Consider the following 1,153,433-nt stretch of genomic DNA (forward strand, 5'->3'; position numbering starts at 1 on the left):
TTATAGGCTGCGGTTGGAACTAGCATGGTTTTTAATTATTTGCATTAGGCTGTTTTATTGTGATTTTATTGAATATTATATTTTTGTATTGGTTTTAGCTGTTGTGCTTGTTGTGAATTGCTTCAAGATCCTGATTGAAGAGAAGAGGTATAAAAATTGAATGAATGAATGAATGAATGAATAAGTAAATAAATAGAATTAATCATTATATTTCAATAATTATATTTACTATAATATGATCCTATTATTGAAGAAAAATGAAACAATTCGATTATTTCTGAGTTAAATCAAACAATAATAGTGTCATCTTTGCAATCTAAAGAGTGACGGAGGCATAACTAGCCGTGAAGAGGGTAGCCAGGTAAGTCATGAGCAATGACCATAAAATTTTTGATAACATGAGGAATCAAGTCCCCATGCAGTCCCACATGGGAGATTACCAAACTACACACAATAAGGAGATGGGGTGAATCTTTCAAGATACATTTATTAACATTAAGCATCAAGAGTCAATGCAGTTAACTTATATTAACCATCAACAACAACCAACAAATAACACTGAGCAACATGCTCAACAAAGTACCACTCTATGAGAGTACAACGTAAGTTACAAACTCTTTAACTTTCATAAATCTTTCTTTTTTTCCACATAAACAGAGACTGAAAAACAGGCCTTACTACTGTCACATCCTTTTTTGTATTCACATCAATGGCATAATGTCATACGAAAGTGTCAGCAGAGGGCCACATTGCTGCTCTACAAATGTATCTGATAGGGACACTGCTGAGACCTAGTCGAATGTGCTCTCAAGTGTAACGGGCACTGGACTCCAGCATTCCTGTATGCTTTTTTGATGACCACATTCCACCTTGATGTGGTTTGAGAAGACACCTCTTTCCCTTTATTTGATCTCCCAAAACATACAAACAAATTGGAGGGGGGGGTCGCCCCAAAATCCTTTGTTCTATCTAAATAAAAAGATAATGCTCTTTTTAAACCTAAAGGGTGCAGTGCTCTTTCTCCTTCAGACTTTGGATCAGGAAAAAACACTGGCAATGAGATACCTGGTGACAGATGAAATGGTGATAGAACCTTTGGCAAAAACTGGAGGCTTGGCCTACACGCCACTCTGTTACTATGAAATTTCAAAAACAGAGGGTCAGCTCTAAGTGCTGCTAATTCGCTCATCCTCCTGGTTGAAGTGATAGCCACAACGAAAGCCGCCTTCAAGGACAGAAGTTCTGAGGAACAAGTTGCCAAAGATTCAAAGAGAGCCAGCATGAGACATGCCAACATAAGAGATAGGGACCACTGGGGAACTGGAGGTGGTACTGGAGGGTGAAGGTTAAACATACTCTTAGGAAATGGGTGAGATTTCAGATGAAAAATACAGTTTTATCATCAACGTGCATCTGAAAAGCAGAGATGACTGCTTGGTGCACTTTTAACGATGTTACCGTCAGATCCTGAGATTTTAACTCTCAGAGGTAGTAAAAAATTACAGGCAAAGGGTAATCCATAGCAGTGACCCCTTTAGTTTGGGCCCACACTGTAAAATGTTTCCACTTGGCTGTGTAAGACCTCCTGGTCGAAGGCCTTCTGGAATTTAAAAGTACATGCTGCACCTGTACTGAAAAATCTAAAGATGGGGGCGAATGTGCCACTCCGTCAGATGCAGGGTGCTGGGATCATGTCCTGCATAGGAGAATATCTGGCATTTGTGGAAGTATAACATAAGTCTGTCTGGACAGCTCGAGTAGTCTTGGTAACCACACTTGTCATGGCCAGAAAAGGGTTATCAGAATACAATTGGTGTTTTCCTTCTCTATTTTTGCGAATCACCTTTGCAATGAGTGGAATTGGAGGGAACATGTAGTGTAACCTGTTTGTGAGTTGGAAAGCATCCCCAATGGACAGAGGGTCAGCTCCTGCCCTGGAGCAAAACAGCAGGGCCTTGGTGTTTGCTGATGTCATGAAGACCTCTATTTTGGAAGCACCCCAAAGATCGAAAATAGGAAACAGATAAGTATTGGTTAGGAATCACTCGTGATTTGACACTAGTACCCTGCTGAGCACATCCACCTTGGAATTGTCTGAACCCGTAACGTGGATGGCATGCATGGACTTCTTGTTGGTAATTGCCCAACTCCAGACAGCTGTGGCCTCCTTGCTGAGGGTCAGGGATGCAATGCCTCCTTGAATGTTCAGATAATACATGGCAGTGGTGTTGTCCGTCTGAATCAATACATTCTTGTTTTGGAGTATAGCTGTGAACAAGACAAGAGCAAAACACATTAATATGTAGTGCTTGTTCCTTTACAGACCACATATCCTGAATAAACATAGAACCACAGTAAGCACCCCAATCTTGTGATGTTGCATCAGTGGTCATAGTAAAATCATGATGTGAATCACCAAAAAACATGCCCTTGAATAAACTGTTGTCATTGGTCCACCATTGTAGGGACCTGAGCACTGGTCTAGGTATAGGGAACTGTCTGACAAGGCTTAAGTTTGGATTTCTCAAAATTAATCAGAAGCCCCAAACATGAGCAGGAGTTTACTGCCAAGGCCACATCGTGAAGCAACTTGTGCCTGGAACTGGCTGATATTAACCAGCCATCAAAGGGAAATATAGAATATCCCTATGCTCTGAAATAAGCCATTAACTGGTGCCATACATTTAGCAAACACTCTGGGTGCGGTAGACAAACCGCAGGGCAACACCTTGTAATGAAAAACTCTTGTTTTGACAGAGAAAACCCAGATATTTTCAATGATTTTGTCACGGGCCAGGCTCACTCAAGCTGGTAGTCCCAAATCTAAGCCCTCATCTGAAAGCCCAGGGGGCATCCAAGGTACAAAAGCCAAGTCCAGTCCATGGTCAGAGCACGAACTAAATGCCAGGAGTGAGTCCAGAGTCCAAGAGCCAGGTCAGGTCCAGTCCAGTCCAAGGTCAGTTACAGATAGCATCAGATCCAAAGGCAGGCATGAGCAAGGTACACAGCACATGGAGTAGTTGCCAGTAGTTTGACACTTTGCTTACACGTCTGGCAGTTCCCTCAGCTCAGCTTTTATAGCAAGGCGTGGATTGCAGCCAGCTGCTGGGCCTCCATCCTACTGTTACTCATCATCGCTCTCCAGCAACTGGCGTCGGTTCAGGAGATGAGCACTGTGCCGCCTCTCCTGCAGCTCCAGCCTCTACCTTTGTCTGCGGTGTTCTTTAGGCATGAGCGAACCTGGGGGGGGGGGAGGAAGCCCCTGGCTGAACTTCCCCTGTGATGCTGGGGCTGGAGAGTACTGGTGGCTCTGCCTCAGCTGCTGGCTGTAAGCTCTGATTAGCTAGCGGCTGCGGCTCCTGATTACCGGCCTCTGCTGAGTCAGGGCCGGCTACATGGAGCTCCTATTCTCCTGAGGAGTCCGGGCTGGCTACATAAACCCCTCTCCTCCTGAGGAGGATCCTGGTACCACTTCTGAACTTTGAACCTCCTGGATAGCACCCTTAGCCAGGAGAGATTGGATTTCAACCTCCAATTCAAACAATGAATTATTTACAGCAAGTAAAGGCCACATGCAATCAGGACGCTTCAAGAACTCTAACCCATAACCACAGTTAACAATGGTTAAGATCCAAGAATCAGATGTTATTGACTCCCACTCAGAAAGAAAGGGTGTCAATCTCTGAAAAATTAGGGTTAGAGCTCTATTACGCTCATTAGAATGGCATTGCAGAGCCTTGAGTGTCTTTGTGCTGGGTAGAAGTCTGAGATGGTCTAGGCCTATACTGCCTGCGTCTCCAAGACTGTTGTAGAGGGTTGAACTGACAGTGTGATGGTGCCTGCTGCTGATAATACTGGTGCTACTGCCTGCCATAGTACTGGTAAAGGCTGTGCTGTGGAAAGTACCTTGGCTTGTACGTAGTATACTCAGTGGCATAATCCCCAAGGATCTGGCCATCTGCCTATTGTCCTTCTTGAGTGCCTCATCAGTAGTGGTGGAGAAAAGAGAGTCTCACTCAAATGGAAGATCTTCAATCCTGGATTTGTTTTCTTGTGGAAGGGCAGAAGATCTCAACCAGGAGTGCCTTCAGATGAGAACAGCCCCCACCATGCCTCTGGCAGATGTGTTCACAGCATGACTTCCCACATTCATCTGTTGCTTGGAAAGGCAGATGGCCACTGTCTGTAGCAAAGAGACAAATGCCTCAGTATGGCTCGATGGGCCATATTGAGCAGAATTTACCTCAGATCTTGGTTGTACAAGCTGGATCAAACACAGACAGGATCAACAGAGTCCAAACCAAAAACCTTAAGCGAAGTCAAAGCCAGTACAAGATCAATAAAAACACGAGAAAAGACGATCAGATGTGAAGTTCTTCTCATTGCAGTGGCTAGAAGAGAACTGAGGAAAAGGGTCACTTCTCCTGGCTAGTCACATGCCTGTTTAGGTGGGAAAATGGGTGTCTATGTGTCTTGGGAGAAGCAGCCCATAACAGAGCTTTGAAGAAGCACTGAAGAATTTCTCCAGTCGGTAGACCTGCACATGTATAGTCCCATGTGGGACTGCACAGAAGAATGATGATGAACAAAGGAGTTCCTCATCAGAAGATGAGAATATTAACCTGTCCTATTTTACTTACTATTTCAGTATTGAGGATTTAATTGATTAATTAATATATCAGTTAGCAAAAAAACCCCACATAGAAAATCAAATTATTCTTTTTATAATGATTTATATAGTAAATTAACTCTTCCCCTTTAATTTTTTGTATCAATATTAGCAGGAGAATATTATATTAGATAACTTGTGCAAGACCCATAACTTTATTTTTACAGTTAGGTTTGAGACATATGCTCACTATTCAAATTATATATTTAGTTATTCTGTAGATATAAATTCAGGAAAAATATGAACAAAAAAGCAGGTGCTCAATTACTATTGGGGAAGGGCTGTGGCTCAGTACAAAAGTCCCAGGTTTAATCCGTGGCAATTCTAGTTCAAAGGAGCAGGTTGCAGAGGATATAAAATACCTCTGCCTAAGACCCTGAAGAGCCACTGCCAGTTAAGATAATACTGATCTTAGTAGATCAGCTGTCTGACTCAGTATGAAGCAGCTTTATGTGTTCTATTTTTTAATTAGTTGACAGAAGTAATCTATTTCAAGTTACCCACTGGACATACCTGAATCTAGGAGTCCCCACTAAGAACAGTATTCCAGCATTTGATCCTAGGAAATACATAATTGTCTCACTTATGTAAGTGACCTTTGCAATGATAATTTTACAAGATGCCCTGTGGTACATGTGAAAAATGCATTTGCAGAGAATAGTTTCTCTAAAGCTCACCTGAGCAATGACTTGCAGTCTTACTGATCTTCATGAGTAGTTAGTGCTATTGATATAGAATTTTTATATTGCAAGTCTAGCAGGTTAGTTGAAACACGCCATACATGAAGGGAGGACATTATGGAGGCCAGCGCCTCCAGCTGAAGAGAATGATCTAGTTCTTTTTCCTGGTTAATCATAAACGTTTCTTTAGTGGGCAATAAAGAAAAGGCAATGGCTTTGGACAGTCATCCCTGCAATGTTCTGAGATTCATTAAAAAATAAGATTTGCTTAGATGAAAGGGTTATGGAATACAAGTACACTTAACATCAGATTTAGTAAGAATACTCCTGAATTGTAGGAAAAGAAGAAAGGGCAAGCCTACTGTGTTTCATTTCTGTTTAACTTTTAAAACAACATCATGGAATGTTGAAGTCATATAGCTGTGGAACTAGAAAAGCCTGGGGCCCGTGTGTACGGAGAGGATAAGCCTGTGTCTGGGCACAGTGCTTGCACTGACTGCAGGTGGGAACTTGCATGATGAAATGCAAAACAGATCTCTCTGCATACAAATCAAACCTCCCTGCCCAACAAACTGACTCATTAAGGCAGAGAACCGGTATAGGATCCTTTATTCTAACACCAGGTTTCTGTGGGAGGTTTTTTGTTTTGTTTTTGCACAAAGGTACATTTGATCATGTGAGCTCTGTCTGCTGTCGAAAGTAATAGAGCCCAGACACAGGTTTACTACCACAGTGAGCACCAGAGATGATCCACATGTTCAGAAACTTGACAAATCTAGGTTGCTTTGTCAAGGAAGATAACAACATGGGGAGAGAAGAACTCTCACCTCCACTGTTGCTTTCTTGCTGAAAAAGTGGCTCACAAGCTGCTTTTGCCTCAACCAAAGAAAACGTATATGTACTCATAGGTTTTCCCCAGTGGGGGTAAAAGTAGCAGGGAGTATTTTTCAGTGAGAAAAGGCAACTGAGGAAAAACTTAAGAGCCTTGATAGTCCCCTTGTTGAAAAAGCAGCCACATCAGCTGCATTTGCAAATGGAAAAAAACCCTTTTAAAATTAACGCAAAAGAAAAATAGTGCATTGTTTCAGTCTCAGAATATCCATGAGGAATCTCGTTTGTAAAAATCTCTCTTCATTTGAAGGTGGTTCTGCTTTTTGGCATGTATTTTTTCTACATGCATGGGGACTTCTATGTGATTTACTACCGTGCCATGCCTCCCCTATGTTCCATCATGATTTAGATAGCATATTGAATAATCTCTGAGATTAGTTGTTTCTGAGATCAGTTTAAGCATTTTCAGTACCTACACTTCAGACCCAAGATGTGCTTCAGCCTTTTGGTTTCCTTGGGCATCTGTCTATCTGTCAAGCATATTTTTTAAACCTCACCCTTCCTCCAAGGAGTTTAGGGACATTTTATGCTCACAACAATCTTTTAAGGTAGGCTAGGCCTGTTCATCCCCGTATGTGGACAGAAGGTGTCTTGTGGCTATTAACATGCTCAAAAATTATTACTTTGAATATTCTGAGTTTGTTTCTTGGCATAAGAAATAGATTCTGGGATTTTATTCCTAATTAAATGTAACAATAAAGAACCCAAATATATGGCACTCAAAATGCACTCATGATGTGTCCATCACACGAAACGTTTGTCATGAGGAGAAAAGCAAGTTCACACCTAGCTGAAAAATCTCTTAATGTTGTTTTAGTAGCGGCATGAAGGAGAACTATGAATGGATGAATGCACAGGTAGATAAATAGATAATGAAGTAATGATTGCCAGTTTCTTAATGCCAGTTGATTAATTATCTGAAGTTTAATCTATTAATCAATGAATTAACCAAGTGGTGTGTGTGGGAGTCTGCACCTTATCAAGAGTCCTGAATTAAACTCACGGGTTTTCTAAAATATGAGGCTTTTAAAAAGCTGACAGTCATTGTTTAAAGAATGTAAAGCTCTCTTTATTATTTTCATAAAATCTGTGGATCAGACACTCTTTTAGTTTGACTGGTGAATCATGTGACAACAGAAACTGGCAGAACTATTCTAATCAGCTGTTGTTCTTCAGCTTCAATGTGCAAAACTGATTTTAAATGCACAGGTTGGCTTATAGCTTTCCACATTATCAGCAGTGCAGTCCTTTCAACAAGGTGTTGATATAGCTTGGCCATTTTTTTTCTTTGTCTGGGGACTGTATCACATCTTAAGTTTCATGATGTTCCTTTTGTCAAGTTTGAATGTCAGAGTGGACAGTTTTTTGGGGTGCATCATGATTAATTTACATATTTTCTTTTTTCGTTTACAATATGTATATGCTTTCTTTCTACACCTACTGGATCCAAGAGGGTTCATAATAATGTGCTTAAGCACAACAATAAATAATTAAAACCATAAAACAATTCAAGAACATCAAAAGACCTGCAATCTGTAATTCCCATTCATAGTCCACAAAAACGGCTAAGATCGACTACAGTTCCCATGAAAGCCCTTCAGAATGACAGGGTCTTACATGTCCTTCTAAAAGTAAGTAAGAAGGGCGATCTGTTGATAATCAGTTTCAGAACACTGGTGCAACAACTGAAAACACTCTGGAATAGGGGGTCACAAAACAAAGGGAGGACACATAAATGACAAAAACAACATTACATTTACATACTGCCCTTGACACGCACTCAGAGCAGTGTGTTATTATTGTCCTGACAAGAAACACCCTGTGAGGTGTGTGGGGCTGAGAGAGCTCTGGAAGATCTGTAACTGGCCCAAGTTCACCCAGCTGGCTTCAAGTGGAGGAGTGGGGCTCCAGATTAGAGTCCTGCAGCTCTTAAGCAGTACATCAAACTGGCATGCGGCACAGAGCACCTGAAATCATGCAAGAAGAGATGGTCCTTCAAGTATGTAATGAAGAAAAGTCATGAAGAAAAAAGTTATGTTTGAAGAGGCCCTAGTTCAATGTTTCTTTGCACAAGCACTATTATTTTTTTTAAAATTCAAAAAAGTTGTGTACTAAAAGACCACTTTTCTTAATAGCGGTTATTCTTCTAAAAATGTGTTAGTCAGAAATGAATTGATTAATTGCAATGATCAATTTATTAAACCCTGGTCTGTTTAAAACTCCTAAAAATGCCCATTAAATGCAATGCTGGGCAGAACATGCATGTTCAATTAACTGTAAACTTAATATACATGATGTGCAAAATCATGCTTGAAAAAAAGACAAGCAATGACCAGGTCAAAACTTTAAGCATTAAAATAATGTGCTAATAAATATAGGGTGTGTATGCAATTTCAGGTCATAATAAACTATTCCTAGGTAGACAGAATTTAAGATAATTGCTTGTAATTTAAGCTAATATGATGTGAGGAATCTCAGCATGAGTTGCCATCTGAAACAATGCTGAATTATAGTTGCTTTATGCGGTTTGCCACTTACACAGACTGTAGTGCCTTCTGTCTGCTTAAGGGTGTGGCATCTGCCATTGGGGAAGAAAACTGGCATGTTTTATCTTTTTATAGCAGGCTGATTTCAATGTGTGGGGACTTCTATGAATAACTGGAACAGAAATGATTGATACTTTCTCAGTTAAATGTCTCCCCAATATCCTTTTAAAACACGTGTATTTGTGCCTTCTTATCCTGTATAAAACTTACTCAAAAGTAAGTGAAAAAATACTGTAATCCTCCAGTGACCAATAGTTAATGCATCTAATCAGGATTTTTAAATGACACATTTCAGTTGAAAGAATATGTAATTGAGTTTATACTTTATTTTTAAATTTACATGTCCATAAATATATAGATGTAGAAATTATTTATATTTGCATATGAAAGAGTTCAAAATGAACTTAAGAGGTTTAATGTGTATAATTAATAATTGTATGAATATAGAAAAGAAAATCTAGGAGAAAATGTCAAAAAGGTTCAGTAACAAAGATGTAGTATTCTCTTGGCAAAAGCTGATAGATGGCTTGGCATGAATTCATCTTACGGTTCTGTTATTCTTTCTTCTACAAAGATGATATATACACTCTTTCTAAGAGTTTGCATAGAATTGTAATTTGTTGTTGTTACAGACTATAATGACCCTTGGGTATGCACCTGATTTTCCTACTAGAATTACTTACCTATTTTTCCCACACTATCAGTTTCTAACCATATAACAAAAAGAGAAAAATGTAATTGAAATATAAAGACTGTGAATATGTGGTTGAAGAACTCACAATTTAACCAGTTGGTCACAACCCACTGAAAGCAACATAATAGAATTTACTTGCTTAAATGCCATCTATTTAAATTAGATTTAAGTCTGGCTACAGTTTGTTCAATTGTACACAAAGGCCATTTCCTCACAGTCTAAAAATAGCGTGATACTCATGGACGGCTGCCGGCTTCCTCGTGTGAGTTTTGACGCCATCTGTTTACAAAATGTCACAAATCACGTTTGTGGCATTTTGTAAACGGATGGCGTCAAAAATCGTGCAAGGAAGCCGGCAGCCTTCTGTGAGTATCACGCTATTTTTAGACCGTGAGGAAACGGCCTTATACTAGAAATCATAGTCTTTATACAGTATTGCTGATCTTTGGTCAAAAATATCCAAGTATAAATTATCTTATGGGCACAATGAAGGCAAGGGTAAGTACTTTTAAATCAGTTCTCAGATTTCAACGTTAAAAAATTCAGCTGCTCTCGGATTTAAATAAATGAGTTTTCAATGTTTAAAGTTTGTCTAGATTGTGCCTAAAATATGCATAAGGGGTTAGCTTCAAAGGTTCTGCTAAAGTAATAATGTACTAGCAGAAAACTTTCTTTTGTATATCCGTACTTTTTATGCCCCTATACCATTCAAGAGGATCTCTTAATCCCACAGGAGCATAATTTTGGAATTAATTATTTGTAGTATTGTTATTCAGCATGTAGCTTATGTTCATTTGATGAAGAAATAAATAATTATTATTCAGGTGACAAATATTATTTCTTACCATAGTAAAAAAGGTAAAGGTAGCCCCTGTGCAAGCACCAAGTCATTACTGACCCATGGGGGGACATTGCATCACGGCGTTTTCTATAGTAGCAGCCTATAATTTAGTACACGATTTCTTATCAAAATAAAATGGGTGCTCTGTTGCTCACTTTTAAGTTAATAGCATTCCTTTCACTGGAAGATGAGGATATGGTGTTGTATTAAATCTCTGTATATTAACTGTGTTAAAACAGATCATAAATAGTTAATGCCAGTACTGGCAGCATGATACAATGTATTACAATGATACAATATGATACAAGAGCCAGTCTGGCATATTGGTTAAGAGTGGTGGGACTCTATTCTGGAGAACCGGGTTTGATTCCCCACTTCTCCACTTGTAGCTAGCTGGGTGACCTTGGGTCAGTCACAGGGTCTCTCAGCCCTACCCACCTCACAGGGTGATTGTTGTGGGGATAATAACATACTTTGTAAACCGCTCAAGTGGGCATTAAGTTGTCCTGAAGGGTGGTACATAAATCAAATGTTGTTATTAATATAATAATAGAAGTGATTTCTGTGACCAGAAATTTAACAACCATGGAAGTAATAATTCTTAAGATCATTTACTGGGTTTTATATATAGCAAATGTAATATGATTGTGCTGAAAATGTTTCATTCTCTTCAAAAAACCCTTGATTTGTATATAGATTCATGGAACATATTGAAAGCAGCCCAATATGTAATGATTAATAAAAGCATCATTAATGTAAATTATTGTTAGGACTTTGAGACATCTGGACAATGTAGCAACTGCAGAAATGTTGTTTCCACAGGCTTTCCCCCAATCCATTCAGGAATTTCACATGTTGTCAGATGCATCTTTTGATGTTTGAATATGTATAACCCTATCTGGGGTTCATAATGCATCTTTAGGTCACGTTTCATCTATCTTGCATGTACTTTAGTTAACTGTGGACAATGGGGTGCTTTATCAGCCTGATTGTATACAAGCTTATTTATAGTGACTGAAACTTGGTAACATTCTGGTCATTTAAAATATATACTAAATTTCAGCAGAACTAAATTTTACTTATCGAGCCCCCCCTCCCCATTGTTTGCAGGGTGTGTGTGTTACCTTAATTTAATTGTCTGTCCCTCGCCTCAAAAGCTTAAAAAGGAAAATTCAAAACAGAAGGAGGCAGTATCTGTCTCTTCTTTTTCAGAGAGCTGTGCCAACTGCCCTGTGCTGGAGCATGAAGCTTACATCTTTCCTTCCTTTCGTGTATCATCGCCGCTGCAGACGGCGGAAGGAGAATCCAGTCCGCGTTTTCCGAGTGCGCTAGAGTAATCGGAGAGAAGTGGATAATAGTTGTTCTAGCTCTCTCCCCCTCTCCTTCTCTCTCTCTCATGCCATGCTGGGCCAGATAGGCTCAGCCAGACGTGTATTTACCCATATCCGGGTTAGAGAGGAAAAGAAAAAAGTTTCATTTAAACCTGAACAACAACAACAAAAACTTTCAACATGAAATCACACAGCAGGAACAGACAAAGACCGTAAGGCATTCTTACGATTTCTAATCTCCATCAAGGACTTGGGGAGGGGAGTTTTGGTCATTTTTATTAATTTTTTATAATTTTGCGTGTGTACGCATGGAATGATCAGCAGGGCTTTTTGATTATTCACCCACATCCAGTGTATCAGCACTGTGTAGCTGTTTTTCTGTGGGAGGGTTGCCTTTTGCTCTCCCCCCATCTATTTTTCTAGACTAGGGAAAGTTAATTGATTTCTCCCCGCTCTTGCAATGTTGCAATGATCATGGCCGCGCAAGTCGCAGCGGCTCTGGCGGGTGCGAGCAAGAACAAGGGCAAAGCCCCAAGTTTGCCGGGCAACTTAAGCCAGGATCTCAACTCTGGGGGTCCCGTGGCTGGGACAATAGGAGCTGCCGGACCGGGAGCTGGAGATGGGACTAACAGCAGCGGCAGCAGTTTGAATAATGTTGAGCACCATCTCCACCACCATAATGAGCTGAACATGGCCAATAATACAACTTCTGCCGCCGCCAGTAACAACAACAACAACGCTAGCGGCGGCGGCGGCTCTTCCTCGGAACCGGTTCTGAAAGACGTTGGAAGCTCCGTGAGCTTGTCTTCCTCCTCTCCTATCCCAGCTATGGAGACAGGGCTGCTCCCCAACCTCAAGTTGAAGAGCGTTGGAGGCGATCACCCTGCCGCTGCGCCTCCCCACCACCACCATGCCCAGCACCAGCACCAGCACCCAGCTCACCTCCATGCCCAGCACCCCCATGTTCACCACCACCATCACCACCACGCACTTCAGCAACAACAGCTAAATCAGTTCCAGCAACAGCCGCTGCCTCAGCACCATCCGATGCAGAATAACAACAACGGCGGCAGCAACAAGAACGGCGGTGGCGGCGCTGCTCAGCCCAGCAGCGCAGACATGGAGCAGCAGCAACATGGAGGAAAAGACGGCGGCTTGGGGGGACAGGCCGAGCCTCAGAGCCAGCCGCAGCCCCTGCTGAATAAAGGCGGGGACGAGGAAGAGGCAACGCCGCCGCCGCCGCCACCGGCGGACAAAATGGGCGAGCAGCACCTCAGCAGCCGCTACGACCACTCTGGCTTGGGACCTTTGGGCGGGCAGCAGCCGCCGCCGCCGCCGCCGCCGCCGCCACCACCTCAGGGAGCGGGCAGCGGCAGCGGCTCTGGAGGAGGAGGAGGTGGAGGTGGCGGTGGCGGCCCCTCAGCGGTGGGTGTCTCGGAGTTTAATAGCTATTACGGCAACGCTGGCAGCGGCGGCGGAGGCGCCTCCTCAGCGAGCCGGGCCGGGCCTTGCTTTGATCAACATGGCGGACAACAAAGCCCCGGGATGGGGCTAATGCACCCCGCGGCGGCCCCCAACAGCATGGACCCCCTGCCCAACTCGCACGAAGGCTACGCCAACAGCCAGTACAACCACTACCCGAGCGCTTACGGCCGGCCTGGCAGCGGCAGCGGCGCGGGAGGAGGAGCGGGAGTCGTGGCGGCGGCGGCTGCAGCAGCGGGAGGAGGCGGTGGTGGCGGCGGCTATGGGGGCTCGTCCTCTGCCTTCGGAGTTCTGAGCTCCCCCCGGCAGCATCATCAGCACCAGCAGGGCATGATGCTGGGCCCTGGCGGAGGGGCCAGCCTGGGCAAGGCTTCCGGGGCTGCGGGCTTCCAGAGGTTTTCCGGGCAGAACCAGCACCCGTCTGGGGCCACCCCAACCTTGAACCAGCTGCTCACGTCCCCCAGCCCCATGATGCGGAGCTATGGCACCGGCTACCCTGATTATACCAACCCCAGTGCTGCCCCGTCGCAGCAGCAGACTCAGGGAGGAGCAGCAGCCGCCCCAGGAAGCCAACAGGCAGCAGCAGGCATGGGCATGGGCAAGGACATGGGTTCGCAGTATGGAGCTGCAAATCCAGCCTGGGTAGCAGCGGCAGCAGCAGCAGCACAACAAAGAAATCATCCGGCTATGAGCCCTGGAAACACTGGACAGACCATCAGCAGGAGCCAGGTAACGATAAGAACCCCAAAGGGCAAGCAGTCTGTTGTTTTGCTTATGTGTGTCTGTGTCCTCTGCAAGCCTGACTTTACTTTCTCATTTACTTTTCTCCTACTCCATCTCAACTCCTTGCTGTCTCCCTATCGGGGTTGATAATGTACAGTGTCTGACTCTGATTAGGTTAAAAAGACATCATGGGGCTTTCCAGCTGAAAATAAGACCATTTTGTCACACAGTTGAACAATACATGAGTCCCACTGCACCCCACCCAGTGCTCCTACCTTAGACTTATTAGAAATCTGAACACACAAGGCCCTGAGGAAAACCACTTTGGAGTAGGAAAGGGAGGAACCAGTGGCATAGCTAGCAGAGCCTGCAAAATAACACTATCTTTTCTTTCTTTATTTCTTTTAGTAAGAAAATAGGCCTCTTAGCTTATTGGCAAATTGCATTGATTGGATAAAATTGTATACTGAAACTCAGCAAAAACAGTACAAGTGTCTGTAGGTGTGTGCCATAGTCGTAAAAGGTTTACATCGTAGTTGTTCGTAGAGCTTGATTCTCGTCTTCTCAAGAAGTCTAAAAACAGTTTTAAAAGCATATGAAAAATTATAAATGGAACGCAATTGATTTTTTTCTTTAATGCGTATACAACCATGTTTCCTCAGAAGGGAACTAAATATTGCAAGAGCTCAATAGACAATATTTCTGGCAACAATACATAGTTTTCAATTAGTTGTATTCTGTGAAATTGCCAGATTGGTAGGCATCAGATCATAATTGGATGCTGTTTACATAAATTGTTTTTTTGTCACCTTCAAAGCCATAGGAAATAAGTCAGCACTCTTGATATTTCTTCCTCTGCAGTTTGAGTCTAAAGAGTGACTTGATCTCCTTTGCAAGGTTTGGAATTTGAATTGTGGAGGTAAACTGGCTGTAATAGTCTCCAGACAGCTGCCTCTGAGTTGACATCTAATCTGCCATCTGATTGGCTCCTCTCTCACCATTGGGCATTTAGCATTGCTGATGTAAATAGAATTGCTGAGCAGTACAGTCACAAAAATTCTTGCCACAAATAATAACCGAGCAGTTTTGCTCACAGATGCAAGGGTACACATTCTTAGAAGAAGCTGAAATAATTGGCAGTCGTATTCAGATAGTTGAAGTTAAGAGGGCATCAGCAGAACAATGGTCACTATATTAAAATGTCAATCTTGTTTTAAAAATAAAGTGAACATTGTATCTTCACTGGCTTTTAAATTTATTTGTAGCTTTCTTATCAACTAACTCTGATGTTTTTCTTTATTTGGCTAAATATTTTTAAAATTAAGCAATAGAATTTAAACCATTATAGCTTTTAAAAACATAATTGTAGCAGAATTGTGAAAATATATGCCAGAGTTATGAACTCTGTGTCTGTAACATGGAATCTTAATTTTATATCCTACATAGATTATGCATTACTTATTTTAGTACCAGATATTTTTAGTACTGCTAGCTTTATTTGTGTATTTGTTACCTACTTTGTGTGTATTCCCCACGTCTTTAAGTGTATTGTATCATACATGCTGGAGTAATGTGTATTTAATGTGATTTGTGGGCTCTTTGTTTTACATTATTTTTATAAACCCAGGAAGCCATGTATTTTTAAAAAAAATCTGTTTTGCATTTGTGTTTTAAAGATCAGAAACAGCAGGCATCATGCTTCATTTAGTCATGTTGGTATAAAATGCAAGCTTATGCTTTGATTCATAGAGAAGTGAATTATGTTAAAAAGGGGTAATAATATATGTTTTATTGGGGACCTTTTCCTTCCTTAACAAGATGATGTTATTATGAACTGCTAAATCTTAAACATTTTTCAGGAACAGAGCTAATGAAAATAAATTCCCAGCTACAGTCCTTGGAGACTCCAAAAAGCTTGATTTTGAAGTAAAAGATGTTTTAAAAGGATTGTGTCCTAGAGTAGATAGTGCCTGCAGTAGTGAGTGATGGGCTAAGTGAACAAATAATTTGAACCTTGGATAGATTGGGAAAAATGTCTATTGTTTACAGACCATTGCTATAATGTTTTAGTTACTCTTGCTTTTTTCTTTTCTTTTTTATGGAGAAGTAAGAATTCAGTGTTAACCTTTTTCTCTTTTTACTTTTTCAAGATAAAAGTGTTAGTACAAACCATTAGATACTGAAAATGTGTATGTATAATCTCCCATAATTAATTTTGAAATATTTGCTTTATTTCCTTTGTTTTAAACAATGGGCTGTTTCACATGTATAGCTTGAATAGGGAGAAAAGACATAGTAAGTAGGATTGTGCATATATACTACTTTGCTGTGCTATTTCTGCATGTTACTAATTGTTGTAAGTATTTAATTTTTATTGAAATGAGAACAAATTCATTATGGCCTCATCATGACCCTTAATAGCAGTGCTTTTTACTTAGTGGTTCCTATCCAGGGTGTAGTAGCAAATTTCTCTTAGGTGCCATGATACATAAGATGTCATTTATAAAATGTATTTTAACAAGATTCCATTCTTCGATACTTCATATAATATTTGTAGCGAACATTGTTCATCAGTTTGTTTGTTCCTTTGTTCCTTATTTGTTCCTTTTTATTACAATTTAGCACTTAAATAGCTGATAGATACACTTAAAGTGGAATTTCTTGGAAATGAAACAGAATGTTTTTGGAGCAGAAAACATTTTCTGTTTTGTAACCAGTTATTTCCTTGCAAAGAACTATGTCTACAACTGCAGTTGGATATTTTAGTTACTATATCTTTATGGATAAAAGCACTAAACATTTAGAATGTGTATAATAGAACATTTACCATCACATGTGAGTGTCTCGGGTCTCAGCCAAATATATGTGTGTTGGAGCTATTTATAAATGCCTGTGCGTATGTGTGCCTATTAATGTATGGGCTGTATTTGTACAGATGTGCACATTGTAATTGGTGGTTCTAATTATAACCACTTTCACCTTCCCCATGATATAAAAGAAAAGGGTAGAATGCAGCAGAAGACTAGTTGGAAGCTTGATGGCATTATTGCCTATTGGTGCCTACTTTGTAATATGAACGAAGATGAATTTCACTATCAACAGAATGTTTTCTCATTTGCTTTAAAAAGCAAATTTTAAAATTTTGTTATTTCTTTTCATAGCACTTGCTATTGTAAAGGGCTTTCCTGTTGCAGAAAAATGGAAGAAATACAAATGAAATCCAGACCAACTGACTATTCTTCATTTTTGCAGCATTAATATGATTGCAAATAAGGTCTGTGATAGTACAATTAGCTCAGACAGGAATAATCTCATCAACCATTGTTGTATTATTTACTGTTTTTGTGACTGTATAGCATTAACATTAGGAGTCACATGGCTAAGTTTTAATTTTATATTCTAGTTCACATTCCAGGGCTATAGTGTATATTAGAATTTGTGAATACATTATATACAATAATACATGTTTAATTTTGCCAGTATTTTTTCCCATGGAATATGTAGCTCTGGTAAATATTGAACAATTATTAGAAAAAAATCTGTCCAGCACTATTTTTTTTAATGCATGATTCTTCTTGCTATGGGGATTATTTAGTAACAGATCTTGCTTTTCCAACTCTTTTATTGCCAGCTGCATCCCATTTTGTATGACCAGGATCTTGAGACTTTCTGATGTCAGTCTGGTGCCTATAGATTATCAATATACACAAAAAGAACTCCTTTTCTGCTGTATATTTATTCAGAATTACATTTCTGATAATGAATCTCCATCTAGAAATATATTGTAAAGGAGCAATATAAAGAATTAGTAGCATCTGGCCTTGTACTTATATTAACACTGTGGGGATCAGTGTTCATTACTGGTTTCTGTGATACTAAGAACGAACATTGTATTTTCAGTCAGAAATTGTATTGCAAGAATGATGCATGCAACAACAACAATAAATTGATTCCTTTTGTAAAAGATTTTCATTCTGTACTATGTTGAAGGGAAGGCTAAATACTGTGCTTATTTTCCTTTTGCGAAAGTATAACATTACAGACATATTTGGATTGCTTAAAGCAATAAGTACACCTATTCATTACAGGCATAATTGCTTGCATTTAAAAACATGGGCCTTGATCCTTGGGTCCTTGTGGACAGAAGATGCATGCACGTGGTCAGGAATCTTCCTCATTCAGTATATAGTCAACTGCTGTTTGGGAGAAAGGGGTGCCTTCACCTCTACCCTTCAAGCAAGTGACAGTGGCTTCCATCTGTTTAGAGTGTGTGTGGGGTACAAGAACACCTGTGTGCTGGAAACTTTTTTTTTGCCCCCATGTATTATTACTTTGTGCAAACACAGAATCAGATCCAACAGGATATGCACAAAAGCCTGTTTTAATGAATTAATTGCTTATTGAAATCCAGAACATGAATCATTCTAATCCCACTATTCTGTACCCTAGTGTGTGTTTCTTATTGCTAAGTCTGAAAGAGAGTTTCAAATTTTTAGTGCAAACAGTTCATTTTGGAAAAAAATCCAATTCCTGGGCACTGTAATCAAATAGTTAGGTTCCTGGGTTACCAGGCACTTGGGATTCTATTGCCATGTTCATTGTGCTTACTAAGCATATTAAATCCACTAGGGTTTACCTGAAATGTTCATCAGCAGTAAGTTATATATCAGAATTATATATATTTTGGTTCATGTAAGTACTCTGTTTGTTAAAAAATCAATACTATCTAACATCTCAGTATCAATTAGAAATGTGTCATTTATTAAGAGGCACTAAAGATTCTCTGTGGATATGTAAAACAGTGGTACCTTACTTGCTTTTCCTGCTCAAGGCTTGAGAATTTCAGGTCCCAGTAGCTTTTAAGCTTAACCCATTGGAATACATTTCAGTATTGTCATTATTATGCAGTTTGATAAATATGAATCTTCTAATTTTGGGGCTATTTATTTAGCTTGGAAATGCTTTTTTAAATAGGATGGGGAAGAGACTTGAATTAATTCAGTTTTACTTTGCCAGTTTGCCTTAGTGATTTTCAAATTTGATTTTAATACTAAGATAAAAATAATTTGGGCTCCAAGGAGTAGTTGGGTTTCCTGTATTGCTCAATGCGTTTATCGGGAATGAATATTTGGATGTCTTAGAGTCATGAGAATCTACATAAAGAATTAACCGTGTAGTTTTAAGTAGTTTACTAAACTGGATAACAAAAATAAAGTTTGATTAGTAAATTGAGAAATTTTGCTGAAATTATTATTTATATTTGTAGAATTTTTCTGCTTGCATTTCAACAATTAAAAGGACCCCCCCTTTTGTACATTTACAGCCTGATTCAAAGCTGTTTCCCATACCATGATTTTGTCACAAGAGTGCAGTTGCTATTTATTCCTGTGACTGAAATTATGACAAAGAGTTTATGCACTACTCTAGTGAAAGAAAGGAATGGATATACTAAATTGCTTGCCATTTCCTGAAACTGTTATTTGCCATCATGTAAGAGCTCTGGATGAGTTGTACCAATAGCTGCGTAACAGTGTCAGAAAATATGCCATACTAATATTATAAGACAGATAAGTTGCAGCTTAATTTGGGGCCTATTGTAAGAACTTCAGTAGAATGCAAAATTAAAGAAACGTTGTTCGTACAAAGCTGTTAAGAGAACTGACAGATTACACATGAACATATTCTAAATTTAGGGTGCTTATTCACTTGATAGGCAAGATAAATCACCATGTGCATTCAGACATATGCTAGATAATCATTTCAAGAATTACATGATGCTGCTTATGCTTCAGATTTATATATTTTATTTTTCTCTGATTATACCTTCATTGACACCTATGCAATGGTGTCAAAATGCAAAATGTGGTTTAAATAAGATTTCACATGTCAGATTTGTATGGAATGGTAATATACTCAAGAAGACCCAACAGTACCATTTTAGGAGAAATCCTCACATATTAGAACTTTGATTTGGCAAAAAAAAGTATATGAACAAACCAACAAGTAACTATTTAAACCACTGTTGGCCATTCTAATTCTACTTAAATTGATAAGAAGGATGTCTGTGCTCGAGTTTTGTTTTCTTAGAATGGGTGGAAATGATATTACTTACTTTATGTTTACGTTTTGATATGGGTCACTTTTTTGGCAGAATAAGGATGCCTTGCTCAATCCTCATTCATGTCAGTGGGCTTGAGTTGCATTTGCCTGGTGTTAAACTGTGGAGGTCAATATGGATTTGTTATTTTTCATTTATATGCAACTGAGAGAAGTTGTTAAAATGAATAAAATTTTATTGTTAAAATATATGCTGTATAAAACATTTGCTGTACTGATAAAATCGAGTTAACAATAAAAACAGGTATGCGACAGTTTAAAGATACTTTCTTTGTATATTGTGACATGATAATTGGTGTTTTAACAGTTTATGATAATAAAGGGGTAATGGTTTCAGTCACATCAGCTACTGTAATTAATAATCAAAAAGGGGAAATTGTTTATAACTAATACTTTTTTGTAGCTGTGAAAAAATGTAGAAATGCTTGGAGAATAAAGTCCGTAAGGTTTCAAATGATAAATATTTTAAAAACCCAGAAATTTAAATACAGTCTATTTTAATTTTCAGGAGATGTCACTTTGTATTATAGCTTTACTTATTTTGGGAACACAATACATTTCTTCCAGGCTTTCAGCATTTAGGTATTCTGTTTAAAAGTCCCTGTGAATGGTCCTAGTTTTTCTGATCTAATCATTTTCTGTTAAAAACAACCAACCAACTGAATCTGCCCTGTATAGGCTCGTTGCCTTACACATTTCACCCTTAAGCATACCAGTTATTGGAACTGCTTAGTCAGTACATAATTGAGAGCTAGTATATGAAAAGATTAAGGCTGCTGTACATTTTTTTTAAGGACTAGTAAAATGGGCTGTGCAGGAACTTAGTCTCAATACTATTTTATTCATTTTGGTTGATTGCTTTCCTTTTAACAATGACTGGAATCTGGGCAGCCGAGAATTACACAATGAGGATTGCAGACAGATACAAGGACACATATCAATCGGTTTCTCAGCGGTTATTCTTTCTTAACTGAGTATTATGATGTTTTCTTCTACAGTTAATGATACTCTTTTTGTGCCACCTGAATTCAGCCTGCTTTGTTTGACTTCTGTGCTCCTGTGGCAACATGCTAAGATCAAGGATTTGGTTTTTAATTATGAATGTTCTGATAATTAATTGATCGTACAGAGAAACTATTGAATAGCTACTTTTTGCAGTTATGTAAACCTCAGTTCCATTGATTGTAGTGACAAGCATCTCTCCAGAAGAATACACAGATACACACCTTTCTGTTTAAGCAGGTATCTTTTCTATAAATATTTTGTTTACAATTCAAAAATTGAAAACTTGTCCCTATGAAACAGTTTTCAATTAATAATGTTATGTCACTGCATTACTAGTTTGATTTTCTTATTCCAGTTCCCAGCTCAGTGTTTATGTTAATGTTGCCATCACTTGCCTGCTTAGACAAGTAAATCTTAGCCATGTTTGCAAGTTAAAGCATGATTTCTTTTCACACAGGTTAAAGGATTTCATAATAATTACTTATTTCAGTGAAACCCCATAAGATTATCTATCTTGACTGCTAATCTAAAACACAGTTTAGTTTTCTCTGTCAAAGACAATCATGTAAAAAAGCAAAAGGACCAATTGTTGGCGTGTTGTTTCACAAGCATAGAGTGATCTTTAAAAGAGACCTAATTTTTGAAGTGACAAGGAACATTAGGATAAAACTCTCTGCAAACAAACGGAACAGTAGAATATAATCATACGGTACTGGTCCATATCAATTACAGATATATCTTGGTTGAAATCCAGTTTTTCTCCATTTTATCAGGATTTAAAAAAGATTAATCAGATTTCTGTGTTGAAAGGTCATGTTATCAGCTGTATGTTTTGTACGCATGAGTCAGTGGGGTTGTTGAGACCTGGGAAAGTATACAAAGAAAATTGTTCTTGATTGAGATGTTTAATGCCGTAATCCATAGACATGCACAGCTTTTCAGGCGACAAATAGCATGGGCAGTCTGTTTTCATTTACCTGTGTCAAGCGCAGTAAATATTCTATTTTTGCTAGCTGTGAGGTGCTGAAGAAACAGAGGATGGTTATACACCTGACTAGCCACAATGTGTGGCTGGCAGGTCATATTCAACTTGCTGGATTCAAAATTGTTTACAACTCTTGCAGTATGCATCATTAGAAATGGATCCTCATATAGGTTTATTGAGTTGAATTTTGTTCCATGTCCGTTAGCTTCCCTAATTAGAATAACACTTCAGGGTTGGATAAATGAAGATTCCCCCCCCCCCTGCAATAAAGGCATTATAACCCAGTCATGAACATGTGCTATTAGTGTTGTAATAATAATGTCTGTGCGGTGCTTGATAATAGCAATGTGCTAGGATGGAGTTCTGGTAAAACATTGGCATGCTCAGTTCTGAAGCATTAATTTGCTATCCTGGTAAAAGCAAGAGTTAATTCTTGCTGACAGATCACCCATCATTCCATATAAAAATTAGATTGTTAGACTTTCTTTGTAATTGAGATGATACAATAACATCTTGGAAAGAAGTAGTTACCGCTTTGATTTTGAAATGGAAGGTTTGTCATGGTCAGGAAAACTCAGTTTGCTGGCTTTATTTGCTGTGTTTTGATTATGATGTATCTGAAGAAGTGAGCTGTGACTCACAAAAGCTCATACCCTACCACGAGTTTTGTTAGTCTTATAGTTGCGACTGGACTCTTGCTCTTTTCTGCAGCTACAAACAGACTAACACGGCTACCCATCTTGATAATGATGTGCGTAATCTGTGCATAAACAATTCTGTTGGAAATGTTTTGTGGTAGTCTTTTAATGTGTTTGTTAAAAATCCTAGTATTTACTTCTTTAGTCAAGGAAGCTTTTGAAGGGAGTGCCGATGGGGATCTAGGCTGTATAAGAATCTTAAAAATTCCTGTGTTGCATTGGACCATGCAATGAGAAATCACTAGGGTGAATGCAGCTAATTTTATTTTTGTAGTAGATGAGGATAAACAGTTGTCTTCAATGGCACAAAACCGTTTCTGTCAGGGAGATATTTGCAATGATGTTCATAGCTGACCGATACTCAGATCCCTGGATTTGCAATAAGATTTTTTTAAAAGTTAGGAAATGACTAGCCTCCACTAATGTCTCTGTAGTGTTTCTATTTTTCTCTGGGCTCAGTTACACAGCATTGTGTGTGTGTGTGCAGGGGTGGGGGACTTGGAGTAGATTCAAAATGTGGTGTGTATTAGAGTCTGCAAAAGTTTTTCACATGAAGCAAAGTGGTTTGCTTCCATGGCATCACATGATCAAAATATTTTTACCCTTGGTGCTGCCAGAAGCTATCTATTGCTTTTCAACATTCTCAGTTGTTGGGCACCATGCCAAGATGTTTAAGACAGCCCCTTACGTGAGCTGTTCCATTCTTAACCTCCTTGACTGAAGTGCCGTGACCTTCACATATGTAGATTAGCCATGTGCTCTGTGAATTGAAACTTGCTGCCTCAGGAAGAAAGGGTTTTTCTTTTTATTCCTGAGGGAATTTGACAGCCATTCATCCCTGACCTGGGCAGAGGTAATGCAAGGAAATTGGATTCAAATGGAATGCATATATAGATAACACACAGGCTGCATACACAGACAAGTAGCTCTCCTGCCTGGCAGAGGAAAGAATAATTCACTGACAAAGATAAGCTGCTGATTTGGATGCTGTGAAAAAGAAGTGCAAAGAGAAGTTTTGGAGGATATTTTGTTTATTTAGTGTAATAGTTTCCGGCTGTTTGTTGTTCAGTTGTGAGTTTACCAAGGATGTTGCAATAATATGAAGCTTAGCTTTTCTTCCTTTTGTAAGGCTGCTTTGACCCTCAGAAAATTAAACATGTTCATGAATTTTTCAATTTTTTTCTCAGTGCCTTCATTTTTAAAAGGAAATTTTCAGGAAAGAGGCAATCCTGAAGAGGCACTGTATGAATTCAACAGATTTTTTTTTGTTATAAAAAGAAAAAAAAGTTAATTCGTACAGTGTGATTGGGTGCAAATGAAATTCCCTGTTAATCAGCTGTAGCTGTTGCTAGAAAACAGATTTCTGGGTTTTTGGCTGACTGCAGCAAAACATTAGTGTAGTATGCAAATATATAGAAAATATTTTGGAGTAAACTTTTGCATTTTGTATTATCACAAACACATTTTCACTTGCTAATGAAATAAAAATTGGCTATCATTTTCAGATAATTGAGATTTAATCACTGTCTAAACAAAAATGTTGAAATTGTCTTATGGCCCAATCCTATACATGTTTACTCAGAAGAAAGTGCCATTGTGTTCAACTAGGGCTGTTCCCAGTTATGTGTGTGTAGGATTGCAATGATCCTTAAGAGGGATCCGGGCATCACGATGAACAGCATCCAAGAAAGGCGAAACCTCCCCCTCCCTCTGGGAATTGGATCAGGAAATGGTAAGTTAGTCTAGCGCCAGCTCAGATGTCCAGGAAGCAGTATGTTCCCCAGCAATTGTGTTGGTTTGGACATAACATTATCATTCCTCCAGTCCATAGTTTTGAGGTCAGGAATATGTCATGGACTCAATTGTCTCTTCCTCCACGCTCAAACTGTAATTTCCAATTCTGATAGGCAGTATGCAAGCTATTGTTTATGCAGCCTTGATGTAACTACAAATTATGGATTGCTGAAAAAGAAAGTGTGGTAGTGAACTTATAAAGCTTGGGCACAAATGGTCAAGTCATAATTTGCCATTAGATGCCACACCACCATTGATAAACCAGTGTTTCAGTTATGAGTGCTCAGTGCTAGAAATAGTCAACCTTCTGCTTTTCACAGCTCTTGGCTGTAGAGTGCCTGTCAGAGATGGCCCCATCCCCAGATTCCTTGTTGCCTCACTCTCAGGAGTGCTGCCCAGTGGGAAAGTGACTGACAGAGGCCATGGGAGATCCAGATCCATTCTTACCATGGCAGGCCAAGGGATGGCAGGATTCCTAAATACCCAGCAGAGGGGAGGGCTGCAATAGCCATGATGGCACCATACTGCCAGGAGGAGCAGGCAGGCAGCGAGGGAGAATGGAGAACTGGCAGCGTCCGCAGTCTCATGGAAAGGTTGGGCCTGCAGGAGGCAAGCCCATGCAAGGTGGTGGGGATACTTTATCCAGCAGGCTTCCTGGAGTAGCCAGTTGGAGGCTGTCGGGCGATCAAAGGGAGGGCCTTTCACTGAGAAGGCAACTCTTCCCTTCTCTGATAGGCCAGACCTATAAGACGGCAGATAAAGGCAGATATCACAACAGGCCAGGAAAGAAGCAGAGGGCACTGCTTTAGGGCTGCAAGAGCAGATGTCTGGGAGTGGGGAGAGGAATCAAGGGGCACAACCCCCTCTTTCCATTTTGAGGTCGGGATCTTGGGGCTGACCTCACATGATGGTGGACAGATGGATGGTAGATCCAGATGGGGGAAGCATCACAACGCTCCTCTGAGTCATGGGTACTTTAATAGCTGCAGTTCTGTAACAAACACTGTGCTGTAGCAGAGTAGTTGAGTGGTTTGGCTGCAAATCAGCGCTCTACTGGTTCGAATCCCACTACTGCCATGAGCTCAGTAGGTAGCCTTGGGTAAGCCACTCCTCTCAGCCCCAGCTCCCCAGCTGTATTGTGGGTATAATAACACTAACTTGTTCACGGCTCTGGGTGAGGCACTAATCTGTCTAGAAAAGTGGTATATAAGCACAGTTATTATTTTCTACTATGACCCTCATTATCAGCTTGAACCCTCGAAACAGTGATTTCTCCTAAGTGTTGGAGTTTTAAAATTCCCAATTAAAGTGTACTTAGCACCTAGTGTTTGATGTACACACTGTACTGTTCAAAAAGTAGAGGCAAAGGTGAACTGACAGAATAAAGTTTGGGAAAGAAGCAGCGAGGACTGAGCAGGGAAGGATTTACTGGTAGCACATTGCAGCATAGTTGAGGCTTGTGTTTTTTGAAAGGGTTTCTTGTTATAAATTAATCTTTCTGTGTTCTTTTATTGCGTAATAATTAGCGTCCCCAAGATAGTCTTAGAATATATTCCTTTTCCCTTCAAGTTATTTGTTAACATATTGGGAGGTTAGATGAATGTTGACCATCTTTTTCTTAACATTCCTTTTCCGTGACTACTTTGCAGGTGAGGCTTGATTTAAAGTATAGCCAGCTTCCAATGTTCTTGCTTTATCTCAGAGGGAAATATGTTTGCTGCTATTTGGGGGTTTATCTTTTGTTGAATAAAAAAGAGTCCTGTAGCACTTTTAAGACTAACCAACTTTACTGTAGCATAAGCTTTCGAGAACCACAGTTCTCTTTGTCAGATGCATCTGATGCATCTTCGTCAGATGCATCTGATGAAGAGAACTGTGGTTCTCGAAAGCTTATGCTACAGTAAAGTTGGTTAGTCTTAAAAGTGCTACTGGACTCTTTTCTATTTTGCTACTACAGACTAACACGGCTAACTCCTCTGGATCTCTTTCATTGAGAGAGCTGCTTACAGGGTCCCATCTTACAAGCAAATTAAAATGGTCACATTTAATTTCCCCTTTCAGCTCTGTGCATCTACACTTAGTATGTTTTTTCAGCAGCATTATTAAATATCAAATATAAAAATGCATATAGGAAGATATTAATGTTTGGGGGAGTGTTTACCTTTTACATCATTTACTGTATGTTCCCTTTTCATTTCCAAATGCATTTGGACATCTCCTTTTGTGTTTAGAATCAGCTGTTCAAGGTGGGTTCTGTATTTCACTGTTTGCTGTCTACATTAGTGAGTTGACTTGCTTTGTGCTATATGTTTAACTCAGTGGGATAGTTTAGTTAAAAGCACATCACCTTATTTAATTCTTACAAGTCCAAACTTGGATTTTTGTGGAGAGAAGGAAAAGGTTATATGCTTGAACAACAAAATGGAGTTTGCTGTTATTTCTGTAGGATTCAGATAAAAGTTATATGTTATTTGGTTTCCTTTTTCATTATTTTTCAAGTCAGAATTATGGAGGGTGTGTGTGAAAGCACTGCCAAACCCAAAAGCCACTTTCAAAGAAGGCTGCATAGCAGAGAACATTAAGATGTTTCCATTTCCAGAGGTTTCAGTATTCATCCTCCTTTGCTGCCTACCCCGTTCTGTTCCTGTCCCTCCCATTTTTAAAAATCCTTTTGATATCTCAAACTGCCACCCCCTACAGAGAAGTCTGGTAGCATGCGTCTGTTGTCACTTTGAGATTCAGTGCTTGGGAATATGTCAAGAATCTCAAATATGTTTGAATATTTTTTTCAGTTCAGTATTCAGTCTGCATAAGATCTGGACACCTTTTCTACAGAGAGACAGCATCTATTGACTCTTTAAGAGGTGGAGATTGAACCTTACGATATTACAGTTTCCAGCATCAGAACAGCAGGAATTGATTCAGATATGTGTATGCCATCTGTTCATAACTATTGTAAAAGAAAATTTCATAAACAGTAGCAATTTAAAAAATCTGAAAAAATGTGATCTATATAGACAAACTTCAGTGAAGAAAAAATGGGTCACTATTCTTACAACATTTTAGTAATCATTAATGTATTGGCTCCCATACAAAATTTAAAGCTGGCCCATAACTATGTTCGTTGCACATAGCGATATTGGTTCAACCAATATCAGAGAAATTTTATCTTTGAAGAACCTCGCAAAAGTGCCTTAGCCTATAGCCAAATCCTGCCTGGTTGTTTGAGTGCTATAGAACTCTGTACATTGTTAAATAGTTATGATGGCCATCATTCAGAAGATGCAATGATAGCAGCAGAGAAGATCTTATTAACAGCTGTCACTGCTACCTCATCAGTTTTCAGATGTGCTGTGCCCTGGCTTGTTTTGCACAGGTCTTCCATTAGTGAAGGTCAAGATGTCTTCCATTCCTCTTTAACTCCTTCCATTCATCCGTATACCACATGCAGGATCTTTGAGGGTGGAAGAGGATGCCAGGAAGAGTATGTCCAAAATTCCTAGAATTTTCGTATTCCAGGCCAGCCTGATCTCATCAGATTTTGGAAGCTAAGCAGAGTCAATCTTGATTAGTACTTGGGTGGGAGACCTCCAAAGAAGTCCAGGGTCTCTATGCATAGGCAGGCAATGGCAAACCACCTCTGAATGTCTCTTGCCTTGAAAACCCTATGGAGGGCACCATAAGTTGGCTGTGACATGATAGGACTTTATAATACCCAACAATGCCTCTGCTACAAACTACAAGCAGATTCCTATTCCTTTTAAGATGAATACAACCTTGTCCAGAATATGGCAACTCCTTATTCCATGAGTAATTGTCACAGTCAATGACATCTCTGTTTCATCTGGATTTAGTTTCAGTTTGTTGTCCTTCCCCGTTTCAATTAATTCAGACCTTCCACTATATTGTTTGATTCTGATTACACCATTCTTCTAAATTGCCTCTTCCAGTGGTTTCATGTAAGTGTTAACTTAGGGAACAAGACAAGCCCTGAAGGGCTCCATAGCATAGATGTAACAAAGCTGGGCAGGTATCTCCGCAATACCGGTCAGATCAAACAGGAACTACTGGGCTGCAGATTGAATTTCCTTCATCTCTCCTGGTAAAGTTTGTTCCTCAGGACGGCCAGGGTTTCTATCCCCAAACCAGAAACAGGGTTGACATGAGCATGTAAAATCCCTCTCATTCAATAATAGTTGGGATTACACAGTTACTACCTTCCAAGCACATTGTCCAAGAATGGGATGCTACTACCTTTTGACAGTTATTCAGCTCATTAGGGTCCAAGGATGGCTTCTTCAGGAAGTGTTTCCTAATCACCTTTCTTAAGGCAGTTGGAATTCCCCCTTTCCTTTTAATAAATCATTCACTGTTGTATAGTCTCAGCCCCTTACAATAAGATATTATTAGACAATATAAACAAGGGTTGAGCTAGGATGTTGAAGGTTGTATGCTTCTATGCAGCTTGTCCACAAATAATTGAAATGCATCCAAGCAACCACCTAGTCTGAGCTCAAACACTTTCTGAGATAGAATGACAAACTTGTGGTATCTGATGGGTACAGACAATTGAATCTGTGAAATGCTTTGCAAAAAGTCATTGTGATCCTCCATAGTTTAAAGCCATTATCATAAATGTCCTGATATACAAGCCTCTTCACATCATGGGAAAGCTCAGTTAGATGACATTGGGCAGATGTGATGGCATTGGAGAACTAAAAGTGTTTCACCATCTGCACTGCAACAGAGTTGGTATGAAGATATATTCTAATATATTTAGTCGTATTTGTTCCAAGGGCTTATTTCAGTTAATTGTGTCATGTCATTCTGGAAATCTTGCACATGTGCTTCTAGATTTTAGGGACAAAAGCTGCCCTAATATGCATAGATAGACCTATGACAGGAAAAGTAGTGAGGGTATGCTATAGCAGTGAAATCTTGTTCACAAGAATGTGTACTCAGAAATACATTCTGGGTCAAATTAAAAGCAGAAGAATGCTTGCTTGCTCACTCGCTTGCACAATCTGTCGCTCCCTCCCTCAAAAGCAGCCATGGGGCGGGGAAGAGTAAGCTTGGAGCAATGGCACTGAGGGGTTTTAAAAATCCTTTATATGTCTACTTGTACGTTTCCCCTTGTATGGCAAATAGCATACAACCTGATCCAATGAGTTCAGTGGGGTTTACTCCAAAGAAAGTGTACATAAGATTGTGGCTTTAAAATCTAAAACACTATATATTTTCTTGCACTAGCATGGTGCAAGCCATAGACTCTCTTGCCTTTTCCATTTTTAACTCCAGCTAAGATTGAACATGAAGCTTGCCCTACCTGTTAAAGCACAAGGTTCCAAAATGTTGCCAGAGCTGGAATCCTCATGTGTGTGCATATGCATATATAAACAGAACATTGCCACTTCAGATAGCATGTTTGAAAGATCTGTGTTTATAGCTTTTGCTGAGACCTTTGGCATTGTTATAAAAATATGTATTTTTCTGGAGACAAAGTGCTTTCTCAAGGTTGACTGAAATGTTTTAACTTTAGTAGCAAATGAGGTGTGAATCAAAATTGTCAGATGGATGGATGCCAAATTATTGCAGTACTTGCTGTTTAAAGTAGCTGGCAGTGTACTGGAAAAGGTGTGAGCCTAACAGATAAATGTGTAAAGAGCACCTTTCTCCTTCATTATACCTGATTTCTCACCACTTTTCTTTATACTATGAGGACCTACATTTGTGTGGGAGATGTCACAGCTATTCTCTAAGTGTTAGTTTATGATGTCTCTGTCAGAGATGCAGTTCAAATCTTTGCAAGGTAGAAGTGAAGAAAAAATATCTAAGCAAATTAATTTCAATAAGTTTTCCCTCAAACATGAAAAAGATCCATGAAGCAAAAAATAAGTTCTAGGAGTATCTTTTGTGATGCTACATGAAATCTCATACTTTATGATAATTTGTCATTCATTTGTTTTGCTAAATATTTTACGTTAGAATTAGCATTTGATGTTGCCTTTCTGTGAACTGAAAAATCTCAACATACTATACGATCTGAATGGTATTAGAATGTTTTTAGCCTTGCTGATGGTAATGAAGCCAATGTGCTGTAGTGGTTAGAGTGTCTGACTAGGATCTGAGAAACCCAGGTTCAAATCCCTGATTTGGAATGGAAGCTCCCTGGATGACCTTGGGCTAGTCATACTCTCTCAGTCTAACCTACCTCACAGGTTGTTGTGAGGATAAAATGGAGGAGAGGAGAATGATGCAAATTGCTTTTGGAGAGAAAGGCAGGGTATACATGGAGTAAATAAATAATATGTGCGAAGAAAGTGGCTTTGTATCACCTGATCTTGTCATATCTTGGAAGTTAAGCAGGGTTGGTACTTGGATAGAAGAACCACTAAGGAAGGCAATGGCAAACTACCTTTGCATCTCACTTGCCTTGAAAGCTTCTTGTGGGGTTCCCATAAGTTGGTTGCAACTTGACATACATATGTACATTTTAAAAAATCAGACTCTTTAGTATTATAGATGGCATTGTGTGCAATGAGCATAAATTAGCAAGTGGTGTGCAGAACAGTTATTTTTTGTATTCCTTGGAAACACCTAAAGATCAGAACGGTTATTCATGGAGCCCCCATGTGGGCTACAGATGTCAACATGCAGAATCAACATGCTTAACATGTAGAAAACTCACCAAGTTGCAACATACTTAGTGCTACCTCAGTGTACTGACTTACATCTGAAAAGTTTGCATATTCTTAAATTCTCAAGTTGATTTGTGAAACAATTTTTTCCTTGGAAATGTTAAAAGATATGATTGCATAAATATGTATGCCAGTATATACAGACATGCATAAACTGGTATATACAATTTACAGCATGCATTCTGTAACATATGTTCCTTGCTTCCAGTTCAAGGCTTGTTAGTATGTAGACAGAACTGCCATACCCTTTGTTTAGTGTACTTTTCCATTTTCAGGTTTACATTCCCAGCTACTTCTCTCTCAGTCTGAAGCTAATTCAGATGTGTACACGAAGAACACTCCGATCCTTCCATTCACAGGCATGTGGGTCTTAGCTTGCTGTGTGGCAGACATCTGACCATTATTATTAGTAGACCAGGGGCTCACCCTTGTTGAATCTGTGTATACTGCTGGAATTTTGAGAACAGTCAGAGGGATTCTACTATAAAACGACTACCATGGCAGAGGGGTTCAACCAGCTACAAAATGGCTGCCGTGGGAGATAGATCAAATCATAGAATTTGTCATATGATGGAGCTTGCTGTTTCCAAAAGGATGCTCCCTGCAGACGCAAAGGTGATATCTTCTGGACTCTACAGAAGTACCTTCTGCTTGAGTGAAGCAGAGAAAAGCCATGATTGGCTGTTTGCTTTGGGGAAGAGACACTTCTGATATGAAGCAAGTAGGCACCATGGAAAGCATTGGGACAGATATGCCAAAATCTCACTGCAGCCATCAACAGGATACAGTGGGCTGTCTGCTGTGCCTTTCGCCACTACTGAAAATAAGTGCGTACCCATCTCTTTCGTTGTTTCGGAAACATGAAGGAAATTTGGAATCAACTGTAAGGTAATGAAAGGAACTGCACTACGAAACAAATAGACACCTGGAATGCACACACAGAAATGCCTTTGTGCGCCTAAATGGTGTTTATATCCAAGTTTATATATTTACCTTGATTGGATTGCTCTGGAGCTCCATGTACATCATTTGAAGCATCCCAGAGGACTATATATGAAACACAAATAAATAAATAATCCATAGCAAACACTTATGAGACATAATTAAGGTAAATTAGAGGAAGTATTCTCAAAATACTTCATCCTGTCACTACTGCTGCTACTTAAAAATAAAAATAAAGGGCCACCTTTTTGTCAGATTATCTTTGTAAAAGAGAAGAATGTGTTTTGTAAAGAGAACCGCTGGCTTGGTATATAGTGCTTGGACTAGGATCTGGAAGATCCTAGGTCAAATCACTGTGCCATGAAGCTTGCTGGGTGAACTTGGACTGATCAAACAGACTCAGCCTGGCCTACCTCAATGGGTTGTTGTGTGAGAGTGAAATAGAGACTAATGTACATCACCTTGAGTTCCTTGAAGAAAAGGGGGGATAAAAAGTTTACTAAGCAAGTAAAATAAACAAATCTCTTCATTACTGAAATGGAATTAATCGACTACCATGCCTCTCTATGTCAAGACACTCATTCTGCATAAGATAAATCTGCTTAGAATATCTTCATGGTCTTTTCAGTGCCTTGTAGTGTCACTTAAGTTATTCTCCTTTTAATACCTTCCTCATATCCTTGAAGTGCCCAGTCTGCCTCTTTTAGTGTTCTGGCTCTGCACAGACTTTATTTCTATTCTGATCAACCTAGTGCTTTTTATGTAACCCTGTGGTTATTGCTAAGGGTGTAATTGCAGATTAAATTAGTAATTGCATTCCTGATTAAAAGTTCCTTCCCTCTAGGTTCTAATGGTGTAATAACCTCAGAATTAGGGGGGAAAACATTAGAGGAGACTACTTCCACTTCTTGATAGGATGTCATTGGATGTCAGAATATCAATAGTTTGATACAGAATTAATGTGATTTGAGGACTCTGAATTCTTCTTTTTATCTTTTTTTATATCCAGAAATATAATTACTTTTACCTACACTGCACGTTTAAGGGCTGTGTATATGAGATACTATGAACGTTGAATTTATTGGCTTGAATCCAAAGGTCTAGGAGTAGAAGGCACTAATACTTAAAAGAAGGGGGAGGGGGCTTTAATTTCTATAGACTCTCACTTCCAACTGCAGCTTCCTGCTCCAGGTTCCACACAATTATCATGGGCGCACAATCTTCAAAAGTTGTTTTTCAGGGAATGACAGCACTGTAGTGGGAAAAAAAGGTGGGAAAGTCCTGTCATGTGAATGGGACTTTCTCTCCTTCGGATCCAAACTTATCTTTTGAATCAAATATTAAAATTGCTAAATTTGAACATTTCTATATTTTTGTAGTTTGGTATCAGTTATTTGATATTTAACTTCTTCCTTTCTCCCTCATTTAGGGATTCAAGACAGTGAGGCTGCTTTTAAGACAGTGTTTTATTCACCTAAAACTTGTAGTATGAAGATTTTTATGTATGATAATCTTCATTAGTGAATGATAATTCCTGTCTATATTGTAGATACAGTATTTTCAAGGATATTTTTGTTTAAATATGACTAATTTTGTCTGCATTTAATATGCAATAATGTGTATGATGATCATTATCTAAGAGTTCAGTGATTTCAGTGTTACGAAGTTTAACTCAGTACACACACACACTGCTATTCTGTTATGACTATGACTGTTCAATGCGAGACTTAAATTAACTTAGAAAGGTGTAACCGTGTTTAGGCTGCACCATGTTTCTATCCAAATGAAACAATTTATTTGCTTATTACAGATTTGTTTTTTCTATTTGCAAGTTTTATTTTACCTACTGCTCAGGTGACAAAAACCAAAGTGTATGTTCTCAGCCCAGGCTGTAACAAAGTTACTCTTTTCCAAGAAGGGATGCAACTGACAAACTACCTCAAGTTGATTAAGGGTAATTTGAAACACAAAAAAATGCTTAGCCCTTCATCCAAATGCCCCTCCAAGCTTCAGACCATTACTTAGGGAGAGTGCCATACCACTCAAAGAGACTAATAACCCCAAAATAAGTACTCTCTTCACAGATCTTTGACAATACATTGCACACTTTTAAAAGGATGTTTCTATAGTATGACTTATCAGTGAATTCTGAAATACTTCCTTTTAAAACCCATGACTTTGTGAGGTGGCATTGTTTTCATTTTTGTTCAGTTTGCATCGTGAACTATTTCTTTGCTGTGTATGTTACTGAAGTACAAAACTTGTGACCGAATTGTAATTTTGTATATCCTTCAAATGATCTCAAGGGTTGGATGATTTTCCATGTTATAGGTACCTGTAACGTTTTTCTACTGGACTTCTACTGCTACAAAGCATCCTCCCTTCTCATTTTAAAAGAAAATTTACAAGTCTTTAATATTAAATGTTTTAAAATTCTAAAATCCAGATTAAATATATTCTCCAGTGTTGTTTCACTGTTGCAATGTAGTCTTTTCAATGATACATGATTTAGTTGGAAACAAATTAGCACCTGTGCCTATCTAAGAAAAGCAATTTAATAAACAACATTAGTAAGATTTAATCAGAATTGTAAAATGAGACTTTGTACAAAAGATTCAGTGTGGATGAAGTATCTATAAGGGTGTGATAAATCAATTTCCTAACATGGTTTCCTCAAACTTTGAAAAGATTTAATTAAATAATAATATTTTAAAGTGCATTTTTCACTGTTTATATTTATATCACTGTTATATTTGTATTCTACCATTATAATTAAATTAGACAAAACCTAAATACTAGCATTCCTGCATGCCTGTAATTATGATTCTTTTACCTATGAATCAGATTTTTCCACATGTGTGCAGCTTTTGTGTTTAGAGCTTTTATAATATCACATAGAAATTTGAAATATTTTTAAGCACAATTTATAGCCAGCCTTTTTTTTTTTGCTTTTGACTGTAACAGGAATGCAATGGTGGTGAATGGGTGTTTCTTGGATTCTGTTAAAATAACACGGCAAAACATCTGCTTTGTGAGAGAAATAAACAGATTGAGTAAAACAAGGGCAGTAGCAGTCCTGTATAAAAGTCTGGACCTATATAAGCAAAGAGGTTTGTTTGCTTATTTTCGTTCGTATGCTTCCATTTTCTGAAGTCTCATGGAAGGTAGAAAAAAATAGATAAAATGAACATAGTATCTGAACAATGCTCGGACTTTGGTGAACCCGAGGGGAAAATTAAATTTGGGAAGGAGAGGGGAGCTAGATTGTGTTCCAACTACATGTTTGGATACCTGATTTCAATTAAATGTTTCTGTTGGGCTTATATTGAAAGTTCACCATGCAGACAGTTACAGCAGAGCTGGCACATTGTTTTATTGTTGCAGTGGTATAAAAGCCAATGGTATACACAAACCAGTTAATATTTAAATATAATAGAAGTCAGTTTAATTGCCATTTAAATCCTTTTGGACAGAAAAATGGTCCAGACCAAAGTACTTCAGTTTCATTTTTTTAAAAGGAAAATGTTAACTATTTTATAATTCACTTGGAAGACCAAATATGCAAAGTACTTTTATAAAAGTGCTGCCAAAATTGCTTGTGGGAAGTCCTATATTCAGTTGGAGAATACAGGCTCTGCAGGCTGTCTGGCAGAATGTGTAAATTTCCTCCAGCAAATATCACTTCTTGGTCATTGAGTTTAGAAAGTCTTTGGATGTTGCAGAGCAAGTTGTTAATTAGCACTCTAATAGTGCATGCTGAAGGAGTTTAGCATTCTTCTGCTCAGTAGAGTAGCTGGAGTTCATCTAAGAAATGTAGAAATTAGTCAGACATGCCTGCCTGGAAATGGTTGGAAGGTTAAAAAAACATTTAAGGGGCATCCTAATGTTGTTTCCATACAGCCCAAGTGATTTTTTTTGCTAGTTGCTATACACTATAGTTACTAAAATGTTGCGTAATGTACGTTAACAAAATGAGATGGGAAACAAGACAAATTTACTTTCTAAATTTAATACAGAAGGGCCCTGTTGTAGCCAAAGAACAGAATTCTAGTCTTCATATTTTTCTCTAAGTATTTCTGCTTGCGATTGCATATTGAACAACTAGTATCAAATAGTGATTTCAGTGAACCTGTTTCACTGTGTCTGTCTTCCTCAAGAGCATTAGTTTAATTACTTTTGAAGACAACAGGCACCAGACACAATCCTTAAGAAAACCTTTGGAATCGTACATATATTTCCATCCTGTCTTTTAAGACAACAAAACTGCTTGTCAGTAAAGCTGTGCTTTGTCTGTTTCTGCACAAAAGTCAATCTAAGCACTGACCCCCTGATCTATGAACAACTTCATTATACTCCACCCAGAAAGCCATGGTATAATTGACTTAAATTGACAGGGCTTCTCAATAAAGAAAGCTGAATAGTAGATTTGTAAATTAATTCACTGAGCAGAAAATGGGGAGTCACAACTCAGACTAAGACTGTTAGGAAATGCTTTTTAAAAAAACAAACAAAACTTTCAGTCTGAAAAACTACTTGATGAAGTCACTGCATTTGTTTTCACCCCCACCATCAGTTTTAAATAGCAGTGCCTTTCATACTGTCAGAATTCCATGCTGTGACACCCCTTCTCAAAAGTTATGACAGCAGTGTAATGACAGCTACTGCCTCTTGAGAATCAATCAGGCAATTAATTTTGTAAATGAAATGCTGATTATACAAAGCTTCACATGAGAGGCCCAGTGATTAAAATCAATTTAACAAATTGTTTCAGGTGGGACTTGATTAATAATTTGCCATAAATGCTGAGGATATATGACCAGCATACATTTTTCTTCTATGTTAATGTATAACTATATAAAGTAGATATATTTTGGTAAATGCTCTTCCTCAGTTCAAACACCAAGTCACAACTGTTGCTTCTTCTTTTATATTGAGTTGGATTTTAATAAGGTATTGTTCTGGCGTAACAACGGTTATTATTGTAGAATGGCACTTCCATTGGTGAAGGAGGAGGAGGAGGTGATGGCAGCCAAACCCCACCCCCACCTTGCCCCCTCACTGTTCTGGAAGATGTTTTGTCTCCCAGGAGCAGAATTTCAGGGGCTCCTTGGGCTGCTCATTCAGAGGAGGGAGTCTCATTCAGAGGCCTTCATTTTGGTTGTACTACTTAGGATCCAACTTGTTAAAATGCAGCTGGTTTTCTGTAGAATTTTCATGCTGATATAGTTGGACTTTATTGCCAAGCTCTGTTCAGTTTGAAAGCGAGTCTTGTCAGTATCACTGTCTGCCAAGGTCATGCTACTAAATGCCATTGTGCTTCCTGCTAAAAGCCTTGAGATGGGATAGTGCCTGTTGATACAATATGGGTACAATATTGGTTCCTAGGATTGGTAAATAGATTACCTAGTGATGTAAGAGAGTTCATTGTATTAATTCTCCATTTTGGAAAGTCTTATCCCTGTACATCTTAAAGTCTTCTGAATTTGGGCCCAGGTTTTTACAGGATTCACCCTGTGTACCCCCTACTAGCTGGCCTGCTTGCCAGAACATCCTTTTCAGTTAATGTTGAGGCTTGCAAGAATGTCTTTTTTGTCTTTAGTGCTGCCGCTGGTCACTCCCTTCCTCTTTTAAGGGAGTTTTTCCACCTTGAGGGGAGCAACTGGCAGAAAGTTTGCCTACCACTTGTTAGGCTCTGTACAAATATTATGAGTCTGGTCTTTTAACTTCATCTAGCCTTCAGGCGCCATCTTCTTCAGCTCCAGTACATACGCACCTTGAAATGGAGAACACTGCATTCAAGTCTGTATTTTAATATCCACAACTATCCTAAGTGGTCCTTGTATATGTCAGTGTGAGTAGAGCTACAGGGAAATCTAGTATTTTACAACCTTAGTAGACTCTTGTAAATTGAGACCAGCCTCTTTTGGATTTCATTAGACCAGGTGCAGTTTACGTTTTGTTGAGCCAAGGAGACACCTGACAAAGAATCCTAGAGGCTTTATCAGTTAGCCCTTAATGTATGCTTGAAAAATTTACAGTTCCTAATTCTGTTGTCTCAAAATGTTCTTACAGAATTGCAGCTTAAATTTGGAAATCAAAATGCTGAGTAAATAGCATGGATTGGAGAAGTTCTCTGTAGGCAGAGTGAGGCTCTTTAGGCATTCAAAAATGTATTGCTTGAAGACAGTTGATCCTTATGCAACAGCTATTCCCCCTTCCTTTGGAGTGCCATGGGGATAGAGTTGTTGCTGTTTTCTAAAAGTATTGAGGTAGGGAGGGAGGATATTGCTTTTTTATGAATACTTTTGTCCTTCTTTTGATCTCCCTCTTAATTGAACGTGACCTTGCCAGGGCAAACTTGCAAGTTACACCCAAAATGGAGGTCCTATGGACAACGAGCTCTGAAAGGTCTTCTGAGATGACTTTCATAAGTGCAGAGGCACTCCCTATGTGGGAAAAGTTGTTCCCTGTGGTACGTGGATCTTATGAACAATTGTGTGTGGCTGGTCCAATTTAATTTAGAAATGGGCACTTCTAGTTAAAAATAAAAAACAAGAGAGAGCTGGATTGTGAAGCCAAGAAAGAATTTAAAGCCTAGAAATTTAAAATGAGGCTGATACATGGCTTTGTGGTATAAGCCAGTTGCTACTCTGGAGAAAATAACTTTAAAGGCAACCATATTAAGTTGTATAGCAAACTTGTCTTAACTTGTAGGATTGTTTTGGCCATCAGTTGTGATAAATGTATGTAATTGAGTTTAAATGTTGTTTTAACCTTTGCTTGCACTTCCAGTGACACTATGAAGAGTCAACTTTTATGTAGTTCATTAAAAACAGATTTTGTTTCTTCTTTGTTTTGTCATGATGGGGTTATCCAGTAGGCAGCAAGAGGCTGATTGTAACACTTTAAAAACAATATTAGAATTAGAGGGGAAAGTGTTCTGGTAATGAAGGAAAACTTTTTTCAAAGTAAAAAAAAGTGATATTTTTAATATTGTTTTTTTTTTGTTTGGAGGGCAGCATTTTAGATTGAAGAAACAGGACAGAAGAAAGGGTTCAATTTCATATTTCTACAAACAAATGAATCAAATGATCCCAGAATAACAGCCCATTTAGTGCAATTATAACTATATATCACTTATAGAAACTACAGGATCAATAAAATGAGTCAACTTACCATGAGTGGCAGAGCAGAGCATCAGAGGCTTAACATATTACATATGGACAGGGGGAACTGAAGAAGAAAATACTGTTTTTCAAGAAAGTTGTCACCTGCTTTCAAAACCTTATAACTATATATAGTTTAGTTAAATGGATGTAGTATTTCCTCTGGACAGTAACTTTTCTTAGGATGTGTGCTGTAATAGAAAAGTTGCTGTCTATATTGAAAGGCCATTAAATATTAAATATGCATTATATTTATTTTAAGGTGCCCCTGGACTCAAAGTATTCCATAACAATGTTAGGCTCATCACTTAAAATTTTTGTATAATAATGGGCAAATATCACCATCTTGTAAAATATTTGCATGTATTAATTACCTACTACATTGTATATCACTCAGTTCATGGACAAAGGTTGAAGTAGCATTTGGAAAACTGAGGAAGAAAATGGAAAATTCACTTTATTTTTGTGTGGAAAATTAAACAACAATGAATGGATCTTAGTGCAATACAGCATTAGACAACCTTGGTAGTTTAAAAGTTGTAATTACATTTTTAAGTTCATTATCACTAGGAATTGCATGAGATATGTATGTTTTATTGATTTGCAAATGTGAAAAAAATAAAATCACTAATACAGATAATAATCCAATTTTAAAAATCATGATATAAATTTGCATGATTGGTTGTGCAGTTGAAATCAAAATCAAAGCTAAAATTCTATATCTATGTTCTATATCTGTTGAAATCGATGACAACCATGTTCATGGCATATGAAAGAATAAAAGGGACTCACCTTAAAACAATAAAATAATAAAATTAAAAAATATAAGCTGTCCAGTCACTTGGTGCAACTCTGTGAGGGACATGGAGGGCTTCTGTCTCCTCTCCCACAGCTGTTTCCTTGAGGGTGAACAGCTTCACCTCAGAACTGCACCAGCCCTCCATCCCTCACTGGGGAGAAAGGAGAAGTATAAATGAAGAAAAATAAAAATCTAGCGGGGAGGAACCAAGCATGCATATGGGTTGTTCCTATTGCTAAGTATGTATGCTTGAAGAGCCTCACCATTATAATGTTGACTAATCTTCTTCTGGATTGTGGTCATAATATATAAAGCCAGAGCTTACATTGCAATTTTTTATGTTGAAATTTAAAATCAGCTTTCAAAATATATCAACCATTAAGATTCTTCACACAGTATATTTAATATATTTTTTACTTTCCCATTGGTAGGGCAACCCAATGGATCCAATGGTAATGAAAAGACCTCAGTTGTATGCAGTGGGCAACAGCCCTCACACCCAGACACAACCAAGCAGTCCATATCCAGGACAGTCATATGGACCTCCAGGACCACAGCGCTATCCAATGAGCATGCAGACCCGGCCACCAGGTTCCATGGGAGGAATGCAGTATCCACAGCAACAGGTTTGTGAAGAAATTTTGTGTTTTGTTCCTTTATTCTGTTTCTTTTTTTCTTTTTTGGCTTGAATTCTCCTTAATAATAAGCAGGCCGCAAAAGGTGTGTCAAAACAAAAGTTTTTTCTTCATTGGAATATTTATGGTATTATCAGTTTTTCCCCTTGATTTATTCCCTTCATCAACATTCAAAGCATATTTTTAGGGATGGAGGGATACTGTTCGCCAAAATTACTTGGTTGGTCTGTTGCCTGCTCTATTTTTATTCTTCAGCTGTCATACTTGTGTCAAATAACTTTTTGTTGCTACTAATATTTTTCTTATCTGCAGTAAGTTTTTGGGTTGAATGGTGTAGATAAACTGAAGTGACAACAATATTGGTCAGTCTGAGAAAACATCCTATTTTTATAACAAAGCTGTTTTAAATGTTTTTCAAGATCTCTCTCTCTCTCTCTCTCTCTCTCTCTCTCTTTCTCTCTGCGCACACACACACACACGAACACGCGCGCACACAAACATATGAGAGCTTTTTTCTCTTGTCACAGAACATGTGGATTGAATGGCTCTCTTTTACTCTAGTTAGGTTTTCCTGCTGATGGAAACCTCTTCTCATGCCTATATCTCAGAGGGTTAATTATTTATATTCTCAGCATATATTAGCAAAGATGCAGTCATTGTTTTTGGAATGGGTGTAATAGATGATGGCTACCCAGAGACTATGCTTGTAAATCTCTGATCAGGCTTGTTATTGAAGCCTGTGTTCTTTTGCTAGCACAGAGGTTTATTGATAGTGAAACAAAAACAGTATTTTGTCTCTAGCGTGGTTAACTAGAATAATTTTCCTTTATTATTTGATGTTAAAAATGACAAAGATGAAAAATAATGATCTGCCATGCCAGTATATTGGTTACTGTGGTGTAGAGTATTCAACGTGGCTAATTATATTGCAGCTATATATGCACTGTTTTGCTGAAGTACAGTGTTTCATCTTCTGAAAACATGGACTACACGTGTTGAATAAATATAAGCATGTATTACCATATAGAAAATATTGACAGTAGTTGTGGAGCAAATTGGACTGTTCAGTATATGTTTAATGGTTCCCTGAATTGTGTCATGAAGCATAGTTGCTTGGAGAAGGGCAGCATCGTGGCATGCAACATATTTTGGTGAGCTGTAGTGTGGCTAATACAAATAACAGATTTTAAGTTCTGATACCTAACTCTTATTCTGAAGCAAAGAGGAATACACAGTCTCTGTTGCTTGATTTAACTGGAACCATTGTAAGTTTAACAGAGCATGATCTTTGTTTTTATAAAAGAATTTATTGTTTTAAGATTAGCATTGCATTTTTAGTTGTTAATTGGAGTATAATAGCCATCAGAAGGCAGTAATATGGCACAGTGATTGGCTTCTGGCCCTGTCTGTCTTTCTGCAGCACTGAATATAATTGACTGATAAATATTATGGTTATGACTACTAAAACTCTTTGAGACAGTAACAAGACGATAATTACAACACTGAATGTTTATTGAATGGACATCAACACCTACAAATGTTGGCTTTGGACAGCTTCTAGAATATCATGGTCTTAGTTTGTGAATAGTGATATATTGTGTATTATCGCCTTTTTTAAGGGATTTGGATTTGAAAATATGGGTTTGAAGATTGTTGTTATTATTACTATAATAATAATAATAATAATTCCTATTAATATTGTATCTGTTATGTGCTGAAGATGTAGTCAAAATGTGTAGATAATTTTATAAGCTGTGAATCACAATGCGGGGGGGGAATGAGAACACATAATATGAAGTGCACTAGTTGTAATTCAATTGACCATTTAGCAGAATGGCAGGAAAGACTGAGAATGAATGGAATGGAAGTTGAAAGTTTTCAGTCTGTCACATCTACCAAATCTTGATTAGAATGGTTGATATTGCATGGTATGCATATCCTTTGCAAATTACATACTGGCTCTTTATAAACATTTGGTTGAGTTATGGGGAAACCCACAAGGATTTATTCATGATTTAAAATGTACGTTTTAATTTGCAAGAATAATGAAATCATCACTATCAGTTTGATTGATGATAGAATAACTTCTGAAAGGACCAAAACCAACACCCCCCCCCCAGTATAAGTTGGAACTGTCTACCTGTTGAAATTTTGCTTTCTGATTTTGAACTTTTCCACTAAATGGCAGTACTATTACAAAGGCGGATGTTTGGGTTAAACTTCTGACTTCTGCCCAGGAGAGAAAAAGATTGAACTGGTTCTAATCTGTGAAAGATTCATGGAACTTTCAGTAATTGTGCTGTAGAGAGTATATTGCATTTATATCCTGCCTATCTGTCACCTTGGAACTGAAGGTGGCAGTGATAGGATTCCCCCCAAAACCCAGTCATACCCATATTGCCTAACATGCAGTATTATGTACCTTCTAACCTTGCCCCGAGGCACATTTTTTCCTTCCTGCATGACAAGTTGCACCTGCCAACATTCTGTAATTTAGACTGTAACTAGAAGTGAGTGCTGTTGACTAGAGTGTTAGAACACAGGTCTAATCCAGAGCTATTGAGATTGGAGGTGAAGTGAATGAATGGCAGGCAGAGAGGTGCAGAACTCTACCACTTGTTATATATATCGCACTGCACAGTCTCCTCTAACATTATTTATTATGACTGGCTTTGAGAGCAAATGCAAGCCCAGTCTGGAAAAAACATTAATGGGAGTGAAGTATTTTGAGGGGCAAAAACTTTTCAGTGGGGAACGGGTTCAGCACTCCTTTCTTGCCTGTGATTGTTTCTCCCCCACCCCCGCTCCCTTTTACTGGTGTGCAGCACAACTCACCTTCTAAAATGCCCTGCCATAAGGCCTTACATGGTACAGCCGTGATTGAGCGGGTGGCGGAGAAACAGCTGTAGAGTTTCCTGAGGGAGACCTCGGCCCTGGATCCCTTCCAGGCTGGCTTCCGCTTGGGTCATGGGACCGAGACACTGCTGGTCACCCTCACGGACAATTTTCTCAGACATTGAGGTGAAATGCCACTGCTGATTTTACTAGATCTTTTGGCAGCGTTCGATACGGTCGATTATGATCTTCTGACCCACTGCCTCGCTGATGTGGGAATTCAATGGACGGCATTACAGTGGCTTGTCTCTTTTCTCCACGGTTGGGGACAGAGGGTGGTGCTAGGGGAGAAGTTGTCATCCCGCTATCCACTAGTGTGTGGTGTGCCACTGGGGGCAATACTCTCCCTGCTATTGTTAAACATCTATTTGCACCCCCTCGCCCAACTGGTGCGAAGTTTCAGGCTTGGGTGTCATCAGTACGCTGATGACACCCAACTATGCCTGTTGATGGACGGCTGGCCTGGATTGGCCCCGGATGTCCTGGAGCATGCTTTTGAAGCCGTGGCTGGATGGTTGAGGCAGAGTCGGCTGAAGTTAAACCCCTCGAAGACGGAGATCCTGTACTTGAGTTGCGAGAATGTGGATTTGGGGCCCAGGCTTCCTACCAGGGTGGATTTGATTTAAATCAGATTGATTTAAATCACGATTTAAGTCACTAGTCAGTAAGACTAGATTTAAATCATAGTTTTCTACATAAAGACACATTCTTGCTGGTATAACCTTAATATACAACTGGATAAAGATTTCATTTTTAGAATAACAACTGTTCATATTAATTTTACAGTTATATAAAAATATTGATTTTTAATACTCTTAGAAGCACATTATAGATATTTATGAAATTATTGTGAGGCGAGTTATCTCGTTTCACTTTCATTTTTACTGCTTGCCCCTTTCTCCTCACACTTAGTTTCTTCTTGTGCAGATCTATTCCACTCCAAACAATCTTTTTCTATTCATTGAACTTTTTGAAAGTTAGCACTTAAGGGGTTGATTCTGTGTACATAGGTTTGTAGAACAATGGGATTAAGGTTTTTCTCAACTCTGTTCATTTTATAACATTTTTGCTTTGAAGAAGAGGCATGTGATCTCTGCAGACACAAATTCACAGTTTTGAGAACTGCAAAACCAAGCATCTGTGATAATATCTTGTAGCCAGAGAAACTGCCCAGTAATCTTACAGAAACCTCTGGAATAGCATGACACTGTGAATGGATTAATGGAATTTATTTACCCAAAAATGTAAACATATACAGCCTTATGCTACATAATTAAAAACTAATCCTTATTTCATGATGGAATGACCTTTGAATGATAATATATTTTCCTCAAAAAGCATTTTAAATAAAAAATGCGATTTAAATAAAAAAAATCCGATTTAAATTTTAAAAGTCCTATTTTTTGGATTTTTTAAAAAAAATCATTGATTTTTCTCCACCCTGCTTCCTACACTCGATAGGGCAGTGCTTACACCGGCACCGAGAGTTAGGAGCCTGGGGGTGATCCTGGATGCCTCCTTGAAAATGGAGGCCCAGGTCATGGCAGTTGCTAGGTGTTGTTCTTCCATCTCTGTCAGACCAGACAACTCGCCCCCTATCTTTTGACCTGCGACTTAACTACAGTGGTCCAGGCAATGGTCACCTCTAGGTTAGACTCCTGTAACACGTTCTACACAGAGCTTCCCTTGAACTTGATCTGGCGGTTACAACTGGTCCAAAATGCTGCGGCGCATGTCATCACCGGAGTGCCTTCTAATGCACACATTACACTGGTATTGCACCAGCTGCACTGGTTACCGGTGGAGTACCGAATCAGATTCAAGGTTTTGGTATTAACGTATAAAGCCCTGTGTGGACTAGGACCGGTGTATCTGCAGGACCACCTCTCCCTATATGAGCCCGGAGGATGCTTCGTTCCAGTGAAAAACAGCTAGTAGTGGTCCCTGGTCCCAGGGAGGCCCGCCTAGCGTTGATCAGAGCCATCCTGGCTCCAACCTGGTGGAACACTCTGTCTAAAGAGACCAGGGCCCAGCCGGATTAGTTATCCTTCTGCCAGGCCTGCAAGATGGAGCTGTTCCACCAGGCGTATGGTTGACACTGGTTGGGCATCCCCACTGGCTGACTAGAGGAAAACATACCCCCCTACCCACCCAGCCAGTTAAATACTTTGGAGATGCTTGGGTGGTGGTTATTGGAGAAGTCTGCTGCTGTGTGTTTTAAATATTTATGTGGTTTGATTAGTTTTAAAGTTATATGTATTTTAAATTACTATACCAATTGTAATCCACCCTGAGCCTGCGGATGCAGGGAGGGCGGAATATAAATTGAATTGAATTAAATAAATAAATAAATAATCTGCAGTCGGTCAACCTCATTGATTAGACTTCATTTTCTTTGCCTGTGTATTGAGACAGGAATAACGTGTGTTCAAACAGCTTCAGTTCTTCAGTTTTCTATTCCCATTATGTTGCATATCCTCAAGCCAATTGATGTGTAACAACAACATTGAATTGATGTGTAACAACAACAACATTTTATTTATATACTGCCCTTCAGGATGACTTAACACCCACTCAGAGTGGTTTAAAAAGTATGTCATTATTATCCCCACAATAAAACACCCTGTGAGGTGGGTGGGGCTGAGAGAGCTAGAAGCTGTAACCGACCCAAGGTCACCCAGCTGGCTTCAAGTGGAGGAGTGAGGAATCAAGCCCAGTTCTCCAGAGTCCCGTGCTCTTAACCACTACATCAAACTGTTCAAAAATGTACTTGTAGAAGCAAAAAATTGGATATTTTTAAAAAAATTAATAAGTTTCTTCATATTTTAAACTTTAAGATGAAGTACTTTTGTTCATTGAAGAAGATTCAGTGTCCTTCTTTTGTCCACACGCACACACACACACGCTAATATTGTATGGCCAGTGAATCTTGACCAAAGTCATATTCTTTGGGGAGAAAAACCAACTTTCTTAGCCTTTTAATTGCCCAAAGTGGAATCCATCTGTCAGCAGATCAGGATGACAGGATTGCTGAAAGTTGGGTAAAGCATGCTTCCTTATCCAAAATGCCAGCAGACCACTTTGAAACATATGACAAAGTATTGATTACTGTCTTCGATGAGGTACTGTATTTAATTAGTTCTATCATCAGTAATTGCTAGTTAACGCTCTATCCTTATGTATTTGATGTAGTAGAATAGCATTGTGTAAAGACATTCATTGGGACATTTATTTAAAACATTTCAATGCTGCCTGTGCAAAATTAAATTATTTAGGAGGGCTTTTCACACGGGTAGGAGGGCTGTACTGTAAGGAACACAATTTGCACAATTTGTAGCAAGCTAGGAAAGTGAAATCGTTCCTGACCTTTTCAGGCAGGCCATTCCATAAGTGAGGGCCACAACAGAGAATTTGTAGGATGGCATTTGCAGAAGGGAGAGATGTGGTTTTGTAGGTGCAAGGGGACAAGGCCATGAAGGGCTTTGTATGTGGTAGCAAATACCTTGAACTGAGCCTAGTAAGTGGTGAGTAGCCAATGGAGTGACTACAGAATGGGAGTGTGATATACATACTCCACCTAGCTCCTGATAATAACTGAACTATGGCGTTATGTACCAGCTGGATTCTCCAAGTTGACTTCAAGGTGAGACCTATTTAAAGTATGTTATAGTAGTCTAGATGTTACCACGGTATGGTTCCAGTTGGCCAGATTGGCCATGTCAAGGTAGAGAGCCATCTTATGGGATAGACTAAGAGCCAGTTTGGTGTAGTGGTTATGAGTGCGGGACTCTAATCTTGAGAGCCGGGTTTGATTCCCCACTCCTCCACTTGAAGCCAGCTGGGTGACCTTGGGTCAGTCACAGCTCTCTCAGAGCTCTCTCAGCCCCACCCACCTAACAGGGTGTATGTTGTGGGGATAATGATGACATACTTTTTAAACCGCTCTGAGTGGGCATTAAGTTGTCCTGAAGTGCGGTATATAAATCAAATGTTATTATTATTATTACTGTTATTGTAGAAGCATTTTTGCATCTGCATTAACTTAATTCTTTAGGTATATTAAGCATTTCTTCAGCCTTGCTTACATTACAGCTGGCATCCAGATCAGATTGTATTTGTGTTATCAGCAAAAAGGCTATTTTATCAGCAGAATACTTTGCAAAGGAGTCACAGCTAATTGTCTTTTCCTGTGACAGTAAAGGTTCAGATTTAAGAGTCAGAATATATTGTTGTACTTTAACAATTGGGATGGTTATGAACTAGTTGTGGGGAAATAACAGTTCTTTGCCACTCACCACCATTTCACAGGTCTTCCCGTAAGTTCTATAGCATACTATATCAGATTCAGTGGAAGTTTTCCACCAGTATCTTTCTGGATATCTTCCAGTCCTTTTCAGGTAAACCCAGCTCCATGGTAAACCACAGAGCTGGTGTCCACTTCAAGGATGGGAGAAACTGGTGAGAAGCAGTCTTGAAAATAGCTTCAAGGAGTTTCACATATGCAACTGAATGTCCTTTCAGCTTTAATCCTGCTGTGTCATTAAGAACAGTGCTATTCACACTTGTCCTCTGCTCCTCTCCAGTAGCTAATTGAGTGCCTTTGCTTCTGTGGGTCCTGTCTTCCAGCACTGTCTTTTTTTTTGTTTGGGGTTGTTTCATCTTAGGGTTTATGAGATTATCAGAAGTTGTTTACCATTGCTGCCTTCAGCATAGTACTAACCATGGTTACTGAATTGCACTGCCATGAAAGATCCTCCACCCTACACTACTACGACCCTCCTGACAAGTATTCCTTTGCCCCCATTACCATCTGAATTGTGAATTATTCTCTCCTAATGAGACTGCTGATCCATGAAGGAGGTAGATGCATCTTAGTTTGGTGTCTCAGCTTGACCATTCCTCTTTGAATGACTGCTAGGAGTTTAGATTCTGGATGGAGTCTAAATTCCTGATGGTATTGCTCTCAGCTTTGCTGACACACTCAGTCCCACCAAGAGTGGGCAAAAAATTGGCAACTCTAAAAGAGCTTGTGACCAAGCAGGTGGGGTTCCACAATTCACATTAGAGTCTCAACCCCTGAGATGCAGACCAGTGAGGTACAGGCAGTGTCATCTGGCTCCAGAGTATTTGTTCACTAGAATTTATAACTTCCTTGACCAATGGTGTCTGGGCAAGTGATTTTATAAATCAGATATGTTTCTGGAGGGACCAGCATGTGGGAGTAGCAGCACTGTCTCTGTCAATGAGACCAGTGACTCACCCCTTTGCCTTTTGCACTGAACCATAAAATTTGAGTGCTAATTCAAAAAAATGTGAAGAACCAAGGCCCATTTGCCAACCAGATACCAAGACCCTGAGTAGAAACAAGACATTCATAATCTTGAGATTCTGCAGGCACTGGTGCAAGAGTAAGATATCTTTTTCAATCATCCTTTTGTACCATGTTTTAGGTTGGAATAGCTGTTAAAGCTGTTGATTATATTGACTTGTGCTGTGTGATATGCCTTGAACTTCAGTGAGAAAGGAGGAATATAAACAAACAAACAAATTAATGAATCAAGGATCAATAAATTAATTTTCCTTGTCATGTCCATTGAATGGTAAATGGAGCAGATGGGATCCTGTAGCAGTAGCGATGTGATTATCACATATGATTATTTTGAAGGCTGTATTTGGAAAGGTGAGAGTGGGAGATTCTTACATAAATATTTAGCCATTTCATCATCAAGTAACATTTGGGTTTAAAAAAAGACAGAATTCACATGGTCTTGGAAATTTTTATAAAGAAATAAGATTTTCTAATTAGTTATGTGCTGTTCATATTGCTGGGAAATGTTTAGTGTTTTCCTCTTTCTGTCTGATGCTAAGCCTCATTGACTAAATTGAAAAAACTTCCTCATGGCACGGTAAGGTTTTATGCTGTATTGTCTCCTTCAGAATTATCCTTTCCATTAAGTATAATTTACTCTATAGAGGGAGGTGAGCATAGATTACAGATAATCACAGAATCAGATTTGACACATGAAAGAAACTTTATGGTAGCTTAATTCTACATCTTAACTGTGGTCATCTGACAGTGTTTACTGAAGAAAATCTCTAACATAGTACAATTGCATTATTATGGAAAATAGAAACATTACAATGATTTCTATCTTTTCTTTAAAATGATGTAGAATTGTAGGTTAAGAAGAAAATGCTTGTTGCCTTTGGTGAGCCATGCTTTTCCATCAGATGACACAATATCTTTGGAAAAGACATTGAGACCAAGCTGCCACTTCATCATCTTGTCCTTATATTAAATAACTATCTTGATACCCGTGCTTTGCTATGGTATTTAACTACTTTAAATCCAGTTATAATATTTATGGGTATGTAACCTTTTTTAGTTTGGGGAGGCGGGGTTAGTTGGTTTTGTAGTATAATAGCATAGTACCCGAGCTTCACAAAGGTGTTTGAATAAAGCAAAGCATGTTGATGTCAAAAACTGATGAAGTGAATTTCGAAATATGACATTTATTGAAGAGATTTTTAAAAGGAAAAGATTGTAGTGCAATAAATAATGTGAAAAATATGTACAACCATTTTTTTCCCTACTGTAGGACCTCTTTGTAGACCTCATTGGTGACTTTCCCCCTCAGGAGCTAAGATCACCAGGCTGCTGGGTGAGCTCACTCTGGAGCAGGCCACGTAGAACTGCCCATGTGAAAAGCAGTTCTCCCTCAAGTCAATTCCTGCCACCTTCAGTGTCTGCCCCTGGGACTTGTTGATCATCATAACAAAGCAGGCCTTGAGGAGGAACTGCAGTCTCTTGAACTTGAAGGGGTTCTCTGATGGTATGAGTGGTATGCGTGGTATGAACACCAACTCCCCACAAGCACTGCTGGTGAACAATGTGGCCTCGATGACATTCCTGTGGAGGGTTTTTACTTGCAGTCTGGTGCCATTGCAGAGTTTGCGTGGGTTGAGATTCTGGAGCAGCATCACTGGAGCCCCCACTTTGAAGAGAAGCTTGTGGTCTGGGAAGCCAGGAGGGTTGAGCGTGTTGAGGAACTCCACGGGGTAGTGGACCGTACCATCCATTTGTACCACTGAGTCCACAGATCTGTACTCCATTTCTGCCCCTTCGAGGGAGTTAAGTAGTGTTTCATTAATGATGGCAGCCTTGTTGTTCTTGGGGGTCAGTGGGACTACTGGCAGAGTGCTGGAAGTCTCCAGCCAGCAGAACAGTGACTCCCCGCATCACTCTCTTGCTGCCCCTGACATCTTTGAGGGTTATGCTTACTGCCTCAAAACACCCCTTGTGCACCATGGTGCTCTCATCCCAAACAATGAGCTTACAGTTCCACAGCACTTGGGCCATATTGCTTTGTTTTGAAGAGCTGAACAGGGGTGTTTCTATATGGATGAGGTTAAGAGGCAGCTTGAAGGTAGCGAAGAATCATACGCCATGCCTGAGTGAGCCTTGACCTTCCATGGAAGTAAGCGCCTCTCTACTCATCTTCCAGGATTGCTTTGCTTATAGAGAGATTCTACCGCTCTGTGCACCTTGGGGTGATGCTGCTGGTACTTGGCCACTGCTGCTTGGTGCACCGCAGGAGTACGATGTGCGTATTTCTTTGCTGCATCTCTAAGTTGCTTCTTCCTTTTAGCATTGGTGTATCTTGCACAACGTCTGCCAGGAGGCTTCTTGTGGACAGTAAGAGGTGATGGCTGCGAGAGGTGTGAGGTGGAGTTGGACTGAGGGAGTGGTGGTGTGGTGGGTACTTTGGTGGGTTCGTGTGAGAGGTTTGCATTGAAATGGCCCCTAGAAATGTTGTGCACCATCTCTCCGTGAACATTTAAAAACTCAGCTGTCCTTCCTACTTTTATATAAAATCCCTATTCAGGAGTCTTGTACCATCTTCCTTCCACTGACTGCAGTTTCCTTGACCTGATTTTTACCTCAAAACACAAGAGTTCCACAGCTGACCAGTCAGAGGGGTGGGGTGGGTGCAAGCAGGTAGGAGCCTGCCAGCCACACAGGAAAACCAGGCCCACAGGGAGATTGGCAACCCAAGTGAACTTTTAGGGGAAGACTGGGAGGTGCATTTTACCTCAGGACACATTCAATGACTCCCAATAGCAAATTCAGACTATTTAGAATGTTGGGGGTGAGGAAGACCAATCAGCCCGCATATGCAAATTACCTTGAAAGGCTGGCCCAATCAGGGAAGAGTGGCCATGTTGGCAGTTGGCCAGGGGGTGGGGGGGAGCAGGCAGCAGCCTGCCAGCCACACTAGGAAGCTGTATCCCATGGGAAAACACCTTTTACCCCTTTTTACCCACTTAGGGGGTGAATTTCTTAAAATCCTTTCTTAGTGGGTGTTTGCATCATGAAAGGAACGTTCTCCCCAAATTTCATGTTTCTAGGTCCAGGGGTTTGGGCTGGGTGATGATGAGTCAGTCAGGACACTTGTCTTTATATATATATATAGATAGATGGGCTGCCTGTTGAGGTATTTTGTTAAACATCTTTGTGTCAAACTGCCTGACTTGCTCATGTTCAAAATGTCCATTCACAAATGAGGAACTGTTCAGAATGGGCTGAGAACTGGGGGCGCTTGTGCCACATACTGGAGCCTGGATGGCTACATCAGAATGTAACATTTTCAAACCTGCCAGAAAGGAGGGTTATCTTGGTTTATAGAGGAGAAAATAAAATGCGGGAGGTAGTGGGAGATAGCCTACTACTCCTCATTATAGATCAAGCCCAAGAAATCAAATGCAGATCTCCAGGTAACATATTTTAGACTCTAGTCTTCAGTATTCTTCTACTGGTTGAAGGAGTTTTACCCTTGCATCATGCTGTCATCTAAATTGATCTGATTTTCCTATAAACAACAGAGTTTCTCTGCACTTTCCATGTAGAAAAACAGTCAGAGGGTAGCCTAAGTAGAACCTGTAGTGCCTCTATGTCTGTAGGGGGTATTGACTATCTACCCCTCATATATGAGTGACCACTCATGGTTAAGCCGCACCTCCACCTCCGTCAGATGTTATATGGTTTTTATACGATGAGCAGGTGTTTTATTCGAAAACTGTTAATTGTTTGTGATTTTATCTTGGTTATTTTATCTTCTGTTGTGACCCGCCCTGAACCTGTTTGTGGGGAGGGCGGGATATAAATATAAATAATAATATAGTTAATTAATTTACTTCCCTTTCTCAAAGATGAATTATATTGCTATGCACAATATGACATGGGAATGTTTCAAATTAGGTAGCAGTGAAGAAACTAAATTTCTCTTCTGTGTCTCTTGGAATGTAAGGAACATATTCCTTGGTGTCTATCTAAGCATAATCTGCAGATGCAGAAATGATCCTTGAGATCTTTCTGTTGTTTGTAATCTGGCCAGTAGTTTGGACAGTGTTATCCTTTGTTAGTAGTGATGCTATCTCTTCAACTTTTGAAAACTGCTGCACATTTGCAGCAGAACAAAGATTGAAGGTGGAGATGAAGTAGCTACATTATATATCACTGATTAATGGCACCATCCTGAATGGAATGGATGGAGATGCCAAACATACATAACAAGATTTCAGTAAAGCTGGTCTTAAGAATTGAAGAAGTATGCCAAACTGTGATGTAATGCATACTTCTGAATAGGTGGTATGGACCAAGAAGTTCTTGGTATAAAAGCCCACCCAGCCTTGAAGCTCATTTAAATAGACTTGGCCCAAGCTATTCCATCTTAGAAGGTCTAGCCCTATTTAGGATAGACCTGATAGACAAGTCTTAATTTCACCTGCTTGAAAGGGCTGTTGAGAACATATAGTTGGATAGTTTCATGCATGTTGCCCCAGGCTGCTTGGGGGAGGGGTTTGGTACAAATGAGATGAATAAAGAAACATAATAACAGCAAATGAAATAGTAATTTATAAGGTGAATGGCTCACTTTTTATTATAACATGCCTTTCAAAGAAAGTTGATGACTTGTTTGCCACTGGTTTTTTTTTCCTTCCTGGGTTCCTAAATATTTCATACTCTGATTTCTGGTCAATTTAAAGCACAAAGAAAATTAACCCTCTGTGCCTGAATTAGTTTGCAGTGCACACACCAATAATAGGGAAAGGTAACATATTCTTCATATATCTAAAGGGTTAAGAATAATTTGGTAAAAGCATCAATGTCAGTAATAAAATACTAAGAAAATTAAATTTTGAATTGATGTTACAGCTTTTTAAATATATAGATTATATATACAATTCATAGATTCTTGCTTTAATCCTTTTTAAAAAGTATTTTCTGTTGCAAACCATAATTCTCTTAAATTTATAGTGTGGTCCTAAGAAGAGTTATTCCAGTCTAAGACTATTGATTTCAGTGGGCATAGACTGGAGTAATTCTTCTTAGGATGGCACTGTAAGTTTGATTTTGGAGGGTGAATGCTGATAAAATAAAGAAGAGTAAGTAATATTGGAACTATCCACGAATAAATTGTATTTCACGTGTTGTATTATAATTTGCTTGATTTCAGTGCACGTGGCCACTCCTTCCATTGTTCTCTCGCTGTTGTATCAGAGCCAAGGCCCCTACTAGTAATCGTGGCTGTAATATTGAGAAATACTGAGTTGTTCCAGGAAGATGAGAGGAACCCCAGAGTCCAGACTCCTCCCCTATACCCCTTTCATATGTTTTGACCTCTTTGTACGCTATTTTGCTTTTGCAAGATTACCCTATTTAAATAGGTGTCAGACATGTTATTAACTATTTTACAATAACAGAGCAACACGGTCCAAGCTATAACCAGACAAAATATCACTATCACTATGAACATCACTATTAACTATTTTACAGGCTCAAACATATCATAATCCCTATTAGAAAACAAATTTCAGTTTGAAGCATCCCTCTTCAGGGAAAAATAAGTGAGATCTCTGTGCAATACTTACGTAGAAGGAGAAAATTGTATCTCTTTTCACTTTATTTCACAGATCAGGCTTCTTGACATCCACATAAAAATAGAAGAAAGGAAAACATATTCAGCATATCATATCTGGGTCTTCTCTGGATAGTTGTCTGCAGCAGTTTCCTAGGTTGCTATTTTTGAAAACTCATCAAATCCAAAATTACACCTGAAGTTACATAATCGCTCTTTAAAAGTTGGCAGCAGATCAATAAATAACAGGAAGGTTTAGAAAATTTCAGCTATATCACCTGGACCAAAGAAACTCCAAATACTAAAGTACAAGCACTGTATTTCCAGATGCTAGCTTGCCATAAAGCTGAAAAAATATTTCTGATTTGTGCCATTGCCATGAGAGAACAAAACTACAGGATACAAAGCCACCACAGGGTGAGCTTAAAGCACTATTTCAGGAGCTTTAGTGGGGTAAAATGGGTAGATGGAGAGGGTTGTTTTATGCTTCCTCTGTCTACTGATTCTCCTTGCTAATGCCCCACCTCCAGTCAGGCTCCAAGAACAGAAGTAAACTGAGAAAAGCCCTTTTTTCCTTGAGGGTAAGTTACCTTGGGTGTAAGTTGACTCTGCAACCATAGTTTTGGATATTCACTTTTCTTTGGTAACATACCACCTGAACTGTATAAAGCCTTCCCAGACTGGTGGGCCCCAGTACTGGCTAGGGTGTTTACTCAAATTAATGGTTCAGGCCTAATCCCCTCTGGATGGAAGCTGAGCATAGTGGTACCTTTCCCCCAAAATGGGATAAATCTGACCCACAAAATTATAGACCAATAAGTCTACTTGACACAGCAGCAAAACTGTATAGCAAATATCTGCTGGCAAAATTGGAAGATTGAGTGGCCACTGAAAAAATAATTCATCCCACACAAGCGGGATTCCGGAAAGGGCTTGGAACTATAGACCACTGTCAAACGCTATACCAACTGGCTTACTCTGGAATAAATGGGCCAACAAAGGCACTTTATGTAGCATTTGTTGACTTGGCTGCCGCATTCGATTCAATCAATAGGTCCCGCTTATGGTCCAAGGTTGCCAAACTTAACATTGATAAGCGACTGCTGTTTCTGCTCCGTGAGCTGCATAAAGATACTTTTGCTCAAATCAGTGTGGGAACCTCTGGATCATTAACCAACAGAATCCCTATTAGTAGAGGTGTGAAATAGGGTTGTGTGCTGGCCCTCTACTATTTAACCTGTACATCAATGATATCAATGAGACTCTGTCAGGTCCCCAATTTATGCTGCCTTCTCTGGGAAGAACAGAAGATTTCAGTTCTCCTTTATGCAAATGACATGGTCCTAACTTCGCTGACCAAGATTGGCTTGAGGATACTCTTAGATCAGTTAGGCCATTATTGTAATGAAGAAGCTCTCAATGTCAACTACTCAAAGACAAAAGTAATGGTTTTCAGGAAAAAGCCAAAAATCTCTCGCTGGAGCATTCTTGGCAACCCAATCCAATAATGCAGCTCCTTTAAATATCTAGGGGTAACCTTTAAAGAGACTCTGAATTGGAAGGTACGTCTTGGGTTGGTTAAATCCTCAGCATTAAGGATTGTAGGGTCAATCATACATTTCTTTTATACAAAGGGGGGTCGACTGATAGATCCAGCACTGAAATTATTTAAGAGCAAGGTAGTCCCTCACCTCCTATATGGAGTTGAAGTGTGGGGTTGGAAGGAAGACATTCTAACCAGTCTTGAGGTAATCCAAAACCAGTTCTTGAGACGGATTTTGGCTTTACCCAAAGGTGCTCCTGCTGCCCTGATGAGGGCCGAAACAGGACTCCCCTCCCTTAGGGCACGGGTATACCTTGCAGTTCTAAAATACTGGAAAAGGATCAATTTTTCCAGTTCTGACTCCTTAAGTTGCTAATCAGTAAATTACTTACTATCCAAAGACCCCACACACCTTAGCTTTCTATCCATCATTTGCCAAAGGTATATCATCCCGGATGACCTGTTAGGGGTCTCAGCCAACAACCTCCCACTTAAGGAGTGGATCTACAAGTCAGATGCAGTGATGGATAGGCTATCAATATTAAAATCTAAGGCAGCTCCTTGGTATAAACTAATCAAATTTGACCATTTAAGATCTCCCTACCTAGCCAGTATTTCTCATTACAACCTCAGAGGTGTCTTTCACTGCTCCGCACATTCAGATGATGCAGACAGCTCTTTTGGCAGGGCGTTATTCTCACACCCCTTTGGAACATGGCACCTGCATTTGTGGATTACCTACAGTGGAGAACCTTTCCCACTATCTACTTTATTGTCCATTATATAGTGTACCCAGAGCTAAATTTTTGGCCAGAATCCTATCAGTGACAAACACATACTCTGAAATCGAGAAGGTTGTGTTTTTGTTATCTGACACTGATAATCATGTGTCTCTCAGTTTGCACTCGCAGCCAAAAAGATAAGATCCAAGGTGGTACTGAATGAGGCTGTTTCGTGACTCCTGGGATAGTTTGGCATACTGTATTGTTTTAATTAGTTTTGGTAACCTAGACAAACTGTTATAATGGATTTAATTGTTTATTAGTCAATGTTTGGTGAATTGTGACGGCCTATGGCTAGAGATAATAAACTCTTTGAACTTGAACTTTGGTAACACATAATTCTGCTCATGTAGGAGAATAAGTCTTCTGACGTGGCAAATTGTCTGATTTCTGAATGTTTCTATATTTTGTTATTACCTTTAGACACCCTCTCCCTCTCTCTTGGTCTTTATTACACTCACAGAACAAGCTTGGATTTTTCAACTCTGATAATAAGACATTCAGCTTACTCTGTGTACTTCTGAACTATTTTATTTCATATAAACATCTTTCAGTAAATATGTTTCATTCCCAGAGAAGTTCTGATTTTGTGGGCAGAGTAAACAAAATCATCTTGATGATAAATTGTTTAAAAGGAAATTCATAACTACCAATATTTGTAGAATGCCTTAATTTATTTTGCTTTACAGCTGTTCATAGTATTACCTCCCAGTTATTTAATGAATAGCATTCCCCATGAACAGAAAATCAGATTTCCTTTTTAAAGATATTTTGACTTTCATTCTAACCTCCCCCCCCTTATGCACATTTGTGTTTGAATTTGAAATAGAGTGTTGGATCACCTTTGAGAAACATCTGAAATAAACTTGAAAGCCAGTATTGTATAACTGCAAACTATTAATATTACCTACTTAGGTCATTTTCATTTAACAAGGGCTTTTAAATGATTCCTTTGTTGTGTTCAGTTCTCTTCAACAGAACACTTTAATCTTCAAAATAAAATTTAAAAATATTCCTTCCATATTTTTACACTGTATACTCCCCCCCCCCAACCATAGTCTTCTATAAAATTTAAAGCCCTATAAAATTGCTTTACTCACAGTGAGAGAGATCTTGCAGACTGTAGGTAACATGTCCCTTCACAGTGGGATAAGCAGAGAGTTTGCTCTAGAACTTTGTCTGCTAGAGGAAGAAAGTTGGGGAGTGAGTTTGCCAAATTCTCTCTCCTCACTACAGCCCCCGTACCAGAGTGGCTTTTTGTTGACAAAGATCCCTTCCTCTTGGCAGAAGTCAGCGAAGGTCCACAAGGATCTTAGGATATTAGCCCAGACTCTTGTTTGCATATATTAGGTTTGTGTGTACTGGAAATCTGAAGATCAGCCAAAAGTATTGAATCCTCAGTGCAGGTTTCCTAGAGCTTAAGAACTCTCCGTATCTTTACAATGCTGTCTGTGAGAATATTCTTATAGATCCAAAACTGTCAATTTTGGTTTACAGAAATGTTTTTCTCTCCCTGTTGTGATTTTTGTGATATATCAAGTCGTTGTATAGAGTTAGCACCTGTCAGAAATTAACACATATGTGTTTGTAATTCAGCTTTTCAGGACTGTTGCAGATATAACAGTTGTTTCATTTAATTATGGATGCCACAGATTTCAGCAGATGAATTTACCTGGTTTGACACTCACAGTCAGACTATGAGCCAATCAAGGATATGTTTCAATTGAACTGAGCAACTCAGATAGCTGCTGAATACTAAATTTTCTGTAGGTCAGAAGATGACTCTCAGCTGATTGGGGGGGGGGTCCAGCTGGAAATGAGATACATATGCACCCCACCCCCTTAGCCAAAGAGATCCAAAGTGAAGTTGCAAGAGGGAACTCTTCCCTTTAGATGGCATGAGAACCGAAACAATGTTTTTGAACTCTGCATTGAAAAAGGGATGGGGGAAAAGGTTTCTCTCCTCTGATAAATGGTGGAAAAGATGGTTTCTCTCCCCAGATGCAATGCTTTGATGTTGACATTGCAAAAGGGAGAGAAGAAAGACGTTCTTTCTCTCTTCGCTGCAGCCCAAACTGACAGTTCGCAGTGGGTAGAAGGGGAATCACCTGGGCTTCGGATCACACCCCCTCCATCCTTTTTTGCGCGGGAGGCAGAAAAGTTTCCTGCTTGGGAAATCAGAACCAATGATGAACTGGGGATTGATTCATGATTCTTAACTCCCCCCCCCCAAGAAATATTGCTGGATACAGAATATAATTTCTCCAGGACATCAAAAGTTGACTCATCATCTTCTGATGGCTATAAGTAGCCTACAAATACACAAGGACAGGTACACAAACAGTCTATCAGTGAATTGATGACTGATCACCATGGGAGGTGAGCTGAGCTGGAAGGTATTTGAGCATCCCTACCATAATTAACTAGATGGGAATCAGCCTTGGAAATATTTATTTTAACAGAATTTATATCCTGCATGATTTCTTACTACGGGAATGAGCTTGTGGGATCTTCCGGTTTGTAGGTTCTCTTCTCAGAATCTCTTCTCAGAATCCACTTCTACTACAAGCCATAATTTATCATTACACCAAATTACAAACTATTACCTCAGCTGCTCAAAGAGGTAGTTATTTACCTGCTACTTTAAAAAACCATCCCTAGACTAAAATGATGTGGCCAATTATTGCCTAATCTCTAGTCTGACCTTTCTAGGCAAAGTGATTGAGAGAGCAGTAGCAGCCCTACTCCAGATCTTCTTGGATAACTCTGGTGCTCTGGACCCTTTTCAGTCTGGGTTCAGGCCAGGCTGTGAGATAGAAATGGCTCTGATGGCTTTAGTTGATTACTTCCACCTGAAAGTAGACAAAGGCCATGCTCCTTTGTTGCTTCTCATGGATCTGTCTGCAGCTTTTGATACAGTAGACCATAAAATAAGTAGGTATCAGGGGCTGTGCTTTGGATTGGATTAAATCATTTCTCATGAAATGGACTCAAATGGTTGCTGGTGGAAACCTGCTATCTTCAGAGTGCGAATTACCTTGTGGAGTTCCACAGGATACAATCTTATGTTATTCAAACTCTATGTAAAGCCTTTAGGAGAAATCATTCATAGCTATGGAATTGGAGGTCATCAATAGAAAGATGACACCTGGCTTTATATTTCACTATCCAAATTGGCAAGTGATGCAGTAGACATCTTGGGTCGCTGCCTGACTGCTGTGGTCAAACAAATTGAAACTGAACCCAGATAAGACAAAAGTGATGCTGGTTGGGAAGCCAGAGATCTTGAAGGACATTGTGCTCCCCACTTTCTATGGGATTCAGTTGACCCTTGCTGACTCGTTTAAGAGTCTAGGGGTTATACTGGATCCAGTGCTACTGCTAGTAAAACAGGTTAACACAGCAGCAAAAATACCTTCTACAAACTCAGTCTAGCCCAGAAGATGGACGCTGACAAATCTGATCTGGCCACCTGGAATCATGGCCTGGTAACATTGAGACTTGACTACTTTATGCATTCTAGATCTCCCCTTGAAGTCAACTCAGAGATTCTACTTGGTGCAGACTGCCACAACTTGGCTGTTATCAGGAATTAGGCAGAATATGTGTATCATTCCTATTCTTCAGTCACTCCATTGGATACCCATCTGTCATGACCCCTTTGGACCAGCCCTGTGACCAGGCCAGTGACTCAGACCTGGAGGTTCAGAGGCAGAGCCTGAGCACCAGTAGTGCCAGGATGGGCCTGGTGCCGCAGAGGCGCCGGCTGACCATGGACCAAAGATAACATTATGAGAGCCTGTGAGCTCTCATAGTGCCCCAGCCAACCATGCCCCAGCAGCCCCACCAGAACTTGCATGTGCATCCCAGCTAGCTGCCTCAGAGACCATGATTGTAGCCCTGCCAGGCAGGATATAAACCAGGGTCCATAGTACTTCCAATTCACCTCCCACAATGAGAGAGCGACAGTGGCAAAGGATCCATGCAGAAGTAGCACAGAGGAGGTGAAGTGCGAGGCTGCAGACTCAGGTCAGCACTTTGATTATGATAATTCCCTGAAGGACCATGGCCAGAGCAAAGCCCCCTAAGTTTCCACGCCTGCTGGTAGATGCTGCTGAGCCAGATCACCCCTCAGCCTAATTAAGCTGAGGCTTGACAGAGCTTCAGTTCTGAATCAACCGATTCACTTAGCACAAGCCCTGTGTTCCAGCCCCAAGCCTCATTGCAGGCCAGCCAGCCAAGTAACCAACTTCCAAGGAGACCATCTGACTAGATGCAGGATACCATTGGTTACTGGGCTCAATTCAACATTTTGGCTATCAAATACAAAGCCTTTCATGGCCTTGGTCTGTCACATCTTTGGGACTACATGTCTGTATGTTCCACCACAGAAGCTTTGCTCATCTGAATAGGGACTTCTGCAGCTGCCATCCTAAAAATTGGCAAAATCAACAGCTGGCCGTAAACATGTATTCTCTGTTGTACCCCCACCTTATGGAATGGTCTGCCTGAAGAGGTCAGGAAAGCTCCCACTCTCCTAGCTTTCCACAAAATATGCAAAACTGAATTATTCAGAAGAGCTTTCTTATTCAGGTTACAGGGCTGTGCTGTAAGGAAATGGTTTTGAGACATGCTTTGTTAAAGGGATAGGGACTGTATGCTATATTACAGCATACTGTCTGTTGCTGTACTGGATAGTTCCATGCTGTTTATTATGTCATATCAATTGGCTTAATTTTTGTTTCAGGATTTTTTTCAGCTTTTTATTGGATTTCTACTTGTTTTCAAATTTCTGCCGTACTTACCCTATTGTATTGTTTTTTGAATGTCCCAGCCAGTGATTTATACTGTGTAATTTGCCTTGAGTCTCAGAAAGAAAGATAAGCTATAAATTACATAAAGAAAAATAAATGAAATAAATAATGCTTGTTATCTTACTCAAACTTTTATTCATATTATGCTTTTATTGAGGTTTGGAGTCTTGGTTTGGAAGCAAGAGAACTAGCGATAGTTTATAGTTTGGATCGTTTGTCATGAAAGCAGAAATGATTGATTTCTAGGTTATGAGAGGAAGGGAGAAATAGGGAACACACAGGCCCAAGGAATCCCAAGCTCCTTACTGTGGTCTATGTGATTCTTAATGTTTTCCCGGTTCATTACTATTCCTGATCATTAAATTCAAAGTCTGGAAAAATTGTTTGAAAGCAGTATTGGTGCTACTGAAACTCATTACATAAGGTTAGATCATTCACTTTCTGTGTGTTGATAAAAATGCAGGGGAGCACTTTCCTTTGACACAAGATTTGCTGAAACATCACTGCTGTCTTTTTTGTAATACTCCTATGGATGATTTTGCTCAAAGTAGTATGTGTCAGAACTTGAAATATTCTTGCACAGTTCACTTTGAACAGGTAGTACAGGACAAGTTTTAGCACAGTTATTTGACATGTGGCTGCCTACCACTGGGAAAGAATGTCTTGCTTACATATATCTAAGTTGATCTGCTAAGAATGTTGCCAGTCATTTTACAGTTTATGTACTAGGGTGTAAATAATTACCAGGCTTCCATTTGGAATAACTGTTTTTGTATAAAACAGCAAGGTAGCAGTGGGAAATGTTGAAGATGCTTGAATAATTTGAGATGAGGCAGGGGATACTCTTACACATGTTTGTTACTGTCCTGGCTTCTATTTTTGAATACAGTATGTTCAGAAACATCATTACTTAGTGCATAAAACATGAAATTTCTAAGGTTGCTTATTATCTAATACCTCATAAATGGTTGAGACTCCAGAGGGTTCTTAAAAATGAATCTTTCTTTCCAGTTCTTGAATCTATATTGCAAACTGTATTTAGCTTATCTGAATAGCTTTATAAAACAAATCTAGTATTTTCTTGCTGCCCACAGATTATTTACTTTCAGTCACAAAACAGATACTCTAAATATTCTAAATTTGGCCAGGCTCTGTTGACCTTTCCCCCCTCTCTCATGAGTTTGTACCTGGGAAGAAATTAGGAGTCTTTTGTTTGACTTTGAAGATAAGTAACCAAAGAAAAAACAGGGGTGTGCTCTTCCCGCAAGGACCAGAAACAAAAAAAGGGAAGGCAGCAATAACAATACTAATCAATTAAGAAAAACATTTTTTATATATATGCTTGTGAAAAATATATAGTAATAAGATGTAAATACAGAATAAATAAGATGTGTGTAAAGTAATTCCACAAATTATTGCCACATATACACAATTACAAATTTAGAGACCAAAATGATACAATTACAAATATAGAGACCAAAATGATACAATAAATACAATGAATATGAATTTATAATATACAAGATACCCGGACCAAATATGAATGAATTCCAAAGTAAACTGATATTAAACCACAGTGCATACAGCAATATCAATAAATTCCAAAGTAAGTTGGTTTAGACCACAGTACATACAAGAGGAAAATAAATCAATTCATATGTAATGTCCATATGTGGGTGGTACACTGGATGGCTAGACACCAACAACTCCTATGCAAACGCCAACGGGCTTATGCCTGCATATTTTTTCATTTCCCCGTTTCACAATTCATTGCTTCCTCAGGGCGGTAATCAGGTGCCACACACAAAGAGAAATTAATTAGAATCCAGTACCAAACCAACGCACAAAATTACAGCCACAATGGGAACAGTAAGATAAAGATAAGTAATCAGTCTTGAACATCTCACATTTATTAGAATTCAGCATCTTCTGGTTTGGTTATTCAGTTGAGCGTATGGTAAAAGTGAAAACATCAGAGTGTGTTGTGGCATGCTAAAGACTAAGTACTGGATCCAGACTAGGGATGCCAGACCCCCACCCCTGCCCCCACTTACCTGGCCAGTGGGGGGCACACACCTTCCGTGCGCACTCCCCTGTGGTGCTTTGTGTTCCTGTACGCAGCAGCCGCCTGGACTGGACCCGTTTTGGCCCAGATTAGGGCCACTGCAGAGTGCAGAAGCACTCCTGCTCTCCACAGCAGCCCCAAATGGGCCCGTTTCAGCCCAAATGGGGCTCATTTCAGGCCCGTTTTGGCATGGATTGGGTCCATTTTGGGCCGCTGTGGAGTGCAGGAGCACTCCCGCACTCTACAACGGGCCCGATCTGCACCAAAATGGGCCAAAACAGGCCTGTTTTGGGCTGCTGCGAAGCGCAGGAGCGCTCTGCAGCGCCCCCAATCCGAGCCCCTGTGGAGCATGGTCGCGCGCTCTGGGGGCTGCATGATGACATCATTTCCCAGAAGTGACGTCATCACGCTTGTGGGAGCACATGCGTGCGCGCGCACCCCCCACCCCAAGAGGTAAATGCAGGGAGCCAGTCCCCCGTTGGGAGGTTTAGAGGGACTGGCAACCCTAATCCAGACTGTATTTTCTGTTAATGGTATAGAACTTCCATGAGCAGAACAGAATATTTTTGTTTCCCATTTCCAGTGCAGCCCATTGTTCTCTCTGACCTGGGGATTGTTTTGGTGAACTCAGTGGGCTGCAGGAGGAGGGAAAAGCAGAACAGTTATATTCGGTGGACGGAAATGCATTTTGCTAATGGAAATAGAACTGTGGATCTAACCCTAGAAGCTTTTGTGGTAGAAACCTTTGAGAGTTGTAGCCTATATTGCAAAATGCATATGACAATGTGGGCTCCAAGGCCTGTTGTACAAGTTGTATGCTAAAACTTTCTAACTCTTCCTGCTTGAAGTCAGGATAATAAATCCTGTTTGTCTCAGTACAGTTGAGTGCAGATCACTTTTGATTTTCTGCCCATTGTGAAATTTATGAACTATTTTAACCTGCTGCAGTGGAAACAAAGCAAGAATGTCTGATTCATTGTGTTTGGGAATCTTTTTGGCACTAAATTCTTCATAAGACCTCTTGGGTTGTGGTAAAGCTGATCTTTTCATTGCTTTCCTGAATAACATAATACTATACTGGTAGATATACAGGAAGTGTTTAGATGTTGCTGTAATCAATAATATAAATTTATATAAACAGCAAACTTATGTAAAGAGTGACAGAGAACAATCACAGCTGAACAAAATGCAGCATGAGTCACAAATGGGTCAAAATGTTTTCCTCATTTGTAAGAGTTGCAGTCTTTTAAGCTCTTTGATTTTAATGAATTTAGTAAGGGTGTAACTCTTCTTAGGATTGCACTGTTAAAGTTCTTCTGTTGTGAGGATAATGATAACACTGACATTATTCACAATTCTAAGTGAGGCACTGATCTGTTTAGAAGAGCAATATATAAGCATAGTGTTGCTGTTTTTCCTACTGTTACGGAAGAGATCTTGTGCATTTTGCTAGAAGTAAAAGAATCTGATTGTGCTGCAGATCACGTTTTAAAAAACAACTTATCCAAAGGGGTGGCATGTTCAAGTGAGAGCTCCCCATCTCCCTTTGCAATTTTGGTGCCAAAGTAGAACCCTGTGAAAATTCAGCGCAGCATTAGCAGAAAGCTATGTGGTGTAACCTTAGCAATAGATAACTCAAGTTTAAGGCTTTCTTCCGTGAGAAAGGCAAGGGTGCCTGTAGACATGCATTTGAGGTTGGCATGTGTGAATGAGTTGTTATAATCATTAAAACAGCAAGATTTGAGTCTAGTAGCGCTTTGAAGAATAACAAGATGTCTAGGGTATAAGATTTCAAGGGTCAAAGGTGTTCTGACTCCTGTAAACTTATACCCTAAAAATCTTGTTGGTCTTTATGGTGCCACTGGTCTCAAATTTTGCTGTTTTACTTCAGACAAACATGGCTGCCTACCTGAAATTATGCTAAGTAAGATATTCTTTGGGCGGGTTTGTAATTATCCACTTACCCAGTCATGGCAAGTAAGAATCTCCTCCAAATGGCCAGGCATGGTACATTAAAACATTTTTTTTCTTTTAGGCCATAAATTACTTACATAGGGGTGTGTGTGCACACGCGCTTGCATGTAGTCAGGTGGACTAGATTTTTTTGTGTGTGTGTGGACTAGCAACATTTGTGGTCATATATCTGAATGGCTGGATGGAAGCTTCTCCTCTGCTATAAACATGCAAGTTTCTCGCTATGGAAAGCACAAAGAATTATTTCTGTAAATGGAAATATTTAAAATTCCCCATCAAACAGGGAACATCAGAGAATGGGGTAGGATCCAACAATAATATGGTTCATTGTTTGTCTTCTGTGCAGTCCCACATGGGACTGTACACGTGGGACTGTACACGCAGGCCTGCCGATTGGTAGGACTGCAGTCCCACATGGGACTGCACACATGCAGGCCTGCTGATTGGTAGGTTTTTAAGCTGAAATTCTGCTTTGGGTCGCTCACCTCCCCAGTGCGCATACATGGCTTTTCCTGCCAAATGCAGTACTGGGAGGCGGCACCCCCACACCCTCAGTTCTTTCTTCACTACTGACCGGAGAGTTCTTGCTTGTCTGCTCTTGCCTAGAAGAAGAACGAGAGAAAGAGTTGTGGGAATTCTATTACTGTTTGCGATTATCATGGTAGATAAAGCTTTATTCAAGAGGTACTCCACCTGCTCCACAAAGATGATGGAAATATATGGACATTCCATTTATCTGGGATGTCGGGGAAGGGCATAATATGCAAATTTGCTAGCACGGCTGCAAATTCACCCCTAAGGCCAGAGCTGAGAGAGCTTCTAGGCGCAAAGCTCTACTTTGGGAAAGGGCTATGAAAGCATCGGATGTTCCAAAGATTCCTTTTCCACCATCAGGATCTGGAGACTGCCTGGCAATGGGCCAAGCTTTGACTGATAACAGATCCATCTCCGATCCGGCACCCCTCTTCCCATTCTATTTCGTCGGGGTCATCTACTTCGGATCCAGCTCAGAACTGGCCCCGACTCCAAGTCCTAGAGATGCAAAGCCTCACCGATGCCCCTTGAGCCCATAGACCTCCATCGAAGTCCCCAGCTAGATTGGAGGCAGCACCAGTTCCAACTTTGAAGACAAAGAAGAAGTGGTTGGATCCGAGGTGCTCAGAACCGAGCAGAAGGGAACCAAAAGGAGAGCGCTTGAAGATCCTGTATCTGAAAGAGATGGATCCGAAGAGTGCGGAACCAATGGGCATGGATCTGAAAGGCACAGACCAACCCAAGTCGCCTTTGGAATTCATGGAGCCTCCTAGTAAAAAGGCCAAGTGCAAGACCATATATATGAGGACCCATTAGACACCATCTTCGGGGACAGACCTAGGATGCCATCCTTTCACTCAAAGTCCCCATCCTACCACTCCTCTGCTGAGGAGGGAGAACTGCAGGAGGGACTTGCACCTGATTATTCATGGCACCCTGGTGAAGATGATAGACACTCTTATCACCCCCACACTTGGCGTGCTTGGCCACATCAAGGTTCTTCCAGATATGGACTAAATTTGGGGGGACCCTACCAAGTGCATTCTATTGCATTGGGGTTTGACGCATTTGAGAAACCGAGAGGGTCCAGACCCCCTTATGAGATTCCTGAATCTGCTTTATCCTACCAACTTTCAGAACCGGGACAAGAACGGAGTCCTAGCCCAGCGTCAGACCCTTCTCCCGACGAGGTGGTGATGGAAACAGGTCAGATCTTCCCCAATGAGGGCTACTGCTTATACACTGAATAGATGTTGCAGCTGGCACTCTACCTGGAAATAGAAGTTTTAGCTGTAGACCCCAAACCAAAGGACAAAATCCTACAGTGCCTTTACTCACGGAACCTTTTCAGTGTGGCATTCCCTATTATTGAGGGCTTCGTGGACTAGATTAATGCAATCTGTAAGAAACCAGCTTTGGCTCACCCCACTTCTAAAAAATCAGAAGGTCTTTATAAGACCAGAGAAAACATTTGCACCTTTTTGTTTAGTCATTCGCCACCTTCGTCACTTGTGACAGAGGAGATGCAAGCGTGTCAGAGACACGGCTCCCATACTGCCCCAGCTGACAAGGAGAGCAGAAAACGTGACACTTTGGGTAGGAAGTTGTATTCTTCTGCAGCCCTTAATGTGAAGATAGCAAATTACACCGCTATCATGGGGGCGTACCAGGTCTTTTTGTGGAATCGACTAACATTTTTCACAGAGAAGCTCCCAGAGGACTAGAAGATACTGGCCTTATCGCTTTTGCAGATACCATTTACCAGAAGAAGGTCCCGGTCCTGACAGACAACTGTACAGCCATGTTTTATATAAACAAACGGGGGTACCGCTTCCAGAATCTTATGCTAGGAAGCCACACTTATCTGTGAGTGCGTGGTGGAGATAGACATTTCCCTATAGGCTGTACATATACCTGGCACAGTAAATGTGATAGCAGACAAGTTAAGCAGACTGAATTCAAAGAATCACGAATGGTCCCTGACAGAGTCTTACCTAGCTCCAGTGTTCTGAGACGGGGGTATTCCCAAGATAGATCTCTTCACAAAAGAGGGAAATCAGAAGGCTGAGAGGTTTTGCTTCAGGGGAGGTATAGAGCATGGCTCTTTAGGAGATGCTTTCCAGATCAGATGGAGGGGACACCTCTTTTATGCCTTTCCTCCCATCCCTTTGATTGCCAGAATGGTCAGAAAGATCCAGGGACCAGCCACACATTATACTGATAGCACTCTACTGGCCCAGACAGCCCTGTTTCCAGCATGTGGTGCAGCTTTCCTAGGGCTCTCTGTATCATTTCGGTTTGGAGTTGATTGGTTTCGTTCGCAGGGTATGGTATCACGATTTACACAGACTGAAGCTGACAGCGTGGCATATACTAGGACAAGGAACCTTTCTGAGAGAGTGACGGAAGGTTGTACTCAGTGCTAGAAGGGAGAATATGAGAAAATCATATACATTCAAATGGGACTGCTTTAGCAATTGGGCCAAACATAGGGGGCTGGAACCCTTTAACTGTCAGTTATCAGAGATGTAGGAATTTTTACTGTCACTTAAGGATGACGGTCTTTCCAACTCCATCTGTTAAGGTTTATCTTGCGGCAGTTTTAGTGTTCCATCCCAGAATAGATGGGAAGTTGATATTCTCTCATAGTATTTTTAAATCATTTTTAGGGACTCCAGAACTTGTTCCACCCTGTTAAAGAAATAGTACCCCAGTGGTCACTTCAGTTAGTATTGGCAAAGCTAATGCAATCACCCTTTGAACTCCTAGCTAGTTGTGACTTAAAGTTCTTGTCATTAAAGGTATCTTTTTAGTGGTCATTACATCTAGTAGATTTGTAAGTAAGCTAGCAGTGTTACGTTCTGACCCTCCCTTTCTAAAGATTCATCAAGGGAAGGTAGTTTTAAGGCCTGATCTTAAGTTCAGGCCTAAAGTGGCGAGTCAGTTCCATCTGGCTCAAGATATTGTACTTTCAGTTTTCTTTCCCACACCGGCTACGAATTCAGAGAGGCCCTACACTCGTTAGTTGTACGCGGAGCTATATTGTTTTATTTGTATCACACAGCAATTTTTAGGAAGGATAAACATCTCTTTGTCTGTTATGCTCGTCCCAGGAAGGGAAATAGGACCACAGCTCAGTCGATAGCACAATGGGTGTCAGTGGCCATCAAACACTTACTCTATGGCTAACTTACTATGTCCACTGGAAGTGAAAGCATATTCCCAGGCGTCCTCTACTGCATTCTTGAGGGTAGGTTCCTCTACAGGACATCTGCAGCGCAGTCACATGGTCTTCATCAAATATGTTTGTGAAGCACTATGCCCTGCATGTGTTGGAGAGAAGAGAGTCAGCAGTTGGACAGGCTGTACACTAACTGTTTCAGTGAAGAACACTCCCACCTCCAGGTAAGAAGCTTGTGTGAGTCTCCCATGTAAGACTGCACAGAAGATGGACAATGAAAACAGAGTTGCACTTACTGCAACTGCTGTTCATTCTGTGCAGGCACACATACCCTCCCTCCTACCCCGCTATGCTCTTCAATACTTACAGTTGAGGGGGCATGGCATCACTTTGGAGGAAGACAGACGCAGAAACTGGAGCTCTGCTCCCCCCGAATCAAATTTAAATATCTTAAAATCCTACATCGATAAAATACCCAAATTATGGGTAAGCAGAATGCGGAAAGAAAAAAAGCAAACAAAATATCTAAAAGATTCCCAGACTACTTCCCTGTGCCCTTGCTGATCGAAACCCAAAACAGCGTTGGAGAAGAAGCAACTAAAATGGCATCGGAGGAAAACTTAACAGGTAAAGCTTTGCCTGAAATCGATCTGCCTTTATTTTTACAAAATATGGAGCAAAAAATTCTGAGTAAAATTACAAATCTAACTTTGCAGATACAATACTTGATATCACTAAAGCTATTCAAAAAGCAGACTGCACAATGGACCTTAGCATTACATCGCAAAATGAAATCCAAGTCCAGTACAAAACAGAATTCAATCCCTAAAATTTTCAAATTGTAAGCTAAATCTTAAATTTAGAGGGATTGAAGATGAATCGATAAATGAAGACCTAGCAGCATTTCTTACAAAATGGCTAATAAAAAAACTAAAGTTAAAAGACTACTACTCCACTAATTCAGAAAGCATATCTAAACAACCCACAAAGGAAAGGATCCAGAGACATTTTGGCAGTGTTCACAGACTGGAGGATAAGAAAGCAGATTTTAGAAATGGCTGAACTACAGAACTCGTTTAAGTATAATGTAACCCCTATTGCAGTTCTTACTGATTTGCCTAAAGAGATCCTCAATAAGAGAAGAGAACTTAAGGTGAATACAGAAACCCTTAGGAAAGCTAGAATTGACTGTAGATGGTCAAACTTTACAAAGCTTTAAGTTAATCATAAAAGGAAAATCTATCAGGTAGAGAATCAAGAATCTGGTTTGAACCTGCTGCAAAACATCAAGCTGGAATTACGATGGACTCTGAAATCACATCCCACAAGAGGAAAAGATCTCAACTACCTACTCCCCAAAGAGTAGCAAAATTCCAATCAGATTTAAAAGTCATTTCTCTTTTTCTCTCACTTTTCTGCACAGAAATAGCTAGATGTAAACTAATAAGTATAGGGTTTAATAGCAAACTAAAAAAGTTCGGGGAAGGGAAAAGAAAAGCATAATTTTATTTTTGGTTTAGCTCCCAAGGGCAGTACAGCTCTTCTACCTTGGTAAGTAGACCAAGTGCTTGGGTGGGATATTAACCCACAAGGCATAGAGAACTGTGTGGTTAAAAATTTGAATCCTAGAATCTTTATTTATTTGTTTTTGGTTAGCAATAGGTTATAGCATTTGACTACTGATAATATCAAAGTTAATCTCTTTACATAGGGGAAATGGGGAGGAATCGAGAGTTATAAAAAATCATATTAAGGGGAAGACTATTATAAATCATTAAGTTGGGTGAGGGGTATAGGAGGGAGGAAGCTAATTTCAATAAGAGGGAAGACAGTTGATTGTTAGTAAAATTGATAAGGCACAATGTAAAATTCAAAGCTACTGTTATATATATCTTTAATTAATGTTACTTTCTGGTATTGTAAATCTAGCAATAAGCAATCCTAAAACTAAGATCTTCTGTAACTATCATATTTGTGTTTAATGAATATCATCCCTTTTGTTGTTGTTGAAAATATTGAAATAAAAAAATACTTACAGTTGAGGACTGGCAACTCATGAGGAATTGAGGGTATGGGGGCACCCCCTCCCAGTGCTGTGTTCAGCGGGAAAAACCACACATGCGCACTGGAGAGGCGAGAGCGCCCCCTACCAGACTTTTAGCTTAAAAACCTCGCAATTGGCAGGCCTGCACATGTGCAGCCCCATGTTTGCCTGCACAGAAGACATCAATGAACAGCAGTTAAAGTAAGTGTGGCTCTGTTTTAGTTCTGCACAGGGCTCATTTCAAGGGGGAAAGCGCCAGAACGCTGTTCCGGAAGTTTTCCAAAGAGGTCACTTGTCTGGTGTCCCCACGCACCTGATTTTCAGACATTCTGGGCCCGTTTCGGCCTGGATTGGGGCCACATTGGCTTGGATCGGGTTGGTGCTGGGCGGGGGAACCCTCCCCCGCCTGGCACTGACCCAGTCCTGGCCTTTTTGGTCCCGATCCGGGCCCAAAGGGTCCCCAAAGGCCATTTTTGGCCCATTTTGTCAAAATGGCCTGGATCTGGTCGGTGCCTGGCAGTGAAGGGTTCCCCCGCTCAGCACTGACCCGATCTGGGCCTTTTTGGCCCCGGTGCGGGCCTAAAATGGGCCACTTTTGTCCATTTTGGGCCCGGATCCAGTCAGTGCCAGATGGGGGAACTCTCCCCTGCCCAGCACCGATCTGGTCTCGGCCGTTTCTGTCCCGATCCGGGCCCCAAAGTGCCCAAAATGGCCACTTCCAGCCATTTTGGGCCCATTTCGACCGGGGTCAGGGCCAAAATGTCCGGGATTGGGTTGGTGCCAGGTGGGGGAAGCCTTCCCTACCTAGCACTGACCCAGTCCTGGCCATCTCAGCCTCCATACAAGCCCAAACTGTCCCAAAATGGCCATTTTCATCCATTTTGGGCCCATTTCAGTCTGGATTGGTGTTGAAATGGCCCAGATTGGGGCCAAAACAGCTTGGATCAGGTCGGTGCCAGGAGGGGGAACCCTCCCCTCTCCAGCTCCGACCTGATCCTGGCCTAAACGGGCCCTAAATGGTTATTTTTTGGCATTTTGGGCCTCTTTTGGCCATGATCAGGGCCAAAACCACCAGGATTGGGTTGGTGTCTGGCAGTGGACCTCTCCCCTGCCTGGCACCAACCCGATCCTGCCTGTTTTTGCCCTGGTTGAGGTTAAAACAGGCCCAGAATGGCAATTTTTAGCCATTTTGGACCCCGTTTAAGCTGGGCCCAAAATTTAACCCCTTCCCTCCATTCTAAACCTGGATTAAGCATTGGTTTAGAAACCTGGTTTGTTAAGGGGGAAACTAATTCTAGTTAACTCAACTGCCTGTGTTTACACATCGTGGTTAACTAAGGTTAGTATATAACCAGAATTTCCTGTGAGAAGGGAGGAGTGAGATGTATAAATGGCTCTAGCACCAAGCTGGATTTGTGCACATCCCAGTTTAATGTTTAATCTAAACACAGCCTTTCTGTAAAGTAATAGATTTCAAGTTAAAGTCAGGACAAAACGGATAAGAACGATGGAAACTTTAGGCAAGCAAGTCTTACTCATATTTGTGCGGGTATTTCTGCCTCTGTTTGAAATTCTGGAAGGGGATCAGGGGTATACTGAGCTTTAGAATATGGTTCAGCGTAGAACCCCTGGGCCTTTTAAATCTGCTTCTATATTTCAGCATGTGTCTTCAATCTGTGGTATCAGAATATCACTCTAATGTTAAAGTAATCGATTTGTTATCACACTCTCTTCCTTGTTGAAACAATAATTTTTCAGCAATCAACAAAACCCCTGAAGATTCTCAGGAGGAGTGTGTAAAACAGCAGGAAATAAATATTGGATGTAATCCAGTTTAAAGTACTTAATGCCTTGTTGGCATTATATTCCTTGAGTTTCTGTTTTAACTTTACAGATTTTCTGGGTTTAAATGAATCTCAGAAATGAAAGGTCAGCGGAGAGTCTGATAGGATGAAAATGCTGTTGAGATTTCTGATGATGTGCAAAGAGAAACATGAAAGACTTGCCAGACACCATTATAGGTACATTTAAATGTCAGAGTCTCTGAGGATCCAAATATGCTAGATGATTGAAATTAAGGGACTGCTTTGAGATATGGCTAAAAAGGCCTAAAGTTTGAACATATGAAGTTGTTTATACTGAATCAGATGACTGGTCCAGTCAGTTTAATACTATCTATTCTGACTGACAGATTTCTCAGGTGTTGGTCAGAGGTCTCTCCAGCTCTGCTACTTAAGATCCTTTTAGCTGGAGATAACAGGGGATTGGACATGGGTTGATGACAGGCATGTGCTGAACCACTGAGCTATAACCCTACACAGCAGATTTATTTATAATTTGGTTCTATTTTCTATTTCCAGGTAGTAGCATTTTGTATTCACAGTGGCCAATCCGTTCTCCTTCTACATTTAGGAACTTAAATCATTGTAAGAATTCCTGATTTATTTCTGGGTCTTCTACAGATAGTATTATTGCATCTGTGTTACCTCAGCCTGACTGAGAAATAACCTAGTTTAGCAGGCACTCATTCAAGTAAGTGGAGCTGACCTGCTGGAGCAAGTTGACACCCAACTTTTTCTGTTGATGGACGGCCGGCCAGACACGGCCCCAGACAATCTGGCCAGAGCTTTGGAGGCTGTGACGGCATGGTTGAAACAGAGCAGGCTGAAATTGAACCCAGTGAAGACGGAGGTCCTGCAGCTGGGACGGGGGCTGCCAGATGTTGGGATCCAGCTCCCTGCCCTCGATGGGACACCACTGGCAACTTTGCCAGTGGTAAAGAGTCTGGGTGTGCTCCTGGATGCCTCCCTATCGATGGAGGCCCAGGTCACGGCGGTTGCCAAGTCTGCATTTTTCCATCTCGTCAGATCAGGCAACTTGCCCCCTACCTGACGCCCCAGGACCTGGCTACAGTGATCCATGCAACGGTCACCTCCAGGCTAGATTACTGTAACTCACTCTACGCTGGGCTACCCCTGGGCCTGATCCGGAAACTACAACTGGTCCAGAATGCGGCGGCACGGGTCCTGACTGGTATACCTTACCAGTCACACATCACACCTGTCCTGCGCCAGCTGCACTGGCTTCCAGTTGAATTCCGAATCAGGTTCAAAGTGTTGGTTCTTACCTTTAAAGCCCTGAGTGGGTTGGGACCGGCATATCTTCGGGACCGCCTCTCCCTGTACGTTCCCCGGAGATCGCTCCGATCAGCGAATAAATATTTACTTGTGGTCCCCGGCCCTAAGGAAGCCCGCCTCGCTTCAACCAGGGCCAGGGCTTTTTCAGTCCTGGCCCCAGCCTGGTGGAACGCTCTGTCAATGGAAACCCGGGCCCAGCGGGACATATTATCGTTCCGCCGGGCCTGTAAGACAGAGCTGTTCCGCCAGGCGTTTGGTGATTGAAGGGGGCGGTGCCATGTCGGCCTCCCACCTTTGGGGTGGGGAAGGTTCTCCCCACCACTGCACCTTGTTAATTTGTTTTATTATTTGTATATTGATTTTAGTTTTGTTTTATCAATTTTAACTGTTCACCGCCCAGAGCCCCTGGGATGGGCGGTATATAAATTGAATAAATAAATAAATAAATAAATCTTTTACATGCTTCTCCCCAAAATTATGTCAAATCAGAACCTAAGTCAGCTGGTCCTGGATCACTGTGAATGCTTCTTTGGATTCCCCTGAGCCAGTGTGCATATTTGTAGAAATTTTTTTTTGCCTCTTAAAGGCAACCAGTGGCTTTTAAGTGGTGTTTATTTGTAACACTACATTTGATTATACTGTGTGTGCGTTTTAATGAAAGGAACTTAACAAAGCAAGTGTTTAAGTTGTATTAAATAAACCCCAATCTCTTATTGGCAATTTTAAAGCATTAGAATTATATTTGCTCAGGGTGGATTTGATTTAAATCAAACTGATTTAAATCAGAATTTAAATCACGATTTAAATCACTAGTCAGTAAGGCTTGATTTAAATCATAGTTTTCTACATAAAGACTAATTCTTGCTGGTATAACTTTAATATGCAAGTAGATGAAGATTGTTCACAAACTGTCATCAGAATAGGCCAGTTCTTGATACACTGCTTGAAACAGTCCACCACAGAGTTCCATCTAACATCTTGTGGGAGCGTTAGCTTGGTTCCACCCATCCTTTTCAGAGCTGCTGCAGCAAAATGATTGTTACGGAAGTATTTAGCAATTTCAACAACAACAGTCTTTATTTCTGGAACACTTAAGTCTTTGGCTAAGAGGTGCAGCAAATGAGCACTGCAACCATATGTTATTAGCTTTGTATTCCCTTCCTGCTCTTCTAAATTTCTTCTCATCTTGGATACATTTGCAGCATTGTCTTTAAGGTCTTTTTCTCAACTCTGTTCATGTTATAACATTTTTGCTGTGAAGAAGAGGCATGTGATCTCTGCTGAGCTGACACAAATTCAGTTTTGAGAACTGCAAAACCAAGCATCTGTGATAATATCTTGTAGGCAGAGAAACTGCCCAATAATCTTACAAAAACCTCTGCAAGAGCATGACATTGTGAATGGATTAATGGAATTTATTTACCAAAAAAATTAAACATATACAGCCTTATTCTACATAATTAAAAACTAATCTTTATTTCATGATGGAATAACCTTTGGATGGTAATATATTTTCCTCAAAAAGCATTTTATTTAAAAAAATCTGATTTAAATAAAAAAAATCTGATTTTTTTGATTTTTTTAAAAAAATCATTGATTTTTATCCACCCTGTATTTGCTGTTATTTGAGGGCAGGGGGTGGGAAAGATAATATCTTTTTGTAAGCAATGGTAACGTAGGAAGAAGAAGCATGAGAAATACTTATCACAAGATACATATTTTTGAAAATACGAAGGATTTTCAAAATAAACATGGCACAATCTTGGTTCATCCAGTAAAATCCACAGAAAGATTTTCATTTCAAACGTTTAAAAAAATATGATTTCATTTTTTTATCTAATGATTAGTTTTCTTTCAAAACTATTAAGAAAAGTCTTCTGGCTTCCCTTAACAGAATTTGATGAACCACTGTTTAAGTATACTCTCTAGTAAATGGTGGATTACAAAGCTAATACAATGTATGCAATTCAAAATGCCAGCATAAAATGATCACATATTAAAATAGCAGCTGTAAAATTACCAAGATAACATATTAAAGATAGAAATATATTACAATTGCAACATCACACTAAAACAGGCTAGGCAAACAAATACCTTTGCAGCAGGCGCCAGAAGCTGAGCACACTTGGCTGTCTGAATATGTGTTTGGCATCATCACAGAAAAGGGCCTGATTTGCATGGCTACCCACTTTTCCAGTTAATGACTTCAGGTGATGGCAAGTTCATATGGGAGCAGGTGGTCCTTCAAATGTTCTGGTTCCAGAGAACATAGGGCTTTAAATGACATAATCAGCATTTTGGACTGAGTCTGGAAGTGGATTGGTATCCAGTTTACAACATAGATAAAATATAGGTGCTGTAGTTTATATGAGATAGTAATCTTGCTGTTGATTTTTGAATGAGTAGAAGCTGCTGAGCGCATTGCAATAGTCTTAATTTGGCTATGATTATGGCATGGACAGTGGACCAAATCTCCTTTCTCAAGTAGGGCAGCAGGTGGTGGGTATGGGCAAGGGTACAAAGTGCCACAGAGGAGATTTGAGTCCCCAGTTGTAACCACAGATGCTGACTCCTTGCTCCCTTGGTATGGTTGATACAGAATTGTCCAGTAGCACCTCCTTGACTGGACAGAGTTTTAGTTCATCTTCACCCCCCTCATCCAGTCTATTACTACCTGAAGGCACTTGTTTGGAACCTTCATGGACTCATCTGCTGATAAAAGAGAGAAATATTTCACATCATCTGCATACTAGTGACTCATAACTTTAAATCTGCAGCTGTCTTCCAGCAATTTCATGTTGAATAATGTTGGGATGGAACAGAACACTGCGTCCAAGCAGTATGAATGCCATGGGCCCAAGCATTTATTTTTCAGCACTCCCTTCTGGTATTATTCATTCACATAGAAATCAAACCAGCAAAGCATGCTGCCCCAACAGCCTAGAATTGTCACCTAAAGAGATCCAAAATAATGAACTGTAAGAAATTAATAGATCCATGTTCTTTATTAGAAAATACCATCCTTGCAATAAAATTGCTTTCTGTAGTTATGGTGCATCTCTTATTTTCTATTAGTATTTCTTAAATAAATAAATAAGGAACAGATGGCAAGTCTAACTCAACTCTGGCAACCAGTGCAGAAGGATAACATAGTAAGTAGAACTGAATGCTGTGGAGAGGTCTAGGATAATCAACAGGGTCTGGTTCCCTCTGTCTCTTTCCAGGCAGAGGTCAGTGTGCCTTTGTAGTTGGCATAGATGTTGTTGGCTGGACATCCCCAATAACTTGTCTCTACTTTTATCAACATTTGAGAGGGGGATCTTGCAAAATGCTAATCACATTCACATGGACATATCTAATTGATTTTGGTAGCACAATTTCAAAAGCATAGTGAAGTATTCTTATTGTCTATTTCCTTGCATCTCTGCCTGCAATCCACAGTAATTTCTTTTAACAGTTTTTTTATTAGTAGTTTATTTTCCAAGGCTGACCACAGTGAAGCACATTAAAACTTGTTGTACGTTTAATTATAACAATTTAGTTTGGCTGTATTAACAGCCAGTGACATGTATTATATGTTCTTAATGCCCGGGAGCCATGTTACGGTATACTCCAATTATTATTTCAAATATTTTTTATTCTTAACAAACAGTGAACACACTATTGCAATGATTTATTATTATATTTTAAGAAGGTAGGAGAAAATTATATTTAAAAATATTTAGTGAGGTTGTATTTATCACTTTATATTTATTCATGATTCCTTAAAAAGTTTATTAACATGAAACTCAAAGTCCAGAAAACCATTTGAAATGGCTGATTGCAAAATGAAGGATTAGAATGGTCTGATATGTAATCAAGATATCTGGATTATCTTTCTGGCATTGTTGCTGAGAAAATAACTTAAGAGGTGTAGGTGTTTTACATGAAGCTGCCTTACATTGAATCAAGTGCCTGGCCCATCAAAGTCAGTATTGTCTGCTTATACTTGACAATGGCTGTTCAGGTCTCCAGCAGAGGTCTTTGTCATCACCTACTATCTGATCTTGCTGAATACTGGACCTAAGACCTTTGGCATGCCAAGTCAATGTTCTACTGCTAAGCCATAGCCCCTCCCATATTTAATACATGAAAATGTATTAGTATATTAGTAAGATACAAAGGTCCAAAAATTTGAACTGGACTTAGCTGCTACCAAAATTTGTTACCACCATGATCATGACCCAGTAAAGTTCAATTCTTAGTGGTCAAAGTTGCCCCCACAATATTAGAAGGCTTATGAATATAGTTATGTCATAAGTCCCTTCTCTGACTGTGTTTTGAGCACGAAAACTACTGCCCAAGCAGGCAGAAACATGGAAGCCAAATCCTGGCTGGGAGATGGAACATGCAACCAAGGGGAATGACAAGGCCAGCTCACACTCTCCCACGCCCCGGAGATGTGCTAAGGATCCTGATATAACAGGGCATTAACAGAGTTCCTGAGTTAATCACCACAACACACTGTATCAAGCTTCCCTTAACCACCTCCCTATTTACAGCTAGAGGTGGGCACGAACAGCAATACGAACGAAAAAAAACCACGAACAGCCCATTCGTCTGTTCGCAAACAAGCTGTTCATGAGACGCCATTGTAAACGAACAAGTGGTCGTCGCAAGCCTTGTTTGTTGCGTTCATCCACTGTTCATGAAGCCAGACAGTCAGGCACCTTCAGTCAATTCCCTTGGCAACGCAGGCAGGGACTGCCTGAACTCTGTCTGCACTCCTTCTGTTGCCCTGGAAACACCAGTCAAAGCCCAACTTAGCTTGATAGGCATGTCTTCCTTCCAAGTGTGGAGCTCCAAATTTGTTACAATTGGTTACATGGGACTAGAGAGCGGGGGGAGGGCAGTGTTCTGTAGCCATGGGCACTCCAATCTCATCCCTGCAAACCCTGTTAGGCAGTTGTGACTGCCAACCACAGACCTCCTGCTTTTCTCTATGAGACCTCCGATTATAAAAGGAAGCGTGCTCCAAGCTCTGGCTTTTCTGTTTCAGCAGGCAGTAGAGTGGGACAGAGCTGTTGCTAGCCTTTGGGGAGAGAGACAGGGAGAGTGCATTGGAGCTGTGGTTTTTTCTGTGTGTGGTGGGATGGATAGGGATCTATCCCCTCTGGTTCCAGGGCTGCTGCCTGGCTCTGGGGCCAAGCTCAGTGGGCAACTCAGCTGAGGGCTCACACTGATTATTAGTACCTGATCTGGACAGGTCTCTGGGAGTGCTGGGCTAGGGCTCTAACCCCTCCGTCTGGTTCCAGGGCTGCTGCCTGGCTCTGGGGCCAAGCTTAGTGGGCACCTCGGTTGAGGGCTCACCCTGTTTATTAGTGCCTGATCTGGTCAGGTTTCTGGGAGTGCTGGGCTAGGGCTGTACCCCCTCCCTCTGGTTCCAGGGCTGCTGCCTGGCTCTAGGGCCAAGCTCAGTGGGCACCTTGGCCCACACTGAGTATTAGTGCCTGATCTGGTCAGGTCTTGGAGTGCTGGGCTAGTGTTCTACCCCCTCCCTCAGTGGGCACCTCGGCTGAGGACTCACACTGATTATTAGTGCCTGATCTGGTCAGGTATCTGGGAGTGCTGAGCTAGGGCTCTACCCCCTCCCTCTGGTTCCACGGCTGCTGCCTGGACCTGGGACCAAGCTCAGTGGGCACCTCGGCTGAGGCACACACTGATTATTAATGCTTGATTGGGCCAGGTATCTGGGAGTGCTGGACTAGAGTTTTATCCTCTCCCTCTGGTTCCAGGGCTGCTGCCAGGCCCTGGGGCCAAGCTCAGTGGGTACCTCGGGTGAGGGCTCACACTGATTATTAGTGCCTGATCTGGTCAGGTATGAGAGTGCTGGGCTCGGGCTCTGCCCCCTCCCTCTGGTTCCAGGGCTGCTGTCAGGCCCTGGGGCCAAGTTCAGTGGGTACCTCGGCTGAGGGCTCACTTTATTATTAGTGCCTGATCTGGTCAGGTATCTTGGAGTGCTGGGTAAGGTTCTACCCCCTCCCTCTGGTTCCAGGGCTGCTGCCTGGCTCTGGGGCCAAGCTCGGTGGGCAACTCGGCTGAGGCCTCACACTGATTATTAGTGCCTAATCTGATCAGGTATCTGGAAGTGCTGGGCTAGCGTTCTACCCCCTCCCTCTGGTTTCAGGGCTGCTGCCAGGCCCTGGGGCCAAACTCAGTGGGCTCCTCAGCTGAGAGCTCACACTGATTATTAATGCCTGATCTGGTCTCGTATCTGGGAGTGCTGGCCTAGGGCTCTACCCCTTCCCTCTGGTTCCAGGGCTGCTGCCTGGCCCTGGGGCCAAGCTCAGTGGGCACCTTGGCAGAGGGCTCACACTGATTATTAATGCCTGATCTGGTCAGGTATCTGGGAGTGCTGGGCTAGGGTTCTACCCCCTCCCTCTGGTTCCAGGGCCACTGCCAGGCCATGGGGCCAAGCTCAGTGGGCACCTTGGATGAGGGCTCACAGTGTTCTTCTCATTCCTCCTTCATTCTTGTTTGCTGGCACAATGAGGCTTGGGGCGGGGCCCATGTGTTAGACGTGGGGGGAAGTGCAAGGATTGTCCCAGTTGCCCCTTGGGAAGCAATACTGGGCGAGGCTCTGGGGCATCGGAACCTCCTGCTCCCCAAGATTCAGCTGTGGGGCTGTGGAGGAGGCCGTAGAGCTCTTGCCGCTGGGGGAAGAGGATCTCCTTAAAGTTTTTGAGGAGGAGGCATCCACAGAGAAATGGTTTGGGTTCGATGAAACGTCCATCCTGTCCCCATCCCAAACTTTCAGTGCTGTCCCTGCCTGCAGTCCACCCCTAACTTCATCTTCTAGTGTCAGCTCTGCAGCGCGGCCTGTAACCCTTCATCCTCCTTCCCCTGGAACAGTTAGTGGGCCACGGTTCAAGGTCTCTGTATGGAGGCAGCTCCTGCTCTCCAAGATTCAGCTGTGGGGCTGTGGAGGAGGCCGTAGAGCTCTTGCCGCCGGGGGAAGAGGATCTCCTTAAAGTTTTTGAGGAGGAGGCGTCCACAGAGAGATGGTTTGGGTTCGATGAAACATCCATCCTGTCCCCATCCCAAACTTTTGGTGCTGTCCCTGCCTGCAGTCCACCCCTAACTCCATCTTCTAGTGCCAGCTCTGCAGCATGGCCTGTAACCCTTCATCCTCCTTCCCCTGGAACAGTCAGTGGGCCACGGTTCAAGGTCTCTGTATGGAGGCAGCTCCTGCTCCCCAAGATTCAGCTGTGGGGCTGTGGAGGAGGCCGTAGAGCTCTTGCCGCCGGGGGAAGAAGATCTCCTTAAAGTTTTTGAGGAGGAGGCGTCCACAGAGAAATGGTTTGGGTTCGATGAAACGTCCATCCTGTCCCCATCCCAAACTTTCGGTGCTGTCCCTGCCTGCAGTCCACCCCTAACTCCATCTTCTAGTGTCAGCTCTGCAGCACGGCCTGTAACCCTTCATCCTCCTTCCCCTGGAACAGTTAGTGGGCCACGGTTCAAGGTCTCTGTATGGAGGCACCTTTGGGCCCTTCCAAATGACCCCCGTATTGTGCAGTGCTGTGCCTGCGATGTCCTGGTGCGCAGGAGCAATGACCTGAAGCATCTGTCGTCAACGGTCCTGAGTAGGCACCTGAAGACACACCACCCAAGCCTGTGGTCTCTGTCCTCGGCCAGCGAAACATCCGGCCGGAGGAGAAAGAGGACTACCAGCTCTTCTGATCAGGGATCAGTAGGAGGGTCACCGGAATCCACCGCAAGGAAGAAGCCTTGCCCTGAGGGTGCTGCTGGTGGGAGCGGAACGGTCAGGCAGATCACCTTTGGGGAGGTTGTTCCCTTGGGATCGGGGATAGCGCCGCTGTAAAGGGTGAGGTCCAAGGCTCAGGAGGTGGGCATTCGTGTCATGGTAGAGACGATTGCCCTACAAGGATTCCCCCTATCCTTCGTGGAGGGCGTGGGCTTCCAAAGGCTGCTTCAGCACTTCCCCTCATGGTTTTCCATGCCATCAGAGCACACCGTTGGGCCTCGGGTCCTTCCTGCCCCCTACCAGTCTGTGCGAGACTTGGTGCTCAGGGAACTCTCGGCCGCCAAAGACCGTACAGTATACTTCACGGCAGACTTCTGGAGCGGCTGCCATCATGGCTACCTTAGCATCACTGCCTACTGGTGGCAACCAGAGGACCTCCGCCATCCGAGACTAAGAACTGGCACCTGGAAAAAGGTGCCATGCTTGACGCTGGGCTACAGGGTAGTTCTTCTGTAGGCCCGGGGGATGGATGATGTCCCTACTGGGAAGAACATCGCCACCACTGTAAAGGTGGCTGTGAGGGAGTGGATGGCGGGGCAGAAGAGTTTGTCCGTGGCTTCATGGTGACGGATGCGGGAAGCAACATGTTGGCAGCCCTGAAAGAGGCATCCCTCCCCGGCCTGTTGTGCATGGCACAGAAGCTGCATCTGGTAATGAGGGACGTGCTCAGACTGGGGAGCAAGCCAAGGGAGAGCTGGGATGAGGGAATGTTGTGGACGCACAATCTGCTGGACAGCTGCCAGTGCATCACTTCTCATTTCTCCTGCAGCATGAACTTTTCCCTTGAGCTGCTCCAGAGGCAGGAGGAGAGGGGAAGCCTGAGCACCAATTCTTCCAGGGCCTGCCCACCCGCTGGAACTCCACCTATGACATTATAAGTTGTCTGGTGGAGCAGAAGGGTGTGTTTCAGGACATCCTGTCATCGACGGATGTTCTGAGGAAGGGAGAGGAGCTGAGCCTCAGCTCCATGGTGTCATGTCTGACTGTACCCATTCATACATGCCAATGATATTTCTGTATATTTTATATTGTCAGGGGTAACTCTATTTTGTATGCTTCCATAGAATCTTGTTGCTAACATTCCAATGAGTTCTCACTCGTCCCCAGGTGGCCGGGTGTTTGCCCATCAGGTTTCTTGCTGATGTTATGTCTTCTCCCTCTGTGGAACTGATAGTAAGAATGCGGGCTGTTCTCACACATATCACACAGCACCAAGTTGTTTGGGATAAGGGAGGGGGGATTGTGCAGAAGTAAAGGCTTGTAATTTTCCTATGTAACCATTCTGGTCAACTTTCTACTAGAGCTACCTAGGGGCCTACCTTGCTCTTAGGTAGACCTTTGGATCTGATTATGGGAAGAACTGATTTCTGAATAAAAGTCATTTAATCAAGCATCAGTGTCTTGTTGCAATGAACCAGGGATCTGTCTGTTGTAGTCTGTCATCCAGAGCCTAACACATGGAAGGGAGAGTCCTTGCCCAGATGTCCCGGATGCTGAAACCCTTTAAGGAGGCCACTGATCTCTTGTGCGTGTACGATGCCATTCTGGGTCAAGTCATCCCCCTGATCCATGGGCTCGACCAGTTCCTGGCCGAGGAGCTTGAGCACGAAGAAGTAGGTGAGAACCACCCGGGACTACAAAACAGTCAGTTGTTATACTAATATACCATGTAAACAATGTGTATGCCAATAAATACAAGAAATACGATAACACAGTGCTTTCTTTAGACCTTTAAAGTCATATTTGACAAAATGTTCAGTAGCTTAGAAAACTGCTTCTCATATATGATACTAAGTACCACAATTACAGCTGTAACATACAAGTCCCACACAAGGAGACCTCGGAAGTGCAAGGTAAGTCCAGAAAGGTTCATACAATTTATGTAACTTTAGTAGCAAGTTTATAATGATGGCTCTTTGCTGTTTACTTCACTGCAGATGGAGTAGGCGCAGATCCAAAGTGTGCCCAGAGCTGGGGTCGACAAAATTCTCCACAGCTTTTCGTCTGAGAAGACTTCCTCAGGGGCAACAACCTAATTCACTGTACAATGAAAATGAAAATTCACACCAAACAGTTTGTTGCACATGTCTAACTTGTAGCCATTAACATACAAAGATAAAAAGAGCTTACCCATCCACGTTTCTAGTTTTTCTTGCACCTTTGCCAACACCCGGAAGCGACGCCGGAAAGACTCCAGCGTAATTTCCCCACTACTGATATGATTCATATACACCTGGTAATTAACCAAATTAAGGCTACTGTGTAGTTCTCGTTATCCAGTTGCTAACCCAGGAAGCACTTAAGCAATATCTCATTATTGAGCATGAAGAAGAGCTGCTCCCCATGGTCAGGGACTTTGTGAGGAGGATGCAGGCACGCGTGGCCGAGCACTTGCATCCTCTGTGCCACAAGCTGCTGGACCAAATTGCCTCCCTCTATTACCCCCGGATCAAGGGCAATATCGCCACGTGGGCAGGAGAGATGCAGTGCTGGAAAAAGGAGCTCCACAGAGTGGTGCTCTGTTTCCAGGCAGACAAGGCAGAATGGAGGGAAATGGGCAGGGCTGAGGGGCAGGCGGTGGGGAGGAGGAGGAGGAGGAGGAGGGAACAGACCCATCCCAGGAGAGAGACACCCAAACAGGCTCACTCGATCTCTGCCTGTCTCTCGCAGTGGAGGACTCTGTGGGGGCCATGGTACGAGAGTACCTTGTGGAGCCCACCAAGCCCCCCCATTCCAACCTGTTGAAGTATTGGGCGAGCAAATCAATCGTATGGCCGGACCTGTCAATCATGGCAACCAATATCCTGTCCTGCCCTTCCACCAGCATGCAGAGCGAGCGGGTTTCTCCCACCTGGGAGACCTCCGTTCCCACCCTGCTCGTCTGCACCCAGACCTGGGTGACATGTTTATCTTCTTAAAGGTCAACTTCAACCTGCCGGCATATCCCTCCGTGGACCTTGAACTACCTGGGCTCTGAGCCACCCTGGTCTACTGTGGTTCTAGACCAAGCCCCTCTCCAGTGGGCTCAAGATCTCTGGCCCACTGCCTGACTCCAGGTCCAAAGCTACTCACTGCTATTACCTGTTCCGTGGCTGCTCGGGTCAGGTTTCTGAGAGTGGTAGTGTTGTGCTCTGGTCCCCCTCGGTTCTTGGGGCTACTTCCTCCTGTGCCAAGCTCTGTGGCTTTCTCAGCTCATGACTCACAAATGAAGGGGTCTTCCTGATCCTTCTCCACAATGCGTCCATGAAGCCTTGTTCCTCCTCTTTTCCTTGACAAGTTCCCGGTCCCTCTTTCAACCTCCTCGTCTCTGGAACCGCATGGACCCCTCCCAATGACCTATCCTGTCCTGTCTGTCCCATCCTTTCCGCAAAGACAGGAAGGCGAGTGATGCTGGCGACAGCCTCCACTTCGACACTGGAGGTGCAGACAAGCCTCTCCCGGAGCAGTCTGCGTAATCCAACATGGTGGACGTTGGAGTCTTTCTTCCCGAAACTGCTGCGCAATGCTGCCATGAAGCCTTTGTCCTCCTCTTTTCCTTGACAAGTTCCCGGTTCCTCTTTCAACCTCCTCCTCTCTGGAACTGCACAGACCCCTCCCAATGACCTCTCCCGTCCTGTCCGTCCCGTCCTTTCTGCAAAGGCAGGAAGGTGGGTGATGTTTGCTGCCGCCACTGAGAAAATCTGTGGGTTTTTCAGCTCATGGTTCGTGAATGTGGGGGTCTTCCTTCCTGGTCCTGCCATGCAATGCGGCCATGAAGCCTTGGTCCTCCTCTTTTCCTTGACAAGTTTCCGGTCCTTCTTTCAACCTCCCCCTTTCTGGAACTGCACAGACCCCTCCTAACGACCTCTCCCATCCTGTCCGTCCTGTCCTTTACATGAAGGCTGGAAGGTGGGTCATGTTTGCTGCCACCGCTTTTTCACACAAGGTGCAGCTCAAAAGCTGTTGCAGATATGGTTGAACCGCACGGTGCCCCCTATCCATAGTACCTGCTGTCCCCTCTGAGTTTTGTCAACTGAGTTTTGTAGCACTTTCAAAGCAGATCAGAAAGAATCAACTACTCTTTGAAAGTTTGGATTTAGTAATAATGCAGTATGGAAATCTGATGAGTTGTATATTTTACTTTTACTCTAAGCATTGCTTAGATGAGTGCAACCCTCCCTAGACAACCTCCAGCCTCTCAGCCTCATTGAGAGCAAATGAACAGGATAGTGGCATATTGTCTTCATATTCCTGGCATCTTATCCATATCTCCAGACAACCTCTCACATTTGTGAAATGTTTAGAGTTAGACTGCTTTAGTAAAGCTGCTGCTTTAGTTCAGAAGAAACCTAGGAAGAGCCCAAGAGGTTTTCATGAAAGAATCTCCTTTCCAAAGGTATTGTTCTTGAAATGCATTGTGATCAGCTCAATAATAGTTTTTCATAGAATCATAGAATCCCAACCCCCTGGACAATGCAGGAAATTCACAACTTCCTCTCCCCCACACCTCCAATAACCTCTGCTTCATGCTCAGAAGATGACAAAATACTGTCAGCATCCCTAGCCAGACTAGCCTGGTGAAAATTGCTTCCTGACTCAAAAGTGGTGATTGGCATTACCCTGGGCATGTAAGAAAGGGCCATGAGAACTAAGCACTAATGTAACCCTTCCTGTCCTCCCTTCCATGATCTGCCTAGGTTCACAGAATCAGCATTGCTGTCAGATGGCCATCTAGCCTCTGCTTAAAAACCTCCAAAAGAGAGCCCGTCACCTCCTGATGAAGCCTGTTCCACTGAGGGACCGCTCTGTCAGGAAGTTCTTCGTAATGTTTAGTGGAAAACTCTTTTGATTTCATCTCAAGCTATTGGTTCTAGTCCAACCTTCTGGGGCAATGGAAAACAACTCCTTTACCTATTGTGAATTTCTCAATGCTGTCTCCTCAGTTTTTCGTCTTAGTTCATAGTGTAACATCAGTTGGGTGGAACAAAGTGAACTTAGATGACATAACAAAGATGCAGCTTTATTAGTAATTAAAATAATAATACAGTGATTGTATGCCTATCTCTATATAACTTAGGACAAGTTTTAGTCTTTCAAGCAGATGGCTTAGTTGGTTATTTCATAAGGTGTTTGGGATCTATTGTAGAATATGTTTAGGGCTCAGAGTAAATGTGGTGGAAATCACTGTTGGACTCATCATTAACAATGTTGGAAGACAGATCTTCTTTATTCACATTAATAGTCTGTTTTGGATTTGATTGGAATAAACTGACAAAAGATAGTGTTTGGAAATGGAACATGACATAAAGCAGTTAGTGCAAAATACCCAATAATTTTTCACAGGCAGAAAGAAGGCACCCATTAAAAAGTGGGTTTATGCCAATAAAAAGATAGTAAGATAAATTTCCAGACTGACTATAGTTCAGGCTGTAAAAATGAGTCTGTCTGCTCATTGTCTCTTCTGTTTTTTCTGCCTTAAGATGAGAACTGCAGGTTTTACCTTAACAACATAATAATAATAACATTTGATTTATATACTGCCCTTCAGGATGACTTAACACCCACTCAGAGAGGTTTACAAAATATGTTATCATTATCCCACAACAACAATCACCCTGTGAGGTGGTTGGGGCTGAGAGAGCTCTGGAAGAGCCATGACTGACCCAAGGTCATCTAGCTAGCTTCAAGCAGAGGAGTGGGGAATCAAACCCAGTTCTCCAGATTAGAGTCCTGCCGCTCTTAACCACTACACCAAACTATACCTAGTAGAGTAGGAGGGCATTCTTATTCCAACATAATGGCCATTTTAGCCCCAATCCAGGCTAAAACTAGCCCCAAATGGCTGAAAAAGGCCATTTTGGGTACTTTGGTGCCCGGATCAGAGCTGAAATGGCCCGGATTGGGTCAGTGCCAGGCAGGGGAGGGTTTCCCCGCCTGACACTGACCTGATGCCGTCTGTTTCAGCTCTGATCCTGGTGGAAATGGGCCCAGAATTGCTGAAAGTGTCCTTTTTGGGCACTTTGGGGCCTGGATCAGGGCCGAAATGGCCCAGACCTGGTTGATGGTAGTCTGTCTCACTCCCTTCTGCAAGAAGACAAGGTCTTTTGATTTCAAAGGTTTATTGTGAAAGACAGCATTCAAGCCCAGATGTACATATTCCAGGATTAGAGAATCGGCCTAGCAAAGCGTTGTTAGGAATGACTTACAGAACGAAAGTTGTTACATCTCACACTCCCTGAGCCCAGCCTCCGCCCTGAGTTCACACAGCAAAACTTCTCAGAGCTGGCCAAGGTTGAGACGACAGATAAGACAGTATCCTTTCCCATGGAATCGGCTCCGTGCAGGTGGTGGGGCCTAGAGGGAAAGAAGACTAAATACTACATAGTTAAACATGGCGTTACTCAGGTTAAACAGACTCTGACATTCTGCCCCCCTTAAGATCCCTCTCCCCCCGGTTTATCAGGATATGCTTGATGGAAGTGTTTTAGTAGATGGGGGCCTTTCACATGGATTGACTCCACCCACTCCCTGTACCCTTCCTCAAAGTCCTTCCAGCGAACTAAGTAAAAAAGCTTGTGGCATCTGATCTTAGAGTCCAAAATTTCTTCGATTTTGTAGTGGATTTGGTCATTGATCATGGTGGGAATGGGGGTGGTCAGTGATGGATGCCACTTGTCTGGTTCAGGAGCTTTTTTCAAGAGACTGACATGAAATGTCGGTGGACGTGGCATAAGTTTTTTGGAAGAATGATTTCCACAGTCACTTGGTTAATTACTCTTTTGACAGGAAACGGTCCTAAATATTTTAAAGCAAGTTTTTTGCTGGCTTGATCCATCCTAAGGTTTTTCATAGAAACATATACTTTGTATCCTGGGTGTAGTTCCCATTGTTTCGCACGGTGGCGATCTGCATACTTTTTGTAATCTGCTTTGGCTTTGTTTAAGGCAGTTTGAATGGCCGTCCACTGTTCACTAAGTGCAGTCTACCATTGGTGAAGATCTTCCGTGGGTTGTTTTCCTAGTGGTATTTAAAAGGGGAATGCTTTGCCGTCATAGCCATGTACAATTTTGAAGGGGGTTTCACCTGTTGAACTGTGGACTGCATTGTTATAAGAGTATTCGGCGAAATGAAGAAGCTCCACCCAGTTGTCTTGTTGAAAATTAATATAGCAGCGGAGAAATTGTTCTAATATCTGATTAGTTTTTTCCAACTGTCCGTCACTTTGTGGGTGGAAAGCAGAACTGATTCCTTGTTCTATTCCAGTTAATTGTAGTAGCTCCTGCCAAAAGTTGGCAATGAATTGTCCGCCGCGAACCGATATCACCTTAGAAGGAAAAGAGTGTAGCTTCACAATATGTTTCATAAATATTTCAGCGAGTTTTTTGGCACTTGGTATGGTTGTACAGGGGATGAAATGTGCTTGTTTAGAAAACAAATCTACAACCACTAAAATACAGGAGCAGCCCCTGGAGGGTGGCAACTCCGTAATAAAGTTCATAGAAATTATTTCCCAGGGTCTGTTGGGGGTTTCCAGTGGTTGTAAAAGTCCCGGTGGTTTTCCCTTTCTAGTTTTGGCACCTATACAGGTTGGGCATGAAGATACATACTGGGACACATCTTTTCGGATTCCAGGCCACCAAAATTGTCTCTGTATTAAGTGGAGAGTTTTTAGATAGCCGAAATGCCCCACTGTACGGGCATCATGACAACGTTGTAGAATTTCTTTTCTGAGACTGGCTGGTATATACAATCGATCATCCTTAACCCAGTCTCCCTCTGCCGTTTGAGACATTTTTGCATTGGGCGCTCCCTCCCCTTCCTTTTCCACCTCGCTTTTCACTTTTGCTCTCCACCCTTTTTCTTCTGCTTGAGTTTGCGCAGTTTGACTGCGAGTTGTAGCCACGCCTCCTAATTGGTGGGGAAAGAATACTGTGTCAATAGTCTCCTCCCTCTTACTCTGATGTTGAGGCATGCGTGATAGAGCGTCAGCTAAGAAGTTAGTTTTTCCTGGCAAAAAGTTGAGGGTGAAGTTAAATTTGGAAAAGAATTCTGCCTATCTGAGCTGTTTGGCGTTAAGGCATCTCGGGCTTTTTAGTGCTTCTAAGTTTTTGTGATCTGTCCAAACTTCGAAAGGGTGTCGGGCCCCTTCAAGCCAGTGACGCCATACTGTGAGAGCTACTTTAATGGCAAAGGCTTCCTTTTCCCATACATTCCAATGCCGTTCAGATTTAGAAAATTTTCTAGAGAGATATGCACACGGTTTGGCTTTCCCGTCTTCCCCCTTTTTGCAACAGCACCCCCATATTGCCGCATCGCTGGCATCGACTTGCACTATGAAAGGGCGACTTTCATCGGGGTGTTGTAAAACGGGCTCAGATGTAAATTAGCTTTGAGTTTTTCAAAGGCCAGTTGGCATTGTGGGCTCCATTCCAATTTGGAGGTGGGTTTTCTTGCTTGCTCCCCTTTATCTTTAGTTTTTAGGAGCTCCATTAGTGGAAGGGCAATTTGAGCAAAACCCTCTATGAAGTCTCTATAGAATTTGGCAAATCCCAGGAAAGATTGCAATTGTTTTCGAGTAGAAGGAGTTTGCCAATCTTGTACCGCTCGTATTTTGGTGGGATCCATTTTTAGCCCTTGCCCGGATAAATGGTAGCCTAAGTAATCCAGTTCCGTTTTATGAAACTCACATTTAGAGAGTTTGATAGGGAGTTTGTGGCACATTAAAGTGGTCAGCACTTCCCGCACTAATTTCACATGTTCTTCCTTTGTTTTCGAATAAATTAACACGTCATCTAGGTAAACGACCACTCCTTTATATAAATATTTGTGCAATATTTCATTGATTATGGACATGTATACTGATGGGGCTCCAGATAAGCCGAAAGGCATAACAAGGCATTCATATTGTCCTAATGGCGTATTGAGTGTGGTTTTCCATTCATCTCCCTCTTTAATTCTCACATGAAAGTAAACATCTTTCAAATCTAATTTGGAGAAGATCTTACCTTGCGCCACGACGTTGAGTAGATCTCTGATGAGTGAGATAGGGTAGGCGTTGGTTGCTGACACTGCATTGATTCCTCTGAAGTCGGTGCATAGTCTTAAGCCTCCATCCTTTTTCTTTACGAAGAGCACGGGAGCTGCATGAGGGCTATTGGCCTTTATATAAATATTTGTGCAATATTTCATTGATTATGGACATGTATACTGATGGGGCTCCAGATAAGCCGAAAGGCATAACAAGGCATTCATATTGTCCTAATGGCGTATTGAGTGTGGTTTTCCATTCATCTCCCTCTTTAATTCTCACATGAAAGTAAACATCTTTCAAATCTAATTTGGAGAAGATCTTACCTTGCGCCACGACGTTGAGTAGATCTCTGATGAGTGAGATAGGGTAGGCGTTGGTTGCTGACACTGCATTGATTCCTCTGAAGTCGGTGCATAGTCTTAAGCCTCCATCCTTTTTCTTTACGAAGAGCACGGGAGCTGCATGAGGGCTATTGGCCGGACGGATGAACCCACTTGCCAAATTTTTATCAATAAACTTTCTTAGCTCTTCTCTTTCCAATGGACTCGTGGAATATAATTTGCCTTTAGGTAGACTTTCTCCTTGAATAATTTCGATGGCACAGTCGGTAGCGCGATGGGGGGGTGGGGAAGACTGTCGGCTTCTTCTTCGCTAAAAGCTTGTTTCAGACTTCTGTATTCCTTGGGGATGCGATTCAACTCTTCTTGAGTTAGGAGGGCGACGTCTAACTGTGGCGGTTCAGCCCTTCCCCATTTTCGTTGCCAGTAATGTTGACTGCAATAATTCTTGTTGAACACCACTGTTCCTTTTGCCCAGTCTATGTGAGGGTTATGATCCCACAACCAACGACTGCCGAGGATAAGGGGGTATTTTGCAGCTTGACTGATTACAAAGCATCTCCTTTCCCAGTGGGTTTTCATACCGGTGGGTATGGGTTCGGTTTCCAACGTCACAGGGTTCATGTTGGATCCGTCCATTTGTTCAAAAATAATAGGATTTTCTAGTTCTCTAGTATCCAGACCCAACCCGTTTACTAAGGCTGGGGCTATAATATCTCTGGAACATCCAGAATCAATTAATGCTTCTACGCAGATATGCGTTCCCCTTTTTGGGTTTATTAATATTACAGGCAGAAACAATATAGACCCCTTTTCTCTCACCTCTTTTTGGTTGATTTTCTTTTCGATCTGTCGTTTGGGCCTCTTTACGACAGATCCATCTCGTTTCCTGACTGGGGGCTGGGGGCTGCTTCTTCACTCTCTGGGAGTTGTACATCGAGCTCCATTAAAACCTCCTCTGCTTCCAAGCCTTTTTCTGGTTGGTTGCGTTTTGGCATTCCCCTTCCTCGGCTTGCCCTCGGAGCTGGGATGGGACGGGACGGAGTGGGGGCGGCAGGTGCCGGTATGTGTGTAGGGCATTGTACCGCAACATGTCCGCTTCGGCCGCATTAGAGGCAAATTCCTTGTCTCCAGCGCGAGTCTCTAGCTCCGCGACTTGGGGGACCCGCTCGACCCACTTTTGGTACTACCGGTGTTCTTCTTGCCCCCATGGCTTGTTGCTGTTCTACTAACCGTACTTGTTGTATGCGGTTTTTGACTTTGCAGGCCAGTTGGATCCAACCCAGCAGTGATGGCGGATTGTCCTGCATCAGGGCTCGCTCTAGCAACCTAGGATTCATGCCTCCTTTAAACACCACAATTTTAGTCCCTTCCTTGCAGTGAGGGCATTTGGCCGCCAGCTGCCGGAATTTGGCCGCATAATCCCTGACCGGTTGAGTACCTTGCTGTAAGGTCTGCAATTCTGCGCGGGAGCGATCCTCTTCAAGGGGATCTTCGTATTGGGCACGCAACGCAGCCATAAAACTTTGCAAACTGTCTAATTCTGGAGCGCCAGAGTCATATAGAGTTACATACCATTTGGCTGCTTTGCCTTCCAATCTTGATGCCAAATGATCAATTCTACTTTCCTCGTCCGGAAACAGATGTCCCCAGTGGTTAAAAAACTGGAGTGCTTGTACTACGAAGAATCCCAACTTTTGTGTATCACCATCAAAAGTGGCTTCCAGTTAAATCCATCCCCATGGTAATTGTGGTTCTCTCCGCCTGTCCGGCAATAGCTGCACCGGGGCGGGCGGTGGTAACGGCCCCTGCATCAGTCCTCTGGGCCGGTCTTGCAGAACTTTGGGAATCCCTAGCAGCCGAGGTCTGGGCAGGCTTCCAGGCGGAGCTCTCGGAATTGGCCCCGGGGCCCCTGGAGGAATTTGCATTGGAGGCAGAGGTCGTAGTGTTGGTGGTTACTGGGGTGCCAATTGTCTAGGAGGTATCGGCGGAGGCGGTGGCGGAGGCACCCGTCTTGGAGGGGGAGGAAGTGGTTGCTGTTGAGGAACGATCTGAGGTGGAGGTGGTGGTGGTACTTGCCGTGGAATTGTCCGAAGTGGCACTGGTTGAATTGGGGGCTGTAACATCTGCGGAGGGGTTGGTAGCACCTGTGGGACCAACTGCTGCGGGGCGGACGCCACCAGCATAGTTTGGGCTGGCGGCCGTTGTGATTGTATTGGCAATGGGCCCACACCGGATCCCCGAGTGGATTGTGTGCCTACCGATATTGGGCCACTCGTAGGTACTTGTCCCTGCGCTTCCGCCGGCACTTGCCGTAATTGATTGGCCGCCTCTCGCGCTTCCCTCTGTCCTCTCACCAACTCATCAATAAGGTAGACGGCTTGAGCTAGTCCATCTTCCATCGCTCCCATCCGTCCTTCCATTCGGCGGTAATATTCTGCGACTTCCCAATTAGCCCCATCTTCTCCTCTCTCACTGGGTTCAGATGTTTCCCGTGATCTCGGAGGGATATAGTCCGTGGGCCATGGCCTAACCGGCTCCTCTGTACCCCCAATTGTCCTCCATTCATGGTCCGTACTCCTATTTTCATAGGGCTGTATTGGACCTACTACTGCACCATCTTGTAAAATTTGCTCCTCCTCTGTAGTCATGCAGGCTAAAATCCCTTTTGATAAGCCAGTAATTGCTGAAATCCCGGTATCCACTACCTGGGTTCGATATTCCAACTGCTGGGTGCGTCCACGCTCCCAAATTTTGGCTGAGTTCACGTCTGTATAATCCCAGCTCATGAGTTCCTGCCGGGTGGTCTCCCAATCCTGGAGATTCTCGGCCCCACTTCTGGGATCCCACTCTTCCAGGCGGCCAACATCTACATCCCACTTATACCAGGGTTGATTGCTGGCCCGCGTTTCTTCCGGAGTGTGTGCTGCTCTCCTTAGATCCCATATGATGCTGGGGCCTTCCTGCTCCGTCGACCCGACTCTGCGTCTCACATTGATCATCGACGGGGAAAACATGGTCCCCGCTCTCCTCTCTCTCGCCTCTCGAGGTCGGGAGCCCCCCTGCCGCGGTGTCGGCAGCAAAACTAATTGATTCTGTTCGGTACTTTCGCGCACCTTCGGTCGTGCACCTGCTGTAGCCGGGTCAGCCTGTTCCACTCCTCCGACGGGCACGACTTCCGTCTGGTTGGTGGGAACCGACACCACTCCTCCAGCAGGATCCTCGCCTGGATCCGGAGCCTCCCCCGGTCCATTCACTGGTACCAACGGTGTTGAGTCATCCTCCTCCTGTCCAGGGTTGATTAGATCAATCAAGGAGTCCTCAGTATCCATCCTCCCTGGGTGAGGGGTTGCAGACTTCAAAGGATGATTCCTAACAAAATGTCAGACTATGGCATTCCAGACCTGGTAGTCTGTCTCACTCCCTTCTGCAAGAATACAAGGTCTTTTGATTTCAAAAGGTTTATTGTGAAAGACAGCATTCAAGCCCAGATGTACATATTCCAGGATTAGAGATCCTGGCCGAGCAAAGCGTTGTTAGGAATGACTTACAGAACAAAAGTTGTTACAGCTCACACTCTCTGAGCCCAGCCTCCGCCCTGAGTTCACACAGCAAAACTTCTCAGAGCTGGCCAAGGTTGAGACGATAGATAAGACAGTATCCTTTCCCATGGAATCGGCTCCGTGCAGGTGGTGGGGGCCTAGAGGGAAAGAAGACTAAATACTACATAGTTAAACATGGCGTTACTCAGGTTAAACAGATTCTGACATCACCAACCTGATCTGGGCTGTTTAGGCCCCAATCCAGGCCATAATGGGCCCCAAATGGCCGAAATCGGCCATTTTGTGCCCGTTTGGTCCCCCATCGAGACCAAAACAGCCTTGACCAGATCAGTGCTGGGCAGGGGAGGGTTCACCCACATGGCACTGACCCGATCCAGGCCGTTTCGGCCCCCATCTAGGTCATTTCGGCCCTGATTCTTGCTGAAAAGGGCCCAAAATGGCCATTTTTGGCACAGATAGGGGCCGGGGGAACCCTCCCCTGCCTGGCACTGACCCAATCCAGGCTGTTTCAGCCCCCATCCAGGCCGAAATGTGCCCCAAATGGCCAAAAATGACCTTTGGGGGCCCTTTTGGGTCTGGATGGGGACCGAATAGGCCCGAACCGGGTCAGTGCCAGGCGGAGGAAGGTTCCCCCTCCTGGCACCAACCTGATCCTAGCCATTTCTGTCCCCATCCAGTCTGTTTCGGCCCCAATCCAGGCTGAACCGGGCCCAGAATAGCCGAAAATCAGGTGGGTCGGGCCACCAGACAAGTGACCTCTTTGTAGAACTGCTGGAACGGCATTCTGGTGCGTTCCTCCTCAAAATGAGCTCTGGTGGTATCTATTCATTATTTCTGTTCCAGAAAAATGTTCTGTTTCTTCTGTGAGCTTTCTGGGGAATATGTCAGTCTTGCCAGTTGATTGGTCGAGGAAACTTGCACGGTTTTCTGTTTGTTTTTTAAGGCACCAACTTTTCAGTGTTGTTTAAAAAACAAATGCCAAAAAAATGGACTAAAAAGTACAGGGTCCACAGTGAAACTTTAAAATATCAAGTGGGATTCAGGGCTTTCTGCAGAGTTTTTGTGTTAGCCACATTGCAATGTTTTCTCCCCCTGTAAGTTGCAATGGGTTTGTTTTGTTTTTTAAAGGCAACCATGGTGCAACCTTGTTGGTAAAAAAAAAACAAGAAAAAACCCTGAATTGATTGCTATTCAACCAATCAGGATGCTGGAGGATAAAGGGAAGGGCAAAAGGCAGGGCCAGGGCCAGGCCTCACACCAAAGAAAGCATTCTGCTATTGTTTGAATTTACTGGGGGGGGAAGTTAGTGTATATGCACACAGGGAGAAAAGTTGGGGAATGATTGATTCTACAGCAGATGCAGCCTTTCTCTGTGCAGAATGCAAGAGTCTTGGGAAGCAGTTTGTAGACTGAATTGGGGCATTTTGACCATACATGCAGAACTCTGGAGAAAAATCAATGTAATATGAGGCCAAGACTGATGAAAAAGCCCCGTGGGGAAAAGGCATAAGATTCCCCAGCAGCAGTGCTATCCTAAGCAGATTTACACTCTTTTAAATCTGTTGAAGTCAGCGGACTTAGAATTGTACTGCGAGTTTTTTAGGCTGCAGTTCTAAGCATACTTCTTTTACTTCTGAATCTGCATGCTTAGGGTTGTACTTCATAGTTAGAAAGTGGGGAAATGACTAAGCTGTGATTTTACAATTGCAGCCCAGTGCTAAGAGGCAGAGAAGGGAGAAGCTGGCCAGGCTCTGGGTAGGTGCGTTGTGGGCGGCCAGTTTGGTGTAGTGGTTATGAGCGCAGGACTCTAATCTGGAGAGCCAGGTTTGATTCCCCACTCCTCCACTTAAAGCCAGCTAGGTGACCTTGGGCTAGTCACAGCTCTCTGGAGCTCTCTCAGCCCCACCCACCTCACAGGGTGTGTTCTTGTGAGGATAATGATAACATAGTTGTTGTAGATTTTCCGGGCTGTATAAGGATAACGTTATAAACCATTCTGAGTGGGCATCGTCCTGAAGGGCGGTGTATAAATCAAATATTATTATTACAATTGCAGCTAAGGGGCAGATGGAGCCGGGACAGGGCCCCCAACTTATGGGAAATGTCTGGGTACAGAATGAGTGAGCCACTGGCTGCCCACAACGTGCCTACCCAGTGCCTGGCCAGCTTCTGCCTAACAAAGTCCAGCTTGTCTGGGCAGACTGCCCCATGCCAGCAATGCCTTTGCAGTAGATCAGAGCATAACATATAAGTCCCCAAACAGGTGATCCAAGTCTTCCATCATTGAGCGCTTTAAGTTTAAACTTCGTCACTTGCCTAGTTCATTCTCTCCAAGCTGCAGTACAAGGGCATTGGGAGGTCTCCACTGTCTTGCCTGGCAAAGCAACAGAGGCATCAGTGATTCCTACAGCATCCTCTGAGTCCCAGCCAAGATAATTTGACAGAATTCAGATAATGCAGCGTAGAGGCCAGCCCAGTGTACAATGCTGTGCCCACATATCTAGACAGACTTAGTTGAACCTGAAATGGCTAACAAAAGGCAAGATCATTAGTGTAATGCCCTTAGTGCTGGGTGGATGTAAGAGCAAAAAGCACAAGATCTCCAGCTCCCAATTGCCTGGATCTGAGATGAGGGGAGGCCCAGGCCAGAAGCCACAGTGGCAACCCTGATCCTAAAGGTGTGGGTCCCAAACTGGGCAGGTGGTAAGCCAGCTGCCACCAGGCATGAATGGAGAAGGCTGGTGAACTGGTCCTGCTCACAGGGAACAGGTCAGCATGGATGGAGAAGGGGCCCACATGTGGAGGGTGAACTGCCAGGAAAGCCCTGACTGCCTGGGCTGGACAGAGGGTATCACCAGATGCCTCCTGCAGGAAGATCTGTTCCCCCTGCCTCCTGTGGTCAGTCTTGGAATGCCTGACAGTGATGGAGACCCCTTGAGCCGACAGGGATATGTCCCAGAGCACCAGGGCCTGCCTGAAAGTGTCAGTGTGGGAGAGGGAAACTATTGGAATTAAGATAAGATGTCCGCAACACCATTATCTACACCTGCCAAATATTTGGCTGAAATGAGATGTTAGCAGAGAGACAAACTAGCACAGAATGGTGCACAAGACGCATGACGTGAGAAGACTGTTGGTTTAAAACCCTCACCACTGCCTTGCTGTCACACCAAAATTGGACCCGTTTGTCCCAGAGCAGCTCCTGCCAAACTACCACTGCCACCACGATGGGGAAGAGCTCCAGGAAGGTGAGATCCCTGAGTATGCTGGAACTGGACCATGAGGCGGCCCTTGGCAGCCCATTCAATGAAAGTACTGAAGGTCTCAAAAGCTGCACAGATGACTCAACAGCCTATAGGCATGGCCTTGTCTACATACCACTTGTCCCTGAATTTAAAACTTAGCAGATAAAAGTCATCAGGATGGACAAGGAGGAGGTGAAAGGCAGATTTAACATCACATTTGGCCATAATGGCACCTGGACCACAGGAATGGAGAAGCCACACTGCATGATGGAAGGATGCATATTTAACAGATCATAGATCTAGGGGGTAGCCTCATTGACAGACAAGCCTCATGGGTAAGACAAATGATGAATGAGATGGAATTAACCCGGGGCCTTTTTGGGTACCACCCCGGGTGGAGCGACCTTCAAGAGGGGGCCTCAAAAGGGCTGATGACCCGCCAGGCAGAAATCGTCTTGCTGTTGTTTTTCCACCTCCACCTTGAGCAAGTCCCAGGTGTACGTAAGATTGCTCGAGGTGGTGGGAACCCATGGGCCAGTAAAGGGGATGTGGAACCTGTGGAAAAAAACCTTTACAAGGAACTGGGCCACTCGCCTGTTCAGATAGAGAGAGGGAGGGGGTTCATGGTGTCAAGTCTCATGGAGGGAAATGCCAGCCCCAAGCCTGTGGGCATCAGTCTACTTCCTAGTGGTGGTGGATTGGGCGGCAGAGGTACCAGAATCTCCCTCTTTACGGGAGCTACTGCTGGAGGACTAGTTGGTTCGAAAGGGCTGGGTAGAAGAAGAGCCAAGGAGCAGGAAACCTGAGAATGAGGCCCGAAACAGCCATCATAGCTGTGGTCAAGCCTAGATCGCGGGTGCTGGCACCTGCCCTGGTTGTATTCCCAACACAAGCCCCTGGCCCGCTCCTGCCTGCTGGACCACCGGCCACTCTTGGCAGCACTACCCCTGGCCCTTATGTGGGGTCCCACCAGCCACAGCTAAAGCTTCTGGGTGATGAGGTCCCACCAAGCCCTGGGGTTATGAGAGGCCCATTTACGGAAGACCTCATCATATTTGATAGCTGCCAAGTTGCCCACACGTGCCCGGGCCCGCAAGACATTTTCCATGTGGTTGGTCAGGTGCCAACCCCTCGCAGGATAAGCCGCTTGAACCACCAACCTGAAGACCATCTACCCTTCCAGCCAATTACTGAAAGAGCATTCAACTGCATCCTTCTCGGACTCTTTTTTGCCCCCGTTAGATGGAGGAGGAGAACCCCTCCTGTCCTCGGCCTCTGGTTTAATCAGGCTGAAGACATCCATATAATAGTCCTCTAATATGCACTCCCTGAGCCAGTGGGCTAGGTGGATCCGGGGGGGGGCGGTAATCCTCCCTGCTCCCAGACACCCAAACCTCCCTGGGGTCCCATGTCCCCTTGGCCTGCTTAGTGTGCCTGCGCAATGCCCACGCTGGGAGGCCGGGCTCGTGAGCAGCAACAGTCCAATAGTCCTCCTCCTAGTCCACCCTCTTCCAATGAGGACGACTCACCTGTGGATCCCTCACTGTCTGAGTCTTTCGCTCGACATTTGGCCCATCACACCCTCTTGTGTCCTTGCTTGGCCTTCCTCACCGGCCAGCTAGCGCTGCTTAGGAGAGCTGGAACTGCTTGACCCGCTGCTTGAGAACTGCATGGGTCTCTGGTTTCTAGAAGGCTGCTTTCTCTTTGCCTGTCCTCAGAGAGGGGTCTGCAACAGCCTCCAGGGCAGCAGGATCCACCTTGGACCTGGAGAATTCCAACTGCTCGATTCTTTCCGAGAGAAGCTCCAGAGTCTTGGAACTCTCCTGCAGCGTAGTAGGCTGAGGCCTAGCCTGGGCCCGCCCCCCACATTCCTAATTGTCCCCACAGGCCTGTCATGCCCGCTGATGGCCAAAGCGGACCCGCAGCACCACCACCGGGCCTTCCTGGTTCCCAGACTGAGCAGCATGGACCACCAGTGCAGCTCAGGGCCACCCAGGCCAGGGAGGGGCTGTTGCCCTCCCCCAGTTCCCCATGAGCCCAGCAGAAAACTTCATATCAACCCACGCCCTCGAGGGGTCCGCAACCTTGGCACAGCAGCCTTCCCTTTCCTAGCTGCCAGCATCTTGACCTGCTTCTTCTCCCCCTTTTTTTAAATCAAAGAAAGAAAGCCACGTGAAGCCTTGGGGGAGGAGTCACTGGCGAAGAGAGAAGATACTCTCTTTCTGAAGATCCCCTGGGAGCCATGTCCCATGGCCGGACCCTTCATACTGCCACTGGAGTGAGGAAAATTACCCTGTCTCCTTCTCCAAGCTTACTGTCGGAGTCCTTCCACCATTGAAAGCCCACCGACGCCGCAGCTTGGAAGCCTCTGCCGATGCTGCCTCTAGTCTTGTCACTGCTACCATTGAGGACCCAGAGCCGCTGAGAGTATGCTGCCGCAGGAGCTGGAGCCAGAAGTGAAAGCCGTCAGATCTCATTCTTCCTTGTCACGCAATGTGGAATGAAGAGAGGAAGGAGCCTGTGGTTCTTAAGAACTGAGCTGCTGGACTCGAGAGGAGCCTGCATCTCCCAGGTCTGATGCCTGTCTCCGCCCTCAGGCCCGTCCAGTGCAGTGCCCCCAGATTTGTCAGGCCTGGGATTTGAAAATGCCAGGCGTGGGCTGTGGGTGAGGCGAAGGGCCACCAACTAGCACATAACAACTGCCATGCCTCCGCACCCTTCCACTGCCCCGTGGGCTGCAACTCTGCTCCCCGGTAAGTCTGGGAGGCCGTCATTTTCATTCAGGTTTTAAATACTTTTTTAATTCTTTGCTTAAAATCCTAATCTGTCCAACTCAGAGTAGTGAATAAAGTCCGTGTTATTATTATTCCCTCAATACAATTGAGGAGCTCGAGCTGATAGGAGTGCCTTACCCAAGGCTACGGAGCTCATGGCAGTAGTGGTACCCAAACCAGCAGAATGCTTATTTGAAGTAGAAGGAAAGCTGCTGGTAATACATAATATCTTAAAAACATCTTAACAATGTTACGTTGTTCTTTAGGTTGCTAGAGTTTTCTCTAGATTATTAGATGCATGTAGCATTATTTTGAAACTGTCCTTGAAAAGAAATGGATCATGTCATTAGTTAACCACCATGATTTTAACTATGGATTAGCTTACTGTTGTTACTATTGTTACAAGTGGGGACCTGCAAGAACTTGTGGGTGCTGGTGGAGAGTACCCTCAAGTCATAGCTGACTTATGGTGACCTCTGGTGGGTTTCATGGCAAGAGACTAACAGAGGTGGTTTGCTGTTGCCAACCTCTGCAACCCTGGTCTTCGTTGGAAGTCACCCATCCAGTTACTAGCCAAGGCTGACCCTGCTTATCTTCTGAGATTTGATGAGATCAGGCTCACCTGGACTTGTGGGAGACATCTCATTTCCCCCACTATTTCCTCTTATGTTTACCTCAAAGTCCCTGTATCCTGTCCCCTTTTCCTGCTTATCTCTTTCCCACCCCCACAGCCAACTTTATCTTCAACCCATCTTCAGCTTTTCCTCTTTCCCTCCCTCTGGCAGCCTCTACCTGTGAAAACTATGGCCAGGTTGCATACTGCTTGCTGTCAAGCCGGGCCCAGTAGCATAGTGGGGAACTTGCAAGGACTTGTGGGGGTCAGCTCCCTTATCTCTGCTTCCACCTTCCCACAATATTTCGCTTTCCCTCCTGACGCTAGGCTGCTGCTCCTTGATTCCTTTTTTCTGTTTACCCACTCACCATCCTATCTTCTATCTGCTCCTCATCCTCAGCTGTATTTGTTATTTAATTTGTATGCTGCCTTTCTCCACAAAGGGAACTAAAGCACTTTACATAATTCTCCTCTCCTCTATGTTATCTTTACAGCAACTCTGTGAGATAGGTTAGGTGAGTGTGAGTGACTGGCCCCAAGTCACCCAATGAGCTTCTGTGGCAGAGTAGCGATTCGAACATGGGTCTATCATATCCTAGTCTGTAACTCTGACCGCTACATTACACTGGCTTTTGTGGGGGATGGCTGCGCTTGAATAGTAGCAAACAGCTGGACCTGGGTCAGTCATACAAATTGTGTGATAACAAGTCACCCAGTGGTTGCTGCCAGGCCTGGCCACAATTCCTCTTCCCAAGGGTCGGCTGGCCATTATGGGCACCAGGATACATCGATTGACTACTCCCCCCACCTGGGCAGCCCAGCCCTTTGGAGACGAGTTGTACTTGGCCTGCCCAAGCTCCACACTATGTAGGGGATGTGGCATCGGAGTTCCACAGTGAGGTGGGACCTGGCCAGTTGGGTGGGTGTCTAGCCTTTGTGGGGGACAGGGCAGGGGTAGGCAGGCTGCTGCTTCCTCTCTCCCTTGCCATTCAGGGGCTGGGACCAGGTAAATTATACCACAATTAAATAGTTGAAACTTCACATCAAGCCCACTACCTGATTTGGATGCTGCTATTTTGGATTTTGGATGCTGCTTTGTTTTTTAAAAAGTATATATATAGTATTACTAGAGAAAATTCTGATGTACACTGTAGTATAAGTTATTATGCAAAGTTTCTTCCAAATTTTAATATTTTTTTGTTTAAGTAGCACTACACAAAATGATGACATAGCCATGACTTATTGGCAAATAAAGTTTTTCTTTGGAAAAGACAGGTGGAGAATGCAAATGTTTAAAACATGCTGTTAAAAGTAGAGTATTTGTTTTAATCTTTTTTGTTTTTGTATTTATTTTACAGTCTTTACTACATCTTGGTGGGAAAGCAAATACTGTTGATTGGCTATGGAATATGTTGATTTGGTAATGGAAAAAATCATATTACATAATATATCTACTTGTCTGACAAGTACTAATGGCTGTGGGTCTCCCCTTCCCCCAGCAACTGTTTCCAAACCAGTACATTTTGTTTCTGGAGTTGTGAAACCTACGTGGAGTAAAAGCCATGTGGGTTAAGAGGATACAGAGGAGAAGGTGAAGGGGTGAAATTGTTCCTTCCATCCTCTCTTGTATAAGAGAAGCTCTACTGGTGTATAAGGCAAAATGGAATGATTTCACCTCCTTCACCTTCCCCACTGCATCCTCTTTACGTGTATGGCTTTTACTCCATGTAGGTCCCGCTATTCTAGGAATACATTTTCCTAGAATTAAAGCTGTTCAATACAGTATATGGAATAATGCTTTTAAAATACCATCTATTTTTGAATACAAATCCGTCCTTTTTAACTTGAGCCCCCCAAAAGTGGAAAACAACAAACTTAAATGCAGTAGGAGGATTATCAGTAGCAAACATTATTCAACATAATTCTGAGCTAAAATGGCTTTTTATCAGGGGACTTTCGGTTTGTTCAAATATCCTACTTTCCTGCAGGAATTCAGTTTGAAAGAAATGTCCTGACTCTGTAGTATCTTGACATGGGCTTAGTTCAAACTATTCTCCAAACATATTGGGAGTGAAATTTTGTCTTGTGCAGTCCCCTTTTCTCTCCTTTCTCTCCTCTTGTGCATGACTCCATTTATTTTCCTGTTATTTATTCATGTCATTTATAGACTGCCTTTCTCACATACTGAAGGCAGATAAATTTCGGATAGGCAACTCCTGACATGTATGCTGACAGCAGCATATCAAACCATTTTGCATGGCACCCATGGCCGGATCTCATGTATCAGAACACTGTGGGGCCAAGTACAAGACAACAGGTACGGCTTAAGTCCATCAGCACCCCTGTGACCTACACAACCAGCTGCCAAGGCCAAGCCAGATCCCTGAGAAACTGGCAACACTGCTGGGCTGGGCTTGCTCTAAGTTCATCTGACCAAGTACATCTCTCATCTCCCCCTCCCCCATTCTGTTTTCTGGCACACCAACAGGTTTATTTATTTAATTCAGCAAGAGTGGAGTCCAGTAGCACTTTAAAGACTTGACAAGATTTCCAGGGTGTTTAATTCAGTTTTCACATGTAGATGTTGCTTTGGGGAGGAGGGTGGTTTGCACTTTGACCAAAAAGGTTTCCTACCTCTGGCATAAACCAAATTGGCAAACTGTGGCTTCAAACCAGTATTGGGAAACCCTGTTAGAAGTTGGTTTCTGGTTCCATTTTGGAGGGTAAGTATAACCATAGTTTGCTGATTTGGATGTCATTACAACTATTCTTTGCATTATACAGGAAATTGAACACAGAGCGGTGTACAGGAGGATGGACCATGTGAGCATGTGACTTTTGATTCTCTAAACTAAGCCATTGCTCCATGAGTTCCTGATCCTGGCTTGCAGGCAGGCTGTACCAAACTATCTTCAATATGCCAAATTTGGGATTATAGTGAAGAATAGCTACTGTGAACAGGAAATGGTTTGGGGGAATCAGTGCATGTGGAGGGAATGTGTGAGGGAGTGCAGGAGTACTGACCTGAGCCATAATATCATGTTATATTCCTAATCTGTTGCGACTTTTCTAAAATAATTGACTATAAGGATTGTCAAAATAATAGCAGCCATAGGTGAATCTTGGCTTTTGACAAAGTGGGGCAATGCACACGTGCACTGCCCCTCTGCCATGTTTACTGCTGTTGGAAATGAAATGCAGAATTGTGCTCACTTCTCCCAATTCCGGAATATGAATTCCCTTAATAAGGTGCTGCTCCATTTTTCTCTCTCAGCACAGCTATGGAAGCTAGGAATGAGTTAACCTTTATTCTTTCCCTTTTCTTGTTGGAGTTGACATGGACTGCTGTCCAGTGTTCTGAAAGATCAGACAGATAAGTGTAGCTGTGGACACTTCCCTGTTGGATGCAAAACATCTTATAGCTGATGGCAGCTCCCCATGGTTTTTATGGGTTCACCGTTCCTTTTACCCCACATCCTGATCTAAGGGCAGACCCCTTTCCCATGTCACTACAAGGGTACACGTGATCCTGAAGCTTTTTCTCAATGATGGCTAACTTGTTTTATCAGTGTTAAATTGGTGAGATTGATATACGCTCCCTAGCAGCAGCTGTTGAGAAATACTACTTGTTAGTGAGGAATTGTGGCTGACAGATGCTGAACAAGGTTATGGGTAATATATACGAAGTCTGAGAACCCCTGACCTATATCTTAGTAAGTTATCTCAAGTGATGTTGATGATTTGGATGGAACTAATTATAATAGTATTACGGTAATTTTGTAGTAAAAAGAGCTTGCAGAATTTGATAATTGTTTTTAAAGAGCTCAATCTGAAGGTATATCGAGTCATTTATTATGATAATTAGGATCGATTGAAATAGGTATTTATATAGAGCATTCTCTTGAAAAAAAATTCCAGCCCTGCAGTAATAATCAGCTACTGCTATCTAACCAAATGTTCTTTAAACAGGTGAATAAACCCTCATGAACTAATTCTCTATGCTTTTTAATACTGACTTTGTAAAAGTGTTTTTTCCCCTTCTCATTTTTAACCTCCGGGTTTTTTTTGTCATGGTCATGTATGGCTCATGTTTATTTTCTTATTTATTTAAAACAATCTATTTTTCTCTTGAAATGGTGGTAAGACAACTGAAATTAGCAATCTTGCAAAATATATACTTCATTTCTGTAGACCTTCAAGAACAAATTAATACAAATATTTACTTATTTCTTTAATATTAAAGTACTGTTGAGTGATATAGCAACTTTTAAGCAAATTAAGGATTTAAGGCTGTTACCTGAAGCAAGTATGTTGAATATATTATTGTTAAAAGAATGAAAATGCAATAATAGCTAATTTATTTGCACCTCAGGCAGGATTCTCTAAATCTTTCTGCTTAGCCTTGCAGAGAATTATTAATTCCTATTCATTATGGCACAGTCCAGTAGTTAGAGGTACGTAAGCAGCATTGATTTCAAAGACTTACCTGAATTGTGCCCCAATAATTTCATTTTTAAAAAACATGAGAGTTTTTTTTTTAAAAAATGTAAGTAACATTGTACAAAGGACAGTTTTAATGACTACTCTTTATTAAGAAAATACAGTAGTTACATTTATAGTGAGAACCCAGTGTGGTGTAGTGGCTAGAATGATGGACTAGGATATGGCCAACCCAGGTTTGATTCCCTGCTCTGCCATGGAACCTCACTGGGTGACTTTGAGCCAGTCATACAATCTCAGCCTAACCTACTTTGCAGGGTTAGTTGTGAGGGAAAAAGTGGAGGAGAGGATGTAAGCCGCTTTGGGTTTCTATTAGGAAAAAAGGTGAAGTTTAAAACAAAGTAAAATTTTTAAAATGTACCTAGAATAAGAATAAAAGTTACACAAGTTATAAGAAGAACTGCACAATAATTACACACGCTCACATTCAAAGACATAGAATAATAAAGTTTATAAAAATAAGAACACATTTAAACATCTTTTAAATGTATCTTTTAAACAGATCTTTTAAAAATGTTGTTTGACAGTTGTAAAAGTGAAGTGAGGAGACTTTTTAACTGTGGCAAAAGTTATGGAATCATTGGGTACAAGATGTTGTAGTGTAATGTGTTTAGGGAAACCTTTAAGTGTGTGCATTGGTATGTGTGGGAATAGGCTCATGGGACAAAAGGCATTCAATATAAGAAAGAAGAAAACCAGAAATCCCCAAGGTTCCTCTTTTGACTGGGTTTCTAGCTTTGCTGTATCTTGCTGTGTAAGGTTGTGCATGGACATAACTTCTTTAGGGATGATATGATGCCTTTCAGCATACAGTGACTCAGTTCAGACACCACACAAACCATGTTTTGAGTAAATTAACCATATTTAGTGTGATTATCTCAATGCAGAGTACTCTAGTAACTCTGGTTAGTAGGGTCTCTGAAACTATTTGGTTGGTTTATTAATCACGGATAAGTCTTACAATAGTTTTGTGTGATGTCTGAATAAAGCAAGTTTATTCCTGCTTTAATCCTGACGTTCTTTGGTGACATCCTCCCAGGCTGTGGAGAGAAGGCAATGAAATCTGCATTTGTAAAACTAGAATTCAAATAATCATCTGTTAGCTGAATCCTGGATTTATAAACTAGTCACAATTAAACATTGTTTCATGTGATATGTGAACTAACCCATGCTTTAGCTTACACATACAGCTGCTTAAGTGTGTCTTTGTGGAGAATGCTGGCCTTGTGAAAGCTGTGTAATAGTAATGTTTAGGGTCTAGAATATAGAATTGTGTATCAAAAATTAGTGACTGGATTCCAGAATTACTTCATTTTGTTTATATATTTTCTTTTCCTACAGTCCCTCACTGACTCTTCTGGAGAAAATTAACACTTGATGTAATGTTTAAATGCATTTTAGGAAAATCATGAAAGAGGAAAAATAGCATTGTACTGTCTAGAGAAATTTCTAGATTAGGAAGGATGTAAAAGAAGTAATTGAATGGTACCTGTCTTAAAAGGCAGCCAGACAGATTGTCCTTAGTGCACTTGCTGGTTTTGAAGTATTTTTGCAGCTTGCAGCATAAGCAATTGGTTACAAAAATTCCATCAGGAACACACTGGAAGTGTGCTGAATGTATAACCTTTGTGCTCTGGAAATGTTTTCTTTTATTACATGTTTGTTTATGCAGGCTTCAGTACAGTAAAGCAGCATATCCCAGGTTACCTATTTGAATATGTTCAAGTGAAAAAACTGCCAGCGCATGAAAAAAATATGCAGTTATATAGAATGCTGCTAGCTTTTCATGACTTCTTTGGCTGCAGAATACATTTTAACCGCAGTATTTACTCCATACAATTGGAAGAGAGGAATGGACTGCAGAAATATTTCTGTTTTGACTATATTAAGCTAATTGAGTAACATTCTCTCTGAAATCTTCAAGTGTCTTTTAAATTGGACATTTCTTGCTGTATTTTATTGTTTCACACAGTTAGGATACAAACAACTCATGTTTTATACATTACCAAACACTTTTACTAGACATGAGGTTTTTGCTGGAGAAAAAGAATTTTCAAAACTTATTTTAAAATTCAACAATAGACCTGGGGCCTGATAAGATGCTTCACATTTCAGGGTGCATGCTTGTGTGTGTTAAAGAAAGTTAATGGTTCAGGCACAGAAGAAGTAATACCTTTTTGTTTTTAGGTTTATATTTCCCTGGTTACAGGAATGGGGATGTACATGGTGAAATTCCTGGGTTGTTCCGCAGTGATTTCCTGGAACAAGCAGGGCTCATTTTGAGGGGGAACGCGCAGGAACACAGTTCTGGCAGTTCCCGAAAGAGGTCACATGTCAGGTGGCCCTGCCCACCTGGCTTTCAGCCATTTGGGGCCCATTTCAGCCTAGATTAGGGCCAAAATAGCCCAGATCGGGCCTCTGACAGGTAGTGGATCATTCTCCCACTCAGCAGTGGCCCGATCCTGACAATTTTGGGCCCCTTTTTGGTCATTTTCAGTCTGTTTTTGCTATTTTGAGCCCAATTTTGGCCCTGAATGACCAGGATTGGGTCCAAAACAGCCAGGGTAGGTGATGCAAGGGGGTGTGGCATATGCAAATCAGTTATGCTAATGACACACTTCCAGTGCTGGTGAGGGGAGTGGTATATGCTAATGAGTTATGCTAACGCAGTATGCTAATGAGTTCCTCTAGCTCTTTTTCTACGAAATGACCCCTGGGAACAAGAATACATATCTGGTATTCTTGAGAATTATGAATCCCATTCCCCAAACAATCAATTTTTAAAAAAAGTTTGGGTGCTTACCAGCAATTCAACAAGCTCTCGTGGTTTTTTTTTTAAAATTAACTCTGCTGATTTCCTGGGCACTGGCATATCTCACTTCCAATTGGATTCTTGCAAGGAGAAGCACAGAGAGGTCCCAACTGATCGACTTTGGAGACAAGCCATAGAGAGCTGCAGTTCTCCTTCCTTTCTTTGTTGGGGCAAAGACCTTTTTCCTTCTGCAGGTGGGATGGCTGGGGCATCTTGTTTGGGGCTTGGTCCAATTTGTTTGAAACTTGGGGGTTCTTTAGTGAACAGATAGCACTAGTTCCACAGCAATTTTTGTGTCTTTTGGTTGAAAAACAGCCACTTTAGCCCCCCCCCCCCCCCGCCCCAAGTGAATTTCCCTATAGGGAATAATGGAACAGCGGCAGGAGGGGAAGGGGGAGGTTTTCTGCAAAGAAAGGCTTCCTACTTTGTGAAAGGAAACAAACAACAGACCACAAGGAAGAATGGCAAACACAGAGTATTCTGCAGAGAGTTAATTTTTTAAAATTGTCATCCAGTCACTATAAGAGTAGGAAAATGAAATGAATGGAGATCAGGTTTTTTTAATGCGAGTGGATGGTGCAATTTCTCCCCAGTAGGAATCAATAGAGAGAAGTGTGTCTGCGTAGATACTGTGGCGGTCTATAAAATCAAAGATACTGGTCCAATTTGCTTGAAACTTGGTGTGTGTGTGTGGGGGGTCTTTTGATTGGAGGGACGGTCATGTTCTATGAAATTTGTTGTCATTACCTTTATAAACATTGACATTAATGGTCCCAAGCCTCCAGAACCCGAACACAGCCATTTGAATCCTGAACCAGTAATGTCTTACACAAACATAAGCAATCACAGTATGAAATTATAACAATTTTTTTCTTGGCACACACTGCTATGCAGAAGTCCAAAGCCATTGAAACTGTAGAATGATTTTTTGATGTTGCTAGTTAAAATAAATTTTAAAATCCTTTACTTCTACTTAAAAACTGCCATGACATTTTGGTTAACAAATGGAATATATATTTTAGATTTTAATTGCTTAACATGATTGTATTACATGTGAAACACATCAGGCTTAGGAATGACTTTTCATGAAGGCATTGCTTTATTTTTAGTATTTCATTGGAAAGTAGTATTGAATTCCCCAGTTTCAAAATATATGTATTTCAGTATTGTAGAAACCACATTTTCACCTTCTTAAAATCCTTCCTTCTGAGATTTTGCTTCTCAGAATGTCTTTCAGTTTTATGAAGTGTGAAGCTGTTTATCTAGAGGAGGTAGCATTTATTATGTTGCAAAGGGCTTGAGAATTTAGTGAACAACCTTAGGTCTCTACTAGCATATAGGTTACGTGAGTGCTAATTGGGTCTTTTGTATTCTTGTCCTGTCTGTTTGTGGTATTTAATGTTCTAACATCTCTCTGGTTGGTTGAATCCATATGTCATTCAAATGGGAACTTCTGCTTTGGCATTGGTCTGACAATCAGTCAGCCATTGAGTACAATGATAAAATTATGAAAACTGTGTCTCTGTTCATTGGACCAGTAGAATTTACAAGCATTTTCGTAGATGTGTCTAAATATTATATTGCCATGCTTTGGCTCACAGATATTGGCTTCCATGGGTTTAATCCTTATCAAAAGTACGTTTCCTTTTTATATACCTTCTTCCTTTGGGTTTTTTGTTCCCTACATAGAAAATAAGAAGCTCAGTTGTCTGTGTCAGACTGTGGCTTATTAAAAGTTGCAATCTAGACTATCTCTTGCAATTAGACATGAGTCCATTGGTTCCAAAAGATTTTACTGAATATAAACAACCATTATAGTCCACTGGCCAAGATTCAATATCCTGGCTGGTACACGTCTATTGTCACGAATGAAGGTAAGGGTTCATATACAGGATAGCATAGCCCAGCAAATCCCATCCTCCCCCCACAGTTCTCAAAACATGCGGCTTGAAGCTGAGAGAAGGAAACTTTCCCAAGGCTGGAAAGGCTGTAGTCAAAACAGTGCTCTTTGTTGAGATAAGTGTTGCTGTACTGCTTGGCACCTGCAAAGGAAGAGCTTAAAACACTGACAGCATTAAAATGGAGTCTCTCTCGTCAGAATACACAAGGAACATATATCAGACCTGACAGTCTGAGTGATTTGATGGCAACAAACATATGATTTTGTTAGGACAGAATTCCATTGCCACCTATAATGAAGAATAAGAGTACCTTTTGTGATACATAAAGTATACCAGTGTCAGTGCTCCATTTTACTGTATTATAATAAATGTGATGAATATCAACCTTTTTATACAGATTCTATATTTTTTTTACATTTGTCAAATGAAAGAAGCCACATATGTTCAGTTAGAGAATAGGAGTAATTTTTATCATTATATGTATGTACACCCAGTAAATATATATAATATACACAGTCACACATATGCACAATATCTCTACTAAAAAAAGAATTTTTATTCATTGATTGTTCTCTTTTTACTTCCAAAGGAGCACATGTCCACAAACTGTGGCAAGGCTTATTAGCCCACTTTTATTTTCTGTTATCCAGCTGCAAAGCCCAACCCTACCATAATATTACCTGTAGCAATAATATAATCCTTAGACTACTCAGAAGTCAAAACCACTTCTGCTAATCTCTTACCTTCAAAACCCTATTATGAGACAATCCAAAATGAAAAAGATATAGTGCTGCAAGATGGGACCCCCGGTCGGTTGGCACTCAGTTTGCTGCTAGGGAAGAGCTGAGGACAAGTATGAATAGCGCTATTCTTCCATGGTCTGAAGTGGGTCAGTCGGAACTGATGGGAAGTAGCTCCTCCTCCTTAGCAGGGTCGGTCGAATCAAACGATCCCCTCTGGGAGGGCTGTTCCCCAGTGCGCCGGTTTTTGCCGGCCCTGCTTCTGCAGGGAGTCGAATCTGTTGCTCTCTGAGCAACGATCCAAAAAAAAAGAAAAGAGAAGAGAAGAAGAAAGAAGACGTCATTTGGCAAGACTTGGTCGGCCTGGGGAAAAGGAAGGGCTTGTCCCTCCACCCCTCCACCCCTCCCCCCACCCTGTGTGACCGTTGGACGACTGGGAAAAGCGGAGAAGGGGTGTGCGGCGCGCACTGCAGCAGTGGAGCAGCACGGTGGGAGAAGTCGAACTGGGGGAGAGGAACGGCCGAGGCGGAGATACAGCGGCGGCGTGTGTGCTGCGGGCACAAGAGAAAAAAATGCCAGCTGCGGGACACTGAGAGCATCGGGGACGGCAAAAGACGCGGCAAAGGAAGCATGCTCGCTGCAGCCGCGAGAAGTAACGCTCCCAATGAAGCATGCAGAAGCGCCGACGGGAGCAGTCTTCCCTGTGCCACAGAAGCCCGGTAAGTGATCCTGCGGGTCACCGGGAAGGAGGGAAGACGACTCTGAATAATAGGAGGGCTTTTTGGAGGGAAGTGAGTGAACTCATAGAACTGTTCTTTCTCCTTCGCTTTTCCTCGGGCAGTGGTGAGAGTGTTGGATCACTCGGCTCTAGGAGACCTGTTGCGGAGAACAGGGCCAGATCAAGGGGGGGTGGGGGGGTAGTCTGCCCCCGGCGGTGAGGTACCTAAAGAAATAAAAAACGAGGTGAAGAAGATCGCCTTGGCTGTGGCTTTTGCAGCAGATGCAACATTGGACTCCTTCCAAATGTCCTCCATGGCCATGGGTTTCAATGTAGCAGCACGAAGGAATACATGGTTGAGAAATTGGGATGTGGACCCTCCAGCGAGGAGCAAAGTGGCAGCAATCCCGGTCATGGGGGCCAGACTCTTCGGGGAAGCACTTGAGAGATACTTGGTAGAGGACATGGAAAAGAAGAAGGTCTTGCCATCTAAGAGAAAGGAGACCAGACCGAGGGATAAACATTCCTTTCGTGATTCCAAGCGTCCCTTTCAACAGCCGGCTTCAAGACCTTATAAGAGCCAGTGGCAGCTGACAGCAAGGAACGATAGCAGATTGTTCGCATTCCGTAAATCCGGCCATCAAAACAAAGGACAGAAGAAAGTGCATCAAGCATGACTATGCCCAACGGAGGGTGACGATGATTGGGGGTAGGCTTCTGGAATTCTCTACCCAGTGGAAGATGACAATCCCAGACAGATGGGTGCTGGAAACGGTATCCAGGAGCTACTCACTGGAATTTCAAAACAGACCCCCGAATCGCGTCGTTCATGTAAAAAAGAACATCTTAGAGACAGCATCTGCAGATAAAGGAAGCAATACAACACCTGTTGACAATCAGAGCCATAGAACCAGTGATGCCACCTTACTGGAACAAAGGGGTGTATTCAGTGTTCTTCATTGTACCGAAGAAAAATGGGAAAACCAGAGCAATACTGGATCTACGTTGGTTGAATCAGTTTATAAAATCACGCAAATTCAAGATGGAGACTCTGAGATCTATTCTGGAGACCATCCATCAAGGCGACTTCCTAGCCTCCATAGATCTATCAGAGGCTTATCTCCATATACCCATCAGGGAATCTCACAGACGGTACCTACACTTCGCGTACAACGGAGAACACTACCAGTACAGGGCTCTACCCTTCGGACTAAAATCATCTCCACGGGTATTCATGAAAGTTCTAGTGACCCTTATAGCGTTTCTCAGGATGCGAGGAATCACACTGTATCATTACTTGGACGATGTCCTCATAAAGACTCGCACCCGCACAGAAGGGGAGGAAGCGATTCAGACAACAACGGACTGTCTAGAGGCGCACGGCTTCATTATCAACTGGGAAAGGAGCAGCCTCATACCATCACAAAGGATAACCCATTTGGGAGTGACGATAGATACGGTCAGAGACAGGGCATTCATTTCGAAGGAGAGGCAACTCAGGATAGCGTCACTGATACAGAGTCAAAAGAAGACAGAAGTGATGCAGCTAGCCAAGCCACAGGGCATGATGGTGTCCTGTCAGGATGCACTGACTTGGTCCAGATTTCACACAAGACCACTCCAGATGCTCCTCAGACCGTATCAGAGGACTATAGCATGCAAAGAACGCAAGCGCATAGGACTGACACAGTCGGTGAGTCAGGAGTTAAACTGGTGGACATCACCAGGAAGATTCGAAGTAGGAGTTCCTCTCAGAGAACCCGAAAGGATCGTGATGACAACAGACGCAAGCCTGCTAGGATGGGGGGCACACACAAGAGGAAACATGACCCAAGGAACATGGACAGCAGAGGAGAGACAAAACAGCATAAACTGGCTGGAACTTTGTGCGGTCAAGAATGGATTGTGTAAGCTACAAGAGATAATTGCAGGAAAACATGTACTGATTCAAACAGACAATATGACAACAAAGGCATATGTAAACAGACAGGGAGGGACAAGATACAGGTCACTGACCAAGGAGGCGGCAGAGATTATGATATGGGCGGAACAAAATCTGAAGTCCATAAAGGCAATACACGTCGCGGGCGTCCACAATACTGTAGCGGACTGGTTGAGCAGGACTACGGTGGACCAGTCGGAATGGACGGAGGTTTTCCTACAGGTATGTCAGAGGTATGGAGTACCGGAAGTGGACCTGTTCACCTCAACACACAACGCTCAACTTCCAAGGTTCATGACCAGATGGAAGGAGCACGGGGCGTTAGGGACAGATTCACTGGACGAAAATTGGCCACCCGGGCTCCTGTACGCGTTCCCTCCGATACGCATACTGGGCAGAGTGCTGCAACGGATAATACAACAACAAGCGGAAGTAGTGTTAATTGCTGTGTTCTGGCCACGACGGGCGTGGTTTCAGGAAATAAAGAGTCTGTCGATAATGAAACCTTGGAGTCTACCGGATCGGGCAGACCTACTCTCACAGGGGAAAATACTTCACCCGGAACCGGCCTCGCTGAAACTAACAGTCTGGACGTTGAGCACGAGCAGCTGTCATCCTTAGGATACACGGATAGTGTAATTGTTACGATGTTGGCCTCTAGAAAGGGGTCTACACATAACAGCTACAACAGGACATGGCAGACATTTCAAACTTGGTGTGAGAAGGGAGAGATTGATCCAGTGTCAGCATCGGTACACAAGATATTACTTTTCCTTCAGGAAGTAATGGACAAGGGGCTGAGCGCCAGCACACTGAAGAGGCAGACAGCAGCTATTTCTGCTGTTAGGGGATCAAAGGAGGGAATTTAACTGACTAGACACCCTCACATTAAGCGTTTCCTCCGTGGAACTACATTGCTTAATCCACCGCAGATTCATAGATTCCCTACTTGGAACCTGAATGTGGTGTTGACTGCTCTCACTAGGGCGCCTTTTGAACCCATGGCGACCTGCTCGCTTAAGGAACTGACTTTCAAAACTATATTCTTAGTGGGAATCACCTCAGCAAGGAGGGTTTCGGAGATTGGGGCACTCTCTGTGAACGCTGAGTTGTGCGTTTTCCACAATGATAGAGTGGAACTTAGGCCAGATCCTGCATTCATCCCAAAGATCAATTCAGCCTTCCATGGGCGGGAGGACATTATTCTCCCTTCCTTCTGTAGCAATCCTAAACACGAACAGGAAAGAGTCTGGCACACATTAGACGTTAGACGGGCTTTGAGTTTCTACTTAGATAGGACTAGGCCCCTTCGTAAGGTAGAGAACATGTTCATTTCCTTCCGGAAACGTTCCTTGGGGGAGAAAGTGTCTACAGTTACACTAAGCAGATGGATTAGGGACTGCATCTCCCTAGCATATAGGTCTAGACATTTGACACCTCCAGAGGGAATTACAGCCCACTCATTGAGAGGGGCGGCCACGTCAGCAGCATATAGGGCGTTTCCGTCCTTAGAACAAATCTGTAGGGCAGCTACCTGGAAATCTGTACACACCTTTGTTAAGCATTATAAGGTAGACAAGCTGGCATCTACGGAGGCAGCATTCAGGAGGAGGGTGCTACAGCACGTTATGTGAATATAGATCACCCGCCCATTAGAACACTGCTAGACTATATCCCATCAGTTCTGACTGACCCACTTCAGACCATGGGAGAATGGAAGATTTGTATTCACTTACCGTGAAGCTTCTTTCTCCATGGTCTGGAGTGGGTCAGTCATACCCACCGTATGTTGGGGGGAAAACAGTTTGGTTGATGGTTATTTTTTCTATGAGTGTTGTAGCTATGTTACCAGGTTAATGTTACAACTAGAGTGGACATCTTGGTGGTAGCAGAGTATCGAGGGCTTGGAAAACAACTGGCGCGCTGGGGAAGAGCCCTTCCAGAGGGGATCGTTTGATTCGACCGACCCTGCTAAGGAGGAGGAGCTACTTCCCATCAGTTCCGACTGACCCACTCCAGACCATGGAGAAAGAAGCTTCATGGTAAGTGAATACAAATCTTCCATTCTTAATGATGGGACTGGATTAAAGCTGAATGGACGTCCAGTTGTGGACGTGAATAGATGCAAAAGGAACATCCAAAGCTGTGCGACACACATAATAGGAACATGGAATAATAATAATAATAATAATAATAATAATAATAATAATAATAATAATAATAATAACTATTTGATTTATATACCACTCTTCAGGACAACTTAATGCCCACTCAGAGCAGTTTACAAAGAATGTCATTATTATCCCCACAACAAAACACCCTGTGAGGTGGGTGGGGCTGAGAGAGCTCCAGAGAACTGTGACTAGCCCAAGGCCACCCAGCTGGCTTCAAGGGGAGGAGTGGGGAATCAGACCTGGCTCTCCAGATTAGAGTCCTGTGCTCTTAACCACTACACCAAACTAGTTCTCAAATAGATTGCATGCTTGAAAGCAGAAGATGGAGAAGCTCTATTCTCTCTGCTAAAACAAGACCAGGAGCTGATTGTGATACAGATCACGAGTTGCTAGTATCAAAAATGTGAGAAGTATGAAACCAGGTAAGCTAGAAATTGTAAAACAAGAAATGGAACATTTAAACATTGCAGTCCTGAGTGTGAGTGGATCGTAATGTGGATCGACTCAGGACATTTTCAGTCAGAAAACCACACAGTGTTTTAGTGGAGAAATGAACTCAAAAGAAACTGTTGCTCTAATAGTGAGGTGAGACATAGCACAAGTAGTCAAGAGCTACAACGCAAAGTCTGACTGAGTAATATCAATCAGACTACAAGGAAAGCCTGTTAACATAACCATCATTCAAGTTTATGCTCCAACTACAGTTGGTAGGGAGGAAGAAATCAAAAACTTTTACACAAGTGTCCAAGAAGAAATTGATCGTACACCTAAACAAGATATGCTGATAATCATAGGTGACTGGAATGCAAAAGCAGGAGATAAAGCAGAATCAAACATAGTTGGAAAATTTGGACTAGGATTACAAAATGAAGCAGGCGAGTGGCTCATAGAATTTTGTGAAGTCAACAACCTGTTCATTCATTCAACCTGTTCATACATGCTTCAGGCAACCAAAAAGATGATTGTATATGTGGAAATCACCGGGTAACCAATACAGGAATCAAATAGATTGCACACTTGAAAGCAGAAGATGGAAAAGCTCTATTCTCTCTGCTAAAACAAGACCAGGAGCTGATTGTGATACAGATTACGAATTGCTACTATCAAAAATTAGAATAAAGCTGAAAAGAAACACTAAAAGAATCAGAGTGCCAAAATACAATAATATTATATAATATTCCTGAAGAATTTAAAGACCAGAGAAGGAACAGATTTGCAATACCAAGTTTAATTGATTGTGAGCCAGAAGAACTATGGGCTGAAACCAAAGATATTATCAAGGAAGAATGTGTAAAGACTATTCCTGTAGCCAAAAGAAAGGAGAAGCCTAAATGGATGACTGAGGAAACTCGTAAAATTGCTGAAGACAGACGGGAAGCAAAAGCAAAAGGTGACAGAAATAGAGTCAAACTTCCCAATTCAGCTTTTCAGCAATCTACATGCAGAGACAAATTTATTATAATAACTAGTGCAAAGAAATAGAAGACAACAACAGAAAAGGAGATCTCTTCCAAAAGATCAAAGGAATCAAAGGGAAATTCAAGCCACGGCTTGGGATGCTGAAAGATCAACATGGAAATAGAGTATCTGATCAGGACAAAATAAAAGAAAGATGGAAACAATACACCAAATTACTATACAAAAGAGATGGAAGGATGACAGATACTTTCGATGAAGAATCTTTTGATGAAGAACCCAAAATCCTAGAAAGTGAAGTAAAAGCTGCACTCAAAGCAATTGGGAGAAATAAAGCTCCAGGGAAAGATAGAATATTAATAGAGCTATTTCAAGCTACAGAAATGGAATCCATCAGAATCTTAACAAGAATCTGTCAACAAATATGGAAAACAAAACAATGGCCCAAGGACTGGAAACAGTCTACATTCCAGTTCCCAAAAAGAGGATGCCAAAGAGTGCAGCAACTATTGGACTACTGTGAATTTTGAGCATGCAAAGTGATGCTCAAAATTCTGCAGCAAAGACTCTTACATTATATGGAATGAGAAATGCCAGAAGTTCAAGCTGAATTTAGAAAAAGAAGAGGCACCAGAGATCACATTGTAAATTTATGATGGTTAATAGAACATATCAGGGAATTTCAGAAGAAAATCAGCCTGTGCTTTATAGATTACAGCAAAGCTTTTGACTGTGTGGATCATGAAAAGCTATGGAGAGACTTAAAAGAAATGGGGGTGCCAGAACATCTGATTGTTTTGATGTACAACCTGTACTCTGGGCAACAGGCTACTGTTAGGACAGAGTATGGGGAAACAGAGTGGTTTTCTGACACAAGGGTGTCAGATAAGGATGCATATTATCTCCCCACCTGTTCGACCTCTATGCAGAATATATCATAAGGAAAGATGGATTAGATCTAGAAGAAGGTGGAGTGAAAAGTGGTGGAACATTAACAATTGGAAATATTCAGATGATACCATGTTACTGGAAGAAAATAGGGAAGACTTGAAACAACTGCTGATGAAGGTTAAAGGAGAAAGTGCCAAAGCAGGATTACAGCTGAACATCAAGAAGAGAAAAGTAACGGCTACTGAGGAATTATACAATTTTAAAGTTGACAATGAGGAAATTGAAATTGTTCAAGATGTTCTGTTCCTTGGCCTCAATCATCAAACAAAAGGGAGACTGCAGTGAAGAAATCAGAAGATTGAGACTTGAAATAGTAGCTGTGAAGGAGCTAGATAAGATTCTTAAAAATAAAGATGTCTCTGGGAATCAAGATCAAGATAATCTAAACAATAGTATTCCCCATTACTATGTATGCTAAAATGACAAAACTAAGGCTATTATACTTTGGTCACATGTTGAGAAGAGAAGATTCTCTGAAAAAGTCAATAATGCTAGGGAAAGTAGAAGGCAGTAGGAAAAGGAAGATCTAAAGTGAGATGGCTTGACTCACTAAAGGAAGCCATGTCCTCCAGTTTGCAGGATGTGAGCAATAATAGGACATTTTGTTGTTTTTCTCCCTTCATAGGATCACTCTAGGTCAAAGGCAACTTTAGGACACATAATACACTCAGACTAATCAGGCTTGATACTAACATGTCCATCATGGGCCTGGGTCAGAAGGGCTTAGTATGGTATGGTAACCAGGCTCTGTAGCAGCCTGTATCTCAGAGAAATACTGGTGTTTCTGGGATATGCCAGTGGGAAGCCCCACTGCAGTGGCATTGCACTAGTATAACCTCTTCAACAGGGTAGAACTGGGCAGCATTGTGTGCATGCCATGGGTTCAGCAGAGCTACTCTAGTCCTGGGCATGACTCTAATGCCATTGAAACATTAGGGCACCAACCCCCCTGTCATATCTCAGAAGTGTCCCATAGAGGCCCACGCAAAGGAAAACTCAAATGCCCCCACCTCCCAACCTGCTGCCAAGAACTGACTCTGCTTAGGATACTTAAAGTGCAATCCTAAGAATATATTCCTGGAAGCAATCCTGTTCAATAGATCCGAGTAGGGTTCTGAGTAGAATGTTTTGGAAAGGTGCTCTAATTCTGCAGCCAATCAAAGCCTTGTGTAGCACTATATAAAACCCATTCAGGACACTCATACCTCATACAATAGGATACACATCATTGACTAGTGTAATATAATTGTTAGAGTGTTTGGGAAGGAACTTTGATACAAGTGTAGAATCCTCACTCTGTCATAGAAACTTGCTAGGTGAAATTGGGTCAGTCATTCTCTCTCTCAGCCTAACGTACCTCACAGGGTGGTTATTGTGAGATAAAATGTAGGAGAGTAAAATGATGCTGTGAGTGACTTTGAGTTCCATTGGGGAGAAAAGAATGTAGAAAATAAATAAATAATTGGACAATATCACTGTGGCCCATGCCATGCATAGAGCACAGATTAGAGGGCTTTGATGCTGGGGACCCCATGGCATATTCTCATGAAATATGTTTTTACTGCTCTGCTCAGAATCCTTACAAGTAGTCTGTCTCAGGACACAGGTACTACTGGAGGCACCGTTCCCCTATCTGAGGCAGCTCAGTGCACCCTACACAAGTAAGCAAGGGAGTTCCTGCATCAAACTGGGACTGCTGCAACTATTTTGCCAGCCTCCACTCCTCAGTAAACCTGTTTCTACAGGCATTGTTAGCAGTGTAGAAAGGTAAAGGGGTAAGGAAGGGGGTTACACTGGTATAGTGGACAATGTGATACTATACCAACGTAACCCCACCACCACCACCATCCAGTGCAAGTGGGCGATACAGGGATCACTACTGCAGTCCAGGGTGATTGTCGGCTATTCCACTCCTGTCAGTGCTGATGCTGACCAAACACCTATGATGCCCAGAGCAAAATAAAATCAGGGCCAAGGATAATGTTATGCCCAGAGTAGTCATCTAAAAGGCAAGATACTAGCTTCCTACTTTCTGTTCTGGAACTATAAGCTTAAGATCCACAAGTACATGGTACAGTGATAAAACACATCTTTATCAGTAGTTTTATTTTTGACATTACTTGAGGTATAAAATGGGAAAGGTTAGGAGTCGTAAAAGTGTCTCCTTGACATGCCAAAGGTCCCAAGTTCAACCCCTGTATCTCCAGTTAAACTTCTGCCTGAGACCCTTGAGAGCTGCTGCCAGTCTGAGTAGACAGCACTGACTTGGATGGAGCAAGGGTCTGATTCAGCATAAGGCAGCTTCATATGTTCGAAGGTCTCACAAGATGGTCATGTATGTGACATGATTTCCATTTAAAATATCATAGATTTCAGTTTAGAATTGTAAGCGGCTATCTTCTGATTAGCTAGCATAAATGTATATATTTTTCAACATGCTGTATACATCTGACTCCCAAACACTAAGGTGCTTTGACTTTCAGACTTCAGAATATATTAACAAGGTTACATCTGGTATTAAGTACAGGTCTGTTAGCCAAATAGATATTTTATGGAAAAGCACTTTAACGCCATAGATATATAAATTATCTTTGTAATGTATGATATTCTACTAATTTGTTTGTGCAGCCGCATCTCAGGTTTTCATTTGACAGACATTACATGTTTTCTTAACACCACCACAATATTTCTTTACATGAGAAAGAATTTAACACCTTTATTTGTGTGTCTCCTTCCAGGTAAACCTCTGTTTGTAAGTCAGTTGATGATGGCTTGCTGCAGATTCAAAGTCAGTAGCATTTTAAAACAATCTACATTTGTTAGAACTTAATACGGAATATTATTAAAAAGTCAGTAGCAGACAAAAAGAACTCAGATAAAGAGTAAAAAAAGACATAACGGACTGAATCAAAGTACAATGGTATAAATTTGCTTAAATTAAATGAAATGTCTTAAATTCTAATATTGGGGATGCTCAAGACACTTCATAGGCAGATACTGTGAAGATGAGGCACCACAACCCCAATAGTGTGGTATCGCCTGTTTCATTTCATATGGAGGCAAAATTTGAGAAATTTGTCCAAACAAGCTGTTAATGTTTGGGCAGATACATATCAGAACAAGTGAGCCTTCAGGTATCTTGGGAACAAACTATTTAGACTTACAAGTCAAACCCATTTTTGCTATTTATAAAATGAATAAATAAAACCAGCTCTTTGAATAGCTGGAAGCAGAGGTAGCCAATGTAGGTTTTACATAGAAGTGGAAATACGTTTATTATGCTGTGCCTGTGACGGAAGTATTTAACATATAATACAAACATGTTAGGCAGTTAAATAAAATACTTTCAAAGAAGGCCTATGTATAGCCTGAAGTAACATTTTCCCCAGCCTAGCAATACAAGTAACTAGTGTCATCCAGATTTTCATTTTTAGAAAGCTGTAATGAGGTCGCTCTCATTCTTCTGAATTATCAGTGTTATTTGGGAAAGAAAGGTAAAATTCTTTGAACCATCTCTACAAGTCTTGCCTAAGCTATAGCTTTCAAAATACATGAACCAAGTTTCTACGGAGTAATGTATCATCATTTTTTTATGTATATCATGCCTTATTGTTTACATCACTTCATTTGTGCAAATTAGTAAAATTCTGATGTGCATTTTTATATAATGATATGTGTTACATATTTTTATATAATGGGATTTGTGAGTGCTAAATGTGTTTCTTTTTTTTATTAAATTTTTATTGGAATTAGAAATATTTTGTCATTTATAACAATCAAATTACTTTAATATTCCAGTTCTAACCCCCTCCCTTCCCCCCCTGTGCTAAATGTGTTTCCACTACAATCTGTTTCTATAACAGATGAAAGGTCTTGTTATTTTCTAGTAAGCAACAGTAAAACTTGCTTTAGAATTGATGCTTTTCTCAGTTGGCATTTATTTGACAGAACCTTATAGATAATTTTTTCCCTTAGAGTATCTGTATATTTGCATAGGAAAATAGCATAAATCAAGAAGGAAGTGTTAGTGCTGTTGAAAACTTGATGTCTTCTAATCATAACTGCATGTTCTACTTTCCCACTTGATAACACAGGATTGACTGACAGCTTTTTAAAAATAAATTAAGTTGCAAAGAGTGCAGAGGCAAGATTTTTGAAGTCTTTTGACATTCATTCTCACAAAAATAGAAAGAAACCCTTCTATTCGTATTTCACATCAAAGATCTCGTATTTCCCTCATCAGTTCCACTGTTTCTTGTGAGAATATATGATTGTTTTAAGTATTTGTTTTCAGCCATTTTTATTTTTGTTTTTCATGCAAAAATGTATGTTTTTAAATAACTTTTTATTTCTAATTTCAACTTTTTGACAGTCAACATAACATGATAAACATTAAACATTTAACCTATAAGACTATCTATAGAGCAATCTTGGTAATAATCCTGTGTCAGAAAGTAAATGTTATACAGAAGTCAATAAAATACAAAGTCCATATACTTGGTAAAGCTGCCTCTGATGATTCATAGTTTGAAATGTAGTCAGAATATGGGAACCACTTCTCTATGAAGTTGGATTGGAAAGTTGGATTGTCGGTTATTATTAATTGATTTGATACTTTGTCCAGTGCTATCAAGTCCCATATTTTGTTCTTCCACTGTGTGATAGTTGGTATTTTGTTCCATTTCCACATTTGTGCTAACTAGAGATGGGCACAAACTGGGAAAATGCCATGAACTGTAGTTCGTGGTCCGTCATGTTTCAAGAACCACGAACTTTTACGAACTTGTCCCAGTTCACGAACCAGTTCATTTGGTTTATGGTTCGTCACTTCCAGGGGCTGTAGAACAGTCCCCTTGACAGTCACAGGGAGTCTTCAGCAGGCTCTCTTCTAGCCACCCTCCAGGTTTGGTGAAGATTGGATTTTGGATGTCCGAGTTATACACCCCAAAAGCGGCTTCTCCCAGGAAAGTTCCATTGTCCATTGTTGCATTGGCTCCCTTGAAATACGTTGCAGCATCAAAAAGTTGCAATGAAAACGTGGGATGGAGAGAAAGATTCTGTAATTTCCTCTTCAGAGGAAGACTCTGTAACTCCATCCCATGTTTTCATTGCAACTTTTTGGTGCTGCAGTGTATTTCAATGGAGCCAATACAAGTCATTCCACTCTGATGGCCATCATTCCAGCCCCAGAGCAGTTTTTCTGCTCTCAGGGACTGTCCTCAGCAGAAGATTCTGTAACTCCATCCACATTTTCAAGGCAACTTTTTGGTGCTGCAGTGTATTTCAGGAGAGCAATATGCCATATGGCATTCACTCTTATTCCAGTTTTGTACCCAACATTACACATGCTCATATTGGCACATTTGAGCGCGTTACTTAAAGAAATAAAACATATTGAAAATAACAATAAGCCCAAATGGAATAATATGCCTTTAAAAGAACGTTCTGCTTTACAAAATCTAGCATTAGATAATTCAGTTATCATTAAAGAAGCAGATAAGGGGGGAGCTATAGTTGTTCTGAACCGACAGGATTATCTAAGGGAAGTCAATAGACAGCTTTCAGATGAGAGTTGTTATAAAGAAATTCCAGAGTACCCCACTAAGAATATTAACTTTATTAATAAAGTTATTCTTGATGAAGCACTAGCCCTGGGGTACATTACCCTTGGCCTCCCTGGGAAGGCCGTTGGAATCCTTATTAATTCTCAACTACGGACACCAGTATTTTATTTATTATCCAAAATCCATAAAGGGGGCTTCCCTCCACCGGGACACCCTATTGTGTCCAGAAGTAACTGTCTTTGAGCTGATTTCAAAATACTTGGATTATCAACTTCAGCCTTTTGTTAAGAAATTACCTACTTTTTATGGGAGACATGGGATTTTATACAAAAGTTTGAAGGCTTCCAACTACGTCCTACAGCTATGCTAGTTACTTTGGATGTCTCCTCATTATATACTAATATCCCACATGAGGAGGCAAGGTTAGTAATTCAGGAGATGCTAGATCAACGTGAGAACTCAAATCCCCCTACTTTATTTTTAATATCGTTATTCAAAATTATATTAGAAAAAACTATTTCAGGGTGGAAAACTGTTTTTACTTTTACAATTAAAAGGAATAGCTATGGGTAGTGTAGTAGCTCCTAGTGTTGCTAATTTATTTATGGGAAAACTAGAATGTGATTATTACTGTAATCCTACTTCAAATCCGTTCTGGTGGGATATTTTGGTTTTTGTTCAGTACATAGATGATTTATTTTTGATAGTACATAATTCAATCAACATTGATAATTTGGGGGAATGAAAGAATGACATTCATCCCAATATTCAGTTTACATGGAATTCTAGCAGCATGGCTATTAACTACTTAGATGTAACTGTGTACCAGTCATATGACTGCACTTTGGCAGTTCGTCCTTTCAGAAAGACAACAGATAGAAACTCGCTGTTTCATTATAATTCTTTCCATCCAGAGCACGTTAAATATAATTTGCCGCTTGGACAATTACTTAGAGCCAAAAGAAATTCTACATCGACTACCGATTTCTTAGTGGAGAGTAGACGTATGAGATCTGATTTTCTTCATAGGGGCTATTCATTGAAAACCATACGATATGCTAATTAATGAGCCATAAGTTATGATCACAATGATTTATTTAGAAAATGTCATCATAATAAATCTGAATATACAGTTTGTTTGCTGAATTTTTCTACTAAAGATTATCAGGTTAAGTATTGGCCATTGAGTGCAGATATACCTGATTGATGTAACCCACCCTTAATTGCCTTTAGAAGGACCCGTAATATTAGGGATATTATTATACATTCAGATACTATCAGACAAGATGTCACAGCTTCCTAAATATCGGACAGAATATCACAGCTCCCTAAATGATTACATCAATATGGACACTGCAAGATATGTCCCCTGATTATGAATAGGCAGGACTTAAATCATTTGGGCATCAGGGAACCTGAAGAATTCATGACATGCAACACTAATAACATGGTATATCTCATTAAATGTGTGATCTTTTATATGTAGGTAGCACAACTTGCTCTATAAAAACTGGGCTTAGTGAACACCAATCAAGAATAAGACAGCAGGTGGTTGAAGCCACGATGGTCTCACAATTTTTAGAACTATCGCATAAAGAGACCAACATGAAATTTACCATATTATACAGGACTAAACAAACAAATGAAGAGCTTATTACTAAAGACTTATGGAGGAGGGAGACATACTGGATATTTAAATTGAATTGCCTTACTCCTGTGGGGTTAAACATTGCTAATGACTTCTCTTGCTTTTTGGGTTAGTGCAATATTTTTCGCTTCATGTCAGTTTCACTATAAGAGTGGTTGCTGAACGGGAATCAGGTGTTGCAGAGATTTGTATATAGATACCAGGAGTTTTTTGGTTTCATTACTAGGAGCTTTTTGGCCACATTTTAATGAGCTAACTACTGCATACAACCGCTTCTGTGTTCTTGAAGAATAATTGTTGTTGGAAGTATGAAATACTAATTAATCTGTTAACTTTTCCTATTTACATTCTGTGTTGTACATAAATTATTATGTATTGTTCCAGTGACTGTGACTTTGAGAAAGATATATATTGAAACGGGCCAGTGAGGATCTAGGTATCCCGTTAGAGTATTTATGACTCTTCACAGCCACTTGAGAAGATTCTTTGTGACAAGTTCCACGTTCTCTCCGATATCTCAGATAGAGTACTGTATGGACTTTTTGCATTTTATTACTTAGGATATAATCAGGATAATTATTGTTGTATGCTGTTATTTCTGCACTTTAAATATTTCTTGTGCAATATGTTAGCCCCTTGGGGATTAGCACCTTACCACAAGCACTTTGTTATCCCATTCTGTATATCATATATGAATTTCCTTCTGAAGCACTTTAAGAATTGGCTCTCTTATGGTACAGAGAGCTACTGGAAAAATACTCAGTAAATATTTGTGAACTCATTACATAAGGTTTAAATTGTATATTTTTCTCTACTACATTTGTATACACTGTAATAAATTGTTTAACTGCTCATTATTTAAAGGGATCTTAGTCATCGCAGGTTCTTTTGTTGCATTGCTACTACAATACCGCGATTCTCTCTCTTTTGAACAGGAATTTATCTGCTGTCAACAGAAGCGCTATCAATTCTTTTCTAAGAGATGGTATTGGAGCATTATACCAGAAGTTTAACAGTATCACTTCAGGTTTCTGTGGAATAGTGTTACCAGTTATAGATTGTATTGTTTCTATGATTTTTTCCAAAAAGGTTTGGATTTTTATACAAGATTATGAGCAATGTAAAAAAGTGCCCGTCAATCCTCATCCTTTCCAGCATCTCAAGTCATTGCCTGTTGTATAGTAATGTAAATTTAATGGTGTGAGTTACTGTCTAGTGAATAATTTGAATGCTTGTAGCCTGATGTTTAATGATTTAGAGGAATATATGTTTGAGTTCCAAATCATTTCCCATTGTTTTGGGGTTATTGTTATTTTGCAGTCCTTTTGCCATTCTTTTTGTTGTGGTGTGATCCAGTTTTCGTTGTTTGAAATTAATCTTTTGGGTCTACTAATTTTACTTTTTAATAGATGTTTGAAGGGTATTAATTTTCTATCAATTACTTTTATTAAGCTCATTTTGGTCTCCATATGGTATATTTGATGGTATTGTATCCATGATATTTCAGTGTCATATTGGTTTTTTTTAATTGGATTATTGAGATAATTTGTACTTTTTGAATGATGTCACAAAGCCTGTTTATTTCTTTCTCCAGGTTTTAAATGAATCAGGGTTCTTTCCCAGTTCAAACCATCTTTGACCCAAAAAGGTTGTGACTGGGGACATTCCTGGAGCTATAACCTTTTCTATACTTATCCCAGAAGTTTAAAGTTAATAATAAAAATAGGTTTAGTTTAATGTTTCCAGATCTTTCTTTCGATGTATTCCATATTTGTTCTTGTAGACTGTTAGAAGTAACATAAGATTGTTCAATTCGTAGCTGATCTAGAGTTTTACTTTGATTTGTATATGTTAAGATATTTCTAATCTGGGCTGCTATAAAATATCGGTTCAGGTTTGGGAGTCCTACTCCACCTTGTTTCATAGATTGTGTCAAGAAAAAAAAGTTGATTCTTGGCTTTTTATTGAGCCAAATGAATTTGTTCAGCCTTGCCTGCTATTGATTGATTTCTTTTTCTTGTAGTGGTATTGGTAGATTTTGAAACAAGAACAAAAATTGCTGAAAGATGGTTGATTTAATGAGTTCAGTACTTTCTGGTCCTTATAACATAGACTTTTCCCAATCTTATAAAGTGTTGACTTTTATAACAAGAGGTTTGTAATTACAATCAAAAAGGGTTTTCAAGTCAATAGGTATATTTATTCTTAGGTGTTTCCATTTTTTAGAGACCCATTTATATTGGAATTCTTTTAGGAGTTCCTTGTGAGTCTTTGAAGAGATGTAGATTGAGTATAATCCTGGTTTTGTTTGGTTTACAGTGAGACCTGATACAAAAGAATAGCACTGTATAGTGCTTTCCAATCTATGTAATGAGTAAATAGGATCGCTTGTGTATACAACCACGTCATTAGCAAATAAACTTAATTTACAATTTATGTCATTAATCAATATTCCCCTTGATTGTCTGGTTGGTGTATTGTCTTGGCCAGAGGCTCAAGGGACAAAGCAAACAAAATAGGTGGACACCTCTGCCTGGGAATTTTCTGATCTATAGTTGTTAATTTTTATTTGGGGTTTTGGACTTGAATAGGGAGTGTTGATTGCCCTTAAGAAATTGGGTCCAAATCTCATGGATTTTAGTACTGTCTTCAAAAAGGAATTTCTAGTCTGTTGAATGCCTTTTCAACATCTAGTTCTACTAAGACTGATTCTGTGTGGTTTGAACGGCTGTGGTGAATAATATTGTTTTCCTGATATTGTCACTCAAAGATCTCCCGAGCATGAAGCTCATTTGGTTCTGGTGTATATAATGTAAGACAATTTTATTTAATCTTTGAGCCGTGATAGACGAAAAAAAAATTAGGTCATGATTTAAAATAGAGATTGGTCTATAAAAATCCGTTTTCATAGGGTCTTTTCCACTTTTAGGGATTACTATTAACTTAGCTTCTTTCCATGAACCTGGCATAGTGACATTAAGCATTAAAAATTACAGGTGTCTAGCATTGGTTTTAATAAATACGTTTTAAATTTCTTATAGAACTTAGTATTCCATCTTGGCCTGGGGTTTTGTTATTTTTTAGTTTTTGAATTGCCTCATCTACCTCTCTGTTATTGGTTGATCCATAAACACTTGGTGTTCTAGATAGCTTGGTTTTAAAATGTGTAGATTTTAAATATTCCAGTGGCATTTTCTTTGGAATTATCAGATTTGTAGAGGTTCTGATAATATTCTTGAAAGGTTTGACCTATTTCTTTTGTTGTGTTTATCCTTTTTCCTTGGGGAGCGTTTATTGAATATATGAGATTCAGGGAAGTTTTATGAGTAACTTTTTTGTGTAACCACCTTATTGAAGATGGGTTTTTCATTAATGACTTTTGTTTTAGATTTTTTTTGTATTTTAGATGATTCCAACAGTTCCAATTGTTTCATTTCTCTATTTAGTTTTGGTAGTGTTTTCTTACCTCCATATTTCATGTGTCTTTTTTCTAATATGTTTTTTTAAATATGTTGTTATCCACCCTGAGCCTGCTCGTGGGGAGGGTGGAATACAAATTTGAAATAAATAAATAAAATAAATAATAGAGTTATTTTAGCTTTTAAGTCCAATATCAATTTTTGCCTCATCTTTTTTTGGCCAGATGCTATGGAAATCAGTTTCCCCCTGATTACCGCTTTAAAAGTGTCTCAAACTTGGTCTTGGGTCACACCAAAATCTGAATTTATATCAAAATAGTTCTCAATTTCTTCAGAAATGTCTGTGCATAATTTTTTCATTAAGTAATAGCAATTTGTTTAACAACCAGTTAGGTCCCTTACTGCCTGAAGCTCTATTTGTTAGCTGAAAAGATACCCAGGAATGGTCAGATAAATTTCTGTTACCTATGTCTAGTGAAGAAATATGTCTAGTGAAGAAATTTGGTTCAGTAATGATTTATATGCCAGAAGGAAATCAATTCTTGTATAGACATTACGGACTGCTGAGAAATAAGTATATTCCGTGTCTCTCCAAATCTCCAAACATCTTCCAGACTATATTCAGTTAATATTTCTTTTAGTTTTGATGGCACATCTGTCCTGCCTTTGCTGAGGGCTCTCTTATGGGTTTTGTCCAAATTTAAATCGAGAACATAATTTAAATCACATCCAATGAGGGTTTCCCCTTGTTTAAAAGTAGCCAGTTTTTCCAGGGTATTTCTAATGAAATTGATTTGGTTAGCATTTGGGACATAAACAGAAGCTAATGTTAAAGAGGAGCCATCTAGCTCTCCTTTCAGAAAGAGAAAACATCCCTTAGGGTCCATTTATATTTCTGTGTTTTGGAATAGGATGTTTATTGAGATAAGGATAGTGTCAGGCCTGCCTAGGGGATTCTCTCAGACTCTCCACTTCATCCAACATGGTTGTATGAGTTAAAGGTCTTTATTCAGATAAAACTCCCTAGAAGTCCATTGATACATAGAGATTTCCTAGAATGCTGAAATAAAGTCTTCCCCGAGAGGTTATACCCCAGTCCCCCTCTCCCCAGTCCAAAGAAGTCAGTTGAAGGCGGTGAAAGTCCTGCAGAAGATGCAAAGCTGAATTTCCCATGGCTGATTCCCACACGCTGCCAGCTGTACTGATAAGGTCTCTTAGCAAAGCATAGCTGAGTACAGTGAAGGAAGCTACACTACAGGAAGAAAGCCCGCCCCCCACCCCAGTAGATAGGCATTCACAGTTATGGCAAGCAGACTGGCTTGCCTGACTCACAGCAACACCTTTCCGCTTTTGAGATACCTGGTGCTTGAAATGAGTAACTTAACTAACTGAATTCAAAAGATATTTGACTTTTTAAATGTGTTTCTTGGAGAAGGACAAAGTGGGGGCTTTCTCTGGTTAATTAATTAGTGATTCATTAAGTTTAATGGGGTGATTGAGCCCTCTACAATTCCAGGTGATGGCTTTCCAGCATATAGACATTTTAAATTAAGCTTTAGTTGTTCTAACTTCCTTTTCACAGGAAATAAATTAAAAAATATAAATTAAAATTTGAAAGTATTTTTTATTTAGTAGGTTAAGGTTTTATTGACATGATTCACTCATTAATTCATTTACTAAAGATTCCTTATATATCTAAAATTATCAAACAAACACAGTTAAGAGTTCTGCTTTCTAATACCTGTACGAGATGAAATTTTCTGTTGGTTTCTGTAACTATAGAGATGGAATATAAATACAGTGTTTTAAATGTTAACTCTTAATCTCCTAATCCTTATAACTGAAACCACTATACTACTATCTATTACCTATCTATTTCCTATTAACTTGTACGCTTATAATTAGGGTAGGTAACTCAGGGCCCTAAAATCTATAGGGTTCAGGGAGTGTGTCTGGTATTCTCCCTGGCCTGGGACCAGTATTACTAAGTGGAGAGGTAATAAAAAAATTGATTTGCTTTGGATCCCCCCCCCCATTCCTCCAGAATCTCTTTTAAGGCCTCTAATGTTTTTGTAACTAATTCCCTTTATAAGGCTTACTTTTCATAAAGGCGCTCCCAAAAAAGAATTATTAAAGTTTTTATTACAGAAGTATAAGTTTCTAATGTCTGTATTAAAAAGGTTATTTTAGAAAGAAGTGCAACCAGGTCTGAAATTCTTGGTGTTAGCAGGATTCTTAGCATTGATCTTCAGTTCCCATGCATCAGCTTCTTCTGAGTTATGCTTGCTCCCCTTTCAAAATATCGTTCTCCTCTTCTTTTAAACGGAGCTTCAATGCGCACAAGAGCTTTTTTCTCAGTTGTTAAGTCAATTGCCTGGTATACAATTCCTTCACGAGAGACAATGATTTTTGAAGAGGGGCTCCATTTAAATTTGATGCCTGCCTCTACCAGTGTTGTCATAATTGGAAGAGAGTTCTTAATTTTTCTAGTGTATCTAGAGGAAGATCTATGAGGATTAGACCTTTTTTCCCTTCACAAGTCAGGGTTCCTTTAAGTCTTGCCTTCTTTAAAATTCTCTCTCTGGTTCTTAAGTATAAAAATTGAACCAGGACATCGCACAGGCAGTTAGGGTGAGCTGTGGCCAGTGGACCTACTTGAAAGGCTTTCACAACAACAGGGGCTACTCCCTCCTCCAACTTTAGCACCTCTCCCAGCCATTTTGATATAAATATTACTAAGTCTGTATTTCCTTTTGCATGTTCAGGAATCCCTCTCATTGTAAGGTTATTTTGTCTTGATTTAGCTATCTAAGGGCCAAGCTACAAGTGACAAATGACACTTGAACGGCAAGTGGATTGAGCGGAGGGCAAGTGAACAGGGAGAAATACACTTGCCATTCAAGTGTCATTCGTCATTTGTAGCTTGGCCCTAAATCTATCTGATTTAGCTATCTAAATCAAGAGGCTGCCATCTTTTCTGCCATAGCCTCCTCGTTTGTTTGAAGAGATTTGATTTCTTCCTGAAGAGTCATTCCCAATCCCAGCCCAGTTTCTGCAGATTGAGCAGCTTCCTTCAGGGTGTCTGTTAATTCTTTTATTTGAAAGTGGATGGGTGTTAAGAATTCCATGACTTTTTGTGTAAAGAAGTTTTGCAAGTCCTCTTTAAGGCTGACATTGTCTCTTTTAGTGATAGAAGCCTTGCCAGGTTTAGTGGGCTTTTCTCTGACTGCCATTTTAACTCCAGAGCTGGCCTGCATCTCTAGGGCTGTTGCAAGCTCTCCCATTGTTATAAAAGCCTCCAACGATCCCAAGTTTTTTTGTAGCTGACTTACTTTTAGTTGATGATTTACCCATTTCTGGTGAGTTTTTTTGAGAGCATGGGAGTGTAGTTTTTGTTTGCGGAGGAGGAAAGTTTCAGGGAGCTTTACAAACTCTCATCTGCCATATTCTAACATCGCTCTGCCCCCCCCAATTAGGTTTAGCACTATGTTAAGATGCAGATTTGAACACTTGACTACATTGCAACTTTGTGTGAGCCGGAGCAGCCGTTTATCCTTTGCAGACTTGGAGACTAGGAGAAAGAAAGTTGCATCAGAAATGAGCCAGGAAAGAACAGTGATGTAAAACTTCCAAAAAAATTTGAAGTCATAGAACAAGCCACCTCCTCACAATTTTTAAACACCTCCCAGGCCTTCACATGTCTGGGAAGGAAATGATGGCAAAACTACAAGGGACCTGTGGCCACTTACACCATCTAAAAAGCAGGTGTAGTTCTTTAAAAAGTGCCACAGGACCCTGATCTGGCATGGTGCCCTCAGGAGCTCTTGTTCACCCCTGCACCTTTTCAGATGCCTAACCCCCCCTCCATTGCTGTTTCAGCATCCAGAAAGCTGTGGAGGGGCAGGGAAAAGAGCTCCTGGAGCTGCCATGCACAAGTTCCAGATTGTAGCCCTGTGGCCATTTTTAAAGGGCAGCTGTTTTTAAAATGATGTTACTGGCCACAGGATGGACCCGTGGCCAGGGCAGTTTGGCCCTGAAAGCTCAACTCTTCCCCTGCCAGTAGCTGCTGGCTCTAAAACCTTTCCCCTTCAGCTGCTTATATTTCTGTCAATGTTCCAGACCTGTGAAGGAGCCGATAGCAGAGGAACAACCCTGGTTGGCGTGGCTCCCAGCCTCATAGCTCCTAGTAGCAAGCCAGCAGGGCCCGCGTAGCATCACTGCACCTCCTGTGACCCGGACTGTAAACAGTAAACAGTGCTGGACTGTGAGGAATGTCAGGATGCCGTCAGAAGAATGGGGATCACCAGGAAGGGTTCGGGCTTTAAAGGGCGAGAAGTCAGCAAAAGGAGAAGGGAGCAAAAGCAGAGGTTCTACCTGCGGTGACAGTGTAGGGGCCAGTGAAAGGAAGGCACAGCCAAGCCAGATGATGCCAGGGGCTGAGGACCCAGGAGTAAGCTCAGCGGCAATAACCAGAAAGAAGCAGTAGCCAGAAGAGTTTTAGGTGGCACACCTGTCTCTGTCTCTGAGCTGGCTCCTCAGGCTGGGAAAGCAAGGAAATGGCCTCTTTGCTGTCTGGCCATAGCCCCAGGGCCTAGGAGAGAGCTAGGTAGAGAAACAGACCTTCACTCTGAAGGACTCCATATGACGGCAACACTTGGTGACTTGGAAGATGAATGGCTTGGGCCTGGTTCTGAGACCTTGGGAAATTGTCACAAACAGATGTCTGTGATCATTTGGAAGTACACAGCACTGTCACTGTCTAACTCACCTAAACTCTTTTCTTTCAGTCTTGCACATTACGTTATTCTGTTAATATGCTCAGCAGTGAAACAAAATCTGGAATTCTTTAGGAAAAGATTGCCAAACATCTATTCTTTTTAAAGCAAAAGACTGTACTCTTAATTGAGGACCTTAAGATTTTTAGGGTATCATATGTATCTATTTTCCTAGACAACTAGAAAGCACGAGTTTTCTAAACTTTGCTCCATAAGGGAAATGTTACAATGTTTTGTAATTTTTAAAGTGAGACAGTATTTTCAGGTTTGCTCTGAGGATATGAATGGAGCAGTACATTTTACGTTTTAAGAGCAGCTATATAGTTCTGTATTGTTATATTTCCATGCAGTTTTAAAATTGAAAACTAGTTGTTGTGTTCAGTTAAATTCTGAATGTCTAATTCAGTTGAATGTTTTAAATTATCTCTGTGGAATCCAGATTCAAGGTATATGAAGTATGCCTTAAAGCATCTTTTTGTGCAAACTGATACAGTATTATTTGTTAGAAACAAAAAGTATTCTAGACATACTTAGGTTAAGGAGTAAATTTATTACATTATCCTGATAGATATGGAAGCAAAGTAATAGATTTTTTTCTGTATGAGGCATTGAAATAATAATTTGTTTTCAAAGTGATGGGTGAATATAATATATGGGAGTTAAATGATAATTCTTTCACTCTTGTCAAACTAGGAAAAAAGACAACCTGTAGTTTTTCTTACAAGTCTAGGAGCTAGAGGGTAGGATAACTAGGCCAGAGCCCAATAAATTATTTCCTTTTTCCACTTCCCTTTTGAAACTAGACATAAAGGAAGGCTCTTTGAGAGACAGTTCCTAGAATTGAGCCCTGTCTCACCTATAATCATTTCACAGTTTACCTCAGCTGTGACAGTACATCTGTTGGGTTAGTCAACTCCTAGAGCCTGATAGATCCTATGAGATTCCAAGCAGTACTGGGGGATCTAAATAGCCTAAAAAGTGACTCAGCCAACAATAAATAAGGTCACTCCTTGATGTCCTCTGCCTCCCTCAAATAAAGTTTGAACGTTTTGGTATACACGTGAGTTAAGCATATTCAATAAAAGGTTTGGCAGAAACCTACAGTGACCGTGGTGGGAAATTCCAACCAAATGTGATAGAGCACGTGGTAGAGCCCATTAGGTAATTGACAACTCCTAGGAGTCATTCTTCAAAAGTTAGTGGTTGGCATTTAGCTATGATGTTTTTCACAGTTCTCTACTGACAAAATATCCCTGCTCCAAATTAGATGCGAATTTAATCAGTGCACAGGTGGTAGTGGTATCTGAAGCACTGTTTAATTACAGTTGCATTATTTATTTTATTTATTTCAGTTTAATTTTCCTGATTGATTGTGACAAGTCCTTATAGTTTAGATCTGTGCCCTTCTTGACTTCCACAGTCCAGCAAGGGAGCACTGTGGCTGTTAATGCAAACACTTCAGTCTTCCTGCAGGATCTGTTATCTGTACACCTCTTTCTAGAATTGTTCCACAGCTATCTGAACTCAGGCTTTCTCAGTCGGCCTGCCGTGCTTGTGTCTCAGCCTCTCTGGAAAGAGTCAATTGAGCTTTTACTCTCAGATTGTGGAATTTCTCACCAATAACTGAAGACTTATAAAATGTTCAAATGAATAAAATGTTTTTGTGCTTAAGTTTGAATTTGAATGTGAACCAAATGAAAGGTTTTTCTTCATAAGGAAGAGGCTTGGATTAGTAATGATATAAAACACAGACACAAAAATTGCAATGTCCAAGAGCAGGTAAGATTAATTCTACTATTCTTTCTTAGTCAGAAACTTTCTTGATTTTATAAAAAAATATGTAAGAAAGACAACTTCAAGAATTAAGCCTTTTGAGGGGGGAGAGTTCAGATGATTTCAGAACTGAAGAAATATACCTTGTAAGAAATGCTATGATTTAGTTAACAGTGTATTTTAGAACACCACTATAGTGTGTCTTAAATAAAACTTTCTTCTACAGTTTTTGGCTGTTTGTTTACTAAAGCTTTGATTTTACTTAAGTCTCAAATTTAATCAAACTTCCAAATAAATGTACAGATAATCTGACTTCATGAATATTTAGAACTCTCACTCTCTTCTGTTGCACACTGGTAAGATACCAATGTATGCTTTTCATTTTTCTCTTTACTTTCTTCTAATTCCCATAGCATAACTGTTTCTGTCTGGAATCCACAACACATGTCCCAGTCATGAGGTTACAAACCTGACATTGCAGCCTCAGCAGAGGTTATCTCTTTTAAGATTTCCTAACATTTCCCTTTGCCACATCCAGTTTGGTAGCTGGGTTTCTTTCTATAGGAAAGTGATGGAGTCACTCCCTCCCCCTTTTAATGTTCTTTATAAAAATAGAAAACTATTAAACTTCTAGCCAGAAAGCCAGATGGGCTAGTGGCATCCTCCAAAATAGACAGTAGTTCCTGCTGAGCTGTTTTCTCTTCCTTGCCCATCCGTATTTTTTTAAAAGAACCATTGGGCATTCTGCTGTTTTCTGATCAGCTGTGTAAATAACAATGTTACTACTTGAATAGCTAATTGTTTAAGATTTGAGCCTGTGTATATATAAAGTATAATTTATACACAAACAAAAGAATTTTGTTACATGAAAAATGCTAGACAACTTTTAGATGTTAACCTTAAACGACTTCTCACTTACAACCATGAATCAGCTAGCAGCGTCACCAGCACAGGGACCAGACCCTGCAACAGACCCAGATGCCAGCTCTGCCCTCATATCTACCCAGGAAATACAGTTACAGGACCCAATGGCATGAACTACACTATCTCTGGCTCTTACAGCTGCTCATCCTCCAACGTGATATATGCCCTCATGTGCCAACGATGTCCATCTGCTCTGTACATTGGACAAACCAGCCAACCTCTGCGCAAACGAATAAATGGACACAAATCTGACATTAAAAATGGCAACATCCAGAAACCAGTGGGAGAACAATTCAATCTATCAGAACATTCCATCAAGGACTTAGAGGTTACTGTAGTTCAACAGAAACTTTTCAAAAACAGAATCCAATGGGAAGCTGCTGAATTAGAATTCATATATAAATTTGACTTGGATTGAATAGAGACTATGAATGGTTATCTCATTATCAGAAGTAACTGATTTCATTATCAGAAGCAAACTAATCCCATTATCAGAAGCTACTGATTGCATCTACTCCCCCCTCCCCTCTCCACCTATATATCTGACCAGTTTCTTCTTACCCTCCGTGCATTTGACAAAAAGAACTGTGATTCTCAAAAGCTTATGCTACGGTCAAGTTGGTTAGTTTTAAAGGTGCTACTGGACTCTTTTCTATTTTAGATGTCCTATCTAGGAGGAAATAAAATTCTGTGCTGCTCCTGAATTATCATTTATGAACCATTATTTAAATAAATCATAGTTGCCTCAACCTGCCACCTAAAAAATAATTGAATGTAAGAACAAGTATGTTAACTTTAAAAATTCTGAGCGGAGTGCATGCAAGTGTGGGCAGGAGACCTTACATCTAGCTTAGGCCTTATTTCTGAGTCTTCCAATAATCATACATAGAGTGGGCTTAATTTCAGGCATCCCTTTATGTTTTTAAATATTTGTGAACCTCAGATTTCCTGAAGGCCAGTATTTTTCCAAGAACACTAGGTCAAGGCAACTGTATCTGCATTTGAGGGAAACTTTTATGACTTGCTCTGTCTGGCAATTTGGCCTTAGCTCCTCAGAGCTTGGGAGCTAAGCAATATCAGCCAAAGTCAGTAGTAGGATGGGATACTGGCAAGGAAGATGTGTTGCTATAGGAAAGAAGGCAATGGCAACCACCTATGCTCATCTCTTGTCTTGAAGACTCCATGGTTGGGGCTGCCATGGGTCAGTTGTAACTTGATGGAATGTCCTTCTTCTATCTCTAGGCCTCATCAGACAGGATGGTGTATTTATCCAAAGCAATTGTCCAAACAATTCTGAAGGCTCATTTTAAAACAAACAAACATCATTCCCCCCCCCCCCGAGAATGCAGTTCTATTCTCTGTAGGGAAAAGTTGTAACATTGGGATTTGTTTTAGTGTGTGTGTGTGTGTGTGTATTTCACTTTTGATGAATGGAAGCTGAATGTGTAAATGGTGTTATAAAAATCTTTACATTTGCCCTCCCCAGTTTGGAATGAAGAGGCAGACACAAATGTTGGGAATTAAAGGGCCGCTTTATTAAAATTATAACAACATATCTGCCAACACATCAAGGGCCTAACTAGCAGTACAGGTAAGGCCCTGGGGTCACTCCTGGACCTCCGCTCTGACCTCTGTGGGCGATCCACCATCTGCCCTGGGGGCGAGCCATCCATCATATGGCTGTGACCCAGCCAGCCTGGCAAAGTGGTTCACCCCCTTAAAGCGCCCCCCCAGCTGTAAAGCTGCAGGTGGGGACTGGCTTGTCCAGGGGTTCCCCACCAGGGTGTCTGACCTTACAACTGGGCCATACAGCAGCCAGCTGCTCCTGACAGACCTCAATTCCCCACCAATTGGGATATACCAAGGGTGGTCACTGGCCCACTCATTTCCCCCAACGTCTAACCTTCTACCGCTAAGGCCAAGCTTCTGCTTAGGCCTTTACATTCCACAGGTGGCATAAAGCCATCCGAGCTCTTGTCACATTACCTCCAAATTGTTGTTCCTTCAATCCCCTCAGTAAAGGTCAGCAAATGCAGCCCTGCTTTGCAGATGGGGGAGGGGGCAACTCCCCTTTCCCAATACTATGTAGAGGGCTCTAGGGCCTCTGCCCATCCCTTCAACCAGTTCCAAGCTCCTTTCACACAACATACGGGAAGCCTTGGACAAAACTCAAACCAGGGCCAAAGCTTCTTGCACACACCCAGCGGGGAAGCCATGGGCCCAAAACAACAAACTCCAACTTCCCACAACCACAGGCAGGGAAGTGTTGCGCACCCAGGCACACAGGCAGTGAGCCCAAAACAAAACCTCCAAGCTTCTTGCACATACCTGGTGGGGAAGCCTTGGAGCAAGTACACGCGGGGATCCCAAACTTTTTGCACATACTCGGCAGGGAAGCCTTGGGCCCAACCACAAATTCCAACTTCCTGCACCACAAGCAAGGAAGTCTTGCACACCCGGGCACAAGGCCATGGGCCCCAAACAAAACAAGTTTCAAGTGTCTTGCACACACCTGGCAGGGAAGCCTTGGATTTCAGCACACCCATGGCACAGAGCCTTGGGTCTGCGCTCCCTCGGCCAACTCCACATCACCTTCCTGGACAGCACCTCCCAGAACTGGCTCAGATGCCACCTCACCTCCCCTTGCACCAGACGCTCCACCTGAGCTAGATGGACCCTCAAGGGCAGTAAGGCGAGATAAAACATCACGTTTAAAAGTGGCCTCTTCCTCTTTGCCCCCACTGAGGCAGAACTTTACATTCGCTTCACCTGTTTTAATGCTGCCAAGCATGCTAAGATTTCATGCCAGATCAGTCCTGAATCATCCTCGTTTGACGATTTATTTATTTTTATTAATTTATTTTCAATTTATATTCCCCCTTTCCCACACCAGCAGGCTCAGGGCAGATTACAAACACATACAAATTAAAATACATAAAATCATTAATGTAAGTTAACAACCATAAAAACATCCAGAATTATACCATTTAAAATACATATAAACATGAACATAGCAGCACAAAAATCCAACTGACCCAGCCTTAATCATCTCCATAGCATCTTAACAGTAAAGGAGATGATAGGGCTACTAGAGGACACCTGGAAATAGGCTTCTTAGCTGGTTGTTTGCCCTTGGAGGGCTGAGCTCCATTCTTGGGGGGCATCACTAGCTTAATAATGTAACTAGTCAGCAATAATAACTGTACTTATATACCATTCTTCTGGACAGGTTAGTGCCACCCCGAGCGGTGATATAAATCTAATGGTTCTGGGCCGTATAGGGGTAAAAGCTGCCAGGCAGTTGTTGCCTGAATTGAGCCAGCCCCACACATAAGGGGCCCTGGGATCCCTAAAATGGCCGCTAATACTGCCAAATGGCTGCTTGCCTAAATGCCAGATGGCCTCCAGGAACCCTAAAATGGCCACCAGCAAATGGCAAAACAGTTGCTGACCTTGACAAAATGGGATGGGCTATTTCCTGTACTGTGGCCACCCCCAAAATGGCCTCCAGGCTTTCAACCCAATTACCAATGCTCAGAAACCAGGCCCCACTGGGGGCAGTAGCCCCTCAGCTGAATGAGGCCCTTACTAATATGCGGAAAAAGAGGGAGGGAGGGGGCAACAAGCCCATCACCAGCCTGCCTTTAATATGCCCAGCAAGTAAGGGGAGGGGCCCCCTACCCAGTCACACACTCAATGGGCAGAGAAGGGAAGGTAAAGGCCCTGAATCCCCCACCCAATAAATACCTGAGGGGGGGGGGAAATACCACCCCACCTGCTGCTAATTAATATTGAGGGAAGGGCAGTAAAACCCCATTGGCTGTTCAAGCCAGCACCAAATTAATGAAGAGGGAATGAGGAGGGAAAGGGCTGTAAAACCTCTTCGGCTGTTCAAGCCAGCACAAAATTAATGAGGAGAGAAAGGGCAGGAAAGCCCACTGCCTATTTAAGCCAGCACAAAGCTCTCCCAGCAACCCCAAAGCTCCCTCTCCCAGACATGCTGTGGGCAGTTGCTGCCACTTTGAGGAGACCCAGAAGGAAAACGCAGGTGCGGAGGCAGAAGATGCGGGTAGAAGGCGTGACGCTTCTTCGAAGACCCCATTTTCCTCCCTACCACTGGAGCATGGTCCATGCTGCCTCAACAAGACAGCCCTGGTGAATCTCCCTGCTGACGAAGCAGAAGCCGTGCTGCTTCCTGGAGGTGCCCCCACTCTCTTCCTCCCAGTTGCTGGAGCTGCCAGGCAAAAGCCTGAGCTCTGTATCAAGTGGTGGCAGGGGCTGCAAGCAGGGGACATGCTGCTTTCTGAAGGCGCCCTGCCGCTCCTCCTCCTAGCCGGAGCTGCAAGGCTGAAGCTCGAGCTCCGCATTAGGCATGCAGGCGGGAGCCACACTGCCTTTACAGGCTCACAAATGGAGCTGCAAGGTAGAAGCCCCAGTCTGAGTCCTTGTGCTGGGAGAGGGGCAACATGTGCATTTCCTCTCTAATGAAGCATGAGGTGCAACTGAGACACCGAGGAGCAGAGCAGCCTTATCAGGCCTCGGGCTCTGCCCCTCACAGTGTGCCTGGATAGCCGGGAAAGCGCCGCTGCCTCACCTTCCTTCAGGGAGGTAAATCACGGCCCCCAGCCACAGCGGCTGTTGCCGCCGGCTGGGGGTACCACATTAAACTATGAAGCAAGGTATTATGTTGAAGCTGTCATCAATTGATGCACAGGCATGAGTGAAGTGGCTTTAATTAGAGATGTAAATTTTTTGGAAATTTAGAATCCACTGGGGGGGAAAAATTTCTTAATACATATTTTAATATAGACATTTTTCAGGAAGAATTGAAGTATGTGCAAGACTTGCAGTTTTATCAAGCCTCTATTTAATGTACTGTTATAGTAACATAAAATGTACACTGAACTTTTGCATACAAAAATTACCAATTTCGCATGTTTATGAAATGTAATAGTATACGTATCTTAGTATTCTGCAAGAAAATTTTTTAATGTTGCCAATACTAAGATAGCTGCAACCTAATGCACCCTGTGCTACCTTACCATCTATATTTTAGGTTTTGCCATCTGAGAGAAGATAAAAAAATTTAAAGCTGAAAATAGAAAACACACATTTTGTATAGAAACAGTCTCATACAATCACAACAGCACCAGCAGCATATTTCAATATTAAGTTAAACTGTGGAAAACTGAATACACTGAACTAATCAATAGTTATTATTCATTTGAGTGTGTTAGCTCAAGAGCTGTATCAATAAAACAGTAAAATCATCACAATACATACAACCAATAAATATGAGCATGACATCTTAATAAATTACAGTTTTTAAATAACAACCATAATAACATTTCATTGTTGTTGTTGTTATGATTATTATCAGCATTTGAAAATGCAATAATAACATACTATGATTTAGAATATTGTTAGCATACATTGTAGCATATTAATTAGGGACAGCATCCAGTATGGTGCAGGGGTTAGAGTGTTGGACTGGGATCAGAGAGTCCCAGATTTGAATCCCCACTTAGCCATGAAAGCTTGCTCGGTGACCTTTGAGCAGACACATATGCTCAGCCTATCCTATCTCACAGGGTTGTTATGAGGATAAAATGAAGGAGAGGATAATGATGTGAGCTGGTTTGGGTCCTGTTGGGAGAGAAGAGCAGTGTATAAATGCAGTAAATAAATAAAAAACATGAGTCACACTTAAATGATAAACTTATAACTGAAAATACTAATATTGCCTCCAACTAGGAGGGTAATAAACTACACTAGTGGCCAAAATTGTGGAAACCTTTTGGAAAAAGTGCATTTTTGAGGTTTGATGGCTCACTACACCACTTTTTTTTGGAGTAATACCATAAAATTATATATCAATGGAAAGATAATTTAATCAAAAATGTAATGCAACAAAGTTTGTTAAATTATCTGTATTCTATCAAATGTTATAGCCAAATAACCAGGAAAAGGAAGCACAACTTGCTTAGGTTCACATGAAGTAGCTTTCCTTCATTTGAATGTAACCATTCAACGTAATACAATTAAAGGAATGGCACGAAGAGTTGACTGGTCACCCAGAAAGCAATGTAAAATAGTACTATTAAGTGAACAAGGCTACAGTTATGAAGAAATTAGAAGAAAAATTGGTGGAAACTTAACCAAAGGTGGCATTTCTAAATTTTTGAAGAGGTATAAGGCAACTCAGTCACTACAAAACCAGACTGGTAAAGGCAGGAAAAGGTGAACACAAGCAAGGGATGAAAAAAGAATTGAGAGACTGAGCCTAGGTGATGGAAGAAAATCATCGGGGTGTATACAGAATGAAATGGTGCAATTCAATATGAAGTTGAGTGCAAGGACTGTTCAGCGCAGTCTGGAGGAATTTGGTCTTAATGCTAGAATTCCACGAAAAAAACCATTGTTATCTCTCAAACAAAGGTTGAAAAGATTAAACTGGGCTAAAACCCATGTTAACTGGACAGCGGAACAATGGGACAGTGTTATTTGGAGTGATGAGACCCAAATCTCCCTGTTTGGTAGTGATGGCATAAAATACGTGAGAAGAAGAATCGGAGAAGATTTGCATCCTGATTGCATTACACCTACCGTGAAACACTCAGTTAGTGTTATGATATGGGGTTTTATGACATCAAAAGGTGTGGGCAGAATTTGCGTGATAAATGGCAATATAAATGCCCCCAAATACATAAATGAAATACTTGAGCCCAAACTGAAGCCTTCCACACGTGATCTTTTCCAAGATAATGAAGCATTTATATTTCAACAAGATTCAGCTCCATGTCATGTTGCTGCTGTGTGCAAAAAGTGATTTCAAGATAATCATATTCCACTGTTGGAATGGCCTGGGAATAGCCCAGACCTTAACCCCATCAAAAATCTATGGAGCCAACTGAAGCAACCCAGTAATAAAATGCAATTAATAGAAGCAATAACTCGTGGTTTCACATTATAACAGCTGCAGAACTAAACAACTTGGTTGACTCCATGGGAAGGCGTTGTAAGGCCATAATTAAAGCAAAAGGTTACCCAACTAAGTATTAACACGGTGAGAATTGTTGTATAACTCATTTTTTCTGTTTCAATTTTCTTCTTTATAACTACTGTTCTAAAAAAATTTCCTTCATAAAAGTTACTGCATTACGTTCTTGATTAAATTATCTTTCCATTGATAAATAATTTTATGGTATTACTCCCAAAAAAAGTGCTGTTATGAGCCATCAAACCTCAAAAATACACTTTTCCGAAAAGGTTTCCACAATTTTGGCCACTAGTGTACTTGTTCCCCAGTGTGAGGTTGGCTGTGTCACAGTCCTTTGTGGAATAGCTGTGAAGTAGAGATGGACATGAACCAAAATACGAACCAAACTTCATAACAAACCAGGCTGGTTCATGGTTCGCGAGCCAGCGGTTCATTAGAGCCCATTTCTGATGAACCACCATGAACTTTAGGGTGGTTCGTTTGGTTCGTTCTTTGGTTCGTCACTGCAGAGAGCCTGGTGCTAATCAATCAGTTTCCTAGGTAACGGGGGTTGGGCTTTCTGTAGACCTTATGCTGACCTGGAAGTGACCTTCTGCTGACCTGGAAGTGATAATTTGCTGGCCTGGAAGTGATGTTTTTACAAACCAAACCAGTTCGTGAAAGTTTTTGGTTCGTGAAACATGATGAATCACAAACCGCATGGTTCGTTTTCTTCCTGGTTCGTGCCCAGCTCTACTGTGAAGATTGACCACAGAAGGACAGCAGATTCAAGGTCTTCTAGCCTTCTAGCCTTTCTACCATTTTCCAGCATCCCACCAAAGATGAACAAGAGCAAGGAAAGAGTTATATAATACGAATTTCTTTTCCTTTTTCTCTCTATTCTGTATCTCTTATTTCTTAGTAAAAAATAAAAACTTATTATAAAAAAAAAGAAGAGCAAGGAAAGCAGCAGTCTGCTCCTGACGTGAAAATGGAAATACCTTCTGAGTGCAGAAATGCATTTTGGGTTTGAGTGTTGTGTATGGCTACACAGTATACATGGGCATTAGTAATACAGATTGTTTAATATATCATTTTTATATTAATGCTTTGAGTGAGTAAAACTTGGCCTTAAAATTATTTCACTCATTCTAAAAGAGTTTTTTTTCAGTGCTCCCCAAAAATATTCATTTTTCATGTTAGGAAAATTCCTCTTTTGATACTGAGTAACTGTATTTGCCTCTTCCTGGATCCTTGGGCCCATGAGTTCTCTCACTCCATAGCCTATCATTCGTCATTACGTAGGAAGGCGAAAGTACCTTCCTTTGCATTGGTTTCTGAATTACTGATCAGGAGCATAAAACAGTAACTGTTATAGCGAAAAATGTCATTTGGGTACGTGATATGTGTGTAACCCCTAGAGTCTCAAGGGCCAGGTTCAGTGTCTAGAGATATGTTTACAAATTCAAAATGTTAATCAAATTTATTTAAATATAACAGAATACAACTATGAAATCATTCCCAAAGTTATCAATATTGGATTAGTAACTAGTGACCCCAGAGCAGAGTCCTACTCACAATCCACTTGGTAGAGTGTGCAGACAGTTCTGTGGGTTTGGCCAAAGGCTATGCCTGGAACAGCATCCCAAATGTCCAGACGGCCTTGCAACTTGTTTGTTGCACTAGGAGCAGTTCCCCTTTCCTCCTGGCAAGACAAATTGGGTCAGCTCTGTACTAGGGTGCTGGTCTAAAGCACCCTCGTTCAGCTGCTAGCAGTTCCTGCTCTTTGCTCTTCCTTGCTTCTTCAGCTCTTCCCAGCTACTGCTGTTCTTTCAGGGAGAAGGATTCAACTCTTCCCAGCTAGCAGTTTCAGCTGTATGACCTCCTCAGATCCAAAGCTTGGAAACAAGCTTTGCCTTCCAAAGAGCAGTAGCTTCAGCACTCCTCTCTCCCTTCCAGTCTTTTCAGCTAGCCTAGTCCTGCGTTATACCACATCTCCTAGTCATGGCAACCTTTTTAAACACATGCTCTATGAACCTTTGCTGAACATGCAAATTAATACAAACCTAGGTACACCTCAGTTATCTACTAGTCCTGTCTACTAGTCTGGTCTATCCGTGTATCTGCAGTCTATTAATCAGACCTAGGTCCTATGCCCCAGATCCTTTTTTCAGTACAGGCTTACATTCGTACCATGCAAAAATGAAATTCTCAGTTAATTGCTTCCAAATACTGTTACTGTCATTGTGCTTGTAGTGTTTCGAAACACTGCCTTCCCAAAAAAATGTGTGTACAGGAAAAGGAATTGTGAAGGTGTGTACAGGAAAAGGAATTTTGAAATTAAAACTGATTCTGAAAGATGGCAATGAACTCTATGGCTATTTGGTGAGATCAGAGGGATTGCAGTTCTCTGTGAAGTAGGAACAAGGTGTGTTCATGTTTCCTGTATAGTACAATCACACCCAAACGGGACAGCAGTAGTTCCTGTGTAGCCACTTCCTTACTTACTGGCACATTGCAAGCCCTTTTCCCTGCATGTGTGAAAAAACCTTTATAATCTTTTTGTTTTGTTTTTGTTTTATAGCTTGAAGAATCCCTTTTAAGCAGCTGTCTTGTTAGAAGGTACTCTGTAGACTTTATGGATCTGTGGTACTGAATGCCCTCAATGGATCCTTTGAAAGTGTTTTAAAGTGCGTAATTGGGGCACTTGAGCATAAAACTACAATTATACACTTGTGTGTTAATTTTTGTATACACTTATATGTGAGTTCAATACTGGCTGTAATGGAGAATGAAACCTTTTATTTTGAGTTTAAGTGCTTTTTTCAATTGCTTAACCAATTTATATATTAGAAGATCCTCAGAAAAGATGAATGACATTTACAAGCAACTGGGGAGGAAAGTGACTGCACATGGATGACTGGGATAATTAAAATTAATATTAGATTATTAAAAACAAGCAATTTCTCTATATAAATAAAGTTGCAGATACATGTTGAAATGATCTTTAAGCAAATGAACTTTCAGAGCATTTTTACAAACCTTTCTGCGTTTACAAAGGAAGCTGTACTGGTTTTTTGCATTTGAACAGTATTCCACAGTCACTGTTATTCCGTGTAACTTTGCCTTTGACTTGAAATGAGTTTATAATCCTCTCTATCCCAAAATATGGCTTCTATGTAAGATTTCCAATGAAGGCTTGTGGCAGAAAGTGGTAATGTGGGTCTAGACAAGTTGTCTTCATCAGTGCATTAATGTATCACCCCCATTTTTCTAGTCTGTAAGATCTGTCGTTTTTTAAGTTCTTATGTTTCTCCTTTTTGTATTCTATGTCATTCCCATTGGGACAGATCAGTTGTATGGTAGTGTGATCTGCTTATTGAACAGATCGAGAGTGCAAAAATTCCATATGACTTTTTAAAAATAGAATTACTTTGCATAAACCATTTTTATTTATTTCTTGGGTCTCAGTACATTGGAAGATCCCCCAAAACTTTAAAAGTAATTTTTCTTGTTTTTTGTGACCTTCAGGAGGAAACGGATGTGAGACATTATACCACAGTGTGTGTGACATAACATGTTGCCTATTTCGTTCCTGGGACAGTTGATGTTTGTTTCGAGAGATTTTAATTCTCATATGCAGCACTAACTGTGCAAATCTCCACATCCGTAGAAGCAGCACAATTCAGTCATGGTCTGTTCTTCTGCATTCAGGATGTATAAGGGCATCAATTTCAGTTCAGTAAGAATCAAAGTACAGGCACCTTCTTGGATAGCAGCTGTCATGGAAAGAATCTTATGTTTTGAGAGAAACAAGTCTTTCTGGGTTATTTCCCCTCATGAGCCATGGGACTTCAAGATCACACTACCATGTCATCTTGAGTGGGGGAGGGGGGCCCTTCCTTTTTCTTACACTGGCACACCCATTTTGTAGGGGCAAAATGTTAACTCTCCAGGTGCAGTCTGTCTGGCAAACCCAACATTCCCCAGATGGTGGCAGGGAATTTCTGGAAAGTGTATCTGAAATCAAAAGAGGGTTGGTGCGGGTATAGAACACATAGCTGGATGCAGAGAAACATAGGAATCTGTAATAATTGTAATCAGTAATGTGTATTTTCTGAAAAAAATTGGAATCTGGATGTTATAACCTAGATAGAGCATTATCAAATTTAACATGCCAAATTTAACATGTTTAGTAAATATACTTTAAAATTAACGTCATGTTCCACTAGGAAAAAATACTTGAACTGAAATAGTTGATTGGGGAAAGAAACAAAGCAAGTGTAGTTTAAATGATTATGTTAAAACAAGTTCAAATCTTTACAAGGACATTCCTTTTTATTGGAACAATCCTTATAGAAATCAAGCAGCATTGCACGTTTGTTCTTTATTTTATTTATGTTATTTGTAGTCCACATTTCTCATTGAGACTCAAGGCAGATTACACAGTGCAGTTCAATACACTGGGAAATTTAATAAACAAAATAATAAAGTATGTATTGCAGAAATTTGAAAAGAAACATAAATTTGAATATAGGAATATAGAGGAGAAACATTGCTGAAACAAAATATAAGTAATTTGATGTGACATATTAAATGATTCAGAAACTACTGAGTAGGAGCATATCTACCTCAGGAGACACTATCCTAAAATATAGTCTACAGACTCTACCTAAGCATATCTCCAAGCCATTTCCTTATTGCCTGAGTAAATAGCCCTCCTGAAAAACTCAAATTTTGCATAGCTTGCAGAAGGTGAAGAGAATAGGAGCTTTCCTGATCTCTTCAGGCAGACCATTCTATAAGGTGGGGGCTGCTACAGAGAATACATGTATGCAGATAGCTGTTGATTTTGCTCATTTGCAAGGTGGTATTTGCAGAAGGCTCTGTTCAATTGAGTGAAGCTGCCATGGTAGAGCCTAGGGAGAGAGGAAGTCCTGTAGGTATCAGAGGCCAAGGCCGTGGAGGGCTTTGTAATTAATAGCTAAAACCTTGAATTGAGCCTGGTAATTGATGGGTAGCCAATGGAGTTACTGTGGAATAGGAGTCATTTGCATGCTTTGCCAAATTCCTGATAAGAATCGAGCTGCAGCGTTCTGTACCAGCAGGAGTCTCTGAGTTGTCCTTGAAAGAAAACCTATGTAGTCTGTTATGGTAATCTGGTCTCAGTGGTACTATGGTATGAATCTTATCTCATATTGTTTAAATTTAAGGAAAATACCAAAGGTACTAAAAACTGTTGCAATACTAGTTTTAGCAAACCCAAAGAATGGAAAATGCTGCGATTGTTCACTCCTCTATGTCAACAGAATTTAGCTCATGTCATGGAAGGCATTGGGACACCTTGGTTTCACTGTCATGCTCTGAGGTATCACTCACATTACTTGTTACTACTACGTCAGACTAGGAAAGTTTATTCAAGGGGTCACAGGACTCAGGTGGTCTAATAGCCATGCAAGTTGGGAGCCTTCAGTTGGGTGGGAGAAGGAGGCAGAAATTGTTCCCTCCTGCCTCTAATGAGTGGTTCTCTGCTGGCAGAAGGGAATGAATTTGCTTTCTCTTCCTGCAGTCTTCTGGCCTGCATGGTTATTAGCTCACATCACACAAACCCCACAGTCAGGGGAAAGTACTTTCCTGGTGTTGGAAAGGATTGCTGGGGAAAGAGCTGCAAACCACATATTGATGGATAGTGAGATCTAGTTTGTTTTCTGTTGGCATAAGGGTATTTACAGTGGATGGGGAGTTTATTTTCCCCTCATACTGCAGACTCCTGCATTGTTCCCAGCACTGATGAGTTGTGGGCTTTGAACCCTGGAAGCAGCATTTGGAGGTGTTGTGGTGAGGATAGGTGGGATTATCTGTTCTGCAAATGGAACTCCATGTTTAGATGGTTGGCTCCATCAGATTATATTAACAAAAACTGTTATATTTACAATGAATCTGGATTCCTACTTTCTAATACAGAGGGTGTAATCAGATTTTTGCAGTTATCTTCAGGAACTGGGATTCCAAATAATGGAGTGGTTTTAATCTTTTTACGTGATAAATCACTATCATTTAGTTTTAATTATATAAACACATTACTTACTTAATTTATTTTTATTTTCTTTATACCCTACTTTCTCCCTAGTGGCCACCCAAGGTGTCTTACATAATTCTCCTTTTCTCCATTTATTCTCACAACAACCCTTTGAGGTAGTTTAAGCTGAGTGTGTGTGATTCAGCAAGTTTCCATTACAGAGTGGGGAATTAAATCTGCCTCTCTTAGATCTTAGTCCAGTGCTCTAACTTCTACACAATGCTGCCTCTCATTCTATTTTAGATAAATAGCATTCATGTATTGCCATAAACCAAATATGACTTGAGGGCACTCTGCACCACCATGTGTAGTATTGTCCACTTTTATTATTTTAACATTCTGGAAGTCTTTGGATTATCTGTAAACCCCAAGATTTTCTGTTTTCATCATTATGTATTTCCCATCTCAACAAAGACCAAATTAAGGAAATTTATCAGCCACTAAAACCCATCTAATCATTTATTCAGGGGTCATTTCATAGAAAAAGAGCTGCAGGAAATCATTAGCATACCTCATTAGCATATGCCACACCCCTTGATCGGGCCAAAATGGCCAGGATTCAGCTGCTGCCAGACGGGGGTGTGTTCCCGCATCTGGCAGTGGCACGATCAGGGCCATTTTGGTCCCAATCCGGGCCAAAACGGGCCCAAAATGGCTCAAAATGGACATTTTGGGCACATTTTGGCCTGGATTGGGCCCGAAACGGCCCAGATTGGGTCAGTGCCAGGCAGGGGAGGGGTCCCCCACCAGGCACCTACCCAATCCTGGCAGTTTTGGCCCTGGCCCCAGCCTGAAACGGGCCCCAAATGGCCAAAAATGGTCATTTGGGGACCGTTTGGGCCTGGATCAGGGCCAAATCAGCCCAGACCAGGTCAGTGCTGGGCAGGAGAGGGTTCCCCTGCCTGGCACAGACCCGATCCTGGCCATTCCAGCCTTAATCCCAGCAGAAATGGGCCTTAAATGTCCAAAATGGCCATGTTGGGACCGGATCAGGGCCGGTATGGCTGGAACTGGGTCGTGCCAGGCAGGGGAACCCTCCCCTGCTCTGCACTGATTTAATCTGGGCTGTTTCGGGCCCAATCCCGGTGGAAATGGGCCCAAAACAGCCCCAAATGGCCATTTGGGTCAAGTTGGGCCAGGATCGGGGTCTAAATGGCCAGGACTGGGTCGGTGCCAGGCAGAGGAGGCTTCCCGCACCCAGCACTAACCTGATCTGGGCTGATTCAGCCCCAATCTGGGCCGTTTCGGTCCCGATCTAGGCCGAAATGTGCCCCAAATGGCCAAAAATAGCCATTTTGTGCCCGTTTTGGCCTGGATCAGGGCCAAAATGGTTGGGATTGCATTGGTGCGGGGCATGGGAGGGTTCCCTCGCCCGGCACCGACTCGATCCAGGCCATTTCAGCCCCAATCTGGGCCGTTCGTTCCCAATCGAGGCCTAAATGGCCCAAAATGTCCAAAAGTCAGGTAGGCGGGGCCACTTGAGTTGGGGGAACTGCCAGAACAGTGTTCCAGTGCGTTTTCCCTGGAAATGAGCCCTGCATTTATTTATACGTACAAGTTAGCCATTTTGTAGGTTTTGTTCAACATTACTTAAGTAGTTGCCTATTTGTATTGGGTGATGAGTGGATACTTGTCTGCATATCAGTGTTTTTATTGACATATTAGATTTGTGGTATTGGAATGTTACCAGAAATAGTCAAAAAGGAAGATCCAACTTAACTTTGTAGGCAAGGAATCAACCATATTTTTACCATCAATATATCTAATTTTCAACATGGTCAAATCTGTGGATACTTAAATCTGGATATTAGAGCGATGAATAGACTAGACAGATCATTCTACAAACTTGGAAAAAAAACAAGTTGTCAGAAAAATCTGAAATCTTAAAAAAAACATTGGGGGAGTGAGACCTCCAAAATAATAAAAAACGTGACTGTGTAGAAAGAAACAGAAACAAATGCCCTCAGTGACCATTGATAGGCAACCACTACAGTATTGCAAATGTTCAAGGATTGGTTTCTTTCAGTAAAAACCTGGGGGGCAGGGACAGAGCCCTTTCCAAGGTTGTCATTGCCTTTTAGGGAAGAATCATCAGGGTCCAGCTTAGCAGGAACTACTGGGCAACTTCCTACTATGTAACTTGCATGACTCACCCATGCTCAGCTGCTTTCTACTGTTCAAAAGCAGCCACCTCATGAAAGCCAATGTCTTTGAATTAATATATTACTCCCTGAACTGAACATCTAGAGAACATTTCTGAACAATAGAAATGAATGATTTTACTACCAGGCAAGATAAAAAAGTGTACATGTGATCTATCCGTATTAATCTATGCAGTGATAAATTATTTATAAAATATTTCAACATATAGCTTGTATGCTGTTAAGTTTCAGGGGAAGGAAAGAAAAGAAAGCCAATATGGTGTAGTGGTAGGCTTTTAGGGTAGGATCTGGGAGACCCAGGTTCAAATCCCTGTTCTGCCATGTAAGCTCACTGAGTGACCTTGGCTGAATCCACACGCCCTCGGAGCGTCCTGATGTTGCACTAAACGTTTGCTAAACACCTGGAAGTATAGCATCTTTCTAGCGCGATTCAGAAATCGCGCTAGAAAGACGCTATAATTCCAGGTATTTAGCGAACATTTAGCACAACGCCAGGATGCTCCGAGGGCGTGTGGATTCAGCCCTTGTATCATTTACACACTCACAACCTAACTTTTCTCTCAGAGAGTTGTGCAGATAAAACGTAGGAGAGGAAAATGATGTAAGTTGTTTTAGGTACTGATTGTGGAGAAAGGTGGAGTATAAATGAAGTAAATAATAAATATAGCTGAAGATGGACAGATAAAGTAGTTGTTAGGTAGTTTTTTTGGTAGGTCATTTGGTGGGTGGAAAGGAGAGAAGCAGTGAAAGGTGAGGAAATGGGGGTTGCTGGAAAGAGGGAAAGAGGCAATAGGGGGGGAGGGGGATAGAGGGGAAAGTGAGGTGCCCCCTGCAAGTCCTTGTGAGTTTTCCGCTGCACAGCTGGTCTTGGTCTGGTGGCCACCACCATGCAGAATTTTCCCAAGCAGAGGCTGCCAGAGTGAGAGAAGGGTGGTGGGAGAGATAAAGGCAGATTGGCTGATGGGTGGGAAGGAGAGTAGGGGCTTTCAGGAAAGCAAGAGGAAATAGCAGGAGGGAAAGAAAATGTGATTTTATTTATTTATTTATTTACTTAAATTTATAGTCCGCCCTCCCCTACCAAGTGGGCTTTCTGTAAGTCATTGCGGATCCTGCACTTCTATGTCTCTATTTGTATGAGCTTCTGTGTTCATCTGCATTCACTTTCTATCAGAAAAGAAAAGAATTTATAATAACATAGATCTACTATTTGTGACAGACAAGTTTTATCCATTCATAACAATGAAATTGTGTTGTGTTTTCATGAAAGGAAAGATTACATTTTCTTATAAATGATTGACTGTTTTGTTGTAGTAAATTTATTTGCTTCTCACTTTGAAGCCTAGAAAACGTATTCAGAATTTCAGTACATCAAAAATATGTTGACACATAAAATGCAAGTACTGCAGTTCCCTACAAAACTGATCCCAGAATATTGTTCAAGTTGCAAGGCTAGAAATCTTTAAAATTACAACAGTCAAGTTGATTTGGCAACATTCCATATTCTGTAGATAGATATGGAACCATATGTTTTAAATACATCTAAAATGATATTCTTACATATGCATAATTATCAATGCATTTAATGGTATGTTATAGAGTTGATGTTTGCGGATACTAGCTAATTAAATTGGCCAAATCACGTATATATTGGTGTGTCGCAAACTCTGAGTAGGCATGGACCAGATAATCAGATGTGAGACGATTCCAGTATAAAAATAGGTGTATTCAGACTTAGCTTTGTGTTGAAGTGTTGCTGTTTCAAGGAAGAGTAATGAATCATTCCCACAAACAAAACAAAATTATGGGGTTAACTACTCTTTCTGGGGAGAAGTGAAATTGTCAATAGAGGTATGGACATATCTTTAATGAATGTGCTGTGGAAAAAAATGTAAAACAAGCCCTACTGGAAGAGACCAAGAGGCCATCTAGTTGAGTATCCTAGCTAACTAGATTCATTTGGGATTCTTCTCCCTGTGTAGTTGTGAATGGGTGTTGATAATATTTTTTCATAACCTTTCTGTTAAATTAAGTACCTCAAGGAGTCAAATAGTTTAAACATTAAAAATAAACTCCAAAACAATAAACTTCAAAACAATGCATATAACAGCAGTTTAAAATGTAAATAGGAAGTGGGGTGGTGGTAAATGAATGTAAAACAAAACTGAAAGGTCTTCACTGGCTGGTGGAAGACAGCAATAGGAAGAACAGATAAATCTTTCTAAGGAGTGAATTGCACAAGGATTACTCCTCATCTAGCCTCAGAGTGTGACTACAAGTGTTTTTCTCCACGTGGAGAACACTAGATTTTTCTCGCAAGGTTTCCTGGGAAATGGAAGTCCAAATGGTTCTTCCCCTCTGTTAGAATCACTGCCTGAAGAGCCACAAGAGGGCTTCGTTTGGGGGTGGGCAGTTGCTACTTTCTTGCAGGGCGTCTAGCAGGCTGTCTGCTCCCGGGGAGCTGCTCTGGAAGCGGCAGCGTCGGTGAAGCTTCAGCCGCAGCGACAGCAAAAGAATTTGCAGCAGATCTTTCCACTGTCGCTGCGGCTGAAGCTTCACTGACGCAGCCACTCCAGAGCAGATCCCCAGGAGCAGCTAGCCTGCAAGACGCCCTGGGAGAAAGTAGCAGCTGCCTGCCGCCAAACGAAGCTCTCTTGTGGCTCTTCAGGCAGTGATTCTAACAGAGGAGAAGGACTACTTAGACTTGATTTCCCAGGAAACCTTGCGAGAAAAATCTAGTGTTCTCCACATGGAGAAAGTCACTTGTAGCTTTGCTGTCAGATGTTAGGAGGGCATCTGAAGGAGGGCACCCATATATTACCATAATGGCAGGTGGTCCTTAAGGTATGCTAGTCCCAAACATATAGGGCTTTAAAGCTCAATACAAGCACCTTTAATTGGGCCCAGAAGCTATTTGGAAGCCAGTGTAGATGGAACAAAACTGGAGTGATACGATCTCCATGTCCCACTCCAGTTAACATTCTTGTGGTAACATTCTGTACCATTTGTAGCTTTTGAACTGTTTTCAAGGAAGCACTACATGGAGCTCATTACAGTAATCCAATCTATATGTTCCCTTTTGTTATCTCATGGTCCTAATACCTCCCCATTTGCTTTCTTATTTCTGATGATTCATTTAGGGAAGACTTCCACTTCCTAAACTTTTTTTTAACTTTTATTATTTTCATGAGACTGCTCATTAATACTGTGTTCAATAATGTATGGTGCATAATAGTTAGAATAACAACCTATTCATAATCAAAAACTGCAGAGCAGTCCAAGCTGGCTTGAAAATATGACTATTCTTGAAAACTGTGAATATCCTTATGCTAATATATTAATCAATCTGAAGTGAGGAAATAGGAGCAAACAGGGAACTTTGTGTGGGAGAAAGCAGGTGGTAAAAGCAAGGTTGTGGCTTGTGATTATGCTCTTTGATTTGGCTGTCTGATTCTGGTGCATAATTTGTGCTTGGCTGCTTGGGTTCTGTCTTGGGTGAGTTGAGGCTGCTTGGTTCTGTCTTGAGTGTGTTAAGGTTTGTTTTGGCTAGTCTTTGTTTTCCCTTGTTTTTCCTGTGTCTGCTGCTTGATTCTGGAGTTGGGGTCTGCCTTGAGTGAATTGAGGCTTATATAACTAGCTTCATACACCTAGTGATCTCTCAATCTGGAACAAGTGAACAGGAGGAGCAAACAGGTATTTTTGTGTGGGAGTAAGCAGGGGAGTTTGAAGGGAGCGTGGGAAAGACTGGGCCACTTCCTATATGGATCTAAGCCACATGGTTGGTGATGTAGCTAAGGTAGTGTGACTTGCAAAGTCTGTGCCATGTTTGTTTTCTTACATGAGAGTAATGGAAATTATACTTGTAGCAAGTGTAAGCCGGGTGCCCTACTGGAAGAGAAACCTATCCACACTCCAGCTCTTAACGTAAGCAACACAGCTCCCAAGACGCTACCAGGTAGCAGATGAACACTCTTCCAAACATTAACGTTTGACTTTGTAACTGTTTATTATAATAATAACAGCAACAACAACAACATTCGATTTATATACTGCCCTTCAGGACAACTTAATGCCCACTCAGAGCGGTTTACAAAGTATGTCATTATTATCCCCACAACAATAATCACCCAGTGAGGTGGGTGGAGCTGAGAGAGCTCTGAGAGAGATGGGACTGACCCAAGGTCACCCAGCTGGCTTCAAGGGGAGTCCCGCACTCTTAACCACTACACCAAACTGGTTCTGTACAGAGGCAGTTAGGCTGTATATCCATACCTGTGTAGTAGGTGAGAGTAGCTTGCTGTAAGAGGCAGAGTTCTGCTGTGAATGGGTGATTGGAACTGATCTTTAAAAAACATAAATTAGGGTGAACGTATGCTGTAGCACTTGGGGGGAGTGTCACTGAAAGAAAAATGTAAAAAAATTGAAATGATGAAGCATTAGTAAGGGGCAAGAGGGTTTTGTGTCTCTCCTCTCAGTGAAGGCATTGGACGTATGCATCAACAGTGGTTGTAACATTCATTATTACAAATGCTGATGCTGAAGAGGAAACATTCACATTTCACTGATCTCAAATCATAATACATAATTACTTGGAAAGATGCAGTTTTCTGCAAATGATTGTGTTAGCTGGATACAGGTTGTTTGGCTCTCCCACAATAAATGGATAGCAACTGCAACACCTGAGGGCACAGACTGAAGTCAGTGACCACTTGTAACTGGTATGATAAGGCTGAAATGGTTGTAGAACGATTAACTCAGTGTCTGATACTGAAGGAAACACAGTCAGAGCAGACCAATCTGTGTCAGCTAGTTCTTGATAATTTAGCTAAAGAGTCAAGGCTTCTGACAATAGAGGAAAATGAATGTCTTCAACAAGTGAAAACAAATTGCTTCCTGATCCCAAAGTGACTATTGACATTACCCTGGATGCATAAGAAATGGCCGTGAGAGCTGAACACTGACTGGCTCATCCCTTCTTGTCTTCCCTATTATGATCTGCTTGAGTCATAGAATCAGCATTACTGACAGATGGCTATCTAGTCTCTGCTTTAAAAACACCAAAGGAGAAGAGTCCACCACCTCTCAAGGATGCCTGTTCCACTGAGGAATCACTCTTATCATCAGGAGGTTCTTTTGGGACAATGCTTTGGGTCCTTTGAAATCAATGGAGACTGCATCTTTGTAAATGAGAGTGAGATAATAAAAACGATTTATTTGGTTTTTCTCCTTAACTTACAGTTGCTTTTGGCTATTTTTTTCTAACAGATACCACCTCAATATGGTCAACAAGGTGTAAGTGGTTACTGCCAGCCGGGCCAACAGCCATATTACAACCAGCAACCACAACCTCAGCATCTGCCTCCACAGGCCCAGTATCTGTCACAGACCCAACAAAGGTACCAGACGCAGCAGGTAAGCTCTATGTTTCTTCTCCACATACACCATAATAAAGTTTCCTAAATATAATATTATGAATGAATGAATGAATGAATGAAATATTTTCCTCTGCATTTTGAATTACCTCATTATTACGTTTGCTGCTTGTGTTATCTTGATTTTAATGAGATTCACACATTCTGTGTCAAAACTATGCTTCCATGCCTTCTTTATTTTTAAATAAAATATTTGTCAACAGACAAAAGGCAGTACTTGTTCATTCACTGAGTAATTAAATAGTAGAATTCCCTGCTAGTGAATGTAATAATAAGCACAAGTATAGAAGCCTTTAAAAAGGGATTTGACAGTTTTACAGAGGATAGGTCCATCATACACAAAGGCAGCAAACATCCCAGAACTTGGAGGCAGCATCAGGGGAGGCCATGTCCTCTGTGCCCTGTTTGTTGGACGTCCAAGGCAACTAATTGACCACTTTGTGATACAGGAGGCTAGACTAGATAAATGGCAAACCTGATCCAGCAGGCTCCTCTTATTTTTAAATTCTTACATGTTTTGTTACCATCATCTTCATCATACTGTTTCATAATTATAGAAATATGTTTTCAGTATGTATCTCATGTGTATATATGTATTAATATTTTCAGAATTTATACTCTGCTATTCTGCCTTCATCAGGGTCACCAAGGTAGTTAATGGGTTAAAAACCTACAAAATATAAAAAAACCCAACTCTTGAACTATCAAAATCAAACAAAAACCCATCCTTAAAACCTTTAAATCCAAAGCTAAAATTCACATTCAAAAACATAAAAACAACAATTAAAACATATGAGAGGATGGAGGGGTCACTGTGGGAACCCCAGACAAAACAAAAATGTCTTCATATACTGGTGGAAGATGTTAACAGAAGGATACGGACAAGACTTCCTTTGGAGAATGCTCCACAGTTTTTTGTGTCATGATGACCAAGAAAGCTCTCTCCTGGGTTGCCACCATCCTAATCTCAAAAGGTGGGGGAGCCTGAAGCAGTTCCTCAGAAGGTGACGCCAGTGGTTGGGTAGCTTTAGGTGAGAATTGCCTGAACAGCAGCAGATTCTTTTTGTGGGACCTATCTATTGCAGTACCTAACTCTGTGGTATGGTACAATGGCTAGAAAACAGCAAGGAAGGAGCAGGCCTCAAAGCCTTGGCAGAGACAGGGGGAGGCAGTAAGGGATAGGTGATCTGCTAGGCCCTAATTGGTCAGGTGAACCTAGCAATCTTATTTCAGACAAACCACAATAAAACACATTCTTAGCAGTTTTCCTGGTTTCTACCTTTTATTGGAGAGGCTAAATAATGAGGAAATACCTGGCCTGGGGGTTTCAGAGAGAGAGAGAGAGAGAGAGAGAGAGAGAGAGAGAGAGAGAAGTGATAAATTCTTTAATATCCACAGCTGAGATCATTTAAGTTTATATAGTCTAGTGGTTAAAATTTACATATACTAATAGCATTGCACATGTACTGAACCATGCTTGCATCTATGTAACTCTCTGGTAACTGGTAGATAAAACGGAGTAATAATTCTGTATTGCTGGTTATATGTACTAAAAAGATAATTTTCCATCTAGATACTATTCTGTGGTTATATCTAATTATGTTATCCAGGTCGAGCATTAATTTTACTGAATGTTAATGTGAGCACAACAATGTTTATATGTTCCAGCCAAAAAACAAAACCTTATTTATAAAATAACTAAGTTCTGGAGAGGTAAAAGGGCAGTTTCCTGCTGGAACTTGAGAAATGCAAACAAGAAATATATTATATGGAAGATATCTCGTTGCCCTTAGTTCAGGTAAGTATGTTGGTAGCTTAAGTTCCAAATATACTCCCAGGAATAACCACAGCTGTCTGGAAAAAGAATCAATGAAAGAGTAAAAATGAAAGTAAAATGTTTTGAGTATTCCTTTGCAATCTGAGCTGCTAAAGATCAGGTGCCAGCAAAGGATTTGCACAACAAATTTAGTATGTGTCATTTAACTTGTGGTGTTCTAATAAGCACAATTGCTGAAAAATATTTGATTAGGGTAAAATAGCACAACAATTCACAAAAGAATATTGTTTTATCTTCCTTGTTAATGTGAAGAAACAGAATCTGCAATTCAGCCAGAACTTGTAGCTCACTTTCTAGCAAACCTGCAAATGTCAGGGGCATTTCTACGAATTGTTGGCTTGAGTGTTGACAGAAGAACACCAACAGACTCAACATTAATCGTAAAAATGAGCCAGGGCATAAAAACAACAGAAATCTCACCCCAGCTGCCTAAAATGATATTCATAAAACAGTCCTCGGGTTAGAAGCAGACTGCTTAAAAAGGTGGAACTCCTTTGTTAAAAGCCTAAGTAAGAATAAATGTTTTAGTGTGGCAAGGTGGGTGACAGATGAGGGGAGCATCCCAAACATGAGGTGCTACCCCTCAGAAAGTCCTGCCTCTGGTCACTAGCTCTTTTACCTCTGCAGGCAGGGGTACAGAGAGTAGAGCTTGGGAAGAGACTCTTAAGTGGTCTGCTGAACACAACAAGAACAGATGGTCCCTGTATTTATTGACCTGTGTTAGGCTTATAAAACCATTACCAGAGGTGTGGTGGAGACTGAATACAGAGACCAGGGGAGAAAAGTTTAAAGGCTGGGAAAAAACTCTTAGAGAACTTGTATTAAACTGGGACTGTAGTGCAAACTAATACATAAAGGTATGAAAGGGAAGAGAGTTAATTGCCTGAACAAAACTGAAGTTAAATGGATATATAAAGATATGGGATAGAAATAAGACAATTGGAGAGCTATCTCCACACACTTTACTTTTAGAGATGGTACAGAACACTATTCGTAATCTTGTTTATTGTAGGTATTTACTGAATAAGAATCATTATGGGAATTCTTTTATGTTATCCTGACTTATTGTAGCATGCAGTTTTATTGATTTTTATATATTGCTATTTAACATGTGAAAGATCTTTGTTTATCCTCAATAATTACGTTAATTTGTATTTTTTTCAAAAGAGCACCAATTCCTGATGGCATATTATTTTATTAACTTGATACGTATTTCAGATAATGTGCTCTTTCATTAATTTCAGACATCTGATGAAGAGAATTCTGGTTCTCGAAAACTTATGCCTCGATAAAGTTGGTTAGTCTTGAAGGTGCTACTGGACTTTTTACTATTTGCAACTACAGACTAACACGGCTAACTCCTCTGGATTTAATTTCAGAGCTACACATTATATAGTGAGAATTTAATACCGTTCAAGGGTTAGGGGTGTGCAAAAGGAAACAAATTGGAAACACACCTGGAATTTGCTGTTTTGTTTCATTAGTGAAACATATCCAGGAAATGAAGCTGTAATGAGCCCCACCACCACCGAAAAGTTTGTGTGTTTTGCTTCGGTTCTTACCTGTGCAGAGGTAGCGCAGGCAGGCAGGCCAGGCACTGCAGTGCTAGTCTGACAGAATCCTTTTTTCTTTTAACAGCAGCCAATCAGATCCTAAGGGGAGAGACCAAGCCCTTAGCATTATACCAATTAACTCAGTTGGCTGTAAGAGCAATGTGCACGGTGTGCATGAGTACATTTTTTGTTAGGCACTTCCTGGTCAATGGCATTGCCTCCCTGCCAATTGGGTCCTAGGAGCGTGACCCCTCCCCACCTATCAGCTTTGGAAATGTTCCTTTAATTTAACTTCATAGGCTGGGAGGGGGGAAGGTGAATCTTGTGTTCTTTTTGGTGCTACTCAGGCAACGGCATGGTCTCCCTGCCAATCGGGTCCTAGGAGCATGACCCCTCTCCACTTATTGACTTTGAAATAAAGGGAAAGAAGGCAGTGACGTAGTTGGCTCGGTGTGGTCTCTCCTTGTTTCTGTGTCTACGTCACTCTGATGGCTTGGAGTTTGTGCACTGGAGCCTCTCTGCTTTCAGGTATGTCTATTCGTTCGCGGTTCCATTCCCTTATTTTTATTTTATTTTCAAAAATGGGGGAGGGGGAGAGGTGTTAAGTTAGGGGAAGCTCAGGAAGAGGGAAAGGAATTCCCCCTGAACCTCCCAATTCAGATTAAGTGGTCCAGCTGCACCACCACAACATGCCCCTCATGGAAGTGGGAGGAGGCCAGAGGGCCACCTGGCCCACTGCTCTCTTCAGTCTTGTATAGACTGCTGGATCACCCAGGAAGCCACAGCCTGATTTCTCCAACCAGTTGAGTGGATGGGGCTACAGTGCTTCAATGCTGTGTGTGCGTGTGTCTGTCCAGTTCCCAATCCTCTCATGTTCTATGGAATTAGAGAAATCAGATACTGCCCCATATAAAGGAGTAATGGTGGCATGGCCTAGGCCATTCTACCTTACCATCTGTTTTCCCATCGAACTTTGAGGAGTAACACTGTGTGATTTATGGGCATGCATGGGGGAAAATTTATGCTGTTGGGTTGCATGCTTTTCATAAGGATGATGGCTTTGCTGATTGATTACACAGTTCAAGAATAGCAGGAAACGATAAATATTTTGTGTTATGTGTTTGTGTGTATGGCTCTTGGACTAACATCTCCCATTGCCCTGGAGACTTGACACTGATAGTGTGGGAGCATAGTTTGGGTTTGACCACTACTGTTGATTCCAACTCCTGTGGTGAGCTGGAGCACTTGGTGGGGGGAATTAGCTTAAGTTTAGGTTTGTGTAGTTTATGTAGAAGTGTGTCTGTCTTACTATAGGAGTGTGCAGTGGGACCCTTTTTCATTGTTTTGTCCTTTGGAGGACTTGGTTTGAACCAAACTGATCTTATAGGTAGGGCCCAGGGAGTGATCAGACTCCCTTGGACTTGAACTGTCACTAAACAGGACCGTTGCATACTTATCAGACAGACAGCACTGCAGCTGAGGTATAGCTAGACATTAGCAACCTTAAGTTGCACGTGTGCAGGGCTATTCTAGCACACTTAATGATGGGCAACACTGACAGCACACATTATGAGCAGCAGGCCATTTAAGGTGCTTGGGTACAGCAGTTGCTTAAGGATACTAAGAGAGGGAGAGATGCAGGAAGGCAGAGGGGTGCCTCTGATTTCCTCTCCCCCCACTCTCTGCCATCATCCAGAGTGGAGTAGGAAGTGGGTAGGCTGTGATGTCATCTGTGGATTTGTGGTGATGGATGGCAGTGCCAACATCTGGTTAATGGTCAAGGGCTAGTGCCTCAATTGCATTTCTTGCATGGCCTACTTCGTTCACCTTTTTATGAGGTGCCCTCAGGTTGGGAAATACCACTCCCAACTTCCAGCAGCTGATCCAGCTTTGCCGTAAGATTTCAGGCCACTTCTTACATAGTGTGAAGGCTACTTACAGATTGTGTGAGAAGCATGTAAAGTGGGGTGTTCAGAACACCACCTCATCACTAACGTACCCATTCCACCCATGCCATGTTTAAGTGTCTGGTGGAGCAAAGGAATACCTGCACAAGATGGCAGGTGACTTGACATCATGCACAGGGGGACACTCACCCACATGATTTTTTGTCCTGAAGCCCTTCAAGAACTTCACCAAGGCACTCTGTGGTGACATGTGCAGTCTGGGTCACGTGTAGCCTGGGTCCCTTGGTGCAGAAGCTCCACGGAAAGACCAGTGAATTCTTAAGTGGCCCAGGGGAGGAGGCTGAAAGATGGCATCAACTGTCATCTCTAGCCTCTCACCAGGGAAAAGGTCTACATGCTAGTGACCATGTGTGGACACCCCCCCCCCATCAAGGGTGTGGTTGTCCTAGCAGCCAATGTTCTCTCCCAGTAGAGAAACAATCTCTGCAGGGAGGTAAGGCAAGGGGTGTCCTCTCCAAGGACAAGGCGTACGACGAGGATGAAAGTGGCAACCAACCCACGATGCCCTCTTATCCAGGTAAGGACCCTTCCCCAACCACCACCTCACAAGCATTCTTCTTGAATGTCTTGGGGTGGGCACTGGAGGCACTGGAGAGAGGATCGGGCAGAGAACATGATAAGGGACTAACTTGTGGAGCCCTATGAATTGCCCAACACCAATCCTTTGCAGTACCGGGCCAAAAAGGAGACAGTCTGGACTTCTCCCTTACAGTGCTGAAATGTCTCCCTTGTCCTCTTATGAGCATGCAGAATGAATGGGTGTTCTCACAGATGGGCAACATTGTCAGTTCTCACAGCTCTTGGCTGCTCCCCTGGCATGTGGAACAGTTGGTCTTCCTCAGGGTCAACCTTCCATTCAGTAACTTCCCAACCTCAGACTTTGAGGATGCTTAGAAGGGTGATTGGCACTGCATGGCATCAGGACCATCATGCCTCCAAGCATCCTCCTGGTCTGATTGGGGTGAGAAGGGAATGTTCATTCCAGTTTTCCATAGCGAACCAAAAAACCTAACTGACATGATTGGACTATGGAAAAATGCACAGAATGGACCTGTGAGGGCTGGTGTGGTGGGCCAAGAGGACAGGTTGGGGGAACACATTCCAGCTTTCCCCAAAACAGGCTAGTTCCAGTTATTTCTCTCTGTTACACTTCAGTAGCACTAACGTTGTTTCACATATTCCACCTTGGTTCAAACATGTTGCACACCAGTTCATTAACCAAACTAGCACTTCCAGTTAAAGACTTCCTGTTCCACATGTTTTCTTCTATTAACACTTACTTTCCTCCCTACTGCAGATCCCACATCAGTGGCAAAAGAAATGTCCCTCACTCTGGAGATACCGGTAAGAGATGCTTTCTGACCGCCATCACACACACACCCTCCATTGCTGTGCTGTTGAGAGAAGGGCTCCTGGATATTTCAGTGCTAGTGATGAAGACTCTTTATTTCTAGATAGACCATCTGCATGACCACTATTGCACATCACAGAGAGGCTAGCTAAGTGTGTGTTTCCAACATACACTCTACTTTCCCCTTCCCATCATAACTTCCCCTCATCCTGGAAAAAGACATGGATAGATGACTCAATTTCTGGGTAACAGTGATTGACTCATCTGCTGACAGAGTTCTCTTTCACATTTCAGGTGGAACGCTGTTCCTGCAGCAATTCAGTTCACGCCAGGAAGCACAGGAATGGTGTTGGCCCAGTGTTCGGGTTTGAAGGTGAGAGTGGTCAGTCAGCTAGCAAGCGTACCACTTGTCAAGGTTCTGCCATCGCCAAAGACCATCCCACAACTGGTGGACTAGCTCATCTCCCTAAGTCACTGGAGTAACACTTCCCCATCCTTTGTCACTTGGCAAGGGTACAGAACTTCTTTGTTTTAGATCACAGCAGCAGAAACTTTCCCGGACAAGGAAAGATAGAACCAGATTCTCTCTTTTTCCTTTGGAGGCCTGGCACTTTTGTGGGCAACAGGATGGGAAGATCACCAGAGGGGGGGGGTGGCTTCTATAAGGTGGCTGGGTGGTTGAAAACACTTCTGGTTTGGAAATGTACCTCCAGTGCAGGCCTGGACTGCAACATAGGGCAGGAAGGTTTAGCACTGAACTCACTGTTTCCCCAACAAATGTTTGAATAAGCATCCTACATGGAAATGCAGTCTGTGTCCTAATCAGCTCTTTTGGTTGTTGCTACCTTACTCATTTTTAATTTTTTTCGACAGGTCCCTGTCCCTGATTGGCAGTGAAGTGCTTCAAGGAACTGCAGCTGGTGTCGAAGAGGAGGCAGGATGGGTTTTTTGGGATTGTTGTTTTGTCTTAAATTCCAAAACCTAGAATGTGTCATATGCCTGTTCCTGAATAACTTGCTGTATAGTTTTTGAAATTTTACATAAACCACTACTGAGTGTTTAAACGTTCAGTTTTGTGCTGCCTCTCTGTACTGGGAAGCGTTTTGGAAAGAAGTAACAAACAAACAGCATCTTTAATTAACAAAATTGCTCAACCAGAACAACGACATACCAACTATACTACCTAATTTGATTCTGAGTCATCTTCTAGCCCAGCCCCATATCTCACTGGAAAAGCCATGACCATGAAGGTGAGGGTGGAACCAGAATGTCTACAAAGGTGGGGATGCGTCACATTTGGTAGCCCGTGTGCCTTCTTGTGGTGGTGACATCCCTACCACTTGCCCCTGCAGCGTTGCTGGATGGCCCACTTCCTGGAGGGGTTGTGTCAGTGCTGTTTCTCTCTGCCTGCAAGGTGGGGCCCCTGCTCCCTAACGAGGGCCACAAATCATTCTCATCCTCATCTTCTTGGGGCTCATGTAGTACTGTGTACAAGAGACAGAGAGAGACACATTAGGAAAAGTATGGCATTTCACTACCCTTTCAGCACACTTTGTTTCCTCACAGAGCATCACAAACCAGAAGTTGCAGGGAGGTAAAAGAGGGTAAGGGTAAGGTGAGGTTCCTTTATGAATACAAAGACTTGCACACATGCCATAATACGGGGAGTAAGGGGCACAAGAAAATGAATATGGGCATTGGACATCTTGAGAAAAGGTCAGGCTTTTTCCAAGATTCAAGGGAGCTTTTCTGTAGACTCCCATATAGTGAGGAGCCCCCTCCCTTCTCCTCAACCCATGGAGCACTCAGAATGAACAAGGACATTTTTGAGGGAAAGGGTTTTGTCCCCTTTGTGAGAAAAAGCAAAAAGGAAAGGAATTTATTCCACAGCCTTTGTTTCTCCCTCAGGACCATATATTGGACCTCCTGCAGGGCAAATGGCCACTTTTCCCTGTGCCCTGTTGGAACAAGCAAACACTCCTTTCAGCACACACCCTGCAAATCAGGAGGAAAAATATATTTACAATGGAAGGAAATTGGAGAAGGAGTTGGGTTCATTGAGGGGAATTGAGGTCTGGACCTATGCCTCATTGTAGGAAGGGGAAGATTCATTTACTCCACCCACCAGCCAGCAGCTGATTTGTAGACAGGAGCACCAGGCATCATTGGGGAAGTTAGCAGTAAGTTCTTACTGCCTGGGCGGAATCTGGTAAATTCCTTGTAGAGGAGGTCCTCCTCCACCAGCTCCAGGAGGCTTTCCAGCATCCACGATGGCCTGGAAGTCCTCCTTCCTCCTTCTATAAAGGTCCTCTGGGAGGAAAGATCTCACAGGCTCATTGTTAATGTTAGTGTCATCCTCCTCTTCCTTCTCAGCCCCTGCCACTCTTCTTTCTGTGCCAAAACACAAAATATACACGGGGAAGGAAAAGTCAATCACCTAGAAATTATGTATGTACAAATACAAAGTTTTTATCAAATGCATTCACATAAATATAGATAAATACAAACAAAATCAGTGCTCAGTACACCATATATGAAAAACGTGTATATTTTGTGTTTTGGCACTGTTGTCACTAGGGATAGCCTCTTTTGTTTTGTTGCTCTTCTTTCTGTGGCTGCAGCTGGTGTTTTCTCTGTCCTATGGGGAATCCTTCATAGTGTTTCTGCTGATTGTCTACTGTATGTGGTCAGCTGAATTTGGCTAGAATTTTTGCAGCTCAGATCTCTACCATGTTCCAGTTTCTTCACTCCACCCTCATAAATCTCGGCACTCTAACTTTGGGTTAACTCACAGGAGAAGGTGCATAGTCGCACCTTTTCCTACCTATAAATACAATGCTAGCAAAATGGGTAAAATACATGGGAACAATTTCTTCCATGCCTCACTGTAACGGAATGCTTATCTGTGTGTCATTAAGTTTTCCCACTGTTCAGTGTAAACATTTTATCTTTAAACTCTTGAGCAGCATTCAGTCTTTGAATTGAGACCTGAAAAGTGCTATCCTTGTCAGTATGAAATAATTTATAGGGTTTTTCTCGCAGTAGTCTCCCCACCAAGACACAAAGATTGCTCTTTAGAGTTTAATGTTTATTCTTTTATTAAAATAAACACTAACCTTTTAAATAAAGCAAGATATAAAAATATAAAATGATTATTATGATAAAACCTATAAAGAGGAACAGATGAAGGCAACAAGAATTAAGTCTTCTAACATTTTTCAATTAAATCTAAATCAGGTTTACTATGAAATGCATTGCAGTTTCAGTGAACACACATTTCAAGAATAAATTTCTCATCTAGATCTTCATGAGATTTCTTTCCACAAAATCCTGATCTGCTATCTGAGTTAGCACTTTTGTATGATATCTCATGCAGAAATCTAAGATCTTTTACATGTGATACATGGATAAACTATAGTTGGTTTGAAATTTTATTATACATATTTTCAATCATGTGGCATTCTGCCTACCCAAAAAATGACACTCTGTCCAGCTGCAATATAAGATATATAAATCATTAAAGATGACAGTAAAAGTTAAGTGAACAGATCATCATTGGTCCATTCTAACAGCTAGAGAACATTTATCTGCTGCAGTCCACTATTTTTAATTGGCTGTCAAAGATGAAAGAGTGCCTGTGTAGTTATACAACATGCCAGAAAAAACTACAGTAAAGTTCATACAGAGTTCACTAAAATATACATGTATCACTAAGTATAATGTGTTCTAATCCATATTTCTGTGACATCATGTCCAAACACAACAGTGATGTCTCTTGCTCTCTTACTGCCCAGAGGAGACTAAATGTTCAAAGTACAGTACCCCAAGTGCATCCCCCACCTAAAGGTTTGGAAAGATGGGATCACAAAGGTTTGCTTTGCACAAGGGAGGGGAGCAGCCGACAGCACCATCACCCAACAGCCTTGGCGAACTTTTACACACAATGCAGAGAAAGACGGACAACCTATGTCTAAAGTATATCATCTTGGATTTGAGGAGGGAGGGGCCTCTGATTCTTGGGCTGCCACAGTGGCTCATATTATGCAGATAAGCGTAAAATTGGAAACAATAGTTATTAAAGGAGAGCCGCATTAAGGAAGACTCGGGCATGTGTGGACCAGCTGTTCATTCAGTGGCCTTCTTCTGCTGTCCTTTGCTTAGGTGCCACCACTGACTATAAACGTTTTCCTAAGATAATGAGTCGAGGAGGATCTTCATCGTGCTGGGAAAGACTTCCAGTATTGGAAACAGCTGTCCAAGAGCCCCATTTCCCTGAACAGCATGCATCTGTGCATGTACAGCCAACACTCGCCATGTACATACACAGCAGACTCAAACTCATGATAATGGGAAAAAAATCAAACAGATTAGATCTGAACCATCAATGGCCTACCTGGAATAAACCAATAATAGAACAGAATTAGTCTGGAAACCTTATATACAAAACTGTAATGAAACTTTTCTCTGTGTATATCTCTAGTTAGTATACTTTACTAAGTAATTATTTTTACAGTGAAATACAACCCTTGGTGATGGGCTCATTCAATGTATGTGCAGATAATTGCAGTTACTCATTTGTGGATCATTTGCATAAATAATCCTGGAGAATTTGAATTTTCTAGCTAGAAGATAATATTCTCAACTGTTTATAATTAAGTGGGCAGACTTTTGATGGCCTGGAGACTTGTGCTTTAAGTGCCTCAAATTTGCAAACTTAGTAGAAAATTTACTGTGTATGAAAATTTTGAATTGCCCTTCTTGTAAATTCAGGATGGGGGAGCTAATATACAGCTAGGGGGTTATTTGGAAGAAAATGAGCACTTGTTTGTTTAGGTTTATTGATGTAAAATAAAGTTTGGTTATACATTTCTCCAATGTCATTTTAATATCTCGGGACGATTAGCTTGTCCTCTTGAGTACTTTGTTCATCCCAGATTTGCAGGAGTGTGCTTGCAGGATAGAATTTATATACATAGTATTGAGGTTATTATGCAGAGTACCTGATAGTATTTTTAGCAGTCATCTCTTTGCAAGCATATATGTAGTTTCCTGTCTTTGGGAATATGTTTGTGCTTGTGGAATGTTGACACATTTTTTTTTAAACTTTAGTATTATAATGTGACATGGTAAAGCAGACTGGAAACCAGCACATCTGTTTTTCAGTGTAATTTGAAATTGTGAAAAATACATTTCGAGTAATAATAATAGATATATAAAAGTTCACTTATTTGGAGCTGTGAATGGTAATTGATTTCATTTTCATTCTGTATTCTTGTCAGGTGGCATAGACTAGAAACAGTTATTCTTGTCTGCTGTGCTGCCTAGAATTAGGTCAGAGTTGTTGCAGAGTGTATTGGGCATTGTATGCAATATACATAATGTCTTACAGTTTGAAGCCATTATAAAACTGCTTAGCTTAGCTCTCTTGATTCTTTACTTTCTTGTAGCTTTAAGCTAAAAGATGCAGAATAACATTATATATTTTGTGCTTTGCAAGACCACAAACTCCTCATGGCTTTTTTACTGCTTCATGTATCTATTATGACCACATAATCGCAAATTGATCAAAAATTAAAAGCTAAATAAATATTCAGAGAATCTCAGAGCACATTCTGTGAGAGCTGTAGCAACCTCTACCAGACTTATGTAGAGTGGCTTACCTAGGCACAACCAAGAACTTTCATCAAGCACTGCTCCCTTAATGGTGAAGCCTAGACTGATACCTTATTTGGGAAGAAATGTTCTGCATTCTTTATTTTCATGCAGCATCTGTACTTCCCTCCAGGTAAGCCAACTTGCTAGTCTACACCCATCAGTGTGGTACACAGAGATCACTAATAAGTAAAGATAGGTGTGGTTTTTTTTTTACCAGTAACTGTTTTTTGAGTGATCATCAGTGCATTCATAAGTTCAGCCTGCCTTCCCCGCAACAGGTGCCTAACTTGATAAAGCCTATTTATTGTTTTTGGAAGCAACTGAATGGTAGATGCTACTCCCCTAGGGTTGCCAGGCCCCCTCAATCTCCCAGCGGGGGATTGGGGCCTGGCTCTTACCTTTGAGAAGGGGGGAGTGCGTGCGCAAAGAGTGCGCTCCTGTAAGCATGATGACATCACTTCCAGGAATGCTCCTTCCCTCCACAGCAGCCCAAAACGCACCCACGGATCAGGCCCATTTTGAGGCGCTGCAGAGCGCTCTCCGCAGCACCTGAAATGGGCCCGTTTTGGCACTGATTGGCCCCATTTTGAGCCCCTGTGGAGTGCGTGAGTGCTCCTGCACTCCGCAGAGGCCCAAAATGGGCCTGACCTGCACCCATTTTGGCACGGATTGGGCCCATTTTGGGTTGCTGCAGAGCGCAGAAGCGCTCCCGTGCTCCACAGCAGCCCGAATCCGGGCCAAAACTGGCCCAATCCTGGTGGCTGCTGCGCACAGGAGTGCACAGCACTGGAAGGGAGCATGCACAGAAGATGCACGCCCCCCCTGCTGGCCAGGTAAGTGGGGCGGGGTGTGGGGGGCAAGGACAGGGGATCCCCTGCCCCCACCGGAGGTCTTGCATCCCTATGCTCCCCTCTTTGAAGCATGGGCAGATGGAGACTACGTTTCTGAGGAGAGGCGATCTCATGCCTAAAAGCTAGCTTTAATCATAGCTCTGAGCTGGCTTAAAGCCCATCATTGCACATAGACTGACCACCCAAAAAAGAACAGTTACCTGGTTATATATACACAAAGAGACAAGTTCACACTAATTTTCAAGTTGCCAAATCTCTTTTCCCCATCCTTCTTTCTGCTTAACATTAAAAACAACAACAACTGCTCTTATATACCGCTCTTCTAGACAGTTTAGTGCCTCACCCAGACTGGTGAAGAAGTTAGTGTTATTATTATCTCCACAATACAGCTGGGGAGCTGGGGCTGAGAGGAGTGGCTTACCCAAGGCCACCCACTGAGCTCATGGCAGTAGTGGGATTCGAACCAGTAGAGTGCTGATTTGCAGCCAAACCATTTAACCACTGTGCTGCAGCAGTGTGAAGCCTAGAAGAATGTTACAATCTACTTCATCACCCTCTTAAAAGGTTTCTGGCCTATGAAGCAAAAAGGAAAACTGAGAATGTCCTAAACAGAAGTTATGTAGAACATTGTATATTTGGGGCATTTATTAGTTTGCAGCAAAAGAGAATTTTTTTCATAGATCCTTATAACTATTTTGAAACGTCTTGCTTCACATTTGCAAATAAATAGTTTTTGTTCCCCAGTATAAAAATGATAGATATTCATTGCACCCCTAATTAACAGAGTTTTTTGTCTTTTGCATTTGCACTTGCTTTCAATATTGTACAGATTTGTTTTTAACAAGGCATTTTGAGTGAAATTCTGAAACTTTTATCTCCAGTTCTGCCTGTTTGAATTTCTAGAGGAAGACTAAGAAATCCATCAAGAGTCCTGTGTAAGTAGTATCTCTCTAGCTAAAAGCCTGAAGTGTGGTAGTAGGAGAAAATTATGCCCTATATACCTTCTGCATTATTTACCAGCTTCTTCAAACTCTTGATTCTTTTGCTCATTTTATAAACAGTTTTCTTCATAAATTGACTCTAATATTTTCATTAAATTATTTCTGTGGAAGAAAAGAAAGGAAATTTAATGACTCCTTTTAGAGCCCAAACTCCATTATCATCTATGTGGTTGATGGTCTATCAGTTATCCAACACAATTTCAGAGGTTGTTGACTCAAAGCTATTTAGACAGGTAAGGAATTCCAGAGTGTCCTGGTCATGCCGGCTTGCTTACTGTGTGTTCACATTCAGGCAATTATGCGTGAATCTCAAGAGCATGTTCAGATGCTGTTTACTAGAGAAAAGGTCAGCCTGTTCAAGGGTATTGAGTTCTCTTGCATAGCTCTTCTGATCATTGCAGGGATGAAGGAATTTGTGCTATTGTAGTTTTCCCCTATGTTCCCTGGTTGGGTCTGTATCCATATGTGAGAGTGCCAATATGTGTGCCAAAATCTTAGCCATTCATTTCCATTTTGTTTGTGTACATTCACATTGAATACACAAAGCTGTACCTGGCTTTGGGAGCATCTCAAAGTTTTAAGTGGGTTTTTAAAAATGTCTTTTATATCCCACTTTTTCCCACAATGGGAACCCAATGCAGCCGATATCATTCCCCTCTCCTCCTTTTTACCCCAACAAGAACCTTGTGAAGTAGTAGTAGAGTGTGTGACTGGCTTGAGGTCACCAAGCAGACTTCTATGACAGAGTAGGAGTTTGAACCTGGGTCTCCCAGATCATAGCTGTACGCAGCAAAATATTATTTTGTTTAAAATAGTTAGAAACATATTCATATGTAAATGGACTGAGTTGCTACCAATATGCAGATGACACTCAGCTTTATTGTGCACTTCCAGGAGATGCCAGAAGCTATGGAAATGGTGAACTGGTCCTGAAGGCAGTTTTGGAATGGATGAGAGATAACAAGCTCAAACTTAATCCCTACAAAAGGGAGGTGCCACTGGTGGAGGGAAGGTTTGTACGAGGAATTGGGATATCTCATATACTGAATGGAGCAGATTAGTAACTCAGGAGTGCTTCTGGATCTAGGCCTCCTGTTAGATAAACAGATGGCAGAAGTGACCAGGGATGCCTTTCACCAGCTCTAGCTGGTGAGCAAGCCATGGCCCTTTCTGGGGGAACATGCCACTGTGGTGCATGCTCTGGTAACATCTAGATTAGATTACTATGGTGAGTTCTATGTGGGACTGCCCTTGAATAGAGATGGGCACGAACAGCAATATGAACAAAAAAAGCCATGAACAGCCCAATCTGCTGTTCGCGAACCAGCTATTCGTGAGGCCCCATTCTAAATGAACAGGTGGTCGTTGCAAGCCTCGTTTGTTGCTGTTGCTGTTCGTCAAGCCAGACAGTCTGGCACCTGCATTCAATTCCATTGGCAATTTAGGCAGGGATTGTCTGAACTCTTTCTGAACTCCTGCTGTTGCCCTGGAAACCCCAATCTAAGCCCAATTTAGCTTGATAAGCAGGTCTTCCTTTCAAGTGTGGAGCTCCAAATGTGTTACAAGGGAACAAAGACCAGGGTGGAGGGGGGCTCCCAGCTCTGGCTTTGGAGAGGGAGAGACAGCTGCTGTTGGCGTTTTGATAGAGTGCATTGGAGCTTGAATTTTCTTTGTGTGTGGTGGGATAGGATCTACCCCTTCAAGTTCCAGGGCTGCTGCCAGGCTCTGGGCCAAGCTATTATTTATTATTGGTACCTTTCCCGGTGCCTGCTCAGGCCAGGTTTCTGGGAGTGGTGCAGTAGGGATCTTGACTTGGATAATGGCTGGAGGAGAGCCTGCTGGCCCCCATGAACAGTCAACCACGAACATGTTCGTGAACAGGGCCATGTTCGTGGTTGTTCATGAGTCCCTGTTCGTGAATGGCAACAAGCAACAAACATCATGTTCATTTTTTTTTCTGTTCGTGCCCATCTCTACCCTTGAAGACTGTCCAGAAGCTGAAGTTGGTACAGAATGCTGCCACTCAAATGTTGACTGGGAGTGGGTTGAAGGGTCTCCAGTCTTGTTCCATCTACAGTGTCTTCCAGTTTGCTTCCGTGCCTAATTCAAAGACCTCTGAAGTCTTATACACTTGGGGCCAGCATAATTTAAGGACACATTTCTTTCATATGAACCTACCTTTCCACCCAGGTCAGATTCAGAGGCCCTGCTTTGAGTGCCCCTGCCAGCTGAGGCTAGATGGGTGGCAGCAACCCAAAGTGATTTGTATGGAGGGACTGGCATCATAGAAATGTTTTTTAAAAATACATACATTTCAGGAAGAAAATTAATGTTCCTGAGAAATCATGTTTGTCTCTTGGGTTTCATCCAGAAAATATTTTCTTCACATTGATATAGTGTTAAGTTTTCAATCTTTGTTTTACAGTCACAGAAGATTAATTAAAACAACTCTTTATTCTGTAACTGCTTGCAAATATTAACCTTACAAAGCCTGTGTTAAACTACTGAAGTGATAGAATTACATTTGCTTTATAAGATTTTGCTGCAAGAACATAGACAGGGCCATTTATAGTTCAGTACCGTTAATTGCTTAACATTTAGATATTAGTACAGGAGTCTATTAATTAACTTAATAATAAAGCTATTGGAACACAAGCTGATAAAGTGATCTTATTTTAACAAAAAGTATCAATGATGCTTGCATGTAAGTTACAACTAAATACGTTATTTCTTCTTTTTAGCCTTTTCTATAGAATCAGACATCAGTGATGGGTATTTTCCCCATTTTGTAGTGCCATTAATATTGAAGAAGCTACTTTAAGTTAATTATTGAAATAATTGGAGAGGAGGGATAAATAGCTTTGAGAGTTTCCTTTCTCATGAGTAATTAATTCACCCTTCATGGCTATGCTTGCCTACCCATAATTCTTCACATTTACTTCACAAAACAAGGGTGTAAAAATATGTCTCAGATAATTTTGATGTTCTTTACTATTACAGAAAAAAGTATTAAAGAAATAAAATGTAACAGGGAGTAAATGACTTTTCAATGGAGTTTATGAGACTGCCAAGTAATTAGTGATACTTCATATTGAGTTGAAATCTTGTCATACATACATATTAAATTTATATCACCATTTCTCAGAGGTAATTATCCCACCCAAACATTGATTGCTGAGCCCTCCTGGAAAATGTTAGAACATGTCAAGTTTCTGCTTCTTTGTTTTAAGTATCTGTTTGAGTATAGTGCCAGAACTGGGAACTGTTCTGGGTGGGAGACAGCGTTGCTGCCCTCAGCCGAGTAGCAGCTGTGGGGGAGGGCAGAGTAACTTCTGCATTTTGCCAGGCACAGAGTCCTACATCTCGCAACTGGAACAGCTCCTGGGAGAGGTCAGGATCCTATGGAGCCTGCACATTATGCTGCACAGTCTTTAAAAGAACTGGGATGCCAGCCTGCTCTTGGCACCACAGAGCATGAGTTAGTGGAAGGAAGATGAGTTGGGTGCTGTAAAACGCTCTTAATTTCCAAGCGGAGACTGCAAAAGTGGAGCTTGGGTTTCACCCTGAGCTTGGAGGAAGTGTACTCAGGGACATTGGAACCCCAACTCCCTAAGAGTATTCCAAGGGGCAATCTCATCTTGGGGACTAGCTACTTTAGTTTCCCATTGCAGTAAGGATTCAGGTGAGGTTTGGGGAGAGATCTCTGTCTTTTGGTGCTACACCTCTGAAGATGCCAGCCACAGCTGCTGGCGAAACGTCAGGAACTACAATGCCAAGACCACGGCAATACAGCCCGGAAAACCCACAACAACCATCGTTCTCCGGCTGTGAAAGCCTTCGACAATTCATTGGTTGTCCTAGTCACTGTAGAGATAAAGAGCATATAACTCAACTAAAGAGCAACAAATTCATTACCTCCCTTTATGATTGGAAGCGGGTGCTACTAGGTACTGCCACCTTGTGGTTATCATGATGATGAACATGATGAAGAAGAAGATCCAGTCACAGCACATTCCAGGACATCTGGGGCAGAGTCGGGCCATCCGTCCATCATCAGATACAATTGGGTGTCATCTGCATATTGATGGTACCCAAGTACGAAACTCTGTACCAGCTGGGCGAGGGGGCTCATATATACGTTAAATAGCAAGGGGGAGAGGGACACCACACACCTTGAGGGACACCACACACCAACGGGTGGTGGGATGACAACTTCTCCCCTAGTGCCACCCTCTGTCCCCGACCGTGGAGAAAAGAGACAAACCACTGCAAGGCCATCCCTCGAATCCCCACATCTAGTCCTTTTATCATCAGTTAATGTGGAAAGATATCAATAGCTTGATCCCAGATCATTTTAAATTGTTCTCTTTGCTTCTCTCATTGGTACGCTTCCAACTTGAGAGTAATATAAACCATAGCTGCAGTGACATATGATGCTAACATAGTGACAGTGGACTCCCATGCTGGGCAAGTGAGGCAAATCCATCTGAACACAATGAATTTCAATTGCAGTCTCATTCCGTGAGCTCTGGGGGTTTTCCTGGGGCATTAATGGAGGCAGTGGTGAGGCCTCTCCTAAAGAAACCATTATTGGATCCTGCCAACCCGGTCAGTTACCACCTGGTTTCGAACCTCCCTTTTCTGGGCAAGGTGATTGAGCGGGCAGCAGAGAGACAACTGCAGAGTTTCCTGAAGGAGACCTTGGCCCTGGATCCCTTCCAGTCTGGTTTTCGCCTGGAACATGGGACGGAGTCACTGCTGGTTGCCCTCATGGACAATCTTCACAGACACCTGGATCAAGGTGGGTCAGCACTGCTAATATTACTAGACCTTTCAGCGGCGTTCGATACGGTGAACTACGAGCTTCTAATCCAGCGCCTCGCCGATGTGGGGATACAGGGGACAGCACTACAGTGGCTAGTCTTTTCTCCACGATTGGGGACAGAGAGAGGCGCTGGGGGAGAAAGTGTCCTCTCACCACCCGCTGGTATGCGGTGTGCCATGGGGCAATACTCTCCCCCATTATTGTTTAACATCTGTACGTGCCCCCCCCCCCCCGCCCAGCTGGTGCAAAGCTTCACTCTTGGGTGTCACCAGTACACTGATGACACCCATATATATCTGTTGATGGGTGGCTGGCCTGGCTCGGCCCCGGATGTCCTGGAGCATGGCTTTGAAGCTGTGGCTGGATGGTTGAAACAGAGTTGGCTGAAATTAAATCTCACAAAGACGGAGATCCCGTATTTGAGTTGCGGGCGCATGGATTTGGGACCCTGATTCCTGTTCTTGATGGGGCAGTACTTGTACTGGCCCCAAGAGTCAGGAGCCTTGGAGTGATCTTGTATGCCTCCTTAAATATGGAGGCTCAGGTAGCTGCGGTTGCCCGGTCTTCTTTCTTCCATCTTCAGCAGACCAGGCAACTTGCCCCTTATCTCTCGACTTGCGACTTAACTACAGTGATAACCTTATGTGGTACGATAAGTATAAAATGGATGCAATGTTCCAGCACCACTATTTGAGAAGGAATTTATTGTTGACTTGGCTAAAGTACAAAAAATATATTGACCAGAAGAAACCACTGTGGATTATACCAGCTGAGGTGATCAACCCAAATTTAGAGTATAAGGGAAAAGAATGGCTTACCCTCAAGGACTTAACAGAAGTAGCAGATAAAGAGCTGAAGCTCAAACCAAATGAGGAGTTGCCTTTTAAGAATGGTTGGTTACAATACAGACAGATAAAAGATCTATTTAACTCAGACCAAAGGAAAACAGGTTATAGAATTAAAAACTCAGAATTTGAAGAACTCTTGTTGGGAGACGATACTAAAGCTATTTCAAAAATGTATAAATTGTTATTGAAGTGGTGAAACAGTCAAGGTACAGTTGGTAAAGTGGGCAATAAATTGTAATAATGAAATAACAATGGAAGCGTGGGAACAATTGTGGAAAAACACGTTTAAAATATCAACATGTACCAGTATAAAAGAAAATGGCTATAAAATGCTATATAGATGGTATTTAACACTGAAAAAATTAGCCATAGCCAATAAACAGCTATCTAATAAGTGTTGGAAATGTAAGGAGCATGAAGGTTCTCTATTTCATATGTGGTGGACTTGCCGTAAGGCTAGAGACTTTTGGTCTAAAATTTGTGTTGAGATGTCTTTGATACTTCAATATAATGTTGTTAAAAATCCAGAAATGTTGTTATTATCTTTGCATTTAGAAGATGTTAATAGAAACGATAAGACATTGTTATATTATATGATAACAGCAGCAAGAACGTTATATGCTCAATACTGGAAGAAAGAAGAAATACCTGAAATTGAAGAATGGACAAGGAAATTGTTGTACATGGCTGAAATGGACAAGTTAACAAGAAATTTGGAAGATCAAGATCCGAATATGTTTTTGGAAGATTGGAAAAAACTAAAAAAATGTATGGAAAAGAGATGGGATGTTAAGGGACAATTATGGTCTTTCAAAGGGTTTTAAAGACATTAAGTAAGATAAGATTTAGTTAAGATCTTTACCAATAACGAGATAAGAACAACTATAGTATAGACATAATGTGATAATAATAATGGGAGGTTGGAGTGCTGTTGGAAGTCAATATGGAAAAGGGGGAGGGGAGGGGTGGGGGAATATATCTGTGGGAAATAAAATGAATTGTACATGTGTTTTAATTTGATTGTATTGACCCATCCAATAAAAAACTATTTTACAAAAAAAAAGAACTCCAAAAGAGTGGTGAGGCAGGACTTCACTTTGCTGAAGCTATGTTGATTATCCCTCAGCAGGCTTTGTTCCTCTATGAGACTAATAATTCTATCTTTTATTACAGTTTCTCCTAATTTTTCTGGGACTGATGTTAGCTAACTGGCCTGTAATTTCCTGTTTCCCCTCTAAACCCCCTTTTAAAAATCAGAATAACATTTGCTACTCAGTCTTCTGGTACAGTGGCTGATGTTATATATACAGGTTAGTAGATCACACATTTGAGCTCCCTAAAAATTCCCAGGTGTATGCCATCAGGATCTGAAGACTTAGTGGCTTTTAATTTCCTCAGTAGGTTTTTAATTTTATTTCTTGTCACTTCAATTTAATTCAGTTCTTCAAACTCCCTTCCTGAAAATAGCAGCTCTGGAGTGGAAAGATGACTCAGTAACTTTTCATCATACACAATAATGCTGCCCATCTTTTAATGAGTTTGGGAAGCCATGAGCATATCCTACCAATATTATGCCAGTTGCAGTTACAGTTTCTGGGTCCAATTCAGCATGCTAGTTTTGCGCTGTATTGCCATTTATGGCCATGTATTTGGTATACCTGAGGGACCATCTCTCCTTGTGACAGCCCTTGTGTCTGTTGTGGTCAGATGCTTCTCTTCTGTTGTGTGTGTGTTCCTTCACTGTGAGAAGTTAGAACTGGGGTAGTGAGAACCTGGGATTTTGGCACCGAGGCCATGTGTTGTGTTACAACTTTCTCGTCTTCAAGTGTGAAGAGAAGCCTATATTTCACTGTATTCTGTAAGAAATGAGAGACCTTTAAAAACTCAAGCTTCTGGTTTATTTAGTAGTCTGAGGCAGTTTTATAGGGTTTTGTTTTTTGTTTTCTGATTTTTTATTTTGTTTTTAAAAATTGTATACTTCGAATGTTGAAAAAAAACCCTTATAATTATTCTTAATCAATAACAAACATTTTAATTGTTTTAGCATTCTGTGTTTAAGCATACCTGATATTGTCGAAGGCTTTCACGGCCGGAGAACGATGGTTGTTGGGGGTTTTCCGGGCTGTATTGCCGTGGTCTTGGTGCTGTACACGGCTGTATTGGCTGTATTGGCTGTATTGGCTGTATTGCCGTGGTCTGTCTTTTGGTGCTACACCTCTGAAGATGCCAGCCACAGCTGCTGGCGAAACGTCAGGAACTACAATGCCAAGACCACGGCAATACAGCCCGGAAAACCCCCAACAACCATACCTGATATTCTTGTTAGCCTTTATGATATATCTCTGTTCCTTCTTTCCTTTAAGTAAGAAAGATACCCCTAAGAAGAAAATAAAAATATTTCCCGGGAAACAGCATGTTTGAATCACTAACTTGATTATTCTAGAGGAACCAGCTGTTCTTGCTGCTGCTTTTTTTCTTTATTCGTAAGCTGTCTTCAGAATTTTGGCTCTACTGTAAGCTTGGGGCACTGCGATGACCTCATTTACGTGAGCAAGCCCTGCAGTTCAGAGATATTCTTTTGCCGGTAGCAGGCAGTCTGGTGTGGGATTTTGTTGTATTGAGACCCAAATTCTCTGCTTACACAGCAAAAAAAAAGCTTAAAGAAGCAGCATCTTTTTAATCCTGTAGCCCTCAAGAGATTGTAATTTTGTTTAGCTCCTGAACTGATTGGTAGTGCTGGCTTCTGAATCGTCAGACTGGCTCTGTCTTCAACAGATCTGACAAAAGCATTTACTCCAGGACTTTTATCAAATGGGACAGGACAAAACCTGAGGTGTGTATGTACATTACGATTCCAATATATCAGAAAAGAAAGAGTACAGTTTTCATTTCATTTCATCAGTCCTGCAGTGTCTGAGGAAAAGCCTGGAACATTGTAGCGCTGGGATGTCCATGTGAAAGTAGATCATTTGATTTACATAAAACATACAGTTACATTTCAGACACTGTTTCAAATGTATTGACATGCATTCACAGTGTTCTCAATATTCTGTATCTTCCAGAAGTGCACAGCATAGTGCAGGATACTTCTTACCTTCAGTTTTGGATATGGATATCAGAGTACACACAAAATACATGCATAGTAGTCAAGGTTGAAGGATACATGCTCGTGGAAGTAATCACTTTCTCTTTTAAAGTACATGTGAGTAAGGACATAAAACTTTTCTGCTGGCCATTAACTTGGTTTTTAAAAGAAAACTGCAACTTTTACCTGTGTAAAACTTTTACCTTCAGAATTGAAGGGATATGTACTTTGTGGATATGTGCTTTGTGTTCTTTCTCTGAACAGACATGATTGTTCCAGACACCTGTATACGCCACAAAACCTAGTAACTACTAATTGTAGGTGTCATGACTATGGCTGCAACTTTAGGTTCAAGGGTGAGAAGTAGACCTTATTGAGGAGCACATGCCCTTTTTGCTATTCACACATCCTATAAATAGAGGGATGCACTTGAAATTATATATTTGGCTCCTTTTTATGTATATTTATGATATTTATGGTGTATATTTATGTGTGATGGACAGAGGAGCTCAAGGAAGGGATGGCAGAATGTTGGTGTGTGTATGTGTGTATGCGCGTGCCTATGTATAAACTTTAAGACATGAGATATATACTCTGTTTCATTTAAGATGTTAGGGGATTTAGATACATTTTTCAAAAATTTATATTTGCATTTAATGTTACTGCTTACATTTTCGAGTATCTTAAAATAAATGGATTTATTCTAAAGGAGAAGTGAAGGAATGCTCCATGATGCATTGGTAAAGTGCACCAAGTAGAGATCGTAGGAGGCCATAATGAACTAGGAGGCCAAAATGGCCCTGGAAAAGGGGCCTTTAGCCTCACTCCCAAATGGAAGGAAGAAGTGTGAAATCAGTGAGTGCTGGCTTGTGGTGGCTCTTACCCTCCTTTCTTATGCAAAGCAAGGGTCACTGACCCATGGCAGCTGACTCTAGTTGAGGCTACCCTGTGCGAGGCAACACTTGCCTCACTTAGGGCCAGACTGGCTCCTACACTGGGACTAGCCCACTGGGACTTTCCCCTGTGATCTTAATGGTGACTCAACCCTTGATAGCTAGCCCTTTTAATTAGCACTAATCATTATTCAGATAGACTTTACTACTTTGTTTCCATATGTCACTCCTCTAAAAAGCTGAATGGGGTATGGGGATACTTTGCTTCCTCACTTGGAAATAGATACATCTAATGATCATGTTAGCTGAATTACACAGAAGTTGCCTGTGAGAAAGAAGAATGATAGCTTAAAATGTGCAGGGCACCAGATTTGAAGAGTGGCTTCTTTCTTGTTTTTCCCCGCTCCTAAAAGGCGAGGCACAAACTTTCCAGCAGAGATTAGTTTAAACTGCTATTTTGACCCTGGAAATAAAACAAATCAGATTTTTAAGCAGAACTGCAGAAGGTATCACATAGGCGGTGAGCTCATTTATGATCGCCCGCGGAGACTCATGGATCCAATTAGTTTCCAGAATGCTCTGCAGGATTCAATGCCCCCTGGCAGCTCGTTGAGTGACTTGGTGGGAGACTGGCAGCACCGTCTCTCGAAAGCCATTGATGAGATGGTTCCCCGTCGTCCTCTCCGTCCCTGAGTCAGATGGGCCCCCTAGTATACGGAGGACCTACGTCTGATGAAGTGGGAACTGAGACAGCTAGAGTGAGTGTGGTGACGGACCCATGGGGAAGAGGAAAGATCATCTTACAGAGCATTTATGAAGGCCTGTGAGGTGGCTGTGAAGGCGACAAAGAGGGAATACTTTGCCACCTCCTTAGCAACTGCAAGCTCACACCCAGCAAAATTGTTTCAAGTTGTTCAGTCCTTAGTCTCCTTCTCTCAGGGAGACTGCCAAAATAGAAATTCGGCTATTAGCTGTGAGGCTTTTGTGAGCTTTTTTGCAGATAAAATCTTGTCTCTCCACCGTGATCTGCCAGCCACGGTGGATACAGTAAGGGAACTGGAGGCCCCTTGGCCATCTTCTGGTTCAACCTTAGATCACTTCAGTCTGGTCTCCCGGGATGAGGTGGACAGGATCCTGCAGCTGGTTAGGCTCAACATGTGCTCCCTGGACCCCTGTCCATCATGGCTGGTGAAAGCCAGCGTCGATAGGTTGAGGGCCCAACTGGAGGATATTATTAATACATAATTAAGCTCTGGGGTTTTTCCCGGGGCATTGAAGGAAGCCATGGTGAGGCATCTTTTTAAAAAGCCATCTTTGGACCCCGCCGACCTGTCCAGTTACCGCCAGTATCGAACCTCCTGTTCCTGGGAAAGGTGATTGAGCGGGTGGTCGTTGAGCAGCTGCAGGTTTTCCTGGAAGAGACTTCTGTCTTGGACCCATACCAGTTCGGCTTCCGTCTAAGCCACGGGACGGAGACAGTGTTGGTCGCCCTCATGGATGATCTCTACAGACATTTGGATTAAGGCGGGTCGGCGCTGCTGATATTGCTAGATCTCTCTGCGGCATTCAACACGGTCAACCATGAGCTGTTGGTCCACCAGTTCACCGATGTGGGGATTCAAGGGATGGCCTTGCAGTGGCTTGTCTCCTTTCTCCATGGTTGGGGACAGAGGGTAGCGCTGAGGGAGAGAGTGTCCATGTGCCAGCCATTGGTGTGCGGCGTCCTACAGGTGGCAATACTCTCTCCCCTGTTGTTCAACCTTTATATGCGCCCCCTCGCCCAGTTGGTGCGGAGTTTCGGACTGGGTTGTCACCAGTATGCGGAAAGTTATATCTGTTGATGGGCAGCCCACCTGAATCGGCCCCAGATGTCCTGTTAAGAGCCTTGAACGTGGTATCTGGTTGGGTGAAGCAGAGCAGGCTGAAGCTGAACCCTGTGAAGATGGAGGTCCTGTATTTGGGCCATGGGCTGCAGGATATGGGGATTTGTCTTCTGGTCTTTGAGGGGGGCCCGTTGGTGCCTGTCTCATCAGTCAGAAGTCTTGGCGTGATCCTGGATTCCTCCTTATCTATGGAGGCTCTGGTCATGCCTGTGACCCAGACTACTTTTTTCCAACTACGTCAGGCTGGGCAACTTACCCCCTATCTTTCAGTCCACGACCTAACCGCAGTGATCCATGCAATGGTCACCTCTAGGCTAGATTACTATAACTCCCTCTATGCAGGGCTACCCTTGGGTCTGACCTGGAAACTACAGTGGGTCCAGAATGCTGCTGCTCGGGTCCTGATGGATGTTCCATTCCGGTCACATATTACACCAATTTTGCAGCAGCTTCACTGGCTTCCCATGGAGTTCTGGGTCCATTTCAAGGTGTTGGTGTTGACCTTTAAAGCCCTAAATGGACTGGGACCAGCATATCTGAGGGACCGTCTCTCCCCGTATGTACCCCGGAGAGTGCTTCGTTCAGCAGATAAGAACTTGCTGGTGATCCCTGGCCCCAGGGAGGCTCGTTTGGCCACAACCAGGGCCAGGGCTTTTTCGGTCCTGGCCCCAACCTTGTGGAACTCTCTGTCTGAAGACTCTTGGGCTCGCCAAGATCTGGTATCATTTCGGCAGGTCTGCAAGATGGAGATGTTCCACTGGCCATATGGTTGAGGCCAGTATTAGGACCATCGTCGAGCCTCCCATCGCCTTCTCCTATCCAATGACATCCCGTCTGTCTGGGTGTCTCCTTCTTTGTATTTGAGGGCAGGAATGTGCAATAGGCCATCTGATTTATGATTTTATGATACGATTTTAATTGTATTTATATAACCATGTGTTTTATGAATGTTGTACCCCGTCCTGAGTCCGCTTGTGGGGAGGGTGGGCTAAATATCAAATAAAGTAAAGTATTTGAGTTTTGAGCATTTGGCCACATTAGGAAGGGTATGTCCATAAGATTGCAATTGATTCCGCACACGTTGGATAATGCATTTCCAATCCGCTTTATAGTTCATTTGGAACAGATTTTTTCATGTGCAGAACAAAAAATCCACCTCAAACGATTGATAAAGTGCATTGAAAGTGCATTATCCAACGTGTGTGGAATCAGCCATACAACAGAGTTTAGCAGTGATTCCGCACACAATGGATAATGCACTTCCAATCCTCTTTATAGATCATTTGGAATGGATTTTTTTCTGTGCAGAACAAAAAAATCACCTCAAGCGATTGATAAAGTGCATTGAAAGTGCATTATCCAACGTGTGCGGAATCAGCATAGATTTTCTCCTCCTCCTCTTCCTCCTCCTCCTCCTCCTCCTCCTACGAGAGCCACTATGGCAAGTATATAAGCACGTTGTTGTTATTGTTGTTATTGTTGAGATTGGAGTGCTGAACTAAGTTCACTGTGTGGCAAAAAATGTGCCTTCCAAGAATGAAGCAAGGATGGAAGGATTAGAGCGGGGGCCAAAGAGTAGGCAATAAGCTTGAGTAACAGCAGGAAATGAAAGTGTAGAAATCACATGGCCTAGGTGAAGTGAGAGAGCCTCAGTAGCCATCAGGATTTAGGAATCGGTGCTTATTGGAAAGGAAACTCTGGTATTTAGTGTACAGAGTGATACCATTACTGTATTTTTCCCAATCATAGAATCATAGAGTTGGAAGGGGCCATACAGACCATTTAGTCCAACCCCCTGCCCAGTGCAGGATCAGCCTAAAGCATCTCTGACAAGTATTCATCCAGCCTGTTCTTGAAAACTGCCAGTGAGGGGCAGCTCACCACCTCCCTAGGCAGCTGATCCCACTTTTGAACTACTCTGACCGTGAAAAAGTTTTTCCTAATATCCAGCCAGTACCTTTGTGCATGTAATTTAAGCCCATTGCTTCAGGTCCTACCCTCTGCTGCCAAGTGGAACAGCTCCTTGCCCTCCTCCAAATGACAGCCTTTCAAATATTGAAATAGAGCAATCATGTCCCCCCTCAATCTCCTCTTCTCCATACTAAACATTCCCAAGGCCCTCAGCCTTTCCTCGTAGGGCTCAGTCTCCAGACCCCTGATCATCCTCGTCGCTCTCCTCTGCACCCTCTTGATTTTGTCCACATCCTTTTTGATGTGAGGCCTCCAGAACTGCACACAATACTCCAGGTGTGGCCTGACCAAGGCAGTATAGAGAGGGGCTATGACCTGCGATTTTGATGCTATGGCCCCTTTGATACAACCCAAGATTGAATTAGCCGTTTTTTGCCACCGCATCACGCTGACTGCTCATATTTAGTTTACAGTCCACTCTTACCCCAAGATCCCTTTCACATATACTACTACCCAGAAGTGTATCCCTCATCCAGTATTTGTGCTTCCTATTTTTGTGGCCCAAATGTAATACTGTGCACTTGTCTTTGTTGAATTGCATCCTATTCACAGCTGCCCACTTCTCCAGAGTATTCAGGTCTTGTTGAATTTTAATTCTATCTTCTTGGGTATTTGCTACCGCTCCCAATTTGGTATCATCCGCAAATTTAATGAGCAGCCCTTCCACTCCCTCATCCAGATCATTGATAAAAATATTGAAAAGTACTGGGCCCAAAACCGAGCCCTGTGGCACCCCACTGGACACCTCCCTCCAATCTGATGAAACGCCGTTGACCACCACTCTTTGATTGCAGTCCTCCAACCAGTTCCCTATCCACCGAACTGTCCTATAGTCTACTCCACAGTCTTCCAGTTTGCCCATCAGAATGTCATGGGGAACCTTATCAAAAGCTTTACTGAAATCCAGATAAATCACGTCAACAGAGTTCCCCCGATCCAGTAAGCTGGTCACTCGGTGAAAGAAGGAAACCAGGTTGGTCTGGCAAGATCTGTTAGGAACAAAACCATGCTGACTTCCCCGGATCACTGAGTGGTCCTTCAGATGCTTACAGATTGATCCCTTTAAAATCTGCTCTAATATCTTCCCAGCAACAGAAGTCAGACTGACCGGTCATCCTTCTTCCCTTTCTTAAAGATTGGGATAACATTCGCTCTTCTCCAATCTTGTGGCACATCCCCAGTCCTCCAGGAGGCCTTGAAGATGATGGACAGGGGTTCTGCAAGTTCTCTAGAAAGTTCTTTCAGCACTCTTGGGTGCACCCCATCCGGCCCAGGGGATTTGTATTCATCCAGTGCAGCCAGATGCCTCTCCACTACCTCTCTGTCAATGTCAATTAGCCACTCAGGTGTCCTGCCACATTTTCTACTATCTCTAGATGTGCCTGAGTTCTTCAGGGAGAAAACAGAGGCAAAAAAGTCATTAAGCCTGTCTGCTTTTTCTCTGTCCTGTATCAGAGTTTCTCTATCTACTCCCAACAGCAGTCCAGTTGCCTCTTTTACCTTGTGTTTGCTTCTCACATATCTGTAGAAGTTTTTCTTATTGTAGCGAGCCCTCCTGGCCAGACCCAGCTCGTACTGAGCTTTGGCCTCTCTGATGGCTGATCTGCAGTACCTAGTAACCCTCATATACTCCTCTTTAGAGGTCTGTCCTTCTCTCCATTTCCTGAACATTTCCTTTTTCTCCCTTAGCTTATTCTGGAGCTCTCTGTACATCCACATCGGTTTCTTGGAGCCCTTACCATGTTTCCGTCTTGTTGAAATAGTGAGGGCTTGAGCTTTCAAAAGCTCTTGTTTGAGAAGGGCCCATCCTTCACTCGCTCCTTTCCCTTCCAGCACACTCCCTCACGGAATGACTCTCATCAAGCCTCTGAGTTCATCGAAGTTGGTCCTACAAAAATCTAACCTACGAGTTTGGCTACGAACTTCCTTGGCCCCCCACAGCAACTGGAATTCAAGAAGGACATGGTCACTTCCCCCTAAGGTCCCCACCACCTTCATCTCATCTACCAATTCTTCCCTGTTGGTTAATATCAAGTCTAGTATGGCCGAGCCTCTTGTAGTTTCCTCCACCTTTTGAAAAAGGAAGTTATCGGCCAGGCAGGTCAGGAAATTGCGTGATTCATGACGCTTTGCTGAGCCTGTCTCCCAGCACACATCGGGGAAGTTGAAATCACCCATAATTACAAGGTTCTAATGTCTGGATACTCTACCAATCTGTTCAAAGAGGGCAGCATCCATTTCTTCTCGCTGGTCAGGTGGTCTGTAGCAGACTCCAACAATAATACCCTTTGTCCTTCCTCCCCTTATTTCTACCCATATGCTTTCCACCGGGCTGTCCGCCCCATTCTCCATAACTTCTTGACAATCAAGCCCTCTCCTCACATACAACGCCACTCCACCTCCTCTTCTACTCTTCTGGTTTTTCTTGAACAACGCATACCCACCCACTAGCACATTCCAGTCATAACTAACCTCCAATCTGAGGTTAGTTATGGGGATTTCATTATGTTAAAAGTCCATAAAGCTTCATTTAAAGCCTTTTGGCACTTATAATCATGTCCTTAAATTTTGAATACTTTCACGTCTACTGTGATACAGCATTTGGTCAGTTAGTGATTGTGACCATTTAAAAACCTTTCTGCCCTTTATTTAAAAAAAACCATTTTCTTCAGGCTGATGGTTGTCAGACTTTTTTAAACCCATCCTGTACCAATTGTTTCAGCGTCTCCAGTGCAGTAGCTTGAAAATTCCTTTCATTCTAATTATACAATGTATTTCTCCAATTGAAATTTCTTTCCTCCATCCACTTTGCTTTTTCTTATTTTAGAAAGCTTTGTGGAGTTTTCTACACTGTATTTTTTGTGTGGAAAATTTGGGATGAGGAAGAAGAAAGAAAAATGAATTCTAAGATTTTTTCATTGCTAGGTATGTTTGGTATAAAACATATGTTTGGTACAAAACTCTGGTTCAGACACTTGAGTACAGATTTTTTCATTGCTACGTATGTTTGGTACCAAACTCTGGTTCAGAAACTTGTGTGTCTGGTTCAGACACACAAGTGCAGTTTTTGGTTCGGAAAATCAGAAACAATCTTTGTTAGTAAGTCAGAAGTCTAAACTACATTTGAGGGTTGGGGTTGTTTTAGTCTGCTGTGATTTGCTTTTTAACCATTTCCTCTCTGTAACTGTTGCTGTTTTTCATGCATTGATTTAAGGGCTTTCCCAAAGTTATGGATTTTACTTTATTTGATGGTCCTATAAGTAATTCCTATAACAAAAATGGGAACTTGTGAAGGATCTAAATACATGTCTCCTTGTGAGTCAGACCTGGATATTCTTGCATAATTCACAAGTATATTACATGTACAGTCCTTGCCATATTGAGTATGAGCAGGAGTATGTGATATGTAGTGTCCCTCATAGAAGCCAGCAAGCCAGTGATCACAATACAGCATTTAGGAATACTGTTGTGAACAAATCTTGTACAATTAGAAGCATTTATTTATTTATTTACCCTATTTTTAGCCCTTCTTTCTTCCAAAGGTCCCATTTATCATACTGCAGTAATGAACAGTGAATAACCAGTATTTGTGACTAGGGGTGTGCGATTCGAGTTTCCGTTTCAGGAAAAATACCTGAATTGAACCCAATTTGCAAAGATTCGGGATTTCCAAAATGGCCCCAGCTTCCCCCCTCACTTCAGTATGCTCCGAATCTTTACGGAGCATACTGAAGCGATTTAAATACCCAAATCCGAAGCAGCTTGTCACTTAGGGTTTGGGGTGTTTACAAAGCTTTTTCTCGCTTCAGATAAACCAAAGCAGGAAACCTGAATTTTTTTCTCGTGCACTCCCCTATTTGTGATTTGATTAGTTGCCATCTTAATCCACAGTGGTACTATCTGAATAAGCAATACAGTTGTTTAGAATAACAGTAAATAAGCACTTGAAGAACCAGCCATCTGTTGATTCAGTTGACGTTGATCCCTCTTTTATTATAGTGGCTTGAACATGAACTGCCCTGCTGAGGAAATCAAGTGATGGCTACTTCCTTTATACCCTAGCCTGTATGGTCTAGGCTAGTCCAGTCTCGTTAGATCTGGGAAGCCAAGCAGGATCATCCGTGATTAGTACTTGGATGGGAGACCACCAAGGAAGTCCAGGATCACTACACAGAGGCAGGCAGTTGCAAACCACCTCTGAAGTTCTCTTGCCTTGAAAAACCAAAGGGTTCACCATAAGTCAGCTGCGACTTGACAGCACTTTCCACCATCATTTCATTCACAGTAGAGTAACTTCTACAATTCTTACCTCCATTTTAATTTTCAGAACAAATGATACATATATTTTATTATGATCCACATCATCCACTTAAAACCACAGCTTTCCACTCAGAATAGACTTCTGAGTGGACCTTCTTAGTATTGCTCCCTCTATGTATTTGGTTAAGATAAATGTTGTTTGACTTTGTTTTGCCTTGTTTCCGTTCTCCCTAAGTCTATTTATTAGGTCTTCATTGATATTTGTATTTATTGAATATTTGTATCATTTCAATGGTAAAGGCTTCAAGGTGGCTTCCTAACAAACGTTTAAATGACATTGTTCTAGATATATATTTCAAAATTGTTAGCAGCTGTGAGCCCTCAGGCCAGGGTGGAAATTAATCTATTCTGGACTTTTAACTTCTTTAGGATTTTGTTGAGAATTCATGATGGTTTCTGAGCAGGTGCCAGGATAGCGAATACCTGAGTAAATGAGACATTTTGCAGTTGTTACTTTTAAAGTTTGTGCGTTTAGAATAGAGAAGTCCTTTGGGTGACTCTCTAGAGGACCTGAATATAAATACTCTAGCTTCACTATCTAATGATTTCAGGTGCATTGGATCATTACTGTGCTCTGGATAGTTAGTTATAAGAGAATTTTGTAGCCCTTAAAATATCTAGCTTATTCTTATTTAGGCTGTGACTTATTGAAGGAACTATGAGACCTTCCTGTGTCTTGTACTCTTCTCTCTCTTCTATTTGTAGCTGCCACTCTCCTTCTCATGTCAGTTATATTTTTAATGCTTGTTTGTTTGTTGGCTAGAATAGTAAGAAGCAAGTTGAACAAACAATATAAGAGCTACTGTTTTCTGTTGAAGATTTATTAGAGACACCTCTGTGTTGATAACAAATAGTGAGGGTGTGTTTAAATTTCAAAGAAAAAGCAGAGGTTTGCTCATTTGTTTGTTCATTGTGAAGCTGTCCTGCACTTTTATGTTGCTTATAACGGGGAAGGCAGCTGAATAGAGGCGTTGTGCCATTTGTTGATTTTAAATCATGCCGTTAATCCGGAGGAACCTGCTGTCCTACACAGTGGGAGAACTGTGTCACAAGAAAAAATCTGGAAGGGGGAATGGGGGGGGGGTCACAATGGATAATAATCCTTCTGCCATCAGCCTTTCTCACCCTTAAGCCTAATTGTTGCTTAGCTAGTAACCATACTGAAGGGCTACTTACTTAAAAAGTCCTGTACACACCAAAAAGAAACACATCCATTTCACTATATTTTTTTTTAAAAATCCGCCTCTATCACCCTGATATAATTCAAATATTCTTTGACACAGAGTTTATTATGAAAGAAATGGCTAAGCGTAACGGCACATTTTTATTAGAGGTTTTCTTTTTTCAGAGCTCTGTTAAAATGGAGCAGAAAATTCTGCTTAACTTGTTAGAAACCTTGCTGTATGCATACTCAAAGTCATTAAAAATCAATTTTCTTGTTTTGTTAGTCTTTAAGGTACCATTAGACACCTTTTTTTGGTTTTTGTTACAATATGAACACAGCTACCTGACTAGAATTTGTTCTGTGTGTCTTTCATTTCTCTTACACATTTGGATGCCCACATGGGATGTGACATCACCTTTAATTCATCCATTAAGACTTATCAAGCTTATAGCATCACTTGTTGGACCAGATCCTTTGGGCTTTTCATAACTATGAATGCGCTTAGTAGGTATGCAGAAATTATTCTCATGTACTTTCAAGCTTTAAAAAATGTTGTGAGTAAAAATAATTGTTCCTATTCAGTTGTTTATCAAAATCTGCAAACAGGAAAAAACAGAGAGCAATCTGTTATGCAAATAGGGGGAGGGACATGACAACAAAAACAGCTCTTGTCCTCTTGAATATTAAGGTGTGATAGCTTTTTTCTACAATTGGAAACTGGTTCTGCACATGCTAAAATAAGTACTTCACATTCTGTTCTGCTTTTTGGCTTTGTATTTAAGAATAAGCAAAGAAAGTTTGAATAGAGTTGCCAGTAAGACTTGCAATGAACGTACACCTGTAACCATAAAATGAAAGTGGTATCTGCATATATCTCATAAGTAATTATTACATGTATTCTTTCCATTACTGAATTGCAAAAGGACATTCCTTTTTTGTACCTAAACTGCTGGGAATCTTTTCAGGAAAAAAAAATAAAAATTCAGTTGTGTTCTTTTTTTCACTTTGATGTCCTATGTTTGAAAACTATGCTGTAAGCTTTGTTGGCTCTTGTGGTGATTCTGCCACAAGTAATGTAAAGATAAATCATGTTGACTTCAGTGGGATTTATGCATGAATAACTAGTTGCAGGATTACTGACAGCTTATTAAAGCTGCTCCCAAAGCAGTTCTTTTTTGAAGTGTATTGAGATAGAAACGTAACACACAATCCAGAGCATCTTGGGGAAAGTGTCCATGTATGTAGCATCCTGATTCTGTTTTCCTATTCCCAGTTTACTTACATATGACTCCAGACTAGAGCATGAACAACTTGCAACAAGCATAGGGATGAGATTCAGTAGGGTGATGGAAAGTGAACATCAGTTTACCCAGACAGCTTCTTGAGTTGCTTGCATGCAGATCAGGAGGGGAAAAGGTGTTTATTTTAGGGCATTGTTAAATGCACATTGCCCTGACCTGGGTAGCCCAGGTAAGCCTGATCTCATCAGATCTCAGAAGCTAAGCAGGGTCAGCCTTGTTTAGTAATTGGATGTGAGACCTCCAGTGAAGACCAAAGTTGCAGAGGCAGGCAATGGCAAACCACTTCTGCTAGTATCTTGCCGTGAAAACCCCACCAGGGATTGCCATAAATTTGCTATGACTTAAGGGCACTCTCCACCACCCAAATGTACATTATTCAAGAAATACCATAGGAATTGACCTAGTATACATGACTATCTCTGTTTTAAGAAATGTTATACTACACACACTACTTTTTCTTTGGGCCTCTCCACAAAAAAACTTAGGACTTGATTTAATTCTAATGCTAGTGCAGCATGTGCAAGAAGAGTTTCTGTAGAGCCAGATAGATCCTTGAAGGAATGCGGAAAGAAACCAGGATTTATTGATTCCTATGAAAATCTTTCATATTTAGATGTTGAACCAGCAATGAGACTGTATCACACTGTCAAAATGAATTATTATTCTTTCTCTATTTCTGTGATTAGATTTGAATACGGATAACACAGACTTTCATATTTGTTTTGCCCAGGATATGTCTCAGGAAGGCTATGGAACCAGATCCCAACCACCTCTCACCCAAAGCAAGCCTAACCATGAAGAACTGAACATAATACAACAAGAAAGACCATCAAGCTTACCAGTAAGATATTAGTTGTCATCTGATAGAAAAGTATAATGTTTTGTGTTGAAAGCAAGATTACTAATATTACAGTAACAAACCAGATTTTCAATTCTGATTGTTTTGAGTTTTGGTGTCAAATCCAAATTAGATTTAAAATATAATGAGAAACATGGCATCATGAATTCAGTTAATTGATTGATGGAATGCCTTGTTCCTGAAATAATAATTGCCACCAAAGATATCGATAAGTAATGTGTTATCTTTCTATAAATGAACTTTTATGTAATCATGTGAGAATATCGTTTTTCATTTCATAACTGCTAGTGGTTCTGTGCCTGTATTGCCATTTGGCTGTAGAACTGGTGTTGTGGGACTGCTTTTGAGCATGCAGTGCTTATACTGTGGGATTCTTCATGGAGTAATCTTATCCCTCCCAGCACAGTGATTAAGTGGTTCGGCTGCGAATCAGCACTCTACTGGTTCGAATCCCACTACTGCCATGAGCTCAGTAGATGGCCTTGGTTAAGCCACTCCTCTCAGCCCCAGCTCTCCAGCTGTATTATGGGAATAATAATAACACTAACTTGTTCACCACTCTGGGTGCGGCACTATTCTGTCTAGAAGAGCGGTGTATAAGCGCAGTTATTATTTCCCATCTTCATGAAACCTCTGGGAATGGTCATCTGGAGATTTGGAGATCTACTTCTCCATTTCATCTAGATCAAGTGAGACAGCAGTGCCTGGAAACAGTAATGAGAGCCATTAGAGAGAGCTTTAGTCCAAACAAGATGGAGATTCTGTTGATCTGTAATTGTGCCAATGCAGGATTGAGGTGTCAGGTTGTTCTGTTTGGGCTAGCACTTCTGCTAAAAGAACATGTTTGCAGCTTGCTGGAACTGTTAAATCCAGAACTTCATACGGAAAATCACAGTGCCTCTAATGAGTGTAGTACCTCTTTAGCTGTTTGCTGGCTGTGACTTTTCTTGGAGAGACCACATCCAGGTTAGATCCCTGCAGTATGTTCTACACTGGGCTGACTGAAGTTGGTGTGGAAACAACAACTTGTATAGAATGTCCTGACAAGGCTGTTGATGGGTATAGAAATCAAAACTCACTGGTATTATCTTCCTATCATTTCTGGTCCCAATTAAAAGTACTGGTCATTGCTTATAAGATAATACCATGGGATCAGGCTGTCTAAAGGTCATCTTCTTCCATATACTCCTGCCTGTCTGTTGAGATTGTGTTGTGATTCTCTGCTCCACCTTCCAGTGGTGAGGCAAATAATAGCTAGGAACCTTTTCTGTAGTGGCAGCTCATCAGTAGAATGCCATTCCCTTGGATTAGGGTCGCCAGGTCCCCTTGCCCTCTTGATGGGGGGGGGGAGCAGGGAGGAGAGACCTGGCAGCAACCTTTTGGATCTTCTTGTATGTGCACTCCCAGCTGGGTGTGATGATATCAGTTCCTGAAGTGATGTCATCGTGCCCAGCTGTGGGCATACCCTCATGCTTCACAGGGGCCAATTTGGCCCCCTGTGATGCACAAGAGCAGGCCTGCCACTGGGCATGATGACGTTACTTAAGGAAGTGATGTCATTGCGCCCAGCGGGAGCGTACCTGCTTACTTTAAACTTAATTTAGTTAATTTTATATAAAATACTTATATCTTGAGTTTTCCACAATTAATTAGACTCAACGCACCTTACATCATTAAAATCAGATAAAAATTCATTTCACAAAAATACAATCCAAATGACAAACAGCAAGGAAGTCTTGTTCTACTCAAAAGCCACTAAAAGCACATTGAAAAAGCTTTGCCATTACAGAGACTTAAGGCAGGGCCTTTCCTTATCTCGTCCAAGAATCCCATTCCATAAGACACTAAAAACATAAAAATGAACAGTTCAGCCAAGTCAATTAAAAGCAGTGCCATTTTTAAAAAAACTGCAAGCAGTGTTTCATCTAAAAGTCCAGGAGAACAGATAATCTAGTACTAATAACCTAGTGCCAAGCAAGCATCCAAGATAGGGTTGCCAGGTCCTCCTGTCGGGGCGGGGGATACCCCGCTCCCAGTCTCTGTTCCCTGCTATCACTCACCTGGCCGGCGGGAGGGGGGGAGAGTCCTGGGGAACAGGCATCAAGGCAAAAAATCTTCCAGGCCAGTGCGTCTCAGGTAATGTCATCGTGCCTGGCTGCGGGCATGCTCCCGTGCTTCACAGGGGCCAAAGCCCATTATGCCTGCTGCAGGCACGCTCCTGCACTTCACAGGAACCACGGCCCATCGTGCCTGGCTGCGGACATGTTCCCTTGCTTCACAGGGGCCAAGGCCCAGTGTGCCTGGCTGCGGGCATGCCAAGGCCCCTGTGATGCACAAGATGATGCCTGCCACTGGGCACGATGACATCAAGGATATCTCCGGCCAGTGTGATGTGGTGGCTAAACTGATGAACTAGGAGCTGGGAGACCCATGTATGATTCCCTGCTCTGCCATAATAGTAATAACTGTACTTTTATACTACTCTTCTAGACAGATTAGTGTCCCACTCAGTGTGGTGAACAAAATTAATGTTATTATTTTCCCTACAATACAGCTGAGAGAAGTGGCTTATCCAAGGATGCCTACTGAGCTCATGGTAGTAGTGGGATTTGAACCAGCATTGTGCTAATTTGCAGCCCACCAACCTAACTACTGTACTACAAGGCTGGGTGACCTTGGGCCAGTTGTGCTCTCTCAGCCTAACCTGCCTCACAGGGCTATTGTGAGGAAAAATGGAGGAGAGGTGAATTATGTAAGCTGCTTTGGGTTCCCATTGCGGAGAAAGGTGGGATATAAGTGTAATAAAATAAAATAAATTTTGCTTCTGGGGGGCGGGGGGGGGGGTCAATATTTTATTTCTGAAATGTTAATTGGTTTTTTTAAAAAATATGTTGTTTGCCATCTTGGAAATCAATTTCTGGTTGAGGTACAGGATCTAAATACTTAAATGAATAAATAGAATAAGCATTTTCAATTAGATCTCTGAAATTTTGTACTTGTGTTTGTATAATGTACTGTACACACTCATACACAATTTGAGGCAATCAAATATTCACTATATGTTGAAGTTGCTTAAAATTCAGCCTTTTCTTTAACCCACAAGCGTTAAAGATTTTATGCACCTTAGTATGTAAACATTTGGGATCATCATAGAACCTTGAAAGAGTGCTTTGTATGCTGTCCCATAAATTAATTCTGTATAAGTGTCAATGTATTAATCGGTTGATTTTACAGACCTTTTAGGATGTGCTTTTTTCTTCCCCCAGATACTCTTACATTTCTTTAACTGCTTGATTACCCTTAATCCTCCTCCTAATTGCACTGAAGTAAATGGTCTGTATGTATGGTCTTAATTTCAGTTTGCATGTCAAAGCGATCGTCTGGCTTCTATAACTTCCCTTCCTAAAGGTATAAATGTTCCCACTCCTGACAAATGAGTATACATATTAACATATTTAGTAACCACTGTTAACTTTTGGATGTGTTTTAATTTCTGTCCTTTTAGATGGAATTTAACTTCCGTTATTTAGATTTAAAACTACATATGTTTACACTTACACACATATTCACTGGAGCATGATCCTGCCAAAGTTAAGCATGTTTAAGACCTATTATTTCAATGGGAGAGCATCAGGCTTGAGCTTAAATATCCAGCTGAATTCAGTTGCAGTTTAAATTAAATTAATTTACCTGTTCAGTGTTTCACTCTCAGCCATCATTGTGAAACACACACACATACACACACACACACACACACACACACATATGAATATGAATATGAATATGAATATAAGGTATTTTAAAAACAGTAGATAGTTTAAATCTTTGTAAATGATTATGGATTTGGGGTGTTGCTTCTTGGTAAAGAGCTAAATTTAGCTAAAGAGCTAAATAAATTAATTTGCTAACTTATTATTTATAGCATGTTACAATGTCCATGATGAAGTTATTGCTGTGAAGTGGTTAGAGTGTCAAACTAGAAGATGTCAAACTTCGAATGTCTATTCTTCCATAAAATTCCCTGGATAACCTTGGACATCTCTCTCTCAGTCTTCCTTTCCTTACAAAATTGTGAGGATAAAATCAAGGGAATGAATTTTGCCTTGCGCTCCTCGAAGAAAGAATGAGATTAAAAATATACAATAATTGTAGTTTATGTGTGATGCCTAGCATCACCGTTTTTCAAACAGAAATTGGTTACTGGTCGGACTGGAAAAAGAGGCATGATTGTGTAAACAAAATCACTTCCTGCAAAATGACCTCCATTTTTAGTGATTGTTGGGAAGGGGTGTTTCAAAATAGGACAAAAATTGTTGTTGATAAGAGTGAAGGTAGAATCATGTTTATTTTAGAAATGGTTGCCATTGTCTGTGACTTCCTTGTCGCAGAAGCATTATAATAGGATTAAAATGACCAGCATGTGAATTCTGTATGGTAAAAGCTGTTTTATAGCTTAATGTGGGAACTGACTCTGAAAATTATTGCAAATGAGGTTATGTGAAGTGACATGAAATTCTGATGGTTTATTCAAAAATGTAACTCACTAACTGATGATGTGATCAGATGGGGAACATGCAACACCTGATCAAGTCGATAAAATAATACACACTAAGGCTTTCTATATATATAAAGCACAATCATATAGAGGCTGCTTGAAATGGCCTTTGCGTGGCACTTACTTCATGTAACAACCCTTTCTGTGTGTACTAGTTTATTGTTCTGAGGCGTTGTTCTGCTTCCGCCAACCCTTGGTGTGAATCTGACCTTTATTATGTCTTATGAAAGGTAGGTTTCTTGATAATATTTCTTGTGAAATCTCTGAAACCAAAGTTTGTTGTATTTGTTTTAGTTTAGTTACCAAAACTTGAAAATCAGGCTCCTCTGCGTTGCATACCTAGAAATCTTTTATGTTTAAAGCTGTGTTTCTTAATATCACCTTGGGATGCTTAAATATGTCTTTTTGGTGTTTTTAAACATCTGTCTTGCAGTATTGATCTTGGGGGCAGTCAGTTGATCTACATTGGATTCTTCATTTTCAAATAATACCAAAATAACTATGCTTTTGAGAAAATAGTGAAGTCTTACTTTAAACGCTCATTACATTTTACTTCTTTATGCTGTTTTATATAAAAATTAATAATTGTAAGCAGGCAGTGGATAAATAAAAGAATAAGACTCCTAATTATTGCTGATCAGTCTCCCTACTGGTTTAGTTAAAACATAGATAACTAATAAATTTCAAAAGGTGTAAATCATTTGTATGCGTTCAAAGTTGATTTCTTTCAGAGTGGTTTTCTAAAAGTTGTGTCATAAGTAGGCATAACTAGACAGTTCACTAGTTGTTCCATTTCCTTCACACGTCGTATATAAAAATCTTGGCACAAATGTTCCTGTTAAATTCAAAGCAGATGAATTTGTAATGTGGGTTGGAACAAATGGCTGCAAACAAACTCATAGTTTTATTAGCTAATCCTAATGGCCTGTCAAATGTTATACTAAATTATCCTTCCTTTTGCTGTTCAGCTGTCCGGACAATTTGACCTAGAAGTATGTGAATGCGTGTTGAGTCACTAGGCGTCCAATTAAAGCATTGCATATTCTGATGTTCCTAACACTTTTATTTACCTCACTATTACTCTCTTTTACATACATTGAAGGAATTTGGTTCTCTGAAAAAGCAAAAAAATTAAACTGTCCCCTGAAGAAAAGAGAGAGTTGTTGGAAAAACCAAGGTCGAATCTTCATGAAGCAGATGATGTTAAGAGACAACTTATTCTAAATATTTTCTTCCACATTTCGGCCATAATCCTAGAGTAGCATATGTGTGGATAGGAGAAAAACATATACAACCAGAAGTGCTCCTGATCAGAAAGGTATTGGTAGAACAGATTGGATAATTTTCTGTTTAAAATAAGTTGCCTTGTTTAGCTGCAGCAAAAACTTTCAAAATATTTTCCTGTTGTGTTGAAATAGATAAGTGGATAATCATGTTCATGGCATACCATGTACTGTTCTGGGAGTGTGCTAAAATTAATGTGACACTTTTCAGTTCCTTGGGGTCCCCCCCATAAATTTAAATAATACAAGGGAAATATGTGCCATATTGTCTTTTAAACTTTACAGGTATTATTCCACTAATGTCTACATAAAGCTTTGTGTTTATCTGAATACATTTAAATCACAATTGGTATTTTCCTAATCAAGTGTTTCAGTTCAACTATTTGTTGTTATTGGGGCGTAAAATTAAATTAGGGTACTTTTTTGCTTCCTAAATATAAGTCAAAATAACCATGCTGGATCACATTTAAGACAGAAAAATTTCCAGAAAGTTTTCTAGAAATTTTTCCAAATAATTTTTTCCCTGGAAAACCCACATGGTATTATTTGTTTGAAAGTAACTCCCATAGATTTAAATAGGGCTTATTATAAACGTGTATATGATTATATTTTTACTGTATATTATAGATGGGATTGATTGCATCTCCACTGGAAGGCACTTTTGGAGTTTGATGGTAAAAAAACCTGTTTCTTCATCTCTTGTGTCTTCAGACCCTCTTGAGTCTATCAAGAGTGTTTCTTGTGCTGCCTGAATGACATAGCATCCAACCCTTTATTTTACTTCTCATGGGTTGGATCCAGACTAAATTGGCACAATTCCTCCTTCCTGATGCAGATACCATTCATAGGGGTCCCCTGTCCCTTGAAATCAGTATTTCGTGGAGACCTGTGGGCTGCAGGGGGAGAGTGTAGAAGGTAAAATTCCATTTTGCCATTGGAAAATTTAGTCTGGATCCAACTCCATATGTATAATTTCACATTTGCAGTATTGAATATTATTCATTCTAACATTCTAATCTTCAGTGTGACCTATATTCATAGCAGTTTTGCTGTAATGAAGCTTCTATACTTCCTGTACTTACTTAATAGCATTAAAAATTTTGATGAAGAGATCCAGGTATATTTCTGAACCTTTCACGTAACATCTCATCAAAATAAGGGCTGTCATTTAAATGGAAGCCCTAGTATGCCTTTTTTTTAGTTTGCCCAATTGTTGTTCGTGTAATCATCAGTTTCACTTAGATTTCATAGGCAGCACTATAGTGGTGAAATTTACTAAAGTTCCTACATGTATTTCTCAGCATCAGTTATGTTATAAAATCTGTGAGAAGCAGTAATAAAACGGAGTTTCAAAATAGAACTAAATAAATCATAAAAGTGTATTAGAACATAGAAGCTACACTGATCAAGCAAGTTATCTTTAAGCCTTGTCCTACATAAAGCTAGTGAATAACAGGATAAGTTTTCCTTTCATAGGAATGTGGAATAGGGATGTGCACTTTGGGTTCAGGGTCTGGGTTTTTAACCTGGATCTGGCCTGATTCAGGATATTTTGGCATTCCCAAATCAGCCTCAGCAATGCTGACTAAGAGAACTGTGGTTCTCGAAAGCTTATGCTACAGTAACGTTAGTTAGTCTTAAAGTTGCTACTGGACTCTTTACTATTATACAGCATTGCCGAAGCATCATTCATAAAAGTAATGTTTCCAGCTCCCATAACTGGGGGAATAGTTATTGACTGTATCAGTAATATGTCAAGTCAGCTCTTATGTGCAAGAAATCTAATGTTTAAATTAATTTTCGCAAGTGCAATTCTCTAATGTGAAGGTTGGTCCTCATAGGGAACAATGGAGAGTGGTTGGCCAGCCTGCTCTGGGGCTGCTGGGTTTTTTTGGTGTGTGTGTGTTTAATTCTGTTGGTCTTTCCTAGGGATGATCTTGCATTCAGGAGCATGCCTTGGCTGTGGCACCCTTGTCCTGTGCATGTGCCCTGGGAAAGGCATTTTTAAAGTTCTCATCATAGAGAACAATGGCGAGTGGCTGGCCAGCCTGCTATGGAGGTGCTGAGCTTTTGGGGGGGGGGCTTCAGTTAGGTTCTTTTGGGTATAGATGGTAAGTGGGAGTGTGCCTGTGGTCATGCCACAATCCCTGTGTTTCTGCTGTGGGAGTCTGGTTTTTCCCACAATAGAAACAAATGGGGTGGTTGGTGTCACCTTCTTGGGGGAGCATAAAATGGCCCCCAGGGTCCAATATCCCTGATATTTGGGGGTTCTTCAGAGGACAGGTAGGAGTAGGTCCCCTGCTAATTTGGTGCATTTTGCTTGCAAAATGCCATCCCCAGCCTCCTAGAAAGCCCCACTAGTTTTCCCCATAGGAAATAATGGAGATTGGAAGTGGATAGGGATATCTTTTAGGGAGGCATAACATGGTTCCCCAAAGTCTAATCTCCATGAAACTTGGGGCGTCTTGAGAAGTCAGGAAAGAGTAGGCCCCCAGCAAATTTGGTGCATTTTGCTTTCAAAATGCCACCCCCAGCCAGTGGCTTGCCGCTTTGGGTTTCCCCGATTTCCCCCCCTGCTTTGGTAAACCCAAAGCAGTAAACTCAAATATGTGCTGAGGTGCACACTCCTAATGGGGAATTCTCCCATTGTTCAGGTCAGCTCTGTTCCTTCATTCTGTTGCCTTTGTACCCAGGTTGAATCAGGCCGCATACACAAATGACCTTTGTGTTCCAACTGTCTCTGGGGGGGAGGGGGAATGAGATGTGGAATGTTGTGAGTCCCAATCAGCCCATATATGCAAATTAACTTGAAAGGCTGGCCCAATCAGGGAAGAGTGGCTGAGCTGGCAGGGGCGCAAGCAGGCAGCAGCCTGGCAGCCACACAAGAAAGCTGTATCCCTTTGGGAAAACACTTTTTATCCCTTTTTACTCCCTTAGGGGGTGAATTTCTTAAAATCCTTAGTGAGTGTTTATATCATGAAATAAATGTGTCCCCCCCCCCATTTCATGTTTCTAGCTCTAGGGGTTTGGGCTGGGCATTGATGAGGCAGTCAGGAGACTTGTCTTTATATATATAGATTACCTGTAAGTATTGTCTTTTCCTTGTTTTATGGCACCTTCACCCATTTCTTTTACTTGTTCTCTTATCATTTACATCTCTTTTACTATTATAGATAATGTATATTATTTATTTACATGCAACAATAACATACACCTAATAAGACCATTATTGAAAATACAAGCAAGTCTCCATGGAGACCAGACAAATAAATGTCTAAAACAAATTTGTAATTATATGAAATGTGCAGGTTCTGGATTTGACCTTCTAGAAGCTAGGCAAGGAGATGGCATGGGTCATTAAAGGTGTACATGAGTAAAAGGTGCTAATTAATGTCGCTGTATAGTTCAGAAGCAAGAAATGAGACTCCATCTTACTTTTGTCTTCCTGTGTCCCATCTCGTCTTGTTGGGGATAGTTGGTAGAGATGTGGGGTAAAAACCACCCAAAGAGTTGTGATGCTCTGTTGTGCTGCTTATGTATTTTAATCACTTGAATGTTCCACAGGTGGCATCAGTTTGTGTTTCTGCTACAGCAAAAGCATATGGAATAATTGATCTGGATTCTGTCCATCCTTCCTGAAGACAGATAAATACAACATCTATAAAGGTTTTCTACAGAATGAGGGCAGGAAAGTCTTCAGTAGGTAAAAGCGAGTAGTAATGATTCTATTTATTTTTTAAAGCAAATGAATACTTTGCAGGTAAATGGGCAAACAAAACTAATAAACATTCAAGTATCGTTTAGAAATGTTATTGCCGATTTGCAGAAAGGTCAGCAAGCTAGTTCTTGGTAATGGAAGTTAAATGTAGCCTGCAACTGATACATGAACAGTGCATAGGTACCAATCATAGCCCCTGGTTATTTACTTCTGTTCGCTTCTTGAGCTGAAAATAACTATTTGGGAATATGGTAAATTAAAAAAGAGGAAACTTTTGATTGTGTAATTCTTGTGACTGAAATTTTCTCATTGTTTTTACCCAGTGTGGAATGAATGGTGCTTTTCCTCCTTTCATTTTGCTTTCTCCAGCAATGTTGTAAAATAACTGAATGCTCTGGTTTTCTTTTGTTTGGGTCAAGAAATTTTAGCTGAAAATTGTTACTCTGTGAAAGAAGATTATTGACTCAACAAGCCTTCAATTTTCAGTGAATAACACTCCCACCCTCTAGCTTCAGGAACATATTGTGCATCCATTCTATTTTAAAGTACGGACTGTAATTTAAGACTGAGGCAGTTTGATGCCCCACTGAACTTTGTTTAAGCCTAGAATAAAAGAGAGAAAAAGCTTTAAGCTCCAAAGAAAGTGTCTAAGCTTTCCCAAGTAGTTTTCTTACTAATATATCACAGATTAAAAAAAAAAGTTGGAAACTCTTAACTTTTCATTCTTTGAATATAGCAACCTTTCAATTTCATTTTTGTTCTATTTCATAAATAAAGCCTTTGTGGAATCTTGCTGCTACTGTTTAGAACTATGACACTATATTAAATGCACCAGTTGCAGGGTGAGTTGAATGGATTTAATTTGAATCACCAAGTAACTTAGCCAATTTAAATATTTAATTTAAATCATGTTTTCACTTTTGTAATTCATGATACCCGAACAAGCATCCATATCAGCTGGTTGCTAGAACAATTAAAGCACATTACGCACATCTGAAATAGGGACTTAATACTACCCAGGACGGAGTATAGTAACCCATTTGTGCTATAAACATTTTGTCTACTTATTAGAGTTGCCCTCCTCCAGGAGGGACCTGGAGTTTTCTTGGAATTAAGTGATCTCTAGATTAGTTCCACTAGGGGAAAATGGTAGGCTTGGGGAGGGGGGTGGCTGTATGTGAGCTTGCTCCTCTTCCTAAACACTGTACTTCTCATGTTATACATCCAAATCTCCTGAAATTGCCTGAGCTGGAGTTGACAACCTTACTACTCAGTGAAACAACTGGAAAAGTAGAGATTTCCTTTTGGCCTTATATGTATGTAAGGGCACTGACCAAGGTCATTTAGTTGAAGACTGTGCTAGAACTTTCCAGAAAGAAGGGCTGATAATTACTGTCCAAAACACTGTTTCTATGGCATGTCCTTTACTTGAAATACAGACTTTAATGTGCGTGTATTATGTTCTGATGTCATTTTAAACCAGTTTTTTTCAGGGACATTTAATATTACTGATTTTTTTTAGTTTAATTTTCCTAACATATTTTCAGTTTTTATAATAAAAATAATTGATTTCTACCCTTATCTGTTGCTGTGATATGCTGACAGGACCTGTTGACTAAATGGGAATTTGATGAAATCTTATTTTTAAAATGCACATCATCTCCCTCTTTCTGAGCTTTAGAAGTCCAGGTTTCATATTTGGTAATGACAAATTGGCCATTTACGAGTAGGGTTGCCAGATGGGATCCGAAAGAATACCAGAACCCATGTAGAGGAGGGGCATGGGACTTACTTATCTCTTTTGATTGAGTGTGCACAATGTGCTTGCTTTCAGCCGAGCATGATGAGGTCACTACTGGAAGTTATATCAGTATGCCTCCCCCACTTCTGGGCAGACTGGCTGGCCAGTCCCGGACACAGCACAGGAAGCTAGGTAGTCACACGAGCTGGCTACTCTTCCCAATGTTGCACAGGAGGCTAGGCAGGCTGGACGGCCACATTCCTCAGCACTGTGCTGGAGACTGGGTGGGTGCCAAGCACAGAGCTGCCTGGAAGCTGGAGAAGGGGCCAAGCGTCTAGTTTTTGGGGAGGATTTACCCCGGATAGTCCCCCAAAATACTGGATTGTTTGGGTGAAAATTGTAGACCTAGCAACCCTATTTATGAGACAGAAAGACATCTGTATTTATTAAAAGTATTTTATTTGTGTTTTAGTAGCACAGTTGAGTTACAGTACACTGCTCTAAAAAGAGAGAAATCCATTTTGCCAGTTGTAGTTTTAAAAATCATTGCATTTTACCCTAATTTTACATATTTTGCTGTTGTAGCAATGAGATTATAAGAGTTACAGTTCTTGGCTGCTGAATTCTTGTTTCAGATCTTGCTTCTGATATTTCAGAGGTAGATTAAAGTGGAAAAAAGTTTTTAAAAGGTAGACACCAATGTGACAAAATTCTCCATGTAGTGTGAAGTGTTTCTTCATTTGGTCTCTCAGTTTCTCTCTCAAAACTTATGCCTCAATAAAGTTTGTTTGTTTATGTAATTTATATTCCACCTTTCTCACTGAGACTCAAAGTGGATAGTCTTAAAGGTGCTACTGGACTTTTTACTATTTTGCAACTAGACTAACACGGCTAACTCCTGGATCAATTTCTATGGAAATTCAATTCAACAGTAGGGTCAAGTTCACAGCCAGATCATATCACATTTTCAGCCACTGAAAATGTAAGATGAAACAAAGCAGATTTTAGGATGTCTCTCGTATAAATGTTCTCTGATATAAAAGAAACCCAAATCCTAAAAACATTTTATTTAAAACCTCTTCTTTCTCCTCTCATTGTGGTCCATATCAAATTTAGCGCTTCTTGTAGCTGGCATATACAAAAAAAAAACTAGCTGGAAATCTGATCATGGATTTTTCAGAATCATACCTGGTCTGTCCTTCAGTTGCAACTAGTACTTTTACTATATTAGCGGTAATTGCTGTTGAAGCTCTGTGAACCCTCAAGTGTGTTGATGAGCTCTTTCTCCTTCCCCATCGTCCCATTTAGTGCTGTCTGAATTGGGATTGCACTGAAACTATAAAAATTTGTTTTAGTTTTCTTTTATATTTAACAAGAGACTCCAGCCTTAGATTCAATGGCTTTTTCTTTTATAATGATCAGTTCATCAGATTTCTGGTACTTTGAAACAGTCTTTAATGAATGATGGTGTTGCACTAATGTAGAGGTATAGCGAGTCTCTTAGAACATTTATGCAGCAGATCTCATGGTCATTCTCACCGAAATAAACGAAGAACAGTACAGCTATTTTTAGTTTTACCTGGGAATAAAATAAAAATGAGGCAGAGCTACTTGCTTTGTAATTTCCCCATTCATCTGATTCCTCTGAGATTCTTCTTAGGTTACTTCTCAGGTTAGGTCTGTGAGCGTATTTGGCCAAGGTAAAAATCACCCCTAGGCTTAACAATATTGTGGTACAGTCCAACTCATAACCTTTCTGGATAGTTTTATTTTTTATCATCAGCTGACACTGCCTGGGTGGAATATTCTTACCACTCCCTCTGGCTGCTGGAAGTCTGAAATTACATCTTTGTCTTTGAAGTCAGGCACACTGTTAGCGTTGCTATAGAGACAAGGCGGGTAATGGTCTCCACAGAGAGGAGATTGGTATTTAGCGTTTGAATGCTGCTGTACACAAGGCCTTGATTTTTAGAGTGGTTACTGAACTATCCCCTTTTAGTAAATGTTTAAAAATTACATTTTTACATGGTTTTACCAGATTAATAGTCATGGTTTATTTCATTTTAACTGCAAGGATAAAAGCATTATTCCATTAAATGGGGTGCTTTTTCCCTCCTTTGGTTTATGCATTATTAACACAAGCTTTCTTGTTTTGCTTGTAACATTTTATAGGCTCTTTCAAACGTGCAGTCTGATTTGCTCTGCTGCTCTTTTATTTTCAGAGCTTAACCCTTTCTTTGCTCAATCTTTTCTTCAGGAATTTAGGAAGCCAGCTATGAGCAGTATCAGTTTTGGAAATGTGCTTTACAGATTTGATCTTGAAATTACCATGCAAAATGTTGTGTATTATTTTGTCACTGAAGACCTCTGGTGTTAATCATAGTTACACTTCTTAACTCCTAAGGTCTTTCTGACTTTAGATGGAATATTGGGGATTGAACTCTGACTGAATTTTGTCTATTAGATTTATAGTTGCAATGTGGTGTATTGGCTAGAGTGATGGACTAGGATCTGGGAGAGCCAGGTTCAGTTCTGCACTCTGCCACAGAAGCTCACTGGTGACCATGGGTCAATCACACACTCTCAGCCTAACCTACCTCATAGGGCGACCCTATGAATGAAAGACCTCCAAAACATTCTATCTCTAACAGACCTACTCAGATCCTGCAAACTGGAGGACGTGGCTTCTTTTACTGAGTCAAGCCGCCTCGTTTTAGGTCTTCCTCTTTTTCTGCTGCCTTCCACTTTTCCTAGCATTATTGACTTTTCCAGAGAATCTTGTCTTCTCATGATGTGACCAAAGTACGATAGCTTTAGTCTTGTCATTTTAGCTTCTAAGGAGAATTCCAGCTTAATTTGAGTTAGTACCCACTTATTTGTCTTTTTGGCTCTCCAGCACCACATTTCAAATGTATCAATTTTTTTCCTGTCAGCTTTCTTTACTGTCCAACTTTCACATCCATACATGGCAATGGGAAATACCATAGTTTGGATGTAGTTGTGAGGAAAAAATGGAGAGAGGAGAATGATGCTGCTTTGGGTCCCCATTTGGCAGAAAGGTGGGGTATAAACAAAATAAAATAAAAATAAATTTATGATTTACATTTAGAATATATCTTTCCTTGCAAAGTTTGAGTACATGTAAACCAGGAATACATTTTTTGCAATTTAATATGTATAAATTTAAAATAAAATTCTGTTTGTTTGTTTGTTTCAATTTCTATTCTGCCCTCCCCGCACTGGCAGGCTCAGGGCGGTTTACATTAATGCACATTAAAATTTGCAGTCCACAGTTTAAAACACAATAAATACAATATAAATATATCGGATTTATTTTACTGTCTTCTACAGAACAACGTTTGATACTAAATAAAGGAAGAAGGGTATAAAATATGTTTCACTCAGAGAGTAATATTTTGCTCTTTAACCTACAGGGAAAAAAGCCTTCTAAATTAAGGCAACTTAGAATATACTAAACATTATCAGTAAGTTCTTGTCTAACCAGGAAGACAGCAAATTCCCCAATTTCATCTGTCATATCCCTGTTTTAGCCAGGACTGTTGGCATTTCCAAAAATTTCTGTAGCCACATGCATAACTGTCTGCTAACCTTCCTTCAGTACTACCTCCTTCCCTCCAGCAGTACCAGAGGTTTTTTTTTTCATTTTAGACAAGGAGAACGTCCTATCATGCTTAGGCTTCCCATCAACCATGGAGTCAGGAAATAGGTTGCTCTTTCCACCCTCAGTGGAGAGGGAAGTGCCCATCATTTTCAGTTCCTGCCTCCTCAGTAAGTGCATGGATTCTTTGTGCCTCGCAGGACATTTAATTCTTGTAGAGAATTCTCCTTGTATTTTGTTTTTTAAAAAGTTGTTTCTGTCAACCATTCCCTCTCCTCTTCCAGGCTTTACAGCTAAAAAGAGCTGATTGTGTTGACTGTTTTTCTCCCCCTTCCTCCCCCCATCTCCTCTTAGCAGATCATTATGTCTTCAATTGAGGTAGTCCCTGATGTTTTGGATGCAGCACAGTCTTCAGAAGGAAAGCTGGGGATGGTGCTCCCTAAGTAGTGCAGCAGGAGGGCACTGCAGAATCTCTTTCCACAACCTTATACCATGACAAGCTCCACAGTGGAGCTGTAAGCCCTGAAGTGCTGCAAGACAATGAGGGAGACGAAGAACAAATTGGTGTGGAAATGCTAGCTCCTTCTAGAGTGCATTGGTTAAAACCTAACTCCCTAGAACAGGCCTCTGCCATCAGAGAAGCAGCATCTGGAGGCATGAGTGAGTAGGAAGCCTCAGCTCCCACAAAGGGTCATCAAGCAGAAAACAACCCAGAGGTGACCAGTGTCCCCTTCCTTTCCAATACTGGCCAGAAGAACACACCAATGAAGGGGGGGGGGAAGAAACTCTTAACAAGCCCAAGCAAACCTCCAGAAAGAGGCACAGTGAGGCTAGCAAGTGAGCCCTCCTGCCAGCTCTCTCATTCCCAGCCTAAGAGGTATGCCACTCAGGCTGCAGAAATACTGGACACTAGCAAAGCCCCTGCCTATCCTACCAAAGCAGCACATAAGGGGACCCTCCTCCTTCTGTTTCAAGCAGATGCTGCATCTCACCCTCATAAAGATCAAAGGATATTCACTCACAGATTCTGAGCTCTCTGATAAAGATAGTGGGGAATTATCAGAGGATGAACCTTCTCAACAAAGCCAGCAGTCTAAAATACTGTTTATAGAGCAGGAATTACCCCCCCACCCACACAAGCACTATAGAGTCCTTAAAATACTTAAGCTTTCTCCCCCCCCCCCCCTCCAAAGTACAGCAATCTGAGAACACTGAGAAGGAAGAAGTTGGGGCCGTGAAATTTTATCTAGTTCCAGGGAACTAGTGTACACCTTTCCTTTTCCCAAGTTCTTTAAGCAGGAAATTGAGGAGGAGCAAGCTGCCCTTGAAGTTCTACACTCTCACATGGGGAAAGCTAGAGTAACTAACCTTTTAAAATTTCAGCATTTGATACCCTGGTAGCCGGCTTGGCATCTGAAATAGCACTTCCTAAAGAAAGGGAAGGCACACTGAATGATGCCACCGAGGAGGAGTGAGGCGGTTTTACACAAATCACATGAAGCCATGGTTTTGCCTATCACAGCAGTGGCAGCAAATTCTCTTGTGGTCAGGGCATCTGTCATGTGGCTCCAAAAGTGGCAACATGAACAAGGAGATTCTAGCTTGCCTTAATAGGCTGCAGAGAGCAGCCATCTTCATGCTTATGCAGTCAAGAAGACCATGAAATGCACAGCAAGGGCTGTAGAGTTCAATGTAATGGTGTGTAGGCACCTGTGGCTTAAGTCTTGGGCAGTGGATGTGCTCTCTAAATCAAATATAGCCACATGGCCATTCCTGAGAAGCAAGCTGTTTGGGGACAGCATAGATGACAACCTCTTAGAAGCAGAGAACAAGGAAAAGGCTATGCCTTTGACCTACGAACAAGATGACAAATGCTCCAAAGGCTAAGGAATTCAGCCCTATCACACCAATAGAACTCTGCTTAGGTTCAGAGATGACTTGAGAAGAAATTCCTGGAACAAGTCAAGGTAATCACCAGTCCAGATCTGCTGGACAGCCAGCTGGAAGCAAGAAGAACTCAAAGCAATAAAACTCATGTGTCTGATGCCAGGATGATTCTGGTGGACGGAAGACTCCAGCAATTTTAGGCAATTCTGACAAGTAGATGAGAGAAACAATCTCAAAGAGCTATCACATAGAGTTTTCAGCTTCTCTACCCAATCACTTCCTGAGCTCCTTGGTCTCAAACAGCATGCTGAAACAATAGCATACCTTCAGTGCAGTAAAGCACTGATAGACATGATAGAGTTGGTTCTATTGTTGCAAGGATTCAGAGGAATTTTTCATTTTTTTCACAGTTCCAAAGAAAAATTAAGACTGGAAAGTGGTCTTGGATCTAAAATTCTTGAATAAATTTGTGAGATACAAAATCTTCCAGATGGAAACAGAGAACTATCACAGAAGCTGTATAGATTAGAGAATTTATGGCATCAATAAAGTTGAAAGAGGCATATGTTCAAGAATCAGTTTTCTGACAGAACACTCGCTCCCTTAGATTTACCTTTGTAAAGCACCATTTCCAGTACAAGGCCATGCCTTTTGGTCTGCCATCAGCTCCAAGAATATTTACAAATACTGGACAACACTTCCAACTACTTCGTCAGATTACACAGGGAAGCCATTGAAATTCATAAGCATAAGCACAACTTCAACAGGAAAGAAGAGACTTTAAGAATGAATAGAGTATGGTTTCCAGTCCTGAAAAGCACAAGGCTAACAAAATACTCTACACCCTACAGTAGCCCTGCAGAGAAGATTTAGCATATCAAGCACCAATCCATATGCAAAAGAACCTCCTCAGGATACAGTGAAGCCTCCCTCCATTAGCATTCCACACTCTGGGAAACTCTTACAGGATGACTCAGCCCAAACCCACCTTCCTGAGTAGATATAAATTACCTGCCAACATCTTCTCCACACTGTGACACTGAAAGATCTCTGTCTTTTAATGCTACACCTCTGAAGATGCCAGTCACAGCTGCTGGCAAAATGTCAGGAACTACAATGCCAAGACCATGGCTATACAGCCCGGAAAATCCACAACAACCAATATTTACAAAGCTTATTCTTCACTGGGTCATGTATAGATCATGTATGGATCAAAATCTAATCAAGATACAGCATAAACTTTTTGTAGTTGCGAGCACATAAGCGTACGAAGCTGCCTTATTCTGAATCAGACTGTTGGTCCATCAAGGTCAGACTGGCAGCAGCTATCCAGGGTCTCAGGTAGAGGTCTTTCACATTACCTACTACTTTATACTTCTATCATGAGACACTGGGGATTGAACCTCGGGCCTTCTGCATGCCAAGCAGATGCTTTACTACTGAGCCATGCTTCTTCCTCCAAATGAGCATTTTGTTAGAAGTGGTATCTGCTTAGCTACAGCATTTTCAGGAGGAAAATAAAGAAGATAAATATCTGCATAAGAACAAACAATAGCACAGCTTAAGTGCGTGTAAATCACCAATGAGGGACAAAATTGAGATCATTACAGCAGGAAGCAGCACTTGGCTGAAACCCACATAGCCTTGATAAGGCAGAACACATTCAAGGTTCACTAAATGTAGAAACAGACTGGCTAAGCAGAAGCCAGCTGAATCCCACAGCTGAATCTGAATCTCTCAGGTGAATCTGGGAGAGTGGGCACTCAATCCAGACCTAGCTTGGCTTCAGTTAAACCTTATGCATGAATAGATCTTTCCCAACAAAATACCATTGACTTTCAGGGTTAGTAACTTGTTTCCTTAAAGTCATTTTCAGTGAGTTCTAAATGTCATTTTTCTTTTCTTTTTCAGCTTTTTCTGTTCCCCTTCTATTCTCTTATTTTATTTACACTGCTTCCTTTAACCAACTACTTAGATACCTTTGGGAACTTTAAGAATAACCTACATCTTTTGGATTATTTTCTGGAAGATAGTGAGAGGGGGGGCCATGCTAGAATGGAATTGCCTGTATACAAGCAGCTTGTATAAAACAATACTCCTTTCTTTTTTATTTCTGCATCATCTAAAGCTTGCATCACAATATCATGGGGAGAAAATGACATTCTTATTTATGTTCTCTAATGTGTCTTGCAATTGTTTCTGCTGTACTGAGCAAGGTTCTTCATAAATAATTTTGTTCTCTGGACCTATTTGGAAAGAATACCAGTACAGAAAGCAAACATGAACAGGATGGTTGTCCAGATGGTGTTTCTATGCTTAATCCCCACCCAAGCAGCAACAAAAGATTGTCTGTACTAAAGATTAGCCCCAGTTTGGGCTTTATTGGCCAGCAGTATCTCTTACCACAATATGGTGCAGAACCTTTGGGAAGAAAAGGTTCATTTGGGCCATATGAATTTTAGACCTGCTGTAGGTTTTCCCCTATGCTTGCTTAGATTTGCAGTAATTGCTGCTCACAAATTGTAGAAATTGGAGCTAATACTAAACAAGCTATTTGCAAAGAAATATTAACTAGTCTTATTAAGCCCCCCTACCCCTCATTCTGATTAGCAGCAGCTGTCCAAGATCTCAGGTACTAATTTCTCTTAGCCTTGCTACCTGATAGCTTTTAGTTAGTTGTGCTAGGGATTGAACCTGGAACCTTTTACAGGGAAATATCTGCTCTGACAGTGTGTTGAGAGTGAATCAATAATGGGAAAGCTTACTGAAATAAATTTAGATCACCCTGCAGGTTACCTGATAGCTGAGCTGCCTCAGTGACTACAGAAGTACCCAAGAGACTTCAGTTTAGTCCCACTCCTCTGCTGTGCTGCTAAACAAGAGTATATCTGTTTTTCCTTAGTACAGAAAGATTTTCATTCCAACATGTATCTCCTAAGCATTTATTTCCATATAAATTTTGAGGCACTACGCAGCAGAAAGTTTTCTGAAATCAAACTGCCCTGTTGGCTGCAAAAGACAGAAAATATAATTTATGTTTTTTATACTAGGAAGCTATGATGGACCCCTCCTTCACTTCCCCACTGTGAGGCAGATTTTCCCACCAAAATTCAGTTTGTTTGCTTTGACTGAGCAACCCTAAGAAGTATGTTAGTATTTGAGATTTTGAATGTCTCTTTGTCCCACCCTGACAGACCAATATAATTTTGGCTTTTTAGCCCAGTTCAGGAACTTGACAGTGAAAAGCAGAAGCTCTCTTCCTCCTTGTTGTAAATGGCACAATAGACTGTATAACATTCAAAAAGAAATATCAACTTCATTAACAGGCAGGAATTGCGTAGGTGTAGTCAGGGGATGGAAGTGCTAAAATAAAAATTGGTACAGTGTACAGAATTTTGGTACAGTAAGTATACAGAATGCCCTTTGAGTAATAGGCAAAATATAGTATGCTTGAAGTTTAGTTTCATATATTCTTGGTTCTTAACACTGAGATGTGCTTTACATAGTACTTTAGTTAGAGCAACAGTGTTTCTTCACAAAGTTCCCTATGACAGTTCAGGTTTCCTGGAGGTAGTTTAAAACTGTTTTCCCTTCACAGCAGACCCAGGGTCTTCCTCGGAGCCAACCCTCCCTTTAGAAACTGGGTAGGAATTAATCTTCTCCTCAGAAGATAAAGCTCTTCTTTTGGCTTGAAAGGGCGTTTCAACAAACCACCAAATCACTCTTGCTTAAACACGCTCCCAGTTATTTCGTGTCTGTGTAAAACAAGTTTTAACTTATGTTGACACTTATACTTTGAATTCTTAAATATTCTTTATTTAAGAATATTCTTTATTTAAGAATTCTTTAAATTCTTAAATGTTACAGTTATGGTACAAGATTCCTCTTCCGTCACATCAAAGTGAATCTGTCTGTCCTTCGCTGTCACTCACACACTCTGAACAATCCTGTCAGAAACCAACTGACTCACTTCAGGTCGATTCTAAACTGACCAATCAGAGATGAGGGAGCAGCCCATTACTCATGCTCTCCACTCCAGGCAATAGTTAACTCTTTCCCTCCCAGCTCTCCGACTGTGCTGCACTCAGGAAACTTGCTTTTAAGTGTAGTCCGTCACAGAAGCAAAGCAGTCTGACTTATTCTACCAGTTTGTGTGTGTACAGGAAAAGATAGGTAGGAGCATTCCTTCTTTTCTTTATTATCGGTTAGGCTATTCTTAGTTTCACTCTTACCTGGATGGGCCAGTAACCCAATCTTAGAAGCTAAGCTGGGTCAGCACTGGTTAGTAATTGGATGGATGGGAGACGCATCAAGGAAGGCTATGGTTGCTATGCAGGCAATGGTAAATTACCTCTGTTTATCTCTTGCCTTGAAAACCCCAGCAGGGGTTGTCATAAGTTGGCTGTGACTTGATGGTGCTTTATACACACATTCTTAGTTTCCTAGGTAATTTAAAAGGTTACTGGTTTTACTGTAACTGTTTTAGCTACAATAAGTTCTTCAAAAGTTTCCAGAAAGTTACCAGAACATGCACAGCTCTAGTGTGGTTTGGAGGTGGTGGGAACCTTTCCTCTTTGACAATGTCATCATTGCTTCGGTGTCGTGTTACCAGGAAATGGTATTACCCAGAGGCCAGACTCTGTATTTCTTTGAGGGAGAACATGGATTTAACTGCGTTCAAAAATCTTTTTTCTTGCTAATGATAGCTTTGTTGCTTTAAGAGCTAGCACTTACAAAGATGTAGGTCATTTATGTGATTATGAAGAGCACTTGATTGTCTCATTCAAGATGAGAAACTAATAGTTTTCGAGTAAGAGCTCACTGTCAAGTTGACTTCCTTTCTTCCTTTTTTACTGGGTGAGAAGCAGTGGGATTGATGCATCATAAAGCTCCAAGTGTTTTTCCTTTAAAACCTCATCTCATTGTGTTCCTACTCATTTTCTGTAATGCATACTGCCCTGCTTCTCTGATGCCATCAGCATATTACTAGAAATCAGAACTCAAGTTGACATTGAAAAACTGGTTTCCATCAATGAACTGCAGTGGGGCAGCTGGCAGACTGATCTCCAAATATATTATATGGCATCTCCTTGGACAACTAATGTTTGAAAGAGACCGTATTCCTTGGCTTGTATACTACAGTCTGTTTCCAACAATGGAAAACAGGGCTGGATCTAGGGTTGCCGGTGCCCAGGGCAACCCAATTCCGGCTTCCTGCGCATGCGCACAGTGTGCACACACTCCAGGTGCTGCATGATGACATCATTTCTATGATGTCATCATGCAGGGGCGGAGCGTGCCACCAGCACAGCAAGCCAGCTGTCCCGGCGCACGGTGTGCCGTGAAGCTGGCGGTGGCAGTGCGGATGGCTGGGAGGCCGCCCGTGCCATTCGCCTGTCCCACTGAGGAGGCGGCCAGCTTGCCGTGGGCTCCCTATCCTGCGGGACAGGTGAATGGAGTGGGCAGCCTCCCCCCCCACTCAGCTGCCCACACTGTTGCCGGTGCACTCCTGGTGGCTGGCAGCTGCGCCCGGTGCCCTGTCTTTTGTGGCGTCGGGGGCCATATGATTTCCACCTATTATCCTTTCTCATTGCAAATCTTCACTTTACCCTCTATACTATTCATGAATATCCCTTAATCCCAGGAGCAAAATTTCAGGGATCACACTCAGCTGCAGGGGAAGGTGGGAAAATCTCACTCCATGAGCTCTGCTTGCTGACCTTGTAGGAGACAATCCCTTGTAATGAGTTTAGAAATCCTAAAATGAATACATGTGTTGCATGAAAATGTGCACAATTCCACTCTCATTTTCAGAGTTCATGAGCTGTGTGTGTTATCTGAATCCATTTTGCATGCACAGATCACAAGTGACAATGTGCTAAGCCTCATGTAATGACAAAATTGTGGAAATCACATTTGGAGTCTGAGGCACAACATCCCCTGTAGGCACCTCTGTTCTGTGATGAGATGTGTGTATGGAATTTTTACTAGAACTCAATGAGAAATTCATTTCTCCATATTGTTCCACCTCCCTGAAATCTTTCACTGCTTACCATAGCCAAAGGCTTTTAAAGCTATACCTATTTAGCCCCTCTGAAAACTAAATGATCTTTTTTTTAATCTTTAAAAACTTAAAAACAAATTAAAAATCCCAAGGTTCTCCCAGGAACATATTCCAAATTTTATTAGATGAAATACAATGTTGGGAATCTTACCTGTTGTAGTAATTCAAATCCAGACTGGAGTTTTCCCAGCTTTTTGTGTGGCTTGACCTTCTTTTGCTAATTGTAGGTCAAGTTTGGCTTTTAATGGGACAACTAGAATAATACTACATTCAAAAGAAGAAAAAATAAAATTTGCTTATAATTAAAACAATTGTTTAAAAAGCAAGAATTATCAAGCAACTGCATCAATGTATTCTAAGAAATCCAAAATCAAGAGACTAGTCATTTTCACAAGTAAAAGGATAGAGGTGTGATGGTCCTTAAAGGATGGAAATCTGTTCTTGCTGTGGAGAGAAACTCTTGTGTAGCGGTATCAGAATGGGTCTGAGAGAGAGAGCACGCTTGAGATTGCATGGACCAAGACATGGCCTAACTAAAGAGGAAATTGAGAAAGCTTTCATGAGAAAGCCTAAGGAAAGCTGGCACAGAAATATGAGAACAAATTTGGTAACTTTAACTTTGTTCTGCCTTAATTAACCATCGTAAAGGGATAAGTTGTATACCCAGGGAATAAAATTAATGCTTACTGCTAATTTTATTTTCCTTGTGCTGTAGTTGTTAAACAACTCTTGTCCAATTTTTTAAAAAAGTCTTTTTATTATGAATCAGTTTTTGTTTCCAAGGATATGATAATTATCAAGCTATAGGGAAAGATTCACCATCAACTTAGGCAGGCAGAAAGGTAGCTAGAGAAACTGGTTCTACAGCCTTTCTCCAACTGGAAAGGCTATGCTTCTTGTTTCTGAGCACAAACAAACTTGGAGAAGAAATAGTTCTTCTCCAAAGTTGTAATTTTATATAGGGTACATGCGGAGTGAGGGGAGAGGAAATAGGTATAGTACTTACTATTTATATGATCCTGCTATGTAATTTCTGCACCTTTTAATGTGTCATGTTAATGCACATGCTTTGTTTCAGCTCTTTTTTTCAGATTTCTGAAACCTTTTTGCTGTTTTTGGATGTCCTATATTGATTATATTTGACCTACACTGTGTAATCTGCTTTGAGTCTCACTGATAAAGGTGGACTATAAATAAATAAATAAATCCTTCAAACAGAAATTGACAGATTGTCTTTGCTGCTTATGGTATGCAATGGTATACTAATTGATCATTTTGCTTGCATAATGATTTTGAGGTCTCCTAGAAACATTACATTGATATTTTAATGTGTTTTTTTAAAAAAAAATCTACTACTGATTTTTTTTTAAAAAATCAGGATAATTAAAGCATTTAGTTTAGAAAAAGAAGTATTCCATGAAAACAGTATTGCTGGTTTGGTTTTGTTCTTTATTTTTGTGCTTATTTTGACAAATGTATTTTGTCAATGTTTTTTCTTTGAGTGTCAATTTCTACGGCAGGACTGTAGTAAAATTATGTAGGGGGGTTATGTTTTTTTTTTTAAAGCAGAGTGAAGGAAATTAGAGTGTTGACTTCTTTTCCCTTTATTTTTGGCTTGGTTTTATGTATTAAAAAAGTAGCTGTCACTAGGACAAAACTGCAAATTAGAATGAAGTGGACGATCAGTTCAAAGTTTAGCAGCTTTATCCATGGAGAGTCTGATGCATAATAATCTTTAACTAGGAGACTCATGACTGGATTTACTGAGTAAATTTATTATTAAAAATATATTTACTCTTTGTTTCTGTTTTAAAACTTTTGTTATCTAGTTAAGTCTAGCAGAAATGTTTCTAAAATATACAGCAATGACAAGATTGCATTACTAATAACACAGACATAATTGAAGAAATAAGCTTTCCACATACTCGATCAAAATCTTTTCAAACAGATTGTTTGGTATCCATTTAGATCTTTTCTCTCTAAAAATTTACCTGTATCATTTTATTTTAGATATCCTAGTCAAGAATAAATTTTACACTACAGTTCTGGTTCTCCGAATACCATGCATCTCCGATAGTTACTCTGATAGCATAAACAAGACAGGTATAAATATGGTATGCTTCTTGTTTTAAAGTGTTCCCCTTAGGACCAAACTAGATAATTGAGATCTCAACTTTAAAAAAAAAATCAGAATTGATGCAGGGAGGCCTAATTTTAAAGAAGGCATTGAGGAAGGAGCGGTTTCACCATTTGCTCATTTATTTGGAATATTTCTTTGCTGTCTCTTCTCTTGCAAGACTTTTTGAGATGGCATACAGCAATATCAAAAACTGTAAATAAAATCAAAATACAGTGGCATCTACGAAAACCCATTTTCTTCACAGAACAACCTCAAGTGTATCTTCAGTTTTAGTAGGAATCAAATTGACTTTTAAATAAGTCCATCACCTTGTATCTTAAAGTAACATTTGGAAATAGTTTTCCTTGTGAAGCCTCTGGAGGTTTCTTGGCTTCCATGCTTGAGGTGCTCCATGCATAACAAAGAGGCCTCTTTTCTCACAAATGAAGCTGATTCCCCACATGGAAACTTTGAAGTCTGATGGAACCTGCAGTCCCAATCCAGTTGCCCAAGCAGTGAACTGGGATACTTGAATCCTGGAAACAGCCCTGTGCTCAGACTGAGTTCCAGCACAACATGAGGTGCTGTTGGTGGAAAAAGGGAGACCGAGTATATATACACACGTGCAAGGGGCTTTTAAGAAATTAACAAAACAATGGATAGCTGCACACAAATGAAGCTATAGGTTACTTGCCAGGTTTATGAGTATGATATGGAGAGTGTTAATTATATGCAGTTAAAATATGTAGATTGGCTTTGGCTATCTGGTTTATGATGCATTACTGATGTGGCTCATGGTTCTGATCAAGTTGCTTTTTCCAGTTCTAAATTTTGTTCAAAATGTGTAAATTTTATAGGAATGAATAAGACTGTAATTCTGACTATGCATATAGTGTTGTTTGGTCACAACTATTTGAAAAACAACACATGAAACTTTTAAAAATGGTTTACAAATCTAAAGAGAAGAAAAAAGTTTGGAATCGTTAATGACCATGGCAAAATGAATGTATTTGATGTAGTTGAATTCTCATTGCATGCTGTTGATCAAATAGTGTATGAACTCAAGATTCATATAGAGTTCATTGTTGTATCTTGCTGTGCAGTTTCACATGGGGCTGCGCATGCACTGGCTGGCAATGGTAAAGAGGTTTCTAGATTTGGGGTCCTATAGAAAGGGCACCTCCCCTCCTGGTGCCTGCATGGTATGCTTCCTGTTAAAACATTGCATACCTAGATGGGAGACATCCATTCCCTCAGTTCCTTTTTCACTGCTTTCACGAGAGGATCTTCTACCAGCAGACCTGTTTTGTCTTTGAGAGCTTTCTTTTTCCTTCGATCCATCTGGAAAGGCAAGAAAGATGTCTCAGAAATCAGTTTTTACGTGATTTTGCCAGTGTGAGATGAAAATGCCCCAGTACAATGGCCCCTCTTTATGATCCTTTCCTCCAGCCAAATGATCTCATGGCAAGATCTCCTGTCAGTCAATGTCAGCTGCTTTTCCTACACCACCAGCTGCATCTACAGTTTTGGCCCCAATTCTGACCCGACTTCTGCCTACTGTTCCAATTTAGGTTCCAACTCCTCACAACCAACCTGCCCTAGCTGTTTTCTAGGATTCTGAGGACAACGACATCGCCTTCCTTTCTGATCTGTCTTACAGCTTCTGATCCATTGCCAGAGGAATCAGTGAGAAAAATTACGTCTACTTCTCCTACAGATTTCTACCACCTCTTTGTGGAATAAATGACCAGAATGGCTAGAGTGCTTGAGCTTGACATTTCATCCTCAACCCCAAAGCCAAAGCCCAAAGTCTTACACGCCCTATATTAGAACATCCTGGCTATTGTAGCGTTTCCTCCAGTAGATGATTTGCTTAACATAGCCAGATGTGTGTGGGAGAAGCCTTGATCCATCTTTGCCACTTCCAAGAAGATTGATCACCTCTATAAGTTGAAGCAGCGGACTGCAGCTTCCTATTCACATACCCATCACCTTCTTTGGTGGCTAAGGAAGTGTGAGCCAAATATCGGCATGGCTCCCAGTCAGCACTGACTGAAAGGGAAGGCCATAAGCTCAATGTCCTAAGAAGGAGTTTATTCATCAGCTGCCCTCAAATTCTGCATTGCCAGTTACCAGACAATTATAGGTTCTTACAACCTCTTCTTATGGGAAAGTTTCACTACTTACATTCAGCACCTTCCAGAGGACTACCAAACTTTTGGCAAAGGACCTTCAGGGTGAAGCTTTTCACCTTACCAAGCAGCAGATGTCAGTAGGAAAGCATGAGGCAGACTGCTCCATCATATCAATGGCTTCAGCGATTGGTACATGATGGTATGCCTGGCAGCCATGGCTTTGACTCATGAAAAGAAATCCAAGATTGAAAATTTCCCCTTTGAGGGTCATCCCTTGTTTTCTGAAAAGACAGATGAGTCTCTGTCACAGATGAAAAAGAATAACCAAATGGCCAGATCCTTGGGGGTTATCACTCCACCTCAACAATACCAGACCTAAGGGTATAGGTTTCAAGGCCACTAACAGCAGCACCAATAGTACTGCTCTGCCAGGTACTCCCCATACCAGCACCAATCCTTGAGACCACATTCTGCCTTGAGGTTCCAGAGTGGCACAACTTCCACCTGGATCTCCAACACCTTAATAGGTTCCTATAGGTGGAAAAGGTGAAAATATTAACGTTATCTAAGTTGTTGCAGTTGTTAGAATTGAACATTTGATTTAAACTTAGATGTAAAAGATGCTTACTTTCATATATCCATTCATCAGAATTGAGAAGATTTCTGTACTTCAAATGTGGTGATGCTTGTTACCAGTACATGGTTCTACCCTTTGGCTGAGCATCAGCCTCAAGGGTTTTCACCAAGTGTATTGCCATGGTAATTGCTCATTTAAGAACCCAGGACTGTGCCATCTATCCAGCTGCTGGCTCAATTAGAGCTCACCATTAACACAGTCTCCAGACTAGGATTCTTGATCAACTGGGAAAAGTCAAATTTTGTTCCCACTCAGTCCATCTCCATACCTAGAAGAGTTAGCAGATCCTTGGTCTGGTGGGACATTAGTGACAACCTAGTTCAGGGTACTCCTTTTTGGGACACAATTGACTAAAATCTCAGTCACAACCAATGCCTCCCTGCAAGGCTGTGGGAATCTTTCAGCACAGAGTATGTGGTCCTCGCATGAGGCACAGTTACATATAAATGTGTTGGATTTGAGAGCCATATGTCATACTTTTGCTTTGTTTGCAGATACCGTGTGTAACAGGAGGGTTCAGGTTTTCACAGAGAACACTACCACTCTCAATTATTTAAACAAACAAGGGTGAACTGCCTCTCTTACTCCCTGCTTCAAAGCCATGGCACTGTGAGTTTGGTTTATCCATAACAATGTTTCTCCCTCAAGGCTGTCCATATAGCAGGCACAGAGAACCACATAGCAGACACACACAGCAGAATTTTCTTACTGTATCATGAGTAGGCGCTTACACAGAAATACATCCTTCTGTTTTTTCAACAATGGAGTTTCCCCCATGGAGGAGCTTTTGCCGCCTCAATGAATACCAAAGCCAAGATGTTTTGTTCTCTGGGAATCGACCCAACTCCCACAGGGATGCCTTTCAAAACCCTTGGATGGGTGGCCTATTTTATGCCTTCCCTCCTGACCCTCTGATTGTCAGTATGGATCTCACTGTATACTAATCACACCCTTTTGGCCCTGTCAGGAGTGGTTTCCCATTCTGCTAAGGATGGCGGGAGACCATTACATTCATCTCCCTCCTGAACCAGATCTCCTCCACAGGGATCAGGTTTTTCACCACAGTGTGACAAAGCTGAAGCTCATGGAATGATTAATCTACCCATGAATTCCCCTTTTTCTACTAAAGTTCACCAAATAATGCTAAATGTACATAAGGGCTCTACCCTTATGTGCATTTAGCATTATTTGGTGCATCTCTCCTATGGTTACAAATGGGAGAAATTCTCCTTATGGGTAAGAAATAAGGGAGAATCACCCACCTCATTCTCACAGGCTATGATTCTTGATTACTTTTTGTTCCTCGCAAAAATAGGTTTGGCAGTCTCCTCCATAAAGGTCCATCTAGTGGCCATCTCAGCTTTCCATGAACCTGTGGATAATAGAAGTTTTTTCCTACTATATAGCTAAAAAATTCCTTAAAGAGTTAACACACACCTTTCCCCCAAGGTGTATACCAGTACCTCAATTGAACCTATGCTTAGTGCTTGCACAATTGATGTTGCCACCTTTTGAACACATGTCGTCATGCTCTTAAGCACTACTGTCATGAAAAGTGTTTTTTTTTAAATGGTGACCGCATCTGCCAGGAGGATTGGGGAACTAACCACCCTGATGTTGGACCCTCTGTTCACCCAGTTTTCCCCAGAAAATGTAGTACTTTACACCAGTATGAAATTCTTACCTAAAATTGTTTCCAGATTCCTCTTATCTCAGTCTGTTACGCTATCAGTATTTTTCCTACACCAGCCTCAGATTCTGAAAGAACTCCATGTAAGCTGGATGTTCATGGAGGCAAATCCCAGGGACTTTTAGTCTGTTACTCTAACCCCCAAAAGTAGCACTTAGTGTCCACTCAAACACACTTCAGGGGGATAGTATCTACCATCAAACGGATGTACAAGCAAGCAGGCATGGCATGCCCTGTGATAGTTAAAGCACATTCCAATAGGGTCCAAGCCTCATCAGCAGCTTTCCTGAGAGGGGTTCCTCTATGTGAGATTTGTTAAACAGTGACCTGTCTGTCTGCAGACACATTTGTGAAACACTAGCTAGTGGATACAATTTCCAGACAAAACTCAGTCATTGGAACAGCAGTCTTGCATTGTCTGTTCAGTTGACAGAACACACACCACCAAAGGTGAGTAGCTTGTTACTCTCCTATGTGAGACTGCACAGCAAGAGATGACAATGAAAACAGGGTTGCACTTACTTGTAACTGTTGCTCATCTAGTCTCTTCTGTGCAAGAACACATTTCTTTTTCCTTCCCCACTGAGAGTTCTCCCAATTCCATGGTGGCTTCTGGTGGCAAAGGAGAACTTAGGGAATGGGCAGGTATCTCCCTTCTAGGCACATGGTGTTTTGGCAGGAAGTAGATTGCACAGGCACCAGGAGGGGAGGCGCCCTTTCTACAGAGCCCTAAAGCTAGAAACCTCTTCACTGTGGCTCGTCTGTGTATGCACAGTCCCATGTGTCCCTGCACAGAAGAGACTAGATGAACAACAGTTACAGGTAAGTGTAGCCGTTTTTCTTTGCTCTAATAATGCCTTGAACTTACACTCATGATTGTTTCTTAGCCTTTTCTGTTTTTAGTTTATAAGAATAAAATTATTATCTTTGCAGAAGTGAATACTGTGATTACCCAATTTCAAGCAGTTCCTTATGGTCAGCTTTTGTTATTACTGAAGGTACTAGAAGAAAGCTATTGGCTGAACCTGCCAGAAATCTCCTTTTAGAATCTAGTGTCAGGGGTAGAAATGAAACTTGTAAGGGAAAACAATGTTAACTTTCTAGTTTATACACATTGAAAAGAATCCTCATTTCCCACCCCTTAAAAATTAATTCATTTTGGCCTTTGTTTGATAACAAAGTTTGTAAATGGAATTTAGGAAGCCAGGGGTCAGCTTCTATTTATTATTTAAAATTTAAGAGATTTACAATAATATCATGTGTATCCAATACATGAAAGGTACACAGAATTTCCCCATTTACCTCACCATTCCACCATCCTGGAAAGATCATTCCTGGGTTGTGTCATGGGCTGGTCCAGTAGCGTGGTCAGAGTCCATTCCAGAGTCCAAATAGCAAGGTCAGGCAGTCCAGAGATCAGTTATCAGCAAGGTTCGAGGGTTAAGCAAAGGCAGAGTCAAAGCACAGTCCAAAGGTCACAAGAGCAAGGCATGGTGCAATGGAGTGGCCACAGCAATAGCAGGATTCTGACACATTGCTTCCATGCCTCTTGGTCTTCTGTGGCTGGGTTTTATAGTGGCTGGGCTTGCAGCCAGCTGCTTGGGAACTATCCTGTGTTCACTCCTCATCACTCTCCACAAGCAGCTGGCGTCTGGCCAGGAGGCGTGTGCTTTGCTGCCTTTCCTGCAGCTCTACTCTTTGCCTTTGTCTGTGGCGCTCTCTGGGTGAAGCTGGGGGTTTGGACATCCTTGACTGCACTTCACCAGTGGTGTTGGGGCTAGAGGATGTCAGTGCTTCTGGCTCAGCTGCTGGCTGTGGATGCTGATCAGCTAGCAGCTGTTCTTCCTGATCCCTGGGCACTGCTGAGTGAGGGCTGGCTATACGAGGCTCCTCTCCTCCTGAGGAGTCAGAGCTGGCTACACGAGGCTCGTCTCTTCTCCCTCTGAGGCGGAGGACATCTTGGGTGTTTCCCACCATCCAATCGGGGAGGCAGGAAGTTAAACTTTCTTCCTCTTCCTTTGGTGTGTGGGACCACCCTCTCTCCTCAGTTCTTTTCCTGCCTCAGAGGAGAGCAGTGCTTTTTAGGATAGCTTAGCTACTCTGTTCAATCTATTCTTCTGTGTTTTCTTCGTGACCCAGTGTCTTAGTCTCCTTGTCCTTACCTTCCCTTTGTCTGTCCTCTCCTGTCTTACCTCTCCAGTCTTGTCTGTCTGTTTAAAAAAAAAAAAAGAGAGAGAGAGAGAGAGGATAGGGACTTCTCCAAGAAGTCTAGGAAGAATGGAGGGACAAGCGCATGAGTCTTCCAACTCTGAAGACTCCTTCCTGGAAAGGGCTGAGGGCTGTTCCCCGGAGGCCATTCTCCCGACGGCGGGAACATGCCCGGCCGGGTCCGACTCGCCTCAGAGGCTTGCTCGGCCCCCCGGCAGAAGAGTGCCTGAGAAGAGGAAACAGCCCGCCAAAAAACGGCCCCGTCTGTCGCAGACGGTGCCGGGAGCAGCTGCACAGCAACACGAAGGCCAAGGAACGAGTGCAGCTGCTAGGAGCCCAGTTTCGGCGGGAAGAGCCGCAGCGGCCGCTTTCCCGCCAAACCGTGCCGACGCGGTTACCAACCTCCCATCTGGAGAGACGCAGTTTCCTTCATCCATCCAGACACAGGGCTCCGGTTCTGGCACTCTGGAGGGGCACGTAAGTGATCTTCCCCCTAATCTTTCCCCGGATATTTTGGCTGCAATCAGATGGTCCCTAAGGAAGGAGCTCTGGTCCATCTGCCAAGCTGGGAACCCGGGTCCCTCCCCCGCTATTCCGGCCACAACCCCAGGCACTGGCCCGGGACTGGATGATCGAACCACAGCCTGGCCAACTAAGGCGGCCAAAAAGCAGCAGGGTAAAACGCCTGCCTGGGTTGAGGGGGATTCCTCAGGTGACGAGGACTCTGAAGAGGGGTATTTTCTCTCGGAAGAGGAACATGAGCTAGTCTCGGCGTCCTCTGATCATTCTATTAGGCTATTCCAAATGGAAGATCTCAGTTATTTACTGTCCAAAACGCTGTCAGCATTGGACCTGAACAAGCCTGAAAGCAGGGAGGAGGAGGAAACTGCCCCAAGGGGGGCCAGTTCAAGACCAAAGGGGAATAAGGAATTTTTTCCCAGGGCTGATAACAACCCCAGAGTTTTTCCCTTCCCCGATTTCTTTGAAAGGCAGCTTAAAGCAGAATGGTCACTGCCAGCAGCCACCAAACAGGTTCCCAATATTATGAAAAAGCTGTATTCATTGCCTAATTTTGCTGACGAGCTTTTACAGGTGCCGGTCATAGATGCTCCAGTGGCGGCACTCCAGTCACAAGGTCTCCTCTCCGAGGATGGACAAGGCATGATTAAAGACGGTCTCGACAAATAAGGTGAGGCAATTCTAAAGTGCGCGCATTAGGCCATGGCCACGTCCATAAAGGCCTCCGCCATAGCCTCCGTGGTATCTAGGGCAGCTGTAGTGTGGACCAGAAGGCTGATCCAGTTACTGCCTCAGAACAACAGCAGGCTGTTAGAGGGAGCCAACAGAATACTTAAAGCCTGCACTTTTCTGGCGGACGCAACATTAGACTCAATGTCCATGACTTCCAGAGCAATGGCGTCTTCCACAGCCGCGCGATGCATGTTATGGCTTCGGGTGTGGCAAGCTGACCTCCAAGCCAAACTGATCCTGATGTCTTACCCCTTTCAGGGAGGCAAGCTCTTCGGGGACCAACTAGAAAAGATCCTAGTAGAGACTAAGGACAAGAAGAAGGCGCTCCCGAAATCCATCAAAAGACCAGAGAGAAGGTACTTCGGCTACCAACCCTTTAGATCACATCACACATTGCCTAGGAACAGACAGGATCAGAAGCGCAACTGGACGCTTCCACGAGCCCAAGCACGCAGGGGTCCTTTTCATTCCAAATTCAACAAACAGCAGGGACACCGCGGTGGTAGACAGGACTCCGAGGACAAAGGGCAGAGACCCTGACTCGCACGACGCTCCGGTGGGGGGACGACTGCTCAGGTTCCAACAAGCCTGGGTAGAGTCCAAGGCGGATGCCTGGGCATTAGAGATTGTCTCCAAAGGCTATGCGATAGAATTTGCTACCTTTCCTCCGGAGCGATTCCTCCTTTCACCGCTCAAGAAAGACCCTCGCAAGAGGAACATCACAATTCAGGCCATGCAACACCTCCTCAACATAGGAGCCGTCAAACCTGTTCCCGAGGAGGAAAGGGGACAGGGAGTTTATTCTATCTTCTTTACGGTTCCCAAAAGAAATGGCGACTGGAGGTCCATTCTGGATCTCAAGTACGTGAACAAATTCATCAAGTTGAGAAAGTTCCGCATGGAAACTCTTCGGTCCATTGCAGAAGCACTTCAACAAGGCGAATTTCTAACATCAATAGATCTGACGGAGGCTTACCTTCATGTACCGATTGCCCCAGCTCATCGGAGATTCCTAAGATTCTGTATTCAAGACACTCACCTTCAGTTCAGGGCGATGCCCTTCGAGCTGGCAACGGCCCCCAGGGTATTTACCAAGCTGTTGGTGACACCTATAGGCTGGCTCCGGGAGAGGGGTTACCAGCTTCATCCGTACCTGGACGACATTCTAATAAGATCTCCTTCACGAGAAGCCGCAGTCAGGGAAACAACATTCGTTATTCAAGTTTTGGAGAGGCACGGTTTCCTAATCAACAGAACCAAATGCTCTCTACAGCCGTCACAATGCCTAGAACACCTGGGTCTTATACTCGACACCAAGGAAGGCTCTCTGTTCCTTCCGAAGGAAAGGCGGACAAAGCTCATCCGGCTAGCCTCAGATGTAATCAGGCAACAATCATCATCGCTCATGGACCTGTCCAAATTAATGGGGCTGCTGGTAGCCCACTCGGAAGCCATCTACTGGGGCCGGTATCACCTTCGGCCTCTACAATCAGCGCTCCGACCTTTCCAACTTCAAATAGCACACAAATCCAACTTGAAAATACAGCTCCCGCTAACGGTCAGGGAGAGCATGAGATGGTGGACCATAGAGAGCAACCTACGCCAGGGCAAGAGTTTCCTGTCTCCTCGTTTTGTCCAGATCTTCACGGACGTGAGCCTGCTAGGTTGGGGAGCGATGATGGAGGGACATCCAGCCCAGGGGGAATGGTCTGACACAGAACGGAAACTCCCAATCAATGTACTGGAGATGAGGGCGATCCTCCTAGCCTTGACGTACTTCAGGGATCGGATAGTTCAAAGCCATGTCCTGATACGAACGGACAATATTTCCGCGAAGGCGTACATCAACAAACAAGGAGGAACCAAGTCCTCACGTCTTCAACGAGAAGCCAACAAGATCATCGGTTGGGCAGAACTCAACCTACGGTCACTACAAGCAGAACACATCAGGGGAGTCCTCAACGTCCAAGCAGATTGGCTGAGCAGAGAAGCTCTTCATCCAGGGGAGTGGGCCCTGAAGAGAGAGGTCTTCCTAATGGTATCGGAATACTTCGGCCAGCCGAAGGTGGATCTGTTCGCCTCCCATCTGAACAACCAATTGCTGAGATTTCTGTCCCGGTACTACCATCCTCGGGCAGAGGGGACGGACGCACTCCACTCTCAGTGGCCACCAGGTCTCCTGTACGCCTTTCCACCACTACCATTGATTCCGAAGGTCCTGAGGAAGTTGAGGGAGCAACGAGCGACAATAATTTTGATCGCACCTTGGTGGCCAAGAAGGCCGTGGTTTGCCACTCTACATCGTATGTCTGTAGCACCTCCTCTCAAACTACCAACTCATCCGGACTTACTTCAGCAGGGACCCATATGGCACCCCAAGCCGGCGTGGTGGTCTCTGACCGGCTGGAAATTGAGCGGAGGCGCTTCCTGCTAGAAGGCTACCCGGCGGAGATAATAACTACTCTCTTGGCATCTAGAAAGAGATCTACTATCAGAATCTATAACTCGGCATGGAAAGCCTTTACTCGCTGGTGTCGGCGCAAGAAATTTGACCCTACTCAGCCTTCCAAAACCACGGTGTTGGGTTTTCTACAGGAAGGGCTAGATAGAGGACTGCGTCCCGCTACACTGAAGAAGCAGGTCGCTGCCATAGGTACAGTATTACCGACGTTAGAAGGAATTCCACTGGCCTCACATCCTCACGTTCAAAGATTTCTCAGAGGGGCTACTCTGCTGAACCCACCAACAGTGCATAGGTTCCCGACTTGGCACCTGAACGTGGTGTTGTCGGCTCTCACGAGACCTCCATTCGAACCCATTAGAGACATTACGTTGCGATGGCTAAAGCTGAAGACCATCTTCCTTGTGGCCATTACTTCGGCGCGCCGTGTCTCAGAGTTAGGCGCCCTTTCAATCCGGCCGGAACTGTGTATTTTTCATAAGGACAAGGTGGTCCTCCGAACGGATCCTACCTTCGTGCCCAAGGCATACTCGAGATTCCACAGATCTCAGGAGATTAATCTCCCATCCTTCTGTCCGAATCCCACACACAAAAAGGAGAGGGAATGGCATAACCTAGACGTGAGACGGGCTCTCAAGGCGTACGTAATCAGGACTGAGTCGATACGCCAATCCGACTCTCTTTTCATTAACATCTCGCGCCCTAAGATGGGCCACCGCATGTCATCTGCCGCCATTGCCTATAGTATAAAGTCTTGCATTCAGGAGGCTTACAAAGCCATGAAGATGGAAGTGCCGTCTGGGATCACGGCACATTCGGCAAGAAGCGCAGCTACCAACGCAGCTCTCAGGAAAAATGCTTCATTAGAGGACATATGTAAGGCCGCCACGTGGTCTTCGTCTTCTACCTTTATCAAACATTACCACCTGCACACATATGCTTCAGCAGATGCAGCCTTCGGCCGTAGAGTACTTCAACACGTAGTAGAGGACGAAGGATCCATCCCACCCAGGACATAGGAAACTGCTTTGGGAGCACCCAAGATGTCCTCCGCCTCAGAGGGAGAATGGCCCCTTGGATACTCACCGAGAAGGGTCCTTCTCCTCTGAGGAAAGGAGGACATCTTGCCCTCCCAGGATCCTCGTACCATCTGTGTTAGTACCGTGTTTTGTACTCTGTATGTTCTCTTACAGTTCAGTGTGTTGTACACTGTTTGTGTCCTTCTCGTTGGGCCAGTTTCGACTATTGATGTCGTTAGTTGATGGTGTTCTTTTACCTTTTGTTAATTGTGTTCTCCTCTTCACCTTAAGAGTGAAAGTTGTTCCAACAGTTTAGGAATTGAGAGAAGGAATACTGCTGAGGGGAATCACCCGAACTGAGGAGAGAGGGTGGTCCCACACACCAAAGGAAGAGGAAGAAAGTTTAACTTCCTGCCTCCCCGATTGGATGGTGGGAAACACCCAAGATGTCCTCCTTTCCTCAGAGGAGAAGGACCCTTCTCGGTGAGTATCCAAGGGGCCGTTCCTGAGGAGTCCTCTCTATCACTGAGCCCCATGACAGGTTGCAAGATACATATAGAGGAACAATTGTGTAAGTTGATGAGATGGAGAAATATGAAGGTGCAATTGACCCCTTTCCTCAGTGGAGCTGTGCTTGCAGAAGAGGGAGATTTTACCCCCTTGTCCTTCCTCATTCCAATGTGAGTCCCTAACCTACGTGAGTTCTGTCATCCTGGGAATGTTCTTTTCAAGGGTTAGAACAGTCTGTCAGAACATACATGGAGTTGTAGGATACGTGCCAATATTTGTAATAGTCATATTATAGACTGGTTTATTTTCCATTTATATTATTTACTTCATTTATATCCTGCCTTTCTCTCCAGTGGAAACTTCCTATTGGACCCATAGGAATCATCTTCTTAAGCTTAATTTAGTGTAGACTGTATTGTCCCCAATGGAAAAAGAAAATATTTTTGTCTTTAATATAGGTCTAGATTTTGAAAAGTTAGAGAACATGAAACGCTATTGTTACGACCCCTTTCTTTCTCTTGGGTATGCACAGCTATGCACACAGGAAAGAATCCCCATAGGGATCTATTAAGCCAATTTTTCTCCTACCCCTTTCCCCTTAAGGAGCATAGCAGTGCTGAGGACCATTACAGTGCCTCTCATATGCAAGCAGAGTAGGCTTCTCATCCCCCTGCCTGGATCAGGAGAACCCCTAGCTGCCACCCTGCAGCCCCACTCACCTTGCTGATAGGGAGAAAAGGCATGGGAAGAAGTGATGTGCACGTACTCCCGTGCTACTCTGTTGCTGATGTCATTTTCCAGCATTACAGGGGAACTGTGAATTGTGCTGAAGCTCAGTTCAGTAAAAATTGCCCATTTGGAGGTGATTTTTACTCAGCTGCGCTTCAGCACACCCAGCAGCTCCTCTGTTTCATATATTACCTGGAGCAACAGGGGAGCTGCAGGTTGCACCAAAGTCCAGTTCAGTAGAAATTGCCCACTTGGAGGCAATTTTCACTAACTGGGCTTCAGTTCCTCTGTTGCACTGGAAAAATGATGTCATTTTCTGATGTGGCAGGGAAACATAGGAGGATTTGTTGGCACCTTGCTGCCCACCAGCCCCTTTGGCTCCTGGGCCCCATGGCAGCAATAGTCAAAGACATATGTAGATCCATTCATCTCACTCTTCTCTAGGGCTACACATGCCGATTACAAATGCTCTCCTTCCCTGTTAACCCTTTTCTCCATCTCAAGCTATTTAATTTTAGGTTGCAAGCTGCAAGCAGATCCCTGCCTTGATTTTACTTTTGAATAGTGTCTAAGTCTCTTGGGCGTTAACAAAGACGAGAAAAAGGCCAGGCCAGGGAGCTCATACTATCATTTCTTGGAGAGATCTCCAATGGCTTGAAAGAATTCTGCTGTTTTATTGTTTTGTCTTTTGTATCCTATCTTTTTGTTTAGGATTTTAAATTATGAACCACCTTGAGTGCTTTGTTTCAAAGGCACTATCAAAAAAGAGAGAAAGATACATATCTTTAAGTCAAGGATACCTCATTGGCTATGTCTGTAACAAGATTTTCAGGTTCTTTTACAAGACTGCAAGTGCAAGACGTCAGCTATGTCTTCACTTCAAGAACTTCTAAAATCACTGATTACAAAAGTAAACAAGGATTCTTAGGACTTACCTGTATTTCCCATTTACATTTTCTTTAAATACTAAGTGGTTTGATACAGGAAAGGCCTGAATTTACTTATTTGATGAATACAAGGTTAGAAGAGTGGATTGTAATGGTAAATTAAACCCTTGCATAGCTTATACATGCGATAGTGAGTGACTTTATTAGACTTTCAGTGCGTTGTTAATCTTTTCAGAGACTAACGGTAAATTTTGGAGAGCTGATCAGAGTGTTCTTGAATAGAACAACTTTCCACATGCCATCCTTTGGTTTAATTTTCCAAAATTTTCCATCACAGAGAAGCAGTGATGAATTCTGCATGTTTTTTTAAATATATTGTTGAGTATTGCTTAATATATGAGCCTGCGTTGCCATAATGATTCACTTACCATTAACTCACGTTGCAGACTTTGACTCTCCAGCACTATGTATTGACTAAGGTGACATCAGAAGTGTTTGTATGTAATTCTAATGGCTTCATCTGTCAACTGAACCAGTCTTTTCTTTTCCATAAGGTTGGAAAAGCAGGTGTTAAGTCTCATTTTTAAAATTTATTGTTACTTATTGCTGGTGCTTTAGAGACTGTTCCACTTAGCCACCAAATAAGCTAATAGCATGCTCAGACCACTGAAGCCTAAAATCCTGCTAATTCCTTCCCCTCATGAATACTATCCCAGTTTCTGTACACACTAAGAAAACCAAAGATCTAATTATGGGATATACAACATAAGAAAAAATTAGAGTTGAAAATTACACAGAAATTTGAAACAGCTGGTAGATTTTCATTTTCTCAGTGTACCTTGTGTGGTTTTCATATAAGTTTGTATAAAAGTAAACATCCTTGGGTATATTGATTGTGTAAGATGAAAGGAATTTTAAAATGTCTCTTCTTGATGGGTTAATCACTCATAGTTTAAGGGGATGGACTGTCAGTTCTGCTTGAAGTCACTCATTTTCAGCCCTTCAGGACTTTGAAAGATGCATTTGGTTATTACTCAGAGTAGAAACTGCAGTAAATGTGGTAGAATTAAGGGATGGCTCTGGTAAAGCTCTAATCTTGATTAGATTTCATTTAAACTTTGAGAAAGACAGAAAAGCAATCCAAGCAGCAGCGTGGCTGAAATCTTAAATAAATTGTAATGAACACTAGAGGACACAGAATGTGTTAATCTTCAAGCTGCATGATTATTTTGTGTTGTGAAAGGTTAGCTTTTCAATTGCAAGCCTTAATTACTTTTCAAATGAATATTTCATAACAGTTATTTTTTCATTGAATATACAACTGCATGCTTATTTTGTTTCTTGTATGGTAGACATCATTTTTCAGTGGCTTTAAATTCATTTATTTTTTTCCTCTGTCACTCCCACCACTGTTTTTAGCCTTTGGAGGATTAGAAAATATTCGTAATATTTCCTGATGGGTGGTTTATACTGTGAGAAGAAAGAAATAACTTTTAAAAGACATTTTCAATGCATTTTTGCACCAAGCGTCACAGGTAGTAATCTTGCACAATTGATTGAAAACTATCTGGAGCACCACTTAGCAATAAATGGTGAAATTCTGGCTCCATGGGGGAATATGAGTGAATTTAAATGTACTACTGCTGCTACTATTTAACATTTATTTAGCATCAAGCATGCTAAGCTCTGCACAGAGCTAAAATCCTCAGTCCAGTACAGCCTGTGATCTGTCACGTCATTAGAGTTTAGAAGGCCTTTGCAAGCATGTCCTAAATAGGTCTTTGAACCTTTCAAGCAGCTTTTTTGCATTTGTGCTTTATTTCCTAGAGGCTTATATTTGCTGCCATTTTTTCCAGACCATGTGACTGACAGTGCAATCCTAAACAGAGTTATTCCCATCTAAGCCCACTGAAATCAATTGGTTTAGACTGGAGTAATTCTCCTTAAGAGTGCACGGTGAGTAGTGTAATCAGTATAGAACATTCATGTCCAGTATTTAATTAAGTTCTTCACACAGTCTGCCTTCCTCCTCCCCCTTCCCAAATTGCTGACATTCTACTTAGGGTTGCCAGGTCCCTTTCCCCTCCCTGTGGGAGGGAGGGACCTGCATTTACCTTCTGTCTCTCACATGTCTGTTTTCACACGCGTGTGTTCCCAGCACTTGTGTGATGACATCACTTCCAGGAAGTGATGTCATCATGCTGGCCATGGGGCTAATTTGCACAGGGCTAATTCTGCCCACTAGAATCCTTCCTAATTCTGCTCCAGCGAAGCCTGGGAGCACACCCACAAGCACACTTCAGGAAGTGACGCTGTTGTGCTCCACTGTGCACTTTCCTAGGTTGCCTGCTGGTGTTGGGTGATCTCTGGGGGCGGGGGGGGGGGCTTGCCGATTGTTATCAGTAGGCAACGGAGCAAACCCCTGGGTGATTGACCGTCAGCATCGGGCAACTGGGAAGCCTAATTCTACTTTTAAAACTTATGTACTTCTGTGGATGTTTTGGAATTTCTGTGCGTGGCAACTATGGGTAATGACTGATCTTACAAGAAGAAATAGGTTACATCATGATTGGAGCTAGAATCTCACCATAACATAACTTTGATTCATTTGCTTTGTTTACAGTTAATCATGCCATCATTTTGTCTTAATTTGATTCACTTTAAAAATCAGTTGCTATTGTCATCTACGGTAGTTACATTTCGTTAAAATAAAGTCTTATGTAGAAGTTTCAGAAAGAGGAGATTATTTAATGGATCAGTACTGTTTTTAGCTATATAAGCCCATACTTTTAAATTTGGTTCTGTTTGAAATATGATAATTAATAAACTATTAAAATTTAACAGCAGATAATAGATGTTTTATTATTTCTCAGAAAATAATAATAAACGTAAAATGTAATACTGATTGTTTTTAATTCCATTTCAGGTATTCATTTACACAGAGGTACCTGTTATTACTATCTAGGTTATTACTTTCTAGGTTCTGAGGAATAAGGACAAGCTTGGCAAGGGCCACTGTCTGTTTTCTTGAGTATGCAAATATTTGACGGTGTTGAGGGAAATCAAATTCTGTGCTATTTTAAAGGTTTCACCTGCACACATTTTCAATCTCATAAGTAGGTAAATGACTTACTTAAGAAAGTGCAAAATACAACAGTGTATATTATTCTATGCCCAAACCTGAATGACCCAGAGTAGTCTGATCTCAACAGATGTTGGATGTGCTGGGATGAGAGACCACCAAGGAAGACCAGGGTCACTGTGCAAAGGCAGGCAATGGCAAGCCATCTCTGTTAGTCTCTTGCCTTGAAAACCCCCGCAAGGCTCACCATAAGTCAGCTGTGACTGGATGGCATATTACTTACACATAGCTTGGGAATACACCATGTGATATAGCTGTAGTTAATTTCTGTCTTAGGCTTCTTCGGTTTTTATTTTCTGTGAGTTCCTGACTACTTGTATTGTTAATTATGAGTCTATTCTTATTTTATAACTATTGTTATTGATAATAATTGATACAGCACCATCACTATACAGATTGTTTTACAGAATGACATAAGTAGAAAAGACTGGTCCCCCATAGAGAAGAAGAAAACAAAGGGAGGAGAGGAACATCAGGAACTAATGAAGTTACTTGGTGGGTTTTAGTTGGGGAAGAAGAGAGAGATCAGAAGTTTCATGGGAAATATGGGTTTTGAGGTAAGATTTGGCTAAACAGAGGTGTCATCATGTAGGCATTCTTAAAAGGAGTTCTAGGTGTAATGAGGAGAGGAATAGGTGCACTTGGCATCTCACCTAACTTTTGTTAATATTGTGAATCTTTTCTCTGAAAGCCTAATACATGGCCACTGATACTGGCGGAAGACAGTTGAACAGGTTATTTTTGTCCTTAGTGAAATTAAATGGCTGTGCTTTAAACTTACTTCACATCTCCTCTCAACTGTCTTTTCTGAGCCCCTAACCTATTCCCCCCCCCTCGTTAAATTTGAGGACATTTGATATGCCTGATAATTTTTATTGTTTACTACTGGTTTAGTTCTGTCATGTTCTCTATGGCATGCAGACTTCCTCCCGCCCCCCAATCTAGTAAAAGTCTTCCTTTAGATGTAGAGTGGGGATTACAGATCTGGGTCTGTAATTACTACTGCAGTACCAAGCCCCAGTGTGTGATTGAATGGCAAAACTGAATTTCACAGATTGATTAAGAGTAACCATTACCTTAGGGATTAAGAAAAAAGGTGAACCCTGTACAAAGTTTTTCCAAGCAGCTCAGTAGCAAGTGATAAACAATAGCCACTTTACCTTAGAAAAGGAACATCTGCTTCTGCCGCTGAAGGTGTGTGAACTGAAGATGGAGTAGCTCTGATCATTCCATACTGCAGGATTATTGTAATGGTAGCCTTAGATCTTTATCATCTAATTAATTACCTAAAATTATTTAATTGGGCTTATTTTTCTGAATGGTTTGTCAGAAAGAGCCTTCTGTGCACATGAATGCATGTGGGTCTCTTGACTAGAGCATATAACTTTAATTTTTCATACTGCACATTATAGTAGTACTATACAATCCCTCTTCATGGACTTTTTCATGGATGATAGATGGAAATCATTTGATACAAAGTGGATGTACACTGTTCACGAGTAATTTAGGATTTTACTGAGTACTTTTTTAGTTGGTACCTCTATATCATTTATGCAGATTAAGTGTTTATGGGGCAATGATAATTATTTATTATTTATTTGTATTCTGTGTTACCATCAAAAATGAAAATATAATTGAAAGATTTAATACCCATTTCTAAACAAATTACATGCAACTTTGGAGGGCTTACTTTCCATAATATATTTAAGATCAAATTGTCAATGTACACTGAGTAATTTAACTCAGCAGGTGCTTAGGTCATGAGGAAGTACAATCTGTTGTCCTGCTATTCAAAGATCTCTTTGTATAAAGAACCCTTTATTAAGCCTTTGAAACGCTTGGGCAAAGATGATTTTAGCCCGAAGTGTGCCCTTAATATGTTGAGAATTTTTCTGTAGTGCCCTACTTTTCCATGAGAGGTTTTGAACCTCAAAGAGCTTTTTAAAACTGTAGAACTTGAACAATAATGTGAATGATTTTTCTTCATTCACTATTTATATCCCATTTCCTTTCACACTGAAAAGAAAGTACTGAGAAGTTGCATGAAGTGGATTTCAGTCAAAGGTGGCTAACGTATGTGAAGGAAATGAAGCTTAGATTCAAGCAGTGATCAATGAAGTACAGCATTGTATGATCATTACTGAGCAACAAAGCAGGATAGGAATTATCACAAGAATGTGTATGTCATTCAACATGCCTTTATTTAATACATTTTCTTGCTTGCTTTTTTTTAATTGTTCCTTGTGTTTTATAATCTTTCACCCTATATACAAGAATCAGAGTTCCCTTCTCATTTCTCTGACACTTTCCCCTGTCATTATACAAAGCTGAACTTCAAGCAGAATTCCAGGGGAAATCTATTCAGCAAATACTTTAAAACCATTTGAATGGCCTTAAAATATCTTATGTGATAACAGCTTGCTTCCATTTTTGCAATTTTTGCTTGAAATGTTTGTTTCGCATTTATAATATTGGAATGCTGACAACTTTGCCTGCGGAGAAGCAGACTTGTATTCAACAGCGTTACATTAAATCCTTAGCAGAACACAGTTCTGTTTGGTTTTCATGTTTAATAGAGGTATGACATGAGCTCCAGAACACAGCAATACTTATATCAGGTGATGAAGAATCAGGCCTTTTAAATGATGCTTCCAGCTTTTATTACTGGATATCTGTATAAATGTATAATTACCTTTTGTACCTTCTTTAAATGGTTTCTCTATTATTTACTATAGGTAAGTAGTGTGTTCCTTTCTTTGGCCACAGTCCAGCTCTTTATGCCGTGATAGAAAGGTTCAGAGGCTTCCCTCAGCAGTTCCCAACAGCCGATACACCCCTCATTATGTATTAGGCAGTGCAGCAGGTTGCAGAATGGAAACACGAGACCTTCTATTCTTCCAAAGGATAATCAAGTGTTCCAGTATATTTCTTTGCGTAGGCACTGAACATGCAGGAGCAGGAATAAGATGGGTGTGGATTTCATCCTGGACTTTCACACAGGCTGGGGTCGTGGACTTTTACACAGGGTGACTCAGTCGTGGACTTTCTTTGCTGAGTAGCCAGCATGCTTGAAGGGAAGGGAATAGTGGGGAAAAACTCTTGAGATAGAAATATCCATTGAGATAGAGAGATAGAGAGAGATAGACAGTATAGACAGTTTCTATACATCTATATTTTGGTTTGGTGCAGCCCCCCCCTTTTCTATTGTAGTGGAGGGGGACATGCCTCATCTAATATCACTGCGAGAAAAATACTGGTTCTAGTAATATATGGATCATAGGGAAATCTGCTGGGAAGGGCAGGGGAGGAACCAGTAATCATGCATGCATAATCAACAACAGTGTTGGGAACTATGTTAAGCAGTACTGGAGGGGAAGAATTACCTTAAACAGGAGGTTTGAGTTCAGGACCTCCAAAGCAGCATTCTCAGAAATGTTCCACATGCAGGGTCAGCTACACAAATTTGGGGCTTTAATGTTTTGATGAGGTGGTGATTATGGTTGCAAATAGAAAGAGATATGCTGAAATGGAACAAATTGAATTTGTTGTGGTTGGGGAGTATGGCAGTGGTTAAAATGAACGTATTACCTAGAGTGATGTTTTTGTTGCAAACGATCCCAATTGTAAAAGATAAAAAGCATTTTGAAAAATAGCAAAAGAAAATATCAGAATTTGTATGGGCAGGGAAAAAACCAAGAGTGAAAATGAAGGTGTTATGTGATGCTAAAGAAAGGGGTGGTCTGCAATTGCCGAATTTAAGATTGTACCATGAAGCAACATATTTAACATGGTTGAGAGAGTGGGTATTACTCTCTAATCATAAATTACTGACCTTGGAAGGCCATAATAAATTGTTTGGATGGCATGCATACCCATGGTATGATAAAGATAAAATGGATATAAAGTTTCAACACCATTATGTGAGACAGAATCGCTTTATGGTTTTCCTACCAAATATCACTCCGTGACCAACTAACTAAACTAAATAACGTAGCTAAACTACAATGTAACAAAAATGAAAAACAAACTTTATTAAACTTCTTCACATTACTCTACATGCAGCAGTTAGCTATCCAAGCTCCAATTACTGGTGAACAATATGTTCTTTGGTTTTTGTGGGTTTTCCGGGCTGTATTGCCGTGGTCTTGGCATTGTAGTTCCTGATGTTTCGCCAGCAGCTGTGTGAAGATGCCAGCCACAGCTGCTGGCGAAACGTCAGGAACTACAATGCCCAAGACCACGGCAATACAGCCCAGAAAACCCACAAAAACCATCGTTCTCCGGCCGTGAAAGCGTTCGACAATATGTTCTTTCCCAAACGAAGAAGGGAAGAACACACAATTCTCCCAGCAACACTTGCTTCCAGAGTAAACAGAATTATTTATATTGCACGCAGGCAAAGACAATTTAGTGTAGTAACAAAGAAGGCGTGGACAATTCAAAAAAGACCACTAAGGGTCTAGCAATAGTGTAAATACTTCAAGACTTGCAATAAACATACAGAGGTACAAAAATTACCCCACCACACAACAATTTGTGACAATAATATTTCAAGGACAATTTATGTAACTGCTGACGGGTTCGCCAGCAAGAGGTTCCCGTTTTTCTAACTGTACAGGTTTTCTAACTGTAATAGTCAAAACGTTGTGTATTTGATAATGTGTGCCTGTAAAAAGATGTATGTGGGCTGTACCGGCAGAACCATCAAAACAAGAATACAGGAGGAGACTGAGGAGGAAAGTGGAAGACGCTCCACTAGTTTCGCATTTCAAAGAGAAGGAACATAAGGAAGAGGAATTTACTTACACGGTGCTATATATCAGTCGTTTTAAAGATCCATTGCTGGCACAATGGGAACTTTTGAGAAAGGAGGTGTGGTGGATTTTCAAACTACATTCCATGGACCCATATGGTCTTAATAATTCCTTTGATCTTTCTGTATTTCTTTGAGGACGTCTAAAGGAGCACTGGCACTTTAAATTAGATGAATAATGTTGTAATTAATTAAATGGACGTGAGTATTTATGTGGATTCGTGTATACATTGTGTGCTTACGCCATTGAGCGAGCCGCTATTATGCACTTTAGAGGCTGTGATTTTCTGACTTGCTGCTTGTAAGTATTAGCTTGAGTAATGATAATGTGTGAGTGTATTTATAATTGTTTTTATAATTGTGAATCTGATGAAATGTTATATGATCTTGTTTTACAGTATTTATTGAGATTGTACATCTGTTTGAATTGTGGTCTGTGAGTATGGAATGGAATTTTAAATAATTTATATACTATTAACAATTGTGAATTTTTGTATTAAATATTCTCTATATTTTTTTCCAATTGTAACTGCTTTGAGGAAGGGGCATCCGGAAACAGGAACCTCTTGCTGGCGAACCTGTCAGCAGTTACATAAATTGTCCTTGAAATATTATTGTCACAAATTGTTGTGTGGTGGGGTAATTTTTGTACCTCTATATGTTTATTGCAAGTCTTGAAGTATTTACACTATTGCTAGACCCTTAGTGGTCTTTTTTGAATTGTTCACGCCTTCTTTGATACTACACTAAATCGTCTTTGCCTGCATGCAATATAAGTAATTCTGTTTACTCTGGAAGCAAGTGTTGCTGGGAGAATTGTGTGTTCTTCCCTTCTTTGGTTGGGAAAGAACATATTGTTCACCAGTAATTGGAGCTTGGATAGCTAACTGCTGCATGTAGAGTAATGTGAAGAAGTTTAATAAAGTTTGTTTTTCATTTTTGTTACATTGTAGTTTAGCTACGTTATTTAGTTTAGTTAGTTGGTCACGGAGTGATATTTGGTAGGATAGCTGTTGCCGTGTCTCTCTCAACTGTTCGGTCTCTTTATGGTTTGGCAAAAATACAAGAGATTTATAAAGGAAGAGAGGCCTATGTGGATTGTACCAGCAGAAGTAGTAAATCCCAATATGGACTATAAAGGAGAAGAATGGATAACCTACAAAGACTTATTAAGATTAGATAAAGACTCGTTCAAGATTAAAAATAAGGAGGAGTTGCCATTTAAGTATGGATGGTTACAATATCGACAAATCAAAGACTTATTCAAATCTGATAAAAGGGAAAATAGGTTTTAGAGTCAAGAATACTGAACTAGAAGAACTCCTACTTGGGGAGGGAGCTAAAGTGATTTCTAAATGTATAAACTTTTATTAAAATGGTATACAGAGGATGAAACAGTTAAAATTCAAATGGTAAAATGGGCAGTAAATTGTAATAAAGAAATCACAATGGAGGCGTGGGAGTACCTATGGAGAAATACACTGAAGATATCAACATGTACTAGTATAAAAGAGAATGGTTACAAAATGATGTATAGATGGTATTTAACACCTAAAAATTTAGCAATTGCTAATAATCAAATGTCGAACAAATGTTGGAAATGTAAAAATCATGAAGGTTCTCTGTATCATATGCAGTGGATGTGTGAAAAGGCTAGGATGTTTTGGTCTAAGATTTGTGCGGAAATGTCATCAATTTTGAAAGAAAGTGTGCCAAAGAGTCCTGAAATGTTATTATTTGGTTTAAACATGGAGAAAATGAATAGTAAAGATAGAGTATTGTTATACTATATGATAGTAACAGCAAGAAAATTATATGCACAATATTGGAAGCAAGAAGAATTACCAGAAGTGGAAGATTGGATTCAAAAACTCTTGTACATGGCGGAAATGGACAAATTAACAAGGAAATTAAGAGAACAAGATCCAAAGGAATTTATTATGGACTGGGAGAAATTTAAAAATAACAGAAAAAAAATGGGATGTAAAAGGACAATTATGGTCTCTCTTAATTATTAAGAATTAAGAATGAAGTAGTAGAACTTTGCCTTTAATAATAGGGACAGACGGGATCTAGAGTTAACGATAAGAAGTAAAGGGGTTATAGTGCTGCTGGAAGTCAATATAGAAAAGGGGGGAGGGGTGGGATGCATGTATTAAGATAATGGGGAATATTTGAAAAGATGTATAATGAATATATGTTAACCCACCCAATAAAAACTTTTTTTAAAAAAAAAGAGATAGGCACGATCCAAAAAAATAATAATGATCCAGCTGATTGTGGATCGGTGCCGGCAACGATCCCGAATTAACGATCCACACCAATCATCTTCCGTTCCCGGATCGTGGATTGTGGATGCCACGGTGGGGCATGCTGATATTCCCAACTATGTGGGAAGGTGGGTTGTGGCGGTGGCCGACTCTCTCAGTCTCTCTCTTTCTCTCCAAAGGCTAGCAAGTAGCAAGCAAGAGCTTTGTCCCATTCCACTGCTCGCAGAAAATGAAATCCAGCCTGGGAGCCTATGGCATGGGTCCCATTCAGCAACACAGGAGGTCTGTGTTTGGCCGTCAGAGCTGCCTATCAGGGTTTGCAGGGATGAGATTGGAGTGCCCATGGCTACAGAACACCCCCTTCCCCCTCCCTCCCCTGGATGTCTTCTCCCAACTTGTGACTGCTTTGCTGCTCCGTGGTTGGAAAGAAGCCCTGCTGATCAAGGAAAGTTTCCAGGGCGAAAGAAGGAGGGCAAACAGAGCTCAGGCATTCCCTTGGCTCCGTTGCCAGGGGATTAGATTGCTGGCGCCTGAGTGTCTGGATCCCCGATCCGAGCCCGATTGCCCCGATCCAGGCCCGTCCTGATCACTGGATCCTTGGCTGTGGACGATCATGATCCACCGGGTCACGATCGTACGATCACCATTATCGTGGGGTTTTTCCGATCGTAGTGTGGATCGTGCCCATCTCTAGTGGTGATGCTGGAAATCAGCGTTTAGAATTGTTAGGTACTGGGGAGTATTTTGGGACAAGTCAATGCTGTAGAGAAGAAATGGACTCCACTTGAACTGAAACAGAACCAAACTTCTGGGAGTAGCTTTTAAACTAACTCTTAGGGGAAAGCCAGCAAGAACTGGAGAGCATCTTGCTTTGGAGTGACTCATCAGTAAGGAGGCTGGGCAATCTAGATGGGTATGAGTTAGGACTTAATAGTGAGAATGTACTAGGAAATGACAAACGTTTGAGAAGACCAGAGGACTGAGGAAATCTGTGTGCCAAGGGCACTTGGAAAAGGAAACAAAATATAGCTGTTTTATATGCAAGTATTGGGAGACTCTAAGGGAAGATAGTAGAGCTATAGTGCTTGGTGTTAAATGAGAATAGTGGGCATTTTATAAACCTAGTGGGATGGCAGGGGGGGGGGAGTGAGATATAACAACCAGTCTTTATTTGAAAAATGGTCCTTGACCAGCATAAAATGTAAGTGTTCATATGCTCAAAAATTCCAAAATTGTAGGTTTTAACTCCCACATTAATGAATATGGTACAAAAATTAAAAATGCAATTTTAACATTTCATCCAATAAAATTATTACACCTTCATTAGCTGATGGATTTTTTAAACTGCCACAGAAAACTTCACAGTACACACTATAATCTTTGGGTTTTCCTCTATTAACAACATTCTGGTATACACTGATTCCAAATGACCAGGGTCCCTATTAAGTAAAGGGAGGACAAACTTAATACGAATTTCTTAATAGAAGGGGCAATGAAATAAAGCACGTTATGTGGTTTCAATCTCCCCAGTAACTGCAAGGGCATAACCTATTTTTCATCAGAATCTTTTTATATTGCCCCTCTAAAACTGCAGAGGGGAGGGCATGCCCTCCTATAGCTGGGTATCTCCAAATGGGAGATATAGGCGGTCAGATAGAGTACATATCTAGAACTGTCTGCAGCCAAGAAGTCTGTGACATCTCCAGATCTGTCTGCCACTCAATGGGATACAGCTATATCAGGAGGAGAACAACAGACTGTTGCCAAGGACCCCCCTCCTCCTGTTATGGGGCCTGCCATGAACTGTGTCAGTTTCCTGTGTTGCTGTTTTATGAATTCATCAAAGACTCTGTTTTGGGGCAGCATTGCCCATGCCTGTTTCCTGTTCTCACTGCTGAAATGTCTGTTTCCTGCCTCCTTGGGCACCTATCACACCTGGGCCCAGACCCATGCTGCTAGCAGCACAGTGCCTGCTGGAGGGAGCCTGGCCAGGCACCCCCTGGCCAGTTCCCGCAGAAGGCCCCTTGCAGGATGGTCACTGAGCCTGCCCCCGCCATTGGGCAGCCTGCTAGCAAGCCCAAGCCGTGCCAAAGGAGAAGCCATGTTTCCCAGGCAAAGAAGAACCACTATGGACTGTGTGCTCTGCGGCAGCCATTTCCAGACCAGGCTCCTGTCACATCCATGGAGCCCAGCCTCACCCTGATATGCATATCTCTGGAAGCCGCCTTGAGATGGAAGCTAAGTGCGGACTGTCCAGAACAGCTAATGGACGCATCTCAATGCAGCCACCGCATTCCAGGACTGATGACATTAAGACAACACCAGCTTCCTGGCCGATCCAATCAACCCGCCCGGCACTCCCCTCCCCTCCTTTGTTCCCACTTCCCGAGGTGTCACACTCTTACAATCAGACACTAAAGTGGCCCATCAAGGGTAGTTGTAGATCCATTAAGCCTTTGTTCCCCTTTTGAGAACCACAGGGAAAGGCATCTGCCCCAGGGTACGTTTTGGGGTATTTAAGCCTGCCTCCCTGTCCATGAGATTGCATGTGCCATTTCTCTCCTGTTCCCAGCCAGGCGTGTGCCATTCCTATCCAGACCCCTTGCTGTCACTCTATTGGATCTAGTGCAGGCATTAGACCATCTCATCTCGCTGCTATGTCTTTGCTCCACGTCGGGATTGTGAGTATACTCAGCTTCATCGCTCTCAAGTGGGCTACCCCGCTAATGCAACCGTCTCTATTTTCCTACTCTGTTTTCCTAGCTCTTGTGTGTAATCTTGTATGCATGTGCTAGTTCAGGCATACGCCACATTATTAGTAAATACATGTTTTATTGTTATTTAGTCTGCCTCTTTATTGCATGAGCGTCTGGAGAGGGACCCTGGCATATATTGGTTAAGACCCGCAGTAAATCCAGACTGCAAGCTAATTCCCCAATCAAATAGAGCAGTTCTGGTAACAAGACACATGAGGATGAAGTTACTCTGTATGTCAGAGAGCATAGACTTCTGTAAACTAGAAAACTTAAGAAAAAAATTGCTATGGGTGGAAATAGCAGGTCTGAAAGGTAAGTTAAAATCGGAGGGCAAGATTTGAGTCTAGCAGCACCTTAAAGACCAACAAAATTTCCAGGGTATAAACTTTTGAGAGTGAAAGCTCCCTTCATCAGACACAAGTAGGAATGGAAATCCTTGAACCCTTATATCTCAGTCAGAAGATAGAATGGGATGTTGCAAAGAAGGGAATCAGGATGCAAAGGTACATAGCAAAATGTAGTTAGCTTGATTAGAGCAGAGGATAAATGCTTAGGGGTAGGAAATGCAGAAAATTAGCATTTGTAGTGAGATAAGAATGTTACTAAGCTTATACTTCAGAAATCTTGTTGGGTTTTAAGGTGCTACTGGACTCAAATCTTGCTCTTCCACTGCAGACCAACACGGTGACACACCTGAAATTAAAAATGAGAAGATTCTGTTGTCCACCTGCCCAGATGTTTTGAGGACAATCTAGAAATGGAGAAAGAAGTAAGGACAGCAGCCAGAGGAGAAAGTTGTATAATAATAGGTTAACTCTCCTTTGCAAACTTGTTCAGTTCACAAGAAAGAGCCAAAATTTCTAGATACCGTAAATCAGTGATCTTCATCATGGAGTCCACAGACACCACGATATCCACTGATGTACTTCCTAATACCCCTTTGCTTCTTGCCCAAAACAAATAGATAATCCTGGCTTTCTTTCATCTCATCAGAGCAGGAGGAGCTTCAGAAGGCAACAGTGGACATCTCCTATAGGTTCATTTGCAAAGAGGTACCCTCATCATAGGCAGACTCTTGGTGTGGAGCCTACCAATATTTTGTAATATCTCCCTTCCAGCCAATTTGTGATTGGTTCTGTCCCTCGTGACAGCTATTTTGTGGCAGTGCCTGCTATCGTTTTACAAAATTCTAGAAGAGCCCACCAGTTGGGACACTTTTTGTATATGATGGCACAATTGGTCATGGAGTCAATTTGAGGGGAGGCTAACCTTGACTTGGATATCTGTCAAAATGTTAATTGTGACACATTACTGTTGTTGCCTCAACTGGAAACAATGATCATGGTAGTATAAGGGACAAAAGAGGTGCGAATTTGCGGTGGACTGACTATGAAAAAGGGGTCACACTGGATTTAAAAATTAGCAGTATGACGGTAATGAAAAACCAAGTTCAATGTTTGGGATAATTTGGAAAGGGATTCTCTTTCTCTTTCTCTCTCTCTCTCTCTCTCTCTGTCATGACCGCCTTTGAAATACTGTGTACAGTTCTGTTTGTCCTATCTCAGATTGCAAATTATAATACTGGAATACATGCAGGAAACAGGTATCAAGGGGTAGAAAATCTTCCCTCTGAGGAAAGTCTAAGGAGTTTTAGAATTTTTATTTTAGGAAAAAGACAAATGTGGGAGGAGACATGGGTGGAGAAAGTGGTTAGAGAGAAGTTCCTCTTCTATAATATTATATAAATAAGCCTTAAAAGGGAATTAGACATTTATAGAACATAGATCTCCCAATGAATATGAGCCAAAATGACCACATGTAGCCTTCATGTTTAGATGAACGAACTCCCTGAATACCAGTGCTGAAGAGTAACAACAGAGGAAAACTTTTTGCCTCTGTATCTTGCTTGTAAATTTCTTGGTGTGTGTGTGGTCTGGTTGGCTAGTGATGCTGAACTGTAGGCTTACAAAAGTGCTACTGTTCTTATCTGGCATTACTGTCATGAAAAGAAAATTAAGAGGGAATACCCTCTCTTTTCATCGTTATGCAAAATATAGGCTCTGGTATAGAAACACAGGATAGTCAGTCAATACAATCCTGATTTACAGGGAGCACACCAGTCCCTGTTCTCTCAGGCACCAGCATTTGGATGTCAGGCATTTGCATTTGGATGTCACAGTTATGATGGACCCCCCCCCCCTTCACTCCCCTACTGTGAGGCAGATTTTCCCACCAAAATTTAGTTTGCCTGATTTGCCTGAGCCTGAGCAACCTCAACTAGCGTGTTAATCTTTGTGGTTTGAAAGTCTGTTTGTCCCACCCTGACAGTCAGATATTATTTTGGCTTTTTAGCCGAACCCTGGAACTTGATAGGGAGAAGCAGGAGTCCTCTTCCTTTTGTTGGAAATGGCACTGGAGACTGTATAACATTTTTTTTAAAAAAAAACTTTAACAGGCAGGGTTAGAATAAGAGTAGACAGGGAATGAAAGTGCTGAGGTAAAATTTTGTTGGTAGTACAGAACACACTTTGAGTAAGAGCCAAAAGAGTTTCCTTGAAGGTTAGTTTCTTATATTCTTGGTTCTTAGCAGTGAGAGCTGTTTTACTTAATACTTTAGTTGCAGCAGTAATATTTCTTCAGAAACTTTCCTATGACAGCTCAGGTTTCCTGGAGTTAAGTTTAAAACGGTTTTCCCTTCACAACAGACCCGGGGTCTTCCTCAGAACCCAACCCCTTTTAGAAACTGGGCAGGAATTAATCTTCTCCTAAGAAGATATAACCCTTCTTCTTTTGGCTTGAAAGGGAGTCTAAGCTACTATCCAATCACTCTTGCCAAAACAAACATCCAGTTCTATGGTGTCTGTGTCAAGCAAGCTTCAGCTTCTGATGACACTTATACTAAGAATTTTTAAATAGAATTCTTCTTCAGGACAGTGATGTTACAGTTAAGGCAAAATTTTCTTTTTACCTCTCTCCAGAGGGGAACCTGTCTGATCTTCCCTGTCAGACTCACAAAACTCTCCCTCTCTCTGAACAATCCTGCCAGAGACTATCAGTCTTTCAGCTGGGTTCTAACTGACCAGTCAGAGAGGAGGGAGCAGCCTGTCACCCAGTCTTTCCATTCCAAGCAAGAGGTAACACTTTCCGTCCCATTTCTCTGATTGCTGCTCTTAGGAAACCTGCTTTCAAGTACAGTCTGTCAGAACCGGAGTTTGAAGTTTGTTTTTACACTCTGCATGAGAAGAGGGAAGGAGAAATGAGGGGTGACATGGGCACAATCCACAAGCTGTTGCCTAAAATTAGAATTTAATTCTAATTTAGCATGATGTCCGAATGTAGTCTGTCAACAGAAATGTGTTTTTTTAATGGTTGTTGTGGGTTTTCCGGGCTGTATTGCCGTGGTCTTGGCATTGTAGTTCCTGACGTTTCGCCAGCAGCTGTGGCTGGCATCTTCAGAGGTGTAGCACCAAAAGACAGAGATCTCTCAGTGTCACTCTCAGGCACCAGCACTCTCAGTGACACTGAGAGATCTCTGTCTTTTGGTGCTACACCTCTGAAGATGCCAGCCACAGCTGCTGGCAAAACGTCAGGAACTACAATGCCAAGACCACGGCAATACAGCCCGGAAAACCCACAACAACCATCGTTCTCCGGCCGTGAAAGCCTTCGACAATACATGTTTTTTTAATGTTTGCTTTAAGGAGATCCCGTTCTAAAACATGGATATGTAGTTTAGAAAGCTTATTGCCCTATGTTTATTGTCATGTGTGTGCATGCTCATGGACGTTAAAATGCTGTAACTGTTTGTGTTAGTCCAAAGATGTGTAGTACCTGTAGGCCAGTGTTTTAAAGCTCTACAAGCAACTGACACAGCCTTGAATGCTTGTATTTTGAGCAGAGCCACTTGAACGTTGCTCACAAATTGTATATTGCCAAATAGGGAAGGACTTTTGGGAGTTATATCTGTAAGTAGGTAATATGTAAGTTGAGCTGCTGGGTGTAGGATGGATGTTCTCTATAAATCTGTGTATTCTTCATTTTTTATGTCCCATATGGGGCCAGGAACCTTGTCATTAGACTCTTGCCATGCTGGAATACTCTGTTGAAAAGGAGTATTTTATATATCATTTGCAAGCTCTTTTGAAAAGTGGATTTAACAGATTTGGGGAGGGGGAATAATTTTAATCCTCCCACTTTGTCACCTGTGGCCATATTTCGGTTCAATGAGAATGAAATAGTCAAATAATCACTTAATATATCCCACTAAACCCTTTTTCTATTTGTCTTATATTCTACGTAAAGCTGTATTAGGAAGATTTCCCCCCTATTTCATAGAAGGCCTGAGGTTTTTATTTCTCATAGAGGGGTTGTTGATCAGTAGTAGAGTATCTGCTTGGTATGCAGAGGATCCCAAGTTCAATCCCTGGCAGTTCTGGTTAAAGGATCTGGTGGTAGGTGATGTGAAAGACTGTGCCTGAGACCCTGGATAGCCGCTACCAGACTGAGCAGACAGTACTGACTTTGATGGACCAAGGGGCTGATTCAGTATAAAGTAGATTCATGTGTGAATTTTCCAAACAGCGCTAATGTTTACAATCAACAATTTCTCTGCTTTCACATAAAAGTAATAGTAAAATTCTTAGATTTGTGTTAATTTTGGAAGAAAGATTTATTATATTCAGTGTTGCTGAAGTCATTCAGTCAGCTACTGTTTTTATATGGCAGTGTGATCAATTGTTTTCTACCTTGTGCAACAACCATGGCATACCTAGGTAATTTTGTAGGGCACAGCCACTATTTTGATTTGCTTGCATTTTCTAAGCACTTGGAACTGTTTCTCCCATATCTGTAAACATCACTATGTCAGTGCAGTAGCCCAATATTTGTAAAATTAAAGGCACAGCCCATCCAAAGCTTAGGTACTTATAAGTAGAGATGGGCACGAACAGCAATATGAACAAAAAAAACATGAACAGTTCAATCTGCTGTTCAGGAACAAGCTGTTCATGAGGCCCCATTCTAAACGAACAGGTGGTCGTTGCAAGCCACATTCGTTGCTGTTCGTCAAGCCAGGCAGTCTGGTACCTGCAATCAATTCCCTTGGCAACTTAGGCAGGGATTGTCTGAATTGTCTGAACTCCTGCAGTTCCCCTGGAAACCCCAATCTAAGTCCAATTTAGCTTGATAGGCAGGTCTTCCTTTCAAGTGTGGAACTCCAAATTTGTTACAAGGGAGCAAAGAGCAGGGGGGAGGGGGTCTCCCAGCTCTGACTTTGCAGACAGTGGAGAGGGAAAGACAGTTGCTGTTGGCATTTTGAAAGAGAGAGTGCATTGGAGCTTGAATTTTCTTTGTGTGTGGTGGGATAGGGATCTACCCCTTCAAGTTCCAGGGCTGTTGCCAGGCTCTGGGCCAAGCTATTATTTATTATTGGTACCTTTCCTGGTGCCTGCTCAGGTCAGGTTTCTGGGAGTGGTGCAGTAGGGATCTTGACCAAAGTTGGATGATGGCTGGAGGAGAGCCTGCTGGCCCCCACAAACAGCCAACCACGAACATGTTCATGAACAGGGCCATGTTCGTGGTTGTTCGTGAGTCCCTGTCTGTGGATGGCAACGAACAACGAGCATCATGTTTGGTTTTTTTTTTCTGTTCATGCCCATGTCTACTTATAAGTAGCATTAAGTTTTCTATGAAATATATGAGATACAAAATATCTTTTAAGAGATTTAAAACTGCTTAATTTATGAGCTTTTAAACTGCTTAAAATTAGCTGAAGATTTTTTCCTGCATTTTCTTTATTTTTTTCTTTGACCTGTCATTTTGCATTTTAAAAAGTTACGGGTATAATGCCTTTCACTTGCAGTGATTAGCTGTGGCATAAGCACCACAAACCTCCTCACTGCATTGCAAAAAAAATATCATCCTGGAACATTTTCCTAACATAGTTTACATGGCTAATTTAAAAATGATTTCCCATAGGATGTTGATATTGAAAAATGTATTGTTCATTCAGAAATGAGGTTGTTGTGGGTTTTTTGCCTGGTTGGTTTTTTTTTTTTTTTTTGCTTGCTTGTTTTATTAAGTTGCATTTTGGTGTGAAGAAGGAAATCTGAACTGGTGTATAATGGAAATATTACATATATATTTTAAATACCATACCAAATGCCATTTAAAAAAAACCCAAACTAACCTCGGCTACCTTCAAGGAAATCACCTCAAACTGACTTTACTAGCTTTTAAAAAATCTTTGGAGAGCTTTATCTTACAAACAGTGCAATCCTAAGCAGAGCTAGTCCGGTCTAAGCTCATTGTTTAGGATTGCACTAAAAGTCCTCTAATAATAAAGCCATATGAGATTATTATTCATACTTCTTAGTGTCCCACAAGGGAGATATTATGAACACTAATTTTAGAACACAAGAAGCTAAAATTACCACATAATATTCCTAGCAAACAGTTTTTATAATGCATGTAAATGGTTAATGTTATGTGGGGATGGTCACAGTTATGAAAAAATAGAAGATTGAAGTGAAACCCTTTATTCAAACAAAAAATAATCAAAGCACTAGACTGTTTTTAATGGACATTTCAAATACCAAAGGGAGAATATCTGAAAAATGAAATGTTTGAGATGCTCTAGGCTCTTGTAGCTGAACAGTTATTTTGTATGGAAAAGCAGTGCTAATTCTTCACCCAGTTGGTATCACCTGGGAGAGCACAGATTAATGTTTCAAAATGAGAGGAAAGAGAGTTTGTATGCAAGTGACATTGAAAGGAGAAATTAATATTTTAATACCCAAAATCAAGGCCACATGGCCATATTGTACACATATGTTACACTCTGGCTAGACCCCTTCCGAGTACTAGTTTTTAATGGCTGGGAAAAGTAATAGTGAACTGCGTTAGGCAGGACAATGAAGTGCAGTGACTGCTCCTGCCTTTGTGCCCCCTGAACACCCTCCTTTTATAAATCTTCACACACAGGATGCCTTCTTTACAGTAAAACATTAAAAAGATATGACTACTGTAGCTACTTTGTTTATATATTATTCATGACATGTTGTAATTTTTCCTCTCTTGTTTGCTACTATTTATTTTATTGCTGATAAACTTTTTTATATCAGACAACTTTTTTTAAAAAAAATTCTTATTCTGGTTTTGCATTTATGTAAACTAGTTAAAATCTCAATTACAGTATGAGTTGTATCATTGGTATACAGAGTAGGACAGAACAATCCTAAGGTATGCTCCAGCAGAGTACAGACACCCTGTTCTGCTCATTAGGGACTTTCGGGAGACCACCACCTGTCAGTGCCATTCCCCTTGCTCTCAAAAAGAGTGGACAGGGTGCCAAGACACTGCGACTGCAGCACCCCAACAGAGGCACTTGACTTGAGAGGCTCCTCCCCAGCCCAGAGGTGACATACACCCAAGCGGCAGGCAGAGTGCCCACCCTATAGCTGGCAAGAGCCTGACTGGCAGCAAGAACTACCTACTCACAAATACACCTACTTCCCCCAGGCAAAGGCAAAGGGACCAAAAGGACCAGACCAGGCGCAAATCCATACCCCCTGGTGCTCAGGAACAGCATGTGGCTCCACTAGTCCCTTTCTACTGCATCTGTGGCTGTGGCACCCTCGTATTGATCTCTTATGCCCCCCATGTGCTAACCATCTGCATGGCTTATCACACACCATCAGTGCTATGGGAAAATGTGGGACCTCCTTAGATTCCCCCTCAGAGCAGCCACACACTGTCTTTGACAACTCTCCAAGTCGTGTCCGTCCCTTGCAGTGTTTCTGAGGGGGAAAGGGGGTGGGGAGGTAAGTATGGGCTCAGCCTCCAAGGTGCCAGCAGATAGTAACAGTAATAGTAATAACATTTGATTTATATACTGCCCTTCACTCAGAGCTATCATTTCTCTGTTGTGCAGCAGAACAAAACTGAGGTTCAGTGGCACCTGGAAAACTCACTGGCTGGCCCCCTGGCAGTGGGTCCCACCCTCACCCTCCTATCCTCTGCCGGTTGCTAGGGGACTTGTGACAACCGTGCTTCATGCGTGAGCCAGTTTGGTGTAGTGGTTAAGAGCGCAGGACTCTAATCTGGAGAGCCAGGTTTGATTCCCCACTCCTCCACTTCAAGCCAGCTGGGTGACTTTGGGCTAGTCACGTCTCTCTGGAGCTCTCTCAGCCCCACCCACCTCACAGGGTGTTTTGTTGTGGGGATAATAATGACAGACGTAAACCGCTCTGAGTGGGCATTAAGTTGTTGTGAAGGGTGGTATAGAAATCGACTGTTGTTGTTGTTGTTGTTGTTGTTGTTGTTGTTGTTGTTGTTGTTGTTGTTCAATAAAGTGAGTTCATAATTTATGTAACAACAAATGTGTTAATAAGGAAGCTAAAAACCTCTTCGTTATGAAGATCAGGAAGGATGGTGCCATATGTTACAGATAGGGACCAGGTGGCAGTTGCAGAAGGAGGAGAGATCCTTAATGCCTTGCTTCTCAAGTTGCTCTCCATCCCTGGCAACCTCTCCAGGGCTTGTTGAGGTCCAGCTTGGAAAGCTGCCATGAACAAAGTGATCCTGATAGGCAGCAAGCCGGGGGGAGGAGGGATGAGACTATGGGAGCCAGCTCTTCTTGTTCTTTCATAGGAATGTTTTTTTTTCTGTGTTCCCCCAAATCTCCTGTTTTCCCACAGAATAAATGATGCATTTTAAGTTAAGATTGTAAGAAAAGTAATAATTGCATATAATACATTCTCCCTCCCCCCAATTTTCTGTTTTTTTAAAAAAGAAAAAAACCCTGTTTTTTTATTCGTGTCAGATTAACGGAAATTTTATATCTTTAGTGTGATAAGATAGATCTTTAACATAATGGAAACTATGCAGTTGGAAACAACTGCAAGAAAATGGAAATATGAAAATACATTTTACTTGAAAGCCATATAAATAATATTTGTAATGAATAATTATATTGGACCCATAATTCATGAATCTGATAGTAACCCATATCCTTCTGACTACCAAAGTTCATGAAGCAAATTTTGGGACAGAGGTCTCTAGGCGTTCCCTTTCCCCATTTGTGCACCTCATTCTTAGAATCGCTGTATCGGAGACATCTGACACCTGAAGAACACGTGTTGGGAGATGCAACAGTAGCTGGGAAGAGTAGTTTAAAAAGACAGAGCCAGCGGAAGTGCAAAGGCTTGGCTATACACTGGAGCTGTGTGAAGGGACTGTGAAATGCCAGAAGGGAAACTTCAGCCCATTATAACCACTCCAGGTCCAAGCTTGGCTCTGGAAGGCAGCTTCAGCCCATTTCCATTCCTTGTTGCCCTCTGGTTGCAATACCATATAGTTTTAGATTGGAGAGGTAAAATTGACAGTCTTCGGGGAGATGAAGATTAAATTAACAAACCCTCTGAGGAGCGATCTCCACTGGCTCTGTCTTCCTGGCTAACTTTGCATCTTCCTATCTATGACGAACATGCAGCGAGGCAACTCATGTAGGGAGACTCAGGGGGGAGAAAAATTGGAAAGAATCCCACTTTCCCCCTTTTCCTGAGGAGATTTTCCCATTTATCCTACAGAAAAAGAAATAGAGATTCTAGGGGACACAGGGAAAAACCCCTATGAAATATTTTCTCTTTTAGAATGAGTGAAATGCTTCTTAAGGAAAGATTTTATACACACAAAATGTACAGCATCAAAAAGTCTAAGAATGTTTTCATTTTTTCTAATGGAAACATGGGGAAATTTGGGGGAGCACTAAAAAGAACTTGCTATGAAGAATTTGAGCAAAGTATTTCAGTTATTCCAAACGTATACATGAAAAACCTGAGAAACTCCTCAATTTTTAAATGGGAAATTTTTAGAAAATTTATGTATGTATGATAATCTACAGCATGAAATGATGACAAGTCTTATTTTTGCTGATTTTCAATAATATTTTTGTTTAAAAGTAAATGTAAATTTTTGTTTACATTTAAACCTACTCTGACTGTATTAATATTTCAGTCTAAATATTTTCTTTTGTTTACTTAAGAAGATGTTTTCTACCTTCAACTTTTATTTTTTCCTGTCTCAGATGAAAACGTTAAGAGACTGTGCTATGGTAGCAGTATGCAACACTGTCTAAAGTATTGAGTATACTTAAAATGTTTCATATAAAAAACAAATGTATGTATACTTTTAAATTCCATGTGTATGCCAAATGGTACAATTTTATATACTAACATATTTATAACAGACTACCTTGATACCTGGGCTTTGCTACGGAATTTAACTACTTTAAATCCACTTATAATACTTACGGGTATGTAACATTTTTTGGTTTATGGGGGTTTTTTTTAGTTGTTAACCCTAGTGAAATTTTAGGGAAGACTGGGAGGTGCATCTTACCTCAGGACACATTCAATGACTCCCAAAAGCAACTGCATACTTTTTAGAATGTGGGGGTGAGGACCAATCAGGCCACATACACAAATGACCTCTGTGTTCCAGCTGTCTCAAGGAGGTGTGAGGTGTGAAATGTTGTGAGCCCCTATCAGCCCGCATATGAAATGACCTTGAAAGGCTGGCCCAATCAAGGAAGAGTGGCCAAGCTGGCAATGAGCGGGAGTGCAAGCAGGCAGCAGCCTGGCAGCCACACAGGGAAGCTTTATCCCTTTGGGAAAACACATTTTGCCCCTTTTTACTCCCTTAGGGGGCGAATTTCTTAAAATACGTTCTTAGTGGGTGTTTATATCATGAAGGGAATGTTCTCCCCAAATTTCATGTTTCTAGGTCCAGGGGTTTGGGCTGGGCATTGATGAGTCAGTATATATAGATGTATATTATGTTGTTAAATTAGTAAAAAAAAAAAGTTGAGGTTTCATAGGAAAGTAAGAATTACATATATTAGAATTTCCCCCAAATTTCCTTTGTTTTCTGAGAGGGGGAAAACCTTGGGGTTTTTTCCACCATGGGTTCAACATTTTTAGAAATTTCACATCTCGAGGGGGATGTGTTCTGGGGGATTCATCTTGAAGAAATGTCCTTGCTGTCCAATTAACCATTTGATTTTGTGAATGAAAGTAGGAAACCTCCTGGTCAACAAGTGGCTCTGAGCTCTGCATTTGAGCCACAGCAAGCATATAATATTGAATGTTTGCATTTCTACTTATAACCATAGGCAACCTAATATGTCATCTGTAAGGGGACCACAAGGCTCATTATTTATAGAGGGACATACTGGTAGTGTTACCAGCCCTCTGTCAGGGATGGGGAATTCCGTGCTCCAGAACATACACCCTGTTGTGTCTCAACAGGCCATGTCCAACTAGGGGAGGAAATGGGAGATCTACCCGGTTACCATGGGCCCTTCCAGGCAACACTGTGATGTTGCCTGTGATGCAACAATGTCACTTTCTGATACCCAGAAGAGACATCATCACATTGCTGGGTGAAGCCCTGGTGCACCAGGTGGCAGTGTGATGATGTCACTACCAAAAGTGACATCATTATGTCGCTGTAATGTGTGTATTTCACACATAAAGGTAAGGATCCCCCCATACTGCCCACTACCTCCCCCCGCTGGTTGCTGGAACAACCTGGCAAACCTGAATATTGGATCACTAGAAATCCCTACTCCTGAGAAATAATTAAAAATCTTTCATTCTTCCAGACCGTTGGGTTAAAATATTTACAGATATGCTTGAATTCTGATTTTCTTGGAAAGTATAAAATATAGAAATTCTTATTTATGTATTTATGTGATGTTTTTAAAATGCTTGAAATCTGCACTAACATTTATCTTTAAAAATACTTAGGCCATTTGCTTTATAAATTAAAAAAAAGACTTAGGTCATTTGCTTCAAGCTGGTTGGAAGGATATAAGTAGTTTTAAAAGTTGGGAGAGGCAAAAGTAAATCTTTAAACTTTTAACTGACAAATCATCTGCTGACATTTAATTTGTACAGTTTAAATTTTTTGGTGTCTTGCATTGTTTGCTATTCAACCACCATTAACAAGTAATTTAATTTTGGTGCCTTTATATATTGGTATAGTTTTGTCTTCATTTTTTAACTTCACAATTTGTATAAATGCAAACAACATTTTTAGAGGCATGAATATTAAATATGATTAATTTTTTGTTTATGATATTTAAACTTTACATAGACTTTGAGCATAGTTTATGTATTTTATTACATAAAGAAGCAAAGAGCATTTATTGTAAATTATAAATATCTTTACCATATTATTGATGTAAAACCTATAATTACATACACACCTTGCTTTCTGAGTTCGTATTTTCATAATTTAATTAACAATATGAATTCTGTTCTTCATCTCATTTGTGTTAAATACAATCATGTTAAGTATTTTCTAACACTGGGCACAAACCAGTCAAAGCAAAGCACTTTTAAATTCCATTGATTTAACTTTGACTAGATTGTACCCGTTATTAGCACCACTAATTTAATTAATCAAAGGACTTTCTGTACTTCCTTTCTTTTATTAACATAAGTTATTAACATAATAATGGGCTGCAAATAGGATCACATCAAATAAACTAAAAGCTTTAGTGTTGCACAAGGTGACAATCCCCCTTCCTCCCACACACAACTGTCTGGAATAATAATAATTGGTCATTTTCTTTCTGAAAATGGCATAGGGAAAATAGTTAACTCTCCTCCCAGCATTAGGGTACCAATCCAAACACTCAGCCTGTCTGGCAGTCTGATTAATGATCACCCAGTATGTTATTTACTTGAGCATTTATAAAAGTACACATGATGACTTTATCTCCTGCAATTTTTGAGATTTTCATAGCATTTTCAGCAGTTGATGTAATTTTTTGTGTGTTGACTGTCTGCCTCTTCAGAATGATACTGTGACAGCCTTGGGTTATTCTTATACTAAATATTTGAAATTTGTATGATAAAAATATGTCACTAGCAGATACTTTAAATAGAGTTTGGGTGAAATGGATGTGATTCTCTGGTGTGATGTTGGCCCCCTTCCTTCACTTTGGTTTTGGGAGAATTCTATTCCTGTGATTCAGTTTCATTCTACAGGGTTTTCTCTGGATTGAGTGGAGCTTGGATTTGAGAGTGTGCCTTGGCAATGGAAGCCGTGCCCCAGTGTGTTTCTGCAATGGGAGTCAGCTTTGACTTTTTCTCCTAGGAAACAACAGTGACTGGGGGCACCATATTTGGGGGCCCGTAGAATTTGTCCCCTGGGTCCAATCTTCCTAAAACGAGGGGGGTCTTTAGAGTACAGTCAAGAGTAGGTCCCTGAAAATTTTGTGGAATTTTCTTGAAAAATGCCGCCCCATCCCCCTGGATAGTCTCCAGATAGTTTTCCCCCTAGGGAATAATGAAGTGTGGCTGGGGCACCTTCTTTGGGGGCCCATAGAATTGGCCCCAGGGTCCAATAGCCATGAAACTTGGGAGCGTCTTTAGAGGATAGTCATGAGTAGGTTCCCTGTAAATCCCTATAAATTTGTTGAAGTTTGCTTGTCTTTCCACAGCTCTGATTTGGGTCATTTAGGATCTTAGTGTGATGGATGGATGGTAATGACTGAGGCATGAAAGATTCTGCCTTACATACATATTTCACAATCTTATTTTGAAGCTTTTTCATTACAAGCATTTACAAGCAACACAGGAAGTTGTGTCTGCTGTGTGGGAAAGGAATAGGTTGCTGTATGCTTATAATTTCTTCAGTGTGTTGAAGGACTGGCTCTTCTTGTGTGCATACTTTTAAGGTTATGTATCTACTCTAATTTCAAGAAATGTCATGTATCACTCTACATTTTAAAAACCCACCGGATACCTCAACAAGATTCGAGTCCTATGACACATTAAAGACCAACAAGGGAGATTCGACTCGCAAAAAATTATACCCTGAAAATCTTGTTGCTCTTTAATGTGCCAGAGGACTCAAAATCTTGCTGAGGTATCTCGTGAGTTTTTAAAACAAATATCTCAAAAATTTAAAAACAAGCTGTCAGCAAAGCTGGTGGAAAGGGTATATACAGAATTAATTCTAACCTTGTTTCCTGCATCCGCAATGTGTCTCACTACCCAGCAGGTTTGAAACCAATCTTTGATCTAATTGTGTATTTGGCCCTTGTGTGGATTGATAGACCCAGAGAATGGGTCAGGTACACACATTATATATTTGTATATAGACCTAGGAAATAGGAAAAACTGCAGTTTTGCAGGAAACATCAACATTCTTCAAAAACAATAAAACAATTTAGGTTATAATAATCCAGCATTTCGGATACAACAACGTAATCTGCCGTCTCATTATATGTAAACCATAATTGAACCAAAGCCTTTGCAATTTCAGACACTGCCTACTATAAAAGATTTATTAAATGTTGATATGCGATAAAGATCAATATATGATAAATTCTGAAATCACATACAAACAGATTTAGAACAAATGTGAGTTAGTTAGCTTTAAGAATTTGAGAGACCATTACAGCCGTGCAACAGAAGTAGATTTTATGAACCATCGCTTGGCATAATAGTGGACTACTACTATGATGCCTCCATGATGTCATCTCCTTTTCATAAATAAATCACTAATTCTCAGAGCCATTGTTATAACAATATGCTAGAACTTGCAGTGAGCAAATGTTTTATACAATTGTGAATCAGGAAAATGGGATAAATGTTTTTTCGTGAAAAGTCTGACGTAGACACATCGTCTGAATCACAACCCAGATAAGTCTATAAAAGGCTATTCATCTTGATCAGTCACTAAACTGTTTCATTCTTTTTCTTATGCTATTCCAGTTTATTCTTTCCCCCTTCTTTTCTTCATCATTTCTCATTATATTCCTAATATTCCACATTATATTCCAAGTGGGAGCCAGTTTGGTGTAGTGGTTAAGAGTAGACATGGGCATGAACCAAAATAATTTAACGAATCAGCGGTTTGCGGTTTCGTGCCGACGACGATCCCGAAGTTACGAACCGCAATGAACATTTTCCGTTGCTGAACCGGTTCACGGTTGGCAGTTCGTGGGGCGCGGAACGGCCCCCGTGGCACTTAGAGAGCCCATATTCCAGGGGAGCGTTTTGCAGGCTCTCCTACAGCCATCACCCAAGTTTGGACAAGATTGCAAAAGGGATCTTGGAGTTATACCCTCTCCAATCCAAGGCCCCCAGGAAACTCCCACAAAAATCCAAGCTCAATTATACTCTGTCTCTCTCCCCAAAGGCTAGCAAGTGGCAAGCAAGAGCTCTGTCCCACTCCACTGCTCGCTGAAAGTGAAATCCAGCCTGGGAGCCCACGGCTATTTATAAGCACAGGTCCCATTGAACAATGCAGGAGGTCTGTGTTTGGCCATCAGAGCTTCCTATCAGGGTTTGCGGGGATGAGATTGGAGTGCCCATGGCTACAGAACACCCCCTTCCCCCTCCCTCCCCTGGGTGTCTTCTCCCAACTTGTAACCACTTTGCAGCTCCATGGTTGAAAGGACCTGCCAATCAAGGTAAGCTGGGCTTCCATTCGGGTTTCCAGGGCGACAGAAGGAGCGCAGACAGAGTTCAGGCATTCCCCCGGCTCTGTTGCCAGGGGAATTGATTGCTGGCGCCGAGTGTCTGGCTTCCCGAACCGTGGCCAAACGCACCGAACCAGGCCTCTCCCGAACGCTGGTTCAATCACGAACCGCCAGATCGCGATCACGCGATCGCCAATTTCGTGGGTTTTTGAAGTTCGTAATGCAGTTCATGCCCATCTCTAGTTAAGAGCACGGGACTCTAATCTGGAGAGCCGGGTTTAATTCCCCACTCCTTCACTTCAAGACAGCTGGGTGACCTTGGGCTAGTCATGGCTCTTTGGAGCTCTCTCAGCCCCACCCACCTCACAGAGTGTTTTGTTGTGGGGATAATAATGACATACTTTGTAAACCGCTTTGAGTGGGCATTAAGTTGTCCTGAAGGGCGGTATATAAATCAAATGTTGTTGTTGTTGTTATTAATTGTACGTAGTATTATTTTACTTTACATGCAGAATGGGAGGAGTGGTTTGTGTTCCATAAGATGTTTGTTTCATCTATTATTAAAATCAGTGAAGAGTTCATCATTGCGTCTTCTATGCAGTTTTCTCAGGAAGCCTCATTACTTCTACTGCTCTCTGGGGTGTAGGGGCCGTCAGTCAATCATCTCTCCTCTGACTCACATCTTGGTAACTTTCCTGTCTCCAGACCTACTGGCATCCACTCTGCCTTGGGCCACGCAGTGCCTAGGACTTATGGCAAGGGGTTAATGATATTCCATATCTATAAACTATCCTTGCAGTGTAGGGAGGTGGTCTGACTGCTAACATCCTCCCCTTCCCCCAATTTTCTCTTTCTAAGCCACCTGTGAGGCATACAGTGGGCAGAAAAAGCAAATATTGAAAAGCCAGGAAATGTATATACATACATCCCTTTGTTTTTTTTAAAAAAATTCTCTAGATAAAAGTTAACAAAACATAAGTTAAGCGCTTGGGACAGCTAGGTTTTTTATGAGATACTGAGTGCTTTTGAATAAATGCATATGTTTCAGTTTGTGCCTTATTTCCTGTTGTCTATGATTGAACTGTCACACTGAGTATTTAAAATTTAAAGAAATTGATTCAGAGTGCCTTTCAATATTTGGTTGTAAAAAGTCCTGCACACCAAATATTTTTATAATTTGAATTTGTTCTACCCCCTAGTTTAGGATTGTGGACATATTCTGGTGTGTATATATTTGTTTTAATCTATGCATATTTGTTTGCATTAGCAATTTTGTTTGGGAATTACAGAAATTCAAACAATATGAAAGGGTTCTCAGTCTACAAGTCATTGAATTGATGTGCCACTACCTATAAATAAACTGAGAATAATAAAATTCTTGTCATGAAGTTTTGGATCTTAGCAGTAGTTGAGATACAGACAAAATAAACCACGTTTGCAAATTATTAGAAAATTGCAATAATTAAATTAATGTATGACTTAATATGTATATTATTTCTTGGACTGATCAAATTAGAGAACTGATCAAATTTTACAGAATGTGAGGGCTGTTATATGTACACATATATGCATTTTTATAATATATGTGTTTCACTTGTGTATTTTCTGCTGACTTCCCTATCAGAGAGAGGCCAAGAAACAGAAGGATAATACAAGAGCTTTGCTTACTGTTGCAGGAGGCTTTTAGAATGGATTCCCATCTGTTAGGCTTGTGTACTGATAAAGCTTGCAACAGCTGGCTTGGCTCTCTGCTAATCCACCCATTCCATCTACAGATCAGAAGGTGGCCTGTTTCTTCTCAGAGGCCTCTGGACCTCAGAGACTAGCCTGAGCCTCACATTGCTCCCAGTGGATCTACAAAATAATTATGGTACAAGTGCTAATAATTTGAGTATGTTGTAGATGACAATTGCAAAGTATTGTATGAAACATCAGCTAGTAATCCAGCCTGGAAACAACTAGTTGTACTATAGCCAGAGCAATATTTTTACCAAGAAGATCCAGGCAGTGGCTAAAGTAAATATCTAATGTCTGACAACCAAATGGAAAAAGAATCCTGGAAACATTTCTGTGACATCTGCATAGAGTATATGCAATCCATGTACTTTTTAAAAGTTATCCTGGTTTTCCACAAACTATACAAAAATGAATTATTCAGGATGACTTTTTGCTCAAATAAGAGAGTTTTATTGTAAAGAAGTGGTCTAATTACATCCATCAGTAAAGGGATAGGGAGGAACCGCAGACTTTACTAATATTGCTGTAAGAATCATAGACCATAGACTCTACTACTATTGCTGTAAGTATAATCCTACTAGATAGTTCCTATGGGGTTTATATGTCAGTTTTAGAATTGTTTATGCTCTGTTTCAGCATTTCTTCAGCTCTATATTGGATTTCTGCTGGTTTTATATCTTTGCAAACTTGCACGTATATACCCCATTACCTATTGAAATTGTTTATTGAAAAGTTGACTGTACTGACTCACACAGTGAAATCTGTCTCGAGTCTCAGTGAGAAAGGTGGATTATAAATAATGCAAATAAACAAATAAATGTTATATGAAATAAAATAACATTTTAAGGAGAATATTCTTTTTTTATTAGAAAAGAACAAGAGTCCGATAGCACCTATAAGACTAACAAAATTGATGGTAGGGTATGAGCTTTTGTGAGTCACAGTGATCTGTGACTTACAAAAGCTCATACTTTACCACAAATTTTGTTAGTCTTATAGGACTACTGGACTCTTGATCTTTTCTGCTGCTACAGTCAGATCAACACGGCTATCCATCTTGATCTTTTCCTATTTTTATATGTAATTTTCTGTGATGTGCTTTGTTTCTCAGTGAATAAGTTAAATAAATAAACATTTATTCTTTTTTTGTTAAATGGCAGCTCAAGGAAGCTGATCAAGGCTGGTAAAGCTAGCATCAATATACTAAAATCAAGAGCCAGTTTGGTGTAGTGGTTAAGAGTGCGGGACTCTAATCTGGAGAACCAGGTTTGATTCCTCTCTCCTCCACTTGAAGCCAGCTGGGTGACCTTGGGTCAGTCACTCCTAGGAGCTCTCTTATCCCCACCCACCTCGCAGGGTGTTTTGTTGTGGGGATAATAATAACATACCTTGTAAAGCGCTCCGAGTGTGTTAAGTCATCCAGAAGGGCAGTATATAAATCAAATATTATTATTGTTATTAAATATGTTACAGAATATAAACTATCAGCAATCAGTCAATCCACTACTGAGCCTAGATATTTTCTGCATGCAGACTTACACCTGGTTTTCTTGGTATTCGACCCACAAGCATCAAATCTTTTTTTGTGCCCCTATAGTTCTGCATTTAAGGGAATCCAACTAAAGTGATGTCTGTTTATTTTTTCTGCACTAGAAAAGTGCCCTGTTTCTACTGAGGGCTTTCTGTTTGGTCAGTTGATCAGCTGAGGATTTATCAGTTTCATCAGTTGAGCAGCTTGAGGACTCGTAAGTTCCGTCAGTTGATCAGCTGAGGAAACTTGCAAGGAGGCTGGGTTTTTTTAATGCACCAACCTTGCAACCTGGTAGTTTAAATTTTTTTAATGAAATTTACTGCTGAAATTTTAGTCTGTTTTAATAATTACTGTTAGCCGTATTGCAGCTGATAGACTGAGGAAATTTGCAACGTTTCTTTTTTTATGCACCAACATTTCAATGTTGTTGTTTAAAAACATTTTTAAAAGAAAAAAATTGGATTTGTTGTTGTTCAACCAATCAGGAGCCAGGAGGATAAAGGGAGGGCAATAGGTAGTGCCAGGCCTCACACTGAAGAAAGTATCCTGCACTTCAAATAAGCTGTGGTTTGACTTTGCTGGAAAAAAACATCAGGGTATGTGCGCAGAGAGAAACCCCAGAAACCCCAGGGAAAAATCAGTTCTGCAGCTGATACAACCTTACACTGCGCAGAATGCAGAAAAGTCTGCAAAGCAGTTTGGAGATTGAATCAAGGTATTTTGAGCACGCATGCAGAACTTTGGAGAGAAATTGATGTCGTATGGGACCAGAACCAACTAAACAGTCCAGTGCATGAAAGGATTTTCTGTCTAAAAGTATGACCTTAAATTGCCTGCAATATTTGGCCAACACTGAATACCGGGGTCCCTGACCTTTTTGAGCTTGTGAGACAAAGCACAGTGGATGCAGCCACATAATGCCTGGCCCAGAATGGCACTTGCGGGATGCAGACCCAGCCGTAAAATTGCTGCCATGCCTTTCCTTCAGTCGCACGGTGAAGATACTTTTAATGTGGTGCCAACTGCTGCCAAAGGAACATTTTAAAAAATCTTCACAGCCAATCAAATCTCCAATGGCCATAAATAGAAGGCCAGTTAAAGAATTTGAAGAGAAATTGGGAAAATGTTTTGCTTATAATGGGCAACATTTATGAGAGGTCTTAGTCTTGTAAATTTGAAAGTGATTGCATATCGATATATTTTTTTAATCTAATTGTAAGATTGTAGTTATATAAAGATAATTGGCAGAACAGATAGATAATTGGTAGAATAGACTGTATAATTTGGAAATATTGTTCCGTTAGCGTCATACCTGATATCAGCACAGTAACGTTTCTTTGGGTCACCTCACGGCTCTTCACACTCCGAGCTGTCCACACCGAAGCGCTCTGTTCCATTCTCTCTAATGGCGCAAAAGTAGCTCCTCCCCTTTTTTATTTTTTTGCCGTTTAATTCTGCTATAACGGAATAACATTATATAAACATTCCCGTAGACCAACCCAGAACGACGCTGATAGGTTGCCCTTTTTTCCCGCCCATGGAGTGGTCAGAACATTGGTTGACCCTTTTGTTTTTCCAAGTTTAACGAGGTGTGGTTTTGGGTTAAAATATTTCTCCAATGGTGATTGAGTCATTTTTACTTCAGCAGAAAATTTGCATTGTGTTATGGCGTTATGGCGTTATAAGGACATAATTAAAAAAAAAAAGGGAGTCGCAGGGAGAAATGGATTCTGGGATTGAAGGGAGGGCATAGGGCGTTGCAAGGCGAAATACATCGATGTGAGGCATTCACACTGAGGCACAAAATATCGCGACTATCAAGCACAAAGCAGAAGAGAGAAAATCGCATCAGTGTTGGAATAAGGTGGCTGTTTGCTGGGAAATTGCGCCATTTTCACGCTAAATAAAAGCCCGTGTGACGACGGCCATTGTCATAAAGACAATATTGTTATAGGTAAGTAAAGTATGAGTAAGAGGTAATGATAAATATAAGTGAAATAAGGATTTTTTCTCTCTCCCTTTTTTAATACAAGGATTAGAAATAGGTTAGAAACTTTTATAGTACTTTATATTAATACCAAAGGCTATGATAATCAGTTGCATTGAGTAATAAACACTGTTATTGTTAATAACCACTATCGTTAAAAATGGAAAGGATAAGTTGGAGTAACAATGAAATAATAAGTCTTTTATTATTAAATAACAACCAGGAATAGGTTTGAATTTTGTATGTGCAGTATAAGTGGGCAAGATATACTAATTAAGCTAAATTATCATTTAAATCACCACTCTAATATTGATAAAGGTTATGATTTTTGTTATTTTGTATTTTAACAATCCTTGTAGCACACAGTTGTATATCTGTCTTGATTGTCTTTCTCCCCCACCCCCTTTTTGTATTTCCTTTTTGTTTTAATTAAAAAATTTTTTAAAAGGTCTCCAATGGCCAATCCAAAAACCCTGCCCAGCCCTGCCCACTTTCTAAAACACTTGGTGGGCATCCGGAAAGATGCCTACAGATGCCATGGCACTCATGGGTAGCACTGTTCTTTCTAAGCAATTTTTGTAAGGTTATTATATTGTGAGGCAGTGTGAGTGCTTCTCCATGTAATTACAAACAATATTTTTCATGATAAGAACATGCCTTAAAAAATTTCAGGCTCGAGAGCTCCCCATCTTCCAACTCCATGGCTTATAAATTAATGATTCCAACGTGTGCAACCAAATATATTTTGTCAAAATCTTGTTTCTATAAGATACATCTCTGGAGACCTTTAACTCTTGAAAACCTGATCCTTAAAAATCTTTTTGGTCTCTAAGGTGCCATTGGACTGAAACCTTCTGTATTACTGCAAAGCAACATGGCTAACTACCTGAAATGTGTTCCCATAACAAACTGTGTTTTGTTGATGCATGCAGATAGAAACAGTGACTTGTTCATACCTTTGAATTTAGAGCCCCAGTGTGAAGGGTGAGGAAACAGTCACACAAAAATCTGTTGTTCCTGAATATTTTGGGGATCCACAAAGCAGGGGAAATCATGTCATTTGTTTTAAAATAATTTTTAAGGTGATATGGGGGATAGCTCAGGAGAAAATATTTCTCCAGGGGCCTGTTAGAAATCCTAAGATTGATCAGAAATATCAAAGGATTGGGTAGGTTATTGGAAAAGAGAAAGAAACTGAAGTTTAGAGATGGTATGAACTTTGATTTGCCTTCGATAAAAAACACGACATTAATATAAGTATACCAAAATAGGGATTATGTAGAAATAGTTGGGAAAACTGCTTTTGTAGCAGAATATGGTGGGTAAAGAGGGTTTTGGGAAAAGTTGACTGTAATTGTAACTACCACTCAAAGTGATCAGACCATGAAAAGTGTATGATGCATATTAATTTTAGTAGTTACTCAGGAGAAGCAACAAAATAATCTGTTCACTCCTTTTTAAAGATGTATGGCATTGTGAACGGATTTTATTTTTAACTTCACACTCAGACTTACAAAGGCTGGTATACTGAGAAGCGAATGATCTAAAGTTAAAGAAAATAGAACGTGCAGTTTTAACTACCTCTCTGTTTTATGTCACAAGCACTTCAGAAATAGATTCTCAAGTTTTACTTTAATTAATTGACAGAACCTCTGCATTTCATTACTGTTTCTATATAGGTTACTTCCCAAGACCTGTTGCTACCAGCTGGCAAGCAATAGTTGTGTGGTAATCATTATTACATTGCAAATATTTTTCTGGTTCTTTCACGTTGCTGCTGGTTAGAAAGCACAGCCATAACACTGTCTGAGGTTTTTACTGCTGGCATACAGGCTTGTCACAATTCTGTACCTGTCCTAGTCAACAGAAGCTTATTTGTGGCTTCAGATTAACCTTGTTTGAAATTTTAGTGCAGCTCAAAAGATGTTCAGTGCTGTGTGTTTAACATGGAAATAACTTAAGTTGGTTTTCAAGAAGATGTGGGGTATTGCTACAGCTTCACACAGGTCTACTAGCTGTCTAAGAAGTTTAGTCTAATGAGCATCAACTTGGTGTTCATGGATTCCATAGCACCTGCCAATATCTTTCCTGGCGCCCACCAAGTACTTTTAGAAAGTGAGCAGTGCCAGGTGTGGCTCTTGCCCAGCAGGGCTTTGGATTGGCTCTAAATGAATTAATAAAATGTGTTTTATTTTTTGGTATAGATATTCTAGATAGTAAATCATTAACGCTGATCCTCATGATATAAAGCTAGTTTCTTACATGTGATGGATTTTTAATATGTACAAGAGCTGCAAATACTGGACATGGTTTGAGGATTTACAGTGTTTAAATATTAAAATAGTGTATTTCATGCACCTGTGTCCCTGCTTGCTTAGACTATGACCAACAGTGCCCATACAAATTGTCATCCCCATGAATCTTCCTGCTTGTACCCATTCTGTCATACGCTCCTTCTCAAGTCCTTCTGTCTTTGAAGATGAGATTGGAAAAGGACCAGCAAATTTGGCAGTGTATTTTGGTATGCTGCCATGCCAAGGATTTTGAATTTCATGCGCTCAGCAGGGTACAGCACACTCTGGGACATATAATCTCCAAATATGCTTACTTTGAACAAAATGTACTGTTTAACATATGCACATTCCTTAAACTAAGTAAACTGTTTCTCTCACTTCTTCTGTCACCCTTTTCTTTTTACTGTGTTTGGGATTTTCGCTTTAGTACCTCAAACAGGATAGCTGTGTGAGCTCAGCCCACATTAGATTGATTGGAATAAAAAATGCCTTAAATTATTTATTGGCACAAATTGTCTCACCTGACATAAAGAACTGACTATAAAGAGGTTTGTGCAGGGGTAATCTTTATGCTAGTGAAAACAAACAAACAAACAGAAAAATACACTGCAGGTTCTGGCACTCTCTTCCAACCATATTATTACTCTTAACAAAAATGAAATATTTTAAAGATGCCATGAAATTACCTAGTCTGCCTTACCCACCCCAATAAAGGTAATGATTTAATGTTCGATTAATGCAGAAAAGTTAGATACTTGTTTCAAGTCAGACAATACATGAAATACAATTAAAGCTCTGATCTGCTCATAAAAATGTCCTTTGGCCAGCTGTGTTGCCAGGTCAGTCCCCTGGCATATTTCAAATCTGCTTTAAGGAAAACCTGGCCTTGCTATGTACTCTTGCCATCAGTTGTAAATGGGGGTGACTGATAAGCCTAAGCCACTGGAAGCAGCTCCTGCTCTGGGACTGGTTTTCCATGGTCAACTATCTTGCTTCTAGGGAACTTGTGGCAGCACTACAAGGCCAAAGTGGCCTCTGCAGACAAAATATTAGTAAAGTGAAGAAACGTGAAATTTTCAATTGTCATAGTGGGTTCAGAAACCAACTATAAAACTTGATTACCTGCTCTGACAATGTACAATAGTTTGGACTCCCCCAAATAGTATGGCTACTGATCCTTCCATTGAATTGTGAGTTATTCGTTGGTCCTGAGGAACCCATGTTGAATTTCTCAGCATTGCTGATGACACAGGAGGTCTGTCTGAACGTATTGTGCTTGCCTGGACACCTTCGTACCTAAGCAGCATACAAAATTAATGCTCCGTGTTGTAGTCAATCTCTGTATTTTAATTTGTGAAGTTTAACAAGTCAGAGGAATGCAAAAATACAATTGCCGTGTCCTAACAAGCAGCTTTAAAAATTGTATCTGAGGCATTTTCCAAATGGATTTTTTCCCATCAGTTCTGGTCCCATACTGCTTTATCTTCCAGTTTCCTTTAGCTCTCCCTCCTTCCCTCCCTCCCTCCCTCCCTCTCTCTCTCTCTGACACACACACCTATGAACTTTGATACTTACCTTTTGACAAGCATTGGTTTGGATTGGACTTGGATTAATTGTGGTACTGACCAATTTACAGAAATTGACAGTTTGGGGTACTTTTGAATTGTAAGGAATAGGTATATGAGATTCTTTGATGTATATGTTGTGTTTAATGACCTTGTTTACACTCTTTGCGCTTGCACTTTAAAAATCTTAAAAAATTAGAAAAATGTATTCTGGTCTCTCAGGAACTTGTGTCCTCTTGGGTTTTCTAGATTGTATGAGACCTGCCCCTTCTTTTCTTTTCTGTAGTTTGAATTTAAAGTGCCTGAAAGGGGCACTTTAAATTCAAAAGTGACGTCATCCCAGCTGAAGTGTGGGAAGTACTGTCCCCTCTTTCCCCTCCCATCAGGTGAAATAATCTGCAGGGCAAGATCTTCATGGAGCATGAAGATCTTCATGGAGCATGCCCAAGCGGATCGATAAGCGATTTCCTAAGTGGCTTGCCGCTTCGGAAATCACTTATTTCCAACTCTTTTTCCTATTTCAGAAATTCCAAAGTGGGAAAACCAAATCTTTCTGGAGTGCACACCCCTACCCCTCACCTCCTGCCAGGAAGGTGGAGTACCTGACACTTACCTTGTGTGAGGCATGAGATCGTCTTTTGTGCTTGTGCACATGCCCTGGAGTCAGTATGATGACATCACTTCCAGAAGTGATGTCACCACACTAGCAGTGCAAGTGCTTCCATGCTCCACACAGGGCTGATTCGGCCCCTTTGGGGCCCAAATTGGCCCCAAACAAAGCGCAGAAACGCTCCCATGGGCAGCGTCACTTCCGAAATTGACATCACCACGCCAGTTGGGAGTACACGTGCAGCTGGAGCGTACCCCCTCCCATCAATTGTTGGGCAAATCCCCAGGAGTTTGCCCGCCATCAGCAGGCACCTAGGAATCCTCCTTAATTGGTGTGTATGTATAAGAGTTTATTCCTGCTTCTAGGCCAATCTCAAGCTTGCTTCCAGGTTTTCCTGGTTTGCTAGGAGGGAAAGAGAGAAAGGGAAACAGTTTTCTTTTTTAAAGAAAACTAACAGTTAATTATTTTTAATATATCTTATTGCGATCTGAAGAGAAACCAGAGTATAATATATCTTACTGTTTTAACTGTATTTTAACAAAATTATTTTACTGGCTTTTCCAGATTTTAAGGCAAAGGCACACCAAGGACACGCCAAAAGACCGCTGCTGTAATCCAAAGCTTTATTCACAAATGCTGAGGGTCAAATCAAAAAGACAGGGGAGCGCCCACACTCTCCGGCTGCTCTCAGCAGGAGATTTGCAACGGGTTTGCCTGGCTAAATTGTCCCGTTTCGCAAGGCTCACAGCTTCATCAAAAGCCACAAATAAATTCTTAATGTAAAGCATATTTCTTTTACTGAAAAGTAACCTGCTGGACAAGAATCAAGTTTCTTCTTAGTTTTAGTTAAACAGAATTTCCTCTCTTGACTTGGGACCGTTTCCCCTGTCTTTTTGCCTTTTCCAGATTTTAGCCAGGATTCACTAAGGTCTTCATTAGATGTTACATCTACATGCCCCATAATTCTCCATTTTTTTAAATTAAACAAAATTTTATTAATAAAATGCATACAATAAATTACAAGATAGCACAGATTAACAAGTAACAATTGGTAACTAAAACACAACCAATAACCAAATAACAATACTATATACAATGTAAAGTAACAGTGATAAGGCTTAAATTCTAAGAACTACATTATAGCAATTCAAAAAAAAGATTTGTGAAACTTTGATACAGCCCAGGTATTATTGTTTTCCAGATATTCATAGAATGGACATCATTTCTCCTGAAAATTCCCCATAATTCTCCATTCATCGTCCACTTCTGGTATGCTTTTGGTGTTAGAGAAGCAGCCCCATTCCTGGCCTAGAGTGTACCTATCCTAGAGTATCCTATCCTAGAGTGTACCTATCCATGAGTGTCTTAGTCCTGAGAAACTATGCTATAAATAGACCCCCCCCCCATAAAGTTCCTTTTTTGACTTACTTTTCTTTACATAGCTGAAGTTTTTATTTGTGTGCCAGTTGATGCACATAAACAGTGCAATATTCCCTCCATCCCACTTTGGGTCCTGTTGTTGACCATGTTCTCATGCTTTGTTCAAGCTTCCATAAAAGTAAATGTCATGCTTTCATTTTGAATGAACTTGTAGAACTGGTTGAGCTAGATTTGACATAGAAGCATAAGATTACTTTTGCTGTTCCTTCAGCTGCGTAGACAAAATGCAGCCCTAATGATGCCTCTGTGTGGGTCAGGATAGATTAAAGCATGTGCTTTCCTGCAGGATAAATGATGTGGAAATCTAATTCACCTTGATGCGTCCTTTCTGTCAGTTCCTTATGTCCCTGTCGGGTGAGGTGGGGGGAGTTATCTCTATTCCTCCTTTGAAAGTTGTAGAGAAAAGTTCAAAGCAACAGAGTTCTCTTTTCAGGCATGTGGAGTGAATAAGAAATTATAGCAAACGAAGGGAAAACATTCTACAGGAGTAAGAATATTGAGTTTTTCATCAAACTGATATGGACAGTGAATGGCTCAGTTGCAAAGTAGTTTAAGGAGCAATGGACACCATGTTTATACTTGGAAGTATACTCTAAAAACAGTCTTCTTTTTAAAGTAGGATTTTAAGGTCTGTGCTATTATTAATTATGCTTATTCAGCTTTCCTTGGGTACTCTTAACCAAAGAAGATGAAAGCTGACATTGCAGATAAGTGATTAAACTAGAATTTTTCCTTTAGATTGCACTTAAGTAATAAAAATGTAGAAATTTACAAATCTGTTGTCCACATATTAAATAATCAGTAGTTCACATCTTTCTTAAATTCTACATTATCTTATGTACAGTAGTTCCATACATTTTATATAATTAATGTAAACTTTTAAAGAAAGCTTTTTGAAAAGCTTAACAGGGTTAACAACAAAATCAGTATATTGCAAATTGCTGAAAACAAAAGATTTGCTTCTTTTCTGAAACCTTAAAACTGAGGGTGTACAAAGGTGTCCTGGAGATGTGGAGTATGAAAACTGAATTAAGCCCTAGTTTTTCATTAGAGGTTATTAGATCAGGTGGAAATTGTTAGGTTGCCCCGTAGAAATTTATTGGATTAGAATTGGTGCTACTTCCTGCTGGTAAAGGGATATCATGATGTGATGATGATGGATGTGGGGAAGGCAACCGGGACAGGGATCCCAGTCCTCTGGGGTCGGGGGAGGTATAGCGGTGGGACTCGGTCAAAGTGGAGAAGCCCATGGAGATATGGAAAGGCTCAGTGCCCTTCTAACCTATGTCCCATCCCAAGACACGCTGGTGTTGGACCTAGAAAAAAACCCCTCCAACACTGATGTTGTGCAATGCAAGGTCCAAAAATAATAAGACCAGAACTCTGCATGATACTTTTGCAGTAGCTAATATGGACCTGGTATGCATGACCGAGACCTGGGTGAGGGAGGGCAAAACAGTCACCTTGGGTGAGCTGACCCCCTCCCCCGGGATACTTGGTCCTTCATCAGTTGCGAACGGGGTGTCGGGGGGGGGGAGGGGTGGCAATTCTCATCCGAGAGGATTTCTCCTTCAGGCTGCTTCCCATCCCAGAGATCTCTGGCACTGATTGTGTGGGACTAGTTTGGAGTGCCGAGGAAAGTTTGGCTGTCTGTCTGGTGTAGTGACCGCCTAATGCACCAGCAGACACCCTGCCATGCCTGTTGGAGGTGGTGGCGGGGTGGGCCTTGGAGTACCCCAGGCTGATAGAGCTGGGGGACTTCAATGTCCATGCTGATGATGCCACCTCTGTACAGGCTGCGGACTTGGTCACAGCCATGGCAACACTGGGGCTTTCCCAGTTTGTATTGGCACCCACACATAAAACGGGCCACACGCTAGATTTGATCTTTGGGATGGGATTGGATGTGGTTCTGGATAGAATAGAGTTAGTGCCATGGTCAGACCACATGGATCTGGAGGCTCAGCTGGGCATGTCACCACCACCCCTGCAAGGCAGTGAGCAAATTTATGCTTGCCCGCAGAGACTCATGGATCCAATTGGTTTCCAGAATGCTCTACAGGAACCGATGCTCCACGGTGGTTCATTGGATGAGCTGGTGGAGGACTGGTAGGTCCGGCTCTCTGAAGCCATCAATGAAATCGCTCCCCGTTATCCTCTTTGTTCCCGAAATCGCTGAGAACCTTGGTATACAGAGGACCTATGGCGACAGAAACGGGAACTAAGACGACTTGAGCGCGTGTGGTGTCAATCTCGTAACGAAGAAGCAAGAACACTTTATAGGTTGCTTATGAAATCCTATGAGATGACAGTGAAAGCTGTGAAGAAGGAATATTATGCAGCTTCCATTGCATCAGCTACCTCTCGCCCGGCTAAATTATTTAATGTGGTGTGTTCACTGGTCTCCTGTTCAGGTGGAGACCGTCAAAATTTGAATTTGGTGATAAGCTGTGAGGCTTTTGCAAGCTGTTTTGCTGATAAAATCCTGTCTCTCTGCCACGACCTACCAGCCACAGTTGATACAGTATGTGAACTAGAGGGCCCTTGGCCATCTTCAAAGCAGATATTTGATCATTTCAGCCTTCTCTATGAGGAGAAGGTGGACAGGATTCTGCAGGTGGTGAGGCCTACCACATACCTCCTGGACCTGTGTCCATCATGGCTGGTAAAAGCCAGTGCCAACGGATTACAGGATTCCTTGGAGGAGATTGTAAACTTGTCCTTGAGCTCTGGAGTTTTCCCCAGAGCTTTAAAGGAGACTGTGGTGCGGCCCCTTCTGAAGAAACCATCACTAGACCCCGCCGACCCGCTCAACTACCGCCCAGTCTTGAACCTCCCGTTACTGAGTAAGGTGATTGAGCGGGCGGCAGAGAAACAACTACAGAATTTCCTGAAGGAGACCTTGGCCCTAGATCCCTTCCAGTCTGGCTTTCACCCAGGACACAGGGTGGAGACATTGCTGGTCAGCCTCACGGTCGATCTTCGCAGACATCTGGATCGAGGCAGATTGGCACTGCTGATTTTATTAGATCTTTCAGCAGCATTCAATACAGTCGATTACAACCTTCTGACCCACCGCCTTGCCGATGTGGGAATTCAGTACAACATCATAGTGGCTAGTCTCCTTTCTCCACGATTGGGAACAGAGGGTGGCGCTTGGGGAGAAGATATCCCGTAGGCCACTAACATGTGGTGTGCCGCAGGGGGCAATACTCTCCCCATTACTATTTAATATCTATGTGTGCCCCCTCACCCAGTTGGTACGAGGTTTCAGGCTTGGGTGTCACCAATATACGGATGACACCCAGCTGTATCTGTTGTTTGACGGATGGCCTGAATCGGCCCCGGTTGTCCTGGAGTGTGCTTTTGAAGCTGTGGCTGGATGGTTGAGGCAAAGTCGGCTGAAATTAAACCCTGCGAAGACGGAGATCCTGTTCTTGTGTCGTGGAAATGTGGACTCGGGACCCCGGCTTCATACACTCGATGGGGCGGTGCTTACACTAGCTCCAAGAGTTAGGAGCCTGGGGGTGATCCTGGATCCCCTCCTTGACGATGGAGTATCAGGTCACTGCAGTTGCCAGGTCTTCTTTGTGTTATCTCCGACAGACCAGGCAGCTTGCCCCTTATCTTTTGTCCCGCAACTTGACTACAGTGGTCCAAGCAAAGGTCACTTTAACACACTCTACACTGGGCTTCCCCTGAACCTGATCCAGCAGTTACAGCTGGTACAGAATGCAGCGTCGCAGGTCATCATCGGAACACCAATGTGCACGCACATAACGCCGGTATTGCATCAGCTGCACTGGTTGCCAGTGGAGTACCGAATCAGGTTCAAGGTTTTGGTACTAACCTATGAATCCCTATATGGACCGGGACCGGCATATCTGCGGGACCACTTCTCCCCATATGAACTCCAGGGGACTCTTTGCTCTAGTGATAAACATCTACTAAAGATCCCTGGTCCTAGGGAGGCGTGCCTTGCATTGACCAGGGCCAGGGCTTTTTCAGTCCTGGCCCCAGCCTGGTGGAACACTCTGTCCAATGAGACCAGGGCCCGGCCAGATTCGTTAGCTTTTCACCGGGCCTGTAAGACAGAGCTGTTCTGCCAGGCATATGGTTGATGCAAGGCAGTACCCCCTAGCCGGGGGAGTACAACATATGCCCTCCCTCCACCTCTCATATTTCCCTGCCAAAATGCTTCAGAGATGGGGGGAAAGATGGCAGAATATAATTTGAATATAAATAAATAATTATGTTGGATACTGAAAATAGCTGAATAACTCTGAGCCTAGAGAATTGGGTGGGTCAGAAATGGTAAAAGAAGTAAATTTATGAACAAAAATTGAAATAACTTCTTTTTGTAATCTGCATGAGCAAATTAATATCAACCTGGCAATATTTAAAACCTCAAGTTCCTAGATGGTAGACTATTTCATCTGTAATGGGTAAAACTGTTGTAGAGGGTTGTAAGGAAGCTTGTTTTGACAGTCTTGTATTTGAAATTCCTTCTGCCTACTGGTTCTGGATTGCACTAAGGTACTTGTTGTGATCCTTTTAGCTACCTCCTATACTTCCATCCCATGTGTTCCTTATGAATTTGAGAGGGACTTTTAACAAAGAGTCACTACTAACATTTTCCAATTCATTTTTATTTAAATGTTTCTTTTCCTTTACCAGTTTCTGTTGAAATCCTAAAGTGCACCAAAGCATCCAAATTAATACTAGTTACCAGAATATCCATAAAATGAACAGGAAATGAATTCAGCTTGAAGATTAAAACAGGCCCTTTATTAACACCCATATTACATGTAGCAGTAAGGAAAATGTGATCAGTTTTGACTGCAGTCTTTTACATAGAGAGAGATGGTCTTTTTCTTTTGGCAATCCATTTTACTGTTGAAACATCTGACTTAAAAGAGGTTAACCGAATATCTCAGTGTGGGAACTTAAAACAGGTTTTATAGGATTGCTTTGAACAGTACTAATAACAATGGTTTCTGGCAATTGCAAAATATGATCTGACCAATTTTAGTAAAATAGTGACACTAGTTCAACAGAACTTATTTTTGAAATAGCATTTCGGTTTGAACTGAGTTAAAGTGATGTTTTAAAGAAACAGTTTTTCACCTCTGTGTAAATGATAGACAGGTGCTAGACGAGGTAATGATCTGTCTTCATGTTTGATGCCTCCTTTTATCAGTACAAGGATTTTCACTGAGTCAGATCTATTGATTAGCATTACTCTGCTTTCCAGGAAACTCGCTTTCCATTGAATGTCACATGCTAAGTATACTAAATGCATGCCAAGAGAAGGCTTGAACTCTGTTGAATACTGCTTGGTAAATTATATGTTTCTGAGTGTTTAGTAAGTATAAGATTTGCAGTCCCCAAAATGTTAACTGTGGTCATATTTCCCTTGAGCAATAGAGAGAAAATAATGCTTAGTTAGAAGATAAGATAACCCAGACTTACCTGTATATTTTAGATCGCAAAAATCCGTGGCATATGTAATAGCAAGCAATACTAATGTATGGAAGTATATTTGTCATTTCTGTTCCATAACCACCAAGGTAAATAGTAAAAACAAAAGTGAATAATAAGGAACTCTTGCTTTGCTGTTGCAAATATGGTACCGTATAAAAATCTGTTCAGAAACTCTGAGAAGCTGAGTTCTAAGTAGATTTTGTTTCTTATAAATTTCTTTTTGTTTTCCTGCAGTGCTTCATGGAGTCAGGTGCAACTCTTGAAATAAATGTGGTCACTTCTAAGGCAGAAGGTGAAATGTTGCTTAGTAATTATGTTAATTACACTGATGGATACTCAATAGAAATTAATTGAGACCTTAGGGAGTACATGGGCATACTGGACTTTAACTCACTCATAGCAACTATCTGTCGGTATAGGTTTCTTTTTAATCACAGTTACACTAAAAACATTTTAAAATAAATGTGGCTTATAAGACTGGATTAAACTGAACTCTATAAATCTCAAGCAATGTTGAGTTAAACTGAAGGTTCTTGTTATTACATTGTACCCTTGTCCAAACTCAAACAATGAAATCATTGATATTAGCACTTTACAGCTCATAGTATTAAATGTTACAAACATGTTGTTTTTTATTACTTTACAACCAGCTGCTTTTATCTCACCCAGGTATTTGTGAAACTTAGTATTGGCACTTTCTCCTTTAACCATCATCAGTAGTCATTTCAAGTTTTTACTATTTTCTGCTAGTAATACGGTGCCATCTGCATATCTGAAATCGTTAATGTTGCTTCCACCAGTTTTCAGTCCACCTTCATCTAAATCTAATACAGATAGGCAATCTCAGCAGGTGGACGTTGACCGTAATAAAAGACAACATGTCCACCAGGTCCGGGTGAAGAAGTGTGCGGCGGAGATGGAGGAGGTCTCCCAGGTGAGAGAACACCCGCTCGCTCTTGACACTGGTGGGAGGGCAGGGGAGGATGTTAGTGGCCACAACAGAGAGTTCCGGCCAAACAACAGATTTTCATGCCTAATACTCCAGGGGGTTGGAGGGGGGGGTCGGCAGGCTCGACAAGGTATTCTTGCACCACGGCCCCCGCTGAGTCCTCTGCCGTGACAGACGCACCCACCCTGCTGCTGCCAACTGCCCAGCCCACCTACATGGCCTGGCTCATTTACCTCCTCCTCCTCCCCCTCGCTCCAAAATAAAGAGATAGTAATCAAATCAAAGAGAAAGAACAATGTGAGCCCTCGGCTGAGGTGCCCACTTAGCTTGGCCCTAGAGCCTAGCAGTGGCCCTGAGATGAAGGGGGCGGGGTTGAGCCCTACCCCGCCACACCTGAGCAGGGAGGTCAGGTGCACAAAATAAAGAGATAGTAATCAAATCAAAAAGAAAGAACAATGTGAGCCCTCGGCTGAGGTGCCCACTTAGCTTGGCCCTAGAGCCTAGCAGTGGCCCTGAGATGAAGGGGGCGGGGTTGAGCCCTACCCCGCCACACCTGAGCAGGGAGGTCAGGTGCACAAAATAAAGAGATAGTAATCAAATCAAAAAGAAAGAACAATGTGAGCCCTCGGCCAAGGTGCCCACTTAGCTTGGCCCCAAAGCCTAGCAATGCCCTGAGACAGGGGGAGGGGTAGAGCTCTACCCCGCCACACACAGACACCTGACCTGAGCAGGCAGGACAGGTGCACAAAATAGATAATAATTAAACCCAGAAGGAATAAGGAGAAACAAAGAAAATCCAAAAAAAAAAAAAAGGTAGGACTCAGTCAAGCTAGGTCCCAGACCAGAGCCAGGCAGTGGCCCTGGAACTGGGGTGGGGTGGGATGGGGAGGAGGAAAGAAGGTACCCTTCTCAGCAATGCCAAGACTAAAGCTGAAGAGGCTATTCAGTCTCCTTTTAAACCACCAGCAGCCAAGCTCAATTCCACTCTCATTCAAATCTCAGCAACAGCTCCTCACTCTCCCACTGTCTGCTGAAACTGAAAGCACGAGGCAGAGAGCTGTGCCTTATATAACAAACACTCACATAGAGCAGACTAGGAACTAACTCTCTGGTTGGCAGTCATATCTGCCTAACAGGGTTTGGAGGGATGAGATTGGTGTTCCCATGGCTACAGAAGGCCCGTCTCCCCCCTGCTCTTGGCTTCCATATAACAGAATGGGAGCTCCGTGGTTGGAAGGGAGACCTTCCTATCAAGGTTAGGTGGGCTAAGATTGGGGTTTCCAATGGCAACAGAAGGTCTGCAGACATTCTGGACCTACATTGCCTAGGGAATCAATTTATCGGCGCTAGTCTGTCTAGCTTCAGGAACTGCTCACGACTCTGACGAACCTGGCCAAAAAGTCGTCGAGTTCGTGGAAAATGCATCCCCACGAACCGCGTTTTCACAAACCACGAACCGGCCCAGTTCGTGCCGAATTTTGAGTCATATTATGATTCGTGCCCGCCTCTAATTATCAATAGCTAGGCGGAGCATGCATATTACTCGTATTCTGCAGTCACTGCTTTGGCTACCCATCAGTTACCAAGCTCAGTTCATGCTTTTGGCTATCACATTCAAAGCCATTCATGGCCTTGGTTTCTCATATCTGCAGGACTGCTTCCCTCCTCATCCTGCCCTACAGCAACTTTGCACATCTGAAAGAGGCCTTCTGCAGATACCGCTCTGCAAATGGGCAAAACCAATAGTTACCTACACATGCACTTTCTCTGTATGGCCCCCACCTTACCGAATGGCCTGCTTGAAAAGGTCAGAAAAGATAACACTTCCCATCTTTCCACAAACTGTGCAGAACTGAATTATTCAGGAGAGCTTTTTTACTCAATAGATCTCTGCTATAAGGAAATAGTTCAGGGAGATGTTTGTAAGATATACACACACTTGATCTTAGCCAAAAGGCCGAGAAGCGATATTTGTAAGATATATTTTTCAAAAGTCACTTCCACAAATACAGCACTTAAGGAAAAGTCAGTCTAATCTTTGACTACCTTCTTGCACGTAGTCCTCATGTCACAGGACAAAAATGCCACATAATGTTGAGAGAAAATACCAAAAACCTACAGTTACATAGGAAATACTATGGCAGGCGGGATGTGTGTGGAATATAATGTCATAAAAATCTTCAGACCTCAGATATTTGAAAATTGCTTATTTGAAAAACCTACCTATAAAAAAATCAAGATTTATTTTATACAATACAACAAATGGAAGCAAAGGTGATCACTTTTTAAAAGAATTTCTACACTCATGCTCATAAAAATTGCAAAAGGTTGAATACTTTGGAACACAAATAAATACTTCACATAACTTTCATGTTATAAGATAGACAAATATAATACAAAACTAAGAAAAACTTTATACTATAGCTAGATTATTTTGTTCAACTTTGAATCTGTTGCCTGTGATGAGTAATTACTTCTTAAAACCATAAAAATCCTCATCAATATGGAACTGGCTATATTATGAATTTTTAGACTGAGCACATTATGAAACAACATATGGCATTATATTATGTTGTTCAAGCTTTTCCAAATATCTGTATCAGTATTTTCCCATGATTGTCTGTTTTGATGAACAGAACTACCTTTTTTTTTGTCTGAATGAAAAGTCTATCAGACATTTTCCTTGTAGTGGAAATGTGATTAAATTGATCAAAATAGGATATATACCCCCCATAGGATATCTACCCCCCATATGTGAGTGACCGTGTGTGGTTAAGCTGCACCTCCATCTCCGTTAGATGCTATATGGTTTTTTATACGGTGAGCAGGTGTTTTATTAGATATCTATGTTAAATGATTGTGATTCTATCTCTGTATATTTTATCTACTGTTGTGACTTGCCCTGAGCCTGCTTGCGGGGAGGGTGGGATGATGATGATGATGATGACGACGACGACTGCATCAATAAAATGACACTTAAAAAGAAACATTTGATCATGGAACCAGTAGTCATTGCACTCTTAGAGACACCATCTGTCAAAGCTAGGATGCAATTGGCGTTCAGAATGAGTTCCAGCACTACTTTGGTGGTGCTGGTGGTATAAACGAGGCAAAGCAGATTCCTAGGGGCAAACTCTGTTTTACATATCAGATCCTAGCAACCAGACTAATTTCTATATTTCACATTAATATTCCTTTCTAAACATATTTTCAATTATTTCAATAAAAGTTATAGCTTTAATTAAAATCCTAATTTAATATTTAATTATAATCTCTCCATGTTGTTAAAAATACATGTAAAACAGAGAGAATGGGAATGGGAAGCCTACTTGATCTGTCTTGCTGAAGTAGGAAACGTTTTCCCTGAAGCAAGTGCATGATAGGCAGAAATTCAACAGCTGAAGTTTTTCTGAGCCCTGTGGTGTGATGGAAAGCTTCACATTGAAAAAAAACAAATCTGCTGAAACAATTTGCTCTTTATCAAATGCTCTCTGAAATAAAACTGTGTCACACACCTTATACTTGCTATCAGAGAAATCCTAAGCAGAGTTACTCCAGTCTGAGCTCATTGAAATCAGTGGGCTTAGACTGGAGCAACTCTGCTTAGGATTTCACTGTAAGTGTAGTAAATGACTATTCAGGTGCCAAGGAAGTGAACCAACCAACACACCTCAGAAGAACTGAGGATAACCAAGAATTCCACCTGATAAGACAAACGTACCTGTTGACAAAATCACATCCTTTTAATTTGTATAAAACCTGAAATAATTAACTATTACTCCATAGATCACAAATATAGATCCTCACTCAAAGCAAACTGTTTCCTTATTAAAACAGTTTTATTAAAACATTTATACATTCACTTTAATCCAAAGTGAGGAGACTCCAGAGAGGCTGAGACCATAACTAGAGACCTCCTGGGATATGGCAGTTGTGTCATCATTCTCTAGTTATCTGCTGTCAGGCCAGCACAGTCTGAGCAGGATTAATGCTGTGCCAAAGAGCCTCACAGATGTAGTGTGGGCCTCCTCAGCTCCCTTTATTGTTGAGGAGATCCTCCCTGTTGCCTTTTCCCAATTATTTACAGGTCCCTAGTTGTAATGCATATTACAATGTAAGTTAAATTCACATACACTGACTAATCTGCAAACTAATTGCTAGGTGTGTGCAGCAAAAAAAAATGGTATAATTCATATCTGGATATCAGGAATGCCATGAACATTCAGTATACCTGATATTTGGGTCAGATTTTCTATACAGATTTGGTTTTATTACAGAAATCTAAATATATTTGGCCATTATTTCCTATGAGGGAAGCTAGGGAGTGTGGGTATTTTTAAACGTCACCAAATTTGCAAGGAACCTAGTCCTTCCTATTCACTACCCCACCCCCACCCCCCAAGTTTTAGGAAGATTGGACCCAGGGGTCCAATTCTGTGGGCCCATGAACAAGTTGCCCTCAGCCACTCTCAGTTGTTTCCTATGGGGGAAAACATTCCAAGGCTTTCCAGGGCAAAGGAACCTTAAGGAAAGGGGCAACCCTGACCTGGTCAAAAGCCAGTCCCAATGCAAGCTGAGCCAATGAAGCTCAGCAGAACCACACTAAATCAAGGGAACCAACATCAAAACAGAGACAAGGCAGAACCAACTGATCTGTGGCATTCATTTCTCCCATTTAGATTAAACATTAGTATATATAGTACAGAATCAAGCTGAAACAAGGGAATCCCACCAGAACCAAACTGTAGCTATGGAACCAACATCAGACCAGAACCAAAATCTCACCAGAACCAAAGTAACAGAACCAACATGAAAGCAACACCAAAACCAGTCTGAAGCAAAGGAATCTGTAACAAGTAAATAGTCAGCAAGCAAGCAATTTCTCTTCAAAGAAGCAAAAAGTAAATAAACAGCAAACAGCTGCTTAAACACCCCCCCACACACACTCACACACAAGAACAACTCTAAATAATATATAAAGAAACACTAGTAAGCAGCAAAGCAAGCAATTTTTGTCTTTAAACACAACCAGAAAAAGCTATCTCCTCAGTGCAAATCCATTGGTCTCTCACTTACTCAATCCCCCTTAAACAAAAACAGCTTGGAGAAGCAGCCAGCCGGCTTTAAACTGATGTTTGTCTGTATTATATTTGGTACCCCAATTTTATTCAGGCTGCTCTGAATGTCAACTTAGCCATTAACCAAATATATATTTGGTATGTCAATACTGAATTGCACATCCCTATAATCTACACACTTATATCACTTCACAAAATGTAATAAAAATCAAGAAAAATAATTTATGCCTAAAATCTACTTAGGGTAGGAAGTCGGCATGGTAGTCTGATCCCATCAGATCTCAAAAGCTAAGCACATTCAGTACCTGGATGGAGGACCACCAAGGAAGACTCTGCAGAGGAAGGCACTGGCAAACCACCTCTGCTTCTCACTTGTCTTGAAAGCCCCTTTGCTGGGTTTGGCATAAGTTGATGGTGACTTGATGGCACGTAAACGCAAAATCTGCCTAGAGTTCATGACTCCATGATAATACAAGTGCCATACAAGTTTCTAAATAGTAAAGAATCCAGTAGCACCTTTAAGACTAACCAACTTTATTGTAGCATAAGCTTTGGAGAACCACAACTGTGGAGAACTGTGGTTCTTGGAAGCTTATGCTACAATAAAGTTGGTTAGTCTTAAAGGTGCTACTGGATTCTTTACTATTTTGCTACTAACATGGCTAACTCCTCTGGATACAAGTTTCTGAAACTGTCATGCTAAAATGAACATGTTCTTGGTTTTAGCAGCTCTGATTATAAGGGAAAAGGAGAAATGGTGAAGGAAAAGGCAAATTTAACTTTAATCAGAAAAAAATGGATAGATGGTTAGGTGTGTAAATACATATTGAATACATGCATTAAGTACAACACAGATTAAAAATAACTGATCACAAGGATCATAGAATGCTTTATTTCCTCTTCTTCAGAATGAATATTTCTCCTTCCTTACACATAATTCTTTCAACCATTTTTTTAAATAATAGGACATGTCTGAATACAAATGCAAGGAGAAGACAGATTTTTCCTTACAATTGTAAAATCTTGAGATAAATATTGCATCTTCTCTGGGTCTCTGCAGTTCCACATTCAGGAATAAACAAGTACAAATCCAAATGGGGAAAAGCTTCTGGCAGAAGCTGCAATATTCAGTACCATATCTGAGCACTATCTGGAGATAGTAGTCCAGAACTGGATTTTGGAAGTGGTGATGTAATAAAGGGAGTGGATAAATAAAAACTGGGGCAGAAAAGAGAAGAACTCCTATGCTTCACAGATTAAAGTTGAAAATTTAATGTTGCTTAACTATATAGGCCATACAGAATTTTAACGAAAGGCAGAACTTGCACTAACCCTATTATAAAGCAGTCATCAATAGGAATTACCTTATGATTCACTATTACCATCATATACAAGAATTCAGAAAATATTAGTTGTCTATCATGCAATATTTCCATGTAACCCCTATCCATTTCAATATACTGCTTAGAAGCAGTATATTCTTGCATTGCTTCTCCCCTGAATTTTGCTAGAGATGTTTCCTTTCTATGAGTTTCCCAGATCAAACTTGCTTTCCGTATAGGGACTCCAGCTGGCTTGGGACAACAGTATGATGAGAGGAAGGCCTCCTGCTTCTTTCCTGTACTGCAGCCACAAGCTTTAAAAAATGACCCCGACAGCTGCTGTGTGGCTGTGGAGAAAGTGAGCAGGGTCCTCCTGGACCTAAATTGCTAAAAATATCTTGTCATTTGGCCCCTGGAAGAGGGTAGTTTACCATGTGCTACAGATTCGAATTAATTTAGTATTAGTTTTTCTTTACTGCAGTCAATGGGATATGTGGTTAGCTAATGACTGCTTGTGAGACAAGCAGGCTGGTTTGATTATGTGTCCCAAATAAATTGATAGGAAGATGGCCTCTCTTTTCTTATCTGGAAACCTTGATATTAAGAAAGTAGAATAAAAGGACTGCCTTCTTCTATATAATTCTGCCCCTCAGCTCTAAGGTAAGTTTTAGAGGCACTGCTCTTGTCATCTGAAGAAAGATGGGTGAGCACTGAGCAGTAAGCACCAGAGATAGGACTTCCTCTGTTGTTGTACTTCCATTATGGAATTTTCTCTCAACAGTAGTTTGCTGGCTGCCAAACTTGATGAACATTGCTTGCCAGGTAAAAACAGTTTCCCAATGTCTTTTGCTGATTTTTGTTTTTCTCTGAATACTGATATCCAGGGCTCATTTCGACGGGGAACGCACAGGAACACAGTTCCGGCAGTTCCCCAAAGAGGTCACATGTCAGGTGGTCCCGCCTACCTGACTATTGGCCATTTTGGGCCTGTTTCAGCCTGGATTGGGGCTGAAATGACCTGAACCAGGCCTCTGACAGGTGGTGGATCACTCTTATGCTCATCAGTGGCCCAATCCTGACCATTTTGGGCCTCTTTTTGGCCATTTTCAGCCCTTTTTTGCCATTTCGGGCCTAATTTCGGCCCTGAATGACCAGGATTGGGTCCAAAACAGCCAGGATAGGTGATGTCAGGGATCGTGGTATATGCAAATCAGTTATGCCAATGACACACTTCCGGTGATGACAAGATGCGTGGCATATGCTAATGAGTTATGCTAATGAGTTCTTCCAGCTCTTTTTCTGTGAAATGACCCCTGCTGTTATCTCTTTGGCAGTGAATTTACATTGCTGATTTTCTTTACTTCTAGTTTTATTGTGATGTTTCTGTGATGAAATACTTGCTATTTGTGTTGATTGACTATAGCGCCATCTAAGCAGAATTATATTTTTCCAAATCCATTGACCACAGAAGCTACAACTGTGCTTAGGATTGCAGGGTAAATTGCATTTTATCTGTTTATTGATTTAACCTTTTAATAAATTAATTATATTGTTTAATTATATTAATTAATTAATATATCTGGAACATGCTGATTTTGTGATCTTATGAGTGTGAGAGGTAAATAAATATACAGATCACAGTGATGTGTTGTGTGGTTTTCACCTACAGGAGTAGCTTTGTTATGCAAATGCCACTGTCAAGAAAGAACAGGTAGAGAGCTGAGGGACAGGTTCTGTTTTAGCGCAATTTAGATTAGATTTTTTTGTAATATCCAATGTAGCCACTCTATAAAGTTCTTTTCAAGGCATGTAAGGTCATGTCAGTATAGGAGTGTTTGATGGATCAAAATACTTTTAGGATTCTTGCTTGCTTATTTATTTATTTTAATATTTGTATCATATTTTTCTCCCTGAAGGGGGACCCAAAGCAGTTTGCAATAAAAAAAATACCCACCCAACTAACAAAACATCAGATTATGTTTTGGGCTGTCCCTAGACTTACAGGTTGGCTCATCCAAAGGCACAGGCTGTGACCCTTGGTTCTTCAGCTCATGCCTCTGGCCACAGCCTACTATTGTACATGCCACAGGAAGAGAAGGCAAACGCTCAATGTTATAGCTGGCAGAGATGCTCCCAATCTTTCCTTCCCTCCTAAAGAGCCTCTGGCCATGCCAAGCTATGTTGTGCTAAGTGACTTCCTAGTCATGCTCTCATCATGCTCTTCCTTGCCATGCCACTTCTGTGCCAATACTGTGAGCACAAGATCTCTGTTGACACAGTGTAGCATCTGGCAATGGAGTAGGAGCCAGCATAGCAATCCTCGTGCACCAGATTTAAGCAGTCTTGAGCTTGCTTTCAATTCAACTACAAAGTAAGTGCAGCAAATATTGCAGCTAGTTCTAAATTCTTATTTGGATACACAGAAGTTCAAAAGGATTAATTCATTAAATATTCTCTTACACTCTTTTTAAAGACTGAAACAATTTCTTAGGCATGTTACTTGACTCATCAGTTTAATAATAGCATTATTTTTCATATATTATGCAACAAAAAGTATTTTTTATAAATGAAAAGAAAAAGTTGTTGAATGGAAGCCAGCTCTGGATTTTGTCAAAACCTTGTGTTTACTTTCCATAGGAAAGAGCTGATTTAATGGTGTTCATCTTTAATATATGAAGTAAATGGCCCAGTGTTTGTGATGAAATATCTTGTCAGGCAAATAATTTGTGTTGAAAATGAAAAAACTGCTTATCTAATCACTGCAGATTCCATTTTTGCTCATTGGTACAAAGGTGTGTAGCAAACCTTATAGTTCAGACTAGACCCATTTTGTCAGAGCTCAGAAGCTAAGCAGAGTCAGTTCTTGGATGGGAGACTCCCAAGGAAAACTGGGGCTGCTCTGCTGAAAAAAGCAATGGCAAAGCACCTCTCTTCCTCTCTTGAGGTGGAAATTTATGAGCTCACCATGAATTGGTTACAACTTGATGGCACACTTACAAAGACCCACAAAAATACTACAATGTAACTTTCTCTATTGTTAGAAAAATATCAAGAAAATAGTACAAATTTTAGTTTCAAATGACAGGAATCTCGTAACCAACATATGAGATTTAGGGACAAAAGTATTTTCAGCACAGTTTTAAAAAGTTCATGTTTAACTGTTACAGTGGCAAACCACAACAGTACCATTGTAGTACATTTCTTTAGCAAAATCATATGGGAATCCATGTACATATAATTTGCTGGATCAGGAATGTGACCATAAATCAGATGTGCATTTGGATGTACATCTGAATGTGTATGTCATCTGTCTGCGCTGTGTTACTTGCAGGTTTTTGACTTAACTAATCACATGTAACCATATGGATGGAACTTGAATTGAAATAGGACACAGGTATTAAAAATAAGCATTTGAGTGGTTCTATGATTAGGCTTCTTTAATTTAGCTGCTGAAGTATTGATATGCAGGTTTTGTATTTGTGTGTGTATGTTTGTGTGTGTGTGAGACAGACAGAGACTGGGAAGCCATTTTTTGGTTTATTTTCCTTGTTTAGTAGGTGATGAGTCAAACTCATTAACTCAAATGTAGTAGAAATTCAGCATTGTTTCAAGAAAATCCTACACATCTTTATGTTTAGAAATTCATCATTAATTTTTTTTAAACCTTAGCTTTCCAAATAATGGGTTTTTTCCCTTAAAAAGCTGGCAGTCATTGTGTTGGTTATGTATTACTTTAGGAGTGATTTACAAATAATTCTCTTGACATCTTGTAGCTCTACTTTGAAATAAAGTAAATTACAACCTGCAGCATGTTTGTTTGTGCATGCTTAACTCTAGCATTACCTGCACATCAAGTAAATGAATAGTATCATTTTTGCAAATGTTAATGATTTTTACATGAAATAGAAAGAATCTGGCTATACAGATTGGCTGTATAGGTACTTAAACAGGCAAGATGTGTGTTTTTGTATATGTACATGTCTCTAAGTACATGTTTGAAACAAAATTTATTAGCTTTTTTAGTGTGTCTGAAAATATCTTAACAATAGCCTTCGACAGAATTAACACGCATTTGTTTATTGGATTAATAACCCACTCTGACCTAAAAAGGGGGGGGGATTTCCCCTAAGCATTGGGGGTGTTGCTAGGTGGGTGCCACTCCAACCTCATAGCAGTTCTCTTTAGCCTCTGGCTGTTAATGGTAACTGAGTGCTTTCTGGAAAGGAAGGATAAGGAGGCTTTCAACAGTTGTTGGTCCTCTGGCCAATTGCTGGGGCAAAATTAACCTTCTCCTTACTGATGTTCTTCCTGGAATGGAGGTGAGAAATGTTAACCAAGGTGTTCCTCTCCAGCTTTTACATAAATACGTGAGAGCGAAAGTATTTAGGAAGAAAGACTCTGAAAAATAAATTTTATGGCTCAGTCCCAGCTAAATAAATATTTTGCTAACGACTGTAGCTTAACTCTTGCCACTGATTTTGTGGCACTGTCTCTAAAGATTATTTGAATCCTTAGACCCAGTCACTTCTGTAATATATATATATGGTTGTGTGTATAACTAAAAAGATTCTTGGTACTCAACTCAACTCATGGGGTATTGAAATCGTTTGGGTATTTTTCAGTGAGTTGGAGAACTGAAATTTAGCACACATGTAATCCAAGGCTAATTGTCCGTAACTGGACATTTTTATATGACTCTGTTGAAACGGAAGATTTAAAGTTGCTAACTGATTCCAGGAAACTGCTAGGAAACTGGAATTTGGTACACATGTAGTCAAAGAACCTGATTATGAGAATAATTTATAGGCATTTCTTTACCTTTTCCACAAAACAGATATTCAAAGTGGTACTCACAAATGCAAGTACTTTCAGGACACTCATAAAATTGAAATCTGGCAATATATGGTCCAGAAAAGCCTGATTTCTCAAAAAGTCTGAAAAGGGGACTTTTGGAAGATTACCTAGGAATAAGTGGCATGAACTACCCCTCAGAATTGTACTTCCAGGCTATTAGAAGCTGAGATTTGGTATATTACAGTGCAATACATAGATATACTGATTAGAAAAGTCTAAAACTGAGATGTCTTTATACCATACAGTCAAAGCATAAGCCATGGTCTGCCTCATAACAAAGATTGGCATTCGAGCACATAATAAGCCAAACAGCATACGAGAAAGTTCATTGTAGGTTGGAATAACTATTGACTCATCAAAATTAAATTAGTGGGAGAGAACTCTTTTATGAATATGAATCTCTGCTTCCAGAATATAAATTTCACACACTGAAGTACATACATTTTCTTAAATTACATGTATACCATGGCTATTGTACTTCATGATTCCGAACCTAGAATCTCTGGGTGTTCTTAAAGTTAGTGATGCAAATTTTTGGAGAGGGGGAAACCTTTGTATAACTAGTGCAGTGATGCCTATCTTGGAATGGAATGATTTTCAAACAATAACAGTAGGAGATTTCAACTGACTCATTCATCTTAATCAGGATCCCGTGGATTCCATAATTCCATGACTGTATTATTTGGCAACAGGAATTTAGTTTGCCGCATCCTTGCCTGGCTGCGCTCTGATTGCACCTGCCTCTTTTTTCTTCATCTTTTCCCTTTGGGAAGATAATGTTATTGACATTTTATGGAACACCACATTCAAAATGTTCTGATATTTTAAAATATATTAAAGAAAAAAGCTTTCAACTTGTAAGACAGCACTTGTTAATTACAGTGATACTGCACTAAAGGCATCCTCTATTCCAAAGACACTAATGTGTTACTTTAGAGCAGATGCTTAACTTGGCAAGATGTCATACCATTTATTCAGTTAATACCTGGTAAATCTTGGTTTGGTGCTATGGCAATGAGACTTGGCTTGCATAATGCCGCTCCCACTCCCTCACTCCCTTCTCCCCTCGGGTTCTCAAAGTTAATTAGTGACTTACCTGACCACAAATCAGTGGAACACCTGAACCACTGAATAATTAAATGTGTTTCCAGTCCCTTCAAACCAGGGAATAGTCATAGTTTAAATATGGTTTGGAATCCTGTCTTGGAGGGAAACTGCAATTGATAGTTTGAATATTCGGGTGTAACCTGGTTAATGTGAAAGTGGAAAGTGAAAACTTTAAAACTGAAGCATGTGAGGACAGGAGGAAGCACACAGGCACAGGGTTTTTCCCCATATGGGTCAATCAACCCACTGATTCACACAGATGTAGTTGCTATAATGTAAACTTTTCCTAGTATCCTTCACAAGTATTGCACAAAATACAGTTATAGGCGGATTTGTAGAAGTAATAGCTAACAACACCTGAATAAGCAGAACACATCAAGTATATGTATGTAATACACACAAGTTTGTATTATTTTACCTCCCTCATAGCACAAAGAAAAAACCCTACATTTAAAATCCCCAACCAGTGAAACTGTCATGTTACCCTTCCAACATGAATCTCATTTAGATGGCTCCATTAACTAGATTTATCTTCAGTATAAACTGTGCATTAGCAAAAGATGATATTGGTATGTGCACTATACTAATAATTTTATTCAGTGATGAGAGAACAAGAATGCTAAGCAGCACTCTCTGGTGGCCCCCATGTTATGGAATGGCCTGCCTGAGGAGGGCAAGAAGGCTCCCACTCTCTTGACTTTCGCCAAACTATGCATAACTGAATTATTCAGAAGGGCTCTTTACTCAGGTAACAGGCCTGTGCTGTAAGAAATGGAGCAGACAGATGTCTTGGTAAACAGACAGGGCCTGTAGACTATACTACTGGATACTACCTGATAGTGTAGATATGCTCCTATATGGAGTTTCTGTGTCATTTAATATGTTAGTGTGAAATTACTTACATTCTTTTTCTGCAGTTTCTCGTATCTTTATTCAGTTCTATGCTTGTTTTCAAATTTCTGCAAGCCATATCTTACTGTATTGTTTGTTGAATTTACCAGCCATTGATCACATTGCCTTACACTGTGTCATTTAATATGTTAGTGTGAAATTGAGTCTCAGTGAGAAAAGTGGACTACAAACAAACAAACAAAAATCACATAGAATGTTCGCCTAGGTGGCTGACTCTAGATCTGGTCCTTTCAGTGATTTATTTTCTTAGACTTTAAACAGCATTAGATATGAAATTGTACTAGTGAACCCTCAAAAAAAAGATTTTACAAAGGAGGGATTTTATAGAGATTTCTGTGTATTAGTATTCTGTACTGTACTTGAAATATTGAAGAAACCAACAAACATTTCGATAGAATGATGTACGCAGTTTGGTATAGTGGTTAAGAGCCAGTTTGGTGTAGTGGTTAAGAGCAAGAAGACTCTAATCTGAGAACTGGGTTTGATTCCCCACTCTTCCTCTTGAAGCCAGTTGGGTGACACAGCTTCTTGGAGCTCTTGGAGCCCCACCCACCTCACAGGGTGATTGTCGTGGGGATAATAATAACATACTTTGTAAACTGCTCTGAGTGTGGCATTAAAGTTGTCCTGAAGAGCGGTATATAAATTGAATGTTGTTGTTGTTTGTTGTTGTTACCTTCAGAATATATTTTCAAGCAATACATTTTCAGTAATTAAGTATATGTGTTGCACAAATAGAGAGATTTCCTTTGTGACTGCAGAATGAAGGCAAAACAGTGAAAACTATATTGGCTTTAATGTAAGAATTTATCTTGCTGCTGCTGCTATTGATCCCACTCCTGCTGCACATTCAGCCTCGGTATTTGTTTGCACTGGTTAGGGTATAACCAAACAGTAGCCTTTTTAGACAATGAAAATGCTTAGCGGTATTAAGGTATATAGACGCTAAGATTCGAGTATCTGTCCTCTTTAGAGAACTGAAGGTACTGGGTAGGGTAGCCAGGCAAAGTCTGGCAACTGATGGGACTGTTGGGGACGGGGACATGGTGGGGGTGGTGTCACAAGTGTGAAGATGTCACATCCAGGGAAAACCTAGATGTGACAGAGGGTAGATCTAGGAACCCCCAGAAACTCTGTTGTAAAACCATAGCATTTTTGATGGTTCCTATTGCTATCTGTCATCACTTCTGGATTTTCCTTGGAAATGACATCATCATGCACACAACATGATGGTAAAACCATGGAGCTTCTGGCAACTCGTAGAGCTACTTGATGTCATTTCTGGGTTTTCCCTGGCAGTGATGTAATGCTTGCAATGATTCTTCTCCCCACCCCGTGCCCCCCACCATTTGGACTGACAGTGAGCAATGCGATCTCAGGGGCAGGGGGTCCTCTGCTCCCTCTGGGGACTTGGTGGCCTGTACTAGGGAAATGAAGAAGTATCATATCAAATTTAGGGCTTAAAATTTTCTCTAAATGTATTTAGTGTTCTATATGTGTGAGTGAAGCTTTTTCTCTTTAACTGTCTGAGACTCTTTTTTTTCAAACCCTATCTTTTCCCATCACCTTTATCCTGCAAATTTTGCAGGGATTTTGTCAATTTTTGTATGCAACTGCTTAGCAGACTGTAGCATGAATATATTGAATCTTAGTGATGGTAGATAGTTGTCAAACCATATGTCCATTGAAAAGCTTAGCACTCCATGTCAGACCTAGGCAGTGCCACTGGGGACCCAGTTCAGGTGTTATTATACGTGAATAATAATACAACTTTTACTCACAGGATTATGACAATAAAGTCATGTCTTTGTTCAGATTCTCTCCTCACAAATTATTTTGCTATGCATAGTGAGTTGTATTTAGATAGTACAGAAGACATACACATTATATAAGTGTATTATTTTTTAAAGAAGAGAATATTTAACATTTTATAATTTTGAATTTGTATATATAACTTCTCCCCCCCCCCTTTAATAGAAAGAAAGGGATTCTTATATCAGTAATTAGTTGGAACATGATACATGCTAAAAATATGATAGCTAAAGTTTTACACAATGACAGTAAAGTCTGGTTTTTTTTTAATATAATATTTTCATTGTTTAAAAAATGGGAGTATAAGTATTTGTAGCAATTGCAAAAAACAAAAACATTCCTTGTTCTCTTTTGTTGTCAGCTATGGTGTTTTCATACATGTATGTTTCATTTGTGGTTGCTCTGTGATTTTGCAGACAGAAAACTACATAAACTGGGTTTCTTGTACATGCATGCTTCAGTCATGTGGAAATAGGCTTAAATACCATGAAAACACAATTCCGTGCAAAAAAATTAAAAAGAGATTGAATGTATAACACTTATTTGTCTAAACATGATTATGTTGGACACAACCACAATTATAAAGCAGATTCATCAAAACGTGGTGAAGATTATACTATTTCCAGTATATTTGGACTAGGATTTGGAAATGATAGAACCACAACACTGAACATCCCCCTCCCCATTTTTTAAAAATAATATTCTAGGCAATTGACTATGTATTCTTGTTAAAGAAGTATCTGATAATGTTTAGAATTATATTGTGGCATTGAGTGACTTCTTGAAAAATAGTAACAAGTGTAGTTGTTCTTAATAAAAGGTGTTATACGATATGCACAGTGGCCATTCTTGCAGGGCGCACATCTCCATTTTGCATAGTATTCCTGAAGTCTGGAATAAAATACCTCGTACCTAGTGTTCCCATTTCTGCTTTTTCTTCCTTTCTTCCTATTAATAGGCTGGGATAATTAGGACTGACTGGAAAAGAAACTGGCCCAGGTATTTAAAAACAACAACACCTGTAAAATGTATGTTGGCCTCCCACATCCCATTTTCTAATTGCTATTCTTTTTTATTATTTTAATTGTCTTCCTTTTGCCTATACATGTGTGACATAAAAGGATGGGACAAGAAGTATGGGTATGTATTTGCAGTGCTGGCCCATGCATGGAAAATCGAATTTGACCACTGCAACCCACTGCAGCTATCTTGTAATGTCGTTGTATCAGCTCAGATCACATAAGATACTCATGAAGTCACTCAGACATCCCACATAGTAGATAAGCCAGTTTATTGGCATCATACAAAAAGGTTCCAAACAAACAACCACTCCCAGACTCCAAGAACAGCAGTAACTGAGAGACAGGAAAACACTAAAACCCTAAACACTTTTCAGCTGTGCTGGGGAAACTGTTTCACTTGAAGAGACATTACAGCACATCCCTCGTTCACAGGCGGGGGGGAAGAATAGAAAAAATATGAAATCAGATAAAAACATAGTTAATATATATATATCAACAATACAATTCATGGTATATATCTTTCTGGTGAAAACACAAGTCTACCACGAGATGTTACATATTTGGGACACCTTTCCTCTGCCTGTAAAACACGTGTCTCACAAGGTACATTTACATCCTGTTTAACATCTTCCATAACCTCACTAGACATAGGCTCATCACATTGTCTATCAGGCTCTATATCTTGTAAGCCTATAAAATCATTATTTCCGGGCCCTCTATGTTGACACCTTATCATGCGTCTGTTTGCCAATAAGTATGCCCATCTGGAGTCATCACACGATATGTTTAGGGCTGGTAACATTTCTCCATTAAAATTGCAGGGAACCAGCCATCATTAGATTCTACCCACACTGAATCTCCTTGTTGTAGCGGCTTGAGAGGTTTTGCTGTCCTATCGTAAAAATATTTTTGCCTATCCTGACCCTTCTGAAGACCTTTTTGCACCCCAATAGGTATTTTGGGACGTAGTTACTGGCAATTTACTTCTTAACATTCTACCCATCAGCATCTGAGCTGGCGAATACACCATTACGGTAACTAGTGTATTACGATATTCTAACAATGCCAAATAATGGTCCTTTTGTGATTCTTCTGCCTTTTTAATAATCTGTTTTATAGAACTGTGGGAAATGGATTTAATGAAAGAGATTTTATGTACCTTTATGTGCCTTCTATCACTGTTATGCACTTTTACTATTCTCAGGAGCTAATGTAGTATTTGTAACGCAACTTGGAAGAAAATGAGACTTGAAACAAAAGACCAAAGCAGAATGTATGTTATACATGTAAATCACTGTGAGAAGTAAGATCAAAGTACTGTGAAGCTTGCTACCAGGTAGATCACGCTTAATAAGCACCTGCTTGTTTCTGGACACTTGTCCCTTACTTGATACAGAAACCCCTTTGTGAAACTGCCTATGCAAAATGTTGCAATGAAAGCTAGCTGAAAGTTAATTAGATTAGCAGAACCTTTCAAGGCTGGGAGAAAACCACAGAGCAGAAGGAGTGCTGAATGTAACTTTAAGCACATTCCTAGGGAAGGGAGAGCGCTTCTCTCCCACAGAACCCAGAGAAATATTCTCCTCTTGAAACCCACAAGGTTGCCAAAAGCGACACCGGGGGGGCCTTTACTAAATGTTACGTAGACCAGAGGAATGGACATGAATAAAAAGCCTATGAAAGAGATGTGTGGGAAAGGAAGGAAGAGATAGAACCAAGGACAGATAAGATAAGCAATGGCAGTTGGGTAATATTGTAATTGTGCTGTTGACCTAAATTGTTTCTTCCAATAGGAATACCCTTAGACACTTGTATCATGAGAGGTGGTCGCCCACTTGAGCCAATGGGGGCTACTGTATTCTCTGAGCCAAAAGAATAACAAATATTATAATTAACCAAAAGATATTAATTGCTTTGTACTGCTATTATAGCTTTGATGAGCGTTGGGCACGAGGGGACCTTTTACTCTTTGTGTAACCATCGTTCCTCCATCATTTAATAAAAAGTTATAGATTACTTCATCCGCAGGACTCTGCGTCTGTCTCTTATTATGATTGGCTTAAAGGGACATTCAGGACACCAGTTTAGGGGTGTGCACTTCAGTAATCCGATTTGGGTAAAATACCCGAATTGGACCCAATGGGCGTCGTCGGTGGAAGGACATCGACGTCTTCCTGGACAGGTGCACCCTGGCCCAGTTTGGCCAGCCGGCAAACTTTGGTGCTGACCATGCGATGGCATCCCGCGGAACTGCAGTGGACCTATTGAAAGTTACCGGAGTCCTGGGACGAAAGATGGAGATAGTGTGTCTGATTGAAGCCGCGGGAGAGAATAAGCTAAAAAGGGCCCTTCCTCGGGCAGGGGTGGGTAAGTCCTTCGTTAGTCTCGGGAAAGAGCAGCAGCACCGTTCACGTGAGGGAGGAGGTGAGACCCACTAAAAGAAGCAGAATAAGTGAAATGAGATGAGAATAGAGAACCTAGGTCTGTTAACCTATGTTCTGTTGTGTCCAACAGAATGAATTGCTCTTTCTACCATTCCATTAGATTGTGGGTGTCCTGGACTATTAGAGCATTGTTCAAATCCCCAATCCTGAGCAAACTGCTGACATTGTCTACTTGCAAAAGGAATATTATCACTCACAACCGTCTTAGGAATGCCATGGCGAGCAAACTGTAAGAGCTGTGGCTAGATAATGTCCTTACTCCAGACTACCTTCTGCAATCAGACAAGAGTCCATTGTTTCCAAAAGGATTTTACTGAAGAATTAGATCATTATAGTCCACTGGCCTGAATACAATATTCAGGATGGTACATATGCATTGTTACCAATGGCAGGCAAAGCATGAGGTACAAAGTAACAGATCCCAGCAGGCCCAACCTCCCCCCATAGTTCTCAAAACAACCCCTTTGAAGCTAGGAAAGCGAAAGTTCTTCAAGGCCGGTTCTTGGTGGAACAGCAGTAGCCAAAACAATCCTTCTCTGTGAGATAGCTGTCTGGGAACCTTGGCACCTGTGAAGAAAGCACTTAAACACTGAAAGGATTAAACATGGAGTCGGTTAGGCAAGGATATACATGAAAGCATTCTGAACCTGACTTTCTGCCCCCTCTAAGATGCCCCCCCCCGGCTTATGTGGGTAGCGAGAATGGAACGCTTTAACTAATCTAGGAGCATGGACATGTACAGAATTCACCCACTCATCAAACCCAGAGTCAAAGTCTTTCCACCTGATGAGGTAAAATAGCTGATTTCTTTTTAGTTTAGAGTCCAAGATTTGTTGTACTTCGTAATGAGTGTGATCATCAATCAATGTTGGAATGGGAGGGGCACGGACGTGCCACTGGTTTGCAGGAGGAGTTTTTTTTAACAGACTAACATGAAAAGTATCGTGTACGTGGCGCAAGTTTTTTGGTAAATCCAGAGCAACAGTCACTTTGTTGATTACTTTACGAACAGGAAAGGGTCCAAGAAACTTTAACGCAAGCTTACGGCTGGTTTGAGTCACTTTCAGATTTTTCGTGGAAAGATAAACAAGGTTGCCGGTTTGTAAATCCCAATCAGCCGCACGGTGGCGGTCGGCGTATCGTTTGTAATCCTCTTTGGCTTTGTCGAGATGTTTTTTAATTTGAGTCCATTGGTGAGCAGCTTCCCCCCACCATTCTGTTACGTCTTTGGACGTTGCAGTAGGAGGGGGGAGCGCTTCGAACAGGAAGGGTTTGAAGTGGAAGCCATAAACGACTTTGAATGGAGTTTCCCCTGTTGAGGCGTGCACGCTGTTATTGTAAGAGAATTCTGCCAGGGGGAGCAAATCGACCCAATTATCTTGTTGGAAATTGATATAGCAGAGAAGAAACTGTTCTAGGATTTGATTAGTTTTTTCAGACTGCCCGTCGGTTTGCGGATGATGGCTTGAACTTAGACCTTGTTCAATATCTAGCATTTGTAAAAGCTCCTGCCAGAAGTTGGCAATGAATTGTCCGCCGCGATCCGAGATCACCTTAGACGGAAAAGAATGTAATTTTACAATGTGTTTCAGAAAAATATCCGCCAGTTTTCTAGCTGAAGGTATAGTGGTGCAAGGTATAAAGTGTGCTTGCTTGGAGAATAAATCCACTACGACCAGAATACAGTTGTGACCTTTGGAGGGAGGTAAATCAGTGATAAAGTCCATGGATATTATCTCCCATGGTCTGCTTGGTGTTTCTAGTGGTTGTAATAATCCGGGAGGTTTGCCCTTGCGTGATTTGGCACTGAGGCAAATGGGACAGGATGCTACATATTGGGAAATGTCCTTATGCATGCCTGGCCACCAAAATTGGCGTTGTACTAAATGAAGCGTTTTTAAGTAACCATAGTGTCCTGCTGTTGGGGCATCGTGACAGCGCTGCAAGACTTCTTTTCTTAAACTTTCGGGAACATAAAAGCGGTCCCCCCAAAGCCATTCTCCTTGTTTCGATTGTTGCAGTTTGTCTTTGGGCACCTTTCCCCCCTCCTTTTCCACTTCAGCTTTCAGCTTTAACCTCCATCCCTGATCGGGTTGAGGGGGATGAGCAGTGCGACTGCGCGTTGTTACCACACCCCCTAATTGCGTAGGGGAAAAGACGGTGTCTATAGTCTCCTCCCTTTTGCTTTTGTGTTGGGGCATGCGCGATAGGGCATCAGCAAGAAAGTTTGTTTTGCCCGGCAAGAAGTTTAAAGTGAAATTGAATTTGGAAAAGTATTCTGCCCAGCGCAGCTGTTTAGCATTTAGCCGCCGAGGGCTGCGGAGGGCTTCCAAATTCTTATGGTCCGTCCAAACCTCGAATGGATGACGGGCTCCCTCTAACCAATGCCTCCAGGTGGTGAGGGCCGCTTTAACAGCAAAAGCCTCCTTTTCCCACATGTTCCAATTTCTTTCTGCTTCAGAAAACTTCCGGGATAGGAAGGCACAGGGCTTGAGTTGGGAATTCTGCCCAGCGCAGCTGTTTAGCATTTAGCTGTCGAGGGCTGCGGAGGGCTTCCAAATTCTTATGGTCCGTCCAAACCTCGAATGGATGACGGGCTCCCTCTAACCAATGCCTCCAGGTGGTGAGGGCCGCTTTAACAGCAAAAGCCTCCTTTTCCCACACGTTCCAATTTCTTTCCGCTTCAGAAAACTTCCGGGATAGGAAGGCACAGGGCTTGAGTTTCCCGTCCTCCCCCTTTTGTAAAAGTACGCCCCCAATCGCGGTGTCGCTGGCATCGACTTGTACTACAAAGGGGCGATTTTCATCGGGGTGTTGGAGGGCGGGTTCGGAAACAAACTGCATTTTGAGGAGATTGAATGCCTCTTGGCATTCTCGTGTCCAGGGCAATTTGGCACTCGGCCTTTTGGCATTGTCCCCCTTGTCTTTAGTTTTTAACAGTTCGGTTAGGGGGAGTGTAAGTTGAGCAAATTTGGCAATAAATTCTCTATAGAAGTTGGCGAAACCTAAAAAGAATTGCAGTTCCTTGCGAGTAGCAGGAGTTTGCCAACTTTGGATCGCTTGTACTTTGCCCGGATCCATTTTTAAACCATCTTTGGAGATGCAGTAGCCCAAATAAGTGAGTTCTGTTTGGTGAAATTCACATTTCGATAGTTTGATGGGCAGTTTGTTACACATCAGTGTGGTCAGAACCTTTTTTACGAGATCTACGTGTTCCTCCTCAGTTTCTGAATATATTAAGACATCATCTAGGAAAACCACCACTCCTTTGTACAGAAATTCATGTAATACTTCATTAATCATGGACATGAAAACCGATGGGGCCCCAGCTAAGCCGAATGGCATAACTAAATATTCAAACTGGCCGAGGGGCGTATTAAACGCGGTTTTCCATTCATCCCCTGCTTTGATACGAACGTGGAAGTAGGCATCTTCTAAGTCTAATTTCGTAAAGATCTTACCTTGAGCCACGACGTTGAGAAGGTCTCTGATGAGCGGGATGGGGTATGCGTTGCTGGATGACACAGCGTTAAGTCCCCGAAAATCAGTGCACAGTCTTAAGCCCCCATCCTTCTTTTTGACGAAGAGCACTGGCGCAGCGTGCGGGCTGTTCGCCGGTCGTATAAATCCTCTTTGGAGATTAGTGTCAATGAATTTGCGGAGTTCTTCTCTTTCGTTGGGGCTCATGGGATACAGGCAGCCCTTTGGCAGTGAGGCGCCCGGTAAAATTTCTACAGCACAGTCTGTCCTCCTATGTGGAGGTAGAGTATTGGCCTCTTCCTCTGTGAAGGCTTGGGTGTAGGCTCTATATTGTTTGGGTATTTGATTAATTTCTTCCTGAGTGAGGAGAGCTGATTCTTTGTGGGTAGGATCGTTACCCCAATTTTTATCCCAACGGTGACTTTTGCAGGCATTATGGCTGAATGTGATGCTTCCTTCTGCCCAGTTTATATAGGGGTTGTGGTCGCACAACCACCGGCTTCCCAGGATCAAGGGGTATTTGGCAGTGGCACTAATGACGAACGATCTTACTTCCCAATGATGCCCCATGCCGGTTACGACCGGAGTGGTTTCAGTAGTGACTGGATTCATATTAGTGCCGTCCATTAGCTCAAAAATGATGGGCGTTTCTAATTCTTGTACAGGAAGCACCAATCCATTCACCAAGGCTGGTGCAATAATGTCTCTTGAGCAGCCCGAATCTATCAGTGCTTGCATGCGGATGTGCATTTTTCTATCTGGATTTACTAATATTACAGGTATGAAAAGTATGGACCCCGGAGGTCTGTTCAAAGCAGGAATGGACTGAGGTTTGATCTGCCGTTTGGGTCCTTTTACGACAGATCCATTTCGTTTCCCGAAGTGGGACTCTCAGGATTCTCCTCCCCGGTTAGAGCTGTTGAATCATATTCCATAACTTCCTCCAGCTCTAACCCTCTCTCGGGGAGGTTCTTCCGAGGAGCTCCTCTGCCTCTCGCTGACCTGGGAGCTGGTGTTGGGCGCGATGGCGCCGAGTAGGTTGTGGGAGCTGGACGTCTTAGTTGGAGCGGAGGTCTTTGCACAGGCCGGTACGGACATTGCACTGCAAAGTGACCACTTTGGCCACACTGCAAGCACAAACCTTGTTGCCATCTAGCATCTCTCGCTCCGCAAGTAGCGTATCCAGTCCCTCGGCCTCCTCGAATGAGAACTGAGGAGCGCCTTTGGCCCGTGGGCTGTTGATGTTGTTCCACTAAAAGAACTTCTAGCATGCGATTTTCTACTTCGCAAGTTAACTGGATCCATCCTAACAGCGTAGGAGGGTTATCTTGCATGAGAGCTCTATCCAACAATTTAGGATTTAATCCCTGTTTGAATAAAATGATTTTGGTGGATTCCTCACACCTTGGGCATTTGGCAGCAAGCTGTCGGAATTTTGTAACATAGTCTCTAGCCGACATGCTGCCTTGCCGAATAGACTGCAATTCAGTCCGGGCCCTAGTTTCTTCTAGGGGATCTTCATATTGGGCTCGGAGCGCGTCCACTAGCCCTTGAAGTGTATTCAACTCGGGGGCACCAATATCATAAAGTCCTACATACCAGTCTGCCACTTTGCCTTGAAGTCTCGATCCAAGGTGTTCGATTTGACTGGCCTCACTTCCAAATAAATGTCCCCATCAATTGAAAAACTGTACTGCTTGCATAAGGAAGAATCCCAGTTTGGAAGGATCTCCATCAAAGGTAGCTTCTAGCTTAACCCAACCCATGGGAAGTTCTTGCCTGGGAGCTGGTGCAGGCAGCGGGTAGTATTCGAGTGGGGGCTGTTGCGGTGTGGGCGGTGGCAGTAACGGAGGTTGTTGGGGCAGTGGTTGAGGACGAGGTTGACGAGGAAGGGCCCCGGGAATCGGCCGTGGTGGGTGTCCTCTCGGAGCCGGTAATCTAGGCGAGGGCTGTCCTGGCGGCGGCCGGAATGGCGCGGGTAGGACCGGCGTATCGCGAGGCCCCATCCCACCGGGCGCTGGCAACCGAGGAAGGGGAGTCAGTCCTTGGGGCACCGGCCGTAATGGTGGTGGATGTGGAGATGCTGGTTGGAGAGGAATAGGGGTGACTCTAGGAATTGGTTGACTCGGAGTTGGTGTCCCGCTCGGTTGAAGAGGAATGGCGGAGCCTCCAGGGATTGGTTGACTCGGAGTTGGTGTCCCGCTCGGCCCCGGTGTCGGGAGTGGTTGAGGAGTGGTGCCCACTCCAATGGAACTCGTCACCGGGATGAGAAGAGGAGTAACCCCACTCGGTATTACTGGTACTTCCTCTTGAGAAGTTGGCGGTGGTTGCACGGGGGAAGCTGCTCCTGTCGGGCGCTCCGGTACTTCTCCTGCACCTGCCCCCCCTGTAGCGCCTAGCTCGTCTGGGCGAGGATCTGTGGGACAGGGGTCCTCTGGGCAGGGATCTTCGGGTCCCGGCCCAGCTCCTGTTTCCGAATCGGTATCCCCGGTTTCGTCAGGTTGCTGTGGCCATGGTTGAATCGGTCCCTCGGGCCGTGGGACGATACTTTGTAGTGTAGACAGACTTTGAGCGATATCCGGGTAGCTCGTCGGCGGTTCTCGTCCATCTCCCACTACGAGTACTGACAGCAGGTGGACGGCATGGGCCAGACTTTCTTCCATGTTCGCTAGTCTGGACTCTAAAACTTGAACTCTGTCTGAGTTCCTTACCTCTTGTTCCGTAGCCTGCGAGGTCGGCACATACTCAGCATGTGGTCTCGTGGCTGTCGCCCTTGGCCCAGGTAGGGGGTCTTCCAAGACTTGCTCTTCTTGGGATCTTGCGGCTAGAATCCCCTTTGCTAAGCCGGTGACCGCAGAAATCCCGGAGTCAATCGCAATAGTACTGCTTTGCAGTTGCACCCAATGGTGCTCACTTACATCCGCTTGCCCCGCTCCCGGGGTGACTTCTGTATAATCCCAACTCAAAACGCCATGATGGGACGCCTCCCACTCCGTTTGCTCGGCCGTTCTATTCCAGTAAAGCCACGGCTGGCTACCGGTATGTTCCGGAATCACTTCTAAACCCCGTCAGCCGTCCAGCGATGATTGCGTGAACATTATGCTGGCCCTTCGTTCTCTTGTCTCCCGAGGTCTTGCGCCCCACTGCGAAGGAGTGAGCATAGAAAACAGTGGTTTGGCTGTAGCTCTGGGCCGATTATCCACACTGCTGGGAGCGATAGTGTAAATAGTGGTAACAGAAGAGCCGTTTCCTCTTGGTACGGGTCCTTGGGGTTCCAATCCTTGAGAGCCGGGAGAGGCATACGGGTCAAACAAAGGGTCCCTGATAGGGGCTGCTTTGGAGTCCGTTTGATCCGGCTTAGGCATTGGAAAAGTGATTGGTAACAAAATGTCAGAGCTGTGGCTAGATAATGTCCTTACTCCAGACTACCTTCTGCAATCAGACAAGAGTCCATTGTTTCCAAAAGGATTTTACTGAAGAATTAGATCATTATAGTCCACTGGCCTGAATACAATATTCAGGATGGTACATATGCATTGTTACCAATGGCAGGCAAAGCATGAGGTACAAAGTAACAGATCCCAGCAGGCCCAACCTCCCCCCATAGTTCTCAAAACAACCCCTTTGAAGCTAGGAAAGCGAAAGTTCTTCAAGGCCGGTTCTTGGTGGAACAGCAGTAGCCAAAACAATCCTTCTCTGTGAGATAGCTGCCTGGGAACCTTGGCACCTGTGAAGAAAGCACTTAAACACTGAAAGGATTAAACATGGAGTCGGTTAGGCAAGGATATACATGATAGCATTCTGAACCTGACACAAACACAGCTTTAAGTTTAACAATCACAGTTCTCGCAGTTTTATCAGGCAAACTCAACATTTCTGGATATTTAGAAAAATAATCTATCACAAGAACAAATGGGGGGAAAAGATATTCAAAAGTATCTACACCCACTTTTTCCCATGGCAATTCAGGAATCTCATGTGATACAAGTGGGTCCTTTTGATTTTTCTATGCTAAACAATCACACACAGAGGAATTTCTAACCATTGTTTCAATATCATTACCCATACCTGGCCAACACATTAATAATCGTGCCCTAGCTTTAGTTGTCTACATACCCTGATGTGACTCATGAAGCTGGAACAACATATTTTGCCTTTGTGACAAAGGAATAACTATCCTTTCACCCACACAAAGAATACCATCCTCACAATGTAACGACTCCTTCACTGACCAGAATGGCTTTGCCTCAGGTGGAACATCTTTCAAATATGGCCATCCTTGCCTTATAAGTGTTACTACCACTTGAAGTTGGCAATCTTGATTCGTGGCCTCATGTATAGAGATTACTCCCTCTGAATGCATAGCTATGGTACTCACTTCATGCACTACTCTCTCTCCTTCTACTGATTCTTCATCACTTACAGGAGGATCCACAGTAGCCCATGATAACGTATCAGCAAGATACATATACTTCCCAGGGGTATACACAACATCAAGTTGATATCTCTGAAGCTGCAAAAGCAAACATTGCAAGTGAGCAGAAGCGCCACCAATTGTTTTTTTTTAAATTACTTCCAATGGTTTACGATCGGTTTGAACTAAAACAAGCTTGCCAAACACATATTGATGAAATTTTCTCATTGCATACAATATAGCCAATAATTCCTTCTCTATTTCATTTCTCTATTATAATTTTGTTCTGATGAAGTAAGTGACCTTGAGGCGTAGGACACTGGCTTATTATCCTGAAGCAAGCATGCTCCTAGGCCATCCTTTGATGCGTCTGCCTGCACAACTATACCTTTGTCATAAATTTTGAAGTATAGGTGCCTGACAGAACAACTGTATAACCATTTCAGATGCCTTCTGATGTTCTGGCATCCATTGAAATAACACATTTTTCTTCAATAAATTTCTTAATGGTGCAGTAAATTCTGCCTCCAATGGAATATACTTTAAAAGATATTGCATCGATCCCAAGAATCTAAGAACATCTTGTCTATCCTGAGGAGGTGGCATTTCTCGAATAGCCTTCACCTTATCATCATCTGGTTTCACACCTTGGGCAGTCACTTTATTTGTTTGTTTGTTTGTTTATGTCATTTATAGTCCGCCTTTCTCACTGAGACTTAAGGCGGATTACAAGGTATGAGATTAGTACAATCAGTAACAAGTATATTCCAATACAGTATCAAGGACATTTCCATAAACAATGCCATAGAGTAAATAGATACAAGTTTAAAAGACATAGTATTAGCAAGAATCCAATACAGAGTAGAAAAAATACTGAAGCAGAACATAATCAATTCTAGGACTGACATGGAGCACTGGTGGTACATAGAGTACATATTTAAAGCAGCAGATAATACGTAAAGCAATATAGTGATGAAGTCTATGGTCCCTAACTCTGCATTTTAACTGAAAAGTCAACATCGGAATCATTTCAAAGTATTCTGTCTTAATGGTCAGAGTTAAACTATACTTTGGTAAATAAATGAGTCAACAAGCAGAGAAAACTATAGGACTGCCTGATTTACTTCATCAAGATTTTACCTTTTTTAAAAAAAAAAATAATGTCGCTTAAGACATCTGGGTGAATGCACTTAAGTGGCTCTTCCTCCAATAAAAGAACCACTTAAGTTGAAGGCTTCTTAGGTTTGAGCAAGGCTTCAAACTTTGCTTAGTGAAGAGGTAGGATGGGTGTAGGTTTCACCCCATCATGGTTTGCACACAAACTGATTCATTGTTGGAGCTTGCAAATGAATGGGTGAACCATTGGTTTGCAGCTATTTGTTTCTATGATGGATCCTCTGGAGGTGCTGATCAGTAACAATGATTTTAATTTCAGAAACCAAAAATACCTTAACTTTAGTTTGGTGCGGTGTCTGAAATGTCCACCATTTTGGCTCAATGCCTTTTTATAATAATTTGTGAGAACTAATGCAACAGTAAAAGAGGTGAATACCCTTTATAAGTGAAATTGGTTTTGTTAGACTGAGGGATCACAAATTCAACAAATAACAGGGATTACCTGGAACATCGCTCTGTGGTCAACTTTAAACTCAATTCCCAGTTGGATTTCACAGTACATTTTTATTGCTGTATGTGGTTCTGATAAAAATGTTTAGTAGTGTCCAATATACTTTATAGAGTCGACCTTAAATTGAATCTTATCTTTATTAAATTTGATATTCTTAGCCCTTTCCATTTCCATAACCTGATGCAAAATCTGATCATGCTCCTCTGAAGTTTTTGCTGCTATAATCGTATCATCAGCTATCATATACACTCCTTTTATGTACCCAAAGGCTTCCTCATTTTTCTGTTGAAATACTTCACTGGAAAATGTAAGTCCAAATGGTAGCCGATGAAAACAATACTTTCCCCAAGATGTATTAAATGTACACAAACATGATGAAGCTTCATCTAACTTCACTTGCCAATACTCATCTTTCTTATCCACAATAGTAAAAAAAATTCATTCCAGCTAATCTACTCAACACTAGACATGGGCACGAACAGAAAAAAAAGAACATGGTGTTCATTGTTCGTTGCCATCCACGAACAACAAACAACGAACATTGACGAACATGACCTGTTCACGAACATGTTCGTTGTTCGTGGGGGCCAGCAGGCTCTCCTCCAGCCATCAAGATCCCTACCACACCACTCCCAGAAACCCTACCTGAGCAGGCAGCAGGAAATGTACCAAGAATAAATAATAGCTTGGCCTCAGATCCTGGCAGCAGCCCTGGAACCTGAAGGGGTAGATCCCTACCATACCACTCCCAGAAACCTTACCTGAGCAGGCAGCAGGAACGGTACCAGTAATAAATAATAGCTTAGCCCCAGAGCCTGGCAGCAGCCCTGGAACTTGAAGAGCTGGATCCATATCCCACCACACACAAAGAAAATTCAAGCTCCAATGCCCTCTCCCTGTCTCTCTCAAAATGCCAACAGCAACTCTCTCTCTCTCACTGTCTGCAAAACCAGAGCTAGGGGGGATCTACCCCTTCAGGTTCTCATAGTCTTTGCTCTCTTGTAACAAAATTGGAGCTCCACACTGGGAAGGAAGACCTGCCTATCAAGCTAAATTGGGCTTAGATTGGGGTTTCCAGGGCAACAGCAGGAGTTCAGGCAGTCCCTACCTCCGGTTGCCAAGGGAATTGATTGCAGGTGCCAGATTGTCTGGCTTGATGAATAGCAACAGACGGGGCTTGCAATGACCACCTGTTCATTTAGAATGGGGCCTCATGGACAGCTTGTTCGCTAACAGCTGATTGGGCTGTTTGTGGCTTTTTTTTAGTTCGTATTGCTGTTCATGCCCATCTCTACTCAACACATCATCTACTGAAGGAATGGTATAATGCTGCCTACACACTGTCTTATTCAAATCACGGGGATCAAGACATATACGTAACTTCCCATTCTTTTTTGCTGTGATATCCAAACTGTTCACCCAGTCTGTAGGTCCCACAACTTTAGATATCACTCCTGCACTTTACATCTGATATAGTCTCTTTTAATCTATCTATTACTTCAAGAAGTACCTTTCTACAACCATGAATTACTGGGGGAACTGAGGAATCAACATGTATATGATAAGAACCTTCAAATTCCCCAAGACTTTCAAAAACATCAGAATATATTGCAAACAATTGTTCCTTTGACAACAATTCAACTGGATGTATAACATCAACCCAACGGACCAGATCCAAGGTCTCACAGGCTAACCTACCCGACAATGGAAGAGTTGACATATCTGTTACAAAAAAAACCAAAGTCTGGACTTTCTCTTTGAAGTGCAGACATCAAGGACAATAGTCCCCAAAGGCTTTATCTGTGCTCCACCATAAGCTACAAACATAGTATTACTTTTAATTAATACTTTCTGGCCTGACAAAGTATTAAATATTTCAAGTGGCAAAATATTTGATTCAGCCCCAGTATCCAGTTTGAACTTCACTGAGAGCCCTCTTAAAGTTATATCAACATACCACCCAGGGGCTTGAGTTACAGCAGAACCAGCCTCATTGTGAGACAACACTCCTATAAACAGACTATGCAAATCCAAATCATGAACTTGATGTCTTTGTTGGCTTTTACTACAACTTATCAAAGTTGCCTTACACAATTTGGCATAGTTATTTTTCTTTCCACATCTATAACAATTCTTTCCAAATGCTGGACATTTTTGCGGCTTATGTACAATACCACAGTGAAAACATTCTTTATCTCTAGCAAAGTCTTATCTGCCTTCAGAATGTGACCTCCCATGTCCAAGCACCTGCACTGGAAGCTCCCCACAATCCTTATCTTTCACAGGCACTTCATACAGTTGTTTAGAAAAAGTTGCCGTTTGCAGCTGAGTTGTTGTTACTTGGGCTAGCTGACACATCTCAACTGCTTTTTAAAGAGTAAGGCCATGTTACTTTCAAAGTCTTTCCTTTAACTTGTCCATTGCACTAAATCCAATTTTATCTCTGACCATGTCATTAGTTATAGACTGAAATTCACACAGAGTTTAAGCTCAATCACAGACTGTTCAATGGTATCACCATGTTGCCATAAATGATTCCAAAAAGAGTAACGTTCAAATATCACATTCTTCTGAGGAGTACAATATTTCTTTTTTTTTTTAATAAAATTTTTATTGGAATTAGAATAATATAATTTCACATTACAATCAATTCCCGTTTCCCAATTTCTAACCCCCTCCCTTTCCCCCCTTTTCTTTTGACTTCCAACAGTTTTCCAACCCTTTGTCCCTTTTCTCTTACTCATTTTAAATTCATCTATCTATCAAACATATACTTTCCCTTTGATCTAAGCAATAATTCTTTAACTATTTTTTATTACTCTATACCTTATCTTGGAGTCCCTTCTTCCATATTAGACAAACAATTTGTCGCTTTTTAACATAATTTCATAGTTTCTTGGTTTCAAATATTTCTATAAACCATATACCATATAAACCATATAACCCATGCATTTATATAAGTCAACCAATTTAACTTATATTCCGTATATTACTTTGTATAACTATCCTCAAAGGTTATCAATCAATTTGATCCATATATTTCTTCAGGTAGGCTCATTCAGTTTAACATGTTACACGTTTATACCAGAAACAATGTTAATTAGTCGGTCCTTATAGTTAATTATTTTCTATCCATTTTCTATATATTTTTCTATATATAACACTCTAACAAAATAGCTGCTTAGACATTTTCATTTCTCTCTCTACCCTCCGGTAAAGTCACCCCCCTCTACATTTTGTCATATTTCAGTAGTTCTCAAACTGCCACAGTTCTCTTCCCACCTCCCATTTCTTCAGCACATATTGCTTCAGCTTCTCCCAGTCTGTGTTGAACTGTCCTGGGTCCAGATTTCTCAGTTTTCTTGTCATTTTGTCCATTTCGGCCATATACAGCAATTTGTAAGTCCAATCCTCAATAGTTGGCACTTCTTGTATTTTCCATTTTTGCGCATACAAAAGTCTGGCCGCTGCTGTCATATAAAATAACAGTGTTCTATATTGGGCTGGAATGTTCTCCATTCCCAGGTTCAGTAGCAGGAGTTCTGGGTTCTTATTAATTTGAAATTGTAGAATCTCACTTATTACTTTTATTATTTCTCCCCAGTACTGCCTGGCTACCTCACACGTCCACCACATATGATACAGAGAGCCCTCATGTTTTTTACATTTCCAGCATTTATTAGAAGTGTTCAGATTCCCCAGCGCAATCTTCTTTGGTGTCATGTACCAACGATAGATCATTTTGTAAATGTTCTCTTTAATATTAGTACACGTTGTAATCTTCATTGTGTTTTTCCACAAGTGTTCCCATGCCTCCATTGTTATTTCTTTATTAAAGTTTATGGCCCACTTCACCATTTGTACTTTAACTATTTCATCTTCAGTATACCATTTCAACAGTACTTGGTATACCTTGGAAATTTCCTTCTTATCCTCTTTTAAAAGTGTCTGCTCTAGTTCCGAATTCTCTGTTCTTATGCCTCCCTTTGCACAGTCCGAGTTGTAGAGATCTCTGATCTGCCTATACTGGAACCAATCATAGTTGGGTGATAACTCATCCTGTGTCTTTATTTTAAGTTTGGAAGATTCTATTTGGGTTATCTCCTTATATGTTAAACACTGTTGCTCAGTATAGACAGCTCTCGGATCTATTACTTCATACGGAACTACCCACATGGGGGTTCCTTCTTGTAGGAAGTCTCTATACTTCTTCCAGGTTGCATATAGGCTTTTCCGTATGTAATGATGTAGGAACATAGAGTTCACTTTTACTTTGTCGTACCATAGGTATGCATGCCATCCGAATATTTTTTTATATCCCTCTAGGGCCAATAATTTCTTATTCTTCAACGTCATCCAATCTTTCAGCCACACTAGGCAAATTGCGTCATAGTAAAGTCTTAGATTGGGCAGTTGCATTCCGCCTCTTTGCTTTGCATCTTGTAAAACTTTCATTTTCACTCGAGGCTTCTTGCCTGCCCAAACAAAATCTGATATTTTCCTCTGCCATTTTTCAAACTGCTTAGAGTCTCGGATAATTGGTATTGTCTGTAACAAAAACATTACTCTTGGTAACACATTCATCTTAACTGCTGCAATCCTTCCCAACCATGACAAATTCAATCTATTCCATTTGATCAAATCTTGCTCAATCTGAGTCCATAATTTTTCATAGTTATTTTTGAATAGATCTATATTCTTTGCAGTCAGTTCAATTCCCAAATATTTCACCTTGGTTGTTACTTCACAGTCCGTTATTTCCATTAACAGCTGTTGTTTTTGCTTAGTCATATTTTTACATAATATCTTTGACTTCTTTTTGTTAATATAAAACCCTGCCAAATCTCCGAACTCTTTGATCTTCTCTATCATTTTTGGCATATTCTCCGTTGGATCTTCCACAATTAACATTATGTCGTCCGCAAATGCTCTAACTTTATAAGAAAAGTCCTTTATTTTTATTCCGTGGATTTCTTCATCTTGTCGTATTTGTATCATCAGTATCTCCAGTACCAAAATGAATAACAGCGGAGACAACGGGCAACCTTGTCTTGTTCCTTTACTTATAGTCAGTTTCTTGGTAGTCTCATCGTTCACCACAATTGCTGCATTCTGGTCTCTGTAAATTTCTTTAACTGCTCTTATGAATTTTTCTCCCATTTGTAGCTTTTCCATAGTGGCAAACATAAAGTCCCAGTTCAAATTGTCAAACGCTTTTTCTGCATCAACAAAGAAGAAACCAACCTCTTTGTCACAACGCTTATCATAATACTCAATAGCATTGATCACTGTCCTTAAATTGTCTCTAATTTGTCTGCCAGGTAAAAAACCTGCTTGTTCCTCCTCAATAATTTCCGAAAGCCACCCCTTCACTCTCTCTGCCAGTATCTTCGCAAAGATTTTATAATCATTGTTAAGTAAGGATATAGGCCTGTAGTTTTTCACATTAGTTAGATCTTGGCCCTCTTTGGGGATCAGTGAAATGTTGGCTTCCTTCCAGGTATCTGGAATCCGCTGATCCTTTAATACTCCATTGATCACTTCTTTTAGGAATGGTACCAGTTCATTGGCCATTGTCTTATAAAATTTAGCTGTAAGTCCATCTGGCCCTGGTGCCTTTCCCAAATTTGTTGATTGTATTGCCATTTTTATTTCCTCATCCGTTACTTCATTGTTCAGTCTATCTCTCCACGTTTCCGAGATTACTGGGAGCTTCATTTTCTCCAAATATGTCGCTATTGATTCTTTATTAACCTCTTTCTTATTATACAATTTAGCATAAAATTTATAGAAGGCTCTACTAATGGATGTCTGTTCCAAATACGTTTTGTTATCTTCACATATTTTGTTTATTATTTTCTTTTCCTTTCTCTTTTTCAATTGCCATGCCAAATATTTCCCAGGTTTGTTTGCACCTTCAAATCCTTTTTGATTCAGTCTTTTGAGATTCCACTCCAATTCTTTATTATTCATTGCTGTCAACTGTTCTTGTAATATTTTAATGTCCTGGTAAATTTTCTTTTTCCCTGGTCTCTTCTTTAACTGTATTTCTTTGGCTTTTATTTTTTCCATAATCTCCTGTCTCTTCTCCTCTTTCTTTTTTCTGGCTCTTCCATTTAAATCCATTAGTATGCCCCTAATTACCGCCTTGTAGGTGTCCCAAACCTTGTTGGTTGGTACTTCTTTATTCATGTTGTATTGTATGAAGAATTTTGTCTCTCTTCTCAGCATCTCCATATTCTCTCCCTCTTGAAGTAAGTCCTCATTTATTCTCCATCCTTTCCTTTTGCTCCTTCTCCCCCATTTCCACATAATTGGATTATGATCCGAGCCTACCATCGGCATTATTTCCACTTCCTTAGTCCATAACGCTAAGTCTTTTGAGGCCCAGATCATATCAATTCTCGATAGTGTAAAGTGTCTTGCGGAGTAGAACGTAAATTGTCTGCTTTTCGGGTTTTGTCTTCTCCATACATCTTCTAAGGTTTCCTGTTGTATCAGTTCAAAAAACAACTTTGGTAGCAATCCTCTTTTCTTTTGTGCAGTTGATGATTTTTTGTCTAAATCCAGATTTGTCACTCCATTGAAGTCTCCAGCAAGTATTATCTGATCATATGAAAGTTCATCTAATTGCTTCCTTAAGTCCTCAAAGAAGCTTTCTTTTGCTCCATTAGGTGCATAAATTCCAACTACCAGCACTCTCTTTAAATTCCATACGCATTCCACTGCTATAAATCTGGCTTCCACATCTTTCATTACAAACTTTGGCTGCAGCTCCTCTTTAATATAAAGCACTACTCCTCTTTTTTTCTTATTGGAGGCCGCTGCAAAATCATTGCCCAATTTTTTTGATTTTAAATACTTTACATCTTGTTTTCGAATATGGGTCTCTTGCAAACAAACAATATCACATTTTTGTTTTAATAGCCAGTGAAAGATGCTTTTTCTCTTATTCGGTGAGTTAAGTCCATTTACATTCCAAGATATAACTTTACACTCCATACTCATAATCTTGTTGCTGGTAAGTCCTTTTCATTGTCTCTTATAAATCGCTCCATCTCTCGTTCCGATCTGATACGTCTTTTGGCCCCTCCAAATTCAAAGGACACTCCTTCTGGTAGTTCCCATCTGTACCTGATTTTCATGTCCTTCAAAATCTGAGTTAGCGCCTTATATTTTTTCCGGTCCAATAACACCGATCTGGGTATTTCCTTCATAATGATAATCGTCTTGCCGTCAATCTCCAATGGATCTTGAAACTGTTTAGTCACAATCTTCTCTTTCATATTTCGGGTCGTAAATTGCACAATCACATCTCTTGGTAGTTTCCTCTGGGTCGCAATTCTTGAATTTACACGATATGCCACGTCCAGGATAGCCACAACTTTCTCCTCCTCCTTCCCCAGGTATTCAGCTAACACCTCCGTCATCTGTTCTTGCGCTGTTTTTCCTTCCACTTCTGGCAAACCGCGAAATCTTAGCTGCTTCTCCATGTGTTTGCTTTCCGCAACCGCCATTCTCCCCTTCATCAGCCTCATCTCTGTTTGTTGCGTGTCAGTTAAATTCTCCACCGCGCCTTCTACTGCTTTAACTCTCTGCTGTGTTCCTTGCAGTTCATTTTGCATTATTTCCATACCTTTCTTTACTTCTGACAGCTCACTTTTCACTGTCTGTTTAACCTCTTTAATCAGCTCCGGTTTAATGTCCTTAAGCTCTTTGATCACTTCTAAGAGTTTTTTATCTAGATTCTCTATTGCTGATTGCCACTCTTTTTTCGACATCGTGGGGCTTGCCTTGGCTCGCTCCCACGAGTCCGCCCTCTTCCTTAACTCCGTGGCGTGAAATTAAGCGTCTTTTTATTTTTTAATTTAAATGTCCCAGTCTTTTTTGCAAAGAAAAAACTTTTAAAGAATCCAAAATGTCGGGCGTCTTTTCTCTATGGTTCTTCTATGGTTTTTGTAATTCAAAATGGCTTACTTCCTCTTCCGCTGAAGCCGCGGCTTTTCCCCTTTCAAAGATGGTGATTCCCTTCTTCCTGCCCTCCGGCAGGGGCCGCTTCTCTCCAGCAACTCTATTGTTATTACGTACTTCCTGTTTCCCGACTTCCCGCAGTAGCTCTCGCGATGGCAGAATTTTCTCACAGCTCCATAACCGCAAGTATTCAAAACAATAGTCCTAATTCTTTAATAACTTCTTTAAACTTAGTCTTTTTTCTATTTCGACTCTTGCCGAGTCTTCTCCCCGTTATAATTAGCCTGTTGCAGTTTTAAAATCAACTTTTAATCTTCTTTACTTTTAACAATCTGTCCCGTATCAGGAGATAGTGATCTTTACCTTCCCATTCACTTTCCGTGGGTTGTAATCACTGTTTCAATCTTCGTTTCTCCTCCACTCCTCTTTCCCCTGTTGAAGCTTGGGTACGTAGGTCTTATGCCAACCGCATTGGCCCCGAAACTGCCGCAGAGATCTTTGCCGACCTGTCACAGGGTGGGACCTCAAGGGTCGTGAGGGGGCCCGTCGCGTAGAGCCCCCCCTCGCCCGAGATCAACGCGCCCTGAGGTCTTGAGCGTTCTTTGCCTGCTCTCCGCCTGAGAGCAGTCGGCCGCGGGCTATTTTGCCCCCGCCGGCCGGTTAAAACGGCAGTCCGGTCAGCTCCGCAGTTGGAGCTGCGTCAGACCTCCATAAATCCCAAACCGGAAGTCCACAGGAGTACAATATTTCTTGAACTGTTCAAGAACTTCTTCAATATCTTTTGGCTCCCCATCAGGAAAAACAAATGTATTATACACTGATAAGACCTCTTCTCCCACGCAATTTAGCAAAATGGATACTTGCCTCTTTTTAGAAACTTTATCAACACCAGCTGCTGTAAAATACAGTCGAAAAGCTTGGTTCCAACACTTCTGCTTTTCAGCCGGGTTATCTTGCGACACAAGTGGAGGTAAAAATCCATGTCCATCACTTCTGACACCATGTAATGTCCTATCAGCTCAGATCACACAAGATACTCATGAAGTCACTCAGACATCCCACATAGTAGATGTCAGTTTATTGGCATCATACGAAAATGTTCCAAACAAACTACCACAACTGAGAGACAGGAAAACACTAAAACCCTAAATACCTTTCAGCTGTGCTGGGGAAACTGTTTCATTTAAAAAGACATTACAGCACATATCTAGTCCATCCCTTAAAGTGGAGCTGTGCTAACTATAGGGTTGGCAGGTTCCCTTACTCTCCCAGTGGGAGGAGTGGTACCTGGCGCTTACCTTTCTCTTCTGTCTGGCAGCTTCCTCTCACCAGTGGGATGACATCTCTTCCCAGAAGTGATGTCATCTTGCAAGGTGGGGAGGGCTTGTGTAGTTCACTGTGGGCCGATTTGGGCTTCAAATGGGCCCAATTTGACCTGTTTGGAGCCCAAATCGGCCCACTGCAAAGCACGGAAGCGCTCCCGAGGTGGTGCAATGACAGTGACATCGTTACACTGGCCCCAGGAGTGCACCTAGTTGGGTCGTTCCCCGCCTATCCCCCCACCATCCAGGTAAGCAGTAGCAGGGGTAAAAGGTGGGAGCGGGGGAATGAGATCCCTAGCTATCTGGCCTCATTCTGTTACCTACCTCACCCCAAGTGGCTTCCCAGTACCAGCCTGCCAGCTCATTCAAGGAACTTGAGGGGCAGGTGGCATGGCCACTGCAGTGAAACTGTGGAAGGACCTGGAGGAGGACACTACTGCCAGCGAGTACATCACTGGAACTGTCACAGGTTAAACCATATTTATCCCTAGGGTTGCTGGTGGGGGCAGAGGATCATCGGATCCCAACCCCTGCCACCATGCACTGCCTGTCACAGTGGGCATGGGAAAAGGTACGAGAACAAGGCTAGGAATGGCAAAGCACTCCTGCGTGCTCTGAAACACTCCCATGTCATACTGGGAATTACACTGTTCCCAATACCACATGAAAGTGACAGGTCACACCGGGGGCCAGTTCAATAAAAATCATCACAAAACACTAAACTTTGAGACAACTTTTACTGAACTGGCCCCCGGTACAACTCATTGATTTTGAAAATGATACGAGAGCTGTCTGGAGAGCTCAGGAGGTTGTGAAGTAAGATTGTGCTGACACACTACCCACTCACCCCCAGTTCCCTGGTTTAGAATCCAGGGGACCAGGCAACTGTTACTTAGCCCTGGTATGTAAGAGAAAGAGGGAAGAGGGTGAATGTTGTCCTAGAAGGTGTTATATGTCCATAAAATGTGGGGAAAGTGTTTGTGCTTTTGTTTCCTGTTTGTTCAATTCCTTTTGAGTTATCTTCTCCTCAAGTATGTTATCTTCTGCTTTCTAACTGTGGAACAGTTCTGATCTGAATTGTCTTCATAGATTGATCTGATATCATGAACAGATGGTTTTGCTTGATGGCATGGGACTTGTAAGAATATTCATTGATGTAAACCTTAGCTAGCCAGAGTATTTTCTTCACCATCCACCCTGGTTTCACCTCCTGACCTACCAAATGCCACCTCCAGGTCTCATCGATGCACTACAATTGTTTATTTCAAACGCTGGCACAACCAGTACATATATCTAGTTATAACTCTAAAGATGTTTGATGAGACCTGAAAATTGCAATCACTGTTGTTTCACAACAATCTCCCTAAGAGGACCCCTTTTCTCTTTCAGTGAATCTGTATAACTCTATATATGGCCATCATCTGCTGCATTGCTTGCCCAAGCTATTTCCCTTCCCCCTTTTCTGTCCATGTTGGCCTGAATGTCAGCTCCAGAATTAATCATTCATCAGTACGATAATTTACTTACTTTTATTGGTTTCTGGGATCTGGTTTTTGGGAAGAAAGATTTTTGAAATGTGAGTAAGAAAGGAAAACCTTCAGGTACTTTGTCCTGGATAGAAGTGTTGCCCACCCTCTACGAAACAACTACCTTGTGAATTATAGACAGAATATATTTTCAAGTAGCAGGCCCAAACCAGAGAAAAACAAGAAAAGGGCTGCAGTAAAGAGGGGAGGGGTTTCCCACTGGAGGGTAAGTAGTGAGAGAACGAGTCAGTTTAACTTTAAAAAAACAAGGGTGTTTGGGGAAGGGGAGATTTTTCTACTTTGAAAGTTGAAGCCCCAATCAGCAGGCAAACGTGTTCAGAAATGTTCAGATTTTAACCTTAAAAACAAATAAATAAATAATGGGGATTGCAACACTATGTTGAAAAAACCAGCACAAGAAAATTCCCAGCAGTCTCTTTTGCCCCTCCCTTCCCCCTTCTGAGCTCTGGAGATTTTTGTTGCAATGCTTTCTCTCCCTCTCTCCTTCCTTGCTTGCTTCTCTGCCTTATCCCCCACCCCCACACTATAGGCTCTTGGAAAAAAATCCTCCAGCCTGACTAGAAAATCAGCCTGGTTTCCTCAGAAACCGCAGCTGCTGCTAGCAGAAAACACGTCAGGCTGGCCCTCCAACACGCACAGATGTGCCTTTGTAAATCCATATAAATGCTGAAAAGGATTGCGTGCTGAGGACAAATATCCTCCCCTCAGAGGATGGGGCCAATGCAAATGGCAAGCCATTTCTCTTTTCTTAAAGGCATCCCTCTCTTCTGTGTTTCCCTCCACTCTCCGAGCAGTTTGCCTCTTGTTGTTTGTTGCACTACGGATAGAGTTTGCTTTTTAAGTTTAACTCTGAGTCTTGGAGACACATAGATAAAAGCAATGGCATAGAATCCACTCACACCTCCTCAGCTTTGTTCTTTCCTCACAGGCCTTAGTGAGTTGTTCTTTTAAACCTGTTTTTTCCCCCTACTTTTTAAAACTTTTTTTTGCATACCATGGGTTTTTCTGGCCTCTGTGGGCACATATAAAAACAGGATGGGAGGGAGGGAGGGAGCAAGGAGGAATTTGCTTTGCAAACTTTCTGCTGACATGGGAGGATGCTTAAAATAAAATGTAGGTTTAAAATTTACTGCAAAGCAAGGAGTGTTTATTGTGCTATCTTTAAGCATACAAATCTACCTTCATCTGTTTCCCCTCTCCTCTTTCCATCCCTCACTGAGTCTTTCTCCTCCCCCTCCCCTCTTTAATATAACTTCCAGGCGGATGAGTTGCAACTCGTTCTGCGTAATTAAAATGAGTGGATGATGGTTGAAAGAGGATGGAAAATAAGATGGGGGGGAGGGAGAGAGGCTGGTTGAGGGAGGAATCTGTAAGAGCATTGGAGCACTACTGCTGAAGCAGACAAAAACAGGTCTGGTTGATCTGCCAAGGGGGATGGGACAGCTCCCTGCCATTGGCTCTTTTCTAGGCTCCAGAGCAGCTGTGGGAGCAGAGCAGAGGATGGCAGTTATTGCTGAGGCTCTTAGGTTCCATTTGTTTAATAGCTGCTAGTCTGAGCCAAATGCAGGCTCATCAGCCTTGACTGGCGGGAAAACTGAGTCTGGGCATTTTTGTGTCTTATAAAGCAGAACGCTGTCTACGCCTGCAAACTTTCTTTTCTGTCTCATTGCTGTTTGATCCTCCTTTCTGTTCCCTCTCATGTTAAAATTTTTTATTATCTTCATAAGGATCTCACTCTCCCTCACCCCTGTACACACAAAACAGGAATAAGGCATATTCTACAATGCCAGAACAAACACTATATATTACTTGGAAGAAACTGACTGCACATATTATGTCTTGTCAACCTCTATGTTTAAAAACATTTTAACATTAAGATAAAGAAATAATTATGTGAGTTTCAGTAATATGTGATTTATATTTATATATATATATTCCATCCCTGTGTAAAAAACAGAGATTGTTTTTACAAACATGCTACAGTTTGTTTTGGAGAAAGCTTCATTATAGTCAGATAAGAAATACAGTTTCTTCTTATGAACATGTCAATGCATACAAGGCTGTTTCTCTAGTTTTTAATACCTTGTAATAAAATGTAGAAAGAGCAGAGACAGAAGTATAAAACTTTCAAACAAATCTATTACACATCTAATCCTGGAACTGTATCTGGGATATAAGCTTTTATTCTTGTTTATTTTTATCTTAACTAACACAAAAATGGATCTTATCACTCTGACAGCAGATTTTGATAGTCAGTTGTTTTGCTTTTCTCAAGCTGTTTTCCACTTCTGATGAGGAACCTGTGTTTCATTTTAAAGTAAGATTTTTTAAAAAAATCTGTTTTTTCTGGAGCTGAGAGGTATACAAACAAATTACAGAACAGCATACATATCCTTCACTGTTTTTTCGTGATCCTCTATAATGTGTAGGAAGTTCAAATGTTGTGACAGAGCAAGTACTGATTAAGTGTTGTCAGTCTGTTCAGATAAATACCTATTTTTAGAATTTTTTAATGTCTTCAGTAGTACTAGATAAATTTGCACAGGTTAATATATGTGCAGGTTAATATAACACAGAGCTTCTTCACTTTGTCAATTCTTAATTAAAGAGGCAGTCTCTTCTCACTCTGTTTTGGAAATGCATCAATTTCTTCATGTGTATATGACAGAGTCTGCTGGAGGGAGGGGAGAAATGCAGTGCTAATGGAATAGTATATTACAGAAAGTAAAGACATTTGCCATTTCATCTGATGGATACATGGGAATATTTCTAATGTAGTATTCTCTGAGAATTTAATTTAAAAAAACACTTTTCCTGTTTGTTCTTCCCCTCCCCCATACTACTGTTAAACTGTTAGGTGACACACACTGGTAACCGTAGGTCTGGGATTGTTGTCTAGAGATGGGCACAAAACAGGAAAAAATGAACCCTGAGTTTCGTGGTTCGTCACATTCCACGAACCATGAACTTTCCTGAAATTGTCCCATTTCACAAAACGATTCGTTAGATTTGTGATTTGTCAGATCCCGGGGCCCTACAACAGCCCCCTTCATACCCAGAGATACCAAACTCGCAGGGAGACTTCAAAGGCACCCTCACTCAACAACCTTCCCAGCAAGGACAAGAGCAGAAAATAAGAAAGAGCCTTTTCAGTCTCTTTTGAAGCAACAGCAAATACAGCGAAAAGCTCCCAAATCCACTCTCTCTCACTTCAAATCCCAGCAACAGCTCCTCCCTCTCTATCTGTCTACTGGAACTGAAAGCACGAGGCAGAGAGCTGTGCCTTATATAAGAAACTCTCACATAGAGCAGACTAGGAGCTCTTTGGTTGGCAGACATACCTGCCTAACGGTTTGGAGGGATGAGATTGGTGTTCCCATGGCTACAGAAGGCCCATCTCCCCCCTGCTCATTGCTCTCATAGAACAGAATGGGAGCTCTCAGGTTGGCGGGGAGAGCTGCCTATCAAGGTTGTGTGGGCTAAGATTGAGGTTTCCATGGCAACAAAATGTCTGCATACATTCTGGGCCTATGTTGCCTAGAGAATCAATGGATCGGCACCAGCCTGTCTGGCATCACGAAGCATTCACAAATTGAAAAAATTGGCCCCAAAAGTCGTGGATTTCATGAAAAACGCAAGCCCCATGAAACGCATTTTCACGATACACAAATTGGCCCAATTCATCACGAAATTTGATTCATATTTCGATTCGTGTCCATGTCTATTGCTGTCACAATCTAAAACTCTTGAACAAGGCTTAGGTTTTCTATTGGCTATGATTGTAAAGCAGAATAATATAAAAATATTATACTACATTTCTTGTATAGTTATGTATTTTCTGGACACGTTTGATGGCTTTTAAAATGTAGTAGATTTATGGGAGCTGCATTCTGATAATATTATAATCATATATGCATACTTAATAAATCTTAATATATACTATATCTAGGAAAACAGGACATTTGTCAAGTTTAGAAATATATTCATATGCATTTCAAATATTTTTGTACTATTATATGTGTATGAGCCATGATGTGAACTTCCTCAAAGCAAAGAGTTATTGCTTAGTTATATACTAGTTAGTTATATACTGGGGCCAATGTTTCTTATATACCATAACCCTCCAAAATTCTAAAGTCTAAGAGGTTCTGTATAGCTATCTGTAGCCCAAGACCAATACCATACATTTTAACAGTTTTCTTTTCCAGTCGTGAAACAAGCTTGTGTCCAAGCTTTCATTATATAATGGTACCTAATGAATGAAGTGAAAATTTACCTGTTTGCATTTAAGTGGCAGAAGCATCTTGGATTTTCCCTGTCCAGGCTAAAATTGTGTGGAATGGAGAGTCCTGGGACAGCACAACTATTTGTGGGTGGGGGATAAGGCAGAGAAGCAAAACCTTTGAAAGTCAAATTATAATAAAAATTATCAAAGCCTCACTTCCTTTTATTTTGAACTTTTGAAAGACCTACTTTTTTGTGAAAACTTGTGCAACCTATTTGCTAAGAAAACATGGAAGTGTTGAAAGGATCTGTCAAGCCTGGGCTGTTAAAAGATTATCAGTGTCATCCTAAGAACATTTTCTGGGAATAAGCCCCACCAAATAGACCATAGTAGGATTCTGAGTGGGACTGTAAAAGCACAATCCTAAACAGATTTATTTAGGATTATTCAGTGGGGATTACCTCCAGGAAAGTGTCTTTAGGATTGTACTGTAAAATGTTAGCTTTCCACCTTTGAAGGTGCACTTTTAGTCTTTCCTGAAATCTCACATAAAGTGAGCTACTTCGTCTAAGCAAAGTTATCAGTGCTTCTGCCTCACACCGCAGAATTGATGAAAACTTCATAACGGGAGATAATATAGATTCAATTATGGGGTTTAGATAGTGTTTGAAGTGCATGGTAAACTATAATTTCTGCATACAGAAGCGTTTTCCATCCTTGGAATGCAATTTTCTCAACTCCTCTTTCCTGCTGCAGCCCAAAATCCCCCCCCCCGGCAATACTGCTTCTAGAGGTAAGGAGGTCCCTACAAGTAGCATGTGGAGGGAGTTACAAGTCTTCCACAGCAGAGGAAAATTAACAAAAATGGCTCCCCATAGAAATATTCCATTCTTCCAATATATCAATAGACTTTTACATATGTGGGGAGAAACACCAAATTTAGTCTTTGGGGCCAATTTTTACTGAATCGGCCCCTGTAGCTTCCACATTGCATTGAGAATGATGTCATTCCCAGTGTGACGTGTGAGTGGGCATGCTCCAGAATTTTTAGGTCAATTCCCACGTGCCGCCCCCCCCCAACCAGGTGAGAGGTGGCAGGGGGAGGAGGCTGGGGCAGGGAATCTCCATCCCTAGCTGGGGGACTGATAGCCCTAGTGTAATTTATGTGCATATTTTAACTTGTACTTGAGAGAAAAATGAAAATGTCTCTGAAGTCTTGCCATACCAGTTTTGTATCTTTCTTTTTGCAAACTGCAGATGTTGATACAGGTAAAGATTCTTAGGAGACTATTAATTAGTGCTTTTCCTTGGAAACACTAGTCCTTTTTGTTAAGTCTTCCAGTAAGCTTTTTGTCATGCTTATTTGTTCAGTTCAGCTGCTGGGAAAGGGAGCATAGGACAGTATAGTCTTGGTTAAGAAAAGCTACTTTTGTGATATTATGACTGCATTACTCTGCTGGTCCCACCACATTTGTATCTGCTGTATTGATTATAGGATATATATTAAGATAACAATTAATCAAGAATTTCTACATTAAGAATTCTGTGATGATATTACATGATATTTTAGCTTGTAGCATTCTGAATGTTTAGATCGTGCTCATGAAAATTGAAGTATTTCATAGCTTCTGCTAGGGGATTCTTATTCCAGACTATCTGAGAAAATGTAGCCTATCCAGTTGTTTATAGTTCTCCTTCTAAAATACTAGCTTCTCCAACCTTCTTTTAAAATCTAGCAATGATTTATCAGATATGAAATCTCTAGCTCAAGATTGGTGGGGGGACATTGATGGGGGGGACGTTTTACGCCATGCAGTGCTGATTAGTTTGTAGCAATTAACACATGTGGAAAATACACCAGAAATTACCTCATAACCAAGAGCATAGTAAGCTGTATCATTTAGATCTAGCCTTAATGAAATTAAGGGAAGGTGAAGGAGTGAAGGGAAATGATACTTCATTAGGGTTTTTAATACATCATGCTTTTCTATCCCCCCAAAAATCAACCTTTCATAAATGAATATTTATAACAATATAACATATTTGAACACTGGCAAAAGTCTGTGCTGGCCAGGTGATGTTATCCGATTTGGCTCCCATTGACTCTACCAAGTCCTTCAAATTAATCCCCAGTATTGCTATATTTTCCCTCTCAGCCTTTTAAGGGATCTGTTCATTCTGTTCTGTGTTAGAGAAATGTTTGATTAACCACTTGATTAACCATTTGATTATTCACAACGGATGCTGTATTGTTCTCTTTGTCTTCTTCCCAAAATGCCAACAGAGCTTGATACCAACTGCATCCTTTAGGAATAGTCAGATGGCCTCTATATTATGGCTTGAAACATCTATTTTTCTTTCTCCTCCCTTTTGTTTTTAATATCCACTCAAAGTTTCAGATGGAAGATAGGTTGTGTCCTTTTGGTATAGGGGAAATTGAAACTATAGAACATGTTTTATTACATTGCCCCATTATCAAGAAATTCACATTAAGTTTATTTCCGCTGTAATCAATAGGCACCCTGGCAACTCAGAATTCGAGTATACCAGAATGCTGTTAATAGATGAAAACCTAAAGGTTACAGCATGTAGCATGAAGTTTTTCACAGCAGCTTACAAAATCTCTCTGTTAAGGAAGGTATAAAAATATGTGATGAAATGTTTTTTAATTTTGTGTAATAATTTTAGTAATATGGGAGTTAATAATTTATAACTTTGATCTCTTGAGAATAAGAATGCTATTATGTTTTATGCTGGTCTAGGTCCATTTTATTGCCCTGACCTGGGTAGCCCAGGTGAGCCTGATCTCATCAGATCTCAGAAGCTAAGCAGGGTTGGCCATGGTTAGTAATCAGATGGGAGACCTCCACCAAAGACCAGGGTTGCAGAGGCAGGCAATGGCAAACCACCTCTGTTAGTCTCCTGCCATGAAAACCCCGCCAGATGTCACCATACGTCAGCTATGACTTGAGGGCACTCTCCTCCACCAGGACCATTTTAATAAAGATTGATTGAATATGCCCTCTGATGAAGAGTTAAGGAGAACTCAAAAGTTTGCACACTATATTGTGGCATTTTGGCTGGTCATAAAATGTACTTTTTTTTTCTTCAGACCAACACTGCTGAACCAATACTGATACTTGTATATTCATTTTTAGGTGTATCTAAAAGCATAAAACATGTATGTGACATAAAGATGCATTTTGGTGAGGCTGAATTGGCTGCAGCTCCTTGTCAAGGTGTACTCAGTAACATACCTGGATTTAAAGTGAATAAATTATGTGTGAAGTGGTCTTTTGTAGGGGAATATTTTGTCAGGAATAGATGGTTAAATTAGAGAAAGGCAGACTTCATGACAGTTCTACTTCAGTTTTCTTCTGTTTCTTGATGCTTTTATCTATGATCTTACTCTTTTCTTTAAAGAGTACTGGAAGCATGATACCACTTTGTGGTGTAGGCTGTTCTTGTATACGTGATCCCAAAATAGCAGGTTTACTACTGTGCTGGTTACACAAAAATAGTTGCATTTGTATTTCTTTTCTTCTTCATTTTGTTTACCTTTGGTGCCTTTGAAAACATTCCATTCAAAAAAAATATGCTTTGTATAAATGATTAGGAACTAAAACTAGCCCTTCAGATCAAATCTCAGCAACCGCATTCCTTATTCACATTTGTCCTGATCACACATAAAGTAGAAGAGGCCTAATTTTAACATGAAAGAGGAGGTGGAGAAAAACCTAAACTGACCCACTTCCCCTTGTCTCACTTCCCTTCCCTCATATCACTTTCTCCCTGCATGGCTCTGATATTAGAAATAAGGAGGCTGGAAAAAGATACCTGAAGTAATAGAGTGTGGGGAAGTAAGGTGGGTCAGGGTTCAGATATCTTCCGCTGTGTACATTTGATATACAAATCAGAGTCCTTCAATCCTGTTTTATATGTTGGAGTTGGATATGCGGACAAATAAATGTGGCTGCTGCTGTCACTTGTAGCTGGGCCCCTGTACTCAGTGTGAATGAGAAAATGAACTACTAATAGACAACTTTCACATCTCCAAGGGAACATTTGGGGGAAAGGTATAGTCCATGTATTGTGGATTATCAACCTTTATCTGCGTTTATCTAGTAGTGTCTTCTCAACACAACAGGGATTTGTTGATTCTTTTGAAAACAGTTTCTCCTTTAAAAACACATTTTTTCCCCTCAGCTTAAGCAATTATCATCTTCTTCCCAGTGCTTCATGCCCTAGATATATAGGTTACCTTTGACAGATGTGGCTGCATTTGCCTCTGCAGTCTTATGTGCTTTCAATATTTGGAGGACAAAATAGCTCAGTATCTTTGATGTTGGGTCAATTAAGCAAAATGGCGCTTAAAAACTGCTGGAAAAAAATCACGTATAATTGAAATGTGAGCTTTGTATTTTTCCATGCTTTTAAAAAAACAAATTGTTTGATTACCTTAAACATAGGTTACTAGCAGTGCAATCCTAAACAGAATTACTCCATCCTAACCCCACTCATTTCAAATGGCATAACTCCTCTTAGGATTGCACTGTTGGTAGTTTAAGTTGGAATATTCCTGTATTTCTTTTTAACTTTTATCTAACTAGGACAATAATGAAAGATATGCAACAGTTTACAGTGATACAGTTTTGTATTTTTGCATTATGTTTCTGTAGAATAGAGTCTTCCATAAGTAGTTTTCTGGATTATATAGAAGTACAATTTGGAACAGAGTTGCATTTGTTAAATGTAATTTGAAAGCAAATGCATGATAATTTATAGATAAAATCAGATGTTTTGATAGGGAGGTAGAATACATTTTGCCATCAGAAATGAACCTGCATATTGTCTATTTTTAATAGTTCATAAGGGGTGGGACAAAGCAGATATTAGCAGGGCTTTTGTTTTAGTATTTAGAAAATTTTCACCTCTCAGAGACCTGCTCAAAACAGTTCACAAAGTAAAACAATATGGCATAAAAGAATAAAACAATTAAAATTAGCAGTATTAAAATCAACTATAAACCAGCTATTGCTTTGGTTTTTACCTAGTGTTGTACTTTTCTGAAAGCACATAATCTATTAGAGTTCATTTTTAAAGGACACCTGTAGAGATTGTTTATATCAGTATAGAAAGGAACAGATATTTCTACAAACTGAGGGATTTCCCCCCAGGTTTGCAAAAAATCTGAAAACTTAATAAAATAGAGGAGGGTTTAAATCCCCCCAAAACATAGGAGTTGCAGACTATGCACCTCCATCAGTCAGACCTCAGCCATTTTTCCTACCGTGACTGTTAGATATCACCACTGCTGTGGGCAGGTAGGCGGATCTGGATGGAGGAGGAGGAGGAGTGGGTACCATTGCAGCTCCTCCCACTTCCACAGAGGTTGCAGTAATACAGATGGGCAAGTGGGGGACACCATAAATTGGAGCTGTGTTGACCAGGCAAGTGGAGGAGGAGGAGGAGCCTGGAAGTGAGTGGAGGGATGAGCCACTGTGGACAGAGGATGGGATTCCCTTGCTTCTAAGTCTTGTGGCTCCTCCACTTGTCACTATATTGAATTTTCAGCATGACTCAACTGTAGATACTTAAATCCAGATATTGAAGCCATGAACAAACAAGACAGATCATTCTGTAAACTGGAGAAAAGCCTCAGAGTTGCAGAAAAATCTGAAATCTAAAAAAAAAAGATGTTAACCCTAACCAAATAAAAGAGAAGTGCCTGTACCTTTAAGAAAGGGATATCCTCTGAGATCTCAGCATCTTTTTTGGGGTTTCCTAGCCGACCACAACAATATTGCCAATTTTTAAATCTTTGTTCCCTTATGCACTTATGTTTTAAACCAACATTTATGAGCATTCGCCTTGATTGCTGTGGCTTCAGCATGGCACTCCCACATTCCACAGTGTCCAAGACAGTTTCAATTTGGCATCTTGTTTTTCATTTTAGATGGGCTTTGAAGCCTCGGTACAGTTTCAGGTTTTCAGGGCTTTGCAATTCACATCACACTTTTTTAACTTTGATCATGTGTGGTGATGTTGCAGTTTTGGAACCCATCTCCTCTCCCTCTGTATTTACTGAATGGGCTTTCCCCATGCCCACTGGAGAGGCAATTGGTGGCAGAGATCTGGGGAAAAACATGTACTTTTTGTGCTTGTTCCACTCATTTATTTTTTTAAGCCAAGCCAGGAAAGGGTTAAGATGCTGCTGCTTCATTCCCACTCAGCAGCTTCCCTGTCACTTTGTTTTACAAACAGCTATGGAAAACCCTTTTTTGTAACCTTTGGCATTAGCAGAAGACACCAGGAGGGAGGGAACAGCAGCCGTTTAACCCTTGTCTGGCTTTTAAAGCCAGGAGGAAAGGGCAGTAATCTTACAACACAGCAACTTTACAACTCATTCCTGGCTTTGAAAGAAAAAAAAAAGCAAGAGTCTTCACATACCCTTGAGGGAGGAGGGGGAAAGCAGCCATTCCTTGACCTTTAAAGCTAGCAGGGAATAAGCAGCAAAGTTAGGAATCATTCCTGGCTTTGAAAAAAAAATGAGTGCTTGCATACTCAAGAGGAAGGAAGCAAACAGAGAAGCAGCCTTATGACCCTTACCTTGCTTTACTGATAAAAATGGCAGAAAAGGAATTCAAAGAGCTGAGGACGGTGGAAGTGGTTAATTCAAACAGACCATTCAGCTCCCTGGGAAAATAAGAGGGGGGAGAAGAGAAGCAGAAAAGGAGTATAGAGTTTGCATTAATTGGGCCAGATGTGACTCAGCAGTGACTTCAAAATAAAATTGTGGCATGTCCGCCGGGGGGGGGGGGGGGATCGAGAATACCACAGACAAAAATTGGTTCTGCATCCCATAACTATCTTGCAAGTGTAGAACAAATACTGAAATGCTTTAAAATGACAGTGTGAAAAGCACCTTGTTTTTTGTCAATAAAAGTCAGAGGGAGGGCCCTAATCAGGACTATTTTAACCTCCTAGTCCACTTCTATTCTCCTCCCTCCTGTCTTGGAAGGAGAACTCCACAACCTGAAGAGTCCACAGCCAAGTCCACAAACAACCACCAGGCATCTTGTTAAAATGCTCTTTGTGCAAGTTACCCAGTTGTGTGGCTGTGACATGCTGCCACACAGCTCGCCTGAGCCCACTGATAGCTTCCACAAAATGTGCTGGCTCAGTAGTGACTAGTACACAACAACAACAACAACATTCGATTTATATACTGTCCTTCAGGATGACTTAACACCCACTTAGAGCAGTTTACAAAGTATGTTGTTATTATCCCCACAACAACAAACATCCTGTGAGGTGGGTGGAGCTGAGAGAGCTTCTAGAAGCTGTGATTGACCCAAGGTCATCCAGCTGGCTTCAAGTGGAGGAGTGGGGAATCAAACCTGGTTCTCCAGATTAGAGTCCTGCGCTCTTAACCACTACACCAAACAGTCAGCTGAAAGACTTGCTATCACACAATTTTTGCAACTTGGTCTGATTTTTTCCCAGGGACAGGCTGCCAGGGGGAGCAAAGAGGGAAAGTTGAAAGCCAGCATGGTGTAGAGGTTAGCTTGTCAGACTTGGACCTGGAAGACTCAGGTTCAAAACCCCAGTCTGCTGGATAAGCTTGGGTCAGTAATTCTCTGTCAGCTTAATCTACCTCACTGGGTTGTTGTGACGATAAAATGAAGGAGAGGTGAATGATATAAGCAGCTTTGGATCCTCAGTGGGGAGAAAGGTGGAGTTTAAATAAATCTAATAAAGCTGAAGATGGGGGTGGTCAGATGGTGACTGGGTAGAAGAGAAAGAAGCAGGGAGAAGATATGGGGGCTTCCAAGGGAAAAGAAAGAGAAAGGGGGATGAAGTGATCCTTGTAAGTTCTTTTATGTACCCAGTTTGTCATATATCTAATTCTAAGCCATGTCATAGAGGATATAATCAATAGATCCACAAATTTGAGCTAGGGAAAGATATAGAGGATTTCTCTACAAACCTGAAGTCAAAATCTTAAAATATACATTGTAGGATTAAAACTTTTCAAAATAATAGAAACAATGCCTGTAGCTTTAAGAAAAGCTTGCCTACTGAGCTCCTAGTGGTCATTTTGGGTGCTGCCAGGCAACCACAACAGTATTGCTGAGCCCTCTCTTATAAAGCAAAGTATGGGGGGAATACTTGGAAGTTCAAGACAGTCTTGGAATTGGTTCCATCGCCCTTCCCTGTCATGTTGCCTGCTGGAGGAGAACATGCTAGGGACAGACCTGGCAGCAAGCACCAAAGAATCACCACCAGCACAACTCAGCCCAACCCGAAGCTGGCAGCCACCCTGCATCTTGGCTAGACTTTTCCACAGAAAGACTGGTAGCAGGGTGGATTTGATTTAAATCAAACTGATTTAAATCACGATTTAAATCACGATTTAAATCACTAGTCATTAAGGCTTGATTTAAATCATAGTTTTCTACATAAAGACTAATTCTTGCTGGTATAACTTTAATATGCAAGTAGATGCCTGCCTTACCGATAGGTAAAGGAACTTCATTAAAGTATTCCCAAACTGGGTCTCTTTTACGGCTTGCTGCCATTATAGGTTTTTTCCTCCAAGGAAAGAATGTGATAAACCCTCAGGTCATACACACAAAAGATCCAAAGACTTGTGCAGTATTGTGCTCAAAAAGTTTCACTTTCATTTTGTACTGCTTGCCCCTCCCTCCTCACACTTAGTTTCTTCTTGTGCAAATCTATTCCACTCCAAACAATCAGAAAAATATTGTTTCTATTCACTGAACTTCTTGAAACTTAGCACTGGAGCGGTTGATTCTGTCTTCATGGGTTTGTAGAACAATAGGATTAAGGTCTTTTTCTCAACTCTGTTCATGTTATAACATTTTTGCTGTGAAGAAGAGGCATGTGATCTCTGCTGAGCTGACACAAATTCAGTTTTGAGAACTGCAAAACCAAGCATCTGTGATAATATTTTGTAGGCAGAGACACTGCCCAATAATCTTACAAAAACCTCTGGAAGAGCATGACATTGTGAATGGATTAATGGAATTTATTTACCAAAAAAATTAAACATATATAGCCTTATTCTACATAATTAAAAACTAATCTTTATTTCATGATGGAATAACCTTTGGATGGTAATATATTTTCCTCAAAAAGCATTTTATTTTTAAAAATCCAATTTTAATCAAAAAAATCCGATTTAAATCAAAAAAATCCGATTTTTTTGATTTTTTTAAAAAAATCATTGATTTTTATCCACCCTGACTGGTAGTGGGTGGAAAGAAGGGAAAACTGAATACAGGGTTGGGGATAAATGTAGGCTGGCTGGAGGGTGTGAAGGAAAAAAGGGAGCAGGCGAAATGGGAGAAGGAATGGAAAGAGAAAATAGGAGAGGAAATACAGGGGGAAATGAGATTCCCCCCTCTTCAAGCCTGCTTGAAATTACATGATACAGCCTGTGTCCAATGTAACAGTCACACATATGTTGCATGTTCTCATCAATTCTTACATACTCGGTGCCCTATTCAGATTGTGACTTTGGCATAGAGGTGTGCTATTGCTACTGCATTGCTCAAAAAGTGTGGTCACTGTGGGGAGCGAAGGCCTTGATTAATTAAACATTAAAACAACTGTTGCTTGAAAACAGTATTCCATAGATGCTTCATTAATTTCTTGCAGGTAAAACGGATTCTGTGTTGCAATTCTTGATTAAGAGTGGCAGCACAGAGATCACACAACCTGCTCCACAAGAAACTCATGGAACTCTCTTTGTCCGATAGATGACCTATGCTGGACAATGATACTGCTCTTGAGGCAAACCTTTTCTTGCCCACAGACAGCTCCCTAGCCTTAAACAACTCCATGCTCACAACAATATACTTCCCAACATGGACATGAACTCTGGGACCATGGCCTGCAATAAACCAAGATGCCAGTACTTCCCCTGTATTCACTCCAACAGCACAATTACTGGACCTAACAACACCAGCAATACTCTCTCAGGCTCATTTGTTACCCAAATAGGATGTCTCCTTAATTAGTTGGGGAAATTAGCATTGAGGGAAACAAGCGAGAGAGGGTAACTAGGAATCTCCACCAATGATTACCTTAGAGAATTCTCAAATAAATCAGGTAGATGTTCAACAGGAAAGGGTTTTTTTAAGGAAAAGAGAAATAAAAAAGGAAATAACATACACACAGCACACATACAAGGCTAACTAAGAAAAGCCGGGAGGAAAGGGAGAGGATGATAATTACCAGTATTGAAGATAGAGGTCCATGAAGACAGCAACAAAACGACAAGCATTTCACGGACAAGAGAAGAAGCCTAAACAAAATTGGGGGGTGTATGGCATGTCCCAACACACACTCAGAGCACATGGCTGGGAAGCCCAGTTATAGGGCAAAATGTTCCCTGGGGCAAAACTGATATTTCTTCATCAAAACAGTGGCTTAATAGCTGTCTCCAGAGGTGGGCAAAGGGGTTGGGAGAGGTTTGAATAGACTATCTGGGATAGATTATAGATGAAAATATTGCTTGATGACCTGGTAAGTACCGGATGGGAAAGCTACTAGGTTTACTGAATAGCTTTGATTAGGGAAATGGGTAAGGGGAGGTATAGAAAGGTGTTGATGAGCTTAGACAGGAGTTTTCTCACGAAGCCTTGTTATCTCTGTGTCTCTCCGGAGCATGGAGGGGCTGTCAGACAGCCAACTGTCTCTGACTCATGTTTTCCAGGCTCCTGTCTAGTTGGCACTCTGCCTTGGGCCGGACCATGCCATGGACTTATGGCATAGGAGGAAGGTATTTATGATATTCTATCAATAAACTGCTCCCTCAGTGTGAAGAGGGGGCAGGGCCGAATCTAGGGTTCCCGTCGCCCGGGACAACCCAAGTCTGGCTGCCTTCATGCACACAGTGCGTATGCGCTCCCAGCGCTGCGTGATGACGTCACTTCATGACAGCCCCTCCATGCGTGACTTCATCATGCAGGGTGGGCGTGCCGCCAGCAGAGTGGCAGCTGTGTCGGCGGCTGGGAGGTAGCCTGCGCCACTCTCCTTCCCCGCTGAGGGGGCAGCCAGCTTGCCACACGTTCCCTGTCCTGTGGGGCAGGCGAATGGTGCAGGCGGCCTCCCAGCCCTCCGTGCCACTCGCCCAGTAGGACAGGGAGCATGCGGCAAGCTGGCTGCCCCCTCAGCCAGGCAGGCGAATGGCATGGAGGGCTGGGAGGCCGCCCATGCCATTTGCCTTCCCCGCAGTACAGGGAGCGTGCGGCAAGCTGGCTGCCCCCTCAGCGGGGCAGGTGAGTGGCGCGGGCTGCCTCCCAGCTCTCCATGCCATTCACCTGCCCAGCTGAGGGGCGGCCAGCTTGCCGTGCGCTCCTTGTCCTGCTGGTCAGGTGAATGGCGCAGGTGGCCGCTCAGCTGCCCGCGCTGCTGCTGGCGCGCTCCCAGCAGCTGGCAGCTGCGCCCGGCGCCCCCTCTTTGGTGGCGCCGGGGGCAGACTACCCCCTGCCCCGCCTCGATCTGGCCCTGAGAGAGGGACTGACTTCATTCACTTGTTCATCTTCCAGTGTTATATATGCTATCAAGTGTCAGCAGGGCCCTTCAACTCTCTATATTGGGCAAACAGATCATCCCTACACGCAATAATAAATGGACATAAAATTGATATAAAAATCAAAACATTCAAAAATCATTGGTAGAACTTTTTAATCTGCCAGGTCGTTCCATTGTGGATCTAGGAGTAGCAATTCTCAAGCAGAGAACCTTCTCAGGAAAATTACAACATAAGATGGTTGAAATTGAATTTATTTGCAAATTTGGAACAATGATTCCCCCCTCCCATGGTTGAATCAGAACATTGTATTTTTCTCACACTACAAATAATAATTTTCTGCACTTTGCACCCATACTCTATCAAGCTAATTACCAACATGTATTATAGCTGGCTTCCTGACTCTCTAATTTGGAATTTCCCTCCCACCCTCAGCCTGGATTAAAAAGACTCCTACCCTTTTTAACCCCATCTGTCTGATGAAGGGAGCTTTGACTCTCAAAAGCTAATACCCTGGAAATCTAGCTGGTCTTTTAAAGTGCTGTTGGATCCAAATCTTGCTCATGGATGCTTAACCTTCAGTGCTCTTTAGTCTCTTCTCTGTTGGACACTTAGAGCCAAACTACCTGCTACTAACAAGAGACTATACAAACTCCCACTCCCAAGAAATCAACCAATTTGTAGGGGACCTTCATGTCCTCCGCAGTCTGCTAACAGAAGCAGTCATGGAGTGGTTGCATGAACTTGTTTTTAAAGTTGTAATGTGCTGTCTCTTATTTGGCAGTAGACAGTTTTACAGATTGTTTCGAGCAGTGGAGACAAGTTGTCCATCTATGGAATGGATGCCTTGTAGAATTTAAGAACAGGCCTTAAGAGAGGTCAGTTTTTACAGTTGCTGAAAAAGGCAGCTCCCATAAAAGATGTATTGTAAAAAACCTTGAAGGAACTCTAGAAAAGCAGTCAGGGAGCAAGTACTGAAAATCAGGGTTTAAAAAATAAATAAATTTAGGGATACCAAACCTTTAAAATAAGCTTTGGGGTAGTGGATGGAATGTTCCATCACAGCAGACTACACTACCACTTTGAAAACTGGGAGATTTCCACTCTACTTGCACAATCATATCCTAAATAGATCCTCTCCTATAACCTCTGCAGAAACCTATTTTTAACCATTCCCTCCAAGACATTCACAACACCTTATCTAAGAATAACTTTTATGGTTTGTAATTCTTTAAGAAAAAATTAATCCTGAAAGCATACATCAACTTTTTAAAAAATTAAATTGCATATTAGCAAATCCACAACAAACATCATTCCATCTCCTTTTTAAACCAGCCTTTGCAATGCTTTGTATTTTAAAACAAGTAATTAATTGGGGTATGATAAACTTGTCTGTATCCCTTTAATAAAAGTGAGGGAGTGAGAGAGGAAGATGCCTGACATTGTCCTTCCCTGGGCGGTATCACAAAATATAGAACATAATCCTCAGCCTTTTCATTCAACCTTCTGTCAGTTTGCAAGGAAGACTAAAGTGCTTGCTACAGAACCGTTGGGGCTGCTGGGGAATGGAACATGGGGTGGGGAGGAACTCGTGGGCATTGGCAGATGGCTAAGATGGAAATGAGTTATGGGTAATTGTAGTGGTAGTAGAATCATACTGGTTTGGGGAGATGACAGTAACGATAAATGGCAGATGGAAGCATAGCTGTGCTGCATTGTCTAATACTGATGACTGGATTCTCCAGAATCCTTGTGTGTTTCTGACATGGCAGATGATCTGCCATGTCAGAAACACACAAGGGTTCTAGAAATCTGAGATCATAGTGTTGCAGAGAATTTCGTAAGGTTTATGACATTTTTGGCTGGCCTGGTCACAACAATATCACGGCCCTATGGTTGGTTGTTGGCTTTCCAACTCATGCCAGTTAAATTCCTTCAGTCTAGTGTATTTGTTCCCTTGCCCTTAACTTTTCCTCGATACGATCTCTATCGCACGTCAGACAGTCCTCATATATTTGTCAGATACACCCCAGCATATCTGCCATGATTGTTTCTATGAATAATGTTCTGATCCTCTGAGAATGTGTAAAGAACTTAGTTGCTACTTGGCTGTTAACTGCTTATCTTGCAGGTGTTTTGCCTTCACTTTCCCGGCTGGCTTGAGAACATGGCCTTGGAGTGCCAGTGGAGCCAGTTCTCCCTGAGAACCGTGATGAACTCAGTCCTCCCTGTTCCCTTCTCTCCCAGGCCTGGACCCTTCGCGCCAAAACTCTAACGGTCTCCTTTTCCCAGGGACAGGAACATTCCCCTATAATTAACACTGCTCACCCACCTTGCGTCACTTCTGCCAATGATGCTGTCTGAGTACCTTGATACTGATATATCTCTTTAATAAAGTAACTTTAACTCTTACACCTGAGTGTCTGCAGTGAAGTGCTTGGAGGACTTTTCTGGCAAGACCTGACAATATTCTTATTTGCATCTTAGTTTGGGCTACATTTTGAACATTACTGGGGGGTTCTTCTGGGGACCATATTTTATGATGGCACTTGAGGGTAGGGGTCTCCTTTAGTGGTGGACGTCTTGAGTTGTTCCTTTTTTCTTTCTGCTAAAATGAACTCTTCATCTGTGGCATGATCACTTGCATTGAATAAAAAAGGGTAGTGAATTTTGTGGAGGGGGGAGGAGTGTAGCTAACTTAGATTTACAGAAAGGATTACCATTGAAGCTACATTCATTAGTGGAGTGAATGGTGTATGAAAGACTTGAAAGCATGACACAACTCCCCAACAGCTGGCATGTAGATTATTGAGGTCTCCTCTAGAAAAGTTTGCTCAGAAAAAAAAGTTTTGTAACGATGCACGTGTCTTTTAGAAAAAATCCCTGCATGCTCCAGTTGCAAGCACAATGCTGTTATGGACAGATTTCTTGGGTCTCTTGGTATGTCAAAAAACTTGATGATTTGTTTGTTGATGATTTGCAGGACATTTTGAATATTATAGAAGCATTGAATACATCATGGAGTATATATTTTTAATTTTTAATTTTATAAGAATAACATTCAATTTATTTACTGCCATTTTGGACAGGTTAATGCCCACTCAGAGCAGTTTACAAAGTATGTCATTATTATCCCCACAGCAATCACTGTGTGAAGTAGATGGGGCTGAAAGAGCTCTGAGAGAGCTGTGACTGACCCAAGGTCACCCAGCTGGCTTCAAGTGGAGAAGTGGGGAATCAAACCTGATTCTCCAGATTAGAGTCCAGCCGCTCTTAACCACTTCACCAAACTGAGCAAGGAGGCTCAGAAGGGATCACTCAAGTAATAAATACAGTAAAAACATGTTAGCATAAATTAATAATAATCATAATCATAATAATCATAATAATAAATTTATATACTGCAGGATGACTTAACACCCACTCAGAGCGGTTTACAAAGTATGTTATTATTATCCCCACAACACCCTGTGAGGTGGATGGAGCTGAGAGAGCTCTTAGAAGCTGTGATTGTCCCAAGGTCATCCAGCTGGCTTCAAGTGGAGGAGTGGGGAATCAAACCCAGTTCTCCATATTAGAGTCCTGCGCTCTTAACCACTACACCAAACTCCATCACTCACTGAAATCTATATAAAAAAGTCACGACCATATTGCACATACACCAGACATGGAACAAACCAGTAGGGCACACCCTGCCAGCTACCAGATGAAAATAGTTTGGGGGCAACATATCCCCCCTTGGCAAGAGGCCAGTTTTGGTGGTCCACCCACCTCAACGCCCACTGCCCGCCTTAATCCCCACTAAATGTAGTATTCCAAGTGTACCAAGGGAGGGTTTCCAGTGTGATCCCTAATTGAGGGAGTGGGATGTACAGATTATACAGAAGAGACAACTTTCCTATGAACCCAAATCAGTGAGATGAGTGGCTTGGTTAATGTTCCCTTATTAAAGTCTTGAGGTGTGGTGAATGGCTGTTGCAGTTAGTGGAACATGATTGACTGGCCACTGCTGCTTCTGTGGATGGTGAGTGGGAGGCAAATAGCTGCTTTTGCCTCCTATGATGTCTGCAACACTTGTACATCTTAGTTTGCTGGTGCTGTGAAGAAAAATGCCCTTAATTTTCATCTCTGCACCTGATTCATGCATTTTATCATGCATTCTCTTCATACTGAAGTTCTACCATCCCCTCTCTTTGCCATCTCCTGTCAAACCAAGGTTTGACTTTCTCAACCTTGGACACTTGATATAGTGGGTGAAAATGGCCAAGTGATAGATGCCTGAGCTGTATACTTCTTTGTTGTTGGAGAAAGAAAATTTTACATCTTAACTGTGAACGGTTGCCACAGACCGAATGAACATTTTGAGGTCACCTAATTTTTGTATACCTCCTATGTGAATGTGGAGATGAGGTTGAATAGAGTACAAACTGTTTGCCAGATTTAATCTCTGTACCTTTTTATTATACCTGGTGAAAATGTTTTTATGATACAAAACTGATTTAAACCCTTCAAATTACTGCATTACTTGTTATTTATTTCAGCGTTTGAGAGACTTAACAATTCAATCCATGCATCAGTGCATACGAGCAGTGTTGCAAGAATACATATGCTTATGCAGGAACCAGAATCCTTAGTTGTGTTGCTCAAGCCTATCTGTCTGTAAACAAAAAATCATGCTCTGTGCTAGAACAGGTTTCTGTGCAAATTAATTGGAAGATGCAGGCAAAAATAGGTGTTTTTTCAAATACTCTAGTACTGTACGATAGGGATAAGGAGTAGATCTGCTGCAGGCAGATTGTCAGGAACTGGACTCATTGGTTGTCTGGGTTCCTGGTTTATGCAGGGGTATTGGCTAGGGCACAGCCAGGTAGGGCTCCCCCCCCCCTTTTCCAATACATGAATATTATATATAGGGGGTACACGGACTTTGAGGGGATGGATTGGTTGATACAGCTGTGGGTGCAGGTCATGGCCCTTGCCAAGTCCAACCTCAGGAATAGGAGCGAGAGTGGTCATATGATTATTCTACCCTCTCAGGGTTCAGGTTCCCGCACTTCTGCGGGGCAGCAGGTTTAATTACGGCTGCTTTGTTGGGACTTCACGTCCGAGGAACTTTGCAACAAGAAAGTGGGCAAGTATATGCATGACTGCCCTGCATGCATGGGAACCCACCCATAATCTGCCTGCCCCAAAGGAAGACAGGGTGGGAAACGCTTTGGGGGCAGTGGTGGCCAACAAGAGCCTGGAAAAGGGGCCCAGCCCAGTAAAGCTGAGGGTACTTGAACGGTTTCTTCAGGTCTCCCCAAGGCGCAGGGATGCTGACTATTCATCCATTGTTTAGACGACTTTATGATGTCTGGGCCAGCTGGCTTGGGGCAGTGTGCCAGGCTTTTGGCAGGGTTCATGGAGTTTTCTGAGGAACTGGGGGTTCCTTTAACTCATGAGAAAACCGAGAGACCATTTGTTGTCATAACGTTCTTGGGAATAGAACTGGACACAGTACAACAGACCTTAAGGTTGCCCTTAGAGACGGTGGTAGATCTTGGGCTCGATTGGAGGGCTGCTTGAGTGGAGCCAAGATATCTCTCCTTGAGTTGCAGCAATTAGTTGGCCATTTAAACTTTGCCTGTAAGGCAGTTGTGCCTGGGAGGGCTTTCCTCAGGTGGCTGTGCGATGTTATGAGGGCCTTACGGTTGCCCCATCAGCGTTTAAGAATTAATAAGGGCACGCGGGATGACCTGTTGGTGGGGAAGGAATTCCTTGACACCTTTAATGGGGTGACTTTTTGGAGGGAGGAGCTTTTGCTAGAAGCCGAACTTCAAGTCACCCCTGATGCCTCCTGGTCTACAGGCTTTGGAGTCTTTTTTAGGGGGCATTAAAACGCCAAGTGACCCGAGGCAGCCCATCTCCCCGTCAGTGCTGAGGGGGCTGGTGACCGCGTGGGCAGAAGTCTGCTCATCCGTGTTTGAACGGAAGCTTTTTTACGCTGCTGCCTTAACGGCATTTTTTGGGGCCCTCCAAGTAAGTGAGCTGGTGGCCTCATCGCGTACAGACGCGTCTGGACGGGCCTTGAAGGCCCAGGACATTAAATTTGTGGGGGGGGTAGTCTCCATTGGGATTAGACGGTCCAAGACAGACCAGTGGCAGCAGGGGACCGCCTTGCTTTTGGGCCCCTGCTCTGAGCAGGAGCTGTGCCCTGTTAAGGCCCTCAGGGAATATGTCACGCTTCGTGGGGATGCCCAAGGGGTGTTATTCCACCACGAAGATCAGGCCCCAATGACTAATATCATTTTTGGGCGGTGACAGAGAGGGCATTTATGAAAATTGGCTTGTCGGGGGTCATATTCGGAACCCGGATTGGAGCAGCCTCCACAGCAGCTGCTATGGGATACCCTCAGCAGGTGATTCAGAGAGTGGGTAGGTGGCGGTCAAGGGCGTTTCGGTCCTATGTCCGGCCCCTACATCAGTGCTAAATGGCAAACTCCTTGTTCTTTCCTCAGGTGCCGTGTCGGGCCAGGAGAGGAAAAGAATCCTGATTTGTGGCCACAGCATGGTGTTCTGGGCGGCCAATCAAGCCAAGAGAACACAGTTTGGATCCCAGTTGGGCCTGAGCGCTGTGGCCATGGTGGATTGGCAGGGCAGGCGTGGTCTCAGATGGCCCGGGCTGCTGCCTCTCCTGTTTAGGGGACGGAAAGGTCCTCCCCCATACATAGTGGTCATTAACCTGGGTGGTAATGACCTTGGGCTGGTACAGGGCAAGGCCCTGTCGATGCAGGTAGCTGAGGACCTTGAATACATAAGCAGCCGATGGCCGGGTGTGCTAATCGTATGGTCAGAGATGCTACAACGACGGGTATGGCGGGAGGCCTTTGACACCAGGGCATTAGAGAGGGCCCGACGCAAGGCTAACCACGCCATTAAGAGGTCTTTGGGGCAAGGCTTGGATATTTATTGCCACACCCCAAGATTAGGGCCGAATTTGCCCAGCTCTACAGAGGAGATGGTGTCCATCTGTCACCTGAGGGCAATGATATATTCCTAGATGACCTACGGCAAGGGCTTCGGGTGGCTCTAGGCCACCTGTGGGGTGCGAGGGTCTAAGCAGAGGCTTGACCCTTGCGGTGGCAGGAGATTTTGGGAATAGAGTGCGGGCCGGTGAGCCCCTGTGGCATTCCCCAAGGTTGGGGAACAGGGTCTGTCATTAGGGCGGTATGCTTGGGCGGCTACCGTCAGGGAGGGCAGACGCCTGAGTGGATCCCCGGGAACAAGGCCTAATCTCATGCTTGGGCGGCTGGGGCGCAACACGACCTACGGCAAGGGCTTCGGGTGGCTCTAGGCCACCTGTGGGGCGCGAGGGTCTAAGCAGAGGCTTGACCCTTGCGGTGGCAGGAGATTTTGGGAATAGGGTGCGGGCCGGTGAGCCCCTGTGGCATTCCCCAAGGTTGGGGAACAGGGTCTGTCATTAGGGCGGTATGCTTGGGCGGCTACCGTCAGGGAGGGCAGACGCCTGAGTGGATCCCCGGGAACAAGGCCTAATCTCATGCTTGGGCGGCTGGGGCGCAACAGGTGCTTGAGTGGGGATCCTATGGCCTAGCTGGCCGGGTTGCAGCCATTCCTGAGATGGCCTACACCCGGGGCATTGGGGCTTGCCCAGACAGGCAAGGCGGTGGTCAGTGTGCCCAGGGCTTGACCTGTACCGCTTAGTTAGCTCTTGCCGTGCATTACCTTTATGGTCATTTTAATAAACGGCCCTTTATTCCAAACCTGTGTCTGTCTCTTCCTTCCGGCTGGGGTTGCAATACATATGCTTATGCAGGAACCAGAATCCTTAGTTGTGTTGCTCACGCCTATCTGTCTGTAAACAAAAAATCATGCTCTGTGCTAGAACAGGTTTCTGTGCAAATTAATTGGAAGATGCAGGCAAAAATAGGTGTTTTTTCAAATACTCTAGTACTGTTTTTGTTGAACAGATACTTCAGGAAAGAGTTTGAACAGATGAAATCTATATTCTATTGTAAAAGTCTTTGCTTTCTTTTTGAGCTTAGAAACTTTGTTAGTTTGATGCTTTTTAAAAACTAATCCAGACGGTCCATCATTATTCTTCTCTTGCTTCCATCTCTCTGGCAACACTAGTACTGGGAGTCTTACTCCAACTGTTTAAGAGAGGGGTATTGCACTCATTCCCTCTTTATGTAAATAATTTTGACTTTTCCCTTAAATATTTTGTTGAATGTATTTATACTAATTTGTCACACCAGCTGTCTGCACTGTATATGATAGTGATCTTGCTTGCTGTTAATACTGGGACATATTTTAGGGTTAATTCACAGGCAGACTTCTCAATAACAGACTCCCACAGAAATCTGGAGGAACTGGCCTGTGAAGTTGCTTGAATAAACACAGCAAAAAAGTCAAGTTTGGATTTAAAGTGTTGTCCAGAAAACAAAAAACACAAAACTGCCCTTCCTTCAGCATGAATTATTTCTTTGCATTATGTTGCTGATGCCTTGTGTGATTTTGCTTTGAACACATTATTATGCATACTGCAGTTATGCAAACTGTGGTTTGACCACTTCTCACCAGCCGTTTCTCTCATAACAGAAGTTGTTTCCTGGTTTGGCACCACATCAGAACAAAATGGCTTAGTGCAAGTGGGTTTGGGGGAAGGGAACACTCCTATTCTTCTAGCCTCTCATGTATTTGAACCCCCTGATCTCCAGCTTTATATGATTCAACTAGTAATTCAGTTCTGAGATATAAAATTACTGTATTGACTCAAAATCTGTTTTGGAGGTGGGGTGTAAAACGAGCAAAAATTCAAGCATTATAAATATCAAACAGTTGGTCATATCTTGTCATTTCTCCTGTGCATTCTGTGATTTGCTTAAACTTGGATGTAGTGCAGTACAACTCTAATTCATTAGCAATGTTAGCTAGTACTACGAATCTATAATGAAAAGCATGGAGCAAGTCAAACAGGACTTTTGTAGTTTACTATACAGGTACAGCCCATACAGGTACAGGCATTGGTGCATGTAAAAACTGGCAATGTTTTGCAGGGTTTTTTCCCTTGTGAACACCTATGCCTGAAGAAAACAGTTCAAAGACTTACATACTGTGCTATAGCTAGTTGGTATGTTTCCAGCTTTGTGGTACCAACACAGCTAGTAATAGCCTTTATTTAGTGGTAGGTTACTTTCCAGTCATAGCCAGATTCATTATCCACTTCGATCAGGAACAAAGAGCTGAAAAAATCAGAGAGGTGCCCTTGGCCCTGCTCCTGAGATATATAACAAGATCTATTCACAAACTGTTTTGAAATACCCTCCTGTCTCCACTAGAGGGGAGATCCTTCCAGGCAAGGTTGTAAACTCTTAAGAAAAGCAGTTTTTGCAATCCTTGCACAATGCTGTAACTTTGCTTAAGTTACAAGCAGACATTGTGACGTTGTGAGGAAGAAATTAAATTGTGTAAAAGATACTGTATGTGTTATTGGGGAAGGGATGAGCGAGGGAATTCTTTCATATTAATGAAGGAAGAAAGTATTTTATTTGACTGGCCTTGACATGAAAATGAAATATTGTATCACAGAACTGAATCTAAGCACTTGACAGTGACTCTTTGATTTCTTCCAGAGAAGTAGAATTGACATTAGCAATGCGTTCAGCTCAGTTTTTGTAATTAGAACTTCCATCTACTTTGATAATGTCGAACTGAGTTTCTCAGATAAATGTGCAAGCATTAAAAAGAAATATTTTCCATTGTGAAAGAGAGCATGTAGACAGTAGATAGACTATACCCTGGTTTTTGATGCTACAGTTCCTTGTTTCTCTTGGTTATTTGCTCTGACAGGAGAAATCTAATATTTTTTAAATTAATTGTTCTTATGTCATATATATGATATTCTGAAATACAGCGTCAAGTATGGTATTGAGCTCCTCCTCTGCCAAGTTAGTTGATTGCCAACTAGAGCTCTGATTACAGGCAGTATTATCAATACACCCCTGTTTGCCCTCAAGAGATATAATGCTTTATTTAATTTAATACATAAAGCATAATACTTAATCCTAATTTTGTCTGTAATATGCTTTTTTAAAGACTTCAGTAGTTTGGGCATGGTTCAGACACTGTAGTATTAAAAAAAGGCCTGGGAACCTTTGGGCTTGAATGCTCCTTCCTCGTATTCCTGCTCCATCCCTCCCTTGTATACAGCCAGGGAATGAGTTATTTTTGCTTTTGTAGTGTACCACAGTTTGCCATTATATCCAAAGTGGCAAACTATGGCTTGCAGTTTCCCCACAAATCAGAATTCCACAGAGTTCCAGTCTGGATTTATTGAGTGGAAATAACTCATTAGCTGTCTACACATGAGGGAATGAAGGAGTAAATGACCTTGAGGATTCAGCAGGCACATTCAGGTAGTCGCAAACAGAGCTTGCTGTTAGGACTAAACCATGCTATAACTTTCTCCATGTAGTTATTTTCCAGAGTACAATATGCTAGTATTTTGTGTAGGAAAATATTTTTGCCAGGAGCTTAAAAAATTAAATGCACCCAATAGTAATTTAGCAATTTTTAAAAAAAAGTTCAACCTGATCTGTTTTATTTTTGAGCCCCGTTTCACAGATGTGGCCTGCCACTGCTCTCCTTTCTAATAACACCTCCACAACTCATTTACAAAAGAAAGGCTCTCTGAAAAGCTATGACCTCTCCAAAGCACAGGATCAGGTCCCTGTGGTGGGTTGGGGGGAACACTTAGAGAAACAGTTTTTGGCAAGGAAAGAATACAAGATACCACTTAATAGCACATTAATAGAAGAAGGTACAGCTCACCGTTTGCCATCAGCAGCAAAATAAAAGAAAGAGGCAGGAGTGGAACCCATACTTATATGCTGTAGAGCATACCTCTAACCACATACCCAGCTGGGTACATAGAAAAAAGACACAGGCAGATACAAAACTCACACTGCCATGCAATAGAACAATCCCCAAAACTCTTCTCAACACAGGTGAAAAAGGGGGTGCTTTTTCATCTTCTAGTAGCAGAAAAGAGCCTGCGTTTATGCAGGCTAGACAGCAAGAGAATCTAGTTCCCTCTGATGAGAATTCAAATCCCTCAAAAGAATAATATTTTTGCATGGAAACATCTGGAACACAAAGTGTAAAAGAATGGCATTCCAGTCACAGGGTCACCTCTTCACAGTACAGCGGATGCTTCCCTCTGCATGCTAAGGGGTCAGTTCCCACTGTAGACATGCTGAAGCTTCATGAAGAAAATCCCTCCCCAAGAGGTAGCAATCTATTATAAGCAAACATTTTCCTACAGAGAGAGCCAGGAGGTAACAGTGTGAAGGAATAGGAGAGCCAGGTTCAAGTACCAGCCTATACAGGTTTAAAACACATCATGCCCAGTGAGGCAATCTTTTGGATGCTGGCCATGCAAACAGGGAGGCATGAGGGAAAAGACAGGCAGGGCCAGTTTCAAGCCCTCACCTTGCAGACTACATACTTGCCTCTAACCATACTGTCACAGATCACAAAGGATGAGATGGGACTGGATCAGAACATACTCTTCCCAAGCACACTTGAGAACATCCCAGAGAGAGCACACTGTACCAAGGAGGGAGAGTGTGGAGCTATAGCCTAGGCAAAACAACCACAAAGTATACAGAAAGTCCCATGTTTGAGCCATGTCTAGTAGCCTCCATGTGGCAGTTCAGGAGGTCAGGCTTCAAGGCAGTGATCAATACACAGCCCCATCTACTCAACAATTTGCAATAACTCCTGCCAGGCTGGCAGAGTGTCCTGACTCACTCAAATGCAGAATGGCTGGCCAGCACAATTGAATGCCACTTGTTTAAGCACCACTATTTCGATAGGGAAACTAACAGAAGATTAAAATACACCCTTTTCATTTGCCATGAGGTGACAGTAGTATGCAGGAACCCAGGGCATCCTGAAAAATATCAAATGTTGCCATTGCCATACCATAATAAGATTGTACATGGAACTCATGGGATTGAAGCATCTACTGATAACCTTACAGTGTAGCTGGATAAGCTCCCACAGAAGGGTGTTTCCCCCTTCCTGATGCTGCTGCAAACTATCCTTCTCTGAATGGAAATCAGTAGAAGCTGCTGTTTGGAGAAACTAGGTTCCTAAAGAGGCCAAAACACCTGGTTCACCTGGTTCACTCCTGCCACCCTTCCCTTTCTTGACAGGCAAGCCATGTGATGACACAAAACCTGGAAGTGGTTAGCTGTTAGCTGTATTTGCAGTACCGTTCGACATGACTTGCACTTATCTGCTGGGCTCCAGCTGGCTTTATGAATGCTGGGAAGGTGCACCAGCAGAACCCAACCCCACCCCAGCTGCAACAATTATTCTATGGCAAGTTGTCACATCCCTCCTAAGAAGGGTGAACCCTGTGTGCACAAATTATTTAGTGAGGGAGGCAGTGGTGCTTGCAGGATGGGGTAGATTGGACAAGGCCATGTTGCACCTGACCATTATGTGCCCCTCGCCCGGTTAGCCCGCAGCTTTGGGCTGGGTTGTCACCAGTATGCGGATGACACTCAGCTCTATCTGCGCTGATGGACGGACAGTCTGATCTCGCTCTGGATTCCTTGCCCAAGGGTCTTGAGGCTGTGATGGTATGGTTACATCAGAGTCACCTGAAATTGAATCCCCTGAAGACGGAGGTTCTGTGTCTGGGTTGTGGAGCAATCGAGCTGGGGACCCAGCTCCCAGCCCTCAACGGGGTACAATTGAAACCTTCGCCGACGGTGAGGAGCCTGGGTGTGACCTTGGATGGCACACTTTCAATGGAGGCCCAGGTCACAACCATTGCCAGGTCTGCCTTTTTTCATCTTCGACAGGCCAGGCAACTGGCGCCCTATCTTTCGCCCCGGGACCTGGCCACAGTAATCCATGCAATAGTCACCTCCAGGCTGGACTACTGCAACTCACTCTACGCTGGGCAGCTCTTGAGGCTGACCCAGAAGTTACAGCTGGTCCAGAATGCAGCGGCACGCATCCATACTGGAACGCCAATCCGAGCGTACATTCATCCTGTGCTGTGCCAGCTGCACTGGCTCCCAGTGGAGTTCTGGATTCGATTCAATGTGTTAACCTTGGTGTTTAAAGCCCTTCACAGACTAGGACCTGCATACCTGCGGGACCGCCTCTTCCATTATGTCCCCTGCAGGGTGTTGTGCTCTGCAGACACGCAACTCCTGGTGGTCCCCAGCCCAAAGGACATATGTCTGGCCTCAACCAGGGCCAGGGTTTTTTCTCCCCTGGCCCCGGCCTGGTGGAACGCTCCTCCACTGGAGATCCGGGCCCTGCGGGACCTGTTACAGTTCCGCAGGACCTGTAAAATGGAGATGTTCTGCCGGACCTGTGGCTAAGTGCCAGCAGGTGTCCTCCTTCTTCCATCTAAGACCACCACTTTTTCTGGGGCTGCCCTCGGCCATCTGCTATGCCCATATACGAACTCCCAATATTTGTTTAAATAGCCTGCTCCTGGACTATTTTAATGACTTTTAAAAAAATTATTATTGATTTTATGGATTTGTGACTTTAATGTATTTTTTTAATGTTGTTAGCCACCCTAAGCCCATCTGTGGGGAGGGCAGGGTATAAATCAAATAAAATAAATAAATGTCTTGCTGCTTCTCTCTGCAGCCAGCATCACAGGCATAGGCTGCATGACCTTCTGCAGTAGTTGCTGTGTGGGCAGGCAAGTGTGGAAGCACAACTCAAGCATACTGTGAAGTGCCTTTGGGAGTGGAGGCCTCAGCAAAACATCCTCTGAGAGCTACTGTCACCAGCTGTGGGGATGCCTGGCCAGAGGCTGAATAGTGTCCTGGCTATGGTTGTATTGAACTGGATGTCTCCTGCCCCAGTTTGTGACCCTGGGCTCTTTAGCCATCTGTTCCCCCCTTGTTTCTGTGTCCCTGTCATGACCCCCATTTACCATCAACTGCTGTCCCCATGCATCTTGTAAATAGCGCTGTAAATAGTAGTTTTGAATCTACAGAAGAATTAGTTTTGACCTGAGCAACTTACTTCTAGAGTGTTCTTTGGGGAACCCAATAATAGCCACTGGGTTTGTTTGTCTGTGTTGGTGTGTGGCCTGTTTTTCTCAGGAGTTGGTGGAATCTGTAGTTGGTGGAACATGTTTACTGTCCCGCATATCTCTTTCTCCAGAGTTCTCAAGGGCAGCATCCCCCTGCAGGACCATTGTGGGGGCATAGAGAAGTAGCCTCATGCTATCTACACTGTAAATCATGTGAGATATGAGTGCCATGTAGGGATGTGCACCCAAAAAATATTTGGGTTTCCAGCTCCAGGTTTATCCAAAGGGGGAAAACAATTCGGGTGTTTAAATGCTTCGGAACACCAAAGCTCAAAACAACCCCTTTCTTGCCTCTTAGCAAAAAAAAGGGTGGCTTTCAGTTCCACACGCGCACCGCTTCCTTCACCCGATGGGAGAGGGAGCTTCCTCCGCCTCCCATCAGGTGAAGGAAGCAGCAAGGAGTTTGAAAGCCACCCTTTTCGCACCGTTTGCAAGCGGAACAAAAAGTGCTGCTTGCTTGCAAACTTCCCGCCCTGCCGCTTTTTCCCTGATGGGAGGGGGAGGAGGGAACCCTCCTCCCCCTCCCATCGAAGAAAAATGGCAGTGGGGCGGGAAGTTTGAAAGTAAGCAGCACTTTTTTTGCTGTTTGCAATGCAAACAGCTAGAAAAGTGCAGCGGGCACAGCTGCTGCCACTTTGCCCAAAGCTGGGGCCAATTCAGGAAACCCGAATCTTTCCAAATCGGGCCCGATTTGAATTAAAAACCGAAATCAGAAACCCGAAACACATATACCTAGTGCCATGGTCAGAGGTTTTTATAGTGCTTAGATATAATATGACTGGCTATTGTTTTATTGACTCCCACTGAGTTTAAAAACATATGCTAGGGTGGAATAATGATTGAGGGGGATTAGAATACTAATTAACCCCAACTTTGCACTTGGTGCTGCTTGTTTTTGACCCCCGTGGCACACCTGCCCCAGCACTGGGTTTATATTGAACATGGCATTGGTGGGCATTTCTCTCAGCTCAACATCATTCACTATTTTTTTTCTAGTTTGCAGTCTCTTGACTATCCTAGACTAACTAGTGCTCATTGTACTTATACTGTATGTGTGTACATGCATATTAGTAAGTCTTGCTTCTGTGTAACTTGACTTCATTTTACATTGACTATCAAGATATAAAATATCTTGTTATGTATTATTTTACTAATCATATTTTTAAATATATCAAGAAGAAAAGTGTAGTTTTGAAATCCCTCCAGAGGTTTCCTATAATGCTCCCTGTTGAGCCTGCCCTTATGGTGTGCTTAGCCCAGGGCTTTCTCCTCATCCAGAAGGTGTACTTTGCCTTCTTTGGGCAAATTATTGGATTAATAGAATTTAGTTCTTGTACAATACATTGTGAAAATAATATTTTCTTGTGCTGCTTTCTGTCATCCTATGGGAATGCAAACTTTTGTACCTCACCTGGGGAAAAAGAAGCGTATTGACTCTTGCTGAGAGTATATTTAGTTCATAGCTTGATATTGTCTATTCTGTATCTGGACTTATTGTGTTATCAGATCACACAGTGTATTCTATTATTGGATATGTTTTCTCTAAGGATTCTGGTGTTGTGGTCAGGAGATCTTTTAAGTGACTTCCTTTGAAATGATATTTCTCCTTATAATTTCAGGTTGAAGTCTTGGCCTCGGAAGATGCTTCATTTGGACTCAAGGTCTGTAGTTGATGACGTTTTGATTTCCTAGGTGCCATCAGTTTAGAATGGCTAATTTGATTTTACATAAGTTGTTATTATTATTATTATTATTATTATTATTATTATTATTATTATTATTATTATTATTTTAACCTGAACATTATATGGATCTTTGGTTCATGTCTGCCAGTTGGCTTAAAACTCTGGAGATGACATTTCATATAGTTTGGAATTATTGCTGCATTTTCTTAGTAAAACTTTGTTTGGGGGAGTCAGGCTGAAAAAGCAGAATGCTAAAGGAACAGAAGGATAGCAGGTTTTAACGTGGTATTTCATGGAGTGTTGGTTTTGTTCTGGATTCTGTTAATGTGAATCTTGCAAATTATGTGCTGATTGCCATTGCTAGTTTCGAGGGGGCTGATTTTTGATCAGTTTTGTAATTCTTATTCTCACTTTGCTGACCTTAGATTATTTTAGAGATCTTGTTGATGCTCTAGGTTATACAAATTTTAATGCTGACTGAATTGATTTGTGAAACCATGGCTAATACACATTATGATATTGTTCTCATTTCTTAAGCATAGCTAGTAGCAGATGATCCTAGGCTAGGCAGATGGTGTGTAGGCTATATAGCAAGCCAGTGAGAAGAGAATGGCTAAGGGGAGGGGACTAGGAATCTGGGAACATGAGGCTAAATCATTAGTTTCCCGCAGTTGAATATCCATATGGTATGATTCCTCTGAAAGGCATAGCAGTGGTATAATCACCAAAGGTGGAACAATCAGTAGGAAAATAATTCTCAAAATATAAAAGAAAAACTATGCTTAGAATTAACTCTAGAGGGAAAAAACAACATCCAAATTAACACTTTAAAAGTTACTAAATATTTATGACAGCATGATTTATTGTTGTTCCCTTATTATGTTATAATACCTGATAAACTGATTTAAAATAAATTATTAAAAATAAATAGAGCTCCAAGTGTTATTTGAAGAATTTAACATATGGTATTCTTCAGCATTTTTCATTTTTTATTTAATACACAGCATGCATACAGAACATTTACTAAATATTTAATAAACCTGGAGGGTCAGCTCTCACGAACTCATCTCCATAATCCTTCATGCTAGCTGAGTAAACAGAAGTATTACTGAAGATAGTTATAGCCAATAGCTCTCACTGCCTGACCCATTCTGGTAAAGGCTTAGCCATTATTTTATGGCAATGTTGCAGTTTGGCAACAGGAGTATTACTGATTTAAGCAGGACACAGACCATGGGGTAGACACTGATAAACTTTTTGTTTGTCCCACACCATATTTAAATGCAGTCAGAATATATGTTGGGTCATTCACATTTAGCATTCTATCTATGCGCCTGTGTGTTGTAAATATATGTGTGAGTGCTAGGCACTCTTGGAGTGCTTACGTAGGTTTATCCAGGGCCTGTGTCATGTATAAAGCGCATTTTAGAATCAGTTTTTTGTATATTACAATCCAACATTTCTTAATTCTGCTTCTTTTTGACTTCACTATTTCCAGTGGCATAACATGGGTTGGAAGCGCTCGGGGCAACTCCCGGGAACCACACACATGAGTGCGAAATGTGCACATTCTCCCAGGACTGTGCAATGACGTCACTTCCAGGAAGTGATGTCATCGTGCTTGGCGCAGCTGCCTCCCTGAGGGTGCTCCCACAATTCGGGCTGCTCGCCTCCCTGCCCCTTACCAGGCAGCCCTCTGCGGCAGCCGCCTGCACCACCACCTCCAGCTTGGCACACTCCTCGGCTGCAGGATGGCCAGCTCAGTAGCCAGTGAACTGGCTGCCCTGTTGGCACGGAGGTGGCCAGGGCACCGCAGGGGGCTTCTTGTAGATGGAGCACAGGCTCTCCACGGCGCAGCACCATGCCCCCTAAAAATTATGCGCCTGGGGCGACCACCCCCCTTGCCCTCCCATGCTACGCTATTGACTATTTCAAACCCATATGGCCACAAGCCTTTGATTTTTAAATGAAGTTTTACAACAAAAGCCTTATGCTTTTTGTGCCCCATGTAATATTGGTTGTATATACCTGCATTTCTCAGTCTTTTTTCAGACTAATCCCAATTTGTGGGCTGGCCAGAGCAAAGTTGTCTGTACTGATACTGAGGAAAGAGGAAGAGTGGAAATGTACCACAGCACTTTCTGGGTTACGGTCAACATTGTTCTCTCCCCTCCCCCCATTTTAGAGCTATTACTGGACCCAGCTTCTTTGCCAATTGCACTTTTCTTTCTTTCCCCATTGCACGTCGCTTCTGCCCACCTGCCAACTCCACTTCATCACCCCCTTGCTCAATTTTTATGTTCCATCCCCCAGTTACTCTTCCTGGACTACTTCATCTCCAACTGGAGATAACTAGCCATAACATATTCAAAGGCTTGTGACTGCATGGTCCCTTCAGTAACTCCATTTGTTATCAGACTTTGAGAAACTTTATCTTGACTGATCATAGGTGTATTATTATCATTGAAGCATGCAGAATTCCTTGCCATGCCTTCTTTGAAAAACTCCATCATGTTGAAAAAATTATACTCAATAAGTACCCTAGATTTTGGAGGTCCAATATGTATGTCACTCATCATCCCTGTTTCTTCAATCTTGACAACTGCATATTTTATTCCTCTAAATTAAGTGTCTTAATTTTACCTTCTGCTTCCCTAGAAGAGAAAGAAAAATGCAAGCAGACTAATGTTACTGAATGTCACATTAAGAAACCTGTGTCTACAGCCATGATAAATATATATAAATGCATATGTGGGACGGAGGAGCAATTTCAGTTATGAAATTCCTAGTGTTGATTATAAAAAGCAACTGACTATGCATAATGTGAAAACTATAAAAAATAGTTTACAGAAATGACCACAAACTTATAGGAATAGAAACATAGATTCAAGGTATAAATCAATGAGTTTTCACTTGAGAGTGATTTTCACTTTACCCTGATCACTTCAGGGTGATTTTCCTTTTTTTATTGTGAAATATCAGGTCCATTTTAAACCATCATTTGGAGTAAATTTTCTATCAGTAAAGCAATAACTGGTTCTGCCCAAAATATCCTACATAACAGTGAAGTGAAAAAGAAAAGGCTTGTATAGATAGCGTGTTTATAGTTGAGTACGATAACCCCTCCTAGGGTGTCCTGCACTCTGCAGACTGGCTGGGTCTGGGCTCCTCTGGCTGGCTAGACTTGGGAGCATAGACTGGAGCCTGGAGCTGAAAATAGGGAGCTTGGAGTTGGGGCTGGGGCACGGGGCTTGTGCCTAGTGGATGTGCTGATCTAGCAATGCAGCCTTCTCAAGCCTCAACCCAAATAAGCTGGAACTTAATCTGGCTAAGATGAATTTGCTGGCAGGTGTTGAGGTTCCTGAGACTGAGCTGAGCCTTGGCCAGGATTGTGCAAAGCAGCACTACTCTCAGAGCCCCATTCTGGATCCAGGCTGAGATTGGGTGATCACACTGTCTGGCGCTTCATCTCATTTGTTCTAGCTCACCTTCCTCCAATGCCACTCTTGTGGAGTGGGAGCAGTTCCTGAGGCTACAGGCCCAGGTTCATGTTCTGGCTGGCATAGGCTTAGTGGTTATCTTTGAGGCTGGTAACAAGGTCTTCCTGGCAGAGTGGCATGTGGTGCTGCTATAACGTGGTCAGCAGGAGCCACTGCAGCATCACACGCTTCCTGGTCCTTCTTGTCCTCCTGGTTCCCAGGCCTTGGTTCCTCGGGCTCTTCCTCTGAGCCCCCCAGGTCAGAGTCACTGGGCTGATTAGAGGGAGTCATGACTAGAAATGGGCACGAACAGCAATACGAACAAAAAAAAGCCACGAACAGCCCAATCTGCTGTTCACAAACAAGCTGTTCGTGAGACCCCATTCTAAAAGAACAGATGGTCGTTGCAAGCCTCGTTCATTGCTGTTCGTCTTGCTGTTCATCAAACCAGACAGTCAGGCACCTGCAATCAATTCCCTTGGCAACTTAGGCAGGGATAGTCTTAACTCTGTCAGAACTCCTGCTATTGCCCTGGAAACCCCAATCTAAGCCCAATTTCGCTTGATAGGCAGGTCTTCCTTTCAAGTGTGGAGCTCCAAATTTGTTACAAGGGAGCAAAGAGCAGGGGGGAGGGGGGCTCCCAGCTCTGGCTAGTCTTTGCAGACAGTGGAGAGGGAGAGAGACATCTGCTGTTGGCATTTTGATAGAGAGACAGGGAGAGTGCATTGGAGCTTGAATTTTCTTTGTGTGTGGTGGGATATGGATCTACCCCTTTAGGTTCCAGGGCTGCTGCCAGGCTCTGGGGCCAAGTTATTATTTACTATTGGTACCTTTCCTTCTGCCTGCTCAGGTAAGGTTTCTGGGAGTGGTGTGGTAGAGATCTACCCCTTCAAGTTCCAGGGCTGCTGCCGGGCCCTGGGGCCAAGCTATTATTTATTATTGGTACCTTTCCTGGTGCCTGCTCAGGTCAGATTTCTGGGAGTGGTACAGTAGGGATCTTGACCAAATTTGGCTGATGGCTGGAGGAGAGCCTGCTGGCCCCCATGAACATCCAACCATGAACATGTTCGTGAACAGGTCATGCTCGTAAGTGTTCGTGAGTCCCTGTTTGTGGATGGCAACAAACAACAAACATCATGTTCGGGTTTTTTTCTGTTCATGCCCATCTCTAGTTATGACACAGACTATTTTATTCTGTGGCATCCATGTTGGGATAATGGGCCTTTATATCTGCATAAAAGATATGGAACAAAGCTCATGTGAAGCTCCATGAGTGCCCTGGAACCCAATGGATTTTGAATTGGGGCTTTAAATTTAATTCAGATGATTTACTGCTATATGTGTGAGCCTTTGGGTCCTGGGGCTTACATGCTTTCCCCCACAAGCCCAGGAATAGCTAATTATCCCATTGTGTATCACACAGAAGGGATGAGTGTGTGAGTCCCAGGCTTGTTTGCATAGCCATAAAATATGTTTTGCTGTTAAGCCTGATTTCTATATTGGCAGGAGAGAGAGGTTTTAGAATATGATTTTATTATAAATATTCATATTATGTTATAATTACCACTAATTTCATTTTAAATTCTAACATTAATATAAATGTTAAAGGAGCTAGAAGTAAAAAAAACCTCCTACAAGTGTGAAGAGTATGGTATAACTTCAGTATTTATACATTTGAAAGTCTCTGTATTTCAAGGGTGAGATTTTTTATTAAATCTTCAAGAAAGGGAAGCCAAACAGCAAAGTTAGCCATCATATTTCTTTTCTTACAGCTATCCATTCCTTTGTCATCAAACTATACTACACTTAAATAATTAATGTTCACAGAAGTCAGTTTTGAAAATCATAACATAAATCTTTAGTTTCTGTACAGAAGTGAATTTGTAGCTTTGATTTTTTTAGTTGTTCAGTCTTCACTGACATAACTGGGCATATCCTGCTATAAATTGCATATACTTGTAATAATTGTTAGATGTACAAGAAAATAAGATATTTCTCCTTCCCCTAATATAAAAGTCGAAAAGGTTAAAAAGATTTCCTAGTGCATGTTTTATTCTAGAAAAAGGTTGATATCAGCAACATCATCTTTCTACCCAAGTACAAACCATAAGATATAATACCAAATGTGCTAAAAGTAAACAACAATCCACTACAATCTATAAACTGTGGCGTGATATTGTGATGTATGCTCTCAAAAAACCTGAAGAACCATCTGATCAGTAAGCAGGATATAATTTAAAAAGATTTCTGAAAAATGGAGTATTACATAAAGAGTCAACCTTTCACACACAAGTTTGCACTTGCAGGTCTTTCAAAACAAGGCATGCTGTCACACTCCCTTTGATTCTCTAAGGAAAAGAACACAAAGCCAAGCAGCAAGCAACAAGCAGCCATGACTCTTAATTCACATAGTAGTAAATCTATCCCGACTCACAGGGAGGCAAGCAGAAGAAACAATTCTGTTTCAGGGACTCAATTCTGTCCCACTGCATCCCACACATGAGATAGGTCTTCTGTGACCTGAAGGCGTATTTCCACCACTCTGGTTGAAGGAATGCTTCTCCCACACCACTGAATACTACACCCAAATACTCTCAAATGCTTTCAACCTCTGAGAAAAAAATGCTATTACTTACCTTGGAATATTGATTCCAAGGAATGTTAAGGGCATGATTTTCAGCCCAATCCGAACCCCCCAGGCAGCGTTGTCGCTCATGCACCGGTGTAAATGGGGTGCCACTGCATGGCTCCCTATGGAATTTTGCAGGATAGTCCCGCCAGCACCCGAGCATGGCAAGGAGAGATGCGGCGGCCCCTGGGAGGGCCCGCCCACTATTCCCCTGACAACTCTGCTCACAGCAGCCAATGGCCGCACCCCTCCCCTGACATTCAGGTGAGGGGCAACCAGTGGTGCAGCCAATGGGGAGGGCCAAGCTGGTGGCTGCAGCTTGGTGTGCCTGCAAATACCTGCCGCCGCTGCCACCACCAAAAGAAAAAGGTCCTCCCTCCCTGAAAAGTAGGGCCAGATAGTAGGGAGCTGATCTCTGTTGCCTGGAGGTCAGTTGTAATTCTGGTCGATCTCCATCTACCACCTGGAGACTGGCAACCCTAAGTAGTCCCCAGGTTCCAGAGAAGCAGGTGCGGGGGAGATGGGGCCGTCAATGAGTGACAGGAATGGCCATTGGGAACCACGTGGGAGCCCAGGAGGCCGTTTGGAAACGAGGAGAATGAAAGGCACGCTCAGACTTGCTTCTGCACAACTTGATCACTGCATCTCTACAAAGCGAGAATGGGGGCTGGACCTTGACAGCCATGTCCCAGTACTGGGGAGATGCCCCCCCCAAGTGAACTGACAGACCCTCCCCACGCCAAGTCCATCCCTGCTTCCACAAACACATCCCCCACCCCCTGGCAGCAGCTTTCCACCTGCAGCGACCATCTTCCTGGCTTATCAGATGCCAGCAGCTCAGACTATCAGAGAATGAAAGTCCTCAGTGCCTCCCCCCCTCCCCGCAGACATTCATGGGCCACAGTTCAATTCTCACCCCTCTGCCTGAAGTTACATTGAGGGGAGGAAGGGGGTAGGGAGGCTGGATGGGGTTCTGTTTTATACATTTGTGGGGATGTGTGAGTGGACATGTGTGACAGGGTGTTGAGAGAGGGACTAATGACAATGTCAGGCAGGCATGCAAACACAAAAGTTTGTTGTTTTTCAACATGTTTTATTAAACTGGAAAAAGTGTCACTGTCCCTCGGTCGCCAACGCATTTTGAGCAGCCCTCATTCTGCGCTCCCAGGGGTGGGGCGGAGATGCTGACTGCCTTGAGATATTGCTTCCTGGGCTGGATCTGAATGACACTCACAGAGGATTGGGGGGCGGGGCTTGAAGCAGACATGCTTGGTTGTCTCACCTTGACCGCTAGCTGCCCAGGCCCTGGAGAGGGCTGCCTTGAAACCTACTGAATCAACTTGGATCCAACACCTATCTTATCAGTCAATGGCTTGTTCGGATCCATCTCGGGGCTGACCTCGACTCCAAGGATCAAAGTCACAGAGTCTTTCAGAGGCAGCTCGGATCAACACTCCTGTCAAGTTACCGGCAGTGTCAGATCCTTTGGGATCAAGCGCCCCTAAAAAAAAGAGAGACTGTTAGACTTGGTTCATGGGGAACCTTGAGAGACTCCAATGTCAGTTGCTTTGGAGCCAAGAAAACCTGGCTCCAGTAGTTCAGACCTGAAGAGAGTGGACCCGATGAAGTTGGACCTGAAGAGGTTGGATCCAAAGAGGTCAGATCCAAGGAGCTCGGATCCAAAGTGACCAGATCCAAAGGAGTCAGATCAGAAAGAGTCTACTCGCCTTTCGGAGCCACCTTGAGCTCTACATAAGAAGGCTAAGTGTTAGGGGTGTGCAGTTCGGGTTTTGGAAACCCGAAAAAAACCCGAATCACCCCAATTCGGGTTGATTCGGGGAAACCCGAATCGATTCGGGAAACCCGAATCGATTAGGGTTTTCCGAATCGCCATAACCCGAATCGATTCGGGTTGATTTGGATTTTTCAATGGGAAAATGCCTCCATCTTCCCGGACACCTGGGGGAGGCATTTTCCCACCGAATCAAGCCAAAATTGGTGGGGACCTTCCTCTAACTCCTCTCTAACAACCCCCCAAGTTTCAGACCGATTGGACTTTGGGGGGCTATGTTATGGGCCCCCCAAACCAGGTCCCCCCATCCTCGCCTAAGAAAGGGGAAAGTGAGCGTCTTTTTAGCTTGCTGCTGCTAATCTTCTTCATTATTTCCTATGGGGAAAAATGAAGAGGCAGGCTTCCTTTGCCAGGGGTGGCATTTTGCATGCAAAATGCCACCCAACCCTCAGGGGCCCTTCTCCCACCTTTCCTCCCACCCCCCACCAAGGCTCAGCCTGCTCCCACTTGTACTAGACAAAATAATACAACCCACTTCATCGTTTTTGACAGCAATTGTGTTTTGGTGATTCTCTGATGTGAAGTGAGTTGTGTTATTTTTGTGTAGTACACTGCTTTCATGCCCTGTTGTGCCTTCCTACTGTGTAACCTAAAGCAGTTAAAGAAATAAAGTGCTTTTGACAGCAATTTTTTGGGGTGATTCTTTAATGTGAAGTGAGTTGTGTTATTTTTGTGTAAGATATTGCTGCCATGCCCTTTGGTGTGCCCCCCTGCTGTGTAACCTAAAGCTGTTCAAGAAATAAAGTGTTTTTGACAGGAATTGTGCTTTGTGATTCTCTGATGTTAAGTGAGTTGTGTTATTTTTGTGAGGTGGAATGCTGGAATGCCCTTTGGTGTGCCCCCCTGCTGTGTAACCTAAAGCTGTTCAAGAAATAAAGTGTTTTTGACAGGAATTGTGCTTTTGTGATTCTCTGATGTTAAGTGAGAGTTGTGTTATTTTTCTGTGTGGGGGACTGCTGGTGTAATGTGTCATAATGCTTTGCCTACTTGTACTTTGAAAGGGAGAAAATAATTTTTAAAAAACTTTATTTTGTGTTGTTCGTGTTTTATTCTTTGTTGTGCAGTTGGTTCCCATCATAGGGAACAATGGGGCTGGCTGGCCAGCCATCTCTGTAGGTGGTGGGGGAATTTGAGGGAGGGTGTCTGTGGTTCAGGTGCTCTTTCACAGGGACCAGCTGGCACTCAGAAGTGTGCCCACCATTGTGTCACCCCTGGGCTGTGCAGAATTGCCCAGGGAAAGAGAGTTTAGAAGTTCCCAGCATAGGGAACAAAGGGAGAGGGCTAGCCTTTGCCAGCCTGTTCCTGGGGTTATGGGTGTGGGGCTGCTGGGGGTGGATTTGGGTCTGTGAGGGGCTAATGTGGGGATTTGGGTCTGTGTGTGGCAGCTGGGGGGGAATTGGGTTTGTGTGGGGCTGTAAGGGGTGGACTTTGGGGGCTGAGAGCACCTACTTGGGGAGGCCATGAAATGCCCCCCCCAAGTGGGAGCAGGCTGAGCCTTGGTGGGGGGTGGGAGGAAAGGTGGGAAAAGGGCCCCTGAGGGTAGGGGGGCATTTTGCATGCAAAATGCCACCCCTGGCAAGACAAGCCTCCCCCAGCTGTAGTAGAGAAAAGAGCACCTACTTGGGGACACCTTCTCTACACTCAGGTTCACCATCATACCATTTCTCAGCTCAGGAAGGTGAGCTCCAAGAGGAATTTCGGTCGGATGAACCTTGGCACTCCAAACATGAGTATTGACAGCATTATTCTTCAAAATTGGAGTGACCTTGCCCAAGACCATCTCAGAATGGCCTGAACTTAGGAGAGTCCTACCATACACAATTGATAACCTCCGGGTTTGAGACTTTTAAGGAATGCAGAGGCTTCAGGTCCCCCTACAGGATCCCTGATTCTGCTATGTTCTATCAGCTATCAGACAGAAGTAGAAAACAGAGCCCCAGCCCGGTGTCTGACCCCTCTCCTGAGGAGATCATCATTGGATCCCGCCAAGTCTTTCCCAATGAGGACTGCCACCTTAATACTGAGCAACTCCTATGGATGGCCCATTTGCTGGAGATTGAGGTGGTTGCAGTAGATCCCAAACCTGATAAAATCCTGCAGTACATTTACTTGGGGAAACCCTTCCACACTGGCGTTCCCAACTTTGAGGGGTTCATTGACATCAGTGCCATCTGCGAGAAACCTGCTTCTACTCAGCCGACCTCTAAAAGGTCCAAGGGCCTGTACAAGACTAGGGAGGATATTTGTGCTTTTTGTTTCAACATCCTCCCTCGTCCTCACTTGTGACAGAGGAGATGCAAACGTGCCAACGACAGAGCCCCCACCGTACCCTGTCTGACAAGGAGAGCCGAAAGCTTGATGCTTTGGGAAAGAAGTTGTATTCTTCTGCTGCTCTGAATGTGAAGATTGTGAATTACACTGCAGTCATGGGGACTTACCAAATCTTTCTGTGGAGCCATCTGACCTCTTTCATCGACAAGCTTTCCCAAGTCCAAAAGGTCTTAGCTAAGATAATTCAGGAGGAGGTGCTAAAGCTCTCAAAACAACAAATCAATGTGGTGCGCAACATGGCTGATACCTCTGCAAGAGCACTGCCTTCGTCAGTAGTTCTCCATCACCACACCTGGCTTTGTACCACTACTTTGCCCCTGGAAACAAGAGGCAAAATTGAAGACCCCCCCCATTCGCAGGAGCTACGCTGTTCTCATCAAAGATAGATGATTACTTCTCACAAAAGAGGAAGGACAACTTGATAGCGTGCTTCTACGTAGTACTCCCTAAATACCCATATCCATACCGCCAACAATGTTCTCAACACCAGTCTTAACAGGGAAGATGTTTCAGATACCAACTGTATCCTCAATATGCTTATCAGCAGCAGCAGCCCCAGCAGGGACATTTCCAGAGAAGACAGTCCAACAACCGCAACCAGCAAAGTCAGCAGCCCCCCTCCAATAAGGAGGTGGCCAGATAGAAGCAATTCTGACTAGGGCCAAAACAGCCAATCGTTTTTGGGGACAGATTAGCTAACTTTCTCCTCACATGGGAGGAAATAACCTCTGACAGATGGGTTTTGCAAATAATTCAGTTTAGTTATAAAATTGAGTTCAAATGTTACCCGACTCAGACTCTCCCTAAATTTGCGTCACATCCCTCTTTGGAAGGTTTGCAAACAGAGATAGGAGAGCTTCTGGCCAAGGGAGCGATACAACAGGTCCCCTCAGAGGAGCCACAGTCGGGCTTATATTTGAGCATGTTTTTGGTTGAGAAAAAGGATGGAGGTGTGAGACCGATTCTGGATCTCAGACAGCTTAACAAACACATACAACAGAAAAGGTTTAAGATGGTGACACTGAACATGATGTTACAGTTGCTACCACAGGATGCTTGGTTTGCCGTGTTAGACTTGAAAGACACCTATTTCCACATCACAATACACCCTTCACATAGGCGATTTTTACATTTCATATGCAATGGCAATTTATCAGTATCAGGTCTTACCCTTCGGCCTTTCCACGGCCCCTAGTGTCATTACTAAATGTATGGCTGTAGTAGTTGCCCAGGAAGCAGAGTTGCTTTCTGTACCCTTATCTAGATGAAGCAGGCTTGCTTTTTGTACCCTTATCTAGATGATTGGCTTCTAACCACCTCATCTGGTGAGACTCTACAAAAGCACATAGAATTAGTACTTGATAGAGGATTCCTACCAGTAGACAGGGCAAGGCGTATCTGCTGCATGGTAAAGCATTTTCAACAGTGCAGGTTCCAATCCGCCTTGAATATCCAAACGTTACTGGGGTTGATGGTGGCCACCACCTTTGTCACTCCCTGGGCAAGGCTGTACATTCGTGATCTTCAGTTGTGGTTTCTACCTGTACATAACTTTGAGACTCAGGATTTGAGCAAAAGGTACTCTAATCCTAGGAGTTTCATGATCTACCCAGATTGAGATTAACAGTGTGGCTCATAAGGGGACTGGAACCCTTTCTGGTAGGGTAGAGGAAGTTGTACTTAATGCCAGAAGACTGAACACGAGGCAGCCTTATGAGTTTAAGTGGGAAAGATTTGTTTTGCAGAGAAAGTTAGAACCATTTAACTGCCAAATTTCAGATATTTTAGAATTTTTGTTGTCACTCAAGGATGAAGGTCTTTCTAATTCCTCCATAAAAATTTATCCTGCTGCTGTTTTCGCTTTTCACCCCAGGGTTGATGGGAGGACAGTTTTTTCCCGCAGCATGTCAAAATCGTTCCTCAAAGCTCTTCAGAATTTGTTTCCTCAAGGAAATAGTACCTCACTGGTCGCTTCAGTTGGTGTTTTCACAGTTGGTGTGACCTCCCTTTGAACCCTTAGCCACTTGTGACCTTGCAGTTCTATCTCAGAAGGTCACATTTTTAGTAGCCATTACTTCTAGCAAGAGGGTAAGCGAGCAGCAGCTCTATGCTCAGACCCCTCCCCCTTTTTGTAAAATACATAGTGGTAACCTGACCTCAAATTCAGACCTAAGGTCTCAAATCAATTTCATTTGGCTCAGAACATTGTCCTACCTGTTTTTTTCCTGAATCCAGTCTCAGCATCTGAGCGCACTCTTCATTTCTTAGCTGTATGGAGGGCAGTGCTTTTCTACTTGCATTGTACTGCTGAATTTTGGAAGGACAAGCATTTATTTATCTGTTATACTGGTCCTAAGAAGGGAGACAGGGCTACTGCTCAATCAATTTCACGTTGGGTCACTTCGACTATTAGGTAATATCACCGTAGGCTAACCTACCTTGTCCCCTGGAAGTCTGAGCTCACTCCACAAGGGCCCAAGCTTCTTTCACCGCATTTCTGAAGAGTGTTCCACTACCTGATAACTGCAGCACTGTGACGTGGTCTTCGCCAGAGACGTTCATGAAACATACACTGGATGTGATGGAGAGCAGCAAATCAGCAATGGGACAAGTTGTGCTCCATTCTCTGTTTCAATGAAGATCACTCCCACCTCCAGGTAAGAAGCGTTTGAGTCTCCCGTGTGGGACTGCACAGAAGATGGACAATGAAAACAGAGTTACACTTACTGTAACTGCTGTTCATTGACGTCTGCTGTGCAGGCACACATACTCTCTCAACTACTCTTCTGTGTTCTTCATTACTTACCAGCAGCTCAGGAGAACTGGAGGGTGCCGTTTCAGCAGGAAAGCTCATTGTCAGGTCTGTTACCCACAGTTCTTCCATATTACTTGCCTAATGTATTTTTCCAGTACCATTTATGTTCACAGGAGCAGCTCAGTTCCCGAGACAGCCTTATCTGAGATGGCTGACTACAGCGACCTTGAGACAACTCCTTTCGTTTTCCCACCTTCTGTACTAACTGGGTAGACACCAAGGGTGGGGGCTGGCCTACAGGGTTTGATATACTGTAGCAAGCATTTAACACGTCATTCTCAACAAGAGATCTGTGTACAGCCAAAGCTTATTCTAGCCTTTGGATTAACTATGGACACTTGTACTTTCTAAGCATATATCTTCTCTCAATAAACAACCTTTGACTCAAGAGTCCTTGGATTTCTTGCTGCAAGGGGTGGGAGATGAAATCAGAGTATCCTGCTATCCATAGACTGACACTCGTTCATGCGAGCGCCCCCTAGTGGACTTAGCTAGAAAAATTTACCGATCAGCAGGCCTATGCATGCACAGTCCAATGTGTTCCTGCACAGAAGACGTCAATAAATAGCAGTTACGGTAAATGCAACTCTGTTTTCTTTGATCTTGTATTCACTTGTGTTCTACATAGTGATTTTACATATCTTCTGCTGCCTTTGCATTGCTTGAGGTTTGGTTTGTTGAAATTATTTTCTTTCTCTCTGTTTTTAGGGCATATATGCATCTGACAAAATGAGCTTAGGGTTTAAGTATCATGACTGCTGTTCTATGATTTGATAACAACAACAACAACAACATTCGATTTATATACCACCCTTCAGGACAAGCCCACTCAGAGCAGTTTACAAAGTTTGTCATTATTATCCCCAGAACAACATTCACTCTGTGAGATAGGTGGGGCTGAGAGAGTTCACAGCTCAGAGAGAGCTGTGACTGGCCCAAGGTCATCCAGCTGGCTTCAAACGGAGTGGAGAATCAAACCCAGCTCTCCAGATTAGACTACCACACTTTTAACCACTACACCAGACTGAATACTTAATCTTAACCGTTTATGCATGGGATCGCCAGCCTTTCTAATGTCAGGAAAAATATTCATGCTTTTCTGTTTGACTTTTTTACAAGGGGGCCAAAATTATCCTCTAAGCAATGTTTTTTGTGCTGGTTTAAATACCTTCCTTCTCTTTTTGCCATCCTGCAAATATGTCACTGTAGTATCTCAGCCCATCCTGATTATTAATCTTCCAGAGTGCATTATCATGATGTCTAATGTGAGAACAATTTTGTTAAGATGGGTATAAATCCAAAGTGAAGCTTATTTGGTCCTTTTGGGATGAATAATGGCATGTGGATTATGGAGCTGTATCATACTGAATGGAAAAGTCTTGATCAGAGCAAGGGGAAAATTGCCAAAATCTCCTGTGAAATAAAGCTGTAAATTTTCAGTAGGTTAGTGGGGAAACGTAACTGTTTTTGCAGAAAGCAAAGCAGGCAAAAGAAAAATAACTGTTAAATATTGCCGTTAAAATCAGCTTGCTTCCTTGGGGAACACTCAAAGCAGCCTCTGCTTCTGCCATCTGCTGGCTACGAATTCCATTTACACACTGAGAAGATAGTGAAATATTATTGAAACCAATTAACTTTTCTCAGATTGAGTGTTTTAAGTATTGACTCCATTGATTTGTTGATTAGTACATTTAAATGTATATCTCTTCTAAATTATGCCTTTGCAGTAACCTTGCATGTAACCGTTGCTGACTTGAAGAATTACACAGGTGTGAGAATAGATTACTAATTATTAATCAGTATCTTTATTTAATGTACTCAGCCTTGGAAACATAAATTCTTAGTTATAATTTTAATATGCTTAATACATATATGCAGCATAGATTGGTTTCTAGTAGAAAGGTTCAGTTTATGCCATAGACAGTGATGTGGGTTTCCTGGGGAAATTTGAACGGGAAAAACTTCCAATTCTAATTTAAATAAATAATTTAAATATTTATAATAATATTTGAATAATAATAATAATAATAATAATAATATTTAAATATGTAAATATTATTTACAACATTTAAATAATGTTAGCAAAGAGAGGCAAATGTACCATGTACAAGCCTGGACCATATACAAGCACTGGGTTTGTCCATGCTTCATATCCTACATTTAGCCTATCTTACATGATTGAATTACGGTGCAACAGCTATAGATACAGGTAACTATAGATAAACAAGGTGTGTTTACATATGTAGGGCAGAAGATTTTCAATGGAAGACCATAGATATGAACAAAAAAGAAATAATATTCATCCATTTTTCTTTTTCAAGCAATATTTGTATATTGTCATTAGTAGCAGAATGTACGTTTTAGAATGCCAATTGGAATATCTAGATGGAGGATGAATAAGTCCTCGGTTGCTGTTTGTTAACCATAGCCTCTTACAACAGTGTAAACCACAAGCTCGTCAGTGGTTCAACACAGGGTTAATGTAGTCAGTCAGGGAGGCTAGTTTTCGCTGGCCACCCAAAAAGCCTTGTGGGGAGGGGAAAAGAAAGCTTTAAAAGCGGACTTCTTTCTCCTCCTGTTTCCTCTCTCTGCCTCCCTCCATTTTTAAATCAAACACATACAGTACCTGCCAACTATCCAAACAAGAGTGAATCGCTCTTATGCTGATGGGTTGATCAGCCAGTTATTTCCCACAACTGTAGGTGCAAATTTTACTGCATTTTAGAAGGAAAGAGTTAATGCAAAGTGAAGCTGCGCGGACCCTATCCCCAAATCTTTGCACATTCTGGCAAGTCTGTTACGCAGGAGTCCAAGGGGACACCTCACAGTGGAACAAGTAGACTAGCCACATTATTGGACAATATAATGGTTTATCCTTTCCCTATGCTGAAGAGTTCCTTCATGCTGCATGTGGCATTGCAGCATAATTAACATATGGGTAAGAGAATGTTGTTTCTCTGCAGCCTTGCAATGTGGGGAGGAAACCCGGACAAAGATTGGTATGCATCTGGCTCAAGAGAGTGCAAAGAAAGTAAACTCATGAGGAGATTCCATTCATCCTATCTTTGCAAGACAACAGGCAGGCAGGCAGCCTGTGTCAGTCATTACACAGAACAAATATTTCTCAGAAGGGGCTGGTGCACGTGGAAAAAAATCACCCATGACCATTTCAATCCACCCATAAGGGGTTGGATGGATATGAATAGTGAGCTTCATACAAAGGTTTCAAGGCATGCAACCTACCTACTTTGCCTTTGAGATCACTTGACATAGGTAAGGCCAAGACTCCAGTTTTCACCCATGGTTAATGTCTTGGGAGACGGTGTTGACCAGCAACTTCTACTGCCTGCAGTACTGTAAAGGTAGAAATAAATAAGGGAAAAGAGAAGAGATGTCTTTTCTCTCTCATTCACCATTGGCAGCAGCAGTTGGAAAGTGGCAGTGCCAGTGAAGAAAAGAACATTATACCCCCCCTACCCAACCCTCACCTGTCCGCTAAAGTCACCTCTGATATGCTAGTCGATGGGCCAGCCCCCTTCCCCAATAAGAAGCTGAGTTTAGTTAACTGTTTTGGGATGGCAAAACTTCTGTGCTGGGCCACCAGATCCATCCGTCAACTGTTGTGGCTGGGGACCCTTTCTGTGGGCCTTCACAGCATCTCTGTGCACCATGGGAGGGGTCTCTCCTCCTTGAAAAACAGCAGGGGGTCATGTTATATGAATGAGGGTAAATTTGGAAAGGAATGACTGGTTTTTATAATGGAGCCAACCACAGTGATGGTCTGAAGCATTGGACTAAGTATGCCATTCAGTCGCCTTCCACTGGTGTGCTTGCTTGGGATTTTTCCAATTGCCAAATGTGACTGTAGAAGCCCTGCAAAAGAAAGCTGGAGGAACATCAAGAGGTGCTCTGTATCCATGTAATCCTAACCCTAGTACTTTGCTTATCAGATGTCCCACTGTATTGATTATACCAACTTAAACTCTGTAATTGACTTTGAGTGAGAAAAGCGGACTTTATAAATAAAGTTTAAAGGAGGAATTTGAAAGGAGAGAGAGAGAGTGGTTTGGAGAGGGAGAGGGCTTAAAGAACAGTTTTATGTGGGTGGAACTTTTATGGAGATTAGGAACTCTGATGGTGGTAGGGTTGCAGGTGTGAAAGTTATAGGCAGTGAAGCAATGGGATTTGAAAGTAGAGAAAAAAGATACGGAGTTATTTCTGTACATAATGGTTATTTTGTTGTTGTTGTTACTTTTCAGATTATTTTGTATGATTTTACTAAATTCCTAGGACCATGAATGCCACAAAGATAACCTATTGGTTACCATACTTCCAAACTCGCTCAGAACAGTTGAGGCAGCATACATAGCAGTAGCTAAGTAGTAATGTTTTCCCACAAGCATAATACCCCACTACTTTACCCAGCTGACCAGAGCTATATCGCTACACCAAAATGACAATAGCCCTGCAGAGAAGATTAGCGCATCAAGCACCAATCCATATGCAAAAGAACCTCCTCAGGATACAGTGAAGCCTCCCGCCATTAGCATTCCACACCCTGGGAAACTCTTACAGGATGACTCAGCTCAACCTCACCCCTCCTGAGTAGATATAAATGACCTGCCAACACCTTTTCCACACTGTGACACTGAGAGATCTCTGTCTTTTGGTGCTACACCTCTGAAGATGCCAGCCACAGCTGCTGGCGAAACGTCAGGAACTACAATGCCAAGACCACGGCAATACAGCCCGGAAAACCCACAACAACCATCGTTCTCCAGCCGTGAAAGCCTTTGACAATACATTGAATATATTTTATTTCCTGTACACCTAAAGCTCAAGATTCATGTGTGCATGAATGCATTTCCCTGCCTCCCTTAACATTAAAAAAAGTTCCTGGCTTTGAATGCAGGTGAACGACTGTTTTCCTCTTTGAGCTGTAACTGCTCCTGTTCACTGGAGAATCTGTTTGACCTCTAAGGCAAGCAGTATCTACTATGCAGCAGGAAAACCAAAAGAGATGGAGGTCAGGAAGGAGAAGCATGAGTGACTAGGACTTGGGTTGCAGAAAGCTGTGTTTATGGAAAATGTCAGCATTTTACATACTAAATTCCAAAGAGCCATTGCCTTCAGAATGCATATGGCACCTGCAATAATATGAGGTAAGGAAGAAGCACAATGACGCTGCATGACAGATTGACTTAAAGGCATTTTGGGAAGACTAGTTGCTGTGTTCATAGTTCTTGTCTAGTACAGCTGCTCATTGCAGGATTATATAAATACCTGCACCTAATTACACAGGATGAATCATAGCAGTGATTCAGTGATGCAGTCAGGGAATCTCATTCAGTAGCAGGGGTGCTCTGTCTCCTCTAGAAATAGTACCCTGAATGGATTCTAGGTAATTGCAGCAAAGTCTTTCATGAATTAGGGCTTATTCTGGAGTTCTTGTCTTTAACAGTGCAATAAAAATGAGGTTTAAGTCAACAATGCAGAGCTGTCTCTTGACTTCTTACTTTAATGAGGGCATTGCCTCCTGCGCTTTGGAATTAATCCACCAAGTTATTTTATGTAGGCTTTCCACAGCCACAGATTTGTTTCCATGTTACACCTCTTATCATGATTTTAGTACCCTAGTCACTGTCGTGTTACTGTCATTTGTCCCTGTAACAGTTTTGGGAGAGTGGATGGCTTTCTGTTCTCATTTTACCAAACTAGTTGCTCACATGTTAGTCTTTTAATAGGGTTTCTATTTCTAGCTAGTCTGTTAAGACATCAACAGTGTTATGTACCTATGATACTATGAGTCATTTATACTTCAGTGTGATACATTTGATTTGCATTGTGGGTTTGGGAGTAATTTATGCTGTCATATTTATAGAAGAGAGCTATTACAGTTAAGAGTATACTGTTTGTTTTTTCAATTCCAGTACATAATATTCAGACCAGGTGAACTCTTGGTTTGAAATTGAACATCAAACACAATATTTACATAGCAGATATCTGACACTTCCTTGGTCCAAAACTAGTGACATTCAGTAGATAATTCTGGGTAAATTACATTCTACTGTAGTTTCCATTCACATCTTATTCACATCCATGATATGACCCCTAGTCATATCATGTCTTTTTTTTAACTACCAAGAAACTGGGTTTTATTCCTATTTGATATGGAATGTGCAGAAAATTGATAACATATTTCTCAAATTAGTAGGTTGGGGTTGGGATTATTTGGCTTTTTCATAAATACTAAAATCAGGTACCAAGTAGTGAGCACTCTATGTCCATATTCAGATGAACACTGTTTAAGAAATCCTTCATTAGCACCACTTGTCACTAATGGAGGAACAGGATTACAGATAGGGTTGCTAGGTCCCAATACCCTCTTAGCAGGAGGGGGGACCTGGCACTTGCTTTGTGTTTGTTGTGCACTCCATCTTTGCTCCAGCGCTTGTGTGATGATGTCACTTCCAGAAGTGACATCATCGTAGTGGCCGTGGGAGTGCTCCCTTGCTCTGTGCAGGGCCAATTTGGCCCATTTGGGGCCAAAATCAATTTGGCCCATTTGCCCCCCCCCTCCAGGAGCATTCACACTGTGTGTTCCCATGGTGCCTGCCAATGGCAGGCAACCTCCAGAGGGCTTGCCACCTCCCGTTGATTGCTGGAGGATCAGCAGGGTCCAGAGTGTTTGCCCTCCATCGGCAGGCACCTGGGAACCCTAATTACGGGCTATATCAACAGTTTGTTTGTGTGAAGTTTACCAGAGTGGGAGCCATTCATTCTCTTCCTGGGGTGTCTCTGTTCATTAAAGAGAGTGACATTTTTCCCCTTAGAATGTAAAATAAAAAAAGCACTAGGATATTTGGATGTAACTTTATATATCAGGATCAAAAAAATAAAATAGGAGAACTGCTGCATGTAAGCTTGTATAGAATTTTAACAAGCCCTACTGGTTTATCCAGAGGTGTTTGCCTTTGTTCATATGAACATAATCTAGGGATCCCCAACCGTTTTGAGCCTGCAGGCACTTTGAAATTCTGATACAGGGTGGTGGGCTCCACTACAAAATTGCTGCCTCAGGGGGTGGAGCCAACCGCAAAATGGCCACGAGGCAGTGTCAACCACAAGTTTAAACTACTGTGTAAAAAGGTGCCTTTTAAAATGAACACAGTTTAAAAATATTTTCTTGCATACACACAGCTTACTTTCAGGTACACAGGGAAGATCCTTGTGCTGTGGTAGCAGCTGCTGCCAAAACAACTTCTAAAAAATCTGCACAGCCAGTCAGAGCTCTAGTTGCCAAGCAGAAGCCATGCTGGGCAAAAGCCCCACCTGGCCCTGTCCACTTTTAAAAACACTTCGCAGGCTTGGGAAAGGTATCAGTGGGGACTCCTGAGTCCTGATATATGGCATAAAATAAGTGAAATGTTAATAACATACCAGAGTGGAACAGGAATTATTATTAAAGGGGTATTCAAACCCTTTAAAAATATAAGGTTTAGGAATGTGTGTATACATGTGTATGTGTGTATGGTAAGTGCTGTCAAGTTGCAGCTGACTTACAGAAACTTCTGCTGGGGTTTTCAAAGCAAGAAACTAATAGAAGTGGTTTGCCATTTGCCTGCCTCTGATTGGTGACCCTGCTGTTCCTTGGTGATCTCCTATCCAAGTACTAACCAGCACCGATCTTACCTGCCTTCTCAGATATGATGACATCAGGCTAGCCTGGGCCATCAAGGAATATCTGAAAAATAGAAAATGCTACCAAAAGTAGGAATTTTCCCTATCCCAACCCCACAAGTTAACGATGATGGTAATAACATCTATGGATATATCGTCTGGATACTGTAGAACAATTAATTAGGCAACATCTCTGCTCACAGGCTAGAATATAAGTAGGCATGATATAGAGAATAAGTGACATAGGACAAGGAGGTCAAAATAGGATATTAAATGAAAATCAAAGATGATCAGTCCATATGGTACAGGTCTTAAATTTATCCCCATTTGAATGCTGTAAACTACACATGAGTTGCCAGCTCTGTGTAGCATATTCTTGGAGATTTGCGAGTTGAAGCCTGGAGAAGGTGGGAGAGTCCTCAACAGGGTATAATATAGAGTCCACCCTCCAAAACAACTGTCTGGGGGAACTGATCTCTGGTCTAAAGATGAGTTGTAATAGAGATCTCCAGACTACACCTGGAGGTTGGCAAGCCTATCTTAGCCTCAGATCAACTCATTTTGATGTCACTGTTTGCTGACCAGCTTCATATCAAGTTGAGCAGGTTTGCAGCTGCACAGTAGACTTTGCAGATAGAGTTCTTGCTTGTGTTTTGCAGCAAACAAACACTTTTGCACCTACACAGTAGAGGAAAGTCAGTCTTCTCTTCTAGAATGATCATTAAAGATACATGTTTTCTCAGTGCAGATCATTCATTTCCCCCATTGTTGCACATGAGCAGCAGGCTATTCAAACAACTCCCGAGAGTCAAGGAAAGCAGAATTTATATCCAGTTGGGACAACTAGGGTGCATTTACTTTTGTTGGCAATGTGGGATCCACATGGAAGGCATCTCCTCCCCCTACCTTTAGTTAAAAGCCTTTTTAAAGAAAACTGGTGTAAGAAAATAAACTTCCATGAAGCTGTGTGAGAATGTGCATGCATGAACTACTCTGTATCATGACAATTCGGAAGTTACGTTAAGCAGTCAGACTCTGACTCAGAAGAACATCCAAGTAGTGTGTGTAAAAAGTTTTCTTCCCATTAAATTGTTTATAATTATTTAAATCATTCCCTGCTGATGAGGTTTGAGCTGTTCTCTTGAAAATTGAATAGTCTGCCGAACGTTCATCTCCTGTGATCATAACACAGGGTCACACTATAAGAGAAACTATCAGATGCTCAAATGTGTGTAAATCGTTTTAAGCAGAGGTTCTCTAGGTATGTCTTAGCAAGAAGGTTCATAGTTTGTAAATATGAATTTCTGATACTGAATGTCAGCATGGAAATGCACTATGCTGGCTATTGTGTTGATTATCCTTGTGTTGCTTAATTCCTTGTGTTATTGTTGAGGTATCAATGGAGCGATCATCTTTTGTTGTTGTTTTGTAAACTATGTAATGCTTTTATTTCTCCAATTGGGATTTTAAAGCATGTTGTTTCATGTGATTTTTTCACCTTTCCCTTTTACTAACTTTAGCTTCAGGTTGAGAACAAGAGAGTGCCCTGTGTCATGCCTTGGCATAATTGCCCCAGGAGGCCCCTCAGTTTTCAGTTGTCCCATAATTTAGGACATGTTCAAATTCAGCCCCTCCACTGTGTAAGTGGGCATGTGTCTGGGGTTCATGGGCTCTCTCTCCTCTCTCCTTATAAATAGAATGCCTTACCTGAATTGGGAGGTACTATTTTTTATTTCAACATAGGATCTCTATGACCACAAAATTCAGACCCATTAAATCACAGGATCAGGGCACTGCTATGTTTAAATAAACTTAGTATCTCTCAGTTTAGATGTTAATTTCTACATGCTTTCAAGGAAGGAAGCAGGGAGAGGACATGTGTGAAACCACTGCCAATTCTCTCAGGTGTAAATTCCAGAGTGTGGGAATATTGTCTGAGAAGGACAGCAGTTACTATATATATATATATTCTTTGCTAAAATACACATTTATGTTAGTGTTGGTCTCACGTGTTGGGCAATTAAACAAAATAATTTTGCCTTCATAACACTTACTGGATGAGCCCCGTGGCGCAGAGTGGTAAGCTGCAGTACTGCAGCCCAAGCTCTGCTCATAACCTGAGTTTGATCCTGGCGGAAGCTGGGTTCACATAGCTGGCTCAAGGTTGATTCAGCCTTCCATCCTTCCGAGGTCTGTAAAATGAGTACCCAGTTTCCTGGGGGTAAAGTGTAGATGACTGGGGAAGGCAATGGCAAACCACCCCGTAAAATGTCTGCCAAGAAAACATCGTGATGCGATGTCCCCCCATGGGTCAGTAATGACTCGGTGCTTGCAGAGGGGACTACCTTTACCTTTTTAACACTTACTGGAGAGAAGGAAGTAGTGATGTGATGAATGAAACAATTGAGATCATAAATAAATTCATTTTTAAAAACATGGTTTACTCAACTAAAAATAGTTTTTTAAAAAAGGAGATATAATATTTCGTAGCCAGCATTTTCAAATTATATTAAAGAATGTATTTCTGTTTTATGACACAATGTGCCCAATTTTAGCTTGGAAGGGATATTTCAGCATTATTTATTAAAATTTCAGAATAGTTTATCTGGAAAAAGGTTAACTTCTCCCTTCTCTTTCCCTTTCCCGTCTCATTTCATGTAGTGTGAATACACTATTATGTTTGATACTGTTGGATAGTTTGATTAGCGTAAAAGAGTGGTTGGCTGAAGATGCATTTTTCCAGGACCTTAAGTTGTAAAGTGTTTTTCAGCTGTTAACAGTAATAATAAAAAGGCTTGTATATTCCTGTGATGTGTTTGATTCTACCCTGCAGTGACTCATTGTGGATCTTTCACAGCTAAGTGCTCGCTCCTTGTGATCATAGGAAATGCTACATACCTTCAGCTACTTGCCTATTAAATTCAAGATTCTACAGTAGGCAGTTTTGGATAACTATCTTTGGATTAAGAAGCATGTTGAGCTCAGGAGCTGAGCTACAATTGTAAAAAGTCACTTGGCTTCTCTTTGGGCATACAGTGAGTTATAAAATATATTTTGTTTCTTACTAACCACTCCTAAACCGCCACATTTTAATTTTCTTCCTCAGAGTTTTCATTGTCTGCTGTACCCTTGAAACACTTGCCTTTTTTCCCCTAGTGGAACTCAACTAGTGGCCCTGAGATCAAATTAGGAAGATTATCAGGTCCTGTCATGGAAGTGTAAAAGTAAGATGCTAAATGCAGTTGTTATAAAAATATTATAGTGCATTTCTAAATGCCTATAAGGCATTGTTTCAAAGCTTCTTCTGATAGTACTTTCTGCATACATCTTTGTTAATATATGAGTTTGTGTCATCTGTTTCTTAAGATGTATGCAGACATCATATGTTGATGTTTGAACCTGCAATAGTACTGCTTATGAAGCAAAGGCCCTCATTGTAAAAACATCCATATCTAGTTTCTCTATTCAGCCTTTTCTCTGAATAAACAAGGATGAGAAGAAAAAAACTGTTTCGCTGTTTTAATAATAACCCAGCAGCCGCTAGAAAAAATAATTCAGAAAAAAACCCCAACTATTTGCACTGGAAGAATAGGGATCTTCATGTTACCACATTCTTATTTCACTGTTCCTCAATCTGTAATGGTGCTTCCAGGTTCCAAAGCAACAGTCCAGGAATCAGAACTTCAGGAACTTACCATGCCATAATAAGCAGGTCTACTCAGAATCCTACTTGGGTCTATTCAGCAGGGTTAGTCCCTCCAAAGTGTTCTTAGAACTACACTATTGAGTGAGTACATCACTCCCTGGTGATTGCTACATTAGGATTCACCACTAGAAAGGACCCCAGTTTGTAGGAGCATTAATATTAGGGGGGGGGGTTGTGCTCATCTGGTAGGTCTGGTTATAATTCAGACTGTTCCATTTCAATTTTAAATGAAAAATATTTCAAAGTGTATTTGTTTCAACTCAGAGCTTATACAGAGTATTGTTCTGCTGCATTTATCTAGTAGGATGGATGTAGGGTTGCCAGTCTCCTGGTGGTGGCTGGAGATCTCCCGGAATTACAAGTGGTCTCCAGGTGACAAAAATCAGTTCCCCTGGAGAAAATGTCTGACTTGGAAGGTGGATTATATGGTATTATATCCAGCTGTGGTCCCTTCCCTCCCCAAACCCCGCCCTCCCCAGGCTCCACCCTTCAGATCTCCAGGAATTTCTCAACATGGACCTGGCAACCCTAGACGGATACAAGCAGACTGTAATAGAAGAGTACTTGGCAGAATTGTCTCCCTGCCTCATCTAGAGATGGGCACGAACAGAAAAAAACCAAACATGATGGCTCCAATGCACTCTCCCTGGCTCCAATGCATTCTCCCTGTCTCTCTATCAAAATGCCAACAGCAGCTGTCTCTCTCCCTCTCCACTGTCTACAAAGACTAGCCAGAGCTGGGAGTCCCCCCCCCCATGGTCTTTGCTTTCCTGTAACAAATTTGGAGCTCCACACTTGAAAGCAAGACCCACCTATCAAGGTAATTGGGCTTAGATTGGGGTTTCCAGGGCAACAGCAGGAGTTCAGAGAGAGTTCAGACAATCCCTGCCTAAGTTGCCAAGGGAATTGATTGCAGGTGCCAGACTGTCTGGCTTGACGAACAGCAACAAACGCAGCTTGCAACAACCACCTGTTCGTTTAGAATGGGGCCTCACAAACAGCTTGTTCACGAACAGCAGATTGGGCTGTTTATGGCTTTTTTTTGTTCGTATTGCTGTTCGTGCCTATCTCTTGCCTCATCTCCTTCCGTTCCTATTTCTTAGCTTTTTTTCCCTCGTCAGCTATGCTGCAAACTCACCATTGCTTTGCGTCAGCAGTTTATGTTCTGCATGTTTAATGAAGTCCACCGCTCAGCTCAGCACTGTCTTTCCCTTACACTAACAGAATTTTGATCAGTGAGGTTTCCTCAAGAGGAGATTTCAGAATAGGTGTTGACTGAATGAGTCTGGGCAAGTACAGTGGTGTGCATATTACAGCTACCTTATCAAGGGGAAAAAATGAAGCTGTTCCTTGCTGTCTTAAGTGCCCATTGTCATAAGCTAGATGCCTTTTTTGTTTCTTGCAACTGGGCACAAAATACAATGTTAGCAACAAAATGTGCCGGTTGCTAGCAGTTTAAATCAAGAATACTTCATATAGCCACATAGCCTTTTATATGTTACAGTTGAAAATCTCATTCAGTGTTTTGGGAGCTTGTTATAGATTGTTCAAAGAACTTCTAATTGCTGAGGCTTCTTCTTTTTCTTTTAATTAATTAAAAACACAAAAAAGTTTTCTTTTCTAATGTACAAGTGAAAAAGTGGAGCCTCTCTTGGAGAAGTCTTTCCCTTCCCTTATAATTCTGTATGAGTCACTGTCTATGGCTTGTTGTCTTGAAGCATGCATGTCCTAGAATAGAAATTCAAAGAGGGATACAACACCAAGCTTCCTGCAAGTGTGGAGATTCTGTTGCATGTCTGTATTGGGAGTGCACTTCATTCAAAGTCAAGGCGAAATAAGATGCCTACAGCCCTAATCTGCGTAATCTGAGGATACTTGGAGCTAACTGAATCCTTCAATTATTTAATTTTCTTTTTCATGGCACCCCGCACTTTACTCATAGCATACTGGTATGCCCCTGCACCCAGTTGAGAAATTGCTGATATAGACTATTGGAGTGATTTCCTGGAATGATTTAAAGAATTGAGAGAAGAAATAATTAATGTCCACTAAATCTGTAGTTTAATAATATGAGAAACTTCACAGGTGGAAGTAAAACTACCAGATGTGCCCCAAAACATGCACATAGATGATGTATTAATAGAGCTGAAACCTGTCCCGTTTCATACACCTATTAGATTTCTATAACTCTTGTTTAAATCAAGATCCTGACATTACTGTCAGTTGTATTCTGAAATTTATATGGAAGTCATACAGTAGGATTTGCTTCCAAGTAAATTATTAGAAATTACTCTATCACTGTAATTAGTTTTAGACAGGTAGCCATGTTGGTCTATGGTAGAACAGCAGAATTTGAGTCCAGTGGCACCTTAGAGACCAAAATTTTCAGGGTATAAGCTATCAAGAGTCAGATCTCCCTTCTTCAGATACCTTGTATATACCTTGAAAATCTTATTGGTCTCTAAGGTGCCACTGGACTCAAATCCTGCTACAATTAGCTTGTTTGGCAACTAAACTCAGATTAATAGAGTGGTAGACCATTATATAATGTCTATAATTTGCCAGAATATATGTTTATCACCACAGCAGTTTTACATAGGTATCTGTTTATTTGTGACAGGGCTCAAAGACTGCGTGCTTATAATAATTTTATAGATATAAGCAGCAGATATCCATTTCTAAAAGCTCAAACTTTAGACCCATAGCAAGACAAGGTAAAGATGGTGTTAATGGGAAAAATAATGTGTATGAATATTAGAATATTAGACTATTGTTTAAGTGATAAGAGGCCAAAATGAATATTTAGAACTTAAAATTTAAAAAGTTAATTGAATTTTGGGAAAGGAATCTATGAGTCAACTAGCTGAATCTCCTCCAAAAAGATGGATTTCAGTACAACCAAAATATTTGAATTGGATATTCCATTAGAGTACCCTTGACCACATACAGTTCACAAACCATGAACCAGCCTGGTTCATCACGAACTTTGGTTCGTGTTTCGGTTCATGCCCATCTCTACTCATGAGTTAGTGTTGTGGGAGAGGTTGTGTCAGTATTGAGTGGGACCCCTCCCCTTTCTCGTTTTGTTGTTGTTTCTCTTAAACAGAATAATAGTGGAATGATTATTCCAATCTGCTATAGTGATTATAATCTAGTAATTTAATTCAGAGTAGCAATTCTTGACATTTTCTAAACCATCTCTGTGATGGACTTCTCATCTTTTGCATCAAGCCAACACATTTTTGGGGAATTAATTTTTGAATTAATCAGACAAACTACATGAAGTAGCAGGGGAATGAGTAAAGACTAATTTTGAAAGAATGGGCAAATACTATTTTTATTTTAAGGCTTGGTAAATTACCCTGAGAACCTGCTGTAATTTTTGCCCTCTAGTAGCAATTGTGATAAAAGAACAAGTGGAGCTCAGCATACCCTAAATTATTAATATGTTAGATCTACAGTCCACTGATACCATTTATCCCAAAAGACACTTTCCTTAGTAAGAAATTATATGCTTTGAAGCATTAACATAGTACACCCAAATAGTTCATGATGTTCACTTTTCTACACCTCAAAGTAGCAGTAGTCCCATCTTCAATATAATTCTTCAGCATTATAATGCTGCCCCATTGGCAGCATTATAGTTACTCAGCCAAAAAAAATGCAAAAAAAACCCCAGAATGGAAAATTAGTGGGAGGTGTAGCAGACAGGGAGCAGAGTCCCAGCTTTGGGCCATAAAATGCAGGAAACCCTCAAAGAACAGCAATCCTCAATCCAGAAGGTCCTCAAGAAGGCCCAGGGATGAAGGACAGGAAGGAAGCACTGGGTGGAGTAGGTATGGAGCCCTCTTACGGGCTGTAACGCAGCAGCATCCAATAAAGAAAGACCATTTGTGATCTAGGGGCTTTGGGGGAACCAAGATGGACAAGCAGTATGATGTCCCCTTGCCCCCTTAAACCCCCACAGACATCAACTTTTATTCAGTCATTATTAACCAACAAGAACCACTATATTGTAAAGCATCTACTAGCTTCTGGGTGACCTGGTTCAAATCTCTAATGAAACTCTGAGTGATCATCATGAACCTGTTGCTCCCTCATCCTGTTGCTATGAGATTAAAATGTGGGATGCGGGGGGGGGGGGTCTCCATGTATGCCACCATGAGGAAAGGCAGGATAAAAATGTAATTGAATGAGAAACAGTTGAAAATACCTATTCAGTTTACATTAGCACAAACATTTTAAACTGTTCATGTGTACAATGGTAATAATATGATAGTCTTTGCAGTAGACCCTAAAGAAGTTCTCAACCTATCAAGCTTCAGAGCAATAGAATTTAAGCATCAAAATACATATTATTTTCCATTTGAATCTGCTGTGTCTTCTTGAGATATTTATCTCAAAGAGTAAGTTTTAAAAGCAAGAAGAGAAATTGAGACCTGCCAAGCTTGTTGGCTAGAGTCATGGACAAGAGCAAGGCCTGTCTGAACTGCCACTCAGTTTTTATTCTGCGACTTTGCAGGGTTGGTGATTAGAGTGGCTTTCGCCCAATTATGCTGTGATTATTCCACTGCACTGTAATTGACTGGGGAGATATGCTAATACCTGTCATTTGGGATGATAAAAGATGAGCAGAGGACGCAATGCATTATTTAGCTGGCTGTGTGATAGATGAGGGATGCGCAGAGTGCTTTAATTGCTGAGAAGAGAGGTTAAGCTGAACGAACGGATGAATTAGAAATGAGTTTTTTTATGGGCTGTGGAAAAGTGAAATAAAGGGAAATGTGCTTTAAAACTGAAGCAGCAGATAGAAGCAAGCAGAACAAGGCTAGACCTTTTAGGCAGTTTATTAATTTAAATGTATAAGAAAAATGTCACCGCATTCAGTAAATACTAATATGCAGATTCAGTAGATTCACATACTCTACAAGGAAAAATCTTTGTGAAAGGACTGGTTATTTCAGGTGATGTTGTGATGGGATGGATTTTTTTCGTTATATTTGATGTGTGCAGAATCTCTCTTATATTGTGTCATATACAGATTTTTAAAAATAAATGATCACTGCATATGAAAGACCACAGGAATGAATATGCATAGATACTGAATAAGTCTAAAATACAGTTCACAGGAATATACACTCACGGTGACAAAAATCTTACACTCTGAATAGGAAGCTTAGTTTTCTAAAGTACCAAGGATTACAGAGATGTCAGTGCAGGGAAGTCTTCTAATAAGGACATATTCACGAGATGTGTTTATACATTATGTTTCCATGTTTATTTGTTTAAAATATTTATATATCTTCTTAAACAGTACACATTTTCTAGGCAGTTTACAAACAGATAAAATTACATAAAGATATCGTTAAATACAAAGTAGTGCTGTTCATATTTATTATTTAACAACATATCCGTCTTACCCTTTAAACAGTTAGCTAATTCCTCTGAGCTAAATATAATCCAATGTAAGATTTCTGGAAGTTTCCGAGTGTTTTGGTTGTAATGTAGGATATCAGAGTTGTGTACTGAAACAGTTGTTGAGGAATTCAAAAGCCTGGGTGGACATAAGGACCTATTTTGTTACAAATTGAGAGAAATTGCCCTTTCATGTTCTCTAGTCTTTCATAGGTAGTTCAGCTGCTATGATACTGTTATTTGTCCAGTGTTGTGCATTTTATTAACCACTGGTTTAAAAAACCTATTTTCAAATACTTAATGGGTAAGTCTGGAGGGGGAAAGGTGGTTGAAATAGATGCCAGGTTTCATTGAGAAACCCACTCACTGTTAAGGCCAATTGTTTAGACCATGTATAATTGACACCTTATTTTCACAAAGAAATGAAATTTCCTTATGTTTTGCTTTTCATCTTCTTACTCAGCTATTTGCAGTGCATTTTAAAGCTGTGCAGTCTTTTGTTAACATTAAATTTGGGGGTGGTGGGCGAGTTGCTTTTAAGAGTAATTTGTAAGGCCATTTGTTTCTTTTATAATGCAGTTTATATTGTTATGTATTGGTTAATATAATTTTTGTCAAATACTAGTATTTCTGGTTGCACCTTGGCATATTTCCATGTCTTGGCAAGACACAGCTTGTAAGCCAAATATAGCCTGTCAAACCAGGAATATTCTAATAGGAGAATTATATTGAAAATCTAATTTTAGTTCTCATATGCTTAGCAGATTTTTTTTTTACAATTACATGTCCTGATTTTGGAGATTTTATAGTTATGAGCATATACTGTACTATTTGATGCAGATGGAACATTTCATGGTGGAAGACCACACCTGATTATTACTTTGCATATATTGCTTAAATGGGGTCATTTCTGGGACACAGGGCAGTAGTAGTCCAGCAAGCAACTGCCAGCAAAATATGAGGAATCAGGCCAGTTCCTATTGAGCGGTATTATACTGTTGATTCCCACCTACTTATCTGTTTTGGTAGTTGGGTCTATCTTTTCATAGGCCAAAATATTCTAATGTAACTGTGGTCAAGTACTGTTTACCTGCAACCAGTGGTTTCTTATTGATTAAAGGCAGTGGCAGACAAGACTCCATTACACCGGGATCCGTGTTTAACTGGGCCTAACCATGACAGCTACGATCCCTAGTCAGCTTTGGAAGTTCTTGGGTCTCCTCATAGGGAAAAATCTATAAATCCCACTATCTACACTACTCTGGAGTTAGAAAAACAAGAATCAGTGATCTGTTCTGCTTCTTTCATTGTGCCTTAACACACAAAGCAGCTATTTTAGATTGCAGAGTTGGAAAGCATTGATATGACCTAATACAATCTCAGCTGTCACTGTAAAGACACTGTACCAGAGCCAAAACTAATCACTACCAATTACATTATTCATGCTGCAACACGTATTACTTACATTGAGTTTGAAAAACAGAAGACACAGGGCCCTGCTTTTCTTCCTCTCCTCTTCATGAAGGATTTGAATGGAGTTTATCTTTCAAAATTTCAAACAAACATTAGAAAATTAGTTGTTTCCTCTCTCAGACTACTGTGGCTGTAAATAAAGGAATCACCTCAACTGGACTAATGATATACTGATATAAACACCAGTGTAAGATTTAAGAGTCTTGGGCTTTGTAACCAATGTGCAGTCAAGGTTCTCTTCATCTACGCTGTAACCTGTATAGCTTTGGACAAGTTATCATTGCCTGGATATGATGAGGATAAAATACAAGATCAATATATTATAACCTGCCATTAGCAAGTTATAAGTAAGTAACCAAAAAATGACAATCTAGATAGATTAGCTGGTTTGGACAATTAAATATTGTTAACTCTTAAAGCCATAATATTAGGGCTGCTATATTTAATGAAGTGGTTAAAGGAATTGATTAAAAACTTTTCATCAAGTAAAAGCATGACCCCAGTAATTGGGAACCAGATTTATTTTGATGGAAGTATCTACAATCATGGATGGCAGCTATCATCTCAGAAGAGGCAGTTCGTCTTATGTGTGAGAGTGGAGGAAGGATGATACTTATAAGATGGTGCCTGCTATGCCATGTGCACTTTTTTTCTTTTGAATTATTGTTTGTTCATATGCAAATGTATATATTTTAATTAATCTGGGGACAACCCTTGGACAGCCTCAATCTAGTCAATCACATGCATAATAACTGTACACAGAGGAACTGCTGTAAGGCATAATGGAACCCTTTCCCCTCTTCCTCCTTTAATCCATGACCCTGCACAGCCATTAATAGGAGCCAGGTTCTCACCCAGCTTGACCCTTCCAATCAGTCAAAAAAATTGATCTCCAGATTGCATATGGGAGCCATCCACAAGTTTCCCTTTAGCTGCAACCATCTGAACATTCCTTGTGTACATGTCAGGGTAAAAGATTGGGGGTATCGGGCTCTCTCATGGGGATCTCTTCAGACACAGGTGCTGCATGCATGGATTACATTAAGTGAATTGAATTTATTTAAATACTAAATATGTTAGATTGTTTATTTCTCTAATATAAGATTCTGCATTTTTCAACGCAGTCCACCTTTTAAATTGAAAAAAAAAACACCCATAGGTTTTGTGAATCATTATTTTGCCTTGTAGTTAATCTCTTTTATAGTAGTAAATCTTGGTGATATGAGAATTTTGATATGTAAGTAGAAAGAAAGATAAGCTATGGCATACTTTCTTGTTGGAGTCAGACATAAAATAAGCCAATGCTGTTTTATGTCAATTAGGTTTTATTTCATTGTATATTTAATATGTGTAAGTTAATTGAAAAATTTGAACTAAACAGTCTCAATTGCTGTTTGACTTGAAATATGTGCATGTTTTAAAAGTGATTTACAATAAGCAAGTAAATGCAAAGATTGACACATTTTTTTTTCCATTTCAAACAAATGGAAGAGTTTTGACTGACAGTATGGGAAATAAGTGATAAGAATTGTTAACGGATCTATCAATCATAACAGTGGTTTTATTTCTTGTATTATTAGCTCCTGAGGCTTTGCTGAAGCTTGTGAGAGGTAATTTTGTACTGTAGGCTTTTCTTACTGTGCTCTTGATGTACTTCTGGGGTAGGCCGCAAAAACTGTACGTTTTATTTTTGTTTTCAGTGTTTCAGTCATAAGGTTTTGATGATCTCAGCTTGTTCTTTCAGTAGTTATATCTGGCTATGATCTGAGGAATCTTTGTAGCCCGCTGGGGTAATAAAAAACAGACTCTGTGGTAGATCGAATGAATTTTATAAGCTTGAAAAAGTGCCCCAAAAAACAGCCTCAGAAAAACCTGCAGATATAACAATGTTTATATATATATATATTAAAATTACAATTTATAAAAATATTTTCATTTGTATAGCATTAGACACATTATATATTTAAATATGCATGTAAACACACACCAATATGTGTATACATTCATTTTATGAAATAAATAAGCTTGACTTTTACAGAATGATTTATAAACCTTTTTAGTTTGTATTGTTTGTAGTCTCTGGATGAGTCCACTGTTAATTAATGAAAATATTTTGTAACACTACTTAGGAGTGGTAGAAACTCTGACATAGTTAGATTGTGGTGTTTGTTTTTGATACCAAAGTTAGGAACAAGCATTTGCTGCTTTGCTTCTGCTACCTTCATTAACTTAGGTGATGCTCACATGGTAATTCATGCTTTATAAATTTAATATGCACATGTAAATATTATGTAGTAGTCAAAACAAACATTTGAGAAAGATTATTACAACTTTCCCTTCAGGCTTACCTAGTGCCTATAACCCTGTAGCATCTTGCTGTCCTATAGACTGATGGGAAAGCATTTCTTTATAGCCAGAGTTTCAACTGAGGGGTTTCATCTTTTTCAGGTCACTTGTAAACAGTTACTAGCCTGCATTTAGCTGGAGAACTGTTTATAGATATGTTTCTAGGCTTCTGTTTTTATACCTTGGATTGTTTTTAATGGCTGTTTTAATTTTGATAATTCTTGTGTTTTTTAATTATTTTATTGTATTGTTTTTATGTTGTGAGATGCTTCAATCATCTTTCAAGAGGTGACATATACATTCACTAAATAAGCAAAGCACATACTACAAACACAAAGTCATTTTAAAATAAAGTTCACAAATTTCCAGTCATTTTTATTTTTATTGTTATTAATTATTTTAAAATTAATTTCTACTTTGATTCTTCAGCATAAGTGGTAAGAGTGGTTTCCCTTGTTGGTTATTGTGTGGCTTTCACTTCAGCGGTTTATACTTTGGAATCCTTGAGCTACAAGTACTGTAACTGTATCTTTCCTTTTCACAGAACAGCTTTTTGTGATATTCAAAAAAGAACTGACTGGTAACATCATGGACAAAAGGTTGCCAGGTTCTTGCGGGAGGTAGAGGAAGAGCTGCTTTCAGAAGCACCTGGTGCTTGTATTTCATAGGATCTAATTCCATGAATATGTTTAATCCTCTGAGAAAATCACCTGAGGCATTTGGATAGATCCAGCACAAAATTTCTGCTTGTGCTAGAGCTCCTCTGCAAGCAGATACCAAGGGGAAAAACCATGGTAACCCTTTAATTCAAACATATTGTATCTCTACTTGCACAGTTGATCTTATGCAACCAATTTCTGGCCCCTATAATATATAGGAGGGAGGGAAAGCAGCATGGTATAGCTCAGTGTCATCATACCTCAGAAGCTAAGCAGGGAGAGCACCAAATAAGGCTCTTGTGACAGACTGCACACATTTTTAAAAAACCTGGAACAACTGTACACAAAGTTGCAGGACTGTTAAGAGTTAATCCCTCACAGAATTAGAGAGCTTTGAGTGACAGGCTACTCCAAGAGATCTGATTGCGTAGCATGAGCTGGGAAGAGGAGGGTCCATTTTCAGTCCTAGCAGATCGGAATCGAGTATGAAGAGTTGAGAGATGGAGTCCTAATGGAGAGTAGTTTTAATACCAGCAGAGGAACTGGGGGAAATTGGCATGGAGGTTTGGAAAGTAGATGCATACTCCCAAAGGGGCTAAAGAAAGGAAATAGATCTTCTGAGGAGAGGATATTTTCCCTACCCAGTCAAACAGGGAGGTAGCTCTGGAGAGTGAAGAGATCCCTGGTCAGGTGTGGTTGGAAACTGCCTGTGGAGACCTCCAGATTCAATTAACAACTGAAGGAAAGCACTGGTGCGTGAATAGAAGGGGATTGGGATGCTAGAAAGTGGGTACCGACATTCCTAACTCTAAAAGAGAAAGAGAATACTAAGAGAAAGTATACTAGAGTGCTTTGGGGGGAAACAAGGATACCAAAGCCTCAAAACAGAAGACTTTAAGTATCTGTGAAGAGCATAAGAACTGAAGTCTGTGCTTGTTCTGTATATGTTGAATTACTTCAGAAATTTTCAACCCCTGATTTCACCTGACCTACCTTTAAAGTAAATAAACTAATTAGATATTGTTAGAGTTTTGAAAATGCCTCTGGTGCCATTTCTGTTGTTTAAGGATGAGGAAACGTCATAGTAGAAGGCAGAGGAAGGCAATGGCAAACCACTTTTGCATTTTACTTGCCTTGAAAACCCCCTTGCTGGGGCTGCCTTAAGTTTTGTGCAACTTGAAGGTACTTTAGACACACACACATAGGAAAGAATGTGCTAGGTGTTGTACTAGACATCACACAAGTGGAAATGCACCATATTTCCTATTGCACATTTTTGGATCCAAGCCATTGACTGTCATCACATCTTGTGCCAAAAAATCCCATTATTATGAACTTCAGATACCTTACACTTTGAATTCAAGCCAGTTTTGAGATCGCCACTATTACACTAGCTGATTATTAATTAGCGCAGTGACGGGGAAATGGCGTGTTGCAGGCAACTGTGTTAAAAAGTAGCATGCATATCACTGCCATTCTGCAGTCACTCCGTTGGCTGTTCATCAGTTATCGGGCTCAATTCAAGATCATGACTATTACATTCAAAGCCCTTCATGGCCTTAGCTCCTCATATCTATGCAACTGCCTCTCTCCCTGTGTTCTGCTACACCAGCTTTGCTCATCTGAACAGAGCCTTCTGCAGATACCACCCTGCAGTTGGACAAAATCAACAGCGCCCATAGAAGTGCTTCTTCTATGGTATCCCCCACCTTATGGAATGGCCTGCTGAGGAGGTAAAGAAAACTTCCACCTTCCTGGCTTTCCACAAACTAAATTATTTAGGAGGGCTTTCTACTCAGATTTAGAGATGGGCATGAACCGCATTACGAACTTCAAAAACCCATGAAATTGGCGACCGCGCGATCGTGATCCAACGGTTCGTGATTGTCCACGGCCATCAAACCAGCGTTGGGGGGGGGCCTAGTTCGGTGCGTTCAGCCACGGTTCAGGAAGGCAGACAGTCAGGCGCCAGCAATCAATTCCCCTGGCAACGGAGCCGGGGGAATGCCTGAACTCTGTCTACACTCCTTCTGTCGCCCTGGAAACCCAAATGGAAGCCCAGCTTACCTTGATCGGCAGGTCTTCCTTTCAACCACGGAGCTGCAAAGCGGTTACAAGTTGGGAGAAGACACCCAGAGGAGGGAGGGGGAAGGGTGTGTTCTGTAGCCATGGGCACTCCAATCTGATCCCTGCAAACCCTGATAGGCAGCTCTGATGGCCAAACACAGACCTCCTGCGTTGCTTAGTGGGACCTGTGCTTATAAATAGCCATGGGCTCCCAGGCTGGATTTCACTTTCAGCGAGCAGTGGAGTGGGACAGAGCTCTTGCTTGCCACTTGCTAGCCTATGGGGAGAGAGACTGAGAATATAATTGAGCTTGGATTTTTGTGGGAGTTTCCTGGGAGCCTTGGATTGGAGAGGGTATAACTCCAAGATCCCTTTTGCAATCTTGTCCAAACATGGGTGATGGCTGTAGGAGAGCCTGCAAAAGACTCCCCAGGAATATGGGCTCTCTAAGTGCCACGGGGGCTGTTCCACGCCCAACGAACCGCAAACTGGTTCGGCAACGGAAAATGTTTGTTGCGGTTCACGACTTCAGGATCGTCGTCGGCACTAAACCATGAACCACTGGTTTGTTAAATTTTTTTGGTTCGTGCCCATGTCTACTCAAATTATAGGGTTGTGTCATAAGAAATAGCGCAAAGAGATACCTTGGTAAGGGACAGGGACTATAGACTGTGCTATTGAACACTGCCTGCTGATGTAGATATGTTCCTACCGGGTAGTTTCCATGTTGTTAAAGATGTGATATTAATTAGTTATGATTGTTTCAGAAAGATTTCATCTGTGTTCGGATTTATGCTTGTTTTCAAATTTTCTGCATCTATACCCTATTGTATCTGTTCATTGAATGTTCTAACTGTTGATCATGTTGTATTTTGCTCAGTGAATATTCTAGCTGCTAATTATATTGTACTCACTTGCACTATGTAATCCACCTTGGGTCTCAGTGAGAAAGGAAGACCATACAATACATACATAAAATTATTGTAAATGAATTTAACAAACATCAACTCCAAGATACGAAGTGCTTAGAACAGAGTGTTTGTTTTTAAAGATTCTTCACTACTAATAAGAGCCATAACTTGAAGAAAAATACAGTAGCAGTTTAGCAAATTAGAGCCAATGTGACATAAAAACTAGAGTATCAAACTAGGATCTTGGACCGAGGTGTTCTGGATGGTTCTGATCAGGCCTAATTCTGATATAGGTGTACATTTAAGAAGCCCTGAGCATCTATTTAGCTTTCCTATATCAAATCATTTAACTCCTGGCAAGAGGTACACCTCGGTAACGTTCTACGTTCATCACCAGGTACAGTACACAAGAATACAACTACAGAATCTCTGCTTCCTTTCTAAGCATTTATTAAAACATGATTATTTAGCATTCTTAATGTTAGCTCAATCAACAGAAAATCATACCATCTATTATAACTATATAGTTCATCAAAGAGCAGCTACACAAACAAAATATCTTACCCCAATTACAGGGAGATTACTGGCAAGGAGCCCATACTAAGAAGAAGCTCCTGATCAATTCAGCTTCACATAATTTATAGGGGTTCAGAATAATCTCCTAACATTAACTAACTGTCCCACTTGATAAGGGTTCACATTCTTGGCTAACTAATTATCTTTTAATTTCAAACACCACACAGGTTATCTCTATTTGAAACATCTTCTTAAAGTATGTAAAATTGTTAGTTCATTCTTGCTACTTTTTATCTTAACAGAGTCTATGCAGTGATTATGAGTTTCTCATAAATCTAAATATCTTTTAGCCCTCAACCAGTACACCCATCCTTGAATAATATCTTCTGTGAAGTTAGATATTCTCTCAGATGCTCTCTGCATCTGGGCCTCAACACATAGTATCTATTGATATGGATTAAATGGCACTTTTCTGAATCACGCTTGAAAGACGCTATACTTCCGGGTGTTTAGCGAACATTTAGTGCAACACTGGGACGCGCTGAGGTAATGTTGATTCAGCCCTAATCTACAGAAGGCCATACAATTGTGTTATTCCTTTCTTCATGCCCTTCTCCAAGGTTGTTCTGTTAGTGGCATGTCCCTTCCAACTCCATGATTCTATGTTTAGCTGTGGGTCTAGGCTTGCCCTTTTTCTGTGTGCATTCACATCCTCTTTGATATTGATGAAATCTAGCACCAGTTCTCTTATGTGTCTGGCTATATTTGTGACACAGGTACAATCCCTGCTCTGCCATGGAAGTTTTCTGGGTGACCTTGGGCTGGTCATACACTCTCAGCCTAATCAGACTCAAAAGGTTGTTGTGAGGATAAATTGAACAATGTAAGCAGCCTTGATCCCACTAGGGAGAAAGGTGGGATATCGATAAACTAATTAAATAAATAATAAAGATACAGATGATTCTTCAAACTTGAAATTGCATATAAATATATTAAAATTACTTTTCAGTGAAATTTTTATGATGCTAGATTTTGAATACTTTGGTAATCTCTGCCCAGTTATGGTCTTGGCTGTATGCTTTTTATTTTTAGTTATCTTGCATCAAGGATGTATTAAAATATATAAAAGAAGTATTATTAGATTTGTAATTGGTAACATTCTGAATCACTGACAAGACAATCAGAATTTTGAAAGAAAAGATTAAAAAGAAATATTAATGAGTTTACTTTTAGTGATATTTGGGCACTGGTGAAGGAGGAAATCTGTTTCTGTTGCTGTTGCCTAATAAACATCTACTCTGCCACTTCACATCAGCTTCTGTCCTATCCAAGTAAATTAGTTCTTTGGGCAGCATGTCAAGAGGAAGTGTATTGTTCTTGGCAGGGCACTTGAATTTCTAATTACCAGATTCCTTCCTTAATTGCAATTACCTGGACACCCAGGCAGGGTGAACTTTTGGAAAAGAATGTAATTAGTGCAAAAGAAATGTTGCTGCCAACTGCTTGTCTGGATACCTACAGTAAGGAGACCCCTAATAAGTTCAAATCTCTAAAGATAGATTGTCAGTCTATACAAAAGAGGCTGAAAGTTTGTGCATGGTCCCATGTAAACACATTATCCTTGTTCTTGTGAAAATAAAAGACGCCCTCCTCAGAATTGCCTGGCCATTTCAAGGGAATATTTCATAGGAAGCGCATGAAAGATTCATACAAAATAATGGATGCTTCTTAGAGTTCATCAGCTCCACTCTGAAAAACTATTTCCACAGTTCCAGTGTCCTTTATCTAATATGCAGTTTCTCTTTAAGAGGAAAAAGCACTTCTTAACATAAAAGCTAAGTCACGCTAGGGAACGCATGTAGAACATAGTGTGGGAAGAGCATTTATCAGGGTCACCACGTGAATACCCTAGTGAAGAGGTATTTTGTGGTCTTCATTTTATATTTAGTGTTTTTTGAACATGCACATTAATCTCCATGTTGGAAAAAGTTGCAGGAGCTGTGGATGTGTGAAAGTACCAGTTAGTAGTAGTAATGACACAAAGACCATAGCCGTTCTTGACATATTTCATAGTGATTGCTTCTACAGTACTAGCTTTTATTCAACTGTATTAAAATTCTATGCTTGTTTTGCCAAGCTAGTGTTGCAAAAAACCTACAAAACAATATGAAAAACTAAGAAAATAGAGTGAATGCATTTATTAACAGTTCTTTTCTGGTATCACCTATATCATGTATTATGGGAAATTCTGCAGCATGGAAAAACACCACACTTCTCCTCATTGGCCCTCGATTAGACAAGTTGTGCATACTCCAAAGGCCACCTAACTTCTCATGAAGGTCTCTCATCTTGTGAGAGTCTGAGAGCTGCTGTAGCTTAGTGGTTAAGTGGTTGTGCTATATCAGCACTCTGCTGGTTCAAATCCCTCTACTGGCATGAGCTCAGCAGGTGGCCTTGGATAAGCCACTCCTCTCAGCCCCAGCTCCCCATCTGCATTGTAAGGATAATAATAACATTGATTTTGTTCACCTCTCTGAGTGAGCACCAGTCTGTCCAGAACAGCTGTGTACAAGTGAACTGTTGTTGTTGTTGTTACAGACTGGGAGCTGTGCTACCTCATCACCCAATCTCAAACGTGCCTCCCTCAGAGCTGCTCCAAGAAATCACCAATCAGCTGTGAAGGCAGCTTCCTTTAAAGACAGTCAGTTGCATGGTGGCCACCCATAGAGGTGGCAACCTCTACCGCCACCTAGTATCCTTCTAGTAGGTTTGGGGATTACCTCGGTTGCCAGACAGATGATTTACACCTGAATACAGGGGTGTGCGCTGAACTGATTATTATTTTACTTTGGAACCAATGTATAAGATGACTGTTTCGTGAAACTAGATTGTATTAATTCCGGAATTTGAGCAGTATTTGTTGAAATGCAATTGCTGTTAACAAAGAAACAGAAATTGTTTCCATCTTTGTTCTTGGTGTTACTAACCCTGCAACTGTATAGTTAATTATGTCTATTTAATTTTCTTGGCAAAATTGTGTTATTAGGTGCATTGTTCATATTGAAAGAAGTAGCATTTGATGTAAAAAGCTTTAAAAAAAAAAAAAAGACCAAATATGGAATTCTCAACTCCTCCCCTCAAAATGAGCTAGGAGCAAATGACATGACAGATTCTCAGGATGCTGAATAGACAGCCTTTGGGCACAATCCACCAAATAGTGCTTCTGCGCAGCCTTGTTTAATTTAATTACAGTTTGTGCGGAGCCCCTATTAACATGAACAGCAGCTGCACAGCAGTACTGTTTGGTGGATTGCTCCTTTTTTTCTCCATGGTGACAGTGAATTGCAGAATATTTGTGCCTCTTATTGATGGGCTGAAAATAAGAGAAGCTATCAGATAAAAGTGCTTTCTGTTTTATAGACAAATGTATAAAACTGCTTTGTTCTTTCGAAAACCCAGTTAAGAGCACTTCAAACAAAGTGCCCAAGTGATAGGCTCCCCAAGCACACATAATGGCAAAATGGAAGTGTTGTGATGTGAAGGGTGTCGTAATAAATTGTTCCCACTGCTTGTAAACAACGAAGGGTAGAGAAATCTGCAAACAAAGCTGATGTAGCAAAATGCATCTGCAGGTGAAAGTATCCGGGGGGGGGGGGGGGAGGGTCAATTAAATTATGCAGTTTTCCTCAACAGTATGTTTATTTTTCCTTTTGTCATAAAACTTTTCTCATCATAGAAAAGGGTGATCTGGCTTAGAACTGCACTCTTAAAAATGCTTCTACACAGCTAAAATAGGATCCAAAACAGTGCAATATTGGTCCTGATCAGACTCGTTTTGTGCTTTGAGCTTTCAATAAACATTTAGCAATGTTTTGCAAGTTAGTTTATCTGCCTTCCTTGAATGTGCATATAGCTGCCTAAGCTAATTCAGCTTCTGAATTATGTCATCCACTTTTCCAGTTTTCCTCTATTTAACACAAAAGAGTAAAGAAAAATAAAGACTCCATCAGATATTCTGCTGGCATTTAAAATCTCAGGAATTCTGGCACTCCTCAGTGCTGCTGAGTATCCACATATTTTGGTGGTGATTTTCAATTTTTCCCTGTCAAGTCTTTCAAAATTTAAACATCATAAGCTTGTTCCTATCTTCCGCTATAAGATGCCAGAACAAACCAACTGTTTCAGTGTTTGCTATACTAGTACAAGCAGTCATCTTCCAGTCCTTTTTCTTCCTTTTCTAAAGTCAGCCATATTCTCAGCACTCAGAAGAGAAGCAGCCATCCACCATTCTTAAGAGAGAAGCGCTACATGTAAAATCAGTTTTGGGATGGGGAGATGCTAGGAAAGAGATGGAAAGAAAAAAGCAGAGAAGGGTCACCTGTCACTCCTAGAGCTGTATCTTGGCAGAGTCCTCACCACTTAACACCATTAAACAGCTACACTGGCAAAGAAAGTGTTAAGGCATTAGAGGGATAATAAGGAGCAAGTGGAGCAGGGCTGGGCGATTATTACATGGGGTCCCTTATACTGGGTGGCCCTGCAGTTGTTGGAGCTCAAGATCTGTGGAATAGTTTAATCTGCAAGGTCAAGAATGCAGTTCAGCAATTCATATGTAATGGCCAGAAGTGTAATCCAAAGAGGGTGAGGTTAATTTCCAAGAAGTCAGGATGGGATGGACAAAGCTCAGTCTATGACAGGTCTTCACTTGCTGATACTGTCAAGAATAAGAAGTTCACTTGTAGGCCTGAAACTTCGTGATTGGCTCCTTGGATCCCAGGCCCAGAAGAAAATCGCAATCCAGAAGCAACGCTGTATGGAGGCTGCAGCAGGTAGCCCAGTGACAGTGTTGCTGGGACTGGACTGTTAGGGATCCTTTTCTGCATCCCACCCTAGTATCTTAAAGCATTTTTCTTGTACAGCAACAATTACAGTGATAGGTACAGTTAGACTGCATCTTATATATTTGTGTTTTCCATGACTATTTATTACATTGCCCCTGTAAACTTAATTCTGAAGAAAGCTTCGAGTTAATTTGTTTCTTGTACATTATCATCACTCTATAAAACTCCTAGGTAACAAGATTCTGAGTGACACATGCCTGTGGTACAATGATGCCTTGCCCTGTCTTTTTGCTGTGAAGCATTAAAAACAACTGCTGCTTGGGAAAGTAGCCTTGAGGCTGTGATGGTATGGTTACATCAGAGTTGCCTGAAATTGAATCCCCTGAAGACGGAGGTTCTGTGTCTGGGTCGTGGGGCGATCGAGCTGGGGACCTGGCTCCCAGCCCTCGATGGGGTACAATTGAAACCTTCGCCGACAGTGAGGAGCCTGGGTGTGACCTTGGATGCCACACTTTCAATGGAGGCCCAGATCACGACCGTTGCCAGGTCTGCCTTTTTTCATCTTTGACAGGCCAGGCAACTGGCGCCCTATCTTTCGCCCTGGAACCTGGCCACAGTAAGCCATGCAATGGTCACCTCCAGGCTAGACTACTGCAACTCTCTCTACTCTGGGCTGCCCTTGGGCCTGACTCGGAAGTTACAGCTGGTCCAGAATGCAGCGGCACGCATCCTTACCGGAATGCCAATCCGAGCACACATTCATCCTGTGCTTTGCCAGCTGCCCAGGCTCCCAGTGGTTCAAGGTGTTAACCTTGGTGTTTAAAGCCCTTCACATACCTGCAGGACTGCCTCTTCCATTACGTCCCCTGCAGGGTGTTGCGCTCTGCAGACAAGCAACTCCTGGTGGTCCCTGGCCCGAAGGACATCCGTCTGGCCTCAACCAGGGCCAGGGCCTTTTCTGCCCTGGCCCCGGCCTGGTGGAACGCTCTCCCACTGGAGATCCGGGCCCTGCGGGACCTGTTACAGTTCCGCAGGGCCTATAAAACGGAGATGTTCCGCCAGGCCTTCAGCTGAGTGCTGGCAGGTGTCCTCCTTCTTCCATCTAAGATCACCACTTCTTCTGGGGCTGCTCTCGACCATCTGCTATGTCTGTATACGGACTCCCAATATTTGTCTAAATAGCCTGCTCCTGGACTGTTTTATTGATTTTTAAAAAAAATATTATTGATTTTATGTTTTTGTGATTTTAATGTATTTTTTAATATTGTTAGCCTCCCTGAGCCCATCTGTGGGGAGGGTGGGGTATAAATCGAAATAAATATAAATAAATAAATAAATAAATAAATAAATAAATAAATAAATAAATGAATGAATGAATGAATGAATGAATGAATGAATGAATGAATAAATAAGGAACCTCTGGAGCATTTTGTGGGTTTGAAGCCATACAACTGGGATCACATTGATCTGAAGTTGAGTTTCAAGATGGCAAGTTTCAGGATGGTGAAACACAGATGGTTTAAAATGAATTCTCAGCTGCCATGTGTAGTGATGTGCCATAACATGTGAGATGAAAATCTAGCCGGAGCAGGTTTTTTAGGAGTGGGTAGGAACAAAGAGAAGTCATGAGCCCCTTGATAAGAGTGAAGGGTACAGTTTGAGTGTGGGAGGTAACTAGCCCTAGATGAGAACTGGAGAAATAGGAAAAGATGGAAGCAGCCAGCATCTCTTTGAAAGCAACAAGTACAGGCTGGTAAGAAAGAAGAGCAAAAAGACAATCCTGGTGATCAAGGATTGCCTTGTCATTGAGTTGAGGGGACAAGCATGAAAGGCGAATTCATATATTTGTAAATCCATTTTCTTCTTTGTTAATCAGATTTTTATACTTTTAAAATTGTGCTTTCAGGGTCAGAAAGAATGTGCTATTCATTTAAATTTAGAACTGATTGTAGTGCTTTCTGAGAGCTAGAAATCATTAAAACACACCAAGATGAGCCTGCAAAAACTGAAGCATCCAATATTTCTAAAGTCACTTCTGAAAAGTAGACTGGAAAGAGCTATATGGAACAGACAAACGTTAACATCCTTTTGCCCTGAGGTTACCTTATGTAGCTAAATCAGGGGCAAAAGAGATCTTATACTTGGGCTGATTCCACACACATTGGATAATGCACTTTATCAATCATTTGAGGTGGATTTTTTGTTCTGCACACACAAAAAATCTGTTCCAAATGATCTATAAAGAGGATTGGAAGTGCATTATCCAACGTGTGCGGAATCACTCTTGGTATCAGTAAGTTTTGCTCACCCTTGTAAAACTTGGATTGATTCCACATGGAGGTTTTTCTCAATTTCAGCAATTCTTGCTGTGCCCCCCTGACATTATTCTCCATTCCTATACAAATTATGAACAAATCATTTTTGGTGATAAAAGCTGTGCTTTTTTAACATGAAAAAAATACACTCTTTCCCAATATGGTATTGTTGGAATTATCTTTTTCACACGTCCAGAACAGAAAGTTCATCTTGTGTTTGAATGAAAGGAAACACCCCCTTCCCCGCTCCTGTGCATTTTCATAGTGAACTACCTTGGTGTTGTTGCTAATACCAACAAACTTGGAGATTTTTTTAAAAATGTTTTGGAATCAGCATTTTTCTCTGCTGTCTCAATTAGCATTTGAAAATTTTATGAACTAGTCTCTCCCCTTCCTCCAAGCAGTAGAAGGCCAGTTAGTTTTTTCAATGTAAATTAACACAGTGGGACACCCAGTACCTTCCAACAATCAGCAACCAAAGTATTATTGTGTTATTCTGGAGCAGTGCTGAACAAGTGTGCAGTTTTTTTAAAATGTAGTATTGTGCTGTTCTTGAGTAGCACTGCACAGGCACCAAAAAATTAAAAAATGAATATAGAATCATGACAGTGACAGGACAATAGTGGGAGGGAGGGAAACAATCCACATCTGATATGAAAAAGAAATCACAGCTAATGAATGAAAAAAATTGATTACCCTTTGCCATGTGGAATCTCTGATGAAAGTGCAAATTGGGCAACAATCACACCAGCAACATGACCACCACTGAAAAAGTGGCCAAAAGTGGAATCAGCCTTGATTTTGCAGTTGAAACAGTAAACCGTGCAATTGCCTTCAATCTTCTTGGTTGTGTTGGTCTTTGATTCCTAACTAGTAAATGAACCCTGCAGGGAAATCACTAGAGAATAGGAAGAGTTGTGTGGTGGGAAAATGAAAAGAAAAGGTGAAACCGTTACTTCCACTTGGGACCACCTTCTTGAAATGAGCTTACTGTTCATCTAAAAACGGGTCTAGTAGCAGGGAGGGTTGTCATATTGATGTCTGTGTAGGTCACTAGACAGTTGCACTACTTTAATTTGAGTCTAAACTTATCCAAAGCAAGTTAAGTCTTGCTCAGCTATTTATTGATCAGATAAATAAAGTTAGCTGAAATCTTGCAAGTATAAATCGTTTTAACACTAAGACTTTATTCCTAAACACACCTATGTGGAAATAATTTCCAGTTCCACTGGGACTGAATTTTCTTGTAAGCATGTTCTATGAAAAGGGTATAGGTGTTGCCACATTTAGATCAAGTAACTTTCAGTCTTTGAAATTGATTTTGTTTACTTTTATTTTTACAAACCTTCATTTTTGTATTCCATCTCATTGAAATATACTGAAGAATGAGTTTTATATATATTGGTAATAATCTTTTGAATGAGGAAAATGCAGATCCACAAGACACTCTATCATAATTTCACTTCAGTTTGTTTCTGTGAGTTTAAGATAGGGTTTCAGTATAATTTAAACAGAAAGTATTCCCTTCTCTCCTGCCCTACAGATCTGGCTTGGGTAGACTTTACCAAATTTTAATTGTTTTCCTAACAGATTTACTCAGAATGGAAGACAAAAAAAATGTTTTGAAGTTGTAAAAAAAAAATCACTTAAGTATTCTATCTTTCTGGGGTGGGTTGGCAACATGTATTTCATATATAAACATACATATTTTCATGCAGTGGTACATATGAAGGCACATGCTCTGTGAGTGGGAAGCCCTTTGCTAGAGTATGGTAACTATTTCAGAGCCTGGACACTCTTGAAAATTTTGGTTTGAATCCTAATCTTCAATCTGGAGATTGTTCACAGCAGTGATTTTTCAGTGCCTACCCTTTTCTACTGCATTGTGCTGGAAAAATATCTCAGGGGTTGAGTCTGGCTTCTGCAGAAATTTCCCTTTCCCTTACACAAGATCTTTTATGACTTATGTAAGAGACTATGGTGTGTTTGGCAGGAAGGGGAGAGATTTCCACTTCAATAAGGCCTGGATCCACCAGAGCATTTCCACTGGTGGAAAAATGTCCAACTGCAGAGTGCAACTTTCTCCCTTCCCACTGCAGCTTCAGATATCCCATAAATGTTGCTTCTGGGGGACAGAGAACCTCCAGGAATAGCACTGGATGGAAATTTTGGAAGGAACGTAATGAAAAAGTTGCACTGCATGGGAGGAAATGAGAAAGTTGCCCACCAAATCCTTCTGTCTAAAAAAACGCTCTGGTGTATCCAACCCTAAGGCTGCAGTTCTCCAACCCTAAGGCTGTAAGCTCCATTAACCTCGGTGAGGATGTGTCATGCAGCACTTGGAGAATTGCACAATTAAATAAAACTACATATTGGTGAATATAGATATGATAAAAGTCCAAATTGCAGCCAATAACATTAACACACTCTCATCAGCATTGGCATCTCTTATTTGATTGATTGTATATGTATTGATTGATTGTATATGTATTTGATTGATTGTATATGTATTGATTGTATATGTATACTCATACAAAGCTATGAACTTCCTATCTACAGATACCAAATTGTATTTAAAACTCCTCATATCAGAACAAGATAAGACAGAACAAACATAAGCAAATATGTTGAAGAAAGTTATCTGAATGCAAAGTTTTGACTACAGAAGTCCTGGCTAGAATTCTAGTGATTGTGCTTGTTTTAATCACATGAAATATTAGATTGGTTCTGTGGCAAAGTGACAGGCTGCTATATCAGAAAGTGCTATACATCTAAAAGGGCAAATTAAAGGGAGAACCCTCTTTATTCTGTTGAGCTTCTGGTATTTCGCATTCAGAAATGCTTATTTGCCAGAGACAACAAATCAAAAAACATCAACAGCTCGGAAACTATTTATCATATTCCAACTGCATAGGGACCCAGGATTTGATGAGAACTGTGCTTGATCACAGATGGTTTGCTTCATGCCTTATGATTTCACAAAACAGGCTGTCTTCACAATTTGGTTCTCTTATATCTTACTCTTGGGAATCTTATGGGATACACAACATATATGGCTAGGGCTCTGTTCCCTAACAATTGAATATTATTTTTGTAGCTTATGAATCCATTTAACAATAGTTTATATATAACAGTAAAGTATCATTATAGCGTTGAGATGTGTCAGCAGCCAGGGAAGAGATGAAGTGTATTTTGCTAAGTTTTCCTGTGTATTATGTAGGGTAAGGAGTCTAATAACCATCTCTTGTGCTCCCTAAACACTAAGATGGTGTTGGAATCAATTGTTGATTGCTCTAGCATATGGCTCCCTGCTAGGGATCCCAGATCCCTACAGACTGGCAGGGGGGTAAAGAAAGGGGAATGCCTGGGTGCACTCCCAGGGTGACACAACGACGTCACTCCTGGGAGTATTCCCATGCCTTGCACTGGGCCGATTTGGGTCCCAAATGGCCCGAATCCGGCTGATTTGGGCACAGGTCAACCCTCTGTGAAGTGTGCGCTCCCAGCCCCTGCACAAGGATGTCATTTTCCCTGGGAATGCAAAAGCGTGAAGTCATTGAAGAGGGTGAATGACAGGTCCCCAACCCCCCCCCCCCAATGCAAGGATGGTAAAGGGACCTGATAACACAACTTCTTGCCCAGACTGAGCAAAGTTTCATTATCTCAATATAAAATCCATGTACATCAGTTGTACTTATTGTCCTAATAGAAAGGCTCAAATAGAAAGTACTCAATAAGTACAAACAGTAAAATGAGGCCAACAGTTCAGAGATGATGAGCATTCTTAAGAAGATGGCATCATTCATAATGTTAGACTTCATTATGGGGAACGGCAAGATTTACACTAGACAATAAGTGTCCACAATGTATAATTTTCAGGCCTGTTCTGTTTTTAAGGCACCTTTGTTCTGCCCATAGGATCCTGTTGCATTTATGGAGATAATTGTGCACATTTTCCTGTTCATATCTAAAACACAAACTCTAAGGCACATTGTATGGGAACAGAAATTATGCAAGAAATAAACAGGTGGAAATTGTAATGCGGCAATCCTTGGTTTTGCTAGAGGTGACAGCTGGTTCTCAAATCACATTTGGTTTTAGTGGATGCATATATAATATCAAATGTGACATGTCCAGTAGTTGTAGCTTTGTTTCAGTATTAATACAAATAGTATTCTAATTATGGGAATCATGTATAGGTGCAGTACACTGTGATGGACACCCCCCCCTTCACTCTTCCACTCTGAGGCAGAATTTTCTGCCAAAATCCAAGTTTGCTTGCTTTGGCTGAGCAGTCCCAAGTAGCATGTGTTATTTGTGTTTTGAAAGTTTATTTTGTATCCCACTCTGATAAACAGTTATAATTTTGGCTTTTTAGCCCAGCCCAGAAACTTGATGGGGGAAAAGCAGGAGCCCCTCTTCCTCTGTGTTTGAAATGGCACTGGAAACTGTATAACATTCAAAAGAAGTAACAACTTTATTGAACAGGCAGGGATGGAATAACAGCAGTCAGGGAAGGAAAGTGCTGAGGTAAAAATTGTTGGTAGAACAGAATACTCTTTAAGTCATAGGCAAAATAGTTTTCTTGAAGCTTAGTTTCTGTGTTCTTAATCCTTAACAGTGAGAGATATTTTGTTTAATACTTCGGTTACAACAGTGTTTCTTCACAGAGTTCTCTTTTAAAACTCAGGTTTTCTGACATTAGTTCAAAACTGTTTTCCCTTTACAACAGTCCTGGAGTTCTCCTCAGAGCCAAACCCTCTTTTACACAATGAGCAGGAATTAATCTTCTTCACCTAAGAATATATAACCCTTCTTCACGTGGCTTGAATGGGAGTCTCCACTTCCTACTTGATCACTCTTTGCCAGTAACACCCCCCCTCCTAGTTCTATCGTGGCTGTGTAAACAGGTTTCAGCTCTTCCTGTCTTTTATTCTTGGAATTCTTAACTAGAATTCTTCCTCAAGACAATGATGCTATGGTTAGGGTGAAAGATTTCTTTCCCCTCACTTCAGAGGGGATCCTGTCTGACCTTCTCTGTCAACCTCTCACACACGTTCCTTAAAAATCATGTCAGCAACCAACTGTTATCCTGAAGGCTAGTTCTGACTGGCCAATCAGAGAGGAGGGAGCAGCCTGTTAATCAGGCTCTCATTACAGGCAATTGTTAACTCCTTCCCTTCCAGCTCTCTTGAGTGCTGCATTTAAGAAACCTTCTTTAAAGTGCGTTCCATCGCATACACATACTAGTTACAACATCCCAGTGCTCATTATTTTCCAGTACAATTATCAGAAGAATAAGTTGCCTACTGCTGCTCTGCACATGATGGACTTAACTTGTCAATAACAGGGAAGAATGTGTTTGGAAAGGACCTGGTTAGATATATCAGGAGGGCTTTAAACTGACGTTGCAGGAGAAAGGAGATGACTGACATAGATATTTTAGGGAAGAAGGAGAGAAAATAGTAAAGTCCTATCTGGGAAGGCCTGGTCAAAGGGGGGGAATGTTGCAAGGCTCCTGGTGCCTATACCAATGCCCAAAGCTTAGGCAATAAGGAGAAGGAACTTGATCTACTAATGCAGACAGAAAGATAAGACAATAGGCATTACAGAGACTTGGTGGGATGATTCGCATGACTGGAAGGCAGTAGTGGATGGGTATGAGTTATTCCTGAAGGAAGTGGAGTGGTGCTGTATGTGAGGAAAGCAGGGCTTTTTTCAGCTGGAACATGGTGGAACGCGGTGGAACGGAGTTCCGGCACCTCTTGAAAATGGTCACATGGCCGGTGACCCAGCCCCCTGATCTCCAGACATTGGGGAGTTTAGAGTGCCCTCTGCGCCACTGGAGTGGTGCGGAGGGCAATCTAAACTCCCCTCTGTCTGGCGATCAGGGGGTGGGGCCACCGACCATGTGACCATTTTCTCTGATGGCGATTTACGCTTTAAAAAAACTCCCCCCTTGTTCCAGCTGACCCAAAGTGATGTCATTGTGCCATCCTTGGAGCTGAGTTCCACCACCTCTTTTCCCAGAAAAAAAGCCCTGGAGGAAAGGGTCTGATTGTCCAGAAATACTAGAAGAAGAGAGTGACGGCCCAGTGGAATGTGTCTGGGTGAAGATAAGAGAGGGAAGGACAAACAGTATTGTGACTGAGGTCTGCAACAGACTGCCTGACCAAGGAGATGAGGTGGATTCTGCTCTCCCTTCCCTGATGGATGCTGGGAGATCAAATCAGCAACGTGTTCAGGGTCACACAACTTCCTAACCTGCCTACCTGACCTGCCTCGCCAACAACTTGCTTTCTTAAATGGTGGAGGAAGCAATGAGGAACTTATCCATACTGACTTGATATTAACCAAAAAGAAAGAGTTGATTGTTGGAGTAAGGGTGGTGGGAACCTTAGGGAAAAGTGATCATGTCCTCCTAGTATTCCTTTTGCTTTAGGATAGCAAGAGAATTTGTGTCCAGCCTCACATTTTAGATATTAGTAGGGCAAACTTTAATAAACAGAGAGATATGGTGAGAGTTATTCCATGGACATGAATGCTGGAAGGGAAAGGAGCAAGTGAAGGGTGAGCTCTTGCAGGCTCATTCCATCACCATTCTAGTAAGACAGAAATGTAGTAGAGGATCTGTGAAGTCAATGTGGATGAACAGAGAGCTAAGGAAGAAAAAGGAGATGTTCCAGAAATTGAGGGAAGGAAATACATCTAAAGTAGAGTATCTAGTGGTAGCTAAGCACTGTAGGGCAGCCATCAGAGGCCAAAGCTCAGAATGAGCTGAGACTGGTCGGGGGGTGGGACTAGTTGCAACAAAAAGGCATTCTTCAGATATGTGAGGAGCAAACTGAAGGGGGCAAAACCTCCCCATTGCTAGGTGAAAATAAAGACACTCTAGCAGAAATTCAGAGAGAAGCAGAAAGGCTCAGTGCCTATTTTGCCTCAGTTTTCACTCTGAAAAAGTTAGTAGGCAAGGCATGGCATCAAGGCTGCTGGTTGACATGGGCAGAGAAGTTGTTGAGAAACACCTGGCTGCACTGGACCAGGTGATGAGCACCCGAGAGTGCTTAAAGAACTTTCAAAATAGCTTGCAGACCTTTTGTCAATCACCTTCCAGGCCTCTTGGAGGACAGCTGATGTGCCAGAAGACTGTAAGAGGGCAAATGTCATCCCAATCTTCAAGAAAGGGAAAAAGGACAATCCAGGAAACTATAAGCCAGTCAGCCTGACCTCTGTCCCAGGGAATATATTGGAGCAGATATTAAAGGTGTCAATCTGCAAACATCTGAGAGACAACATGGTGATTCGGGGAAGTAAGCATGGATTTGTCCCCATCAAATCCTTCCAGAACAACTTCATCTCCTTCTATGACTGAGTGACAAGTTTACTGGATTATGGGAATACTGTCAATGTAGTTATCTGGATTTCAATAAAGCTTTTGACAAGGTTCCTCATGATGTTCTGATGGGTAAACTGGAGGACTGTGGACTGGACTAGGGTGCTTAGATGGATAGGGAACTCATTAGATGGCTAGGGAACCGCACCTGAAGAGTAGTTGTGAATGGCATCACGTCTGATTGGAGGGAGGTGTCCAGTGGAGTGCCATAGGGCTCTGTTCTGGGCCCAGTACATTTCAATATTTTTATAAATGATCTGGATGAGGGAGTGAAGGGATTACTCATTAAATTTGCAGACGACACCAAACTGGGAAAAGCAGCAAACACCCTTGAAGATATAAAATTCAACAAAATCTGAACACATTGGAAAAGTGGGCAGAATCAAATAAGATGTGATTTAAAAATGATAAGTGCAGGGTTCTGCATCTGGGTAAAAAAAATGCAAAGCATGGTGGATGGGGATACATTTCTGGGTAGCAGTGTGTGTGACCAAGATCTTGGAGTATGGGTGGACGGGAAGCTAAATATTAGCAGTCAATGTGATACAGCAGCAAAAATGGCAAATGCAGTGCTGGGGTGTATCAACAAAGGCATAACATCTAAATCATAGGATGTCATTGTCTCACTATATATCTCAGCCCCACCTGGAGTATTGTGTGCAGTTCTGGAGGCCTCATTGCAAAAAGGGCGTGGACAAATTGGAATGGGTACAGAGGAGTGCAACCAGGATGATCAGAGGCCTGGAGACCAAACCCTACGAGGAAAGACTGAGGGACTTGGGAATGTTCAGTTTGGAAAAGAGGAAGCTGAAGGGAGACATGTTGCCTCTCTTTAAGTATTTAAAAGGCTGTCACTTAGAGAAGGAAAGGGAGATGTCCCTGTTGACAACAGAGGACTTTCAATAATGGGTTTAAACTACAGGAGGAAAGGTACCAGCTGGATATTAGGCAAAACTTCTTCATGTTAAGAGTAGTTCAACAGTGGAATCAACTACCTAGGGCTGTGGTGGATTCGTTTTCATTGATAGTCTTCAAGGAGTGGTGGGACAAATACTTGTTGGGGGTGCTTTAGGCTGTTCCTGCATTGGGCATGGGGTTGGACTAGATGTTCTGTAGGACCCCTTCCAACTCTGTGATTCTGTACTTCAGTTATTGTCTAGTTTATACACAGCCTAGACCAGTGATGGCGAACCTATGGCATGAGTGCCACAGCTGGCATGCAGAGCCCTTTCTGTGGGCACATGAGCCAAGTCCAGGGCTCATTTGGAGAGGGAACACCTGCAATGGCGTTCTGAGCAGAGATCACATGGGTTTTGGCCCTGCCCATGTGATTCCTTTCCCTCAACGCTGCCTCCCTGCTGCCCGTCTCTTTAGCAGCAAGAAGCGGAGGCAGCAGCCGGGCTGCCTTTCTAAAGAAGAGTGAGCTGCTTTGATTTAACTTGCTTTACTTTCAGTCGTGGCTCTTGAGTGAGTGAGTGAGAGAGAGAGGGAGAGAGAGTGCTTGTAAGCAGGGCTGCTGGTCTAAAGAAGGGCAAACTGCTTTGATTTAACTTGCTTTACTTTCAGTCGTGGCTCTTGAGTGAGTGACAGAGGGAGAGCGAGTGCTTGCAAGCTGCTGGTCTAAAAAAGGGCAAACTGTTTTGATTTAACTTGCTTTACTTTCAGTCGTGGCTCTTGAGTGAGTGACAGAGGGAGAGCGAGTGCTTGCAAGCTGCTGGTCTAAAAAAGGGCAAACTGTTTTGATTTAACTTGCTTTACTTTCAGTCGTGGCTCTTGAGTGAGTGAGAGAGAGAGAGAGGGAGGGAGGGAGAGAGAGTGCTTGTAAGCAGGGCTGCTGGTCTAAAGAAGGGCAAACTGCTTTGATTTAACTTGCTTTACTTTCAGTCGTGGCTCTTGAGTGAGTGAGAGAGGGAGAGCGAGTGCTTGCAAGCTGCTGGTCTAAAGAAGGGTAAACTGCTTTGATTTAACTTGCTTTACTTTCAGTCGTGGCTCTTACGTGAGAGAGTGCTTGCAAGCAGGGCTGCTGGTCTAAAGAAGGGCAAACTGCTTTCAATCAAACCCAGGATGAATCAAACAACCAAGGAAAAACAGTCTCCTACAGGAAAAGTGTTTTTGCCATATATCGAAGGAATTACTGATCAGATGGGAAAGCTTATGAAAAAGCATAACCTTCAAGCAGTATTCAGACCCACCCGAAAAATACAACCGATGCTACGATCAGCAAAAGACAGTAGAGACCCCCTCACCTCTGCAGGAGTATACCGTATACCCTGCAGCTGTGGACAAGTGTACATCGGGACCACAAAGCGTAGCATCCAGACAAGAATAAAAGAACATGAAAAACACTGCAGACTTGGACAACCTGAAAAATCAGCAGTGGCTGAACATAGCCTAACTCAAACAGGGTACAGTATCTTATTCCAGGACACCAAAATACTGGACAACACTTCCAACTACTTTGTCAGACTGCACAGGGAAGCCATTGAAATTCACAAGCATAAGCAAAACTTCAACAGGAAAGAAGAAACCTTAAGAATGAACAGAGCATGGTTTCCAGTTCTGAAAAACACCAGGCTAACAAAACACTCTATCCCCGACAATAGCCCTGCAGAGAAGATTAGCACATCAAGCACCAATCCATATGCAAAAGAACCTCCTCAGGAAACAGTGAAGCCTCCCGCCATTAGCATTCCACACCCTGGGAAACTCTTACAGGATGACTCAGCTCAACCCCACCCCTCCTGAGTAGATACAAATGACCTACATCTTTTCCACACTGTGACACTGAGAGATCTCTGTCTTTTGGTGCTACACCTCTGAAGATGCCAGCCACAGCTGCTGGCGAAACGTCAGGAACTACAATGCCAAGACCACGGCAATACAGCCCGGAAAACCCACAACAACCATTGCTTTGATTTAACTTGCTTTACTTTCAGTCGTGGCTCTTGAGTGAGTGAGAGAGAGAGAGAGAGTGCTTGCAAGCTGCTGGTCTAAAGAAGGGCAAACTGCTTTGATTTAACTTGCTTTACTTTCAGTCGTGGCTCTTGAGTGAGTGAGAGAGAGAGAGAGAGTGCTTGCAAGCTGCTGGTCTAAAGAAGGGTAAACTGCTTTGATTTGATTTACTTTCAGTCGTGGCTCTTGAGTGAGTGAGAGAGAGAGATAGAGTGCTTGCAAGCTGCTGGTCTAAAGAAGGGTAAACTGCTTTGATTTGATTTACTTTCAGTCGTGGCTCTTGAGTGAGTGAGTGAGAGAGAGAGAGAGAGAGAGTGCTTGCAAGCTGCTGGTCTAAAGAGGGGCAAACTGCTTTGATTTAACTTGTTTTACTTTCAGTTGTGGCTCTTGAGTGAGTGTGTGTGTGTGTGTGTGTGTGTGTGTGTGTGTGTGTGTGTGTGAGAGAGAGAGAGAGAGAGAGAGAGAGAGATGTTAATTAGTTGGGACAACTGTATGAGTTGTTTTTTCTTAACTAAAACCTCAGTATTCAGGTTTAATTGCAGTGCTGGCACTTTGAAATAAATAAGTGGATTTTGTGTTGCAGTTTGGGCGCTCGAGCTCAAAAAGGTTCGCCATCACTGGCCTAGACGTAGATTTCAACAAAAATTGAGGGAGTTTGTTAAAATTAAGGTTGTGATGTGAGTTTCTCCTTGTTAAGAAGTACACATTTTGTACTACTGCTTCATAAAGAAATCTGCTCCTATAACTCCTCAGTCTGCTTGTGAACTGAACAGCCTGTGATTACTGAAAATACAGCTTACCTTGGTAGTAACCAATGTCCAACGTCTGCACCTTGTTTCAAGATATCATCTACTGTGCAGAACCCATTTTTCTGCCTTTGGAAGTGTCCTTACTTACAGACAATCTTGTTCTGAATTCTGAGACTGTATAAACCAATTTGGTCACTCTTTAAAATAAATACAGAGAATCTTCACTTGGAAGATGCAGCTCCATCTACTGACGCTGAAAATGATGAGTGGTGTGTAATAAAAGGCTGCAGAGTCAAAAGAAGCAATTATTTGAATGCTGCTCCTGTTGTTACACATCACACTGGTAGCAGCATACCTTCCTTGACTGGAAGATAGTTAAGACTGCAGGGGTGGGGGGGGGAATTGTACTTAGAGACTGCAGGGAGGGGGTTGTATTTAGGCTTGTTACAATATTTGGATTTTTTGGGATTTCCCCCCCTCTTCTTAAGTAATGGTTTGAAAAGCTGACTGCTAAAATGTGGTTCAAACCATACAGTTCAAACTTCCTTGATGAGCATCAGAAGAGAATCCAAAATTATCTCAAGGGCCAATGTTACCATATAAAATGATATTATAAAATCATGCAGTGAAAGGATCTTTGCTAGGAGAATATTTCAGATTATTAGTTACCAATGGCTGTAAACCTAACTACTCTTTCCTGGAAGATAGCTCCATTAAATTAAATGGGACCTACTTCTCAACAGGCTAGTTCAGGGTTTCTCTCAACATCACCTAGGATTTTTTCTAGCCTTGTTAATGAATGAGAATTCAAACTTCACCAGGCAGTGTGTGGTCACACACACATACACACACACACACACACACACACACACACACACACACACACACACACATAGTGGGTTGGGGGGGGGAGAATATATGGGAAGATGGTTGGGGAGGGAGAATAACGTTTCCACCGCATATATTCTGCTTTGTCCCATCACTCACATCTCTGTTCCTTAAAATAACCGCTGTACACATGAAACAAAAAGAGCTACCTTTATGGCCGACTGATGGTTTCTGTGGTGGGATTTACATAAATCAGCTCAGGAAGTAAGTAGACAAACACAGTCCAGAAATCTTGTGCCCAGTCCTTGTACTTTTTAATAGAATTTATTTTTATGTAGGCCCAAATCAAAATTAATCAATCTAGAATCTATGACATAAAAATCCTAACATCTCTAAACAAAACATATTAGTTAAGATTTATTTGATGCATTTTTAATATTTTGCTTAATTTCTTTGCTTCCAAGTTTCAGGTTTTTAGGAAATTAGTGTTTTTGTGAGATGGTAAATTGGAATACAACAAGATTAATTCTAATTTATATTTAGCCTTACCATGTGCCTCTTATGGCAAGCATTACAGTCTCCTGGTGATTTGCTGTGTTGCTTGCAGCTACTCCCAAAATAGTAAAGAAAAAATAAAGAAAAACAAAATAAAGAAAAAGGGGGGGGCGCTCTGGCTTAGGTGCCAGTATATCACTTCCTGGTACAACCCAGAAGTGACAATGGGTAGCTCTAGGAATTGCCAGAAATTCTGTGGTAATGTCACAGACATAACACATAACCATTCCTAATTTATACTGTTTGACCTCAGAGCTCTACTTTGACCTGATCTAGTTTTTGAGCTTTCACCAGACTCTATCAATTTACTTTCAGGCTTTCCCACAATCTTGGGAAGTAAGGTTTAGAGGGGTGCACTGAAAAAAATCTCCATTTTAGTTTCAGACCCAGTGCTTCGAAAAATGCATGTTACTGTTTTTTCCAGTTGAGACATTGTTAGCTCAGATGAATCCATTGCATTTTTGTTTTGTTTTTTTGTTAGCCCATTCCATTCTTTGACCCCATTCTTTACAAAAAGGGATTCCATACTCTTTGGGGCAGCTGTTTGTGCACTTAACGGCACCAAAATCACACAGGACACAGTCTTCCATCTAAACTATTGACCCACCAAGGTTTTCTTCAGTTACAGTACACACACACACAAACAAACAACAACAACAGACCCTGAAGAAGGTGATTATGGTTGGGTGTACACTATGGCAATAAACTGGATGACTAAAGGAAAGCGGGGCACACATGGTGACAATAAAAACAATCCTGCTTTACGTTTACTTTTTTCTCTTTCTATATTGCCAATAATCATCATCTTTGGTGCCATGTTTCCTTGTGTTTACTCTCAGGGAAGTGTCTTTAGAACTGCAGCCTATGATTGAAGTCTTTCTGGGCTTTTATCAAGTTTGACAGACTATTCTCCCACCCCAATAGTACTTACAGTATTCAATAGTACTTATTCCCAGGGAAGCGTCTTTCAAATTGCAGCCTATGATTGAGGTCTGCACATTCCCCCTTCCAAATGTTTCCAAAGCTGATAGGCAGGGAGGGGTTTCCCATTGCAAGGATCCAGTTAGCAAGGAGATAATGCCGTTGCATAGGTAGCAATGGGGAAAAGATGTACTCATGCACATTGTGCTCATTCCACCTTCCCATCAACAGAGTTCATTAATATTGTGAGGGCTCTCTCCCCTTGGTATCTGATTCGTGAATGCTGTTCAGAAAAACAAGATACTGCCGTGCAAGCCCAGTGCCTCGTGCTGCTGCTGCTGTGAAGTATGAACCAAAATGAAACACACAAACTTTTGGTGGGAGTGCACTGTTATATCTTGATTTCTTGGATTTGGTTCAGCCTTCCGGAAACTGCTTTAACAAAACAAAACATCAATTTCTGGTTTTTTGGTTTTTTTCATTTTGCACATCCCTAGTAAACATTTTCTTTTAAAGTATAAGTAGAATTCTTAGGATGCCATATTATGTTACATAGCTTCTTCATGTGTGCTGGAAATCCCAAATTACATAGTAGTCATGGTTTGCATGTAACTTTAAAAACAGATATATTTGCAAATATTACACATTTCTTCCAAAGCATTGAATGTTTGTTTGTGGGCCCGGGGGATGGGGTGGGGGTGAGGACAAGGCAACAAAGAACACCAGACAACTTGTTGGAGTTTAAAAGGCCACGACTTTATTGGTTCCCAGCTTACGGAGCATCCAAGCATCATCCGACCCGCCTGCCAGTTGATGACCCCCCCCCAAATCCCTTCAGCCCGCCTGCTGAGCTGAGAACCACGGAATAACAGTTAGTAGGATGTCAGCACACACCTCTGTCTGACCCTCACTCCTTGCACCCTCTCCCCCCTCCCCTCACCACCTATATATCTCTGGAATTTCTTCATACCCTCCATGCATCTGATGAAGAGAGCTGTAGTTCTCAAAAGCTTATGCTACAATAAAACTGGTTAGTCTTAAAGGTGCTGCTAGACTCTTTAGGATTTCACTGTTGGTCTGTCAAGGTCAGTGTTGTCTATTCTGATTGGCAGAAGTTTTCAAGAGTCTCAGGCAAAGGTCTTTGGCGTAACCTAGTACCTGATTCTTTTAACTGGAGGTGCTGGGGTTTGAACATGGGATTTTCTACATTCAGAGCAGATGTGCTACTGGCTAAACCATGGCCTCCTATCCTAGCATGGAGCTTGCTTGCTTATTTACTTACTTACTTTACTTGTTATCCTGCCTTTCCTTCAAGAATCTCAGAAAACCTATTGTTGTCTCCTCCTGCATAGTATCTTTATAACAATCCTGTGAGGTAGGTTAGGCTGAAAGAGAGGAACGGGGCCAAGGTCACTCTGTAAGTGTCATGGCAAAGTGGGAAGTTAAACTTGGTTCTCCCAGATCCTAATCCAACACTAACCGCGACACCACACTGAATTCTGAAGGCATCACTACTGTCTTCCTTTCCACAAAGTATGCACCCATATATGCTATTTGTTCCCAAGCCATTTTTTATTGTGTATGTGAAATGAGCAGAGCAGACTCTGGAAAAGACAGGAATGCTAGGAGAAGTTAAAGGCAACAGGAAAAGAGGAAAGGCCCCACATAAGGTAGGTAGACTCAATAAAGGAAGCCACATCCTTCAGTTGCAAGACCTGAGCAAGGCTGTCAATTTTAGATCATTTCAGAGGTCATTAATTCACAAGGTCAGAAGCGACTTGATAGCACAAGGTCAGAAGCGACTTGATAGCATATAATGCACATGTGAATACTGCAGCCTTTATTTGTTAAAAAGAAAGAGGAGTCCCCAAATGTATGCCATCTGGTAGGAGTATTTATTCCACTTATTTTGTATACTAACAGTACAGGGATTAGCACTTGGGGGAGTGTTTGTTGCGTAAGCAATTTACACATAAGCTATATATGGTTGTACATCATATTACCAAGTCCTTTTACTTTAAAAATGGTGAGCAGAGGGGCTTAATGAGGTGGGGTACCCAGTATTCTTCCTGAGAGTGCATGCTTTAAATGACATCGCTTCTGGTGCAGCCCAGTAGTAGCAGAGACTTGTCAGGATCAATTTGACCCCAGCAAGACTCTGTCACACCAGAAGTTATATCATTTGGGGCCCACCACAGAGCGTGCACACACCCATTTTCCTGTGTGCCTACAACCTGCCTGCATGCCTTTTCCCCATCAGTGGGCAGGGGATTCCTCCCCCAGTGTGGTGCTGGCAAGCCTATCGTACATATAAGAGTTGGTGCACCACAGCAATTGTTACTACCACTCCGATCTGCTACGATGCTTTCCCATGCAAATACTAACATTCCTGGAATTAATAGGTTGTAAAATAACCAAGGGTGCTGTATAAACCACTGCCTGTATGACCTTAAGAATTTTTCTCACTCCATCAACATATGGATATGCGATTTCTAATATCTGTTGGCCTTTTTTTCTCCCATCCCCTCCTTCCAAATACCACTATCTTTTTGTGTAACAAAAGTAAGTTAACACTAAATGTCATTTTATAATTGCAATAATGATCACACAGCTGTGCTTTTTTGGTATTATAATGGATGTCAGGATCAGTTTAGGAGCTCAGCTTCATTTTCTGCTCAGATGTAATTCTGATGACCATTATTGTAGTAAGAAAGTACAGCTTCTTGTTCATTATGGCTGAGGTCTGTCAGGGGGCTGTGGGTTATAATAAAGGCCACTGTAAAGTAAATTATAGTCATTCAGCATTGACTAAAATTCAGCTTCATCTGTGGTAATGTGTATTTGTATATGTGTGCAAAAGTGCACCCACCCATCCATTCACACATGCTTGCACTTTCATTTCCCTGGCTAAGAAACACTTTCTTTATTTATGAGCATGTGAAATTCTGAGGAGGGGCACTTACACTTAAATGAACCTGCGAGCAGCCCATGGAAAAGCAAGTGCCTGCAGCGCTAATAATGAGAACTGACAAGGCAGTCCTGCTGTGTTTATTTATGACCTTCTGCCTCTGTTAGCTCTTGTGAGAAATTCTTCTCTAACCATAACAACATTGCTGTAGTTTGGCATTATGCTGAGAAATCCTATGGAGCCCTGAGGCTCACTAACTGGCAGTGGTTCAGCTCCTGGCAGATTGGCATGATTGCTTCTGTTTATACATAGCTTTTAATTTGTATTTACTCTTTTGCTTAATTCAGAAGTCCTATTGTATTTTTAACAAATATCTTAGTTTTGACAAATATCATTCCAAATAGATAGGTGGAAAGAAGTTGGTGGAATTCAGCTTTGTAATTCTTAGCACTGTGTTTTTTGCAGTGATTAAATTTGGAATCCTGCATATGAAATTTCTTTGGCTCTAATGTATTAAGTAAAAAAGATAGATTATCTTAAGAGGGCAGGATTATGATAGGAACTATGCCTCGTTTGAGGAAACAGGGCTTGCTCTGTAAATCTTTATTAAATCCCAGGTTATAACTGGGAAGTATTCCATCAGGTTTCACACATTACAGGAGGTGAGAGGAGTGAGGGGCATATGCAAATAGAGGGAATAAGCTGTGTTTCTGCCCAGTGCCGACAAAGCTCTATTTCATAGCCAGTTTGGTGTAGTGGTTAAGAGTGTGGGACTCTAATCTGGAGAGCCGGGTTTGATTCCCCACTCCTCCACTTGAAGCCAGCTGGGTGACGGGCTAGTCACAGTTCTCTGGAGCTCTCTCAGCCTCACCCACCTCACAGGGTGTTTGTTGTGGGGATAATAATGGCATACTTTGTAAACCGCTCTGAGTAGGCATTAAGTTGTCCTGAAGTGCAGTATATAAATTGAATGTTGTTGTTGTTGTTGTTGTTGTTGTTGTTATTATTATTATTCAGAGGCTTCCATTTGCAATCTGAATACAACTATGATGTTGCCTGTTGTATAATAAACCCATTCATTAAGTGAGTTCCATCCTTTTCTCTGTGTGTGTGTTAGGGATGCAAGTCCCACACCGGGGTCGGGGGATCTCCCCGCTCCCACCTTACACCCCCCCATCCCAGGGCCAGCATGTGGCTTGCACAATGACATCATCATGCAGGCTGGGAGTGCGCATGCGCTCCATACGTGCTCACTGCTCCACCAGAGAGGTAAGTGCCAAATCTCCAACCTCCCACCAGGAGGGTAAGGGGTCCTGGCAACCTGTGTTTGTATTTCACATTGTATATAAGAATGTGAAATTAGTACACATCTAGAGAACTAATGTAGTTCTGTAGGTTATTTAATAACAGCATTAGGTATATAGTATATGTATATATCTACACTTGACCTGGAGAGGCCAGGCTAGCGCAGTTTCATCAGAAGCTAAGGAAGGTTGACTCTTGTTAGAACTTGAATGAGAGACCACCAAAGTAGTCCAAGGATGTTACACAGAGGCAGGCAATAGCAAATGACCTTTGTTCATCTCTTGCTTTGAAAACCCAGGCAGGGATTGCCATAAATTGGCTAGTACCTGACAGCACTTAACACACACACACCTACCAAAATAAAAACAACAGGCCTTGCCCACAATTGCACAATCTAACCATTAGAGAAATAAAGATGAGTAAGAAAATTTGAGAAGAAACGGGCTAGATGGAAAAACAGTTATTAAACCAAAATAGAACAGCTATTTAAAAATAAAAGACTACTTAGAAGTGCCTGCAGTTATAGCAAGCAGGCAGTAGGAGACGTTTTACAGTGCTGATAAGTTTGTCTCCAATTGTTGCAGTGCTAAAGGACAAGTAGATCTTATTTGTACCGTACCTAATAAATAACAGCATGATGAAATAAAGAAAATAAATATCTTAGTATGCAAAGACATTCTCCCATTGGTCCAGGAGTGGGTCAGTCAGACTCGTGGGAAGTAGCTCCTCCTCTGGTGCAGGGTCGGATTGGCTTTGCAATTCCAGGTAGGAGGGGCTCTTCCCTGGACCTCCAGTTTTTTCCGGCCCTGCTCTTGCAGGGTTGTGTTTTGGCTTGCTCGTATAGAGCACAGCAATTTCAAAAAAAAAAAAAGAAGAAGAAGAAGACGACGACGACGACGGAGGGGACGGAGGGGCAAGGGAAAAGGGAAGGGAATCTCCCTCCTAACTTGCGCTTCCCCCCCCCCCCCCGGATCGAGCCGCGGGGAGCGGCTAGAAAAAGGCGCCAAAAGCGGCGCGCGAGAAAAAAAGCCGCGGGCGCACGGACGCTGCAGGAGGCCGGGGAAACTGCAAACGGCCGCGGCGACGGTGTTGGCCAGCGCGTCCAGCAGCGTTTTTTTTTTGCTGGCTCGGCCCGGAAAGCAACCTTGGGTCTCCAGGTGCACGGGCGGCGGCGCTGACAGAGGCACTCCCAGGACTTCGGCAAAGGTAGGGAGCTACGTGCCTGGCGGGGGCCGGAGCGGAATAAGGCGAAACCAGCGTGGCTTTAGCCCCTGGAGCCTGCCTAGAGAAGGTGAAACGGGGGTGCTAGGTGGTCCTTTTCCCCCCTGTTTTTTCCTTTGGGGTTGTTTTCGCTTTTCTCTAAGGGCTAGCCCCCCCCCTCCTTCCCCCGTGCCCTTGATTGATCTCCCTCTCATCAGCCGCCATTTTGTGTTCTCCCCTAGGCGGGAAGATTTTGGCGGGAATGGCCACCAAGGCAGGGCAGAGCGAAGAGGGGACAGCAGAGGGACCCTTAAGCAGCTTGGAGTCTCCTAGCTCACCCTTTTCCCCTCAATCAGAGCAAGGTCCCAGTGGAATGAACCAGGAGAGCAATATGGATCTGAAAGACCAGGAGACGAAAGCAAGTATGCTAACCTGGATGAGGGGTGAAATGAGAAAGGAACTCAGAGCAGTAGTGCAGGAGTTCAGGGCTCAGCACGTCTCAGAGTCATATAAAGGGAGCCAGAGGCACCTTTCCCACAAGGGCAAGAGACATGCGAAGCCCGCTTCCCTTCACAGGTCCAAGAGGAGGAGGAAGGAGAAGGAATGGACAGAGGAATCATCCAGCCAGTCTGGAGACATTGATTCAGGCTCTGAAGCATCGGGTCTAGAAACAAACTCCGAAGAAGAACTATCAGAGGAAGAGGAAGACCCTATGACCTCTACACAGCTCAGGCTGTTCCCACAGGATCTATACTCTAGATTATTGCCAAAGGTCCTGAGGACGCTGGAAATCACCCAGAAGGAAGTGGGGAAAGAGGATACGGACCAATCCTACCCACAGGGCAGTGAAAAGGTTCTCCCCAAAGTAGGACAGCCGCAGACGGGGGTGCCATTGCCAGCTATGTTTCACAGCATCCTTAAGGCAGAATGGGATAACCCAGCTAAACCAAAGGCCTTACAGTCAGTGTTCAATAAATTCTATAGACTGGGACCAGATGCAACAAGAAAGATCAAGTTACCTGCAGTGGACGACCCGATCTCCAGCCTGGCCACCACATCAGTACTACCTATGGATGCAGAGGGCATGCCTAAAGATCCATCCGATAAAAAGATTGAGCAGGCACTACGCAGGAACTTCGAGGCGTCTGCAGCATCATTGAGAGCCTCCGCCACGGGTTCACTGTTTGCCAGAGCAGCGTTCACTTGGGCGTCAGAACTAGCGGATGCAGGCAAGGAGATACCACGGAAATTCAGGAATGTGGTCAAGAAATTAGCACTGTCCACGGCCTTCATGGCAGATTCCTCAATGGACTCTTTCCAGATGACCTCGAGGGCCATGGGCTTCAACGTGACAGCAAGACGCAACACGTGGCTCAGGAACTGGGACGTGGACCCACTGGCACGCAACAAAGTGGCGGCGATACCCTTCTCAGGGACAAAGTTGTTTGGAGAGGCACTGGATAAATTTCTAGTGGAAGACACTGAGAAGAAAAAGGTCCTGCCCTCCAAGAAACGCGATTTCAAGGGCAAGAGCAAGCAGGCTTTTCGAGACCCCAAGCGTTCCTTTCGATCCAGTGGTGACAGAACATTCAAAGGCCGGTGGCAAACAAAACCAAGGAGTGACAACAAACACTTCGGTTTCAGAAGACAGAGCCAACAGTCAAAGGGCCAGAAGAAAGGAAATCAGGCATGACTATCTGGAGGGGACAGAGTCCATCCCAATTGGGGGAAGATTGCAACACTTTGCAGTTCAATGGACAAGATCAATATCAGACAAGTGGGTACTGGAAACAGTATCCAAGGGATACACTTTGGAGTTCGAAAGACAACCGCCCTCGAGACTACTTACTCTGCCGAGACATCAAATGGAATCGAAACATCTCAAGATTCTCGGAGCCATTCGACATCTAGTAGAGATAAGGGCAATAGAGCCAGTCCCGAAACACCTACAGAATCGGGGTGTCTATTCGGTATTCTTTATCGTACCAAAGAAAAACGGAGAGGTAAGAGCTATACTGGACTTACGATGGCTCAACCGGTACATAAAGCGCCGCAAGTTCAAGATGGAAACCCTGAAGACAACAGTAGGAGCTATCCGGAAGGAGGACTTCCTGACCTCGATCGATCTTTCAGAGGCATACCTTCACATACCGATACGACAGTCTCACCGCAAATACCTCAGATTCGCATACAATGGAGACCATTACCAATACAGGGCGCTACCGTTCGGGTTGAAGTCTTCACCGAGGGTGTTCACCAAGGTGTTGGTGACATTGGTAGCAGTGCTCCGGGTCCAAGGGATTGCCCTGTCTCCATACCTGGACGACCTGCTGATAAAGGCTCCCTCATTACCTGCGGGAAGGACAGCGACACAGGAAACGACCCGGTGCCTTCAGGAGCATGGGTTTGTGATCAACTGGAAGAAAAGTTGCATCATCCCTACACAAAGAATCACCCACCTGGGAGTGTTCATAGATACAACAAGGGACAGAGCCTTCTTGTCCGAAGAGAGACAACAAAAGATTTCCACGATGGTAAAGGCGATACAAAGCAGAAAGAAAGTGGAAGTTATGTTTCTAGCGAAACTGCTCGGCATGATGGTGTCATGCCAGGACATTGTGAGCTGGTCTCGCTTCCACACTCGCCCGCTCCAAACCTTTCTACGTCCTTTCCAGAAAGTCATAACTCACAAACAAAGGAAGTGGGTGATGATAACAGAGTCCCTCAGGGTGGAACTGAATTGGTGGACGGAGCCTGCCAGGTTCAGCGACGGCGTGCCGCTCAGAGAACCAAAGAGATCCATCGTGACTACAGATGCGAGTCTGTCGGGATGGGGCGCTTATATGACAGGCAGGATGTGCCAGGGTACCTGGACAAAGGAAGAAAGGAACCAAAGCATAAACTTGTTAGAGCTGAGAGCCATCAAGTACGGACTATGGGAGTTGCAGGAGGATCTGCTACATCAACATGTGCTGATAAGAACGGACAACATGACGGCAAAGGCCTACATAAACAGGCAAGGAGGGACCAGGTCTCCAAGATTGAGCAGAGAGACAGAGGAGATTTTCCAATGGGTGGAGTCGCATCTCCTGTCCATAAAGGCAGTGCATCTAGCGGGAAACAGAACATAGTGGCAGACTGGCTGAGCCGAAATTCAGTGGACCAAGCAGAGTGGAGACTGCACGATCAAGTATTCAGACAGATATGCTGGAGATGGGGGACGCCGGAAGTGGATCTATTCGCGACGGCATCAAACAGGCAGGTCACAAAGTTCTTCGCCAGGTGGGAGGAAAAGGCAGCCATCGGAACCGATGCCTTAAGCGAGGACTGGCCTCGTGCCCTGCTTTATGCTTTTCCACCGGTCAGCATTCTCAGCAGAGTGGTACAGAAGATCGTGGAACAAGAGGCGGAGGTGATCTTGGTGGCCCCTTATTGGCCACGGAGACCGTGGTTTCAAGAGGTCATGAGACTATCGACGACAGACCCATGGGAACTGCCCCACAGGTCGGACCTGCTGAAACAAGGAGATATACTACACCCAGACCCGACGTCATTAAGACTGACAGCTTGGCGGTTGAGTTCGACCAAGTGAAGAGGTGTGGCTACGCCGAGGAGGTGATACAGACCATGTTGGCCTCCAGGAAGGACTCGACTAACAAGAGCTATGACAGGACTTGGCAGGTATTCTCCAGTTGGTGCATGGAACGGAAACGTACTGCTCTGACTGCGTCCATCAAGGACATTTTGCTTTTCTTACAAGAGGGGTTGGATAAGGGACTAAGCACTAGTACCCTAAAGAGACAACTGGCAGCCATCTCAGCTGTGAGGGGATCTAGGAAAGGGGGCTCCCTCAATAAACACCCTCACATAAGACGTTTTATACGGGGAACTATGCTCTTAAATCCTCCACAAGTGCATAGGTTCCCTACCTGGAATCTGAATGTAGTGCTTTCTGCACTTACGAAGGAACCGTTTGAGCCCATGGCGCTCTGTCCCCTTAGAGAGCTCACTCTAAAGACCATTTTTCTAGTGGGACTAACGTCCGCTAGAAGGGTATCGGAGATACGGGCACTGTCTGTGAATAGGGAACTTTGTATTTTCCATGCTGACAGGGTAGTCCTGAGGCCCGATCCGACTTTTATTCCAAAGGTGAACTCCGAGTTTCACAGGGGTGAGGACATAGTGTTGCCTTCTTTTTGTCCAAATCCTACTCATAGCAGGGAGAGGGAGTGGCATAAATTGGATGTTCGGAGGGCCCTGAGCTATTACATTGACAGGACTAAGACTAGCCGTAAGGTGGAGAAATTGTTCGTCTCCTTTAGGAAGAGTTCTTTAGGGGAACAAGTGTCGACTGCAACCCTGAGTAGATGGATTCGGGACTGTATTGTTCTGGCCTATAGGACAAGTAAGAGGTCCCCTCCTGAGGGGATTACTGCCCATTCAGTAAGGGGAGCTGCTGCGTCTGCGGCATATAGGGCTTTTCCAACACTGGAAAAGATATGCAAGGCGGCTACCTGGAAATCGGTGCACACTTTCACCAAACACTACAAGGTAGATCAGCTGGCCTCCGCAGAAGCGGCCTTTGGGAGGAGAGTGCTACAGCACGTCCTGGAGGCCTAGAGTAGGAAATTACCCACCCGGTAGTTCACTGCTGGACATATGTCCCACGAGTCTGACTGACCCACTCCTGGACCAATGGGAGAATGGAAGATTTGTGTTCACTCACCGTGAAGCTTCCTTTCTCCGTGGTCCAGGAGTGGGTCAGTCAATACCCACCCAGTAGTTGTTAGATTGGGAGGAGGTATCCTAACGGATGTAGTTGGATAGTTTGGTTAGGAAGTTTTTGTCAAGTTTATACATGTTATCAGTATGTTATGAGCAGGTTACAAGATGGAAGGTGGCTTCTGTGGTGTACTGCATGGAGATAATGGGCTTGGAAAAGAACTGGAGGTCCAGGGAAGAGCCCCTCCTACCTGGAATTGCAAAGCCAATCCGACCCTGCACCAGAGGAGGAGCTACTTCCCACGAGTCTGACTGACCCACTCCTGGACCACGGAGAAAGGAAGCTTCACGGTGAGTGAACACAAATCTTCCATTCTTGGCTTCAGGGAACATTTAACCATAATCAGTTAATAGGTAATATTTGACTGGTCAATTAGCCAGCATGCCAACTCTAACAAATGTAGAGGTGTAAATACAAATTTAGCCATGGTTAAGGAATAATTACACAGTGTCTATGACAAGGAGCAAAACAGATGAGTTGAATAAGGAGCAATTAGGAAAGGAATAAAAGCATCAACAGCAACAGAAGAAAATGGTACCGATGTAATAACAAAATGAGCTGTAAATAAAAGATCAATACAACCAAGGAGGTGAGTAAAAACAAGATGATGATCAGAACGGCGGGAAGGGGGGGGGAGAAAAACCTTAAACTGAACTTGGGGGCAAAATAAATCAATCAATAATATGTGGATGGTAAGAAATCTCTCTACATCTTTTGTTTTTAATTTTAATTATATATGCAAAAATTTTATCAAGGCATGTTTGCACCCATTTTGGATAGACTCTTCTTATGGGTTTGTGGGTTTTTTTACTATTACAGTTAAAGGATCTAGGTATATTTGGTGCGACTGGTTAAGGATTAAAGATGTCTGCATTTTGAAAGAATATACTTTTCACAGAACTAGCATTAGTATACAAAAGGACATGCCTCAAGATTTCTGTAAGCGTGTGCCTTGGTATTTTTTTCAGTTGTACAGGAAATTTAAAACTATTAGCTCACTTGCCATCTAGACAATGAGACCAGCAGGACCTCCAAAGGCTTCTTGACGTACACTGCTAACTGCTGCTTTGTAATAAAAAGCAGCCTTACAATTACAAATATCGAGGCATTTAAATCGACCTATTGTTGCTTTTCCCCCTAAGTGTACACTCAGGTAAACTGTTGGCTCTAAATGAACCTGAATTACAAATGTACTGTCTGCAATCTCCTTATGGTTCCTAAACAATATTTAAATGCATATTCCTACTACTACTACCATCATACATGCATCTTTAAGCACTCGCACGTATGTTTACTGTGAGGGGTTTTTTCAAGTACATTTATAATGCTGCTATTTTCTTAAAATATAGCATTTAAAATAATAGCTAAGAATGTAATGGATATAATACCAAAAAAGAAAGTTTATTTACTTATTTAGTAAATTCTAATCTTGCCCTTCTTCCAAAGAGCTCAGAATGGCATACATAATTTTCTCCTCCACCATTTTACCCTCACCACAACTCCAGGTCCATTTTGTACACTGAGCAACATGCATATTCTCTAAGCTGAAAGTGGAAGATAGTTGCTAGTGCTGTTATGCAAACACTTGTACAAGAATTCATGGAACTGTATTATATATAGATTTGTGCCAGTCAAATTCTTGTGCATGCAGAAGTACATACTTTCACTTTCCTTGTGCAGCACTCTACTGCAAGATTAAACTGTTTGGTCCCTAAGTGGAAACAATCTTCTGTATAAAGAAGAATACTTCTAGATACCTGCTTGTTTAGGAGGGAACAGCAGTTCCTGTTGATTCCTTCCTCCAGCTCAGCCATCCATGCTACATACTGTACTTCTAAACAAAACATGGCCATATTATAAATATAGAAGGTAAATTGGTATTCAGAAACTGGTGACTGAACACTACCAAACAAATCACGCCTGCAGTCGACTCTTTCCATCTTTTATGCATGTCATGTTTCCCTCTTTGCAATGTAGGCAGCCAAAATTTTAAATGTTTGTTATATTACATAATGCATTTAATTGTTTCCATAAAAAACAAGACAATAGCACGTTTCTATATTTGTTTAACTTCTCTAGAAATAACGTTATAAATGAAATGTAATCAAGGAAGATTTCTAGGAACGCTCTTTGAGCTCGTTATTTTATTTATTAGACAGTGCAGTGGTGTTTTTCTGGTTTATTGTCATTTTTCCTCCCCTCTTGATAAGTAACCTTGGGTTTCCTTCCTCTGTGTAAGCAGTTTACTGCCAACAACTTTCCCTGCTGACTGTGCTACAATTGCAAATCTGTGAGCTATTTCAAGAGTGACTTTCTTGTTGAAGCCTGATAACATCATACCACTAGGAAGGCATAACATTATAATCCTAAGCACAACATGATCTTCTTCTTTTTTAGCTCTTGTACTTGTCACATGGACTAGAATAAAGGTTGTTCATAGATGGAAGCAGAGGAGAAAGAAGAAATAACCGTAGATAATACCTGTGCTAAGTATATAATCTGAACAGGGATGGTGTGCATAAAGATGAACTTTTTTCTTTGCAAGCTCATTGGTTAAGATATAATGAATAACATACCGTACAGGTTGACACAGCTTTAGATATGATCAAGTAGCAAGCAAAAAAACTGCATTTATCTCTTTTTTCCTTTATATTGTGGATCAAATTCTGAAGCTTATATGCATAAAAATAGCAAAAAGGCATGTTCTGTGTACAACAATAAGCTAGCTATATCTACATTTATATATATCTGCAGATATTTGTGTAGATGGCATATTTGCTATTTTTACTTCCAGGAAATCTGTGCCCTAGCCAATATACACCCACCCACCCACCAAAAGCACGCATGCGCACGTGCACTCACACACACACACACATAGGGATTTCCTTCCCTTAAAAATTCCTTGCGATTACCTGACAGTTTCCCCCAAAAATAAATGGAAGCAGTGTAGCTTGAAGGTGTCTTGGTTTGAATGAAATGCACTGAGTAAGATCTCTTTGTTCTTTATAGTCATAGTAGATCTCATAGTACTTATAAAAGAAGAATAGAGTTGATGCCCTGCTGACTAAATTATCCTCTAGAGAAGTATTAGTTACAGAGCTTCTTCATTAACAAGGCATCCTGTTTAAACTGTTTTGGAATGTCTCTTATTAGCATCTTTCTAAATAACAGCTTTGCACATAGATATATTTAAAGGTCTGTCTTCTCCCATATAAGCCCTCCTTCAAGGAGGCAGGACCTGTGACTGTCAGAACAAGAATGTGGTTTATATTGGCCCTGTTCTTATGGTCTGGGTTGCCAGTTGAAGTATGGGCTGCCTCTTGTCTCATCAAGTTGAGGCAGCAGTGTAAAGCTGGATAGTTCAAACAGGCCTTTTCCCCAATGATTCTAATGGTGTTTAATTATGTTATTTTAAAATACATCATGTTTCTGATCAGTTTTAATTTATTTGTTTTATTTTAAACTTCTTTGAGCAGCAGCAAGGAAAAGTGGTATAGAGCTACAGTAAATAAAAAAATATATTTGAATAAGACTGTGGACAAATCATCATGACTGACTAGATTCTGTGCAGTTAATGGAATCAATAAACAAGGATCCAGACCCTCATTGAAGGGAAGAATGTCTTATCTACTGAGAGAAAAGAAGTGGGGTGCACCAAGGCAAAACCGGAAAAAGGAAATGGTGCAAAGGGGAAGTGTCTTTAATAATTATGTAATTATTAAAGACTCTTCCCTTTGCACCATTTGCTTTGTCCGCCTTTGTTTTATCTACTGAAGGAACAAGTATGCAGAAAAATCTGACTTTGTAAACTAACAAGGGGGGAGGCATATTTATGAAACAGCCTAATGAGGTCTGAATTTTTTTTTGAAGGGACAGAATGTGGAGAACAGTTGAGCATGAGTTAAAGGAAAAATGGAGGTGGGGCAGGAAATTTCACCCTGTTCAAGTCTCTGAGAGCTTAGAAAATTTTAGGGAGGGTGATGGGGGGGGAAAGAAATTTCCAAATTTTCATTCCTCACCCCCAGAATTCTTTGAATAATACCAGCATGTAAATATACTGCTGGAAAAATGTATATTCATTTAAAAGGCATATATAAACATGTTGCAGTATTTGCTATGTTGAACTGTGCTTTTACTACAGCCAGTGTCGACAGTTTAAAAATAGTTAGTTGCACAGGGAAGTTTCTAAAAGTTATGAGAAGTTTTTTTAAAAAACCATATTCTACAAAACTGTAAAGGCAAATGTCTAATTATGAACATGACAGTGCATAAGAACAAAAGGCAACAAGATGGACTGCATCTTGTTCTGTTTTCGCTATCTTTCTGTGTGTGTGTGTGTGTGTGAGAGAGTGTGTGTGTGTGAGAGAGAGATCAGTGGCTACTGTAAGCTATATATGGTCTGCCTATTTAGGATTGTTTTATACAAGATGGAATTCCCTAAATAGGGTTAATGTCTAGGCAACTGAATCTCATACATAAGTCTTCATGTATGAAATTGCAAGAGTCCTTTGTGTGTATGGGTAGGTCTCTGTGAGAGTCAGCATCTTTATTCTGTGTACTTTTGACAGGAATTCTGGTAGTACCTTTGTGAAAAGTATAGAAGCAGCAAAATGGACATGGTTATGGATTGTAGTCAATGTTTATTTTTTGCCAGCAGAAGGGCACTTCTGTTTGTGAAGAGAGATCAATTTTTGCATCTTTTTTTCTCCTGCTGCCGACCACCACATTGTGCTCAGTGTTCCTGGAGGTTTTCTGATCACGGAGGGAATGGGCGTGTGGCAGGCTGCAACACAAAGGGCAGGCTGCATTCACAGACCAATCCTGTCTTTCTTACTTTAGACAAATTACATATAAAATACAAACAAATTACTTCACTATAGAAATTTTTTCTTCTGTCAGGTGTTATAATTGAGATAACTGTTTGGATAAAAGGCTCTAAAGAGAGTCAGTATATTTCTGTGTTCTTTCTTGGCAAAACATACATTTCTATACTAATGTCCTTGACAGGCAAGTTGCTAGGTGTCTCTGCAGAAAGGAAATGCAGGTGTGGGTTTTTTGTTTTGCTTTTTTAAAGGGAGGGGCAGAGTAATACACTGAAAAGGTGAGCTGGGTTAGGTTGGAAAAAAAACACAAGTTATCTGAAGGTGCAACGTGCTGTTGCTTTTTCTTTGCTTCTTTTTTGGATACAATGTAGCTCTTAAGCAGAGTGGCATCATGGGTGCCCCTTTTGATTTTATGAATGAGCTGCTTAGGTTCCTAAGGAAATCCCTTGAAGGCATGCACTTGAGCAAATGGCTGAGACTTGTCAGTCACTCCACTCCCGTGGGGGATTAGTAAAATGAGAAGTCGTAATGTGACCTGATGGGAAAAAATAAACCACTCCAGATATCTTCCTCCTCCCCTTCACTTCCTTCCACGTTTGCCTTCACTGAGGGAGTGAAAGATAAATTGTTGCATTATAGTGGACTCTTGGGCATTGCCTTGATCCCTGAACTGCAAATCATTTTATCCTTCACTATGTTACATACTTAATCACATTTTCAAACATTACTTGGCCTTATAAAAACAGGTTACCTGCAGTTCAGAAAATGTTATCAATTTCTTGGCTGATGTCTGAATGGAACGGATACCCTAAATGCAGTATTGTGCATTTTTGTAACATGTTTCCCTTGGGGGAACATGGTTTCTTCCTTTCTTTTTTATGGTGCACAAGATCTGTAGTCATTTTAACCAACTGAGCCTGTCTTAAGGGATTTTGTTTTTCTCTTTCATTTTATTCTTTGCAGGCAGTGTATGCTTTATCAACTGTTTGTACTGCATTTGTTACAAATTTGACTTTGTATTTGATTTAGTACAGAAATGTATGTTTTGCCAAGAAAGAACTTTGCCTGTATATACAGGCAAAACTGGAACAATTTATTATGTGAAATATGCTGTGGTATAAAATACTTATGTAATGAATTTATTCTTTATAAAACTCTTCTGTCCTGATTGTGTATATAATAACCACAATGATGGGAGCTTCCCTGGAATTCTATCTCTGATCATAGTGTCATAGATCCCCCTGGATCTGATCCTACAAGGAAGAATCAATCCTGACTAGCAATCAGTCCTAATGAATGGCGGGGTTAGTAGTCAGCAATTTTGGTAACCTTGGCTAGTGGGAGCCTTATCTGTGCCCAGCATAGTCTCCTTGTCCATAAAATGCATACATACTCTGTTACCCCTTTTGTGGGTAACTGTAGCCTTAACCACATATTATAGTGACTATATATATATATATATATATATATATATATATATATATATATATATATATATATATATATACACACACACACACACACACACACACACCCCTGATTGTAATAAAGAGCAAATATGTCTAAAACTGGAGACTTGTACCCAGATAAGTGTGGTGTTTAAATCATGCATTCAGCTGTACAAGCATTGATTGTAGTATTGTGGGTTTTCCAGGAAAATTTGAACTGCAAGTTTTTCCAGTTCAAATTTTAATAAATAATTTAAGTATTTAAATAGCGTTATCAGCATTTAAATAATGTTAGCAAAAGAAGCCAAATACACTTGTACATGCCTGGACTATGTACAAGTACTGGGGTTTGTCCGTGCTTCATGTCCTTCATTTAGCCCCTCTAACACAATTGATTTGCAGCACAACAGCCCTGACAACTGGAGATAATCACTCTACATTTACTTAAGTGTGGTGGAATTTTTTCCATGGAAAAATATAACAGTGGAAAATTTCCTTTGAAAATTTTTCTGCCCCCATTCACTAATTGAATGTAACATAAAAATTACTCATTGTGTGTAGAAAAAAAATCATGTATGCTGTACACGATTTCTATGTTTTGTAGTTGTCCCCTTATTACAAGTGAAAGGGAGGAGAAAATCTGGCTATTGGTGTAGGACAGTTCTACACTTTTTATCAGAAGGGGTGGAGCATGTTCACATGTCATTCTTTGAGTTTTGGGTCCCCCTCTGTGGTGTGGGCATCCTTTGGTTTAGCTGAGTGATGTGCCTTTTCCTCACAGCCCCACTTTGAACAATGGAATCGAAGGTTCTGATGAGTACTGTATCCAGAAGCTTGTAGCAAAGTACTTACAATGGTTCTGAGAGAAGATCTTATTTATTTGCATGCTTACTTGCTTGTTATCCCTGGACTATCTATTGTTGGTGCAACATGCTGTCTTTCACACTTTCATCATCACAAGATTTCCTACCTTTACGTCCAGCATTCTCTAAATGATGAGAATCATGTACCTTGATATATAAGTTCTGTGTTTCTTTTATGGAGCTGTTCCATCATTGGATACTGAATTATTTTATTTTATTTTATTTTATTTATGTTATTTCTAATCCTCCTTTCTCAATGAGGCTCAAGGCAGATTACACAGTGTAAATCCATATAAACTGTGGTTCTGACATCCAATAGATCATATATCCGATAAATGCAATAGGATTTGGATAGCATAAAATTTGAAAACAGAAGTCTAATACAGAGCTAAAACAATTTTGAAAGAAACATAAGCAATTAAACATAACTGTAGCTGTTGGGTACCAGCTGTCTGTAGAATGGGAATTTTCTTGAGGGGTTCCACAGGGTGCAGTGTTATTCTCCATGTTATTCCACCTCTATATAAAGCCATTAGGAGATCTCAGTTGTAGCTATGGAGCTGGATGCTATCAATATGCAGATGATACCCAGTTCTATATCTCACTATCCAAATCACCACAGGATGCAGTAGATAGATGCCACAACAGAGAATGTGTCTGTATGGATAGTGATTGATTTTGCCTTTTTGCAGGGTGATACCTACAGAAGGTCCTGTTAATGTGAGCAAAGCTGCCATGGTAGAGCAGAGAGAGAGAGTCTCCTAGGTATGAGGGACCAGGGCTGTGTAAGGATCTATATATGGTAACCAATACCTGAGCCTAGTAACTGATAGGTAGCCAGTGGAGTGACTACAGAATGGGAATGATATACATATTCCACCTATCTCCTGATAATAACTGAACTGTGACGTTCTGCACTAACTAGAATCTCCGACTTGACATCAAGGGGAGACCTGTGTTGATTGCATTTACAGTAGTCTGTTTTCTAAGTCATGGTGGCATGGATCGAGGTGGCCAGTCAGCCATGTCAAGGTAGGGGGGTTATCTTCCAACATGGGAAGGAAACAGAGGGGGCAGAGGAGATTAAACATCTTGAATTTTCCACTAGTGCTAATGAGAGTGTTTTCAGTATTTCATTTTTAGTATAGATATATGCTATCGATGATGGTGGGACCAGTCTCTGAGCCATTATGTACTTCCAACTAGCCTTTACTCTCCCCTTCCCACTATACTCCTTTGTGCCCTTGAAAAGGCAGCTTACCAGTTACAAAGCATTATTCAGTAATATAGTAAAGAGTCCAGTAGCACCTTTAAGACTAATCAACTTTATTGTAGCATAAGCTTTCGAGAGCCACTGCTCTTTTCATCAGATATTGTTCATTAATGTTATATTGGCATAAATCTGCTGCATGATTAGTATAGAATTCTGACAAGCCTCTACTCTTCCCCTACTTTGCACCTAATTATGCCTAACGTTAATCTTCTACTAACAGTGTACCAGCCATTCTAGCAATTATGCTAGTGTTACACACTACTGTTATATCATTAATGCTGTATGTGTGTAAATCCACTACATGGCATAAAGTTGTTACATTAGCAGAGCAAAATGCAATATTGATTCCCACCCAGTGGGAGTGACTTGAAAATAAAACCACATGGTTAGATTCTGTGGCTGTGTAAATTCTTAATGATGCTCTTTGCTTTCTCGTATGTGTCCAGAGCATGAAAATTCACATGAGTAAAGCAGTACCACAGCTTTAACTGCATTAACTGTGTGTTCAATGTTATATCTCACAGTTACAGGAAATAATTAAATAAAAATGTAATTCTTGATGTCTGAGGGTATTTTAAATGGACTTAGTGTATTTATGATGGTACTTCGCAAACAGTACACTAGACCAGATCTTGCATTAGTGTACTTGTGCCCCTAGTACCAGGAGGGATTAAAGTATTGCTTTTTCTGTCTTACCTAAAACTGAATGGAAATGCAATTCCATAGCAATATATTAAACCTTTGACTTTGTGTTAGTTGTTTAATAGGATATATGTATTGGTTCCGGATATTGTTTTAACATACCAAAAAATTAAACTTAAACAACATTAATGTGAAAATTCATAGACATCTAGATGGAAAACTCAGTGAGTAGTTTAACAAACTGAAACCTTTAACAAACTGCCTCCTAGAGGATTCCCCCCCCCATAAACTCTGATAGATGTGGTTGATTGTACTTTTATAGGAAATAATCACTTTTGTTTAATATTTTAATCACTTAGAAGTCAATCCAGAACCATATTTGCATGGCATCTATGCCAAGTGAAAAGATGTTCTACCATCTTTTGATATCCTACACACTTTACCTTGATGTTGGTTCCTACTGCTCCTTTATCAGTTTTCCCCCCTCTTTGTTCTCAGGATTTATCTGGTTCCATTGATGACCTGCCTACAGGAACTGAAGCAACACTGAGTTCAGCAGTCAGTGCATCAGGTTCCACAAGCAGCCAAGGAGAGCAGAGCAACCCCGCACAGTCACCTTTCTCCCCTCATGCCTCCCCTCATCTCTCCAGCATCCCTGGGGGCCCATCCCCTTCCCCTGTGGGCTCTCCTGTCGGAAGCAATCAGTCAAGATCTGGTCCCATTTCTCCTGCAAGTATTCCAGGTAAATGGTGAGCTTTTCTGCAACAAGTCTTTCCAACTGTCCTCTTGTATTTTTGTTTTCCTTTTTCTAATATTTGCTTCAGCACTTGTACATTTTTGTTGCTCTTCCCTCATCTCTAGCAAACATAATTTTCATAAAAGAATTAAGATCTGAGATAGAACACAAATGGTCTTGTCCCACTGCTATTCATTGCAAAATGAAAAATCCAGAAGAAATTCCTAATAAAACGACTCAAACTCCCCAAATGTGCTAACTGTAGATTTGATCCACATTTGTTCCCTCTCACAAATAAACAAAAACCATTAATAGCATTGAACTTGAGGGGATTTAAACAGTGCAAAATATTTTTGTCATGTATTTTTCCTTATCTTTGGTGATTTTGTTCCTGCCTGCCTAACCTGCCTTTGTTTGTTCTGACCTCAGTACTGTTATATTACCTCCTCCTGTGTCTTGCTACAAGCCTCTCTATGTGACATAGATTGGCTCCCTCAATCATTTTCTCTCTATCAAGTCATTGTAAAACAAGCAGCTGTTATGTTGCTGACAACTATGACTGGGCAAAGCCAAAATGTAGCAGGAGGTTCCTTTCTAGGAAAGCTGTTAAACTAGAGGTGTTGCGTTCCCAGGGTTTGCTGGCATAGAAATATCCTTTACCTCTTCCCTTCTTCAGCTGTGATTAAATTGGCAGTTAATATAACATCAAAAGGACATACACAACCAACCTGCCTTCCAAAAGACTTATTCTGCCCTGTGTAGTGATCTTTTTTTTTTTTCCTCATTACAAATTTTCTCTACCATATTGTTTAAGATCATCACCCATTGCGAGTATGAGAATAGATTGGCACAGCCTTGATATTGGAACATCCCATCAGCTCAGTGGACATTTCTTTCCTGTTCACACTGTAAAATTGGGCAGTTGTTTCTTGTGCTAGATTACATAATATCTCTGAAGTTTTTTTCCCAATTCAACTCCCACTTTGGGATTAAAATATAGCAGGGAGATAAACTGTTATGGATAATGTACTTTCAAAACTTCATAAATGAATTTTCTTACTGAAGTCATTCTTCTTGCAACAATGCCACAGCATATAAGTTGTGTTTAAGGAAGTAAACCATATCTAAGAAGCATTTTGAGAATATGATTGTTAATAAGCATATGAGGGGTTAGAGAGAGAGATCAAATATAAATTTCTGTATATGATGTTTTCCTTCATTTGTAAAATTGAAAAGAGTCCAGTAGCACCTTTAAGACTAACCAACTTTACTGTAGCATAAGATTTTGAGAACAGTTCTCTTTGTCTCCTTCATTTGTAGCTCACATGGGTTCCACCATATTAATATATTATATATATACTGATATATGTGCTCTGATCTGGATGGCCCAGGCTAGCCCAGTGTTGTCAGATCTCAGACGCGAAGCCAGGTCAGCGCTGGTTAGTACTTGGATGAGAAACCACCAAGGAAGAGCAGGATTGCTAAGCAGAGGCAAACAATAACAAACCACCTCTGTTGGTCTGTTTCCTTAAAAATCCCAACAGGGGTCGCCATAATTCAGCTGTGACTTAACAGCACTTCATACACACGTACTGATATATGTCATAGAGGATGATACCTATTATTTAGGAGGGTTCTGTCTATAATAGAGTGAAAGCTTGACATGGGACAATATCAGAATGCATAACTTATGTCAGAAAATGTATGAATGCTAGTATTTACTTGCCTTGCCTCCAAGGCCTAAGGTTGTCATTTACGATCATAGCAAACATTTCAAAGGCAGTGGAGGAAGCATGTGATTTTACAGCATTCTCTCCATTCCTAATGGCATGGGTTACTTCTTCACAAGCTGCAGCAGTAGCCACGGAAACACTCTAATGGATAAACTGCCCAAAAGAGTAACATTCTCACACATGTCAATATGCCTTGGAGGCACACCAAGAAGTCTATAGTGGGAAGGCACTTGACCTATATAAAACGAGAAGCAATCCTAGCCAGGCAAATCCAATTATAAGTCAGAAATACATGCACCTTTCTTTGTAACCATCCATTTTTTTAAAGGAATTATAATTTAATAGGATGCATGTTCTCTATGTACTTGCACCTAAAAATGGTTCTGTAATACAGCAGGTTATGTGCTGGTGAAATGGACAGAGTAACCCTTTTTAAAAAACTGTTATTCAAAATATTTTGTTCTGAAATCCCCGCCAGAGTTGAAATAATAACAATTGTATATTTTAAGGGGGACACGTGTTGTTTGTTGGCAAATAATATAAAATGTTGTTGACAATAACTATGGTTTTTATCACTAGAAGTATGTAAAAATACTTATTTGGCAGTCTTATAAATTTCAAAAGCTTCCAGGGCTGTGCAAAACGAAGCATCAGTTCTTTACTCACTGGCACTCAGGACTGCAGGGAGAACTCTATTTCTATTGTATATGCTGATTATGAGGAGGCATATTATTATACTAAAATTGTAATTTTTGAGATGCCTCTGGTACCATTTGAAGCATTGGCAAGATGAAGGGAAAGGAAAGGGAGAAGTATACAAATAATGGGGCCTGATGGACATCACAAAGCAAAGGTAAACAAACCTGAAATTCAGCCTTGGGCCATAGGAATGATCAAGCTGTATCAGGCCCACGGTCCTTCTGGTTCAGCATCCTGATTCCAGTGATGGCTAGTCAGGTGCCCACAAGCAGGGCAGACTGGCATGAGTCCTTGCCTGCTGACTGCTCCCCAGCATCTTTCAGTCAGAGGAAGCCTCTGAACATGGAGGTCTTATTCAGACATCATCATGATTAATAGCCAGCAATATACCTATCCCACATAAATCTGTCCAATCCCCTTTTAAGTTCTTCTAAGCCATTGGCCCTCATTACATCTCTTGCTGGTGAGTTCAGTGAGTCAACTATCCATTCTGCGAATAATTGTAACGCTGTAATAAAGCTGTTGAGGGAATTCAGTTTCCACCAGTATTGTCCGTGTATGATCCCAAACTACTGTAGCAGCTCACAAGCCTGTGGATCAGCTATAATGCGCATGTTCTAGGCTTCTCCACAAGAAAAAACTGAATCCAGTAATGTTATAGTATGTGGATTCCCACATCTGCATGCATCTAGAATTTTGAGCTTTCTTGTATCAGGCACCTTTTCCATTTACTTAAATTTCAGTTTAGGAAAAAAGGATCACTCCAGGAATCACAAGGTTTTTATTTAGATCACCGTTATAGATAAATTTAATTAGAAGTCATTCTATTGATTTCACTGGCTACAATATGGAACACCAAATCCAAATCCAATTTATTACAGCAAAAGCCAGCAATATAAAACAATATGATTACAAGCAATAAATCAATATTATCAATACAGGAAAACCACAGGCATAAAGGGATAAGAGTGAAAATGGAATAACAATAATGAAAATAGAAAAAAAATTATAATGTTTTTTTCACTAATATGGAACACCATTAGACTGCTTAAATACCATTGACTTCATTGGGACATAAGCAACCTAACTATATGCAGAATTGCAGGCAGTCAGACTTGCTTTCCAGAGCTGAGAATTTATTTACCTCATTTAGGTCCCCCAGCAGGGACCCAAAGTGACGCTTACATCAGTTTACTCTTTATTTTATCCTCATAAGGTAGTTTAGGATAAGATAGGTTAGACTGAGAGTATGTGACTGGTCCAAGATCACCCAGCCATGGCAAGGTGGGATTCAGACCTATGTCTCCCACGTCCTAATCTGAACTCTACGCGCTATACTTCACTGGCTCTTAAGTAGAACTGAGAGTATATATATTGGAGTTAAAGGTAGTTTTTGTTGAGGCATTCTAAAGCTTTTAGTTCCTTAACTGTAGTCTAAAATTAAAATCATTAACAGCTGAAACAAATGAAATCCATTAATACACGTAATTCAAATGCCCCAATGTTCTTGGATTGTTTAGAAAACTATTACTACAACTGTGTATGTAGTATAATAGATTTCCATGTATAGAGGCAACTTAGATCATGCCAGCCCATGATAATCATAGAAGAGTTATTTACCTGCAGTCTCTGATGATCGATTCCCATTGCCAGTTAGATTTTTCTTTTAATTTCAAAACATTTAAAAATGTTTCTTTATTGTTATAATACTTTTTATTCCATCACTTTTTAACAACTGTTGCCTTCATGAAAAAATATTGTATTTTTGATTATTGCATTATGAAAATCTGAGTCTCATACATTTCTCATTTATAGTGTTATAGATGAAACAATTTAAACTCTCCCCTTTCCATTTCATGTGTTTTCATAATAAAATATTGATATGATTGCATCATAAATGGAAAGGTATCTTTCCCCTCCTTCAGATTTTACAATATTAAGAAATGATGGATGCATTCACAGGACAATTCAGTTAGTCTGCTCCCTCTTTGTCAACTAATTCTTGTTGTTCTTAGCTCTAGGGCTTTTTGTCATGGTAAAACTTCTTTAAAATCCAGATTAGATATATATGTTTATTTTCTGGAGAACAGTGGGCTGTCATCCCTTGCTTCTGTATAGACTAAGACCCTATCAAGCATAAACACTGAGCCTGTACTCAGAAGAATCCATGGAGCCCTGTTTTTCCCCAGTGACTAGTCAATATGAGAGCATGCGGCATAAGTGTTTTACATGGCTTGGGGGCAGGGCCAGCGCGCCCATTGAGGCCAGGTAGGCGGTGGCCTCAGGGCACGAGGGCACCAGAGGGGGCATCGGGGGTGGAGGTGCGCGCCGTGGAGCTGTCATGGCTGGGCCGCAGCTGCTGCAGCCTGCGAGTCCCGTGCCACTGCCACCACACGCCCCCAGCCGGGAGCAGCAGCCACGAGCCGCTGCCGGGGCTGCATGAGGAGCGTGGAGCAGCCTCCACCCGCCACCCCAGCCATCCGCTGGCCATGCCCCCGGCTTGCGCTGCGTGATGATGTCATCACGTGATGATGTCATCATACAGTCCGTGGCACCTGGGGGAGTTGCCGCAGGCGCCAGAAACCCTGGTGCCAGCAGTGCTTGGGGGGGGCAGTGTAGGGGAGTTTCACATAGTCTCCCATATCTTAAAATGCACATTTGTGCTCTTGCTTTGATAGAGGAAGTGGAGAAACAGGGCTCAATTGAACCATGTGGGACTCCTTGGCATGCAGATGGCTTGCCCACGCTCAGTTGGACTAGACTCCACATGTATTATTTCTGCCTGGTCTTTAAAATGCCAAGAAATATGAATGTTATATTTCAGCCATCAGACTTGTCATCCCGTGAACTTGTCAGTGTAAAAACCTAGGTGAGCTCAGTATATTTCTGATCCTCTGCCTAATCCTGAGATCAGTATTTTTAGAAAGGGCTTAAAATCTCCATTATTTCACATATGATATTTATAGTTACAGTTGCATAGATGAGAAGAGGATTTTAAAAAATATTTAGAGGTCACAGGTAGTATTTTCAAATAACAGACAAAATCCCTCATGGATGGTTCCTTCCTCATCCCTAGATAACAGTGGACTGAAATTATTCTGATGTGTTGATTGATTACAGCTGTTAAATTTCTTAGTAATCCGTTTCAATGCTTATTCTCAAGTCACACTTGTACCTTTGATTTCTGTTCCACAACAGGGTGATGTGGGTTGTCATTGACTAATGAAGAACAGAATTGGTTTCGGCATAAGACAAACGGAATGCCGACACCAATCCTGAAATGCATTAATCTTTAATAATCCACATCTGCATGTTTATAAATGATATAACTAGAAGTTGTTAATGCTGTTACTCCCCCTTGCAAACAAAAACTGACATAAGAGTTTGTAATTCCAAACCACATTAAAGGCATGTGGCTGAATCTTGTGTGAGTGACCTTGCAGCAGATTCTAAATTGATGAAGGCTTTATGTTGATTAAAGAAACATAAAGAACTGCATGGCTTAAGATCAGAGCCAGTGTTCTGGATTTAGCATGCCTTAGGCTAAGTCGTGGCATATCAGAGCTCTCTAGAGGAAGATACCTACATCAGATGAGCCCTTTAAATGCAAAAGATAGACTCAAGAGGTAGTAGGTGTACACATGCATAAAGGTACACTAGACGATGAGCAGCAGCCTGCTCCTATGGGCCAGACTGTCAGTATCCAGGCCTGTTTCTGGCCTGTGAGGCCGACCCACAGAACCTCATCCCTATTATTTTTGCATTTGCCAGCACAAGTTTGCACTGGCAGTTTGGTGATGTCCCCCTCCAAAAGAAGATGGTGGTTGTAACTCCGATCCTTGTGAATGATTCAAGGCACTTCAACAAGGACTTACAGAGATGGGTCCCCCCTGACCTGTGTGTGCCCCAAAAGAAAGGTGCAACACATCTCTTTTGGATACAAATAGTATGCTTCTAGTCCTGCCCCAGAATGAAAGTACTTAGCATCAGGTGGTATTTTTAAATTTTTGAATGAAGCCAGAGTAGAAAGAGATCAAACATCTTCTTCCCTCAGAGTTCAGATCATTCAAGGGAGAGGCATAGATTATCGAGCATGGGTAAGATGCTCGCACTTTATCCTCAGACCCAACCCCACCATGCAACTAGTGCCTCTGCAAATTGGTGAAGAGTAGATGATGGTAGAGGAAAGGAAATCTTTTTCTTGCAAATATTCCTACTGCCTGAAGTGCAAAGTTTGCAAAGGTTTAATTAAAGTATTGGTTAGGACTGCAGTGCTGCTTCATAAATATCTTGCTCCTGTGTTTACACTAGCAGAACTTCTCAGAAATAAATATTAATAAAAGCTGAAGGATTTAGCTAACATTACTTTGAGGTATACACAATTTTTCAGTTATCACAGTTTAGTGCTGTGAACATGTTGGCCATGGTCCAAGAGGCTGTTTGCATCCAGGGCTGGTCTCTTTCTTAATTGAACAGCCTGCTTGGGTCAGGAAGACAACAAAAACTCCCAGGGCACACCAGTCTCTCAGTCACAGCCATTGTGTGTTTCATGTTGTAAAAGGGTGGCAGTAATTTAAAATCACTGTAGAAATATGATAGGATGTATTGAACATCATATAATTTTTGCCTCTAGTATTTCCATTTTCAGTGCTGCACGGTTCTGTGAGTTGCTCTTGGGGACACTGAGGGAAAATCGAAGGAAAGCTTTTTTGTGCTGGTCAAATTAGACCTTTAAAAATGCAGTACCTCGGTTCAGAAAATGCCTAAGTATAGAGCAGAGTTGAAGTGAGTAATAAAAGAGCAAGCTTTCATCTAATCTTCCTCCTAGAGACCCAGGTGGACAAATTGGCAGCCCTGTTCACAGCCTTTCTTTCCCCTCCTCTTTGTAGCCTAAGAACTACTAATCGGATCCATGCTGCTCTAACTGTGGTTAGTTATTAGCAGCATAAAAGCAGATTTCTTCGAAAGAACGTGCTGGGGGTGGGGGGAAATGACTATACAAAATTGCAGGGTTGTTAGAATCTTAAATGCACAGCAGTTGATTTTTCCCCTATTCTGAATTATATGATGAATAAAGTCTTTCATCTGTCACTATGCCTATTTCCTTCAGAAGGCAGCCAAATATTAAGCTTTTCAAACAAAAAAAATGCTAAAAGAATAAATAGTGGGGTGGAGTAGTGATAGGTGAGCAGACAGGAAAGCCATGCTTGTTTTTGTTTTTTTATATCCTTGAAATAGAAGTATAGAATCATAGAATTTTAGAGCTGGAACTCTGTGATACCCACAGCATTTATGTCCAGGTTGCTATGGTACAAAGTGTCTCCACAATCCCTCAACCAGAATAGTCTATTATGTTAGTGAATCCTTAGTCTATATGTACTTTTTAAGAACTTAAATCCACTGCTTCAAGTAATGCCTTCCTCTTTTTTAAACATTTTAAAAAATAATTCCCTTTAATGTTTCTAATTATCGCTCATCTCAGGGAACTGGGATTAAAATCAGCATTCCTATTAAGCTTCATGTATGTAGAGTTCTGAAAAGAAAAGTTCTTGCCAGCATATATGCAGTGCTGTATCTTGTAGTGCTGCTTTGTTTCTTGGAAGTTCAGATTGGATTCCTAATTGAGCAGCTAAGGGAAGGGTCAGGAAGAAGGCAGAATATACTAATATTCTTTCCCACTTCAATTAATGTTTGCAGTTTCCTATTAGGTTGTTTCCCATAACAACTGAATGCTCCCTTTGGCTATGGTGATACTGAAGAATTTTTTAATGCCATCAACAGAGCTCCTTTGACTGGTTAAAAGTGTTGCTTACCCTGGAGGGAGGGGAACTCTTGGTAGCCAGCTGTAGCCAGTTTGGTAGACATTTTGTTGATAAATTCATTCACATCTGTCCCTCCTTGCAGTTTGTAGAGATCAGGAGTAGGAGTCTGAAACATCTGCTTGTCTAGTTTTCTCTGTGAGTTTATTGAGGATGGGAACAAGATTCATATCCTGAAACGTAGAATAAAGGGGGGGGCGGATATTGGCGATTTGACATTCAGCACTTACTCACTTGACCATTAATGATCATGGCTTGAAGAAAACCTTGGCTTTTAAAAATTTTGCTTTTAACACCCTTTGTTGCTGGCAAGTCTAAAGGAAGCTGTTATTTGTCCCCTTGCGGGCGGCAGGGGGGATTCATTAAATCCAGCTTTAAAACAGGTTAAATCTTTTTCTGATATTCTTTTGGAGGGCAGGGTTATTGAAGAGGCTGTAGTGGATGGAACACTAACAGAAGCTCTCATACAATGTACATTTTCAGGAATTATATTAGCCATGGTCCAAACAGCAGAATGCAATACTGAAATTTCCTTAGTAGTCCTTATTTACCATCTTTGTCTGGAGTTCCAAGAAGTTATGAGATTCTTTTCATTTTCCTGAATGTTTCAGTGGCATATGATACCATAGACGATCAAATCATCGATTTAAAAGACATTTTAAATAAATAATCATAGATCCAGAGGAGTTAGCCGTGTTAGTCTGTAGTAGCAATATCAAAGAGTCCAGTAGCACCTTTAAGACTAACCAATTATGCTACAATAAAATTGGTTAGTCTTAAAGGTGCAAATAAATAATGTAATTGGGTATATAAATGCAAATTTGCAAAGATTTAAAACTAGCAAGAATCCAATAGAGTTGAAGAAATGCTAAAACAGACCATACGCAATTCTGAGACTGATATATTAGATAACACAGAAAGTATCCAGTAAGATCATTCGTACATCAACATAATAAAGAGACCAGTAGCACCTTTAAGACTAACCAACTTAATTGTAGCATAAGCTTTTGAGAACCACAGCACTCTTCATCAGATGTATGCAGGTTAGTCTTAAAGGTGCTACTGGACTCTTTACTATTCTGCTACTACAGACTAACATGATCAACTCCTCTGGATCTCTTACATCAACAGACAGTACATAGGAGTAAAGTCTATAGTTCCTCCCTATCCCTTTACGTAAGCATCTCATTGAGAACACTTCCTTACACTACAGCCCTCTTATCTGAGTAAAAAGTTTTGTTGAATAATTCAGCATTGCATAATTGATGGAAAACCAGGAGAATGAGAGTTTTCCTACCTTCATCAGGTAGACCATTCTATGAGGTGGGGGTGACCACAGAGAATGTACATGCACAGGCAGCTGTTGATTTTGCACATATGCAAGATGGCACCTGCAGAAAATCCTGTTCAGATAAGCAAAGCTGCTCTGTTGGAACTTAGGGAGAGAGGCAGTCCCATAGATAAGATGAACCAAGGACATGAAGAGCGTCGTATGTGATAGCCAATATGTTGAATTGAGCTCATTCGCTGATAGGTAGCCAATGGAGTAACTGCAGCATGGGAGTGATATGCTCCTCTACCTCCTGATAATAACAAAGCTGCAATATTCTGTACCAGTTGGAGTTTCTGAGTGCATTACAGTAGAGTGCATTACAGTAATCAAATCTTGATGTTAGCGTAGCATGGATCCAAGTGACCAGATCATCCATGCTGAGGTAGGGGGCCATCTTGCACGCTCAACAGATACGACATTTCCTCATCCTTAAACCACAGAAATGGCACCAGAAGTGATTTTAAAATTCTAAAAATAACTAAGCAGTTTATTTACATTAGAGGGGAAAGGCCAGGTAAAGTCAGGGGTTGAAAATTTCTTTGGCCCATTTGGAAGTCTACACCTACTTCCAAACCTCCTTGCAACTTTCCCCTGTTCTCTTGTCAGTGTTCAAACTGCTCTCTGTTAGGACTCCATCCCTTCACACTGGATTTCACTCTCTGCTAGGATTGAAAATAGACCATCCTCTTTCAAGTTCATGCTACCCATCAGATCCCTTGGAGTAGTCCGTCACCCTCTGATTCTGTGAGGGATTAACCCTTCATAGTTGTGCTGCTGTGTGTACAGCCCTTCCAGGATTTTTAACATGCGCAATCTGTCACAACTGAGTTTATAGAAAGCATTTTTGTAGCTACCTTCTTGTTTTTCTAGCAGTAGTGCTGATACCAGTCTAACCCTTAAGCTCTTAACTGAATCTGCAAGGGTTAGACAAACTCCATAAAAGTGGGGAGTATGATGTCTTTCAAAAATTTTGCCTTTCCAACCAGCATCATTTCTTTCTTGTCTGGGTTCAGTTTCAGTTTGTTTGCTTTCAGCCATTTGAACTCAGCCATCAGGCTGACCCAAAATCTCTACTGCATCCTGTAGTGATTTGGACATTGAGATACAGAGCTGGGTGCCGTCTGCATATTGATGGCATCCAACTCCATAGCTATGAATAAGTTCTCCTAAAGGCTTTACATAGAGGTTGAATAACACGATAGATAAGATTACTTCCTGTGGAAGATAACTCCCACTCTGGAGACAGCTAGTCTCCAACAGCAACCCTTGGAGTCTGTTCCATCTGGAATATTAGTATATATTTGGATAAACTGGTATTTACATTACCAAATTATCTGGATATATTTTTGGAATATCCAGGAATTGCATTTTAAAGGTTGCAGCAGCTTGTCCCCCACCCTTTGCAGGCTTTTGGTCATTGGTTGCTGATGTGTGCCTGTGTCCTGGAGAAAGCCTTGGATTTCCCCTCCCAGAAAACAATGGAGAGTGGCTTGGCTACTCAGCTTGTTCAAGGGCTTGTAGACTTGAACTCCCAGGTGGCCATTTATCAAGTGCCATTTATCAAGTGCCATCAAGTGCCATTTATCAAGTTGGACGCCAGACATCCAAGGTTTAGAAAACTCTTGACTGGATTATTACATTGCTCTCTTTGTGAGACTGTCTTTGAAGACTGGAAACTGCAAGTAGTGAAGAATGTTGGGGTTTACCTCCTCAAAGAGATAAATAACAACTGATATTACTCCTGTTGCTCAACAGCATTGGCTGTTGTTCTAGGCCTGCATTTATGTACGGGTTACAAATTATAAAGCACTAAATAGTATATATGAGGTGTAGGGCTAATCAATATCAGTGGAGCTTGATATAGGAGGAGATAGCGCAAGGTCAGGTCAAACCATATTTTACAATGTTTTGAAATCAAAGTAAGTGTGCATAATCTGCCAGATTCAATGACCATCAGTTTTCTCTCAGTATTACCAGTAAAATGGAACAATTTATAAATTGTCTTTGACTTGATGCAGTTTTCTTGCTGCACATTTTAAGTGTTAGAATCCCTCATCTGTAGTAACTCTCATATGAATTTATTCTTACAGATACATGCCATCCCAGTATATGGTTCCTCAGGTGTAGCAGGTAATGGCAACTTATTCAACCCCCCGAGCTGCCATTTTCTGACTGTCACCACCCACTGAAGTGCATTGTGTGATTCAGGCCTGTAGCCAAGGTGGGGCCAGTAGGTATGCCAACCAACCTGAAGCATCGGTTTGCTCCCCCCACAAAGGTTTATTAACTTATGATGTAACAATTTCCATTTAAATAATGCTTTTAGAATATGACTTTCTAGAATATGATGATTCCCTGCTAAAGAGAAATTGTTGGTGCCAGTATTCCTCAAAAGCAGCAGTGATCCAATTCCATCTGACCTGTCCAGGTCTTTTTGCTCACTGTCATCTTTATGATGTTCCCTTTAGCTCCTATGTCTTTCAGCAAGGCAGCGTACTTGAAAATGCTAACTTACAGATATTATTTATCTAAGGAATGTGACCATTATAGCTAACAGCTTCTGAACTTAAAAATTACTGTTCTTATTTAACTGGTGTGACTAGCTCTGTTTGGTGAGCTATAGGATCCAAATTGAAGAAGAAGAAACGGCAGCAAGTAGAGCACACAAGCCAGAAGTCCCCATTCTGGGTTTAGGTCCTGAATGCTTAGGTAGAGTCTCTGTCTGTCTGTACCTTCCTGTTCCCATTGATCTTCTTCCTCTCCTGTTTGATGCAAGGACTGTGATGGAATGAAACTGAACGTTCTCCATTGCTGCATGAGCACTATGGGGCAGTAGCTAGGGGGGTTTATTTGGCCCATACATTCTTAGTCTTTTGATGAAAACTTGGCTCTTACTAACTTTTTTTGCCAGCACATTGAATGTTTTAACTGGCTTTTAATCTGATTATGATTTTTTTAAACCTAGTGAACTGTTTTTTTATTGTCTTTTATTAGTAATCACGTTTTTTAAATTCATGATTGTGGTTTAGCTTTCTTCTGTAAAGCACTTGGTTGCTGTTGCTGCAATTTATGAATTGTCTAATTAAAATGGGGTCTTAGAGGGGGTGTGGTTTCTTCTTTACTCAGTTGTAGGAAGTGAAGATATAGTACAATTAAAATATAGTACAATTAAACAAAGCAAAATGCCTTACTTGAATGGGATATTGGTCACTGGTCCTTTCCTTCCAAAGTTCCCTCTGAAAGTACACCAAAGAGGATGTAAGCAAATCTCCTTGGCAGTAAAGTTGTGGGTAGAAGAGCAGCAGCTGCAGAGGCCAGGCCTGATGTGCTAGATCTCATCAGCTTCCCTGCACTCCACTCTGTGGTGACACTACCAATGTTCAAAAAGGTCATTCAAATGAGGTGAATTGACCCAGTTTGGGAAATTTCATCATTGCTTCACTTCCTACTTCCCAGATGGTCTGGTGGCCAGACTTACAGCTTTTTCTCCCGCTTTGATCCTGTGATCCCTTAATGTCATAACTCCTCTTACCTCCTTTTCTTTCTCCTCTGTTATGTGGTGATCCCTGGCAGTCCTGCTCCTCCGTGAGAGGGTCCTGCGGTAGTGTGCCCCTAAATGCTCCGTGAGTCCCGCGGTAGGTGGCCCCTTGGGTTTTTGTCTCTCTACACTTGCAGTGGCATCTTGCCATACTTGTATTTTCTCCACTCTAAATATACTCAAGTCCTTCAGCCCTTTATAACTTGCCTTCTAGATCCTTCATCATCCTTGTAGCTCTCCTGGATCTTTTCCAATTTTAAATTGTTCTTGAAATTATGGTCATATTATAGTATTGATCACTGCTGGGTAGACTCTTGGAAATCATGCTCCTTTTGATATAATGTAAAAACAACAATAACATTTTGTGCCAGAGCACTGAAGTGGTGATATGTGTTTTCCTAATTCCCTCTGTGACACATATATTTGTTTATTTATTTTTACTCTTTATATCCCTCCCATTTGAATACTAAAGGCAGGTTATGTAGTATCAATAATTAAAAATATAAACAACAAATTAACTTCAAATCTGTTAAAACTGTAAAAACTAGCCACATCCTGTAACCTATCATTAACTCTTGGTGTTTATTCCTATGTGTAACATCTAATTTTCCCTGCCGAATTTTAGTTTACTGCTACCAGCCAAGGCCAACCACTCTGTAAACATTTTGGATTTTTGGTCTGTTTACTGTTTCACATAAGCTTGTATTACCTATATATATTTTCCTACCCCAGTTTCTCATTATATTGATTAATAAAGATTTGGCATGAATCTAAAGGGCTGCATCATTCATTATAGCATCCTGGCGGAAGAAAAGATGATGCTTGTTCGTTTCTCTGGAGCATTGAAAAAATGTCTGGCTAGAATGCCACAGTGCTTAGACTGCTTAAGTATCTGTTTCCCGCTCTAAATTCTACTCTAAGAATAAATGGTGGCATTGGAAATGGATTAATATTTTGAATTCGAAGGAACATGTTTTAATTTGATGGCACCAAGTCCAAGTGAGAACGTGATCACATTGTGTTAGATTCTGCACAAATACTGGAAAAGATTTGCTCGGAGCATGTGTTTTTATAATAGTTTTTACACAGCAAATGTGGTAGTTCTATTCCAGATCTATCAGTACACAAAGCAGCCATAAACACAGTTTAAATGGCCAATTTCACAGGGTTTATGACTGCATTGTATTGTCGCTATGACACCAATCAGCCAAGGTGTAATCTGGTCCTTAGAAGGCAGTTTAGTCACTATGTAATGCTTTGCAATTATCAGGGTCCCAGGCTTAGTTCCAGGTGAGCAGTAAAACACTGTCGAGGGAAAATCTATCCATTTGGCTCTGCAGTGGAATTAAAGAAAGGGCAAAATATGTGGCCTCATGAATTAATGTTTGTAACTCAGTTCACTGTGCCTCAAGGCCAGCATTATTCAATGGTACAGCATTCTTGTGGCATTTGATTTTATTTTGTTTTATCCTTTACTGTCATGGCACTAACTTTTGCATGTTTTCCTCATGAAGACATTTCACAGTTCCTAAATTGTGAGTTTGAATTTTCTACTTCTCTCCCCTAAAATTATGGTTTATTTTTACAGATTGATCATACATGAATGCAATAAATTTAATTTAGTGTGCCAGGGACAGAGACTCTGAAGTGGAACCTTGTGATGGAATTAGGAAATATTAGGAAACATTAGCTTGAGGTTTTACTAAAATTCATTAATCCTTTGATCACAGTTGTCCAAGAAGTGCAAGGTGATGATCAGTTAGCTGAAGAAATTAGCAAAATATCAGTGCTGAAAGGCTATAACGGTGCAAACAGCATTAAAAGAAAGAAGATAAAACATTTAAAAATCACCAAATTGATAAGGTAGGCAGAGAGATCATCCCTCTTCCCCCCCCCTTTTTTTTCTTTCTGCATTTGCTTGTGTGAGTATGTAAAGTACTGAGAACAATAGGGCACTATATAGAAATGGTGATGCCTAAAGTGAGAGACGGTGATAAAAATCTGAGCTATTTTTAAAATCAAATTGTGAAAAGCATTGGTATGAGAAGTATTCATACCAACATGTGCGTAAACAAAATCCTGAGCCACAGAAGTCACAAAAATAAAACTGTTTTTAAGCCTTACTTGTGAATCTCCAGAACAGAATTGCTAGTCCTGGATGCTTGGTAGTTCCTCTCAAAATCCATGGTTTTTTTCCAAGTTCTGGTACTTACCAGCAATGCAGCAAGATTATGCATTTCATTTGAATCTTTATACTGAATTTCTCCCTTGCAATCATCATTAGAAGAGCAACGAGCACACCCTGCCAATCCCAAAGATGGCTGTCATCCTTCTTCCCCCTCCTTCTCTCTTCAGCCATTCTTGTGGGCCGGAGAGAGCCTTTTTTTTCTTGTGAAATTTGAAAAGCCTAATGGCAAAGGATGACTTCCTCAGAGACCCATAGTATTAGAAAACTTAGCCCAATTTGCGTCAAATGTGAGGGTTGTTTCAAGAACAGGCCAAAGACATGCTGCTGCGATTGTGGTGACATTTCATTGAAAAAATAACTCTCCTGTCCCCCAGAAGTCACCCATAGGAAACAATGGAAGTAAATGATGGCGGGGGGCTGCAGTAGAAGTATTTCTCCCTTTCTGAAAGGAAACAACAACAAATCACAACAAGGAAGGAAGAGAAATACATCTTTTTCAGTGGAAAGGTTAAAAAAAATCTGTCATTGTAAGGGTAGGGAAATGAAATGAACGCAGACAGGGCTTTTTTAATGCTCGTAGCAGGTGGCTGAAGTCTTCTGCTGCTGCTTGGTAGGCATTTTAGGAATTAGTAGAGAGAATTTAGTGTGGCTTTGTAGAGAGAGACCTCCTTTGGAGGTCTGTGAAATTGCCCTCCTTTGTTCAATCTGTTTGAAACTTAGATGTTTTTTAGATTAGAGGGAGAACTGTGTTCTGTGAGATTTTGGTTTCATTAAGTGCAAAAACAGTTGCCCCAGAGCCTCTAATTGGTCCCCCCTCTCTTTCTCCTTTGAAAAGAACAGCCACAAAAATCATAAGAATGACAGAAAACTAACAAACCAGCAGTGATTCACCAGAAAACTACCCAGCCACAATAAACATTTCACTCAACAGCCACCAATTCAAAAACATCACAACATTTTTCTAGATGCACACCCCTAGTATTCTGGCATTTTTAATATTCAGATCCTGAACTGCCTATTTATTTTGCTGAATTCTTTTGCTTAAAATGCTAAAGCAAAACGTAGCATTTAGAAATGAGTCCCCTAAGAGCATAGAAAAAGCCCTGCTGGCCAGACCAGTGGTACAGCATCTTGTTTCCCCCAGTAGATGACTGGAAAATCCTGTAAGGCACACAACAGAGGCAAAGAGACTATCCTCCTCCCTACTACAGTCCCCCAGCAACAGGTGTTGAGCAATGTACTACTTCAGTGGTATATTTTCTTAGTAGAGATGCATTATTATGCTCCCTTTGCTGCTGACACTTATTTTTTCATGCAATGATAGTCATACGATACATAGCTAAGGAGTTTGGGTCCTTTTCAATTCGATAATGATCAACCATAATTTTGCCATTAATTTCAGTGGCAAGTGGATTGTGTTCTATTAGACGTGTGCACCCAAAAAAAAAAATACCAATTGCTCCAGATCCAGGTTTCAGGGATACCAAAAAAGTTCCGTATCCCTGAAATCCAAGTCAGATTCTCTAATCTAGTTAGGGAATCCCAAATTTATCCAGCCATTACTCCTTCCCCAAATTTGCAGGGATCCTACTTTTTCCTGTCCACTAAAGATCCCCAAATTTCAGGAAAATTGGACCCCAAGGTCCAATTCTATGGGCCCCTGAACAAGCTGCCCCAGTCACTTTCTTATAGGGGAAACATTTCCAAGGCTTTCTAGGCAAAGGCTAAACTTAAGCAAAGGCAATCTCTGGCCAAAAGCCAGTCCCAGTGCAAGTCCCACACTCGTGCAAGCTGAACAACAAAGCCTAGCAGAACCACACCAAAGCAAGGGAAACTATGTCAAACCAAAGAGTCACGATGTCAAATTAGATAACCCCAGTGTCAAACTAGAGAATCCTTCAAAACTGAAGCTGGGTGGTGAGGCTTGCTGGAACTGTAGAGAGTAAAAGGCAGCCACAGGCAGCATGAAGTACTCTTTAGGACCTCTGATGGTCGTGTCTGTAGAGCATATGTTCTTTAGCTGTCCATTTTATAGGGAGGTTCATTTTAGATTTATTACCCCATTACTTGATAGGATCCCTGGTCATTCAACCACCAATAAAGCAAGGCTTTATCTGGTTTATCTGGTTTTTATCAGATAAAAATGTTACAGTTACCTGTCAAGTTGCCAAAGTCTGTGCACTAATTTTTATATTACGAGATTTGCATCTTAAAAGTTCTTAAAATCATTTTTTTCCTTTTTAATTGTATTTTCTTTTTGACAAATTTGTATGCTGGTCCTAGGACCATAATAAACTGAATGAGTAAAAAAGGACCTCTGGCAGAATGGAGGGGTTGGATAGGAATCCACTCTGCTTGCTGCCTACTGTCCCCTGGCAGCCTCATGCTGTTCTCCTGCCACAGCTTCCATTTCATGCTGGTGGGCATCTTCGCCGGTCCTCACAGTTGCTGCTGAGGTGCCCTCATTGCCTTCCTTCTCCTTCATGGGTGGCAGTCCCATAACAACAACAACAACATTTGATTTATGTACTGCCCTTCAGGATGACTTAACACCCGCTCAAAGCGGTTTACAAAGTATGTTATTATTATCCCCACAACAACAAACACCCTGTGAGGTGGGTGGGGCTGAGAGAGCTCCTAGAAGCTGTGACTGACCCAAGGTCACCCAACTGGCTTCAAGTGGAGGAGTGGGGAATCAAACCCGGCTCTCCAGATTAGAGTCCCACACTCTTAACCACTACACCAAACTGGCTCTCGATCCAGGTACATCAGGAAGAGGCGTTGACCCTGCTCACCCGTCGCACTCAGCTCATGTCCTTGTCCCTGATGACAGCTCTGAAAAAGGAGTGGCAGTACCTCAGCAGCAGCAGCAGCAGCAGCCAAAGGAGGAAGAGGAAATACAAGTCTGCTCCCCACCCCTCCAAGGGAGAAAGAGGGAGCAGTAGTGGCAGGGGAGTAGGAGCATTTTTGTTTTTTCTGAAATTAAAAAATTAACGTTTAAATAAAAATAAAGTAGCCATAGCCACTTTGAGTGGCTGGAACCAGCTCTGCTTTTTAATTGTATTTATTTATTTACACATACCCTGCCTTTCTTCCCAATGGGAACCTAGAACAGCTTGCATTGTTCTCTCCTCCATAGCAACCCTGTGAGATAAGTTAGCCTGAGAGCGTGTGACTGGCCCAACCTGGGTCTGATCTCCTAGATCCTAGAGGGACACTCTAACCTCTACACCACACAGGAACTCCAGTGTAGCCTAAAGTTACATAATTCACTGAGGTGCAGGATTCTCCAGTGGTCCAAGGTGGGACAGTCACAACTGATGGGTAGAACCCCCCCCCCCAAGGCAAACAGGGTCATCATTCTTTTGCTGGCTCCTGGTGCTGGCTCAATCTCCCAGTTTCCATCCTCTCTAGTTGTAGACAGTCAGTCATTTCTCTGCACTTGGTAAAGAGCATGGCAACTCCTTTCTCCACAGTCTTTTTTATTTTCTCTTTCCCCCTTGCTGCCTATCTGGAGAGGATTCTCACCTGTCACTGCAGGAGCCAGGTTAGGGGTGTCTGGCATACCCTCCCCTCTGCTCCAGACTTCTCTTCCCAGGAGAATCCGGGGTTTGGCCAGGAGCCCCTCCATTTGCTCCCTTTGAGGCAGAGACAGTGGCAGCAAAGACATCTGTTATCCAGGACAGAGGAACGTCCTGGCCACCCAGTCAGTGTCAGGCTGAGCAGGGCTTTGGGATCTCACTCACATTGTTCTCCTCACTGCTCTAGTCTCCCAACAGCCTGTGGCTGAGCATATCCCCTCTCACCTGAAGCATGCATCTACAACAGCAAACTAAGCACTGACTTTCAAATGGTGGGACCAAACCAAAGGTTGTCTTTAAATTTGTTCTGTTTATACAGAACAGAACAAATTTGGGGGTTGACTATAACCACAAACTACAGTTTCTTGTTAAAGCCAAAATTGTTCATTATCAAAACATATGCAAAAATAGGAGGGAGGACCCTATAACATCATTCATGTACAGACAAACCATGGTTTATCATGTATGGACCATGATAAATATTTTAGTTAAAAGTAATATATGGACCAACTTCTGGAAAAAAATCTCCCCATTTAAGTCATATCTCACATTATTTACTTTTAGAAGGAAACTATTAACAAAGAGGGCAATTGAGTAATCTGTGAAAAATGGGAAAATTGCAATGTTTTGCACAGTAAACACTTTAGAAACCAGCTCTGATTTCTTTTAACTTTTAAACGAAATACTACTTGGCATGCAATTATGGCATAATGTTGAGCCCCTCTTTTAGGCATTATACCAACAAACATGAAGAGGTAGTTAAATTTAAGTACTTCTATAGTGAAAGCACTAGTAGTTGCTTTTCATAAAGATTTTTATGGGCATTCCGTCTCACATTACATATAATAAGTGCTTTATGGCTGGCACACAATGCAGTTGATTTGATTGGCATCTATCCCACCAAGAGCTATGTGCTGCACTCCTAAAATATTGTGATATTTTGTTCCTCGTGGTTTATTTTTAATTCATAAAAATGTATGGTGGAGTGGTTATACTGTGCAGCAGATATAAATCCCAGTGAAGTACCCATGTTAGTCTGTTGCCGCAAAACAAAAAAGAATCTTGTAGTATCTTAAAGACTAGTCAATGTTTTGAAGCCATGGTATAACAACAATAAATAAAATGACAGCACAAAATCAGTATTGGGAAAAGTTCTGCTTTACTGCATTGGTCTATAAACTTTACCAGTAAGTTCCTTTCCCTTCTGCATATTGTTAAACACAGTAATGATGATGATGAATACATGTTTGCTGGTTTGTAACTGTCCTTCATAGGTCTCTAGTACAATTTGTCTGTTAGACACTTACTCACACTTTTACTGTGTGGAAAGAATATGCCATAGAAAAAGCAAATTAAAAAGGCACATCATTCTTCTTAATCTTTTGGAAGTAAACATAGTACATTAACGTTCACAAGTGATTCTACACCATGGAAAAAACCACAGGGGCCCGGACTCCCACATATATGTGAATGATTTGGACTGTATTCACCAACCTTTCCTTGTACCTGTTACTCAGGTTAAAAATTGTGAGTGATATATGATGACCAATATATTATTACTTGCCTGGAGTAGCCTAACAGCAGTTTCTGGTCCCTTACCTCCCCACCCTACATACTGCACCCCCCCCCCCCCAAAGCCTTGGCAACATTATGGAAAGCTTCAAAACCATTTTCCAATGATGTAAGAAAGGTGTTGTCGGGGGAAGGGGTGTGTGATTCAGTAGTAGAGCATCTGCTTGGCACGTTGAAGGCCCTAGGATCAATCCCTGGCATCTCCAGTTAAAAGGTTCTGGTAGGATTTGATGTGAAATTCCTCTAAGTCCTTGGACAGCTGCTGCCAGTCAGAGTGGACAATACTGTCTTTGATGGCCCAGGTCCATATAAGGCAGCTTCATGTGTTCAGTAGGAAGCCACGGCACCTAACATTTTGAAATGAACCTCTAAAAGTGTTAGTTATTTAGGATTGTGAAAAACTCTTTGCAATGGAAATCTCTGGATGTTAAAATCTATATTGGCTAAATGAAGAAAAACAAGTTTTCTTAGAGCTTCTTAAGGGCTATGGAAGCCATTTTATTGAGAATTCCAGTCCAAGATCTTTTTAGCAATACCTCTCTGCCTACCTTTTTTGTAGACTAAGCCAGAAACAACCCAAGCCACCACACTTGGATTTAAGCTAACATAGTCTCACAAAAACCAAAAGAACTAAATTATCCAAGTATCCTGATTTAGCCATTTGTAGTTTGCTGTCTTGGTACCATATGACCTTTTGAAAGGATTTTTTTGTGTTCCCTTGAAATGTCCCATCTAATAGAAGTACTTTAGGCACACAGAGAATAAATTTTAGTGTTCTCTCATGTCAACAAGAAATGACTGCTTGTATACCAGCTGGAATTACTGAATTCATCCCATGTTCATTAGAATATAGAAATGTGATGTCTTGTTGAAAAAATGAAATCCAGCCCTCAAGTCAGAGTTGATTTATGGCAGCCCCTGGTAGGGTTTTCATGGCAAGAGACTAACTGAGGTAGTTTGCCCTTGCCTGCCTCTACAACCTTGGTCTTTGTTGGAGGTCTCCCATCCAATTGCTAACTAAGACCGACTTGGTTAGCTTCTGAGATGAAGCTCTCCTGGCCTATCCTGCATCCCCTACAAATATATAGTCAATATTTTGTTTTGTTGCGCCTTGCTTGTTCTTAAATGAGCTTTGGCAACAAGGCTGTAGGTGTAAAAGATGTCATGGAAACAGCACGTGCTGTCTGACAGAGTACTCTGCCTTTAGTCAAGCATTTGCAAAATCATAGTGTAAGGGGTATAGTATTTGTTGTAACCACTTATAATATTACAATATTTGTACAAAGACATCCTTTGTTGGAAAGCTTGAAAATCATACCCTGGCTCTGTGGCAAAAAGGCATTGGTTTAAACTACAAAAGGGGTAGGTGTAAGTTAAAAATAAATGAAAAATAATAATAATAATAATAACGACAACAACAACTGCACTTATATACCGCTTTTCTAGACAGATTAATTCACTCATAGCAGTGAACAAGTTAGTGTTATTATTATCTCCACAATACAGCTGGGGAGCTGGGGCTGGGAGGAATGACTTACCCTCATGGCAGTAGTGAGATTCAAACCAGTAGAGTGCTGATTCACAGCCAAACCAGTTAACCACTGGTTAACCACTGCAATAAGCAGTTTAGCAGTGAAAAACACTACTGAAGAAGATAATGGAATCTACTTTCATAGATATTTTCAAGAAAATCCTGAATGGGCATTTAGTGATGGGTGACATATACAAGGATATTCTAACCTGGGATGTGGGGGTGAACTAAATAAATCATTGGATCCTTTCCAATAGATTCTATCCACTAGGGGAACAAATTATTTCTCTCTAAATTACCAGCAAGTGCTTTAGGAATATTTACAGCTCTAGCTTATTTTGTATACTACATATAGTTCCAATGTCTTCCCTTGAAAGTCAGCTGTGGAAACAGTTGGCTAATTACTTTAAAATGATGTGATGGATGGAACCTACAGTCGTTTGAAGCTATTTGCAGTTCACTTCAGGCACACACTGACAGTTCCAAGTAACTTTTAGGAAAGACTGAGCTATTTAAAACTATAGAAAAATTACCGGTATACCCAATACTATGGTATCATAGCACATATCTTTAACTGTTGCCTCCTTAAAGGTAGGAAAAAATAAAAGATAAAAGTAGAAATAAATTCTGTAGTAAACAAATTATAGTGTGTCTTTTGACGACAAACTCAAAAAAACATTATCCATGAGGAACAAAAGCAACTAGAATTAGTTTGTTTGGTTTTTAAAGATCGGGTTAAGTAGTCTCAAGAGAACCAAGAAAAAAACTAAGGAAAAACAAACAAACCCAAAGTGAAACTAAAATTGAAAAATGTGTATGGGAATCAGGGGATAAGCCAAACCATTATGGGGCCAAAACCAACAAAAAAGCCCTGTGCAGAAAGCCCCACAGATTCACAGTCAATAGAACTACCAGCACGCTTAGATATCAAGTTGAAGTTTATAACATTGAAAACACCAAAGTCTTTAATAATGCATTGTCTTTAAACACATAATTGCTGCCAAAATTATTTACATTCAAACAAAAACATCTTGAAAATGTTGTGTATGTCTACAGTATTTTTCTAAGACAGGTTTTTCTCAGTCAAAAAGATAAAATATTTCAAAGGAGATTTTTCAGTGCTCTCCCAAATTTTCTAATTTTTGTGTTGGTAACATGAGTGGGGGGGGGATTCCTCAGGGAAAAATGCAGAAAAAAATTTCCCCTAAAATTTTCCATTTTTTCCTCAGGCCGTCATGTCTCTAGAGACAGCAATGGTAGATTCAGTTTATCATTAGCCACCGAGCTGATTTACACAGCATAGAATAGTTCTGACATTCTGAGTTACAGCTCATGTAGCTCAGTGGTTACAGCTCATGTAACTCAGGATCCAGTGATCTTACCTTCTGAGACTCAACATTACTGAATGCGGGAGATGTTGCAGCCGTAAAACTTCACAGTATCATGCTGCACCAAGACTGCAAGTTCACTGTTCTGTTTCTGCCATCACTGGGACCAGGTAGTTTTGATTCGTCTTACCAGCAAAGCAGGTGCAACAGGACAAAGATCAGTAGGATCAAAGGCAGAACTGCTGAGAAAGCAGGGGAGCTGTCCAGCCAAGAGATGAATCAGGTTCAAGGCAAGATTGCTGAACCAGCAAAGGAGCTGTCCAGCCAGTTCTGGGGTTAAGGTACATAACAAAAAGCTGGCTTGAAGATATGTTGTGCAGCAAGATCTGTGCACCTATTGATGGGCTTTGTTACTGGCCTCCTCCCCTTTAGTACTGGAGATGATCTAGTCAGACTTAAGTCAGGACTTATGTGTATGGGATGGGAAGCTTTGTGCTTCCAAATGAATGCTATTTTTTTGTTTTAGGCTTCTGTTCGTGTTTCCTACTGTCACTGTTCTTGTGATATGGGAGAGGGGATTGCATTGTATCCTGATATATGAGTGAGCTGTGACATACGACATTTGGCATACCTTTGACTTCTTGGATCCAGCAATGCTGCATTGCTGCCATTTGTATGGCGGACTTCTCAGAACCCTCCTCTGGAAGTCTTGGATTATCTTGTGCCCATAGGCACTGGGACCACCAATAAGGATCCTTGATAGGCTTCAGGAGGCCCTACTTGCCTCCTCCTCAAAGGATAATCCTTATAAATAAGGATATGGGATGCTAAGGACATGACAATGACCCAGGGTTTTGAAACCACACAGCAGTGTGAGTTGACAGTGGGTATTGCAATGAAACACAAAGGTGTGATACAGCACATGTATGTTGGGCTCCAAGAAGACTGCTTCATCATGTTTACAACTTTTTGGCCCCATTTGAACACATCATTACAGATTTTGTGTATCAAGTTACAGTATGAGCATAGTTGTCAGGAAGTATAACTTGTGTTCATAGAGGTGTTATGATAGAAATAGTTCTTTCTGCTGAGTATACCTATAAAATAATATGGTCAGCATTTAAACCAATGATATTGTTTGTGATGCATGGGTTACAAAGACAGATTTTTCCTATCAGTTAAGCACTAATGTGGATTCCCTTCTATGTCAATCTACATCCTATTTACATGCTAGTTTCATATTTTTACCAGGTGTAAGTTATGAAAAGCTCTTATTTAGATAATCAAGTACACACCACAGACTTTACATATATATTGGTTTTATATTGACTTACGCTTTAATACTTTGAATTTTTTTTAAAAAGCGTAAGTGAAATTTATCTTTGGTACTAGTATTGGCAGCTGTCCATGTGTTGCTGGCTGGAGGCCAGTTCAGGTTCAACAGTATGAGTCCCACTCTACAGTAGACATGGATTTTTTAAAACACTCACAGAAATATGTATTATGAGATTTGCAGCAGTAAATTGGATCATGTCAATGAGGTTGGGAACAAGCTCAGTGCAAAATTAAACATTTCAGCCAGTTGCTAAATATGTTTATGCATGTCTTCACCTTGAGTTGCAAGAAAAAGAGAGATTGTAAAAAAACTAAACCTCTTGCAGAATTTCTCTGAAGTACATACCACAGTTTTAATAATTAAGAATAGGTTGTATTAACAGACATTTTGATCAAAAGTCAGTTATTTATTTTCCTTTTCTATGTTTGTTGCAGGTAGTCAGATGCCAAACCAGGCTCCTGGTAGCCAATCAGAGTCCAGCTCCCATCCTGCCTTGAGCCAGTCACCAATGCCACAGGATCGAGGTTTGTCATAATGATCATACTTAGCATTTATATAGCATTTTAAATGTCCAGAGTGCTGTACACATGTTATCTTGTTATAAATTTTACAGCACTTCTGTAACTTAGGCTTGTATTATGTTTAAATCTGAACCAACAACCTCACAAATCACAACTCATTCTCTTAGCTTCCCCTGCTATTCTAGTTCCCTAGATAGGGATGCTAGCCATGGAACAGGAAGGACTGAGTAGGAAAAGGGCATACTTTGTTCAAGTGTTCCATTTGTTGTTCAGAAGCTAGGGAATTCCACTAGTAAACATCTGTCAGTGAAATTTCTCTAAAACTATTTCCTATGGGGAGGAATCAATAAAAATGGGATATTTACCAGAACTTAGTTAAAGAATGTTCTAAAAATATTTTTTATCAGAGGATCTTGATAGATAATGTTAATGGTTTTTAAAAATCTGGATACAGGAAACATTATTTATAAGTATCTGACTTAGAATTTGGTCTCTGTAGGATAGAAATATTAGCTGTCTTAGACAACAATTTTCCCACAGTTCTTAAAACTTGGATGAGTTCCTGTGCTTCAGGGTATAGGCTTCTCAATGTAAAATGAAAGGACTGGTATTAGCTGGCTGGAAATGACTACATCCCTGTTTCTTTCGCCACAAAAGTATGAAGGCCAGGTTCACAATCTCATTTCAGTGAAGTTTTAAAATGGTGATGCAGAATGCTGTCAAGTCATAACTAACGTATGGCAACCCCTGTAGGGGTTTGAAACTTAAGTTTTATTACTTGATGTATAAATGTGAATTGCTAATCCAGTTCACAAAACCAGAAGTTTCTCCTGTAGATATCTTGACATTCCATCCATCAACAGTTTAATCATGGGCTGCTCTAGATGCCATGTTCCCTAGGACAATTTCCATAATGATAACTGGGGGGAGGCATTCCACAGGCATTGATGCCACATTATCATTTCATATGGGTCTCATTTTGTTTCATATAGGTCTCCCATTATACCATGTATGTATTGTTTATCTGCCAAAAAGTGGTATGATATTCCTTACATTTGCTTTTGCATTGTGGTGGTCCATAGTACATGAGCAGTTTTTTCCATCTCTCCTCCTTGGAACCTGCTTTGGTGGACATATCCTAGTGACTTTGTTGAGAAAGACTAAGTATCAGAGCACAGACAGAGAATTATACCAGGTGTTTGGTCACCTGCCCATCAGCTAGAGCTGCATATATTCCATATGTACATCCTGCAAAATCCAGTAACCCATGTTCAAAGGTGAAGAACCCTCTGTAAGTTTTTCTGGCTTGGATTCATCTGGGGTGATGGTATTAGACGTCTAAATCACAAGAAAACAGTGGAATTAAACCTAGGGTTACCTTGTGTAAATCCCTGCTACTGATCAGCCCCAAGTTCAAGTGTCTCTGAGGACTTTAAATCTCTCTGCGTTGTGCCTTTCTTTGCCCTTCGGAATATTTCTAACAAATTTCCAGCTGAGGTCATTGACCGGAGCCAAACATTAGTGTCTTCATTGCCAAACAGAATCTGCTGAAGTGGGATAGAGAGAAGCATCCAACACTCACTCACAAGGCCAAATATTTTTTTTTGTGATGAATAATTTATTGTGACCTGCAGCTGGAGAATTTAGACTCTAATCTTCAAATTGCTCTGCTGGCACAAGACTGGCAGCCATTTTGTTTCTAAAAAAATTCTTCTGATGTTTGTCTTTAAGAGACTTTGCTTTTTATACAGAATATTTATTGAAGCTCCTATCATACTATGGCTAATCTTATGACCTATCTTGTTTAAAATGTTCATTTGTTTCATGCAGCAAATACAAAATTTGTAACCAGTGAGGTCATATTGATTTTGCAGAACATGTTTCCCAAAGCTTCTGTAAGGTCTGTGCCTATAAACACGAACACATTCCCTTTTGTGCCCTGTCATTGATTAGAGACTTCTTTGAAATGGAAAACTTCACCTTTTAAAGAGACTGTTACATTAGTTGATTCTTTTGCTTGCTTGAACTGCTTTCCATTGAACTTAGAGAGGGGAAGGGCAAGGAGAGTAGAAGGGCTCAAAGGGAAGGTGCTTGTCATTTACTGATAAAAACCCAAGCAGAAAATCGTTCCTGCTGAAGACACCTGATCTGCAGGCATCTGTTACAGTAATTTAAACACTTGGCTCACCAATACAAAATGTTTCCAGCTAAAAATATGAAGTGACCCTCCAATTTCAGATGGGATTTGTTTTCCTTCCAGTGCTTTTCTCTCCTTGTTTAAAGAAAAGTTTGCATACATGAACAAAAGGCAACTAATATGTTCATTGAAAAAATCTCAGTGCTCTGCCATCAATTGTTAGATCCTTTGTTAGACTTTGATTGGCTGTGTACCATTCCAGAATGCAGACCACACAAGAAAATGGTTAGATTTACACTTGTTTCATTGTGACTCTATATATGACTCTATAAAAAATAGAATATGAGATAAGTAGATTTAGAGAGAGAACAGTTTGTATGTGTGTAGCACCAATGTATGTGTATGGCTGATAAAAATTTTCAAAATTAGTAGTTCTTGGTAACCACTGAATCAATTGAACCACTGAATCAATTGTTTTAGAAGGTCTTACTGTAGTCTCTCTTCTTTATCCACCATCTTCATTTGGTTTAATTAGTTAATAATTAGTTATTGTAATATTTAAGCTGAACAAGTGGCTCATTGGGACCTTTTAGGTTTTGTAACAGTATCTTGAAATATATGAATAGCAGCAGTATATTTTATGATGTACATTTTTATAGTTCAAATTCAACAATACCACTTCAGTCCAATTACACAGCATTTTGGAAGGAAAAAGAATGCTCAGATGTTTTATTCACAGGTTATTGGAGAATTTTATACTCCAATTTTGAATTTGTGTGCTTGGAAGTAAGTTCCACTGAGCAGGGGTATATGCTTACAAAATTATCATTTTAATTCTGTCTCATAAAGCTGAGAATGGCATTATTGTAATTTTCGTTAAGTATTAGTAATATTATTGTCATTTCAGAAAGTTGTTTCAATGGTCCCAGTATTGCCATTCCCACCTTTTCCATCCAAAACAATATAATATTGCAAGTGCACACACACACACACACCCAAGAAGCAGCACAAGAGGAGAGGGAGGAAGAGAGAAGGAAGAAAGGTCCCTGTCACCCAGAAGATGTGTGCACATTGGCCTCTTAAACTTTAAAGGGCCATTATTTTCATTGGGAGGACCTGACCTCTGAAATCTGAAGGTAAAAATAAAAGTTAGTAAAAACAATTACTTTTTAAATGGTGGATGCACTACTGAACAGCTGAGAGATACACTCGGCCTACAATACTGATTTGAATTTTAAAGGGCCAGTATTTTCAATACCAGCTGTGCCCCTGCTTAGAGGCAGCAGGAGGGTGGAGGGAAAACTGCTTCAACCATTGAAAATAAAGTCCCTTCACATTTGAGGAGCCATTATTTTTAATGAGTTATTGACCTGGCCTCCAGATTTAGTGGCCAAGTCCACCTCCTATTCCATCTCCTATTGAAAATAATGGGCAGTAGACCTGGAGTCTGGAGGCCAGTTCTTACATTCTGTTGTTTAGAGTCCCCCTCCCCAGCTTTTCAGTATAAAAAGACCATTATTTTCAGGGGAGATAGCCTGGAGTTCAGGCCAGGTCTTCCCATTAAATTTTAAAGAGCTGTTGTATCACAGACGAGTTTGCTGTGTGCTCACTCACACATACAGTTGTGAACAGCTTCCCAACCCAATTCTGGATATTTCCAATAAGGAGAAAAATATCACTATCAGGAGATATTGGGGAAGTCTTTTATGGTATTGGATATTGCTGATCTGATCCAGGAAATCGCAGACATTGTTGTACTGGGCCAGGAACATTCAATTGCTATCACTGAGTTTAGTGAAGTTTATTTCCAGATGTGTGTGTCTTGGTCATTATTTGGGAGTTCTATACGCTTCGCAATGTCTCTGCGTTAATGGTGATGTAGTTATAATTAATGGGATAGAGCTGGAACTCTTAGTGTCATTGATGAGTCCTCAGATGAAATAATTAATACTTGACAACACCATCCTTTAGGAAGATCTGTTGTACCAGGCCTACTGAAATGACTGGGATCTGCAGGGAGCAACAGACATGCCCAATGTCACTACCAAAGGTCACATTACAAAATGGGATTGCAAATTATACAATCTATAATTATCTTGGATGATCACTCACACGTACACACACCCTTCTTAAATTAATACCTCAATAATATTTCAATACTTAATTTTCATAGAGTGCCATTGAAAACTGATGCTTTTATTAGAACAGTAATAAAAATGTTAACTTATTTTTTGCATTCTCAGAAAACCCCTTCAAGATCCCATTCATCTGGCATTGTCAATTTTGATCTTGGTTAGAAATACACATGTCCTGTTCCATTATGCTAAGGCTAAAATAGTACATCTGGAATAGCACCCCCCCCCAGCATATAATGGAAACATTAAATGGTCTCATGCTGTTACTGTGGCACACACTATCATGAAGGAAAGGCTTTAAAAACCTGTATTTATTAAGGAAAATGTATATGGGTCAAAATTAATTTAAAAACTTTTAATTGTTCTCCCATTGTAATTTTCACAGCAGTGTGTAGTTAAATATTCATGATAATGCTGATGATATGCTAAAGGTCTGGAATAGGTCTGGAGTTTCAAAATCAGCACAGGTTATTTAACCCTTTTCATCTGATGCACCATCAGAGATTTTCTCAGTGAAATCCCAGAGCTGTGGAATAATTAGAAGAATGTAATGAGGATTTAATTAGTCCTTGAGATGTGCTGAAATAGGACCACAGAGAACTTTTTTTTCTGTTTGGACATAGATTGCAAGTAGAATTGATGCCATTGCAGTTGCTGTGATGTGCTGAAAAATGTATTCCATTGCTGGAGGCAGTTTCATGGCACCATTCTGAGCTTGTCAGATCTGCATAGAAGGTACCCATCATGAGAGCTTCCAAAAAGCCCCTTGTCTTTGCCACCCTTTGCCAATATCCTTCTTTTCATCCTTCCTCCTCTAGGGTCTTTTTTTTTTCTTCCCCGTCATTTATGTCCTACATCTTGTGATAGTTTTTCATCTTGCTTTGTTTCTTGGCTTTTTCATTGGGGGGAGGCGAAGGAAAGGGAGTACAGTGGTTTGTTCTTTAAAAAGTGTACTGCAAATACTCACAGTGGGTAACAAATTGCAGTCTTATAGAATCCAGGTGTTGAGTTGAGCAAAACCTTGATCTATTTGACACAGTTGCATGTAAGCATTATCTCAAAATCAAGTTCTTATTTAGTATTAGATCTTCACAGAAGTGATATTTATCAGTAGCGGCAATGTAGTAAATTTAAATGGCTTTTTGGCAGTGGAGGTTGTTATCTAGCAAGAGGCAGAAACAGATGGGATGTGATCAGGCATTTTGATGTTCTCTTTGTGCTTTCCTGTGCACACATACTAAACAGCAGACTGAATTTCTGTAACTACAAGCTCTTGATTTACTTATTGTTTTTAACATTCCTTACTTCCATCATCTATATCCTGTCACTTCATCATCCATTTATTTTCATTTAATGAAACACAGACACATTTATCTCTTTGAAAGTCATATATACTACTTAGGGAATTTTCACTCATATTTTCTACTCAGATACTATTATGACTTAATATTGACATTTGATAAAGAGTCTTTCTTGCTTGACATGTATTTGCCATCTTTAGGAGGGAGTCAGTGAAAGAAAAATCCTAATCAAATAACAAAAGGCTCCATGATTGGTTTTTAGATATTTCTAAGCCATATTATCTCACTACCCCACTCTTTTTGGCTGTAGTGCACTTAGTCTGCAGTACTAGGAATAAAGTGTGACCTAATTTTGAGTAGACTTGCTTAGGATCTTCGAATCTGAGCTAGAGAATAAAATTATCCTCACCATAATTTTGTCATTACATCTTTCCACCGTCCAAACCAGCTAATAGCAAACACACAATAATGTTTAATGGATTTTAAAGCACAAGTTAAAAGTATCTTCCATGCACCAAGAAAAATATAAAATATGCTCCAAGATTGATGGCTGGGTCACTCGTGCATATCTGCAGAAAATATACCAGTTAGAATTTTCATATTGGTTCATGTCATATCAAACAAACCGTTTCTGTAGTGTCAGTTCGCGCATCCTTCTATAAGATGGAGAGCCTGGTTTATACTTTAAATATCTATTTTGATTATCTTGAACCTATTGATGCATTAGTGAAGGTTTCTCCCTTATCCAGTCGGACGAATGATTTAATCCTTCCCATATCAGCATTGCTACTCCTGTGGAGGCTGACAACAGAGGTAATTCAGGCAACCAGCCTTTAAACTTCAGCAGAGCCACATGGGGCCAGACTACTTGAAAGAAACTTCCAACGCATGATATATAACTCTGAACCAAGTGATGAGAAACATAAAATCATAAGATTGGAAGGTACATCTAGGGTCATCTAGTCCAACCCCCTGGCACAATGCAGGAAATTCACAACTACGCCCCCCCCTCCCTGACTACCCCCGTGACTCCACTCCATGCCCAGAAGATGGCAAAACAACTCCAGGATCCCTAGCCAAACTGGCCTGTGTAAAATTGCTACCTGACCCCCAAGGTGGTAATTGGCACTGGTAAGTACACATATGAGTGCACTTACCAGTGTTGTCTCATCTGGCATCCTAGAATGCTTATCTAAAAAATAATGTCTTCACAAAAGATTCAGAATGATCTCAGACAGACTTGTTAATGTAATTCATTTTGGTCTCTTCTTTAGCCACACATTTCTAGTTTTTAAAAAAGTCTGTAGGAAGGGCTTCCCAAATCAAACATAATGATCAGGAGAAGAAATACACCCTTTCAAATATTATTTATTTTACTTCATTTATACTTTGACTTTCTCCCCAATTCCTGTCCATTTTACCCTCACAACAAACCTGTAAGTTAGGATAGGCTGAGTGTGTGTGACTGTTCTAAGGTCACCCAGCAAGCTTCCACGGCACAGTGGGGATTTGAAGCTTGGTCGCAAGCTGTAAAGGACCATCTTAACAGTAGTGCCAGTTCAAGTTATATTGAAAATGATAGTAAATTTACTTGTACAGGGTTTGGGTTTCTGTCTTAGAAAGATTCTCACTTTGTGGACCTGAATGCCATGCTGCCAACATACTGGAGGCTTTTTGTTCTCATCATCTTTCTAAATCGGTGATAAAGAGTTGCCAGCCTCCAAGTGGTGGCTGCAGATCTCCCAGAATTACAGCTGATCTCCAGGCCACTGAGATCAGTTCCCCTGGAGAAAACGGCTGCTTTGGAAGGTAGACGCTATGGCATTATACCTTGTTGAAGTCTTTCCCCTACCCAAACCCCACCTTCTTTAGGCTCCCCCCCCCAATCTCCAGGAATTTCCCAACCTGGAGCTGGCAACCCTAGGGTGATACCATCATGAATACAGATGCTACAGCTCTTGTCAGAATTATATAAGGAAATATTCTGGCTGAGTCCTGGCTATCAGAGTCCCATATTCTATATAGCCATGCTTTTATAACACTCATTTTCACAAGTGCTAAACTCACAATACTCAGAAAACCTGAAAGGTCACTACTTACAGTAAAAGGAATATCATTAAGCAGTTATAGCTTGACTTTCCCTTTTAAAATCAATTTTAACTCATATACTATGAAGTGTTGGGGAGAGATGTGGCATTTCTGTTCCTACTGGGCAAAGGTCTCTAGTTTGAGACACTGCCCTACAACTTTTGATCCAGTTGCACAGTGAGTGTCAAGGTCAGGGAGTTGCTTTTCCTATCCTTCAGCATTTAAAGTGATGATAGAATGCCAAAGCAACTCTGTGTTCTTAGAGAATCTCACTGCCAGTTTCAGAAACTGATGGATGTCAGGTTCAGATTGAATTTGACTATTAGGCATATTGGTACTTCTCAGCCGCTTCAGCTTTAGACTGAGGTGATTAGTTTTGGCATATACACAGCAGCAATACCTTTTTGTAAGTGGAAATTATATATCTGAGGAGAGAAGGAACCACCCTTGTAAACTGTTTAAGACAAGTTTGAACTAAATAATGTCAGCAGTATCTAAACCTAAAATTGAGTCTCTAGATTGTATTCTAGCAGCTGGCTACTAGACTTTTTGCCAGCTGATGGTAAATACAGTTCTGTTCTTGAAGATGGATTTTTATTTGCTTTCTTTAGCTAAAGTAGTTTTTTCGTTGTTGGAGGAAAGGAATTAAATTGTATATCTGGCACATACAATTGCTAACAATAATACACCTCAGTAGAAGCATTTCCACATATTTTTATAAGACTGTTTTTGAAACCCTAGTCCCCAGGCTTTGATACAGATACCAGGCAGAGCCATTGATAGGTGAAGGACTTGCCAGAGTTATAATGGATATTCCAAGTTGTCAGGAATGTGACCATTGAGACAGGTTTTCTTTATGACATATAAATTCTGTGCCTCCTGTGGCCTTGAAGTTGTTAAACATTTTAACTTAAAGAAATAGTACCTTAGTTTATCTTCCTTAGAAAGACCTCCCTAAAACTATTAAACTACTTATCTGAGGTCTATAAGTGTTGATTTAGTTTTATGTCCACACACAGGTTTAACAAATTCTGCATTTTCAAAAAACTCCAAAGTATTACAAGTTTTTAGTACATATCCTTTAATCTTAAAGTGTTTCAATCAATACAGAGGAAAGTAACAGTTATTCAAAGTACAATCGTGTGTGGAAAAAACATACATTTTGGAGCCAAAGAGACTTTGGCTTTAGATACAAAAAGGCCAATGGAATTGTTCAGATTCATATAAGGCAAAGAGTACATAAACATTTTATAAAAACCATCCCCTCAGTTCTGTATAATTACATATATGTGTGCCATTTTCATTGTGACATAGGATTTCCTAAAGAGTTGTAGACAGTTGCAGTAGGAGATATGAGCTCATCCTATGTGCCTTCCAGTGCAGTTTTTGTTACTTACTAATTGCAATCAGAATGGAGAATACCAATTCACAAGATGTACCAGTTCATCTTATTCAGATAAATACAATGAAAGGCATTAAATATGTTCATTGACAGTATAAATGGGCAACTTCTCATTTTCCCTTGAAGTTTTGCAGAATAATCAGAGTAGACCTTTGTCATTCTTTTTCTTTCTCTTTGGGTCTGCCTGCAATAAGGGCTGTGCCCCCTAAGCACTCTTCGTGTTTTCTTTTGCAGGGGTATACTGGCCATCTTATTGGGCAAGTGCCTGGTGGGCCATTGGCATGGAGGACTGTGAGATGCCTAGAATAGGCAGATCTAAGCACCACCAGCTCTCTCCCCCCTCCCCAATGACCTACAAATCTTTGGAGTCAGAACTTGGGGAGTGGGGCATCTGAGATTTTAGTTAGCCCTTTATCCCTATTTGCAGTGGCTTCTGACAGCCAACAAAAGAAGAAATGCTTTATCTGCTTACCCTACCCTGAGGATGAACTCCCAGATACTAAATTTCTCTCCTAAGTCCCTTAATAACGTGGCATGTTTCTAATGTGAATCAAACCTAACATTAAGGAGTTGGCTGATGGCTATTAGAAGCAAGGGAATGTCAGTGAATGTATTCCTGAAACTTGCATATATTGTATGGATAAACGTATATATATAAATAAAGATCCTTTTTCTGGAGTGCTGTGTTTATTCCCCCCCTCCCCCACCGCCGCCTCTTTTAAAAAACTTGTGGCTACCCAAGAAGGTTGGGCTTGAGTGTGCTGGCTTTTTTCAAAACTCCAGAACTTTCCTGCTTCAGCACTTCCGAATGTGTGACTTACACAGTGGGAAGTTGAACAACAGCAGTTATAAGTTCTGTTCTTAAAACCCATTTTATTATTATCTCATTTGGTATGAAATGGCAATCTTTTGCTCTTAAAATAGTTGCTTAAAAGTTCCATGGTCTGTTATTTTTTGTTCCTCTCATTGTATTGGCAAATTCCACAAACATTCTTGCTTCTGTATCCCTGGTTCTTCACTTTACAATGTATGTCAGACAGCGTAAGACAAGAATTTGCATAAGGGAAGTTGGATTTTTCTTCCCAAACTACCATCTGGGTGATCTGTCTAATCCTTCCCCCGATTCCAATTTTTCAGTGATAGATTATATTAATTTCAAGGCTAGATAGGAAGGGGGTAAAAGGGGGGAAGTAAAAACATCAGTGCTTCCTTACATAGATGAGGCTTGTGTCGTATCAGGAAAGGAATTCAGAGAGAGATTTAGATCCAGAGGAGTTAGCCGTGTTAGCCACTTAACTTAATAGCACAGCTGGTGGAACACTAGGGGGTCTGGGTTAAAGCTTTAGCTAGGTCATTATTTTCTGTCTTCACCAAAGCAATTCAGTTTGTGAAGAGAAATGTGCAAACAAATAAGTGCTGAAGAGATTGTACATTTTTTTAAATATAGAGAATTTAAAATATGTAAGAAACTGAATAGTCACTAGGAACTTGATAGCCTGGAGAGGAAGTAACTTGGCATTAACTGCCTTTACAAAAGGAGACAAATTTGCTAAGATGGTGGGTTGCATGACTGTTTTATCATATGAGCAGAAAAAATCTTTTGTTGAAACACGTCAGTCATTCTGAACATAACAACAGATGCAAACATGAAAATAAATGTATTGTCGAAGGCTTTCACGGCCGGAGAACGATGGCTGTTGTGGGTTTTCCGGGCTGTATTGCCGTGGTCTTGGCATTGTAGTTCCTGACGTTTCGCCAGCAGCTGTGGCTGGCATCTTCAGAGGTGTAGCACCAAAAGACAGAGATCTCTCAGTGTCACAGTGTGGAAAAGATGTAGGTCATTTGTATCTACTCAGGAGGGGTGGGGTTGAGCTGAGTCATCCTGTGAGAGTTTCCCAGGGTGTGGAATGCTAATGGCAGGAGGCTTCACTGTATCCTGAGGAGGTTCTTTTGCATATGGATTGGTACTTGATGTGCTAATCTTCTCTGCAGGGCTATTGTCGGGGATAGAATGTTTTGTTAGCCTGGTGTTTTTCAGAACTGGAAACCATGCTCTGTTCATTCTTAAGGTTTCTTCTTTCCTGTTTAAGTTTTGCTTATGCTTGTGAATTTCAATGGCTTCCCTGTGCAGTCTGACAAAGTAGTTGGAAGTGTTGTCCAGTATTTTGGTGTCCTGGAATAAGATACTGTGCCCTGTTTGAGTTTTGCCATATATCAAAGGAATTACTGATCAGATGGGAAAGCTTATGAAAAAGCATAACCTTCAAGCAGTATTCAGACCCACCCGAAAAATACAACAGATGCTACGATCAGCAAAAGACAGTAGAGACCCCCTCACTTCTGCAGGAGTATACCGTATACCCTGCAGCTGTGGACAAGTTTACATTGGGACCACAAAGCGTAGCATCCAGACAAGAATAAAAGAACATGAAAGACACTGCAGACTTGGACAGCCTGAAAAATCAGCAGTGGCTGAACATAGCCTAACTCATTTGGGGGCCCATTCATGTGCGCCACACTTCCTCTTTTCGAAAACCAACAACCCCATCTTCCAATTGATTTGGGGGTTGTGATCCCACAGCCATCTGATCCCCAGCACCAGGGGCTATTGAGTGGCTGCACTTACTGTAAAAGTCCTGGATTCCCAGTGATTTCCCATACCTAGTGGGGTGGGTTCCGTTTGATAGCTAGCAGGTTCCCCTTTCATGTGGGACCCATCCATTTGTTTGAATACAATAGGCTACTCTAGTTCCATTACATCTAGCCCTAGTCCAGTTACTAGAGCAGGGGTTATTAGATCTCGAGAGCAACCCGAGTCTATTAATGCTCGTACTCGCATACGAGTTCCCTTTTTCAGGTTAACTGCAGTCACTTGTATAATGAAATATCCCAGCTTTTCTGGGGTTCTGTCAAAATTCATGTCTAGTTTCAGCCAGCCTGGATGCATACCTCAAATGAGGGATTTCCTCCCCTTGTGGCATCAGTAGTCTATGTGCTTGGACATTTTGGGGCCCTGGTGGCGGGGGTACCATCCATCCATCTAGGAAGGGTAGTAACAAGGGGTAGGAGTTCGGGTTTTGGAAAACCCGAAAAAACCCGAACCACCCTGATTCGGGTTGATTCGGAGAAACCTGAATTGATTCGGGAAAACCCGAATCGATTCGGGTTTTCTGAATCGCCATAACCCGAATCGATTCGGGTTGATTCGGGTTGATTCGGGTTAGCTTTTTCAATGGGAAAAAGCCTCCCCAAGGCTTCTCTGAAGCCTGGGGGAGGCATTTTCCCACCGAATCAAACCAAAATAGGTGGAGGTCTTCCTCTAACTCCACTCTAACAACCCCCCAAGTTTCAGAACGATTGGACTTTGGGGGGCCATGTTATGGCCCCCCAAACCAGGTCCCCCTATCCTCGCCTAAAAAAAGGGCATAGCTTTAGGTTGCTGCTGCTTATCTTCATTGATTTTTTCCTATGGGGAAAAATGAAGAGGCAGGCTTCCTTTGCCAGGGGTGGTATTTCGCATGCAAAATGCCCCCCAACCCTCAGGGACCCTTCTCCCACCTTTCCTCCCACCCCCCCACCAAGGCTCAGCCTGCTCCCACTTGGGGGAGCCATTTCATGGCCTCCCCAAGTAGGTGCTCTTTTCTCTACTACTTACAGCTGGGGGAGGCTTGTCTTGCCAGGGGTGGCATTTTGCATGCAAAATGCCTCCCTACCCTTAGGGGCCCTTCTCCCACCTTTCCTCCCACCCCCCACCAAGGCTCAGCCTGCTCCCACTTGGGGGGGGCATTTCATGGCCTCCCCAAGTAGGTGCTCTCAGCCCCCAAAGTCCACCCCTTACAGCCCCACACAAACCCAGTTCCCCCCAGCTGCCACACACAGACCCAAATCCCCACATTAGCCCCTCACAGACCCAAATCCACCCCCAGCAGCCCCACACCCATAACCCCAAGAACAGGCTGGCAAAGGCCAGCCCTCTCCCTTTGTTCCCTATGCTGGGAACTTCTAAACTCTCTTTCCCTGGGCAATTCTGCACAGCCCAGGGGTGCCACAATGGTGGGCACACTTCTGAGTGCCAGCTGGTCCCTGTGAAAGAGCACCTGAACCACAGACACCCTCCCTCAAATTCCCCCACCACCTACAGAGATGGCTGGCCAGCCAGCCCCATTGTTCCCTACGATGGGAACCAAATGCACAAGAATAAAACACGAACAACACAAAATAAAGTTTTTAAAAAATTATTTTCTCCCTTTCAAAGTACAAGTAGGCAAAGCATTATGACACATTACACCAGCAGTCCCCCACACAGAAAAATAACACAACTCACTTAACATCAGAGAATCACAAAAGCACAATTCCTGTCAAAAACACTTTATTTCTTGAACAGCTTTAGGTTACACAGCAGGGGGACACACCAAAGGGCATTCCAGCATTCCACCTCACAAAAATAACACAACTCACTTAACATCAGAGAATCACAAAGCACAATTCCTGTCAAAAACACTTTATTTCCTGAACAGCTTTAGGTTACACAGCAGGGGGGCACACCAAAGGACATCCCAGCATTCCACCTCACAAAAATAACACAACTCACTTCACATCAGAGAATCACCCAATCACAATTGCTGTCAAAAACGGTGAAGTGGGTTGTATTATTTTGTGTAGTATACTGCTATCATGCCCTGTTGTGCCCTCCTACTGTGTAACCTAAAGCTGTTCAAGAAATAAAGTGTTTTTGACAGGAATTGTGTTTTTGTGATTCTCTGATGTTAAGTGAGTTGTGTTATTTTTGTGAGGTGGAATGCTGGAATGCCCTTTGGTGTGCCCCCCTGCTGTGTAACCTAAAGCTGTTCAAGAAATAAAGTGTTTTTGACAGGAATTGTGCTTTTGTGATTCTCTGATGTTAAGTGAGTCTGCAGTCTTGGTTGGGCGACCGTTTGAATTTCCTGGTTCCCTTGGGGAGACCTAGTACATTGTAACTTCCCAATTGGAGGCATTTGTAATCCATTCTGCTGTGTGGTAGCAGGACCCATTTGTAATCCAGGTGTGGTGCCATGGCCATCTATAAGGGAAATCTTGATGCCGATTCCCCTTGGGGTGGGGCAGTGGTTTTGCTCCCACTGCTCCTGGTTAATGGTAATCTGACTTGAAATGGAGTTGCCAGCACCCCTGGTGTCCCTTGTAGCAGCCCAGTTAGTGGGCTAGTCATCCCCCAGATTGAGCCCAGTGCCGGTAGACTGCCCTGCAATTTTGGGAGTCCCAGTCTTCCCTCTGAAAGGTACTGAGCAGTCTCATCAGTTGTTACCTTCACTGTAAGGGTCGGATTTACCTGGTTCTTAGTTGTGGCTGACTCACACACCATGTGCTGCAGGTCTTGTAATAACTGTTCCACATCCCAGCAGAATTCATCCAACTCCACTCACAAAATCCTTAGTTCCTGTGATTCGGGGGCTGCGATACCCATGTCTGTCCCCCCTGGGTTCAGGAAATGAATCCCACAACAAATCTCTCGGATCCCACCCACCCACCCCCTGTTGCGCCTAAGTCGCTCAGTTCCTTTAGGCTGCGGGGGGACTGATTCTGAGGAAGACTGTGGCTCCAGTCCACTTCCCGTCATAGTTTCCAGGGGGGGCTTCCTGGTTGGTAACACCCTTCCCAGTCTCATCGCTTTGTGATGAGCTCCCTTCTGCATTGTCATCCAATTGTGTTTGTCATCCAACGAGGCCTCCCTTTCAGAGGATCATTTAGGGGCCAACTGCTTTTACGTTTTTCCCCATGACCTCTGACTCTGGGAGTCCTGTCCAGCACCCCTAAATCGGGTGGTTTCTTGGGTTCTTCCCCCTCCTCCTGGAGATCAGGAATCAGGTTATTTATAGTGTCCTCATCCGACTCATCTCCCAATGTCAGTAAGGAAGGTGATCCAAATAGTATTGATAGTCTCTCTAGCTCCATCACTTCCAGATCCGTTTCAAGCGACATAATGTCGGTAGTTAGTCCCAGAAGCAGGGTCCAGAGAGGAAAAAGGATAAGAGAGACTTCTGCCAAAATGTCAGTCCCTGGCAGGTAGATCCCTCAAGCCCATCCACAATGAACACAAGTTGGTCCTAGCAGAAGTCGCTTTATTAGAATCTATGCAGTTCTGGTCTGTACTCCATCATGGAGTTTGGCAGAAGTGACAATTCAAATCAAGCAGTCTCTTTTATAGTTGATTTTCCTGCACTCCAAATTACAGTTAAGGTTTTGGCACGCAAGCCTACAAGAGTCCTGTGAGAATTTATTTAGTTATGACTATATATCAGGTATACAATAAAGTATTCCCAGCAACTGGGAATAGCAGTGAAAACTGGCATCTAGACACACCAAGATCACAGTTAGCCGAGACTCGCATATTTCTTTAACATAACAGAGGAGGCCCATTCTGGGTCCCAAGCAAGTAACATCTGCAGTATGGTTATGAATGAGCAAAGAGAGTATACATCAGTTTAGTAACAAATCAGTATAGCTCCAGCACACTGTGGCACTACAAAACAAATAAACAAACAACTATGGGATGGCTGTACACAGACATGACAAGTGATGAGTCAGTACTTGTATTCTGATTGTCCTGCTACAGACATTTGCCAACCACCACCATCACTCACCCTCAGGATTAAAATTGCAGTAGTTGGCATGTTGTGAAACAGAAGATGATAGTGCAGGATCTGAAACACAATGGTTAAGCATCTTTTAGCATGTCAAAGGTCCCAGGTTTAATCCCCAGCATCTGCAGTGAAGGAGGATCAGTTAGTAAGTGATGTGAAAGACCTCGACCTGAGGCCTTGGAGAGGTTGTCAGTCTGAGTAGATAACAGTGGCCTTGATGGATCAATGATCTCATTCAGTGTAAGGCACCTTCATATGTGTGTTCATGGTTGTTTATGTCCAGGGGTTATTAAGGGCTAGTTAAAGAGAGCACCCTGTCTTCACTTTCTGTTGTTCTGTTTCTTTTCCAACTGATCCTCTACCCATCCACTGAGATAAATGCACTGCTAATTCAAATGTTTTAATATAGTATTCTGCTAAAAGTCCATTCTATTTACTTCAAATATGATTCCATGCCCCTTTATATCCCAAGGAGATATTGTTTGAAAGTTTGGGCGGCTTTCATAACTGGCTTATCCAACTTATCCTTAGTTTACAATTACTTTTTGCTTTTTTGGCAGCAAGTAAAATAATCAAAATGTTCATCAGAACAAGTGTCTAGGGGATCCTTTAGGTGAAGGTTCCTTGGATGCTGAAGCACAGTGGTTAAGTGGTTTGGCTGAGAATCAGAACTCTACTTGTTTGAATCCCACTAGCTCAGTAGGTGGCCTTGGGTAAGGCACTCCTCTCAGCCCCAGCTCCCCAGTTGTATCATGGGGATAATCAGAACATTAACTTGTCCACCACTCTTAAGTGGGGCACTGGTCTGTCTAGAAGAATGATATATAAGTGCAATTATTATTATTATTTATTATTTCATTATAGTTACAGCAAAGAGAGGATGTTGCCAAGATAGCCTTCATCTCCAAATGGTTCTGATTTGAACAGGTTGCTTTCAATTTCATTTTTATATCTGTACACCAATAAATATTGTGGGCACTAGAATATCTTTACTATCTTATGTCTGATTTTGCTGTTCCTACTCTTTATACTAAAAAAAGCCTCCTGTACCCCACTAAAACCCCTAGGAAGAAAAGTGGCCTTGCAGGACCTTGAAACATCATCTACTTCACCTCTTCAAGGGGCCTGTTCCACACAGTGGAAGCTATGTTGAAAATAGCATGACCTCCAATTGATGTCAGGCAGGCTACCCTAAGCAGGGAAATAGCTAGCAAGTGGCAGCCTGAGGTCCTCAATTGGCCCACAGGGACATATGGGAGGAGATGGTCCTTTAATATAGTCCTTAGAAAAGACAGCCGTGATTATTAAGAACCAGCATGGTTTCCTCAAGAACAAGTCACATCAGACTAACTGTCGAGCTCAGGCCAGAAGCGCATGTTCCGGATGTCGGCCGGGCAGGTTAGCTCACCAGTTGGCCAGGCAGGTTAACAGCAAGGCAGTCCATTAGAGCGAGAGTCAGCAGTCCCTGTCCAGTCCAAAGAAGTCAATACACATGAGAGATAAGCAGGCAAGAGGTCTTATGCAAAGCCAAGATCGGAATCCAGGTCAGTCCAATGAGGAGTAATGCTCAAAGCAGGCTGCAAGGCTTCCAGCATGAGGCTCAGGTCGCAGGGAGTTGCAAGCTAGGTCGCTTTCTCAACATCTTTCCTTTATACTCCTCACTAGTTTGGAGGGCGCAGGGCAGGTGTTTCCTCTTTCTCTGATTAACTCACCTCGCTCTCCAGGGTCAGTTCCTCCCGATGCTGTGCTTGAAGGTGCATGCTCCCTCGTCTGTCCCACACAGCTGCTCGCACCCTGGTCTTCCATCTTGTAGCTGGCTCAGGTGACTCAGCCCTTCCCGATGCTAGTGTTACCTTTCCCCTGTCTCTGCCTCTGGCTCCTCATCCTCCGAAGACAACTAACTGGCAGGTAATAACTCTCCAGACTGAGCCTGGCCAGGCTGACTCACAACACCATCCCCCCTCCCAAGCTTCCCCTCTTCCGTGGCCTGAATGGCCCTGGTTTTTTGGGATAGGCCTGATGGAACCGCTAGATGAGGCGAGGAGCATGGAGATTCTCAGCAGGCTCCCAGGAATGATCTTCAGGCCCATATCCCATCTACAAAATATTGCCCCGCTACAGGGGGGAGTCGAGGATCTGCTGCACTTCAGATTCTTCCTGGCCATCCACCACTTCCAACACAGAAAGGCCCATGGGAGATGGCACTCATGGACTTTATCACTGACCTCCTGCCCTCTTGGGGGCAGACCTGTATCCTGGTGGTAGTGGCCATGGCCATGGCCATGGTGGAGGTGGTGGTGCCAGGTCATGAAGCGGGTGTGGAGGTGCCACCGGGGTAAGCAGGGACAGGTGGAAAACTAGGTGGATATGCACCGTGGGTGGGAGTTCAAGGTTGTACGCCACTAGATTGATCTGCTCCAGGATCCAATATGGGCCAATAAAGCACACATCCAGTTCTGGGACAGCCATTGGCTGCGGAGGTATCTGATGGAGAGCCAGACCAAGTCTCCCACTTGTAGGGCCTCCCCCTCCCACCAATGCTGGTTCGCCGTTGCCTTGTAGGCCCTATTCTCTTGGTCCAGTTGCTCTCGTGGTACCTGGTGGAGGGCCTGCAGGTCTTGCACCAAGGCATCTGCCGACAGGACCAAGGTCTTGGGAATGGTCTACAGGAAGTAACGTGGGTGGTGTCCATACATGGCTAGAAACGGAGTTTGCTGAGTAGAGACATGGACTGCATTACTATACGCAAACTCCGCCATGGGGAGCAGGTCCACCCAGTCATCCTGCTGATAACTGATGTAACAGCGAAGGTACTGCTCCAGGGTGGCATTCGTTCTTTCTGTTTGCCCATCTGACTGTGGATGGTGGACAGACGACAGGTGAACTTGGGTGCTGAGGAGCTTCTACAAGGCTTGCCAAAAGCGTGAGGTGAACTGCACCCCTTGGTCCAAGACCAGATGCTGGAGGATCTCCTGTAGCCGGAAAACATGATGGAGATACAGATGCACCGTTTCTTTAGCCGAGGGGGAAGCCGGGCAAGGGATGAAGTGTACCATCTTGGTGAAGAGGTCGACTACCACCAGGATACTGGTCTGCCCCCAAGAGGGCAGGAGGTCCGTGATAAAGTCCATGGATGCCATCCCCCACGGGCCTTTCAGTGTTGGAAGTGGTTTTAGGAGACCAGCTGGTCAGCCAGGCAAGTCTTTCGCTTGACAACACTTTTCACATGAGTGTACATAGCGTACCTCATCTCTCTGCATGCGTGGCCACCAGAACTCCCAAGATAACAGGTGAAGAGTTCTGTAAAGTCCGAAATGCCCTGTGGGCCAGGCATCATGGGCTAGATGCAGTGTCTCCCCCCTGCAAGGCCCCAGGAGTGTATGTATAGCCGTCCTTCGTAAGTCAACACCCCTTGCTGGAGAAGGTAGCGGGGGGGGCGTGTTTCTGAGCTGGGTCTTGCAGAGCCAGGATGATCTGTTGGGCCTAAGGATTGTGTTGTTGAGCCTTCTGGATGTGGGTCTGCAGGGGGTCAGGCTCTGCTGCTGCGGCGAAGGTATTTGGGGCCAATATGGTTGAGGTTGTAGGTGCTTCTCCTGCCTGTCTGGTGAACTCAGGTTTTCAAGAGAGCGCACCTGCCTGTTTGTTCTGGGCTTCAGAGATGTAGCAGATTTTAAAGTGGAAATGCGAGAAGAGCGACCACCATATCTGCTGTTGGTTCAATGTCCTGCTAGTCTGGAGGTGCTCCAGGTGTGAACCACCACAGGGTACCAAGCTCTTTCCGGGTGATGCCACCATGTCTCAAAGGCAGTTTTTATGGATAGGAACTCTCTCTCTCCCAGATGGTGTAGTTGCGTTCTGCTGTGGTAATTTGGAGTAGAAGGCGGGAGGGCGCAAATGCCCATCTTCAGTGGTTCTCTGGGCTAGGACCGCCCTGATGGCGGTATCGGAGGCGTCCGCCTCTAGAATGAAGAGGAGGTCCACTCGTGGGTACTCAAGTATGGGGCTCGCTGCGAACTGGGACTTTAGCTCTTGGAACTCCTGCTGAGCCTCAGGGGACCTCACAAATGGCATAAGCAGTTTTAGCAATCAAGTCAAGGGAACTGCAATGCTGTAAAGTCTGGGATGAACTGGCGGTAAAAATTGGTGAAGCCCAAGAAGCGCTGGAATCTTTTCGGTTCCTTGGCGCCTGCCAGGAGAGTACTGCATCAACTTTGGTGTGATCCATCTGGATACCTTGGGAGCAGGACTTTTTTTCAGTGGGAACGCGGTGGAACAGAGTTCCAGCACCTCTTGAAAATATTTGGCAATAATGCATGAAAATAATATTATTTCAAAGGATCCTGTGTACTTTTTCCAAATTTCCCTCTTGAGAGTTCCACCTTTTTTCCCAGAAAAAAACCCCTGCTTGGGAGGATACACAATGTCCCAGGAATTCAACCTCCTCCTGATCGAACTCACATTTCTCCAATTTTGCATATAATCTGGCGGAGCCAATGCAGGATGGATTTCAAATAGTCCTGGTGCTTGTCAGAGTTCCGGGAGTAAACAAGGATATTGTCGAAATAAACAATGATTTAATGGTCCAAGAGGTCCCAGAACAAGTAATTGATGAACCTCTGGAAGACCGAGGGTGCTTCCCAGATGCCAAATGGCATGACCAGATATTCAAAACGGCCCTAGCAGGTCCTGAATACAGTCTTCCATTTGTCTCTTTCTTTGATCTGGACCAAGTTGTAGGCCCCCCTCAGGTCAAGTTTTGTTAACCAGATTGCTCCCTGGATCTGTTCAAGTAGTTCTGGATCAACAGAAGTGGGTAGCAGTCCCAAACTGTGATTTGGTTAAGTGCCCAGTAGTCATGACACATGCATAGTTCCCCTCCCTTTTTCTTGATAGCACAGATGCAGACGTGGGGAGGTGGAGGGTTGAATGAACCCCCTCTCTAGGTTCTTGGCCAGGAATTCCTGTTTGTGTTCCAACAGTGAATAGAGATGGCCTGCAAGGAGAGGCTTGCGCAATCGTAGGGCCGGTGTGGTGGGAGTTGACCCCTTTTCTGCAAACACGTCCTGGAATTCTGCATAATGAGCTGAAAAGCTGAGCCTCTGCGGGCCAGTACTGGTTCCTGAGAGCAATCCCGGAGGCCCCCCAGGAAGAGATGGGGGGAACTGCACTGTTTGACAGACTCAGTCAATGTTGGGGTTGTTTCTGGCCAGCCAAGTCATGCCTAGGACTACTGAGTGGCGCAGCATGTGTACCAGATTGAAGCAGATCTGGTCCTGATGGCTTCCAATCCTCAACACTAGGGGTCCTTCTTTGTGGGCCACTGGGCTCCATTTCAGGAGTCGCCATATATGACTTCAACTAAGGAGGCACTGACCTTCTCCCGTAGAGTTGGTGCTGGTGTGCAAAGCCTCTGAGTGTTTCTCAAGGACAACCGTCTCTTAGGTCCACAACTGATGCACAACCCTTCCTTGAAAAAGATGAGGTAGATGATGCCAAAATAAATTGCAAGGCTCAGGAGAGATCACATAACCGCTCTAGGCATGCTGTTATCCTTCAAACAGACGTCCACGCCCTACAGATTATTGGCCATACCTGTTTCACACATGAAGTGCTCTTGCCCCACATTGAACATGAGTCAGTTGTGTGATGTGATAGCTAAAAAGGCAAATGCGATTTTAGGCTGCATTGTTACCTAAAGGGAAAGTCTCCCTGTGAGTTAGAAAATTAGTGTGCAAGGAGGGCAGCGAGAGGGGGTAACTTAGGGATCTCCACCAATGTATATGAGGATTGTCCCAGCTACAGAACTCTTTCAGTGATGAGGGAGAGAGAGAGCATTGAGTGACCTGTGCTTCAAGAAAGAAGAACTCAAACGGAAGTTCGAGGGTGGATGCCAGATCCAAGTGCATGCACACAGCTATGGCAGAGGAGCAGTCCAGTTATACTGTGGATCCTACCCAGAGGTTACATCTTCTGCTCCAAGAACAAAGACTTAATGGTTGTTCCCAGGATGGGACAGAGGATTGAGAAGTTGTCTCCAGGGTGAGACAAAGAGCTGGCAAACTGTCTCCAAGGCGGAATAGTGAACTTGCAAACTGTCTCCAGGGTGGGACAAAGAACTAGAAAGGTTTGATTAGATCTTCCTAGGCGGAACTAAAGTTATCAATAATGATTTACAATCTGCAAAAGGAGATGGGTAAGGTTATTGGTTTCCTGAATCACCTAAGAATAAGGAAGTGGTTAAGGGGAAATTGATAGGGTGTGTTGCGTTGATTAATTCAGGAACTCAGGGAAGGCCCTATTGTATCAGGATTCTTAGCGCACCTCCAGGGCAGGGGAGGGAGTGAGCTGGTCTCACCTGTCATTCCCCATGTTTGCACATTCCATCTGCCAGCCAGGATCTAGCTTCCATGTTTCTGTCTGCTTGGGCAGTAGTTTTAGTGTTCGAAGCACAGTTAGAGAAGGGGCTTATGGCATAACCATAATTATAAACCTTCTAATATTGTGGGGGAAAGTCTGACTGCTAACAGCATCAACAGAAGTATAGTGTATAATAATAATAACAACAACAACAACAACAAACATTCAATTTATATACCACCCTTCAAGACAACTTAACGCCCACTCAGAATGGTTTACAAAGTATGTCATTATTGTCCCCAAAACAACAATCATCTGTGAGGGGGGTGGGGCTTAGAGAACTTTGGAAGAGCTGTGCCTGACCCAGGGTCACCCAGCTGGCTTCAAGCAGAGAAGTGGGAAATCAAACCCAGTTCTCCAAATTTGAGTCCCACCACTCTTAATCACTACACTACACCAAACTGGTATCACTTTAGTCTGCTTTGGTTAGTCCTCACTTGAAGTGCTGTGTTCAGTTATGGGCACCGCAGTTTAAGAAGCTAGGGCATGTTCAGAGGAGGACTACAAAAATGATGAGGGGTGGAGATCAAGTCCCATGAGGAAAGGTTGAAGGAGCTGGGCATGTTTAGTCTGGAGAGGAGAGATAACTAAGAGGTGATATTATAGGTAACACAGAGGATGGAGTGGTTTTCTGTTACTACCGGAGGGTCAGACCAGAACCAACAGGTTAAAATTAAATCAAAATAATTTTTAGCTAAATATTAGGGAAAATGTCCTGATGGAGTGGTTTCTCAGTGGAACAGGCTTCCTGAGGAGGTGGTGAGCTCTCCTACTTTGGAGGTTTTTAAGCAGAAGCTAGAGAGCCATCTGACAGCAGTGCTGATTCTGTGATTCAGTATGAATTTAGGTAGATGGTGAGAAGGAGAGCAGGAAGGAATGAGCTGATGTTAGGCTCTCATGGCCCTTCCTTATATGGCTAGAGGTCAGGAAAGAATTTTCCCCCAAGCCAGATTGACCAGGGATCCTGGAGGTTTTTTGCCTTCCTCTGGTCTCAGGGGTGGGGGGTGGGAAGGAGGTAGCTGTGAATTTCCTGCATTGTGCAAGGGGTTGGACTAGATCATCCTGGTGTACCCTTCCAGCCCTATGTTTCTATATGTGACTATGATGAGATTTAAAGGTAATAGCCAGCACCTGAATTAAACTTGGAAACAAGCTTGCAGCCAATGTATCTTTTAAAAAAGAAGAGATATGTTCCCATTGACTAGCTCCTGACAATAATCAGGCTGCTGCATTCTAAATCAGTAGCCGTTTCTGGGATGTCTCCAAGGGCAGCCCAAACAGAGCATGCTATAGTAATTTATCCACAAGGTAACAGAAGCAAGGATCAGCAAGGTCAGGTCAGCTGAGTTTTAAGGAAGGAGAGAGTTGGTGTGATGGAATGGGCTTTTAAATGAAAGGTTTACTAAGGGAAGCACCCAGGAATTGGAAGGGAAAGGGTTAAAATACTGCCTGAAGGGAGAATGATTGGCAGGCTGCTCCCCCCCCCTCCTCTGTGATTGGCCAGTGAGAAGGTTACAATTGGTGCTGACAGAATCCTTGGAGGAGTTGAAGCTTGGAGCCCAACAAGGAGGGTCAGACTAGTAATCCTCTGAGGAAAAAGGAAAAGTTTGCCCTAACTGGGACATCTTTAGATTTCTGGAAGACAGTAGTTGAAGTACTCAAGTGTGAAAGCCAGCACTGATTTACACAGACGAGTTAGAACTGGGGAGAGTTTTGCTGACAGAGAAAGCGGGTATTGAAGGGAGTCTCTCTTTCAGCCACATGATTAGGGTTATGTCTTTTGGAAAAGAATAATTCTTGCCCAGTGTCTAAAAAAGGGGGTTAGTTCTGTACAGGATACCAATCCTGCTTTTTTAATAAACCTGTTGTTTCCTTTTGAATTTTATTTTATTTTTATTTATGTAATTTATGGTCTGCCTTTCTCACTGAGACTCAAGGCGGATTACACAGTGTGAGAGTAGTACAGTCAGTATCAAGGACAATTTCATAAACATTGTCATAGGGTAAATAAATACAAGTTTACAAAGATATAACATTAGCAAGAATCCAATACAGAGTTGAAGAAATGCTGATGCAGAACATAAGCAATTCTAACAATACAGAGTTAAAGAAATGCTGAAACAGACTCAGCCTCTAGTGCCATTTAATTTAAAGATGACGTGGTGTCACAGCTGGCTGAGGCATGCCGCCACCACTCTGGTATAGGTTTCCTCGGAAGGGCTCAGAGCACCCAACTGACCCCTTCTGTTTACTCTTTCCCAGTAGGTTTGATTTATTATGTGACTGAATGAAGCTTGAGGTCCTAGGCAGAATAATAAAGAACTTTATATTGTCGAAGGCTTTCATGGCCAGAGAACGATGTTTGTTGTGGATTTTCTGGGCTGTATCACCGTGGTCTTGGCATTGTAGTTCCTGACGTTTCGCCAGCAGCTGTGACTGGCATTTTCAGAGGTGTAGCACCAAAAGACAGAGATCTCTGAGTGTCAAACTGTGGATAAGATGTTAGCAGGTAATTTATATCTACTCAGTAAGGTGGGTTTGGCCGCTGTGGCCGCCACGGGCTGCTTTCTCGCTGTGGCGGCCGCTGCCCCTACGCAACCACCGCCGGCATTTAATAAATATGATATGCAGAGTTTCCAGAACAAATGGAAATTTCTTAACTCTTCAGATAGACCATTCCATAAAGTGGGGCCACTACAGAAAATGCACATGTATGCACGGAAGTCCTTACACCCACAGAAACACTCCGCTAGATCCAACCCTGTGAGTAGTTTGAAGCAGGGTTGCTATGGAGTCTGGTAGAATTACCATGTTCTCATTTTCCCTCTGTTGATTGAGCATAAAGTCTTAGTGGTACTACTGGCACCATGCTAATATCTGTGATGTACCAGTAACTATGATTTAGGATTGGGCTGCCAGTGATATTACACTGTCACCTGAAATTGCAAACTTTAAATTACACTGTATTAGCTCTCCATATATAATAATCTACAGTGGAAAATTCTCGGGTCCTTTGCATAGAATATGTATTGCTACTATGTCTTTCCACCAAGTGAGGAGTTCTCAGTGGCAGAGAATCACCGAATCCACCTGCTGCCATAATTGATCTCCTTGCAAATAAGAAAATTGTGGGAGAGTTAGCAGCAAGGAAGATGGCTATGCGAGAAGCAGTAACTATGGGATCTTTTTCACCAATTTTTATGGAGTCCCTTCCCAGATAGCAGACGAGACTGGTGCTTTAAGTTCAAATACACATGCACATAGAAGTAAATAATAAAAATGGATTCACGTACACAGAGTCCTAGACAGCTAGTCAGAAGTTGGAATAGAGTGAGGGAGGGGAAGTATATCTACCTATCCTGAAGTCCAGTCCACGAAGGAAGAGAGTAGCTTGAAACGTCCAGCATCCTTGGCCAAGAGAGCAAGAGGCTTAGAGCAACCTCAAGGGAGCAGCACTTCGGATCCAATAAGTGTACACAATTTGAATGGGGCAAGGGTACTACTCTTATAGGGTAAAACGTGCCCTGAGGTGGGAGAATCCTCCCAGCCGTTGGAACAAAGACTCCAACGGTCAGTTCCTGGGAATAAGAAAGGTTTGATTACCTTGATTACTTACTGCTGAAGTGTGTGAAAAAGAATGCAAAGTCTCTCCTGGACCTGCACAAAAGGGGCAGTTTGTTAATGGAGTCCACTGGAGCTGAGTTGATCAATTTAGTTGTGGAATGTACCTTCCCCAGGAATGAATTATAAGAACTTATGAATGCTAATTGATTTCTCCTCAATCATGGGCTGGGGATCTCATCATGGAAGGAAGGAAAGGAATGTGCTAAGTGGGAAGACACTGCAAAGCCTTTCTTGCTCTGGATTTCATTCAGAGCTGAGAGGACTGTCAACTAATCACCACTGGTCACATGCGGCATTCCATGCATGCCTGGGTCTCCCGGGCAGGACCCAGCAACTGCTAGCTGGAATCCCCGTTTGCAAGACAAACTGCTTTTAATCCAGGGATCTTGTGATTTTATATCACCGATATCTATATTAAATAGGGCTGCTCTCTAGAGGGGACTGAAACTGCCACATTAGGGGGGTTATATACCCCCAATAGACATCTGGAGGGTGTCAAACAGCTGGGGACAAGCCTCTTGATCATTCTGGTCAGTAGCACCTGACAGATCTGATCAGGGGAAAGTCCTATAGCCAAGCGACTGGCAGAAGACTTCATTGAAGGTGAAACTCGGAACACCAGACGAGGAGTGGAACTTTTATCTTCTTGCTGCTTGCTGTCTGAGATGTGATTCACACTATCTAGTTTAAATGCCGTTTTTGTAAATAAATATTTGAAGTGTTCATGTGAAAGTTCTTAATTAGTTTCTCCATTGTGTTTCTTTCTTTCTAGGTTTTATGACAGGCATGCAGAGAAACCCTCAATTATCTCAGTATACACCTCAGCAAACTGGACCTTCCATGTCACCACATCCTTCACCTGGGGGCCAAATGCATGCTGGAATTGGTAGCTTTCAACAGAGCAATTCAAGTGGTACTTATGGAACTCAGATAAGCCAGTATGGACCTCAAGGTAAAATAATTAACATATTAAATGACATGATTTTAATCTATCTTGAATTAGTCTTTAAAAAGAGAGCTTATTCTGAAGAAAATGTTATAAAACAAAAAAAATAGCAGGCACGCCTTTTATTTTTGTATGTATAAAGCTTCATTCGTAAATATTTTAGAAATTATTATAAACATTTTTAGATTTTCATTTCTTTATTAAAAATAGCAACTAATTTTGAGACGACATGTTTTTAGGAATATTTCTTTACCCAGGGCTTTTTTTGAGGGGGAACGCTCCGGAACGCCATTCCGGCAGCTCTAGAATCTGCCCATGTGATTCCTTCCTCCTTAAGCCCTCCGGGCTCTGCAGAGGACGCTAAGCTGCTTTGAGTTCATTCTGCTTTCTTGAGTGAGTGAGAGAGAGAGCGCAAGCAAACGCTGCTCGGGCCAGGCACTGGTTCTGCAGAGGAGGCTTAGCTGCTTTGTGGCTTTGAGTTCATTCTGCTTTTTTTACATTCCTCTGTGAGTGAGAGAGAGAGCTGGGGCCTGGCACGGCTCTGCAGAGGAGGTTTAGCTGTTTTGAGTTCATTCTGTTATTTTTTCATTCGTGAGCGAGAGAGAGAGAGTGCAAGCAGAGCTGCTGGGGCCGGCTCTCCAGAGGAGGTTAAGCTGCTTTGAGTTCATTCTGCTTTCATTTCATTCAGGGGTTTCTGTGTATGTGTGTGCTGCTTTAAGTACATTCTGCTTTCTTTTCATAGGGGTGGGTGGGACTGTGCATGTGTGTGTCTGTGTGTGTGTTGCTTTCATTCTTTTGTTGACTAAAGTTGACATTATTATGATTCCCATAGCTTTTGAATGCAGATTGGTTCTGTGTTAGTTAAATATATCAGTTATGGTTATTTGTATCAGTTAAAATATCAGTTATGATTATTCTGGTTTTATGCTAGTAATGGATAGCTGTGTCCAAGTCACAGAAGATTTTCATCAATATATTCATCAGCATGTAGGTGTTCTTGTGTCTTAATAGCTGTAACTCAAATGGTTCTTCCCCACCCTCAGCTGATTAACATCACTGAAATTGCAGTGGACATATGGGTGTTAAGGAAGTTTTTATGGATATTGTTTATCTGGGACATTGGAATATTTATGAGCATTTCACAATGTCACAATGGCTTAGCCATTGGTAAGATAGAGTTGGCAGGCAACAACAAAAAAACCATTTAAAACTAAGTATAAATCTAATGCAAAGTTGAGTATCTAATTTTGAATTTCTCCAGTAAAGCAAAACCCTCCCTGAAAATTTGAAAATTCAATATTAATTAGATTAGGAATTTCAGACTGTGGAATTTTGAGAAAGAATTTTGGATTTTTTTTTCTACACTGGCAGAGGGAATCTGTTAGAATTTAGATTTGTGAGATGGGTTTTGGATTTTTAGAGACCCCCTCCTTCTTGTATATTTTAAAATATGATTCCAAAGAAATGAAATGTTTGGGAAAGGGAATGGAAGATTTCACTTTTTGTAGAGGATACAGAAAGGAAAAAAACCCCTTTCTCATAATAGTGTAATTTTTCTAAGCTTACTAACATTTATCTCGTAGTAATGCATTGTGCTGAATTCCGGGAAGTGGTGTCACTTCTGGGAATGACATCACTTCCAGGAGTGGCATCACTTCCAGAAGTGACATCATCACGCATTTCTGGGAGCGCGTGTGCGTGCTTTGCATGCACACATGTGATAATAGAGTTCCACCACCTCTTTTCCTAGAGAAAAAGCCCTATTAACATTTTTGTAAAAAAAAAGTACAAGCATTTGTTATGCAGTTTCCCTGCTGCTAGCACAGATCAGCGCTCGTTATGTACCCCTTATTACACATTCAGAGTCTGGGAGGTGTATGTAGCCTCTCTCAGTTATTAAGTGTTGGTTTGAGATTGGTAGGAATTGGTAGATCCTTGGATTTGGGCAGGAGGAGATTACTTCTTTCCTAGGAAAGTGAAGGCTTCTGGTTATTTAGTGTTTTTCCCTGGAAAGTGAGAAAATGCTGTCCCGCATGAAAATTCTGAGGAGAGAGGCAAGTTCCTAAATTCTTCCAATTTTACTATCCTTAGATTTTATTGTAATTAACTTACACTGTCGTCTAGGTCCTAGGTTAGCTTTTCTTCCCTTGTGATCTTGCGGGGGGACTTCTGAATTTAATATTCACATGGATTATCAATTCCAGTACAAATTTTTATACATAGATTACTTCAGAAGAATTATTCTAAAAGCGTATTACATAGTGATTAGGTCCATAAATAAATAAATTATATACAGAAGAAATTAAGTGACTTTCTGGCTGGTTCTTACATTCCTTCACACTGAGCTGTAGAAATCATTTGTCATCAGATGTTGAAGAGGATACTAATTAAAATAAAGCATGAGTTGCAAGTAAGGAATTTGTGGAGGTATATCTTCCCCACATTTTGCAACATCCCACTGTGACCTTCAAACCTCCAGTTCTGAAGGGAGTTCTTCAGGACAAAATTGCAGACAGCACAAGGGGTTGCAGGGACTGGAAAGGAACGAATACATGTTACCATCTTCCTTCCAAACTTTTTAGTACTGTTCATTACTCAACTGCTGCAGTTGTAATGGCTACAGCTCAGCACCATTCATTCTAGAGAAATGGTGCCTAAATATATTTTATCATAAAGTATGCTTACCTCCTTTCTGAGTGGGAGCCAGCTGGCAGTCATTGGTGGGGCAGTGTTCATATTTTTAGGTGACAAGGAGATTGTGTGTTTTCAAGAACTAACAGAGTATGTGTCAGCTTAGCTCTTAATGTATGAATGCCAGAATTTGGCAATGCTACAGCTGAGCCTCTAAAACGGGACAGATTTTTTCCTGTAGAACAATAGCCACAACTACTGCATTTAGGAGACAGGCTTGGCTTAGATCCATGTGGTTGTAAAATGATAGCACACTGTCAGAGGAAGAAGTTTGCCTTTTTTATTTCTATCACAGATGGTTCATTTTACTGATAATTCATTGGCAATCAGTGCTTAATTCTGGAAAAGTATGCTGCTTCTGCATTTATTCACCTATTTCTACACCATTCTTCATTTATTTTTAGACCTGTTGTGACAGACTGCACTTCAAAGCAGGTTTCCTAAGTGTAGCAATCAGAGAGCTGAGAAGGAAAGAGTTAACTCTTGCTTGGAACGAAAAGCCTTAATGACAGGCTGCTGTCTTCTCTCTGATTGGTCAGTTAGAACCCAGTTGAAGGGATTACAGTTGGTTTCTGACTGGACTGTTCAGAGAGAGTTTGTGAGTGAGTCTGACAGGGCAGGTCAGACAGTTTCCCCTCTGGAGTGAGGAGAAAAGGAAATTTTTGCCTTAACTGTAACATCACTGTCCTGAAGAAGAATTCTATTTAAGAATTCTTAGTATGAGTGTCAGCAGAAGCTGAAGCCCGCTTGAGACAGACACCATAGAACCGGGAGTGTGTTTTGGCAAGAGTGATTGGGTAGTAGGTTAGGCTTCCTTTCAAGACAAAAGAAGAAGGGTTATATCTTCTTAGGAGAAGATTAATTCCTACCCAGTTTCTAAAGGGAATTTGGCTCTGAGGAGGACCCCCAGGTCTGTTGTGAACAGAAAACAGTTTTAAACTAACTCCAGAAAACCTAAGCTGTCGTAGGAAACTTTGTGAAGAACCATTGTTATTGTAACTAAAGAATTAAGTAAAACACCTCTCACTGCTAAGAACCAAGTACACTAGTGGCTAAAATTGTGGAATCCTTTTGGAAAAGGTGTATTTTTGAAGTTTGATGGCTCATAACACCACTTTTTTGGGGAGTAATACCATAAAATTATATATCAATGGAAAGGTAATTTAATCAATAATGTAATGAAGGAATTAATTCCTTTCATGAAGGAATTTTTTTTAGAACAGTAGTTATAAAGAAGAAAATTGAAACATAAAAAAATGAGTTATACAATAATTCTCACCATGTCAGTTAATACTTAGTTGGGTAACCTTTTGCTTTAATTACGGCCTTACAACGCCTTCCCATGGAGTGAACCAAGTTTTTTAGTTCTGCAGCTGTTATAATATGAAACCACGATTGAGTTATTGCTTCTATTAATTGCGGTTTATTGCTGGGTTGCTTCTCACTAACCAGTTTCTTTAATCGGCTCCATAGATTTTTGATGGGGTTAAGGTCTGGGCTATTCCCAGGCCATTCCAACAGTGGAATATGATTATCTTGAAACCACTTTTTGCACACAGCAGCAACATGACATGGAGCTGAATCTTGTTGAAATATAAATGCTTCCTTATCTTGGAAAAGATCACGTGTGGAAGGCTTCAGTTTGGGCTCAAGTATTTCATTTATGTATTTTGGGGCATTTATATTGCCATTCATCACGCAAATTCTGCCCACACCTTTTGCTGTCATAAAACCTCATATCATAACACTAACTGGGTGTTTTACGGTAGGTGTAATGCAATCAGGATGCAAATCTTCTCCAATTCTTCTTCTCACGTATTTTATGCCATCACTACCAAACAGGGAGATTTGGGTCTCATCACTCCAAATAACACTGCCCCATTGTTCCGCTGTCCAGTTAACATGGGTTTTAGCCCAGTTTAATCTTTTCAACCTTTGTTTGAGAGATAACAATGGTTTTTTTCGTGGAATTCTAGCATTAAGACCAAATTCCTCCAGTTTGCGCCGAACAGTCCTTGCACTCAACTTCACATTGAATTGCGCCATTTCATTCTGTATACACCCCGATGATTTTCGTCTGTCACCTAGGCTCAGTCTCTCAATTCTTTTATCATCCCTTGCTTGTGTGCACCTTTTCCTGCCTTTACCAGTCTGGTTTTGTAGTGACTGAGTTGCCTTATACCTCTTCAAAAATTTAGAAATGCCACCTTTGGTTAAGTTTCTACCAATTTTTCTTCTAATTTTTTCATAACTGTAGCCTTGTTCACTTAATAGTACTATTTTACATCACTTTCTGGGTGACCAGTCAACTCTTTGTGCCATTTCTTTAATTGTATTACATTGAATGGCTACATTCAGATGAAGGAAAGCTACTTCGTATCAGCCTAAGCAAGTTGTGCTTCCTTTCCCTGGTTATTTGGCTATAACATTTGATAGAATACAGATAATTGAACAAACTTTGTTGCATTACATTCTTGATTAAATTATCTTTCCATTGATATATAATTTTATGATATTACTCCAAAAAAAAAAGTGGTGTTATGAGCCATCAAACCTCAAAAATGCACTTTTTCCAAAAGGTTTCCACAATTTTGGCCACTAGTGGATATAAGAAACTAAGCTTCATGGAAACTATTTTGTCTGTTACTCAAATTGTATTCTGTACTACCAACAAAATTTTTCCTCAGCACTTTCTTTCCCTGACTACACTTATTCAATCCCATCTTATTAAATAAAATTATTTCCTCTTGAACGTTATATAGTCTACAGTACTATTTCCAACAAAAAAGAAGAAAGTTCCTGCTTCTTCCCATAAAGTTCCTGGGCTGGGCTAAAAATAGCCAAAATTATATCTGACTGTCAGTGTGGGACTAAAAAGACTGCAAGAGATTAACAAAAATTAAAAAGTATAAAATCAGCATAAAAACAACAAAACAAAATGACAAAGCAGAACAGCAGTTAATATTAAACATGTTGATGCCAACCCATTTTGTCCGCCAGGTATGTTTGAGTTCGAGGTATAGACGGGCTTCCGTGCTGGTCTCCTATTGTGGGGGTGGGGTAGATTGGGAAAAAAAACCTCACTCCAGTTTCCCAATGAAATATTAATATATTCTGCCCATTCCCACCTCATGGAATGTTTTTGGATGGGGACTGAGCAACTTGGGTTACCGCCCAAATGTATTGCTACCATATTTTATGATGTTAATGTTGTTTTATTGTAATTTATATATTCATGTTCTAATCCACTTTGAGCCCGTTTACAGGGAGAGCAGATAAAAAATCCAAATAGTAGTAGTAGTAGTAGTAGTAGTAGTAGTAGTAGTAGTAGTAGTAGTAGTAAATAAGATAAATTGGTATGAAAAGTATACAACCAAACCAGCTTGTTAATATTGTGGATAGACTGTAGTTCTGCACAGTTTGGAATTATAATGAAACAGCCACATACCATTTCACTAAATACCCTGCTTACCACTCAGTCTCCTTTTCTGTGTCATCGCTCAGTCCAGTTTTTAGTAAGAGGGGACTAAGTTGCCAACTGGGTGTGTAATAGAACAATTAGACTTTTATGATGTACCAAAACACTGCACATACTACTGCTACCACATGCTTATTATATCTGTTTGCCTCTAGCCAGTCAGTCTTATTCATCTAAATCAAAAAGCTACCAGTTTACTTCTGAATGCACCACTACCAGCTCTAGTCCTGTCAGGTTCCCATCAGTGGCAATTGTAACCCCCTTCTACCAGTTGTTGGCAATCAGTGGGAGGAGTCAGGCTGCCTGAAGATTGCCTGCTATTGGTGGAGACAGGCCAGGAAAATGGGCAGAAAGACGCTCACATCCCTAGCTGATGACATCACTTCCAGTGTGACTATAGTAAAAATGCTATGTTCCTGGATTCACAATAGAGCCCCACAAAAATATACATGTACAGAGAATTTATTATTTGTGTGTATTTCGTGACACTATTGCTTTAAACTTTTCTTGGGTAGACATTCCAGTTTGAGGACATTTTTCCTGTAGACACCTTTTTCCAGGATGGTGGATATAATTATCGCAATACTTAAAATTCATGTAGAATGCCCATCTTGGTGTCAAAATATGTTTTTGAGGCCATGCACGATTATGTTTGTTGTAAATAGAACCATTTTTCACATTCAGTAAAATTAGAGATTTCATGAAAAATCTTGATTCCAGAATCAAAATCTACAGTAATGAGGTGAAAATCTTTATTGGGCAAAATCTGATAATGATTTGCCAGACAAAATAATGAACCACTTCTTGTATTTTCTGCTTCTTTGAACCCTAAAGAGCTTGCTGAAAAGATCAGATCGCATGATTCTGTCAGCACAGCGAGTAAAATTCTGAGACAAGAGGTGCAAGGTATTGTTTTTAAACTTGGATGACAAATTTTGTGATTTTTTTTGTGCATCAGTCATGAGAGGACACAAAAGTACAAAATTTGCTGCTTAATTTTTTTTCTAACTCTATTTAACATTGGTAAATCTCATATGTTGAACATTCAAGCCTGGCAGGCTAGAAACATAGAGGATGAGGATGAGGATCTTCTTGTTGTTGATAATGACATGAATGATTATACCAGTTCAGCCAAACTGAAACATCAGACCATGCAGCTTACACGTCTCTTCCAAATTATGTATTACAATTACAAACTCTACAAAGGATCAAAGAAAACACTGCTACGCATGATAATTGCCCACAGCATCTATGATGGGTGCAAAAGTAAAGAGTTGGTCATGTCTATGAACCCAATTGGTGTATCTGCCAGCTATCCAGAGTTAATCTGGACTTGCAACCTCCTGGCTGCTTACATGGTGCAGTCATGTGAATTAAACAGCAGTTCACCTTTACACACTTAACCCTGATTGCTCGTGATAATTTTGACTTTGAGGACAGTTCCTCAGTTTGACCTTAATGGACTACCATAGGATTGGCTAGATGCTGCTGCAGGTTCCAGAAATTTTTTCTCTGCACGTATTACCTTTGCATTGTTTCCCCCTATTTTATCTAAAGATTCCTTTATTATATAAGACTTAATAGCTGTCATTGTACACATGGTAGTAATATTTGTTACTTTCCTTCAGTAGATTCAGACACTTCACGTCCTTCATCCTGCTTCACTGTAGCCACTTCTCTGCCCTTTTTTGCCTGTATCACTCAATATTAGTTTTAGTTTTGTATTTGCACCTTGACATGTAGTATATTTCATTTAATTAAAAGACATCTGGAACTTTTGAGTTCAGAAAAAGCCCCTTTCTCCCACCTTCAGTGTTTCTGTTTCACTTGGGGAAAAAATAAAGAAAAGCATTTTTGTTACTAACAAAAACTAAAATAGTGATGTGAGGAAATTATTTGGAGCAACTTTTTCTTAACAATAATATTTTATTCAAAGAACTACAATAAAACACAAAAACAAAAATACAGTACTGCGCACAGTAACTGCTTGCAAGTAATGTTTTGCTCTAAGACAACAATGTTTAATTTAACTTTTGATCCAACATGTTAAATGTTGAGTCTGCCTTACTGAGTAGTCCAAAGAGAAGCACTTTTTTGCAGATCCTGCAGAGATGATAATATTTAAATTGGCTCTCAGAGGCTTATCTGAAGAACTATAGCCAGTGATATGAAACCTTCATTTTCACAGTATGTCCTACTGCAGTTTTATTGGCTCATCCTCTGTGAATTTTTGTACGTTTCAAGTTTCTCTGAAGTGTTAGTTCTGAATGAATACAGTCTCTAATAAGAGTGCTCTTGATATTTATCAGACTTTGCTTAGGTGAGCTATAAACTTGCCCAAGTAGTTGTCTCAGTTTTTTATCAGACAAATCCCTTATCTCCCTTGTTTCTGTTGAGACCCACTGATCTTTGTTTCAGCATTTCACTAATTACTTTTTATTATTAGGTTCAGTGTATTGCTATTGGTCTACATTCCTTTTTAGTTGTCTGTATGTCTGCCCCCCCCCCCAATATTCTTATTTTGGATAAAAATATTTTTATATAGATGCAAGATTGGATTTTTTTCCTGAGTCAGAACATGAAGTAATCAAAATACCTTTCTAAAAAATGCCATTCATTGTCTTTCATGTCCTTTTGGCCAGGTTTATACATATCCTAATTAGTGACTTGTTTGCTGTCTTAGATCTTTGTATGCCATTAAAGGTATTTGAATTTGACATATCCTAATTATTTTCCATACTGGTTTGTTTTATTCAAAGTGTTGTTCCTTCAGTGGAATTCTGATGTGGATAAAACTGTATTTGTTGAATAATATTAGGACAGTGTAGATGTCATACTAGTTTTTAGGTAGCTTAGTATTCCGATGATGATTGCACTTATATACCACTCTTTTAGACAGATTAGTGGCTCACCCAGAACAGTGAACAAGTTAGTGTTATTATTATCCCCACAATACAGCTGGGGAGCTAGGGCTGAGAGGAGTGGCTTACCCAAGGCCACCTACTGAGCTCATGGCAGTAGTTTGCCTGCCATCCCAAAAACTAGGACTGGATATCAAGTCCATCAAGGGAGAATTGGAATATCTATGCTCTACTTTAACTAGCTTAGCTCCAGCTACCTATAGTCCATCCTGAATAAAGAAATAAGGCTGCACCCACTGTTGCTGTAGAATTTGAAAGTGAATAGCTAATAGCTTCAGTTGTTTCCACTTAAGTCTCTATCCTATTCTAACTAGTGATGAACCATCAGGAGTTTTTTAACTGTGAAAGTTAATACCTCAGGAAACTCAGTAACCTTTGCATGCTATACTTAGGGCATGCCTCGACAGAATTTCTGCTTTGTGCCTCCTTCCAGCTCTTCTGTTGTTGTTTCTCCCCCACTATAAATGTTTTTTGCCTGTTGTGGAATGTTTGAATGCTGCCATGAGTATCTTGTGTATCATATCCTGGATCCATGAACCCATAAGAGAAAAGGCACTTGTGCCGCAATACATATATTGAAAAAATTAATATTTTTTCTATACATGGCCTTAAAAAGACAAATAATAAAACAGGCACAGGATCAATGAGCTTGGAATGTTTCAGTGTCTGCTCTATCATGTTGAAAACATTGTTCCTAATGAGCTCTTGTGTTCTACTAGCCCAAGGATTTAGGATCCAGCTCTGAAATCAAATAAGACTTTTACACTTGGAAGGGATTGTATTTATTGTATATAGTTTGAGCATTAGAACTAGGGGCATGTGATTCAGCTTGGGAATAACAACAACAACAACAACAACAACAGTGCACTTATATTCCACTCTTCTAGACAGATTAGTGCCCCACTCAGAGTGGTGAACAAAGTCAGTTTCATTATGCCTAATATATACCCACAAAATAGCTTTTCACAATTATTAATTATCCATATGTATCCAGCATATTCAGATATATCAAATAAACTGATGTTTACATTACTGAATTATCCGGATATATTCAGGAATATCTGAGAACCACATTTTAAAGGGTGCAGCAGCTTGCCCCCCCCCCCCTATTCAGGCCTTCCAGGATTTCCAAGCAACAAGACGAGAGGAAGAGAGGCAGTATTACTATGTGTGTCTATGTCAGCGTTGCATACTTGTGTCCGGGGTCTGAGGCACAGCCCCCGGCCTCAACAAGAGGAAGCAGGGGGAGGCAGCCAGGAGACAGCAGTCCTGCCACCTCAGCCAGCAGCCAGGGCCAGAACCTGCCTACACCAAAGGGAGAGGGCAGAGGCAGGAAGAATTGGGACCCAGCAGCAGCCCAAACAGGGCCCTTACCTGCAAAGGGGGAGAAGCAGCCACAGCAACTCAGAGCCATGCCCCAGCATCCACCCCAGCTTGAAGATGGCAACCTGACTCAGGAGGTGCTCAGAAGCCAGCCCCTCCGGGTGGAGCTGCTGAGGGCACTCTGTGGGAAGAGCTGGGCAGCCAGCCAAGGGGCCACAGCTGGACCCACCTTCCCTAATCAGCTCAGCCAGAGAAGCCCAGTAGCCAGCCAACATGGTGCAGCTGTGGCTGATCCCGGCAGCCCAGCCAGCTACCCCTGCTGCAGCAGCTTGAGACAGCCCAGGGCCACGCCAGGGCTAGAAGGCAGCAGCCTGGCTCAGGAGTTGCTAGAAGCCAAGCCTCTACAGGGGGGGCTGCCGCAGGCATTCTGGGGGAGGAGATGGGTAGCCCCGCCCAGCATTGCCAAGCAGGCAGCACGGAAGCTGGCTAAGGCAGCTCCTTGTGAGCAAGGCCAGGCAAGCTCAGTAGCTCAGAGGCTGGCTGGGGCAGCCCCTTGTGAGCAAGGCCAAGGAGCCCTCAGCTGGGGATGGCTCACACTCAACTCCACCCTGCCAGCTAGGCAAAGGAGCCCAGAAGGGATTAGTGGTTGGAGGGAAACACCTGGGGGAACGCACAGCTGGGCCCGGTCAGGAGAGGGAACAAGCCTGGAAGGAGGGCGGGGTGGAGATAGGAAGCCCTATAAAGGGTGGCTGGGAAGAGCTCTGGGGTGGTGGGTGTGAGTGAGGAGTGATGACGTGGAGTGAGAACGGTGCAATGCAAGAGTGGAGGTTTGGAGGAGAGTTCTGGAAGGAGGGGATGAAGAAGGACACAGGGGGCAAGCAGGCCAGGTTGAGCAGGCCAGCGAGTGGACTGAGAGGGAGTCTGGGTGAGGTATACTGCCCCTCCTTCCACAGAGCAGGGTCCTGCAGCATCCCTGGCCCCCCTATGACGTCAGGAGCAGATTGCCCAGCGCCCCGCCCAGTGGCGGCTGCTGCTAGCCCTGACAACTTGCCTTATACTATTACCAGGTCTTGTTGTGGCGTTAAGTTGCTAGGACGGATGCTAGGATTCTTGGTTTGATGTTGGTTCTGTTGGGCTTGGAACAGCATCCCTTCAGTTTTGTCCTGTTGAGATTCTCTATCAAGGGAGGAGGCTGCATGGGCCATTTTTTCAAGCAAACTCCACCAAAATAGCTAGAAACCTAGTCCTTCCTATCTACTAAAGCCCCCCAGGTTTCAAGAAGATTGGACCCAGGGGCCCAATTCTGTGTGCCACTGAACAAGGAACCCCCAGGCGCTCTCCATTGTTTCCTATGAGGGGAAAATTCCAAAACTTTCCAGGGCAAATAAATTTTAACCAAACACACCAAAAGCCAGACCATTGCAAGCTGAACCAATAAAGCCCAACAGAACCAACACTAAACCAAAGAATCCTAGCAGAACCAAAGTGAAACCAGAGAATTTCAGCAGACTCAAACTGAAACAAGGGAGAGTGTTACAAGCCCACCAGAACCTGTGTCGCTCAAAGAAGCCAAGCAGAATCCAGGGCCAATGCAAACCCAACAGAACCAATTTCAAACCAGAGAATCTCAGAAAAACAAAACGGAGGCAAAGAACACTGTTACAAGTCTGGAAGACCCAGTGTCACTTAAAGATGACAGGCAGAACCCAAGGCTGATTCAAGTCCAACAATGAACATCAAATCACAGAATCCTCATTAGGGCCAAATATATTTGGTAGTCCCAAATAAAACTGAATCCAAATACTAAATCAGATTTTATATCAGGAATACTGAATATTTGTGGTATTCCTGATATCTGCAATATATATATTGCTGCATGCTCCTATGTTTGTGTCTTTTTAAATTTTTGAACTTGCTCATTATTCTAGCAAAGCCCATGACTGTCTTATTATAGATGTTTTTGTATTAAGCCCTTCTGCTTCTGCTCCTTCATGGAATTTTGCCCTAATGCTGTACAGCATTTAGTGCAGTGTTATTTGTTTGTTTATTATTTTGCTTTATTTTAGAAGAGTTTTTTGGTATCTGACATAAGGATAAGATGTGGAACCAATAATCACTGAATGCTTATTTCATTCCTGCCTCTGTTGACATATTTATCTCTCTGCATCACTTTTCTGAATTGTGCGTTAGGTACACTGCTAATAATTAATTCCAGTTGGTAGAAAACTTTATTTGGTTTGGAAAATATTTTCTTGTAGTTACAAAGTTTTAAATAGTGCAGATTGAGCAATAATGAGCTGCTAGCTTATTCTATGAAGGTTATATTCTTAATTCGTCATAGGGATTCTCATTTATATGAAAGCTGTTCAAATTCCTGCTCTGAAAAATAGCTTTCTTCATAGTAAAATATTACCTATTCAAGTTGATTGAACTGAATGAATTTTAATACCAAATAAATATATTTGAGTAAGAACAAATATTATATCCCTTTCCTTGTTGATTTGTACAGTTCTGCCCTCATAATTAAAAGGGTACATGTAATGAAGTTTTAGGTCACAGAAAAGAAACTATGAAAACATTAACTTGCACAGTACTTGAGAAAATAAACATTTCTTTCATGAACAATTTTTGGAATGTCACATAGTAAACATTATGATGGGTATGAAGTGTATCCCTCAACCAGATCATACACAAGATGAATGACTCTCTGCTTTGGTGATCATATGCTTATGTTGAATAAATGACAGAGTGTGGAAGCAAACATTTTTTACAGTTTTGTTAGTAAAACATTGGCATGTCTGGATGATAAGCACATGTGCTAGAGCTGATCAACATACTATTAGTTACATTTTTTCATTAGCTAATGGAATGCAGCATTTTAAACAAGCAATGCATGAGTATGGATGCTTTACTTTTTTAATATCTGAGGAGGAACTATTATTAGCAAATTAGTTGTGTTTGCAGTTAGCAATTTTATGATCCAATACCATTGGATCATTATGAGTGCCTTATCTATGATTTATATGTAAAACTCTTTGTAGAAATTTAAATTCCTTTTAAATGTTTCATTGCTATTAAAACTAGAGATGGGCATGAACAGCAATACAAACTAAAAAACCCCACGAACAGCCCAATCTGCTGTTCGTGAACAAGCTGTTCGTGAGGCCCCATTCTAAATGAGCAGGTGGTCATTGCAAGCCTCATTCATTGCTGTTCGTTGCTGTTCATCAAGCCAGACAATCTGGCACCTGCAATCAATTCCCTTGGCAACATAGGTAGGGATTGTATGAACTCTGTCTGAACTCCTGCTGTTGCCCTGGAAACCCCAATCTAAGCCCAATTTAGCTTGATAGGCAGGTCTTCCTTCCAAGTGTGGACTGGAGCTCCAAATTTGTTACAAGAAGAAAAGACCAGGGGGGAGGGGAGCTACCAGCTCTGGCTTTCAGGGAGAGACAGCTGCTGTTAGAGAGACAGGGTGAGTGCAATGGAGCTGGAATTTCCTTTGTGTGTGGTGGGATAGGAATCTACCCCTTCAAGTTGCAGGGCTGCTGCCAGGCTCTGGAGCCAAGCTATTTTTTATTATTGGTACCTTTCCTGGTGCCTGCTCAGGTCAGGTTTCTGGGAGTTGTGCAGTAGGGATCTTGATGGCTGGAGGAGAGCCTGCTGGCCCCCACAAACAACAAAAAACAAACATGTTCATGACAGGATCATGTTTGTCAGTGTTCGTTGTTCCTGGATGGCATCGAACAATGAACACCGTGTTCAGGTTTTTTTCTGTTCGAGCCCATGTCTAATTAAAACCTCCAAATCTCGACATTGTATAAAACACTTATGAAACAACCTGCCCAAATAGATTCCTAAGTCTAATATATAAAATCTCTATGATTATTCAATATTACATTTATATTTATATAAAGAAACAAATGTCAATTTTACAATTCATCTTTCCTGGGTCACTGGTACAGATTACAACTAAACATGAATTTAGTTTCTTTTCCGGACTTAGCCTTTGTAACATTTGGTAAGGTCAGTGAGCTTAAAAGAGTATAATTCTGTTTAGTATTGCACTGTTAGTTCTGCTAACATTTATGGAGGAGGAGACTGGTCACTTGGGCATAGGCACAAACAACTCAGGATTTTTGTCTTTCATGCTTAAGTGTTTGAGTGTTTGGTAGAGGACATTAAAAAGTCTGTTATCTTCCATGACTTTAATCCTCTAGACTAATTCCTGTTATCCAGTTTACTAGCAACTTTGATTACTTTCTTCTTGGTATGAAGCTTCAAGTTCCTAGATTCAGTTCTAATTTGAGGAACTGAGCTGGAATCTCAAAGCCATTGGCTGAAGTGAAGAGGGGCTGCTTGCTAGTGTTCAAAAGCTGCTGCACCAACCTGTACCCAGTCAAAAAGTGTGGGCTCTCGCACTTGGCTGTCTGATATGTCCAGCTGATGGGGGCTGGCTCAGCATCTGCTGCCTTCATTGTATCTAATGGTGCATCCATCTGTTTCCTGTCAAAGCCATTGCCAAAAAATTACTAATCTATTAGAGAAACATGAAAATACATTTGTACTTCTCATTCCTGTTTTTTTCCCTCTGTCATTTATTGCTAGTATTTATATATTAGATGTTGAGTGTAATTGTGTATCTTTTATTCTGAAAGGTTATATTCCTATCCCCCAGCCTGTTTAATAAAACCACTTTTACTTTGTTGGTGCCTATTTTACTGGTGTTTTGTGTGTGTCCCCACATAGAAAAAAATGAGTAATAGTTCCTTAAACACCACTAGTCACACGGCTTGTTTCACTAATGCTTTTTGATTGAAGATTGATTCTACAGTACAGTATGATTTGATTCATACTGGAGGGTGTCATGTCTCTGGGACATGAATACATGTGCACTGACAAATACTTTCTTTCTTGAAGGCAGAATGTGTTTGAGTGATCAAATGATAACATTTTTGATGTTCTCTATGAGTCAATGGCTTGTTTAATAATAATACAATACCTTTGTGCTTTAACAGCTAGGGGAGATCATCTCTCTTACCTAAGGAAACTGTGCATGGGTGTAGCAGCAGTGCCACTGCACCACTCCACGTGGACTTTTGCAGGAGAGCCACACCGGCACCCAAGCCTAGGAAGGTGAGGCACGGCTACTGCCGAGAACGCCCACCCCACCATGTACCTGACAATCCAATGACAGATACATGAGGAGCAAGCAATGGCACAGCTAGTGGGCAGGCCACAATCTCCGCTGGGCAGCAACACCCCCCCCAACCAGGAAGCAGGCAGCTGGGGACCTCAGGCAGTCACAGCCATGGCACCTGCACTGGGGTGCCCAGATGGGGGAGGCTGCCCAGTTGAGCAGCAGGCAGGGTGTGCGGCCCCCCTGAGCAGGTGGGGTAGGAATCACAGCCCAATGGGGGCATAGGATAAGCAAAGCACAGCCAGGAGAGAATGCTCCCCAGTTGCACCGGAAACAAGGACAACATTTGCCAATTGAAGTATGGCTGCAGATGACAGCACCATGAGTAGCAGGGGAAGGCATAGCCAGTCTGCAGGCTGGGCCACGTCTCCATCAACAGCTGCCAATGGCACTCACCCACCTGCAGAGAGCAGGTGGACAGGGCAGAAAGATCCTCATGATTGGGCTCGCTGAACCCCAACAGAGGCACATGCCTCAAAAGGAGCCCTGCCCTGGGGGGGATTGCACCAGTGGTGCAGCCAGGGCACTCGCCCTCTTGCTCGTCCAGCCCCCATTTCTGACAAAGGCCAGGCTGATGACTGAAGCTCCACTTGCTTGCAAATCCCTCCCCCTACTGCCGCTGCCACTCTGAGAAACATGCTCCCTCTCCTTGAAAAGTGGAGCTGGAAGGCAGCGGGACCCAGCACTCAGAAATGCACCCCCCCCATATCACAGAGGGGCAGCTCCTTAGAGGCAAGAAGTGGGTGAATTCTGCAACAACTGAAGGGTCTGCCCATTTGTAACCGTTGGGGACACTGGAAGGGCCACTGGATGTGATGGGAGCAATGAATGCCCATCAACTTGCAGCAGCTCCATTGAATCATGTCACTGCATTGAGAACATGTGAGGAAAACACAAGGTGGACCTCGCAAGTCATGTTCGAGTCCTGGGAAGATGGCCCCAAAGAGGAATGACAACCTGCTCTAGGGGCCGCCATCCCAGTCCGCAGTGCAAGATTCCCATGGTGCACCCCTGCCTCTGCAAAGAGCAAATATGAGAGTCATCTGGTCTCATGGGAGAGAAACCCCCAGGGATCCCAGGACATTGCTTCACATCCCACCCCTGGCAACAACCTCGCTCCCTGCATGCAGAGTTCCTCTGCCTGCCTTATAAAATGGCAGGAGAGCTGTCAGAGGAGAGCCCCCCAGACACATATGGGCTACACTCCAAGTCCCACCCCACTGCCTGCTGTGAACCTAAAGTGGGGGAAGGGGGTGCAAAACGGGCCATAGCCAAAGTCTTTATGGGCAGCAGAGCCACACAAAGGCATGGAGGCACCTGGCTAACCATAAAGTATGAACAGGGAGACTTGCAAATATGGAGCAAATAGTGAAACTATACAGTATCACAAGAATTTGATTGCAGCCACAGAGTTTGGGATAGAAGAATGCTGTGTGGGAGAGAAGTATCTATAACAAGCTTTGTCAAGGCATCAGTTATCTGTTATGTTGGAATTGTTGATTATCTCTGGCTGTGCTTCAGATTGTGTAGAGTGGGAAGTGGGAAATATCAAGACTTTATCTTCAGAAGACAGCTAAATCTGGAGTTATAGTTGTGTTTAACCAACGTTGTAGGACTCCTGTGTGTCAACTACACATATATTCTTGGTTTTTAAGTAAGCGTTCAGTATTATTTAATTTCTTTTGAAAGCATTCATCACATATGTTTTCACTGGAGAGGTCTTGTAATGAATTACATAGTTAAAAGTGCATAGGACGATGGCAAATATAGCTACAGCATCCAGTATAAACTAATTATGCCAGCCTTCTGGCAATGCCAAAATAGGTCTCATTTTAATACATAAAAAGGTATGATGTCTGTCTCTTACCAAAAGGTATTGTACGATGACAGTGAAGGGAAACTTGCTTAGAAAACCCTTTTCAAAAAGTACAAAGAGCAAAGAAGACTCGTCATCACAATCTACAGTTCACTGTGCTGAGCTCCTAGCTAGGTCCTCCTGAATTCTTCCCTCTTTTATTTATTTTTTATTTTTGTTCATTGTACAACAGATTTTTCAAGCAGACTGTTTCACTGAATCAAAAGTTGTAACTTGATTTCCCTCTGTTATATCATTTTGTTTAGGAAACTACTCCAGGCAGCCAACGTACTCTGGAGTGACCAACACGAGTTACAGTGGCCCAGGACCTGGTATGGGTATAAATGCCAACAACCAGATGCATGGACAGGGGCCTGGCCAGCCTTGTGGCACCATGCCCCTAGGAAGAATACCATCAGCTGGGATACAGAGCAGACCGTTTCCTGGAAATCTGAGCAGTATGACCCCCAGTTCTCCAGGCATATCTCAGCAGGGAGGCCCAGGGATGGGACCACCCATGCCAACTGTGAACCGTAAGGCACAGGAAGCAGCTGCAGCAGTGATGCAGGCTGCTGCAAACTCCGCTCAGAGCAGGTATGCTTCCATGGGAAAGGATCTGAGACAGCTGAAAATGTATCTGACATACTGGAGATGCTTAGAAATTAAAGAGAGGTATGGGTATGCAAAAGAGAGAATGGTAGAATTGGAATAAGAAATAAAAATGATAGTGGCAGCTATTTACCATATAAATCTTGAATTTTATCTAGAAATGTTTATAGCAGGAAGTGGTGTAGTTTCTGCAATGACATTAAAAGCAATTTTGAGAGGAGAAGCTTGAATATACACAGATGGTACCACAAATTGGCAGAGAAGGGAGTGAGGGGATGGGTTGGGGAGAGAAGCAACATTAATGGACTCGTGTTCCCCTGAACATTTGAAACTTCCAGAATACTTTTCGGTATCCTTCAGCTTTTGAGTTCAAACCTTTGAGGATAAAAGCATCCCTTTAAAGTGAATCAGAATAACTGAAGAGCACTACTGGAATTGAAGTCTAAATCATGAATCTCTAGCTCTAGAGTCATTGTAATCCTGAAGCTCCCCACTGAATAAAAAACCAAAAATTTACTCATCAGCACTAACATCCATAAACTACTTATTCTGAAATAAATTTTCCATATCTCTTTACTGTCCACTGGATTAAGCCAGAATACTGAGTCGTTGGATTTCAGACTGTCTGCAGTTTAGACAATTCTGTGGGATTCCCATATTTTTTTCCTATAGGAAAGTATGGGAAATACATGTGCTTGTATTTGGGGTCATGGCCTATTGTGTATGTAATAGAGTTGAAATAAACAAGTGTATCACTAGAAAAAACAGAATTTCATAAAATATTTTGCAAAAGAGTGTAAATTAAATGTGTGCATACATACCGACATGTATATACACTCCGATAAGCACATCATAAAAGGTAGAATGTATGCATATTTATGTAGTGGGATGGATCCTGAGCAAAGTTAATTCATATATTTATTAAAATATTTATACCCCATGTTCCCTTTTGGTTGACGTTTGAAGTCTTCTTCCAGTCTGAGGAGCCTTCCTCCAACTTAAGTGATTTTTTCCATTGGAGGAAGAGCCAGTCAATCCAGAGGATGGCTACTTAGTTAGAAGATGGTTGTATTATATGCACCCCAGTATAGCATTCATGACTAATGCCACAGACATAACTATTGCATTTTTAATTATTGAAATATGAGAAAGTCTATTCCTATCAGAAGCAAATAAATAGTATGTGGGTGCTTTAACTTGACTTGGTTATTTTGGGAATACACATCAAGTTTGTATGCCGAAGAATTAGGGAGACAGAATTTAAATGAACCTTCTTAACATGATAAATTCACGTTGCCCTTCAAAGAAATAGCCCAAGCTTATGTGGTGATGATCAGTTTTGTGTATTTTGTTTTGAGCAATCAATAGTTTACAAAAGTGAAAACAGGTATGGAAAATATGTTTTAATTGAAAAGTTAATAATTGACACTGTGTAGTTGTAATTCACATTATACATTTTGAAAATTAAATAACTGATTCCTTTCCCACCCAAATCTTTCAAACCTTACTATTCAATTTCCAGCTCTCCACTATTAACAAAATACCACATTCTGAAACTTTTTCACTAGTGTCCATATTAGTAATCTAACACCTATACGACAACTGTGCAATCATTAGGCCTTTACTGCAGATGGAACCTGTGTAAGCAGCAGACGATCAATCTCTTTTGATTCCAGAGGTCTCTTGGTTTTCTCTTGGTTTCCTAAGTATAATGGAAAACTATACGGCTACTTGGTTAATACTCAGAATAGTTCCTGTTTCTCTGTGGAAGGATAATAGCTGACAAGATGGTTCGTGCTCATGGTCCAGTATAAATCCAAAGAAGCTGTTCTTTTGTTCTGCTTTAGGCCACCATACATTAGGTCGCCTGCTTATCCCAGCCAGTCTGGGGCTGGCGGACGTTCCATGTTTTCTTCACAGCACCCCAACTATGGCAACACTCAGGCTCCCATGATGCACCAGCCTGACCAGTACGGGTAGGTAGCCACATAAACTGGACTTACTGGGGGATATTGACATTTTTTAAAATAAATGTTACATGCCCTTTGACTACAAAAGATACTCCAAATCAAATAAAATATTTGCACCCAGAAAGGGTTTTTTTGGTTGTTTCTACTAACTAAGTAAATTTTATTTTTAAAAAATCTGCATGTCACCCATACTGCATGGCTTGTGGCATGGCTCTGTTTCCTTCATGCCTGAGAGGGAAATGAAGAACTTCATCAGCTGGAAATGAATTAAATCTTGTGTTTTTTCTGCATCATTACTTGTTTTTTCTCAATTTTTGTCACTGTTGTTTAGGTATCATAAAACGTTGATACTTTCACTGTGTTGTTGTTATCCCCACATCAGGCCTCCCATACAACACAAAACTCCATTTTTGACAAGAGAATAATGGCAAAATCTGTGGCAGGAGCTAATAGCGGGGCTTACGAAAAGTTTCATTTTATCAAAGATTAGGCAGTGTATGTATGGAGAAGGGGCACACTTGCGAATGCCTCTGCCAAGGCACATAAGCGAGTGTGAAACTTGTCATCTCCACTGTAACTTGAACTGTAAATATCCTTTTTTCTAATTAGCCTGCTTTTTATCCTGTAATTTCCCTAACCCCTCTGTCCAATCACATGAAAATTCTCTTCTGAGAGCATCGTCTTGTTTGGACAGACAATGCAGCAGCTCTCCCTAACATGTAGTGCCATTTGTCTTTGAAAATCATCTCCTTCCCCCTCCCTCCCCCTCTCTCCTTGTCTGGGAAACTAAAGAAAAAGGAAAAGTTGGGGGGGGGGGGGCGGAATCTAAGCCAAACCTTCAGTGAGTAGTTCTGCAAGGTGAGTTCTTCTGGGATTCTCTGGTTCTCTTAGGCCTTATTAGTTCTTTTAGAGAGCCTTTGGGACAGTGGTTGCTCTTCTGTGTTTGGGTAAGCCTGTTTGGAGGCCTATAGAATCAGATCCCTTCGTCCAATTCACTTGAAAGGAGAGGCAGTACTCACTATGTTGCAATTTTGGTATAGTTTGCTTTAGAAACAGACCTTCCAACCCTCCAGAAACCTTCCCACATAGGAAATAATGGAGCAAAATATATTAAGCTGCCCAAAATAAAGTCAAATCTGCATACTATACCAGTATTTTTTAACCTGAACATCAGGAATATCAGTAATTTACTGGATTTCTGATACTTGAATCCAAAAAATACTGATTTTTTTTCTAATGTTGAAAAATCACAAAAATCAAGGCAAACTATTGGAATTTTAAACTGTAGGAACTGACAGTTCCTGCTGTCTATCTTACTGTGCCATCCTAAGAAGAATTGCACCTTTCTAAGTCAGTAGGTTTTTGTGCATGCATAAAGCACTGTCACAATCAACTTACAGTGACCCCATAGGGTTTTCAAGGCAAGAGACGAACAGAGGTAGTTTTCTGTTGCCTGCCTCTGTGTAGCAACCCTGGATTTCCTTGATGGTCTCCCATTGTACTAAGAAGGGTTAATCCTGCTTAGCTTCCAAGATTCTGAATATTTAATTGATATCCTGGATGTAACATAAAAACAAAATAGGAAGCATAATCTATTAGATACTCCTGTAGAACAGGTTCCATTGAAATGAATGAGTAGTGAACTTGCATGAGCAGATAGTTGTTTTGTTTTTATATACATTGTTGTTTATGTCTGTAAAGTCAAATTGTAAATCAGAAACAAGATAATAGTGTGGGGAGTTTGAATTTGTCTTTTGTTAATCCACAGGAGCTGCTCTTACGAGCTCAGGAGTCCTATTTAGATACAGAAAGCTACTTTTGCTTTGCCTTGCCAAGTCACATTAAGCATCTGTGGAAAATGAATTTAAATGGCACGCATCAGAGCAAATGCACTTCTACTGAGGCAGAAAATCAATGCTAGCTAACCAGAACTTGGGTGATCAGGATCTGAGATTTCAGTCAGTTATATCAATCTATGTTTAGTGCAGAATGCCACCCTTCTAATTTAAAAAAGTAAGATTTTTAAAAACAAAAGAAACATTATTCAGCTATCTGTATACAGGATGCATTAGTATTTGGTTCTTCTTGATAGTCTGTGCTACTGTGCCTTTTTATTATTTCTCTGTAGAATGATTTATATCCTGGAAAACTGACCTCTAATTTTTGCAAGCAAACCTCTGTTTCCCAAAGGGACTGGATAGCACCTTGGGAGCAAGCACAAGCTAGATTTTCAGATCTTTACTTGCAGGAGTGTTTTCTGTACTCAACTTTTGTTTATGTATAAGGTCTACTATGCCAAATAGCTGTTTGCTGTTAATAGAAGTACATGCAATTTTGTAATTCTTTGACAAAATATTTTGAATGGTAGCAGATTTTAACTTTTAATAAACAGAATGGCAGAGTATGTTTATAATAAGAGCACTAACTTTTGTTAGGTGAACCAGTTAAAAGGCTTGCCTATCTTTCCTGTGCTTTGAACATAGCGCCAAAGAGTAATTCCATTCCTGGGAAGCAGCATATAACCTCAAAAAGGCAAGAGTTAAATTGCTTTCCTTTTTCTCCTTGTCAAGACTTTCAAAAGCCGTATATTATGGATAAGGAGAATATGCTCACATGTGACAAATCTCTGCAATTACCATGGTAGGATACAGTGAGTGCACTATAAAAATGAAGAATGGCAATAACAAGGGAGCTCTAGACTGACTCAACTGGTTAGATATTAAGAACTAATAAAGGCAACAAATAAACTTGGGATTAAAGTTTTAAAGGGTTTCCAATTTGGAATGTCTCTTGATGGGTGCCCAAGTCGACACAAATGGACCCTGATAGGCATTGCTGAGCATACATATTGTACCTTGTATCACTTCTGAAAAAGAAGCAAATTTGGTGATACAGATTTCAGACAGGCCTTTAAGTGGTATATCTCATTTTTCTCCCTCCCACCAAGGGAATGTTTGTTGAAAGGGAGGGAACATATAACCTGCTGGTTCAGATTGCCATAGCCTTTCCTAGTTCAGATAAATGTGCACAAAGGAACACACACTACGTTCATTCTCTTTCTTCGTATTTATCTTGTGATTTTGGTGGCTTCTTTGAGACAGAAAGAGAAGAAAGGGAGGAAGAGGACTAAAAAATTTCTATGTAATTCTCTTATCCTTTGCTGTGTCAGAATACAAGGAGACTTAAGGATAGATTCATGCATTTAGATACAATAGCAAAGTCTGTTTTACTATAAATGGAGCCCTATACATTTCCTAAGGAGTTGGTTTAGTTACTTTCTTGTATCATATATTATGATTCTGTACCACAGACAATTTGGGATGGCATTCCTTAATGTATTCATTTAAATGACCCTTTGGGGTACTTGCTTGCATATACAGTAGAAGATACAGGACATGAAACAATTGTGGAATGTGTCATGGAATTGAAATGTACCAAATCCAGTTTAAGTGTAGGGAGAAGGCTCAATATAGATTTATTACTTACAGACTGGCCAAGAATATATATTGCTTCAGAAGCTAATGGGATATGTTTTCCATATGTTCATAGTCCTTTTTGCACTGACAGGCAACTTCAGCAAAATTGGTTAAAACAACAACAAAATTGTCATATGGCTCTGAGTTGCTGTAGCATAGTTGTAACAGTGGCTCGGCTGTGAAGACATCTTCAAAGGGATCCTCATCTAGTGCATGTTACAGTAGTCCAATCTTGAAGTTGCATTAGTGTGGATCAGCAAGGCTAGGATGGCAGTCTATAAATAAGCAGCCAGCTGACAGACAAGCTAGATAAGGGAGTACAATTGTTAGAAGCTGACTGTCAGAAACACAACTTGCCATTTTTAAAACAGCTTCATTAACTGCCAGTTTATTTTTAAGTTTAGTTCCAGCTGCTGGCTATGACTTTTAAACCTGGATATCTAATGACTATGTATGTCAGACCGCCCTTTTCTACTTGTTCCTTCATTAATTGTGGTGCAGCAGGCACCACCAAAGGCCTGTATTTTTTCTTTGGTTGCTGCCACTTTATGAGATGCATTCACCAAGGAGGCAGATAGATCAAGATGGGTAACTGTTAGTCTGTCTGTAGCAGTGGAAAAGAGCAAGAGTCCAGTAGCACCTATAAAACTAACAAAATTAGTTGTAGGGTATGAGCTTTCGTGAGCCACAGCTCAGGTATCTGAAGAAGTGAGCTGTGGCTCATGAAAGCTCATAACCTACCACTAATTTTTTTATGAAGCTGCCTTATTCTCCAGAGCTTTTAGTGAAGTGTAGATGGCAGGCATTTTAATGCATTTGATTGAATGTTATTAGGCCTTCCTAGGCTTTATTAGGTTGGGGGAAATATTGTGTGATGTTTTAATTATATATTGCAAACCACCTATGCTATGAGGAAAAGTGGAATATAAATGTTTTAATAAACAAAATAAATAAATCTAAGGTGCGTAACAACATAGTAAATAAATCTAAAATCCAATAGCCAACACATGACTGAATTGTAATTAACAAACAAGTCAACACAATTAAAAGCTTTAAAGATAAGCATTAGCACTTTGAACTGAACCTAGGAACATATTGTTAGTGTAAAACTCTTAAAAACTGGACTAACAGGAATGTAATAAGTTACTCACAATAATAAATGGGCCACTGCGTTTGAACTAATTGAAGTTTCTGAATTGTCTTCAACGGCAGTTCCCTATAGAGCATGTTACAGTAGCACAATCTTGAAATTACTGTAGTATATATAGTATAGATGGCCAGATCCAGAAAGGAAGTAACTTATGGGCTAGATGCAGCTGGATAAATGCATTCCTACCCATTGTACAGATCTGTTTTCTAAGAGAAGGGCAGGATCTAATAATTCTTTTTTTACAGAATTTGACAGAGGATCACCTCTTCTAATGTGGACAAACAATTCCATTCACCTTACCAACTAGCATCACCTCTGTTTTGTCTGAATTCAGTTTCAGTTATGCTTCTTTAGCCATTTTACTTCAGCTTCTAGGGAATGGCCCAGAAAAGAGGCAGCTCTGGCAACTTAGGTTATGTATAGCTTTGGATCATCAGCCTATCTCAAGTAAAAGTGTAACATTGATATTAAAAAGGCCAAGGGACAACACCAAGCCCTGCATATTGCCACAAAACAAGTCCCCGCCACAGACTCCAGTCACCCATAATGGCCTTCTTCACAGGACCTGATGAAAAAGACGATTTCAAAGACTATTTCAAACCTGTCCTCATCCTAACTTACATATATTTTAGCAATAGTGAGTGATGAGTTGCATCAAAGGCTGCAGAAAGACCTTGCAACACCAATAAAGAGGTACTGTCGCTGTCCGTTTGTAAACATATCAGCCAGAACTACCGAAGCTGTCTCTGACCCAAAACCAGGCATGAAGCTGATATGAAAAGCATCAAGGGCAGATGTGTCATCCAGGAACCCCAATGTTGTTCAGCTACTACTCTGTCCATCACTTTTTAAAAAACTGATTTGTTAAAAACTAGCCTGCAATTGGCCACATCCATTTTATGCAGAGAAGGCTTTTTCAACAATGTTTTTCCAGCAATTGCCTTTTTAAGAGGTTTTAGGAAACTCCTCTGACAGGGAGGAATTTTCACTTGTGGAGAACCTATCAACACCCTGAAAGATTTTAATAGCTGGGAAGATCAAGCTTGCAGGTAGTAGTGTTTACAGCATCCAGGACCCTGTCTACATCGGTCAGCAAACTGAATGTATCCATTGAAAAAGGATCAGACAGTAACTCAGACAACTCTATGCATGACTCATTGACCGATTGGCAGCCAGGTCGAAACAGATCTGGGATGCTTTATTGGCAGAAAATCATGCAAAAGTATCACAGCTAATATCCAGCATCCTATCACTTTGGCACTCAAAGTCATTAGATACTGAATTAATCTAAATAAATGAGGTAGGTACAATCTAGCTGATGCAATGGTAGCATAGAACTAACCTTTTCCACTACTACCACCACTTCAACTGAAAATCAGATGACAGTATAAGTATGCTTCTTAAGCATTTAAATATTGCACTGAATGTGACCTGGTTTTCTCTTATTTTTAGCCAGAAGTTTCTGGTAAGATGACACAGCCTTCCAAGAGCAGCTTCCATGGAAAGTTAGCATTGCAGATTGTACAGTCTTGTCTGGCCCCTGTCTGCTCTGTGTACTAGCTGGGAGTCAGTATGAACTGAAGGCACAGAATGTGGTAGTACAGAATCACTTTGTGGTATTGGTGTCCTTCACATGTGATAAAGTTATTCTCTGATCTATAGACACCTTTGTGTTAACCTGAAGTAATTCTGAAAAATTGTGAGTATGCAGTATTAAAAGGGAGAATTAATGCCACCTTTCATTTCCTTTTGACTTTAGAAAAGGAGTACTATAGCACCTTAAAAAGTAACCCTTGATCCAGAGTAGCTGCTATGTTCCCCCGGGGAGGAGTAGCTAATTTTTGGTGTTTGGTAGCAACTCCTAGAACCATCTGAGGTACTTCTTCCAGTGCACCTCCTGACCTTTAAAGTACTTTTCAGGTGATGCAGGTAAAAGCTGAAATCCTCTATATGCAAGTGGATGGAAGCAACATTGGCCTTCTCTAGATCAAAGCCTCAGTGTTTCATTATGACATTAACTTTCATAGACAAGAGCCATTTCTAACATGTGTTATCCTCTACTATATGTAATTTCAGCCTTTATGTATAGATGTCTGCTGCTTTCTCAGATTGCAGTCTTGTGCACACACATTTCAGATGAAAGCCCCTTGAAATGGAACTTTCCAGTCCACCTAAAACACTTGATAAAATAGGCATTGACTTGATCATGTGTATGTGTAGTAGATATAGTCTGGTCACATTAGGCCCCTAAATACCCTGGGGTATATACAACCAAGTTACCAAATAAAGTGTCATGGCACATTCAGAGCACTGTGTAATTGTTTCTGTTTGGGTAAAACTTAATTCAAGTAATAAAAACCATATAGCTCATTCTTTTCTGATTTACTCCACTGTAAATCCAAAGTAACTAAGTTGTTCTTGGCATTTATAAATTCAGAATAAAGATTCTTGTATTGTTGTAAACCATATGGGTCTGAATGTATATAATTTCTTACACACAGCTGAGCCCTTCATCAGCATTTTCCAGTACTATCTCTGTATTTGTAATTTATATTTCATATTGCTGGTGCCAGCAAAGCACTTTTTCCGTATTTCCTCCAGAACCTTGAGCATGCAAGGCTGCTGATGGACTAGGAGCTACTGAAAAGACAATACAGTTAACGTGCATGATGCATTAAAGTGTCAAAGAGAAGAAATAGGGCAAAAGATTTCGGAAGTTGAAATGCTTAAGTAAAATATTTAAAATCTCGGGGTGTTATATTTTCTCATATTGAGTTTAAGTAGTAATCTTGAAAGTGCAGGTGGAAAATACAATATTTTTAATTGTTTTAATGACATGTACATCTTGTACAGAGGAGACGGAAGATGTACAATAAATTCTCTTTTAAATTTTATCTTTTTCCTGCTGCACATAACAAGGAGGCTAAATATTCCTATTTGAATAGGTATGCAAGCCAGGAAATGTATAGCTGTAAGTCTAATGAGTCTATAGATTCCTTTCAATACATTAAGCTAAGGCAGGTGGGGGGGATATACATGGACAAATTCCAGCTATTATGTTTAAAATGACCCCCTACTGCAGTACTGAATTTTATGTCCTCCGGTACAGCATCAGTGTGAAACCTGCTGCCGGTAATAAAAGAAATAAAACAGGACTATTCATGTTGGATATTTTATTTATTTATTTATTTATGTCATTTATACCCTGCCTTTCTCACTGAGACTCAAGGTGGATTACATAGTGTGAGCTTAGTACAATCAGTAGCAAGTACATTTCTATACAGTGTCAAGGACATTTCCATAAACAATGTCATAGGATAAACAAAAACATGTTTACAAAGACATAGCATTAGCAAGGATCCAATACGGAAGAATTGCTGAAACAGAACATTATCAATTCTAAGATATCATAGTACCCTGGTGTCTAATGTTAAAGTGTTTCTTCCCATGTAACAAACTCTTATCCTGGAATTGCAGTCCAGTGCTGATGGTGGAGGAGGGGAGGAGAGTATGGTGACAAACACACACTCACACAGTTGATTGGAGTGAAAAATGGCCACAACTTTATTAAATAATAGCAGTAGTAACGTTGGTGATATACAGGGGTTGGATCCCAAACATCGACTGACCCACCTGCCAGCTGATGACCCTTGCCCCCCCAGTCCGCCACTGAGGAGGGGAACAAGGAGTGATAGCGAGTGGGAGATCACATGGTTGTATGCCTCTGTGTGATTCCCCTGCCACCTGGGACTATGTCCCAGCAGCCCTGAGCTGGGCATGCACCACCATAACTCACTCCTGAGATTCCTTATGGGAATTCCCTTAATGGGGAGACTGGGCACTCAGGCTCCACCTCCTCCCCACAGGAATTCGATCCCAATGCCAAACTGCCATGAGCCCAAAAGGGTTCCTGCCAATGCTCCTGGAGCTGCAACCACAATCCAGAAGACCATCCAGAATATCCTGCAGCCAGATGTCCTGCCTCCAGCTGGACAGGTGCACCCCAGCAGGGCAGTACAACACCTCTCTCCAAAAGGAAATATCCAGGTGCATGACAAGCAAGCCCCCAACTGCCATGATGTTCTGTCCCATTGCCCTGACCAGCCTCTGTCTGATGCCATCCACCTTGTCTGAGTGCAAAGCTCCATGCCACACACACTTTTGCAGTAGGTCTGACCAGATGAAGAAGATCTTTGGGAAGAGCCCCCTCAGATGGTCTAAGTAAGCACTTATTGACCGCTTCAGGTCAATCCCTTCCTGCTTGCCCAGGTTGTTCTTCCCCAGCTGGATGACCAGAGCATCTGGAGGGCCTCATCGTTGGGCCCGCCACAGCAGAGCTGGAACCAAGGTTTCTCAAAGTACCCCCCGCATGCCAATCCATGAAATCTTGAAGTGGTCATCCAGACCAAGCTGCTTTCCCCCAATACTGCATATCTCCTGGACCAGTGCACGATTCTGTGCCCAAAAATCCAGACCGCCCGATGCTGACCTAAAAGGACAGAACAGAAAAGGACCTGTTTAATGCTGTGCCGTATGATTGCTACCAATGTTTTAAATTGTTCTTAATTGTTTTTTATGTATTTATGATGTAAATCTGCTCTGAGCCCGCTTGCAGGGAGAGCGGACTATAAATAAATAAATAAACAAACAAAAAATCAAACAAATAGATAAAGCACGTTGCTTCAGCTGCTGGATGTATGTACGTCTGATAAACCCTGGACCTTCAGCGCCCAATGCCTTGAATCTGGGTGCAGGGAGGCCCTGGTCCGTGGCCACAGTGGTACTCCCAATCCTGAAGGAGTGGGTACCAAAATCCCCAGGAGGGAACCCAGCTGCCAACAGGCAAGACCTCAGTAGAAAAGCAAATTGGTAGCACATGACGGGGGAAAGGTCTGTGTGCAACAGAAAGGGGTGCAGGTGGCGAGGGCGGGTGGCCAAATAGGCTCTGACTGCCTGGACAAGGCAAAGGGCACTGTCAGATGCTGCCTGCAGGAGGACTCTGCCGCTCCACCCTAGCTGATCAGTCTTGGAGTGATGGAGCATGATGGCCATGCCCCGAGATGTCAAGGTGACTTCACAGCTCCCCCAAACCTGTCCAGATGTGTCCAAGCGCAAACTAGTCACCAGCTGCCTCATGCAAAAGGGCCCATAAAAGGCTAGCAAAAAGGCAGAGTGGAAAAAAGTAGGGCCTTGAAGGAGAACCAGCAAATGGTGGGGATCTGCAACAAAATACTGCATAAAACGGGCAAGGTGATGGGGCGTCACAAGTCTGGAGAGGGGAGGCCAGCCCCCTCCAACATTCCACAGCCCTGCAGGCGGCAAAGCAATCACGGTCCAGGAAACTGTGAGCCTTGCTATAGAAGAAAATGGCTGCAAGGTCCTTGCGCATGGTCTTGGGTGTGAGGCCCTGCTCTCTGAGATGGGCTAAGTAGCACGGCACCATAGACTGTGACATGGGCCATGAAGCCAGACCCCCAGCCTTAGCCACAAAGACCAGGAAGCGAGCCGCAGCTGCTGAGTATGCATGGAGGGTTGATTGAATGTCCAAACTAAGTACTCCCAGCATTATGGAGCGCTGCCAATCAGCCACAGGTCCTCTGGGAATTGGTCTGGTGTGCAATGAGCAGACGGCACCAACCTGAAGAACCTCTCTATCTAGAAGTGAGACAAGGTGTCCGCAATGCCATTATCTGCACCTGCTACTTGATGGTCTGAAAAATGTAATATTAGCAGAGAGATAAATCAACACAAAATGACATACAAGATGCATGACCTGCTCAGAGTGATAGGAGAGCCTGTTTAGTACCCATACCACAGCCTGATTCTCCACCAAAAGAGGACCCACCTGTCCCAACAGTGCTCCTGCCATATGACCAACATGACCAGTATTGGAAAAACCTCAAGAAAGGTGAGATCTCTGAGAATGCCTATCCTGACCCAGGAAGAGAGCCAATGCCGCATACATCAGCGCCCCTGAAATAGATCTCAAATCTGAGACTGCCTGCTGCGTCAAAATGAACCTGCAAGTCGGACCTGAGGTCCCTCGAGCTCTGCCATAAGGAAACCCCATTGTACTCAGTGAGGAAGGCAAGCCAGACCCTGAGGTCTTCCTTAATTCCCTTTGTGAGGTGAATGTGGTGATGTGGAGAAAAGCACCACCCTGGTTGCATGTACAAGTCGCATGCAGGATGCTCACCCCGGGGGAAACAACCCTGCAAGCAAAGTTGAGGTGCCCAATGAAGGATTGCAACTCCTTAAGAGTGCATTTTTTGCTGGACAAGGTGGATGTAATAAGGTCCCACAAGTGCCCCAGCTTGCCCAAGAGGAGCCACAGAATCCAACTCAATTCTAAGTAGAGCAGCCGAGAGGCTGGACCCTCCATCTTCCTGAGCCAGCAGGCCCCTCAGATCACTGGCCGGGCCCTGAAAAATGCTTAAGCAGTCCGCACAGCCGGTGCTGCCCAGGGGGGCATGATCAGGAAATCATCGCGGTAGTGAGTGATATGAGGGAACCTCATGTGCTCCTTGACTGCCCATTCCAAAAAGGTACTGAATGTTTTGAATGTGGCGCAAGTCACCAAGGGAACCCATGGGCATGGCCTTGTCCACATACCACTTCTGGAATTTAAACCTCAGCAGGCAAAAATAAGCAGGGTGAACAGGCAGCGGCTAGAAGGCAGACTGCATATCACATTTGGCCATAAGGGCCTCAGGACCGCACGCGCAGACCAACTGTACTGCATGGTCGAAGGAGGTGCATTTAACAGAGCACAGTCCCAACAGTATAGTCTCATTGACGGAAGAGCCCTGGGGGTAGAACAGATGATGACTGAGCTGGTACTCCCCAGGGACCTTCTTTGGAACCATAACCAGTGGGTTGGGTATGGGAGGTATCAAAGGGGCCCGCAACGCAGCCAGCAGCCACCTCCTTGGCTATCTTGGCCGCCACAACCTCTGGCAATTCCTTGGCAGATTTGAGATTGCCGGAGGTGGTGGCAACATGGGGGCCAGTAAATGAGATGCAAAACCCCACGGAAAATCCCTCCCACAGGTAGAGGGCTGAATGACAGTTGGAATAACGAGAGGGAAGGGGGTGGAGAGCCTCTAGCTTAACTGGGGTAAATGCCAGGTCTGAGACCCAGAGCGCCCGACTACTTCCTGCCACTTGCAGATGGGCAGTGACAGTACGTGACCTTCCATCCTTGGGTGAGCCACTGCCAGAGGGCAGGCCAGCTCAAAGGGACTGAGGGACAGGAGGCTCGTGGGGGCAAGCGGGCGGGTGTGGGGTCCCAGGCAGACATCACAATTGTGCTCAAACCAGCACTTCAGATGTTGACATCTCCACTGGTTGTACTCCCTGTCCCGCTGACCAGACCAATGCTCCTGTCATGGGCCAGTCTGGGCTCAGTGAAAGTGAGGACTCCTCAGGAGGAGAGGAGTCTTGTGTAGCCAGCCCTGACTCCTCAGGAGAAAAAGATCTTCATGTAGCCAGTCTTGACTCAGCAGAAGCCAATGATTAGGAAGAACAGCTGCTGGCTAATCAGAATCCACAGCCAGCAGAGTCACTGGCACCCTCCAGCCCCAACACCACAGAGGAAGCTCAGCTAGGGACTTCCAACACCACAGGTGAAGCACAGTCAGCAGTTTCCACCACCCCTCCCCATGTTCACCCACACCCAGAGAGCAAAACAGACAAAGAAGAGCGTGGAGCTGCAGGAGAGATGGCACAGTGCTCGCCTCCTGGGCTGATGCCAGCTGCTTGAGGATAGTGATGATGAGTAGCATCAGTATATAGAGCCGAAGCAGCTGGCTGCAAACCACGCCTGGCTATAAAAGCCAGTCTAGAGGCAGTGCCAGATGTGGAAGCAATGTACTGGATTCCTGCTACTGCTGGAACCGCTTCCTTGAGCCCTGCCTTGCTCCTGTAGCTTTCGGACCATGCCCTGTCTCTGCCTGCATACAGACCTGACCTTACCAATAACTGACCTATGGACCTCCTGATTTGGCTTTTGAACTTTGGACTCACCCCTGGCTTTGGACTCGTGCTCTGACTTTGGACCAGACTCTGACTACTCTGCTTGGGTTGGTTCAGCCCACGACAGCCCTCCACAAGAGCCCTCGCCCCTCCCTTTAATGTGAGGTCCCACCAACCAGAGCCACAGCTTCTGGCTGATGAGGTCCCACCTGTCCCTTGGGTTGTGCATGCGGAAGGCCTCATCGTATTCTGTGGCTATATAGAACACATTCCCTTGATGGTTTGTGAGGTGCCAGCCAAGTTTGGGGTAGGCAGCCTGCAGGACTCCCGTATAAATTGTGTAGCCTTCCAGCCAGTTGCTGAAGGAGTGCTCCACTGCCTCCCTCTTGTACCCCTTCTTATCCCAGCCTTGGGCCTGATCAGGTTAAAGATGACTACGCAATAGCCTTCCAATATACGTTCATGGACCCTGCAGGAGAGGTGGATCCCTGGAGGGTCCTCGTCATCGATGAAGAATGAGATGAGCGGAGGAGAGTCAGAGGCCTGGCCTTCATCCCAAACACCCCTGTGTTCTGCCCCCCTGTTTTTGTGACCCGGGAGGCCTGGTGCCCAGGCTGCTACCTCCCAATAATCCTCCCCAGGGCCCCCTCGTTGGACAAAGATGACTCACCTGAGGTTCCCCTGCTATCTGACTCCTCATGGCACCTGGACCACCATGGCCTCTTGTGGGATGTCTTCTTGTGTGGCTATCATGGCTCTGGGCTGCTTGAGTCCTCAAAGCTGGGAGACTGGGCAGTCCTGTGGCCCCCAGCTAGCCTCTTCTCCCTCATTACTGTGCTTGGTTCCAATGAGGAGACCTCAGCAGGCTCCAGGGTGGCTTAAGCTACCCCAGACCCAGAGTTCCCCCATTGCCCACCCAAGCAGGGCCTCCAACTGGCTACCCTGGCCATCCCAATAGATCCTCCTCCCTCTGGGAGCCCAGGAGCCATCTGAAGCAGACTGACCAACCCGACCCCCCTCCCAGGAGTGGAGCAAGCCAGGGGGTGCGTTCCCCAGGACCGGCTAGGCCCAATGGAGGCTTTCGACCTCCCCCCAGCCAAGGCGGCCCTGCTGGGAGGCTTGGAAGTCCCATGCTCAGGCTGCACCCCAAAGGTTGAGGCAGCACATGCTGCACTGCCGCAAGAAGCGGCCACCCCAAAGAGAGCCACCCTCCAAGAGTCTGCTGCAGCCCTGAATTATTCATCGACACAGCCAAATGCCCTGTGAGCCAATCAGGCCTTGGAAGGTGTGACGGCTTTGGTTGCTCCTTTGCCATTTCATGTCTTGTTTTTATTAAGGAAGAGAAAGGAGGAACCCCGAAGAAGCTGCCCATCACAAGCCAAAGAAGGACGAAGGCAGACAAGCCGTGGCCGGCCACCAGATCTGCTCACCACTGCTCTACAGTTGAAAGCCTTGCTCTGCTGCCGCTAGAACTGTCTGCCTTGTGAGAGCGCCACTGTCACTTTTACTACTGTTACTGCTCTGCCGACGCTCATACAACCAGTCGTCGTGCTGCTGGAGCCACTGCTGCTGAGAACACAACCGGGGCTTGCCAGCAGAGAGCGAGTGAAGCAAGGTGGGGCTGGCAGCAGCTTAAATACACAGCTGGTGGACCAGAAGGAACACTGTGCCCCTCTGGTCTGACACCAGGCCTCACCCTGCTGGCAGCCTCCCTGGCTGCCCCAATTGGGTTGCTGGGAATTTTAAAGAGGAGGAAAGTTGGACGAGCCTGCAATCATGGCAGCTGCCATATCTCGTGCCCCTCTACGTCTCTCAGGCTGCAAGCTGGGCTGCCCAATTGAGTCTGGGGGCCATAGCTTCCCAGATTTTGGTTTCCACAGGAATCCAGCAAATGCAACAAATATGTTCCTTTAGCATTGATTGGATGGTGAAACAATAATTTCCCATCAGCGCAGGTATGTTTTGATTCCAAAACCAAATTCCCTTGTAGATTCAGTTGAATGAAATAGAGTTTGTTTTTTGGCCTGAATGATTGTTTAGTGTTACTATAAACTGTTAAACAGTTGTAGCTCTCTACCTCAAATCTGGCTCGTTCATTAATGGATGAATTGATTCCTATTGTCTTAAGTGGCTTTCAGGTTAAAGATAAAATATACGTGTTATTTACTATTGTGTGTTTAGCTGATGAGCAGGATTGATGCATTTTTCTTCAAAGACCCATGCCTTTCCCTTACCAAAAATACTCGGCTATTTCCTTTCAGCTGAATTTTTTCTTTCTCTGTTTAACAGGATTATTTCCTTTGTTCATGATTTTTACAGACTAAGGAATTCAAGACCATGCTATATAAGGCATATTTGTCAGTTTAAAAATACTCAAAGTTTTGGAGATAATAAACAATATGGCTTGGTCCTATTTATTTCAGTGTGTTTCCTCCCGTAACAGCAGTCTTTTAAAAATATATCCTAGTATACTAAGAAAAGAAAGGAAACTCCTGTTGAATCATTACAATGATCTTGATTGTTGATTATCTTAAAAGTTACGCATAAATAGTAAAGGTTTTACACATAAAAGATTATCTTAAGTGAATGAGGAGCAAAGAAGTGTCCATGCTGGTAGATGGCACCCCCAACCCAAGTGAATTGCAGAGGGTTCCACAAGGATCTTTCTAATGGAGGACAAAACAATTAATGAGGTTCAAGGGTTTGTATCTAGCTGGTGTTCTCCCAATAGAAGAGGTGGAATGGACAGTTTCGCCTGATTGCCCTCCTCATTGCAGCCCCAGACCACTGTTAATGTTTATCCACAAGGGTTTTGTGATTCCGAGCAGCAGCCTTTCAAGGCTCACAGGAAAAGGAGAATGATCAACTTCTGCCTTTGGGAAGTGGCAGGATCCAATCCGGTGTCAGTAAATGTAAAGTGATTCAAGGAACTGGTGGTGATTGGAGAAGGGAGAGATCTTAGCGAAATGATGGATCCTTCAATGAAAATAGTGCAACAATGGAGAAAAAGGAATTCCATGCAAGAGATTATTAGGGAAAGGACTGAAATATCAGTGTGGTGCAGGAGTTAGAGCACCAGACAAGGACCTGGAAGACCCATGTTCAAATCTCCACTTTGCCATGGAAGCTTGCTGAATGACCCTGGACCACCCACACACACTCAGCCTAATCATCTCACAAGTTGTCATGAGGATAGAATAGAGAACTTTGGGTCTCCATTGATGAGAAAGAAAGAATAAATAAATAAACATCAGTGCTTTTATATAAATCTATTATACAGCTATGATTGAAATCAATCCTATCTCAAAATAATATTATAAAATTAGAACAAGATATCCCCACAATGTCCATGTTCCAACTCAGTATGCTCACAGTGGGTAGCAGTGTGTGAGAATAACTGCCTTTATGCCCTGCTTGTGGTTTTACTGGAAGAAGCTGGTTGGACACTGTAGAAAATAGGATAATAGACAAGGTGGATCTTTGGTTTGATCTGGTCTGGATAGTGAAGGTTTATTGAAATTAGAATTTGTGGATGTTTGAAGTGCTTCGCTAGGATTCTTGTGCCACCAGGCTCAGGTGAATTTGAACATAAGTTATTAAGTTAATGAATTCAGGCATAAACAGAGGAGGTTAGTTCTGCATGAGTATCAATGGAAATACAGAAAATTAATTATTCTTCTTTTGAGCCTTTGTGCAATCCAACAAAGAGGGATCATGTCCATACTGATTACAACGTGGAACAAGTTCCTTGAATGAGCAGCTCAAAACTTCGGCTCATTTACTAAAAACTAAGCACCACTGAATGCAGTTGAACTTACGCCCAAGTAAGTGTGCAAAGGAGTTCACCTCTCTAAATCAATCCTTTGCTTATACTTGCTTAGGAAAACGTCAATGAAATTCAGTGAGACTTATTTCCAAGTACGTAGTCTCAGGATTAGGCTGTCAGTTGTAGTTTGCTGTGCTTCCTGCAGCTATATTTGTATTGAACTTTGTTTTGGTTTGCTGTTCAGAGATATTTAGCTGAAGATCTCTTGATTCCGACTATACTTTCAGGTGAAATATAATCTGCTGGGTATTAGTAAGAAATAATATTGCTATCCCTATAATGTTTATTGGCATGTTTTATGATATCCAGTAAGTCCTCTAAATACATCTTAATGCCACATTCCAGAAAAATGAATTCTACATATCTGGAATATAGGTTGAAGATACCCCAAAGTATAAAGACAGGATAAAGAGTTCCTGTGCTGGAGAACAGGATAAAAATACGGCATTCTTCAATTAATCAAGCAGTAGTTCTCTGTTGCTTGTTGCATATATGATGCTAAACCATGGTTTGCCATTACATAAGCAAGCCTCAAGCTTGCATGCTTCTTTCTCCCCGTGCCCTGTGATTACTTACTTCCCTTCTCCCTATTACATGCAAACTGGAAAAGCATGATCCTTCTTCGTAGTCTCTGTGCATTTACACCTGCGCAGAGCCTTAATTTGGAACATTCTACAGCTAGACTTTTAGATGGGAAATCCTCCCCACTTTTGAGCCCATGTGATGGCTCATATGTCCAAGGAGTTGTTGCTTCCTCCTCAGCTTTTTCATCCACCACAGCAGCAACATCAATTGGGAACATTGCTCTTAGAGAATTCTGTGTGAGCTAGTGAAAAAACAGATTTTGTCTTCTTTCTTTTTCTCTTCTCCTTGTAGTCTGGGATTATATGGTGAATAAATCAATTTTTAAATGCAGTCAGCAGTGTGAGGGCAATGTGCCTTCCATAGAAGGGTATTTTGGGTTGAATCCAGACTAAGTTTTCCATCTTTAAATGGAACTTTTCTGCCTCCCCTCAACTACAGCAGGTCACAGATTTCTACAAAATGCTGTTTGTAAGGGATAGGGGGTCCCAAGGGATGGATGAGGGGGATCTGCAGCAGGAAGGGGGAATTGATGGAAATTTCCATTAGTGGAAAATTTAGTCTTGGTCCAACCCAATAGGTTTCTCTTAGCCTCAGTGTTCCTTGCCAGAAATTTGCTAAACAGACAAGAGTGCCTTTGGGAAGGAGTTCTCTGAGCTCCTGATGCCATGGCTGAGACTCATGCGGCTCTGTTGACAAAGCCTTTTGTTTCAGCATCAGCACTTCCAGTTTAGTCTTTGATTTCAACTATCTTGGGTTCAAGTAAAGGATAAATAAAACCATCAAAGAAGAAGCATCAGCATCAGTCTTTTGGAACCTAAAAGGAAGAAACATTAGAAGCAAGATTATTGGAGATCCATCCCTTCTCTCACCATCTTGGTCTCTTCTTTGAAGTTTCTCTGAACAAACAGACTGAGCTGAGCTGATTCTAAATAAGGTAAAGAGACTTCTTTTCACACTTCATCAGTGGATCAGGGTTGATCACCAGAGGTACAGTTAATTAACTCTTTCTCAGAAGGACAACAAATGACCCTTTGCAAGACATCTTCTAACATGTTCAGTGCCAGTTCATGGGTCTTCTCATTCTGGGATGGTGTCCTATCCTGCATGAGAACTGCTGCAAAAGAGACAGGCAGACTCTCCTGCAGCTATGGTTATTCCATCTACTGGACTGAACATGCCGCTACTCGCAGCACTAGTTGCAGCACAGACCACCCTGCCACCTTCACTCACTTCCTTCATTCATTTTGGTCCATATCAAACGCTCTTTGCTTCCGGTCACTGAAAGGGCTGCCACTGGTTCAGTTGCTCACTCCTGAACCACCACTGAGACATTACCCTACTCTTAATCTCAATCAAAGGATGAGGACTTTTGGATTTCAGCAAATCAGACAAGGCTTCTAACTAGAGATGGGCACGATCCCAAAAAAAATTAACGATCCAGCTGATCGGGGATCGGGGCTGGCAACAATCCCAAATAAACGATCCACACCGATCATCTCTCGTTCCCAATCCATGGATTGTGGATCGTGGAGGCAAAAGCGGAGGGGAGCCCTGCTGTTCCCAGCAATACAGGAATGGTGGGTGATGCCGGCGGCATCTGTTTGTGTTTGGCCATCTGTGTTTGGCCGTCAGAGCTGCCTATCAGGGTTTGCAGGGATGAGATTGGAGTGCCCATGGCTACAGAACACCCCCTTCCCCCTCCCTCCCCTGGGTGTTTTCTCCCAACTTGTGACTGCTTTGCTGCTCCGTGGTTGGAAGTAAGCCCTGCTGATCAAGGAAAGCTGGGCTTCCATTCGGGTTTCCAGGGCGACAGAAGGAGGGCAAACACAGCTCAGGCATTCCTCTGGCTCCATTGCCAGGGGAATAGATTGCTGGCGCAAGAGTGTCTGGATCTCCGATCCGAGCCCGATCGCCCCAATCTAGGCCCCTCCCGATCGCTGGATCGTTGGCCGTGGACGATCACGATCCTCTGGGTCACGATTGTGCTATCGCCATTATCGTGGGTTTTTTTCGATCGTAATGCGGATCGTGCCCATCTCTACTTCTAACTCTTCTCCCAGCCCATGGATATCTGATGCCAAACTCGTAGAGTATTTTATTTCTCAGAAGTAGGTTGAGAGATGCTGCCATGTACTGTTCTTTCATTATGATAACGACAAATTAGGGCATGTTTTACTGTGGTCTTCCATTCAGTCATGAAACAACCTGATTTAGGTTAATTCTGTTTACATGACACAGAGACTTTCCCAAGCTGTAACATGTGTTTAACAGTGCAGTCCTAAGCAGACTATTGACTTCAATGGATTTAGAAGGGTTTAAATCTGTTTAATATTGCACTGTTAATATTAGTATTTCATAGCACAGAATGGCTATCTATACTTCTCACCTACAGTCATGCAAGCAAGTCTTAGTTTTCTTTAGTATATGAAGGTAATTCCTTTATACAATGCAAGTGTGAGTAAAGTGCAAGCAAAATGCACTTTGCAAAAGCTTTACTTTCTGTAAAGTGCTATGCATGAATGCTTGTCACCTCTACATCTCAGGGCCAAACTACACGTTACACTTTACATGAGTTGCCAATGGTGTGTGTGTGTTATGTGCTGTCAAGTTATGTGCTTCCAACCTATGATGACCCTATGAAGGAAAGACCTCCAAAACATCCTATCATTAACAGACTTGCTCAGATCCTGCAAACTGGAGGACATGGCTTCCTTTATTGAGTCAAGCCATCTCAGTTTAAGTCTTTTCCTACTGCCTTCCACTTTTCCTAGCATTATTGACTTTTCCAGAGAATCTTGTCTTCTCACAATGTGACCAAAGTATGATAGCCTTAGTTTTGTCATTTTAGCTTCTAGGGAAGATTCAGGCTTGATTTGATCTAGTACCAACTTATTTGTCTTTTTGGCTGTCCATGGTATCCGCAAAACTCTCCTCCAGCACCACGTTTCAAATGAATCTATTTTCTTCCTGTCAACCTTCTTCACTGTCCAACTTTCACATCCATACATAGTAATGGGGAATACCATAGTTTGGATTATCTTGATCTTGGTTCCCAGAGAGACACCTTTATCTTTAAGGATCTTATCTAGCTCCTTCACAGCTGCTCTTCCAAGTCTCAATCGTCTTCTGATTTATTCATTGCAGTCTCCCTTTTGTTTGATGATTGAACCAAGGAATAGAAAATCTTGAACAATTTCCTCATTGTCAATTTTAAAATTGTGTGATTCCTCAGTAGTCATTACTTTTGTCTTCTTGATGTTCAGCTGTAATCCTGCTTTGGCACTTTCTCCTTTAACCTTCATCAGTAGTCATTTCAAGTATTCACTATTTTCTGTCAGTAATGTGGTATATCTGTATATCTCAAATTGTTAATATGCCTTCCACCAATTTTCACTCCACTTTCTTCTAGATCGAATCCAGCTTTCCTTATGATATACTCTGTGTAGAGGTTGAACAGGTATCCTTGTCTGCCACCTTTGCCAATTGAAAACCATTCTGTTTCCCCATACTCTGTCCTGAAAGGAGCCTCTTGTCCAGAGTACAGGTTGTGCATCAAAACAATCAGATGTTGTGATACAGTTGGTCTGTGCACCCCCATTTCTTTTAAGACTGTACATAGTTTTTCATGATCCACGCAGTTAAAAACTTTGCTGAAGTCTATAAAACACAGGCTGATTTTCTTCTGAAATTCCCTGGTATGTTCCATTACTCATCGTAAATTTGCAATGTGATCTCTGGTGCCTCTTCCTTTTCTGAATCCAGCTTGAACATCTGGCATTTCTCGTTCCATATAGGGTTAGAGTCTTTGCTGTAGAATTTTGAGCATCACTTTGCTTGGATGGGAAATTAACGCAATAGTTAGATAGTTGCTGGCATCCCCCTTTTTTGGAATTGGAATGTAGATTGAGCGTTTCCAGTCCATGGACCATCTTTTGTTTTCCATATTTGTTGACAGATTCTTGTTAAGATTCTGATGGACTCCATTTATATAGCTTGAAATAGCTCTATTGGTATTCCATCTACTCCAGATACTTTGTTTCTCCCAATTGCTTTGAGTGCAGCTTTTACTTCACTTTCTAGGATTTCTGGTTCTTCATCAAAGGATTCTTCGACAAAAGTATCTGTCATTCTTCCATCTTTTTTATATAGTTCTTCTGTGTATTGTTTCCATCTTTATTTTGTCCTGATCAGATACTGTATTTCCGTGTTGATCTTTCAACATCCCAAGCCGTGGCTTGAATTTTCCTTTTACTTCTCGGATCTTTTGGAACAGATCTCTTGTTCTTCCTTTTTTGTTGTTGTCTTCTATTTCTTTGCAATGGTTATTATAATACATTTCTTTTGTCTCTGCGTGCAAGTCACTGAAAAGCTGCATTTAGAATTTTGACCCTATTTCTGTTAGCTTTTGCTTTTGCTTCTCGTCTATCTCTAGCAATTTTAAGTTTTCTCAGTCATCCATTTAGGCTTCTCCTTTCCTTTGGTTACCAGAATAGTCTTTGCACATTCTTCCTTGATAATATCTCTGGTTTCAGCCCATAGTTCTTCTGGCGCATGAAAACTTAGTATTGCAAATCTGTCCCTTACTTGGTCTTTAAATTCTTCAGGAATGTTATTTAGATTGTATTTTGGTACTATGATTCTTTTAGCATTTCTCTTCAGCTTTATTCTAATTTTTGATATTAGCAACTCATTATCTGTAATGTGGTCAGCTCCAGGTCTTGTTTTGGCAGAGAGAATAGAGCTTCTCCATCTTCTGCTTCTAATTATGTAATCTGTTTGGTTCCTGTATCAGTCACCAGGTGATTTCCACATATACAGTCATCTTTTTGGTTGCTTGAAGCATGTATTAGCAATGAACAGGTTGTTGGCTTCACAAAATTCTATGAATCCTCTCCTGCTTTATTTTGTGATCCTAGTTCAAATTTTCCAGCTATGTTTGATTCTGCTTTATCTCCTGGTTTTGCACCTATGATTATCAGTGTATCTTGTTTAGGTGTATGATCAATTTCTTCTTAGACACTTGCGTAAAAGTTTTCAATCTCTTCCTCCTCAGCAACTGTAGTTGGAGCATAAACTTGAATGATTGTTATGTTAACAGGCTTTCCTGGAAGTCTGATTGACTTGGTCAGACTTTGCATTGTAATTCTTGACTGCTTGTGCTATGGCTCGCCTCACTATTAGAGCAACACCGTTTCTTTTGAGTTCATTTTTGCAGTAAAACGCTCTGTGCTATTCTTACTGATAATATCCTGAGTCGGTTCACATTAGTTCACTCACACCCAGGACTGCAATGTTTAAACGTTCCATTTCTCGTTTTACAATTTCTAAATCTGGATGTCCTTTCGGCTTTAATCCAGTCCCATCATTAAGAATAGCGCTATTCGTACTTGTCCTCAGCTCTTCCTCAGTAGCCAATTGAGTACCATCCAACCTGAGGGTCCTAACTTTCAGCACTATATCTTTTGTCATTTTGGATTGTCTCATCATAGGATTTTCAAGGTAAGAGATTAGCAGAAGTAGTTTACCATTGCCTTCTTCTGCTGCACAGTACTAACCAGGGTTAGTTGAAGTGACACTGTTGTTGTCTGTGAAGGATCCTCTGCCACTGTCACCTACTGCTGCTGCCCAGTAGCTAGCCTTCAAGAATTCCTCCACTCCCATCGCCATTGGAACATTCAATTCTCTTCTGCTGATGTGACCATTGATTCCTGAAGGGTGTGGATGCATCTCAGTCTGGTGTCTCAGCTTTGACCATTCAGCCTTGAATGACTCTTCCAGGAGTTTAAACTCTTGACCAAGCCTGTGCTCCTGATAGTGTTGCTCTCAGCTTCACTGACACACTCAAACTCCCTCACCGTGTTAAGGTGTGTATCCAAGAGGGGAATTCAGTGGGGACTGGCAGCCATATTGCAGCTGTGAGTCCCCAAGGGCAATGCTTATGTAAAAATGCAGCAGGGGCCTAATTCAGATCAGGACCTCACTGAGGGGGAGGAGAGGCTCCTGCCTTCCCACCTAAATCATGTAGCCTCCTGACAGTCCCCTGGGCCAGTTTGGCTCCCAAAAATTGGGGGGGCTGGAGTCTCTCCTCCCCCATGCGACAGTCCTGATCCAGATTGGTTCCCTGCTGTGTAACCTGTAGTTTGGCCCTCAGTGGAAGAACACTTGCTTTACATGAACAAGATTGAGGATCAATCATCTCCACTAGAATTACTGGAAAAAGATATTTCTTAGAGTTGCTGTAGTAGATAATACAGGAAGGTGAGAGGAACCACTATCTAATTTACTTTAAGGTGGTTGTATGTATTTCGTTTGTAATAAAAACTTTGGCCATTTTCGGGCAATATTTCAGGTAGCCAAGTAAGAGTTCTTTCGTTCTTATATGTACACACAAACTCTCACACCCTCTGTCTCTTCTGTATCTACTACGTTCCTTAATAACTGCATCTTTCAAGAAGCTCATATTGAGGAATGGAATGATTATATTAAAATTGTATGTAAGAGACAGTAAGAAAATCCCAGCAAGGAAAATATGTTTGCAGATCTCAACCCTGAATTGCTCTCATTATAATAACCCATTTGATGTCAGGGGATGACAGATTATAAGCTTTTTACTGCTATACTCATCTCAAGTCAGATTTAAATAAAGTACTTCTGGTTATTGTGCAGGTCAGTGTGTTTAAATAACAACCCTTCAAATCATACACTGACATTTAAAAGAGAAAAGAAATACTGTCATGTGGCAGGCCTTGCATGGATAATGTGCAGGACAGTTTGGTCAGGGCACTGTGATTTGTGAGTGTATCCCAACAGTTATTTTCATAGTTTGCAATCAAGTAGCTGTATAAGTAGCATGTCGGTATTTTTTAAAAAATGTTGCTGCTTAAAATATTAACACAGATTGCCCCAGAGAAGCTGCAGTATGTTCTTTATTGAAACTGGCAAGAGCTAGTTTTCTAGATCAGTAGAAAAGCAGATTTGGAGTAAATACATGCCTAAAGGTTCACAGTAAATGAAGGAAAATACAAAGTTGAGCCAGCATGGTGTAGGGCCATGAGAGATCTGAATTTGAATCTCCACTCGGCCATGGAAGATTACTGGGTGATCTTGACCAGTCACTTTCTTGAGCCTACCCTAATGCACAAGGTTGTTGCTGTGAAGATAAAATGGAGGAGGGGAGAATGATGTTGTAAGCTGCTTTGGCTTCCCATTGGGAAGAAAAGTAGGGAATAAATATATAAATAAATAAAATGCTGTTCATACACAGTCACTAGCAAATCTGACTTTGACGTTGTTCTTTGCAGGAAGAAAGTTTTTATTTTGAGCCTTCTGAGAAAATTAATTTCACATTATAAAGTGCCTTCCCTATGGGTCCTTTAATTGTCCGCTGCATGGCAACTGCTGTTCGTGCTAACTCCTCATCACTATTGCAATGTGCAAAGATAGTAGTATGCAGTCCAATAAGTTATGCAGAACTCTGTGTGCATAGAATATATTTTTATGCATGCTGGCAATGTGAGACCCACAGCCACACAGCTGGGCCAAAAGCTGATGAGGAAAACTCAGCATGGGTTCTGTAAGGGAAGATCTTGTCTCACCAATCTGTTAGAGTTCTTTGAGGGAGTGAACAAACAAGTGGACAAGGGAGACCCGATAGATATTGTTTATCTTGACTTCCAGAAAGCTTTTGACAAAGTTCCTCATCAAAGGCTCCTAAGTAAGCTCAGTAGCTATGGGATAAAGGGCCAAGTCCTCTTGTGGATCAAAAACTGGCTAATTAATAGGAAACAGAGAGTGAGTATAAACGGGCACTTCTCACAGTGGAGGGTGGTGAGCAGTGGGGTGCCACAGGGGTCGGTATTGGGTCCAATGCTTTTTAACTTGTTTATTAATGATTTGGAATTGGGATTAAGCAGTGAAGTGGCTAAATTTGCAGATGACACGAAATTGTTCAGGGTGGTGAAAGCCAGAGAGGATTGTGAGGCACTCCAAAGGGATCTGTCGAGGCTAGAAGAGTGGGCATCCATGTGGCAAATGAGGTTCAATGTAGCCAAGTGCAAAGTAATGCACATTGGAACCAAAAATCCAAAATATAAATACAAGTTGATGGGGTCTGAACTGGCGGAGACTGACCAAGAGAGAGATCTTGGAGTCATGATAGATAACTCACTAAAAACGTCAGCACAGTGTGCGACTGCCATAAAAAAAGCTAATGCTATGCTAGGGGTTATTAGGAAAGGGATTGAAAACAAATCAGCCGGTATCATAATGCCTCTGTATAAATCGATGGTGAGGCCTCATTTGGAGTACTGTGTACAGTTCTGGTCGCCACACCTTAAAAAAGATATCATAGCACTGGAAAAAGTACAGAGAAGGGCAACTAAAATGATTAAAGGGTTGGAACACTTTCCCTATGAGGAAAGATTGAGGCGCTTGGGGCTCTTTAGCCTGGAGAAAAGACGACTGAGGGGAGACATGATAGAGGTTTACAAGATAATGCACGGGTTAGAGAAGGTCGAGAAAGATGTGTTTTTTTCCCTTTCTCACAATACAAGAACTCGTGGGCACTCTATGAAATTATTGAGCAGTCGGGTTAGAACAGATAGAAGAAAATACTACTTTACACAAAGGGTGATAAACACATGGAATTCGTTGCCACAGGAGGTGGTGGCAGCTACAAGCATTGCCAGCTTCAAGAGGGGACTGGACAAATATATGGAGCAGAGGTCCATCAGTGGCTATTAGCCACAGGAGATAGATGGTATTCTCTTTGTGGGGAGGTGGTGCTCTGTTGTCTTGGTGCTGGAAGGAAGGCAGTGGGAGGGCATCTGGTGTCCTGGCCTCACTGACAGTCCTTTAGATGGCACTGGATTTCTAGCCACTGTGTGTGACAGAATGTTGGACTGGATGGGCCACTGGCCTGATCCAACATGGCTTTGCTTATGTTCTTATGTTCTTATGTAGTAATGCAGTAAGTCCCAGGCTATGCTGTGGATGCTCCCCACATCAGTATTGCCCAGTTTCTAGGGGAATAGGTGCAGAATCACCTCCTCCACATTATATCAGGGGTATGCTGGATCTCACCCAGCCAATATAATGGAAGAAAAATTAGTTGCTGAAGAGACCAAACTCAACCCTCACCATCTTAGAAAGTCCTACTCATGACACAGAACCAACAAAAGAGCGGAGGGGTTCAGTCCAAACCAACCTGAACAAGAAAAATCCCAGAACCCGAACAGAACACACTACAAGGTGTACAAAATGATATCTCTATATTCCATTCAATGAATGTGTACAATACATGCAATAAATACATATCAACAATATGAATTTGCAGTCCGTGTATTTCTTCAATCCATTAGTTTATACAGTCCTCTTCCTACATAGTCCAGTAACTTATGAGAACTATATTTTATTTTAAAGCCCAATGGCTCCTGTGGCACTCAGTCAGAAGGCCAATTCGTTGCTTCCTCCTGACTGCAAGTTAATCCAATGCACAATGAGTGGGTCACGCTAAACAGCAGTAGCACTTGCAAGGGGCAGGTGCTATTTCGGACATGGATTAGTAACATGAATATTGTGGCTGGACTAGATACTGGCTGTGAAGAAGAAATTGCCGAAACGAGCACATTAAGAAGCTGGCAGGCTCGTTGCCAATCTCCCGGCCAACTTCTTGGCCGATTGTGGGGCGAGTTTCAGCCGGAGGCATCATTGCGCATTGGATTAACTTGCAGTCAGGAGGAAGCAACGAATTGGCCTTCTGACTGAGTGCCACAGGAGCCATTGGGCTTTAAAATAAAATATAGTTCTCATAAGTTACTGGACTATGTAGGAAGAGGACTGTATAAACTAATGGATTGAAGAAATACACGGACTGCAAATTCATGTTGTTGAGGATATGTATTTATTGCATGTATTGTACACATTTATTGAATGGAATATAGAGATATCATTTTGTACACCTTGTAGTGTGTTCTGTTCGGGTTCTGGGATTTTTCTACTCATGACATAATCACCAGCCAGTACAGTTTCTGGCTTGGAGGTGCAGAGCCGGTGCCTTTCCACTGGTAGTTCTACCCATGCCAGAGACCTCAGGTCTTGAACAAGAGGAGAGGGGGCCAGAAGGTAAACAGCCTACTCTACTCTCATCAGGTGGTTGGTGACTTGGCTGCATATCCCTCTCTTGATCTTGGCGAGCATTGCTACAGATTAAGAGCTACAGAAACTCTTTGGCTATAGCCTTTGGCTTGCTCCAGACCTGCCTTAAATGAGTACCTGGAAAAGAGACTAATGCAGTTTAGAAATTGTCATGGTGTATCCTACTGTGAATTCAGTAATTCACCTGGCAATTATTTGTAAATGTATGAGAACCTGTGAGGCTTCATTAACTACTTCCAGCAGATTCTATATCCTATTTATTTTAAAAGTTTTCTCCCCCCTCCCCCAATCTTATTATGTCTAATCACTGCCACTGCCTAGCCTAGAGTAAAAATCCTGCTTCGGCTACTCAAAAAATGCTCCCACTGGCTTGAATTTAACCAGGGTATCTTCAGAGTATTGCATGTGGCTCATTGAATTTGCTCCCTGCCTGAATGGTTAGGCTTTCATCTATAAATGCCACTACAGGTTTAGAAACAGGTTTTAAACACCTTAACAACCAATTTCAATTTAGCTTCAATAGAGTTTAGTTTACAGAGGACAGACTGAATGAAAGTGTGTTTGTAAGCTAAGTCTTTCAGAGAGAGTAGATCAAATAACCCTTTGTTGAAAATAAATGTTGGCAGAAGCATATTATCCCCCCCCCCATTTTTTAAAAAAAAATTAACTTGGGTTACCAACAAATGATGTTATGACCTTAAGCATATATAAATATATTTAGCTGTGGCTTTGGGGCATGTTTATTGATGTTTACAGGCCTGGAGGTTAATCAAAATAAGCTGGGTGATCTCTCCTCCATTCTTAATGGACTCTGCAATGGAATCAGCATAGTTTGTCACATTCAATTGTCAAAGCTTTGAATAAGTTTTGGAGTAAGAATGAAAAGATAAAATTCCAGTGCACTGTTGCTCCTAGATGTTCCCTGTCACAGGCTGCCTTAGGACAATTTAGTCAGCTAGGACACCATATCATGCCTAGATTGGGTTTTTGCATAACATACATTATAAACCTGACTAATTTCACACACCAAGATGTTTTAGCTATACTATACACGATTGGTGGTTTGCATAATTTATATGAAAGATACATAGGGTTTCCAGTATCTATATCCAAATTGCTGGGAAGGTGAGGATAGGAACTTTATGTAGCTGTCAAGGGGAGATATGCTGAGAGCAGGACAATGGATATATCTTGCATCTACCCCTTGATAGGATCCTTGTCATTTCCATCCCTGCTTTCATTGAGTTAGGAACACAGTCTTCTATCATCCACCTTCACATAACATTTGGATGTCAGCATAGTGGACTCTTTTGGTCCTCTTTTCAGAGTCACATTTTTTTTCTTGTTACACCCACTTCTCAATACCATGCATGCTACCTGGCCTTTCCTTCAGGAACTTTGCCTCTATCTTTATGAGTACCAGAAGGTTATGTGTCACGAATCACGATATTACTGGGAGTGGGGTTGCTTCCAGTTACTAGAAGTGCAGCAGAAACAAAGTTGGTCTTCAGAGTGTAGCTCTGAAGCTACTTCTGGCAGAAGAGTGGGATTACTCTTCACTCACAGGAGGAAGCTATACCGAAGTTGCTAACTGTAACACAAACACAGCAGAGGAAGAATCCCCTGAGGCATATCTGTATCCTCTAGGGTTTCCTTACACAGAGATACAAGGGGGAAAGGTACAATGTGTGCGGTTGCCTCGGGTTGCAGTCCCTAAACCAGATAGGTCACACAAAAACAGAACAGGATGAAAGGTATGTATTGTTACAGCACCAGTCCAAACATGTTTTCTCACATGGATCTTCTGCAGTGAATTGCTGAAAAGCTGTGATTCTTTAGGAAAATTAATGCATTATGATGGTGATAGGGAGATACAACTATGATTTTATAGCATTAATCTCAAAATAACTGGGTTGTTTTTTCACTTTCTTTTGTTATGAGCCCTGAATTGTATGAGTGGGTTCTACCAAACTTGTAGGAACTAATACTGTTGGTATGTATAGCATCATCCCTCTTTTCTTTTTGTGCAACTGTCATTTTGGAATTCTGCTTTGCAGTTCAGTATGGTTAGCTCACAGCCTATAGGTTAGTAGTTGTACCATTAGAGAGAGGGGAACTTCCTCAGGTTTGCTCAACTCACAAATCATTAATGCTGACCTTCAATCATATAAAATTATCAACCTTTGGTATCTCACCCCACAAAAGTTATCCAAAGTATATTCTAGGACTAGCCCTTTATGTTGGAAACAATGTGGGGAAGTAAGTGGCTATCCTCACTGTTGGTGGAAATGTCGCTATATTACAGGATTCTGGAACAAAATATTAGATCAAATTGAGCATATAACATCCTACAGAATACCTTTAAAGCCGGAAATCATTTTTTGGGGCATCTGGAAGGACTTGGTTATACCTTCTATCAGAAAAGATCTAATTATAATATTGCTCAATGCAGCTAAAACATCACTGGCATCACACTGGAAGTCAAAGTCAATCCCTACAATTAACACCTGGTATAACAAGGTTTGGGACTTCCTACTGATGGACAAGATAACTGAGAAGCTGTATCTTCAAGCCAACCCAACAAGAAATACAAATTTTTATACAAAATGGGAACCTTTTTTTGATTTTCTAGCTAAAAACGAACTTTTACTAACAAAACTGAGATTTCAAGAAGTTATAGAAATGGAAATGTGGGGTTTCTGGTAAACATAACTATTGGGAAACTATACCAAGAAGGTTACTGTTATAAAGGTATGTTTCTCATTTCATGATTGGATGAAAGTTTAAAATTATATATATATTGATAAGATTATCTCTGTATTACGATTTGGTTGAGATTTGAGTATTTAATATTGTTATTATTATAGTTTCTATGTTACAAGTTAATAATAAAATAATTTATTTTAAAAAAAAGAGGGGGGAACTGTAATTTAGCTTGTGTTGTTTATATGGTTTAAGCTGTGGTATGGCTTGGACTAGTTGACCCTCCATGCCTCCTACAGGCTTTATATCATCTTTTCACAACTGTAGTTCGGGGGGGGGGGTTGTTTGTTTGTTTGTTTGTAACCTGCCTAGAGTTTTGGTGGGATGTTGTTTGTTTACTTTCTTCTCTGTTTTGGCAATGTTGCTCTTGTTAGACATTGGTAATCTTCCTACATATTTGTTTCTTTGCCTAGTTAATATGCAGAAGGTCCCTAGGTCTATGTGGACAAAATTCTCTGTCTTCGTGGAATCCCATGATTAGAGAACCTGAGGGCCAAGCTACACATGACGAATGACACTTGAACAGCAAGTGTATTTCTCCCTGTTCACTTGCCCTCCACTAAATCCACTTGCCATTCAAGTGTCATTCGTCATGTGTAGCTTGGCCCTGAGATTATAGCAAATTAAATATCAGTAGTAGCAGTTTGTTGATATTAGAATAATACTTTCTTAAATTTGTTTACCAGATGCTGATCTAAATTCCCTTTGAGTCAGATTTCCTTGAAGCCTTAAAAAGAAATGCATATGAGTCCTTGAAAAGTGCTGGATCCTCCAAAGTGCTGTTTACATAATGGCTGATACAGGTTTACATGAAAAACACACAATTAATTTTGATAAGCAGCATTTTTTATTAGATGGCCCTTTTTCATTTCTGCTTTGGCCTTAATGCGCTCTTCATTTATATTGTTAATGCAGAATAGGAACATTAGATGTGTGAGGGGCGGGTGACACTTAAAGTTGATCTACATAACAGGTTTTACCACATTTTTAGAACATTTTTAAAGATTTTTAAAGATACACTATGTACATAAAAACCTGTACATAAGAAAAACCTTTCATTATCGCCAAATAGTCTTACCCATTTTTCCCCTTTGTCTTTTTCCTTTAGAGAATTGCACAACTGTGCATTTTAAATATATACTCACAGTTTATCACAAGCTGTGTCAGTGAAATGACATTGTATATCAATTGCCTCCATATCAAAGAAAATCCTTTGCTTCTTTCACTGAAGCAAAGAAGTTTTTCTTCTGTACAGCTAAAGACAAACCTGACTTTAAAAAATCTTCCTTATATATTCCACACATTCTCTACCACTTTGAAGAAGTGCAGAGCACATCAGGAAATATTAAACCCAGTGTTATTTAACCTTTTCTTACCCCAACATTAAAATAATATAAATAAAATAGTATTTTCCACATGTGTTTGAGTGTTAAATTGCATCCTCATCCTCATCCTCCTCATCCTCCTCATAATCTTAACAACAACAACAACAACAACAACAACTTGATTTATATACTCCCCTTCAGGGCAACTTAACCACTCAGAGTGGTTTACAAAGTATGACATTATTATCCCCACAACAAATACCCTGTGAGGTGGGTGGGGTTGAGAGAGCTTCAGGAAGCTGTGACTGACCCAGGGTCACCCAGCCAGCTTCAAATGGAGGAGTGTGGAATCAAACCCAGTTCTCCAGATTAGAGTCCCACCGCTCTTAACCACTACACCAAACTGGTATAAATACTAACTTATGTGGGTCTTTAGGTTGGTAGAGGCTTTTGGAAGAACATTGTGGTGAGAGGATCATTTAGGACATTACTGAAAATTGTGTTTTTCTGCTCCTGAGAATATCAGGTTCATTTTCCCCGCCCCATCTTTAGTTGCTGGGGGTTACTTATATTTTTTATTTGTCAACTGCATTTATTGTATGTGTCCTGCTCATACTTTGTGGTGTTGCTCTATTCTTGGTAAGAAAAATGGCAGAAGTCTTTCCTCCTACAAGGAGCCTTGGTCTTTGTATATCATGTTGATCTTGTTGCTTGTGTGAAATGGCTGTCACTGATCAGCTGTCATAGAGAGACTGTACAGAGCATGCTTCAATACGTTTATCAAATTTATTTACTATGGGGGAAATCAGAACTGGAATGTTTCCTTGATTTACAATGCAGTCCTAAGCAGTTACACCCTTTTAAACCCATTGACATCAGTGGACTTCAAAGAGCTTCAAGTATGTTTAGGATTGTACTGTTAAGTATGAGTGTTAAACCCTATCTTAAGCATATGTTTATCAGTGCAGAAAGTATTAAAATCAGACCACATAACTGCTTTTATATACAAACATCTGAGAAGAGCTGGGGGCTCATGTAGGTCAAGATAAATATTTGTTCAGAAAAATACTCTGTGAACATTTCTGCTCATTGATTGGATACTTTCCTATAGTTCCCTTGATGCTAGAGAGTACTTCCCCATTACACTCCCAAGCATTTGAAGCTTAATGAAAAATCTTTTCATATATTTATACATTAGCCCTGCAACACAGGATTTGGGGGCAAGGGCAAAAAGCAACATTCCTGTGATTGTATTCATTAGTTCCATTAAAGCTATTTCAAGAGAACCTTACGGTACAGCTGTGCATGTCTGTAGTTTTTGTTGATATACAGACTGCTTTAAAGCAACCATCCCACACACCGTTAATTGTTTTCATACAGAAAAAGCATCAGCATATTTGTGTGATTGCATGCACACATCCATTTAATTTTATTTTTATTATGACTTGCTTTTATTATATGGAACACCAAGTGGAATAAAAAAAATTCTTTTCTAAAGGCATTAATTAATGATTAAATAGATTTTTACTCTGCCTTTCTGCCCTCATAGGGCCACCAATGGCAAGCGCTCCTTTCTCTTTTCTGTGCTTCTTTCATGTTGTATATATGTGGCCATGCAAGAACCTTAGCCTCTGTACATATATCAGGTTTTTTTGTCCATGTTAAATTAGCATGTATTCCATTTAAAGATATGCATGTTTATTTAATATTAGCTTGTAGACCAAGCCCGAAATTGAGCTAATTATTAATTCATTTAATAAGCACCCAACAAATAGCTGTCTTTCCCACTTCAGGCAAACACTAACAGGCTGCCTCTTCCTTAGGTATCTGAATGCTGAAGTTTGACTTCTCTGACTAATTAAAGTTCCTGTGTAGTAAGAAGGATAATAAGAGCTTGTACACGTGTGTGTGCTTTCTCTTCACTCAGGCAAGGCAGCTTCCCTGTTATGAATCAAAGCAGCATCATGGGATCCAGCTCTCCCTACAGCCAGCCAATGAACAACAACTCCAGCCTGATGAACCCTCAAGCTCCTCCTTACAGCGTGGCACCTAACATGGTGAACAGTTCCACAGGTAATGGTGGGTAACACTTCTGGAGCAGCAGACTTTTCAAAGGTAGAATCCTTGAATGGTACAAAGGGTTTCTCCTTGGCAGCTGGGATAGTGCTGTATAATTTGAGAGTTTCCAGTTAATATGTTTCTGCTACCTCTTCAAATCCTCTTGTATTCTTTCATATAAGCAGAATATGGCAATGTATTGTCGAAGGCTTTCACGGCCGGAGAACGATGGTTGTTGGGGGTTTTCCGGGCTGTATTGCCGTGGTCTTGGCATTGTACAATGCCAAGACCACGGCAATACAGCCCAGAATATGGCAACTTTGGAGGTTAGGTCTGAAAGGAGACCATCTTTTTTCAGAAAAAGAAAAGAACAACCACAGTGGTCTTAAAGTTGGTGGCCCTGCAATTTAACAATGTTTTTGTTACATATCAAAAATAGTTGACAGTTTCTAAGGTTGGAATTAGATATTAAGGTGCCAGAAATTGGTAAACTGCATTTGGAAATTCAGAACTGAAGTGTAATGAACATCCCAGTAATTATATTTTGTCCATTACAATGTACAAAAATTTCAAAATTAACCACAGGATAATTTTGCACTTATTTTTCCTGGAGGAAAATGTCATCCATAGATCAACTGTAAGTCCAGGAGAACTCCAAGCCCCACCTGGAGATTGGCAACCGTACTTCTATCAGTGAAGACATCTGGAAATTCAATAGTAATGTCCATGTGTGAACTTTCTATAATTTCCAGGTTCCATGCTATTATGGTCTAGAATAATGTTTCTTTTCAGTGAATTGAAACACCTTTTTGGACTCTACATGAGTCTTATGATCTTTGTATTGAAGACTAACAGCAAAGTATTCTTTTATAGCAATGGGAGACTCACCATACCCCTCCTGGGTGTATTTCTGAAGAATATAGTGGCAGATAATTAGCAGAAAATAGTAGCATGAACAAGTGATGAGGAATTATAGTGTATAGGGAACTGGAATCAGTGAATCACACCAGGCAATTCAGAGAACTACACACTTAGATAATACTGAGAACTTGGACAGAAGGTCCAGTATGCTCATTCTCCTCAGAGGCAACTTCTGAGACACTGTTAACTGCACATTTACAGACTCTAGAAAAAAGTCCATTTTATTGTAATCCTTGCATGCTGCTGCCTTGCAGGGCAACCTGCAATCTCTGCTTTGTGTCTAGAACTACCACACTGACAGCACCAATAGATATACTGTGGTTGCAACAGAGTTGTATTAGCTAGTGTTTTCTTTGAGGACGTGTTACTAAGAGTTTTATTCTGTATAGGTTGGGCATTTAATGGCTGTAGGATTTCTGGTCAGTGATTTAACACAGTGCAGAGCATTTTCATTCCTCAAGCCATGTCTTTAGTTTCATCAAAGTCAATCTTTTATCATAAGAAGGTTTTTTTGTGGATTTTAGAATTATCTTCATGCCCACCTGATCTCTGATCATGGCATCTATAACATTAGCAAATTCACTTAGCTCATGTAGTACTTCTATTTATTGATCAGAGGGCTCATGTGGTAATTATAAGTGTGGTTAGATCTTGAAATGCAGCATTTCACAATTGAATGGAGTGAGTATCTAGAGCACAGACAGCTGCATCATTTGCAGCAGAGTCTTGTGGCAATTCAAGTAAGGAGTCCAGTAGCACCTTTAAGACTAACCAACTTTATTGTAGCATAAGCTTTCAAGACCCACAGCTCTCTTCATCAGATGTATCTGTGACTCTCAAAAGCTTACGCTACAATAAAGTTGGTTAGTCTTAAAGGTGCTACTGGACTCATTATTTTGCTACTACAGACTAACACGGCTAACTCCTCTGGATTTGTGGCAATTCAGTGACTGATGGAAGATGCCTGAACTAAGCAATGTAGAAGCAGTGCCTGTGTCCATTCTGGGGTAAGCTCAGTTGTTTCTGTACCTGTGGCAAATATAGCAAAGACCAAAAATGAAGTTCACATATATGGCAGAACATTTCCAGGATTTGAACCTATTTATTTTAAAAATATTGTTTAAATGATGGAGTCTCTAATGGGACTCCACCAGTGAAATAAAGTAACCACCATGTTGTTTGCCTGCTTTTTTACCCTCTAAACCATAATTTGAGAAAGGCATGGTGTGTTTGCAGAAAGGGTAAAGTAGAGAACAACAATTGTTAATCAGAGACAGAGGGTATTTTAAAGTAAAATAAAATTGCCTTTCTTGGTGTTAGGCAGGAGGCCATTTGTTTGCCCTAGCTGCACACTTTTAGTCCATATAGAAAGGAGGGTAGAAATCTATTGAATAGACCATTAGATAACAGTTTGCTTTCCCCTACTAGAGCTGTCCCAGGTAATACTGTGTTTGGGTTATGTAGTTATGTTTTTTGTCTGCCTGGCTGAAATAAAATTACTTTTGAGCATTGAAACTGTGCTATAAATTCTGGCTTGCTGTTTAGCGGCAGTCATTTTTGCCCCTTTTCCTCTGGCCCCCAGAGCTGCAAAAATAACCAACAACAAACAGATGGCAGAGTGCCCTGCCCACGAAGATTTATGTATTGCAAAGGAATAAACAGTTTAAAGGAAGATTCACAGAGGGGTTTTTTTGTTCAGATAATTCAGCCATTCGTTATTTCATACAGTGGAAATCTGTTCAGTGCAGGGCTATTTATCCTAGCAGTCTTTTTTGTGTGTGTGGTAGTCATAGTATTTTTATTGTGTTATACATGCCAAAATACTGGATTTGTAAATAATTTAACTGCCTCTGACCCTTCCTCCTTTCCTTCCTTTTGGGGAACCAGCCTGTGCATCTCTAAGGTTTTTTCTTTCATATTTCTTAATTCAGAGTTCACCCCATAGAAAGGTGAACTACAGTAATAGCAACTTTAGTAACAGTTATCTGTATTTGTTTCAGCCATTGGCCATAAGAATGAGCCAACAAACCAAAGTAACAGCCAAGCAATCAGTCAAGCAATCATAAATAAGAACTTAAAATAATATACTGTAAGGCAGTAACTTTTAAATAGTAATTCAGCAGCTGAAATCCAAATGAGAATCACAGTAATTGTGCTGATGGTTCACAGCAGCCAGGTCGAAGGCTGATACATTTCTAGAAACCTCTTATTTCATTGGCCAACAGGAATTTTTCTATAAGTCTGACCATTCTCCACAGTCTTTTTGTAACTGGTAAAGAAATCTATTATGTATACAAAATCTATAATGGTGAATATTTTCCCCTCTCCCCAAATGCAGCTGTGTAAGATAAAAGGAACACTGCAGTAGGGATTTCCAGAATTAGAGACATCATTTGTTGAAGAGTTAGTAGAATCAGAGCTGTCTAAAACTGAATTAGGCAGATCAGTTTAAAATATTCACACACTGATAAGATTTGATCATTATTGTAGCAGAGTGCTAAATCTTTGCACAAAAGTGTCATTGAATAGTTGTTTAAATTCTAATTTAGCAACCAGCAACTGTATACCCTTAAATTTGTGTGAAAGCTGTAATGTATAATTTAACTTGTTTGTTTGTTTGTTTGTTTGTTTGTTTGTTTGTTTGTTTGTTTGTTTGTTTGTTTGTTTGTTTGTTTGTTTGTTTGTAGGAATATAATATGAGTAATTTTGTGATACTGAGTTTTAATCTAGTGGCATTTAATGGAGTCTGTTGACATTAGCAAAGCCTTAAAAGTCTAGCTTCTGGCATGTGATTTACTTTTCAAAATTAATCACATGGCTCCAGATTGCAGCTCTGTAGCAGAAAAGGGCAAACAAAAGATAATTATTGTAGATCTACCAGTGGAATTTATTTGGTGCTACAGACACCAGTTTAAGCTTCTGGCACTTGAACCGTCTCTCTGTTCCATTAAGAAAACATGGCTCTTAGACAGTATAGAAGAACCCTCCCCCTCAAAAGTCTCTTGAGTAGTGAGTAACAAATTGTTGTAAGCTTCAATGAGCAAGCAGTTATTTAAATAGAGTTAGTGTGAATATGAATATGTCAATTGTTTCTTCAGTTGCTGTGCCAAGGAAAAAATGGTAAGCAGTAGGGAAATTTCTTTTTAAAAACATATTAAAATTTTATTCCATGCAGAGCAGGATTTTTTAGTAGCTCACCCTATTGGGGATTAATTCCATTTTAAAGTGAAAATGGTAATGCACTGCTAATTACATGGCAATATACCTGTGATGCAGTTAGGTTTTTCTAATTACTGTTTATTATAGCTACAAAAAGGTATTATTTTTTACTTTTGCTTTTAAAAACTGGATTAACATCAAACAGTCTTTGGGTTTTTTTGCTGCTGCTTACTTCCCTTAACAGATGTGTTCCAGACTATAGGGATATGCATTGAACCTGACGTTTCTCAGTCATTTAGTGGGGGAAACAATCTAGGCACACGAAGAACTTTGCATGTATATTAACTGTTTTGCACTGCTGTGAATTAGGGAGTTCCATGCAGCTATTCTTGTGTCTTGACAAGATCATTGGGTCAGCCAACAATGTACCAATGTAAATCCACACATAAAGCAAGAGCTTACTGATTTAGAATTTTGAATCCATCTTTTCAAATCTCCTGCCCATTACATTGTAGGAATGCTTAAAAGAAATATTTATGGTCTGGTGACAAAAATACTGACACAGTTTTTTCTTTGCAAAGTCTAGTCTTTGCCCGTGGCCAATTATTCTTACTTCTTTTTTCCAGTCCCATGTTCATTCCCCAGCAGTTCCTGTTAAAAAGTTCTCAGTAATAGGTCAAGGAAAAGCTCTGCCTAAGATGCTAGAGAGCCAGTAACTCTCAGCATATGTAATACTGGACTTAGATGGACCGGTGATCTAACTCAGTATATGTTTATATGAAGACCTTGGGCAAGTAATTTGTTTCCCAGCCAAAACTCCTCTCAAGGTTGCTGTGATGCTGTGCTCTTCAAAGACGGAAGAGGCTACAAATACAATAAATGAAAATTGGTTAAACTTCCTGAAGTGTGACTAGACGGCTCCCTTTCTATCAGGCCCTGCTAAATAGTCCAAAGGCGCTAAAGTCCAAGTTCCTCTAAAAGAGTTAATGATTTGCTTTGGAATTTGGGTTCTTCCTCTATAGGCTGATCAGTGTTTTCAGCATAGGTCAGTCTCTATGCATACAGAAGGTTGACTATACAGGTCTGTACCTTAGATCAGTTGTAGTGTGAAATGTTTTATACCTTGTTGCCAGGGCTTTTTTTCAGGGGGAACGTGGGGGAACGGAGTTCCGGAACCTCTTGAAAATGGTCACATGGCTGGTGGCCCCGCCCCCTGATCTCCAGATGGGGGAGTTGAGATTGCCCTCTGCGAAGTTGAGCAGCACGGAGAGCAATCTCAACTCCCCTCTGTCTGGAGATCAGGGGGCGGGGCCACCAGCCATGTGACCATTTCCTCCGCGGGCAACCCACTGAGTTCCACCACCTCTTTCCCCAGAAAAAAAAGCCCTGCTTGTTGCTAACTTTTCACATGATCATAAACCACTCCTCCTTTTTACTTTAAAAAAGATGTTTGAGATAAGGAATAGAATAAGGTAAGGAAGAGAAATAGATTTGAAGGTCTGAGATTCTGTCTTGCCAACATAGATGCGAATGACAATGTTTGAACTTTTTGCTAAGGTATTGCACTGTTTTTTAATATGGATGGAGCACCCTTGAGCCAATAATACTAATACTAATAATAATAATAGACTGTAGCTCAATTTTCATTGGTGTTGCCTTTGACATTATAAGTCTGGAGAAGCAGAGCTACTTTAGGACCTTGACCCATATTTTCTTTTTGCAATTATTCTTACTTTCAGTTTCTAATAATAAAGCCTGAAACTTGTTCCTGGAATCTGTTCTGTACATAGCAATACTTTTTCAGTCATATATTTCACTGATAATTTCTTTTTAATATTTTAAAATAGGTCAGTTCCGCATGGAAGGAATCATATGTGAGAGTGTGTGTGCATGCACGCTTGCCTTAATTTACCACTGTTTGAGACAATGGTGTACTTCTACTTCCTGGGAAGGGGTTTCAAAATAATGCCCATTTGGCTTAGAAACCAAAGGGATGCCAGCTGCAAATTTCTTGAGAATGTTCATGTGACAAAGCAGATTGAAGGAAAGGATGAAGAAAGGCTTTCTTAGAATCCCTTGAGAAACTACCTTGAGACTTTCCTGTCTAGATGACTGAGAGCCAAGCTACAAGTGATGCCTGACACAGGTTGGACACTTGTCAGTTTCCCTCAAGTTTTGATGGGAAATGTAAGCATCCTGGTCTTGCAGCTGTAATGGAGAGCCAAGCTGTAAAACCAGGATGCCTACATTTCCCATAAAAACTTGAGGGAAGCTGACAAGTGTCCAACTTGTGTAAGGCGTCACTTGTAGCTTGGCTCACAGTTACCTCAATCCAGTAGTCATGGGCATGATTATCATGATGCCAAGGGGGATGTGCATCAGAAGCAAAATGCATGATAGAGAGCCAATCAATTACATATACTGTTACTGGATCAAGCCAAGAAAAAGGGTAAACATGTTTCAAAGGATCAGTATCCCGCGTATTTCTTGAAAAAAATCTTTATAAACTTTCTCATTGTGGGTCATAACGAATCACTCAGCTTTTTCCCAAATGTTTTTTTCCAGCCCCATTTTACTGTGAGCATTTGAATAATGTGCCACTTACCCAAATTGCCCAACTCCACTCAAGCCATGTATGGAAAGTCTGTAGTGGCTTCATGCAAACTTGTTGCAAATGAATTGGCAAAAAGGTCATACTGTCCATAAAGCAATCTAATTTGGGTATGGAATATGTGCCAGCCACCAAATGCCCCTCTGATTCAACCTTAGAAACCATCCATGGAATATGTACATTAGTTCCGATCTGTAATTCAGGTGGCTTTTTGTATTCAGTCCTCTATATACTATCTTTGGTTGCTTAGCTGTGGGTTTACATCCATTCCTACAGAAAGACTAGGAAGTTTAGCCGATTCCGATAACCTTTTTTTCATTCATTACATTAAATGGGGGGGGGGGGCGGATTTCCTCATTCTTAATGTATTTAAGACTCTTAAGTGGTATTTTTGAAAGCTAAGTAATAATTCTGCATTATGATGACTTTTAAGGCATGATTGGGCTGCAAATGCACCATAACAACATAAAAATGGGCCCTTAGAAATCTCTGGCAGTTCAGGGATGAGTATTGAGAATGCAGTTAGCTATAAACTCATATGGCACATGGCTGGGTAGGTTTTTTGGCAGACCCATTCTCCCAACCTGCAGTGATGTGATGCTAAAGATATTAGCAAATTAGCACCATGAAGCTTGCCAGCTTATTCGCCAGAGTCTTGCTCACTCTCTCACTGCTGTAATTAAAACTAATTATTTTCAAAAACATAGTAATACATGAATATGTGCAATAATCATTTTGTAGTGGGCAATCTGTGAAGTGTTTTTAAAACTCCCCCCTTCCCCTTTGGCTTGTTCTCCCACATGTTGGCTGCTGAGTAGAAGGCTGCATCACAATTGTGCAGAAAAGCAAAGCTGCCTAATAACAAGCAGGCTATGTTTTATAATTCTCAGATATCTGTCACATTTTGCTGTGCACTTTTATTTATCCCTCCCTGTTATTTTTACCATGTTTGTATAGTTACAGAAATGTGCAGTTTTAGTTATACAGTCTGTATGTTCCATAGCGACGCACAATTCCTCTGCCCACCAATTAATGCAGCTGTGTTGAGATTTGTTGTCTTGTGTTTATTTCAGGGTGGAAACAAAGAAACAAGTTTAACTCCTAGAGAGATACTATTTCCTTATCAAAAACAAAGCACTGTGTAAAATATGCATATAATTTACGCTTGGTTTTATTACAGTATATTCCTTCAGTACAAGTGTAGTTATTTATTTAGGGTAGTGATTTTAACCATCTTTCAACCATATCTAGTCCCCAAGGTGGTGCATGATACAATGTAAAAACATTAAAAACCTTAAAAAATTAATAAGATATGACGAAAGCTGCCTTCCCCCAGCAGCAACAATGTATAATATAGTCCCCAACTTCAGCAGATGGGTCTCTATGGAAGACCATATATGCTCTATCTCACACCATATGCATATAGAGCCATTATTGCATTACAGAGTTTCAAAATAAAAAAATGAGTTCCTTGCTTTAGTAATGCTTGGGGCATGAGACAGAAGAATAGAAAGGGAAGAATGTGAGTTTACACATAAAGTTGGTTATAGTTGAGACTATAGTTGGTTATAGTTGAGACTAAGGAATGTAATAATAATATTTATTTATTTATTTATTAGATTTTTAGTCCACCCTCCCCACCAGACGGGCTCAGGGCGGAGTACAACATTTCAATTTACATAAATAATAGTTAAAAACAGGTAAAACATTATACAAATGACATTAAAACAACTATACAATACAGCTTTTCTTCAGATGGCGATGATAAAATACTGCTTTTCAAGCCCTGGCTCATATGTAGGGTGGTGGACAGATCTTTAGTGTGGCCAGTGGGGGCCCAACCTTATGCCTGGTGGAACATCTCTGTTTTACAAGCCCGGCGGAAAGATAACAAATCCCTCCAGGCCCTGGTAATAATAACAATCCTCCCAAAGGGGAGGTGAAATAGACAGAGCCTTCAGGGAAGTGAAGTTGAAATTAACAAACCCTCTGCAGAGCGATATTTGCCAGCTCTGTCTTTTTTAAACTATGCTTCCTAGCTAACAGATGGTGCAATTGAAGATATCGCCGTCACCCTCCGGGTTATAGGAATAAATTGCATCAGATAAAGTGGACTGTTGTTATGCCCCTGAGGAAGTCTGTGGGACAAAATCTGCATTGTCGATAACCGGCCCCAGGTCGGGCATGGATTCTTCGGATTTCCATCCTTCCACCGGTTCAGCTGTATGACAGAAAACAAGAGAAAAGAAGAATCTATTCATAAGAGACTCTCAGACACTATTGAATACTCACCTTAAGGCTTTCCCGGAGTTACCTCCTTCACACGTTTATTGGACTTCTGTAGTAGTGCGGGGAGTGTAGTGTTGGTTGTAACATTATTGCTTGTATTGTGATGAAATGCTTTTGTATGAAAAGTGACATAGTATTCTTAATGAATTAGCACTTCAGCACTTTAAATGTTATAAATTGTTTGCACAGTGATAAGTGTATTTCTCCCATGGGAGTTATTCCTTTTTGTGACTGGTTTTGTATACCAGGAGTGCCATTGTCTGGCTTGAATAAATTGTTCAGGTTGGCCTTTGGAGGTTAACCATATGTTTTGGGGTTGTTTCTAATGATGGTATGGTGCTGAGTTACATATTTTAAGGTAATTAATGTGATTGATATTTTAAATTTAATATATGTTATCTGATATTATGTTGGGTTTTGATGCATTTATATTGTCGATTATTGTAAGTTACTGGAAGACCTTAGGGTGAGCAGTGACCAAAAAAATCTAATAAATAAATAAATTCGGGGTAAGTTCCCACTGCTCCCCTGTCCCCCAGTTTTGCCCCCCAAAGAACCTGGCAAACCTGGATTTGATGTAAATTATCACATGCCTGAGTGATGGGAGAACTGAAGGACTTTGGCAGCAGAAGTAGGAAGTTGGAGTGTGTGATAAAGAAGAACAGAAAGAACTAAATCCTTAAGTATTATTACCTGGTCGAAGGCCCTTGATGGGCAAGACATTTTAAAATTAGAATATTTTAAAAAGAACTTAGGCAGATTGCAAAAGGGAGGGCAGGAAAGGATGAGCCAGTGCTCAGCTCTTGAGCCCTTTCTTATGTGAGGAACCAAGAGGTTGAGCAAGGAAAAAATAAGATACAATTATTTATTACACAGGGCACAAAATCTTAGGATTAAAAATAACCAGATGAAGTTGCATGTCTAATAATAGAGAATCACAATAATGTTTACAGATGTATATTAACCAAAAGACCCAAGGTTGTTTCAGCCCTAAGGGTCTTTTTCAGTGGTCAGAATCATATTCACACAAACATGAAGCAATAACTATATCAGTATTAGAAGTTTTTCTTTTTCAGACTAGGCAGGTTGTATATGGGTCACTTAAAAAGTGAAGCTCCAAATAATGGTTATAAATCAATTCTGCATAGACTGAGGAGCCGTCATTCATCAAAGATAATGACAAAGGACTACCATTCTGTCCTGGACCATAGTTAAATTCCCAGTGTATGTTCATGTGCAAACCAGAGACCAAGATATCTTGACTTTATTCTCAAGTTGGGTTTTTTTCCCCTTTTCCCCTTTTGCCCTTTCTTATGTATCTGGGGTAATACTGATCACCACTTTTGAGATCAGAAAAGTATTTTCATTTAGGCCAGGAATCCTGGAGATTTTCTGCTTTCCTCTGGGCATTCAGCAGGAGTAACCCTGGGATTTCCCAGGGAGGGGTAGCCCTGAATTTCCTGCACCATGCAGGGAGTGGACTAGATGACCTGTGGGACCCTTCCAGCTCTACAATTCCATGATTCTGTATGCAGTGAAAAGTGAATTTCAGAATTTGGAGCAAAAATCCCATACCGTTTGTATGTGTATATAGGTGTGAGTGCATAGCAAGTGCACTGACTCTGATCTGAATACTTTTTTTCTCTTTAATTTGAAGGTGGGATTTCAAGAAAAGTAGAACAATGATTTTATAATATAGTTCTCACATCTTCAAAACACTTTTTAAAAGGAACATTTTCTTTGGCACACATCTGTAGGGTGTTACCTTGACTGAGAATTATCTATTCCACTGTGTTCCCAGCTGACTCTTTTAAGAAGGAAAAGAGTTGAATGCCCATGTCAACCACAGAGCAGCTCTACAGAATAATTTACAAGGGGAAGAATGTAGCTGCAGTTGAGTATGTTGCAGGTCTGGGATTTGATAACTTAAAGAGATTCAGAGAAATATTATGGGATATTTTATGGCATAATAATGATTTCATTGTGCTTCAAATAACAGATCACAAGGTCCAATTCAGACTTTAATTTATTAGTTGAAGTAGCTGATGTGAGAATCAGTCATACCTCTGTCCACTAATAAAATAATATCTGAATTATTAGCTCATAGAGCTATCCTTTAATGAGATGTGTGGCTGCAAGAGTTCAGTTCAGAGCGCCAATCTCTTAAGTCAGATCTGTGTGTGCTGGCAATGGAGACATGAACAGGGTGGTGGAGGCAGGAATAAATCTTGCATATGTCATTCGCATTGACAGCCCCCACAGTGGGGTCGTCTTTCATGCTGCTGCTCTGAGTGGTGGTGTGAGAAAAAAAGCTAAAATGGCTGTTGGGCCAACCTATAAAGCCCTAAGTGGACTGGGACCGTCGTACCTGTGGGACCGCCTCTCCCCATATGAGCCCCAGAGGACTCTTCGCTCAAGTGACAAACATCTGTTAAAGATCCCTGGCCCTACGGAGGCCCACCTAGCATCGACCAGGGCCAGGGCGTTTTCGGCCCTGGCCCCAACCTGGTGGAACGCTCTGTCTTGCGAGACCAGGGCCCATCAGGACTTGTTGTCATTTCGCCGGGCCTGCAAGACGGAGCTGTTCTGCCAGGCATATGGGTGATGCTGGGCGGTGCCCCTCCCCCTTAGTGGGGGGGGGTGAGATTCTGTGCCCTCCCACCCAAAGTCATCTCATATCTTTATATGATTGCTGTAATCTGCTCTATAGACAGTGATAGGTGAATGTATAACGTGCTGCTATGTTTTTATTTTTGATAGCTGTATTTACATGGTGCTAATATATGTTTTAAATGAATGATATGTATTATTTATATTTTCAATGGCTACTGCTGGTGAATTGTGTAGTGTGTTTTAAATTGTTGTGATCCGCCCTGAGCCCACTTGGTTGGGGAGGGCAGACTATAAATTTAAGTAAATAAATAAATAAATAAACAGCATGATATCACTTCTGGGTTCTCCCTAGAGATGTCATGTCTCTCTAGGAATCACTGGAAACTCTGTGGCTTTCCATTTCTGGCAGTTCTTAAAGAGGTGTGATGTCACTTCTGGGCTTTTCCCAGAAGTGACATCATACTATCACTGACGGCTGCCCATGTCCCCACCCCTAGTCTTCTGCTAGGTCCAAGGCCAGGCCTGACAGCCCTTATTTCATTAATATATATAATTTTCAATATGGCCAAAGCTGTGAATATTTAATTCCAGAGATTGGAGCCATGAACAGAGAAGGCAGATCTTTTTACAAATATGAGAAAAGCCTCAGGTTTGCAGAAAAGTCTGAAATCTTTTTTAAAAACACTGTGGGGGGGGACTCTCAAAATAATAGTAGCAGCTCCTGTAGCTGCAAGAAATAAATGCCCTCTGTGGCTGTTGCTAAGCAACCATAACATTATTGAAGCCATGGTTTCTGTCAGTGAAAGGTGAGGGGCAGGGCCTTTTCCAGTGTGATTTTGACCTGTGAGGGAGAATCAGGGTCAGACCTGGCAGCAACCACTAGACAAGGTGATACCATGTGAGTTCCATAACTCACCTGGGCCTGGCTGCTCACTACTGTTCAACATTAGCCACCCCAGAAAAGTCATTGTGGTGTAGTGTTTCAGAGTTTCAGACTACAATCTGGGAGACCAGGTTCAATCCCCACTTTGTCATGGAATCGTGTTGGTCACCTTGGACTCATCACTCTTTCTCAATGTTACCTTCCTCACAAGGTTGTTGTACGGAAGATAAAATGCAAGATAATTATGTAAGCTGCTTTGTGGAGAAAAGAAAGGTATAAATGTAGTAAAAAAATAAGAGGCTAGGTATAATGTAGATTGGGTGGTGAGTGGGAAGGAGACAAGGAAGTAGGGTTACCAGGGGTTGGGAATAAGGAAATAGTGTTGGGTGGAAGATACAGGGGAAAGTGAGATGCCCCTAGCAAGTCCTTGCAGGTTCTCCACAGTGCAACTTAGATAGACTTTTTCTGGGGAGAAACTGCCAGGAGCAGGGAAGGAGGGAAAGCTGAAGATGGGGTCAGATAAAGGTAGGTTGGCTAGTAGGTGGGAAAGAGTGAAGGAAGCAAGGAAAGGGGGAAGCAATGGGGGCTTGAGATGCCCCTTGCAAGTTCTTGTGGGTCCCCAGCTGGTTTCGGCTAATATAGTACACATCCAAATAGATGTGAACAATGAGGGAAAATCCAGAGAAATCAGTTCCACCAGAGGATATACAAAAATTGCCCATTGTCTCTCTGTTGCTGCTCCTGATGACTACAAAATCTCCCTTGGACTTGTTGCTGAGGTCCCATTTTAATCTGCGATAAGTAATTGCATTCACATTCCAATAGGGAGTATGACTCTTTGTCATCAGGAAGCTGAGTATATACGTAAAATGAAAACTCAAGTATTGACTGATTCTTGTGATTATGAATGTAAAAATAAAATATTTTTGCCTGTCAACAAATCAAAGAGATGCCTGCTGAAGACAGTCATACATTTTCAGCATTAGCAGGCAGATATAAATAATTTGGGCTTATGTTGCTCTAAGTATTTAAAGTGAATCATGTAATAATTTGTAAAAATATTATACTTTAAAAACGTTTTTTCAGGTTTGTAAATGGCTTTGGTGATACACTGATTTGAAAACTTTTTCCCCCTATGACACATATAACGTATATTCGAAATGTTATTGCTGGATGATAAAAGAACTAAAGATACCCATGAAGAGGTGGGGCATTGTTTGTTGACACATTAATTTTGGACCGGAGGAAACCAACCGCTTAATGTTGAACTCTATCTCCTGTTCCCAATTAGCACCTATGGGTCTTGCAGATATGATGACTCCAGGAGAGTCCAAACTACCCATATCTCTCAAACCAGATGGGAAAGAAGAGGGGCCTCCTCAGCCTGAGAACAAAAAGGTACTTCCTTTCACTGCATGTGGTGGTGGTTTGGCACAGCAGTACTCTGCTATATATTGACTTTCATTCTCTGATTTGAGCCTGCCGTTTTTCTGATATATCCTGCATGCTCTTCTCCATTCACGTGCAATCTTTTTTTTCTTTTTTTTTTCTTCCCTTCATGTACGGATCTGAAAGTTACTAGTTCTTACGGCATTTAACGCACGGGGGCAAAGAAATCTAAGCAGAAATTTGCGTGGCGGTTCCGCTAAGCTGCTGGGTGGGGAAAATTGATCTTACTTTGGTCTTGATACTTCCAACCATTTTTCTCTACTTCAGTTATAGCTTCCTGTTTTGGCCGTTTCAGCAGCAGCAGCAGCATACTTTAATGATTTGCTTTCCTGCCTTATTTGATAAAAATAAGGTGAACAGCTTTATTTTTTTCCTTTTATCTCATAACGGGAAACCCATGCTTGACACTCCATTTTAGCTTGAGGGAAGCATGGTGGCATAGCCAAGCATCCAGCAAACTTTCCAAATTATATTAACAATGTTATTTTAATACTACTATATATTATATAGTTATGTGTGTGTGTGTTTTCTGTCTCTCTCTCTCTGTTTAAACTTTATACAATTAAAGAAAATTGGTCAGTCTGTTAAACTGGATGTATTTTTTCATTTTTAATAAAGTTTGCCCTGCCTTTGTCCTTTTTTTATTCCTCTACCACAGGATAGCTACAGCTCTCAGGGTATTTCTCAGCCCCCAACCCCAGGCAACCTACCAGTCCCTTCCCCAATGTCCCCAAGTTCTGCTAGCATCTCCTCATTTCATGGAGATGAAAGTGATAGCATTGGCAGCCCAGGCTGGCCAAAGACTCCATCAAGCCCTGTAAGTGGCTCTGGCTTTTGTTTTTGTTTTTTTGTACTTAATTATATTTTAATGCTTGCTTGTTTGTTTTGTAGATTCTTTTCTTCATTATTTATCCACTAAATGATTTTCTTTGATTGTAATGCAGAAGAGGCTAAATTCTGCCCTGAGTTATGTATGTGTAGCTCATCCTTTTTTGGCTTAGCTTTAGCTGAGAACTGCTCTGGCCTAACTGAGGGCAAAATTTGGTTGAACCCAAATTTTGAAAGAAGTAATCTGGTATATATCACAAAAGTTTGCTTTTCATGTAATTCAGCAGATGTTGTGAAGAAAACATGTTTCTCATAATGCATAAGCTTACAGAGCATGCTAACTGTGTTAATGAGGACTATGTCTCTGTTACTGGGTCCAAACTCTTTGCAAAATGTTTTTTTCCTCTTAGTTATTAAGAATATATTCTAAAAACAGAGGGTAAATTCTTGAGAAATTATGAGATGTAGTGTGAATTACAGTTCTGTACAGTTTTAATTTCTTAATAACTATGCATATTTGCATTCATAGAAGTATTGTGCAAGTTAAAGTACGTTTAAAGAATATTAATTTTTTAAAACATCTTTCCAAATAGCATTTATTCACACATGAAAAATCTAAATGTACCCTTGAGACAACATCATAGTTAGAAACTGTTTATTCCTAAAATGCCAAAAGTTTTATAATATAAACTCACAATTCGCTTAATTTTTCTATTTTTTATTAACTTACAAAAAGAAATACTTTTTTAAAGGTCATTTTGCTGACAGTATGACGAGAGGAAAATCCCTCTCATCTATTACAGTATTCAGTAAGCACAGCAAAGTATTCTCAATTAATCCCTGATTTTCACCAGGATACTACCAGAAGAGAATATGTCAAAGGGCAAGAAAGGAAAACAAAGTAAGGTGTGATTACCTCTTCAGGATCTTCCAGAAACATTTTAGCCTCTGATTTAACTAGATGAGCATTTGAGCCAAGCTAGATATTATGATAAACATGTGACAGCCTCCAAAAATGACACTCTAATGTCTGCTACTCCCATCTCTACTGTTTAGTAAACTTTCCCCTTTCCTGCTGCCACAGCATATATTCCCTCACCCTATTCCATAACATGAGCTTTCATTGGCAGAGGAATGTGCAGTGTCAAGACATTTAAATTGTATTAAATTATGTAGGAGAATTGGAGAGCTATAACCATGGCTGCTACTTTCAGTAACAAACTCATGTTAACTAATGTCTGGTTTGGCACATTATGATGAAAAGACTTGGTTGACCCAAAACATTTAGCCTTCCCAGTCAAATTGCTTCTCAGGCTGCTAGGCTTTTCCAGGATGGGTAAAATTACATAAAAGATTGACACAAAAGACCCTCAGTAATATATATAATTAAGAGAGTTTTGTGGAATTCTTTCTCAAAGCCCTTTGCACTGGTGAAAGCTTTAACCATGATAGCAAGGAACTCTGGATGCTGACAATCTGTAGGGAAAGACAAAGAACAATTGATAACCTAATTTTCAAACAAACTTTGAGTCTCAGAAGGCATCTGGTGGTTTTCCCTCTAAAAATGGCTGTATTTGAATGTGCATGTTTTAATGAGAAATTCTACAAACTGGTCATAGACTTTTATTGCAATTTGGGTATTTTTCTAAATGGGTAAAGGGAGATATTAAGTGCATACGCTGTCACTCTTTTTCAAGACTTTTGGAAGTACAGAACATCTTAGGGGAGAAAATATGTATTCATTAGTTCTCTGAGCTGTTATTCATCATCCCCAGGGAGCCTGTTAGAAATGCATGTTTTGTTTCCCCGTAAATTAAAGAGGACCACTTTAGATTTTTGGTTCAAGGAGGTGGGAAGAATTACCTTACTCTTTTCAATTTAGTTCCTCCAGTCATTATTTCAGTTATAGCTCTTTAAAAACATTTTAAGACTTTTATTGTACATGTTCCTATATTGGATTCAGTTTAAAAGTTGTAGGAAACTAGAAAATGTAAAGAATCCAGGTTATGTGTCCTGTCCACCTTTCACCCTAATCCTTTGGTTTCAATGAAAATTATTCCCAGGAAGCAAATTAGAGTCTCTGGTGTGAATCTACTTATTACTAGAGATTATCAGGCTACCACGTACCTTTATATCAATCAGATAATTAAGACAGATAGCTGTCTTATATTAAAGTGGCTGATATTTAAGCAGTTACCCCCAAATCCTGTCAACTGTTTGGTCAGATTAAAGTTCTGGAAGAATTTGTAGCAGAGTACATTCTAGAACCAGTTGAACATTGGCTTTTTTAAAAAGAAAGAAAAAAAGAAATATAGCAAAATTAGCCTAATAATTAGCCTTGCTTCCCGCCAATGTCAGGCAATCTCCTGGCAATTCCTGCCTCTGCCCACCAATCGCCAACTGATCAGTGGGTGAGGCAATCCCAGGAAATGGGTCCATGTGGGAGGAGGCAGGCCAGAGAAATTAGCATACATGCATGCAGCCCCAGTCAATGATGTCACTTCTGGCGCAACCCAGAAGCAATGATGTTGCATCATGGCCAATTCTTTAATAATCAGCCAAAAGATAGCAAAAGAGAGGGGTAAGTATCATTTGTCTCCCCCCCCTCCATGTCCTGTCAGTTGCCAGGAGGGACCTGGCAACTCTACTATGGCTCTAAGAACCTACAATTTCCTGGATTGGATTAGGACAGGGGAATGTAATGGTTTTTATTTCCACACACATACCTGTGATTTCTCATGGGCCTCCAACATATCCTTGTATTATAAAATTATTAATTTGGATTGTGTATTGCAAATTGAAGAAGGAGAAAGTTCATTTACTGGACTATGTTATTTTATTTATGTTATGTTATTTATGGAGAGATACCAGCTGGCTATCTGCAGTTCTGCTGGTATGAAAATCAGTTAATATCTAGCAAGTATCTACATAAACAAGAAAGTAGTAAAATGTATGATTGAGAAAGTGTTTCTGCGCTAATGAAAGCACTCGCACCCTTCATAAGAGGTATCACCAATGTATATCAAAGCTAGCTCCTAAGACTCCACCATATTCCAGTTTACTCAAAAGGTTCTTTGCTTCTTACCAAAGATCCCTGCAATGCACAGGCTCTTCTTTATCACTCTTCTGGCCCATCAGAGTGGGTGTTTCTCTAGTAAAATATATTCCAATGAATAGCCAATATGTTGGCTGTCACAAGGGAATGTTGACAGTCCTTCATGCATCTGGTAAATGTTCAGATATATACAGAGGCTTGAATTTATGTAGTCACAAAATTATTACTATCAACGTACACTACTATTACCTCATAATTTTGGACATTTACCAGATGCATGCAGGATTGTCAATACTCCCTTTAAAATTAAAAAGAAAAAAATTCCCTTGTGACAGTCAACTCTCTCCATTTTTGACATCCACAATAACATATACAAATGACAGACTGTTAGATCATCTTGTTTCAAAAGTCTTCTTTTATCAACCCTTTTGGCTAACTTTTACCAGCATGAATTATTACATTATTTAAATTACTATTATTACTTTATTTAAAAGAAAGTAATCACTTATATTTCCACAAAAACAGATATATTATTATTACTATTTTCTACTATTTATTCCACCACTGACTGTTGAATTGTCTTTAGTCCATAGTTTATCTATCTTACTGTATACTAAATCCTAGACCTGTCACACATAAAACTTCCTTTTAAGGAAGAATATGTCCCAGGCCACACAATTTGTGCTTGGCTAAGCACTACCATGTGCAAAATGTAAAATTTTAATGTCTTTAGCTGTAGGATGCATACAATAGAAACTGAAGCCCTTTATGGGATGATTTCTCCTTATTCTTCCAAAGTTAATACTTCATTTTAGAAGAAAATTGTACCCACTTAAACAGAGCTTGACAGTCAGAAAGCTCCTGCAGTGAGAAGTCCTTGCCTTCTGTAAATTGTGGTGTTTTCAGATTATGTTGTCACTTTGTGGCCTCTTGCCATCTTGTTGAAAAGCGAGTTTATATAGACAGTACAAGTGCTAGACAAAGAAAAGACTGTAAACTACTTTCCTCCTTTGATGATACAGCTTTATAAGAAAAAACATTTCACACTTTAAAATTGAAAGCCTTTGTTTGGCCATTAAGTCTGAATGTTTCTTGTAATAGGCATTTGGTATGGCGGCAAAGTGAAAAATTATTATGAGTTGTCTTAAACAGAGATAGTATTTGTGCTTTTATAGATCATGTGACATCACAACTGAGAAAATATAAAAATTAATTAACAGCACTGTTGTTACTCAGTTTAATTTGTTCTTCCAGGACAATAAATCAATTGAGTTACTGCTCAAAGTTGCAATGCTTATCCCTAAATTCCTTTTTCCAGAAGAATGTGTAATATTTAGATCTCTTGTTTGCCTTATTAAAAAATGATCTATGAAAAAGTTTATTATATAATTTTAAATTCAGCAAATACAGCTAAACGGTATAATATGGACTGGATGGCTCAGGCTAACCCAGTCTTGTCAGATCTCAGAAGCTAAGCAGGGTCAGCCCTTGGATGAGAGGCCACCAAGGAAAACCAGAATAGCTATATAGGGATGTGCAATGAGAAACCACCTCTATTTGTCTCTTGCCTTGGAAACCTTCTGGGGTCGCCATAAGTCAGCTACAACTTAATGGCATTTTACACACACAGTGCAATGTGAGTTTTGTCAAGACACTCGTTTATTGCACCTCTCCATATGTATGTATTAAACCAAATTCAGTGCTGGTGATAATTTTTAGTAAAATATGATAAGATTTTAGAAAAGCTTGTATTTCAGAGGCTATCATACAGTATTATATGTAGGAAACATTTCTGTGAATAAATGAGAAGTAAAAAACTTCGATGACATGATGACTTAGTTTTTAAAAATGGACACAGTCTCCCCAAACATCCTTGAGAGATTTAAAACTTATTTGTAACTCACCCATGAAACCAGTGGGGCTCCGAAGAGCTTACCTTTCGCTATATTATACATGATGTTACATAATTGGAAATAATTACTATAGCTCATGAAGTGTCTAAGCCCACCTCATCCTCAGTCTTCATATTTAATGGCTCTTTTCCAGCCCCTCCTTATTTCAGCCAAAGGATCTTTGTGGCTCTCTATAATGTATACTTCACTCTGTAAGAAGCTAATGTTCATGGATGATCTTCATTTTGGACGACATGCTGTTAGTGTCCTGCCAATGTAAGGAATTAGCAGAATAGTTTTCAGGTTGGAAATTGAGAAAGAATACCACGGCATTAATACAGTCACAAAGAAAGTAGATTCAGTCCGTGCATGTAGGAGTTGGTTTTTTTCTATTTAATATGTATATACTGCTTTAAAAGTCTTTTTGCATCTCCAGAGTTACCAAAAAAGTAAAACCTACATGTTGAGAGCAATCCCAGAATTCCTAGATAGGATTCAACCACCCTTAATTTGTTTTTGTGCCACTAGCCAACTCCAAATGCAGGACTAGCACAACAGACTTGTAAATGCTACTTCACCAGTGGATATCCCTTGTCCTCACAGCAGTATAGAGATTAGACATGGGCACAGATCACAAAAAAAACAAACCACGCGGTTCGTGGTTCGTGACATTTTCACGAACCAGGAACCAGGAACCACCACGAATTGGGGCAAGTTCATGAAACGGTTCATGGGGTTTAAATACCCCTTTCCGGCCACTTAGCAGCGGCAAGGAAAAGGGCATTTGATAATTTACAGGGCCCTTTCCTGCCTCTTGCAAGCGTCACGGTCCTTTAAGTGGCCCAAAGCCCACAAACCCCAGGCCCCTGCCCCAGGCCCAGCCCCCCACTTACCTTGGCTCTGCTGCTGGGGTGGTGGAGGCCGTGGCCCAGCAGCAGCAGCTCCGAACTTCTCCGCCACCCTGCGGACCCGCAGCCTCTTCCTCCTCCTCCTTCAGCGAGGAGTGGGAAGGGTGTTTTTGGCCTCCATGGCCATTTGAGGGGTGGGAAGGCCCTTCTCAGCCTCCGCTGCTCTGCGGGCCTGCATGGGGGCAGAGGAGGCCGAAAAGGGCCTTCCCACCCCTTGCTGGAGGAGGGGGAGGAGGCCGCAGGCCCACAGGGCAGTAGAGGAGGCCAGAACCACTGCTGCTGGGCCACAGCCTCCACCACCCCATCAACAGAGCCAAGGTAAGTGGGGGCTGGGGTGGGGGCTGGGGTTTGTGGGCTTTGGGCCATTTAAAGGGCTCTGCCGCTTGCAAGCAGCAGGAAAAGTTTAAATGGCCATTTTCCCGCTGCTCCAAGCCATTTAAACTGCCCCTTTCCTTGCTGCTTCGCAGTGGCATGGAAGGGGGCATTGCCCTTTAAAACAAACCAAACGAACCAGTAGACCAGTTCATGGAAGTTCGTGGAAACGAGCTTCCACGGACCACTGGTTCGCAAACCACGAACCAGGCTGGTTCGTGGGTTTTTTTGGTTTGTATTCAGATTTGTGCCCATCTCTAATAGAGATATGGCTCTAAATCTGAACTTCCTTGCCTGTCACATTATCAGTTTGCAAGTCACTAGCTGATATTCAAACATGGGGTCAGATCTTATGAATTACAAACAGGAGCTCCACTCACAGATTTTCCTGCCTCCCCTTTCTTATGCTGTCCCCTCTCCCTGAGGATCAAGAGAACCTCAAGAGCAGTATAAGATCCAGTGAGGAAGCTGTATCTCAAGTGGGAACTGCACAGAATACATGATTGCTTAAGCAATGGAGTCTTTGACTCTAACCCTGATTTGGCAGAAAGTCAGAATATAAATTCCATGAATGGATAAATAAATAAGCCCTTTGAAAACCTCATTCAGAGTAAGAAAATTTACTTTAAAGTTCCCATGCTGAGTATTCCCTGTAATTTAAATTACAGAGGAACTTTGTGGAACAAAATTCTGTCCTGGTGACATCAGATTGCAAAATTCTGTCCGGGTGAAATCAGATTGCAGTTTAAAGCTCTTCCTAGATATTATGACAGCAAAGCACAGAGTCCAGTGGACAGGATTGTACAAGAAAATCAAAAAACTCTTTCATGTTCCTTATTTTGTATAAAGCAAAGGCTGTATTAACTGTGACCATAGAATAATAATTTTTGTGATTACTCACTACATCTGATTATCTAATCATTATTCTTGTTTCACTGTTTTGTAGTATTGAGTTGAGCTTTTGGAGAGTCACTTTTTCTGTGTAAATAATGCTTATGGCATCCATTTTATTCATGTATTTGCAGTCCATTTTCATGGGTACACGGTAGATTACAATATACCTAAATACAAGTGCTGAATAACTATTCACCAGCCTTAAAAGCTCACAAAATCAGATCCAGATTAAAGTCGCCATCTCCACAATCCCATGACCCAGCTCCAGTATACTCCATCTAGTAAATGGCAAGGAAGTCATACAGCAAATAGGACCAAACTTTGGCAAGTCTCCAATTGTCAGGTAGCTACCATGAACATCCTCTTAAGAGTTTTTCTCACATATATTTGGCATACCATTGACACAAAAGGGGAAAGGTAGTATGTAACATATGAAAGACCCAGGCCAGATAAGGTTTCATAAATTCGAAAGAGAATTTAAATTAGAAGGCTAAACGAGACCCTTAAGTAATGGTATAATGTAGAGGTGTGCACACCAAAAATATTTGGGTTTCCTGCTTCAGGTTTACCCGAAGCAGGAAAAACATTCGGAAATACCCAAAAGCTGAAGCAGCAAGCCGCTTCGGGTTCAGATATTTGAATCGCTTCAGAATGCTCTGTAAAGATTCGGAGCATTCCAAAGTGATTCAGGGGGCTGGGTTTCCTCCAAGCACCCTCACCCACCCACCCCTCACCCCCCACTTAGCCCCTGTCCCCTCCAACCCACTTACTTGGCCCTTTAAAGGGCCAGTTTAAGCAGGTCCCTTTAAACTATCAGCTGACAGGCAGCGGGGGACCCCCCCCCCCCGCCACTTGCCAGCTGATAGTTTAAAGGGTCCTGCCACTTGCAAGTGGCAGGGCTGTTTAAACGGCCCAAACTTCACAAACCCCAGCCCCCCACCCCAGCCTGCCACTTAACTTGGCTCTGCTGCTGGGGTGGTGGAGGTTGCGGTCCAGCAGCCGTGGCTCCAGCCTTCTCCACTGTCCTGTGGGCCAGCAGCCTCCCCCCCCCCTCCTGTGAGGGGCAGGAAGGGCATTTTTGGCCTCCTCCGTTGCTGTGCGGGCCGAAAAGGGCCTTCCCACTCTCAAACGGCTGCCAAAGCGGCCATTTGAGAGGTGGGAAGGGCATTTCTGGCCTCCGCCACGGCACGAGCCCGCAGGACGGAGGAGGAGGCAAAAAGGGCCTTCCCACCCCTTGCAGGAGGAGGGGAAGGAGGCCGCAGGCCCACACGGTGGTAGAGAAGGCCGGAGCCGCTGCTGCTGGGCTACGGCCTCCACCTCCCCAGCAGCAGAGCCAAGGTAAGCAGGGGTGGGGGGCTGGGGCTGGGGGTTGTGAGGTTTGGGCCATTTACAGGGCCCTTTCCTGCCACTTGCAAGCAGCAGGAAAGGGCCCTTTAAACTATCAGCTGTCTGGCAGTGGGGGGATCCCCCCCGCCACCTGCCAGCTGATAGTTTAATGGGACCTGCCGCTTGCAAGCAGCAGGAAAGGGGCCCTTTAAAGTTGTCCAAGATTTGAAGGTCAGGCTTAATCTTGCCCCTTTCTTATTTCTCAAATGGTATGATTTTTTCTAGCTGTTCTCTTGTTTTTTGTGGTTTTTGTTTGAACATAGAACTTTGAGTGATCTTTCTGTTTCAAAGGTTCCTTGTGTTTTATATGTAAGTCACGTAGTTCAGTAAAAAACGCCTTAAACTGAGGCATCATCAGAAACTTGCCTTCTGAGATCCAAAGTTTGCCTAATAGTTGATACACGAAAATAATAAAATAGGGAGTTTGGGCCCTTTTGTTTTAGAAATCAAATAATCTGCAGCATGTGGACAGAATGTATTGTTTGTGCCTGAACTAGTAGCCTTCATTCCTGACTATTGTGTGATAGCTTTAGTTTGTTTAACATCCTCTCTTTGTCAGTGTTGTAAATTTCTTACTATCTTTCCTCTTCTTGTCCCGACCCCAACTCTTGTTTTGATATGTCTTTGCTTTAGAAGTCAAGTTCCTCCAGTACAACAGGAGAAAAGATCACAAAAATGTATGAGCTGGGAAATGAACTAGAGCGTAAAATATGGGTGGATCGCTACCTCAACTTCATGGAAGAAAGGGGTACCCCTGTAGCCAGTCTGCCTGCTGTAGGCAAGAAGCCACTAGATCTTTTTAGGCTTTATGCCTGTGTTAAAGAGATTGGAGGTTTAGCTCAGGTAAGAGACTGCTTTCTGATCATTTAATATTGCAAATCCATCCCTGCAAGTAGAAAAGAGTGGCAATAATGAAAATGAACCTTGGAATTAATGTCAGTTTTAACTTTACTAAGTAAAGTAAAAAAAAAAAAAGGCTGAAGAGAAAATTGTGTTAAACTGAAGGGATCTGCTACATTGTTCTGGCAGCTATTATAATGGTATAGGATTTTGTTTACTGAATTTGATTTTGTGTACTGCATCCTGGAGGAAAGCAACATGTGATGAGGCCTGGGCCTGAGTTACTCCTTGTGTGCCTCTGCAACACAGGAGAGGGAGACAGGGCAAAGCAAATCTTGATGCTGTTTTTGCCACTTAGGGATGCCAGTGGGGGGAGCACACCTTCTGTGCATGCTCCCCTGTGGCGCTGCACACTCCCATGTGCTGCAACTTCCCAGACTGGGCCTGTTTGGCCTGGATCAGGCCAGGATTGGGGCCACTGTGGAGCGCAGGAGCGCTCCTGCCCTCCTCAGCACCCCAAAACATGCCCGTTTCGGCCCAGATCAGGCTCATTTCGGGCCTGTTTTGGCACAGATTGGGCCCATTTCGGGCTGCTACAGAGTGCAGGAGCGCTCCCGCGCTCTGCAGCGGCTCAAAATGGGCCTGATCCACACCAAAACGGGCCCGAAACTAGCTCAATCTGGGCCGAAACAGGCATGTTTTGGGCTGCTGTGGAGGGCAGGAGTGCTTCTGCACTCTGCAGAGTCCCCAATCCGGGCCCCTGTGGAGCGTGGGCACGCTCCCAGGGACGGCGTGATGATGTCACTTCCCAGAAGTGACATCATCACGCTTGCAGGAGTGCGCACGTGCTTTGTGCATGCACACTCCCCACCCCTGCACATAAGTGTAAGGCCCCAATCCCCCACTGAAAGGTTGAGGGGGCCTGGCAACCCTATTGCCACTATAAACCATGACAGGCTCTCACAGTCTCTTTGAGTGAGCTTAGGGTTGCCAGCCTCCAGGTAGTGGCTGGAGATCTCCCGGAATTACAACTGGTCTCCAGGCTACAGAGATCAGTTGAGCTAGAGAAAATGGCTACTGGGGCGGGGGGGGAGGGGTGGACTCTATGGAATTATGCCATACCAAGTTGCTTTCCCTCCCCAAACCCCACTTTCTCCAGGTTTCTCCAGGTTCCACCCCTCAGATCTCCAGGAATTTCCCAACTTGGAGCTGGAAACCCTTGCCCAGAGTAATCCAGGCCTAGCCCAGAGCCTTGCATTCACTCCATTTGTAGATTTGGCAAGTTAATGAAATCAGTTTATAAATTTTAACTTTTATCCTTCACATTCAATGTTTCCTCTATCTAGTTGTTCCTCAGCTTCCATTTTCTCAGCCAAGTTTGAGCTAGTCATGCATAAGTGATGCCTCAGCCCACTGTATCTTCTTCATTTCTAAAATTGACTAGGGGCTTTTTCATTATAGAAATGTCTGGGGTCTCCATGCAACTGGTACAGGAGTGTAGAGGCTCCTAATGGCCACACAACTGGCTGGTGCTTGTACGGAGGTGGCATTTGTGTGATCCAGTGTATCCACATGAAGGGAGGACAGTCTATACTTCCAGCAAGGCCACCGTGAATTCAGCAGCACTTTTTTGAGCCTCAACAGTTGCTCAAATTACAGCTACCTTATACACATTTGTATGTTGCCTGGCAATGTGTTCAGAAGTGGCCACTTGGATTCCCACAGTGTATACATGAAAGCCACCATAAAATGTGACTGGCCCTTGAAGTATCCTTTTAACTATGTTATACATGTGCCATGTTAAGTTAACTATGTTGTAGCAAGGTATTTGCTACAACATGAGGTGTTGTATTTGCTACAACATGAGTCTGTTTACTTGAGGCGCTTTTTAAGTGGAGTGAAACAAGAAGCATGAGGAATAATAGAAAGCGGGAGGGCACTTGAAACAGCCCGTTAGGGGAAATGAGAAACTTATGGGGTAGCAGGATTTGAGTCCAGAGGCACCTTAGAGACCAACAAGATTTTGACGGTGTAAGGCTTCAAGAGTCAGACCTCTATTATGGGAAATAAATCTCTCCCACCCTGTCAATGAACCAGGGCGGGGGGCTGGGATCTCTTTCCCAGTGTGGTTAAGGAGCATGCACAGAACCACCATAGCCCTCTGGCTCAGGGCATGTTACCTGGGATCATTACCCTGCCTCCCTGTAAAGGATGTAAGAGCTGCAGGAGAGGATCTTGAATGCAAAGAAGAGGCTGGAGATGCATAGAGCATTGGGTATGGGGGGAAATTTTGCAGGAGGCATCAAGGTACTCAACTCACACATCAATATCGCCACTGTAGGCAAAGCTCTCCATAACAGCACCCAGCCCAAGGCTGTATTGGACGCAGCTCAAATGCTGGGCAGGTGCTGCTGAGTCCAGGGCAGCTGCTCCTGCCTCTACTGCACCTCCTCCTTCTTCACTTCATCCTGCCTGCCTCCCACTATTGGTGCTTCCAGTCCCACCCCATGCCCAGAGGACTCCCCAGCATGGCAACAGTTTGGGTGGGCACTTCCTGCAGTGGCTAGGATGCTCTTGGGGCCACCTCACTTGCTGGGTGATGTGCTGCCTCATGATGTGGAGTTGCACCACTGCTGCATCCAGCCACTGGCCCCCATTCCTCAGGATGCATCTTACTCAAAATGCTCAAAGAAGCTCAGGAGAGAGAAGGCAAGAAAAGGAGAAGAAAGCACACTGCCTTTCATTGGGCACTCATATCACCTGCCAGGCTTCCAATGCACCTGAAATGGCCTCATTCCACATGTCCGCTCCGCAGGCGGCTTGTCCCATCCTGCCAGTAGCTGCTCCTTACTCTGTTCCATTCCTGCAGCCCATTGAAGAGCCAAGAGCCAGAGGCTCTGTGCTTTCCTCCAAGCTGGCAGCTGAAGGAAGACTCTAGCTTCCCAACCTGCCAGTGGGAAATCCCTTCCCAGGCCTAGGGAGCCTGTTGCTGATTGACTAACTAGGCACTTTAACTGCAGGCATCATGCTGCTCTGCTCAGAGGCTGCTGGGAGCTACCAGGACTGGTAATGGTGGCTGTCCTGCCATGTGCTCTTCCACCTCCCATGGGCTGCATGGCCTGTGGCATATATTCAATCTACTTCAAGCCTTCATGATAGGATAAAACGTACAAGTTAAAAACCCAAAATCTTGACTATACTAAAATATGCTATCTGGGGAGCAAGAAATGAACCCACTGGTTGATTTTTATAGGATGTGGATTTCAGTATAGGTTTGTCTGAAGAAGACACTGCCTCTGTACTTCTCCCATATGATCTTTACCCATTGAGCCACACAGTATGTAGGTATACAGTAACTGCTGATGTTGCAAATTTTATGGTGATATGAAATGGTGACCTACTTTTTATACCATTAATGTAAACATTTGACATTGGTAGGCATGTTTTTAAATCCCTGAAAATATTTTAGAGTATATGGAGGAAGGTTTGTGTGCACAAAGTAGTATTTGGTTATGTATTTAGTGCTAATTATATTGACACAATGGATTATGGAAAAGGGTGACAGTTGTCAAAAGTAGAAGTTAATCAAGTCATTTTCACATTTAGCCCCTGGAATATTGCAAGATATATCAGTTATATCTAAGATATGGACAGTTCTGCTCTTAGATAGCTATTATTGAAACTGTTTTACAGTTTTATTTAAGGACTACTATTCCTTTGGCTTTAATAAGCATAAATGCCTAAGTGTCTCTTCGGCTGGTATATCATTATTAACAACATCTACACTAATGTCTTTGACAGCCAATGTGGAATAACAAAAAAATAACTATTTTGGTTAAAGTTTGATCAGTATATGACTCAAAAATTCAATTTGGCTCATACAGTAGGATGAAACTTTTAACAGCTTGATGCAGAAACCAGTGCAGTTTGAAGCAATAGGCTGATCTAAGTTGTAATACAGAACACACTGGCTTGCACACATGTGCCATGGAAGTCAGTGACAGTTGTTTTGAAGTAAAGGTGCGCAGGATCTGTAGTCCAGTTCTTTTTGACAGCTAATGTTATTTACAGACCAACACTGCACATAGTATGTTCCGTACCACGTATAACCAAGCTTGCAATAGTTTATATCAAGGACTGTGTATTCCATTTAATTTCTGTCAATAAGAATACTTGGATTTGTACCATTGACTGAAACCCACAAAAGTACTGTAAAGAAAATTATTTAGTATTTCAAGTATACACTGCTCCATGCTAAATATTTATGAAAATGACTATATTCTTTGAACATAGTATATGCCGTCATATGAGAAAAATGGCCCAGTTTCTAATTTGTCACATATACTGAAAGTTGTTGCATGCTGCAGTTTCCATATGCAAGAAAAATACGCGTATATATTTTCCCTTTGTATGAAAATGTATAATATTTGTAGCCCTAGAACCATAGTTTTTAGTTTTGTGTGGTGCATTCCAACAGTGCGACATTTGTTAGAAGGCTTTCTTGAATCAGGAATTATTGGCTAAATAATCCTTCATCTGGTGGCTATTTTGGAAGAAAAATTGACTTTTATATCAGTGTTAAAGGACCTAAAGAGTGAAATGACAGTGTGATTATTGCCATTTTCAATTAGTTTTTTTTAGAAGCTGTTTTGTAATTAGAGTCTGAATGTATATTTGTGTATCAAAGAGCATAAGTACACATTAGGTAGAAGATAAATTGGCTATTTGCACAATGCGTGCCCCCCAAAAGTGCAAGGAACAGAGAAGTAATGCCAGACAGAAGACGCCTCTCCACAAGCAAAGCATTTTATATACCTATCAGCAGGTTTGTTAATGGGTTTATAAGTGTAAATGCTGTTTGTGCATTACAGAGTGTGGGAGTAATAAGCATTAGTTAAAAGAGGCAAATAAAAAAACAAGCCAAGGCATTAAGTGTTTTTGTGTGTGAGTGCGCATGCATGCTGGCTTTAATCAGTCCACTTTGCTGCAATCCACTGATTCTGCTGTTTATTTTTCCTAGGTTAATAAAAATAAGAAGTGGCGTGAGCTGGCAACCAACCTAAATGTTGGCACTTCAAGCAGCGCAGCAAGTTCCTTGAAAAAACAATACATCCAGTACCTGTTTGCTTTTGAATGCAAGATTGAGCGAGGGGAGGAGCCACCTCCTGAAATCTTCAGCACTGGAGATACCAAGAAACAACCTAAGATTCAGCCGCCATCTCCTGGTAAGGATAAGTAATGCAGAAACTTAAGTCTTATTTTTTAAAAGTGCTAAGTGAAAGGATACTTGGACGTGGACACCATGGACCTCTTGAGTCTCTAACACATAAATATTCCTAATGAATTTGGCAAATTAGCTGAAATAATCTCTGGTAATAATTTGGTAATCTTTGGGAATTTCTATAAGCAAATACATCAGAGGAAATTACATATAAATATATATATGCATTCATGAGCACTTATACCTTCATCATTTCATCTTACCTTTTTGTCAGTGGTATCTAGCTCCATTAAAAGCTGTGAGAATTCTGCTATTGAAAGGGAGCAGAAAAGCAGAAGAGCAGGAGCAGTCATAGAAGGACTGAAGATTTTCTGGAGAAACTGGTGAACATAACCAGTATTTGACTTCCTTTTGTTTATTACATGTTCATAGTGTAGTGAGTGATTATGATATTGCTCTGTTTGAGTTTCAACTAACAAAATTCTGCTGGATTTTAAAGTTGTATATAGTTAACAAAATACTTGCTTCCTTCCAGCGGACTTCCATTTTTGTTTGAATTCCTCTTTATAATTCTTCTCTTTCTCTTTCCATTTACACTATTTTATACTGTCATGCACTAAGATGGCAAAGAGTTTGGTAGCAATTAGCTGAGCAACTTTTAATATTGCTTTTTTTTTTTTACAAAATGTATGCACGCTCAGGAACAAATAGACATGGTGTGAATAGGACTCAAGATGTTTCCAGTGAGATCTTCTCTTCCCATCCATTTTTATGTAGTCAGGTTTTGTTCTATGATGGGAAAAATGATATCCCAGAGATGAGAAAAAGTAGCTATTTTTCTGATGGAAAATTAATATTGTTACTCAGAAATGGCCTACATTAATCCCAGAATAATACTAAGGATGGTAAAAATGCTCTCCCCAACTAATCATCATAAGGGACATAGTAAAACTTTTAAGATTTAGCGCTAAAAACATATTAATGTATAAAATTTGATAAATCAGTACACTTTTCTAATAAAATTTGGTACAATTAAGGTCTTGAGAGAAGAGGGCATCTTACTGAGAGATGTATAGATAATTACTCAGAAAGGACCCATTCCCTCTCACACTAAGACTGTACCCCAGGGTCAGGGACAGTGCTAGTAGTGGATGATTGTATGACTAGAAACATAAGAAGATGATGAGTTTGTGACAGCTATGACAGCATGGTGACTTGCTTGTCAAGTGCAAAGGTCAAAGGAGTTGTCCTTTGAATATAGGTTGTTAGGTAATATGGGGGAGGAGTTAGTGGTCCTTCTGTATGTTGGTGCTAATGGTATTAGGAAACTTCTGGAAATTTAAATTTAGGCTGCTAGGGTAGCTTTCTTAGAAATGCTGCCTGATCCATGCGCAGGGCCAGCTAGAAAGGTTGGGGAGGAGTCTCAGTGCTTGAATGAAACAATGGTGTTAGGGGGAGAAGTTCAGATTTGTTAGGAACTGGAAAACACTCTTGGGTAAGGCACACTTCTGTGGACGGGACAAGCTTCTCTTGAACCTAAGTAAGTTCTGAGCTTGAGACCTTTGGTCAAATGAGCCAACAAATAAAGAAAGAGTGTTATATTATAGAGCAACATTTAAATTAGCCTAACAAGAGCGGAGAAGACTCTAGTTAAAAAAAAACCCTCCTTCCCTATGGATGATGGTGAAAATTTGTCATCTTGTCTTAGAAGGGATAAACTGTGGATGAACATTTGGTAACAAATCACCACTATGTAGAAGATTCATAAAGTGAATGGAAAAAATGTGCATATCAAGAGTATTTAAAGAGGAACAGGGTGTATTGGTATTTGTATGCCAATACTAAAGATCTCCAAGCCAAAATGGAGGGACTGGAATGCTTTGTTGTAGTAGTAGTAGTAGTAGTAGTAGTAGTAGTAGTAGTAGTAGTAGTAGTAGTAGTAGTTGTAGTAGTTGTAGTTGTAGTTGTAGTTGTAGTAATAGTAGTAAAAGAAAGCCTAATGTTGTGATCATACCTGAAACCAAGAATAGGATAGAATCAGTGGGGCATACTCATCCCTGGAAAGAAATTCTACAAGAAGAATATGGAAGACCATGTTGAGGTAATATTGCTCTCTGCCTGAAAAGTCTTAACAAATTAGAACCAAAAGAAGAAACTCTACCACAGAATTAGTGTGGAAGGCAATCCCAGGCCTGAAAAGTAGCATAGGGTGTTTCTAAATGTGCAGCTTTCTAGAGAGTTGGGTCCAGGTTCCCCGGACCCAACTTGGATTCCCTGCAACCACACAACAGCTGCATGAAATGACTATTTTTCTACAAAAAGAGACCAAACGGCCTCAAAATGTCACCACTGTGGGAAGAAGGGCTCCTGCCTCCCTCCTCAAGCCGTTTTCCAAAATAGCGATCAGCAGGTTGTCTCTGTTTTTGCTGCTTCAGGTGGAGTATTCTGTGCACATGGAGCAGTAAAGACAGGTAAATACCCTTCACCTATGCAATTTTGACATGGGGAAATGGCTTGGGGGATAAGGCAGGAGCCTTTCCTCCCCTCATGGTGGCATTCTGAGGCTGTTTGAGCTCTCCTTTATTATTTTTAACAGCCTTTTCCCATAATTGTTTTGTGGCTGTGGGGAACCTAACAGTCTGGAGAACCCAAACCCAACACTTTAAAACCCTGTACATCTAGAGAGACCCTGAGTTCTTGGAGTAACCTCCCCACCACCTCCAAGTTTTGAGAACAATTTGTGGGAGGGGGAGTCAAAAAGCCTGCTAAAGGAGACTGTTACAATAATGGGGGACTTCTTCACATTGATTGAGCAACAGTGTGCTCAAATTGTAGTACAGAGAAGAAATTTCAAGAAACAATAAATGTCTCCACCCTAGAACAGTCATAGAGCTGCCTAAAGGGAAAGTGTTGATCCTGAATGGTACCTGAGATGTGGTGTAGTAAGTAAAAGTGATCAAACCACTAGGGAACAATGACAAGGGGGTGTCAGTTTCAACATACACATGATCAATAAATTGCCCAGGAAGTCCAATGTAGCCAATGTTTAACTTCAAAAAATGAGCAGATTAGTTAAAAAATTGAAAGAACGAGTCTACAGGGTCATAATCTCTTCAGGATGCTTGGAGATTATTTAAAACCACAATAATAGAAGCTCAGCCAATATATATACCATTGACGGAATAGCAGAAACAGAACAAAGAAGAGTATGAAATCAAGGAAAGTATAAAAAGCAAGAAGGCCCCATTAGAAAGTAGAAGTCAAGCCCACTCTGGAAAAAGAAATGCAAAATAACAATAAGGCAACTAAAAATGGGCTTTGTGGGATACATTGCTTGAATCATGAGGAGAAACAACGTCTTTAATAGAGCAATCCTAAGCAGGTCTACTCAGAATCCTACTCAAGTCTGTTGAATGGGGCATACTCACAGGAAAGTGTCATTGGGATCGCACTGCAAATAACATCAGAAGCAGAAAACCAGCAAAGAAAGCAGTTGCAACATAAGATGACAAAGATGTGAAATGGTTACTGGATAGGGAGATTGCTGATATACTGAACAAATTGTTTCCACCTGACATCACTGTGGAATATGTTGGGTTTGTGGCATATCCTGTGGTATCTGACTGGCCAGTGTTGGAAACAGGATTCTGGACTATATGGACTACTATATGATTTAAACATAGTTTAATTTTTGGTTCTTTATAATAAGAGATTTCAGTTTAATTACCTGAATGAGTTTTTTAGTTGCCAAGGTGGAGCAGTGATATATCATGCCTATTTTGAAAACGAAAAATATAACAGTAAATTGTGGTTGTTGTGGGTTTTCCGGGCTGTATTGCCGTGGTCTTGGCATTGTAGTTCCTGATGTTTCGCCAGCAGCTGTGGCTGGCATCTTCAGAGGTGTAGCACCAAAAGACAGAGATCTCTCAGTGTCACAGTGTGGAAAAGATGTTGGCAGGTCATTTATATCTACTCAGGAGGGGTGAGGTTGAGCTGAGTCATCCTGTAAGAGTTTCCCAGGGTATGGAATGCTAATGGCGGGAGGCTTCACTGTATCCTGAGGAGGTTCTTTTGCATATGGATTGGTGCTTGATGTGCTAATCTTCTCTGCAGGGCTATTGTCGGGTGTAGAGTGTTTTGTTAGTGGTCCCATGGGACCACAAAGCGTAGCATCCAGACAAGAATAAAAGAACATGAAAGACACTGCAGACTTGGACAACCTGAAAAATCAGCAGTGGCTGAACATAGCCTAACTCAAACAGGGCACAGTATCTTATTCCAGGACACCATAATACTGGACAACACTTCCAACTACTTTGTCAGACTGCACAGGGAAGCCATTGAAATTCACAAGCATAAGCAAAACTTCAACAGGAAAGAAGAAACCTTAAGAATGAACAGAGCATGGTTTCCAGTACTGAAAAACACCAGGCTAACAAAACACTCTACACCCGACAATAGCCCTGCAGAGAAGATTAGCACATCAAGCACCAATCCATATGCAAAAGAACCTCCTCAGGATACAGTGAAGCCTCCTGCCATTAGCATTCCACACCCTGGGAAACTCTTACAGGATGACTCAGCTCAACCCCACCCCTCCTGAGTAGATATAAATGATCTGCCAACATCTTTTCCACACTGTGACACTGAGAGATCTCTGTCTTTTGGTGCTACACCTCTGAAGATGCCAGCTACAGCTGCTGGCGAAACATCAGGAACTACAATGCCAAGACCACGGCAATACAGCCCGGAAAACCCACAACAACCATCGTTCTCCGGCCGTGAAAGCTTTTGACAATACATATAACAGGAAATTGTGAGTTTACAAGGAGTTTATCACAATTAAAAGAAAAAATTTATTCTCACATTTATTAAAGTGTTATTCTTTTGGAAATGTTATATATGAATCTACAGGAAGTTTCATATTTGTATATTGCAAGTGGGGAACATACAATGACTTGCAAGGGATCACTTCATATTCCCTTATATCCCTTCTCCACATTCTGTCCTGTTTCTCACTTCCTGGCAGCCCCCAGATCCCTTTCCCTGCTTCCTTCTCCCCACTCCCTAACCAACCGTTATCTGCCTTCCCAGTCTACAGCTTTATTTATCATTTATTTACTTAATGTATGCTCCACCTTTCTCCCCAGTGGGAACCAAACTAGCTTACATCATTCTCCTCTCCTCTGTTTTGACCTCACAAGACCCTTGTGAGGTAGATTAGTCTGAAAGAGATTGAGTAGCCCAACATCACTCAGCAACCTTCCATGGCAGACTAGAGTTTTGAACCTGGGTCTCCCAGATCCTAATGTGACACCCTAACCACTAAACCACACTAGCTCTCATCTTCCCCTTCTTCCCTACCCCTGGCAACCTCTTTCTGGGAAAAGACTGGCCAAGTTGCCAAAGTCTACAGTAGCAACAAGTCACTCAGGTGAGTTGTATGGTGGCCATTGCTGGGCTTGGCTAAGTCATGCAAGTTGTGTAGAGGCTGCCCAGGCAAGTTATGTAGCATCAAGTCATCCAGCAGCCATCACTGAAACTGACTAAGCTGCACAAACTGCATAGCAAGAAGTTGCCTGGTGGTTGCTGCTGGACATGCCCTGGCCCAAATGAATGCTCTTTGCAGAATGGGAGGGAGCAAGCATGAACTGAGAGGCCAAATTAGTCCTAGAAAGGGCCTTTCCTTCTACCTTTTACTGCCAGAAAACAGAGTTCGAAGGCTATTGATATTATGGTTGCCTAGGGATGCCAGCCCTCCAGAGGGGGCAGGCGATTGCCCATTCTCAACTTTTGCTTCCTGGCCCTGCTCACCTGGCCAGTGGGGGGAAAGGATGGGGAGGCAGGCCAGGAGCCACAAGAGCATGTGGTGAAATGGCACTCATGTGCGTGCTCCAGAGGCCCAGTAGCAAAAATACTATGTTTGGGGCTGATTTTGCCCCCTCTGAGACCTCATTGCTTCCATTTTTCAACCAGGAGTGATGTCATTGGGGCTTCCAAAGCACACATGTGAAAACCAAGCCCATATGCTTGCAGTGCAACCATCAGTCCCCTGCTTGGGAGGTAAAGGAAGCTGGCAACTTTAATGGCCACTGAGATCTCCTTTCTTAAAGGTACAGGTGCTGCTTCTAATATTAACCCCCAATGTAGGCTCTGGTTTTTATTTTTCTAGATTTCAGATTTTTCAGCAAAACAAGCTTTTCTTAGGTTTGACGAGAGATCTGTCTGGTCTATTCATGGCTCCAGTCTTGGAATTTATGTCTCCACAGATGGGGCCATGTTGAGAATAAGATATATTGATAATCTACCATATTTAATATTCATGATAATTGATGTTTTTCTCAGAAAAAGGTCATCATACCAGCTGTCCATTAAGAACTGAGGTACCTTGAGTGGGTTCCACAATGTGTACAACAGTTGGATTATATTGGAGTCTAAATATATTTTATTATCACACTGTATGATTTTATATATATATAATTATATATATAATTAACAGTACGATATTCAGAGATTGGCTTTTTTCTGTTTCTCTTTGCATGATTAGTAAGGTGGCCTTTTGGTTGCTATATTTGGCAGAGTGTGCTGAGAGTCACCACAAATATCATTTTTCCTCAGGATATTTTATTAATTGTAATATGGCAACTGATTTTTTTAGCTAGAATAACTGACATCCATGGCCAACCATGACTCTTCCTGGATTGCAAAGGCAAGCTTCTTATGTAGGAGCCACAAAAATGGAGAGAGAAAGAGGGTAAGCTCAAATCAATGCCTAACACAGGACCTTTATTTCTGGTAAAAGCGCTGATACTGGAACAGGTTTGGATGACTATTCTATAAAAACGAATAATCCACTTTTGTATTTTTTTAATCCAACTGAACTATGTTTATCTATCATTGCCACTGTTTAAACCCCATTAGTGGTCTGAAATTATCAGACTTAAAATGGAAATCTAGCTTTATTTTTAAATGTCTTTAAAAAACAAATGTTACAGCCTGTCATTGTAAGAGAACACCACAAACTTAAATGTATCAATAACTGGTTCCAAAATGGCAATTGTGAGCCAATGGACAGGGCCCAAGAATAAAAAAGAAGAGAACGGGTTTACTTTACCAGGCCTCTTAGCTGAGACAACAACCCTTTTGTTTGTTTGTTTGTTTTTAAAGTTTTTTTATTATTTTTTAATATCTAACATAAAAAAAACTACAGAAGACTACAAAAGTATAAAGGGGAAGGGGGGAAAAAAGGGGAAGGGAGAACTGGAGAAAGGGAAAATCAACATAAAAACAACAAACACTACACTACATGTCTTGTATTCCCTTCATGCTGCAATTTTTCTTAAAAGTTAACTTTCTAATATGCTATCAGATTGGTAGGTCTTATACAATACAGATTATTTTCAGGATCAGGACTTCTTCCCCCCCCCCCCTTGCGTCTCGGTCTCAATTCTCTCTGCGCAGCTGGAGCAGCTGCACCCGCTCTTTCCTCCCCCCCACTTTCCCCTTCAGACTTCGAACTTTCTTCCTGCTGAAACTCCTGATGGTTGAACAAAAAGTCTGTCAGCTGCACATCCGATGTGATTTTGTAAGTTTGATCTTTATATCTGAACCAGACGCCTTCTGGAAACAGCCATTTATATTTTATATCACATTTCCTCAAGAAAGCCACAAGTCCTTTATACTTGAATCTTCTTTTACGAGCCAAAAATGGAACATCCTTCAATATTTTAACCTTATTGCCCAAATAATCCAAGTCCACATTATACGAATTGTCTAAGATGGTGTCCCGAGTCTTCTTAGATGAAAAGTCAATAATAATCTCGCGAGGCAGCTGCCGCTTCATTGCATACTTTGAAGATGTCCGCCGGACTTCCAAAATATCGTTTTTTATCTCTTCTTTAGTTGCCTTTGAGAATGGCACCAAAAGTCCAGACACCAAATCTTTTAAATTTTCACTTTGCTCTTCTTTTACATTTTGAAGACGCAATACCGTTTGGGCACGGTCCACTTGTAATCCTATTATTTGATTCTCCAAAAGCTTCACTTCCTTACTTGTTGCTTTCATGAGTACTGCGTTCTCATGCGCAGACTGCTCTGCTCCGGTCGCTGTTTCTTTAATGGCTTTCACCTCGCTCTCCACTGAATCAACCTTTTGCCCCATTTCATTCAGTTTCGCTACAAAGGGCTGCACAGCATCGAAAACTGCTCGTCTCACCAACTCTTCCAAAGTTTCCCCCTTCCCCTGTAATGTCGCCATCACCGATTTACTCATTGCTGGGCTCTGCTTTCTCGTCGCCATCTTAGGGGGGGGGCACCAACTAAGTTCCGAAACTCGGTGCAGGGGAAGAAGTCTGCGCCTTTTTAGCTTCAATTCCCACCGATCCTTCGCATACGCTTAAAAATCAGAAGGGATTCGCTTACTTACAGGTCTTCACCTTAAATCTGCTTATTGCCGTTCTCCATGGCCCAGCAGCACATGCGGTGCTGCGCAAGTCTGCTGGCCTCCGTTGGAGCAAGCGGGCAATTTACCCCCTGCATTACTTCCAGGGGGTTCTTCCCGCGGCGCCCCGGATCCAGGCTCCCTCACTGGGAGTCCTGGGGGTTAACCCTCGCGGGTCAACCGCCCGGTCAGGCTGCTCAGACAGTTCCCCCTGGACCTGCGGAGAGGAACGTCCGACATGGCCAGGAAAACGACACCGAATCAGCTGAGACAACAACCCTGATATGGTCTGCATTTCTCGTTTCTCGAATATTACATGTTTGTGCTAGTACCAGAGAAATTATGGTTAAGCCTGGCAAATGGAAACTTATTCCAAAATAAAAGATACAAAAAGATTGGAGCAGGGGTCTGAAGGGAGGAAACTAAGCAAAATTCTGAATGTTTGTTCTTTTTGATGGTTTAAGAAAATTTGAATGAATGTTTGTACAGAGAAACATTTCCTGTATATTCATGAAATCCTGCTGAGGTATAGATTCTGCAGAATATATAGGGCCTAGCCTAATTGTCAGCAGTTGTTTCTTTTCAAATGGTTTATGGATCCATTGACATTGTAAATTGCACAAAAGGACTTGTATTGCCACCTACATTAGATAATCCTGTTTTGGTTTTGAAACAGAATAGAAACCTGCTAAACCCACAGACCATCAAGTGTTTTTGCTTTTACTCCTCTGAATCACAGTTTACTAATGTAAAGTCAATTACTGATAGAGTTCTCATCAGTATGTATTGAAAAGGGAGAAACATTTCATATGCTTGATTAAATTACACTCTCTGTTTTTCTCCAAGCAAAGTCACTCAGAGTATAACTGAATTTCATTTTATAAACTAGTAAAAGATAGTTTTTGAGAAGGCTGGCGTCACTGTATTTTGCATCTTTCCTCTCCACTGAAAATGGTTGCAGAGATCAGGCAGATGTTTGAATGTCATCTGAAGAATTACATCATAAACATATATAATAAATTTTATTCCAGTATCTCTGTGCTTGAAGCATATATCACATTGCAGTATGTTTCACTTCTTTCCTGTCATTGTAGGAAATGTCTGAAGGGACAGGTGGAGGCTCAAATTTGAAACATTACTTACTGGCTTGAATCCAGTAATCTCTCAGCATACGGATAAAATGGAAAAGGGGAGAATGTTGAAAGCCACTTGGGGTCTTCATTGGGGAGAAAAAGTGAGGCATAAATGAAATAAATACATAAGTAAGTAAGTAAGGCACTGACAGGTTTTCTCTGTGTTCCCCAACACACACACCCCTTTTGAACCCAGAATTATGATTTCTGAAGTTGCAAGGCCTCCAGTAGACAAACAACCATGCCAGTTAGGGGGGGCTGCAACAAGGAGGGGGAAGAGGACAAAATGATCCCTTTGCTATCATTGTACTGCAGCATGTCCCTTTGCAGCATCCCCACTTCTCATTTTGCCCCAGTGCACCACAGATGTTTGTCCCCGTGTCCTCAGCCATCATCTTTTTAGGGATGAGAAGAGACCAGTCTGGTATCTCAGGATCCAAGCCCTAGAATAGTGTCTTGAGCTTTTGTACCAAACTTTATTTTGACTTCTCAGTGTAAAAGAGAGTTCTCATGCTACTCACAGTCAAATTGAATGGACAGGTTTAATCTGAAAGTAACACATAGGGTGATGCTCATGCTCATCAGCTAAGGATCCTGTATGTATGGTGTGATGCAAGCAAAACACATATGCTTAATGCATGGAAACCACTCATAGTGTGTTCTACTTTCTACATGGATGATTCAGATATGTGCCTCCTTTTTATTGCATGTACAAGAATCCTGTGGCTAGTATGCATATGAACCTGCTCATACTACTGTTCAGCAGTTCCAAATGATAAATTAAATTGTTTGAATGTGAAGGGTAGGGTGATGTATTTTATGCAATGACGAGGAAAATAATTACTGCCAATGGAAGAAGGTTCTTTTTGCCTTCTGCCTTCCATTCATTGTTGTTAACTGGATACCATTGTAAAAAAAATTACTTTTGAACGTATTCTCCCATACAAGCAAGAAACGGCTGAGTGTAATCTAGGAGCTCACTTAACATTTCTACTGTATGAGAAAGTTACTATATTTTTTAAGGCTCTGATCCCAAGATTTTGAACTTGAAACTGAATTCTAATGAAGGCAGTGTGGCTCACTGCTGCTTAATCGCAGTTATAGTTGGGTTATAACTGGCCTATTTGAAATCATAAGTGAAGTATATGTGTGGTTCATGACATTTCTATCTCTCCTATTCTAAAATAATACAAGAAAAAATGCCAAGGTACTACCACAACAGATAGACTCCTTGCAAACAGTCCTGTATGCTGTATGGTTCCTGTGCTTTTCTTAAATCCAGTATTAATCTGGCTGTGATACCGCAGTATCCAATGTGGCACACCCAGTAGGAATCTTGTGACTACCATAGTTCAGATAACCCGCAAATAGGAATTTTGCACTACAAGGCTAAGAAGAGTTACTCCAGTCTAAACCCATTGAAAGGCTTAGACTGGAGTAACTCTGCTTAGAATTTCACTGTAAATCTCTCTCTTCAATCAGTGGGGTTTTTTTAAAAAAGGGAGAAACCATGGCTCAGTGGTAGAGCACATACTTTGCATGCCGAAGGTCTTGTATTCAATCCCCAGCATCTCTAGTTGAAAGATCTCAGGTACCCTTTTTTTCCCCAGGCCCATGATGAATTGTTGCTAGTCAGTAAGGGTAATGAAACAAAGGTCTGACTCAATAAACGACAGCTTCTTTATAAGTAGAGTCATTCATTGCTTTTCTCCTCGAACAGAGAGAGAGAGAGAGAAGAAAAGGCAGTCCCAAATATTTCTATCTTCATATTGCCAACAGAGAGCTCATTATAGCAAGTCAAACTTTTGAGACTCTGTTGTAGCTGAGAACTCCAAGGAGCTGCTCCCTGGTTTCCTTGGCAGCTGAGAATGGGAGGGGGACTTGGAGAGTAGAAGGGAGGGGAGTGAAAGCCAGTCATTTAATTAGTAAGTCTGTAACCCAAACCCCATCTATCTTTGCTGGCAGGTGGCTGACTGAATTTCTATTATTAGCTGACAGGTGATGTCACAGAATCTGTCATGCAGCCAACCAGGGAATCCCCAGCAAAAGATAAATGAGAAAGGGGTCTAGGTTATAAACAAAGGTGCCCTTTGATTGACCTCCATTCACTGTGGACATGTGACGTATCCTGCTAAACCTCCCACCGCTTCCCCCACCCTTGTCAGAATTAGGGCACCGAGTTCATGCTGTGTAAATTATCTTCCCAGCGTGGTGTCTGGCTGTTAAGAGTGAAGTATGTGAATGTACTTAACCTTCAGTAACCTTTCCATTGTTTACTTTAGAGTATACATTTGTAGCTTCTGGCAAAAGGTAGGGATATCCTAGAGAGCATGTTAGGCCTTTTATTAATGGAGTTTCAAGAGGTTGCATTCTTTTTTCTTTTTCTTTTTTTTTAGCCTGATGGGGGAAAATACTGGCAAGTAGAAGATACTTTCCTCCTTTCCCCCTCCCTTTCTCCCCTACCCCTGCCCATTAACCGGAAATTTGAGTCATTGTAAATAAAAGAAGCCTTGAGCGTGTTCTGACTTTCAGGCTAGGAAAGATTAGGTGTAATCTAGCATTTCCCATAGTATTGTTGCTTCACATCCTTTAGTCTTTTCACTGAGCCCTTAGTGGAGTGAATAAAGATTACACACCGCAACAGTGATTTCTGTATTGTACTCCTGTGTCTGAATATTGGGGGGATGTACTTTCCTTGTACAGAATGGCTACCTTGACTACAGCTGCCTCTTTTTGTTTATTTAGTGGATGAGCTGATCAGACTGGTTTCTCCGACAAACTTAACAGCAAATGCCAAAATTAAGGAATAGGAGCCACCAAAAGAGTTTCATTTTACAGTCATCTTTCAAAGTGAGTGTAGAGAAGGTGTATATATCCACTTCATAATAATTTTTAAATCCTGTGGCATGTTCTCTAAGCAGAAGAATGAATAAGACAGTTGTCACAGTTGTCACCATTGATGCATACAAGTGTACATATTAGTACAGTCTGAGAAGGATGCATAGTACATTCAGTAAAGGATTGTGTTAGAAAAAAGGGGATAAGTATTGCTGGTGGATGATCTTCCCTTCCCTTGTTCCATGATTCCACGATTCTTTTATTATAAAACCAGAAAAACAAGTAGCACCCTTGTTTGAAGAGGCCATTCTGTCACAAGGCATTTGCATTTTCCGTGCTGTTAAAGCATGGTATTTTAATGCCCAGAAAATACAATTTGATAACAAGATGCTTCTGCTGAAACTTCCTCAAGTTCTGTGCTTGTCGCCAGAAAGAAATAGATAGACAATGCAACAATTAATATGGTTGCTTTTGCATAGTTTGCACATAGTTAGCAGAGCACATAAATTAAGACTGCCCAAACTTGAATAACTGGAATATGACAAGCCTTCATATACATGTATGGGAGAGCATACACACAAACATGCAACTATGTATTGTAGAAAGTAGCTTAAGAGATGACAGTGATGACATTGAGGGGCACATTACAATTGGAAGAAGCCACTTAGTTAAAGGAGCATGGGTTTGCTGAATGTATCATTGAATGTGGGAAGAATCCTCTTTATTGTGATGGCTAGGATGAGCTTTTCCCACCACTACTATATCCACATCTCTATTGCTATAGCTGGGGTTGAAAAAACCCTTCTAACAAGTTTTTTATAAGGTGATTGGTCATGATTTCCCCCATACAACAAAGTGTATATTGTGGATCAGACAGATTAGAAGTGCCTCAAGGAGAAGAAGAGCTGAAAGAATGAATTCTTTATAATCTATAATATTGTAGTGAGGGAAAAGATCATATATTTTATGGTGCAAAAAGCAGTATTCTGCCCTGAAGATCACTTGGTTTCTGCTGTTCTTTCTGAGGTCTTCTGGGAATAATTCAGAGTTTTGGTTTTGACTTAGAAAGCAATAGGCAGCTTGAGCCCTGCATGCCTTAGACACATCCTTTATGTCTCACTGTCACTTCTGAGATCACCTGAAAGGGCTTTGTGAAGCACAGCATCTGTGCAACAGCATGAAAAGTCTGAGGGGTTTGGCAGAAAGGTGGTATATAAATATAAGAGCATATAGAAAAGTATCTTCTGGGGTTGCTTTAGATTTTCTCTTGACATTCACCAAACATTGAGTGTTGTTGTCTACAGGAACTGTAATTTTTTTGGGGGGGGGGAGTGATTGGTGTATGGCATTTTAATCTGGGAGTCAAACTAAACAAGAACCCAAATGGTTCAGAAAGATTTTATGATAACTTTGTGCTCCCTGTATTTAGTTGTTGTGGTTGTTGGTGGTGTTTTTAAATAAAGTTGTTAGGTAAGATAGGACTCTAGAAAACTATTGTTGGTCATTTAAAAAAAATTATGAAACATAACAATCAATCATCAACGTTGAAAGATTTCTTTGTATACAATGTATTTTGTAAAGATTTTGTCGGAATTGGGAAGTAACTTGCCATGCGGTGGGCCCCCTCTCAGCAATGCACATTTAGACCAGTACTCTAAATAAAGAGTCCTTGGCTGAGGAACCCACTAGGCTTGGCCCCTGAGCCTGGCAGTGAGGTGCACGCGAAGAGGTGCAGGGAGATGTGCTTAGGCTGTCAATTTGGTAGGCCTTGTCCCACCAGCAAGCAGGTGCTTCACAGTGGCCTGGAGGCCAGAGCAGGAGGGTGCTGAGGAGAGGCGCAGGGAGGAGTGCTTAGGCCGTTGTTTCAGTAGGCCCCCTCCCTGCGGCAAGCGGACACTTCACAGCAGCCTCGATACCAGAGTCATCGGCAATGCGCATGTGCAAGGATAAAAAGTGAGTTGTCTCCAATATGGCTCACCTTTTATATAGTAGGATAAGTCATATGCAATTGCTGTCTTTCTGTATGCAATACATTCAAATGTTGATAAGTTTATAAAGTCCTCAATCCAGTGAGTTACAGGATATGTACTTTTGTATTTCCAGTGCTGTAGTATTAGACTTTTAGCATCAGAGAGTCCATTTCTGTTGACCACTGGTTAGGTTCTGAGAGTCAGACAAATAGTTTAAAAGTACAAAAACATCCTAGAAATAAATGAGTATTCCAATACAAAATTAATATGAGTAATGACTTTCTCTCCAAAGGACTGAATAACTGGACACATCCAAAGTGTCATGTCTATGTATATCCATGCCATGTTTGTTTGTTTGTTCTATCACTGATGTCACAGTATAATGCAGTTACACTGCCTTAATTCTAACCTGATGTATTCTCTCCTTAGCCAGGTTCTTTCCATATTGTAATTGTTACTTTTCAAGAGCCAGACTGGGCCTCATGTTATCTCACAGAACTATGCCTCTCCGAGCTAGAGACGACCTTGGAGACTCCAGGCGCCTGCATTTGTTACTGTGCCCAGATGCTGGGAATCTAGTATTGTGTACTCATTGCTTAGCCATAACTATAATGGGTTCTCATAGAACTAGTGTAACCCTGCATGCCAAAACATAAAGGTTGCTGGAACGCAAGAAAACTCAAGTATAACATTGACCTGTTGTTTTGAATTGTCACTTCTACCAAGCTCTGTGATGGAGTTCCGACCTGAACTGTAAAATCCTGAATAAAGCCTTTTCTATTGGAACCAATGTGTGTTCACTGGAGAGGGACAGAGGGATCTACCTGGCAGGAACTGACATTTTGGTGGAAGTCCATTATTCCTTTTCCTTCTTGACCTGTCACTTCTGAAAACTGCATACCAGCACCATGCTGTATGATGTGGACACAGAGGAGATGGAGCCTGAAGAACTACAATCAATGACTGAGTCCCAGCTGGCTCCCACCACGGTGGATTGGGTGCCTGGGAACCTGACTGAGTACCAGCTGTTTACGTTTGAGGCGACCTCAAGCAACTGTATGAGAGTAGATGCCATGCAGTTGGATAACCCTAGAGACTAAAAACAAAAGGCACAGAAGGAGGGAAATGCTTGTTCCACCCAGTGTTGACAGAACGGGGGCCCCTACAACTGGTCGGGGACTATACCGGGGGCACGAACAACTTTGAGGCCCCAATCACCGAGCCAGTACTACCTCAGTGGAGCCCTAGCTCAAAAGTGTATGGCACAACCGGGACCTCTGAGAACGAGGAATCCATTGAATCGGAGTCCCCAGACGGTGCCACAGAGGAAGAAACACCGGAGGCTAGAGAATTGTGAATCATGAGAGCCGAGATGGATGCATTCCAGCGAGACATGGGGGCCAAGGTGCAGGATCTGCAGAGACTGGTGATAGGGAGTAAAGCCCAGCCAGTCGTTGGCACAACAGGGCTGGAACCCCCGCTACGAATGGAGGAAACACTAAGCCCTCCCAGAAGTGCCCCGCTTCCCGATTACCTGCAACAAGTCGGCCCTCCAGCATGGCTGCCAGCATCCCCCCAAGTCTACTGGGCCACGGGACTACACATATTCCCCACACCTTCCCAACAAGGGGGAATCAACATGCCACCACCAATCACCCAAGTGAGCGGATTACAAATGGTATCTGCTACCACACAGCAGGCTGGATTACAAATACCTCCAATTGGGAGGACGCTAGGGGATATACCCCGCCAAGGAGACCAAGGATTTGCCCCGACAACTCAACTGACCAGCTCTACACCAGGAACTGCTGCAGTGGTGCCGCTGCGGAAACTAAGACGCACCCAAGGGACACCGGTGAGCACTCCCAGATGAATGGCACTACAGGATCCGTGGAACTGGGGAGTTCTGGGAAGATCCCAGGACCAGAGAATGGTCACAAGGCCCATACAACTCAGGACTGTCGGAGCCCAAGTGGGCCAACATCGTTTTCTCTTGCCACCACAAGCTCCAGCCCCAAGAGAGCCAAGACAGCCCCAGGGACCCTCGCAGCCGCAGAACGTTCCCCCACCTCAACCCCACGGGGGCTGCCTCCATACCCACCTCACAGAGGACTACAACCAGGGGGGGGGACCGATATTGCCACCAGTCGGCTGGTGGCTGCTTCCTCCGCTGCCAGGGCCCCAAGATGCACAAGCTATGGGCTATCCAGTGCCGGTTGCACAAAGAATCAATCCCAACTGGCCGAAACTAGAAGCAATTTTCGATGGAGCCCCAGGGAAATTGGGATTTTTCATGGTACAGACTTTAGAATTCTTCCAGAATTGGGGCCACCTATTCCCCACCGAATACAGTCGTGTAAGACCTTTGGGATCGCGATTGACTGGGGAGGTGGCTGATGGGTATGTGACCGTCTATGACAGCGATGGCAAACCTATGGCACATGTGCCACAGCTGGGATGCAGAACCCTCTCTGTGGGCATGCAAGCCAAGTCGCCGATCGCTAGGTCCAGGGCTCATTTGAAGAGGGAACACCTGGAACAGCGTTCCAGTAGCTCTGAGCACAGATCACATGGGTTTTGGCCCTGCCCACGTGATTCCTTTTCCTCAAGGCTGCCTCTCTGCTGCCTGTCTCTTTAGCAGCAGGAAGCGGAGGCAGCAGCCAGGCTGCTGGGGCTGGCTTTCTAAAGAAGAGTAAGCTGCTTTGATATAACTTGCTTTACTTTCAGTTGTGGCTCTTGAGCGAGTGAGAGAGAGAGAGAGGGAGAGAGAGAGAGAGAGAGAGAGAGAGAGAGAGAGAGAGAGAGAGTGCTTGCAAGCAGGGCTGCTGGTCTAAAGAAGGTCAAACTGCTTTGATTTAACTTGCTTTACTTTCATTCATGGCTCCTGAGTGAGTGAGTGAAAGAGAGAGAGAGAGAGAGAGAGATGTTAATTAGTTGGGACAACTGTATGAGTTGTTTTTTCTTAACTAAAACCTCAGTATTCAGGTTTAATTGCAGTGCTGGCACTTTGAAATAAATAAGTAGGTTTTGTGTAGCAGTTTGGGCACTTGGGCTCAAAAAGGTTCGCCATCACTGCTCTATGAAGTTGAGGTGCCAGAGCTGGGAACCCTGGACGCATTTGTGCAAGCTTTAAGAGCTCAATTTGAAGACCCCCTCAAGGAGGAGAGGGCCAGAACCAAAATCAAAATGATCCGACATAGGCTGGTACGCAAATATGCCGCTGAATTTAGACGGTATGCCGCCAAAATATGTGGGTGGACTGAAGAAATGAAAATAGAGTTCTTTTGGGATGGGCTGAGCACAGAGTTGGTTGCCAAAGCCCTAGTGCAAGATGACCCCAACACACTACTAGGGTGGATTCAACAGGTGTGTGAAGTCGAAAATCAAGACCAGATAGTGAAACTCTTGAAATCATGACAACAAGGAGATGTCAAGCCAGCACACCCGACTACAGGAGCTAGACAAACCACTGCCTAGCTCCCAAAGTCCACCCGCAGGAGAAATGAATCTATGCTGGCAAAGAGGGCAATGTGTGCAATGCGGGGGATTTGAACATTTCACCACAGAGTTCCCAAGTAGAAGAGGCCCCACTAGAGAGCCTCAACCTCCACGAAAACCAACGCCTACCACTGTCAGCCCCAAAGAAAGCTACTCAAAAGCGAACCCAACCCGAACCAGGCCTGGAAGTAGCAGAGGAGGGCACTGAGATCGGAGCTACTTCCTCCGAGGGAGAAGAAGAGCAAACCACCTCACAACTGGGAAACGCCCATGGCCTGCCGTAAAAAGGCCCTGACAGCAGGTCCTGACCCAACTAACACCAAAGGTGCGACTTAAAGGGGCCCTACTTTTTATGCCAGTGACTTTAGTAAACTCAAAGAAGGGGATGCATCTGCGCGTGCATGCTTTACTATACTCAGGCTGTGGTCGAGACCTAATAGCCCCTGCCCTAATGATCGGACTGGGGCTGGATGTAACCGAACTAGAGAAACCCATTGTGTTTGAACAAATGGACGGGTCCCAAATGAAAGGGGACCCCGCGAACTATCAAACAGAACCCACTCCCATGGGCATGGAAAATCACTGGGAACCCAGAACTTTTATAGTAAGCCCACACACTACCTATCCCTTGGTACTAGGGATCAGATGGCTGTGGGATCACAATCCCCAAATCAACTGGAAAACGGGATTGCTAGTGTTCAAAAAAGAGGGATGTCGAGCCCACAGATGGGCTCTGGAATGAGGCCGAAACACTCCCCCCCCCCTTTAAAACCAGTGCTGCTCACCCAGGAGCAGATGGAGCAAATCCCCCCAGAATATTGGGATCTGAAACAAGTGTTTGAGGAGGAAGAAGCCAACGAGCTCCCCCCACCCCACCGTGCAACAGATTGCACCATCGAACTCATCCCAGAGGGAAAGCTCCCAAAAGGGAAATTGTACTCAATGAACAGGGAAGAGCGGAAAGAGCTCTGAGAGTTCATTGACAAAAACCTGGCGCGAGGATTCATCCGCCCAGGCAGCTCCCCCCATGCTGCTCCAGTCTTGTTTCGCAAGAAAAAGGATGGGAGACTGAGGCTTTGTATGGACTACAGAGGAATAAATGCTGTTTCCATGTCAAACGCATACCCCCTTCCTCTCATCAAGGATTTGCTAAGCGTGGTCGCCCAAGGGAAAATCTCTAAACTGGACTTGAAAGACGCTTACTTCCAGGTAAGAATTCGGGAGGGGGATGAATGGAAAACTGCTTTCAAACCCCTTTGGGGCAATTTGAATACTGGGTGATGCCTTTTGGGAGTTTTTATGAACGTAATCAATGAAGTACTGCATGAACACCTGTACAAAGGTGTGGTTGCTTATCTAGATGACGTGTTGATCTATTCTCCTGATAAAGAATCATATGTTGAACTGGTCAGGAAAGTGTTAAAAGCCCTAAAAGACAATAATTTGCCTGTAAAGCAGTCCATGTGTGAATTCCGTAACGAGGAATTCGGCTTCTTAGGCTACCGAGTCTCAGGGCAGGGGCTGAAAATGGACCCGCAGAAAATTCAAGCAGTACTATGGTTGGGAACCCCTCTAAACCAGGAGACAGTTGCAATCCTTCCTGGGATTCGCAAACTTCTACCACCCCTTTATAAAAACCTTCGCCCAAATGTCCCTACCATTAACTGATTTACTCAAAACTAAAGGGAAAGGGCCACAAGGGGCAAAATCAAGCACAAAATTAAATTGGTCACAAGAATGCCAGGAAGCATTTGATCAGTTGAAAAAAGCATTCACTTCCGAACCGGCTCTGCAGCACCCAGATGAGAACCATAAGTTCATTGTGCAAGTGGACACTAGTGATGTAGCCATGGGAGGAGTCTTGTTACAAGCAGATGATACAGGAAATCTCCAACTCTGTGCTTTCATGTCCAAAAAATTCTCTGAGACTGAGTGTCATTGGGCGGTCTGGGATAAAGAGGCAGAAGCTATTAAATTAGCGCTGTCTACACGGAGGCACTGGCTGGAAGGAGCAAAAGTGCCATTTGAAGTATGGATTGATCACAAAAACTTAGAAGCTTTGCTCAACCCCCGCAAACTAGGTGCTAAGCAACTGCGGTGGGCAGAGTTCTTCTCCAAGTTCAACTTTACGTTGAAATACCTCCCTGGCAAAACAAATTTTCTGGCAGACGCGCTCTCACGCATGCCCTAACATGAAAGCCTCTCCCGCCTGGCCTCACCGAATGGGAGAAGAAAGTTAAGGCAGAAACAGAGGAAGGGGAAAATGTACCCAAAGCCAATCTGAAAAAAGGGGGAAATGGCAACTGGTACAAAAACAATAAACTGTACATTCCAGCCGGCCTTAGGGGAGAAGTGCTAAAACAATGTCACGATTCCCCATTAGCTGGGCATTTTGAATATTTAAAAACCTTACATCTGGCACAAAGGTAATTTTGATGGCCAAACATGAAAAAAGACATTTCCCAGTATGTGTCTTCTTGCCAAGTCTGCATCATGGGGAAATCCAGGAAGGGAAAGCACCCAGGATTACTACAGCCACTAGAAACTCCTGCCAGACCCTGGTTGATAATCTCAATGAACTTTATCACTGACCTACCCCCCTCCAAGGGGAATTCTGTAATATGGGTGGTGGTGGATTTGTTTTCCAACAAGCTCATTTCATACTCTGCACCACCATCCCCGCAGCGAAGAAGCTTGCAGCTTTGTTTATGCAGCATGTCGTCTGGCTGCATTCATTTCCTAATAAGGTCATTTCCGACCGCGGAGTACAATTCGTTGCCAACTTCTGATGGGAGCTACTCCAAGTAACTGGAACTAAACAAGCCCCCAAATCTCAGCAACCAGGAGATCTGGGGTAGTGGTGGACTACTTTAACATCCCAGTGGGAAGTTATTGTTGAGGTATACATGCATAGTGAGGCAGCTAGCAGTGACAGATTAAAGTAATCTAGAGTTGTAGCAAGATGACAGTTAACTATCACATGACTTTAGCCAGGTGATGATTTTATCTGTGCATGCAAAGGACATTTGGGCTGGAGCAGTGAGTCAGCACTATGGCTGTGATAGGCTAGCATACACTATATAAGAGAATAGAGTCTTTTGCTTTTGGGGCTCTAGCTCTACAGGTTGTCTGGTGGAGCAGTTTGTCAGTCAGCATAATATTTCTTGTATATTTATCCACCTGTAAATATTGTACAATACACCATTGGAACTATAGCTTGGTGTGTCGTGTCTTTCTCTTGAACCTGCCGCTGAGGCCAGTGCATCATAAATCACCGCAACAATTATTCAATAAACCCTCACCAAAGCTAAAGAGGACTATTAAAAGGTTGCTGACAGGAAACGCTCCTCTCCCTGAAAGCTGCAACTAGGAGACTTTGTGTACATTTCCACAAAAAACCTGAGGGTGGAACAGCCTAGTAAAAAACTCGGCAGGAGATTTTTAGAACCATTTCCTGTGAAAAAACTGATCAATGAAGTGACCGTAGAGGTGGAATTACCAAAGAACCTACGTCAAACCCACCCAGTCTTTCACTTCAGTCTTTTAAAGAAAGCTCCCCCACCTGACAAATGGCATCCTGAAAGGGGAGCCCCTCATCCCATCCCAGTGGATGGTCAAGTTCATCATGAAATAGAGAGCATCTTGGACTCTAAAATCAAGCACAATCAACTATTTTACCTAGTGAGATGGAAATACTTTGACCCTGTTTACCAAGAATGGATTAAAATCTCTGACATGAAAGCCCCCAGGCTCATCAAGAAATTCCATGAACTGTATCCCGACTGTGAAATCCTGAATAAAGCCTTTTCTATTGGAACCAATGTATGTTCACTGGAGAGGGACAGAGGGTTCTACCTGGCAGGAACTGACACAAAGCATATGGTTAAGAGACACATCTTGTAAGTTACAACACCAACAATTGGACACTGTACTTAGTCCTTTACTAATAAGGCACTGTCGTGGCTAATATACCCTAAACATAATTTTTGCGGAATAAGTCACAGCTTAAGAACCATAGCAGCAACAGGTTTGTTATTGTTGTTGTTATTACTTCACTTTTCCCACTGAGATCCAAAATGGATTACACAGTGCAAGTGAAAATACAATATAATCAACAGTTGGGACATTTACTGAGCAAAGTACAATAATGAACAGCAGGCAGGACATTCAAGGACATTCGGAGAAAGAAATACAATAGGATATGGTAGCCAAAAATTTGAACAAGCATAAAAGATAAGCAAAGAGATTAAATATTTCTGAAACAAAGCATAACTAATTAACATGACATGTTTAGCAACACGGAAACACCCTAGTAGGTGCATATCTACATCAGCAGACAGTATCCAAAAAGCATATAGTCCCTGTCCCAATCAGTGCCTCTTAGCTTCTTCTTACGACTAGAGATGGGCACGAACAGCAGTACGAACAAAAAAAAGCCACGAACAGCCCAATCTGCTGTTTGCAAACAAGCTGTTTGTGAGGCCCCATTCTAAATGAACAAGTGGTCATTCCAAGCCTCGTTCATTGCTGTTCATCAAGCCAGAGAGTCTGGCACCTGCAATCAATTCCCTTGGCAACTTAGGCAGGGATTGTCTGAACTCTCTCTGAACTCCTGCTGTTGCCCTGGAAACCCCAATCTAAGCCCAATTTAGCTTGATAGGCAGGTTTTCCTTTCAAGTGTGGAGCTCCAAATTTGTTACAAGGGAGCAAAGACCAGGGGGGAGGGGGCTTCCAGCTCTGCCTCAGTTTGCAGACAGTGGAGAGGGAGAGAGTTGCTGTTGGCATTTTGATAGAGTGCATTGGAGCTTGAATTTTCTTTGTGTGTGTTGGGATAGGGATCTACTCCTTCAAGTTCCAGGGCTGCTGCCAGGCTCTGGGCCAAGCTATTATTTATTATTGGATACCTTTCCTGATGCCTGCTCATGTAAGGTTTCTGGGAGTGGTGCAGTAGTGACCTACCCCTTCAAGTTCCAGGGCTGCTGCCTGGCCCTGGGGCCAAGCTATTATTTATCATTGGTACCTCTCCTGGTGCCTGCTCAGGTCAGGTTTCTGGGAGTGGTGCAGTAGGGATCTTGACTTGGATGATGGCTGGAGGAGAGCCTGCTGGCCCCCACGAACAGCCAACCACGAGCATGTTCGTGAACAGGGCCATGTTTGTGGTTGTTTGTGAGTCCCTGTTCGTGAATGGCAACGAACATCATGTTCGGGTTTTTTTCTGTTCGTGTCCATCTCTACTTACGACACAGCCCTATAATCTGGGTTGAAATCCTTTCTGAATAAAACAGTTCTGCATAGTTTGCAGAAAGCCAGGGGAGTAAGAGCTTTTCTCACCTCCTCAGGCAGGCCATCCCATAAAGTGGGGTCTACCACACAGAAAGCATGTGTGCAGGCAGCTGTTTATTTTTCTCAACTGCAGGGCAGTATTTGCAGAAGGCCCTGTCCACATGAGTGAAGCTGCCATGGCAAAACATAAGGAGAGAGGCAGCTGCATAGATAGGAGGGGCTGAGGCCATGAGATGCTTTGGATGTAATAGTCATGACCTTGAACTGAGCCCGGTAACTGATGGGAAGCCAATGACGTGACTGTAGAATGGGAGTGATATGCATGCTCCGTCTTGCTCCGGAGATTAAATGAGCTGCAGTGTTCTGCACCAGCTGGAGTCTCCGAGTCAACTTTGAAGGGAGACCTATGCAGAATGCAATACAGTAGTCTGGTCTCGATGTTACTGTGCCATGAAACCAAGTGGTCAGAACAGCTGTGTCAAAATAGGCAGCCATCTTCCAGTCTAGTCTGAGTTGGGAGAAGGCCTTGTTTGCAGCTGCTTTTACTTGCTTCTCTAGAAGCGGCATTGGATCTAGTATAACTCATAGGCTCTTAACTGAGTCAGCCAGGGTCAAAGGTAAGGCTTAAAGCCTTATCCCATTGCTTTGGCAGAATTAGACAATCTAGCTCACTATTCTGTTCATCTCTGACTAGTAACTAGTACTTGGAAAAAACAGCAACCAGAAAATAGAAGTCTAAACACTTACAGATTCATAGCTGACGTCTTATTTTCCTTTCTCCTTCCATGTCAGACACACTTCAGTAGACTGTGAGAAAGATCATTATTTTGTTCTGAGGAAATGTATACTATTTTTTTCTGTAAATGTTGCAGCATTTTTTTACTACTTGTAGGCCTTTAAAAAATCTGAATTAAATTAATCTAATTTAGAAAATGAGGTAGGACTAAATGCAATTGACACTTAATGAGTTGTTAAGTTTGAGATATACTGAGATGTGAGCATTTGATATTCTCAGGTAAACATTATCATATGATATTTGGCTCCTTTTTAAGTTCTAATTTTTGATCATTTTGAAATTATCATTAATTAATTAAAGATCAGGAAGCAATGAGTAGGGCAACCAGTTCCTCCATGTACACAAAAGATTTAAATATTTGAAGACTGTTAAGAGGATTATCCCTTTTCTCACATACCAAAGGTATTTGAATCTAGTTCCCATATTTGCATAGGCTACTAATACATTCATATAATATGGTTGCACATGTATCTAGGCACATCACAGTCTTGTAACTAGATGCTGTTAAAACAGAAACTGTTATATGTGCATCTATTGAAATGATGTAATGCCTGAGATATTATTGAGAGTCTTGTAATAGAAGTGGTAAATTAGTCCCTTAAAACTTGTTTGCTTTGGGTCTGAAATGGGAAGGGTGCTTTTATAGTTTAAATACTCTTTATAGTTTCAATACTCTAGTGAGGCATCACTCATGAACAGTGAGTGTTACACATAGGGAATATATCAGATTTTGTGAAAAATGTGAAGATGAAGCTGTGAGCTGATTGTTCATTTGAACACCCCTGCCCCACAACTTTGACCATCCTGGTTTAATCAGCACACTAATTTCTTAGATGTAAGAAAGGAAGACATTTAATAATATACACATTATCCTAAATACAATGTGTATCCAGGGAATAAAAAATATTTCTTATTGTTTATTGAGAGATAACTGCTCTCAACTCTCTAACAAATAGTTTCCTTGTTTCCTCATCAAGTGACAGCACATATGCAACATTTCCATTTCCATTTTTGTATTGCTAGCCAATTCAGGTTCCCTTCAAGGTCCACAGACCCCTCAATCAACTGGTAGCAATTCCATGACAGAAGTGCCAAGTGATCTCAAGCCTCCAACACCAGCATCTACACCTCATGGACAGATGACACCTATACAGGGGAGCAGGTACAACCGAATATCTTTTCTTTTTCCTTTCTTAGAGCTTTTCTTGATATTGCTAGATTTCGAGCAAAACGCTTGAAAAAGGGATATTGCCCTTTTCCACAATTCATATTTTTCTTGAGAAACGGTACTTGTATCTGATTGTATGGAGTGTCATGAGCAGACAGTACTCGTGTGGAAGTTGTGATCCAGTGACACTAATGCCTTCTTTTTCTTCCATCTCTAGGAATAGTTCCATTAGTGTACACGATCCTTTTTCAGATGTAAGTGATTCAGCATACCCAAAGCGAAACTCCATGACCCCAAATGCACCCTATCAGCAGGCAATGAATATGCCAGATATGATGGGAAGAATGCCCTATGAACCGAATAAGGACCCTTTTAGTGGGATGAGAAAAGGTATCTGCTGAACAGCATCTATATTCTTTCCTAGTTACCTTAAATTTGACAGTAGTCCTGTTCACATGTTACAGTGAACACTCGTACAACCTATGTGTATTTGTGTAGCCCTGTTTATAAGAAAGAGCCAATGCACCTTCTCTTTACAAATGAAACGGGACCAGTATCTCAATAAGTATGGGTTTTCAATCACATTTTCAGGTATACATGCATTGAATGTAAAATAAGAATTATTCGATGTATGTGTAAAGAACAATCAACTGTACCTTGTATGCCTTGCAGATTGTATATGCATTTGCTGTCTCTTGTGAACAGGAAGGTTAGTATGTGTAATAATTCTTTGTAATCTCCCTTAAACAAAGTTATAGGAGCAGCAACAGGAAAAATGTATTGGCCTGTTTAGGAGATTTTAAACTGTCACATTTTAAAATGTTAAAATGAATTTTTGACACACTTTACTGTGTCTTCTCTGCTTTTCTAAGTAGGAGTCCTTTTTGAGATTGCAATATGGGTAAAAGCAGAGGAAATGTTTATGGTCAGAAAGAAGGATTGTCAGCAACATTTTAAGCTTGCCCTTGGATATATTCAAGAATCAGCAGGATATTTTAAGAGTATTTGTTCTAGGTGTTTTAATCCACCCAAGCAACAATAGCAGTGTATCAGCATAGGACAAATAGTAATTTAAAATATATAGCAAGAGGATTTGGCTTCCCAACTGCTTGGTCCCATTTAACTATTTACAGTGTTAGTCAGTGTGTAGAATCTGGGAGCTGGCCAAAGAAATAGATGCTCCTGAGAAATAATTAGATGTGGTATAAAACATGGGGAAATGATGGTCCCTCCTGCCCTATCTAAATGGATCCCCCGTTCCTAAGCCACTTCTCGTGTAAAGTTGTGCCTGAGTTCTATAGCATATAAATTGTTTTGCAGCTAAAGAATTAAGACATATATTGATATAATTTTAAATCTTAATCCCAGAAGCATGTTAGAACTGCTACAGATCACAAATCCCATCCTCTTAATTGAAGTTAATGAAAGTAAATATTTGAACCTGGGTTGCCAGGCCCCCCAACTTAATTCTGGAAGATGGGGGTGCCAAGCAGGAGGGAGAGTGTTAGTTCTTCCTCCGTGGTCACATTAAGCACCTGTGTACTTCACAAGGCTTGAAATGATGTCATTTACAGTTCAAACTGGAATCGACCATGTCTCAGAGGAACCAGATCTTTACAAATAGACCCAAAATTGAGATACTGTCACTTTTGGTTTGAAACAGAAGTGATGTCATTGCAAGCCCCACAGAGCACATGTGCTTCACCTGCCTACCCACAGCTACTATCCCGCCCCAGCCAGCTGGGTGAATGGTGGCAGGGGGCAGTAGCTGCAGGGAGGGAATCCCCCACCCCCAGATGAGGGCTGACAACTCTAATTAGAACCAAAGAAGGTTATTTATTAGCTTCAGTTTTCATTTTCTTAAGATCTTTCTTAAACCATCCAGCATTCTTTGAAACAAATCTCTATTGCAATGTAAGTAAGGTTTCTGATTGTGGAATCACCCACAATTCAATTTTCTGCAATCTACAGACGTGGGTAAGTCTCTGAGCTTTGTATAAGTGGCCTTGATAGGTTAAGATTGTATTTCCCAGGAATTCTAGTAGAACTTATATTCTTACTCGAGTAAAATATTGTGGGTTTTTTTCACCTGTAGGAACATGTGGGTTCATTCTTACAAAGCTTTTGGTCTATTTTTAGTGTTGTATAGATTTGTTTTATTTAAATATTTATACCCCACTTTTCTCCCCAATGGGGATCCCAAGCAGCTTGCATTGTTCTCCTTTCCTCCATTTTATCCTCACAACAACCCTGCGAGGCTAGGTTAGAATGAGAAAGAGTGACTGGCCCAACATCACCCAGAAAACTCCCATGGCAGAGTGGGAACTGGAACCTTGATCACTCAGATTCTAGTCCAATACTCTAATGACTACACCACATATATGGAACTGGGAATTATTCTTCTGGAGAGTTCACTTATATCCACTTCTAAATGGATGTTGAAAGCATTCCTTATTAATGCCAGAAGATTCAGCAACTTTGGAATGTTTTCACAATGTGAAGCCAATTCAGACAATTCAGCAATAGAGGGCACTTGGCACCTGTGTGGAGTCTATATCTAGAACATTGTTCTTTCATGGCCACTGTTCCCTTTTTTTCTAATTTAGAGAATATTCTGTACATGTAGAAACACTGAGGCTTCCTTTTTATCAATATTGAGACATTATATTTATATTTATATATATATATGCTTTATATATAAATTTATATATATATTTTTATATATGCTTTATTTTTACAATCTGAATCTAGAAGACCTGGAGGGATGATATGTAGCTCAATAACGATCAAATCTTTACCCTTAAGATACAGGGGGCAGGATTCAGTGTAAGGACCATGCGAAGTCTACACAAGGATCCCAGATCTCAGCACCTTTGCCCTTGCACCAATAGCTATTTCCAGCCTGGCTTCCTGGGAAAGTTTGTTCCCAGGGTCACAGGACCCATGTGAAGTAATAACAATGTGGGTTGGGAGGCTGCAGTGGGGAAGGGGAAAATTACAAAATCATTCCCTTCTTCTGTCCTCAATGATCCAGTCACACAAGAGTATGGAGGGAGCAATTTTGCTTGCTTCTGCAGTGCAACCTCCCAATCCATATGGCCACTCCATGCATGTCCCATGACACCAGGAATAAGCTTTCCTGGTGGAAATGGCTGTTGGAGGAGGGGAAAGCTGGGAAGATCAGCAATCAAGGGTGCATTCTACTGACAGATTGCAGACTCCAGACTGGGTCTTGTACAGAAGACTGATTTGCTTCGGTCTTACATTTTCAAATCAGATTGCAAAACCATATATGATTCCCATTCTGGGCCCAGGTATGGTAAGCTACAAGTTGTTCATCTATCAGATGGGTTTGAATCCAATTACTTGAGGCTTTGAAACCTGCCTATTTGTAACCCATTGTATTTAGTTGATATCTACATCTTGCTGTTATTTCTTAGAGCCAGTGAGGATTTGTGCATTTGTCAGATAACAATAATTTTGTGTGGTAGGGTCAGGTCTGTGGACTTCAGTTAAATGATGTCTGTTGATGACATCATGCAATATTGTTTGAACATGCAGTTTTAAAATAAAATATTTAGTTTATACTTCTTCTGTGTTCCTTTTTGTAGTGCCTGGAAATAGTGAACCCTTCATGACCCCTGGACAAATGCCCAACAGTGGAATGCAGGACATGTATAATCAGACTCCCTCTGGAGCAATGTCCAACATGGGCATTGGTCAGCGCCAGCAGTTCCCCTATGGAAGTAGTTATGACCGAAGGTGAGCATCTCTGTTATCTTAAAAAGACAGACTATTAATGAACAGGATCCTGTCCTTTTAGCCTCCTCCCAGATGCATCTGGCAGAGAACTCACCGTCTCATACTTCCCAGAGCCAATTAGAAAATAACTGAGATGTCTATTTTGTGCAGGAGTTAGCAAATGGGAAGTGGTTAAAGAAGGAAGCTAAAAGGAGGAGGCTGATATGCAGTACCATCTGATCACTGCTTTTTTCAGGTTGTAGCATTTAGCTACTTCTGCTACAATTCATGAAAACGCCATATTAACTATGTCAGGGATCCCCAAAGTAGTGCCATGGACATGATCTCACTCATTTACACCTTTCTTAGGACCCACCAAGTGTTTTTAGAAGGTGGATGGAGCCAGGTGAGCTCTTGCCCAGCATGGCTTCTGATTGGCCAGTGAAGATCCTATTGGCTATGCAGATTAAAATAATGTTGTTTTAGCAGCATCTGCCACCGTAATGTTTGTTTTATTCCCTCTCACTCCTCTTTTCCAGTGTATTTTTTAAATTACCTCTCTTCTCCCCTGCACTTGGCCTTCCTTGAGTTTGGCTCCACACCTTCTGCAGCAGCCATTCTCAGGTTTAATCCACCACTCTCTCAAAATTCCAAAGGTACCCACAGATTCAAAAAGCCCTTGGAATTTTTTTAAAAAAAAAGGTTGTTCAAATAGCAGAATGCTGGGAACAATGGCTACAAAAATACATTAAAAATGCTTAAATGAGCGACTGGTGTGGTGTTGTGCAAATATTTTTGCTGCATTATAATTAGTCACTTTCTAAATGAAAATTTAACATCACCAAAATTTGGCACAGTACTAATGAGAATAACATTGTAGATGTTATTCTTTTTCTTTATTTGAATAAAAACAAAACATACCTCTTTTGGCATGTTTTGCTCAGTGCTCTGAAAGTGTGAGCCTCTCGCCTGGTTGTTGCCTGTTTGCTTTGAAAGCATTGCTTCTGCACTGTGCACATGAACATGACCACATTGACACTGCTGTTTAGAAGTTGGACAGTCTCCATTTATAATGCTTATAATGGGGACTTTTTAAAAAGCTGTAATAATGATCTGGTCCTTAATTAGGTGCAGAACAATAGTGAACATTAAAGTAAGTTTTACTAACTAGAATGAGGGAAGAGGTTTTATGTCACATGACTGATCTATGTGACTCATTGACAAATTTGTATCACTCTAAGCTATTTTATCTATTGTTGACCTTAAAAGGGAAACTCTACTTGTTGAAACTCTATGAAAAATATAGAAGATTTTCATAAAACAACTTCCAAGGTTCTTTGGCAAAAGCTACTGAAATTGAGATTCTAGCCAGCTTAGAGTTGTTGTGTCAATGTGCCCCACTGAGCCACACTGATGTGTTTTTCTTAGCAGATAATTTCAGTTTAGGTTCAGCCAGCAGGAGAAGGGCTGTTCAGCCCTTTCTTTGTCATCTGGTTGTGTGCCCTAAATCCCATCCCACTCTATTGCTTTTTCTTCTCAAGGAGAAAGATTCCAAGCTTATATCTCTTACCTCATAAGGAGAAAGGCAGCTTGAGGGAAAATGATTTTGAGAGGATAAATAGTTGGTGAGGGAAATAAATACCCCTCTCTCCACCTGTGGATGCTTTGCATAAATAAAAAATATCTTTGGAAAAGCAATTCATGGAAATATACGTAACTTGTAGTGTGCCCCTTAGAGATATGTAGCTTACTTGTTTTAAAGTTTCTTGAAATTCAGTAGGCCAAATTCTTCCTTCAGAAGCAGAATAAAGTAGCTTCTGCAGTAGTTTCAATGATATTTTGAGTCCAAACTAAAGATCTCAAGCCCAGAAACAGCTGTGATATGAGTCTTTTTTTTCACCAGATTTGGGGAATAAGTGCTTACAGCATGAGATTTCCTTTGTCATTTTTAGGTCAGCCCATGGTCTGGGTCCTGAAGGCAGTATGGGAGCACCTGGTCAAAGCAACATGGTGCCTTCAAACAGTGACCCAAGCATGTACTCTCCTAACCACTTGCCCTAGGCAGAAAAGGCGAATAATAATTTAATTTGTTTGAAATGCCTGTGTAAACCAGATGATTTTAACTTTTCAGACTATTGAGAGAGGCTGTAGTTTACCAAGCTCAGCTAATGTTGTTCATTTCACTGAGATGTGTGCAGATTAGAGATGGGCACAAGCCAGGAAAATGGCGGTTCATGGTTCATCACATTGCATGAACCATGAACCAACACAATATTGTCCAGTTCGTGAATGGGTTCATTTGGTTTGGGAGTAGCAGAAGTGTGTTGGAACTGGAATGACAGTGGGTGGAGGGGATCGGGAGTGGAAGAGAAGGGGGGATGGGGAGCAGCAGCTCCCAGCACCTCAGCCCCCAAGAGTCCAACCCTGCAGGATGCCAACTTGTCCTTGGTTGTCATGACCTGGGAGGTCAACTGCACGGGGGCGATGGGCTCCTGATGTGGTGGGTGGCCCTCCACACCCCTCTTGGTGCCTGGGAGGTGGTCACCTGCACACCTCCATGTTGGGGACATGGATTCTGGGGATGGCCATCCCTTCCTCGCGGGCCTGGGAAGCAGTCACCGGCCTGCCTCCTTTCCCCTGGCGATGGGCTCCTGGGGTGAGGGGTGGTCCGCCACATTCTCCCTGGTGCCTGGGAGGTGGTCACCTGCACGCCTCCTTTCCCCTGGTGATGGGCTCCTGGGGTGAGGGGTGGCCTGCCACATTCCCCCTGGTGCCTGGGAGGTGGTCACCTGCACACCTCCTTGGATTCTGTGGGTGGCTATCCCTTCCTCACGGGGCCAAAAGACAGTCACCTGCCCGCTGCCTCATTTGGGACATTGGTGCTGTAGTGGGAAACCATGGGTGCAGCAATCAAATGAACTTGCTTGTACAGGTGGATTTTTGATGAGGTGGAGGTTGCATAGGTGAATGACTGTCCATGAGGTAGGTATGCTAAGAGGTAGATCTTTGACTGTGAGGTAGATGATGAGGTAGATAAGTTGTGCTATGAAGTAGACGTCATTTCATGAAGTAGGTGTTGCTGTCGCACTATGAGTTCGATTTTGTGCTATGAAGTGGATCTTGGGTCGTGCAGGGAAACAACTCGTGAGGAGGCAGACATGGACCGGGAAAGGTGGAAGTGACGATTCCTGGGGGATGCAAAGGCATGGGCAGGAGGTATGTGTATGTGGGAAAGAAGCAGCCACAGCCAAAATCCCACTATTCCTGGGAGAGAACAGATTTCCAGGTGTCAAACCCAGAATCCATCTCTCCTACAGGTGGGTGAGTCTTGGGGGAATAGATATGGTGAGGGGGTGTATGGTTGGGATGTCAAGGCCCTGGATGGCCTAGTGGCAAGGAATTTCCAAAAGGGGGGGGTTCAGATCCTCCTGGAATGAACCCAGCTATGTACAAATGAGTCCCTGAGACATGACAACAGATTCTGGCACAGAGACTGTGGTGGGGTCGAACCCCAATGGACCACAAGGAAGTAGGGGTGATCCAAAGCCCTGACACTTGGTGACAGAGTCTGGCAATGGCACAAAGACTGGGGAGGGGTCAGTCCCTGGTGGTCCACAAGGAAGTAGAGGTGGTCCAGAGCCTGACACTTGGCAACAGAGTGGCAGTGGTACAAAAATTAGGGAGGGGTTGGACCCCAGTGGTCCACAAGAAAGTTAAAATTCCCCTTGCAGGCAGGGGAGTCATTCACACCTGGTGTGGACAGGAGATGGGCCACAGCCCTGACCCATCCAGACACCTTCCCATCCGGAACAGGAAATACCTTTTAAAATGGAAACAGACCTTGGGTGCGAGTTGCCACAACTCCCACCCAAATGGGGTGGCTGAGAAGGAAGCGTTCCACCAGCGAACCTATGGGAAAGGTTAAAATTCTCCAGGGGGGGGTTGCCTCCACACCTGATATGGACAGGAGATAGTCCACAAGGTGGTTAGAATCCACTTGGGAGGGTGCTTTCTCCCCTGGCGTGGACAGGAGGTGGTCCACAAGGCTGTTAGAATTCCCCTTGTAGGGGAGGTGCATTCACACCTGGCAAGGACAGGGGGTGGTCCAGAGCCCTGACCCACCCAGGCACCTTCCCAGCTGAGAGAGGTGCTCTAAATAAAGAGTCCTCAGCCAAGGAACTCACTAGGCTTGGCCCCTAAGCCTGGCAGTGGCGCAGAGACCGGGGTAGGGTCAGAGCCCGGACCCACCCAGGCACCTTCTCAGCTGGGAGAGGTGCTCTAAGTTAGTCTTCAGCCAAGGAACCCACTAGGCTTGGCCCCTGAGCCAGCAAGTGGCATAGAGAGTGGGGGCAGCTCAGAGCCCGGATATCCCCAGACAGCTGTTGGAGGGGGAACCAAGGTTAACCTCCAATAGTGGGGTCGTAGATCTTCAATCCTCAAGGTCCAGGGAGGGGTAGCCCAGCAGGGGAAGGTTGACCTTTATGAAGGCCAATGGATCCACCAGGGTTGAGTCCAAGTGTGAGCGGCTGGCATGCAGGAGCTCTACCAGGTGGGAGAATACCTGCTCGCTCTGGACACAGATGACAGGTTGGGCCAGATGGCAGCTTTGCATGCCCAGTACTCCACAGGATTGGAGTCTGGAGGCTCAGGGGCTCAGCAAGGTAGTCTCGCACTATCACCTCTCCTGAGTCCTCTGCAAGGGCACTCCTGGCCTCCCTAATGCTGCCAACCTCCCAGCTCACCACAGAGGACCAGTAGTGGGGGGGTCCTTGTTGGGTGGGCTCTCATGACCTGGGGTGCTGTGCTCATCCACCTCTTCCTCCACCTCCTCCTCCAACAACAACCCTTCTTCCATGCCCTCTTCCCTCCAGCCATATTGCTTCACCTGAAACCTTTGGACCTCTCTGCGGAGGTCCTGCTTCCATTGCTGGAGGTCAGCATTGTGCATGGTGATGCTGCCCTTTCTATGGGGGTCACAGATGCAGTCCAGTCTGTACCCCCCCTCTTGGCAGAGAGGATGCAAGCGGGTGGCCATGCCTGCCTGCAACCTCCTCACCAAGTTCCTGACCCTGGGTAGAAGAGCTTCCCCCTGCACCCACTCCAGCCTGCGGATCAGGGGGATGGCTTGCCCCAGGCTGGCTATGTAAAAGCAGAAATGGCTGCAGAACACAGACCATTTGGGAGAGGGCTAGCCAGTCCATGGAGCTAATGCACAGCTCCTTTTCCCCCTGCAAAATGTGCACAGAGGACATGATTTCCTGCACCCCATTTTTTTTCTCCACCAGATGAGCTATGATGTAGGTTGAGTTCCAATGGGTGGGCATGTTCTGGGGGAGCTAGTGCTCGGGTTCCCCCCCTCCTGCCTCTCATGCAGCTGGCGGGAAGACTTAATGCTGCAAGAAAAGTGGGCAGCCAGACGCCGCCAGCTGTCCAACAAGGCACATGTGTCCACCATTCCCAGGTCCCAGGTGGGTTTGATGGTGCTACCCATCCTCATGACCAGGTGCAGTTTGTGCACCAGGGAGACAATGCCCTCAAGGGGCATGGCATTCAGGGCTGCCACCATGTTTCTCCCAGTGTCCATGACCATGTAGCCATGGACAACATCACCCACAGGCACCCACTCAGTCCAGCTTTCATCGCACCAGCAGAGTTCCTCCCTGTGTGGTTCGCATCCATTTCCCACACTTGGAGCAGAACTACTCTGTAGCTTGGCAGCAGGGCTGTCCCCTCCTCCCAGGGCCCTAATTTTTCCCTGGTGGTCTGGAGGTCCTCCAGTTGCCACCAGTGGACAGTGAGGGCTGCTCCCCATCTGCTGTGACGTGCATGGTCCACCCTTGTGTTCTGGACAACTTGTTCTTGACCAGGTCTGCTACAGACAAGAGGGCAAGACTCGCCGGCCGATGGTCCGCCACGAGAGCATAGTATACCAGGGGGCAAAATGAAGCAGCACCAGCAAAAGACCACACCCTCCACAATGGACAATGGTAGTCCATCCAGGGCAATCATCTCAGCCATTACACAAGTGCCTGCCTGAGCCCTCCCCCTATTCCTTTTGGTTGACAATGCCATCGACCCTGAGGGAACAGCTTCCTGAAGGGTAGCCTGCCTGGAAGTTCCACTCCTACTCACAGCACCCTTGGTGCGAGTCTTCTTCCTTGGGGTGGACTCCCATTCCCTTCCCCGTTCTCCCTGGTCAGAAGCCCTCTTTGTCCCCCACTGGATAGTTCTCATTGCTCCAGAGGCTCAGACGGTGCCTCTGCAGATGCCTGCGGAAGGTGGTGGACATAAGGTACTTGGGGTCTGAGCTGCTACGCACCAGGTCATCGCAGGCCCAGCAACGCTCCACAGAGGGGTCGTTGGGGAAGGTTAGAAAGTACTGCCAAAGTGTACACCTGAAACGGGAACCTGGAGTTGGTGGGTGAGAATGGAGGCTTAACTGCCATCATGTGTGGCTGGGCCGGGAGGACGAAGTGAGGGGTGGACTGCAGGCAGGGGAAGCCCCAAGTGGTTGGGATGTGGAGGAGCTGGATATTTCTCCACAACCCCCCAATGCACTCTGAGATCCCTCCTCCTCAAAATGTTTTAGCAGCTGCTCTTCCTCTGGCAACGCTAATAGTCTTCTGCCTCCTCCTCAGTCCTCACAAGTGGATCTTGAAAAAGAGTCTCTGCCTCTGAGACCTCCACACTTGTGCTGGGCACCGGTGGGCCAGCAGGATGGGCTTGGAACTTCTTCCCCCCACGACCACCCTGGCCCCTCACTCTAACCCTGATGGTGCTAATGGGCATTGTGCTTGGTAAGGGAGAATTGTTTTGGCCCTCAGGTGAGGAACCCACTAGGCTTAGCCCCTGAGCTTGGCAGCAGCAAAGATATAGGTAGGGTTAAAGCTCTGACTCATCCAGGCTCCTTCCCAGCCGGGAGAGGTGCTCCAAATTAGAGTCCTCAGCCAAGGAACCCACTAGGCTTGGCCCCTGAGCCTGGCAGTGGCTCCGAAACCAGGGTGCAGTCAGAGCCCTGGACAATTAATATGGTTGCTTTGCATAGTTTGCAGACAGCATAGCACATAAATTAAGACTGCCCAAACTTGAATAACTGGAATATGACAAGCCTTCATATACATGTATGGGAGAGCATACACACAAACATGCAACTATGTATTGTAGAAAGTAGCTTAAGAGATGACAGTGATGACATTGAGGGGCACATTACAATTGGAAGAAGCCACTTAGTTAAAGGAGCATGGGTTTGCTGAATGTATCATTGAATGTGGGAAGAATCCTCTTTATTGTGATGGCTAGGATGAGCTTTTCCCACCACTACTATATCCACATCTCTATTGCTATAGCTGGGGTTGAAAAAACCCTTCTAACAAGTGTTTTATAAGGTGGTTGGTCATAATTTCCCCCATACAACAAAGTGTATATTATGGGTCAGACAGATTAGAAGTGCCTCAAGGAGAAGAAGAGCTGAAAGAATGAATTCTTTATAATCTATAATATTATTGTAGTGGGAGGAAATGATCATATATTTTATGGTGCAAAAAGCAGTATTCTGCCCTGAAGATCACTTGGTTTCTGCTGTTCTTTCTGAGGTCTTCTGGAAATAATTCAGAGTTTTGGTTTTGACTTAGAAAGCAATAGGCAGCTTGAGCCCTGCATGCCTTAGACACATCCTTTATGTCTCACTGTCACTTCTGAGATCACCTGAAAGGGCTTTGTGAAGCACAGCATCTGTGCAACAGCATGAAAAGTCTGAGGGGTTTGGCAGAAAGGTGGTATATAAATATAAGAGCATATAGAAAAGTATCTTCTGGGGTTGCTTTGGATTTTCTCTTGACATTCACCAAACATTGAGTGTTGTTGTCTACAGGAACTGTAATTTTTTTTTTGAGGGGGGGGGAGTGATTGGTGTATGGCATTTTAATCTGGGAGTCAAACTAAACAAGAACCCAAATGGTTCAGAAAGATTTTATGATAACTTTGTGCTTCCTGTATTTAGTTGTTGTGGTTGTTGGTGGTGTTTTTAAATAAAGTTGTTAGATAAAAGAGGACTACTAGAAAACTGTTGTTGGTCATTTAAAAAAAATTATGAAACATAACAATCAATCATCAACGTTGAAAGATTTCTTTGTATACAATGTATTTTGTAAAGATTTTGTCGGAATTGGGAAGTAACTTGCCATGCGGTGGGCCCCCTCTCAGCAATGCACATTTAGACCAGTACTCTAAATAAAGAGTCCTTGGCCGAGGAACCCACTAGGCTTGGCCCCTGAGCCTGGCAGTGGCACAGAAGCAGGTGCATCAGAGTCCTGAAACACCAGAATCTCAAGCACAAGGTTCAAATACCTCCCTCTGTGCCTGAAAACCCAACAGCAGTTCCTCCCTTTCTGCCTACTAGAAACTGAAACCACTTGCCTGAGAGCTGGGGATTATATATCCTTCTGCTCTCATAGAGCAGAATTGGAGCTCTCTGGTTGGCAGGCAGAGCTGCTTATCAAGCTTTAGGGGGCTGACATTGGTGTTCCCAGGGCTGCAGAAGTCCACTCCACTGTTGCCTAGGGAATAGATTGATTGGTGCCAGGCTGTCTTCAGTGACGTACCGAAAAATGAACCAAACACACCACCTAAAAATCATAGCAATTCATTGCGGTTCGTCAGAAATGCACCCAGAGGAACCACTAGTTCGTGAACCACGAACCGGCCTGGTTCATGATGAACTTCAGTTCATATTTCGGTTCATGCCCATTCCTAGTGCAGGTCACTGGCATAAACTCCTTTGAGATTATGAAGATTGAATAGCAGTAGTGCTTGGTGGAATGTTTCCTGCATGTATAGCAGCTTGGTGTGTAACATTTGGTTATTTAATTTTTGGACTATAACAGTGGATTCATTTTGAGTTTATAGAGGACATGGGATTCCAGAAGGCCTCTTGTATCTGTGCAGACTATTGCTCTCAATATCCTACTTTGAATCAAGAGAAATGAATTCTACTTCTAAGCTTTGGGTTCCCCCTTTCTTTAGTGACCTTTATAGACAAATGAATATAACGGTTTAAAAGGATTCCTTGATATACAGCTTTAACTTTTTCTCTGAGGCCCTGTAGCAAATAACATACCGCATATTACTCTCTGGCTACAATGTCATCATATTTATGCACAGGCTTTTCCCACCTACACAAGTTAACATAAATCGAATCAGCTCTCTAGGGTCAGAGTAGGCCTGTGGGGTTGTTTATCTTGTTTCTCAGAACTCATTCCTTTCAACTCCTTCATTTTTATTTTCCTCCTTTCATGAAACTACCTTTACTTATTGAGGTATTCAGTATTATATGAAATTCTAAATGTTTGTCTTTCTAGGTATATGTCATATTAGAGGCCCTGCAGAAATATATGGAACTACTTTATATGTGACTGGCCAATGGGCCCTCTATGCCGGAACTCTCAGCCCTAACTAATAGTGGCTCTCAGGCAAAGTTATTTTATAGCCTAAGATAAATTTACTAGAAATTCTGAGAATGAACCTGAAAGTCTTATGCATGCAGGCCTTCTATTACTGTGGCATGGATGCATTCCTTATCTCCCAATGTTATCATAAAATGTAAATAAATATGTTACAGTGGGAACACTCAGAGTGACATTTTACTGTTTTACCACTGAAACATCCTTGGTGAATCAAGTGAAGGAAGTTCATCTCATTTGTTGAGTATTAATGTTATTCTGGTCGCTAATTGTGATGGGCTCTTAGGTTTGTACTCATGTATATTGTGCCAGTGGTTCCATGGTGATTGAAATGCCTTAATGATGTTACCTAAACCATCTGTCTTTTTTACCTCATCCTGCCGTATTTTATGCTGCCTATAGTTCCCTGTGGTTTATCTTGTGGTGGCAAATTTGCCATAAAGGCACCAGCATTGAAGCCTGGATCAGCTCGTGAAACTGTTACCATAGTTGATGTCATTCCTATATTCTTATTTGCTGAATAAATGGGTCATAGGGTCATATTTTTAATATGGGATTGGATGATTTGGATGCATTATTCTATCATAGCAGACTGCCAAATTCTATTCAGTTGGAGGTCTGCAATCAATGTTAAGGCTAGTGTTCTGCTGTATTGCCAAGTTACACAGGTAGGTTTCAAGCAGCAACTTGAGTCAGAGCAAATATTTTTAGGATGAATTGATTCTTCTTACTGTGTGCAGCACTGTCTTTTTATCCCTGTGTTTTATTATGCTAGTAATATTCTAGTGAAGAGCCCCATGGCGCAGAGTGGTAAGCTGCAGTACTGCAGCCCAAGCTCTGCTCACAACCTGAGTTCGATCCTGGCGGAAGCTGGGTTCAGGTAGCTAGCTCAGGGTTGACTCAGCCTTCCATCTTTCCGAGGTCGGTAAAATGAGTACCCAGTTTCCTGGGGGTAAAGCATAAATGACTGGGGAAAGCAATGGCAAACCACCCCATAAAAAGTCTGCCAAGAAAACATTGTGATATGACCCCCCCATGGGTCAGTAATGACTCAGTGCTTGCACAGGGGACTACCTTTACCTTACCTAATATTCTAGTAATAAATGCCGTTTACAGGCACCACTGTATGTGCATATATATACAATCGGTATCCGTATATTTTACTGATATGTTGTGAATCAAACAGAGAAGCAGCCAACCATATCTCAATTTGTTGTTACTTTAGGGGATTGCCAAATAAGTTTTGGCTTCTTGTCTTGGAACTATTTAATTGCTGGCAACTGAGGTATAATTTCATATATGTGGTGGGCTACAGAACTGGGTCTTGGAATGACATGGCACCACCCCAGCAAATTGGGTGTTACATGTGATCTGCAAGTGTGACTAATATGTATTAAGAATCAGATCACTCAGTTGCATACTCTTTCTACCTTTGACAAGAGTTAGGAAGAAAATGGAAAACATAAGAATTATTTATGCAACCAGATCACATATTACTTTCTACCTGCAGTGACACGTTCAGTCCTGAAACTTCAGCTTGTTGTGCACTATATTTAAGACATTGCCACATTGTTGAGATTTTTACCAGCCCATAGAGAGGTTTAAAATTGATTCTAAAAGGTGGCAACTGCTGTTTTACTCTGATGCAGTGCCATGAAACTGAAATGGAACTGCAATAGCATAAGTACCCAGAGCCTAAGCCACCCACCCAAGTTCACATCGTTTCTAGTTAAATTTGCTGTGCAAATTAACTATGATAAAACAAAAAGTACATATCATTGAGAACTTCAGAGGTTCTTAGAGACAGCTATACTTTTCTGACAAATGGGAAGAACATCAGTATTCATTGGTAGCTTGCATTCCTCATTGCAGGCATGAAACTTATGGACAGCAGTATCCAGGGCAAGCACCTCCTTCAGGACAGCCACCGTATGGAGGACACCAAGCTGGATTGTATCAACAACAGCAGGTAAACATCCATAGTTATAATATCCCACTTGGTAAAATTCACACAACACGGATATTGCTATACGCATAATTGTGTATATTTGGATGGAATGTTCAGAGCTGCAAGTACTTAAATCGGTGATTAGTAACACAGGACAGTGTAGCTTTTTTTCCACAGAGGAGTTCATGTGAGTACCACATAGGCAGTTTACAGGGTTAATTCCCAAGAAATGCAGTTGGTTTGGAGGGACGACCACATCTGTGTAAGTTATGAATGAATGCAACTCTAAGGATGCTGCTGGACAGCTTCCAGCTGACAATGAAAAATGTCCTGGTGCTTCAGACAGCTATATTTTGAGAGAAAAGATAGAAGAAGGGGGAAAACATCTTAGTAACTAAGCCTAGAGAGGAAGGAAAAGGGTGAAGTGAGTCTTCAGGTATTGCAGAGGAATTCTACATAAATAAATAGACAGGTCAGACTAAGAAAACTGTGGTCTTGAAGTAGCCTTGCCCCTTAATAGACACGTTTATATTTATTTGATTCATGTCCCACTCCTCAATAAAAGTCAGAGCAGCTTATAAATAACTGCAAATATCACATATAATCAATTCTTAATGATTAAATACAAAACCGCAACCAAGGATTACAATCAGTGCCACATAAAACTATCCAAATGCCCCATTATTGAGAGGTAAAAGCCCTCCAAAGAAGCTCAGCCATTTCCAGTTTCTTAAATGAAGAAATGGCACACCATATAAATTTCCCTGAGCATTGGGTTGCAGAGATATGGAGTCACTGAAGAGATGGCTCTTGGTCTGGTCACCATCTGTTAAGCCTCAAGTGATGGAGACACCCTCAAGAGGGGCTCCTCTCAATGCCCTCCGAGCACAGAGCAGGAATGGGAGAAAGAAGCTGTTCTATATGCTGCAGATTTTATTTTAATATTTTCTCTAGCCCTCCAACATTCCACAAGCACACATGCTTTTCTTAGTGTTATATATTTGTCGACACGTTTTCATATACTTAAATGTGATTTAAAATGTGTCAAAGGAAAGCTCTCTTTGTGAACAGCGAGTCATAATGAACTTAAAGCTTCCAGTTTTGAACTTTCTATAAATGAAAATCTTTAAAAAGTCACCACTAAGGATATTTTTTTATTTAGAAATGTCAAAATGACCAACTCAATTTTATGTAGCTGCCCCCCATAATCATTCCAGACTGAGCACTACTGTAAGAAATGTTAGCCTGAAGCTAATTTTCTTTTAAATGCAAAATTGTAAACATATCAAAACAGACTCCAAAAAGGAAAGTGCTGCCTCACCTATAATCATAAGCATTTTTAAGCCTGCCCTGAAAGACATTATTCTCTCTAATTAAAGTTGAAGAGGAAATTTCTACCAATCCATGTGTCTTTACTGAAATAATTGAAAGTAACAATTTGTCCATTATGGAAGTACAAAGTTTTAATTTCATCCAAATCTGTGTAGTATTTTATCTGAAAAGATTCTGTCATACCAGTACACTGCCATATGAAAAATAATATTTTAGGCTGTATTCTTTATTCATGTTGGTATGCCATTTCAGAACTACAAACGTCATATGGATGGCATGTATGGGCCTCCCACAAAACGCCATGAAGGAGACATGTTTAACATGCAGTATAGCAACCAACAGCAAGATATGTTTAACCAGTATAGCAGTGCTTACTCTGGACCAGACAGGAGGCCCCTACAGGGACAATATCCATATCCTTATAACAGAGAGAGGATGCAGGGTCCAGGACAAATGCAACAACATGGAATACCTCCTCAGATGATTGGTGGTCCTATGCAGTCATCTGCCTCCAGTGAAGGACCCCAGCAGAACATGTGGCCCACAAGAAATGATATGCCTTACCCATATCAGAATAGGCAAGGCCCTGGTGGCCCTGCACAGGCCCCACCTTATCCAGGGATGAACCGCACTGAAGATATGATGGTACCTGACCAGAGGATAAACCACGAAAGCCAGTGGCCTTCTCACATCAACCAGCGCCAGCCTTCTTATATGTCATCCTCCACATCCATGCAGCCTATCACTCGACCTCAGTCATCCTACCAGGCACCATCATCGATGTCAAACCACATATCTCGGGCTCCAAGTCCTGCATCTTTCCCCCGCTCTTTGGAAAACCGTATGTCTCCAAGTAAATCCCCTTTCCTGCCCTCCATGAAGATGCCGAAGGTTATGCCCACTGCTCCAGTTTCACAGGTCACAGGTCCTCCAACTCAGCCGCCACCAATCAGACGAGAAATAACTTTCCCTCCAGGCTCAGTAGAAGCATCCCAACCAGTCTTGAAACCAAGACGAAAGATTACCTCAAAAGACATTGGTGAGGATATAATTATCTTTTTATGGAAGGTTATTTGCTTTTAATTGTAATTTGAAAGGAATGTTTTATATATGCAACTGCTAGCTGTACTAAATTGCAGGGGTACTCAAGCAGTGACCATTTCAGGAGACAAATATTGCCCCAACAATTAATCTTTCTACACAAAAAAAAGTACTGCTTGTTTAGATTAGCAGTTTTTATAATTGTGACTTGGATAATATCAAATTAAAGTTTGATCCTTCCTGAGACTTGTGTAAGTTCGTTGTAGGAACCACACCAGAATATATATTATTTGGCATTGTTCAATGTGGATGGCTACCCCTATGCTAGCAGTGGAACTGGCGTCAAAGCACTCAATATGAGCTACTTCCTAGGCTCATTGGCACATAGAAACAAGCTGTTGTATGCAACAAAAATCCTTTTATACGTCAATAGCTCTCTTTCTGCTATAGAAGGGTTTTTTTACTAACTCATAGGGTTGGAGCACAAAATATAAGCAATACAATGTATTATGTATAGTGTCAGGGAAACATTGCCATACAGGGAATTTATTTCACAAAAGTGCATTATTGTAACACTATTATTTGTAAGTTACTGAAAATATATATGTGAACTCATACTAGTAAACATTGAAAGCGCTGCCTAATCAGCTTTCTTATTTGTAATGAAGCAGGAATTGTGTCTTCCTTGAATGGAGTATTTTTGCTCTTAATCAGCTTACTTGCTGTTTTGAGTACCATCTAGTTGCATCTTATAAAAGAACATAAATATTTTCAAACATTGCTCAGGCTGCAAGAAGCTTTCTTCCTTTTGTGAGTTGGCCTGTGTGTCTACTGTTGGCCCTCAAGTTTCCATTTCTTAGTCTATAAAGATGGCCATAAGGCCATTTTACACTCGTCCTATGGGAAGTTCAAGCTAACTTGTACAGACATCTTTTTTTGGTGGAAGGGGCATTGGGTGCCCTTACTCTGCTATTTACAGATCTCTTACAAATGTACATGCTGACCAGGAAGCACATGGTTCGACAGGAAAAGTAATGTCCATGTACCACTGCAAAATTCAAACCAACTGCAAGCACTGCAAAATTAAAACTATGGTTCCTAGCTCCTAAACAGTTCTCTGACCATTAAAAAATTATTTCGGTCTTCACCAGTTGGAGGTGGGTGTACACCCTAGCACACCGTGCTGAGTTAGCTTGAGAGAAAGGGCATCTATTAACCAACCATCTTGTCCATGTCAGCTTTTAATGCCTAGGGAAAGAATCATCTTTTTAGTTGGTATAACAGAACTTGATGGTTCACAACATGATTTTTGCAATCTATTGTGCTGCATTTTTAGCCAATTTTAAAAGTGAAGCATGGCTCTTTTCATCTAAAGACTTACTTTACACACTGTAATACACTCAGGAAGAATTGTTGAATACAGTGAGGAAATGATGACTAGAATACAATCATCTGCTCTCAACACTGATGTAAGATACATGTGCCATTTGAAATCTGCCTTGCAAATCTCTAGAAAGCATTCTTATTAAATTATTTATTTTTCTAGTAACTCCTGAGGCTTGGAGAGTGATGATGTCTCTTAAATCGGGACTTCTTGCTGAAAGTACTTGGGCTTTAGACACTATTAATATCCTTCTGTATGATGACAGCACTGTGGCTACTTTCAACCTTTCTCAGGTAGGAAGAATGATAAAAACATGAAACATGCTGATCCTAGTCAAAGAGCATTAGAAATTAAATGTATAATTGCTTTAATAATAGTTTCCCCTGATTATGCATGTATGATGTATATCACTTTCATTAAAAAAACCCTGAGGAACAGAAGAATGTCTAGGATGATGTCCAGATGTGATGCCCACATGCCCTTCCCTGCCTCAGGGGGGCTCCCCAAGAGCCCTCAACTCGCCTCTGACACAAGAGCATAGAGGAGCTCACCTTCGTTCAGCACAGCTCCACAAAGTCATCACCATGAAAGGGAATGGTGCCGCTGCCAGCCACACCGGAATTTGATCCCCAGCTGCCCCATGGGCATGCCTCAGTTGTAAGGCCCTCACATGGTTCCAGCACAAGGCCTCCATTTGGCCTTGGGATCACAGGCACCCCAGCAACCAGCGCTCTGCAAACTGGTTCAGCAACCCAGCTGTGGGTTACATCCCCAGCCTGCCCCTGCCCTCTCAGGGATGAGCAGCAAGTGGTGTTGGTGAGGCAGACACAATGCGCCAGCAGCTTGCACAGGCAGTGGCTACACCTCAAGGCACGGGGCGGCAGACCTGGCTAGGAATGAGAGAGAAAGAGGGGTGGGCCAGAAGGCAACGGTAGCTTCCCCCTCCCATTTCTGAAGCCAGGGGAGAGGGGACATAGCACTGCAAAGGGACAGGAAGAGGACCCTGCCTCTCCAGAGGCATCATAAATTTCAGCATGAAATGGCATTCAGTAATCAGATGGTAATAAAAGCCTTTGAGAACTGAAAAAATTCTGAAAAATCCATTTGCTTGTATATGTTCTGAAAAATCTGTATCAAAAGAACTGAGTTCTAGTTGTGTTTTTTAAGGAAAATGAGTGTTATAGTCTCAATGAAAATGAATCTAGTTTGCACAAAAGTTGTCAAAGTGCCATTACTGAAGACTGACATCTTTGATCCACAGGATAGGACATAAAATCAGTATGAACTCTCCCCCATTATCTGCCAGCATTGCTAAATTCCTGGCTTACACAGTGAATGCTGTAATTCTTTCTGTGGCCTATTGTCTTATTGACTTGTTTCCTTATTCATAAGCAGTTCTGTATATTATTCCATGTATAACATGCTGTAAACTGCCTAAAGCACTAAATATGGTAGAGAAGTGGTGTATAAGTTAAATAAAAAATAGAATATCTGACAGAGAATAAAATTGTTGAATTTGGATGTGGAAGACCAGGCTTGTCAATAGCCACTTGCCTGGTCACCTACAGTAACAATTTCCAGATTACTGCGGAGAACTTTTTGTAAAGGAAGAGAGCAAGTTTTTTTTTCTTTCAGGCCGCTCAAGTGTCAAAAATAACAATATAGCTATGTATATTTACGAGAGCTGCTACCAAAACTCATGGGCTAGATACTTCTGCAGATTTAATTACATTGTTAGTTCAAAATCCGGGTTCAAACTCCACAACTGTCTAACAACTCACAGGTTTGGTATGTGGATAAATTGTGTTGAGGAGACATTGTCCTCTGTCCACAATAAAATTGGTTAGTCTTAAAGGTGCTACTGGACTCTTTTTGATTGTCTTCTGTGTAATTAGACATTTGGGGCAAAATTGGCCTTTGCCAGAATTTCAGCAGTTCAGGGGGTGTCTGATGGAGATTCAGGAAAGAAAGGGTCTGGAGAAAGGCTTCCCTTTGTCATGGCTTCAGCAGCTTCACCCACTCATCCTGACTTGACCTACACTTTCCTTGTGCACCCATAATTTTAGCAGCAGCTCCACTTAGAAAATGTTGCTAAAAAGCACAGAGAAACCATGGTTTTAAGATTTTCTTCACAACTGTGAGAACTAGAATTTTAATAAGAACTGAAAATCCAGGGAATCTATAATATACTTTTTATTAATCCATTAAACTTTATCCTCAGATCATATCTATGTATACACACTGATAAGGTTTGATTTATGTGTAGAATTAAGGATAGGTAGAAGAAGAGTCTTAATGAACATTGGGAACTTGGAAGACTGTAGAAGAGAAACTGAAAATCTAATAACTTGTGTTACTAATACTATTCCATATTTTCTGTAATGTCCATATTAACATTTTGTGTTTATTTTCTATTTTCCCAGTTATCTGGCTTTCTGGAACTTCTGGTGGAATATTTTAGAAAATGCCTGATTGATATTTTTGGTATCCTTATGGAATATGAAGTGGGACATCCAAGACCAAAAGTGCTAGATCATAATTCAGCTCAGAAAGAGGATGGCCAATCCGTGACACAAAATGATAGAAAAGAAGAAGAAACCATTGATGAATGTATTGATTATTTTGATGAATTTGATGAGGAGGAGGAGGAGGAAGGTGAAAATGAGAAAACTGAAGGAGAAGAAAAAAGCACTGTTCTTGCTTCCCCAAATGCTGATCCAAGTGAGAGGCCAAAACAAGCCAGTAAATTTGACAAGCTGCCTATAAAAATTGTGAAGAAAAACAATCTCTTTGTTATTGACCGATCTGACAGACTTGGGCATGTTCAGGAATTCAACAGTGGGCTTCTCCACTGGCAGCTGGGAGGGGGTGATACAACAGAGCACATCCAGACCCATTTTGAGAGTAAGATAGAGATCCTTCCTCGCAGGAGACCACCTCCTCCAAGCTATTTAACTAAAAAGAAGAATGGAGAGGGAAAAGGAGAATCAGAAGAACAACAAGACAAAAGCATATCAGCCACCATTGATGATGTCTTGTCAGCTCGTCCAGGAGCATTGTCTGAACACTCAGACTCTGCTACACAGACAGATAGCAGTAAATTTCCATTTGGAATCCATCAGGCCAAAAGTCATCGGAATATCAAGCTGCTAGAGGATGAGCCAAGGAGTCGAGATGAGACTCCTCTATGCACCATAACTCATTGGCAGGACTCTTTGGCTAAGCGATGCATCTGTATATCAAATATCGTCCGCAGTTTATCCTTTGTGCCTGGCAATGATGCTGAAATGTCAAAACATCCAGGCTTGGTGCTGATCTTGGGAAAGTTGATCCTTCTCCATCATGAACACCCAGAAAGAAAGCGTGCACCACAGACATATGAAAAAGAGGAAGAGGCGGACAAAGGGGTGGCCTGCAGCAAAGATGAGTGGTGGTGGGATTGCCTTGAAGTCTTGAGGGACAATACATTGGTCACATTAGCCAACATTTCTGGGCAGCTAGACTTATCTGCTTACACAGAAAGCATCTGTTTGCCAATTTTGGATGGCTTACTGCACTGGATGGTGTGCCCATCTGCAGAGGCACAGGATCCTTTTCCAACTGTGGGGCCCAATTCAGTCCTATCGCCTCAAAGACTTGTACTGGAAACCCTGTGTAAACTCAGTATCCAAGACAATAATGTGGACCTTATCTTGGCCACTCCCCCATTCAGTCGTCAGGAGAAACTCTACGCTACTTTAGTTAGGTACGTTGGGGACCGCAAAAATCCAGTCTGCCGAGAAATGTCCATGGCACTCTTATCGAACCTTGCCCAGGGGGACACATTAGCTGCAAGGGCAATAGCCGTGCAGAAGGGAAGCATTGGAAACTTAATAAGCTTCCTTGAGGATGGGGTCACTATGGCCCAGTACCAGCAGAGCCAACATAACCTCATGCACATGCAGCCCCCACCTCTGGAGCCACCTAGTGTAGACATGATGTGCAGGGCAGCCAAGGCTTTGCTGGCCATGGCTCGGGTGGAGGAGAACCGCTCAGAGTTCCTTTTACATGAGGGTCGTTTGTTGGATATCTCAATATCTGCTGTTCTGAACTCTCTGGTTGCATCTGTCATCTGTGATGTACTTTTTCAGATTGGACAGTTATGACATAAGTGAGACGCCAAGCATGTGTGAGTGGAGATTAGAGAGTCACATATAACTGGCTGTTTTCCGTACTTGTTTAACCAGTGTAGGAAGAAGGAGGGGAAAAGAATATTTGCTCCTCTGCCCGGTTCACTATTTACCAATTGGGAAGTAAAAGAAATTATTAATTTGAACAGTTACAGAATTAATATTTGCTGTCTATGTGTATAAGTACATCTTTTATTTTATTTTTTTAACCAAAGTTGCTGTCTAGTACATTCAAAGGTCACACTTTTTTCCATAGATACCATTTTCAATGTTTTCTTTACATGTTTGTATCACATATTGGGGGAGGGGACAAACTAGAGAAATTGGGGAGGTAAAATATTGCAAAACACAATTTGATGGGGGGAAAATAGGCTCACCACTCTGAAGCGCAAAAGTGGAAAAAATATACCAAGTTACTATGTGTTTTACTTTTCAAATGAAAGAAAACCCAGCCACCCTTTTCACCGTTGCCCAAAGCGCTCTGTGCAATAGAAGAATGTTAGTGATGTAGGTGTAGCGGATCAAGGAAAGGGGTTGGTCCATAGACTGCATAGGAAATTATCTTGGGTTTCTCCACAGGAGAATGGTTACGTTAGGGTAGGAGCAAAACAAATTCTTTAGGAAGGTTACAACACAAACCTGAAGATGATCAACATAAATTGCTTCCTCATCAGAACTGTCACTTCAGTATCTATTGTTAGAACTTCCACAATGACAGTTCTTCACAATTCCTTTTAATCATTTTTTAATATTTTTTATTGCCTAAGGGCCGTGATGTATATAGAAGTTGTACATTAAGCATACCCTCATCTCTTTTTTTTATAAATACAAGGATTTAATTCTTTTTTCATGATGTGGTAACTACAAAGTGATGGTAGAATTAATTTTATTATTATTATTATATTATTATTATTATATTATTGTTTGGGCCATATCTCCAAAAACAATAACACAAAAAAACCACCACCATGAGGGTAATGTACAAGTTTCTGTATGTATAAAGTCATGCTCTATTTCGGGAGAGCAATTGCTCACAACTTGCTTTATAAATCAAGATGTGGAAATGGTTACAAATGGATTGATTTAAGAAAATGGTTACCTGTCTACAGACAAAAAAATGCATATGCAGGAAAAAAAAGGAAGAAACACAACTTCAAAGATTTTTCAGTGAGAAGAATCTGTATTTGTATTTCAAAATAATGTAGTTTAAAAAAAGAAAAAAAACTTGATGTAAATTCCTCCTTTTCCTCTGGCTTAATGAATATCATTTATTCAGTATAAAATCTTTATATGTTCCACATGTTAAGAATAAATGTACATTAAATCTTGTTAAGCACTGTGATGGGTGTTCTTGAATAATATTTTGTTTCACCATAAAATCAAACCAGTTCCACAAGTAATAGCAAAGGATATTCTTTTCTTCCAACCAATGATGGTTGATTGTGGATTATTTTCTATATGTTGTTCAAATAATATAACAAGTTATGTTTTGAAAAGTCAGAAATAATATCCACCATTCATTACTTATACAAAAGTAGATCATAAAAGATAGTGTTGATCACTGTACATCCATAAAAGGTGATGCTTTCAAGAATAAAGTAGGTATTCTAATAGAAATTTATGGGGGGGTGGAATTGTGGCAATAATTAGCTTGAAGACTCTAGTTTGTATTTTGAGTACTATTTGCCTGAGTCATATTTTGCACCCACTACAGACAACCAGAGATTTGATTGAGTGATTTCTTACAGGCCAAGAGATGTTCAAACAAGAGCTCATCCACCGCAATGGGCGCTGTGTCCATCTCAATAGATGAAGCAAAATTCATAAGCATGTTTCTTCACGTATGCAACATTTGTTAATTTCTTGTAATTAAACCCTTCTTAATCTGATTGTTGAAAACCTTTGGGGCTATTTCACATGTTAGCAAATGTACATACTGAAGAAACTGTAGGGACGGAACCAATACATGTTTCTTCCCATATCAATGTTTCCCTCCCCAGAAGCAAAATTCATTCAGACTAGGAAGCAAGTAATTTGTCCCACCAAGCAGTTCCTTTCATTCACATGTTGCTGTAGCAGAATAAGATGCAGCTATCAGGAAGTAGTTCCCATAATGCCGTGGCAAAGAATGAATCATCCCTTAGAACTGTCACACAAGTGATCCAGCAGAGCAGGACCTACAGATTCATATCAATAATTAGTAAGTTTCAAAAAGAGACACTGCTTCTCTTTTCATTTGATGCCACTGTACGTTTAACATAACCCAAGCACTAATTCTTTCTGTTTCTTCCTGGTCCATTGATTTAACTAGGAATGGCTGCATATCTTTTCTTTTAGCCACTATAGTGCTGCTAGAAAATGTTATCCCAGTTGGCATTCCGATAATCTTGTTCCTATAACTTGCTCTAACACATTAATATAGAAGATAATTTTATAGACAGGCAAAGTACATACTATTATCATCCAAGTTTGAAACGTGACTCCCTTGTGTCACGAAAAGTCATTTTTCCTTCTAGATTTTCTTTCATTGTAATCTATTCACTTTCATATCACCCACGGTAACAGTCTCCATCTCTTTGTCTCTTGCATAACAATGCATTCAGAAATATATGTTAAATTATAGCCCACTTGTAACTGCACATCATGAAAAGAAAGATTTAGGGAGCTATAAAAATATGCAAAGCATTCTGTGATGGGAAGCTATATCTGGTCCTTCCGACTTGTCCGCTATTGTTAAAGTCATTTTAACAAGTGCATGGATTCAGTATGTTTTCAAAGCCCTAATCTGACCTCCATTCTGTCTGTCATGTATTCTTCTGGTGCACTGATTTCCTTAAGTAGTATTTTCAAGTTCCTGCAGCTCAGCTTGAGTGACACATTGTCCAGCTCCATGAGGGATAAAAGTCATTAGAACTGTATCAAAACTGAAGAAGAAAGCAAGACATTCTCATCAGAGCACTCAAAGGTTCTTAGCTGTATTATTGAGGAGGAACACTGAGAGGGAACCACTGGCTAGCATATTCAAACAATTCTGTTTTGTAGCTCTTCTTTGAAAATAATTTAATAAAAAAGTAAAAACCTTGAAAAGCATATTAATAATAAGGCATCTGGAATAATCAGTAGAAATAACCTACCTGCTGATGTCCCCACATGCTCTGATGTTCCTTTCTACATTTTTACAGATCTGTTTTCAGGCAGCAACAAATTTACAAATGCTAAGAACAAAAAACCAGTAACACTTTAATAGGTTTTGCTTATTAATTGTCTTTTTAGCTGATCTGAACATGCTATTGTATGGAACTGAAGATTCTGGAATAGAGCTGCCAAATTAATAGTTCCAAACTAAAACAAGAGTCTCTTATAGAAGGAATTCTACTGCAAAAGAGATGAACAAAACATATAGTTGTTATGATGTAATAAAGGAATCAGTGCAGGAGCAGATCAAATTTACTATTTGTTACAATTATTTGTATGATCCTTTTGAGCTAGATACGCCCAATTTCCTACCCATTCACAGAAGACACTTTTGTACATCAACACATTAATGACAAGCAGAAAATAAGGATATGAAAGGGATGCAGCTTATTCACTGCAGTTGTAACCTGCCTACTCTTGCTCAAAAGTAATTGCCTTTCTTTTGCTGGGAGGAAAGCAAGCCTTATCTCTGTATATGTGGCCTTTTCTTTAAATACCCAGACTGAAAAGGGAAGACAAGAGAGGAACAACGGAGCAATGTCTGGAATAATGCACCAACAAACACTATTGAGTCTGCTTTGAATATGCCTTGAAGCCCTTTTATGCCACTTCGACAGTACAAAGTCTCTCAATAGCAAGAATAATTCTCTTCCTGACTTCCTTCTTTATAATATAGAACATTCTGTGGCAGTAGTCAAGAAATCATCGCACTGAAGGGAAGGTGGTGATAAACTGGACTGGAAGGCAGGGTGAGATGGCCACAATTTTGATTTTTAAGGTTTTAGGATCAACCCACACAATGCACCAGCCTACAGAAGAACTGCAGAAACAGCTGCCTGATGGTGGCATCTCCATGGTGTAGGTCTAATATACAAAATGGCTCACCATATTGAGGGTCTACTTGGGACATTCAGCGGCGGCTCGGAGATTTTCCACATGAATCAGCCCATATGGAGTACAAAGAATCTATCCAGATTTCATGTAGCCAGCATTATATCTGGCCTGTCACTGAAAGGAAATGGAAACCATAAAATGAATGAGAATTGTGGGCCATTATGCTATGAAGATAACTGTTTTAGTTTTGTCAAAGTTTCTCAATATGCTGCATCTATGTGTGTTGCTCAAGCCAGTGATATTTCTACATATTGTTGCTTATTTGTCAGATTTGTTGGTGAACTCTGCCATGTTTCTATGGTTACAGTGAGTGCTACATAGCGGATAATCTCTAGCCCAACCTGCTTCTCTAACAGAATATCCTCTACCCTTTAACTTGCTACCTATCTGTTCTATAGTAAGAGTTTACCAGACTTCAAGTGCCAGTGTGCTATCTGGCCTGAGCCGACCATATTGCTCTCTGAGCATTTCTTTCAATGTACCTATGCTACTGTCATAACATTTCTGAAACACAAAGTAATATCACTTCCAGGTCACACAGACTGGAATCACTTAGATCCTTTAAAATGGCTGAATTTTGTTTGTGGCTCTCATTTGGAAACAATTAGCGAGATATTATTGGACTGTACTCTCAGAGTGGTAAGCTGCAGTACTGCAGCCCAAGCTCTGCTTACGACCTGAGTTTGATCCTGGCGGAAGCCGGGTTCAGATAGCCAGCTCAAGGTTGACTCAGCCTTCCATCCTTCCGAGGTCAGTAAAATGAGTACCCCATTTCCTGGGGGTAAAGTGTAGGGGAAGTGACTGGGGAAGGCAATGGCAAACCACCCTGTAAAAAGTCCACCAAGAAAATGTTGTGATGCAATGTCCCCCCATGGGTCAGTAATGACTTGGTGCTTGCACAGGGGACTACCTTTACCTACTCTCAAAATTATATTGTATAAAAGTCTTTGTGTAAGCCAAGTTAGCTTTGCTTTCTTGAACAGGCACAGGATCTTGTTTTAGCAGTCACAGTTTAAGAATTTACAGTGTTTATTCATACGAAGCCTGACATATAAATCATTACTATATTTTATAGGTACAGAAATCAAATAGTAGAAAGTCTAAATGTATTTTTATTGGAAATGACAATGTAGATATTTGCTTTAGAAATTAAATCAGCCATTGGGGTGTATCCAGTGATCCAGAGATGCAAGGATAACAGATCTTTTCTGAGTCTCCCCCCACTCCCACCCCCAGCAGTCATTTCCAGCCCTGGGAAAATTTATTCCAGAGTTGCAGGATCTTTGTGGACAAACTATTGCATAGGTTGGGAAGCTGAAGTAGGGAGGCAGAAGGAGACAAAATCACTCTGTCTTACATCAATGCAGATAATGGAAGAGACAGAAAGGGCACATCTGTAAATGGAGGCTCACTGCACCCTGACTGATGGCTCCCACAGGCCAGAAGAGAAGCCACTGCCCATTTGGGTGACTGCTATGGCAAGTTTGGTGTAGTGGTTAAAAGTGACAGGACTCTAATCTGGAGAACCAGGTCTGATTCCCCACTTGAAGCCAGCTAGGTGACCTTGGATCCGTCTCAGCTCTCTCAGAACTATTTCAGCGCCATCTACCACTCAGGGTGTCTGTTGTGGGGATAATAATAACACTAACTTGTTAACCACTCTGAGTATGGCACTAATCTATCCTGAAGAGCAGTATGTAAGCGCAAGGCTGAAAGATTGTTTTAAGACCACCCTGCTCCCACAGCTGATTAGTGGCACCCAGTCACCTCCCATGCAAGCTAACTGTTGTGGTGATGAACATCTGCAGGGCTAACCCACCCTAACAGCTGACTGGTGTGCTGGAATCCCAACAGGCTGGCTTCAAGGCTGGGATCCAGCCTTTCCCAGGAGCGGGAACTACAATGGCAAGCTGTGCCAGCCAACAGTTCCTGCACAGAGAGTCTGGCCACCTTTAAAAGTGAATGGGAGACTGGCTAAGGAGGATAGTTGTTTCCCCCTCCTGGCTACATGGATAGGTGCGAGGAGGAGGAGAGGAGGGTGTTGTAAACCCCCTCCCTTTCCAGGCCAAGGCCACTAGGTGGGAAGCAAGTAGCACTAGAGCAGGGGCAAGTCAGGACGTCAAGCTGCTCCCCCAATGTGGTTTGTCCCCCTTCCCACTGCAGACACCTAAGCACCAGAGTTGTTGGTCCATGCAATTCCTGTAACCAAAGAGTAAACTTTCTGGGGTCAGAAAGGACTGCTGGAGGGAGGAGAATGCAGGAAAGAATCCAGCCCATTGGATTTGAATTCAGCATTCCCACACACTTCTTGCTGAATTGCACTCACAGCTAATGCTTCTGCCAGTAGCTCATGATGACACAGGCACAAGTCATGTCAGACATCAGTCTGTCTCTCAGATATACATGCTTTGTCTTTAGGACATGAGTAAAAATGTTATAATGCTGGGATCTGAGGCAAGCCTTTCACCTTCAGACACAAGCTATGTACCCAATAATATTCTTAAAACCTGTTAATAAGCAGCTGGCATAGATATCTTCAGAAACAAAATGCTAATTTCGGGGGGGAAATTCTTGTTACAGCCTTTTTTGTGTGACCCCACATTATGCAGTTAAATTATTTTTGTTGCAGTGTTGCATAAAATCTAGCTAATTACATGAAATTTGTTCTGAATCTATAGCAGATATTTTCAATACCACCCATTATGAAACAAAAGCCTGCATTTCCCCAGTTACGCTGCAGATGTATGTATTAGTTTTAAAAGCAGTAGTTTTCACCTCATGTTCCATCTCCACTTTATATATAATTTAACACATTGCCCTGACATGCCTCTTAAAACAAAATTAGAAGGGAAGGTTTGCTTCTCTTGCTTGTTTTGCCCTTGCACCTCGTACTGAAAACTTTTAATTCCTTCTGAGTCCTGCAGCAAGGCATAGCATCCTGACATTTGCAGATGCAGTTTACTTTTTAAATGCTCTAAGGCAGCTTTAGCACGTGCCTGGTTCCCTTTGAGCAACAACTCCAATTTAGGCATTGCTATTATATTTAGGCACACTTACTTCTTGTTCACCAGTCGCAAACAGGCAGCCAGTTGTTCAGCAAGCTGTTCAGATATGTCTAATTTGGATGTGTCTGTTTGCACAATTACACTGCTTTCTCTCACAATTCTGTGCATTTTCACACAACAATTCTACCACTACTCTCTTCCACCACCTCCAGTTTTAGAAGGCAAAAGATAAAAAATACCAGAACAAGGTTTTTGCACTGAGACTCACTAGTAGTGTCCCCATGTGCCCATGAACCCAGCTAATCTTGTAATAACTTATTGAAATCACTTCTCAAATAGATGTCCCTGAATGTGCAATTGCAAAAGCAGGTAATACAATCTAGCTGTTAATATTTATTTATCATTTATTTAAAATATTTCTATACAGTCTTTCCACCCAAGGCATTTCAACATTTAAAAATATTTTAAATAAAGTATATATACAATAATTCAGTAAAAATATAAACACAGAGAACACCAAAACCAGGGAGGAAGGCCAATAACAGTTATTACAGGTATGCCAAACAAAACCAAAAAAGTCTTCACTCATTGGCAGAAGACAGCAATACTTCTTCACACAGTGCATAATTTGCTTGTGGAACTCCCTGCCACAGGATGTGGTCATGGCTGCTGTAGCAAATCCTTTACTGTCTCAAGCTTGTGCTGTCCTTCCCCTACTCTGAGGTAAAATTTCCACCACCACCACCCAAAGCATATGAAGGGTTTACTGGACTAGGAAGCCTTCAGTAGCATGGTTGTGTTGGTAGAGCTTTAACTTTATGGTCCAACCCTTAAGGAACGTATATGTTGTGATGTTGCCCAGCCAAGTTTAAGTTGAGGGGGAAACGGGGGTTTACATGTCCTTTAAAAATGAAACCGGCACACGAGGCGAATTGAAGTTTAGAAAATAACAGAATGTTTATTTACAGGTACGATGGATAGGTAGAAGTGTAGGCAGATAATTAAAAGCTGAAGTAAGTAGGAGGTTTTTGCACAGACTACTTCACTGGCATGAGGCACAAAACACTTGGTATGGTTTATTAGGTTGCTGACTTAGATGAGAGAGGTTGGTGTTATCAGACTTGAACTCTTTCTTTGTTCTTTCTTTCTTTGTTGGACACCCCTTCACAGGTTAGGTGCTCCAATTTATGCACACACATAGCACACCTTTCCTTTTACTGCAGACCTCAGGGTACTCCACTGAGTTAAAAACCCTCTCCAGATACTGCGCAGGAGTTATAGTTATACCAAAGCTTTTCTTTTGGCCAAAGGAGAGACTCCTTTCTACCCACTTCCTTTGCCCACTACAAGCTCCCAGATCTCTTGTGTCTCAGTAGAATTTAGTGCTACCCATCCCATTTTGGCATAAGGACTAAAAGGGTTTCATAAACGTAATGTTTTTACTGTAAGTGTACACTTTTCCCTTTCTTCCTCACACAGAGGACCTTCTGGTTGACCCTCTCTGGTCAGATGCCAGGCTCCCACTCTCACTCTTCAGTTCACTTTAACTGTCAACTCCTCATTCTGTTAGCACCAGCTATCAGTTCATCATTCTAACACCAACTGCCATTCTCTGTTTTTGGCTAGCCACAGAAGGGGAAAGGGGAAAGGGACCTGTCAATCAATCTCCTTTCTTGCTGCTGTTTCAAGCTTTTACCTGCCTCTTGCTGGATGCAGCATTTGGCAAGCCTGCCAACTTGGAAGACTTTAAAAGGAGAGTGGGAAAATGCATGGAGATGGGGCTATCAGTGCCTACTAGTCCTGATGGCTGTCTACATCCTCCAGTACCAAAGGCAGTATGCATCTTTATATCAATTGCTGGAGAATAAAGGCAAGAAGATGCTGTTGCAGTCATCCAGCTTGTAGGCTTCCCAGAGGCAGCTGATCAGTCACTGTGTAAACAGAGTACTGGACTAGAGTGGCCTTTGGTTTGATCCAGCATGGCTCTTCTTATGCTCTTAAGATAAAGGGAGGCAAACTAATATCCCTGGGGATGGAGTTCCAAGGTTTGGGGCATTTCAAAGATGCATCTGACTGTGCAGTCACAAAGAAGCCAAGAACTGTAAGTGATTCCCTACTTAATGGCCTGACTATGACTTAGGATGGTGTCAATCGAGATATTGTAGTTCTCTGACTGAGTAACAAATAGCCACAAGCTACAAAAACCTGGCCGTGTGCATACTGCACAGATGCAAAACTGTTCAAGATAAATTTCAGCCACAACAATTGAGGTAATGTGATCAGAACTTCAGAAGCTCACCCCAAGGTATGAGCAAGGTATGTTCACTTGAGAACCATGTTTGTGTTCAGCATGCCCAGCTGTAATTACTGTTCAGATGCAAAGACAGAGTAACGTGACAGCCATGTTGCTACTGCTGAGGCTGCAAGTTCAACTCCTGCTTCATTGGAGCTCAGGGGTAGCTAAGTTTTATGGCATATACACAAGTTAAATCCAGAGGAAGAGAAAGTACTTCTTTAGTGTGGACACAGTGTGCATGAAGTTACATAAAAGCAAGGAACATACAAGGACTTGCACGGGGAAGTTCATTTTCTTCTCCCCCACTATTTCCTCTTTCCCTGAAAGCCCCCCTCAGCCTCCCTCCTTTTTCTACCTCCTTCCCAGCCAACTTACATGTATTTGCTCCCCTGTCATCACCTTTCCCTCCTTCTCTCCCCTGGCAGCTTCTCTCCAGGAAAAATCTGGCAAGATTGTGCAATGCCAGGCCCAATTGCATGGTGGGGAACCCACAACGACTTGTGAGGGGCATCTTATTTTCCCAAGTATCTCCCTCCTCACAGGATTTCCTCTTTTCCTCCTCCTGGCAGCTCCCATATCCTCATTTTTCCCTGCTTCCTTCTCTCCTTTTCATCCACCAATCAATTTATCTTTTATCTTCAGCTACATTTATTATTTCATTTATACCCCACCTTTTTAAACAACAGGGATCAGAAACAGCTTACAGCATCCTCCTCTCCTCCATTTTATCCTCACAACAACCTTGTGAGGTGGGTTAAGCTGAGAATGTAAGACTGACCCAAGGTCAAGCAGTGAGGTTCCATGTCAGAATGGAGATTTGAACCTGGGTCTCTCAGATCTTAGTCTGAAGCTCTAACCACTAGACAATACTGACTATTGTGGGGTGGCTGCCGTTGAGCAGTAGCAAGTGGTAGTGAGTTGCTCAGTGGTTGCTGCTAAGTCTGGCCCTGAAGAGTCCTCCTTCAAAGGCCAAAACAACCCTGGAAACAGCCTCCCCCCCCATCCCCACCTTTTACTTACAAACCAAGACTTGAAGGCTGTTAATAGTGTTGTGGTTGTCTAGGAAAGGCCACTGATAGCATTTGTTTCTTAAAGTTTTATGTGCTTCTTCTATCATTTTGGAGGGTTTAAAGCCCCTGCTGTTTTTTTTTAAGATTTCAGATTTATCTGCAAATTTAGGGCATTTTTCAGGTTTGTAGAAAGATCTGTCTTGCCTGTTCATGGTTCCAGTCTCAAGATTTAAATATTGTCATATTTGGCCATGTTGAGAATTAGATTTAGATATATTGATGATGTGTGTCCAGTTCCCAGATCACAAAAGGATGCATGCATAAAAACCTGCTTCTATATTTATATCCTTCTCACTGGATTAATTGATAAAAGATCCTTCCTTCCTTTAGAAATACAATTGTATAATGCTAGGACCAGAGGGTTGGTTCGAGACTAGTGTCCGGGGACATACACCCCAAGTGTCCCAGACTTGCCACAGACCCCTTACCTGAGAATCGATGGCACCCCGGCTGTGGGCACAGCGAGCCCAGGGGAGGCAACTCAGCTCCAGCCGGCAGGGAGTGAAGGGGAAAAGGAGCCAGCTGGGGAAGCTGGCCAGGCACACACTGCCCAACCAAGCCCCAAAGGGCAGGAAGCACACACACCTACCTGGGATGCCGAGACCAGGACGGGTGAGTGAGAAGCCCAAGCCCAAGGGGGAAACAGCAACAACCGCCACCCAGGGGAACTGGTCAGGAAGGACCCAGGGGGGCAAGGCAGCACTTCATGAGCAGAGGCAGCCAAGCCACATTGCCTGGAGAGGCCCTGCTAGCCCTATCCTGCAGGAAAGGATAAAAGAGCAGGGAGGAAAGGGAGGAAGAACACCTGAGGGTGTCCCCAGCTGGACTACATCTAGCCCCACCCTGCAAGAGAGAATAGGAGAGCAGGGAGGGACTGAGAGAAGAGAGGGAACACTTGAGGGCAGGCCCAGCTGGATGGCATCAGGGATAGGGAAGAGCTTGGGAGGAGGGAGCTGAGAGAAGCCCTATAAAGACAGGCCCAGTAGAGAGGTCATAGTGGGTTGTGTCAGAGAGCTGGAGCGAGCAGCGAGCAGCGAGCAGCGAGTGGAGGCTACGGCTAATCCACTGAAGCCTTAGAATGTTCTAGTTTTCTTCATAACAACTTTCCATTTTCTACTTTCTCCAATGAAAGTTTATCCATCTACTCCACAAAGTGAAATATAAAATTAATGGCACATAGGCCACAGGAAACAAGAATCATTTCTTTTCGTAAAGGGATTTCTTGAACTCTTTTAAGTTTATACATTGACAAGTTTTGCTTACTACCTTGCAATAATCCATTTCAAAGGTTTCTGAACTTCCTGTAAGGCATATCTGCCTGACTCCCATCTGTACTTTTATGTGGGTCCTTTTTGCTATTTCCTTTCTCTTTCCTGGCTTGTGAGCTACTCAGTTTTCTATTCTATCTGCCCATCAATGTGACTTCCAATCCCGCCCTCAAGGACTGGCCTCGTGCCCTACAGTTACTGCTGCAGCCAGCACCTGTTACTTCTTCCCTGCCTGCAAGTGCCAGGAGTTCTGTGCAGGAATTCTGTTTGCTCTCCTCTTTACTGCCTGTCTCCCCATCTCTTCCCTACCAATTCCCCTGACATGGGTTGTCAACATCCACATGGGGCCTACAGATCTCCTGGAATTACAACTGATCTCCAGACAACACATATTAGATGCCCTGAAGAAAATGGCTGCTTTGGAGGATAGCATTATATTTTAATGTGTTCCTCCTCTCCCTACCGTTACCTCCCTAGGCTCCCCTGCAAAAAATCTCCAGGAGTTTCCCAATCCAGGACTGGCAACCCTACTTGAATAGCTGCATCTCTTGTCTATCCCTCACCCCCTGCTGCTTCAGGCTGCCTTTTCAGTTTTGATTTGTATTCTGGGAGCTTGTTTCTTTTTCTTACAGTAGGCTACCTTCCTTCCCCCTCTCCTTGGAAATCCATAGTAAGAGGCCCTTCAGATAAACATCATGCAGCAACATCTTCACCTATATACTCCCAAGCTACTCCCATCTAGTTTGTGAATAGTCTTCTTGGGTGGGATAATGGGTAGCTGGGTGAAACAGCACAAGTTGCGGTTTTGGAGAACGGTGGGACTCATTTCAGTCCCCACTATTTTTGGCAGGGGTGTTTACTTTTAAACAAGAGCATTCTGGCAGAATCTCCACCCTGGCACAATTCACCAGCTGATTTTCCAGAGTTACAAATTCAATCATAAAGGTTATTATTAAGTATTGTGATTAACAGCTCATAACAACAACTTTATTGAAGACTGGAAGCAGACAGACTGAAACCAGGGCCGAATCCACCCTCACCTATTTTCCGTTTTTTTAACAGAAAACTTCCGTGTCTCCAACCCGCAAATTTCACCTCTCTGTTCACATTCATGCTTAAACTGCGTATTCCTTGCACAATCTACTGTTCACACAGCTGTTGGCAAAGACGTCTTAGTGGGCGGGGCTTAATCTTCCCGCCCAATTTTTTTAAAAAAAATTTTAAACAGAATTCCGTTATTTCGAAATTACAATATACTGAAACATCAGCAAAGTGATATGTCACGTGCCGCTTTTCGTAGCGATTGGTTCATATTTCTGGCGGGGTACTTAAAAATCCTATAAAAAGGAAGCACGTAGGAAAGATCTCTTTGTGGGTGATAGTGGCTGGTAGGATTCATTATCATGGATCCCATAATAGCTCTGATGGTGCAAGTAGTTTTGATCATTGTGCAAGAACGTTTAGCGGAATTTCGATATTACATTAATCAGATTAATTTTTTTTTTAAAAAAAGGACAGAAAACGTGGGGTGGTCCGCATCGCACCACTGAGGATAGAATTCTGCAGACCGCTTTCCCCAGCAACGAGATTTTATTCTGGCAACATCAAAATAATGTTTTCAATAGAACAAAGTAAGCTATGAAATCCCAGCATTCATGGAGTACAGAGTATTTGCAGTGACAATAAGCCAATCAACGCGTTAGGAACGGGTTTCCTATATAGGGTAGAGAAACGGAAGTGGGGGTGGTTTCAAGAAAAGGCACTTGAAATCCGCTTCTAGGCATTCACGTCCACTGTGCAACTCCCGCAAGAGACCAGTAACTGGCGATGAAAACCAAACCGAAAGAGAAGCGAGAGAACTGTGGAATGGAAAACAGGTAGTGTGACTTCCAGTTTGGGATCATGGTGGTCTGACGCAGCTCTGAGAGTGGAGCTGTCCGAGCCGCTGTTTGTGAGGGCTAGCAGGGTGCTAGATCGCCCATGGGCCCCTGTTCTCAGGCGGAGAACAGACATGAATGCTCAGGATCCAGAGGGTGTGTTGATCTCGGCTGTGGGGGGAGATCTGTGCAATGATCGCCCACCCAGCCTTGAGGTCCCGCTCGATGAAGGACGGCAAAGATCTCTGCAGCAGCTTTGGAGTCATTGAATTGACATAGGATCACCATACCCAAGATTCAGTAACTAATTTGGATTAATTTGGAATATTTTGAGTACCGAAACAGCGATTACAACCCGCAAATAGAACTATTAAGGTAAAGATTGCTATCTCTCTTTCCGAGAAGAAATTTGGTAAGAAGAACGTAATTAATTTGGAAGATAAAGATTGCTAAGTTCTAAAGACATATTGGCTATGCTCCGGTAAAGTGACTGAGTTAAAAAGAATTTATTTAGAAGAATTAGAGCGGAAAAAGTAATTACTGTTTACATACCTGCAGTCTAAGAGAGATAGTGAACTGTGAAAAAACGCGAGAACCGCTGTGTGGCTGTGACGGAGCAGGAAGTGCATCAAAGCAATAGAGTAACAGGCTGGAAGCGGCAGTTAAAGGAAACCCAGAAAAGGAAGAGCGCCATTTTGGAAAAGGGAAAGGGCAAGACCTCAACTTAAGCGGAAGTGGGACATCTTGGAGAGGGATAAGGGCAGAAGCTTCGAGTTAAAACCATAGAGAAAAGACACCCGCCATTTTGGATACCAGAATTGTTTAATTGGAGAAGAATTTGTTTTAAATAAAGGACTTAACTTTGAAAATAATAAATTACTTTTGCCACGGAGTTGCGGAAGAGAGCGGACTCGTGGGAGCGAGGTAAAGCCAGCCCCACGATGTCGAAGAAGGAGTGGCAGTCGGCGCTGGAGAGCTTGGACAAGAAAGTGGCGGATGGAAATAAGGAGATTAAGGACATGATGAGGGATATGGCGAAAGATTTTAAAGAGACACTTAAATCGGAGGTGGCAGAAGTAACCAAGAGTATTGATGAGGTCAAGAAGGAGTTACAAATGCTGTAATAAGACGCAAATATATAGCAATAGCCACTGCCTATAAAAAAAAGAAAGAAAGGGTTAAAGTAGAAATTTCTAATAACTTACTTAGCTTAGAACAGGCTCATAAAAAAACATGTAGCAAGAAAATATACAAACAAATCTTGACTGAGAGGAAAAAATTGGAGTCATTAGAGACAACAACGATCCAAAAAAATCTTTTATTTTTAAAACAAAAATATTGGCAGAAAAATACCAAGACATTAAAGCTACTTTCCTGGAAAGTAGGCAAAAAGATGGCAAACAAAATGATTAATCTTATAAGCGACGAAAAGGGCCAACTCCAAACTAGTTCTAAAATAATTATTGAAACCTTTTCTAAATTCTACTCTAAATTATACTCAACAGATAACCCTCAACCAAATAAAATAAATAAGTTTTTGAGTGGATTCGCCATAAAAAATAAATTATCTCAGGAACATAAAATCTTTATGGATCAATATATATCACTTCAAGAGACACTTGAAGTAATAAAAAATCTAAACAACAACAAAACCCCAGGGAAGGATGGACTCCCAGCAGAATTTTATAAAAAATATTCAACTCTGCTAGCTCCAACATTAACCAAAGTTTGTAACCTAATCCTAGATCAAGGAGTCCTACCCCCGACGTGGACAGACTCACACATGGTAGTTATTCCTAAACCTAACAAAGATACAACAAATCCAGCTTCATACCGCCCCATAACTCTCCTAAACCAAGATAAAATATTTACTGCAATTCTAACAGCTAGGTTAAACAAAATAATCTCAAATTACATCAATTTAGATCAGTCAGGATTCATTCCAAAGAGACAATTAACGGATAATATAAGGAGAACACTGGACATAATACAACACAGTAGAAAAGCTAAGCTATCATCAATTATTTTGGCTCTTGATATAGAAAAAGCTTTTGATCGGGTAGAATTAAATTATATTAAAAAACTATTAGAAAATATGAATTTTGGCAGTAGCTTTCTAAGAGCAATACACACTATTTATGCAGCTCCCACCACGCAGATCAAAATAAATGGACAAAAATCAGAAAAAATCATACTATCAAGAGGTACAAGACAGGGTTGCCCTCTCTCCCCGCTCCTGTTTGCCTTAGCTATTGAACCTTTTGCTAATCATATAAGAGAATGTTCTTCCATAAAAGGAATAAAAATTGGTAAAAAAAGAACACAAAATCTCATTATTTGCTGATGATATGGTTCTGTATCTGTCAGAACCTAATAACTCAATGAAAGCATTAGAAGAGCTAGCTCACAAATTTGAAGAAGCGTCAGGTCTATCTATTAATTATAATAAGAGTGAAATCTACCCAATTTACCTAACTACAGACCAAACTGAAAACATTAAGCAAACCTATCAATATAGATGGATAAAACAATTTTGGCAGTATTTGGGAGTGAGGATCCCTATCAATCTAGGAGATCTCTTTACCACTAATTATAGAGAAATTACTCAATCCCTTTCCTCACTATTTTCTGATTGGAATAAAGTACAACTTTCATTAATAGAAAGAATAAATTTAATTAGGTCATTTCTTTTCCCCAAATTACTATTCTTATTTAGAGTGTTGCCACTAACAATCCCTGAGCGAGCATTCAAAGAGTGGCAAGCTAAAATAAGCAAATTCATTTGGGATAACAAAAAACCAAGAATATCTTATGAAACGATGAAAAGAACCTCAAAGAGAGGAGGGCTTGATGTACCAGACTTTAGAGCTTATTATGAGGCCGCTCACCTTAGAAACATATTACTGCTATTGAATAAATCAGTAGTCATGGACTGGAAAGATATTGAACTAAACAACAAGGAGGGAATATCTGTACCAGAAAGCATTTGGAATAAAGACACTAGGAATACTACAAACATACCACAAAATCATTTTTTAAATAGCGATATCAAAATATGGGACAAGCTTAGAGGCAAACTCTTACCAGATATATCTATTATTTCTCTCTTCACTGGGCAAAACTGGTTTTGTCCGGCATTAAGTTCTAACTCTTTTAAGTGGTGGAGGCAAAATGGCAAATCCAGACTTATTGATGTGACATCAAAAGGCCTAATGCAGGAAAAAGCGAAACTGGAGCTGGGCACCCAAACACATAATCCATGGTTTGAATATTTACAAATCAAACATCTCACAGAAGATAAAGAAATTTTAAAAGCTCTAAAAAAAAACCCTCACAGAATTTGAACAATTGTTAAGAAATTATACAGACAAACAAAATGGGCTAATTTCTAAAATTTACCATATCCTTATTAATGTAAAAGGGAAACAAATTGCTGTCCTATCAAAGAATATGGCAAAAAGAATGTAACATAGATCCTTCCAATGACAACTGGAAGGAAATCTGGAAATCTCACATCTATAAGTTCTAGAATTATAAATATCAAAATGCAGACTGTAAAAATATACTCTTACTGGTATCTGACGCCAGTCAAACTCAATCATGTAAACCATGCTATTTCTCCTAAATGTTGGAAGAAATGTGGTGAGCTGGGGACCTTTCTCCACTGCTGGTGGGAGTGCAGATATGTAAAAGCATTCTGGGATAAAGTAATTAAGGAAATAGAGTTTATTTTTGGATATGTAATACCTAGAACATATGAAGTAATTTTATTGAGCCACTGGAAAGATCCAAGGATTCCAAAAATCAGAATAAATCTAATGCTCACATTATTAGCAATTGCAAAACTAATTATAGCTTTTAATTGGAAACAAAAATCCACACCGACAATTTCTAATTGGCAAGCCCGAATTTGGGACCATTTTATAATGGAAAAACTTTCGGATCAACTTGCCCAAAGGGAAAACCAAACCTATAAATCCCACCTTCTGGAGCAATGGTCCCCAATCCTAGATTACTTAACAAAAGATGAAAATATGACAAATGCAAGCAAGAAACATGACCTCTACTATTCCCTAGCATATTTATGATACCAGTTGGCACATTAATAGGATCACCACTAAGCAGTAACCAAACCTGGAAAAAAATTGTTTAACAGAGCTTTTCCTATATATTTTTGTTACACAACAGCCACTCAAATAATTGAATATTGAGTATTGAACCATGTAACAGGAGGTGTACTTTTCTGATTGTTGTATGTAATATACTATGTTGTTAACTGGTTCTTGTTGTTTTAAAAAAAATTATTGAAAACGTTGAATAAAATACAATTAAAAAAAAGAAGAAGGAGTTACAAATGACGCAGTTGAAAGTGAAGGTAATGGAGGATGAAGTTGACAAACTGTCTGCTTCTTTTAAGATAGAAACCAAGGGTTTGCAAGGAAGAATGGCCATGATGGAATGTAAACCCATGGAAAGAAAACTTAGATTTCGCGGAGTCCCAGAAGCAGAGGGAAAGTCAACCCAAGAGCAGATATCAGAAATACTTGCAGAATTTTTGGATAAAGAAGTGGAAGAAATTGCGGCTTTACTGGATGTGGCGTACAGAATCAATTCAAAATATGCAGCTCAAAAAAATTTACGAAGAGATATGATAGTGCAATTTACAACAAAAAGAACAAGAGAAGATATTGTGAGTAAGCAGTTTCAAAACCCTCTGGAAATTGCTGGAAAAAGAGTGCGAATAATGAAAGAGTTACCTAGGGGAGTTTTGTTGGAGAGGAAGAAATATAGAGAATTGGTTCAAATGCTGAAGGATTTGAATATCAGATACAGATGGGAAATACCAGAGGGTTTGAGTTTTGAATTTCAAACAGCCAAAAAAACAATTAGGTCTAGTCATGAGATGGAGAGGTTTTTTATGGACAATGAAAAAGACTTACCTAAAAGATCTAGAATTTGATCATGGAGTGCAAAATCATATCTTGGAATGTAAATGGACTTAATTAAACTTCTAAACGTCAAACTATCTTCCATTGGCTATCCAAACAGCATTGTAATATAATTTGTTTACAAGAGATCCATGTTAAGAAACAAGATGTGAAATATTTTAAAAATGCTAAATTGGGAAGGGAATTTGCAGCTTCATCGAAGCAAAAAAAAAGAGGAGTAGTTTTGTATGTTAAAGATGAACTGCAACCTAAAATGATATTTAATGATGTGGAAGGAAGATACACAGCAGTGGAAATTATTTGGAATACGGAAAAGATTTTGCTGATTGGGATTTATGCACCAAATGGAGCTAAGGATAATTTTTTTAAGGATTTACAGAAACAATTGGATGGACTAACTTACTCACAAATATGGTTGTTGTGGGTTTTCTGGGCTGAATTGCCATGGTCTTGGCATTGTAGTTCCTGACGTTTTGCCAGCAGCTGTGGCTGGCATCTTCAGAGGTGTAGCACCAAAAGACAGAGATCTCTCAGTGTCACACGTCAGGAACTACAATGCCAAGACCACGGCAATACAGCCCGGAAAACCCACAACAACCATCGTTCTCCAGCCGTGAAAGCCTTCGACAATTACTCACAAATAATTTTGGCACGTGATTTCAATGGAGTTATGGCTTTAGATGTTGACAAAAAAACAAAGGGTGCACAAAAGAAAAGAGGATTATTGCCAAAATCTTTCTTTGAAATGAAGGATCAGGAGAATTTGGAGGATACTTGGAGAAGGAATAATCCTAAAGTAAAGCAGTATACGTATTTTTCGCCAAGACATTTGACATTATCAAGAATTGATATGATCTGGGCCTCTAAGGACTTGGTTGTATGGACAAAAGATGTGGAGATAATGCCAAAAGTAGGCTCAGATCATAATCCAATTATGTAGAAGTTCGGAAAATGCACCAAAAGACAAGGATGGAGAATAAATGAGGATTTGCTGCAGCAAAAGGACAATTTAGAATTGTTACAAAAGGAGACCAAATTCTTTATACAGTATAATTTGAATAATACCGTTCCAACTCACAAAGTTTGGGATACTTATTGTCAGACTGTGGCTAAATAAGGCGCTCACTACAGGGTTCCCTTTAGAAGCAAACACAAGTCCATTGTTTGAAAAAGGAAACTTTACTGCAGAAAAGGTCCATTATAGTCCACTGTCCTGAATAGGAGACTCAGGATGGTACATGATCATTGTTACCAATGAAGAGCAAGCATAAGGTACAGAGTAACAATACCCATTTGGATCAGCCTCCCCCCACAGTTCTCAAAACAACATCTCTCAGTCCTGGGAAGCTGCTCTCCTTCAAGGCCAATGCTTGGTGGAACGGTGTTAGACAAAACAGTCTCCTCCGGTGGGAATGCTGCCTGGGAACTGGTGCACCTGGGAAGAAAACACTCAAACACTAGAGGCATTAGAAAATGGAGTCAGTACAGTTTAGATATACACTGGACCTGACATTCTGCCCCCCTTAAAACAGATCCCCCCCTGGTTTATATGGGTAGCGAGTATGAAAAGCTTTGGTTAATCTAGGAGCATGAACATGTGCAGAGTTCACCCATTCATCGTAACCAGAATCAAAGTCCTTCCATCTAATGAGGTAAAAAAGCTGATTTCGTTTGAGTTTAGAGTCCAAGATTTGTTGTACCTCATAGTGTATTTGGTCGTCAATTAAAGTTGGAATGGGTGGAGCTTTGATGTGCCATTTGTTGTCGGTGGGAGCTCTCTTTAGAAGACTGACATGGAACGTATCATGCACATGGCGCAGGTTCTTGGGCAAAGTTACAGCAACAGTCACTTTATTTATTATCTTGCGCACAGGAAAAGGTCCCAGGAATTTCAGAGCGAGTTTGCGGCTTGTCTGAGCTAGTTTCAGATTTTTTGTGGAAATATACACATGATCTCCGGGTTGTAATTCCCATTCGGCCACACGATGGCGGTCTGCGTATTTTTTGTAATCCAGTTTGGCTTTTTCAAGGTGTTTCTTAATAAGAGTCCATTGCTGCGCCGCCTCCCCCCACCACGAAGACACATCTGGCAATTTAGAGGAATGGAGAGGGGGTGCGTCCAACGGGAAGGGATTGAAGTGAGTCCCGTAGACAATTTTGAAGGGGGCCTCCCCCGTTGAAGCGTGTACACTGTTGTTATATGAGAACTCGGCCAGAGGGAGAAGGTCCACCCAATTATCTTGTTGAAAATTGATGTAGCAACGAAGGAACTGTTCTAATATTTGGTTTGTTTTTTCGGATTGCCCGTCGGTTTGTGGGTGGTGGCTTGAACTGATACCTTGCTCAATATTCAACATTTTCAAAAGCTCCCGCCAGAAGTTGGCAACGAACTGTCCGCCGCGATCCGAAATCACCTTGGACGGAAAAGAATGCAATTTTACGATGTGTTTTAGAAACAAATCCGCTAGTTTTCGAGCGGAGGGTATAGCAGTACAGGGGATAAAATGAGCTTGTTTGGAGAACAGATCTACCACAACTAAAATACAATTATGTCCTTTTGAGATAGGTAGATCAGTGATAAAGTCCATGGATATTATTTCCCAGGGTCTGTTTGGCGTTTCCAATGGTTGCAGGAGACCCGGAGGTTTCCCTTTCCTGGTTTTGGCGCTGAGGCAAACAGGGCAGGAACTAACGTATTGGGAAATGTCTTTGCACATGCCCGGCCACCAGAATTGTCTTTGGATTAGGTGCAAAGTTTTCAGATACCCATAATGTCCAGCAGTGGGAGCATCATGACAGCGCTGCAAGACCTCCAGCCTGAGGCTGTCTGGGACATAAAACTTGCTCCCAGCTAGCCAATCCCCGTGTGGGGATCGGGTCAGTTTGTTTCGCGGAGCTTTATCCCCCTCCTTCTCCACTTCAGTTTTAAGTTTCGATTTCCACTCTTGGTTGGCCGGGAGGGGCTGCTTGGCACGACTGCGAGTAGTCACCACGCCCCCAAGTTGCGTAGGCGAGAAGACAGTGTCGACAGTCTCCTCCCGTTTGCTCTTATGTTGGGGCATGCGCGATAGGGCGTCCGCCAAAAAGTTAGTTTTGCCCGGGAGATAATTTAGAGTGAAGTTGAATTTGGAAAAGAATTCCGCCCATCGCAATTGCTTGGCATTCAGTCTGCGCGGGCTTCGGAGGGCCTCCAGATTTTTATGATCTGTCCAGACCTCGAAAGGGTATCGCGCCCCCTCCAGCCAATGTCTCCAGTTAGTAAGGGCTGCTTTTACTGCAAAGGCCTCCTTCTCCCACACATTCCAATTCCTTTCCGCCTCCGAAAATTTTCTAGACAAGAAAGCACAAGGCCGCAATCTCCCATCCTCCCCCTTCTGTAGTAAAACCCCCCCTATCGCCGTATCGCTGGCGTCGACCTGTACTATGAAAGGGGATTGTTCATTGGGGTGGGAGAGGATGGGTTCCGTTACAAATTGCTTTTTTAGACATTCGAAGGCCGTTTGGCAATCGGGGGTCCATTGTAGTTTGGAAGAGGGTTTTTTAGCTTGGTCCCCTTTATCTTTGGTTTTCAGCAAGTCTGTTAAGGGGAGCGTGATTTGGGCGAAATTTGCTATGAAGTCTCTATAGAAATTGGCAAAACCCAGGAAGGATTGTAGTTCTTTACGGGTGGTGGGTGTCTGCCAGTCTTGGATCGCCTGTATTTTGGCTGGATCCATTTTCAGACCTTCTTGGGAGATACAATACCCGAGGTAAGTGAGTTCGGTTTTATGGAATTCACATTTGGACAACTTGATGGGCAGCTTATTCTTCATCAAGGTGGCTAGGACTTTTTGTACCATTTGAATATGTTCTTCCTCGGTGTCCGAATAAATTAAAACATCATCAAGGTACACCACCACCCCTTTGTACAGAAATTCGTGTAGAACTTCGTTTATCATGGACATGAATACAGACGGGACTCCCGTCAAACCAAAAGGCATAACTAAGTATTCATATTGTCCGAGGGGCGTATTAAAAGCGGTTTTCCACTCATCCCCTGCCTTGATACGAACGTGGAAGTAAGCATCTTTTAGATCTAATTTCGTAAAGATCTTACCTTGGGCCACGACGTTGAGAAGGTCTCGGATGAGCGGTATAGGATAGGCGTTGTTGGTGGACACTGCATTCAATCCTCGGAAATCCGTGCACAGTCGGAGCCCCCCATCCTTCTTTTTCACGAAGAGGACTGGAGCGGCGTGGGGGCTAGTGGCTGGGCGGATGAACCCTCGTTGGAGGTTGGTGTCGATGAATTTTCGGAGCTCTTCGCGTTCATGGAGACTCATGGGATAGAGTCGTCCTTTGGGCAGTGAGGCTCCGGGTAAAATTTCTACCGCACAGTCCGTTCGTCGGTGCGGGGGTAGAGTATCAGCTTCCTCCTCAGAGAAAGCATTTAGAAAAGGCCAGTACGGTTCGGGTATTTGGTTGACTTCTTCTTGGGTGAGAAGGGCCTTTTCTTTATGAGTTGGATCTTCGCCCCAATTTTGATTCCAACGGTGATTTTTACAGTTGGTATGACTGAAGGTAATACATCCTTGTGCCCAGTCTATGTAGGGATTGTGATCACATAGCCATTTACTGCCTAGAATTAACGGGTACTTGGCAGTAGAGCTGATGACAAAGGACCTCTTCTCCCAATGTTGTCCCATGCCTGTGATCACTGGGATGGTTTCAGTTGTGACAGGATTCATGTTGGTACCATCCATTTGCTCAAAGATTACTGGATTTTGTAGATCCCGAGTTGGTAAGACTAGTCCATTGACTAGAGCTGGGGCGATGATGTCTCTTGAGCAGCCCGAGTCAATAAGAGCTTGCACCCGAATGTGCATTTTCCTCTCTGGGTTGATTAGAGTCACTGGCATGAATAAGATGGACCCAGGCGGCCGGTTCCGTGCAGGGACGGGCTTAGGGCGGATCTGCCGTTTGGGCCCTTTTACGACAGATCCATCTCGTTTCCCGACTGGGGACTTTCTGGATTGACTTCTGCGGTTGGGGAAGCGGGATCGTATTCCATAACTTCTTCCGCTTCCAGCCCTCTCTCTGAGGCTGGCCTTTGGGAAGCGCCGCGGCCTCTATTCGCTCGTGGTGCTGGAGTCGGGCGTTGGAGCGTAGGAAACGGAGCAAGGGTTGGACGCCGTAATTGAAGCGGAGGTCTTTGCACAGGCCGGTAAGGGCATTGTGCTGCAAAGTGACCAGCCTGTCCGCATTGCAAACACAGCCCTTGTTGCCATCTAGCATCTCTCGCTCCACGGGTGGCGTAGCTAGCTCCCCGTGCTCCCCTCTGTAAGGTCAATGGTCTTCTTTGTCCCGTTTGTTGTTGTTGTTCAACCAAACGGACTTCCAAAATGCGATTCTCCACTTCGCAAACAAGTTGGATCCAACCTAACAGCGTGGGGGGATTGTCTTGCATGAGGGCTCTGTCCAAAAGTCTCGGGTTAAGGCCTTGTTTGAACAGAATAATCTTGGTGGACTCCTCACACCTAGGGCACTTGGCTGCTAATTGCCGGAATTTTGTGACATAGTCTCTTGCTGACATGCTGCCTTGTTTGATGGCTTGCAATTCTGTTCGGGCCCGGGTTTCTTCTAAGGGGTCTTCATATTGCGCTCGGATAGCATCCACCAACCCCTGGAGAGTATCGAGTTCTGGGGCCCCAACATTGTATAGTCCTACATACCAATCTGCTGCCTTGCCCTGTAAACGAGATCCAAGATGTTCGATTTGACTGGCCTCACTGCCGAAAAGGTGCCCCCATCGGTTGAAAAACTGTACCACTTGCACTAAGAAAAATCCCAGTTTGGAGGGATCCCCATCGAAGGTGGCTTCCAGCTTCACCCAGCCCATCGGGAGTTCTTGTCTCGGAGCAGGCGCTGGGTAGAAGTCCATCGGCAGTCTTAGTTGCGCCTGAGGCGCGGGATGAGGTAACTGGAGTCTCGGTCGGGGCAACGGTGCCGGCTGTACTGGCGGCGGTTGAACCGGCGGTGCCGGCTGGGGTTGGGCCGGCTGTGCGGGCGGAGGTTGGACCGGCGGTGCTGGCGGAGGTTGCCGTGGTTGAGCTGCCGGGGTTGGTCTCGGTTGGGCCGGAGGCTGCAGTGGCGGGCGGGCAGGTGGCGGCAGTCTTGGTCTGGCTGGTAACACGGGAGGCGTTGGCGGTAGCTGTCGAGGTGGAGGAGGCTGGTGTGGTTGAGTGGAGATCGGCCGCTGAGGAGGGGGTTGGAGGTGTCGTAGTGGTGCAGGCCTTCCCGGTTGGTTCGGGGGTGGTAAGACGGGCTGGTCCTGGGGCTGCTGCAACGGTATGAGCTGCGGTCGAGGTGAGAGGGGCCGCAGCGGCGAGGGTCGGACAGGTGGAAGGCCGCGCGGGCTTGCCCCTCCGGGCGTTGTTAATCTGGGAAGCAACGGCTGGCCTCGTGGCGCTGTTAGACCGTCTCCCGAAGGTTGCCCGACGGGGACAGTGTCTCGCGGTTGACGAGGGGCTCCCTCCTCGGATGGAGCCGCGTGTGCTCCCGCTTGGTCCGGCCGGACCGTTATAGGAGAAGTATGAGGGGGTATCACCGGTGTATCACTTGGCTTTTCTTCCCCTTCCGTAGGCCTCTCAACGGGAGTCTCGTCTGGCGGCACATCCCCTCCCGAGTTAGGAGGTTCGGTGGGGGTCTCTCCGGGTGGCTCCACCGGGTTATCCCTTCTCGGTGGAATTTCCTGCTGTGTGGGAAGTTCCTTGGGTTGTTCTCCCGATTCGCCAGGGTAGGTGCCCCCCTCGCCGGTAGGTGACGACCGCTGCTGAACTTCCTCCACCGGATAGGAGATGACACTTTGGAGGGTAGCTATCTGTATCGCCATCTCTTCAGGAGACAGTCTTTCTCCTGCTCCCATTGCCGAAATTAAATGAATGGCATGAGCCAAACTTTCTTCCATATCCATCAGTTTAGCTTCTAACTGTTGCATTCGACTTGGCCCCGGTTTCTCGCTTATGGAACCTTCATTCGTTGCACTCACTGGGGAAAAGGGGCCCCAAGGAGGAGGGTCCCCTTGGACGACTCGCGATCTCGCGGCTAGAATTCCCTTGGCCATACCCGTCACGGCCGAGATGCTGGTATCTACCGCATAGGTGCGACCTTGTATCTGCTCCCAACTTTGTTCAGGGACCTCCGTTGGCTCTTTCCACGGAGCAAGTTCGGAGTAATCCCAACTCAGGGCGCCGCGGCGAGACGTGTCCCCCTCCGTCTGCTCGAACGTCCTGTTCCAATATCGCCATGGTTGGCTGCTGTCTAGCTCAGGGACGGTTTCTAGGCTTCGGCGCCCGTCCATCGAAACTCATGGATGGAGTCCACCTGCCCGACGCTCTCTCGTTTCTCGGGGTCTGGCTCCCCACTCCGACGGGGTGGGTACCGAAATCAAGGGGAGAGCGGTCGCTTTCGGCCTTGCCCCGAGGTCGCCTTCGGTCTCGTCCCGAGTACTGAGGTCGATGAGAGGCGGGGTGGAAGTGGAGGCTCCGGTTCCGTTCCCGGCTGCTCCCAGCTCCTGGGAGTCTTGGGCTTGCACAGGTTGATTGTCAGGAGACGCATACGGATCAAACAAAGGATCCCTGTCCGGGACAACCTTGGATTCCGCTGGGCCCGACTCAGACATGATTGGTAACAAAATGTCAGACTGTGGCTAAATAAGGCGCTCACTACAGGGTTCCCTTTAGAAGCAAACACAAGTCCATTGTTTGAAAAAGGAAACTTTACTGCAGAAAAGGTCCATTATAGTCCACTGTCCTGAATAGGAGACTCAGGATGGTACATGATCATTGTTACCAATGAAGAGCAAGCATAAGGTACAGAGTAACAATACCCATTTGGATCAGCCTCCCCCCACAGTTCTCAAAACAACATCTCTCAGTCCTGGGAAGCTGCTCTCCTTCAAGGCCAATGCTTGGTGGAACGGTGTTAGACAAAACAGTCTCCTCCGGTGGGAATGCTGCCTGGGAACTGGTGCACCTGGGAAGAAAACACTCAAACACTAGAGGCATTAGAAAATGGAGTCAGTACAGTTTAGATATACACTGGACCTGACAACTTATAAGGCTGTTATCAGAGGAGTATTGATGGACTTAAATGCAAGGGATAAAAAGAGAAAAGAGGAAAAAAAGAAAGAAATTGTGGAGAATATAAGAACTAAGGAGGTACAACTGAAGAAAAGACCAGGGAAAAAGAAATTATATCAAGAAATTAAAATTTTGCAAGAACAATTGAAAGCAATGGAGAATAAAGAGTTGGAATGGGAATTGAAGAAATTGAATCAAAAGTCGTTCAAAGGAGCAAATAAACCTGGGAAATATTTAGAGTGGCAGTTGAAAAAGAAGAAAGAAAAAAAGGTGATAACTAAGATTCAAGAAAATGGAACGACATTGACCGATCAAACAGCGATTAGTAGAGCATTCTTTAAATTTTATGCAAAACTGTGCCAAAGGAAAGAAGTAAACTTGGATGCTATTGAGCAATACTTAGATAAATTTAAATTACCATCGATACCAGAAAATTGGAAGGAAAAGCTGAATGCAGAAATTACAGAGATAGAGATAAGAGAAGCCATTCAGTCGACTAAATTAGGCAAGGCACCAGGTCCAGACAGAATTACGGCTAAATTTTATAAATCATTGGTAGATGAATTGGTACCTCTTTTGAAGGCGGTAATGAATGAAATTTTAAGAGGACAAAAGGTTCCAGAGTCTTGGAATGAGGCCATTATATCATTGATACCAAAGGAAGACCAGGACTTATGTAATGTTAAAAACTATCGACCTATTTTGTTGCTGAACAATGATTATAAAATTTTTGCAAAAATCTTGGCGGAAAGATTAAAGGAAGGGCTTGTGGAATTTATTGCAGAAGAACAAGCAGGTTTCCTTCCAAATAGACAAATTAAAGACAATTTGAGAACTGTTTTAAATGCGATAGAATATTATGACAAACTCTGTGAAAAGGAAGTTGGTTTCTTTTTTGTGGACGCAGAGAAAGCTTTTGATAACTTAAATAGGAGTTTTATGTTCGCCACAATGGAAAAACTGCAAATGGGAAAAGATTTTATTCAAGCGGTAAGAGCGATTTACAAAGACCAATGTGCAGCAAATGTAGTCAACAACGATTTAACTAAAAAACTGGAAATTAGAAAAGGTACAAGGCAGGGCTGCCCACTATCTCCATTGTTGTTTATCTTGATTTTGGAAATGTTGTTGATTCAGATTCGAGAGGATGATGCTTTAAGAGGCTTAAAAATTAAAGATTTTACCTACAAAGTTAGAGCTTTTGCGGATGATGTGATGGTTATTGTGGAAGATCCAATACAAAATATGCCAAAGTTGTTAGACAAAATAAAGGAATTCGGAGATTTGGCTGGATTTTATGTCAACAAGAGAATGTCAAAGATACTATGTAAGAATATGACCAAACAAAAGCAACAAGAATTGATGGAAATTACAAATTATGAAGTAACACACAAAGTAAAATATTTAGGAATTGAGCTTACAGCGAAGAATATTGACTTGTTTAAGAATAATTATGAAAAGCTATGGCAGCAAATTGACAGAGATTTGATTAAATGGAATAAATTAAATCTGTCATGGCTGGGAAGAATAGCGGCAGTTAAGATGAATGTGTTACCACAGATTATGTTCTTATTACAAACAATTCCAATTATCAGAGACAGTAAGCAATTTGAAAAGTGGCAGAGGAAGATTTCCGATTTTGTATGGGCAGGCAAGAAACCGCGAGTAAAAATGAAAGTTTTGTGTGATGCCAAGGAAAGAGGTGGACTGCAATTGCCGAATATCAGATTATACTATGAAGCAGTTTGTTTGGTTTGGCTTAAAGATTGGATGTCATTGGAGAACTGTAAGCTACTAACTTTGGAAGGTTATAAAAAATTGTTTGGATAGCATGCCTACTTGTGGCACGATAAATTGAAAGCTGATTCTATGTTTCTGCATCACTATGTGAGAAGGAGTCTCTTCACAATCTGGAAAAAATATAAAAGTTATTTGGGCGAAGGTATCCCCTCGTAGGTGGTACCATATGAATCCATTGACCCGAGAGTTATTTATAACAGAGATCAATGTCTGTCCTATAAAAAGATTCTCATTCAGGAACAAAATATGATAAGAATCAAAACAGAAGAAGAGCTAGCTTCATGTTATGGATGGTTTCAATATAGGCAGATAAAGGACTTATATAACTCGGATCGCTCAAAGGTGGAATTAAATGGAAAGATTCGGAATTGGAAGAAGCTATATTGCAAGAAAGTAAGAAGAAAATTTCAAAAATTTATAAAATTCTTTTGAAGTGGCACACAGAGGATGAAACTGTTAAAGTCCAGATGGTGAAGTGGGCTATAAACTGTCAAAGAAACATAACAATGGAGTCATGGGAGTATTTGTGAGAAAAATACAATGAAGATTTCAACTTGTACCAGTATTAAAGAAAACGTTTTTAAGATGATATATAGGTGGTATTTGACGCCAAAAAAAATAGCTTATGGAAATGCTAAAATGTCTGATAAATGTTGGAAATGTAAAAGTCATGAAGGATCATTGTATCATATGTGGTGGACTTGTGAGGTAGCTAGGCAGTACTGGGGAGATATTTTAGAAATGATAAATGAGATTTTGCAGATTTCAGTAATAAAGAACCCAGAACTCCTGCTACTGAACTTAAATATGGAAGATGTTTCTATGCAACACAGGACATTGTTATTTTATATGACAACAGTGGCAAGAGTACTATATGCGCAGAAATGGAAAGTGCAAGAAATACCATCTATTGAAGAGTGGATACAAAAGTTGCTGTACATGGCAGAAATGGACAAGATGACAAGAAGGCTGAGAGACCAGAACTCTAAAGAATTTTTTAAGGACTGGGGGAGACTGAAGGAGTATTTGGAGAAAAAATGGGATGTGAAGGGGAAATTATGGCAATTTGAAAGTTACTAATTGGGGGAAATATTGGAGATAGGGATTTTTACCATCATTCAATCCTGATAGAACCTAAATTCTTAGGCTTAAGTTTAAGTTTTGAATAATTTGAATTTAATGGATATTATTCAGTTTATTAGGGAAACATGAGATAATAATATATAAATGGAATAGATAAGTAAGGAATAGAATAAGATATGGGTTGGAAAGCTGCTGGAAGTCTGAGAAAAAGGGAGGAGGGAAAGGGTGGGGGAAAATTAATATTTAAGTTTTAAATAAAAATGTTATTTGTAATATGTACTCACCTAATAAAAATTTTTTATAAAAAAAAAAGAAAACAGGTAGTGTGAACAGCACTCAGATTCGCGCAAAAAAAAGTTGGAAAACTGCAGGAAAATTTATGTAGTGTGGATTTGGCCCAGGCTCAACAGGAGCCCATTTAGACTTAAGAAAACCGCACCCCTTTTTAGCAACAACCAATACAAAGCAAGTAGTTAGAATCCTTTGTTTGCATGAACTATATACAAAATAACTATTTACAGCACAGCGATTGGATTATAAGGCAACAGTTATGATTGGCCATTACCAGTGCCAAAACACCCAGTAGTCATGTAGGCCTCAGGAGCCTTCGTTCAGACTCAAGATCCAGCAATACACAACAGTTATTATAATTAATAAGCAGGGCACTTGGAAGGAATTGAGTTGCAAGGGGCATCTCATTTTCTCTTTCCTCACTATATCCTCTTTACCATCCCTGAAAGCTCCTGTAGCCTTCCCCTTTTTCTGCTTCCTTCTTACATTCCTGGCACCAGCAAATCTACCTTTATCTGCCCACCTTTCATCAGCTTTCCTTCCTTTCCTCCCTCTAGCTGCTTCGCCAAAGGAAAACTCTAGCAAGGTTAAATGGTGCTGGCTGCCAAGCCAGGCCCACTTGTGTAGTGGGGAACCCACAAGGACTTGCGGGGAGCACCTCATTTCCCCATGCAGCCTCCCCCACTCAGTACTTTCTCTTTTTCTCCGCCTGGCAGCCCCCATAGCTTTTCCCTCCTTCTTTCGCTCCTTCCCACCCACCCACCAGCCTACCTTTTATCTTCAGCTACATTTAGGGTTGCCAGGCCCCCTCAACCTCCCAGCGGGGGATAGGCCTGGCACTTACCTTGGGGGAGAGGGGGGGTGCGCGCTTTGCGCATGCGCGTGCCCCCCACAACCATGATGATGTCACTTCAGGAGTGACATCATCGTGCAGCCCCTGGGAGCGTGCCCAGGCTCTGCATGGGCTCAAAATGGGCCCAATCCGGGCCAAAATGGGCCCATTTTGAGGCACTATGGAACTCAGGAGCACTCCTGAGCTCCACAGCACCCAAAAATCAGGCCCATTTTGCAAAGGATCGGGCCCATTTTGAGGCGCTGTGGAGTGCAGGTGCACTCCTATGATCTGCAGCGGCCGAAAACAGCCCCATTTTGCTGTGGATTGGGCCCATTTTGAAGTGCTGTGGAACGCCTCAAAACAGACCTGATCTGCGGCAAAATGGGCCTGAAACAAGCCCAATTTCAGCTGAAATGGGTCTGTTTTAAGGCGCTGCGGAGCGCAGGAGCACTCCTGCGCTCTGCAGCGGCCCCAATCTGGGCCAAAACGGGCCTGATTCTGGCAGATGTTGCACACAGGAGCGCACAGCACCGTGGGGCAGCGCGCACAGAAGGTGTGTGCCCCCCGCTGGTTAAGTAAGTGGGCCGGGGGGGCGGGGGCGGGGGCAGGGATCCCCGCCACCACCAGGGGTCTGGCATCCCTAGCTACATTTATTTATTTCATTTATATCCTGCCTTTTTCCATATCAGGGACCCAAAACAGCTTACCACATACTCCTCTCCTCCATTTTATCCACAGAACAACCCTATGAGGTTAGGCTAAGAATGTATGACTGGCCCAAAGTCAAGCAATGAGGTTCCATGTCAGAGTGGGGATTTGAACCTGGGACTCTTAGTCTGAAGCTCTAACCACTATACCACATTGGCTATTGTGGGGTGACTAGTATTGAACAGTAGCAAGCTGCCATATCTGACTGAATCGTGTAACTCATGTGGTATCAAGTTGTTATTGGTTGCTGGCAGGCTTGGCCCCAAAGAGTCCTCCCTCAAAGGCCAGCACAGGCTTGGAAAGGACCCTGCCTCCTCCGTCTGCCTTCTACTGACTGAAACCAAGGCTTGAATGCTGGCAATACTGTGTGTGTGTGTGTGTGCCTACCCCCAGCCACTGAGAGCATTTATTTCTTAAAGCTACAGTCCCTGCTTCTATTCTTTTGTGGGGGGATGTTCATGGCTCCAGTTTAGATTTAATAATCCACAGATCTAGCAATGTAGAGAATTAGATAGCTTAACAAGTGAGGAACCTACAAGGACTTGCATGAAGCATCTTATTTTCCCCTCCCCTAATATACTACACTTATTGTCGGGTGGCTGCTGTTTATCAGTAGCAAGCAGCTGGACCTGAATGAGTCATGAAAACCATGCAGTAATAAATATTAAAGAGCAACCTACAACTAAAGCCAGAGTTCTAATGCCAGTTATTGTACACATAATCCTGGTGTGACTCAGTTTCCTGTTGCTAGTATTCTGACAGTTTCTCAGACTTTCACAGGTGGCTATCTGTTGAGCTCAACTATTTACAACCTTGGACTTTCCCTCAGACTATGATATGTCTTTCTTCTTAGTGGCGCAACGTATTAGCACAAATAAGCAAAATGTTCTCAAACCGAAAAAGCGGCAAGGGAGTGTTTGGGAATTGGGAGGGGGAAGAAAAGCAGGGTAGAAGAGATGTAATTTTCCCATGTTGCCATTCTTGTCAAACTTCTACTCGAGCTACTTAGATGCTTACCTTACTCCTAAGTAGACCTTTGGACTTGAAAGGATCTGATTTCTGAATAAAAGTCGTTTAACCAAGGACCTGTGTCTTGCTATAATGATCCAGGGATCTGTCTGCCATATCCTGTCATCCAGAGCCTGACATTTGGCTAATAAAGATGTTGGAGATTGCGGGAATGGCAAAATTAATGGAACTGCTGAGGGACAAAACGACAGCAAATTTTGTGAAGATCTGGAAACCTTTCATGGACTTTCTGTATATAAAAGAGAAGTCAGAACTAATGATCTGTGGGTTTGAAAATTAGAGTTATAAGGTTGGCAACAAATGATAGGCTGAAGTAAGCGGAAAAATGCAGATATCTTTGCAGTAAAGTCAAAGTTATATGTTTAGTTAAGATCTGGGTATTACGGAAGAGTTATTAAGGAATGAGGGGGGGAAATCTGTAAAATATTTAAATGGTATGTCTTCCTCTATGTTTTTGTTTGTTTGTTTTTATGTTTTTGTTTATTTATGTGAACCTTTTCTTGTCATTTGCTGTAATAAAATTTTAAAAAATTAAAAATTAAAAAGAAAGAAAACCATGCAGTGGCAAGTTCCCTGGTGGTTCCTGCCAGGCCTGGCCCCAGCGAGTCCTCCATTAAATGCAAAAACACCCCTAGAAAGGCCCCTCCCCCATCTTTTACTGACAGACAACAAGGCTGGCAGGGCTGTTGGGTTGCTATATTTTGGACTAATGCCTAAAGAATCACTCCCACTGAGACCCTGTTACTTCCAATTTGAACCAGAAGTGATGTCATCAGAATCCCCAATGAATATGCAAATGCCATTTCACTGTGTGCACCAGCAAGCCTCCCCATACCTCCCCCACACCAGCCAGGTGAGTGGTGAAAGGGAGTAGCAGCCGTGGGCAGGGGATCCCCCACTCCCAACATGGGGCTAGCATTCATTTCTCAAAGCTACAGGTGCTGTTTCTATTATTTTGGAGCGTAGCTGCCCCCCAAATTTAGTTTCTTAGATTTCAGATTTTCCTGCAAACCTGGACATTTGTTGTCTGTCCATGGCCTAGGTTTGCTAACTCCAGGTTGGAAAATTTCTGAAGATTTGGGGGTAGAACCTGGGGAGGGCAGGGCTTGTGGAGGGTGGGAACTCAGTGGGGTATAATGCCATACAGTCCACCTTCCAAAGCAGCCATTTTCTTCATAGGAACTGGTTTTCTTTAGCCTCAAGATCACTTGTAATTCCAGGAGATCTCCAGGCACAATATGGAGATTTGGCAGCCCTAACACAGCCCCAATCTCTAGATTTAAGTATCCACAGATATCCACAGATCCATATTGAGAATTAGATTTGATTATGATAACTACACAAATAGCACAGAATGCAGAAGTTATATGTCTTAAGTACATTTGTAGCCTTGATAAAAAGTCCCAGAAGGGTAAAGAGAAATACATGAGGGAAAGCATTGGATTCCACAGAAAGTGTTCTGCTTGGATGTCCATGAGTTGAAGCCCTCATTTTAAATTACTTAATCTAACTATGCAGGCCTAACAAGATTTACACCCTTCCAAAACCCACTGCTCTGCAATTCTCTCTCCAGGCTACATCACAACAGCCTTCCCTATCTGTGTCTCAAATTAGTAGGGTGTGCTTTACTTCAGACTTTACACATGAACCATGAGAAAAAACACTTGAATATCTTTCCCCTCCACCTTTCAATGTATTACAAAACACTGCAAATTGTTCCTCCTTCCCCCCAAAACACCCACCTGCTATGATGTGATTATAATGTTCTAACTGTTGCAAGCACTCAAAAATCTGCTCAAAATAATACAAACTATCTGAAATTTACTGCAAATAGTTTAGTTTGTCTGAGTTTGATCCCAAGGAGAACTGGGAGGAGAGCATGGCCATCACTAAATATAATGCACTATCCATGTCAACTCCAATCGCTCCAACAGGGCCCCCTGGGATTTTCCCAGCCTGCAATCTTTATACTAATATTCCGTGAATTAAGTTTTGTATAATGGTGATTTGCCACCTTAGGGCATCTCACTCCCATTATTAAAAGGTTAGACTAATAAAACCTTTATCGGCAAGGCACTTGTCTTAAACTAACAGAGGTCATACAGGGAAAACAAAATCTAAGCACAATGCTAATCTGCACAAGGCAGTTTTGTGTAGCTTTGCCTTAGTTCAAACCTGTTAGTTACCAAGTCTTTTTCTAAGGTAACGATATATCTGGTCAGCCGCAACCTTCTCCTCTTTCTCCTTTAGCCAATCACTTCCTGCTGTGAAAATCCAGCTGCTGTTTAAGTTTCTGCCCAAAGAATGTTCAACTTATCCAGGCAGATACATCCACCTGCTGTCTTTGCCTTTCCCCCCCATAGAAGTTTCACAGGTCATTGTGTAAACCTATAGCATTTTGTTCAAAAGAGACACAGAGAGAATACCTAGGTTTGGTGAGAAATTAAAAAGGCAGAGCCTCACTCCTGTGGGTAGCAGGTGCTTGGATACTAAGCTGAGGGGTTCTGCCTTGTAATAGAAGATGGAACACATGAGCTCAGGGAACAAAAAAGTATAACCTTGGACTACATTTTGACATTGATATTGTATTAATTACTACTGCTTCTGTGACTAAACTTTCACTGCTGCCAACATGGAAGGTGCTATATGCAGAGTGTATATATGGTACAGTGACTGTCCACAAAGATAACTTCATCAGATGGACAGGACTGATAGAGTGGTGACTGGGAGGTCCTCAGGCGCTACTCAACAAGATGGTTACAGAAGCCTTAAAGGCAGGCTGACAGTATTAAGAAAGGTACAACTACGAGTCTCATCTTTTTCTTTGTTTTTGAGCCATAATGCAGCACCAAGTTAAGCACTCGTGCTTTGGTCATCTTTGAGTAAGATTTTTCATGGCTCAGATCCATGAATGGCAACCCAACCTTCAACTTTCAAATGGTGGGAGCCACTAGTATCACAGTCAGTTCTCTAAATATGACAGTATTCTTTGAGTTCCTGTATTTGAGTCCCAGAGAGAGAGGGGAAAGGAGGCTTTGTCTTTGGTCAAGTGTAGATTTCTCAATATCATTTGGTTTTAGGAAACCAGGATTCATGACTGAGAACATGTCAACATCATTCAATCCTGATAGAACCTAAATTCTCAGGCTTAAGAAATGTTACATTTTTATTTCAACTTTGGGCTTATGCAATCCTCGATCAAGGATATTCCAAGGTGAACTCATACCATAACTATTGAATATGGGATACAGCCCTTCAAATTGATACACCACAGGCTCAGTATGCTGTGGTGGCTAGAATTATGGCAAAAATTTTGCCCAGGCAGACTACATATATACTTTAGAATTTCCAAAAAAAACTGTAGAGTCTTTAGTTTGGTCTGTTTAATGTGTTACCATCAGCTTTCCTGGAAGGGATATATTCACGGATTCCTGACTTCCTATGTAACTGCCCTTGCCAACTGGGAATAGTTGATACATGCTACTGTATTGTTCATATTATAATGATATTCAACAAATATATACTACCTCAATTCTATCCAAATAGCCAGGCAGATCTGATAAATTGTATACTTCCTTCCTCCTTGCTGATTGTTTTAATGAAACCACCCACAAGGTAGCAAAATTTTGTGTTTCGGCATGAAAAATAAGGAAGCAGCTAGTATAATATTTTAATAACTTTATCACTTTTACGAAGGATATGAATTCCTCACAGCAAATATTTACTGTTTTTGTATGTATTCTTGACTTGTTTGAGATGTACTGATAGATGATTGCAACAATAAACAAACTGAAACACAATAAATATGCATGGTTATTGTACGAGTGTTGTACGAGTGTTGTACGAGAAACCTGAAAATAACAATCATGTGCGGGTGGGGAGTAGCCTACCCAGAAAAGGGGGGAGTTTACATATCTAAAAGCCAATATTGATTTATTTCCCGTATTTGCATCACAAGTGGGAGCAGCAGAAAAGGAGAGAGGTCAGTGCACCTAAACTCTCTCTCTCTCTCTCTCTCTCTCTCTCTCTCTCTCACACACACACACACACACACACACACACACACACACAGAGGCAAACTGTTATCACCTTGTCAGGCCCTAGAAATGTTGTTCTGTGATGGTCTGGGAAGGATGCTCTAGGCACCTTGTCAACATGTTTTACTGCTCACAGCTGCCTGTTTTACTGATGTGGCTCATTGACAGAGAAGAGTAATGCTAGCAGCTCAGTTCCTGTGTAAACAGTTCAGTAGTATGAGATTTTTCATCCAGAGTCTGCTGAATTTCAGGAATGTGCTTTGAAATACATTCTAGCTATTTGGTTGTGGTAGAACATTTATTAGAATCTAGTAGGTTTGAATCACTCTGGATGTTTCACCGTCCAAAGCATTGCTCTAAACTGATAAAAAACAAACCTGACCAACCCAAATTTAAAAGCACATAATGGCGGGAGGGAAGGGAGATCCATGTATTTCTTTCTGATGGTGTAAATTCACATAGATAAGCATTGGGGAAATATTCCTTTTGCCTCCCAGGTTTGCTTGCATGCAGTGGAAGACGTGCCACACTACTCACTGAAATGGTCAACTTCTGAAGAAGTTTGCCGTATGCCTGTCCATAATTTCTGCAGTGATGTATGTTCTCTTTGGTTAAATTTCATATTTCATTGAATCATAGAGTTGGAAGGGATCTCCAGGGTCATCTAGTCCAAACCCCTGCAAAATGCAGGAAATTCACAACTACCACCGAACTGCCCTAGTGACCCCTGCTTCATGCCCAGAAGATGGCAAAAAACCTCCAGGATCCCTAGCCAAACTGGCCTGGAGAAAAATGCTTCCTGACCCCAAAGAGGCAATTGGCATTATCCTGGGCATGTAAGAAAGGGCCATGAGAACTAAGCACTGATGTATCCCATTCTGCCCTCCCCCTCATTATCTGCCCAGATTCACAGAATCAAATAACAGAACAAACTGTATGTAGGGGGAAACAAATAATGAAGTTGCCAGTCAAATGTATTAAATCACTAACTATAATGTTTTAAACACCATGAAAAGTGGAAATCAAACAATCATAATCAAAGCATAAATCAAAACATACATTCACCAGGCATAGTCAAAGCAAGAATCAAAGCATACAATCACCCAAATTAAGCCGTTCTACAAAAGTAAGTGAAGTCCACCAAATACATAGGTTCCAATGGAGGTCAAACAAAGAAGAGTAAACTGGTAAGTGAGGAGCTATTCTGCGTAGTCAAGCCAGTAATAGTCCTTCCATTTGATCGTGAGCAGATGTAAGGAGTGTTGCAGAAGCAAACGTCTGGAGGATGAGCCTGGCTGCCCAACAACCAGGGCCAGCAGTATTGCCTGTTGTTTCGTCAAAATACCTCCTCAGGGGCGGGAACACATCTCACCAATGAAACACCAAGTACAATCCTCTCAAAAAGTCAAACATGAAAGATTAATGAGCAAAGACAGATTAATGAGCAAAGCCTGTTCCACCGAGGGACTGCTCTCACTATCCGGAAGTTCTTCCTAATGTTTAGCGGAAAACTCTTTTGATTTAATTTCAACCCACTGGCTCTGATTCAACTTTCTGGGACAACGGAAAACAACTCCACACTATCCTTTATATGACAGCTCTTCAAGTACTTGAAAATGGTTATCATATCACCTTTCAGTTGTCTCCTCTCCAGGCTAAACATACCGAGCTCCTTCAACCTTTCCTCACAGAACTTGGTCTCCAGACCCCTCACCATCTTTGTTGCCCTCCTCTGGACACATTCTAACTTGTCTATATCTCTCTTAAAATATGGTGCCCAAAACTGAACACAATACTCTAAGTGCAGTCTAACCAGAGCAGAGTAAAGCAATATCATCAGATCGCATGATCTGGACTCTATATTCTGTTGATACAGCCCAAAATCGCATCCACCTTTTTAGCTGCCATATCACACTGCTGACAGGAGAGGTTGTTGGAAAGGATCGTACTGGTTCCATCCAGAGGGGGTGAGATTGAAAGAAGGACCAGGAACTTGTCTGAGAGAGGATGTGATGGGCAGGACAAGTTGTGGGGAAGGGCCATCCAGAGAGGGAGAGGTTGAAAGAGGGAATGGGAACTTGTCTGGGAGAGGAGGGCAAAGGGTTACCAGCCATGGAAGCAGCCCTGAGAACTGAGGTGGGCTAGAGCCCGCTGCGGAGAAGCTTGGCCTAGAACCACAGTAGACTGGGGTGGCTCAGAGCCCAGGTAGGTCCAGGTCCATGGAGGGATACCCAAGTATGTTGAGGTTGACCTTGATGAAGGTCAACATGTCCACCAGGTCCGGGTGCAGTCGTGCACGGCGGGGACGAAGGAGGTCTCCCAGGTGGGAGAACACCTGCTTGCTCTGCACGCTAGTGGGAAGACAGGACAAGATCTTGGTTGCCACGATGGACATAATCCGGCCATAAGGCAGATTTACATGCCCCATACTCTAACGGGTTGGAATGGGAGGGCTTGGTGGGCTCCACAAGGTACTCGCATACTATGGCCCCTGCCAAGTCCTCCACTGCGAGAGACGCGCCCACCATGCTGCGGCCAACCACACAACCCACCGACGAGGCCCAGAGATCAAGTGGGGCCATTTGGGTGGTTCTCTCCTGGCGTGGCTCTCTTCCCACCTCTTCCCGCTCCTCCTCCTTCTCCACTGCCTGCCCCTCGCCCCTGCCCTGTTCCCTCCATCCTGCCTTCTCTTTCTAGAAACGGAGGACTGCTGTGTGTAGCTCCTTTTTCCAGTACTGCATCTGACCCACCCGCATGGCGATGCTGCCCTTGATCCGGGGGTCACAGAGGGAGGCCATTTGGTATGGCATCTCATGGCGCAGAAGATACACGTGCTCGGCCACGTATGCCTGCATCCTCCTCACAAATTCCCTGACCCTGGGGAGCAGCTCTTGCTCGTGCTTGTGCTCCTGGGCTAGGAACTGGTCGAGACCATGGATCAGGGGACGACCTGACACAGGCTGGCCTCGTACGAGCACAAGAGCTCGGTGGCATCCTTAAAGGGTTTCAGCATCTGGGACATCTGGGCAAGGACTCTCCATTCCATGGAGTTGAGGCTCAGCTCCTCTCCCCTCCTCAGAACGTCCGAAGATGGCAGGATATCCTGCAACGGGCCCTTCTGCTCCACCAGATGACATATCATGTCATAGGTGGAGTTCCAGCGGGTGGGCAGGTTCTGGAAGAGTTGGTGCTCGGGGTCCCCGCCTCCCCCTGCCTCTGGAACAGCTTGCATAAAGAGTTGATGCTGTGGGAGAAGTGGGAAGCGATACAGTGGCAGCTGTACAGCAGATTGTGCGTCCACAAAGTTCCCTTGTCCCAGCTGTCCCTTGGCTTGCTCCCCAGCCCAAGCACATCCCTCATCACCAGGTGCAGCTTGTGCGCCATGCACACAAGGCCCGGGAGGGATGCCTTTCAGGGATGCCAACATGTTGATTCCCGCATCTGTCACCATGAAGCCACAGACAAACCCTTCCCCCCTGGCCATCCACTACCTCAGAGCCGCCTTTACAGTGGTGGCGATGTTCTTCCCAGTATGGACCTTGTCCATCCCCTGGGCCTGGAGAAGAACGGTGTCAAGCAGGGCACCTTTTTCCGGGTGCCAGATGTTGGCCTGGGGCGGCAGAGGTCCTCTGGTTGCCACCAGTGGGCTGTGATGGCAAGGTAGCCATGATGGCAGCCGCTCCACAGGTCTGCCATGAAGTGTACTGTATGGCCTTTGGCGGCCGACAGCTCCCTGAGCACCATGTCTCTCACAGATTGGTAGAGGGCAAGGAGGACTCGACGCCCAACAGTGCACCGTGACGGCATGGAGAACCATGGGGTGAAGCACTGGAGCAGCCTTTGGAAGCCCACGGATAGGGAGAATCCTTGTAGGGCAATCGTCTGCCATGACATGAATGCACGCCTCCTGAGCCCTTGACCTCACCCTTTTCAGCGGCACTATCCCCGCCCCCGATGGAACAATCTCCCCAAGGGCAGCCTGCCTGACCATTCTGCTCCCACCAGCAGCACCCTCAGGGCAAGGCTTCTTTCTTGGGGTGGATTCCAGTGACCCTCCCACTGATCCCAGCTCAGAGAAGCTGGTGGTCTTCTGTTTTTCCCTGACAGATGTTTTACTGGCCGAGGATGGAGACCACAGGCTTGGGTAGTGTGTCTTCAGGTGCCTAGTCAGGACCATCGATGGCAGGTACTTCAGGTTATTCCCCTGCTCACCAGGCCATCACAGACACTGCACTGCACCACACAGGGGTCATTCGAAAGGGCCCAAAAGTGCCTCCATACATAGAATTTGAACCGTGGCCCACTAACTGTTCCAGGGGAAGGAGGATGAAGGGTTACAGGCAGCGCCATGGAGCTGGCAACGGAAGATGGAATGAGAGGTGGACTGCAAGCAGGGACAGCACCAGGAGTTTGGGATGGGGACAGAATGGAAGTTTCATCGAACCCCAACCATTCCTCCAGGGATCCCTCGCCCTCCTCCTCCTCAAACAGTTTAAAGAGTTCTTCTTCCCCAAGTGGCAAGAGCTCTTTGGCCTCCTCTACAGTCCCCACAGGTGATTTTTGGGGAGTGAGAGACTCTGCTGCTCTAGAGCCCTGCCCAGTACTGCTTCCCGCAGGGCAACCGGGACAATCTTTGCACTTCCCGCCCCAAGCCTCATTGTGCCAGCAAACAAGAATTAAGGAGGAAAGAAAAGGAGAGAACACTGTGAGCCCTCAGCTGAAGTGCCCACTGAGTTTGGCCCCAGGGCCTGGCAGCAGCCCTGGAACCAGAGGGAGGGGGTAGAGCCCTAGCCCAGCACTCCCAGATACCTGACCAGATCCCTGACCAGATCAGGCACTAATAATCAGCGTGAGCCCTCAGCCGAGGTGCTCACTGAGCTTGGCCCCAGGGCCTGGCAGCAGCCCTGGAACCAGAGGGAAGGGGTAGAGCCTGAGCCCAGCACTCCCAGAAACCTGACCAGAATCAGATCAGGCAGTAATAATAATAATCAGGGTGAACCCTCAGCTGAAGTGCCCACTGAGCTTGGCCCTAGGACCTGGCAGCAGCCCTGGAACCAGAGGGAGGGGGTAGAGCCCTAGCCCAGCACTCCCAGAAACCTGACCAGATCAGGCACTAATAATCAGAGTGAGCCCTCAGCCAAGGTGCCCACTGAGCTTGGCCCCAGGGCCTAGCAGCAGCCCTGGAACCAGAGGGAGGGGGTAGAGCCCTAGACCAGCATTCCCAGAAACCTGACCAGATCAGGCACTGATAATAATAATAATCAGTGTGAGCCCTCAGCTGAGGTGCCCACTGAGCTTGGCCCCAGGGCCTGGCAGCAGCCCTGGAACCAGAGGGGTAGATCTCTATCCCATCCACCACACACAGAAAAAGTCCCAACTCCAATGCACTCTCCCTGTCTCTCTCCCAAAAGGCTAGCAACAGCTCTGTCCCACTCCACTGCCTGCTGAAACTGAAAAGCCAGAGCTTGGCACACGCTTCTTTTTGTAACCAGAGGTCTCATAGAGAAAAGCAGGAGGTCTGTGGTTGGCAGTCAGAACTGCCTAACAGGGTTTGCAGGGATGAGATTGGAGTGCCCATAGCTACAGAACACCACCCTCCACCCTCCCTCCACCCTGGTCTCTGGTCCCATGTAACCAATTGTAACTAATTTGGAGCTCCACACTTGGAAGGAAGACCTGCCCATCAAGCTAAATTGTGCTTAGATTGGGGTTTCCAGGACGACAGAAGGAGTGCAGACAGAGTTCAGGCAGTCCCTGCCTCTGTTGCCAAGGGAATTGATTGAAGGTGCCTGACTGTCTGGCTTCACGAACAGCAGACAAACACAACGAACAAGCCTTGCGACGACCACTTGTTCATCTAGAATGGGGTCTCACGAACAGCTTGTTTGTGAACTGCCGAACAGGCTGTTAGTGGCTTTTTTGCGTTCATAATGCTGTTCGTGCCCACGTCTAATCAAGATCATCCTATTTCCTGATTCTGTCTTCTACCATATTTGCTACCAATACCAATTTAGTATCATCTGCATATTTAATAAGCCTTCTCTCTATTCCTTCATCCAAATCATTTATAAAAATTTTGAACAGGCCAGATCCCACAACGGATTCCTGAAGCACTCCACTTGTCACACTTCTCCAAGAAGATGAAGAACCATTAACAAGTACTCTTTGGGTGTGATCTGTCAACCAGTTACAGATCCACCTAACAGTAATAGGATTCAAACCACATTTTACCAACTTGTCAACAAGGATATTATGTTGAAGCTTATTAAAAGCCTTACTGAAATCAAGATAAACTATGTCTACAGCATACCTCTGATCCAGCATGGTTTATTTATTTATTTTTATTTACTTCATTTATATTCCACTTTCTGCCCAGTGGGAAACCAACAGAGATCCCAATCCCCATAATTAACACAATCCACAAATTAATTTTATACAATAATTATTGATAACTCTACTAACGTGCAAGTGCAAACAAATAGTGCAACTTTTCAAGTACTTTACAACCTCTCATATTAATCAGAGCTCATTTAAAGAGATGGTACTAAACAATCATATCGGCTATAGCTCAATAATAAATATGAATAAATAAAGCAATAATATAGGGTATACACAATTCTACAATAAATACACAATGGTACATAGGAAAAACCCACAGTTCATATACAATTCCAGATAGGGGTGGTGGAGGTGAATACTGATCGTCTGTGGTGTGTAAATAATCCAATAGATTTGATATTATTCCATTCCAATATTTCTCTTCCACAGGTATGGCAGGATGTAGCTCTCCAAAATAGGTCACCGCCTGGATGAGTGTATATTCGAGTCACAAGGGGGGATGCCACCATACATAGTCAATGTGGGTGTACCCTCCAAGAATCCCGACAGGACGCTAGCTACTCTCCTGTTTCGTCACCACTTTCTCAGGGGAAAATTCTCATAGTCTGTAATATAAATGTAATATAAATAGCACCCCGCTAACAATAAACCAATTATTATTTCATAATACCCTAATAAACTTGTACTCACTCATTTTCAGCCAACAGAGTTTTCAACCGAGTCTTTTCTTTCAGTCAAAGGGCTGGTAAAGGACTACCCTCAGGGGTGGATTCTTAAGGGGGACCTGAGTTCCTCCTACATACCTTTCTTAATTAATTAAAGGTACATTTCTCAATTACTCCCATAATTCTATTATGTTATTTTCTATCCATTTCTCCTCCCACAGGGATACTGGCCAAATTTATAGGAAGCAAGACTAATCAGTCACTGCATTCAATCCATGTGGTTTGGTGCAATTCAATTCAAAGGCCCAAAAGGCTTCCCTCCTAAGTAATTCCTTATATCTTTAGCCAAATGTGTGTAATCCAATGCCCTTCTCAATGATTCATCCCTAGCTGCTACTCGCTCCTGAAAGATATCCAATCTGTCTCTCATCACCACTCTGTACACTGCTCTGTCAATTACATGGCTTGGATATCCATGTTGTAGAAAATCTCAGCTCAACCGATCACTTTCCCTAATATAATCCTCCTCCCTAGTCGAATTTCTTTTTAATCTAAGATACTGCCCATATGGTAAATTATATCTTAAATGATGTGGGTGGTGAGACTGAAAATGTAAATAAGAATGTCGATACGTCCCCATCTTAAAGGGACGGATACCAATAGTATTACACCAATAATGTAACTGGGAAACCAAAGCAGCTGACATCATTCTCCTCCGCTCCATTTTATCATTACAAAAGCCCAGTGAGGTAGGCTAAGAGAGAGCATGACTGGCCCAAGGTCACCAAGACAGCTTCCAAGGCAAACCTGGGTCTCCCAGATTGTAGTCTAACCCTCTAACCACTATACCATGCTGGCTTTTATCTAATAAACTAGTAATCACAAATTATGATATTATCAGCTGCAACCAGAAGTTGCCAAAATATTTTGGATGCAATTGTCACCAAAGTTTTATTATTGATGACTTTGTTTTTGAACTGCTGCTGTTTTATTCAACTTGTGTAACCTGTATATTTATACAATTGCACTTGTTATGGTCTTCAGCCAATACAAAATAAATCATTTTATCTCTATCTAAATTCACCTCCAGCAGGATGATTTTGCTATAAGGTTTCACTTAGGCTTTTTCTTCAAAAATACATTATTAGAAGGCTCCTGTCCACACATGCACCGAACCATTCCCCTTCCAATAGCCTCCTGGGTTCCTTTCACTCCTCACCATTTTCTCAGGTTGATTGCCACCTGTGGAAAAGAATTTGCCCTGACCCGGATGCTGTAGTCCCCCATAATATTGAAGGAATTACAAGCAACAAAGTTATTTTCTCCTGGATAGAAAGTTCCTGTTTACCATTAGGAATTACAACAGGTCCACCTTGGTTAGGTGACAGGAAGTCTCTCTCCACACCAGGGTAAGTCATTCAAAAAACCTCGTACCAGGGGTCAGTCTTACGCTCTGTCTGCACATGACAAAATTCTTGTGTTCTCACGTTTCTTAGGGAACAACACAAGGACTTTGTATTGAATGTACAATGGGAGTGTTGTGCCTCCCAGATACACACTGGCTCTGTTCTGTTTGTTGTGACCACAGCACACAGGAAGAAGCAGCTTTAACTCGCTCGCTCACTCACTCACTCACACACACACTATTTTCAAGTTCACATACTGCCATGGAACCGCTACTGGCTACACTGCAGAAATCAAATTACTTACGTGACTACATATAAGCTTTGCAATGGAGCCAATAGTGGCACCATGGGGTGGTATGCGAATTCAAAAACAGCATGGATGAGGAAGGCTGATGCTGCTTCTGGAAGGCACAAAATCCCCATCAGACATGTGATAAAGACGTCATGTTTTTCCCCAGCAAAGACAAGGACTTTTTAATGTGTAGCCTCAAAGCACTCACATTGCATGAAGGACATCCAAGGATCAATCCCTGGTGTCTACATTTGAAAAATCTCCGCAGGTGTTTGGAAGATCTTTTCCTGTCCAAGACCCCAGGAAGCCATTACCAGTCAAACTAGAAAATGAGCTAGATGGTCTTTGTGTAAAGCAGATTCACATGTTCCACTCCTGTGGTATTGTGGTTAGACTTGGACCAGGGAGTCATGGATTCAAATGCCTTTCAGCAGTGAAGCCCCCCCCCTTGGGCCAGGCATTTTCTCTCACAGCCTAACTTACCTCACGTAGTTCTTGGGAGGATAAAATATAGAGTGGAGAATGGTGTATGCCTCCTTTTAGCTGCTTAGATGGGTAGAATCACCAAAGGCAGAGCTCTGACTTTTCTTTCTTTCATTGTAATGAGGTTTTCTGAATCTTTCTTCATTCCACAAAAATGGCCATTAAATTCTATTTCAAATATCTTCACAGTAACTGTAGTAAGGTCATAAGAATGTGCAACAGTTAACCATAAGGTTTGTCTTGCATACAAGGATATATCTGGATTTTACTTCATACCAAGTATCCCGTATGTATGGCCTTTTTCTTCTTAGACCCATTTCTAACAAAAAAGGAAAGTTTAGTGAACTTTCATCACAATCAGGAGTCCTGTTAGCTTCATTTCCTGTCTCAGAATATCAGCTACTCTTGGAGAAACATATAGGGAGTATCTCTCTACTGAAATATATTTAGATCTGCCAACCAATCCTTTTCTCCCCAAAGAGGCTGCCTTCCCTACATTCCCAGCTTTCCAATTATAGCTCTCAACTAACCTGCCTGCGACCTACACTCCATGGTCTAACACACACTGCTTCCTGCAAAATCAATTTCCCCAACTAATTATAGCCACTGGCACTTCCAGTAATGGACCCATAATAACAGAACCATCGCTGTAGCTGGTTTTGTGTTGGTAACATCTGTTTTAGTGGAAGAAAGCACATCTTTATAACCAATGCCAACAGAAATCCAAATTCTTCATCAAGGTGACCTGTGCCAAGAAAAACCCAATTATGTGATGTGATTGAATGATGCAAATCACAAAACTATGCAGATATTTGCTTATTGTGTACAATTTATTCTGCGTCTGAAAGGTATAGGGGGAGGGCAGAAATTATGCAGAACTCCAGAGCCCCACCTCTACAACTGAAAATTATGTACTGGTCTCACACCTGTTCACGTCTGAAATTTATCCAACATTGCTCAACTGCCTTCAATTTCATCTTTTAATAGATTGGCAGTTGAAATTCTTCTCTTGCATGGTGCAACTGGAAAAGAAATGTAAATTATCCCTTCTTAGTCAAGCACTAGACAATATCTGGATTTTGTTTGATGGATCAGGTAATTTGGAGCACAGTAACTATGAAGGGTCTATTAAGATGAAAAGGTATGCAGATGGACTGCCCCACCCTCCTCTCACACAAGCACCCTTTACAACTGCACTGCCTTGTGTGGATGAGAGTGGACTAAAAATAGCTTTGGGAACTCTTAAGCTGTTTAGAAAGGTGGGAACACTTCATTTTACAATCAGTGATATATTATACCTATTTCTTTATTATATTTGTCATTCTTGTCAAACTAACTTCTGGTAATTTCAGGTGGGTAGCCATATTGGTCTGCAGTAGAAAAGCAGGATTTGAGTTCAGTAGAACCTTAAAGACGAACAAGATTTCCAAGGTATAAGCTTTTGGAGATCCCTGAGACTAAGAGAGCCTTCTCTCAAAAGCTTGTACCTTGAAAATCTTGTTGGACTTTAAGGTACTACTGGACTGATTGTAATTCAATTTATTGTATATAGCCTTTGGCAGAAGATTACAAAACCCTCAACAGTGAGGGCTACAAATTATATACAAGCAATAGATCAGCAAATACACCAGATATAAAATGTACAACCGGAAACCAGTTTTAAAATATGGCTACAAGCTCATTAGGATAATAAAAGGAACGGTTATCTGGGTGGCCTTCCTTCACATTGCCACTTTGGAGTGTGTGTTCTTTGCAGCAAGAGAAAATAGTGAAACTCTATAGGACATGTAAGCGTCTGTGTCGGATAGCAAAAATGAAATTTTCTCCCCCAATGAGTATGACCTTAGTCCAGAAAAGATTCCTGTCAAAAATCTGGCCCTTGGGCTGGAGTAAAGCAGGCAGAGAAGGATGTAGTGAGGTAAGTCCTTAGGTTTGTGGGAACCACAGATACATAAGCATTGGGCCTTTGGGATTTGATTAAAGTGACCCTCCAGAAGTGCTATTGGCATTGATTGGAATTGTAAAGAAGTGAAGAACAATCTGAGTGCGAAGTTGGAGATATTAACTAGGTAAGGAGTTCTAATATGGCCCAATTTAATTAGTTTAAACCATGGAGCAGCTTTTGATTTTAAAATAGAGGAATGATATAACTGGGCATCTAAGTCATATATCCAATTTCTAAGCTGGAAGTTGATATTCCGAAAAAATCGTCTGGAATGGAGTATCTTGTGAGTATGGTATTTAGAAACACAAGACGTTGCAGATCTTTAGACAGCAACAAATTAAACGATTGGTGACTGAAGGTATTAAATCTTGAATTTCTGGCTCTTTTCCAATATCTAAGAATTATTAAATGGGCCCAAGCCTTGAGGGAAGGGATGCCAGTTTCAGCTCTCATCAGAGCTGCTGGAGCCCCCTTGGGAAATGTTAGGATATGCCTCAAGAATTGCTTCTGGAGTCTCTGGACTAGCCAGGTTGACATCATTCCATCCCCAGACTTCAACTCCATAAAGGAGATGAGGTATAATCTTACTATTATATAATTTTAGAACAGGATCTATGAGGCATCTGTCTTTAGAATAATAGAAACTCATGATCAACCCAACCATTCTTAGTGCTGAAACTTTGACTGCATGGGCTGACCAATTTAGAGTCTCTCTGACTGTAACTCTGAGATATTTAAAAGAGTTGCATTGTTTAATTGGAATACCTAAGATACTCCAGAAAATTTTTTTTGCTCTTTTCCGAAAAACCATTAATTTTATCAAAAGTTGATAGTAAGAGCTTCTTCTTTACAATAAACTCCAAGTTGGTATAATAGCCTTGTCAGACTCATTTTGGCAAGGGAAATTAGGACCATATCATCTGAATATAACAAGATTGAAATTTTTTGATTGCCCAGTGAAGTGAAGTGGAGAAACCTGATAGGCTTCCAACTATGTTGTTAATATACAGGTTAAACAGTAGGGGAGCCAGCATACAACCCTGCTTCACACCCTGGATTCAAATCTAGCCTTTTGTAGCATTTTGGAAGACATTGCTAGAACACAGTCCCCACAAAGTACAAGCATCCCTGGCTGAACCAATGTGTGCACTTCTTCTTCTTATTTTTATTATTTATTATTTCATATTTATATCCCGCCCTCCCCGCAAGCGGGCTCAGGATGGCTAACAACATTTAAAAACAATTTTAAAACATTACATCTATATAAATATTAAATATTAAAACACCAGCTAAACAACGACATTTTGTTTTGTGAGGCGGCAGCATCAGGAAGACTTACAATATTTTGCATGCATACTGTGGTGGACAGTTTTTCACGGGTGTGTGTGTGTGTTAAATTTCCTTCCCTCCGCTCAGGCCAGTGGAGGCCCAACCTTAGCCATGGACCTGGCAGAACAACTCTGTCTTGCAGGCCCGGCAGAAAGACAATAAATCCCACTGGGACCTGGACTCAGTAGACAGAGTGTCCCACCAGGTAGGAGCCAGGGCCTCATCGTGGCCAGGCGGGTCTCCTTGGGACCAGGGACCACTAATCGCTGTTTTTCTCCCAATTGGAGTGTCCTCTGGGGAATATATGGGGAGAGACGGTCCTGCAGATACGCTGGCCCCAGTCCACATAGGGCCTTATAGGTCAATACCAGAATCTTGAATCTGATCCAGTACTGCACTGGCAACCAATGCAGCTTGTGTAGTATCGGTGTTATATGCGCTCTACTTGGCATTCTCATAATAACTTGCGCCGCTGCATTTTGCACTAGCTGTAATCTCCGGGTCAGGCTCAAGAGCAGTCCTGTGTAGAGTGAGTTACAGTAGTCCAACCTCAAGATGACCGTTGCCTGGATCACTGTAGTTAAATCACAGGTTGACAGGTAATGGAAAAGTTGCTTGGTCTGCCGCAGATGAAAAAAAGAGGACCTAACAACTGCTGTGACCTGTGCCTCCATTTTTAAGGCGGCATTCAGGATCACCCCCAGGCTCTTGACCCTTGGAACTGGCACAAGCTGTGCCCCATCAAGGGCTGGGAGCCGGAGTTCCAAACCTAGTCCCCGCTGGCTCAAGTACAGGACTTGTGTCTTTGTTGGGTTCAGCTTCAGCTGACTCTGTCTCAACCAACCACTCATGGCTGCAAATGCATCTGGGGCCGAGTCGGGCCAGCCGTCCATCATCAGGTATAACTGGGTGTCATCTGCAAACTGATGACACCCAAGTCCGAAGCTTCGCACCAGTTGGGCAAGGGGGCGCATATAAACATTGAATAATAACGGGGAGAGTATTTCCCCCTGCGGGACTCCGCACACCAATGGGTGGCGAGATGACAATTTCTCCCCAAGCGCCACCCTCTGTCCCCAACCGTGGAGAAAAGAGACAAGCCACTGTAAGGCAGTACCTCGTATCCCCACATCGGCGAGGCAGTGAGTTCTGTTAGATAATGCCTGTGACATCACTAATGTCAAATGAAATACTCTCCGTTTTAAGATCTTTTCTTTCCTTTTCAAATTGTTAAATTTCCCCCTTTGATTAGAAATTGACATCCCATCTGCTGCTGCCAACACTGGGAGAGAGAAGGCACACTGGGAGAGAGAAGACACACTGGGAGAGAGAACGCAGCAAGGCTATCAACTTGTAGTGTGGCTTTGCTTTTTCATTATGTCTGTCTAGTGATCATGTACCTGCACCAAGCTCTCAGGCTGCTGTATGTATTTATTTATTTATCTGAAATGCTTATAACTCTCTCTTAACCATACAGGACCCAAGGCAGTAAGACTGAAAGAGAGATTGCACCTGTAACCAGAAAACGTATAATCTGTTCATTTGGCCAAAAGCCACTAGTTTCTTTTATCTTGTATGCAAGGGTTATAGTTTGCCATAGACAAGATGTTCTGTGGGAAGAAGCATGCCACTGAATAGCTCATTCACCTCCACCCAAAACTGGAATCCAGGAACAGCATCACTCCCTAACCCAGCATAAGGCTGATGGAAACCGTAACATTTTATAGCATGCTTTTTAGCAAGTCTGTTGGTAAATAAGTTTCATGACACAAACACCATCAGCTCTGAAGGTCTCCATATTCTTTTTGTCTGTGAGGTTGGTGTTCCCCTCTTTCATCTCTGGCATTCCAGGAATAAAAGGGACTTTGGCAAATTAGAACTCAAGATGCTAAGCTACAATTGTGTATTCAAAAATACATACCTGAAGATATATTATTGTTGGCAAAAGTCACAGTAAGATAGGGCAATATTCTATGCAGGAAGGTTAATATCCTGCAAGCTGCAAAAACGTCGTCTGCTCATCTGCCCCCCAACCCCCGAACATTGTAAGCTTTGCCAATTCATTTCTCTATGGTAACCTTTTATGGAACGTTTCTTAATACACACTGAATTTAATCTGCTGAGATCTGAGACATGTAACTCCTCCAGGAAAATTATAGATTGCAATTTTAATTGAAAAAGACTGGCTATAAACTGATCTCTAGAATTATGATGACTAATTACATTTCTCCCTTCATAATTAACAAACTTTGAAGTAGTTTATATGTTAGGTGTTTGCCCTCAGTGCTTTTTGGAGGGGAGGGAGATGTCTTTTATTCTGGGAGAAGGGGGAAGGCTGTTTAGTGGGACCATTACACTCTTTATATATTCCAGTACCTATATTGCACAGCGGTGTAAAGTTAAAGTCAGAGGGCTTAGCCATGCCTTAGGATTGTAGCCTTGATGCTTCTGTTTTTATAATTATTCTTTATAACTGCCATATTTAGGAGACCAGGAAAACCAATTTCTAGAGACATGTGTAATGGAAACTCTGAGGTAATATAGTTAACAGGCCAGCTAATGGTCAACATGCTGGAAGAGAGTTTTCAATATATTAAGGGGTTTTTTTACACGTACAGTACAATAAATCTTATACAAGTAAGTGCTTTTAAGGCCAATTGATTTGGGTGTGAGAAAGAAATGCACACTGAACTCTCTCTCCATTGAAACCAATGGAATTCAATGGGATAAAAAGATGCTGTCATATACTTATGTAAATGTGGCACAGCTGACCAATCTTTAAAAGAGCAGAGCAGGAGGATATAAAAAAAGACCAATTTTTACTGTCTAGCTTATTGTTATTACCTCTGTTGCTCTATAATTCTGTTAAGCCAACATGGCTGTTGAGGGTCATTCAGACACATAATGTTCTTTCCGGCATGGAGATTACAGACACAGTTTAGCCGTAATCAATGGAATTCATCCAAGGGAATGCATTTAAATCTCTTTCACTGAATTCAATGTAATTTAGAGTGTTTTACTTTAGCTGGATCATGCTTAATCACCATATGGGGGAAAGTGTGCACACTGTCCATTATCAAATGCAATACAATTGTTTTGCCCTGAGTGTATAGGCTGGGAGGTTGATGATGAGTACAGGAAGACATGAAATGATGCCAGAAGAGCAGCAAGACTGAGCAAGCACCATGGTTTACCTGAGGTATGCCAAAAGCAATGGATAAACATGATGCATGAAAAGCAGCCTAGAGCATCAATGTAGCATTGGAAGTCAGGAGGATTTAGGCTCCTTTTGAAGTGATTTACAAACATTCCTTTATATTTAAAAGTGTTAGGGAACTGAAATCTGAGGACTTGCCCTAAGATTATATGAATTTAGTTCTAGAGCAAGGGATAGAGACTGCTATACAAGATGTTTGGGCTGTTCTTCATCTTTTGAGCCAGTGTTTTCCAAACTTCTTTTCATGGAGGAACACCTGTTAATTTTTCAGATCCTGAGGAACCTCTACTAATGAAAAAAGTTTACAGACCAGAAAAAGTTGATGCCAGGGAGAACAATTCCTAAGTAAAGGTGTATTTCCTTTTGTCTGTCCTGAACCTATTTCCCAACAAATTTCATTGGATGCCTCTGAGTTCTGGCATTATGGAAGAGAGAGAAAAACTCCCTCTATCAAATTTCTTTACCCCATGCATAGTTTTATAAACCTCTACATTAGCCATCTTTTTTCTAGGCTGAAAAGGCCCCAACTCTTGTGGCTTTCCTCACAGGAAAGATGCTCCACCCCTGTAACCATCTTGGTTGCCCTCCTTTGTACTTTTTTCAGCTCTGCAATATCCTTTTTGAGATACAGCAACCAGAACTGCACACAGTATTCCAAATGAGGCCTCACCATAGCTTTATACAAGAGCATTTCAATATTGGCCATTTTATTTTTAATCCCTTTCTTAATTATTCCTAGCATTTTTGTTTGTTTGTTTTTCATCACCTTTGTGCACTGGGTTGACATTTTCATTGAGCTTTCCACTACAACCCCACAATCTCTTTCAGTCTCAGCCAGTCCAGACCCCATTAGCATAAATTTAAAATCAGGATTCCCCTCCCCCCAGTGTGCATCATCTCACATCGAATTTCATTTGTCAGGTTGCTTCCCACCAGTTTTGAGAGATCGTCCTGTAGCTCTTCATAATCTGCATTGGTTTTCACCATACTGAATAATTTGATAACATCTGCAAACTTCACTAGTACACTGCTCAGCCCTATTCCAAATATTTTACAAACAAATTAAATAGCACCAGTTCCAGTACTGATCCTTGTGAGATCCCACTGCAAGAACCACTCATTTATTCCTATATTCTGCTTCCTGCCATTTAACCATCTTATACTCCATAAGAGGACCTCTCCTCTTATTCCATGATTGCTAAGCTTCAGGAGTCTTTGGTGAAGTACCTTGACCTTACCTGTCAGAAGTCCAAGTATATGCTCACCCTGATCAGGGAAACCTTTACTTCTTAAAAGAAACCCTTTTGCCTTTTATGGTTTCCTTGACTTGCGTCATTAACCATGCAAGCTTCCTTTTAGATGGTAGTCTTTTCTGATTTGAGTTAAGCATTCTATCTGAGCCTCAAGTAGAGTAGCTTTAAATAGTTTCCAGGCATCCTGGAGGGATTTGACTCTCTACATTCTCCCTTTTAACTTCCTTCTGACTAGTCTCCCACTTTAGCCAAGTTTCTTATTTGGAAAATGATTGTTTTGGACACTGGGAGGCAACTTTCTATAGACATTTATGAACAAATCAGTGCAACCTTTTCATCTTGTCCCAGGTCCCAAACCCTGGTCCGACCCAAGTCCACAGTTGCTAGGCTACACCTGTAGCTGGCTCTGTGGTCAATTGCTTCAGGTAGGACTGAAACCACAACAGTCAACCCTTCCCCACAACCTCTCCTAGCTAATCATCCCAACAGGATCTGATGGCTGATATTATTGAAAGTTGGTAAGAGGTCTGTTTGAAGTGGAGGAAACCTCTAAACTAATGGAGTCAAGCATTAACAGGAATATACTCTTCCGTCGGCTTCCCAGTCAAGACTATCCAGCAAGGTGACCACACAGTTTCTGTCCCATAACAGACTGGAAGTAAATTGAAATAAGTTTAATTTTTTTTAAAATGGTGAGCACCTTCCCCCCAAATCTACAGAAGAAGTCACCAATCTAGCCACATCTGAACTATTTTCAGCAGCAAGAGATTAAGAAGATCCCTGCTGAATTGGGCCAAGGGTCCATTGATTCACCATCCTATTTGCTACAGTGGCCAACCAGATACTCCAAAAGGCCCACAAGTAGGGCCATAGAAGCCAAAGCTTCTCTCTGGCATTCAGAGAAATATTTCCCTCTGAACACAGGTGGCCACCATAGCTAAACAGCCATTTTCCATGAATTTACAAGCCGCCTATGCTAGAGGCAATGAGTTATACAAGTACTTTCTTTTTTTTATTCTATTGCCTAATGACTTTATTGGGTCCTCTAGAATTCTAGTATTATGAGAAAGGGCAAAAAGGTTGTCTCTGCTTTCTCCACACCTGGCATAATTTTATAAACCTCTATCATATCCCATTCTCTTTGTTGTATTGTTTCAGAGGAGACCCAAACACTTTAACATTTCTTCATAGGGAAGGTGCTGTGACTCCTTGACTAGATAGGTTGCTCTTTAGGGCAGTTTATTTCTTTGCTTACTTTCTTTTGTTATTCAAACACACACATGCACATGAGGAGGGAGGAATCCTTGATCTATTTCTCACAAACAGTCGATGAGGTAGTAAGCCTGTTTCTGGATGGTTTCACTTCAGACTGCTTGCTGAACATACATGACTGAATGCTCACAGAAAACTGAATGTACACAGAGAGAACAATTTTATCATCTACCTGACATATTAATTTTTTTATGTTTAGGAATCCTTTTTTTTTACAGGGAAGTATTCATTCCATTACCTGAGCCTGTCAGCAGACTTCAGTAATCCAGTTGTGACATAGGTTTATGACTGTATTTTCTGTTTGTCAGCAGCAGAAAGCAGATCTGCTTTACTTTAAGTAAGAATGCCTCATTTCCTTTTCCACAGATTGTCCTAGTCAGGTAAGGTCATGAACTGGTGACAACTTTAAAAAGTGTTATACATTTTTTCTAAATGGATGCCTTATGCGAGAAACTGAAGTTCTGATGTATTAGATATCATTAAAATACATTTGTGTGAAAGTACCCTATGTACAATACAACTGTGTCTCATGGCTTTAGAATGATAATTACTTAAGAATGCAACCAAATTCTTCTGTAGTGTACATATGTAAACAAACGGAAGAGACAATAAGAAATATTGGTGGCTTAGCAATTTACTGAATTTTTAACCAGATTTTCCAGTTTACTAGATGACAATATATTTTTTTAAAAATGTTCACTTTAGCCAGAATATTTAGTCACCTTTGGAGGACCAACTGTTGGAGAACATGACGAAATAACAATTTTTTACAAACATTAAAAAAAAATTATTTAATCCAGGTTAAAACATGATACCTATGATGATAATTTTTGTTCCTTGAAAGTACAGTTCAATGTAAAACAGTAATATGTATTTCCAAATAAAGACTTTTAAGGTAGAAACTTTTAAAGAAAATAATAGGCATGGTCCATCTTCATGTATTTTAAGACCACTCCTGCTCTGAGTATCTACTTGCGCACATGAATGGAGACAGGATCTACATAAAGGAGACATTACTAGGTAACATCTAGTGTGTTGCTGTGTAGGAATGCCACATTGCCTGGTCAAAATCTGGCAGGGAAGTGAACAGACTCCACTAAACCCTATAGAAGGATGGAGAATACCCATAAATTCTGTATATCAGAATGGGTTTAATTGGTTGATAAATCCAGTATTGTCTTTTGCATGGTGTGGCAATAAAAGAGTCTAAATTCGGTGTCCAATACATTATAAATTCTTCAAGAGAGAAGAATAATGAGGTGACAGAACTGAAATCCAGGAAGAAACACTTATATTCGTACATTTGAACCTATCTGTTCTCTTTTGGAGCAAGTAATTTTGTCTTGATCTTTGTTTCCACTTCTCAAAGAGAGATAATTACTTACCCCACAGGATTATTTAGTGAGCCTCTTAAAATACTTTACAAACGGGGGGGGGGAGTCAGCTCAGTATCAGTGTATTATTCTAATAAAGACGGCACTGGATTTATGGTGCCTCATGGTAATTTATGGAACTAATTAAAAACTGAATAAGTTGTGCAGATTTTTAAACGCTTAATCAGTTATTTGAGGACCACCTACCTTTGCAAAGCCACACACTCCACATGGTAATGTCTCCCGATAATTTATTATTAAAATAACAAAAGCCATAAAATAAAGAATAATCCCGATGTTAAATTTCCAAGATAAAACAGTTTGCAGGAATTGGTAAGTAATTAGAACATACTGTTTGATAGAATTTTTAAAATGGCTAGCTGTTTTATGTTCTTTTGTGTTGTTTTTTTGGAAGGTGTTTTTGGTACAGAGACATCAAAGTGGAAAACACAGTATGAGATGTGGCCCTAGTCATGAGGTTTTCAAATTGTGTCTACTATAGACAGAAAGAATAACAGTGGGTAGGTTGAAGGCTGATCAAGAAAAGGCTTAAATAATCCTAAAATCTGTACATGATCCACTGGGCAGCTGAATTGTTCAAGATTTTGCATAATTAGTGGGCACAAAGGGGGAAGTGTAGGAAGTATGGAAAGGCCAGGACCCCAAGGAAAATCCCATGCAAGGACCATGGATTCCCTTCCCACTTATAGAAGCCAGTCAATAAATAATTTAATATAAATCTTTCCATGTGGCCCTTGCACAAGAAATGGGCTGGTTCAGATGTTCATTGTCTCCCAAACATATGTGTATTCTGGGATGCCAGCTCCTTCCCTCCTACAATTTGAAAAAGATATTGAATGAAGCTTCCAGAGTTCGTCATTCCTTCTGTTCCAATGTGGTTATGAAATAAAAATCAATTCCTAATTTTAAACTGATAGAGATAAAAATCACCATTTTCAAATATTTCCAGGGCTCACATATACTGCATACTGCTTTTCAGCTTTTTAAGTGTTTCAGAAGAACGTTAATGATATGAGGATTTAATTCTCATTTACAAGAAGACACAGATACAAGTCTCATATTCAGACTTCTCTAGTGATTAGGTTATATTCATCTGTTGGATGGATTGGCCATTAAGGTGATCAGGAAAAATCCCAATTGGTCTATGGTGGAGGGACTGTGTCCCAGCAGCTGAGATCACTAGGGCCCCAAGTGCAGGGGGACCTTCACACATGTGGGACAGGCAGCAGCCACACCACCACAAGCCAGCTGCCTCACCCCATGTTTGGTGTGAAAGGAGATGTGCAGCCCTGCCAAACACTATTTTGAGCAGGGAAGGGGGCACACAGCCCCATGTGTCAAAGATGTCTAGCCAAGCCATGCAGGGATATCTGGGCAGGCTATTTTTCCTTCCCGAGGATGGGGGGCAGGGTCTTTATTCCAGACCATTTTTTCCTCCTAGTCTGCCTTTGGGCCATGTGTGAACTAAATTATCAGCTTTCTTCATGCAGAGGAAATATCTTAACAATTTTGATGTCCCAACCAGTGGAAACTTGTATCCAATGGGGCTGGTGAGGCAGAGGGCAGGGCAGTCAATAGTATTAAGAGCCAACAGTAGGCAGAGCCAACAAGTTCTGGTTTTTGACACCATCCTCCTTCCCAACAACACTGCCAAAGAAGACAACTGCATGTAGAAGACATTTCAGAAACTTTCCCCCAATTGTACAAAAGAGGAACACAATCTCTTTGCAGGTTCCAACCTAATGCAACCTCTCTTTTTGTTCCTACGTTTGCAACAGCTAGAAATACCCAATATAGGAAAGAAATCCTGGCCCATGCCCCCCACTTCATGGAACCCACTACTCAACAAACTAATCAGAAGAGTAAGATTTGGGAGACAAATTATATGACCACCGCATATCTCAAACTGATCCAGAAATCATCAGAACCCTAGTTCAAAAACTCATTTTCCATGTTGTAAGCACATAGCAATGAGGCCTTTGGCCTCATATAGAAACAGTATCCCCTCACCACTCACTACATGCAAATAGATCAAACCAGATTGAGAATTTCTGGTAGGGTTGCCAACTCTGGGTTAGGAAATTCTTGGAGATTTGAATGAAGCCTAAAGAGGACATGGTTTGGTGAGGGGAGGGACCTCAGTGAGGCTTTGATGTCAGAGTCTACCCCCTTCCAAAGCAGCCATTTTCCCAGAAGAACTTGTCTCTATACCCTGGGGATGAGTTGTATTTCTGGGAGAACTCCAGGCCCTGTCCAGAGGATGGCCAGAACTGGCTCATCCATTGCGGCTAGTGAGGCAGCCGCAGAGGCGCACACCACAGAGCTGCCGCTGCCGCCGCTGGCCAGGAGCGCGTGCTGGCAGCCACCGCATGGGGCAGCTGAGCAAGCAGCCTCATGTTCAGTTGCTCTGCGGGCCAGGTGCAGCCAGCGGCCAGGGCGGCCGGCTGCACCTGGCCCACAGAGCTGGCTGCGCCTGGCACACACACACACACACACACACACACACACACACACACACACACACACACACAGAGGCAGCATTAAGCTGCCTCAGGTGCCGGCGACGCTGGAGCCGGCTCTGAAGATGGAAACACTTAGAACCCCATACTTGTGTGAACCCTCTTCTCTAGACTTTCTTCTGCTACTGACAGAAAATGGCTGCCATCTTCTTGGTCTGAAGGGGCAGAGCTAAATGTCATGACTGAAGGGAGTTCTGATTTTTGAAAGCTTACACCCTGAAAAAATCTTGTTGGTCTCTAAGGTGCCACCAGACTCTCATCCTGCTTTCCTGACTGAAATTGATATATTAAACAATAAAACTATCCTGGATTCTTGAAGTGTATATGTCTGTGCCACAAACCCACATGCAACTCAGACTTAGGCTGACCTTCCCCTACCCTGAGGTAAAACTTCTCCTCTTTAAGCCTATGAAGCTGTATACTGGGCTGGGAAGCCTCTGGTAGCATGGTTGATGTTGAGCTTCAACTTTTCTTCTTGTCCCACCCTTAAGGATTATTAAAAATGGTTACCCAGCCAAGTCTTAGTAGGGAACAAATCAGGGGTTTGCGCCTACCTTTAGCAGAAACTGGCACATAAGGCTTGGGGAGGATCAAAAGAATGTTAAAACCTTCTATTACAGAAGGTTAAAATCAAAAGGCAGGTAGGCAGATGTTTGAACTTAAGTAACAGAAAGGTTTGTATACAGCAACTTCACTGGTGTGAGGCACAAAATACTTGGTTTAACACTAGGTTGCTAGCTTCTTTCAGAGGTCGACACTGCTTCACAAATATTTCCCTTTTAAAGCACAGACACAGCACAACTTGCCCTCCTCTCCAGACTTAAGGGTGCTCCACTGAGACAAACCCTAGATACTGGGCAGGCATTATAGTTATGAGCTATAACTCTGTTCCTGGCACTGAAGGGGAGACTCCTCTCTACCCACTTCCTTGGCCCTCTATAATCCCCAGATCTCTTGAGTCTAAGTAGGAGTTAGTGCTGGTTTTCCCCACTTTAGTCCTAGGACTAAAAGTGTTTCACAAACATTATTTCCTCTCACAGAGGATTCTCTGGCTGACCCTCTCTGGTCTAAAGCCAGGCTCCAACTCCCTTTCACCCTCTTGTTTCTCTCTCCAACTCCAAGCGACAGCTTCCCCAACATTCCATCCCCAATTGCCATTTCAGGCTAGCCACGTGGGGGGGGGGAAGGAAACATGTCAATCATAGCTCACTGACTGGAAATCTCAGCATCTGAAGCTGAGTCCATCACAGTCTGATTCTGAAGTGTGGGTGGGAAATGGAGAATTTAAAGAGACAGTAACTAATTCATTCAGACTTTGATGGCCATCAGACTTCTCCATCTGAAAGAGTCCCTCACTCCTCCCAGGGGAATAAATAAAGGTTGACAGACTTGTTCAATGGATTCTTATGGATCAGAGAGTGCCATAGGACAGCAACTCCTGCTACAACTAGTATATCAGAATTGACCCATTTTAAAGGAGAAATAAAAGGCCTCTGTCTGTGTCTTTGTAGGTAAGGATTTGCTTGCCTGAGTTAAATAAAGTCAAGTCAAGTAAGAGACTGATAACACAGATGACAGCCACCTGCCCTCTGAACTGTCTGCTAAGGGCAGTAAAGGGGCATGCAGAAGGGGACTGAGAGTAGCAAAAGTCGGTGGGGTGGATGGTGGGGTGTTCTTAATAGATATGGAAAATGTACAAGGAGATAAAGACTTGAGAGAAAAGTTAAGAACATCAGTTGTGGGCATATTACATTTGTGTTGCTGAGGAAACATCCAAGCAGAAATATCAGGCACACAATTGGAAATGTGGAGTTTGATGGACCGTGGAAGTTCAGGAGTAGAAGGTGTAATCAGCAAGTATTGAAAGCAGGGGGATTTCATTAGGTCACCTTGGGACTGTGTATAGAAAAAGAATAATACAGAGTCAGTGACAAATTCCTGGGATCTCCTAGTGGAGAGAAAGAAATCAGAGAAAGAACTTCTCCCTTATGGAAATAAGGTTGCCAACTGAGTTGGGAAATTCTTGAAATTTTAGGGATGGGCTTGGAGAAAATGGTATTTGGGAAGGAGAGGAACCAAAGCAGGGTATAATGCCATAGAGTCCACCCTCCAAAGCAGCCATTTTCTCCAGGACAATTGAGCTCTGTTGTCTGAAGATAAATTGTAATTCTTGAAGATCTCCAATCCCAACCTAGAGGTTGGTAACCCCCTATGGAGATGTTTAAGCAAATAGACGAGGACCAGCTGAGGATAGTCACAGAAACAGAAGGTGTGAAGAGAGTCCAGGGTATAAAACTGTATCAAAAATTAGATTAAGGCGAATGGGAACAAAGTAGAAACTTTTTGGAACTGGGTGTGATGAACTTGTCTAATTTTGGTAGCAACAGTTTCAGTGGAGTGAAGAAGGTGGAAGTTGCGGAGATTCAAAGGATAAGAGAAAGCTGGGACAGTGGGAGCAAGCAGAATGCTAAAGAGTCTGGAGGCAAAGGGTGGCAGTTGAAGGAGGATGAGACTTTGGGACATGGAGAAAACTGTGTGTATGTTGGAATGCAACAGATGAAAAGTCAGAGAAAAAGTTTTGAGGTTTCCTAGAGTTGGTGTGGACCAGGGAGCTTCAGTAGTATTGTTTGGCCATGGAGATAGTAGGATGAATTTAAAATGGATAACATCATCCAGAATTTTAAGCCTGTTTTACTTGCAGATTACAATCTCACAAGAAAACAAAATCCTAATCACTCACCGTTATGGAAATGAGGATTGCAGGAAAGAATGAGATTACTACAGCTATAAATCAGTTTTGTGTTTTTGATCATCTAATGTATTTTTCAAAAGTTTCTTTCTTGGTTGGCATGCTCATAACTACACAGTTGGCACACAGCTATGCAATTAATCTTTTCCATTTCCAAGTCCAACCCCCCTTCTAATAGTGGATATCCAGAGAAAAATCCAAAAACATACAGAATGGCTTTTGTAGGCTCACCTGTAATTTACCAAGTCTCATCAGCCTGTTTCCAAATGGTGAAATGGTGTATCACGATGAAAGAGGAATTAATAATCATCTTGCAATACCAGCTCCGGATGAGATGAAAGGAAACATAAATAATATTATACCAGGAGAACCCCCTCTTTTGTTGAAGCATCCATTCAATGACTGCTGTGTTAGGCTTATAGAAACTACTAGAATTCTTATTTCATCACTTGTTTTCCACTTGCCAGGAGAACAATGAAAAATGAAGGAGGGTTTGTGATTAATCTGTATTTACTGAAACATGCTTTAAAAATACACTTAATATGTTTAATTTTCAAAGGCCAGACCAAAGCCTGAAGTTAACAAATTAGCATTTGGACTATTGATGTGACCAATTTTTCCTCCTGCAGCCTTTAAAGCCCCCCCCCCCTCCAAAAAACAGTAGCAGAAATCCAAGTGCTTTCTTAAAACCTTCTGCTGGAATGAAATCAGCAGGAGTAATGTCAGTCATATTAATTATTTGCAAGAGGAAGGTAAGCTGAAGAATGAATGAAAAACAACAGGTTTTATTTTCTTTCCCTTTCCATCCCACCCCCACCCACAAGAATCTTAAAAGAGAATAGTTGCAATTTCATTTGCTTTTAAAGCACAGCACTTGGTAATAAACAGCCCCTGCAAATGTGCTGAGCAAACACCTTAGCATTCATCAATATGCGGGAGCTGTTTATTGCCTCATAAACTTGGAAGCAAGTGATATTGTCTCTTAAATCAATGGCTGCCTGGACATCCTTGGCACTATAGAAGAACAGTACATCCAGACAATGATGATACTTAAATTAATGACTCTGGTAATGACTGAAAGGTGCTTAGTCACTGATGGAAAAATTAGGCACAGATCTAAGGTCTTCACTGCATACTTAATATGTGTGCTGCAAAACAAAGGGAATAGATGTATGCATCTCACCGGTGTTGCAGCTACCCATATCAAACAAAGGGTTAGTCAGTGAACATGCATAAAGCCAAGCTGAGTTTACATCAAAGTGATGCTGAAGTAGATTTTAAAATTAATTTTAAAATACTACTTGACTAGCAGAGTGGTTTTTTAAAAAATTGAATTAGCTTGAACTGGTAAAAATGCATTTGAAAAGACCCCAATGACTTAAATCATAGGTCTGGGCTGGCTGTTGGACTGCATTCGATTAGACCACTCCAAGATTTCTGGCTTTCTGCATACATCAGCAGTCGGATGGCCAGTGTTATGGATTAGCCCTAATCAGAAACCAAGGGGTGGAAACCCTGGCAGTCAGTGGTAGTGCAGATTTCTCAAATGTCCAAAAGAATTCAAGTAATCTGTTAAAACTTGCACCAGTCTACAAAACCAAAATACCTTTTCTTCTTTGGTGTAGTGGTTAAGAGTGCGGGACTCTAATCTGGAGAGCCGGGTTTGATTCCCCACTCCTCCACTTGAAGCCAGCTGGGTGACCTTGGGCTAGTCATGGTTCTCTGGAGCTCTCTCAGCCCCACCCACCTCCCAGGGTGTTTTGTTGTGGGGATAATAATAGCATACTTTTAAACTGCTCTGAGTGGGTGTTAAGTTGTCCTGAAGGGCGGGCAAATCAAATGTTATTATCAGTGCTCATTTCGAGGGGGAACGCACAGGAATGCAGTTCCAGCAGTTCTCCAAAGAGGTCACATGTCAGGTGTCCCTACCCACCTGATTTTTGGCCATTTTGGACCTGTTTCAGCCTGGATTGGGGCCAAAATGGCCCGGATCAGGCCTCTGACAGGTGGTGGATCACTCTCCCACTCGTCAGCAGCCTGATCCTGACCATTTTGGGCCCCCTTTCAGCCATTTTCAGCCCCTTTTTGCTATTTTGGGCCCAATTTCAGCCCTGAATGGCCAGGATTGGGTCCAAAACAGCCAGAATAGGGGATGTCAGGGGGTGTGGCATATGCAAATCAGTTATACTAATGACACTTCTGATGATGGCAAGAGGCATGGCATATGCTAATGAGTTATGCTAATGAGTTCCTCCAGCTCTTTTTCTACGAAATGACCCCTGGTTATTATTATTATTTATTTAATACCTTGGTTAAATCAAGCTTTTCTTAAGCAAATCTCTCTTCAGGATCCCTGAGATGATATTCTTTAATTTAAACAGGAAAACACAGTCTATCCTCCTTTTATGAGAAAAGCACAACAGAAGTAATTACCATCAGCAGAAAATGAAGGTGGTCTCCAGGTGAATACAGAACAATAGTGTCATTAAAAAAAGAACCAGGTAAAGAAGGGCCAAAAGTAGAGTGGAGCATTGACTAGTTCTTCACTAAGCCTACTTGACCCGCTTCTACTTACGTGTTTTCTCTATTGATTTCTTGATTCTAATTAAACTTCTGAACCTGGTAATGAGAAAAACATGGAAGTTTGCCTTTAAAAGATTATGAATTACATAGAAACTTTACAAAAGTCAAAACACATAGTCCTACCAAAGTCTTTACTCTTTGGAAAGCCTAGTTCTTTTTTTAAAAAGCACACACTTGTTGCTGTTTTAGCAAAACTGAAATTGAATAATCTTTGCCAGGTACTGCATTAGCCTAAATAGCTGTGTTAGCAAATTTGAGGGGTGGACAGGAGATGGGTGCAAAAAATTATCCCTGCATTTGATAAATTAAAACAGCAAGATGTATGACTTGGTGAGGAACTACTAAGACTGAATAAATGTCCTGAAATGCTTTAAAAATATAAACTTTTCTATAAAGATAAGGAACAGAAAGGCTCAAACAAGGAGAGGACAGAGAACATAACTCTGCATCTATGGAAGAGGGTACCAGACCTTTCTTTTTCTCTCCGGTTTTTCTCACTGACAAACATCCTGTGCATGTTATTAGAATGTATCTTTTCCTATAGAGAAAAACTTAAGAACAGAGGGGAAAAGAGCAGCTGAGTAAAACATTCTGCTTGTCACAGCAACCAACTAGATGTCTATGAATGCTCACAAACAAAATTATGAGTGTTGATGTTCATCCCGTCTGTCCCCAACATCCGGCATTCAAGGATACACTTTGGCTGTGGATTTTACTGCTTGTTTCTTAAAATATCTGATATTTTTACTTTCACTAGGGAGACTTCGTAGCACCATGAACTTTTTACTGGATGACAGAAGGAACTGGGATGCAAGGGTGGGGAAAGAAGCATTGCAAACTATCCTCCAAATGTAAGTAAACCTCCAGATTGGACACCAAACATTGTGAGAAAGGAAAGTGGTGTTTAGGACCTCTTTGTCAATTTCAGGAAATATTAACGTCATCCGTTGTTTAAATAGCATTCTCAAGATTTATTCCACCGTTCTGCTTTGATTTGACACAGGGTTGTAAATGTCTTCCTCCAGGCCTGAAGCAAGCCCAATATTCTCAAAAAATGATTTAAAATGTCTCCCAGAGCATATATGTCAGGTCTGTTGCCCACAGTCCCTCCATCTTTGATCACTTTGCAATCATTTATTTTATTTATTTCTTTAATCACATTTCTAGACTGCCCTCCCCGTCTGTGTGTGTGTGTAGTTTTTCACATAAGCCATCCAGCTCCTGGGAAGACAGCACTCTTATCTCGGATGGCTCACCACAGTGGCCTTGGGACGGTTCCTTCCTATTCTCCCACTGACTATACCCAGCTGGTTGGGCACCGAGGGTGGGGGGCTTGCAGGGAGGGACTGGAACTGTGTAGCAAACATTCCATAAGTCATTTTCAACAATATGTCAGTCTATGGAAAACAGGATACGTTGAAGCTGACTCCCCCCTTGCAGCAAGAAATCCAAGCTCTCTTGAGTAATGCCGGTAGTTCTTGTAAACCCAAAATGAGGGACTCATGTGCAAATACAAGCCCTCATAGACTCCAGGTGTTCTTGAGATATCATCTCACCCACCCTAGTAAATGGACTAGGCTTGAAAACCCATGAACTGGAGGATCTCATTGTTTTCGAGCAAATGGACGGGTCAAACATGAGTCCTGCCCCTTTGAAACTGAACCTGTGCCCACGGGAATGGGGAAGCACTATGTAGTCAGTAATGCAGATAAATACCCTCTGGTCCTGGGTAGCCGCTGGCTAGGAGATCACAACCCCTACATCAAATGGTCGAAGGGGGCTATCATATTCAAAGGAAGTCAGTGCGGTGCGCATGCGTGGATGAGGAAGTGGGGCGGGACACTTCCCTCCCCTCTGAACATTGCCTTACTAGCCGAGGAGGAGGAGAAAACCATCCCCCGGGAGTACAGGGATCTCCGCCTAGCGTTCAGTGAAAAGGAAGCAGATGAGCTTCCCCCTCACTACAACACTGACTGTGCTATCGAACTAATTCCCGGGGAGACGTTACCTAAAGGCAAACTATACTCAATGAGCCTGGCTGAGCACCAGGAGCTGTGGAAGTTCATAGATAAAAATTTGGAGAGAGGTTCATCAGGCTGGCTAGTTCCCCGCATGCCGCCCCCATCCTGTTCGTCAAAAAGAAGGTTAGAGGTTTAAGACTGTGCATGGATTTTAGAGGCATCAATGCGGTGTCCATGTCAAATGCCTACCCCCTCCCTTTGATTCGGGATCTACTAAGTGTGGTAGCCCAAGGCAAAATCTTCTCAAAACTGGACTTGAAAGATGCCTATTTCTGCGTTAGGATATGGGAGGGGGATGAATGGAAGACCGCCTTTAACACGCCCTTAGGCCAATTTGAATACCTAGTCATGCCTTTTGGCCTTAAAGGCACCCCAGCTGTATACATGACACTCATTCATGAGATACTACATGAGTACCTGTATAAACGGGTGGTTGTATACCTTGATGACATGCTTATTTACACAGCGGACAAGGAATCACATGTTGAACTAGTCAGAAAGTGCTAAATGTCCTAATAAAGCATAAGTTGCCTGTAAAGTTGTCCAAATGTGAGTTTCATAAGGAAGAATTGGATTATCTGGGTCATCGTATATCTAGTCAAGGACTGAAAATGGACCCAGCAAAGATCCAGGCACTGGAGGGGTGAGAAGCACCCCAAATGAGGAGGCAACTGCAATCTTTTCTGGGATTTGCCAACTTCTATAGGCCGTTTATAGAAAACTTCACCCAAATAGCCCTGCCTTTAACGGACGTACTAAAAACCAAGGGAAAAGACGTGCAAGAGAAAAAAACCCGAGCCAAATTACCCTGGACCATAGAGTGTCAACAAGCATTCGAAAAGCTGAAAAGTAAATTTGTCTCAGAGCCAGTGCTACAGCACCCAGACGAAAGCTGCAAATTTATTGTGCAGGTGGACGCCAGTGACACGGCAGTACTGGGGGTGTTGCTGCAACCTGTTGAAGAAGGCAAACTCCGTCCCCGCCTCCACCAGTTTGTGGCCAACTTCTGGCGGGAGCTCCTCCATATTGCAGGCATTGAGCAAGGATTAAGCTCCGTCCATCATCCTCAAACCGACGGACAAACAAAACGCACTAATCAAGTGATGGAGCAATTTCTACGCTGCTACATCAACTACCAGCAAGACAACTGGACAGACTTTCTCCATTTTGCTGAATATGCGTACAATAATGCAGTACATAGTTCTACAGGGGTTTCCCCCTTTAAAATAGTGCATAGATACGAAAGACAAGCCCTACCATTTGCCACAAAACCAGAGACTCATAAGCCAGGAGACCTAGGAGAATGGTGGTCCTCCTTAACAGCTCAATGGATTATCATCCAGGCAACTTTAAAGAAAGCCAAAGAGGATTACAAGAAGTATGCAGATCGGCATCGCACCAAACAGTGGAACCTGCAACCCGGAGACCAAGTGTATGTGTCCACTAAAAACTTCAAAAGTGACCAGCCATGCAAAAAACTAGGACTCAAATACATGGGTCCTGTCATGGGCTGGGCCCGCCCAAGCTGGGAGTCCAGGTACTAGCACGAAGCCAAGGGGTGTTCAAAAGTCACAAGCCAGGTCCAGTCCGTAGTCAGAGCACAAGGTTAATGCCAGGGTTGCCTCCAGGATCCAAAAAGCCAAGCCAAGTCCAGTCCGTAAGTCAGAGCACGAGGGTATCGAATCAAGGTGCAGGCAAGAGCAAGACACAAGGTACCAGGGAGTGGTTGCAGGTAGTTGACACGTTGCTTCCACGCCTGGCAGTTGCTCCTGACTGGCTTTTATAGCCAGGCGTGATTTTCAGCCAGCTGCTGGGGCTCCATCCTGATGCTACTCATCATCACTCTCCAGCAGCTGGCGTTGGCTCAGGAGACGAGCACTGCGCCGTCTCTCCTGCAGTTCCAGTCTCTGGCGCTGCCTGCGGCGCTCTCTAGGTGTGGGTGAGCCTGGGGGGGTGGAAGCCCCTGGCTGGGCTTCCCCTGTGGTGCTGGCAGTCCCTGACTGAGCCTCCCCTGTGGAAGTTCCTGGCTGAGCTTCCCCTGTGGTATTGGGGCTAGAGGGTGCTGGTGTCTCAGCTGCTAGCTGTGAGCCTTGATCAGCCAGCAGCTGCTGCTCATGATTGCTGGCTTCTGCTGAGTCAGGGCTAGGGCTGGCTACACAGAACTCTTCTTCTCCTGAGGAGTCCTGGCTGGCTACACGAGGCTCCTCTCCTCCAGAGGAGACCTCACTCTCAGACTGGGCTATGACACCATCCCCCCTCCCAAGGCCCCCCCTCCTCTGTGGCCCGGGCGCCCCCGGTTTCTGAGGATAGGCCCGATGGAATTGTCGGACTAGACGGGGGGCATGAATGTTCACAGCCGGCTCCCATGAGCGGTCTTCCGGTCCATACCCCTTCCAGTCCACCAAGTACTGCACTTGCCCCCGCCGGCGACGGGAGTCCAGGATCTGGGCGACCTCATATTCTTCTTGCCCCTCAATGGTAATCGGAGGTGGAGGAGGTGGTGGCCCGGGATGGTGCAGGTCTGGGGGTGACGCCGGGACTAGAAGGGACCGATGAAACACGGGATGGATCGGGAGGGTCGGTGGTAGTTGCAGGCGGTAGGCTACGGGGTTCACCTGGTCGGTGATCACGAAGGGTCCAAGGAACCGAGCATCCAGCTTTTTGGAGGGCCGTTGGCTGCGGATATGGCGGGTAGATAACCAGACCTGGTCACCTACGGACAGGGGAACACCAGGTTGCCGTTTCCGATCCGCAGCTCCCTTGTAGTTTTCCTTGGCAAGCTGGAGTTGCTCCCGCAACAGCTCATGCATGGATTGAAGTTCCTGGAGGCGATCGTCCGCAGCTGGGATTCCTGACGAGGGTGTGGTGCTAGGAAAGAAGCGAGGGTGATGGCCATAGTTAGCCATAAAGGGGTCTGTTGGGTGGAGGAGTGCACTGCATTGTTATATGCGAACTCGGCCAAAGGCAGTAGGGCTAGCCAGTCATCCTGTTGATGGTTTGTATAGCATCTCAGATACTGCTCCAGGGTTGCATTGGTGCGTTCCGTTTGCCCGTCGGACTGGGGATGGTGTGCTGAGGATAAGTGGACTTGGGTGCCAAGAAGGGAGTGCAGTGCCCGCCAAAACCTAGAGGTGAATTGAACTCCCCGATCGGAAATTACATGGTCCGGTCGCCCGTGAAGTCGAAAGACATGCTGAAGGTACAGGTGTGCAGTGTCCTGAGCGGTGGGGGGTCCAGAACAGGGAATGAAATGGGCCATTTTTGTGAATAAGTCCACCACCACCAGGATGCAGGTATGGCCTTCGGAGCAGGGCAGATCTGTAATGAAGTCCATGGAAATAGTCCTCCATGGCCCGGTGGGTGTGGGTAGCGGATGCAGAAGGCCGGAGGGTTTGCCAGGGGAATCCTTGGCCCGCCTACACGTCTCACAGGCTGCCACGTACCGGGCCACATCTGATTGCACCCGGGGCCACCAGAAGTCACGGGTCAAGAGATGGGTTGTCTTGTGGCGACCGAAGTGCCCAGCGGGTCTGGAATCATGGACCAGTTGCAGGACTTTCGTTCGCAGCGGGCCAGGTGGTACATAAATTCGGCCTCGATGGGTCAGTAGCCCCTCTTCCTCTGCGAAGCCATCCGCCTGGAGCTGGTGCGGCTCCCGGACCTTCTGGAGGTATTTCTGGGCAACTGGGTCCAGTACCTGTTGAGCCAGTATCTCCTCAACCAGCCCCTGGGAGGGTTGCGCGGCAGCGAAAGTTTCGGGAGCCAGGATAGTAGTTAGAGGCTCTTCCCAGCCTGGGGATGAGTTGTACTCTGGTTTCTGGGACAGAGCATCGGCTTTCTTATTCTGGGAACTGGGGACATACGTGATCCTGAAGTCAAAGCGGGAGAAGAACAATGACCAGCGGATCTGCCTCTGGTTGAGGCGGCGGGCGGTTTGGAGATGTTCAAGGTTCCGGTGATCAGTGAGCACTCGGACAGGGTGTTGAGCCCCCTCCAGATGGTGCCGCCAAACCTCGAAGGCTGCCTTTATTGCCAGCAGCTCCCGCTCCCAGATGGTATAGTTCCTTTCTGCAGGGGTAAGCTGGCGAGAGTAGTAGGCACAGGGTTGGGGGACGCTGGAGGAGGTTGCGCGTTGTGAGAGCACCGCTCCGATGGCAGTGCTGGAGGCGTCCGCCTCAACTACGAAGGGTAGCTGGGGATCTGGGTATCGGAGTACCGGTTGTGTGATGAAGCGTGCCTTCAAGGTCTGGAATGCCTCATTGGCTTCCGGTGTCCAATGGAAGGGTTCTCGAGGCCGGAGAAGCCGGGTAAGGGGAACAGCTATGGATGCAAACTGGGGGATGAACTGCCGATAGTAGTTGGCAAACCCCAGAAATCGTTGCACATCCTTCCGTGAGCGGGGGGGTTGCCAGGTCTGTACCGCTTCGACCTTAGCTGGGTCCATTTGGATACCCCGGGGCGAGATCACATGGCCGAGGAATTCTACGGCAGGCAGGTGGAATGCACATTTTTCCAGCTTGGCAAACAGGCCATGCTGCCGGAGTCTTTGCAGCACCATGCGCACGTGCTGGGGGTGTCGAGCCGGGTTCCGGGAATAAATTAATATATCATCCAAGTAAATGATGACGAACTGATCCAGCAGGTCACGAAAGATATCATTCATAAACCTCTGAAACACCGAGGGCGCGTTAGTCAGGCCAAAGGGCATTACCATGTACTCGTATTGTCCATACCTGGTACTAAAGGCAGTTTTCCACTCATCGCCTTCCCGGATGCGCACCAGGTTGTAGGCTCCCCGAAGATCCAGCTTGGTGTAGATCTGGGCTCCCTTAACTTGCTCCAGGAGGTCGGAGATCAGTGGCAGTGGATACCGGTCTCGGACAGAGATTTTGTTCAGGGCCCGGTAGTCATTGCAGAGCCGGAGTTCTCCACTTTTCTTTTTAACAAAGAGGACTGGGGCAGAGGTGGGCGAGGTGGAGGGGCGGATGAATCCTCGACGCAGATTGGTTGTGAGGAAGTCCCGGAGTGCGGCCAGCTCAGGCTCTGATAACGAGTACAGGCGTCCCACTGGCAGGGGGGCGCCGGGGATTAAGTCAATAGCACAGTCATACGGCCGATGCGGGGGGAGTTGGTCTGCCCCTTTTTCCTCAAACACATCTGCAAAATCTGCATATATCTCCGGTAGTGCAAAGGCCCCTTGTGCAGCGGCTGCAATTGGACCCGTGCGTTTATTTTCATGTGGGCAGGGTGTCCGGAAGCGAAGGTCCTGCTGGCCCCACCGAATAACCGGATCATGGCAACAGAGCCAGGAGAGCCCCAGGACCAGCGGAAAGTGGGGGATGCCCACAACATCGAAGCAGAGCTGCTCACGGTGATGCTGGATCTGCAAGAGAAGGTCCTGGGTTTCCTTGACCACTGGCCCAGAACGCAGAGGCCGCCCATCAATGGCCTCCACTACGGTGGGGGTCTTCTTTGCCCGCAAGGGAATCCTGTGCTGTGCGGCAAACTTGATATCCATGAAGCAGCGGGATGCCCCTGAATCTACCATGGCATACACAAATAGGCATCGGCCGACGGGCAGGCACAGCTTTACAGGCACCAGGAATGGTTCGGGATGGTCACAGGAGGCATTGGCTGTTCCAACAAGTTGTTTAGCAGGAGTCCGCTCCAGAGCTAAAGCTGGGGCCCTCCTTTTTGCAGGGCAGTCATTGGCGTAGTGGCCCACCCCACCACAGTACCAGCAGAGGTTGTGGGTGTGACGCCGCTCCTTCTCCTCAGGAGGCAAATGGGTACAAGGCATGCTCGAGGGTGCTAGTTCTGCTGCCTTGGCAGGTGAGGCCTGGGGCGGAGGACAGCTTAGCACACGGGCTTGTCTCCGGTTCTCTAGCCGCCCATCGATTCGCAAGCATAGGAGAATGAGCGCTTGTAGTTCTCTCGGTCGTTCGGATCGGGCCACTTCATCCAATACCTCCTCAGATAGGCCCTCCAGGTACTGGTCGGCGAGGGCAGCTTCGTTCCAGCCCAGGTCCTGGGCCAGTAACTGGAATTCAGTGGTGTATTGGGCCACAGTCCCATTCCCCTGGGTGAGGGCACGTATTCTTTGGTTTGCTTTGATGGCCTTCAGGGGGTTCGCAAAGGCGGCAGAAATGTGGGCCACAAAGTTTGGGAAATCCCCTAGCAGTGGGGATTTGGCCAGTAACAAGGGTGTGGCCCATCTTGCCGCCTGCCCCTTTAACAGGCTGAGGATAAAGCCGACCTTGCTTTTATCTGTGGGAAAGTCTCTGGCCCGGAGTTCAATATATAGCTGGCAGCGGGCAAGAAATGCTGGGAATTCCTCCACATCGCCCTCAAAACTGTCAGGAAGCTTCACTGGGCATTTAGCAGGCGGCAGTGCAGCAGGGGCAGCAAGTAGGGTGGCAATCTGCTGCTGCAAAGTCACCAGTGCTTGAGTCAATTGCAGTACCTGATCCTGCAGCAGAGCCAGGCTCCCCAGGGTGGGCATCGCCGTGTCCATGCTGGGAAGTTTTGTGGTGGAAGCAATCTGTCATGGGCTGGGCCCGCCCAAGCTGGGAGTCCAGGTACTAGCACGAAGCCAAGGGGTGTTCAAAAGTCACAAGCCAGGTCCAGTCCGTAGTCAGAGCACAAGGTTAATGCCAGGGTTGCCTCCAGGATCCAAAAAGCCAAGCCAAGTCCAGTCCGTAAGTCAGAGCACGAGGGTATCGAATCAAGGTGCAGGCAAGAGCAAGACACAAGGTACCAGGGAGTGGTTGCAGGTAGTTGACACGTTGCTTCCACGCCTGGCAGTTGCTCCTGACTGGCTTTTATAGCCAGGCGTGATTTTCAGCCAGCTGCTGGGGCTCCATCCTGATGCTACTCATCATCACTCTCCAGCAGCTGGCGTTGGCTCAGGAGACGAGCACTGCGCCGTCTCTCCTGCAGTTCCAGTCTCTGGCGCTGCCTGCGGCGCTCTCTAGGTGTGGGTGAGCCTGGGGGGGTGGAAGCCCCTGGCTGGGCTTCCCCTGTGGTGCTGGCAGTCCCTGACTGAGCCTCCCCTGTGGAAGTTCCTGGCTGAGCTTCCCCTGTGGTATTGGGGCTAGAGGGTGCTGGTGTCTCAGCTGCTAGCTGTGAGCCTTGATCAGCCAGCAGCTGCTGCTCATGATTGCTGGCTTCTGCTGAGTCAGGGCTAGGGCTGGCTACACAGAACTCTTCTTCTCCTGAGGAGTCCTGGCTGGCTACACGAGGCTCCTCTCCTCCAGAGGAGACCTCACTCTCAGACTGGGCTATGACAGGTCCCTTCCCAGTCAAAAAGGTCATCAACGACGTGACCGTAGAACTCGAATTACCAAAGAACCTATGCCAAATGCACCCAACCTTCCACTTTAGTCTGTTAAAGAAAGCTCCCCCCTCAGATGAGTGGCACCCCGAGAAAGACATTCCACATCCTACCCTGATTGATGGCCAAGTCCACTATGAAGTGGAAGAAATCTTGGGCTCTAAATGGAGAAACAAAAAACTCTACTACCTAATCAGGTGGAAAGACTTTGATGAATGCTTCCGAGAGTGGGTTGACCACTCCCACGTTAACGCTCTGCGTCTCACAGCTAACTTCCACAAGAAATACCCAGACAAGCCGGGGCCAGGGGGGGTGAAGAGGGGCCTTTGAGGGGGCAAAATGTCAGGTCTGTTGCCTACAGTCCCTCCATCTTTGAGCACTTTGCAATCATCCTCTGTGTGTGTGTGTGTGTGTGTGTGTGTGTGTGTGTAGTTTTTCACATAAGCTATCCAGCTCCTGGGAAGACAGCACTCTTATCTCAGATGGCTCACCACGGCGGCCTTGGAACGATTCCTTCCTATTCTCCCACTGACTATACCCAGCTGGTTGGGCACCGAGGGTGGGGGGCTTGCAGGGAGGGACTGGAACTGTGTAGCAAACATTCCATACGTCATTCTCAACAAGAGTTCTGTGTACAGCCAGACGCTTTTAATTGCTTCTGTGTAACCTATGGACATATATACGCTTTAGTTATGATTTCTCAATAAAAAAACCTTGACTCAAGAGAGCTTGGATTTCTTGCTGCAAGGGGGGAGTCAGCTTCAACATATCCTGCTTTCCATAGACTGACAATATATTTCCATCTTATCCCACCAACAAAGCCTAGACCAACAACCAGAACTTCCAGGTTTTCCCACTTACCTGGACTGCAAAAACTGAGAAGCTAGTGGGTGGTGGAATAGTATAATATAGCCTGATCTTGACAGATCTCAGCAGAGATTGTAAGGGGGATTGTGATACTCAACACTTCTGATTATGTTAAGAAAGTTAAACATCAATTGGCTGATAGAACTTATTATATGCCCATCAACCATGATCCCCTACCGGATATCAAAAGAGTAATTTGAATGGTACTTGATGAAGCTTTGGGTACCAATGAAATTGACAAGAAGACTTACCGGGGTTTAATTAATACATCTCTGAGAACCGCAGCATTTTATTATGTACCTAAAATTCATCAAGGGATAATACCCCCCACCAGGTAGACCTATTGTCTCTGGTACAAACTCGATCGTGGAACCTCTCACTTGCTTTGTTGACCAAATACTTCAACCTTATGTATGCAGAACTGAAACATATATTAAAGACACTATGTCTTTTATTAACTTGATGGAAGGGCTGACTATCCCAGAAAATGCATATTTGATGACCTTAGGTGTCCAATTCTTGTATACATCTATACTGCATGAAGAAGTTAGAAATGTAATTGAATCAGTGTTAAATTTGAGAACTACTGATTATCCATCTACTCCCTTTTTATTAAATCTCCTGGATATAATTTTGGAACATAATTACTTCAGATTTCAATGCTAATTTTATTACCAAGTCAGGGGGGTAGCTATGAGGTGTCCAGCTGCCCCCAGCATTGCAATATTGTATATGGCGGATTTGGAGAAAAAATATCTTTTGAACAGTGCTGTAAATCCTTTTTCCAATCAGATTATCTGTTTAAAACAGTATATAGATGATGTGTTTATGGTCCTTTATGGGCAAGACTGTAAATGACCTAGTGGATTGAATGAATTCTGTGGCTCAGAATATTAAGTTCACGTGGCAATGCATAACATTTTTGGATGTGATGGTACACAAACAAACTCCAACCAAGCTGGGAGTAAGACCTTGTAAGAAGAATACAGATCGTTGTGCCCATTTAGAGTATACATATTTCCATATAGGTAATTTAAAGAGGAACATACCATATGGTCAATTTCTCCGCTTAAAGCGGAACTCTTCTTCACTATCAGACTACAACAGAGAATCTAACAAATTAGGTGAAGCTTTTTTGACTCGAGGATATCCGTTATCTGTTATTCAACATGCTACGGATAGAGCCAGTAAGATACCTAGGAACACTTTATTACAAACTAGAAATAAAGTTGTAGACATGGCATCAAATGGGCACTAGATTTTTCATCTTTGACTAGGGAGATAGTATATATTATAAGATTTACCAGGATGTGATAACCCACCGAGAATGAGATATAGGAAAACTAAAAGCTTGAGGGACATCCTGGTTCTTTCGGACTTTAAAATCCAACATCCTCCCATACGGCCACTATGCGTGTGGCCATTGTAACGTATGCTCTTTGTGTACCAACATTGATTCATTTAAACATTCTTGTACTGGCTCCCTGCTTTACTCGAAATCTTTTTCAACATGTGCAACCATGAATGTTGTATATATTATTGAGTGCACATGTTCCTTGATATATATTGGCAGCAAAACACGTTCCATTAGAACCCGCTGTCCGGGGTCTGCAACCCAGCCCCCGGACTTACCTGGAGACAGGAAACCCTCAGGAGACAGTTGCCCAGCTGCCTCAACAGACAGCCCGATCCAGAAGTGGCCAACCACAGAGGGAAGGGAAGGGACACCCAAGCCTCAGAGGGTTAGACAGAGCAGGTGGAAGCCAGCCAGCCCCACCCTCTGTTGGAAGGCTGGGAGCCCTACAAGGGAGATTAAGGACAGCCAAGAGGGGACCAGGGCTGAGGGAGAAGGCCCAAGAGATAGGGTCGGTCAGCCAGCCAGCAAACTTACCAGCCAAGGGAGAAAGGCAGCAAAAGCAGCCCAGGGCCACACCCCAACGGGCAAACAGGGAGGAAGGGAATAATAGAGACCAGCTGGAAGCTCTGAGCAGGGGATGCTTGGCAGCCAGCCCAGAGAGCACAGCTGTAGCTGCCCAGCGGCCTGAAGCTCAGAGCAGAGGAGGCTTGGCAGCCAGCCAAGAGACCACAGCTGTAACTGCCCAAAGCAGCCAGATGAGCTACCCCAGCTGCAGCTGCTTGAGGCAGCCAAGGCTAGGGCTAGAGGGCAGATGAGGGGTGTGGCTGGCAGGTGGAGCCAAGGAATAAGGGAGAGGATATAAGGGAAGTCCACCCACAGGACATGGTGGGTTGTGTAGGAGGAGTGGAGTAGGAGTTGTTGGAGGTTGGATGGAGAGAATGAATGAGCGAGGAAAGAAGACAGTGAAGGAGATGAAAGAGGAAGGTGGATACACAACCAGGGCTAGGTTGAGCGGGCTTGCTGGTGGCTTGAGAGGGTGCATGGGTGATGTATACCTCCCCTCCTTCCATGAAGCGCGACCCTGCATAATCCCTAGCGGCATCCCAGTGCTGAAGCCAGGTGCCCTGGTTCCTGATGCAGCAGCGCCCGGGAGAAAACCTGACACCCGCATCCAGGAACACCTATCCAGAATTAGTACTAAGAATAGGGAAGCACACCTCTCACAGCATTTTGAACTATACCACAATCATGAACGGGAATTTAAATATTCAGTGTTGCAGGTTGTTAAATCTGGATACAATATTTTAAAAACATTACAACAAGCAAAAGTCCAATGGATTTTTAGGATGGACAGTCTTGCTGCTAGGGGTCTTAAAAATGAAACAGATTTCTCAGTATTTAGTATTTATGCAACCATTTTTATATTGTGTATATATTTTCATGTGGTTCCTTTTTAAGATCATTACTGGTATAAAAAGTGGACAGATTTTTGATAATTATGTTTTGTAGATATTGGCCGGGCTGAAGAATTTCAAAATGAGCTAAATTATAAGCTGGCAGGTTCATTGCCAACTGTCTGGAACTTTGCAGCTCTACTGTTGAGAGATGACTGACAGTTTCCCACAGCGTTCTGCTCATCTCAACCTAGTAAAAAGAAAAAAATAAAATATTTAAACTGTTGCAGTAGATTGGACTTTAGGACTTACCCATTATATGGACTACTTACCTATCTTGCATTGGTTTATTATCATCTTGAATGAATGTAAATGGTTATCATGACTGAATGTAATTATTGGTATCACTTTATTACTTCACATTTGAGCACTTGCACTTTAATAACAATAATCACTGCCGGCGCCAGGGTCTCTGGCACCTGTGGCAACCCCCCTCCCGTGCGCGCACAGTGCACGCGCACCACGGACTGCGCAATGACATCATCGTGTGATGATGTCATCGCACAGTGCAAGCCGGGGCATTCGCCGGCGGATGTCTGGGGTGGCGGGCGGAGGCTGCTCCGCGCTCCGCACACCGCCCCGGCAGCAGCTCGTGGCTGCTGCACCTGGCTGGGGGCGTGTGGCAGAGGCAGCGGCAGCGGCACGGGGCTGGCTGGCTTATTGCAGCAGCGCGCGCCTCCGCCCCCGACACCCCCTCCTGCGCCTCTCCAGGTCCCTCGCGCCTGAGGCCACTGCCTACCTGGCCTCTATGGGTGCTCCGGCCCTGACAATAATAACCATATCTAATTTATTATTTTATATTATTTTGTACTGTTTTCGGCCTCTCTGGGAGTTTCCCTCTGAGTTAGGTGAGATCTCAGCATTTAAACAAGGCCAGTACTTGGGGTCCACCAAGGAAGACTCTGCAGAGGACACCAGCAACTGCCTCTATTCCTCACTTGCTTTGAAAGCCCCTTGCTGGGGTTGCCAGCAGCCCACAAACACAAAGCAGCCAGCTTCTGAGCTACATGCAACTTGACAAGTTACACATCCCTGTCCAAAGGCACATCCTTATCCAAAGCCTTACAATTCTCCAAGTTCTTCAAGGCATCACTTCAAACAAGAGAGGTTCAAGTATAAGCTTCACTCTGGTGCAGTGCTGTACAAGATTGGACCTTTTGGGGTGGGGGAAAACCTTTATTCTAGACTAGGAACCCTGAATTTAACAAGGATATAGTAACCCTTGGAGAGAGAGTATGATTTGCAAGTGGTTTTTATCTATACGATAGTCTTATGCCACATTCAATGTATGACTTTTGTTTAAAAATCCTCCTTTGTGATCATTCTCCTAATTCTGTTGTTAGTTCCCTCAGACATTACTTTTCCGTCCCAAATATTCACACACACCACACAATTTTTCTGGAAGTTCTGCTTCTTATTTAATAACGTTACCGCCTCCACCAAACATCTCTTTTCTATTTCTTCTCTGTCCCTCTCTGTATAATAACCCCACTGGCACGCAACTTCTCCTTTCAACGGTTTCTTTATATCCATCCCCCTTCCATTTTATGGTATTCGGTCTGTGCATAACGTGAACAAAAATAGACTTGCTTCTGTGCTCTTGAACCAGTGACCACTAAGTCCCTTGTCAGTGACAAACAAGCTCACTCCAGGAATCCAATGCCCTTTGGACTGTTTAGAAGCTGGCATGTCATATATAAAGTCTTTTAAGAAGAACAAACGGCAGGAGATTGTGTTTTTCAAAATTGTTCCTGGTTGCATAAATGTTAAACTGGCTCAGCTTTGCTGAGTTGTCAAAGGTGCTTTGGCAGATTTTCAGCAAAGGCTAATGAAATTCGAATACATAAGATCATGCTATTGTGCTCAGACACTTAATCATTCCATTATGCTTCTTATTGTATTCAGGTGGTTTGCCAGGAACAATTCAAACTATGGATCTTCCTAATTTTTGAATGCCAGCCAAAGAGTATTGTGCCCTATAACGTTAGACGAGTGGTTTTTCAATGAATTTTCAAAGTGTGACGTGCTTCTTTCTAAGGCTGAGGTCCTTTGCACATTTACTTGAATGTAAGTCCCACTGACATAATTGAGAGAACTGCATCTTAAGAAAACAGGAGCATTTGCTATGGGAGGGTTTAGTTCTTTCCACTGTGTAACTTATTTGGCAAGAATAAGATACTAACTGTTCACTGATCCATACAATAAGGGTAACTTATTGTATATAACTGTATATAAACATTTTCTGTTTATATCCCACAACATGGAGACCTTTAAGAACTACAGGAGGAGCAGTTGGGAAATCTCTCTGCCCAGAATTGTGTAAGTTCTTGGAAGTTTGAGCCACCTAGTCCCCTTCCGCTTTCCCTTTCATCTGACTTTCAACTGCTTTGAACATTCTATACATCTTGGGTATGCTTCATTCTCAGTAGGCTTTTTTTCTGTATACCTGAGGAAACCCCTGCATAGTGGTGGTACTCACTGCATGGCTCATGGAGAGCCACATTTGCAATTACCATCAGCCTAAAGAGCCCACAATTATTGTATGCCTTGTGTGCCATCCTGCTAATAGTTATGTTACTATAATGTTTTTATTACCAGAGTACCTTTGCACATGTAGAATTATCTCTCCTCACTACTGTTGAAACTTTGCAGCCCTTGTGTATCTGGGGTGATGGGAAGGACTTCCCTCTCTGCCTTCCCACTCTCCTCAGCAGGTCAACAAGAGAGAGTGAGATTGCCAAGATGGCCATGAAGAAAGAGGAGTAAAACCATCACAACCCCACGTGACCAGCTTGCTCTTTTCCTGGGTGGCTGCTATGGGGATAGTTGTTTTACTCTTTCTCCTGTACCCAGTTTGCTGTCCTCCCAGCAGTCACACAGGTGCTAAGATGCAAGCACAGAGACTGCAAGGAAGGGCAAAGAGTTGGAGACGACAGGCCCTTTACTTCTATCCCATGCATGGGGGCCACAGCTCAGGAATAATCACAGTTACTCACAGCAGTGGCTGTTTCACGGTGGGAGCCACCTGCCACCCACAAATCCTACTGGACATAGCCATGCCCACTTTCCTGGAACATGAGGCAGGTGCCACATTGGGGAATGGTGAGCAGAAGAGCCACAGATAGCATGTCAGAGCCACATGGGGCTTTGAGCCACTGAGTGAGTATCACTGCTTTACCATGTCTGAGATGGCCCTATTGTGCTGCTTTCATGATCATCGGGGTCAGGGGTAGTCTGTCCCCAGCACCGTCAAAGAAGGAGCACCAGGCGCAGCTGCCAACCTCGAGAGCGTGCAGGCAGCAGGACAGGGGGGCACTTGCTGCATGCCCCCTGTCCTGCAGGGCAGGCAAAAGGCAGCTCGTGTGGCTGGGAGGCTGCCCGCGCCATTCGACTGCCCCGCAGGACAGGTGAATGGTGCGGGCGGCCTCCCAGCCACTCGCACTGCCGCCGTCAGCTCCACGGTGCGCCGGGACAGCTGGCTTGCTGCGTCATCACGCAGAGCTGGGAGCATGCGCACACTGTGCACGCATGCGAGTGGCCAGTCTTCGGTTACCCTGGGCATGGGCAAATGTAGATCCAGTCCTGATGATCATAAATGGGACACAGCCATTCTACTGTTAAAACTAGTAATATGTATTTTTCCCTTTCTCCAAAGAGTTCAGAGTAGCACACATGACTTATCCTTAACACAGTTCCATGAGACAGGCCCAGGGTCACCCACTGAGCTTCCGGGCTGAGTGGGATTTGAGCCTATTTTGCCTTAGTCCCAAACTCTACCAGTATAGCACATTGGTTCTCTATTGGCTGCCAGTGCCAGAGCAGAGGGGAAGAGGTTGCGCCTGGGCAAGTCTTGGACTTGTCAGTGGTTCACACTTGAAAATGCCACATCTTCTCAACTGGACACTCCTCTACCTCACTAACCAGCACAGAACTCATATATAGATGGTTAACCTTGATATCCAGTTGGGCTAAGAGGTGAAGTTTAATTTTTTAAAAAGATAAATACATTTAATAGGAAGAAGGGCTCAATGGACACTTAGATAGATAAGAGTATTTTAATACCCGTTTTATCTTTTCACAATGAAATACACATGATCAGAATGGAAGCAGGATGAAAACATTCTAGTCAGCAGAAAAATCCATCAGCTCTTCTTCCCTTATCCCATCTCCACAGCCACAGAATGCATTTAGTTGTCATCTGGCATTTCTGTTTTCATTCTAATTCATTCTGCCTTGTTATTCTGTCAGTTTCTTAATCTATTTACACTGACTTTATTTTTAGTATGTCTATTGTGACAGCAAATCCTAGAATTGCCTTCGGTGTTGTCTGAAAATGGCCATTATCAAATCATAATGCCTAGCCAGATGAAGTCCTGTAAGGGCCCTAGGCAATCACTGGGCATCCTCAACAGCTGCCTGCATTTTAGTCCTGCATATCAATTCCCACCTTAGAGGGAAGCCTGCAGTATTATCAGGAGTTGAGGAAGAAATAAGTGTATTTATTAAAATGTGGATTACAGCTCAGCAAAGTATCCTTACTTTATTTGTGAAAGATTTTTAGTTTGCACATTAATAAAGCTGCTATCTCAATCTTTTATTGGTAAACTATGTAAAATGCAAATGATCTGGAATCCAATTAATTTCTAGAAGGTTGCAGCTGTTTGGGGCCCTATTCACAAAGGCATGTGTGTGGATGTGCCTGCATTTGATTGCTAAGAAAATCAAGTCTTATTATTGAAACCCTGACTTTGAAAATTTGAGCTATTGTTCATCCACAGTGCTTAATGCAAACAGATAATATCCAAATTGTATTGCATGTTATTAAAAAGGATGTAAAATGTGGTTAATTCCAGACCAAGTCAAAGTATAGGACTTGCAAAATAGATGTGGAGAAATTTGTTCATTTGAAGAAAAGCAGTTTATTTTGTGTAATATCTTCAGAGACATTTTTTGCCATGGGACAGAATAAATCAAGTTTGTTTCTTTATTGCATTTGCCATCCTGTCTGCTCACAAACATCAGGCCAACATGTGTTGGATACTGTATGTTTTATTCTATCATATTTCTTATTGAAAGCCAATGTAGTATAGCAGTTAAGAGTATCAGACTTGGATCTAGGAGACTCTGGTTTGAATCCCCAGCCTGCCATGCAAGTTTGCTGGATGATGTCACATATTCTCAACCTAATCTACCTCACAAGGTTGTTGTGAAGATAAAATGGAGGAGAGAAGAACAATGTAAACAGCTTTGGGTCCTCATTGGGGAGAAAGGTGTGATAGAAATGAAGTAAATAAAAATAAATAATTCCAATGTTATGTCTAATGTCACAAGTCCGGAACTGAATCACATTGCTCATGATGTACAGAACAGGTGCAGTTCAGTTCCCTTCAATGTCTCCCTTAGGTTTTACACAGCTGGAGTTCCAGCAGAACCACACCATAGTTCATTATTCTCTCACTGAAACTAGGACTGATCCCCAACTATTTATTGTTTCTCAGGAACTTTCGGAGCATTATCAAAACATTTTTTTAAACCTTCCTCTGTGGATAGTGTTTCAACAAATGCAAAATGTTGTCTAAATTAATATTACTATAAGCAGGGGTCATTTCCTAGAAAAAGAACTGCAGGAATTCATTAGCATATCCCATTAGCATATGCCACACCCCCTGACATCACCAGAAGTGTGTCAGAAGGCACCATCTACCCTGCAGGCCCCTTTCCCCCAAAATCTCCAGGTATTTCCTTAAAGCAGAATGAACTCAAAGCAGTTTACCCTCCTCTAGAGAGCCAGACCTGCTTGTTTGCATGCACGCACACACACACTCACTCTCTCACACAAGTCACAATGAAAATAAAGCAGCAGAATGAATTCAAAACAGCTTACCCTCCTTTGGAGTCCAGCCCCACCCGGCTTGCACTCACTCACTCATTTTCTCTCTCCCTCCCGCTCACGAGTCACAAATGAAAATAAAGCAAGCAGCAGAGCAGAATGAATTCTAAGCAGCTTACGTTCCTTTGGAGCCCAGCCCCACTTGGCTTGCGCTCACTCATTCATTTTCTCTCTCCCCCCATCCGCACAAATCACAAATGAAAATAAAGCAAGCAGCAGAGCAGAATGAATTCTAAGCAGCTTACGTTCCTTTGGAGCCCAGCCGCACTCAGTTTGCACCCACTCACTCATTTTCTCTCTCTCTCTCCCATGAGTCACAAATGAAAATAAAGCAAGCAGCAGAGCAGAATGAATTCAAAGCAGCTTACGTTCCTTTGGAGCCCAACCCCACTTGGCTTGCACTCACTCATTTTCTCTCTCTCTCCCGAGTCACATCACAAATGAAAATAAAGCAGCAGAGCCTGCTGCTAAAGATGAGGACAGCCAGGAGGAAAAGGAATCACATGGGTGGGGCCAAAACCCACGTGACCTCTTTTCAGAGCTACCGGAACACCGTTCCAGCGCATTCCGCCTCCAAATGAGCCCTGACTATAAGTGATCTGACTTTCTACTGCTTTGTTTGGTCTAACAAAATAGATCTCCAATACTTTCAGAAAACCCCACTGAGCACCCAAGTACCCCTCATTAGTGTGATAACACCAGGAGTAACTTCCTTCATTATAAGCCTGGTTCTTTAGAGTCACAAGGTCAGACAAGATGTTTGGATCTTCTTTCTCCCATTTTCTTCAACCTCCACTGGAAGGTTGCCCCTTCATGGTGCCCCATGGAGGTGTGTGTGTGGTTCCCTCAAGTCATAGCTGACTTATGGCAACCCCTGCTTGGATTTTCATGGCAAGAGACTAACAGAGGTGGTTTGGCATTGCCTGCATCTGCAACCCTAGTCTTCATTGGAGGTCTCCCATCCAACTACTAACAAAGGCCAACCCTGCTTAGCTTCTGAGATCTGACAAGATCAGGCTCGCCTGAGCTATCCAGGTCAGGGTGCCCCATGGAGGTACTTGATCCTTATTCACAAAGCTGCCTAACATCTTGTTTCTTTCGCAGCTTCCTACATCTTCATTATATACCCCATAATATCTTTTAAAACTCTTAAATTACAATGACTAAGAGCTACTAAAATGAAATGGGCTTAATGCAACCCACTATCCAAAGGTCATATGTGCAGATATAAGCAACAGTTTTTAATGTTGGGCTGGTCTGTCGGTCCGTGGTCTGTGAGTCCAGACATCCTGGCACTGATCTATTGATTCCCTAGGCAATGGGGAATTAATTCTTGCTCCTTTACTTGCATAGAGAAGAATGGGAGCTCTCTGGTGGGCAACCAGAGCTGCCTATCAAGTTTTTAAGGGCTGCCCATCAAGTTTTTAAGGGGGATGTTCTCAGACTTTCTGCAGACCTTAAAAACTTGATAGGCAGCTCTGGATGCCCACCAGAGAGCTCCCATTCTTCTCTATGTGAGCAAGAAGCAAGAATTAATTCCCTAGGCAACAGAACATCCATCCCCTCTGTTGCCTGCAGCCATGGGAACACCAATCTTAGCCCTCAAAACCTTGATAGGCAGCTCTGTCTGCCAACCAGACAGCTCCCATTCTTCTGTATGTGAGCAAGGAGCAAGAATTAATTCCCTAGGCAACAGCTAGGAAGGTGTCTGTGTGGTAAGTGAGGGGGCTCTTTCTCCCTCCCCCCTTTTCTGTTTGATTTTGCCTCATTGCAACCTTTTGGTGCTGCAAGCCAATGCAAGTCAATTGGCATTTGCAACTCCTAGTATCTACTGGAAGTTTCCCAGGGCGGTCGCTTTAGGGGTCTGTAACTTGAACATCCAAAAGGTAATCTTGACCAAACTTGGATGGTGGCCGGAGGAGAGGCTGCTGAATATTAGCTGTGAGTTTGGGCTCTCTGGGTGTGAAGGGGGCAATGCCAGGGTCCACAGAAATGACGGAGCACAGACCGACGAACCAGTCCATGAAAAGTTTGTGGTCCGTGGTCCGTGAACTGTGAAAATCAACAGACCACGGGCTGGCAGTCCATGGAGTTTTCCCAGTCCATGCCCACCTCTAGTTTGCAGTATCAGTCTCAAGTCAGATTTAATCTCAATGGTATTTAGGAAAGTCCATTATTCTCTAGTCCTGACCTGAATGGCCCAGGCTAGCTCAGTCTTCTCAGATCTCAGAAGCTAATTGGGATCAGCCTTGGTTTGTAATAGGATGGGAGGCCACCAAGGACATTCAGGGTTGCTACACAGATGCAGGTAATGGCAAACCTTATGGGATCACCATAAGTCAGCTGTGATTTGTCGGCACATTACACACACACACATGCTAGCTTTCTGCCACTAAACTGAAGGATATTTATAATTCAAAATAAACAAAACAGCTGCAACTGTTTTTTCAGTTACCTATAACCCAAACTCACCTTTGTGTGCATCGGGGTCAACCCACTGTGCCTTTACCTCATCCACAGATGTGTTCGGAAAAAAATTTCAGAGTTTCTCACATAGTTAGTGACTTGTTATTGATTGTTAGAATGGAGATCCTGGGAGCTGTTTGCTAAGCCCTTCAGAGAGCCCAGTAAATGTGACTAAATTTAATGCAGTGTCTCCATCTGGGAAACCCACATGGCTCAACATCTTGAAAATATCTTAAGTCAAAAGAGTATAGTATAGTGGTTATACTTGTAAATAAGCTTAAACTGTGCTTGGATTTTTATCTAGGACCAGAATGGATGTAGATTAGCAGCTGCATTGCTCAAAAACACACGCCCCCAAAGAGGAAGCAGTGTTTGAATGCAGAGTATGGGGATGATCATAGAGATACAATAGTAATACATGCCCTTTAGTTTTCAGTTTAATTTGATCTGATTCCACCTGATCTATCTTCTGGGTGAAGCTGGCACTCCTACAAGCAGCAAAATTACCTCTCATGATGCTGTAGGCATGATGAGTGTATGCTGTAAACATGGTAGCGCAACTGCACTGCTGAACTCTATCGATGTTACATGTACAGCCCTCAGTCAGTGTAGGAATGGTTACATCTTTTCCATTTTGTGCTTTTTCTTCTTTTTTGGCTTTTGAGCTTCTTAAATGCCATATACTTTTTGATTTGTGTAATAATAATTAGCTTTCCCTTTATTGAATGTAAGCCTGTACCCCTCACATTTTACCTAGCTACATCCACTCTTTTGGTTTACCTGGGAATTTGGAAATGTAGAAAATTGTTTTGCTCTGTATAGAAGATTATAGAAAATATTCTGATTACTTGAAGTCCTAGATTGGGGCCACTTATGTTTTTTTTAAATTGAACCTAGAATCAAAGAGAATCTGCTAGACTGAATGTGCAATAATTTAGAGTGTAATCTGTACACCCCAGAATCTCGAATTACAGGCTATTTCTAGTTGTCCAATATAGCTATATAGGCAAATAGCTTCCTGGTTTGCGTTGTAGTTACATGTGTGTTTAAGAGATGGGCCAGGAGGCTGCAGTATATGAATTATGTCTGCTATTTTTGAATACAGCTGCAACCCTGAGACAATAATAGCCATAAGAATAGTTATTGATGATATGCTTATTCATTTTTATAGTTTTTTAACTATGCATTCAGCATTTCAAAAGAAATGTGAGGCATCTAGACAACAACTTATGAAGTGTCGTATTTTAAACCCAGATTTAGGCTTTTATTAAATGCCTCTCATAAAATCTGCGGTAATTTAGTTTAGCGTGGTCGGAAAGGAACTTGGGGTGATGACATGCAATTTTCAATAAATGAACATTTTCCAGTGGGCCCATTTTTAAAAAGAAACAAATTCAATGAATCCAAGTAATGTGCTAGCTTTTTTTCCAGGACTGCAATTTTGTTTGCCATTTTGTGTGGAATTTAGAATGGGATAATAGAACCATTTCCCCTTCAATGAACAGGTAAAGGCACACTTATCTGTTTTAAAAAATCAGGATATAGGAGTCTTCTGCAAAGGAAAAATTGGCATGATTATTCTTTTGATCTTGTCACTAACATCATTAAATGAAAACTATTTTAAACACTGGCATTTTGCAAAATGAGTCTCTGTGCTCATATAGGACACAGACTATTGTGTAGAGGGCAAGGGAGACAAAAGGATCCATAAATGAATGTAATTCACCAAATGTCTATACCCAGTCCTTTATTAGTAATGTGTCCCAGTAGTAATTTCCGACACCAGCGCTGTCTCCAGATTTCAGAATATCCCCCAGCAAGAAGCCATCAGACCTCCCTAATCAATTTTTAATCACTTTTCTCCTTACTTCCTTCAAAAATCATCCCTTAACAGAAAGAGAAGCCATCGGGAAAGGGATGGAGAAGTCTTAGCACCACACCCTGCTTTTCAGGACTAAATAAAACTCTCCCTGCTGCCCTGAATGGGCCACTCCTTCAAGCTACAGCCAGTTTAGCCCACTGCACTGGCACCAACCATGTGCTACACATCCAAACCAGGACTTGCTAACAGCAAGTAAAGTAGCACTTCTGTAAAAGCAAGAGAAGGCCCTGGAATAGCTGAGTCACTTGTGTGAGAGCATGGCAGTGCCTGTGCTAGCCATGTTCACGATTATCTGACATAGGGATGAGCAGACTGAAGAATCCAATGTGCAGGTGACTAGACATTGCTTTCAGTTCCCTAAGTAAGACAGCCAGCTTGGCGTAGTGGTCATAGTGTTAAACTGGGGTCTCCCATGGAGAGTGTTGGTTTTCAATTGGGGAGAAAGTGGGATATAAATAAAGTACATAAATGAGTCTGATTTACATGGATCTCTTTGAAAAATATAGATGGTAACATTCCGCCTTTATCATGATGACAGTACATGTCTTGTTCCTTTTTAAGGATCTTTCTCGTAATCTCACCTATGTTCCAAAAACAAAGTCATATAATATCTTTTATTAGAGCCAACCAAAATGATCACGCTTCAGCAAATGTATAAGTAGTCTGATCCCTTGCATGATTTCTGCAAAGTAAGCCGCACTATATTCAATAAGGCTGACTTCAAACCTATGTAGGTCTGCAGCCTAGGACTGCCACATCTCTGTCTTGTTCTGTTGTTGAAACATTAAGAAATGTTCACCTCCATGACATTTTTGCCAGACAATTTTCATTATTTATATCTTTGCATTCTCTTCTTCTGCACCAGTTTAAGTAGACCTAGTATTGCTTTCCAATGTGCAAGGGGCAGAGGGGGCTTTCCCTCTTTGCCCACTGTGCAAACACAGTCTTCCTTTGAGGGCCAAAAGCCTCCCTTCATGTACTCTTCTTTGAGAGGTGAATTTCATGGTACAATTAAGCTGCTCACCAATCAAAGCATCCAGAATTAGAGGGGAAATAGGATTCTCATTCAGAGTTATGGGACTATTACGACCTCCCACATTACTCCTGGTTCATTTGCAATCAGCTTTTTCATTATCTTTCAGCTACACTGGTCCAGAATTATGTTAATTGCCCATTAACTACAGTTGGGTGATTCATTTATTCTTTTAATTTAGAGTATCAATAATGGAGCTAACCTCTATTTTGCTTTTAAAACTTTTTGATGCAGTTTGTCCTGCCTCTGCATTGACAGTGAAAACCCCGTGTCAATACCTTCACTACCTTTCAAAATTATAAGCAGTCTTTATAAGCAGTGTTGCATCCTATATATCTGGTATCTCTGTGGACAGCTTTAAGTGGCAATTCAGTGTTTTAAAAAAATCCTCTTCTACTTTTACTGTTTCTTTATGGTTAAAAATAGCTTTTGAATGGAGGGTTTTCAAAAATCTCCCTGGTTGCAGTGTATTCCACAATCCTTTGACATCTTTATACTTTTCATTTTGGAGTGCCTTGAATGGCGCAGAAATTAAAGCTACAGTTCTGCATATACTAACATATATATCTAATTGAAGTAATTGAGCCTAGGGTTGGGAACTCTGGTATTCCTTAGAATTAAGGGCAAAACAGATACATGTACAACAGCTGGAAAGAAACCATTAAATATGGTGGTTTGTTTTATGTCTTATAAATGTAAGGAAAAGAGGACTGCAGCAGAATGATGCAAACTATGTGTCAGAACTCTGTATTTACTTTGATTATTCTAGCCCAAAATAGCTGCATTTCACAATAAATTTCTCTACAAATCTTTTGCACTTTAATTCATTTAATATTTTAAATTTCTCACTTCAGTTAAAACTTGCCCCACCACTCCTCCCCAGTTTTCTTATGTGCACGTGTTCTGCGTACAGTCACACTGCATCATGGGATTTCTTAATTGTTTAAGGTTGCATAAATACTTTTCTTGTGCACACATTTTTAGATCTAGCACAAATCTTAATTCTGGATGAACCTTACATCCACCCTAGTCTCTTTTGGAACTTATCTCAGTTTTAAAAACCAGAAAACAATTTGATGTATTTTGAACCCAATTAGAACTCTATTGTGTTATCAGTGACATCACTAGGAGCGTGATAAGATCTAAGCACCTCCCAGAGTCCCCTCAAATTTCCAATCCCCCCTTCCTGACTTGGTAGCAAATCCTTGCTGGTATACATTCCTTCCTTCCTGGCACCGCTGGAATGGTGCTGCAGCAGACACCAAGAAGCCTGATAAATGCAATTTTCCCTGAGTGCCTGATGTTCTTCATTTGGATGGATGGCACTCTGGAATCCGCCTGACTCTTCCATCAAGTTCCAGAGAGAAAGTTGTATTATAAATAACATAAATACTTTTATTGCAGAGCTCCTGGCACCAGGTGTCATGGACTATGTCATTTCAAAGAAGCCTATCATTTGTACAAAAATGGTATCAGGTTGTCACATACCCTAAATTACTCCAGATTCCCTTGCACCTGTGACACTGCATCTACATTCCAGGCACTGGAGTAGGAGGTGAAGAGTGAGAGAAGGTGAGAAAGAAAGACTCCCTTTCTGCTTCTTCCTTTTCTTCCACCACCTCCATCACTATAGCTACCAGATAAGGAGTGTGTGGGGAATGGGAGGTGTTCTTCTGTGGTCTGGATGACAATTGGAGACAGATAAGAAATTTTATATTGATTTTTTACTACACTTGGAGGTAAATACAATCAGTTGCTGAAGTTCTCATTCCAGACCCCAAAATTTACAAACTTCAGTAACATCACTAATCAAAATCCTGTCCAAGGGCAATTGGTTCCATGAAAACCTTAACGTTGTGAGCATTCAGGAGATTGAGCACTAACACATATAACAAGAATTCAAATATTACAAGAAAACAAACTACTAACTCATGTAAACATGAGCAATAAATGGATTGATCTGGAGAACAGCAGATTACAGAATGACAACCAGAATTTATAAATCAGGAATGAGGGTTGCATCCCACAAACAAACTGCTTACAGATGGGGATCTTCTCAGCAACTCTTCCCCCCGCAGCCATTTCTGATCCAAGGAAAGTTTGTTCTTGGTGGTGTGGGACCTGCATAGAGTAATATGCCAGTCAGGAAGTTGCTGTGTGACTCCTTCCTGTCTTTCCTACCAGCAGAGTTCCACTCATGGAAGAGGCAGGGAGGAGTAATTTCACCTTATCCCTGCTACAGCCTTCTGGCCTATGTAGCTGCTCCATGTAGGGAACCTTGCACCTCTTGCAAGGTTCTTCTGTTGGATTCTACATTTGGTGCAGAATCACAATATTCAGCCCTAATTAATCTATGCATATGGCTACAAGCCCACTTAACCCTAGCCCATCTTAAACCCATTGATTTTATCGGGCTAAAATACAATTAACTCTATTGGATGATGGTCATATTCTGCATCCATACACATTGGTGCGATGCCTGCTGCAAGATTTTAAAATATGATTCAGAGCACATTGACAACAGAGCACAATTTAATTAACTTCAGAAGATCTTGGAACACACTCAGCAATATTGAGGAGATATGTATGCATTTCCAGAGATAGCATTACCCTGCCATATCATCTGCGTCCAGGATTTTCTCTTGTAATTTTGAAATCACAGCTTATTTCTTGTCATTCCTGATTGTTTTTTATATTGTTACTTCTTATGAACAAGCAGACATCACTAGTGATAAGTAAATAGAAATCATTTAGGATCAGTCAACAGCTATTTTCACAATTGCAGTGGTACTTGTTTTAGTTGCTGCAGTTAGAAAGTGGGTTCTTCATCTTGAACCCATGTATTGCTTTGCTCATGCTGAAGTTTCTCTATAATAGCATAAACAAGAATGTTCTTAAATTAAAAAGAAAACAAGCAATAGATTTACATGTGTGACATGTACAAGTTGACCTGCTATGGATCTTCTCTGGGTTTATCCAGTGATCTACTCGCCCTTGGAATCCATTTTCTTGTGGTCATAAATGGCTGCTGAGAGAGGACAAAGTGAAGAAGGTCTGCGATACTGGTGCAAGAAGATTTCTGGATCTAACACTGTTTCTCCATTTAACCAGTCATATCTGATCACAGCCCTCTCCATGAACCCTCCTTCCTCATGTCTATACTTTCATTGCTATCTCCTTCATACCTGAAGGTCTGTCTTTCCTTACACGAGTCACAAAAAGAAAGAAAAGATGTTGAATTTGGATTCCATTCTTATGTCATTTTAAAATTCAAGTTGGATTCTTTAATATTGGAATTAAATCAGGCTGTGCCAGGAATAGACATGGACATGAATGGGGAAAAAATGAACAAGCTGTTCATTGTTTGTTCCCATCCACGAACAACGAACAGTAATGAACATGACCCTGTTCACAGACATGCTCATTGTTCATTGTTCGTGGCCCCTTAAAGATCCCTTTAAACTATCAGCTGGTAGGTGGCAGGGGGAATTCCCCTCTGCCGCCTGCCAGCTGATAGTTTAAAGGGCCCTTTCCTGCCACGTGCAAGGGGCAGGGCCCTTTAAACACCCCACAAACTGACCTTCCCAATGTCCAATACTCACCAAATTTGCAGGGGACATAGTCCTCACTATCCTCCGAAGACCCCTCAAGTTTCAGAGAGATTGCACCCTGGGAAAGGCATGATCCATAGGTCATTCCTTTTGTTGTTATTTTCTCTTCACGGTGGCAAAAACAGGACTCTCTGCTGGAAGCTACATTGAGGGGTTACAAACTGACCTTACCAATGTCCAATACCCACCAAATTTGCAGGGGACATAGTCCTCACTGTCCTCCAAAGACCTCCCAAGTTTCAGAGAGATTGCACCCCAGGAAAGGCATGATCCATGTGTCCCCCCCCCCTTGCTATCACTTTCTGTTCACAGTGGCAAAAACAGAACTGCCTGTTGGAAGACAGCTACTTTGAGGGGTTACAAACTGACCTTCCCAATGTCCAATACCCACCAAATTTGCAGAGGACATAGTCCTCACTGTCCTCCAAAGACCTCTCCCCCAAGTTTCAGAGAGATTGCACTCCCGGAAAAGGCATGATCCATGGGTCCATCCCTTTGTTGTCATTTTCTGTTCACAGTGGCAAAAACGGGACTCTCTGCTGGAAGTACTTTGAAGGGTTAAAGCCAGAAGGAAAGCCAGAAGGAGTTCAGACAGAGTTCAGTCCCTGCCATTGCTCGGGGAATTGATTGAAAGGCCCCAGACTGTGGCTTGATGAGCGGCTGATGAAGGCAATGAATGAGGCTTGCAATGACTAGTTATTTGTTTAGAATGGAGCCTTACAAACGGCTTGTTTGCGAACAGACGAATGGGCTGTTCATGGGTTTTTCATTCGTAATGCTGTTCGTGCCCATGTCTAGCCAGGAATCAATCCAACAGTCCTTTCTATTGATATCAAAGGGAAATAGGTTTCTACCTTTAACTTCTCCCCATCCACCCAGCTGGGGGAAAGGAACTCGAGAACTGTACCCCTTTTCTAAGGAATTCTTACTTTCAAATTTCAGGAAGATATAACAGGAATACATCTTTCTAGCAGCAATGAAAATTCTCCCTTGCAGAACCACCATTGAGATGTTTGAATTGGCATGCTTTAAGCAGACAGAGTGAGCTTTATTTTTAAACAAAAACAGAGAGGATGAGGATGAGAGAAGGTACATCTTGACCCTCTTGGTATATGTATGTATTTAGTGAGGAGGCTGGGGAGGGGGCAAAGTCCTAGCCTCTGCCTCTATCCTCTCCAACCTGTCTGCAGTTCTGGCAGGCTGCCTAATGCTGGTGGGGGTGGGCAACACTTGGGCCTCTGCCTGCTCCCAATCTGCACAGCACTGTCTGCCAGCCAGCCAGTATAAACAAAGTATATCCTTCTATCCCCTGCAGAACATACAGGCTGACTGGTACTGGCTATCTAATGCAGAAGGGAGCCAAAGCCGCTGCTGCTATCACCTGCTTGCAAGGCAGACTGCCAGTTATGGAGAAGGGCAAGCTGTAGTTTCCCCTTCTCTCACCTATAAGCAACACTATTTCCCCTGCCTATCAAGCAAGTGTACAGCTTCTCAAGCAAACATGGACATTCTTCTATAGAATGATAAACCCATCATCCCCTAAACCTGAGATTGTGCAATGTTTGGCCAAAAGTGGAATGGCTGAGCAAAAAAGTACCAATCAGGACAGTTCGGTTCCCAGTGTCTCTGTCATGAAGAGCTTGTCTACTAATGCTGAGACACTACCCCCTTCCCCCACTGCTTCAGCCCTTCCCACAGCTGGAGAAAATAGAATACCTGTCAGATTGGAATGATCTGGACCATTCCTGAATGTCAGAAATAATTCTCTTTGAATTAGGAACATTCTCTGTATTGCCAGATGGGGTGTGGTTTATGGTTGCATTGAATTTAGTAAATTCTAACTACACACCACTGCTTTTGGGACCAGTGAGGACACAACAGCAAGAAGCGTGAGTTCTACAACTGCCCAGCTTTGGAATTTCCAGCCTGGGAAGGTTTAGAAATCTGTGTTTCTTTTAAACTTTCCTTTTCCAGAAACATTTGACTGAGTTAGTTCTATAACTGCTCCGTAATTCATCTTTTTTTGTTTTAGTTTTTGGGTTTTTTGCATTCTCAGTTTTAGTTCTTTTTTTAAAAGTTGATTATCCACTAAGCATTTTGATAGTTTGGGTGGGTAGCCATATTGGTCTGCACTAGAACAGCAGGATTTGAGTCCAGTGATACCTTACAGACCAACAAGATTTTCAAAGAGTAAGCTTTCAAGAGTCACCGCTCCCTTCTTCAGACACCATTTTGAGCTGGTGGAAAAATAAAACAGCAACAGCACAACACAAGTTCTCATCAGACTCATAAAAAACCTCAACAAATCAATGAGAAAAAAACAATGAGTGATTCCGTACATGTTGAATAATGCACTTCCAATCCTCTTTATAGATCATTTGGAATGGATTTGTGTGTGTGCGGAACAAATAATCCACCTCAAATGACTGCATTATCCAATGTGCGTGGAATCAGCCAATGTGAAGAAACTGAAAGTTTAACTGATTATGTCGTACATCCTGCATAGTATTACATTTTTACCACTAATACTGCTTCTAGACACTTACTTTTCCTATATTTTTGTATTGTTTATTTCATCCATCAACCCTTATGATTTATCAAAGAGAATTCTGATAAATAAGACTATCTATTTTCACTGTTATTAAAATCAACAGGCACAAATTTTAGTCCTGAGTTTGACAATGCAGAAAACTGTTGATGAAGCAGTTGTCCATTTTTTGGCTTTATGGCATGCTTAGGCCTCCCTCTGCTGGAGGAAAAATTAATTGCTACCGATTTTATGCATAATGTTCTGTCCTGCCCCATTTGTTGGCTTAATTGCAGTGATTCATTGACACTTTCTGAATGTCTGGGTGTTTGTTCTTGTCCTAATTGCTGGATATTGTTGTTTACATTCCAAATCTCATAATATAATATGTGAAAATCTTGGTGACTTCTTTGCCAAGTAGTACAGTGTCTTCTTTTCAAGGTGGGTATCAGACTTTAATAACGAAAAGGTAAAATGAAGTAGTACTTAAATAAAAATAAGGTTTAAAATCCAGACATATTTTGTTAGTGTATTCATTTCAACTGAATACACTGCTCTTGCTCATTAAATATTTGCATAGCTGTCAGACAGAATGGGACAGCTTGATAAAAGAAAAGTAATAGCATGTTAAGTGGTTTGGAAATCTCTACCTCAAAATAGCTGCCGGAGTCCATAAACACTGGACCGAAAGCAAACTAAGAAGTCAATATGGAAACCTATGACAAGATGAGCATGGATTAACAGAAACACAGCAAATGTCTATAAACACAAACATATATTGTCAAACATTTACTCAAATAAGTCAGTGAGTGTAAGGAAGGTTTTCACATATGAAACTTCTGAGATGCAGAGATATTTTGTCCTCTTTAATTTTCTGCATTTCCTGAATGACATTCCCTTCTAATGATGGCATATGTACAGGGTAATGGTATCTGAGGTGCAACTTATTGGACACATTTTCTGACAGGAGAAATGGTTGGACTTTTTATGGTTTGAGTTGTGTGTAATCAGATACTTTTAAGGAGAAATGGTAGATAAATACATGATAAATAAATGAACACACACAATTGAATCCCTTTTTCTCTCTGTTATAATTTTCCTTTCTGGACAGAATGACCACTGAATTATACACTATGGGCAGAGCATGCAAATTTAATACCACCTACCAAAACTGACTTACGGCTTTGGCGTAGATTAATGTTTCCTATAAAATTCTCCTTCTTGGGTTCATGTTTTTATATAAGGTAACATGTTTTAGTCACAGTTTGAATGCAAAGAATTGGATATGGCCCAGGGACATTGTAAGATGGTGTAATTTTTATACTGAAGGAATTGGAAGAATGTACAATTTATGTAATTCTAGATTCCCTGAAGGAAAAAAGCAGTGGGATTGAGTAGAAAATTAAATTTCTAGTAGGCTTCTTTGTCCATAGTATATACAGCATATATTTGTCCTTGTTGCAGAGTGGTAGAAAAATATTGTAAAGATTACAACCTTATAAATTCTGATCCCAAAGACATTGTTTGGGAACCCACTGAAAACAATGGGCTTAACTGCTGACTAATGTCAACAAAATCAGCATATTTACACACATTTCTACTAAAGCCAGTAATTTCATTTGAATCCAATTTATTTTTAGCTAAACGTTTTCAAAAGGAGGAAGGCTTTTGGATTTCTCTGAAGCATAAATCCCAGATGGATTTATAGCATAGTACACCATTTTTATTCCATGTCTTTCTTGTATTTTGAGACAAAAAGCCAGAGATATCATTGAAACAATAGAGTTGCATAAAGCTGACTTAACCATCAGTCCCAGAGACACCCTGGGAAATAAATTCTTCTGATTTAAATGGAACTGACTTTCACATTCCATGTAAGGATTGTTGTCTTGATTAATGTTAACCACTATGTTCAGCATATGATATTCAGGCACTTCTGAATCCTGCACAAATATAAGTTCATTTATAGTCATTAGAAATCTGTGCTGCTGAATGAAAGCATATCTGGCTACACACTGGCTGGCAACACTTCTTTAGAATGTCCAAATCTGCTTTGAACTTGTGATAGACTTTGACTAACTATTTTGACATTAAAACTGAGTCAAACCAGCAATTCAGAAATGAAATAATATGAGAGAGAAGAGTTTTGTCTCCTTTTTGCATTGACTTTTTAAAGTCATGAATTCATATGAACCAAAACTAAAGACAAGATCTACACAAAGCCATGTGCATTATGTCTGATTCCCCATAGAAACATTCAATCCTTTTCCTTGTTGTTCAGATCTTCACTTGCTGCTGTCTTTTCAAAGATTTCATTTTCTTTTGAACTTATCAGGCTCTTGCCTAATAAATGCCAGGACTTTTCCAAAATGAACAGCAAGGAGTAACAAAATAGGAAACTTTGAGTTACAGTTTCTCAAAAATGAGATATATCAGATAATTTCCAGGCCTTTCAGCTTAAGCTACTAAATGAAAAATAAAGGCAGTAGAAAATGTGAGAGTATATTTAGTAAAGGGTAATGCTGGTTTTCAGAATAAAGCAGTTCCTTCCCAAAATAAAGGAGAATGAAGGGGCCTGAGTGAATGGAGTAACATTTAAAAAACAGGCCATGCTTGAAGATTCTGGAATAGGAGGAAAGAATCACATGCCAGTTCATACCTGCGCAAGTGAACGGGGTACTTCCTCATATCCACCAAATGTTTTGTGTAAAGGATCCCTTGGGTAAGGGGAAAAATATTTCCCCTTTAGAATTTCCTTCTAATTGGATGGATTTTTTTTTAAAATCACAGGCAGAAATATACTGTCCATTAGTCTTGTACATGGGATTTTGTTTTGTTTTGTTTTTATTACTAATTCCTAAAGTGTTAGCAGTCAGACCCCTGCTGAGGGGTAGTATATAGATATAAAACCATAAACATCATCCCTCACATATTAGAAGTGCAAGGTACTGCCTGGTCTAAAAGGATTCTAGCCAGATAGCCAAGAAAAATATAATAAAAAGGGAGTCAGAGTAGCTGACTGACTAATAGCCCCCTCTATACCCCAAAGAGATGCATAAATTAGGACAATGAGGTATCCCAAGAAGCTCTTGAGTATTGACTAATCTCATCCATATCCGGCCTCACTTACCCTCACCCATCTACCCTAATTAAGCTGTTCACCAAATCCGTCTGGTACTCACAGGATCATCAAGCACTATTTACACCTATAGTCCACCTCAGGGGAACCCATCAAGCCTCTCCCACCTCATTATTCACTGCCAGAAAACCCATTTAGTTATTGTATTGGGGGTGAATACATCAGCTTGCCCAGGGAGCATTTTGCATTATCTCCCTCTGTGTGTATGTGTGTATGTGTGTACATACCCCCCCCAATCTGTTTGGGCCTTGTCTTCTTCTCTCCGTGAAATGCTGGCAGTTTCACTGTTGCCTCCACAGACCTCGAGACCGGTAATTATAGCCTTCCCCCAAATTGCTTTCTCCCTCTCCTCCCTGATTTCTTCTTAGTTAGCCTCATTTGTGCTTTGTACGTGTTTGTATATTTGCCCTTTTATTTCTCTCTTAATAAAAACTTTTCCAGCTGAACACCTGGCTGGTTTATTTCGAGAGTTCTCTTAAGGGAACAATCCCTGTAAACATTGGTGAAGAATCCCAGTTATTCCCTCTCACTTTGTCTCCTTTAAGCTAATTTCCCCCAACTAGTCAGTCAGTCAATACCTTTATTGGCATAAAATGAAATTAAAGAAGCCTACATTTCTATATACAAAATAAAATGAGAACTTATATCTTATAGTCCCTAATTCTCATAGCAATTAAAAGAAATCTCGCTACTGAGAAAGTAAGATGGGGACACTGATTGGATAAAGGAAAAGAAACAAGCCTCACTTATGACAGGCTGTGCCTGTTATGCAAAATAGGATCAATTAACACTTCTCGTATTTGGGTATAAAATTCACATTGGAGCAAAATATGAGTAATCGTCTCTGGTTCCCTATTATTGCATGGGCAGGTTCTTTCAAGATAGGGCAATTTGGCAAATCTTCCATAAAGAACTGCAGACGGGAAAACACTAAATCTTGCTAACATAAAAGCATGACATAAATGAGGGGCAGTGAGCTGTGTAAAATAATTAGCTGGAAGCCCCTGTCTCGATGTTATAATATATTGCAGGGGAGAGCAAGTTTTGTCTGCATGAGATCACAGAGTTTGTTTCTCAATGTTTAAAAGTCTCTGTTTCAGAGATCTAAATACTTTCACTTCATCTAACATACAGAGTCCAAAGATATACTCTATTTTTCACAAAATTAAATGAGACCAGTTACATGAAAAAGAATCCGATAGCATCAAAGAAATATAACTATTAGGTCCTGCCCTAAAATGGAGTCATAGCCAGAATTTCAATGTTGATAGCCAAGCTCTAGTCATCAGGAGATCCTGCTCTGTCTCCAAGCACATGGCCTCATAACCTATGCAGTTTGGAATCCCAAGGATACATTGCAGAAATATAGTCTGAATTTGCTCAACTTGGAAACTGAACAAATTAATCTGCATAGAGATACCAAAAAGTATTTGGGACACAACTTTGGAACTGAAAACTTTCATAGTTGCATGTACAAGTTGGTATTCCTTCACATAAGAAAACCGGACAATCGCAGACAGGCTGCTTTTGGCCAGTCCAGTTGCTATTATACTGGAAGAGAATTCCCAAGTATTTGAAAAATTTGACTTGCTCTATTGAGTTACCATTAATGCGCTAATTTAGGCATCTCCAAGACCTCAAAAACGACATTTTTGATTTTTCAAAGTTGACAGAAAGCAAGTTAGTCTCACAGTAAGATGCAAATGCAAGTAGAAGGCGCCTCGGGCCTTTTTGGGTGCACATGATGCACTTGGGATAATATAACCACATCATCTGCATACAATCATAGGAGAACCTCTCAAGAGTTCTAGGTCATTCAAAAACAAGTTGAACAAAAAGGGACCAAAAATGCAACCTTGCTTAACTCTATGATTTATGAGGATCTTAGTTGTTAGCTGACCTGAGTTTCCATATCTGACTTGACAGCTGTTAGATGAGTATAATTTGCAAATAAGAAATAATAAACATTTGTCTATACCTATCATATATAGTTTGTCCCACAAAGGCTCCTAGGTATCAAATCAAAAGCCCCTTTTAAATCTAGGAAGTCAGTAAATAATTCCACCACCACCCCAACACCGCTGTATTTCCCTGTCAAATAGGCAAGGGTTATACAATTATCTAATGTCGATTTGCCCTCATGGAATCCAATGTGTTCAGCTCCCAGAAGATTTTGATCTTGCATCCAACCTGTAAGTTTGAGTAACAAATGCCTGGCGTAGAATACCCACTACTGAGCATAGATTAATCGGACGATAATTTCCTGGATAGCTGGGATCGTTTTTTTAAAAAGATTGGGATTAAGATAGCATTTGCCCATGACTCAGGCATAATCCCTGACTTGTCTATTATAGTAAAAATAGTGGCCAATGGGAGGGCCCACCAGTCCGGGTGTTCTTTAAATAATTCTGGGGAAAGTCCATCTGGACCTGGGGCCTTCTCAGTTCTTAGTTTATTTATTAAATCTTTAGTCACACAACAAGTTTGGTGTAGTGGTTAAGACTGTGGGACTCTAATTTGGAGAACTGGGTTTGATTCCTCACTCCTCCACTTGAAGCCAGCTGGGTAACCTTGGGTCAGTCACATCTTCTAGCTCTCTCAGCCCCACCCACTTCATAGGGTGTTTTGTTGTGGGGATGATAATAACATATTTTGTAAACCACTCTGAGTGGGTGTTAAGTTATCCTGGGTTCTATATAAATTGAATTGTTGTTGTTGTTATTTGTTGTTGTTTACTAACAGGGCCATTCGGGTAAGCTCAGAGGTTCTTGGTGCAAAAATGTCATAGCAGAAGAGTTAAAGAAAACCTTTAGAAAATAATCTGGAAAAGTCTGAGGAGATATAGAGCAGATGGGAGATTGATATCTGTTCCTAAATGCCCTGGCAACCAAAAGCCAAAATTATTTCCTATTCTTTCATAAGGATGCTTTAATTAAAGAATCCCAGCTACTAATAGTATGTTGCTGCTTTTTACATGCTATAGTGACCTGGATTTGTTTTTTAAATTGAAAATACTCCTGGGGAATATTAATAGCCTTACTGTTACTATAGATGGCACAAAACTAGAATTTCAAAGTCTGGCATTCTTCATCAAACCAAGGATCCACATTTCTTCTGAAGGAGCTATAAGATGATATAGCGATTGATATAGGCAATTGATAGTAGTCACCAAACAATCATAGGCAGAGAGTGCCTCAGAAGGATTTTTTTTTGCATCAATTAGTTAAATTTACTCACCGGCCCCACCAGAGTATATTAGCTTGACATCTTCCTTTAATTGAGGGGACCATTTAATTCTCTGAAAAATAGGCAGAGGTTCATGGGAAAGGGAAGGAATATTAAGTATAGAAGCTGAGTCCTTGCCAGACAAGACAATGGTCAGCGGAAAGTGGTCGCTATCATCACATGCCACCATGGAGAAATCCAGGGCCTGTCTTTTCAAATTGGGGAGACAATAGCATAGTCAATTACACTACACCCCGTCTAGAGGAAAAAGTACATTCACCGGGCACATCATGAGGGAAGAGCCCATTTAAAATTAATCTACTGGACGACGTACAGAATTTGGTTAGATATATCCCCGCTGGGTTAACATGAGTATCTTTAGAGTCTCTAGTAGGGATAAAATCCTCAAATGAGGGATCATTAATATCCAGACACATAGCCTCAGAGTTATCCTTCCCTATCCTGGCATTAAGGTCACCCATTATCACAGATTCTGCTGAAGGATGTTTCTACTCAAGATTCTGCTGAAGGGTGTTCACACTCAAGAGCTTTGACATATTCACTAAAGTGACTCCATTGGTCTGAAAGCTCAGTACTACCATAAGATGGTGGTAGATATGCATTGAAAATGAGCAGTCTTAAGTGGGCCAGTTTAACAAGAGCAATTTGGGCCAAGGGGGGGCAGGAGGGCAGCATCTTAAACTCAGCCTCCATCTGTGTGGAGATCAAACGACGGAGCCCTGCTCTACATCGGCCTTGCCATCCTGTTTTAGAAGCTGAAATTGAGAAGGATCTATATCCATCAAATCATATATCAGTCTGGGACCAGGTTTCCTGGAGAAGGATAATATCATATCTCTTAGGAAAATCCAGAAGGGCAGGATCTTCAGCCTTTTCCCTACATTCTGCGATGTTCCAAGATAATAGAGTAAAAGGTGGAATTTGGTTGCTATTGGGCTGCCAGTCAATTTCAATGATCTTATCCAAAGATCGATTTCAATTTAAAAATACACTACTGTTCGTGTTGCATTTAGATGGAACTTCTGGAGGGAGGGACGAAAGATGCAGATCTAAAAGTGCTAAAGGAAACTAGACAGTTTAAGCTGCTGATCATAGCTAATGACGGTTTTATCAGTGAATGCCATCACAGGTTCTTTAATTAAGGAAACCATAGGTTCAGAACTAACTTCTAGTGCATAGGCAATAGGGCTTTGAGACTTCTCTGGATAAATCTGGCAGAGAACTGTTTGGTTCTGTAAGGGACCGTCATCCAGATTTGGAGCCAGTTCTTAAAGTTCCTAGTGATTCTTCCTGAGCCAGTTCTTAAAGTTCCTAGCGATTCTTCCTGAGGTAATGCTGAATTGTTATCTGTCACCATTGTCGAAGAAGAATGTTTGAGATGTACAACCAAGGCATGAAGCTTTCATGAGGAAGCTATAAGTTGGTCCACCAAGGAGGGAACGTTCCTCTGATCCAGGTGAGGAAGACCATCAGATGGGTTTATTGACATCGATCCAGGAACAATAAACTGCATATTTGCTTTCTGGGCCTGACTATGAGATAGCCATTATATTATTGCATGGAGGCAAACTTGAGTCCAAATTAAATGCTCCATATTGGATAAAAATGTAGGTGCGCAAGAAGAATGGCTCTTGGTACGGAAGCCTGGGCATAAGGGTTTTGGAGAGTCTTCACAAAAAATTCTGGAGAGGAAAATTTCAAAAGAAGCTAAGAAAGGTCTCATCTTAAATAGCATCAGTAGTATTGGTGGACTTTCAAAAGATAACAGAATACTCCTCCCAATCTTAAAATAAGGTAAAAATTCCATGTTATTAAGATCAATAAAACAAAGATCCATTCTGAGAAGCCGGCTCAACGCACAATGAATGTTGGTCTTGTTAGACCATCGATTTACATCCCAGGTGTTAAATAGCAAGTTTTTGTTGATTTTTAAGCAAGCAACACATCTGAACTTTATCTGTATTGTCATTTTTATGGGATCCGAGGCACAGTTCCTTTGCAGAGTTTATATGATTTAAAGGGCTTGGAGAAGAGGGAGCTAGAGGATTGAACCATTCGCCTTGGAACCAGATGCAGCAGTGATGGAAGTAGAAACAAACTTCAGGGAAAAGGTCTTAACCTCAGCTGTTAAAGAGTTTAGGTTATTAAGGATACAGTCCAGCCTTTGATGAAGGGCATTATGTCTCCAATGAGTAAACAATGATCACCCAGCAAATCTAAATAGGAGTTCTTGTCTAGGGTTGAATGAACTTCCTCTTCTTCTGGAGGAAACTCTATGAGGTCACCAGAATTTGGAAAGGCATGTTGCCTACTTAGAGGGACTGAAGTAGCAAGGCTTTCTGAGTTCTCAGGTTTATCCAAAGATGCAGAAGATGAAGAAGTAATGATAGCAAGAGAGAGAGGAATCTCCACTGGCTCAAGTAGAGCTGCCAAAATTTCTGTACTCTCCAAATTGTCGCCCCTACCGAGGAGAGTAGTCACTGCTGGTATTGGTGTAAGGTTTTTTAAAACAAGAAGCTCATTGATGTGAGGCTGCTTTGCACCATTAGGAGGAGAATCGTGGTCAGAAATATCCCTCGCTTGCTTCTTTTTCTTCCCCATTATGAGTCAGCTCACCCAGCCAGCCCTTTGCTGGAATATCTCCAGGGTCATGGGGAGGGAAATCAGAATGTAAACAGCCACTCCCAACTACAGATGCTGACGAACACAGTTAATCAGACAAGATAAGTTAGAGAGCAGTACTGTTAATAAAAAATACTCCGAAGTAGCAGCAAGGGAGGTCTTATCTCAGGGCAGACAAATAAAATAGAAGGGGTATACAAAAGTTAAAATTAGATTATTAAAATTACATTATTAGATTAATAAAATTCCTCCTCCTTCCTCAGTAATTAGAGAGTCATTCCAGAGGACAAAGGTGCAAAGAGGTTAGAACTTTCCTTTCTACCTGTAGTTCTTTAGCTGCTTTGTTCTTTCACACTTCCTTCTCTCTTTGGTCCCATAGCTGATTTGTCACAAACAATTAAAGAGTTTGGCTGTCATCCTCCTAATTTACCTTGTTTGCCTGCTTGCTGTTTCTTGCAAGTAATGCAGCATGATTCATGATTCCTGAAGTTCAAAGTGGCAGTACCCCCCCCCCTTTTCCTTAGGTCTGAATTTTCATGAGAGGAAACAAATCGACAGGGCCAGACTAGTACCCAGAAACAGTCTGCTCCAGGACAAACCTAAAGGAACTAACAACAGAACACCACTGGTTGTCACCTATAGTTCCCAGCTCAAACCCATCCAGCGTATCATCAGTGATCTACAACCCATCCTGGAAAATGATGCCTCTCTCTCAGAAGCCCTGGGTGGAAGACCTCTCCTTGCCTACAGAAAGCCCCCCAACCTTAAACGACTTCTCACTAACAACCACAAACCAGCTAACAGAGTCACCAACACAGGTACCAGACCCTGCAACAGACCCAGATGCCAGCTCTGCCCTCATATCTACCCAGAAAATACGATTACAAGACCTAACAGCATCAACTACACTATCTGTGGCTCTTACAGCTGCTCTTCCTCCAACATGATATATGCCCTCACGTGCCAACAATGTCCATCTGCTCTGTACATTGGACAAACCAGCCAACCTCTGCACAAAAGAATAAATGGACACAAATCTGACATTAAAAATGGAAACATCCAGAAACCAGTGGGAGAACACTTCAATCTACCAGGACATTCCATCAAGGACATAAAGGTCACCGTAGTTCAACAGAAACATTTCAAAAACAAAATTTAACAGGAAGGTGCTGAATTGGAATTCATATGTAAATTTTACTCAGTCAGACTTGGATTGAATAGAGACTATGAATGGTTATCTCATTACCAAAAGTAACTGCCTTTAGGCATTCTATTCAGATTCTGCCATGGAAGGGAGGGGTCACACCCAGCCTGGATTGTGCACTCCTCCTCTTTCATGAACTTATTTACATTTACATGACCCTTACTTCCTGCACCCTCCCCCCCCCCTCACCACCTATATATCTCTGGCCAATTTCTTCATACCCTCCATGCATCTGATGAAGAGAGCTGTGGCTTTTGAAAGTTTATGCTACAATAAACTTGTTTAGTCTTCAAGGTGCTACTGGACTCTTTGCTACAGAAATTTAAAGAAGCCTGCAGGCTAAGAAAGTTTTGGCACCCCTGGTCTGGGAAAATGCTATCATTCATAAGAACCAGACATTTGCTTGTTTGAGAACATGTTTAGGAGTGATTTTTATTTTTCATTTTATGCCATCAGAATACTGAGTTTAGATGAAGAACTCCTGACTCCAGGCGGTTATCGGTAGACAGTGGTAGTATCCTTAAGGTAGACTGAAGCACTCTTCATATCTTGAATACAATATCTGATGTGTTCAAACAGTATACCCAGTCTCTTCAGTATAGCCATACAAGTTAAGTCTAGACCATGCATAGTCTAAAGGCATCAACACAAGAAGAAATTTTACAGGGGGAAAATAATCCACATTAACTTCAGATGTAGGAACAGTTCTTAAAGCACTGGGATTAAGAGCCAAACTACCTATTCAGAAATATCATGCCATATGGCCTTCTTACTATATCACTTTTTAAAAAGTGGGGGACAACTGAAATACTTACAGTGAAGTCATACAAATTGTTATGCCTAGCCACACAGGAGATCTTCAAGCTCCTGAAAAATTCTGGAGCACTTGCAGAGCACTTTTGTTTGCCCAAATAGCACTGTTTCGTTTCTTGATGAGAATTATTGCATGAAAGAAATAGATTAAACAGGAAACTGTAATTGGTTTCATAGAATGATTCACTTTTCTATGCTGAGACAATTTTGCATCCCATTGGTAACTGTGCACATCACATCCTTCAAACACCAGAAGGATATTGTCTCTGTGGTAACTACATGATTGTTGTTAATTGCTGTTTTCCTGCAGTTACAACTATAGCCATTGCAATTGCATAACACAGAAGAGTAGTATTGGGGAAGAATTCAATGTACATTTATCTTCATTAATGGAACCCAGTATTTGGAAAAAAGGAAGAGCCATCATGCTGTGCTTAGCTGTCCCTTAGGGGCGTATAAACATATGCTTACCATGCTGTCCTACAGAGACAGTTAGTTTACTATCACAATTTCCACAGTGTTCACAGTGACACAAAAATGCAGCCCTTAAAAGATGGGACTTAATTGTTCTTTCCTTTCTTTAAGCAATAAGAAGCCTTGCCCAGAAAATTTAATTATGACTTTAGAAAGTCATTGTTGTGAATCTGGCCTATTAAATATTGGTAATACGTTCCTAAAGAACAAGAAAAAAGATTATTTAAAAATATAATGTGAAAAGTAGAAAATGTGACATTTAATGACATATTTAACACGTGTTTTAAATGTAGAAACAAGTCGTTGCCTTCTTTAATGTCTCCTTGCTCTCCATTACCTGACAGTGCTCTTACATAATCATGCAACAATCCAGCTAAGACCACATGTACATTGGAGGGGAGAACTGCCATGCACTTCCCTCTGTCCATTGAAGCAGTTGGGGATTCGCTTGTGAAACCTTGTTGGATAAGCGGCAGTCACACTAACGAGCTATTCAGGTAGGGTGGGTGGATTTAATTCTTATTCATTTATAATTAATTAAAATATTTCACCTACAAAACCAGAATCAGTTACATTATAAACACATAATATACTCCAAACAATGATCAATCATAGAATCATAGAATCATAGAGTTGGAAGGGGCCATACAGACCGTCTAGTCCAACCCTCTGCCCAGTGCAGGATCAGCCTAAAGCATCTCTGACAAGTATTCATCCAGCCTCTTCTTGAAAACTGCCAGTGAGGGGGAGCTCACCACCTCCCTAGGCAGCTGATTCCACTTTTGAACTACTCTGACCGTACCTTTGTGCATGTAGTTTTAGCCCATTGCTTCGCGTCCTACCCTCTGCTGCCAACTGGAACAGCTCTTTGCCCTCCTCCAAATGACAGCCTTTCAAATATTTAAAGAGAGCAATCATGTCCCCCCTCAACCTCCTCTTCTCCAAACTAAACATTCCCAAGGCCCTCAGCCTTTCCTTGTAGGGCTCAGTCTCCAGACCCCTGATCATTCTTGTCGCTCTCCTCTGCACCCTCTCGATTTTGTCCACATCCTTTTTGAAGTGAGGCCTCCAGAACTGCACACAATACTCCAGGTGTGGCCTGACCAAGGCAGTATAGAGAGGGGCTATGACCTCCTGCGATTTCGATGCTATGGCCCCTTTGATACAACCCAGGATTGAATTAGCCTTTTTTGCCACTGCATCACACTGACTGCTCATATTCAGTTTACAGTCCACTCTTACCCCAAGATCCCTTTCACATATACTACTGCCCAGAAGTGTATCCCCCATCCAGTATTTGTGCTTCCCATTTTTGTGGCCCAGATGTAATACTGTGCACTTGTCTTTGTTGAATTGCATCCTATTCACAGCTGCCCACTTCCCCAGAGTATTCAGGTCTTGTTGAATTTTAATTCTATCTTCTTGGGTGTTTGCTACCGCTCCCAATTTGGTATCATCAGCAAATTTAATGAGCAGCCCTTCCACTCCTTCATCCAGATCATTGATAAAAATATTGAAAAGTACGGGGCCCAAAACCGAGCCCTGCGGCACCCCACTGGACACCTCCCTCCAATCTGATGAAACGCCGTTGACCACCACTCTTTGAGTGCGGTCCTCCAACCAGTTCCCTATCCACCAAACTGTCCTATAGTCTACTCCACAGTCTTCCAATTTGCCCATCAGAATGTCATGGGGGACCTTATCAAAAGCTTTACTGAAATCCAGATAAATCACGTCAACAGAGTTCCCCCGATCCAGTAAGCTGGTCACTCGATCAAAGAAGGAAACCAGGTTGGTCTGGCAAGATCTGTTAGGAACAAAACCATGCTGACTTCCCCAGATCACTGAGTGGTCCTTCAGATGCTTACAGATTGATCCCTTTAAAATCTGTTCTAATATCTTCCCAGCAACAGAAGTCAGACTAAAACATTAAAACCAGCAAGGCATACACAAATTTAACCAATAACTGAGGTTAACTGCACATTACGTTTTACTCACTTCCTCCCTGAATATGTAGATGTGCATTTACAAATTCTGTACTGGGAAATTAATTCCCTGGCATGCACACACTGGTTTGGATTGGGATCATAGTAATGGGGAGAGATGGCTTAACTATCCCCCTCATGCCATTTTCTTGACTCAAACTACCTCAGTGGCCACTATTTGCCCTATTGAGGAAAATGCATATGTTTCTCTTAAGAAGCAATAATGACTGCCAAGGCTATTTCAGGTCAGGAAAATAGTATGGGAGAGAGTATCTTATATCTATGTACACCATGGTCCCAATCTGAATTAACTCACACATGCACCTAATTACCCAAATAGGACATAAGACAACTGTGACATATAATTAGGCTTTCATAGCATCCTCTTGCCAGGAAATATTTTAAACAAGAAATCACAATTAATTAAATTAGATCAAAACAATATTGATTTTCCAATAATTAATAGGGACAATAACAAATTAATCTCATAGGAGAGAGTTCCACAACCTCAGCTCTGGCATTGTGAAAAATTCACAACTATCTTAAGGTGGGAAAATGGAGCAAAGCCCCTCCAGATGTTAGCAGCTCTTGGGGCCTTGGTTGATAACCTTTGCTTACAGTTGGATAAGGGCAGTCTACCATAATATTTTGGCAGCCTGACTGCAATAGAGGACCTCTCTCCATGGGAATTCTTCATTCTTTGTTGGCAAGAAACAGTTACCATAGGAGAGGCAGAGGCAGCTAGCTGGGACCAGATGTGTGGAGTACTCCAAGGGTTCATTTTATCCCCAGTGTTTTTTAATCTTCATGTAAAATTATTGGACGAGATCATTAGGAGCTTTGGAGTGGGTTTTCACCCATATGCTGATGACACCTAGGTTTATAGCTCATTGTTCCAACTTCCAGAGGTGAAGTGGCTGAAAGCAACGTACATACTCAACTTTAATCCAGATAAGACAGAGATAATGCTTGTTGGGAAGGCAGAAAATTTGGATAGTATTGATTTATAGGGATGTGTGCCAAGAATTTTTTTTCTATAATTTTGAATCCAGGCTTTGGGAGGAATTTTTATCATGATTGCTAATTTTCCAGTAGGTGGGACATTAATGGATTCAAATTTATGAGGTTTTTTTAGTCCTGGAGTTCAGGAACATTATTTTCAATGGAGTATGTGTATGAGGGTCACAGAACACAGTCCTCCCTCTATTCTAAGTTTCAAGTAGAAAGGGGTTCAATTTTACTGACCTCCGAAGTAGGTGCCACTCTGCGTAGCTGCACTTCTCTCTACTGATTCCTAAAAGGGTGATTATGGAGCAGCCTTGTAGGAGAGCACAAGACAGCCATCAGCATAAAAATAAACCCCTTTATACATCTGTTTCTTTTTCCTATTCTTACAGTGACTGACAATTATTTTTTTTTTACCTTTCCACTGAAAAATCTGATTTGTCATCCTTCCTTGTTTGTGGTCTGGTATTTGTTTCCTTTCACAAAGACTTTGTAGAAAAAAACCAACCTATTCTGCAAGTCTGCCATTATTCCTTATGGGGGACACTAAACTTACAGCAGAGCTAGTGCTGCCTGTTCTCCCTCCAAAGAGGAGGACATCTCGGTGGGTGATCCCCACCCTCTGTACAGGGAGGCAGGAACAAATTCTTTCCACTTCCTGTCTTCCTAGTGGGAGTCATCCAATAAGATTCCTTCTGTAGCAGTCGAGCTCCACTATACAGGGTTTTTGACGTCAAGCTATCTCCCTCCCTGTCGGTCAATCCCTGCCCTTATAGGCATGGGAGAAAATTACCGAAGAGCTCTAGATACTGTCTATAGTTTGGGAAGATAACTCTCTAGAGTCTGAATCCATTCCTCTGAACATTCCTCCCCAGTCGAACCTCTCCCTGCTTCAAACACTTTTGGTGAAGGAAGTGCAGAGCCTATTACTGAAACTGGCCATAGAACCGGTTCCATCCTCCGGTTCCGATGGGATTTATTCCCACTAAAAAGTCAGGGGACTCCCGCCTCATCTTAGATATCTGTTTCATAAATAAGCTTCGGGATTCTGGTATTTAGCTCGCTTCGTTATGCTCCATAAAGATTCAGAGCATACTGAAGTGAGGGGGAGCAAACCCCCCACCCTCCGGGGCAAACCCACCCCCTCATCCCCCACCCCACTTACCTGGCTGGCAGGGAGAGGGGAGGCCAATCAGCTGGGCGGCGGGGAAGGCTGCAGCCGGCTCCTCCGGGGCCCGCACCACCTGCTCCGCCGCCACAGCGGCCAGCTGGTAGGCAGGGAAGGCCGGAGCTGGCTCCTCCAGGGCCCGCACCACCTCCTCTTCCACCGCAGTGGCCAGCAGGGTGGTGGGGAAGGCCCAGATCAGCTTCTTGGCTAGGATCTCCCTGCCAAACAGCTGATTCACGGGTTTAAATGCTCCTTTCCGTGCTGCTTCACGGTGGCACGGTAAGGGGCATTTAAACCCTCGCCGGCTGGATCAGCTGCTTGGTGGGGATCTCCCCAGCCAAGCAGCTGATCCTGGGGTTTAAATGCCCCTTTCCATGCTGCTGCAAAGTGGCACGGAAAGGGGCATTTAAACCCCTTGACCCAAAGCTTCCGAAAGCGATACGAATTGCTTTGGGAAGCTTTGATTCAGGGTTGCTGAACCAGGCCCAGCATGCTGGGGCCGATTCGCAAATCCCAAATCATTGCGAATCAGGCCCGATTTGGGTACTTTACCCGAATCAGAAGCCTGAATCGCCCACCCCTAATACCAATACAAGATCCTTCCTTTTGGTTTCCCCTCTGCCTCTCAGGTATTCACCAAGGTTATGGCTGTAGTGGTCAGCCACCTCAGAGAGAAGTGTTGCACCGTAATTCCCTATCTGGACAACTGGCTTATCGTACGTCAGTCCAGGGAGTCAGTGTCTCATCACACTTCATTAGTACTGTCAACCCTCCAGCAATTGGATCTAAGGGTCAACTTGGAGAAGTCTTCCTTGGTTCCACAACAGAAGGTAACATTCGTGGGAGCCGTGTTGGACTCCACACTAGCTCAAGTTTTTCCCATCAAGGAATGTATTACTTGGTTTCAAAACACTCTAAACAGACACCAAAGTGTAAGGGAAATCCAAAAATTGTTCGGTTTTATGGCCTCTCTGACACTGATAGTGCCATTTTCCAAGCTTCGGCTTTGGCTGTTGCAAAATTTCATCCACACTATCAGAACCTGTACAAGTGACTGTCAGTTCTGAGGCTTATTCACAAAACCCTGTCATGGTGGAACAATGAATGGAATCTAATAGTAGGAACCCCATTCGGTTCCAGCCCCATTCACCTCTCCATCTACACGGATGCTTCCCTGTTGGAGTGGGGGGCTTACTCTGGAGATAATCACGTGAACGGCCTTTGGTCTCAACATGAGCCAAAGTTTCACATCAACCTTCTGGAACTGAGGGCTATCTGGTTTGCCCTAAAAGCCTTCCTCCACCTTGTCAAAGGCAAGAATGTTCAGATATGCACTGACAACACAACTGCCATGCATTATCTGAACAAGCAGGGTGGCACGGTCTCTCTGTCCCTCTCCCAGGAATCCTCCCTGATTTGGGAATGGGAAATCCAACATCAGGTTTCCCTCACAGCCATTCACATCGCTGTGGAGGACAACACTCTAGCAGATGCCTTAAGTCGGTCCAAGAATCTCAATTACAAATGGTCCATCTATATGGACTTCCTTCAACCCTTGTTCTGAAACAGGGACTCAACAAGAGGTGTCCCCAGTACTGCTCTTGAGCAGACAAAAGGAAATCCTCCTCAGGAGATGCTTTCCAAATCTCCTAGTCAGGTAGTCTGCTGTATGCCTTCCCTCCTCTTTCTTTTATGACTGTAACAGCAAAATGATGAAGGATAAGACAGCAACTGTAATTGCCCATTATTGGCCAAGGCACGCTTTGTTCTCCACCCTGTCCAGAATGTCACAGGGAAGGTTGTATTGGTTTCTGCTGTCATCAACCCTTCTTTAATAGGTTCAAATGGATGCCTAATAAGGGGAGACAGTACAGTATGTAATTTCCATGCTGGAAATCTGTGTATTTGCATTGGATCTTTTAGAGTGGAACCTTTGAGAAAATAATGTATATGGGGGTGTCTGGATAGACTCAGTCCCTGAAATCGTGGTATACCATCATCAGAGCTGTGACCTGTTGTCTTAATGTAGAAGACATGACCCCACTAGCATGGTTGTCTTGCAAATGAGGCAGAATAGATTTGATCTTAAATTTCAAGGGTTTGACACCTTTTCTTCTGCTCCATCTGACAAGGCCTTCTTTGAAGTGTATATTCTGTTAGTAGAGTATTTCCTAGAGGGTAGTAAGGTATCAGACACTTTCCTGGAATAAAACAGAAGTGGAAACCCACAACCGGGAGTACAGGTCTCCCACCTCCCACCCACAGGGTGAGGGGACAGGGCAACCCTAGTATAACACCATGTATAACACCCTGAACAAGGTGCCCCTACTCATCCAAAAAGGCCTCTCTACCCACATAGGAGGAAGATAGAACTGCTACTTGCTTGTCTCTGAAGGTGATTTGCTAGGAGTGTTCTATGCAAGGATCTGAATGGAAAGCAGAAATTCCATTACCCAGGAAATCAATAGAATCAAAGAAAAACACAAGCACGTGCTACATTGCTAGTAAGCAATGGCCGGAGGAGGTGGGGCAGGATTTCCCTCAATCCCTCCTGTTCATAATATTTTTTGTCCCCCCCTCCTAAATGTATACGTTCCTACCTTCACCAGCTGTTTGGAAACTGGTGAACCTCTGACCATGCACAAAGTACTAGCAAATGGCTGAGCAGTAGGCCAATAGGTGAGGACACCTTTTGACACAGCTTGTTCTTAACCAAAGGAAGATCTCTATTGGAGAACATTAGAATATAAATATGTAGGAATATGTAGCACATTAAGGCTAGTAAAGAAAAAGGAAAAAGGAAAGAAAGTTACTAATGTCTAGCTACAGCACATGAGAGTTACAAAAGTGCCTTCAGGATAGGTACACATCTCTTTGGAAAGGCAGGAGATAGAGACAAGCCTCCTCTACCTCTCCCCTTTCTCTACTGCAGATGAACCACAAACACAAAAGACTGCAGATATATTTAAACTCTTCAGCAGAGAGGTGGATTTCCCCCTCTATCCTCCGGCCCTTCCAGACTCCGTAGCCAGGCCATATCCCAGTCACTTGACTCACAGAGGCATTGGTTATTGGCCATAACCAATGCCTGGACATCTAGGAACAAGTTATTTAAGTTCCAATCAGGGCCAGATCTAGGGTTGCTGGTGCCTGGGGCAACCCTAGTCTGGCCTTGTGCGTGCACGCGTGCTCCCGGGGCGGCATGATGACATCATTTTGGTGACATCATCACACGGGGCACCGGAGGCAGTGTGCGGGGCTGGGAAGCCGCCCGCACCATTCGCTTCTCCGCAGGCGAATGGCACGGGTGGCCTCGCAGCCCCCCGCGCTGCCTTTCGCCTGCCCCGCGGGACAGGGGCGGCCGGCTGCCCCCTCTCCTGTGGGACAGGCGAATGGCACAGGCGGCCGCGCTGCCCTTTGCCTGCCCTGCAGAACAGGGGGTGCGCAGCAAGGCGGCCACCCCATCCCACGGGGCAGGCGAAAGGCAGCACGGGGGGCTGCGAGGCTGCCCATGCTGCCACCTGCACGCTCCGGCAGCTGACAGCTGCTCCCAGCGCCCCCTCCCTGGTGGCACCGGGGGCAGACTACCCCCCTGCCCCCCCTCGATCTGGCCCTGGACCCAGCATGGACTTTTAACCACTAGGCAGCAGGATGAGATTCACTCACCTAAGATCAGCTTTCCTAGGGAGGGCTGTATACTACAAGCAGATTTGCAAAGCATTAACAAGGGAATGCTTTTGCAAGGAAGAGGGTCTCTGGATCTGCCTGTGCCAAAATACAATCGTCTCCATCACCAAATGTAATCCTCTCCACCAATCTTCGCCATCCTACTGTTCCTCTCCATGTGAATACAAAAAAGGGCAGAAGACATGGTATCCTTGCTCTCTGTATATGCACATTAGCAACAGGTACTTATAAAACACATTAAAATGCAATTTAAAAATAGGGAGAAAATCTTTCCCATGGAAGGCTTGGACTGATAGGGGGATTTTTACACATAATCAATTGATAGGGTATGATGAGTTTTTATCATTTTCTCAGCTGAATACCATAAATATGCCTTTTTAATAAAATACTACATACAATATCTAATTGCTGGCACTGTAGCTTACAGAACACATCCCTTACACATATACTTCAGGTATGTCTAATTATTCAATCTTTTTCTGAGGAAGTTATTATATATTAATTTTGTATTAGAATACCCATTGATTCCCGAGGATGTTAAACTGCCTGCTTGCAACCTGTAACCTAACCAATTGTCAACAAAAATGGACCGTGTCCTTAATGTAGCTTAAAAAAGCTTGTATTACTACATTCGAGGGACAAATGCCCACTTCTCAAAATTCAATGGATGGAGGACCTTACAACTTTGCTCATTTGAACAGGGCCTTCTGGGCAAAATCTACAGGTACCCATACGTACCTTATGGTGCAAACTATGCAAAACTAAATTATTCAGGAGGGCTTTTTACTCAGGTAATAGGGCTGTGCTGTAAGGAATGCCAAAGAATCCAGGTCTGTTGATTATTCTACTAGCTACTGTCTGCTGATGTAGATATGCTCCTACTGGGTAGTTTCCACATTGTTAAAGATGTCCTGTTTAATTACTTAAGCTTTGTTTCAGCAATGTTTCATCTGCATGTTTGGATTTATGCTTTTTTCCTAAGAATTCTACAATGCATACCCTATTGTATTTGTTCAGTGAATGTCCTAGCTGTTGAACTTACAGACTTGCACTGTGTAATCTGCCTTGGGTCTCAGTGAGAAAGACAGACTATAAATAAATAAATAGTAATAACTTTACCTATACTCAAACGTATGCATATAGACAACTGCAGATGAACATACTTTTAGATTTTCAGAAACTTTTTATGGATACTTGTGTATAAATGTGTAGATTTCTCACTATTGTTGCATTATTTTTTGAAATTGTATATAAAGCTTTTTAAAATTTTTCATTTTCTTTCCAAATAATTTTTAAAAACACAGCTCTTTAGTATTAACAGGTCACACTATTCCTACCCATTTCTTAGTATAGGTGACCTACGAGGAGATAGATCACTTCAGTGCAAAAAACAGGTAAGAAGACAGGTTGGAAATGGCTCAGAGATGTTAAGGTCAGAGGCATCAAAGGAAGGGTTTATTTTTAAAAAACAGATCCACCATGGATGCAAATATTACCTCCTCCATTAAGGGGGCATTTACTACTACTGCTCTCCGTTGAGTTACTGTCTCCTTGGGAGAGTGTATAACCTTATATATCAAAGGCAGACAAATAGTATCTAAAATGAGACTGAGCAAATATTGACTTGTATCCTGCCTCTCCACTCAGCTAAGTGCAGAGCTTTCTGCCTCATGTTCTGTGTGCTGAAGGAAAGTACAAAATTCAGATGAAAAGAGTGGTAGGATACAACCCATTATATTGACACTGCCATTCCTATACTTTACTTTGGTGCTTTATTATGTAAACATGTTCAAATACCTTAAAATATAGGGATCACTAGAGCACTTGGAAGTGTCAGAGATGGGACAATACTAGTACCTTAGCTATAGCAGTTCTTAATGACACTCTTAAATTCTAGCTGTCTCAGGTGATATCTCATAACCTTATAAAAACAAGCCAGGTGGATTTAGCCATATTTGACAATTAATGTCCAATCATACACAGCCAAGATTAATTTCATGCTAAAATAAAACATATGGAATAATGCTTATGCTTACTTTGAAGTTAAATATTGACTATAACAGGCTACATTATCTCTACCCTTTCTGGAGTATATTATGTTCTATTGAGATATGACGCTTACTGAATTTATGTTTACACTGCTGAGAAATTGTGATCGTTCACAATTATGTCCCTTAGTGTCTTATTCTGTAGCACGGTCGCAATTCCTCTCCTGGTTCTTTACATAAAACATTACCACTTATTATTTGTATAAAAAATTAAGACCAAAATAGCATCTCTTTTTTAATGAAACATCCTTAAGGAGGACACCTATAGTATTACCAATGATAAAAATCTTCAAAGCAGATGTTAAAAATCCAAACTATTATTCCATGCTGATTTAGAAGATAAACAATTCAGTGAGAGTTTAATGCATCCATATGTGTGTATGCTTTTTTAAGCTGCTGCCTCAAGTGAACACAACCTTAACCATTATAAAATATTCAAAACCTCTTACATATCAAATAGACTGAGATACAATTACTAGGGCAATCTCTCTTCTATTGGTATATCAGCTAAACAAATAGCTGGGCTTTAAACTTTTCTTATTTCAAAAGCAAGACAGTCACAGTAACTAATTTTAATGCGGCAAGTTGCTTGTATGGATTTGGTATTACTGTGGTCAACTGCAGATTTCATCTATAATTCTATTTGCTTAGAATTTATTATTACTGTTGTTCTTGTTTATTTATAGTTTGCCTTTTTCACTGAGATCCAAGGCAGATTACAAACGGCAAATGAATACAATATAGTAAATAGCTAGAACATTCACAGTACAAAAATACAATATGATCAACAGTTATGACATTCAGTGAAAACAGATACAATAGGGTATGGTAGCCACAGATTCAAAAACTGGCATAAAGCCAAACACATAGATGAAACTGTTCTGAATAAAAGGGTTAAGTAATTAACATGATGACTTTAACAATGTTGAACTACCCAGTAGGACCAGACAGTACCCAATAGTATAGTCTATAGTTCCTGTCCCTTACCAAGGTATCTTTTTGAGCTATTTCTTATGACACAGCCCTATAATGAGTAGCAAGCCCTCCTGAATAATTCAGTCTTGCATAGATTGCTGAAAGCCAGAAGAGTGGGAGTTTTCCTGACCTCCTCAGGCAGGCCATTCCACAAGTTGGAGGCTACCACTGAGAAAGAACATGTATGGGGAGTTGTTGATTTAGTCCAACTATTATCTAAAGGGTACCTGTTTTTCTGGTTTATTTAAATCACAAGATTAGTCTCTACAACTCCTTCATAAAATGATTAGATTTGGAAAGATCAAATTTGGTATGCTACTAAAGCATGAGACAGCTTACCAACTTCACAGATTTTATTAATAAGCCTTGCTATGTTCTTTCTAATCTTCTTTCCTCATGTTACCTTGGGAAAACATGCAAATTGTACCCTTTAAAAACATCACACCTGTGACTGAAGATGCACTAAAAAAAAAAGTAGGAACCACTGAACAAAGGAGGGAGTGATGAGGAACACACAGAATCCCCCCCCCCAAGTTTCCGCCATTCTAAGTCATCTGTTTAGGTGCTTCCAGACAAGTGTTCTTGCTAAAACAATCTCACTTCTGCTTCCACCTTCATACTATTTATTATACGGAGGAGCACAAGGATGTGTATTTAGGGTCGGGAGGGGGATCTGCCCACAGTTTGGAGGAAGAACAGGATGTTACTTTCTTAAAAATTCACACATAGCATAAGACCACTTCAGGAGAAATAAGGAGAACTGGTGAAGTGTACAGCTTTAGAGTGAACTACCAGGAAATTAGAAGTGTTTAATATCACTTCTGGTATGAATCCAGTAGGCAGCTTAGCCAAGCTGCCTTCCCAGCCTCCTATGCACAATATGGGGCTAGGACTGCAATAAGATGAAGCAAGTGAAGTGCTCTGAACACTCTGAAGCACTATAGAAACGCTATATTGTCTTAATGGGCGGAGCCTCAGACAAGATTTTAACTTGCCTGACAAAGGTTATCAAATGACATCGCTGAGAAAAAAGTGAGTGAGGAACTGCTCTTCTTCCTTCCTGAAGTTGGTATCCTTTGTAGGCAGGCAACATTTTACACACACACCAGATATAAAAGAGGCTCCCCTAAGGTACCTGACCACCTAACCCTCTCCTCTTTAGCAAATGTAGCTGCTAATAACATCACACAAATCCATTGGTTCTCCCAGGAGCATTGCTGGGAAGATGAAAGTCAGCGAGCTGGCAAAGCACAATGGTTGAGACTGAACTAGAAAATAGGGATTCCTGGGTTCAAATCCTGCTGCTGCTATATCCTTGCTATATGACCTTAGGCAACCGACTCCATCTCAACTTAAATTCCTGTTGGCACTGTGGGAATTAACATTCTTACATCATTATTGTGAGGTTTATAAGACAGTCCATGAAACATTTTAATACTTCATGGAGAGTATCAATGATAAGTAGCATTACAGTAAATTTATTAAATGATGCAGTCTTTTTCTGAATCCAGTTATACTACTGGTCATTATCATATCAAAAAGCAGAGAATCCCAACATTATTTGTATTACTTCTATGAAGACAAGCTCTGGCCTTTCTTTTAGACCTGTTGTGTGCTAATGTCACCCACTCATCCTAGTTAGTAACAGGAATTGTCCATGTACTTTGAAACAGGAGACTGATATGGGAGTGGAAGGGCTTCTCAACTCCTTCTCTTAACACAGTTTCTCTGCTGAAAAATCAACCCATCTACTCCCAATTGCTTCCACAAGGGCAAAGATACAAGTATCAGTATTTTTTACCCCAGCAGGGGTAAAGACAGGGAGTGGGCCAAGGCAAAATAGCTAAGAAGCCCCTCTTCCACTCATGCTGGTTTTCCACTGCAGTCTGCGGCATTTTCGCAGCATTTTAGCCAAAGAAACTGTCAGAACAAAGACACATTGAGCTTCATGTTAAATCATATTTCGGCCCTTTTTCTCAGCCCTGCTTCCAGGGCTAAAAATACTGAAGGATTAAACCTGCATACAAAGCATGACCCCTCTATGAAAAGTGTTATAAAAAACAATGACTCCTCTAAGAAAAGCACGTGTCTACTACTGAGCAATGGTCCTACTTAATTCTTCCCATTATACTTCAGTGGTCTTGTACTAGTAGACATAGGAGCTTGAATTATTTATTTCTGCAGCTTTTTCTTGATCTCTTTGTACATGAAACACATCAGGGTGGAATGAGAACAAATGGCCCATTTACATTTTAATGAATAACTGACCTGTTCTCTTGAAACCTATTTAGGAAGAAACCCCTCATGGCACTGATAATGGACCAAAAAAATGATAGTTTTGCATGCATGGAAAATCAGTGTAAACAACATTCTCTGTTTTCCCCCCTCTGCTTAAAAAAAGCCCTCTTAAGCACTAAGGTTCATAGCTACAGGATTAAACTGCACAAAAGGCTCCAATATACTACATAATTTTTAAAAAATCTCTTATGATATTTTTAGACAGCTATAACCAGAAGAACGTGTCTTTTAAGCTTCTAGTACTCAACATCCATGAAATGGATTGCCTATGGGAATATAAAATATAGTTTGTTCCTTTTTAGGTCTGTGAAAAATGTCTTTCTAGTTAATAGAGTGATTACAACTCTTTATGCTCCAGGAGATAAATGTGATTTCTTGTCACGTCGTGTGCAAGATAATGGCAGTAAGGGAGGAAACGTTGAAACTTGCTGTCATTTCTGTTCTCTTACAACCAGGTACATTCAGAATACAATACCCAGATGGTAAAGGCTAACATTAGTTTTTAAATAGCCTATCCCATTAACTAATTTCACAATATTGAGAAAAAATATCCCTGCAACTCCCCCCCCCCTCCCGTCAACAGAATGTTGAATTACTGAAATAACCACCCAGATGGGAACAGCTAAATGGCATTAATCTGAAACAGTACTTTTAGAACCACAGGTTCAAAATTTTTATGGTCTTGACTCATCTTTTCTGTCTTAGCTGAATGTCATCTATGTACCAAGTTGGGATTATTAAATACATCTTAAAAATGAAAAAGATCCAGATCATCTGAAGAACTCACTTACAATATCACCATTATATGTTCAACAAAATGTTTGCTGAGCTTTTTTTTTTTTTAATAACTTTAAGACCATAGACATAACCTTCCGAGGGAAGACAAGAAAAATGGTTCAAATGTGTCATTTACAACAGAGACCAGTTTTGTTTGCTTTGAGGAATTACGTAGCAGAGACTTGCTGTCTCTGTTTTTTTCCAGTGTAATGTACAGAAATTAGCCTACGGCTTTCCCCCCTCTTGCTCAAGTCAAACTAGAGGCTGTAGGGAGATTTTTTTAAAAAAAATCTTCATCTCTGCTTTTTGTCAGTGGATGAAACCCAAGCCCTTGCCATCCTTATATGGCAACTCATTATGTTCTTTGATCATCAGAAGGCAAAAAAGCTTAGTGATCCCGGTCAATGCAATACAAGAGATTGTTAGCACTTGGGTTAAGGGACAGATTTTGATCCCTTTCAATCTGCAGCCTCAAATCAAGGTTGGGGTCCCTTTTAATTCCTTTGCCTTCAGCTGCTTGCCTTTTGATTTAAAATTCTTTGCACTGAGTCTTTGCTGGCTTTTGGTGGCTGGCACTAATATATCCGGTCAATGTTGACATGATATTTTTTGTACTTTATTTCCTGTAATTGCCTTTTTAACACCATAGTTAGGAGGGAGGGTGTAGTTACCAATCAGGCCAGCTTGCAGTAGCCTTTTTCCCCTAGATGAATAAGTGAGTGGCAGCCTGTACCTCTGATTTACACTCCTCCAAAAGACCAATATATGTAAGCTATAATACTGATGTTTCCCATTGAGATTTGTCTCTTTGTTTAGCTGAAACATATTGAACTTACTTCTTCATATACTGGTTTTGAGCTTTGCTTCTTTTACATTATTATAGCTCATATACCACAACCGGATGTAATAACCACAATAAAAGGATTGAGTAAACTAAGGTGTATGCAACTGAGTGATTGTCTTTCTTCCTCAGTCTTCACAGTGGTACATTTTCACACATACAATACTTCAGTCCTCAGCAATTTTAGAGGTTTGATCTATGTGATTCCATGTGCCAGTCACTTGGATTTCAGTATGTCCTCCCATTCAACTGGCTGCTCTGCATTTTGAGGAATTGATGGAAATATGGATTGAATTTTGTTCCGGAATTCATTTATCTACAAGAAAGGGCAGAGAAATAAATGTATTAAACACATCCATGTAAGACAGCTTCAGAATAATTAATTAAATATACATTTTTATGTAAATAGAGAGGTTTCCTTTATAGACAGATATTTCTCTCAATATGTTTTCCCCTTTCTTTCTAAAAAGGGGACCTTCCACCAAGACACAGACATGCTCCTTTTGTTCACTTGACTAAAGAATCTTTACTAACCAGGCTGTATATTTTAACCGTGAGGTAGTATTACATAAACGCTGAGGCTAATCATGATTAATGCTAATTAGGCTTACCCTCATTATCAGAGACTGAATCTAGGGGTGTGCACCAAAAAACAATTCCAGCTCAATCTGGATCTGGGTGTTAGGGATACCATAAAAATTTGGTATCCCTCATATCTCGGTAAAATTATCTAAACTGGTTTGGTAAGATTAGAGAATTCCGAATTTATCTAGCCATTACTCTGTGTGAGGAAAGCTATCTGGGGAGTTGGGGGGGGGCATTTTTCAAGTAAACTCCACCAAATTTGCAGGAAATCTACTCCTTCCTGTCCACTAAGACACCCCCCCTGCAACTTCCAAGAAGACTGAACCCTGAACAAGGCGCCCCAAGACAGAGTGCCCCAAGATATTCTCCATTGTTTCCTACGGGGGAAACATTTCCAAGACTTTCCAGGCAAAGAGAAACCTTAATCAAAGGCAACCCCTGGTCAAAAGACAGTCCAATGCTAGTTCCACTCCCAATGCAAGTTGAACCAACAAAGCCCAGTGGAACCAAACTACATCAAGAGAACCAATGTCAAACCAGACATGCCACAGTTTAAAAGGCAGCCAGCAGCAGTGGCTTTGGAGCTCAGGGGTGGAGGTAGGCTGGGAATCCACAGTCCTCATGAAGAAAAACAGGCAGTGGAGGTGGAGCAACAGTAAGAGGGCAAAGTGGCTCAAAATGTCAAGGCACGCTCAGAGAAAGGAAAGCGGCATGAAGTCGGCAGAGGACAGGAGACAGCAAGAAGAGAGGCTGGGAGAGGAACCAGCCAGAAGCATGGGGAGTTTCGAGGTCATGGGCCGAAGGAGACAGTCCTCCCCCCATGCCCCGAAGGGAGAAAAAAGCTTGGGGAAGTCAGTCTGCAGCATTTGCTGGATTAAGCCAAATAAACTCACTTTAATCTGGACCATCATATCCAGCTACCCAGGTCTCCAGGATCCTTTATTTGATTTATTATATTTTTAACCTGCCCTTTCTGCAGGCGGGGTCAGGGTGGGTCACAACATCAAATCAAATATAAATTAGAACAATACAATAAGTATAGAAAGATGAAAATGCCATCTCATACAGTGCAGGTAGAATTAAAACCATCCAAATTCAGAATGTGACACTAAAGGCCACACAATCCAGTATATTTGGACACTGTGGGGTAGGATAAAGGCTGAATCAAGACCAGAATATGAATTAGGACCAGAATATGCATGTTGGATCTCACACCCCTAACTGAAACTAGATATTGAAATAGGGTTGCAGTCCTCATTATAAGGAAATCTCATTAGCTTTAATCAAGGCCAAAACAAACGGTGCAACTTGGTTAAAGGAAACCTCCAGAGGAAGGGAAGGGAAAACACAAGTGCCCATAATGTTAGGAACATTATAGCTGCGTTTGACTGGAAAAGAAGGAGGCAGAAGCTTTCCCATTCATGTAGTCTGGAATGGAGGGAAGCAGATTGAGGGCTAAAGGTAAACAATACAATAAAGGCTAATACAGTCATTTGAATGTATTCACATATGTCTTAATTATTGGCAAAAATGGATCTGAGACACAGGAAGCAATAGTTTGAATATCACAGCCAGCACTAGCTATTTCTCAGCTGGAGCAATGTGCCTAATTAGAGGCTATATTTGAACAAGGATGCAGATAAATCAAGTGACAAAGACAAAGATTTGCAAGCCCTAGACATAAGTTAAAAGAAATTAAAGGCCAACCTTAAACACAGTAGCAAACCACAATTGCTTGGATTGTAGTCAAAGGATGCCAAAAGAAACAGTCCAGGGTTAATTAGATTACTAGGAATAATGTCCCGTCTGCATGGTCAGCTGATCAATGGAAGTAGTTGCCTAAAGCAGTTATGGAATCTCCTACCTAGAGTTTTTTAACAGGAAATTGTTTTAGTCATAACACTATGGGGTAGAAGTTCAATTCTAATAATATATGTTATACTACTACATTATTAGCTAGCCTGAATTCTACTGATCACAGTAGCCTGCATGTTAATAGTAGAAAAGGGATTCTTCTAACAAGAACCGTACAAAACTCTTATTCAAAGACAACAGGCCAAATGAATTTCAAGCCCGACAGAGCTCATTAGTGGGAAGAGAATAAGAAGGGGATCCTTTGAGGGTACTCAAAAGAGGAAAAAGGCACACCTCCCATAATATCAGTAGAAGACATTTGTTTTGTTCCACAGCAAAGAACCCCTGTGGACTTGAATCATGCCAAGTTTGTTAATCTTAATTAAAATAATTTGCTCTACAGAGGCTGCTGCTTTAAGTAGATGTGAAGGGCCTTTCTTAACTACTACTACTATGCTTAATGGTGAAATCCTTCTCTCTTTTTACTAGCATGTGACAGGCCACTGCACTGATTCCTTGTCTAGAAGAAATCATTTTATGATACCATTCTGACCTACTGTTCCTTTACTTAAGCCTCTATGAACTACTGACAATGTATGATACTTGATTTAATATCTCTGTACATTCAACTCCTGAAGGAAATTCTCTGAAGAAAATTTCACTTAGCAGAACTTTTTTCTTCACATTGCTTGAAGGAAAAAAATTACCCTCAATGAGTGAAAAAAAAATCATGGCAGCTGCTCCACTTCAGGCTGCCAGTATTTCTTGTCATAAAAAAGATATAACCTACCAATACTGCCTCAAAGAGATCACGGTTATTTGTTCATCGTAACCTAAAGATCCTGAATCATCAGGCAAAAATAGAGAGCTGTAAAAGCATCTTTCATTCCACATTGTGTTCTCAATGTACATCACTGACAAGATGTCACAGGAAAAAGTACAACTGCACCACTGCAGAATATTACATCTTATTCATGAAGGGGGGAAGCGGGGTTAACAAAGGCTTATCTATTGGAATGTTAAATTTTTGTTCCCCGACACAACATTTTTCTACATGGGGTCAATCCCAGATCCTGATAATGGTATTAACTTTCTATTTAATTTGTATTTATTGTTATTTCAATGACACCCACTAGGGACAGGTAACAATAGTCATAAAAACACACACAATAAAAACCAGAAAAAGTACCTACTTTAAGACTAGCTAAGTTTACCACCTATCTGATGCCAAGCTCAAAGAGGAATTTCACAGCTTTTCTACAGTCTTCAGACTCAGGTTTTGATGTCTATTTCAAGGAATTATGAGACACCAGTGAGAATATGTCTCTAGCCCTTAATGTTTGAACATGGCACATGGATGGTAATCAAGAAAATAAATGATTTTATCATTTGTGATGAGGCTGAGGGAACAAAGTATTCTTTATCCTATGAAAGGCTCAAGCCATAGGAGATTTTTAGGTTAAAAACAGCACATTAAATCACGTCCAGATAGTAATGAGAAACCAGTGTTAAGGATGTAATGGCAGTAATTTCTCTCATTCAATGATTATTCGACTAACCTAGCAGACTTTGGATTCTGAGTTTGCACCAGCACAGCCACAACTTTTCCCAGAAATACCTGAATTCAGTCTACAGGAATGTCCCTACTGGAAGAAAATGGAACTAGCAAGAGATTTCGCATCTGAGAATTTACTCAAAACACAAGGTAAAACTACACAACTTGGCTTTGACTTTACACCTTGTACCTCACCTTAAATTCATCTCCCCAACTGTTAATACAACGAGTATCAAGTAATTCCTTTGCTCTCACCCTACAAGGGATCTGTGGATCTTGCCTGGTGTCAAAAAGATACAGAGAAAATTGCTGGCTTTTGTAATTTCAATGGAGAGACATCATTTGTTTTTTCTTGCTTGCAGGAACTAGGTGCAACTTGAGTCCAAAAGCACCACAGAGATATACTTGCCTACTGGCATTAAGCACAGAAATGCTGGCCTGAAAAGGCTTCAAAATCATGGCCTAGAGCATCTTTTTTTCACCCTCACCTCTTTTTTTATTTTATAACATCCAGCTTGATGAAAAGTTCTAGTGAACTCTTGCACACTGTTCTGTGCCATTTTGATTGGTCCAAACAGAAGAAATTACATGATCGTGGTTTGTTTTTGGATTTTGATTTTTGGACCAGTGAGACCGCAAACAACTTTTAGTGTAATAAAAACAGCTCAAATTGAGCTTCACTGTGAAAGCAGATGAGTTTCTTTGAACCAGAGCCCTGATTGGCAGTAAAAACAGGTTTTGTACTGTTTTGCACAAAGATGAGAGGGAACACTCTACTAAATCTGGAAGACTTGGGTTTGATTAAAGTATTGCTGCAAGATGCTGCTGCTGATGTATTTCTCCAAAAAAATGTCAGATGTGATCACTGTCATATCACAATATGCAGAACACTGTATTATTTTTATTAAACAGGCAAGCTAGTTTCTTGTTAAGGGATTTTTAGGCCCTATTTTATAAAATCTTGTTCTGAGCATTTGTTTGTTTGTTTGTTTGTTTGTTTGTTTGTTTGTTTGTTTTCAATTTCTATTCTGCCCTCCCTGCACCGGCAGACTCAGGGCAAATTACATTCATAGACTTTAAAATTTTACACAATTTAAAATCACAATGAATACACTATAAATATTTAAAATATAAGCAGCATAAAAATAGTTTGACTCAGTCCAACACTCAAACTGTCATGAAAATACATTAAGAAGAATATTGTTTAGGGTGGATGCTCTGATAGGGAGGGCTCCGTCCTATTCAATTCGGCTGGTGGAGGCCCTGCCCAGCATCTCCCATACGTCTGGCAGAACAGCTCTGTCTTACAGGCCCGGCAGAAGGATTACAGATCCTGCCGGGCCCTGGTCTCATTAGACAGAGCATTTTGTGCCCAAAATGGTCAGGTTCAGGCCCAAATTGGCCTGGAACAGGCCCCTGCTGTGAGGGGGAATCCTCCCCCGCCCAGCAGCAGCCCAATCCTGGCCGTGCTATTACTGCCAAATTACTTCTCTCCCCCTTGTTGACTTGATACAAGGGATCATCAGTGACACCACAGCTGTCTGTCAGTAACTTTACAGATAGCCCCAGTCCTTGGTCAGCTTCCTTCAGTATTACCACAGTGGTATGGAATCAGCCCTATTGTAAACATTCCTATATAACCTCTCATTAGATATATTCTTGACCTAGCCAGGTAAGTACCTAAATCTATCTTTGCTTGAAACAAGCTCAAAATGTTGTGTTTAAGCAAGCTTTTGAGGTCCCACAGAACTTCAGTGTAACTAGCCTTGGACTTAGTAAACTGTGATGTGGTTTTTAAATGTTCAGTATTTTATCTTTTGTATTTGTTGCTTTAATTGTGGGGAGGTGTTCCAGCTATAAGAAGACAGGAGGAATATAAATATTCAAAATCAGTTTAAATTATTATTCTTCACTTTAATTACACATAATGAAAGCACACGTCTACTTATTTTTAGCATTTTTAAAGGTTAACATGTGCAAAACGAAGAGATAAGAATTTATGTCATGAAAATTATAAATTATAAGGTCAAAGAAGCCCACCCAACAGTATTTTTAAAATTCATATTAGACAGATGCATACACAGTAATAACTTTTTTAAAGCACAAATATCCTTAATGAATCACCCTTGCTATGAAATAAAAGATAGCATCTGCTTTCTGAGATGATAAAAACTGATTTACTGAGGGTATCATGAGCAAAAGAACTTTTATTACTCAGTTTATCTTGCTTGTTAATTGCTATGGATCACTACAAATTCTGAAAGCTTTGTTCTTGCCTTTTTAAAGAAAAAAAATAAAAACATTAACTGGGAGTGGCAAAAAGGCAAAGTTATGTTTTTACAGCTGGCAAGTATTGCAGTTGGAGCTTTAATTAAATATAAAGATACATTGCTTATTACCTCTGGCTAAAAATAAATTGCTGCAATTCAGCCATAACTGTTGCAAAACTATAACATATTTATCCCAAGTGTTTTTATTTAGTTGACATAATATAGCTATTATCATTGTATGGAACTGGAATTAAAGCTAACACAGAGGCTGGGGTCATGAGATACTTTCCCTTAAAATAACTGATTCACAATGATACTTGCAATTCACCTATAATTATTCGGGAGGGCATTTTTTGTTCCAAGACTCAAGACAAAGATTCTTGTGCAGCACACATCTCCCTTTCACTAATCTGTTGAATATAATGTCTCTGTTCAATTTTTAACAAATGAATAAGTGCTGTATAAGAAAATTTAAACACACGGTTGGTAGATTACCAGAAATAAAAGAGAAGTTAGATTTTCTACACAATGGTGGGATCCCTCATCTTACTAATACAAATACAGGCCTTCTTCAGATTTTGACAAAGCAAGCTCTCTAACAGCACAATGTTAAAAATAACTAAAGGATAATGCTGTTCTAGAGCCTTGCCCTGACCTGGATGGCCCAGTTTAGCCTGACCTCATCAGATCTTGGAAGCTAAATACAGTTAGCCCTCGTTAGTACTTGGATGGGAGACCAACAAAGGAAGCACAGGGTTGCTACACAGAGGCTGGCAATGGCAAACCACTTATGTTTGGCTCTTGCCTTGAAATCTCCACTAGGGGGGGTCACCATAAATTGGCTGCAAATTGACAGCACTCTACATACACGTCGTAGGGGTGTGTGCTTCGGGTATCCGATTCAGATAAAATACCCAAATCGGGCCAATTCGGAAAGCTTCGTTATCTCCGAATCGGGGCCAGCATGCTGGCCCTGATTCGTAAATCCCAAAGCAAAACTTCCCGAAGCATCCTATAACATAATTGTCTTAGGGGGTTTCCGATGACTCACATTGATTCCACTGAGCAGGCGCAGAAATGCTCCCCTAGGGGATAAGAGGAGAGTTGCTCCCCTCCTGCAGTGGCTGGATCCCCACTGATGGACCGGAAGGGGCTGGCTGCTGTTTCCCACAGAAGCCGGTCAGGGCACTTGGCTTCACCTCCCCCAGCCCTCACCCCCTGCAGCGCCTGGGCAGCGGCCCACTCAGACCCCAATGGGGCCTGAACAAGCAGCTGCCAGGTGCAGGAGCCAGGCACCTGGTGCATTCTTCCCCCCCTGGGAGCCTGGAGACGGGTGGGTGTGCCTACAGCCTTTCATGGCTGTGATGGTGGAAGGGGCGCCTGCCTGCCAAGACTCCAGCCATGAAGCCTGGAGCCCAACGGGTGTGCCTGCAGCCCTTTGCGGCAGCGATTGTGGCTGCGAAGGGCTGGGAGGCACACCTGCCAAGCCTCCAGCCCTGGAGCCTGGAGAGATGGGCACACCTGCAGCCCTTCGCGGCCGCGATCCTGGAAGGTACGCCTGCCCGCCTGCCAAGCCTCCAGCTTGGAGATGGGCGGGCATGCCTGCAGCCCTTCACGGTGGCGATCGTGGCTGTGAAGGGCTGGGAGGCGCACCTGCCAAGCCTCCAGCCCCGGATCCTGGAGATGGACGGGCGCACCTGCATCCCTTTGTGGCCGCAATCCTGGAAGGCGCACCTGCCCGCCTGCCAAGCCTCCAGCCCCGGAGCCTGGAGAGGGGTGGGCACGCCTGCAGCCCATTACTGCTGCGATCATGGAAGGGGCACCTGCCAAGCCTCCAGCCCCAGAGCCTGGAGAGGGGCGGGCACGCCTACAGCCCTTCGCAGCCGCGATCGTGGAAGGAGTGCCTGCCTGCCTGCCTGCGAAGACTCCAGCCTTGGAGCCTGGAGACCTATGGGCTTGCCTGCAGCCATTCGCAGCCGTGATCGTGGCTGTGAAGGGCTGGGAGGCTCACCTGCCAAGCCTGCAGCCCTGGATCCTGGAGATGGGCGGGCGCGCCTGCAGCCCTTTGTGGCCACAATCGTGGAAGGCACGCCTGCCAAGCCTCCAGCCCTGGAGCCTGGAGATGGGCAGGCACACCTGCAGCCCTTCACAGCCGCGATCGTGGGTGTGAAGGGCAGGGAGACGTGGCCGCCCACCTGCCAAGCCTCCTCCCCCCAACCCAGATTGGGGCGCTTGGGAGGGGACCTGGCTGGGTCATCCTGCCCTCCTCCCTCTTTCTCATATCGAGGTGTTGGGGAGGGGGCAATACCCAGCCCCACCAGCCTGTCCTCCTTCCCCACCCCAGATCGGGGCACTGGGGAAGGGGCAATGCTTGGCTCTGCTGCCCTGCCCTCCTGCCTCCACCCTGCCCTCCTCCCCCTAACCCAGATTGGGGTGTTGGGGAAGGGGCAGTGCCCAGCCAGACCACCCTGCCCTCCTACCCCGTGCCCTATATCCAAGTGCTGGGGAGGGGGCAATGGCCGGCCGGGACCCCCTGCTCTTTCTAGAGCGTGTTTTATTTTTTGCCACAATGGGCTTTGTTGCTAGTTTGTGATGCTTTGGGAAGCTTTGGGGGGGGGGGGTTAAGTTTAAAGGGCCCTATCACAAGCAGAAGGGTCCTTTAAACTTTTCTATTCCCATCCTTTCCTCCCCACCCCCACTCACCTGGCACTGGCTGGAGGAGGCGGCCCTCCCGCCTCCCCGCTAGCCTCTGGCAGTCGCGGCCCTCTCTGCCAGCCAGCTGCCCTGGCACGGTGCCAGCAGCAGGGAAGGCCTCTCTGCCGGCCAGCTGTGCCGGCTGTGGCGGCAGTAGGGAAGGCCCTCTCTGCTGGCCGGCCGTGCCGGCAGCAGGGAACATCCTCTATGCCGACCAGCCGTGGCAGCACGACGCTAGCAGCAGGGAATGTTCTCTCTGGCGGCCAGCTGCAGCAGCCACGGCGGCAGCAGGGAAGCCACTATCTGCTGGCCAGCGCAGCATTGGTGGCTGGAGCCTGACCAGGTAAGTGGGGAGGGGGGTGGCGGATGGGGTTAAAGGGTATGGGTGGGAGTGTAAGGGTGGGGGTGGCCTCCCCCCTCCCCTGTCACTTCTGTATGCTCTGAATCTTTACGGAGCATACCGAAGCAACTTAGAAACCTGAATCAATTTCAGGGTTTTTTCCGAAGCTTTTTCCCACTTCAGGTAAACCTGAAGCGGGAAACCCGAATATTTTTCGGGTGTACACCCCTATACACATACTAGAGACCTGGGGTGGAAAAGGGTGGCGAGACTTGTATAAAGGACACTAAATCCCACTTTCTATACAAGCAGGAAAAAAATCCCTGCTAAACACAGGGGATAAAGAAGCAGTTCAGAAGAATGGAAGAACCAAAGAAGACCTGGCCCAGGATTCTTATGTATGTTATGTAGTAACAAATGCAACTTTGCCAGCATATGTCCACATGGGGGTGAATCAGAGCCAATCCTGTCAGTTCTTTAATGTATGCTACATGAGGCTGGAAACTCATGTTTGTTATGTGTACAAACAATAGTTTTTTGGGTGTGTGAAAACTGTTTGCTTATAATAGTAATAAACTAATCAGCCACCTAATTAAAAGCTGAAGTTGACTGTGATTCAGAAATATTTGCTCCCATCTTCTACAGAGAATACTTGTACCATAGGATATAATACACAGTATTAGAGATAAAGTTAATGCATAATGATGAGCCTTAGTATATAGGTTATAAAGTGATGGTTTCATGAGGCTCACAGAGAACTTTAGCTGGGCACAGTGCAAGTTAGAGAAATTTCAGTTTGCACAGTGGATCCTTAACCTGAAAACAAATGTGTTTCTCTTCTTAACTTTTGCTCTACTCTAGTCTTAAACTCTGGTCTTAAAAGGCTAATTAGCAAGATTTACTGCTGCTTGGGAAGGGCCTGCTATAGAGCTTTCTTGTTCCTAAGGACCAAAACAGACACAAATATCATGATGGATCTCTATTCATCTGAAAAGGTAAATTGTAACCATGTGCAATATCACTTCAGAACGGCAGAGTGTAGATTAACTCTTGAGCCTCTGCTTAGTTTGGTAACTGACACGGCTGCCTAAGTCAGTCAGCCTTTATTAGCACTTTAAAGAAAAAAGAACAGCTTTAAACAGGACCCTTTTTTCTTTTAAACAGCAGAGTGGATAAGACAATGTTAATGATTTAAACTAAGCAGTTAAACAGAGCAGGAGTTAAACCTCCTCAACAGCATTAAATTATGGCCATATATGCCTGCAATTTGCTTTTCATAAATGAACGGAAGCCTACAATCTCCATAATTTCTGTTCTAGCCTTAATTGGTTTCACTAGTACACAGCAATAGGTAGTGGCAGCATAAATTTCCTCATTCTCCTGGTGAGTACTCCCATAGATTACCATTACTACTAATGCAACAAATGCAACAAAATCTGAAATCATAGGTATCAACAATTATTAGTTATATTTCTTCTCCAAGACAACAAGGAAGATTTAATCATCATAATGCTGAATGTAGTGAAAATCTCTACAGTCAGGAACTGTACAGAGCAGAAACAGGAAAAAGACCAAAGGCCTGGCTGAAGTTTCAGTACAACAGTCATAAAAATAATTATAGATCCTAGCACACGGCATCCCAGTCCTAAGCACAAGTTTTTAAGGAGAAGTTGTTTCCAAGCACGTTGTTTCCAAGTACAGAAGTACAGTATGGTGCACTACTGATTCTCTACTTAGAATTTCTATCGCCTGAAGCAGCTCAGGTGTTTTAAACCAGGCATCAGGGCACAATTACATACCTTAGCATGCAACATGCACTTCATGCCTTAGAGTGGTTCAGAACTGAATGTCAGAAGTGCAGAAGCCTTCCCATTAACACAATACATTTGAAAAGAAAAATAATGCAATAAAAGCAAATGAAAACTGCAAATGGAACACTGCTATTTAAACTTTTAAAAACTGTCTCATTTCTTCTCCTGCCAGCAGATGTAGCTGTGGCACAATGAAGAACTTTCCAAGAAGTCTTCTCCAACTGCTTCTTTAGCTTGCTCTCTTCCCTAGGTGTATTTCCATATTATTCCTTGCTTTACAATGTCACCTAGTGAAGCTTTTCCATTCAGTAAAAGTTATTCTACTTTTCAAAACAACAACAGTTTTGTTTGGTGAGTACGTCACAACAATGACTCTGCTTCCACAGTTCTGCAAGGCAACCAGAGCACTCAGTGCTATTTTACTCCATACTAGAACAGCAGTACTTCTGCCAGACACATTGCACAAAATGAGTTATTTGTTTCTCCTTTGCCTCTTCAGTTCCGGCACTGCAAGCTGATGTTGCTGTGCAGCATGTAGATAACTAAGGGTTTCTGCCAGAAAATACACTTTACAAATGTTTAATGTGTACTGGCCAGTCAGCTAATTATTTCTCATAGTTCTAGTTTCAGCTGACTGATGGCCTTAATTCGTGGACAGAGAACTGTTTCAATGGTAATGCATGAACACACACATTGTTTCTGTCCATTCCACACAGTTGACAAGTACTGGCATCTGACCAGTACCTACAGTGTTAATACATTCGACTAGTTTCCCAGGCCAAGGCAAATATCTCGAAGTAAAAGTTACTTGACCCTCCTCAGGACACTTTACAAGATTCCACTTGGACAATGATGGTTTTTGAAGGGCCAATGGGTTAATTTTTCTCTCCCAATGAACATGCACTTATATATTCATCCAATTCATCCGTGAACACATGCATGTGATCTTTGGGTCGTTCTTCTTTTGAATGTTTCAGCAGAATAGCTTGCTCTTCAAAAATGATCTACTTCTGATAGACAAACTGATGTCTTAAATCAGTCAGCAGTGTATGTTACCATTTTTCTAGGGGCTCAAGGTATCATACATCACTTGGTAGTAGTAGTATTTCTGGACTCAATGCACAGTTTACTATAGTCCAAAGTTTAATACTGTTTTTGAGTTTATCAAATAGTAGTGAAACTGAATTTTGCCTGATACTTCATTGTCAAGCTGTGATATTCAAGTTAATGGAACTTATTCTTTCACAGGGTTTGTATCAATGTTTACATATGGAAATTGAAAATAAATTCTTTAAGTATAATCCCTCTGGTTATGAGTAGTGGGACTCTAATCTGGAGAGCTGGGTTTGATTCCCCACTCCTCCACTTGAAGCCAGCTGGGTGACCTTGAGCTAGTCACAGCTCTCTGGGAGCTCTCTCAGCCCCACTCACCTCACAGGGTGTTTTGTTGTGGGGATAATAACAACATACTTTGTAAACCGCTCTGAGTGGATGTTAAGTTGTCCTGAAGGGCGGTATATAAATCAAATGTTATTATTATATTACTATTTGCCAGAAAGCAAAAACTATACAAATATTAAAATTTGCAAGTAGCTTCTGGTCAAAACTGATTATGTAGCAGTACAGGAAAAACAGAAATACTACCAATAACAAGAGTCTTACAACACATTAAAACACTAATTAGTTTACTGCTGCATATGTATTTGTGAGCCAAAGTTTATTTCATACAAGGCATGAAGTGTTACATTCAATTGACAGAAAGATTTATACCAAGAGCAACAAACATCAAAGGGCCTGGGGGGGATTATTACAAAAAAAGATCAGAAAGCCCTACCATTTTACTAGCACTGTTTTAAGATAGACTTACTGGATTTTCTTACCAGGATGAGTATTTAATATAGTATGGAGTATTAGATTATACGTTCACCTGCTAGAATAAGAGAGAAAAAAATACTTGCAAAACCCCCAAAATGATGATTTGCCCTTAAGATTCTATGGCAGATCAAACCCAACCCCTCACCTACCCTCCCTTATAATCATGGATGGAAAATGCTGGTGCTAAACTGGCAGTCTGGCTATTGTGCACTTAATTTACTGTCCTAATTTTTTAAACAGTGAGAAAAAGAAAAGGTCACCTAATGAGCCTATTCTTCCTATTGATGAGACGAATAGGCTCATAACCATTTTTTAAAAAGATTTTATTTTAAAAAGAATATGTGAAAATAGAAAGTGCATAATAAAAGATTATTCAAATACCAGATTGGAAATTTATTTGAGACTTATACAATCTTGTATAAACAGTACATATAACATTGTTTTAAGACTTGTACAAGCACTACACAAACTTACATTAAGGAATATATTCAAAATTTGATATACCTAAACATAGTTGCATACTAGTTCTCCTTCCCTCTCCTTGGTTAGTTTCACCTCTACAAACTACAATATCAGCTTTGTCTTTTTATTACATTGCCTTAATTAAAGTTAATTTCTACCTAAGTAGTCAAAGAAATCCTTCCATTTCCCCCCAAATTTGGCTATCGGTCTGTTATGTAGATAGACAGTGCTTAGCCACTGATGCATAATCATCATGAATCTTATCTCTCCACTCTAACACATCAGGACAGATATCTGTTTTCCATTTTGCTGCAAATAATACTCTTGCTGCTCTCACTAGTTAATAGAGAAGATCTGTTAGATGTGTTTTTTTATATAATTTTTTATTTTAATTACTAACATCAAAACTACAAACAGAAAAATGAAAAAGGAAACAAGGGGGGAGGGAAAAAACAACATAAGAACACAGACTACAACTACAAGTATTGAATTCCCTTCATAATACAATTATTTAAAGTTAAACTTTCTAATATGCTATTAGATTGGTAGATCTTATAAAATACGAACTACAGTCAGGATCAGGTCTTCTTCCCCACCCCCCCCTGTGTCTCGGTCTCAGTTCTCTTTGAACAGCTACAATAACTGCGCTCACTCCCTCCTCCCCACTCCCCCCTTCAGATTCTGGATCTTCTTCTTGCTCGAACTCTTGATGATTAAGCACAAAATCCCTCAGCTGTACTTCCAATATTATCTTGTAGGCTTGGTCTTTATATCTAAACCAGATGCCTTCCGGAAATAACCATTTGTATTTTATATTACGCTTTCTCAGAAGAGCTGCAAACCTTTTGTATTTGAATCTTCTTTTCTGAGCTAGAAATGAAACGTCCTTCAATATCTTAACCTTGTTGCCAAGAAAGTCTAAGTCAACATTAGTTGAATTATATAAAATGGTGTCCCGAGTCTTCTTAGATGACAAGTCAATAATAATCTCGCGAGGCAGCTGACGCTTCGTTGCATATTTTGAAGATGTCCGACAGACTTCCAGAATATCGCTTTTTAACTCTTCTTTAGTTGGCTTTGCGAATGACGCCAAAAGTTCCGACACCAGATCCTTTAAATTTTCACTTTCCTCCTCCTTCACATTCTGTAAACGCAATACCGTCTGAGCACGATCCACTTGTAGTCCTATCAATTGATTCTCCAAAAGCTTTACTTCTTTGTTTGTAGCTCTCATGAGTGTTGCATTTTCACGAGCAGATTTCTCTGCCTCGAGCGCTACATCTTTAGTGGTTTTCACTTCGTTTTCAACTGAATCAACCCTTTGTCCGATTTCATTTAGCCTATCAACAAAGGGTTTCATAGCTTCAACAACTGACCGTTTAACCACCTCTTCAAGAGTCTCTCCCTTCCCCTGCAACGCAGCCGAAACCGATTTGCCCACAGCAGGGCTCTGCTTTTTCGTCGCCATCTTAGGCGGGGGGGGGGGAGTCCGCCAACTAAGTTCCAAAACTCAACCAAGGGGAAGATATCCGAACCTTCTTAAGCTTCAACTCCCACCAATCCTTCGCATACGCTTAAAGTAACAGAAGGGATCCGCTTACAGGCTTTCACCTTAAATCTGCTTGTTGCCGTTCTCCATGGCCCGGCAGCATGCGATGTGCTGCGCAAGTCTGCCGGCCTCCATAGGAGCAGACGGGCTATTTACCCCCTGGATCAACTTCAGGGGGCTCTTCCCGCAGCGCTCCGGACCCTGACCCCCTACCTGGGAGTCCTGGGGGTTAACCCTCGCAGGTCAACCACCCGGTCAGGCTGCTCGGTCACTTCCTCCCGGACCAACGGAGAGGAGCGTCCGACATGGCCGGGAAAACGAAACCGAATCTATTTGTTAGATGTGTAATAAACGGCCGTGAATCCATCCAGACCTGGGGCTTTTGCAGCCTTCAGTTTTTTGATTGCAGAATTTCTCTCTCGTATTGTTATTGCTTGATTTAGGATATTGCTATGCTCAGTCGTGAATTCTTTAATTGGTGTTTCTTGTAAATATTTCTCCATCTCTTCTATTGTTAATTCTTCTTTATAGAGATTGGAGAAAAAAGCTCTAATTTGATCTTTCATTTCTTGCTCTCTAGGGATTACTTGATTGCCTTCCCTGATTCTCAGTATTCTTCTTTTCTCTCTCTTTTCTCAGACAATACGCCAAGTATCTTCCAGGTTTATTTGCAGTTTCAAAGTGCCTTTGCTTTAAATATTTCAGATTTTTCTGAATTTCTTATGCCTCCAATAAGTCTAATTGATTCTTTAGCAGCTTACTTTCTTCCCATTTTCCTTTACATTTGGAAACCACTGAAAGCTTTTTAGAAAAAGTCGTATAAAAATATTAAATAAATAAATTCACTGTTAAGTACACAAAAACACATTTACCCTGTTGAGAAATATATGCTGTACTCATCTATGAAGGAAGGGAAAGATATCTGATATCAATGAAGGGAGGGAAAGACATCAGTGGTCAATACTAATATACACACTAAATAATCCAGCATGCCCATAGTTTCAATTTGTAAAGAGATACTCACACTGTGAACTCCCAAAGCCTTCCAGACAGCAAAACTGATCAATCCTACTCCACACCAGGCATACAGCGAACCCCATCCTAGGGCTCGTAAGGCAAGGGAAGCACCACTCTCTGGTACAGCAGCTGTAGCAACCACACCCTACAAAAGTTTTTTAAAAAGAATAAATAAATGGTGGGGGAGAATTACTTTGTGTAAATTCACACTCAACAGTCCCACACTTACACATCTGTGAACATATGTAGCTGTAGCAACCACACCCTACAAAAGTTTTTTAAAAAGAATAAATAAATGGTGGGGGAGAATTACTTTGTGTAAATTCACACTCAACAGTCCCACACTTACACATCTGTGAACATATGTATGCTAATCCTAAAGCACAGGGACATTTAAACAAGTTTACTTCCTATAATTTCCTTTTAAGAAGCCCTGATTATTACAGTTCTGTTAGTATTGTAAAAGGAGAGGGAGTGGGGATTCAAGGCAACTTTAATCACTGTCCCTGATCCATCCCCTTTATCAGTAGCATGCCACTCTGCAGGAGGGGATGGGTGGGACAAAAAACCTTGTGGTCAGTTTTTATTTAATTGTATTTTAATCTTTGTTAGCTGACATGGTTTTTTTCAGACTGAAGGAGGGCAGGATATAAATATAATAAATACTCATAAATCTACAATACCTAGAATTCCTTGGGGGTAGGCCATAATTAAATATTGACATCAATAAAAAGTCTATACAATTAATCCAGATGGACAAAATACAAACATGCATACAGATTTTGGCAAAGGAATATTAAATGGTTATGGGGTACTGCAGGAACCCACCCAAAAGCTACAAACACTTTCTTTTATTAGTTTAATTTTTAGTTGCAAACTTCCACTGTATAAACCATCCAACTGTCATAGGTTAGTGGTTCAACCAGACTGAGTGATTAAAAGAACAGACAAAGAGAACTTTACCCCTCAAAGAGTTATCTTGTTTACAGCGATATTTTGGGGTCATATGATATGCACAAAAGCTATTTAGAACCTCAAAACAAGAGATGTACCAATTGCTAGAAAATACACGTTGGAGTTTCCACACTGCTTTGGCAGAGAAGAAAGGCCTTCATTGATAAAAGACAAAAAGTTGCTATAAGCTACTATTTTAAGAAAAATATTTTAGTCACATGTTTATTTCTTGCTAAAGTTTCATTTCTTAGGGCATTTTGCACATTTCAGTAAAATAAAAATCTTAACTAACTGACACAGAGAAACAAATGAACCTCTGTTGCAAACGTTTCATATTTTCAGGCTTTTTAAAAATCAGGGGTGGCAGGCGGGGTGGGGTGAGGAAAAGAGAAACAGATGTCTTTATTAACAATCTAGGATGGTATAAATCTATGCTGTCAGTTCTTGTATCTTGATATCTAAGAGAACTCTGGGTTTGAACATTATGCTCAGCCATAGTCCAAGTTATGGCTCACTTATATTTCAGATGGTTATGGGACGAAGTTTTGTTTAGTTTAGTACTGAACGACCATCTACTGAATAGGGAAAGTCAAAGCCTGTAGAATAAAGTGATGATCACATCATTTTTTGATGGGCTGTGCCAGCTTATGGGTCAGAAATAACCTGTGATGGCCAGGAACTTGCAACCTATCCTTTAGTAGACTAAGCAAGCTCCTTTTCCATTTAAAACCAGCCTGGCTAATCAATCAAGCAGCTACAGTAAAAAAAAAACTTGCAAAACATTTCTAGTTGCCTACATACTTCTTGTCTAGAACTGAGGCCATGGTATATACATAAAATATATGTATCTGCTTAGAGATGAGGCAGATTTCTGTTTGATGCTATCTGTAGAAATGCAAGAATATTAAGTATCACCTCTTACATTAATACTAAGTCTACAGTCCTATGCACATTTGTTTGGAAGTAAGACTCCACTCCCTTTTCCTCCCCCTAGTCTTCTCAAGGAAGGTTGTGGCTAAGGTGGTTTTGTCCAAGCCTATCCAGTTAAGCTCTTTTAGTTCTATTGAGGTCACTCCAGCCATTAGTGATTTTTCTCTTCCTGAAAGGATATCCCAAACTCATATTAATCCTATGATTAATATGATAATCCTATGATACTTGATGACTTTGAGCTGGGCACATTGGGACCTCCCCCTCACCTGTATGATGCTCCTGTAACCCTAGTCCATGAGGCAGCTTTAAACAATGATTGCATTTTTATCCTGACATATCGGGGGGCATATTTACATACCTTTCATCTCAAAGTACAAGTAATAATAATATATATCTCATTTTTTTAAAGTCCTGACAATGCCACACTTAAAATCCTTTGAATTTAAAAATATAAGCAAAAAATTTGGCTTCCGCCAGTGTTACTCCTAAATCCACACCTTCCAGAAGTATTTTTACCTTGTCTGGTATGGCCAACCCTTCCTTGTCACAGGCTTAGCTGTTCTAGCTAAGAAAAAATCCCAGTTCGGGGAACTTGGCAGGTAGATCTTTTCTGACTGGGACACTCAGATTTCTGCACATACATCATAGCCAGGTATTTGGTTCCCCCTCTGCCCTGGGTTCAGTGTCTTTGGAATGGACTCCACCTCTTAATATGTTTTCTTTACCTTAATCTCCTATTTCAGAGTCTGAGGGCCAAGCTACAAGTGACGAATGACACTTGAATGGCAAGTGTATTTCTCCCTGTTCACTTGCCCTCCACTTGCTCCACTTGCCGTTCAAGTGTCATTTGTCACTTGTAGCTTGGCCCTGAGACAGAAGGTCTTACTGCTTCTCTTGTTCTAGGTAAACCCCAGGAGAAGACCTGATTCCTTCAGACATTTTTCTGACTGGTAGTCCCCTGTTCCGGCTAAGTTCTGTACTCAGATTATCTCTACTGGCAGTTTTCTTTCCAGCTGGAACACAGCATTGTTGTGCTTGTCTTTTAAATGGGCTGCAAATTGGTACCCCAAACTGGAGTGCTAATTAGCTTGCTGGGCATAGCCTCTAAGTTATACAACAAATTTTTGCTGTGCATTTGGAGGACTGAGAGACCTCCATCTTGAACATGCAAGGTTCAGGACAGGGGTAGGCACTATTGATCACTGCCTGACTCTTTATCAGCTGGCACAACAGCTTATTAAGGGCCCCCCAAGGCCACGTTGGCAGCGTTTGCGGATCTGACTTCTGCGTTTGACTCAGTAGATCAAAACGAACTGTGGGCAAAAATAGCAGGCACTAATATGGTACTTACTTTTCCTGATTCATGAATTTCTTTCCGACATACTTGCTACAGCAAGGCTCTCTGACAGAGGAGATTCCGATTACTCAGGGGGTCAAACAAAGGTGCATTTTGGTCCTTTGCACTTCAATCTGAATCTAAATGACATCGTTCCAAGTTTATAAGCCCTGGAGTTCTTTCCACCATCTTTGGGAGGGGGGGTGAAAAGTATCATTCTCCTATTCATAGATGACATGTGGTTGGTGTCCTTAATTTGTATCATTTAAGAATGATGCTGTACAAACTGGGCAATTTCTGTAAGAACGAAGCCTTAAACATCAACTTCACCAAGATTAAAGCAATAATCTTTAGGAAGAGACCTCAAAGATTTAACCAGTCAATAGATGCCAATCCCATGGGACAATCTAGAACCTTAAGTATATTGAGGTGACATTTAGTGATACCCTTTCATGGAAAACCCACTTGGCAATAACAAGAGCCTCAGTTTTGAGAGCTACTGGGTCCATCTTAAAATTTTACAGCTTGAAAGGAGGATTTTTAGTTGAGCCATTTAGCTGGAGCTATTCCACTGTAAGGCAATCCTGCAGCTCTATATGGTGCAGAGATCTGGGGTTGGAATGAGCATTTGATCATGACCCTGGAACCAATCCAAAATCTTTAAAAAAAAAACACCATTCTTGCTTTGTCTTGAGGCACTCCAGTGGCTTTAGTATGGACTGAACTCAGGTTACCTTCCATCAGAGCCTGTTTGTACTTGGGTTTATTTCCATTCTGGATAAAGCGAAGGAATGTATTGTCGAAGGCTTTCACGGCCGGAGAACGATGGTTGTTGTGGGTTTTCCGGGCTGTATTGCCGTGGTCTTGGCATTGTAGTTTCTGACGTTTCGCCAGCAGCTGTGGCTGGCATCTTCAGAGGTGTAGCACCAAAAGACAGAGATCTCTCAGTGTCACAGTGTGGAAAAGATGTAGGTCATTTGTATCTACTCAGGAGGGGTGGGGTTGAGCTGAGTCATCCTGTAAGAGTTTTCCAGGGTGTGGAATGCTAATGGCGGGAGGCTTCACTGTATCCTGAGGAGGTTCTTTTGCATATGGATTGGTACTTGATGTGCTAATCTTCTCTGCAGGGCTATTGTCAGGGATAGAATGTTTTGTTAGCCTGGTGTTTTTCAGAACTGGAAACCATGCTCTGTTCATTCTTAAGGTTTCTTCTTTCCTGTTGAAGTTTTGCTTATGCTTGTGAATTTCAATGGCTTCCCTGTGCAGTCTGACAAAGTAGTTGGAAGTGTTGTCCAGTATTTTGGTGTCCTGGAATAAGATACTGTGCCCTGTTTGCGTTAGGCAGTAAAACCATTATGAAGCTACATTTTAGTGATGGTTGCAAACAAGTTCAAAATACAAACCTTATTGAACCAGTTAGGGTTTTTCTTTTTGGCCATGGCAAGTGTGGTACCGAAACCCGCTAGAATTCCAGCAGTAGCAACAGTAGCAAGAAAAATTCCACCTACAAACACAATGGGGGGCATGGAAATAACAAAGAATGAGACTTTTTCCCTAGGGTAAGGAATAAAATGTTTTTAAAATCTTTTTGAAATTAAGATTTGTCAGTAGCTCCCAAGAGAAAAGTGCAACTATCAAGCTGCCAAAATTTAACATGTTATACCTCTTTAAAATCCCAGTGGAACCCAAAATCTCTGAACAGCCACCTAACCCAATTTACAGCACAGAGGTAGAGCTCAGGAGAAGGCTGGTCCTGTACACTTCAGAGTTGTCAAGGCAACGTGGCACCTTAAAGTGCTTCTGTTGCTACGCACTGTCAGGTCTCCCTCCTAAAGAGAAATGTAATCCTTCTTTTCACAGAATTAATTACATCAAGTTGTCATTTGAACATGCACTGGTATTTGAAGAGGCTACGTCACGTCCAGCAGCTGGGTCTCTGGCTTTGTACCTCTTGCTGCCTAAGACATTCACTCTTCTAAATCCTTAAGGAACATCCACACTGCTCCGATTTAGACAACCAGACATTCGGAGTGCATCTAATCCCACATCTAATCCCCATCTAATCACAGACAGGGAGTCTACTGTCTTATACAGATGACATGTCCACTGCCAACAACCACGGTCAGACTACCTGCTTCAAGTACTGGTAAGTCCCTGAAGAAAACAAGCCAAGCTTTTCCAGGGATGCTTCCTTCACAGTAGTTTATACTATGAAAGAGGCTGCCACTAGGACTGCTACACACAAGACAAAACTCCTATGTAGAAAACCATTGTAGTAAGTAAATGTTTAATGTATCAGAGGTACAATCTATACAATCACACCAGCATGCATGGACTAGTCACTGCCTGTGTATACTTACTGCCCTAACATATGTACTATTGTCAAGAGAGATGATTTATGTACGGCACTCATTTTTCACGTGATTTTTTTTAGAAGAATTCCCTTACATTTTAAGCTGCCTTTATATTTCCAGCATCTTCCTTAGTTCAGGTTGAAGTTTCATCAGAAAACTTGAGATTCTTCAACCATTAGCAAAACTTGGAGTAATAGGGATTCTCCCTATTGTATATGGTCTCTGTAGGTCCTAAGTAAATCTGAGTGTTATATAATTACACATACACCCAATATTTCCTGCATTTCCTGGCTGTCTGACTCTACTGTTTACTGTTTTTCCTTTATAATCTCATTAAATATATATGTCTACCTAGAGAGGATCTATTTCATGCATCTGACAAAATGAACTCTAGCAGACCAAAGTGTATTCCATAATCAAGGTCTTTAAGACCATAATCAGGTCTTTAAACTGTCACAAGACTGCCATTTATTTCTTCCATTTAACCCTCTGCAACTTTTTTTTGTCTGGTGCATATGTTCTGTCCAATCTATTTTCTTGAATCTGCCAGAGTGATTAAACAGGTACTTTCTCACTTGATATGAATGTGTTGCTGGTGGATTGGGACTCAGGAACCTACTTACAAACTATACAGCTCTTAAAAGTACAGGGTCTGCATCTAACTGCAGCAATGAAGAAAATGCTAACTTCCAACTTTGCTAACTCTCATCTCTACTTCCAAGAATATTCTTTAAAAAAAACCTCCTTGATCCCAAGAAAAGGAATGGTCCACTCTAGCAAGTGAAAAGTGTTTGCTTTTTCTCCCACAGGAAGTAAACAAGAGCAAAAGACATCCCTACAAACAGCTTCAAACCCATAGCTTCTTATTGGGTCTTGATTTGATCCAAAGTTCAGTCGCTCATTTTTTTCCCTTTTAATGTCAGGGCTCAAATAGAAACACAGAGCTGGAAGGGATACCAAGGATCTGGCCTAGCCGCCTCCACAGTGCAGGAAATTCACAGCTACCTCCTCCCCACTGACCCCTGCTCTATGCCCAGAAGGCAAAACAAAACAAAAAACCTTCAGGATCCCTGGAGAAAAATTCTTTCCTGACCCTAAATCTGGAAACGTGAGTCCACAATAAAGAAGAGCACCCCAGAATCTACACAAAGTGCCATTACCCCACCACTGAGCAGCTACAGCCAGTACCACCCACACCTACTGGGGCAGAACATAAGGCTTCTAAGTAAAGGAGGACAGGCACTGCATCCCAGTAGCCCCAGCATCCTCTCATTTTTTTAGAACCCTCCCCCCTTCCCTCGAAGAGAGGACGGGACCTGGGACCTTTAAGGAAGAAGAGCCGCTGCTGCGTTTCCTCCTGGGCTGTGGCGGCTTCAGAGCCGCGCACAGGCTGCGGCGTCCCAGCATCAGGGCTCCCCTGGACTACATCACTGCGATTCGCCTCGGAGGCAGCAGGCGCCATACTTCAGATTGAGCCCCGAGCGGGGAGACTTCCGCCTGGGGGGGGGGGGGGAGAAGACTGAGCCTCTCCTTCCAGCCACCCGGATGGAGATACAGCGAGAGGCGGACTCATCCCTTGTGCTGCCGAGATTGGGCTCCGCTTCAGTAATGGAAACTGAACGCGTCCAGCCCGCCCCCCTGCCTACCCGCCCGCCGGGGGCTGCTTCTCCGCCTTCCTAAAACCGGAGCGCGTCGCGTTCAGGCCCAGAAGGAACCCGTTCGCAATGTTTGAGTAGTGCGGTCGTTTTGTTGAGTAACGACATCCAGGTGGATGTCTGGACTAGGAGAATAACCCCAGCGCAGGATCGGGCAGCGAAGGTGCTGCTGCGTGTGTTATACTTGTTTCCACAACAGGGGTGGGGGTGCGCTTCCAGTACAGGCTTACGCTCGGGTACCTCTTCTTAGAAGGTCCCTATCCCCCCGGCATACACTGACAGTCATGGACCTTCTCTCGGCTTTGTAATTAATTAAACGTATGTAATATGTGTGTTTAAGTACATGTATGGAGTATTTGTATATCATCATAATTTGTAGTATGCCCATGGTAGTGGTGGAAAGCTCCATCAAGTCATAGCTGACTTAATGACGACCTCTGCTGGGAGTTTTAAGCCGAGAGACTAACAGAGGTGGTTTGTCATTGCTTGCCTCTGCAACCCTGCACTTCTTTGGAGGTCTCCCATCCAATATACTAACAAAGGCTGATCCTGCTTAGCTTCTGAGATCTGACAAGATTGGGCTTGCCTGGGCTATCCAGGTTAGGGCAATATACCCTAAACAGTGGGATACAATGGCTTTACAATTCAACAAGTATTTATTTTTCAAAACGTTTTTATCCTGCCATTCCACCAGGAAGCTTCAGCTGGTGTACATTCATCTCTCTCCCACCATTCTATACTAACAATAGCCATAGCTCAGGTTAGGAGGAGACAATGATTGACCCACAGGTCACCCAAAGTTGAGTCTATATCTCCCAGATCCTAGTCTGACATTCCCACCACTATACACGCTGGTGGGTATAAGTAGGTAAGTAAATTCAAGCAATAGGTCGAAACGGCTTTTTTTCTGGGAAAAGAGGTGGTGGAACTCAGTGGGTTGCCTTTGGAGAAAATGGTCACATGGCTGGTGGCCCTGCCCCCTGAACTCCAGACAGAGGGGAGTTTAGATTGCCCTCTGTGTCGGAGATCAGAGGGCGGGGCCACCAGCCATGTGACCATTTTCAAGAGGTTCTGGAACTCCTTTCCACCGCGTTCCAGCTGAAAAAAAGCCCTGGGTAGAAATAATTAAACCTCTGTATTGATAGAAGAATGTTCTTGGGTGATGGTCAGTGATGGGCAATGAGCAATTTAAAATGTGCTCCTGCTGTGTGCTCTGCCTATGGATATGATCTCTCTTAAAGAGTAAAATTTAGTGTCTGTTCCTGTAGCTTTGTTTACACATTTGTAGGGTGAGCCACCATCCTTTAAGAGACTCCCACTTTTTCAAGGGGAATTATAAAATGCAGGGCAATTAGGCACTGGCAGTACTCATGACAAACATCAGTATAATATTGGAAACGCTCCTCTTTCCCTAAATGCAGGGCAAAGCAACATTATTTTGATGCATCTTTAGCTGACCTAACTAATGAATATCACTGGCAGTGACAATATTGCAGTTTTAACTCTTGATGTATTTTAAGTCAAGTTCAATTATGTTTTAATGTGTATGTTTATATTTTTAAGCCACCTTGGGCATTGTCAAAAGATGGTGTATAAATATTTAAAATGAAATGATTAAATAATCTTACCATCCAATACATTCAGCTATAAAAGGTGGATACAGTTCCCACATGTAACCAGCCTACACATTTTTGCTTATGCAGACACAGCATGAACCTTTCAATTAAAGGAAAAATTACTGGAATTCCCTGCTCATTTTTCACAGCCTCGTAATTGCTGTATGGAAATTGGCTAATTTATAAGCAGATTACTGCATGTAGTTTGATCTTGAAACAAAGAGTTCCTTACACTAAATATACAATATAGTTTATTAGATTCTAATAACTTCTTGCCTATGATACCTGATTTGGGCAGTGCAAAAAAATTCATGTCTACAACTGGGGTCACACAGCAGCAGTGAGTGACGCAGGAACAGAGCGTGTGGACACCATTCTTGCCTACTTCCATGTTGCTTGCTGTTACTGTGGGAACTGGGGCAGGGGGTAGTATTTGCATCCCTGTGTGGATGTAACTTTGACTACTAAATTTAAAAATGTAGAGAGTAAAAACAGTTATTGGTGTATAAAGTACTTTTAACTTGAAAACCAACAGAAAAGGAAGAAAGTATAAAAATAAAGAAATAGTCAAAGATATATATGCAAATGCATTGCTGTCATTTTTAATTCACTGATTATTAACATTAAAAGCAAGTACAGTTTGATGGCACTAAAAAGACTGAAGAAGAAAATTCAGTCTTCCCAGCATACTCTGCCAGCCACTAAAACCCTGGTTTCATAGCATTTTCTCAGCAAAGTCAGCTACTTGCGCAATTTTATAAGGTTAACAAATGTAGTTGTTTCACATGAGACATTTAACAGTTCAGACTGCAGATCTTTGAAAGGAAAATGATGGAACCATGTTATACTACTAATACTATACAATATTTAACATTTTCTGATTGTGCTAGTGTTACTGCCCTTTCCATTTAAGCTAACCTTTTAATCTTCAATAGTTGAATCCAGAAAGTGGTAAAATAAACATTACTGATAAATCTTGTGACCTGGCAAGATTAAGGATCGTTGTCCTGAAGCTTTTCTTAGTTATATTCCCAACTCTGGATTTCAGTAGCATTTGGAAAAGCACTTAGAAAGTGAAGGCTGTCCACCATCCTGTTTTAAATGTGTATTAATAGAAATACACTGCTTTTTAATGATGTTTTAATGTAGATGAATTTTTTATTGTATTTTAATATGTTGTTATCCGCCCTGAGCTCGCCTGCGGGGAGGGCAGAATAGAAATTTGAAATAAATCACAAAGATGACCAGAGTATCTTTTTTTTGTAATGTTGGGTGAAGAGAATTATAGCTTTAGCTTGATCACTGAAGAGATCCAAATTCAATTTTCCGTTCAACCATAAAGCTCGCTAGGTAGTTGTGACCTAGGTCTCACTCAGCTTAGCCTAACTCATATTGCAAGGATAAAATGAAAGAGGGGAGAACTAGGTACACCACCTGACATACTTGGAGGTGGGGAAGGATACAAACTTAACAGACTGAGAAAATCACATTTTGGGTGCATCAGCTGCCTTAGGACATATACTATCCCTTCCTTACCCCTTCTTACATCTATGCTCTGGCATCTGCAGTAGCTCTGTGTTACCTTGTGGGTAAAATTCAATATGTTAGTTTCAGTATCCAAAAAATGAAATTAGTGGAGTCTGACTTCCAAGTGTCTGCCTCTTGCCAACATGACATGTAGTTCCAAGCTGGGTGGGCCCTGCGCTAATGATAAAAGCTGTACAACAAGGCTACTCACAAGGTCTCTTCAAACAGGAGGCTTTCTAGGTTTGTTTAAAAATATAACTGTAAATTAAAGCCTGATGAATACCAAATATGAGAAGATGGAATACTGAGAGCAGCTGTCACTTAAAGAAAAAAGGGGAAATCAACCTGTTTAAATTCCTGAGAAAGCAATCCTGAGCAGATCTAACCAGAAGTAAATCCTGTTTTATTCAATGAGGCCTACTTCCAGGAAAGTATTCTTAGGACTGCAGCATGAGAGTTTAAAGAATCTTGGAAAGAGATTTTGTCTGATTGGGTGAGATACCCAAATTGTTTCCCCTCCCACAATTCCTCACAGCCCTCCCCCTACTTTATCATGTTCTTTAGTACTGAGAGCCACTTGAGTTTACCAACTGTATGACGCCTAAAGCATAATGTTCTTAGTGGCTTCTTCTAATCTAGAATTCCATTCCCCTGGAGGTTTACTTAAAGCTGTGCAATTTCAGAAGCATTATAAAAGCTTTCTCTTTGTGCTGACATTTCACAGTTGAGGTTAAGCTTTGCAAGAGTGATCAAAGGCAGCCCCCTATAAAGCATCTCATAGCAGTCTAGACATAAAAGTCCCAAAGGAGGAGTTATTATGACTTATGTATTTAATTTTAAACGGACACTTCATGCATACATATCTAGCTTATAGTTACCTATCCTGTGCCTTTAGGTTAAAACAGACTAGAAATTATTGTCTAAAATTAATAAATAAATGACCTATGACATAATTTTTGGCTGGTCTGTCTTTAATGTCCCAGAAATTTTCCTCTTACTTAGATTCTAGTAAAAAATTAATCCTGGCAATGATCATCGGTTGTATAGCATAATAAATACACACAATGCTTTATTCAATTAAAAGATAAAACTCTTGCCCTAATGTGCTGACTCCAGATGGATCTCATCTCATCGCCTTCGCCTTTATATACATAGGGAGGCCTTACTCATCTCTAATGGATGGTGATAGAAGATTTTCCCCATTACTATAAATGATTTATCTGTGTTTGTGTACTTTTAAAATTTCCATCTTGCGTAGCATGGATCAAGTGATACAGTTTACTAGAATAAAAATACTAGCTTAAAAAAACCGAAAGAGGTACATCATATTAAAAGGAATATTTAGAACCTGTGAAAACTGGAACAATCCTAAATAAGTCTAACTCTGAAGTAAATTTGATTAATTTGAGGCTTACTGCTAGAAAAATGCCTTAAGGATTGCAGCTTTAGTATCCTGCACCAATTTAATATTTTATCCATTGTAATGCTTGCCTCAGTAAGGATATCCACAGCTTTAAAAAAATAGGCTGTTTTTGCTTCTTTTCTGTTTACATATTCACTGCCAATAGCACTCTACCAATATTGTGGACAAGCCTCACTGAACTGCTAAAACTGCCTGAAAAACCGTTGGCTACCACAGGATTGCTTCTTGCAGAATGCTCTCGTGATGATACCAAAAGGCCACACTGACCATGAGACCAAAATATCTTTGTTGCCTTATATCACAAGTCAGATACAGCTAAGAATTTAGGGATTTGAAAGGTGTTGTGCTGGGAAGCGCACTTGCACGTTTACACATGAAGGAAGATGAAAAACAGTGAAGCATGTTACTTCATAAACCACGTTTAATGCCTTTTAAAGTGATGTCATTGTGGTTTGCTGAGACTCAGTATAGCACTGTAGCCGAGACTGAATGATCAATCATGAAGTTTCTGAATCTAGACTCTGCCATGAACTTACTCTATGGTCTTAGGCAAGCCACTTTCAGCTTCAGTTCTCACCCCACCCCATCTTTATTATGGAGAAACTGTGTTACTCCTTACAGAGTTATGACAAAATTACCTTCATGAAACACTTTGAATGCTAGAAAATAAAAGTATTATCTGTAATTGATATTAGTATGCTGGTGGACAAGCTCTGCAGAATTCAACTGAGCTTGAACTAGCAAAGGATTTCAAGGATCAGCATGAAAATGTCTAAATTTCAGTATATGTTGCATCATAACATATAACTGGATAATTTGCATATGCATTATACCCTATTGACATTCTTCAGAGACTTTAAAACATGGCAAAAGGAGGCTCTGCACCTAAGCAGATGTAAAACTTTATTGAAAACTGGCATGTACTGCTAACACAAATGTGTTTAGGACTGAAGCCATAGCTGTTACTTCACCATCTGGTTATGACTGCTCTTTCCAGAATAGTCTTGAGTAGAGATGGGCATGAACCGCATCACGAACCTCAAAAACCCACAAAAAAGGCGATCACGCGATCGTGACCCAGCGGATCATGACAAACCAACGAACCAGCGGTCGGGAGAGGCCTGGTTCGTTGCGTTCGGGCGCAGTTCGGGAAGCCAGACACTCAGGTACCAGCAATCTATTCCCCTGGCAATGGAACCAGGGGAATGCCTGAGCTCTGTCCGCCCTCCTTCTGTCGCCCTGGAAACCCGAACGGAAGCCCAGCTTTCCTTGATCAGCAGGGCTTCCTTCCAACCACGAAGCTGCAAAGCAGTTACAAGTTGGGAGAAGACACCCAGGGGAGGGAGGGGGAAGGGGGTGTTCTGTAGCCATGGGCACTCCAATCTGATCCCTGCAAACCCTGATAGGCAGCTCTGACAGCCAAACACAGACCTCCTGTGTTGCTGAATGGGACCCATGCTTATAAATAGCCATGGTCTCCCAGGCTGGGTTTCACTTTCTGCGAGCAGTGGAGTGGGACAGAGCTCTTGCTTGCCACTTTGGCCTCCACGAACCACGATCCGGTTCAGCAACAGGAGATGTTCGTTGCATTTCGGGAATTCGGGATCGTGGTCTGCACCGAACCACGATCCGCTGGTTCATTAATTTTTTTTGGTTTGTGCCCATGTCTAGTCTTGAGGTGTATTGGCAACACTGTGTCATGAGCAACTGCATAGCTGCCTCTTCGCTTGCTGAACGAGTTTCATGGATAACCCATATAGGGTTGCCAAAAGACCTAGAGAAAAAATTCTGCCCTTATAACAGAGGCTTAGGGGTGGAAATAGATGGGTGAAGCTTTCATGGCTTGGTGGTAAGTATCTTCACATGGTAAACAACATCCCATTAATGCTCTTTTAAAGGGACAGGACATTTTTTCTCCAGCAATTGACCCTAACACGTTGCAGTTTCTTTGGCAGGTAACCTGACTAATTCAGTAAATGACCCTGATCCTGAACTTTTTGGGGTGTGTTAACCTTTACTGTCAGAAAGTGCTTCCCCACCCTCCCATCCCCAAGTTACTATGAGCATAGGATGAATGCTTAAGCAGAAACATGCCAGCTGTACTGTGGCTTAAGAACAAACAACGACAACAAAAGGATATGTAGAGCCTTGGGAAGATGTGCCTACTCCCATATATATTAATTTGGTTATCACCAATGAGAGATGGCTTTCAGGTTTGGGGGTGATTTTAGATGCCAAATCTGAGAATGAGCAGAGAAATAGAAATACTAGAGTAACACCCTACTTGCTTTCCAGTTTGATTTTGGAAAAGTCAACAATCTCTTTCTGATCTGTGTACTGTTCTCAGCTGCAAAAAGGACGAGGCACAACATGGTGGGTGGGGCTAGCTGTGATTGGTGGGACACACTGCAAAGTTGGCAGAGATAGGTCACTGCTATGCATGTTCCATGGCTGCAGTTTTTCACATTATCATCCATTGGCTCATGTCAGAGGACGAAGCTTATTGTGCACATTCACAATCTTCAAAAATTCAAAAATTGCAGCAGGCTTAGTCTCGGAGCCGTATTAACTGGGAGCAGGTCATGTTTCCTCTAATTCCAGAATTTAAAGATGAGTGATAAATTGCTGGCCAGTCATGTACTGGTTCTTCTAGCTGTTACTCTTTAGGATAGTTTTAAAGCTGCATATATTCTCCATCAAAATCTGAGCCAAAATCATTGTATATCTGCATTTGCTACACAGCTTTATAGTGTGACATGTTCAAATATCCTTTTACAGCTTCAGAGAAAACATAATCCAGAGTCCTTTTTTGTGGCAGTATATTAGAGTTTATTTATTGTAGTTAGTTACTTATAATACAATAAATAAATATTACTAATTATAGAAACCCAGAAAAACAGTGTCGAGTATCATCAGACTAATATACAGAATTATTATGCATGTAGATAATATTGTTACTAATTAAACAATCTTTTCTGTATAAAACAATATTGTGATCTGAACAATGTGGTTCTGATTTCCTTTGTATAAGAACTCTAGCAGCATTAGGTTTCTTACTAGAATTTTAATCTACATGACAAATATTTTTTTTAAAAAATCATAGCAGTCTTTTAAACAATTAGCACCGATATGACACAATGTGAAAATCTGACACAGTTGTAAAGTTCTTGGATTCACTACAGTATCAAAGAAATATTCTAAATTCATGCCTGCATATGGCTCTCTGGCAAGGACTCAAAATAAAAGCCAGGGAATAGTCAAATGAGAAGTCGATTATGAGTTATCCCCTTAGAGAGAGAGCCTAGAAGAGCTGAAATAGGTGGAAATGATATTGGTAGGATTTTTAAAAAATTAATGTTTTTCTTTCTTTCCTTGTTGCCTTCCACACTTTCATTGTTTATTTTATATTATGAGCCACTGGATCCAAGATTCTGCTAATCTAAATAAATATACAGTTTATTTGTTATTTCTAGTGTGATTCCTTGTCATGCTTTTCGGTCTCAGTCATTACCTATGATGTTTTAAATTCTCTTGCGTTCCAATCCTTTAGCAAATAGGTGTCAGCCCAAACTTGCGTTTGTTTTACTAGTAGCTCCTCCCATAGTTTTAATCCTGTTTCATGTTGAGCTGAATTGTGGAAAACTATTCCATAGGTACAGGCAATGGTTATGTTGTTGGCAGTATATAATTCTATTCTGTCTCAAATAGTTCAGACATGAAGAATGGCAGCTAGATGAACCCCATTGCAACTTGTAAATAATAACCTAGTTGCTTGCAGCAAGTAAAAACCGCTTTTAAGAACCAGGCTGAGAAGCTTCTACAAACTTCATTCTAAGGGGATAAAGCACCCAATTGCTCATTTAAGCTTCTTTTCTGGAAATCTATCTTTTCTTCAAAATGAACAGTTAGTAATTATTTCGGCCCTGGATAAACAGAGCACCAGGCTACATATTATGTTGGGGATACATGATTGTTTTAAAAACCAGATGTAGGCAGGACAGAGTTTGCCTCTTCCCACTGGGGTGTTTCCCTGATGGAACCTGCCCCCTCCTTGAAATACGATAGGGAAAAAAGGGTGCACAAAGACAGGCTATGTGTCTTTTCCCCCTACTTGGGATAATATCTCCAAGTAGTTTTTGGCGCAAGGGGATATAGTTAACACTTTTTCCTCAAAAGAATGCTCCAGTGCTGCAGGCGCTTTTTAAAAATTGCAGCTACTCAACCCCAGAGTTCCTTGGAGGTCTACCATCCAAGTAATAACCAGGACTGACCCTGCTTAGATTCCAACATCTAACAAGATCAGGAAAATTTAGGCTAGCCAGGTCAGGTCAAAGTCTAAATATTGGTTGCTAATTGCAGTGTCAGTGTTCTGTCTCCTGGGATTTATGCTGGCAGGCAAACAGCTGTTCATGAGAAAGTTATCAGACATTGATCATGCTTGGTGAAAAAACTTTTCAAGAATGTTAATGAATTACCCTATGAAGTAATTGGTTTAGCCCAGTAGGGCGGAATCAGTAGCTAGAGCCAGGCCCTTGAGGAAGAAGCTGGTTGCTGGGGAGCTTGATAATAAATAATATACTCTTATCACCTTGAATAAGGTAATCAGAAATCTTGTATGTGAACAATATGATTAAAAGGAGTGTATGTGTATGGTTGGTGTTATTACTGGGATTGTATTGCTCTTGCAGGGCTGTAATTCCCCAAGAAGGGAACAGAAGCCTCACTTCCAATTGCTTCAAATTGGAAGGATTATGGCAAAGGACTCTTATCAATTGGTGGAATCCGACAAGTTGAACTGTCCACCATGAGTAGTTTTCAAAGACATTATTGGTTTTTATATGGTTGCACTTTTGAGTATGTTTAAAGAAAAGAAAAAATAGTTGTAGTATACTAATTGTTAAAAAGTAAAATAAAAATTCTTAACTTACAATTATGTGAGTTTGCTTCCTAAGCTCCATAGAAGCCATACAAAGAGAAATTACACTAATAGGGTTGCCAGCCTCCAGGTAGTGGCTGGAGATCTCTTGGAATTACAACTGGTCCCCAGGCCACAGAGTTCAGTTCACCTGGAGAAAATGGCTACTTTGGGGGATGGTCTGTATGGAATTATGCCATGCTAAGGTCCTTTCTCTCCCAAACCCCACTTTCTCCAGGTTTCTCCAGGTTTCACCCCCCAGATCTACAGGAATTTCCCAGCTTGGAGCTGGCAACGCTATACACTAACTGTATATTAGGACAATGCAGGGCTCATTTCGAGGGGGAACGCACAAGAACGCAGTTTCGGCAGTTCCCTAAAGAGGTCACATGACAGGTGTTCCCGCCCTCCTGACTCTTGGGGCCAAGCTACACATGACGAATGACACTTGAACGGCAAGTGGATTGAGTGGAGGGCAAGTGAACAAGGAGAAATACACTTGCCGTTCAAGTGTCATTCGACATGTGTAGCTTGGCCCTTGGCCATTTTGGGCCCGTTTTGGCCTGGATTGGGTCCGAAATGGCCTGGATAGGGCCTCTGACGGGTGGTGGATCACTCACTCAGCAGTGGCCCGATCCTGACCATTTTGGGCCCCTCTTTGGCCATTTTCAGCTCCTTTTTGCAATTTTGGACCCAATTTTGGCCCTGAATGGCCAGGATTGGGTCCAAAACAGCCAGGATAGGTGATGTCAGGGGGTGCGGCATCTGCAAATCAGTTATGCTAATGACACACTTCTGGTGATGTTGAGGGGCATGGCATATGCTAATGAGTGGTGTTAATGAGTTATGCTAATGAGTTCCTCCAGCTTTTTTTCTATGAAATGACCCCTGGGACAATGAGAATGAAAAATGGCTGTTTGGAGTTGTTACAGGAAGTCAAAAGCAAATTCAACAAGGCATTATTAATTCAGGCAAACCTATGGTAACTAATGAAGCAAAGCCTATAAAAATACATACATTCTACATACTATTCATATTTACATTGAATTCCATAAGTCCTAACTGTGCTGGGAGAAAGACATGAGTAAATAAATACTGTAAATAAATAAATAGTATTGCCCTTTTCTCATTGTTCATTTTCATAACATCTCACTCTAACTTTTGGGAATTCTATAGTCAGAATCAGAAGAAATTCTTTAAAATTTGTCCCATTGCCCTCTAGAATCTAATCTATGCATATGGGCATGGGCACCAAGTCCCACTGCGTTCAATGATATTTATTCCTAAGTAAATACAGCTCTGCATGGGACTGGAACTTTCATCTTTCTGTTACCATAGTAACTAAACCATCTATAGATAAGCTGAGGAAAAAAGTACTATAGTTAATTGTATCATCACTCAGGTTGACAGTGAGTAATGTCAAGATCGCTTTTTTTGGACTAATTAATAGTTTCCATTGTTCGTCTTCATCATTGCCCATTTGACCTGAGCCATGGAATTAAAATAGTTGAAACTACTGATTTTAACTTTAATACATATTATATACTTTCCATGCTGAAAACAACCATATTTTGTGGTACTTGTTTATGTAAAGCTACTGCCCTATATTTTATAGCTTTTCAACAAGAAGTGAATAATATTCAGATGCAAATTAGAATTGTTGCCTTATATTTCCTCTTTCTCTTGAAACATTGCTGCAGTAAAACCATTAAAATTAAAATAGACTAGCACATTAGTATATAAAAAGGATCAGTGACTAAGAAAGTATTGTCATTGAATTTGATCATGTATTTGCAGGGTATCACAATGCTTTTTTAAAAAAAATTGCAAAGTCAATTAGACTTATACAACACACATTCTTTATTATGATGACACCATTCAGGTTTATAATTTTATGGTTTAGAAGCACAATGTTCACAGTTTCTACTGCTTCCACGTTTCCTTTTCCTGCCAGCTATCTCTTATGTCACTACTCCTTCATTTTTCCCTAGCCCAACCCCAGTTCTTAAATTCTGAGGTCCTACAGACTCTGCTGCCACTGCTAGCTACTATGGAGGAAAGGAGAATGGAGGAAAAAAGAATGAGGTAAGCCACTTTGGGTCCCTACTGGGAAGAAAAGCAAGGTATAAATTTGTAAAATAATAAATAATTTCTAGAGGAATAGGCGATCCATAAGCTTTCCCTAGCATACATGTACTGTAGCGGTGTCTTATTTAATTATTTATGTATGTCATTTATAGTTCGCCTTTCTCACTGAGATTCAAGGCAGATTACATAGTGCAAGTTAGTACAGTCAATTTCAAGGACATTTCAATAAACCATGTAATAAAGTATATAAATGCAAAGTTGCAAAGATTTAAAACTTGCAGAAATCCAATATGCAGAGTTGAAGAAATGCTGAAACAGAGCATTAATAATTCTAGACATATTAAACAACATAAAACTACCCAGTAGCACATAGTTGTAGAGTCTATGATCCCTATTTCTTTTATTCACTTAAAGTACTCATGTGAAAGACATGAAGCTGCTGTTTGGCCTCATCTGCCATACGCTAGGACAAGACTGGAACATGTTGGACGAAAGACTCTCTCTCTCTCTCTTTTGCTCTTCTTGCTTTCTGAGGGATACTGAGCAAAAGATGGAAAAGTGGCAGTGCTGGTGGTCATGCAACCTTAGCTTGAAAGACAGGCTGAACTCAGCAGTTAGAACTTAGAAGAAACTTAGAAGAAAAAGAATTCTGGTCTTGTTGCCTGAGGGTCTAATTAAACATTATGTGCAAAAGCTTGTATTAGACTAGAGGCACTATGCAAGTTCTTTCTTAAGAACAATGTAAACAGGCTTAAGAAGGTGTAATACTGAGTTGAATTGGGAGGTCATGTTTTTTGGAGGGGGAAAACCTTCACATCCTAGGGTTGCCAGCTCCAAGTTGGGAAATTCCTGGAGATCTAGGGGGTGAAACCTGGAGAAACCTGGAGAAAGTGGGATTTGGGGAGGGAAAGGACCTTGGCATGGCATAATTCCATAGACTCCACTCCCCAAAGTAGCCATTTTGTCCAGGTGAACTGATCTCTGTGGCCTGGAGACCAGTTGTAATTCCAGGAGATCTCCAGCCACTACCTGGAGGCTGGCAACCCTATCACATCCTGAGACTTGCACCCTTTTTTGTGGTAATAATGCCTGGTGTGGCCAGCCTATTTGGAGTATCTTCCTCACATTTTGTTCAATCAGCATTAATTGCCAGTTAGTTTCTGAGCTTAAATCAAAGCCTTCTTGGGGGGCGGCGTGTGTGTGTGTGTGGAATCTGAACACATACTTGTGCTGAACACATGGCTTTGAAGGATTTTGAATTGTGGTTTTTTTATTTGATATTTAATCATTATTGTATTTTGAACAACTTTGGGCATTCATAGAATGAGAAAATGAAATAGAAGCTTCCTAAATAAAGTAAGTTCCTTCAAAGCCCTAAACTGCCTGGGCCCACAGTATCTTGTGAAGCGCTCTTTCTCTTATAGAGAGGTCATAGTCAGAAGACCTTCTTTCACCCTCACCATCAGAACGCTGGTAGGTATAAGAAGGGCCTTCTTGCTAGCAGCACCTCAGTTATGGAATTCTATTCCACAAGAAGTTTGTACAGCCTTCTCTTTGTTTATCTTTAATCATTTGCTGAAAATAACCTCATTTGTACAGGATCTTGCAAATATCAGTTGCTCCTGTTGCCATTGGCTCATGGAATTCTAATTTTTTTTTTTTTGCAACACTGTTCATGAGTTTCCTTAAGACTGTTAATGAAGTTGGTTTGTTTATTTACTTCTGGCTTACTGTAATTTATTGTGCTTTGTGCTTTAAATTATTGTAACCCTGCTGGAGGCTCCACTCTCAAGTAAAAAGTGAACAAATAAATACCAAATAAACATCACTGCCAAAATCTCAACCATCAGCATCATTATACGTTTCTGAAGGCTTTCTTCTGCGTGATGGTTGCGGTGTAATTTTTTCTGCAATAGTTTTCTGTAATAGTTTTCTATTTTTTTTCTGCAAGAGTTTTCTGCAATCTCCATGGATTCAAGAGCCAAGGGGTTGTTTATTCCTTTGGCTAAATATATATTTGAAAAATTAACAATGTAATCCTAAAAAGAGTTACTCTGTTTAGGATTGCACTGTAAGTTTTCTACAATATGTTATCAAGAGTTCAAAACATACCTCAATAAATACAGTGTGTGAAATGGCAGGCTGGGCACTACATATATACTTCAGAAAAGATGGATCTATTTCTCAAATGTACACATTATGGAGTACACTGGTTAGGTCAAGGTCTTCATCCTTCCTGAGTCCTATGTAACAGTTATATATAATTTACTGGCTCTCCTCAATTCCCATGCTTGCAGTGCTGATTTTCATTGCAACTATAGTTTGTGTAGAGAAGGGTCTTCGGTGTGCAACAGTCTCGGAGGTGCAACTTTGGGGGTCAGGGAAATCCTTGCGTACACTCAGGAGTCAGGACTGCACTGTAAGGGTACACTCATAGATTTCACCAGCAGGCCAAATAGCACCCTCCCCTATGAAAATCATGCCAGCAGGGGGTGGGGGGGAGCTTAAATTTTAGAGGCTTTAGGGACAGGCAGTGGAAACACGGTGACTAGAAAATCAGGACTGACAGTGTGAGTTCGCGTAGACTTTGATCTAAATGTCTACAAGTCCATTTGTTTATTTACATTATATATAGTCTGCCTTTTTCACTGAGTTTCAAGGTGGATTATATAGAGTTAAGTCAATGCAATCAAAAGGAGAAGGCATCTGATAAGCAATCAGATAGGACTAGGATTGCAGAAATCTAAAACAAACAGAAATCTGAACAAAGCTTAAACAATTAAGCATGCCTTTTTGGTATTACATAAGTAGAAATACAATGCAATAGGTAATTTATACCACACAGAAGTAAAGTCTGCAGACCCAGAGCCAAAACACACGTTAAGAAATACCTAGGTTCAGCACGTGTTCTCTTACCTCAAAGTTTGCTTGGATCTGTAGGCGTCCTGGAAGCTTAAAGTTTAGCATTTACAGAGCAGCAGGAAGGGGAAGGGAAATACAGGCGCCTGTATTTCCCTCCCTGCTGCTCTGTAAATGCTAAACTTTAAGCTTCCAGGACGCCTACAGATCCCGGCAAACCTTGAGGTAAGAGAACACGTGCTGAACCTAGGTATTCCTTAACGTGTGTTTTGGCTCCCAGTCCCTTCCTGAAACATCTCCTGAAACATTCCCTTGTAGTACAGCCCTATCTCCTTTATAAAAATGCCCTCCTGTTTTTCATAGTTTGTGGAATACCAGAAGCATGGGAACCTTTCTAACATAAGCCAGGGCATTCCACAAGGTGGGGGCTACTACAGAGAACATGTGTGTATGAGCAGTTGTTGATATTGCCCCTTTTCAGGATAGTACCCACAAAAGGCCCTACTCAGATTAGTGAAGTTGTTGTGGTGGAGCATGGAAGCAGTCTTACAAATATGAGAGCCCAACGTTATGAAGAGCTTTATATGTGATAGCCATTACCTTGAATTGAGCCCAGAAGCTGATGAGCAGCTAATAGAGTTACCGGAGAATGGGATTAATATTCATGCTCCATTTAGCTCCTGATAATAATGGAACTGTGGCATTCTTCATAACGGGAGACTCTGAGTTGACTGCAAGTGGAGACTTATGTAGTTTATGGTTCACAATCCTTATGATACCTCAAAATATAGCTCCCCTATATATAGTCTCCTATATGTTCACCGTCACGTTTCGTTAGGAGAAAGGGCAAAAGCTGGAACGGGCCAGAATGGACATTAAACAAATAGTGGTACATGAAAACATGGAAATAGCATGCTTTTATTAAGCCTTTCCCTGCCCAAATGGGTTATGGGTAGAGATGGGCACAAACAGCAATACGAACAAAAAAAAGCCATGAACAGCCCAATCTTCTGTTCAAGAACAAGCTGTTCATGAGGCCCCATTCTAAATGAACAGGTGGTAGTTGCAAGCCTCGTTTGTTGCTGTTCATCAAGCCAGACAGTCTGGCACCTGCAATCAATTCCCTTGGCAACTTAGGCAAGGATTGTCTGAACTCTGTCTGAACTCCTGCTGTTGCCCTGGAAACCCCAATCTAAGCCCAATTTAGCTTGATAGGCAGGTCTTCCTTCCAAATGTGGAGCTCCAAATTTGTTACAAGAGAGCAAAGACCAGAGGGGAGGGGGCTCCCAGTTCTGGCTAGTCTTTGCAGACAGTGGAAAGGGAGAGGCAGCTGCTGTTGGCATTTTGATAGACAGGGAGAATGCGTTGGAGCTTGAATTTTCTTTGTGTGTGGTGGGATATGGACCCTTTAGGTTCCAGGGATGCTGCCAGACTCTGGAGCCAAGCTATTATTTACTATTGTTACCTTTCCTGCTGCCTGCTCAGGTAGGGTTTCTGGGAGTGGTGCGGTAGGGATCTACCCCTTCAAGTTCCAGGGCTGCTGCCAGGCTCTGGGGCCAAGCTATTTTTTTATTATTGGTACCTTTCCTGGTGCCTGCTCAGGTCAGGTTTCTGGGAGTGGTGCAGTAGGGATCTTGACCAAACTTGGATGATGGCTGGAGGAGAGCCTGCTGGACTCTACGAACAGCCAACCATGAACATGTTCATGAACAGAGCCATGTTCGTGGTTGTTCATGAGTCCCTGTTCGTGAATGGCAACAAACAACTAACATCATGTTCGGGTTTTTTTCTGTTTGTGCCCATCTCTTGTTATGGGTGAGTTCTGGAAAGGATAGTTTGCTAGATTTTCAGGACGGGTGAAGAATGGAGAATTGGATCGGAACAGCAGGCAGCAGGGTTTTCTGCAGTGGCTCGGAGCTGAAAGTGTACCCAGACCATGTTTTCAGCTCCCACCCCAATTGCCTGGACGAAACCTGGGGCTTAAAATATGGCTTCGAGTCAATAGGGGTCACCTGGCTGGAGGCTCCAACTAACAATAAAAAAGAGATGTCCTGTTAATATCTATAATCAAACAAAGGAAACTGCTTTGCTTCCCATAGACCAGTTCAGTTAGTTGGTCAAAATGAAGGTGAGTGCAACAATGAAGGGGAAAGTTCTCATGGGATGGTGGCCTAGGGTACAACTTACAACTTCTCCCCACCGCACACATACATGTCAGTGCCCAGGCAGCCAGGAGGGCCAGTAGTAAGGCTACCTAGGCAAGAATCAGCCAGTGGTATAGAGGTGCAGAAAAGTCTGGTGCTGCAGCTGCTGCCTGTCTTCCTCACTGGACTTGTCTTTGCCTCATTTGCCCCATCAGTGATCACCCTTGACCAGAGGCACCAGCCACAGATGACCAATGATGAAGTGAGGCAAGGATGAGCCGAGGAAGACAGGCAGCAATAGTCCTTGGCTTCACTGTGGTGCTGGCTACCGCTACTGGCTTGTACTTGCATATTAGCCCATTTGCTGGTGAACTTCCACCAGATGAGGCAGTGTTGCTGGAACAGGGATGGGACCAGTGGAAGTGAAGAGCCATTTTCCATGGCTATTTTGGCAACCCTGTCCACCCCTGTTGCTATGTCATAAAGATAATCCATTTCAGTCTGATTGTTGCCCACGTCATGGCAGACAAGCATCATTGGTTGTCCCAATGAATATTCTGCACTGGTCCGCTGACTGAGAGACTGCACCCCTGTTTGTCTTTCTGTACTTCTCAGTGTCTTTCAGTATTGTTGACAATATTATCCTGTGACAGCACAGCATTCATATTTGCTAACACTGTAAACTGGAACCAGGTAGTGGGGCCATATGGAAATGTAAATCCCAAAGACAGCTCTCTCTACCACACAGCCACAAAGATGTAGGTAGATAACATGCACAAATGGGGTCATCTTCACCCACTTCTTTGCAAACTGTGGGTCTGTGAACCCTCAAAATGGATCCAGGGCATCCATGGTGGATTCAACGCTCTAGAGGCAAGGATTAGAGTTTCTTACATGCCCCCCTCCAGTAACATATGTGGAAGAAGAAAGCTTCTCACACATGCAAAGGACAAAGGCCTTCAGACTTTACAGCCCTAGGCACATGGCTGCTTTCTCCTTCCCTCCCCCCTGCTCAGATGAGCAAAGCTGCTGTGGTGAAACACAGGGGAAGAGGTGGTCCTGCAGATATGAGGGGCCAAGTCCATGTGATAGTCAAAAGCTTGAACTGAGCCTGGTAACTGATGGGTAGCTAGGTGGAGTGACTGCAGAATGGGAGTAATATGCATGCTCTACTTAGCTCCTACCAGTAAATGAGCTGCAGTGTTCTGGAATCTCCTACGTAGAATACATTACAGTAGTTTAGTCTTGATGTTACCATGGCATGAATCCAGGTGGCCAGATTGGCTGTGCCAAGGTAGGGTAGCCTGACTGTGTCAAGGTAGGCTAGTCTGTGTCCAGATTAGCCTGAGTTGAGAGAAGGCCATTTTTGTACCTGCATTAAGTTGCTTTTCTAACTACAGCGCTGGATTCAGTATAACCCCTTGTCTCTTAACTGAGACTCTCTCTACACAAGACATCTGATACGTAAAGAACACGTGTTGGGGGATGCAATTAGTCAGGAAGGCTTTAGAGGAGGCCTTCCTGGAGGTGAAGATGAAATTAACAAACCTTCTGAGGAGCAATCTCCGACAGCCCTGCATCACCAGGGGATCCATAAGTGTTGCGTATGGTTAATTTTCCATTGTAATTGCTTTAGTTTGGTTAATTCCCCACGGTGTTAGCAGAATTATCTGGATGCAGCAAGCCCAGGCTTCTCCCTCCCCTCCACCCCCCATTCTCCTGTGTCATTTCCCTCAGTAGCAAAAGTAGCACCCTCCGCAGGATGAGAGCCCCACTTTATGTTAACCTTTTGGTTTCTGCTCTGCACCCTAGACATGCTCAGACTACTTTTATTAAGGGGAGGGGTATAGCCAAAGGTAGCCTTTTGGGTAACAATCTTTCAGAATCACGTGGCAGAGATGGGCCTGATTGGTGCTATGTCTGACTGGTTTGAGGCATTTCTGGAAGAGAGCTTTCAACAGATGCTGCTGGGAGAAGTCTGCTTGCTCTCTGGGCCACTGGTCTATGAGGTACTATTATTTATTAATTTAAATATTTTCAGTGTTGTCTTTATATCAAATGTAGGGTCTTCAAGGTAGTCAGCAGTCAAAAACATTAAAAACATATTTTAAAGTACATTAAAACAAACTTTAAAATACATAAAAATTAAAATTAAAAACAGAAAATACATGAACAAGGATGAATCAATGAGGCAACACCAAACTATAAGATTCCATATTGTCTCTAATGCTTTTTAAGATCTAAAACCACTAGAAGAAATCATCTTGAGATTTTGGATGAGGGTCACTAAGGATGATACTCAACTTTCTCTCCTTTCCATCAAATTCAAGAAGCCGTGGGTGAAATTTAACAGTATATGAAGAGTCCCATGGCACCTGTCATTGTGGCAGGTGTGGACTAAGGGGAAGTATCCTTTCCACCTTATCTTTCTGCAAAATAATACATTGCTTAAAAAGGGTAGCGGAAAGGGTATTCTGTGGGACTTTTGTGGCTGGTTGCACAATTAGTTCTGTTGCTCCTACAAATTTGGTTGGTGTAGTCCAAGAAATATCCATTCCAAGCTATTTGTGCACAAAACTAGTGAAATGAATTGAATCAGTAATGGAATGTGTGTTCTGTGGAACTTTTGTAGCTTGGTACATAACTGCCATCTACAACAATGTACACTGTCTATTAGGCTGGTTGGTGTGTCAGAAACTGTTCTAATAAAGTATTTTTTGTTGCAAATCACTTTAATTTGGAAAGAGGTTAATAAAATTAAAAATTACCCCGTTCTTATTTCTAATATATTGTTCTCCAGTGTCTTTAACTCATCCCACTGTTTTTTGTGGTACTACTATTTTTTAAAGCCCGTTCCAGCTTTTACCCCTTCCCAGTTAGAAGTGCTAACAGGAATAATAATAATCATAATTGGAAAAAAATTCTTTCTACTCTTCCTACTGCCCCTTGTCCCCTACCCCACTCTCTCCAATGCCTCTTCGTCCGCTATCTCCATGAGGATATACTTCAGCAAGCAAAACCAACGGGAGAGAAGAAACCTCTTCGCCTCTCTGGGACTTGTAGTCCTGCTCCTTTTCCGCCTTACCCTAACCTCATTTTCCTTTCTATCAGAGCTCATGTCTATGGGCGGTGCAAGCGGAAGAAGCGAACGGACTACATTTCCCAGAAGGTCATAATGGGAGGAGGGGAGAGACGTGGCCGAGGGAAGGAGCGGAACCATAAGCCCTTACGGAGGTAAACTGACATTTGGTGGGGGAGGGGCGGTAGCGGTGGCATCATCTCCCTTCTGTCCTCCCCCTTTCATTTCTGCGACCTGCGGCTGTTGGCCAGGAGAGGAGAAAGGAAAGCAGCGGCGGTTCCCGCTGCCGCCGCCTAGGTATGGCAGAAGGCATTGCAGCCGGCTGCTGTGGGCAGCGGGCTGGGTAAGCGTGCTCTCCCGGAGATACTGACACGAGCCCCTTCTCTGCTGCGAGTCTGTGCTTTGAGGGAGAAAGATGCAGTTAAAATGAACAAAGACTGACGGCTCTGTCTGTGGAACGACTTTCCGGACAGAGAGAGCAAGAGGAAGGCTCCCGCCGCCCCAGCAGCTGCCCTCCCTTGGCTCTGTGAAGCCGGAGCTGACGGGCAGAGTAACTGCTGTTGCCGTCCAGCGCTTGACAATGAAACCGAAAGGCAAATCCCACGGAGGGAATGGGGGTCGCTGCTCCGAGTGATCCGCTCTCGGGGACGGTTTTACCAGAGGTCTCCTCTTCGCCTTCCTCCAGAAGCGACTCGGCAAAGCCCAGAAGAAACCGAGCGCGTCGCTCCCAGGGTGTCTCTGTTATAACCGCGCCTGCCTTGCCGCCTTCCCCTGCTTTTGAACAGGGGCGCGTTGATTCTGGACGGAGAGGCGGCCGCCGCGCCGTTGTTTCGGGGGCGCTTGTCACTGTGCCTCGCCGCGCTGTTCTCTTCCGCAGTAGCCTGGGAGATGAGAAGGAAGAAGTGGCGGCTTCTGCTTGGGCTGGGGCTGGCTGTCGGGGACAAGCCTACTAGATAAGGAGACGGGGAAGCCGAGCGAGCGCCTGGGTCGGCGGCAGGGCGCGCTCAGGCGGAGGGGTGTTGCGGTCTGGCTGGGGAGCCAGCAACCGTTTGGAAGGGCGCAGGATGGCCCTTGGCTGGCAAACGGGCCTTCGGTGCTGCAAACATCTGGCTGAGTAATTTCTGCTCCCTGACTGGAAAGGAGGGATGAGCTTCTGTAAAGGACTGAAGGGCTGAATCAAGAAGAACGACAGAAGAGAGAGGAGGAGAAAAGAGGAGGCGGCAGCAGCCGCAGCAGCCGAGAACTGGAAGACTGTGGTGGCTGGTGACTGAAACAACCACCTTGCAATCGACTCCGAAAGAACGAGGGTAGGGGGCGGAATAGGAGAAGCAGGTTGTTTCTCTTGTCACATAACGCTGACTGGCTCCTCGTATGCCCTCTCTAGTTCCCCCCGCCCCAGGAATGAGGTTTGACTATAATATTGAACGACCTCTTTCATGCTTAGGAAAGTTTGAGTTTTTATAGTGAGAAAAAGCGATAATCCTGTTGTGAATCAGAGCAACAAGAAGAAAAATAACAGAGGACTCACAGTAAAGTGTAGGGTTAAGGAAGAAATTGGATGAAATGGGTTGTTTCTCAGCAGCTGAACTTAGATCAGGATTGATATGTCTGAAAAAATTAATAGGAATTTTTTATTTTTGTAGAATCATCTGTATTACAACAAACCTTTGTGAAAGAAAGCTACTCGGCTACAAAATGGCTTGCCTCCAATTTTGAACCAAGACTTTCTTAAAGATGTTTTGTGTGATGTTTTGTCTGTGAAGTACACACTGAACAGTTTAAGCAAAGGGCGCAATGCTTCAAAATTCTTTTAAAGTTTTATGATTGGTTGGAAATTAATTTATATTTTGACTTTTCTAGTTCATCCTCTGTTAAATGATTATGCAGTTCTAAAGGATTATTTTGAACTGTTTTTATTTAGTTGTGAAGAAGGGGAAAACTACTTACTATTTCTGGAATGACGCCTTTAGACTCTCAACAGTTAACTGCATATTATATAATGTTGTGATAAACTTTTAAAAATAAAACAACTAATAGTGGCTTCTGGAAAACTTTCTCTTCAGCAAGATTTGTTTGGGGGAGTGTTCCCCCTCCTTATTCTCCCTTGATGACTCCTGGCGCTGGTGGTGGAGGGCCCATGAAAGACTGTGAATACAGTCAGATCAGCACTCACAGCTCCTCTTCTCCCATGGAGTCTCCCCATAAGAAAAAGAAAACAGCTTTGAGGAGAAAATGGGAGGTTTTCCCTGGGAGAAACAAATTCTTTTGCAATGGAAGGATCATGATGGCTCGCCAGACGGGAGTATTCTACCTGACACTTCTTCTTATCTTGGTTACCAGTGGACTCTTCTTTGCTTTTGAGTAAGTGGTGTTTAAGTTTCCCTACCCACCCACCCCTTTAATGGAGCAGATTTGTACTGCACTGTTTTCCTTGTGCATATTGGCTGTGTTATACTGTGTTATATGTTGGAAGATTTGAGACTGAATAATCTTTTTGCTTCAAATGCAATTTAAAAACACATGTGCTTAACATAACATGAAGCATATTAATATACCCAAACATCATCAGCTACATGTCTGTGGAAGGACTAGATATTCTCACTTTAGAATCCTCAAGAATTAACATTGGATCGTTCCTTAAGAAAATGTTTGTTTTTCCAAAGAGTTTTTGAAAGTTTTCTGTTGGGATAAACATTTGCAGAATATCTGTCAATTCCTAGTGCATCAATGGGTGATTAAAGAACAAGTTGTTCATACTTCAATCTTAGTATTGCTTCATATCCAACCCCCCCCCCCCCATTACACTTTTGTCTTGCTATGTTCATGCCTTGAGCATCAAGATATGTATCCACTGTTTAATCTGCATGGCATTGGGCATAGTCTATGTGACTGCATTTTTCATCTGGCCCCCTAATCTGCCACTGTTTAGTATCCAACTTCCTGGTTTATTTGCATGAAGTACCTTTCTGTGATCAGCATGGACAAATGTTTCACAGTATTTATTTCCCACCTACTGTATTGTTCCAACTTTCATTACAATACACTTGTTTTTTGTAAATTCATCCTCATAAGGCACCTTACTTGTTACTCTCTTTTTTGAGGAATGGGGAGTTGTTTTTGACCTTGAACAACCTCAACTTCTTTTCACCTCTCTCAAGTTCTGTTCTTCTCCCCACTATGTCTATAGTTGCAGCTGCATATGCAGCAGTTTTTAAAAAGCAAAAAAGTGACCAAGGAGGAATAAATGAGTGTACGTGGGACATTTTTCAATGGGCCAACAAACGAGTAACTATTTTTTTTAAAAAATGACAAAGGACATATTTTGTCTTCTTTTATACTTCATGCCTTGCTTTACTCTGGTACCTGTGCAAATTATGTTTGTAGAAGGTTGATAGCCTTAAGGCTAATTTATTGTGTTACACATTTTGCTTTGCAGTAGTTTAAATGCATGAGTAAAGTGCAGTAAAATACAGAAGTGGGTATTCTAGCATACAGCTAATAGAAATGTTTTATAGAAATAAATTGGACTTACGTGGGAGAAATACCATTGAAACCATGACAATTTAGTAGGACAATAAATGTTTTGATAGTCAGTAGGCATAAAATGATATGAAATGTTCTGTGAATTGGGGCGGAAAAGTAAATTCTTTGCATTCAGACATTTTGGACTAGTGTCAGCTTTTTTGTTTCTTTGAGTTAAAATGCAGGATGTTCTAGTGTTTCCTTGCTCAGTTTTTTTTTGTTAAATATGCATTTATTCTTTGAATGAAATTTTGCAGTATATTGGTTGTCTATTTGTCGAGTTTGAGTCTAAGTTACCTTGAAAGCTTGTCACAATTTGGGACCCACATATATGAAGGATTGTCTCTCCTAGCTTTAACTTTAGTGCCACCTTAAACCTGTCCATTCTCTACTATCTGGTCCTCCTCCAATTTGCTCACCTGGTCTCCACTAGAAATCAAGCTTTTAAAATACTGCCAAACCCCTGGAATAGCCCATTTGAGGATCAAGCCAGATGCTCAATGAAGGGAATTCTGTAATTTGAGCCTGCAGCTTTATTTTAGCAATGTAGTTATCAGGTTCTTCTGATTGAAAATATGGAGAGAGGGTTTTTAAAGCTGTCTCCCCGTTTTTTTTTTCTCCTGGGGAGTTACTGTTTGCCCTATTGGGGCAAACTTTAGGGTACATGTATAAGTTTCCCCAAAGTGGGAAATAGCAGTTCCCAAGGCTGTTTCTAGTCAGGGAAATGGCATGGGCAGAAGGCTTGAAATCTTGTTCTGTGTACCACAGCCCCAATCAAGGCCAATATGCCTTGAAGTTGCAGGGTTTTTAAAAAATGGAAACTTCAGTCACAGAACTCCCTGCACCTCATCTGGTTCAGCCTTGCAACTGAGCAGCATTCTTTATTCACCTTGTCCTTCAGGAGGACTTGCAAGATGCTACTTTTTCCAAAAGTGTTTCTGTTGATATGGATGGTAATTAGTCCTGCTTTAATGTTCACTGATGTTGTTTATGTCATTTTTTTCTGAGAGGGAAGATGTTGTTTTGTTGTGGGTGTCAGGGTTTTGATGGGGTTTGTGGATTGTATTTATATTTTTTATAATTAGTTTTGTTTGGATTGTTATGCAGTTATTTCAACTCTTATGTAATTATTTGATCTCTTGTTAGTTACCTTGAGTGTCTTGGGGATAAGCATGGTACAAATGATTTAAAGTAAAATAAAAATTCTCTTGTTTTGGATTAGTTTTTCATAACAGCAAGTTTTTGATAGTAAGCTTAAGGGTGAAAGCACATCTGAATGTATTTCTATAATTTGTACAGTGCAGCTACTGGAGCTGTGATTTAAAAGGGAAAATCAATACAGGGGGAAAGGTAGCATTTTCCTTGCCCTGTTTTCCAACTATAAATTACTATTTCCAAGTTCCTTTTGTCTGTTTTAGGGAACCAGCTTGAAGAGGGAATAATTTTTAGCAGGAAAATTACGTTAGGGTGAAGAGATAATTTGCCTTCCTCTTTTCACAGCAGTCTTGTTCTTTAAATTGTAGCCCTGTTATATTATAGAAGATTAAATAAGTCACTGAAAATAATTGTCAAACTACTCCTAGATAAATCTGCCGATCACATTGTTAAAAGCCAAGTTTACTTCAATCTCTGACTACTTCATACATGCACATGTAGAGGTTGAAGTGATCAAAAGTTCAGTAAACAACTATTGGCAAAATTAGGCTTTCTCTTTTCCAGGTAAATGGACATTTATTTATTTATTTAGCTACATATTTGTTTATTTATGTCATTTATAGTCCACCTTTCAACATGGATTACATAGTGTGACATTAGTACAATCAGTATCAAGGGCATTTCCATACAGAGTCAAGGGCAATGTCATAGGATTTTACAAAGACATAGCATTAGCAAGGATCCAATACAAAGGTGAAGAATTGCTGAAACAGAACATAATCAATTCTAGGACTGACATTATATAACATGAAGCATAGGTAGTATATAGGAACACATGTTTAAGACAACAGGTAGTACGTAAGGTACATAGTGGTGAAGTCTATGGTCCCTAACTCATTAGCGAAGCATCTGAGACTCTTTCCCTACAATACTTCCCTCCCATCTAAGTAAAAAGGCTTTTTGAATTATTCAGTTTTGCATCATTTATGGAAAGCCAGGAGAGTGGGAGCTCTTTTGACCTCCTCAGACATGGGTGGACAACATGTTATTTTTGGTTTGCAGAAGCTGAGAGAAAAGTTCATTGGAGAAATGTGTTTTAGGTGGTAGCCTTGTGGTCTGCAGTAGAACAGTAGGATTGGAGTTCAGTGGCACCTTGGAGACCAACAAGATTTTCAGACTATGAGCTTTTGAGAATCATAGCTTTCTTCTTAAGATACCAATTTAATTTGGGCTTGACGATGAAAGCATTCTATATAGGGATCTAATGTGGCATTGGAGAAATGTTATGAGCTATAAATGAACCAAAGTAGCAAGGAGGAGCTGGCGTCAAGGGCTGCTTTATATTTTCCGTGGTCACAAAGACATTTTTCTATTTTATTTCCAAGTAGCACAGAGCCACAGCCAATTTCAGTTCCTTGGCATGTGTACTTCCTATTGGGGATGTGTATTTCAAAATTCAAATGTCATTACACGTGGTGGTAGGCATGCTCCTGCCCTGTGACGGGCCTTAGCATGCCCGCCACCTGGTGTGATGATGTCACTGCTGGAATGACATCATTGAGCCTGCTGGGAGCTCTCGCACAAGAGAATTGATGAGGTAAGTGCCAGGTCTCCCCACCCCTTCCACTGGGAGGTTAAGGGGACCTGTCAACCCTAACTTATTGATATTGTAAGTGTAATGCTTAGCAGTGTAAATAGTTGATGTTTTATTTCTGCTAATTAAGATGGAGTTTTGAATGTATGTTTACTGTAGGTAAAAATGCAGGCCTCTGATCTAAGAAAAGGGGGGAGGTGGATGGGTAAGTGAAATGGGCTGTGATTGGACAGTAGCTGTACGCTAGGGGGCAGAGTGAGCTTAGAGAGAGGTGCTGGGAGACAGAAAGAGTGAGGTGCTATAATCTGAGGGGGTCTGTGTTCTTTTCTTTATGGATATTATCAGGCTCCCCTTCGAGGTCATCAGCACCTGGTGGGGTGGCAACCCTCCAGGTTGGCTCTTGCTCTGGGCTGGTCACAGGATTGGCCTCTGAAATGGGGGAGAAGGGAGGTTTCGTGGCACCTTTGTTCCCTCTCTCCCTCCATTGGCTCAGTTGGCTCTAGCCTTTCTCTCTGAACATTGCCATGCTCTCTCTCTCTCTCTCTCTCTCTCTCTCTCAGCTGTGCTTGCTCATGTTCACTCCCAACTACTTTTCAACAGCCACCCTGAGGTTTGCCCTTATATAGCCCATCTGAAGGAAGACTCCCCCCCTCCCCCAGATTTTGCCCTATCCGCGGCTGCCCAGGCCCCCCCCCCAGTGATGCCAAACAACAAGAAACCCACACCAGGGAAAGATTAAGTGAATAATATTTCTTAAATGCACTTAATGCAAATATTTCTCAATTGCTATACTTGATACAAAAATAATGATCAACTCAATATTTTCAAAAGACTTATCATAATACACCCTTCAAGGTGATATTCAATGTCCCAGTGTCCAAAGGGGTGCACTTTGTAAGCCCCCCAGAGTCTTTAACGATGATTCTCCGTGTTGCAGACAGAAATCCCTCTGTCTCTCCAATGCAATTAGATTGATATCTTTTTTGTAGTTGTAGTTTCTTCTTTTTCAGGTTGGTGGAGCAGTGAAACTGGAAGGGGCCCCGAAGGGGTCCCCCCGCCCTACACGCTGCCAGCAAAATTAGCTTGTTTCGTGTGATGTCCACTTCCTCAGGGGCCAATCAAATGACCACCACACAAGCAATATTCAAAGAATCACCGGAGAAACTCTCACGTGCATACAATTCTGCACACTTGTCAGTGCACCCCTTTGGACACTGGGGTACAAAGTACACCCCTTTGGACACTGGGACATTGAATATGGGAATATTCAGCTTCAAGGGTGTATTATGATAAGTCTTTTGAAAATACTGTATGAGAGTTGATCATTATTTTTGTATCAAGTATAGCAATTGAGAAATATTTGCATTAAGTGCATTTAAGAAATATTATTCACTTAATCTTTCCCTGGTGTGGGTTTTTTGTTGTTTGGCATTTACTTGTGGGGAAAGCCTCTTTACTTTTGGAGACCTCCCCCCTCCAGTGATGGCCAGGGCGTTCCCCCTCTTCCAGCTCCTTCTGAAGCCTGGACTGGCCCTCAGCCTCTCCTCATGCCTCCCTGGCCATTCTGCAGGGCGGGGCTGGCCGGCATCCATGTCTGGGTGTGGCCTAGTTTCCTCCCTGGTGTGGCATGTGAGGTGGGTCCTGGCTCCGTTGCGGCTCATGGAACACCCACCAGCTGCTCCTCCAGCGGCACTACACCTCCTGTGTCCTCCTCTTCTCCAGGTCTCCTTCCTTGCTGGCTGCCACAGTGCTCCATACTGTTCCCTGGCTCTGCCTGGGCCATGCCACTGCAGGGACTTTGGCCTGGTCGGGGCTTCCCTGACCCAGCTGGGCGTTGGGCCGTGGCCAGGGGGCTTCCTTCAACCTAGCTGAGCATCAGGCGGTGGTGGGGGATTCCCCTGGCCCAGCTGGGTGTCAGACCACGGCCAGGCTGTCTTCTTTTTGCTCATCCTTGCCGCCAGGTGAGTCTTGCAGGGGCTGGGGTCGCGAGTCTGGGGGGTGTCGCTCTTCTACCCCCAGACAGATATTATTAGCCTAAGTGGCAACTGGGGAGGAAATAAGGCTTTGTGATTGAGTCCGTTTAGAAATATATGAAGATCTGTACCTATCTGAAACCTATATGCTTATGAACTACTTTAAAACCATTACTCATATGTATTTATAAATAAATTCTATTTTTGTTTAAATGAAACATGTATTTCATGTAATATAAAGGATCCCCTTTTACTTCACAGCCACTCCCACATGCTGACCATTCCACCCAATATAACAAAGCTCTCCTAAGTAAAAGTTAAACTAAGAGACTTAAGGCAAGAGAGCCTTTGGTGGCAGCAAAAAACTAAGGCAGGCAGTATAATACAGACCATTTCAGAGCCTTATGGTGAGGTACCATTGCAGGTGTTACATACCAGAAATCTCATAAAGGGAGCAAAACATCACAGTATGTAACTATGCCTTTTTAAAGGTAGTGTTGTCTCTTCCCCCACTGTTAGAGTAGCCAGATGGCGGGTGGGGGGGGCTTACTTTTTGTGTGCACACAGAGTGTGGGCGCTCCTGGGACAGCATGATGATGTCATTGCAGGAAGTAACATCATCATGCCGCCCCCCCACCTCCTGGTGCCATTCCTGGGCAGCACCGCACAGCCAAAGTAGGCTGTTTGGGCTGCCAGACCCCCCCCCCCCCGCTTGCTTCTCAGGGTGCCCTGTCCCGGAGAAGCAGCATTTCATGGAGATTATTGGGCAGTTGTGGGAGGGGAAGGCTGGAAACCTCTGTTCTGCCAATGGAAAATTTAGTCTGGATCCAACCTTTTGACTGATTATTTGAGAAAATAATTTTTTTAAAAAAACCATGCTTGGTAGAAGTTTTTTGTCACACATTACTGATTTCTGAGAAAAGGGTACGTCCTTCTAAATGAGGAGGTGTATGTGTATAGGCATGTACAGAGATAGAAAACAAGAGGCCTCATTTGTAATAGTCCCACCAGGTGATTCCACAATAAATAATGTAGGTTGCCACTTAAGGCATCCTTTAGAAAAAACTCCATGGAATATTTCACTACAGTTAAATAATCGATGGCCAATTAATTTGGTCAGTTGATACTATTCTTCTGAGGAATTTTCTAGAAAAAAGACAAATATCCGTATAAACATTGAATAATTAAGACAGTTTCTCACAAAACAAGTTATATGCAACCCATTAAGCAAGAATATTTAGTGTTGCATACAAAATACAATACTAAGTCTATAGCTAGTATCTAATTTTAAAGCAAGCAAACAGTTTAAAGCATTTGCCAATTCCAATTAGTGACATCTTGCCCAAAAGAATTCATCATTGAAGGAAGTCTAACAATATCAGGACTTTCATTAATGTAGAACAATAATGTTAACTGTTTTGCAATGAATTTATCAGGCTTTGGGAATTTTTTGTGGACTGTAAATGAAAAGTTTCTTCTCCATCCATGCTTCATATCACACAGTCATGTACTAGAAAGGCATATTGTTTTCTATTTCCAAGGAATTTCTAATCTTACAGCAGACAGATGGGAGAATGAACAATCTCACTTTCAGTTGGATATGGAAATGTTTCACTGTTGATCCTGTGGGATCTTTACAGCATTTGGCCCATTCCATCTTGTTGAGTCATTGGGAACTTCCAGTGGGTATAAAAGGAGTGACTTTTCACTGGTTTCAGTTCCTTCTGTGTGTCTGCACTTGGCAAGTGGTGGTAGGAGATGCCAAATCAGCATCTTGTGAATTGCCATGTGGGTTTTTGCTCTGGAATTTCCCCCTGTGATTTTATGGGAGACCAATTGGTGAGATTGTCTTTAGGTTTGGAATTGGGTACCATCAGTATGATTAAGACACCAAGCTAGATATTTCATTGAGCTTCCTGAAGTAGCTATCACTGTATTATGCTGGTCGACTCAAGTGGCTAAACAGAAGAAACTGAAACTGAGTCTAGATATGGAGGCAATGCTAGAAGGTAAGGTTCAGGAGGAGAATGTATTACCAGTTCTAAGAAGGATTATCTTTGTCCCCAGCAGATTCGCTTTAAGACTTTGAGGATACTCTTAAATCTTGCCCTGCTGATGTGAAAAGCAGGTGGTGGTGTTGCTAAGAGTACTGTTTTTCAGTTACATCTGGCTCATAAACTGTGTTCCTATTTAGGCTTGGTTGGTCAATATGGCCACACGGATCCATTCTAATGTATCCCAAAGGCTGGATTACTGCAATTTACATATGTAGAGTTGCCCTGGAAGACAATTTGGACATTTCATTTAGTACAGCAAAAGCTGCTTATTTGATGAATAGAACAAATTTTTTCAGTCATATTGGACAAGTTATTAGATCAACTGCATCAGTTGCTAATCTGTTACAGAGCTTAGTTTAAGGTGTTGATTTAGCCATTAAATCCTTCCATATATATGAATGGCTGCCTTTTTCTATATGAGCTCATGCATCAGCTCAGTTCTTACTAGCAGTATCTACTCTTTGTCCCTTCTATTAAGGAGGTGTGATACCACTCAAAATAAGGGGCCTAACCCCGCAGAGATGTGCCCTTGTAACCATGCTGTCAAAGAAGAGTCAGCACTCAGGAGATGCCAGAGTTATCCTTTTAATTGGCTCACTTCTAATCAGACATTTCCAAGTTTAACAGTCACCCTGTAACCAGGCTGAATTGCCCATTAATACCACCATCTTCTGTCCCCCATGTTCTCTTACTCTCCTTCCCTGTTTCTAACTGGTCCTAGCCAGGTATTCTGGCTTCCCTCAGCTGGACTTCCCTCAGCTGGACTCTTTTTATCATCCTCCTTCTGGACCTGCCCTGTGCCTATTCCCGAGTACATTCCCCCCCTCCCAAGCAGAACTTTGCCCTCAGTTACGTCTTTTCTCCTATCTGGTCCTGCCATACTTTTACCAACCACTAGGGTGCCTCCTTCTGCTTTGTTTCAGGGACTGCTGGCATACTTAGGACAGTGCCCATCTTCCACTCCTTCTTCCCCAGAGGTCTGGTGCCCATAGGTTTCACAGGAGATTAGATCAGATGCAGCTAGACTATGGCTTTTTTGGTGATGGCGCCATTCATGGGGAATGGACTGTCAAATGACATGAGGACCACAGTATCTTTCTTTCAAAAGAACTTGTAAGCCAGTACTATTTTGGAGGATTTTCTGTTGAATCTTGAATTATGCTTTGATTTTTAGATTCATTTTTTGCTATGCTGGTGGATTAACGAATATGGATGATTCTATGGAAAATATGGAATGAGTATTTTTATGAAAATACTTATCTTGATCTTAAATGGGTATTGCTATGTATGTTGCATATTGTATGGAAACCTCCTTAAGCCTCAAGGGAAAGGGTGGGGGTGGGGGGCAAATACTTTAAATAGATTTCATCTCTAACGTTCAGATACGAATTGGAATTCAATAGCTCTAATACTGCACATGTACATTTGATGCATAGCTTGTATTTTGGGTTACACAGCTGTGTGAAGTCAAGTTTGTGAGAATGTAGATATCACAAGAATATAGTATGTCCATGTAGAATCCAAGCATTGTATATTTTGGTAAGTCTGCCAGAATTTAAGGAATACAACATACATAGCTGACCTGAATTCCATTTTTGACAGTTTGGCATGGCATAGTACATAGAAAGCAGCAGAGAATTTGTCTCTGTGTATTACAGTTTTTTATTTAGAAAATAAGCTTTGGCCCTTGGAGTTGCAGAGAAACCATTGAAAGTATGCAGTTGATGTGTGCAGAGCTTAGATATCAGATGAATCCTTTAATGAGTGGAACTTCCCACTGTCTGGAAAAGGGATTTCTCCAATGCATAGTACTGTCTAGCTTCCCCCATGGAGCCCTCATCTCTTTCTCCTTACCATTTAATCTGCTGTGGTCTTATTCCTTGTCATTTATTCAATTTTACCTATTTTTCACAAAATACTTTGAATTCTGCATCAAAGACTAGTAGTACTCTGCCAAAACCCCTTCAGATTTTGCATCAAGTACAATGCAAATACTGATTATCAGATTATAGATAACTGTTCTACAAAGTTGTTTGGTGACCATAGAGTCATTCCATCATTAGCAGTAAGAAAACACCTTCTGCATTTTCTGAACTTTTCCATTCCATTGCTGAAAATATTTCTGTGTGGCTGCTAGTTTGCTGGAAAATTATGCAGATCAAGAAAACATGTTCAAAGTTACTGGCCCAACTATTGGCTCAAAGTATGCCAGCCATTTTGTAGCATGAATGCACCATCTTCCTAAGAGAAGAAAGTGATACCCCAATGAATAGTGATCAAATTGCTGCCCAGTGTTTACACAAGCTTAACACAAGACTGACTGTCTCCCGTCTAACCTGAAAATCTAAAGGAGACAAGGAGCACCATTTGTGTAGTCTTCTGAGTGCAACTCTGTGCAAACATAGCAGTGGTCCCCAGCCTTTTTGAGCCTATGGTCACCTTGGAATTTTGAGAGGAGTGGTGATTGCCATGCCAAAATGGCTGCCACGGGAAGCAGAGCCAAATACAATTCTTCCCACCCCTCATTACAAGAGAATTGCCTGGCAACAATGCTGAACACATGAAGCAGCCTTATTCAGAGTTCAGTCATTGGTCTGTCATGATCAGAATTGTTTGACTAGCAAACATTCTTGGTAATATTCGATTCATGTCATTTAAATATATCTCTGGCTTTCTATATTAATAAAGCTTTTATTTAGGGGAGCTGTTTTTTAAAAAATGTTTTCCTATAAAATATGAACACTTGTTTCTGAGAGCGAAAAGGGGAATAAAAAGATATGAAGGAAAGTCTGATGAGGGAGGAGGAGAGGTTGAAGCTGAATGGAACCACTGATTATGGAAAGCCAGGTACCTACCAGTCCTCCTGGTCCTCCAGCGCCTGCAGTTGCTATTGCAGCCATAGAAAAATCTTTAATTTGAATGAGGTCAGCCAGTAACAAGCCCTGCCTTAGAATGGCCCTGCCCACGTTTTGTAAACTTGGGGTGGCAGAGAAAGAAAAGTGTGACGTCCACCCCAGTGGCCTTAGAGTAGGCACAACCCCTTTTACTGCAAGCAGCCACTCTGCATCTCATCCCTGGCCTTACTGGGTGCTTCCCACCTTTGCAATCCCCTGTGCTTCCATTAACCTGTGCTCACTGGGTGTGTCAGCTGAGGGTTTCCCTCCTGGTTGGGAGGATGTGGCGTTGGGCAAGTCGGGGCGCCATGGGTTGTCTGGCTACCCCTAGCCTTGGACAGCTCTGCCTCTGGCTTTGCTGCTCACTTTGGGACATCTGCCTCCCTCTGGATCTCTGCTCTGCTTGTAGCACATCACTGCCTCTCTTCAGGCTCGCCTTCGCCAGCCTTTCTCTCCAGATCAGCTTCTCCCTTCTCCTGCTGCGGCCGCTGCCTCACCTTTCTTGCACCCCTGCCTCCTTCTTGCTTCCTGCCTCCATCAATTGCTGTCTGCTTTGCCTACTCGTTCTCCAGCACGCACCCATTCCAGGGCTGCGCTTCTTCTCCCTTTTGAAGTCTGTGCCTCGTTGCCTTGGCCCACCCTTCCAGTGGAGCGTCTCAGGTCGGTGCTTCACAGAAGGAAATGTTAAATTGCCACAAGCAACCAGGTGACAGGATTGCTATGGCTGCCATAGTTGCTACAGCAGGAGACCACCCCCTTGCCAGCTGTTCCTGCTGCCACTCAGATGCTAATGGAAGAAAAAATGGGGGGGGGGGTTGAATTAGGGGTGATTGGAGCATCCTGGTATGATGGCATCACTTCTGGCACAACCAGAAGTGATGTCACTGGTAACACTCTAGCATTGGATCAAAACTCTATGGTTAAACCACAGAATTTTGGCCAAATGCTAGAGCATCACTGGTGATGCAGCAATGGCAATTTCAGTTGTGCCAGAAGTGACATCATTGTGTTGCTGGTGATGACATTACATTACTGGCAAGCCTCACCCCCCCCTCCAGTTAGTCTCCTGCCGGGTGCCAGTCTTGTGCTGGAAATCCTATCAGGTTTTCCATTGTGTGTATAATATATGAGGGTAATTGTGTGTATAATATAGGAGGCTTAATGTACTGATTTGCATTGCACATGAGTTCTGGTTATAGATGCATATTTAAATTGTTTCTAATTTGCAATATTAAAATGTAGCAGAGAAGTATAGTTTAAGTAATTGTTTTGACCACCTCCTCATGTGCTGTTTACAGTGGAATTCTAAGCAGATTTACTCAGAAGTATATTCCCTAATATTCAGTAGGACTTACTCTTAGGTAAGAGTGTACAGGGTTGCATTGTAAGGCATATTAACAATGTAAAGAGTCCATTCTTGTCTGTATGCATTAGCTCCCCCCCTCCATTAAGAAGCCACTGTGCCAAGTTTTTCTATATATAACTAAGAGAAAGATAATGTCTTGGCAGTGCTCATTCTTGTTCAGAAGCCAGAAAAAGTTATTTTTAAATGGGAGGAAGAAGCAAGGCCACCTAGGCCTACTTCCTTGGAGAGAAGGAGCCCTAAGGAGCCAAAAAGTTTGCATAAGCAGAGGACTGTGGTGCTGACCAGTCAGCGCTGATAGTCACTATGGAGTGGGCCTTGTTTCCCTTTGTATTGCTATGTATTAGAACTGGGTTGGTTAGTTTTTGAACCTCTGTCTAACACATCAAGATACAATGAGGGAGAAACTAGGCATTTTAGCACACAGCCAGACTGAACTCCATGTTTGCCAGGATAATGGGATAGCAGGGGTGGGTAGGACTTGCAGTGAAGGTAAGTGTGGTGAAGGATTCCTAATTTTTCTTGTTCTTGTCAGTTCTTGCCAGCAAATCCCCCTTCCCCAACAGGATGTTCTCCCATCTATGGTTGTTTATTGTTTTGGAGCACAATTGAAGGGGAAATGCTGCTTTAGTCATCCCTCTTCTGCCTGCCATTTTTCCTCTGTGTTTTTTAACATCCACATTAACATTACGAGGAAAATACAGGATTTGGAACCTGTATTTTCCTTTATATCTAGTTTAATTCTTCAGAGAGATGCTCATTCTAACCTTGGCAGCCACTCCATGGCATGATTTATTGAACTAAGGTTTACAAGGTTTACAATTTTCTGGCCTATACGGTATCCGCCCTGAGCCTGCTGATGCGGGGAGGGCGGAATATAAATCAAATCAAATAAATAAAATAAAAATAAATTTTAGAATTAGTTTACATTTAGTGTTTCATGCCTTCTTCATTTTGCCACAGCATCTTATGTCCTTGTTAATGTAAGGCCTATGTTTGTTCATTTGTTTGATTGATTTACTTTTTAGCCCACCTTTCTCTGTTGTATTGTTACTCAAATTGGGTACATATAAGGTCCTTAACTTTGAAATGTCCCCCTTGTGTGTATGTCAGGTCAAATGTGTACCTCTGGGCAATCTATATTTAGGATTACTGGTGTATACTGGAGACCCAATCTGGGCAGTGCTGGGTAGTGGAGGGAAAATGGAGAAGAAACAGGCAGGAAAATAGAACAAATTCAGCTTTGTTGGAAAAATACAACATAGAAAGCAAGACAGCATGAAGCAAATGAATGCCAAGTTCAGTGTAAACACACTCAGCTCATATGCAGTCAAACTCTATGGCCCTAAGAAAAGATACCTGAGGTCTGGATTGGTAAGGGGGCAAAAGGGAGAAAGAAATCATAAGAGCCTGATCCTTGTGGGAGGAAGAGTCCAGGAGAGTTTGGTGGAGGGGTGTGCAATGAAGAATGTGCTATGATGCTGTGCATGGTGATCCCAGGCAGTGATTGGGGGTCCAGATGTTGAAGAAGGAAATGTAATTGAAGGTTTGGAAACTGAGACCTGCTCAAAATCTTCGTAGAAAGTCCTGTGCAGCATTTTGGTCAGTAGGTGGGAAGATCCTGCTACGGAGTTACACCAGGGAAGTTGAGGCTACTTCTATGGGTAGATAAGCCCATCATTTGGGGATTTCAGCCACTCAGAATTGGGATTAGACTGAGGGGAAAAGTTTGAATTTTACTCAATGGTTTAAAATTAACTGCTGCCAAATTCAGGGGGGAAGATTTGAGGACTATTACAAGTATCTAGATGGTATTGCTAAATTTTGCAGGGGGGCTACTTCCGTATTCACATGTGGGAGCACCCAGCACCTGTTGGAATTTTCCAGGGACTCCAGCATTAATACATGTGTACTTCTTGCCTCGTCAGGAGGCAAGTAACCAGTTTGTGTGTATTGGTGACTGGGGGGAGGGTCTCAATGACTGACCAACTTGGTGGGCATCAGTATGAGCTCCTGGAAGAAGTCCCGCACCTGTAGTTTTTCTTATGTTTTCATAAGATACCCCAAGTCAGGTTTTGATCAGGCATCTGATGAAGAGAACTTGATTCTCGAAAGCTTATGCTATAATAAAATTGGTTAGTCTTAAAGGTGCTACTGGACTCTTTTTGATTTTGCTACTACAGACTAACACGGCTAACTCCTCAGGATCTATGCCCAAGTCAGGTGGAGAGCTGTGTTCTAAGGTTCCATGCATCACACGTGCACACAGGCCCGATTCACATTGGGACTATGATGCACAAAGCGAGAAGGCTTAGACCTTCCCCTGCACAATTTTTTTTGGCTTGGAGCAGCCCTGGGGGGGGGTATAACAAAACGAAGTTTATTTTTTTAAGAAGCGTATTGGTTACATAAAAGTCGTTCTTAGTTCTTCTAGTTGCTTCATCCAAACTCATTCACACAGATCTCTTGTAAGGCTTCACACACAGTTACCCTTTTTCTCTAGGCTCTATATTTCTCTCACAGAGAACTCCTCAGACAGCACACAACTAGCCTGTTTTCTTTTCACTCTCAGTTCTTTCTCTCTCAGGCGCACACACAGTTTGCCTGCTTCAAATAGAATGAATATATAGTCTCACAGACACACTCAGTTCAGGCTTCCACTCAGGTTGCCTTTCCCTCACAAATACATGAACACACTCAGGCTGCACACAGCTCGCCTCTCTTGCCCTAACTGAATCTTTTTCTCTCCCTCAGTAACTGAAAACTGCCTTCACTCCGCCCACTCTCTGTCATCAACCAATCATATCACTCACTCATCTCTCTCTTTCACCCCCCACTCTTCACCTATCTCACCAAACATTTAAAGACACATGCACCCATTTCTTGAAATCATTACAGCAACCAACCCCCCATGTAAATGGGGCTCTTTGCCCCATTGTAGAAGCATAATCTGTATCTCATCAGTAGCCCCCAGTGAAGGAAATAACACCCCACTTCTGCTACTTTCATGATGTTTTGTGTGATTTTATATTTATATGCGGGGATGTCTTGGCATGTTTCAGACACTTAAGACTAATTTGTACTTTTTTGTTGCTGCCCTGAGGACTTTTTGGGAGTTTCATGCATAGGCCCAATTCAGATTGGGAGCACAATGCATGTGGAGAAAAGGCTTCAGCCTTTCTCACCCTGAACCTTCTTCCTATTGGGGAAACTGAGATATTGCTATTTATATTTTTCAGTGGGGCTAATAGCTTCCTAAGGCCATTTCAGATCAGGAAAATGGTGCTGGGAGGAAGGCTTAAAGCCCTTTTCGCATGCATGCTGCAGTCCTGATCTGAATTGCACCTGTGTGCACCTGGGAGGAAAGGAAGTCCCCATGCATGTGTGAATCAAAGTCCTTGTGGCTGCAACAATTGTGTAATATGTGAATTGGCTCTTACTTGTTTGCAAGATACATTGTGCTGGATCCTGTTACTCCACTGAGCAAATGACAGAGGAAGGAAGTCTCTGCCAGTAGCTGAGCGGAATTGTAGGATCTAACAGAGAAATCATTTCACCTCTCTTGAACTTTATGAACCCATTTCAGTTTCATGCAGTTGAAGGATTTTTCTTTTTTTTAAAATTAATTAATTAAAAGAACTGAGTTTTATATGCCAAATAATATCAATTTTTGATAACATCAGTTGATTTCATACATGCCAAGAAAATGGGCAAAGCAAAGACACTGAAAAGAATGGCAGTTTTTTCATATACATTTTAAATACACGTAGGAAATAACTGAGTAGAAGGATCCCTATGCGTCTCATTGGAACTCTGTTTTTCTTTACCCAGCAAGAAATAGGGCTCCTTAAAAGTAGGCTCCACAGAGACTGATTGGAGCCAGTATGTGGTATTATGGCTTAAAGATGCATTATCATTTAATTTCTATAAGCTTTTCAGTTTTCTTTGGATGGAAAAATAGTTATTGCTAGAATTAAGAAAATTTCACAGATTTCTTCCCATGACCCTTTAAAACCATAGTGAGCAACTCCCACGCTGATTGCTAATTCTTACCAAGAATTCTTTTAAAATTGGTAGGCTACCGACTGTACTCATCCAATTTATTAAGAAATACAAATTTATTTGTTTTAAAATACCCTGCCCTTCTAAATTTATACACTGATCTTAGTGCATTCAGGGCAGCTTACAAACAAGAATAACAAACATATATTTGTAGCCCTTAAAGTGTTTGAATGTACACAATTTTGTATAATTTAGTTGCTTATAAGCAGAGCTATGCACATATATGATAGAGTGGAGAATATTTCCTTTAGTGCAGGGATCCCCAACCTTTTTGAGTCTGTGGGCACATTTGGAATTCTGACACAGTGTGGTGGGCACAGTCACAAAATGGCTGCCACAAAATGGCTGCTAAAGCTTACCTTCAATTACACAGTGAAGATTCTTGTGCTGTGGAAGCAGCTTCTGCCAAAGCAATGTTTTAAAAATCTGAGTAACTAATCTCAGTGGGCAAGCAGAAGCCATGCTTAACAAAAGCCCCACCTAGCCCCACCCACTTTCTAAAAACACTTGGCAGACACTGGGGACAACTGCTTTAGTGCAAAATCCAGTCACTTGCATAATATAGAATGTGTATATTTCTTTATATTAAGCAAATTTCTAGCCCTCATAGCTGCAAGAACAAAAACTGGAAGAGTTTTCCATTTCAGCTCAAATTTTAAAGAACTGATGCATTCTGGTATGATTTCCAGCAGTCAGTGTGGGAGAATTAATTCGTCATGTAAAACAATTGCCAGTATCTTCTCATTGTATCACTCCTGCCAACGGATGCATTAGGATACATTTTTCTTCCACAGGAATTTTCCAAGCATTTGAATCTTGAGTCATGCACAGGAATTGAAATAGACTGCAAAATTATTAATTCCACCACCATCAAAATAAATTTGTCAGTTCATTTTGGTTTCACTTGTTTTTGTCACAGAATTTGGAACCATAGCTCAAAATTGTAGGCAAGAAGTCCTATTAGTCTGTCTGCTGGAATATCAGAGCCACTTGTGCTACCCCAAATTAAAAAACAAACAAATCGAACTCTAAGAAGAAGACATACATTTTACCAGAATCAGCTCTGAATTGTATTACCTCTTTCTCAAGACACCTAAATAATTTGAGTCATCCTGACATAAAACTGTCATGCCCATGAAAATATTAAGAACATACTATAATTTTCTGTCCTTCCTTTTTCACCTATCTCCTTTATATCAACAAGTTTGCTTTATAGAAATATAAATAATGTTTAGCAAGAGCAATTACTAGATTCAATATCCACAGGTTAATGGCACAGCCATGGGCACACGCATGGCACCACAATATGTTAACATATTCATGGCAGACTTGGAGCAATGCTTCCTCAGCTCCCATCCACTGAAACCACTCCTATACTTAAGATTCTTGGATGACATCTTCATCATTTGGACCCATGGGAAGGAAGCCCTTGAGAGATTTCATCAGGACTTCAACAACCTTCACCCTACTATCAACCTGAGCCTGGACCACTCTACACAACAGGCACACTTCGTGGACACCACTGTACAACTACATAATGAACAGATAAATACCACCTTATACCGGAAACCCACCGACGGATACTCATATCTACATGCCTCCAGCTACCACCCTAAACATACCACTTGGTCAATTGTCTACAGCCAAGCCTTACGTTACAATCATATCTTCTCCAGTGCTCTTGATCGGGACTCCCACTTATGAGATTTACAACAAGCATTTTTGGGGCTACAGTACCCATCAAATGAAATGAGGAAACAAATCGACAGGGCCAGACTAGTACCCAGAAACAGCCTGCTCCAGGACAAACGTAAAGGAACTAACAACAGAACACCACTGATTGTTACCTATAGTTCCCAGCTCAAACCCATCCAACATATCATCAGTGATCTACAACCCATCCTGGAAAATGATGTCTCTCTCTCACAAGCACTGGGTGGAAGACCTGTCCTTGCCTACAGACAAGGACCTTAAACGACTTCTCACTTACAACCATGAATCGGCTAGCTGAGTCACCAACACAGGTACCAGACCCTGCAACAGATCCAGATCCCAGCTCTGCCCTCATATCTACCCAGGAAATACAATTACAGGACCCAATGGCGTTAACTACACTATCTTTGGCTCTTACAGCTGCTCATCCTTCAACGTGATATATGCCCTCGTGTGCCAACAATGTCCATCTGCTCTGTACATTGGACAAACCAGCCAACCTCTGTGCAAAAGAATAAATGGACACAAATCTGACATTAAAAATGGCAACATCCAGAAACCAGTGGGAGAACACTTCAATCTATCAGGACATTCCATCAAGGACTTAGACGTTACTGTAGTTCAACAGAAACCTTTCAAAAACAGAATCCAACAGGAAGGTGCTGAATTGGAATTCATATGTAAATTTGACTCAGTCAGGCTTGGATTGAATAGAGACTATGAATGGTTATCTCATTATCAGAAGATCCAGAGGAGTTAACCGTGTTAGTCTGTAGTAGCAAAAATAGAAAAGAGTCCAGTAGCATCTGAAGAAGAGAACTGTGATTCTCGAAAGCTTATGCTACAGTAAAGTTGGTTAGTCTTAAAGGTGCTATTGGACTCTTTTCTATTTTCATTATCAGAAGTAACTGATTTCATTATCAGAAGCAAACTGATCCCATTATCAGAAGCCACTGATTGCATCTACTCCCCTCTCCACCTATATATCTGACCAGTTCCTTCTTACCCTTCATGCATACCCTCCAGTTTCTTCTTACTCTCCAAAGAGAACTGTGATTCTCGAAAGCTTGTGCTACAGTAAAGTTGGTTAGTCTTAAAGGTGCTACTGGACTGTTTTCTATTTAAATACTTGTATAACTACTTCTAAGTCTGAAGGAACAGCTAACTTGCATTTGGAGCTGTCCCTGAAACTTTCTGTATATTCAGCCTGAATTAGAACATTCAAAGCCTGTTTTGAAATAGGGCGTATGAATGTGATATGTACTTTTGAACCTCTCTTTCCTGTCAGCCTAATCCTTCGCCCCCCTCCCCAACCTAGTGTTGTGAGATAAGGGGAAGCGACCCTGAAACAGTAGAGAGGATTGGAATGGATGAACCTGGCAGAGACCAACAAGCATTTTGGAGTAAAGGGGAAAGGCAAAAGAGGAGGAGAAAGAGCAGAGAGGGGCCAGAGACACCATGATCTCATCTGCCCTACAAAAGAGGGGGCCAAAGATGGGCCAGGTAGGGTTCTATTTTACATCATCAGTGGAGCTTTCCTGCTAAGCAGCCTGCTTAGGCAGTCCTTGCATGCAACAAAGTTTGGTCAACTTTGGGGTGAGTATAGGGTTGCCAGATCCCCCAAACCCCTTGGTGGGAGATGTGGGACCCAGCTCCTACCTTGTACTTTTCCCTTTCGCGCTCCTGGCTTGCTCAATGACATCACTTCTGGGAAGTGAACTCATCATGTGGGTTATGGGCTGCCCCAGAGGGCTGAATTGGGCCACTGTGGAGTGCAGGAGCACTCCAGCACCCTCTAGCGGCCCAATTTGGGCCGAATCGGGCCTGATTCCAGCCAAACTTGGCCCAAATTGGGCATGCCCTAGGAGTGAATATCTGTGAGCTAAATTCTGTTTTCATAAACAGCTGACAGTTGAAATAAAACATTATGTCTGAACTGAGCCTATTTGAGGCTGCCTTTGAAGATTGTTCAGACAATTTTAGAAACATTATTGCTGTTCAAATAGGGATGCAAGTAGGGATGCAAGTAGTGTACAAACCTAAGCAACCGAAAGGCACTTCATGCTCAAGAGAACATTTGAACATCTTATCTAGCTGAGATACAAAAGAAAAAGAAGGGTGAAACTGAAGTATTCAGTGGCAACAACACAGCAATTTATGTGTGGCTATTCAATAAAAACCATTCACTGTGCACAATCCTACTTTTCAGCTGTATTACTTAAAGCTAATTTGACTTCAGACACTAATGGACTCAGAATAGCATTAGAAGCTATGAGAACTGGAAGACACAGAAGTTGTTGTTGGGTAATACATTTGTTCGTTGCGGCAGGATTGTAAGTTCACAGATATCTTCTGAGCAATATAGAAAAAAGGAATTTGGGAACATATGAAGTGGCTTCATACAGTCCAGACCATTAGCCCATCTAGTTTAGTGTTCTAACTAGCAGCAACTGTCCAATAGTCCCAGGCAGAGGATTCTCCCATACTCAAGGTGTGAGACTAAATCTGGGACCTTCTGAATGCACAGTACATGCATTTGAAACCTGCAACAATGATCTAATTTGATTTAGAGAAGAATAGTGCTTCCAAAGTGCCTAGCAGTAAATGATGAGTAAGGAAGTAAGACAGCAGTGAGGAGAAATAAGAGAAGAAGAATGGGAAACTTCCATTTATTCCCTGCTCACCTCTCCTTAGTTTCCATTTGTAATTATGTGCATATAAGATAGTATGTTGTCAATGAGTATGCAATTAAATATGTATTTGAAAGTATTAAAGAATAAGACTGTGCAACACAAAGGACGTGTGGTTATATGAACAAATTAATGAATGGGGAAGAGAGAATGTAAAAGAAGCAACTTTCTATATTCCCTGTTCTGTCCTATTATGTTGGATTTTGCTATTTTCAGTTCGTCCTGTTATAAATGCCAAAATGGGGATTAGATAAAACTGTTAAGTTTGGCCTGGAGATTGTAGATGACTATACAGAAACATCTGGCAAGTATATGTCCTACAGTTACGATGATTAGCGTGTTCTTTTTGCTTGAAATGTGTTTACTTCTTAAAAAAGACTTATATGTCTAATGCACATTTTGTTCATTTCCTGTTATACAAAACAGTTGACCTGTAGATTTAGCACTCTGCTTTGATTTCAAACTTTGACAACATTTATTAAAAATATTGTTTGCATTTCCCATCTACTGTCTGGAGGATGAACTATTCTGACAGAATAGTTAACAAGGAAAATACCCGGTTGCAGTTAGGCAGATAATTTTGTATAGTTCCAGGACCATATCCAAACTTAGCTGGTTTTAATATAGTTTTATGTGATATTATTGTTCATCATAGTTTATACTCATGTTTGCATTATTTTCAGTTTTTGAAAATGGATCTCTCTTTGAGAAATCTAAAACTGAATTTGAAATAGCCCTTTGTACAAATGATGAACATGTTATTTCTAAAATGTATAAACTTTTGTTGAGAAGAAGAGCAAGTAAAAGAATGTATGATTAAATGGGTGAAAATTGTGGACATGTTATATTAATGGAGCAATGGGAAAATATGTGGACAAGAGGGCTGAAATTTACATTAAGCTCCAGTATTAAAGAAATTTTTTACAAAATGATGTATCGTTGGTATATGAGTCGTGAAAAATTCTCTAGAATGTATAAGGGGGCATCAGATGTATGTTGGAAATGTGCTAAACAAGAAGGGACATTTTTGCGGTGGACATGTAAGAAAGCAAAGAGTTTTTGGTTGTAGATACAATCATTGATGCAGAAGATTTTGAAGATTAAACTTCAGCTGAAACCAGAGACTTTTCTGTTGGGAATAATGGACAGCCAGTTGGGAAAAAGTTTTAGATCACTGTTTTTATACTTTATTATAGTAGCAAGAGTACTTTATGCACAAAAGTGGAAAACTACAACATTGCCTACAGTGGAGGAATGGTTGACAAAAGTTTTGGAGTTTGCATTAATGGCAAAACTTACTGCATTAATTAGAGAAAGGACATTAGTTAACTTCTTTAAAGCTGAAATTAAATCTTCCCTTTTTAAATAGGATTCTCCTATCCCACGCAGCTTCAGATTTTTTTTTCCTCAAGGCCACTTCCAGATTGATTACTCTCATTTGGAGTGAATCAGAGGACTCTTGCAAGGAACGAATGTCTTGCTGTGACATTAAAGCCATATGAAGTGCATTCTCAGCTTTTGCATTCGTTTTAGTTATTTCAAGCTTTATTTCAGCCAACTGATTCGAGAGTGGTTGGATTAAATCGGACATCTGCTTTAAAAGGGCTTGCTGCAATTTAGCGAATTGCTGGTTTAGGGACTCAGAAAGATTAATTACCGCTGCGTCAGCTCCAAAAGTTCCGTCCACCATCTTGCCCTCTGCCGAGCTGCGGCTTTGTTGTGTGTCGGAGGTCTCTTCTGGGAGAAGAAACTGCTGGCACTTAGCTGCTCTAATAGGCGACTTTTTCTTCCCCGATTCTTGTCCCCTCGTTCCTTGCTTTTTATAGTTTAGAAAGCTTTAACAAGCGAGATTCCAGGTCGGAGGGAGACGGAGCTCCTTCAGCACGCGTCCATCTACACGGAGACCGACGCCACGCCCCCATTAGTTAACTTCTTGACTGAATGGAAACCGTTAATAGACTTTTTGCATGAAATGGATAACAAGAATTTGTTGACATCTGGATTTATGGATTAAGAAACATGAGCAATATTAAAAAGAGGGGGTTTGTGACTAACTTAGAATAAATGGGACTCTAGAAATGATATATACTTGTTGCGGAGAAAATTGGAAGTCAACTTGTAGTATAATTTAGGGTTTTTTTGTTTTCTTTTTTCTTTTCCTCTTAATTTTATAGATATACGTATTGTTAGTGTGTCATGTTTAGAATTGTGGTTTTTTTCTTATTCTCTATGTTTATTGTTTATTATGTTATGGTGTATAGTTTATAGTTTAAATAAAGAAAATTCAAAGATCAAAAGAAAATAAAGATCTCTCTTATTCTACAAGCAAAGAGGTATTCTTAGTATGAATTAGCATAGAAATTTAGAGGATGCTACAGATTGCACTTATCCAGATCTAAAGAAAGTAAAAATGCTTAAAACTGCTATTAAAATGGATGAAATGATTCTATGCCTTTTATTCTTAGCATCTTCTTTTTCTGGTTGTTAAGCTGTAGGGATAAATTAAGCTATCAAAGAAGAAGAGCTATAATGTCCTCTGCCATTTATTCACTTCTCCGTAGAATATTGACCAGATTCATCATTTTGATTTTGTAGTTACTGCTCAACTAATTATAGCAGAAGTGAATATAACTGAAATCGTAATAAAATTTTCAATGGGAACAAGGTGTGAAATTTTACAGAATTTGATTCCTAAATCTCACATGTATGGGTTCTTCCTCGTTTAGATTTTTCCAGTTTTTAAGATCCCAATTTTCTTTTGTTTATCATGTAGTAAGTGATTGTATTTCTGTGCTGTTAGTGTCCTTTAGTTATGTAAACAAGCTTGTTGAGAGAATTGTTTTTTATGTGCTGAATGTCCTACAAAGTATAATAACTTATGTCACTGTGGTCTTATGAAATTACTGTGGTTCTTCTAATGAACACTCGCAATTAATCCTTTCTATATTAGAGTTCTTGCTGTGTTGCTTTACTTTCTTGCCTTTTATTTTTCTACAAATTTCAGCATCCTTTTAAAGAAGGGGGTCACACAGATTTAAAATTATTGGACCAAAGCAAGACTATGATATCTTAGGCATGTTTAGGTTTAATTTTTGGAGGTTTTCATATTCAAATTAAGATCTTGTTTCCCCTGAAATTGTACTGTTTAGCTCTGTATGTCACCTTTCTGAACAAATGGTTTTATATAAATTTTTTTTGTAACCAGGTCCATTCATATTTTATTAAGATAGTTAATTGTAGTTGTAATATGTTGAGGAAATATTACTATACTATGTTTGATGAACTTCTGTCACATATATTGCCAAATGACATTTAAGAGAACTTATAATAAGAAATCTACATAATACCTGTTTGTATTAATTTTAATGGGAAAAGTTTTCAGTTTTATCTAAAGGAAAAAATAGATGTATAAGTTCTCTGTATACCAGTACTGTATGGTCCTACAGTCTCTGTTGCTTTTAGGCCTGATGTAGATGTTTTCCCAATGTCTTAATCATGTTTAAGAGAAGAGGACATGCCCTGGGAGTTCATGTCCTATTACTCCCTCCCATGCAAATTCATCTCTCCTTTCCCTTTTCACCATGATGTAGCATTATGTCAAATTAAAGCTAAACAAGTTAGTTATGAAGCATAACTGGAAACTGAAGGTTGAGCCTGATTTGCAAAGCATGCTTAAAATAATGGTGATTGTTAACATTAATGGAGGCATGAAGCTGCTGAAGATATAAGGGATGGAGTAAATTGTTTCAGCCAATGTTAGGGATGTTCTCATTCTCTTAACCATATAGGACGCATATTCAGTAGAGTCTTCAGCATCTGTATTGGCTACCAATTTACTTCTGAGCTGCATTCAAAGTGTGGATTTTTGCTTGTTTTATAACCCATCATGGCCTGGGATCCATATACTGTAGAGACAATATCTCTTGATACGATTTGTTCACAATGGATAAGAGCTTATTCCATATTCCTTTGCTAAAGGAAGTTTGTAGGTTTGCCAGGTTCTTGCTCATAGTGAGCAGTCTCCCAGCTATTGCAGCCTTTGCCGACTGTTCGCTGGCAATCTGTGGGAGAAGGCAGGTCACCTGGAGGTGACTTGCTATCAGTGGGAACCTGGCAAGGTGGCCAGGGAAATGGTTGCGAAAATGCTGTTTTGGGCTGATTTCTAAAGAATCTGCCCTGGTGTGACAGCAGCATTTCCAGGTTACTCTGGAAGTGATGTCATTGTGGAGCACTGGCAGCACATACACGCAAAGAGAAGAAAGGTGAGTGCTTACCGCCACCCCCTGTCCCCCTCCTGCCAGTTGCCAGAAGTAAGAATGGTGGCTATAAGGTATAAGGCATTCACTGTTGTTGCCCTGAATTTTAGAAGGCCCTCCTAATTGCTTCTCTTTTGTTCTTTCATAGAAAAGATGCAAATAATTCTTATACTGTAGGACATTTGGTTGTTTAGGTTTGTTGTAATACGTTTTTTTTAAAGATACTTTTATGAATTAGCTGTTTTAATATGGGAATTTAAATATGTATGTTAATGTTATTTAAAGCCACGTTCAACTGAGTGAGGAAAGGTGACCTATTATTTGAGAACAAAGTTTGTGGAATAAAATTTCTACTGTATCCATAGTAAGCTGGTGCAGAATTAAATACACATTCCTGTGATTAGTTATGAGAGAAAATCTTAAACATATGTCATATGTAAATATATTGATTTCATTGCATACCCTTTCAACCTGTACAAAAAGATTTGCACGTGTGCTAATGAATACTGACATTCACAAAGTAAACCAGATATTTTTGTACAATTTTGATAATTTAAGTTGTATTACAAATTCTAGTATATGAACCAAGATAATCTAAAATCTAATCGTGCAATACTGTCTAAATTTATACAGCAGGAATAGAGTTCTGAGTCTGTAACTTCCTTCTGTATAGGTATGCCATAGAATATAAAACACTAAGGATGCTGTTTTCTTTGAACCCATTATTATATTTTAAATCTGGTAACAGTAAAATATTTCTCATGGAAAAGTGCTGTCATACATGACCACCTTTGTAGACCATATATGTTGTGCAAGTACAGGCTTTATATTTTATAACATGGGGCAGGGGAGACTGAAAAATAAAATATGGGCATAGTATATTTTAATCATACTTATATATACATGGAACATGAAAAGGAGTATATACCATTTATATAATTGTGAATATATCTTTTTATTGATTTTTTCATATAATAAAGTGTAAGTCCTTCATGTTAATGTATTATTTTACTTTAGTGTCCCTTTTTAGCCAAATGCTGCAAAATTGGAAGGAAGCAAAAGAAAAAAAATTAATCCCTTTCTTGTTTAGAATATATACCCACCCTCTACCCCAGCTTCCCAATAAGAGATCAGGAGTAGAGATGGGCACGAACTGAAATATGAACCAAAGTTTGTGACGAACCAGGTTGGTTTGTGGTTCGTGAACTGGCGGTTTGTCAGAGCCCATTTCTGATGAACCACCACGAACTTTAGTCTGGTTCGTTTGGTTCATTTTTTGGTTCATCACTGCAGACAGCCTAGCGCTGAGCAATCAGTTTCCTAGGCAACAGGGGATGGACTTCCTGCAGACCTTCTGCTGGCCCGGAAGTGGCCTTCTGCTGGTCCAGAAGTGATGATTTGCTGACCTGGATGTGACGTTTTCACAAACCAAATGAACCGGTTCGCGAACCAGGGCAGGTTCGTGAAAGTTCGTGGTTCATGAAATGCGGTGAACCACGTGGTTTGTTTTTTTCCTGGTTCGTGCCCATCTCTAATCAGGAGTGGTTTTCAGATGTCTTATCCTGTTCCCTTAATTGCAGGGAGAATTAAATTACGAAACTGAGAGATCCTATGTTTATTTAAACAAATGTTTATTTGAAAAATTCAGCCTTGGAAATCCTCAGGCTCCCTATCCATCTACTTCTGCACAGTTTAGGAACTTAAGACTTCCTAGGTTGTAACAAACCATTTTGTCTATAATACAAACAAGATTTAAGTTCTTCTTGTCTGAAAATTACTAAGATACCTCTGACACTCCAAGATAAAGTATGGGGAGGGCAGGCTGAGCCTGCTTTTGATTTCTCCTTGGTTACAGTTCTGTGGGGGAAGAAAGGGAATTATGCTATATATATATATATATATATATATATATATATATATATATATATATATATATATATATATAAAACAAATAAAACGGGAGCTGAGCTGTTTGTGTGCTTCATGGAGATATCAATCCTCTGATGTGTTATTTGCTAGAATAGATCTTAAAACCATGTTTTAGTCACTTAAAAGATTTGAGAAGCTTTCATTATTATAATAAGGAATTGGTGGTATTTACATTTGTGCAAAGCAGTAGTTCCCCTTCTTCCAGCAATGCAAGTAAAGGAACTGACTTTTATGGTATTGTATCACAGGTAGTATTACACTTATTTTTTTCCCTATTTTGCAGTTGTCCATATTTATCAGATCAGATTACACCTGCTATTCCTGCAGTAGGCGCACTTCTATTCTTTTTTGTGACGGGGACCTTGCTACGTACTAGCTTCAGTGATCCTGGAGTCCTGCCCCGTGCAACACCAGATGAAGCAGCAGATCTGGAAAGACAAATAGGTAACACAGAAGGTCTGTTGTTATCCCTTCAATTTCTTTGTAAGTGTGTGTTGTATGGTAGCACCATCTATTGTTTTTTAAAAAGAGAGATGAATTTGATAATATTACAACTGTTGTTGTAGTATGTGGAGTGCAATTTGAACTGGATTTTCAGTTTTGATTTAGAGGATAGTGATGATTTTCACAATTTATAATTTGTTTAATTTGAATATAATGGAACACTGTTCGTTTTGTTGAATCTGAAAGTCATGGAGGAAATTGGAATGTGCGAGGGAAGAGAAGGGAAGGCAGAACCACGCAAGTCAAGGCCAATTATGTCCAATGTCCAAATTATGGGTTGACTGCTAAGTATGAACCAGGTTGGTGTAGTATCAATATACAGAATTTTTATACAGAAACAAATTCCTAGTCTGTCATTAAGCTCACTGGTTGACCTTGGGCCAGTCTGTCTCTGTTAGTCTAACCTTGTATGCTCCCATGAGTTCTTTGGAGAAATGGAGAGATTAAAAACGGTTGTCAGGTCCCCCTAAGCCAAAACTGGAGGGTGGGGAGGCATGGGGGCAACAGGTACTCACTCACCTGTGTGCATGCACAAACCATGTGCCCCTGCATCCCCTGGTGATGGTGTCATTTTTGGCATGACCTAGAAGCAATGCGTCATGTCAGGAGCAGATTTTTTAAAAAATTATCCCCAAACAAAGAAAAGATTATATTTGGGCCAATTAAAAAAAAAAATCAACCCTGGCATGATCTGTCAGTTCTGGGTTGCACCGGGAATGATAATAATCACCAAAGGATTAATCAAAAAATTCTCACCTTATAAGGCATGCAAATTAAAGAAAATAAAGTCTCAATGTAGGTCCGGTAGCGAGAACTGGAGAAAATCCAATGTCGGGGTGTGACAAGGCACGTCCTGTTTTGGAAACTGCAGGCGTCGATGAGCAAGCTGCAGTGTTCAAGCTAGAAAATCATCAGAAGTGCGAGGACGAAGTTCCTGTGGAAAGCAGAGCCGTAAAATGATCCAAGGCAAGGCAGAGCCGTAATTAGATCAAAGGCAACGAGCCACACCGGCCTCTTTTTTTCTTTCACTCGTTTCAGATATTTAAATCTTTCTTCAGGCCATAGCATAAACACTGTTCAAAAGTCTAAGACAATCCTAATTACTGTTGCAAGGAACTGGATATCGACTTGCTGCTTTTACACCGGTGAGCGAGCCGCTATTATGCAGCTGTGATGTAGGCTGTGATATTCTTTGACTTGCTGCTTTATTTATTGAGATTGCACATCCATATGAAATGTGGTCTTTGTAACTGCTTTGAGGAAGGGGCATCCAGAAACGGGAACCTCTTGCTGGCAAACCCATCAGCGGTTACACAATTCATTCTTGAAATTTCATTGTTACAAATTGATGTTCTGTGGGGTAACTTTGTACCTCTGTGTATCTTGCAAGTCTTGAAGTATTTGTATCATTATTAGACCCTTGGAGGGCATATTTTGAATTATTCACGCCTGTTGTTGATATTGTATTAAATTGTTTTTGCTTGTGTGCAATATAAAGAATTTTGCTTACTCTGGAAGCAAGTATTGTACTGGGAGGGCTAAGTGCTCTTCCTTTCTCCGACTGGGAGGGCGCTTTTCACTCGCTAGTATTTGGAGCTTGGTTAGCCAACTGCTTCTAGTAGAGTAACGTGAAGAGGTGTAATAAAGTTTGTTTCTAATTTTTTGTATATTGAAATTGAGCTACGTTTTATTTAAGTTTAGTTAGTTGGTCACGGTGTGATATTTGGTAGGGTAGCTTTACCGTGTCTCTCTCGACCGTTTGGACTATTTAAAAAATATATTGCAAAAGCCCTGGTGGCCTGAGGGGGTGGTGGCTACTTCTGGTGCCAAAAAAAGCAGTGCAGTTTGAAAAGCATGTAGCTACTGCTGCTCAGGGCTCTATCCCAATAGATGTCAGTTTGCCCAGAGGGTACCAGTCTCTGCCTCCTGGTTCTGGGTCAGCCCAAGTGGGGATTTCTGATTTGGAATGGGGGGGGGGGTTAGGTGTGGGTGGTGGAGCTGCTCCATTTAGGCTTTCCCATACAAAGTCTTCCCCATGTGTTCATGTTTGATCTTTTTTTTAAAAAAATCAACCCTTATATTAATATAGCAATATCAACATGCAAAAAAACTAAAAGGGTGGGTATGCTGTGACATCACTGATGATGCCAACAATGACAACAGCACCCTCACCTGAAAATCCTGATTGTTTAAGCACATACAAAACAAAACAAACAGATTCCTCAACTGTAAAAATGCTGAGGGACATGCGGAAGAACTGTACCCAAACAGATTCCGATTGACTGTTAAGAAAATCAGGAATAAGTTGAGTGTGTGGTAAAGCCCTTTGTAGTTGTGGTAAAACTGTCAAGTGTGTTTAGTTACAATTGATATGTTGGTGGCACTCCTTTAATAACAGTGGTGTAGCAACTATGAGTTGTACCTTGTTACCGTAAAGATTTTTTTATTAAGTATTTATTTGATTTAAGAGCTGATGCTTTATATGGATCTGCCTCAAAGACTGGAAGTTACAGTTAGTACCAAATCCAGGAATACACATTTGGGGGGAGAGGGAGTGCACCAGTTGCAAATGACAGATATACCCTAACCCCAGCAAGATCTGGGAAAGTCCGTATCTTAGAGAACTTGTTATATATGTTGAATTTGCCAAAGTTCAATCACTGGGGAGTACTGGGGAAAAAAACTCTAATGAAATATTTTCTCTATTAGAATGAGTGAAATGCTTAATTACGTATCAAAATATGCCGCTAGTTTTATTGTGAACATAGCCCTTTTCCTGACCAAATAACATATTTTATCCACTGCAAAGCTTGTTTTTCTGTTAAACTATTTTTCCTATTATTCAGATTAGGGGCGTGCACCCAACAAAATGTGGGAAATCTGGATCTGGGTTTCAGGGATCCCCCCAAAAAATCAGGATTCCTGAAATCCAGGATGATTTGGTTAAGACAGATCAGAAAATCTTCGATTAATTCAGCTATTACTGCCTACAGGGAAAACTGTCTGGGGGCTATCCAGGGGGCTGAGAGACATTTTTCAAGTAAACTTTGCAGATTTGCAGGCAACCTACTCTTGACTGTCATCTGAAGACCCCCCCCCCCCCAAGTTTCAGGAAGATTGGACCCTGGGGTCCAATTCTGTGGGCCCCTGATGAAGGTACCTCCAGCCATTTGCCATTGTATCCTGTAGGGGAGACCTTTCCAAGCAGGCTCTCAGGCAGAGACACACAGGGGCAAGACTGCCAGTGGCCAAAAGCACAGTCCTCCTAACTGCAGCCTAAACTCAGAGAAAGCCCAACTGGAGTACAGTGAAGCAAGGGAATGGATGGAATCCCCTCAGAACCAAAGTGAATCAAAGGGATCAACATCAAATCAGAGAACCATGTAAAAACAGAGAATTCCACCCAAACCAAACTGAAGCAAGGGACACTGTTGCAACTTAGTCCAACTGAACCAGTGTCATTCACAGAAGCCAGGCAGACAAGGAGAGCTCCTGCATGGATTGGCCACTCACTTCCCCCTCTTTCCTTCTCCTCCTCTCTTGGAAAAAAAAGCAGGAGAAGGCCAGGAAAGAGCCAGCCAGAGGCTGAAGCCATGTTTCCTGCATTTACCGGAATTTAATTGGACATCTGGATCCAGGTTCCTGGATTGGATCCAGGATTCTCTGATTTGATTTGAGAAAAAGCAGATTTAGCCAGATCAGCAAAAATCTGGGATTTTTTCCTGAATCCTAGATCCAGATTGCACACCTCTAGTTCAGATAGCAAAAAGTAAGGTACTTGTGCTAACGTAGCATAGTGTGCATCAACCTTCAGTTTTCTCACAAGTATTGGGTTTATTTACAATTTAGTTTGTAGAAAACTAAGGCATTTATAACTTTTAAATTCCATAGTTACATGAAATATTTATTTACTTTATTTATATCCCACCTTTTCTCCCCAGTTGGGACCCAAAGTAGCTTACATCATTCTCTTATTCATTTTATCCTCAAAACAACTCTGAAGTCATTTAGGCCGAGAGGGAGTGACTGGCCCAAAGTGACTCAGTGAGATTTCAAGGCAGAGCGGAGATTCAAACCTGGGTCTCCCAGATCATAGTCCAGTACTCCAACCACTATACCACACTAGCTCTCATATTGCAATTGCAATTATATATGTTGTCAGTTATAAATGATGCATATTATGTTGTTAAAGCAGTAAAATTAGTTCAGGTTTGTTAGGACATATTGCACATATTTCAGTAGAATGTTATGTTTTTTATTCCTCTGCTTCTTTGGAATATCCAAAAGGCCCTTTGGGGTGGGAGAAAACCCCTTCTTCTTCGTCTTCATTTTCTTCTTTGTTGTCTTCTTCTTCATTGTTATCATCTTCTTCGTCTTCTTCTTGCTAACAGCAAGATTGATTCAGCTGTTGTCTACTCCAAAATTCTGAGAGGAGAGATGAAAGTTTGTCCTCTGTCTAGATGACTTTCATCTGTAAGTTGATAGGGGTTACCTGAAAGCTGCATTGAGTCTGAGAACTTTTTCATTAGTTTTGGCTGTGAAATAATTGAAATTATGCTGACTCTTACTAATGCCAGGAGATATACAGGGAGTAGTAACTCAGTAACACTGATTTATGCATGTACATTCTGCAGTGGCGTATGATGATGTCACTAAGATCCAGAAGTGACAGCTTCTTGCCAGGACCAATTCTCCAGTGGTCCTAGCAGTGGGGCAGTCTTTACTCTTAGGATATAGCTCCTCCTCTCCAAAGGCAGGGCCAATCAGCTGATTTTGATCCTGGAGGGGAGGGGCTTGTCCCTGGAATCACCAGTCTTTCTGGCCCTTCTTCCCAAGTAGGACATCATCGGTAGTGCTCTGCAGAGTGCAACGATCCTGGTGAAGAAAAAACTGCCAGAGATGAGCCGGGAGTGGTGGCATGTGCCTGTAATCCCAGTACTCAGGGAGGCCGAGGCCAACAGGCTGTTTTGTCCAGAGCGACAGCAAGCATTAGAGCCAGAGGTCCCTAGGTTCTCCTAGGTTCAACGGCCATAACTGCAAAACTCCACTGAAGTCCCCCACCTTCTGGCTGGAATGAAACCCCTTAGACAGCCAGAAGGTGCGGTATTTGAATCCGTGATAGTCTTATAATGGAGACTGATATTATGGGGAACTCCCTCAGGCTTGGAAGGAGCAGCCTACAGCCGCAGCAGAGGAGCTGCTCCAATCCCAGCAGCCCAACTGAATCGATCCAGCAGAGAACAGGGCTGCGAAAGGAAGGAGGGAGGAGATAAGAGCAGCAGAAGCCTTGAAGCCAACTCGCCCCAAATAAAAGGGGGGCCTTTTATTTCTCCTCCCTTAGGCTGCGACTTTGGGAGTGTGCTTTCACTTTAGTTTTTCTCCCTTTGGCGAGAAAATTCTGTTGGCAGGAATGTGCGCCCCAGCCACCTCCCAGGCCTCAGAGGACGCAATCTGCAGCCTAGTAGTGCCAGACTCACAGGCCTTGGCCCTCTCCTGGACCTCTCAACAGACGAATGAAAAAGAAAATGTCCAAGGGCCTGGACCTGTCAGGCAAGGACTCTTGAAAAATTTGCTGGCAGTATATTAGCAAAGGCAGGCCTAGCCACCTCCCAGGCCCCAGAGAGCACAACCTGTGGCCTAGAATTACCAAACTCCCAGGCCTTGGCCTAATCCTGGGTCTTTCAACAGACTAGTGAAAGGGAGAAGATCTAGGGTCTGGACTTGTCAGGCAAGGATGCCTGAAGTGAGCTGCGGTAACATTGTGGTTAAGCGGTTGGGCCATGAATCAGCACTCTGCTGGTTCAAGTTGCATAATTGCATGAGCTCAGTAACTGACCTTCGGTAGACCACCCCATTTCAGTCTCAACTACCTAGCAGTTCTGGGGGAATAATGATAATTCTGATCTTATGACAGCCCCTGATCGGTTAGTCCAGGCAAGCCAGATCTCAGAAGCTCAGCAGGGTTGGCCTTAATTAATGATTGGATGGGAGACCTCCAAAAAAAGGCCAGCATTGCAGAGGCAACTATAACTGGATGGTACTTTCGACCAAGGAGAAAGAAATGCTCCCTATTTACTTAGTTGCAGCTGTAGTTATTATTTAAAGAACCTACTGGCGTGGCCTAGGATGGAAATAAGAAGGAATTCAAAGAGGTCCTGAAGGCACACCAACAAATAGTCTAGCGGCTAGACCCTCAGATTGGCAAGAGGGACATCCCAGTGGGGGGTCCAAGTGGGATAAAGGGGCAGGGTCCCCCCACCCAGATTAAAGAGAAGCACAGATCGCGGTCAAACCTCGAACCTGAGGACCCTGAGCTATTTTTTTTCCTCACTCAGCCAAGAAGAAAGGAGAACTGTTAAAAGAAGGGAAAATTATTTTAGTCACCCCAATACAAACAAGGTTTTTTCCCAGGAGCTGCATCCTAGAAAGCTTCCTAAGGTGATGAGGGTCCTGGAATTTTTTCCTTTAAGACCAGTGGGAAGGAGAACAATGCATTCAGAGAGAATCCTCCCTAAAATCAGGAATAACTCCAAAGTGTTACTCTGTATTAGGTGGAACAAGGTCTACTTCTTACAGCCCCTTAAAGAGCTGAAGGGCACACTCCCTCCAAATAGTCCTGGCAATAGTCTTTACATATTCTTAGATGCTATGCTGTGGTCAACAAGAACCATGATTTTCAGGCAGCCAGGTATAACACTTAACTTAGAAATTGGAACGCAGAACATTTGTCCCAAAGCCAAAGTAACCACGATTCCCTTCAAAGACATCAACTTGTCTGGGAAAGCTCTGGATAAAGGAAAGCAGACCAAGCATCAAGAGGAGGGTAGTATCTCCTCCGTCAACCAATCCAGTTGGAATATCAACGAGCTAAAGAAGGGAACTTAGTGTGTCTACACCAAGGTAGCAAGCACGATGATGTTTGGAGGGTGCTTACAATGCTTGGCAAACCCTTGGCAGCCAACAATAAGTGACAGGTGGGTGCTGGATACTATGATCAGTGGAATTCAACTCTGTGCCACCTGGGCCCTTTTCCTCCAGATCCAAAAGAATTGGTCAAATGAAATGGACACCTAGAAACAAGAAAGGTTAGAATGGAAAGGCTCAAATTTGTCATGACTGCCATTCAGAAGGAAGATTGTCTGATTCCATCTATCTCTCAGAGGCACTTCCAATATTGAGCTTTTCCTTTTCACTTGAAAGCACCACCCAGGGTGTTAACCAGAATCCTAGTAGCCCTGATAGCATGGCTAGACTGTGTCGAATGGCACCTTTCCCATATCCGAACAACATCTTGGTCATGGTTCCATCCCCACTACAAGAGGTGGAAACAATAAAACTGACAGCAGCCTGTCTGTGGGACCATGAATTCATGTTCAACAAAGAAAAGTTTTACTCCCAACCCAGTAAATATTGCACCTAGGAGTAGGGATAGACACAGCTCAAGATAGAGTTTTTCAGTCACAGGAATGACAACAAAGAGGTCTTAAGGAGACACAAGGTAGAAGTGATGCTCCTGACTCAGTGACTGGGGATGAGGGTATACTATCAGGTTGTCCTCTAGGAGGCAAGGTTCCAGACCTGGGCACTCCAGAGATGCCTTTTAACCTACCATGAGGTGTTAGAGCACAGTAGGTCCAAGATAGTTTAGTTGCCAGATATCCTCCAACAGGAGAACAACTGATGGCTGGACCTCATCCAGTCCCACAATGGTATCCCATTCAGAGAACCAAACAGAATGATGATGACCATGGACATGAGTCTTTGGGAATGGGGATCCCACATCCAGGGAAGAATGGTGTAAGGCATCTGGCTGAAGAAGAAATTGATCCAACAGTGTAAACCCTTTGGAACTCGGAGCCATCAGACTGGATCTGGTGGAATCCCAGGATCTCCCCACAGGTCACCATATGTTTATACAGATGAAAGATCACCTTGAATCTCTGAAAGAAGTACATGTAGCAGACCAGGGCAACTCCCCAGCGGACTAGCTAAGCCAGAGAGTAATGGACCAAGCAGAATGGATGCTATCTAGAGAAATTCACCAACTGACCTAACATAGTTTTAGCAAGGCGCAAGAAGAAGAAATCCTTAAACCATAGGGATAGATGCTCTGAGCAGCAAGCTGCAATCATGCATCCTGTATACTTTCCCCAGTACAGCTACTGCACAGAGTTGTTCAGAAGATCGTACAGTACAGTGCAGAAGTGATACTAATAGCACCCTTTGGGTTCAGAAAGACAGGGTCTCAAAACCTGAAGAGTCTTTCAAGCATGGATCCCTGGCACCTCCCACTGAAGAAGGGCCCATTGATGCAGGGGAGAATACCATACCCTTGACCAGCTCTGACAAGCCTCATAGCATGAAGATTGAACACAAACAACTAATAAGGTTGAACTATACAGAAGGCATAATTGGTACTGTCTGGGGTCTGAGGCTCTGCCCCCAGGCTTAGCAGGAGAAGGGGAGGGGAGACAGCCAGACGACCACCACTCAGCCGTTCAAACAGACACCACAGACCGGCCACACCCAGCAACCGAGGAAAGAGAAGGAACACCCAAGACCCAGAGAGTCAAATGGGGCAGGGGGAAGACAGCTAGTCCCACCCTCCAGTGGGAGACTAAGAGCCCCAACAGGGGGAGTAAGGACAGCCAGGAGGGGACCAGGACAGAGGGAGAAAGCACAAGAGATAGGGACAGCCAGCCAGACAGCAACCTTACTGGCAGGGCAGCAGAAGCAGCACAGGGCCATGCCCCAACCTGCAAACAGGGAGGAAGGGAATAATAGGGACCAGCTGAGGCTGCTGGAAGCTCCAAGCAGAGGAGACTTGGCAGCCAGCCAAGAGAGCACAGCTGTAGCTGCCCAGGGGCCTGAAGCTTGGGGCAGAGGAGGCTTGGCAGCCAGCCAAGAGAGCACAGCTGTAGCTGCCCAGGGGCCTGAAGGTTGGGGCAGAGGAGGCTTGGCAGCCAGCCAAGAGAGCACAGCTGTAGCTGCCCAAAGCAGCCAGACTAGCAACCCCAGATGCAGCTGCTTGACGCAGCCAAGGCTAATGCTAGAGGGCAAAAGAGGGGTGTGGCTGGCAGGTGGGGCCAGGAATGAGGGAAAGGATATAAGGGAAGTCCACCCACAGGGCAGGGTGGGTTGTGGAGAGGAGAGGAGAGAACACGAACACGAACACGAACACGAACGAACAGCGGAGAGGAGTTGGAGGAAAGAGGAGGAGGAGGAGGAGGAGGAGGAGGAAGACCGACAGCTGGATGGGGACAGCTGTCATGGAAGGCAGCCGGGACAATGTCAGGTTGAAGGGACCTGCAAGTGGACTGAGAGGGTGTAAGGGTGAGGTATACTCCCCTCCTTCCACAGAACAGGATCTTGCATATTATCTGAAGGTCCTTTAAGGCTGAAGTCAGGCATGCTGGTGTCTCACAGGGCGGCGCTCTTGGAGGAACCTGACAGGTACTATGTTAGGCTCCAGGAGGAGTTCCATAGAGTCTATAAAAATTCCTGCCAAGTTCCCAGAAGAGTGCATGGATAAAGGAAAAAATAAAAAATTTATATTAAAAAAAACCAACACAAGAAAACCTGGTCAAAAAAATACTTGAGACGGCTGAAATGGACAAATTGTCGAGTTTATTGAAAGAATTGGACATTACAACCTATAATGACATTTGGGAACCTTTTTACAAATAGATACAAGATAAGTTTGGAGAAATTTAATTTTCAACTAAGATGTGGTCCTTTATGGACATTATAGAAGATAAATGGAAAAATTTGCAAATAGAGAGCTGATTAGCAGAATATTAAGACATGTATTAGAGTGAATGGTGCAGTGTAATAGATATGTAATTTCTTTTTTTGTTGTTATTTCTTCTCTTTCTACCCCCCTTCTTTTACTTTCTATTCCCTATTTTCTATCTAAAAAATAATAAAATATATATATATATATATAAACAAAAGTGCATGGATAAAGCCTGGTAACCATCTGAGGCCAATTAGGGAGTTTCTATCCTCCCTCCAAGAAGGGTAGAAGAAAAGTCTTAACACTAGCACCCTTAGACAACAGTTAGCGACAGTCTCAACAATTAGGGGTTCTAGGAAGGGTCATTCCCGTATACACACCCTCATGGCAACACATTCAAAAGGGGGAATGGAGCCTATGACCTTATGTCCTCTAAAGGAATTGACCTCTAAAAACTTCTTTCAAATGGAAATAAAATCAGCTAGATGAGTGTTAGAATGGCAGGCTCTAGTCATAGATAGAGATCCTTGCCTCTCCCTTCAAGATGGTAGAGTAAATTATGAACAGAACCAACCTTCTTCCAAAGATGAACTCCACCTTTTCATAGAATAGAAGAGATAGTACTTCCCTCCTTCTAACCTAATCCAAAACACAGAAAGGATATACGTAGAGATGTGAGATTCCACTTGGGTATGACTAAACAGTTTTCACAAGTCTGAGACACTAACGGTGTTTTTCAGGAGGTTCTCCTTGGAACAGAGAGTGTCCATTTCTTTGCTAAGTAGGTAGAGCAGAGGACACATAATTCTGGCATATCAAATCAGAGGTCTGGAGATGTCTCCAGACTTCAGGGCGCACTCACTAAGGGAAGCAGCAACATCAGCAGCCTATAAATCCTTTAGTCGTTAGAGACGATTGATAAGGCGGCCGCATGAAAATTTGTAGATTATTTCATCAGAAAATATAGAATAGATAAGTTGTCCTCTGCAGAGACAACCTTCAGCAGCAGGGTACCAGAACATACCCTCTAGGCCTGGAAGCTGGACTACCTACCCTGGGCACACTGCTCTGGTATGCCCCAAGAGTAAGGACTTCCCCACTCCTAAGACCATTGGAGAATGGAAGATTTGTATTCACTTACCATGATGCTTCCTTTCTCTGATGCTTGAAATATAATTGTGGGTTCTGTAAATTTGATTCTAGCACTATAAAGTGGAATTATTTTTCCAGTCTTGTATCATTTCACATTTTGATTTATTTTTGTAAGGTCTTGGATATTTCACAAAACCAGTTGCTTCAAAATAATAATCTTTTAACTCATTCCAAAGACTTGGTGTAGTTATAAAATAAACTAGATTTTAGGAATCACAGGCACACTGTGCCATCATTCTGCCTGCATGTTCCTGCACACCTTGGGTTTGGTGTTATATCTGACCATATTCAACCTGGGCTAAAACTTCATGGAAAGTTCTCAAAATGACTTTGAGTTTTGTTGTGCTTCTTATGATTTGGCCTGATGGCATTTACACAAAACATCAAATGCAGATAAAGAAGATGCAAGAACATGTATACTTGCCTGAGATCTGCACTGGGCCAAAATGTTATTTGTTTATCTTTCCAATACATGGATAACACAAATGTGCTTCTCCTTTTCATCTGCATCAGATGAAGCAGTAGACATCCTAGGCAGGTGTTTGGAGTCATTAATGGGCTAGATGAGGACTAGTAAACTGCAGCTCAGTCCAGAAATGACAGCGGTTCTGTTGGTAAGTGATCATTCCTTTCTAGACAGAATTATCTCATAAATTATATTGACAGGACGGGGGGTATGTCAAAGATGGCATAGAGTCAAATAAGCTAGAAAACTCCCTCACAGAATCATTATGGGTAGTGATACTGGGACATAAGGGTTAATTAAAAGTAGGGGTGTATTATCACCACTCCCCTCAACCAAAGCCATGAAGTATATCTTGAGATGGAGAGAGAAATACAGGGCGTGATTAAAGTAGAAAATGTTGTATTGTTGATTGACTTACACCACTCTCATATTGATCGGGCAAATATGTGCTCGGGCCATATTGTAGAAACATAGTTCCTAGATGCCATAAATGACTGTGCATTAGAGCAGCTGTTCACTGAGCCGACTAGAGGTGCAGTGTTTCTGGACTTGGTTCTTAGCATGGCCAGAGACCTAGTGTGAGATATAGATGAAGTTGCACCAGTTGAAAATAGTAATCACAACGTTGTTAAGTTTAGCATTTGTGTCATCAGAAAGTTGCTGCTAGCGTCCAAAACAATCACTTTTTATTTCAAAAAAGGGAAATTTGCTAAAATGAGGGGGGCTAGTCTGAAGGAAGTTAAAAGGGAGAATTAAGATAGTCACATCCTTCCACGATGTCTGACAACTATTTAACTATACTAATTGAGATATAATCCATACTTGAAATCAGGAAAGGTACCACCAAATCAAAAAGTATGCCTGCATGGTTAATGACTCAAGTCAAGGAAGATATAAGAGGCAAAAGGTTTCTTTTAAAAAGTGCAAGAATTCTTTGCATGAGGTCAACAGAAAGGAGCACAGGTTCTGGCAAAATAAATGTAAATTGACAATAAGGTGACCATAAAGAGAATTTGTGAAGCATATTGCTAGAAACTTTAAGATACACGTTGGTGAGCACAACCACAAAATAATTGTTCCAGAAGGCAGAGCTAACCACAAAATGTCAAGAGAGGGAGGTTACGCATGACTCTAACAGAGGAAGGTTCATATAACTCTAATAGTAACTCTTCAACGTTTTAGGCTCTATTTAATTGGGTGCCTTTTACAATGAACATATGGTTTAAAAATATTTTCTTGCACATACACATAGCTTAACTTCACTCAGTGAAGATCTTTGGTCTGTAGTGATAGCTTCTCCAAAAGCAACATTTAAAAAATTATGCTCAGCCAATCAGAAGCCCACCTGGGCAAAAGCTCCATCTGACCCCAACCACATCTAAAAACACTCAGTGGGTACTCAAGAAAATGTCAATGGTAGCCATGGGCAACATGATGGGGACCACTGAGTTAGCCTGTAGTTTCCTTACAAAACAGCCCAAAGAAGCCACCTCTTGGTCCAATTTTGTGAGTTGCATAAAATATCTTTGTTTGACTCACAGTAACCTAAAAGACAAATTTATATAATTAAAACCTACGCCACCCTCCACCCCCTGCCCCCACTTACCTGACCGGCGGGGGGAAACTCATTTGCTTTGATTTCATGGTCTTTCTCTTCTGTTACTGGGGTGAGGGGGCATCACCAGTGAACAACCTTGGATTAAACCAGAATTAAGTCAGGATGGCTATGTTTGTACATCATGCAAAACCATAATTAGCAGAAACTAACAATCATACTAACCATAGTTAGCTTAATTAAACCATGGTTTTACACATTATCTGAACTGAGCAGTTAAGTGCATTATAATGATCAAGAATGGTTTTGCCCTTCAGGGCTACTGGTTGACCACTAGGTGAAACAGTATGCTGGACTAGATGGACCAGTCTGACCTTGCAGGCTCTACTTATGTATGGCTATTGGATTCAATCTTGCAGTGTTGCATGGGCCCCCTGCAAGACCCATTTCATTTGCATCCAAAAATCCTTTGGACTTAGATACCTCAGGTGGGATGAAATGCAGCTAGTTTGATATTAAAGACTGGTCTTCTGATGAATGACAGGAAGGCTTCTAGGTGTTTCTGGGGGGAAATAGCCAACTGCCCGAATATGCCATAATAACATCAATAATTAATTGTCCTTTGTTTGAACTTCCACAGTAGCTCACATCTTTTTGACCTCAGTACAATAGCCCATGTTTGCAGGACAATAATCAAAGCTCTTACTGGATGATTCAATCATAAACCCACGAAGAACCATTTGCCCTTTTCCTGACGATAGGTGGTGGATTGCAGTCAAAATTGGCACCTAGCCATGGGCACTTCAGGTGATTTATGCTGGCAGCTTAAGAACCTGATCCGATAAATGTACCTACCCTATTAAAACCATCAACCATTTGGTCAGGTAGGAAGCCTCAGCTCCTGACCTATTCACATTTCCTAGAACTATGAAGCACTGAGGTTCATAGACACAGTATCATTACTCCACAAGCACAGTATGAGGAATCTGAGATAGAAAAGGGTATTCTGTTCCTGAACATTCTCCAGAGCTGTAATCACAGGATCCTCCTCTCTCCCAACCACTGGATGCTGAAGTCACTGTACCCGCCTCATCCAGACAGGCAGAGTGTGATTTGTCTCTTCCCCTTCTGCTTCCATTCCTGGAATTCACCCTCTACGTCTTCCTATCTGCTCTTGCCTCTTCTTCTCTGTTTGCAGCCAGGTCTGCCTTACAGCCAGCTCTTCCACAGAGCATCCTAACCTGTGAAGGGACACTTTTCCCTTTCATTCCAAAATCTTCCTTCTTTGAGCTGCTTTTCTGTAGATGAATCGTGAAAGGAACACAATTTAGTCTAAAAGTCTAGCTCAGCTGAAAACTAGGATTGTGCACAGTGAATGGTTTTTATTGAATTGCCACATGTACATTGCTCTGTATTGTTGCCACCGAATACTTCAGTTTTACCTTTTTCTTTTGTATCTCAGCTAGATAAGATGTTCAAATGTTGTCTCTAGCATGAAGTGCTTTTCGGTTGCTTAGGTTTGTACACAACTTGCATCCCTATTTGAACAGCAAAAATATTGCCCCTGTTTCTTGTAATATCCATTCTTGATAACTATAATACACTTTATTGCTCAGTTCAGACAATGTGTAAAAACCATGGTTTAATTAAGCTAACTATAATTATGATTGTTTGAATGAGTTTCTGCTAATTAAGGTTTTGCGTGATATATAAACATAACCCCCCCACCCCCGTAACAGAAGAGAAAGACCATGAAATCAAGGCAAATGAGTGAACATCTGTAAGCTAAGTTCTGGATTCATAAACTGATGACAGTTGAATTAAAACGTTATGTCTGAACTGAGTCTATTTGAGGCTGTCTTTGAAGATTGTTCAGACAATTCTAACTGAATTATGAGCAGAATATGGCAGACAGATTTTGGCTAGGCTTGCCATCAGAAATTTATTTCCCCAATCCTTAAAGAACTTCTTTGGCTCCCACTTTGTTTCTAAGCTCAACTCAACTGGTATTAACCTATAAAGCCCTTAAATGGCCACAGTCCATGGTATTTTAAGAAGTGTTCACTCCCATATGAATTTGTCCATCAGTTAAGATTATCTGTTGAAACCTTTCTCTATGTGTTCCTACATTCAGTTGTTAAGTAGGTGGTTACTACCGAAAGGGACTTTTCTGTGATGGCACCTTAGTTATGGGACACCCTCTCCATTCAAATAAAGCTGGTGCCTATATTATTAATGTTTAGGTATCAGGTGAAGTCTGTATGTAACACCTAAATGAGATACTGCTGTTGATATTTATTAGGGATGAGTGGATTCTCCTAGTTTTATTTATTTTTTATTTTATTTATTTTTACTTCATTTATACTCCATTTTTCTTCCCAATGTGGACTTCAAGTGACTTACAGCATTCTCTGCTTCTTCATTTTATCCTCACAACAACCCTGTGAGATAGGTTAGGCTGAAAATGTGTGACTGGTCCAAGGTCAGCCAGCAAGCTTCCATGGCAGAGTGAGGATTTGAACCTGGGTCTCCAGCATGACCCAGTGTGCATGTGCACTTTTCTCCCCGCCCCCCATGCCTTTCCCCCCACCAGCAAGGTGAGCAGGGCCAGAAGGCAGCAGGTGGAGGCAGGGGGGTAGTAAGCCTAACACAAAGTTACCCTTGGTAGGTTAATTATATCTCATGGGCCTTATGTTGCTTACCACTGCACACAGATTTTCTTGATTTGTAGCAGAATAACTAAGCTATGCTGTGTCCCACAGAGTCAAAATTGATGTCCTCAAGGAGACTGGTTATACTCAGTGGTAGAACACATGGTTTGCATATAAAAGGGCCTAAGGTTCAGTCCCCAGCAAGTAAACCAAATGTATTTCAGGTATCAGCCAGTTTGTGAATGACTTCTGCCTGACAACCTAGATAACCCTCTGGTAGTTAGGATTGACAACTAGGGGTGTGCTGTTCGGGAATCCGAATCCCGAAAAAATCCCGAATCACCCTGATCCGGGGTGATTCGGGGAATCCCGAATCGATTCAGGAATCCCGAATCAGCGTGCCCGGAATCGATTCGGGATGATTCGGGGCAGCATTTTGCTTGCTTTTCAATGGGAAAAAGCCTCCCCCAGGCTTCTCTGAAGCCTGGGGGAGGCATTTTCCCACCGAATCGAGCCAAAATTGGTGGGGGCCTTCCTCTAACTCCCCTCTAACAACCCCGATTGGACTTTGGGGGCCATGTTATGGCCCCCCCAAACCAGGTCCCCCTATCCTCGCCTATAAAAGGGCATAGCTTTAGGTTGCTGCTGCTAATCTCCTATTTTGTGCTTGCTGCTGCTGATCTCCATTATTTCCTATGGGGAAAAAATGAAGAGGCAGGCTTCCTTTGCCAGGGGTGGCATTTTGCATGCAAAATGCCCCCCAACCCTCAGGGGCCCTTCTCCCACCTTTCCTCCCACCCCCACCAAGGCTCCCTCCCACCCCAAAGTCCACCCCCTACAGCCCCACACAAACCCAATTCCCCCCCAGCTGCCACACACAGACCCAAATCCCCACATTAGCCCCTCACAGACCTAAATCCACCCCCAGCAGCCCTACACCCATAACCCCAGGAACAGGCTGGCCTGCCCTCCCCCTTTGTTCCTTATGCTGGGAACTTCTAAACTCTCTTTCCCAGGGCAATTCCGCACAGCCCAGGGGCGCCACAATGGTGGGCAAACTTCTGAGTGCCAACTTGTCCCTGGGAAAGAGCACCTGACCTGACACACAGACAACCACCACCTGACACCCCCACCACCTACAGAGATGGCTGGGGTGGACTTTGGGGGCTGTGAGCACCTACTTTGGGAGGCCATGAAATGCCCCCCCCAAGTGGGAGCTGGCTGCGCCTTGGTGGGGGGGTGGGAGGAAAGGTGGGAGAAGGGCCCCCGACGGTTGGGGGGCATTTTGCATGCAAAATGCCACCCCTGGCAAGACAAGCCTCCCCCAGCTGTAGGTTGTAGAGAAAAGGTCACCTACTTGGGGAGGCCATGAAATGGCCCCCCCAAGTGGGAGCAGGCTGAGCCTTGGTGGGGGTGGGAGGAAAGGTGGGAGAATGGCCCCTGAGGGTTGGGGGGCATTTTGCATGCAAAATGCCACCCCTGGCAAAGGAAGGCTGCCTCTTCATTTTTTCCCCATAGGAAATAATGGAGATCAGCAGCAGCAAGCACAAAATAGGAGATTAGCAGCAGCAACCTAAAACTATGCCCTTTTATAGGCGAGGATAGGGGGACCTGGTTTGTCCAATCGGTCTGAAACTTGGGAGGTTGTTAGAGGGGAGTTAGAGGAAGGCCCCCACCAATTTTGGCTCGATTCAGTGGGAAAATGCCTCCCCCAGGCTTCAGAGAAGCCTGGGGGAGGCTTTTTCCCATTGAAAAAGCTTTCCCGAATCGCCCCGAATCGCAATTCCCGAATCGGCTTGCCGATTCGGGGACAGCGATTCCCGAATCGGCCGAACCACTGTGCCTTTGCACACCCCTATTGACAACACTGTATTGGTAAATGATGTACCAATGGTCAGACTCAACATAAGGCAGCTTCATATGTTCAAGTAAATTCAACAATACTGATTTTTCAAGAAGATATAGTTGTATTAACATTATTCCCTTTGCAGATAGGAATCTTAATTAATTAGCATCTTAATGCTGTGCTATTAAAATGTCTTTCTCTTAAAATTGAGCTTTGAGTTGCAATTATACAAATAATTAATTTAATTCTTAATGACAATTTTAAGAGCAGTGTATTTGTTAATGTTCCTTGGGGTTCAGTGCAATAGAATGCACTTAATTGCTTCTATGGTGCCATGACAAAACAGATCCCAAACATTATGATTGCATATAGTCATTTCATGGTTGCATTGTGTGTTGTAAGGATAAGGAATTCTCCCTCTCATCTTAATCCCATCTGAATTGCTTGTGTGCAACAATACTTTCTCACACTTATTTTGTTGGTTCTTCACTGCTTAAAAGATCTTGCCATGTATAATCAAAATAAAACATCAACAGAAAGCATTCCAGCTTTTTGTTTACAAAGTCATTTTAAAATTGAAATCTGTATTTTTTTGTATCCATTACCTTAAATGATTATTTTTTTTTAAAAAAAAATGTTTCTGTCGATGCTTGCCATCAGTATAGTGTCACTTCAGTGTATCTCTAAATACAAATGCAGGAGCCTAAACATGGGGAGTTTTTTGCTTCCTTTGATTTGGTTTTAATTCTGTCCCTACATTGATATAATTACAAATATTTTGTCATATGGGCAGGTAAAATAACTCTGGAAGCTTTCTTTATATGGTGACTTCTAGAACTGAAGAGCTGAAAATGTGTTCCTTGAAATCTGTCCAACTGAAACATACTTTCAAATTTATTAATATTTTATTCTATTTTAAATTTAAACAAGAAAAATAGACACAGTTTAAAGCAGACACGCTACATTTAGAGGTTTTTTAGTTTGGATGGAGAGTGCTTATAAAATGAAAGGTTTTTTTTAATGATCTAAACAATATGCTGTGCCTCCACTATTATAGCAGATAGAATTAAAGAAGAAAACCTTGTTTTTCCCCATTCAGCTCCCTAAACTGAGCAGTACTTCAATATCAGCTTTAAGCTATTCTGTGACTACTGAAATAATAAATGCTGGTTTTAGAGGAGACTTGTGTTCCTTGGTTTTTCCTGGAAGGAAGAAATTTACAAAACAGAACATGAGTGCCTCTTATTGTACAGTCAAATACCAGTCAAAGAATATGTTACACAGTATTCTTTCAAAAGGCAGAGTAATCTGCTGTTTGTACTTAAACATGAAAATAGTTTAGTTCTTTTATGGAGATGTATGGTATAACCATCCGATGTGTATCAATTAGTGCTTGAACAATGCTTCCCTTTTGACTTGTGCTTACTGATCTCTGCCCCATATTTGTCCATTGCAGAAGCGTATTTGTACTAGTTTATCAGTTTTTCACAATAGGTTTTCACAATAGTAACATTTTAGCATTCAGGAAAATGATGCGCTACATTCTTGAGGCAGTAAAATGGACTGTGTGAGTTCAGATTACACATGTGGGAACAAATATTTAATGTTTCCACACACAAACAAAACTTTATGCAAGTTAGAAACTTGTACAGTAGAGGAGAAAAATATCACTATTTTTCGGTTTGCAGGGAATTTTTTCTTGCATGTGATCCACCACCAGCATTTTGAAGGCTGCAAAGGTTAAAACAGTTTGTACTACCACCTCAGGACCTTAACACCCGATTATCCTCCAGCATTGCGTATATGAATTGGGAATTAGCCCTGTTAGTTGACAACTGATTGCTAATTTTTTTCTGCATGGGACAAATTCAAAGAAAATGGGGGAATGACTAGATTTGTATTTGGCATTATCGTGTTAGCACTGTGCTGTTGTGAGAGGGTGAAGATTGGGAATGTGGTGAATCTGTGAGTCATACATATTTTTCAACAAACTCTCTTGTTTAATATGATGTCTTTTCAAAAGACAATCTGTTGATCATTAAGGGAATTTTATGCATTGTCTTTTTAATTATTTATCAAAGTTTTTAAAGGATAGTTTAGATTTCTGTTATATATTCAGTAAAAATTACAGTAAAATGTGTAACTCAAACACTGCAGAAAACATCTTAATAGTATAACTTTTTTTTTAATTTCCCCATTTAGACATTGCAAATGGTTCCAGTTCAGGAGGGTACCGTCCACCTCCCAGAACAAAAGAAATAGTAATTAATGGTCAGACAGTAAAATTGAAATACTGTTTTACCTGCAAGATTTTCCGCCCACCTCGTGCCTCACATTGCAGCCTTTGTGATAACTGTGTAGGTGAGTACAGCAACAAATACTTGCTATCTAGGGTTCCACATCCATTCATTTTTTCCCTAAAGCAAATGTTCTTTCTGCTGTCAACCACAGTGATTCATCTTGCAACTCTTTGTTCAGCTTGAAATGTAACTGCAAAGCTTTTGGTTGGTTCAAAATGAAATGTCATATTTCTATCATTTGTACTTTTCTGGAAATCCTTGCTTAAACAAAAGTTAGATTTATTTTTATAAGTTAGGGCATATATTTCGGAAGTTAACGAAATATAAAATGCAGCCCAATTAAATCCACCTATCTTAAATGCTGAATACTAAAAGAAAAGTGCATAATATTACAATAACAAAGGGCTTGTGATCAAGATGGGTAGCTGTGTTAGTCTGTAGCAGTAGAAAAGAGCAAGAGTCCAGTAGTACTTATAAGACTAAGAAAATATGTGGTAGGGTATGAGCTTTCTTGAGTCACAGCTCACTTCTTCAGATACAGCTAGAATGTGAGTCCATCTGTCCTTATATCTTGGAGAGTGGAGTGATTACAGAAGCCGAATGACAAAAGCCAGGAAATGACAATAGCATGCATGATTGGATAGGGTGGGATAGGCAGAGGAGTGTGGAGAAAGCAGCATAGATAGGAAGCCTAAGTGTCCATTCAATCCAGGTGGATGCATTGTTGCATGCAATGCAGTCCATGTGGATCAGTTGCAATTCAGCAGTCTCTCTTTCTAATCTCCCTTTGAAATTCCTCTGCAGGGTAACTGCTACTTTTAGGTCAGCAACTGAATGTCCTGGAAGGTTAAAATGATCTCTCACTGGGTTTTGAATATTGTGGTTTCTGATGTCAGACTTCTTATGTCCATTAATTCTTTGTCAAAGGAACTGGCCAGTTTGTCTAACGTAGAGGGTGGAAGGGCATTGCTAATACGTGATGGCATAAGTCACATTAGAGGATGAGCAGGAGTATGAACCTGAAATGGTATGGCTGATGTTGTTGGGTCCACTGATGGTGTTGCTAGGATCTATATGAGACCAAAGTTGGCATCTTGCTTTGTTGCAGGCCTTTGTATCAGAGTCCATGTTACAGTTAAGTAGTTTATCATTCTGGGTGAGTAGTTGTTTTAGGTTAGCCGGCTATCTGTATGCAAGAAAAGGTCGGCCCTCCCAGCATGACTATAGTGTAAGGCTTGGTTATACACAATGGATTGCATGATATGGTTGGAGTGGTAGCTAGAGGCATGTAGATATGTTTGCTGATCTGTCAATTTCTGGTATAATGTGGTACTTACGTGTCCCTTGTGTAGCCATACTGTGGCGTCCAGGAAGTTTATTTTTGGTGTAGAGTGATTCATAGTTAGATTGTTGGTGGGATGGAAGTGGTGGAAAGTCAGGTAAAATCTCTTGAGGGCCTCTTTGCTGTGGGTCCAGACAATTAAAAGGTCATCAATGAAGTAAAGGAGAGGTGCCGATGGGTAGGAGTTCAGAATGCTGTTCTAGGTCCATCATGAAAATGTTGACATATTGTGGAGCCATGCAGGTACCCATGGCCATGCCACTGATTTGAAGGTATAGGTTCTCACCAAACCTGAAGTAGTTATGAGTAAGAACAAATAGAAGCATTTTTAAAAATCACAATCTGGGGCTATAAGTTCAGTCAGCCTGACACCATGGAAAGTGGCTTTGTAACATCTCCCTACCCCCACCCCCCTTCTCTTGTTTGCTGCCTTATGGAAGTACACTTAATGCATCTGATAGAATGAACTCTGACTCATGAAAGGCTATGCGAGAATACATTTTTTGGCTTCTAAAGTGCCATTGGACCCCAGTTTTATATCTCTGTTACTGTCACTATTAGCATAGGAAGGAACACCTTGAAGATTAGAAGAAATTCATACAATGAATAGGATGTAGTAAATATACATCTTCTATTACCTACTTTTCAGCATTTCACAAATGAACATAAGGACACTCCTGTGCATGAGTGGTTGATATGTAGTCTAAGCAGAATTACATCTTTCAAAGCCCATTGACTTCAGTCGACTGAGAAGTGCGTAATTCTCTTTAGGATTGCACTCTAAGATCAAGCCAACACAATCAATCCAGACTTAAATAAGCCACATGTGGAAAGTAGGAAATAGAACTACACAGAAGCAAAGAAATGCCCCAGGTCCTCTCTAAGAATTGACTCTCACCTGCATGGGCCACAAACTACAAAAGAAAACATGTACATGCAGCAGTCCAATCAACTCCTCCTTTTCTCTCCATCTCTCAGAAACATTTCACAAAAACAAGTTTTTTTCCTGTTACAAGTCTGTATTCTACCTTTTATTGTTATATGCAAGCTCTGCTTGATTATTCTGGCCATTCCATGCCTCCTGGCCTTTTTGAGCCAAGACCTTACCAGGGCTTAGCCCAGGAGCCTATTTCCTGTAGCTGATCTGACTCTGGAATATGAGAGCAGAAATGCGTTTGAAAAAGTGCAAAGCACCTGTCTCATACCACTTAATAACTGAAGTCTCATGCCTCCCCTCATACTTAGAAATCAGGAGCAGGTTGCCTCCAAGGACTTAGGGAGGATTTTCAATTATGGGAAAAGTAAGTAGCCAATAGTAAAAACAACATTTGTATTTAGCATTGAGACTTTGAGGAGGAATGTTTCAAGGGAGAACAAATAAGCAAATTAATTTAAAATAGTATATTTTGTGCCAGTTTCTATGCATGCTTCAGTAAGAATTTACATAATCAAGAATTATTGGGAGTGGGGTTGGCATCATCATAACTTCTGTGGCATCAAAATTCAAAGGTGTATTACAATATGAGGAACAATTTTCATTTGATGTATATTTTGTGCTTTAGCTTTAAATATTATAGAGATAGGGTGCACAACATACACAAGACATATACCCCGTGGCCCATGGCTCTGGTAGTCATAATCTGTCCCCCTGATAGGACCACCTGTTGTCAGTACTGTCAGGCTGTGACACTTCTCCTCTGGGGATGGGGTCATGAGGATGTGTCTAATATCCTCTCCTGGGACAGGAACATTCTCTGCAGAGGCTTGCTGTTCAAGGAAATTTCCATTTGGGGCATGTGTGTGTATGTCAGAATGCCACCTTTCAGCCCATAAAAGATGCCCTTCTGATCCCCGCCCCTAAATGTTACAGGCCATAATGGATCCAGGTGGCATAATGGGAACAGCCAGGCAGCATCACAGGGCAGTCCACTTCTCTCCAATCAAGATCCATTATGTCCCACATTGTGCATAGATATATAAAACAAATTGAAATTAGTGGAGCTGTAACCTAACAATTGGGATGTTTGAAAGCTGGTGTTTTTCTTGAGACAGTGTTTTAATAATTGAGCTATCTCAACTGAACTGAAACTGTTGGTGGATATGCAGTTCATGAAATCTGAAACCTAGAACTTCTTGACAATGTAGGTGCAACCATCAATTTTGGGAACACGGCCAAGAAATGCATAGTTTGGGTAGTCCACTATGATAACAGATTCTCTATCCAATACAACTACAAATTATATGTCTAATAGGTATGTGTGGCACCATTATGCAAATTTAAAACAAAAAAGTCCACTTAGGTTAGATCCAGAGGAGTTAGTCATGTTAGTCTGTAGTAGCAAAATAGTAGAGTCCAGTAGCACCTTTGAGACTAACCAAATTATTTGCACCATAAGCGTTCAAGAGTCATGCATCTGACGAAGAGAGCTGTGGCTCTCGAAAGCTTATGCTACAAATAAGTTGGTTAGTCTCAAAGGTGCTACTGGACTTGTTACTATTTCACTCAGGGTAGAATTGCCAACCTCCAGGTGAGTTTGCTTTGGACTACCCTCCCTCTCCAAATCTCCAAGAATTTTCCAACCCAGAATTGGTAACTCTAACTCAGAGCTAGGGTAGATATCACGGCAAAACTAGGGAAGACTCCTAGTAAGATCCTACACTTAAAGAAGAGGGAGGGAAATTGAAACAAAGTTTAAAGGGACTGAGATCTCATGATGGTACCTCATAGTGTAGCCAGGTCTCCTTGACACCCCACCCCAGTGAGAGGGATGGACCTGAGACCTGGGTGATTCTCTTTGCACATACGATGATGTAATTTCCAGAAGTGACATCATCACACCTGTGGGGAGCTTGCCCATTCTGTGCTGGCCCAGGAGGTTTCTTTCCTCCTGGACCTATTCCCCAGGGTCTTTCCACCCACAGGCCAGGTGAGTGGCAGCAGGGGCGGGTCAGAGGCTGGGAGCATGGGATCCCCTGACCCCTGCCAAGAGACTGGCCACCCTAGTACCTCATGAAAAATTAGTAGCCTTTTGGGAATGTGTAAGCAACCAGACATTGCTGAGATCTCATTAAGTAGTCTTGGGAGATTTTTGTTGTCATTTATTCCAACATGAACCTGAAGCCGGGGGGGTGGGGGGGGCAGAGGACAAATTGGAACACAGAAGGGGCAAAAACTGAGTGGTGAGGGGGGAAGTGCAATGACAGTGGAGGCAGGGAGGAAAAGCAAAAGAGGGCAGTGAGGTTGATGGGGAGGAGGAAATTCCCCTCTCCCATAAATCCTTGTAGTTCCCTACTTTTATAATTCTATAACTTTTATCTATAGTAATACATGAAAACACATTTAAAAAGTGTTAAACTGACAGGATGTTCAGAAATTTCAACATCACAAATGGGGAAGAAAATACTGGAGTTTAAAACTGTAAAAAAATTTCATGATGGGTATATTATGAAATAAGATCTGGAAGACAATGATTTTAGTGACCAGCCTGTTGATAATCTGAGAGAGGGGAAGCAGGACCAAAACACAAACTCTGCTCATTATTTAAAGAACTTCCTGTCTTCAGGCCAAGTTTTTATACATATTACCACTGCTCGGTGGGTCTTTCATTAACGTGCCCACAGGAGTGGGCTATGGCTGAATCAGACTGATAATGAGATCAGTAATAAGGTCATGAGAGAGTATGTGAACGCCTGACAGAAATCTTGCATCATGTTGTTGCATGTTATCTTAATCCATGTTACCATGTTCCTGTACTAAAAACATTCTATGAAAATGATGAACAAAAATGAATGTAACTTGAAGCAGAAGTCAGACTCTGAAGTAAGAATTCTACTTTTTATTTTCCTGTCTTGGTCAAGATGCTTTTACTCATTTCTCTCTGAGTGGCATTTCCCATTTTTGCAGTATTACATTGTTGACCTGTGCTTAGTTTGTACTGGGCAGTGCCAAAGAGCGACCTCATGTATTTCCTTATTTCCCCCAATCACTGTAGAAAAAAAGTACTGTTGGTGGAGAGTTACAGCGGAGAAAGAAGTGTAGAATAAAGACCTCTCCCATGCTGCTTTTTGCTCTGGTGCTGTTTCCCCAACAACGCATGATTTGCTGCAGTAGCACAACATGATTGATACAGCCTTTTGATGCCAATTTTTAAAATATTGATGCCAATTTTTAAAATATTTTCCAAACCAGAAAGGATTGCTTTTAGTTAGGTTTGGAGTTGGTTTAAAAATGCATAAATACTTATTTCGGCACAAGCTTTATGCAATTATCTGCATCCCAGTAACGTGTTTTATGTAACAAATCTGGAATTTATAACGTTATTACTATTTCTCTTTCTCTGTTTTTGGAGAAACATTCTAGTTAAACAAGGCAGGCTCTGATTCCTCAGAATTTCTAAGGAACAGTCCTTTAATGCCTTCACAATGAAAGTTACAAAGAGGATTACAGAAGGTGATCTTTCTGCATATCATGGCTTACTAGCTATTCAAGATGTATTTAAAAAGCTCCAGTTTACTGAAGGACTAGTAGTGCACCCTATATCAAAGAGAATCTGGCCATTGTTTCTTAGGTAGAAGTGTATTGTTTAGGTTTCCTTGACTGTATGAACAAAACTCAAAATAATAAATGCTTCCATTTATTGTCTTTGAGCAGAAAGGGAGATTTTAGCTGCAAGAAAGAATGGTATAGAAAAATCCAGTGGGAGTTTTTAAAAGAAATCCTAGCAGTTTAGCTGTAAAGAAATTATTATTCTTTTCCTGTATTCATAATTCATTTAAATGAATATCATGTCTTTTTCAGTGAATTAGATTCAGTGCCACACATATGGTAATATAAAATAATAGGATTCAAATATGAAAAATATCCACTCATGGAAGGATTGTCAGCTCTTAATGGTTTGGAATTAGCCCAGAGACAAACCATCTTGGATGAATGATTCTCGAACAGCATATTAAGAACTACCACTGTACTGCAAAAAAATGTTACTAAGTAGATTGAAGTGATTGATTGTGGCTAACACATCTTAAGGAGATTTGGGGGTCGAGGGGGGAAAGTACAGGTAAAGGAAGGAGTCCATAACTGGTGCTTGCTTGGAGAAAATTAACATATATAGTTCAGAGTATCCTTCTCATCAGTACAGATATTACCTACGAATATACATAATCATAAACAGAGTATTTGGCCCTGGAAACAATGAAACAGTATAAACAACTAGAGAAATGTAGCTGGATCGTACTATTCTGTTAATCTGTAATTGATCTCTATCCTATTTGGTTTGTGTTTATTTTATTCAAGGGTGCACCATGAAATACAGAAAAAGCTTTTTCCAGGAATTCAGAAGTGCACTTTCTTGCTCACTGTGAGCAAGATTATTTTTTAAATTGGTGAAGCACTATTGTGGTACATGAATAGTGAGAGAGAGCTAAAGGCTCAGGATTCTTTTGTTTTTCATTTCCAAATCAGCCAAATATCAAAGGCAGTCAAAATTTGTGAATACCTGTTCCTTTTGGTCAGTAAGAGTCACCACTACTGGCAGAATGTAGCGTTTGTGGGATTAGAAGCAGCCTGGCAGATTATCTACCTGTGAGGCTTTCATTGTTCTGATTTCTTTAACAGAGATTTTTAAAAGCACTGCAAGGGTAATTGTCATGATTGCAAATTGCTTCTTGATCTTGAATCTGGATGTCACTCTATATCTTTTCCCATATTCATTCAAAACACTTTACTAATATTGCATAATCCAGTTTTGAAACATTCATTAAAAACTGTATTGTAACAGAAGGCAAGAAATATTGGAAACCTCTACAGCCATTAGTTAAATAAGTAAAGAACTATCCAAAATGAATGCATTCATACATTATGAAATCATAGTGGTGCAAATAGAGGCACAAGAGGCTATACTGCCAAACAAACACAGCTGTTCATGATCTTGATGGTTGCAACCAGGCTGCCAGAGTTGTGCACAAAGGCCTCTTTATCATCTTTGCCATTGTATTTTTTCATCAGTGACTTTTGTTAATACTAATTGAGCTTTTGTGTGTAAAAGCTTACTCTACACACCCTTCCAGCTCCACATCCCTCAGAAGGAGTCAATTTTAGCTGCCAGGGCTGGATGGCTATAGAGATGGAGGAGGTCAGCATGGCTCTGCCGATCTGGCACAGGGTCTCAGCAGCTGTTCCACCAAATTTTCCAGCTAGCCAGCACAGCACAGCTCCACCTGAACCAACAAGCATCTTTTAGGCAGTTGTCAAGGTAGCTAAGCTTGCCAACAAGCCTGGTCCCTTTAACAGTGGTGTCATGTGTGGAAATAAGCGGCTGAAGTTTTTAATGGCGCAATAACTTAAATTATCTGGCAAATGGGACATTTTTCTTTAAGCCTGTTGGCAACCTAGGAAAACCCCAAGACTGCTTCAGCTGGGCAATATATTATAGTTGCAGACCTAAGTATACTTTCCTGTAAGGAAGCCCCATCGAACAACACATGCTGTGCTTCCACGTACAACTACTTAGGATTCCTCCCTATATAACAGAAGGTGTTACAAGGATCTTTTGTAATATTCTAGATGATGCTAGAGTATAGCTCTGAAGCTGCACAGCAAATCCATGTTTTCATGACATATTTAGTTATTTATAGTCTGCTTTTTCAACATTCAAAGTAATATATAATATTTAAAACAATATATTCAGGTTAAATTGTTACACAAACCAGTAATTATATAAAACAACCTCCAAGTTACTAAATTATTAAATCCCCAAGCACCTGGTGAAATCTAAATGCCTTGCATTCCTTTTAGAAGACAGCCAGAGTTGGTCGTTCCAAAGCCTAGGAGAAGGTACTGCTTTTTACTTTAACCTCTTGCAAAGAGAATATACAAATCTGGGCTTGATCATCTGTCCACAGCTGGTAGGTAGACTGAAATTAAACAGTTTCCACTTTCTCAACTCCCTGCCACATTTATAGAGATGGTACATGAAAATAAAGAAAAACAGCTATACATTAAAGTTACAATTTGTCATGGCTTTGGATTCTATCAATATATTTTTTCCAAACCACATTATAGAGGTTATGATTGATAGAGCCACAAAATTGACCAAGGGGATTTCTCTACAAACCTTGGAAGGAAGTTTCAGGGCTGCAGAAAACCTTAAATCTGAAAAATAATCGAAGAATTAAAACTCCCCCAAATCATAGAAGCAACGCCTACAGCTTTAAGAAAAGAATGTCCACTGAACTTACAGTGATTGTTAGGGATTGCTAGGCAATCACTAGGGTTGCCATGCCAAGCTTGGCAACAGGTGGAAAGACTAGGGGTGGGAACAAGGGTTGTGTATGTAATGTTGTTAACATTGCTATGCCATTTCTGGATACAACCCAGAAGAGACAAAGGGTGGCTTTAGGAATCGCTGGAAACTCTGTGGTAAAGCCATAGTGACATTGCTGTTTTATTTTTTTTCCACCATTTCTTGGAGTAGGGGCAGAAAACAGGGCTTGCCAACAGGAAGTCTCCCAGCAAGTAGGAGGCCTGAAAAACCACAACAATATTGCCAAACCTTCCAAGCCTTGGTTTCTCTAAAGTGGACTGGGAGGCCAAAACAGTCCTGGAAAAGGTCTCACCCCTCCTTCCACTGTCGTGTTCCCTGATGAAGGAGGACTCACCGGAGACAGGCCCAGCACTACTGGAAACTCACTGCCCACACAACTTGGCCTGGTCCTGTGATGGTGGTCACCACAAAAAATTGCCGAGCCAAGCAGCGGCCACTACACAACTGGGCCCAGTCACAGCCCAGCCCAGCCCAGCTCAGCATTGGCTGCCAAACAGCCATGACAGACTTTTCCTGGGGAGAAGCTGTCAGGGTTAGGAAAGGAGAGGATACTGAAGACACAAGGAGCGATAAAGGTAGCTGGGTGGTTGATGGGAAGGCAAGATGGAAGAAGACCCAGTAGCAGTGATGCTGTCCTATTGAGCTCAGTGGAAGTGGCCAGTGAGCCTAGCTTGGCTTGGTGGCTGCCCAGCTGTAGCAGCAGCCATTGCACTGATGGGCATGCTTTGGCTTGGTACTAGGGTTGCCAGTCCCTCGCTGGGGGCAAGGGATCCCCCACTCCCACCCTCTACCCCCCTGTTTACCTGGTCGGCAGGGGAACGTGCCTCCCGGGGCCTATTTGGGGCCTAAATTGGGTCACTATGAAGCGCAGGAGCACTCCAGGGCCCTCCCAGCAGTACTCCCACACTCCACAGTGGGTTGAATCAGGCCCATTTGGGCCTGAAATCAGCCCACTGCAAAGCATGGGAGCAGTCCATGGCCCGTCGCGCTGCCCCAGCAACTGAATGCCAGTGGATTCACCTCCTGCTGTTCTTCTTCCCTCAGACGTTCTTGATAAATGAAGAGAGTGGCTATTAAGCAGGGAACTAATACAAGTTATAATAGTTACGTGGAAATGCCAGTGAATCGTTTATTAATTGAGACACGCACAGTAATAACCCAAAGGGCTGTCTCACTTGTTTTTGTTTTTGAAATGTTATGCATCAATAGGGTGCCCAGCTAAGTTTTGTTGTTGTTTACATTTATGTAAACTTATACATAAAAAAGCTATGAAAATGCTGAAAATTGCCAACTTCCTAGTCTCCCCCCTTCTGCTGAAGCCCAAAATGTCCCCTGAAATGTAGGTTCTGGGGACAAAGACAACCACAGAAAACCATGAGCAGGAAGTCTGCAGCCAAGGGGGGTGGGATAAGCAAAAATGGCCTTTCCCCATCCCTCAGTGGAAATCCTCCACTAGGTCCAACCCAATGACTTTTTTGTTGTGCTCTGGAAGAGGAAGCCCTGATGCAACATAAAGCAAATGAGAAAAGTGTGGAGACATATGTGGACCCAAAAGGACTTACAAAGAAGAGCAGAGAATTGCCAATAGCTCAATTTACATTTTGAAACACAGCCGGGGTGCATTTAGTATTGTAAGAGGCCAAGACTAATTGCAGTATGCACCTGCATGACATTACAATTTACACACAGAGTTCACATAACATTTGTACATGAAAACTCTTTCATTAAAGGAATATTTAACAGTATGTTTAAATCATTGTGTTTAAGTTCAGAAAATATATCAACATAAACACTGAAATAACTGGCATCTTTTTGACAAACAGAAACTTTAGTAACAGTTGTTATGACTGTCGAAACTATTCCCTCAAAATGATCTGTTTTTCTTAATCGTGTTCCATTTTTTTATCTTTTTTTTTCCAGAACGGTTTGATCACCACTGTCCCTGGGTAGGCAACTGTGTGGGGAAAAGAAACTACCGGTTTTTTTATATGTTCATTTTATCTCTGTCCTTTCTGACAGTTTTTATATTTGCATTCGTTATCACACACATCATCCATCGTAAGTATGCTAGAGAAAATATAGTAAAAATCAGATTATGCATGTACCCATTTGCTTGAGATGCTTTATTTTTAATAATAATCTTTTGATCTTTTGGGATATTTTTACCCTTTTCCTTTTGAGTCCCAAAATGGTGTGCCTTGTTTGGCCATCTGTAGAGCTTGCTCATTATTCATAATTAGAATCCTGGCTAACCTTAATACAAATAATGCATTTATTTGCTTTTGTTAGCTGCACTTCCATGTATATTTCTTTATGGAATAGCACAGAAGGAATATAATCACTAATGGAAATCACTATTCTCCTTCCAGAGTTTTGTTTTCTGCTTTGGCAAAGAGTGCAGGGATAGTTGAGGTATTCTGTTGAATGGCAGGAATCTCTATTTCCATAATATTTTTAAAACAATTTCTAGTCCATACTGTAATCAAAAACCAAAAAAAAAAGACTGACAGCTCCACAGAGTCAAGACTCACAGTGCAATCCTATGTGGTGGGGCCAAAAGTACTTAGGAAGCCAGCGAACCACTATGATGGAGAAGCTGTCCACTACACCAGCGACTTACATTGGTGGTTCTCTTCAGCACTGCGCCTTGGTTCCCTGCCTGCACATGGCTGCATCAGCCAGGGGCAGGTGGATCTGTAATGTAAATCCTTGTGTTGGCAGGGCAGGAGGCAGGCATGAGCTATCAGCTCCCTAAACCTTTTGGGGCTTGGGAATGCCCCCTGCAGCAGCAGAAACCTACACCATGAAAAATGATGACATAGAACCTAGGCACTGATTGTACAGGAAAAGTAGCTTCCCTCCCCACACTTGGCCCTGCCCAATGGCCCAGAGGGACATAGGATGCTGAAGCCACGGCCAATCTTCTTGCACCCCTGTGGGGGCCAAGCCCCTCCCTGGCACCCAATCACAGCCCCCTCCACATGAATTCTGACCAGGGTGCCCATTAACTCAGGTAAGTCTGGGTGCAGTGCAAAGTTCTGCCTGAGAGCTCTTAGAGCATGAGGTGGGAGAGAGTCCACATGGTGGTGGAGCAAGAGCACACAGGGGGCAGTTTGCAAAATTTGAGGAGTACTTTGAACTCATGGAGGGGAGGAGAGCTAAGTCCAGAATATCTGACTAACAACTCTAGTTCAAGTTCCCTTACAGGTTACCTATCTCCAGAGTCTTGGCTCAGAAGGCAAGCACGCAATAACAGGTAAGAAGGAGCTGTGGAGCTGGCTGCCGCGGCTCGCTCATTCACACACTCTCCCCGCTTTACTCATACACGAGCCAGCACCACTCTTCAAATGCACAGCTCTGTGGTTACGGCTGGCAGGCAGCCAGGAGGGGGCAGCCCCTGCCCTCAAGGCACTGTGGCCCATGCCTGCCAGAGAGGCAGTCATCCAGGGAGCTGCACTCAACAGAGCTGCCTTGGGTAGGGTGGTGAGGATGCTAGCAGCCCATGTTGGGACTGCTTGTAGATTCTCTCTACTGCACCCCCCCCCCCCGCATGCAGAGGAGAGACTACAGCTATGGGTGCTCACTCTCATAACTCCCCTGTAAGGGCAGCCATGCATCCCTTCAACTAGTTCCCTCACAGGATCAGAGTGCCAAGTAGCCACAGCAGCAGTGAAACAGTCCGATTCAGTCAAGAACACTTCCTCACTAGAGGGGCATTCATCATCTGGTTGCCTGCAGCACCTGTGACGATGGAGCCGCTGCTGCTCTCCCCAGTCATGGACACTCTCCCAGGATGGGGCAGACCTGGCTGATGCTTGTGCCAGGCCAGGCCCCTCACCATACATATCTCTGTTTCCCCTCAGGCAGATCGTAACCCATCAGGGAGGCCAAGGAGCATGGCTGTTTCAGTCCCCAATAATATTTCTCGACTGCTTTTCCAGCCCAGCCCCAGGAGTGCTTCCCCAAGCAGCCCACATCTCCACCTCGCTTCTGAAAATGGAGTATGAGGAATGTATCTTGCGGTTCTGATTGCTACGCAAACAGGCTCAGCTCCCTTCCCAGGAGAGGCAACATGCATCCAGACATCCTCTTCACTTTTGGCAGTTCAATAAAGTCTGTGTCAAACATCAATTCCCTCTCTGTTTGTTTGCTTCCCCTACTCAATTCCCCATAGGGCTACCCTTTCACTCGTCCTAGAAGATGGTCTCTGGCTCTGAGCTGCTAAGGATGGGTGGGCCCAAAGGGGCTCCAAGTGTGAGCAGTCCACAGCTGTCTGTAGTATAATATGCACTTATGATTAGCAGAGTAATAAGCCCTCTCACTAATGCTCTTCAAGCCGCAGTAGAGAACCGCCTGGCTGGGCGAGATATTGTTGACTCCCGACCAGGAGACTGGAATGTGAACGGAATGTTAATGGAATGCAGAGTGCCCTCCCTGCCTCAGGATGTGCAGCATTTCTGACAATAGAGGTGCTTGAGGGATTTTACTTAACAAACCATCAGACATTTCCTCCCTTCCCTATTCAAGAAACCCTGACTAAAATCTTATCCAGTAATCAAGAGCCATTAATAATCTCTGCTAAGTTTTTACTCTTCCTGGGAAAACATAATCTAAACTTTAAGTTCATTATCCAGCCCCGGAGACACTTAATCAAAACTGTAGCTTCATTGTCCGGCACCGGGGACGACCAATCTAAACCTCTCCGGCTCCTATTGTCACATCCCAGATTGCCAATCAAGGTTCCTCAGCCCTTTTGTCTATCCCAGGAGACAAGCATTAAAGTCATTATTTGGGGGGCTGAAGTCACCTTCTTGCCCCAGGGCCCATTTTGCCCTATAATTGATCGAGCCTTGACCCAGTCAAATTGTGCACATTTACTCGGATCCAAGTGCTGTACCTTCAGATTCTTCTGAGCCTCCCAGCAAAGGACGCTGGTCATTCAAGTCGCCTTCCTCCATGGACCTCTCTGTTCCTCTGCTGGTAATGAATCCTTTAACTATATCCAGTCTCCTCACTGCTTTTCCTGGGATTCTTGTGTGACTGTGATATACATATATATTTGCCTCTTACTGTATGTGCTTGAATTTCCCTTTTAAATAAAGATTCTTTGCTTTGGAAACCACCTGTATAATCAGTTTCCTTGGGAAAGGGAAATGGTAAAAATTGATGGAGGATCTCGCTTGTTACTGACCTCTCACAGCTTCTCCTTGTTTGCTAATTCCCCCAACTTGCAAAGAGACCCATCTAGGTAACACAAATGCCTCCACATCTTTGTGTGGCTCTGCTGCCAAAAAAGCAGGGTTCCAGTGTCACCTTGGGAGCTTCAGTCACACTTAGCTTTCCTCCCCTCTCCGTTTCTCCTGCTCAAATTCACTGCAGGTAGCAGAATGTGACTTGGAGTTGTTGCCTGTGTGCGTCTGGTGGGGGGTGTGCCTTGGAAACTCATTCTTTGATAGTGCTGCTGGCATCTGATAAGTCAGTCAGAAGACCACTGCATGCAGGGGGTGAAGTTGATGGCAGGATGTGTCAGGAGGGGTTGGAGCGACGTTCCGGGGTCTCTGGGGCTCTTCCACAAGGCCAGACCACTCTCCCTTTTACTTTGCAGAGGCAGGGATGGACTTCAAGAATCTTGCTCTGGGGAGGGGATGATGGCCCCCAAAGCAGTTTCTCTGATTCCAGAGGCCGTCATTCCACTCTGGAGGCCATCATCCCAGCACCAGAGCACAACTCTTGAGGTCCATCCCACATTTTCCTTGCATCTTTTCTTTTTTAAAAAAAAAATTATAGTATTTTTATTAGTTTTCAAGTAAACAGCAAATAGAAAGAAGAGAAGAAAAAATAACGAAGTAAGAACAGAGAAAGTAAAATTAGAAAGAAGAAAAAGAAGAAAGATAAATATATCCATCATAGCTTGTTTACAGCAATGCTCAATATATCATTAAACATTCTAATATGGTGTCAAAAGCCTTAGTAATATTGTCGAAAGCCTTTGACAATATATTCTTAGTAATAACCTATTCTTAGTAATAACCTATACTATTAATAGTAAGACATTTGAGTCCTTTTACATTCTTGGCAAATTCAAGTCTTTATGTTTATTTGTAATCCAATTGTAAAACGGTATCCAGGGTACGGCGAACTTTTTTTCAATTTTCCTTTTTAATATCATTGTCATTTTGTCCATTTCTGCTGTTTCCATGACCTTTCCCACTAGTTCTTCTTGAGTTTGTATTATTTGTTGTTTCCAGTAAAATGCTAATAGAATTCTAGCTGCTGTCACTGCATGTATTATAAAATGTTTTAAATCTTTATTGAATTCCTCTGGGATGCAGTTCAATAGAAACAATTCCGGCTTTAAAAGTATTGGTGTCTGTAAAATTGTATGGAGTAATGTATGCGTCATTATCCAAAATCTACGTACAGATTTACGTGTCCACCACATATGATAAAAAGTTCCTGTACATTTTCCACATTTCCAGCATTTACTTGGGGTATTTTTATACATTTTAGCCAATCTATCTGGAGTTAGATACGATCTATAAAACATTTTATATAAATTCTCTTTAAAATTATTTAGTTATTTTCATATTATTATTCATATTAACCTTCCATACTTTATTCCATTGTTCTGAGTCAATCTCATATCCCAAATTTTGTGACTATTTAATCTTTGTGACTATTTAACCTTTTACCACTTCATTTTCCTTCTTCATTCACATTAAAAGTTCTCTTCTCAGCCGAATTTAAACCATTAATTTTGGTTGAAAAATTTTTTATAGTCTTTCTCTCCATTATGGACGTCCCTTCTTACTACCTTCTTTATTCTTTCTCGGCATTATCTGTGTTTTCAGTCCACTTGTTGAAGCTTTTGTCAGTTCACTTCCCAGTTCTTCTTCTGATGCCATGCAGTAGTCCTGAGTAGAGGTTTCTGGTTCTTTTTCTAGTTTGGGACCTGTTTTGGATTTCTTTTTCTTATAGGCCTGCTCATTCAGTTTTGACCCATGTCTTTCCATAAAGTCTTCCACTTTGAATACTGAATCAGTCTTGTATCTCTGGCCTTCAAAGGTAAAGAGGACACCTTCTGGAGTTAACCATCTAAAGGGAATTGAATTCTGATTGAGGCACTGAGATAAAGATGCATATTCTCTCCTTCTTTGTCTTATCTTCCATGGGATATCTTTCAATATTCTAATCTCTCTTCCCTGCATCTTAAGTGGGTTTTCACATATTGTTTTTAGAATATGGTCCCTAATTAAGCGTCTTGGAAATTTAATATGAACTTTCCTTGGCAAATTATTATTCTTCACATATTCTGAATTCAGGTCAGTTTCTTTCATAGTTCCTTCAGTTTCAGCTTCTATCACTTCCGCCAACAGCTCTGCCATCACCCTCTTCAGATCCTCTCCTCGTTTTCCCAGTATATTCTGGAATCTTAATATATATGCTGATCTTTCCATCTCAAGCATGCTTACAGAGTTCCACGTAACCTTTTGCTGTAAGTCTATCACATCTAATCTTTGTGTGGCAGCCTCTGCCTTCAAGTCTGCTGCTTTAATTTGTTCAATCATATCCTGTATTGCCTGTTTATTTTCAACAAGCTGGGATTGAAAGTCATTCATTTTACCCTTCAGCTCCATGACTTCTGTGTTCAAGTTCTTAATTTGGTCCACCGCTTGACCTAAAGTATTTTGTATTTGACCCATAGTTGCTTGTAGCATAGATTGCAAATTATTCTGCATTTCTACCATCATATACTGTGGCATCATCATTGCCCCTGGTTTATGTACTGGGGATGTGCTTGTAAACGAGGGGGGTTGGCTTTTTGCCTGGTTTACTCATCTTCCCTTATTTTTATCAATTTTTATCGATTTATATAAACCAATTTACATAAACGAGTAATTATTCAAAACAAGCCACCAAATACTATTATTCTATTCACTCAAGTATTACAACTAAATCACCAGATGAGAGAAACTATATAATGTAATAAAAAATACATCACAACATTCAAATCATAATCTCGTAAGTCAATTCCCCCCTCCCATCATCATCATTATCTTCTTCTGCTTCTGTTTCTTCTTCCGGACAAGCTTCCAGCCATTGAAAAAAAAACTTCTTTATCTATACTCCATTCCGTCACAGATACAACAAAATTTGCCAGTAGAAATTGTAATCCGACACTGAAATATGGTGGAAACAGCTAGTAGTCCTTCAGAAAAATTTCTTCTCACAGTATTCCCTTCCAGAAGTAATCTTTACAAACTTATTATCATTAAGCTTCTTTGGAGGGTTTCCCCTCGACTGTTACCGAGGAGAGCTACTTCAAAAGACATTCCCAAGCTTCAGGGGCTTCCTCCAAAAACCACCTTAGAGTCCAGTAGCATCTGGGCCCCTCCAGACAGGGCAGGTCAGCTGTATCTTGGGGAGGTCTCCCCAGGCACAACTGTAGCTTGCTGCTGCAATTCCGGAACTCTTTCCTTGCATCTTTGCAATGCAGTAATATATTCCAATGGAGCCACTGTAAGTCAATGGACATTCGTGTCTCCCAACATACCCAATGGGCCTTCAAGCCTCTCCCATTGTTTCCAATGGCCATTCTTGTCATTTCAGAACACACCCAGCCCCATGCCTGTCTCTAAGGAGCTGCCTTTCTGAAACTTGGGAAGCTGATCCTAAGTACTAGGAGTTGTAAGTGTGACACTTGCTGAGTCCTGCTGCCTTTCTGATTTGGAGGTTGTGCATGGGGGTTGGGCAAGCACCTTCAGTGTAACTCCCCCTCCACAGGGCAGGCCTCCTCTCGAGGCAGGCACTTCTGTTGGGGTGCAGCAAATCTGATCACAGGGATATTTCTGCCCTGGGCACCCACTCTCTGCAGGGAGGAGGAGTAGCATTGGCAGCTGGTGATGGCAAATGTGGCCTGGCTTGTGGAGTGGCTAATCCTTTCCCTACCTTTCACGGCACTGTCAACTGCAGCCGTCCTGCAATTGGTGGATTTTGCAGGTGTTGCCAGGGCAACTAACCTATAAAGCCCTATGTGGACTAGGACCATATGTGTCCCAGAGGACGCTCCAATCAGGAGATAAACAACTATTGGTGGTCCCTTGCCCCAGGGAGGCCTGCCTAGCCTCGACCAGAGTCAGGGCCTTTTCAGTCCTGGCTCCAACCTGATGGAACTCTCTGTCTAATGAACCCAGAGCCCAGCAGGATTTACTATCCTTCCACTGGGCCTGCAAGACGGAGATGTTCCGCCAGGTGTATGGTTGGAGCTAAGCTGAGCCTCCACCGGCTGAATAGAGGAGATTGGGCCCCTCCTTGTTGCAGGTATCTACCACTTGGCTCTTTAGGAGATGGTTGGGTGGCAGATTGACTACCTTCCTGCTGCTATCTTGTATCTTTTAAATATTTATACTATATTGTCTGTTTATTGCTGTTTTAAGCTGTTTAAATGTAAATTTTATGGAGATGTTTTTATTGAATGTAATCTGCCCTGAGCCCACCTGTGTGGGGAGGGTGGAATAAAAATTGAAATAAAATAAAATAAAAAACTAAGAAGCATCTTCTGGCCACACATGGCCAAGCTTGCCATGCCAGTGTTGTGCACTTGTGAAAGTCCTGTGGGAGAGAATAAGTGGCACCAGGGTTCTGCGGGTGCCAACATGTTTGCAGAGAGGCAAGACTTAGGACTGCACTGCCAAAAACAAATAAAGGTATACACACACACACAAATTGCTTCCTTAACAGAGCAACTTAAGACAGCAGTCCTAAACTCGGAATCCTACTGAGGTCTCAGAGAGGCTTACTCCCAGAAACTTGTTTTTTAGGATTGCACTCTTTTAGGTATTAGAAACTATCTTATTCTAAAAACATGCTTTATTTATTTAGAGCATTTATGTTCCACCTTTTTACTATATTTAGTACCTTCATTAGATTATTTGCTTTTTGTTATTCCAGAAATAAGGGCCAGTATATACAGAGCTGCTGCATAAGTTCAAGAACCTAACCCAGAAGATCTTCTTGACTTTTTCATTAACCCCATGCTTTTTGACTAACATGCTTTTGAATTTCCTCTTAGTTTCAAAAATATTTGCCACATGATTTAGATTTTTATAGTTCTTGTCCATAGTTACTGAGTTTATATTTGAGCTCAGTTTAAGGCACTAAACTGTATTCTAGATAAGATTGATTTAAAATTCTCTATGGATGAGACTTATTAGGTTTACTGACATTGGCTTAAGCCAGTATAGAGGAGGAGATTCCCGTGGACTACCAATATAGTTTAACAGGGAATTTTATGATGTTATAGGACACCTGCCTTTGAAGTAGCATTTTAGGGCAGGCTGAGATTTGTTTGAAGTTACCACAAAATCAGTTCCAACTGTTGGCAGCATAAACTGATAAGCTATCATTATACGTTTAAGCCCTATTTTGGATCCAAAGAATTCCTTGTGCAAGCAGAAGGCACTTTGGCTCATGCAAGCAGAGGGCGTTACCGTCTTCCTCACTGTCCCCCTCCATGCTCCTGTAAAAGCTGCTCTGCAGAGCCTCACAACCCTCTACCTCCAGAGCCAGTTTTTGGGGATCATGGGTGGTTGTAGACTGGGAAGAGAATTACCAGTCTCAATGCTGTGGGTTCTTTGGTTATAAATCAGTAGAGTGGATCCAGCCATCCTCCAAAGATTCTTCTTCCAGCTTAAGTAGCTCTTCCTCCAACGGAACAGCCCCTTAAGTTGGAGGAAGGCTTCTTAGGCTGGAGAAAGACTTCAAACTCTGCTCAGTGGAATGGATCCATGGTTCTGTATCATAGAGCTTTTTTGGATTATAGCCAACCTAGACCTTTTTTTTTCAACAATTGCATTTAGTTGTTGTGATCCAAAAAGGCTTTATGGGACAATCTATTTTTATGTATTTAAAATTATTCATTATACTTTGTTTCTAAATTTTACTAACCAAAACTAATACATATTTTTGTAGGGTCTTATTCCCAAAAAATGTAAAATGAGTAATTATATCCAAACTATTTAATTTACTGGGAAATTGCTGGGAAATCTGTGATATTAGGATGGATCTTACTCCTATCCAACACTCTACTGAGCAAAGTTTGAAACTTTCCTCAAACTTAAGTGGCCCTTCCTTTGGAGGAAGAGTCACATAAGTTGGAGGAAAGCTCCTTGGAGAATGGTTGGAACCACTCCATCAGGCTGCCATATTTGCAACAATTAGGTAGAAATGAGGCCCTTAATAATGTGAGGGAACTATTGTCTCTAGATTTTTCCTCCTCATAGTAATTGCCCAGTTATACAGTCTAACTTTGGAATTAATAATCTATAGGCACCTGATGTAGTGGCTTCCATCATTCTAACACTCTAATGCATACAATGGAAGCTGCTATGATTAAGCTCTATAAGCTACTAGCATGTACTGCAGATAATTCCTATAAGTGCAAGGAGAAATTGTGTCTAGAATTGCAGCCTTGGACCAGGATCCAAAAACCGGGAAGCAAAGCAAAGCAAATGCATGCATAGATGGAGTTACATAGATGTGTAACTCTTCCAAATGAATGACAAGTTACTGTTTAAACTGCGAAGCAGTTTGTATTTTGAGTATTGAGTGAAAGAATCTCAAAGCCTACATCTGTCTCTCAATATTAATTTTGTGCATCCGAACCTCGTATATATTACTAGCATTTATTAGCAGAAAGGAGGCTTTTGATGTCTAGGAGTTAGTTACAAACTCATTAAGCATTTGTATTAGAATAATACCCTTCCAATGCCGTATTTGCCATCATTTCCCCCTGATACCTTGTATATTAAACAGCTGTTGGAATGACCACTGTACATTTAACATTCACCAATGTGTTGTGTTATTTCTAGTCATGAGTGGGCTTCCTGCATATTGATTCCTAATTGGCTTGGTACCTACAAGCTATTTAGGAGAGCATTTGGAGAAGCACATTTCTTTTTCTGAGAATTCTCTCCCATCTCTTAATGTTGGTGCAGGTACACGTGTCCTATCATTAACAGACTTGCTCAGATTTTGCAAACTGGTGGACATGGCTTCCTGTATTAAGTCAAGCCATCTCATTTTAGGTCTTCCGTTTTTGCTAATGTCTTCCGCTTTTCCTAGCATTATTGTCTTTTCCAGTAAGACTTGTCTTCTTATGATGTGACCAAAGTGCAATAGCCTCAGTTTTGTCATTTTCAGACTTGATTTCATATAGAACCCACTTAGAGGTGAATGATGGATACACATCAGAGTGACATGTTTGCATTCCTTACAGAAAGAGTAAAATAAAAATGTAATGATAATTATGTAATAGTGTGTCAGAGTGACATGTTTGCAACAAATCTCTTCTATGTACTTCCTTGCTAATATACATAGTGAGCAGAGGACTTCTGGTTTTCCATAGCTGTTTACTGAACCATACCTCAGGAATTCAGGCTCCATAAAGACAGAGCATGGACCTGTGAATTAGGGATTCAGTGTTGGCTCTTCAAAATCAAGCCCATCTTACAATCATATCCAGTGGACATTGTAAACAGGTTGGAATTTGGGTCACATTGTGGTATAAATGACAGGATTTCCTGATCCAACAGAAACATTTTTTGTGAGAGAAAGTAAGTTCGTAAACATGTTTAATGGAAAATCAGTTTTTCTTGGCATATTGGGACTAGAGATAGGCACAAACTGGGAAAAATCCGAACCATGTGGTTTGTCACATTTCACAAACCACGAACTTTCATGGACTTGCCCCGATTCGCAAACTGGTTCGTTTGGTTCATGAAAACATCACTTTCACAGCAGCAGGTCTGCAGAATAGGAGTTTGCGCTTCTGTTTTCCCCCTTTTAAATGCCTGCCACTTTTCAGCTGATGGGAGGGGGATCCCCCATCAGCTGAAAAAAGGTGCTGGCTTGAAAGCAGCAATACTTTTCTTGCATGGCAAGAAAAGTGTTGCTGCTTTCAAACTCCAGCTGATTTTTTCAGCTGAGGGGAGGGGCATCCTCCTATCAACTGAGATCCTTTTCTCATGGAGACTTTAAAGCATTTCAATATCAGTTCTGCTTCCCATGTTTGCAAGAGTTTGCTTATTCCCTGCTGGCTTTAATAGCCAGGAAAGGGTTAAATATCTGGTTTTTCCCTTCCTCCTTTGCGGTATGCACATTCTTTTTTTTTTCAAAAGCAAGAAAGGGTTGTTAACATTGTAACATTGCAACATTGTAATCTTACTGCACATTCCTCCTGGCTTTAAAATCCAGGAAAGGATTAAATGGCTCCTTTCCCCTCCCTCCCAGGCATGGTTCAGGCTTTGAAAAAGAGAGAGAGAGAAACAAGTGTTTTTGCACTGCCCTTTGGAAATAAAGTATCTGGGAAGCTGGAAGAGGATGAAGCAGCAGGTTCCCTGCCACTTTGTTTCCAAAGGACTGTGCAAAACACTTGGTTTTTTTCTCTCTTTTTCAAAGCCTGAAACATACCTGGGAGGGAGGGGAAAGGAGCCATTTAACCCTTTCCTGGATTTTAAAGCCAATAGGGAATAAGAAAACTCCTGCAAACATGAGAAGCAGAACAAATAAGTTTCAGTGCAAAAAGGACCTCAGGTGATGGGAGGGGGATGCCCCTCCTCTCAGCAGAAAAAAGCAGCAGGCCCTTTGAAAGCAGCAACACTTTTCTTGCAGGCAAGAAAAGTGTTGCTGCTTTCAAATGCCTCCTATCAGCTGAAAAGCGGCCAGGTGAACACCTCTACTGCAGAAAGCCCATCTTTGGTTGCCTAGGAAATTGATTGATGGTGCTAGGCTGTCTGCAGTGATGAAACGAAAAACGAACCGGCCTAAAGTTTGTCATGGTTCATCAGAAATGGGCTCTGACTAACCACCAGTTCACGAACCGACCCGGGTTGTGACAAACTTTGGTTCATATTTTGGTTCATGCCCATCTCTAATTGGGACAGAAAATAACAGAAGGATAATCAGAAGTCTTATTTGCTGGAAACTATGCAGGCATCATCTGGTCTTACTGAAAAAGTATCAGCATATTTTTGCTGAGTACTTTTAACATAATTTAACATTTAGCAATGTGTCCTGAAATTCTGAAAATCTGATTTTGACATTTTTTTCATGAGGGTAAAATATATTATTTAATCTTTACATTTTTCTTTTCACAGGATCTCAGAAAACAGGGTTCTTAAGTGCACTCAAGGACAGTCCTGCAAGATATCCTTTCACTGAAATGCATTTGCATTCATAATGTTGTGTTCATTTTAAAGGAACTGATGTTTGTGTAATGTAAAAACTAGCTGAATAAGCTACAGAAGATCCCAAATTCAGCTTTAGTCTCTGCCATTAACAGTGCAATCCTAACATCAGTTATACCCTTCTAAGTCCATTGAAGATGATGGGCTTAGAAGGATATATCTCTGTTTGAATGGCACTGAAAATCACTAAGCTAAGACTTTCTCACTAAGCTGAGACTTTCTGCAGTATGGGAATAATACTGGCCTATATCATAGTTATTAAGAATTACAACACTTAATACAATGTATGTTAAATGTGTTGCATACTGAGAGCTGTATCAATGCTGGGTACTGTTAGACAGTGCCAGACATATCTGAATTTGGTTTTGACAGCCATACAGATACTGAAGTGAGATGAAGCTTAGGTGCGTTGGTAAAATCAGAGATAGTGGCTGTCTTAAACAGCATGGGAATTTAATAGCCATGTCACATTTATAGACTTGTGTGTCATAGTTTAACCATTTTCTGTTCAAATGTGAAACAGCTATATAATGTATCATTCAGTTTGAGCAAGAAAGTTATGACGGATCAGAAGTTTTAAAAGGTTTATAGAATTAAACTTATTTACAAAAGCAACTTTGCATGAAGATAAATATATTTATTTAGAACAAACTTGTACTTCCAAATGTTAGCTTGCCTGTGACTGGTAGCCGTAAATCTGAAAGCAAAATAGAAATTAACCCTCAAGAAAAGGTAGTTTATTATAGAAGTTTGGTGCTATTATTGTAGCTTTTGTCTAACTGTTACTGTTCTTTCCTATCCCCACCTCACCACCTCTTTGTTGAACCTGCTACTGTGTTTTGACTAGCAGAGATTAACATATGGATTTGCCGAGATTTTATGTGGTTTGTGAATTTCCAGTGCATGCCAAGTTGCAACAAATGAAAGCAGGATAATGCTAACACCAGGCATTCTTGTGAGAGTTGGAGCACTTCTTTTATGTAGTGCATTTGCAAGTGCTTAGGCTATAATCCTGTTCAAAGCAGTAAGTATCTAAGTACCATTGGTATTAACAGGAGTTGTGCATAAATAATAGTGAGGGTAGTAAGCAACCTAGGCTCTTCAAAACAGAATGTCTGCAGGCTTAACGTCTACCATGTTCAGTTATTTGTGCATTCATCAGGTGCAGATGTGCTAACAAACAAGCACCTCTCTGTTTGAAAGGCTTATGTAAACACACTGTGTTCATAAATAACACAGTAGCCTCCAATTAAAAGAATTACAATCACTTCTAATCGTGTATTAGGATTTTCAGCTCTCTGAAAATGAAAGCCTTTCCATTATTCTAAAATCAATAGGTAATTGATTCCACATTTGTAGCTTATTCTACAGGAACAATTAAGTTTTTATTCATAATTCGCATTGAAGGACATACCAGTTGGAAAAAGAAAATTATCTGGTAGAAGAAACCCTATTTGAATATGTGTTGGATATCTGAATGGTTTGGTTGCTGTTTGGATAATAAAACAGAATAAAATTGCATCATTAGTTAGCAGGGATTCTGGTTTGAGGCAACATAACCTTGTACCATGAACAGAAAATAAACATTCTCTTCAGTTGCTATACAATTTACCAAAGCATGGGTGAAGGAGGTGAGGAGGGACACACACACACACACACCGGTCCTCAGATCCCCAGGGAGAGAGATTCTGGCTGTACACCCAAGAAGATTTAGCCAACTCATAGCAGTGTGTCTGTCTGCTTTGGTCTGTATCTGGCAGAATCTAAACAGTACTTTTTATTTCTTCATCTGTGGTAATTGGCATCTATTCCAAGCCCTAATGGCTGCTTGCATAGGGCCATTTCTTAATACTTAAGGCCTGTTGAGGACATACCCATGAATCTTGTGACATTATCATTTCTTTTGTCATAGACTCTGCTTTGCCACTTCAGGCCAAGTTCATAGTAGAGAATTCCAAGCTCATAAAACGTTGTAACAATAGGCTTTATTAAATGCTTCTGAACTGACACCTAGACATTTTCAAGCCCAAATTTCATCCAATATTTTAGCAATAAAAATAAAATGTTTGACCCATGAGCTGAACTCTACAAAAAGAATGTCATTCCATGTTCTGTAAAGGAAGGAGGAACTTTACCTAACATTTTGAAGCTACATTGGGCTTTCAGTGCTTCTCACGAGAAAAGGGTTATGTGCTGGGCTTTAGGCTGAGGAGGTTGTCATTTTCAGAGGCATATTATTTTCATGTTGCCAATTTCAAGTTCTTGCTTGAGTCCTCTGTTTGAAATTCTTATGTTTGCTCTGCTTTCTCTTTCCCTGTGTAAATTGGTGCCTTGCATATTCATGGCGGCATCAAAACAGCTGTATGAACGGTCCGTTTCGCTTCTTTCCCCCTTTCCCCTACTCACCTATAGTACTTTCAGTTTAAGATTGAAGATGTTGGGAAGGGGGAGAGTGGGTGTAGTTTTGATGCCTTAGCTGAGCATACAGTTCATCAGCCTAATAAAACACACACATTTAACACTTTTATTTAGCCAGTTTACAAACATTTGAAAGACCTAAAAGACAAACAGGCTAGTCTCTGTGCTTCAGCTGTATTGTTGCTGCCTTACTCTTGCTTCCAAGAAAAAAAGTGTTCTTTTGGATACTCAGGAGAAAACTAGATGTGACAGGGTGGATGCTGCCACCATTTTAAATGGATTTAATCCTAATCAGGGTCAAATCCACATTACTCATTCTAAGTCGCATGTTCCCCACATTCCCCACGCAATCCCGAGTGCCGGTCACATTACCTCATTAAACAGATGCATTTCATTCGCATTTCTCCCGAATATGTGGTCACAGGTTTTCAACGGGAGTTTCACGGTGGCCATGAACGGGCCAATGCGCAATTTACGCGGTTTTTTTAAAAACCACCCCCCTTCCTGTCTCTCCGGCCGTTCCGAGAGTTCCTATTGGCTGATTCAACTTGCAAGTGCTCCATAGTCTGCAAAAGACTGTTTTTGACTTCATAGCATTGGATTTATTGATTATGCTGTTTCTGAATCAAATCTGGTAGTTTGAAAAATCATTTTGGGGTGAATCCATCCTCAGAACGGACTCGCGAAACTTCCTTTTTAACTGTTTTTTATTTTTTTTATTTTATATTACTGTAATATCGAAATTACGAAATATCGAAATAATGACACTCCAAGGAAGTGAAACTTCAGTAAAATTCAGGCACTGAACTGTCCTGCATAGGAAATGCCCACGAAAGCTTCCCACATGCTTCCAAATTTCCAAAAAAGAAACGGGAGAGAGCCATCAGTGCTGTCAGTGGGGGAAAGAGAGGCATCATTATCTTCAATGATGTTTCTTTATAAGGCAAGATTGAAATAACGGAAAAGTGTGCTCAAAAAAATTTAAAAAATGGGCGGGGAAAACGGTCCCGCCCAAAAAAGCAGTTTTCGAGCGGCCGTGTGACCAGAGGGACGTGTGAGAAAGACGGATTGGAAGCAGGAATGTGAACGAAGAGGAAAAAATCACGGATTGGAGGCAAACGGAAGATATCCGATAAACATGCGGGTAATGGGTGAATGTGGATTCAACCCAGGCCTGCAGCATGGCGGGCTGAGGCTCTCTGTATGGGGTATGTATGTGGCCATTTTGACACTTGAAAAGGCCGGGGGAGGACATAAGTGCTTCAGCCCCCTTCAGGCCCTATCAGGATCAGGTCCCTGCAGCTTTTTTAAATCCAACAAACGGATGCTATAACATCTAGCTTGGCCTTAGCATCATGAGCCATAGTCTGATATGGGGCGAATGTAGACACAGCAGCACTGCAGATAAAAGATGAGAGGATGGAATCACAGCAAGGCCCTGTGACAAATTGTGCTGTACATAGTGAATTGAAGTCAATGGGCTTAGAAGGATGTAACTCTGTTTATGATAGCACTGTTAATGTACCAAAGGTACTGGGAGAGTTTGAACTCTTAAAACTCCACCCTCTCGGTTGACCTTATTTTTCCAGGATCACATATTAGTTCTATATGTCAAAGTCAATAATGCTTTACAGCTTCAGAAATACTGCTAACTAGATGCAGAGAGTAGAAAATAAACCTTTCTCACACATAACCCTCTCCTAACAGGAGAAGGCAAGATAGGCCAGTGCCAAAGATCTTACACTCTTATTCTCTGATTTTCATACATTCATTCCATTCCCTACCTTTCTAGGGCAGGGGCCTGGAGTGCACAAGCAATGACTAGAAAATGTCATAGCCATACCAGAATTCTCTTTGCTCATACGCATCTTTTGTTAACTTTGAATGGTACAATGTTTATGCTCAGTCTGAAAAGATGGAGAATGTTTAATCTCTGTATTTCAGCTTCATTATTTCTCATGGGAAAATATATAAAGGTAAAAGTTGTAACCATATTATAAAAACCAGTTAGCAGAAGCAATATTTTTTCTCTACCATGTATAATAGTGAGAAGAAATATGATGATGAAAAGGTTTTACTGTCCTTATGAAAATATATTTTCATTCCTTGACACAGCTGCTTATAACTGATATCCTTTCTCATTGGACATTCAGTAACACTTCAAGCAGCAATTACTGCTGCTGCTCTAGTACTGCCTTTGCTGCTACGTCAGAGCATGACTTTAAGTAAGCCTTGTCATTCTTAAGCTTTTATTTCTTTTTCTTTTTACCTGCATGGATTGCCTTTATGAGCTAGGACAAAATGCAAATGTATTTCTGCCCACCAGAATATAAGAAATGCCTCGATAGGTCAGAGCAAAGGGCACTTATAGTGCTATCCTATGCAGAGTTACTTCAGCCTGTGCTCAGTCATTCAAGCATTCTGTCATTTCCAAAGAGAACTCTTCATGTTCACAAAGCTAGTCTAGGTTCTTTGTCCCTGACACTTTTGAACATGAGGTTTCCATTTTACTAACATGACCAAGAGCCATTTTTAAACATCCTATGATGTACTAATAGTAATCACTGACTTCATTTAATCTTTCCTTGACTTTCAATCACTGTGCTGGAAGCTGTGGTGTGTTTCTTCTCCGTTTGGTCCATTGTTGGACTCTCAGGTTTTCATACTTACTTGATCAGCTCCAATCAAACAACAAACGAGGATGTAAGTTTTTAATCAGTATTGTAATTGTTTAATTGTCTCCCACTTCAACATAATGAGCCTTGGAAGTTTTCAGACTTACTCCCTCTTCTCTTGCATGTGGCTCATATATTCAAGATGGTTTCTGACAAACCAGGTTGTCTTTATCTCCAGTTGGACAGAATAACAAACTGTGGTTTTCTCACAAGTTTACAAACCATTATTAAACTATGGTTTGGAATCCTTGTTTTTAGACAAGAGAACAGGCAGCTTTTTGAGAGCTGGCATGGCATAGGGTTAGAGTGTTGGACTAGGACATGGGACAGCCAGGTTTGAATCTCCGCTCTGCCATGGAGGATTGCTGGATGACCTTGGGCTCATCATACCCTCTCAGAACAGGGACTGTCCTCCACCCACAGGTCAAAGAAGTTTATCATTACTATCTTACGAATAAAAATGGACAGTCCTAGATCAGGAACATGGATCTGTCTTTGAGTAAGCAACCTCACCTCCGAGTTTAACCTGCAAGATTGTTATGGGTGTTTTTCCTTATAATATACTGCCAAAAAGTTGTGAAGACATTGTAGAGGAATGAGATACTTTAAGAGGATTGTGTGTGTATGTGCCGTCAAGTTGCAATCAACTTATGGCAAGTCCAGCAAGTCTTTCAAGGCAAATGAGATGCAGAGGTGGTTTGCCAGTGCCTTCCTCTGCAGTGTTTTCCTTGGTGGTTGCCCATCCAAGTAGCGACCCTGCTTAACTTCCAAGATCTGACAAGATCTGCCTTCCCTCCCTTAAGAAGATTACCCAGAGATAAAATATGAAAGTGGAGCTTAGATCTATGACTGAACCCACAGCTCCTAGGAAAACAGATGGGACAGACATAGTTTGCTTTTGGAGGTTATATGAACCACAGTGTGTTAAACTGAGGGGAAAGGAGTAGTGAGATCCAGGGTTCTAAAGAGAATAAATAAAACTAGCAAAATATTTATTCTTGCTGAAATTTTATGTAATTTTATCTTTTTGTAAACCCTCTGGAGAGTTTGAGATGGTACATAATATACCAAAAAGGATAAGTATGCACTGTATTCATTTCTTACCAGATTAAGGGATCTTGGTCCAGTAAAAGAGGTAAAGAGAACTACAATCCATACAGCTATGGCAATATTTTCACTAACTGTTGTTCTGCACTTTGTGGGCCCCTCTCTCCCAGGTAAGGTACATAAAGTGGTTGTTTGCTATTTGGGCTATTTGGGATGAGGGTCCTATTTCCTTGCTTATCAGCTGTCTTATTCTATTGATTGCACTAATTTAAATTGTGTAATCCACCTTGAGTCTCAATGAGAAAGGCGGACAACAAACGAAGCCATTCTAAGTAGAGTTATACCCATTGACTTCAATGGATTTAGAAGGCTGCAAGTCTGTTTAGGATTGCACTGTTCATGTGCAGAACCATGCATATTGGGTAGAAGCACTTCGGACATTTCTTTATTCTTGGTCAGACCTGAAATCATTGTTTAAAGGAAGTAGCAAATTCACATAGGAAAGAAATAACAGAGGTGGTAAATGTTCTTGACGTCTCTAAGAAGTGCTTTTTGGCAAAGCTTTTATTAAAAAACAATGCATGGAAGTCTTTGTTTTTATCTCTCCTATAGTTGTTATAGGTATCATGCAGTCTTTGAATGGTCCACTCACCCATCATGCAGATTTCCAGCTTGCTGCTAATCAGATACTATGTAGGAACATACAGATTAGTTGTGTATCATCTATCCCTCTGCAATGGCAGAAACAATGAATTGGCGGGGGGTGGGGGTTGATAGGTTGTGATTTTTTGGTAGAACACAGTGGTTGCTTTGGTTTTTATAAATTACATTTTAAAATGGCTAGCAATACTTAGAAAAGTTGATAGCCTAAACATAATTGTCCATTGGACAGGAAATTATTTCTCTTCATTATGCACCATAGCTTGAACTAGGGTGGATTGACAGCATGGGCCAAAAACATGATGTTTGGAAGCTGTCTTAAATAGAAGGCAGACTGACGGGGACTACTCAATATGTAACATGGATGTACAGAAATTAGATAAAAATGAGTGCAGTACTCTTGCTGCCTGTTGAATCTACAGCTTCAACAAATATTAGAGTTCCTTTGGAGTTTAAATGAGAAAATAAAACCTATTTGAAGTTAGAATATATAGCCTTTTTACACCATTTTTTCCATTTTAAAAATTTAGCTGTTTCTGGTACATGATCAGACAGCAATTATAGGAAGTTCAGCAAATGAATACATCATAAATCATTGGTAAAAGATCTGCAGCACTTCTTGTTCTTTTATTTTCTGATACAGCTTCACTAACTAGATTAATATCATGCTAGGTTTCTGGGTGGGGAGGTTTCTAAATATTAAGTAGGCACATGTGTACAATGCACCATAGTATCTTTTGGTGAATATTTCTGTTTTATCAGAGAAATTGTCAAGTTGTTACTCTGATAGAACCTTATACCTCTAAATAAATTTTCAAGTCCTTGAGTCTTTTTGAGAAAACGTGAATTATAATTGTTATAAAATAAATAAATTTGAAAGCGACTTACAGATTGAAGCCAGTTTTTCCATGTCATCTATAAATTACATTGCAAAAACTCAAAGGCAGCCCATCTTTTTAACCAAACCCTTAGAAGCAAAGAAAACTTTTACTGTTCACTGAAAAACTGTTCTAATCAAAAATGTTTGTAACAAAACTTTTTATTATCCTATAGTTTGATTGACAGAAGAGGATTTATACAGCCAGATACTCCACAGCTGGCAGCACCCTCAAATGGCATTACAATGTATGGGGCAACACAGTCTCAGAGTAATATGGTAGGAACCATCCCATAATGTTGATTTTAAAAATCCTGTGAATGTTTCCCTTCTCTGCTTTTTTGTGAACTAATCAAGTCACTAAACTAACTGAATGCTGAATGCAGTTGATACTCTCTAATCGGAGAAGCCTTCTCATTAATGTGCTGCAGTAACCTTACGGAGTAAGAAATCAAGATCTTCATAAGCACTTGCGTAAAATTTCCAGTATGAACAACGACTGCTGTTCTGCCTATAGAATCTTGATTATTAAATATTAGGGCAGATTGACATGTATGGGAAGCTTGGCCCTATACTTTATCAGACTATTTGGGGCTCACAGATGAACTCTGGCTATGCTTTGTATTTTTATTCTTTTTTCCATAAGCTGTTGACTGTGCTGTAGTTTGTTACTACTACCTGACACATTTCTGTAAAACTAATTTCATATGAAAAGACATTTTCAAAGACGTCTTTAAATTTATTATGTACATTGAGGTAGCCACTGTAATTGCCTGTTGTGCAGTGCGAAGTAATGTTTTTAAAAACTGTGCCAATGACTCCATTGTGTCTTTGAGAGCAGCACATCTTGATTTCCTGTGCCAACCAGCAGATAATAGCGTAGGGAAACTTCTCAACTGATAATCATTGAGCAACTCATTAAGAGCTGTTCTTCTGCTCTGTACTGGTGTCCAGGATCATGAGGGCTGGACCCAACAGTGTCTTCTCTGAACAGTAGGCAGCAGTAGATCCAGCTCTATATATTTTTGCTTTTGGCTCTGAGGGAGAAGAATAAATGCTAGTCCCAAGCATTCCAGATCTTTGTTTCTTAAAGCAGGTTTTATAGCTGTGGGAATGTTTTTTGTGTCTTGTAAGATTATTATTTTTAGACTTGAGATTCTAAATTTTGTGTCCTTAGAAGGACAATAGCTTTTCAAAATGTGCTTGATTGAGGAACTTGTTAGGAAGATGAATTGTTTAATTTATGATTTTTATATTTGCTAGACTATCTGTTTCTTAAATCAGACGCATATAGGTGGCTTCCAGTATCACTCATATGCTTTTATAACATTTTTCTTGAATCTTTGTTCAGCTACTTTTGACCTTTTTAGCTTTCAGAGCAACTTCAGATGTTCTGAAAATATTTGGGGGGGGTGGAATAAGGGCTGAATTATTGGTTTGCCTTATCTTGATATAAAAGGGTTTTGATAGTCTCTTTTTGGAGTCCACCAGACACATAGAAGAAATTTGTCATTCTGTAGACAGAGATGATGTGTAGACTTTCAAACAAATCTCTAAGAGATTGCCAATAAATTTGTATGTTTAAACTTGGACTTCAAGTGTCAGTTTATTTTAGTGTTCTTTTTGTACATATGACCTTGAGGCATTTTTCATGCTACTGTGTTTTTATGCTTTGCTGGGTGGTTGGATGGAAAAATCACAATATAAAAGTTATGCAAAATTTAGACAGTATATTGAAAATTATACAATCTTATACCACCAATAAGTATATAAACAGTGCAGATATAAAAATCTTAGGAATAAAACAAGCAGAACATTTAAGTTTCTTTAAACTAAAAAGGTAATTATTATTTACCTTCCTTGAACCTAGCTACATGACATTTCTCCTTATCTCTTCTTCCCTCTCTCCCTCTAAGCTACTATATTATTTTAACCTAAATAATCAAAGAAATCCTTCCATTTTTTCCAGAAGTCAACCTGTTTTGTAAGTAGGTAGTCAATTTGGCCATTGAAGCATATTCGTGAACCTTATCTCTCCACTCTGGGACACTAGGACAAGCATCAGTTTTCCATTTTCCTGCAATAATACTCTTGCTGCTGTCACCATATAACGGAAGAGATCTCCTTGTTCTTTTCTCAGATTTGTTGGTAAAATATTTAAGAGCATGCTTTTCAGATTTAATTCAAATCTGAGTTTGAGGATCTTTTGCATCTCTTCATGTATTTTTATCCAATATTTTCGTGCTTCCTTACAAGTCCACCACATATGGTAAAATGTTGCATCCATATTCTGACACTTCCAGCAATGTCTACTGTAACTGTTACTAATCCTTACAATATCTTTGGGAGCAATGTACCATCTAAAAAACATTTTATACCATTTTTCTCTCAGTACCTGGTAGCCTGTACATTTTATGTCTTCAGTCCATAAAATTTCCCATAAATCCATTGGAATAGATTCCCTGAAATTTTGCATCCATTTTATCATACAAGTTTTGACTTGTTCCGTCTCTGTGTGGTGTTGCAGTAATATTTTGTAAATCTTCCCCAAGAGATGCGACAAGTTTCCATATATTACTAGTTCATATTTTGTTTTTTTGCTCAGCCTGCCACATTCTTTGATAATTTGATCCTTTAATCTTAATAGTATTTGGTGATAAGTCGGCCACGGAATAATTTTGCCATGGGCCTGGATTTCTTGCCAAGTTTTTATGTTTCTTTCTTTATGTATCAGTGATTCGTAGCTTAGTTGATGAATTTTGTTCCTGACTGCTACATCATAATAGGTGTTAATGGGTGACATCAATGGGGAAATTGGTGGACTCAGTCTATTTCTGCACTGAAACCATATTTTAAGCAGACAAGAGATTGTCTGCTTAAATCTCTTACAATGTGAGTCCCATCTTGTTTGCGAATAGATTTCCATGATTTCTTAATCCATAAATAATTATGGATACCTTCCTTAGCATACTCTGTTTTTGTCTTACTTTCATTTCTTTAAATAAAATGTTTTTAAAAAAATCACAAGTCCATTAGACCAGTCTGGTTATTAACAGTCCTGGTCCTTCTGCAATGATTACTAAATTTATGAGGATTTCAGATTCAGGCCAGATCCCTCCACTATGGACTCTTGCGTAGGGACTGAAAAAACAAGATTTTTACCTAGAGCTATTCTCACAGCAAAAATGTTCATGTTATTTACAGTAGTACTTTCCTAGTTCACAATTTCAGGTTGTTGTCAGAGGACTCTCAGCATTCTCAGAGTCTCTCTGTGACTCATAGTACTAGTATTCCTGGTTTCATAATTTGATCTTTTTCTCTGCTCTGTTTTATTTTTATTTCAGCTGGGCAGTTTCATTGCTGTTCTCCCTTTGGGGTCTCAACCATCCCAAGTGCTATGGATGACCAGCCTTATTTTCTAACTTTATCAAATCATCACTGGATATCATTCTGTGCCCATCAAGCTCACCAATTATATCAAAAGATAACATTTGCCTAACAAGCATGTCATGTGTATAAGAGGATAGATGTGATTGGCAGGGAAAATAAATAGGAAGATGCTCTAGTACTTTTATATTCTTCTGATATTATTGATATATATATATATATATATATATATATATATATATATATATATATATATTCTTCTGATATTATTTTTAAAAAATTCCACTTAAATAAATAGAATAATGTACATTAGTAATCAAACAAAATGTTTAGGAAGAGATGAAAAGAATATATGGGTTCTGTTGTACTATAGATGGTGCATTGTATATCATATCAATATATCTAATTCTCAACATGACCCCTGGATACTTAAATCCAGAGACTAGTGCCATGAAGAGACAAAACAAATTTTTCTACAAACGTAAGAAAAGCCTCCAATTTTTTTTTAAATCTGAAAATAATGCATTGGGAGGTTAAAACCCCCCATAATAAGAGAAACAGTGCCTGTAGCTTTAATAAATGAATGCCGTCAGTGGCTGTTGCCGGTGTTATTACGTGGGTTCCCGTTCATGCATATCCTTAGATACAGGGCTCATTTCAAGGGGGAACACACAGGAACGCAGTTCCAACAGTTCCCCAAAGAGGTCACATGTCAGGTGGCCTCGCCCACCTGACTCTCAGCCATTTTGGGCCCGTTTCGTCCTGGATTGGGGCCGAAATGGCCCGGATTGGACCTCTGACAGGCGGTAGATCACTCTCCTGCTCAGCAGCAGCCCAATCCTGACCATTTTGGGCCCCTTTTTGCCATTTTGGGCCCAATTTCGGCCCTGAATGGCCAGGATTGGGTCCAAAACAGCCAGGATAGGTGATATCGGGGTGTGGCATATGGAAATCAGTTCTGCTAATGACACATTTCCGGTGATGTCAAGGGGCGTGGCATATGCTAATGAGATATGCTAATGAGTTCCTCCAGCTCTTTTTCTATGAAATGACCCCTGCTTAGATACATGTGGACTCTCTAACTTGGGTTCAGCTTGCAACCAATTTGGAAGAATTAAATTCAGTGTCAGAGGGGAAACTCTTCCTGCTTCCACAGCTAACTGGCTTGGAAATTCATGCACTTGCCAATTAGAGGGAGCATAATGTGTGATTTAGGACTCTTTACCTGGATCATATGCAAACAAACTCAAAGTGCTTCTAATAAGCTAACAGTAACCACAAAACAACCAGATCTTTCCCAAAACAAGGTTTAGAATTTATTGAGGTAAATATAGGGGTACAGAAATTGAATATGTAATCAAGCATAAGAACAGTGAAATTGTTGTGTTCAGAAGGATGTATATGAAGAGTTACATGAGAGGAGAGAGAGGGAAAGTCAGAAAGAGCCAAACCTCTGGCTGAGTGAGACTTCTGCACAAGGAGAAGGAGAGGAATTTAAAGAAGGGGAAAGGAGATTTTTTAAGGGAAAAGGAATGAACAGAGAATGAGTTTACCTATCCTCAGTCTGCTGAGGTGAGTAAAGTATGTTGCCTGTTTTGATGATCCATAAATTAAGAGTCGGAGCCTTAGAGTTTCCAAAGGTCCTGAGAATAAATAAAAGGGTAAGTCAGAGGAGGGATGTTCCTTTAAAAAAAGGAAACATACTAGAATCCCAAAGAAAGAAAAGCAGAGTCGGCAGCCTCTGAGCCAGCAGTGGGGATTAGACTTCAAAGTTTTGACTTGGCAGAGCAGTCATCATAGGAGTTAGCACAAAATAATATCAATGAAATAACTGTAAAGTACAGGAATTTGTGGTGTGTTCAGGATGAGAATCTATGGATTTTCCTGATTTTGACTGACTTGCATTGTCTGACAAAATTACATTGATAGACTAAGGTGGGTGCCTGGCCATGCAAGCTCCTGGGGCAATAGATAGGCATGCAGATGTCCCATCAGTTAATGTCTCCTCGAGGTTTTGGATGCTTGTTAACATAGACTTAAGGATAGCCATGACTTCATGTTCTCCAAAACAAGGAATTGCCAAGGCAAATTTAGCCAGGATGAAGTTGGGGCAGAAAACACACATCTAGGAAGGAGGTGCTTGGTAACACCAGGCAACCACACAGCCGTAGCTGTCAGTTCAGGGAAGAACTTCACATTGGGTTGGGTTCAGCCTCAACAGAAGGTGCTGACTGTCACAGATCTTCCCTGATTTTCCTTCCCTCCTACACTTTATTCCTCTCAATCATGGCAAAGATGATTCTCCAGTTTGCAGGACACACACAGGTCCATAGGCTGCAGTGAGGAGGGGAAAGGGGGCAAATATTGCCGTTTCAGGCTCTTCTATTAGGGGATAATATGAAATTCTGCCTTAAGGGATCTTGCTTAGTATCTTATTTATGCATATGTACACAGAGAGCCAAATAAAAATTGTTCCCTAAACTGGTACATTTCTACCATGTATATGGGCTGCATGACCACAGATTTTAGTTTATGCTCTTAGTTTCCATAGAGCTCCAAATAAGGTCAAAAAATTATGAGCCCACAATGTTTTTAGTAGCCAACCTACCAATGTATGGATTTAAAATCCAGATGTGGAGAGGGTATTTCTAATCTCATACTTTCAAAAATACAAATTAAAAATCCAGTTATTCTGGGGCTGCATTTTTTTAAAGGGAGGGATTCAAAGAGAAGAAAAGGAGCATAAAGGTATATAATCATGGCCCCTATTGCGTAAGAGTCTTTTATGACTGGTTTCCTTTCACATATTGCAATGGGGTAGTTGTGTTAGTCAGTTACAGCAAAATAAAACCGAAGTGCACTGGCAAGTTAAAGACTAGCAACATTTATTTCCAGTGCATTAATGAGTCTCAGCTCACTTTCACAGAGTCTTACTAACGAAAATACTAAACAAAAAAATCCATTTCCCAAACTGGCACTTACTTATACTAAAAAACTACAGAAGGCTTTATAGGGAACACCCTCTTCATTTGAGTCAGATATATCTAGAAAAGTCAAAATTTATTTTACTACCAGAACTCAACTCAAGAACATGTAAACAAACAGTTCCTGAGCATTTGTAAATTATGGATTTCCCACCCACAAGATAGCCATAAGTACCATGCATAGCCCTCAGAAAGTACCATAGAAAACCTGTTTCCAAACTGTTTTCTCTTAAGGAAATGGCACCTTCTGTAGCAAATGAAACAGGTAATTATAGTTTACTTATACTTTCCCATATGATTTAGCTTTAGGACAAGGAAATCAATGGGAGTAAGAGTTTCTTGCAAAGACAGAGATCGGATTCACAGAACACATAGGCTTGTACCTATGAGAAAATTTAAGGTTGCACAAGTGGGTGGAAAGTTTTGCTGATTTCCACCCCAGTAAATCTCTGACCCCACCCCCCACCCCCCACATGCTGTTTCTGTAGGACTCCTATCTCCTAGGAGCAGCATGGAGAATATTTTGGAGTGGGAGAGGGATGAAGGAAGAGGAGGGGAGAGGGATGAAGTAATACTGTGCACACAAAAATCACTTCCATCTGTAGAAGCATAGTGAATGCAAGCCAAATCTTGTTGCTTCTCTGAATCATTATTTAAATATCAGCAAGCACAGAAAAATATCAACTGTGTGGCCTTTGCTAAACAAAGCAGGAGGCTTTTGTAAAGTTCTAGCTTGGTCAGTTGGAGAGAGTCAATCTACACTGAGTTGAACATTCAAATAGTTTGGACTCAACCTGCCAGGAAATGTGCTGGAGATCAGGGAATAGGAGGCTCCATCTGGGTTGCTTAGGACCAATTGCAAGTAACCAGTAGCAACCAGGTGACACATTAATGACGAGATTGATAATAAAGACGGTATTTATCCACATACAAATATGTTTTAATTGTTATAGCAACCAGTTAGGGTGTGCATGCAAGTTTGGGAAGCATATTAATTTAAATGAAATATGATTTAAGTCAGTATTTTTTCTTTTAAAATCAATCCATTCCAACTCATAGTGATTAACTTGTATTCTGATATTGACATAAAAATTTTAATACTACTGGTTTCATAATATTTCAGAAATTAGAACAGACTTCCTGGTATACTCTCACCAAAATTAACACTTTCTAGTACAGATATGTAATGATTTTTTTGTTGTTATGGCTATGCCTTTCATCATTACTCAGATTTTTTTCCCCATAAGCATCCCAGGGTACATTCTAACTCTGTAAATTACATACATTTCGACAAATTTTTGTCACCTTTCTTTACCATCATTGTCTACAATATCAAAATCTGTTGGTTCTGTAAAGTTTATTAATCATTTGCCTTTATGATTTCGTGATTAAAAGTACAAATTTGAGAAAGATGAACTCAAATGGCAGTCTCCATGACAGCAATCTAGGTGTCACTTTCCTATTGGAAATGTTATTCTCTGCTATAATCTTTTTGTAGTGTATCAGATAGCTTGTGCAGTATAGTTCCTAATTCATAACAGTGGTAGCTAAGAGAGTTGGTAAAATTGTCGATACAAAAGCCATATGAAATTTTTCTATTTCATATAATCTGTCTAGTTCATTCTTATTGATCTCTAAATTTAAATACTGTCTCAGAATGGAACATTGGACTTACTAGGATTTCTCCTTCTACTCAAAAGACATGGAGATCATTTTTGACTAATGGTGATTCCTCTCATTGATACAGGGGGCAAGAACACAGCATAGCTTCCTAGGGCCACTGGCGCGAGGCGCAGTTTGCCTCCTTTTACCGTTTGAAGAGTTTTAGAGCAGAAAACTACTAGTAACCAACATAAAAGAGCTCATAGCAAATCTGGAACAAACAGAATTAATGTCTCCACACTGAAAGCATAAACAGCTGAACATAACCATATGAAGGAGATGGTCTGCAGTAACAGATGGCCTGGAATAACAGGATGATAATGCCACTCAGATGGCAGAGAACATGACAACATTCCTTGTCTGGCAGTCATGATGATCTCATCCTAAAGACAAGTTGGGTCAAGGGTGTCCCACAGTATAATCAGAGAAACTCACATATACTATGAATAACCACAGTAAGTTCAATATTCTATTCTCAATCAGAGGAAGAGGGCATCCTTCACTGATGGGAGGCAGTATTCTTATCCAAGGAGAGCTAACTGCCAAGCAACATTTGAGTCCCGTGGCAATGTAGAGACCAACAAGATTTTCAGGATTTAAGCCTTCAAGAGTCAGAGCTCCCTTCTTCAGACCCAAATAGGAATAGAGATCCCTGATCCTTTATATGGGTGGAATGTTAGAAAGGAGGGCATCAAGATGTAAAGGTACAATACACCTTGATTAGATGGGAGGGGTGTATCAAAGAAAGTTGTCAGGATGTAAAGGTATAATGGTACAATGCAGCCTGATTAGTGCAGAAATTGGCATCTGTAGTGAGATAAGAATCCTCAGTTTCTATTCAGCTCTGAGGGATCCATTGTCCTGAATTTGTGAATGAACTCCATTTCAATAATCTCATATTGTACCATCCCTTTAAAGTGTTTCTGTTTGAGGTAAGCCACTTTTAGGTCATATATGGAATGTCCTGGAAGATTAAAGTGTTCTATCACTGATTTTTTAGTATTATGAGTTCTAATGTCAGATTTATGTCCATTTATTCTTTTGCTTAGGGACTGACCTATTTGTCCAATGTAAAGAATGGAAAGGCATTGCTGACACTTAATAGCATATATAACATTGTAAGATGAACAAGTGAATGAACCTGAGATGGTATAACTGGTGCTATTAGGTCCAGTGATTGTGCTATCAGAGTAAATACGGGGATAGAGCTGGCATCTTGGTTTATTGCAGGCAGAGTTTCTGGTGCCTGAGGCTGGGGGCAGCTTCAGGGATGTTGCCATCCCCACGCACATGCATGCCTGGACTGTGTGATGACATCACTGCATATGATGTCATCACGCAGCATGCTGCTGAGAGCTGGCCCCATTGGCACAGCAGGCAGCTGGGACAGTGCACAGGTGGCCTTCCAGCCCTCCCGCTCAGTTGCCCTGCGCCGCCCTGGCCACCTGCTGTGCCTGTCCTGCACATTTTTCTGCCAACCTGGGGCATTTTTCAAGTTTGTAGAAACATCTATCTTGTCCATTCGCAGCTGCAGTCTCTGGATTTAAGTATCCTCAGATTTGGCCAGGTTGAGAATCTGTTCTTGAAGCTAAGTAAAGTGCAGGCACTTAGTAAACCTCTCATTCAATGCAACCTCTCTCTGTTTTTAAGAGTTCTTGTAAGTCGAATATTTTGAACATCAGTTTAAAAACCCTAAAATCAATTTGCCACATTATCTATCATGGATATTCTCCAGAGCTTATGCATCTTTTTGTTACCTAGTAAAGAAGGCATTCCTTTATTCATCATTTTCAAATTTGGCATTCATTTGAAAGAAACAAATAGCTCTCAAATGCTTTCTAGTGCTTTCTCAGTGTAACTACAGTAGCTTGTTTTATTGCTTAAGGAGAATGTCGTGAAAGGCATGTTTTTATTCAAGCTGGATCTTTAATGTATAAGATGATAAATACTTTGGCTCCAGTTTTAGTTTTAAGTGCTTTCCTGGATTAAGGCTGAGGTACAGTGAACTGCATTCACAGTGAAACGTTGTGTGATAATAGAGGTCATTTTTAAAAAACAACTGTCAATTATTAATTTGTAAAATGGTTAAAACACACTTAGCTATTTCAAAGAGTAATAATGATAATGAATGAGACAAAATGCAATAAAGTTATTTTTAATATAAAGAATCTAAGTATTTTGCATTAATTTCTCTTAGGGAAATCAAAGATTGGTGTTTCTAGGAATGTTTGAACTTGCAAAAACTGATCTCACACATGACTTTGCTGTCTCAACTATAAAGAGATATGGAATTATTATTTAACAACCATAACTTTTTTATTTACATTATTTTAATGGCAAATGCAAATTCTTTTTGCTTATGGAAAGTTTTAAGCTTTAGTTAAGAATCAAAAACGGAAATGAGAACTGCACTCTGCATGCCTTTCTTTTTTGTAGGCTGCTGAACACTTACCCATGTATTTAATGCTCGATCACTTCAGAGGCATCCTTTCTATGCTATCAATCCTCCCCTTGACCAGCCATTCCAGATTCTCCAGAAAAAGGGAAATGAAGGCCAAGGTACACATAACACAAGAGATTTATAATCAGCATTTTTTAAAATGCGAAAGGAGGTACAGAGAGTAGAAAAGGCAGGAGTGGGGAGGAGTCGAATCTTTTCCCCATGCCATTTTCTGTAAGCATATACCCCTCCCTCCAGGGAACAACAACGTAGCCCAGCAATTTAGCCTAATTTGTGTACGGTGTCTGGATCATAAATGTCTTTTTTCACAGACATGAGAAACATGAGAAATAGTTATAGATAGCAGAAGTATTTTAGTGCAAAAATCTAAGGCTATGTATAGGATATAAGTCCTAAAGTCCTAAAACAGCAGCCCCACAATTGCTTGATCAAATCCAAGCCAGACTCATAAAACCATTGCTTCTACTCTTTTTGGAAAATGAAGACCTACAGTATGTAAGAGACTGATTTCTCATAGGACTTAATGGCCTTTCTTACACGTTTATTTGTTTGTTTATTTATTTATTTATTTATCACTAAGATCCAAGGCCAATTATAACTCTGAGAATAAAAATACAATATAACCAACTGCTAGGACATTCACTGAACAAGGTACAATAATGAACAACAGTTACGACGTTCAGAGAAACAGATGCAATAGGGGATGGTAGCAGAAAAAATTTAAACAAGTATAGAGATGAACACAAAGATTAAATCTATCTGAACCAAAGCGTAACTAATTTAGAATGTTTAGCAGCCTGAAAACTTGGTAGTAGGATCATCTACATCAGCAGACAATACCAAATAGCATAGCGTTTAGTCCCTGTCCCTACCATGGCATCTCTCTGAGCTATTTTTTATGGCACTCCAGTAATCTGGGTAGAAAGCCCTCTGTCCAGGGTGTGTGTGTGTCAAAGGGGGCTACCTCCCACCTGCCATTTCAAGTGCTGCTTACAGCCACTCAAACCCCTAGCAGGCCTTCTGGAAGAATAGCACCTACCCCCCTGTTGAGACTCACCGGTCTCGGGGTTCTTTTCCAACCTGGGGGACTCTACACACACTTGGTCAGTCACTCACAGACACAAGGCTTATATATAAAGATGTTTATTAATTCAGAAGAGTGTATGCAGGGAGCAGGGACCACTCTATTAAGGCACAAGCAAAAGGCATTTAAATAAAACAATAAAAGCTTGGCTATTATAACTATAGCTAACTGACTAAAACATAAAGCTGGCTAACTTAGCATTTCTCTGAAGAGAGCTTGAGGCTGATACTCACAACCATAGTCATAGGTCTCTCACATGCTGCTGGAAAGGTTAGCATGGAGTCATCCTTCCCGCCTCCATGTTGTTGAGATTCTTTGAGCTTCTTCATGGTTTGGTCATCCTTGTTACTGAGGGCTGAGAGGAGCCATCTTTTCTATGATTGGTAGCCAATCAGAGGTATTCTTGCAATCAGCATTACTAGCCTGAGAACTGAGAGGAGTAGTTGCAGAGCTGAGACTCCCTTGTCTCTCAAGGACCTTTCCCTAGGCAACAGCTCACAGGTGCAATTAATTAGTGGAGCTGCACATTCCGCTCCCAGGGTGTTAAGTCAAAACTGGGCCTGTGGAAACTTAGAAGCCTGAACCAATGTAGGCAATGAACTTAAAGGGGCTCTGCTAGACACCCTCCTGAATAATTCATTTTTGCATAGTTTGCGGAAAGCTAGGAGAGTGGAGGCTTTCCTGACCACTTCAGGCAAGCCATTCCATAAGCTGGGGGCTACCATAGAGAAAGCAGTTGTGCAGGCAGCTGTTGATTTGCCCAGCTGTAGGGTGGTATTGTCAGAAGACCCTGTTCAGATGAGCGAAGCAGCCATAGCAGAACATTAGGAGGAGAGGTGGTTGCACATATATGAGAGGCCAAGGCCTTAAAGGGGCTTTAAATGAGATGGTCATGACCTTGAATTGAGCCTGGTAAGCCAATGGAGTGACTGCAGAATGGGAGTGATATGCATTCTCCATCTAGCTCCTGAGAATAAACAAGCTGTGGCATTCTGCACCAGCTTTTAACTAGGGTATTTCCACACAGATGTTTTGGTTTGACCTGGCTATCTAGTGCAGCACTGTTTGGGGGAGCATGTGCATGACTTCATCTTCTATACATCCTGTTTGTTGGTCCCATCCACTTTGGCATTATTTTCCTTACCTGAGTCCATGCGGCAGCTCTTTCACACTCCCACCGGAGAACTTTGAGGTGGCTTTTAAAATTGGTAGTAGCTATATTGCTGTAGTATTATAATAATTGTATGCAATAATGTACTACTTCTCATATTTCATTTTTTTAAAAGTAAATCTCCAGCCATTTTATTGCAGAATAATACTGTGGAAGGTAGTGTCTGCACATTTCTCTTTATAACTCTGCAATAAAAAGGTTTAGAGACATGGTTTTTAAAAAATTAAAGCTGGGAGCTGCTATATTGTTGCAGTAGATCATTATAACATTATAGAGCCATAATGATTAAATATTGCTGATCAAAACAAAAGCCTGAAAAGCCCTGTGGGGTTGAGGCACGGAAATTTGTTGTAGGGATATGTTTTTGCCATTGTGAATGCCACTGAATTGGCAGGACCAAGATGAGCTATTGGAAGAATCATCTCCATGTGGAGCAGTCTGGGACAAGATAATGCTTGTATAAAATAGTGGCTACAAATATGAACAGGGAAATCCCCGGTTCAAATCTCACCTTAGCCATAAACATATGTGGTTTTAGGCAAGCAACTCTCTCTTTCTTAGTCCCTCATTTGTACTGGGACTAATACTAGCCCGCTTTACAGAGTTGTTTAAGAATTGCTGACAATGTATGGGAAGTTCTTTGAACAATGGAATAGTGTTAACATGCTAGTTTTATTATTATGGTAGCTCTTAATAATAATATGAATATAGATTTGGTGTGGAACCTTATATTCTCAGTTTGATTTTAAAATGATCTGTTCTGAGTCTTTTTGAGAAAGGCAAACTGCAAATGCTGTAAAATAATTTGTATTTAATTAATTAATCTTTCCACCTTACTTTCAAACCTGCTTTAAACCATATGAGAAAATCCAAATCAAACCATACGAGAAAATCCAAAATAACATCATAAGCAATTATAATCTTGTTTATGACTTTAATAAAAAGAAAAAAACTGCTATTAAAAATAATTGCAAAAACAGTGTTCATGTTATTTTTAAGCAACAGCATTATGAGATGCAAATATTGATTGCTACTTTGCATGTCTGTATAAATTTGCCTTGATTTTGTTTTTGTAAGTTACCTTTGACCTTCATACATCTGAATACCATAATGATTATATGGTGTTCTGAATTATTTATAGAACCATCCATATGTGCTCTTTACAAAGTTGTAATCATTTTGAGGCTATTATTTTATATAACTTAAGTCTTTCTTAATGGATCAAAGTCATATACTCTCTGATGTCAGTAACTCAAACAGATGAGCCCATTTAATGGCCACTTACTGTGAAGTAGTCCCACTGACTTCAAAATATAAAACTTATCTAATGTTGTAGCTCTGACAGAAATCAAAAGCTTTGTTTCAGCTTGAATCAGGATCCTAATTATGCATGCGTGTCTTTGCATGCATATGATCAAATCCACAGTATTCTGCACGATGGGTGGTTCCAGGTATCAAGACACACATTTAAAGTGAGAACTTACTGTGTATTTCCATAATGTGGCTACTTCTTTTCCTAGAGTGCATTATCAAAAAGCATATTATCCGGTGGGCCCTCCTTCAATGTCATGTTAGTAAAGACGTGTTACCAAAAATCACCAAACGTATGAACTCTGAACATGTACCCGTGAGAATGGAGGCAGTTACCATACATACAGAGTTCTGGAGTGACTGGTCTTCTTAGACATGTGTGAAGTCATCCTAGAGAACCTGGAACAGCATTACATTGTCTAGCTGCTGGTAGAAAAGCTCTCTGGCATTATGTAGTGACCCAAAGCAACCTTGACCAAGAGTAGTCATCAGGCTTACACAGAAGAATAATTACCTGTTGAAGAAATGTCAGTATTTTTCAGAGATTGTTTCTTTGGAGATAAATGAGGATTCTGGCTTTCACACACAGCAAATGCTTGTGGTAATATATACTGTCACTTTCCTGGAATGCACTGAGATGTTGTGCTTGCTCTTGTTTGTCAGTTTAACAAAAGAATATTACTAACAACTCTCTTCTTTCTCCTCACATTCCATTCCTCTTTCATCCACTTTCTTCCATTTCTTTCTCATATGCTGTGTATTTTATTATGGCATCCTTCAATTCTTCAGTGTGATCAAGATCAGTGCATTCAGAGCACTAAATTCGTTTTGCAGGCTGCTGCCACACCACTACTCCAGAGTGAGCCCAGCATTACTAGTGAAGAGCTACCTTTACCAGGAAAGACCACTATCAGTGCTCCCTGTGCTGCATTAACACTAGGGCAGCCGACTCCACCCTCCTCCATCCCAAACCTCACGTCCGAAACAGGTTTGTCAGACATGATACCATTAAAGGAGGATCCTGAAAGCCATCAGTTTCTTACGCCTGAAGAAGCTCCATCACCACCTGGAATGCTGCCAATGGGGAGTCCTGTATCACATAGCCATACCATGCATGTCCTCAGCCTAGCCAGCCAAGACTCATTGCATGAGGACTCAGTACGTGGCCTTGTGAAACTCAGCTCAGTCTGAACAACTTTATATATGACTCTTGTTATACAGATTTTATTTACCAATGATAACAAAATTGCAACACCAGTTTTCGACTCTGTGGCGTACACATGTAACTGAAACTTTGCCATGTAATGGATTCTTCTAAAAGGATTGTTTTTATGCAATGGAATTATGACATTCTTTAACAGCTGGAGTACTAGTGGCTTGGATTTGATGGCAATGTTGATGTCTGAATGAGAACCTAAATGTACATTAATTCTGAATGGTAACAAATGGAATCCAGCAATCTGGAATCCTTGTTCTATAAAGGTGATTATTATAGTACTTTAAAAAATTATTGGATATAAGCATCATGCTCCATGTGTATGAAACTATTGTGTAATACCACCTTTGTAGCCAGTGAAGGATGGGAATACCTTTTTCTTGTTACTGTGCTACTAATATTTGAAACAGAAGATTAGCATTCCGTTAATACAAAAACAATAAGGACTGCCCTTGTGGATCTGCACGCTATGCTACATTGTATGTTACAGTAGTACTGGTATTGAAAGAAAGTGCTGCTTTATTATTTGTGCTGTTTCATGTCAAAGACAGTGCAACAAATCTAATGGACAAATATGGTGTGTGTTTTTCCAACTCAGTCAACTTTATTATAATTAAATGAGTTGATAGTATTTCAAATGTAGAGGGCTATCAATTTTTGCATATCATTTTAATGTTGAGTATCTAAAACAAGGTATTGTGTTGTGCCACACCATGGATTTTTCTCTGCTGCCTCACATGACCACATTAGATGTCGATATCTAATAAAATGGCATCCTATATATCTCTGGAGCTACATGGATTTCAATTTCTCTCAAGCTGATATAATTAAGAAGCTTAAAGGTGTAGCATTAAACCAATTATGAACTGTTTTGTTTTAGTATTATGTGCATTTTTTTAAAAAAAGCTGTTTCATTTTAGGACACAGTGTGTCTTCAGCTAAGCTGAATGTTGAAATTAACTTGAAAGTAATATGTTCTTTGGGACACATACAACATTATCAAGGGGATTCTCTTGAGTATATGGTTTTCAAGGTAAGGATGTCAAGGTTTTAGCAGAGAAATATATATATTGCTGGGATATATATGCTCACTAACTGGTATCTTCTCATGGTTATTCTCAGTTATATATTTTTTTCTGTTATTTAAGACTTACATATTTATGGTACAGAATTGTTTGATGCTTTTATTTGGGGGTTAAGAAAAACCACTTGTAACTTTTTTAAAAAATCCCCTCAGGGATAGCCCAAGAGAGTAAATGATGAGAATGGTATGTATCATTGCATTTCACCTTGCTTTGAAGATGGTAGGACCTGCAATAATTTCTCCTCAGGACAAAATTTACTGCGGACTATATTCAGAATTCTAAATCATTACTGCAGGCAACTGTTTTTTAAAAAACTTGGATTGTGAAGATATAAGTTTGTTGCATTTCTGATACATGGAAAAATACATTTAAAAGGAAAATAAAAGCACAATGTTTAAATTTGAGTAAGACCATCTCTATTACAGAAATGCTAGCAAGAGCCCTCATACTGTGTACGTAAACGGTATTTTTTTCCTCTGAACACGGATAGACTTTCACCTTGTTGCATGTATATAAATGAGGGGAAAATTGATATCCACAGGTTTCTTATTTTTGTTTTCCTTTTTGCAGAAAGCTATGCATGATCTGCAGTTATCTGGTTGCAAACCATTAAAGTATAATGGTTGTGAACCATTAAAATGTTTACAAGTTTTCATATGAAGGGATATTGCCGCTTTTCCTGACTGACCTCATAGGATTTCTTTAAAATCCTGCATATATTCTTTCCTTTAGCATATGAACATTCCAAAGAAAAAACAACTTTGAGATTAATTCTCTTGGCTCAGTTTTTTTTTAATTGCTGTACTGGCAAAAAGTAACAGAAGAACATGTGTAGTGATAAGCACCAATAAATAGCAACAAACATGGAAGAGGTACCTTTTTGGAGGAGGAGGGTGGGGTTGACCTCCACGCAACAGCCAAACACCTCAGAGGCAACAATCCCAAATCAGGTTGTGACCTAATGATGTGATGAAATGGCCAGAAACGTGATTAAAATTACATAGTACAATTCTGGGAAGTTGGAGGAGTTTGAGGTCTTGCTACTGTTCCTTTCTGTCAAAAGTACTCTGATTTTGCTGCAGTTTTAGTGAGAGGAAGGAAGGCTGTCAAAAGAAAACACAGGCCTTGTTACTCATTGCATTAAAATAGGGTGCCTAAGCATTTTCTGGCAGTAGAAGTAGTAGTTCTGTCAACATAATTGCCTGTGTGGGTTGTACTACTTGTAGGGAATTCGTTTTTTTTTTTAAAAAAGCAGTATTTGATTAGTTCAGTGAATTTGTTTAACAAAGCCAGTCTTAATATTTTACTAATTCCACAGATGCCAGAATATGGAGCTTGCATTCACCACAGTATAGAAAAACATTGACAATAAATATTTTACTCTGCCATTATGATTTCAGAGCTGTGGAGTTTACACACTGTTCAAAAATACATCTGCTTGCATTTTCACAGAAATCCTTCATTTTGTTTTTTAATAGCAGCATTTGAATGGCCTTGCCATTAGGAAATAGTCAACAGCATTGTGCACGATGTAGGTCCACAGTATGCTACTGGTAACAGTTTTATTGATGGAGGAGAGTGAGAATATCATGCAGTTGATTCTAAGCAACTTTCTGTTACATAAAACTTTAAAATGCAGCACCTTGCTTGGGTTTTTTTAGTGCTCGAGGGAACAAAAATGCTTGATGAAAGAAATAAAGTACTGTGAATATGTATTTAGAACAAATTTTTTCCATTTGCATTGATGTACAGTAATTTTTGGCTGTTTGTTTATAATCTTTTATGACCTTGTGTTAAAGAATAAAATTACAGCATTTTTAGGCATCCTCTTCTGTTTTAAGATCCTTCCTTTCATTTATACTGCTTCACTTTTCTTCTCCGTCCTTAGTTTATCTGCTTATTTTAGTTGCCATGACACTTCAGCTCTCTTGTATTGTTGGCTCATGATGACATCTGCTGGGAAACAGTGGAATGGATTGTGTGTTCATCTGCAAATGACATACAGTGGTTTCAGAAGCAGAACTGTACAGATTGTCAATATGTAGGTCTATTTTCACTTGGTTCCAGTTGCTTGAAATAGTTTTACATAAACACACTTTACTATTCAGTGGTTCAGCTGATTGCATCTACTTCTGTCTTCTTTTTAACAGTGCAGTCCTATGCATAGTGTTATTGTATTCCAAGCCCATTGAAATGTATGGATTTAGACTGCAGTAATTCTGCATAGGTTTGTACTGTAACAGTTTCTTTTACTGACTGCATTGGACTTAGAAGGTTGTAGCTCTAGATAGGTTTACAAGATACAAGTGTGTCGAGTTTTGAAGTGAAAGGCCAACAAATCAATCTTATAAACATCTTGAAAGTTCTTCATTGGCACCATCTACAAATAATCTGTTTTATAGCTGTATAAGCTATGTACAGTTCTGTATATAGTTATGTACATTGTACAAAAAGAAGCATTTGAGAGATCTTAAGTGTTGTCTTCATACTTAGAGCTTTGGAAACTACATGTTATATGCTCATGAACATATGGAACTGTCTACTGTATCAGACTAGTGGTCCAGAGGAGAGCCAGCATAGTGTAGTGGTAAGAGTGTTAGACTAGGATCTAGAAGAACCAGGTTTGAATCCCCATTTTGCCATGGAAGCTCACTGGGTAACTTTAGGTTAGTCACACACTCTCAGCCTAACCTACCTCACAGCACTATTGTGAGGAGAAAATGGAGGAGAAGACAATGATATAAGCTACCTTGGGTCTCCACTGGGGAGAAAGGTGGGATATAGATGAAGTAAATAAAATAAGGTCAGTATTGTCTACACAGATGGGAATGAACTCTTCTGCATCTTGGGTAGAGACATTTTCCGTCACCTACTACCTGATCGTTTTAGGAGATGCCAGGGATTGATTCTGGGACTTTCTACATGCCAAGTAGTTCCTCTGCCACCGAGCCATAACAACCTCATATAAAAGTAACAAAAACCTAATGACTCCTTTTCTTAAAGAGAAGTAGCTTCCAGCCAGTGGTTTGGAGTATAGAAGTGATGTATGCGTGCGCAATCATTTCTTTGCTTACCACTTCTTTCATCCAGATTGCCCTTTTCTGTTACTAAGTTCCAAAATGTAAATATATACACATTTTCATGACAGCTGTCAAAAAGAGGAATGTACTAAATTTGTGTCATATCTTTCAAACTAAGAATTTAGGCAATTTAAGGCAAAAATTGGGATACATATAAATCCAACAGAAACCTTCTTGAAGTAAAAATAAAACTTCGTAGCCTATCCTCAAATCTCAAGACCCAAAATGAGCACCTTTTCCATATTGATTCTGTAAAGGTGGCTTTTACTTTTATCTTTCACATGAAAGGCAAAAAGGTACACAATATGAGCCAATGAGATTGTAGCTGGGTGGCATTTAATCCAGTTCTTCCAAATCCAAGCCCAGGAATATTGTAGGCGAGCTACAGCTGTGGTAATAAAAATAAATTTAGAGGAGTTAGCCATGTTAGTCTGTAGTCACAAAATAGTAGAGTCCAGTAGCATCTGATAAAGAGAACTGTGGTTCTCGAAAGCTTATGCTACAATAAAGTTAATTAGTCTTAAAGGTGCTACTGGACTCAAAAATAAATTTATAACTAAGAAATTCTTAATACTTTACCAGCAATCCACTCCAACACAAATTTGTTTTTCATACGCTTGATTTGGGGAAATCTGACCTCCCAGAGACAGATCATTATGATACAAGGCTGGCTGATGCTCAAGAAACGTTTTTTAATCCTCTTTTGTTCATATATACATTTTGAAAATTGTGTATTAAAATTAATAACAAATGTTCCTAATTTAGTTTTGTAAATAAGGTGGGAGCAGATGGGAAGTTTCACAGATTTTTCCTTTACCATAGATGCATTATGTGATTATGTGGGAAAGCTTATTGAGAAATAATATTTCCACATGTAGCAATACCCTGAATAAAATATATTAATGTATTTTCTGAGTTCTCATTAGCACGGAGCTTCCATGACACACTGTAAATAAATATCCATTAGATAAGCTGTTTAATAACTGCAAGCAACAGCAAGCTACACACCACACCTTGATCAGAAATCCAGAGTGAGAGCTAGACTCTTCTGTCACATCCTAGGCCTAAGTATAGTAGTAGGACTACCATATACCTCAGTTGGCTGGGATTTGTCTGGATCTTGATCATGTGATCTGAGGTCTATTTGGGCATTTAGCTGGCCTGGATTCCCAGCTTTATTGTGTTTTTTTAAAAGTATGCATCCAGCTCAGGCTTGTACATCTCAACACAATATATCTTGACTGGAGGTAAGTGGGCCGCCGCATGACATCACCTGGCTGGGCCCCATGATCACCATCAATCACAAGCTTTTTGGATGCAACAGAAAAGTTTCCTGTTTCCTCACAATGGGTCAGGATGCTGCCTCTCAGCTCAGAACAGTTGAGAAGTGGCGTCCTGACCTCTTCCCAGAGGGGCTGGATTTGAGTCCAGAGGCACCATTTCTACTTATGTCTGAAGAAGGGAGCAAAATTTGCAGGCAGTATTCAGCTCAGTCATTTAATAAAAAACAAACCAGCTCCTGCCTTCTAACCAATGAAAAAAGTCATACCAGTGATTTTCTGTCAAGGAATTAGAGAGAGACTGCTTTGTTTCCTCCCTGACTCTACTACCTATATGAAAAATGTGCAATTTCTGTACCACCACTACTACCCTTGCTAGCCAGAACTATGTTTGCTCTGCGGTTTTCCATAAGCTAAGGCTTTCATAAATGTTACTGTGTGCTAACTTGTGTGCCCTGCCTTGCCTAGATGTTCTGCTTGTCTTCTAAAATGTAATTTGAAGGGGAAACATCTCCTACGCTCTTGTGAGTTTTTCATTTAGTCCAGTCTTTTCAGGCACTTGCAGATATCACCACCACTCTTGCCCACACACCCTCAGTCCCACATTGCACTTCAGACCTGAAATTTCTGCTTGCAGACCAATTGAGTAGATGGAAGAAGCAAGTTTTGAAGGAGTAGCAGAGACAGAAGGACACAGCCCCTTTCTTACTTACTTTCCCTGACAAGCTTTGCTGTTTGAAGAGAAATCATAAGCAAGTCCTAGCCCAAGCAGGTGAAAAGATGTTTTCCCTGACCCTTCTCCCAATTTTTTTGTAACTGTTCCCAGGGAAAGGCATAAAGCAGCTGGTGGATAATGAAAGAATGAATGGGTTCGTTCTGGATTAGTAAACCATTTGTATGATACCCAAATTAGACTGCCTGAATTTGGAGAACTGCAAGTAAGAACTGGATTAGGTGTAGGCAACAGGCAATCCAGAGACTTTATACTTCTTTCTCCATTTCACTCACCAAAGCCCCTGTGCACTATTGTGCACTTTAGCCACTCTCACCTGAGCAAAGACTGAAGTAGAGCAGTGAGCCTGTCCAACTCTCATCCCAACAACAAATATTTTTCTGGAATCTTTCCCTTGTCAAGATCCTAACTTCCATGCATGAGCCAAGACAATTCACAGGCAAGGGAATAGCTGAGACATAGGGCTGCCAACCTCCAGGCAGTGGCTGGAGATTCCCCCCAGAATTACAACTGATCTCCAGGCTATTGAGATCAGTTCCTCTGAAGAAAATGGCTGCTTTGGAGGGTGGCCTCTGCCATTATACACTGCTGAGCACCCTCCCCAAACCCTGCCCTCTCTAGGCTCCATCCCCACAATCTCCAGGAATTTTCCATCCTGGAGCTGGCAATCCTATAGTGTGACACAAACCCCACAAGGCGTCTGGTGCTGTGGAGGAGAGGGTAGAAGGACGCCTTGATTCTTATAAGAGAGTGCCAGCAGGCCTTTCTGCCCATGCTCATTTCAAAGTATGACTTCCGTTAAATTTTAGTTGCCAGCCAAGGCAGTATTTGAGAAATGCAGGCAGAGCTTCTGCTCCATTGCACAGGGTAGAGGAAGTGGTGGGTGGTGAGGAGTATTTATAGATGTAATGAGTGATGGTGAGCCTGTTGAGTAAAATAATTAATTAACAGATGAGGAGATGCATCTGGATCCCATTCCCAAGCAAAATGCAGTGGATATTTGTTAGCAGATCTACACATCTTTCAGAATCATCAGGGGTTCTGTTCTAGATCTCCAAAGGTAGTATTCTAGACCCAGGCTGACTTGAATTGCCATAGTTCTTATCTTTGTTTTCTGGAACTGAGCAGTCAACAATCAGTATTCTTTGTCTAGAGTTAAATGACGTTACTGCATACTTCTGCTTTAGCAACTGCAGGGAAACCAGGTCACATGATCACTTAAACATTGCATTAAAGAAAACAGGAAGTATTAGTCACTCTTTTGGATCTCATTGAGCCATGCGTAGATTATATGCTCTTGTATGACTTGTACATTGAGCCTACTGGAAGGAATGCAGACTGTTAGCCTATTGTGATAAATCTACATGTTTAGATTCATAGTGCTCTACAATAGTCAGTCTTTATGTCCTACAAATGAAATATTTGTAGGAATTAGTAAACATGTATAGAAATAAATGGTTTATTGTTTGAAATTAACATTTTAAACCTGTAGCTTCTTGCATTTTAATTTGTTTTAAAATATTGATCAAGATTTTGGACTGACAATTTCCTGGAAGATATTCTTTACTTCTAAGAATGCAAGACCCTTTTTCAGGTGCTATAGGACTTTCACTATTGCCAACCAGCAAAGGATATTTTTGTCTCAAAACTAAGTTATTGTCTAGGGTGACTTGTTTTTTCTTCCTTTAAGTGCATGAAAGCCCTATTGAGTAAACAGAGGGCGTGCAAACAGGGTCAGGGGTCTTATAGTATAAGACAAGCTACACATAATATTTTGAAACTGAAAATGCTAGTCATTTTGATCCCCGATGAACAAATGAAGGAATTTGGAGGGAAGTTCTTTTAAAAATGTATTGAAATGTTCTAAATTGTGGCACATTTAACAAAAAACAGAGTTCCCTTGGAGTTCCTTGCTACCTGCACATTAATGGTGGAGTATTAAATTCTGAAAAGGCCACTGCTCAGAAACAAATGAAGAGTATTGCCCAAGTGTTTTATAAACAACACAGCTTAGTTGGGCATTGGTATCATTTAGTTTACATATAAAATGAGTCAATGTTCAGTGTTCTGTTCTAGAACAGAACACTTATTGCCTTCAGCAGCCAGGACACGAGATGGGCACGAACAGAAAAAAAATGAACATGATGTTCATTGGTTGTTGTGGATTTTCCGGGCTGTATAGCCGTGGTCTTGGCATTGTACTTCCTGACGTTTCGCCAGCAGCTGTGGCTGGCATCTTCAGAGGTGTAGCACCAAAAGACAGAGATCTCTCACTGAGAGAAATTAATTCACTATAGAGTTCTAGAACAACCCTAGGACTAAGACTGTAGAAATAAACATTACATGAGCTGTGTTTCCCACCTGTGTATTTTTTTCACATGCTAAAATTGATAGCTCGGAGCCTATAGATCTGTACTACCAATAACAGCACTTTTTTCCAGCAGAGAGACTTATACTTTCCAACATAATTGTATACTGTATCAGTAGAAGTCTTCCTGCACAGAAGAGAGCCACCGTTAGCAGAACAGATCCATAGGATCCAACTCTATGCTTCTTTATCTTCCCAAGTTTAAAGGAGAGCAAGTTCTATTAGCAGAACTATAGAGAGTTTGTAACTCTAATCCCAAAAGACTGGATTTTATTTTTGAGAAGGCCTCAGACTAAGATAGCAGGGATAAGGATTCTATAGATAAGTTCAAGGAACTTATTTTAGCTTCAATACAGGCTGACCAATTAGAGTTGGCAAATTCAGATAATAAATGGTACGTATAACTGGGGAGATCAGAATTAAAATGGAGTTTCAACCAATATTTATTGCCAGTTTTAAAAGCCTTCTGGGGGCAGGGGTTCTGCAAAGCTATTGCAGTCGGAGCCTGGGACAGGGAAATGGCACTGATGTGGTCAGGACCAAGAAGATCCAGATTTTCCCATCCACATGGGTGCCACCTGAGCTTTGCTAGATTCTTTCCCAAAACAGGTTTGGGAAAGATGGTGAGAAAGTTGGAAAGACACTGGAGGTGCACAGAAGCACCACAATGCTGTGGGGAAGCTGCAAAAAAAAATTTAATCTCAGTAGCATCCAAGCCAGGGCTAATAATCTGTGTGTAAGTGACAGCAGAGATACAGTGCTTGTATTTTAAAACTGCACACAATTTTGATGAAAGCAAGCATTTAGAAGGGAGTCACTTGGATAAGGAAGAACACACACTGTATCAACCTCAAAGTCACAGGAAACAGCACCATCACCTAACTGGAAACTCAGTGGGAAGGAACAACAAAACGGGACACAAGAATTGTGGGTGTATAATAATTAAAAAAAAAACTTAAGAAGAAAAAAAAAAAGAATTGTGGGTGTGAATTCCAACTCTTGTAAGTACATAAGGCAGTTTTGGGAATCCTGCTGGTAATAATTATTTTAGATAAGGGGAAAGGGGAAGAGTAATCATGCACTCTTCTTTTCTTGATCTAGGGGGAGGACAGAGGACATACTGCTTGGGGGTTATGATCTCCTCCCAGTGAGGCACTGTTCTACATGGGGATGCTTTGGCCTTACAATCCCCATTGCAACAATAGTATTGAGATTCCTCATGAGTGTCTGAGATTCTGAGGCAGGGTATTTCCAAGAAGTTCTGAGAAGACAATTATTATTCAGCTGACCCTGATCATTGTTATGTTGGGTGTTTGTTTGTGCAGGGTGTTCCCCTTTCACTAAAGTCAAGGATCACCAAGTCTCCATTTGTATGCTCCGTATTCTAAAGATAGAGTGGGGAAGCAATGTAGCCCCATGCCATATGTGGACTTATGCAATATGTGAAGCTGTTTTCAATTCCTGGAAATTATATACTCCTATCTACCAATTGGCTATAGAGTTAGTTGCTTTCCTAGCATCCACTGCAACTGCTGAGAGGATTGTATGTGGGAGACAGCCCTCTTGGGGTTTCAATTGACTCCAGTGGGTGTATATTTATTTTGCTGTTGCAACATTGGACCAATGGGGGAGGCAGGATCTATCTTGCCTTGAGGGAAGATAATATTTTGATTAAGCTAGTCACTCCTCAGCTCCACTTCTTGTCCATCCCTTACATTGTGGCATGGCATTTGTGCTACAACAGTATGACGGCCTAAGTACATGGCTGTAATTTCACCATGCGGTCAGTAATTGGAATTGTGTTAGCATAGGAGACTTTGTTGCAGTCCTCTCTGCATCCAGCATAACTTGAAAATGGGATTTCACTGTAAACCAGATATATACAGAAGACTAATTTTTTTTAAAAAATACATGTTTGAAAAATCAAGTGCCCTTACAGTTTAGAGATACTCCTAGGGATAATTCAAAAACATAACAAAGGCTTAGCAGTAACAGCAAATTGTCTTGTAAGTGGTTCTCAATCAAATAAATGATTCAGTAGCATAGATCCTAGATGAGATGAGGTTGGGCCATGCATTATATAATTGGGAGTACATTTAACATAATTCATACGCAAAAACCAGGGGGTTCTTTGTTGTGTACCAATATTACGATGTAAGCTGAAATTCTGTTTGCTTCACAACTGTAACATTTTTAATGAGTTTAGTACTTAGGAACAAAGTCTTGACTTTATCAAGAAACTGAACAACTTGGCAAGAGTAGGGTGGTGGGTGAGGTGGAGAGAACTAGTTTCATCATGAGGTGTTTCAACCTGGGCCGTTTCCACACTACTTACCTTCATCTGGAATGCTGCGCAACGTCATGAAAAAACGCGGAAGATAGCATCTTCTCGAGCAAGTTTTGTGCGATGTCACGCAAAACTCGTGCAAGACAACGCTATCTTCCGCATCTTTTTTGAGACATTGCACAGCGTTCTGGATGAAGGTGAGTAGTGAGGAAATGACCCTGGTCTTTACCCAGATTTCTCTATGGAATTCATTGTTTCCAAGTACCTTCTCCATATATACTGTAAAAGTCCTTTTGGTTAACAAAGCAGGAATATAAAAATGGGTCATTTAAAATATTTATATCCCGCTTAATCTCCGTAGACTTATGGCAAGTAACAAACAAGTTGCAAGTTCACAAAAAACAGTAATATATTCAGTTTAAAAGATAAAAACAATTCACAGCTTTACGATGCTGGTAGATTTGCTAAAACACTATCTTGTACCACCCACTCTTCAAAATAAAACCATTTTACATACTTCCCTAAATGCAATGAATGAAGATGCCTTCTGAACCCACACTGGTAAGTAAGTCGAGAGGACTGGACCTATCACCAAAAAAGTCCATAACCTGATTTTTCCAAACAGACAATCCTAAAATAGGGCATCCCAAGGTGAAAGTGGTCTGAAGAACAGAGTCATGAGAGTTCATGTCCAATTCATGTTCAAATGTTTAAACAAGTCTTGAAACAAACCAATTCCCCTTATATCTGAATATTTAGAATTGCAGTTTGTGGGGAGCAAACAAACTCCAGTTTATCTGCATTCGAACATCACAGGAAATCTGAGTTTGTTTCAAGGCATGTCTAGCTTGGCCTCTTTTCATGTGAAAGGGGAGAAAGGAAGAGTGAGGAAAGAATATAGGTGTGTAAAAACTGTTTTGCACCTGTTCTGCCAACTCTCAGGGGTTTTCCGCACGGTCAATTTAGGGCAATTTCTTCCCTTTTTCACACAAAGGAAGTCTCCCAGTCCTAACTTTTTTTACTCCCTAATTGCTCTGAATAAAACTGCACAGTTAGTTTAGGGTGATTCTGATTCCATTCTGTTTCTCTTGACCTCCAGATCTCCACATGAGCAAAGGAGGCATGAGATGCAGAATCAACCTTTCCCTGATTTTTTTCTATGCGTATATAAGGTGACTTTTTTTGAAGCTGCTGTTGAGTGATGTTTTCGTTTACTGAGTTTCAATTTATTTTAATTGTTTTAATTATTTGTGTGCATAAATAGAGTTATTTATTATTTCATTTGATGTTGTTAGCCACCTCAGGCAAACTCTAGAGAATGCAGGATAGGAATCTTTTAAATAAACTTAATTGTACCCAAAAATATGCATTAAAGATCCTTTCTAGAGAGCAATGTTTCCCACAATTCTGCTACCTAAAGGGCACATGCATATCTGTACTGAAATTGGAGGCACACTTCACTTTTATGCTCTCAGGGGACCCCACTCCTGTTTCTGCGTAGATCACTGTTATGAATATGTATCTTGACTGTAAGGAGGCAAGCCTAAAACAGTGACTTGCTTAGAACTAATGGACAGCCTCCTTTGAGAATGCATAGATCTGTTACATCTCTGTACTGTACTGATCCATTCACACCTGTTTCACAGCTGTGGCAGAATCATTCCTTTTCAGAAGAGGCTAATCAGAAGAAAAAAGATTTTCTGGATAATTTTTCACAGCACACAGTTTGGGAGCCTGCTGCTGGAGAGAAGCAGTAGTAACTCTCCACTTAGGGGTGATCATGGGGAGCGAGTTAAAAGGCTTTCTCCTGTGTTCCTGGTGTGGGTCAGTCCTGACTCATGGGAAGTAGCTCCTCCTCTTGCACAGGGTCGGTTGATTTAACAATCCCAGGTAGGAGGGGCTCTTCCCTGGCTCACCAGTTTTTTCCAGCCCTGCTCCTGCAGGGTGGTGAGTTGGCTTGCTCCAGAGAGCAAAGCGATCCCAGGACTTACAAAAAAAAAGGGGTCTACTCAGTGTTCTTCATTGTGCCAAAGAAAAATGGAGATGTAAGAGCCATTCTGGACCTGAAGTGGCTCGACCAATTCATAAAGTCATGCAGATTCAGAATGGAAACCTTGAAAACCACAGGGGTGATACAGAAAGATGAGTTCCTGGCCTCCATAGATCTGCCAGAGGCTTATTTGCACGTACCAATAAGGAAGGCACACAGGAGATATCTCTGATTCGTGTACAATGGGAAGCACTATCAATACAAAGCACTACCGTTCAATCTCAAGTCATCACCGAGGGTGTTCACAAAAGTGCTGGTAACTCTAATCGCAGTTCTCAGGATCCAAGGGGTAGACCTGTCCCCATACCTGGATGATATACTAATCAAAGCACCTTCCCTAACCTCAGGCTTGGAAGCAGTCCAGCAAACCACACATTGCCTGGAGAGGCATGGATTCGTAATCAACTGGAAAAAGAGCAGTGTTGTTCTGGCACAGAGGGTCAGTCACCTGGGAGTGACCATAGACACGACAGAGGACAGAGCACTCATATCAAAAGAGGCAACAGAAAATTTTATCAATGATAAAATCTGTTCAGGAAAGGAAAACAATTTTTCAACTGGCAAAATTGCAAGGGATGATAGTGTCATGCCAAGCCATCCTCCAATGGTCAAGATTCCATACTTGCCCATTGCAGAAATTCCTATGCCCTTTCCAACGAATCATAGCTTACAAATGGAGAAAGAGGGTAAAGATAACAGAAACTCTAAGCAATGCGCTGGATTGGTGGACAGAACCGAACAGATTCAGAGAACCAAGGAGAACCATCATGAGGACAGACACGAGTCTGTCAGGATGGGGAGCTCATATGTCGGGCAGAATGAGCCAAGGAACCTGGAAAGAGGAAGAAAAAGACAACAGTATAAATTTATTAGAACTAAGAGCCATCAAATATGGGCTATGGGAAATGCGAAACACCCTGGAAAATCACCACATACTAATAAGAATGGACAACACAACTGCAAAAGCCTACATAAACAGACAAGGAGGCACCAGGTCCGAAAGACTAAACAGGGAGGCGAAGGAGATCTTCCAGTGGGTAGAAACACATCTCAGTTCGATAAAAGCAGTATACGTAGCAGGTGCACAAAACACGGTGGCAGACTGGCTGAGCAGGAACTCGGTGGGCCAGACATAATGGAAACTGAATGAACAGGTGTTCGAACAGGTATGTTGGAAGTTTGGAAAAACTGGAAGTGGACTTGTTCGCAACAGCCTTAAACTGCCAAGTCACAAAATTCTTCTCCAGATGGACGGAACAGACCGCTATTGGGGACAGATGCACTGAACAAGGAATGGCCTTGGACGTTGCTATATGCCTTTCCCTCAGTGAAAATTCTGAGCAGAGTAATGCAAAAAGTAATGGAACAAAAAGCAGCAATGATCTTGATTGCACCTTTCTGGCCAAGGAGACCGTGGTTCCAGGATCTGATGAGACTATCAAAGAAGGAACCATGGAAATTACCATACAGACTGGATCTACTTACACAGGGGAAGATACAACATCCAGATCCGATGACCCTAAAATTAACAGCCTGGAGGTTGAGTACGACCAGTTGAAAGCATTTGGATATACATAGAAAGTGATAGCTACCATGTTAGCCTCCAGAAATGAGTCAACAAACAGGAGCTATAATAGAACTTGGCAAGTATTCATTGCTTGGTGTGCAGGGAGGGGACGTAACCCCCTGACTGCATCCATAAAACAGATCTCGCTTTTCTTACAAGAGGGATTAGACAAGAGACTAAGCACTAGTACTCTGAAAAGACAACTGGCAGCCATCTCAGCAGTGAAGGGGTCAAAAAAGTGAATTTCCCTCACGAGACATCCACACATCAAATGATTCTTAAGAGGAACTATGTTAATAAATCCACCACAAGTGCACAGATTCCCAACATGGAACCTCAATGTGGTGCTTTCAGCACTTACAAGGGAACCTTTTGAGCCCATAGCAACCTGCCTCCTCAAGGAACTAACGCTCAAAACTATCTTCCTAATAGAGGTGACATCAGCAAGAAGGGTCTCTGAAATAAGGGCACTGTCAGTGAACAGAGACCTATGTATATTTCATACTGATAAGGTAGTCTTGAGACCAGACGCGACCTTTATACCAAAGGTAAACTCAGCATTTCATAGGGGTGAGGACATGGTGCTTCCCTCATTTTGTGCAAACCTGAAGCATAGGAAAGAGAGGGAATGGCATAAGTTTAGATGTCCGGAGGGCTTTGAGTTACTATAGAGAGAGAACTATAGAGAGAGAACTAAACCAATACACAGCGTAGAAAATATGTTTATTTCATTCAGGAAAGGATCACTTGGGAAGCAGGTATCTACCTCTACATTAAGTAGATGGATTAGGGATTGCATTGTTATGACTTATAAAGCTAGTAATATAACCTCACCTGAAGGGATCACGGCCCACTCCCTAAGAGGAGCGGCCATGTCAGCAGCATATAGGGCTTTCCCATCTCTAGAAAAGATCTGCAAGGCAGCAACATGGAAGTTGGTACATACCTTTACAAAACATTATAAAATAGGTCAAATAGCATCAGCAGAAGCAGCCTTTTGAAGGAGAGTGCTACAGCACATTCTGCAAGTATAGAGATCAGTAAACCCACCTAGGAGTACACTGCTAGGCCTATGTCCTATGAGTCAGGACTGACCCACTCTAGGACCACGGGAGAATGGAAGATTTGTATTCACTAACCATGAAGCTTCCTTTCTCAGTGGTCCAGGAGTGGGTCAGCCCAAAACCCCACCCAGGGCTATCAAAAAAAAAAAGAAGGGATAAAATGCATCCTGTTTTTTGATGTATATAGTTAACATGTTGGTTGTTGAGTTGTGCATGTTGCAGAGAGAAAATGAACAAAAGACAATATAACAGGCAGTCTTCAATGACCAAGAGCAAGGAGAATGTGGGCTTCGAAAAGAACTGGTGAGCCAGGGAAGAGCCCCTCCTACTTGAAATTGTTAAGTCAATTGACCCTGCACAAGAGGAGGAGCTACTTCCTATGAGTCAGGACGAACCCACTCCTGAACCACTGTGAAAGGAAGCTTCATGGTAAGTGAATACAAATCTTCCATTTCCTGCTTCCGTGCTGTAACTGTCCTGCTTTCTCAGATCTTATAGAAGCCTTTGGAGCTTGAAATGAAATCACACTCAACTTCTGGTCCAGTTAGTGATGCCATTAGGCCTAGATCAAAAATGTTCTGAGACTTGAAATGTGGGAAAGGGCAGGTGAAGTTTTTCATGGCATAGAAGTAAATAATTTTCCATTAAACCTTTGTTAAGTAGCCCCGTGGCACAGAGTGGTAAGCTGCAGTACTGCAGCCCAAGCTCTGCTCATGACCTGAGTTCGATCCTGGCAGAAGCCGGGTTCAGGTAGCTGGCTCAGGGTTGACTCAGCCTTCCATCCTTCCGAGGTCGGTAAAATGAGTACCCAGTTTCCTGGGGGTAAAGTGTAGATGACTAGGGAAGGCAATGGTAAAACCACCCCGTAACAAAAAGTCTGCCAAGAAAATGTCATGATGCGATGTCCTCCCCCCCACCCCCACCCCGCCGCTTATGGGTCAGTAATGACTCGGTGCTTGCACAGGGGACTGCCTTTACCTTTTTAAACCTTTACTAAAGGGACAGGACACTTTTTTCCTCCAGGCAGTTGGCAACCTTAGGTCATCTTCACTCCAATGGGAAAAGAAGAAAATATTGATGAATGAACTGGGGATGGGGGCTGAACTTTTTTAAAAAAAATGGAATGTTTCAGAGATGGTGTTACATCTCTTGAAATAAGGCACCTTGCATGTTTTTAAAGAACTGCTCAACAACTCATAAATATATGCACACACATTCCTTTGTATATTAAAACCAACTGTTTTAAAAGAAACACTTTAAGAACTTCTTTGCAAGTTGGGTGAGCTTCTCATTACCAGTGATGTCAACGGGCACTATCCAGCTATACACTCATCCATTCTGGCAGTGCTAATCACACTGCTTGAGAGTTAAAAATGGCTGTTCCCAGGGGCTGCAGCTGAATGAAGGCTTGGGATACATGGGTCATTCAGAGAATTTCTTGTAAACAGTCAGATTTCCACAGTAGCTGCAAATTTCCCTGCTGCCATCAAAGAGAGTAGTGGAGCCAGTTTGGTGTAATGGTTAAGAGCACGGGACTCTAATCTGGAGAACTGGGTTTGATTCCCCACTCCTCCACTTGAAGCCAGCTGGGTGACCTTGAGTCAGTCACAGCTCTCTCAGAGCTCTCTCAGTACCATCCATCTCACAGGATGTTTGTTGTGGGGATAATAATAACATACTTTGTAAACCACTCTGAGTGGGCGTTAAGTTGTCCTGAAGGGCAGTATAGAAATCAAATGTTGACATTGTTGTTTACATAATATACATAATTTCTAGGCTGCTTTTCTGAGGACAATGTGTTCAAAGTAGCTTACAGATAAAACAGATGAAATACTTATTAAATAAATACTTAATAAATAAATATTTATTAAAACACCATAAAAATAAGAGGAAATCACTATAAACACCATTAATACAGAAAAACAAGCAGTGTGTAAAGCCAATTAAGATAAACCACCAGTGTAGAAAGGCCTCCTGGAACAAATGAGTTTTTAATGAGCATCAGAAAGATTGGAATGAAAGGGCTAAACAGAGCTCCTGGGGAAGAGAATCCCACAGCACAGGAATGGCTGCCAAGAAACATACCTATGATAACGCAGGCTCCTCCAGCAAAGTGCCCTCTGCTGATTTCAGAGCTGAGTCAATGCAGATGATCCATCTAGCATTTCAAACCTGAGTCATTAAGGGCTGTAAAGGTCAAAAACTGAATTTGAATTGAGCCTAGAAAAACAAACTGGAAGTCAATGTAGCTAGTATAAAGGTAGTGTAACATGTTCATTGTGGCATGCCAGAGTTCTTACTCTGAATGATATAGTCTGAACCAGTCAAAAGTTTTTGAACTATCTTCAAAGGCAATCTCATGTAGAACATGGTACAGTAATCCAATTGAGATGTTACTAAGATATGTGAGATGGTAGCCAGGTCTGTGTCCTCCAGTTGTACCAGCTGCCACTGGCACTCCCCACCACCTTCATTACCTGCTTATCCAGAGACAGACAGGAATCCATGCAAGCCTGTTTTTTCTACAGGGAGCGCAAGCCCAGCCAGAACAGGCTGCAAATGAATTCTAGTTAGCATGACAGAAAAGTTAATAATAATAATAACAACAACAACAACATTTGATTTATACACCACCCTTCAGGACAACTTAATGCCCACTCAGAGCGATTGACAAAGTATGCTATTATTATCCTCACAACAAAACACCCTGTGAGGTGGGTGGACAGCAATGGCACACTAATGTGCCTTCTAGTAAAATATAAACCAGGTCACTGCTGCTTTGATGGCGCCTTCCAGTAGATATAGTCAGAAGGGACTTTCAGGGCCTTATCGGGCATATCTTTGGTTTGCTGGGAATGAAAAAGAAACCCAAAGTCTTGTTTTGAAACAAAATCAAAGGGCTTGAATGTTAGCTGAGATGTTCTTATAATGATCCAAATCTCCTATCAGAATCTAGATGTGTTTGTTTTGGCAGCAAGATTAAGCAAGGGAAGAGAGAACTGCAAGAGGAAGTATGAAAAGCGCTGTCAGTTCTGGAGTGTAAGACTTTCAACGGTACAGACTCTAGGGATACAGAAAGTCACAGCTGTACTTGTCTGCAGAAACTGCTGTGATGTTGTGTTAGTCCTTCCTTCATGTGGGCACAATTGCAGAAGTATAGGCTGTCATAAAATACCACAATAAGAATTTTTTTAAGCTTCAAAAATACCCCGAGCAAACTGATAAATGGCGTGGTTGGTTGCTTCCTAGCATTTTCAAGAGGAGGTCAGTAAGCCTACTGAAATCTAAAATTAACAATAAAAAATACACCAAACATCCATTCCCCATTACAGAAATGAGAGGGCATGGCCCACAATGCAAAAACGCTAGGAAGCCAGTATGGACAGCCATGGCACAGGACCAGCTCCATGTTTGGGGTGCCTTACTCAAGAAGTCCTTGACTCCTCCAGTACTCCAGTATATTTCATCAGACAAAATAAATTAGCTATTTCATCAGACAAAAATAGATTAGCTAGCAGCTTTGCATGCAGATGCTGGTAAAAAGGTAAAAGATTTGGCATAATTTATTCTGCTTCTTTCTCTAAACACAGAGAAGGGTCAAGGAGGTCACCAAAACCCCAGCTGGGTCACTTGACATCCTGATCCCCCTCCCCCTGGCTTCAGAGGTCTCACCAGGCATTACTCACGCTCTTCAATCTTCACAGCCTTAAACAGCTAGGAAAATATTCCTCTCTCCTGTCTCCACTCCACATGAGAAGCCCCTAATCCTGGCTGGTAGGGTCTGTACCTCATCTTGGCTGCTGAGGCTGCTAGACACTAGTCAGATTTTAAAAGAAGAGCCAAAATTTTCTAAATTCCATACTCCACTTCATACTTAGAAGCTCTGCTGAGTGGATCACAAGCTCACTTCTCTAACAGACTGTCAAGCATTAGCATGGACTCCAGCTCCCAGGCACAGACAGAGACAACACAGGTTCCAGCTCTGTGGAAGGAGGGAAGGTATACATCACCCTTGCTTCCTCTCTACCACTCGCAGGCCTGCTCAACCTGTCAAGCTCCCTTCTGCCTCTGCCTTCCAACTCTCTCTCCTTCCTTCCTCCTCCCCCCCCCGCAATACCCTCCTAAACACACCTCACCACTCTCTACCACCACTTCTTCACAACCCACTCCATCCTATGGGTGGACTCCCCTTATATCCCTTCACCCATTCCTGGCTCCACCTGCCAGCCACACCCTCCAGCACTCTAGCCACGGCCGAGGCTGTCCTAGGCAGCCATATCTGGTGTTGTTCTGCTGGATGCTCTGACCAGCCACACCAGTGCCTCCTTTGCTGGCTGTCAGGCTCCCTTGGCTGATTGCCTCAGGCAGTTCCACCTGAAGCTGCCTTGCTCCCAGCCTCACCTGGCCCTTGCTATTCCCTTCCACCCTGCTTGCAGGTTGGGACGTGGCCCTGTGCTGCTTCTGCTGCCTTTCTTCCCCTGCTGGTAAGGTTGCTATCTGTCTGGCTGATGGCTGGCTGTCCCTATCTCCTGTGCCCTCTCCCTTTGGACTGGTCCCCTCCTGGCTGTCCCCACTCCCCCTGCGTGGGCTCTTAGCCTGCCACTGGAGGGTGGGGCTAGCTGGCTTCCACCTGCCCCTTCTGGCCCTCTCCAGCTTGGGTGCTTCTTTTTCCCCCTCTGTTGCCGGCCTGTGCAGGGCCTGGGTGACTGTTGGGGTGGCTGGGAAGCAGTCTCCCAGCTTCCCCCTATCCCCTCCTCACAGTAAATCTGGGGGCTGAGCCTCAGACCCTGGACAGAGACAGCTTCATTCATCAGGACAAGAATACAGCCGCTTCACTTAAGGTGCATTAGATCAGAGTTGCTTGAAGGGGAGGGAAAAGTGATAAGAACCCAGCCAAAATTCCTCATCATTTCTTGGTTGTCATTTCCAACAATGCCAAAAAGCACATCATTTCCCTACCCTGCAGTTAAAAGGATCAGAAAGAATGTTTGCATGGGATTTTAAATCACTCTTTCCAAATGTCAATATAGCTACATCGTATTGGTTTTGCCCTCCCACATGATGTAATGCTGTGACATCACAGAAGCAATGCTGTGACATCATCCTGGTCAATGTGATCTCCATTAATTCATATGTGACTGAGAAATAAAAACAGCCGCTGCTTGGGGAAGCAATAGCTCTAGGCAGTGAGGGGAGATTAATATTCATACTGTTACAACCCTGCAAAAAACCTTATTTTGACCTCAACCCCAATTCAAGACCGGGAACTACTCCACACAGCTTTTGGACAATCAAGTCCTAAATCATATGCCAAATATGAACCACAGTTTGTCCCAGCCTGGCAATTCTTGTGTCCTTATTCTAAGGAGAGTTTTAAAAATAGCTCATAATTATGTTCTCTGCATCCCAGTATGCCCTAGCTATTCATTCTTTTAAACATCCATTCTTCAGTGATCAGGAGGAAATAGAATTCACTTAAAAGTATAATACTATCACTTTAGATAAGTTCAATAAATAGTATGTTTAACACTATGTTTTCAAATTTCCCTTTCTCAAAGAAATGCATAAAATGAACTCTTATTGGGAATAATCTACCTTCAGGTCACATTCTTAGATCCAAGAAAATGATTTCCCACCCCCCACCCCCGTCTTTTGAGTGCACCCTATCTTGTGTGTGTGTATATATGTATTCATTATGTGTATTTTTATCCCTCCTAGCATTAAAGTTCAACATGTGATGTCCTTTCAAATCTAATCACAGTTCCTCCCCTAATGGAAAGATATTATGAGATGCTGGAATAAGTTCAAAATCTGGAACATACTCCCAGGCAAAATGCAAATCTTGGAGGAGATTTAGAATTTTGCCCTGAGAATAAAACCCCAGATTTTAGATTTCAGCTCCAGGCTCTTTAAAAAGTAGCACATAACAAGTATAAATAAAAATTTATTATTAGGGAGTTGGCTGATATCAGACATAAGGCTATCAGACATAAGGGTCTCATTATATGGTTGAGATTTGTCTGTTTTAATTCATATATCATAAACAACTATATAAATAAAGTCTGTTATTTTTCTTTTCGAAGGAGAGATTTTTCTTTTCGAAGGAGAGATCTGACTCTTGAAAGCTCATATCGTGAACATTTTGTTGGTCTCTAAGGACTCAATCCTGCGGGATTCAAATCCTACTATGCTACTAGTGACCAACATGGCTACCTACCTGACACTAAAATTATGGAGTTACACTAGTGAATACTGACAATGACCTTTAAGCAAGTGATGGTCTTTGGTAACTCTGGATATTTAAATACTCATCAAATGAGCACAGCATTGCCAGTATTCCTCTGTGACTGACTACATGTTGGATCGTACAACTCCATTCCCTTCCCACTGCAGCCTCTGTACCATGTGCCATATTTATTCTTCTAGCTCTCAGAAGCAACTTGTGTATGTGTGCAGAGGGATTCAGAAGGAAGGGATAGGTAGAAAATTTACATTTTGCAAACAGAGTTCTGTTTGTGATCTGTTGGAGCAAAAACCATTTTTTCTTCTGAGTTTTTAAAACACTGGTAAGTACATCTTATTGTTTGAATTTAGCCAAGTTCTCACAAACAATAGACAAGATGGTAAACCAGTATGTGACTCTACCACTTTAGACTACAACTGGGAACTCACATGACTGAATGCTCCTCCAGCTCTATATTTCATAATAAAGTGTCTGGCCCCTGTACTGACCAGAAAAGCAACAAAACCACACACGAAAGCAGACCAAAGGTAGCAGTCTGCATATGCTTCGGGAGGGGGAGCTCCCCAAGTATGCAGGAAAATGACTTTGTAAATCAACTGCAGAAAAGCCTACCCGTCCCCCACAATTAATATATTCCAGAAGGGGTGGAATGTTGCATCAGGAGCACAAAGCATCACTGCACTCAGAAAAAAGGCCCTGGCCACAAAAGAAAGACCAAGCCCAGACTGCATCACACCAGCGTCCAGGCAGCATTTGGATGCTAGCTCTCTCCATTCGGTCCTTTGCCTAAGTAAGGTACAACATACACACACACAAGCCCTGTTAACTAGGGTTACCAATTCCAGGTTGGGAAATTCCTGGAAATTTGGAGGGGGTGTACTTGTGCAGAGCAGAGTTTAGGGCGAGGAGGGAGCTCAGCAGGGATGTAATATAGAGTTCACCCTCCAAAGCTGCCATTTCTTTTTTGCAGAACTGATCTCTGAAGGCTGGAAATGTTATAATTCTGGGAGGACTCCAGGACCAACCTGGAGGTTGGCAGCTGTACTTCAATTCACATGACACACACACACACACCCCATCCTAGAATGGAGTCCAGACTACTGTCTTGGTTTGGTTCCTCGGTCCTTACGTGTAGGTTCCCTTCGCCCAGTCAACCCTTTCCTAGTATAAAGTCTCTGGGAGACCAGAGATCTGTTTCTTGATATTGCCTGATGTTGCCTGATTGTGGCCTCCAGGAAATGTGAACTCTTTGGCCCTGGCCATAACCCATCACTCTGCTTTCCTGCACTCGAAGGTAGGTTTTTGTGTGCCCTCAGCTGCTCAGCACCCATCCTTCTCAACTTCCTGCACTGCTTGGAATGTGAGAGTTTTTAAAAGGCTTCTGATTCTGCCTTCATTGCTTCTTTCCCACATTCTGTTGCACCAGGCTTGGGAAGGAGTGGCCGCACCCTTGATACCCCTATGGCTGGAGTGATGATAATCAGGGATGCAACTGCAAGGGACCAGTTTTGCTGATCTGCCCCTCTCCTTTGGGGTCCCAGGCTCTGTTTCCCCTAAGAAGTTGATCCCATGAATTTAGAGCATCAGTCAGTGGTACTTCAACAAAAGTTTTATGAAAGTTTCAGCTATTTTATTTTGCATATTGTTACCTGAAAGTTGATGGAAATGGGGAAACAGTGATAACTAGGGAGGACTGAGCTGGTGGGAGTGTGGGATTGGTTGTCTTGTAGTGCTTTGTTCTGTTACATAAGTTTCTTATTCTGTTACATAATCTTCTTTTATTTCCCACATGTCCTTTATGAATAAATGATCTAACCAGTGTTAAGTCAATGCCAACTATACATAAACAAATGAATGATATTGAGGCTGAATAATGAGAAGAATGGTGAACTGCAAGAAAGTTTTCTGCCTCTCTGCAACTATCTAGCCAACCCAGGAATAAACAAAGGAACAATCCCAGTCTTTATGGATTAAAGCCAAGGACCTATGAACAGTGAGTATCATTAAGATCAATGTAAATAAATATGTTGGAGACTGCAGTCATAGGGATACTCATTTGAAAGTAACTCAAATTAAAATCAATGAAATCAAACATGTTTAGGATTGACGTATAAAATTCAAGTGTTAAACTGCAGCTCTAAGCACACTTGCTAATAAGCATGTTCCCTGGAAATAAATGAGTTCCCCTCTACCCACACCTTCCCTAACATCTGAAGTAGAGATGGGCACGAACCGAAATACAAATCAAAGTTTGTTGAGAACTGGACCGGTTCAGGATTTGCAAACCGGTGGTTTGTTGGGGCGTATTTTTGAAGAACCACAATGACTTTTAGGGTGGTTCGTTCGGTTCATTTTTTTTCATCAGTGGGATTTGCCCCCTTGTCTGCCAATCGCCCCACGCGCGCTCCCAACCACTGCAGTGATGTCACTTCCGGAAATGACATCATCACACTGGCTTGCACGCCGGCATGGTGATATCACTTCCAGAAGTGACATCGCCACGCCAGCTCACACGCCGGCATGGTGACATTGCTTCCAGAAGTGACGTCGCCACGGTTATACTACGTACAAGGTTGTACTATGTACAAGGTTACTACACTCAGAAGAAAGGAACAAGCAACACCCACATCCACTAGGAGTGGGGCATAAATAGGGGAACCGGGTACACTGGTGATTTTACTGGAGTTCAGAGTCAAAGGGACAGTTCTATTCAGAACCTGCTGTGGTGAGTTGAGCAAGTACCTCCTTGGTGCCATGCAAATCACTTTTGCTTAGAGATCCAGAAGATAAGCTGCTGACTGCTGGGAGTGCACCAATTGTGGGCTGGTTGCCTGATGCAGCAGCTGCCTCTCTCCCGTACTGCTGGTTAATTGTATGGAGGAGGATCATGTAGCAATGGGTTCTGGACTTACAAGACGACTTCCCCTCTGGTCTCACAGATGTTGTGGAGGATGCAGTAAACTGTTATCATGTTTGTCATGATAGAAGGTGTTAAGGGACTTCCCCAGCATGCCTCCCAGAATGCCTTTAGCCTCCCAAACACTCCCACGGTCAACTTCACCTGGCTAAGGAGGTGGTGGTGGTGGTAGTAGTAGTAGTAGTATTGCCTTTCCACGGCCATGTGAGCCAGGAACAGGGTCATCATCACAACTGCAGAGCTTAAGACAGGGCCCTGATAAGCATAGGCTTCATACAGACACTGCAGACCAGTGCAGTCCAATTTGATGTGGCTAGGAGAGAGTCAGAAGATGGCTGTGTTGTGGTTGTAACCAAGCATCCCCAGCATACATGTCTGTGACCATCTGCTAGAATCTCCCCCCACATTCTGGTGAAGTCACCTTGATATGTCTAGAATGATCATCCCCAGGGCTTTTTTTCAGCTGGAACGCGGTGGAACGGAGTTCCGGAACCTCTTCAAAATGGTCACATGGCTGGTGGCCCTGCCCCCTGATCTCCAGACAGAGGGGAGTTTAGATTGCCCTCCGCGCCACTCAGCAGTGTGGAGGGCAATCTAAACTCCCCTCTGTCTGGAGATCAGGGGGCGGGGCCACCGGCCATGTAACCATTTTCTCCGAGGGCAACCCACTGAGTTCCACCACCTCTTTTCCCATAAAAAAGCCGTGATCATCCCTATGCAATGAATGAAACTAGAAGCCACTGGTCTAACCATATCTTCTTCCTGTTGCTGAGCAAGGTGACAGGAGAGGGTAAGATTTACACTGGAGAATTCCCCTGGGGGGGGGGGGGACGGAATGGAGGTGAGAAACACCATCTCCCTTAGTGCCTCTGTGCTGATTAAATGTGGATATCCCTTCCCAATCACAGCTGTCTTTAAGGAAGATAAAAATGTCAGGAGCTCCCAGTAGTCCTCCTAAGCTCTAATCCTCAGACCATTTTGTTTTGGAGTAGTGACAGTATTGCCCTTGGTGTGGCTGTTTAGAGTAAGTGCTTTTCTGCTGTTTTAAGCCATAGCAAATTGCAATTAATTCTTTAAACTGCACATAACATCCCAGGACCGTACAGAAATAAAAGAATCAAGCATCTTCCTACAGGCTTACACTCAAATAATACAGTAAAGTACAACTTGGTATGAAAGAAGGTTTCAAGATTTCAAGAACTTTAGTGGGAAGGCCAGGGGAGGAAATGATTTCTCTGGATAATGGAAGTCACAAATGCAGGATACCATCCATCTTTTCAGAGCATGTGACAATTTCCTTTGCTGGTGTGTGAAAAGGAAATACATTTTTTCCCCTTTCATGGCCTTCATTTGAAAAATTTGTAACAGAAGCCATTTTGCAATCTGTCACATCCAGAGTTAGTAAGGCAAACCAACTCTGCAATAATTAATCTGATATTGAAAATGTTTGGGGCTGTTGTACATTTAAATCCTTAGATGTGATAAAATGTGGGCATATCCCCCCCAAACAGTATGCATCTGATATGGACAAAGTTTACTGCTGCTTTGATGTAAATGGCTTAAGTTCAGCTTTTGTAAGAGGTTATTTCCTTTTCTCACCTCAAGATCTCTAAAATGAACCGGACAGCACAACAGCCCTTATGTAAACCGTCCATGCCAAAGTCCCAATAGTAACTGCATATAAAGGCATTCATGATTTCTGCTTAGCTCCCTTCATACTGCGGTTTCACTCTGTGCCCAACGTCCCCCACCCCTCAGCAGCAGCTTTCTGGGCATGACATGCATGGGACTGTTTCCACAAGATAAGGATTCTTCACATTTCTTTCGTTGTTGCTGCAAATACAGAGACAGATGCACTGCCATCTGAGATTTCACACAGGAGTTTTCCATGTAATTTCCTTGGCCTTCGCTTTTTATTTTTTCCCTTCTACATATACTCCAAGTCCAAACAATTCAGCATTGGCTTGGAGGGGGAATGGTTGTCATGGCTGCTGTGATTACTCACACCACCACTTTCCCCCACGCACAACGTAAATAAATATGCAAAAGAGCAATATTGACATAGAAAGAGTACCTCTTTAGCTGTCTTGCAGTTTCCCCTACCAATTTCTTTCAAGGCAATTGGAACAAAATACCTTCCCTTATATCTCCACAACAAAAAGGGCTAGAGACTTCATTTTTTTTAAAGAGTGAAAGCTGAGAATTCCAAAGAATTAAAATTTGAAATGTAAATAAATAAGTGGTGACAGATTGTTATAGCACTATTGTGCTACAGTGCAATAGAAATTCCTGGTTTTAAATGAAAAGCCTGCAAAAGCCTTACAATGGCGGGAGGCACTGACAGCAGAAAAATATTGCTATGTAGACTGGCCCTTTGCAGCAGAAAAATGCACACTATTCCTTCTGCCAGAATTGAACTGAATCCCCCCCCCCCCCAAATCAGAGTCAAGTAGGTTTGAGAGGCTATTGAAAATAGGGGAAGCCTGAAAAGAAGAAAATTAGAACATCGTATCACATGATTTTGGAAGCTAAGGTGGAAAGAAACTTTCATGTTGAAGCAGGTGGGGGAAGGAGAAGGAGGAGATTTCCATTTGCTTCTTCTATTCATATTGTATAGAATTCAACCCTACATTTTAAATGGGAGGCACTGTTTACTTTGACAGATTATATACCTCTGACAGACAGTTCCAAGAAGACTGAAAAGATGATCAGACAGACCAGTTTTTAAAGTGCTTTTAAAATCATACGAGTGTGTAAACTTGTCTACAGAAACTGCCTTTCCTTTGTGCTGTGTGTAAATAGGTTGAAAAGTAATACAAATAAAGAATAGTGTTTTTAAAAAAGAAGCCCAGACCTTTTAAACCCTATTTACTCACCAGGAGTAAACCTAAGCTCTCCAACAGTTATCATGATGCTTTTAAAATTACTTATTTTCATAGCTGCCATAACAATGCCACCCACTTTTTCTTTGCATGAAGTGTAACAAGAAATGGAAATAGGAAAGCCAAATTTTATCTGATAAAATCCTGTGGCAAAACCTTGTGCTAGTAGTTGAAATTCATGCTTGAACTTATTTGGTCATTACTTTTAAAATGGGCAGCCTTCTTGTTTTTGTAGATGATTATCATAATTTCCGGATACATCTGAAGAAGAGAACTGTGATTCTCGAAAGCTTATGCTACAGTAACGTTGGTTAGTCTTAAAGGTGCTACTGGACTCTTTTCTATTTTGCTACTACAGACTAACACAGCTAACTCTGGATCTATAATTTCCTTGTAAGCATCTTTTTCTGAGCATGCAAAATGAGGAGGATCTGGAAGGCTTGTAGTGATCTCTACAAGTAGACCTTTTACTAAACAAACTCAGTTCTGAGTCATGCAAGATTTTGCATGTAATAAAGGTATTGATGTTAAGTTCTCCCTAGAAGACCATAACTAACAGTCACAACTCATAGGAGCCTAACTGTTCAAGCGCAATTTATACTGGAAGGGAGAGAGTGGTGGAATAATGCATGAAGCTCTTAAAGTTGTTTTCCCTTCACAGAAATCTTAACACTGAAAATCAGGACCCAGAGATTGTCTTGATCATTTATAAACTATTCTATATAAGGCATCTTGCCCAGCAAATATTTCTGAGAGACTTGAAAGTCTGCCTACTCTCACACCAATTGTTTCCCCATCCATTTTGTATGATGCATGTTCATGAGACAGAGCAGTACAATAAAATAATTTTCAAACAATTGGACTGAATTCCTAATTGTACTGATTAAAACTGATTAGTATCATTGAAATAAACTTAAATCATCCTTTAGTATGCATTTAGATTTTAAAAGTCAATGCTTTTGAGATTTTGGAATCATGTAATATTGCTATCTTGAGATGTTTTGCCTTCAGTATTGGAGATCCAGCATTTAATTGAATACTAAATTGAGTATCTGTCATATGGGAAATTAAGAAAACAGATTATTATAGTTTATTATTGCAAACAGTATTTTTATATACATATTATTATAGTTTATTATTGCGAATAGTATTTTTATATACATAGAATATTTGCTCAGTGTCTTCTCTTTTACCAGTATTGGAACATTTAACATTTTCTTGTACAAAAACTGCATGACACATACCTGTTAAGAGATCTATAATAAACAGAAAGTTATTAAAAACCTTTAAGCCAGTTTTGAATGCTACTGTAAAAGATGACATGTATAAAACTAACAGGTATTGTAATTTAGTATTACTCTATGAAAGAGGATTGGAAAATACACAGTAGAGAATTCTGTACAGAAACTATAGCATAAGTAATTTATTTTTATTTTTTATTTACTTCTTTTATACCCCATCTTCCAAATTTTGTTAATTTCATGCATATATGGTGTGAGAGAGTCTGTTTATCAAAAAAATGGAAGGGCTACATATTATTTCTATACAGACTGGGAGGCTGTGATATTGTTCAATAAAAAAAATCTAATCTATGCAGCCACATGGAACTTATTGACAATCTATTAGTGGGTTTAAAGTCTACTGTTACAGAGCACTAAAAATCTAATAATCCATTACACACGATGGGGTGGCCAAAGAAAGACTTTTCAGTTACTGGAATGGATAAGTTAACTGGTTTAATATTATTATGAAATGGAAATTGTAATGAACTGTTGTAGAGGTGGGTCCTTTTGTCGTAAACGAAAATGAAGTGCTCTGAACTAGAAGAGCATCTCTGTTTCTGCCTGGTACTGTATGATTGTGTTATTATTAATTAATACACTCAGTGTCAGTCCTTGGAGGTAGAATCCTCCACAGCAAATGCGCAGGTGTATTGGTTGAAGTAACTTTATTAGAGATTCATCAAGTTCAAGGTGCTCAGACAAGTGAATTGGCAGAAGTGACGTAAATGGGGTTGGTGATGTTAGTTATAGGGAACATTCCTACCATCAGGATAAGGACCGTTAAAGTTTGGGGCGCGAAAGAGCCCGGGGGGGAGGGTGAAAGAGAGAAGCTATGTTTAGGCTAGACAGAACAAAGAATGAAATCATCTCAGTTCCCAAGAGAGATACATTTTGAGCTGGCTGCAGCCAGTCTTCAAGGACACTTCTGGAGATAGTGGGGAAAGAGAAAGTAAACACTTGCAAGATAACCTACTGCTTTAACATCAATAAGAAACTCCTCATGCCCTCAGAGGACCAGTACATACCACAGAATACTTTCACGGCAGACATGCAGACAGCCATATATGACACTCAGCAAAACGAGGCATGTATAAGATTGTTCTGCAAATTTAAAAAACCAACATTAGATGAGAGATTGCAGGGTTTCAAAATTAGTAAATTAAATTTTCATTTTGAAAGTCAATGTCTTCCTGGAGTCTTTACAATGAAGAACTGAATGTCACTGTTGGTTATTAAAATAACAACAACAACAACAACAACAACATTCGATTTATATACCGCCCTTCAGGGCAACTTAATGCCCACTCAGAGCGGTTTACAAAGTATGCTACTATTATCCCCACAACAAAACACCGTGAGGTGGGTGGGGCTGAGAGAGCTCCTAGAGCTGTGACTGACCCAAGGTCACCCAGCTGGCTTCAAGGGGAGAAGTGGGGAATCAAACCTGGCTCTCCAGATTAGAGTCCTGCGCTCTTACACCAAACTGGCTCTCCTCTGAATAAGGAAAGACAGTGTGAGTATATCAGTTAATTTAATGCCTCTGTACAACTGCTACCATTTTCAATCTGTACAAAGGCAATTCATTAAATCATATGCCATTATTTAGGTCTTTTGCAGTCAGAAGGGGTGTAAGGCCTATAAACACCTTTTAATAATGAAAGAGGAAGATGTCTTGTTTTGTAGTGTAGCTGCCCTCACTGATCAGCTAAATTTATGCTGGGGAAACTTAAAAGGAAATATCATAAGCCTAAAGTTTCCTTTGTGGAGAGCTATAAATAGAATGAAATATATAATTAGAATTCTGAAATGATTCATTCTTATCAATAAGCAAAGTATTTTCCATATCACAGATCCATCTATGCTGAACTTATTATATAGTAAGTTTGCAACAGAAAGATGACACGCAGTTATTTTTTTCACAGAAATAACTAAATCTATAATTTAATTTCCAAAAAAAGCATGGAACAGAGAATGGGGCTATAAAAGATGATAATCCTGTGCTTTTCTAATACTAATTCTGTGTCTTTAAAATTCTTGTATACCCCCACCCTGTCAACAAATGTGTCTGAGGTGGTTCACAATATAATAAAATAATTCCTAACAAATAAGTGTTCCAAAATAAAATAACCCACCATATTATAAAATCTAACACAGAAAACAACTTTTAAAAATCAACCCAAACAGTTACAGCGTCTCATGACATCACTATTAAGTCACAAAGAGACAAAAAAATAACCAGAAAGGGTTACTAGTAAAAATAATCAGTAAACAAACTAGGGTTGGCAGCCTCCAGGTGGTAGCTGGAGATCTCCCGGAATTACAACTGATCTCCAGGCCACAGAGATCAGTTCACCTGGACAAAATGGCTGCGTTGGAGGGTGGACTCTATGGCATTAGACCATGCTGAGGTCCTTCCCCCCCCCCAACCCTGCTTTCTCCAGGTTTCACTCCCCAAATCTCCAGGAATTTCCCAACTTAGAGCTGGCAACCCTGAAACAAACCAATCAATAAAAAGCTATGTGAAATTTTAAACAATTCCGACCTGGTGCTAACATATTCAAAGATGGTACCAGGCACAAGAAGGGAAAGCCATTCTGTAGCTGAGGAACGTTAACTGAAACAGTTCTGTATGTCATGACTTCCCACCTCACTTCTGAAGGCAGGAGAGTATGAGCGTAATGCCTTAGCAAGACCATATGGGAGCAGACAATCCTAGGACTTTATGCTGCAGAGTCTCTCCCTCCCTTTTCCCACCTCATATTCGGATGATGTTTCTTAGATAACTTGTAATTTTCCTAGACAACTTGATGTATATGAATTTTCTGTATTTTCTGTGTATTTAATTATAACTCTTTTGAAAGTCCATTGTTTTGTAGTGATGCAAAGTTTCAATTTATACAGTATTATATGCTTTATTAAACATAATTATTCAACTCTCCCCAAAAACCTCTCTTAAAATTTCCATGTGTGGCTGGTCTTGGTTGGTTCTTCAGACATAAAGTAGGCATGTCTTGCTCCAATGTTTTCTTGGCCACAGTGATTGATTCTTGCTACGTCTCAGATTCTGTACTGTCTGTGATACTAGTACAAATGACCAAATTGATCAGTTAACAACCTACTTCACCTTTTGCACTCTGAATATTTATGTTTACTGATGAATAGATATGGGTAACATATCTATACATATCTTTAACATTATAGATTAGTTCAATAAAATATCTTACTAGAATGGCCACTCTCCCACCCTCCCCCAAAATCAGGCTCCTGTGTTTTAAATAGTTGTCTAAAAGCAAAAATTCAATGGTTGCAGCTTTCCATAACATGGCTGCAGCTTTCCCTAAAGCTTCACATGTAGCATTTAAAGGCATGAGCCCTAAGAGTCCAAAGTAGTTGAACTACTTTTACCCACCGCCCATCACTACTGCGGGTTTTGGAGGGGGGGGCGCTGTTGGTGAAACTTTTACTATGTCTGAAATCTTCCTGAAGAACGGAAGATCAGCAGGAACCCACAAGATAGTCTTTTTAACTGCTATCTTTAAATTATGAATCCAGTATGTCATAGAGGTTAATAATCAGACTAGGATGTGGAAAGCCCAGGTTCAAATCCACACTCCGCTATGGAAGCTCACTGGATGACCTTGGGCCAGTTGCACAAGGTCTAACCCTTATCCTACCTCACAACCCTACCTAATCTACCTAACCCTAACCCTACCTCACAAGGTTATTGTAAGGATAAAATAGAGAGGAGAATGATGTGAGCTGCTTTGGGTCCCCATTTGAGGAGAAAAACCGTATATAAATCAAATAAAATTACAGAACTCCCTGTCCTAGGAAGTGAGGCTACCAATATCACTGTAGGCCTTACAGAACAGATTGAAAACATTTTTATCAATAAGGCAGACGGGCAAAAAGGCTTGTTTCTATCTTACTATGTTTTTGATAAATCTTATATTGTTTGTATAGGACTTATATCATTGCCCTGTGAATTACTTTGGGTACCTTCTGAAGACAGATAGGCAACAGAGAAATTGCCTAAATAGGTATTGTTACTAAATTATTAGACTGAAAGCCGAGATGAGCAAGACTTTGCCTCCTTAAATATTCTACACAGCGGCTAGTCCGCAACGAATAAGCACTGATATTGCGGAAATAAAACTTTGATGCACTTTTACGTTGTTGCTAAACACCACCAGGCTCAAAAAAAATGTTTAGGTGGTAAGGCAATTAGTTGGCGAGGAGGGAGAGAAACTCCATCCTAATTTCCTGCCTCTGCGGCGAAAAGCCTCGCCGAATTACGTGCGGAAACGCGGCTGGCTCCTTCCAGTCACTTTCCTCTCCTTCCCTGGGTTTCGGGACATCCTGATGAAACTCCGCCCCTGGATATGGGCGAGCGAACGAGGAAGAGGCGAAGGGAAAAGAAAGGCAGGCGGAGGAAGTGTGTGAGTGGAGGGGCTCGTTCGGCCTGGAGTCTGCGTGAAGAGGCTCGCGTCCTTCCTCCCTCCCTCCCTGTTGCCTGTCTCCCCAACAGCCACGGGCACGGCAAAGGAAGGCGGCAGCGGCAAGCGGGTGGGAAGGAGGAAGAGACGCTGGAGCCGCCGCCAGCCTCCTCCTCCTCTCCTAGCGTCGCGGCCCAGTAGGAGGGACCCAGAGGAAACCGCGAGGGTCCATTCCCGGGTAGGGGGAGACTCGCTGCCACAGCCCAGCCATGGCCACAAAGGTGAGGAGAAAGCCCCGCCGCCGCTTTGTAGCCGCGCTCCGGAGCCGCCGGAGACTATCAGCTCCAGCTGTCGGAGCTACTGCTGGTTCCGGCTCCCCGCCACCACTTCGTTTTCTTATTCTCATTTCGGGAGCGGCGCCGGCGTGGAGAAGGGCGGCACTTTCTGAAGGATCTTCGGGCGGGGGGCGAGGGGGGCGTTTTGGCGGGATTCCGGTTGCCCGCTGGCGTTTGGGATCCCTTAGAGAAGGCATGTCAAGGCGGAGTTGTTTGAGGGAGACGGCTTTGTGTGTTGGTATGTTTTGTGTATCTTTACGCACACAACACAGTGCCCTGGCTGTTATTGACTTAGGCCTTCGCCACGTTACGTCTTTGGGCCAGCAAGAGAGGGAAAGGGCTGAAGAGGTTTTTGACCTTTTGTGCTTTTGGCTAAAGAGTCCCACCCTGCTAAAGGGATGTTCATTAACTGCTGGTAAATGCAAAAATACTATCAGACGAGGCAAGTACTGTGTTTTGAAAAGGCCCTTCCTCTGATAGCTTTCCCCGTTCCACCACAAGTTGCTTTCCGTGCTCCAATTTCTCCTCTCCCCCCCCCCCCCGACCTGTTCACTTGTTAGTTGTGTTCATATACACAATATTTGAGCGTAATCTGCCTGTGTCTGTTTTATCTAGGAAGTTGTTATCTAAACTCTGGTACTGGACGTTACAAGGATGGTAGTGTGTGATAAGGGTAGTGTTTGGTAATTTGGGAAAAAATATTTAAGAGGAAGACTGTAAGAGATGCAGTGACAAATGTACCAGTGTGTAGTATTTAACTGAAAAAAGAAGTTAAATGTACTCTCTAAGTTATAAAAAAAAATGAAAAATATTTTTAGAGAGGAAGAGATCCCAAAGAAGTGTCTGCTTAACACTAAACAAACATACTGAGTAGGACATTTTTAATGTGGGAGTTTATAAAAAATAAAATGAATAAGGTGTTTATCATACTGGAAATGTTCACATTCTATAGTTATATTTGGGTCTAAGGCCAACAATGAGAAACTGGTCACTTGGGTTTTTTTAAAATATCCGTCTTCTTTGTTCCCATAATGTAAACGCATACATTAGCTTGAATCACCAGAGCATGTTTACAACTAGTAGTTCCAACCCACACGTCTAAAAATTATGCATGTGGCCTACCTATTTTTTAAAGAGATATTCATATGACTTTTAAAGAGATATTCATCAGGTTTTTAAATGTGCCTTTTGGAATTACATTATAAAGATATAATTTACTCTTGCTTTTAAGCATATCTTTGCTACTAAAATTTAACTTCTAAATCTTTTAAAGTTGAAATTTAATTCTTACAATTCTTAATAAATTGTGGCACAATGTTGACTACTCTGTAAAATATCACATGCTGTGACTAAAAGATGATGTGTGGTCTTGGTCAAAGCTCTGATAACTAGTGTACAGGTAGGCAGGACCGCAGTGGTTCTTACTGCAGTACTTCAGTTTCAGTCAGTTAGGCAGAATTCCCAAGAGTTCCTGAATGCCTTCCTCTAATCTACTTTATTGTAAATGCATCTGATGAAGAGAACTGTGGTTCTTGAAAGCTACAATAAAGTTGGTTAGTCTTAAAGGTGCTACTGGACTCTTTACTATTTTGCGACTACAGACTAACTCCTCTGGATCTCCTTCCTCTAATCTGACTCTTTCTAGCAATAGAATGATACGCATCTTCAGAGAGGCCTTCAGTCAAGTTCTTTATAGTGTATCTTTTATTTTTCATTATTCAGCATTGAAGCAGGAAAGGAAATGATGATTCAGAGTGCACAATTGCTGAGTAGTACTATTACCTCATCTATGGCTATAGATAGCTTTTTTTCCCTATGAAGTGTCTTTCTTTGTATAATAAGTGGAGTAATATTGAAACTCCTTCAGAGTTCAGCTTATAATACAGAATTAAGTTTCTTTTGTTTTCTTCCGCTATTGCTATATGGGGCTATTCTGTACTTTTTGACTAGTTTTGGAATGTGCAGGTTTTGTTGGATTTCAAATGAAAATAGACCTGTGGAAATTGAAGCAGGATTGTAGCCCAGACTTGGAGGTATTTTTAGTTATTTAAACTATGTATACCCTGCCTTATCTCTACAAGTGGGTATTATCTCTGGGTGAGTGGGTCTTAGGCACAAGAATGAGGATAAGGGGAGACCAGAGGAAAGATTTTGCTGAAATTTCCTTAGATCCTCATCATGTGCAGCTGTGGGCACTGCACCACATACTTGAATATGGAATCTGCATACCCATTAGTTGTCTCTAGATCTCTGTAAGAGGGGCAAAAAGTAAAGTAAATTTAGAAGGGCAACCAGAATTACAAAAGTTTAAGACTCCTATGTATTGAACTTCCTGGCTACAGTGCTATTGAAATGATGATGGCATGTTCATCAGTTATTTGATTTACATAGATCATTTCATTTATCTTTTAATAGGTGCTATGTGAAAGAATATCTTAGCACTTTAGTTGTATAACAAGAATAACCATTTCAATGGCAGCACATTAGATAGATATCTGTATTATACACATTTAGAAATGTTTGAATAGGTTTGTGAATATTGGCTGTTAGAAGCCTTCTGGTGTTCAGTTCTTGGCATTTTTACCTGCTTGATTATAATCAAACTACATTTGTTAAGCTTTTTTAATACCATGATACAGTTGTGGATTTCTTTCTGCTATTTGTTATAAGTTTAAAACTGTAAGTTTTCCACTTAAGCAGCTACAAAAATTAAGCAGCCCCACCATTGTCACTGTGCCGTGATAAAAGGGAGTGAAGGGTCATTGTTTCAGTTCCAGGAAAAAATGCAGCTTTATTTGGTAAACATGGAGGCTTGTGGCATATTTTATTTAACTTTCCAGAAGCAAATGATAAATTGATCTATCATTTGCTCAAACAAAATTGCACTGTGATTGGTTTGGCAATTTTTTTTCTAAAATTATGTGAAACACTCAGGGCTAATAAAGTTTTTTCAGCAGGGAGTTGATGTATAAGACAATTCTTGTTTTTATATGCTTTGTTTTTGTTTGTATTCGTAATTATTGAACCTTAAAATAACGGATTTGATACTTGCAATTCTCATACTTTACCCTTTTTAGAGGTAGCATTTTAAGGTGAGGGAAGAACTTGAGATTAGATTTAGTAAAAAGTGTTCAGTGTGATCAAATGTTTTACATTGGCATTAAAAGTCCATACATAAGCTCTGGACTAAAATTTAGCATTTTAGAGGTAGATAGTATGAATCAGACGGACTGACAGTATTGTACATATTTTAAATAAAAGTCCTAAATGCAATTTGTGTGACTTTTTAATTACATTTTTGCCATCTCTCTCTTCCAAGGAGTTCAGCAAAGCATATACATGACTCTGCATTCTGTCCTCTCACGACAACCCTTTGAAATAAGTTACTCTGAGTGAGAGCCAAGCTACAAGTGACACCTTGCACAGGTTGGACACTTGTCAGCTTACCTCAAGTTTTGATGTGAAATGTAGGCGTCCTGGTTTTACAGCTTGGCTCTCCATTACAGCTGCAAGACCAGGATGCCTACATTTCCCATCAAAAATTGAGGGAAGCTGACAAGTGTCCAACCTGTGTCAGGCGTCACTTGTAGCTTGGCTCTGAGTGACCGACCAAAGGAAACCAGTGAATTTAATGGCAGATGTGTTTACCATAATGCCTGTATAACTTGGTGAGATCTTGATGCTCCATAATTGGTGATAAAATGTGAGTTAGTTTATAAAACACACTTTGAAGGTTGTCTTGCTCCTCTTTTTCTTGTGCTCAGAGCAGGCATATAGAGTTTCTCAGTTCTCAGACTCATCCCATCTTCATGACTTGGAGATTCTCTGGCTTTAAAGCCAATGTGGTATAGTGTCTAGAGAGTCAGATTGGGCTCCTGGAGAATTAGATTTGAATCCTCATGCTGCCATGGAAGCTTGCTTGGGCCAGTCACATACTCTCTTAGCATCATCTGTCTCACAAGATGGTTGTTGTGAGGATAAAACAAAGGAGAGAAGAACAGTGTTGTAAACCAGTTTGAGCCCCCTTTGGGGAGAAACATAGAGTATAATACAGAAAAACAGAAGGCTTCTAGAAGGGCAAGAAATCCAAACTACCCTTGCCGCTCACTCTGGTTCTGAAGAGTACAGTACATAAGCAGGGCTGTATAGCTAGCCTCTGGCTTTTCTTTGTGGATAGTTACCCTCTGTATACACTATTTGCTGTACTGATACTTAGAGAAATGTTTTGGAATTTTCTGTTTCAGGTCAGCAAGTGGGTGATAAATAAGTTTCTGTTAATTACTTATATTAGTGGCCAAAATTGTGGAAACCTTTTGGAAAAAGTGCTTTTTTGAGGTTTGATGGCTCATAACACCACTTTTTTGGAGTAATACCATAAAATTATATATCAATGGAAAGATAATTTAATCAAGAATGTAATGCAACAGAGTTTATTCAATTATCTGTATTCTATCAAATGTTATAGCCAAATAACCAGGAAAAGGAAGCACAACTTGCTTAGGTTGATATGAAGTAGCTTTCCTTTATTTGAATGTAGCCAATGAGCATGAGTCTTTTGAGAGCCAATCAGATGTCATCTTGTTTTGGCAATGAGCCAATCAGGTCACAGTAGGAGTCAGCTATTGATGTCATGTATTGGAGCTGAGAGGAGATCATTTGTCAGTGTGTTATGTGATTGCTATCAAGTTGGTTGGTTTGTTTTGTGTTCTTTCATTTAGTGAGCTTGTAAAATGTAATAAAATTAAAGAAATGGCACAAAGAGTTGACTGGAAAGCGATGTAAAATAGTACTATTAAGTGAACAAGGCTACAGTTATGAAGAAATTAGAAGAAAAATTGATGGGAACTTAACCAAAGGTGGCATTTCTAAATTTTTGAAGAGGTATAAGGCAACTCAGTCACTGCAAAACCAGACTGGTAAAGGCAGGAAAAGATGCACACAAGCAAGGGATGATAGAAGAATTGAGAGACTGAGCCTAGGTGATGGAAGAAAATCATACAGAATGAAGTGGCGCAATTCAGTGTGAAGTTGAGTGCAAGAAGAACTGGTGCAGATTGGAGGAATTTGGTCTTAATGCTAGAATTCCACGAAAACCATTGTTATCTCTCAAACAAAGGTTGAAAAGATTAAACTGGGCTAAAACCCACGTTAACTGGACAGTGGAACAATAGGACAGTGTTATTTGGAGTGATGAGACCCAAGTCTCCCTGTTTGGTAGTGATGGCATAAAATACGTGAGAAGAAGAATTGGAGATTTGCATCGTGATTGCATTACACCTACTGTGAAACACCCCGTTAGTGTTACGATATGGGGTTGTATGACATCAAAAGGTGTGGGCAGAATTTGCATGATAAATGGCAATATAAATGCCCCAAAATACATAAATGAAATACTTGAGCCCACACTGAAGCCTTTCACACGCGATCTTTTCCAAGATAATGAAGCATTTATATTTCAACAAGAATCAGCTCCATGTCATGTTGCTGCTGTGTGCAAAAAGTGATTTCAAGATAATCATATTCCACTGTTGGAATGGCCTGGGAATAGCCCAGACCTTAACCCCATCGAAAATCTTTGGAGCCGACTAAAGAAACTGGTTAGTGAGAAGCAACCCAGCAATAAACCACAATTAATAGAAGCAATAACTCAGTCGTGGTTTCACATTATAACAGCTGCAGAACTAAAAAACTTGGTTCACTCCATGGGAAGGCGTTGTAAGGCCGTAATTAAAGTAAAAGGTTACCCAACTATTAACTGACATGGTAAGAATTGTTGTATAACTCATTTTTTCTGTGTGTTTCAATTTTCTTCTTTATAACTACTGTTCTAAAAAAAATTCCTTCATAAAAGTCATTGCATTACATTCTTGATTAAATTATCTTTCCATTGATATAAAATTTTATGGCATTACTCCAAAAAAAAGTGGTGTTATGAGCCATCAAACCTCAAAAATACACTTTTTCCAAAAGGTTGCCACAATTTTGGCCACTAGTATATAGTCTGCCTTTCTTACTGAGACTCAAGGCAGATTACACAGAGTAAGTCAATATGATTAACAACTGGGACATTAAAAAACAATACAATGGGACATTAAAATAGGGTATGAATTGCAGAAATCTGAAAAGAGGTATAAATTCAAATACTCCAAGTTGACTTTGAGGAGTGGCCTACGTACAGAGCCTTACACTAGTCTAGTCTTGATGTTACTGTGGCCTGAATTCAGGTGGCCAGAGCAGCTGTGTCAAGATAGGGGGCCATCTTCCAGGCTAGCCGGATTTGGGGAAAAGCCTTTTTTGAAACTGAACTTACTTTCTGCCCTGACCAACAGAACTGGATTTAGTATAACCCCTAAGCTCTTTATTGAGTCTGCAAGGGTTAACTGTGAACCCCATTGAAACTGAGAAGCACAATATCCTTCAAGATTTTCTCCCCAACCAGTATCACTTCTGTCTTATCCGGTTTTGGTTTGTTTGCTTTCATCCATTTGACCACCGCTATCTTCACATAAAAGGTTGTTTTAATGAGTCTGTGGTGCAGTTCCCCTCTCCAACCAGTACCCCCTTCAGGTAAACCCATGCAGTGCAGACCACATTGTCATATTCAAAGTACAAGTGTCCCCAAAATCAAGATTATTCCAATTTATTCAATCCATGGCAGGTTGGATCATGACCCCTCACATCAATCACAGTACAGGCCAAATTCCACCAATGGGCAACCGGATCCTGCACTTTTGGCTCAATACCATTTCAGATCTTAATTCTGCACCAAATTTGGCCAGTTTTCCTGAGGTGCATAAGAAGAGCACCCCAAGCTCTCCATTTTTGGAGTTGGTTCCACCTCAGAAGTTTCTTCAAGTATCATGAAAAGGAAATCCCTGGACCCTCCTGGTCAAAACAGGCAGAATATGTTTTTCTTTTTCCCGCATGCTTTCCCCAAATTTAGCTCTCCACAGCTTTCTACCAGCTTCTCATCTGTTAGTTTTTCCATTCTCATTCTCAGTCAGTCTGTCCTACCATCAGCTAGGCTAGAGACTCCTAACTAGGGCCTCCATCCTTCCTATCAGAAACTTCTTCCCCATTTTTCCTTCCACACATTTTGGTCGCCTTTTGGACAGCCCCTCACTTACCTTCTCTGTCTGGGTTGGTTTGCCCTGGACTAGCCATGTGAGAGGAACACAAATTGGGCTAACTTTAATTGGGTTTTCTCAACTTAAAATAATACAGTTGAACACTATTGACTTTCCACATGTAATTGCTGCTATTTTGGTCCCTTGAATAGTTCAATCATGCTATCTATTAGTATCCCCATTTTGCTCCATCCTTTTTATTTGTACCCCTATCGGGTAACAAAGTTAATTTCTGGTTAAGCATCTGTCTCCCTTCCCTGTGACATTTATTGTGCTAAGTCTAGGAGCCATGTATACAGCAGATTCAAACGATCGCTTTTTAACCTGGGATGTGTGTCCTGTTTCTAAATGTGTAGGGGATCTGCAATATGTGGCAGGCCTGACATGGGGACTGATATGGATTTGCAGCCATTTTTAGTCAGTTGAAGAAAACACAAAAGAGGTCTTTTAGTATCTTAAAAATCAATCAATTTATTGTGCAGGTTTTTCTGATTTTCTGTTGTTGTGCAGGTGTTTCTAGCAGGGCTAGAATCAGATGGATTAAGTGAAACTTCAATCTGCACAACGCACAAAACAAATTGTGAACAGTTAGGTAAGGTTACCTATGATATGCAAGACAGATAATCTTCTGACATGCTACAGATCCTCCTTTTGAAGTTCTTTTGGTAAATGATGTGACTGTAAAGTTGACAATAGAACATCCTAATAGATTGAAATGTTCTCCTACAGGTTTCTGAAATTTGCCATTTTAATACAAAGAGAAAAAGGCAGAAAAACCCAACACTAAAATAAAAGAGGTAACCAAGAAGTTGAGAAATTGAGTTATTCTCAGATGTTGAGGTAAAGAAGAAATTGCAGTCATGATTCAGACTTTTATAGACAAGCCAATAAACTGATGGGTCAGTTGAAGGACAAAATATATTTTTCTAGAATTTTGAAACAGGTTTTTTAAAAAGCAAAAAATACACCAAGATCATTGCTATTAACTTCTAAGAATAATAAGAAGAATACAGACAGAATGGTGGTTTCGTTGTTGGTCTTTTGTGCAGTCCCACATTAGTTACACATTGGGACAGTGCAGCCTATAAAACTGTAGGGGCCGCTCCCTGCTTCAACATACAGATGCAGGAGTTTTCCTCCCAAAACAATGCATTGTTGGGTGGAGCGCCCTTATATTCCTCAGTTCCTTTTTCACTGCCATTGAGAGAGGCTCTTTTTTTTTGGTCTTTCTTCTTTGTTCCGGTCTTTAGATCTTTTGCCTTCAGATAAGCTCTTCACTTGCAGTAAAATAAAGGAAAAATATTATAGAGACAAGTGTGTCTCACAACACACTATTTAAGAAGTGTTCAAAATGTGACACCAAGCTGCCTCATGCAGACAAACATGAGCTATCTTCTCTTCCTAGTGAAATTGCATAATTTCTCCACTTGTCAACACTGTCAAAAATTTATCCCAAAGGCCGGGAATGATCAGCCCTCCCATCTTAAAGAGGAAATGTGGGAGGTTTTGTTGGGTTCTGACAGACCAAGCAGCAACCCAACTCCTGATCCAAACGTCCCTTCCTGGTTCCGAAGGCCTGCACACTGGATCCAACCAGGAGTTCCAACTGCACCACCTGTGGAATCTCACCTGTCTAGGGCATCGACAGCTGTCCAGCAACTGAAGTGCCAGTCGCTGGAACCATCTTGTTCCTAGCATACCATATTAGAACCACCTATGAAGAAGCTGAAGTCCAAAACCAATCGAAGAAGTTGAAGACCAAATCACAAGAGACTTCTTCACTCCAGAGGCACTATCATGATTTGTTGTCGATGCCATTGCTTATTGTTGAGGAGGAGATCATCACTGCTCCTTCTACAACTTCGCCTCCACCCACACTAACCTTACATCAGGAAGGAGAGGAGGTGAGTCCGAGAGTTAGTCTGCCTTTACTATGGATCCAACTCAGTTGAACTGTTAATGTTGGTTCCGACGTTTTCAGTTCCAGTAGTCTCCGTGACTCTGGTAGAAGGTACACCCATTCGGTTACCAACGTCAGAAGCTGCACAACAGAAGGTATTCAGTTTTTCCCTCAGACATGGAACCCAACTTCGATTCCAGCGAGTGTACCTCCTCCTTTATCCATGCTCTGGCCACTGGGTTCAGCCTATCCAAAGCAGAGAACAAGAAGGCACTTGGACGGTTTTTCAGGGTGAGGCCACAAGACTGGTCAAGCAACAGAGATCTGTGGGTAAACATGCCACCAATTGTTCTGCCATGTCCGTGGCTTCTGCCATTGTTTTACATTGTCACACATTCTACTGCTTTACCACAGGATAAGCGCAAAAAGATTGAGGATTTACCATTCTAGTGTGTCCTCTTTTGTGAAAAGATTGATGAATGAAGAAGAATAATCAGACCACCCGCTCCCTTGGAGTCATTGCTCCTCCACAGCAGCAACAGCAACCACCCAAGTATTGATACCAGAGCCACCAGCCTTACCACCAGCGCTCCGCAAGGTCCCCATACCATCCATATCAGTCCCAGAGGCACTACTCTTCTTACCATTGAACAGCAGGGAAACTGTTTACCAAGATGAGGCCCAAACAGCCTCAATCTGCAAAATCCTCTTGGGGGAGAAATCCCTCTTCTGACTTGCCATCCCACAGTACATCTCAGTTCTTTTATGGACAGATTAGCCCCTTTCCAGTCTAATTGGAGCATGATTACCAGTGACTCCTGGGTTCTCGAAATTGTTAGTCAAGATTATTGTTTACATTTTTCAGAGTTGCCTCTTTGACCCTACCAAGGAACATTCCTTCATGTCCCTCTCAGGACTGCCATCTCGCCATTACTGATTTGCTCTCCAAGGGAAGCTATCCAGAGGGTACTCCAGGAGGAGTCTCCCCCGGGATTCTACTCAAAAGTATTTTCTTGTGGACAAGAAGGATGGTGGGGTCTGCCTTATTTTAGATCTCCATGGTTTGAATAAGTTTATTAAAGTTGAAAATGTTCAAATGATAACCCTATCCAGTGTGATATAGTACTTAGAATCAGATGACTGGTTCGCTGTAATAAATCTTAAGGATGCATATTTTCATGTGGCCATACACCCTGGGCACAGGAGATACCTCTGGTTCTCATGTTCAAAAATGAAGCCTTCCAGTATACTGCCCTCCCCTTTGGGTTAGCCTTGGCACCATGTACCTTTACCAAGTAAATGACTTTTGAAGTTGCTTTTCTCAGGTCGAAGAGGTGCTTTGTCTGTCCCTACCTAAATGATTACCTTGTCGTTGCCCATTTAAAGGAACTGCTTTTAGAGCACACTGACATTACCATATGCAGTATGTTGTATTTGGGTATCATAATTAAAAAAATCTTCCCTTACGCTTACCTAATCTATTCAGTTTATAAGGACTAGGTTTAATGCAGCAGTAGGGAGGGTCTTCCTACCATTGGATAGGGCAGGGTCACTCCAATCCCTTGCTCTTAGTTTCCAGTTTAACCATTTCCAGTCGGCCTTGTCCATACAAAGATTGCTGGGCCTACCACCAGTGTTGTTCCTTTCACTCGTCTATGTATGAGACTTTTATAAAACTGGTTCCTTAGGTGCTATGACCCGGCCAGGGATTCTCAACAGATTAGGTTTTCCATCCCCAGATCTGTAGTCAAATCCCTTTGTTGGTGGACACACAGTGAGAACCTCCTTAAGAGTGTGTCCAGACATCTCCATCATTTCCAATGTGTCTCTTATAGTCTGGGGAGCACACTGCAGTGATCTTTCCACCCAGGGTATTTGGTCATCTTCAGAAGCAAAAATGCATATAAATGTTCTGGAGTTGAGGGCAATCGGTTACTCCCTTGCTTCTTTGGCAGGTTTGTTACACAACAAAAGAGTTCAAGTACACGCTAACAACACTACCACACTTTATTACCTGAATAAGCAAGGGGGAATGGCTTTACTGGTTTTATGTACCGAGGCTTCAGAACTATGGCAAAAGGCCATAAAAAACAACATCTTCCCACAGGTGATACATATAGCGGGCACAACAAACAACAAAGCAGAGTGATCAACAACAACTACATACATCCCATATTCCAAATGTGGGGATCACCATACGTGCAACTCTTTGCAACCTTCTCCAACACCAAGGCCAGAACTTTTTGGTTTTTGGCAGGCATGGACCCTGACTCCCTAAGGGTTGCTTTCCAAATCCCTTGGGATCAAAACCTCTTTTACGATTTCCTCCCAGCACCACTAATACCCAGGGTCCTTTGCAGAATCCACCACTTCCAAACACTCCATATCCTCATTACACCTTTTTGGCAATGTCCCAGGGACACTTCATACACCTGCCAAACATTCTGGTCCTTCTTCACAGGGGTCACATCCTCCACCACAATATATCCACCTTTAGGCTCACAGCTTGGCTGCTGTTCCCCACACCATCTCCTTCTCAGAGGTAGCCCCGTTTATACTAAATGCTCGTAAGCCCTCCACAAGGTCTTTCTATGGATGCTTTGCTACCTGGGTGGCGGGCACTACACACTTTCCCTTCTCATGGCCACTGACTCTTATCTTTGAGATTTTTTATCATTATTAAAACAAATTAAGGCTCATCTAGCAGTCATCTCTGCATTTCATGAATTGATAGATGGCAAGACAGGTTTTTCCCACCATGTATCTAAACAATTTCTTAAAGGTGTAATTAACACATACCCCCTCCAATGTCTCCTGTGCCACAACGGAGCCTTTCATTCATACTAATGCAGCTCATGCTGTCTCCATTCAAACCATTGGGCCACTGCACCCTCTCATTACTATCCTGGAAGGTAGCCCTCCTGATAGATATCACCTCTGTTAGAAGAATTGGGTAGTTAACTGCTCTCCGCACAGACCCCCCCCCCTTATGTAGTTTTTTCCAGAAAAAGTAATTTTATACCCTAGCTTGGAATTTCTTTCCAAGATTGTATCCATGTTCCACCTACAACAAAGGGTCATCTTGCCCGTGTTTTTTCCTTACTCCAATTCTGAATCAGAACACTCTCTTCATAAGTTGGATGTAAAAAGGGCTTTATTGTTTTATCTACACAGAACAGGGCCTTTCAGAAAATTCAAGACTCTGTTTGGCTGTTACTCTGAGCCATGCAAGGGCCTCCCCATCGCTAAGCAGTCTCTTTCTAGGTGGATAGCAGCAGCTGTTGGAACGTGTTATGTTCAGGCCAAGGTACCTTGTCCAGTAATGATCAGGGTTCACTCTTCCAGAGCACTAGCATCATTGGCTGTCTTCCTCTGGGGAACCCTTATGCAAGACATCTGCCAAGTTGCCACGTAGTCCTCAGCAGACACCTTCATCAGACATTACTCTATAGACACAAATGTGAGAAGAGACGTTGCAGTGGGGATGGCCATCCTACATTTGTTCTTCAACTAGGTCTCTCACACCCTCCTCCATTGGTGAGTAGCTTGCTATACTCCAGATGTGCTACTGCACAGAAGACCAACAACAAAAACAGTGTTGCATTTACCTGTAACTGTTGTTCATCTAGTGTCCTCTGTGCAGGCACATATTCCCTTCCTCCTGCCCTGCTGTGAGAGCTTTCAGAGCTGCCCTCTGGCAGCTCAGGAGAACTGAGGGATGTAGGGGCACTCTGCCTGGCAATGTGTCGTTTCAGTGGGAAAACTCTCGCACGTGCACATTGAATGGGGGGAGCACCCCCTACAGTTTTAGAGCTAGAGAATCTTTCTCTGTGGCTGGCCTGCGGCTGCACAGTCCCAATGTAAAACTAATGTGTGCCTGCACAGAAGACACTAGATGAACACCAGTTACAGGTAAATGCAACCCTGTTTTCTCTTACAGTTGATGGCACATGTAGTTGGGTGAGGGAGAAAACAGAAAGACACTGGCATCTCTTGTCAGGGATTCTCAGATGTAAGTCTATCCTGTTGTTTACCTTTAAGCATTCAAAGAATCTTAAAGGCATGTTAGAGCAGATTGAGAGGGCTAGCTCCAGATGAGATCATGATTGATAGGAAAGAAATTCTAGAAGGCAGTTTCCCATGTGGTAAATGTACCGTGTATTATGCCTCATGCCTTAAAACAACCAATTTTTAAGATTCATAAAAAAATAGAAGTTACTATATAAGATCATATGTCAGTTGTAACACTAAAGGGGTAATTTATGCTGTACAGTGCCCTTGAGATTTGATGTATATAGAAGTAACACTGAAAACATACATATGAACACAGACGCTGCATTAGACTGAAGAAATTGCAGGCTCCATTGGTTAAACGTTTCATGGCATTGAATCATAGGAATTGAAAATTGTCACATTCATACCATCCAGCTGTACCAACATCTGAAGGGGGGGAAATGGTGGACTTTTACATATGTATATGGGTTAAAAATATTTTGCATATGAATGTCTTTTTCTATAATATTTGAGAGCATTTTGTTATCTGTCTCTTTGATATGCTGATGCATGTACCTTGTAGGAAGACCCTGTTGGCTGATGCAACTTCAAATTCAAGAGGTGACAATCACCTTATGACAATATGTATTATATCATCTTCTTCTCCCGTCCTTCTCCTAGGAGGGTAAATTGGCTTAAGATAAATCATGTAAAAATTGTTTGCCCTTATCAGGTTTAGAAAGGTAATAAATTCTATAATTGATTCTTTTGTATTGGTTTATTATTAAATTTGGATAAAATGGCCCTGACTTTTTAAATATAATTTTAGGTACATGGGATATTAGCAACAACCAGCGTCCCTTTTATATATAGCCCTAGTCTCAGGCTTATAGTGTAACAGTACAAGACGCAAAACAGAGATCTGATTGAGCGTTCTGGTTTATCTACAGTTGGGCAAAGGTGATTTGTTTATGAAAGTAATGGAACTATCCTCTGGTTCTTATTCCTCTGGCTAGTAAGAAAGTTGTGGGTGCCCTTTTCCCTTCTATACAAAAATCACTTTGGAAACTTACAGCAGTATGTAGTCATGTAATTTCAACAGTTCAAGTAAGGCACTTGGGTGATGTATTTTCTGATTTGCATCTGGTGTTGTGTTTTTGAAACTCTACTTATAAAGTATAGCTTATAAAATGTCTGTGGGAAATGTTGAATGTTGCCTTTTCTGTCTGTGAAGCAGAATGATGCTCTGTACAGACTATGAAGTATGTACATAAACAATCATTCTCTTTACTCCATCTTTTCTAAGTCCCATCATGTTATAAGGTCTCATTGTGTTGTTTATTAAGTTATGGAATATGGCACTATGATTTTGCCTTTTCAGGGGTAGTTTCATTCCCTGTCTGTTACTAGTATTATAATTTCCATAAATGCGTGGGGGGAGGTATGCTATGGTTTTTTATTCCTGGGGAAGGAAATTTTGCACATAAGGAATAAGTCTGCTCTGGACTTCATTTTGATTTTTAAAGAAACTACTGCAGTATAATCTAGGACAGATCAGAGCATTTTAATTTTTCAAAGCTAATTTTGCTTTTTAAGAATTTCTTGCTTTACTGAAATTTAGTATGTGAATAAAAGCAAAAATGCACAAGTAAAATGTCTTCTTAGAACTGAACCACTATACTAAATTGAGTGTACAGAGAAGTACTCACCTATATCATTTATTTTTGGTTAAAAAAACCCTCGGCCCTTTAAAATTGCGCATTCATTTATGTCTGTCTTTTTAAAAAGCATACAGTTGTACCAATTCTTCTTGATACACTATCATTGTGGCCATATTTTCATAGTATCAATTCTTAGGAAGAGATTGTGCCGTAGCCATAGTGAAATATTTCCTACTACAAATTTTGCAAATGCTGATGTTGGATATTTGGTGGAAGTCAACCCACTGTCCCCTTAGTTTATGTAAACATTAACTTTTGGAGGTTTTTTTCTGTCTGCAGGAGAATTTGAGCATGTACAATTAAATTTTTGCTGAGGAGTTCAGTTTATACTCAGCAGTTATTTTGTCAGAATAGCATCCTTGTTTGTCTGTAGCGTGAAAGCAGATTTCCTGACAGTGATCAGACTAGTTTTATGTCTAGAAATGCATTTCTTACTACATATGTGTGTGTACTCATAAATATTTATCATCTATATAACTTAGATGCCTTTGGTATTAATTCACTCTTTTCATTAGGGCTAGAAATCCTAATTACCTAAATGGGCTATATCAAACTTGGAACTGAACTGTCCTTGCCATATTGCACTGATCGGGATAGTATGAAATTGAACTTGGCTAGACTCTGTACATTTGTTTAAAAGTACAGCATTTTATGAGGGAAAGATTCAGACAAGATACCTCTTCAGAGTGAAATGTACAAAAGGGAGGGATACTCCTCAAATACAAAATAAAGCGGGAGTCCAGTGGCATCTTAAAAACTAACAATTTAGTCCAGCAAAAACTGACTTGTGAAATTTTATTTTGCTGCTGTAGACTTAACACAGCTACCGACTGAAGTCTTCTTCCAGTGCAGTTTCAGTGACCTTTAAAGCAGAGAAGGAAGTTGAAGCAAGGCAAACTGAAAGGCAGGAGAAAATAACTGGAACATTGATAGAAGTCTGCATTACTAACAATTTTAGATATATACGCACATCGTATCTCCAACGTCTTAAATCTTTGTTAAGGGTTTTAAGTGTAAGGCATGTTGAAAGCCAATTTCAATTTTTAAAATAGAGTATAAATTACCTATAAACAGAAAATGTGACACACAATGTTTGTACCTACTCTTATTCTAATTGAGTAAAAAAATGTATATTGACTATCTTGGTGGAACGTCTGTTGCATGTTCATTTGTACTGTACAGCTTGATTACCAATATGTAAAGTCCTGAAAGTTTTGTTCCTCTTCTTTGTTTATGTGACATAATTGGCCCATAGGGAAAGAAGAGACCTTGCTGGCACCTTGGGAGTTAATCAGATGAGTGGAGAGAGCTGTGCATTATTCATTCTGAATGTATCAATTGCCACTTTGTACTGACTTTAGACCAAATACTAAAGTACATCTTCCAAGCACAGTAACTAGGTTTTGCTGGTTTTTACTGCCCTGCACCTTAAACAGCACCCAAGATGCAGAAATTATTCAGATGATGTTTTCCCCATCGATTCATCGATGAGTGCATGTTTGGTGGCAGTTAAAGGGTTAGGAGCAGAGCTGTAAAAAAAAATGTCTAGCAGTTCTAGCACAGCAACTCATTGGCAAGTACATCCACAGTTGGCTCTGCACAAGTGCAACATGGTAGTGTATTTCCTATAGACTATTAGTCACTATGTTTATTAGTCACTATTTCTCTAAGTGAAACCTCCATGTACACAAGTAGCTTGTCTCTTATTTAGTGGATGCTCAACTTTCTGCCCCGCTTTTGAACTTCCAGAGGCATATTTTGTCTTTTTGTTTTCCAGTGATCTTTTTAAAATGTGGAATGGTAGCTGTGGGGAAGGAAGTCCATTTGAAACTTCATTTAATTTTCCCAGTACTGATTGCATAATGTAAATTTTTGGGGTTTTTTTTTTTTGAGGAAGGGTGCTTATGCTTTGATTTAAGGGGTAATTGCTTTTACCTTTACAAGAAAATTTCAGAATAATAAGCATTAGTTCTTGAGAGTTGCAAGATTTAAAGCCAGTAGCACCATAAAAACCAACACGATTTTCAGGGTATAAGCTTCCGAGAGTCAAAGCTTCCTGCATCAATACTTAAGAGTTGTATCACTTATGGATGCAATATAAAATGTTGAAATTAGATTTTTAATAGGAATTTGGGATTTAGATTTTCAAAGTGTAGATCTATATGGAATATGCCATCAGTTCTTTTCTCTGATTTATCTTCTATCTACTTATTTGTGATTTGTTTAGAACTTTATTTCTACCATGGATCTTAAAGAGCTAAACCCAGAATGCTGTCACTAATACTGTTTTTGTATATTTACAGGCTCGGGTTATGTATGACTTTGCTGCTGAACCTGGAAACAATGAACTAACAGTTAATGAAGGAGAAATCATCACAATTACCAATCCGGTAAGATACATTTGGTGGAAATCAGAGGTCTGTGTACTAAACAACTTCCTACAATTTTGATGAAAAACAGGTAGAGTAATGACTGTTGGTGAAGATGAAAGTCTGTAGATATATTATTTGCACATAAAAGAAAGCTACAAAGATTTTTTTGTTCTAGGGAAACTATGATTCAGTGGTTCTGAGGTGCTGTTTGATCTGTTCGTCAAAGTTTCTAATATATCTTGACAGGTTTACAATGTAAAGAAATATTGGTTTATTGTCGAAGGCTTTCACGGCCGGAGAACGATGGTTGTTGTGGGTTTTCCGGGCTGTATTGCCGTGGTCTTGGCATTGTAGTTCCTGACGTTTCTGCAGCAGCTGTGGCTGGCATCTTCAGAGGTGTAGCACCAAAGAGATCTCTGTCTTTTGGTGCTACACCTCTGAAGATGCCAGCCACAGCTGCTGGCGAAACGTCAGGAACTACAATGCCAAGACCACAGCAATACAGCCCGGAAAACCCACAACAACCAAATATTGGTTTGTAACTTGCCACATATTTACTTGGGAACAAATGTTATTGAATGTGCATGGGATTTGATTATTGGACAGTTAGGGTTTTTGTTTTTGTTTGTTTGTTTATTTCAAATTTCTATTCCACCCTCCCCTCGAGTGGGCTCAGGGTGGATAACAGCATATTAAAATACAATAAAAATTCATCAACATTAAAACATCATTTAAAACAGCAGTGCATTTCTATTAATACACATTTAAAACAGGATGGTGGCCTTCAGAGGGAGGGTTAAGATTTTATACACCCCTTTTTTCACTCTGGGGGAGGCCCAGCCTCAGCCATATGCCTGGTGGAACAACTCTGTCTTGCAGGCCCGGCAGAAGGATTGTAGGTCCTGCTGGGCCCTGATCTCAGCAGACAGAGCATTCCACCAGGTGGGAGCCGGGACCAAAAAGACCCTGGCTCTAGTTGAGGCTAGGTGGGCCTCCTTGGGGCCAGGGACCACCAACAGCTGTTTGTCCCCTGATCGGAGTGTCCTCTGGGGAATATATGGGGAGAGACGGTCCCGTAGATACGCTGGTCCCAGTCCGCACAGGGCCTTATAGGTCAGTACCAGAACCTTGAATCTGATCCGGTACTCCACTGGCAAGCCCAATGCCAGGTTGTTTAGTTTACTTCCTTAGCGCCAGCACTGAACTTTGAAGAATGGTGTATTGGGTCCCATAAGAAATTTGTGGGGAAGGGGAAAAGTCCTCAGTGGTCCCTGCTGGGAGTTCCCCTAGATTTGTAGAAAATCTTCCTCTATCTGTGCATCGTCCTAGACTGCAGATCAAAATACATGCTCTGGATACAGAATTGGATACATTAATATTTTATTAAAATAAAATCAGTATTTCACTGTTTGTATTTTGCATTGTAGTTGCCAGTGAAAATTATTGTACTGTTGCTGGTACTATAATACATGTGTAATTTTCTGTCAGTAGTGGATACTATATTAGACTTCAATTGGGAAGACCTTAGTTTAGATTCTCACTCAGCCATGCAGTTGTCTATTTGATACATTTTTTTCTCCAGCTTTATTTAGTTCATGGGGCTGTTAACCCAATTTATTATCACAAGTAGAGATGAGCATGAATTGGGAAATAGTGGTTCATGGCAGTTCATTGTTCAACACATTTCACGAACCACGAGCTTTTGCAAATCGGTTCATTTGGTCCAAACGGTTTGTCACTTCTGGAGGCTGTAGAATGGCCCTCTTGACAGTCAGAGATGCCAAGGGAGTCTTCAGCAGGCTCTCCTCCAGCCACCCTCCAAGTTTGGCAAAGACCCCCAAAGTGGGTGCCCCCAGGAAAGTTCCATTAGATATAATGGGAGCCATGGATCCCAATTGACTTGCATTGGCTCCATTGAAATACATTGCAGCACTAAAAAGTTGCAATGAAAACATGGGATGGAGTTAGAGAATCTTTCTCTGAGAACAGAATGACAGCCCCCAGAGTGGAATGATGGTTCCTAGGAGCAGAAAAACTGCTCTGGGGCTGGAATGGGGACAGAAGTACTCTTTGAGGGGACAGTCGAGGAGATGTTCTTGGGGAGACAGGAATATTCTTTTAAAGGACAGGAGGACAGAGACAATCTATGAGAGGAGGTTAATCTTGGGGGGAAGAAGTAGATGTTCTTTGGGGAGACAGGAATATTCTTGTACAGAAAAGGACAGAGGCAATCCATGATGGAAGGTCAATCCTGGGGGGAAGGAGACCTTGCGGGAACAGAAATCTTCCCAGTAGGGCGGGTGAGGGACGGGGAGCTTGGAAACGAGAAAGGAAAAGCCTTTTAATATGGAAACAGACCCTGGGTAGGAGTTGCCACAACAGCCGGAATCCATCTCCCCAACGGGTGGAATCCATCTCTGCTACAGGGTGGGCGATTCTTGAGGGGACTCATGAGGAGGGGGTCAAGTAGGGGATGGGGTATGGGAGGTAATGTGGGAGGCTGCAAGCGGTTGGGATGTCAAGGCCCTGGATGGTTCAGTGGCAAGGAATTCTCATGGGGGGGGGTTCAGATCCTCTTAGAATGAACCCAGCTATGGACAACTGAGCCCCTCTGCTGGAATGCAGCCAGGGAACGACAGGCACTGGTGGACTAGGAGACAGGAGGACCCATGAGGAAAGAGGTTAAAATTTCCCTGGGGAATTTCGCACCTGGCAAGGACAGGGTGGTCCAGAGCCCTGACCCACCCAGACACCTTCCCATCCAGGACAGGTGCTCTAAATAATTACACTGACAATAAGTATAATATATTAAAGTAGCCTGTGAGTCCTCATAGGAACCCACTAGGCTTGGTCCCTGAGGCTGGCAGTGGCACAGAGACGAGTGGGGTCGGAGCCTGGCTCTGGACAACTGAGTTTCTGCGCTGGCGGGGGAGACGGAAAGGGACAAAGGGGAAGCCCATCCCTTCGAAGTGAGAGCAGTGACTGCCAGAATCTATTTCCACAATGTGGTGAGTGGGAGGAGGCCTGGGGGAGGGTTCCCAAAGGGTTCAGATCCTCCTGGAACGAACCCATCTATGGACAACCAAGTCCCTGAACCAGAATCTCAAGCACAAGCTTCAAATACCTTCCTCTGTGATTGAAAATCCAACAGCAGTTCCTCCCTGTCTGGAACTGCCTGCTGGAAACTGAAACCACTCCTGAGAGCGGGGGTTATATACTTCTTCTGCTCTCATAGAGCAGACTGGGAGCTCTCTGGTTGGCAGCCAGAGCAGCCTATCAATCTTTCTGAGGGCTGACGTTGGTGTTCCCAGGGCTGCAGAACGTCTGCAGAAGTCCCCCCCCCCTTTGCCTAGGGAATAGAATTATCAGCGCCAGGCTGTCTGCAGTGATGAACCGAAAAATGAACCAAACAAACCACCCTAAAAATCATAGCGGTTTGTCAGAAATATGCACCAACAAATCACTGGTTCGCAAACCATGAACCATCCTGGTTCGTGATGAACTTTGGTTTGTATTTCAGTTTGTGCCCATCCCTAATCACGTCCATATGTATCATACTCCACTGTTTCAAGAAGGATGAAATAAAAAAGTAATACTGATAGGACAAAACATGCTAATTCAACAACAGAAGTAAATTTTCTTAATACCTCTTGCAACTTCATAATTTAATTACTGACATGGTATTTTATTATAGGATGTAGGTGGAGGCTGGCTGGAAGGAAAAAACAGTCAAGGAGAACGTGGACTAGTTCCATCAGATTATGTTGAAGTAAGATAACACAGCAATATACATACATAAAGTAACTGATATATGTTTCATATATAGGTCAGTTTTTATTGTTGGATACTTCATGTGTCATTTATTCCCCATTATCTTTACATTTTTACTTTCAAGACTAAACCAAAAGACTTATTTTACAAAAAACGGAGGAGAGAAAGAAATTCTCTTTGTTCCATGACTGGACAAAGCAGAAAGTCTGTATAGTGATGTGGAAAACTAAAAATAAGACTTCCATTTCCTGTAATGTTTTGGAGAGCTGCAGCATACTAATTGCTTGTGTACATGGTTGTGGAAGAAGGGAGGGACACAAAGGTGTGTTATGTTTTATGGGCCCTTCTGCACATGGGTTGAGTCCTGTATAAGGTATAAAGATCTTTCTTTATGGGGAAATAGAAGTTTGTATGAATAGTTCTGCTTCCGGAAGATAATTACACAATCCGGGAATATCATATTGTCTGTCCATAATTCAAAGTATTATTCAGAGAGATAAATATATTTTGTTTTAGAAATGTCTTAACCAGAAGCTTTCTTTTTTTAGATTATACATGAAGGTACCAAAGATGGAATCTCTGTAGCTGACCAAGCCTTTTTTGATTGTCTCTCCTCAACTACTGCACAGATCAACTCACAGGTTGCAAAAAACAATAGCCAAGTAGGAATCTTTTATTTATTTGCTATAGAGCATGCTTTTAATACCCTAAGCATGGCAAACTGAATATAGCAAATGAAGCTTGTTTGGGTCTCTCGTATTGTGTTATCAGAATTAATATGGGAAAGACATGTAATCCCTTCAGTGATAATGAATTATGTATTGTTTGTAGTTCATGCTGATGGAAATAGCCTGCTGCACTGTGTCAAGAAGCCTTGTTTCATACTGTGGTCAAACAGATCCCTTCACATTCTATTTAAAGTTTCCCAAAAGCAGCAGCCTTCCCTTGCCCTAGGTATGCTACTTTTGGTCATGCATCTTATATTTAGGCTGTTGATACGGGTTTGTTTAATCCAGAGTTAAGCATCTAAACCAGTGGTTATCACAATATCGTCTAGCAGTGAATTCCATGATAATAATGAGGCATGTGAAGATGGTATTTTCTCTTGAATAGATAGCCAGTGACGTTGGGTAACTGGGATTGTTAGTATACAAAAATTAGTATACATATAATTTTATGATTGCATCAACCTCACCCATTAGCTATCTTTTGTTTAAACTAAGGTGCTCCAGTCCTTTAATCATTTTGATTGCTCTTCTCTGTACCTTTTATAGCTCTACAGTGTTCTTGGTGAGATAGGTTGAACTGTACACAGAATTCCAAATGGAACTTTTCTTTCTCTGTTTAAGTTTCTGTCATCCTTAATAACTTGGTATAATCTGCAAGTGTGGCTATTTACCCCAGTCTTGTAGATTATTTATGAATAAGTTCAGTGACATGAGTTTCAGTACTGATCTTTGAGACTGTACTGCTTACCTTCTTCCACTGTGTAAACTGTTAGTTAATTCCTGTTTTCTGCTTCCTGTTCTTTAACCCGTTACCAATCCATAAGAAATTTTATTCTCTTATCCCATAGCTACTTGTTTTACTGATATGTCTGTGCTAAGGGACTTTGTAAAAAGATTTTTAGATGTTCCAAGTATATAACGTCTTTAGAATCTCCTCTATATGTTTAACTCAAAATAATTAAAAAGATTGAGGCAGGACTTGGAGTGGTCATAGTTGTTCTTGTACATAGTGGTCAATTCAAGATTTAATAATAATGTTTTCTGTCAATTTACCTGGGACAGATGCTGGGGTAGTGGGCATGTAATGTCCTTATTCTCAATTGCAGCGCTTTTTAAAAATTAATGTATGCTTTTGTTACTTTCCAATCCTGTGTTAAGGGCACACATTTTAATGACCAGTTGTATTTTTGGTTTAGATCAGAAATTGTACATTTGAGTTTTAGGAACTCTAATATATGCCATCCAGTGATGTGAATTTTTAATTTGTCATTTAACCCTAGGACAGCCTCCCTTGTAATTATTTTTACTTGGTTCTTTAGATACCCTTCCTGGAAAAAAATTGGTTCAGAATTAGATGTCTGTGCAACTTCTTCAGTGAAGCACAGTGCAAATAATTTATTTAGCTTTTGCAGTATCTTTATCTCTTCCAGTAATCCTGTACACCAGTCATCTGATTTTGTCTTGTTGCTTCTGTTTTATATTTAAAAGTTTGCTGCTTTTGTCATTGTAGCAGTATACTCCTCAGATTCTTTTTTGATGTGTTTGGTTTTTTGCTACCTTTATTGCGAACATGATTTTGGCAGAATGTGTGTTCCTTTATGTTATCATCATCTGGGTAAAAACTTCATTTGTTAAAGGAAGCTGTCTTTTATTGTTTCCTTGACTCTGCTTCTTAATGCTGGCATTCTCTTAGACTTGTTCATACTTTTCCAGTCTTCGTGATATATAGTTTATTTGAACTGCTGTTAACTGGCTTTAAATAACCTCAGTCTTCTAGAGGCCTTTGCTCATCTTGAGAGTCTTTCAGCTGCCTTCTAACTAGTCCCCTAATTTTTTACTTTTCTTTTTTTGAAATCGAATGTGAATATGTTGTTGTTTCTGAGGAACTTTCTGTTGGTGCATGGTCCACAGATTGAAGGCCACTGTCTTAAAACATGTATTTATTCTGATAGTATTAGAATAGTTGGTCACCTTTAACTACAGCACTTTCTCCTTTGTTTGTTTCTGATGATTTCTGTTCCCATCTCAAGAATTCCCTGAGACTTCTAATCACAGGTGCAATAGTATGTTCCCAGCACTAAATTATGTGACTGTTTTTAAAGTAACAGTTCTGAAATTAAGGGTATCTGCTTTATAAATGTATATATAACTAACCAAAATATTTATCAATTGCACGTTTAGTGCAATTTGACGAACTATTGGTTTAAAATAGAGATTCTGGTTCTGTAGATCAGCACAGTAGATAGGCTATAATGAATTGTATAATTAGTGGTTGTGTATTACTGAGTCTAGGATGGTAGTTCTTCTGATGATGCCATTCCCTGCAGAAGTCAGGCTGAGCTTCTTGCTATGACTCTCTTTCTCCCTAGTGGCCATGTCTAGTTTAAATTTGTAAAACTTACCTAGCTGCCTGCTGGAAGCTTCCATTTCCAGATCCTGAGAAGGCCCATTTCTAATAATGCATAGACTGTAGAAGCGGTGTGGTCTTTCCAGTTACAGTGTTCTAGCACAGGGAGAAACTGCAGTTGGCAGGTATCTCCCTTCTGTGCAACTCTTGAAGGTTCAGGAACTGTTTTGGAGGGTGGATCTGGCAACCTTATATTTATTTATATTTTTCAAAATTTATATTCCCACCTTTCTGCTCTCACAAGGGCCACTAGGGTTGCAAGCTAATTAGAACACACTAATAAAATCACATTTTAAAAACATTAAAACCAACCCAAAAGGACAACATATCATTAAAACAATTAAAATCAGAGCTCAAATATACACAAAAACATAAAAACAACAATTGAAACATTGGGCAGGGAGGTAAGATCACTGAGGAAACAGAGAATGAAACAAAGTCTTCACGTGCTGGTGGTAGATGACAACAGAAGGGGTCAGTAAAATCTCTCTGGGGAAGGAGTTCCAGAGTTTGGGTACCATAACCAAGAAGGCCCTTTCCCAGGTTTCCGCCTGCCAAACTTCAGAAGGCAGGGGCACCTGAATTGAGACCTCGAAAGATGACATTGGACCATAATGGTTGGATAGGTTCATAAGGAAGTCCTTCTGGTATGTTGGTCCCAACCCATATAGGGCTTTGAAGATCAACACTAGCACATTGAATTGTGCTCAGAAACAAATTGGGAGCTAACCAACTGAAGTTGGTAGAAGGTGTTGCTGGCCGCAGTTGCCATTTACTTATCCAGCAGTAGGCCCAGAAGCACCTCCAAACTATGGACCTGTTCCTTCAAGCGCAGGGCAAGCCAATCCAAAACAGGTGCACGTTAAATCCCCAGTTGGAACTTTTGGTCACCACCAATAGTACTTATGTTTTGTTGGAATTAAGCTTCAGATTTCCCAGTACCTAGGATGTTAGTGACCATTGTGAGACCTAAGTCAGTTCAGTCAGTAGATTTGGGTGGCTGATTCAAATACAAAATTGGTTGCTTCTGCAGTATATGCCATTTACTTCTCTGCTATTGTTCCTCAATTTTCTTCCTCCTTCTGCTCTCTTGTTTGTTGTTAGATTTCGAACAACTGTTCCCATTTCTCATGCAATATGACCTAGCATTGGGAATATCTAAAACTCATCCTGGACCTCTCCATCTCCCAGGTCTCCTGCCTCAGTTCTTAATTCCCCTTCTTTCCTTGGGCCTCCCAGGCATCTGTTTCCTTTGGCCTGTTCTTCTGCCATAGCTTTTCTGAGACTTCTTGCCCACTCTGCTTCTCTCTCTGGAGTGAGCAGCTCTGTAAGTGACCCTTCTGTGAGATTAAGGCAGCCCAGTCCATCATTATCTGTGGCTTCATGATCACTTCCATAAAGTGTCTCGCTGTGTTACTCTGCATAGATCCAATAGCAAGCCTTTTATCAGTCCAGTGATCACAAGCAGGATGATTTTTTTTTCTTCCCTGGTGCTGGTGTACAAAGGTCTCTTGGTTGTATGGAAAACAAGCTTTTGATCTAGGCACTTGTGGAGGCCTATGTTCATTATTCATGGGAAAATGTTCCCTTTTTCAGAATCTAGCTTTCTAACTTGTAATGCAAGAACTTTCAGAGTCTGTAGCAAGTTCTAAACTGTGTTCTTTGATTTCTTGGAAGAGACATTTGTGCAGCTATGCAACATAATGTGTGTTTGTTCACCTATTGAGATTGTGAACGTTGAATACTCCTTTACTGAAACTGAAAGTTGAATACTTCTTTAGTATATTTCTGAAATGCAGTAATATAGAAGAAACAATTATTTGGGGACGGGGGGTTAACAATTTTATTTTAGAATACTAACAGACAAGCCAGCAGAATTTTAAGTATCGAACAGTAGTGGTATGAATTGAGAATTGAGTTTACATTTTGTGAACTAAGTTCAACTTCCTGCTCATCCAAGAAGCATTCTTAGTTACATGCAGGGGTGGTGGTGGTGGTGGTGGATGTGAGAACACTAAGTGCAAAGTTCTGTGAACATTAACAAATTTTATTGAGAAGATGAATACTAATGTGAAGAAGAGATTAGACAAAAGACATAAGCCCCTTCTGCATAGGGGACAAAAATCCTCACTATCCCTGAAGTCAAGCCGAAAGGTGTGGAATCGGCTTGTACATGGCCATTTGCACCTCTCATGTTTGGTCTGCGTGGCCCCCCCTCCCTTTTTTTTTGGTCATATTTGAGCAGCTCCGTTTGGGCTAGTTCTCAGGTAAAGAGGTAACTTACTGCTTTTATTGTGATTTTAATTTTGTATTTTATATTGGAAGTTGGCTTGAAAGCCTTGGCGCTAAAAGTTTTTCTTAAGCCCTGTATAGATCCTTCATGGATACCATCCTTATAATGGAAGTGGCTTATAATGGCTCTTTATTTGATGACACATTATCTGAACACAGGTAATACTTAAATAAGCTAAAAAGTATAGTATCTTTTAAAAAATCAGTTCATAATAGAATATGTCATCTTAATCCTATGGTAAATGTAGGAAAACAATTCTAGTTACTCTGGAGATTTTTTTTAAAGTCTTTGTTTAGATAAGATTGTACCCATTAATAGATTATGGTTTCCTTAACATAAATAGCCTAATCATTAACTTGTTGCCAGTGTAAATGTTCTTAATTCTACAAACTAAACATACTGCTGTACTGGCAAACTTTTTTTTAGGAAAAAATGTAGATAAAGGGCCCTTGAAATACTGTCTAGACATCAGAAAAGTTGATACTCATAGTTCCATTATATCTTACCTCCGAGCTCCAACAAACTGAATCACTGCTATTCTACTATTTCTATCTTTTACATGCTCTTCAGCCATCTATGGTATGCAAAACAGCTCTGTAAGGGAGGGAAGTGCACACAATTGGGCATCTTGAAAAGGCAAGTCTTTTTGCTTACTCTGTCCCCTTTCTCCAACTGATAATTCTTTTTTGCCAGTACAGCATATGTAGCATAAACAGCATAAACCTGTGTTTATTTTTAGCAGGCACAAATTTTAGCTATCCTCATAACACCTATCATATCTTTACACACATTATACTTGTAGTATTAATACCTCTAAAATTTACCTTTTCAATACTGCCCCTTCTATTTATTTTTCCCAAGTTTATCTTCTTAGAAATCAAGTCCACAAATCATCAGTTCATTTTTTCTCATCTCACACAGAAAGTCAGTAAGGGGTTTCCAATTAACCATAAAAGTAGACAGTGTTTTATCTCGAATCAGAACGGCAAGTTTAGCCATTTCCGCTAACTCCATTTTCACAATCCAGTCATCCATTGAAGGCAATGCTGTACTTTTTCAATTTTTGCACATATAAAAAGCCTAGCTGCTGTTGTCATATTTAGGATACCATGTTTATTTTCCGACTGTTTTCCCGTTTGTCCCAACAAAAAGGCTTCTGGTTTAAATTGTATATTGATCTTCAAAATTTTCTTATTATCATATGAATCTGTGACCAAAATGTTTTTGCTTTAAAACAAGTCCACCAAAGATGATAAAATGTTCCTTCTTGTTCACATTTCCAACATTTGTTTGACAAACCTTTACTCATTTTTGCTAATTTATCAGGATATATATACCACCAATACATCATTTTGTAATTTTTTTAAAGTGTGAATTTGAGCCCTTCATTTTGTTTTAAAAGAAATGCATGGGTCTCCAAGACCTCCCTATCTGTCTAGCATTCTTTTAAAAGTTCGCACACCCCAGCAAGGTTTCCATGTTATGATGTCACTGTGGTGAGAACTACATCAACTACATTTTAAAAGCAAGTATAAGTAAAAAGTTTGCAGGAACATGGCCTCGAAGCTCAGGTTTTGGGTAGCTGATTTTATAGGACGATAGCTCAAAAGGCTCTGATCTAAATCAGAACAGTCTCCACTGTTGATTGGAAGGAGCATTGCACTGCAGACAAGAAACTTCCTTTTTGGCTAATGACTTAGTCAGAGACCAGCTGAACAGGGTTGAGAAAAGTCCTGAAAACTACTCATAGGAAAAACCTAAGGTCACACGAAAGCTGCACTGAGATCCTTCTTGGTGTGCTTGCACAATCTAAAGTATGATAGGTAGCCATGAAAGCTGGAAGTTAGAGTAGTGGCACTGCAACTATAGAATGCTATCGCATGTGAAGTTGGTCTTGCTCCTTCCTTGCTGGTATTTCATTGCATTTTAAAGATTATACTTGAGCTTATAAAATGCATAAACTCTTAGTGTACAAGCTTTAGCTTTGTGAAATGCTTTGAGATTTATAATGTGCTTGCTGTCTATTTGTAACTGGAGTCTAGTTTTACTTTAGAGTTTGTGGTTTAAGTGGCATTGCATGTGTGAAGTTGTTAACCCTCCTTGTGGATTGGTTTTTGGATGGAAGGACAGACTAAAACATTTTAAGTAAATAACCAGGCAATGAACTGTGGTTTGTACTACCTGTTGCTAAGTCTTAAGTTTGTACTAGGCCTATGTGATGATTCTGACAACTAACATTGTTTTCAGAAAACTTAACTTTCCAAAATGCTGCTTCTGAAGAAACTGGCTTTTGACTAGATGAAAGATGATAGTCCACTATCATTTATAATTTAAATATGTCCAAACAATAAGCTATGGCTACATAGAATTATAGAATCACAGAGTTTGAAGGGGTCTTACAGACCATCTAGTTCAACCCCCTGCTCAATGCAGGAACAGCCTAAAGCATCCACAGCGAGAACTCGTCCAGCTGCTCCTTGAAGACCGCCAATGAGGAGGAATCTACCACATCCCTAGGCAGCCAGTTCCGCTGCTGATTTACTCTTTATGTAGATACATGAGTATAGCTATGTCTGAAAACAGAGACATGAATATTGATTTTCTTGGAAGTGATGAGGCAAAGCAAAATTCAGGCACGTTGCTCAGCCAATCATTAAGCATTGTGATCTCAGCATAAGAGCTAGGTTGTGGGGACAAGATAAGGCCCCTTCTGGCTGTCGTTATTTTGCTCATTTTCTATTAACCTCTTCAACAGAATACTGCAATGTATTGTCTTGACTATTGATATGCAACTGTAACAGCCTCTTTTTCTATCCTAGCAATACATTAGCTGTCAGTTTCTTGTGCTTTCAGTAGAGTGAATGTAATATTGTAAACCCTAACAAATCGATACATTAATGCTTCCCTTGAGGAACAGCAACACTAGAGGAATTCACTAGCCTTTACAGTGGAAACACAGTAATGTTGAACTTTCATGAATTGTGAGATAGTTACAGAACGAAGGACACAAATGAGGTTAATTTGCAAGCTGATTAAATACATGCTAGGAAGTGTGTTTTGTGCGATGATTATGGTAGAGATGGATGGACACTGATTGTCTTTAATGGCTGCGTCCCCTGTGGTTGGTTGCTTGTTTGCTTCTAGGATTCAAACTCTGAAAGTGTAGCTTGATTGTGCCTGTGAGGGCAAAATCTTGACATACTCAGAAATGCGTCTGCTTGCCTGCATGTGGCATTCTGATATTGAGAGTCCTGTAGCATGCATACATTTCAGTAATCAGCTTTGCTTAGGAGAAATTTTCTGTACTATGGTGCTCAACCGGGTTTTCCTACTAATTTCTTTCCACATTCACTGAGAGCTGCTTATTTTTAAGGTGGATTCTCTGGCATCTACCACTCATACAGATACTTTGGAAATCTTTACTCAGTCCCCACCTTCAACTCCTTCTACTGGCCTTCTACTTTCTACAGTAAAAACATTTTGGAGAAAAAAACTGTTACAAGGATAAAAATAATCGAAAAAACATAGCCTCCACCTCCTACACAATTTTTGTCATTATCAAGGAGAACTTGATAAAGATTATAATATAATAAGGACATATCTGGAAAATACAGAATAATGGTTTCTTTGTACCTGCATAAACTAGTATTTAAATAAACGTATGAAAATATAAACTCTTAGTATTTGATGATGATGCACAGAATTGAGAGAGATTTCTTTTCCTTGGCTATGAAAGTTACATGCATAGTTTAAAACAATTTTTATTTTCTGTACGTAGATAGTAGGAGATACTATTGTAGATCTGTATAGAAAGCTAGGATTCGAAATGAACCTGTGAGGTACTAACAATTCTTTTATGTTACCATTTAAGTACATGAACGTTCTACTGAGCTGGGGGTGGGGGGGGGTGTCCCAGGAATTAAGTGGGCTAGAACCAAGTTCCCTTTCTCTGTTTTAGGATGTGCTTTGTGCCTTCCTGTGTGGCTGTTTTGATTCTCGTTTTTCTATTTGGCATATACAGAGTAGCATTTCCAGAAGGTTAACTGTCCGGGGTGGACCCTTCCCCCCCGGACTGGACCCGACCCCCCACCCCCTCGGGAGCCCACCACCAGACACCCGAGCCCCGCCCAGCCCCCCAACCTACCTGGGGGCCCGCAATGCCGGATTCGGAGGGGACGTCGGCCCTCGGCTTCCCGGCCGCACTCCCGCCTGCCCCACCGCCGCCGCGGGAGCCGCGAGGCCTGCCGCCCCCGACGCGGCCTTCGCCGGAGCGGCGGGGCCTACCGACACCGCCGCTAGAGCCGCCGGGTCTGCCGCCGTCGCCGCCGCCGGAGGGGTCGTGCCCGGCGCCGCCGCTGCTGCAGCTGGGCCGGCTGCGGCCGCGGCCGCATCTCGCGGCTGCGGAGCGGCCGGGGCCGGGCCGGCTGCCCGGCGGGACGACGGCTGCGCGGCGGAGAGGCGGGAGCGGAGGCCGGAGGAGAGTAGCGCCGGCGCCGGCGCGGCCGCCCGGGGAGGCGGCCCCGGGGCGGGCGCGGCCCAACGCGGGGAGGGGGAAGGCCTGGATGGGGCGGGCGGAAGGAGGGACGCACAGCGAGACATCCCCGCTCTGGGTTGGCTGGATGGCTCCTGGGAGGGCTCCCCGGTCTGAAGCGGCACCGTGGATTGGTGAAGGATGGTGGAGGGAAGAAGCAGGCACCAAGGAGAGAGCATGGGGAGAAAGGGTGACGGAAGGGCAGGGGAACCAACCAGGCGGGAGCAGACAGGTGTTAGCCACTAAGGCAGATGAGCCAGGGGAGAGGGTTGGTGGAAAGCCAGGGGGCAGAGCCAGGAGGGACTATAAGAAGGGAGCTCCCAGTGACGCGGAGGAGGAGACGGCTAGTTGGAAGGTTGGACACAGAGAGAGAGCGAGTGTATTCCAGAACGCCAGATAGGAGGCAGAGCTTGGTGCTGGAACCACTGCCCCTATCCAGTCTGAGGCAGAGGGAGCACCTTCAACCTCCCCCTGGTGGTCACCCCCGGGACGGCGGGACGCGGGGAAGGCGCGGCCGGCGGGGCGGGGCCTCACATTAACATTTTCTGAAAACAATATTATTAGGATTATATAGGCTTAGTACAAATGTAAGACTGTTGCAACTTAGCACAAAAGAAACAAATTGAAAAAGGGAATGCCTTGTCCTTGTGGCTGTAGGGTTGCCAGCTCCAGGTTGGGAAATTCCTGGAGATTTGGGGGGGGGGTGGAGTCTGAAGAGGATAGCATTTGGGGAGGAGAGGGACCTCATTAGGGTATAATAGCATGGAGTTCACCCTCCAAAGCAGCCATTTTCTCCAGGGGAACTGATCTCTGTGGCCTGGAGATCAGTTGTAATTCCAGGAGATCTCCACCCACCACCTGGAGGCTGGCAACCCTATGTGGCTGGGTACTGCTCAGTTGTGTTCTGTGGTGTTTCCCCACTGGCTGAAATCAGTGCCTGGCTGCTGAGAATGACACTGGTTCTGTTGGGCTAGGTTGCAACAGTGTTGCTTGCTTTGGTTTGGTTTGGGTGGAATGGGTGTGATTCTATGATGTGATGTTGGTCCCCTTGTTTCACTTTGGTTTCAGGGGAGGGATTCCATTCCCTTGCTTCAGTTTGCTTCTGTTGGGTTAAGTTGCAGCAGTGCCCCTTGCTTCAGTTTGGTCTGGGTTGATGTGATTCTCTGAAGTGATGTTGCTTCACTTTGATTCTAGGGGGATTCTATTCCTGTGCTTCAGTTTGGTTCTGTTGGGATTTCTCTGAAATGAGCTCAGCTTGCATTTGGGAGTGTGCCTTGGCCATGGCAGCCTTTCTCCAGTGTGTTTCTGCAATAGCAACTTTGATTTTTTTCCTGTAGGAAACAATTGAGAGGTTGGGGGCACCTCATTCAGGGGCTCATAGAATTGGCCCCAGGGGCCAATCTTAATTAAACTTGGAGGGTATTTAAAGGAGAGTTGGGAGTAGATTCCTTCCAAATTTGGTGAAGTTTGGTTGAAAAATTCCACCCCCAGCCCTCCGGATAGCCCCCAGATTGATTTTCTATGGGAAAATCAATCTGGGGGCTATTATGAAATTTTCAACAATGGCTAAATTTTACTGAATTTTTACAGAACAATTTGGATTTTTTTTTTAAATTTGCAATACCCAAATTTTACCAAATCAGCCAAAATTCAGTATTTTAATCCAAATTCCAAAACAAACTGCATGTCCCTACTTTCCACACTACATCTACTTTCTTGTCCTGCCTGTGTCTCATTAACACCAGATATTGTGGTTGGAATAAATTGTGCATATAGAAATTTTGTAACTTGTTGGGCACTATTCATTTGGTTCTGCCTTTGAATCTTTGGAAGGCAAATGAGTTTATAAATATCGATTACATTCTGTTAAACTTGGTTATGTTCAGTAGTGTGTATGGATGGTTTGCTCTTGATTAACTTGCAAGTCTTTCTCTAGGCATATTTTAAACTAATCAAGTCTTCTACCTTTTCAGTTAGAATATAAGAACAAAAATTTCTATATCCTTATATTGTCTTTTTCTTACTTCAGACTGTCATCTTTATATTGCTAAATAGAACTTGCATTCTGTAACTACAGACACGTAACTTGTTGCTGTTATATTCCCCCCCCCAAAACAATTGTGTTCTCCTCTCCCCTCCTCCTTTTAATGTAGGCTAGCAGTGCAAATGACCCCTGGTCAAGCTGGGATAATACAACTGGTGATAGCTGGGCAGTGAAACCAGAAACTAGACAAAAAAACAGCTCTTCAAACAACTGGGATGCAGCAGCTTTTGGTCATCCACAGGCTTATCAAGGTCCAGGTCAGCTAAATGTTTCTATAACTGGTGAGGATTGTTGGGGGGGGGAGCAGTGGGACCCAAATATAATTTGAGAGAATGACTTTTGATACGTACAGAATTCTGCTAAAACTACAAGGCAAATAAAAATATTAAAACCAGTGGCAGTTTCTTAATGCACATTTCATTAATAGTGGCTAGACCTTCAAAGATGAGAACCTATTTCTGTTCTATTTCTTCCAGTATATTTCTCTGACTTTGGATAGTATAGTTTTGTACTTCAAAATGCATCTTTGTTTGGATATAGTATTAGAGTCACCCTAAATAGGAACTATTGCCACAGCTTTAAAAAAAAATAGAATACAAGTTTATTTTGTGTGAATAATGTACTTTTGAAAATTAAACAATGAAAATGCTCTTGCTTGTAGCGGCTGCTGATGATGATGACTGGGATGATGACTGGGATGACCCCAAATCTACACCTTCGTCCTACCTTGGTTATAAAGATCCAGAGACATCAGATCCAGCAGGGCTTCAGCGTGGGAATAGTCGTGGAGCTGCTATGAAAATACCACTGAACAAGTAAAGCTCACAGTGCTCAGTGGGGTGGGAGTGAGGGAAACAGAGATAGTGGGACAAATTATGAAAACTATTATTTGAATCTGAGTTTCTTGCACGCATGATATACATGCCATTTGTCCTATAAAGTATGCAATTGGTCTGTTACAAAAATGTCACAGATACTAGTACATGGGAAAGGCACATGGATAAGATGGCTGGGATGTGACTATTGCTTGGCTTCAGGAAACTGTAGTTTATCAACAGACAGAAGAGAATTCAGAGACCTTTCAGATGATGATATTGTGGCAGTTGGTACTAACTGTTCCTCTGCACACTTTGTTCTGATTGGCTTAGTTTATCCAATGAGAGAGTTGCAAGTGCAGCTTCATGCCTTGCTAATGTAATTGTTAATCAGTCAGCAACTAGATCATTTTGACATTATTAGCATACTAATTGCTACATCTAGCTTGTCAAAAACCAAGTGCCTGTTGTGAAATATGGCTGGCTGTTCTGAATCTGATAGAGAGCCTCTGAAAAAAGGATTCAGTCACTTTATTTCTTTGATCAGATTTCCTGGATTTGCAAAACCTGGAGTGGAACAGTATCTGTTGGCAAAGCAGCTAGTAAAACCCAAAGAGAAAATTCCCATAATTGTAAGTTTTTAAAAAATATTTGTGACAACTGCTTGAGACACTAATATGTGTGCTTTATTAAAATACAGTACACTTGAGCTTTATGAGTAAGCACCTAGGATAAGCACTGTTTCAATGCAAGATGCATTAAGTCTGCATGCCTAGTATCCTGCCTGGCTCGGAGCCTGTGGAATCGCAGCCACACATGTTAGAAATAGTTAACACATTGAACTTTGATCATGGTCCCTACAGTACGAATTATGTTGCTTTCAGTTTTTATGCATTTTACCTCCTGACCTATCCCTTGTGTCCTTTAGCATGACTGTTACACTTCAGAGCCAGTTAAAATTATGTTACGTACTTCTAATTATATTAGATCCATTAATGGAAAATAACAGTCTCTACAAGACCCTAAATGCTATGGGTTCCACTTGGCTGCTTTCCTGTCAAATGTTGACACTTACAAGTATTAGTAAATTTCAGACAGAACTACCAACTCTTAGGATCTAAATGTATATTCTATATAAACCATTACTTATTTAGAATTTATGAATTCTAAACATGCTACACATAAATATGTTTTGTTGCCCCACAGATTGGAGATTATGGTCCAATGTGGGTTTATCCTACCTCTACGTTTGACTGTGTTGTGGCTGATCCAAAAAAAGGTTCTAAAATGTATGGTCTGAAGAGCTACATAGAGTATCAGCTTACATGTACAGTAAGTGCATACCAAACACTTTGCCATCAGGTGGCTTCTTGGAATGTTTCAAATGCCCTTCTGGCCCTTTTAAGAACTAAAACATTTACTGAAGCATAAGCTTTATGTGGGTTAGAATAGCTCTTATGAGACTCCATTGAGCAGTTAAATAACTACAATACTTGTAGCAGCTAGTAAATATATTTTAGAGAAATCATAAGGAAGAGTTTTTTCTGCCTGTTTTACAGAACACTAATCGATCTGTCAACCACAGATATAAACACTTTGACTGGCTATATGAGCGTCTTTTGATTAAGTTTGGATCAGCCATTCCAATTCCATCTCTTCCAGACAAACAAGTTACAGGTAACTATTCTTAAAAGTGATTTTCTTGAAATGTGTAAGTTAGTGCTGTTTCTCTAATTGGGAATATTATTATTTAGGAATTACTGTTGGTAAAAAAAAAGCCTCTTTGGAAGTTAAAAGTATTTTAAACATAAATTTGACTCTTGTAAAATATTATCACTTCTCCCTCTGAGGCGGAGGACATCTTGGGTGTTTCCCTTCGCCCAATCAGGGAGGCAGGAAGTAGAAAAAAAATTTTCTTCCTCTTCCTATTGGCATCTGGAACACCCCACTCTCCAGTTCTTTCCTGCCTCCAGGGAGAGCAGTTGCCTAGGCAGTTCTCTCTGCCTATCTTCCCTGTCTACTACTTCTGCTTTTTGCTTTCTCGTCAAGCCCTTGCTATCTATTCTCTTTACTCATCTCTCTCATTAGTCTCCCCTCTGTGTCCTTCTCCTTCCCCTTTCTCTTTGCTCCGAACTTACTGAGTCCCCTGGAGATGGAATCCAGGGACTCCGACGGGAGCTTTATGGACGCCGAGGAGGAGAACTCGGCAGTGGCGATCCCATCCGAGACCCTGAGCGACCTTCCCGGTACCGTCCTGCCCCTTGGGCTGGAACGGAATCCCGGCACCTTTCCGGCTAGCCAGCCGTGTATCTCTTCAAAGAAACAACCCAGAAGAGCTCAGGACCCAAGATCGACATCGCGCGCTCGCCGGGAAGAAGAAAAAGGCGCGGAAACGGCGGGAAAAAGTGGCAGCGTTCGCGATTTTGCCCGCGCGGCTGAAAACAACGTGCTTGCCAACCTCCCGCCGGGAGATTTGGCAGAAAACGATTCCAGGCCTGCCTCACCTGCCTTGACTACTGAAAATGTTGAAGCAGCAGGTACTGTACCCATTGCTTTCGGGCAGCCGCAGGCCCATGGAGAGCCCCCAGCTGGGGACTTCATTCCACTCCTGAGACAAATGATAAGGGAGGAGGTTGGGAAGCTTCACCAGCCTGTCTCCATGTCCCATAGCAATCGGCCCCTTACCTCTGCCTCTCCCTCTAGCAAGCAGAGAAGAACTGAGGTTCACTGGCCAACTAAAGCCGCCCAAAAGTCTGCCCCAACGTACGCCAGAGACAGCGGGTGCTTCTGGGGGGATGCATCGTCCTCTGATAGCGAGGAAGGGGAACAAGGGGACTTCCTTTCCGAGGAAGAGGAAGAAGAAGAGATGTCTATCCCAGAACAGACTAATAGACTCTTCAAGGCTGAGGACTACCAATATTTACTATCCAAGATCCTGGCTGCCTTAGAACTCCAGGAGTCTCCGGGAAAGGGGGAGGAGGACCCCAAGGGTACCAAGGGGTCTTCAAGGCCCAAAGGCTGCAGAGAATTCTTCCCTAGAGATAGTACCCCAGAAAGGGTTTTTCCTTTCCCCGAGTACTTTGAAAAGCAATTGAGGGCAGAGTGGTTGAGACCAACAGTTCCCAAACAATACCACAGCTCTGTTAAAAAACTTTATGCCTTACCTTCTTTCACCAATGAGTTCCTGCAGGTACCTAAGATCGACGCACCCGTAGCGGCACTCCAGTCCTCTGGCCTGCTGACTGAAGACGGTCAAGGAGCGGTTAGAGATAATTTAGATCGGAAGGCGGAGACTGCACTCAGACGGGCGCACGAGGCGTCAGCTATGGCCATCCAAGCGGCATCATCTGCCTCCATCGTGTCCAGGGCGGCGATCGTATGGATTCGTAAGCTTATCCAGCTCCTGCTGGGCAACCGCAGACGTCTGCTAGAGGGAGCCAACAGAGTCCTAAAAGCCAACACCTTTACCGCCGGCGCCACTCTGGACGCTTTGACTTTCTCTTCCAGGGTGATAGCTTCTGCGACCACCGCCAGGAGACTGCTCTGGCTGAGAGCTTGGCCTGCGGACCTACACTCAAAGTTTATTCTCATGGCTTACCCTTTCCAAGGCGACAAACTGTTCGGGGAGCCCCTGGACAAGGTCCTGGTCGAGACCAGAGATAAGAAAAGGGCGCTCCCTAAGACCCTCAGAAGGTCAGACAAACGCAGTTATCCCTCCCAGTCCTTTCGGTCACAGCATGTGCTACCCAGGTTTCGTCAAGACAACAAACGACCATCCTGGGGCTCCTCCAAGCCCACTCAAAGGAAAGGCTCCTTCGGTTCCAAATCCTACAAAGCATCTCAGTACAGAGGGGACCGACAAGGATTTGGGCCCAAAGCTCCAAAGTCCTGACACGTAGCAGATTCCGGTGGGGGGGAGACTACAGCACTTCCGCCAAGTATGGCAAGAGACTCACTCGGACGAGTGGACCACCAAGGTAGTCTCCCAAGGGTATGTCATCGAGTTCAAATCCCTACCACCGGATCGTTTCCTCAAGTCACCTCTTCGCAAGAACCTGAAAAGAAAACAAATCACCATGAAGGCGATACAGCATCTCCTGGACATCGAAGCAATAGAGCCAGTGGCACACAACGAGACAGGCCTGGGAGTCTATTCCATCTTTTTCACGGTCCCAAAGAAAAATGGAGATTGGAGGGCAATCCTGGACTTAAAGTTTGTAAACCAATTCATTCAGCTGAAACATTTCAGAATGGAAACGTTGCGCTCCATCTCTGAGGCTCTCAGGCCGGGGGACTTCATGACCTCGATAGATCTGACCGAAGCTTACCTACACATACCCATTCATCCTTCCCACAGACGCTTTCTGAGGTTCTGCGTTGGTGGACGTCACTTTCAGTTCAGAGAGCTCCCCTTCGGTCTGGCCATGGCGCCCAGGGTGTTCTCAAAGGTCTTGATCAATCCCATTGTTCAGCTTCGGGAATCCGGGATTCACGTCCATCCCTACCTGGATGACATCCTCCTACGGGCACATTCCAGAGAGAAGGCGACCCAGGACACGTGGACGGTTGTTCGCTGCCTCCAGGCTCATGGTTTCCTGATAAACATGAAAAAGAGCTCCACCATTTAGGGATGATAATAGACACCAAGAGGGGTCTCATCCTCCTGCCTCAGGAGAAGATTCTCAAAACCAAGGACTTGATCAGGTCAGTGATTCAGGACAGATCCACGCCTTTATTAAAGCCTGCCAAAGTGATGGGCACCCTTGTAGCCGCGTGCAAGGCCATCTGTTGGGGTCATTTTCACTCCAGGATTCTACTCAACTTCCTACGTCCCTTCCAATTTCGGATCATGTCCAAGCTCGACTGCCCGGTGGTAGTCCCCTGGGAGGTCAAGGAGAGTCTCAGGTGGTGGACCAGGGACTCGAACCTACGTCAGGGAAAGTCCTTCCTGAACCACCGGTCGACACAACTGTTCACGGATGCGAGCCTATCGGGCTGGGGAGCAACCTTGGACGAACACCCAGCACAAGGTTTTTGGTCCAAAGAGGAGTCGCGTTTACCCATCAACATCCTGGAGATCAGAGCGATCCGCCTGGCTCTAACTCACTTCTCCAACTCAATACAGGGAAAGCACATCTTGATAAGGACGGACAACATCTTGGCCAAATCCTACATAAACAGGCAAGGGGGTACCAGGTCCTCCAGGATGCACAAGGAAGCGATGGAAATCATCTCGTGGGCAGAGTCGAATCTACTTTCCATCCAAGCGGAACACATCAAAGGGACAGCCAACCTCCAGGCAGACTGGCTGAGCCAACAGTCCATCCTCCCAGGGGAGTGGTCCTTAAAACAGGAGACGTTCCGCCTGGTCACGGACAGACTCGGGGAACCCATCATGGACCTGTTCGCGACACATCTGAATTGTCAGATTCCCCGCTTCCTGTCGAGGTACTTTCACCCGCTGGCAGAGGGAATCGACGCCCTCTCAGCTCACTGGCCAGAGGGTCTCCTCTATGCCTTCCCTCCTCTTCCGGTTATCCCGAGACTACTCCGGAGGATAGCAGAGTCAGACGCGGAAGTGATAATAATCGCCCCATGGTGGCCGAGGAGACCTTGGTTTTCGTTCCTACAGTCCCTAGCAGTGTCACCACCCTTTCGACTGCCTACTGCTCCAGACTTGCTACACCAGGGACCGATTCTCCATCCCGATCCGGACTGGATGTGTCTGACCGCCTGGAAATTGAGAGGCAATCGCTTTCCAAATTAGGATATTCCACACAAGTGGTTCAAACTATGCTGTCTTCCAGGAAGAAGTTGACCATGAGAATCTATAACACCGCCTGGAAGGCCTTCATCAGGTGGGCAAAGAGGAAAAAGGTGGACTACATGCATCCTCAACAGAACTTTGTGCTGGCCTTTCTACAGGAGGGGCTTGATTTGGGACTGAAACCGGCCACCTTGCGCAGGCAGGTGGCAGCGTTATCGTCAGTGCTGTCCTCACAGGACGGGCTTAGTCTGGCTCGACACCCGCACATTCACTGCTTCCTGCGCGGAGCTGCTCTGTTAAGTCCTCCAACGATACACCATTTTCCTACGTGGAGGCTGCACATAGTTCTGTCAGCACTGACCAAGGCACCTTTCGAACCTCTGCGAGAAGTCCCAATGAAATGGCTGAAGCTTAAGGCGATTTTTCTAGTGGCCATCACATCCGCCAGACGGATTTCCGAACTAGGGGCTCTCTCTATCAAACCTGGACATTGCAAATTTCATAGGGACAAGGTGGTCTTGCGCACGGACCCCACCTTCCTGCCCAAGAATATTTCCTCATTCCACAGATCTCAGGAGATCCACCTGCCATCATTTTGTCCCAATCCTTCTCATCCAAAGGAGAAAGAATGGCACAACTTGGATGTGAAGCGCACCCTTAAGATTTATTTGTCCAGGACGGAACCGATAAGGAAATCGGATTTCCTATTTGTCAATACCTCTCCACCAAACGTAGGCAAGAGAATGTCCAAATCTACCATCGGCAGAAGCATTCGGATCTGCATCATGGAGGCTTACAAAGCCTGCAAGCGAGATGTCCCTCAAGGAGTTACAGCGCACTCGATCAGAAGTGCAGCAACCAACGCAGCATTACATAACAACGCTTCAGTGGAAGAAATTTGCAGAGCGGCCACATGGTCCACTATCTCCACCTTCGTCAGGCATTACAAGCTGAACCTATACGACTCTGCGGACGCCGCATTCAGCAGAAGTGTCTTGCAACATGTGATGCAGGATGAGAACCCTGACCCACTCAATGGATATTAACTGCTTTGGGAGCACCCAAGATGTCCTCCGCCTCAGAGGGAGAACGGACCTTTGGACACTTACCGTGAAGGGTCCTTCTCCTCTGAGGACAGGACGACATCTTGCCCTCCCAGGGTTCTCTTAATTCCTCTACCTCTGTTTGCCTGTCTGCATCACTCTGTTCTCCATGTCTGACAGTACTGTTGTCCTGTACCCTTGAAGTTGTATGTTTATTCTCCGTGTTCTAACGTTGTTCTAGTTTCTGATGTCCCCATGTTTTAGGGATCTGTTTTTTCCCCCTCTTATGCTACAAGGGCTGAGTTTTTCCATGAATTCTTTACTGCTGTTGGAGTCACCCAAACTGGAGAGTGGGGTGTTCCAGACGCCAATAGGAAGAGGAAGAAATTTTTTTTCTACTTCCTGCCTCCCTGATTGGGCAAAGGGAAACACCCAAGATGTCCTCCTGTCCTCAGAGGAGAAGGACCCTTCACAGTAAGTGTCCAAAGGTCCGTTTTAAAGCTTAGATTAACAGGAGAGGGGTAAAAATTGAGAGAATAGAGAGGAAAGTATCTATAACTAAGAGTATAACATTGCAAGTGTTTTCAAAAGTAAATGAATATATAGTACTGACTTTTAATCTGCCTCCTGTTGCTGTACTTCCTGAAAAACAGGCATTTTAATAATTGCTTATAAAGCAGCATGATAGTTAAATATAAGGACAGAATTCAAGTTGATCTTTTCACTGATTTCATTGTAGGCTTGGTAATGCTTTTTAATGCAATTTCTGTCTTTTTAAAAAGAATTTGATAAACTGGAACAGTTTGGGTTTTTTAGTTTGACTATAAAATTAAGTGGCTCGCATTCAATATTCAAGTACTATGTTGTGGGAATTGTTAGATATTCTTAGAGGAATAGAGAGTGCTCACAATTTCTGTTCTGATTAATTGGTACCTCTTTCCAGTTGCTCCGCTGCCCCACCCCCTCAAACCATGATCTTCTAAGCCAAGAGCCAATAATAAACAATCAGGCACACAGCCAGCCATCTAGCTTTGTGTTCTGTTAAAATTGCAACAGTGGTCAGTATGGGAAGAAAACTGAGCATTGATGCAAATACTGGGATGAATGCCGAGAAACTGAAAACTGAGGAAGTGAATTAATTTTCCCTCAGCTAGCTTCAGACTCAGAATTCCATCAGCATTTTCTGTATAGACTACATGAGCTTGGAAGAAAACAGGGTGAATTGATGAACCTTTTGGGTGTTACGAATTAGTACTGACAAAATGTAGTGTGATTTATCTGCATGTCAGTCTTTTTATTTATTTAAATACTGTAAGAGTGAAGAAGATACTTGGTTTCTAATGAGGATGTGTATTTCCTTCTGATAGATGGCAGGGGAAGAATCAACATTCTCATAAATAGTTTTCAAGTCTCATACACTTCATTTGGAAGTGTGTTTTCAGTATTAATAGGGATAATTAATAAGCATATGCCAGTGTTACTGCACTATTTATTTTAAGCCCCACTTTTATAAACATTTATAATTCAAGGATCCCAAATAAATAATAAAACATTAAAGTAACTTGTAATGCCAATCATAAAATGCAACAAGAAATCAAAGATATTAGTAACATATCCGCTGAGATCTTTGAATGACCTTTCATAGTAGCTTTATATAGATGTTGAAAAGCACAGGGGACAAGATAGGACTCTTTGGGACCTTGTAGGCCAGAGGCCAAGGGGTGGAGCAGCAGTCCCCCAGCAACACATTCTGAAACCTGCCTTCAAGGTAGGACCAAAATCATGCAAAACAGTGCTTCTCCCTCTGAGGCGGAGGACATCTTGGGTGATTCCCACCATCCAATCAGGGAGGCAGGAACTAATTTTTCTTCCTCTTCCTGTCTAGTGTGTGGGGCCACCCTCTCTTCAGTTCTTTCCTGCCTCCAGGGAGAGCAGTAGCTCTGGCAGATTGCTCAGCCATTTGACTTCACTTTCTTAACTAGATTTTTCTATTCAGACTTCCTCTTTCCACTTTTGATTCTTCAGACTATTCTTCCCTCCATTTTCGCTATCCTGCTCTTTTACTTTTGCCTTTCTTCTGAGCTCCACAAATTTCAAGCCTATAGGCAATGGAGCTGACTGACTCCGATGGGAGCTTTATGGATGGCGAGGAGGGGAGCCTAATTACAGCAGCAATTACAGCGGGAAACGCCAAGTCATCCGGTACCGTCCTGCTTGTACAGCAGGAATGGAATCCCGGCACCTTTCCGGCATCTGAGCCGTGTATAGTTTCAAAACGCAAACAGAAGCAGTCGGGCTCTAAATCGATGGCGCAATCCTGCTCTGAAGCAGAGAAAAGCGCAGAGGCAGCAGCAGCAAAAAAGGCGGGAAATGCTGGCAGAGCCCACATTCAGCCGTGTGCGGTGTCCAAAGACGTGCTTGCCATCCTCCTGCCGGGAGGATCTGCAGCAGGCCCTTCTGGGGCGACTTGGACACCACAACTTGCCGCTGTGGACTCAAGGATGGCTGGTAACATACCCGATGGGGCTTCATTTTCCTGATATTTTGTCCTTTCTGAGGCAAACCATGAGGGAGGAAATTGTACGATTCTGCCAGGCTCAGCCTAGATTGGCAAGTGAGGCAACCTCTCCCCCTCCCCCCCCCCCTCCTAAACGTAGTCTAATGACCAGTGCCCGGCCTACCAAAGCTGCCCAGAAATCTGCCCACAGCGGCTCCAGGGGCAGGTCTGAAATCTCCTCAGCTCTGGCACCATGTCAATGTGCCCATGCCAATCTGCTGGCTGGAGATTTTACAGCAGGCTTTTCCCCTTTGCATTTAGCCCTGCCTTTCCAACAGGATCTAGCCCTGCCTTTCCCTATCAGATGGGTAATGTATAAAGGGTGCCAACTTACCGGTGTCTTTGAACCTTTTAACTTCTTAAGACTAACCAGGAAGGAGGAAATATATAATCTCTGCCGAGCTGAAACCTCTGTTAATAGTGGTGTGGTGTCTACCTCCTCCTCCCTCCATGAGTAAGGCTCTGTGGAAGAGCTTCTGCTTTGTGTGCAAAGGATCCAGGTTTGTTCCCCATTAACTCCAGTTTAAAAGATCAGGTAGATGATGGGGGGGGAACCTCTTCCTGAGACCCTGGTGACCTGCTGCCAGTCTGAGGAGATAACACTGACCGATGGTCTGAGTCAGAATAAGGCAGTTTGTAATGTTTATCAGTCAGGGATCCCCACAGAGCAGGGGGATCGCCCTCAGATAGAGTCTGTAATGACAAGGAGAAGGATGAATTCCTTCCGATGTGGAGGAGGAGGAAATATCCCTACCAGAACAGTCAGCACAGCTGCCTGAATCTGAAGTCTACCAGTATTTACTACTTAAGACTTTCTCAGCCTTAGAGCTGTAGAAATTACCCTTGGGGGAGTAGGATCCTTAGACTGGGAATACCAAATCCAACCCAGGGAAACAGGAGTCTCTTCCTAGTGAGGGTTCCTCAGGAAAGGCCCTCCCATTTCCAGAATATTTGGGAAGAAGGTTCAAGGCTGAGTGGTCTAAACCATAAGCCAATTAACAATCCCCAAACTTGGTCCCAAAACAAAACAAACTGTAGTTGTTGCAGGTACCTGTGATGGAAACTCTAGTGGCTACACTTCAGTCATCTTCACTCTGGTGAGAAGATGGGTAAGGATCAGTCAGAGACCTCTTAGACAAGAGGAGAGAGGCCATGCTAACGAGCTCACAAGGACGTGGCCATGGCTATTAAGGCTACAGCTATTGCCTCAATTGCCTCCAGAGTGTCAGGAGTATGGATCTGGAAACTGATCCAACTCCTCCAGTACAACAATAGCTGCCCCCATTGAAGGGGCAAACAGAAATGTAAGGGCCAATACCTTCAAGACAGATGTCATCCTGGATACATTTACCTTTTTCTTCCAGGATTATGGTCTTGACAGCAGTAACAAGCTGGCACGCTTGACTAAGAGCATGGCCAGCAGATTCACACTCTAAAAACATCGTCCTGGCTTACCTCTTTCAGAGAGACAAGCTATTTGGGGATGCCCTGGGAAAGATCTAGATTGAGACCTAGGACAGAAGAATGTGTTGCCAAAAACACTCAAACAATCTGAGAGGCGATCCAATGGCCCTCAGCCTTTTATTCACAACACACACTACTAAGGTCCAGACAAGATTCCAACTGGCCATCCTGGGGTTAATTTAGGCAACCCTTTAATAAGAGGGTGGTCCTTGCAAAACCCCACTTGTAGTATAGTGGTTAAGTAACTGAACATTAATGTATTACTCTGCAGATTCAAATCTCACTGCTGCCATGAACTTGCCACATGGCCTTGGATAAACCAGTCCTCTCAGTCCCAGCTCTCCAGCTGTATTGTGAGGATAACGCTTACCTTGTCCCAAGATCAAACAGACAGTTCTCCACACATCGAAAGACATCCAGCCTTAATACCCAGAGAGGCCAACTACTCTTTACCATCAAGCCTGGGTTGACAAGCAGGCAGGCCTTACAAATAGTCTCACAAGGCTATTCCATACAATTTGAAAGCTGCCCACCAGAAAGGAGTCTACTCAGTCCTCTTCACAGTCCCTAAAAAGAATTGGGACTGGAGGGCGTTATTAGACCTCAAGTTTTTTGAACAAGTTTATCAAATTGCATCACTTCTGAATGGAGACTTTGCACTCAGTCGCAGTGACCAATCAGTCAGAAGAACACATGACATCTACAGATCTCACAGAAGCATACCTCCATGTACCAATTCTGACAGCCCATCAACAATTCCTAAGATTTTATGTTAAAAAAAAAAAATCAATCGGCAGTTCTGAGCTATCCTCTTTTGGCCTGTCCACCATACCAAGAGTATTCACAAAATTCATGATCAACCCCACCATATGTCTCAGAGATAGGGGGTATTCATGTTCACTTGTACCCAGACGATCTCCTGATCAGTTCAAGTTCAAGAGAAAATCTCACTGCAACACTCAATTCACCATTCAGTTTCTACAAGCTTGAACACCTGTGACAATGAGAGATCTGTCTTTTGGTGCTACACCTCTGAAGATGCCAGCCACAGCTGCTGGCGAAACGTCAGGAACTACAATGCCAAGACCACGGCTATACAGCCCGGAAAACCCACAACAACCATCGTTCTCCGGCCGTGAAAGCCTTCGACAATACATTCAGAAAACAGTTTATGCTCAAAATTTACAACTCCTATTGGAAAGCCCTCACTCAGTGGACATTTTACACAGCCCTGACTAAACATCCATTTGAACCAGTCAAGGACTTTCCCTTGGGAAGGCTGAGAATGAAGACTATCTTCTTTATTATGTTCGCATCTGCCAGGAGAATTAATCAGATCTGAACTCTGTATCTTTCCCAATGGTAAGGTGATGCCTCGTACTGTCTTCCAAAAGCGTATTCCAAACTGCATAGGTTGCAAGAGAAGGCTACCATATTTCTACCTGTACCCTAAATAGACTAGGGAGAGGCTCTGACACAACCTAGATGTCAGAAGGAGGTTCAAGGCCTATCTGCTCTGAACAGTGCAAATCAGAAAGTCAGACTTACTGTTCTTAAATATCTCTTCCCTCACTTTGGGGAAGAAAATGTCTTCAGCAGCTGTAGGTGCCAATAGCAAAACATAAACTATCAAAACAAAAAACTCTCTTCGTAGAGGTTCCTTGTGGAATACCAGCTCACTCTTTGAGGAGTGCTACTACCAGTGCAGCATTACACAGGAACACTTCTGTAGAAGAAGTCTGCAAGGCAGCAACAAGGTTGTCTGTCTCAACCTTGGTAAGATGTTACAAATCAAATCTATATGATTCAGTGGACACTGACTGTAGTAGAAAAGTACTGCAGTGCATGATCGTGGACGAAGACCATATCCCACCCAAAACTGGAAACTGCTTTGGGAGCACCCAAGATGTCCTCCGCCTCAGAGGGAGAACGGACCTTTGGACACTTACCGTGAAGGGTCCTTCTCCTCTGAGGAAAGGAGGACATCTTGCCCTCCCTGGGTCTTCGTCCTCCTCTACCCTGCTGCCTCATTCTTCTACCTCCTCCGGGTTATGCTTTATTTACAGTACATGTTAATGCAACAGGTGTTTTTTCTCTCAGTATTGACAGTTGCTGAATGATAAATTCAATGTTACTGCTTTGTGGAGTCACCTGAACTGAAGAGAGGGTGGTCCCACACACTAGACAGGAAGAGGAAGAAAAATTAGTTCCTGCCTCCCTGATTGGATGGTGGGAATCACCCAAGATGTCCTCCTTTCCTCAGAGGAGAAGGACCCTTCACGGTAAGTGTCCTAAGGTCCGTTCCCAGTCACAATCTTGAAAGGCATGGTATCAAAGTACCAAGGAGTCCAGGAAAATTAGCAAGGATGAACTCCTCTTGTCTATTTCCTAGTGCAGGTCATCTACTGTTTCAGTCCCATAACCAGCCTGAAAGTAGACTGGAACAGATCCAAGCAATCTTCATTCAGGGATCCCTCAAATTGTCCAGCCATCACTCGTTCAATTACATTGCTCAAAAATGGTACATTTGAGATTGGATGGTACTTAATTCATCTCTCTTGGGTCCCAAATAGATTTCTTTAGATGGGTATGCACTACTGTCTGATGGAGCTAGTATGCCAGCCCACCACCACCACTCCGGCAGATTTAAGCAGCCAGGAGGGTCATGGGTCATATAAGCAGGTGGTATGTTTTAAAATTCCAAAAATCCCATCCATATCCTCAGAGAGGACAAGCTGAAAGGTATCCCGCAGAGCTGGAAAAATCCACACACTGAGACCGTCCCGCATACTGGGACCATCCGATTCTGTCACTGCTAAGATACAGTCCAAGTTGGAACAGATGCAAGAGATTTTAATTACAAAGTGCTTAATAAAATAATCACAGCAAGCTGTAGAGCAGTTCACCTTGTCTTGTAGGATGGAACCCAATAGGCCCCAAAGCATTTGTAAGATTTCTACAAGTCTACACTGTGCAGATGCAGTGGTGGTGGAGAAATACTGTTTCTTCATCATCATCGCGGAGTAGGCTGTAAATGAACTCTAGCCTGTGCCTTGTTGCATTTGTCCCAAGTCTTTCTCCATTGTCACTCTAGCCATCTCCTTTGTCTTTTCATTGTCCACAGAGGAGATAGCGAGAATGCTCCCAAAATGGCCTCCTTGAAAGATCACTAAGTGCAGGGAAAGGGAGGATACAAGGAGTAGTTCTTCAAATAACAAGCCTGGATCATGGAGAAATTCATCAAACAATTGTGCCTGATAAACTAGGCAAGTCATTTAAAGACAGGCTAACCATTTGGAGAGTTTGGCCACTGGTTTCTGAATTAGCTGTAGTTTTCAAACAGCCTCCAAAGGTAACTTTCTGTAAAGCACATCACAGTAATCTAATGTAGAGGATACCAGGAATTGTGGGAGTAGAGTTTTCTTCATCAAGCACAGGTAACGATATGGCTTAAGCATCCACAGACCGTACCAGAGACTCCAGTAGCAAGAGTGGGTCCAAAAAGTACCTCCAAGCTTCAGACTTTCTCATTTAGAAAGACTACAACATTGATACGCCGTCTAATTAGTCCCTTATTGAGGGACTAATTAGCACTGATGTATGTTTTGTCTGAATTGGCCTTCACTTTTGGCTTCATCCAGCCTGAGACTAGCTGCAGACTAAATCAAGAACTCAGGATTTGAAGAGAAGGGGAGATATAACTTGAGTATTATCAGTATAGAGATGATACTGAACTTCAAGTCCTGTACAGCCTCTCCGAGAGGTGTTATGTTAAAAATCATGTCAGATACAGTAAGCCACTGGAGAACCCCACAAGACAGCTCCTATGGGGCACAGCTGGATTCTGTCAGTAGTAACATCTGTAATCTGATAGACAGGTGTGGTTCAATGCACCAATATTCCTAGTCCTGCCAAGCAGTCCAGAGGAGATACCATGGTAGTGATACCAAAGGCCCATGAGACATTTAAAAGAATTGGGGTTCCGAAATTTTCAAGTAAGGACATAGAGCGTAGGTGGTAAGCTAACCAACTTGAAGGGCTATGTTCTCAAGGCCAATAACTGAAATTTATCCAAACAACTACTGTAAGAGATGGTACATTCCTTTGAGGTGGAGATGAGACCTGATCAGAGAGATTTAGTCCACAAAATCGTTGTTAAATGTCTGTTGTCAACCAAGTTATAGTGAACTACTAAGTTAGTTGTCTAAACACGCAGAACTGAATAGGGACTATGAATGGTTATCTCATTATCACAGGTAACTGATTTCATTTACATAGGCGGGGGTCAGGGGGAGTCCAGTGGCACCTGGCGTGGGCTTTCGAGGACCACAGTTCTCTTTGTCAGATGCATCTGGCGGGGAGGGCTGTGGTTATCGAAGGTTTGTGCTGCAGTGGAATTGTATGGTCTTGGTGGTGCTGCTGGACTCTTTTTGATTTTGCTACTACAGACTAAAACGGCAAACTCCTTTGAACCTTTACACAAGCAAACTGATCCCCACATCAAAAGGAGCTGTTTGCATCTCCATATCAAAGGAGTTGTTTACATCCCTCCTCTCCTCCTCCCCTCCCCTCTCCTCCTCTATATTTGACCAGTTTCTTTCTGCCCTCCATGCATCTGACAAAGAGAACTGTGGTTCTCAAAAGCTTATGCTACAATAAAATTGGTTAGTCTTAAAGGTGCTACGGGACTCTTTTTGATTTTGCAGAACAAAGGGGCATTCATCCAGGCGACAGTGCAGGAGTAATGGTAGTAAAGTACATTTCTCTGCCACAGAGTAGGCTTTACCATGTCCTGTCCTGCAGCAAAATTCCCAGTTATTCAATTGTACTCATCTTTATTATACATATAACAGCAGAATAGACTCATACTAGCAGGAGAGGTTAAAGTTTCTAAACTAAGTAAACCTTATGTCTTAACATTTTGGCTTAACAGATTTAAAAGTGTTTGACGGTCATAAATTAAAGCATTATGTGGACTAACTAAATAAATCAAGCACTCACTGTTTTAACATGACAGAAAAATTAAAAATTAAGAGTACTTAATGAAGAATATCCGCACTCTAAAAAAAATAATTAGACTAAAAGCTAAATAAACTGTTTTTCAAAACAGTTGCATATCTCAGTGACCCCCCCCCCCCAAGCTTCTTTTCTCCATCACTTTCAGAACATTATAAAATAGGTCATTATTTATAGTTCCATGTGATCAGACCATATCTTGGTTTTGAACTTTCTTAGTCTCTTCATACTAGTTGACATACATCTGCTTTCTGGATCAGAAACTTTCTATTGACTCCACTAATTATTTTGGCTGTATCTTACATACATGGTTTGGGTCCTGTTGGAAAACTGTGATGATGGAAAAGATTTCTGTTGGCAGACTGTAAATTCCTCATTCCCCCCTTTTACTGTTGCCACAAATGCTTCCTGAAATGCTGTTCCTGGAGGATTGTCGCCCCTCCAATCAGGGAAGATCCAACCCTTAACTTGGGTGTGGAAACAGTTACATATAAAAAGGATTCTGTAGTATTTGGATATAACTTCATAGCTACCATTCAGTTCACTTTCAGAACTTCTTTGAAGCTTAACTTTTGCGACAAAAATAACCTCCAAAGATATTGAAAAGATTGTTGTCGAATTGTAGAGACTCTTCCTTGTGACTGAATAGCGCAGAAGGTTATTTCCCAAATTAGCCCCAGCATTAAAAACAGATTTTATCTTAGAATAAATAATACTTGTCTTGATCAGAAAAAGTGTGTATCAAATGTGAAAACAACTGACAGTTTGTTCACTGTGCTGCAGGACGTTTTGAGGAAGAATTCATTAAAATGAGAATGGAAAGGTTACAAGCTTGGATGACTAGGATGTGTCGCCATCCAGTTGTTTCTGAAAGTGAAGTTTTTCAGCAGTTCCTCAGTTTCCGTGATGAAAAGGTAAGTCAAGTTAACTTCTTTCAAACAAACTAAATTGGGAGTGTGGGGGGAATGGAGAGTAATTTGGCAGTGTCTAGGAAGAATTTAAATTTTTTCTGTAAAGTAGAAAATAGATTTTTTGCAAATCCATCCCAAAGTAGTAAATATTCTGGTTTGTCAAGTTTTTCGGTGCATGGCTTAAAATAAGCATAGAAAGAGCATTCTGACAGCTTCTCTGTCTTTCCAAACTTCTTCTTAGGTAACACTAAAGTGCACACTGCCAAATAATAAGACACATGTGGCTAATTCTGGTATAGATACTGTTGAGAGGGCAAAATGAAGTGAAGAAGCATATATTCCTCACTGAGCTTCTTAGAGTAAGCGAGTGCAAAGTCTTGATCCAAATTACTCCTTAAGGTACTTTTAAGGACTTGCACTCTGCTTTTCAAGTAACATGCTCCAGTGCCGCATCAAAAATTATTGTGAAATACCAAATTTCAAAGGCAGAAAAGAACCTTCTGCTTGGATAAGTTTTCCTTTTGCCTGAAAAATGTTGGGCTAACCACATGGCTCTCTGGATTGTGACTTCAGTCACAATTGATTATTGATCTACCCAACAGTTGTGAATTGGAAGCCAGAAGGATGAGAAGATCTTTTCCCTTCCCTGCAAGGACATGTGTGTTCCTTATTGCCACCCTTTACTCTTATCCCTAGGAATGGAAAACAGGTAAAAGAAAAGCAGAGAAAGATGAGATTGTTGGTGTTATGGTCTTTTCTACTATGGAACCAGAAGCTCCTGACTTGGATATGATAGAAATGTAAGGTGTTGGATTCTTCCCCTTCAGTAATTTATTACAAAAATGCTATCACCTGATGAAAAAGCCAAATGTTAAAATAGCACTCTTGCATAAATAGTTCAGGTAGGTAGCCATGTTGGTCTGCTGTACAACAGAAGAATTTGAGTCCATTGGCACTTTAGAGACCAGCAACATTTTCAGGGTATAAGCTTTCAAAGTTCCCTTCTTCAGATGCTTCAGTATCTGAAGAAGGGAGATTTGACTCTCAAAAGCTTTGACTCTTGAAAGCCTATACCATGAAAATCGTATAGGTGTCTAAGGTGCCAACAGACTCAAATCCTGCTGCTGCATAAACAGGCATCTTAAATTGTATTTAAAGCCTCTGACTCTTCTTAGTGAAATATATCTGAACATTACAGATTTACATCCTAGCAAACTGGTTGCCATAAAATGCAGCTCAAATGCTCTCAAATATAAGAGGTCTTTCCCAGTCACAGGGGGCAGGGGCAGGTGTAACACTGCTGGCCTATATTTTCACTTTCTGTACAGAGCACCAGATTATCTATTAAGTATCTTTTGGCCTTTGACAACATTACCTGAAATCTTTTAACCATGGATGAGATATCAGGAGCTGTTTGCATGTTAGCCCACTTCTGTTCCTTTATTTTGACATGAATTCCCCTGTCATCATCTGTTGATGTTCAACCATGGTTAAGCATTACACTGACTTCATAGATTTAACCATGGTTAACTAAATAAGTCCCTTCTTAATCAGGGGGTAATAACTACTTTCAGAGTTTGCTTGGCTGATGATTTTCTCCCACAGTTGTTTGAGGCTGGCAGGGAGCATTCGTGAGAGAGAAGAGAGGGGTTGAAGGAGATAGTATGGGATTTTGTAGACGATTCTCTTTCTCATCCATGATTAAGGCAGCATTCTCTGCAAAAGCTCAAGAATATTAAACAGTTCTACAGGTCATCTCTTTGGCAAGTATGAATACAATTTGACACTTATTGCCAGTAATCAGATTTTATAATATGAGGCTATTACAAATTTATTTATTTATTGTATTTATATTCCACCCTCCCCGCAAGCAGGCTCAGGGCAGATAATTCTTAAAGAAATTTAAAAGGTTAACATTGTATATGTTGTATACAAAGTTGAACAAATGTTTCATTGCGTCTATAAAGAATTATTAAATATAGCTGGCTGTTTTTATCCTGAAAGAGATTATAATTGACAAACTATTTGAATCTAGATTTGGATTTAAACCAGTTTGCCATTTTGCCACAGTCAGGCCAATATTCTAGCTGTAAGAACAATAAATTACACAGTGGAGGTAATACAAATGTATGGTCTGCTACCTATTCTAGGAAGTAGGCAAAAAATCCTCCCAGGCACTGTCATAAATAAATAAAATTCACCACAACAGATGATGAAAATACTTTGTCTGAGACTATGAATGTTATTATACAGTGAACAGAAATGCGATGCAGTTGGCAGGTTCACAAAAGCCATGGATGATGGAGTTAAGGAGTTGCTAACAGTTGGGCACGAACACTGGAAGCGTTGTACAGGACGTAAGTGTTCCAATGAATCTTAATATGTCTTCACCAGTGAACTTTTAAAAACTAAAATAAAATATATATACCAACTTTCCTTTAACAAAAACACAGGATAACTCACGCAGTGTTCATAAAATGAATATAATTATGTCCACATAAAATCCAGAACATTTAAATGAGTTTTTGCTTGTTTCACAAATGCTTGTAAGGTCTGGTTCTGGCAGTCTTCTGTTCATTGGAAGTTCAGCTACTGCTACGTTTTATTTTTATCAAGATTCTTGAAATAAGTTACCAAAATGGTCTCCCATGTATTGTTCAGCAAAAGCTGGGTTAAAAGGCAAATTTGGCTGGTCCTATCATTTGTGAGTGAAACGAGTTCATTGAAATAGATCTTTCCTTTAACCTAGCTGTCCCCTCAGTGCCATGAAAGGTTTGGGAGTGACGGAGCTCTAAATAAAATCCCATCCAACATGGCAGGAGGGCTGCCATAAGAAGGGTAGTGTCTCTGCTGTGGATGTTGGGAGTTTTCATTTGATTTCCTCCCTCATTGCTGCAGAGAACCATGCTGCACAGCATTTTGTTCTGTTCAGGAGTGTTTTTCTGGCAGAAGAGGCTCCTTATGCTGGAAGAAGGCTGTGTGCTTACTGCTCACAGTTTTTCCAGAACTGGCAACTTCTCTTAAACCGCAAGTATCGCCCCTCTGACCCTAGTGACAGGTCCTGAGACCATTTAGCTGTTCTGTACCAAAAAGATGCTATTCCAAAAGGCTGTAAATATGCTAATCAAAGCAGATACATTAATGCTGCCAAGTGAGGAGAAGGATATAGCTTCCTTAAAAAAGCAGGGCTTGGCTGCCCAGCCAGGAGTTCCCAGCTGGCCAGCCAAGCCCCACCCAGTTTAAATGGCCATTTCCCTGCTGCTCCAAGCGGTGGGAAAATGACCATTTAAACTGGAACTGGGCTTGGCTGGACAGGCAGAAGCTCCCGCCGATTAGCCAAGCCCGACCCGCTATTTAAATGGGCATTTCTCCAGTGCTCTGAGCGGTGGGGAAATGTCCATTTAAACTGGGCTCGGGTTTGGCTGGCTGACCAAGAACTCTTGGCCAGGCTTAGCCTCACTTGCAGTTTAAATGGACATTTCCCCGCTGCTCCAAGTGGGGGAGAAACATCCATTTAAACCAGGACTGGGCTTGGCTGCCCAGCCAGGAGTTACCAGCCAGCCAGCCAAGCCCCAACCACTGTTTAAATGGACATTTCCCCCCCCCCCCCACTCAGGGCGGCAGGGAAATGGCCATTTAAACAGCGGGTCTTGGCTGCCCAGCCAGGAGTTCCCAGTTGCCCAGCCAAGCCCCACCCGGCTGTTTAAATGGCCATTTCCCCGCTGCTCTGAGTGGGGGGAAATGTCCATTTAAACCGGAACCGGGCTTGGCTGGCCAGCCAGGAGCTCCCACAAGCTAGCCAAGCCATAACTGCTGTTTAAATAGACATTTCTCCGGTGGTCCTAGGAGTGGGGCAGTTCTTACTTTTGGATATAGCTCCTCCTCTCCGAAGGCAGGGTCAGTCAGCTGAATTTGATCCTGGAGGGGAGGGGCTTGTCCCTGTAATCACCAGTCTTTCTGGCCCTGCCATCCGAGCAGGACGTCTTCAGCAATGCTCTGCAGAGCGCAGTGATCCTGGTGAAGAAGAAACTGCCAGAGATGAGCCGGGTGTGGTGGCGCGCGCCTGTAATCCCAGTACTCAGGGAGGCCAAGGCCACAGGCAGTGAGGAGCTCGCAGGGGAAAGAAAAGGCCCTACCGCCTACCCCACCCCCATTTCGCTAGGAGCGACAGCGAGCATTAGAGCCGACGGCCCTAGGTTCCTCCTAGGTTCCACGGCCACAACCGCAAAACTCCACCGAGGTTCCCTACCTTCCGGTTGGAAGGACCCGCCCCCCTCAGAAGGCCAGAGGGTGCGGTGTTTGAGTCTGCGGTAGCCTGTTGTAGAGACCGATATTATCGGGAACTCCCTCAGGCTTGGAAGGAGCAGCCTCCAGCAGCAGCAGAGGACCTGCTCCAACCCCGGCAGCCCCGACTGAACCACGGTAAGACTGATCCTGCGAGTAATGGGGCCAGCGAAAGGAAGGAGGGAGGAGACAAGAGTAGCAGAAGCCTCAGAGCCAGCTTGCTCTAAATAAAAAGGAGCCCTTTATTTTTCTTTCCTTTCAGCCGGGACTTGTGAGGTACGCTTTCACTTTCATTTCTACTTTTGGAGGGAAAATTTCTGTTGGCAAAATGTCAGCAAAGGCAGGCCTAGCCACCTCACAGGCTTCAAAGAGCGTAAGCCTGTGGCCTAGACTTTCCAAACTCACAGGCCTCAGCTCATTCTAGGCCTCTCAACAGGCCAGTGAAAGAGAAATGCCCAGGGGCCTAGATGGCAGAATGTCAGGAAAGGCAGGCCTAGCCATCTTCCAGGCCTCTAAAAGTGCAAGCCTGCGGCCTAGACTTTCCAAACTCCCAGGCCTCAGCCTCTTCTAGACCTCTCAATAGGCCAGTGAAAGAGAAAAAGCCCAAGGGCCTGGACCCATCAGGCAAGAATGCCTGGAAAATTTTCTGCTGGTGGTAGGTCAGCAAAGGCAGGCCTAGCCTCCTTCCAGGCCTCAGAGAGCGCAAGCCTGCGGCCTAAACTTGCCCAATTCCCAGGCCTCGGCCTACTCCCGGGCGTCTCAAGAGACTAGTGAAAGGGAGAAGGTCTGGGGTTTGCATCCACCAGGCAAGGAAGCCTGCTTGGAGCAGCAGGGAAATGGCCATTTAAACTGGGTGGGGCTTGGCTGGCCAGCTGGGAACTCCTGGCTGGGCAGCCAAGCCCCGCTTTTTTAAGGAAGCTATATCCTTCTCCTCACTTGGCAGCATTAATGTATCTGCTTTGATTAGCATATTTACAGCCTTTTGGAATAGCATCTTTTTTTGGTACAGAACAGCTAAATGGTCTCAGGACCTGTCACTAGGGTCAGAGGGGCGATACTTCTTTGAAGCATGAACCTGCCCGGTTTGTGACGAACTTTAGTTCATCTTCCGGTTCGTGCCCATCTCTAGTTCTTAGTACTCAGTTATTTACTGTGTTATTGCTGGCTTCATATAAAGTTCAAATTTGTTTCTCTTTCAGCATTACCCAAGGAATATCAGAAAATAGGAAAAGCTTTACAGAGTTTAGCACTGGTCTTCAGTACCAGTGGTTACCAAGGTATTTTTGTTGTAGTTCTATTTTGGGTCCCCCCCTCCTTTGGAAACAGCTGGTGACATATTCCCAATATTTGGCCTTCATTAATCAGGTCCACTTAGAATAAAATATTTTAGTTTTATTTTATTGATTGATTTAATTTATGTAATCTATGCTTTTCTCACTGAGACTACACTGTATGTACCAAACAATCTGTCATGCTTTGCCCCTAATATCCGCCCACCCCACCCCCCACCCCAGTTCAGTTTGTTTCTAGGAGAAACATTTTAAACATTACCTTGGCAAAAATGTTAGAAATCTAAAGAAGCAACCGTTTTAATTTCTCATCCACTTAGTTCTATTTTTTTTTTGCTGGGTTCAAAATCATAAGGCAAGAACTGGCTAAATCTTCAACCTGTCATTCCAGCAAATCATAAAATATTAAGTATTTATTTGTTTGTGCATATCAGAGAAGACTCAAACTATTCTTCTAGAAATTGATTAGAGATTGCTATCTCTGCCAACCAAAATAATTTTAAAATGTAAGTGTTGAAAGAAACCCCATTATTATGTTAGTTAGAACTATTAATTTTGACTTTAATTAAGATACTCTGTTGTATGATTCTGTCTTTTAGGAGAGTCTGACCTTAATGAAGCAATAACAGAAGCTGGAAAAACATATGAAGAAATTGCCAGTCTTGTGGCAGAACAGGTAACTCTGTTATAAAGTGGAATATTTTGAGACAATATGGTGCTGCTAAAGATTTAGCAGAAGCTGCTCTCTACTGATTAAAGCCTACCACCCTGATCCCTCTTCACAGGCTATATGTACACATTTAGACATGCATGTCTATGTCTAGCTGTATGCAAAACTGTGTGAGAAAGGGGTATTATGCATGCAGTTCCTCTTTGCAATCTAACAGCTGGAGCCAAGTTGAGCCAACCTGAGTCCCACTGATCTATTGTAGAGGATGGAGAGTGAGGGATAGATTCAGTTCTTTTTGTTTTGTTCTCTATTCCTTCCATCTGTGCACGCCAGCCAGCTAATCAGCAGGGTATTGACATGCACAGCCATAGCCAACTGGAGCTAGTGTAAAATGGCATTATGGAATCGTGTGTTTGTTTTTTATTAGCCAAAGAAAGATCTTCACTTTCTGATGGAAACCAATCACGAATATAAAGGATTTCTTGGCTGCTTCCCAGATATTATAGGTGCTCACAAGGTAAGATATTGAGCCTCTAACCCGAAAGTGACAGTGTAAAAAGTGGATGGCAATGGCAAACCATAAAAAGTCTGCCAAGAAAACGTTGTGATGCGACGTCCCCCATGGGTCAGCAAGGACTCAGTCCTTGCACAGGGGACTACCTTTACCTTTAAAAGATGGATAAGAGATGTTGTAAAGTGAGATGCAGACTCAGTCCTAAAACTCCTCGTCAAAATCCTTCTATAACCTTTTTTTGACAATGTGGAGTTTGAAGCAGATGTTCACAAAAATGGAAGTTAATGAGCTTAAAGATGCTTCCTTGTGTTCTTAGTGAAGAATAATGGTTACCTCCAAGACCAATTCTTCATACTGAACTCTTTCCTAAATCATATCTCTGAATGTACATAACAATGTTTAGGCATTTACTTGGTTTAAAAAATATATTTGTTCTTTGTTCAATTCTTGGTCATATTTTAAAAAGAAACTTCTGCAAATAGCTGAAGAATCTTGTAGGCTAACACTCATCTGACCATTGTGGTCATCCTCCAAGGCCCTGTTTGGGGTCTTGGCTCCTGTCTTCTGAGAAAAGTTTGATAGCACCAAAAGGTTATGGCACCAAAATTCTAGAATTCTCACCTGTGTTCTGCCAGAGGGTGAAAATGCTTGTTTCTTTGGTGTTCCATCAGTGATCCCTCCTTCCTGCTGTATGTTTTAGTTGTTGTTTTTATGGTTTTGTATGTGTATTTTAGTTTTGGTTTTAATTATGTGGTTTTTGCTTGTTTTTAATGTTCTAGACATGTTTTATTACATATGTTTTTAATCTCTTGGCTCCCTTGGTGGCACTGATCATGGCAGAAAGGTGGGGCATAAATTTTGTACATTACAAGGCAACCTGCCATAAAATGTTGAAGGAGGGAGGATACTTACTTTGTGTGTGCATGATTGCAGCGTAGGCATTTGTGACTTTTCAGTGATACTTTGTGTGGCATTTTTGTCTTAACAGGGAGCCATAGAAAAAGTGAAGGAAAGTGATAAACTAGTTGCTACCAGTAAAATAACACCACAGGACAAACAAACTATGCAGAAGCGTGCAAGCACCATGTCTTATGCACTGCAAGGTAAAGTGCATTTGACTTTCAGTGACCCCTATTAATTCAAAATGAGGATGATTAAGAATGCTGCTTGAAATGATAAAAGTCTTTTAGGGTGCCTTATTGATAATGTATGAAGATGATGAAGGAATGCATGTTGGAAGCATCTAGAACATAATTGGAACTGGTCATGTTAAGGAGATAGGCTGGGGCTGTCTATTTGTCCCCTTCTGTTCTGAAATAAAGATCGTGTTAGGCCAATCTATGTTGGTGACTTCATTTTACTGTAATAGATAAATTGTACTTGGCTATACTTGAAGTGGAACCTCTCTAACCAGCAAGATAGATCCTGTCATTAGAATACTATTTGTTACGATATTAAAATCTAATTTACTTTGAATGGCTTTTGTTTTCTGTATCTAACTACTTTTAATTCCCTTCTAAATAATCTTTATAGATTTAATTGCTTATTTTCTCTGCATTACAAGTTTGCAGTTCCTGCTTCTGGTGGATATACTTTAAAAGCCTTAACAGCATTGTGGCATGAAAGCAACCAGAGGTATCTCTAGTGTTACCCAGTAAGGTGGAAGATTTAAAGATTATCTTTAAAGCTTTTATACAGACTCCAAATTAAACAGGATTAATATTTAGCTGAGAATCAATCAGCAAGGCATTGTAAAAAAGATTTATAAGTAGCAGGTTAAATAAAGGGGAAGACTTCGATGAACATGTTCTTGTAACTATTTGCCCCATGAACATAGAGATGTTACTTCCAGTTTTCTGGTCAAACATAAGTTTGAGTGATTATAGCTGTATCCTTTTAAAAAGAATGGTTAATCCTTACTGCTTTCCCACAAATTTTCTAGACATATTTATTCATCCTAAATACCCCATCTCCTCTCTCACAAACCCAAACATATTAGACAGTGTGACACAGCAGCTGTGATTGTATGTTGTTTAGCTTGGAGATTGATAAGCAGTATTAAAAATAAATATAGATGAAAATAAATGAAAGAAGAAAAGTCAGCACTGCAGACGCTTTTGGAAGTCTCTATTCTGTGTTGTTCAGCTTCACATGACAACCATTTTTCCCACTATGCATGTGGAAAATAGTCTTTGGGCCTTCAGGTTTTAAGTGCTAAATGTTACAGTATGGTTTGTCCAGGAATACCAAGTCACTGTCACGGATGTATTGTTTGCTACATTTTTCCACCTTAACCCTAGAAGATTATGCCAATGTCTAATTTGTCTTGGGGGTGCTGGCATGTAACTGTTTCATGCAGTAGGATGGAGCAAAATGGGTATGGGTTGGTAAGTACACCATTGCAGTTGCATATGAATTCCAGATAGCAAGTGAATCCTGTGTTTGGATTAAAAAAATGATTGAAGTCAAACAGAACTAATGCATGTCCTGGTTCTGATTTACAGCTGAGATGAATCACTTTCACAGTAACCGCATTTATGATTACAATAGTGTGATCCGCTTATATCTGGAGCAGCAGGCACAGTTCTATGAAACGGTAAGCTGCAATGATATGGTCCCATTTTTGTTTGCCAGCCATTCAGTGATTCTTTCTTCTAAACAAACATCTAGCTAAACATTATTCTTCATTTTCAGATTTTATGTTGCAAGCTTGAAATGCTTTACACACACACACACACACACACACACAATGTTAACAGTAAAGGGCTTAGCTGTGACTATTTCAGAAGCAATTTACAATAAGCATTTATTTTTCGCATATAGATTTATGAAGAAATAGCTTTTTTCATTTGTAGAAAATGACACTTAGTACTACTAGTCCTTCCTGTGCCACATACTTCACATGACAAGGCTGTGCAGCTGCCACTTGTTTTTTTGCCTGGGATGCACAAAGAGCTGAACTTGGCAGCTCAATAGCTATTCTTTTATTCCCTTCAGAAGAGGATAGCAGTTGAACTGTGTGCAGTTATTCCACATATGGCTCTGTAATTTCGTCCTATCATCATATATGTGTAAATATATCATGGATGTGGTGTTAGTCAAATACAAAGTAAAACCCTTTGTGGGGTGTTTACATCTCTCTCCTTCCTCAAGAGTACTTTAAGGATTTAAACGGGGGAAAGGGAGGCTCTGAAGTATACTGAACATTACAGAAAAGAGAACTTTGTACTGTGAAGCATCATTCTGGACCCATTTGGATTATATTTCTCAGAGCAGTGAGATTAGGGCCTCTTTCATGCTCATGGACCATTTCCAATCTCTTCCCATGCCCCAAATTATACACAGAAGGTATACATGCATTGCTACTTTGTTGACCTTTGGATTAGCTAGTTGATACATATCTGCATTTATAAAAGTGGACTTCGTAAATTTCACATATGTGGAATAAACTTGGTTGTTATTAAAGCTACCACTTTATTTCTGTTCTACTTTGCAAATACCTACTTAGATCTTCTTTAGTGTTAATTAGATTAAGAAAATTAAGATCATAAGCAAAGCTTCAAAATGAATTGGGTGTATGCATGAGTACAGAAGTGAACAACATGAAATGATGGTAATTAAAACTTTAATTTGTGCTAAAAGTTGCTGCCATTGGGCAGGTCTTCAGTGGCAAGTTTGGAAAGAATTGCCATTTGTGTTGCAGAGTGGTTATCTGTGACGTGGCTATATCTGTGGAACTAATCATTGGCTCATTCATCGGCTGCTTTTTGAAAAGCACTGTGTGGTATGAAAATCACCTATGTTCTCCTGTTAAAGAATGAACAGGTCGAGACATGTAGCAATTATATGGCAGCTGTTACAAGTGCAAGTGTATGCTACATTAGCAGGACTGAAATTTTGGCTGTCAGATAAGAAATTTTATTAATGCTAAATGTGCAAAATGATTTCTTAGTGGCCAGACCTCAACCTGAGTGTTTCTTTATATTTTCCACTTTTTATATTGGAGTAATTAATAGCTTAGCATTCTTTCCCAAGCTGACAAGTGGGTGGTTTTAATTGTGCAGTGTGGCTATGCTTTTCACTTCTGTTATTTGTTTCTGTTTCAGATTGCAGAAAAGCTGAGGCAGGCCCTCAGTCGCTTTCCAGTAATGTAGAAACGGAGAAAAATAATGAAGAATAACTCCAAAGTGCTTTCTTGAAGGCGGGGGCAGGGGGGGGGTGGATGTGAATTTTTTAAAAATGTACTAAATCTTTGACATCCAAAAACCTTTGTAAAATACAAGATGCAAAAAATAACAACATCAAATGTTTACTTTGCTAGCCTAAATGCCTTGGATATTTATGTATATTTTTATCTTGAATGCTTTCCCGAACTATCAATTACCTAAGCAAAACTGAGGAGTTCTTTACATAATAGGGATTTCACTTGTCAAATAGTTTATTGCCAGGAGTGACAGAAAGGTTCATAGTGTTGAATGCTTCAGAGCATTGGCTCCTGACCAGATAGTCCTTAAGAGAGAGAGAAATTTTGGAATAAAAATCTGTAAATTCAGATCTCTCTATCTTGCTGTTTTGTGGCATCTCAGTATATTCTTTGGTTAACTATGTGTTGTTGAGAACAAAGGTTTCTCTCTTCTTTGGTATAGCTATGGTATAATCTCTGTAGTAAAATTGCAGACACACACTTTCCCCAAGTGTCTTTTAATATCCTCTTTGTACCAAAATGCCTCAGATCTGAAGGGTGGGTTATTTTCCTTCCTATCTATGTGAAGAAGAGAGTTTAAATAGAGAAAGCCAAACGTGGAAACTGTTGTTCCAACTTTTTATGAACATGCAGTTTGTTACTTCCAAATGGTAACCAGTCCTGTGTATTGGGGCCTTTCTTCTCTTCATTTTCAGTGTGCACTATAGAATTAATAACCAGTCCCATCACTACTGACATGATGGGAAATCGCCAAATCCCTGGTGTTCTTTTGATCCTTGTATAAAACAGTTAAGTGTATTTTCCAGAGGAAAATTGAGAACTCTCAGTTATCAAACACAGTGTGAGTTTACATGGGAAAAACTTGTTTCAAACAGAACTATTATTAAAATGATAGAAGCTGGGCAAGGGTGTCAAAATCCGTTTTTGTATATTGACAATAGGTCATTAAAGGCCTGATCTATAGGAAAACTGGCTGAAATAAAGTAGGAGCATTGCCACAAACAGACCATAGTGCCAAATGCAGTGTTCTCTAGAATTAATTCAAAGGAAAGCAATTGAAATAATATATTATTTTACCCATCAAACCATTCTAATGAGTACATTCTGCAGGCTATGTTAATTTGTATGACACTGTCACTATGATGCAATTTTTAGAATAATAGTGAATCTCAGTTTATGGAGGTAATGAAAAAAACAGCCATCCCAGAATGTAAGTGTCATATGCATTAGAACGGCTCAGATGTTCTTCGTTGTCACATTTTTTATTTGTCTATGTGCTTTCTTTTTCTCTTAATTTAGCTGGTCTTCTGAAATTCCACAGTGTTATAATACAGCCTTCAAAATATATGTACAAATTGTAAAAAATATGTATAAATGTTTTATGCCAAATGTAATAAGATCTATCTTGCATGTAGAAGCAATTTATGAAATGGTTGCAAAATGTATTGTAAATTCTAAAGCACTTTTTCACAGCATCATTTTTTTCAGCATTTGTATATTCACTTTTTAGGATCAAAATCTTTGTAACTGGTTTTTCAAGGATATCTTTTTTACCAAAATTTGCATTAATCCTGATGCCCTAGGAGTTGCAGAAACAGCATTTTTGACAAACAATTTGGTAATAAAAGAGAATTGCAGCTTTGCTGTGGAAAAGCCATGTGTGCAGCAAGATCACTTGGAACAGGCCAATCTGTAACTTTATAGCAAATTAAGTTCTTAGATTGATAATAAATATTTATACTTACGCGCTTTTGTTTTTGAAGGATGGTAAATTTATTCTCAGGTAAAATTTTATGTTTGCAAATATGTCTTGTTGTCTGTCATTCCTTTTCTTCCCCAAAAGAGCATCGCTTCAGAAAATGGGTTATTGTCAATAAATATCCTGTTCCTGGAAGCTAAAACGTTGAAGCTTTGGAATTTTTGTAATAACATTTAAAGTTTACAAACTTTGCACTTTAAGGTGACCAATTCTACATCTCATTTCTAAGATGAACAGTTGCTGGAATGTAGTGAACTCCAAAACTTAAATGCAGGTATGGAACTAACTGTATTGAAGACATTTGCAGGCAGGATTTATCAGGAAGAATTCTGCTGCACTGTTGACTTGTACAGATCTTTGGCATTCTAAATAATGGATGTATTCTTAGAGAAATCAATTCTAGAGATGTCATTACAGTCCTAGAGATTCTATACAATTGACTAAGCAGGAATAGCTCTAGGTTTAAATGGATGAATAAAGTTCATTTAGTTGCTGGGGTGTAGTAAATCTAAGGAAAGTGGCATCCAGTCTTTTCCATACTGGAAATATTTCTCATATTCTGTCCAATAAGTATCAGAAGAGAAAGGGTGCAGTGCAGTGTAGTCCATCATTTACGTTCCTTATCTACTGTGGTTCCTACAAAACTCTGTGGAATACAGGGCAGGTTTGAGTTGCTTCATTCTAACAGCTTGCCACATGGACCGGCACCCCTGTCTGCTAGATTCCAATAGTCATACCTTATGAGGAAAGTCTAAATCACACCATAGTACACTCTTGTAAGAGAATGCTTACTGAATGAATAGCATTTAGCAGTACCAAAATCTGCTTTTAATATTTTCCTTTGTGGTGGCAATTTTAACCTAGATACTTGAAAACAGTGATCTGTGAAAGACCTCTTTATTTTAGAACAGGAGCAAGATCAGAATAAACAAACTGCACCAAAATACATGGAGAGATACATAGAAATAGAGACACACACGTACAAGGTTTCACAGCTGTGGACTCGTATTTCTGTCAGCCTAAGAAGCTGACAAGATGTAAGGTGCCATACAGATTTTCACAACACATTAAATACTTTTTCAGATTAAAGGACTCTGATGAGTAAGGGCAGTGATAAATCACATAGTTTTTCTTTATCTTATCAGAATTGCGAGTTCACTGATCCTGGTTCTATCTAGCAACTGTCTCTTGTTTAGGACAGAACATGAAATTTGCAATCTCTGGTTTCATATGTGACAAGCATTTTATAGGACAAAGAAAAAGAGAATAAGTATCATAAATGGGCTGCTTCAACTTTACATAAGCAACCACACTCGCTGACAAAATTCAATTATATGTCTAGTAGGCTTTCAAGTGAGCTATAATAAAATCAAAAAGCAATAATGTTAAACAACCACCAATACAACAACTCTTTAAAAAATCAACTGAGCATCATAAAAAGAACTAAAACAACTCTCCACTTTTTAGCAAAAATAGCCATAACAAGAAAAGATTTACTTTGCTTCCTGAACTAGGAAGGAGTCTGCATATATCCTGAGGAAGGTGCTAAATGAGAGAGTTACGGTAAAGTATACAGAGGCAAAAACAACAACTGTAACAACTAACTAATACCAATATGACTAGTAATATTACACAACCATATATAGGAAAAACTACCATTAAATAGTTGCTTACTGGGAGGTTAAAACCACACTGATTCCCCCTTGCGTCTGCCACTGCCTGCAGCATTTAAAAAATCCAGTCCAGCAGACTTCAGCTCCATGGATCCAATACAAGATTCTCCAATTTGATCTGGCATGGCTGGATTATGCCAGATTGGCATAAATCCAGCTCTTTAGCCAGATCACAAATCCCAGATCAACTCCCCCTAAATGAGATAACCCCTTCTTCAAGTCCTTCCAGGTCCCAAACTTATAGCAATCTCTTCCAGTGCTTTCTTCAAACTCAGTCCTGCCTGGAAAATTTCCTTTAATCTTCACTTGGACAAACTGCCAACCTGGATCCATGCTGTGGTAACACAGACTAGATTACTATAATGCATTTTACTTCTTAAGTTTTCTCTCACAGTCAACTTGGAGGCTCCCAAGTGGTGCAAAATGCTGCCGTTTAGAGATTATCAAGAGCCAACAACTACCCATACACATGCATGAGACAGAGACTGAACTATATTACAGAGAGTCTCTACATGAGCCTTATATGAAGACGCTCAAGTGAAGGAAGATGCAATGTTAGCTGGGAAACGTAGGAGTTTAAAAGACAGAGCCACTGTCACTTTCACCTCTCTCTAAAAAGAGCAGGAGATCATTCGTTGGAGGGTTTGTGAAGGCTATGTTAATTTTACCTCACACTCTGGGAGACGAAGAAATAAACTAACCCTTATGCTTTGTTTCTGCTGTGTTTCAGATTTCTATTTGGTCTCTCATTTCTGCAATCCTAATAAAATTGCATTGCTGATCGGATGTCCCACCCTATTGATTGTATTGATTTACAGTGGATAATTCACCTTGAGTCTCAGTGAAAAGGGCAGACTATAAACAGTGTAAATAAATAAATAAATATGTAACTCTTTTTAACCTAAAAAGGGCCAAGTTACTGGTCTCAGGATTGTGGATGCCTCATTCATCCTTGAACTGCTGTTGCACAAATAAAACCTTTATTTTAAAGGTGAGGGGTGTGGTAAACCAGGGGAATAAAACTTGGAGTTTTGCACAAACACTTTTATCAATAAAATAAGTCCTAAATCCACAATGAAGGGAGTATTTGGGCCTCAGTCTTTGAGCTTCCACCCACACACTCCGGGAAACTGGAAAAGCTGATGGAAACTCTCATCTTTCTGGCTCCAAGAAGTAAAGACTCCTCACAGCAGCAGAAACACTTCAATGGGATGGTGATGATCACTCTTCATCTAACTTTCCCCCTCTGTCTCTTCAGGCTCTCTCCTCTTAGACATAGATCCAGAGGAGTTAGCCGTGTTAGTCTGTAGTAGCAAAATCAAAAAGAGTCCAGTAGCACCTTTAAGACTAACCAACTTTATTGTAGCATAAGCTTTCGAGAATCACAGTTCTCTTCGTCAGATGCATGGAGGGCAAGAAGAAACTGGTCAGATATAGAGGAGGAGAGGGGAGGGCGGAGTAGATGCAAACAGCTCGTTCTGATATGGAGATCAGTTTGCTTCTGTAAAGGAAATCAGTTACTTTTGATAATGAGATAACCATTCATAGTCCCTATTCAGTCCCAGCTTGACAGAGTCAAATTTACATATGAATTCCAATTCAGCAGCTTCCCGTTGGATTTTGTTTTTGAAAGGTTTCTGTTGAACTACAGTGACCTTAAAGTCTTTGATGGAATGTCCTGGTAGATTGAAGTGTTCTCCCACTGGTTTCTGGATGTTGCCATTTCTAATGTCAGATTTGTGTCCATTTATTCTTTTGCGTAGAGGTTGGCTGGTTCGTCCAATGTACAGAGCAGATGGACATTGTTGGCACATGAGGGCATATATCACATTGGAGGATGAGCAGCTGTAAGAGCCAGAGACAGTGTAGTTGATGCCATTGGGTCCTGTAATTGTATTCCCTGGGTAGATATAAGGGCAGAGCTGACATCTAGGTCTGTTGCAGGGCCTGGTACCTGTGCTGGTGACTCTGTTAGCTGATTCATGATTGTAAGTGAGAAGTCGTTTAAGGTTGGGGGCTGTCTGTAGACAAGGAGAGGTCTTCCACCCAGGGCTTCTGAGAGAGAGATCATTTTCCAGGATGGGTTGTAGCTCACTGATGATACGCTGGATGGGTTTGAGCTGGGAACTATAGGTTCATCTTCGTTCTTCTGTGCCTCCACACATGGGACTGCGCAGGCGCAGGCCAGCCGCCGGAGAATTTTCTAGAGCTTCTATGGCTCCGAAGGGGCCGTTTGTCGCGCGCCTCAGCGACCGTTTTCCCGCCCAAACGGTCACGTGCTCCTCCAGCGACCAACGGCCCCTTCCCTCAGTTCTCTTCTTGCCGCCGCTTGGAGAGAACATGAGCTTGTGCTCTGTGCTTTGTGCTTCGTGCCTTTCTTCTGACTGATTGATCTTGGCTTTTTGACTTCGGACTTCTGACCTCGACTATTCTTCGGATCTCGCTTTGGACTTTGACGTGGACTCGGTAATACGACTCGGACTGTTTTGACCTTTCTCTCGCGTGCCCCTTAAGATGGCCTCCACGGCTCTCTTTAAGCACTGCCTTCAGTGCCACACCAAAATGGCCAAAACCGATGGCCATGAGCTGTGCCTATTTTGTTTGGGGGAGACCCACAATGTGTCGGCCTGCCAGGGTTTCACCAACAAGGCCCGGCAGGATCGCAAGGCCCGACTGAACTCCTCGCTGTGGCAGACGGTCATGTCTGAGGGCACTCCGTTACCTCCACCCAAGGCCGGCCCTAGCCCCTCTCCCGGACGGCAATCGAGAGCTGGCTCAGTGGCTTCCGCGAGGTCGGGGTCGAAACCGCGTCCCCCGAATGCCTCGGCGTCGAGAGCGGCCTCTCCAGCGCAGGGTTCGGCGCGGCCGCCCCGGAGCGCGTCATCCACCAGGTCGGATCCGAGACCAGCTTCGGAACCGAGGATCCTGGTACCGAGTCCCCGGTCGGAACCGACGACCGGTTCGATCCCGATCAAGGCGAAGAGGTCGAAGCAGAGGTCCCCTTCCAAGGCGAGGAGCGCGTCGGTTCCGAGGTCTTCTTTGGAACCGGCCAAGAAGAAGAAGAAGACCAAGCATCATCGGTCGCCGCGTCCCGCTCCTCCAGAGGAAGTCATCGTGCTTCCTCATACTCCTTCCCCTCATCTGGGCTCTCCTGAACCGGAGGAAGTCTCCGTACCGGTGCCGGATCCGATGGCCTTTGAGACAGTGCAGACAGAGTTCTCATCTGGGCCGGAGCCGAGCCCGCGGTCCCGTCGGAGCCGACCATCGCCTGCCCGTCGGTCGCCGAGGTCGGAACCGAGCCCGTCGCCTCTTCGCAGCCGTCCATCTCCTGCCCGGCCATCTTCACCTGCTGCCGGTCATGAGCGGCGTCGGTCCGGGGACAGTGTCCGATCCACCCGGTCCACTGCGTCCCGACATCGACAGGCCTCCTACCTTCCCTCACCGTACCATTGCCACTGGGAAGGGGCACCTGCCGGTTTCTCCATGTCGGAACCGAGGCCTTCGACATCAAGGCCAGCGTGGGTTCCCCCTCCAGCCCAGGTTGAGGAATCCCAGCTCGGTTCCGACGAGGGGGAAGTGGAGAGCCTCGGCGACTACCAGTCGGAGTCCTGGTCTGAGCCATCGCCCGCTGATGATGTGGTGCCTGCTACTGGTTCACCGTATGAAGACCTACGGATTTACTCTGACCAGATGGCACGAATGGCTCAGGCCTTAGAGATGGACATCTCCTCGGCGGCCCCCCAAACCAAGGACAAGCTCCTCAAGAGGATTTACGGGGACAACCTAGCGTACCTCGGTTTCCCCATGCTCGAGGGTATTGAGGAAATCGTGGATAGGGTGTGGAAGGTGCCCTGTGACCAGCCTCCGACATCCAAGCGGATAGAGCAGCTGTATAAAATCAAACAGGGCACCTGGCAGGCGTTGGTGAAGCACCCACCACCTTCCTCTCTTGTCACTGAGGAATTCAACCCCAGGCGGTCGGGCCACACGTCTGTGCCAGCCGATAAAGAAAGTAGGAAGCTTGACGCGCTTGGCAGGCGCCAGTACACGGTGGCTTCGTTGGGCCTGAGGATCGCCAACTACCAGACCATCATGGCTGGTTACCAGCTCTACCTCTGGGAGAAGTTGGCATCCTATACTCGAGACCTCCCACCTGAGCAGAAGGCTGTCGTCTCCCTGTTGCAGACAGAGGCTGTCAGGCTGTCTAAGCAGCAGATGAATGCTGGGAGCCACGCTGCTGACACTGCTGCTCGGGGAATGGCTTCGGCGGTGGTCCTCAGGCGCCACTCCTGGTTGCGGTCTACGGCCCTGTCCCAAGAGGTGCGTTCCAGGGTGGAGAGCATGCCATTTGAGGGGGACTCGCTGTTCTCGAAATCGACCGACGAGACCCTGAAAAAGAAAAAGGAGGACAGACAGACGGCGCGATCCTTGGGGCTGGCTCCTGCGGACAAGCCCACCTCCAGACCACGGTATGCTCCCCGGTCCGGCCCTTACCATTACCAGGGCAGATACCAGCAACAGCGGCCGGGCTACCACCAGTATCCTGCTTACCAACAGCGGTCATACCCTCCTGCACAGCAACAGAGGAGGCGAAGGCCTTTTAAACCTCGTCCGTCGCAGCCACCGGCCCAGCAGTGAGATCAGCAGGGCGCCGGGAGGCAGTACTGACGGGCCGCGCCAGCCGTATCCCCGAACTTCTCGGACAGACTGAGTCCACTCCTCTCTGAGTGGGAGTCAATAACATCTGACTCATGGGTCTTAACGATTGTTGATAAGGGATACGGGCTGGAATTCATTGAGCTGCCTAGGTGCAGTTCACCCCTGACAGCTGTGAACAATACTATGGCCGAGCTGGATGCGGAGATCGTGTTGCTCTTGGCCAAGGGTGCTGTGGAAGAATTGCCCTATGAGGACTCTGTAAGGGGGTTCTTCTCTAGGTTCTTCCTGGTCCCCAAGAAGGATGGGGGCTTACGTCCCATTTTAGATCTGAGGGGCCTTAATGCCTTCCTCAAGGTGACCAAGTTCAAGATGGTTACATTGGCGGCTGTGATCGCCTTGCTGAAACACAGGGATTGGTTTGCGGTCCTTGACTTGAAGGACGCATATTTTCACGTGGGAATACGGGAGGAGCACAGGAAATACCTGAGCTTCGTTCACCGGCAAAGGGTTTTCCGGTATAGGGTGCTCCCCTTTGGCCTGTCCACTGCCCCACAAGTGTTCACGAAATGTGTGGCCCCTGTGGTTTCCTTCCTGCGAGAAGCAGGCTGTACCATCTTTCCGTACCTCGATGACTGGCTCATCGTGGCTGAATCGGAGTCTAGGCTGGTGCAGGACATTGGCTTGGTACTTAGCACTTGCCAACGCCTGGGGCTCCTGGTGAACTTTGAGAAATCCAAACTGGTGCCCAACTGCAAAGTGTCCTACATTGGTGCACTATTAGACTCTGTGGAGGGTAAGGCTCTGCTCCCCTTGGAGAGGGCTCGGTCCCTAAGGGGTCTGGTGTCCATGTTTAAAAGGAACCGTTTCCAGTCCGTGCGCACTATCCAGTGCTTACTAGGGCATATGGCAGCGGCCACCTCTGTGGTGCCCTTTGCTAGGCTGCGTATGCGCCCCCTCCAGAACTGGTTTGTGCGGAGGTACGATGCTCTGCTGCACCCTCCGTCCCTCAAATTCTCTATCCCGAGGGTCATCTATCCTCCTTGGACTGGTGGCTGTCTGATGACAACTTGTTTAAAGGGACTCCCTTTGGGTATCAGCACCATGACGTCACGGTTACCACTGATGCCTCTCTGTTGGGATGGGGGACTTACTGTGGTGATGTGTCTGTGCAAGATGTCTGGTCTGAGAGGGAAAAGACCCTCCATATTAATGTGCTTGAACTAAGAGCCATTCGTTTCGCACTTGTGTCCCTTACAGCACTGCTGAAAGATCGCCGGGTGTTGGTGCAGACGGACAACACAACAGCAATGTACTACGTAAATCAGCAGGGGGTACAGTATCCATGACCCTGTGCCGGGAAGCCACGCTCACTTGGCAGTGGGCTATCAGGAACGGCGTGTCGCTCCGTGCTATACACGTGGCTGGGTCCGACAATGCCCGAGCAGATGCCCTCAGCAGGGTCCCTTTGCTGGACCACGAGTGGGAACTGAACGTAGAGTGCATTGGGCCGATCTTTCAGATGTGGGGTCATCCAGTGATAGACGTGTTCGCCACTGCGGCAACCACCAAGGCCCACACGTTCTGTTCCAGGGCAGGGAGCGACCCCCTCTCTATTGGGGATGCCTTCCAGTTTACGTGGACGCAGGGCTTGCACTACATGTTTCCACCATTCCCCTTGATCCCCAGGGTCCTGTGCAAGATAGAGGAGGACGGGACGGACTGCATCCTGGTGGCCCCCTTTTGGCCACGGCAGGTTTGGTTCCCGAAGCTCCTGCGGATGTCCCAACGGACATATGTCAGTCTGCCCCCTCGGCACGACCTTCTCCTACACGGGAGCCTAGTCCACCACGACCCCAGGAAGCTGCACCTGACGGCTTGGCGGATCGTTCATCCCCTGTAATTTTTACTGACGAAGTACAGAGGGTCCTCCTGAACGCCCGTCGACCATCCACTAGGCGCGCTTATACGGCCAAGTGGCGCAGGTTTGAACTTTGGGCACTTGCTAAAGGAGTGGTGCCTGACAGCAGCCCTTTAGGGGTTGTATTCGAGTACTTGTGCCACTTGCAGGGCTTGGGCTTGAAGGTTTCCACCCTCAAGGTCCACCTGGCAGCTATATCTGCTGCTCACACCCGAGTTGAGGGTGTTACGGTGTTTTCTCACCCTCAATCCCGCCAGTTCCTTAAGGGCATGTTCAACCTTTACCCACCTGTGTCAGCGCCGGTGCCTCAGTGGTCGCTGTCCCTGGTGCTTTCACGTCTAATGTTGCCCCCATTTGAACCTATGGCTACCTGCCCCTTGGATGTCTTGTCTTACAAGGTGGCATTCTTGGTGGCTGTGACGTCGGCCAGAAGGGTCAGTGAGCTGTCTGCGCTGCGGTCTGACCCTCCTTTCCTTGTGTTTCATCCCAACAAGGTGGTCCTGCGTCCCAGCTTGGTTTTTCTGCCCAAGGTGGTGTCCGCTTTCCACCTCTCGCAGGATATCTCGCTGCCTGCATTTTTTCCTCACCCTTCCTCTAGAGGGGAGAAGGCCCTCCATTCCCTAGACTTGAAGAGGGCCATTGCCTATTACCTGGATAGGACGAAGGGGTTCTGCTCCGGTCCTCACCTGTTTGTATGTTTTGGGGCCAAGGACAGGGGTAACAGGGCTTCCTCACAGACCCTGTCTAGGTGGATTGTGACGGCCATTAGCAAGGCCTATTCCCTGGCAGGGGTGGCTTGCCCGCTTCATGTCAGAGCCCACTCCACGCAGTCCCAAGCATCCTCTTCGGCACTTCTCAAGGGTGTGCCCCTAGTTAACATTTGCAAAGCGGCCACATGGTCCTCTGCAGACACTTTTGTCAGGCATTATGCCATTGATGTCAATGCGGAGCAGGATGTATCTGTGGCCAGGGCTGTCCTACACTCCCTTTTTTCCTAGGGGAGTGTTGGATGTAAGTCCTTGCGTACCTGCTAGGTACCCTTGGGTAATTTAGTGTATATATATGTATATATGTATATATATTTTCTGTATATAGTGTTGTATATACTGAGTATGTATATGTTTCTGCACATCTTGTGGACTGTATATATGTCTATGTGTATGTTATGTTATTCTTCTTTGTTCAATAAAATTGTGTTGGACTTCACCCCACCTTCCTCATTGTGTGAAGCTTGGTACACTCCCATGTGTGGAGGCACAGAAGAACGAAGATGAAAACAGGGTTAACATACCTGTAACTTATGTTCATTGAGTTCTTCTGTGCTGACACACAACCCTCCCTCCTACCCCGCTGTGAATTCCAATGCACAAAGATGTGGTAGCTGTAACGGAATTTGATGTGTTTTAAGGTGTTACGGCTAAGTGTGTTGGTCAAGCGGCGGCAAAGGAGAACTGAGGGAAGGGGCCGTTGGTCGCTGGAGGAGCACGTGACCGTTTGGGCAGGAAAACGGTCGCTGAGGCGCGCGACAAACGGCCCCTTCGGAGCCATAGAAGCTCTAGAAAATTCTCCGGCGGCTGGCCTGCGCCTGCGCAGTCCCATGTGTGTCAGCACAGAAGAACTCGATGAACATAAGTTACAGGTATGTTAACCCTGTTTGACAACCAGTGGTGTTCTGTTGTTAGTTCCTTTACATTTGTCCTGGAGCAGGCTGTTTCTGGGTACTAGTCTGGCCCTGTCGATTTGTTTCCTCACTTCATTTGGTGGGTACTGTAGTCCCAAAAATGCTTGTTGTAAATCTCTTAAATGGGAGTCCCGATCAAGAGCATTGGAACTGATACGGTTGTAACGTAAGGCTTGGCTGTAGACAATTGACCGAGTGGTATGTTTAGGGTGGTAGCTGGAGGCATGTAGATATGAGTATCGGTCTGTGGGTTTCCGGTATAAGGTGGTATTTATCTGTCCATTATGTAGTTGTACAGTGGTGTCCAGGAAGTGTACCTGTTGTGTAGAGTGGTCCAGGATCAGGTTGATAGTAGGGTGAAAGTTGTTGAAGTCCTGATGAAATCTCTCAAGGGCTTCCTTCCCATGGGTCCAAATGATGAAGATGTCATCCAAGAATCTTAAGTATAGGAGTGGTTTCAGTGGATGGGAGCTGAGGAAGCATTGCTCCAAGTCCGCCATGAATATGTTAGCATATTGTGGTGCCATGTGTGTGCCCATGGCTGTGCCATTAACCTGTAGATATAAGCTGTCACCAAGTTTGAAGTAATTGTGAGTGAGTACGAAGTGACAAAGTTCAGTGGCGAGGTGTGCTGTGGTTTTGTCTCCTCTTAGACAGTCTCCCTCTCAGATCCTTTGCTCCTTCACCTTCTGTGCTTTCATCTGCCGCCTTCCGACTGTCCCATTGCTAGGCAACCATTGCTCAGCCTCTCTGTAAAAACCCCTCTCTCTAGAGGACTGTGTTTCCTCTTTAGCAAACCTTTTTTACAAGGCTTACAAATAAACACAATCCAGAAATCATATGGGCATGTATGATGGTGGCAAGGAATTTATTTTTCAGGAAAGGGAATTAACTGGTGTATTTCATCAGAAATATTCATAAAAAATTAAATTGTAAATGTACTTCTAATTCTGTATTAGACATATGTGAAGTACACCTTTTTGTCAAAGTGCTTAGATATCAGGATAAGAACAAAGTAGTCCTGCCGCTCATTTCATATTGCCATTATATCTATGTTTTGTCTTGAATTTAATTGATTTAAATCTATCCTGTTTAGTATGCATTATTTTCCCATTACCAAGTTTAAAGGTGAAACTTGCCAAATGATATATAGATTATGCAAAGAAGTAATTAATAGGAAGCATTTTTTGTGGTTTGGTGTGGGGGGAAGGGGTGCACAGCAATGACAAAATAAAGAAACTTCCTTTATTTTCTGCAAAGCAACAACCAGAGGCAAGCTAGGGTCCCATTTTTAGTGTCCCATAGTAACCAGAATTGGAACTTTGGCCTAGCTTTTCATCCGAATGGGCATCTGCTACAGCAGGTGCACTCTCTTGAATAAGTTGTAGTGTAGTGTATTTGCTGATGCTGAGCCAAAATACTGGTTCAGTTAACTGGCCGAAACTACTGAATTGTTAATTATAATGTTGCAAAAGATGGTTGTTATCTGAGCCTCTGTGGGTGGGTGTGTGTGTGTGTGTGTGTTGGTCAGGAAGATTAACAAAAGAGAATAAAAGTGAAAAATAAATACACTTTTTCTAAAGAATCTGTAAAATGAAAAAAGTCCGCTATTCCCAATAATTCATAGCTTTTTATTTAACTACTTGATGGCATCCATGTACATTATTTTAGTGTTAAGGAAGGCATACTGGTTTGGAAGCAAAAACACATAGAACAATGTGATATTATTGAATTCAGACTGAACAATTAAAGTGATCTTGATCTCTCTGTTTCCAAATGTTTACAGTGATCTGCTGGCCACTAGTAAAATAAAAAGAAAATGTTTGTTATGTAATTACTATGTAAGTAGAACTCTGTACTTTGCTTGATGCATGACATAAATCTGAACTTGACAACTGCTGTTCAAGCATGGAAGTTAAAAGTGTGATGATTAATGGGTTTCCCTCCCCCAGCTTTAGTCTCATCTTTCAGCTTGACCAACTTAATTTTTAATCAATTCAGCTTGATTTTTAATCAGTACTCAGTATTTACTTTCTGCATAGATCATTATTGCAGCTTATGTACTGTTGATATTTGTGCTAGACATTTATGTTTCATTTGACTGCATATGCACAAAACTGCTTTAAAATTGAAAGATGCATGGTCCTATAAATCTATATATATAAAGACAAGTGTCCTGACTGACTCATCAATGCCCAGCCCAAACCCTGGACCTAGAAACATGAAATTTGGGGAGAACATTCCTTTCATGATGTAAACACCCACTAAGAAGGGATTTTAAGAAATTTGTCCACTAAGGGGGTAAAAAAGGGTCAAATGTGTTTTCCCAAAGGGGGTACAGCTTCCCTGTGTGGCTGGCAGGCTGCTGCCTGCTTGCACCCCCACCCACTGTCAGCTTGGCCACTCTTCCCTGACTGGGCCAGCCTTTCAAGCTCATTTGCATATGCAGGCTTATTGGGGCTCACAACATTCCACACCTCAACTCCCCCCCAGGTCATTTGCATATGCAGCCTGATTGGTCCTCACCCTCCACATTCTAAACAGTATGCAGTTGCTATTGAGAGTCATTGAATGTGTCCTGACGTAAAATGCACCTCCCAGTCTTCCCCAAAAAGTTCACTAAAGTTGCCAACTCAAAAAAAAATGTTACATGCCTATAAGTATTATAACTGGATTTAAAGTAGTTAAATACCATAGCAAAGCACGGGTAGCAAGCTAGTAATCTATAAAGACAAGTGTCCTGACTGACTCATCAATGCCCAGCCCAAACACTTGGACCTAGAAACATGAAATTTGGGGAGAACATTCCTTTCATGATCTAAACAACCACTAAGAATGGATTTTAATAAATTCACCCCCCCCCCCTTTCGGGGATAAAAAGGGGTAAAATGTGTTTTTCCAAAAGGATACAGCTTCCCTGTATGGCTGGCAGGCTGCTGCCTGCTTGCACCCCCACCCACTGCCAGCTCAGCCACTCTTCCCTGATTGGACCAGCATTACAAGGTCATTTGCATATACAGGCTGATTGGGGCTCAGAACATTCCACACCTCCCCCCCCCCCGAGACAGTTGGAACACAGAGGTCATTTGCGTATGCAGCCTGATTGGTCCTCACCCCCCACATTCTAAACAGTATGCAGTTGCTATTGGGAGTCACTGAATGTGTTCTGAGGTAAAATGCACCTCCTAGTCCTCCCTTCAAAGTTCACTAGAGTTGTCAACTCAAAAAAAAAAACCCAAAATGTTACATGCCCATAAGTATTATAACTGGATTTAAAGTAGTTAAACACTGTAGTTAAGCACGGATATCAAGCTAGTATAGTTATAAAGGAGGGAATTAAGTGTGTGAACACCTACTGAAAAGGAAAGATGTAGAAAAGATGACGACAGCACTTCCAGCTTTAAAAATTTTAGTTTCATTTCTTTTTCTGTTTTGAGTTCTTTTTCCTTTAGAGGTACTGTAACAGATGCCATTAATAGAAATTATTTAAAACTCATTATGTGGTTTCTCCTCTGACTGGGATACAACTCAATAGGATTTGAATAAGTTAATATTAATAGGTTCAGTTTATTAACTGAAGATGAAAACTTTGTTCTATCTCTTGTTTGAAATATGCCTGTTTGGGTTTAATCTCCTGTAGTTCATTTCTTATTACAAAAATACAAGAATATAACAATATAAAAAACTGAACAATTAAAGAAACCAAGTGAAAGTCTACAAAAAAGAAAAGGCTCTGTGGCCTATATCCAGTTTAACATTTCTTTCTTAATAGTTTCAAATTGAAAGTTTTGATTCCGGTATTTGATAAAAAGGAGTCTGGTGCTGAATAAACAGGTTTTAGATCCTTTCCAATCTAGTTTTAGAGCTAGTTATGGCACCAAAACAGCCTTGGTCACTCTGGTGGATGACCTGGGCTGGGAGATATACAGAGGGAGTGCAACTCTGTTGATTCTCCTGAACCTCTTTTGATACTGTTGATCCTGTTATCATTCTGGACTGCATTTCTGGGCTGGGATTGGGAGACCTGCAGTGCTTCCAATCCTATCTGGAGGGTAGGTTTCAGAAGGTGGTGCAAAGGATTACTGCTCAGCCCCTTGGCCTTTGGTCTGTGGAGTCCTGCAAGGTTCCATCTTGTCCCCTATGCTCTTTAACACCTACATGAAACCACTGGGTGTGGTCATCAGGAGATTTGGGCTGGGTTGTCAATCTGTGGATGACACTCAGCTCTATCTCAGTCTTCCAGCTGATCCCAGGAAGGATGCAGAACCCCTGAGCTGGTGCCTGGATGTGGGCTAGTATACTGAAGTTTAATCCTGACAAGGATTAATGCAATTGTGAGCATAAGGTCTGATCCTGAATTTAAGGTGTTACTCATTGGTTTGTACACCATAAGAAGAAACAGGTCCATAGTTTGGAGGTGCTCTTGCACCCAGGCCTACTGTTGGATAAGCAGGTGACACTTGTGACCAGGAGGGCCTAAACTGCTAACTGCTATGTTTGCTGGGCAGATAACAACAACATCATTCGATTTATATACCACCCTTCAGAACAACTTAATTCCCACTCAGAGCAGTTTACAAAGTGTGTTATTATTATTATCCTCACGACAATCACCCTGTGAGGTGAGTGGGGCTGAGAGATCCAAGAAGCTGTGACTGACCCAAGGTCACCCAGCTGACTTCAAGCGGAGGAGTGGGGAATCAAACCCAGTACTCCAGCTTAGAAACCTGCCGCTTTTAACCACTACACCAAACTGGCTCTCCAGATCTGTGGTGCATGCCCTTGTAACATCTAGATTAGATTACTGCAATGTGCTCTACATAGGGCTGCCCTTGAGAAGCATTCAGAAACTTCAATTGGTACAGAATGCTGTAGATAGGATGTTGACTGGAGTAAGTTGTAGGGACTATATCACTCTACCCTGGCTCCCAATTTGTTTCCAGGTTTTTGTTTCTGGGCACAATTCAAGAGTCATCTTCATTCTTCTGTGCAGTCTCACATGGGACTGCGCATGTGCAGGTCAACCGACGGAGAATTCTTCAATGCTTCTTTAACAGTCTATTAGGGCCCATTGCCCTTGAGCCACATTGCGACCCGCTTTCCCACCTAAACAGTCATGTGACTAACTGAGAGCAACGGCCCCTTCCCTCAGTTCTTTTCTAGCAGCCACCAGGAGAAGAACTTCACTTCATAGTTCCTGTTCACTTCTGCTTTTAATTGTCTTTTTAGTATCTTTGATCATAGACTGTTATCTAGACTTAGTTTTACAACTTCCAATTTGGTGCTGTTGATCCTGGCTGTGTTTTTACTTGGATTTTTTTACTACGATTTGAGGTAAAATCCCTTCAAGATGGCCCACCAAGTGGTGAAGCATCCACTCCTGTCCTCTCTGGTTGTGGAGGATTGTGCTCACAGTGTGGTACAAAGATGACACAAACAGATGAGCACAATCTCTGCCTTATATGTCTGGGTGAAGGGCACAACATTACTGCTTGTAAAATATGCCAGCAGTTCACCCCAAAGGCTAGGTAAGAGAGGGCCCAATGACTGAAGGCTGCACTCTGGGAGAGAGTGTTTACAAGCTCCAACACACCCGCAGTTAAAGAGTCTGCCGGGAAGGAGCTGTCAGTTCTGTTGACTCTGAAATTGAAGGCCTCTTTGATGGCTGAGAGACATTCTTCAGCCAGATTGGTGACTTCAGCTAAGTCGACTCCGTGATCGGATCTGACGGGAAAGAAATCGTGTTCGCAAAAGCATTCTTCAGATCCAAGGGTGTCATTGGAACCACTGGCAAAAAATACCAAGAAGTCAAAGCACCTGTCTTGGTCTGCCTCCCAGTCGTCTCAGAGTTGATCACCTTGTTAGAATGAAGGGGCTCAGGAGGTGATGCTTGTTGCGCCAAGAACCCCATCCCCTCATCTGGATTCACCCGAGCATTCTCCTTCTGATGGTGAACTGTGGGATCCCGCTGGGTTGCGGACAACGTCTTTGGATGAGCAAGACTGGTGCCCTGAGTCTGGCATTGATGCCGACCGTCCCCCATGCCTAACTGACTGGTGGTGTAGATCCGATTCCAGCTCGGATTCGACATTGATCAACTAGGACTCTGTCACTGGTTCCATCCCATTGTAGCAGACATGGATCTGAATGGATTAGACCATCAGAACCAAGACAACCATATGCCCTTCAGCATCATCATGCATGTTGCATCCCTCTCCCATTTCATTGCCAGTGGCAAGGAGGTCCAATGGGCTTTGGTGAGTCAGAACCCAGGCTTTTGACTTTGACAGGGAGAGGTTGGCTGCCTCCTCCATTGCTGGCTCAACTCCAGTCGCAGTACGACTCCAAGGAAGAGGAGGAGCATGTGGTAGTCGCCTCCAATGTTGATTCCAAGATGGCATCGGATCTGTCGCCTGATGATAACATGGACCCCAGCTCAGCTTCTCCTTATGAAGACTTGCATATCTACACTGAGCAGATGCACCAATTGGCAAAGGCGCTTGACATCAATGTGTCTGCTGCGGGCCCAAAGACCAAAGATAAGCTGCTTAGCCACATCTACAGTGACTCCTGCCATTGTAGCCTTTCCTATACTGGAAGGATTAGAGGAGATAATGAACAATGTATGGCATTCACTTGCTGATCTGCATGCTACATCCAAGTGTATTGAGCAGATGTAGAAGATCAAACAGGAACGTGGCAATTCCTAGTGAAGCATCCACCCCTGTCCTCTCTGGTTGTGGAGGACGTGCAACACTGCAAGTCTACTTTACATTCAGCCCCTCCAGATGAGGGCAGGTAAACTGATAACATGGGAATGTGTCAATATTCAGTATCAGGACTGAATCTGCAAATTGCCAACAATCAAACCATAATGGCAGGATATCTGTCATGTCTGACTGTACCCATTCATTCATGCCAATGATTTTGCTGTCAAGTATATGCTTTATTCTGTCAGGGATAACACCATTTTGTATGCCTGGAAGTATTCTTGTTGCTTCCAATAAGTTCTCACCCGATCCCAGGGGGCCGGATGTTTACCAGTTTGAAGCTTTTTCTGGCTGTGCCATGTCTGTTCTCTGTGTAGCTTGATAACCCAAATATGCATACTGTTCTCACACAAATGAATACAACCCTACGTTGTTGGGAAATTGGGAGGGGGATGGAACAAAGGGTAGAAGAGGGCCTTCTTTGGCTATTAACAATACTTTGGTTGAGCTAGAAGCCGAAATACAAACCCTCTTGGCTAAGGGCACTGTTTGAGAGGTGCAAGGTGTAGAAGTGGTACCAGGGTTCTTTTCCAGGTTCTTTTTGGTACCCCAAAAGGATTGGGGACTCCGTTCTATTTTAGATTATGGAGTCTGAATGCCTTCTTTAAAGTATCAAAGTTCAAAATGGTTACTCTGTCATCTGTGTTATGTCTATTGAAATATGGTGATTGGTTTGCAGTCCTGATACTTACTTTCATGTTTCTATTAGAGAAGACCATCGTAAATACCTACGTTTTCTCTACCAAAACAGTTTTTCAATATAAAGTGCTTCCCTTTGGGTTATCTACTGCACAAAGGGTTTCACCAAATGTATGGCACCAGTTGCGGTCTTTCTGAGGGAAAAGAGATGTTCCATATTTCCATATTTGGATGACTGGGTGATATTAGCAGGTTCCAGGGAAAAGTTAATTCAGGATGTAGATCTGGTTGTACACACTTGTTCACATCTAGGGTTGCTAATAAATTTTGACAAGTCCAAACTTGAGCCCTTTCAGGCAGTTCCATACATTAGAGTGGTGTTAGACTCTATTACGGGTAGGGCCATGCTGCCACAGGAGAGAGCAAGGACTATTAAATCTATGGTCTCTTTTTTTCCTAAAAGCCTATTTCAAACTGTCCACAAGATACAGTGTTTGTTGGGGCATATGGCGGCCACTTCATCTGTGGTCTCTTTTACAAGGCTCAACATGAGAACATTACAAAATTGGTTTGTTAGGAAATTTAGGCCTTCTATGTATTCTCCATCTGTTAAATTTTCCATGCCAAACCCAGTAATCAGGTCTTTGTCATGGTGGGCTGATGATGGAAATCTATTCAAGGGCATGCCTTTTGGTCATTTACAGCACAATTTTACTGTGATAACAGATGCATCATCCCAGGGTTGAGGTGCCCATTGTGACTGTTTGTTCAGAATGTGTGGTCTGAGAGAGAACAAGCATTACATATTAATATATTGGAATTAAGAGCCAGCCACTTTTCAATTGTCTCGTTTACAACTGTACTCCGAAACAGAAATGTATTGGTCCAGACAGACAACACTACGGCCATGTATTGTGTGAACAGACAAGGAGGTACTGTATCCCTAATGCTCTGCAAAGAGGCTGTGGTTATTTGGAATTGGGCAATTTCAAACAATTTGTCCATTCATTCTATTCATATTGCAGGCTCAAACAATGCCAAAGCAGATGTGCTCAGCAGGGTGCTAGTGTCGAACCACAAGTGGTCTTTAAACAATGCTTACCTGCTCCCCATCTTTGATCTGTGGGGTACACTAGAGATAGATGTGTTTACAACATCAGAGAATGCCACAGCTTGGGTGTTTTGTCCCAGAGCAGGAAGCAACCCTCTGTCCATTGGGGACGCCTTCCAAATTGCATGGGTAAACAGGCTGCATTACATATTTCCCCCAATTCCCCTTATTGCAAAAGTACTTTACTAGAGAGGGACAACACCAACTGTATCTTAATAGCCCCATTCTGGCCCAGACAGGTGTGGTTACCCAAACTTCTTGAGCTGTCCAAACAGATGTATGTGACATTATCCCAAAGACCAGATGTTCTTTGTTGAGAGACACTGTTCCATCACAAGCCCAACACTCTGCACTCGCCAGCTTGTTAATATCACTAAAGGTGCACTTAGCAGCCATCTCCGCTTTTCATGAGCAAGTTGATGGAAATTTTTTTTTCTCACTTGAAATCCTGCCAATTCCTTAAGGGCATGTTTAATCTTCACACTCCTGTATCACTACTGGTTCTCCAGTGGTCTCTGTCTCTTTTCTTATGTTGCCGCCCTTTGTTCAGCCTCAGTATCTGAAGGGTTGTGTTGAGCACTTGAACTGATATTAAAACAGTTAGTGCCTTTTCTCCTCAAGTATGTACAAGAGAAATCCAACAAATGAAAGTGTGTACTACACTATGTACTATACTGTGTACTACACTATGTGTGTACTACACATACCATTCTTCTTTTGAACCCTCCTTCCCCATTTATCTCCAATGATTTGGTGAGGATTTGGAAATAAAGCTACTCAGCTGTGGAATACTGCAGTACTCAAGAGATACAGGAGTGCCAGCTTGACTTTAGACCTACCCCAGGTCCCTCAAAGCAGAAGCCTACATTTAAAATGAAACGGCATTAGAGGCTAAGTAAAGTTCAAAAGGTTAACAGCAGATTTATTCAACAGGCAGGGTTGGTATGTAAATAGGCAGGGAAAGGAAAGCTGAGGTAAATTTTATGTGTTGAAAAGAATACTTGACAAGCATTAGGCACAATAGTCTTCTAAAAGCTTAGTTTCAGTAGTTACAGATCTTAAAAGTGAGAAGTTGATAGTTTCAGACTTTAAACAAGTTCCTTCATAGATTTCACTTCACAGCTTAGGTGTTCTGACTTCAACACAGCACTATTTTCCTTATACTCCAGACCGAGGGTACTCCACAGAGCCAAAAAAACCTTTGCAAGGCAGGAATTATTCTTCTACTAAAGACATAACTCTGTTCTCTTGGCTGAAGGGGAGTCTCCTTATTACTCACTTCCTTTCCCAATGACACTCCCAGTTCTATCTTGTCTGAGTAAAATTAGTGCTGGCTTTCCCACTTTAGTACATCAACTGAAAACTTTTCATCAACCTTAAACTGTCCCAGTTAGGGCAAACTTTCTCCTTTTTCTCATGCAGAGGATTCTCAGTCTGACTCTCCCTGGTCAGATTCTAAGTGTTGATTCCCTCCTGGCAATCCTGTCAGCTACAATTTGTTACCTTTTCACTGGCCAGTCACAGAGAAGAGGGAGCAGCATGTCAATCATCATCCCTTCAGGCAGTTGTTTTTAAACCCTTAACCTTCTACTCTCTGGATGCAGCATTTGGTAATCCTTGCATTCCAAACCCATTCCGTCACAGCAGGCAATAAGGGAACAAATAAAAACTATTGCAGGACACCTCACCATTTAATAAAAGTGGCATTCACTAATAAAAGACTGCCCACTGAAGGGCCTGGTCCCCCAGCATGACACAAGAAAGGTTTTCCACAGATGGCTGCAGGGCCGACATGTCCATTGAGGCGGCCAGCCAGCAGCTGCCTCAAGCGCTGACTGGGGGCAGGGGCATGTGCTGTGGGGCTAGTGGCGGCAGCGCTGGTGGCTGAACAGGAGGACTGGGAAGCCGCTCCCATGTGCTGCCTCGGACCCTGTCACACCAGGCCCACAGGTGCCCAGCCAGGAGTGCGTGCTGGTGGTGGCAGCACGGGGCAACTGAGCAGGCAGCCTCCCAGCCCTCCCACTCAGTTGCCCCGTGCTGCCGCTGCCACTGCCAGCACACAGCTGCAGGCCAGCTAGGTGCAGCAGGCTTCCAGGGTGGTGCCGGGCAACTGAGCAGGAGGGTGGGAGGCCACCCATGTGCTGTCCCAGCTGCCAGCCTCACCAATGGGGTGGCCAGCTCACAGCAGCACGCCCTGTGTGATGACATCACGCACAGTGATGCCATCATGCAGTCTGTGTGTGTGTGCATGCACTTTGCACGCACGCACATGGGGGCAGCAACACCCCTGAAGCTGCCCCCAGGTGCAGGTATCCGGCCTCAGGTGCCAGAAAATCTGGCACCGGCCCTGGATGTCTGAGAGAGCTGTGCTGCTTACTCCAGTTTCTGTCTTGTTTATTTTTGTCTACACCTACTATGATGCCTGCGGATGGCTATGAAAATTATTACAAATCTTGTTAAGGGCATTCTTTGGAACTGTTTTTTCCAGTTTCCTTCTCCTTTTCAGTTTGGTGCAATGATATTTGTTTGTGTTTGTTTGCATACCATGGAGTCTACCATACAATAAAACAAAGTCTAATGCTGCAAGTATTGCTCAGGCTCTTATTCTGAGTGCCTTTATGTTCTGTTAGCGATAGGCATTCATATTCCAGAACAGTAGCTATGTCCTGAAGCAGCAATGAGACAAAGACTTCTACGGCACCTAACAAACTATATGGTTTATTGGGATGTTTACATTTGCTTCCAAAGACATCAGAACTTTAGATGACATTGTGGAACTGTTCAGAGTACTTAGTGGGCCATTAGATTAATATAAGAACCAGAAACTACAGATAGTTTCTCAGTTTATTACACTTTAAATGGGATGGTATTGGATCTGCCTCTACTTCTATTCCACTGATGTATCAACATGTACACAGAAAAAAGATGTTTTTTTCTTTTGGTTGCATTTGGTTGTGATTGGAATTCTTCCAAATTATAGCTGATTAAAGAATATTTTATCACAACTCTGGCATGTATGAGTTCTCTCAATATTTCTACATCAAGCTAAATATATTATCAAAAAACAAACTAGGCAATACATGCTGTAAAATATTTATCTACATTTTGTATGCTTCATGTGGATTTCAAGGTGATGGCACATGAAAGACATACTAAACGAGTCAGTCTGGAGAGTTAAAACAATCTGGTTTTCTAATTACTCAACTCTAGCTGCCTAACTGAATATGGCTCAGCTAAAACTAGCTCATCTGTACATAGTTTTGGGATGAAAACAGCCAAGCTTTAAAACAGATGCTGCTAAAAATAGCCTTCTAATACAAGTTTCATATCTGTCATAGTATGTCTGCTTTTGCTAAAGAAGCCAGTCTTACAATAAGAAGTTTTTAAAATTACAAATCTGAGGAAGGAACTAAAGACAAAAGAGGATAGAGATTCATTATTGGCAGGGAGGAAATTTCCCCTTTCCTGCAAGAAGCTCAAAACAGTATTTTAGTATCACAACATTGTGAGATGGTTTAGCCTTGGTAGGAGATTCTGTATTCACGACATCCAGCGTGCTTCATAAAGGGAGATTAAAATGTAGATTTCCTAACACTAGCCACTGCATTGCACTAAACTCTTGCTGTCCTGGTCATTACATGGGTGGGAGGTAAGTAGGTACATATGTGTATAGTTAGAACTATCAGTGTGCATTGCACTTTGCAAAGTATAAGATAGACACCCACCCCCAGTACTTTACAGTCTAATATTCAGTACAAGGAAGAATACACAGAGAGGACAGATGGAACTGGGAAAAAATAAGGGAATAACATATTTAGGGTTAAGCTTGATTTATGCATGCAGCAAAATTATGTGACAGAGTGAGAGTGAGGGGTTTACATTTTTTTACTGTTCTTTAAACTGCTGGTAAGGGATTGCATTATATATATATATATTATTTTTTAAATAGAAAATAGGGAATAAAAAGTAAAAGGAGGGGGGATAGAAAGAGAAGAAAGAACAAAAAAAGAAATTGCATATCTATTACATTGCACCATTCACTCTAATACATGTCTTAGTATTCTGCTAATCGGCTCTCTATTTGCAAATTTTTCCATTTATCTTCTATAATGTCCATAAAGGACCACATCTTAGTTGAAAATTGAATTTCTCCAAACTTATCTTGTATCCATTTGTAAAAAGGCTCCCAAATGTCATTATAGGTTGTAATGTCCAATTCTTTCAATAAACTCGACAATTTGTCCATTTCAGCCATCTCAGGTATTTTTTCGACCAGGTTTTCTTGTGTTGGGATAGTTGTCATTTTCCAAAGTCTCGCATATGCAATCCTAACTGTTGTAATTATATTCAACATCAAATGCTTTTGCTCTTTATTGACCGGGACCTATATGTGGTTTAATAAAAAAAGTTCTGGTTTCAAAGGTAGTGGAGTCATGAGTATCTGTTGTAACATTGTATGTACCATCGTCCATCTTCAGAATTCCACTATATTAATAATTCCCTGTAAGGGGAAACTAGCTATGCACACAAAAGGATAGGATATAACCTTTCTCTCAGATGTGCTAATTTTTTGTTTACAGGGAGGGAGGTTGCTTGGGAGTGCATTAAAAATACGAAACTCTCTCACATACAGTTTGAAGTTGTATGACTTATTTACAGGCTCATTCTGCTCTCTGTGTGTAGGCCTTTCAGTAAGAAACAGGACTAAAGTATAGTTCCAGACTTCACATAAAAGGTTGATTTTGCTGCAAAGTCCTCACACAACTCTGTGAAGGACTAGGGAAACAACATTCTTGGGGTTCTAGTTGTCTAAGAACAAGGCAAGGTGCCACTGGTATGCAGCTATAAATTCAGGATCCCCTTTACTGAGTGAAGTCAAAGTGTGACTTCAGACCAACCAGTCACTATCTCTCAATCTAATCTGCCACACAGGGTTGCTGTGAAGAAAAACTGGGAGTGAGACTCAACCCATAATACTACCATACACTACCAAATATGCTGCCCTAGCTCCCGGGAAGAATGGAATGGAGAAAATGCACATAAAAGACAACCCAGAGACTAACCTATTCATGCTAACAGCAAGATATGTGATTTGTTTTCATACAAAGTTTTTGTAAGTCCAAACTGTTAAGCTACAATTTGCTTTCAACATTAGGATAAAGTGGGTTATTGTAAAACTGGTGTCACTTTGGAAACCCAGAAACCCAATTATTAGGACTTCCTGATAGGAAAGCGCCAATATTAGGCCTTTCTCAAAGCTATAGTTGCATGGGTATTAGGACAAGAGAAGTTCAACAAGGATCAAGTTCATTTTGGAATTTTCAATCTTGATATAGAAGTGAAAGGTACAGAAATTACCCAGATAATGGTCCTGCTTGAACTTCAGTAATTCACAACTCAGTTCGGATGTACGGGTGGCGAAAGTGCTTAGGGAGAAGACTAAGAGTTACACCTTCGTAACCCTGACTTAAACCAGCATAACACCCCCTATGAGGACACCAGTCTGTGGTGCTGCTCCACCGTCGCCTCCTGATGGTGCCCAGCTGTGGTGGCCAGCCATGGATGCAAGTGCCAGCTCAGCTTTCTCAGTTGCCCCTGGGTATCCCTTCCAGCCTGGAGAGGCCTCCAGTCACCTCCCCCACCCAGCCTCCAGCCACCTCACTGTCCGGTGCTACCTGGGTGGTCAGCGTCTCAGGGGTGTCCCTTCCTGCCACCAGGGAGGGCAGCAAAACACTAGAGCCTCACACTGGCGAGGGTTCACCATGTTGCAACGGCAGCACAATCGGTCCAGTGGGGGGAGTACATATATATTCGATTTATATTCTGCCTTCCTCGCATCAGCGGGCTCAGGGCAGATTACAACATATACGTTATAAAAAACTTTAACATTTCAACTTTAAAACCAATAGACAATAATATATAATTTAAAACCTAAAATACAGAGTACAAAAAGCAGCAGCACAGAAACAATTCATCCAACTGTCCCTAAAAAAATATCACAAAAGGGTTGGGTGGTAGCTATTTCCTGATAGGGAGGGATGATTCCCTCTATTCGACCAGTGGGGGCCCCTGCCTAGTGTCAACCATACGCTGCCAGTCCTTCCTGCTGTATGCCTTTGGGGTGTGGGCCTTGCGGTCTGCTGCTCGTGGCCCTGTCCTGGATGACGAGCCCCAAATGCTGGGCTGGAGTGGAGCCCATAGAATTAGGAGGTTCCAAAGCCATGCTTTTTGCTATGGGGAACTGATACTGCTTTACAAACTAACATTGTCCCCATCAGTTCCTCCATGCTGAGTATGTACATAAGCAGATTATTATAAATAGCATTAGTATTCTCCAGTGATCATTCAAAGGAATATGTAGCAATGCAATTCTAAACAGAGTTACACCCATTGATATCAATGGATTTAAATATATTTAACTTTGTTTAGGATTGTACTGTAAACCCAGCAGTAGTGTCCTTGGATTTTTTCTCCATTTAAGGAAATATGGAGCATATAAGAAAATCTATACCTTTAGAAACAGTTGCAGAAGGGAATTATATCATTGAGACAGATGCTCTGAAAGTCGGTTTCGTTTTCCCGGCCATGTTGGATGCTCCTCTCCGCAGGTCCGGGAGGAAGCGACCGAGCAGCCTGACCGGGTGGTTGACCTGCGAGGGTTAACCCCCAGGACTCCCAGGTAGGGGGTCAGGGTCCAGAGCGCTGCGGGAAGAGCCCCCTGAAGTCGATCCAGGGGGTAAATAGCCCGCCTGCTCCTATGGAGGCCGGCACATCGCGTGCTGCCGGGCCGTGGAGAACGGCAACAAGCAGATTTAAGGTGAAAGCCTGTAAGTAAGCGGATCCCTTCTGTTACTTTAAGCGTATGCGAAGGATTGGTGAGAGTTGAAGCTTAATAAGGTTCAGATATCTTCCCCTTCATTGAGTTTTGGAACTTAGTTGGCGGACTCCCCCCCCCCCTAAGATGGCGACGAAAAAGCAGAGCCCTGCTGTGGGCAAATCGGTTTCGGCTGTGCTGCAGGGGAAGGGAGAGACTCTTGAAGAGGTGGTTAAACGGTCGGTCGTTGAAGCTATGAAGCCCTTTGTTGATAGGCTAAATGAAATTGGACAAAGGGTTGATTCAGTTGAAAACGAAGTGAAAACCACTAAAGATGTAGCGCTCGAGGCAGAGAAATCTGCTCGTGAAAATGCAACACTCATGAGAGCTACAAACAAAGAAGTAAAGCTTTTGGAGAATCAATTGATAGGACTACAAGTGGATCGTGCTCAGACGGTATTGCGTTTACAGAATGTGAAAGAGGAGGAAAGTGAAAATTTAAAGGATCTGGTGTCGGAACTTTTGGCGTCATTCGCAAAGCCAACTAAAGAAGAGTTAAAAAGCGATATTCTGGAAGTCCGTCGGACATCTTCAAAATATGCAACCAAGCGTCAGCTGCCTCACGAGATTATTATTGATTTTTCATCTAAGAAGACTCGGGACACCATTTTATATAATTCGATTAACGTGGACTTGGACTTTCCTGGCAACAAGGTTACGATATTGAAGGATGTTCCATTTTTAGCTCGGAAAAGAAGATTCAAATACAAAAGGTTTGCAGCTCTTCTGAGAAAGCGTGATATAAAATACAAATGGTTATTTCCGGAAGGCATCTGGTTTAGATATAAAGACCAAGCCTACAAGATAATATCGGAAGTACAGCTGAGGGATTTTGTGCTTAATCATCAAGAGTTCGAGCAAGAAGAAGATCCAGAATCTGAAGGGGGGAGTGGGGAGGAGGGAGTGAGCGCAGCTATTGTAGCTGTTCAAAGAGAACTGAGACCAAGACGCGGGGGGGGGGGGGGAGAAGACCTGATCCTAACTGTAGTTCGTATCTTATAAGATCTACCAATCTAATAGCATATTAGAAAGTTTAACTTTAAATAATTGTATTATGAAGGGAATTCAATACTTGTAGTTGTAGTCTGTGTTCTTATGTTGTTTTTTCCCTCCCCCCTTGTTTCCTTTTTCCTTTTTTTTGTTTGTAGTTTTGATGTTAGTAATTAAAATAAAAAATTTATTAAAAAAAGAGAGAGAGAGAGAGATGCTCTGAAAAACAGATGTGTATGTTTTTGTGTGACTATGAGAGACAGATACTGAACAGGGTTTTATGACATCTCTGATAGAAAATGATGCAAATTCTGCTAAAAGGGTATTTGTAACAATTTGACAAAGACACAGGAGGTGTAATTCTGCTTCTGGGTAGATGTTTCCAAAAGGTTTAGACAAAAATGTCCTATCTGTTTACTAGACACTTAATGTGTGAAAATGAAACTTTTCATGGCATGGATTTAAATGACATCACCTGATAAATAACATCCCATAAAGCCTCTGTTAAAGGGACAGGACTCTTTCCCCCCAGGCAACTGGTAACCCTAGTTTCAGATTTTACAAGAACACAGAAAATTAGTCCGACACTGATAGTAATGAAATAGAAAAAAATAAAAATAGATTTTCCACATTTTTGAAAACAGAAATTTCTGAAAACTCATTTCTGGGTTCTGCAAAGTTTGGTGTAGAGTGGCAGAACTCTAATCTGGAGAAGCAGGTTTGATTTCCCACTCCTCCACTCGAAGCCAGCTGGGTGACCTTGGATCAGTCACAGCTCTCCAGAGCTCTCTCAGCCCCACCCACATCACAGGGTGATTGTTGCGGGGATAATGATAACATACTTTGTAAACTGCTCTAAGTGGACATTAAGTGTCTGGGATCTGAGGCTCAGATCCCTGATGGTACCCCTGGTCCAAAGTCAGGCATGCTGGCACCTCACAGGGTGACGCCCAAGGCAGAACCTGACATTAAGTTATCCTGAAGGGCAGTATATAAATTGAATGTTATTATTTAAGTCCACATAAATTGATTAAAAGAAAAATAAAATCTGGTTTTTACTGTATACATAAAAATATGGTGTGAATGTGAGAAATCTATGGTTGCAAAAATGCATAACATACTTATAGTATTGATGGACATGTTAGGGAGCTAGGACTGGCTTTGAAATTAGGCAAGTCATGACTTTTTCATATGATGTTTGGGTTGGGGTTTTTTCGGTGTTATGAGAGACCCACAGGGAATATTTGTCTGCAGTCTATATGTGACAGCTCCTGGCAATCTTGTTTGACTAAACTTATGAACTTAGCCAAACTATTTATTTGGAAATCATGTTATTGCTTTCATTCACAGCAGGGGTGGGGGTGGGGAAGCAAAGCCATTTAGTGCAGAATCTTGTGTCAGAGCAAAGGTAAATATTTCTGCATTTTCATTCTCATTAATGTTTGAAATTGGGGACATGTCACATGTAAAATACTGGTGGTTTCTGTGGCCCTTTCAATTCAAAACCACCGAACAAAGTCTTTCTAAACTCCTGTGAGCATATATGAAATTTCTGCATCTGGCACTGTACATATGCAGAACAGCCATACCCACCACAAAAATTCAGCACTGGATCAAACCAAAGAGAACAGCTGGTTAGACAGGTTAAAATATCTCACTGAGACAGGAAGTGAGAAGGAATGCGAGGAAGAATGTCGACATTCGGGCTGATAGCCAGTCCAGCTGTCCTGCCTCCCTCAGTCCCAGCATGTGTCTCCCTCACGGTCCAGGCGCTCTCCCGCCCCACGCCCGGCTGCTTGGAGAGAAAAGAGCGCGGCAGACGCCTCTCCTCTGGGGGGAGTCCGCGTGACAACGCTGGCTGCCGCTCCTTGAAGGAAGGCGGGAAGCGGGGTGGGACCTCACAGCTCTCACCTGTCCCTCGAGCAGGAGGTGGAGACTAGAGGAACTTGAACCCGTCCGGAAAGTTTACGGGGCGGGGGGAGCGGCGAAGAAGAAAAGGGAGGCGGACGTGGCCGTAGTCGCCTGCGGGAAGCAGTGGGGGATTTGCCAAGGAGGAAACAGAAAGTCCGGAAATCGAGAAAGAAGTTGCACCGGGGGGACGTTTCCAACGACTTTCCCCCTCGGGACCAACACCCTTTCCCGCGCTGCTTTCTCCGCCTGAATTCTGCGACTAGGACTCGGCTTCATTTACAAGGAAGAAAGAACCGGCTACGTCCGACCTCGGAAAATGCCAAGGACGGGCTAAGGAGCCGGCTGAGCACTCTCCCCGCTCCTCCCCACGGGGAGGTTGGGGGGGGGGGGCTGTAACCCCTCCTTTTCTCCAACTTTATTTGGTGGGGTGAAGACTCGTCGCCTCTTTTCTTCCCTTTGAAACCAACTTCTGGCCGCTGGGACGGAGCATTTGTCCACAACCTCTTTTGACTGCCTTAGAGCGCGGGAGGAGGGGGGCGCTACCAAGGGGCTTCTCTTCCTCATGGGAAGCCGCTTCCATGGCTCTGAGCAAAGGGTTGAGGCTGCTGTGGAAGCAGGAGCCCACGCCGAGCGTCCTGCTGGAGGCGCGCGGCCGCCAGGACTGCCTGCTGTTGGAAGCCGGCACCTTCGCTACTCTCAGTAAGTAACTCGCCTTAAGGGGTGGGGATCCATCCTTTCGTACGCACCTGCCTTCTGTGTCCATCCTCCTGACAGGACTTATTGGCGACAGTGGCCGTTCTTCATAGGTGTGGTGGTAGCCTTTGGATCAAAGCTGGGAGGTAATAAAATAGTGGGAACTGCGGTTTCCTTTTTAATTACACCATGTGACAGAAGTTTTTTAGCAATCGAGAGCAGAAGAGCTTTGCTCCTCCCTTTGTGATCTCAGGCTCCGCCTCCTCTCATCACTGCCTGTGAAGTACTCAACTAATAGTGACCCACATGGTGACCCACCAAGCTGGTACCAGTTCACTTGCTGTCAGGAGTTTGACAGTTCCAGCTCCTCCCTCCTGTTTTGTAGTCCTGAGTGCAGAGCATTGATAGGAGACAATTGTTGATGGTGGGTGATGATACCATACTGGTGGCCCACGTTTATCCTATCAGGTTAAAAGTTGTGCAGGCTGTAGTGAAGAAAACCAGGCTAGACAGTTTGATATTTCTATTGTTTTTATTTGGACAATATTCCTGAGATGCAGGGGAAATCTAAAACATGAACATGTTGTATGATGGTTGCTCAGATAAATATATTCAAATGTTTTGGTGAAGGTCATGTAACTTTTGTTATGGTGTGTATTCACTCTCAGTCTAACCTTAATTACATTTTTAAAAAGTCTCACACAAATATACTTTCTAAAAGTCTAAAATCAGGGTTATCACATGGTAGCAAAGTAAACTTAGCCTTGTATTAGCATGCTTCAGTGCTTACATGCTTCCCAGTAATGTGCATTCGTATAAATAGCCACGGACAACATAATAATTCAACATATAGGCTGCTTCCACACAGGGTCAATTCCCTGTTGTGCTCTGATTGCCATTGTGAATGCAGAAATTTGCTCCTTCCTGTCCCCAGTGTGAACAGAAAACCCACTTTGATCCCTCCAAAAAGACTGGAACAGAGTAGGTTTGGGAAACATCAGGGCAAGGAAGAGGAAAGCATGAATACAGATGGAAGAAGAATGATTGAATGGTGGTGTCATGTGTATGTTCTAAAAAATTCCCCTTCCGTTTGTGAGCCAGAGCAGCGCAAATTCTCATTGTGGATGCAATCATATTGTGACCAGGGCTGCCAGCTACAGCAACATTCCCAAGTGACCTTTGATATGGAAAGGAGACCTTAGGAGCCTTTATGCTCATATAGCTTGCTCATGTAGCTTGCTCACTTGTCCCACTTACAAGCTGACCAACATGAAACTTCTGTGTTCAAATGTAGTATTCTCCAGAATGCGAGATGCTAAGACTGGGCTAAAGGTATTCTTACAGATGATTCTGCAACCTTCATGAGAGTATATGTTGGAGGTGGGAGAGGAGACTGTCACCTGCCTCTCCACCTGCAGTTTAACATAACATGTAACTGACATTCAGGTGAAAATTACAACACATGTAAGCCTGTTGTTAGTTCTTATTCATCAAAAATAAGAAGGAAAGGTTATACATCATCAGGCCTGTTTCCTTTGGACTCTACATGCATACACTTCAGTCACATGTTATGTCCAGTATATCCAGGCATAATGGGAGACTGGTATGTGCCAGGCAGGCACATACAGATGCTTCTCGCTCACTGATTTTAATTTTTTTTATTTGACATAAGGATAGGAGAAATCTCCAAAGATTGTTAGATACTTGCAGAACCTGGTGTGGGTTCTGCTTGTGCCTGCAATATCAGGGAGTATTATGGTCAGATCAGTTTATTAGAATCTCATGGTGTTTTTTAAAAGAATCTCCTCCTTGTTGCTTTATGGATCCTTCAGGATCCTGTTCAGTGATTTAAGTAAGTTAACTTATTACTATGTGAGAGGGCAAAGGCAGGTTTGATCTTTATACTTTTCTTTTTTCTTTCACTAGCTTCAGAGGGGTGACTTAAATTGTTGAAGAAACATGGAAGGAAAAGATTAAATGCTTCCCACTCCCTAGCTGCTAAGCAGTTGAAAACCAGTGTGGCATAGTGGATTGAGTGTTGGACCAGGATCTAGGGAGACCTGGGTTTGAATTCCCATTTCTACCATGGAAGCTCTCTGGGTGACCTTGGACACATCACAAACCAACCTCACAGGGTTGTGAGAAAATGGAGTAGAAGAAAATGATGTTCTAAGTCTCTTTGAGTTCCCTGCTGAGTATAAAAATGGGGTATAGATAAATAAAGGCAATGCATGCATCATCTGCTTCTTAGCTTAGAAAATGGTAAGAGATCCTAATCGTGGATTTCCCAAGTCACATCTGTTGGGAACCCATACAATTCCTCCTTTGAATTTATGAGCTTGTTAAGCTTGTTCTCTTACTGCATTTACTCTGAAGAAAATTCCATTTTATTCAATGGAACTTACTCCCAGCAAAGTATTCTTATGGTTTTTGGCTCAGGAGTTCTTGAACGAATTTTTGAGGTGTCATTCCTAGTCAGAAAAATAAACCAGACTAAGCTTCCCTAAGCTGAACAGTCTGCCTTGAAATCTGGAGACTGGAAATATGAAGGCAAAGGGAGGAAGTAGGAACACGTAGGACCAAAAACTTTGTTATTTACTTCATTTATATCCCATTACTGCCCCCAGTGAGGACCCACAGGGGCTTACAACACTATCGTCTTGTTCATTTTATTCTCCCAACAACCCTGTGAGTTTGGTTACCAGCCCCAGGTCACCCAGTAAGCTTCTTTTGCAGTGTGGTGATCTGATTATAAGCCTTCCAGATCCTATGACACTGTAACCACTAAGCCATGCTGGGGTTTACTATCTTAAAAAAGGAGTCTCAAGGATGAAAGATGCCTGTGAAAAATAATTGGCTGTGCCCAGGGGTTTTTTCCTGGGAAAAGAGGTGGCGGAACTCTCAAGAGGGAAATGAGGAAGAAACACACGGGATTATTTGAAATAATATTATTTTCACACACTATTGCCAAGTATTTTCAAGAGGTGCCGGAACTCTGTTCCACTGCGTTCCTGCTGAAAAAAAGCCATGGCTGTGCCATTAGATTCCTGTTGTGACAGTCTGTACAGCCACCAGTGGAAGGAAACATGATTCAGTGAAATTTCGTCTCTTGATCCAGTACAAAGGCACATAGACACAGGAGGGAGAGAGGGATTTAGAAAGGACTCTGTCAACAAACAGCTTACTCTCTTAGGAAAGTAAGCCTCATATTCAGAAAACAGTAGTTCTGAGAAGCATCAGTCATTATATTATATACGGTATAATTATGCACGTCAACATTTTCAACATTAACTGAAATTATACACAATAGTTATGTTATTTTTTTTAAAGTGTGCTATTTTCCATTTCTACATGATCTTTCAGGGAGTCAGGGATCTTGTTGCTCTTCCTAAGCCGTTAAGTATATTGTGGTAATCAAGAACAAGCTTTGGCATAAAAGATATACTTGCTGTAGAAACTGACATGTTTTAAACACATTTGTACGTTGGTTGGTTCAAGCAAAGGAATGAGCTCTGTGAGACATGATTTACATAACAAAGTTCAAAAATAGTTTGCATTCCTAAGACCTTGTTGACATTTTAAATGTCAAGTCATTGATTTTACTTTTTACATGTTTTTACTGGGATATATTGACATAATTATTCTTTTTACCTAATGAAATTATAAAAAGACCTGATCCAGTAGCTTTAATGTGTGTACAATATAGGAACCAATGCAGACGTGGAGCTCTATACAGATGTTAAGCCTTATTCTCAGAATTCTAGTGTCAGAGAGCTCTGTTGTCTTAATGGCAATTCTTAATTGTGAACTCTGCCGTTAGTTCTGCCTTGCAGCATTTTGCATAATGCCTGTTAGCAATGTATGTAAGTCTAGCTATGATACTCAATGTGTAACACATGTAACACATTCCTCTGGGCTTCCTTATATTCCTTTAGGCTTCCTTATAAGTGTTTTGATTTGGCCAGAAGACTTAGGCAGGTCACACAAATTCATGCACCTTCTGCTAGAGTACAATAAAACAGGCTGCCTGCTTTATCCTTTATGAGATATGATTAATAGTCTATTCCTATGCATATTTACTCAGAAATAAGTTTCACTAAGGTTGGTTCCATTGAACATAGTGAAAACAGTTCTGCATCATGTTAATAGGGTAGAAATTTGAAGGTGTTATGAATGGCTGGTTACTCTTCCTCATCTCTCTTAAAAGCTAGTAACTTTAAGCTTAGAAAGGGGACCAAGAGAGACCCACATGAAGACTTCATAATACTACCTTTTCTAGCACAGGGTTATTCTATAGAGCAGATGTAGATACAGGCATAAGGTGATATCACATTCTAGAGTTAGATCATGGAATTAAATGAAATGTCAGTTCTGATTGGTATAGTTTTATGTTACATCTACTTTGGTTAGGGTTGCTAAGTTGAAGCCAAGAGATCTTCTCATTTTTAAGAGAGGCACAGATGTAAAGAGAATGTAGACACAGCTTCTAACACCCTGCCCCTTCCTTAGTCTCATCACCCAACCCTCCCCTCTTATCTACTGAAACAAATGGGAAGTTTATATTGCTCCACAGACAACAGGATGGGGGCAGACAATGGTTTAGGTTGTATTATCTTTTTTCCCCCATCTCTGTGCCCGCAGAGTTAAATTTCACACTCTTTTTTCTTTGTTTTTATACAAAAAACTTAATTTTGAAGCATATTTGAATTACCACATAATAACTCGCTGTCAAATTAATGACATTTTCAGAATTTTAAAAACTTATGTTCACACCAGCTTCTTTTATAAACTCCAAACATCTCTTAAACAAGACAGTATTTAACATTATTGTACCATCTTCTAGTAAGCTTAATAATGATATTAGATACCAATACGAGACATACCAGAAATCTACCTACATAGTGAGAAAATGGTTATGGTTCAGAAGTTATGTTATCACAACAATCATCTCCTTATCTCCCATCCAGACTTAAGTCTGTCACCCACAGACGCTATTAGCCCTAGATTTTACTATCATACCCCAGGATACAAAATGGTATCTTTGGCCCCAGAGTATAGTGAAAACTGCGAACTCTGAAAGCTCAATCCTAAGCCATGAGACAGCACCATTGCTCGTGCGTGGACATAAATGCAGTGCCGCCCCACTCCTCCCTATGGACTTTTGCCAGAGAGTCCCACTGGCGGCCGAGCTCAGCAAGGCGCAGCTGCAGCCAAGAGCACTCGCCTGCCGTTCCTCTGACAACCCCACCCACACCAGCCAGTGGCTGCACCGCTCCCCTGAAAGGCGGGTGAGGGGCAAGCAGAGGCGCAGCCAATGGGGAGGGCATGATCCCTGCTGCTCACAAACACCCCCTCGTCAGGGAGCAGATATCCCTGCTGGGGAGAGGGGGAAAAGGTAACACTGAAGGTGCAGATCGGACACCCATCCTCTTGCCCATCCAGCCCCCATTTCTGATGAGGGCCTGGCTGGTGGCTGCAGCTCAGCACGCCAGCAAATCCGCTCATCGCTGCTGTCACCACCTCAAGAAACAAGTGCCCCCTCCCTGAAAAGTAGGGCCAGATAGTAGGGAACTGATCTCTGTTGTCTGGAGATAAGTTGTAATTCTGGGAGATCTCCAGCTACCACCTGGAGACTGGCAACCCTAATTAATCCCCAGGTTCTGGAGAGGCCGGTGAGGGGAGGCAGGTTCTTCAATGAGTGACAGGAATGCCCATTGGAAACCATGTGGGAGGCCAGAAGGCTGATTGGAAGCGAGGGGAATGAAAAGCGCCCACAAACTTGTGGCGGTGCCACTTGAACACATCACTGCATCTCTACGATGTGAGCACGTGGGTTGGACCTCGATAGCCATGCCCCAGTCCTGAGGTGATGTCCCCCCAGCGTGGACTGACAGCCCCTCCCCAAGCTAGATTTCCCAAGTCCATCCCTGCTTCTGCAAATGGTGAAAAGGAGGGGGATGCCCAGTAACTACACCCCCCGACCCCCTGGCAGCAACTTCCCACATGCAGCGACCATCTTCCTGGCTTATCAGATGCCAGCAGCTCAGACGCTCAGAGAATGAAAGTCCTCAGTGCCCGCCCCCCACAGACATTCATGGGCCACACTTCAATTCTCACCCCACTGCCTGAAGTTACATTGAGGAGAGAAAGGGAGCAGGGAGGCTGGACGGGGCGCCACTTGAAACATTTGCAGGGATGTGTGAGAGGACATTCTGACAGGGAGTTGAAGGGCCGGCTACTGGCAATGTCAGGCAGGCATGAAAACACAGCAGTTTGTTGTTTTCCAACACGTTTTGTTAAACTGGAAAAAGTGCCAATGTCCTTCGGTTGGAAAGGGAGCCAAGGCAGTTTGCGCAGCCCTCATTCTGTGCTCCCAGGGGCAAGGCTGAGATACGGACTACCTTGGGAAACTGCTCCCTAGGCTGAATCTGAATGGCACTCGTGGAGGATTACGGGGGGTGGGGAGGGCTGAAGCAGACATGCTCTGTCTTCTCCTAGACGAGTCACGACGTGCTTGCAAGGGAAAGAGACACATGTGCTGCAAGTAACCCAGCCCAGTCCATGGCCGAGGCCAAGCCCACACTCCAACATCTGGGAAGATGCACATAGTAGAGAGCAGCAGTGGCAGCCCCACAGGTGCAGCTAGCAACCAGATGATGCATGACCCTCTGGCAAGGAAGCGCTCTGCCTTGGGGTGATTTTACCTTTAAGGGAGAAAGTCAACAGGTAGTTACAAACACCTGGTCAAGAGTAGTTTTCTGGGCAAATGCCTCTGGGGCAGGCAGGGCTGCTGCCACTGTCCCCTCCCCCGCCAAGCCTTACCTGAAGAGGCTAGTGGTCAGGTGAGTTCAGGTGATGGGGCAACCAGCACAAATCAGCGAGCTGGGTTAGCCTCCGCCCCATCTCCTTCTTACCTGTAAGTGCTCCCTCGCTCCTTACTGAGCTGGATCTTCAGAGTCAGATAACTTGCAAGGAGACTTGAGTGGTTATTGTTAGTTAGCCAGACATTCTGGACTTTGCCCTTCTTCCCTTGAGTGAATGCAAAGTTCTCCCAGTTTTCCTGCTAAGTCCCCTCTAGTGCACTCTCCCGCCACGTGCACAAAGTCCCCACAGCAGAAGGCAGACGGGCAGAGTCTTCAGCCATGTGCTCACCTACCTGAGGCCATGAGCAGCGCAGCCGGGTATTTTGTAGGGTGCGTGAGCAGGTGATTGGGTGCGGGGAGGGGGCTCGCCCACCCTGGAAGTGCACGCAGACTGGCCCCCATGGTAGTTCCCATCCTATGCTTCTTCGGGCCACGGGGGCGGGGCTGGGTGCCGGGACAGGGGCGCGAGTTTCCCCCATTCAATGGGCACCTATGGGCTATGCCTCCTTTTTTTGTGGTGTAACTTTCCGCCACTGCAGGGGCGTTCTTGGTCCTGGAGTGGCTTTGGAAGCGGACTAACTTGCGCCCCACCCCCGCCCCCTTCCACGCCAGCATGGGGACTTGAGCCATACTTGCGCCTCTGCCTGGCTGCCAGGTGTGCCTGCTGGCAGCAACCTGTCTGTGGTAATGCGCCTTGGGTGGGTGCCGGCGGAGAGGGGTTTACATCAACGTAAGAGCTATTTATGCCCGTGCAAGCCTTAGTTCTCTCCCTTTGCACTCCCCCCCCCTAAGGATTGAGCTGTGATTTTTTTTAAAAGTCCAGACTGTTTGCTTAAAGAATACTGCATTTTCCCAGTATCTGTTACTTATGTATTGCTACAGTTATGAATTTATGCTTTTTGTTGTGTGATTTCCTCAGCTCCTGAAGAAAAAGAAGAAATTAAAGGGCAATATGAGAAGCTCATGGATGGTTATGGATGCTTAGGAGAACTTCAGTTAAAATCTGGTAAGCAGCTGGTTGAAATAACATTATTGTAGGATAATCAGATAAGTAATCTGTGTGTTAATCATGTGTGAATTGAAAATATTTTCTGATCTTCATAGGATATTTGTATATTGATTGTAGAAGCTGGGAGGTTTGGTGTTTCATTGTGTTATGGGAAATTTTTAAGCAGTGACACTTATTAGGGTTTCTTTTTTTTAACTTTCCATTGTTGAATAATAGGTTCTCATTAACTTGAAAACAAATTAAGTTTCTTCTGGTCCAAGCACTTGGGACTTGCTTCTCAGTAAACATGCTGCGAGATCTTACTGTCAGTTTTATTGCCTATTCCTAGCCGTCTCCTTCTCTGCCTTTTGTTATCTGTCAGAGAGATGATTCCAGTAGGTGAAACCTCTCAAATTGCATCACTAGAGCAACAGGCAAAATGATACTTGCTGAACTTTGCTCTGACAAGCAGCTATTAAAAAGACAAAGGTAGGGCTGTCACTTTTATATGGATAAAGGCTCCATGCCTTTAACAGAGGCATGCCAAGTGGAAACGCAACAGGTTACACTGTTTCTGCCATGGAGATGTGGTAGTTGGAAAAACTTCACCCATTCTATTTTTGCCTATCTTGCAGCCTATAAAAATATGACAGCTATGGTGAGAGGATCCCTGTATTCTAGCTACAAGTCAGCAGCCTTTATTTATTGTATTTTCCCCTTACTATTTCATTTTGACATGGTTGTTAATGAAGTTGTTAACAAAGTCAGTTAATGAAGACTCCTACCCCAAATTTAGCAATGTTCTTTAATTAGTTTTGGTGACTTCTATTTTGAGTTTCCTGAACATAGAATTTCCAGGTAAATGCGTATGGCTTCTTCCTTGGATTTCATGTTGCAGCAATCTATATGGACTAGGGTTGCTAGGTGTTCACAGAGATATGATGCTTTCCAAGGCACTGGAAGTAGGTACAGTCGCTGGACCTTCCTTCCTCTGCTAATCCCTTTATCCACTCTTCTCTACTGCTTATCACAGGCAATAGAGGAAGATCGGGTGAGGAGACCAGGGCAACCAGTGAATGAGTGGTTCAGTAGCTACATTGCCTTTTGGTCCTTTGGAGACTCTAAATGGCAGACATATCTCTGGTTAAAGACCTGGCAACCCTGATTTGCACAAAGTGAAAGCAAAGTGTTCAGAGGGCTTAGGTTAGGTGGAGTGATTGGAGGGCTTTATTATGGGAAGGTGGGCAGGTCTTGTTTTCCATATCCAGTAAGGGGGATGTTGGGGGTCTCTGGGGAAAGATGCATAAATATAATTTATTTGGGGAAAGGACATGTAAATATCACAATTTAATATATTTATAGTCTGTCTTTCTCACTGAGACTCAAAGCAGATTGCACACTGTAATTCAATACAATCAATGTGATGAGACATTTAACAAACAATGTATTAGGATTACAGAAAACTGAATAAACATAGCATATTAGTAGGGTTGCCTAGTCCCCTTACCCTCCCAGCAGGAGGGGGAGATACCTGCCACTCACCTTTATTTTGCTCCTGAGAGTGATGTCCATGGAGGCCTGGTGAGTGGTGGCAGGGGATGGAGGGTGGGAGCGGGGGATCCCCCACCCTCCCGGGGGACCTGGGACCCTACATATTAGACATGATATAGAGTGCAGATACAATGCAGAAAAAATTTATTACATCACTATAAAACAATGCAGTGACAACAGGATAATATATATATAGCAAACAGATGATCTATCCTATGCAAAGTGTTATAGTCTACAGTCCCATTCCCTTTATTCCCTTCCTGGTTTTGAATGTATACCTCAGCCTATGGTGCTGTACACTTAAGGCTCAGCCTTGGCTAATGCGTAATATCATGGCTATCTATTGTTTTAAGAGTATGTTTTATTCTTGTTGATCAATTTCTTCCTGATTTAAAAGGAAGTTGGCACTTTTTAATTGTTGTATATTTTCTTCAGTAAATAACTTAGTGTGTACAAAGTGCTAATTCTCTGAACATAATTTTAAGAGAATTGGCCTAATTATTTGCTTCTTGCTACAAATGCTGTGTATTTCACTGGTTGGAAAGGAACAGTCTTTGAAAGACATGGGACCTCCAGGAGAGCAGAAAGCCATTGAGAGTCTGCCAGGTTTTTGGAATGCCTAATGATAAATAATGATTCTAGGAATGGCTGTAATACTCTAAGCCCACTACTAGGCAGAGAACCCTGTGTAATATGTATTAGTCACAGTGTATAGTTTAGACAGGCTTTAATCCAAATATTTGGCATAGCCGGCCTATAAAACAGTAAAATAAGGAGCATTATTTATCCAACTAGGACTAATCAAACAAAGAAGCATCATATTATTCAGAGCTGCAAAAAGCTAGTGTCATTTGTTTATCATACTAGCTTCTCACTACTGCAGGCTAGCTGTGAGTGGTGGATGGTTAAGACGATGGCTAATTAAACTCTTCATTAAGGTGTGAGTTATGTCTAGAGCTTTAATAGGAATGTTTCTTCTATTAGTGATTGTCTTTAAACTGGTGTGGAAATTCTTCCTTAATGATTATTTTAATTCTTTGGAGGCTGATGGCATGTCACTGAAAAGGTAGAAATTATTACAATAACTGTATAATTTACCATTCCGTTTCTGGGCACAATTCAAAGGGCTTTCTAGCTGCAGATATTTTGTAAACCAATCTGCCAGCCCACTGGAATCTTCTGGAGAGGTTTAGTTTTAATGTGTTTGTAAGCCCCTGAACATCAGGAGAAGCAGAGTATAAACATTTTAAATAATAAAAATAAATAACTGAAGTAAACCAACCTAGTTACCAGTATAACATGACAAAATGTGATTTCTCCATTGCTCTGCATTTGCACTAGAAGGCTGTTGTATTTTGTGAAGCTGATCAACTGGGTTAATGTTTCTCTAAGGCCAAAGAGTTGCCTTATTCTGTCAACTCAAGTTAGGATGACTCACTATATCCCAGTGTTTTCTTTTTTAGGAGGGCCTCAAGCAGAAGTAACAGCTTTGCGTGTTTCACATTATTCACTACAGATTTACAAAGTGAATTCTTACCTATATATATATTGGCATAAACCACTGTGCATAGCATCATGAGTGGTAGCCATGTGTATAATGAGTAATATGTACATGAGTACATAGTCTCATTTATAGGAATCACTGTGAAGGGAGAACATGAATTCTGTGTTTTTAAGAAGTATGGAGCTTTACATTTTGGCACATGTTTTAAATTCTCACTGTTTTAGGCCTACCTCTCTATCAGTGTGTTATAGAACACCTCTCTGTACCTGAGTGAGAGCATTCCGACAATATGGGCAAGGATGGTGGCGGTTACTGACCAGAACTAGAGGATATTTGGTTCAGGCTAAATTATGATACAATATCTAAGGGCACCACCTGCTTCTTAACTAATCCAGGATTAGTTGTCATCCAGACAGAGGAGGGTATTTGTATCCATGCCACCCAAATTTTCATTAAGCTCTAGTATTAAGGAGAATTTCTATATGACAATGTATCGTTGGTATATGACTCCTGAATAATTGGCTATAATGTACAAGAATGCTTCAAATGTGTGTTGGAAATGTGCTAAACAAGAAAGGATGTTTTATCATATGTGGTGGACATATAAGAAAGCAAAAAATCTTCTAGTTGCAGTTTGGTAATGCCAAACTGGAAAAACAAATTTGTAATCCCCGAATACCAAATTGATTCTTTAGTTCGGTTCGGTATTACAAAGCAAATTCAGTAAAATTTGGAGGTTTCCTATTGGAAACTCAATTTGATTTTTTTCCGGTGGCCTGAAGGGGTTATTTTTTGATCAAATTTCACCACATTTGCAGGGGACCTACACCTAATTGTCTTTCATAAAGACTGGACCCTGAGGGCCACTTTATGGCCCCTAAAGAAGGTGCTCTCAGTCTCCTGCAAGCTCCGTTATTCCCTAAGGGGAAAACTATGGGGGCTATCCAGGGGGCTAGGGGTGGCATTTTGCTAGAAAAATACACCAAAAAGGGCCTGACTCCAGTCGAGGCCAGTTGAGCCTCCCTGGGGCCAGGGACCACCAGTAGATGTTTATCTGCTGATCTAAGTGCTCTCTGGGGTATGTATGGTGAACTTGCAATTAATGCCAAATGAGGGGAGGACAAGCCTTGGAAATGTTTCCTCCATAGGAAACGTTGGAGAGTGGCTGGGCCAGCTTGTTCCACAGCCCATAGAATTGGACCCCGGGATCCAGTCCTGAAATTTCAGTCTTTAGTGAACAGTCAAGGATAGGTTCCCTGTAAATTTGATGGTGTTTGCTTAAAAAATGCCTCCCCACCCCCCAGACATTTCCCCCCATATGGAATAATGGCCAGTTAAATCTGGGATTCTCTAATCCAAATCAGAGAATCTGGCCCCAATTTCACGGATCATGGGTTGTTTTTTTTAAATCCCTGAAACCCAGACCTGGATTACTCAAAAAATTTTTGGTGCACATCTGTATGAAGCCTTTTTTGCTATATTTTGTAAGAGGAATATTGAGAATAGTATACAATAGGTTATAATGAAGGAGGGAGAAGACTATTAAATCTATTCTTAATTACGCGGCTGTATTATACTTCATGGGGCATCTTCACAGAGGACGTTATCAAAGTGATAAGAAAAAACAATTTATTCATCCTTTTGAGTGACATATCCTTTCCCCTTATCTCCCTGAGCCAATTCAGCACGTTTCTCTGTGGGTCTCTTCTCTACATTAGAAATGGTTAGAGTTGCTAGAGTTGCCTGATCTTTATGATTAATCTTCGGATATAGAGGAACAGGTTTGTCATATGTTACTTTCATTCCAAATGTACATGCACATACCTGGATTAGTACAGAAATACTATTGATTTCTTACGGGTCTTTGAATGCAAGTAACTCTAAATTCAATTTGAAAAGACAAATAAAGAGGATTATGTATTTTGTTGGCAGGTTAAAAGTGTTACTGAAAAACTCCTTTCTGGTGTGAAAGCTGACCCCATTGTTGCCTGTGATTCTGACTTGTAATTTAGCTGGAATTGAAGAAGAATTTTAATTTGCCTTCAAAGCTTCCTTTTACTGGTTGCTTTTACCTCTCATATCAGCTGTTTATAATACATTTCAAAACACTACTAGCCTATCATTCCTCTTGCTTTTTTGTATTCTTTTTTGAGAGCTATTGGCTTATGCAAAACATGGCTAGAATTTTCTGAATTCAGAATTGTAAGGAAGTAATATTTGAGGAAGTAATATTTAAGGAAGTAATATTTTGAAGCACTAACTATTATTAAAGCCAACAGTATTTTTAATTTCAGATGGTTAGTCATATTGGTCTGCAGTAGAAGAGCAAGTTTTGGGTCCAGTAGCACCTTAAAGAGAAACTAGATTTCCAGAGTATGAGGTTTCAAGAGTCAAAGCTCCCTTCCTCAGATACATTCAGAAATGGATGTATACAGGATTTTATCCAGCCAGAAGGTGGGAAGGTAAGGGTGTAAGGTATAATATTGAAATTGAGTTGGGGTGTGAAAAGCAGAAAATCAGCATCTGTAGTGCAAGAAGGATTTGATGTCCCTATTAAGCCATGGGGTGGGGGGGTCATCCATTGTTCCAAATTTGAAAATAAACTCAGTTTCAGCGATCTTGTGTTGTAATTTTCCTTTCTCTTCTTTGGTCAGGGATGGAATATCCTGAAAGATTAAAATGTTCTCCCACAGGTTTTTGAATGTTGTGATTTTTGATATCAGATTTATGTCCGTTTATTGTTTTGCAAAGGGACTGACTTGTTTGTCAAACGTAGAGAGTTGAAGGGCATTACTGACATTTGATGGCGTATATAATGTTGGAAGATGAATAAGTGAATGAGCCTAAGATCATATAGGTAGTGTTGTTAGGTCCAGTGGTTATGTTATTAAAGTGAATATAGGGCATCTTGGTTTGTTGCAGGCCATGGTTCCAGATTTTGTTTCCATGGTGAGAAGTGCATTGTTGTGAGTTTGGAGTTGTTTGAAGTTGGGGGGCTGTCTGTGAGCAAGAAAAGGTTTGTCTCCCAAAGCAGAAAGTAGTAAAACTAAGAAAAAGGTGCCATGAAGTTGCAACTAATTTATCGTAACCCCATCCATGCGGCATTTTAGGCAAGAGACAAGCAGAGGTGGTTTGCCATTTGTTTCCTCTGCATAGGGAGTAAGTAGAATCAGGGATTAAAAACCTAATCTTAACAGAACAACCCTGAACACACATTTCCCCTAAGAAGTCCTAGTGCAGAGACTGGAGGGGTGGGGGATATGGTCTTACTGGATTACCTGAGTCAGCTGTGCTGGGACTCCCACAAAAGTTACAAAGGAAGCTGGGCCAAATCTGCCTAGACACCAGTATAGGTTGAAGCCAGGAACCAAAAGGACATCACACAGTTATGAAGAATATTTTGTTTATTATATGAAGAATATTTTGTTTATTATATGAAGAATATTTTGTTTATTATAACTTTCTCCTGGGTGCTGCAGCGTTGGGCGCCGGGGTACCTGGCTTTGGCCCCAGGACACCGCTAGGGATCATGCAAGGTCCTGCTTTGTGGAAGGAGGGGAGGTATACATCACCCATGCACCCTCTCAAGCCACCAGCAAGCCCGCTCAACCTAGCCCTGATCCTATGTCCACCTTCCTCCTTCGCCAGGGCTTCTCTCTCAACTGTCACGTACTGCTGTTCAGCCGGCTGTAACTTGCAACTTAGGAAGAGTATCGGGACTTCCACTCCTCAGTGCTCTTGAGTCAGGACAGCTTCGAGCCCTGTCTCCAATGCATCTGCGGCCAAAGTAAAGGGGTGGTCAAAGTCAGGTTTCCTCAGGGCCGTGGTGTTAGCAAGGGCAGTGCGCAAGTTGTCAAATGCTGCCTCCCGCTCCAGGGTCCAACACACTCTGTTATGGGCCCCCCTTTTTAGGCAATCTGTTAAGGGGGCTGCTCGGGTGGCAAACCGTGGGATGAATTGGCCATAGTACCCCAGGAGGCCCAAGAACTGCTGCACTTGCTTCTTGTCTGGGGGCAGCTTGACTTGCCCCCCTCCCACCACGAAACCCTGGTATTGTAGCTCCCAGAAGCCAAGGTGACTCTTCTTCGGGTTGGCCCTGAGGCCCTCCTGTTGGAGAGCTGATAGGACCGCCTCCAAGTGCTGAAGGTGGGTTTCCCAGTCTGGGCTAAAGATGATGTCATCTATGTAGGCCCTCACAAACTCCCTGCAGTCCCCTAGGACCTAGTTCACCAGGTGCTGAAAGGTGGCCACCGCCCCATGGAGGCCAAAGGGCATGTGACGGAACTGAAAAAGGCCCCTTGGAGTCGCAAAGGCCATTTTTTCCCAGTCCTTGGGGCGCACAGGCACTTGCCAGCAGCCTTTGGTAAGGTCTAAGACGGACAGGTACTGGGCGGCCACTAAGTGGTCCACCAGGAGGTCAGTTGGGGGCATGGGGTAGGCATCAAACTTGGCTACCTTGTTCAGTTCCCTGTAATCAATGCATAAGTGTGTGGACCCATCTGGCTTTGGCACTAAGACGATAGGGCTTTGCCACGTGCTCCGGGATGCTTCAATCACCCCCAGTTGGAGCGTCTCTTCGGTCTCTGCATTTACTGCCTTTCACTGCTTCCAGGGAATGGGGTGCCACGTGGCTCGGGTGGTTTGTCCTGGTTTGGTAGGGATCGCATGCTGAATCAGATTTGTACTGCCTGGCTGTCGGGAGAAGACTCCTGGCACCCTTTCCCAGAGGGCCTGTAGTTGAGCCCATTGGACAGGGGAGAGCTGGGGGGCTACCTTGGGCTCCTCAAACTCTGGGGCCTCCATGGTTCATGGCAACTCGCTGGTTGGTAATTCCAGGGGGTCCTCCACCAATCCACACTCGCCTTCCTGCCACTTGTGCCACTGCTTTAGCGGGTTCACATGCAGGGTCTTCCGACGGCGGCGTCCAACCTCGCACTGGACTTCATAGGTGGTGGGGCCTAGCACTCTCCGAATCTGATAGGGGCCTCTCCATTGATCCCTCTCCTCTCCTGGGAAGGCCGTCCGGTGCATGAGGACCTTCTCTCCAGCCTGGAAGGTCCTCATCCTGGTGCCACGGTCGTAGGCAGCCTTTTGTTGCTTCTGCGCCTGGGTAAGACTTCGGGCCGCCTCTGCCCGGATCCGCCCCATCCTTTCCTGCATCTGCTGGACATGTTTGCCAGCAGTCGGGGCTGGGGGCAGCTAGGGGCTCCCAGCGTTCCTCCAGTAGAGAGAGCAGCCCCCTGGGGTTTGCGCCCATATAGCAACTCAAATGGGCTGAACCCCATGGACGCCTGGGGGTCTCTCTTAATGCAAACATCAGCAGATCGATGTACAGGTCCCACTGGTGGGGCTTGCCATATGCCAGCTTTTTAAAGGCCTCTTTCACCGTCTGGTTGAGATGCTCAACCAACCCGTATGTCTAGGGGTGGTATGCCGAGGTGAACACCTGCCGGATCCCTAAGTTCTACAGCAACAAGGGGAGACACACACGGATAGTCAGAGCTGCAATAACGAAGTCCGGGAATACTCAATCCACAAAGACAATACAGCAATATCAACAATATATTGGTGCAAAAGTGCAAAGTGCAAATTCCGTGAACATTAATAAATAATCTCAATAAATATAATAAATATTAGTAGTATAAATATCACAAGTCTGTCCAAGTCTCTTCATATCTCACAATTAATCTTCTACAGTGAGAGTTTCACGAGCATATGAGCGGAGTACCAAAGTAGCAAACTGGCAAAATGGGTGACCCCCAGTCCAAACAGAGATGAATTCTGGACGTGCCAATGGCTTGTAGCCGACGGGCTTATGCGTGCATATTTCCAGTTCCCGTTTTGTGTTGTACACTTCCTCTTGGGCACGTTTACAATGGACTGTAACAAAAGATTTCATATTTAACATTTTCAGTAATATATCAAATACATATCAAAGTACCTATCCTTGTTTGTTAGTAATATAATACTCACTGGTCACCAGTATCAATGTTTCCCTGGTGTTCCTGCTCAAAGCATATGCATTTTAGCAAATGAATTTTCTAGGCGGACAGTCAAGTGCTAATAGGGAAGACTCCCATAAATTCATTCTCAGGGACTAGTTAATTAGAGCTGTAGGAGCCAGTTACCTCCTTAAAGGGAAATGGACACCCACCATACAGACAGATTAAGTATATAATCATCTGGCACAAAGTTGTAAAACACAGTTACAATTACAGCTTCAATTACAGCTTCAGAGTAAAAGCACCAAAAAGGTCATATTTAAGATCAGATTCCACATATATAGCGTCAAACTGCTGAGTCATATCAGCCCAGGAAGCACAAATAATCTATTTCATTATTGAGCCCCTCCAGAGCCAAGCTCCTGAGCTCAAAAATCCATTTGGTTTCCAGTTGTAGTAGTTTCCTTGAGCCATCAGAAGTAGAGGACTCCGGGATCATGTCAAGTACTGAGATTTTGAACTCATTGATGTTATTGTGACGTTCCCAGTAATGTGAGACCAGTGGTGCCTCACTGACTCTATTTCTGATTCTGGAGACAAGTTCCTGTATTCTTGTTTTCAAAGGGCGTGTAGTGCTGCCCACATAATATAGCATACAACTACACTTAATCACGTATATTACATTGGGCGTTCTGCATGTAGAGAACCCCCTAGGTGTCCCCAGTTTGCCAGGAACTATTTCATCGAGTTTCATCATCAGGTTACACACATTACAATCCCCGCATGGGAAGTGGCCCTTAGGGGCAATTCTAACACCAGTTCCAGCGGGATCATTCTGTTTAAACTCCGACTGTGTCAATATTTCTTTCAAACATCTAGTTCGGCAAAAGCCGATTGCGGGGCATTTCCTAACCAGATACTGCTATGTCAAAAGTCCTCGTCACTAGATGAATTGTGCTTGAGTCTAAGGAACTGGCCTACTGGGATATTATGTTTCAGCCGCCTAGGATGGAAGAATGTGAAATGAAGGTAAGAGCATCTATCCGTAACCTTCTTAAAGGGGCGCACCCCTAATTCATTATCATTATATCTATAGATGGTGACGTCCAAGTAATTTATACATTCTGTGCTCCCCTGCCAAGTAAATTGAATGTCAACACTGATCGTGTTGATCTACTGGCCAAAATCTTCAGCTATATTGTTAGTTCCCAGAATCGTGATGACGTCATCTACATATCACCTGTAATATAGGATATGGTCTCTGAACGGGTTACTGTCACTATTCAAGTTGTCTGCAGTGACAGAGGGCCAAAAGAAGTGCTCCAGGATCTTCCTTAGTGTTTTATGATGCCCTAGGTGGCCCGTCCAGGCATGCTCGTGGGCGAGTCGGAGAACCTCCGGCAGTAGGAGGCTGGCATCAGCAGCTGGCGGATCTCACCTTGATTGCTCCTCTCACACCTGCCCCTCTTCCACCGCCACTGACTCCTGCAGGCATTGCAAGGAGTCGTTGGTCTCCTGGGCAGTGCAAAAGGCGAGGTCAGATGTCACTAGTATGGGTATGCTTGGCTGGACCTCCTCCTCCAGCACCCGGCTGGGCCCCTTGCCTGGGTCATCCTTCCCCTCCTCCTGCAGCAGCCATCTGCGAGTGTGCCGCCTTGTCCAACCTCCCTGGAGTAGGCGCGTGAATCCCGGGGCATCACGTCCCAGCAGCACATGGTACGGCAGGCTTGGTACCATGGCAACCTCCACCTGGAATGAGGCTCCAAGGTACTCCAGCATCACCCATACAAGCAGGCAGCTCTGGGCGCGGCGCGGCACGCATGTAACCGTTGTCCTTCGGTGCGCCGGCAGCTTGACGGAGAGAAGGTGTGCCTGGACCAACGAGATGGAGCTCCCTGAGTTGAGGAGAGCTGCCAGCTGACGTCGGTTCAATACCACTGGGGCAAACAGGCTGGGCGTTCCTTCACAAGGCGGGCTGGCGGGCGGCACGACTTCCCAGGCAACTGCGCATTTGCTCAGTGGGCTGCTCGCCCCTCCTGGCAGCCTCCCCAGCTGCTCAAACTCTCGGGCCATCTCTGCCTGGGCCCCCCGGTGCAAAGCTGCCAGCTTCTGCCACAGCGTTTCCTGGCATGCTGCCATCCACTGGCCAAGCCGGGCAAGGCCCCTTACATCAAGCGGGGTTGCGGCTTGGCACTGCAGCAGCGAAATGAAACTCCCTCTACGGGCCACCACTTTGTCAGGTTTTCTCCCAGGCACTGCTGCGTTGGGCACCGGGACACCGCTAGGGATCATGCAGGGTCCCACTTTGTGGAAGGAGGGGAGATATACATCACCCATGCACCCTCTCAAGCCACCAGCAAGCCTGCTCAACCTAGCCCTGCTCCTGTGTCCATCTTCCTCCTTCACCTCCTTTTCCACTTTCTTTCCTTGCTCACTCATTTTTTCCATCCAACCTCCAACAACTCCTACTCCCCTACTCCACTCCTCCTACACAACCCACCCTGCCCTGTATGTGGACTACCCTTTTATCCTTTCAGCCTTTCCCTGCTCCACCTGTCAACCACGTCCTCCTCCTGCCCTCTAACCACGGCTCTTGCTGGCCCAGGCAGCTGCTCCTGTACTTGCTTGGCTGGAAGTACTGGGCCGGCCCACCTGTGTCTCATTGGCTGGCTGCCAAGCCTCTCTGGCTTAGCTGACTGCTGGAGGTGGGCACAGCTGTGTCTCCTTGGCTGGCTGCCAAGCTTCTCCTACAGAGTGCCTCAGGCAGCTCCACCTGGAGTTGTTTTGTTCCTGGCATCCCCTGGACCAGGCTATTGCCTTCTAGCTGGGCTGCAGGCTGGGGCATGGCTCTGAGCTGCTGTGGCTGCTTCTCCTCCTTGGCTGGTAAGGTTTGTGTTTGGTTAGCTGCTGGCCGTCTGTCCTCGCTGCCTTTGCCCTCTCCTTCTGTTCTGGCCCCCTCTGGGTCGACCCCACTCTCCCAGCCTGGCCTCCTAGACTCCCACTGGATGGTGGGACTAGCTGGCCTCCAGCTGTACCTTCTACCCCTCAGGCTTGGGTGCTTCTTTCCGTCCCTCCTGTGTAGGTAGGTTCTGGCCCTGGGTGCCTTCTGGGGCAGCTGAGCGGCTGTCTCCCATCCCCTCCTCCCAGCAAGTCCTGGGGCTGTGCCTCAGTCCCCGGACAAAATGTACATAAACAAAAGGATAGATAAAACAATAAAGCTAACCTAGACCTACAGTATACATACCCGCAGAGTGTTTGCCATTCTAGTCCAAGGTATCATGTCAAAGTTGCAATCTGTAAGGGTCTGAAAGTGAACCCACAAAACAGAGGCAGAGCAAGGGCTGAGACCCAAGTGCACAAAATCTAAAAGCCAAAAGTTAGAAGCCAAGAGTGAAATCCATAACTAACATTTTATGCTCAATTGCTTAGCAACCTGGGGAGATCTCCTTAACCAATCAGTTCCCTGCATTGACATGTGAGATGGGTGTTCTGCAGCTCCATCAATCCTACAGTGCACTGCCTCACGCATGTACCACCTTCCCATGAGAACCGCAGCTGGGTCAGATAAACATAATTGGAGGAACAGCATATGTGTTGAAAAACTGTGGAGTAATTTTCAGACTAGCATCTCTTACCTATAATGAATCCAGACTCTAGCCAAGAAGGCATAACTCTTATGGCCAAACAAGCCAATTTCTTTACGATCTACCATCTAAGAATTGACTATGGTCAACTATAGTAAAATAAATGTAACTAGTTTGCTTGTTGGGAGCTTTCCCAGCATGTAGAGATACTTGAGAGAAAACTGGATACTAAACAGGATCAAAGACTTGCCAACTTCACTCATAAGGGGAAGTTGTTCTTCTAGCAAGCATTCTTCCTTCAGTAGTGAAATGGACTGAAATAAGGCAAAAATACATTGTAGAGCAGTAATCTTCAACCTACAGATTATTACCCAAATAGGAGGTATCCTTAAGTAGTTGTGGAAATTAGCATTAAGGAAGCAAGCGAAAGGGAGTAACTAGGAAACTTTACCAGGGATTACAGGGATTATTCCCTTAGATAACTCTCGAATCAGGCAGATGTTCGACCAGAAAAGTTTTTTTTTTTAAATTAAAGAGAAATAAAAGGGCAAATGTACAGAAATCATGCACAGCACACATACAAGGCTAATTAAGAAAATCAAGGAAGAAAATGGGAGAAAGCAGTTTCAGGGAGGGTGATAGTTACCTGTCTTGAAGAGTGGAGAGTCTATAGATGCAGTAAAACCAGCCTTTCACAAAGAAGCACAAATGGATTTGGGGGGCAAGTGGAGGGATCCAGAATACACACACACATAGCACATGGCTGCAGAACCCAGTTATAGAGCAAGATGTTCCCAGGGGCAAACTGATGTTTTCGCTGAAAAAACATTAACTTAATGGGTTGTCTGGAGTTTGGATAATAAGTTGGGAGAGGTTTGATGGTTCCTTTCAGAGATGGGCACGATCCAAAAATGTTTAATGATCCAGCGGATTGTGGATCGGCGCCAACAACGATCCTGAATTAACGATCCGCGCCAATCATCTCCCGTTCCCGAGCCATGGATCGTGGATTGTGGATCGTGGAGGCAAAAGCGGAGGGGCGCCCCGCTGTTCCCAGCGATACAGGAACAGTGGGTGATGCCGGCGGCATCTGTGTTTGTGTTTGGCTGTCTGTGTTTGGACATCAGCGCTGCCTATCAGGGTTTGCAGGGATAAGATTGGAGTGCCCATGGCTACAGAACACCCCCTTCACCCTCCCTCCCCTGCTTAAGATGTTTATAAAGCAGTGTTTCATGAACTTTTAAAAATGTCTTGATTAAACAGTTATAACTATTTTCATTGCAATGCAAAGCTGCATCAGGAGGCTGCTGTTGTTCAGCAAATGAGAAGTGGGGAGGTTAACCCATTACTTTCCAGCTGTTACTCTGATCAAAGTTTTCCTGAAGCTTTTTTTGTCCCCTGCAGGAGAAAAGACAGGAGTCGCCATACCTTTTTCCTATAGAAAGAAAGCAGTTCATGCAGTAGTGTTGTCAACTTCCAGGTGGGACCTGGAGATCTCTCAGAACTACAAGTGATCTTCAAATGACAGAGATCCATCCCCTGGAGAAAATAGTAGCTTTGGAGGGTGAACCCTATGGCATTAATACTCCCCTGAAATCCCTCCCATCCCCTTCCCCCTCCCTCCCCTGGGTGTCTTCTCCCAACTTGTCTTCTTTGTTGCTCCGTGGTTGGAAGGAAGCCCTGCTGATCAAGGAAAGCTGGGCTTCCATTCGGGTTTCCAGGGCGACAGAAGGAGGGCAAACAGAGCTCAGGCTTTCCCCTGGCTCCATTGCCAGGGGAATAGATTGCTGGCGCCTGAGTGTCTGGATCCCCGATCCGAGCCCAAACACAACGATCCAAGCCTCTCCCGATTGCTGGATCGTTGGCCATGGCCGATCACGATCCGCCGGGTCACGATCGCGCAATCGCCATTATTGTGGGGGTTTTTCTATCGTAATGCAGATCGTGCCCATCTCTAGTTCCTATATGAGGTAGACTATAGGTGAACAAGTGTTTGACAACCCTTTAAGCACTGGATGGGAAAAGCTACCAGGTTTTGCTGAATACTTTGATTAGGGTAGGTGAGTGTGGGGTAGAGAGATTGGGCATGACAAGATAAGTCAGGAGTTTCCTGGAAACCTCATTGTTCTAAATTATGTGTCTTTTTCCAGGGTGTAGAGGGGTGTCAGTCAATCAGCCATTTTGACTCCCACTCTGATAGTTTTCCAGGCTCCTGCCAGCTGGCATCTGCTCTGGGCAGGCAGTGCCTTAGACTTATGCTATATGAGAAAGAGTTGTTTATGATATTCCATCCATAAACTGGCCCCTTAGTATGAGAAGGGGGTCTGACTGCTAAAAACATGGAGCTTTGGAGGTTTGGCTAGGAGGGCATGAGATGGAGGGAAGCCAAACTAACAAGTAAGGGAGAGTTTTTGTGGGGAACATGGCCCTGAATGTGCCTATGCTACAAAAGAGTCCTTTCCACTTCTGAGTGACCTTGACTGCTTGACATGCTTCTCAGCATGCATACAAAAGGAGGCAGGAGGTACTAGACGTGTGCAGCTCAGGTCTGGAATTTGAGGGGGAAAGCCAAATATTTGCTGATGTGGTAAAATTCAGCTTTTCTGGGTCAATATAGGCAACACTGAATCAGATTTGGTATGCTGAACATAAGCCACTGAATTAATTTGGTAAAATTTGGTAAATAAGTCTTGGCATTTCTTTGTTATTTCCCTGTAAAGAAACAGCCGTTCGTTTGCTTTCGGTTGCTTCTGTTGGGCTAAGTTGCAACAGAGTCCTTTGTTTCAGTTTGGTTTGGGTGGAATAGTTGTGATTCTCTGATGTGGTGTTGGTCCCCTTCTTTTCCTTTGGTTCTGGGAGGATTCCATTCCTGTGCTTCAGTTTGATTCTGTTGGACTTTCTTTGGGATGAGCTCAGCTTGCATTTGGAAGTGTGCTTTGGCCATGGCAGCTTTACCCCAGTGTGTTTCTGTAATGAGAGTTAGCTTTGACTTTTTCCCACAGGAAACAATGGAGTTGCTAGGTGCACCTTCTTTGGGGGCCCATAGAATTGGCCCTTGGGGTCCAGCCCCCTGGACAGGCTCCAGTTAGTTTTCCCCATAGGGAATAATGAAGAGTGGCTGGGGCACCTTCTTCAGGGGCCCATAGAATTGCCCCCCCAGGGTCAAATCTTCATGAAACTTGGGGGGGGGTCTTTAGAGGAATGATAAAGAGTTTTTCCTGCAAAGTTAGTGATATTTTGTTGAAAAATGACCCCACAGACCTGGATTGATTTTTCTATAGGTAATAAAGACCAAATTGAATTGAATTTCTCTATTATTATTATTATTATTATTATTATTATTATTATTATTATTATTATTATTATTATTATTATTATTATTATACTTCTAGACCACCCTTCCCATCAGACAGGCTCAGGGCGGTGTAACAACATACAATTTTTACATAAAGATTAAAAACAATAAAAACATTAAAACAGTTAATATAGTCAAACCAAATTAGATAATCGGTTTGTTATTCCCATAATTCAGATTTTTGAGGGGATTCCAGATTATTGAATCCATATTTCCAGAATTTTGGAGAGTGCAGACCCATAGGAGGTACAGCTTCTTGCTCTTTATTCATGTACAATAGCAGCAGGCCCTTCCAAAAGGCAGCAAAAATGTGCAGCTTTATAGGGATTTGCTATCCAGCTGATGGATTCTATAACTCACCTGAGGGTTCCAATCCATAGGTCAAAGACCATGGTGCGAGAAGAAATATTTTCTCCACTTAGAAGTGAAATTAACTAGACCATAGCTCTGGTTATCTTGTCAGTTCAAATGTAGTCTTCTGTGTTGCCCACAAATAAACTTCCTTGCTACTGTGTCAAGGGTAATGTTGGGGTAATGTTTCTCTTCCCATGGCTGTTTTAGATACTGTGAGAAATATTGTAGGGAAACAGAATGCCTGTTTAATGAGATGCACTGTCCTTTTCTTCTGGTTTATAAAAAGATACCTCCAAAGTTAGATGTGGGTTGTTCCAGCTGTGTCCCAGGACATATCTTGGGAAGAACAGCTGATGCATACACGTTCTTATCCTGAATGTTCTAATTTACAGTAAATCAAAATGGCTGAGAGCCAGTGTGGTATAGTGTTTAGAGGGTTGGACTAGAATCTAGGAGACCTAGGTTTGAATTCCTACTCTGATATGTAAGTTTGCTGGGTAATCTTGGGTCAGTCACACACTCAGCCTAATGCTACCTCATAGGGTTACTGTGAGGATAAAATGGAGGAGAGAAGAATGTTGTAAGCCACTTTGGGTCCCCATTGGGGGAAAAAGTGAGGTATAAATTAAGTTAAAAAAATAAATATTGCTACTCATAGCCTCACATTCTAGTAGGTTAAATTCATAAATCTTTGGAATGTCTGTACCGAGTCCCAGCCAAATGCAGCAGTTCAGCTGTGCGGTACATTAACTTCGGTCCCCACCCCACCCCTCATCTTTAGTAAACAGGTGACATAGACAAGGCCATCTTTGTCTTATTTTGAAAGATATAATGTAAATGACTGCAAGAGACTGACTGGTTCCCATTATAACAGTTTATATTACTATGTAACTGTAATCTACCTGTCACTTTCCAGGCAATACCACTCTGCATTTTCTGGTCCTCGTGACAGGCTGTACATCAGTGGGGAAAATCCTTGATGCTGAAGTTTTCAAAATCACAGCAACAGAATTTTGTCCTCTTCAAGAAGAAACTAAGGAAGAGGATCGTGTTGCTGCCTTGAAGAAAATTCTGAATTCTGGAATGTTCTATTTCTCTTGGCCAAATGCAGGATCAAACTTTGATCTCACTGTCAGAGCTCAGAAACAGGGTGATAACAACTATGGAACTGGAAACTCATTCTTCTGGTTAGTAATGCATGTTACATCCTAGTTTTGGACAATCTTTCAGTATTTGGTCTTAAATTCTGAATCTTTGGGAGCTTCTGCCACTTGCATAAGTCAGTCATGAAGGGTGGAGAAGCTGCTTTCTAGAAACAGAACATCTTAGTGGAAATCTGCATATCATTATAAATACAGATTTTGTATTTGTGTAAAGGAACATGCCATATTCATAAAATGTAGGTGATAATCCCATGCACAAATGAGAGTAAAGTCCATTTTCTCAGTGAGAAACAGGATTTGCTGTCTTTTTATACAGTAGTAACTAGAATTCTAAGAGTTGGTTCACACAGGACCAAACTGTGTAGGTTTTACATTTGGCTGGGTCAGGAGGACTCCAAGTAAGGTTCAGCCTCACATGCTGTCCCACATGATACATGGAATTTTTAATATGAACAAGTATATGTGAGCTTGAAAGTTACTCCTATGCCAGATGTATGAACCAGTCTTGAACCAGACATTTACAAGGGAAATGAGCATTTGCAAACAAATTTTTTGTTTGTATGTATGATATTCTGATTATGTGCTTGTTTTTACTGAGAAGTCCCATGGAGTTTATTTAAAATATTTTAAATAATAAATGGGAACTGTTACATAATGTATGCTGAGTACTTATATAATGTACTTAGCAGAGCTATACCTGAAACTGCTGCTTCTATGAATTAGGCTCCTCTCCTTTAGCCCTCTGAAGATAAGTTTCAATAGAAATGCAGAGTGAGAAATGATTGAACTGGGGCAGTGGCGCAAGATCTCTATTAATGTAAGCTGGTGTAAATAATTTATGTAAGTAACTTTCAAATGCTCTGACATCAAGTTATCTTGATAAAGCATTTTTTGCCATTCATATAGACAATATTGTGCTTTGTGTATTGATGTGCTTTCAACTTGCTAAAGGCTTTTACGGTTATTTATTTATGTATTCCCTCTTTCCATAATGCATAGATCCAAGGTGGGTTGTAGAAATAATCATTTATATGAAAGGCATATTTATGATATTTAATTAATTTTTATTGATTTGGTTATCCTACAATCTGTTGGTATCATCTAGCCAACATTAAGTTCCAGTGATTTCAGGGGGACACATTTAAATGCATTATCAGATATCCCATGGAAATAAATGGAACATAATATGTTGGACTGCATGTGCAGTCAGCATCAAGATGTGGCATAGAGGGACACAAATTGTTTGCTAGAGTAAGATTAGCACAGAATACGTTGTCCCTAAAAACAATTTTCATTAAAGGCTTGCATATGAAGTTGTGATATTATTTCTTCTAAACTATATGCTGCATTTCCATTATTCAAGAAGATATACATATCAACATAGCACTAAAATATTAAAAAAGACAAATCGATGAATTAATATCACCAAATAATGTGGTTTTCAACCAGAACCCATACATTCATATAAGTACACAAGCACTATAAAATGCCTTTTTTTGCATTTTTATTAGCTGTTTTTTGAGGGGAAAAATCAATTATTACAAACTTCTGTAAATATATTGCTATGATTTCTGAAGAGCAAAACTACTAATAGAACAATTTAATCTGCACAATTTGAACTCAACCCACTAGCCAAATGATGGTCACCAGGGGCTTGAGAAATCTTCTGTTCTTTCTGCCTCCAAGGGATTGCAAAAGCAGGGACTGTCTAGGCCCCAAAATGGCTGTGGGTGGGATCCAGATTGGTATACCAAAAATTACTCAATTTTACTGCAGAATACAGGAAATTACACCTTTAAAATATCACTTATATGGAGAATTTGGCCCTTTTCACACTGCTTACTGGGACTTGCAACGACACGGAACATCGTGCTACAAACGCGGAAAATCGTGTTGTCTTGCACGAAAAAACACAATTTTCCGCGTTTGTAGCGTGATGTTCCGCATCGTTGCGAGTCCTGGTAAGCCGTATGAAAAGGGCCTTTGATTCTTGGATTTGTTTGCAAAAGGGTGTGACATGACTGAAAACACTGGAATCTAAACTTTAAATTTTCATGTCACAGCTCACATTATATAATAAAACAATTCAAAATTGTGTGTTTATGGTAGTTTTTGTCACCACAGAAGAATCATTCCCAAAGTTTATCTTCTTGATATTATTGGCTTATCTGGCAGGTTGTAGATAAACTCAAGTGAAATAAGCAGTGCTGGAAAAAACTCAATACCTGATTGGTTGGGCTTTCTTTGCAGATTAATATATGGCATATGTAGTGAGTGTGCATTATTGAATCTTGCAGGAACCAGTTGTTGCATGTACCCTTTAAACATTACCAGGTGAATTGCTCTGACTGGCTTTTAAAAATAATCTGTGGTGTGGTGGACATTCGCACTGTTTATGCCTCTCACAAGAAGGCAAAAGCTTGTCTCATCTCCCGGATAAGCTGTGAACGAGCCGGTGCCCGGTTTCACATACGAGGAGTCAATGATGATGGGCACGTGTCTAACTTTGTTGAGACGGAACAGGTAAGTAGTTGAGATGGCTCCCATGTCTCTAAATAATTTATTGCATTAGTGCAGATTGAGAGAGGGCATATTTTCCAGCGGCAAGAGAGAAGAAAAAATGTAGCAAGTGCTTTTCAGAAGTACTGACTAACACCTCTAGTGTATTCAGCAATTTTGTCTTTTTTGTCCATTGTGCATTTCTTCACAGTAATATACCTACGCTGCATACCCTCCCATACAATTATTTTCTTTTTTTAAAAAATGGCTACGTGCTTGCATTTTTTTCATTCAAGTGTTTGTTTATAGTTCAAGATTTGTATTCTCTGAAAAAAATTATTTTCAGAATTACATCCCATTGATAAGGAACGGGAGTGCAATGAGCTTCTACTATATGAATTGGGTGTCATTCACCTTTCCCATAGATGCTGTAAGCTGCACCAGGTTTATAGCATAACTTCCTAATGTATCTACAGTAATCCAGACTTGATGGAAATATATCATGAATAAATTTTAGGGTTGTACAGTATGGCTTGATGAGATTATCTAATATCCTTATGGCCATTAGCCAGGTATTTATAGCATTCATATTTTAAACATTTTCTCATGGTAAGAGGAAAGGCAATGTATTTTAAAAGCATTTAAAGGGTTTTATTTCAAAAAGTTCACCCCATTTATTTGTTTGTGTTTGTTTATTTATAGTCTGATTTTCCTAGGTTTGTGAAGGGGATGGGAATATCAATGAGTTTAAAGTTAATCCTTCCAATTGGGTGGAGTGTGTGGGAGGCCATTCCTGAACTTTCCTTTCTCACTGAGACTCAAGGTGGATTACACAGTATAAATCAATGTGATGATAAACAACTGGGAAAGCCAATAAACAATGCAATAGGATTTGCATTGCAGAAATATGAAAACTAGCAGAAATATGACACAGCTGAAACAAAGCATAAGCAATTCAAGATGACATGATAAGCAATATGGAAATTACCTAGTAGAAGCATACTTAAAGCAACAGACAGTACATGATAGCTGTATAATCTACAGTCCTTATAACCTTTACCAACGCATCTTTCGGAACTGATTTCTTACAGCACTGTTCTCCTGCCTGTGTGAAAAAGTTCTCCTGAATAATTCAGTTTTACATAGTTTGTGGAAATCTGGAAGAGTGGAAGCTCTCATCAGGCAGGCCATTCCGTAACGTAGACAGAGAATACATATGTACAGACAGCTGTTGATTTTGCCCATTGGCAGGGTGGTATCTGCAGAAGGCCATGTTCAGATAAGCGTAACTGTCACAGTGGAGCATAGGAAGAAAGGTGGTCTAAGTATGAAGGACCAAGTCCATGGAAGGCTTTGTATGTGACAGTCAAGCTCTTTCCTAAACCCAGTGACTGATGGGTAGCCAACTGGGTGACTGCAGAATGGCAGTAATATGCATGTTCTGCCTGGCTCCTGCTAGCAATTGAGCCGTGGTGTTCTGCACCAACTAGAGTCTCTGAATTGACTTCAAGAACAGACCTATGTAGAATACATTACAATAGACCAATCTTTATGTCATAGTGGCATAGATCCAGGTGGCCAGATCAACCATCTCAAAGTAGCAGGGACCTTTTTATATCTTTGTGCTCTTACTGTCATTTATGCTGTTTCATTCTGCTTTAAAAGGAGGAGAAGAATAATAGGGATTCTTATCAGTATGTGTGCAATGTTTGTCATCATGGTAAAAGAACTATAGCCATTTATCTGTGACTCTGTTCTTCAACAACAGGATAGAGAACAAGGATAAAATTATAAATCTCATTTCCTGTCACAGTCTTGAGTGATCAGAGTTACTTTCTGGCTAACAATATTGATAATGCCGGTTTTTATGAACTTTTACCCTTACTTGGGAATACTGTTTCCCAGAACCCAGTTCAAATCCCCTCTCTACCTTGGAAGCTACATGAGTGACTTTGGGCTCTCTCTCAAGCTAACCTATCTCACAGGGTTGATGTGATGCTAAACTGGAGCAGGGACAAATGATGTTGTAAGCTACTGAGGGTCCCCGTTGGGGAGAAAAGCAAGGTTTAAATAAATATAAAATTATATTACCTAGCATGACAGGGTCCTCCTGAGTGGGGAAGTTGTCTGGGGAGGCTCTCAAGTGGAACTGCACAAATGAACGGGTATGTAGTTAAAATAGGGGGGCTGAGTTCAGATTGGGAATGTAAGAAAAACAGCCAAGTAAAGGACACTTGTCCAGAGTAAAGCACATAAAGTCTGGGTATAGCAAGGGAGCCAAATCTTAGGGAACACAGCAGAGTAGAGTGCAGCAAAGGGCAGGCAGCATGCACTAAGTAGAGGACAATTATATCTTCAGATATATGGACTGAAAAGGAATAGCATACTCAACATCTGATTTTCCCAGGTTTGTGAAGGGGATGCGAATATCAATGAGTTTAAAGTTAATCCTTCCAATTGGGTGGAGTGTGTGGGAGGCCATTCCTGAGCTTTGGGAACTTCTCTGAATAAGGAAAGGAAGGAAAAGCTTGGGGACAGTGTTACTTATGTAGCCAGGGATTACAGCAATGGAGACCAATACAAACAAACAGTGGACCCATAAGGACATACAGGAGATATCTCATTTTCCTCTCCCCCACTATTTCCACTTTCCCTTTCCTGAAAGCTCTCATAGCCTCTCCTCATTTTCTGTCTCCTTTTCTCCTTCCATTTTATTCTCACAACAACCCTGTGAGGTGGGTTAGGCCAAGAGTGCGTGACTGGCTCTGAGTCACCCAGTGAACTTCCAGGAAAGAGTGAAGATTCGAACTTGGTATCCCAGATCCTAATTTGTAACTTTAACTACTGAACTACACAACTGGCTGTTGTGGGGTGGCTGGACCTGGGTGCAAGTTGCTGGACCTGGGTGCAAGTCATGTGGTAGCAAGTTGCCTGGTGGTTGTTGCCAAGCCTGAGCTCTCCTTCAAAGGCCAAACCCCTGCCTCCTCTACCTGACTTCTAGTGACAGAAACCAAGGCTTGAATGCTGGCAGTACTGTGGTTGCCTAGCAATGGTCACTGAGGCCATTTCTTTCTTAAAGCTATATGTGCTGCTTCTGTTTTTCCCCTCCTTCAGTTAGGTTCTGGTGATATTCCCTTGCTTCATTTTGATTCTGTTGGGTTTTGTTGGTTTACCTTGCACTGGGAGTTGTACTTGTATTGGGGCTGCCTCTTTGCTTAAGGTTTCTTTGCCCTGGAAAGCCTTGGAATGTTTTCCTCCATTGGAAACAATAGCGAGTGGCTGGGAGCAGCTTGTTCAGGGGTCCTTAGAATTGGACCCCTGGATCCGACCTTCCTGAAATGTAGAGGAAACTTTAGTGAATAGAAAGGACTAGGTTCCCTGCAAATTCGGTGGAGTTGGCTTGAAAAACATCTTCCCCAAGCCCTTTTGGATAGTCCCCCCATAGGGAATAATGGCTGAATATATTCAGGATTCTCTGATTAGAGAATCAGAGCTATATATCAGAAATACCAAATATGTATGGTATTTCTAATATCTGGATCCAAATTATACTGGATGTTTTTGTTTGTTTAGTTTGGTTTGGTTTTTTGCTGCACACTCCTAGCAGCTTGCATAGCTTGGCATTTCTCTCTGCCAAAGGGGCAGCTGGTAACTTTAATCGCAAAAGGTACTGATTATATGGAATCTGTTTTGTATCAAAAGTAAATTTTAACCAGTGCATGTTAATGGTTAGAAAGTATTCATATAGAAATGGCAAACTATCCTGATGGAATATACAGCGCATTAAATAGTTTTGATTAAAAGGAATGAGCATAAAAACCTTGTTCTAGTAGTGCTTGACAGATGGTTTGCAGGCGGTATGTGGAGTTTGCAAGGGATATTACCATTTCTTAGACATTTTTCCTAATGCTATAGGGATTGCAACATTTTTCTTTTCTCTTTCTCTTTTTAGTTATGTAGCTAACCATTATGTGCACAAAAACATCGGCAAGCATGATTACTTTAATGTGTGCCAATATTTTCAAAAAACCTAAAAGTCAAATAAAAATACTTTTTTAAAATAATGATTTTAAGACAATTTGGGAATCGGAAGAACAGTGAAAAACTGGTCTTATTTATGATTGTAACATTATCAGACTTAGTTGCTGTTCTCTAGGATAAAATGCCCAAAATACAGTTAAAATACTGCCAGGTCCTTGCCTATTGCCAGATGGCAATAACTCATACAGAGAATATTTCTTAGTCAAAGTTTCACAGAATTTTTTGTAAAAAGACCTTGTGATCAACTCCCAACTCCCTAGGGTTTGGACTAAGAGGATTATGCATGCTTTTTACTAATGTCTTTCCTTGAGGATTGGATCCACCTAATCTAATCCAGTTAAAAACTTGCCTAACTGCTCTTAAAAACTTTATTGACAGAGATTCTTGCTTGTCCTTGGAATTCTGTCCAATATTAGTGTCTGATGTCCAGCCTAAATCTTTTTGATGGCAGTTTGAGCCAATTCCTGTCCCTTTATGAATCTGAAGACTATTGTCTATCAACCTATCAACCTTTTCTAGTCCAAGGTAAAAATTCTAAAATATTATTAATCACATATCCTGTTTTGCAGACCTCCAATAATTTTTGTTACTCCTCTGTAGATTCTTTCCAGAATCTCTGCGTGTGATTTTGATGAAAATGGCTCTTTCTTATTCAAACTGTAGCCATATTTTAAAAACTTTGGTCAAGGCTCAGAGGCCTCTTTGTGAGAAACCTGCTTGAGAAAGTTGCAGAGCTTCAGAAGTAGACATGGGCACGAACCGCATTACGAACCAAAAAAAACCCACGAACTGCCTGATCGTCTGTTCGTGATCCGGCGGTTCATGAGGGTCCATGGCCAACAAACCAGTGTTCGTTGGAAGCCCAGTTCATTGCGTTCGCCTGCGGTTCATGAAGTCAGACAGTCAGGCACCATCAATCAATTCCCTTAGAAATGGAGCTGGGGGAATGCCTGAACTCTATCTGCACTCCTGTCGCCCTGGGAACCTGAATTGAAGCCCAGCTTACCTTGATTGGTAGGTCTTCCTTCCAACCATGGAGCTGCAAATTGGTTACAATTGGTTACATGGGAGAAGACACCCGGGGGGAGAGGGGAGGGGGGTGTTCTGTAGCCATGGGAACTCCAATCTCATCTCTGCAAACCCTGATAGGCAGTTCTGATGGCTAATCCCTTGTACACTGGGCCAGCGTCAACTGGTGGCTCTAATTGTATCGAGTGGGAGTTTCCTGGGGGCCTCGGATTGGAGAGGGTATAACTCCAAGATCCCTATTGCAATCTTGACCAAACTTGGATGCTGGCTGGAGGAGAGCCTACTTAACACCCCCTGTGTATATGGGCTCGCTAAGTGCAATGGGGGCCGTTCTGATGCCCACGAACCGCAAATCGGTTCGGTAACGGGAAATGTTTGTTACGGTTCATTTGTTTGGGTTCGGCGGCGGCACTGAACCATGAACTGCAGGTTCGTTAATTTTTTTTTAGTTCGTGCCCATGTCTATTCAGAAGCTCTAGGTACATAGTGTCCTTGGAGATAAGATAATGTATTAGCTCGTTAGCAGAGACTCCATGGTACAGTTTTCTGAGCCAATTAACATTCCTGAACAATCAGCACATTTTACACCTGTGTGAGAAAGGGGCGGTACCAAAAGCTGCAATTGGTACTCCTGCCTCCTCACGTATGTACTTAGCAATGGAGACATATGCTTTTGGACTCCTGATTGGCTAACAGGCCTGAGCCACTTCAGTTCCCAAAATGCATAAACATAGCTAACCATCATGGAGCTACTGGGCTTTAGTTTGGTTTCAACAACCTAAGCTGTAACCTTCCTATAGCTTCCACTCTGGCTTGGATTCTGTAAGATGGATGTTCCTATGCAACCATCTTTCTCTACTCTGCTGTGATGAATAAATGAAGTCTTGTGTGCCTCTTTGCATGAGACTAATATACTTTGCACTTTGCCTAACTTCTGTTGCCTTCTGGAAATACTGTGTTATGTATAGTTAGTGCTTACATGCTGTAGGTTTTGTTATTTTACCCTCCCCCCCAGTCTGTCTTGTCAATTTTGAATATCTGCACCTTAAATAAATAATTATATTTTTACTTCTGTGGTGGTTCTTGACTTTGAAACCTTAAAATCACAATCCCTCTGTTGAACCCACGTTGTGTACCTCTTGGTACCACCTATTAAATAAAACTTTGTTCCAAGAACTCTGCTTGCAAGCCAACCTTGCAAGGTAGACTTTCTGTTTTAGTTCCCTGATAGGCTTGGAGATTTGTCCCTTTATTCCAATGCCTAGAGATAGGCAAAGGGACTGGTGGTGGTGACAAGGGCAATTGTGAAAACAGTCTCTCATTGCCAGTTTTGTAAGTTTTGTCTAAAAGGTCACTGGGCTCTGTGCATGCTCCCTCTGCTCCAGAGAGTGACAGCAGCGCCAGGGAACCTTGATAGTGATGCAATAGAGCCCTATTCCATCTAAGGATGAAGTTGGAAACTAAGTGCTCAGTTCTTTTAATGAGACACACCTGTCTGAGATGCTCTTGTTCCCTATTATCTCCTCAAGCCTGTCCAGTTAGAAGAATGGTACTAATTGATTCTTGAGCTGGGAGGGGAAAGAAAGAAATTCTGGAAGATTCCCTAAAGCAAGGCATTCCATTGGTTAACATCAGTCATCTGAAACAATAACTGAGCAGGAGTCAGTTTGTATTGGCAGGAGGCCTATGGATCTTTGTATGAGGCACCACTGGCACCCCTACCATAGGCTACATATTATTGGCCTGAATGCTTTGCTACTGCTCAACCAATTGCTTTATGCTGTGAAGTGAATTACCAACTGAACTCCAGGCACCAACTGTACTATTTAGGATAGCTAGCTTTGTTATTTTGTTGCTTAATAATCTGTTCAGACTGTACTTTTAAACAGGCTTTTAATTTTTTTTGCTTAATTGCTAATTACTAAAAAATTCTAGATTTCTAAACAATAGTCTTTATTTTTTAGTAAGACCACCTTGGGACCCAGCAAGAGTTTCTTTGTTTTTTTAAACAGCTTTGCCAGGTTTTCAGAAAGGGCTCCTCTGGGTTCCAGGCTTTGGTACCAAAACAAAGATGACCACCTTACCCCTCTGAAGAGTTCAGGCTCAGTAAGGGGGGGAAAGGGAGCATCACGCTGTGTCTGTCTTAACATACGGTGTCCAGAATATTCAGCACAGGTCTTGCCATCTCAGTGTATAGTGGAAGTGCCTGGAAAGGGGAAATAAAGCATGGGGAAGCCAGTTTGCAGCATTTGCTGGATTAAACCAAATAAACTCCGTTTGACCCAGCCCATCAATATCTGGCCTCTGGGATCCTCAATTTTGAACAGGCTTAACTGGATTTCGCGGGATGAGCATAAATCTGGCTAATTAACTGGTATACAAATGCCAGATCTCATACACCTATCTGTTTTCTCTTTTGATGGTTGTTGTGGGTTTTCCGGGCTGTATTGCCGTGGTCTTGGCATTGTAGTTCCTGACGTTTCACCAGCAGCTGTGGCTGGCATCTTCAGAGGTGTACCACCAAAAGACAGAGATCTCTCAGTGTCACTGTGACATTGAGAGATCTCTGTCTTTTGGTGCTACACCTCTGAAGATGCCAGCCACAGCTGCTGCAGAAACGTCAGGAACTACAATGCCAAGACCACGGCAATACAGCCCGGAAAACCCACAACAACCATCGTTCTCCGGCCGTGAAAGCCTTCGACAATACATTGTTTTCTCTTTTGCTAATAAAGTCACTAATGAGCATATTGAACAGTAATGTGCCCTTGCCAGAACCTTGTGGTGCCCGATTGTTATAGCTCTACAATCAGATGCTGAACCATTTAATGCTGCTGTTTGTGTACTGTAGAGAGAGGTGAAATTCAAACTATGCTTCCCACCTAACATTGCATCTCTCTTCACTTGAGTGTCCTCATGTAATTTGTCTCGTGTAGTTTAGCTCTTGGACTTGATTCTCACCAACAGGGAAGAACTGGTTGATGAGGTGAAAGTAGTGGGCACCCTGGGTAGCAGCCAGTGACCATTTAATTTTGGAGTATAAGATCCGGGGTAAGGGAAAAGCTGAACATAGTCAGACATATAGGTTGGACTTTAGAAAAGCTCATTTTAACAAGCTCAAATTTATCTGAGCAGAATCCGATGGTCAGAAATACTCAAGGCGAAGGGAGTTTAAGATGGACAGAAGTTTCTTAAAAGCAAGAGAATGAAAGCACAATCACAAACAATTCCAATGAGAAGGAAAAATGGGAGGAACTTGAAGAAGCCAGGGTGGCTCCATACACAGCTTTCTAAAGATCTGACAATTTTAAAAGACACATTTAAGAAATAGAAGGAGGGCTGTATAATTAAGGATGAATATAAACAAATTGCCAGTGCTTGTAGAGAGAGCGTTGGAAAGGCCAAAGCTCAATATGAGCTTAGGCTAGTGAGAGATGCTAAACATGACAAAAAAGGGTTCTTCAGTTATGTTTAGAACAAGAAAAAAAATAAGGATATGATAGGCTCTCTACAGGTAGTGGAAAGTGAAATTTTAACAGATGTGAAAGCGAAGACAGAACTGCTCAATCCCTGCTTTGCCTCCATCTCCTCTTGCAAGGGGAACTGTGTTTAGCCTGGCAAAAAGAGAACATATGAAGGAGGATGGGAATTGCAGCCAAGGGTAGGTAAAGGGGTGGTAAACAAACACCTAGCTTCTTTAAGTGAAATCAAGTCCTCGTGGCCAGATGAGTTTCACCCTTGGGTACTAAAGGAATTTGCTGATGTGATTTCAGAGCCACTGTCTATCATCTTCGAGAATTCTTGGAGAACAGGTGAGATGCCAGAAGATTGAAGGTAGGCAATTGTTGTCCCCATCTTCAAGAAGGGGAAAAAGGAGGGTCTAGGTAACTATCGACTCATCAGCATGACATCCATACCTGGAAAGGTTTTGGAACAAATCATCTGTCAGTCAGTTCTTGAGCATTTAGGTGGATTTGTAACTGATTGACAGACCGTACCCAAAGAATGCATCTAAATATTTCCTCATCCGTACAGAGAGGAGTGACAAGTGGAGTGCCTCAGGGATCTGTCCTGGGTCCTGTGTTGTTCAACATCTTTATAAATGACTTGGATGAAGGAACAGAGGGGATGCTCTTAAATTTGCAGATGATACTAAATTGGGAGGAGAAGGAAATACAGTAGAAGAGAGAATCAAGATTCAAGGTGATCTTGACAGACTGGAAAACTGGGCTAAAACTAACAATGAATTTCAACAGAGATAAATACAAAGTTCTGCATTTAGAAAAAATCAAAGGCATAATTATAGGATGGGGGAGACTTGTCTTGGCAATAGTGCATGTGGAAAGAATCATACACCAAACATGAGTCAGCTGTGTGATGTAGCTAAAAAGGCAAATGCTTTTTTAGGCTGTATCAACAGAAGTATAGTGTCCAGATCACAAGAAGTGGTGGTATTACTTAGGGTCAAGCTAGACATGCAGGTTTTTAAAGAGCTGAGTCTGGGGAACCCCAGAACTTGAGTTCCCTGCGGTCACACAGCAGCTTTGGGGATTAGATGTTAAAAAATAAAGGAAAGCCCCATCATCCTCAGAATGCCTCCGCAGGGGGAGGAGAGTCTCCTCCCTCCCCACTCAAGCCATTTTTCCATGTCAAGGTGATAAGAGCACATAAAATTTTGTCAATCTTCCCTGCAAGCTGCCTTCTCTTTGACTGCTCAGCACCAGACACTGACTCTGCCCTTCTGGGCTAAACCAACTAGATCATGGGGGTTACATTCTCCCGTGCTAAATTACTGTAATCTCAACCGCATTTTTTCAAAATTAAAACTTACGAAGTTAATAGAAGATTAGAGTGCAGTTATTATTGGTCTGAGATTGAAATGTCTTGAAACTGTTGAAAAACTCAGGCCATAGTCATTTAACTTAATGGGTTTGGTTCTAACTCTTTGAGGCCTAGGAGGTACTGCATTGAATTTCTCTGAGTCCCCTAATGGCCCTTCAGCACTGGCTGCACTCACTATAAGTGACTCTTGGGGAACAATTTGTGTTGTTCCTTGAACCACTTGCTCACTTTAAGGTATAACTTCCTTCAGTAATGGACTTGGAGTGAAATCTCCTGCTAAAGGGAGATCTGAAAGAGGTGTAGGTTCTTCTGCGTATTCTTCCTCATCCTCTGTTGGGATCACGACATCAGCAATTTTTTGTCTAATCCTTCTACTGATACAATGAGACTCTTACCATCTTCAGATTAGAATTTATAAACAGAAAGATTTTAATCCACGTGATCCACAACTATGTGTATAACATGTTCCCATCTATCAGCCAATTTTGTGTCTGATGGGGACTGAAGTAACATACTAACACTCTGTCTCCCAGCTCAGTGGTAGTCCTCACAACTTTAGCATTCCATCTTCTTTTGTTGGTTTGCTGATGCTTTTCTGTAGCCAAATCATATGCATAACATAGTCTGCATTTTTAAATTCTTTGACATATTCTTAATGTGTTACCTCAGTTTGTCCCTTTGGGTTTATTCCAAAACATAAGTCAATAGGTAGTAATGGTTGCCTTTCAAACATTAGGAAGTAGGGGGATTCTCTTGTAGTATCATTCTTAGTACAATTATAAGCATGAACCAAAAGTTTTATATACTTTCTCCAGTTATTTTTATTACTGGATTCTAAGGTCCCCAGCATATACAAAAGGGTAGGATTGAACCTCCTAACTGAGTTTCCTGTAGGGTGATATGGTGTAGTATGTGATATTGTCCCAACAATTTTACTTAGTTCCATAACTAGTTCTGACTCAAAACTTGTACCTCCTGAGAAATCTCCTGGGAAATCCATAGTGGCTTATAAAATTTTCCCAAAGAGTTGTAGCAACAGTTCTTGCAGTCTGATCTCTAGTGTTATATGCTTGTGCGTATTTGGTGAAGTGATCAGTAACCACTAGAATATTTTTAATGCCTGTTGCATCTGTTTCAAGACTCAAAAAGTCTATACAGATTAATTCTAAAGGAGCATAAGCTTTTATGTAGAGTAATTCAACAGTCCTTTCTACCCTAGCCTTTCTTTTTTATGTAGAGTTCACAATTGTGGCACTTCTGTTCTATTGCTTGTGTCAGCCTAGGCCAGAAGAATCTATCCCTGGCCAAATCCAGTGTCATTTCTACTCCAAAGTGACCCATTTAATCATTAATGGCTTCTAGGGCCCTTTTTCGATGGGTATACAGTATCACTAGTTGCTCCATATCAACTCCCTCTTGCTGTACTTTCCTATAAAGAACTTCATCCGTCAAGAAAAATCTAGGCCACTCTCTCAGATGCAAACTAGTTTCATACTCTTCTTTCTTTTCTTCATCTGAGGTTGATCTGTGGTTTTGTTCCAAATGCTTTATTATTCTGGCTATATATTTATCTCTTCTCTGCAACTTTTTCCAATCAAGAGGACAAGTAGCTTGAAAAAGTTCAATTTGACACCCTTGATTTTCAAATTCTGTTGGAACACTATTCTCCGAGGAAGGTAACAATTCAATAAAATTGCCATCCCCAGAAGACTCAGGAATTGCTGTTTGTACTTGAATGACTGTCTTGCAAGTATCATGAACCCCAAGATTTGGGATCCTGTTGACTTTTTGAATGCATTTTAGCAATTATTTCAATTTACCTAGTCCCTTCGTCATCTTCCATGGGAACATCATCCTATCTCCTAGAGTGGAAATCAGTATCCACATTAGTTTTTCCAGATCTATAAACAATATCAAAATTGTGCAATGAATGCTCACACACACCCCGCTGCTCTGCAGCATCTAGTTTTGCTGAAGTTAATACATAGTGGATTGTTATCTGTCATCACTTTAAATTCTGTTCCATACAAGAAATCATGAAATTTATCACAGACTGCCCATTTCATTGCTTCAGTGGACTCTGAAGAACACAACTGTGCTGAGGAGGACTATACTGATCACATGCCGAATTACAAATAGTTAAGTTTTGTAGAGTGTAGAGGACTGAAAATAAGGCCTTGAGATGGTCAGCTATCTTGCTTATATTGGCAGTCATAATGGTATCTCTTGGCAATCCAGTTAGGCATGATTTAAACATGTACTGCTTTGCTTTGAATTGCTGGGCATATATGTGCAAAGTCTCACAAGGAAAGTCTTTTACTTGGTTTTGTTTCAATCAGACCTTATTTCTCCTCTCTTGTTACCATATTTCAAAATGTACATAGCAAATTAACCAAGGCTTCTGCAAGAAATCAAGAAAAACAAGAAAAAAGTACGCAGCTTACAGCATGGATTAGCAAAGCAACTGTTTGCTAATTATTGAACAAGGTTATAGAGCAAAGTGTGCTTAATAGGATCAATTTATTCTTGTATTTTGACTAGCCAGGAAGTTGTCTAAATTCAAGAGAGATTTGTAACTAGAAAAGCAAAGCGAAGAGAAAAATGAAAGTGGCATTGCTGCCATTTCTGTACGCTTCAGTAGAAGAGCACTGTGTGTTTGTTTTGGGATGGATTTTTTTCAATACAAGTAATATGAAATATAAATATAAATAAATAAGCGTTAGATACCAGTTTTTGCCTGAATGTCTGCCATAGAGGTAATCAGGGTAAAATTTTGCAGAGAACATGGATTTTGATTATTAGCTGTTTGGGAAAGACTCATGAATGTTGGGATCAGGCTTTTAGGGACTGGGCCATATAGTAATGGCACAATTCTGTCCGCTTTGCCCAGCTAATTCTTCTATCTTCTATCTTCAAATCAGGAGTTGGTAAAGTTACCAGTAGCAGAGCACAGGGCTCCTATAGTGTAAAAAGACTTGGAGTCTGGCTGTTGTAGCTTGTAACAGAGGGGTGAAATAGCTGAACTTGCTGAAATTTTCTTTCATGCACCACTTGGAAGGCACAAGGGCACTGTTATATCTGGTCACCCAGTGAGTCAGTAGACAAGAATTTTTAAAAGTGTGAACCTGGGAGGCAGCAGGGAACACAACTCAGCTGTGCTAGTAAGGGTTGGGGCTCTGGCTAAAAAGCTGCATCCCAAAATACTAAGCTGGGAACAGATCAAGTGCTGAGCTAAGCAGGCTTTTTGTCTGTGGAAATATGAAGGAAGGAAGACATTTGAGGGAATAGAAGCTTTTGAAAGTCAGTCCCTTAATCCCCACCTAACACTGGTACACACACTTCACTTGCCACAGGGGTTGTATTTATTCTGAGATTTAAAATGGAACTCCCCTTCAGTGTGGCTGAAATCCCATTTGGTTTGGAACCATAAAACCCCAGGGGGGAAATCTTTTTTTTTCTTAGCAGACTACTGGGTAATCAGAGATGAAGTAATAACTTGGCTGCTTATAATTCAGTGGAAAAATTGTTTCCACTTGCTTTATAATGTCATGCTGGCTCTGCTCTTTCATAAATAAATGGCACCCCAGGATTCTGGAAACCAAGGGAAGGCTTGCTGACCCTTTTACGTTGCATTAGTTCTGACATTTCCCCCCTGTTTAAGGAGAGAGAGAAACAATTAGCTCTATCTCCAGGCAGCTCTTTTATGCATAAATGGTATTCCTTTGTCTCCCACTGAGTTAGCCTTCTGGCATTTCAGCTTTGCTATGAGTCATTTTTCTTTTTTCTTTCTTTTTTTTCCTTTTTGGTGGGCTCACTTAGCTGTAGTGACTCATTCACTGCAAAGGCAAGGAAAACAAAACAAGCCAATCTCAAGGGTTTTTTTCTTCTTTCTAAATTGAAGCCAGAAGTCAGCCTTTTAACTTACTTGGTTATTAGTTTGACCTCTAGCAGAAAGATAAAACCAGCAGTAGGTAAAGCAGCAAAAACTGACGATTAAAGGAACTTGGAGTGGGGGAAGCCCGACAGTCTATATACAAAATGAGGGCGGGAGGGAGGGAGGGAGGGAGGGAGGCGGCACATCTTTCTTCTCATGCAGCAAATTCTTTGGAAGAGACGTTTAAAATCCTTCCCTGTGTGCCCAGAAAGAATCCAAATGCCATGTCTACATTCTGTCATGCACCAACTAGAAGAAAAGACTCCCTGAGGCTTCCTCCAGAAAAACTGGAAGTTCATTCAGCTTTCCGTGCATCCTCTGCTTATGCTGTTCTATTTCTCCCTTTTTGTGATAGGGATGCAAGTTTTCCCCTTTGATTTGACTATTCTGTACGCAGAAGTATTTGATCCAGCAAACCCTCTCTCTTTAAACATGTCTTTAAATATACAAATGTATGTTTGTTTCTTTTTATGTTACAAGGATTCTCACAAAGCGCGTTGGTTGCTTCAGCTAGTTTTTGTTCTTCTTATAGTTATGCAATAAGTATAGGGTAAAAGGGGGGGGGTTTAGGAAAATGGCTTTCTACTTTCAATGTAATAAAAGAAAAGGGTATCTGGTATTGTCCTTGTTTTAGGGAAGCAGTTGTACAAATGTAGCTTCAGAAGTGGTAAACCAACATGCGAAAATCCTGAACTTACAGCAGCTGCACACATTATAGTTGCAATAGGGAAACACCAGAACTGAAATGAGTGTTTCCTACAGCAAATAGCTGTACTAGCCACAGGTGGCCAAGGAGGAGGGGTTGCTATTATCCACCATGAGTCCCTTACCTTCCACAGACTCCTGATAAAAACTATGGCTGGCATTGGCTGTCTGCTCTTTAAATTGGGAACTAAGGATAGATTAAGTATTCTGCTTGTTTACCAGCTACTTGGTTCCCCAGCAAGCACCCTTTCTTAGCCAACAGAGGTGCTCTCAGATGTGCTGCTGGAGACACCTAAACTGATTGTTCTGGGTGACTTCAACATTCATGGTGAATGCTCCTTGTCAGAGCTGGCCCAGGATTTTATCACTTTGGCAGTCTTGGGCCTCTCTCAAATAGAAACTGGCCCCACAAATGAAAGAGGACACACTTTGGACTTAATCTTTTGCACTGAGCCTTTGGGCCACGCTACCAGTGATGGGGTCCCTGGAGTTAAACTCATGTTTGTTGACTCTTTTAATTGATTTGTAATTTTTTAACACAGTGCTGTGAGCCCCCCCCCCCAGAAGAGGTTCACAGCAGGGCAGCCCTAGTTGAGTGCACTTGCTGACTCGCTAGCTCGCCCGAGGAAGGTGCAGCAGGAAGATGGCAACCCAACCCGGCTGCTCCTCTCCACACCGCTCCCAATCATAAGACAGGCAAGCATTGCCTGCCTGCCTCCCCGTGCCCAGGCTTGCGTTGAATCTACATGCAGAGAGGGGAAGGCTTAGACTCAGCTTCAGTGTGGTAGGCTTCTGTGGGTATTTAGTCCCCTCCCCGCCCCATCCCGGCTCTTTCTAGTTTGGAAAGTTCCCTGAATCCATCACCATCAGTGTTTACAGGACACTGTGCAGGGTCTCTAAGATGGGCAGAATCTGTGCTTTCAGCTGGGCACTTTCACAATGCTCCCTCCCTCCCTTTCCAGGATAGTAACTTGCTCATGAGTCACTCTGCGCTATTCCTGAAGAACACTTTGATCCTGCTTTTCAAAAGAAGGCATTACAAGGCAGCACATACTACAAAATCTATTCATTTTTGTATACAATGAGAATTGCCAACTGACACCCCTTGAACATGTATGTTTGGTGGGTGCAGTTAACAGCAGGGAGATGGCCAGGTCACCCTTCTTCCTCCTGTGAAAAGAGGCGAGAGCAGGAGGAAAGCAAGCCTGCAAGACTAGGGCTGCCCCACTGAGGAGTAATCCAAGCCTTCCCCTATCTGCATGTGGATCCAATGCTAGGCTGGGCAAGGGGAAGTAGGCAGGGCAGCGTTTGTCTGCCTTGTCTGGAGCAACATGAACAGGGCAGCCAGGTCGGGTTGCTGTCTTCCTCCTGCATCTTCCCTGGGTGAGGTGGCTGATCAGCAAACACATTCAGATAGGGCTGCCCAGCTTGTGTGTCTGCTCTGGCGGGGGCCCCACGACTCTGTGTTAAAAAATTACAAATCAATTAAAAATTGAGTCAGCAAACACAGGTTTAACTCCAGGGACCCCCTCACTTATAGCATGCCCCTTTGAGGGGAGGTTTTCTTTCGGGATTGAGAATTCAGATGAACCATGGTCTGACCATTATCTACTGAAAGCAAGGCTGCCTATGGTCTCCACACTCTGTAAAAAAGAGGACCTGTTAAAATGGTCTGCCTGTTGAGGCTTTTGGATCCTTCAAGATTCCAAAATATTCTGGGAGATTTTAGAATTCCAAACACATATTCTGTTAAGGCTGCAGTGGAAGCTTGGAATGTGAAGTTCCTTGTAGCCATTGACAAGATTGCTCCTTGTCCAACTTGGGGCAGAAACCAGACTTGTGGTTTATAATAGAGCTGGGTGACCTAAAGAGGGCTGGAAGATGCCTAGAAAGACAATGGTGGACGAATGGCACTGAATCTGATAGTGTTGGAGAGGCCGTTGGAAGACCTATGAAGTGGCAGTGATAATGGCAATGAAACATTACTTCTCTACACAATTGCATCCGTGTTTCACAACCATCCCAATTGTTTAAGGTTTCTCAAAATCTTCTGACCCCTAAATATGAACCTTTACTAACTCAGAAACAGACAATTAGCTGTGACACCTTTGCAAAGTTTTTTGCTGATAAAATAGCAAGAATACTTTGCAACCTCACCAGGGATTGCCATAAGTCAGCTATGACTTGATGGCAGTCTCCACCACCACACTCTGACCAGGATGCTGCTTGTAATATAGGTAAGGTAGAAGAAATATTTAATACACCATCTGGTCCTCTTAGGGACCATTTTGAACCAGTTACAGTGATGGATATTGACAGGATTCTGGCATCTACTTGGGCACTGGATCCTTGCCTATCTTGGCTGCCAAAATCATGTAAGGACCACATCAGTGAGCCCTTAACATCTATCGTAAATCAGTCTCTAACTCAGGGCACCTTCCCCATGGCCCCTGAAAGAGGCAATGCCCACTACTTTAAAAAATCCCAAGACAAAAATGATTTGGCCAATTATCGCTCAGTCTTAAATCTGTGCTTTCTAGGCAAAGCAATTGAGAGAGCAGTAGCAGACCAACTGCACATTTTTCTGGATAGCTCTGGTACTCTCACCCTTTTCATTCTGGTTTCAAACTGGGCTATGAGATGGAGGCAGCTGTGGTGGCTTTACTGGATGACCTCAGTCTGTTGTTGCTTCTCATGGATCTATATGCAGCCTTTGATACAGTAGATCATGTCATCTTGTTGAGGTGTTTAGAGGCAAAAGTAGCTATTAAGGGATTGCCTTGTACTGGTTTAAATAGTTTCTCATGAAATTGACCGCAAGGGTTCCTGTTGGAAACCAGCTATCTTTAGAGAGGGAATTATCTTTTGGGGTTCCACAGGGCACAATCTTATCCCCCATATTATTCAACCCTATGTAAAGCCTTTATCATTCATAGCTTTGAGTTGGATGTCATAAATATGCAGATGACACCCAGCTCTGTATCTTACTATCTAAATTCCTGGGTGATCCAATAGAGGCCCTATGATGTTGCTTTACAGCTGTGGTCAAATGGCTGAAAGAGTACACAATGAAACTGGAAATTGAAGTGATGCTGGTTGGGAAGTCAGAGATATTGATGGACACTGCACTCCTTACTTATAATGGGGTTCAACTGACCCTTTCAGACTTGGTTAAGAGCCTTGGGGCTATACTAGATCCAGCACTGCTGTTAGAGAAGCAAGTTAATGCAGCTGCAAATAATGCCTCTTTCAAACTCAGTTTAGCCTGGAAGATGGCCTGCTACCTTGACGCTAGGGGTGGGCGAGCTGGGATTCATGAACCAGCAAAACAGCTGGATTTATGCTGATCCAGCATAAATCAGCTATCCCAGATCACATGAAAGAATCCTGGAACATATCTAGGGAGCCGAACACTGCTGGATTGGATTATTTGGCCACAGGAGCAGCAGTATGTGAGAGGGTAGCACCAGCAGTGGAAAGTGGAGGTAAGCCTTGTGCTGTGGCAGGAGAACAGAGTGAGGCAATCAGAGGACAGGGCAGAAGTACCAGCCAGCCCAGCAAGCAAGAAGGAGACAAGCTCAAAGCCGTTGCAAGAGAGCAATAAGAGGCTGGCGGGGGACAGGAGCAGCAGGCTTCCCTTCTTGACTTTCCACCCCTGCCAGAGCTCCGAAAGAGCCCTTCAAGCTACCACTGGCTGCCTTTAAAGCCTCTGGCTCTGGTGACCCTCCCCTCTACTTCAGCAAGGATTCTCTCTGCTACGTTTACATTGGGGCCCTATAGTTTGAGATTGGGATTATTTTGTTTCACATTGGTTCCCTTGCTTCACTTTGGTTCTGTTGAGTTTTGTTGGTTCTGCTGGCATGGAAGTGAGACTTGCATTTGGGACTAGCTTTTGGTCAGGGGTCGCCTTTGCTTAAGGTTTCTCTCTACCTAGAAAGCCTTGGAAATCTTTCCCCCAATGGGCAGGAAATAGACAGGAAGGAGTAGGTTCCCAGCAAATTTGGTGGAGTTTGAAAAATGACTGCTTCCAGCCCCCCTGGTTACTTCCCCCCATTATTAGGGAATAATGGCTGCGTAAATTCAAGATTCTCTAACTGGATTAGAGAATGTGACCTGGATTTCAGGGATATCCAGTTCACTCCATTTGGGGGGGGGGTGTACACCCCTATTTGACACAGCTGATTTGGGCCACCTGGACCTATGCCACAGTAATGTCAAGATTAGACTACTGCAATGCTCTCTACATAGGTCTCTCCTCAAAGTCAACCTGGAGACTCAAGTTGCTGCAGAACACTGACGCTTGATGATTATTAGGAGCTAGGTGAATCATGCATATTACTCCTATTCTGCAATCACTCCATTCACTTCCCATCAGTTACCAAGCTCAATTCTAGGTTTTGGCTATCACTTATGGTTTTGATGCTGCACATCTATGGGACTGTCTCTCTCCCTATGCCCTGCCATGGCAGTTTTGCTTGTCTGAACAGGCCTTCTTCAGGTGCCAACCTGCAAATGGGCAAAATCAACAGCTTTCCCTACACAGGCATTCCCTGTGGTGGCCTCCACCTTATCGCTTGGCCAGCCTGAGAGGAGTGCCCACTCTCCTAGCTTTTCAAAAACTATGAAAACCTGAATTATTCAGGAGGGCTTTTTAACACAAGTAATAGGGCTGTGCTGTATGGAAACAGTTGAGATTCATTAGTAAAGGGATAGGGTCTGTAGACTATATTATTGTGTACTATCTATTACTGTAAGTGTGCGCCTACTGGATAGTTCTGTGTTTGTTTAATACATCCTGTCATCTTGCTTTTGTTTTGTCTCAGCACTGTTTTCAACTCAGATTTCTATTTCTTTTCAAGCTTCTGCAATCCTTACTCTTTTGTATGGCTTATTGACTGTCCCAGCCATTGATCATATTGACTCACACTGTGTAATCTGCCTTGTGTCTCAGCAAGAAAGATAGACTGCAAAGTAAATAAGTAAATAGCATATGGATGTCATCTGTCTTTAAATACTGGTGGCATGCTTCTGGGAGCAACTCTTAATTGTCAGAACAAATCCTTGAACTTCTATGATTGGCAGTCTTATTTGTTCAGATGGGCTTATCTATCATGAGTAGGGTGGCATCCCCAACTTTCAAGAAGAGTGTGACTTAGGTAAGAATACAGTAGGCAAATTAGCGCTGGTCCTCAAGTTCACACTTCTTTTCCTGTGTGGCCATTGGTATCCAGCAAATTGATTTCTCATGAGCTGAGCAACGTAGCTTAGTTTTGTAAGAAAGTTCCTGGGTGACTTACTTGATATGATTTCTTTGCTGGATTCTGGAAGGCTTATTGTGATGAGCAGTGACACCTGTATTATATATCACAGGTGGACATGAACCAAGAATTCATTGCTAAATATAGGCCAACAGAGTTTTGGGTTTTTTTCCTGTGACTTTCAAGATACATTGAGGAAGCAAAGGTTCTTTGTGTACGGAATACATTTGTGATGGTGTTGGCTGCAGAATATATTTTTCTTCTCCCATTAACAAAATAAAGCAGAAGGTTAGGAGAACAGAAAAGTGGAAAGAAACATGAGAAAGCAGATGGACAGTTTTATTATTATAAACTGAGAGCCAGTTTGGTGTAGTGGTTAAGAACACGGGACTCTAATCTGGAGAGCCGGGTTTGATTCCCTACTCCTCCACTTGAAGCCAGCTGGGTGACCTTGGGCTAGTCACAGTTCTCTGGACCTTTCTCAGCCCCACCCACCTCACAGGGTGTTTTGTTGTGGGGATGATAATCACAAAACTCACAGGAGAGGTTCCAAAATCACAGCAAGCATCAACCAGGGCATACCCCAAAGGAACGAGCAGAGTTAATTGCTGGCAGGCTCGTTGCCAACTTTTGGGGAGATCTCCGGATCAATTTTGGGGAGATTTCCAGCCACTTGGGATTGTTTGGCTCGGAAACGGAACCAACCACGGAGAATATTGCAGCCACTAGGAGCAACATGGCTCCGAAATAACCTTTCATAGTGCTCATTTCGCTAAAAGGACAAGAGCAATATTGATTGAGCACCAACGGACTATGAATGTACAAATAGCGACTCTATTCTGAGTATGATGGACTGTGCACATATATTTGTCTTGTATATGATATAATTGAGTAAAATTGCACTTGCTGTTGATTTTTAATATTAGAGTCACACCCAGTAGTGTCATTATTCAGGTTCCTTTGGGGTGTGCCCTGGTTGATGCTTGCTGTGGGGATAATAATGACATACTTTGTAAACCACTCTGAGTGGACATTAAGTTGTCCTGAAGGGCGGTATATAAATCGAATGTTGTTGTTGTTATTAATCTCAGCTCTGAATTTATATTACAGAATACTTTGTGAAGGCACAATATATGGGCAAAAACATTTTTCATAGATGTTGTATGTATGCAAAGATTATCCATCCAGCTGATATCAGCCCATCACTTGTCACAAGAGCTGATGAAATCGCCAGTAACTAAACGTATGAGTGTGTGTGTTTACATGTGCACATACACAATAGGGATAGCACACCTTTTGACCTTAGGACCCTTAGGGCTTTATACTCGAATAGTCATACAGATGAGGGACTTTCAGCTATTGAAGCTTCTTATATCACTATCTGAAGGAATATAAAAAGATGCACTTGCAGAATCTATATAATCTACCTACCTAGCTATAATCTATATAACTTTACACACAGAGAATTTCTAATGCTGAAAGATTGACTGGATTCAATTTTTACTAGAGGTTCATGTCTGTCTTTCATGTTTGTTTGCCTGCCCATAAACTTGAGGATGCCTTGAAATCAAGTAAAATTTGTCTAATTAACTTTTCAAGCAATCAAATGCAGTATGTGATTGAGAAACTGACAAATGGGGCAATAATGGGAAGATTCTTAAATTTCTTTTATTTTTGCAGACAATTTATTTGGACAACGATGTGTCTTCTTTTGTTCAAATCAGGGGCTCAGTTCCATTGTTTTGGGAGCAACCTGGACTTCAGGTAAATAATGTAAATCAGTAATGGGTCTAATGCTGTGATAGACATTTAAGTCCTTAATCATTCCAGGCAGTGAGTATTTTTTTTAAAAGAATGTGATGTCTTTAATGTAACCAATCACTTGGGAAAAAAGGGTTCTTCCATTGTTGGTGACAGCATAGAAAAGTGCCTAAAGCTCTCAGAGCTTCATCAGGTTCTAAAGCAGCTGTAAAGAAGTAGCACAATTATTAGAGAAGGACAATATAATCAGAAAATAATTGGCAGAAATGGAGGCGGGGAGGAGGAAGATGTGAAGACTTTTCCTCTTCTACACATGGAAGGAAATGTGTGGGCACTATAAAAGTCCCTGAGACAGAGCACCTTGGGCGGGATGAATCCATTCGGTTACTAATATTGGAATGCTTTCACTTGACAATGTTTATTAATAAAGTCTGCACAGAGTAACATGTGGGCACCAGTGTGACTGCAAAATGATAATAAATGAATACGTTCTCCCAATGAAAAAGGGAGACATCTAATGATCCATGTTACAGCATTGCTTCCAATTATTTTTGTTATTGTTTGCTTAGGTTGGCTCCCATCATCTGAAACTTACAAGAGGGCTGGAAGCGAATGCCCCTGCTTTTGACAAGTAGGTTTAATTGCAATGCTGCTTACACAGTAAATTGATCTGTTACTGCTTCATGACAAGTCACCTACATAGTATCACATCTGCTTCTTGGACAATTGTAATGTTACTTTGCAAATCCAGCAGCATGATTACCTGTCTGCTCATAATGGTTTGGGAGAAGTAGGTTTGCTTTGGTGGGGAAAACCAAAACAAATGGGAGAATGGGCTGGTTCTTCTTTCAAGAACATGGTAGGTTATTGATGAGGGAGTGAAGAGTGTATCTTGCAATTTGGTGGGTGGGGTAGTGTTGCCAACAGGGTGTACTCAGTCTCCAAAAAAAATAAAAAATAAACAAACTTCATAAAATATCACAAAATGTCTCCGGAATGGGGAAAGGAGCTGAGTTGTGCATGACTAATCATGTTACCAGTACAGTCCAATAGGTGCCCAGCTGTTTGCACAATCACATTTCATCTGCAAGAGTGGTAAATGCATCAGCTGAGGGATGAATCATATCTTCCAAAGAAACAAAGCAAAAAACAAATCATAATTGGAGTGCTTGGAAAATGGGATGTGTTGCAGCACATTTATTATACTTACCAAGGAGCCTTTTCCTTGCATATTATACACTATCCTTTCAGTCGCCCAACCTCTTAGGACTTGGTGAAAGCAGAGAAATGCCATAAGACTGTGATCAAGAGGTGGATGTTGGACCATTAAAGTAGTTGAATACTCTGCAGGCAGGGTAGTTATTCAGTTATGGGAAAGAATTAGTTGTTCTAAGGGTATTTCAGAAAGAAGCGTTTTTCACAGGGCAACCATCAATCTTTATTGCATGCATTTTTAGGGGAGTTCTAGGTTGTGTGTAACGTTTATTAAACCAAAGCAACCTGTTGCTGCTTTTGCAGGCATATGATGCTTCTGAAAGAACAATATGGCAAGCAAGTGATTGTTAATCTGTTAAGAAGCAAAGGAGGAGAGGAGGTTCTCAACAGGGCATTCAAGGTGAAAACGGAGAGCAGTTGTCATTTTTGCTAATTTCCTATGTGCCCATGGCCCAGCTTCTCATGAAAGTAACACATCTCTTTGTATCAGGGTACATCAGACCTCCGATGTAATTGAGCTTCCTCTAATTAGGATTCTTCAAAGGCTGTGAAATTTTGCACAAACTTAAAAAAAATAACTTCTAGTCCTCTAGACTTGCAGGAGTAGCCTGTTCTTGTCACAATTACCATCATGGTGTCAGCAATAAATGGCAGTATGAGTAAATAACGTTTTCTAAGAAATGATCCTTTCATTACTAGTAGCAATATGTGGGTTGTACTCCATATATTTTAAACATTATAAAAATAAATTAGCATTGTACTCTTGCATTTCTGCCCTTACTAGCCACAGAAATAAGAATTTCAGCATTGTTTACCATTAAATCTTTTCATCTCTCAATAATATCTATAGTTTCCGTAAGAGATGACAATTTGTCATTCCTTTGCAATGTTAACAAGTCAAACAGCTGCAAATTGGTACAATGCTTTGAACAGTGTTCAGTACTGAGATAGTAGTGGTTTAGTCTGATATCCTCACCAAGTATGCAACCAAGTGCAGCTGTCTGTAAACAGACACTGAAACATGGGCAGTTACCAAAGAAATGGATTTGACAACAGTAGCATAGCTGGGATGTGTGCTTCTTACCCAGTTATATACAACCCTTACATAGTCATTATTAAAATGCCTATTTGCTTGAATTTGTTTTAGCCATTTGAACTTTGAAATAAGCCTGACAATAGTGCTAATTCTGGAAAGGAAGCTTGTTCCAAGTAGTAATTGTTCATATTTAAATGTTTCTTTATATGATTCATCTTGCTATTAATTGCCTTATAAGAGTGATCTGCTTCCATTTACACTCTTTACTCCTATCTCTCAGATTTGTAGGATTTCTGGCCTTTCTATATAATCGCTTTCTTCTTTGAGGAAGGGGGGAGGAATAACATAACATTCTATTTATATTGTATGTGGATCTACTTTAAGCTGGCCATATTTAATCATAAATGTTTTGCTGGCAATTCATTGCATGTTGCCACCAATGTTTCTTGAGATGAAAAATATAATGTAAGAGGATTTTTCCTTCCTTTCTTCTTTGCCATCAGAAGTTGCTATGGGCTTCCTCCCATGCAGCAGACACACCCATGATTAATTTTGATTGTCACCAGTTTGCAAAAGGTGGGAAAATGGAGAAGCTGGAGAATTTGCTGGGCCCCCAGCTAAGATTGCACTGGGAAGAAATGGGTGTCTTCACAAAGGGAGAGAATGCAAGTCCCTGGTGAGTGTTGTAGTCCTTTTTTGTTGTGCTTTGTTTTCCTTTATAAAGTTTCTTATGGTCATCATTGTGGCTTCTGTGCAGTCCCACATGGGACTGTGTGTGTTCGGGATAATGTGTGCCCTCACAGAAGAACAAGAGTTACAGGCAAGTCCATCCTGTTTTTTCTTACCACAGTGGTGGATCATGGTTATACTAGCTTGTTTGCAAACCAGCCAGTGGTCTGAGGATGTTTGAGGGGGCAAGTGCTCAGTTGTACACATGGGATAGTTAATTCAAAACAATAAATGATATAACCATAGATAGTGTCTTGTACTTGAAGATGGAAAACCTTGTTTAGATGGGCTGAACTTTAAACTTCTTTGGTGATCGTAGGTAAGTCGCTGTCTGCTTTGCCGAAATGGTAGCTGACCTAGACACTAGATCCATGCTATGTCAAGATCAGACTACTGAAATGCACTTTACACTGGTTCCCCCTCAAAATCAACATGAAGATTGCAGTTGGTGCAGAATGCCATGGCTAGGTGCTAGGCGGAGCATACATATTATTCCTATTCTGCAGTCACTCCATTGACTGCCCATCAGTTACCAGGCTCAATTTAAGGTATTGGCTATCACATACAAAGCCTTTCATGGCCATGGTCCTTCCTATCCTGTTGATTGTATTGACTTACTCTGTGTAATCTGCTTTGAGTCCCAGTGAGAAAGGTGGCCTATAAATAACAAAAATAAATAAATAGTGACAATTTATGCATGTTGGATTATTAATTAGGTAGTGTAGTAATCTCTGCAGCACTTTTGCAGCCTGATCCTGTGTATATTAGATGTAAGTCAAATTGACTTCAATGGGACCCTTCCTCAGGTAAGTATGCATAGAATTGGTTCGCAGCTGGGTAACTGAGGCTAATAAATAGTGAGTTTATAAAAGGCTACTGACTAAGTACAAGTCTGAGTGGATTTGTTATGAGGATAATAGAAAAAGCATCATAAACCATGTTGCATATTAAAATAATTATAGACATTAGTCCTGATCTAGATGTAGCGCACATTCATCCTGTGCTGTGCCAGCTGCACTGGCTCCCAGTGGAGTTCTGGATCCAGTTCAAGGTGTTAACCTTGGTGTTTGCATTCCTTCACGGACTGGGACCTGCATACCTGTGGGACTGCCTCTTCCATTACATCTGCTGCAGGGTGTTGCGCTCTGCAGACAAGCAACTCCTGGTGGTCCCTGGCCCGAAGGACATCCGTCTGGCCTCAACCAGGGCCAGGGCTTTTTCTGCCCTGGCCCCAGCCTGGTGGAACGCTCTCCCACTGGAGATCTGGGACCTGTGGGACCTGTTACAGTTTCGCAGGGCCTGTAAAACGGAGATGTTCCACCGGGCCTTTGGCTGAGTGCCAGTGGGTGTCCTCCTTCTTCCATCTAAGACCACCACTTCTTCTGGGGCTGCCCTCTGCCATCTGCTATGCCTGTATACAGACTCCCAATATTTGTCTAAATAGCCTGCTCCTGGAATATTTTAATTATTTTTAAAAAATTATTGTTGATTTTATGTTTTTGTGATTTTAATGCATTTTTAATGTTGTTAGCTGCCCTGAGCCCATTTGTGGGGAGGGGGGGTATAAATCGAATAAAATAAATAAATAAATTAGGTAGCTAATTGCATAACATTTGGTGGTACTTGATGAGAACATTGATTCCATTGCACACAGCCACTTCAGTGGAGGACAGATGCACATATGCATTGGTTATGCATATATAGAAGGCTATTTCTATGTGTCTGTTTCCCTGCTGGAAATTGACAAATAATCCAGCCTCTATGCGTCTGCTTTTTTATTTTAAAAAAACCCTCTGGTTTGACAGAAGGAAAAGATTACTTAATTTGTGGGGTGGTTCCTGATACTTAGTGCTTTTATTTCTTTGATTTGTTTTTTGAAGTCTACAGACAGGTACCTTGCGAATGAATTGCCTGGATTGCCTAGATCGAACAAACACTGTTCAGTCCTTCATAGCACTTGAGGTGAGTGATCCATTAAACTTTTTGCATGAACACCTTTTCATCATGGTGAGTGTTGCGGGTACCATGAGAAAAGGGCAGACGTTCATTCTGACAGTATTACTTTGAGCAAAATGCCTACATTGGGAGCTAGCAGCAAGTATTAAATGGGGATATTTTCCTCCTTTTTCTTTCTTGTCTTAATCCAGGTTCTGCTCACTCAGCTCGAGAGTTTGGGATTGAATTCCAAACCTATAGTTGAACGTTTTGCAGAATCTTATAAGGCAATGTGGACTCTCAATGGACACAACTTAAGTAGGGTTTTTACAGGCAGCCGTGCCTTGGAAGGAAAAGCTAAGGTAGAGGAGAATACGCGACCCACTTATTTTCTGGAAGTTACTGTGAATGAAATTTGTAGTGTCTATCCTTTTGTTATACAGGTGGGGAAACTCAAGGATGGTGCTCGTTCAGTGTCACGGACTATTCAATCAAATTTTTTTGATGGTGTAAAACAGGAAGCCATTGACTTACTGCTCATGGGTGATTTTTACAATGACGAGTGTGTAGATAAAGAGAAAATGCTCATGGATAACACTGCACTGTTGGGTAAGGAAGAGGCAGAGCTGTCTGCATGCTGATAGGCCTGGAAGGGTCTTTTTGCAGAACAGATGTAAATATTTTAGGAGCAATTTTATAAATACACACACAATGTAAATATATTTAGATGTCTGTACAGAATGTCCAAAGTTTGTGCCTGTGCAGTCATGCACTTGGCCTTTATTGGGAGAGTTTCTTGAGCCTTACTGAAGTCAAAGTGCTTAAATTCCCACTCTTGTGACAAGCAGTTTGTTATCTGTGATCTTGCAGGCTTAGCAAGCATCTTACCATTCATTTCTTGCCTGTCTGTTATGTGCAACACAATAATTACAGCACTGTCTTGCCTATCTGTCCTGACCTTCTGGCTCTGAAGCTCATGGGTAGAACTGGGCAATATGGAGAAGATAGCCGCTGCTGAAAACAGAAGGCATACATTGTTTTCTCTTTCCCTCCCTTGATGTCAATGGGCTTAGAAGGGTGTAACTGTGGTATGGTATAGGCTGTGATTTCATAGGATCATATCTTTTAAAACACATGTTTTATAATTATATACAACAAAACTATGTATTCTCAGCAAAATGTCAATCACTAGGATGGTATTCTCAGGTGTGTGACATTTTCTCAAATGCTGGACATCCACTGGTCATATATGCCTGCTTATGAATTATGACTAGTGAGGGGAGATATTTCAGTATGGGCTGCAGAGTAGACTGGATTATTTGTTCCTTGCTTAGGTAGTAGGAGAAATTATTTAAAGGACATGATGACAATCTGAGTTCCATTTCAGATCATTTATCTTGGCCCTTTTATTTCATGTTAGAAAATCTCCCTCCCCCCTTTTCCCTTCTCTCCCTCAGTGACACCCTGCATTTTGAAAGCCATGTCAGAGCGTCAGTTTGAATTCACAAACTTCAAGAGAATTCGTGTTGCTATGGGGACGTGGAATGTAAACGGAGGCAAACAGTTTAAGAGCAATATCCTTGGTACAAGTGAATTAACAGATTGGTTACTGGATTCCCCTAAGCTCTCTGGAGTTTCAGAATTTCAGGGTAAGGAAAAAGCACTAGCGATGCCCTGTTTGCTTATACGTGTGTGTGTGTGCTGTTCAGATGGACTGACTTCATCATGGGAATATCAAAATTGTTAGAATGACAGACCATTACATAGAGGCCTTAGAATTTGTACACATGTAGATCAAGACCCTTACTAAAAAACTGTAAAAATGAACCCTATGCATGGTAGTGGTAGAGAGTGCCCTCAAGTTATAGTTGACTTATGGCAACCCCTGGTGGGGTTTTCATGGCAAGAGACTAACAGAGACAGTTTGCCATCACCTGCCTCTCCAACCAGGGCCGGATCTAGAGGGGGGCCAGGGGGGGTAGTCTGCCCCCGGCGCCGCCAGGGAGGGGGCGCCGGAAGCAGCTTCCAGAGCGTGCAGGCGGCAACATGGGCAGCCGCGCTGCCTTTTGCTTGCCCCGCGGGACAGGGGGTGGCCAGCTTGCCATGTACCCCCTGTCCTGCAAGGCAGGAAAAGGGCAGTGTGGCCGCCCACGCCATTCACTTGCCCTGCAGGAGAGGGGGCAGCCGGCCGCCCCCTGTCCCGCGAGGAAGGTGCATGGCGCAGGCAGCCTCGCAGCCCCCCGCACTACCTTTTGCTTCCTCCGCAGGACAGAGGGCGCACGGCAAGCCGGTCGCCCCCTGTCCCACGGGGCAGGCGAAAGACAGCGTGGGGGGCTGCAAAGCCGACCACGCCATTCGCTTCTGAAGGGAATGGCACGGGCAGCTTTCCAGCCCCCCGCGCTGCCTCCGGTGCGCAGCATGGTGACATCATCAAAATGACATCATCACGCCACGTCAGGAGCATGCGCGCGCTGTGCGTGCACGCGAGGGCTGGCAAGCGTTGCCCCGGGCGCCGGGAGCGCTAGATCCAGCCCTGTCTCCAACCCTGGTCTTCATTGGAGGTCTCCCATTCAATTACTAAACAAGGCTGACCCTGCTTAGCATCTGAGATCTGATGAAATCAGGCTCACCCAAACATATGCCTATTTCTCGTTCAAAATGATGGACCCTAATGTGTACTTCAAAACAGTTAAGGTACTTCTACATTACCCAAAAACTGAAAATTAGTGCATATACAGTGTAAATCATTCTGATTGGTTGAATTAGGGATATTTTTGACCTATAAAAGTCAATATCTAGGAGATAAAATTTGCCATATAATAGTGGGCAGCAATACAGATAAAACAAGCTAAACAGTGCATTAGATTAAATATCTCTTGTGCTTGCATCATCCTGCAGTGGAGAGGAGAGGCTACTAGTACTACTGAAGATTTTGGATATGGAAAGCGAGTGTTGTCTAATGGTGATAGTGTCAAACTAGAACTGAGGAAACCCAAGTTCAAATTCCCACTCAACCACTCACTGTGAGACTAGTCCAAGTTTGTTCAGTCTAACCTAGCTGTTGTGATAAGAAAATGGAGGAAAATAGAACCTTGTATGCTGCCCTGAGCTCTTTGGAGGAAAGGTGGGATAAAACTGCAGTAGATATACATCCATGTTTGCAGAATGCACACTTTACATAGAACTGAATGGCGAGGTGTTGAAATGATTTTACCCTGCTTTTGCTTTTATATTAATAAATGATCAAGGTAAAGTTAATTCATATGTTGGAGTTTGTTGTCGTAGATGACCATTGTCCTGCTGACATATTTGCTGTGGGATTTGAAGAGATGGTGGAATTAAATGCTGGAAATATTGTGAATGCAAGGTATGTCTAACCACAGTTGTCAAAATGTACACTTGCTATAACCCACTGATACAGCTGCATATAATTTGTGTAGCAATAAATAACTGAAAAACATTAAGTGCTTTTCACACATGTATTCTTACTACTCATTGACTGTAACACCAAGTGATGACTTGCATATATGAACAGACTGTCAATGGTTAAGTGTCACAGATACAGTTTTTGCATCACCTGCTATCAACTCAAACACAATATGTTTCAGCAGATATAGTTTACATGTTTAGCTGAGAGTTCTCAAACGCACCGTAATCCCCATGTTCATTCATGTCTGAGCCAGCCCTTAGAAGGGTTGCTAAAAGAGGGTTTTTTTGAAAAGTGCTGGGAATTACTGTGATTTCATAACGTGCAAAACTTCTTATGTGGAATGACAGGCAGGGAATGAAAGGAAAATGTTGTTCTTCTGAAATCTCTATTGGAAGGTGAAAACTTATTGTCTAGCCAGTATTGGGGAATACAAAGAGATGCTGGAGCTCATTTTGTGCTGGTGGGTTCGTAGATTTAAACTTTAGAATTCAAACACTGTATTGCTGTATTTGGATGTATATAGTGTGATATTAACCTAGTGTTCTATCCAGATTGATCTGGTACAGGATTTGGTCAAAAATTGATTGATTTGAAGGCTTAGAGAGAAAATTATCCCATTAATGAACAAAAAAAATACTGTTTAGGAACAGTTTTCTTGGTATGGTCAATTTATTTATTTAAAATATTTATATGCCTGCCTTTCCCCCAAGCATTTCAGTATCCAAAGTGGGAAAAATATAAAAAACAGTATGATAAAATAGAAGATACAGAAAACATTAAAAATGCTTAAAATGAGGACCAAACTACATACTATACTTTTGGTATGTTTTGAAATCTGTCTACTGCTTTGTTCATGGAAATAACTTTGAAAGAGAGATTCAGTACAGGGTTTAGGACAGGGAACCCCAATGTGTTGTCCATGGGCACAATTGTGCCTACTAACGCCTTTTCTGGTACCCTCCAAATGTTTTTAGAAAGTGGTCAGGAATTAATGTTATTAAAATTATTTAAAAAATTTTTTAAAAAAGTGGTCAGGAGGGGCTTTTGCAAAGCATGGATTCTGATTGGCCATTGGAGTATTGATTGGCAGGCTGTGCAGATTTTTAAAAACATTGCTTTGGCAGAAACGGCTTCTGCAGCACAAGGATCTTCACTATGTAACTGAAGATAAGCTGTAGCAGCCCTTTTGTGGCTGGCTCCATCTCCTGCAGTAGCTGTTTTGTGGCAACCATATTGTTGCTGCACCCACCACACTGTGTCAGAATTACAAATGTGCCCGCAGGCTCAAAAAGATTGAGGATTCTTGGTTTAGGAGGAGGTATTTTATCTCTTTAATAACATAATAACATTTGATTTATATACTGCCTTTCAGGACAACTTAACTCCCAGTCAGAGCAGTTTACAAATTATGTCATCATTATCCCCACCAACAATACCCTGTGAGGTGGGTGGAGCTGAGAGAGCTCCAAGAGAGCTGTGACTGACCCAAAGTCACCCAGCTGGCTTGAAGTGGAGGAGTGGGGAATCAAACCCGGCTCTCCAGATTAGAGTCCTGCGCTCTTAACTACTACACCAAACTGGCTCCATTCCCCCCCCCTTCCCCTCCCTCTTGGTTCCTAATATGTGCTTGTGTTGGTTAACATATATCTGGAACCCTGTAAGGAAAGAACACCTTACAATCATTTTGAATTGGGAAAATGGAAGGGAAATAGTTATCCCTCTTCTACCTGCTGCTTTCCCATAGAATTGGCATACCCATCTCCCAGTGGGGAAGACCTGCTCAATTAGCCACTGCTTGGGTTGTCAGCCAAGGGTTCCTGATGAAATGGTGTTGCACGATGCCACTTCCAGCTGCATAACAGGAAGTTCTGTCACTGTGCTGCACAATGCTATAAGGTTTCTCCAAAACTCTTTGGTAAAATCTATAGAAATCAGAGAAATTCCTAGAGTGTCATATTGGGCAGGGGGAGCCCAGTGAGGATATCCCCACCAGTATCAGGCATCTGACAACCTTGGCTCCTGCCCGTGTGATTAGATTGTTCTAATATTCTTTGATCCGCACAGAAATTGCTTATAGATTAGTTGTTCCTATTCAGCTGGGAGAATTTTGAAGAATATTACTTGGCAGTCACATTTCTCATGGTTATACCTGTGTTATGTTTGCTGAATTCATCTTATGAAATCTGATGTACACATGCTTTAACACTTGGGGGCCTCATGTGAACATGCAACAGAGAGCAATAACTTGGCCTAGTTCCCTGATACATTTCCATTGCAGTGTTTGGAAATGTACATCTCCCTTTTAAACATGTTTATTGCACCATTTAAAATGTTTATACCTTCTTATAATATTGTATCCAAAGCAAACAAAGCTGCATGGAGTGAGATGTGACCCTCTGTTCTGTTACGCAACTGCAGTTTACATCCCACATAAATATCCCCCAAAGTTCTGTGTGTCAAAGACCATTCAATATTCTCGTTTTCCTGCTGCTGCAAACAGAAATGAATTAAAGTCTGCATTTTTTGTTTTGCTGTTCATTGTATTTATTTCAGCACAACTAATAGGAAGATGTGGGGTGAACAGCTTCAGAAAGCTCTTTCCAGGACACATCGGTACATTCTGTTGACATCTGCACAGCTTGTTGGTGTTTGCCTCTTCATCTTCGTACGACCTTACCATGTCCCCTTCATCAGGTAATAACAACAACAACAACAACATGCAATTTATACACCGCCATTCAAGACAACTTAACTCCCACTCAGAGCGGTTTACAAAGTATGTTATTATCCCCACAACAAACACCCTGTGAAGTGGGTGGGGCTGAGAGAGCTCCTAGAAGCTGTGACTGACCCAAGGTCACCCAGCTGGCTTCAAGTGGAGGAGTGAGGAATCAAACCTGGTTCTCCAGATTAGAGTCCCACGTTCTTAACCACTACACCAAACTGGTGTGTTTGCATATGATGCCCCTGACATAACATTGAGAGTGAATATAGGTCATCTCTTGGAAATTCTGATTTTTCAAAATAATTAGAAAGTAGGGAGCAGATCATTATTTTTTTTAAAAGTTCACAGTTCTGTTTTGTTTTTTTAATCCTGGGTTAAATCAACTGGAATAAATGCCAGAATTGGTTTCTTTTCATCAGAAGGGAAATAGAAAAACTGCTGTACAGTACAGGATAAATTCTCAGTATAATTTAACATAAATGAGTTGTGATTTATGCAGCAAGTTCCTATTAGAGAATATCTTTTATAGTTTAACAGTTTCCCCCCCACAACATTAAAGCTATTTCATATGTCACCTGGGTGGATAGAACTTACATGTGGTGGGACACAGGATCATGCCCAGACTTTCCCACCTTCTCCCTCAGCATGTATTCAGTGTGAGCCAGAGCCATGTCTTGTTTTGCTGCAACAGGGGACCAAACTACACAATATTTTTTAAAATGAGGCCCTTTTTGCACTTACGGTTTAAACTGCAATTTATGACATTTCGCCCCAATCGCGATGGCTTCGGCATTGCGTTCGTTCATTTCACACTGTCCACGGCAGTTTCAGCTTGGTGTCTGGTGTTTCATTTCAGACCCACTTTGAAGCTTCGGTTCAGTTTTGGGCTTTCGGGGCTTTGCAGTGCATGTCACCATTTTTTTTTAACTTTGAGCATGCACGGTAATGTTTCAACATTACTACATCTTCTGACCAACAACACCCCCATGCCCAACCTTATGTTAACCACCCCACTGTTCCCAGTGCTGCTGTCAACTCCACCCTCTTCCAAGTGTTGTAAGAACCTTCTCCCAGATGTCAACCCCACCCCAGTCCTCTAAGTGTTTCCAGCACCACCCTGATGTAGCCCCCCCCCCACTCTTCCAAGTGCCGCTTGCACTTCTGCCCTGATTTCCCCTACCCCACTCTTCTAAGCAAGCACCTCTTCCCAAATGTCAACCCCCCCACCCCAGTGCATTAAAAAAAATGTACAAGGCTTCTGAATATTCAAGTGATTGCAAAGTGATCCTTACAGAACCAAATTCAAGACTGAACACTAGGGATCCTCTACGGCAACATTTCCCCCCACAACAGTAATGCTGCAGTGTTGCTTCTTCTCCATAATTTTTTTAAAAGCGTGAAAGATTGAATTGTTGCTCTGCCAGTTATTTTCTTTTGAACACATTAAACCCACTCTGGATCATTAAACCCACTTGAATCCCACCTGTTTCTTCGGTCTTCTTAAAGGTAAAAGTAGTCCCCTGTGCAAGCACCAGATCATTACTGACCCATGGGGGGACGTTGCATCACAACATTTTCTTGGCAGACTTTTTGTTATGGAGTGGTTTGCCATTGCCTTCCCCAGTCATCTACACTTTACCCCAGGAAACTGGGTACTCATTGGAAGGCTAAGTCAGCCTTGAGCCGGCTGTGTGAACCCATCTTCCACCAGGATCAAACTTAGGTCATGAGCAGAGCTTGGGCTGCAATGCTGCAGCTTACCATTCTGTAGCACAGAGCTTCTTAAGAACCGCAATAATTTTTAAATGCAAAATCACAATGCTGCAATGTTACTTTCCTCGTTAAACCAAAAAAAAAGGTGGAAACAGCGGTTGGGGATCTGAGGAGAGTGGGTGTGGTTATTTCCACACTGACCAATCAGCTCCCAGAGAAAAGGAGAGGTGGGAGAAGAGGAGAGTATAAGTTCACACTGACATTAATTGTGCCAGCTGCGACTCAGCAGCAGCTTCAAAATAACATCGCAATATGTCCGCAAGAAGGAAAATTGGAGATACCACAGACAAACATCGGTTCTGCGTCCTATGACTACCTTGAAAGTGTGAAACTCCATCAAACATGGGAAGCAGAACATATACCGAAACACTTTAAAGTCCCATTGTAAAAAGGACTGAGTTGGGTCTGGAGACTCAATTTCTTTGCAGCCATAAAGGAGCTGTGAGGAATGTAATTTTTAAAGGCTGCAGGAGTCGGTTCAGCATCGTTGGCCGTTTTCACACTGTCTATAAATCGTGGGAGACTCACGGAAGGCTGCCGGCTTCCTTGCACGATTTTTAACACCATCCGATTACAAAATGCTGTAAATCACTGTTTGTGGCGTTTTGTAAACAGATGGCGTCGTGCGAGAAAGCCGGCAGCCTTCCGTGAGTCTCAAGCAATTTATAGACAGTGTGAAAACGGCCATGGCCTGGGTGGAAGAGAGGTTTCTACCTCATCACTGTAAGAATTTCCCAAGCCAAAATGGCCCTACTGGATCAGGCCTGTTTTAGCATGGGAAAATGGCACTGCTGCGAGAGGAGCAGGAGCCCCTATTTTCCCCAGGCTGCTGTGCTGAGTCAAATCAGGCTCCTGCAGGCTTTAAAAAATGGCATTTCTCCCTCTGAGGTGGAGGACATCCGGGTGATTCCCACCATCCAATCAGGGAGGCAGGAACTAATTTTCTTCCTCATCCTGTCTGGCGTGTGGGACACCCTCTCTCTTCAGTTCTGTTCCTGCCTTCAGGGAGAGCAGTCTAGTAGCAGACTAGCTCTGCTACTTTCTTATTGGATCTCAATTTCACTTTTACTTTCCCATTCCTACTCCTTTGCTCTTCTCTTCCTCTAATCTTATATTTCTGTTGTCTTTCAAACGCTGTTGACTTAAACTTTCATAGTTCCTCCCTATCTTCTTGCTGTCCTCCCCTGTCTTTTACTGCTCTCCCTGGCTGACTGAGACAATCTCGGCAGCAATTTGGGGCAGCCGCCTACAAGATGGACGCCAGGGATTCTGAAGACAGCTTCCTAGATGACAGAGAGAAATACTCCCCAGTATTCGCAATGAATGCGATGGAAATTGATGAATCCGGTGCCGACATGCCTCTGCGGCTTGTGTGCTCTCCCAGCTACAAGTCAGCCTCAGAGCCATAGAAGAGCTTCAAATGGCCTGTCCCACTGGGCAGGAGACGGTAGCAACTAAGCACTCCTGCACTGCAGCTGGAGTTGGCGTGTTACCTCAGCCCAGGCTTTTGGTGGGAAAAGGTGCCAGGAATCTCCTCAGCTCCAGCGCCACAGTGAATGCACCCATGCCAACCTCCCAGCTGGAGATTCCACAGCAGACTTTTCCCCTTCGGATCTAGCTCTGCCTTTACAACAGGACTCTCCCCGTCAGATGGGTAACCAGCCCCCCTCCACATTCCCTAGTGGTGTTGCTCTGTCCCCCTCAAAGAATGTAGAGTCTGCCTGCGCTGTGGGATCCCCTGTGATCACCAGCTATGAGGACCTGCTGATGTTGAGAGTCCGGAAAACAGCTGTTTCTGCCACGGTTGCTTGTTGTCAATGGATCATGGTTCGGAGATGTGCCATCAGTACAGCAGTGACTGTCAGTGTGGAAGCCCCTGTGGTTACAAAAACGGGAGCTCAGATTGGATTCCAGTCCCTGGGCCACCTTCCCTACTGCTGTCTCCTCAACTCCATGTCCTTTTCCATCCCCTGTGCTGGGCTCGTCCATCACATCTGTCAGCTCCTCCTAGCTCCCCTCCTTGGGCCAGGGGCAAGAGGGGCTGAGCATGGGACCCTGGATGAGGGCCTCGTGGCTGACTCGAGCCTTTCAGGAGCCAGGGCTGAATGGATGGTCCCTGGGTCCCTCTTCCCCAGCCTCCTCACCCATGCACCCAATGGCTCCGGAGTGGCATCCACACCAAGCAATTTACCTGCACTAGAGTATCGAGGGCACTAGCAGCCTGCAAGGGGAGCTGAGGCCCATCCCCAGGCTTCTCAACCATCCCCATGGGTACCTAGGTCCCCCAGTCACACAGTCACCAGCTAGACCCTCGATGCCAAGGCTGCCCACCATGATGGGTAGGATCACCACATGCATGACTGCCTCAGTCCCAGGCAAATTTTCCTGTACTGCCCACTTGCATGAGGGCACTCCCGGCCATGAGGGTATGCACATGTTTCTGAGCCAGCCCTAAGCAGTCATTTAAGTGCTTCAGAGTAGACATCTCCATCCAGGTGGCATGCCCTGGAGCTGACACCAGCTCCTCCACCATGCTCCAAGGTGCCCCTGGCCATTGGAAGGCTGATACCACCCGGAGCTCCTTCTCACCCTTTGTCCAGTTAGGCTGCCAATGGCTGCCTCCTCCTCCAGAGCTCTTCACAGCCAGGCCGCCTCCACACAGAGAAATGTGGAGGTGAGGCCAAGCAGCATGGGAAAGCCCCATGAGAGAAGCACTCCACAAGCTCCAGGCTGGAATCATACAGAATGGATGCAACGTAGCTGGAACCTGCTCATGGTGGCCAGGTTGGAGCACAGAGGAAGGGGGTAGGTTATGGTTGCTGTGCAAGGCGGAATAAGGGGTGCTCTCCCATTCCTCATGTTCCACTAACACAGCTCCCTGCCCTGAAGCTCATGGACCGTCCGCCCCTGTCCGGTGCCTATTCCTGCTGCCATCAAGCCAGGGATTTGCCTGATCCACTTCCTGCCAGCACTGTATGTTTGGGTGATGCATTGTGCCAGAGGAGGCTCTGGACTAGGCAATTCTGGGAGCGCATCAGTACCTGACTGCACTGCTTTTGCCTGGACAGGGTTGCCATCCAGGACCTCTGTGAAGAGATCAGGCCAGTGCTCTAGGACCAAGCCATCTCCCCCAGGGCCATCCACATCCTGCAGAAGGTGCTGCTTTCCCTTGGTTCCTGGCCACCAGATCATTCCAAGATGTCGTGACCGAGGTCCTGGTGGTGCCATGGACATGGTGCCAGAGGCCACATGTTACCCTCCTGCATAAGCATCGCACAGTCCACTGGACAGGGCTGGCCTCCCCCATCTGGCCACTTCTCACTCTGATCTTCCAACTGCTGCAAGAGATCTCTTTATGCAGATGAGATCCTGGCAATAAGGGCTCTCAGTCTTGCTCCCCTATGAAGGTGATCACAGGGATATCAGTCTGGCAGTTGCTGTGGCCATTCCCAGCTCTCCTGCTTCTGCAGGCCGGCTTCCCCGTGCCAGGGCAGAAGGGCCACTTGTCACAACTGAAAAGACCCTCCAGAAATGGTGGACAGGAAGTCTGGGATGCTCATCCTGCTCGAGCAGCCCTCGGGCTACCTGAATCGGTCCTATTGGGACTCTTAATTGGCGAGTACTGACAAGGAGCTGATGCGTCTCACACCACTATACACGCACGCCGATCTCCCTGGACTGGTATTCCATGTAAAAGCACCAATCCAGGGAGGGCCCCAGCCCTTCTGCCACCTTTTCCTTCAATACTCCCTGGGCTAATGGTTTAAGTTGGATCCTGTCCACTCCCCCACTTTCACTGGTGAAGAGAAGAACCGCATGGGAGCCACCCCCTCTGAGGTTTCCCCCCTGCAGAGCCCGTGTGTGTCCAGCATGGTGACTGAGCAGTTCCCCCTCCTGTAGATCATTCTAACTCCCTAGTTTCTATGATTGTCTGCTTGGTGTCTCAAACCCCACTAGTGCTGCGGAGAGTTGATAGCCCTTTCCCCTACACACACACACACACACACAGGCAAGATCCCATGTCCAACCCCATTTCCCACTCAGGGAGCCGAGTGGGATGGGGGCATTGTGCACTGGTGACCTCCACAGGATAGCTGGACCCCCACTCTGAGAGCTGATGGGGCAGAGGCTCTTAATGCATCTTTGGGGCTGCAGCGTTCTCAGCAGCCTGTCGGGGACCATCTCTGGGAATATGCTGTGGGGCTGCCCCATGAGGAAATAAGGAATGGGGGAAGCTACTGTTAGCCAATGGCTGGCAAGCAAGCAGACAAGAAGAGAGTTCTTGTTCAACGAAGACTTTATTGAGCTGCCACGAGTGGAGTGGCTTTCTTACAAGTTTGCCCGGATTGGGAACTGTGGCTACTGACACAGTAGTCAGAACTGGAAGAGCCTTGCCTCTCAAAGGGGTCTGGTATCCAAGGTGTAGCTGAGGGCTGGCTGAGGATCTGCTCCTAGCACTGGGATGGAGAGGCAGTTGTAACAGGATACCGGGGGGGGGGGGGCCTGATGGCCATGATCTTGGGCAGCCCAGCCAGGCAGCAACCTACCTAGAGGGGGTGAAGAGACATGTGCTCGGAGATCCATGGCCCTGCTCCAGCCATGGCGAGGGCTGCTGCGCTGACAAGGGGTACACGTGTCTTGGGGGAAAGGCAGTGGCGGCTCTGCACTTGCAGGTGTTGCCGGTGGCTGAGTGATGGATGATTCTCCCATGAAGAATTGCTCCTTGTCCAAATCTCGACATTCCACCATCGCCATGAGTGCTTGGGCACTGATCCTGTGAGGAAGGAAGAAAAGGAGTGGTGCTGCCACCCTTGCAGGAGGGTTATGGGAGTGAGTTCAGAGTCACCTCAACCCATGGCTGTGCTCTCACCTCTGCCTGAGACTGGGTCCAAATGCAGGTGGGCCACGCAGGGCCCCAACATTGACTGTGGGGAACCCCCCCCCCATGGCAGCATTGGGTGTGGGACCCTGGACAACTGCCTCCCAGGCACATGGCGCACCCCCTGCAAAGCCCTGCCAACAGAGGCTGGTGTTTAGGGGGTGGTGCCAGTGAGGGGGAGGGAAGGACCAGAGTCAGCAGGCAAGCTAGGGCAGCCAGCTTCTCAATTACCTCTTACCTGTTGGTGCGCCCTCACCCCTCTCTAAGCCATGACTCGGGACTGGTTACCTGTAGTGGAACTTGAGTGGGGGTTGTTAGTTGGATGAACAGGACTTAGCTCTCCTCCTGCTTGTGAGTGTGAGGGACACCCCAAATTTTGTGAAGTTCCCCCTGTGCACTCTTACCTTGCCACCGTGTGCACTCTCCCCTGCCTTACCTCTAAGTTCCTGCAGTAGGGTGCTCTTGGGCAGAGCTTCTGGCTGTGTTCCTACTTACCGGGGGTCATAGCTGCTCTGGCCAGAAGTTATGTAGGATGGGCTGAGGGCTGATTGGGTGCTGGAACAGGGTTCAGCAGCCACAGGGGCATGAGTGAATTAGTCACTGTGGTAGTCGGCATCCTATGCTCTGCTGGGCTGCTTGGGTGGGGCCAGCCTCAGGGGAGATGATGACTTTCCCCTAACAATGGCCGCCTATGGGCTACGGCACCTTTTTTCGAGGCATTACTTTCCACCCCTTCTGGGGGCACCAGTTCTGGGGGCATGGCTTAGGGAGTGGGCTAACTTGCCCCTGCCCCTTGGGTCACCCCCCCCATCCTGCCGGATCAAGGAGTTACACCTCAGTTCCACTTGCACCCAGCTGCCATGGCTGAGTGCCGGTGGGGGACTTGGGAGGAGTGGTACCGGGCTGCTGCACTGTCATGCCAGTGTAAGTCTGAGATATGCTGTCGTAGCTCCTAGTCAGCTTCTGGAGCGCTTTTGCCTCCCCACCCCCAGGATTGCCTGTAAAAATCCTAATAAATCAAAACTTACATTGCTCATGTCCCTATTACTGTGAAATTCAAATTTGAAGAAAAATACTACACCAGGAAAAAAACACAGATAAAAAAATACAAAAGTTAAGAACAGGGAGTGAAAAAAATTAAAAAGCTGGCCATCTCTGGGCCAAGGTAGAAAGCCTCTCCCCATTGTCAGATAGCAGGTCTTTATATTATCTCTAGGCAGCTCTGTTGTTGGAATGAGAAGCTGGCAATCTAAAGACCAAGGTGGTAAGCAGCCTCTAGGATGTGTTGTAGAGGTGGCAATAAAGGATGTATAAGTTACTCATATTTCTTTCTACACATCCAGGATCTTGTTCAGTGAGGGAAATGGAGGTACATAGGTTTATCCTTTATGTGGCATTCTAGCTGGATGGAAAGAACATATGTTAGTAGCTGTCATATGCTTTAGCTTTACATGCAGACACCATCCATCCCTCACAATCAGTGATTTGGTGTGCAAACTATCAATCACGATTCCTTTTTTTCAAAGGACATCCTGGAGGTGTTTTGCCATCTTCTGGGCATGGAGCAGGGGTCCTTGGGGCAGTTGGGGGTGGAGGGGTAGTTGTAAATTTCCTTCATTGTGCAGGCGGTTGAACTAGATGACTCTAGAGGTCCCTTCCAACCCTATGATTCTATGATAATGGTGATTGGTGAATTGCTCCCTTATCATTGCATTTTCCTTGAATAATTCACTCCAATGAGAACTGCTCTTTTATTGCCATTGAAATGAATGGCCTGTTGAACTTCATTCCTTTATTTTACCAGAATTTTCTCAAGATCCAGAGCATTGTGCCAGTGGAGTTCTGAATAATGTTGTAAATGCGGCAGTGATTTCTCTTTCCTGTTAGGAGATTATTTTTGGCTTCTGGTGTTCTCTCTTTCTGTCTAGAGATGTTGCAGTGGACACAGTGAAGACAGGAATGGGAGGGAAGGCTGGGAATAAAGGAGCCGTCGCTATCCGTTTCCAGGTTTACAGCACCAGTTTATGCTTCGTATGCAGTCATTTGACAGCTGGGCAGTCTCAGGTGAAAGAGCGAAATGAGGATTATAAAGAGATCACACAGAAAGTGAGCTTTCCAATGGTAAGGTTATTGAAAGGTTTGTTTAATAGCTGTGGAAATTTTGATTCATAGATGTTTTCATGGTGAAAGCAGGTTTCAGGGTGTGCCAATCAACCGTAACATTTCTTTGGTTGAAAAGATTGCAGTTAGTTATGTGGGTCCAGCCTGATAAGGAGTTATGAAGAACTTGACAGCTTGCACACTGTTTTGTAATGGTGTAATAAAAATCAATACACACATTTTATTTTTGAAATTTTTCTGAGAACCAACATGACAACTTATACTCTTTGGTGGCAAGATCTGTTTCTGAGGTGTCCCTGGTCTTGCCTTTTTGAGGGAAGTATTGGTCCTGGATCCTGGGCTTCTAAAGAGGATCTTAGTGTGGTTAAATACCATATTGGCTTCATGACCTGGGACCCTCACATCTACAAGCTGCCTCCACCCATCTGAGCCTATATAGCAGCTCCGGTTGTCAGCCAGGGGTTTGTTGTTCATTTCATAACTTGAGAAAGTAAGGACTGCTTGTGCCTGAGCTCAAGTGTTTATGATTATGCTAGGTTATCTGACAAAGTTCTTATATTAGATGTAAAAATGGTTGTATATGTTTACAGTCTGTTAATAAATTTAAATTAAAAAAGAAACATAATTCTGTTTCTTTTAAACAGGGAAGAAGCATGTTTTCCCATGATTATGTGTTCTGGTGTGGTGACTTTAACTATCGCATTGATCTGACTTATGAAGAAGTATTTTATTTTCTCAAACGACAAGACTGGAAGACTCTCTTGGAATTTGATCAATTGCAGCAGCAGAAATCTAATGGAAAAGTAAGGGAGTGGTGCTGTTTGCTTTTACTTTAAAACTCTATAGCATGGGTGGACAACCACAGTTGGAGGACAACAGGGTTAAGGACCCCAAACAACAACCTGTAAACCAGAAGTATCAAAAATGCAAATTTATGTGCAAAGTAAACTCTTAAAGTGACAAGTGCTATAAATACATTGTATTTGTATTTATTTGTATTTATTGTGAGTATAAGAATGATCTGTTATAAGTGTACTTACCATGTATATAGGAATGTTCTAGTATTTATATGAATTTTAGTACATCTATTTATAGCACTTGTCAGTTTAAGAGTTTACTTTGCACATAAATTTGCATTTTTGATACTTTTGGTTTACAGGTTGTGGTTTGGGATCCTTAACCCTATTGTCCTCCAGTTGTGGTTGTCCACCCATGCTATAGAGTTTACTCTCTGGAGGAGTCTCTTTAGTTGGTATATTTACTTTAAAACTGGCATATGTGTCCATAAAAACTTGAGTCATTTAAACCGAAGGAATGTTTTCTCAGAATCTGTAATCTAGATGCTCATGTGCATATGTGTTTGTGTAGTGTTTACATTTATATTTTCCCTTTCTCTTGAAGAAGGACTAAGGATAGATTGCATCAATATGAATGAAAAGTAAATAAAATAATAAAGAAACTAAAATGTTGTGCTCTTAATAGTCCCTTGATGAACAGCAAAAGCCACATTTTAAATAAGGGTTTTTTAAAACATATTATTTATTTATTTTTCTACCACTTCTACCTTACCCTTCTGCTGCATAGTACTGTGAAGATGACTAACACGGCTAAAAACATAAAGCTTAACCATAATCTAAAAACAGCAAAAAGTAGTAAAAGCAGCACAAATGGCAAAGTTATAATAAAAAGGCCCTGATCAGTAAAGAACAGTAATAAAAGCAGCAATGAAATATCCAAGCAAGTAGAAAATAAACACCAAACAATCTAAAAATAAAAAGATTACAACCAACTGTAAAAGCCAATAAACACATATTCAGCTGTCAAACTCAATAAAAGTAGCTGTGTTCCACCAACTCATTGTAGTTTGTTTGATCAAGTAGCTTACAGAAGTTTAGCCTTCAACAAAAGCACTTGACTGAATGAACACAACCTCTAGCTTATGCTGTGTGGCCTTACTGGATCAGGACTAGTGCCTGTGTTTGCAGTCACTGCAAAGATGTTTAATAAGTGTGTGTGCGCCATCAATTTACAATTGACTTATGATGATCCCAGCCAGGGGGCTTTCCAGGCAAGTGAAAAGCAGAGGTGGTTTGCCAGTGCTGTCCTCTGCAGAGTCTTCCTTGGTGGTCTCCCATCCAAGTACTGATCCTGCATAGCTTCCAAGATCTGACACGATCTGACAAGATTGGGTTTATAATAAGTGCAGGGGCAGTATATCAATGTTACTATGAAAAACCATCCTTATGTTTTACTTCTTTCCTAGATTTTTAAGGATTTTCATGAAGGAACTATTAATTTTGGTCCAACATATAAATATGATGTTGGTTCTGAGGCATATGATACAAGTGATAAATGTAGAACTCCAGCCTGGACTGACAGAGTACTCTGGTGGAGGAAGAAACTTCCTATTGATAAAACAGGTTGGTAAGAGCTTTATTTTTTTACATTAGAAAAAACTACGGATCATAAAACTTCCAGAGGAAGAAGTATGTTTAAAGGTTCAGTTTTGGATGTTAGTAATAGTCTCCACTCCAGCTCTTGGGACCAGGGGTCGTGGATGGAACTAACTGTTATGCTTGACCTGAGGCTGTTAGCAGAAATGAAGCCCCCTAGATTGAGTTTTTTGTTCTTCCCCCTGTAACATTTATGTCATGTTTACTCTTGGTATAAGTGATTGCATTGTGCCTTTCCCTGCCCTAATTTGTATTGTTGGCTGTTGAAGACTGGAGTGGAGAATCATGGGGAATAACTCAGGCAAGTCTGTCTAAATGTTGCAGAGGAAGGGAGAACTGTTTTGCTTGCTTGCTTGTTTCAGTTATGCCCTGCCTTTCTCCCCCATGGGTCCAAAGCAGCTTACATTGTTCTCGCCTCCATTTTAGCCTCAAAATAATCCTTTGAAGTAGGTTAGGCCAAGAGTGTGCGACTGGCCCAAGGACACCCAACAAGCTTCCCTGGCAGAGCAGAGAATAGAACCTGGATCACCCAGATCCTAGTCTGACACTCTAACCACCACTACAGCACACTTTTTCAGTAACAGCCTTGTGTTGAGCATCATGTCTAGCTCCGTCCTGAGTGTCCTTGCAATTAATAGTACAGGAAAGCCAGTGTGAGGATCAGACAACACATTAAGATCTCCATGTGGGCCTATTGCATATTGAAAGGGCTGATAATGTGGGGGGAAATATTAACTCCTCCTGCCCCAGCTCAGTGGCCCCAGTCCAAACTGAGCCACCTGCTTTTTACTATTAATATATATGGAGAACTTGATCACAGGTCTCCTAACATAACATGCAGTCGGCTGTGCAGTAACTAAGATTACAAGCCTTGGGTGTGAGAAATTGTGGTTCAGCTCACCCAATGAAGATCACTGTGTAGCCTTGTGATGGTCACTAACTCTCAGCTACTCTAGCCTATTTCATAGAGTCATTATGAAGTTAAAATGCTTCTCTGAGCTTCTTAGAGGAAGGGTAGGATGCAGATACTCAGTTCTTATGGTGTGTATACACAAACTCCTCTGTGCCTGCCAAGGTTGATTCAAGCAGAGAGCTGCCCCATTAAATTCAGCGTTGAGAATAGCACCATGTATACATCCTTGTTCATGTAGAGTTAGCCTGACATTTAAACAAGTAGAGAAGTCTCTGTTTGCGCAAAGATTTGTGTGCAAATTGGAGTCTCAAGGGGCTTTGCATCACAGGGAGAGTCTAGAGATTCTACTAGTACTAGAATTAGTCATCATTCTGGATCTAAGTGGCCCCAGTGTACTTTTTCTTATACTTTCACTAGATTTACTCATCTATTTAAATTGATGCCAGTTTACATCCTGCTCTCACTAACGTTGAAGAAATAATCCACAAGAAGCCCGTTCCTACATCTATTTACTCAAATAACAGAATGGGAAAGCCAGTTCCCTTTATAGAACATTGAACCAAAACTTGACATATTCACATTTGAGTCATTAACTACAGTCATAAAGGAATTCTTACTTTCTCATCATTGTCTTGCATTTTATTTCCTGATGACATCATGAAGAAGTGAGCTGTGGCTCACGAAAGCTACCCTACCCTACCACAAATTTTGTTAGTATTATAGGTGCTACTGGACTCTTGCTCTTTTTTACTGCTACAGACAGACTAACTAGGCTACCCATCTTGATCTATGATGTCATGTATTATAGTAGCTTAGTAGTTTAGTATGTTGCGTTCTTTCTGACTTTCCAGCGTCACATAAAATATATAAGTCATCATGCAGGCAAAATGAGTGAGGATACTAAATTTTCTTGACAGTTTGCATTAACTATCATAGATTCTAAATCTGAACTTTATTCTTTTTTTACAAAGCTGGAGAGCTCAATCTGCTGGATACTGATTTTAATGCAGAAACCAAAATCAGACCTGTGTGGTCCCCTGGTGCCTTAATGTATTATGGAAGAGCTGAGCTCCAGGCAAGCGATCACAGGTAACACCATCTAAAGTGGAAGATGCTTCTGCTGAAGCAGTGGTGATGTTTTCATCTTTGCTATCTTCACCCCTTTTTTGCAGTATTGCAAAACAATGAGTATATCACCATAGCTTGATGGTAGGCACTGCTTTGTCTGTGGAAGGTTCCAATACATAGTTTGGGTAACTAAGCAGTAAATATTACATGTTATGTGGTTCTGAGTGATTTTAAAATAGCTCATACTGAGCATCTAATTTTAATATATCAACATGTACTCCCTTTCCCTCATTCTAGATCGTCTCCACTATCACCACTACTTTATGTCTTACCCCTCTTTACTACTTCTCTCTCTGGATAAAATGTAGGCCTGTTTTAGCTATTGTGGAAGTGGAAGTCCAAGAGGTTGATGCAGCTGCCCGAGACCATGTTTTTCAGGAAGTATCTTCCTTCCAAGGACCTCTGGATGCCACAGTTGTGGTGACTTTGCTGACACCATCCCCTGAAGAGAGAGATGAATTTCCTGAGGACTTGCGCACTGAACTTATGCAGATATTTGAGAGTTATGGCATCATTGTACTTGTTAGGTAAAAGATTGTTCATATTTAAAAAACAATAAAACTTAATGCTCCAAGATTCAATGCAAATTGAATTTAGATACCATTATTTATTATAAAGTATTTATGTGTAACAGTAACCCATAATATTTATTAGAAAGTATTTCAGTGTCAGGATACTACATGGTTTTAAGTGCTTTGGAAATTTTTGTCATATTTCTTGTGTACATATGACTGATGAAGTACCCCACGAGAGACAGAGATCTCCTATTGAGGGCTTTTGATAAACTTGACAGATCGTTGTGAAGTAGCTGTACTACTTTGTTCTCTGTGCATTGCTGTAAGTATGCTCTTACTGGGTAGTTTCCATCATGGTAAATTGCTTATGTTTTGTTTCACAATTGTTTCAGCTCTGTATAAGATTCTGCTTGTTTTCAAGTTTCTGCAACCCATCCTCTGTTGTTTTGTTTATTGAATGTCCCAGCCACTGATTGTATTGACTTATATTGTGTAATGCACCTTGAGTCTGAGGTAGAAATAAATAAAGTAAATTTTCACAGTGCCCAGTTCAGCACCAAGCAAACCTTACATTTGGTTTAAGATACAGATTCAACAACCACATTATCATTCTAGTTTCCTGTTGACTAAGATCACTGGGGGACTGTTGATGAGAGGGAGAAGGAAATATGTTTTCATATATCATCACCTTTGAAAATTTCAAATGCTGCAAGAATATTGCTGTATTTTAAAGAGGTTACATAACTAGCTTCTGCTTACATAAAACAACCCATCAGTGGAAGGTGGGAACTGAGGTTAGCTTTGAACATGACGCAGGAAATGGCAAAGAGCAAGAGTGGGATTGCTCTTTTTGTGTTTTCTATGATTATTAAAGTAGTAACTTGAGCAACTGGTCAGTAATGATACTTGCATTCTCATACGGGGTGTGTGCATAGGGTCATGGAAGAACTGTGGATGTTCTCAATTTTGTCATTAACACAAGAGCATAAAAAGAAAACGTCTGTTCTTTCATGCTTCTTCTTATTTCTGTGTAATGGCCAAATGTGCCCTTATTAAAGAAATTATGCTGTGGTTGAAATTTATTTCAGTGTGTCATGCTTTAGGATATTATAGAGGTCTTTCATTTATAGGGTCACCATGGGTCAGAGATGACTTGATGGCATGTAACACGCACATACTTATTGAGACCAGAACAGATAGCAGAATTACTGATTTTGAATTGTCATGATGAGAAACTTGCTACCATCAGTCTAAAAACATTGAGCAAAGATGCAGATAATAATAGGCAGTTGATTTACAATCTCTTCTTTGCCTCTGTTCTTATTAGGATCATTGGAGGTCAAATGCTGGTAACTTTTTCAGAAAGCAGGTCTGCTCTTCATGTTCTTGATGTAGATGGTGTCAAGGTAAAAAAAAATCATTCTGCTTGTTTAGTCACCTGAGTCATGGATAAAGCTTAACATATTCACTAGATTTTCAGATAAAGTTATCCACCATTCTCATTGATTTCACTGAATGCCAGATCTTTTGACAGTCATCATTCCAAATATGGAGATGTCATGCGCTTATAACTTGCAGGTTTTGTTCAATATTTTTGGCCTAAGCTTTACTTTACACGTTGTAAAATGTGAGGTCTGGGTTTCCCTGAGCTGATTCTGACAAGTCAGATTTCAGGAATGGGGGGTTGCCTCAATGGCAGGTAGCACCCCCTTGGGGAGCTGTTTCAGATTGGGAAAATGGCACAGGAGGAGGGGAGGCTGAGGCCCCTTCTTCCCCATGCTGCAGTCTGATCCAGATCTGAGCTCTGTGTGAAAAAGTTCCCATACTCCTGATGTCTGACTGTCTGAGTCAAAGTCAGATCAGGGGAACCAGGACCCTACAATTACAAATCATAATATGTAGTTTGGTCCTTGGCATCTGCTCTGCAAGGTTGGTCTGAAAATGACAAGCTGATAAACATGATAGCTCAAGCACTGAGAGCTGCTGTGGCACATTTATTGAGACTTGGGCTTTCACTTCACAGATCTTCGCTCCTCATTAAAAAAAAGAATGAATCTTTAACGTGGCACAATGCAAACAGAGCAAGTTTTATAGAAGCCCCCAGTACAGACCCTATGCTTGAAAAGCCATAGCTAGTGATCTAGGGAGCCTCCAGAAAATAATTAATACAGCATAGGGAGCCATAGCAAGGTGGAGGAATTAGTTGAAATTCACACATGTACACTTGTTTGAGCTTTTGTTCTGTTTGTGGAGTCTGCTCCACTCACTGAAGAGCAAAGGGAATGAATTCAGCTGATTCTAGCTGCAGCCCTTCTGTGTATTGTTCTAGAGAATGCTCCTCAACCCTCAGCAGCAGCTTTTCAGGGAATGGAGGGGGCTGTTAGTAGGATGGTTAGAAAATTCAACTAGATTAATTTTTGCTGTTGAATCAGTCCCTCCCCTCAGACCGTTCATGGAATTCATCCCCATTAAAATTTCCCTGAAAACAATTTTCTAAGGGCTCCTTAAAATGCACCATTAACATTTAAAGACAACAATTAGCACTTACAGAAGGTTTTTAAAGTGGCAAAATCTCTTCTTAGAGCACATTTAGTCTTCAATAAGCTTTTTCTGGTGCTTAGGACATTTTCTCTAAGTGCTAATGAGATTCTTAGATTGCAGTGTCCAACTCTTAACTCACTTAGCACTTAGAAATAATATTGTACTTTAGGAAGTTATTCTGCCATTTAGAGGTGATTTTGCTTGGGGAAAGGGCAGCTGGGCAGGGATAGCCTCTTCACACACAGGACTGTTATTCCAATCCAATTTGGAACCCCCCCCCCCGGTTGCTTTTAAATGAAAATTAAAATGACAGATTAAATGAAAATTAAAATGGCTCATCTACATTATGTGCAGTTTGGCCTTTAGATGCAATTATGATGCATATTTCATAGCACAGGTTTCAAAGCATGATAAATACCTTTTAATTGCAATGCCAGGCAACCAAGAGTTTTAGCTACTCTCATTAGGGTACTTAATTGACAGTTTTTATCTTCCATTTGCTGAACAAGTTGTCATCTTGCATTTTATTGATGCCTGAGCTTCATTTATGCAGAGTGATGTGATTAGCCAAAGGAAATAATATTTTCTTTTTTCATGATATAGATTAAAGGCAAGACAGTGAATATTTGGCCTAAAACCAAAGACTGGCTGAAGGGTCTTCAGGAAGAAATTGCCAGAAAGAGAGACAGCATTGCTCCTATGTCACCCACAGCAAACTCCTGCCTATTAGAGGAAAATTTTGATTTTTCGAGTTTAGATTATGAATCAGAAGGTATGTGACACAAACTGTAGATTAAGCTATGAGCTTTCACTTTCTGGTCAGGTAACCTCTCTGTATTGTTCCCTTTTTGTTTTCAAAATATTAATAAGACTTTATTAAACTCAGATTATTTCATATAGATTTGAAACAAGGCCTTTAACCTGCACTGTACTTCTTATACTGGGACTTGCTCTTGTAGACAGAACATTTTAGGTACATGAATTAGGTTTCTCTAGCTGCAGTTCTTCATGTTGGATCAAAGTTCTCTGGAATTTTAGAAGGAGCTTGTTGGGTAACATGCTGGGGAATTCAGAAGGGAATCCTTGGAAGTGCAATGTGGAAGGATATGTGGAAGTTCTATGCTTCACTGTTTTGTACCCAAGCAATTGCTAATTCTTTAATCTCTGAAATAATGCCATAGGTGAACATTTCCTTTTTTTTTTTTTTAGAAGATATGTTTGTAAAGAATAAGGGAAAGGACAGAGAATGTATTCTTCAGTTCCTATTCACCCACTGCTATTATATCTCCTGATTTAGGTGATATTCTAGACGATGAAGATGACTATTTAGATGACATTGCATTAGCAGAGGAAGATTTGCTGGATGGGGCTGAATGTTTGATGATGGCATCCACAGTTCATGCAAATAAATCTCCTCACCTTGCTGGAAGAAAGCTGCAGCCATACAAAGGTAACCTTAGTAGCTACTTAAAAGGATGGTAGGCAAATGGTAGCTACAGCTGTAACAATGGCCCATTAAAAGCATAGACTTTTGAGACATACCGTCCTATACAAAGCAGCTATATATAGAAAGTAATAAACCCAAATGTTGTATGCGTTCAAGTGTGTGCACTTCTGCATTCTATAAATTTAGCTCATTGATGTTACTATTGTCTAGTTTTATATAAATAATTGAAACATGCTTTTTGTCATTGTTGCCTGCATGTAACACACAATTAGACATGGGCACGAATAGCAAAACAAACAAACATGATGTTCAAAACATGATGTTCATTGTTCGTTGCCATCCACGAACAACAAACACTGATTAACATGATCCTGTCACGAACATGTTCATTGTTCGTTGTTCGTGGGAGCCAGCAGGCTCTCCTCCAGCCATCAAGATCCCTAACACACCACTCCCAGAAACTACCTGAGCAGACAGCAGGAAATGAACCAATAATAAATAATAGCTTGGCCCCAGACCTGGCAGCAGCAGTCCTGGAACCTGAAAGGGTAGATCCCTACCACACCACTCCCAGAAACCTTACCTGAGCAGGCAGCAGGAAAGGTACCAGTAATATAGCTTGGCTCAGAGCCTGGCAGCAGCCCTGGAACTTGAAGAGGTAGGTCCCTATTCCACCACACACAAAGAAAATTCAAGCTCCAATGCACTCTCCCTGTCTCTCTCTCAAAATGCCAACAGCAACTGTCTCTCCCTCACTGTCTGCAAAACCAGAGCTGGGAGCCCCCCTCCCCCCTGTTCTTTGCTTCCTTGTAACAAATTTGGAGCTCCACACTTGAAAGGAAGACCTGCCTATCAAGCTAAATTGGGCTTAGATTGGGGGTTTCCAGGGCAACAGCAGGAGTTCAGACAGAGTTCAGTCAGTCCCTGCCTCCGGTTGCCAAGGGAATTGATTGTAGGTGGCAGATTGTCTGGCTTGACGATCAGCAACAAACGAGGCTTGCAACGACCACCTGTTCGTTTAGAATGGGGCCTCAAAAACAGCTTGTTCACTAACAGCTGATTGGGCTGTTTGTGGCTTTTTTTAGTTCGTATTGTTGTTCGTTCCCATCTCTAGTCACAATCTGACTTTTAACAAGCTTATTTTATTTATTTATTTTATTGTATTGTATTTATATTCCGCCCTACCCGCAAGCAGGCTCAGGGCTTTGAAGTGTTTTTTTTTTTAAACTACTTGATTGGGTGTTCAATCAGAAAATAAAAATGGGTAGAGAACCACTGTATCTGCATTCAGATTAGAAACTCTGGTTTCTAAATAAAGGTTTGATTAAACCCTCTCTAGTTTGGATGTCTCAAATGTAGAGGGTCCAACAAACCAGATTTTGTCAGTTGATAGCAAACTGTAATTTCCAGTTAGTGTTTGTAGCTGGTTTGTTAATCAAATATAGTACTAATTGTGGTTTGTTATGAGTAATGAATGCACAAACCACAATTTGTTTGGTGATGCTGCTTGTTGCAGTCTCCTGGCCATGGAGATGGTAGGGTAGGGAAGATTTCCTCCCTCCTGGGCAGTGGAAGGAGGCAAGAAAAATATAGCAAGGGTTTATTCACAAACAAGTATTTATTACTTATATCTGGTAAACTAATCAAAGTTTGTTGTACAAACCACAGTTTAAACAAACCATGGCTTATCTTAATATCTGAATGCAGCCTTTGTCTTTGGAAGCTTATTGTTCGTTTTAAATTGGCCAGTGGATATGCTAAAAATGGATTTGTTCATGAGGTTCATTTTGGTTGCCAGCATCTGTAAAAAACTAACCCAAGCTGAAATCAATGTGTGGGCGTCAGATTTCACTTGATTGGCTTTCCACAGGCTGGAGTCTGTCTCTAAACATAAATAATTGTCCCAGCTTGTACTTTGTACTGCATAGGATATACAGAGGCCTTATGCATCATTTGAGGTATTGGATATGGATACAATGTGCACTTAATCCTTTTCAGAAAGCTCTGTGGTACTGTATATTCCAAGTAAACCCTGTAATTCAAACTCAACACCATAGAATGCAGTAAGCCAGTGATTTTTCAAAGTGTCTGTTCAGTGCTTAGATAAATTTCCCTCTTCTTTGTAGCCTGAACTTTCCCTGTGATGGCTCATTTCCCCCCATTAGGAATGACAGAGAGCAATGACTGGGCTTGAAAGAGTGATGTTTGACAGAAGAAGATAGCTTGAATGTATGTCACTAATTAGGAGATAGAGTTGTCAACCTCCAGATGGTGCCTGGAGATCTCCTGGAATTACAACTGATCGCTACTCTATAGAGATCAGTTCCTTGGGAGAAAATGGCTGCTTTGGAGGATGGATTCTGGCATTATACCCTGTTGAGGTCCCTCCTCTCCCCAAGCCCTGACCCCACCAGGTTCCATGCCCAAATATCCCAGAATTTCCCAACCCAGTATTGGCAACACTATTGGGGAAGAGTCTTCTTTTGCTTGTAAACATCTAACCTCAGTGTTGAAGTTTTTGTCCTGTCTCGCTTTGTCTTCTATTTTTAATTATTTTTACATATTTCCTAGATGACACTGACTTAGCTGAGCTAAAACAAGAGCTAGAAGGAAGTGGAGAGTTTCGCCATCGTTCCCCAAGCAGGTCCTTTTCTGTCCCTGGTAGGCCTCAGCCACCGCAGCGACCACCTCTTCCAGGTGAGAGTCCATTTTTTCCTACAAACCTGTGGGAAAACTTTAAATTGTGGCTCTGAATATATTTTCAAAGAAAGAGGCAAGACTATGTGAGCTCAGCGTAAACTGATTAAAATTTTGTGCCAAGCGAAGCTGGATTCCCCTCCTTTACAAATTATGAGCACTGAGCAATTCTCTTATTTTGTATGATTCATTCTGTATATACTAGTCATGGAGCAGGAGTTCTGCAGAGAACAAGGAATCTCAGCCCACAACCACTCAGCCACCTTTCACATTCCTGGAATTTTAGCTGGCACTACCCACTGAAGCCAGTCTTTGCAGTCATGAGGCCTAGATGCTTAAATGAGAATGACTGTTGTGCCTAGTGCTACATTCCATACTTCTGTGGAATCACAAAATACATATGGCCTTGGAAGTAAGTTCTGCTGAATCAATGAGATTTACATCCCAGTGTATTCACATAGGATTAAACCATTAGTCAAGTAAATCATCCTTGGTCTCTGCAGTTTTGGTCAGATGTAAGCTGCAATCTTATGCATGTTTCCTTGTGAACAAGTCTGGTTGAATTGTGTAGAGTTAACTTCTAAGTAAACATGCGCAGGATCAGATTGTTAGTCATCTCTTTGTTTTTGTCCTCACTCAAGTAATTTACTAACAGATTCTTACTTAATCCATGCTTTTATAACAGTGGCCTCCCTTCAGGGGAAATGTAATGAATTAATGAATATGTACCCAATTAGAGTTTTGAACTGCTCAGCTCACAAAGTTTATCTCCCAAACTGAGCAGCATCAAAGAACTGGAAAAGGTCTGATGACAAAGTTTTTTTAAAAAGAACCTGTTTCTCAATAGGAAGTATTTTAGTGGGTTTCAAGCTTAACTCCTTCCACCAACTGCCCGCAAAAACTTCCCTTGGGCCTTTTCCTCACGGGCGATTTTCGCTGGTTCTAGTTTCTTCCAAATTTCACCCACTTAACTCCCCCTTCAGATTTAAATGTGGCATTTTCAGGGGTTCACTTTGCATTTTCTGTGTGCCCTTATTTCCCAATATTTTTCTCAATGCGATTTTGACTTGGCTTTTTCAATCATGCAGAATTTTCCCTTTGTTTTTTTCCACTCTGTCCTCTGTTCTTCCCTCCCGCACTGCATGCCATTTCTTGCTGATTGGTCTCCATCCTCCTCAGCTCGTCCTTCCCCCTTTCCCCCTCCTCCTTCCCCTCATCCCCCTCCTTTCCCAAGAAGTGCCTTTTTTTGGGAAGAAAACTTAATTATGTTATAATAGTGTAATGTGTTTATATTATTGCACTGTGTTGGTTTGCCCTACTGGTGCCAGCCTCTGCCCTCCCAGAGAGGGTAAGGCTCTCTGTTTTGGACCATGGCAGTGTGGGGGAGGGGTCATAATTAGAGATGGGCACAAAATGAACTATGGAAAAAAATTCCGTACGGAATGGCTGGTTCATAGTCAAAGAGCCACACGTTCCATGGGACCGCGTTTTTCCGAACCAAACGAACTTTTCTTACTTTTCCGTTGCCGGTTCGGACACTTTTGACACCAAATACTCCGTCACCCAGGCAACAGTGGCAGTCTTTAGCTTGCCCTCAATCTGAAGCCTCCAGGCTTGATTGGCAGCTGTCCCTGCCAACTAGAGAGCTCCCACTGTGGCCTATCCAGCCAGGAAAGGGGGAGGGGTAGAATCTCCAGGCAACTGAGGAGATGGGCCTTCAGCAGCCATGGTAACACCAATCTCTTCCTTCCAAAACCATGTTAGGCTGGTTTTTCTGCCAACCAGAGTGCTCCTGTGTTGTTCAATCTCTTGGCGTTTTCCATAAATACGGGAAGCTGTGTGATTCCTGGTTTCAGTTTCTCTAGAGTGGGGGAGGAGATCTTGGTGGCTGGCTGTGGTGTTGGAATTGGGATTGGAACTTGAATCTTTGGCCTGCACTTCTGGCTGCTGGAAAAGGGGCTGAAAAGCCTCTTTTCTTTTCTCTTGATTTCTTGTTTTTCTTACTGACTGGGGGCTGGGGAGGTGTTTGGGAAAAGGGTACTTTTTTCCTTTCTCCCCCCCCCCATCCTAGTCTTCCCCCCCAAACCCTGAACCAGTTCGGAAATTGGGTGAGCTCGTTAAGTTTGTGTTCCATAGAAATTAACGAACCACGAACCGAGCGATTCAGGTTTTTTCCATTCCGTGCCCATCTCTGGTCATAAGCCATAAACAAAAACGTCTACTCAGGAGCATGCCTGTTGTGTATCAGGAAAATATTTTCTAACCGAGCATAGTGACATTAATTTAAATTAAATTAATTTAATTTATTAGATTTATTGCTTGCCCTCTCCACAAGTGGGCTCAGAGCGGGTTACAACATTATATAATACAATATATTACAATAACAATACACAATAAAACAACAATACACAATAAAAGATAAAATAGACAATTTCATAATTCCAATACAAAAGTTAAAACCAAAATAAAAAGAGAGCGCCACGCCCAATCTGGGGCCGGCTACATACAGATTTCGTCCCCTTCGTCAGGGGCGTGGTTCACAACTGCAACAAAATAACATTCTTATATTAATATACACAGTTAATATCACATAAGGTTTTTTATATAACACCAAACCAAACTGACCTGTTGTATTCACACAAAACAAAATATTTTAGTAAGCATTTATCAAGGACGCGTGTATTCCCAACATCCAGACTGTGGCAGCTGTATCTTCTCCTGTGCGTCGTCAATTGCTCCATTCAAAGCTTAAATCACGTCCTCATTATCCACTGAAAAAACTTTAAAGGAACATAACTGATTATAAAAAACAATTCAATGAAAGTTCCGTGTTGAGGCCATGAGGTCTGACCGTCTGTAAGTAGACAATCCAGAAAGCTTCCCTTTTCAATAACCTGTTTTGATTCACATGTCCCTTCATTAAGACCTCCAGTACTGATACTCTAAAGGAAGTATCATCATGTTGATACTCAATAAAGTGTTGGACCAGGGGCGCCTCCATTATTCTATGTCTGATCCTAGACATATGTTCAAAGATCCTAGTTTTTAAAGGTCTTATAGTACAACCAACGTAAAACATAGCACAAGGACATTCAATCAAATATACCACGCCTGATGTATAACATGATGCAAAGTGATTTAAGCTTTGAATGGAGCAATTGACGACGCGCTTAAATCTTAAATCACTTTGCATCATGAAAACGTTGTGATGCGACATTCCCCTATGACTCATGAGTGCTTGCACAGGGGACTACATTTACCTTTAATGAAATAGTACATGGAAGAAAAATAAGATCCTTTAACATTTCTCAAGCCTAACTGAATATAAGAGATTTAAAAGAATCACATCTTAGCTAACTATATTAAGATGCTAAGAAATGCTTTAAAAGTCCATATTTGCACAAAAATACAAACTCTCACCTCTTTCTGACAATTCTTTTCCCCAAATCTTGGTTGTATATCTATTTATCTATTAGTGACAATCTATTTATAATTAATGATATCTATTTATAATTAGTGACAATAATTTTGAATTTAATCTGTATGATCTCAACAGGTGACTATATTATAAAGAATATAATTTGTTCTAAATCTAGCTGAATCTTCATATTTTTTCATAATGTGATGTTTTTGCTGAAGCTAGCTATAACGTCATAAATACTTGCACTGATTACTTTTTTATAAAGCCTTGAAGTTCCTGAAAACTAGATTAACAGATTATATCTAGTCCTTTCTAGTAATTAAAATAAAATATATCTTATCTTTTCTACTAGTTTTAATTGGTTGTCTAGATAAGAGAAATATTTTATTTTTCCACAACCTGCTGATGAACTGCTTAAAAGTCATAAAAAGTTTACATATGATCAAATATAGTGTCTGTGACAGCAAGAAACTCCAGCAGGTGTCTCCATAAATCAGCTATGACTTGAGGCAACTGTTTTGTAATAGTTACTGCCCATTTTGTTAAAATGTAATGAATTATTCCCGAGCCTATGGATAGAAAGAACTTTTGGACAACTGTATTTGTTTAACTCATAAGTGTACTATATTTAAACCAATTAAACGTTACTGAAGCTAAAGCAGACACGCTTTTCCCCCATTTTATTCTCACGTATTTTGATTTTTAAAAGATGATTTTACATTACTGTTTAGGGTTGCTCAACTAATCAGAAAAAATGGTTCAGCTGTTTTTTCACTTGAACTATTTACCACTTTTGCGTATGCCAAAGACAGCATATTATCTAAGCAAAAAGAGTAATGCGGTAATTATCCAACAAAGCAAAAAGAATCCCACGTATGCTTACTAATAAAGCCTTACAGCAAAACATGTCAGTTAATTTCTTTAATAAACACTACTTCATATATCCTCATTAACATGCACAGTGGTACCTTATAGTAAGCATTAAAAAAAATTATATGACTCCCTTCTCACATTTGGAGTACCAATTCATACATGTGCTGTATTCCAAAGAACCCCATATCTTGAGTATACGAAAGTGCTACTGCTAAAGTGCTATTCGATAAATATATCAAAGTTATCTAATATTACACATTCATATTAAAATGCAAGTGCATAATTTAGCAGCATCAAGACAAACATATCACAGTATACAAAAACACTGTATGCAAGGGTTATAAGCACTGTGTATCCAAATAGTGAGGAAGAGTACGGAAAGCTGTCTCAGACAGAGGCAAAATTTAAGTGTCTGTGTGAAGTTCTATATGAAGAATACTCTTCCTGGTCCTCTGACGGGTTGTCTAGATCATTATTGATCCTGTTTGAAATGGGAAGATTATTCTTCATATAGGACTTCACACAGCCACTTGAAGAAATTAACTGATACGTTTTGCTATAAGGCTTTATACGTGGGATTCTTTTTGCTTTGATAAAAGCCAGCATATTAGCTGGCAAAATCTTTTGACTAAACCTGGATTTTGAGGGGGAGCAAAATTCAACTGTACTTAATCAACATCATGTAGTGTAAAGATCTGAACCGTGTAAGCTGTGACACACATTAAGAAGTCAAGTTGCTTACCTCAGCAGGGTACATTGGGTGTGCTTCCCCCACAGCCACCTATGCACAAGTTCTGTTAAGCTGAGGGATGAAGGGTCAGCAGAGGCAAAGCCAAATGATTTGACATCAGGAGCAGATGTGGGGGCTGGTTTTATATAGCTCCTTCATCCACATTAAGTACAGGCTCATCCCACCGTCTCTGCCAGCACCAACCACAGCTTTTACTATTAGTCTGCTCCTGTGTGTGTTCACCTGGCTCTGCCTGCTAACCCTTTCCATGCTCTACCTCCATAAAAGTATCACAATATCTGGAATAAAAAATTGGCAATCCTGCCATTTTGGACTGTTGGACTTTCACTCTTACATTTATATACAGCATGGCTTACAGCAATTCACTTTTGTCCCCTGCAGCTGGTTTATCTGTTAAAAAATCCACATCAGATGGTTCCATATCTTCAGGAGGCCACTCCTTGTCCTCCATCTTGCAGACAGCAAAGCTCCTTCCAGGAGCACCGCAACAACCAGTGAGTAGTTCAGCACAATTTTTCAAAGTATTATAAATGAAACAGTAACAGTGTGCCAAAGTGTCATCTGTACATACTTAGATTATAACTCCTGTAAACAGAAAAGATAAATGGCTCTTCCTCTATTATTCCCCCTTGAAACCCTCTGAAGATCAGGAGATTCTCCTGAACAAAATGTCATGGGGTGATTTTACAGGAATTGGGCAAAATCACCCCTGTACTCTTGTGCAGATAGAGCAAGCTCAGCAGCCAGATTTGCTTCTCTTGTGCAGAGTGTGGGGAACAGAATATCTATGGGAGATAATGATAAAGTACTGAATTATGAAATTATGAGCCCCATGGCGCAGAGTGGTAAGCTGCAGTACTGCAGTCCAAGCTCTGCTCACAACCTGAGTTCGATCCTGGCAGAAGCCAGGTTCAGGTAGCCAGCTCAAGGTTAACTCAGCCTTCCATCCTTCTGAGGTCGGTAAAATGAGTACCCAGTTTCCTGGGGGTAAAGTGTAGATGACTGGGGAAGGCAATGGCAAACCACCACGTAAAAAGTCTGCCAAGAAAACATCGTGATGCAACGTCCCCCCATGGGTCAGTAATGATTTGGTGTTGCACAGGGGACTACCTTTACCTTTTAACCTATAAAATTATACTACTGGCACTACCACAGATGATAAAACTACCCACAGGCAACTTTCTCAAGTACTGATTCTGAAAACATGGAAAGCAGTGTTTATAATTCTTTCATTTCAACCTCTATCAGTTTGGTGTAGTGGTTAAGAGCATGGGACTCTAATCTGGAGAGCTGGGTTTGATTCCCTACTCCTCCACTTGAAGCCAGCTGGGTGACCTTGGGCTAGTCACAGTTATCTGAAGCTCTCTCAGCCCCACCCACCTTACAGGGTGTTTTGTTGTGGGGATAATAATGGCATACTTTGTAAACCACTCTGAATGGGCATTAAGTTGTCCTGAAGGGCAGTATATAAATCGAATGTCATCATCATCATCATTATTACTTGTGTTTAGCAACAAGCCACTTACATTTCTTAAATTCATTTCCCTAATGAAATTTGCAAAATGGCTTATCAGAAAATTAAATCCCCAAACAAAAATGGTGAACATTCTAAAACAGGAGTCCCCAAGCTTTTTGGGCCTGTGGGCATAGGTTTGCCAGGTCCCCTTGCCCTCCTGGTGGAAGGGGGGGGGACCTGGCACTTACCTGGGGACAACCTTCTAATGTGTGTGTGCTCCTGGCAGACGTGATGATGTCACTTCTGGAAATGGGCTCCCATGAAGCGCAGGAGCATGTCCGCCACTGGTTGCAATGGTATCACTTAAGAAAGTGATGTCATCATGGCCAACAGGAGCACACCCGCTGTGCTGTGGCCCAGGAAGTCTTTTGCCTTCCAAGCTCATTCCTCAGGGCTTTCCCCCCTGCTAGCCAGGTGAGTGGCAGGGGGTCAGGGTCTGTGAGCAGGAAATTCTCTGCCCTCATGGGGGACCTGGCAGCCCTGTGTCAGGCATCTTTGGAATTCTGACACAAGTTGGCAGACGCAATCCCAAAGGGCACCTGCAATAGGTGAAGCCAAGCCCAAAATGGCTGCCACAGGTGGCAGAAGCAAACACACAGAGGAAGCCTAACTGCAGGGGAGAAGAGGGGTAATTTTAAAAATACAGTGAGAAAAAAAGAGTGAGAGGAAATAAAATAAACACTGTGGTGGCAACTGCCACTGAAGCAACATTATTTTAATCTGCATAGCCCATTGGACCTTCACTGGCCAATCAGAAGACCTGCTGGGAAAAAGCCCCACTCATCTTCTAAAAACACTTGGTGGGCACCAAGAAATGTGTCAGCAGGTGCCATGGGGCACCATGTTGAGGACTCCTAAAATTAATCCTGCAAGAATAATTATCTGTCCATATATAGAGCAATCCATTGTCCCTCACCCATCAGAAAACAGTGCTTCTAAACACTCTGCCTTTGTAATTTCCTGAATGTAAGAAACAAGGTAGCCAGACTTCTCTGAACCATGGACATAGCTGCCCCAACAAACATTGAGCAGTGGCACCACCCTCAACAGGATATATATTATACACACAGGATACACGCACGCACGCACGCACACAAATATATAGCTTTCTAGTCTAAGGATGCCAGTGGATGGCAGGATGGGCTGTCCTGCCCCCAAGAGAGAGGAGTGTGTGACAAAGAGTCTCTCTACATGAAATGAATTACACAAGGACGCTTAAGTGAAGGGAGATGTAATGTTAACCAGGAAGCCGAGCTTTAAAAGACAGATCGGAAGGCTTTGTTAATTTCCTCTCTACAGAGCTAGCACAGATTGCTCCTCAAGGGGTTTATATCCTCTTCACCTCCCAGAAGGGGAGGTGAAACTAACAGAGCCTTCTGGGCGGTGAAGAGGAAATAAACAAACCCTTGGAGGAACCATCTTTGCTGGCTCTGTAAAGAAGAGAAATTGACAGAACCTTTGGATCTTTTAAAACTCAGCTTCCCAGCTAACATTGTATCTCCCTTCACTTGAGTATCCTTATGTAATCTGTCTCATGTAGAGAGACTCAAAGAGAGGAAGATGAGATGTTGTGAAGAGGAAGTCTCTGAGAATAGCAGTCTACACATCAAAGGATAGTGCCAGGGTAATAAAGAACAAAGGATAGACAAATCACTGACCTTTCTATCTTTCTAACTCTTTGGTTTGTCCTTCTCTGAAACCTGAGTAAGGGACAGCATTCCTCTTCTTCTTACAGATAGAAGGTATTCTTTTTTGTGGAAGAAATTAGGTTACATTAGTTCATGACCAGTAGCAAAAAGCCAGTCATGGTGGGAAATTAGTAAGATTGCTATCATCTTTGTACTTCGCTTCAGCGAATGGATATTATACCTGTCCTGTATTTTACTTTTCACTCCCTCTCATTTTTTCGTTTTTTATCTTGCAAGCCAAAATCACGGACTGGAATCAGTAAGCCGTATAATGTCAAACAGATCAAAACCACCACCCCTCAGGAGGCCGAGGAAGCAATTCGGTGCCTAATGCAAGCAAAAGGAGGTAAACTGAGCCGAGCTGTCTGCTAAGAGCCTTGACATCCTTTCATAACTATGACAGACAGAACAAATCTCTCTTTCTGGAGCCCTCATCAAATTTTAATACCGCTATTCTTGTGTCATGTGGAGTGTAACATGGGAAGCAAACCATCAGCGGGCAGAAGAGGAGCCCTCAGCTGTTGTTTCATGCTGGATGGTTTCTCCCTTTTCCAGCCGACCTCATTCAGTGAACACATCCATTGCTGAGGGAGCTCATCATTCTTCTTAAGTTATAGAAATGATAATGTGCTAAGTGAAAATGGTCTCCTGTAATAGAAATGATCATTTTTTTGTGACGCTGACTTTAATTTGCTATTATTATAGAAGTGCTACCTTGCCACTGTGATTCTTAAAACTGTGGTCAGCCAATTTGCCGCATTTTCAACTGGTCTGCCAGAAAGCAGATTCATTCCTCATGCATTCTGATGAATTTGTACCAAGCACATGCAGAGGAGGTTGTTTAATTTAGTTCACTAAGGCAGTTGTTATTAGTAAAACCATTGGTATTCTGGACCAAATTTTCCATTGCAGTTTACAAAGGAGAATTCAGGAGGTAGCTGTAAAAATCTATGAGTTGCTTCCTACATAGTTCATCTGTCTTACATAGTGAGTCTCTAGCTGCTTATGTCTGCAATTGCTATATGGAGATTCTATATACAGTGTGGGCATTTCACTGCATTAGATGGTTTGTGAACATCTGAAACTTGACATTGCCAAAGCTGCATAGGATTGGACCTGATTGGTGCCTGGATGGAAAACCACTATAGAAACCATACTGAGTTTTCTGCAGAGAGAGCAACATAGAAGTGTAACATAGTGAGTAGTTTCCACATCCTGTGACAGCTGTTGGGAAGTGCTACCTAGTGATAACCTTTTAGGTGGCCTTCCAGGTGCCGGACATAAGAAAATGTGGCAGTCTGTGAAAAAAACAAGCAATCCAGAGTAGTTAAACTTCAAGAATCTCTGTTTTGCCATAGTCTACAGATTACTTGCTTTGCAGAGGTAGCTGAGCTCTGGAAAGCTCCGTTCATTCACAGTTCATCAACTATTAGGTAGCTTCAAACACATCACCTTTGTTTCCTACACAATACTTCTTGCAATCATACCACACTGCAGAAGCCAGATGAAATTCAAGCCTTCTGAAAGGATCCAGCATGCTTTATCTCTTCAGCCATCACATGAACAGCTAACCTGGCTTAGTTATTTGATGGCTGAGGAATTGAACGCAAGTTGGACTGTTACACAAGATCACACTTAACATGATCATCCACTACTGGGCAAGTACAGAATGAGGCATTGCTTGATAGCAGTAACGTCATGAATAGCAAAATAGCGAGCCAGGCGCCCAGGTGATGTGGCAGCGAGCGGGGAAGCGGGCTGCCTCCCTACCCATTTGCTGTTGCCGCCTGCCTCAGGTGAGCGGGACGCTCCTGTGCGATGACATCACAAGTGACATCATCACACAGAGCCAAAGCGCGCACACTTTGCACGTGCGCACAGAATGAGGGATGCAAGTAGGTATCTCACCTCAGGCACCAGAAACCCTGGCACCGGCCCTGCCTTCTGCCATGACAGGCTTTGCTTGGTCCTACACCCTGCTGATGGCAAAGAAAAAGTCTGCCTAAATATGAGGGGGTTGGACTAGATGACTTTCAGGTTAATAATTAAAAGTCACAACAGTCTTACAGTGATCCATAATCTGGTTTTCAAGGCAAAAAATGAGCAAAGGTGGTTTGCCATTACCTGCTTCTGTGTAGCAACCCTGGTCGTGCTTGGTGGATTCCCATCCAAGTACCAACTATAGCTGACTCTACTGAGCTTTGACGCTTAAACAAGCTCAGAACTAGCTTGGGATATTCAGACTGCTTTCAGGTACTTTGCAGACCTACTATTATATATGAGACTTATTTAGTGCAAGCTATGTAGGAAAAACAAAATCTGATTCTTGACATCTAGGTAGGGTTGCCAACTGCCTGGAGAAAAGCTGCCCTATTCGCTTTTATGGCTTAATAGGATGTTATTTGCCAAGTGTTATTTATCTCCTTGTCCTTGATTTGCCAATTTCTGCATATTCAGCCTCTGTAAAAGGAACAGGACATTTTTTTTCTCCAGGCATGTTAGCAAACATATGCCTGAGCTGAGTCTGCTGAATTCACAGTGTTAATCTTCAGAACTGAGCCACACTAATAGGATTCATGGGGAGATAAAATAATTTTTATTGGTGTCCTTATTTCCAGGGAAAGGCAGAACACTTCCTTGCTGTAGAAATCTAGTTCATGCTTTAACACATTTTTTCTTTTTGACACATTTTTTTTGATTCTTGAAGGAAACAAGAAAGGCATAATTTATTTTATTCCCCCCGCAATGTTTATGTTTATTTGATTAATTTGAATTTTTAAAACCCTGTAATATTTTTATTGAAAAACCTTGCACTAAATTATCTGCTAATTTAAATAATTAGTGAATATTTAAGTCAGAACAATTTTTGTCCAGATTCATTATCACTATGATTGCCAATGCACTGCTGACCAGTTTAGTAACATTTTTACTTTTTTTTTTTTAATTTTTTATTGGATTAGAAACATATAATAACAATTATAATCACATTCTTTAATTTCTTCTAATTATAACCCCCTCCCTTTCCCCCCCTATTTGTTGACTTCCAACAGTTTTCCAACCCCCTATCCACTTTCCCTCTACTCCCTTCATACTTATTTTATTTATTTATTATAATATACTTTCAGATTCTTCTAAGCATTATTTCCACTTCCTTTCACATATAGATTGTCATATAAGTTGTCATATAAATAGAAACCTCTTAATCTATCTTCTTCATTAAAACTACTAACAATATTCATTTTGATAACCTGTGTTTTATCTTACTCCTTGTATTCTCTTCGATATGGGACAAACAATTTGCCCCCCTTTATACATCAATTCCAATACTGCTATACACATACTTATTATACACACTTATTGTCATTTGCTTAGGCTTCTATTCTATATATTGTTCTTTGTCTATACATATACCATAAGTCTAACAATTAGACCTATCTTTAAATTTACGTATGTATGTATATATTCACTCTATGTTATGCGGTTATCTTTCCAAAAAATATAGATTAGTTAATTTCTATCCCAATAATTCTCATAGTATCAACACTACTTAATATAATACTTAAAAATCATATAAAGTTGCTTAGAATTTTTCCATTAACTCTCCACCCCCTCGGTATAGTCACTTCTCTCCTCCTGTGTACCTCAATAGTTTTCAAACTGCCACAGTTCTCCTCCCACCTCCCATTTTTTCACCAGATATTGTTTCAGCTTTCCCCAGTCCGTGTTAAACTGCCCTGGATCAAGGTCTCTCAATTTTCTTGTCATTTTGTCCATCTCCGCCATGTACAGCAATTTGTAAATCCAGTCCTCAATAGTTGGCACTTCTTGTACTTTCCACTTCTGCGCATACAAAAGTCTGGCTGCTGCCGTCATATAAAATATCAATGTCCTATGTTGTGCTGGAATGTCTTCCATTCCCAAGTTCAGTAGCAGGAGTTCTGGGTTCTTATTAACTTGAAATTGTAAAATCTCACTCATTACTCTTATTATTTCCCCCCAGTACTGCCTAGCTACCTCGCAAGTCCACCACATGTGATACATTGATCCCTCATGTTTTTTACATTTCCAGCATTTATTAGACATATTCGAGTTCCCTAGCGCAATCTTCTTTGGCGTCAGATACCAACGGTAGATCATTTTGTAAATATTCTCTTTAATATTGGTACATGTCGTGATTTTCAATGTATGTTTCCACAAGTATTCCCACGCCTCCATTGTTATTTCTTTGTTAAAGTTTATAGCCCACTTCACCATTTGCACTTTTACTATCTCATCTTCAGTATACCATTTTAACAACACTTTGTAAACCTTGGAAATTTCCTTTTGGTCTTCTTGTAAAATTACTTTCTCTAATTCTGAGTCCTCCATCCTTATCCCTCCCTTCGCACAGTCTGAGTAATAAAGATCTCTGACTTGTCTATATTGAAACCAGTCATAATTTGGAGACAACTCTTGTTGCGTTCTTATTCTTATTTTAGAAGATTCTATTTGAGTTATCTCCTTGTACGTTAAACACTGTTGTTCATTGTCGACCGTTCTTGGATCTATTACTTCATATGGAACCACCCAGGAGGGAATTCCTTCTTGTAGGTATTCTTTATACTTCTTCCAAATTGTGAAGAGGCTTCTCCGAATGTAGTGATGCAGAAACATAGAATCTGCTTTTACTTTGTCATACCATAGGTATGCATGCCATCCAAATAATTTTTTATATCCCTCTAAGGCCAGCAGTTTGCGATTTTTCAACATGATCCAATCCTTCAACCATACCAGACAGATTGCATCATAATAAAGTCTCAAGTTGGGCAGTTGCATTCCCCCTCTTTCTTTTGCATCTTGTAACACTTTCATTTTCACTCGAGGCTTCCTGCCTGCCCACACAAACTCTGATATTTTCCTCTGCCATTTATCAAATTGCTTGGAGTCCCTAATGATTGATATCGTCTGTAACAGAAACATAACTCTTGGTAACACGTTCATCTTAATTACTGCAATTCTTCCCAGCCATGACAAGTTCAGTCTATTCCATTTAATCAAATCATGCTCTATTTGAGTCCATAATTTCTCATAATTATTCTTGAATAGATCTATATTTTTTGCAGTCAATTCAATTCCCAAGTACTTCACCTTACTTGTTACCTCGCAATCTGTTATTTCCGTTAATAACTGTTGTTTTTGTTTGGTCATATTCTTACATAAAATCTTTGATTTCTTTTTGTTTACATAGAAACCTGCCAAGTCTCCAAACTCTTTAATTTTTTCTATTACCTTAGGCATGTTTTCAATTGGATCTTCCACAATTAACATTATATCATCTGCAAACGCTCTGACCTTATAGGAAAAGTCTTTTATCTTTATACCACGGATTGCATTGTCTTCTCGAATCTGCATCATCAAAATTTCAAGAACCAAAATAAACAACAATGTGGATAGCGGGCAACCTTGTCTTGTACCCTTTCCAATAATCAGTTTTTTAGTCAGCTCGTCATTCACCACAATTGCTGCACTCTGGTCTCTATAAATTTCTCTCACTGCTCTTATGAACCTTTCCCCCATTTGTAGCTGTTCCATGGTGGCAAACATAAAGTCCCAGTTCAAATTGTCAAATGCTTTTTCAGCGTCTACAAAGAAGAAACCAACCTCCTTATCACATCGCCTGTCATAATATTCTATAGCGTTTATAACTGTCCTTAGGTTGTCTCTAATTTGTCTATTTGGTAAAAAGCCTGCTTGTTCTTCTCCAATAGCTTCGGCTAGCCATCCCTTTATTCTCTTCGCCAAGATCTTTGCAAAAATCTTATAGTCATTATTGAGTAAAGAGATAGGTCTGTAGTTTTTGACATTGGTCAAGTCCTGTCCTTCTTTGGGGATCAATGATATATTTGCTTCACTCCAGGTATCTGGGATCCTTTGGTCCCTCAAAACACCATTGATCACCTCTTTTAAAAACGGTACCAGTTCATTGGCCATTGCCTTGTAAAACTTAGCTGTAAGTCCATCAGGCCCTGGCGCTTTTCCTAAGTTTGTTGACTGTATTGCCTTCCTTATCTCTTCTTCTGTTACTTCGCTGTTTAGTTTAACTCTCCACTTCTCGGAAATTACTGGAAGCTTCATTTTCTCCAAATATGCGGCTATCGCATCTTTATTCACTTCTTTCTTATCATACAATTTAGCGTAGAATTTATAAAAGGCTCTGCTAATAGCGACCTGTTCCAAGTGTACTTTATTGTCATCACATATTTTATTTATTATCTTTTTCTCCTTTCTTTTCTTCAATTGCCATGCCAAAAATTTCCCAGGTTTATTCGCCCCTTCAAACGACTTTTGATTCAGTCTTTTAAGATTCCATTCCAGTTCTTTATTGTTCATAGCCGTCAACTGCTCCTGAAGGATTTTAATATCCTGATATATTTTCTTTTTCCCTGGTCTTTTCTTCAGCTGTATTTCTTTGGCTTTTATTTTTTCCATAATCTCCTGTCTCTTCTCCTCTTTTTTCCTTCGAAGTCTTCCATTTAAGTCCATTAATACACCTCTGATTACTGCTTTATACGTGTCCCATACCTTATTGGTTGGTACTTCTTGATTCATGTTGTACTGTATGAAGAATTTAGTCTCCCTTCTCAACATTTCCATATTTTCTCCCTCTTGCAACAAATCCTCATTTATTCTCCATCCTTTTCTCTTAATTATTTTTCCAAACTTCCACATAATTGGGTTATGATCTGAGCCTACCATAGGCATTATTTCTGCTTCCTTAGTCCAAAGTACTAAGTCCTTTGAGGCCCAGATCATATCAATACGCGATAAGGTAGAATGTCTTGCAGAGAAAAAGGTATATTGTCTGCTTGTGGGATTCTGCGTTCTCCACACATCTTCCAGCGCTTCCTGTTGCATTAATCCAAAAAAAGTCTTTGGTAATAGTCCTCTTTTCTTTTGTGTAGTGGCTGATTTCTTATCCTGTTCCAAATTCGTAACTCCATTGAAGTCTCCTGCAAGTATTATCTGATCATATGAAAGTTCATCTAGTTGCTTCTTTAAATCCTCAAAAAAGCACTCTTTAGCTCCATTAGGTGCATATATTCCAATCACCAACACTTTCTTTAAATTCCAAATACATTCCACTGCTATAAATCTGGCTTCCCCATCTCTAATTATCACCTTTGGCTGTAGCTCTTCTTTTATATATAATACCACTCCCCTTTTTTTCTTTTTTGAGGCCGCTACAAATTCAATGCCCAATTTACTTACTTTAAGGTATTTTACGTCCTGATTTCTAATATGAGTCTCTTGTAAGCAAACTATATCACATTTCTGTTTTAATAGCCAGTGGAAAATACTTTTTCGCTTATTAGGTGAGTTGAGTCCATTTACATTCCACGATAAAACTTTGCACTCCATATTCAAAGCCTTGTTGTTGGTAAGTCTTTTTCATTGTCCGTCATGAACCTTTCCATTTCCAATTCAGATCTGATGCGCTTTCTTACTCCTCCAAATTCAAAAGATATCCCTTCTGGTAATTCCCATCTATATCTTACTTTCATGTCTTTCAAAGTCTGGACTAACACTTTGTATTTTTTCCGGTCCAAGAGCACCGATCTGGGTAACTCCTTCATAATGATAATTGTCTTGCCATCAACTATCAGTGGATCTTGAAATTGCTTGGTCACTATCATTTCCCTTACGTTCCTTGTCGTAAATTGCACTATCACATCCCTTGGTACCTTTCTCTGGGTCGCAAATCTGGAATTTATTCGGTACACCACATCCAGGAAAGCCACAACCTCCTCCTCCTCCTTTTCCAGGTATTCAGCTAACACTTCAGTCACCTGTTCTTGTGCTGTCTTTCCTTCTACTTCCGGCAAACCTCGAAACCTCAGCTGCTTCTCCATGTATTTACTCTCCGCAACTGCCATTCTTCCCCTCATTACTCTCATATCCGTTCGCTGCGTCTCTGTAAGATTGTCCATCGCCTTCTCCACATCGTTAACTTTTTGCTGCGCTGCCTGCAAGTCGGTTTGTATCGTCTCCATTCCCTTTTTTACTTCTGCCAGCTCATTTTTAACTGTCTCTTTGACATCTTTGACTTCTTTCACCAACTCCAATTTTGTTTCTTTAAGCTCCTTTAGCATTTCACAGAATTTTTTGTCCAAGTTCTCTATGGCTGCTTGCCATTCTTTCTTCGACATCGTGGGGCTTGATTTACCTCGCTCCCACGAGTCTGCACGTTTTCTTAGCTCCGTGGCGTCCAAATTGATAATCCTTTTAAGAACATAAGCAAACATAAGCAAAGCCATGTTGGATCAGGCCAGTGGCCCATCCAGTCCAACATTCTGTCACACACAGTGGCTAGAAATCCAGTGCCATCTAAAGGACTGTCAGTGAGGCCAGGACACCAGATGCCCTCCCACTGCCTTCCTTCCAGCACCAAGACAACAGAGCACCACCTCCCCACAAAGAGAATACCATCTATCTCCTGTGGCTAATAGCCACTGATGGACCTCTGCTCCATATATTTGTCCAGTCCCCTCTTGAAGCTGGCAATGCTTGTAGCTGCCACCACCTCCTGTGGCAACGAATTCCATGTGTTTATCACCCTTTGTGTAAAGTAGTATTTTCTTCTATCTGTTCTAACCCGACTGCTCAATAATTTCATAGAGTGCCCACGAGTTCTTGTATTGTGAGAAAGGGAGAAAAACACATCTTTCTCTACCTTCTCTAACCCGTGCATTATCTTGTAAACCTCTATCATGTCTCCCCTCAGTCGTCTTTTCTCCAGGCTAAAGAGCCCCAAGCGCCTCAATCTTTCCTCATAGGGAAAGTGTTCCAACCCTTTAATCATTTTAGTTGCCCTTCTCTGTACTTTTTCCAGTGCTATGATATCTTTTTTAAGGTGTGGCGACCAGAACTGTACACAGTACTCCAAATGAGGCCTCACCATCGATTTATACAGAGGCATTATGATACCGGCTGATTTGTTTTCAATCCCTTTCCTAATAACCCCTAGCATAGCATTAGCTTTTTTTATGGCAGTCGCACACTGTGCTGACGTTTTTAGTGAGTTATCTATCATGACTCCAAGATCTCTCTCTTGGTCAGTCTCCGCCAGTTCAGACCCCATCAACTTGTATTTATATTTTGGATTTTTGGTTCCAATGTGCATTACTTTGCACTTGGCTACATTGAACCTCATTTGCCACATGGATGCCCACTCTTCTAGCCTCGACAGATCCCTTTGGAGTGCCTCACAATCCTCTCTGGCTTTCACCACCCTGAACAATTTCGTGTCATCTGCAAATTTAGCCACTTCACTGCTTAATCCCAATTCCAAATCATTAATAAACAAGTTAAAAAGCATTGGACCCAATACCGACCCCTGTGGCACCCCACTGCTCACCACCCTCCACTGTGAGAAGTGCCCGTTTATACTCACTCTCTGTTTCCTATTAATTAGCCAGTTTTCGATCCACAAGAGGACTTGGCCCTTTATCCCATAGCTACTGAGCTTACTTAGGAGCCTTTGATGAGGAACTTTGTCAAAAGCTTTCTGGAAGTCAAGATAAACAATATCTATCGGGTCTCCCTTGTCCACTTGTTTGTTCACTCCCTCAAAGAACTCTAACAGATTGGTGAGACAAGATCTTCCCTTACAGAACCCATGCTGAGTTTTCCTCATCAGCTTTTGGTCATCAATGTGCCCACTAATTTTATTTTTGATAATAGTTTCCACCAACTTACCCGGTATTGACGTCAGGCTGACTGGCCTGTAATTTCCCGGATCTCCCCTGGAACCTTTTTTAAAGATGGGGACAACATTAGCTACCTTCCAGTCCTCAGGAACAGATGCAGAGTTTAATGACAGATTACATATTTTTGTGAGGAGATCTACAAGTTCACACTTGAGTTCTTTCAGAACTCTTGGATGTATGCCATCTGGGCCCGGTGATTTATCAGTTTTTAAATTATCTAGCAGTCGCATAACCTCCTCTCTCGTCACCTCAATGTGACTCAGGTCTTTCAAAACCCCTCCCAAAGTCAGTGCTTCCAGAGTGGGCATGCACTTCTTATCTTCCACAGTGAAGACAGAAGCAAAGAACGCATTCAGCTTCTCGGCCATTTCCCTATCACCCTTTAGTAATCCTTTTACGCCTTGGTCATCCAAGGGCCCCACTGCCTCCCTAGCTGGTTTCCTACTTCTAATATATTTAAAGAATTGTTTATTGTTTTTCTTTATGTTCTTTGCAATATGCTCCTCATATTCCCTTTTTGCCTGTCTGATCACAGACTTGCACTTTTTTTGCCACAGCTTATGCTCCTTTTTATCAACCTCACTCCGACTAGTTTTCCACTGCCTAAAAGAATCCTTTTTACCTTTTACAGCTTCTATTACATTGCTTGTTAACCATGCTGGCCTTTTCCTAAACCTATTTGTGCCTTTCCTAACCAGCGGTATATATTTAATTTGAGCTTCCAGGATTGTAGTTTTAAATAGTCTCCAAGATTCCCCAAGTGTTTTGACCTTTTTTACTTTCCCTTTCAGTTTCTTCTTCACGTACCCCCTCATCTCAGAAAAGTTACCCCTTTTGAAGTTAAACATGGCTGTGTTGGTCTTATTTGGCAATTTCCTATTTATACATATGTTGTACTCAATAACATTATGGTCACTGTTCCCAAGTGGTGCAATCACATTTACATCTCTCACCAGGTCTTCAGCATTACTGAGGACCAAATCCAGGATCACCTCTCCCCTAGTAGGTTCTGTAACCATCTGTTCCATAGCACAGTCATTGAGACAGTCTAGAAACTCACTTTCTCTCCCCCGATTCGAACACCCATTGGCCCAGTCAATGTGTGGGTAGTTAAAATCACCCATTACAACACAGTTTTTTTGTTTAGCAGCCATCTTTAATCCTGTCATCATTTTATAATCCTCCTCTATTTTCTGATCTGGAGGGCGATAACAAACTCCCACAGTTAAGTTTCCATTTGGGCCCGTAATTTCAACCCATAGCATTTCCAGAAGCGAATCTAATTCAGTTACCTTCTCAATCTTACTGGAATGTATACCTTCTCTGACATATAGAGCCACCCCACCACCAACCCTTCCCTCCCTATCCTTCCGATATAATTTATATCCAGGAATCACCGTGTCCCACTGATTTTCCTCATCCCACCAAGTTTCTGATATGCCCACAATGTCTATGGATTCGCCCAACACTAAACATTCCAGCTCCCCAATTTTACCTCGGACACTTCTAGCATTTGTATATAAACACCTGTAACTTCCCCGGCACACTTTGCCTCGAGACGTAGTTAGGTCATCTGCACTGTTTGTCTCCATCTCAGTTGACAACTCTAATCTATCTCCCTGTAGAAGTGTTATACCTAGCCCTTCATCTCTCTGAGATGAACCATCCTGAACCAGAGACACTTTATCTCTTGTCGGCTTTCCCCTAGCATTTAGTTTAAAAACTGCTCTGCCACCTTTTTGATTTTAAGTGCCAGCAGCCGGGTTCCTTCTCGGGACAAGTGGAGACCGTCTCTCTTGTACAGCTCCCGCTTGTCCCAAAAAGAATCCCAGTGCCTAACAAACTTGAACCCTTCCTCCCTACACCATCGTCTCATCCACGCATTGAGACTCCTGATCTGCGTTTGTCTCTCTGGCCCTGCGCGTGGAACAGGTAGCACTTCTGAGAAGGCTACCTTGGAGGTCCTGGCCTTGAGTCTCCTGCCTAACAGCCTAAATTTTTGTTCCAAGACCTCACGACTGCATTTCCCAACATCGTTGGTTCCAACATGGACCACGACCGCTGACTCTTCCCCAGCACTATCTACCAACCTATCTATAACACGCGTAATGTCCGCTACCTTCGCACCAGGCAGGCAAGTCACCATACGGTCAGAACGCGGTTGTGCCACCCAGCTATCTACTTGTCTAAGGATCGAATCACCAACTACCAAGAGCCTCCCTCCCGCCCCACCCAGGGATGGTTCCTTGATGCGAAAGGAAACCTGCTCACCAACTGAAGAAGAGGTCCCTTCTGAGGGCATGTTCCCCTTATCCTCAGTACGGTGCCCTGATTTCACAAGATCCTCATTCTCCTTGACAACAAGAACGCTGCCATTTTTAGAGTGGGACACATCTATCCTGTCCCTGAGAATCTTGTCCTCGTGCCTATCTAACTGTCTCCGCTTCTCCAGGTCAGCCACCTTGGCCTCAAGGGTACGTACTCGTTCCCTGAGAACCAGGAGCTCCTTGCAGCGAGCACACATCCAGGACTTCTGACCAGAAGGCAGATAGTCATACATGTGACACTCAGTGCAATACACTGGAAAGCCCCCAACCCCCTGCTGGCATTCTGACTTCATTATTCTGTTTTAGGAACAACACACTAAGAGGAAAGAAAACGGCTATGATCCCCCGGCTAAGAGCCACAGGCCAAGAGCCCTTTAGCTCTCGCCCTTCGGCTCGCGCCAAAGGCTCGCGCCCCTGCCCAGCAGTTGCCTTTTCAATGCAAAAGGTCACTTCCTGCTAAGCACAGGAGGTGAGCACAAAGGGGGTGTGTGGCTTGTACTCCAGCAACCCCCAGCAGCCTTACAAACACACTCACCCTCAAACACAATCAAGCCCAAACACACTTAGCCTCAAACCTACACTCAAATCAACACAAAACTACACACAAAAAGCCCCAAAGCTAGAGAGGACCACCCTTAGCTTCTCAGCTTAACCCACCACAGCCAAGAAAGGCAAAAAGCCCTTACCTCCTCTAGCAGCTGCAGACCATGTGCTCCTGAGCCCAGGTGACTCTGCTCTTTTAACTAATTTAAAAGTCCCGGTCCTTTAAATAAACAAAAATCGCTCCGAAAATCCAAAATGTCGGGCGTCTTTTCTCTATGGTTTCTCTGTACCCTTTTGCAATCCAAGATGTCCTACTTCCGCCCTTGCTGAAGCCAAAGCCCTTCCCTGTTCAAAAATGGCGATGCCCTTCTTCCTGTCTTCCAGTAGGGGCCGTCTCCTTCTGACGACTCTATCACTATTACGTACTTCCTGTTTCCCGACTCTCCGCTGCAGCTCTCGCGATGGTAGCAATTTTCCCACAGCCTGCTATCGATTCTCAACCACAGGTATGATAAACAAATGTCCCTTTTCTTAAATTACTTCTTTTTACTTAGTCCTTTTTCCAATCTATTTCTTGCCGGGTTTCCCCCTCCTTATAATAAGTCTGTTGCAGTTTAAAAAGTCCTTTTAAAACTTCGTTACTCTTAACAGTCCATCCCAATTCAGGAGATAGTGATCTTTACCTTTTCAAACGTCTTTCTGGGTTGTAATCACTGCTTCAATCTTAAGTTCTCTTTCCGTTTGTTTTCCCCCTGTTGAAGCTTGGGCACAAAGGTCTTATGCCAGCCGCACTGGCCCCGGGTCTGCCGCAGAGATCTATGCCGACCTGTCGAAGGGTGGGACCTCAAGGGTCGAGAGAGAGTCCTTAGCGCAGAACCCCCCCTCGCCCGAGATCGACGCGCCCTGAGGTCTTTGAGCGTTCTTTGCCTGTTCTCCGCCTGAGAGCAGGTGGCCGGGGGCTATTTGTGCCCCTCTGGCCGCTGAAACGGCAGCCCGGTCAGCTCTGCACTTAGAGCTGCGTTAGACCTCCATGGATCCCAAACCGGAAGTCCAGTAACATTTTTACTTTTGATCTTTTCAGGAAGATGGAACCACTATTAATCATAATAAATTGAAACACTGTTCAGAATAAGAGTATTTTAGAAATGATACTTTATTCCACGTGCTAGATATATTCAAAATGCATTTCTACGTTTTTTTCATTGCAGTGACAACAGAGGAAGCCCTGGCACCTGTTCCTATAAGAACACAGGCCACTAAGCCTGAAACTTTCCCCAGTGTTTCAAAGCCAGCACTGCTTCACAACCTGCAGTCAACTCCAGCATTCGTGCCTCATCGGCCTCCACCCAAAGTTCCCACTGCTAAGAAGCCAGTCCCCTTGCAAAGGATGGGAGGGAAACCTGAACATGTAAGTGCCACAGTCTGTCTTACCTAACAGGATAAGTGTGATATTTGTGGGCCATTAAAGCAACACTGTCACTGAAGTGAGTAATTAGGTATTGAGTCTTTTTCTCTTCTCAAGTGCTAGTGTAAAGTTTACTGTAGGAAGTGTGTAGTAAAGGAAGTAAAGCCTTAGTGCAAGTGAAAGCACATCAGGCTTCCACTAAGATTTATACACCAATTCCACATGCATATTAATCAAACTATCTCTGTGGTAGCAGGTGGTGGGACATTGAAAGAGTACCTTATAGGCTCATGTCTTTCACTTTTCATTTGCTTTGATGCAGAGTTATTCAAGGAAAATCATCTTCTGTTCCAAGGAAATACAAGTTTTATGCTTAGAATTATGCCAACCAAGGGAATGTCTCATGATTGGTTTACATGTGCTCAAATTACATTGACTAGCTGAGTCCTGAAAACTTAGTTGAATTTTTGTGGCACTTTGAAGGGATTTTTTGCAGCAGGTGTGTTAGAAGAGATGTGCAGATACTTAGAGGGGAATTGAGGTGGAATGTATCTGGGGAATAGGAGCAAATAGCTATGCAAGGTAGAGGGCTCTGTCCGCAGAACACTTTTTGCACATTTTAAACAGATTTTTTCACTACTAAGGGTTAGAATTTTGCTGATGTTTGAAAAAATGAAAGTGGAGTTTTTTAGGAATCTCAAATGATACCAGATTTGATACGGCATGTGCAAAAAGGTATCAGTTTCGGGTGGGTGGTCATGTTAGTCTGCAGTAGAACAGCAAGATTTGAGTCCATAGCACCTTAGAGACCATCAAGATTTTCAAAGCATAAGCTGCCTTTGTCAGATACAAGAAGGAATGGAGATTCCTGGGATATAGGGACTATGACTCTCAGAAGCTTATACCCTGAAAATATTGTTGACCTTTAAGGTGTTACTGGAATCCTGCTGTTATAAGGCTAACAGCTTGCACAATATGTCAACTTTGCTTGATGAGGCTTGAACCAAATTTTCACTGTGTGTTTCTTGCTTATTTTCTTGTGAGGTGTTGGTGGAATAGCAATTGACTGAGACTTTATCATCTTTTTCTCAGCCCCACTATCCAGAAGAGCAGTTTGAACAGCCTGTGGGTCACTTCTGCTTTGCACAGCCAGAGCCTTGCCTTGAATCAAGAGCCCTTGTGAGTCCTACAAGGGCAGCTCCTGTTCCTAAGCCAAGGACAATGCATCCTGGCAAAATCTCTGAGAGGAGGAGGAGGAGCAGTGAAAGGCAGCTAGCAGTACACTCATTAGAGGACAGTTCTGTGTTTCCTCCTCAGAATTCTACTTTTGCCCCAAGAGTCCCCCCCAGAAGAAAGAAGTCTGCCCCTCCTGATTTTCACCTCCAAGTTCTGCACAACAGTGATAGCTTGTTTCTGAAGGGTTTAACATACAATTCCAACAACAACAACAATCCATTAGAACATTGTTCTGTAATACAGGATTCTGGTCCCCTTCCTCTTTGTCCTAGCGAGCCGTGTTTTCCTGCAGCAGCCATCATTGCCAGTCCAGTTGACGCTTGTTCTACATCCTTGAGGCTGACTGCTTCAGAGCTGGATGCTGGCCAGCAGGTTCCTCTTCTCTTGAATACCCAACAGCCACAGGATTTCTTAAATAATGATCTCCTTACAGGAAGCCCCTGTCAGTTAAACCCTGAGGCAGACTTTGCCTCTCATCAGTCAATAGCTTCACCATTGCCTATCAGCCCAACACATGTTCTAAAAGATTTAAAACTTACCAATCCAACAGATTTCAGTCACTGGGTTACATTTGATGAGGATGGTAACAGCAATAACACATCTTAAGAGCTCACTGAACTGCTTGCCTTCGAGCAAAACCAAAATGCTTGTGCAGACACAGGCTCCAATTTACAGTCTTGGGTTTTTCCTATCCAAAACACTATAATGAACTGAAGTCTTTCCAAACTGTTAGTGATACTCTCTTCTGATTTCTTCTGAGGAAATACAGAAAAAAGAGATATAAGGATTCCCTTTTAATATTTGCATAAAATTTAATTATCTTTTAGCATATTGCCTAGCAGGTGCTTACTATTAAATTATGTGATCATATCACTTAATTAGAGGGGAAATGCAGTGGCCACTTGTATTTTTGCTTGTTTTAAAATCTGATTCTTTCACACCCTTCAAATTTGATAACATTTGCACTCTATGAGAAGGGCAATTTAAAAATAATAAACTTGATCCAGTAATAATCTCTTATTTTACCAAGACCTGAAAAGGAGAGAGAGACCAGTGGGTTTAAGGATAGCAGATGAAAAGGTAGAGTTGAAGGCATTGGTTCCTAAAACACTTTGGAACTGATGTTGCAATGAAGGATGTTAGTAAGAATAGGGATTGTCTTTCATGTGTCTTTCTCTTTCTGAATAATGATGCAGTGAATAGCATGAACGTGGTACTTCTGAAGACAAGTGCTATGATAATATGCAGAACTAAATCACTTTTGATTAAGTGCACAATTAGTGATTCTTTCAGTTGTTTTTAATATTACAAATGGAAAGGCTTATAGCATGTATTTTGAACTATCCTTTTTTATACTAAGGTTGTAAATAATAAACTTCTTTTATAAGAATCAGGACTTGGACTTATTCCATCTTAGGTTATTACTAAAGATGAAAGGTCACGCATGTTATTTGTTCTCGTTTATCATTAATCAAAAGCATAGAAGATTAAAGAGAGTATGTGTAGCCATTTACACAGAAACGCTCCTACCCATCCATTACTTCAGAAAGAACACAAAACAGCTTGGTCCTCTATAGAGACCTTATAGTGCAATGTGTGCCTTGCCATGCCTCAATATCATAAACAGAGCCTCATATTTGAGTTCTATAACAACATCATTCGATTTATATACTGCTCTTCAGGACAACTTAACGCCCACTCAGAGAGGTTTAAAAAGTATGTTGTTATCCCCACAACAATCACTCTGTGAGGTGGGTGGGGCTGACAGCTCAGGAAGACTGGGGAATCAAACCCTGTTCTCCAGATTAGAGTCCTCCCGCTCTTAACTGCTACACCACACTGGCTCTGTATCTAGTCCATCATTCCATTTTTAACAGTAGTTGATGGGATCATTCTGGGAAATTTCCAAGCAGAACATGAAGATCATTAACACTTAAATATGAATTAAGGAACATTATTATGGGACTTAATCACTTCATGTTTCCTTTGCCCAATATATTGGGCAAGTAGACAGACAGTGCTTAATACCTCCCTCCCGACATGACAAGTACCCGTCAAATGGAACGCTCGCTCCTGTATATGTCCAGGGGACACTCCAAACTTGTGTGAAAGTTCTTCATCAGTTATGAAGTCCCTAACGATGCCCTCGGGAACACCGGAAACACGTGTGTCGGGGCGAGAGGGCCCCTCTTTGGGCTTACCCTGCTGGGGAGACTGGATCCAGGTGTTCGGAGCCCGGACTGGATTTGACCCTACCAAGGACTGACATGCTGGTGCAGCTCTTTAGCCCCAGTGCTTTACCGGTTGTTCCATATGATGCTGCAAGGGAAGGTGCCCTCTTACTGGACTGACAAGAACAGTGGCACACTCCAAGACTTCGGCCTGGGGATGTGCGAAGATGGTGTAAGGAGGACGAGAAAAGGCTGCAAGTAGCATGCCCATAGTAGTGAGAGAGCTGTGTGGCAGCTACTAGAGGTGCACCTAAGGTGGCAAGTCGAGCACTGGGTGAGAGCCAGTGGCTGATAAGCGCACTTAGAGAGGTGTATACCTGAAGTGCTGGAAGATGTGCACAGCACAAGACCTGGGTAGAGAAGTGGAGGAGGAAGACATCTACTCACTCAGGGAGTCTGGAAGTTCCGAACGGCTCGTTGTTCCTGCTCACGCGGTAGCAACCGTAGGAGTATGAGTGAACTTGGACTGGTCATACCAAGAGTCCCACCTTGTTGGGTATGTTGTTTACTGGATATAGAGCGTCCATATCACGTCGGCTTTTAAATTGGTTTTAATCTCTCCATTACCTACCCAACCTACGCATTTGCTCCTGGTTGTGGTATTCACCTGTATATAATTCACGGTGGTTGCACCTAACAGAGGGATCTCGTAATGATTACTACCTTGGTTCGCGCTATGTCATCTGGCACGGCCAAGAGTCATGTTGCTGTCACTTTGTAGACGACTCTAGATGGAGGAGCCATCGGGGACTAGTCACCTCCATTAACTCGAAAAAGAGAGCTTCAGCTCTATCGAAATAGCCCACTGCTATACATCTCTCTCTGGAAAGGGTTTTGTACAGAAACGCTAGCTGTTCTCCTTCCTACTTTCACCCTATCATTTCTGTGTCTGTCAGGCAGCAGGAGGCAAGATATGTTCATCATCAGCACAAATGAAAGGTAGGTTAGTAGAAATGACATTCTTCTTACCTCTGCCTTCAAAAATCAAAGTGCCATGGTATATTTACAGCTGTATTTCAACATAAAATACCAAGGGGCTAAATTTTAAAAAAGCATAGTTTATTGCTAATTCCAGTATTCTGTACAATAAAAGATAATTTAACAGCTTCATGGCAGCTTATTTGCATTATAATAAATGTGGTAGAAGGAAAGTTCATTCAAGTAGATTTATAAATTGCAAGTTGTTTTTATCACTTCATTTGACTAAGTGTAGTATCTTTCTCTTGACATTATAGCCTAGAGGTGGCTGACTGGTGAACTGCCTCATTAAAACATAAATCTTTGCAGTAACCTCCTCTGTGTAATCAATTGCTGCTTGTGTAACTCAGTTTTAACAAATCAAAGCAGCATCAAGACAGCCTATCAGGTTCAAATGTACATTTTTACAAAATTAATTGTTCTGAGGGGCTTGTTAGTTGTCTCTAAAATGATTTACTGCTGAGTAATCACAACTCCCAAGATCTGATCTGAAAAGTTCTGATAATCTTTCTTTAAAATGCAAAGCTAGAAATATAGAAAACTCTTCTGGGGGTACTTAGGCAAAATTTCATGACTTTATTTCATCAAGGCACACTCACCATAGCTGAGGTCTAGCTCACATGTCCATGTTCTTCACTTGCCCACAGCATCAGCTTATATGTATGAATCCATTTTAAGCTCCCTGTTATCAAAACTTTCCCCATTTAATAGCTCTTCCTGCATTAATACTTTTCTGGTTTTATTTGAAAGCAATACATACTGCATTGGACAATTCATTATTGCATAAATAATATTACAATATAAACCAGAGCACACTTTATAAAATTACACACTTTGTAGCGTTATATAAGAGCTTCATCAGCTTGACAGTTGTACATACGATTTCCAAACAACATAATACAGTAGCAGGTTATAGCTCAATTTTTGCCCACAAATGGCTTCTGTTTGATAAAATGTGTGTTTTTTTAAAATCTCACTTTTGATGTCTTTTGTATTACTGTTAAATACACTGGCTCAATGCAAAGTGGAGGAAAGGAAGCTATCATTTGGTGTAATGTCTGAACTGAAAAACTATGGAGTGTAATTAGCGAGCACACCAGGGAAACAGATTTATGCTAACTTTGATTTGACACATTTTAAATGACAAACCATAGTTATGGTCATTTGTTTGGCTTCAGAGGCCACTGCTCTCAAAGCTGTAAAGCAGTTCTTTACTTACCATAATTTGCTTGGTTGTTTCAGAACCGGAAACCTTGCTTAGCTTAGAGCGATGCCCCCAATTGAGCCATTGAGTGTTAGGATTGTGTTAAATTCCTGTATACAGGAATATACTGTATTCCTTTATACTGCCCATATATAACGGAAGTTCAGACAATGTTGGCCTTAGCTTTAAATTCAGAATAATTTATTGGATGCAGAATAATTTAGTGGATGCTAGTGGAGACATTAATTCTTATTCCAGAGGCTTTTATACAAAGTGAAGTCAATAAAAGCAACTACTTTAAAACTTCTTTCTTTGACTCAGGACTCTAGTTAAAGTAAGTACAGAAAATCAATAATAAAATGGTTTCCCTTACCCCTATGCTATTTTCATCCCACGCAGCCAGTGCAACTTTTGTTGTACGTGGTTTATGGCACATTTTGACAAAAGATAGCATGGTGTTTCTGGTATATAGGAGGAGGAGGGCTTGGTCAGATGCTCTATTCTAGTGCATTGCATTGCTATGGTACATATATGTGAGAAGTTTCATCCTATGCTCATCTTGTGACCTACGGCTGGCCAAAATTATTACAAAAGCAGCATGGGCTTTCCTAGGGTAAAAGGGCACTTTTATGATTCTTATGGACCAGCATGTGCTTCTTAGCATGTCTTGCAAGAGACTCTGCTACTTTCCCAGGTAAGTATAAACAAAAAAAATGGAGGACAAAAAAAAAGATATGATGACTTCTTGACAGGCCTGGCACTGGGCATTTATGCATTTTCATACTATAAGCATACCCCAAACACCTGCAATTATGAGATGTTCGAGACCAAATCGCCAGCAATAAAACCCACTGCTGTACCTCCAAAGCCCTACAAACACAGCCACAGCTTCAGCACAGTTGTCTTTTGGAATTACATGAGACATCATGAATAAATAAGACACGTCTTATAGTATTTCATTAGTTTCTCAGATCTCCTGCTAAAGTTTCTTGAATAAACTTTAGAGTGTGTTGATAGAGGAAAGAATCTTTGTTCTTGGGCTTGCAGATATTCAGGTGGCTAACTTCTACTGGAATGAGTTCTCCTATGCCTAGATCTGGAAAAAAGAAGGAAAAATAGCAACATTAAATATAAAGGAAGTGACACACACTACTATCTGGGATCCTGAGTATATTTATAAATTCTGTGTGGACAGCTAAACACAAATAAAGAGTATAACCATTTATGACATGGCCAAAAAATGTAACACAGTTTCTGACAACATCAAACATTTACAATCAAGCAAGTTTTTAGGTTGTACATATTTATTCCCTATAAAAATATAAGGCCGCACCTGAACTTCTATAGTAAAGTAATCCATAACTGATGCAACGAAGATTTACTAAGCAGACTAAGATAGGAATCTTTAATGAGCAAGAAAGGAGGAAATATTCTTTGGGCTCCAAAGAATATTGACCCATCCCAGGACTAGAGTGAGGCCAATCAAAACTTATAAAAGAATCAGCATTTCAGATTAGAACACTTTTATAACACAGAACTCAGATAGCTCTCTTTTCCTACAGCAGTTCATTTTTAAAGAATGTTGAGGACATCAGACCTGCAGATTCCACTGGTACCACAAGCAGGCTCAGCATCTTGCCAACTCGTGTTGGTAATGTTTCTGCAAAACTTAATACAGGAAACTTCTTCTCCTCAGCAAATGAGAGGAAGTCGTCATTCAGGGCTTTCAGTGCAGGAGAATCTGAAGGAACAAGAAATAAAGTTAAATATATATTTTGATTTTATGAACTGAAATTACTCCACAAAGCTTGATAATAGTTTATGCTCAGGCTTCAATAGCTTTCTTCTGCTTTCCACTTCGACAACCATTTCATAAATTTATTTTGTCAATAACATTTGATAGGGGAAATCTCACATGTACATGCGTGTTCACACACACATACAATAAATAACTGCACAACAACTATACCTTTGCTGAGTTCCTTAACTTCCACAGAAGGAAACAGCAGAAATCTAGCGTTTATTGAATATTCAGCCAACCGAGAACCATGATGAGGGACGCTATAAAATACAATTCCCCGGGTGTTGTTTACAATGGAATTCGTTTCTGGGTCCTTGGAAGCATCCAGCAACATCTTCTTGACTAGAAGACCTGACAAGAAATGTATTTGTGAAATAAAGTTAAATTAATATTTACATTAATAAAGTTTTAATACTCAAAATGATGTACATTCTTCCTTTACCTATAAAATAATCTTTGAAAAAATGGCAATTGGATTTTTAAAAAGAATTATATGATATTATGGAAGGCAGATTATTTATTTGCATCATTTATAGTCTGCCTTTCTTGATGAAACTCAAGGTGGATTACATAATGTAAATCAATAGGATCAATAGCTTATTTTATTGCTTATTGAATAGGACAGTCAATAAGCAATACAATAGGCAGGGTAAAGACTGTAGAAATTTTAAAAGAAGCAGAAATCTGTTATAGAGCTGAAACAAAACATAAGCAAACATAAGTGAATGTGGCACTATCCAGTAGGAGCATATTTACAGCAACACACAATATGCAATAGTATAATCTATAGTCCCTATTTCTTTATTAATGCATCCCTGTGAACCATTTCCTTACACACAGTCCTATTACCTATGTAAAAAAGCCCATCTGACTTACTCAGTTTTGCTTAGTTTGTGAAAAGCCTGGAGAGCGGAAGCTTTCCTGAGCTCTTCAGTTCCTATTATTTTCTAACTTTTATCAAAATTTCTCTTTTAGCAACATTCTCTGGTTCAAAGGCATTGGTGTCCTAATCAACTGACCAAAATTAGCACACTCTGTCTTTCTGTGTCATTTTGGTAGAGAAGACTGGCATTAAGCGGAAATACTGTGCTTTATTTCAATTCCTACCAATATTCAAGTAAAAGAGATTATTATCGCTTACCATTTGAGTTCTATTTATTTACTTGCAACATATGTACTTAGAAAATGTATATGAAAAAAAATCCAGCAGCTATAAAACCCAAATTATCCCTTTCTATCCCTGGACTTTTAGTAAATGCTGAATTCTCTGGGAAAAGATTAGCTAAGTAACAGAACTCAAGAGTCTGAGAGGCAACTGTCCTTCATAAAACAGATTAACCAGGTAAGAGTGACCAAAGTTGTCCCAGCTAATTGAACAAGGCTGCTAGTGTGAAGGAAGTTGGGTATTACCCAGCGCTGGATCCAGGGTTGCCCACGCCCGGGGCAACCCTTGGCTTACTGCCTTACGCGCGTGCAGTGCGCGCGCTCCTCGTGCTGCATGATGACGTCACTTTGGTGACGTCATCACACAGGGCGGACGGAGGCAGCGTGTGGGGCTGAGAAGCCGCCCACCCCATTCGCCTCTCCACAGGCAAATGGTGCAGGCGGCTTCGCAGCCCCCCGCGCTGCTTTTGCCTGCTCCACAGGACGGGGGGCAGCCGGCTTGCCGCGCACCCCCTGCCCTCCGGGGCAGGCGAAAGCAGCGCGAGGGGCTGCGAGGCCACCCGCGCCATTCACCTCCCCGCAGGACAGGGGGCGGCCGGCTTGCCGCACACCCCCTGCCCTGCAGGGCAGGCAAAAGGCAGCGTGGGGGCTGCGAGGCTGCCCGCACTGCCGCCTGCAGGCTCCAGCAGCTGGGAGCTGCTCCCGGTGCCCCCTCCCTGGCGGCACCGGGGGCAGACTACCCCCCCTGCCGCCCCGTAGATCCGGCCCTGGTATTACCCAAAATCTCATGAACAATTTGGTGAAAATGAAATGCCATATGTTTGAATGGTCTTTCAGCATTGAGATCCCAGTGAACTGATCATACCAAAACCACACTTGATGAAGTATAATTTACAAACTGCAGCCACTGGCACTATCTCATCCTAAAACACCAATGCAAGACATCAAGTCTGATCAGCTGACACTTGCACAAGGTACCATAATATAGAGACACTTATTAGGTAACCTTTTATAAACAGACTGCTTTATTACGCTATCAGTTGCAACTGTGTCAAGCACAGGGTAGCATGGCAGGTATGGACAGAAACTACAGAGCAGCTGTTGCTCAGGGGCAAGAGCTGAGGAAGGCTGCTGCCTGTGGGCTACCCAAAGGCATGTGTCCAGCTACTGTGTAAAACAGGATTCTGGATTAGACTGACCTCTGTTCTCATCTAGTCAGTGTTTTCTGATGTTTTTGTGTAAACACAGCCACACATGGACACATATCAGAGTTTACAGTCTCCCATCTGAAATTCCCCGAATTGCACAGCAAAAACTCAAAGGTCAAGATCAGCATTCATTCCAACTAAAGTCAGCTTATTATGTCACTTCCTACAATGGCTCTGATGAAATGTAGAGTAATTAGTTTTGAATTGCTTTCACGTGGAAACAGGGTTTTACCCTAAGCCTTTTATACCCACTTTAAAGAGCTTGTTGTTGCTTTTTAAAGTAACTCAAGTGTTCATTTCAAATTTTAAAAAGGAGTCAATGGACTTGCCCCCCATGCTGTGTGACATCCATACAAGAGGTCTGTCTCCAATACCGGCAGCTCTTAGTTTCTTGAGAAGCTCAGAACTCCTATAGGCAAGAGACTCCCTGCAAAGGAATGAGAAAAAAGTAAACAGAGGATGCAAATGCAGTAAAGCAGTGACTTTCTAACTGCATTCTGGGGAAACCTAGGGTCTTTGATGGAAAAAATAGTAACGGTAGACACACTTCCATGAAAGGTAGTCTGCTTTTCTTCTGCAGTGTGCAGCCACAGGGGAGTGCTGGACATGCCAAAAATCTCATGCACCTTTCATCTGGGGCACTGAGGCTCAACATCTCCCAGAATCCTGTTCACTGCACAGGGGTTCCATGAAAGGGGTGTAGGCATTACTAGTCAATGTTGAAAGAGTATCCTGATATATTTGAATATCAGTGCAGTAAACAAGATACTTAGCAGCAATGAATATAATACATTCTGCTTATGATGTGCATCCTGATTGAAGGCAGCTGGTTGATACTCATCCTAGTTGGTATGGATATGAAAGAGATACTACATGTACTCAAGCTACTTACATCCCACCCCTGTCAATGAGATTTAAACATGTGTGTACAGGACTGTAGCTAGAGTTCACTAAGGAGCCCCTATTAGGCTTTTTACTGTTTAAAGCTTCAGGACAGTAGGGAGACTTGTTTCTAACGAGCAGCAAACGGGTTCCAGAAGTTGTCTAGGGGCCCTAGATATCACTACAGATACACTCTTTGAAAGACAGAACGCCCATAAATAGCGACAAACTTTTCAGAACTGCTTGCGAATCTCTTCTGATGCTTCACATTATGCTTAAAGTAACACAATTTGCTGTAATATCAGAATAGCAAGAGTTCTGGTCAAGGGTTCAGTTCTTTCTATAGAAGAATACAGTTTCTTCCAATGGAATCATGTTATTAGCTTTCTGAACATCAATATGTAAAAAGAGCTGAATAAAAAACAGATATATCTCTGATAGTCATTATTCTGCTGTAACTTTTCTCTGTGCAAATCCAGTGAACAAAGCAACACAAAGCAAGTCCAAATTCAGAGCCAGCCTTAGACTTTTCTGCACCTGAAGTGGAATAAAAATGATTCCCACTTTTCTAGATGAAATCTTATTTTCAAAATGATACAGAAAAGTTCATTTGGGATATAAAGAAATGCTGCCCTCCTCCAGAATCATCCACTGAAAGACAAGCAATTTTACAGTAAAAAAGGGGGAATAGCCATTACAAGAAGCAGAGCAAATGCTTGCATACAGAATTACAGATTCGGTTCATGGCACTTCTAGTTAAAAAAGGTTTTGGGGAGCAGGACCAGAAAAAGTCTTGTTGTTGAGACACTGCAGATTTGCTTCCAGATAAAGCAGATAATACTGAAACCAATGTACAATAAAGCTGTTCTTTAAGTTTAAAAGGCTGGTACTGACCAATCCTAAAAACACTTTCTCAAATTTGAGCACACAGAACATAATAAATTTTCATATGTCAATCTATAATGGTTACAACTAGGGGTGAGCACCCAAAAAAGATTCGGGTTTCCCACTTCAGGTTTACTTGAAGTGGGAAAACAATTTGGAATAACCTGAATCCCGAAGTGGCAAGGTGCTTTGAGATTCGGGTGTTTAAATCATTCAGTACGCTCCATAAAGATTCAAGAATCTTTACCGAGCACACCAAAGCTCAAAGCAACCCTTTTCTTGCTGCTTGCAAGTAGAACGAAAAGAGGAGGCTTTAAGTCTCAAATGCTTTCTTCTGAAGAAAGCTGTGCGGTATTTGAAAGCCACCCTTTTCTTGCGCTTGCAGGTGGCATGAAAAGAATGGCTTTCAAACTTTCTGCCCTGCTTTCAAACTTCCCTCCTCCCCCTCCCATCGGGGGGAAAAAGCAGTGGGGCAGGAAGTTTGAAAGGAAGTAGCACTTTTCTTGCTGTTTGCAATGCTGCTTCTGCTTTGCCCGAAGCTTTCTGAAGTGATACAAATCGCTTCAGAAAGCTTTGCTTCGGGATTCCTGAATCGTCTCAGCAATTCTGGAACTGATTTGGGAATCCCAAATCTTTCCAAATCAGGGCAGATTCAGATTAAAAACCCAAATTGGAAACCCGAAGTGCACATCCCAAGTTACAACATTTCTTGACTTTCATTTTAACTGTCATCTAACAATATGAGATGCTTTACAAAACATAAATACAAATCAGGTTCTCCTCCAGTTCTCCCCAGGTTGCACATTTTCCATTTGTTACCTGTAGCTCTCCACAGGACATTTTGCTCTCCAGTCACTCAGGTGGGTATCATATTCCACAGATATAATTCTAAGCATAGGACAGTCAGATGCTAACCATGTCTAAATTTAAAAGACACAAAAACATGACAAAAACCCAAATGAATTCATGTAACATTGTTTGAGTTTCAGGCATTGAAATAAAGCCTAGCAACCTATTTTCAAAGCAGATCCTAATTTAAAAGAGTAAAATATAGTCACAGAAGAGATAATTTTGAAACTGCCGTAAGTCTGTCAACATTTTAAAAAATTAAGCATTAGCATACGCGGCAGCTCAATAAAAGCTGTGACCAATGAGGACATTTTTACTTGACCCTTTCCACGCCAAATCCCTATAGTCTATGGTTGATTAGTTATATCCACCATTGAAACAAAGCTGCTAGTCTGCTAGCAGGCCTCAGAATTCAGCAGGTGATGCTTTTCTAATACATAAATATAGTGGGGGGAAATCAAACATCTCAACAAATGTCTCTTTGAATCAAAGAATATAATTTGATTTCATGCTCACACACTCTTCCTTACACTTTCCTCCTGTCTTCACATATGGTGTGTGATTGAAAACTTCCTGCTCTGGGATGCCTTCAATTTCCAATTTACTGCAATATGCCTGAGCAAACTGAAATGCATGTCCTCCCCACAAACAGAGACTCTAATACAGGATTCATGAGGAAGAAACTAACTCCTGTTTGCAATCAGACATCATGGCAAATGTAATCTGGATTCAAAGTTTCCCTCACCAGGAAGCTTTCAATCATACTCTCTACACAAGAAGGAATAAGGTCAGGGAGGGAATATGCAAGTATAAGAACAATCTGCCTTCATGCTCATCAACAAGATGAAACAGATTACTTATTATGACGTTATGTGTTTATTAATTTTGATGTATGTATTTATTAATGGATTTTAGTATTAACTTCTTGTATGACTGAAAATTCATGATTGTATATAGTTTAATAGTTTATTGTTATATTTTTTAATAAAGATATATTGATAAAAAAAACACAAGAACAAACAGATGTTTGTTGAAATGTCTGAATGCAGCTGGTGAGGAACAAAATATCTACTTCGTTATGCACCAGCTAAAAAGTATTAAAGCCCTGCTAAAAGAAATGCAGCAGCCTAAAGGAAACAGGTTTGAACATAATCTGAAACTAGTAGCAAAAGATCTTTCTGTTGCACCTCTCATTCACACACACACATACTGCATCAAGACTTAACAACAATCATGTCACAAGGGAGGAGAGACCCGGCAAGACCTTTGCCTAATACTACTTGTAACTCTTTCTAAGAGTTCAGGGAGATTTCGTACAGCCAACGCATGCAAAAATTGTATCCTTACTTCTTCCCCCTACAGAACAGATACCCATTGGTGAGCCTAACCATGGTTAACTATAACATCTGTGATAATGGTAACCATAGGTAAGGGCAACCAGGTTTCCTGCTTAAACTATCATCAGAAACCACTCTTTAGTTTAAACTGCTTTTTTTACCCATTATTTCACATTTATATCCTACCCTTCCAAGAAATCCAGGGCTGCATAGATGGGTATTACTACATTTTTATCCTCGCAACAATCCCCTATGGCAGGTAAAGATGAAATATTTATTCATTTATTTAGGACATTTAAATGCAGCCTCTCCAGAGACCTGCTTGAGGTGACACTGTGACTTTCAAGATAACAGGAATCTGTACCCTGCTCCAAGCCACTATACAAAATAAGCATTAGTAATTGTCTCCATACCTTCGGCCAACATTCACTATAATCATCTTCTGTATCCAATTCCTTCTCGTTCGCAGTCTGCTCAATGTCCTGTTGCCGCCAAGTTTTAAATGCTGCCCCCAAAAGACCATGAACGAAAAGGACATCGGCTTTAATGGGCTGACTGAGAGTGAAGAGAAGTTTTAAAAGAGAACAATCAATATGAAATACATAAGATGAATAAATGGCTAGTTAATTTAAATCTATATGTGAAATCCACCCCATCCACTCCCATATTTTGGTTTTCATTGCCCCGTTCAGTTTCTAGGGCAGAATTCTGCTGTGACAGCAGAAGGTATATCTAGAGAATTCCCATTAGAAGACCTAGCAACCGGATTCGGTTTCGTTTTCCCGGCCATGTCGGACGCTCCTCTCCGCAGGTCCGGGAGGAAACGTCCGAGCAGCCTGATTGGGCGGTTGACCTGTGAGGGTTAACCCTCAGGACTCCCAGTGAGGGGGTCAGGGTCCGGAGCGCGGCGGGAAGAACCCCCTGAAAGCAATGCAGGGGGTAAATTGCCCGTTTGCTCCAACGGAGGCCGGCAGACTTGTGCAGCACATTGCGTGCCGCCGGGCCATGGAGAACGGCAATAAGCAGATTTAAGGTGAACACCTGTAAGTAAGCGAATCCCTTCTGATTTCTAAGCGTATGCGAAGGATTGGTGGGAGTTGAAGCTAAGAAGGCGCGGATTTCTTCCCCTCCACGGAGTTTCGGAACTTAGCTGGCGCCCCCCCCTAAGATGGCGACGAAAAAGCAGAGCCCTGCGATGAGTAAATCGGTGATGGCGATGTTACAGGGGAAGGGGGAAACCCTGGAAGAGATGGTCAGACGAGTGGTCTTTGAAGCTATGCAGCTCTTTGTAGCGAAGTTAAATGAAATGGGGCAAAAGGTTGATTCAGTGGAAAGCGAAGTGAAAACCATTAAAGAAACAGCGTCTGGAGCAGAGCAGTCTGCACGCGAAAACGTAGTACTCATGAAAGCAACAAGTAAAGAAGTGAAGCTCTTGGAGAATCAAATAATAGGATTACAAGTGGACCGTGCCCAAACGGTACTGCGTCTTCAGAATGTAAAAGAGGAGCAAAGTGAAAATTTAAAAGATTTAGTGTCGGAACTTTTGGCGTCATTCACTAAGGCAACTAAAGAAGAGTTAAAAAGCGATATTCTGGAAGTCCGTCGGACATCTTCAAAATATGCAATGAAGCGTCAGCTGCCTCACGAGATTATTATTGACTTTTCATCTAAGAAGACTCGGGACACCATCTTATATAATTCGTATAATGTGGACTTGGACTATCTGGGCAATAAGGTTAAGATATTGAAGGATGTTCCATTTTTGGCTCGTAAAAGAAGATTTAAATATAAAAGACTTGCGGCTTTCTTGAGGAAATGTGAAGTAAAATACAAATGGTTGTTTCCAGAAGACATCTGGTTCAGATACAAGGATCAAACCTACAAGATAACATTGGAAGTACAGCTGAGGGACTTTTTGTTTAACCATCAGGAGTTTCAGCAAGAAGAAAGTCCAAAGTCTGAAGGGGAGAGTGGGGGGGAGGAGGGAACGAGCGCAGGTATTGTAGCTGCGCAGAGAGAACTGAGACCGAGACTCAGGGTGGGGGGGAAGAAGACCTGATCCTGAATGTAGTCTGTATTTTATAAGATCTACCAATCTGATAGCATATTAGAAAGTTAACTTTAAAGAAAAATTGCAGTATGAAGGGAATACAAGACATGTAGATGTAGTGTGTGTTTTCTGTTTATATGTTGCTCTTCCCTTTTCCCCAGTCCCCTTTTTTCCTTTATATTTCTGTAGTTTTTTGTAGTTTTCTATGTTAGAATTTTTTTTTAAAAAAAGAAGACCTAGCAACCATTCCCTTTAGCCACTCTACCTAGCATTCCTTTCTCTTTCCCTCACATTTCATAGTATAGTTTGTCCTGGACTTCAACGCTATGCAATTTCCTTATAGTGCCTTCCACAATTAGCCCTTTCTTGCCTCAGTGTCCTTTCTCAACTGCGCTTTTCTTAATGTCACCTATCTTTCAGGTTTCTCCTTCTTAGCCTACACTGTATTCTATCTCCAGCCTCTTTGCCTCTAGGTGTCCATTAGTTCTGCATCACAGAACTCTTTCCAGCCCTCAGTCAGCTTCTGTGTGATATTTTTAATTCCCTCATAGAAAGTGGAGTGAAAATTATTTAATTCCCTGCACAACTGAACATTCTATGCCAGCACACCAGCTCAGCCAACCTGAGTCAGAGACTTTGTTACCACAAGCACAGCACCCTACAGATGGTCATGAGACCCACAACAAAATATACAGATTCTATCTTGGCATCTTCTCATGTTTCTATAATTCTCTTTTGAAACTGCATTATATGATCTGTATTCCATTGTTGATTGGGAACGTTGAACACATTAATTCAAAACATTTGTCAATTTAATTTTTTAAAACTTTTTTACAGGGCACACAATATGAGACACATGCAGAAACATTAATCCTATGCCATGTGCATGTATTTTCAAGAAATGCACTGTAGGCTTTTTGTTGACATTTCATGGAAAAAGCAAAACAATGTTTACTGTAAACATTTGTTGTTAGTTATAAGCAAAATTTCAGAATATTTGTTTAGTCATGTATCTACTTCCAATTACTTCCTGTTGTATATTTTTGCTATAGTACATTCTTTGATTTTGCATATATATATAAATAACTTTTTCTAATAAAAAAAATCAATTTACCGCATGTGTATTTCTTTTTTATGTAATTTAAGAATATTTTTTCTTGACCTTAATCTTCTATTACCATCTGTATTGCTGTTTTCAATTAAAATATGTCTTTGAATACTACATTTGACATTCATGCTCCTTTGTATCTACAATATCCTCAGAATGTATTGCTGCAAACGTAAAGCTTTAAATTCAAATGATGTAGCTTGCAACAATCAATATATAATTCTATGTGTAAAGACTAGAAATGCAATCCTAAAGACAGTTATACCCTTCCTAATCCATTAAAGTCAATGTGTTTAGAAGGGAGTAACTTGATTTGGAGTGCACTGTGGGTCTTTTAACTATAATCCTACATTTGTTAATGTACGTTCTAGACTGTTGTTCATTGTAATCGCAAAGGCTGGTCCTACAGGAAATTATTGGTTTTGCAGTTCAAATGAATATATTGTGTGTGCTGGTGTTAAATCTACTACTCATAGTAGAGGTGTGCAATGTGGATTTCCAATTCGGGAAAAATATCTGAATAGGACCCAATTTGTAAAGATTCAAGATTTCCGAATCAGGCCCAGCATGCTGGCACTGATTTGGAAATGCCAAATCAAAGCTTCCCGAAGCAATTTGGATCACTTCAGGGCACTTTCAAACCCTGTGGCTGGCTTCAGCTGGCCAGCGGGGGGGGGATTCCTCCCCCATGGGCCAGCTGAAGTTTAAAGGTCACTTTCCCTGCTGCTTGCAAGCTGGTGAAGACTGGTGTTCAGCTTCAAACTGAATGCCTTGCTTCTTCACCCAATGAGATCACATTGCGTGAAGAAGTGAGGCATTCAGTTTGAAACTGAATGCCTCGCTGCTGTCATTCGCAGCACGGTGAAGAAGCCCTGCCGCTTCCCTTCGCCCACTGTGGAAGTGGCCAGGGGATTCCCTGGCACATTCTGCAGCTGGCGAACAGTGTCCGGCGGCGGGGCTGCAGGCTTAAGCCTAGCCCCTTCCTAGCCTAGCCACTTCCCTTCACCCGCTGCAGAAGGGGCCAGGAGATTCCCTGGCTGCTCCCAAAGCAGGCAAACAGAGCGTCCAAGCAGAGGGGCTATAGCTCCACTGCTTACCTTCACCCACTGTGGAAGGGGCCAGGAGATGGCCCTGCTTAAGGAAACCCCCTCCTGCCTCCCCATTGGGTCAAATACACTGTTTATGGAGCATACCGAAGCTGGTCAATAAGCAATTTCTGAAGCAGGAAAACCGATTTTTTTTCTTGTACACCCTTAATTCATAGTATTACTCAATGTCTAATTGCTTCCTCTGCTTCCCAGACATCTAAATTCCTACCAAACATATTCAGTATTTGTACACTGGTACCATTCAGTAATCTAATCTGTTTTAAGATTTAATTTTCACAGCAGAATTACAATAGCTCCCTTTAAAATGTTAATTTACACGGAGATAGCCCACTACTTTCTAATGAATTCAGAAATTGTGAGATACTTCATAATTTCCCTTTGCTGTAATGTTTTGCTTTCTCCATCATTTTAGGAACGACATTATTGTTAATGTAATCACAGTGGTCATTTTTGCAGCCAGGGTTAACAGACATTAATTGCTGAAGAACAGTCTCATCTTTTACAGTAGCTCCACAGACTGCAGTTAATATGTCAGGTGTTAAGCCCTGTTCTAGAACTCTAATAGCAGTTTTATATAAATCTATGTATTGGTATAGTTCCATTCCCCTCTTGGATAACATATTGTACAGATGTATCCTTGGACTGTACTCTCGTGTTTTTCTTAACTTAAGTATTATGAACATTGGTTGAAGTAGGCTTCCCTTCAATCAAATGTTTATTATTGCATGGCATGATGAGTGAGGTACAACTGGTAAAATCCATCAAAGGCCTCTTAATAGAATTATTTTTCCATATGTGTTTGCATTTTAAACATAAGAACATTTGTTGATACAAGAGATTACTCATCCCATAGAATTAATTTCCTGGATATTTTTTGCTTCTTTACAGCTTGGTGATAATGTTGATAACAGAATTGTCAATAAGAGTAAGTGGTAATTTAAATTGCCTATGTACTATTGTTCTGTCTTTTAATAACGTAGCTGCTATTGTAGTCCAAGACATTGTAATGCATTTTCTTCCATGTCCTAATAATATTGATAATTATGTTAGATAAAAAATATTTTCCTATGCCTTTCTGGCACACCTAAAAATACTTTGGGGTGAGGGTAATGTTGTGTGCATTGTATCCCTAGCAGGATTTCATCATTTATTAGTACTTGTTCAGGTGCAGCTTTTGGTTTCATGGATAGACCAATATATATTTTAGCAACCTAATCTACTATTACTTGTTGTAGAAGGTTTCCACATTCTAGAATGTGTAATCCTATTTTCTCATTGGTTAATCCATGTGTTCTTAAAATGTTATTTACTTCCTGAAGACCAAATTATAATTTTGTTTATGAAGGCATTTTCTGAGATCTTCACAAATGTTGTTCTTGAACTTTTCCCACAGTCAAGTTGTAATGCTTTGTTTCTGAAATACATAGATGTATGCATACATCCATCTTAATTGTACAGGTATTTGAATGTTGCTGCTTCTTCAACAGCCTTTTCCCTCTGTCTTTTGCAAAAAGTTCTCCTCTTTTTTTTTTTGAGGAGAGAAAACATTGTAACACAATAATAAAGCATACATCTAAATACCACATACAGTATTAGAAAAAGCAAGAAAATACAAGAATTTACATGGATATTAAATGCTTCATAGAAACCATCTTATTATGCACATGCCAAAACTTCTAATTTTACATTCTCTTCAAGCTTCACTCTTTTTCCAGTCCACATCTCTGAATTCAGTTTTGCATGAACCCCTCCCCCCATAAATGTTTGCAATACACTGCAGTTTTATCCATAAGCATAATCGATTCGCATTTTCTAAGCTGAATATCAACTGAAGGTAACATTTCCTGTGTCCAATATTTTGCCAAAAAATGTTTTGCTGCTACTATAAGATTCCTTAAAAACCTATGGATCGATCTTTCTGAATTTTTTGTACTTGACCGACTAAAATAAACACTAGGTAACAGGGCACTTCGTAGTTTACTTCACAGATACTATGTCAATACTTTTTTTGCTGCAGAACATTCCTACCATATGTAAAACAGTCTATATTTTTTTAGCAATTATAAAAAATATTAGAATCAGCATCTGTCATTTAAGAAATTCTAACTGGTGTATAATATCATCTATACATAAGCTTCAATCCCACTGTCCATAATTTTAACATTTCCTGGTTCCCCCAGATTTGCAGTTAACTCCCACCTATCCCTTGCAGATTTTTTTTTAAATTGACTCCAGTGGGTGGAGCATGTTCAGAATTAGATATTTAGATTTATCATAATGCTTTTTTTTCTGGAGGGCTTTAATCAAGTATGACATTGTACACAGTGCACTACACACTCACACACTTCTATTTATACTGCTGCCCTCCCCCCAGTAGAAACTACTTGCCACAGAAGCTAGAAGACTCCTGAAAAAGTTAGTTCTGATCACAAGCTACTCAACTCAATAGGATTTAAGTATGTGGCTAAGATTTCAATCCCATTAAACTATGCTTTGGCACTCCTAAACCTTTTCTGGATTTGAGCTGGTGACTAAACTGACATATTGTACTGCCTGTCTCTTCAATAAGCAAAATGTTTTCAAACCAATAAGTATGAATTTATTGTACTAAGGAAAATACCTTATGATCTGAGAGTGAGCAATAAAGGATGTATTTAAGCTTTCTAACCCTTCATATTTCATAATGAGTTCTGTGGACTATCAGAGGCCCAAGGGAAAAAACAGTAGCACAGGCAAGTCAGAAAAGTAAATTAATTCTTCCTGAGCCTTCTAAAGTAGCATTCTATATGAGATACTTAGTGAGAGGATCAATGGAGTAATAAGACAGCTGCTCAGCAGCTTTCACTGCAGATAATTCCTATGATATATTTTTTCATATATTGTCATGGATGTAGCTAAAACTATAAGAGAAGAGTTACTGGATATGACCAAAAAAAGTCATAGAAGATTCCTTTGTACACACAAACAGGCCTAGCCTAGCCCCATAGTGGCCTAGAACAGAACAACCTTGGAGAGGAACATGAAACAATGGAATAAGATAGTTGTATGCCCCCTTGTAGATCAGAAGAGTGTTTTAACTCGCATCACGATATATACAATGTACTAAAGCCTAAGTGCAGAGAGTGCCTGAGAGTAGCAGGAATATTTAACTTCATAGAAGCTAGTGATATTACTCAGGGATTCTCAAGGATGTATTAGTTGAGGGCCAAAAGATATTCATACAGGGCCGGTGCCAGGTTTTCTGGCGCGCGAGGAAGGTTCAGGGCTGTTGTTCCCCCACACATGCGTGTGCGCACCCAGACTGCATGACGACGTCACTGTGTGTGATGTCACACACAGGGCATGCCATTGGGACGGCATGCGTGCGCCTCCCGGCCCTCCGGCTCAATCGCTCCGCGCGCCACCCCGGCTGCCTGCCGCGCCTGGCCCGCAGCAGCAGCACAGGGCAACTGAGCGGGAGGGCTGGGAGGCTGACAGTTCAGTTGCCCCACGCTGCTGCCACCAGCATGCGCTCCTGGCTGGGTGCAGCAGCTGCGGCAGGCGCAGCAGGCGGCTGGGGCGGCATGCATGCGCCCTCCCAGCCTTCCGGTTCAGTTGCTTTGTGCGCCGCCCCAGACGCCTGCCGTGCTTGGCCTGCAGCTGCGAACTGGCGGCGGCGACAGCAGCACGGGGCAATTGAGCTCTGTGGCATGTACCCCTGCCCCCGGCACCCCCTCCAGTGCCTTAACGCTCAAGGTGGCTGCCGGCCCAGCCTCAATGGACGCACCAGCCCTGTATTCATATGTATGAGAAACTTGTAATCATAATTTTACATAGTCTTGGTTAAGATAAGAGGTTGCACGAATGAAGAAACTATTTTTAATATATTTTTAGATGTTTCAAATAATTTTTTCTCTCTCAAATAAAATGGAAATTTTGTTTAATGAAATAAAGCAACAGTATAAAACTGCTTTAATTCAGATCCAGCAAGTGGATGGGGAGATTCAAGCACCAGCTTTGGAAGATAAGAAATTACCAAAGCAATTCATCAATTTATCAATCCAACCACAACAAAGTGACCAGACTGTGCAAGGAGTTTTTATGGGATCAAAAGAAGATTGCCAGAAGACAAAAGCATGTCTATCAACAAAAGCTGACTGAAGAAAGGAAATCGCGGAAATGGAATTCAGGAGAAATAATTTGGGCTTTTGCAGATTTGAGAATCTGGATTTCATGGACTTAAAGAGTACATATTGTTGGTCAACGCGAAACTATCTGAAGGCTCAATGGGACTTTGATCCAAGAGGCCTGTTTTGATTAGACCATCCAATTATTATATGGTTCTATGGAAGCTGACTAAACTCAGTAATCAAATTAAGGCACATAACTTAGAAGGAAATATGAAGAAAAAGAACATAAACGGAGACTGAGGGGAAGATTTATAATAGTTAAATAATAAGAGTAAAATAAGAGTAAAACTAATAAGTTAAGATACAAAATTTGCCAGGCTCAGTATAATATTGAAAATAAAATGTTCAGGGATTCTCTTTTATGATGATTATTATTAGGTATCCTATTCAGAAGCATTAGAATGGTGATGGAGAAAAAAACTTAACCTGAAGTTTACATATTTTGATATCTCTAAGTATTGTGATTTATACAATTAGATACTAATTGAATTATTATTTTGCCTTGAATGATTACACGGGGCGGCGGGGTGGGTGGGTGGAAGTTGATAATGGAATAACGAACACATGGAGAATGAGGGGGAGATTCATTTTAAGGCCTATATATTTTGTTATAGTATAATTAAAACTAAAATAGACTAACAGTTTATTTTAGTCAATAGTCTAACAGTTAAATAAAATAATCAAATTAACAAGATAAGATATTAAACTTTATTTAGAAGCATTTCAGGGGTGATGGAGGGAAACTTACTTTGATGTTTATACATTTTGGTATCTTTAACCATTGTGATTTATTTAATTAGAAATTAATTAGTTCTCTTAGCCTCATTCCTTTACTATTGTTTTTCTATATGTCCTTTTCTGCCGCATGTTTGGATGAAATTCTGTCATATATTAAAATAGTCAAACTAACATACTAAATAAACTAATAAATTAACTCAGCAAGTATTCTTTTTTCCACAGGTTGAATATAATGCTGAATATAAAATGTTTAAGAAGAATTGCAAAAGTATGATATTCAGTTTTGTTATAGATTGTGCTTATATTTCCTATGCAACTTAAATCTATTGTCTATATTTTTTCTATTGTAGCTTAACGTATTCTGTATAAGGTTCTATGCACTTTCAATTGATATTGCTTCTTTTTACTTTTAATAAAAAAAATTAAAAAAGAATGTGTCCTGAGGTAAAATACACCTCCCAGTCTTCCCCTCTAGGGTTGCCAATTTCCCTGTGGGGCCTGGCTTTCCTGTGTGGCTGGCAGGGTTCTGCCTGCTTGCACCCTCCCCCTCCCTGATGGGTCAGCTGTGAAACTCTGTGTTCTGAGGTAAAAATCAGGTCAAGGAAACTGTAGACAGTTGAAGGAAGACTGTACAAGACTCCTGAAGAGGGATTTTAAATAAAATTCAGTATGGCACTGAGTTTTAAAATGTTCATGGGGAGATGGTACACAACCTTTCTAGGGGCCATTTCAATGCGAACCTCTCACATGAACCTGCTGAAGTGCCCACCACACCACACCACCCGTCCCTCAGTCTAACTCCACCTCACACCTCTGGCAGCGATCACCTTTTACTGCCGCCAAGAAGCCTTCTGACAGATGTCGTGCAAGATACACCGATGCTAAAAGGAGGAAGCAACTTAGAGATGCGGCAAAGAAATATGCACATCCTACTGCTGCAGTGCACCAAGCAGAAGTGGCCAAGTACCAGCAATATCAGCCTGAGGTGCACAGAGCGGCAGTCTCTCTCTATGAGCAAAGCAATTCTGGAAGATGGATCGAGAGGTGCTCACTTCCACGGAAGGTCAAGGCTCATTCAGGCATGGCATATGATCTTTTGCTACCTTCAAGCTGCCTCTTAACCTCATCCATGCAGAAACACCCCTGTTCAGGATCTCAAAACAAAGCTACATGGTCCAAGTGCTGTGGAACTGTAAGCTCATTGTTTAGGATGAGAGCACCATGGCGCACAAGGGGTGTTTTGAAGCACTGAGCATAACCCTCAAAGATGTCAGGGGCAATGAGAGAGCGATGGGGGGAGTCACCGTGCTGCTGGCTGGAGACTTCTGGCAGACTTTGCCAGTAGTCCCAAGGGGAACTTGAGCCAACGAGGTTACTGTGTGTGTCAAGGCATCGTATCTGTGGCCCCTAATCAGGAAACTCTCACTAAGAAAGAACATGAGGGTCCACTTGAGAGGCGAGGTGTCTGCTGGGGAATTCTCTGAACTCCTACTAAAAAAAGAGGATGGAGCATATCCTGAGTCCTAGGGAAAGGTGACCATCCCTGCCGGCCTGAGCACAGTAGTAATGACTCTAGCAGACCTAACAGCCACAATATACCCTGATAGCGTCACTATCACAGAGAAGTCCATGGACTGGCTGTGCAAGTGTGCAATTCTGACCCCCAAGAACGACAAGGCTGCCATCATTAATGAAACACAACTTAACTCCCTCAAAGGGGCAGAAATGAAGTACAGATCTGTGGACTCAGTGATGCAAATGGATGATGCAGTCTACTACCCTGTGGAGTTCCTCAACATGCTCAACCTTCCTGGCTTCCCAGACCACAAGCTTCTTCTCAAAATAGGAACTCCAGTGATGCTGCTCTAGAACCTCAGCCCACCCAAACTCTGCAATGGCCCTAGACTATGAGTGAAAGCCCTCCACAGGAACATCATCAAGGCCACATTGTTCACAGGCAGTGCTCGGGGTGGGTGGGGGGAAGTCGGTGTTCATACTACGCATACCATTCATACCATCAGATAACCTCTTCGAGTTCAAGAGACTGCAGTTCCCCCTCAAGGTCTGCTTTGCTATGACGATCAACAAGTCCCAGGGGCAGACACTGAAGGTGGCAGGAATTGACTTGAGGGAGGACTGCTTCTCACATGGGCAGTTCTACGTGGCTTGCTGCAGAGTGAGCTCACCCAGCAGCCTGGTGATCCTAACACCCTGAGGGGAAAGCCACCAATGAGGTCTACAAAGATATCCTTCAGTAGAAAAAAAAAGGTTGTGCATATTTTTCACTTTATTTATTGCACTACAACCTTTTCCTTTTAAAATCTCTTCAATAAATGTTACATTTCGAAATTCACTTCATCAGTTTTTGGCATCAACACACTTCGTTTTATTCAAACACCTTTGTGAAGCTCGGGTACTATGCTATTATACTACAAAACCAACTAACCCCGCCCCCCAACCCAAAAATGTTACATACCCATAAGTTTTATAACTGGATTTAAAGTAGTTAAATACTGTAGCGAAGCACGGGCATCAAGCTAGTGATTTAATATAGGAAACCTCAGGGCTTCTTAAGTGCATGCTATATCTGAATCAGGTCTGACCAGAGTCATTCAGAACAATGCATGACTGTCACTTGATTTCTCAGCATCTGCCTAGCAGAGGAATATGTTACCAGACTTCTCTGAAGGGATCAAATCAAAGTTCCATCGGTAATTGATAATTCATAAATGCAAGTTCTTAAATAATAAATGTGTACATGGAATGAGCCCTGACAGCAACTGCTACAGGGGAAGCTCCATAATTCAGAAAGGCAATAAGTACTTACAAACTTACACTGACTGATGAAGTAAAAGGAAAGATATGAGTCTCCCTCCTTACCTGCTTCGACATTGTGGATGCAGAAGATACACTCCATCTGAATACTTTTCCTGTACTACTTCCCTGTCTAGGTTGGCCAAGGCTCTTGCTGCATGTGAGGAATCCATGATGCGCTGAGACTTCATAACTTCAGCTAGTACTGAAACCCAACCTAAGGTCGAATAAAATTAAGTATGTGAAAGGAAAAGAAATATATATTATCTTGCAAAAGAAAGTGTGCTACTCTAAAGTAGGAAATATGCATACTCTGCCATCTTCTACTGCAGTTCTAACCTGAACAGCTCACAGCTCTTTAAAATCTTGGTTTGCAAAAGTTCAGCAACCTGGTGTCTGCTACCAGGGCTGATGCCCTGAATGAATACGCTTCTCCATGCTCTACAGGGACCTGCATGGATGAGTTGATGGTATTAGGAGGAATAGTTTAGATTTGTTAAGGAAGCATTTTGCACACACCAAGCCTTCGCAAGAGACAGGGGGTTGGAGCCAGTGCATTCGCTTGCGACAGCACACAGAAAAGTGAGAAAAACTGCTTTCACTAGATCAAACTTTTTTTATCCCCACTTGCGTTTCCACTCATTCAAGATTGTGTGTAACCAATTTCTGGGCACTATAATATATAGGGATGAATATGCTAGGTGTTACAAAAGAACTTGCACAAGCATAACTGAGCTAAGTCTGTTTATGTTTTCACTTGTGCATCACTTGCACCCAAGCCAGGTTCTACATGAACCATACTGGAATCAGATTGCTAAGTCTGCAATTGATTCCATCTGCTCTCAGCTTGCAAAGAGAATTGTGATTCTCGGACAGGTTTTTGGTGATATTTGGACCTTGCTGGACTATTTCTTTTCAAGTAAGATGATTGTCCATTATTTGTTTCTTCTTTCCAGAATGTAAATGCTGTAATCAAACACAGCAATCAAACTGTGAGCCTGCCAGTAACCAACATCAATGGCTGGCATGACAAGTATTAAGATCTGGACCTGATTTTTTTTCCTCTTTCACTTTTTTAATTTTTGTAACATCTGCCTAATGAAGCATTCTCACAATGTTTTGTGTTATTTGGGTTGGCCTCAATAAAAGGCATTACAAGATTTTGCTACTTTTTTCAAACTTAGTATCAGTCAAACCTTTCCAAGGTTTCTATCAACAGTCTGAGGTGACAATAACATAAACTCATCCGTTCAAAAACTGATACATAACAAGGATCAGCTCATCCAAGCCTTCACCAACATGCAGTTTTTCTGTGTGTAGGCAGAGCATTTTATTTTGGTAATGCAACAATCAAACAACAACCACTAGCCACAATCTGAAGAGGTACAGTCCAGTCTTGATTTGTACCTGAAGAGGTACAGTCTTGATTTGGCTGACAGTATAAACTTGTCCAGTGTGTTAGCAACGAAAGGACTAACCTTCAATAGGCAAGCTGTACTTATTCATATTAATTTCTTGCACTGAGGTTATTCATAACCCTAACAATTATTTCTTTTCAACCATCCATTTATCCTTGGACTAGTTGGTATAATAGCTTAGTTCTTCTCCAAATGACATGTCTAGGAACTTTTACATTTTTAACTTACTGAACAGTGTGTTGACTAAAGTGTTTTATTTTTAAAAAACACAACATAATTTGAAGAAAAACTACGGGACTGTCTCTTTCTCATCATTAGTCCTGCAATTTTATCTACAGCAGAGGCCAATAAGCTTTCCTGTTACCTGCATGAAATATAGATGAATGAAGTCGTTCATCCAGTGCCATGTTTCCAATTATATGAATTATACTCCTTTGTATTTTTGAAGAATCTTTTCGGAGTTGGTATAGTTTTTGCAGCAACTGAAGCCCACCATATGATTCAATTTTATCACAATGAGTAGGAATCTACATTTATACAAAACATACAGGAAATGTATAACGTGACAACATCCAAACTGTTGAAAAATCTATTGCAAAATTATCCAAAACACAAAACTGCAATTTAGTCATCTCTAATGGACTCTCTAAAAAGAGCCAAAAAACACGTTCTACCATATTCAAATTCTAAAATAGCAAACATGTAACATCCCACTTCCATTCACCTTTCTGTTTCTTATAACTTAAAGTGCAACATATCTGTTATAGATGTCCACTTCATGACCCTGATGAAGTGAACTCTGACTCACAAAAGCTTATACTGGAATAAATTTTGTTAGTCTTTATAATATAACATTCGATTTATATACCGCCCTTCAGGACAACTTAATGCCCACTCAGAGCAGTTTACAAAGTGTCATTATTAAGGTGCTACTTAAGGTGCTACTCCACTGGCTTCTGTTTAATTCATTCTGAAAGTAGTTCTTGAAAGGGTTTTGTCTTTTATTCAGATTTATTTGCCAAAGATTGAGACAATTTCTATAATGGTTTCTGGGGAATGGAAATTTATCTGCAGAAGTTTAGAGCTTGACTTATCTGTTGCATTACCTTGGAATGCTGCACTAAGGCTTGCAAGCAAAAGAGTTCAACTGTGTCAGCAGGGACAGTACTGAGACTTTCACAGTAAGGCAGCCCATTTCCACCAAAGCACCATAAGCCTCCCTAGAAATAAACAAATCAAAAATGAATTTTAAAACACAATGGTTAAACAAAATGGCAAGTTCAAGAGCTAGACTTAATAGTTAGCGTTTGAACAAGTTTGATGGGGCAAATCGGAGATCACCCAAACATACACCCACACCAATGTGCAGTTTCCAGAAGTCAGAACTGGTTAGCAAGGTGACACTTCTTTCCAACAGATGAAAAGAGCATCATGACAGCAGAACTAGTTGTGGGGCTTTCTTATATTCATCAAGAAATCCATTAGCAGCAATTAGGCTTGCTGTTATGACCAAAGACTATGTATGGTAAGACAAAGTCATGGATCAAGATTGTAGCTTATGGAGAATGGGATGTTGCTTAATCTAAGCTTGAAGAAAATATATAGACAATCTACACCCTGGTTAGTGTAGATACATAATATCCTGAGCAGATGTGGTTTTTCATGTTTCTTTTTTTGAGCCTAGGACTTCTGGAAACTAAAACTCCTTTACAAAAACGGGCTAGTCAATTTGGAATTCTAAGAAGTCTTTCTAAATTCAAACCACAGCCTTGTGGAGCAAGGATGCTCCACAGCCTTTTAAATCTTTTCAATACAAGACCTCAGAACTTTCAGGATAAAAAATTGTTTGCTTTGGCTCCGGGCAATAGAATAATAGATGACCACAGGGCTTTTTTTCAGGGGGAACGCGTGGGAACGGAGTTCTGGAACCTCTTGAAAATGTTCACCTGGCCGGTGGCCCCGCCCCCTGATCTCCAGACAGAGGGGAGTTGAGATTGCCCTCCACGCTGCTCTGTCTGGAGATCCGGGGGCGGGGCCACCGGCCATGTGACCATTTTCTCCTAGGGCAACCCACTGAGTTCCACCACCTCTTTTCCCAGAAAAAAGCCCTGGATGACCAATATAATAATATTCCATATAATGAAAGGTTTGGCCCTTGGTGAACTTGGCAATATCAGAGATGTCAATCATGACAGGCATTTTTCCCCTTAGGGAAAAATGGTTGGGTTAATTTCTCATAAACATGATTCATTGACCTTTTAGTACAGATAGTTTTATTTGTTATCAGATACAGACAAATATGTAACACGTAAAGTTGTGCCATATGAAGCTTGTGCCACTAGGGATTGTTTTCAATTAGTTCTGAATTACATGCTGAATTGATCAGGTGTAAGTTGATCAGAATGATTCACTGATCTGTGTTTAATCAGTCTTTATATTGCAAGGCAGTATTGCTATGTACAATAAATCAAACTGACAGAACGCTCCCCTGCTCTGAAAATTATTATGCAGACAAATATTAAAGTACTCAATGTTAGCATGATTTTTTTTTGAAAAACTAAGCATTAGATTTTATATTTCACTATCTAGCTTGAGTCAAGACACAGGAATTCATGCTGAGAGTTCTGTGTATGATAGAACATGGTTGCCTGAGGGAGATGAGTCCAAGGAACCTGCACACCTGGAACAGTTAGATCTAAATAAATATTTGACCAGGCACTAAGTCTGCAAGCCAACATCACTCTAGCAGAATGCAGCAGCCATAAAAATTAGGAACTTATTAGAGGGTATAGAAGTTTTTTAATGTGCCCTCAGGTTATCTGGATAACAGGTCTCAAGGTGAAAAACTTCTATAAACGTGTTGGCTACTGCCTTCATCAGTAACTCAGAACTTATGTTGCATATTATGTATACCATTTCAGTTCTGACAATCCACTGTGACTTCAGAACACACCTTTTGTGCAGCAATGGTCTGACTGCTTTCCCTTAAAGCCAAGGATGTGAAATACTGTACACACTGGTCAAAATCTGTCTGTGGTAAGGCTGCCAATAGCACTCGAAGTTCATCTTCCAAACAACACTTCTGCAACAAACAAGCAAACACACTTCTGTCAATGTATCATGCAATATCAGACAGCATGAAATTATGTGGGGGGGGGAATTGAAAATTGTGAAACAATAGATTCTCTATTGCAGGGACTGATGGGATGCCAAAAAGCATCTGCTGTTAGCCCAAGGATTTGCCGTGTCTCCCCTTGGAACTGTCAGGTAGCCTTAGCCTCTCCTTACCAGGAACAAGATCATCAGCCTAAAGCTTCCCCAGTTTTACTGGATCCAAAGCAATCCATGCTCCCCTGCCAGCTTAGATGATCACTCTGTTATATGTAATGATGGTGCCAAAGTTTGAACATAAATTTCCCCAGACTGTAAAACTCATTTTTATTACTAAGCAAGCCCACTTGTCCTGAAAGTATTATACCATTCACAGCTAAAAATAAAGTGTAATTCAGGCTTATATGTCACTTTTGTCCCTGTAGAGTTGACATTTATCAGACCAGGCAGCAGTGGTCAACAGCTACTCTTGTCATATGCTCATACACTAATTACTTTAGCCCCTTTCTTTTTTAAATGCAATTCTGACAGGACCAAAGAATTTACCCATGTGACATTGTTCATACTCATCAATATCTCATTTAAACTGAGTCCTCAGTCAATACATGTGCCACTGCATAGTAGTTAGGTAGCTTTGATGGGTATTGCACCGATGTACATCACACTTGTAAAGGGAGCTTGCATGTTTGAAAAGGATGCTGGACACATGCAAAACCACATTATAAGTTCTTCTTAACCATCAGCATCATGTTTAAATTAGGCCTTAGCCTCAATGCAAATGTTCTGTTTGCTGAAAGTGGCTTGAGATTTTTGCAAACCAGAATGCAATTTACAGGACATTGCAATCTGAGGTCAACAGTCAATTAATTCTAAAGGGGCCAGAAAAGTCATGTATGTCGCCAAAGATCCTCCTGACCCAACTGTTTAAAGAGGGGATAAACATCTACTTTCCTGAATGAAAAATAACCAACCAATTTAAAAATAAAAAGTGGCAGTGGTCCTCCATAGTCTTTAACTGTTCATAGGTTCTTAGGACATATACTGCCTGGCCTTGATTTTTGTCTCCTGCGTTGGGTACCAGGGACAGGCTAGAGGTCCTACAGGTGTACTATTCACCCAGCATGCCAGCAAGCATCCTGACTGAGCTGGAAAAAGTTGTCTCAGATCTGGTCTTGAAGTCCCCCAGAAGGTTGCTTCAGGGAAGAGGGTTAATACTGATGCTGAGGCACTCTTGGCAGGCTTTGCTCCGGACTTTATGGCTACCATGACAACTGTTGGCCTATCCCAGGTTGTATGGGTCCCAACACACAGGGCCGGCGCCAGAGGTTTTGGCGCCCGCGGCGGCGTGCGCCACAGACTACGTGATGACATCATCGCAGACGTCATCACGCGCCGCAGCGGGGCTGGGCAGCGCGCAGAGGACCGCCGAGCGCAGAAGCTGCGAGCTGCTGCTGGAGCGGCGCGCGGAGGCTGCTCCGTGCGCCACCCCAGCAGCAGCTCACGGCTTCTGCACTCGGTTGGGGCGGAGGAGCGCGCAGCAGAGCTGGCGTGGCTGGCTGCAGCTGCTGCAGCCAGCCAGCCAGCCCCGTGCTTCCGCCACCACCGCCACGCGTCCCAGCCGGGCGCAGAAGCTGCGAGCCGCTGCTGGGGAGGTGTGCGGAGGCTGCGCCCGGCTGGGGCGTGTGGCAGCGGCAGCGCGCTGGCCCTGTGCAGAAGCCGCGAGCCGCTGCTCGAGCAGCGCACAGAGGCTGTGCCCGGCTGGGGTGTGTGGCGGCGGCGGCAGCAGCAAGGGGCTGGCTGGCTGGCTGCAGCAGTAGCTGCAGCCCAGTCATGCCAGCTTCGCTGCGTGCGCCTCCGCCCCCAACACCCCGTCCAGTGCCCCTCCAGTGCCCGCGCGCCCGAGGCCACCGCCTACCTGGCCTCCATGGATGCGCCGGCCCTGCCAACACATGAGAAAGATCATGTGTTGCTTTTCTGCACGGTGCACTTCTGACTGAAGTGGTTGGAACAGTCTTTGCCATGGACTGACTGTTACTTACTGAAGGCATTGGTGGTTCTTGTGCAGGGGTGGTAGACAGGTTAAAGTGGTCTGGCCTTAGAGATTTGTGAATGCTGTTTGTTTATGGTGTACCTCAACATTCCATTTCTAATTACTATTGTTCAATATTTCGATTAAACTTTTATGTAAGATCGTCCAAAGATATGGGGTTAAGAGTCATTAATATGTATGTTAACAAAATACAAAATACTCAAATAGGACTATCTCCACCTTGAATCACTGCCTAATTGCCATGGTCAGATGGGTGGGGAGAACAAACTGAAATCCACATAGGATGAAGGTGATAGTGTTTAGAAAAGCAGAAATTCTGTCCTGACTATGCTCCACCATCAGAAAACTGATGGATTGCATGGCTTGTTATATCCCTAACCTCATCTGCACCTCTCACTCTTTGACCAGACTACATCTTGTTCTTGCTCACAGATTGCGGTCCTGACCACAGACAGCTCAAGGGACTGATTAACAACCATCTACAACTCAGCACTTGGGAAATGTCATATAAACAGATTTCAAAATTATGCCTATTCACATGGATGAAAATACCAGAAGGCTATTATATTAAGGTTGCTATCATATATCAACTCTTGGGAATTAATGCTCAAATACCTGTTACAAAAAGAAGCTTTTGGCCAAAGGGAGTCTGAATTTTATTGTACTTACATCTTTTGTTTTTGGTAAAGGAGGTGGCGGCAGGAAAAATCGCAGGTCAACATCTTTACATCGAGCTAAGCCAGTTGCAGTTCTTTGATCACTAGCTTGGGCAACTGTCCTATACTGATAATCTATATAAAAATAAAGATTGGATTAGGATGGCTTAAACATTTCCAATGCTCGGTTTGGAAATGATGGTGTGCCACACAGAATAAAAGAGGTGGCAAACAGATAAGATAAAAGCCACCCATTTTGCAAGGCAAGGAAAGAGAATGAAAAACCAATCTGAAACACACAAAATTATGGTGTTTGCAAAGCAGTAGATTAAATTGGAAAGTTGCGATTAGATCTGGGCTGAACTTCTGTGAACTTTGATTTTTTTTGGCCAAAATTTGCATACTCATTGAGGAAAAAACTTTTGTTGAACAGCTCAATTGCTTTATTTTTTTTTAAAAAACTCTGCTTTTTGTCTGAATACTGGACACTAATCACAGATCAGGAAATGCTGTGCAAAAGCCTCCAAAGATTGATCTTAAAGTCTTTTAGGAAGTGCAAAGTCCCTGACAGGGTACAGAACAGGGTACAGAACAGGGGGAAGCTCCTACACTTTGGAAGCCAGGAAGCTGTGCAAACTCTGAGCTTGTTGGACCATGTTTAGGAAAGCCCACCACCACCATAACAGAGCTAAAGTTTCAGCAGATCTCCTTTATATATGCTTGGTAAGAATTAATTCCACCCATGTGACAGCAGAGCTAAGAGTGGGGCTAAGGCACTTACACAGACTAGCCTGGCAAGTGAACAGACTCACGCATATTCCTCCCTGTTCACTTGCCATTCACACATTTAAAGAGAATATATGAAGAAATTCTGCCTTGATATATACGTGTGCCAACACAAGAACTGCATAGTTCCCTAGTGTGGTATAGTGTTTACAGTGTCAGATCAGGATTTGGGAGACCATTCTGCCATAGCAACTTGCTTGGGTCAGTCACACACATAATAGCATAAGCTAACTAACACGGTTGTTGTGAGTATAAAATGCAGAAAAAGAGAAAGATGTAAGCTGCCCTGGATCCCCATTGGGGAGAAAGGCAAGGTATAATCGAAGAAAATAAATAAATAAACCCAGCCTTTAGGAACTTCTCCACACTCCACCATCATGGACCTAAATGAAATTACAAGGGGACTGCTGAAAGCTTTCAGAAATAACATAATTGAATTGACTGTTTCATTTCAACTCCAGATGTGATTTGTAAATCAGTTATGCCTTGTCTTAAGGTGAGTTGCGCCCACAGTACCATCATTTTCCTGTTTTAAACATTTTAAGAGGACAAAGACCTACAGAAAGAAGGATGGGAAAAGACCAAGCAAAAAGATGGAACAAAGAGAAAAGCTGAGGAGTCAGCTAAAGTAAGTCCTAAGTTGCAGGTAGGAGTGTGTGATCTGGGACTTATGATCTGGCTTTATAACTGGATGTATGTTGATGCGGCATCAACTAGCTGATGCTGGATCACATAAGAGAATCCTAGGCTGGATCCAGGAATCCGGACTCTGAATAGCCATATTATTCAGACACAGAGGCAGAGTAGCAGCAATGAGTGAAAGGGCAGAGGGTGGCATAATGCTGGCAGGCAGCAGAGCTGGCCAGCAGGAGGACGGTAGCATGAGGCTGGCAGGCAGGAAAGCTGGTAAAGTTGAGGCAAGCTCCAATTCTGTGCCACTGCAGGAAAGTGGCACACGGCTGGTGGGCAGGAGAACTGGCAGGCAGGCAGGAGAACAGCATGAGGCTGGTGGGGAACAGGAGGCAGCAGGCAGGATGGATTCCCATCCCGCCCCTCCAACCCCACTCAAGTTCCAAAAGAGCCCTTCAAGCCACCGGTGGCCACCTGCGGCTCTAGTGAACCTCCCCCCTTGCTTCAGTTTGGGAGGATTCTCTGGTTTAACACTGGGATTTCTGGCTGGACATGGATTCTCTTGCTTCACTTTGGTTCTGTTGAGCTTTGTTGGTTCATCTTACATTGGCCAGATAAATTTGGGATTCTCTAACCAGATTAGAGAATCTGACCCAGATTTCAGGGATACCAGTTTTTTTTTTTGTTTCAGGCAGATAGTTGTGTTGGTCTGTAGTGGAAGAGCAAGATTCAGGTCCAATAGTACCTTAAAGACCAACTTGATTTCCAAGGTATCCTACTGAAATGAATCTGCTCCTGAGCTGCACAGTGGGGACTGTGCAGGAGAACATCTTGAAAGATTGTACTGCCACTGTGCTTCACCAAAGAGTTCTTTTCATAATAGTGCGTGTGAATTAGTTACAGCTAGCACACAGGAACTGCCCTGGGGCTATGTATTACCTCGCCAGAAATGATTGGAGGCCAGATCCTGCACAGCTTGTATTCGAACCATTTTGTCTTCTGACAGGCTTCTTTTCAGAAGGAGCCACAAGGCACTCTCATATTCCTCTACATCAAATGTACCGACACAGTCTTTATTTAAAACAAATGAAAAAAATCACTTTCAAGTTATTACAGTGCATTATTATATTCTAACTCTTTAGCAGAAAGGCATTCTTTTATAAGCAGTGTTACACAGGTATGAACTGAAAGACCATCAAAACTGTTGAAACCACTGGTGCTAGAAGTGCTAGTTTAGATGCACCTTTGTTCCAACCCAGAATGAAATACTCGTTCTTAAAACTGAAAATACTAAATGAAACCTACCATGAAACGGCCATCGAAAAATTTTAGCATTTGTTTCTAGTATTTTCCTTGCAGCTCGATGAAGTTCCTTTCTTATTTGATAAGTAATCCCTATAAAAACATTGCAGATTTAGTCTGGCCATATTATGCATACTTGTTTCTTTTTCCTACTCAGAGACTTCCATGTATACCCCTTTTCATACTGCAGCCTCACCCTCCCCATACGAATATATTTACAGTGCAATCCTAAGCAGAGTTACTCCAGTCAAAGTCTATTGATTTCAATGGACTCAGACTGGAGTAACTCTTCTTAGGATTACACTGTGGCTGGGGCTTGGTTTCTTGTTTTTCTTTATGGAAGAAGTGAGCGGAAGAGGCCATCAGCAGAGTATTTTTTATGGCTACACCTATGGATCCCAGTGAATAAACTCCATACAAGAACAGTGTTCTAAAAGAACTTTGGTAAAATCTTGACTCCAATGGAATACAATTCTCTAGTAAACTATACTATTGACCTAGTCTTAAAGATATAACTAACAAGTTATTTTTCTTGATCTTTTTATCATCTTTGTTTACCAAGCTGCTCTTTCAGTTCTTAAATTAAAGAAGTAATCGATGTAACCAATTAAACAAGTAATCCATATATCTTACCCTGATACTCATTTGGATCCAAAGAAGCTGTCTGCAAATAAATGTAAGACTTCAATTTTTCTTGTTGTACCACTTGGGTATCAAAAGAGAGTAACCTCTTTAAAGTAAGAAGTTCATATGTAGCGAAGACACAACCCCTTTAAAGAGAAAGATATTAGCGCAAATGTTAATATAGGTATATGACAAATGAATATCCAAAATGAAGGTACATTTTTTCCATTGACAACTACAGTTCATGTGTCCTTTTGGATCTGAACCTTTCACAGGTGATAAAGGACCTAGCTAGTATACTTAACTCACTAAATGACAGCTTTGACCAACACTGCATGAAACTAATATTTCAACGTTCAATAACTGGGGAGCTGGTCTGAGAGGAGTGGCTTACCCAAGGCCACTTGCAGAATTCATGGCAGTAGTGGGAGTTGAAATAGCAGAGTGCTGATTTGCAATTCAGCCACTTAACCAACCACTTAACCTACACTGTGACAGCACTTCACCATAAGCAGTGGCATGGCGTGGCATTTGTTTTGAAAGCAAAGCAGGCACACCATTTGGGCAAAGCAATGCAAAATTTACAGTGCAATCCTGAGGGTGGTGATTGAAAGCGCTCAGGGAGAGAACTAAGGCTTACGCGGGCATAATGCGCACTTACACGGGTGTAACTCCCTGTCTGCTGGTGGCCACCCAAGGTGCACTACCGCAGACGGGCTGCCCCCAGCGGACACGCTTGCTGGTCAGATGGAGGCGTAAAGGCGGCACAAGTTCCTGTGCTGGCGCCAGAGGGAGTGGGGCAGTCTGCAAGTTAGTCGGCTTCTAAAGCTGCCCCAGACCTGGGAATTCCCCTGCAGAAGCAGAAAGTTACGCCACAAAAAAGGCAGTGTAGCCCATAAGTGTCCATTGACCGGGAACACTTGGGCCCCCTGCCCGGCGCCCAGCCCCACCCATGTGATCCGACGGGGCACAGGAAGGCAACTACCAAGGGAACCAATCCGCATGAGCCCCTGTGGTGGACAAGACCCCCTCCGCACACCCAATCAGCTCACCAGGCATCCTACATAACCCACAGCTGTGCTGTCCATGAACCTGGAGGCTCTGCCTAGCAGCCCCCTGCTGCGGGGACTTAGAGCGCTAGGCAGGAGAGTGGGAGATCATGGTGGCATGCCATGAGTGCACTGGGGGGACTTAGCGGAAAATAGGGAGCACTTTGCACTCACTCAAGGGAAGAATAGCAAAGTCCAGAATGTCTGACTAACAACAACCATCCAAGTCCTCTTGCAGGTTATCTGACTCCACAGAATTCTGGCTCAGGAAGGGGCGAGGGAACACTGACAAGTAAGAAGGAGCTGAGGAGGCAGCTACCCTGGCTCGCTGATTTGTGCCAGCTGCCCCCCTCACCTGAACCCTCCCGAACACCAGCCTCTGCCGGTGAGGGTGGACGGCGGCAGCACCTGCCTGCCACAGAGACAGTTGCCTGGAAAACTACTCCTGACACAGCCATTTGGGAGGGGGTGCCAGATACCCATTTGGGAGCTCTGTTCAGATCCCTCAGTTGGGGCCCTTCCTGGCAGAGGAGGATGTGCAGCCGCAGGTTGGGCTGACTGAGTATTCGTAACTCCCTGTTGATGGAGGGTGCTCAGCCCCTTGACTTTCTCCCTCACAGGATAAGACCATCCCAACACAGACTGCTTTCTCACCAGAGGGTCATGTATCATTTGGTTGTGGGTTCCACCTGTGACACTGGAGCTGCTGCTGCCACTGCTCCCAACCATGTACACCCTCCCCTAACATTGAAGACTGGGCTTGGCCTTGGATCGGGCTGGGTCTCTTGCAACAGTGGAGTTCCAGATCTAGTTCAAGGTGTTAACTCTGGTGTTTAAAGCCCTCCATGGACTGGGACCAGCATACCTGCAGGACCACCTCTCTCATTATGTCTCTTGCACGGTGCTGCGCTCTGCAGACAAACAACTCCTGGTGGTCCCTGGCCTGAGAGACATCTGTCTGGTCTCCACCAGGGCCAGAACTTTTTCTGCTCTGGCCCCAGTCTGGTGGAACACTCTCCCACTGGAGAGCTGGGCCCCGAGGGACCTATTACAGTTCTGCAGGGCCTGTAAAACGGAGATGTTCCACTGGGCCTTCGGTTGAGGACCAGACAGTGTCCCCCCTTATTCCATCTAAGATCACCACCTCTTCTATGACTGCCCTCAGCTATGCATTTTGCTGAGCACTATGACCTATGCACGTTTTTGATCAGTATCTAAAGTAGCCTATGTAAAATGGCGCCTGGAGTATTTTAGTGTAAATTTTAAGTGTGTTTTTAAAGTTGATTATTAACTTACAGTATTTTATTGATGATGTGAGCTGCCCTGAGCCCATTCGTGGGGAGGGCGGGATAGAAGTTAAATAAAATAATAATGGCTTACTTTGTAAACTGCTCTGAGTGGGCATTAAGTTGTCCTGAAGGGCGGTATATAAATTGAATGTTGCTGTTGTTATAAAATAAATAAATAAACACATCTGTTTTCCTTGCAGACACGTCACACCTCATCTGCGAGACCAAGGAGCATGGCTGTTCTAGCCCCTGGTGATCCTCCGCAAGTACCGGTGCAGGAAGCAGGTCCCCAAGGCAGCCTCCATCTCAACCTCGCCCCTGCGAAGGCGTGATGAGGAATGGATTTTGCGGCTCTGACTGCTGTGCAAACTGCCTTTGCTCCCTTTCCAGCTGAGGGGCATTGGCAAGACAACCTCTTTACCTTTTCCAGTTTAATAAAATATGTGTTGAAAAACAACAAACTACTGTCTGTTCGCTTGCTGCCAGTAGCCCCCCTTCACTACCCGTAGGGATGTCTTTTCACACATCTCAGCAACTGATTCCTGGCTCAGGGCTGGGATGGATGGGGTGGACTCTGTTGCCAGAAGAAGCAAGTGTCCAATGGCGCCAAGGGGCCCCATCCAGCGTCCCTGCTCCCTTCCCTCCCTCAATGTAACTTCAGGCAGTGTTGTGGGAATTGAAGTGTGGCCCATGTATGTCTGGCGGGGCGGGGGACACCACTGAGGACTCTCATTCTCTGACAGAGTTGCTGGCATCTGATAAGCCAGGCAGATGACCACTGCATATGGGGGAAGGAGGAGGTTTGCTGCCCAGCAGTGGGGTATGTGGAGCAACATCTTGGGATCTTTGGGACTCCTCCTCTGGGAGGCTGGACCACCCTCCTTTTTGCTGTTTGTCGAGGCAAGGTTGTACTTGGGAAATCTGGCGCGGGGAGGGCGTGGACGAAGGCCCTCGGAGCAATTTCTCTGGTCCCACAGGCTGTCAGTCCACTCTGGGGGGCGTCATCCCAGTACTGGAGCATGGCTCTTGTGGTCCAATCTGTGTGCTCCTTGCATCTTTGTGATGCAGCGATGTGTTCAAATGGTGCCACCACAAGTCTCTGGGTGTTTTTCACTCCCATCACCTCCAATGGGCCTTCTGGCCTCTCGCATGGTTTCCAATGGGCATTCCTGTCACTCGTTGAGGAACCTGCCCCCGCTCCAGGACCTGGGAGCTGATCCCAAGTGCTGCAGGCTGCGAGTGTGGCCCTTGCTGGGCCCTGTTGCTTTTCTGGGCTCACTTTTCAGGGAAGGGGTGCATCTTCCTTGGAGCAGCAGCAGTGGTGATGGAGTTTGCAAACGAGTGGTGTTTCTGCTGCCAGCCTGCCCCTTGTTGGGAATGGGGTTGGACAAGCAGGTGGGCAAACACTCCATCTGCACCATCAGTGTCCCACCCCCCTGAGGAGGGCTCCTTTCAGGGCAGGCACCTCTGCTGGGGTGCAGCAATCCCAATTGTGGAGGTCTCTCCCTGTGGAGACATGCAGTGACATCATCACGCAGTCTAGGTGCGCGTGCGCAAAGCACGCGTGCATGGGGGAACATCAGCCCTGAAGCTGCCTCAGGTGCCAGAAACCCTGGTGCTGACCTTGATTATGTGCCTCCAAAGGAGGACAACTGGAAGAATGCAAGGCTAGAGCAATGAACTCAGAAACACACAGCTAGTACCATGTCTGTGAATGAGTTCTTCAGAATCACAGGAGTCTTTCATTTATTTAGGCCAGCACACTCATGGTTCTCTCACAGCCCACTAGTACGCTTTGATACAAAGTCTGGAAATTATTACTGTATGGTCCCCAACATACATTTTAAGATGTGGAAGACCTATTCCATAGCTAGCAATAAAGACAAAGGAGAACAAGCCAACAAAGCCATTCTCATTTTCCTCTTCCCGTTCCCAGAGCTGAGCATCAGGGCCTTTGGGAACAACATTAGTTGCATTTAGCTACCAAACATAGGCATAGGAATATTTGCAAGACTAGAACTATTTCTATAACAGCACTGTAATGATTTCACATTATACTAACACAGAGTAGCTGTGTTATACTTGGGTGAGCAACAACCAACTAGCACACTCTTAAAATAATGTACTTTGATTTTCCGTTAAATGTTAGTTTTAGATGTCTGAAGCTGGAAAGGCAAAACAATTTCTAAAGGGTTAGAAACAAAGCAGGGAGCCAAAAAGAAGCAGAAAGCAACTATTTTAAAATGTTTATGAGTTTGAAAGCAATGTCAACATTTTTTAAGAAATTACTCCAGAGTACCAATTTCCAAATAACAAATGTAGAATTAAATGCAATATTCAATGTCATATCTCAAATATATATAGTAATATTTTATACATAATTCATTTCTAAAGTGGCCTTTGCTGCTGGGTAAGTGGCCCACCCTGATCTACATACATTTTTATACCAGAGAGAGACTCAAATGCTCTGACTGAAAGCTGAAATATTAATAACTCACACATTTCCAAGACATTTCTAACCTTCTAAACTGTCCTAAATCAGTTGGCTTGGAGTAATTCTGCTTAGGATTGTGGTACATAAAGCTTCTTGGCAATATTCTTTTTCAAAAAAAAATCACCAAACTTAATTCTAAAAACTAAATTGAAACTTGCTGGATACTTACCCTAAAATAAGTGAGCCAGTTACTTTCGCAATTTTCCCTTAAAAATGAAAAACTCAGTATTATATACATTGTGTTTGCAAAATGGCAGGTTTTAATATATAAAAACACTGAACTATTTAATTGTATCAGAAATAATAATGATTTTTAAAAATAAATAGTTCAGACATTAACGTTGCAAGCTTATCCATGCTTAGCTGAGAGTAAACTCCATTGAATCCTATAAAATTTGTATCTGAGAAACAATGGCTCCTAGACTCACCTGGGGGCCAGGTTGCGGGCAATGAGGGGGAGGTGGGTGGGGAGACAGTGTGGTGGCTGCCATGTTGTGGAGGGGGCAGGGGAATGACCAGGGGCTGGGGAAGCATGCCCAGGCTCATCTAGTGCAGGCCTCTGGTCTACAAGGCTGGCCCCCGCCCCTCAGCACTTGGCATGTGGCGGCATCCCACCCAGCCCTCCCTTTCGTCACAGCTTTGGGGTTAGTAGGTGGCGTATTGAGCATTGGGCACCAATCCGTTTGGGGGGGAAACAGGGCCCTCAGGCTCAGTTTCCCTATTATGGGGATCCCCATAAGGGGTCTGGGGAGTGAGGAATGGCTGGTGCATGCCCAGTCGGGGGCTGTCAGTCCGCCTCACTCCCAGGTGACAGGGGGTGATCCACACAGGGGTGTACACCCACCTGATATCCCACTGACTGTCATCCCATGGTTTCCCCCCCTCAGCAGGGGTCTGAGGGGGCGTGTGGGTCATCAGCTTGGCAGGCAGGTCAGCCGATGCTCGGATCTGTGCCCTATGCGTGCCTTTGCTCCTTGAGCTGTAATCTCAATAAAGTTGTGGCCTTCTTTACCTCCAGCACTGTGTCCGTGTGTTTTTGTTGCCATGCCCCCTCCCCGCTCACCTCCCCCACTCAGCACTCGCCTGCAACACATGGTTCAGATCACAATGTACAAGCTACAATCCCATGCATATTTGTTTGGAAATAAAGAACCCACAGAATTCAGTGGAATTTATTTCCAAATACTCTTGTATAGAATTAGGCTGCACATAGACATTAGTTACTTTATTTATTTCCATACATATAGGTTCCTCCCATCACCATCCAGGCAAGTTTTAAATTACTAATCATGGCTGTCCTATCTCCCAGTTTTAAAGAGTTTCACCACTGTGATCTATGTTCACTTAAATGGCATTATTCAACATGGTTCTTCCAAGTGTCTGTCATTCAACAGTATGTAATAGCTTTTTGTAGTAGAAAACAATGTGTAATGCCTCCAGTGTTTAAAAATTACTAGTTAGTCCAGCATTCACAAATGATGGCTTGCAATTCACCAGATGATTACATAATACACATAAAGAGATTACAAAATTGCTGGAAGAAGGCAGAAGGTTATTAAGACCTATGAAGTACTGCAACATACACAATGAAAAATAATAAGCTGCGTGCACAAGTGGCTTGCAAGGAAATGCACACAGTGAAAACCCTAACTGCATGAACACATCTTGTTTCAGCTAACAGAAAATGAAAATCCCTGTGAAAGCAGAACTACCGGAGTGTGGTTAATATATGAACTATGTATTGTCTTAATTAAAAAATCATCATTACTTTCCTTCCAAAATTTGAAAAGAAAATTACAGTAATACCTTCCTTCATTAACATAACACTTCCTTGCAACCTTGTAAAATGCTCCATCACTGCTATATAACAGTGGAGTCTCTCTGTTTCTAGCACCAACATTGCTTGTCATGTGGTCTGCTGGGGTGCCAGCAACAATGCACAGAAGTTGAGTATTATGCCTACAGGGAAAATTAGAATTCCTGGTCCCAAGTGAGCAAGAAATGCCTTCCTAATTTCCCTATAGAGTTGGATCCTGCCCTGCAACAGAGGAAGAAAAGTTCTACTTAACATAGTTCTGTTTGTGCAAGATATTGCATAAGAGCTTCTGTAAGGCCAAGTGTTGATTCTTCATTTCCAATCAAGGTTGTTGCATTAAAAAATACCACAAAACAATTTGATGCAGTCATTATAGTCCAATTTGGAGGCGCAATATGATTTAACTGAAGAAAGTCATTATGGAGGAAGGGTTGCTGAAATATGTCTTGTGCAAGTGGAAACACAGGAAATGCAAGCAGTGCTTTATTATTATTACTACTTAACAACAACAACAACAGATTTATATATTGCCCGTCAGGACAATTTAACATCCACTCAGAGTGGTTTACAAAGTATGTCATTACTATCCCCACAACAACAATCACCCTGTGAGGTGGGTGGGGCTGAGAGAGCTCCTAGAAGCTGTGACTGACCCAAGGTCACCCAGCTGGCTTCAAGTAGAGGAGTGGGGAATCAAACCCAGTTATCTAGATTACAGTCCCACGCTCTTAACCACTACACCAAACTGGCTCTCAGTACTTCCAATGACTTTCTTACATTTCTGCTTTCACAAGAGGAATGTTCCGTGGGACCCAGCCTCTAGTATTTATAACAGTAAATCCCACATAAAGAGCTCAGACAATATTACTCTCAAATCTTTAAAATCCCTAAGAATCTGAAAACTGGGCATATACTTTGCAACTCTATAGAATGGGGACAAAAAGCCCTCTAAGCAAATATAATCTGGGCTTTATAATTTAATATGCATTTCTACAAAAAATTAGTGCTGTGCTAGTCATAGATCAGAAATCATAGAATTAAACTTACTGATATCTTTCCATGATTTGTCTGTTTTAGCAACTGACTGAAAAGTTCCAATCTTTCTACAGCAAATCCCACAGTAAGCAGCCAGCGTCATTCTGTAGAGGTATAAAATGATTATGAGCAGCACTACTTATAAACAGCTTTCTCTTTCTCTCCAATGCCATCTACCAACTATCCAGAATTGCTCTACACAATGCAGGAATACTATAGTATTCTTCAAGGAACATTTACACTCCGTCATGAATGCTCCCACTATCCAGGATTCCATAGATAATTGGGACTTGAAATATATTTTGCAGGAACAGATCACAGCCTTCATTGTAAGCAAAACCTACAACTGAAAGACTAGTATTTCCAGGTATCTGATATTTTCCTGAACTGGAAGCGTTCTTATACCCACCAGCATTAATTACACTTGGTAGGTGCTCATGGCCCTTTCTTATATACCAATCACCACTTTGGGGTCAGGAAGGAATTTTCTTCCAGGCCAAACTGGCCTGAGATCCTAATAGTTTTTTGCTTTCCTCTGGACATAGATCAGGGGTCACTGGGGAGGTAGCTGTGAATTTCCTGCATAGTGCTGGGGTATGACTAGATGACTCTTAGGATCCCTTTCAGCTCTATGTTGCTATGAGTCTGCAGCTTCAGTCCACTTATACTGAAACTCTGTACATCTTGACTGGAAGGAAGAAAGCCCAAAATGTGACATGCAGTCTCCTCTAGAAGTGGGTACTTCTGCTGTACTTCTATATACTAGAAGGCTGACTGGAAGAAAAACAAGGCCACAGAAGCAAATCATGCAGTGATGTATCAGACAAACCTCCTTAGCAGTTATAAAGTGAACTCAAAGAACCTTTGATTAGTTCTTGCCTCACACCACTGTGTCCCAGCACACAGGAAGGCTAGACAAAGAACAATAGTGGGTGACAAGGTTGTTTGGAAACCATTTTGGCTTTGGCAACAACATATGGTGAGAATAAAATACAGAATTACACTGCTGTGTTTATGTAGCTTTATCCCATTGTAAAGGATAAAAGTTCACCATATCACTCCTTCACTTTGCAACAGCTGCAAGCAAACCAGGAATTATTTTGTCATGATCTGCAACCCTTTTTGTTTACTTCTATCTAGATTGGTTTTTTTTGCACATGCGTGCATGCACACACACAAACTCCTCAACTAGTTTATTTTGAGGCAGGTATCATTTATTTCAAGTAAACAATGTACACTCTTGATCCTATGCATGCTTCCTCAAAAATCCCAAACTCAGGGGCTAATGTCTATTAGGCTACAATCCTATGCATACTAATCAGGGAGAAAGTTCCATTGAACATGGTGGAATTTATTTCTAAGTGCATCCTAAACATACTTACCAGGGTGCAAGTATAATTGAAAGTGGAACTCCTCCCCCACAGATAAACATGTAAAGTGTTGTATGTAAAAGGAAGAGAATTATTAAAACTATTTGTATTTTCTAGCTGATGTTACACTTTACATATACATTACATCAATGGAATAATTAGTGAGGTAGTCACTTGTGGAAATGGTCTTCGATCAAACCAAGGAAACCTGTCGTAGTACTAGTTTTACTGGAGCCTGCAAACCAGGTTAGCTGATGTCCATCAAAAGTTCTTGAAAAGACATGAATGTGTGTGGAAGTGAGGACTAATTCCAATTCTTATTTAGTGACTTGGGTAATTTTATTCAGAGAACATATTTTTATTTGGTTTAGAAAAGAGGAACGCATTCTTCCACACAATCCATCCCTATGCCTGTTTACTTGGAAGTATGCCTCATGGAATCCAAAGGTAAATATAGCGTTTTAGTCAATTGAATGAGAAATAATCAGTCTTTAATAATAATTAGTCTTTAATATGCCACCACGCTTTTATTTTTCAGTTCAGTAGGGTTTTCTCCCAAACGGGCGTGCACAGACCCCTGTTGCAAAGCCTACACTGTAAATTGTTTATTCCAAGCAATAGATGGGACCACAGATCCCTAATTATAACATGGCCCGTGCAGTAGCTGTGTGTGACCCTCCACAACACAACAATTTCATCCCCATAAACTTAGTTTGGATTGACTTCTCCCCTCTACCGCCACATACCCGCACCTCCTCATCCCCCCTACCTCTCCATCTCTGGTCCCGTCCCAGCTCTCAACGACGACACGCCTACGCTCTGGATTGAGGGCGACGCCACCAACTACCGCCCCATCCCTAACTACGCACGCGCACCCCCCCCTTTCAGCCAATCGGATAACGACAGAGGCGGTGCGTGCTCCGCTGTAGGGGCTGCCTCAGTTTCGGCCTTTGGGCCGCGCCCGCTGCTTCCGGTGACTGAAAAGAAGCGGTTGCGCCTTTTCGTTGTCAAGGCGACGTCGTTCTTCAGGTGAGGGGGGAGGTGGCCGGCCGGCGTAGCTCTCATTTAGCACTTGGGGCTTCTGGTTCTGTTCTCGTTTTTCATTTTCTACCTCCCCCCCCCCCCCGCCCAATTTACACACAGCCCGTTTTGCATTAACGGGCAGAGGCTGACTTGACATCGTAGATAATCCTAAATGATATTGGCAAGGCCGGAATTCTTTTCTTTGGTTACACAAATGTGCTAATACTCTATCATGAACTATTTTGCTTCTTGGCACACTCAGCGATGTGGCTGTTTAATGATCCTCTAGCAATGAAGAGTATCAGTGGCATCTTAAATATATTGTGATACATGCTTACGGATTCCTATGTATACTCATCAGAGAGAAACATACTGCCCCTCAGCCCATCATTATGCGCTCAGTGGTTTCCATCCCTGAGAACAAAGAAATAAATGAAAAAAATGGAATTGAACTGCAGTAAATTCCAGAAGCGGAAGCATGATAGTAAGAATGATACTGAGTGCACATATTCAAAATTGTTCATGTATATTATCTTGTAATATTTACAAAAAACCATACAAAATAGATCAGTATTTTAGTTCCAAGGACATCTCTAGGGTAGAGCATGGCTTAAATGGGGCCGTGGTTCAGGTTTTGCTTTGCATGCAGAAAGTCCCAAGTTCAGTACCTGACCACTCCAGTTAGAAAATGATTTGTGATCACTAATTCAGATATCATTTCTGTCATAACCCTTGCTTTAAACAAGCCATATTTATTTTTGAATTTATTAAAGCATTTTTACCCTGCCTTTCCTTGTGGTTCAGGGTACCTTATAATAATAGATTTAGAAAGTTTACAGTTAAAATCAAAATAAAATAATTCCCAAATCGTCTCTCTGGCAAACAGACAGGGCTTTCTAAAGCTCTCTGAGGTGGAAACTTCCCTCACATCTTCAGGGATCCCATTCCACAGAGCACGGGCCACTGTGGAAAAGGCCTGAGCTTTGGTTGATGCCAGATGGACCACTCTGAGAACTGGGATCACCAGCCAATGGTTGTCTGAAGAGGGTATATGGTCTTAGGTAATGAAATGCTTTAAAAGTCATAACCAGAACCTTGAATTGAGCTCAGAAACAGACAGGCAACCAATGTAGTTGTTTTAAAACAGGCAATGTATGTTCTCCATGGCTAGCCCCTGCTGGATTCTGTGCTAGTTGTAGTTTTGGGGATGTTTTCAAGGGCAGCCTCCCTCTGAACATGTTGCAGCAATCCATCCAAGAATTTACAGAAGCACGGATCAGCATGGCCAGATTAGCCGAGTCTAGGTAATGAGGAAGTTGGTGAACCAGATGCTGCTGATAAAAGACACTCCTGGCTACCATGCCAACCTGAGGGTCCATGAGTACCCCCAAGTTCTTAACCTGCTCTGAAAAAGTCAGCTTCATCCAGAACAAAATGATTAAATCTCTCTAGATGATCTGCCTTCCTGATGAGTATTACCTCTATCTTGTTTGGATTAAACTTGTTCTCCCTTAGCCACTTGACCACAGCCTTAAAGCATATTCCCATAGCCTCTCATTAGCACGTGAAACTGCTTTATACCAAATCAGACCATTGGCCCATCTAGATCAGTACTGTGACTGGCAGTAGCTCTCCAGGGTTTCAGGTGGAGAAAGGCCTTTACTAACACCTGTTTCCTGAGATCTTTTAATGAAATGCTGGGGATTGAACCTGGGACGGTCAGTATGCTGAGTATGTTCTTTATCACTAGGCATAAACACAGGAAACTGCCTTACCCTGAACCAGACCATTGTTCTATCAAGGTCAGTATTGTCTCTTCTGACTGGCAGGGGCTCACCAGGGTTTCAGGTAATGGTCCTTTACATCACATACTATCTGATCCTTTTAAACTAGAGTGGTCAGATACTTAAAATGGGGCTCTTTGCATGCAAAGCAAATGCTGTACCCTGAGCTACAGCCCCACCTACTAAAATTGTATCATGATTTTGTGAAGGTATGTTTTTCATTTTTTCTATGTCTTAGGACTTGATATTGTTGCAACGATGGTGAATGTCTTGAAAGGAATCCTTATAGAATGGTAAGCATCAATGCTTTTTGTTCCTAATATGCAATATACCTCATGCAAGAAGTGGGTAGGCCAAATGTTAGTTTTATTACTGTGGATAACATTAAAGGTTACTAGCAGAATCAAAGTTTTGACACTGCTGAGAGGGACAAGGAATGGAAGAGGACAAGGGTTGGATGTGAACTAGATATTTTGGGGCAGCACAAGTTGAAGTTAGATGAGGTTTCACAATCTTGACTAAATATTCTGTGTCCTGGTTGTAAAGGATTTATGAGCAAGTTTTTATGTGAAATTTTTAGTCCTGGGAAGAAGGGGCTAGAGCATTCACTATCAAACAACTGCCATTTAGACTCACCAGATAAAGATAATATATCTCCAGTGAGTAGGAAGAAGAAAAAAAGTTCTAATTGTATTTTAAAATGTAAGCTGCTTTGAAGACTTACGCTCAAAAAGTGGGATATAAATATAATAACAGTATGCAAAATAGTCGTGATTATACTTTGTGTAGCTCAGCTGAATTCAGGTACACTGCGATCCCGTTCACTGTAACTTTGAGAGCAGGGTGGCTTTGATTTAAATCACGATTTAAATCACTGGTCAGCACGACTAGATTTAAATCATGGTTTTCTACATAAAGACTCCTCACACTTAGCTTCTTGTGCAGATCTATTCTACTCCCAACAATCTTCTGTTCATTGAATGTTTTGAAACTTAGCACTTAAGAGGTAAGGGTTGGTTCTGTGTGGAAAGATTTGCAAAGGAACAATGAGATTAAGGTCTTTTTCTCAACTGTGTTATGTTTATTTTATAACCTTTTTGCTATGAAGAAGAGACATGATCTCCGCAAACACAAATTCATAGTTTTGAGAACTGTAAAACCAAGCATCTGTGATAATATCTTCTAGATAGAAAAATTGTCCAATAATCTTACAGAAACCTCTGGAAGAGTGTGACATTGTGAATGGATTAATGGAATTCGTTTGCCAAAAAGTTTAAGCATTGCATCAATATACAGCCTCATGCTACATGATTAAAAATGAATCCTTATTTCATGATGATAACCTTTGGACTATAATGTATCTTAAATAGAAAACTATCTTTAGATAGATTTTTCCTCAAAAAAAAGTTTTGTTAAAAAAATCTGATTTAAATTCCAGGATATTTTTAATTATATGGTGATTCCTAAGGAATGAAAATTATATCTCTTTCCAAAGCTTCCTAACCTTATAATTAATCTTACACTTCACTAGAGGTTTTTGTTAGCCCCCACCCCAAGATTTATCAGTGTCCAGGACTATGAAGGTACTTTACAAATAATTAATTTACACACTCACGCATGAGCATGTACCCCTCTTCCTAATCTGCCTTGCAGCTCATTTACTTACTTACTTACTTACTTACTTACTTACTTACTTACTTACTTACTTACTTACTTACTTACTTACTTACTTACTTACTTACTTACTGCATTTCTATATCACTTTTCCTTGCCACTCAAAGTGGTTTATAGTCAGGCAAGTAAATTAAAGCTTACAAGAATCTTGACATATTAAAGCATTAACAAAATTAAGCACTGTTAGAATCAGTCAGAGGAAAGCCTGTCTAAACAATACAGCCTTAATACACTGATAAGTCATGTGATATGACCATAATTTTATTTGTATCATTGCAGTGACCCAGCCATGAAGCAGTTCCTGCTATACTTGGATGAATCCAATGCCCTGGGGAAGAAGTTTATCATACAAGACTTGGATGAAACACATGTCTTTGTATTAGCTGAGATGGTTAACTGCCTCCAGGAGAGAGTGGGAGAGTTAATGGACCAAAACTCTTTTCCCATTACACAGAAATAGACAGTGGAACTTGGATTGCTTTTGTCAAATGGCTGTCAGTAGGTGTGGAACTGAAACTCTGTATTTCTCTCTTACTGATTTGGAGGGGTTAGGGTAGACATGATCACTGTAATAAATGAAGTGATTATTTAAAGTCAGTGTTCATGAATTCACCTTGATTGTTTTCAGTGTGGGAGATACAGATCATGATCCTAAAAAGTGTTTTGATGGCAGCAAATAAAAGGGTATCATCACAAGTGACTTCAGGGTGTACTAATTTATTATATTTTCCTGTATAATGGGAAAGAATCACGGTTCCTTCCCTGTTACTGTTAGTTGTAATTATCCATAATAGACAAGATGACCTTAAAGAATACATGTTTTGAAGATATATACCTGCATTTTCACATTTCTAGTGAGTACAGAACTGACATCATAAAACAGCAGCAGGAGTACCCAGTTTCAAATTAATTGAGAAGCTCTGCAAAACATAGTAATTTTAAAAGCCCAACAAAAGGAGACTAGTGTGTATGCTTTATGTACTTTCATTAGCAGACTATTCCGTAAGACAGTAGCTGCAGCAAAAAAGAGTGTGAGCCCTGTCAGAAGCTATATTTATTTTGTTTTATTTTTATTTTATTCAGCTTATACCCTGCCCTTCCTGCAAGCGGGCTCAGGGCAGCTTACAACATGAATGTACAATTAAAACATCATAACAGCATAAAAACCAGTTTAACAGCTAAAATCCAGGCAGTTTTAAACAATACCAGGCTACTGTGAAACTACTATAAAACCATGGGGCCGCCATGATAAAGTCCCAGGGCAGTTGCAGAGGAGGCATGGCGGTCAGAAAAGGGGATGTCTCCATCTTGCAGGCCCTGTGGAACTGTAAAAAGTCCCGCAGGGCTCAGATCTCCATTGGGAGCATGTTCCATCAGCCTAGGGCCAGGGAAGAAAAGGCTCTGGCCCTAGTTGAAGCCAGCTGCATGTCACTCGGGCCAGGGACCACCAGAAGCTGCTTATCCGCAGTGCAAGGCCCTGCGGGGGACATAATGGAAGAGGCAGTCCCGTAGGTATGCAGGTTCCAGTCTGTGAAGGGCTTTAAATATTAGAACCAATACCTTGAACTGGATCCGTAACTCAACCAGAAGTCAGTGCTGCTGGCACTGCACAGGGTGAGTGTGCGCCCTAAACAGCATCCCAGTAAGGATGCGTGCCGCAGCATTCTGGATCAGTTGTAACTCCTGGGTCAAGCCCAAAGGCAGTTCAGCATAGAGTGAGTTACAGTAGTCCAGTTGGGAAGTGGCCATTGCATGGATTACTGAGGCGAGGTCCTGGGATGAGAGATAGGGCACCTATTGCCTGACCTGCCGAAGATGAACAGCCACAACCTAAGCCTCCATAGAAAGCATGGCATCCAGAAGCACACCCAAGCTCTTCACCATCAACAAAAACGAACTGCACTCCATCGAGGGTTGGAAGCTGGATTCTCAGATCTGTTGTCCCACGACCCAGGTACAGAACCTCTTCATGTGGCCTGCCTCAGATTGGATCTTCTACCAACACCACTCTAGCTATGTCTCAATCCATTTAAAGTCTTTTAACGACAATATACCAAACAGCTAGTGACCTACAAAATGAAGAAAAATGGCACCAAAGAGCAATTTTGCCAGTAGTCCCTAACAGCCCTTTCATATTCTAGGCAGCTACCAAGGAATAAACAACATTGCCATTCTAGTTCCCCAAATCCCTCAGAGCATTCCAGCATCTCATGGGATCCCTAAGTCTCCAGCTAACTTAATTGGCTTATTAGCATTGTGAAGGACAGCCACCTATGACTTAATCAGATAATTGTCTCACTGTTATAAAGGTCACTTCAGTTCTTGATGCCAGGGCACTGGTTTCCTGCTGGTGCAACAATGTAAAACAAGTGTGTGTCACAGTACTTCTTGGGACATCCTCATGGTTGTTATGAGGACCTGAACATGGCCCTACAAGGTGGCATCTACACAGATGATGAAATCTCCAGAACTGCAAGTCTGGGTTGTCCATTGCTATGCCAGAAATCACTTCTGTCAATTCAGCCACTGAGTTAGGCAAGCAGTGCATCAGTATTATCCTTAATCAGTCTTGGGAAATCAGCAGTAAGGTAAATACAAACAAAGCTGGATACTATATGCAAAAGAAGAAAACTTCATGGAGCATACTAGCTGTCACTCTATTCCTCCAAAGGACCAAACATCCAGCTAGGGTAAACATCCAGCTAGGGCTATTTTGCGGGTAAAATCTTGTCCCTTCGCCGTGGCCTGCCACCCACTGTTGATACAGTAAGGGAACTGGAGACCCCTTGGCCGTCTTCTGGGTCCGTATTAGACCATTTCAGCCTGCTCTCTCAGGACGATGTTGACAGGATCCTGCAGGGGATGAGGCCAACCACCTGTCCTCTGGACCCCTGCCCATCCTGGCTGGTGAAGCCCAGCTCAGAGGGGCTACGGGACCATCTGGAGGCCATTGTTAACATCTCCCTGAGCTCTGGGGTTTTTCCAGGAGTGTTAAAGGAGGCGGTAGTGCGGCCCCTCCTGAAAAAACCATCTTTGGACCCCACCGACCCGTCCAGTTACCGCCCAGTGTCGAACCTCCCGTTCCTGGGCAAGGTGATTGAGCGGGCGGTGGCGGTACAACTGCAGGAATTCCTGAATGATGCTCTAGTCCTGGACCCATTCCAGTCTGGCTTCCGTCCTGGCCATGGGACGGAGACAGCCTTGGTTGCCCTCACAGACGACCTTCGCAGGCATCTGGATCGAGGCGGGTCAGCGCTGCTTGTGTTACTTGATCTCACAGCAGCGTTTGACACGGTTGACTATGATTTGTTGGCCAGCCGCCTTGCCGACGTGGGGATTAGGGGGACAGTCTTACAGTGGCTGGTCTCCTTTCTCCAGGGTCGGGGACAGAGGGTGGCGCTCGGGGGAGATCTATCGGCCCGTCACCCTTTGGTGTGCGGGGTTCCCCAAGGGGCGATACTCTCCCCAATGTTATTTAACATCTATATGCGCCCCCTCGCCCAGTTGGTGCGGAGGTTTGGGCTGGGTTGTCATCAATACGCGGATGACACCCAACTTTTTCTGTTGATGGACGGCCGGCCAGACACGGCCCCAGACAATCTGGCCAGAGCTTTGGAGGCTGTGACGGCACGGTTGAAACAGAGCAGGCTGAAATTGAACCCAGTGAAGACGGAGCTGGGACGGGGGCTGCCAGATGTTGGGATCCAGCTCCCTGCCCTGGATGGGACACCACTGGCAACTTTGCCAGTGGTAAAGAGTCTGGGTGTGTTCCTGGATGCCTCCCTATCGATGGAGGCCCAGGTCACGGCGGTTGCCAAGTCTGCATTTTTCCATCTTCGTCAGATCAGGCAACTTGCCCCCTACCTGACGCCCCAGGACCTGGCTACAGTGATCCATGCAACGGTCACCTCCAGGCTAGATTACTGTAACTCACTCTACGCTGGGCTACCCCTGGGCCTGATCCGGAAACTACAACTGGTCCAGAATGCGGCGGCACGGGTCCTGACTGGTATACCTTACCAGTCACACATCACACCTGTCCTGCGCCAGCTGCACTGGCTTCCAGTTGAATTCCGAATCAGGTTCAAAGTGTTGGTTCTTACCTTTAAAGCCCTAAGTGGGTTGGGACCGGCATATCTTCGGGACCGCCTCTCCCTGTACGTTCCCCGGAGATCGCTCCGATCAGCGAATAAATATTTACTTGTGGTCCCCGGCCCTAAGGAAGCCCGCCTCGCTTCAACCAGGGCCAGGGCTTTTTCAGTCCTGGCCCCAGCCTGGTGGAACGCTCTGTCAATGGAAACCCGGGCCCAGCGGGACATATTATCGTTCCGCCGGGCCTGTAAGACAGAGCTGTTCCGCCAGGCGTTTGGTGATTGAAGGGGGCGGTGCCATGTCGGCCTCCCACCTTTGGGGTGGGGAAGGTTCTCCCCACCACTGCACCTTGTTAATTTGTTTTATTATTTGTATATTGATTTTAGTTTTTGTTTTTATCAATTTTAACTGTTCACCGCCCAGAGCCCCTGGGATGGGCGGTATATAAATTGAATAAATAAATAAATAAAAAATAAATGTGTCTCATTTAGATAGGCCTTGACAGATCTATACTCTCCTCAGCAATAGTATCCTGGAGGTGTGTGATCTTAATTTAACAGACCTGACCTTAAGCAGGCATCAAAACTAAATCGAAGGTTGTAATAGGAGTCAACCCAGCAAAATCACATCGGACAGGGCAGAGATTAGAAAGAGAGCAAACTCTTGTTTCTCATTTGTCTCTTGACAATGTTTCTCTTACTGTAATACTTCCTATGCCCACACACTACGCAGATGTTATAACCCCTTCCAAAAGCCTCACCAGTCGAGTCCCCTAATATCTGCAATATTTTGTATAACCATATGGAGCATGAATATTGGTCCTTTCTCCTTTTTATGTCCCCATTTTTATTTATTAGTAGGTTTTTATCTTACCCTTCCTCCAAGGAGCTTAGGGCAGCATACATTGTCCTCCTTCCATTTTATCCTCCCAACAACCTTGTGAGGTAGTTTAGGATGAGAAGCAAAGGCTGACAACTAGTGGTTTTCAGGAGTGAGCAGAGCTCTGAAAGCGGGTCTCCCTGATCTCATGAAGATTTTCAGAATGCAGAGTGGTTAAATGAATGTCATCCACTTAAATAATGCTTGGGGATAGACAAGCTTGGGGACTGACAAGCAACCACTTTGGCCCATGACATTTAATGACATTTGCTTAAAGAGATTTTAGGAAATGGGGTGTCGGAGAATGCTGGATGGTGAGAAGGACCAGCTGTAGTGTGTGTAGTAGAAACTGCTACTTGTTAAAGGAGGTAGATGGCATGGTTTGGAGTGAACTGAATAAAAACACGCAGTCAATATATTCAAACATTTGTGTTTGCACTTCAGAGCTACTCACTTCAAAGCTTTGCCTCCTTAGTCAACTCCTCTCATTTAGTTAGCTATCAGCACAGCTGTATGAATTTGATGCCAAGAAAAAAATCAAACAGGAACGCACAAAAAGACAGTTCTGTTGACCATGCTAATCAGGGGAAGACTTGATTTTCATTGCACAAAGAAATTTGATCCCATTTGTGCAGGCTGGTTAGTTCACTTGGCTCTTTGTGCGCCCTCGTAGAGCTGATGCAAAGAGCTGGTTTTATTTTACAGATGTGATAATTCTTTCCTGAGTATTAGATTAATAAAAATGTTTTTGAAGGGGTGCATCTTCCCCATATTTCATCATGATTGCTGTAGTCAGCCAAGATCACCCTCTTGGTGGTGCCCTCAATCCATCATAACAACAGGCACCAGGGCATGAAAATTAGCAATCTCAGTGCCTGAACTCTAGCTCTTGAAATCTCTAGCTCCTGAAATTGCCAAATCAGAGCTTGGGTATAGTCCAAAAGCAATCTAAGTAATATGTGATTTCAGAGGCTATATTACGGTATTTTTTGTGGCTGCTTTGGGGTTATGTGTGTGTTTAGCATTATATTTATATATTTATTTACTCAATTTTTATACCCTTCCATTAAGATCTCAAAGCAGTTCACAACAATCACAACAGTTAAAAACCAATGCAAAAATATAATATATTCAATAAAATCACAATAAAACAACAGCCTAATACAAATAATTAAAAAAACATTCTAGTCTGAACCCCAGCTAAAAAACCCTATGAATAACATAAAATTTCAGGTAGATAAAATACACAGCAATTTGCTCTGCCTCATAGTAGAATATTATATACAAAAAGCATGCCAAAATAGTTTTGCCTTGCAGAGTTTCCAAAACATCAAGTCCCACTGAACATGAGTAACTTCCGACAGTGCATTCCAGAGGGAGGGTGCCACAATCGTAAAGGCCCTCTTCCTTTATTTTATT

At 42.0% G+C, this 1,153,433-nt stretch overlaps 7 protein-coding genes and 1 long non-coding RNA gene across 13 annotated transcripts; 6 read left to right on the forward strand and 2 right to left on the reverse strand.

Annotated features, from left to right (window-relative positions):
* Nucleotides 1–11,732: 11,732 nt before the first annotated feature.
* Nucleotides 11,733–610,819, forward strand: ARID1B (AT-rich interaction domain 1B). Its single transcript, XM_054969949.1, has 22 exons — nucleotides 11,733–13,863; nucleotides 40,493–40,687; nucleotides 157,671–157,817; nucleotides 193,074–193,184; nucleotides 348,252–348,293; nucleotides 426,494–426,737; nucleotides 451,824–451,913; nucleotides 478,425–478,604; nucleotides 496,333–496,660; nucleotides 498,523–498,651; nucleotides 531,827–531,972; nucleotides 545,725–545,831; nucleotides 546,541–546,699; nucleotides 555,851–556,060; nucleotides 561,078–561,282; nucleotides 586,260–586,398; nucleotides 586,622–586,794; nucleotides 590,016–590,166; nucleotides 601,476–601,572; nucleotides 603,136–603,922; nucleotides 605,471–605,601; nucleotides 607,732–610,819. Exons 1-22 carry the CDS (start codon nucleotides 12,121–12,123, stop codon nucleotides 609,451–609,453), a joined length of 7,236 nt encoding a protein of 2,411 aa, XP_054825924.1. The 5' UTR covers nucleotides 11,733–12,120; the 3' UTR covers nucleotides 609,454–610,819.
* Nucleotides 161,791–165,593, forward strand: LOC129323429 (uncharacterized). The gene is made up of 3 exons (XR_008596458.1): nucleotides 161,791–164,538; nucleotides 164,840–164,918; nucleotides 165,419–165,593. It is a non-coding gene; the product is annotated as an uncharacterized LOC129323429 (long non-coding RNA).
* A 114,615-nt stretch (nucleotides 610,820–725,434) lies between the features above and the next one.
* Nucleotides 725,435–753,183, reverse strand: TMEM242 (transmembrane protein 242). Of its 2 annotated transcripts, none has more exons than XM_054969996.1 (4): nucleotides 753,016–753,183; nucleotides 750,742–750,842; nucleotides 746,123–746,260; nucleotides 725,435–730,419 (listed from the first exon to the last, which is right to left on the reverse strand). In XM_054969996.1, exons 1-4 carry the CDS (start codon nucleotides 753,152–753,154, stop codon nucleotides 730,321–730,323), a joined length of 477 nt encoding a protein of 158 aa, XP_054825971.1. In that variant the 5' UTR covers nucleotides 753,155–753,183; the 3' UTR covers nucleotides 725,435–730,320. The 2 variants fall into 2 exon arrangements, with proteins under 2 accessions (XP_054825971.1, XP_054825977.1); XM_054970002.1 differs by having other exon boundaries at nucleotides 753,009–753,181.
* Nucleotides 753,184–773,228: 20,045 nt separating this feature from the next.
* On the forward strand, nucleotides 773,229–871,120 carry ZDHHC14 (zinc finger DHHC-type palmitoyltransferase 14). 4 transcript variants are annotated; one of them, XM_054969967.1, is made up of 9 exons: nucleotides 773,229–775,359; nucleotides 802,490–802,662; nucleotides 822,319–822,477; nucleotides 833,001–833,138; nucleotides 845,237–845,285; nucleotides 850,345–850,447; nucleotides 851,527–851,636; nucleotides 853,180–853,282; nucleotides 867,853–871,120. In XM_054969967.1, exons 1-9 carry the CDS (start codon nucleotides 775,106–775,108, stop codon nucleotides 868,252–868,254), a joined length of 1,491 nt encoding a protein of 496 aa, XP_054825942.1. In that variant the 5' UTR covers nucleotides 773,229–775,105; the 3' UTR covers nucleotides 868,255–871,120. The 4 variants fall into 4 exon arrangements, with proteins under 4 accessions (XP_054825942.1, XP_054825955.1, XP_054825949.1 ...); XM_054969980.1 differs by having other exon boundaries at nucleotides 867,898–871,120; XM_054969974.1 differs by having other exon boundaries at nucleotides 802,490–802,650.
* A 30,399-nt stretch (nucleotides 871,121–901,519) lies between these two features.
* Nucleotides 901,520–965,117, forward strand: SNX9 (sorting nexin 9). The gene is made up of 18 exons (XM_054970022.1): nucleotides 901,520–901,836; nucleotides 918,935–919,021; nucleotides 922,698–922,772; nucleotides 923,323–923,436; nucleotides 934,887–935,034; nucleotides 935,439–935,592; nucleotides 936,140–936,224; nucleotides 936,799–936,924; nucleotides 937,152–937,269; nucleotides 952,223–952,353; nucleotides 953,047–953,150; nucleotides 954,604–954,707; nucleotides 957,834–957,911; nucleotides 958,523–958,599; nucleotides 959,021–959,110; nucleotides 960,096–960,210; nucleotides 961,612–961,703; nucleotides 963,214–965,117. Exons 1-18 carry the CDS (start codon nucleotides 901,825–901,827, stop codon nucleotides 963,259–963,261), a joined length of 1,758 nt encoding a protein of 585 aa, XP_054825997.1. The 5' UTR covers nucleotides 901,520–901,824; the 3' UTR covers nucleotides 963,262–965,117.
* Nucleotides 965,118–993,429: 28,312 nt separating this feature from the next.
* SYNJ2 (synaptojanin 2) lies at nucleotides 993,430–1,099,753 on the forward strand. The gene is made up of 27 exons (XM_054990154.1): nucleotides 993,430–993,995; nucleotides 1,001,772–1,001,858; nucleotides 1,019,047–1,019,317; nucleotides 1,021,591–1,021,816; nucleotides 1,043,282–1,043,365; nucleotides 1,043,932–1,043,993; nucleotides 1,044,881–1,044,977; nucleotides 1,046,117–1,046,289; nucleotides 1,048,223–1,048,304; nucleotides 1,048,490–1,048,639; nucleotides 1,048,721–1,048,886; nucleotides 1,049,735–1,049,926; nucleotides 1,051,563–1,051,644; nucleotides 1,054,261–1,054,401; nucleotides 1,063,013–1,063,205; nucleotides 1,063,850–1,064,008; nucleotides 1,065,469–1,065,625; nucleotides 1,067,543–1,067,660; nucleotides 1,068,008–1,068,226; nucleotides 1,069,542–1,069,620; nucleotides 1,071,359–1,071,527; nucleotides 1,072,053–1,072,205; nucleotides 1,074,774–1,074,899; nucleotides 1,080,326–1,080,438; nucleotides 1,083,386–1,083,494; nucleotides 1,096,973–1,097,172; nucleotides 1,098,262–1,099,753. Exons 1-27 carry the CDS (start codon nucleotides 993,875–993,877, stop codon nucleotides 1,099,009–1,099,011), a joined length of 4,479 nt encoding a protein of 1,492 aa, XP_054846129.1. The 5' UTR covers nucleotides 993,430–993,874; the 3' UTR covers nucleotides 1,099,012–1,099,753.
* A 1,965-nt stretch (nucleotides 1,099,754–1,101,718) lies between these two features.
* On the reverse strand, nucleotides 1,101,719–1,143,344 carry SERAC1 (serine active site containing 1). Its single transcript, XM_054982968.1, has 17 exons — nucleotides 1,143,332–1,143,344; nucleotides 1,141,205–1,141,296; nucleotides 1,138,511–1,138,547; nucleotides 1,133,519–1,133,655; nucleotides 1,132,889–1,132,978; nucleotides 1,132,523–1,132,654; nucleotides 1,130,181–1,130,302; nucleotides 1,127,304–1,127,432; nucleotides 1,125,457–1,125,570; nucleotides 1,124,715–1,124,877; nucleotides 1,122,999–1,123,149; nucleotides 1,111,358–1,111,499; nucleotides 1,109,578–1,109,678; nucleotides 1,107,321–1,107,418; nucleotides 1,104,788–1,104,970; nucleotides 1,104,416–1,104,559; nucleotides 1,101,719–1,103,914 (listed from the first exon to the last, which is right to left on the reverse strand). The coding sequence occupies exons 1-17, from the start codon at nucleotides 1,143,337–1,143,339 to the stop codon at nucleotides 1,103,778–1,103,780; spliced, it is 1,980 nt and encodes a 659-aa protein (XP_054838943.1). The 5' UTR covers nucleotides 1,143,340–1,143,344; the 3' UTR covers nucleotides 1,101,719–1,103,777.
* A 124-nt stretch (nucleotides 1,143,345–1,143,468) lies between these two features.
* GTF2H5 (general transcription factor IIH subunit 5) lies at nucleotides 1,143,469–1,147,743 on the forward strand. Of its 2 annotated transcripts, XM_054987601.1 has the most exons (4): nucleotides 1,143,469–1,143,591; nucleotides 1,145,336–1,145,387; nucleotides 1,145,608–1,145,662; nucleotides 1,147,323–1,147,743. In XM_054987601.1, exons 3-4 carry the CDS (start codon nucleotides 1,145,628–1,145,630, stop codon nucleotides 1,147,501–1,147,503), a joined length of 216 nt encoding a protein of 71 aa, XP_054843576.1. In that variant the 5' UTR covers nucleotides 1,143,469–1,143,591; nucleotides 1,145,336–1,145,387; nucleotides 1,145,608–1,145,627; the 3' UTR covers nucleotides 1,147,504–1,147,743. The 2 variants fall into 2 exon arrangements, with proteins under 2 accessions (XP_054843576.1, XP_054843572.1); XM_054987597.1 differs by lacking the exon at nucleotides 1,145,336–1,145,387.
* The last annotated feature ends 5,690 nt before the right edge of the window (nucleotides 1,147,744–1,153,433 follow it).

This window comes from Eublepharis macularius, chromosome 1 (assembly GCF_028583425.1).
Source record: "Eublepharis macularius isolate TG4126 chromosome 1, MPM_Emac_v1.0, whole genome shotgun sequence".
Lineage (NCBI taxonomy): Eukaryota > Metazoa > Chordata > Lepidosauria > Squamata > Eublepharidae > Eublepharis > Eublepharis macularius.

Bases quoted from the DNA above. Each gene is read 5' to 3' on its own strand.
- ARID1B (XM_054969949.1), top strand. From the start codon at position 12,121: ATGATCATGGCCGCGCAAGTCGCAGCGGCTCTGGCGGGTGCGAGCAAG. The intron at 561,283-586,259 runs GTAAGGATAAGT...TTGTATTGCTAG, and splicing joins GATTCAGCCGCCATCTCCTG to CCAATTCAGGTTCCCTTCAA. The intron at 586,399-586,621 runs GTACAACCGAAT...TTCCATCTCTAG, and splicing joins ACACCTATACAGGGGAGCAG to GAATAGTTCCATTAGTGTAC.
- TMEM242 (XM_054969996.1), bottom strand. From the start codon at position 753,154: ATGGCGCCTGCTGCCTCCGAGGCGAATCGCAGTGATGTAGTCCAGGGG. The intron at 750,843-753,015 runs GTCCCAGGTCCC...TTGTGTTTGTAG, and splicing joins GCGGCTCTTCTTCCTTAAAG to GTGGAATTTTTCTTGCTACT. The intron at 746,261-750,741 runs GTTTGTATTTTG...AAACTTTTGTAG, and splicing joins ACCCTAACTGGTTCAATAAG to GGTGTGGTTGCTACAGCTGC.
- ZDHHC14 (XM_054969967.1), top strand. From the start codon at position 775,106: ATGACTCCTGGCGCTGGTGGTGGAGGGCCCATGAAAGACTGTGAATAC. The intron at 802,663-822,318 runs GTCTGTTGTTAT...TTCCCCATTTAG, and splicing joins ACAAATAGGTAACACAGAAG to ACATTGCAAATGGTTCCAGT. The intron at 833,139-845,236 runs GTAAGTATGCTA...TTCTTTTCACAG, and splicing joins TATCACACACATCATCCATC to GATCTCAGAAAACAGGGTTC.
- SNX9 (XM_054970022.1), top strand. The intron at 923,437-934,886 runs GTAGGAATCTTT...CTTTTAATGTAG, and splicing joins TTGCAAAAAACAATAGCCAA to GCTAGCAGTGCAAATGACCC. The intron at 959,111-960,095 runs GTAAGATATTGA...TTGTCTTAACAG, and splicing joins ATATTATAGGTGCTCACAAG to GGAGCCATAGAAAAAGTGAA.
- SYNJ2 (XM_054990154.1), top strand. From the start codon at position 993,875: ATGGCTCTGAGCAAAGGGTTGAGGCTGCTGTGGAAGCAGGAGCCCACG. The intron at 1,043,994-1,044,880 runs GTAGGTTTAATT...CTGCTTTTGCAG, and splicing joins AATGCCCCTGCTTTTGACAA to GCATATGATGCTTCTGAAAG. The intron at 1,044,978-1,046,116 runs GTGAAAACGGAG...CTTTGCCATCAG, and splicing joins TTCTCAACAGGGCATTCAAG to AAGTTGCTATGGGCTTCCTC.
- SERAC1 (XM_054982968.1), bottom strand. The intron at 1,132,979-1,133,518 runs GTAAGATATATG...ATGTTTTTATAG, and splicing joins GGATCCAAATGAGTATCAGG to GGATTACTTATCAAATAAGA. The intron at 1,125,571-1,127,303 runs GTGTGTTCTGAA...GTTTATTTCTAG, and splicing joins AGACCATTGCTGCACAAAAG to GGAGGCTTATGGTGCTTTGG.
- GTF2H5 (XM_054987601.1), top strand. From the start codon at position 1,145,628: ATGGTGAATGTCTTGAAAGGAATCCTTATAGAATG. The intron at 1,145,663-1,147,322 runs GTAAGCATCAAT...GTATCATTGCAG, and splicing joins AAAGGAATCCTTATAGAATG to TGACCCAGCCATGAAGCAGT.